Here is a 977,266-nt window from a genome sequence, read left to right on the forward strand (position 1 = left end):
GCTTCTCTAGACTGTGAGCTCATTGTGGGCAGGGATTGTCACTGTTTATTTTTGTGTTGTACTTTCCCAAGTGCTTAGTAAAGTGCCCCGCTCACAGTAAGCAGCGTGGCGCAGTGGAAAGAGCACGGGCTTTGGAGTCAGGGCTCATGGGTTCGAATCCCAGCTCTGCCACTTGTCAGCTGTGTGACTGTGGGCAAGTCACTTAACTTCTCTGTGCCTCAGTTCCCTCATCTGTAAAATGGGGATTAAGACTGTGAGCCCCACGTGGGACAACCTGATTCCCCTGTGTTTACCCCAGCGCTTAGAACAGTGCTCGGCACATAGTAAGCGCTTAACAAATACCAACATTATTATTATTATTAATAAATATGATTTAATGAATTAATGAATAAACATTTGGTTTGCAAGAGAAGACCCAGGCCTAGCAAAACTGTGACCTTTTTCTGCAGGGGGAGGAATGATGGGATGCTGCACCTTAAACCTTCTCTTCTCTGGTCAGGCATGGGGGCAGTCCTAGAGGGGCAAGAGTGGAGATCTGGGGTGAGAATGGAGATCTAAAATGTCCAGGTTTAGCCTGTGGGATGGGTGTGAGGCAACCAGTAGAAAGCAAACCTAACCTATAGATTAGCTCCTCTTTGGAGGTGGAGTCAGAAGGTTGCGTGTTCATATCACGTCAAGGTCAAATGCTTTTCCCTCTAGACTGTAAGCCCATTTAGGGCAGGGGAATCTACCCACTAACTCTCGTATTGTACTCTACCAAGCGCTTAGTACAGTCCTCTTCACACAGTAAGCACTCACTAAATATGATTAACTGACTGACTGATTGATCGATTGAAGTCTGCATCACCCAATAACAGAGTGCTGCTGTTCCCAAATCCTCATCACTGTTCCTTCCAAATCAAGGCAACCTATCATCACAGGACACCAAGAAAGGAATATTTAAGTGCTAAGTATGATGGTCTGCATAGAGTTAACACTCAATAAATACTAGTGATTGCTTAATTATTTCACCAATAAACTGAAAAGACCAGTGTAGACATGCCCCAAACAAATCTTTTTTAACTTGGCTGATTGTAGAATTATTTCCTACAATTTCTTTTCATATCCTCTCCCTGATTATAGGAGTTACTTGCTAGGAAGACTGGCTCTGTGGAGGGTACGGCAGGCAGACTCCAAATCTTTTATCTCTTTCTTAACCCCAAACACTTCCCAATCCTCTAATCCAGGGACTTTTTATTTTTCATTTTGGCAAATTGATGGAATTTACTGTCCAGAATTGGCATTGCCTTCCTTTTGGCTGGCCCTACTCTGTCTGGGTCCCAAATGAGAGCTGTTGGTGAGAAGTGAAGGAAAAGGGGGAAGCTCAGAACAAACTGTTTGTCATGGGACCAGTTGGAGAGGAGAAATTGGTCTTGTTCCTGGGTATGAGTAGGCTGTGAAATGGGTGCTGTTGGAAGAGAAACAGGAAAAATGGGGCACTTGGTAGAGCCTAGCCAGCGGAGCCTGGTCCTTAATAAAACAGATCCAAAGGAAAACAGCTAGCATATTCTGACTGTCATTTCCTCTAACTGTCTGTGGGCAGGTAATATGTCCTGCATTGTACTCTCCCAAGCTCTTAGTTCACTGCTCCACACACATTAAGCACTCAATAAATACCACTGATGGATTGATAGGTGGGAGGGGCATAATATCCTCTTACTTCTCTCTCTTATTGCCTCTTTGCTTCTTCCTCTCCTCTGGCTCCATGCTGATTTACCCACTAAAACCTAGCCTTCACAATGGGACCATGGCACCCAGATTGAGGGTACATCAGTGACCCATCCACAATGGTCAGAGCTGAGTATCCCAGGGGACCCCAGGGTGAAACTCCAGCTCTTCAAGAGGATTGAAGAGGTGATCTGGCTCACCTCAGGTCAGCTGCCCAAGCTCCATGTGTGGAGAAGAAATAAACTGTTCTCTAACCTCGCAGGCCTGCTCTGGCCAGGGACCATGCCTTCTGACTCTGTTAGGTTGTACTCTCCCAATCGCTTAGTACAGTACTCTGCACATATTAAGCACTAAATAAATTCAATGGATTGATTGATTAAATGCCTAACTCCTCATAGGAGAAGCATTCTCTACTCTGGGGTAGTACGCTGAGGTAGTGCAAGACAGAAAGCTCATATGAAAACTTCAGACCATCCCTTTTACGGATGTTCCCCCAAGGATTGGAAAACCGGTATCTCTATAAAAAGATTATAAAGTGGGGCCTGGTAGCTCATCCATAGCATTTTCTCTCTGTGGGTTATTCCTACTCTTTATATGCTGTTCTGCTGGACAGGAATACTCTCTGAATGAATGAGAATGAATCAGAAATCAGCTCAGTTCTGGATGGCTTGGTTCAACAAAAAAAGGTAAACACGAACTGTTTCACAAACAAACATCAGATCTATTTTTATTCAAAGGTATAAGACCAGATAATTAACCATAAAATACTGCCTTAGGACTCCAAGTGACAATAAACTGAGACAATTGTTTCTAGAACCTGGGAATGATGGAAGGGGAAGAGGAGGAGAGGAGAGAGAAGGTAAAGGAGACCAGTGGCACGTGTAAGTTAATTCTAGACCGTAAACTCATTATGGGTGGGGTATGTGTCTGTCAATTCTGTTACACTGTACTCTCCCAGGCATTATGTACAAGGTATGTGTCTATCAGTTGTTATATTGCACTCTCCCAAGTGCTCAGTTGGGTGCTCTGCACCACAGTCAGTCACAATAAATATGATTTATTACACTGTTGCCCACTATAGATGGCAGCAACCATAGATGAGAAAGACCAGAAGTGTCCAGATAAGAAGTTGTCTTTGCCAGCCCCTCCACCCTTCCCTGGAGTCTCCCAGGTTGTCTCCAAGCAATTGTGCATCCCCTCCCTGATAGCTGTAGTAGAAATACGCTGAATAAGGGGTAGGAAGATTGGCTTCAATGAGCCTGAGCCTCCTGCCCCCGTCTCAACTGACTGTCTTCAGGAGGAAGGTGCCCGAGAAGTCAAATGTAATGGTGAGTGCATGTTCGAGATCAGACAGAGATTGAATAATGTCAGAGGCAGGTCATTAGTCAGTCCCCTTCCAAGCCTTGAGAGTGCTCCCTGAACTCTACAGCACTCTGCACACGGTAAGCACTCAATAAATACCACTGAATGAATGAACTCCAGACTCTAGACTGTGAGCTCGTTGTGGTCAGGGAATGCTATAATGTACTCTCCCAAATGCTTAGTACAGTGTTCTGCACACAGTAAGCGCTCAATAAATATGATTGAATGAATGAATTGAATGAACTCTGCCTGATTTTCAATAGGAAGACAGAGACTGAATCCTACTGCTGCAGTTGCTCAATTCTGCATATATGCAATGACTGGGCCCCACCACCTCATTTCTTTGTTGAGATGGAGCCAAACTACTTTGAAAACCCAGTTTTCCTAGCAGAGCCTGGTACTTCTCACCCAGCTAGCATTAAGAAGGTCTAATATTCCCTCTGTCTGCCAGTGAGGAAACTAAAATTAAATTCAAAGCTGCCTGCTGGTACTGTGAGTCTAACATACCCAAAGATACATGTAAATTTTGGTCTTGAAATTCTATTTAATGATGGAATTTGTTAAGCGCTTACCATGTGCCAAGCACTGTTCTAAGCGCTGGGATAATAACAATAATAACAATGATGGCATTTGTTAAGCGCTTGTTATGTGCCAAGCACTGTGCTAAGCGCTGGGTGGGGGAGAATACGAGGTGCTCAGGTTGTCCCACATGGGACTCACAGTCTTAATCCCCATTTTACAGATGAGATGAGGCACAGAGAAGTTAAGAGATTTGCCCAAGGTCACACAGCTGACAAGTGGCAGAGCCGGGATCAGAACCCATGTCCTCTGACTCCCAAACCGGTGCTCATTCCACTGAGCCATGCTGCTTCTCTGCTAGAAAAACTGCTCTTAAAGATATTAAATTAAACATTTCATGAAATTATCCTTTATTGCCTACATTCCATCTTGGATAGAAGGCAAACTTTAAAGACTTCAAAATATAAGACAGAAAGGAAATTCAATTTTTAACACCAAGGGAGGTATGCCAAGAGATTGAAAACTTGATGCCAGCCCAGAGCATAAAGATTATATAATAACGTTGTGGAGCTTTACACCAGCTTATTTTCTGGAAGGGCCATGTGCTCTCCATCAATGACTATTCCACCATGGGCAGAAGGTATTATTGGGTCACTGGGATGTTTCATTTCTCCAGCCTGAATATAGACCCTCCCAAGAGCAGGAAAGGATAGGCAGGCCTCAGCACATGGAGGACCAAAGCAGGCCTCATCACTAAAATTCCTTTTTTTGGATCACAGAGGTCTCTCTGTACCCAGAGAATTGTGATCACTTTCAGGTTTTGATTTAGGGATATTTGGTTCTAGCGCTTTATGGGGACACTAATATAATTTGTTAGGAATTCACTAAAAAGGACTCTGATCAGCTATTACACATTCTTCTCATGATTTGGTCAAAGCCCTCATGTAAAATTTCTGAAGTGTAGAAAATCCAAAGAAAAATGATTTATGGTTTACTCAGGTACTGAATTTCTCCAATTCCTAATTTGAAGGCTGATTTATTGTATTTTTTCACAATTTCCCTTCTTTATTGTATAGGCTCCTGTAGGGCAGGGATCAAGTCTTATACTCATATTGGATGTTCTTAAGCACCTAGTGCTGTTTGCTTCACTCAGTCTGGGTTCAATAAACATTTATGAATGAATAAATAAAATCATACTTAAATACAAAATTACAAGAAAAGCTCAATAAACAGAAGCAAGAATGACCAGTATATGAAAAATTCTATAAAAGACAAACAGGTCTTGTTTCTGATTCTCTCATAGTGAAATGGTGGAACTCCCAGCAAGAAGACTCTGGCTACTTTTAGTGGTTGTCATATGACTGGGGTGAAAGGTCCTCTCTAAGGAAATAAACTATTAAGAGAATCTAGAATAGAGCAGTGTTTTTTACCTTTGACTCTCCAATTCAACATCACCCACATTCCTTCCTTGCCAGGTCAAAAGCAACCATCTATTTCCAGCAGAAGACTGTTTACACAGCAACTTGGATTCATCTGAGGTCCACGAAAATGGAGTGGAATGAAGACCATGTAGTTGGCCAGACACTTCCTGCGTTGTGGACAAGGAACAGTCAGTTTCGCGGCCTTCGGGAGTACAAAACACACTTATAGAACATTGGTAAACACCAAGGAAGCCAGGTTCCAAGTTGGGTTCACAAATGAATCCAAGAGCTTTTAAAAATCTTGATTTGGGTAGAAAACAGACAACCAAGCAGGCTATTTCAACACAGGAAGCACCCCTTGGGAGAGGGAGGTGATCATTTTCTTCAGTATTTCGTTGAGTTCTACAATACCAACTTGACGTGGAAGGGAGTGCTGTATCCACTGACTGTCAACTAACCTGCAACTCTGTAATTTATTTACTTATTTAGTTAGTTATTTTAATGTCTTTCTCCCCCTCTAGGCTGTAAGCTCGCTGTGGGCAGGGAATGTATCTGTTTATTGTTATATTGTTAATAATAATAATAATAATGTTGGTATTTGTTAAGCGCTTACTATGTGCCGAGCACTGTTCTAAGCGCTGGGGTAGACACAGGGGAATCGGGTTGTCCCACATGGGGCTCACAGTCTTAATCCCCATTTTACAGATGAGGTAACTGAGGCACCAAGAAGTTAAGTGACTTGCCCAAAGTCACACAGCTGACAAATGCACCCCCACTCGGGAACTCCGACACTACGGATCTTCGCCCCTACAGACCCCCAGCCACCAGCTTCCAGTCCACCCGCCCCCCCCTCGGGCCCGGGGACATTGCGCTCCCCTTCTCGATCCTGGGGACATTGTGCTCCCCTTCTCGGCCCCAAGGACATTGTGTCCTCGGGGGACATTGTGTCCCCCTGCTCGGGCCCGGGGACATTGTGCTCCCCAACAGCTCCCCCACTCCGCCCGAGGCGGCCATTTGGGGAAGCCCCCACTCTGCCTGAGGTGGCCATTTTGGGAAGGCCTCACTCCCTCTTCCCTCTTGAGGTGATTCATCTCTCCCGCCCCCGCCCCGGGCGACGACGTTCTTGTTCTCACCATGTTACCTTACCTTAGCCGCCGCCTATGGCCGCCACCCACCCCGGACAACCTCAGGGCCCCCCCGCCGCCACAGGGTTATTTGGTCATGAGCTCTGGGACTCTCTCGGCCGCTGGCCGCTCGACTTTGAGTCTGATTGGGTAGGGTCGGCTCGTCCCCCGACCCTGGTCATCGCCTGCTTATTAACACTATTGTAGTGTGCCTATGTTGCTATATTTGCGATCTCGCTTGTTATTGTTTACTGTCGTCAGACTTTGAAGTTGATCAGGTCGCCCCTTAATCGAGTCTACCCCCGACCCTGATCATCACCCCTTTTATTAACACGACTATATTGTATCATACTGTATCATGTTGCTATATTAGCACTACTGTATTGTATCATATTGTATCATGTTGCTATATTACCGATTTCGTTTATTACTGTTTATTGTTGTCAGTGCTGCCACCCACCTCTCTGGCCTCGCCATGTCCCTCCTCCCCCCCCCCCTCCTCCCGCCCCTTCCTATCCTCCCCTTCCCCTTCCCCTCTCTCGCTCAGCTCTTTCCCGCTCTCTCCTCTGTCTCCTCCCCCCCTCCTCTCTCCTGCCCTAGAACCCCACTTTACCAGCGCTACCCCTCTTCCCCCTCCCCCTACTCTTCCCCCCACCAAACCCCCTCTTCACCCCCTCCCCCCTTCTCTCTTCCCCACCCATGCCCCATCCCAGTCCTCTTGTCCCACCGCCACCCCTCATCCCCCTCTCCTCGTCCAGGGCCCCGCCACCTCCTTCCCATCCAAACCCTCCCCTCCCCCCGCCCTTCCCCCCCTCCTCCCCTTGCACCCACAGCTACTTTCAAGTGTGGCCTCTGGAACCCCCGCTCTATTACAGGCAAGCTACCTTTCATCCATGACCTTTTCCTCTCCCGCTCTCTCCTCCTCCTCGCCCTTTCGGAAACGTGGCTCTCTCCCGAAGACACGGTCTCCGCCGCCGCTCTCTCCGGCGGAGGCCTCTCCTTCTCCCACTCCCCCAGACTCACCGGTAAGGGAGGAGGCGTCGGCTTCCTCCTCTCGCCCCGTTGCCGCTTCCGCACTATCCCTCCTCCCCCCTCCCTCTCCTTCCCCTCCTTCGAAGCCCATATCATTCGCCTCTACCACCCACTCCAGTTACTTGTCGCCGTCATCTACCGCCCTCCTGGTCCCACCTCCGACTTCTTCAACCACCTTAACCCCTTTCTCACCTTCCTTCTCTCCTTCTCTCTGCCCACTCTGATCCTTGGAGACTTCAACATCCATACGGATGTACCCGACGACTCCTCTGCCGCCCGCCTGCTATCCCTCCTCGACTCTGCCAACCTCCTCCTCCACCATACCGCGCCCACTCACCGACTCGGTCACACCCTCGATCTCGTCATCTCCTACCGCTGCACTATCTCCTCCCTCACCAACTCTGAAATCCCTCTCTCTGACCATAACCTTCTCACCTGCCTCATCTCTCACACTCCCTCCCCCTGCAAATCTTCGCTACTGCCCCACAGAGACCTCCGCTCTCTCGATCCCATCCGTCTTTCCAATAGCATCTCTCCTCACCTTGCCGCCCTGTCCTCTCTTCCCACTCTCGACGAGCGGGTCTCCGCTCTCAACTCCACCCTCTCTACTCATCTCGACTCTCTCGCCCCCCTTTCCCTCCGCCGCTCTCGCTCCACTAACCCACAGCCCTGGATCACCTCCTCCGTCCGCCTCCTACGCTCCTATGCTCGAGCTGCTGAGCGCTGCTGGCGAAAGTCCAAGCACCAAGCCGACCTCACACACTTCAAATTTATCCTTTCCTGCCTTAACTCTGCCCTCTCCTCCGCCAGGCAAAGCTTCTTTTCCTCCTTCATCGACACCCATGCCCGTCACCCCCGCCGATTGTTCCGGACCTTTAACTCTCTCCTTAGGCCCCCTGTTCCTCCCCCTCCCCCATCTCTCACCCCCAATGATCTGGCCACCTATTTCCTCACGAAAATCAACACGATCAGGTCTGAGCTCCCCAAAGTCACCCCTCCGCCTCTCCCCTCCCCCCCACCAACCCCCTCCCCTACTTTCCCATCCTTCCCTGCAGTATCCTCAGAGGAGATCTCCTCCCTCCTCGCAAGTGCCACCCCCTCCACCTGCGCCTCGGACCCCATTCCCTCTCACCTTCTTAAAACCATCGCCCCTGCCCTCCTCCCTTCCTTAACTTCTATTTTTAACCACTCAATCTCCAAGGGCTCCTTCCCCTCTGCCTTCAAACATGCCCACGTCTCCCCCATCCTAAAAAAACCCACTCTTGACCCCACTTCCCCCTCCAGTTATCGTCCTATCTCCCTACTACCCTTCCTTTCCAAAATCCTAGAACGAGTCGTCTACAATCGATGCCTAGAATTCCTTAACTCCCATTCTTTCCTAGACCCCCTCCAATCTGGCTTCCGTCCCCTCCACTCTACCGAGACTGCTCTCTCTAAGGTCACCCATGACCTCCTTCTTGCCAAATCCAATGGCTCCTACTCCATTCTGATCCTCCTTGACCTCTCTGCTGCCTTTGACACTGTCGACCATCCCCTCCTCCTCCATACCTTATCTCACCTTGGCTTCACGGACTCTGTCCTCTCCTGGTTCTCCTCTTACCTCTCTGGCCGATCATTCTCGGTCTCCTACGCTGGAGCCTCCTCCCCCTCCCATCCTTTAACTGTTGGAGTTCCTCAAGGGTCAGTTCTTGGCCCTCTTCTGTTCTCCATTTACACTCACTCCCTCGGTGAACTCATCCACTCTCACGGCTTTGACTACCATCTCTACGCAGATGACACGCAGATCTACATCTCCGCCCCTGTCCTCTCCCCCTCCCTTCAGGCTCGCATCTCCTCCTGCCTCTGGGACGTCTCCACCTGGATGTCGGCCCGCCACCTAAAACTCAACATGAGCAAGACTGAGCTCCTCATCTTCCCTCCCAAACCCGGTCCTCTCCCTGACTTCTCTATCACCGTGGATCGCACGACCATCCTTCCCGTCCCACAGGCCCGCAATCTCGGTGTCATCCTTGACTCGTCCCTCTCGTTCACCCCACACATCCTATCCGTTACCAAGACCTGCCAGTTTCACCTCTACAATATCGCCAAGATCCGCCCTTTCCTCTCCACCCAAACGGCTACCTTACTATTACGGGCTCTCGTTATATCCCGGCTAGACTACTGTGTCAGCCTTCTCTCTGACCTCCCTTCCTCCTCTCTCGCCCCGCTCCGGTCTATTCTTCACTCCGCTGCCCGGCTCATCTTCCTGCAGAAACAATCTGGGCATGTCACTCCCCTTCTTAAACAACTCCAGTGGTGGCCTATCGACCTCCGCTCCAAACAAAAACTCCTCACTCTAGGCTTCAAGGCTCTCCATCACCTTGCCCCTTCCTACCTCTCCTCCCTTCTCTCTTTCTACCGCCCACCCCGCACGCTCCGCTCCTCTGCCGCCCACCTCCTCACTGTCCCTTGGTCTCACCTATCCCGCCGTCGACCCCTGGGTCACGTCCTCCCGCGGTCCTGGAACGCCCTCCCTCCTCACCTCCGCCAAACCGATTCTCTTTCCCTCTTCAAAACCCTACTTAAAAATCACCTCCTCCAAGAGGCGTTCCCAGACTGAGCTCCTCGTCCCCCTCTACTCCCTCTGCCATCCCCCCTTTACCTCTCCGCAGCTAAAGCCTCATTTTCCCCTTTTCCCTCTGCTCCTCCACCTCTCCCTTCCCATCCCCATAGCACTGTACTTGTCCGCTCAACTGTATATATTTTCGTTACCCTATTTATTTTGTTAATGAATTGTACATCGCCTCGATTCTATTTAGTTGCCATTGTTTTTACGAGATGTTCTTCCCCTTGACGCTGTTTAGTGCCATTGTTCTTGTCTGTCCGTCTCCCCCGATTAGACTGTAAGCCCGTCAAACGGCAGGGACCGTCTCTATCTGTTGCCGACTTGTTCATCCCAAGCGCTTAGTACAGTGCTCTGCACATAGTAAGCGCTCAATAAATACTATTGAATGAATGAATGAATGAATGGCCGAGCTGGGATTTGAACCCATGACCTCTGACTCCAAAGCCCGTGCTCTTTCCACTGAGCCACGCTGCTTCTCTGTTCTCTTGTTCTCTCCCAAGCACTTAGTACAGTGTTTTGCACACCATAAGCACTCAATAAATACAATTGAATGAATGAATGAACGAACTCCTCTGTCTCTCTCAAGCTGCCAACTTGTTTTTACATTGAGCTGAATTGTAAAAGAGCTGTGGTTTATCAGAACTGTAGAAGTGGATCAGACTCCAGTTGGGAAATCCTATAGGAAAGAATTGGGGTTACTGTGAATGGCGGGAATGGTAATGAAGGTGCTGCTGGTTACATCTTTGTTATCCTTCCCAAACATGACAAAGTTAGTCTGCTGAAAGTACTGTGTGTGTGTGTGAGAAAACAGAACAAGGCAATGAGTAGTTACGTCCATTAAAGATTCCCTTAAACTTTTAATAGGAGTGGAACAATTTCTTGCAGTACCAGGGCCAGAAATTGTCTGAACAGCACCGGAAAATGTTAATTAAATCTCAGTGGGAGTAGCTTTCAAGGATAAGATAATGCACAACACCTGGAGAAGCAAGGGGGGTGTGCAACCTTACTGGCAGGATGGTCATTTGACCAGTTGTACATTGGTCGATATGGTTTTCAGCTTGACTGTTCTTAGGGCATCTGCTGGCACTCCCCACAAATACCTTTTTGCTGATGCACCTCTAACATACATATGGGGCAGAACAGTTGACGATCCGACTGGAATAAAGCCAAGAGAGTGAACACCCCATCTGGATGGCTGGTAAAAGAGTGTCTGTTATTCTGGAGTGCCATCAGTGATCACTTGGTGGCCCTTTTCTGGATTCAGTGATTGAAACAGGCATAAGCCTGTCTCAGTGACTAGATCACTGACCCGGGAAGCAGGATCATCCTGTGTTGGCTATCGGTCTAAATATGCCAGATGATCCTGAGTAACTATGACCGTGGACTTATTATTTAGTACAGTGCTCTGCATGCAGTAGGCGCTTAATAAATATGATTGAATGAATGCTTAGAGCAGCTTCAGTGGGACTTTATGCATCCCCAGGGGGATCAAACCTGACATGGGCCCGTTAATCTTCTTTCAAGATGCTGTAAAGGAGTCCAACCCTGCCACGACTCTCCAGAATGGGGCAGCATAACTGTGTCCAGCTAGATCCCTCCAGGAGAATCTGCCATTTGAGGCAGGCCCCTGAAACCAGTCCAGTGGAACTGAGGTATTTGGAACCACTACCGGGCTTGGGCCCTAGGAGGCCTTAGGCAGCAGGAATACAACTGAAGGTTCCCGGTGGCTCATAGCCTCCCTCCTCACCCTCTAGGCCCCAAAAGGAGCTGACTACCCACAGTCCAACAGTCACTGGAGTAGTCTGACTGTAAAGGACCTGGCCCAATTCCAAGGTGGATAATAATATCCTGCCCAACTGCACTCCCCCCCACACACATTTGGTTTGGAGAAGGCATTCTCCTACAAACTGTGGGGTAGTGTGTGGCTACAGTCCATCTAAAAGATGGCTATATTTCAGTGATGGGTGAGGCGATTTCTATTTTTATACCCGTCTGCAAAGCACTTTGCAAACCTTTTGCATGAAAGGCGCTGTATAAGTGCAAGGTGTTATTGTAAGGTGTTAACAGTTCCAAATGAACCTTTTCATTTAACTGTGTCGATCTGTGGATTAGCCAGTCTTAACTCAATAGGTGGCGGTGCCTCAGCAGAACTAATGAGTTTCTGTTGGGCATATTTTATATGATGAATTTTCCAATTTCAGCCAGGGCATAATTTTCAACTTTTTTTTTTTTCCAAAATCCTCAAACCTGGACCCCCATCCTCTACTTACTTCAAATGTGGTTCTGGTTCTGACAGGCTCTCCTCTCAAAAATAAAACTTGGCCTTGTCTTTCTTCATTACCATTCTCTAACAGGCTCAAAGCTCTTTCTCGGGATTCTCTCCAGTGTCTCCACACTGGTGTCCCCTCAGCCTCCCTGGCCTCAACCCCTCTGGTGTGCTGGGTAATGCCATGTGCACAACAGAGGAGGAGGAAAACCCTTGGTTCAGCTTTTCTTTTCTGCTTTTCATTCAGGGTCTAATTCAGATCCCTGGGTGTAATTCAGTTGGTTTAACAACCTGCATTTTCATTTGCTTACTGGGTGCCTGAAAGCTCTTCTCTTACCACGTGCCAGACGTGCCATTTCACGGTGACAGCAAAATTCTGAAGCAGAGAAATTGCCTCCTTTCTCTGCAAGGGTGCCAACTCCAGTGAGGGAGATAATGAAACCCTCCAGGTGCTGGACAGACAGCATGGGAGCAACTGAGCGAGGCACTAGATGATGGACTTTGAGGGAAACACCTGGCCCAGTTCAGCAAATTCCTCTCCTTACTTGGCCTCCCCTCTCCCCTGCTTCTCCAAGAACAGTCGAGTGGATCGTGCATCGTTGACTATGGTTCTTCCAGACACGCTAAAGTTGGTGACTGAACTAGTTTGCAGCAAACAACACCTCAGTGCTCTTTCTGCTGCACCTCTCTAACCTTCCCCCTTATAGTTTTTTTTAAAACAATCCAAAATATTCCAAAACATGTGGTTTATTTTTTTAATAGGAAGAATCTTTTTTAATATAGCTTTCTCTCAAGAGCTCCACCACTGACTTCCTGCTGTCACAGAGAGAAGCAGAGGGTCCAGTCCTAAAGGGATTCCATGACTGAATGGAAATTATCCCCCAAACTCCCTTTTTCATGCCCACCTTTTCCTCCACCTTCTCTTTCCCCTCAAGGTTCTCAGCCCTGCCTCCGCTATTTACCTACAGAATGTTCCAGGCCCCAGCTGGGCACCAGCTGGCTACGTCCAGTTGGCTCTGGTCCAAGCCTGGCCAATGAGGATTCCATCCTGACGACTCCAGCGTCTAGTCTCTACCCTCTAGTCTAGTCTCCAGTCTCCAGTCTCTTCTTGAGCCTCTCCAGCCAGCTATGGGCTTCCCCACCCATCAGAGGGGTAGATAAGAGGTGGCAAGTGCATTTTCCATAAGAGACAAAAGCTGCCTGCATTTCCTAAGTTTATGTCCCAGAGGCTCACAGTCCAACTGAAGGGAGGCTGAAGGCTGATGTGGTCCTTCTAAGTCAGAGCTGAGGTATATTGGTGGCTCATTAGGAGGAAGCACTTTGGTCAGTGATTCCATTCCACAGAGGGAAGATTTTATTTATTGATTTATATACTTATATATATCTTCCATTTCAGCACACCTAACCCAAATACATTTACTTAATGTTTCCAAAATAAAAAAGAAAATTGACTTGTTTGTTTGTATTCATAATCATCTGTTGCTCAACTGGGTTGGAAATTTTCAGGCTCAGCCACCAGCAGCAGGTTCCAACCTTCCCTGAAGGCCAGGCCTTTTGGCATCATTATGGGAAGGAAGCTCAAGACTCACTAACACCCCCCTGCCTGAGGCCACCGGAACCCAAATCACAGGGTTCAGCGCATCCAGACCTGTGATTCTGTCCCATTGGATAGCAGAACAGAAGGAGTTGCCCACTGCATCAGTGACTGAAGGGTTTGGAAAGAAAAATAGAGAATGTTTTTTCACCATATTCCACACCACCAGTACGAAAGGACATCCACTGAAGCCTGAAGGGGATACGGCCAAAATTAGCCAAAGGAAAACATTTTCCCTCAGTGTATGGTTAATATTTGGAATTCAAAACTACTGGGAGTGGTGCAAGGTCAAGAAGAGTTGGGATAAATTCATGAGTAATAGGTCCATGATGGTTTTCTAGAGATTGAAAGCTCTGTGAGAGCAGGCACTGTGTTTTTTAGTTCAAATTTTTTTAATGATATTTGTTAAGCACTTACTATATTCCAGGCCCTCTGCTAAGCTCTGGAGTAGATACAAACTAGTCAGGTTGGACACCATCCGAGTCCCACATGGGGCTCACAGTCTTCATCCCCATTTTACAGATGAGGTGACTGAGGCACAGAGAAGTTAGTGATTTCCCAAGTGGTGGAGTTAGGATTAGAACCCAGGACCTCTGATTCCCAGTGTCACGCTCTATCCCATACACCATGCTGCTTCCCCAAACAAGATATTTGGAGTAATAGTGGGTTGATTGCTCTCCTTGGCATCCATTTGGAGGTTAGGGATGATGTGCTACCTATTATCAATAATCAATCAATAAATTGTATTTATTGAGTGCTTACTATATGCAGAGCACTACACTAAGAACTTCTTTTTAACAGTATTTGTAAAGTGCTTACCATGTGCCAGGCACTCTACGAAGCACTGGGGTGGATACAAGTTAATCAGGTTGGACACAGTCCATGTCCCATATGGAGCTCATAGTCTTCATCACCATTTTACAGATGAGGTAAATAAGGCACAGAGAAGTTTAGTGACTTGCCCAAGGACACACAGAATCCCTTCCTTCCTACCCACCCTTACCTAACCCTCCTTGTTGCTCTATCCATGATCAAAATTTCCTAGAAGATGAGGACAGAGGCAGGTTTAGGCAACGGGGACATTGTATATCAAACGTATGCCAAGTTACAGCCACCCCTCGATACAGCATTTTAGCCCAGATTAAATCACACCCTGATACAACCATCCCAGGGACGCTACCTACTTTATCTGATGCCTTACCTCATGCGAAAACCTGACTGTCCTGACATTCTGGCCTAGAGCTACAAGTGAGTAAATCCCTCCCTGCATCCACTATTCTTCGGCTGAGATTAAGAAAGCAACAGTAAATGGATTTTGGAGGAAGCTTTCCCACATCTATTTTCGAGGTGTAAAAGGTGTAGTTGTAGAAGAGACCTCTGAGCAGAGAACCAAAGACAATCCTGACCTGGGAGGCAATTAAATTTAGAATTGGATGACACCACTGTTGATGAGCATTAACTGCATCTCATTCAGAGGAACTGTTTGTCCAACAAAGGAACTCTTGAACTTTGAGAATACAATGCCAAAATGGATGAAGATGCCATGATCTCACCACCAACAGCTAACATTTGACAATTAAGAAGTTTTGTAACAATTTTCAGGAAAGCAATGGAATTTTAAAAATTAACTGAAGACAATAACCTTGATGGAGAGAGACATTCAGAAGCGTACAGGGCCGTTCAGAGAAGTTAGCATACTACGGAGTGCTTTATAGAGGCTACCTATACTTAAATAGGGCAAATTCTTCACTAAAGTTGAAGCGTCACTACCTCAGTCAGGATATTCTTCTGCTTCTGCAACCTTCCCTGAAGATTCAGCCTTAGTGTCATTTTTTTACTAGTCAATACTTTAACAGAGATTAAACAAAGGCTTAATGATTTTTAACTTAATAGTGTATAGTACATGGATGAATTTTAAATTATTTTTCCAGGAGTTCTGGAATGGATCCCAACTGTTAACATGTCTGTCTATGCTAAAACATGCCCCATAGTACGGTAATGATTTCAAGGAACCTACGGTCTGTGTTGTGGGGTGTGCATGTGTTTGCTATACCTATACCCATCTCACCCCCTCCTCTTACAAAACCCCAACAGCTCACAGCAGCAGACTTGCAGTATTATGTTGCTCCTATCAAGGGCACCTGGGTTAACTCATTACTATTTGGCATGTTTGAAAGATTGTGATTTAGGAAAAATGACCACCCTCTTTGGTGAAATAGCTCAGAACTATAAGAACTTGCCTGTGTCTCTCCTGGAAATACTTAAATGCCTTCCAAGGGTGAACTCTACGGCTTCCACCGGAGCTGGCTCCATCGGTAGCCAAAAGTCCCAATCAGGGCACTTGGATGTATAAAAAAAGCCTAGCTTTTTCCCTTTTTTCATCTTCCTCTTTTCCAGTTATGCATAACTCACTGATCTCTCCCATGCCCCTTCTAAATGGAGCATGATTTTTTGAAGGTGGACCAAATGGGGTTACCAGTTTCCTTTTAACTCCACCTCTATCAGCATGAAATGCAGATGAGTTTGTTTGCGCACAGCAGGAGTGAGTTAAAAAAGCAGGAACACCATGTGAAAAGAATAGGGAGTAATATATTCAGGAAATGGAGAGGGAAAAATTCAAATGTGATCCTAATGTCAACTATGAAACTCAGTCAAAAAAGAATTCTCACTGCTTCCACACATCCAGAATGCAGAGCCTCAAGTTACAGAATTATAATAACAACAGTAGTATTTGTTCATTACTTCCTATGTGCCAGATACTGCGCTAAATGCTGGGGTAGATACATGGTAATAAGTCTGGACACAGTTCCTGTCTCATATGGAATGGCTCACCGGCAAGAGGGGTGGGAAAATTGAAATTTAATCCCCATTTTACAGATGTCAAAATTGAAGCACAGAGAAGTTCAGTGACTTGACCAAAGTCCCATAGCAGGCAAGTGGTAGTACTGGGATTAGAACGCAGATTTCCTGACTCCCAGACTTGTGCTCTTTCCACAAGGCCACAGTCCTTCCTAATGTTACCCACCCCAGCCTTTCTGTATTAATTCTGTCCATTGCTGGAGGCAGACAGGCCTCAGGATATTGCTAAAACTCTACCCTTCCACAACATCTCAGTCAATTAATCGATGGCATGTGCTGGGCATCTGGTGACACTTGGGGGAGTACAACAATAGCAAGACACACATTCCCCACCCTCAAGGGGCATTCAACCAAGTGCAGGAGTTAGAAAAAAATTATTTAAAGAGAGTGAAAGCCAGTGGAAGAACAAGTATAAAGCAAGAAGCACTATTAACCCATCAAGAAGCAACAGCTTAACTGAACGTATATATAAGTATATAAACAATATGTAAATAGAACTATATACATGTACGTGAGAGCAAATTGAATCACCTCTAACTTCGCATTTGTCGGTCAACAAACCCAATAAGATTTAGGTCTACAACCTAACAAATTTCCATGACTAAAGCTAAAGATGGAGATCATCTCTCTCACCATAACTGAGAATAATTCGTAGGTGATCCCATGCCTCAAATCAAAAACAGAAGTGTCCACACCTAGCTTTTTCACTGACTTTGAGCAGGACACTGAGCTACTCTCTCTCTCCCCTGTTTTGTTCCTTCCAAATAGAAACGGCAAATTGTAATACAGTAAGATTTCCATAATACAACCTCAGGGGAACCTTGAAATTCATCCTTTCTATGGTCAAAGAAGGAACTAACCAAAGTACAAGAACCAAAAGGTGATCAGGTGTCATAAAAGCTCTCCCTGGGCTTGAGTCTTACCTACTGATCTCAGCCAGGTGAGGTGGGTTAGGCTCAGGAGAGGACAAGGAAGTCTCCCTGTGGGCCAAGGACTGTATCTGATCCCATTATCTACCCCAGGGCTTAGCACAATTCCTGGCACATAACAAGCCCTTAATGAATTCCACAACTGTTCACATTTTTTCAGGTGGCCCACACTATGAGCCTTCTAGGGAAGTAGAGGCAAGGGTTAGTGTGGTACCTGGAAAGTGTGGCACACTGAAGCATGCAGTTTTTATGGTGTTTTTAAAGGGCTTATCTATGTCAAAGACATTTCTTAGCTCTGGGGGAGGTGAAAGTAAATTAGGTTGGACACCTTCCCTTGTCCTGCATGGGGCTCTCAGTAAAAATAGGAGGGAGAACAGGTATTTAATCCCCATTTTACAGGTGAGGAAACTGAGGCACAGGGGAGTCAAGTGACTTGCCAGAGGTTCCAGCAAGCAACTGACAGAGCAGGGACTAGGACCCAGGTCCTCTGACTCCCAGGCCCATGCTCTTTGCCCTAGGCCATGCTGCTTCTCACCTTAAAACTGTGAGCCCCACGTGGGACAACCTGATCACCCTGTATCTACCCCAGCGCTTAGAACAGTGTTCAGCACATAGTAAGCGCTTAACAAATACCAACATTATTATTATTATGCAAAGATTCTGACATAAAGTTCCCAGGGCACTTACTGATATTACTAGTCGCAGCAAGCCATGGAAAGAGTCACATTTGAACATACTGCATCAGACCTGAGTAGCCCTGACCCCAGAAGAGGTCTGGCATGACTGCATTTCAGCGCAGGTAGAGGAGGTTGGCCATTTCTCCAGTATAACAAAGCCTTCAAAGGCCAGCAACATGGACTCAGCTGACAGAGGGAACGGAGGGAGGGTCAGCATTAAGATACAAACTGGCCTGTTCTTCCAGGTATGGTGGCTCCTAACTGGCTCCAAGCCTGCCCTGGATATGAGCAACATGCTGCTGAGAGATTGAGCGGCAGGCTCAGAGCCAGCTAGGAGTCTTCGTGGCCAGAGGTATAGCCATTTCCACAGATCAACTGTGGCCCAGACCTCACTTATGTACCTATCTGTAATCTTATTTATTTGTACTGATGTCTGTCTCCCCCTGTCTAGACTCTAAGCTCATTGTGGGCAGGGAATGTGACTGTTTATTGTTGTATTGTTCTTTCTCAACCCCTTAGTACAGTACTTTTCTCAGAGTAAGTGCTCGATAAACACTACTGAATGAATGAAAGAATGAATCTCCCCATAGGCTGTATTTTACCCATCCCAACTTTAGGAGCTGGGAGGGATAAAAGGAAGATTTGGTGGATGAGATGGACAACCTAGAAGGTGCTATGTGGAAGAAAAATGAACAGGAGAGATGCTGGGAAAACAAGAAGAGGAGTTTGGGTAGGTGGAGAAGGAGACAAGTCTGTCCCCCGCCCTGAGAACGAGACCCAAGGTAGCTCCTTGTGGTCAGAGATCGTGCCTACCAACTCTGTTTTATTGTACTTTCCTAAATGCTTAGTACAGTGCTCTGCACACAGTAAAAACTCAATAAATACTATTGATTGATAAGTGCACGAACAAGAAGCTTGTTCATCCATGATTTTTCATCTGGTGACCATCAGAGGGTGAGAAGTGCAACCCTGGCAACCTTTCAAAACATTGCTAATTAACACCAAGGATCAGGGAAAGCATGGAAGAAGAGGACTGGAATTTTTTTAGGAAATCTTTTTGTCCTTTGGCCAGTTCAGGTGACTAGAAGCTAGTTCCTTTAAGTGAACAGTGGAAGTCGCAACTAAGATGTGTTTCAGTACACTATTCAGGGATGGGAGTGATATGGATGCAGACAACCAGCATAGATGGTGAGAGGGAGAGCTGGGAAGCAGAGGGTGACAATTAGGCTTAAGGGAAATGAAATGGGAGTGAGTGGCTATTGAAAGATGACTGTGGGGTCTTAGCTACTGTTGTCTACCTGGTTCACTTACCGGTTCCAGGTCTTTCTTATCCAGTGAGGATGCTCAAATCGGGTGCTGGCCTGGCCCCACTAATTAGAGAAGCTGGGTGTGTGCAGTACTGGGGATGGGGCAGGCAAGAGCCTGACCAAGCCAGGCTGTCACAGGAAGGGGACCTGCCTCAAGGGCCCTGGCCAAGGCCGATCTGTGCCAGCTTCAGGCAACCTCAGCTCCTTTTTTTTATGGTATTTGTTAAGTGCTTATTATGAGTGAGGCACCATTCTAAGCACAAACTAATCAGATTGGACCCAGTCCCTGTCCCACATTGGGCTCACAGTCTTAATCCCCATTTTACAGATGAGGTAACTGAGGCCCAGAAAAGTGAAGTGACTTCCCCAAGACCACACAGCAGACAGGTGGTGGAGCTTTTGTTATTAATGGTATTTGTCAAGTGTATACTATGTGTCAGGCACTGTTCTAAGCACTGGTATAGATACTAGCTAATCAGGTTGGACATAGTCCCTGTCTTACATGGTGCTCACAATCTTAATCCTCATTTTCCTGATGAGGTAACTGGGACACAGAGAAGTGAAGTGACTTGGCCAAGGTCACAAAGCAGACAAGTGGCAGAAATGAGATTAGAACACAGGTCCTTCTGACTTACAGGTCCATGCTCTATCCAGTAGATCATGCCGCTTCTCTAGGGGAAGCAACAGAGTACAAAGATGTGTACAAGTGTTGAGGTGATGGGGCCAAAGTGTTCAGGAAGTTCGGACCCAAGGGCGTAGGTGACACAGAAGGGAGGGAGACTAGGGTGTGAAGAAGAGATGTTAGTCAGGGAAGGCTTCCTGGAGGAGATATGCTTTTAGTGGGACCTTGAAGGTGGGGAGAGTGGTGTTCTGTCAGATATAATGGAAGAGGGAATTCCGGGCAGAAGAGAGAGATAACCATTCAAAACCACATGTCTATACTATCCTGAGGAAAATCTTGATTCCATAATTAATATTAAACATATTTACGAGCAACAAACTTTGAAAAAGCCTATCCCTTTAAGCTTTGTGAAGCAGGCACGGGGTATAGTAACGGCTGCACTCTTACAAGCTCTTCGTATGGTGCTCTGCCCAGATTAAGCACTTAATAAATACTATCAATTGATTGACCTTACCTTGTATCAACAACATTTTGGTACCAAACAAACTTGTATTAACAAGGACTTAATAGCATTGATCTACTTCGAAAGAAACCTGGGTTAATAACTGAGAGCAAAGCCCTCCCGTGAGAGGTGGTTCAAGCGCTTGGTACAGTGCTCTGCACACAGTAAGCGCTCAGTAGAAACGATTGAATGAATGATTGGGCCTATGTGCAGTGTCCAAGGCCTGCCTAGCCTCATTCTACCACACCAAGTTCTGGAATCTTTTGGTCATTTTGATTGGTCTTTTCACCTTCATTCTGGGCTTGGCCCAGGTCCCCTAGAAGTGCTCCAAAAACGATAAACTTCTTCTGAGGTCATCTGTGCAGTACTGAGCTGTTGCAGTTCTCCTTAACCCCTACTAGCTCGGTGACTCACCCAACTCATCACCAACCACCGGACGAGATGTTGAACAGGTTGAAAATAACGACATCTAGTGGGCCAGAGGAGGATCTGATTTCCCATCTCAGGTTGGTTTTTTAAGGGAAAAAACCAAGAGAAAGGGGGAAGGAAATTGAGAAAACAACTATCTAATGGAGTTTTTTAAAGGCAAACCAAATAGTAAGACTGGTACGAAAGACAGCACAGAGCTAGGAGGTGTGTGTGTCTGTCTGTGTCTGTGCTTGCGCGTGTTTCTTCCTACCTATTCTCCTCCTTTTATGAGAACTTGGTTTGGTTTGGCATTTTCTTGCAGCCTCTCACTGCCAAAATTGCTTTGCCGGAGGCAGCAAACCTTACGCTGAGGCAGGTGGGTGGTGCTCGTGAGCAGATCTGCAGGGTGTGAGACTCATTCCGCAGGAATGAGACGTGGCATGTCAGAAACGACCAGCCAGGAAGGAATTTGCCATTAATAAAAGGCACCCAGAAGGTGGCTGGAGACTGGCCGTCCAGTTCTGCAGGGTGTTTCTCTTTTCCTCAGATGAGAGAAGTATCCCTTTCTAACCCAAGGTACTCCTCCCTGATTTCACCAGTATTTCCACAGGCAATTCCTGGATGGGCAGGAATCAGACCCCGATAACAGAGGGGTGTACTTCTAGCCCTGATAAGAGAGTCACAATGCAGGATGAAAACACAAAGCTACAAAGTAACCTTGAATACAATGCTTTGCTTGACCCAAATTCTACACTTCTGCAGCTTTACTGGGTCCATGAGAGCCAAACTTTTCATAGAAACAATTATCGACCATATTTAGAATTCGACATGGTTTTCTTTAATAGATATGCGTATCTCTTCAGCCAAAAGTCTTCCATTCTTGGCTTTCCCCACAGGCCAAGAAATGCAAAAAAAAATGCAATTTGATAATAACTTTCTCATGGCTTATGCTATTTTTAGAAGATTAAAGTCAAAGTATATATTATATGATAAATTATAAATTTCAGGACCTTGTTCCGAACAAGTCGGCATATACCTAATTTGAGTAACTAACGTTAAGATTTAAAAAAATTACATTTGCATTAATCAACTGCCTTGTTTCCATTTAAAAGACTAAACTGTATAAGTAGAGCTATAATTCATTGGATTTTTTGTTATTTACGAAGGGCCTAAACTTTCAGAGGGGGAAGTTTTAAAAAATACCCAATCTACTACAGTGCATTAGAAACCAACCACCACCTCCTATCAAAAAGACATTCTCCAAAGAACAGTTCCACTTTTAAAATGTTTGTAAAACTCCACCATCTGAGATGAAGGCTCTCTCCGTCTGTGCATTTATCCCTACACATAATGAAATGGAATAAAGATATTGCTGCATATTTGATACACGTCAGTGTTTAAGGGGAGGGTGATGGTGTTATTCAAGAAGACAGGATAAATGGAAAACTTCCAGTTTTCAAATTCAATCCCAGGAGCTTATCTGGTAACAATGATGATGAATCCATGTCAAATGTCTGTGTCCCAAACCCTCCCAGATCCCAGCTCAACTTTCCCCACCCTCAAAACCACACCACTTGAGCATGGTGGCCCAAAAAATAGATTCTTTTACCCCAGAGTCTCATTTCATAAAGTAAACATTTTGAATGGGAAAACCAGAGTCTGCAAAAACCTGTCTACGTGTATGTGCTCTTGTGTTTGTGTGCGGATGCATATGTGATCTTCCCTAACACAATCACTCAGTGCTCCTAGGAGGAATCCTGAAAAGTATTATTTATTAATAATAATAATGATGATGGTGACAGTGGTATTTATTAAGCACCTATTTGCTAAACACTAGAGGAGATACAAGGTTTAGGACCACTCACATCCCTGTCCCACATAGGGCTCACAATCTACCATTTCCCTGTTTTACAGATGACGAAACTGAAGCCCAGCGACGTTAAATGACTTGCCAGAGGTCACACAGCAGCCCAGGGCAGAGGTGGGATTAGAACCCGGATCCTACTTACTCACGGTACCTTGATCTAATCTGTCTCACTGCTACCCCCTTGCCCTCATCCTCCCTCTGGCCTGGAATTCCCTCCTTCTTCACATGTGACAGAGCACCACTCTCCCCACCTTTAAAGCCATACTAAAATCACATCTCCAAGAGGACTTCCCCAACTAAGCCCTCCTTTCCCCTACTCCCTCTCCCTTTCGTGTCGCCTGTGCACTTGGATCTGTTCCCTTTAAGCTCTTGATACTCACCCCCACAGCACCTACATACAGATTCGCAACAGATTTCAATATCTGTCTCCACCTCTCAACTTGAAGCTCCTTGTGGACAGGGAACGTGTCTACCACCTTTCTTGTATTTGAACTCTCCCAAGCGATTAGTACAGTGCTCTGGACACACTCAGTGAATACAACCAAATGATTAACTAATCCTCCATCTACAGTGCTCTACATTAAGCATCACAAAAAACCTCACAAAGCTAAGAGATGTACATTTCTACCCTGTTCCAGGAGCCAACAGCTACGCTCTAGTGCCCAGAATGGTTTTGTTACCTCAAAGGGAGACAGGTAGATCATACCACTTCTCAAGCTCTCTCTTCCAACAGGAAGTTCTCTCCCAAGTTCCTCTTGGTTTCAGAAGCTCCCAACCCTGGCCTGGGACACTGAATCAGGATTGATTCAGAGGAAATATTGTCACTGAATGAATAACTCCAATCCTCACAGCACCCTGGATTTTTTCTGGGCGGTCTCCTTTCCTAATCTTGGCCCCAGGCCTGATTTTGCTTAGTTTGTGATCTCATGTCCCAAGGAGCTGAAGTGTCAGTAAGGGACATTCAAGCTCCAGAGTTGGACACTGAAGGACTTGCAGACTCCTCACCTTCAGGGAGGGTTCTGGTCCCCACTTACCCTAGGAAGGTCAGACTGGCCCAGGGCAGACACCCAGGATTGGAGGAGGAGAATTTGCTCCAGATTGAAGAGGCGGTGGGAAGGTCACCCCACTTTAGATCATGAAACCAAATGCCGCAGCTCTACTAGGTTCTCTCAGCCCAGTGATCTGCCTCCTCCATCTAGACTGTGAGCTCCCTGTGGGCAGGGAATGTGTCCACCAACTCTGTTGAACTGTACTCTTCCAAGCGGTTAGTACAGAGCTCTGCACACAGTAAGCACTCAATAAATACAATTGTTCGATTGATTAACCCTGTGGTGGCTGCCCTCCCTGACGTCATCCTGATGGTGATGATTCATTCATTCAATTATATTTATTGAGTGCTTACTGTGTGCAGGGCACTGTACTAAGTGCTTGGGAAAGTACAACGCAACAATAATCGTTGACATTCCCTGCCCACAATGAGCTTACAGTTTAGAGGGGGCTGTCCATCACCAGTCCAAGGACCCTGAAGAGTCCGGGTCGGTTCTAGTCCAATCCCCAGGCAGACCCTAGGACAGATCAAACATTTGACCGCTACCCTCGGCTCCCCCATAACTATCATAGTCTCCCTGGGCTCCTGTGCAGTAGGAATAACTCAGGCCCAGTTCTTAGGGCCAGTTCTTCTAAGGTTGCTCTGCCCTGGTACAGTCTCATCCAGAAGTTAATTTCCTCTCCTGAAAAATGGGTAACAGTACCTTTTTCTTTAAGGTGCTGCAGCGAACAAATTATCCTTAGAAAGGGGTGAGCATCTCCCCATAGCCAGCTCTCTCTCCTCTACCCTTCTGCTGCTACTAGCAAGAAACTCCAGACACACACACACACAGGAGTTTCTGACAACCAACAACCGCCCTTGATGCTGAGTAGAAGAGTTCTATTTGGGTAAAAGTTTGTACTTGAACACGGTGTTATCATGGTTATTATCATTTAGTAAATAGACTACTGTTTACTTCATAGCCTAGGCTGCTCTGCAAAGCGTTGGAGAATGTCTGTTGCATTTCACCTCTGACTAAAAGGTTTACACAGTACTTTGGGATTCTACTGGCCTAGGAGTGTTATATAAATGTAAGACCATTATCATTAATCTCAATGTAGACATATTCCTCCGCTCAGCCGCCAGGTTAGTTTAATGATGCAGCTGCTAAGGGGACGGCGAAAGGGATCATTCAACCGGGAAAACCACAGGGCAGAGGCAAGAAGAGAGTCATCCCTCTGTGAGAACCAGGATGGCGACGGAGGTCTGAGGAATGGTGCCCCCTGTTGAGTCACCTGGAGCTTCCCAACCAAGCAGACTCATCTCCACTCTCACTGGGAAGGTAACTATTATAATTATAATGGTATTTGTTAAGCGCTTACTATGTGTCAAGCACTGTTCTAAGCAATATTTTAAGCGCTGGAAGGTAGGTTTATTTTGACTTGGGATTGAAAAAGCCAAACCCGACAGGTCTGTGAATGGTTCTCCAGGACTTCAGCCTAATCAAAGATTGCAGGTGAATTTTAAGGAGGTAGGCTTAACTGGACTGTTGCTGTACGTTAGGAGGAGTCTAGGGCTTGAGAAACAGCTGCAAAGTGCTAAATCTCAACAGCATAAAGGATCTCATGTGTGTGCATAATAGACCACAGTGCATCTCCCTCTGATTACAACATTTCCTGTGACATTCGGGGTGCTCCAGATAAACCCCAGACCCCTTTAAAACAAAGCCAACTTAACCGCATGGGGTTAATGTGAAAACGGTCACGCTTTGAGCCTAATAAGGATTGAACCGTGTGAATGATCAAGGCCTTTTTCCTCACATATTCATAAGAAACCTGCCACTCACTAAGAAAGTGCTTGGTCTAGCTTTCACGGCAATGAGCTTAGAGAAAAGAAAAAGTATTTCTCTCAAATGGAAAATTCTACCTGTGGCTTTAATGATTTAGTAGGTGGCACGCTGACCTATACTAATAAATATCAATATGATGTCACAGTCTCACTGCTCATTTTTGGAGTCTCTGGACCTTTCTCCCAAAAACACATAGACTTATGAATAGGACTTTGTGGAACTCTGACATGTAGTTTATGGGTCAGTTGAGTGGTGGATTCAGAGCCAGGAGTGAGAGCCGTTACAGCCTGTTTCCAGGGTGGATCATGATAGCCAATTGGCCTTTAGAATAAACAATAAAAGGTCTCTAACATCCTGAGGCTGATTCAGACAGCCAAATGCCAGATCCTGAATCTGTGGCTATCCAGGTTTTGTGACTCTCCCTGGAGAAGCCTGGCTCTGAGATCTCCCTTGGTCCCTGACAGGGTAGCGTGTCCTCCAAAACATTTCATTTTGCTCTACTAATGCCCATTTTCCTGACGGTCCCAATGCTCTGTGTATGAGTTCCCCTGGAAACGAGCAGGGAATAAAAAGGAAAAGCCAAGTTTCAGATGCAAGTTTTCCACTTTCATGAAGATGGATTTATTTGTGTTTTGCACACACACAGACACCACACACGCACACAGACAAAGGGGCTCAGAATCTATGGACTCACGTACTGAGAAAAAACTCAAATGAGCTGGAAGAGACTGTAGGGGAGATGTTGAGGAAGACAGTAGCTCTATGCCGGGAGGCCTAGGTAGCATGGAGTAGGCACTCTCTGGAAGAATGGAAAATCTCCTCGCAAAGACTAAATTTGCTCCCGCTCAGCCTACAGCATTCCTGGAGGCTGAATTTAGTCTTTCCTGCTGATGGAGGAAAATAAGGCCAAGTGAATGGCCCCACCTTTCACTTTTAGCCTCAAGTGGAGGATGCTAGTTTCTTCTAGACCTCATGTGCACATTTTTCCAGGGCAAAATTCCACAGAGGATTAGCCAATAATCACTATTAGTAATGCCACCTGGAAATGGACTCCACCCTCTCCGAAGAGCAGGCAGCGCACAAGCAAGGGCAGGGTGAAAGTCCCCTCTCTGTCTCATTAATCTTTGTTCCTAAATTCCCTAACCTGCCCCTAAGGCTGCTCCCAAATGCCTTTTGGCTCCCCAGTCTGGTTTGGCATTTCAAAACCACCCATCAAAATTCGCCAACATAGCCACCCCCTCACCCTCCTCAGAAAATCCTGCCTAGGCTAAAACTAAGAGGTCCAGCCTAACCCAGAGAAGTTTGAAGGGGAAGAAGAGGGACATCCACCCCACTTTCCTGAATGCCAGCTCAAGATCCACACAAGGCAGAACCAAACAGGTCTGTCCCACTTCCTCTTCGGGAGTTCTAATCCCAGCTCCACCACTTGTCTGCTGCGTGATCTTGGGCAAGTCACTTCACTTCTCTGTGCCTCAGGTACCTCATCTGTAAAATGGGGATTGAGACTGTGGGCCCCACGTGGGACAGGGACTGTGTCCAACACGATTTGCTTGTCTCCACTCCAGTGCTTAGTACAGTATCTGGCACATAAGTGCTTAACAAATACCATCATCATTACTGTTTTCTCTAATCTGCCAATCAATCAATAGTATTTATCGAGTGCCTACTATGGGCAGAGCACTGTACTAAGAGCTTGGGAAAATACAATACAATAGAGTTGGCAGACTCTAACAGAGGTTATCAGTACTAAACATACTGTGTGTCTACGTGTGTACTGATTGGACTAGGTTCATGGGGAATATATGAAAAATGTAAGTCACAATTCCTGCCCTCAATCTAATAAGAAAAGCAAGGGACATAAATTGATGATTGTTAGGATTAACAGAAAATGAAAAATGGACACAAGCTTAGTAAGCTCACTGGGGCAGGGAATGTATCTGTTACTGCTTAGTACAGTGCTCCACATACGGTAAGAGCTCAGTAAATACGATTAGATGATGAATTAATGAATAAATGAATGAATATGGTCCTCTACACAGAGTAAGCACTCAAAAAATACCATTGATTGAAATGAAATCAATCGATAATAAACAACAAATGCACAAGGGCTGAGGTGACTGGTAGGACAGAGGTGGGGCATTAATCAGGGAATGCCTCATAAAGGAGTGACTTTTTAGGAGGGCTATGAAAGAAGGGAGGGATGAGGTTTGGCAGGGCTAATGTTCCTTGGCCACTCCCTGGTAAAGGATTCACCCAGCAATTAGAAGGAACAGTTCCTGCCGCCCGCAGGGTTTTCTATCGAAGAGAGTGGAGGTACTGAATTATCCCAAAGCCCTCAGCTAGGTGGGTGATTAGGAAATGATACAGTCCAGCAGCTCAGGCCCCAGGAAGCCAGACCATAGGACAGAATGTCCATTGGATGTGCCTTCTATGAGCAGGGCTCCTAGGGCTTATGGACACATGTCTATCAACTCTTGTATTGAATTCTCCCAAGCGCTTAGTACAGTGCTTTGCATATAGTAAATACTCAATAAATACCATTGACTGATGGATCAATTAATTTAGACACTCATCTCCTCCCCGGGAAGTTATCCTAAGACCTCTCGGGCAGTCTGAACCTGTATTGTAAGGCTATAATGGACTTTGCACACGATTTGGGTAGGGCTGTGCAGGGAGTGCAGTCGTTTCTCAGACCATTTTCAAGGGCAAATTTTCCTGTCAATCATTGGTATTTTTTGAACACTTATTGTGTGAAGAGCATTGTACTAAGCACTTGGGAGAATATAATAGAGTTGGGAGTACAACATTTTAAAAATGGATGTTTCTTGCTTTTGCACTACTCCATCCCTCCCCACTAAGAAAGTGGCCCTGATCCCCTACCAGAAATGCATACCAAGATGCCCAGGGTAGAAAGAATCTGGGGAAGAGCTAGGGGAGAGGATAACAACCACCCAAAATGTCTGCTGAGCTATAGGCCATGGTTGAAGAGTACTGATGTAGGGATAGCTTGGGATCTCAGGTTTCCCACTTACACCAGAATGGTGAAAGTTTATCCTGTTCTTAGTATCTGAGTGTCTGATTGCCCAGCCCTCCTACCGGTAACTGTGGTACTCAAGTGCTTACTATAGTATTTAAGTATAGTAGTATGTTGTCGGGCATCGTACTAAGAGCCAGGGTAGGTACAAGCTAATCAAGTCTTACATGGTCCTTGCCTCTCATGGGGTTCACAAATCTAAGTAGCTGGGAGACCAGGAATTTAATCCCCATTTATTTCCTTGACTGGAAATTCTTCATTAGGTTTAACGTGATAATCGGGGTAAACCTTAAGGGCTTACAACATACTAAGTGCTAGGCCATAGACAGAGTAATCAAGCTGGACGCAGTCCCTGTCCCACATGGAGCTCATAGTCTAATGGGGAGGGATAACAGGTATTAAATCCCCATTTTACAGGTGAGGAAACAGAAGCACAGAGAAGTTAAATGACTTACCTTTACTCACATAGCGATCAAGTTTGCAAACCCAAGACTTGTGACTCTCAAGCCAATGCCCTTTCCACTAGGCCACGCTGTTCCCTTCCCACTGCTGTTTAAGCCCTTTTTGCCTTATTCTGTTCTCAGCAGAGATAGAAAACAGCTAGTAATTCCCTTCAAAGTCATATCCCGTCGTAGAGCTGGAGAGCCATCTTCCTCCTCTCCTCCTGCCTAACAAACACCAATTCTTTTTACCTTTCCCCTAGGACTTTATTCACTTTGTGGGTAGCCTTTGAACCCTCCTCAAGATCTCCCACCCTTCTTGGGTCTTTGGCTATCAAGTGCATAAGAGGCAGATCTGGTACTTTCTTAAGAAAACCATAAAAACAAAAGATAAAATTAAAAACACCAACTGACATCCCCACACATTCCCAAGTTTGTCCATATCAGAGTACAGCCAGCCAGTCAATGTTATTGATTGAGAGTTTACTATATGTACTAAGCAGTTAAGAGAGTACAGTATCACTGAGTTAAACAGATTCCCTGCCCCCAAGGAGCTCACGGTCTAGAGGGGCAGACAGTACAGCAAATAAATCTGCCTCATTCGGAAGTTTTGACCTAGTGAATAGAATATGGCCCTGGGAGTCAGCAGGATCTGGGTTCTAAACCCTCCTCTCCACTTGTCTGCTGTGTAACCTTGGGCAAATGACTCAACTTCTCTGTGCCTTAGTTCCCTCGTGTGTAAAATGGGGATTATAGTTCTGAGCAGCCCCATGGGCTGTATCCAATCTGACTAGCTTCTACCTACCCCAGCGCTTAGTACAGAGCCTACCACATAGTAAGAGCTTAACAAATACCACAAAAAACACTAGATTTCACAAGTAAGCAATATACTAATAATTATTTATATGATAATCAGCACAGTCAATATTCGTAGTTTTCATTTGGCCTTTCCAGATGGAACGGCCCCTGGCGATGGGTGAGTTTGTCAGATACACAGCCCTAATTACTCCTGTACTTCTCTGTGTATATTAATGATTCTTTTTCTTTTTGACCATGTGCCCTAAAGCAAACAGACCATGAAGACCGCAATTTTGTAAATACCAAGAGGTGGTGACATTTTCAAACACTGGCGCTGAAGTATAGGGGAAATATGTAAACCCTTAAACAAATAACTCAATGCAGACCATGCACTTGTCTGTGTGATGGGTAATTGTACACACAAGGAGACATTCCAGCAAACATACAAAAGATTTATGTATCTGCACGTTGACCTTTTTATGAATACTTTGCGAGCATGTCAGATGTTTGATGATCTCTAATTTGAGCCTTTAAATATGCCCCAACCATGCGTGGCGGAGGGGAAAAGGGATAAACCTGGAGAACTATAGGCAGACTCCCTGGCCAAGTTGAAGATAGCTTCCCTCTGATAAGACACACTCAAGAAGATCATCAGAAATGCCATCCTGGGCCAGACCGATGATCTGTTCAGCCCCATATTCTCTTTCCAGTAAGAGAAACAAGAAGCAATGTGATGGTTTCTATTCCTTGACATCAGGGCTGATGAGTAAGGTGGTGTGTGGCTCACTGTACTTTCCCCAGCTCTTAGTACTTGAGTCTGCCTAATAAATAGCATTGCTACTGTTTTCCGAACAGTCTGATTTTTACTGGTCACGGATTTCCCGAGAATTCTGAAACCGGCAAGCCACATTCCTTCCCTCCCCGTAAAGTATTCCTGCGTTCGGAAACTGCCAGCTTTTCTCCTTTGTTCCTTATGCTTGAGCTAAATGGTTTCCTTGTTGGTCATCAGGGTTTTCATGGCTTTGAGCTATTTCCACCTGAGGAACATTAGGGATGAGGAGTTAGGCCCCAGGTAAATGATAAGCATGGGCTCCCCCTGCTGACTAAAGAAGATTCAACAGGCCAAGAGAAATCTGCGACGCCTGGAACATTTGGGCAGTCGCACCTTTTAAACTGGATTAAAAATGAAAAACTAGAAAGGTTTTAAACTACACTTACTGCCTTGTCTCTGCATTTTCTTTAGCCTCCTCCTTTTGCCTCTCTCGCCAGTCTCTGTTTCTGTCTCTTCTTCGTGTCTCCGCGCTCCCGGGTTTCTCCGTGTCGTTTTAGGCACTCTCCAGTGGCCACATTTGAGAGCCCCTCTTTTTTTGTCGTTATTATGGCATTTGTTAAGTGCTTATTGCGGACCAGGCACTGTACTAAGCACTGGGGTAGATATAAACTAATAATGACGGCATTTGTTAAGTGCTTACTTTGTGCCAGGCACCATGCTAAGCGTTGGGGTAGATATACGGAAATCGAGGTGGACACCTCCCTGTCCCATGTGGGGCTCACAGTCTCAGTCCCCATTTTACAGATGAGGAAACTGAGGCACAGAGAAGTGAAGTGACTTGCCCACGGTCACACAGCAGACAAGTGGGGGAGCTTCAGAAGGAATCCATGACCTTCTGACTCCCAAGCCCATGCTCTAGCCACTACGCCATGTTCCTTCTCTAATCAGGTTGGATACAGTCCATGTCCCACGTGGGGCTCACAGTCTTCATCCCCATTTTACAGATAAGGGTCTTGAGGAACAGAGAAGTTATGTGACTTGTCCAAGATGACACAGCAGACAAGTGGCAGAGCTGGGATTAGAATCCAGATCCTCTGACTCCCAGGCCTGTGCTCTATCTATGAGGTCATGCTGCTTCTCAAAAATGACTAAAATGCCTCATCACATGGGACTGTAATTATCACATCTACTCTACTTTGGCTCTAGACAAAGCAATGTGCTAGTGGCTTGGCTCGACACAAAATAATTGAACCAGAGTCCCTGTTCATCTAGCACTCAAAATCTGAGAGGCAGACTGACCATGGCATATCCCTATTTTACAGAGGAAGAAACTGAGGCCAAGGGAGGTTAAGAAAAGCAGGAAAGTGGCAAAGTTGATGAAAACCAATCATGTACTCTTTAACTAGGCTGTGCTGACTCCTGACACAAGGTTTGTCTTAAAAAGTGATTTTTGAAAACACAATTTTTTTTTATAGAAGACCTTATATTTTTCATTGCAACACTGTCGTCAGGTGAATTCTAAGTCTATGCTATCAATCTAATTGACGGCAACCAAGTAAGACCGAGAAGGTAAAATTACTTTTACAATTGATATCAATAACAATAAATAATGCTATAAATTGCAACTGTATTCCAGAAATGACCTGGTATTTTTCACAGCCCAAGCTATGCTTACCACTGAGAATCTTGGGTGTTCTCACTAATAAGGATTTCCCTTTTAGACCTGGTCTTAAAAGAATCATTTTAGCCCTCTCTGAGGCAACAAATTTCCCTCTCCCTTTCTTTATGTCTGTTGATGAAAGCTAAGATTAAAGCCATCTCACATTATTGAATAGTCACGGTATTAATCATTTTGGAACGTCAAAAATTAAAAACTGTGAAATTAAACACGATGAGGTAAACATTCCTGCTCATCCAAGTCCATGTCCATTCTTCGGTAACTTTTAGTGTTTGATCTTGGGCTAGGTCACTGACAGAGGAAAATGGTATGGAGTGGCAGAAATCCACAGGACTGTACCTACAGCACGATAGGATTAAAATCCTCTGTGTTGGGCCAAACCACACAGCAGACTGTGTCAGCTGGGAGTTGGGAGTCCTTTATTCTAGCAAGCTATAAAAGAGAATCCTGCATTCTCGCTACATAAACACTGGGACTCCGGAAATGCCGGGCTTGCGGCTCTAAAAGCAGCATTAGCACGCTTGGGTCTCCCACGCACTGTCCTGAAGCATTCTATTGCCTCAGGCGGAGCATCAGGGATGGAGTGGAGAGAAACCACTTTCCTTTCTGTGGCCCCCGAGATGCCTTGTTGCCCCCTCCAGAGCTCTGGAAAAGTGATATACCATCCCTTATTATTAAATCTCATTATCAGATTTGCCCAAAGCTACAGAACCTCAGGATCTAAGGAGCATAAGTAACTAATGCCCATAAATTTCATCTACCAACAGTCTGTCCGACTCGGGGCTGTACTTTTGACAGAGGCAACAGGATGCATGTGTGAATGCTGCTCCCTGGAACATCCATCCTTAGCTTATCATGCATTCATTTCAAACTGATTTAGCATACCTTGAATTTATTTTCTTTGAAGGGAAGGAAGAAAAGCCAACGGAGGTACCAGCAGTTTCCTGAAACTTCCAAGTATAGGAATTCTTCAAAGCAGACACAACTGCTCAAAAGTGGCAACCCCAGAGATGCTGTGCTCAATTCCAGCCTTCTTCAGATTCTGGCCCTGAGGCTGTGACTGGTAAATCATTAGTGGAACTTTTTTTTTTTTAATGGTCTTTTTTAAGCACTTACTATGTGGTAGACACTGTACTAAGTGTGGAGGTAGATGTTCTTCCCCTTGACGCTGTTTATTGCCATTGTTCTTGTCTGTCCATCTCCCCCGATTAGACTGTAAGCCCGTCAAACGGCAGGGACTGTCTCTATCTGTTGCCGACTTGTTCATCCCAAGCGCTTAGTACAGTGCTCTGCACATAGTAAGCGCTCAATAAATACTATTGAATGAACTATTGAAAGGTAGATAGAAGCTAATCAGATTGGGCACAGTCCATGCCCCACATGGGGTTCCCAGTTTTAATCCCCATTTTATACATGAGGTAACTGAGGCACAGAGAAATTAAGTGACTTACCCAAGCTCACACAGCAGACAAATGGTAGTTGGGATTAGAACCCAGGTCCTTCTCTATCCACTAGACTAGGTTGTTTCTCAATTTATTGATCACTTACTGTGCGCAGAGCACGGTAGTAAGCACTTCATAATTATAACTGTGGTTTCTGTTAGGCACCTACTATGTGCCAGGCATTGTACTAAACACTGGGGTGGATACAAGCAAATCACTTCTGAGAGTACAATATAACCGAATTGGCAGACATGTTCCCAACCCACAAGGCGCTTATAGGTAAATTTGGTCCATGCACTCTCTGCTGCCTGTTTCCTTATACTTAGTGAATGAAGATCCTGTGTTGGTCAGTGGACACCTGTTGGCTTGCACACTGCCCAGCCACGAATCTGAGGACCTGTCCTGAAAGCAAACCAAATCCTACTTAAATGCTTGGATTCTTGCAAATCCCACCAGAGCGGGGATGCCACCCTCTGCAAGTCAGGTGTAAAGCAAGAGATGAGGGAGAGGCTGTAAACTCATTATGGGACAGGGAACGTACAGTGTTCTGCACATAGTAAGCACTCAATAAATACCATTGATTGATTGAGGGAGCTGAAATGGAAAGCCCACAAGATGCCCCTCCAGAGGCTGTACAGCAGCGTGAGCAACTGGATTAGCCATAAGTGGCAGGGAGGAAATCTGGACTACACCTGGATTATGTGAACCCCCAGAGAAATACCCACAAGCTCCCCTGCATGCTGCAAGGCCAGGAGGTTTGCGCCTCAGAAATACTCAGTTCAAATATTCTGGAGTGGAAGCAGCGAGGTCTAGTGGAAAGAGGCTGGGCCTAAGAGTCAGAGGAACTAGGTTCTAATCGCTCTACCACTTCCGTCTGTCTGACCTTGGGCAAATCACTTAACTGCTCTGTGCCTCAGTTTACCTGTGCATAAAATGGGGGTTCAATACCCATTCTCCCTCCTATTTAGACTTTGAGCCCCATATGGGACAAGAACTGTGTCCACCGTGATTATCTCGTATCTAACCTCAGTGCTTAATACAGTGCTTGGCATCTACCAAGTCCTCAACGAATGACAGAGTTTTTATCATTTTTACTGTCGAACAGGAAGGGATTCTGCTCATGGGTAGAGAGTCACCCACTTGTCAACTTCCTGTCCTCAGCATGACACACTGTCTTAAGCATGCTGGTATTTGGGGCCAGAAAACAGTGTAAGCGATTCAATTGGGTTCACCCAAAGGTTATCCTGCAGTCATTGTCAGCCCAGCTTTTGGCTGTCTTGGTAACCGATGGAACAGGATCCCTGGATTTGCCAATGTCTCCCTATCTGTGTGGACTGCTTCTCACCATGCCACCCTCTACCGTGTGCTAAAAGGCTCTTCATTATGACTGAGTTTATGAAAATTCTGGGCTTCCCTCTGAATGCATTCTGTGTTCCCTTATGAGGCCAGGCATTCTGGAAAATGAAAAGAGAAATTCTCTTCATGGTGGTCTAACCCAGCTGAGGCTTGCCCTGCCCCATGGTTTAGGCCGCCAACTAGAGCCTGTTCTCAATTACCATTAGTTACAGGGGACAGGGAGAGAGTGGATCGATTCAATCCCCAGAAAGCCCAAAAGATTCATCTTAATCAATTGGCTTCAACCTTCTCATCCCCAACCTCTAACTCTTTGCCAGAGCTGCTAACAAGGAGCAAAATAGACTGATTGGAGTTTCACTTCCTTTCCCTTCCCCTGTCCCCTCTTAAGTCGAGGTGCTAAGGAGCAGTAAAAGAGCAAAAAAGGCAGGCAGCAGGAAGGAAATGAACGGAGGTCAGGAACCTGAATAATCCATAAACTAGATCATCGGTCCCTGAATAACTACAATTTAACGGACTAGTCGGAAGTCCTGCACTCGATCCAACAATATACCAAGCCTGCCTTCTCTCCCTCGATGTCTGGAGAAGGAGGATCTTCCCGTTGAAAAACAGGCTGTGACCTGCAAAGCAGCCTTTCGGTTCTTGATCATAAAAGATATCCTGGGCAATGTGGATGGAAAGGAATCAATGTGATGAAGATGAGGGAAGCAAAGTCTCTTCAATGGGAAGTTTCTCCATTGCCATAATCACAAAGAGGTGGGCACCAGAGTGGATGGTGTTTCAGACCCTCCAACTCCAAAGTGGGCAGCCCCAAAGTGGGCCAGATTGGAAGACCCAAACTCCATAATTGAATCACACTGGTCCCAAGGGCTGGTAATGAAATTAATCTTTAAATATCTTTAAAGCATTCAGGAATTTAGGACTAAAAAGCCAGGTCACTATAGAAGCCTCAAATCTCTCTTCCCCTCCTGTCCATTAAGCAGTATCAGGTGGAAATGAGGCAGCAAGAGGAGACCCAGCAAGAGGAGACCTGCAAAGAAGTTAACCTGCTTTTAAAAAAAATGCAAACCAGGCTTTTTGTCTCAGGTTTAACTTTGCACAAGGAGTTATCTCCACTGATGGTTGGATTTGTAACATCTACATCTACCCCATCCCAAAGTCTGACCTCACAGCCAGAAATAGGGCAGTGCCTCCTGGGGGTTATTCCATCAGCGGTAAAGGTTTCTCACTGAAGACCCCCAAGCGGGGACGTCTCATGAGGTCATGAGACAGACTCAGATAGGAATTCCAAAAATAACTGGTTAATGGTAATGAAGAAGGCCCCAGCCACTACCTAAGCAGGCTACCTCATGCCCTAGGTGATTGTTTCTCTGGCAACCACCTGCTGACCTATGGCATGGTCACTTTGGATATAAATCAGTTTTGTATGTAAAATTATTCCTTGCAGTTAGCCATATCCCTGCCAGTCTACTTGCTTGTTTTACCCCCTGCTCCAGTGGAAAGTTAACTAGGAGGAATGAGAGAGTACAAGTTGACACAATACACAAACCACTAGCCCTACAATCAATTCCTTCATGCAGGCCCTCAGTCCCCAAGTCACAGTGCACTGTACACAGTAAGCGATCAATAATATGATCGATTGATTGATTGAATGACTGGATTGAGGCTCATTGGACATTTATGAGAGACTCCAACATCTCCAGGGTTAAGTCCTCTAGGATACTTTTCCCAGAGTGAGTTCCGAATGCTGCAGTTGTCCCTGACACCTCTAGAATCATCTCACCCGACTAGGCCAAGGTTCTCTCTCAGAGCCATTTCCTTTTCCACCTTCACTCCCCGTTTGATGTACCAGTTGCCACATACAATGTAAAACAGCCAATCACTATTCTGAGTAGGAGCCAACTTTGGCCCAACCTCCATTCCACAGGAAATCTGGTCGGACTTCATTCTTGGTGGAAACTTTTAAATAATTTTTCTCAGAACACCTCCTAACAGGAGGTGTTATTGAGGATGGTTATTGAGACAGGCAGAGCTATGGCAATCACTGGATAGTCCATTGTCCTTTGGCAAACTAAAATTAGTCATTTATTACAAAGTGCTACAGGAAATCAAATAATGCGCCTTAACCGGAAACAGCTCTTTAAATCAGTCAATGCTTAATGATGTGTCTTTTCAAGTGGCGGTGTCTGAAATGAATACTGCCCCCCTGGCAACCCCGAGGATGTGTATGTCCTGGGCTCCTGGTTCCAGAAATATGCCCTCACATTTTGCAGAAATAACCTCGGCACCAACTCTGAAACACTGACACTGTGTGGTGTCTGCCCACCTTACACCCCCTGCTCAATTCTCAGGAGGCAGCTTGTAACAAGTGATGCACCCAGTTGTAGGACTTCAGCAAGCAGCACCTCCGTCAAACCACCTTTGACTGCCCAAAGGGGATAGGCTGGTAACTTCCCAGGAGCTCAGAGCTTCCCTGAAAGTGAATGAGTGCTACTGGGAGTCGCAGCGGCATAGCCAGGAAGCAATCAGTTAATTAATATCAATCAATCGATGGTAAATACTGAGCCCTTACTGGATGCAGAGTACTGAGTGTTTGTGACAGTACTATACAATAGAGTTGGTAAAGTTGGCCACAAGTCTAGAAGGGGGGACAGACAATGATATAAATTACAGATGGGGAAATGGCATTTTCCACAAAGGACGTGGCAGGGCATAAGGATATGTATGTAAGGGCTGTGGGGCTGAGAGTAGTGTGACTTTAAACGTTTAAAGGGAACCGATCCAAGTGCATAGGTGACACAGGAGGGAGAGGAAGGGCTTAAGGGTAGTCCTTTGGGAAGAAATGTGATTTTAGGGATGTTTTGAAGGGAGGAAGAGTGATAATCTGTTTGCTATGAAGGGGAAGGGAGTTCCAGGCCAGAGGGAGGAAGTGGGCAAAGGATCGGGGCAAAATAGGCGAAACAGATATAGAGAGTAAGTTGGAATTAGAAACTGAGATATAGAGAGTAAATTGGAATTAGAAGAGTGGGGGCTGGGTAGGAAATTGGCTAGGTAAATTTGGATGGGCAGTAGTGACTGAGTGCCTTAAAGTTGATAGTAAGTTTCTGTTTGTCGCAGAGGTAGATGGGCAACCAGTGAAGGTTGGTGGAGTGGGGAGATGTGGGCTGAACTTTCTTTTAGGAAAATAATCCGAGCAGCAGAGTTTAGTATGGACTGGAGTGGGGATAAACAGGAGGCAGTGAGGAGGCTGGTTCAGCAGCTGAGGTGGGAAAAGATAAGTGCTTGGATCAGGGTGGCAGCAGTTTGGATAGAGGAAAGTACAGATTCTAAAGATGATCTGTTCCCCAAAGAGAAGACTTGTCTGCTAACTCTATTTTACTGTACTCTTCCAAGTGCTTACAACAGTGCTCTGCATGCCGTAAGCACGTGACAAATACCACCGATTGATTGATTGACTGGCATCAGCTCCTGGGAGCTCACAATCACTAGACAAACCCTGCCTGTTAGAGTTTCACAGAAGTTTTTATGTGAGTGCTACCCAGAGAAGTCGGGTCAGGGATGGAATGATCGAGTAATGACCACCAACCCTCCTCTCAGCATCTCAACGCTCCTCCCAGAACCCTCCCATCTCTTCAAGCTGGAGCTGGTGTGGTTCCAGGTTGAGCTTAGGTGGGGAGGAAGAAAAAGGAGGAGGAGGAAGAGGAGCAAGAAGACAGCTTGGTCGGGACTGGAGATTGCCACTCCACTCTAGCCAGAAACAGTTTGGATGTCTCTGGCCACCAAAATCAGTCAGTCGTATTTATTGAGCATTAACTGTGCACAGAGCACTGCTCTAAGTGCTTGAGAGAGTACAATATAACAATAAACAGACACATTCGCTGCCCACGATGATCTTACAGTCTAGAGGGGGAGACAGACATTAATATAAATACATAAATTACAGACATGGACATAAGTGGTGTGGGGCTGGGAACGGGGATGAACCAAAGGCATCCAGTCCCTAGGACCGGACCAATCTGGCACTGGGTCAAGCCCAAGCACAGGCACTGGTTCCCGCTATGGTTAGGTAAAGGCTTCCTGAGGTCAGAGTAAGCAACCCCGCCCCTCGCCCCCCAGGCCCCCTGCAGTGGGTCCTACCCATGCAACTGAGCCAGAACTGCTGACCTAATGTTCGTTACACCAGAGAAGATCTGGGTCATTTTGAATTTATTTCTAGGAGACAAATGGCCCCTTACATCACTATAATTCTCTTCAATGCCAAATTATCCTTCAGCAAGGGACTCTGGACTCCACTAATCCCACTTCTGCACCCCTGCCCGGCCCTCCCCCGGGCCTCATCCTTCTCCCTTCCTACCCAAGATAGACCCATCTAGCAAATACCTTCTTGCCCCATGAGTCATTGAGCCTTGGAGATGGGGGCTGGGTAGATGGAAAGGCTTCACTCCCCTCATATCTAGCCCAATCCACAGGCACCCATCTTAATAAACACATTTTATTCCACTGGAAGATCAGGTTCACCCTAAGCTATTATGACTGGAATGAACCCAAGTCTCACAGGCTGGACCAGCTAACCCTGAGCTCAGTTGATATTGTTTAAGTTACTATTTGGAAATAGCAAATGACCAAATATTTATTACCCTTAAGATGTTTTATAGCATGTTATCTCATTTCACAGCCATTTATGACATCCTGTAATATCCTCCAGTAGATGCTAGTAAAAATTGGCCAATATTACAAAAAAATGCACAGCAGATAAGTCTGCATACACACATACGAACCCACACGTGCTCCCCACAAAATTACTGATGTCCAAAAGTTTTTTGGGTTTTTTTGTTTTTTAAGAAAGGTAAAAAAAGCCTTAATCCTAACCCAAACTAAAAGATTTTAGGGTTCACCTACCAGAGACGTTTTCACTTCTTAATGAGACTCATGCAATATCTTACCTTCATCTGGGATCACTGGATAGATGTACATATCTCTCTCTGAACATCTCCAGTGACACACACACAATCATTCCAACTGCAGTTTTTGCAATTGCTCCATAAGCTTTTCTTGGAGAAGCAGTGTGGCTTAGTGAAAAGAGCACAGGCTTGGGAGTCAGAGGACTTGGGTTTTAACTCCGGTTCTTCTAGTTGCTAGCTTTGTGATCTTGGGCAAAGCACTTAGCTTCTCTGGGTCTCAGTTTCCTCAAATGTAATGAGGGAATTCAATTCCTGTTCTTTTTCCTACTTAGACTGTGAGCCTCATGTAGGACAGGGACTGGAACCTGATTAACTTGTTTCTATCCCAGTGCTTAGAACAGTGTATGACACATAGTGTTTAAGAAATACCATAAAAAAATGGTTTCAGAGGGAGTAAGAAGGGGATGAGAGCTCACACCCCTATTAAAAAACAAAGGGGCTGAGTGGACATAAGTTGCCAGCTAAGGAATCAAATCAGATTCATTACTACATAATCTTCTAAGCCCCTAATTTGATTTCTCCATGGCTGTAAACTGAGGCAGACTCCTTTTATTGTCAAATGAATAAAAATCCTCTACTCTCTCCTTAGGCATCACCTGGTCTGCTCCTCAATTTTATCAGTTTCCAGCTATTATTCAAATTTCACTGACTTTTGGAGTAAGGCACCAATGTGGAAATTCATACAGGAGTATGAAAACATATCTGAAAATCTAACCGTGAAAACAAAAGAAAATACCTGCTGAAAACTCTGTTAATCCCCAAGCATGGCATAATGGAGAGTGCATGGGCCCGGGAATCAGAAGGTCATGGGTTCTAATCCCAGCTTCGCCACTTGTCTGGGCAAATCACTTCACTTCTCTGTACTTCAGTTACCTCATCTTTAAAATGGGGATTGAAACTGTGAGCCCCACATGGGATAGGGACTGTATCCAACCTGGGTTGCTTGTATCCACCCCAGAGTTTAGTATAGTGCCTGGCATATAGTAAGTACTTAACAAATACCATAATTATTATGATTATTACTACAAATAATAAATTGAAACAGTTTTCACTAGACAATTAAAGCAGTGATAGGTCCTCGAGCAGAAGGTTTTATATTCCAGTTACATTGTTCCATTTGAAGAAAATACAGTTATTTTTAATTTCTATATCACACAGACTAAAACAATGGGTCCTTTCAGCTGGCTGGAATACATTGCTCAGAGACTTTTAGAGGTACATCAAACTCTCAACGTTCACTGGCCTGTAGATATGTACAGAATTATTTCCGCAGCTCATCCTCCCCTCAGGTAAGGCACAAGTACTCAAATGAATGAAGTCGGTTTTCGATACTCTCTATATGATGCAACTGGCCGCTTGCCCTAAGTGCCTGGTGGAGGTCCTCTTGGCAAAACCGTGAGATGGTTCATTCAAGGTTGTAGTGGCCCAAAAATGGGCCCTCAGGACTGTGAGGTTCTGTACCACTGATGCCTGCTGGCTCACATAAGTGGCTCCCACCACACTTGATAACCGAGATGGGGATGTCCCAAACTGAGAACTCACCACCAGAAGAATGACCGATCGATGCCAGCCCAGGCTGGGAGGGACAACAGAGATGCAACCACTCCTTGTCCTTTACTCAACCCATCCTGAACATGAGCCACTTCCTGCTTTGCCCTCCTTTCTGGTCCAGTGTTTCATTTCACGGGAGATACTGATTCCTCTGTTCTACCTTTCCCTTTTCTCTTGCCTCAGAATCATCCAAGAATCTCTGTCCACTGCATCAGACACAACTGCATAAGTCATTCAGTGAGGGACTGATTGCCACTTCATGAAAATACCCTGGCGGGTTCTAATTATAAATGACTCTCGGGACTGGCACCCAGCTACTCCTTTTGAAAGTTCTGCTTTAAATGAGCTGCCTTCCCAGAGGAAATGTTCTGAAATCTATTTGGTTGGGTGTTGTCAATTTACATTCCATTCCGCCCTCTTGACCTACACTAAACCATTCTGAGAATCTGAAAAGGTCTTTAAAATCACCCTATTCACCAGGGGAATAATTTTTTCCACTAAATACTCTTGGGAATATCTCTGAACATGGCAAAGGAGGATATGTATGAATACACATTGGTCCATATCTTTATTCTCACACACACACACACACGTGCCCATCTCTAACAATTGTCTTAAGGCTTAGTGTGCTGGTATTTAGGATGTAAACGTGGCCATTCTAATGCTGAGGAAAAAATACCATTTATAAATGGATGTACAGACACCCTGTACATTTAGAGAGACTGGAGCCGGCCGAGCTTAGCTGCAAACTTGCTTTATGGTTCTATAGGAGCCAAAAATGACATCTAAATGATCTATTCCATTAACATTGTATCATTTTGTCAATCTGGAATGTATTTTAATCAAAAGCTCTCCTTGAAATGGTCTCCTCTGTTGTATTTTTTTTGTTGGCCCATTTTATCAACATCTGTTATGTTTATACAATATGAATTAAAACTGAGGAATGCTGTTTGTACTCCGCTACTTTTGTTGAGAGTGTAACATCCCAACATTGGCAGTGTTTATGTAAATCAGTGCGGCTGACACAGCCATCATAAACAAATGAGGAAAATATAACAAACACATTGTTCGTGGAGGAAATGTTTGTTTCTAGACTTGGCTTTGGTCTTACCAGATTGATGACGAGTCTGTGATACTGGGGATCTGGCCTGGACTGGTACGGCGGGCTGGCTGAGCCTAGTTGGTCGGGACAGCTTCTCCACTGGGATCTGCCTGAGGCAGGAAATGGCCTTACACTTGCCCTGCCACCTGGAATTGCTGCTGGCCTCTTGGTGGCCAAGAAAGTTTCCCCATTAGCCCTACTATCACCATTTTCCTGACCCTGGCCCAGATTGCTCAGTGCCTTCAATCAGGGCTGCTTCATTTCTGGGCCAACCATGCCACAGCGAGACTCTTCTCAGTGGAAGGGGCCTTGGGCGGCCTGGTTCTACCTCCAAATCGAGCTCAGCTTGAACTGAGCTCTTTTGACATCTAGTAGAGTTCTGGAAGTGTTGGGAAGGCTCACCATGGGACCTTATCCCCAGAGCCAAGTTCTGGGCCTCTGAGACCTACCTCAATTCCTAGCCACCCCAGGCCTATTGAAAGTTACAGTGAAGGTCAGCATCTGAGGCCATAATCTGAACTAACATGGAATTCATTCGGTAATATTTATTGAATGCAGAGGATTGTACACTGTTTTAAGCACTTGGGAGAGTACAATATAACAGTAAACAGACATATTCCCTGCCCACAATGAGTTTACAGTCTAGAGATGAGTTTATAGCAACAGTGAGTCACTGTAGGCAAACCTGCCACATTTAGACAATCAATCCACTGGGACGGGAACATTGAACATGGCATCATCATGTCAGAGGGTGGCCCTGTTTTTGTGCTCTGTTTCCATGACTCCCCTAGGGCATGATAAATAATTGTGGTTTGTGTTAAGTGCTTAAACCCTGGGGTAGATGCAGGTTAGTCAGGTCAGACACAGTCTCTGTCCCTAATGGGCTTCACAGTCATAGAGTGAGGGAGGACAGATACTTAATTTCTATTATACAGATGAGGCACAGGGAAGTTAAGTAACTTGCCCAATGTCACACAGTAAACAAGTAGAAAAGTAAGGGTTAGAATACAGGCTCACAGTGCTTCGATACCGAGGAGAGAGCAGAAGAATAGCCCCTGCTTGCTCCACACTCTGAGCTGAATCCCACCTTTCCTGCCCACTCCTCAAACAAGGTGGGATCATGCTGAGCATTATGTGGGGAGCCCGTCCCAGCTCAGCAAAACCAGGACAGCTGGGAGCTGTAGGTGTTCTAATGAACTAGGACCCATGGCTAGAAATCAATTAGTCCAGGTTTAAAAGAAAGCAGAGGGTGGGCAAGTATATGTTGGTACGGGAACTGACTCAGACAAGATTATCTTGTAATTACCTCAGCATTTAGTACAGTGCTGGGCACAGGGTAAGCCCTTAGGAAATACCACAGTTAATAAGAAGGGCACATATCACCCACTGTTGTGGTACTACCCTTCTCCGGGTGGTCATGGCCATCCAAATTAGCTGCATCAAGATGTTTGTAAATGTGAAAAGGTCAGATGCACTTGTTGCTGGCTAATATGCATTCCTGAGGGATGGCAGGTTCAAAATCCCAATCTGAAAGTCTGGTTAAACACATTCAAAGGCTTAGTGTGATTCATTCATTCAAGCATATTTACTGAACGCTTACTGTGTGCAGGTTCCTTTTCCCTCTCCTTTCCTTCACCTCTGGGATTTACTTAATTTTTAAAATTTTGACTTAAAACAATATCCACCAGGGAGGTGAGTGGAGGAGGAGGAAGTGAAGAGTAGTTAAAGCCACAGCTGTCTGATCAGGGCCATGGAACCAAAGCCATGTTGAATCTCATTTCAAGACAGCCATTTTTCTGTCAAGAGCCATGTGGAGGGAAGGTGGAAAGAGAAGATGGGGAACTGAAAAGATGGCAAGCACTTTCCTTGGACCAAATTCTCTGGCCCTTAGACCAGTCACTGGGGGAAAAGGACAAAGGGCTCCCCCCAGTCCCCAGTCTGCCCATCTCCTTGAGGAATTTTCTCCCCGCTCACATCCACCAGTCCTCAGATCTCCATCTTCAGAGCCCCTCTGAAAAAAGACCTCCTCCAGGACACCTTCCAGCATTGATGGTCTTCTCCCCAGTCCATATCTCTGATCTATATCACATTAACCCTCCTGCACCAAGTTCTTTCTTATATACCCACAGCACTTCAGGACATATCGATTTACATACCCTATGATTTAAGCACTTACTCATCCACATATTCATTTTTCCCCTCTCTTCTTTCTTAATATTATCTTGTTTCTGTCTCCTCCTCTAGACTTTGAGGTTCTTGAGAGCAGGGATGGCACTGACTAGCTCAATTGAACTTTCCCCCATACTTAGTTCAGTGTTTTTCACACTGTAGGCACTCAAAACATACTATTGGTTGATTGAACTCTCCCCCAAGCACAAGGCAGTCAACTAGAGACTGCCACAGGCCTCAAGTATCCCCACATAGCCTCTGGCTTTAATAGAAGGGGTTTCTAGTTGGATATTAAAATAAACTGTTCTCTCCTTCCTTGGCAGCTCCATTCAATTCTTCTGGCCCGCTCTTTCGCTGCTGATTTCAAAAGAACAACTTGTTGAAATCAACATGGCCTGCTCCTTGCCAGCACAGGACAGCCAGGACAAGCAGATTGGCAAGTGAACTGGTTATACTGGGCATCCACAAGACCCGAATATTCATTTGGCCAGTGGTTTCCTCTCATAAGGAGACTGTTATCTTGCAAAACCATCCATACGACCCAATCTTGTTTTGAAAGTAAACACAATACCTCCTTCCCAAATTTATGAATGGTTCTCAGCAAACAGGCCAAACAGATGTGTCCCTGAAACTCACTGTCCCACCTCAAGTTTCTAAATGAGAATGTCTCTCTCTCAAAAGTATATCTTCCACCCAGACATGGACCACTCCAAAACAGAGGGGACCAGAAAATGTCTAATGTGTTTATCAAGAAAGTCACACCTGACCTCTCAGCCATGGCCGTCAAGCACTCAGAAGGTACAACTTGCAGAGAGAATCAGGGACTTCTGTGAACCTCCTCAAAACTGTTACTCTCTGCACCTTAACTATGGAGATGAATGACTGGCTGAAAATCCCACTGATGGTGGGGTGTGTCAGAAGATCAAGTGCCAAGTTTGTATTTTTTGTGGGCTTTTTTGTTTTTTTATGGCATCCGTTAAGCACTTCAAATGTACCAGGACTGTACTAAGTGCTGGGGTAGACACAAGCGAATCAGGTTGGATACAGTCCATGTCCCACATGGGGTTCACAGTCTTAATCCCCATTTTACAGATGAGGTAACTGAGACACAGAGAAGTTAAGTGACTTGCCCAAGGTCACACAGCAGACAAGTGGCTGATTCAGGATTAGAACCCAGGACTTTCTGACTCCCAGGCCCAAGCTCTATCCACTAGGTCATGTTGACTTGTCCAAGGTCACATCTCTTCCTGGATCCTTTCCACTCTCTTCCAGCTCACTAAGCTTCCTTTCTTCCTTCACTGAAGCTGCTTCTCCACTGAGCCCTCCCCATCTCTTTGTGAGAGAAGCAGTGAATCCCATCTGGCCCTGCCATGACAGAACTACTACTCCAATCCCTCCCCCCATCCCACTCCACTCCCAAACTAAGTTTTGCTCAATGTTCAGGAAGCACTGGCCTATTTATTTAGTCTATTCTTTTACCCCATGTCTGTATTTGCCAAGGAGGACTGTATTAGATAGCAAGCTTCTCAAACACCAAAACTATTTCTTGTTTCAATCTGATCAGTAATCCTTTTCAGGACAAATGAAAAGCACAGAAATTCTAAACAAACACCTGAGGTTCCCACGATCCAGTTCTCTTTCTCCTCAACCTGATTTGGATCCGGTGTCATCCACACTCAGAAAGAAGTGATTGATCATCCTCTTTTCTAATGTTTGATTCCTCCAAATGATAAGGGATGTTGGCAAAGGGCTCTGAAGTCTCCTTTTCATTTGGAATGGCTTGGAAAGATTATGAATGAGGTAAGGAGCTGAAAATCTCAGTCCAACTCTTCTAAACCAACTTCCAGGGTGGCCAATGAGGGTTCAGTCGAGAGTCATACTGCTCATCTCCTACTTTTTTTGTTTTATGATATTTGTTAAATACTTACTCCAGCCAGGCACTGTACTAAGCACTGGGGTAAATACAAGATAATCAGGTTGGACACAGTCTATGTCCTACATGGGGCCCATAGTCTTAATCCCCATTTTACAGATGAGGTAACTGAGGCATAGAGAAGTTAAGTGACTTGCCCAAGGCCATACTTGCAGCCTGTTTCCAAAGTTGGACCAAACTTGTAAAGGTAAATGGGAGAGGCATAGGGGAAGAGAGTAGGGTCATATTATCTCACCAGCCACTAAAACAATCAATCAATCAATGGTGTTTGAGCGCTTATGATACAGCAGACATGTTCCCTGCCCACAGGGAGCATAGAGTCTTACATTCAAGATATACCTGTTTATTTGGCTTCTTTTTTATTAGTTGCTCTGGTTCCTCTTCCCGACATGTCTGTAATTTGTATCTGATTGTGTCTCCTATTAGATTGTATGTTTCTCAAACTAATCAGGTTGGACACAATCCATGTCCCACATGGGACTAACAATCTTAATCCCCATTTTACAGGTAAGGTAACTGAGAGGTTACAGAGAGGTTAACTGACTTACCCAAGGTGAAAGAGCAGAGAAGTGGTGGAGACCCACCCAACCACTATCTTACATTTAATGAATATTCCTAACACCCAGTAGTGTTTTGCACTCACTAAGATCAATAAATAATGATGATGATGTTGATGACAATGTCTTATTCCAGAGAGGAGAGGTGCAAGCAGGAAATATTTTCAGCTAGTCCTCATTGGGGTAATAACTTCTTTTCCACCCATCTTATGAGATATAACTGCCTTTTCTCTAACTGGACCTCATTTTTTCTTGTGTGGGTCTTCTCTGCTCTCTAAATTCTAGTCTCCCCAATCAGCAGAGACTGTGTTTTGCCTGATGCTCTGTTCATCCAGGTGTTTCAGAGCCATTATAATCATTTCAGTTCATGAGTGATTTGGGAACAGGGATCCAGGCACCAAACAAACACCTGTTCCCCATCACAGCTCTGCCAGATCCAGCAGGGGGACTGAGCTGCCAAACCAACTGGCTCAAGCTGTTTCACATCCCACGGGCACAGGCTGTCTGTAAAACACTCAAGTCTGGTGGGCTGGATCTGGACGAATATTGAAAAGGCCATCTGATCTCACCCAATACAGCCTGGCCTCATCTGCCTGCTTCCCCTCTGAGTCAGAGTGGGTCCAACATCGCAGGAGCCTCAGAGAGAGACAGCAATCCCGGGAGAACAAGTGACTCCTTGAAGACAGGGATCATATCTTTTACTGGTACTCTCCCAAGGGTTTGTAATTGTATTTCACTCTCCCAAGGGTTTGGTACGGTGCTCTGCAGGCACAAGCTCCCAATAAAAAGCACTGACCACATGAGCAGGGAATGTATCTACCAACTCTGTTATATTGTATTCTCCCAAGTGGTCTGCACACAGTAAGTGCTAATTAATACCATTGATTGATTGATTGACTGAAACCCAGAAGTGCAGCAAGGACCTACCCTAAGTGCCAACAATGTAGCAGAGGGATATGAATTCTGGATCCGTATTTTCAACTACACACACACCTGGATGGGTTCTCATTGATGATAGCATCATCTTTGAAAATGCAGGGCAGCTAAATCAATAAAATAGACTGCGGTAGAGGCCTGGAACCTAAAGCCAAACAATACCATAAGTGTTGCTGTGGTCCCTTTTTCCCCATTCATTTAGGGGGAGAGTTTGCATCTTTTGGGTCACATTGTGATGATATTTATTAATTTTCCTAGTGGATCCGATGGGGACTCTGGGGCCCTCTAAGATCCAGTCTTGGAGGAAGCAGAGGATTAAGTACCTGAAGGCAAAGGAGCTTATCTCGGTCAGGTTCTCAGGAAACCATATGGCAAAAAGCCTCCTTCAACATTTGCAGTGGAGCAGTGGGGGTCCAGGTCTGTTGAGTGATGAGATGCTGACAGGGGCCCTGAGGATGACTGATGCTCCCAGCAGGCCCATCTTGCATGCCTGGGAGTGGGCAGGGGAAGTGGACTTCTGATGCTTGAAACCATCACCGTGTGAACTTTAACTCTGGAGATGAGTGACTGATTGAAAACCCCACTGAAGTGGTGCTAAAAGACCAAGTATTTTGTTATGTTTTGCTGTTTATGGTATTTATTAAGTGTTCACTAGGTTCTAGACACTGTTCTAAGCACTTGGATAGATACAAGCTTATCATGTTGGAAACAGCCCATATCCCACATGGGGCTCACAGGCCTAATCTCCATTTTACAGATGAGATAACTGAGGCCCAGAGAAGTTAAGTGACTTGCCCAAGGTCACACTGCAGACAAGTGCCAGAGACTGACCTATCCAGAAGACACAAGATTCTTTCCCCTGCCCACTAAAAGGTACTGCCTCCTTCAAACCAGACCCCACCTCACAGTCAGGGGACAATTTCTATTGTTTCCCCAATGAGGGCTATGAGATTCAGCAACTCGTGTTTTTATACCTGAGACCTCCATTCACATCATTCCTAGGGAACAAGAGGGGTGGCAAGGAGGAGGAAGAAATAGGCCATTTCCATCCTCCATATTCCAAAAGAACTGGATCGGCCTGGGTTTGTTGGCTGGATTTGGGCGCTGGGAATGGATCAACACAGCCCTTGGTTCAAGTCAGCAGGGAGTCACTTAGAAGGGATTTGAGAAGTGTGAGAAAAATCCAGCTAGTCAGAGAGGCGGACAGCACTCCAAGGGCAGGAAGCCGTGGAGCTGCGGCTAATAAAAATCCAAGCCTGTTCAAACCCTCCGGGATGGAGAGAGAAAGAGAAAATGAGCAGGCTTACGCTTGGTCTTCCAAAGATATGACCACATCCTTCTTTGATGCTGCACACATCCTTCCTATCACATCATCAAGCCAGGGAAGAGCAGCTCAAAGATGTTTCTTGCACTATATTCTAGACTTTGCAGGAAGTGCTGTTATTTGCGTTTGGAAACCGGAATCACTCTTTATTTATTTAGCAAGGAAGAAAACCCTTAAGTCATGGATTTCACTTTAAGGATTTCCTGGCAAGGAACTGACATCAGCTTTCTAGTCCAAATCTGAGGGCAAACATGCTTCTCAAAGACACACATAATTAAGATAATTCAGAATTAACCGAAATTGCCAGTGTCACCTCAAGTATGGTGACCAGGAATGAAAACTATCCAACAGCTTGGAGTTTCTTGCAATAGTTTGGGGTTTTGAGGTCAGAAAAGCCCATTATCTAAGGGAATGGCAAATTCCACACATTGGGAAAATGATTAGAGGGGGAAATGTTGCGATAACATAGAGCCACTGGATTTTCTTTTATAACAAGCAAATTCACTCCGGACATGAGTCATTCTGAGGAATAATCAGGGAATTCCAGTGACTTCATTTAGAAGAAGCACAAGGGACACGATTTTTTGGTTCAAAATGTTTGGTGCACACTTGCACGATCAACACTCAAAGGCAAATAGTACACTTATATTTACATCTATATAAATGTTTCTGGGGTTGCCACTCTGGTCTAGCCACTAAAACTTTTCCTAGGGGAAAAAGGAGACTCATCAGTTGTCACTGTCAACCGATAAGGTACTTTGACATTAGGATACCTTTATCCAGACTCAGACAACTTCCCACAATCTATTGTCCAGGATAAATATTGACCAGTCAGACTCTCTTGAGACTGCAAGATCCTTGAGGAAAGGGACTGTATCTTCATGATTCCCTACGATGCTCAGTGCAGTCATAATACACTGAGTGCTCACTAAGTAGTGTTCATTAACCAATCTAACCCACACCACCTCACAGCTGCTGGGGTAAAGCTACAGGTGCTGAACATTCTGACTGAAGAACCAACTAGATTGTCTCCTGTGGTGGACTTGTTCAACAGGCATCCAGAAAATAGCAGGTTAATGTGGGCAATGGAGATCACAGCAGCTTCCAAGGGGCTATCCTTAGCAACCGCCTTCTGGCTATGGTGCTAAGACACAACATTGACATCACGCTCTGATCGCTGGGGACAGAAGTGATTTTCAATAAAAAGATCCTGTCTTCTCTTCACAATGTGCCACACTCCTGTCCACCAGCTGTCTGGCAGTAACACGACTGACAGGAATGAGAAAGAGTGAGTTAACTCCTTCACACAGGTTGTCGATCCCAAAATCTTGGTGGACCAAGGTACATTCGTCACATACGATGGAAAGCTGTGATCATCACTGGCAATTCATTTCTTCATTCAACTGTATTTATTAAGTGCTTACTGTGTGCAGAGCACTGTACTAAGCACTTGGGAAAGTACAATGCATGACTTATTGGAAACAGCATGGGCTTAGGAGTCAGAGGATGTGGGTTCTAATTCCAGCTCTGCCACTTGTCTGCTGTGTGACCTTGGGCAAGCCACTTGATTTCTCTGTGCCTCAATTACCTCATCTGTAAAATGGGGATTAAGACTGTGAGCCCCATGTGGGACAACGTGATTTCCTTGTATCTACTCCAGTGCTTAGAACAGTGCTTGGCACATAGTAAGCATTTAACAAATACCATTATTATTATTACTAATAATAAAAAGTGTCATTTCCTGCCTACAACAAACTCACAGTGTAGAGAGGGGAGACAGACATTAATATAAATCAAAATACATCAATATAAATAAATAAAATTACAGATATATACATAAATGCTATAAGGCAGGGAAGTGGGGAAGAGCAAAGGGAGCGAGTCTGGGTGACACAGAAGGGGGTGGGAGATGAGAAAAAGTGGGGCTTAGTCTGGGAAGTTCTCTTGGAGGAGATGTGCCTTCAGTAAGGCTCTGAAGAAGGGGAGAGTAATTGTCTGGCAGATTTGAGGAGGAAGAGCATTCCAGGCCAGAAGTAGGAAGTGGGCCGGGGTCGGTGGCGAGACAGGTGAGATCGAAGTTAGTGAGAAGGTTAGCACCAGAGGAGCAAAGTGTGTGGGTGCAAGGTGATGGAGTGCTTTAAAGCCAAAAGTGAGGAGTTTTTGTTCGATATGGAAGTGGATAGGCAACCACTGGAGATTTTCGAGGAGGGGGGTGAAGTATCCTCAATGTTTCTGAAGAAAGATGATCCAGGCAGCAGAGTGAAATATGGACTCGAGTGGGGAGGTGGAAGAGGTTGGGATGTCAGCAAGGAGGCTGATGCAGTCATCTAGACCGGATAGGATGAGTGATTGTATTAACATGGTAGCAGTTTAGATGGAGAGGAAAGGGCAGATTTTAGACATGTTGTGAAGGTGGGACTGACAGGATTTTGTGACAGATTGAATATGTGGGTTGAATGAGAGAGAGGAGTCAAGGATAACGTCAAGGTTACAGGCTTGTGAGTCGGGAAGGACAGTTCTGCCATCTACAGTGATGAGAAATTCCAGGAGAGGATGGGGTTTAAATGGAAAGATAAGTAGCTCTGTTTTGGACATGTGAAGTTTGAGGTGACGGGAGGACATCCAAGTACGATGTCTTGAAGGCAGGAGGAGAAAAGAGCCTGGAGAGAGGGAGAGAGATCTGACAATCACCAGCGTCAAAGCGAAGAACAATGTCAGCTCCCTGTAGAAGTATATTTTCCAGGGAAATGGATCACACCTCTAATGTAAAAGAGCCTAAAAGCCTGTGAAGTTTCCAGTGACCTTTACCATCCCAACTCCCAGTTTCCAGCAGAAGGATAGGGGCTCTCTTGGGGTTTCCCCACTAGCCTAACCCGAGTTGGCTGTTCTCACTCTGGGTCTCTTAGAAATGGAATCTCCCGAAGGCACAGGAAGCATCTGGGATTCAGCGATCCAGTCCTACACCTTCAAGGCTGCTGCTGTAGTTGGGAGTGGTGGCATATGCCCACTTTCCCCTCCCCAGCTCTCCCCTGGAATAGCAAGTCTCCAAATTAGTAGGTTCCATACATTGTACAGATTCAGCCGTGGCTCATTGGAAAGAGCCAGGGCTTGGGAGTCAGGGGACATGGGTTCTAATCCTGGATCTGCCACTTGTCAGCTGTGTGACTTCAGGCAAGTAACTTCTCTGTGCCTCAGTTACCTCATCTGTAAAATGAGGATTAAAACTGGGACCCTCACATGGGACAACCTGATCACCTTGCATCCTCCCAGGGCTTAGAACAGTGCTTTGCAGATAGTAAATGCTTAACAAATACTATCATTATTATTATTATATGGGTCACACAAGTGATTAGTTTTAACTGGATTAACAGTATTTTCTTGAGTAAGAATGAACAGAAACATTTTTTTTAAATGTCATTCATAAAGTGATTACTATGTGCCAGGCACTATACTAAACACTAGAGAAGATACAAGATAACTGCTTTGGAACAGACTCTGTCCCACAGAGGGGTCACAGTCTAAATTGCCATTTTACAGATGAGGTAACTGAAGCACAGAGAAGTGAAGTGATTTGCTCAAGTTCACATAGCAGACAAGTGACAGAACCAGAATTAGAATGCAGGTCCTCTGACTCTCAGGCCTGTACTCTTTCCATCAGGCCACACTGCTTCTCTGTTGTATAAGTGGATGTTTAATGAGAATCAGGAGTAACTTTCTATCCCTGATCTGGATCTGTTTCTAATGGTCCAGAGGAAAGGACCCCCTCTGGGCCCCAGGGCAAACTTTAGACAGGTAACGACGTAACCAAGAGCACAAGTAACCAAGATGGGGCACAGAAACAGAAGGAGCAGCGGCGCAGGTGGAAGTTTGAAAGTGCTAAGCCTCAGGCAGAAATGGTGCCTGTGTTAGAGACCTGGAAAAGGAATTTTCACAGGTGGGAGTAAAAGTAGTAGCACTGACTGCCCCCGGGGTAGCAGCATGGCCTAGTGGACAGAGAAGGGGCTTGAGAGTTAGAAGGACCTGGGTTCTTATCCGGCCATACCGCTTGTCTCCTGTGTGACCTTGGACAAGTCACTTAACTTCTCTGTGCCTCAGTTCCCTCATCTGTAAAATGGGGATGATGACTTTGAGCCCCATATGGGACAGGGACTTTGTCCAACCTAATTAGCTTGTGATTGCCGAGGGCTTAGAACAGTGCTTGACACATAGTAAGCGCTTTACAAGTACCATTATTATTATTATTATTATCATCACTGGGTGCCACGTATTGTGTACTAAGTACTTGGGAAGTACAAAACAAGCACATGACATATTCCTTGCCTACAAGGTACTTAGGCTCTAAAGGAGGAGACAAACAAAAAAGTATTTGTAAACAGAGTAATCCAAATAAATAATTGAATATACAAATGAAAAAACTACACAACCCTAAGTATCTAAGTATGGGGAGGCTAGAGATGGCTGGTGGTTTGCAGTGCTGGGAATTACATTAAAGAAATAGGGAAATCTTTTAGGTTTCTCTGGAGAAATGCTCTAGGTTCAGGGAGTTAAACAGCTTCCACAGAACATCACTGATTATACTTTGTGATGTCATTCAGAATGTTGAATGTGCACACAACATAACAAGATGATGTCATTTGGAACAGGACTGGGCAGCAGATTTTTCTTTGCCTCAGGCAACCAGATGTCAGCTATTCCTTTGAATCTTCAGTCTTCTGGAAGAATATGAGCTTCCCATACCCCTGCCTCGAGATGCTAAAGATGTGCAGTCTTTCCCCAACCCCACCTCATGGCACTGGGAATTCTACCCCACCTGATTAGCTCTCTCTTCCTTGTTCAAATCCTCCTTTGTAAGCGGTTGTGCTACAGTTGATGAGTGGCTGTTGTCTGCACAAACCATCACTACCACAAAAACAACTCAAGCACATCTTCATTCATTCACTCATATTTACTGAATGTTCACTGGGTGGGGAGCACTGTACTAAGCACTTGGGAAAGTGCAATATAACAATAAACGCACACATTTTCTGCCCACAATGAGCTCACAGTCTCAGATGCCAGCTGGCCGTAGGATATATCGTCCCCCTTTTAACCTATAGTATCTCAACAATGCTCATTTGAATCACAATGGACCAGAGAAAGTGAATGACTGTATTTTCATAGGTAAAGTGTACAAATATGCGAGAGATTACCTCTCAAAGACACTAGAACTCATCTCTATCATTTAAACCACATATTCAGTCTGTCACTAAATCCTGTCGGCTCAACCTTCACAAGATTGCTAAAATACACTCTTTACTCTCCATCCAAACTGCTACCAGGTTAACGCAAGCATTTATCCTACCCCACCCTTGATTACTGTATCCTCCTCCTTGTTGACGTCACTGCCCCCGTCTCTCCCCTCTCCACTTCATACTACACTCTGCTGCCTAAATCATTTTTCTACAAAAACTATTTGGTCCGCGTTTCTCCACTCCTCAAGAACCTCCAGTGGTTGCTCTTCCATCTCTACACCCAACAAAACTTCTTACCTTTGGTTTCATAAGTACTCAATCATCTTGCTTCCTTCTATCTTACCTTCCTGATCACCTACTATAACCCAACCCACACACTTCACTCCTTTAAAGCCAGCCTACTCCATTGCACCTCAATCTCATCTATCTCACCACCGGCCCCTTGCCTCTGCCCTGGAACGTCCTCCCTCTTCAAGTCTGACAGATGATCACTCTCTCCACCTTCAAAGCCTTACTGAGGCATATCTCCTCTAGAAGGCCTTCCCCAACTAGGCCCTCCTTTCCTCTTCTTCTCTGCCCTTCTGTGTCATCCTTGCACTTAGATTTGTTTCCTTCATTCACTCCTCCCTCGGTCCTATGGCATATATGTTCATATCCATAATTAATTTGTTTATATTAATGTCTGCCTCCCCCTCTAGACTGTAAGCTCACTGTGGGTCAGGAATGTGTCTACCACTTATTTTATTCTCTCCCAAGTGCTTAGTATAGTGCTCTGCACACAGTAAGTGCTCAGTAAACACAATTGATTGATTAATGGATGGATGGATGTATTTTCATCATTGGCAATGTCATCGTCAAACCAAAAGGCAACTCTGCTAAAATGCACATGTTTTTCCTGGGGAGAGTCTTAAGGAAGGAGCAGTTTCTCTGGTCTAGAAACCGCTGGGCCTTTCCCATTTATCTATGGGCAGGACTAGCCTGCTTGGAACCAGTCTTGGTCCTTCAGTCTAACAAGAGAGTCAAGATGAACACAATTGGTCATAAATACAAATAGTCATAAAATGCAGGTGACAGACAAAGACAAGCGAAGATACCTAAGGATCCAAACAAAAGTAATACATACACAGAGGTCAAATTAGTGCTGGAAGAAGCTGGAGTGTTAAAACTGATCAGAGTAAGAGGTTCTGGAGGTCCAGTCCCAGCTCCACCTCTTGACTGCTGTGTGGCCCTAGTTAAATCCCTTAGAGACTCTGTGCCTCAGTTTCCTCCTCTGCAAAATGGGGATACTACACCTGTTATCCTTCTCAGGTGAGACAGGGACTGTGTCTGATCTGATTACAATCACCCCAGTGCTTAACTCAGTGTTTTTCACCTTGTTAGTGCTTCACTAATCCCATGGTTATTATTGCAGAGGGATACGGGCACACCTGCCCCAGGCGCCAACCAACCTCAGCGCACATCTTTTCACAGCCCACTCATAACAAATCCTTTCAATTCATCTCTATGACTCCGGGGAGCACAGAAAGGGTCAGGGAGTGTTTTGTAAGTTGATCAGCTTTTCTTGTAGGCCAAGAGGCAAGACAGACATAGCTGCAAGGCTGATGTTAGACTCCAGAGACCAGTACTTTTCGCAAGAGATTGGCTGGGGAAGAACTTGTTATACACTCGAGAAAGAGGAGTACAATTTCAGAACAAGCTGGCACATTTCCCCAGTTACTTAAAGAAGCCTTTTCCAATGGAGTCACTGTTTCCCCTGCAAACCCTTCTCTCATTTGTTAAAACTTTGAACCCAGACCAAGTGTTGGGAAATAGAGCCAAGGGTGAATTGTTCGCTTCCTGAGAAGGGAGTCGCCTCAGGCTGCCAGAGAATAAAGTCCTTGGGCCCTGAGTGAAACTCAAAATGTCTCCATTGGGCAGTAGGGCAGTCATCCATCCAGTTCCCTCCGGAACAGTCCGGGTTCCAGTTTGTCCATCCCCTATTTAGTATTGAGATGAGACCTGAAGCCTTTATTCTGGTGTTTGCATTTTAAGGATTCAGCCTCCCTCCATCTTGGCTCCTGCCACTGAGGTCCAGAACTGGAAAGCGACACCCTGGTTCGCCGGACCCAGGAAGAGAACACACAATGTCTCTGGACTGCATTGCAGGGAAGGTTCTACAGACTCCCCACAAAGGGTTTGTCACAATTGCTAAACTGCCTATATAACACACAAACCGTAGTATATACTTGTAGCCTGCCGGCTGACCGGTCAACCAGTTGGCCAGTCAGGTGCTGATCCAGCCTCTCTAGCCACAAACAAGGTTGAGAAAAGCAAGAGTCCAACCCTCCCTCTCTCTTCTGGCCCCCATCTCCACCTGCACAGGGCTGGGGGTCAAAAGGAAATTGTGGCTGGGTAAGAGCTATTATCTCAGGGCCTGTGACAAGTCTGATTTTAGGAAGGGCAGGGAGCGAGGCCCTGAGGTGGGAGAAATTGTCTGGTTAACCTCTCTCTGTTTGGCTTCTCCCACATCCATGGGCAGCCCAAATAGCCATACACTTTATTTTTAAAGAAAAATCAGGTTGATGTTCCACATGAGAGAGAAGATGAATGATTAGAATATGTATTTTTTATTGCAACAATTTAAGATAAATCACTTTTACAGTGAAGGGTCAACAAATAAAATAGTCAGAAGCTCAATTTTTCATTTTTCAATTCCATAGAGGATGGTGAATCTCAGAATAATGAAAATGTCTTCAAGGCCTAAATTTTCCCCGAAGTGTATCATTCACATCATAACTGTCAGTGGTGTAATGGATAGAGCATGAACCTGGGAGTCAGAAGGTCATGGGTTCTAGTTCTGGCTCTATCACTTGTCTGCTGTGAGACCTTGGGCAATTCTTTTCCCTTCTCTGTGCCTCAAGTTACCTCATCTGTAAAATGGGTATTGAAACTGTGCACTTCATGAGGAACAGGAACTGTATCCCACCCGATTTGCTTGTGCCCACCCCAGCACTTAGTACAGTGCCTGGTGCTTAAAAAATACCACCCCGCACAGGACCACAGCAGGGCACCCCCTTGGACCTTTGGAACTTGAAGTCCGTTAGCCTACACTTTAAACTCTCTATTCTGTTAGTGCCTCACCAGAATTCCTTGGAGCTTCAATGAAGTGAGAGACTTTTTCTTCAAGCCAGGTACCAGCGTTCCTTCAGATGTCCTTGGATACCCCAGCCAAATATGTAATGTCATTACCTCTTCCTCGAGCCTCACCTGCCTCTCCTTGAGGGCATTGCTTTGATGAGGTTAGCTTCCTGAACTTTCGGTACTCTTTCATAGAAAACTTTCATCAGCTACTTGGAAGAACCAAAGTTTGAACTTTAAATGTTGCTGACTTCTTAAATTTATTTAAAAATGTTGGTGTATAAGACACCCACATGAGATCATAAAATCATTAGGTTTGAGACTCTTTCCCCCGCCTACTGGCAGGAACTGACCCAGCCATCCAAGGCAGATGGCTTTCTGCCTTAGGTGAAAAGATTTCAAGGGAAAAGGAATCTGTCACCTCCCACAGGACTTCACCTCCAGAGGGCAACGATACTTCCAAATAGGAAGTTTATCTTAAATTCAAAGATCATGAAAATTACTGGGGTCTGTGGTCTAAAAGAAATTAGGCTCAGGCCCAAAGAAATCAGGCAGCAGGCCAGTGCAATTTTTAAGAAGTTCTACCTCACCTCTCCACCCCTCAACTTGCCTTTCTTTTTCTTATTCTGGATTTTCCTTTCTCTGTCTCGATTTCATTGCTTGCTAATAGTAATAATAATAATTTATTACACGCTTACTATGTGCCAAACACTGCACTATGCACTGGGCTAGATATACAATAATCAGGTTGGACATAGTTGATGTTCCACATGGGGTTCACAGTCTAAGAGAGAGAGAGAGAGAGAACAGGGCATTCAATTCCCACTTGACAGATGAGGAAACTGCAGCACAGAGAAGTCAAATGACTTGTCTCAGTTCACATAGCAGATAAGTAACAGAGTCAGGATTAGAATCCAGGTCCTTGCCTCCCAGGATCATGTTCTTTCCACCAGGCCACACTGCTTCTCTCTTTCATTCCCTCTTTCCTTCCCCACTCACCTTGAGAAAATATACATACAGAAATCCCCCTTTCCCCACAAACACTGCTATACCTGTTTCTGAGTTGGATTAATTGGCTGAGAATTCCAACCAAATTCATTCATTCGATCCTATTTATTGAGCGCTTACTGTGTGCAGAGCACTTACCGCATGCAGAGCACTGTACTAAGCACTTGGGAAAGTACAATACAGCAATAAGGAGAGACAATCCCTGCCCACAATGAGCTCACAGTCTAGAGGGCTCACAACCAAATGAGTTGGTCCTCTGTACTGCAGTTTCCTCATCTGTAAAGTGGGAATTGATTGCCTTTTTCTCTCTCTCTCTAACTGTGAACCCCATGTGGAACAGTAACTATGTCCAACCTGATTATTGTATATCTAGTCCAGTGCATAGTGCAGTGTTTGGCACATAGTAAGTGTTTAACAACTATTATTATTAACACGCAATGAAATCAAGACAGAGAAAGGAAAATCCCAGAGAATAAGAAAAAGAAAGGCTATTTAAGGAGTGGAGAGGTAAGATAGAACTTCTTAAAAATTGAACTGACTTGCTGCCTGATTTCTTTGGTCCTGTGCCTAATCAAAGACCTCTCATCAATCAGACCTCAGCTGAACATACCAACCAATCGGCCTCTGAGCCATGCTGCTTCACCTCCTCCCAGTCGACAACTTTCAAGCTGTAGCATTTTAGATTCACTCACCCAAAGTTTTTGGAAAATGACCTTGGGCATAGCACAGGCCTGGCATGAGACATTTGTATACATTTTCACCAGCTGACTTGGATGCTGGAAATCACCTTCAAAACTCAACACTGTTGTTAGCCAAGTCCCTGGCCTCTCTCCCTAGAAGGCACCTCCACATTCCTACAGGACTGTAAGAATTTTTAATTGTACCATTTGACATTTTACCTTTGGAATGGAGTACATGATCTGCATCTCCAGAGTGACTCACTGGAAGGGTCCATGGGAGAGCCAGTCCAACTCCTGCATAATTATTTCTATCAACAGAATCTCTTTGTTCTGTAGTTCCCCAAAGCCACAGTGCTTTTAAGGAGTGTTTCCCATGCAGGTCACACTTGAAGTCTGGGAACCATGTTTCCCATCACCAATCTGGCCACCTCCCTGCCAGAATGTAAGCCATCACAGATGATAAAGTGAAATGGCTGTGATGAGCACTGGGCCTCACAGTAAGGGCTGGGCAAGGCACAGCACATTTCAAAGCCATCATCTCATGTTCTCATCTCAGTAGGCAGCTGACCCCTACCGCATTCACTAGAATGTATGTTTAAGGGGAGGATTAGAGAGCAGAGCAGCAATTTCAAAGAAGAGGCATTGAATGAATTCAAAGCATTGGGTGCAAATCTTGTTTCCACTTGCTGTGCATCACGTGTGGTCTCTGGCCCTAGATATTAACTTGGTCAACTGCCTAAGTTGTTACTGGTCCCAATTTAGCCCAGAGGCAACCAAAGTAACACCACAAGCGACCAGTTGTGCAAGACGGGGAAGACAGGACTTGGCAGTGCCTCCCACACTGCTCACATGCACCTCTCTTCCAGTAGCCGCTGCTGCCAAGGCTCACAGCTGTTTCTGTTTATTGTAGAGTGATGTAGAGGGAAATGTTAGGGATTTTCCATCTCCAACTGCGAGGGTGGCTATCCAGAAGGGCAACCATCACAGCGTTCCTTTAAGCATCCTGACGCCACGGTCTGAGGAAGGAGTACTGAGCTGGTTTGTGGTATTTGTCTGTGGTATTTGTTAAGCACTTACTATGTGCCAAGCATTGTACTAAGTGCTGAGGTGGATACAAGAAAATTGGGTTGTGCATAGTCCTTGTCCTACATGGGGCTCACAGTCTCAATCTCCATTTTATAGATGAGGTAACTGAGGTCCAGAGAAGTGAAGTGACTTGCACAAGGTCACACAGCAGACAAGTTGCAGATCTGGAATTAGAATACATGACCTTCTGCCTCCCAGGCCTGTCCTCTACCATGCTGCTTTTGTTGCGTGGGTGACTCAGCACAGTATCACTTATGTCCTATGTTCTCTATCTTATCCATTTTCTAATATGGGAGCAGAACTCATTTGGCGTAGGGTGGACAGGCCCCATTTGTGATGGTGGCGGAGGCTGAAAACCCAACTGGGAGCCATTAGTGGCTAGGCAGAGGGCCACAAAGTAGATGTTGTTCTCCTGGTGCCATGCTTTGAATTCCAGAGAACCAAAAATGGGTCAAGTAATATGGTTTGGGACTACCTGCCCCAGGCCCCGAGTGTACAGGGCCTTATGATGATGATGATGATGATGGCATTTGTTAAGTGCTTACTACGTGCCAAGCACTGTTCTAAGCCCTGAGGTAGATGCAAGGTAATCAGTTTGTCCCCCATGGGACTCAGTCTTAATCCCCATTTTACAGGTGAGGTAACTAAGGCACAGAGAAGTTAAGTGACTTGTCCAAGGTCACATAACAGGCAAGTGGCAAAGTAGGGATTAGAACTCATGACCTCTGACTCCCAAGCCTGGGCTCTTGCCACTAAACTACACTACTTCCTTATGAATCAAAGGAATTCTCAGACAATAAGATGGAAACACCTCAGGTTTATCAGTGTGGTTACTCCACCAGGCACCAAGAAGTCTCTTCACCACTGGCCGCTATTTTGTCCCAGGCATCCAGGTCAACCCTGGGGGACCACCCCGCCTTATGTAATTGGAGTACTCTATACAGTGTTTACAAATTGCTAGTGCTTCGGCTCTCTGCAAGGAAAATAGGCGGCACTGCATATAAATAAAGGGGTCACATAAGCCCTGGCGAGTGCCATTCACTGTCTGCCTGAAACAAACATTGGGCGGAAGCTAATGAGAGAAAAGGCATTCACACGGACTGGAGCATTCATAAAGTTTTGTAGAACTGTGTGACCCTTTCCCCATAGTAAATATTAACACACACTCTCCTACGTTCCTTTAACTGTTTGCCCAAGGCATGCCTGACTCATCATCAACTTGGATCACTTTGCTGACTAGAGACAATTCCAACCTAATAAACTGCCATGGAAATATATATACCCTCCCTTGGATCGATTATTTCCCTGTTCAAGGAAGTTACTGTGTAATGCAGCTTTAAGTTTTCAACTTTGTCATATTTTCTAAACTATGATCTCGTCCATTTACTTTCAGGGATGTGACATTCCCCTTTACTGGAGTGAAAGCTAAACAATGTGGTTTGGATTTAGTGTTCTCATGCATCATCGTGAAAATGTTTGTCTCAGCAATAGTGTCATTATTGTTACTGGGAACAGCTGCTCCACCATCGCCTTTCACTGTAAAAAACAAAGCACCTCCTCTCAATACAGGGACACAAGCAGGGAATTTAGGACAAGGCAGGTAGACCGAGGTAGTCGAGGACCTGCCTGCCCTAGAACACTACATCTGGGATGGCTGGCTCCTTCAGCAGGCTGGAGACCCACAAAGCTGAAGCAGCAGCGGCCCCTTGGATCTGTCGACTTCTGGGTCAGGAGGTCACCCGCTCAGCTCGCTTTTGCCTCAGAATGATTTGACTTGCTGGTCTTGTCTTTGGAGCACTCTCAGTTCCCAGAAAGCCAGAATCTAGTCTGGACTGTACCTACCACGCTGGGATGCTTAGCGAACTTTTAAGAATAACCATTATGCTATGAGCTAGACTGTAAGCTTGCTGAAGGCAAGGAACGTGTTGACCAATTGTGCTATACTGTAGTCTCCCAAGGGTACAGTACAGTGCCCTGCACACAGTAAGCACTAAATTCCACTCATTGACTGATTGAGCTCCTCGCCAAGGCTGACGGCTTCAGAACCTTCCCAGACAGAGGTGATGTTCGTTGCCCGAGAATTTGAGCCCATCTCCAGTGTGGTTGTTCATATGGAAGTTAAATAGTACATTTTGAGTTTGGAACTAGCCTCCAACGAAGGACCAGCTTTTCCTCTCCTCGGACTCATTCCATGGGAGATTTTGCAAGGTCCAACGCAACCATCTTGTTTATCAACGAGTGCGTTGCACTCCCAGTTTTGTCTCTACTGATGCTGTGCCAGTTGTCAAGATAAGAAAAATCTTTGCATTCTGGGCTTCTGCCATCATTGCTGTGGATCTTCCTGGATTGCCACTCCAGCTCACATTGCCAGTGTGTTTAGTACCACGCCTTGACCCCTACCCTCATGAAACAGGCCGGTCTTGAGGAGTAGACAGACCTTCCCTTATTAGAAGAGGTAGCATTCGGTCCTTGAGGTTTGGCTTTGCTTTCACAAACTATTTAGGGCCACAGGACAGAAACTTCACGTCCAGTGTAGAAATGACGCACAACCAATAGCTTCACCGATTTTGCTTCGGCTGCAGGATTTCTGCCCAGCTTGGCGTTTACCACAGTGTAACTGTGGTTTCTGGGTAATTACCTACCCCAGATCAAAATAACTCAACCTAAAAGAGTTCCTCCCACCAAAAAAAATAGATAAATAGCAACAAAAAAAAAGGAAAAATGTGGACCAGCTGTGTATATAGCATTGCAAGTACCAATGGAGTCAGGACATAAATTCACCAGTGGTCAGTTGCAAAGCTATAATGCAAGATGTGGAGACCTCTGCACTGAAGAAAATAGCCTTCTTTCTGGCAAGCCCATGAGGTATCCAATCTGCTGCTCAAGTCAGTGACAGATGGGCATGAAGATGCCCATTTAGCATTGAATGAAATGGCTGCTGATGTGGTGGACAGTAGAGAGACTGCACTGGGGCATGCACCCATCTCCCTCTCACTTCTTCTAGACAGGAAGAGGGAGGTGTAGAGGTATCAAGAGGAAGAGAGGCCAAGCCCTATTCCCGCAGTGCTACCCCTCTGGGAGCTATAGAAGTGTGACTAAGTGGCTAGCGCTGACCAGAAAACAACAGGGGGAAAAGCCAGAAGCTTCTAGAGCAGGAAAGTTTCTAGAGCTTCCAGTGCAGGACCCCTCACAGAGGAAAGGCTGATTTGCCTAAGATGGCAGCTTCTCACCGGGTGAGATCAGTTGGAGCTCAACCAATTACAGGGGAGGATTTGGGCGAGGAGGAGGAGAGCTAACAAGGGGAAGAAACTTCAGAAGCACAAGAGAATTCATTTTAGGTGTCAGAAGGGAATGGGCATAGGAGCTGGCATTTGCCAGGAAGGCTGTTGACCAGCAGAGTGTACTGAGGAAGTCACCTGTGGGCAGCGTGCCCTTAGATGAGATGCAAAGAGAAGTAGAACAGTGGATCAGGAGGGCAGTAGCCCCTGGATTGTTGAGAAATTAATTCCAGGTCAGGAACATGCTCTAATTCCTGGATTTCATTTTAAATTTAGTTGGACAACTACCCTGACTGTCAAAATCCTTAACTAAGTAAATGCTAGATATCTGTGCATGACTGAAGAGTGTGTCAGTATGATCTGTTTGAATGGAACCTATTAACTGATAGACTTTATCTCTAGAGAGAGTGAACATTTGGCAGTACTAAAAAATACTAAAAGCTTTAGCAGTCAACCCTTAGACTATATCATTAATCGATGGTAATAATTGAGTATTTACTGTGGGTAGAGCACTGTACTAAGCACTTGAGAGAGTGCAATACAACAGAGTTGGCAGATATGTTCTCTGCCCACAATGAGCTAACAATCTTAGATGGGGAGATGGATTCCCTATGTTTCTCAATCCTTCGGGGGCTTTCCAATATAAGAGTCACAGGATGTAGCAAACTCCTGGGGCAATGTTGGCGAACACTGGCGAGGACTCCCAAGGAAGCAGTGTGGCCTAGCAGAGAGGCCTGCGAGTCAGAGGACCTGGTTTCTAATTCTGGCTTTGCCACTTGCAGGCTGTGTGATCCTGAGGTAGTCAATTAACTTCTCTGTGCCTTAATTTTCTCAAGTTTAAAAAAGAGATTCAATTCCTGTTCCCTCTCCTACCACCCCCTTTAGACTGTAAGCTGGCTGTAGGCAGGGTATGAGTCTACCAACTCTGTTATACTGTACTCTGCCTAGAGCTTAGTACAGTGCTCTGCACACAATAAACACTCAATAAATCCGATTACCCGATTGATTGCTTAGACTGTGAGCCCCATGTGGGATGGGGACTGTGCCTAACCTGATTAACTGGTATCTACCCTGGAACTTAGAACAGTGCTTGACACATAGTAAGTGCTTCACAAATACTATTATAAAAATACCAACAGTAGTAAGTTATTTACCCTAGCTGTAAACAGCCATGGGCACAAGCACCCTGTTGTTAGTAAATGGGAGTCTGACTGCAGGAGGAACTGGGAACGTCAGAGGAACTTTGTCCCAGAAGGTAGGAATGAGCAGTCCAGAGTTGGATAGAATCAATCAATTAATGGCATTTATTAAACAGGCACTCTCTGAGTGGAAATCACAGCGCTAGTGCTTGGGCATGGAACCAAATGCTTGGAAAAATGTGAAGAGTGTGTTTCTGAGAAGAAAATGGCCTGCAAAAGAGAAGGGGAGGGATGCCCTGACCAAGAGGGAGGCCTGGGGAGAACAAGGGCAGGAGAGACCCTCATGTTTTAGAGGACAGTGTGCTCAACAGAAATTGTTTGTCCAGTAGCTGCTCAGGGGCTCATTCAATGGCAAAAGTGCCCAAAAACCCAAAACTCAAAAAAAAAAAATTACGGTACTTGTTATGCATGTTCTATGTGCCAAGCAATGTTCTAAGCGATGGGGTAGATACAAGTTAATCAAGTTTGACACAGTCCCTGTCCCACATGAGACTCATAAGCTAAGTAGGAGGGAGCAGGATTTAATCCTCATTTTACAGATGAGGAACTGAGGACCAAAGAAGTTAACCGACTTGCCCAACTTCACACAGCAGACACATGACAGAGCTGGAATTAGAACCCAGGTCCTCTAACTTCCAGACCCATGCTCTTTCCACTAGGCAAAACTACTTCTCACAGATTCTCGGGGCAAAGTTTGAAAAAGCCCCAGGGCCCTAGCCCCATCATGCTTTGTGGGGCCCCATCAATAGCTTCTGGGGTTCTTACAAAAAAAGATCTGAAAGGTCCCTTGCTTCCATGTAGCCCTGGGGGCCCCTGTGGGGGCCTAGTGACCTTTGCTCCTGTTGTTTTCCAGATGAAATTGTAGACCCATCACTGATCTTCAAAAATAGAAGTAATCCTAAAGCCTTGTCCAGACAGTTTTTTCTGTTTCCTTCACAATCTGCTTCATCCAAAATAACAAGAGAGAAAGCACACCCTGTTTGATGCTTCAGGGGGGTCTCCTTATGCTTTCACTCAGCCAGACACTGAGCCCTGCATAAATCCTCCTTGCTCCACTCTGTGAATTAAGCCCTCAAGTCACAAGTCACCCAATCTGCGGGTTTCACAGGAATACATGTCCATGGCAGGAATTCAAGATTCTCTCTCCCAGGGCTCATCTGCTTTAGAAACTTTAGCTCCAGTTTCAATCTCCGCTTCTCCACTTGCTTCCAAAGACCTCCATCAAGCCCTTATTACAAACACAGGTAGATTTGGGAATCTTCCTCTCCCAAAGATCTTGGGATTTAGGTCACGAGTAGGGGAAGAAAAGTGATCTCATGCTGGTTCCAACCTAGACTATAAGCTCACTGTGGGCAAGGAATGTGACTACTAACTCTGTTGTACTGTACTCCCCCAAGTGCTTAGTACAGTTCTCTGCACACTTTAAACGCTCAATAAATATCATTGACTGATTGATCCCCAGTGGCCTTACATCTCCTTGATCAAAGCTACCAATTAATTGATCGATCAGTGGTGTTTATATAACATTTACTGTGTGCAGATCATTATGCTAAGCACTATGTTTTGGCCCTCGCTGGCCCAGAGGCAAGCCTTTGCTGTGGAGAGACGCAGGGTTGGGCTTGCAGGAGGGTCAGCAACAAGTGTGCCAGCAAGTGAAGCATATTTGGAAAGCTGAGCAGGCAAGCAGCTTTGCCAACTTTCTGCCTGGCCTTTAGAACCACATCTACAAGAGGCCTCCAGTTCTACCTACCTATTTAATTCCTCCCTATTTAATTCCCCACACATGCATATACACACATACTCTCACCTATACACCCACGTGCATATACACACAATCACATGCATGTGCACCAAGATGATTTGCTTAGGGCAGACTGTCACCATATTTCTCATGTGACCTCAGGGGGCCCTTACCCCTCCTAGAGGTCAGATCTCACAAGCAGGCTATAAATGTGAAACAAATAAAAGCCATGCCCCTATATTAAGTGCACTGAGGCAGCAAGTTCAGAGGTAGCCCACAGTTGCACTGACTTTTCCTGTTTGTTTTCCTTCATGATTTATCTTTTCCTGTGACCAGGGTGTGTGCTAGCATGACCCCAGTTGATAGTACAGTGGCAGTGAAGCCAGGGACCACTAGAAGGGAGGAGGCCAGGGGAGACAAGCAGTGGAGTATTTTGTCTTTCAAACCTACTTGCTCTCTATTTTGGAAACACAAGGAGAAAAGCATGGTTAACAGCTGACAAGCATTTTCCTGTTGGAACAAAACAGCCCGCCGGCAGCCATTCCGCCCCTCCGCCCCCACAGCCCCCAGCCCCAGCATGGTGAGTTCACCTTCTCTATCAGCAAGCAGCATGGATTTGAGCTGCTTTGTTCTTCCAAGGGGAGCAACTCTAAAGGGGGAACCAGACATTAATATAAATAAATAAATCTGTTGCCGACTTGTTCATCCCAAGCGCTTAGTACAGTGCTCTGCACATAGTAAGCGCTCAATAAATACTATTGAATGAATGAATGAATGAATAAATAAATAAATAAATAAATAAACGACAGCTTTAAACATAAGTGCTGAGGGGCTGGGAAGGGGGATGAACAAAAGGAGCAAGTAAGGGTGATGCAGAAGGGAGTGGGAGAACAGGAAAGGGGGGCTTAGTCAGGGAAGGCCTCTTGGAGGAGATGTGCCTTTGATAGGCTTTAAAGGTGGGGGGTAATTATCTGTCGGATTTGAGGGAGGGCAGAGCATCTATCCTTATTTAAGTTTGCACTTCTAATGCTCTAATCAACACAGGCTGGTAGGTCATCCAACAACACAAGGATCTTATTCATGGAATAAGCAGCTACTAATGACTCTGTTGCATGGTATTTTAGGAATTAAAGGCAACTAAATGAATAGAATGCCTACTCAATTAACAGAAAGGCCAGAGTAGACAATAGTGGACAATAGTCCACTTAAGGCAATATCATTAGATTGTAAACTCCTCCAAGGCAGGATTGTGCAATATTCCCAATATTCCCCAAGTTCCTAGGGATCAGTTTTCTATACGTAGGCATTTAATAAATGCTATTTGTATTAACACTGCTTCACTCCTCTGTCTGAGCTGTCATACTCATTTTCTTTAGTTAGGAATATCATTTATTCTATCCTTTGTTAGCCACAAATATGAGAAGTGAAGGAGCGCTCGTTGTTTCAGCATGGCCTAGTGAAGAAAGTGTGGGCCTCCGAGTCAGAAGGAGCAGGGTTTTAATCCTGGATGTGCCACTTGTCTGCTGGGTGACTTTGGGCATGTCACTTCACTTCTGTGCCTCAGTTACCTCATCTATAAAATGGGGATTAAGACTGTGAGCCCCATGTGAGACAGGAACTGTGTGCAATTCTATTAGGTTGCATCTACCCCAGTGCTTAGTATAGTGCCTGGCAAATAGTAAGTGCTTAAGAAATACCATATTTTTTTTTATATTATTACAGGAAAGAGGAAGATCCAGGCCAGAGGCAGGAAGTGAGTGAGGGGCCAGCGGAGAGATAGACGAGATCAAGGCATAGTGAGAAGGTTAGCGTTAAAACAGCAAAGTGTGCACCCTGGGTTATAGTAAGAGTGTAGTGTGGTGAGGTAAGAGGTGGCAAGATGATTGAGTGTTTTAAAACCAATGATGATGAGGGGGTTTTTTGAGGAGTGGGAAAACATGGACTTAATGTTTTTGTAGAAAACTGATCCTTGTACGGCACTTAAACACATAGATATCTTTATTTTTTATTACAACAAAAGCAAAAAAAACGCATTTCTTGCCCTCGGGGAGCTTTCACTCAGAGCTAGTGAGTTCCTCTCTTCTAAGAGTTAGGCTTGAAGATTGACCCAGTGAGCAGGAAACTGCCCAACCAAGTCGGCTCTCTGACAGAATGGCATAAAAACTCAGCCCCTGAGATCCTTAAAGGAACTCGGTGCACTTCCCCCAGTGGGAGGTGTTTCTGAAAATCTATTCTTGTACTCATCTCACTTGGGGAAATCCCATCAGGCCTGTTTGAGCCAGGTCAGTTTTTGATGGCTCACCCGCTAGGGTGGGAGTGTTGAAGTGTCTCATGCCAATCTCCAGGCCACCCACTCTTTCCATGTGACGCATTATACTCCATATTTCCAATCTCATGTTCCTGGGTGCTGCTCAGCAACTGCTGCATTCCAGCTCACGGGTGGCTTGAGTGATTCCTATTAAGTACTAGGCCTGTGCAGATGTTGGTTTTTATTAGTGCAATATAAATTACAGGCCAAGTTGTTCAGCAGTCTTTATCTGCTCTAAAAAGTACTGTTCCATCTTCACTTTTGTTGCCTTCTATTGATTTATCTTTGATGCTTTTTAGGCTCCAGGCCAAATAGCAGAAAACAGTAATTTTCCTCATTGTTGTTATTTACAATAATGAAGATGAGTTAGGTGTTAGCTGCTTATGATGCTCAGAATTTGTCACCCTGCTCTCCTAAAGCCTGCATGAGCTGGAACGGCACATTTCCTTGGCAAAAACCAAAGTCTCGTATTTGATTATTTAATGAAGAACAATGAATTCTCATCCTATTCCTAACCTAAGTTCATTGGATGACTTTGGCAAGCTGGTTAACCTCCCAAAATCCCTGGCTCTGAACCTTGAAATTGTGAAAAGCAATACAAATGTGCTGCCTCCCTGCCTCCAACTCCCCTCCACCCCCCCGCCGATGGATATACTCCACAAATTAAAAGGACCATAAAGTCCCATGTCCCAGTGAAGAACTCAAGAAAAGTCTAGTTAAGAATCAAGAGCCAAACCACAAAGATGAGAAGTAGCCATCTGGGAAAGATTTTGAAGGACCAACCAGTTCTATTCCAAATTAGCACCGGAAGCCAGCAATCCACTGTGCATTGCCCGAAGCAGCAATAGAAATCGGGCACGGATTCCACCTTATCAGCGCTTATAGGAGCCAAGGAAGGAGTTGGAAAAGGACTATGAGGCAATGCAGGTGGAAGGTGTTGTGAGAAGGGTGGCAATCCTCTGAGGAAAAGCCACCATCTTACCTTTCCCAGCACCTTCAAACCTGGGAAGATGGTGCTCCATTCAACTTTCCCCTAAGCTACCAGGGTGCACAGCTTTGCCAAGAAGTTTGAATGTACTGTGATGGGAAATGTGGGGACACCCATCTGTTCAGTTCCCAGAGAACACTTCCCTAGCCAGAAAAATAAAATTAAGGAGAACAATGGCCCCAACCCTGATTTTGCCCACCACCCACAGACAATACTTAGCACCAATTTCAGACCACCTAGGACAGTGTGCGTTCATGGACTAGCATGAGTTGGAGCAGAAAGGGAAAGAAGAGTCAGTGGGTGGCAAACTGCTCTTCTTACTCTGAAAACTATATATTTTGAATGACAAGGGAGAGTTTTCCTTATTGTTTCCTTATTGTTTCTTGGCAGAACAAATCAGTCGGGGGAGAGAGAAAGCAGAAACCCCAGATAGCAAATGAACATCTAGACTACCATGTATCTCCACTGCCTTTGCTGAAGGAGAGAAGAATCAACATTCCATGAGTCGATCAAGTCCCAGTGATGTGAGGAATGAACCCTGGGTGGGTGGGGGTGGGGGAAGAAACATTCCAAGTGGAAGACCAGTTCTCAGACAAAGGTGTACATGCCAGCTACAGGAAAAGCTTGAGGAATCTTTCCACCCAAGCTAATAACCAAGGTGAGAAATTCACTCCTCGGTGAATCGTCAAGAGGTTTGAGGCATTCCATTCATTTTCAACCATCAAGTAAAATATGCCCATCTGGTCTTATAAACATTCACCATTATATCGACCCTGAATTTTCAGAGAACTCATCAGCAAGGGGCATTCTCTTTCTGCCTGATGGTTAGAAAGTCCATACAGTGTAAAGAGGAAAAAGAAAGGCATTACCCGGCCTTGACTTTGGGGAACACTGTGCCTTTGATGCTGCTTTTTTGGTAAACTATGGGGAATCTACAGTGACTTGTACCAATGAAGATCTGAGCCAACCAGGTAACCACTTTCTTTAAGTAGTGGAGCCTCACACATGGCTTCATGACAGCTCTGGCAGAGAACAATTCCAGGTTCAACCTGAGAGACACAAAGCAGACAGCCAAATAATCATTTAGTAAACAGGAAATGGTGCATTCTCTCCCATGCTAGCATTTGATGAGTTTATAATGTGTCTGTAAATTACTTCAAGCTGAAAATCAGTCTGTTTTCTTCATAAATTTTTTAAAAATGACCAAAATTGCTTATCAAGCTCTGAGGCAGGGAGTGTGTTTGGGGAGGGGGGGGGGGTGCGCAGAGAGGGATTGCTCCCTCACAAACTTGGGCTAACAAGATACTGGCTAAATCCAACCATATGTGTGGCTTAGTCTCCTTCAGCAGGATGCTGTAAAACTCATTAATCAGCCTTCACAACTTTCTTCCTGCAGACCTCCTCATAGGAGCTGAACTGCTTTCAGAATTAGACCCAAGCTAAGCAGCAAAAAAACCTCCAAAAAACCTCAACAAAATCCTCTCTGAAAAGACCTCAGCAGGTTTTCAGTTTGTGACACTCTTAACCCTTAGTTTTCAAGGCACTTTGGAGCTTTAAACTTTACCCACCTATGGAGACTCTGCATTGTGACCCTAAAGACAAAAAGGGTTTATGAGCCATTTGAAACTCTGGGGGAAACTTCATGGAGACAAATTGCTGGTCTGACCCAGAGCCTCCCAAGGGAGACCTAGCTCTGTTTTTTGGTTAGTGGGATGAGTGACATAAAGAAAACTGAGAATCCACCAGACACCAATGTTCAAAGAGCCATAAACGCAAAGCTGCTGCTCACATGCTTTACCGTGATGACCTTCTGACCCGTGATGTTATAGTGGGGTGGGGTGTGTCCATTTTGCAGCTGTGTGAAAACACTGAGTTCAACAAAAGTAAAACCTGACTCCAACAGTCTACCGGTAATTGACCTGAGAGGACAGCACTTTCCCTTTTCCACATCTCGCTCTTTAGCTGAGGTATCATTTGTAGCCCCTACTCCCTTAACACGGAACAGGTGTTTTCCAACACTAACCCTGTTATTATCACTTGCTTCTTCTCCAAACCCCGACATCATCAGTTTCCTCCCTTTGAATGACTGAGATGTTGGTGGCTGCTTCCCCGAAGGCGTGAGGGTTCTGGGGTTTCCCTTCAGATTGAAAATTATTCTACTGGCCAGAAACATTGCCCAGATGAGCAGGTGAGGTTGAGGAGACAGATATGTGTTGAGGAGTCCCTTCCACCCTCACACACAAGCAGACCATCTCCTGCTGCCCAGACTGTATGTGGTTTTTGGCATGTGTGCTGTTTTGGGTTCTGCCGCTGCCTTACAATCCATTCACAGCCTCTCCCCACCAGAAAGAGCCACCCCTTCTTTGATTGACATATGTCAGACTGATCTATCTGCCTCTGTTGTCTCCTGACACCTCACTGCCAAGCTGCACTGCCTCAGATGACATTTCACTGAATCCTTAAAACGTGGCCTCTAATTCCATTGAAATTCACAGTGGAGCAATTTTTTGGATGGCAACGTTTCTGCTGTTTCCCTCCAGCTCTGCGTCCGTAAGGAGAAAAAGTATAAACCCACCTAGTTACTTTATTTAGATTGATGCCAAAGGGGCAAAAAAAAAATCACTTGTTTTCTAATTCAAATCTACTATCTACTGTATCACATTTGACTGGAAAGTAACCTTGTCCTGTAAATTCCATGTCCAAGTGACAAAAATTACCTATTTTACACTACACAAGTTCCTAAGCCAGAAAAAGTTGATCCTCTGACATGCAACTTGTTATTTTGTGGGGCCTGAGGCAGTTACTATTATTTCAGCTTCCCTGATACACCCATTAAAGGCTAGAACAATTATTTTAGCTTCCCTGACACACCCTCTGAGGGCTAGAACAGCCATTTTGCTGAAGTTATTCCTTGAGCACCAGGGGGACTGAGAGCATCTAAGGGAATAAACAGCGGGTCTCACGAGACAGGCCTCAATTCACTCAACTGGGGATGTTCTCTTTAATTACTATTTTAAAGGCCAACAGGCGAGTACAGAAACATTTTATATTATTTGAACCATTTTTCAAATCTTTTTTCCATTTCCAGCTGATCCTAATGCATTCAGTGGTGGCAAAGAGATTCTTCCACTGAAGTGTATACATTTCCAGGAAGTGAAAGAATAGATGCTTCACTACCAAGGTAGGCAAGCAGTGTGGCCTAATGGAAAGAACCCGGAAGTCAAGGGACCTGGGTTTTATCCCAGCTCTGACAGTTGCTTGCTCTGTGTCCTAGTCTCTTAACTTCTCTGTGTCTCAGTTTCCTCATCTGTAAAATGGCATTTAAATCTGTTCTCCCTCCTATTTAGATGTGAGCCCAATGTGGGCCTGGGACTGTATCCAACTTGATTAACCTGTTTCGACCCCAGGACTTAGAACAATGCTTGACACACAGTAAGCACTTAATAAATGCCATTATTATTATTTATATTATGAATACACCTGCAGTGAAGGTGAACGAGGAATGAGTTGAGCCTTCTAAATGAGCTAATCCCTCTTTCATATTCTGTACCCAGAAGTATAATCATTTAATGGTTTTGATCGAGCTCTTCCTACATGCAGAGCACTCTACTAAGTCCTTGATAGAGTGCAGCAGAGTTAGTGGATATATTCCCTTCCCACAGTGAGCTTAAAGTCTGGAAGTGTGTTCAAAGTATAAAGTAGCATTATTCCTCAGAGCATCAAATGTCAGCAGATATAGGCCTGCAGTTGGTGGTGTATTTGGCTCCTTCAACAGTTTCATTAGCGTCTCCCTCAAGTTATCCTTAACCTCTTATGGATGGTTGGAGTCTCCAATAACGAGGTTCTGGAAAGAAACATATCTCTTTTTTTGGATGAAATTTCCCAGCACCACTTGGAAACAAATGTGTCTGCCAAGAGTTGTACTAGTTACTGGCTGTCCCATGGCCCATCTTCCTTTCTCCCAAGCTTTGTTCCCTGAGAGGAAGAAAAGTGATGGAAGGGAGATGGGGTGGAATGGGGGTGGGAGGGAGACACAGAAAAGCTGACCAGGCCAATTTTAGACTTTCATTCAGCTTACCACGCAGGCTTTCCACCAAGTCAGCGCCAGGGCAGAGATCCACTCTGAAGTTAATGGCTCCTGGCTTGACCACTGGTCTCCTGTGTGACCTTGGACACGTTCTCTAATTTCTCTGTGCCTCAGTTACTTCATCTGAAAATTGGGGATTAAGTCTGTGAGCCTTACGTGGGACAGGGACTGTGTCCAACCTGGTTATCTTGTATCTACCCCAGCTCTTAGTACAGGGGTATAAGTACAGGGGCATATAGTAAGTGATTAACAAATACCATTAAAGAGAAAAGGAAACAGGCCCCATTTGGGCTTCCAGCTCCGCCACCACAAGAACAACAACAAAACCTGTGAGTAGCACATAGCCACACCAACAGTGAAAGCGCTTAGGGAGAGACATGAGAATTTAGGTGGGGCCCTGAGGGTGGGGCCATTTTCTTAAACACCAATCATAAGATGAGGGGAACATTGTGAGGGGTTGAAAACAGAACCGAAACCTTCTGGTCATTGTTTTTACTGCCATTTATTAAGCACCAATTCTGTGACAAGCACTGTACTAACTGCTGGGATAGGTACCCAGTAGTCAGACTGGACATAGACTCTGTCCCACAGAGGCTCATTGTCTTACATGGAGGGAGAAAAAGCATTGTATCCCCATTATATAGATGAGGAAACGGAGGCAAAGAAGTTAAGTTGCTTAACTTGCCTAAGGTCACACAGCAGGGAATAGACCCATGCCAGAACAAGAACCCAGGTCTCTGACTCCCTGTCCTCTGCTCTTTCCAATAGATCAAGTTCAACCCAGTAGTTGCATTCCTGTTTTCCCATCATGAACGTATTCATATTAGCATTTAATCATAGCCTAGGGCTAAGATAGGCTTTGAGGGAAAAAATCAGCATTTTCTTCCTGAAAAACCACATTCGTCCTAACAAGCTAATGGCAAAACACTGTACAGAGGGCACTGGATTTGAGCCTGAGCATGGGTCGGACATTACAATTGAAAAAGAAAAACCTGAAAAAAAAAGATTGGAACTTGGTGTTAACAGATTAAACTCTTACCACAGCAGTTCTTCAAGGATGTTTTTCTTAACAAAAATTATTTCTTCATCACCGATGTTTTGCCCAATGCTGCAAGTTGCCATACATGCTTGCTGTTCCAAATTATTGCAATATGCCCTGTGATCCCCACATGTTTCCTCAGAGTAGTCATTAGTATAGGAGGAACAGAGGGTTTGCTATAAATTAACTATTTTTGCCTTTTGTCTGGAATTGCTGAAAGCTTCATCAAGGCAGAGTAGCAAAACCTAAACTGGCAAACATCACTGTTCTATATTCATTCAATTCAATTGTATTTATTGAGCGCTTACTGTGTGCATATTTATACTCACTCATCACTTGAGTATTTATAATTAACTGCACATTCAATTATTTATTCCAATTGTAAACAGTTATATCTGTCTCCCAAATAGAGTATAAGCCCTGTGTGGGCAGGGAAAATGTCTTGTGCTTTTCTTGTTCTTTCCCAAGTGCTTAGTACAGTGCAGTGAGGGAGAGCTTAATAGATTCCATTACCACCGAGAGCTTTGATGGAAAGAAATATCGTCCCTGAATTTCTGCTCCCAACTCCAATTCAAAAGCCTAAACTGCTTCAGTTGTGACTTCTCTAGACTTTAAGCTTCTCGTGGGCAGGGAATGTGTCTACCAAGTCTGTGACATTGCACTCTTCCAAACGCTTAGTACAGTGCTCTGCACACAGTAAGTGCTCAATAAATACATTTGATTGATTTAACAGTAAAAAAATGGGAAGGTACAGAAAGAAAGCAGGATATCCCCCTTCTCTTTAATAATAATGTTGGTATTTGTTAAGCGCTTACTATGTGCCGAGCACTGTTCTAAGCGCTGGGGTAGACATAGGGGAAGCAGGTTGTCCCACGTGGGGCTCACAGTCTTAATCCTCATTTTACAGATGAGGGAACTGAGGCACAGAGAAGTTAAGTGACTTGCCCACAGTCACACAGCCGACAAGTGGCAGAGCTGGGATTCGAACTCATGAGTCCTGATTCCAGGGCCCGTGCTCTTTCCACTGAGACACGCTGCTTCTCAAAGCAGCTTCCTTTGCCAGCAAAGGACACATTTTCTAACTACTTCTCTTCCCATGAGTCAAATAACAGTAACGGATCTGAGTTCCTTGGAAATCCTGGGCAGTGAAATATCCATCATAAAAGAGAAGGTTGCCTTAAGAGAGATATCTAGTGATCTTTAACAATGGGGTTTGCTCATGTTTTATTCAGCAGAGTGTCTCATTTCTTTATACTGAGTGTCCTTTTTTATTAGTTCTTTGCTGTTCCCGCCAACATCCCTTCCAGCCAGAGATGTTGCTAAGACTGTGAACACCAGAGTCACTGAAAACATGAATATGTCTTAGATTCCAGCTTGGGACCACCCCCTCTCCCCACTCCACTCCATCCTCATCAGGACCCTTTCAACACTCCCTTCATCCTGGGGCCCTGGGGAATCATCCTTTCTCTCGCATACTCTAAAAGTAATGTTGCAATGTATGCTAGCCTTACTCTATAAAAAAAGGAAGCAGCGTGGCCTAGTGGAAAAAGCACGAAGCTGGGAGTCAGAGGACCTGGGTTCTAATCTCAGTTCTGCCAGTTGCTTTCTGGGTGACCTTGGACGAGTCGCTTAACTTCTCTATGCCTCAGTTTCCTCATCTGTAAAATGGGGATTAAATATCTGTTAGACCATGAGCCCCGTATAGGACAGGGATTGTGTCCAACCTGCTTATCTTGTATCTACCCCAGTGCTTGGAACAGTGAATGGCACATAGAAAGTGCTCAATAAAAAATATTTAAAAAAACAAAAAGAGGAACGGCCACCCACAGAAGTTGAGACATTGCCAGTCTCAGGACCCACGGTCCTTTAGAAACAGTACCAGGACTGAACATCAGAATCCTGATCCCCATGCCGAGTTTAGGATTCAAGACTCCTGATCTTTCACCAGTGCTTTATTAGTATCATTATTCTTAATAATAATAATATTAATATTTCTTAAATGTTTGCTACGTATCAAGTGCTATACTAAGTGACAGTGTAGAAACAAGATAATTAGGTTGGACACAGTTCCTGACCCACATGAGGCTCTCAGTTTAAGAAGGAGGAGGAGGATTCAATCCCTATAATAATGATGGCATTTTTTAAGCACTTACTATGTGCCAAGTTCTAAACACTGTTCTAAACACTGGGGGGGTACAAGGTAATCAGGTTGTCCCACGTGGGTCTCACAACCTTAATCCACATTGTACAGATGAGGTAACTTAGGCAAAGAGAAGTTAAATGACTTGCCCCAAGTCACACAGCTGATAAGTGGCAGAGGTGGGATTAGAACCCATGACCTTTGACTCCCAATCCCTATTTTCCAGATGAGGAAACTGAGGCACTTAGAAGTTAAGAGACTTCCCCAAAGTCACACAACAGGCAAATGGCAGAGCCGGAATTAGAATCTGGGTCCTCTGGCTCCCAGACCTGAGCTTTTTCCACTAGGCCATGCTGCTTAACTGGCAACAGAAGCACTGCCAGGGCTCCCAGGAGCAGTAATGCAAGGCTCCAGGCCCATAACATGAAACAACAATCCCAGAGAAGCCCTGACTAAGAAATGCCAAGCCCAGAAGTGGCCCTATTTTCCGTTCTCAGCTTCAGTCTAAACAACCTCCCCGCATCACCCTTAATCAATCAGTGACCACTTACTCTGTGCATAGCACTCTTCTAAGCATCTGGGAGAATACAGTAGAGACACAGTCCCTGCCCTCAAGGAGCTTTCAAACTCCCACCCTGAATGAAAATATTGGGAGAATAAATGGGGTTGTTCGTAAACTAAGAAAGGCGCTCTATAAATTCAGGTATTACTGTGACATGATTATCAGTCTCACTGAACTCTGTGGGCTCTGAGTGAATGGACTGGCAGGCCTCGGATACATGCATCTTCCTAAGAAGCATCCATTAAAAACTGTATCCAGTTTCCTTCGTAACCTCACCAGGGAGGCATTATATCCCAACCTATGAAGGGCTGAGGGCCAATATCTGCATAAACGAAGCTCGCAGGCCAAGTTCCATGATGTATGGATCCACAGCTCATCATTGCTATTTTTATAGTGTTTGCTTTATCTATTGAAACCTGCAATCCAAGGACCTATTCAAACCCTAAGAGAAAACTATTTTGTTTTTAAAGAGTATATGGATCTTGTTTCATTTTTTTAAATAAAAATAAATAGGATTGGACAAAACCAAGGAGATGTATATGAATCCTCCCCTCGGGTGGGGCTGCTTTTTTGCAAGGAATTCTCCAAAACCTTGTCCAATTTTAAATCCTCCAGCTTTAAAGGACTTGAGCGGTTGAGCTATTTGATGGTCCTGTGAAGTTTTTCCCCCTGGCCCAGTTGAGCTTGAATTTCTCCTCACTGTCATTGAGTTTCTATTACCTTCCTTGGTTCCTCTGTACTAACACATCCATGGAGAAAATAGGACAGCCAAGCCAAGTGAGAAATGGGCAAAGATTATTTCATTATGAGTTTTTCAAGTACAATGACTGTGTAATAGGGTGCTTTGGCATTATCTTCGGCTGAAGCATTATGTTGAACTTGGGATAGAAGCTGAGCTTCGCAGTGTATTAAAGTTCCTTTCTTCTCTGTGCTGATTCAACCAAAGGAGGATTAGGGGACAAAATAATGGACCAAACTAAGGGATCGCCTTCTGGATGGTCCAATGGGAGTCAAAGTAAGTTCCAGAAAAACCTGTGGCTCCAGGATTTTAGCCAGAGGGGGATGAAAGTAGCATCTGGCTTTCCATAGCATGTGCATTGATTTGTAATTACCAATGGAGTGGGGCCAAAACATTCTGATCATCCCCCAAGGCATCAGACAAGTAGAACAGAGTTGGGTATGGGAACATGAATTTCATTAAAATCTCTTGCCCATTCGAGAAAAAGGAAACCCATTTGATTTCAAGGGAGGATTTGGGATATAAAGGACAGGCCGGTATTGCATGAAAACTCAATTCATTAGGAATGTGATGAAATCCCACATTGTTCATCTCCGATCGCCTTCTTGGAGAGCTTCATTCCCAGGTATATCTCTTCTGACTGGGGCATTTTCATCATATTACACAACCAAACCCATCTGTTGGCAGCAGAGGCTGCATTTTGCTCCTCGTGGTTTCCTGAATCAGTGACCATTGCACAGAAGGGAATTAAACATAGATCACTGTCAGAAAACTTCCAGCCTCCCTGCCAGTTAAACTGCAGTAAATCTTCTGTGTTTTTCTCCCAACTCACCATGATTCAGATGCTTTGCCAAGAACTTCACATCCTTTCTCATCCAACAGCAACCTCTGCTATCACATCACGAAAAACCTCTGTAAAACTGGCTATGTCTGCCCTGGGAGTTTTGCTCATATCTGACCAGTCAGTATCAGCTAGAAACAGCTTGATTCTTCCAGCAGCATTAAGGCCAGCAGAATATCTGCAGGCACCAGGCCACGACGTAGATGACTGCCTCCCCTACCAGTAAGGTGGCCAGATGTCTCTCGTTAGGGGGAAACTTCCCACTTTTGGGAGTCCTTTCTTGGGCCAGAGAAGCTGGATCCAGCCCCTTAACCACCGAGGGGATGATGGCAGTGCTAGAAGCCATCATCTCCAACACCACCATGATAGAACTGGCTCTTCCAGCACCAGTGGAAATGTATCAATCATGTATAGCAGGAACAACTCCCAGTCTGGAAATGGTTTGAAAATGGCCACAATTTCCATGCGGTTCTGACTGCCCAAAACTGACCACTCGCTGACTTCCAATGCTCTCCACCGTCAGTCTCAGATGGTAGGCAGTACTGACAGGGGGAAACTAACACCCAGACTATCAGCCTGGGCAGAAATGCTGCATTCAGGCCACAGTGGCAGAGGGTGATGAAGTAAATCCTCCCTCCTAATCATTTCTCTACTCATTTTCTCCCCTTTCCCTTTCCTCTCTTCCATGCCACTACCTCTCTCTGCATGCCCTTCCCCCCCCCAAACACACACACTTTTATCTCCTCTCCATCCCACAAAAGGGGAGCAGGCTTCTGCTCTTCCTTCCTCTTCCTTTCTCCACTGGGTTTTGTGTAATCTTTTCCAAGTCCTTAGCATGGCCCTCCCTGGGGCTAACAGGAAGTTCTACTGCAGATGTATGTTCTGGAGAACTACTCTTCAACTCCTTCTGCCACCCTTTCATCTCAGAACTGGCCAAGCACAATACGAGCATGAGCCCAGAGAAGCTGCTTTAATCTGAAGTGTCTCCATCTCATCAGCCTTGCCCTGGGTCTACCCTAGGCCCTGGAACCTCTGAGGGGCTTTGTTAGTTTTTCAGAAGGTTTGGATTCACTCTGCAATGAGCACAAGAAGCCAATTTGATTCTGGACCTCCAGGACCATGATTTATTCACTTCAAAATTCTCAAGGACAAAATTTTGCAGAGACTCAACCATCAATCAATTAGTGGTATTTATTTTTTAATGATATTTGAGTGTTTACTAGGTGTCAAACACTGTTCTAAGTGCTAGGGTAAATACAAATTAATTAGGTTGGACACAATCCCTGTCCCACATGAGGCTCACTGTCTAAGTAGGAGGGAGAACAGGTACTGAATCCCTACCTTACAGTTGGGGAAACTAGGGCACAAAGAAGTTAAGTGACTTGCCCAAGGTCACACAGCAAGCAATTGGCAGGACAACTGGCAGAACTGGAATTAGAACACAGGACTTCTGACTCTCAGGCCCATGATCTTTCCACTAGGCCACACTGCTTCTCAACTCTCTATTGAGCACTTACTGTGTGCAGATTACTGTATTAAGTACTTCAGAGAGTATAATACAACAGAGCTGGTAGACATGTTCCCTGCCCACAATAAGCTTACAGTCTAGATGGGATAGAGAAATAATAATAATACTTGGGTTTCATAAATCCATAGTCAACTCATAGAACATCCCTAGGAGGTGCCAAAGAATCATATATCTTTTGTGCATTTAAAGAAACAGATCAGAAAAGGTAACAGACTTTTCAAAGTCACAAATCAAGAACATACCACCCAGTAGCTCTCAATTCCCAGGCCTGCCTTTAAGCCATAGAATAAGCTTCCTTCTTCAAACTAATGATCAGCAAATTACACTCCGGGAACATAAGGTACAGAAGTAGCTCTATAAATTATTTTCACCATCCAGAATATTATTTTGGGTCCACAAAGTCCCATTAAACGCTGTGGTGTGAGTAACCCTTTCATTATTTCGATCTTCACTCATTATGAAGCCAGAGAAGAGAAAGTCACATTCTGAACCCATTCTCTGCCAAGACTCACAGAAGACTTGTTGCACATTAAACAAAAACTTCAGTGTCAAATCATATAGCTACCATGTTGGAAGTTAAATTTTAATGACTTGGGGAAGTTTTAATGGGAAATTGGCTTTGAACTTAAAAATTAGGCACCTCACAACTGCCTGCCTTTATAACATATTTTTGTTCAATGTGATATTTGCCAATCTGCTTTCCAAATAACTTTCTCCAATATGGTCTTCCTTAAAAATACTTCTATTTTAAGGAAGTCTATTTGTAGAGTCTAAATGAAATAATGCCAATAAAGTGTTAACAATAATGGCATTTAGTGAGGACCCAATGAGGGTAGGGGACTGTACTAAGCAGTTGGGAAAGTACAGCAGAAGCACAAGATATGTTCCCTATAGTTACACTTTGATTCCATATACACATTTAAACCAGCTTAACTGGTATTAACTTTTTTTATTAATTAATAGAATCAATTGCATTAAGTACATCTTGGCCTGATTCAATCTTGATTCCTGTCACCATTTAATCATCTCCTTACTTCATTCCAGCTCATGCTAATGCCTTTGCTCCTGGAGCTCTCCAAAATCTAATCAATCAACAGTATTTATTGAGTACTCACTGTATGTAGAGCACTATACTAAATGCTTGGGCGAATACAGTATAATGGAGCTGGTAGACATAATCCCTGCCCTCGAGAATCTTACAGTCTAGTGGAAAAATGCACTTTTTTCCTTCTTAAAAACATCCTTTTGATCTTCCCCAGTTCTCCAATGTACATATAATATATGCTGCATATAAAGCTACTAACAGGGAGATCTTATCCATGAAAATGTGAATAAAGAGACTGATGGATGATAGATATTCTCTTCTATACTTTTGGCATATCTATTATCTTAATGAAACACTTAAAAGGTTCAAAAATTTGCTCCACTTAAATCAATCCCTTTTCACAATATAGTTGTTATTTTCTAGCTAATTCTGATTTAAACATTTTTCTCCTGCAGACAATGAAGGGTTCTATCTTTCTCCTACTCTGGAGCCCAAGAACAGCCTTGGGGATGATGGGTCTCATCACCTAATCATTGTAGTACCCCAATAGTTTTCCGCCTAAGTCTCTCCATTTCTAAACTAGTGAGCCCTAGTGGAAAAAGCCCAGGACTGGGAGTCAGGAGACTTGGGTTCTAATCCTGACTGTGCCACTCACCTGCTGTGTGACCTTGGGCAACTCATTTCAATTCTCTATGCCTCCATTTCCTGTAAAATGGGGATTGAATACCTATTCTCCCTCCCCTTTAGGCTATGAGCACTTTGTAGACCAGGGATTCTAATGATCTGGTTGTATTTTATCTACCCCAGTGCCAAATACATAGTAAATCCTTAAATATTACTATTATCATCATCATTATTTCAGAGTCAATGGTTAATTATTCAGGGACAGATTCAGTCTGCAAATGATCCAAGCTCCCTGAGCATCAGATTGTATTGGGTTCAGTTCTGCTCCCCATTACCAAGCAAGAAGAACAGAGAGCTGGAAATATGATTAAAATATGTCAATAGTGGGTAAGGGAATGCAAAAATAACCGTAGGAGCTCAATAAACACCTAGACTAGGAAAATAGAAGTGGAGAGGTGACTTCTAATTCCAACTCTACCACTTGCCTGTTGTGTGTCCTGGGACAAGTCTCTTAACCCCTCAAAGCCTCAGTTTCTTTGTCTGTAAATTGGGAATTCAATACTTATTTTTCCCTCCCCGCTGGATTGGAAGCGTTAGGCTATCGTGTATTCACTATGGCACTTAGTACAGTGCTTGGCACATAGTAAGCACTTAATAATAAGTACTATTATTATTTTCAGGTGAAGTTTTCAAAGAGCCCCTGTGACTTCAAAATGATACTCAGAGTTCCCTAGCTTCAGTTCCTAGGACCAACAAACTTGAGAAATCATAGCAATCTACAAGCCCTTCTCTCTTGAAGTCAGGTAAGACCCGGGATTCAACTCTTTTAAGACCTTCATTTTGCAAAAATAATAAGCTCTGAATAAAGGTTTGGCAAAAAAGATCTAACTTGAAAGGTTAAATGACATGGGGCTATTCAGTCTGGGGAAGGGAAGACTGAGAGGTGATTTAATAATGTTTTTGAGTATATGAAAGACTTGTACAGAAGATGATTGCCAGCTGTTCTCCATTTCCACTAAGTTTAGAACAGGAGGAAATAGGTTTAAACTGCCTCGAGAGGGATTTAGCTGGGATGTAAGGAAGAATTTCCTCCCAGTGTGGGTTGTTAAACATGGGAAGGGGTTTTACTGAGGCAAGTTATTGAATCTCTGTCTCTGGGGCATCTTTAAAAATAGGGGAGATTCTTACCTCCCTCAGCTGGTTTGGGAATGACCTAGCCTGAAGGTAGGAAGGTCAGGGGAGGGAGTAGAAGGTGGAATAATACCTTGCCACCCAAATCCCATACACTCTGATGATTGTATTTCCCTGCCTTTTAGTCATTTCCTTCTTCAGTATCTCTTCCACCAGAAGATGGTAGTGGGGTAGACAAGAGAAACTCAAACTCTTCAGTTGTTTTTGCAGTTTGTTAGCAGCTCAGCCAAAGTTTTTTTTTTGGAAAAAGAGACTGAAGCAAAGGGCGATTACTGGTTTCATTTACCCATTAGCACTCAATAAATATGACATTGATAGATCCACACCCTCCTGGTCTTCCACTGGTTTGGATAACTGAGAGTTGCCAAACTTCATGTATTCCATTGCCTTAATTGCTCACATTTAGAGGGATATTCTGTGGACTGGGAGCTCCAGGCGCTGGTGACCTTAACATTTAAACCCATTTTTGGGGGGATAGAAAATAGCAAATTAATCTATAACTCGGAGAATTACTCCTCACTCAATCTGTGAACCAGTGGTTCTGGCAGGTACTTTTCTCTGTTTGACTGATCTTTACTGAAACCAGGACTTGATTTATTCTTTAGACAATGGAGTCTTTATTCCTTTAAATGATTAAAAACATTTCTTTCAACAGCAAGAATAGGTTTTGAGGCTTCTTTTTGAGATTTGCACACTTATCCATCCAATGCCTTTTCTGCTTTGCTGGATATGTTTTCATGTAGAAGACCATGGGGAAGACTGCAGTCTCTCAACAGATATCTGAAATTGTGAGATAATCTGGTTATCAGCAGCCCAGTTCCTAAACAATTTTAAATCTCCCAAAGTACGTATTTCAGATGAAATATAGGTTATCTGCCCTAGGGCTTAAACAAAATTTTATTATCATTAGTATATTGAGCAAGAGAGAAGCAGCATGGCCTAGTGGAAAGAGCATGGACCTGAGAGACAGAAGGATCTGGGTTCTAATTCCTCCTCTGTCACTTGTCTGCTGTTTGACTTTGGTCAAGTCACTTAATTTCTCTGGGCCTCAGTTCCCTCAGGTTCAAAATGGGGATTCGATACTTGTTCTTCTTTCTATTTATACTGTGAGCCCCATGTGGGACCTATCTTATATCTACCCCATTATTACTATTAATAATGATATTTGTTAAGTACTTGCTACCTGCTTAGAACCACGCATGGCGCATAGCAAGCGCTTAACAAATATCATTATTAATATCATTACTATTATGTGCCAAGCACTGTACTAAGCACTGAGGTAGAAATAAATTCCTTTAACTAGTTAGGAGACATAAGCTTTGGAAAAAGTTGGGGTCTTGATACTAATATATGATATCAGTATATGAAAAGCAGTGCAGTTTAGTTGAAAGAGCGCGGGCTTGGCTCTGCCACTTATCAGCTGTGTGACTTAGAGCAAGTCACTTAACTTCTCTGTGCCTCAGTTACCTCATCTGTAAAATGGGATTAAGTCTGTGAGCCTCACATAGGACAACCTGATTACCTTATATCTACCAGTGCTTGGAACAAAGTAAGCGGCTTAACAAATACCATCTTCATCATTATTATTATTATTATTGTTATTTTCACTAAGGCTTTGTTCTTGAAGATGACAATTACTGCTGCATCTTTTGAAATCATCATCATTATCAAAAGCATTTATTGAGGCCTTGCTTACTATGTGCAAAGCCCTGGACTAGGCACTTAAGGGAATATTTTGCTAGGCAATCAGCCTTGTTGAAAGGGATAATTATCTATAAGAGATGAGAGAAATTCTGGCAACTATTGAAAATTTATAAGCCACAAAGATCATCCAATAAAAGGATGGCTCCGTTGGAGAAGTAGAAGATGCAGTTGTTACCTAAAGAAACTTCAAAGCCCTCCTAAAATCACATCTCCTCCTACCCATCCCACACACTCCACTCCTCTAACACCAAACTACTCTCTGTACCTTGATCTCATCTATCTGGCCATAGATCTCTTGCCCACATTCTCTTACAACCCTGGAACTCCCTCCCCCTTCATATTCAAGAGTCCACCACTCTCTCCACCTTCAAAACCTTCCTAAAATGCTAAAAAAACCCACCCTCTCTCCAACTTCAAAATCTTCTTAATATCCTAAAAAACCTCTTCCAAAAGCCTTCCATAGCTAAGCCCTTTATTTCCCCTATCCACCCTTCCTTTGTGTCAACCATGAACTTGGCTGTGTACCTTAAACACTTTTATATTCACCCAAACCTCACAGTATTTATGTAAATATTCTTATATTCTATTTTCCCTATCCCTAATCTATTTTAAAGTCTGTCTGCCCCTGTATACTGTAAGCTCCTGTATACTGTAAACCAACTCTTTTGTATTGTACTGGCTTCAGCATTTAGTACAATTCTCTGCATATAGTGAGCATTCAGTAAATACCACTGATTAAAGCCTTACATCCTGCAACTGTAATTTCAGCACTACTGTACCCATTTGTTTACTCCCAATCACCCACAGCACTTTGATACGTATCCACTTACAAACGCTACAATTTAAGCATTAACTCATATACCTATCCACTTCCTCCTATCTGTAAATTATTTCATTGTCTGTCTCCCTTGATAGATTGCAAGGTCCTTGAGGACAGGTGCTTTCAAGTGATTACTATAGTGCTCTGCACCCATGGGTGCTCAATAAATAGTCCTGATAGGTTAATTAGACTGTATAGAATTTTAAGTACACGATCCCCTCGTTGCTCAAGGATTAGAGCAGGCCTGCCATTCTTCATACACTAGGTAAATTGTAAACTCCTTATGAACAGGGATCAATGTCATCTTTTATTAATGCTCTGTTTAGTATGGTCAAGATTGTACACTTCCAAGAATTTAAGATTGAGACTCTCCATTTCCTAGGGCCTCATTTTAGATGGAGGGAAGTGTATTCAGAAAAATCATTGAGCATTTTTGCCATTGCTGAGGGTTTTACTCTTTGCCCATGATTAGAGTGACATCTTCTGACTCCAGCTTTTTCGTGATTGATACAATTCCTTGCTCCGGTGGCTCTCTGTGCTTCCAAAATTGCACCACTGACCTACATTGCTTTCAGTTTGCCTTTTCCCTTTAATTGGCAACCATCACTGAGGTTTGCTCATTTAGTTGCCTTTACCATCACATTTTTATCAGACAGTTGAGTAAAGCCTAGCATCAATGAAAATGTTTTCTTTCAATTTCTAAAAGTCTTCCAGGAAAATTAACTTTTCTAAACATTCATTCAGCCATTCGATCATATTTATTGAGCACTATGTGCAGAGCACTGTACTAAGTGTTTTGGAGAATACAATACAATACAACAATAACACATTCCCTACCCACAATGATCTAAAAGTCAAGGGGTGGTAGGGTAGGGAGGGTAACATCTCCCTGATCCTTTATTTAACCTTAACCCAGAGTTTGGAGTTAATGCATTTCCTCTTTTTTCACTCCCTTCTGCGTCACTCTGACTTGCTCCCTTTAGTCACCGCCCCCACCTTCAGCTGCACAGCACTTATTTACATATCTGTATTTTTTTAAATTTCTATTAATGTCTGTCTCCCCATCTAGACTGTAAGCTCCTGTGGACAGGGAATGTGTATGTTATATTCTTGTGTTATACTCTCCCACGTGCTTAGTACAGTGTCTTGCAGACAGTAAGGGAAGTGCTCAAGAAATATGATTGAGTGATTGATCGCTTGAGATCTAGACGGTGAAATTTCACCATTTAGATTCAACCTCTGAGCAGAGTGAGATGGGAAGTTTAATTAGGTGATGAAACTGAAAACCAGATGTCTCCATTTTTGTCACCTAACACAGTGTTCGCAACACAGGTAACCAAATTATGTTTAAGTTCATTATCTCTGTTTGGATATGCACTCATTAGAGGCAATTAGCCACTGGTAAGAGCTTGTATTGTCCAATCTAAATGCCCTTAGCAACCACCACAAACATAGAACAATCCTAAAATGAACCCTCAAAGAATTATTTATATAAGATCCAATAGTTGGTCAGAGTAATAAAACAATAGTTTACAAGAAACCCAAATAAAATTCAATACTATCCTGAGTAAGACGTCCTGCGGCGAGAAGAAAGGTAAACATTCTCACCACAGAAAGCAAGCAAGTGGTCTGAGCAAAGGCAAACCTTCAGAAATAAATCTGAGCACAGATAACTTCCTGTTTCCTCAGACAAAGCATTTATTTGAATTGAATTGATGTTTTTAAAAAAGGCCTTTGTAATGTGAATCATTGAAAAATTGACTAAAAAATTGTTTTTTCTGGGGAATTGTTTCAGATCCCCTGAATTACACAAGCTATTTGGGCACTGAGGTCTCCAAATGACCTTTTGTTACTAATTTTAAATCAATGTACCCTGCAGAATATATCTTTTGTTGATCTCTAATGATGCATTGTGTGAGACGAGCTATGTGAACCTCCTGTTTTGGTTAGTGCAAGTGGTACATATGACCTGCACTTAGCTGAAAAATGAACCAGAAATGTTCTTTCCAAAACACAGGGAGGTATATTGTATTCACATTTCTTTAATTCCTATGGGAGTCAACTGCACTCCATTCTATAAGCTCAGAGCCAACCTCTGCCCTATTACTATTCTAAGAGGGTCTTGATGAGATACTTTATCTACTTCTTTCTGTTTTAAAATTTGAAAACCTCAGTGAAGGTAAATGTGAAGAATATTTCTACATCCAAATATTTCAGGGGTAGGAGGTGTTCTTTCCACATTATACTTTCAGTTCATCAGATTATCTTTTTCAGCCTTATTTCTAAGGTTGCAATTTTATTGAGATACAGTGTTGAAACTAAGAAATCCCACTCAAAGTATGTGATTCTGTTTGGTTTTAAAAAACACTACAATGAAAATTCTTATTTTACATTCTCTCATAAAAGCTTAGGACGCAAAAGTGTTTGAAGCTGTGTAGAATCAAAGCAATAAGAGAAAGGAGAGAAGAATTTTGATGTTCAAACAAGGATGGAAGGAGAGATTTCACGGGCAACACCAAAGGCATACAAGGATTACATAAAAGGATTATTTTGGAGACATAAAAAGGGCAGCCTCCCCAACATGGAAGAATTGATAAAATTGTTTAAAGAAATGAGAAGTTCTAATCCAAAAGGCTATGGGGAAGGGGAGGGAGGAGAGAAAATAATCCTCTTTTAAGCAAAACCCATTTAAAGATATCAGTGGGGAGAGGAATTTGGCACCTGCCTCCAAACTGAACTACAGCTCAGTTTTGGGGGAGTGTATCTTACACTCCTCCTTGAGGAACTATTTTCTTCAGGAAAACAGCAGAATTGAGTTCCAGTCCATCTATTTATGGCTAAAAGAACAAGGAGGTTATCAATAAATGGCAACAGGAGGAGGTCCCATGTGAGAAAGATGTGGAAGAGAAGGAGGAAGAGAAAGTGGAGGTGGGGGTAGAGGGGGGAAGGGGAGAGAGAGAGAGAGAGAGAGGGTTTGTGTAAAGAATATCTTTTATTAAGGTATCTCTATCCACTCTCCCCAAACCTAATCGCAAAGTCAAGTTCAGGTTCAAATATAAGACAGAGATCTTTTTGTTGCCTGCCCTACACCTGCAGCTAATGTACAACTTTGGTCCATGTCCAGGGCTCTTTTGTGCCTGAAGCCACCCTGTGATTTCAGGATTGCAAGACTAAAGTTGTTCTTTTATGGCTGATCCAGGACTCCAGATAGGAAGCACCACACTGGCAGTGGTTAGCAGGGATACTCCGGGACAATTTCCTCAGTGAGCTCTCCACCTTCAGTGCTCTGCACACAGTAAATGCTCAAAAAATATGATTGACTGATTTTTGAAGATGGTGATGATGGAGGTATCTCTGAATTCCCCCAAAATATTTCCTCAGTGTTTTGTTAGTTGAGGAAAAGGCCATATAGAGCATACAGTAGTCCATCTCCTCCTTACTCATAGACATTGGCCATATATCATCATACCCAAGAAAGTTTGGTGGCTTTGAATGAGGTGATGACTTTCTCAAACCTAGAGCGAATGTTCTCTTTAAATTTTCAGAGGGGAGTACAGAGTCTAGAAGCCTATAGAATGATTGTTGCCATCTCTGAGTGAAGAGGGAGGAACTCTCTAGGCTCTTCCAAAGGCTTGCAGTAACATATTTGGTAAAATAGACACTTCAGGGATACATGGAAGTCTTTGGTTTGGCAGCAGCCTGCAGAGTCTCAGATCTTTCCATCCTGCAGCTAGCTGGTAATGGCTATTCCTTCACTTGAAATGCATTTTACAGTGCAGCCTTTTAAAGGTATCCCTTTTTCTCAAGTGCATAAGGATCTGAAGCCTGCTTTGCTAGAAGTTGATGATAGGCTCTTCGGTCTTTCCATTGAATCAGCCCCAGTGGCAAGAGCTGAGCATGCCCACAGTAAATCACTGCCTGGCAAAGAGAATCTTGAAGATTTGCCCATTCACTGTTCCTGTTGCCAATTTAAAGTTAGGGGGGTTTGCTCACCATCAGATTCAAGACACTCAATCAGCTCTCCCCCGCTTACTTATCCTTGCTCCACTCCCACTACAACCCAGCCCTCATACTTCATTCTTTTAATACCAACCTACTCACTGACCCTCACTCTCATTTCAACCACCATTAACCCCTTGCTCACACCCTCTCTCCTACCTGAAACTCCCTCCCCCTTCATATCCACCAGATGAGCACTCTTCCCATCTTCAAAGCCCTACTGAAATCATAATTCCTCCAGGAAGCCTTCCCTAAGTTCTCATCACCCCATCCTATTTTCCTTCCCTACTACTTCATCCTGACACTTAGTCAATACCCCTTAACCCCTTCGATACTCACCCCACTCTTTCAGCAATTGTGTATATATCCATATATTTGTTTACTTCCCTTACCTGTAATTTAATGTCTGTCTTCCCCATTAGTCTATAAGCACCTTGAGGGCAGGGATCTTGTTTACCCTCCCAGGTGTTTAGGACAGTGCTCTGCACCAAGTGCTTAATAAATACCACTGATTGATCGATTGACTGCTCTGATAGGGCTGCTGTGCTCAGGGCATCCGTTCACGACATTCACAGGTATTGGACCAAAAGATACACATGACATCACATAGCTCATTGTGGCAAGGATTGTCTTTCTTTCTTTCTATATTGTACTTTTCCAAGCAGTTAGTACAGTGCTCTGCACACAGTAAGCACTTAATAAATGTGACTGAATGAATGTATCACAGACACGTAATGGAGTGTGTTGATGTCTTGGGCACCTTCTGTGGAAGTACTCCAAGTTCACCTGAACATGGAGCTTTTCTCCAACGGGAAGTCTTAACAACCCCACTTACTCCAGAGCCTCAGTGTTCCCCATCCAAGTCATGGTACCTTATACAGGAATCATTTAGGTAGTTTGAACACCAGTTAATCAATTGATGATATTTGCTGAGTACATTGTACTAAGTGCCAATAAGCATGAAAAGCAAACCCTGCTCTCAGGGAACTTCTAATCTAATGAAGCACTTCCTGGACACCGGTTATACAGCTCTGCTGCCTTTAATCTTGAGCCAGTTTTCCTAGCACAGAAAAATGCACTTGAATCAAAGTCCTCACTAGCTCCACAAAGAAAGAAGGGTTGGGTCGCCCTGCAGATTCAGAAACAAAATGTATTTCCCTGGCACATGTTAAAATTGTTCTTTCTCTAGCCTTCAGGGCTTGGGGAATAATTAAAAGTGAAATTTAAAAAGTCTACACTGAGCAAATTAAATTCATTTTTGGCCAGAGACTAGGCCCGCCAGTTCATGTTTTTTAAAACGGTGAGGTTTCCTGTTGCCCAGCTTGCCAGCCAAGCACCTTTTCCATTAACTTCAAAGCCTCACTTTTGAAATCCAGTTGAGGACCGGCACTGCCACCCCTTAAGTGAAATGCTCTGCAGGAATCATTCCCTAGCCCCTTACATTTAAATGTTATTTAAAGTAATAATTGTGGTCATAATAACAACAATACATTCTAATTACCCCACACCTCTCATCCAGCACTTTCCTAATTCCGAATGCTTAGATCATTCCCACCTGGAAAGTATTTCTAGGATTTAAAAATGGGGAACTTGTCTTTTGGCTAAAAGAAAGCAAAATGAGCCAGCCCAATAAATCTCCCAAATTCTGTCCATTTTGTGAGTTCCTCAGTAATCTGTGGTGCTGTTCCCATGGTCCACAACAGAGACCAGGAATGGGGAAGTGTTTGCTTTAGAGACTCAACTCTAAATCTTCCTAGGGTTTCTCTCCTGACTGGACACCTTTGTAAAAACAGTCCTGTCTGCCTGAAATGTGGCGCCATGGGCCATCTGATGGCCTTGTTGTTTTTCAGCAAAATATTTCTCGGCTCCTTAATGGGCTGTGCTCCCAAGGGGTGAGCAGCTACTAGGCAGTCTAAGAAATGAGCACAGTCCCATGCGCTCAATCAGTGATATTTATTGATTCGCCACTGAGTGTAAAGCACTGTACTAAGGACTTGGGAAATAGCGTGGCCACCTCCCACATAGGCTGTCCGGTTTCTACCTGTCCCCATTCCAGTGTAGAGTCGGAGCCCGGTACTTCTGTCTTTTTTCTTTATTTTTCAATGCTGCACTTCTCTGCCTCAGCTTCTGCTGCCAAGTGCCATGACTTGGATAGGGAGCTATGGTTCAGCGAACCTGGGTAGAGAACGCAACATCTCTGTAATAAACTGGAAGGGGTGGTGGGAGGTCAGGCTTTAGGGTTACGTAAAATCAGGGTATTTCTGGGTAATGGCACATGTGACATAACGTATACCTGGAGTAGTAGAAGCAGCACAGTGTATTGGATAGAGTAGGGGCCCGGGAATCAGAAGGTCATGGGTTCTAATCCTGGCTCCTCCATTTGTCTGCTGAGTGACCTTGGGCAAGTCACTTTACTTCTCTGTGCCTCAGTTACCTCATCTGTAAAATGGGGATTGAAACTGTGAGCCCAACGTTGAGACATGACTGTGTCCACATTGATTTACTTCTGTCCACCCCAGGGCTTACAACAGTGCATGGCACATAGTAAGCTCTTAACAAATACCATAATAATAATTATTACCACCTAGCATTGTGTGGGTGACACCAGGTGAGTTTCCTCATTTGGTATTGGCAAGGATTATTGGTGACCTTCTTACTGAGAGAGAGTACAACAGAAACTAGACACACATTACTTGCCAGAGAGTATACAATTTGTCTGGAACTTATGTTCCAGATACCATTCTAAGCACTGGGGTAGGTACAAGTCAAATAGGTCGGACATAGTCCCTGTCCCACGTGAGAGGGAGAACAGGTATTGAATCCCCATTTTACAGTTGAGGAAACTAAGGCACAGAAAAGTTAAGTAAATTCCCCAAAGTGACACAGCAAACAGTTGGCAGAGCAAATGGCAGAGCCAGAATTAATACCCAGATCCTCCGACTCCCAAGTCATGTTCTTTCTACTACACCACGCTGCTGCTTCCAGGTGTTCAATTTACATTTTGTATCTCCTGTTCATTAAGAACTTGGAAGTGGTGCTGTGTCCCTCGTGCTCTTCAGAATATTTCTGAGCAGGATTTTACTGAAAAGATTCAGGATTCCTGTTTGTGCCATGTCAGTTTGGAGGGCTCTTCTGGTCCAAACCAAAATGGACCGTGAAGTTGGAAGTCGGGTAGACTGGAGGAGCCTTGACTCCGTAACCCTCAAAGCAGTTTACATGAAGCAGAGCTAAGCCAAACCCGGTTTAAGCAAATTTCATAATCTGTCCTTTATTCAGAAGATGACGGAAGAATAGTTAATTGGGCACGGTATCAGTTCTGGAACAGAATCTCCCCCATATTACTCTTCTGTCACAGATCCCTAAAAATCCTTGCTTCAGTTTCCAGACCCACCCTATAAAGAAGAGGAATGTCAGGGACCAAGGAGTTGACTGTGTCTTCCAGAGGAATTGAATTTAACAGGATCCCAGGATCTCTTGGAAAACTAGCAGTCCGGCTTGATTTGGCAGAATTATAAAAAACTTGATTAAATTAGTGAGAGATAGAGCCCAAACCTTCATACAAATGGGTGCTGTGTCCTGAGCAGGTGAGCTCAATTCATGGCCAGCATCTGCCTTTACATCCCTCTCTCTGATATCAGCCAGCTCACAGATTCTGACTCAGGAATACATGTGGAAGTTTAGCGTACCCAGAAGATGACCAGGCTGCTGCTGCTGAGACAGAGAGGTCCATGACGACAGTGAACACCAGGGGGCTCAATTTGCACAATGGAAATGGTCCATTTTACTATTCTTTGAGGCAGTAAGTAGTTATCTGCAGCCTTTGGCCAAATCAAAATCTCCTGTCACACCGCTAGTTACCTTAAGGAGCATATACCTTGAAAGGCCTGGAGGTGACTTTGGGGACGGGGGAGAAGGCTGGAAGTTCTTTCCAGTCTTACTATCCCCCCTCCCTTAGGTACCCTTGGCTACTGAGGGGCATGAGGAGGGAACCCCAAAAGAAGAGAAGGGAGGCATTCCCTGACTCAGCCCCCCTTCCCTCCTCTCCCACTCCCTGCTGCCTCACCTTGACTTACTCCCTTTATTCTCCCTGCCAGCCCCAGAGCACTTATATACATATCTGGAATTTATTTATTTATATTAAAGTCTGTCTCCTCTCCCTCTAGACTGCAAGCTCGTTGTGGGAATGGAATGTGTCCGTTTAGTCTGTTTATTGGTATATTATACTCTCCCAAATGTTTAGTACAGTGCTCTGTATTAAGGAAAGCGCTCAATAAATATGATTGCATGAATGAATGGAACGTCTCTTGTAGGAATTATATACTGCTTTTCCACATAAAATCCCAAGGCATTATCTCATCTGTTTCTTCACATCTCTGAGAAATGTAGGGAAAGGTGCCATTATTTTACAGATAAACCTTAAATGACTTTTCCGGTGTCACAGAGTTAATCCACAAGAGAGGCAAAATATGGACTTTTGCCTTCCTGATTCCTGATCTAGTGTCTAACCTCTTGACCACAAAGAACAATAATTCTATGTTATAAACAGACACCAAGGCAGACAGATGGTTCATATCAAAAGACAAAAATCACTACAACTACTGCTTTGAAGTTTCATTAAGAAATATTTCCAGCAAGTCGAGATTGATATATATACACATATTAAATGACAGACAGTAAGAAAGTGATTTCCTTCTTTGTGTTGAATCTGTGGAGCAGACAGGAAAGAGCAGTTTAACCAAACTGTCTATTTAGGTGAAAACTTGTCTGAGCTAGGCAAGAAGCAGCCACCATCCTAGTTGGAACTGGTGTTTCTGAGCCCTGCTCCAAGGATAAAAACCAAAACCAACAGAAAAGCTGTGAGAAAAGTCTTTAAAAGACCCACCTCCTTCCTGTGCCCCTTCAATGTCACTTCTCCTTGGAGCCCAACAACTGCTGCTGCTTGATCTATCGCTCTGATATTATGTGTACCTTGTACCCATGGCCTGGCATTAAATGATAATAATAATAATAATAATAATGATGATGGTATTTGCTAAGCACTTACTATGTGCCAGGCACTCTTCTAAGCACTGGGGTAGATACAAGATAATCAGGTTGGACACAGTTCCTGTCCCACATAGGGCTCACAATCTTAATCCCCATTTTACAGGTGAGGGAACCTAGGCACAAAGAAGTTAAGTGACTTGCCCGAGGTCACACAGCAGACAAGTGGCTGAGCCGGGATCAGAACCCATAACCTTCTGACTCTCAGGTCCGTACTCTGTCCACTAGGCTAAGCTGCTTCTCATGCATTTGTAATTACGATATATAGTACTTCACTATACACTATGGTGTGTATCATACCATGTTTCATTTATATAAAAAACATAGTTAATGGTTAAGGGGGTAAGTGGTTTAAAGATACCACCATGACTGACATTTTTCCATTCCATTTCACTTCCATGACAATAATAATTCCATGACAATTATGTCCACCACTCTTAAAATATATAAAGGCTTGCCACCCTCTGTTATTTTACTGAACCAAATACTCTAAAGTTGCAAAAACACAAACACCAAATGCTTACCAAAATCATATCTTCTCCAGTCTTCATGGACTAAGCTCTCATTTCCCTTACTCCCTTCTTCCTTCTGCATCACCTATGCATTTGAATCCGTCCCTTTGATGTGCTTGATATTCACCCCACCCTCCGCCCCACAGGAGTCAAGTACGTAGGCGTTATTTATTTTTATGTCTGTATCCGGCTCTAACTGTAAGATCCTTTTGGGCAGGAAATGTGTCTACTGTCTCAGTTGTTTTCTAGAGTTTCTTAGTATAAGTGTTTAGTACATTTCTCTGCACATAGTAAGCACCTGGTAAATACAGTTGATGGATTGAGCTATATGGAATAGTAAAGTAGAGCTGAAGCAGAAGCTGGCAAGCGTAGCAGCAACTGGTTTAGGCCAATGGGCACATAATAATAATAATTATGGTATTTGATAAGCACTTACTAGCCAAGCACTGTTCTAAGCACTGGAGTAAATACAAGGTAATCAGGTTGTTCCACGTGGGGCTCACAGTCTCAGTCCCTATTTTACAGATGAGGTAACTGAGGCACAGAGAAGTTAAGTGACTTGCCCAAGGTCACACAGCAGACAAGTGGCAGAGCCAGGATTAGAACCCATGACCTCTGACTCCCAAGCCCGTGCTCTTTCCACTGAGTTGAACTTGGAACTTAGACTTTCAATAAAAATGTGCTCCCCTATTTTGTTTGATTTTTAAAGGAATCATCATACCCTTGGACCTCCAAAAGAATACAAGAACAGAGATCCACACACAAAATTACTCACAACAGCACCAGCAGACCCAACATATCAAGGTTCAAATAAAGGTGAAGTTCACAATAGTCCCTGTAAAAAGTGCACATAAAGTTTGACCTACGGATGCTAAATCCTAAATTCTGTTGCTTATTTGAATTAACCAAACCCAAAATGTTTTTGGCTTCCACAAAAATATCCTCCTCAGCACTTCCTGTATCCCTACACATCCCCCTGCTCCTTGAACTTTACCCATTTGAGAGCCCAGCAGTTTGCAGTCTAGGCTCTGTTTTGGAGGACTCTGGTGTCAATCAATCAGTCATAGTTACTGAGCACTTACTGTGTGACAAGCCCTGTACTAAATGCTTGGGACAGTACAATATAATAGTGTTGACAGACACGTTCCCTGCGCATAAAGAATTTTGTGTCCTCATCTACTTCTTTCTCCAACCAAGAAAGAGGATCTCTGGGGAGATGTAAATAAGCAGGTAGAGGCTCCATCCTTGACTCTCAGGTATCATAAAAAGATCCATTAAATCTGCTTGACAGAGCTAGTAGACGAAGAATTATTCACCATAATCTGAATTTCCAAACTGCTTTGACTTCTACAGTCCTACGCCACTTGGAATTTGCCCCCAGAGATTATGAGGCCATCTTGGATAAATGGGGAGCATTTAGGTCCATATTACTACCTCAGCAGAAACATGGATATTTTGCCATTAAAGAAGCAGTGAGGCCGAGTGGAAAAGGCATGGCCCTGGAGTCAGAGGATCTGTGTTCTAATACTGGCTCTGCCACATGTCTGCTGTGTGACCTTGGGCAAGTCATTTAACTTCTATGTGCCTCAGTTACCTCAACTATAAAATGGGGATTCAATACCTGTTTTTCCCTTCCACTTAGGCTACAAGACTTGTGCGAGACAAGAACTGTGTCTGACCTGATTACACAACACTTGACACATAGTAAGTGTTTAACAAATACCACAGTCACTATCATTATTATTCCCAGAATAATTTTCAGACTTTCTCAGAATTAGGATGAGGAAGAGCAGAAATATCTCTGATGCCTCTCTCAAGACATCAAATTCCATGAACCTGCTCTGAAAACTGTGGGAGAATTCCTTATGAAGGTCACAAACTATTTCTACTAGTAACAATCAACTGCCCATTGCAGCATACACAGTCTTTAACCTGGCATTTTGCAAAAAAGAGAATATTTTGGCTCTTATTTTGTTGTATTTCAAAGGCACCTGAACTTTTAAATGAGTTTCTGACAGCTCTTTTCTGTCCTATGACTCTTTGAAAGGTTTTTTTTTAGGTTTTCCACTGCTCTAACCTTTCAAGTCTCATTCATAAAATAAAGACTTCATAGTTCTTGTCACTCTGAAAATAAAATGTGTTCATTTGAGTAGATATACATGCACAAGAGACAAAGCAAACATAAAAGTGAAAAGAAAAAACAACTTGTAAAGTGGTCTCTCATGCTATATGCCAGAACCTTGTAACACTGTGGATCAGAGGATTCAGGTGAGCACTCTGGCTACATCTGGGAATAATTTCTGCATTTCAATCATGCTCAAGGAGAGACAGCGGTTCATACTCAGACAGTTACAGACCTATAAACTCTTTATTTTATGAATAGTGATTGAAAAGTTAGAATTGTGACTACTCCAGCACCTCTCAGAAATTTATGAGAATGAGGAGAGCTAACGGAAACTCACTTTAAGAATTTAGACGCCTCTGGAACTGCACAGGTTCTAGATGAAAGTAGCCCCTTCTTCACAATGCCTTCAGCATGGCTTTGTGTACTCTGTTCTATCCAGTAGACCTTAACTAATAAAAATATTTCACCCCCTCTAGACTTTAAGCTCATTAGGGGCAGGGAACATGACTGCTAATTCCATTGAATTGTACTCTCCCAAGCTCTTAGTACACAGTGCTCTGTACATAGTAAGCGCTCAATAAACACCACTGATTGACTGGTTGATGGATAACTTCGAAGGGACAGAGGGATATTCCTATGTTTCCTGGAGCTTTACATTTCAATGAGAGTTTGAGAAGTCATCTTGAAAAGCTGTTTTGGAGGGAACACTTGCATCAGCAAATAGTTACTGAATCTTTTCAGCTCCAAAAATGAGCCCCCAGACCATATCCTTGTTACTTGGTTTCATATAAGGACCTCTCTTTAGGGTCACATATATACACCTATATAATGGGCCTCTGAAATTCCTCAGTCAAAATGCTTGGCTCTCCAAGCCAGCTTGGTGTGTATGTACCTCAGAGACAGCCAAGGGACTGTATAAGAGTTTTGACAAGGCTAATATTAAGCAAGAACAAAACCAAACTACTGGCACCAAATTCCCTCAGCTCTTAAGTAAACTTGTCCCATTAAAAAGTAGCCTCAAAGATATTTTTTCTCTGAAGTGTAGAGTAGCTTATAAAAAACAAGAGGGGTTGCCAAGTTGTAGATGTGTTCAAGTGCTCTTTACTCTCATTAAAAAGCATTCCCTGGCAGCTAAAGACCTCAAGTGTTCCAGTGAACTTGATTTTATAAGAGGGGGTGTTTATAGTGCTGTGCAGTATAGCTGGAAGCCACAGCATGCTGTAGCAGCTCTGTTTTGGACACATAGCTGAACCCAGAGACTTATCTTGTAGGTAAAATGAGTTGCAACATCAAGGGAATTCAAACTAAGTGATTCTGGACATTCCCAATAAGGTGAGCTCCAGAGAGAAAAAAAAAAAACACCAATAAGAGTGAGTCAGCTGGTTTACCATTACTACGTTTGCCCCCAGTGGCTTATTCACTCTGCTGCGGGGGAAGCTATTGTCCATAGATTTTCAAAGCTTCCCTCATTGGTTCTCACAGTAACTCAGCTCTCCTAGGATCTAAGGTTGGGTGAGAGAGAATGGGATAGCTGCCAAGTAGAAGAGGAAGAACATCCAGAAAGCCCTGCCCTCTTTTTGCCCATTCACCCCAGTGAACTGTTGAATTTGTATGCCAAGCGATTTTCAGGCACATTCCAAGAAAGGTATTATTGCTATTGAGAAGGTAATTTGTCAATTTTTTTTCTTTTCAGATAACTCAGATAGGAGATTTATCGGTTGTTTCCCAAAGTAAGTTCATCTCTGGTTTCTGTGTTATTGACCTTGTTATCTTCTTTGTCTTATTTTAGAGAACATTAAGGTGAAGACCTGAGGCATTTTTTTTCAGGGGGAGGAGGAAAGAGTGGGAGTAAAATGTCTGAAATGTCATATTCTTCTGGGACTGGGTACTTCAAATGTGTAGGACCTCAATTTGAACTGAGAAAACTAACTGAAAATAAGAGTTCCCAAGGCCGTGTTGGCTGACTGAAATAACAAATAAATTTTCTAACCCTGAACGCCTTCCCTGAAGTAATAGCGTGGTCTCTTGGGTCAAGCATTGCATTGATAGACTGGAACCCTGAGCCCTAAATCTGCTGTTTCATAAATTCATCCCACTGACATACAGGAATCATGAATTCAAGCCCAGTGAAACCACTAACTCATGGTACCCAACATAAATTATGGATCAGACACCACAGGCTGCCCAATCTCCGTGTTCAAGAGCTGACTTTGGACTCCACTGGAGATGGGGAATTCTGGAAAAATTCTTTGCTAATGAACACTGAATCCCAAAAGTAGGGAGAGGAGGCCAGAAAGACCAGGGGAGACTACTTGGAAAGAGTGGGGGGCTGTTCTGAAGCCCACCAGATTATAGTATCTCTCTCCTTTCCTTGTCCCCTGATCAGTAGTCTTCCATCCTTGCTGGAAAAACCCAAAGTCACTGGAAAGCACCCAATGATGCCAATGCTTCTCAATTCATACAGCTCCATTCTTTCTTCTGTGTCAGGGATAGCAGGGATCCTCTGCCTACTTCCTTTCACCCAGGCCTATCAACAGTCTTCAGTGATAGTCTACTGAGTGCAAATCCAATACTAGGTATTTGGAGGATGGATGGATATATGTGTGTGCCTGCTTTTCATTTTGTTGGAAGATGTTCCTTGAAGGCAATTAGACTGCTCCCATGTGACTATATTTGAAAGAATCTCTTGCCTAATGTGCCTTTGAAAATATAAATGGACACTTCTTCTGGCCTTTCCCATTTGGGATAAGCATTACCCCCCTTACTCGAGCTGTCTCCAGAAGCAACAGACAAAAACAAAGATGCCAGTGTTATATAGGACTTTAGGACTAGTTGCCTTGTCGAGAATTACTGGGGAAAATTCATTTGATTTTAGGAATTTCCTAAGAGGCACATATGGAACCCTTGTGAATGGTAGAAATAACAGCGATAAAATACTTTCTCCCTCATTTTTTATTTCAAAGTTAGTAAATAACTTTTTTTATTCTTCCACTGGGAACAAACCAAAATACTCTAATTTTCTAACAAAAAAGGTCAGCCTCCTTAAACTCATCATCCCTTTTCCCTCCAATGCCTGTCAATAATTTGATGCTACAGTGTCCCCAAATGTCCAGTAAATTGCCTGTATTATGCTTCGTGGCCCCTGCTTAAATATCACTGATCGGCTTCTTGCTTTTCCAGTCTTGTTGGACCTCCTGCGAAATCAATCAATCAGTGGTATTTACTGAGTGCTTACTGTGTGCAGAGCACTGTTCTAAGCATTTGGGAGAGTACAATACAACAGAGCTGGTAGATATGTGCTCTGCCTACAACAAGTTTACAGTCTAGAGAAAAGAAATACATGTTCCTTTCATCTCGGACCAGAGCAACTCAGCTGTATGAAACTAAGTGGAAATGCAGTTATGTTTAAAAAATATAATCTTTAAAGCGGAAATAAAAGTTACTTAGCTGTTTTACTGTGGAAACAAGAAGATCTCAGCCTATGTAAGGAAAGCATAACAGCTTCATTAAGGAGCTGTAAAAGGACATTCTAATCCCCAGACTGCCAGCATCACAAGTAATATAGATGGTACATCTCTAGGGAATATCACTTTAAAAACGCAAAACATGGGAGCCTAGTCACCCAATTTAATAATCTAATGCATCCCTAGGGAAAAGCATAGTGTCCTAAGTGAAATGAGATTGGAACAATGTAAAGATTTACTCCGTTACTCATTCAGATTTTCTACAACTGTGATTCTCTTTTGCAGCAAGTCCCACTACAGTTTTTCCAATCATAAGCAGAGCAATTCTATTACCAGTAGACTTACTACAGCAAGAAAAGAAGCAATCTTTGGAAACTGGACCAGAGGGTAGCATTTCTCGGTGTTAAAGTGTAAAAGATTTTCTAATAAGTAGGTCTTGAGATAATGTCCCCACCCCATTTTGAGCATAGAGAAAACTGAGCTGGGAAGAAACCTGACATTTTGGGGGTTACAAGCTTTCATGCTTTGCATTCCTTGTTTTGGGGTTAAATACTGTTTGCCCAATATGAGGTTAAATGTCCAGACATCATATGCTCAGTTTTGACCATTCTACAATCAGGTGTATCCAACTCTAAGCATAAAAACATAGATAGTCTCTGGCAGTTCCCAAGAGTGTTCACCCATAAACATGCTGAAAGGCAAATCTCTCAACTTTAGGCACTGTGCTCCTAGAGTACTAAAAGACTACTGCTTAGGTTAGTAGAGTATTTTTCTAGTAGGAGAAATACAATTTATGACAATTCAACATAACATGCTTTCTTTCTTGCTCAATTGAAAGCTCTTTGGGGACAAGGATCATGGGTACTGTGTGTGTATATTCTCCTAAGCATATAGTAAAGTGCTTCTCACACAGTAAGTGCTCAGTAAATGATTAAACCAATGACAGATGAAGAGGATATAGTGTTGTCTCAAATAGTGTTGTCACATGGGGCCATGCTAACCTTACTGCCATCCTTGATTTTCTCATTATAAATTTTTAAATAATTACAAAATTAGAAAACATTGATTGTAATGTCAATGTTATTGAAAATTTGCACAACATACTACCAAGTCTTCCATTCAGTAAAGTGACGATGAAAAAGAAAGTCAAGGACAATAATTTCATGGCACCGTGGGTCTTTCTAATGCTTAGTATTTTTCATCATGAACTTCATAATCTTTTTTTTTTTCCTCATCACTCATTAAAACAAAAGAAGTGTCTGCCTGGCATACATGATCACACCACCCCTGGGGCTAACTCACTCTCATGCCATCATTGACACACAGGAATACTACCACACTGGTTATTCTGTTTCAGTAAATGTGCATAGCCTCTAGGGAGCAAATTGCAACTGAAAAGAAATATGTATTGTGTCTGTGCTTGAACCGATTTTCTTATATCTACGCCAGTGCTTAGTACAGTGATTGGCATATAGTAATTGTTTGACAAATACCACAATCATTATTTATGATTATTATTATTTACTGGAACCTTCAAAATCATGATGGTATTTATTAAGTACATACCAACTATTGGGCTAACTGGCTGCAAAGAAAAGATAATCAGATCAGACAGTTCCCATATAAATCCACCTAGGGCTCACAGTCTAGGAGGGAGAGGAAGAACCAGTATTTTGTCCCCATTTCAGAAATAAGGTAACCAAGGCTCAGAAAAGTAATTGGACATGCTCGAAGCTACCCATCAGCCAAGTGGTAGGAGACAGGACTAGAATCTGGATCTCTTCTTTCCACCAGGCCAGGCTGCCTCCCTAAAGGTTTATTTATATTTACTGAGTAGCTATTTATTATTATTTTTATGGCATTTATTAAGCTCTTTCTACTTGCCAGGCGCTGTACTAAATGTTGGAATAAATACAAGCTATTCATACTGGACACAGTCCATGTCCCACATGAGGCTCACAGTCTTAGACCCATTTTACAGATGAGGTAAGTGAACACAGAGAAGTTGTGACTTGCCCAAGGTCACAAAGCAGAGAAGTGACACAGATAGGATTAGAACGCAGATCCTCTGACTCCCAGGCCCATGCTTTTTCCACTAGACCACACTGCTCATTAGGTGGATGTCACTCAAATGGATACTGTAGTTCTGTTAGACATCTAAACTGCAATTTTCATGCTGTGAGGAGGTCCAACCCAAAATTTTACCTTAATATTATTTGATTCCTACGTGGGCCTGACACTTGAATTTGCCAAGATCAGAGGTAACTCATCAGAAGGGTCAAAGTGGACTAGTCAATCTGCCATTTTTCCCAAATTATCTCTTAATTTCTTCATGTTTTTGGTTTCTGCTTTTTTTTTTTAATTCTCAGCTAATCCACTGGTTCTCTTAGGTGTTATTTTTCCTTTTGAGGCATCTATTTGACTTTCCCAGTCTTCCACATCATTATATCCCGTTAACCTCATCCATGTTAGTTCTATTTCATTAAATAACTTACAATTATACATTTCATGAATGTCACCAGGCATGACACATCAAAGGGAGAAGGCAGCTGCCCAGGAAATTCAAAAAGACATGGTTTACTTTAGAAATCCTGTTCAAAACCCTACCCCAGATTTCAATCAAACTGTGGTTGACAGCTTTCAGGACTCAAATAAAAAAGTGTCATAGCAGAGCCTCTTTGCAATTTGGACTGGATAAAGATTTCCCTAAACCTCCTTTTCGACTCCCATAGAACAGAAGATGACGGAAGGAGGGAAAAGCAATTCTCCCACAGGGGAATAAATCATCTAATTCATTCAATAGTATTTATTGAGCACTTACTATGTGTAGAGCACTGTACTAAGCGCTTGGAATGTACAATTCGGTAACAGATAGAGACAATCCCTGCCCACTGACGGGCTTACGGTCTAATCTTCAGATGGATCACAGATTGGTGGCCAATGATATTACACATGCCCCAAATTATGAAAGTAAGACTGCATTACTTACCTTTGCAGGAAAAAGCAAGATGTAAATGACTGATAGTTTGGCATTCAAATTGTTACATTTGGGCCCCTTGTTTTTTTCCCCTCTCTCCCTCTGCCCCACTCTCTCCAGGTTCCAAGCTCGGGTATCTTCTCCCCCAACAGCCTCCAAAGGAAAGAGTACTTTCCCTGAATCTTCCTCACCCGCCTTTCATCCTCCTCAACACCTGCAAAGCACAGCTAGGAAAGCCTTCGGAATGTTCTGAGTTTGACCAAGCAGAGGCTGTGGTTTTAACTTAGTAACCATCAAAGTTTTCCTTTGCCTTTTCTACCCCTTCACTCCCCCAAACACAAATCTCTTAAAGAGAACAGAAACTTACCCTGTTTAAAGAACATCTCATTTTCACTTAGACACAAAAATGACAACACAGGTCCAAAGATTTGGAAGTTTTGGCTTAGAGCCCTACCTGCAGGCTACCCTACAAGGGGACAACCAGGGTTTCAGGAACTTTGAAGTCAGCATTTTCAGTTGAAGATGGGTATCAGGAGTGTCATCTCCCCAAACCCTTTAGGTACTTGAATTTCTTCTAAGGGGTGAATTCACCTAGACTGTTCACTGAAGGAAGCAGAGCCCGGACATTTGAAGTCTTCCCGGCGACCCACGACCCTCAGCCAAAAAAGCACTTATGATTCTGGCAGATGTTTCAGCTTTCATGCACTTGATGGAAACTTTTTGGATGTTCCGCCTTCCCCTTCCCCCTTGTCTCCTTGTAAGGAAATGCCAATGAGGTTGAAATCCGAAAACCTGGAATTTAACGTCACACAAAATGATACCCTCTCTAAAAGGAGGCACGGGGTACTGAGTTACACTTAGTCCTCCAAACATGCCAGTACACTGAGCCAAAGCAGCTAAAAATTTGCTCCAGGTCATGGGAAGATGAGTGAAGAAGCATGGCCTAATGGGCAGAGTGTGGCCCTGGGAGTCAGAGGACCTGGGTTCTAATCCTGACTCGGCCATTTGCCTGTGACCTTGGGCAAGTCACTTCACTTCTCTGTGCCTCAGTTACCTCAGCTGTAAAATGGGGAGTAAGAGTCCAGTCTGATTAGCCCATAACTATCCCAGCATTTAGAACAGTGCCCAGCACATAGTAAGCACTTAAACACCACCAAAAAGAAGAAAAAAAAACTGACGAGTTTCTCATTTTGGGGGGGGGGGGGGCGGTGGTCTCCCCTGAAAGGAGTTTATTCTAAAAACTTTTTATAATTTTTCCTAAGCTTTTCTTTTAGGTAACTGATACTGTGGGATTCCCCCTTCTAGACTGTGAGCCCGTTGTTGGATAGGGATTGTCTCTATCTGTTGCCAAACTGTACTTTCCAAGCACTTAGTACAGTGCTCTGCACACAGTAAGCGCTCAATAAATATGATTGAATGAATGGATGGATGAATTATAATGAACTACCTGCTGATAGTTTAACTTATGGAACTGATTGATATAACTGCACTTCTTCCTGTATATCCTTGTTTTTCCTTCTGCTCTCACTATTAACAAGGCATTGTGTGTCTGTAACACCAAGTTGATTATCAGCACTTTGAGGGAAGGGAACTTTTCTTTGTTTTCACTGTTAGATCCCAAGTGTTTAATACAGTGCTTAGCACTAAGTATGGGCTCTACAAATGTCATCGATTGGTGCATTTAAAGTTCCACTGCTGGTGGAATTAACAGACCAAAGAAATATAGATATACAGTGACTTGTTACTCACCCCTCAAAAGCCCAATCTCTCTGCCTTGCTTCCAAAAATTGAATTGAGCAGTTCTTCCCTTGAAATCAAGACTCTATCCAGAACTCTTTCATTTACCTACCAAAGACATAAGACATTATTGCCTTTTGCAGTCAATGCTGTGGTTGTCATTATTTGAAATTGGACTTTTGGGTGTTGAGCCTCACGTGGGACAACCTGATTACCCTGTATCTGCCCCAGCGCTTAGAACAGTGCTCGGCACGTAGTAAGCGCTTAAATACCAACATTATTATTATTACTATGTATTTGCCGCTGTAATTTTTCAGCATTGTTACTAATGATTAGATGACAGAAATCATCCCCCAAATAAATCAATCAAGCACTGAATAAATATGATCGAATGATTGATTTGGGAGATGATTTCTGACTGTAATCTAACCTTTAGTAACAATAGTGAAAAATTACAGCAGATACCCAGTGACTTGTTACTCACTACCCAGAAGTCCAATTTCTCTGCCTTTCTTCCAAAAGCTGCACTGAGCAGTTCTCTCTTAAAAATCAACTCTACCCACAAATCTGCAATTCACCCACTAAAGAGCTAAAGACATTATTGTCTTTTGTATTCAGTGCTTCTACTTGCATATTAACCCCCTCCAATCTGGCTTCCTTCCCCCTCATTCCACAAAAGCCACCCTCTCTCATAGTAGCAAATGATCTCCTTCTTGCCAAATCCAATGGCTTCTACTCCATCTTCATCCTTCTCGACCTCTAGTTGCCTTTGACACTGTCGATCACCCCTTTCTCCTTGAAATATTATCCAACCTCCTCTTCATTGACACTATCCTCCCCTGGGTAATTATAGTAATAATAATTATGGTATGGGAGATACAAGGTAATCAGGTTGTCCCACAAGGGGCTCACAGTCTTAATCCCCATTTTACAGTTGAGGTAACTGAGGCACAGAGAAATGAAGTGACTTGCCCGAAGTCACACAGCTGATAAGTGGCAGAGTCGGAATTAGAACCCACCATCTCGGACTCCCAAGCCCAGGCTATTTCCACTAAGCCTTGCTGCTTCTCCTCCTACCACTCTGGCTGCTCATTCTCAGTCTCTTTCACTGTCTCCTCCTCTTTCTCCTACCTCCTAACTGTAGGTTCCCTCAAGGTTCAGTTCTGGGGCATTTTCTTTTCTCCATCCATATACTTGGAGAACTCAACTCCCATGACTTCAACTACTGCCTCTATGCAGATGATTCCCAAATCTGTAGCTCCACCCCTGATCTCTCTCCCTCTCTGTAGTCTCGCACCTCCTCTTGCCTTCAAGAAATCTCTACTTGGATGTCCTGCCATCACTTCAAACTTAACATGTCCAAAACAGAACTCCTTATCTTCCCACCCAAACTCTGTCCTCCACCAGATTTTCCCATCCCTGTACAACTCAACACCATCCTTCCTGACTCACAGGCCCCAAAAACCTGGTGTTATTGTATACTCATCTCTCTCATTCAACACACATATTCAGTCTGTCATTAAATCCTGTTTGTTCAACATTCACTACATTGCTAAAATCCTCCCTTTCCTCTCCATCCAAACAGCTTTCCCGTTAATCTGACCATTTATCCTATCCAGCGCTTAGTACAGTGCCTGACCCATAGTAAGCACTTAAATACCTTCATCATAGTTATTATCCCTCCTGTATTACTATATCAGTCTCCTTGCTGCCCTCCTTGCCTCCTGTCTCTTCCCACTCCAATCCCTACTTCACTCTGCTGCCCGGATCATTTTTCTATGAAAACATTCATCCATGTTTTAGTCTCTACACATCCCCCTTGCCTGGAACACACTCCTCCTTCATATCTGACAAACAGTTACTCTCCCCAACTTCAAACCTTTATTGAAGGCACATCTCTTTCAAGAGGACTTCCCTGATTAAGCCCTCATTTCCTTTTCTCCCACTCCTTCTGTCACCTTTCTTTGCTCCCTTTATTTGCCCCCTTGACCAGCACCACAGGACTATGTACACATGTGTAATATAATTATATTGCTGTCTAACCCCCCCTTTAGACTGTAAGCTCATTGTGGATGGGGAAAACGTCTGTCAACTCTGTTATATTGTATTCTACCAAGCAATTATTACAGTGCTATACACATAGTGAGCACTCAAGTAAAGCTGATTGATTGATTTGTGGGATGATTACTGACTGTCATCTTAATTGTTCATAGCAGTACTAGAATGCAGCATGGCCTAGTGGATAGAGCATGGGCCTGGGAGTCAGAAGGACCTGAATTGTAATCCCAGCTCTGCATCTTGTCTCCTGTATGACCTTGAGGAAGTCTCTTACCTTCTCTGTGCCTCAGTTACTTCATCTGGAAAATGGGGATTAAGACTGTGAGCCTCGTATGGGACAAGGATCGTGTCTAATCTGATAAGCTTGTATCTACATGGCACATGTGCAGTGCTCGGCACATAGTAAGTGCTTAACAAACACCACAAAAAAATTACATAGTAGAGAACCAGTTTCAGAAATGGAGTGACTTTCTTGGATCTTCAAGAAGATCGAGACACTAGAATGTGTCATTTACTGAAGGTAGCCAATCTGGTTATGCAGAAAGAGGCTCCTTGCTGTAGAAGTCACCATTAATCACACACAGTCGTACTCAAGCACAAAGATAAAATCTCACTGTCAGTAGTTTGATCCCAAAGGACTGGGTACCCAAAGGTACGTTCTTTCTACAGGAAGATAGTAATGGTGATGGACTGCACTGCTAATCCTCACATCTCCCTTTCCTTGTAGCTCAATGGAACATAAGTCACGGCTGAAAGGGTACCCGTAGTAACACAGTACGTACCTATCTCTACATTTACGAAGGATAGTGCTCTACACTGTGAAGCGTCCAAAAGGTCCAAGAAGCTTCAAAGGGTTCTAGTAGTCTGAAAAATGTTTGGCTAACAAAACTACAGTCCAGAGCTGGGTTTGGAAGGAGCATTTCCCTCTATTATCCTGAAATCACCTGAAACTGTTTTAGTAAGTCAATCATAATTATTGAGCCCTTACTGTGTTCTAAGCACTTGGGAAAGTACAATATAACAGACACATTCTCTGCCCACAGTGAGCTTAGAAAATCAACATAAAGTATGACTAAATTTCTTATAATGCCACAGTTTTTCCAGTTTTCTAAAGTTGTCATCTTTATTAATCCATTCCATAACACAGTCAGTCCTATGCTCCCCAGAATTCGAGGAGGCCCCACTACTAACTTTATCAAAATCCAGGGACAATCTCTAGAAACTTTTTTCCCCCATAATTTGAAGTTCAGAAGGGTATGGCCACCCCAGACTTGAATTAATAGGCAAATCTTTAGATTAGAAGTGAATAACTCTCCTTGAAACCTGAGGACAAATCTATTGGCTGATTTAAATTGTAAAAGTAAGTATGGTTTACCTGTTTCAAAAACTGCCAGAACAACTGCAAGACTAATTTGGAAACAAATTACATTTGGCAAGCCATTATTCCACAATAGATTGCCCTTTTGCATTTTAAATAAAAAAAAGTTGGCAGGATATTTTGATGAAATTAAAAAGCTAACTACTGCACTGAAAATCAGGGGGAAAAAAGAAAATGACACCCCTTAACAGATAATTATACATCTGAACAAACTGTTTTACCAACAAAATATTTCACCAAAAATGATCAGTGTGTTGTATTAATTCATATGCAGGCTCAGTCTATCTAGAATAAAAGTTCTCTGAACTATTTACTTTTATTTTCCATCTGCCCTTATTTTACCCCTGTCTCCCGTGGGTTCTTCTTGAGACCATATGTGAAATGTTTTTCAAGGCAGTACAGAGAGGTCTTTCACCTGTCTTCTGTACAATGAGATCCAATTTCCTCAAAAGACGTCACCTCTCTTCAACACTATCCTATTCTAGCCTCTACCCTATCCTAGCCCACCAAGACTTCCAGGTTACCTTCAACATTGTGGACTAGCTCCTCTCTTCCTCTGGAAATGTCATCTAACCTGGGTTTTACTGATGTTCTCCCCTTACCTTCCTGGCTGCTCCTCAGCCTCTTTCAACTGGCTCTTTCCCTGTGTCCCACCCACTATCTGTGGATATCCTCCAAGGCTCTGTTCCAGAGTCTCCTTCCTTTTCAATTTAGCAAGTCACTTAACTTCTCTGTGCCTCAGTTCCCTCATCTGTAAAATGGGGATTAAGACTGTGAGCCCCACGTGGGACAACCTGATTCCCCTATGTCTACCCCAGCGCTTAGAACAGTGCTCGGCACATAGTAAGCGCTTAACAAATACCAACATTATTATTATTATTATACCCATTCCTCAGAAAGCTTATCTACTCCCAAGATTGTAACCACCCCCTTTATGCAAGTGACAGACAAGTCTATTTTGCTCACCTCCACTACAATTTTGCCTTTCTTCTGTCTTCTACCTGGATGCCCTGCCAAAGTCTAAAACTCAATATGTGTAAAACTGATCTCACCCATATTCAATCTGTCACTAAATCCGGTAGGTTTCTCCTCCATATTTCCAGGATTACCTTCCTCTCCATCCCAACAGCTAAAATGCTAGTCCAAGCACTTACTACTACTATTTGACTACTGACTGAATCTAATCTCCTTCACAGATTCTTCTCCCTCTAGTTCAAACTTAACTCTGACAACACTCAAAACATTTTTCCTAAAACATCAGTCTGTACACATCTCTCAACTCTTAAAAACACCTTCAAGAGTTACCCATTCTTCTCTGAATTAGCAGAATCTCCTGTCCCTTGGCTTTAAGGCATTCAAACAGCCCTCTACCCCTTTTCACCCGCTCTTCTCCCACTACACCCCAGCTCGCTCTCTTCATTCCACTAAAGCTACCCTACTCGCTGTGCCTCATTCTTATCTCTCCCATCTGTGGCCTCTTTGATGCTTCTGCCTGAGACTTCCTCCCACTTAGTATCTGTCCGGCAATAACTCTTACTCATCTTTAAAGCCCTTCTGAAATCTCACCTCTGCCTGGTCTTCCCCAATTAATTTCTCCTCTCCCCATTACCATCATCCCAGAACATTCCTCCAATCACACTCATGAATTCACAACCATACGATTGGCAGCACTTCTCTACCTATTCTATTACTTAGGAATTCACCCACATAAATATCGACTTCCCTTCTTCCTATCTCTAAATTACTAGTATCAGCCTCCCCTCCTAAATTGTAAGTTTCTCAAGGGCAGGGATTGTGTCTACTAATTCTACTGTACATTCCCAAGTGCTTAGTAGAAGGCTCTGCACACAGTAGGTGCTCAATAAATATTACTGATTCACGGAATGACTATTGATTCCTGGAATTTTCCTACTGGGGGAGAAAGGAACCCAGCCCTTTCTAGCTCTTACTCTTCACTTTGCTCAGAGAAAAAGCCACAAAAATGGCAAAAGGGTCAGTGGCCCTTTCCAGTTTGAGCTTGGAAGCCTCACTTTGGATTTCCCCCACTAAAATCCCATCGAAAACTTTCAATTCCTCATAAAGCCAAGTAACTGGGAGAGGTTATATTGGCTTGGGCACTTGGTGCCGAATTAATTCTACTGTCTTGTAAGTAAGGATCCAGGAGGTGAGGAACGCTCCACCCGAGCATCCTCGGCTTTATCAACTTCCTCGGACTATCCAGTCAGTCAACCAGGGGTCCATAGTCCCTCCCTCCCAGGAAGCTCCCCCTGCCACAAAATGGTGAGGCTGTGCGATTTCAGCATCTCACTGGGGGAGGTCTACCCCCAAAGGGAAACCTGCCCCCTCCAAGTTCCTCATCCAGAGCCGTTTCCAGGAGGAGGCCAAGATAAACATTCTGAGTCCTTTCTGAACCCAGCGGACAATATAGGAAAAATCTGTGCATTTTATGGCCTAGGGGTACAACCTTTTAACTATGTTTTTGTATTGTCATTTCCAAGTCCTTTTTTCTTCTTGAAAATTAGTATTTCCTTAAGCACTGGAGTTATTTACTTTGGACGGACTTGAATTGAAACACAACTCCCTCTGCAGAGGGAGGCATAAAAGAGCTAGGTTATGACACCTAGGGGATTTCAGAGCTCACTGCAGAGCAGCCCTAATCATTTCTCTGCTTCATTCTCTGCTCTGGACTGTTTTGCCTCTCTCTCTTAACTGTTCAGGCCTAATTTGTTTCCGTTCCGAGCTGGCACTCAGAAAGTCAGGCGTCTTTGGAAGATGGAATAAACAAAATGTACAGTTTCTGCCTTTTTATTAGTATTGTGTTACACACCACTCCGATTTCATCAGAGGAAAACAGTAAGTGTTCTGGCATGAACTTGCCACTCGGTTCCCTCCTTTGAACCGCAACCTAATAAGCTCCCAGCTAAAGAAGGCGTCAGTCAATTCCCTCCCAGCGAGGAGTTGCAGCTCCAGAAAATGACCCTCAGTGACAGGATATGAGTGTTCATTCAAAGGGATTTTTCAATCTCTGAAACACTAAAAAGCACCTAGACATAAATTAAAACTGCTACAGAAAGTTCTATGATGAGGATGAAAGAGATCAAATTTCAACTATGAATTGGAGACAAAGGTTTCAATAACTAGTATTCATAAGCAATTATGTTTCCAACAGGGCTTTACTATGATCAAGGGACACCTAGTATTTCCAAGATATAGCACACAGACACGCACACAGGTTGGGCCGCTTAAAACCAATCTTACTGAGCCTTTTTTTTTTTTTTTTTTTTAAAGCAAGCGAGATTCATAAGCAGATACTAGGACCTGAAGTTAGAGTAGCAGAGAAGAAAAACTGCACCCATTAGGTCCCTCTCAAGGTGTTTGATGAGTGAAAACTATTTTAGCTCAGAACTTGCCCTCCTCAAAATGCAGGATCCTCTTCAGAACTCCACTCCACAGCATAGCACCTACTGATACAGTACTGAACCCACTGATGCAACATAATAATAATTCTGGTATTTTTGAAGTGCCTACTATGGGCGCCAGGCACTGTACTAAGTTCTGGGGTGGATATAAGCAAATCGGGTTGGACACAATCTGCTTCTGTGTCCCACAAGGGGCTCACAGGCTCAATCCCTATTTTACAGATGAGGTAACTGAGGCCCAGAGAAGTAAAGTGACTTGCCCAAGGCTACAAAGCAGACAAGTGGCAAAGTCAGCATTAGAACTCATGACCTTCTGACTCCCAGGCCCGGACTCTGTCCACTATGCCAAGCGGCTCCTCTATAATCTACCGATATAACACAACACCTACCAATACAATATAGTGTTATTTAGACAACAAATGACTGTCTTATCCTTTTCCAACCCAGGAAAGCCAACTTCCAGGAACTATCCAGGCACTCAACCAGGGGGCCACAGTTCCTAACTCCCAAACAGCTCTCCCTGCCACAAAATGGTGAAGCTGTGCGATTTCAGCATCTCACTGAAGGAGATCTACTGAGCTTATCCTCCTCAAGTAAAGTAGTAACTCAAGGCCAGACAGCCCAAGGCTACAGCTCCCAAACATCACTATTCTGAGGGCTGCTTTTGGAGTGAAAATTCTGAATTCATAAACCTGAGTTTGCCAACTCTGTACACGTTTCTGCCTGAGGGTTGGAGTCAGGGGCATCGAAGAGGAGGGCTTGAGCCTCTAGCCTCTGTGAAATGAATGGATCTGAGAAAGCTCTAACTAATGAACTGTACTAATGTCAGCTTTTAAAGGTGTTGGACAATAACCTGGCACATCTACTTACTAAGGAATATTTCCAAGTCAGACCTAAAGAAAAGCTGCTTGCTGTCTTCACAATCTTTTCACTGTCAGTACCATCCTCTGGCCTCTAGCTTCTTGCCCCTCAATTCCCCCAAACCTCTAGTCACAGTTCCTGAAGGCCATGACCGCTTCCCTCTCTTCATGGTTAGAGAAAAAAGGCAGGGCAGGGCCCCCATATGCCTCCAAGCACACTGAAACCCCTCCTTCTCATGAAATGATCCACCCAAGTCCCACTATTGGTTCCATATGGCTCTACCCCCATTCATTCCCCAAATTACCCATGAAGGCATGCATGTACCACTGACACTGCTGACTTTTGCCACAGTGAACATTTCTCATCCACTCCCAAGCTCACCGGGCAGTGTGAAAATGGCACCCAAGGAGGGGCTGAGCATTGCATCTGCTATTACCGGGGGTCTTCTTCCCTCAACAGGGCCTCCGAAGATTACAGGGGCTGGGAGAACCCCTGAGAAAGCTGTCATCTCTCTGCCCCTCCCTCCATGACTCCCCTTCCTCTCCATAGATACACCTACTCCTCCTGCCTTCCCAGAGCGGAGGATTCTATGGATCATTTCCCCAGAGATGCTGCACACTTGGGACAGATCCTATTTGCATGCAACATTTATTCTGCTGGATTTCTGGAATCAATACCTGGGATCTAGAGGCCACAAGAAACTGACAGAGCTCCTTCCCCGCCCATCTAAGTGCAATGCATTATACTAAATACTTGAGGCATTGTAAGAGAACCAAAACAAATATAGCCTGCCCTCAGGAAGCTGATGAGACAGACAAAAATTGCTTACAAATGTGGGAGTCAAGGGAAGAACAAGGATATAAAAAGTAGTAATACCAAAGTGGTATAACTTTATATAAGGTGTCCTCTATGTGGTTTTATGTCCAAAGTCAATGAAAAGAATAAAGGTATTGTCTTGTTTTCTACCCTGGTTCTCCTCATACTACCCAATCATCAGTGGCATTTATTGAGCACTTACCATGTACACAGCGCTATACTAAGTGCTTCGGAGAGCACAATACAAGAAACCATAAATGTGATTGTATTTTCCCTTGTTTTCAGTATTTTTCCAACCAGTTGTCTTTACAGGGTGTAATTTACAGTTGGGGATATTGGGACGGGTGATTCTTGTGAATTTAGTCCTCCATGGGGAGTTCATGGTAGGACTGCCTCTATGGGGGTTCACTGGTTATGTGCCCAGCAGAGTGAAATAGCTGTGGAAGGATCACCTGTCCACTGCTCACCTCCAATTTGAATCAGGGGTCAGGTCCTTTAATCAATCCAATAAGTAATATTTTTGGAGCACTTGTGCTGGTTTTTGTTGTTGCTTTTATTTTTTTTCCGATGGGGGGAGGGGGCAGTATATGTTAGGCACCATGTACCAGATATTGTATTACTCACTGGGATAGATACAAGCTAATCATGTTGGACACAGTCCATGTCCCCCATGGGGCTCCCAGTCTCAATCTCCATTTTACAGATGAGGTAACCGAGGTACAGAGAAATTAAGTGACTTGCCCAAGGTCACCCAGCAGACAAGGGGCAGAGCCGAGATTAAGACTCTTGTCCTTCTCACTCCCAGGCATGATCTATCCATTAGGCCACACTGCTTTCCGGTATGTGCAGAGACTGTACTAGGCACTTGGAAGAATGTCAAAGAATTAGTAGACTTGATTCCTGCCATTCTTCAGGAAACACCCTTTACCTAAGCCCAAGGACACAATCCAGTCTGCCATGAGTAGTATTGACTTATCTGCTGGCTGCTATCTTCCAAATTTGTTGTATCCTATTCTCCCAACATTTACAATGCTCTGCATACAGTAGGTACTTAATAAATAGCATTGATTGATTGCTGCTAAATAGATACTGGGTATATGTGTAGTTGTCTCCCACTCCTGCACAAGGAAGTCTCCCTTATCCCTCCCTTAATAAAAGCAAAAAACATCCTCGCTATCATCACCACCACCACTCCATTTTGCTACAGTCTAAACCATCCTTTTAAGTAAGGGAAACATTTACCAGCCATAGTGAGTTCTTCTACCCCATAACTCTTACTCTTGAAGGCCCACTGTCAACAAAATAAACAAAATAATACTCCTCAGCATTCAAGTGCTAGTCATCAGCAACAAGCAGATGGGCACCCATTTCCAAGACTATTCTAATTTCCCCAGTGGACAGTCCAGACTCAACCTGGTCTTAGTGAATATCATCTTAATTTTACTACTACTAATAATAATAATAGCTCTAAACTTGTGCCAAACTATGTATTGAAAGCTGGGATCGACAAGATCATCAGATTGGGCACAGTCCTTGCCCCAGATAGGGCTCACAGTCTAAGGGGGAAGGAGAACAATTATTTAATCCCCATTTTATAGAGAAGGAAACTAAGGCACAGAGATGTTAAGTGACTCAACAAGTGTACTAAGCACTGGGGTGGATATGAACAAATCAGATCAGACACAGTCCTTGTCCCACATGGGGCACACAGTCTTACTCCCCATTTTACAAATGAGGTAACTGAAGCACAGAGAAGTAAAGTGACTCCCCAAGGTCACACAGCAGAGAGATGGAGGAGCTGGGATTAGAACCCAGGTCCTTCTGACTCCCAGGCCCAAACTCTATCCACTAGGCCGTACTGCTTCTTCTGACTCCCAAACCCATGCTCTTTCACTAGGCCACTCTTCATCTCTTAAAGGCTGCTTGGACCAGGAAGTGGTGACAAGTTGTATTACAACTGGCAATACAGCTTGCATCTGATTCAATTTATAGATATTCACACACACATGAAAAAACTTCCCAGACCCAGGAATCGAAAACCTAAAGTCAAAGATGGTAGGCACCACCAGGTTGCAGACACCACCAGGTTGCAGACAACAACACAACCTGAGTTCCCAAACAACAGTCATAAATGAGGCAATAACAGAAAGGCCTAACACTGAGATGGAAGAGGAATACCTGGAGTCTTCCCCAATCTCTCAGTTTAACGGACTTCTCCACTTACAGTTCTTAGAGAGGAGCAGAGCAGCTTTAAGGAGAGGATGAGAAAGGAAGAGAATCAAGAGATTAGAGACAAACACGGGACCAATTCTTATGAATTAGAAGCATCACTAATTGGAATCAGCAATGCTGACTGAGGTTGGAAAGCTTTTAGGTAAAATGAGGATGACTGCTTTAATCCCCTACCCCCTTGGTTTCTCACAGTCTGTGGTTTTGTTCCATTGCTGACCTTAATGTACTAAAACAGAAGCTGCATTGCCAAAGAACTGCAACTCTTTGGCATCATCCATTATTGGTTTCTCAGAATTACTCTGTCTCCTTCCAAACAAACCTCAGGGGAGTGACAATTCCAAAACTTAGTTCATGTGGGAAAGACAAAATGATTTTGGCAGTCTTCTGTTTAAAAAAAACAACAAAAAACCCAAAACACAGACAACCCCTATCCTAATTTCCCCTCCCCCATGGCAAAAAGAAAACTTACAACATAAGGTTTCTTGATGCCAACTCCAGGTTACCGAAATTCAGCTGAATGACGGTGATTATCAACATTGCACAATGTAGAGTTCTGGAGAAACCCTGCCTTATTGGGACTGAATGTTTGGAGACATGGCTTTAAATATCCTTTTGTCTCCGTCTGACAGAATTGGCACCACCAGGCTCACAGAAGAGCCATTTAAAATTGGACTTATTTCTTTCCATGGTAAGAAGCAGCTTTGGTTGCAACTAGAACAAAAATCCTTCCAAGTGGGAAGATAAAACACCTCCTAATAGAAAAAAGAGGAACAAAAATAACCATTCTGAGGAAAGGAAAATCCAGCTTACCAGATGGTTTTAAGCCATTATTCCAATTTGTGGCCCAATCAAAACCATCACTTTTGAGGTTACCAAATACGCCCAACATGGCACAATTCCCATCCTTCCTCTTCCTTCTTTGTTCTTTCCCGACTCCGAAGAGATAGCATTCCAGTCTATCCATGGGTCACTGGGCAACCAGTAAGGGGCTTAAAGTGGTATTCTGACAATGTGCCTGGAAAACTGCAACATTCTAACACCAAAAGAACAGGGTCGTGGGCGAAGGAAGGAGGAGAAGTTGGAAATGAAAGAGGGAACTGGAGAAAGGTACAGGACTTCATGAAGGCTGGATATTCTTTTTTGTCCTAAATCCCATACTAGGAACAAGAAAAAAAAAATCTAATGTTGCAGGTGACCCCTAATTGATTTCCAGCTGTGACATGGCACACCTTGAGGAACCAGAGACTCCAAACCAAGGAGTTCAGAGTTCTGGGGCCCTCTGTGTTTAAATATTTTTGTGGTATTTGTTAAACACTTACTATGTGCCAGGCACTCTACTAAGCATGAAGTAGGTATGAGATAATCAAGTTGGACATAGTCCATGCCCTACATGGGCAATCACGGTCTTAACCCCCATTTTACAGATGAGGTAACAGGCTCAAAGAAGTGAAGTGACTTGCCCAAGATCACACAGCAGAAAACAAGAATTAGGGCCCTAATTTCAGATTTACTTGAATGATAGGAGTTCCAGATGCAGTTGAAACCCATCCCTCACTCCCCAGCTTCCCAGCATTCACTCCCACACATAGTGTAAAAGAAGAGCGCTTCCTTCTATGCCATTTTGAAACCCATTAGTCAGATGGGTGCTGATATGGGCCAGTTTGACTGTTGCCAGACCCAGAGAAACCCTCATGCAATAAGATGAAGGTTGACGCATGGCAGCTCCAGTGACAAACCTCTGCATTCTCTAAAAATACATTTGCCAACAGATATCCATAGAAGCAGTGTTGCCTACTAGATAGAGCATGGGCCTGGGAGTCAGAGGGACCTGGGTTCTAATCCAGGTTCTGCCACTTGTCTGTTGTGTAACTTTGGGCAAGTCACTTTACTTCTCTGTGCCTCGGTTATCTCATCTGTAAAATGGGGATTAAACAATTTAATTAGAAAATTGATTCTTCTAAATTAAAATTAACACTTCTAAAAATCACACCATCTAAATTAATGTAAATTAAACAAACAGTCACAGGACTGTGAGCCCTATGTGAGACAGGGATCATGTCCAATCCAATTATCTTGTATCTACCCAGTGCTTAGTACAGTGCCTGGCATATAGTAAGCAATTAACAAATACCACAATTATTATAATTATTAGAACTGCTAAAGGAGCCCTGTGAGGAGGAAAGATAAGCTTTCTGAGGGGTCACCAGACTAAGCTCTTAGAATATGGTCTAGTAGAACGAACATAGGTCTGGGAGTCAGAGGACCTGGGTTCTAACCCCAGCTCCACCACTTAATTGTGGAATTGGTTTAGTGTTTACTAGGTGCCAAGCCAAGGGTAGAAACAAGATAATAAGGTTGGATACAGTCCTTGCCCAACATGGGGTTTACAGTGTAAGGAGTAGGGAGAACTGGTACTTGCATTCTCATTTTACAGATGAAGAAACTAAGGCCCAGAGAAGTTAAGTGACTTTTACAAGGTCACACAGCAGGCAAGTGGCAGAGCAGGGATCAGATCCCAGGCCCTCTGACCCCCAGGCCCATGTTCTTTCCATTAGGCCATGCTGCTTTACCATTTGCCTGCCATGTAACTTTGGGCAAGTGACTCTGGATTTCGTGTGACTCTGGACTGTGAATCCCATATGGGGCAGGGACTGTGTCCAACCAGGATATCTTCTAAGTCCTTAGCATATAGTGAATGCTTAACAACTACCACAGTTAACGTTACTATTATTAGTAGTGATATTATTATGAAGGCAGAAATCCTGTCTACCAACTGTAATGTTCTCTTTCAAATCCTAAATAGGGTGCTTTGCACAAAGTGTTTAATGAATACCATTAACTGATTGAGAGTGCAGAGAGTGAGATCCAGAGAGTGAGAGAGATTTACCCCACCAAAAGGTTCCAGAGATGACAGAGATTTTATTACTTTAAAAAGGAAAATGGAAAAGCATATTTCTGCAAACTGACTCAGACAGAACACATTTGATGGGGTTTATTTCTGAGCTGTAATTGTTCTCAATGCATGACTGCAACCTGGCCCAAATTTCCCTTCTCAAGGGAGAGATCAAATGACTATTTCCCTGAATATGAGACTATTTCCTTGAAAATGTGAACCTCTCTTCCCGATCCTCTTTAAATTCTGACCCACTCAAACTACTTCTACCTCTGTTTACTTCTTGAAGACAATTTTCAATTGCTGAAATGCAACCCCATGGATTTCAAGGTCTTCAAGTGTTTACATATCACTTCTAAAAATCACACCATCTAAAAGAAATCTGCTGTCACCCTGTTGGGTTTTCAAAAACAAAAGAAAAATTTTTAAAAAAATCACACCAGTGGGTCCTTCTGCTCTAATGGTCTGGGGACATCAGAGGCTTTTCGGTATACCCCCCTAATAGCCAACATCCTGGATCTTTCTTAGGTCAGAAGGAGATAAGAAGCCACAATCTCTCTAGAGATTGTAACTAGGGGCTAATTTCAGGACACGAGAAGGGACAATGAAGAGAACTAAATCACCCTGCACTTGATACATTTTCAGTGTGCTGGTACTAGAGCAGATAGTGTTCTGAAAGGCCATTTAGCTTACACCTTTCAGAGGAAGGGTGCTCCCTGTACATTGGCCAAAACTTCTGGTCAGACTTTAATTATCCTTCTAAAGGAGTTTAAAAGGTCTGAGTAAAATGACAGGCAGTAAAGCCTATATTAATCTAAATGGCATACTAGCCATAGCCACTCTGATTAACTATAAGAGTAACCCATGATTTGGGCTTTTCAAGGCAAGGGAAATTACAATTTCTTCAGCTGCCAGAGCTAGGATAAATCCCATCTCATTCTCCAGATGTTGCCCCAAGCCAGCCAGGTCACCTTTCTGGTAATGCAGATTCTATTCCATTTAATCAATTTGCTGGGTACCCAGCAAGTCCTGAAATGATGCCCCAAAGACCAGGGGAAAAGGAAAGGGGGCTGCAATTCTGATTTGATCTTGGATTTCAAGTCACTCCAGGTCATAGAATGGGAACCCTGACCCCCTCCCCATGCTCCAATTATGGGGTACCCAGAACCACTCTCCATGGCAGAACTCCTGGACTCCTGCAGAGCAGAAGCTGTAGAGGGTAATTTATATTCCTGCTTGGTTTGGTTTCCTTCTGAGGCAGTTTGGGAAGAAAATTCACCTGCCTCCTCACCCAGTAGAGGTCAGACCTGTGTCTCAGCTGAAAAGACAAGTATATCTTGGAAAAAATCCAAGAAAAGAAGTGACAACAGGAGATTGTGACCGGGACTGAGCAGGCAGCCATTCAAGGAGAGAAAAAAGATCAATGAAGCTGAGGTAGAACACGAGAACATTACATCTATCATTCGAGGGCATCAGTGATGGGCCATCTATCATATCATATTGGTCCAGACAGAAGACCTGAAGGAATTGATTACAGGGCTAATGGTTGCTGGTAACCTTTTTGTTGCTGTCTGAACACTAAGGGATTGGGTTTAATTTCTGCCTGTATTACTCCACTCTATTGATTTCTATTATTGTCAAGGTCAAGCACTACCAAAAACTTCTCTGTGCCCCTTTATCTTTGACAATGGTTGGATTCCTCTCCTGTTACTCCCCAAGTGTTAATCTCATTTTGATTTGGAAACAAAATACATGAGAATTTACAAAAGTATAAGATCTACCAGAAGGGTGTGTGTTGCTCATGTTCTCTGCCATGCAACTGGGCGGGGACATCATTAATAAGCACGCATATGTATTCCTTGACCCTAAGGCTGAATATGTCCCGGTCCAGCCAGGTAGGACAAAACCAAAAGTAGTGAACTGGGGAGGGGAAGCAAGGGCGTGTGATTGATACTAAAATGGCAAAGCTGGCCTTGACTACCTCTTTGGAAGTATGTGCCAATTATCCTCTTTCTTTTTTTATGGTATTTATTGAAAATATTATTTATTATACTTAGGTGCTTACTATGTATCAAGGATTGTCCTAAGCACTAGGGTAGATACAAGTTAATCAGATTGGATGCAGTTCCTGTCCTACCTGAGGCTTACAGGCTAAGTAGACGGAGTAGGATCTAATCCCCAATTTACAAATGAGGTGGTAGACACAGAGAAGCTAAGTAAGAATAATAATAACTGTGGTGTTTAAGGATTTACTATGTGCCAGACACTGTAAAAAGGGCTGGGGTAGATACACATTTATCAAGTTGAACACAGTCCCATATAGGATTCATAGTCTCGATCCCCATTTTACAGATGAGGTAACGGCTCAGAGAAGTGAAGTAACTTGTCCAAGGTCACCCAGCAAACAAGTGAGAGATCTGGGATTAGAACCCATGACCATCTGACTCCCAGACCAGTGCTGTATCCACTACCCATGCTGTTTCTACTTGACTTGTCCAAGATCTACTTGTCCAAGATTACACAATAATTTTTACTACAGGCTAGACACAGTACTGAGTATTGGGATAGGCACAAGGTAATAGAGTTGGACACAATCTCTGTCCCACATAGGGCTCACAGTCTTAAACACCATTTTACAGATGAGGTAACTGAAACACACAGAAGTTACATGATTGCCCAAAGTCAAAAAGCAGACAAGTGGTGGAGCCAGGATTAGAACCCAGGTAATCTGGCTCCCAGGCCTGTGCTCTTTCCACTATACCACACTGCTCCTCTGCTCCCCTTGCTCTCTCCGCCCCCCGGGTTTACCTTTCTTTTCTTGATGATCACAAGTGAAGAGTGAAAACCAAAAAAAACTGATTGTTCATTTCCCAAAACGAGCCAACTTCCAAGGTCTGTGGTCTTTTCTGAGGACTGCTCTCAGAGTTGCCCCCAAGAGCCTCCTTCATAACTCACTGATTTCTAGAGAGGTTTCCCAGGAAACCCTAGTATTATAAGAAAAAGATCATGACTATCATATCCAAGAAATAATTAACCTTAGTTGGAGGTGGGGAGGTGGGACCTGAATTTGAGAAGGGAAGATAACTAGATCCAAGTTGTCTGCCAGGAATCCAAAGAACAGCCACTTCAACTGCTCAGTGCAATTTGATATAACAATTTAACCAATAATCCCCTAAAATATAGAAAGAACCCAGGTGCTCTGACTCCTAGGCCTATTGCTCTTTCCACTATTTGGGGATTAGGCCATCAGGGTTAACATGTTTTAGAAACTATTTTTACTGTGTTTACTTATTACAAGATTATGTTTATTACTAGATTCTATAGAATTTTTGTAGTAAATCATACAATAGCACTGTTTGGTACAAAATCAATTTTTGCTTGAATCTGAACAGGGGAACAAAATATCATACAATATAATATTAGTGAGGACTTATTAAGCAACTAATTTATGCAAAGGACTGTTCAAAGTACCTGCAAGGCACCTCAAAATCTAGTAGCAATTCCATAGCAATAACAACCTGTTCTGCAGCAGTTTTTCCTTACATTTTTGAGCCTAACAAACTGTGCTGTAATTAAATCAAATTATTGGTCTCCTAAGACCCACAAAGATTCTGTAAAATCTTTTCAAGCAGGCTTTGCCCCTTATTGGATCAGTCATTATTTTGTACTGAGGCAACACCACATCTTGAGCCAGGGCAAGAAAGTTCTTTGGGTTTAATCTGAACAACAAACTAAGTGGTCATTAGAACTGGTCAGGCCCCATTAGAACTGGTCAGATCTCTATGTATGTGACTTCTTAGCATATACTTCAGGTGCTGTATCTAAAGCTCTGACTTCTACTTTGCTTTTTGGAAACTTTTCTTCTTTTCTTTACCAGGTAGTTATGATTTCTATTAAGGGTCTGCTATCTGCCAAGCACTGTGCTAAGCACTGGAGTAAATGCAAGATAGTCACATCACAGTTCCACATAGGGATCCCTATCAAAGAGAATAGACATTTCATCCTGATATTAGATACAGAAACTAAAGTCTTTTTTTTAAAATGGTATTTGTTAAGCGCTTAGTATGTGCCAAGCACTGTACTAATCACTCAGGTAGATCAATCATATTTATTGAGCACTTACTGTGTGCAGAGCACTGTACTAAGTGTTTGGAAGTGTCCAATACAACAATATAACAGACAAATTCCCTGCCCCCAATGAGCTTACAGTCTAGAGGGGGAACACACATTAACATAAATAAATTACTGATATATAATAAGTGCTGTGGGGCTAGGGGTGGCTTTGACTACCATCTCTACGCAGATGACACACAGATCTACATCTCCGCCCCTGTCCTCTCCCCCTCCCTTCAGGCTCGCATCTCCTCCTGCCTCCAGGATGTCTCCACCTGGATGTCGGCCCGCCACCTAAAACTCAACATGAGCAAGACTGAGCTCCTCATCTTCCCTCCCAAACCCGGTCCTCTCCCAGATTTCCCTATCACCGTGGATGGCACGACCGTCATTCCCATCTCTCAGGCCCGCAATCTCGGTGTCATCCTTGACTCGTCTCTCTCGTTCACCCCATACGTCCTATCCGTTACCAAGACCTGCCGGTTTCACCTTTACAATATCGCCAAGATCCGCCCTTTCCTCTCCACCCAAACAGCTACCTTACTGCTACAGGCTCTCGTTATATCCCAGCTAGACTACTGTGTCAGCCTTCTCTCTGATCTCCCTTCCTCCTCTCTCGCCCCGCTCCAGTCTATTCTTCACTCCGCTGCCCGGCTCATCTTCCTGCAGAAACGATCTGGGCATGTCACTCCCCTTCTTAAACAACTCCAGTGGCTGCCTATCAACCTCTGCTCCAAACAAAAACTCCTCACTCTAGGCTTCAAGGTTCTACATCACCTTGCCCTTCCTACCTCTCCTCCCTTCTCTCTTTCTACCGCCCACCCCGCATGTTCCGCTCCTCTGCCACCCACCTCCTCACCGTCCCTCGGTCTCGCCTATCCCACCGTCGACCCCTGGGCCACGTCCTCCCACGGTCCTGGAACGCCCTCCCTCCTCACCTCCGCCAAACTGATTCTCTTCCCCTCTTCAAAACCCTACTTAAAACTCACCTCCTCCAAGAGGCCTTCCCAGACTGAGCTCCTCTTCTCCCTCTACCACCCCCCCTTCACCTCTCCGTAGCTTAACCCTCTTTTCCCCCCATTTCCCTCTGCTCCTCCCCCCTCCCTTCCCATCCCCCCAGCACTGTACTCGTCTGTTCAACTGAATATATTTTCATTACCCTATTTATTTTGTTAATGAAATGTACATCGCCTCGATTCTATTTAGTTGCCATTGTTTTTACGAGATGTTCTTCCCCTCGACTCTATTTATTGCCATCGTTCTTGTCTGTCTGTCTCCCCCGATTAGACCGTAAGTCCGTCAAACGGCAGGGACTGTCTCTATCTGTTGCCGACTTGTTCATTCCAAGCGCTTAGTACAGTGCTCTGCACATAGTAAGCGCTCAATAAATACTATTGAATGAATGAATGAATGGTAAGTAAAGGGAGTGAGTCAGGGCAACACAGAATGGAGTGAAAGTGGTAAGGAGGGCTGAGTCAGGGATGTCCTTTTGAAAGAGATATGCCTTCAATAAGGCTTTGTAGGTGGGGAGGGTAATTGTCAGTCAGATTAGAGGAGGGAGGGTGTCCAGACCAGAAACAGGATGTTGGTGAGATAGATGAGACTGAGGTACAATGAATAGATTGGCATTAGAGGAGCAAAGTATGTGGGCTGGGTTGTAGTAGGAGAGTAGCGAGATTAGGTAGGAGGGGGCAAGGTGATTGAGTGTAGTAAGGAGTTTCTATTTGATGCAGAAGTGGATGGGCAACCACTGGAGGTATTGGAAGAGTGGGGAAACAGGGTCTGAACATTTTTGTAGAAAAATGGAAAATCATCCAGATAGCAGAGTGAAGTATGGACTGAAGTGAAGAGAGACAGACAGCAGAGAGGTCTGTAAGGAGGCTGATGCAGTAAACGGTAGATAAGTGCTCAGATTAGTGTGGTTGCAGTTTGTATGGAGAGGAAAGGGAAGACTTCAGGGATCTAGTATATGTTGAATCAACAGGATTTGGTGGCAGGTTGAATATGTAGGTTGAACGGGAGAGGAGTAAAAGATAATATCAAGGTTATGGCCTGTGAAACAGGAAGGATGGTGGTGCTATCTACAGTGATGAGAAAGTCAGGAGGAGGACAAGGTTTGGGTGGGAAGATAAGGAGTTCTGTTTCAGGCATGCTAAGTTTGAGGTGATGGCAAGACATCCAAGTAAAGGTGTCTTCAAGGCAAGAGGAAATGTGAGACTGCAAAGAGGGAGAGAGATTAGGGCTGGACATGTAGATTTGGGAATCATCTGCCTAGAAGTGGTAGTTAAAGCCATGGGAGTGAATGAGTTCTCCAAGGTAGTAGGCTTAAATGGAGATAGAAGGGGACCCAGAACTGAACCTTGAGGGACACCCAGTTAGGGGGTCGGGGGCAGAGGAGGAGTCTGAGAATGAATGCCCAGAGAGAGATGAGGAGAACCAAGAGGACAGTGTCAGTAAAGCTGAGGTTGGATAATGTTTCTAGGAGAAGGGAATGGTTGCAGTGTCAAAGGCAGTTGAGGGATCGAGGAGAATTAAGATGGAGTAGAGGCTGCTGAATTTGGCAAGAAGGAGATCATTTGTGACCTTTGAGAGGGCAGTTTCTGTAGAGTGAAGGGGTTGGAAACCAGATTAGAGGCAGTCAAGGACAGAATTGGAGGAAGGCAACTTGAGACAGTGGGTGTAGACAACTTGCTCAAGGAGCAAGTTAGACAAATGGTAAGAGAGAGATGGGGAGATATCTGAAGGGAGCCGTGGGGTCAAGGGAAGGTATTGCCATTGTTCTTGTCTCTCTGTCTCCCCCGATTAGATTGTAAGCCCATCATAGGGCAGGGATGTATCTGTTACCGATTGGTACATTCCAAGTGCTTAGTACGGTGCTCTGCACATAGTAAGCGCTCAATAAATACTATTGAATGAATGAATAATTTTAGGATGGGAAGACATGAACATGTTTGAAAGCAGTGGGGAAGAAACCACTGGAGAGTGAACAGTTGAAGATAACAGTCAGGGAGGGAAGAAGAGAGCAGGTAAGTGATTTGTTACGGTGTGAAGGGATGGGGTCAAATGCACAGGTGGAGGCAGTGGATTTTGAGAGAAGGCAAGAGATCGCTTTTTGAGATACTGCTGAAAAGGACTGGATTGTTGAAGAAGCGGCAGGAAGAGGGAAGGACTGGAGAGGAGTAGGGGAGATTTTAGGGCGATCATGCCTAATCATTTCAATTTTTGAAATAAACTAGCCAGGTCACAGGGGCGAGGGATGGGGGAGGCAAGAAGACAGGGAGTTTGAGGAGGGAGTTAAACGTCTGGAACAACTGGTGACAGCAATGGGCATAGGTATCAATAATGATAGAGAAATCATTTTACCAGGCCGAGAAGAGGGCAGAGTTATAGCACTCAGTGATGAACTTGTGATGCATGAGGTTGACCTGATATCTAGATTTCCAACAGCAGCGCTTTGAGGCACATGCACAGGAGTGAAGGGAGTGGATATAAACTAATCCGGTTGGACACAGTCCATGTTCCTCATGGGGCTCACAGCTTTATTTCCCATTTTACAGATGAGGCAACTGAGGCCCAGAAAAGATAAGCAATTTACCCAAGGTCACACAATAGGCAAGTAGTAGAGTCGGGATTAGAACCCAGGTCCTCTGACTCCCAGGCCCATGCTCTTTCCTCTAGACCACACTGTCTCTCAATAAGCTTCTCAAAGTCTTTGACTGACTGCTGGTTTCAAACTCCCTTGACTATGTTGCTCCTCTAAATATTTCCAGACAACCTGTGCACCCTAAAGTATTTCCTATGTATAGCTGTCTCTCTATCAGTCTCCTATTTTGCTCTTAGAAGAACCAATTTCATCATTCATGTAAAATGGAATTTCCCCTTAGAATTTGCCCTTTTAAAAACAGAGGAAAAGCATTTAAATCTGAAATGCTAAAAATATCCTGACAGGTAAACAAAAAATAAAATCCATTGTGCCTTAAAGTCTGAATTTGTTTTAATTGTTCCTTTGGAGAATTACAGTCTCCCAGAGAGCTGCAATTCAACAAATTCCTCTAGTAATATTATGCTGGATAGAAGGAAACTGAAGAAAATAAATATTTTTCTTGAGAAACACAACCCACGAGCTTTCAATTCGGAGTTTATTTAATGTAAACTTGGTTGGTGAGTGCCATGAGACATAAAAGCATCATTCCCTAGAGTATGACAGTAAGTGGAGGGAAAACATTTCTGGTTATCTGGAACAGCTGGATTGCCAGACTCCAAGGAAATTCAACAGAAAGCATAGTTCATTGTAAGTCTATCTGGTTTTTCCTCTTGGGGCATTAAAATAATAATTGTAATGCCCTGTACATCTATAGCATTTCTCACCCAAGGATCTCAGAACATTTCACAAACATTAAACTATTCATTTTGCACAATATCCCATGAGATTAGCAGACATAGATCATTATCCCCCTTTCACAAAGGAAGGCGCTGAAACAGAAAGCAGAGTTAAGTAACTTCTCCCCTGGAGTCATACTCGAGACAAATTCTCTATAAAGTGAATGTTCTGAATAATTCAGATAAGGATGTTTTTGAAGGCAGGAGTTAACACAAGTACCCAGATGATCTTTGAGCTCAGGAGAGCAGCCCTCAAAATCATAGCTAATAGTAGAAAAACAGTAGATCCTTAACATAACAGAGCCAAATCAGGAACTGGAGTGGAATTTGGGAAGAAATATGTCAAGAAATATAGGGTGTAGGGAATCACCTAAGGCTACTGAATAGTAAGTTCTCTGAGGGCAGGGATCTTGTCTTATAACAGTATTGTACTGTCACCTCCCAAGCACTTACAACAGTGTTTTGCACATGGTAAGGGCTCAATAAATACCATTCCTTGAGTAATTGATTGGAAAAGGAATATCCATTGTAGGATAGGAGAAAAGAAGCATGAGTCTGAGAGAATTAGGCTAAAGTATTTAATAAAAGATAAGACAAAAAAAAATCTGTGCTAAAAAGTAAAGGGAGGTGGGAAACCAAATTTAGTTCAGTGACGAAGAAAAAGTGAGAGAAGTCATATTACCTCATAAAGAGATGAGGGAGGAAAGCCACACGCTCAAATGCCCATTACTCAAATTGGCCCAGGGTGTCTGAAGGTCATTCACATCCATTCTATCATTTTTATTTGACCACCTCCAAGGTTTATGAAAGGGTCTTTTGTTATAGGGATTCAATCTGCTTTTTTAAAAAGAGATTGAGTTTTTTGTGTGTTTCTTTTCCATTGCCAAAAACACTGTCAAGGCAAATGGTGGCTCAGCTTAACCAAGAACGATTGGCAGAAATTGACAAGATTTCCATACAGAACCCAGTCTCAGCAAGATGGCAGTCATCCATGCAGCCTTTCAATTCATTAAACTCTCAGTCAGTGCCAAACCAGCCCTCTGATTCACCTCAGAAGTGCCTGGTCAGCTTTTCTTAGTTGCTTTCTTGCCTGTCCCTGTTCTTGCATTCCAAGATGCTGATTAGCACATATAGTCCATGATACTGTGAGACTTGGAGCCATTTTCACACTTAATGTAGTCCCACTGTTTCTACATTTGCTGAAGTCATAAATAACCATTAGCTCTGCTACTGTCCAGAAAGAACCCTGCTCTAGGGCAGCAGTAGGCCTGGGTTCTAGTCCCTGTTCAGCTGCTTGGGCAGGTTTCTTCCTAAAGATCTATCTAGGGCATTCTGAAAGGAAAACAGGCCCAGAAGAAATCCCAAAAAATAATTGCCTAACCTAGGCGGTAAAGACCCCAATGGCTACCAAGGCAACTGCTTGCTGGTCATGAAGCTACAAACAGCATCTGCAGTCATTTCACCTGTAAATGGGCCCCACGTGTTAAAAAAAAAAAAAAACACAAAAAACCTCACGTGCTCTTTGTAGTGTGCTGGACCCCTGCCCACCTCACTCACTCTTTGCATTGTGTGCCCCAGATGAAAGAAAACTGGCATGATAGAGAGAGTGCAAGCAATGCTGCCCAAATCACTACCACTATAGTCTCCTCCATGCAGGTTCTCAGTCTTGAAACCTCAGGACTAGGCCGGTCGGTTTTTCCCAGCAGGAGACTCCATTGTAATCACTTAACCAATCTGATTATCTGTATCTACCCCAATGCTTGACACACAGGAAAAGTTTTACAAGTAACACAACTATAACCACTGTGGGCTAGGCATTTTCAGCTCTCTCTGCTTGGCTTGGCCCATCATTGCAACTCAAAAAAGGGCCACCTGATTTCTGGTTGTTTACTGCCATGTCATATGACTCCTGACCTTCTTTCCCAGTATGGCCTAGCAGAAAGAGCACAGGTTTGGAAGTCAGAAGGACATGGGTTCTAATCCCAGCTCCGTTTATCTGCTGTGTGACCTTGGGCAAGTCACTTAACTTCTCTGTGCCTCAGTTACTTCATCTGTATTATCAGGACTAAGACTGTGAGCTTTACGTGGGACAGGGACTGTGTCTAACCTGATTATCTTCTACCTATTCCCACGCTTAGTACAGTGTCTGGCGTATAGTAAGTGTTTAATAAATATCACAATTATTATTATTGTTTTTTAGAAGACCATGGCTCAGCCACAAAACTAGACTTTTTAAGGGCAGCATGTCCTAAAACCATGCCTTCTGGCCACCCAGCCTATGGTTTTTCCTACTTCAGTGTTCGATGTAGGAACTGCTTGAGTATTTTGCTCTTATCATCCATATATCTATGTGGGACTGTTGAACAACAGCAAATCTAGACCCCGCTGCTAGTGGATTGGTTAGACTGCCAGACTTCAAATGGTGGTGCTTCTGACTTGATATTCTATTGTGATTCATTATCTCACAGTATAACACCATAGTGGTTGTGAGCAAGCCATTTAAAACAAACTGATTTTTCAAGTATTTCATTCTTTAAAAAAAAAAAGTCCTTAGAGCGAAAATATTTTCTCACTCTCCTTTCACCTTTGACGCCTGTGTGCATTTCCAAGGACATTAGACAATCATAAAATTCCTTTGGGCCATTTTCTGAAAAAGGATAAAAATGTGGGGTCTGATTTTCACTTTTAGGGTAATAGTGTAGAGGTGCAGGCGGAGGAGAGTTTTAGGAAGATAATATAAATGGGCTTCCTCACAATATTGTGAAATCTTTGAAGATTAACTGGTCCAAATTTGACATTGCAAAAAATCCAAGGAAACAAAAAGCTAAAAAATAACTGTGATTGGGCTCTTTGGCCAGACCTAATATGCACTGTTTCATTATGATTTTGGTAATAGTTAATTTGATGCCTTGAGTGTAATTACACATACCACTTTTAAATTTTATATTTTCAAAGCACTCCATAAATATTAACTTACAGCACTTCTAAAATACAAAAATGAACCCTTAACTCAATGTAGTGTCACATTTAGCTTGAAAAAATAAATATACACCAGTAAAATTTTCAAAGTTATGGTTCCCACATCAGACATAATTCCACCACAACATAGATGCATATTAAGACATAAATTTAACTTAAAATACAGTAATACCACATACCACATATTGCAGAAGGAACAAAGTTACCACTGTGGTGGGAACCATAATTTTCTAATTTCCTGACTTTTGTGCATTTAAATTTTCAAGACTCACTGCTAAATGAGAAATGTTGCAATGTGTCATTTGTGTAGTTCTTTTACCTTAATTCATTTTCCTTTACGGCTTCTTGCCAAGAGCAAAGTTGAATTTCTATATCATAAGTGGACACAGTCATGAATCGAAAACTTTGAAAACCATATTTTCTCAAGTAATTATTCACCACAAAAGCTCAAGAACTCAGATTTATGTGTCCACTTGCCAAAAGTCCATACACCATTAACATATATGTTCAATGTTTTGGCAGTTCTAAATCTGGGAGAAATAATATCAGCCCATTATTCACCAAATACCTGCAGCTGAAGAAACTGAAAACAACTCAATAAAGGTACCTCAGATAAAGCCTTTTTACAATTTTATTCTGAAAATGTTTGTGTCTATACAAACAACCTGCTCAAGAGAAGTTTCAGAAAATGTTCTGTGCAAAGGAAAATGAACAGACTAAAGATTTCTATAACTTGCCAGCAGTTTTAATCCAGGCCGTAGATGTCCAATGGGCAGGAGCTGGACTCTCTATTCCAACTTATCCCATACTATTAGAGCCCTCTATGTACAACTAGCTGATTTATTTTAAGATTAAAAACATTAGCAACACTGTATAGTACATCAGACCACACAGCCCAATATCCTCTCCCTGAAAGCAGTTTGAGAGAATGCTCGAAGTAAGACTGATACTTGCTGTTTGGCATCCAGTCAAAAGGTGACCGACGCATATTCTAACATCCTAACTCTGCCCTCTCTTTTTTTTAATGGTATTTTGTTAAGTGCTTATAAATGCCAGGCTCTGTACAAAGCGCTGGGGTAGATACAAACTACTCAGATTGGACACAGTCCCTGTCTCACGTGGGGCTCACAGTCTTAATTCCCATTTTACAGATGAGGTAACAGATACAGAGGAGGTGAAGTGACTTGACCAAGGTCACCCAGCAGACAAGTGGTTGAGTGGAGATTAGAACCCAGGTCCTCTGACTCCCAGCTCGTGCTTTATCCACTAGGCTATGCTGCTTCTAAAGTTCTAATCTGTTCAGTCTATCAGACAAAAATTGATCATCTTGATTGTACTTTTCTGTTCCTCCTCCCAGCTCTACTTATATTCTTCCTATGATGATATATGGCAGATACTTCTATGTGATGGCAGTTGCTGAATTACCTCTAGGAAACCTAGGTGCTTCCTAGTACCTAGAGCACTGTGCCTCGGTTCCCTTATTTGCAAAATGGGAATTAAATCCTCTTGTTTTATTGTATTTGTTAAGCACTTACTATGTGCCAGGCACTGTTCTAAGTACTAGGGAAGATACAAGGTAATCAGGTTGGACACAGTCCACATCCCATATGAAGTTCAAAGTCTTAATTCCCATTTTACAGATGAGGTAATAATAATAATGATGATGGTATTTGAAAAGTGCTTACTATGTGTCAAGCACTGATTTGAATGCTGGGCTAAATACAAGATTATCAGGTTGTTTCATGAGAGCTCACAGTCTTAATCCCCATTTTACAGGTGAGGTAACTGAGGCACAGAGAAGTTAAGTGACTTGCCCAAAGTCACACAGCTGACAAGTGGCAGAGTCAGGATTAGAACCTGTGAATAGGTAACTGAGGCACGAGAAGTGAAGTAACTTGCCCAAGGTCCTCCTCCCTCCAGTTTAGACTGTGAGCCACATGAGTGACAAAGACTGTGTCCAACCTAATAAGCTTGCATCTACTCCAGGGCTTAGAATAGTGCTTGACATATAGAAAGTAATTAAAAAATATCATTAAAAAAGGAAGGCAATATATGTGCTACTCTCTTCTTTGGCCCTTGACAGACAGGTATGGCCAGAGAAAACAACTGTGAATGCCTGACTTGGGCCCTATTACAAAACAAATGAGAACAACCAAGCATTTTGTATACATAGGTCATGCTGGTTAAGAATTTGAGCACCCACAGAAGCTGTGTGCTCTTCAGAATGGACCAAACATAGTTCTTGTTAATTTTCCAACTCATGGCCACCAACCATTCTGTCTCCTCCAGGCACAGGCACTTCCTGCACTATTTCATACACACTGTACTCTCTTTTGCCTCAGGCTTGTGAAAGCTCCTTGGAGAAGGATTTGTTTCGTTCTTTGTTTAGCAAATAGCATTTCAGAGGGCTCTTGCCTGGGCCCATTTAACAACACTTTATAATTAACTGAAGCAGGCTGCAAACTGGCTTTACTGTGAGCACTTCATCACCTCTCATGGAAACCCACTTCCAGGAGAAAGTCACTGCTCACCTTCTGTTCAACCTTGCCCAATGGAAATTTTTTTTTCAATTCTCAATTTTTTCAATTATTTTCTTCCTCCATCTCATAAAACCAACTGGTATCCTTCTAGCGTAGTTGGGGAACTGAAAAACCTGCTAGAAAAGTATCACTTTTGGGAAGACACAGGGGTCCTTAAGCAGCATGACTCAGTGGAAAGAGCCCAGGCTTGGGAGTCAGAGGTCGTGGGTTCGAATCCCAGCTCTGCCACGTGTCAGCTGTGTGACTTTGGGCTAGTCACTTCACTTCTCGGTGCCTCAGTTACCTCATCTGTAAAATGGGGATTAACTGTGAGCCTCACGCGGAACAACCTGATTACCCTTTATCTACCCCAGCGCTTAGAACAATGCTCTGCACATAGTAAGCGCTAAACAAATACCAACATTATTATTATTATATGTTGAATAGGGGTTATGAGTCAACTGTTTGTGGAGGGACTCTTTGAAGCATTTACTGATGGAGGTAACTGGAGGCCAAGACCTCCAACAGGAAACTGCAACAAGTTGACCTTAAAGCCTGGTGAAATCAATAGATGATAAAATGAAATGGTGTGCAAACCCAACGAAAAGTCATGATGTGTAAAACACTGTCATCTCATGAAGATCACAACACCAACATGGAGAAAGGAAAACAGCTCCAGGCACTGAAACAAATGCAACCATGCAGCAAGAGGCACTTAGTACTTCTTACACACATACTCCATGGAATGGTGTGACAGTCACATGGTGCCTATCAATAAAATTGTCACCATCAGTTGCCTCTTCAATCCCAAAGGACAGAGACACAGAGAGATCAACAGACTACTCACATATCTCACTGAGGCCTGAATTTATGCATTTTTCTTTTCCTGACGGGACACTGGATAAAATTCATGGGGGAGAGACATGAATGCTGTCAGGAAACGAGCTGAAGGAGCATGCTTTGCAATCCTTTTAAGGTCCTAATTTGGTCAGAACTGCCACAGAAGATAATGGGTTGGTGAGTATTTTCTTCAAGAGGCTCCTCAGCTGGACCCAAAAGGCCAACTTTGAAGGAATGGTCATTGAGAAAAATCCCCAGCCACACTGAATTGGTGACCAGAGGGAGCCAAACACTGATATACTCCAGGGAAATCACCATTTGATTTCTATTCTGCTCCCCAGACTCAGACTCTGAAATGCAAATGCAAGAAAGCACATACACTGTGGCATTCTCCATCATTTTGCTAACTTCCTTGGCCTCGGGGAATACCCAGGTCAGAAGCAAGGCGGAAGTCCAGGGGTGATGGAGTTGGGGGGTGTTGGGGTGGGGAGAGGCAGCGGGCAGTTGGTTTCAAATGAAAAGTCCCTGGGGAGTTCCCAAACCCACTGGGTGTTGACCTGGGTTGAGATTGCAGTCCATTATCTAATTATACAATCTCCAAACTAATAATACTTTGAAAGCCTTTCTTTTCATCTCCATCCCCCACTTGGGCCCCATAATTTCAGAAATTTATCCAATCCCCATCTGGATTTAATTATTCATGTCCTACCCTCCTACGCCCAAGATAATTGCTTTAGTTTTGTGTTTGTCCCTGCTATGAAATAACCAAGTTTCCCAGCCAACAGCCTGGAACAGCCAGCATTTCGGGAAGTAATTCAAGATGTAGGTGAGCCCAGAGGTGATATGACATGGAGGGGATCCCAAGTGCCCACTTAGTCACTATTCACCTTCAATGGACCTGGACCAAAAAAAAAAAAAAAATGGTCCCCATGGTTGTTCGCCTCAGGAAGTCTTGCCGACGCACCTGGGATTACGGGTTGGGAAACCCTCCTCCGCCAGCTTCCTCTCCACCACACCTATCTGTCTTCATCTCCCACCACACCCTGATTTTTGGACCCTCTCCTACTACACAAAACTACTGCTTTTCCCTCCTCTTTCCACTCCCTCCTGAGTCATTGCTCACATCCTACCTCCCACTTGGAACACCCTCCCCATTCCTCTCCAACAGAGTGCTTCTCTCTCTCTACTTTCAAGGCTCAACTCTTCCCTAAATCCTTTCCAGATTAATCCCATTTGGCCCAGATTCCCAAACATGCCCATAACTAGCCTACTTGTCTGCTCCAAAGCTCTTAGGGTGCAGAAGGGCACAGTGGGCTTGTGAATGGCTGTGATCAAAGGCTCAAGTGGACTAATCTCATGCCTAGCAAAGCCCTCATTTCCTCTACTTCCTCTTCCTTCTGCATCACCCTTGCAGTTCTATTTGTACCCTTTATTCACCCCTCCCTCGGTCCACAGCACTTTTGTACAAATACATAATTTATTTCAATGCCCCTCTAGACTATGAACTCCTTGTGGGCAGGGAACATACCTACCAATTCTGTTACATCGTGGTCACCCAAGCACTTAGTATTTGCTCTGCATACAGTCTATGCTCAATAAATATCACTGATTAAATAATTTATGTCCTAAAAGAACAGAACCGGTGTAAGACTCTGGTGGGGTCTGGGCAGTGGAAACCCGAGATTTTGCTCCGGTCAACATCCTATCTGTCCCCACCGCACCCTTAACTCTGCAAGCTCTCTCCCCTGACTGACCCTGCCAAGGTTATTTGGGAATAGAACCAGCACAGAAAAGGGAAGTTTGCTGTCAAGGCAGCCGCTAGGAGGTCATAGGTTCCGGTCAACCAACGGTCAGTTTCTTTGGAGGATAAAACTGTCCTGAAAAGACCTATAAATTGTTTTCAAATACCTTATTGAGGTGGTTGGAGGTAGCCCAAAGGGGAAAGGGAGAGTTTGACTCCACGTATGTTGACTCATGCTATAAAATGTCAATTCAATAATGATTTGTTATTTACAGGAAAGAAGGGCTTTGAATTTGAATGAAAAAGCCACACCCACCCACATAAAGCCCTACTGTTGAAAATAGCCATAAATGCTAACTCCTGTACATTTCTTAAAGCAAACTTTTGAAAATGGTAAGTATAAAGCATGGGGATCAGTAAATTTGAATTGGGGTGAGGGTGGTAAGAGAAGAAGTTTGCTGCTAAAATAATTAGCTGCCTGGAAGGCTTAACTCCATTTTAGGGGCCACATCCTGCTCTCCCGGGCCAAAAATGTTCCCAAAAATACTTCAAAAAGGTCACTCCCTTTCCTAGAGGGGGACTCAGTGATCCTGACAGCAAACAACCAACCACAGGAAAAAGAAGTGTAAGTTAGGGGTTTACCCCAGGCTTATCAAAACCAAATGGAGGAGGAGGAGGAGCAGCTGGTCTGGGGAAGAGAATGGAAATGTCAGGTTCCTGCAAAGAGTGGGTACCCTGACTGGCTATGTCTCTGGCCCTGAACTCGGCTTTCCCCAGAGAATACAATTCAGCTCTCCTGGTTGTATTTCCCTTCAGAATATGCCACTTGGGCAGATTGCAACAAGATTTGCTTCCAGTAGATACAGAATCAAAGCCAGGAGCTTCTTGCACTGATGCATAGAGCATCGCTGTCTTTTAATTCTGGGAGCTAAGCAGTGCTTGTCAACCAAAAAAAGCCCCCACAGCAGTCAACTTCCAAGTCCAAGAAAAACAGGACTCTGGGGAAGGAGGGAATAAGATTTCTCAGTGATGTTGCTCCTGGAGCTAAGGGATGCTGGACACAAGTTTGACAGAAGCAGGACCCACTCTCGGGGATCCCTACCAAGTCCCCTCCCCAAATTTACCTATTCCCAGTTGGAGATTGCTTACTTGCATCCCCACAACTGTAAACTAATCCCTTTCCCAGTCTGTAAAATCTTCCTGTTTCTTCCTCCAAAAGTAAGCATTCAGTGAGTACTGAAGGGAAACAGTGTGGACTAGTGGATAGAGTACAGACCTGGGAGTCGGTAGAACCAGGGTTCTAAACCAGGCTCTGCCACTTGTCTGCTGTGTGACCTTAGGCAAGTCACTTCACTCTCTGTGCCTCAGTGACCTCATCTGTAAAAGGGGGATTAAGATTATGAATCCCATTTGGGACATGGACTGTGCCCAAACTGATTAGCTTATATCTAACCCAGTATTTAGTACAGTGCCTGTCACATAGTAAGCGCTTAACATATACCATAAACAAGTTCCATTTATTGATTAAAAAGTCCTTAACGCAAGGCTTTGGCAAGAAAATTAAATCAGACTGCCTTCAGCCTTGCCATTTCAAAGGCAACTTTATTTTCACCTTCTATTATTTCTTTGTTGCAAGGGAAGCTAAGAGTGTGAGAAATGGGAGTTCTGAAAGTGGGGCAGGAGGAGACCCTGCTGTATCACTGTACCCCAGTTCCTTACCAGCTTCTCCAGGTGGGGTTCTGTGCTCCAATTCTCAATCCCAGCCAGAAAACCCAAAAGACGAGACATGCCATGCCTCAGACTCTCTGCTGGCATGAATGGCAGGAAAGCTGGCCAGCTGGTGTTATAGCACTCCCATTATGTGCCTCCAATCCCATCCAGGAACTTTCTTTCCTTTGACCTTCTGGTCATAGGGAATGAAAAACCACCCCGAAGCTCAAACTGGACCAAGACTTGAACTGCAAAACTGGACATTTGCATTGGCCTGGAAACAAATCCTGTCAACCCCAAATTCATTTGCTTTGGCCTTCGTCGGCCCCGAGTCATGGCCCACTACTTAGGAGCATCAGGGTAACCCAGGAAAGCTCTGACAGAGAGGTGGGAGTGGGCACCATTTACCCTTTCAGAAGTGGTTCTCAGGGATTTCAACCTGTGGGTAAGGTGGCAGCTTGGCTGGTGTTCTGTTTCCCTTGTGATTGGTTCATACGGCTCTGGCTCATTCCACTGTGGTACAGCAAAGAATGTCTGTTTCCTTCCAGCTTCTCACATTTCTCCTCTATCTCTCCTCAGACGCCAGAGTCCATCCAGTTCTTCACTGGTAATGGCAGGAATGCCGCAGCAGCAGAGACCACTAACCATCTCAGCTTGATGCCAACCAAAGTCCCCCAGAGAGAGAAGAGCTCTGGCTGGAAGTGCCATCCGCCGCTCTATTTGCTGCTGTTAGGGCCAAATCCTTGGGAAACAGTGTGGCTTAGTGGAATGAGCACGGGTTTGGGAGGCAGAGTTCACAGGTTCTAATCCCGGGTCCACCACTTGTCTGCTGGGTGACCTTGAGCAAGTCACTTGACTTCTCTGTGCCTGTTACCTCATCTGGAAAATGGGGATTAAGACTGTGAGCCTCACGTGGGACAACCTGATCACCTTGTATTTACTCCAGAGTTTAGAACAGTGCTTGACATATAGTAAGTGCTTAACAAATACCCTCATTATTATTATTTTCTTTTCATCATGAAGGATGAAATCCCCAATATGAGTCTTAGAGAAGTATGAGCTAATCAATGGTGTCTTTTATGCACTGAATATGTGCAGAGCACTGAGAAGCTGTGTGGTCTAGTGGAAAAAACACAGGCCTCAGAGTCAGAACGTAAAGGGTCCTAATCCCAGCTCCATCACTTGTCTGCTGTGACCTTGGGCAAGTCACTTAACTTCTCTGTGTCTCAGTTACTTCATCTATAAAATGGAGATATAGACCATGAGTCCTATATAGGAAATGGGTGTCAAACCTGATTACCTTGCATCTATCCCAGCAGTTAATACAGTGCCTCGCACATAAGTGCTTAACAAATACCATTAAAAAAACGGGGGGGGCCGGAAAAATACAACATAATACATTAGAGCCAGAGATACAAAGCAAGATCAAAGGACAACCACAGATAGATCAAGAAGATTCATCTTACCTAGGCTCCACATAACCGAGGGAAGGAGGCATCTTCATATTGCAACTACAAGCGACCCTCAAAAATAGGCAGCTGAGTGGTCTTTCGAGACCTCAACCCAAGAAGAGGCAAGGGAAGAGCCAATATGTCTCTAGCCACAACCTCTCCCCTGGAGCCTGCTAAAATTGTCCTTGCCATCAGCAGGTGGAGGTAGTTGTCAGGAATGGTAACTCGATCCAGTTGCCCGCTGGGCATCAATGCCTAAGAGGTCAGGAAGGGCAGGGTTGTGCTGGTTTATCTCAACCCTTTCCCAAGCTCCTCTCCTCTCAAGCAGAACCATGACCCTTAGCCCATCACCCAGGGGTGGTAGGGGCACACTGCCTGCAACTGCTAGCAAAGTCAGTGGTCTTATTTTTGTTTAATCATCAGAAAACAAAGAAATGTAACTATATCATTTCCCCCCCCCTCCAAGAAATATTCTGTTGTGGCTTCCAGCGTGGCCACCCTCCTCTTCATTAGACAAAATAACATGAGACAGCAATTCATAAAAGGAATACAACAGCTGCTTCTGGAAGTGCTAATTTAACCTAGCAGGAAACTGTCAGCTCATTGGCCCCCTGAGAAAACTCAGAATCATTATCAGGTGTTGTAGTGTCTGAGGCTGAAGGACTAGGGATTAACAGATCTTCCTGATCTAACTGCCAAGAACTCCACATTTTTCACCATCACCTACCCACTCAGACAAACTCTTTGCTGGGGTTTGGGAGGGAGTCACTCTTTTAATAAACTGGGACAGGCCACAAATGAATTTTCCCAGCAACATTTAGTGTCCCAGTCCTCAAGGGAGGAATATTAGTTAAGAATGAGAGAATAAGGCTTGGCAGGAAGAGAACCCCCTTGGATATTGTAATTCTAAGATTTAAATCTAATTTCAAGTTTTATAGGGGGTTAGGTTGCAAAATACTAGTTTTTGTTCCGAAGCCTAGAAAAGGCTCCAAGCGCTCACTCAATAGCACTGAGTAAATCAAGCGTAAACAAAACAGAAATGTCCAGCTCAGCTTTCCCAGAGATATCATCCATGTTTATATGGGTGAAAGCGGTTGGGGCAAAATGAACTGTGGGCTTTGCCAAACCAAAGATATCTGAGATTGGCTGAATTCTTAGTGGATTCCCATCCCTTTGCTGTTTCACCAAATCCACTAGCTTCTTTTCCAGAGTGGGGTTTGATCTGGATTGCTTTCCAGGCTGGCTCTTTGCTATACACATGCAAACCAAAACTCGACCCTCAGCTTTCAAAAATCCAAAATGGTCCCCCTAAACAATTCCATCCAAGGAGAAAGGGAGGAAGTCTGAAGTAATGGAAAGCAGGCGAAGCCAGGCATCCAACAACAGACCCAAAATGAGGTCACTTCCTCCATCGAGGACAGAAATCTGCCTCCTGAAATTTTAAATACTGAAACTTTACCTGTCTCAGTTCTGGCTATGGCAAATTCCTCCTGTAAAGAGAGAGTAAAATCAGCTGGGGAGTAGCTGTCAGGTTATTTCACACAATGGCCATTGATGGAACAGAAAATTCCAACAGAAGGCTTTAAATTCTTCACCAGGATGGGCAACCATTGTCTTGAGCCATATCTGACTCTTCTTGACACCAAATCTAGCTGATAGGCACAGGCAGCCACTTCATGGGAGCCATTAGAAATAGACTAGGTGCTGGATGCCATGAGACGGAGGCCAATAGCTTCAGCTTCACGGGTTTTTTCAGCAGGAAACAGGTGGCTTGTCCTAACGCTCTGCGCCACAGAGGGGCTGAGTGGGGAAGCCAAGATGGAGGCCCCCCCCCCACTACCGAGCTTCTGCCACATCGGATGGCAGGGAAACTGGAGCTGTTCTCACCCTCCCCCAATCAGTGCCCAAGCAAGAAGGAGCAGCACCGAGATAGACCAGACGCACCAGGCAGAAAAGGTGACTGCTCATCTGCTCCCCACTCCACTTGCATCAGGGGCAAGATTACCCCAAGCCGGGTGCAGCCTGAATGAATTATAGCAGGGTGGATTGCATGCTGGTCAGAGATGTACCAGGGCAGGGGTAATAATAATAATAATGATAATGATGGTAGTTGTTAAGCACTTACTATGTGCCAAGCACTGTTTTAAGCACTGTGTAAAGAGCAGCCCTCCTGCCAGGGGTCAAAACAGCATGGCCTAGTGGCTAGAGCACAGGCCTGGGAGTCAGAAGGACATGGGTTCTAATCCAGGCTCTTCCACTCATCTTCTGGGTGGCCTTAGGCAAGTCACTCTACTTTTCTGGGCCAAAGTTACTTCATCTGTAAAATGGGGATTGAGACTGCGAGCTCCACATGGGAAAGGGACTGTGTCCAATCCAATTTGCTTATATCCACCCCAGCAAGTAGTATAATCCTGACACATAGTAAGTGCTTAACAAATAACACAATTATTATTATTATTACTAATAACAATATTATTACATACTAATATCAATATTATAGTTATAACCATACTTATCACAGCCCCAAGGGCACTGGAGAAAAAGAATCACCCCATCAATCGTATTTATTGAGGGCTTATTATGTGCAGGGCACTGTACTAAGCGCTTGGAAGAGTATAACAATATAACAGACACATTCCCTGCTCACGAGCTTACAGTCTAGAGGGGGAGACAGACATAAATATAAATCAGTGGATTACAGATATGTACATAAGTGCTGTGGGGCTAGGAGGGGAGTGTGATTAAAGGGAACAAATCAGGGCAACACAGAAGGGAGTTGAAGAAAAGAGAAAGAGGGCTTAGTCATGGAAGGCCTCTTGGAGGAGCTGTGCCTTCAATGAGGCTTTGAAGTGGGGTGAGTGCCAGGTCCAGAGCAGCTAAACAGTAGCAGTGGTGTAATGGCAGGTATGGTGTTTTGCAATTTGGGCATTTACCTTCTCCTGTCCCACATGTAAAGAAGCTCATTCTCTTTTCCTCCTTCTCCCTCCCTATTATTCTCCTCCTATCTCCCAATCCCTCTCTCCTTCAGAGTCCGTGTTAAAAACAGCATGTTTTTCAAGGCACGAGAATGCTGAAAAAGAATCTTTATGACGATATGTGAGTCTACCCTTGGCGTTAGAATTTCTCTTCCGTTCTCCACTAATGCACTCAGTTCTTCTGTAATGTGAGTCTTCTGGCAACGTTTTGGTTAAAATGCCATTTAGGAATGAGGGAACTGTCTTCTAACAGAATGCACTATCTGGATACAAGGAATTCAATGCTGGATAAAATACGCAGGAGTGCATATTTTAACCTGAGCTTTCCTTAATATGGGGTTCATTGATCAATGGTGTTTTTTGAGTACAGAGCTTTATGTTTGGTGAATATAATATGAGAGTTGGTAGACAAGTTCCCTGCCTACAAAGAGCTTTCAATCTAGAGGGGGGACAGATATTAACAATTTATTATGGGAGAACTATATTAGTGGTGCAGCTGGACTTCTGACTCTAATTGACAGTCTTCCCCTTGATCCCACTCAGCATAGAGCAGAGGAATCTGGTCAAAGTGGAGGCTAAGAAGGTATGGGGTAATCAGACAAAACTGGAAGAGGCAAGATCTGGGAGGAAGGACAGAAGAACAAAAAGAAGGAAGCAGGAGCCCAGTGGAGTCAACAAAGCCTACACAGGTTCACACAAGAATGAGGAGACTAACACACTCAGTCTATGGGCCTACAACCTGTGTGCAGAAACCACCCCCGTGCATGGCCTTAGAGGGGGAATGATTGGGGCCATGGCAGAGGTAAGATTGGGGAGCCCCTGGAGGCAGCAAGGCCTAGTAGGAAGAGCATGAATCGGGGATTCTGGAGAAGTTGGCTCCAGTCCCCGTCCTACCACCTGCTTGCTAGGTGTCTTCGGACAAGTCACACCCTGCACCTCAGTTACTTCATCCGTAAAATGGGGGGAAGATACCTGCTCTCCCCTTAGACTGTGAGCCCTGTGTGGGATAGAAACTGTCTAATATGATTATCTTATATCTACCCCAGCACTTAACATAGAGGAAGCTCTTAGTAAAACCCAGTATTGTTAACTTCAGGACATATCCCTGGTCGAGGGAAAGCTGGCAATGTGATTCTAGGCGACCAGTTCAAACTCCTCTTCCCAGATTCTCACGACTTCTTGAGCATAAGAGAATCAATATGAGTAGCATCTTTCCCTCTGGTTTTCTTGGTGAGGTGTGGAGAACAGAGCCACGATCTTAAGAGGCCAGAGGCCCAAGAGTTCCGCATGGAGTACAGGGCTAATCATAACCTTCCCCTCCCCTCAGCACTGTGCTCGTCTGCTCATTTGTATATGTTTTTATTACCCTACTTATTTTGTTAATGAGATGTACATCACCCTGATTCTATTTATTGCTATTGTTTTAATGAGATGTACATACCCTTGATTCTATTTATTGCTATTGTTTTTGTCTGTCTCCCCCGATTAGACTGTAAGCCTGTCACTGGGCAGGGACTGTCTCTATCTGTTGCCAATTTGTATATTCCAAGCGCTTAATACAGTGCTCTGCACATAGTAAGCGCTCAATAAATACTATTGAATGAATAATGTGGCTGTCAAATCCTGGATACCAATGATAACCAGCCTCCCCAGAAAGACTGGACTCCTCCTCTGCTCAACAACCTTCAGGTCATAGCTTCCCCAACTGGGAAAGTTGATTCTGTCATCGCCTGGGCTGTATTGGGCTCTAGGTTAGGTAGAGGGCTTTTTTGTATGTTTGTTTGTTTTAATGGTTTGTGCTCCAGACACTATACTAAGCAATGGACTAGTTGAGTCTCCAGCCCGGGCAGTGTGGCACTTTCCATCGATCTCCAAACAAGTAGAAGAAATGGAAGGAGAGAGCAAGAAACTAGAGGAAATCATTCAGAAATGCTTTTCCATTTCTTGCATATACAATTAGAAAACTTTTGAGTTTAAACATTCATTCATTCATTTAATCATATTTATTGAGTGCTTACTGTGTGCAGAGCACTGCACTAAGCACTTGGAAAGTACAATTCAGCCATAAAGAGAGACAATTCCTGCCCACAAAAGGCTTACAGCCTAGAAGGGGAGACAGACATCAAAAGTAAATAAGCATTAATATAAACAGAATTATAGATATGTACATATATACACAAGTGCTGGGGGACGGGGTGGGGGTACAGCAAAAGGAGCAAGTTGGGGCAATGGGGAGGGGAAGGGGGACTAGGAAAAGGGGGAGCTTAGTCTGGGAGGGGCTCTTGGAAGAAGTGAGCCTCCAGTAGAGCTTTGAAGAGGGGAAGTGTGATTGGTAGATTTAAGGAGGGAGGGCATTCCAGGCCAGAGGGAGGACGTGGGCCAGGGGTCGATGGCGGGACAGGCTAGAACAAGGCACAGTGAGAAGGTTAGCGCCAAAGGAGCAGAGTGTGTGGGCTGAGCTGTAGAAGGAGAGAAGGGAGGTGAGGTAGGAGGGGACAAGGTGATGGAAAGCCTTGAAGCCAATAATGAGGAGCTTTTGCTTGATACAAGTGCAACACTGGATATTTTTGAGGAGGGGGGGTGATATGCCCAGAATTTGTCTCTAGAAAGATAGTCAGGGCAGCAGAGTGATGTATAGACTGAAGTGGGGAGAGACAGGTGGTTGGGAGGTCAGAAAGGATGCTGACGCAGTAATCCAGTCGGGATAGGAAGAGTGATTGTACTAACTTGTACTAACTAAAGCTTAAATATAAGCTTTTGCTCTCCCCTTTAATTCAGTTTCTCTCTGTGAGACTCTAATCAGGTAGGGAAGTTCTCCATTTATGAGATCACAAAAGGTTACCATGGAGATGATTCTCGTGTCACAAACTCAGCATTTTAAATACACCAGTGCAGGGGCAAGTCAGAGGAAATGACCGGCTGTGGGGGCGAGGGCCCTCATTAGGACTCAAATCTGGTGGTGATTATTGAACGTGTCACAAAGTTATTGTCAGATGCAAAAAAAAAAAAATGGAAAAGGTGAATGAATTTACTTTTAAAGTTTAATACATTCTTAGTCTATCCCTTGTGAAAAGCATCCTTTTATTAAAAAGTGCATTACTATGAAACCTATTCATTTAGAATAGGGGAACTGGGAGAGGTTTTGTTCCTAGAGACATTTAAAATAAGGTTAAATCAAATGCTAGAAAAATATACCAAAGGGAACTTGCTCCTGCATCAGAAAGAGGCCACACGACCTTTTTTATTCAGATTTCTTAATCTGACATTAAGAAAGGTAAACTCCAAAGGGACAGCTTTAGAATCCCACTAAAACTGATCCCCATGAGATTATGGGCTCCTTAAGGGCAGGGATCATGTCTCCCAACTTTATTATATTTTCCCCAAAGTTTAGTACAGTGCTCTGCACTCTGTAAGCACTCAATAAATACCACCGATTTATTTAGATTGCTTTTTTTAATGGTATGTATTATGTGCTTATTATGTGCCAAGCACTGTTCTAAACTCCAAGATATAACCAAGGTTATGAGGTTGGACAGATTCCCTGTCCCACATGGGGCTCATAGTCTAGGTAGGAAGGGGAATGATTTAATACTCATTTTACAGAGGAGGAAACTGAGGCACAGAAGTTATGTGGCTTGCCCAAGGTCACACAGCACATAAGTGGCTTGCTATACATTAGAACCCAGGTCCTCTGACTTCCAGGCCCATGCTCTTTCCATTATGTTATGCTTGTTCTTTTGTTGAGCTAAAATCAAATATGGAGGAAGCTGAAGATAGCGACAGACTCACAGCCTCAGCCTTGCTCTTCTTTCCCAGTAAAATGACCATGAAGGAGGGGAAAACAACCATGCCTTCAGGTGCAATCTTGAGAATTCAGCAGTTCAGTTTCCTAACAAGTATGAAAACCCCCTACAACAGCCTTGACATGAGCTGATATCCTAGGGTCTTTCTACCTCTAACCCTCCAGAGCTTCAGCTCAGCTTTCCAGTCCCAGTTGTCAGAGTTTATAGGCAATCTATCCTGATTCTAGCAGAAACTAATTGGTTTTGAACTTCTGCTGGGTTATATTCTCTCCCAAGAAGGTGCTGGGATATTTGGCTCAGTGGCCTTCAGATAGGGCTAAACATCCAGTTGCTGGCTTATCCACCTTTGCTGGCTTGAAGTGCAAGTGGGAAGGATAGCCTATAGCAACCAATCAGTAGTTTTTTTGAGCACTTATTGTATGCTGAGCACTATATGCTTGGGAGACTACAATTCAATAGAATTTGTAGACTCTGATCCCTGCCCTTAAGGAATTCCAAAGGCTCCTCCCAGTATTGGACACATTGAAGATTTTTCAGACCACTGTCTGGCATGTGTGATGGGTCATGAGCTGGAGGACAGTGTGTCTTATCTGCTAAATGAAGTTAGGGAACTTGCCTGTTAACCTAGAAAACAACTTCGGCTGAAATTTACTGACATGGGCTCCAGAAGGAAACATGGTTGGGGGCAGGCTGGGTGAACGCAGCAGGTGGTGGAGTTCTGAAAGCCGCTTAGGAAACCCATCTTTGTCAGTGATGCAGGATAGGCAGCCTACAGAAAGGCAAATATGCTTCTGAATGTGCAAAGTCTTTTTAAAAGAAGAGATGAGTTGCCACAGCTCTCTTTGTTCCTAATTTGAGCACCAGAGGGATCTTAATAATGGATAAAAGAGCAGAGAGGCTCTTTTGATGAATCACGCTTTAAAGAACTCCCTAAACAGGCTGAAGCACGGCATCTCAAACCATCATCTCATTCATCCATCCTCATATTAAGGTCAATGGAGTTTAGAATCATTGTGGAAAACTGTAGTGCTCTCAATGACTCTTTTATGCATGATACTAATAGTCTTTTTTTCCTCTGAGGGGAAACCCCTAAATGCATCCAGCGTTTTATGGGTGCTTTATCAATGGATTTAGAACTCCCATGAGATGAAAATTCCATCACCATTTCCCTCCTAAAATCAGTCTGAACCTTACAAAGTTAACAATCCCCAGAGAGGCAGTGTGCTTTGGAACCAAGACTAACAAATGCCAAACCTGTGGCTCTGACTTGGAATGCCTTTGCTTCAGTAAATTGTCCACGTTACAGTGTTACACTGACAGGAACAGGGGTAAATTAAAAAAACCCCTACAAAATATCCCTCCAACACCCCACTCCCCCCAGCTGCCAGGCAGGGGTGGTGTGTGCATAAAAGGCAATTTTTTCTTTTTGGGGGGGGGATGGGAGGGGTCGGTATTTTTCAGCAGGAAAACCCATCAAAACAGCATAACCTTGCAGCGAATAACACCATGCAGACAAGCTGTACGTTTCCAAAGCCTCCCACCACCTGTTTTGTGTACAAGCCTGTTTCAGAGCCCTAATTCCCAGCACACTCCTCATGACATGTAACCATTCCCCCAGGCATATCCACCCCAAGCCGACTGCCATCCCATGGAGCCTCCAGGCAGTGACCAGAGTCTGTAAATAGCCACTGCACCCAGGCAACAGTTATAATAATAATAATAATGTTGGTATTTGTTAAGCGCTTACTGTGTGCTGAGCACTGTTCTAAGCGCTGGGGGAGATACAGGGTCAACAGGTTGTCCCACGTGAGGCTCACAGTTAATCCCCATTTTACAGATGAGGTAACTCAGGCACAGAGAAGTTAAGTTAACAATGAGCCTGGCACCCTGATTGATAAGGAGGATGCTAAGGAGCCCACACCCCAGCACAAACATATTTTTCTGCCCTACTATGCTATAGTGTGACAGAGACTGAAGTGGTATAGCCTTCTAACCAAACAGATATAGTTAGTACTATCGATACATAGCAGAAGCTGAATTATTTTGCCCTTTACAGACATGGCCTGGGAATTGTGAGGATGAAAATCCACTCTGATATTATTAAAGTTCACTCAAACTAAAAGAACCATGGGAATCGCATAGGTGCAGAGACTAAAATAAACCAAACTTGGCTTAAGAACATTCAGGATATATGTAGGGAGAAGCCAAAAAGGTAGTTGCCTTATTTGGGCTGCTGGTGTTGCAAGGCAGAAGACTTGACTGTCCCTGGGATACCACTATTAGGTCGGGGACAATCAGTATCATTAACATCAGTGGTATTTATTGAGCCACGCTGGTGTGCACAGCACCATACTAAACACTTAGGAGAGTACAACAGAGTTGCTAGACATCGTCTACCCACAATGAGCTTAGAGTCTAGAGGGGAAGACAGAAATTAATAATAATTTATAGCACATAATTTATAGAGGTTGTGTCTTTAGATTTTGAAATGTGGGGCAGTAATTGGAGAGATATAACCTCTGGGGAGGAGAAAGTAATGGGGGTATGGCTACACATTAGGCCTTATGGAGCAACATTCAGCTAATTCTAATACCAGCTACTACTGGTCTGCTGTGTGATCTTGGGCAAGCTACTTAACCATTCTGGACCTCCGTTTTCTCACCTGTAAAATTGGAATAAGAGTGACTGTGAGCCTCACATGGGACAGGGACTGCCTTGTTACTACCCCAGCACTCTCGTATTCGCATGATAAATGTCAAAAAAATTAGTATAGAAAAGCATCATAAACTGATTTTGTGGATCTGCTTTTTGCCTTTAGCAAACAGAGGGATTACACTGGACAGATAACTAAGGTTTTCTATCACCATGAAGCAGGTGTACAAGATGGAAGTGTTTGATCCCGACTGTCATTGCAATTAATAGCTTGTTCCAACAGAGTTGAAGGGGAGTCCTGATAACCTCGAGAAGCAGTGTGGCCTAAAGGGCCTGGGAGTCAGAAGGACCTGGGTAGAACAATGCTCGGCACATAGTAAGCACTTAACAAATACCATGATGATTATTACGATTATTATATGATTTATGTCTGCATATCCCCTCCCCCGAAACTGTAAGCTCTTGGAAGACAGGGTTCATGTCTTTTGTGTTTATTTCACTCTTCCAAGACCCCAGGCCAGTGCTGAATGCTTGCTTTACCCTTCATCTGCCAGCATCATTGAGAGTGCCTCTCTCCCAATGAGGCTCTCTCCCACTGAGGGCCAATCCTCTCTCTGGCCCTCAGCATTTAGCTATTTCACATTTATCTCACTGACTGCATGGGTCAAAGACACTCTCTTCGCAACCAGTCCAGTGGACCCTCCCATGGCTCTTTCCTAAGTTTCCTGCCTGCATCTCACCTCAGCTGTCAGAGCCAGGGAATTGAGTCATTACGAAGGCAGATTGGGGCTGTTCATCTGGGCTGGAAAAGAGGTCAGCAGGATGAACTCTGCCTTGCATCACAATTGCAGCCTGACATAAAGGGGAATCCTGGAAGATTGAGCAGCCTACAGAACCTCATGGTTCCACATGTGGGATTTCTGCTAGTTCCCTTCTTGGATCTTTCTAGCCTTCCATCTCCTCATGACCTCACACCTTCAGGGGTCAACCTTGGGCGCTTGCCTCAAAAGTCTTAGAAGTGGTTCAAGTCTGATTTCTACTGTGTTCTATCATTCTAATACATAATGTCAGTAACAATCATTAGCATTATTCTTGTATGTGCCATTTTACACTTGGGCAGCCTTTAGAATTAGTTGGCTTGGCTTCATTTCAGAGCTCTGGGTTTCTCTTGAATGAAGAGTAGTATTTTAAGGCTTCTTCCTGCTTCTGTTAAGACAATGATGATGATGATGTTGGTATTTGTTAAGCGCTTACTATGTGCCGAGTACTGTTCTAAGCGCTGGGGTAGATATGGGGTAATCAAGTTGTCCCACGTGAGGCTCACAGTCTTCATCCCCATTTTACAGATGAGGGAACTGAGGCACCGAGAAGTTAAGTGACTTGCCCACAGTCACACAGCTGACAGGCGGCGGAGGAGGGATTAGAACCCATGACTTCTGACTCCTAAACCCGTGATCTTTCCACTGAGCCACGCTGCTTCTCTAACATTTCATTGTAGAACTACACTATGCAATTTGACATGTTTATTTCTCTGGGGGTTTGAGAGGCATGCATTACCTGTAAATGGAAAATGCGCATCACCAGAGTAATGAAAATAGGATTGTAAGTGATTAAATCTTGTTCCTTTCACCCTACAAGCAATCCATCCAACTGCTAGGATTTTTTGTAATGGGGTATCAGCATGGCACAGTGGATAAAGCACGGGCTCGGAAGTCACAAGGTCATGGGTTCTAATCTCTGCTCCACCACTTATCTGTTGTGGGACTTCGGGCAAGTCACTTCACTTCTCTGGGCCTCAGTTACCTCATCTGTAAAATGGAGATTGAGATTGTGAGGCCCACATGGGACAAGAGCTGTGTCTAACCCGATTTGCTTGTATCCACCCCAGTGCTTAGTACAGTGCCTGGCACGTAGTAAGCACTTAACAGATTTCATATTTGTGGTTACACCAACAATTTATCTGACTTAGCCCATTCTCCACCACCACTTCAATTGCAAATGACTTAGAAGAGTCACCAAAAGGCTGGCTTTTAACATGAATTCCTAAGAATTCCCCTGTGTGATTGAGGTGAAAACCCATGTCTTTACCGTACCTGAGTGGCGAACAAGCTGAACCTCAACGAAGGCTGAGTCCATCCCAGTGGGGGAACCACTTCTGGTCACGTGACTGACTGGGCTCATCTGTGGGAAGCTTCTAATAAATTCCTTTTTAGCTGGCTCAAATAGCGCCCGACTCGCAGGCTTAGGAATCCTGGTGTCCCCAACCACTGCTCCAGACAGTCTCATCGAGCCCGCCAGGTCCTATCGGTGAAAAGAAGGAAAAAGTGTGCCTGGTTCCAATGCTGCCTCCAAGCACTTTACTATTAGAGTCCTAGAATGGTGTGTACTCTGGTTTTGGGTGCTCTGATCTGATCATTGGCTCAGCTCTGACCCAGGCTTCTGCCATCTACCCAAACTTCCTCTCCTGTTGAAATCAATCAGTATTATTCATTCAGCACTTACTTTTGTGCCAAGCACTCTGGGAAGGTACAATAGTGTTAGCATTCTGGATCCCTGCCTTCAAGGACTTTACTGTCTAGCTGGGGAGAGACACTAAAATCAAATTACAAGTAGGGAGAGGCAACGTTCACTCATTCATTCATTCACTTAATCGCATTTATTGAGTGACGACTGTGTGCAAAGCACTGTACTAAGGGCTTGGGAGAGAACAATAAACAGACACATTCCCTGCCGACAATGAGATTACAGACTAGCGACAGAGTTTAAACAAGTATATAAGTGCTGAAGGGAGGAGGATGTGCTTGTTAGTAGGGGGGAGATTACTAAACACAAGCCTGCTGCAGGGGATTGGTCCATCTATACAGCTGACTTTGCTCTACATGGGCCCCCCTTTAGTGATCCTTGAGAGGAAAAGCAGTCTGGTCCAGTGAAAAGAACATTAGCCTAGGAGTACAGGGACTTGAGTTCTAATCCAAGGCTCTGCCACAGGCCTGCTGAATGACCTAGAGTTAGTAGCTTCTCTTCTCTGTGTCTGTTTCCTCATCTGTAAAATATGAACAAGATACCTCTCATCCTTCCAACTGGGCCTGTGAGGCACCATGACTGACCTATCTTGAATCTACCTGCCCCAGCACTTAGGATGGTGCTTGGCACAGTTACCATTCATCTTTATTAGTACTTAAACACCAGTATTATTATTCCTTTATAATAATAATGGCATTTGCTAAGCACTTACTCTGTGCTATGCACTGTACTAAGTGCTGGCTTAGCTTCAGATAATCAGGTCAATCACAGTCCTGACCTTCATGGGGCTCCATTTAAGTAGGAAGGAATTGGGTTTTCCAGCCATCCATACTAAGAGAGGAGTCAGCCTGGACCTACTCAGGACAAACTCCTACACCATAAGAAGCTCTTTTCCTGTGACGGGAAGTCTCACAGCAGCCCATCAACTTTGTGGCAGAAGCTCCAAGGCTTTGTCGTGGTGGTTTCCCATGCAAGTGACCCAGGCACACACTGGGCATAGTTCAACCCATGACATTTCCACATCACTATGGAGAATATGGAGAAAAAAACCCATCACTTCTTGAAGGGACTGCTGATTGAGTCTGAGACTCTGTTCCATGACTTGGCATCACATAGCCTGCATAATGTTGATAGTTGTCGATTTTGAGATTCCTGAGTGGAAGGTATTTGGGAATGATGCCATTAAAAAGATTAATTCTCACCTTCCACCTCCTCCAGAGGAAGAGATACCCACAGGTATGCCTGTGGCTGGAAAGGACAATGGTACACCCTCTCCCCCTCTTCATAGGGTTTGCTAAAATACAGATTGAAGGTGCTTGTTGGGACCTGAAAAAACAAAGATTTACACTGAGGATGTTGAGGGCTGAAGACTATCAGAAGCTGAAAACAAATGTTTCCATAGCTGGTGGGAAGCCTAGGGGATTTGTTCCGCAGGAAGTTAGGCAACCTAGAAACACCAATAGATTCATGGGAGTTTTGCAAAAAATGTAACCCCTGTGTTATAAGACAACTGGATGTATTGTTCTTTCCAGAACTGACGTTTCTCTGGCACCCAAAGCAATTCTGATCCAGACCACCTTGCAACAGGGGCTGCTTAACTTTGTTGTGTTTGTGGATTTAAGTCATTGTCCAGTTCCCATTACAACGACAACCTTATCAACACACAAATTCCTGTCCTCTTCCTGTCTCACTACACCTCTTCCCTGTGGGGAATCCTGGAGTGTGTAGAGATTGAAGGGTGATAAGAAAGCACAATTTTATTTCTTTCCAAAGCACTGCAATGGCAACAGAGGACTGAGACCCAGACAGCAGGCCTCCACTCTTGCAGACATCAATCATTGTTACTGTACTGGCTTTTCCCCTTATCACCTAGTTGATGTATGCCATTTTTTTTTTTTTACAGAGGTACTACATTGCTTGCATTTGAGTTTTTAAGATCCTAAATTTAAGATAAATGCTCAGACCCCCGGGGCTGGAACGTACATTAGAACAACTCATTCAAATCCCAAAAGTTGTGTTTAAAATTTAAAAACTGAAACCAGCAATGTCCACAGGCCACAATCAAGAGAATGAGATAGAGGTCCAAATGTATTTGGATAAATTTCCAAAAAATACTCATCCTGCAGAGTATACACTGGCATTTTTCAAATGAAATCATTACTGCTATTCATGCAATGCCCTCATTTCTCTGTGTTCTTCCTGGCCATTCCAGATCTTCAGCTCATAAGGCATTAACCCCTCGGAACCAACAGAGAAAGGGGGATAGTGAGAGACTTCAGGTAAACTATCTGCTTGACTACCAGGGCTGCCAGCTCAAGGGGTGGAGGATGAGAACATAAATTATATAATAATAGTGGTAAATGTTAAGCACTTACTATGTGCCCAACAGTGGGGTAGATACAAGTAAATTGGTTTGGACACAGTCCCTGTCCCATATGCAGTTCCTAGTCTCAATCCCTACTTTACAGTCGAGGTAGCTGAGCCACAAAGAAGTGAAGTGACTTGCCCAAGGTGACACAGCAGACAAGTGGTGGAGCTGGGATTAGAACCCATGACTTTCTGACTCCCGGACCCGTGCTCAATCCACTATGCCACACTGTTTCTCATGTTAGGTTCAGAAACAGAAAGACATGTGTGGGGTTATGGAAACAAAAGAGTTCCTCTGGATCAGTTCAATGTTAACGTTACATAATCCGGACACTACTCAAAAAGCCTGTTTTACAGATATTTTGAGAGTAGAAGAGTTCTATATTAGACTCAGCATTTGCTGGGACTCTAAGACATTTAGTCATATGCAACCTCACCACCAGGTGACCTTCTCATGTTGGTGCTAAACAAACATGATCCGATAACGCCGAACAATCTCAAAGTCAACACTAATTCTATTTTTAAAGAAAATATGATCAAGCTTCCAATATTTACCTCATTCACTGAAAAATGAGTTTCAGAACTGGAATGAAATAGAATTATTTTCTCTTGTGTCAAATATAAATTCTGTTCAGTCTAAATGTGTCACGTTTGAATGCATTTTTGGTTTTAATTATGCATGTCCGCACACTGGGTGTTCTGAAATATTTTCAAAAGGAGAAAATAGAGGAAGTGGGACAAGGGAGTTATTTTCAGCTTGTTTCTGTTTCAATTGAAAAGTCTCTATATGGAGGATACATCATTCAAGATTCCAATTATGGCAAAGGCAGCTCTAAGCAGAATTCAGGGCCTCAGAATCAAAAGTTTGTACATCAACTTTCAGGATGAAGCCTCAGTATCTTCCCTTTAGAGGACGAGGAGGGGGCGAGGGAAAGGGAAGACAAAAGCAGAATTCAAAGAGAAAGGGATAGGTATGCAACTCTGCCAGAGCCCAAGAAGAGTGGACAAGAGGTTATGGGGGTGCTGGGCCACAAGAAGAAGGTGGCAAGAGGAGCACTGAGAGGACAGGTAGTCACATGTGGCAAGTCAGAGAAAAGTGATCAATCGGTCATATTTATTGAGTGCTTACTATGTGCAAATAACTGTATTAAGCACTTGGGACACTGCATTATAACAATATGAGACACATTCCCTGCCCACAACGAGCTTAAAGCCTAGAGGGGAGACAGGTATTAATATAAATAAACGAATTACAGATATATACATTAGTGCTGTGGGGGCTGGGAGGAGGGATGAATAAAAGGAGCAAGTCAGGACAACGCAGAAGGGAGAAGGAAAAGAGGAAATGAGGGCTTGAATCAGGGAAGGCCTTCTGGAGATGTGCTTTCAATAAGGCTTTAAATAGAGGGGAGGGGGAGAAGAGAGTACTTGTCTGTTAGATATGAAGAGGGAGGCCAGAGGCAGGACATAGACAACAGGTCGGAGGGGAGATGGATGAGACTGAAGTACAGTGCTAAGGTTAGCATTAGAGGAGCAAAGGGTGCGGGCTAGGTTGTAGCAGGAGAGTAGTGAGGTGAGATAGGAGGGGGCAAGGTGACTAAGTGCTTTAAAGCCTACAGGAAGGCATTTCTGTTTGATGCGGAGGTGGATGGGAAACCCCCGGAGGTTCCTGAGTGGGGAAACATGGACTGAACGTTTTTGTAGAAAAATGATCCAGGCAGCAGAGTGAAGTTTGGACTGGAGTGGGGAGAAGACAACAGCTAGGAAGGTCAGCAAGGAGGCCGATACAGTAATCAAAGCGGGATAAGTGTCTGGATTAACATGGTAGCAGTTTGGATGGAGAGGAAAGGATTTTAGCAATGTTATGGAGGTTGAACTGACAGGATTTAGTGAGACTGAATATGTGGGGTATATGAGAGAGAGGAATCAAAGATAATGCCATGGTTACAGGCTGGCGAGGCAGAAAGGATGGTAGTATTGTCTACAATGACTGGGCAGTCAGGTGATGAGAGGGCTGGCAAAGATGAGGCTATAAAAAGAACATGATGCTCAGTAGCGCCATAAGGAGGGCCCAGGAAGGAAAGGCATTTTGAGGAAATGAGAGAAAAAAAGACAGGAATTCCAGGGCAGCATTCAGGAAAGACCTCAGCACAGAAAGGAAAAATAATAATAATTGTGTTTGTTAAGCGTTTATGTGCCAAGCACTGTACTAAGCACAAGGGTAACTACAAGTTACGTGGCTCAGTGGAAAGAGCCCAGGCTTTGGAGTCAGAGGTCATGGGTTTGAATCCCAGCTCTGCCACTTGTCAGCTGTGTGACTGTGGGCAAGTCACTTAACTTCTCTGTGCCTCAGTTACCTCATCTGTAAAATGGGGATTAAGACTGTGAGCCCCACGTGGGACAACCTGATTTCCCTGTGTCTACCCCAGCGCTTAGAAGAGTGCTCTGCACATAGTAAGCGCTGAACAAATACCAATATTATTATTAATCAGTTAACACATGGGGGTCACATTCTAAATAGGAAGAAGAACAGGCATTGAATCTCCATTTTGCGAATAGGGAACCTTGCGGGACAGGGAAATTCAGTGACTTGCTCAAGGTCACACAGCAGGTAAGTAGCAGAGCTGGAATTAGAACACAGGTCCTCTGACTCCCAGCCCTGTGCTCTTTCCAATATGCCATGCTTCTTCGATAAAATCAAAATGGAGGTAGTGAGAAGTGAAGTCCAGGGATTCACTGGGAAAGTCTGGCCTGGGATCCTTTCTGGGGAAAGGTATATGGATCTGGGAGTGATGGGGGCTCACAGGAATAGGGTGAAAATGATAAGAGGACACATGAGGGGTGTGGGTAATAGGAAAGCACAAGGAGGCTGGTGATAAACTCATGACTGTGGCTTTTAATTATTATAAATATAAATGTATTTATGAACTTTTCCCATAATTTAAACACTACCATTCTCAAAAATACTGCACATTTCATTATTTTAAATGAGAATTTCCAAAAGACAAAAAGCACACAAAAGCCTTAATAATTCCAAAGTAAAAACAATAGATTGACCCTACTCCTCTGCTAGACTGTAAACTCGTTGTGGGCAGGAAACATGTCTACCACCGTTAATATACCCTCCCAAGCGCTAGTACAGTGTTCTCCCCACAGGAAGCACTTGTTGTAAGCTTCCTGAGGACAGGGACCATGTCTACTCTATGGTACTCTTTAGAAACTTTAGAAAAGGGCTCAGTAAATATGACTGACAGACTGAAGATTTTAAAAACATGAATACAATCTAGTATACGCACACACACACACACACACACAATAAAAAAGTTTAGTACTTTGCTTGCCTAAAAATCTGTGGTCCAACACACTTCATTTCCAAGATCTTTAGCTCTTCAAGCATCAACAACATTCCCTTCAATCACGGCAGAAATTTATACAATTTCTCTATTGTTCATTTACCTGATTGTTGCACTCCCATTCATTTACCTGCAACACCTTAAAAGAAGCCCTCCATTTTCTTCATACTAAAATCTAGTACACAGATGACTGACAATGATCAACCTTATTGGTTTTCCTGTTGTAATACTTTCAGATTAGAACCACTTCCAAAAAAGCACAATCTTCAATACATACGGCTTAATGCTTTCACAATTAATAAAATCTGAAATGTATATATACCCTGTTGTCTGAAACTGATAAAATTTCTCCCCTGGAAATCTTGATAAATCTCAAAAATAGCTATCAGTTTATCAATTTTTTTAAAAAAAGCAGGGAGCAGATTATCAATTTAATCCCCACTAAAATTCTGAAGACTGATCCCAGACCCACGGCTAGTGAAGCATTAACAGCTGGCGAGGTATTAACAATTTGCTTCAATATTCTTTTGAGGAAATGTAACATGCAGGAGTGCAAAAATTCACAATCCTTTAGATCAATCAACATGTGGACTTATGATTTTTGCAGCTTTTTGGCACTGGCCTGATTGCAGTATGGGCAAAAAGCTGTTCTCAATGTTGCATATATCTAATGAAGGTCTGGAATTTTGTCTTCTTGCAACACATGCAAAATATAAATGCAGCTCACAAACAAAAACCAGCAAGCCGGTGGCACATTTGTTAAATTCATACATGCAAAACAATGTACCAAATAAACACTTCTATGTAAGCATCTGTGATTTGGATAGATCTAGATTTTAAATCCCCTCGAGTCTTCAAAGGACTAATCTTTTCAAAGGGCAGGAAACATGCCTGCTAATTCTGAGGTGCTCTCCCAAGCACCGCGTACAATGGTACGCACACAGTAGGCATTCGATATTCATCACTTTTGAATATCACAGGTACCAACAAAGTGGCTGGGAACCATCTGTTAAAATTCTCTTGTAAGAAAATTCCCAAAAGATGTAGGCTATAAATTCAAACCATTTAACTTTTCTGTGTCCAATCATAATTAGCAGGGGCAGAATACCTCAATATCGTAGGAGGGGCAATTTAGGGCGATAGCTTGACACTGCCCTTGGCTTTATAAGGGGTAGAGAGATGTGGAAGGTGAAAAGAGGTTCAATCAAGGTCTTGGGGTTAACCATTTGGCTGCTCAATGTCTGAAGTTATTAGCTATGACTGTCACGTTCTTCAGCTCAGCCCTGCACCTTCTAGCAGCCCCATCTTCTGCTGCTACTGACAACAAAGGGAAATCTATGAGCTGCCCCATAGCAACAATAACCATGTGACTGGGGTTATTTAGTGGATTTCATTCTTTGATAGAAATTAGGAATCAAATTTAAAACTAAGGTTTTTATATAAACACAGATTCAACACCAGGAATACGCATAACCTTTGTTTTTTTGCAGGGGGGTTTTAGGGTTTTTTGGGGGTCACTCTCAGTTGTTCATGAGGAGTCGTCAGCAAACATCTGCTTGCTCAGGAGTCCTTCCAGAAAAATATTAGCCTCATGGGAACCACTCTACCATATATAATTTTATCACTCTGAATATTGAAATAAAAATAAACAAGCTCTTTCTGGATGACATTCTGGCATGGCAGATGTAACATTTAAGTACATTTGACAACTTCTGATAAAGCTTATCAACAAAGACCATTAGAAAAAAAGCAAATCATTACTTAAAGACTAAGCCCTGTAATAATATTTTCCCATACTCTCATCTGCACCTCTTCTCCTTTGGTAAACACAACGTACTGTATACATTCTTTTCTGTAGTTTACATATAGCTTATAAAATATGCTAATATTTTATATGTATTGTATACATTAAAAAGAGTTGGGGGTTTTTTTTAGATGGAAAAAAATGGAAAGTCAAACTAGTAGTGGGAAAAATCATTTGTGCTTAACATCAGGAAACCCTGACTGCTGGTTAATTGTAGGAACCCTCCATCACTTGTCATATTATATGTTTATACCATTGGGCATTAGCAGAAAAAAAAATTAGATTTTTTCCCCATTTTTATCTTCTTTAAAAAGTTGCTAATCACCTCAACTAATTAGATGTCTGAAGTTCTCCAGACAGCAAGTGTAAAATTTTCAAATGCCACCTGAAAAAATCTCAAATTACTATATACTAATGTAGTAGGAATACAATAGTAGAGTTAGTTCTATAATACAATATGCTTAACATCTTGGAATAATCATCTTGAGGCAAATATTCCTTAATTTTGTTATACTGGGGAAGATTAGAGAATGGAAGTGGTTGACAAGACCCTTATAGATGAACTCCTGTTTTCAGTTTTACACCTTTCGGCAAGACATTAAGATGGCCAGATTTCATGCATATCATTTCCCTAAACATTGTTTCTAGCAAAGAAAACGATCTGAAATAAAATAAAAAACATTTTAGAATATAATACATGACGTTAATCTACATGCTTAATACATTTGTTCTTAAAATATGCATGCCTATAAAAGTAGTAACATTTTTTCTGCTCCAAATGAAATATCGGGCTTCAAGGCTTCCTTTATAAAATATACTTCCCACTGCGATTCACACAGTAAATGTAGAGGTACTTCACAAAGTATCAAGTCATTCACCTTATCTCTCTGATATGAAGTGGACCAAGTGATTCTGAAGTTTATAAGGTGTTTGAGGGAATAAGAAGGCAGTTCAGCAATAAAAGTTTAACACTCTCCTCAGTTAAACTATCTGTCCTCATGACATAAGCTTAAAGGCAGCTCTCGGTTCTCACTCTCTTAGAATTAAAATAACTCCAATACCAAGGGACAGGGAAGGTCTCAAAAAGTGTTCAGTGAAACTGGTACTCAAATTCAGTTGGACAGCACTGGCCATACACATTTTATGTAAATATCAAAAAAATACTCTGAGGAGAATGCTTAATTTGTCAGTTACACATTCTAACATTTAACAAATTCTAAGTTTATTATTATTGATTTCATGTGATTCACATTCCATTGTCTATGAATGACATTCTAATAAATTCATAAGGAGAAAGCCAATATTCTAATATATAATAAAGAACATTCTATGATTTGTCAAAAATGTAAATGGTACACCACACTTAAATACTTCAATCATATATGTACCTTTGATAAATTACACTATATATTTATTAAATTATCTATGACATGTTTGTTAAGCTAGTTCAACCCGGAGCACAGATTAGATTTAAAGGTATAGAATCTTGGTATTAACTAGAAGCAAAAATCTTTTTTTTAATCTTTCCCCCAATGATTGCTTAAAATTGCTGAATATCCAATTATATAGCATTACCAAAACACAAATATGTGCTCCAAGGCATTGAAAAATTACTATGAGTCCAGAACTGCAAAATCCATTTGTCCATAAACCAGGTAAAACAAACTGTTTTAAAGACAACTGACACATGTAATTCAGGAAAGTTAATGAACAAAACCAAAAACATGAACACATAACACTGACCTAATAGGACAAGACACACTTTGCAATCCTTTATTGGTAAATGATCATCTGTAAGGGACTCACCTACTAATCTTTTAAACAATCTAAGGCAATTTTACAGTTCACTTTAATTGATAAGACTATCCACTCCTACAATCAGGGTCTCGCTTCAATATAGACAAATGGGATAGTATTTTGGCCGTGCTCTGTTTAGATATATGTTACTTAAGAGTGGTTCTATATCCACTCCCTTCTATTACCAGTGGGACTGTTTTGACTGCCACGTACAACTTGATCGCAACATGCAAAATGGATCCTGCTCTGAAAATTGGTTAATTGGCATGCAGCTTTCTGCAGGGATCCATAATCAAATAATCAGCAAGGAGAACTAGTCATTGCAAGGATAACTCAGACAACATACAGCTCGTGTGGAAAATGGGGTGGGACGGGGGAGACACATATCGCCCTGCTTTTCCCCCCACTGACCCCACCCCAGTCCCACCAAAAAAACAGAATGCAGTTCCAGGGCTTTCTGGCCTAACTGATATACAAATCAATGAAAAGAAATGCAAATGATCTAACAGTAATACTGTCAGAGTTAGCAGAGTAAATAATTTTCCTTTTCATTACCACACTTTGCTACCTGCTTGCCACAGAGCAGGGAAGTTCCTCAAAGTGATCCAGGCCTCAACCTCTTTGGGCCATTACAAAAGTTAAGGCTTCAAAGCTGATTTAAAACTGTAGAGAAAACAAGTTCAAATCCATTGTTTCTACATTTTGCATACACACATTAATTTGAAATGTTCCTTTGCAATATAGCAATCTAAAATTAAAGAGAGCCGTTCTATAAATCGCTTTAGTCTGATTATCACTTACTCAGATGTACTATATAACTTGACCAAGAAAAGGTAGCTTGCAGTTTATAACTTTACAGAGTAATCACAGTAAAGGGGTGTCGGACAAGTATTTAAGGGCAAATTAACGTACCCTATCTGGCCAATAAAATGCCCTCTAGAGCTTTCTATTCTAAAATTAAAGTTTATTCGACTTCTCTTCTTTCACATTACTCTAAGAAGAACTCCTAATCTTGCATACTTGACAGCTCATGGCTTTAGGCCGAGGTTCTTATTCTTTTTCCAGTTGAATTGATCAAATTCTTAACTCTGAACATGGTTCCCGGACTTCGACCAACTCTGCCATCTTTCCACTGAAAGAGATGAAGTGTCATTTCCAACCAACCAGCTTGACTAGCTGCTATTAAAAACACAGCAGAACTAAAACCAGAGTTAGTTAAGCAAAAATGTAAATAGGAAGGAACTAGATTTACTAACACTGCAGGGGATGGGGAGGGTTAAGAATGCATTCTAGTAAGTGGGAGGGATGGCTACTTCTTGATGCTTCCACTGACAGGAGCATGGGACACAACTCCAACCAATCCAGACAGTAAGCTTTATCGAAAAAGGTAAAAAATAAAAATAAAATAAATGCCATGAACTCCTCCTCCCCCAAAAATATAACAAGGAAGCATCAACATAGCCCAGGTCAAAGATGAGGGCGCGAGAAAGGACAAGGGCCCAAAAGAGGGAATGATTGTGTTGCAAAATACTCAAAATTTCTCAGGGGCCTGGAAGGCAAACTGGCCTACATACTGTTATTTCTAATGGGAACGATGAAATTCATGTACGCTTAACACAGTTTTGTGTTTTTTTTTTTTAAAAAGGGGCAGCAACTGATTATGTCAATCCCTCTTTGCAGTGATCCTGAAAACTCCAGTTTCAAGTATTATACAATAGAATAAACAATAAAAGGGGTATGTTGACCAGAAGATACAATAGTTCTGACTTTTGCTACCTCTGCAAGGTATGTACATATATTACATCGATATCATAGAAATGGCACAGCCTCTGAGGACACGTTCCACATTTTATTTACATTTTAAGACTACCTTTAATCTCAGAACCACATATCCATACACCTATTTCCTTTTTTGTTTATTTCACTTAAAACTTATATTCATGGTTTATTAGAACAAAGACTGTAAACAAATACTTGCCATGTCTGTTACATGTAACACACAGGAGCTGCTTAACAGAAATCCATCTTCCCCTCCCCCCCTTTTATAAATACAGGTATCAAAACCATCCTGAACCTACTTTTTGATACTACTAGTAGTCGGCACCCACACCTCTTCAAAAATTAAACAAAATCTGCAACAGTATTCACTGTACCTGCTACTTGAAACAATTTAAACTGCAGCTCTTTCACTGAGCAAGATGGATAAAGCATGCCATTTATATTTTTCTTTCTTGGGAGATTAATTTTCAGAAACATACATTACTCCACAGCAATCTGACACCTCATGTCATGCTTTCATCTTGTAAAACCTGAATCCCAATTTTAGGCTACTCCAGGTTTATGCTTAAATGATAGTGCCTTGATAAGAGGGAAAAAAAAATTGTGCTGCATTTCTCTCCCATTGTGCCGGAAAACAAAATGGGTGTACATATATTAAATATAATCTTACAAATGTCCTGGTTGTTTAACAGCTGAAATTCATTTAATGTGTGGGTGTTTGCATTGTGAGATTTAATCAAGACATTAACAGGAGTAGAGAGTTGGTTTAAGACAAGTTTGAAATCAGCTAAAATTAATTGCTGTATGTTTGTCCTTCTGGGGGTTGTGGAAGCTTCATATTTTCTTTGGACATCATTAGACGCCTTAGCTCTTGAAGTACAACTTTAATGCTATAAGAATTTTGCCATTTTGCTAAGACTGGTATGCTCCTGGCATCCATCTGAAAGGAAAAACAAAACAAGGACTTGGGTGAATTTTTTAAAGAAGAGTTTTGAAATGCAAAGTTACTCAATTCATTGATAACGTGAACTTTAAAACATAGCTTGCAGTTTATTTCAAAAAATATTCAATAAGGATCAGAGGTGCAGTGAGTTCAAAAGAGCTCCTTTCTAGCTCATAACACTGTTTTAGTATCTACGACTGATTTTGAAATTTAATGCATCAAGCGGGTTTCTCACTTCCCTTGGGAGTGATGAGACCTATCGATGGGTTGCATGCGGGAGGCAGTGAAAAGTGAAAATAGTACATATTAAATACATGATGTTAAATTTAGGAAATGCAACTGTTTTGATTTCCAGCAGGAAAGGAGTTCTGTTGAATAGAAACAAGTTCATTAACATTTCTGGAAGCTAGCTAGCCCCCTCATTATTTCCAGCTACAATGGAAAGCTCCTCTCAATTATTTAGTGGTAGATTAACCAGTGGGTTATCTTGGTCATTTATTGCTGCTTCTCTCCTGCCCAATATTCAGCCTTGTGCAGGATAAGGAGATGTCAGGTATTTATCAGGTACCTATAAAGCACATAGCAACTTACTTCGCATATCCTGAAGAATCTTTCTGGGGTGACACCCAGATATTCTCCCCTATTCCCCTCAGTGGTTACAGGTAAACCTTACGCCACCTGCCTCCTGGGATTCAGCACCCTCAAAGAGCAATAGTTATTCTGCCGAACCCAATACGCTTCCTAGCTATTCTATGCAGTCATGAACATCCAGTAGGCAACCTGGCCTAGTGGAAAGAGCACAGATCTGGGAGTCAGCGGATCTACGTTCTAATCCCTACTCTGCTAGCTGCTTGCTGGGTGATCTTGGGCCAGTTGCTTAACTTCTCTGTGCCTTTTTTTCCTTATCTGTAAAATGGGGTTTAAATATCTGTTCTTCCTCCACAAGGGCTTTGAGCCATAGGGGGGACAGTGCCTATATCTAATCTCATAAACCTGTATCTACCCCAAGGTTTAACACAGTGCTTGATAAACAAAGGGCTTAAATACCATTATTATTAATATCCTTTTTTATTTTTTTTATTTTTTTTAAATGGTATTTGTTAAGCGCTACGTGCCAGGCACTGTACTAAGTGATAATAATAATAATAATAATAATAATAATGTTGGTATTTGTTAAGCCCTTACTATGTGCAGAGCACTGTTCTAAGTGCTGGGGTAGATATAGGGTAATCAGGTTGTCCCACATGAGGCTCACAGTTAATCCCCATTTTACAGATGAGGGAACTGAGGCACAGAGAAGTTAAGTGACTTGCCCACAGTCACACAGCTGACAAGTGGCAGAGTCGGGAGTCGAACTCATGACCTCTGACTCCCAAGCCCAGGCTCTTTTCCACTGAGCCACGCTGCTTCCTAAGTGCTGGAATAGATACATGCTAATCAGGTTGGACACAGTCCAGGTCCCCCGTGGAGCTCACAATCTTAATCTCCATTTTTACAGATGAGGTAGCTGAGAATGAGTCATTAGGTTAGGGACACTTAGTAACTAACCTCCTGAAGAATTGGGACTAGAGGATTTAAGGTATAAACAAGCTTCACTCTGGATTCTCAATTATCCCCTTCCATGGGACATCCAAATAACTCATTCCCTGCCCCTGGGATAGCCTACTCTCCTGGGCATATATCTGAAGGGGAAAGACAAGAAGTGGGAGGGGGAAAAATCATATCATTGTGCTTTTTTTCTCCTCCACCTTCTTCTCCCTTTTCAGTTTATAAGCCTGGTCTATCCATATGGCACTGTGATGTATCATCTTTGAAATAATTGCTCCAATCAAAATCTTGTTGAAATCTATCTAGTTAAGATGATTAGTGGCATGTGATACCAACAAGCCCACCAAAGTTGATGGCAGAACTTCACAAGCTATTACATAGAGCACATCAATTTCCACTTCTCTGTTTCACACCAAAAAACTGTAACCTACCATTTCATTCTTAGTCTATCTACACTACTACATCTCATCTACTTGCTCTTCAGAAACCGATAAAGGAAATCTTTTTCATTCTGAAGGTAAAAGAACTCCAACGAAGCACATCCCTGAACAATATTAGCTCAGATGCTGAAAATCTTTTTACAAGTATTGAGTTATAAAGCCAAAATGAATGAATAGCTGATGAAAAATTAAGTCTTTGTAGATTAACAGGTTTAGAATTTTCCCAATGAACAATTTACCTATATTTTCAAAACTTAATATTCACAGTAGCCCATTACCTTAACTGTAGATCTCCTGCTCCTATAATTCACATTAAAGTCCCTAAACTGACATTAAGTACAATAAATCATTTGATTAGCGGGAAAGACAGTCTATTAGAGATGGTTAAAATTGTTAAAGACATGACATGCCAGTGCTGCTGATTCATTCAGAGACACTCAGCACCTGCATCTAAGGTGTTAGAACAGGTAAAATAAGTACACTATGAGTTTTGAATCTGAGATTGCTGGGAGCATTAGAAATGGAGTTTCTGGTTTTAAGTGGTCTCAGAAATGCCCTCGGGATAATAGCTGTACTTGTCAGTACCCTATTTTTCACTCGTTATCTTAAGAACCTTCAAACTGCTCTTCCTCTGTAGTCTACCTTTAATGCACTCAATACTGCATACCTTTCGGTGGGAAGGCGGCACTACCGCGGCGATGTAGCCAAAAATCCTATGCATGACCAACTGTGCCATCCTAACTGTATATGTCCATATAGCCCCACTTTATGGTGTCATACTTTGGAGTGTCTGGACCACTTTTCAATTCTGCATCTTAGAAGCATTAAATCACGGAACAGCAGATGATGAGAATAAATCATCCAGGAAGAACTGCCACAGTCTTATGTTATCTAGCCTGATTCAGAGCCAACATCAGAACATTAAGTTAACTACGAGTTAGGATTCTAAAAATGAAGGACAAAATCACAGTCATTTAACTCCCTCTCGAGGCCTTTCTCTCCTAGAGGGGAATGTAGGAAAAGTCGCTGCAGGAGACCTCCTAGTCGTCGGAAATATTTTGCCTCCTCGGGCTTGTGAAAGACAGTTGCTTTAAGGTAGAAGGAAGTGCCAACACCACCAAAAAAATCAAACAATAACAAAAACCCAGGGTCTTGAGAAGAGGAAGAGCATCCTAGGACTGCTGAATCCAAAATATACCTGGCAAAAAGCATTTTCAAGACATCAGTTCTCCCTGGGACTTTTGGGTGACCATCCGAAGATTTCGACTTGGCCAGGTTCAACTATTACCAACTGAATTTGCCTGAATTTTTAGGACTGTCCACTCTCGTCTGCCCTCTAGTGCCCAAATCCATTTACTGGTCTTGTCACATGCTTTTGTAACTGTCAAATACAAAAAGGTCTCTATTTTAATCTCTCTGTACAGACTGTGAGCTCCGAGGTCCAGAGGTGGGGATTTACACATTGTCGCCACCCTCCGGAGCCTTTTCACCCACACGGTCTTTTCATTCCATTTTATGCTCAGGATTGCTGGTGCCACACAGTCTTTTCATTCCGTTTTATGCTCGGGATGGCTGGCTCGTGGCACTATTAATAATAATCATAATAATGTTGGTATTTGTTAAGCGCTTACTATGTGCAGAGCACTGTTCTAAGCCTTGGGGGAGACACAGGGTGATCGGGTTGCCCACATGAGGCTCACAGTCTTAATCCCCATTTTACAGATGAGGTCACTGAGGCATGGAGAAGTTAATGACTTGCCCACAGTCACACAGCTGACAGGTGGCAGAGCCAGGATTCGATGTCCTCTGACTCCCAAGCCTGGGCTCTTTCCACTGAGCCACCCTGCTTCTCTACTATTTACTATTATGAGCCATCAAAGGAAGCAACTTTTCAGTCTGTGTTTTTCAAGGAGAAAAGAATATTAATCATGACTTTCAAAATCTCTGTTTCAGACTAAAGCTTAAAAAATGGAAAATGGGTTTCCGTTTTTATCAGTCAACAACCTCAAGATACCAGGGACTTTACTGGTGATAAAAGTGGCTACTGAAAAGATCCCAAAAATAGAAATACATTTTCTACGGGATTTCGCCACAGAGTTGGAAAAACGGTTCTAAGGAATGCTGCAGCATGGTCTGTGTTTATAATGCTTTCTAATAGCTTGATGTATAAAAAAGAGTAAACGTCTTAAAACTAGTGTAAACAGACTCAAAATGATAACTGAGCAACAGAGTTTATAAAAATTAGTGAATAGAATCCCAAGCCTTTTTTAAAGTAGAAACAAACACTTCCAGCTGTAAATGGTAGTTAAATAAACATAAGTGATTGCAAATCCTGAAATACCAACGGACTGAACAAGAATATTCAGAAGTCCTCAATAAAGACCATGGGAAAAAAAAAGATCATGGGAAAATAAATACCATGTCAGAACCAAACCTGGACCATATCAGTCCACGATACACACTACCCACCAAAACTAGGGACTCCCACAGCATTAAGCATTGTAATTTATATTTTGTAGCACTGACATCACTCTCTGAAAATAGTTCTTCCCAAGTTCCATTTTCATGAAGTTCTCTATTTTGTACAGAAGTAGCGTGGCTTAGTGGAAAGAGCACAGGCTTAGGAGTCAGAGGTTGTGGGTTCTAATCCTAGCTCCGCCACTTTCACCTGTGTGACTGTGAGCAAGTCACTTAACTTCTCTGTGCCTCAGTTTCCTCAACTGTAAAATGGGGATGAAGACTGTGAGCCCCACGTGGTACAACCTGATTACCTTCTATATACCCCAGTGCTTAGAACAGTGGTTGGCACATAGTAAGCGCGTAACAAAAACCATCATTATTATGAAGGGAGTCCAAAACTTCCAAAAGAGGTCACCAAAACTGCCTATACAGCAACCTACCTCCAAGCAGGTAAACTCCAAGTCACATCACCATTAGAAATACAATGGAAACTGGTCATGGGGTGCCATGTAATAATACCAATAATCATGTTGTCCAATAATAATAATAGCATTTGTTAAGCACTTACTATGTGCCAGGCACCAAGCAGAGGGGTAGATACAAGAAAATCGGGTTGGACAGTCCCTGTCCCACATGGGGCTCCCAGTCTCAATCCCCATTTTACAGATGAAGCAACTGGGTAGCAGAGAGGTAAAGTGACTTGCCCATGGTCACACAGCAGACAAGGCAGAGCCAGGTTTAGAACCCATGATTTTCTGACTCCCAGGCCCGTGCTCTGTCCACTACACCATGCCGCTTCCCAAAAGGGCTTTCTATATGTCAAGTAATGTACTCAAAACTGGGGTGGGTGCAAGATAAGCAGGTCAGCTCACAGTTCACATTCACCCCTCCCTCTGAACGGCAGCTGATTCTACTAAGAACCTCTCCAGCACACTTCCCCCTCTCTCAATTAGTCACCCAAGTGGCATTAAAAAAACAAAACAGATACTCACATTTGGGAGCGGACTGGATCCTAATTGGGTAGAGAAATAGACAAGGAGGGTAGAGGTGGTAGCCTTGGGAGAATGGACTCTGAAGTGAACTGTGGGCAGGCTTGCACAGCTAGCAAGAACTTTAAGCTGCTACTAAAGTAAGATGCAGCGAGGTCTAGTGGAAAGAACATGGGCCTAGAAGACAAGGGATCTGGGTTCTAAACCTGGATCCACCAATTGCCTGCTGTGTGACCTAGGGCGGATCACTTAACTTCTCTGTGACTCAGTTTCCTCATCTGAAAAACAGGGACTAAATACATGCCCTCCCTCAAGGGGACTGTGTCCCATCTAATTGCATTTTACCTCCCCAGCACCTACTACAGTGCTTGGCACAGAGTAGGCACATAAAAATATTGTTATTATCAATAGTAATGAGTTTTTATAAAAATGCTATGGACAAATAAACCTCAACCATAGATGAAAAATTCAAATTTAAGAAGGGAACTATACAAAATCCCAATATCTGAAGAGGATGAGGTTAGTCTCCTACAATTCAAGGGCCATTAAAACAATGTTATATTCCAGATTCTCCTGTACATATGAAAAAACAAGGTTTGCGCAGGCTACATACTATTCTGTCACAGTCCTGCAAGGCCATGACACACACTCCCACTGCCCAAGACTACCCAATGTTGCTCCTAGAAAGCAATTTGAAGCTGGGTGGGTTGGCTGCAGTTTTGCTGAATGAAAAGTGAGTGGCTCCCTGTGGGGAGGGGAATGGTGTTTTTTAGACAAGAAATAATAATGAGGGTATTTGTTAAGCACTTACGATGTGCAAAGCACTGTTCTAAATTAAAATAATTTTCAAACCGAGGGCTAAATCCTATCTCTACAGGTCTAGCCATTGACCTTCCAAAATAAACACAAAATGTTTTCCAATACAGCTTGTCCCTGTGTGGAGGGGCAAGTGAAAAGGATCAAAATCAGAGGATAAAAAAATAGATGGACAATTCACAGCCTAAGGAAAGCAGAACTGGCAAGCACAGGGGCCAATAAGGATATCAAATAGTTCATGCAGATTTCCTCAATTTCTTTTTCCATCCAAGGTCAAGCTGAGGAAAATGGCAGAGAGGGACTGCCTCCTCCCCATCCCCCAACCCAAACTGCTCAGGAAGAGATGGAGATGGATAACAGGAGAAGCAACAAAGTGTGCCACGGGAAGCAGGCACAGCCAGGTCGTAACTAGGGGATAGCATGGCTAACGGAAGGCTTGAAGAGTCATCCACTGGGTCTAAGCCCATCTCTTTTGGTAAATACATGGTTAGTACAGAGAAGAAAAATAGTGAGTTGTTACCCTCCATGAGGAAAATGAAATTATTCCATTGATAGAGGAAGTGGAACAAGATCTCACCTTGAGATCTCACCTTGACGTTGTTGACTGATAAACAAAACAGAAACCCATTTTCCAGGCGAGATCTTCAGGTGCACACAACTGAATCATGACCCCTCTCTTGCTACCAATCCCTATCTTTTGCTCTATCCCTGGCCCAGTCAAACGTCCTAATCACGTCTCAAACCTCTGAGACACTGCTCACTCCATCCTTTCTATCCCTGCAAGGCACACTTTATCCAATCCCTCACCTCCTTCAAAGCTCTTCTCAAAACTACATCTCTGAAACTAAGTCTTACATGACTAAACGCCTGCTCAGGTACTGGCCACCCCACCCACTACAGATGGCTTCTTCGGTATCATATCTGTAAGCTTTTGTCTATTTGGATTTTCTTGTTGCATGCTTACTTGACTTAACCCTGGCCTAGTAAATACAGCACAGGCTTGAGAGGCAGAGGACCTGGTTTCTAATCCTGGCTAGGCCACTTGCCTGCTGTGTGACTCTGGGCAAGTCAGTTATCTTCTCTGTGCCTCAGTTACCTTATCTGTAAAATGAGGATTGAGACTGTGAATGCCTATGGGACATGGACTGTGTCCCGCCTGATTACCTTCTATCTACCCTAGTAATTAGAAGAGTGCCTGGCATATAGTAGGCATGTAACAAGAGCCATTTAAAAAAAAATCCCCCCTCATTTCACCATTATTCTGAATACATAAGCCTTGTTTTCCTTGGTGAATCCCCTCGGGCTTAGTATGGTACTTTGAACTAAGAAGGCATTCAGTAAACACTGTTATTGATTATGACGATAATAAGGGTAACAGGAATTTTGCTTCCTTTCCCAATCCTATTTTTGGCAATCCCTCCTTCCCTTAACTCCATTCCTACTTCCAACAACTCTCTTAAGCTCACAGATGAAGCTCACTTTTTAAACATGTCAATAAGTTGAGTCTTCTTTTCACCACAAAATCAATAGTTATTTCCAGATTCATCTATGGGTTCTGTTTATGAAATCCTGTGCTTAACACTATCACTGTTTATTTCCTTTGCCCACTTTAGAACCTGTCTACAACCAGGATATTTTTTTTTTTACTCCAGGCAAACCACTGACTTCAAAGTTTTCAATCAAGTAGCTCCTGCATACTACCTAACTGGTCTCCTCTTCTCCTCCACTCCAACTTGGGTTTTCGCCTGAGTACTTGATCCAAGTAAACCAATTCTACTAAGCACAACAGAAGAGAACTGGGAGAAATAATAAACTCTCAGAAAATACCTGACTCAGAAGACTATGATTTTCTCTCAATACTCTCACTTTTCAATTGGAAATTTACAATCCTTTCTACTGGCCTTTGCATTTGAGACCTGCATAAAATGTACAAAGATTCCACTGGCCTCTCAGAATTAACTGTGTAACTCACAAAACCACGCTGACGGGTACTGTTCCACCCACCACTGTGGACTCAATCCTCAAAATGGAAACCATACAGCTAACAAATATTTATTAAGATATTAACAGACGATGAAAAATATAATATTTTCTATTCCAAATGTGGTCCAAAGAACCTTGCAGAGCTCTAAAAGTTTTCCTCTACATTAAAATAAGGCAAATGACATTTAATAAGACTAACTGTGTAAAGCATGAGTCTCAAGAAACCAATACTTTAAAAAAAATTACTTTGGGCTATAAATTAAAAGGTTTCTTTTCCTCTCTGGAACTTTTTATGTTGAAAACATCTCAGTGAAATTTAGCAACTTTGTTCATTATTTCAACTTACCATTCCATTGGAATTATTTATTCCATTCATATTAATTTTTGTTACAAATCTAACTGTTGGAGGAGCTTCTGGGTATTTAGGTCCGCACTCTACTTTCAGGCTATATATTCTGTTTTCGTAATTTGTCTGCAAAGGAAAAAAATTAGAGAGCTAAGAGTTGGAGAATAATTTAAAAGTACAAAATAAAAAATACTATCTCATCTACTGATCCAGAGGAAGACAGAAAATAAATATAAGAGTTTCATTAACTTACATATGTTATTTTATGACCGGCATGTTAGATGGCAACTTGAAATCATCCCACTCCCACATTTAAACGTCAAGAACAGCTTTTCCCCAGGTAAGCAGTGCAGCAGGAGGAGAGACAGTCTTCCAGGGATTGTAGTTCAGAAATTCTCAGAGACTATAATGGTTGAAGACTACACTTCCCAGAAGCCCTTGAGACCAAAATAACTTGCTGGGCATCCATAAAGGTACATTTTGAGCTCATTTAAACCGTCACCTCTAAAATCACTTGCAGGAAAATCCGGGACACTGATAATTGTTAAGATAAAATGTGCAATAATAATTACTTTTCCAGGATTGTCTCAGGCAAATATCATCCTAATTATGACATATCTTTAAATTTTTTAAAATGCACTTTATTCTAAACTATTTTGATTAATAAATATCCACAGTTAAAAACATAAATTTATACAAATCTAGTTGAGCACAAAATAAATTCTAATAATCATACTAGAGCCTATACAAATCAAAGAGCTAATATCTATAATCAGAATGCCTAGACTGAAGCTCTGAAGAGGGTACTGCTTTTACCAAAGATTCTATAGGTAAATAAAGGAAATCAGCTTTAGATTCAGAAATTTGTTCCAAGTTTCAAAAAACTATAAGACTTTTTCTCTTTGTACTTCACATCAGCACAGTAGCAAACAAATGATTTTCTAAGCCTGCTCATTTGCCCAAGAATTTACTTAACGAGTGTGAGAAACTGCAAATGCAACTCAAAGTTGCCATCAAGCTTGGTTAGGAATACAGGCTACGGTTAAAAGACAAGTCCAGAAACAAAAACAGATATTCAGAGATATTCATCTACAGAGAACTCTACAGATTAGAAATAGTTTTAAGGGTAAAGAGGACAGAAAGTTTGTTTTTCATTTCAACTCAAAAGAAGCTAACGGGCAAAACCAAGTGAGTGCCTCCGTCCTGCTTCTGGCCTGGAACAGCCCCTTTCTCATATCTGAAAGACAATTACCCTCCCCACCCTCAAAGCCCAATTGAAGGCAAATTTCCTCCAAGAAGCCTTCCCTAAGCCCTTATATCCTCTTTTCCCACTCCCTTCTGCATCACCTGACTTTCTCCTTTTATGCATCACCCTCCCCACCCAGCCCCAGCGCACTTAGTACACATTTGTAATTTATTTATATTAATGACTGCCTCCCCTTCTAAACTGTGAGCTCATTGTAGGCAGGGAATTTGTTATACTGTTGTGTTGTACTCTCCCAAGAGCTTAGTAAAGTGCCCTGCACACTAAGCACTTCATAAATATGACTGATTGACTGGATAATCTATACAATTATATTATTATATTCATTCAGTCGTATTTATTGAGCACTTACTGTGTGCACAGCACTGTATTAAGCATTTGCGAGTATAGCTATATTAGCCTCATAGCTACAAAAATATGTATTTTTTGTATGATAAAACCTCATTCTACTTTCCATATAGAAAGCCTGCTATTTTATTGTTCCTCAAGAGAGGGTAATCTCTACATACATGATGCTATTTTGGTGGCTAAGAAACAGTAATTTTCGTTAAACTTCACACCTGTAAAACACATTCGATCCTAACAGAATGCATTTTTTCCCACTAAGTGCTTTGCTTAGTCGACTGTTAGGGAGCTAGGGAACGTTAGTCTGACTACATGAACAAGTCTGGTTACAACACACCACTGATTTAAAACAAATGGCTTGTGTACTCACAGAGAGAGTTGCAACGGGTGAGTTCTATAGCACAAGTTTTCCTTACTGTGAGTTCTTAAAAGTACACAAACCTCGAGCTCCATGAGAACTGGGTGTATTTCATTTAGGGCTTTTTTTCCTCTCTAAAATAATACTTTAAAATACCACCAAGAATAGGGTTCACAGGAACCACACTGACTGAGCCTCGAATTTAATCTAAAGGAGGCAGAAAATTCCCAAAGAGAAAATTTGAGAACTCTCAAATTCCACAGTTGAGGCATTACTACAGGATAGCAGTCCACCCCCATGCACCCACCATGAGGCAGTTCTGATGCTTCTCTCCCTGCCCACACCAACCCGAGCCCCACTTTTGCAAGATGTCTGCAAAGTCCTCAGGGCTGGACTGCTGCTCTTGCTGTTCCCGCATGTTGCCAGTGAACCCACCAGCCTCAACCTCTGCACCCCTGGGCACTCCCTTACGACTACCATTAAATCCAAATATTGAAAAGTTCCATAATCTAACCATTGTTTTGCCCCAGGCACTGTGGATTTTCAATATTCTATTGTAGAAGCTGTTAACCAGGGTCCATAAATATTTGGGGAAGAAGAAAACAGCAGTGCCTGGAGGCTTTGGGGATTCAAGAAGCTGCTTTCTTTGCCATCTGATGCTATACATTTCAACAAAAGGGTGGCTGAGCTTCAGTTATTGTGTCTGGGTGTATGTGTGACTTGGAAAGTATGTGTGAGGAGTATGAATGAGAAAAGCAGGTATGAGAGGTACTTCAGGGGAAACTTGGAAAACAAAGGGGTAAGAGTCTGGAACGGGGTATCCAGAAACAAGGAAGACAGCAAAAATGTATTTACAGATGGACCTGAGTGCAGTCTTGGATGATGCAAAATCACTGCTGAATGTTGGGAGAAAACTGAGGCAGCCTAGCATGCTGCAATAAAAAAAGAGGTGACTTTTGGAGCTGACACTTCAAGAGGATCATGCAATTTAAGTGAACACCTGTAAACAGCACCAAGGCTATAAACAACAAACACCTCAGTACAACAGATGAGCTTACAGTCTAGATAGGGAAGAGAGACAATAATATTCATAAATTACGGATACATAAGTGCTGTGGGGCTGAGAGTAGGGCGAATAAGAGGTGTAAATCCAAGTTTAAGGACACCGAAGAAGTGGGAGAAGATGAAATGCCGGCTTAGTTGGGGAAGGCCCCTTAAAGATGTGCTTTTAGTAAGACAATGAAGATAGGGAGAGTGATCATCTGTTTGATATGAAAAGGGAGGGGGTTCCAGACCAGAAGCAGGATGTGGACGACGGTTCAACAATGAGATAGACTAGATCGAGGTACAGTGAGTAGGCTGGCATCAGAGGAGCCAAGTGTGCGAGCTGGGTTGTAGTAAGAAATCTGAGAGGCAAGGTAGGAGGAAGCAAGATGACTGAGTGCTTTCAAATCAATGGTAACGAGTTTGTGTCCGATGCAGAAGTGGACATGAAACCACTGGAGGTTTTTGAGCTGAGGGCAAACATACACTGAACGTTTTTATACAAAAATGACCTGGGTAGCAGAGTGCACTATGGATTGAAGTGGGGGGAGAGAGAGGAGCCAGGAAGGTCAGCAAAGAGGCTGGAGCATTCATCAAGGAAGGATAGGATATGTGCTTGGATTAATGTGGTTGCAGTATGAATGGAGAGGAAAGGGCATATTTTAGTGATGCTGTGAAGGTTGAACCGACAGAATTTGGTGACAGATTGAATATGTGGGATGAATGAGAGAGAGGAGTCGGGGATAACCCCAAGGTTACAGGCTTGTAAAACAGAAAGGATGGTGGTGCTGTCTACAGTGATGGAAAAGTCAGTGGAGGATGGGGTTTGGGTGGGAGTTCTGTTTTGGACAAGTTAAGGTGTTGGTGGGACATCCAAGTAGAAATGTCCTGAAGGCAGGAGGAAATGTGAGATTACAGAGGAGAGAAATCAGGGCTAGATATGTAGATTTGGGAATCATCCACACAGAAATGGTAGTTGAAACCAGGGGACTGAATGAATTCTCCGAGGGAGTGGGTGTAGATGGAGAATAGAAGGGGACAGAGAACTGAGCCTAGGAAGACTCCCACAGTTAGGATGTGGGAGGCAGAGGCCACCATAAAAGAGATTGAGAATGAGCATCCACAGAAACAGGAGAAGAAACAGGACAGTGTCAGTGAAACTAAGGCTGGATAACGTTTCCATAAGATGGGGGTGGTCTAAAGTGTGAAAGCATCTAATAGGTTGAGGAGGATTAGACTGGAATAGAGGCCAATTGATTTGGCTAGGATACCACTGGTGACTTTGAGAGGGCAGTTTTTGTGGAGTGCAGGGGCAGAAGCCAGATTGGAAGGGGGTCAAAGAAAGAAGAGGAGGAGAGGAAGTGGAGGCAGCAGGTGCACCCAACTGACTCAAGGAGTTTGGAGAGATATAGTGGGAGGAAGATGAGGGGATAATTTAGAAGGAGGCACGGGGTTATGAGTGGGTTTTTTTGGATAAGAGCTACATGAGCAGGTTTGAAAGCAGTGGGGAAAAAGCCATTGGAAAGTAAGCAGTTGAAGATAGTGGTCAGGGAGAGAAGAGGAAAGGGAAATGTATTTTGATGAACTGTGAAGGGATAGGGCCTGAGGTGGAGGTGCAAGGAGTGGATTTGGAGAGGACACAGGAAAACTTTACTTGAGATACTACTGGGAAAGATGGGAGAGCCAAAGAAGGAACAGGGCGAGGGAGGGACTGGAGGGAAGGAGAGATTTTAGGGAGATCGCCTAATGGGAGATCGCGTTAAAGCCTAATAGTTTCCATTTTCTCAATAATGTCTGTGGCCAGATGATTAGGGGAAAGAGATGGGGGGGTGAGGGATGGGGGACTGGGAGTTTGAGGAGGGAATTAGTCATTCAATTGTATTTGATTGCTTACTGTTTGTGGAGCACTGTATTAAGAGGTTGGGAGTACAATATAACAAACACATTCCCTGCCCTCAATGAGCTTACAGCCTAGAGCTCCAGTCTACAGTCTAAACGTCTGAAATAATGGGCGAGGGCAATGGGCACGGGAGTCAATAAGGATGGAGAAATAATGTTGCCAGGAAGAGGAGAGGGCAGAGCTGAAGCAGGGAAGGATGAATTGGAGATGAACATGGTTGGCTTGATATCTGGATTTTCCTGCCTTCCCTTAAGAGTCTGCACCTCTTCGGCTGCTTTATAAATGTCTCTGTCGCCCTCCTTTACCCTACTTTTCCTATTACTTTCTATTCCACTACAAATCTCTGCCACCATCCTAGCCTAATTCTTCCCCCTCAATTTTGTGATCCATTGCTCTCTTCCTACTTGCTTCCCTGAAAATGCGGATTTCCTGAATCTTTCTGGGAAGAGGACTTGAGTGTTCCAAGAGTAAAAAAACTAAACAGGTATATAATGCTCATTCCCTTGCAAACCAGTCTCATCCTTAGAAAACTATGTACTAAGTACTTGTGCCGCAGATTTGTATGGATATAGAAAGAAAGTGATCACTTTGGCAGTACAAATAATTCCTGGGATTTTGCGTATTACAGTAAAATTACAAATTTCTAATTATTCAAATTTGTGAGAATTCAAATTCTTCCATACAATTTTAATACTACCCTTTTAACCTGATTACAATATCAATGCTTTCCCAGAATCTATCTTGAATAAAATTAAGAATACTAAGTCTTGATGTGTATTTTGTGATATTGACTATAAATCTGTTTTCACGTGAAATAAAATTGTGGAAATATGTAAAACAAGACAGCCTGTTTGTACAAATGACACAATATATTGCTCTGCAACCAAGCCAAGATGGCTTTTCTCCTCATGTTTTTAAACCTCTAAAATACAAAGGGTCATCTTAAAAGCATTTACAGAACACTTATCTACAGGAATGGAGGCAGGCCCTTAAGGAAACAATTGAAAACCCAGGAGTTACTCACCTCTCAAAAAAATACTCTTCTTTGAACACATGACTATGTTCCCTCTACAATGCCAGGTCGTTGTGGGCAGGGAATGTGTTTGTTACACTGTACTCTCCCAAGCAATTAGTACAGTGTTCCGCACACAGAAAGTGTTCAATAAATACAACTGACTAATTTCTTGGGCACTTTATTACTATTACTAAATAGTAATAGTACTTACTATTTAGTAACAGTAATACTAAATAGTATTACTATAGGTTACATTAGAAGTTTGTGAATCATGTAGTAATTTAAAAAACTTAATGAGAGTCATTGAAACCTTATTTGATGGTGAAATGTGTAACGAATGTTTCCAGCAAACAATTTAGATCCCTTCCCTCCAATTCATGGACCCAGTTTAACTGCTAAGGAAATCTATGCCACTTTTTGTAGGTGCCTAAGACAAATCTCTAAATTCAACTCAGTTTCCAAGGCATTATAATCAAGGGAGGTGTGCACGAATACGGGAATATGTGTCCTGGAACTAAACTAATTGGCCTGTCTAAATCTGATTTCCATCAATCAATCAATGGTATTTATTGAGCACTTACTATGTGCACCCTGTTCAGAACACTTAGGAGAGTACAATATAACAAAGTTGGTAGCCACTTACCCTACCCACACGAGCTTTCAGTCTAGAGGGGGAGAAAAACATTAATAAATAAATTAAAGATATATATTTAAGTGCTGTAGATTAAGAGTAAATGTTCCCAGGTAAAGCCCAAAGACTATGACAGCATGTGGAGGTAGGACCTATGAATAAGGACAAATAAACTGAGATTTTCTCTAAAGACAAGACTGAGGAAAGTCCTTATAATTATCTTCAAAAGGGTTTCTCTTGCCATCTGTGGCAACTGCCAACTCCCAAAAATATCCCCGGTGGTGAAACCACACACTTTCAGAATAAAGGGGGTTAGGGAATGCCTGTTTCTGTCTCACAGGATGGTGTTTAAGGTGGGAGGGAAGGGAAAAAGAAGTTGTAAGTTCATTTGAAAATTCTTTCAAGCTAGCTGTTTTCACTTTCATCATTAAATTCACCCATACCTTAAGGTGCACTGAACTTTAATAGATCCAATTAAATTCCCTTGTAGTGCTAATAAACTATTGATACAGTGTTGGAGAAGCTCAGTGCTATCTCAGTGCCCTGAGGTTCAATGTCAGAGTGCAGCAGGCTTGAAATGACAATTATAGCTTTCCCCAGTGCTGGAAAACCACAAGACTAACTCACAACTGTATGCTGAGGTAAGAACGATGCACAGAAAATTAAGTGAGGATACTGAGAACTGCAATTGGGAAACCACAACTGGTGAGAGAAACCTTTATTGAAGAATTGCTATATAAGGAAAGTGACTATCTCTTCCACACAAGAAATATCTTGAATTGCACCCAAAAAAATAGATTAGACTTGGGAAAATTTTCCTGATAGCTAAAGATTGCTACAACTTTAAAAGTTCTATAAAAATACATTAGATTAATATCTATAAGATAGTTTTTGTTATGTTTTGGCCAAGTGGTAAGAGGAATGAACAAGACAGCTCTAATATGTGTTGTAGAAAATGGAATAAAATGACTTCCCTTTTAATATGCAAGAGATTAACAAAGGACAGACTGATCTAAATCTGGGCAGTTCAATTTCTCAAGACATCTCAAAATTAATATGCTGAATACCAAGAAATACTATTTCTTCTGTCACATTAATTTGACTGGTTCATGTGCCTTTATAAGTTTTTTCTAACTAATATGACAACTTTCCAGGTTATTATAATATATGGCCTACAGAGGTAACCATAACAACCAACCACTGTCCTGATTTAGTCATCATCAGTGGCTGGGACCAGATGACTTCCTGAGGTTCCCTTCAGTTCTATCATTATATACTCTAAAAAGCAGCAGCCATTATGCAAAAGAACCAAACAAAATGAAGACAGGTTTGGGTTCAATGACTAACTAAATCAAAAGGCATTGTAAAGTAGGCTACAAAAAAAAAATTGAAGATGGAGCTGAGAAGATGGGAGGCCTAGGGGTGAAGAACGCAAAACTTCAGCCTCAACCAAAAGAAAACAGTTTCAAAAATGAAACTTGCAAGCTAAAGGGGTCACAGACAGCATTATTAAAAGGCTGCCATTCAAAGAACCATATCTGACAAAGTATAAAACAACATCTATTTAATGCAACTCAATTTACTCTACATTGAGTATAAAAGAAAAGAAGACTCTTCAATTATGGCTTGCCATGACTATACATTTTTAATATAACCATCTTAAAATTCTTCACTATAGTTTAAAACAATCATAATAGAAAAAGTTTTAATTTTAAACACTGACCCTTGGTGGCCCAATAATCATGCCTGTCCACCTTGTAAGTGTCATATCTTCATCGTCTTCAAGGCCCCAGCTAACAGTACCATCACCTACTCCTTTTTGACCTTCTTCAAGTTCTTCCAACAAGCGAAAATTACGAGGAACTTTAACTCCTATTTAAAGGAAGGGAAAAAAAGTAAGAAGTTCACAGTTATTGAACATCCACCTACATTTAAATTTAGCTTGCGCTAATGAGCAATTTTCATAAATCACCATCAAATAAGGTTTCAATGACTCACTCATTAAGTTTTTTAAATTACTACATGATTCACAAACTCCTAATGTAACCAAAAGAAAACTAAAAAATTGACTCAAGTGTTTCAAATCTCCTACTTCCCTTAACATCAGCCGCTCAGCCTTAGATCAAACTAATGGTACTGTATTGGCCCATTCTGTCATTTACTGGCAACAGGCCTTTGGATCAATTCAGTACAAATTCAGCATAGCAGCATGGAAAGAACATGGGCCTGGGAGTCAGAGGAACTGGGTTCTAATCCCAGCTCCCAACGTGTCTGCTGTGTGATCTTGGCAAAGTCACTTCACCTTTCTGTGCCTCAGTTCCCTCATCTACAACATGGGGACTCAATACCTGTTCTCTCTCCTATGGCTGTGAACCCACCATGAAACCTGATGATCTTGCATCTACATTAGCACTTAGTACAGTGCTTGGCACATAGTAAGAGCTTAACAAATACCACAACTAACTACAACTAAACAGACATCTACTTTCCACAAGCATCTAAAATAAAAACCCAAATAGGTGGTGATGACCTAGCTGGACATTTGGACATGTGCCTATGGATGTATACAAACCATGGGGCCTAACCTGACAGGAGTGACAGGTGCACTGAGGTGCAAATGGCACCTTCCTCACACATTGGTCAACACCAACTTACCACAACACAGGGGAATATGCTAAGCCACTACACAGATCAGGGCATGGCCCAAGTAAAGTCTTGATCTTAAATATAACAAAGGCGTACGGGATTAAAAAAAAAATCAGTCATCTTATAGGAATCGATTAACAGTAACTGAGTGCTTAATGTGTGCGGGGCACTGTATTAAGCGGTTAGGAGTACACTACAACCGAGCTGGTAAGACATGTTACCTGCCCACAGTGACCTTACAGCCTATAAGAAGTATCTTTTCTTTGCTTCCAGAGCTGCTGAGTCCAATTATGAACTTTCCCCTTGGGACTGGGATTTGTCTCCCTGTACCAACAGAACCTCACATACTTCACCCTGATAAGGGAGAGTCCACCATCACTGGAATGAAGGGAAAGGTAATAAAACTACTAAAAGGGAAAATGAGGTATTTTTTTCCTATGCCGGCTTTACTTAAGAGTATGGGTTAGTTGTTTGGGCCTTCTCTTATTAAATCTTGTTTACCTGTTTAAGTTATAAATAAACTCCAGAAGCTGTGTACTTCAAACTCAAAATAAGCTGCAAGACAAATCATACTGTGCTGGTTTTAAAAGCAAACAGATAAGGTTCACAAGACGAATACAGTCTGCACTCATTTATTCAAGGGCAGATTGTCCATGCCCTTTAATTCTTTACCCTCTTCCTTTGCTTACTTTCTGCTCTTTCATTTTTATTAAACTTCCCAAAGGTGAACTGGAAAAGGAGAAGAGATATAACTGAAAATACTCAATTTCAGGCGTTGAAAAAGGATCTTGCATTCAGCGTGCCACCAGAGTATACATTAGAAAACCTTTCTGGGCTACTTTCAAAAGAATAAGAAATCTTTCACTTGTCTGCCAGTTACGATTCTACGCAATGGGAGAGGCAGTGACTTCATAAGGGCTATGAGAGCATCGCCCCTAAAAGAACCTTCTCTTCCCTACAAAGGTGCTCTCTGCCTACCCCACCTCGTCTCCTACCGTTCTGCCTTGTTGATACTCACCGTCTGATTCTCTTCTGGCCTCCTCTCTCTCAAGCTGCACAGAGCAAAGACCAGAGAGATAACAGGTACTGTTGGATAAGGCTAGTCAGCTGGGGGATATGGCAAGGGGGAAGGGGAGGAGGGTGCCTCCAGGAGTTCCCCTGACAAAGGATAGGACACAGTGGGAAATGTCAACTAGTGTGGGTAGTGTGAGTGGCAAGAGAAGCCAGACTCTGGCATCAGTACCCAGAATTATCCTAGGGCAATACTCATCTTCACGGCTAAAATCAAGCTGGGGCTCTCAAAGGGCATGTTTTAAGCTCGCTGTGGACAGGGAAGGTGTGTACTAACTCTTATAATGAACTCTCCCAAGAACCTAGTACAGGGCTCTGCACACAGTAAGTACTCAATAAATACGGCTGACTGATTGATTTTAGTAGTCTCTCCAGCATTACAAAATCTTGGAATAAACCTCTCATTGACCTGCCTTGCTTTCCTAAAAGTAATATGTGTATGAGCAGTAATAGCAGAGGTAACTTTTATTAGTGACCTCATCTGTAAAATGGGGATTGAGACTGTGAGTCCCACACGGGACAACCTGATAACCTTGTAACTACCCCAGTGCCTAGAACAGTGCTTGGCACATAGTAAGCGCTTAACAAATACCATCATTATTATGAGAAATGCTGTACTAAACCCTGGGAAAAAATACATACGGTCCCTCGCCCTCCAGGTATGGAACTGAAGTGGGGAAAGGCTTGGCAACAGAAGCACTAGGAAAAATGAAATGGTTGTACAGGAAGCAGTCTTAGAATAAGTAACCTAAGAAGCTATAGCTCCTCTTAGTAGTCCAGGGACCACCGTCTGCAACTCCAAAAGCAGGGTTCCTTTCATCATTCTCTTTTCTTCCTACAGGGAAGCAGCGTGGGCTAGTGGAAAGAGCACGGGCTCGGGAGTCAGAGGACCTGGGTTGTAATCCCAGCTCCGCCATGTCTGCTGTGTGACCCTGGGCAAGTCGCTTCACTTCTCTGTGCCTCAGTTTCCTCAAATGTAAAATGAGGATTAAATCCTACTCACTCTACTTGGACTGAGCCCATGTGGGACAGGGGCTGTGTCCAACCTGAATATCTTGTATCTACCCCTGTGCTTAGTATAGTCCCTGGCACAGAGTAAGTGCCTAACAAATCCCATAATTATTATTTACAACGGAAGATAAAGTCTCCATAGAAAAAAACTAAGACCTCTTGCCACACCTCTTCAATATAGACTATTTTCCTTTCCCTATTGAAACGAAGGGCTGCTCCTCTTCCACGAGCCAGTTTATCATTGATAACCCTTGCCCGCCCTCTCTTCAGACTCTTTTCCAGGGGTACTCAAATATACACAAGCTTTCAACGGATTCCATAAGCCTTTCCGACTTCCCTGTCCCATCTTCCTTCCCCCAATCAATTTCAAAACTTCACCACATAAGCCATTTATTAAAAGCCCTGCACAGACCCCAAATCCCCAGCCCACACTAGCCCACTTCATTCAGTCCATGCTCAGCCTACCATATTTTGGGGGCCAGTGCAGTGATAGTATATTTAAGTGCTTCCTGTGGGCAAAGGAATATACTACACACTGGGGGAAAAAAGAATTAGACATGGATCCGGGCCCCCAAGTGACTCACACTTATAAGAATAAAGGGGAAGGAGAAAGTTGGCTACACAAAACACAAAAGATGAGGATGATGATAAGACACTGAAAGCAAGGCCCAAAATGGAACAGGAGTGGGCCCAAGCCTCACGTCCATGGGATTCTACAACTCCAGTGCAATTAGTTTGAGCATGTACAATGGCCCTCCAGACCACCAACCCTGCTCTCAGGCCAGTCAGACTTGAGGCCCAAGGCCCAAAACCTGACCCAAACAAAACTGTCCTAGTACTGGCTCTACTTCCTTTTCTTGATCTCTAGTCTGGCTACCTAACCATATGAAGGCAAACAGCAATTTCAATATAGCCACATCCAAGTTGGGTCTACCAAACCAATCTTCTTCATCCCCTTGTCTCTTCTTCTCTTTTTTTATACTACCCTTTCCTCTTTCTAGTCATCCCTTTGGGGACTTGATTTGCATGACACACCAATTTCAGTTCTTCTTCTGGAACCACTCCAACACCAACACTGCTTCTCCTAATCTCTTTATTCCAGCAATCAATGGTATTTTTTGAGCACTTACTGCATGAAGACTACCGTACTAAGTGCTGGGGAGAGTACAATACATTGAGTTGGTAGTCATGTTCCCTGCCCATAAGGCTTAGGGTGTAGAGGGGAAGACAGACATTAAAATAAATTATGGATACGTACATAAGTGCTGTGGAGCTGAGGATGGGAAGAATATTAAATACTTAAAAGGTACAAATATAAGTGAAAGGGTGACGAAGAAGGGAGAGGGAATAGGGGAAGTGAGGACTTAGGGAATATGCTTGGAGATGAGATTTTAATACGGCTTTGCGGTTGGGAGTGATGGTCTATCACATGAAGGAGGAGGGAGTTCCAGGCCAGAAGGAAGGATGTGGGCGAGGGTTCAGCAGCAAGAGAGATGAGATTGCGGTACTTAGGTTGGTGTTGAATGAGCTAAGTGAGAGCCCTGGATTGTAGGAAATCAACAAGGTAAGATAGGAGAGGGCAAGCTAATTGAGGACTTTGAAGTCAACGGCAAGGAGTTTCTGTTTAAAGCTTCTGGCTTCCCCAAGCTCTGAAATGAGTCTCCCAGTCTCCTCTTCTACATTTATAGAAGCAGCGTGGTTTAGTACAAAGAACACAGGCTTGGGAGTCAGAGGACATGGGTTCTAATCCCAGCTCCGCCACTTGACTGCTGTATGACCTTGGGCAAGCCGCTTAACTTTTCTGTGCCTCGGTTACCTCATCTGTAAAATGGGGATTAAAACTGTGAGCCCCTCATGGGACAATCTGATTACCTTGTATCTACCCCAGCAGTTAGAACAGTGCTCGGCACTCGGGTAAGAGCTTAAATACCATTATTACTATTATCATTATTGTCAATAGTAATAATGTTCATCCAAACAGATTTGTGAGTGACGACCTTGGCAGGTGACAGAAAAATGGTCTTTAAGCATATCCCGTGATGCAACTGGGGCTATGTTTCTCTAAATGCGATAGCATAACAAACAGTTATATGGTGAGGTATGTTTTCAACCCTGGATAATAACCTTGACCACTTTCTTGTTCCGTCTACCCCACAATCCCCAAAGTCTCCCCACTCAAAAATGTTCCATACTCTACAGCTATAATCTTCCACTTTCACCACACCATATTGCAGTTCAAGGGCTCTCATGATTCTCCGGGTCAAACAACTTCTGAGGCTTTCAAAGACTCACGAACTGGCCACTCTTACCTGTCTATACTTCCATTAACTCTACTGCCCTCTCCACTCCAGCCAAGCTTGTATTAATTCAGTGCATCTAGCTCAACCTCTCACCTTTTACTCAATTATCCTTTGTAAAAATAATAATTTCCCCCTTCCTAGTCATACTCATTCAGTTGCATTTATTGAGCCCTTACTGTGTGCGGAGCACTTGTACTAAGTGCTGGGAAAGAACGATCAGCAACAAATAGAGATATTCACATCCCTCCTCTCCTAAACTCAGCGCAAGATGTACACATGCTAAACATTCCTCTCAGAAACTTTTTCACTCATCACAATTTGTCAATAGACTCGTCAAATAATTCTAAATGTACATATGTAGATTACATGTTTGCTTATATTATTCTTCCTGTTCAATTGTATGCGTTTTTTTATTTCAGTAAATCATCAATAAGACACAGCATGATGCTAGTGATGGAACGCAAATACTTGCCTGAGCCATTCATTTTTATAAGTATTTTCACTCCAGTTATCTGTGCCTTCTCCCTCTCCCTGCATATCCTTAGATAAAAGTCCAAATGAGAAAGGAAAAGTAAAGAGGAAGAAATATAATCAACAACTGGATAATCCTCCCCCGAGAAACTGAGAATTGATGATACTCTTACGGAAAGGCACATTACTTCGTATTTGACATTGATACAAAAGTCACAATGGTTGCTTCCAGAGTCAGAATTACTCCATACTATTTTTACACTAAATTCCCATGTGCTGTGTTTGGATGCAATCTGCAAGACTCTGAAATGCAGCACCAGTCTGAAAATTGTACCTCTTTTAAGCAGAGAAAAGCAGTGTTTTGCTGCTGCTTCAGCTGCACGAGTAGTTGATGGAAAAATTAGAGGTGATAAAGAATTGATATTAGCATGAAGGAAACCTGGAAATGGCAGAGATGACAAGAAAATTAAAACAGGAAAACAGAAAGGGAACTAGGAAATAGCTCGACACTAGGCTTCTCTGCTACACTTGGAGAGATTTATTTGATGTGTAACTTCAGTCATATACTCCTGAGAGCACAATGAAATGGAGGTGTGGACTTGGGGGCAATAGGAAAAAGAACAGAAAGGGTTTAGTTGGAAATATTTTAAAATAACTGAGAATTTGCATTTATAAGTCATAGAGCCATCACCTTCAAAACACTATCTTATTACAGAAAACTGCAATTTTGCATGTAATTCATTTTTTATATATTTTTTCATTCTGATCCACACACTTCATTAGACAAAGCTTTCCAAAATGTAATTCACATTTTTCCTAAAAGGAGAAAACCCAATTACCATACAACTTGACATGCTAGACTAACTTTCTTGGTGTTGGAGAACAGTAAGCATTTTTTCATTCTGTTGCAGTGTAGAAGAGTTGTTGTAAATGGAGCTTGAGGATATCAGTCACATTCTGGGATCAATATGTAAAAAGGAAGTTTAATTTTCAGAAAATTTGGGGTATGCTTGCAATGGTCTATTTCTCTTTTCAGAATGGAGGATACAAAGATATGTGTCCTAGACTACATTTTGGTACTTTTCTCTTTCACAGAAAACTTCAGAGATGCTACCATTTTTACATTTAGAGAAAAGTAACTTAAAATGTAGGTTAGACGTTTTGACCTCAGGCATTTAGTTACTACTGCACACTAAATTAGGTGGTGAAATTATATATTGTCTCTGAACATTTACTTTCTCCTTCCCTCCCTTTCCCACTACAAAAAGATTTACATAGTTTTCTCCCCTATGATTTTTTCACCTGATTTCCTCTTTTTTTTCCACTTAATGAAAATGTCAGGTCTAGCAAACATTGCCTTTAATGATGGTGAACTGTGACCCAAGACCTTCCTGATGTTGACCCTAACTTGCTAAATACGGTCCACAGGTGTTGCTGACAAGCAGCCAAATATGGCAGCTGGATAGGTCCATATCTTGAAGCCCAAGTTAAAAATTACCACTGATATATGGAAACCCCTCTTCCCTTTAATCTGGAGCTTGATACTACTTTGTAGCCACACAAAGGACACAGTGATTTTCTTGATTCAGTTTCTTACTTATTTGTCTAATACATAATTTGATAATATTCTACCAAGACATCCAAATCAGGGGCAACTTTCCCAAGGATAGGCTTACAGGAGGCGGGAAAATACTGAATGTCAATAAAACATCAAAACATGGGAGACATTTGACATTTTATATACTGAAAACCCAAAGTTCTTCCTCTCTCCTAGGAAAACTGCCAGATAATGTTTTTAATTTAGTTTCACCAAACAGCATGAAATATTTCACATATCAGGTACAGTAAATTCTGATGTGCTGTTAACAATTTTTCTGTTCTACAAAAGGAAATACAACTGTAATAATTAATATTATTTAAAAAATGAAGTCTAAGACTTGGATTTTTATCACAAGCTTTTAAACTTCAATGTAGCTATCAGGAACTTTTCTTAAATGAGGATGTCTGAAACAATTCAGACCATGTGTCGAGGTACCACAAAACCAGTCTGAGTGGTAATTTGACGGTTTGAGTTCTTGAGCTCCAGGGAGATATAGGACAAAAATCCAAAGTTTAATTATTAATTTCATATTAACTTGTTTCAGAGAGCAAAGTGGGTTTAGGATATATATTTTAATATGGGGGTTTGCAATTTTAAGAGAGGTAGAGCAAACAACAGTTTAACTAAGCAGCGAACAAGCTATAAGGTTCTTAAAGAGGCAGCATGGCCTCCAAAATAGACCAAGGGGATTGGGAGTCAGGTAAACTAGATTCTAATCCCTGCTTTGTCACTGGCCTGTGGTGTCATCTTACGCAAGTCACTTACTCTCTGTGGGCCTCAGTTTCCTCATCTGCGAAATAGGGCTAAGAAAACTACTCCCACTACATGAGACTGTGAGCCCTATGTCTAATCGATTTTGGGAGAGCTTGACCATCTACTCAGCATTTAATGAAGTACATGATTATCCCAGTCTCTAAACTGTAAGCTCACTGTGGACAGGGAATGTATCCACCAACTATGTTGTGCTGTGCTCTCCCAGGCACTTAGTACAGGGCTCTGCACACAGTAGGGTAACAATAAATACAACTGATCACTTAAGATTATTATTATTCATGATAAACTCTAGATAGCCATAATGCCATTACATATAGGTGTAGAGAACTGTAAATGCCTTGCAAATGAGATAGTAATAATAATGACGGTACTTATTAAGCACTTACTATGTGCCCAGCAATGTAGTGGATCTATCTATCCAGCAAATAGAGCATGGACCTGGGAGTCAGAAGGTCATGGGCTTTAATCCCACCACCACCATAAATCTGCCGTGTGACCTTCGGCAAATCACTTCACTTCTCTGGGTCTCAGTTACCTCATCTGTAAAATGGGGATTGAGACTGTGAGCCCTAGATGGGGCACGGACAGCGTACAACCCGATTTGCTTGTACTTACCCCAGCGCTTACTACAGAGCTCGGCACACAGTATGCACTTAAATACCACAATTATTATCACTATACCATTTACTGAACTCTAGGTATAGAACACTGACCCCTAGGAAATTGGGGAATATAGGGAGTATGGCACAATCTTGCCTTGGAGGAGCTGATGATCTAATGGTATTGCCTTATGTGGACAATAGCTACTCCAACCTTTCTGTTAATTGAGTAGGCATTCTATTCATTCAGTTGCCTTTCATTCCTAAAATGCTATGCATCAACGTCATTAGTAGCTGCCATTCCATGAAAAAGATCCTTGAGTCATAGGGAGACCTGCCATCCTGTGTTTACTAGAGCATTAGAAGTTCAAACCTTAAATAAGAACGGATGTTGTGAAATGCAACTGGGGCTGCCAGACTCAACCAAAAGCTAAGAAACCTCAAGGAGAAATAAATATATTCACCTATTACATAATACCCCCAAAAACATGTTGGACAAGAAATCCTCATAGGAACTGAAGTTAATCAACTGAAAAATTCACCTACTAGGTTTTGGTTTTTTTGAGTATCTTTTTTTTAAGGTATTTGTTAAGCACTTACTATGTACCAGGCATTGTACTAAGCGCTGGATAAAATGGAAGGAACCTAATCAGGTTGGACACAGTCTTTGCCCCAAATGGAGCTCACAGTTTTAATCCCCAATTTATTGATAAGGTAAATGAGACACAGAGAAATGACTTGCCCGTGGTCTCACAGAAGACAAGTGGCAGGGCCGTGATGAGAACCCAGGTCCTTCTGACTCCCAGACCTGTGCTTTATCCACCAGGCCAGGCTGCTTTCACACAACATTTGGATTTCCTCAAGACAAAAAACACACAATCTGAGGTTGTTGACATATTTTAGGTGCTATAATGGTATAGATTCCTCTCTCTCATCTCACATACTCAATGTCACCCAATCCTGTCAGGTCTTCCTTTGCAACATCACTAGCACCTGCCCTTTCCTCTCCATCCAAATTGCTACCATGCTGATCCGAAACCTGAATACAGCCCCAGCCTCCTCGCTGACCTCCTTGCCCCATCTCTCCCCACTTCGGTCCCTTCTTCACTCTGATGTATGGATCCTTTTTCTAAAAACCCGCTCAGTCCATGTCTACCCACTCCGGAAAAACCTTCAATCGTTGCCCATTCACCTCATAGTCCTCACAATTAACCCTATGACCCCCTCCTACCATACCTCAGTGATCTACTACAAATCAGCCTGCACACTTCGCTCCACTAATGCCAACCTACTCACACTGTTCCTTGATTTAGTCTCTCCCCAACAACCCTCCCCCTTCCTAAACAACAGACCACCATTCTCCTTACCTTCATAGACCTACCATAATCCTATCTCCTCCAAGAGGCCTTCTAAGATTAAGCCTATCTACCTACCCTAAGTACTTGATATCCACCCCATCCCCAGATCCACAGCACTTAAATACATATCCCTATACTCTGACATTTTCCCCATCTGTTATTTTTTTAATATCTGTCTCCCCCTCTACACTGTAAGCTCCTTGTAAGAGCATCTACCAGCTCGATTGTATTGTTCTCTCCCAAACACTGAAATAGTGCTGTGCACACAGTAAACACACAGTTAATATCATTGATGGACTGATTAGTGAAAATGGATGGCAAAACGGGACCTTCATATGCAAAGAAAAGTTTCACTATACGGAAAGTATGCCGTACAGCAAATGTAATTTAAATAGCATTACCTTTGTTGAAAATGTTTGAAAAGAACTATTGGGTTGAAGAATAAAATAAAGTAAAAACCCACATTATGACTGATAATCAAAGCTATTTTGAAGACTGGCAGTAAATTGCAATGTGATAATATCTGGAATTATTGGTGAATCTACTTCAGAATTAGTCTATTTTAGCATTTCCTTTTTAAGCAATTCTCAGAAACCTGAACAATCAAATTTATATCAACCAAGTGTCTACCAGTCAATACACATCATACGTAAAGTTACAAATATAAGAAAGGCCATTAATGGGTCAGACCAATGGTCCATCCAGATAATGGCAACAAGTAGCTCTGCTGGTTGCCCAACCTGCTGTGATTACTAAGTTTTATTCAGCTAAAGAAATGGAAAAAAAGAAACAAAAGCTGTAAAGCAATTCTGTTCTTGGTTCTTACCAACTGTAACACATAACATGGTGGTTGACTCATTCTACTGTAGGCTCATCAGTGAAATTTGAAATCAACAACCACACTTCATAAATTGCATGCAGACAAGACATCACTATACATAATTACACTCCGGCCCATACTTCATTCTGCTACCCAACTCATTTTTCTAAAAAACATTTGGCTCACACCTCCTCACTCTTCAACAACTTCCAGGGGCAGCCCATCCAGCTACTCATTAACAGTCACGCCATATCACTAGCTTTTAAGCACTCAATTTCTTTGTCCATTCCTTTCTTAACTTACTCATTTCCTACTTCAACCCAATCTGCACACTTTGATCCTCTATCAACAGCTCGCAAACCACCCCTCCTTTCAAAGCCTTACTAAGGTCATTTCTCCTCCAAGAGGTCTTCCCCAACTAAGCTCTTTTCCCCCATTTCCTCTCCCTTCTATGTCACCTATGCACCTAGATCTCTACCCTTTAAGTACTTGATATTCACCCCACTCTCAGCCCCATAACACTTATGTGTATATCCATAATTTAGTCCATCAACCACATTTATTGAGCACTTACTGTATGCAGATTACTGTCCTAAGTGCTTGGGAGAGTAAGATATAAATAACAATAAACAGACTCACTCCCTGCCCACAATGAATTTACAGTCTAGAGAGGGAGACGGACATTAATATATTTAATTAATATATTTAATGTCCGTCTCCCCCTCTAGACTAAGATCCATAGTAATAATAATAATACCAATAATAATGGTGGCATTTAGCTGCTTACTATGTGCCAAGCAACTGCTAAATATTAAATATATGTGATCACTCCTATCATTCCTGCTCTCGCAAGTCCTTTGACATTAATCTCAGATCTTCTAGAAAAAACCACTAATTGACTAAATCATGGCCCAATCCAATTAACTTAATGAACACCTTATTTTACTGTACAAAAAGGGTGGCTGTGGTTTACCCAATCTGACACTTAAGGGACAGGCAGGAAAAGGAACTGTAAATGATTACTTGAATAGAAATCTACTTTTTTTTAAAAAAAAAAAAAATTACCTTTCCCCAAAATTATTCTGGAGATATATTTCCCTTACATATTATGACTCCTCTTGAACAGTGAAAACTTAAGACATAGAAAAATTAACAGAATGGAGGCAAATTACCAATTTAGTAATATGAAGGATTTTCCTCACTCAATACATGATGATAATGTCAAATACTTAAATCTTGTATAAGTAGTTCTTTATCATAGTCAATATTGGATAACCTTATCAAATGACTCAAGAGTTTTACTGGGTTTGCAAACTTAACAAAACTCTAAAAATGCTGAAATAAAATATGTCAAGAAGGTTATCCACAGAAAATGAAAAGCACAAGTATAAACATTCAAGGACATCAACCACAGATAGTAATGAACTAAAATCACTACTTTCCACATGTCTTTTAAAGATGCACTTTTGATACCACTAAATATTGAATAAAGCCTACAATGCTTTTCCAAAAGTAAAATGGTAACAGATCCCTCCCACTGAAATATAAGTGTAGTAATTATAGGGTTACAAGTACTCAATATATTGATTTTGCTTAAATGGCCAAACGGATTGCTTACACATTAAATTCTCTAGAGTATGGATAAATCATATGCTAGAACTACTATTTTGGATTATTTTATAATGATTATTAAAGGAACTCTCTAGTCTGCAGCAGCTGCATGGCTACTTTGAACTTCAGACCACCCCAAAGGGAAAAGGGAAATGCAATACACTTAAGATGACAAACATGGAAAATTATAGAATAAGCACCATTGGAGATATACTGTCTAAAAGCATATTTTTAGGGAAATATTACAATGTTCAGGGACAGAAAAACTTGCCGTATCAGCAATCTCTTGTGTCCTCTTTAACCAACAACTCAGTTTAAAGAGATCACACTATCAAAAAATCATGGTACACAGTTTGGCAAAAACAGAACTGAAAATGTGATTTGTTAAAAGAGATGCTAATTTAGATGCTGAAGCAGATTGTGTATGAGACCAGGATATTCAGTATACAGTAATTAATAATTACTCATAAAGACATACCCTCATGGCAGCTGGAAAACAACAAACAAATCCTTCTTATGCCAGTGCTGTCAATGAAATTAATGCTTGGAATAATCTGAAATAAGATCTAAAAGGAGTTATATAATCTGCTAAAACAGGCAATGAGAGTGTTAACTGACTTGAAAATGTCTTAATTTAAAATGAAATTATTATAGTTTTTTAAATGTTAAAATGGAACTAAGAGTTCTGAAATGCCTGGTCTAGTAATAAAGACTGCTTGAATAACTCTGACTACTGTCCCAGAGGATCCTATAAAAACGCATTATCTCCAGAGGTTATCCCAGAGAGAAAAATAATTTAAATAACAAAATTAACTTTCCTCCAAATAGTTGCTGGGGTGGTTAAAGTCTTTATTATTAGAAAAAAGGAAAGACTCTTCATTGCTTCTACTGAAATGATGACCTTTTATATCAAGTTCAATAAACAACAACTGGTAACAGACGCCTAGAGATGCTAACACCCACAGGAAAAATACCATTGTGTAATTCAAATTACACATTTTATTTGGTATTACATAATAAAATTCCAGTCCCTGGGTTCAAAACCTAGTGACCCAATTATGTGCACGGTAATGAACCTTTCCTCTGTCTCTAATCTCTTTCTGAGTTCTAAAGAAGTGGAGACATCATTTTACAGTAAGGTATGCACGACAGTGGATATTTGTCTTTGAGAATCCTAATCCATCATCAATCCTACTGCAATTTAAGAAAAGAGGCAACCTCAGATAAAAGCTTCAATTTTCATCTTAAGAGAAATTCAAAAGGAAGGTCCCTAGACCGGGGGATGGCAATCACATCAAAGGATATGTAAAGTCATAGAGTAGGGCCATCATTTCCAGGTTTGAAACTAAGCTAAATAAGCTGTCTTGGCTAAAAAAAAAAGGGGGGGCAGGGCAAGTTTGGATGGGATTAATCACCTGGCCATCCGCAGGGTAACGTTTTCAAGAACTCACATTTTGATAATCGTGTTTAGTTCCTGGAATATCAATCAATAGAATTTATAATGTGCAGGGCACTGTATTAAGTGCTTGAGAAAGTACCCCCGATTCAGATACACAGTCTCTGCCCTCAAGGAGCTCACTATCTTATGGACAGGAGTAAAAGTAGGGTAAGCTCAGATCTGGATCCTCAAGGCCACCAAAAGTGTCCTCTGGCTTCCCCAGTCCAAAACTTGCTATGATCTCCTAACCCAAACGCTCTTTCCCATCACTGTTGACACCACCACCCTCCTGCCTGTCTCAGAAGCCCACAACCTTAGCCTTCTTCTTTACTCCAACAGCATATTCACCAAATCCTATCAATCCTATCTTCACCACGTCAGAAGAACCTGCCCCCTCCTCTCCACACTGTTACAACTCTCATCTAAGGGGTTGTCATATCTCAACTACTGCATCAGCCTCCCTGCTGACCTCCATGGTGCACTCTCTTTTCAGGAAACTCTGCACTGTGCTGCCCAGACTATCTTCTTAATCTTACTCTCTTTTCAAATACTCAAACCATGAAACAGAATGTAAATTTTGAAGCCTTAACTTTCTAGTAGTGTTTATAATCACCACTGGAATTTAATGAGCACCTATGTTGTGCAGACAGCTAAACTAGGTGCTCAAGAACAGAAATTCAGAATAGGAAACACATCCTCTGCCTTTGAGGAACTTACCATCCGTACTTAACTAAGAATTTATTGTTTGCCTGTATTCTACACTACGATTTGCCTCTTGGAAATACTCAACATATATTTTTAAAAATATTGTCCAAGTACATACAGTATAATAGCTCCTGCAGAGCTATTTACAAAACGGCTGTTCAAACTGACAGTATATGAAATGATAAAAACCTCAAAATAACTACACGTGCAAGTCTACATACTGACATATGTAACTGCGTCAGCTAATATAGGAATGTTTCCATTCTCCTAAGAGTACCAAGATTCCTACCAACTACCCTTATCTCTCCCATGAGAGCAATCTCAAGGCAGTTAGCTCCCTTCATCTTCTTAAGCCCCAGGTGGGATGGATAACTTTTATGTTATTCATATGTTCATTCAATCGTATTTACTGAACGCTTACATTGTGCAGATCACTGTACTAAGCACTTGGAAGGTACAATTCAGCAAGAGAGAAAATCCCTGCCCACAACAGGTTTACCTGCCCCAACTCTGCTCAACTTGTGACAACTAATTCTAGTAATAATAGTTTTTATTGAACATTAACTGTGTGCAGAACACTATACTAAGCTTCTCTGGACTCTCCACTTGATAAAGTAAGAGATTTTTTTTTTTTTACCTGCACTGCTGAAGAATTAAAATCCACATATGTAGTAGGTTTGTTATTGACTTAAAAATAATAGTAAAAATACCTGTATTTTACAATAATTTAAGCAATGCAAATTTAACAGAAACTACACAGAATTGTTTTGACCTCTTAATGGACTACATTACTCTTGCAAATTAAAAAAAAAATTCCTAAACCAGGAGGCTACATTAATAATAATATTGTTGGTATTTGTTAAGCGCTTACTATGTGCCGAGCACTGTTCTAAGTGCTGGGGTAGATACGGAGTAATCAGATTGTCCCCCATGGGGCTCACAGTCTTAATCCCCATTTGACAGATGAGGGAACTGAGGCCCAGAGAAGTAAAGTGACTTGCCCAATGTCACACAGCTCAGCGGTGGCAGAGCTGGAATTGGAACCCATGACCTCTGACTCCTAAGCCCGGGCTCCTTCCACTGAGGCACGCTGCTCCTCCAATCCATTAGCCAATCCAAATATAGAAACTTAAAATTCAATATTCAAAATGCTCAAAGTCAAATCTCAAAACTCAAAAGTATTTCATGCCTATACTAAATGCCCTTTGTTCTTATACACTGAAACTTATTAAGGTTTCCTTGCTGCAAAATTATTTTGAGGAATGAGAATGTTTAGCTACTTAAGAGAACTGGTTTTCCTCCGTCAACTTATGGAAATTTGAAGATCTAAACTCAGCTCCACAATTTAATTCAATATCTTCCAAAACTGAATTTTTAAATCATGACAAATTATAGCAAATATAGGGAATTATCCTTACTCAGTGATGAAAGAAAACTTGAAGAGGGATCTTTTTTCTTAAATATTCATTTTTAAGCTATTAACATCCTATCCTACACAGCAGCAAGACTACTCCCAATTTTGGATTCTACAATCATATTAGCTTAATAGCATAAACAGGGAGAAATTGTCTACTTGTTAAATAGCAGGTCAAAAAATTATTTCTGAATACATAATAGCAGTTAAATATTCTCAGAAGAAACATCCATTTCCCTATATAAACAAAGAAAAAAATGAGGCTTGATAGTCCAATTAAAGTGCAAGCCTTTATATTAAAAAATATTAAAAGCATAGAGACATTACACACAGAAATTTCAAGTCTACAAAGATACTGCAATTCAAAATAATTCATGCCAGTATCAGAACCAAAACAGTCATTTTAGAATTGTATTTCTTAAATTAAGAATAAGAATTAAAATGGTTCTCTCAGCTACTTTGATGTTTTTCAGTCACAGCTATCACTGGATTTTAAAGTGATTTTCCAGTTGCTATTTCAGTCTTCTACTTATATACCAATTATGATACCAGCACAGAAATGAAGAGATAAGGGCTAAGATTAAAAATAACACAGAAAAAAGTTCAAGAAATATCTTTCAAAATAAGTCCTGGGAGGTTACCAAAACTATAAAAAAAAATTTAACTCTCTAACACAACACTGTAGCCTAGGAGAGGCTCCATTTAAGTGATTAAAACAAGGTTTTAAAGTTTCAGCAAAGGCTGGATATTTGTGAAGCCAGATTTTGCTTATCAGAGCCATTTCTTGATATTATTTTTAAGGTTAGTAAACCCAAATAGAGCCATCCTTCTCGCATTCCTACCCCACCTTGAAAAACTCAGGTGTATTTTATTCCAAGCAAATGCATAACTGTCACTGCCTGAGCATCTATGTTAAAAATATGATCAAGGTGGAAAATGAGTTAAGATCATATCTGATAATTGATTTCAACTCTCTTGAACGAGTATAAATCTAGTTTTGGTGCTGCAGTTCCAGGTGCTGCAGGGTCTCTTGATTCCAAAAGGTATCTATTCTTCAGTAAATGGAAAAGAAGAGCTAGCCCCTTCACAATTTTGAAAGAATTCTGCCTTCATACATTTCCCCCAAAGCCCTTTTCAATCATTGTCTAGGAAACAGGGTCTCTTTTAAAGCCTGAGGCCCCTAGTACTCAACCCCCTTATTCTGTCTGCATGCACACCACTGACCCTTTCTACCCGTGCCGCTTGCCTGAGGTCAGGAAGGCCTGGGCTTTATAGGGGGTAACAACCTTGCAGAGGGAGGAGGGGGTGCAGTGAGAGGAAATGAGGCTGAAACCTGGTTTCAGGGAACAAAAGGGGTGGGGGTTGAAAAACGGGAGCGGGAGGAAGAAAAGAGATTGATTAAGGAAAGCCTTCTTCCCTCAATTCCCTTTTTCAGAATTTGCTTTTTTCAAGAGTTTGGTTTGACCGTAAAGATTTAAGAGTGAAAAGGTAAGGAAGAGAAAAGTGGGTAGGATAAGAGGGAGCAAGAGAGAGGGAAGAAAAGATGGGAAGGGTTGGGAGGGAGGAAGGAAGGAAGAAAAGAGGGGAGGGGAAAAGAAGGAGGGAGGGGAAGAAAAGAAAGGGGAGGGGGTGAAAGGGGGGAAAGAGCAGATGGAAAAGAGGAAAGAGGGGAGGTGATGGAGAAAAGGAAAGATGGGAGGTGATCGGGGGAGGAAAGAGGGGAGGTGATCGGGGGAGGAAAGAGGGGAGGTGATGGAGGGGAGGAAAGAGGGGAGATGATGGAGAAAAGGAAAGATGGGAGGTGATGGGGGGAGGAAAGAGGGGAGGTGATGGAGGGGAGGAAAGAGGAGGTGATGGAGGGGAGGAAAGAGGAGGTGATGGAGGGGAGGAAAGAGGGAAGGTAATGGGGGGGAGGAAAGAGGGAAGGTAATGGGGGGAGGAAAGAGGGAAGGTAATGGGGGGAGGAAAGAGGGAAGGTAATGGGGGGAGGAAAGAGGGAAGGTAATGGGGGGAGGAAAGAGGGGAGGTGATGGAGAAAAGAAAAGAGGGGAGGTAATAGGGGAGGAAACAGAGGAGGTGATGGAGAAAAGGAAAGAGGGGAGGTAATGGGAGGAGGAAAGAGGGGAGGTGATGGAGGGGAGGAAAGAGGGGAGGAAAGAGGGGAGGAAAGAGGGGAGGAAAGAGGGGAGGAAAGAGGGGAGGAAAGAGGGGAGGAAAGAGGGGAGGTGGTGGAGAAAAGGAAAGAGGGGAGGTAATGGGGGGAGGAAAGAGGGGACTTGATGGAGAAAAGGAAAAAGGGGAGGGAATGGGGGGAGGAAAGAGGGGAGGTGATGGAGGGGAGGGGATGGAGGAAAGGACAGAGAGAAGGAAGGAAAGGACAAAAGGGAGGGAGAAAAAGAAAGAGGAGAGGGAGAAAAGGAAAGAGGAGAGGGAGGAAAGGAAAGAGGGGAGGGAGGAAAGGAAGGAGGGAAGAGAGGAAAGAGGGGAGGAGAGAGAAGGGAGGGGAAAGAGGAGGGAGCGAGAAAACAGAGGAAGACAAGGGAGAGGAAGAGAAGAACGAGGAAGGAAATGGGGGGAGGAAAGAAGAGGGGGCGAAGGGGTAGCTAGGCAGAGGAGCGGCGAGAGGCCGGCCCTGCGCCGCACCAGCCCCTGCTCCCCGGGCCTAGGCGCGGCCCCACGGGCCCGGGACCCCGACAGCCGGGGCCGGAGCCTGGAAGCCAAGCCTCAGGAGGGCGGCGGGGGCGCCGGGGCCGGGCCGGGCCGGGCCGAACAAGGCCGGCCTCCTCAGCCGCCCCCCGCTCCCCATTTTGGCCCCCCAACCGCCCAGCTGAGTGTCGAGCGAGAAGCTTCCGCCAGCCCCCCCTCAGCCCTCGCCCGCCATCCCTCCGGCCCGGCCCCGGGGCGGGCGATCGGGCGGGCGATCGGGCCGAGGGTCCGCGCCGGAGGGAGCGCAGGAGCGCCGAGGGAGACACCGGTCCTGGAACCGACCTGTGGACACCGCCATCTTCTCCCGCAGCCCGCACTCCGCCCGCCCCGCACGCGCCCCCCGCCCCCCCACGCGTCACGGAACGTCACTTCCGGCAGCGCGCGCGCCGCCGGCGCCGCCTCGCGCCCCTCCCGCGCGCACGCGCGCCTCCCGGCCGCCTCCTCCTCCTTCTCCTCAGCCCTCCTGCCTGAGGCGCCCTCTTCCTCCTTTTCATTCATTCATTCATTCATTCATTCATTCATTCACTCACTCACTCACTCACTCACTCACTCACTCACTCACTAGTATTTATTGAGCGCTTACTGTGTGCAGAGCACTGGACTAAGCGCTTGGAATGGACAAATCGGCCACAGCTAGAGACAGTCCCTGCCCATTGACGGGCTTACAGTCATTCATTCATTCACTAGTATTTATTGAGCGCTTACTGTGTGCAGAGCACTGGACTAAGCGCTTGGAATGGACAAATCGGTAATAGAGACCGTCCCTGCCCTTTGATGGGCTTACAGTCATTCATTCAATTGTATTTATTGAGCGCTTACTATGTGCAGAGCACTGGACTAAGCGTTTGGAATGGACAAATCGGCAACAGATAGAAACAGTCCCTGCCCTTTGACGGGCTTACAGTCTAATCGGGGGAGACGGACAGACAAGAGCAATAGCAATAAATAGAATTAAGGGGATGTACATCTCATTAAAACAATAGCAAATAAATAGAATCAAGGTGGTGTACATCTCAACAAAATAAATAGGGTCTAATCGGGGGAGACAAACAGACAAAAACAATAGCAATCAATAGAATCAAGGGGATGTACATCTCATTAAAACAATAGCAACAAATAGAATCAAGGGGATGAACATCTCATTAAAACAGTAGCAATAAATAGATTCAAGGGGATGAACATCTCATTAAAACAATAGCAATAAAGCTGCCTCGTCCCTCTGTCCGTCCCCAGGCCCAGGGTTCGCGGTGGGTCGCTGCCTTGGGCCCAAAGGCCCTTTCCTCTCGTTCCTCCACTGCCCAGAAGCGGCCTCACCTGCTCCCCATTTGGGCGACGCTTTGGCCAACCCCAACGCCCTTGCCCGCCATCATCACCCTCCCGACACCCTCCACGGCCACAGCCCACAGGCCACCCCAGGCCTCCTCCTCACCACATCGGCCTCCATCTGTCTCCCTCCCAGCTGCGGGGGTGTGAGGCGTTTAACACCCACCTCAGTGTTTATTCACTTAGTCACCTACTACCTGAGGAATAGTAACATTACTTATCAAGGGCCCCCTCTTACCTGACAGTAGTAGGAAAAGTAACATTACTTATCAAGGGCCCTTCTCTTACTTGACAGTAGTAGGAATAGCAATATTACTTATCAAGGGCCCCTGTCTTACCTGATGGTAGTAGGAATAGTAATATTACTTATCAAGGACCCCTCTCTTACGTGACAGTAGTAGGAATAGTAACATTACTTATCAAGGGCCCCTCTCTTACCTGACAGTAGTAGGAATAGTGATATTACTTTTCAAGGGCCCTTCTCTTGACAGTAGTAGGAATAGTAATATTACTTATCAAGGGCCCTTCTCTTACTTGACAGTAGTAGGAATAGTAACATTACTTATCAAGGGCCCCTCTCTTACCTGACTAGTAGGAATAGTGATATTACTTATCAAGGGCCCCTCTCTTACTTGACAGTAGTAGCAATAATATTACTTATCAAGGGCCCTTCTCTTACTTGACAGTAGTAGGAATAGTAACATTACTTATCAAGGGCCCCTCTCTTACCTGACAGTAGTAAGAATAGTGATATTACTTATCAAGTGCCTACAGTGAGCAAAAATAGGGGAAAAAAAGTACATGGATGAGATATAGATAGGGTCCATGGCCCCCAAGGAGATCACAATTCAAGAGAGAAACGGCAAATGACCAAGTGACAACATATTATGGAAAGATGGAAACAAATATGAGAGAGGATGAAGATAGATGTATGAGGACTAGGTCATGGTGGTTAGAGGAGACGAGATTCAAGCTCCTTGGAGTTAAGTCCAGCAGTCACAAAAGTCACAGCCAGGACCAAGATAAAAGTTAAGCCGGCCTCATACAATGCTCTGCACATAGTAAGCGCTCAATAAATACGATTGAATGAATGAATGCTGCCTTCCCTGGGCTGGAGCATGAGACAATGTGATGGCCTTGGCGGGGACAGCTATTCTCTTTGGGCCTAGATAATCCAGGGTCTTCCCTATCCCGCGTGGGATTCCCTGTCTAAGTAGGAGGGAGTAGGATTTAATTCCCACTTTACAGATGATGAAATAGGCAGAGAGAAGTTAAGTGATTGGCTCAAGATCACACAGCAGACATGTGGTAGAGCCCAGATTAGAACCTGGGTTCTTTCCACTAGGCCATACTGCTTCCTGCGGTCATCAGTTGTACTTATCAAACATTTACTATGTGCAGATCAATGTATTAAGCACTTGGGAGAGTACAATACTTTCTAAGTGCTTAGTACAGTGCTCTGCACAAAGTGAGCTCTCAATAAATACAATTGAATGAATGAATACAGTAAAACCGAGTTGATAGATATAGTAGTAATAATATTGTGATATTTGTTAAGCTGTATATGCCAGGCACTGTACTAAATGCTAGGGTGGTTGGATACTAGCAAATCAGGTTGGACACAGTCCCTGTCCCACACGGGGCTCACGGTCTCAATCCCCATTTTACAGATGAGTTGTCAGGCACAGAGAAGTGAAGTGACTAGTCCAAGGCCACATTCCCTGCCCACCATAAGCTTACAGTCTAAAAGGTGAGACAAACATTAATATTAATGAAAATGTATATAAATTTATAGATATATACATCAGAAGGTAGACTTACCCTGTTGCAGGTCTTGGGCTGGAGCGGGGGTGGAATGGAAGCTTGAGGAGTTTGCAGTCTAATGAGGAAGACAATTGCCAAACATAATAGGTATAAAAGAGCAAAGATGGACCAGAGAAAACAATTAGGTAAATAAATAATAGAATAGCACATTAGGGCTAAAGTGGCAGATGCAGTGACATAACCAGAAAGGGGAATAATCAGGAAATGCCTCATGGAGGAGACAGTAATTAAGTGAGCAACCAGAACGTTTACATTATTGGGAGCAACAGGGAAATGTATAAAATAACTATAGCACCCAAAAGCAGCCAGAAAGAAAACTAATATCCAGCTAACATAGGCAGCCTTACACCGCCCCTTCGAGAGCAGCTCATTGTGGGTGGAAATTATCACTGTTTATTGTTCTGTACTTTCTCAAGTGCTTTGTACAGTGCTCTGCATAAAGTAAGCGCTTAATAAATACAGCTAAATGAATGACAACAGTTACTCTGGAGCTTGGGTGGTTAATCTAAATCATCAAGGTCCCAGTGTTTCTCCTCTGGCTACTGAGAGGTCAAAGTCAGTAGGTCACCAGACCATTTCTATGATATGAAAAGGCCTCAACAAACTTTGCTGAGGAAATACAAAATGAATTCATTTAAAAAAGATTGCAGGTGACACAACATCTAATTAAAAAGACACTATGACATAGTGAAAAACAAGAGAGTGGGAAGTCAGGAGTGCTGGGTTCTAATCCCAGCTCTATTTCTGACCTGATGCCTGACCTTGGGATCTCAGAATTCTCTGTGCCTCAATTTCCTCAACTATAAAATGGGGATAAAATACATGCTCTCTCTACCATTTAGACTGTGAGACCCAGGTGGGTTAGGTACAGTGTCTGATCTGATAATTTTACATCCAACCCAGTGTTTAGCCCAGTGCTTGCTTACTTATAAGTGCTTAATAAATGACATAACTATTTCAGTAGCAACAGTCTGAAATAGTTGAAAGATGGAGCCAAGCTGGGACTAGGGGAGAGTTGTTTCAAACCTTCACTGTAACCACAAGGGAGCTAAATATGTCCCTTCCAACCATACTTCCAAAAGAGAAAGGAATCAACCAATCAATCAATAAATACTCTTTACTGATTGCCTACTGTGTGCAGAGCACTGTACTAGGTGCTGGAAGAGTACAGCAGAATTAAGTAGACATGATCCCTGACCTCAAGGACCTTGCATCTAGCAAAGGAGTCAGACACTAAAATAAATTACAGATAGGAAGAAGTGATATAGAAAGTAAGATATGTATAGAAGTGTTATAGGAAGTTGGGAACATTTAAATGCTCAAGTGTTATGGAAATGGCAGTTGGGGGTATATGAAGAAGGAAGATTTAGAAATTAACCAGAGGAGGCCTCCTGGAGATGTGATTTCAGGAAGGCTTTGAAGATGGAGAGAACTATGGGTTATCAAATATTGAGTGAAAGGGAGTGCCAGGCACTTTGAAGTGTGAGCAAAAGGAGGGAGGGTGGGTTGAGAGGGGTAGGGGTAGAACGAGGTAGAGTCAGTAGATTAGCTTACCACTGGCCTGCTGTGTGACCTTGGGCAAGTCATTTGAAGTTGTCCAGCACTGTATAATGATGCCTTGTATTTTGTATACTGCTTTGATTTTCCCAAATCTTTCTATCATCAGTTAGATAATTTTTCCCTTACAATATCCTATTGACGTAGGAAGAGGCAGGTATTAGAATCCCCATTTTACAGATGAAGAAACTGAGGCTCAGAGAGATTGAAGTGGCTTGCCTAAGGTCACACAGCAATGAGGACTAGAACCCAGTTCTCCAACTTCATGCTCTTTCCACTAGATTTTAAATACCCCTATATACATGCATATGTATATGGAGGCCTTAAACTAAACCTTCTAATATAAATATATGTGTGTGTATTAAGTAAATATCATGATGATAACATGCATGATGATGGATTGGAGTAATCAGATTAAATTTTATTGGTCCCCATTGAAGCTGACTAAAATAAGTTTTACTTAAGCTGAGTTCCCCCCAAGAATGACTACTATCTACTCAACTCTTTTGATTTGAGCTATCACATCAAGAAAAATCATTTGATTCCTATAGTAGTAGGATTTATAAATACCTCCCTTTGATAGGTTAAACTTTTATTCTGCAAAAGAAATAGACCCTCAATGCCTAAGAAGCTATATTACCTCCCTATTCTTGAAGAACTGTTTGAGGGGCAGCAGAAGCAAGACAAATCCTCAGATGACTTGGAAAGTAATGCCATCCATCCTTTAGTCTAGTAGAAGATAAAATAAGAAGCAGTAGGGTGATAACCTAGCAAAAAGGGACAGGGGAGAGTCAAAGATGACCTTAAGATTTCATGTCTGTGGGACAGAAAATATATTGATCTCTCTCTAGGGGAGAGGTATGTGGAAAAAAGAGGACTTGTCAGAAAGAAAAGAAGCTTAGTCAGAAGTCCAGTTTAGAATGGCAGTTATATTTCTAGAAGGTGAAAATGAAAATTGCTGGCAGGGTCAAGTTGGTCTCTAAGGGTAAGGAAAGCCCAGGAAGCCCTCCACTCCACCAAGGCCAAAGTCTGTCTCCTCCTTTTCTCCCTTTCCTAGAATGGTATCTGTTCTCTTCCCTGGTCCTGCTGGATTATTTTTGGACAGTAACCACAGCAGGCTCCCATCTAGAGGGCAATGAATCCAGGGAAATTAGTCCTTTTGACTAATGGCCAAAGCAATCTAGACTCCTGGAGTTATAAAGGACTGGTCGAGAATATGAAATGAAGACTGGGCAGAAGAAGGGTAGAAAGGGGAGAGAGGGAGGGCAGGCTTCACTTCTCTGGTCCCAATGTATGCCTGGGTATGGGGTGTAGCCGACTCCTTGTCACTCTTTCTGTTCCATTCAGCATCTCTAGGATTGCCTTCCTGTCAACCAGCTTTTACATATTTATCATCCAACCAAACTACACTGCCACAAATACTTCTTCAGTGTTATCAGACCTTCTCGGTACCAGGATTTCCTTATTAGTAATCCTACTGTCCCATTTAAGCAAAGCTCATAGGTGAAGCTGATGAAATCATTCAAGCAACTAATGCAATTTTCTCTGGCGAGTGCCAGTCTTCAGCACAGAACACTGGAGTTGAAGGAGCTGTTATTGAACCTCTTAATTATGTGGCAGGGCTGTCTGATCAATCTGTCATATTTACTGAGCACTCACTGTGTGCATAGCACTGTACTAAGCGCTGTCAAGAGTCAACAATAGTCAACAATATTTTGATAACAACAATAGTCACAAAACCTTCCCCAAATCCTAAAATTTGTGGAGGCGTATGGCCACTGCTCAACTCCTTCCCACCCTGCTCAGGTAAGGCTAGACTATAAACTGCTTGAGAACAGGGATTAGGTCTATTTACTCCCATGAGCTTAATACAGTGTTCTCCCCAACGTACATACTCAATAAATATCACTGACTGATTAACTGAATGGGAGCAGAGCCCCTAGATGACGGGAGGGGAAGGCTTTATGGGTCCCGGGTAGCACAGCTCTGCTGTCTGTTGGTTGAGAAGCAGTGTGACTTAGAGGAAAGAGCACGGGCTTGGGAGTCAGAGGTCTTGGGTTCTAATCCCGCCTCTGCCACTTGTTAGCTGTGTGACTTTGGGCAAGTCACTTAACTTCTCTGTGCCTCTTACCTCATCTGGAAAATGGGGATTAAGACTGTGAGCCCCATATAACCTTGTAACTACCACATAATAAGCGCTTAATAAATACCATCACTATTATTATTGGGGAGGTCAGGAGTCATGCATGGGACTTCCTCTAAGTGGGTGTCCCGCACGGCTCTTGTTGAGGTCCCTTACTCTTTTCACTCTGGTACCACTTTCTCAAGTAGATCATTTGCTTGCCAGGATTCAGTTATAGGAATGACTGCCTCTCTAGTCCCACCTTATTCTATTTAGTCTCACATTTCCTCTTGTCTCCAGGACATGTCTACTAGGATGTCCTCCTTCACCCCATCAGAGCTCAAACTCAACGGGTTCAAAACTGAATTTTCTTATTGTCCCCACTGTATTCTCCCCTCCTACCAACTTTCTCATTTTTATTAACACATCAACATATCCTCCCTGTCCCAGAAACTGGCTAAGGTGATGTCATCCTGAAGGTTTTCACTGTCTTTCAGCTCTCACAATCTCTAAATCCCACTGACTCTTCTTCCAAAACATTTCCCGGATCCCTCCCTTGTCCCCCACCCAATCAGCCACCACCCTGGTTCAAGCACTCCTCATATTCCATTTAGATGACTGTATTAACCGCCTCATCTGATCTTCCTGTCTTCAGCCTCTATTTCCCTCAGTCCATACTCCATACTGCTGCCCTGATCATTTTTCTGAGATACTGCTCAGCATATGTCTCTCTCTACTCCTTAAAAACCTCAAATTACTGCCCATTTCCCTCTGCATCAGAGATTTATACCATTGACTTTAAGGCTCCTTTCTTGATCTTGCATATCAGCTCTATTCACCCAGTTTTCCCCCAGCTTGCACTCTTTATTCAATCAATCTATGTCATTAACTGAGCACTTACTATGTGCAGAGCATTGTACTAAGTGCTTGGGAGAATACAACACAATTACAAGGCACATTCCCTGCCCATAATGAGCTTACATTCCTCCTAAACTCACCTTCTAACTCTCAATTCACCTGCCCCTGAGTCCATGTTCATCTGTTTGACTGGTCTATAACTCTCTCTGAGCCAGATCTCAGTCCTCCTGACCTTGAAAGCCTTCTAAAGATCCTATCTCTTCAGCAAGTCTTCCCCAATAAATTCACACCAATTCAAGAGTTACCTCTAGCACTTATTTTAATTAATTAATTAATTGAATGATTGTAATATTTATTGAGCACTTATTGTGTCATAGATACAAGTTACTCAGGGTGGACACAGTACCTGTCCCACCTAGGGCTCACAGTTTTAGTAGGAGGGAAATTGAATCTCCATTTTATACTTAAGGAAACTGAGGCACCGCAAAGTTAAATAATAATGTTGGTATTTGTTAAGTGCTTACTATGTGCAGAGCACTGTTCAAAGCGCTGGGGTAGATACAGGGTTATCAGGTTGTACCACGTGAGACTCACAGTTAATCCCCATTTTACAGATGAGGGAACTGAGGCACAGAGAAGTTAAGTGACTTGCCCACAGTCACACAGCTGACAAGTGGCAGAGCTGGGATTCGAACTCATGAGTCCTGACTCCAGAGCCCATGCTCTTTCCACTGAGCCATGCTGCTTCTCTAGTTACCCAAGCTTAGACAGCAGACAACTGTCAGAAGGAGGATTAGAACTCAGTTCCTCCGACTCCCAAGCCTCCATGCTCTTTCTGCTAGACGATGCTTCTTCCCTATTCATTTGCTGATTGAATGACAGCATCTTCAGCATTCCTGCATTTTGTATATTTAATTGTACGTATGTCCTGATATTTCATCTTGATCTATTCATTCTACTGCCTATCTTGTTCTTCCTTCTGCTCCCAATTGTTTTTTAAAATGTTTGTGTGTCTGCTTCCCGTATTAGACTGTAAGCTCCTTGGGCAGTGAGGAAATACTTTTTTTTTTACTTCTGTTGTATTTCCAAGCAATTAGTGCAGCATTTGAATGAATCAATCAATCAGTGGTATTTATTGAGTGATTACTGTGTGCAGAGCACTGTAGTAAGCAGTTGGGAGAGTACAACAGAGTTTATGCTCAGTAGACACTTAGTATCTAGCCCAAACCTTAGTACAGTGCCAGGCATATAGTAAGCACTTACCAAATACCAAAATTATTATTGTTATTTTTATTAGTGGTAGTACCAGTAGAATAAGTACTATTACTGAGAAGCAGCATGGCATAGTAGATAGAGCATGGGCCTGGGAGTCAAAAGGTCACAGGTTCTAATCCTGCCTCTGCCTCTGGTCATCTGTGTGACCTTGGGTGACCTCGGGTAAATTACTTCACTTCTTTATGCTTCTGTTACTTCATCTGTAAAGTGGAGATTGAGAGTGTGACCGCCACATGGGACAGGGACTGTGTTCAACTCAGTTTTGCATGTATTCACTCCAGTGCTTAGCTCAGTACCTGGCATATAGTAACAAATACTATCATTATTACTATTAGCCACTAATAATAGCTACTAATTGTAAATAGGTTCTGTGCAGAGTATGTAGGTAGTAGACAGACTTCTTCCCTGGGAAAATGAACTCCTGTTTTTCCCCCCACCCATGGAAGTGTTACAGAGTAAATGGAGAAAGCATATTTGTACAAATATGTTATTAACACATCAAAATTTTTAAATACTCCAAAACAGCACCACTTTGGGCCCAGTGGCAGTTTAGAAAGATTCGGGCCATTTCTTCTGCCTTGTTAATTTTACACTCATGGCCTCTGAGCTGGTAGCCAACAATAAAAGCGATAATACAGTAATTGCTTTCTCAGGTAGCAGGAGGAATAAGTCTTACACAGGCTGCATTTTCTGGACCTGAACCTTGTCAGCCTGAGCCAGGCCAGAGCTGCGTCAGTTTACCAAATTGGCCTCTCCCAAGCCTCCACCCCACATTTGTAAACACTGGATGAGGCAGCAAGGCCAACCCCTGCCTGACTCAGGCTCAAGTAGCAGCAAAAGGGGAGGGGCAGGACTCAGGTAAATCGACATTCAAATATTTCATTTTGTTTTAGTCTGATCTTCTGGGGAAATGAACAAAAGGGAATATTTAAATGCATCTCCCAACAGGAGGCCAGGCAGCAGGGGAGGCCAGAGTTGACAGTCTCAAACTAAGTTGGTGCTATGACTGATCCATTTTCCCAGACTTGATTTCAGCAAGGCTCCGTCTGAGGTCAACCCAGGCCCCAGCAGACCTCTAGCAAAGGATCTCCCTATTTCACCCATCACCAATCAATGGGATTTTTTGAGGGCTTCCTGTGAGCAGAGCACTCTATTAAGCGCTTGGAACAGTGCTTGGCACATCGTAAGCGCTTAACAAATACCATCAAGTGCTTGGAAGCCCGCAATACAATAGAGTTGGCAGGGGCCTTTAAGCTGTAGCAGTGAAAGAAGTTGCATTATTTTACTACTTCCTGTATTTTGCTTTCAAGATTGATATTTGTCATCTCGGAACGTATGCACAATGGACAGTTAGTTAAACACATTATGCAACATGTGCTTATTTACTACCATCACCATTGAATCAATTTGCAGAAAAATGTATATTGTGGAGAGCATTATTTCATAATTTGATATACTATCCATTCGCACAAACCAGAGGGCTGAAAATGGGCATTTGAACCTCACAGATAGTTTTTCCAAGTTAGGAGGAACCCCCAGCTTTCTGCGAAAAACATGTTCTATGGCTATACGACCCCTGCTACTACTGAATGTACATCTAAAAGAATTGTTTCCATGGATCTGCTGTGCTCCACCAATCAGATGAATCAGCATCTGTACTCCATATTGATGGCTTCTCTTTACAGAGCATTATCAGTTCTCTGTTCATAGAAACTGGAGCTCACAGATGGAAAAGCTACAGTTTTGAACCAAGATATTAACACAAAAAGGAAAATTGACTTACTCAACTGGAGATTTCCCAGTCAGTTGTGTCTTTTTTTTAAATCTGCAATTTATCCAAGGCTTCAGAATGCTGGCTATTGTATATTCAATGAGAATGATTGGCCATTTGCTATTGAATGAAATTTGATGATTTTTTTGAGGGTTTTTTTTCCCTTTTGTTACTTCCTCTTTCATATTTTAGCTACAGTTTACTTCCAAGTGTTCATGCTAATATGGGACAAGAAAACACAGATAAATGAAATCTAGGATTATTCAAAGAACTTGCTTTTTGCCAATTATGCCAATCTCTTTTGTTAACCTTTTACTAATGCTCTGGGAGACATGCTAATGAGCAGTGGAAATCCTCACACAGATAGGGAGATTTGGAGGTGAAGCAAAGGGAGTGTATAAATAATCTACAAACTAGATAATCAGTGCTTGAATTGACTTTGATTATAATTAGTGAAATGCTTTCAAGCCCAAACCAACAAGCAGTGAAATCTGTAGTAAGATCAGTGACTCTATCAGCATTCATGGGTGTATTCTAGCTGAATTATTTCTAAATAACCTATCCTGACTCTAGGCTGAGTTGACATGATAGAATAGCACCCGGAATTCATTGCATTTCAAGGACATGTTTATTGCAGTTCTGCAGCCCAGACTAATGCTGCAGTGAGGCACTTTCTGCTGGCAAAGAATGGATGGAGTCTAGAAGAGAACAAGAAAATGACTAAAGATGACTTTGGAATTAACACTTGATATATGGTCTCTTTGTTAAGCAAACAAAACATGGAGTTAGTGCAAATGAGCATCCTTCCTGACCTGATAGTTCACTTATTATTTATTTCACAGAAATGAAAAGCTTTTCCTAAAGCAAACACATATTGTAGTCCGCATTTTAGTGCATATTTAATGCTACCTGGCCTCCCTGCCTCCAGCCTCTCCTCACTTTAGTCTATTCTACACAGTGCTACATAGATCTTCCTCTTCTTAAAGTATTTCTCAGCACCCACTACTCCAACCCTCAAACACCTCTAATGGCTACCCAGCTTCCTGCACATCAAGCAGAAATTTCATACCACTGGCTTCAAGACCCACCAGTAACCCTCTTCATTTTATAGATCAGCTTTTTATATTTTCCCTTCTCCCAAGCTCTCCCACCTCAGACTTCTCAATAACACCGTTTCCCCAGGCTGGTACTCCATCCCCACAAAATCCATCAGACTGTAGCTCTCTCCTTCTTCAAAGCTCTTCTTAAATCAAAAAGAAAATAATCTATCCTCCTCTGGGAAGCCTTCCTTGATTAATTCAAAACACCTTGGTCACATCAACCCAAACCCACTTGTAGTACTTAATATATTTCATTACTATCCTCAGCACTTAACAATCAACCAATGGTATTTATGTACTTGTGTGTATTTTATTGATCTATTTATTGGAATTGCAATTATTTGTTCAATTATTCCATCTTGATACTTTCTGTTATAATGTTTTTCTTCCTCTTGATGCCACTATTTATAATTTTTTTAAAATTTGCTTACCCAATTAGATTGTAAATTCCTGGAATTTCTGTTGTATTCTCCCAAAAGCTTAGTACAGAGCTTCACACTCAACAGATACTGAATAAACACCACTGAAAATGGTGATGCTGTTGACCTTAGCAACTCTGAATTGTTAAGCCAATCGAGCAATCCATAACATTTATTATGCAACTACTGTGTTTGCAAAGTGCTGTACTAAGTTCTTGGGAGCATACAATAGAATTAAGAGACATGGTTCTTGGCCTCAGAAACAGAGTCACTAAAATAATTTACAAGTAGGAAGAAGCGATAGAGTGTAAAAAATATGAACATGTGTTTCAAGAGAAAAAAAGAGGTGTGAGTTTACCAGTTTTTAGGAGACACTGAAGTGCTGAAGAGGGAAATATAAACTGGGGAGATGAGAAATTATCTTGGGATGGCCTCCTGGAAGAAATGTAATTTCAGAAAGGCCTTGAAGAGGGAAGAGCAGCGGTCTGTCAGATGTGAAGGGTAAGGGAGTTCCAGGCAGAAGGAGGCTCTCCATCACCTTGCCCCTTCCTACCTCTCCTCCCTTCTCTCTTTCTACCGCCCACCCCGCACGCTCCGCTCCTCCGCCGCCCACCTCCTCACCGTCCCTCGGTCTCGCCCATCCCGCCGTCGACCCCTGGGCCACGTCCTCCCGCGGTCCTGGAACGCCCTCCCTCCTCACCTCCACCAAACTGATTCTCTTCCCCTCTTCAAAACCCTACTTAAAACTCACCTCCTCCAAGAGGCCTTCCCAGACTGAGCTCCTCTTCTCCCTCTACTCCCTCTACCACCCCCCCTTCACCTCTCCGCAGCTTAACCCTCTTTTCCCCCCATTTCCCTCTGCTCCTCCTCCTCTCCCTTCCCATCCCCTCAGCACTGTACTCGTCTGCTCAACTGTATATATTTATTACCCTATTTATTTTGTTAATGAAATGTACATCGCCTCGATTCTATTTAGTTGCCATTGTTTTTACGAGATGTTCTTCCCCTTGACTCTATTTATTGCCATTGTTCTTGTCTGTCCGTCTCCCCCGATTAGACCGTAAGACCGTCAAACGTCAGGGACTGTCTCTATCTGTTGCCGACTTGTTCATTCCAAGCACTTAGTACAGTGCTCTGCACATAGTAAGCGCTCAATAAATACTACTGAATGAATGAATGGAAGGTGTGAGCATGAAAGAGGTTGGCTGTGGCAGAGATGAGAACAAGGTCCAATAAGTACATTCGCCAAGGGGAATAGGTGGGTACAGTTTAGATTATGTTTTATATATCTGCATGGTGATCCAGTACCAACCTGGCAAAGTCAAATAAAAATATTTTTGATCTTCCTAAAAACTTTTACCTCAATTTATGGGATAGAGATAAACTTGTTAAACCTCAGCAGTCAGAGGGAAGACTATTATCCACACTGAGAAAGCAGAGCTAACACATGGGGTAGGGTCTTTTGAAGATTTGGCAATTTTCTACTTGTGAGTTCTAAGAAGGAGCCTGTTTCACTTCTGTCATTCCTTTTCTCACTTCCTTTTTTGCTTAAAAAGACTTCTTTACTTACCTTATTGTACTTGTTCGTGTGCTTTGCATAGAGTTGTGCACAGAGTAAGTGCTCAAAAAAAACTATTGAATGACTGAGTTCCTAGAAAACTAGGACTGCACAACTGTCTTCAAACCTACTCCTGGAAAGAAATGTTCTGGTAATAATGTCGAATGCCATTAGGAGGAGCATTTAGCCTACTAAATGGTTCAAATCCAAGGAATTTTGTCAAAGTCACATGCTCTACTTGCTCAAAAGAGGTACGGGAAATGAGGCTCACTTTTTAGAATCACCTCATCTGTCATGGTACCAATGATACTTACCAAGAGTGAACAAGACTATCAATGTGGCCTAGTGAAAACATCACAGGACTGGAAACCAGAAGACCTGTGTTTTAATCCTGGCTTTGCTGTCGTCTCAGGCAAGTTACTTAACTTCAATGTGCCTCAGTTTCCTCATCTATAAAATGGGGATTCAATACCAATTCTCCACCCACTTAGACTGTGAGCCCCAGGTGGGATAGGGACTGTTGCCTGACCTGATTAGCCGGTATCTATCCCAGCACTTGGTGAATAGTATTATTAAAGTCACATGTTCAAGAGGCCTTCCCCAGTTTAGCCTTCTTTTTCCCAGTTCACTCTCCCTTCTGCGTCGTCTATACATTTCTATCTGTGACCTTTGGACATTTGATATTCGTCCCACCCCTCACCCCACAGCACTTATGTACATATCTTTAAATTACATATTATAAATTACTTGTTTATTCATATTGAGAAGCAGCTTGGCCTGGTGGATAGAGCATGGGCCTGGGACTCAGAAGGACCTGGGTTCTAATTCCAGCTCTGCCACTTTGCTGTGTGACCTTGGGCAAATCACCTCACCTCACTTCTCTGTGCCCCAGTCCCCTCACCTGTAAAATGGGGATTATGACTGTGAGCCCCATGTGGGACGGGGCTGTGTCCAACCTGGTTACCTTGTATCTACCCCAGTGCTTAGAACAGTGCTTGACACATAGTAAGCACTTTTACAAATGCCATTATTATTATTATTAATAAACGCTTTTACTTCCCCCTACCCATAATTTATTTTAGTGTCTGTCTTCCCTGCTAGATTATCAAATCCTTGAGGGCAGGGATTGTGAGATCTCTCTAAACTGTCAATTAGCTGTGGGCAGGGAACATTTCTACCAACTCTGTTGTATGGTTGTATTGTACTCTCCTAAGCACTTAGTACAGTGCTCTGCACACAGAAAGCACTCAATAAATACCACTGATTGTTAATTTTAACAAAATCAATAATTCTTAATAACCTTAATAATCCTAGTACTGCTTGTCTCAGTTTAGAATGATGGGCTAGAAAATATTAAGCCAAACCACTGCAGCTGGGTTATTTATTTTCCTGAGATTGTATCCTGATTAGACCAAGACTACATCTGCTCCACATCTGTACGTAGTAAATATGAGGATAGAATTAAGTTCCAGAAATATTCTATTAGCAATTGTTCAATTAGCAATTAGTACATAGTAAGCGCTAAACAAATACTATTAAAATAATTTTGTAGGATACTGAGAGGAATTTCTACTAGAATTTTATAATAATATTTCTGTGACCTAGCCTCTTTTATAATATTATTTTGGGATGATACGACCTCTCCCCTGCCTGGAACTCCTTCCTGCTTCATATCTGAAAGACCACAGCTCTCCCTAGCTTCCAAGCCCTTCTGAGATCATATCTCCTCCATGAGTTCTTCCCTGATAAATTCCTAATCTCCCTACTTCAGGTTCCCCAACAGCTACTTCAGCTCTTCCATGTTATCTAAGCACTTAAGATACCGCCACCGCAGTAACACCCCCTCCCACCGCACAAAGCACTTGTGTACATATTTTCTATACCCCATTACTCCCCTATTTCTTATTTAAGTGTCCAGCCTCCCCACTAAATTGTAAACTCCCTGAAGGCAGAGAATTTGCCTACACTTTTTTACTCTCCCAACTGCTTAGTACAGTGCTGTGCACACTATAGGTGCTCAGTAAATGCCACTGATTGAATGATTCAATGAACTCCCCACGAGGACTGGTGTGCCTGTACTGTCACCCTCATTCATTCATTCAGCTGTATTTCTTGAGCATTTACTGTGTGCAGAGCACTGTACTAAGCACTTGGGAGAGTACATAACAATAAGCAGACCTATTCCCTGCTTCCACTGACAGTTTTCCTGGACTCTGTGGACTGACCTGAGGGATTTCCCCCAACCCAGGAAAGTCCTCTGAGAACTGTCGTGAGTTGTCTCTCAGGCAGGTTGAAAATAGGACCGAGATGAGAATGAGAAAAGGCAGGTGTCAATCACAGGATGTGTGGTTGCCAAAGACTGGGCTGGGAAACAGGCTATTTGACACAGGCCTCCGAAAATGTTAACCCATTTATACAACACAAGCTCTACTAATGTTAGCAAGGTAAGAATTTTGAGGTTGCCCCTGCATATTTGAGTTTAAAAACCGGAATGGTCTCCTTTCTCAAAAAGATACCTCAAGTGGTTGCCCACCCACTTCCACATCAGAAAAAAGCTCCTTCCCATTGGCTTTAAAGCACTCAATCAGCTCACCTCCCCTATCGTACTTTACTGATTTCCTGCTACTACCCAGCTCGCAACCTTCGCTCATCAAATATCAATCTATTCATTATATCTTGATTTCATCTAACCCATATCTGACCCCTTACCCATGTCCTCCATCTGTCCTGGAACTCCCTCCCCCTTCATATATGACAGAGCACCACTCTCCCCAAGTAAGTGAGTACTTAATGTCTAATTCCCATTCCCATTAATAATTATTCAATGGTATTTTAGTCTGCTTTTATTCAATTCCTAGTGACTAATCTAGAGTTGCAACTAGGCTCTATTGCTTGCCTGTGGCCAAAGCCAGTTTAAAGGTGTGATAGGGGAGAGGAAGACTGAGGCCACCTTCTCAACCCAAAGACCATCCCCTTCTGCCTTCTCTCAAGGGAGTCTGGACTCCCTTTACAGGTGCTTCTGCATCAATCTGTGGTCCAGAATATGGCAGTAGCGGAGCAAGCGCGGAGAGGAGAGGGAGGGGCTGTACGTAGCAGGACAAACAGTGAACCTTCCTGAGGGCTTTGGGGGCAGCAAGTTCCTTCCTCCATCTAGTTACTCCTGGACTTTTCTAGAACCTTAGAAACATTGTTCAGCTATCTCTCCTGACAACATTAATCTCTCCTGTACTACGCTCTTGGGAAAGTGCTATATCATAGAGGTAGTAGACACGATCCCTGCCCACAAAGGAGTTTCCAGTCTATGCCCTAGCACTTACTATATGCTAAGCACTGGGGTCGACAAAAGGCTGTATGATCAGATAGTCCCTGCCCCATAAAGGACTCACATTCCAGTTTACCTCCACTTCACAGATGAGGAAACCGAGTCCCAGAGAGGCCAAATGACTTACCAGTGGTACCACAGCAGGCTAGTGGCATACAAGAACTAGAAGGCCCAAATCTTTCTGGGTCCCACTGGCAATGCCTGCCTTTAACTATTCCCACTCATCCCCACCCTTTCATTACCCTCTTCTCTCCACCTTCCCAACTCCACCAATTACCCCCAATTCTGCCTCTACCTTCTGGCCAGGAGGGTGACATTTCAGGGGGAGAGGGAAGAGGGAAGGATAGAGTGGGAGTGGGAGAGGTAATAAATGTTCTACTACAATTTGCTCTAGACCAGTCATGCTTAGGCCTTTCCTAGGCCTTTCCATTATTTCCTTTGTTCTGTACTGTACCAACAGGTCTATAATGCCCCGTGGATGATGACACATACCTGAGCACTGATTTCACTATTGTTAACACCACTTTCTTATTTTTATGGTATTTGTTAAGCATTTACTATATGGCGGGCACTGTACTGAGCACTGGGATAGAGACAAGCTAATCAGGTTGGACACAGAACCTGTCCCACAAGAGGCTCAAAATCTTAATCCTCATTTCATAGATGAGGTAACTGAGACACAGGGAAGTTAAGTGACTGGCTCAAGGTCACGCAACACACGAGGTAGAGCCATGATTACAACCCAGGTCCTTATGACCCTCAGGCCCTTGCTCTATCCACCAGGCTATGCTACACCACTTCTGTACCTAATCCTCATTTGAGAATAATGGAGTTTCTACAGCATGGAACTAGGAGATGAGTAGAGCTTGTGACTATTGGGAAGATCTACCAAGCGTCTAAAATTCCTGGAGGAATCTGACCTTCAAACAAGGAAAGAAGTAGGTCAGAAAGGTGTTAGTGCAATCTAACACAGTAGTTTGGAATTTGCTAAGAATGACCTTAGTTGAGGTCATTCATTCCAAGAAAAATGTTATTCCATTTTTTTGGAAGAAGAATAAATATCCAGCAACTTCCTTAGCTCACCAAGAACATGGGTAGACACAGGCAAAAGAAACAAAAGTCAGTGGTTCCCCTCAACCACGGAATTTCCAAAGGGATTTTCATTTTGGTTTTTCATGCTGTTGGCTTTATTTGCAATTCAAAACCCTCCTGTCAGCGGCTACAAACCCTGATGAATATTTTTGAGGGGTGAAGCAAAATTCTGGTACTTTACTGAATACAAAAGCATTCCTTTTGTTTCTATTTTAAATTCTTTTAAGACATTGGGAGGGTAATTTGGCGATTTTCTCAACTCTTTGCAATGCAATAGAAAAAAATAATCCCCTGTTTCATTCTGATTCAATTAAAGGAAAAAGTTTAGCATTTAAAAACATTCCTTTATTCAGTCCATTAATATGCATTTTACTCAGAGACAGTGTTGTCCACTATAGGAGCTGGGGTCTTTTGTAAAGGGAGATGCCACCCCAAATCTCTTCTATAGAGTTTGGGATTCCTCTAGCCTTATTTAGGCAAGTCGCCCCCCCCCCCCCCCTTAATTTTCTGCCGGCTGGGTTAAAGCTTAGCAACATGGAGCGAAACAAGGGCCAGGGTCGTCTGGTTCTAACTGTCCTGAGCATTGCTAGACAAATTACCAGCTCTACTGCTGCCCTGAGGAGATGAATTGGGCCCAGCATAAGACTATGTACTACCTTTCAATTTCTCCATTTGGATAAGGAGAATTTGGTAATTTGATCCCATAAGGCATTTGCTGTATCCCGAAGCCCAGATTGGCTCCAGTTGAATTTTCCGAGTTCACATGAGGATCCTTGTGAGGTTTTCCTTCAGCAGAACCTCCAAGCTCAAATCCTGGCCTAATAGGCTGCCTGTCTACCCCTTAGCCCCTGCTGGGCCTTACTTGAAGCAGCTTAAGAAAACAAAATGGCTACAAAAATATGTTGTAACTCAGAAATACAGTGCTTCAAAATCCATTAAGAAAGTCATTAGCCCCATTGTCAGCACTTAGTACAGTGCTCTGCACATAGTAAATCCTCAGTAAATAATCTTTTTGTGGGCAGGAAAAGTACACAATACTCTTCCAAGCGCTTAGTACAGTACTCAGCGTGGCTCAGTGGAAAGAGCATGGGCTTTGGAGTCAGAAGTCATGGGTTTGAATCCTGGCTCGGCCACTTGTCAGCTGTGTGACTTGGGGCAAGTCACTTTACTTCTCAGTGCCTCAGTTATCTCATCTGTAAAATGGGGATTAAGACTATGAGCCCCACGTGGGACAACCTGATTCCCCTGTGTCTACCTCAGCGCTTAGAACAGTGCTCAGCACATAGTAAGCACTTAACAAATACCAACTTATTATTACTCTGCATACAGTAAGTGCTCTATAAATATGATTTATTGATTGAAATACCATTGATTGATTGATTATCAGATGATTAGTCAGATTTGAATGACTAGGTGATTCAAAACTCTGACTAGAAAGTTTCATTTAATAGAGATATTCCAGACCTCTCTTACTGAGCAAACATGGGATCTAAAGATTGGGACACAGAGGCTGCAAAGCTCTTCCACTCTAAATCCAGAATGAAAACTCATAGAATTCAAAGTGAAACTTGAACTTGCAACCAGGAGACAGATGAGTCACTGGCCCTTAGACATGGTTAATTCCTTTGTAACATAAAACTACAACCCAATTCACATTACACTTTCATGGACATGGTCTGGTTTTAGTCTTTCTATAGTAGGTTTTTTACCTGTCTTTTGCTGGTACTGCTATGGGACCCTACACTTTTATTTTTTTTCTCTTTATTTTTTGCATCAAACCTCCCTCTGCCATGGATTCTGCCGCTAAATTCTGGGACTCTGGAACTGAAGAGGCCAAAGAGGAGGAAAAAGGATGGGGAAATGAGAGATTAATCAGGGAAGCCCTCCTGAAGCAGATGTGATTTCAGGAGGGCTTTGAATTAATCAATCAAGCAATGGTATTTATTGAGTGTTTACTATGTGCAGAACACTGAAGACAGGGCGGGCAGTGGTTTGCCACCTGGGAAAGGGCAAGGAGTTCCTTGCAGAAGGAAAGGTGTGAGCAAGAGGTTGGCAACAAAAGGAATGAGAACAAAGTACAGTGAGTATGTTGGCTTGAGAGGAGTAAGGCATGAGAGGTGAGGTGTAAAGTGAGAAGTGCGAGGTTAAGTAGAGGGGCGAGAGCTGATTGTCTGCCTTAAAGCCAATGATCTGAATCTCTTATTCTTGCACTACCAACCCCCAGTGGTACTGCTCTTCACAGTGCTCTCCTTCCCTCTCTGATGGCCACTCTTAAGGGCTAACTCTCTATTGGCTCCTTCCCTATTACCTTCAAAAATACACCCGTCTCCTGTATCCTAAAAAACGTTTCTCTGAACCCAATTGCACGGCCCAACCATCCTCCCATCTCCCTCCTCCCATTCTTGTCCAAATTCCTCAGATAGGGTGTCATGCCAAATGCATCTTTTTAAGCGCTTAATACAATGTTCTGTACACATCAAGCGCTCACTGACTGGTTAATCTTTTTTCTCTCTGCTTGCTAAAGGAGCGTGAAGAAACCGGTGCGTTTCAATTTAAGTACACTTCCCTGCCTCCCCTGCCTTTTGGCAGTGAAGATGGGGTGCGATAAATGTACCCTTTTCAGGAGTCCTAGGGAATAAGCGCCTTACTTGCCACCTTCCGAACAGCTCTTCTGGGATCTGTCCCCTTTTTGTTAGCCTTTTTTGCACACCTCCCTATCCTTTCATTGTCTCTCCCTATTTGACATCTGATGATAACATGTCATCTGATGATGATTTTAAACGTTTTTCTTCCATCCTCCGAATAATAAAACTCTCCTAGTATAGAAAACACACCTTCTCCTCAATCTAAAGATTTCCATGACTTACTTTAGCTCTTCGGTAACTATTTTTTGGTGAAACAAGGGGCAAAATGTGAATACTGAAGGTTTAATGTTCAGCTGTTTCACCATTTAAGACTACCGAATGCTAATTTTTTTAAATGGTATTTGTTCAGCGCTTATGTGTCAAGCACGGTTTGTTCTAAGCACCGGGGCAGATACAAGTAAGTCAATTAATGAAATTATAGTTGGCTTATAAACGTTAACCTGAGAAATTTTCTTATTCCAGGAAAATTTTTCAGGGGTACCATAAAAATAGGCAGTTAGGGCTTTTTTTCCAAAATATTCCCAAATCTGTATCCAGGAATGTGTGTGCAGCCTCATTGTAAAACTGGTGAAACCACCTACACTTTCTTTATTCATTCATTCATTCAATCAGTAGTATTTACTGAGCGCTTACTATGTGCAGAGCACTGTACTAAGCGCTTGGATTGTAGAAACCGGTAACAGATAGAAACAGTCCCTGCCCTCTGACGGGCTTACAGTCTAATCGGGGGAGACAGACAGACAAGAACAATAGCAATAAATAGGATCAAGGGGATGAACCTCTCATTAAAACAATAGCAAATAAATAGAATCAAGGTGATGTACATCTCATTAACATTAATTGTGTAGCATTTGTAACAATCTGTGTAACATTCTTTACACAGGTCAGCAATTAAATGGATGTTTGATGACTCAGAGTCAGAAGAGTATTAACCCATTTTCTATTTCTCGGAAGCGGCTTTCCTAATCCAGGGTTCGAAGTTATTACTGTACATTACCTATTATCTTTTTTTTCCAAAATAATGTCCCCCTCTAAAAAGCAGATGGAGAATGCGGGCATCGATCCCGCTACCTCTCACATGCTAAGCGAGCGCTCTACCACTTGAGCTAATTCCCCTCTCCTCTGGGCCTTCTCTCGTCCGATGTGGCCCTGGATGAGCCAGAACCCGGTTTGACTCAGCAAGAAATGAACTGAGCACATAGTGATAAATACAGGACGTTTACAGCTCAGGAAAGAATAATCATTTGACAACCTGCTTCATTCACTTTCGGGGAGGGGAATTAGCTCAAATGGTAGAGCGCTCGCTTAGCATGCGAGAGGTAGCGGGATCGATGCCCGCATTCTCCAGCTTTTGAAACACGAAAAAAATCCACAACAACCATATATCAAATGCATTTCTTATTCACCCCGTAGGGTTTTTCACACTAAGAAAGACAGCACTACAGCAAACGTAATAGAGGAGCTAGCTAAGATAAACTTTTGAGAGCATTTTTCTACTAATAATGGCAATTTTTAAAAATTGTAGCTACAGTTCGCTAAAACCTTAGTTATTTTAATGATGTTGATGATATTCATAACATTATGTAACATTCAACAATAAAATTGGGTATACAAACAATTCAAGATTAAGTCAGGCAAGTCATAAACAGTGGGAATAAAGGAAACTAGATCTTCTGCTTCCCCGCACCAGAGGAAATGAAGGGGAATTTTCCTGGCCACAATCTCTCCATGACCAAAATAAACAAAAGTACCGGATGCTCGTTGTGGGCAGGGAATGTGTCTGTTTATTGTTGTAGTGTACTCACCCAAGCGCTTAGAACAGTGCTCTGCACACAATAAGCGCTCAATAAATACTACTGAATGAATGAAACTGAGATACTGCCTCATACTGGGCAGCATCGGTTTGGGATATTCCGGTGGATTGGGTCTGCACGAAATTTCCTTTGCACGCTCCTTTCATGGTCCCTTCTTTGCCCCCTGTCCAAATTTGCCCCTCCTATCCTTTCCCTTTTCTGTCTCTTTCCCTTTACGACTTTTTCCTTCTTTTCTTGTCCTCTTTTTAACCAGTTTTTCTTTTCGCCTCTCCCCTGAAGCTCCAGTCCTCTTTTTTACCAGCTTTTCTTTTCTCCTGTCCCCTGGAGCTCCACCCCTCTTCTCACTTGGAGCGCCACGAAATAAAGTCGCCTGTGTTACGGCTGTAAAACTCCTAGATGCAAATATCCTTTAATACTAATCCAATGCAAGCTTTACGCTGTTGAAAAGGCAAAGAGAAGGATTTTTTTTAAAAAGCGCAAAACCTTGGAGAATGCGGGCATCGATCCCGCTACCTCTCACATGCTAAGCGAGCGCTCTACCATTTGAGCTAATTCCCCTTACAACAACAGCCCTCAACCATTGAATTATTGAGTTAGGCATGATTCAGCAGTGATTATGCAACCATGATTTGCGGGAAACTGACTTTTAATGACATCTATTTCTGTTTATTATATAATTTACTTAGTGAATGATAAAATCTGGAAGTGACATATAGCTAACGAGGTGTCCTTGCTTAGTGCCTGAGGGATAACAGGTTCACATTAAGATGTTTTAACTCAGTATTAACTATATGCATTATGCTGTAGGGTAATTGAATGCTTGAAAGAAACGAAAATAAAAAAACCCAAGTTCACATAATTGAACTTTGGTGTTTCACACACATAAAGTAGCTCTTTCATTTGTTTTAGAGGCAGTCTTCTGGAGAGTTTTTAGAAATGTTACAATTCTTAAAACCCCCCAAAACCCAAGATTGTACCTGCCAGTTTCTGTTTTTCTGAATCTTTAAATTTTAATTTTAAACTGTATTTATTGTTTCTCCTTGTCTCCGATGATGACAGTTGGTTGAATATTCTTAATGCAAGTAAACGTAGGTAAGAAGTTCAGTGACAAGCAACCCATATTGGCTGCATATTTAATGTATTTTAGTAATTTTAATCCATCCTAGGAAATAACCAGTCACGTATGAGAGGCCTGGTATTTTGGATTTCTCTCTCAATATCAGCATGGAACTTCACTTAAATTATTAAACATTACTTCCAATTGCTCTAAACCAGCATAATTTAACTACCACTGTCAATCCTAAATATTTATATATCAACTGAAGAAGTTGAGGTTCCATTAGGGAAATTGTTTTGACTTTTAGATCAAATAGCTGGATAATTTAAGTAGGAAAATTTTGTGAGCCCCTACATTAAATTTCCAAAGAATGCGAGGCCAGTATTTTTCCCGAATGTGGTCAAGAGAACTTTAGAGAGGTCTCTCACAGTTCATTAGTATCCTCAGGGTCAGAGACCAGGATCAGAAATGAAAGGGAAAAGACTTGTTGATAAATTAACATGGCAAGAATATTTGCAGTTAGTGGTGGAGACGGTGGGTGAAAGAATGGAGGTCTGCATTAAATATAAAGGTAAAGAAACCCTCGATGATAGGAAAAGCATTATGGATGTCTACTCTAGCTAGCTTTCTTGATAGGTTCCCTGAAAGGAAAATGTTAAGTGAAAGCTCACTCACTAAACAAAGTACTGTTTCTCATCTTAGGTGTCCACACCATGGAGGTGATTGCCCAGATAGCTTTATAAATTAGACTCTCCGTTGGACTGTATTCTCTGAAGCACTTAGTATTGTGCTCTGCACTTATTCATTCATTCATTCATTCATTCAATAGTATTTATTGAGCGCTTACTATGTGCAGAGCACTGTACTAAGCGCTTGGGATGAACAAGTCGGCAACAGATAGAGACAGTCCCTGCCGTTTGACGGGCTTACGGTCTAATCGGGGGAGACGGACAGACAAGAACAATGGCACTAAACAGCGTCAAGGGGAAGAACATCTCGTAAAAACCGATGGCAACTAAATAGAATCAAGGCGATGTACAATTCATTAACAAAATAAATAGGGTAACGAAAATATATACAGTTGAGCGGACGGGTACAGTGCTGTGGGGATGGGAAGGGAGAGGTGGAGGAGCAGAGGGAAAAGGGGAAAATGAGGCTTTAGCTGCGGAGAGGTAAAGGGGGGATGGCAGAGGGAGTAGAGGGGGAAGAGGAGCTCAGTCTGGGAAGGCCTCTTGGAGGAGGTGATTTTTAAGTAAGGTTTTGAAGAGGGAAAGAGAATCAGTTTGGCGGAGGTGAGGAGGGAGGGCGTTCCGGGACCGCGGGAGGACGTGACCCAGGGGTCGACGGCGGGATAGGCGAGACCGAGGGACGGCGAGGAGGTGGGCGGCAGAGGAGCGGAGCGTGCGGGGTGGGCGGTAGAAAGAGAGAAGGGAGGAGAGGTAGGAAGGGGCAAGGTGATGGAGAGCCTCGAAGCCTAGAGTGAGGAGTTTTTGTTTGGAGCGGAGGTCGATAGGCAACCACTGGAGTTGTTTAAGAAGGGGAGTGACATGCCCAGATCGTTTCTGCAGGAAGATGAGCCGGGCAGCGGAGTGAAGAATAGACCGGAGCGGGGCGAGAGAGGAGGAAGGGAGGTCAGAGAGAAGGCTGACACAGTAGTCTAGCCGGGATATAACGAGAGCCTGTAACAGTAAGGTAGCCGTTTGGGTGGAGAGGAAAGGGCGGATCTTGGCGATATTGTAGAGGTGAAACCGGCAGGTCTTGGTAACGGATAGGATGTGTGGGGTGAACGAGAGGGACGAGTCAAGGATGACACCGAGATTGCGGGCCTGCGGGACGGGAAGGATGGTCGTGCCATCCACGGTGATGGAGAAGTCTGGGAGCGGACCGGGCTTGGGAGGGAAGATGAGGAGCTCAGTCTCGCTCATGTTGAGTTTTAGGTGGCGGGCCGACATCCAGGTGGAGACGTCCCGGAGGCAGGAGGAGATGCGAGCCTGAAGGGAGGGGGAGAGGACAGGGGCGGAGATGTAGATCTGCGTGTCATCTGCGTAGAGATGGTAGTCAAAGCCGTGAGAGCGGATGAGTTCACCGAGGGAGTGAGTGTAAATGGAGAACAGAAGAGGGCCAAGAACTGACCCTTGAGGAACTCCAACAGTTAAAGGATGGGAGGGGGAGGAGGCTCCAGCGTAGGAGACCGAGAATGATCGGCCAGAGAGGTAAGAGGAGAACCAGGAGAGGACAGAGTCCGTGAAGCCAAGGTGAGATAAGGTATGGAGGGGGAGGGGATGGTCGACAGTGTCAAAGGCAGCAGAGAGGTCAAGGAGGATCAGAATGGAGTAGGAGCCATTGGATTTGGCAAGAAGGAGGTCACGGGTGACCTTAGAGAGAGCAGTCTCGGTAGAGTGGAGGGGACGGAAGCCAGATTGGAGGGGGTCTAGGAGAGAATGGGAGTTAAGGAATTCTAGGCATCGATTGTAGACGACTCGTTCTAAGATTTTGGAAAGGAAGGGTAGTAGGGAGATAGGACGATAACTGGAGGGGGAAGTGGGGTCAAGAGCGGGTTTTTTTAGGATGGGGGAGACGTGGGCGTGTTTGAAGGCAGAGGGGAAGGAGCCCTTGGAGATTGAGTGGTTAAAAATAGAAGTTAAGGAAGGGAGGAGGGCAGGGGCGATGGTTTTAAGAAGGTGAGAGTAAGCGCTCAATAACTACCATTCATTGATTGATCTCAGACATTCAAAATAGGTCTGTCAAGAACAGATGATTTCCATTCAGGTCTGAAAAGACTAAATAGTGACTTTCTGGACTATAATAACAATAATGGTGGTATTTGTTAAGCACTTACTACGTGCCAAGCACTGTGTGAAGCATTGGAGTAAATGTAAGATAATCAGGTCTCAGAAGGGGATCTCATTCTAGGAAGGAGGAAGAACAGGTATTGAACCCCCATTTCTCAGATGATGGAACTAAGATTCAGAGAAGTTAAGTGACTTCTCCAAGGTCACACAGCAGGTAAGTGGCATAGCAGGATTAGAACCCAGGTCCTCCAACTCTGAGGCTCGTGATTTTTCCACTAGGCCACGGTGCTTCAAATAAATTCTTCGTGGTGTGCCTTTCACCCCCTAATATCCCAACCCCCTTTTCACCCCTGAGATCCATATGAAGAGTTGGCACCTGAATTTCTCATAAAATGTGGTAATTTCAGATCTCTTCTATAAGCCCATGGACACACACCATGTTTTATCTTTAGTTGAACTTTACATGTGGAGAAACAGCATCACCTCCAAAGAGATATTTAATATGATCATAAAAGTGGGATTTATCTGGCAAAAGATAAACCATAGGGGCACATGAGCAAAAGAAGCCTATTATGGAAGGGATCCATGGCTGGAGGCTGCTGGTGTGAGATCGACTGAGGGAAGGAGGGGTAAAGACTTGTTAGAAAGTTGTACTGAGAATGTGGGATTTTATAGTTGGTCAGGTTAGAAATTATATCTGGTGGTGATGAGATCCTGTGAGTGTTCAAGTTGGTGAGTGGGTGAGGTGGAGCAGCAAATTGGCAGTTGAGTAATAAACTCATTTTGTTCACAGGGTCAATTGCTTAGTACAGTGATTGATCGATTGATTGATTGATTGATTAGGGTTAAATGGTGGAGTTGTAAGAGAAAATATTCATGAATCAGTCATCTCAGTGCCTGTGGTCATTTCAGCTCGAGTCATTTAGAACCCAGGTCCTCCAATTCCAAGGCCTGTGCTTTTAACACTAGGCCATGCTGCTTCAAATGAACTCTCTGAGGTATGCCTCAACACCCCCTAAAAATGCCAACCCCTCTTTCAGTCAGTCAGTCAGTCAGTCAGTCAGTCAGTCAGTCAATCGTATTTATTGAGCGCTTACTGTTGCCGAACACTATAGTAAGCGCTGGGGAGAGTACAATACAAAAATGAACACTCATATTTCCTGCCCACAGCGAACTTACAGGCTAGAGGGTGTCCTTTCTGCCACCAGTTGCAGTTTAATCGCAACAGTAGTTTTAGGGTAATTTCACTGCATCTCTACGGGGACTTCCCTTTCCGACTTCTGACTTAAAAAATTATCATCTTCTTGGTACAGCTCATTCCTTAAACTTTGTTTTGGCAAAAGGCAGCAATCGACGATTTTTTATTTATATGAAATAAGCCTGAACCGACCATAATCCTACTCATTCATTCATTCAATAGTATTTATTGAGCGCTTACGATGTGCAGAGCACTATACTAAGCGCTTGGAATGTACAATTCGGCAACAGATAGAGACAATCCCTGCCCATTGACGGTCTTACAGTCTAATCGGGGGAGACAGACAAAAACAATAGCAATAAATAGAATCAAGGGGATGTACATCTCATTAACAAAATAAATAGGGTAATAAAAACATATACAAATGAGCAGACGAGCACAGTGCTGAGGGGAGGGGGAGAGGGGGAGGATCAGAGGGAAAGGGGGGAAAGGGGACTTAGCTGATGGGAGGGTGGGGGGGCAGAGAGGCAGCAGAGGGAGCAGAGGGGAAAGGGGAAGCTGTCTGGGAAGGCCTCTTGGAGGAGGTGAGCTCTCAGTAGAAAGTGTGACTCATTAAAAAATTTTTTTCTATTTCTATTCCACTATTTATTTTAGATATATTTTATTATGCTATTTTTGGTAGGGATTGTCTTTATTTGTTGCTGAATTGTACTTTCCAAGCGCTTAATACAGTGCTCTGCACACAGTAAACTCTCAATAAATACGAGTGAATGAATGAATGAATGAATGAATGAATAGGAAGCAAAACGAACTATTTTCAATGTCAGATTTTAAATAAGACTATGATCTATTCAAACGTTTCCTATTTGATATGCAATGATTTGAGATGAATAAAAATAGCAAAAGTAAAACGAGTTTCATCCTTCATAGCGCTGCAAAAGGGAACCAAACCGTACGAAATGAAATTTTTTGATCTTCAGAAACGAAACGAGTAGTCGCTACCAAAAGACCCGTGGAGAATGCGGGCATCGATCCCGCTACCTCTCACATGCTAAGCGAGCGCTCTACCATTTGAGCTAATTCCCCTTCCTGAAAGAGAGAGTTTAGCTCACCAACTGAGAGCTACATAGAACTAGACCGATCCGTGCTGCCTAAATTAGAATTTGCATTTCTAAATGGATCGATTTGAGTCAGCCTGAAGGCCGCAGTCTCTCATAGTGACTTTTAACTAAAGATTAAGCAACCGGAAAGGGGAATTAGCTCAAATGGTAGAGCGCTCGCTTAGCATGTGAGAGGTAGCGGGATCGATGCCCGCATTCTCCACTTCCACTTTTGATTCCGCACTTGCTTTTTTAAAGTGTGCTTTTGAGTATCCAGCCTTTGGCTACCACAGTACTTTATACCCTTTTAATAACTATAAACCAGCTATGCTCTCAATCGTAAACCCCGACATTCCAGATCACATTGTGCTTCTTACTTTTATTCTATCCAGGGTACATAATAATAATAATAATGATGTTACTTGTTAAGCGTTCACTGTGTGCCAAGCACTGTTTTAAGTGCTGGAGTAGACACGAGTTAATCAGGTTGGATAGTCTTTGTGTATCCCCATTTTACATTAATTCATTCAATCGTATTTATTGAGCTCTTACTGTTTTTAGTGGACTGTACTAAGCGCTTCGGAGAGTACAATGCAACACTCCCTGCCCACAACGAGCTCACAGGTGAGGTAACTGAGGCACAGAGAGGTTAAGACTTGCCTAAGGTCACACAGCAGACAAGTGGTGGAGCTGGGATTAGAACCCAGGTTCTGACTCTCAGGCCGGGGCTCTAGCCACTAAGTGTTCCAGTAAGACCAGGCGTTGCACGGGAGAGGAATTGGGAGGAACGAGTAAGGTAATTCAAATCTTCATCTTTCAACAAAATACAGTCTTATTTGGCATTCCTTTTTCTGCTAGTCATAAATGAGGGTGCTAAATATCAGCTCAAACAATGCTGAGCCACGTTTTAGCTGACAAGGGCAGTAGCTGTAGCATGATTCCCTATTAGTATTTTTGGTATTTATTAATCGATCGTATTTATTGAGTGCTTACTGTGTGCGGGACTTTGTCTAAGCACTTGGGAGAGTACAAACAACAATATAACAGACACAATGGCTGCCCACAACAAGCTTAAAGTCTCGAGGGGAAGAAAGTGCTTTAAGTTCTTAGTACTTGCCAAGCCCTGAGGTAGACAGAATATAATCAGGTCTCACAGCTTAAGAGGGAGAGCAGTTCCCCATTTGGCAGATGAGGGAACTGAGGCACAGAGAAAGAAAGTGACTTGTCCGAGGTCAGTGACTTGCTGCTCTGAGGTAATACTTTAAAATATCATGGAGTTTGCCCTTACATGATTGCATTTATATTAGCATCATATTTCTTTGTAACTATCCCAATTTTTGAAAATTCCATTTGCCTGCTGTTTAAAGGAAATAAATAAAACGAAATTTGCTGACACATTTGTGCCTGGATGTCTACTGCCCAGTCCTTTCCCTGTTATTGTTTCTGTCTGTACTTCTGCTGCCACCCTGGCCTCTAGACTAAACTTATTGTGGGCACGGAACGATCAGCAAACTCTTATATTATACCCTCCCAAGCGCTTAGTACAGTGCTCTGCACACAGTAAGTGCTCAATAAATACAACCGATTGATTGTACTCTCTTCATGGCAGGGTGGGGGTCACGCTGCCCCTCTCTTTTCGTCTTTCCACCACCTTCCTGGGAGCCAAATCCAAGCCAATCAGAGAGCCTCACAATGACTTGGACAGAAATGTCTAATTCACACTGACCACACAATTATATGATGTTGGGGAAATAATGAACTGAGCCAATAAACCAGAGGAACAATTAAAGGCTTACTAAGAATAAAAGTCATATATTAATTGAAGAATCTCTTACCTCCATCTATGTGAAACTTCTTTCAGGCAATTTAAAGACCAATGCCTCTTTAGCGACTGCAGTGGACTATAGATGTGAATAGACCTACTTCCTACTGTTTCATTTTACTGAAAATGTTTTAAAATTGGAAATGGAGCAAAACTTTATCTGTACATATTTCTCCTCCGTAAACTGAATTCCTAGGAAGCATAACATACATGATGCAGAAAAAACATCTCTCATTCTAATTAAAAGGGCATGCTTGGTTTCCAAAATACTCCCCCCAACCCACCCCAAATTGAACACGTTGTGGCAGGGAATGTGTCTGCTTATTGTTGCATTGTACTCTCCCAAGTGCTCAGTACAGTGCTCTGCACACACTAAGTGCTCAATCGATACAACCGAATAAATGAATTTCAGGTATATAAAAGGATGGTAATAGCAAGAACAAGTTACTAATTTGGTCTTAAATTTAAGACTCTCCCCTTTCAATCCTTTATTACAAATATTTTCACATTTACATTTAAAAAGAACGTGTTGTGAGTTCTTAGTTCTCAAATGCTCTTCCGTAATGTTACTTCCGTTAAACTCTTAGGATCACAAAGGAGCTTCAGAAGCTATCTAGTGGCAAGGAGGAGTATTTCTTTAGGAAACAGGACAAAATGAGCCTCACTGTTAAAAATAGACCTTGCCTATGACTCCCCCAGGGCCAGATTAGTACCTCACCAAACCTAGGCGAGTCTGCATGATTTCCTAAACTCTCCACCTTGGGTGGGGACGGTGGGTAACCAGGAGGGCCAACATTCAGTTGTCTCTTAGATCACTGGTAATACTGCACCCATTCAATCGGCAGTCCAGGAGCAGGACCAAATTCTTTCCAGCCTCTGCAGTACTTTAGCTCCCTAAGCTACCCTTATCTTTCATTCAATCGTATTAATTGAGCGCTTACTGTGTGCAGAACACTGCATTAAGTGCTTGGGAAAGTCGTGACGCTTGAGAAACAGAGCATGGAAGACTGAGAATTGCTTTTCACTTCTATGGGAGCAGAGGCCACTGGGGCTTCTTGGCTCAGAAGCACCTGGGCACTAGTAATTTGTGAGAAGGGGGGAGTCATTTTGGGTTCAGACCTTGGAGCATGTCCTGTCCCTTCCTCTACTAAAGTGGCCGAAGGAGATGAGTCTTTAAGCAACTGTCCTTGGCCTCTCATCTGTGCTGATGCTGACAATTGACCAACAAGTAGGACAGTAAAAGCCAGCCAACACAGGTTCCCCTAGGCCCATGTAGTTTTAGTTCTAGCTCAATAAAGAATGTGTAAAATTCTTGAAAATGACCTTTAAGTTATATTCCATGCCCACCTTTCAGTCCCTGGCAGGTCTGCCCTACAGCAATCCTTGCCTGCCCTCCCTCTCCCCAAGAGTCAGCTTTGGCAGCTTATCTACCCAGTATAAGTTTAGATAAAATTTGGGATGTCATCATTGTACTGTGATGTTATCCCAGCTCCACCAAGTGTCTGCTGTGACCTCGGGCAAGTCACTTCACTTCTCTGGGCCTCAGTTACCTCATCTGTAAAATGGGGATTAAGACTGTGAGCCCCACTTGGGACAACATGACTACTTGTATCTATCCCAGCACTTTGCACAGTGCCTGGCACATAGTCAGCGCTTAACAAATACCATTATCATTATGTGGATCAAAAATATTTTTTAAAAAATATTTGCCAAGCACTGACTATGTGCCAGGCACTGTTCTAAGCACTGCAGTACATACAAGCTAATCAGGTTGGACACAGTTCCAGTCCAGTATGGGACTCACAGTCCTAATTCATTTTTTTTTTTTTTATACGGATGAGGTAACAGGCACAGAGAACTGACTTCCTAAGGTTACAGAACAGGTAAGTGGAAGAGAGAGAACTAGAATCCAGGTCCTAACGTACCACAGGCCCGTGCTCTATCCACTAGGCCACGCTGCTTTTTTTCTCAATCAGTGGTTAACTGGAATGGTGTGCACTCTGTACATGCCCCATGCTCCAGACTCTTCTCCTATTGGCATAATCCCGTCTGTTGGAGGAGAGGTAACTGCAAGAGAGTCCTGACGGGACCACTTGCCTTCCCAATGGGACCATGAGGACCACCTGCTTTCCCTCTCCTGGTTATTCATTTGGCCCTGTCTTAGGCAGGCAAGAGCAGGAGCAGGACCAGGATGGGTCTGAAGGGAGCCACAAAGGCTCTGCTTTTAATCACAGCAGTCATGATGGAGGGAATCAGAGGCATCAGTGACCTCAAATGAGCAACAACATTCAGTCTGTCTTACACTGTGGACTATACCTTCCCTGTACCTAACCCCCACAAATCATGGAGCTTTGTGATAGCCAACGTTACATAAGCACAACTTAGGTAATGTAATGGGCATTTCGCTTATTTGAGTCTTTTCTCGGGAATCAGCCAACAGATAATGGCAAATGCAAGTTTCCCTAGCCAAGCTCAGGGGTCAGTTGCTGAAAATAGAGATGATCAGCAAGACCAAAAATTGATAAAAAGGAATTAGGGAAAGGCAGTTTAGCTCTGCCAAGCCTGTCTGCACCGGGAACTAATTATAACTGCTTAAAGTTCAATGTGCTGCCTGTAAATTCACAGTACTACTAGTACAGAACCCATCTGATTTGAAATGACAGGTAGTAATATCCATGGCCAAAATAAATCATGCTAATTCAAAACTACACAGTGGTAGCCAAAATGTTTGATTGAAAAGTGAATTAGATATTCATGATGCACCACATGCATTTAAGTATTCAGATGATTTCCACAGATGATCTCATCTACTTCTGATAACCAAAATTATTTCATGTTAAAATATTTTGTCCCACAGTTGGATGTGTTTTGGGGGAATCTGAACTCCATCGGGGTTATCCTGGATTGAGGATATAACCTTACTACTCAGGGTACTAAGTCACTGTGAAAATTAGGAATAATAAGCTCCAGAGGAAACAAAGATGGTTTGGTAAATAGGACCAAAGGAACCAAGAACTTCTTTCCTTCACCCTGACAAGACTTCCCCTGCTTTCATTTAATGAATGAAGCACTTTGCCTGTTCACAAGTCCCTGTAGGAGTCACCAGACATGTAGGATTTAATACACCCCAGTGATTTAAAAATAAAGTCAGGAGGCCTGATCATCTTGAAGCTACCAGACCGATAAATCATGGTCTATGCACTTGGACCTGTGACCTCTGGGCATTTGATATTCACCCCACCCTTAACCCCACAGCACTTATGTACATCTCTTTAAATTATACATTACGAATTGTTTATTCATATTAAGATCCGTCTCTCCCTCTAGACTATAGGCTAATTGTGGGCAGGGAACATGTCTATCCACTGTTGTACTCTAAGTGCTCAATACAGTGCTCTGCACATATTAAGTGCCTCAAAAGCAGCATGGTGTAGAGAATAGAGCATGAGTCTGGAAGTTGGAATGACCTGGGTTCAAATGCTGGCTCCACCACTTGTGTGCTATGTGGCCTTAGGGAAGTCACTTCACTTCTCTGTGCCTCAGTTATCTCATCTGTAAAATGGGGATTGAGATTGAAAGATCCATGTGGGACAGGGACTGTGTCCAACCTGATTTACTTATATCCACCCCAGTGCTTAGTATAGTGCCTGGTACATAGTAAGGACTTTAATACCAGTTATTATTAATAAACACCATTGATGATGATAAGTAAGCCCTCATTACTGATTTTTTCCCCATCTTCAGAAGCTAGAATTCTTTCCTCTCTTCCTAGTTTGGCCGAAGAACAATTTGCACCCCCCAAAACTAGGTCTTTACCGAACCCAAATTAATCTGAGGTTTTCCTGCCTATTTTACTACTTTTTTTGTTATAGCTTGGCTACCTGTTTGTCTAGTCAGAGTTTAGAGTGAAGGCCCCCACCTGTACTGGTCAACCAAGCAGCTGGCATGCTTTTGGGATTCCCCACACCCTTTGGCAAACGGGGGCGTTTGGTACAGGACTGAGTACAGAGAAGGAAGGCTTTGTCAATCTAAGAGTCACAACACCCAGTTCTCACAATAAATAACTTTGATTATTATTTTATTACCTGTGATTCGGGATGTTATTTTACGACTTTCTTCTGGTGCTCTGAATAACGGCAGTGATTTTATAACATCCTTTTAGCTAACGATATAATCAAGAACATTCACAGAAAAAAATTCACATTAACTTGCTCCTTTTCTCCAATTTTGCAGTAATTTTCTATTTAAGTGATCAGAAAACAAACGGAAAGGTCAGCAATCATACTGACCTGAAAATTTGGAATCACTCTCTTCTGCCCAACCAATCTTCATTGATCCATCTTCCTTTATTTCTATAGTTACTGGACTGATATTTAAAAGTCTATCCCCCACTATCTTGTAAGATCCTCAAAGGCAGGGGCAAAGTCCTTTACTTTTTATATTGTGATCTCGAGAATGAGCATAGTAGCCTGCACACGGTACATGGTCAATAAATACTATCAAATGAATTGAACTGATACAATAGAATATTTATAGTACCAAGTTTTAGGCAAGATAGCTTCCTGCTGCATACGAGGCTGTAAAGGCCCTGTCTACCAACCTCTTAATAGTCACCTTGATCAATCTGCTCCAGGACAAATAGGATAGGGATGAGAAACTAAAAAAATGTAAGCAGGTTAATGTAATCCCATCAATACTTCCAAAAAAAAAAATCAACACTAGGACAGTAGATGACAGAACGACATGACAGGGCATAAAACCCAGCATCATCTTAAAAGATGAATTTCAACAAACTGTTCACAGACACACACATCCCAGCTGTTTGTATACAAATTTGAGAATACACATGAATATGTCGAAGAGGACATGAAAATTCCGCTTTTCTTTTTTCTAGTAACATACTCAAATCAAGTATATGCAGTGGATTTTATTTCAGAATGACTCATCACAAGATGTAATTTTCCTTTTAGAGGAACATTTGATATAAGCTGCACACTATGGAGGAACGTTTAATGTAGTTTGCAAAGACTGATCAACACCAACCCACATTTGTGCTCAGTACTTTTAAGATTAAAAAAAAGCCCACAGGTAGTTGTGCGTGTAAAAAGGCTAATGTCAGCTGTCATGTTTTATTAAAATAAGCACTTCAATTTCAAAATTGACATCTAATTTATATGAAAAGGTTAGGAAAATGAAACAGTCTCAGGAATCTACTTATTTACATGAATGGCAATGGTGTTGGCTGATGTGTCTATCGATTTGACAAGAGCAACATTTATCCAAACAAGTGAGATGCCTGAGGACATGTACTTGCAGAAAAGTAGAACCATATGGCACAATAGCAAATATTTCTTCAGAGCAATCGAACAGTCTTTCCAGTCACAGTCAAGAAGTCATCATCTGCTAAGGCTCGAAGTGCTTCTTCAAACATTTCTTTAGTAATAGCCTTGGGAGAGGAAAAGAGGTATTTTTATTTTAAAAACAGCAAACTACTCATATTATCGCAGAAAGCTTCCTAATGCACTGGATCCTTTGGCTGGTGTTAAAATTCTTAGGAAGAAATCCTTTCATGTGTTATTTACAAACACTAACTTTATCTCCTGACCCCAGGTTTTCAAGAGATGACTTTTAATGCAATTAAAAGAAAATAAATGATATTAAAACCACATCCAAAACACTTACTATGTCAGACTGCCCCCGGATATCTTCAAAAAGTTGCTGATATTTTAGAGCTGGGGTTTTGCCTTTGGACTGAATAAGCTTCTTCAATGCTTCTGCTAGTTCTTCCTTGCGTTTACGTGAAGTGGCGCTCATTCCTATTAAGGGCAATTTAAAAATTAAGGCAATAACCTAAAATAGACACTTAAGGTGACTGGTTTCAAATCTCAATTAAAATAACCTTTTTTCCTATCTACACATTATGCTGTGCCCAGTCAATGTAGGCATCATGCACTCCCAAAGGCTGAGCTTCGACAAATTGAATTTAGTTGAACTTCAACCTCAAATTTCAAAGTTGACTGCCTCCAACCTTCAAAAAAATTCCATCTGAGGGAAATGAATGAGCTTAAAGAGGTTTTTTTCTCCTACAGGAGAGCAACTCATTGGATTTTTAACTATGTGCATCATAGAATCCTTTTACACTAATGAGAAAATAGAAAAGAGCGGCTGATGATCAAGACGGCTCAGTTTATTCTAAAGCAATGCTCTCTTCTAGAGTTAAAAATACTAAATGAGTGCTGTTGAATACGAAATATGCATTGCACTGCATAAATCTTTAAAATAAAAAAGAGCATATGAATTTTCATTGAATCCCTAAACTTCAATCAACATGTGTGGATGGGAGATGGGCCAGATGGGGGAAGGGGAGGAGAGGTGTCTAAAATGGATTAGCTTATGTTACGATAGATTCTATCTCAGCAGGATCGCACAGGATGGTCAAATGAATCCAGTGTCTATATAAAACCCACCTGTAGTAAGAATGGATATATCCACGATGCCAGTCCTTGGGTCGGTAGCAGACTGCTTTAGAGCCTCTCGATGGAGACGTTTTGCTTCTTCAACATCAATTGCTTCTACTTTACTTGAAAAGCGCACTTTAGCATGAGCCTCTGCTAAACGAATCAATGACTCCAGCTGACGAGGATAGGCAGAAACCATTCCTCTGCCACTGCCTATCTTCCTCATGTCCACATAAGCCTGATTCGGATAAAAGAAGAAAACAACCCCCGTTATCTTTTTCAAACTACAGCATCACATTCTCAAGGATCGAGGAAAACTGGTTATCCGAATGTACTGGTTCTCTTAAACTGAGGCCAGTTTAGACGAGCTCCCACTTCTTGCTTCAGAATTTACAAGACTGAACAAAATTGGGGAACATAACCAGGCCTCCCTGCTATACTACCACCTGATGATCACAGCATGTTTAGATCAGTCAGTTATACGTTCATTCACTAAAGTACCTAGCATACGCTGTGGACTATAGGGCAGACCTCTGGAAAGTTCCACCAAGATAATCGGTTTCTACTGGATTTTAAATGATGCATTTGACATAATATGCTCAGTTTCCTTTAGTAACATAATCACAGGATAAATTTAAGTTAGATCAGACTGAGTACTTTTAAAATACTGGCTTTATTTTCATCCCTTTGGCCACTAACTGTCTTCAGAACATATGTCCATGACTCTTACAGATGAGACATTTCTTCTTCCTCATACCTTATATCCCCTCATCAAGAAACGCCAAGAATAGGTTATTATCCGAACCTAAGAGGTAAAGGGGCCTTTGTAATATCCATAAATAATTCACTCAAATCCTGCTATACCCAGCATATGGACAGAGGCCAAAACGTTGTGAGGTTTTACTACTGGAATAACTAAATGAGATTCCATATTTACTGCCTCAACTATGTTCTCAAGAAGTGGACATAGAGCACTACAGGAAAAATCACAATGGCCATGCCCATTATTTTAGTATGCATGTAGCGGTTGTTTTAAAAGGTGCTTTTTCATAATCTTCACATCATTAAATTCCTTACCCTCCTCCTTACCTCAAAATAAATTTGTAAAACAAACAGAAGCTCCTTGGGGAGAAAAAAAAACCCCAAAAGGTCTATATCTGTTACAAAATAATTTCTAGTAATAGAAAATAAGTGTGTTACCTCAATTAGGGCCTGACTTGCTTCTTCACTCAGTCTAGGCATCACAGAACTATGAGCATAGGCAATATAATCTTTCAACACTGCCATATCCATGAACTCTTCTTCCATCTGCTCTTCACTCTGGTAGTACAAAGCCACCAAATGGTGAGCAAGCCGTCTATCATAGGCTTCATCACGTGGATCCAACATTAGAAAAATCAAATCAAACCTGGAATTAAACACACAAAAAATTGACTTTACAGTCTTGCTGTCTCCATTCATCAATAATACAGAAACTGCTACTTTAATACTGAATATAAAAAAACCCAATCCCCACAACTCCCCCCCCCCGCAAAAAAACCTAGACCTGGTCCACACTTTGCTGCAGCTCCCTGTTCATTCACTCAACCGTATTTATTGAGCGCTTACTATGTGCAAAGCACTGTACTAAGCTGCTCACTGCTGTCCCTGCCACAGTGACAGTGAGGGCACCACCTATGCTATTAGGGTCTAGAGACAGGCAGGCATCACTAAGAGGCAGGTACTTTCTTGGATCTTTGATTGCTAAACAAGTTCTCATCACTTCCGCCATAATAATAATAATGTTGGCATTTGTTAAGTGCTATGTGCAGAGCACTGTTCTAAGCGTTGGTGTAGATACAGGGTAATCAGGTTGTCTCACTTGAGGCTCACAGTCTTAATCCCCATTTTACAGATGAGGGAACTGAGGCTCAGAGAAGTTAAGTGACTTGCCCACAGTCACACAGCTGACGAGTGGCAGATCCCAGGATTCGAACCCATGACCTCTGACTCCCAAGCCCACGCTCTTTCCACTGAGCCACGCTGCGCCATATTTATTTCAGCCCTCCTGCTACAGTTCACCTTCCCCAGAGCTCCCCTGGTAGTGAATGGTTCACCACTTCTTAATGGTCAAACTCCATCTTCAAAAGATGGTGGGCCCAGCATTCCTCCCCAGATTGAAATATTACTTGAATTTTCATCAGAGGCAGCAAAAAAATGAAGTAATTTTTTATCATCTAAAATTCATTAAAAACTACTTAGCATATTTCAGTTAGAATCAAACGTCCTCTTGGAGTTCAGCAAAGATAGGAACTATGTAAAATGTGGCATTAAAGGTATTTGTTAAGTGCTTGCTAAATGCCAGGCACTGTGACTTGCCCAAGGTCACACAGCAGATAAGCGGCGAGCTGCCATTAAAACCCAGGTCCTCCTGAGTCCGAGGCCTGTGCTCTTTTCGCTTCTCAAATCAGCTTTTCCTTGAGCAAAATCCATCGATGAAGTGTTATTCTAAGTTGATTATAAAAAGTACTATTAATCTATTGAACTCTAAAAACAATTCCTTTACTTATACAGAAAGGACAACGAATCAATCTGCTAGCTAGTTCATCGGAATCTTTTGTGCAGTACCTTGATAACAATGTATGGGGAAGCTGGATGTTTTCAATGGTTGTTTTCTTAGGATTCCACTGGGATTCTATAGGATTCGCTGCTGCCAGCACTGAAGTGCGTGCATTGAGCTGACAAATAATTCCAGCCTGTGGAAAGGAAAGAGATTTTAGTGACATTCCAAGAGAACCCCAGAGAGATTAACACTGTATAAAACAAACCAAGCTAAAAAGCTGAGTTAATTGGAGCAAGGAAGGCAAGGAAAGCTGGAAAATGCAATTGCCTCTTCATACATTTATAAAAGTCTCCAGAATCCATAACTTGGCTCAGTTTTTCAAGCAGAATCAGAGAAGAAAGTTGTGGCACTAATTCTAGCAGGCTATGATCCTAAATCCCACTCACACCTTACCTTGGCAATGGAGAGGGTTTGCTGTTCCATTACTTCATGCAGAACTGATCTTGTGCTCTCATTCATCTTATCGAACTCATCAATGCAGCAAATACCATTATCGCTCAAGACCAGAGCACCTGTTTGCAAGACCAACTGTCGTGTTTCTGGATCTTTCGTCACATAAGCAGTAAGACCAACTGCACTAGAGCCTTTTCCAGATGTGTACTGGCCCCTGGGCACAAGGTTGTAGACATACTGCAGCAGCTGTGACTTACTGGTGCCAGGATCACCACAGAGAAGGATATTGATCTCGGCCCTAAAGTTGCCCCTTCCGGTGTGACTAAAATCCTTCCTTGTTCCCCCAAACAGCTGAAGTAAAATTCCCTGAAGAAAGACAAGACTTCATAAAATCCAAGAAGTGCAATAGAGTTTTTGTCAGTTTGCTCCTTGAAGCTTTAGGCCTCGCCCGATTTACATCCATTTCCCAGTGATACATACAAATCCTGCATCCCCGTTTCTCGGGCCCGATCAAACACAATTTCAGTGAAAGATTTACCTTCTTGATATCTTCATGTTCATAAATGCTTGGAGCCAGAGCTGAGGCGAGTCTCTCATAAATGTCTGGTTTCCGGGAGAGCTCCTTCAACATTTCCACTCGCTTCTCCGAAAAAAGTTTCTGCTCAGCCTCTTCGTCCAGGCCGTGCAGACGTTTTGCATCAGTCTTGCGGTAATGAATGACATCGATGTGAGTCTTATAGACAGATTTTACATTGCTCATTCTTGGATTGACTCGAATAGGAACGGCTCTGTAGATACCTGAAGAGAAAGAGCAATCAGCACACAATGTAGAGATGGCAGACCATGCATGAAAAAATTTCAGGGTTCTGTGGCCCGAATCTGCTTAATGCAAAACCTAATGAGCGATCCCTCATTAAAGATAGCAGGAACTGCACAGTGCAGATGGGATTAACATCTGTGAAACCAAATACCTCTAGTCCTGGCTTACCTTGGGAACTTGCTAGCGCTCCCAGGGAACAGTTGACAACTAGGTAGAACCTGGAGCTGATCAGAAGTCACAATAGGATGCTACTGCTTGGAAACTTTGACATCTACGTCAGCTCAAATTAGTGCTCTCAAAAGATTACTTTAACTAGCTGGAAGGTCACCCTCTCAGGGTTGCAATTGGAGGGTTTCCAGAACTCTACCAGTCTTGAGTAGGGGAGGGAGAGTCAAGCAGAGGCATACCCATTCCACTCCTAGTTTGGCCAGTGACTAGAAAGTGGAAGGCAATCTGCTAAAAGTCAAGACTCCCCTGTGCTGGGCAGCAGTGGCATGGTAGAGAGCCGAGGGTGGAGACAAGTTTACTGTGTGGAAGAAGGAGGCAACAGTAAACCACTTCCAGGTTTTTTCCAAGAAAACTCTATGGATACACTACCGGCACTATTGCAGATGGAGGTGGGGCGTTCTGGGAGAGAGGTTTCCATGGTGTCCCTATGGGTCGGAGATGACTCGACAGCATGAGACAAGACAAGCAGGAAAATGATGTCATAGAGACTGTCTAGTACACTTTTTGTAGCAATTATCAAATGATACCAAATTCCAAAGTCACGTAACTTGGTCAAAAAGCCCAAAGCGTACTATCATTTTTACTTCATACATAAAAAAAGCTCAAAACATTTATTTTTCCAAAAAAGGAATTACTTCTGACTCATTTTAGAAAATGTAGCTATATTTTGTCCCGATTTAAAAGAGGCAGCTGTCAACAGAGAGAAAAAAATGTCTTACTGGCCACAATGACCAAACAACCTACTCTCAAAAATGAAAGTGTTATTTTGACTTTTAGTATCTTAGCTATATCCCATGTACTTCACGATGGAATAAAAAATAAATCTTTTCCAAAGAAAGAAACTACTAAGGAGCTTCCAAATGGACTCCATTCCTTTCAGTAAGGACTTCAGAGACTTCAGGGTAGTTCACAAAAATTCCTAATTGACCAATGCCTATCACCAAAATTCACCTGATAGTAACTGAAAATAGCAATTTGAAAAGTTTTCTAGTACACTTTCTATTAGATTGCACTTTTACCATGGATCTCTTTGCTTTCTAATGATGATGATGGTATTTGTTAAGCTCTTACTATGTGCCAAGCCCTGTTCTAAGTACTCGAAAATAAGATGAATAAAACTTGGAAAACTACTTGCATGTAGAACACCAGGGAAATACTTTTAAAACCAGGCAACAAACAGATAACTTCATTCAATTCATACTCACCACAAACTTATAAAATATGATCACCAGCACCCTAGATTTTTAAAACTAATTTTAATAAAAAAGGTCACAAGCCTATTACCTGTAACATTAACTCGATCACCTGGCTGAACTTTATCAACCAAATCATTGTGAGCAAAAAGTACGACAGTATGAGGAGTCTGTCCTGCTGGCATATCTTCAGGAGACTCCTGCAGTTTGATCTGGCAGAAGAGAGGGCATTGCTTATTAATTACCATTAACAAACATTTAAGAAACATCATTTCTTAGTTTTATGGAGGGAAGCTGAGACAATGATTCTATAAAAATCTACTCATCTGGATATTCAAAATGAAATTCTGGGGTTGCTAGAATTATTACATTAAAAAATGAATTAACCAGCCCCCACTACTTCATAATTTGTGATAAATAAATACACGCATTGTACTTACCTTCTCCATTTTTCATGGGGTGTCCTTTTTATGTGCAATGGTTCTTATATGTTCCCCCCCACCTCCCTCTACTGCTAACCAGAAGTTTTTGCTTTACACTAGGACTAAGAAAGCTTTCATTAACTTGCAAGTCCTTTATGAAGCAACACAACATGTGGAGAGCTGAGGGTGGCAAATGAATGGAGGGAGCACAGGGGAAAATCCCACCCAACTGACATATTTAAAGAGAAAGGCTATAGACTGTATCCCCTTCTAGACCGTAAGCTTGTTGTGGGCAGGGATTGTGTCTTCCAGCTCGGTTATATTGTACTCTCCCAAGCTCTTAGTACAGTGCTATGCACACAATAAGAACTCAATAAAGATGATTGTCAGGCAGAAAGAGAGACAAGTAGAGCTACTAGGAAGCTAAGGTTTAGCTCTGTCCATTTAATGAGAGACACCCCGTTACAGCAAATAAAATTGTATTTCTTTAAAACAGACTAAAATTTGGACTGTTCATGCAGCTTGAACTCTCAAGAAGGTCTTTACCAGAGCAAGAAATGCAAGCGACATACCATCTGTTTGTCGGAGAACATGGAGCGATTGTGTATCAGTGCCATGCTGTGGGTGGTATTGCAGTGCTTGCACACAGATGGTTCAGAAATCCGGCCACGATCGATTTCAACTCTTGTGGTGAAGGCACAAACTTGACACTGGAAGAATGCTTCTTGCATCTCAGGAATTAGCTGGGATGATCTGATCACCATGCCACTGATTGTGATAAGCTGGTCAATATCTACAACATAAAAACGAAATAAAATCAGGACAAATACTAATTTCCACATGAGCACAGTACCCTATAAATGTGGGTGGGGACCGGGGGGGAGCGTTCTGTAGTTCAGCTCTGGGTTCTGGCACACACACAGAAAACTACCACTGAGTCAATGCTTCACTAAGCCATCCACCTTCTATTCTCTAGACTGTAAGTTGAGTAGTGAATGTGACCGCTAACTATATTCTGCTGTACTCTCTCAAGTGCTTAATTCAGGGCTCTGCACACAGTAAGCGCTCAATACCACTGATTGATATGGAGTTGTGATACTATTTTAAGGCTCAAAATCTGTGATGTACTGCGAAGGGCAGTCGCCCAGCATTTCACTGACTTTCCCTGCCAGTGAAGGTTTTCCAAAAGCTGGGATCCAGCCAGTTGGCTGGGTGATTTCCTCCCCACACCCTGAAACTCCCTGCAGCCTATGGTTCAGAAGGTGTGGGGGCCCACTCCCGGTGTAGGTTGGACATGGCTCCTGGTTTGGGGACTCCCAAGGAGAGGTGGGTTAATGAGGTTGGGAGATGCTGAAACTTCTCCAGCCCTGGGGAAAACTCCAATAGGAAATATCTAAGCGTAGGTCCCGCTACAGCCTAAACTAGGTCCCCCAAGATGACCCTAAATGGAAGCCTGACACTCCAGGAGTACTCCCCATGGTGCTCTGCACACAGTAAGTGCTTAATACTACTCCCCAGCCCATCCCTCTGCACTGCCTGTGCACTTGATATTCATCCACTCCCAGCTCCACAGCACTTATCTACATAGCCCTATACAGTGGAAAGAGCACGGGCTTTGGAGTCAGAGGTCATGAGTTCGAATCCCAGCTCTGCCACTTGTCAGCTGTGACTGTGGGCAAGTCACTTAACTTCTCTGTGCCTCAGTTACCTCATCTGTAAAATGGGGATTAAGAGTGTGAGCCCCACGTGGGACATCCTGATTCCCCTGTGTCTACCCCAGCGCTTAGAACAGTGCTCGGCACATAGTAAGCGCTTAACAAATACCAACATTATTATTATTATTATTACTCTACCATTTCGATGTCTGTTCTCACCCTCTCAACTGTAAGCTCCTCATGGGCTCCCACTCTATTGCACTGTACTCTCCAAAGCACTGAGAACAGTGCTCTGCTCATAGCTAAGCACTTGGTTAAGGTCTCATCTCTTTCAAGAAGCCCTTCTTGATTCTTGATTTCAAGAAGTCCTCCTTTCCTCCCAGTCTCTCTCCCTTCTGCATCATCTATTTACTTTTATCAGTACCCTTTGGACACTTGGTATTCGCACTTCCTCCAACGCCCCCACCCACCCCAGCCCCGCAGCACTCATGTACATAGCTCTAAATTGTTATAAATTATTTATATTAATTTGTCTCCCCACCCTAGACTATAAGCTTATTGTGGGCAGGGAATACTCTGTTGTATTGTACTCTCCCAAGAGCTTAATACAGTATTCTGCATACAGTAAGCGCTCAATTGATACATTTGATTGATTGATTCTCAACTTACTATACCTTCTGGGTTCAGGCTTCTCATGTTCCTGGTCTTCAATGCATTGAATGGTCTTACTTGGATCTGATGTTCTAATATTGAGTCCGGAAATCGATCAAAGAAGACTTCATTAACAGCCATGTCGAATGTTGGGATTACTTCCTGCACAAAATGAATTCATGACCTTGAGATTTTGGTTTACTTAATTTGGAAAAAGAAATTTAGAAATAGAGAACTGGGCCTATTCCATCAGTAGATGGTGTTAGCAGTAATATGTGCCTTGAGTAATATAAATATCCAGTTAAAAGGATCACCTTTTCAATTCTTGAGTAGGCATTCTTGTGTAGGCATTCAAATACTTTTTGACTATTAACACTTTTAAATCTGGGTGAGTTTAAGGGATTTTAGTCATTTACCAGGCTTACAATTATGATAATGACTGTGGTATTTGTTCAGTGCATACTATATGCTAAGCCCTGCACTAAGCACTGGGATAGACACAAGATAAATCAGGTCCCAAGTGGGAGGGAGAACAGATCATGAATCTCTATTTTGCAGATGAGGGAACTGAGGCACTGAGTTTAAGTGATTTCCCTACGGTCACACTGCAGGTAAACAGTGAAGCTAGGATTAGAACCCAAAACTGGGCTCTTTCCACCTGGCCAGACTGCTTCACTCCCACTTACACAGATATAGTCTTCCCTTTTTAATCAAAAGATCCTGAAAAATGAATTCACATATCTTCAAACATCAGGAAAATCAAAGGAGTAAAATCAATCTCTAAACTTTAAGTGGCCCCTTTTACCTGTGGATAGGAGATCAGCTGTCTGTACAGATTTTTGTCAAATGATTTTATATGTTCACAATTCACATTTAAAAATGGTTCCCCGATCACATTGATCTGTAAGACAAATGAACAAGTTAAATAGACAGAATAACAGAGTACATATCCTTCAGATGCACCAGAAAGCTCATTACCTCATTGAGTCTCTGCATATAGAGTGGCTCATTAGGATCCAAGCCAACATTCTCCTCTTCTTTAGCATGATGGTCAATAAAACGTTGAAGAAATCGCTTTACAATTGGAAGAAAAGAAAATTGGTCAAATGCACTTTAATTTTGGAATTCTCATACTTACAAATACAGCACACCAAGGTAAACCAGCACCTAGGTTTTGAGTATATTTATAATCCCTTCATACTTTCCCTCTTTCTAAACAATAGTAATAAATCTCCATGCAGATAAACTATGGCGAAAAGACAAACTGAAGTGTTCAAAGAGTTTAAAAGAGTTCAAAGCCAGAAAAATCATTTCCAATTAGCATACCTGAAAATTTTCTTTGCAGGTAGCCACATTAACATCTGTTCCCCAAATGACAAGTTTTTGGCCAAGAGTCTGTTCACTTGTTATTATATCGTCTGCCGCTGGCTACAAGGAGGGGAAAAAAAAATCACAGTTCTAGTCAAAATTATCACTTACCATATAGGAATAAATGAATAGAATATTAACCCTATACTTACCCCATCAGAGTGGAGGTCCACCTGCCTTCCCTTCCTGGCAGACCCAAGATCTGGTCTCTGTCTAACAGGAGTTCCACGCACACCACTTCTTGGTGTTCCTTCTACTCGTGAACTGGGAGTACCATAGGTCAAAGGTGAGCTAATGTCAAAGTCAAGAGGGAGAGCTACAAAAGAAACCAACATGAATTCATTTTATAACAAGAACAGACCTCTTTTGTATATGCCTGCCCCAGTCAGAACATATTTAATCTGGGGGGTTTGAGAATTTGTAAATTATGAGGGGGTGAGTAACAGAAGACTAAAACTTTCTGAAATAATCAGGCTCCCACCAGCTGTGCAAAACTGATTCGAATACAGATCAAAGTAGCGCAGTCCTAAAACTTCAAGAACAGAAAAAAGTCCAAGCCTAACTTTGAAGAAAAAAAATGTTGAAATAAAAATTTTACTTCAAAACGGTCTCCTTAATTCATGATCAACTAATTTAATATAAGTCACTGTGTTGTGCTTATTGTTCACAGTTTTGAGACAAGAGATTTTACATGACAGTGTTCTGTAGTTTTGCATATTTTTTAAAGACAATTATTTTTCGACAGACCCCGTGACTCATTTTTTCATCCTATTTCTCACAGTGCAAAGGATACGCTCTGCCCAAGGAAGGTCGTCGGTAAAAATTGTTGAAGTCGACTGGAAAGAGATTCGTTTCTCTTCCCCTTCCCATGATTGAAATGCAAACACAAAATGCAAAGAAAAATACAAAATTCAGGAAATATAAAAATGGGGTCGTAAAAAAACCAACTCACCAGTGGTCTGTGCCCTGGGAGACACTGTAGAAGACTCTAGCTATATGTGGGATAATTAAGCAATTAAGGGTACGGAGTGCTTACTGTGTACAGAGCACGTTATGAAGTGCTAGGAAGAATACAGAACAGTTGGCAGCCTAACTCACATTACTAAAGATTCAGCATGCCACTTCTAAAAACAATGAAGGCACACTTAGACTGTGCCACCTTCAATGGATGGGAAGAGGACATAGTACAGTGTTCTGCCCACAGTATGTGCTCAATAAATACGATTGACTGATATGGAAAATAAAGGCTCATATCCATTTTTAGTAGTAGTTGTGTAGCAGCAGCATTTATTAAACAGCCATTTAGTGAAGTGAACTGAATTAGGATCTTTGGAAGGACAGAATAAAGTGATACGTTCCTTGTCCGCAAACTGCTTGTGCTCTAGGGAAACTACACACCTACATCACACAGAAGAGAGTTCTCCTGGAACACTTTTCACTTCACATTTTGGCTAGAATGCTCTTAGAAAACTAGGGGACATTTGGCCGACAAACTATCCTCTTTGGAAACGGAAAGATTTGGAGACCACAAGCAATGGTTTGTGTATATGTGCACCTGTTCAGCCTTGGATATGTTCAGCTTGGCTGGTGGAGAGGACATGGGATTGGGAGCCAGGTGACCTGCGGTCAGACCTGAGGCAAGTCACTTAACTTCTCTGTGTCTCCAGTCTCACATCTGGAAAATGGGGATAAAACACCTGTTCTCTCTCCAGTTTTAGACTGTGAACCCCATGAGGGACAGGGATTGCGTCCGAGCTGACTGTCTTGTATCTATGCACTGGGCACATAGTGAGGACTTTATACCATAGCTGTTATTACTACTTGTGACTTTTCCTTTTAATATTGGGGGCTGCAAGAACACAACCCCCACAGCATAGGAGAACTGGATGTAATAAACTTCTCGAACCAACCAAGATTTTGACATTCGTGAAGACTTGGCTTCTTTACATATTTTTAGTAGCAGAATAGTTGGAATGTTTCAGTAAAATGTAATTTTCCCAGTTGGCAAACAGAACGATTTGTGTATCTCCTTCTTAGAAATGTAAAAGAATGAAGTTCCTACGTAGGGGCCAAACACAACAGAATAAACATTCCTGACAGTAAATCCTTTTTTAAAACTCCTATCCACGGCACCGACGATCCAGGCCTGAGAAAGTTACAATCATTAACTACATGATGGTCTTTGTTGAATCAAAGACCTTGGGACTCATACCTGAAGCTCGGAACTGTGGTGGGCTGGAAAACAAAGCATCTTGAGGAGGAGGGCTCTGCATATCAGCACCCGGTGAAGTGGGCATTGGCTGTAAATCTCCCGTGGATGTGGAATCTTCGGCTCGACGCCTCTGGGATGGAGGGGACCTGGCATCTTCGCTGCGAGCTGCCAGGCAGAGAGGAGAAACGATCTGATTTAAATAACCAACTCCCTGGAGCTCGTCTACCTGAGAAGCAGCGTGGCTCAGTGGCAAGAGCACGGGCTTTGGAGTCAGGGCTCATGAGTTCGAATCCCAGCTCTGCCACTTGTCGGCTGTGTGACTGTGGGCAAGTCACTTCACTTCTCTGCGCCTCAGTTCCCTCATCTGTCAAATGGGGATTAAGACTGTGAGCCCCACGTGGGACAACCTGATTCCCCTATGTCTACCCCAGCGCTTAGAACAGTGCTCGGCACATAGTAAGCGCTTAACAAATACCAACATTACTATTATTATTACATTCTGAGTGGGTGATTACTGAAGCATCAGGGATACAATGTATTTGCACAATAGCGCGGGGAATAAGAGGTGAGAGTATTTATATTTTCAAACAGCTCGGTGGTGCTGATCTTGGTTGAGTGAATTTTTAAATTTTAGATAAAAATGTGGTCTCCCTGGTGGCCCAAGCACGCTGTCCGATATGCGGCCTATTTTGTGTCTCGATCCCCTTGTCGCTGTTTTCCTTTAGGTGGATGGTGCAGCTTTGATGGTGTTCTTTCTCCATTCCAACTCTTGCTGTGAGCAAGTGCCTTGGGTAAGACCAGGCAGCTGCATAAAATGTTAGCAGATGAGGAGGTTTCGTGAAGCGTCTGAAAACAAATGCATGCCTAGCAGATAAGGCTCGGGCCTGGGAGTCAGGAGGACCTGGGTTCTAATCCGACTCCATCATATGTCTGCTGTGTGATCTGGGCAAGTCACTTTACTTTTCTACGGCTCAGTTCTCTTACCTGTAAAATGAAGTTTATGACTGAGTCCCACGTGGGGCATGGACTGTGTCCAACCTGATTAGCTTGTATCTACCCCAGCGCTTTGCTCAGTGCTTAGCAAATAGTAAGTGATTAACAAATAGGTGTACTGGATAGACCACGGGCCTGGGAGTCAGGTCATGGGTTCTAATCCCAGGCTCAACCACTTGTCTGCTGTGTGACCTTGGTCAAATCACTTCACTTCTCCGGGCCTCATCTGTAAAATTGGGATTGAGGCTGTGAGCCCCTATTTGGGACAGGGGCTATGTCCAAGAGGCCTTTCCAGATGAAGCCCCGCTTTTCCCCATCTTCCACTTCGATCTTCCGCTTTCACACATCTTCTTTGTCACCCTGACTTGCTCCCTTTGCTCCTCCCCACACCCAGCCCCACAGCACCTACTTACATTTCTGCAACTTTATTTGCATTGATGGCTGTCTCCCCCTCCTCTAGACTGCAAGCTCACTGTGGGCAGAGAATGTGACTGTTTATTGTTTTTCTGTACTCTCCCAAATGCTTAGTAGAGTGCTCTGCGCACGGTAAGCACTCAATAAATATGACTGACTGAATGAGCTTGTATGCAAACACCATAATTACCACCACCATTTTTATTATTAAATACCACAAAAGAAATGCACGGGCTCTGGGAGTTTCCAGTTACACCGAGAGCCCCAATAATAACAGTGATGATGGTATTTGTTATGTGCTTACTATTTTGCCAAGCACTGTTCTAAACCCTGGGGTAATAATAACAATGGTATTTGCTAAGCGCTTACTATGTGCCAAGCACTGTCCTAAGCTTGGACAAGGTGATCAGGCTGTCTCACGTGGGGCTCCCAGTCTTCATCCCCGTTTTCCAGATGAGGTCACTGGGGCCCAGGGAAGTGAAGTGACTGGCCCCAAGTCACCCAGCTGACAAGTGGCAGATGCGGAATTAGAACCCTTGACCTCTGACTCCCAAGCCCGGGCTCTTGCCACCAAGCCATGTGGCATCTTGATGGGCTGATATGATATTTGTTAAGCGCTATGTGCAAAGCACTGTCCTAAGCGCTGGGGGAATACAAGGTGATCAGGCTGTCCCACGTGGGGCTCTCCGTCTTCATCCCCGTTTTCCAGATGAGGTCTCCGAGGCCCGGAGAAGTGAAGTGACTGGCCCAAGGCCATCCAGCTGACAAGTGGCAGAATTCGGACTCATGACCTCTGACTCCCCAGCCGGGGGCTCTTTCCACTGAGCCATGTGGCTTCTCTATGGGATGGGAGGATGGTCTTTGTTAAGCGCTGGGGGGCTACGAGGTGATCAGGCCGTCCCACGTGGGGCTCCCAGTCTTCATCCCCGTTTTGCAGATGGGGTCACCGAGGCCCAGGGAAGTGACTGGCCCCTGCTGACAAGTGGCCGAATTCGAACCCATGACCTCTGAATTCCCAGCGCGGGGCTCTTGCCCCTGAGCCACGCGGTTTCTCCTAGCCACGCTGCGGGGAGGGAAAGGGAAAGGGGAAGGGGAGGTTGGGCTTACGGGTGGAAGGGTTGCTGGTCCTCCCGCGCTTGGCGCGCCTGCGGCTGGGGGTGGAGGCCGGAGAGGACATGACGGAGCGGCCGGCGGACCTGCGGGGCAAGGAGGACACACACGCAGACACGCCAAGAGACGTTCCCGCAGAGACACAGTCAGAGAGAACAGCCCAGCACGGCCCTCCCCGCCTCCGCCCCGCCGGCCCGGGCCCCTTCACCTCGGCTCCGCGGCGGCGGCTCGGGAAGCACAACCCGCACAGCGCAACCGTTTTGGCGCCAAAAGGGGGTCACGTGTTCCCCCCCTCCCCCCGTCCTCCGGCCGCCCCCTTTTCCCGCCAATGGCTGCGCGCGCCCGGGGGGGGGGCGGGGCCATCGTCCTCCTCCGCCCCTATGGTTAAGTCTTCATCCCCCTTTTGCAGACCAGGGAACTGAGGCCCATTCATTCATTCATCTTTATTCCCCAGAGAAGTTAATAATAATGATACTGGGATTTCTTAAGCCTTCATCCCCGTTTTACAGACGAGGGAACTGAGGCCCATTCATTCATTCATTCATTCATTCATTCATTCATTCATTCATTCATTCATTCGTATTTATTGCCCAGAGAAGTTACTAATCATAATAATGATACTGGGATTTCTTAAGCCTTCATCCCCTTTTTACAGACGAGGGAACTGAGGCCCATTCATTCATTCATTCATTCATTCATTCATTCATTCATTCATTCATTCATTCATTCATTCGTATTTATTGAGCGCTTACTATGTGCAGAGCACTGTACTAAGCGCTTGGGATGAACAAGTCGGCAACAGATAGAGACAGTCCCTGCCGTTTGACGGGCTTACAGTCTAATCGGGGGAGACGGACAGACAAGAACAATGGCACTAAACAGCGTCGAGGGGAAGAACATCTCGTAAAAACCGATGGCAACTAAATAGAATCAAGGCGATGTACAATTCATTAGCAAAATAAATAGGGTAACGAAAATATATACAGTTGAGCGGACAAGTACAGTGCTGTGGGGATGGGAAGGGAGAGGTGGAGGAGCAGAGGGAAAAGGGGAAAATGAGGCTTTAGCTGCGGAGAGGTAAAGGGGGGATGGCAGAGGGAGTAGAGGGGGAAGAGGAGCTCAGTCTGGGAAGGCCTCTTGGAGGAGGTGATTTTTAAGTAAGGTTTTGAAGAGGGAAAGAGAATCAGTTTGGCGGAGGTGAGGAGGGAGGGCGTTCCAGGACCGCGGGAGGACGTGACCCAGGGGTCGACGGCGGGATAGGCGAGACCGAGGGACGGCGAGGAGGTGGGCGGCGGAGGAGCGGAGCGTGCGGGGTGGGCGGTAGAAAGAGAGAAGGGAGGAGAGGTAGGAAGGGGCAAGGTGATGGAGAGCCTCGAAGCCTAGAGTGAGGAGTTTTTGTTTGGAGCGGAGGTCGATAGGCAACCCCTGGAGTTGTTTAAGAAGGGGAGTGACATGCCCAGATCGTTTCTGCAGGAAGATGAGCCGGGCAGCGGAGTGAAGAATAGACCGGAGCGGGGCGAGAGAGGAGGAAGGGAGGTCAGAGAGAAGGCTGACACAGTAGTCTAGCCGGGATATAACGAGAGGGATTTCTTAAGCCTTCATCCCCGTTTTACAAACGAGGGCACTGAGGCCCACTCATTCATTCACTCAATAGTATTTATTGCCCAGAGACGTTAACGATAATAATAATGATGATGCTGGGATTTCTTGAGTCTTCATTCCCGTTTTACAGACAAGGGAACTGAGGCCCATTCGTTCATTCATTCAATAGTATTTATTGCCCAGAGAAGTTAAAAACAATAATAATAATAATAATAATGATGCTGGGATTTCTTGAGTCTTCATCCCTGTTTTACAGATGAGGAAACTGAGGCCCACTCATTCATTCATTCAATAGTATTTATTGCCCAAAGAAGTTAATAATAATATTGATGATGCTGGGATTTCTTAAGTTTTCATCCCCGTTTTACAGACGAGGGAACTGAGGCCCATTCGTTCATTCACTCATTAGTATTTATTGCCCGGAGAAGTTAATAATAATAATAATGATAATGGGATTTCTTAAGTCTTCATCCTCATTTTACAGACGAGGGAACTGAGGCCCATTAATTCATTCACTCAATAGTATTTATTGCCCAGAGACGTTAACGATAATAATAATGATGATGCTGGGATTTCTTCAGTCTTCATCCTCGTTTTACAGATGAGGGAACTGAGGCCCTGGGAAGTTAATAACGATGCTGGGATTTCTTAAGTCTTTATCCCCGTTTTACAGATGAGGAAACTGAGGCCCAGATAACTTAATAATAATAATCCTGGGATTTCTTAAGTCTTCATCCTCATTTTACAGATGAGGGAACTGAGGCCCGAAGAAGTTAATAAGAATGCTGCTCGTATTGGTTAAGTCTTCATCCCCGTTTTACAAATGAGGGAACTGAGGTCCAGAGAAGTTAAGTGACTTGCCCACAGTCACACAGCTGACAAGTGGCAGAGTGGACATTCGAACCCATGACCTCTGATTCCCAAGCCCGTGCTCTTGCCCCTGAGCCACACTGCCTAATTCTCTGGCGCTACTGATGCTAAGAATTGAGGAGCAGCATGGTTTAGAAGCAGCATAGCTCAGTGGAAAGAACCCGGGCTTGGGAGTCAGAGGTCATGGGTTCGAATTCCGCTCTGCCACTTGTCAGCTGTGTGACGATGGGCAAGCCACTTAACTTCTTTGTGCCTCAGTTACCTCATCTGGAAAATGGGGATGAAGATTGTGAGCCTCACGTGGGACATCCTGATTGCCCTGTATTTACCCCAGTGCTTAGAACAGTGCTTTGCATGTAGTAAGCGCTTAACAAATACCAACATTCTTATTTAGTGAGCCCCACGTGGGACAGGGACTGTGTCCAACCCGATTTACTCGTATCCACCCCGGCGCTCAGGACAGTACCTAGCACATACTAAGACCATGGTAATAAGTACCATTATTATCAGTACTTAGCTGTGTGACTTTGGGGAAGTCACTGAGCCTCTCTGTGCCTCAGTGACCTCATCTGTAAAATGGGGCTCAAGACTGTGAGCCTGATGACCTTCTAAAAATAATGATGGCATTTGTTGAGCGCTTACTATGTGCCAAGCACTGTTCTAAACGCTGGGGGAGATACAAGATGAGCAGGTTGTCCCACGTGGGGCTCACAGTCTTCATCCCAGCTCCAACACTTGTCAGCTGTGTGACTGTGGGCAAGTCACTTAACTTCTCTGGGCCTCAGTTCCCTCATCTGTAAAATGGGGATTAACTGTGAGCCTCACGTGGAACAACTTGATTACCCTCTATCTACCCCAGCGCTTAGAACAGTGCTTGGCACGTAGTAAGCGCTTAACAAATACCAACATTATTATCCCCATTTTACAGATGAGGCCCAGTGAAGTGACTTGCCCAAAGTCACACCCAGCTGACAAGCGGCGGAGGCGGGATTCGAACCCATGACCTCTGACTCCCAAGCCCGGGCTCTTTCCACTGAGCCGGGCTGCAATTCTATCCCAGCACTTAGGACAGTGCTTGGCACACAGGAAGCGCTTAAAAATATTATTATCGTTATTTCTGAGCGTACTAACCACCCCGGGGCCTAATTTCTGCCGCCTCCGCCCCTTCAGCGCCGATGAAATGGTTTCGTCCTGACCCTGGTTGCGCGGGCAGAAAGGAAACTTGGAGCGTCGCATTTTCCCGGATAGGGTTGCCTTTTTCCCTCGACCGCCTCTTTAAAGAACGTTTCACTCCCTAAGCTTTACATTAAAAAAGAAAAATCACTACGGAGAATGTAGAGATTTTTATCTTCCTATCGGTGCCCCCAAAGCGCCCTCCCCTCCGGTGAATAGTTGAGCCCAAACCTTCCTTTTTCCGCAGGCTGCCCCGCCCCCCCGGTGGACGGTACCATTAAGAACCCTCTCCCCTCCCGGGCTGGCTAATTTAATCGTAACCCCGGTCCCGACGATCTTTTTTGTTGAGGATTCCCTCCCCAGAAGGGTTCCCCGCAGACTTTCGCCTGCCAGCTTTTCTTCCTTTTGTCCAACTCGGCCCTTTTCTCTTTCCTCCCCCCCCATCGAAGGTGAATGGTTTGGCCCCCGGCGCCCCCCGCCCCTTCCGCCCGGATGGTCCGAGCCGTCGGCCGCGCGCGCGCGTGCGTGTGTGCGCGCGCTCCCCGTGATTTTTCTCCCCCCGCCCTCCCCCCTCCGCCCTCCCGCGCCCCCCGCCCGGTTTAGCGGCATCGTGGTGGGCATGGCCGGCTCCGTCCCGGGGCCGCAGGGCTCCCTGCTGAGGTTGCAGCGGTTCCTGGAGGCGGAGGACGCGGGCGTCTCTGCAGTAGCCGCCTACCAGCTGATCCGCGGGCTGGGCCAGGAGTGCGTGCTGAGCGCCGGCCCCGCCGTGCAGGGTGGGTCAGCGACGGCCGGGGCGGGGGGAGGGGCCGCAGCCCCTCCGGGCGCCCCCTTGTGGACGGGGAGGAAAATGACCGTCTCTCCTCCTCTTCTCTTCTTCCTCCTCTTCTCTCCTCCTCTTCTCTCCTCCTCCTCTTCTTCTTCTCCTCCTCCTCTTCTTCTTCTCCTCCTCCTCTTCTTCTTCTCCTCCTCCTCTTCTTCTTCTCCACCTCCTCTTCTCTCCACCTCCTCTTCTCTCCACCTCCTCTTCTCTCCACCTCCTCTTCTCTCCTCCTCCTCTTCTCCCCTCCTCTTCTTCTCTCCTCCTCTTCTCTCCTCCTCTCTCGCTGTTACTCTATTTATAATAATAATGTTGGTATTTGTATTTGTTAAGCGCTTACTACATGCAGAGCACTGTTCTAAGTGCTGGGGTAGATACAGGGTAATCAGGTTGACCCACTTAAGGCTCACAGTCTTCATCCCCATTTTACAGAGGAGGTCACTGAGGCCCAGTGAAGTGACTTGCCCAGCTGACAGGGGGCAGAGTCAGATTTCGAACCCATGACCTCTGACTCCCAATCCTGGGCTCTTACCCTAGCTATGTACCCTATTACACTATTACCCTATTTATTTTGTTAATGAGATGCACATCATCTTGATTCATTCGATAGTATTTACTGAGCGCTTACTATGTGCAGAGCACTGGACTAAGCACTTGGAATGGACAAATCAGCAACAGAGACAGTCCCTGCCCATTGACGGGCTTACAGTTTGATTCTGTTTATTGCTATTGTGTTAATGAGATGTCCATCCCCTTGATTCTATTTATTGCTATTGTTTTAATGAGATGTATCCCCTTGATTCTATTTATTGCTATAGTTGTTGTCTGTCTCCCCCGATTAGACTGTGAGCCCGTCGGTGGGCAGGGACTGTCTCTATCTGTTGCCGATTTGTACATTCCAAACGCTTAGTACAGTGCTCTGCACATAGTAAGCACTCAATAAATACTATTGAATGAATGAATGAATGTCTGTGTGGTCCTGTCTCTCCCTGCCCCAAGTGCCCTCCCTTAATGATAATAATAATGTTGGTATTTATTAAGCCCTTACTATGTGCAGAGCACTGTTCTAAGCACTGGGGTAGATACAGGGTCATCAGGTTGTCCCACGTGGGGCTCACAGTCTTCATCCCCATTTTCCAGATGAGGTCCAGAGAAGTGAAGTGACTTGTCCAAAGTCACTCAGCCGGGATTAGAACCCACAGCCTCTGACTCCCAAACCCGGGCTCTTTCCACAGAACCTCACTGCTTCTCACTTCTGAGTGCCTTCTCTGCCTCTGGGAGCCTCCCCCCCACCATTTCTCTCTCCCCCTTCTAATAATAATAATGATGGTATTTGTTAAGCGCTTACTATGTGCAAAGCACTGCTCTAAGCGCCAGGGTTGACCCAGGGCCATCAGGTTGTCCCACATGAGGCTCTTAGTCTGCATCCCATTTTACAGATGAGGCCACTGAGGCACAGAGAAGCTAAGTGGCTTGCCCAAAGTCACACTGCTGAGAAGTGGCAGAGTTGGGATTAGAACCCATGACCTCAGCCTGTTGCTGGGCAGGGATTGGCTCTCTGGTGCTGAATTGTACATTCCAAACGCTTAGTACAGTTCTCTGCACCCAGTAAGCACTCAAATATGAATTAATTACTTTCTCCCTCTATAGTAACGTTAATATGTGCAAGACCCTTGGGCCAAGATTGTGAGTGACATGAATCCCTTCTAGGCTGTGAGCCCCTTGTGAACAGGGATTGACTATTTGGTGCTGAATTGTACTTCCCCAGCGCTTACTACAGTGCTCTGCACACAGTAAGTGCTCAATAAATACGATTGAATGAATCTTCTAGACTGTGAACCCATTGTTGGGTAGGTATTGTCTCTGTTGCTGCATTGTACTTCCCAAATGCTTAGAACAGTGCTTTTTTGCTGAATTGTACTTCCCCAGCGCTTAGGACAGTGCTCTGCATGCAGTAAGCGCTCAATAAGTACGATTGAATGAATGATTTCAAGCAATAGTCTTTTCCCTTCCTTATGACTTTATTGTTCCCCACCCCTCTTTTTCTCCCCCTTTCCCCCTTCTTCATCCCCCTTGATTCCCCACCCCTTTTTTTCTCCCCCTTTCCCCCTTCTTCATCCCCCTTGACCTTTGCCCCATATGTGCCACACGTGCAATTTGTAATAATAATAATGTTGGTATTTGTTAAGCGCTTACTATGGGCAGAGCACTGTTCTAAGCGCTGGGGTAGACACAGGGGAATCAGGTTGTCCCACGTGGGGCTCACAGTTTTAATCCCCATTTTCCAGATGAGGTAACTGAGGCACCGAGAAGTGAAGTGACTTGCCCAAAGTCACACAGCTGACAAGTGGCCAAGCCGGGATTCGAACCCATGACCTCTGACTCCAAAGCCCAGGCTCCTTCCACTGAGCCACGCTGCTTCTCACTATCCTCCCCTCCCTCCTTGGCTATGCTTTGTGGCATTAGCCCAACTTGATTGTATCCCATTCCTTGACCAAAAGGTTCTTCCCCACCTGCTTTTTTCTTTTTCCTTGCCCTGAAGCTTCATTGCTGCACCTGCAGGTGTTGCTTGAAAAAGCAGGAGGCATCTCGGGGCTGATATGGCCCAGAGGGAAGAAGGGATTTTTCAACTGATCAATCAGTGGAATTTATTGAGCGCTTGAAAGAGCGAAATAGAGTTAGTAAATGCAGTCCCTATTCTCAAGGATCTTACAGTCTATCAACTGAAATGGACATTAAAATAAATTTTCAATAACTATACGTACCTAAAAGCTGGATGAGGGAGTGAGCACCTAGGTGTTAAGGGAATATGGACTCAGGTGCATAGGTAAATCTATAAATTATACATTCTAAATTATATATATTAATGTCTGTCACCCCATCTAGACTGTAATTTGTTATAGGCTGGGACATATCTACCAACTTGGTACTCAACCAATCAATATTTATGGAGCATTGTGTGCCAAACACTATGCTAAGCACTTTGGGAGAGTACATTGTAACGGTTGATAGACATGTTCCCTGCCCACGACAAGCTTTATAATCTCCCAATTTTTAGTTGGTAATTTCCATCCTGTGCAAGATTTTAAACTGGGAAAACCCTGTCTCAGACCAGACCTACTTCACTTTTCCCGAGACCAACCCACCCCATGATCCAGACCAAAGTCTAGCGCTCTGGCATGAATTTATCTTCCTGCCTGCTTTCTTTCCTTTTCTTTCTTTCCATACTTGCTGTCTTGACAACATGCTTTCTAGATTGTTTGGTGCTATAGAGTAGACATGAGATAATTCCATACCCTGTGCCCCAGTGTTAAGGTGGTGTGATTCCTTAACCTTTTATTTGTTCTTCTACAGCCTTACATACTTCCTTAGTCTTTTCCAAAGAATTTGGATTACCTGTGTTCATTCGCAAATCTCTTGACATTGAAGAAGTAAGTTGAAAATATTCATTTTCTTATTATTGTCCTGCAGTAATTCTCTAATCTTTAGGTGGCAGATTTTTTGATTTTTAAGGCACTTTTTTTTTATCCTAGTTTCGTGACTGCAGAGAAGAAGCCTTAAAATTTTTATGCATTTTCTTAGAAAAAATTGGTCAGAAGATTGAGCCATATTCCTATGATATTAAGGTGGGTGAGGAAAAAAAATACATTGATAAAGCCGTCTGTTTTATTTTTTTCCGTAGTTTTATTGCACTGTTTTTTTAAGAAGGTGAAATATGTCATTTGTTTTTTCCAGTCCTTATTTTCCATTTAGACACTTTGCTCACTTTCACATTTTGTAATGGGAACAAAATGAAAATACTACTTTTAATAGGTTTCTTTGTACTGTTGTTATTGAAAAAACCTCAAATATAATATGTAACTTTGCAGTGGTTGCACAAAGAAAACATTAAAAAAAATCAGTCAATCACATTTATTGAGCACTTACTGTGTACAGACCATTGTACTAAGCGCTTGGGAGAGTACAATATAACAGACACATTCCCTCCCCTCAACGAGCTCACAGTCTGGGGGGGATGGACATTAATATAAATAAATGAATTAGAGATATGTACATAAGTGCTGTGGTGCTGGGGTGGGGGGAATGAATAAATGTGTGCGGGTTAGATTGTTGTAGGAGAGTAGCAAGGTGAGGTAGAAGGAAGTGTTGTTCTTTAGTCTTGATATCATACAGGTCTGAAAAAGGGATTTTAATATTGAGTTGCTAAAGCCCTGTATGGGATAGGGGCTGAGTTTGACCTGGTTTTCTTGTATCTAACAGTGCTGAGTATAGAGCTTGTGCACATAGTAAGCACATTATTGTTAATGTTAAGAGTATTATTAGGACAAAGAAAAAAGCAGTGGTCATATTAGCTATTAAAAGTACATTCATGTTAGTTGTAATTGAATCTGTCATTAAACCTTGGTTCTTTCAACTTGCTGATGATATTGATATGCCTTTTAACCCTAGAGCGTTTGTATCAGTGTTTATTCAAAAGACAGAGCGGCAAAATGTAAAATCCCAGCCCTGGAGCTTCTGATTAAGGTAAAGTGAAGTAATGTTTCTTCCTGACTTTCTAATACTTTGGCACTAAGAATGTGGGTTGTTAGGTTAAGTGAGCAGCTACCAATTGCCTTTTATTTGTGAGGATGATAAAATTGGGAGGGTAGTGAGAGCAAGTAATTTAATGAAGGGTCTACTCACATTTATGAAAGCTACAAGTTATGTGTTTACTTTTCTATCAATTCCTTCTGGGACACCTTACCCAGTTCCTGCCCCAGCAATTCTTACATGTTCTATTAGTTTTGTCATATTTTGCAACACAGTAGCACTGAATCGAACTGTTAGTCTCCCACCTGCTTATAATATCTATGAACAATGACAATTTTATGTATTTTCAGTTACTTCAAACCCTGCGAAGTTCTAGACTGATGGAAGAATTGAAAGTTGGGGGGATCTTTAATAAATTCTATGAAGAACTGGCTTTGAAAACAAAAATAACAGACACAGGTGAACTAGCTTTGTTTAAAAGTAATATGTTGAATGCTTTTATGACTTCTCATAAGAGATGTTAGAAATATAAATCTTTCCTGTCTTTGAATGCTCAGTTCTCCCCTCTTTCACTCATTTCTACTATCCGATTTGTTTTATAATTCATTATGAATTGACTTTTAAGATAAATACCGGATTTAGGTCCTCAGCTCATTTCCACTTTCACGTTAGGTCTTTGAGTTTATTAAGATGAATCTTACAACAACTTCAGAACTTTTTTTTTTCCAGTGCTAGAAAAGATATATGAGCTTCTAGGAGTCTTGGGGGAAGTACACCCAAGTGAAATGCTGTGTAACTCTGAAAAACTGTTTCGGGCCTACTTGGGTGAGCTCAAAATGCAGGTAAGAGCGTGACATGATGTATAGTGTTTAAAAACTGGAGTACATATCCCAGCTTCTTTGTATATTTTCAGTTTAATGCTCTCCAACCCTTGCTTTCAGATGACATCATCAACAAGAGAACCCAAACTACCAGTAGTGGCAGGGTGCCTGAAGGGATTGTCTGCCCTTATGTGTAACTTCACTAAATCTATGGATGAAGGTACTGTTTTATTGTTCTCTGAATGTAGGATATCCCAGTAAAAAAAAGTCTTTGATTTGTACTCCAAAAATACTACAAAATATTCTAGTACAAAATATTCACTACAAAAATAATTCTAGTACATGTCGCTCTCTTTGTGCCCTAACCTGAATTTCTAAGTGGGTGGCCTGTGTTGGTTTGATGTGACCAACCCCAGGAAGGGATGAGGTGCTTATTCTGATGGAGGTAGGGGCCCCTGTTTTTGTCTGCTCATCAGGGAAGAGACCTTCTCCTTGCTTTGCACACAGTAAGCGCTCGATACGTATGATTTGAATGAATGAATGAATACCCACCAGGAGGTTTACAGTCTACAGGGACATTAATTGACATTAAACTAAATTGCAGATTGAAAATAGAATCTAAGGATATATATAGACTGTTTATAGGATTGTTTAGACTGTGAGCCTGTTGTTGGGCAGGGATTATCTCTATCTGTTGCCGAATTGTACATTCCAAGCGCTTAAAACAGTGCTCTGCACATAGTGAGTACTCAATAAATACGATTGAATGAATTAATGAAAGTATAGAAATACTATGGGGCTGGGGTGACTATCCAAATGTTTTAGGCAGTACAGAGCCAAGTATATCGGCAGTGCACAGGCAATGCAATGCACAGGCTCTTAGAGAAGGCCTCATGGTGGAGATGTAATTTTAGGAGGATTTTGTAAGTAGGAAGTGTGGTGATCTGTAGCTTAGGAAGGGGGAAGGAGTTGCAAGCCTAGGAAGAATGGTGGCAAGGGCTCTGCAGTGGGATAGATGAGATTAAGACCAGACTGCAAGTTCGTTATGGACAAGAAACTTGTCGGTCAATTCTCTTGTATTGTCCTCTCCCAAGCGCTTAGTACAGTGCTGTGCACTTAGGAAGTGCTCAATACCATTGGTGGTGGTGGTGATGATGATTGAGCTACAGAGAGTAGGTTGGTGCTTCAAAATCTTTGTATAAAAGACATAACGTGTTCATTCAAAAATTATACTGATGTCATTTGGGTGCTCAGATTTGGTCTTCCAGATAGAAAATCTCTCCCACTTTTTTCCTTCTGGCAGATCCCCAAACTTCAAAGGAGATTTTTGATTTTGCAGTGAAGGCCATTAGTCCCCAGGTAGGATTTGTAGCGCACGGGCATAGTCTTATAACTGTGCTCAAAGTATGGACATTTATAGTGAATCTTTTTCTTAAACAGGTTGATCTGAAGAGATATGCTGTGCCTTTAGGTAAGGTCCACGTTTTTGGTAAATATAAATATTCTTTTTGCAATCTTTGAACAAAACAAAAGAAGAAAAAGCACGTTAACTGAAATGTGCTCTATTATAGATATGCTGTTTCCGTCTCTCAGTCTTGCTGGGGACCCCATGGCTGTAAAATAGCTGTGCATAACTGAACTATAGTTTCACTCCTTAATTCCTCAGCTTTCTTACCGCACCTTTCAGCTGAATTTGGCATCTCAATTCTTCTGGACTCACCTTAAGGCAGAGAGGTTTGAGGATCGTGTGGGATCACGAGTCTGGGTGTCCGGATCTGGGTTCGAAACCCAGATCTGCCACCTGCCTACTGGGCGACCTTGGCCAAGTTATATAACTTCCCTGTGCCTCAGTTTTTTAATCTGTAAAATGGGGATACAATACCTGTTCTCCTTCCTATTTAAACTGTGAGCATCATGTCGAACAAGGACTGTTTCTGACCTGATTATTTTGTATCTATCCCAGTGTTCAGTACAGTGCTTGTCATATATTAAGTGCTTAACAAATGCTCTTATTATTACAATCTGATGCTTCACTAATTATTTGTGGAAAAAAAACTTGTGGGCTTGGTTTTATTCTGCTTAATTAAATTCTCTTTGTATAAGTAGTTTCATTTGAGACATAATTTCATAGATACCAAAACCTTCACAGTGGGCTATTGACAATTTTAGAACCTGGTTTCTTGTCAGATTATTTTCTACTTCCTCAGTTGTTCTTGTTCATATTTAAACTTTTTTTTCCAATTGCAGCCGGTTTGCACTTGTTTACTGTTCATGCTTCTCAGTTTGGCACCAACCTTCTGGACAACTACGTTTACTTGTTTGAAGTGATGGCTAAGTGGTGTGGCCACACAAATGGGGAACTGAAGAAAGTTGCACATTCAGCTCTAGATTCCTTTCTTAAACAGGTACTACAAGTTCAACTTTTATAAACTCACAGATTAGTTCATCCTTTCGTTCCTTGTTGCTCTTCCTACAATTCCTCAATTTACCACAGTCTCAAGTCCCAAACCTGTATTTCACTCCTGGTGTTATGAAGATACTCCAAACAGAAGCTTGTGGATGGAGACCAGTGTAGAATTTGATCAGTATTGGTAATTTTTTTCTAACATGCCTACATCTTCCGTTGTTGCTCTTTACAAGTTCAATGCCATGTTATGCCTTTTCTTCTCTCAGCCTCCAGTAACCCCAAGGAAGTGAGAAGCAGCATGACCTAGTATTTACTTACAAATTACTTATTAAATTATTTATTCATATTAGTTTCTGTCTCCCCCTCCAGACTGAAATTTGTAATGGGCAGGGAAAGTGTCTGCTAATTCTGCTGCATTGTACTCTCCCGAGAGTTTAGTACAGTGCTCTGCACGTAGTAAGTGCTCAATTGATACCGTTGATTGATTTGATGGGAAAAAGCACGGACTTAGGAATCAGAGGACCTGGGTTCTAATCCTGGCCGTACTGTATCACCTTGGGCAAATCACTGAACTTCCCTGTGCCTCAGCTACCTCATCTGTAAAAGGGGATTAAGACTGTGAGCCCCATGTGGGACATGGACTCTGTCCAATCTGATTAGCTTATATCTACCCCATGTTTATTACATTGCTTGGCACATACTAAGTGCTTAACAAATGTGATAGAAAAGTGTAATTCTTGCTTTCTATTACTATTTGGCTGAGAAACACAGTTTTCAACTGTTACTACATACCAACAGGGTTATTTCCCATAGTTTTTGCATCAGAAAAGTTTTGCTTTCCTCATTCATTTTGAGAGTCAGACCATCCTTTTTCATCACCATTATCAATCATTATTTACTGTCAGGATCTGGGTCAAATTCCCATCTGGGTACTCTTTCTGAGTGCTTAGTACAGTGCTGTGCACCCAGTAAGAGCTTTTAAAATACTATAATTGCTACTATTACTACTGAGTTCTCAAAAGTACTCAAGAATGAACTGGTGGAATTGGAAAATAACCCTTGATTTTAAGGTAGTAAATTCTTGGGGCAGAAGAGTTACTCTTCACATCACCAATATCTTTTAATTAATTACTATTTACCCTCTTCTCAGGTATTTGTTTTTTTATGATCCTTCTGAACAATAGAACTCAAATGAAAATTTTTAAAAAAATGCATAAATTTGCATTTTTACTTTGATGATCACTCTCTCAGTTTAAATTTTTATTGATATAGTATGTAATTGCAGATTTCTCTAATGGTGGCTAAGGATGTAGAATTGCACAGGAGCAAGCTACAGTACTTCATGGAACAGTTCTATGAAATCATCAGAAAAATAGACTCAACCAACAAGGAGTTGTCCATTGCTATTCGTGGATATGGACTTTTTGCAGCAGTAGGTGTTTTGTTTCGTCTTTGCCTCATTTACATTTTTTTTCTAAATTTTCCAAACACTCTGAAAGTGTACAAATTCACTAGTTTATATTTCCTTAAGTTCCAATATAAAATATAAGGTCAATCCTCCCATATTTTGAAAGATGTGTGAAGTTATTCCTGCGGCTGAAGGGAGCAAAAGTATGGTCAAACATATGCATATCACCCCTGTGCTTAACTTGACAACACCTTTGTCCAACACAGTTCCCTGAATCTTCTTGTAAATTAGTAATAATATTATGTTGATTGGAAGAACTGTTCAGAACAAAACCACTTTAAGTTCCTAGAATGATTGGAGAATTGGGTTCAGTAATGAGAGATAGTTGTCCCTAAATTACACTTTATTCTCAAATGTGTTGAAAGTGTTTTTGGCTGAAGAGATTTTTAACTATTATAATACAGTATTTTAGATTTATTTGATTTCTGAAAAGAGCATTTTCTTAGCAGTTGGGAGCCCAATTTTATCTTTAGCGTAGGGTCTAGTGTAAAAAGGCAATTTAGCAATATTAGATGGCTTTGATCGGTTTTGCATATTCCATTGATATGAAATTACTAAATATTAAAATAGTTTGTGTTTTTGTCTCTCATTCAAGCCTTGTAAAGTTATCAATCCCAATGATGTGGATATTATGTACATTGAGCTCATTCAGCGTTGCAAACAAATGTTTCTCACGGAGGCAGAAACAATAGATGACCATCTCTTTCAGCTTCCAAGTTTCCTCCAATCTATTGCAAGTGTCTTACTTCACCTTGATAAGGTAAATGAAGTTAAAAAGACTAAATATATATTATTTTAGCTACAGCCATTAATTGTGATCTGACAACACTTGTAACAATATTGCTTTTAAAATTTGATTTTAAAAATTTGCTCTCACCGCCCCCCGTTGATATATTGGTTTTGAAATGGAAAGCAGATTTGCTGAGAGAAGCAGATTCATAAAATCTTTAACATACAAACAGTTCTGCTATATAACGTTTCTGTGTCATTATAAAGAGTAATATAGCCTACTTCTGGGGTCTCCAAAGCAGAAAAAGTCATGCTGTTTCAGTTGAATTTAGCTATTAAAATGCTGCATTTTCCCAAAGTTCACTGATGAAAATGTTTCATTCAATTTTTATACAAGCCATAAGTAGGCAAAATGAACCAGGGGGAATTTTTTAATTTTTCCATTTCCTATTTTCTTCCTTGTGTAATCTTTGTCTTGAGTCCCCTCTGAGAATTCAAACTGTGTTTCTTGATGGTTAACCTCCCCTTCCTTTGACATCAGTTATATCCTTTCTCTACATTAGGTTCCTGAAGTGTATACGCCAGTTCTGGAACGCCTTCTTGTGGTGCAAATAGACAGTTTCCCACAATACAGCATTAAAATGCAGTCAGCTTGCTGTAAGGCCATAGTGAAAATTTTTTTAGCTCTGGCAGGAAAAGGACCAGTTCTGTGGAACTTTATCAGCACTGTGGGTAAGTTGGAAGTTTTTATGTTCCGAATTTTTAAAAGATAAGAAATTTACTGGTTGGCTGCAAGGCCTAAATGGAAAGAGCTCCGGATTGGAAATAAAGAGAAGTGGATTCTAGTCCCAGCTCTGTTTCTGACTTGTGGTATGGTATGTTCTTGGACAAGTCACTTAAATTCTTTGTGTCTCACTTTCCTCTTCTGTAAAATGGGGATGATAATATTTGCCTTTTCCTTCCTCACAGGGGTGTTAGGAGGGTAAAATGTCATCAGTGTTGTACAAACACCTTGGAAAAATAAAAGTGCTCTACAAGTACAAAACATCATGAATTATAAGCATTTGTTTTCTAAGAGCTGCTCATACCAGAGCCCCCTGTAGGTCCGGAGGCTGTGGCTGTTGAAGTTGCTAGTGGGTATCTGTAGGGCTAGGGGCGTGCGTATTGAGGTTAGGGTGAGGAGCTTCCACTATAGATGGCAGAAGTGGGTTCATCAGTGTCCCTTGATGGAGTCACTGCTGTCACCTAGGTAAAGGAGGGGGACGTGGACTGGAATGAGTGTGTAAGGAAGAGGAAGCACCCCCTCCGCCCCCCCAGAGGGAGAGAGAGTCAGTCCTATCAAGAGGGAGAGAGAGGTGATCCTTTGGTGTGTAGAGACAGACCAAACAAGGGGATACCTAATAAGAGGAAATATGCCTATGCCTGACCCAGTCTCAGGCAGGCTGGTCACCCCTTGTGGGAGATGCTAGGGACCTTTGCTTTTCATCAGCCTCTTGGAGAGTAAATGGAAATATTGCTAGTCTGTGCAGGGAGGGCATGGGTCAGTCATTACTTCTGTAAACCTCCCAAGAGTAGGTGAGGCTATGTTCACAAATGGAACGTATGTGTTAAAACATACTCTTTAATGTGTTTAAAAAATTCTGTTTTCAGTGCACCAAGGATTGATTAGAGTCTGTTCCAAGCCAGTCCCCTTTCTAAAGGTAAATTACATTTCATATCTATTTAGCTGTAGGCTACACCAAGTTTGTTGCTAAGATTTTTTGGAGAGCAGATAATATGTGATTAAAATGGATTCTGATAGTGCAAATATGTGCAGGTTTTCTTTAGGTGCATCATTTAGGCTAAAACATTCCCTAGTCTTTTTCCATTCTATTTTGGCAAAATAGAGTAGAGTTTTGTGTTTATGAAAATATTTTGCTAATTAAATTGACATAGTTTTACATTTCCATTAATTATATGTGTTCTGATAGCATTACAGGTGAGAGGAAAATTTTCCATTTCATTTTGTTCAAAATGAAATTATTAGCTAAGTTCTAAGGATTTCTTAACCAGGGTGCAACTCGTTAATTCAAAATCAATGTAGTCCCAAGATTATAAAAACAAAAAGAGGCCTACTGATCTACAGAAAAGATCTTGAGGAATAAGAAAATTAATACCTACTAGCATCAGCTTCTTTCATGCAGCTATAGTGGCTCGACTGTATTCTGAAAAATCTGAATGACCATTTCCATTGAAAGATTCAGGTTATTTATTGAGTGCTTACTATGTGTAGAACTCTCTATTAAGCATTTGGGAGAATACAGTGCAATGTAGTAGGTTGGATGTGAACCCTGCCCAATAGGAGTTTATAGTCTAGTTGGGGAGACAGACATTAACATAAATTGCAGGAGGGGAAATGGCAGAGTATGAGATATGTACATAAATGCTGTGGGGATGAGGGTGGAGTGAGGATGGATGAAGCATATTTCCCACTTTGTGATCCACTTTGCAGTCTGTAGAGCCAGGCCCTCTTGCACTGTGCAGTGTTAATTTTGGTCTGAAAGTTCATGATGCCTTTTAAACTTTCTGACCCAAAAGTAATTTCCTATTTGTCCTTTCTGTGAGAGAAATAAGTCACCCGGAATTTGGTAAATTCTGCAATTTAACGTTTGTGTTGTCGAAGACTGTAACAAGGCTGTTATTTCAGTGCCTTGTACTTGCAATTTTGTTAACAATGGTTGCTGATTAATTTATGCTTTGGTCCAGGAGGCGTATGGGAGAGATGCTTCTGAGTCAGATGACAGTTCTGCATTTGGTGAAGTCAGAGTGGGGAGGTGGAAAGTACCTACTTATAAAGATTATTTGGATCTTTTTAGAAGTCTACTAAACTGTGACGAGATGAAGGTAAAAAAAAAATCTCACAATTGAAACTTGTTCTGATGAAGCACTTTGAATTGCAACATCTTGGATTTGTGGGATAACTCTGGGTAGTTTGCACAGGTGATGCAAAAAAGGGTGGGAGAATAGGGTGGAGAGATCAACCACCATCAGTCTTATTTCCTGAGCACCTACTGTATGCAGAGCATTATTCTAAGTGCTTGGAGAGTACAATATAATAGAGTTGGTAGACAGGTTCCCTGCCCACAAGGCTCTTGCAGTCTACAGAGCTAGACAGACTTTATAGATTTTTTTGTATGGTATTTGTTAAGAGCTTACTCTGTTAGGCACTGAACTAAATGCTGGGGTCGATACAAGTTAATCAGGTTGGACACAGTCCATGTTCCACATAAGGATCAGAGCTTTTATCCCTATTTTACAGATGAGGTAACTGGGGCACAGAGAAGTGAAATGATGTGCCCGAGATCACAAAGCAGAGAAATGCAGAGCCTGGTTTAGAAGCTAAGTCCTTCTGACTCCCTGGCCCATGGGAGTCAGCATGGCTTAGTTTAGAGCATGGGCCTGGGAGTCACTAGGTAGAGTTTTGGGGACCTAGTCATGAGTCCCTAGCTTGTGGGATGAAATTGGTCAGCACAAAACCAAGGGTGGTGATTTTGGGGTAATGTCTCCCTTACCCAGGCCCCATTCCCCATTCAGTAGGAGGACTCAGAACAACAGTTAGGCTATTCCAAGGTCAAAGTTAGCTGGAGGCTTGTTTTGAGTTCAGCATGGTGTTCAGCTAATCAGTTGATCAATTCTATTTATAGAGCACTTGTTATGTGAAGAGCACTTACTAAACACTTGGGAGAACACAGTATGACAAATAGCAGACACCTTCCCTGCCCACAAGGAGCTTAGAGTCTAGAAGGGGAGACAGACATTAATATGAATAAAGCTTTGTTATTCTGGGTGAGAACTGGTCTGGCTGGGTAATGACTGAGATAAAGATTTAGACCCTGGCAGGATTCTTCTGCAGTCCACCAGATACCCATTCTAAGAATTTAAAAGTTTGGTGTTTTTTTTAATCAAAAGGCATATGTCATAAATATATGTAAAAGAAAGTGCTCATGCCATTTTTAAATTCATTTCAAAGGATTCTCAATTAGATGAAACATTTCTAATTGTAAATTCGCCACTTCAGTCTCTGAATCATTTGCTATATGATGAACTTATAAAATCTGTTCTGAAGATTGTTGAGAAATTGGATCTTAATGTGGAAAAACAGAATACTGGGGAAAAGGTGAGTCCTGTTTTCTTTTGGTTTTTTTTTTTCAATTTTCACTGTTTTTCCAGGCAACCTGCTTGGCTCAGTCTTAAACTATTACCTTTCAGAACAAATGTAAACTGTGAGGCAAAATTGAAATGTGTTTGCTCTCTCAGATCAGGTGATTCATGTCTTTTAAAGTTTTGGTTTCTGTGTGGGTGGCCATATTAATAAGTAATAAATACATAAAATTAACCATTCTATAGTTCCATAGATATGAAACTAGAAAACTGAACATGCAAATTATTAGTTGGATAGCAAAGGGAACAGTGTGAAGGGGCTAGAGTGGAGGATCTATTAGGTGACTTCAGTCCACTCTCTTGTCTTTACACCTTCTGTTCTGTTTATCTGGTAATAGTTAAATATCGTTCAGTGACATGGAATGAGAGGAGCAGTGAGGTGAAAATGAGAGATTGGGTAGGGTGATGATAGTAAACAACAAAGGAGCATTTCCTAAGGGAATGGTAAAGCCTGTTGTTTTATAGGATTCTGGGATGGATTGCCTTTTTTGGTTTGTTTCATTTCATTTTTCTCTGATAAAAAATTTTTTTCAGGATGAAAGTGAAGTTAGCAATTTGTGGGTGATTCCAACATCAGATCCAGTTGCAAATTTGCATCCTTCTAAGCCCAAAGATTTTACAGCTTTCATTAACCTAGTGGAATTCTGCAGGTATTTTTGTAGTAAATTATTTGAGGGAAAATTGCCTGTGATTAATTGTGTCAAAGAGACTTAAACTAATTGTGCAATCATTTTGTATATTTTAGGAGTTTTGTGATAAGGACTTCTTTTGTTACATGTAACATGACCTTGGAAAATACTTTCATCAAATTTTCATAAGTAGTTTTTCTCAGAAATTAATTGCCTTGTCTTTGTTAGCTGATGTGTCGTAGATCTGTAGGTATCTAAAATTCATAAAGGTCTTAGTAGAACATCATTAGATCAATTTCAAAAGTTAGTCATTACTTTCTCAATTCTTAACTGCTTACTAGTTGAGGACAAATATTTTTCCTCTGTGGAATACAGTGTTTTACAAGTAGCTAGCCCTGGAGGGTAATCATAGTCTTGCTTTCCTCCTAAAACCATTTTGGAGATAATTAAAGTAATATAATGAATGAGGTCAGTCATTATTCAGTTTATATTCTATATTCTTTCTATGTATCTGAGTGACGTTGAAAATGAAACAAATCTCTTAATGTTGAACATGCATTTTGCCTTCACAGAGACATCCTCCCAGAAAAGCATGTTCAATTTTTTGAGCCCTGGGTATATTCATTTGGGTATGAGCTAATTTTGCAGTCCACACGATTACCACTTATTAGTGGTTTCTATAAATTGCTTTCTATTGCAATTAGAAATGCCAAGAAAATGAAATACTTTGAGGTAAGCCTTTTAAGGGGAAATATGATTTTTGAATTGACATATGAAGTTGCAGCTATATGAGAATATGCTATAAGCAGACTTTTTATTACAAATGCTGGAGTGATCTGCTATTCTTCCATAGTGGGAAGTGATGGAGAAAGTTGAAATGTATAAATCTGTTCAGTTTTTACTTTATCATGAATTTTGTTAGACAGTAGCATGATAAACTGTGGTTGCTATTTTTAAGGTATCAGGAGATAGTTATGTGGTGCATTTCATTAAAGTGCAGTTATTCTATTCATGTGACATTATTTCCTTTGACAGGGTGTAAGTCCAAGGAGCCTCAAAAAAAGTCCTGAAGACCCTGAAAAGTATTCTTGTTTTGCACTATTTGCTAAATTTGGGAAAGAGGTAATGATGTAAAATATTGATATATCATTAAAAATGGTGGGTACAATATTTAAACACCTGTAGAACAATGTGTTTTTCTAGAGCAGGAAGAAAGTATTTTGTGATTGTTAGTAGTCTAGACTACTATTGCATTTTCAAATTTTAAACCCAAAGCAGCTGTTGTAATCTTTCAACTTTTATAATAATATCCTACCTGAATTATGAAAATTCATTCTCAAACCTTAATGTCTAGTGATATTTAATGTCTTGTGTAGAGAGCTGGAAATTAAGACTAAACTCAAGCTTTTCTTGACACTGTATGCATATATTAAGACATTCATAAAACATACTTTAAGTTGATCTGTAGATGACACTGTTTATGAATGATTTGGTATAAGTTCCATAAATGAAATCTTTGAGAACATTACAAGCTTCTCAATTTACCAAAGGTGGGGTAAAAGATTAAAAAAAAAAAAGAAAAAATTGATATTGCTGAATATAGAGGGGTAAAACACATTGTTCCAGCAAGAGTTATTTGCAGATCACTATAGTCAAGCAATATCAGCTATGTTTTTGCTGTCCTTCAATGTTTGACCAGTCTCTAAGGCAACATTGAGGCTTTGTGTTGATTTTTTTTTTTTAAGGTTGCAGTAAAAATGAAGCAGTACAAAGATGAACTATTAGCCTCCTGTCTCACCTTTGTGCTCTGCCTGCCTCATGATATCATCATGCTAGATATTAAAGCGTACATCCCAGCATTACAGGTGGGTGCGTAGATTAGAGTGCTAACTATACTTTCATTAACAAATACTGTACATTGTTTAACCTTGTATTATAAAGTAAGGTAAGCTTGTTATGAGGAGCATAAAGATATAAATCTAGAGATTGATAATCATTACTTAATCCTAGAATTTTAGGCATTTAGGTTTTTTTATTCCCATGTTAATCAACCACTTGGCTTCTGTGTGTGTGCATTTATCTCTGTCTGTCTCTCTGAAGATGGCTTTCAAGTTAGGTCTGAGTTATCCACCACTGGCTGATGTGGGCCTGAATGCCTTGGAAGAATGGTCAATTTACATACCTAGACATGTCATCCAACCTTACTACAAGGACATTCTCCCCTGTCTCGACAGTTATTTGAAAACTACAGCTTTATCTGGTACGTGGCTTGTGTATTTTACATAAGAAATTTAATAGTAATGCTTTTATTATTTATAAGATATATTGAGCATGAACAATTAATAGTTGTAAGAATGCCCTGCAAATCAATCAGTTGCATTTATTGCTTACTATTGTATAGAGCACTATACTAAGTACTTGGGAGAGTGCAGGGGGATTTGGTATATGTGGGAGAGGGTAAAGAGGCAGGGAAGAAGAGGAGAGCGAGATAGAAAACTGAACTTAGCTTGGATTTCATTTTTTTCCTCCCTCTTCCCTCATTGCTGTCACCACTTAATTCAGCCGCTCCAAGACCTGGTGCCCAAGGGAGATCACGATGGGTGCTCAAAGTGCCCAGAAAAGTGGCTGAACACCCCCACCCCCCCCTTAATGTATTGATACACTGCTTTCCTGCCCAATGTGTAGGCCACCTACAGTTGCTGTGTGTGGGGGACTGAGGGGGTGAGGGGATGGTACCCAGCACTGTGGCTGCTCTTTACCATGAAGGTGAGCAGTACCTGCATCGGTGGTGCTCCTGCCTGCTGCGTCAAGTGCTTTCAAGGGGGCAGTGAGGGGGCACACAACAGCAGCTTCTCTTCACCCTGACATCTGGCTCCCCTTTGGCCCTTTTTTGCGATTTTCAGCGGGAGGATGGTTCCGCTACTTCCCAGTTACCAGTGTGGCTATTTGCTGTGGTGTTCAGGCTGATGTCTTTGCCCTTGCGATGCCAGGTCCGTGGCATACCCTATGATTGAGAGCCACATTTGACTCCATATCACTGCAAGCCATTGGTTCCTATTCCTTGTACTAAAGCTTCATGATGAGGCTCAGATATAAATATCATCACAGAGGCAAGTTTGAGAAGTTTCAGAAGTGTGAAAAACATTTGTTGGCTGGACATGTTAGAGGGGGATATTAATATTTTTGTGCAGGTAATTCTCTGGATTGTATACTCATCAGGAACAGGGAACATGTCTACTAGTTTAGAGAAGCAGCTTGGCCTAGTGGTTAAGCATGGGACTGGGAGTCAGGAGGACCTGGGTTCTAAACCCTGCTCTACCACTTTTCTGCCATGTGACGTTGGGCCGGTCACTTAACTTCTCTATGCTTCTATCACCACATCTGTAAAATGGGGATTAAGACTGTGAGCCCCGTGTGGGACATGGATTGTGTCCAATCTGATTACCTTGTATCTATCCCAGAGTTTAGAACAGTGCCTGGCACGTAGTAATACTGTATAAAGAAAAAAACCCAACCAAAACTCTATTTTATTATACTCTCCCAAGCACTTAATACTGTGCCCTGCACAGAGTAAAAGTTCAAATATCATTGACAGTGATGATGACAAATTCAGCAGAGTTGGTCTGAAAAATATTTGGTTGAGCTGATTGTGAAGGAATTTTATGAGATTCCTTTTCTGTGTGTGTGTGACTTCCACTGGGCCCAGGAGTTCACTTCATGGACCTACCAAGCCTGCTGCAAACCTGCCTGGATTTGGGAGCATGCAAAAATCTTAGCCCTGCTACCTTTATATTGTCATTTGACCCTAGATGTGCCTCATGCAGATTTGGGCCACTAAGATAATTTCCTACAGGAAAAATTTCTTCCCACGGTGCATTTTTATTAGATATCTGTATAAATAAGTAAACTGGATTTTTTTTTTTTGAGTAGATGAGACCAAGAATAATATGGAAGTGACAATGCTTTCTCGTGCAACCCAGAAAGGGTTTAATAAAGTTGTGGTACGCCACCTGAAAAAAGCAAAGGCCACTGCACCAGTAAGTAAATCATGACTCTTCTCATTGTTTAAACTGTTTATTATGCTTACTTTGGGAGGTAAGTATAATCCAGATGAACCGCAAATAACAGAGAATGTACAGACTCGACAGACTTTTGCTGCCATTCTGTATCTCCTACTTCTCTGGAGTTATGGGAAGTTTGTCTAAAATAGGAATGAAGGAAATCAGCCATTTTAGTAATCAATGTTTTTTTTTCCTCAGTCTTTTCTCCTGTTTCTCTGTTGTGTTCTCCTAAGTGCTTAGTTTAATACTCTACACAGAGTGATCACTTATTAAATACCATTGGTTGATGGTTTGCTACCTCTGATGCGCTCCGGAAATAGGGCTCCCGAATCCAGAAAATTAGAAAATCTGAACTGCATGCACTCCATCAGTCACTGATACTCTTTCATGTAGTTGTATTGTGCTTGCAGCAGAGAGATCTAGGGTATTGGCTTTCTTTCAACTGTTTCAGGCAGTCAGTTGTGTTTATTGAGTGCTTACAGTATGCAGAGCTTTGTACTAAGGGCTTGGGAGAATACAAAATAACAATACGCATTCAAATCATTACAATAAAGTAATCGAGACCTTATGAACCAAATCTCCTTTTCCCTACTGAATCACTAATACGGTAGGGTGTTTTTCAAGAAATTTATAGTACTATGTGAAGCTATCATAACTTTAAAAATGACAATAATGAATTGAATGCAATACTATATTTCCTTACATAATGGCTGTCACTGCTTAATTCACTCCCCACCTTTCTTCCCTTCCCTCTGATTCTTGAGGAAGAAATGAAAGATTATTTTGGCAGGCAATGATAGTGTTGATGCCAGGGTAGGAAGAGGAGAAGGGTCAGAATGAGCTAAAGCTTTCCCCATGTACAGGCTCATGCAGTGGGTGAATTTTTTGAAACGTGCAAACATTCAGTGGGGTTGGAAGAGATGAGGGTCAGAAAGTAAAGATGCTGCAAATACAGACTAATGGTGGTGGGGTGGGGATTTTCTTCTTTGAATAGGTGGTCTTGGGGCCGGTTTACCATAATGTAGATGGGGTTACTATAATTCATTGTATGCAGCCCTTGGGGAGGGGCAGTAGAAAAAGAAAACAGTCTCAAGTGCCCACTTTTTTAACGTTTTCCCTCTCCACCTCTCGTTTTTTTGTTTTTGTTTTTTTCTTCCTCTTTTTTCTCTTCCTCCCCTTTTGGCTATAAAAAGGAATTATCTGCATAATAGCCTCTCCCCTGTTTTTGGCTTGCAAAAATTAAGCAAAATAAATGGGGCAGCTGAGCAACTAAATACAATAGAACAGGTAATAGTTCCTTTTAATAATTTCTATTGTTTTATAAATATTTTCCTCATTTCTGTGTAATCAATTCTAATTAAACTTAACTATGTAGTGGATAAGTGTGATTATTTAAAAATTCTGGCAACTTCTCATTAAGTGAACAGTTGAAGACAGATTTTAAATCAGAGTGGATCCTTCAAAGTCTCTGGAATTCTTCTGCCAGTAATGTATTTTTGTAGAAGCTTCGTTCCCAGTACGTGATATTCACCTCACAGTGGTTGCCGAGACCTAGACTACAATGATAAATTTTGAATGCACAGAAATAATTTAATTTGGGCTAGAGTAGAGTTGCACATCATTTGTGACTATGAAACTAAGAATTTTCAGGGGTACATATCAAAAACAGTTTTCCCATTCCCCGGCGAATTGTTCCTTTTTAATTATTTTCATGAAATCAGTCTTTATTCCAAATTTATAGGTTGAAGATCTTTCTTTGGAGTCGGTGAGAACTAGAGTGGTGCGGCTTCTGGGATCTCTAGGAGGACAAATCAACCGCAATATTGTCACAGGTCAACTTTTACTCAAAGCGTATTTATCCTAACATGAATAGTAATGTAATTTGGAAAGACACAGACACATGGTCTCATCAGTAGTATCTCACTATATAAACTCTATTTGTATTAAAATACTCTTAGGAAAAGCAGTGAAATATATAACACTTTCTTAAGGTCTTGAATAAACAACAAATTATAGTATGTTTTTAGAATTTTTTTTAATTGGCTGGTTTTAATTGAACAGACTTTCCAGGTCACAAGAACAAAAACTAATCTGACACTGGTTACTGTTTTCATTTCTGTTTCTACAATTGTTAGGGATCGTGGAAAACTAAATTAAATTGTTTTCTTATTTTATATTTTGAGAGACAATGCTATTGAATTAAGTATGTTTTTATAGCCCTTTTAAGTATTCTAGTTAGGCATAATTGTGAGTTTGAAGAAGTAGCATCTTTATTCAAATTTGCTTATTAAAAACAGTTTAAGATGTAATTAGTATCTTCGTATCCAATAAGGAACAATTTCAATTTGGGTCAATTTCATTCATTCATTCATTCAATCGTATTTATTGAGCCCTTACTGAGTGCAGAGCACTGTCCTAAGTGCTTGGAATGTACAATTCAGCAACAGATAGAGACAATCCCTGCCCAACAATGAGCTCACAGTCTAAAAGGGGGGTGACAGACAACAAAACAAAACAAGTAGTCAGGCATCGATACCATCAAGATAAATAGAATCGTAGATATATACACATCATTAATAAAATAGAGTAATAAATTTACTAACAGTGTTGTAATGATATCAGGTAGAGTCTGAAGGAGAAGTCAGAAACAACATTTTAAGATCACAAGGCATATCTAATTTTGAGATTGAATTAATCCTGATTGACATAGTTAAATGACTTTGTAACTGTCTTGGATTTTTTTAACTTCAAATATTCTGTACTTAATCTGCTTCAGAGCTCACCCATACAAAATTATCTTTGCAATGTAATTGTTTTTATTAACAGCTGCTTCTGCAGATGAAATGATGAAAAAATGTGTGGCTTGGGACACTGAAAAGAGGCTGAGCTTCGCAGTACCATTTGCAGAAATGAAACCTGTCATCTATCTGGATGTATTCTTGCCTCGAATCACAGAACTGGCCCTTTCAGCTAGTGACAGGCAAACTAAAGTATTCTTGCTTTTTTATTTCAGTAGACTATCGGCTATTCTGTTGTACTGTCTTGTCTGAGTAATAAGATCGTGGTGTGTATTTTCACTGTCATACAGTTGTCCGAAAACCATTTGCATTCCCTTCTCAAAAGTAAAAAGAAAAATGAAATACCTGGAATGGTGATTGATTTTCAAGAAAAATGACTAGCAAATAGTTATTAGATGTTTAGTTTCCAAGTTGCATAAATACAAAAGGACAGTGAGAAGTTCTAGATAATCTAGCTTTGGTTCTTTTTAAACTCCTTATGCGAACTCTTCCTTTCATATTATATTATGTTGCAAGTAGTTTTTGTTTACAGTATTTAAGTGCTTACTGTGTGCCAAGCACTGTTCTAAGCACTGGGAGCAGTACAATCAATACAGTACAATCCCAGCACTTGATGCTTGGTACTTAAAACACAATATAATTATTATTAATACTATCTTTAGGGGTAAGAGAAGAGCTGCTGGTCACATATTTGAAGAGTCCACGATGAGAAGAATCTAAGATGAGACGCAGCGTTGCTTGCTGGAAAGAGCCCAGTCTTGTCAGCTGTTTGACTTTGGGCAAGTCACTTAACTTCTCTGGGTCTCAGTTACCTCATCTGTAAAATGGGGGTTAAGACTGTGAACCCCACGTGGGACAACCTGATCATCTTGTATCTCACCCAGTGCTTAGAACAGTGCTTGGCACATAGTAAGTGCTTGTCAAATTCCATCATCATCATTATTATTACAGGCTAATCAGGTTGGACACAGTCCATGTTCCACATGGGGTTTACAGCCTTAATCCCCACTGTACAGGTGAGGTAGCTGAGGAACAGAGAAGTAAAGTGATTTACCCAAGGTCCCACAACAGATAGGTGGCAGAGCCGGGATTATAACCCAGGTACTCTGAGTCCCAGTCCCGTACTTTATCTACTAGGCCACACTTTCTCATCATAGATTCTTCTCATCTCGGACTCCTGAAATATGTGATGACTATCAGCTCTTCTCTTACCCCTGGAGATAGTAGTAATAATTAAAACAACTATATTGTGTTTTTTGTGCTGGGATATTTACAGTAGGTATTTAATCCCCATTTTATGGATGAGGAAAGTGAGTCACAGAGAAATTAAGTGATTTGTCCAAGGTCACACAAACAGCAGGAAGGTGTCAGAGCTGGGATTAGAACCTAGGAATACTGAGTCCCAATCCTGTGTTCTTTCTACTAAGTCATACTGCTTCTTGGGACAGGACATTAGGCATTGAATTTAAGCAGAAAGGAATTGTTATCCTTAAGGAACATTAATTCATGTTTCACTCTTGAGGGTATGGAATCGTTTCTCTGGAGACTTTTTTCTAAGACATGTTGGCAGCTGTTATTCTTAAATTATGTGCAGGCCTACCTGAACTTGGTGAATAGATGATCTTTCAAGGTCCATCTCAGTCCAGTGATTCACAGTTTGCATAGATTCAGATTATCACCATTTGTATGTGTAAATAGATAGGCTTACTTAATACACTGTAGTAAGCAAATGATCTAGCATGGCTATACTCATTGCAGCATGCTATTAATATGAAAGGCGGTACAATTCTATATTAAAAATGGAGTATAATTTTCAGGCTACTAAAAAATTTAAGAACACACGTTATTCTAAAAATATAAATGAATTGCCACATATGGTTTAATATGCTGACAATGATCAAATCGTACCTGCTTTCGACTCAAGTTTTATGATTTTGTAAGATGGCTGCTATTAAGTGAATGCTATCTTGATTAATTTGTATTGGCATTTAGAAAGCTCTGTTGTTCAAATGTGGAACTTGTTTTTAGGAGAGTGCAGACAGAAAGCAACTGAGCAAAATCTATTCCACAAGAAATGCAGCCTCCACTTCATTTTTTAATTAATTTTACTAGTTCTACTATTGAAATATAGAAGAATAGATGTAAAAAACTATTTGAAAAGCTAACGAAAATTAGAATATAAAATCATCAACTTGGACGGTTACTGGTACAAGAGGCTCTGACCTGTTTGATTTATTTTAGGTTGCAGCATGCGAAGTCTTGCACAGCATTGTTATGTTCATGTTGGGAAAAGCATCTCAAATACCTGAAGGAAATCAGGGTTCCCCACCCATGTATCAGCTGTACAAGCGAACGTTTCCTGTGCTCCTTCGTCTTGCATGTGATGTGGACCAGGTAAACAAAGTAGCATTATAAAGGACTCTGCCCGACTTTTAAAACCTCCCATTAAAATGCTTACTCAGAATCACTTAGATTCTGGAGAACTGAGCTACTTAGGGAAGAATGATTAAATAATGCACAGCTTCTGGCTCAGATTATTTTGCGTGATTGAAAGACCAACAACGATAACTCAGATTTGGGAGGGGTATTTTTGTATATTAAATTGGAATGAGATTATTTTGTAAATAAAGCTAAGAAACTTCCAGGATGGCAGGTGAGAGTTCCTCATTTTGATCTCATGTTGATCTCAGCCATGCTTAATGTAGTACTATTTTTTTTTGAGGTTCATTTTCCTTCTTTACAATTAATTTACCTTTGTCTGGGTTAAATGAGTGTCATTGTTTGACAGAATGTCACAAACCATGGGAAGAATGCTCTTGCAAATGGCATCTCGTTCTCTACCCTATATGGGGAAGGTTTAAGTGAGGAAAGGTGGATTCAAGACTGGCCCAATTATCTGTAGTATTGAGCTCCTCCAGGAAGCGAGACAGTTCAGAGTTCATTTGGGGATTCAGGTCCATTCTAGTTAACCTGTGCAGCTGTTCCTGATTGAACCCAAAACTCTGCAATTCAATTGGCCTTTCAGGGTCCTCCAAGCCAGTAGTGGCCCAGAGTTACACAGGACATCACCGAATCGGTTAGGCCAGAACCAGATCAGACTCCCCAAAATGGCAGGGTGGGAAAAAGCATTTATTTCGTAATGCCTGCAGAGAGAAACTGGAGATCAGACTCAAGAGTGTGTTCCTAATTCAAATACATTTCTGATCATTCCTTCCGTGAATGCAGCAACATCATGGGAAGCTGGGAAGATGTGTTAACTACAGTGTAAATCATAAACTTTTTGTTTTAACTAATTATTTGCCAGCTTCCTAAGATCGAATCAGAGGAAGTTTGTGTTTGCATATTCCATATTTCTGGACTTTAGAGGAGAATGAGAAGGTAACAGGAAACCTTGATCAGAAGTGTCTTATTAAAATATTCGATAAAAACATGTAGACCATTTATTTCCACACCAGGAGGGTTTTTAATAACTATCAGTTGGGTGCAAACAGATTTTTGGTTGTTATTATTTACTGATGTTAGCAGTTGTACATAACAAGGTTACAATGTTGTATAAAGAAAAATCCATCTTTAGTGGCATTTTCAATTTTATTTATTAGGTGACGAGGCAGCTCTATGAGCCACTAGTCATGCAGTTAATCCACTGGTTCACCAACAACAAGAAGTTTGAAAGTCAAGACACTGTGGCCTTGCTGGAAACCATTTTGGTAGGTGTAGAGTATGTTCTTTGCAGTTTCTGGTAGTCAGTAACTTGTAAGGTATAAAAATTAAAGGTTTAAAAAAGGCTGAGTATAGAAGATAAAACATTTTCCCCTCTAGACTGTAAGGTACTCATAGGCAGCGATCTTATCTATCCCTCGTATTGTACTCTCCTAATTGTTAGGTAGAATGCTCTACACACATTAAGTGCTCAATAAATCAGGCATTCTGTTGATCGATTCTGGTTAGCCTTTGTGACCTTAAAATGCTTTTGAGGGCCATGAAATGTGATTTTAATGCCTCAGTTATCACTTATTCAAATTATTAAAGATTATTCTAGAAAATAAGGCAATATCATATTCATAATCAGATTTTTCGTAAACTTCTGTTGGAAACTGTATTTTCATTAGGTCATTGTGATGGAATTGGGAACATTTGCCTGACAAGGCAGTGGTATTTACTAAAGACTTACTGTGCACAGAGCACTGTACTAAGCACTTGGGAGAGTATAATACAACAGAGTTGGTAGACACATTCCCTGCCCTCAACAACCTTAGAGTTTAGAGGGAAAGAGAACATTCCTGGGAGGCCTCTTTCTGAGTGCAAGAATATTTGGAAATGTTCAGTATATGCTAATTCTATGCAGGTTTGAGATTTAGAACTCAATTCAGTGTTTGGAGATGATTTGAGACTAGTTTGAACTAGTTTCAGCAACTCCCCAATCTTAGCCTTTTCCTTCAAAATCCTCAGAGAAGGAGATTTCACAGCCTTCCTAGATTCACATCTCTCACAGGATTTTGAAAATGTTCTTATTCCCACTTTATAGTCTTTTCTCCCATTTTTTGAAAAATCTTTCTGATTCTCTTGTTGACCCTATCCAGGCTCTTAGTTGCATACCTGGTTTTTTATGTTACTGAACCTCTTGTAGTTTTTCAGTAACAATGAATTTTGAAAAAGTTTTAATTGAGAGAAAATCTTTCTATAGACATCTTCATGTGCTCCTGAATCTCGGGAGAATTGACCTTGTGGCTAGATGTCTAATGGTAAATACAATTAAATAGTGTCCAGAAGTGGAAATTATGTCTTCCAGAGTTAGGATGATAAAAGTTTGGATAAGCATTATGACCTAGTGAATAGAACACAGACTGGAAGTTAAGGATATGGGTTCTAATCCCAGATCTCCCACTTGTCTGCTGTGTGACTTTGGGCAAGTCACTTCACTTCTCTATGCCTCAGTCACCTCATCTGTAAAATGGGAATTAAGACCGTGAGCCCCCTGTGGGACATGGACTGTATCCAACCTGATTAGCTTGTCTACCCCAGCGCTTAGAACAGTGCCTGACACATAGCAAGCACTTAATTTCTATTTTTTTAAAAATTGAGAAACCAGGATTTGTTAGTACCTCTCAAGAGATTTTGGTCATGTGTCCCTAATGTTAAGAAAGGGTGTAAATCAGGATTCAGAGGTGAAGGGCATTGTTAGCTATAAAATAACAGTGATACTTAACTCCCAAAGACTCTGTAAGTTTTTATAGAAATTAGTTTTCAGCTAGAACTTTTTGCCCTTGTAGATATGATGTGTTCCTTAAGTCTGATGGAGCTGAATAAAATGTGGGTGGTATGCAAGTCTTTCTTGGATAAATTAGTGAATTATTCAATAATTTTAGATTTTGTCTGATTATTTCGTCCCCTGATTTTTAATATAGGAACTATTTGCCAGGTATTTTCTAGAAGAAAATCCTTTTTTGGCTAAGTAGGGCTGTTTTAATGAGTAGCTCTTTATAATCAATGAGTCATATTTATTGAGCACTTACTGTGTACAGAGCACTGTATTAAACGCTTGGCAGAGTACAATACGACAGAGTTGATAGATACATTTCCTGCCCATAATGAACTTTTAGTCTAGAGGGGCAGGGAATCATAAATATAAATAAATTATGGATATGAACATAAATGACTGTGGGGGCTGAGAGAAGGGAGAATCAAGTAAGCAAATCCAAGTGCATCTTTGGATTATAGCACTGTCTCCTTAGGAAAGCCTTAAACATTTTGTCGTAGCATCCTTCGCTGGTGCTGGAAAGAAGGCCACATGTTTGCATCAGTATTATTATAAATATAATGACTTTTTAATGAGGCAATTTGTATTTCATTTCAGGATGGAATAGTAGATCCGGTGGATAGCACTCTGAGAGACTTTTGTGGTCAGTGTGTCCGAGAGTTCCTGAAGTGGTCAATTAAACAGACAACACCAGAACAGCAAGAGAAAAGTCCAGTGAACACCAAATCACTGTTTAAGCGTCTGTACAGTTTTGCCCTTCACCCCAATCCTTTTAAAAGACTGGGAGCAGCTCTTGCTTTTAACAATATCTATAGGGAATTCAGGTGAGTCAAAAGTTGTAGCAGTCCTCAAACTGGAGTACAATATATAATTGCCTCACACCTGTACTTGAGATAAACAAAAGTTTCTTTTGCAATAGAGTAGCATTTGGTGGTAATTTTGAACAATAAATGGTTTTTGGCCACACTAGGATCTCTCTGAATGCTGAATTATAGTTTTTTTAATATATGAGTAAAAACATTGGGGATATTTTTCTAGTGCCTTTTTAAGGAATTGTTATGGTTTGGAGTGTTTGGCGTATTGTTTGTCCATTACAGCTTTCCTAGTGTAGGAAGCAGGATGCCTCTTCTGTTTCCTAGAGTTGTAATATGCTCTTGTCATTAAATTTCATTCTCATTTGCATTTGAATTCCACTGTGAAATGACAGCCTTGACAAATTGGAATGGACTTGCCTATCAAAATATTGTGAGTCACTAGGCTAATGCCCTAGGAAAAATGGAAAAATTGGGTTATTTTCTTTTCCCATATATTCTGGCCCCCACTTTCAAAGTAATATTTTCTATTAACTTAGGTGCATTTGTTTAGTGCCACATCTGTTCTTCATGGCCTTTACAGCATTGAAATGGAGAAGAAGAATGTACTTAGAATTTGTTTAGAGGAAAATATAATAAAAGAAGGAAACTATTATACTCTTCACAGGAAACTCTGCATTCTGATCATTTATTTAAGGGAGCCCTTTGCCATATTGCTCCATTACCAACATTCTTTGAAGACAGTTGCAAAACAAAGATATTTAAAATTATCCAGCATTTCAATCTAATAATAATAATAATTACAGTATTTGTTGAGCCCTTACTATGTGTCATGCACTGTTCTGAGCTCTGGGTTAGATACAAGTTAATCAGGTCAGACACAGTTCCTGTCTCTTATGGGGTTCACAGTCTAAGTAGCAGGAAGAGAAGGTATCTAATCCCTATTTCATAGTTGAAGAAACAGAGACCCCAATTTAACTCCTTTGGGGCTCAAACACCATCGAATCAGCCCTCAAAGCACATTAAGTGTATTCAGGGTAGATTCAGCCTCTTTATTTTTTTTTGTCTCTGCTCTTAAAAATTCCCTCAAGCAAAACTAGGAAAATTTAGAATGTTTTAGCCTCCCATTGAATGTAGTTTTTGACCTGTTCAGCTTGTTTTTTGGCTTATTTTGGCTTGTTTCAAATGTCAGAATGCCTGAATTACTTTAGAGTTAAAAGTATTTTTATTGGTAGTATAGTTTTCCCAATCCAGTTATGTTAGATCAACAATATTGTTTTTCCCTTCTTTTAAAAAATAGTCTAGATGCATTCAGTATGTGTTTTCTAAAAAGAGAACTTGATTTTAAAACAAACTATTTTTCCAAGTAATCATGGAATCAGCAGGAAAAGTTGATCTGCTTCCTAAGGTGGTAGAGCATTGGATTTTTCATTCATTTATTTGTTTATCCAGAACATTTACTGATGAAAATTGCCATTAAAGCCTTCTTGTTTCTGTCATTCACTATCAGTGTTGATTTAAGAACCATTAATAGACAGGATTAAAGTTTTGCAGAGAAAAGGGATTATCCATTTTTGAAAGGTATGGATTGACTGGTCATAGATTTAATTGTCAGAACCTGGCATTCAGTGCACCCATGTTGGGAGTGAGTTTTATGGAAGAGGTCACTGCCAGAAGCAGTGATTATAGTTACTCAAGGTTCTGGTATTTAATCAGTGGTATTTATTGTTTACTCTGTGTAGTGCACTGTATTAAATGCTGAGGAGAGTACAATGCCCTAGAGTTGGTAGGCATTCATTCAGTTGTATTTATTGAGCACTTATGTGCAGAGCACTGTACTAAGTGCTTGGCATGATTCCTGTCCACAGGAGACTAGTGTACTTGTGTCAGAAGGAATATGTTTATCAAAAAAAAAATTAACTGCTTGTCAGTGGATAGATACTTTTGCAAATGTGGCCTGAAATCTATGACCTCCTTGGATATGTCAGAAACTGTTCAATTTAGGTTACCATTCACTGAACAGTTTGCTATTTTACCATATTCATTTTTATTATTCATTTTCTTTAATAACTGATGTTGATTTTTGGTAGTATTGGTACTTCAGATTTTCTATATTCATATGATCTTTCTTCACAGAGAAGAAGATTCTCTGGTAGATCAATTTACCTTTGAAGCACTAGTGATATTTTTGGAAAGTCTGGCCTTAACTCATGCAGATGAAAAATCCTTAGGTAAGTTGTAATTCATTTAGTCTAAAAACGAAATGAATATTCCTAATGGTCATTGTATCACTTCAGGATAGTACAATGAAATCAGCAGAAATAGATGAAAATAGTCTCAGATATATTACGGAACAGGGTTTATTTTATTCTATAAAGGCAAAATAAAGCCCATTTGAAGCTTTATATTCCTTCATACTCACAGCCACACTTAAACATCCCCACAGACTCATTCACACAAGATCCTTCAATCAGTAATTTTTTTTTATTAAGCACTTATTTTGAGTAGTGCAGTATATTAAGTTCTTGGGAGAGTACAGTACAGATTATAAAACACAATTTATAATAATAATAATAATAATGGCATTTGTTAAGTACTCACTATGTGCCAAGCCCTAAATTCTGGGGTAAGTACAAGGTAATCAGGTTAGACACAGTCCCTAGCCCACATGGAGCTCACAGTCTCAAAACCCATTTTACAGATGAGGGAACTGAGGCCCAGAGAAGTCGAGTGATTTGCCCAAGGTCCCACAGCAGACAAGTGGCAGAGCTGGGATTAGAAACCATGACCTCCTGACTCCTAGGCCTGTGCTCTATTCACTACATCATGCTGCTTCTATTTACGCCCTTTAGGATCTTTCAATCTAGTGGGATTATTGTAATTACAAATATTGTTTACTTAACTAACACTGTCCATGGGGTTGAAGAGTGTTATTGGAAGGACTGAGAAGAAACCTAGAGTCCTTATGGCTTAATTTATGGAAGTCATGAGACTTTATGTCAAAACAATGCCTTCGTTTTCATTTTTGATTTATTCAGGTTGAGTTGCTGGGCTCTTTCTTACTGGCTTCTTTCCTATTTCCTGGAAGTGTAGTCCAATCAATCAATCAATTGTATTTATTGAGCACTTTCTTCGTGCAGAGCACTGTACTAAGTGCTTGGGAGAGTACAGTACAACAGAATTTGCAGACACGTTCCCTTCTATAACAAGCTTACAGACTAGAGGAAGAGACGGACATTAATATGAATAAAGAAGTAATTTGTAATATATAATTTAAAAATATGTAGTTGTAATTTTCAGCCAAAATAGTCTCCTCATGATTAACCCATTGTCAATAGATTGGTTTGGTAACTTGAGACCAAGGAGAAGACCTTTTCTAGATCTTTTGCAAATCATCTCTACTATTTTTTATCTCACCTTCTAACTCATTGGGCAGAGTGTATCTGCAACATTAGATGGCATAGACCTTTCAAAAAGGGATTTGAATGATTACATATGATGTTGAGGGGCTATTCAATTTTAATAATTAGAGGAGTTTGAATAGTTATCACTGATTAAAATATATCCCATCATTTACAAGTAAGTAAATGATGGGATTTCACTTTTGATCAAGACCTCAGTATTTTCTAATCCCAAATCATTAGTTCTATTAGACAGCTGCTACCCATTTTACTGTATTTTCCTGTAGTTCACACCTACCTGTTTCACAATCAGTTAGAAACCAGAATTTTTCTTAATCTCTTCCGCATCCAGTTGTCAATTTGAAGTTTTACACTTGAGTAAATCAGTAGTTTATCATCATTAAAAAAAATGCGTATTCTCCAATTCTGACTCCAACATAGCATAATGGTTGTCATGAGCTCTACTGTGTTGGCAGCTATTAATGATTTTCCTGAAGCATAATAGAAATATATTAACGAAGTTAAGAGACATAGGTTTTGTGATCTGAGGTATTTTACACTATTTCTTTGACACTATTACAAGTACTTTATAATGACATTTGAGCAATTAATCTTCCAGGCAAAGTTTCATTTTGTTTTGCATTGAAGAGAAGTTAGAGTTCCCTTCTCAATTTAGTCAGAATGTTCTTCCGGCATCAAATCTTGCCTCTGATATTACCTAGATTTGGAATGTGCTTTATGAAACAGTAATGCTTCCAGGTCTTTAGAAAAATTGATGTTTGTAAACCCCTAACTTTTGGGTGTAAAAATATTTTCCACTGCCTGAGTCCCCCAAGGGAGAGGGACAGTATCTAATTCCCACCTATGTATTCTCTTCCAGGATTTAGTACAGTGCCCCATACACAGTGAGCGTGTAATAAATACTTTTACTACTACTGCTCATTCACAAATCTGCCTCAATCATTCTGTCACACTCTGGCCTTGCTAGTAATATAAGTGACAAGTTCATTTAAAATTTTTTTTAATTAACTTTTTTAAGTTAAAATATTTTTCTAACATTCCCAAACTTCTGGAGTAGTATTTGTCCTGATCCACACACTTGCTTTCACACCTGACATGTTCCTATTCTTTAATGACTGCCCCAAAACTTCTGCCCTTTTCTGCTGGGGAGGTGTTCCTCTATGGAGGATGATCTTTACTCACTTTTACCCTCTGTTTAAAGCTTATGCATCCTGGAGCAAAATCAAAGCTGGGAAGGCAACAGAGAAAGCACTTGCTTCTCTCCCATGTGGCTCAACTCCAACTCCTACTATTAATTTCTACTTCTCTCTGTCCATCCATATTCCTACAATCGGGGAGTGGAGCGGGGAAAATAACAACTGCAACTTGATGATACCAGAGGTAGAATGGTAATGAAAGGCTCTATTTCTATCCCAAGTGGGAAGTAGCAGTAGTGAAAACTGGGAGCGAAATACAGTAATGTCTCGTCCTATCTTCACGTATGACAACCTATTACCCTATTTATTTTGTTAATGAAATGTACATCACCTTGATTCTATTTAGTTGCCATTGTTTTTAGGAGATGTTCTTCCCCTTGACTCTATTGCCATTATGCTTGTCTGTCTCCCCCGATTAGACTGTAAGCCCGTCAAACAGCAGGGACTGTCTATCTGTTGCCGACTTGTTCATTCCAAGCGCTTAGTACAGTGCTCTGCACATAGTAAGCGCTCAATAAATACTATTGAATAAATAAATACTATTGAATGAACAACCAGCTCTTTATCCCAACTGCCCGGCTATTTCTGTTAGTATTTTCAGCTTTTATTGGCCTGGTTAGTTAGCACTGCCATATATTTTAAGAGGTGATAAAGTATTTAAATCCCTACTCTTCTACTGCTTCTCTTTCTATGATGTGTCTTTGGTAGACTTGAAATAAATTGTAAATGTTAACTGTGGTATTTGTTAAGCACTTACTATGTGCCAGGCACTGTACTAAGTACTAGGATAGATGCAAGGTAATTGGGTTGGACACATCCCTGTCCTATATAGCGCTCACAGTCAGTTTTAATCCCCATTTTACAGATGAAGTAACTGAGGCACAGAGAAGGAAAGTGACTTGCTCAGGGTCACACAGCTGACAAGTGGCAGAGCTGGGGAGTAGAACCCAGGTCCTTCTGATTCCCAGGCCTGTGCTCTATCCAGTAGGCCCCACTGCCTCCCTAATGTTCTGTGTATTTTTGTATTGCATGTTTTTAGTACTTGGTTTAGTTGCAGTATTTATTGTTTAGTATTTTTTCTGCTTGGAAACAGGTACAATTCAACAGTGTTGTGATGCTATTGATCACCTAAAACGTATCATTGAGAAAAAGCACATATCCTTCAATGAAGAAAAGAATCGGCGTTTGCCACGGTTGGTATTCCTTAGCACTTTGCATCTTGATCTGCTGTAAAAGTGAATGGTTACTTCTCAATCATTATGCCCTAGTCAGGATGCTCTAGAATTTGAGTGGACTAAGATTCAGAAGAAGTTTCCCAGTGCTGTAGGGAGAAATTCGTGGTAAAAACTTTAGGGTTTAAAGGCAAAGAAAATACAGTTCCTGATTTCTTTACATTTGATATACAGGATTCTAACCTTGATCATTAACAATGTGAGGTTGGGTTGAGGAGAAACCAAGTGGCTTGAGAAGCTTGCAACCATTCCTTCTTTTTAGAAGTGAAAATAATTTATTTAACTCATTTTGCTGGATAATTCTATTGTCTTGTGTAGATTACCAGCGTGGCTGGTAGCAGCGTGGCTCAGTGGAAAGAGCACGGGCTTTGGAGTCAGGGCTCATGAGTTCGAATCCCAGCTCTGCCACTTGTCGGCTGTGTGACTGTGGGCAAGTCACTTAACTTCTCTGCACCTCAGTTCCGTCATCTGTAAATTGGGGATTAAGACTGTGAGCCCCACGTGGGACAACCTGATTCCCCTATGTCTACCCCAGCGCTTAGAACAGTGCTCGGCACATAGTAAGCGCTTAACAAATACCAACATTATTACCAAAAATGCTAGTGTTGTCCAGTTTGGTGTGATTCTGCTATTAGGGATATTTTGGTAAGATGCAGTATAGATTCGATGAAGCCATCTAATTTACATTTCTTGTCTCTTCAACAGAGGATTTCCCAATGCTCGGTCAGTGCGTTTATTGGATCTTGTTTACTGGCTTTTGGGGCAGTGTGGAAGACCCCAGACAGAATGCCGACACAAGTCCATAGAGCTCTTTTATAAATTTGTCCCTTTATTACCAGGTACTGTAATAAAGTCCTACCATTCCCCAAACTTTGTTTATGCTTATTTGCTCTTGTAGTGTAGATGTTGAGGTTTATTGGAGAAACAAACAAACAGAAAACCCAACCTATTTTTGGATCGTAGCTTTGCTGCTAGTGTAATTTCAATAGAATGTGATATATGTCAAACTTACTAAATAATACAGTGTGATTGCAGACTCATAAAGAAGGCTAGTACAATGATTGCCAGTTTCCCCATACACATATCCTATAGCTATAGATATCTCTTTATAGATGCAGGATATGTATGAACTACTTAAGTACACAGTACCGATTTTGAATCTGAGCTATTACTAAAGGATAAACCATATTTTAATATTTCTCAGAAGTTTTTCGTAAGATCTCAATTGTAACATTCCGCTAACATTTTTCACCTTTTCCTCTGTTTCTAAATAAAAGCAAATTCAATTCAGATCACTTTAATCAGATTCATTTTAGACCAGCTTGGATAATGAAACCTGGAGGTGTTGACCCAAATGCATATTTACTATTTTAAAGTCAATTTTCTTTAACGGCATAGCTAGAGAATCTTGCACTCTTCCTAAATGAGTAGAGCATCAGTGAGTTTGATCCTAATGGAGAGGAAGTACTATTCCTGTGTGATGTGAAAAGACATTCCCTGCCTTCCTAATTTACGGAAAGATTGTCCCTGGCCTGACTACAAAGAAATATGTTTTTGGAAAGTGGAACTCTCAAACAAAGAGGGATTGAAAGACATTGTACTCCACTGGCTGACAAGATGAAATGCTTCTCAATGGCCTCGCCAGCCTCAGGATGTAGCAGAGGGTTCAACACTGTTTTTACCTTCTGTACCAGACTGAAGGGAGAGGAGGTAGTGACTTTTTCCTCCTCCTCCTGCCACTGTGACTTGGGTGGAGATTGATATAGTGAGGGAAGAGATATGGTGACATTGATTGGCAGAATCACAGGGAGCCACGGGCTGACATGTCAGTATGACTTGTGGGTATGTCACCCTCCGGCACTTTGGCCACATTTCCTGGCTCCTTTGTATTACAATACTAAGAACTTCATTATTGCTAGAAGTCTAGACAAAAGCACGTAGTTTAGACAAGGTAAATACTTTTTTTTTTAACCTTGATTTACCAAGTTACAAAAACTATCTGGAAATAAAGGATTTTTAGATAATGTACCTTTTGAATGCCAATAGAGAGTGTAACCAACATAATGCAGTAGTGAAATGCATAATCCTTTATCAAATAATTTTGCTAATGTAACATTTTATTTGGACATGCTAATGGAAATAAATTGCATTTTATTTGATTCTGCATTCTTAACATATTCTAACATTTATAGTCTCTCTGCCCTTTGTCATTTTAAGTAGATAACTGATTAGATTATAGAAAGAAAAATTAGATCAAGAAAAAATTGGATTGGATAGCTTTAAATCTTTGTTTCTTTTTAAGGCAATAAGTCCCCAGCTTCATGGTTGAATGACATCCTCAAGGAAGAAGGTGTTTCTTTCCTCATTAGCAGATTTGAAGGTGCAGGTACGGGTAATGATCATTTATCCGGAATCCTTGTTTGGCCAACCCTCTTGGATCTGGAAGGGCCTTTTAGTTTAAGAGCTGTTCTACAATGGATGGATATGCTCTTAGCATCTCTGGAGTGCTACAACACATTTATTGAGGAGAAAACTGTCAAAGCACATGAAATACTCGGTAGGTAAAGTTTGTATGCTGCTAAGTCAGGTTTAACTTTGTTGGAAGACTTGAAATCAAGAATAACTGCTTCATTTTTGGGGATTGAATCTTCCTCATGTCATGTTGCTGGGTTTCCTCTTCAAGAAAGTTCTGGGTAGTTGTTAGACTCAGAAGTTTTTGTCCTAAGATTTGAAATTTGGACTGCTTCCCTGATTAATACCAAACTAACAAGGGGCTGATGGTGCACTTGAGGTACAGAGAGTAGGTTGGCATTAGAGAGGTGAGCTGGACTTGGTTGTTGTAGGAAATTAATGAGAAAATCTGTGAACCTTTGCTCTCTCTGAGCACTTTGCCCCTGTCATTTTCATAGTGTTTTCCAGCCTGAAGAGTCGGTTCCTGCCTTTGAGCATAGGATAGTATGATTTACTACCGAACTGTCAAGAATAATAGAGTTTGTCGTGGCAGTGATGAAGATTTCAAGACTAGAGCTAAATAGATGGTTGTGTTATTAAAAAAAAAAAAAAAAGACCTCATGTATGAGTTATTAACCTTGTCATAAATTTTTTTTCATTAATGTCCATGTGTGTTCTCACCAGGTTGTAACATTTGGGTCATAGTAGTTTTTCAGAATGGAACAAAATTTTTCATTTTAATTTCTTAAATAAACTGATGGACCTAGAAAAGCTGCATGCTGTTGTTGTGGTGATATGAAATGTATACTTATGATTTTGTATTTAAATATACCAATATTTTATTAATATTCCCAGGAACGCAGGCAAAGTCTTCATTTTTGAGGGCCATATCCTTCTTCCTGGAACGCATTGCCTTTCATGATATTACAGCAGCGGAACAGTGTTTTGGCACTGGCTCAAAAGGCAGCATGTTTAGTCCACAAGAAAGGGAAGAGTACAATTACAGCAAGTGTACAATTATTGTCCGAATTATGGAATTTGCCACTATGCTTCTGAACACCTACCAAGACACTTGGAAGGTAGTATGATAGCCAGCTTTGGGTTTTTTTTCCAAATGATAAACAGCTTTTGCAATGACACAAATACTTTTTTTCATACTTGTGCAAATGTAGCATTTTTCAACTTGCAAGTTAGGTTTGTTAAAAATGAGTATAGTTAGTGAAATATTGAAAACTTTAGAATATTAGAGTAAGTTACAGTCAAACTGAGAAGTTGTTGGTTATGAATATTACCTCAGGCTAACATGACCCTCCAAATTCTTTGTTCTTAGTCTTTTAGCCAGAGGAAGAGATGGGTATTAAATATTTAGTTGTCTTTGGTACTCAAAGATGAGACCATTGATGATGATTCACCTTTGGATGTTCGTGTAGCTAACTGGTAGGGCTAATATGGAACTCACAGTTCCTACCACACTGTCTGCTTACAAAAGTTGTGCTTCAAGCAGTTTACATGTATTAAATTGTTCTAGATTGTTAAATTTCTCAGTTTAAACATTAGTTTCAACCTTCTTCCCCAGCCGATTTTCAACTGGGGCATGCTACAAATAGCCAAACTCACTGATTTGGGGGTCACCCTGCTTTGTAATCCTCCTCTGAATATATTGATGAGTGTGTCAATCAAAAGAATCAATATTTTAAGAATACCTATAGAGTATGCAGTGTTAAATCAAAAGGAGGAGAATGTGAATTCTGGGCCATGGTTAATCCACAAACAGAATGAATCAAGGCTCTTGGCTCTTTCTTGTCTCTAGTGGGATTACAAAATATCTCAAATGATAAAATATTGACATGCCAGTTTAGTGTTAAGTTATGGATATTCCTTTTACCAATTAAATCTACAGGTGATACCTAACCCTATTATAATGTTTGTGAATGAGAGATTATAGATGGATTAATTTGGACTTTTGGAAAAATAGATTGAAAATTATTAATGAGTGGCAGCTCAACATTTCATTTTAGCTTCTCTGTTGCTCTCCTTTCCTCCCTAAATATTACAGTGGTACTTGAGAGAAAACGATAGTGAGGAAGATTGCGAGGAAGAGAGCTTTACTTCTCTGCTTCTCTGTATTACCTATAGGTTCCATTTTCCCCCCAGTAGTGAAGTATCTCTGTGATTATGTCCAAGTAACTGGGCCATGACAAACACTGTACTTCCTATTCCTGTAGGCCCAATAGTGCCTGAAAAAGAGAACTCTCTCTCAGCTTTGTAGCACAATTAAATGCAATTCAACACCATTCTAGATTTATTCTTTCCAAGTCAACAGATGGAACTGAAGAGGTGTTTATAGAAAACCATTAAAATGGTTTTTGGAATTTGTCTTAGTTTGTGAGTGTGCCTTTTGATAGTAGCTAATCACTCTAGTATCTAATATTTGCCATTTCCCCCGATGAGTCAAATGCAAACTAGCTTTTTGTGTCTGTTTTATGTATGTGCTCTCTTTCATTATACAGCTAGGGGTTTCTTAGCAAATGACTTAAGCACAGTTTTATTATTAAAGCCCTCTGTGAGTTCAGTACTATTACAAATGAAATTCCCATTTCATTTTATTTTATTTTGTACAGCTACTTGAGAAGGATTTACTTAACGCTACCTTTATGGAACTTGTAGTGGAAATAGTGTGTGATCCGTCAAGCATAGGTTTTAATGTAGCTGATGTACAAGTCATGAGTAATCTTCCCGATGTCTGTGTGAGTGTTATGAAAGCTTTAAAGAAATCTCCTTACAAGGATGCCTTGGAGGGCAACATAAAGAAAAGAGTAACAGCTCAAAGGTAAGCATTTATCTGTATCATGCTAATTAATGCAGTCAGAAGTACAGTTTTCAAGCTCTGCCACCTATTTGTCTCAAAAGAGGGCTGATTGCACGCCACCCTTATAGTGCTTGGTAGCAATGCAAAGGTGGAATTTTCTGATAGCCCTAGTTGGGAGTGCTGCAGAAACTAGATTTGGGGATAGGAGGTTCTGGGTGGTCTTGTCCCTGCTCTGTGACTTCAGAAAATGCCTCAGTGTAGTGAACCCATCAGAACCTGTTAGAGCCAGCCAGATCAAAGTGGGCAAGCCCTTTTGCAGCTTTGATCCTGAATGAGATGCCAAGGAAAAGAAGAGGCATGGCCATTTCCAGTTGCGAAGAGAGGTGGCACCGCTCCTGACAGCTTCCATGTTGGGAGGTCTTAGAAGAGTAGAAGAGGCTGTTTCAGCAGGTCACGCCGGATACTGAGCCACCATCCAGACTCTGCAGGATTCTCCATCCTCTCTTCCTTCCCCATCAGTGATTTAGTCATTCAGGTGCTGTGTTTAAGCACCAAGTGCACCTGAACCTGTCATTTACATGCCTGGTTTAAAGCAAACTAAAGTTAATACAGCTTAAGGAAATAACCAGTTGTTAAGATAAATCAATCAATTATTGGTATTTATTGAGCTCTTACTATGTTCAGAGCACTGTACTAAATGCTTGGGAGAATACAGTACTGCAGACAGGTGCCCTGCCCATAATGAGCTTACAGTCTAGAGGACTGTTAAAATGGTAACGATATCCATAGTATCTTTCAGTACTGAATAAGTGAGATAAATCTTAATATGTTAAGATGATGACAAGCAAAATTATTTTTCTTTTCCTTCACTTAACTAGCATTGAGGAGCTCTGTACTGTGGACCTATATAAACCTGATGCTCGCTTTGATCGGCCTAGGTTGGCTTCTATCCTATCAGCCTGTAAACAGCTTCAAAGGGCTGGACTTTTGCATGCTGCAGTACATCCTCAGGTAAACTTTTCCACAGCAAATTAAGTGTTTCACATGCTAGAAACTCATTTTTTCTCACTGCACTGCACTTTTGGTTTATGAGGACAGAGATCAGAGGAGAGAGGATGAGTTTCAGTGGTAGAAGTAGCGGGGAAACAGGTTGCCTTAGGATCCCAGGACAGGAAGTTGTACATTAAGATCTGCCCTTGTAGGTAAAAGTCGGGGAGATGAAGTAGGAGTGGTGGTGCTTCAAGTGAAGAAAGTAACATAGTCTGGTGGAAAGAACGTGGGATCTGTCTCTCACTCTACCACTGGCCTTCTATATGTCCATGATCAAGTCTCTTCCCACAATTTCTTCATCTGTAGAAGGTGGCTATTACCTGCCTCTCTGTACTTCACAAGGATGCTGTGAGAATAGAATGAAATAATTGATGTGACTGTACATGTGGGAACTCCGAAGAGAGACACCTGGGCCTTTTCAGAGCCATGCCGTGTTTGCGGTGGCTCAGAAAACATCCAATCTAACACAGTCCAAGCTACCCTGGTGCGGCTGGGGCCTTATACACAGTGAAAGGGTCTTCTGCCCCTGGGGAGAAGCAGTGAAATGAAAACCAGAAGTGAGAGGTTGAAATCTTCACCATTTTATTAACTACTGAGTTACTTTTGACATGCTAACGTCTCTAATTAGGTTTTCTTGGTTTTGGTAAAGACAGGATAAAGATATAGGTCTGACATTGTTAATTTAAAAAAACATGCTGAGAAGCACCTTGGCCCAGAGGATAGAGCACGGGCCTGGAGGGCAGACCTGGATTCTAATCCTGGCCCTGCCACTTGTTTGCTCTGTGACTTTGGGCAAGTCATTGAACCTTCTCTGTTACTCATTCACTTCAGCGGTAAAATATGGACTGTGTTCAACCTGATGACCTTATTTATCTGTGCACTTGCTTGGTACATAGTAAGTGTTTAATAAATACCATTAAAAAAAAGCTTCATTTAAATTTTGTATGTGTATTCTGCCAACAGAAGGTTTGCACTTGGAAAATGGGAGCCACAAATCTACTTAGCCTTAAATAAAAACCTAGGGGATCTCAAGATCAATGGAATTGATCATATCTAGGAGTAAAAATAAAATAATGAAAATATAGGCTGTCCAAAATAGTCACTCTTTTTTAGCCTAGAGGTTCTAGTGGCTAAGGAAAGAGAATGGACCTGGGAGTCAGGAGACCTTAATTCTAATCCTGGTTCTGCCAGTTGCTTGCTTTGTGACCTTGGGCAAGTCACTCAGCTTCTCTATTGCCTCAGTTTCCTCATCTATAAAATAGGGATTCAGTACCTCTTCTCCTCCCCCTTAAACTGTGAGCCCCATGTGGGAGAGGGACTGCATCCAACCTGATTGTCTCGTTTCTACTCCAGTGCTTAGTACAATACTTGGCACATAATAAACACTTAACGAATAAGATTTTATATTATTTATTTTTGAACATTCCTTAACACAAATGAGGCTTTACAAATATTAAATCTTAATATTATCTTACTCATACTTGAACTTACATGAAATGCTGGTGCAGAACCTACCACTGTATAGAAAAAAAACCATGGGGCAATAAAATTGTACTCAACAAGACAAGTTTATTGTTGTAGTTTAAAGGAATTATCCATCCAGGAGGAAAGAGTAAAGAATTAATATGAACTGTGGTAAAACTTTGTACCTTTAATATTTCTTGGATTTTATCATTGAGCAAACACTGACAATGACTGAATGACCACTTTTTTAGGCTTCACATCTGCAGCGTCCAGGAAGCACCAAGCTTCTCTCCGTTGTTTATAAAGGAATTGCACCTGGTGACGAAAGGCAGTCTCTTCCCTCATTAGAAATCAGCAGTAAACAATTAGCCAGTGGACTTCTGGAGTTGGCTTTTGCTTTTGGAGGACTGGTAGGAAGAGAGAGAGAGAGTGTGTGTGTGTGTGTGTGTGTGTGTCTCCCCTTTGTATGTGAAGAAGACTATTCACCTGTGACTTGGTGTTGGGCTGAAAAGGTGAATGTGGGATCTACAATGCCAGCCACGTAGGGCCCAAAAAAGGTTCAAATACTGATAGTGCTGTTTTGAAGCACAATAATCTATTTCTTTACTAGACTTGGGTGGGGCTGTAGGGTGGGGTAATGTGTGTATGTAAGTGTATAGAATTCATATTTATATCCGTTTATCAGACCATAGATTAATGAAGCTCTCCTTACTGTTGATAAAAAGTCTCTATTGATCTACTTCAATAAGAGCACCACTCTCGATTTTTAAGGAAAAGTTAAATACTAAAACTAAAAATCTGAACTTTAGAAAACTGATTTTCCTTGATTTTTGAATATTTGGTACTTTATTTCCATTACAAAAGTATCCACTGTGTGAAATGACAAATTGATTTATGCAGCTTTTTGTCAATTCTCCTAGTGTGAAGAACTGGTGAGTCTCCTGTTGAATACAGTGGTGCTTTCTGTGCCACTTGCAGGAACATCACAGAGGAACCTAATCAGTTTCTCTCACGGAGAGTATTTCTACAACTTGTTCTCGGCAACCATCAATACTGAGCTCCTGAAAAATATTGACACTGCTGTACTTGAGCTCATGAAGTCATCAGTGGATAATGCAAAAATGGTATTTAAATGTTCCCTTAAGTTGGCAGATAGCTACTGATATAAACAGTTACCTCTGTGAAATAGTTGATTTGTTTCCAAAGTGTTTCTGTACAAAGGTTGCTAAAGGAAGAAGAAAAAAAGAGTATTTTCACAGTAGCCAGTTGTAAAATACCTAAATTGGTATGGCAGCTTTTAAGGGAATTTGGGTACTTTCATGAGCCTATTTCCCTTTTAAGATTCTCTTCCAGGGCCTGGAAGTATATATTATGGGGATGTCGTTCACAAGGTCATTCAATGTTGCTCAGGCTAAGCAATAAATTCAAAATGAATGGTGGATGGAATCTGCCATTGCGAATGACTCATGGGCCACGGTCCATTCACAAAGATTATAGGACCTCTTTGTGAAGGAAGTGATAATACTGCACCTGGCTGTTCCAGTATCATTACACTCTTTTTTTAGTATCAGCCATGTGTCTGCTGAGGCAGTGTGTGCAAAAATTGAGATATTGTGCAGGGATGAAGCACACTGTGAAGTACATTGTGAACTTTTATATACAAAACCCATTTATGACCTGACCACAGCAGAGTGCAACTGAAAAGTAACAATAATATCACCACTCTTTTGGACTGTATCATTTTGAAAAGTTAGCTGACCTTCAGATTCCTTGGTCTGAATCCCTATCTAAAGGATTTTTTGTTTTAGATTTTTAAAAATCCGTTTTCGCAGGCTGTCATTCAGGTTTAATACTCCTATCAGAGAATATCCCATGCTTTATTATTTTCAAAAACTATTTCAGGTGGGAACCATTTTGAATGGCATGTTAGATCAAAGCTTTAGAGATCGTATTGTTCGGAAGCAGCAGGGAGAGAAGTTGGTGGATGCGATTCTGCAAAATTGGAAGAGACTCGATACGTGGTGGGCTGAAGATTCTACTCCAGAAAGCAAAATAGCTGTTTTGACTTTACTGGCTAAAGTTCTACAGGTATTGTCTTGGGGGCTCATTTTAGAATCACAACTTTTTTTGAGGGTGTTTGTGAAATGAAGTGGAAAGACAGTCCAAGGGCTTAGGACAGAATTGATTCTTGAAAACTGTGTTAGGTTGAGACATTGCAACTAGTATTCCGATAGGACAGTGTGACACATGGTGAATTGATTCCTGAACCTAAGTCAGATACAAAAATATCTGAGAATTGTTTACTTAATTGTCGATGAGAAATAGTTACATAATTGTATTGTCAGAGGTCCAAAGCCGGCTTATTTCATTGGGAATAAAATGGATGTTGACCCTCTGTGGTGACTCTGTCTGTGTCATATATAAGCCCCGCTGCCCCTACCCTATAGGCTCTCCTGCCTCATAACCCCATCTCTCTTTAATTTTTTTTTCCCATTATGATGGTTTTTAAAATAGTTTCCCCAGTTTCCCACAAGTCAAATGTGCCCTCCTTCATCACCTGCATCTGAATAGCTAGTGCCATAAAGAAGGCTAGCGTTGTCAAGTCAAGACTGACATGTTGCACAGCTGAAGCAGGCTTTAAAATTAGGAGCATTAAGTGTCATACTGTGTGGTTTGAGAGGTCTTAATTTGAAGACTGCCCGTAATAGCTTTGTTCAAACTGCGTTTGTTTTGAATAACCTTTGAAGTTTTCAAAACATGAGTTTATTAATAAAGTTTGCTGTTACCAATATTGGAAACAATTTGCATTTAAAATATTGGATTTTGCTAGATGAAAATTTGGGGTTGGATACTGCACAAGGATGAGTGAATTTGGAGAAAAATTTGTGTTAAAATCCACAAACAAGAAACTAGAATGGTAGTCCATTTCTCAAATGTAAATCATACACTAATTATTCTATTTAAATTGCATGTAGTAGTATGGTTTTGGGAAAAAGATAATAGAAACAGTACGATTACACTTTCCTTATTTTGTTTTTCTAGATTGATTCCTCAGTGTCCTCTAATACAAATCACGCTGCTTTCTCTGCCGTCTTCAATGCATATACTAGTCTGCTTATTGATAAGAAGCTTGGCCTAAATCTAAAGGTAATTTATTGAGGGTTTTTTTTTTTTGAGTGAATTCTTCACTGTCACCCAGGGTTGTATTTGTTTTTATCTGTCTGATATCACCTCACAGAATTTGAACATTTAGAGGAGACTGATACTATGCTAGGAATAGAGACAAGGAGGCAAAAGCAGAAATACCCCTAGGTAGTAGTAATAAATAAATGACAATAAATGCCATCGGTTGATTGAACTTTTTTTATCTACTGAAGCAACCCAAAATTGTTATTACTACTACTAATGATGATGATAATAACAAAGTTGTTGTTTAAAGCAGCAGAACTATGTTTCGCTTTAGAGCTATTCACTTGAGAGGAAAAGAAAGACAAAATGGAGGGCGAGAGAGGGGAGAAGGACTCAAGGACTGATGAAAGGCAGTTGGGAATAGGAGAGGCCTTAGTGCCATGCCAAGGTCACTTACTTTGATTCGATCTCGTGCCCAAATTAATGTGAGTGAATATGCTTTGAAGGATGGAGAACCCTGTTCTCCCCTGTCATTAGTTCTCTGGGGAATGGAGAGATCTCCAGTAGGATTCTCTGAATCCTGGGATTCATGGCCTTATTTCAGTGAAATCATTTCGTTGTGGAAACTTTTCCCTACGTGCTACGGGATGATTCAAGTGCATACTGAATTAGTATAAGTCATCCAACTTATTGTAAGACAGTAGGAAACATGCCTCTCTTTAACACATACTCCGAGAGGTGGCCAAGTTTAATGAACCGAAGAGCCCCAAACAAAAATGATCAATTTGGCTGAAAGCAGCAGGTGAAGTGGTGAGCTGGAGTTCCCAGGGTGGTGACAGAGAGCAGGTGTTCTGGATGAGGCAGTGGTTTGAGGGGTGAGGCCAGCCACTCTGGACTTTTGTGGGTGAGGGTGCCATCCCCTCTGAAACGGTTGGAGCAGCAACATACTGCAACCCACTGCCAATGTGGTGAAATAATAAATAACAAAACCTCTGTACGTGAACCGTGGAGCAAGTGAAGAAGAGCCGCTTGTGGCTCGTGAACTGCACTTTGGTTACCCCCGATCTATGTAGTGCTATACAACCTTTTAAATGCTCAATGAAGGCATTTTGACTTAGTCCATACTTCTAGTGGAGCATCCTTAGTGACAGGAAGAAAGACGAAACTCAGGATTTGGTCTCATTTTGAGACCTTGAAACTACATTTAAATGATCCACAAAATCCAATATTTAAGTAGCCCTTAGAAGGTTTTTAAATAAAGCAATTATTACTGTGGCACCAGTAAGGCCTTCATTTCCGATTCCTCGTTTTCTCTAATCCTACCAATTCTTGTTTCCATACTAGAGCCAAGCTGTGCTTATTCTTCCCTTCTTCACAAATCTTACTGGAGACAGACTTAATGATCTTAAGAATGCACTAGAACAATTTGTGGCTTTCAATTTCCCTATGAATTCTGATGAGTTTCCCAAAGGAACTCTGCGGTACAACAACTATGTGGATTGCACTAAAAAGGTTAGTATTTAACAAAGCTTGTAAGGCAAAACAATAACTTTGGAGAGCCAATGCTTCTTATAACTGTTCCTAATCAAAAATAAAATTTGGATTTCAAGTGTGACAAAATGGGGAAGCATGTGCAACATGGAATATAAGAATTCCAAGTATTCCAGCTTATAAGAATACTATAAACTGGAGGCTTGTTCTTTCCATTTCTTGTTAGAAGAATGGTAAATACTGTTCTGGATAGAGTTGATCACAACTTAGTTAAAACTGAAAGTATCATTTGATGCCCTATGCTTAGTGGTACTATTTTGACTAGTTCCCTTGTTTAGGTAAATATGTTTGAAAAAACTGGAGCCCTCTGCATCATTCCTCTTTACAGTGAGGCATCTGCCTACCTGTTGTAGTTGCTAACAGAACACCATTAGGCCCCATTTGGATTTGGGAACGGTTATGGCTACCTTTGTAACGGTCAGGGTGTTCATTTTCTTCAGATGTTAGTAGTGTTTGGCTTGGGCAGACAACAGTGCTGTGTGAAACACATGGCAGATCCAGGTGATTTCAAATACTTTCAGCTTAATCCTGGGCAGATAAGCACTAGGGGACCCACAGTGACCCCAGGAAATTTTCATGAAAGAAAACGAAATCTCAGGAGGTTGGAGGGTAAGATAAATTCATGGATGAGAGGTTCATAATAGGATACCAGTGGGAAAGTAAGGATGTAGAAGAAGAGCTTTTCATACTACATTCTTACCACGAGATTGGATGTCAACGAGGGCAACCATATTATAGATCTTACAAGCATCTTGTTGCCACTGATGGCAGCAGAACACTGAGCAGGGTAGTCTGACCAGAAGTGGCATTGCTTATGTTCTTTTATTGAAGTTTACTGGCCTAAAGAAATCTGAAGGACTCTTAGGGCAGAGGAAAGGTGTTAGGATCCCAGAGATCAGATAGACCTGAGGCCTGTCAGTGTTCTACTTGGAGACAGTCTGTGTAACTCTAGAAATATTGTAATATAAGACACATGACATACATAGGAAATGACAGTATAATTTCAGTTTGTCAATTAGAATTCCTTCAAGAAGCCACATGGAGATTTTTTGGTCCATGTGAGATGAACAAAGAGTGGGGATAAAGAATTTACATGGTGCCAGCCAGAAGTCCTCTGAATGATACTTCTGCAGCCTACCCAGCACATCCCACTCACGTCAAGGTTTCTGTCCAAAAGCCACATTTACATATGAGATGGGAATGTTGCTGTGACAGCTGGTTGGAAGGGTCAGCCGATATAATTTATTCAACAGCACTTAGTTATTCAAGGGCTGCCTGAGAATGGGAAAATAGATGTATCTTAGTAGGGCAAGCTAAATGGCAAGTTGATAGGATTTTCATGACATCCAGGTGCATTTTGCCAGAATTATCAGTATTATCAATATCTCAATAGTAATGGTCCTGCTCTTGATGATGATGATGGTATTTATTAAGCACTTATGTGCCAAGCACTATTCTAAGTGCTGTCCCTTCAGACCCTCCTTCCTTCTTCCCTTCTGTCAGCTTGCCTGAATTGGGGCACTGCTTTGAAGTTCCCAGGAGGTTTTAGGGAGGAGCGTGGCCTCATGGAAAGAACACGGGCCTGGAAGTCAAAGGACCTGAGTTCCAATCCCAGCTCTGCCTCTTGCTTGCTGTGTGACCTTGGACAAGTCACTTAACTCCTCTGGACCTCATCTATATAAAGTGGGGATTCAGTACGTGTTCTCCTCTCCTTTAGACTGTGAGTGCCATGTGGAACATGGACTCTGTCTGACCTGATTAACTTGTACCTACCCTAGAGCTGAGAACAGTGCTTGACACATTAACAAATACCGTAATTATTAATTATTCTTTGGGGATTGGAAAAGCTTGAGCTGCTGGAAATGTCTATTACAAAAATAGAGATTCTGGTAATAATAATGATGGCATTTATTAAGCAAGTACTCTGTGCTAAACACTCTTCTAAGCACTGGGGTAGATACAAAGTAATCAGATGTTCCGTGGTGGGGGGCTCAATCTTAATCCCCATTTTATAGATGAGGTAACTAAGGCACAGAGAAGTCAAGTGATTTGCCCGAAGTCACACAGCTGATCAGAGGCGAAGCCGGGATTAGAACCCCTGATGTCTGACTCCCAAGCCCAATGCTTTCTCCGCTAAGCCACGCTGCTTCTCTGTCAGGGTTCTCCAGGCAGTCTTGGAACTGGAAGTAGTGATAGGTGGCCGCTAAAACATTAGTCTGCTGTACACTAAAAACTCCCCTTCAGTCTTAGAATGGCCCTTGCAAGTTAAGGTTTACTTCAAAAGTTTCTCTAAGATAATTATCTCTCAAAAAATGCACTTGTCTTTTCAGGCATAGCTAATTTAGTTTTATTTTTGGATTCTAATTTATACCTCCAGCTTTTTTATTTTTATTCACTATAACATGTCTTACAACTGAAGAAAATATTTTTGGCACATTGTACACACGTCGGATGGAAGTAGCTTCAAAACAGTATATTACATTAATCCAGCCTTTCGTCTGCCCCGATTATCAATGTTTCTGTTTTTTCCTTAAAGACAACAACTTTTTGATCCTATAAGGATATAATATAGAGCCATTGCATCCTCAATAAAACATGTTTTAAAATGTTTTAAAACTGGCATTATGCAGCCAGGAAAAAATAGAAAATTTTCAGAAAAAAAGCACGCTTTAAAAAGATGTGGAAATGTTTTGACCCCATTTATCTAGTTCCTGGATGCCTTGGAATTATCCCAGAGTCCTATGTTACTACAATTAATGACAGAAATCCTTTGTCGGGACCAGAGGCACTTTATGGAAGAATTATTTCAGATGAGTTTCAAAAGAATCGCTAGAAGGTAATCAGTTTAAAATGTTTGCTTAGTTTTCATTATCCTCATGATGTTCAACAGAGATTTAGTACATTATTTTGGAGTGCATTGGATTTAAACTAGGTGTTAAAAGGGATTTAATTAGTTCGGTTTAATTTTATGTCCATCAGTCAAATCAGTGGTATTTATTGAACACTACTATGTGCAGAGCACTGTATGAAGCACTTGTGAGATTACAATACCACATAATTAGCAGACACATTTCTTGCTCATAAAGAATTTATAATCGAGAGAGGCAAGCCAGAGAAACCTACAGCGTTAATATCTTTAAAAAAAAATTAACAGCTACGTAACAGCAAGAATCTCTGGTGGAGATTTTTAACAAAAGAGAGAGATCGTATCTACTTGGGCTACGGATATCCCGGCTGGGTAGCTGGACAATGGTTGTGAGTGATGACCTGTGTCAGGGTGTGAGCTGAAGGCTAAGTTTTTGCCACCAGAAGGCTCACTTGAGTGACCTCATCAGTTTATTTTTCATGAAAGTGTTGTTTAGTTCTCTCGCCTAAGCTAGGATCTATTTCCCTTACTCTCTTAGGGTAAAATAAAGGCAGAAATCCCTGGCCTATAATTTTGTCCACTTAAAATGAAACCCAAATTCAGTCAGTCATATTTATTGAGTGCTTACTGTGTGCAAAGTGTTGTACTAAGTGCTTGGGAGAATACAGTATAACAATAAACAGACACATTCCCCACCCATACAGCACAGATGCAATTTTTAAAAATAATGATTGGTGGAGAGGTAAATGAGACAGTGTGGTCAGAGTTGATATTATACTAGGTGTTAAGTGAGTCAAAGATTCAGAGAGCCTCTATTTGGAAGTGTAGTTGATGTTCAAATGCAAAGATGGAGTAAATACATTTTTTTTTCAAAAATTGCTTTTCATTTAAGTAGGAATTTTTTTGGTTTCGTAGCACCATACTGGGGTACTATGAGGTGAGGATCAAGGTCTGGTTAGAAGCCAGTGTTAGGGCCAAATCTGGCTTACTTTGTTCATATTTTACATGTTGTTTTTGGTTGGGAATTGGAAGATAGAGAAGAATGGTTTCATTCCCAAAGTCTTCTGGTTTTAGTTTCTCTGTCAGCTTTGGATCTAAATTCAAAGTTAATTGTATATCTGGCATTGGTAAAGTAAAGTTGGAATTCACAGGAAAGTCTCATTCTTCATAGGAGTGGCTCTGCCAAACAAGTAGCCCTATTGGAAGCTGTGCACGGAATGTTCCTGAGAGATGACCATCTTTCAAGTACTACCCGCCAGGCATTTGTGGATCGTTCCCTCCTCACCCTGTTGTTGCACTGCAGCCTGGACGCTTTGAAAGAATTCTTTTATAGGATTATAGTGGGGGCTATGGACATGTTAAAGTCCAGATTTACAAAGGTATCACGGATTTGTTAAACAACATGTTCCTACTCAATTTAAATATGGGTCTCCTGGACCAAATGCCATTAGGAACTTTGTAAGTTTTCAGCCAGTAGATTGGAGCTGTAAGTATCTTCCTTGTTTGAAAAGCAGCTGATTAAATGTTGGAGATTTCTTACATATTGCATTGACTGCCAAATTACAATTTTGACCACTTAAAAGGAAACCCAGATAAAGGTAGACAGTTAATAATGTTGGTATTTGTTAAGCGCTTACTATGTGCAGAGCACTGTTCTAAGCACTGGGGTAGATACAGGGTAGTCAGGTTGTCCCACGTGAGGTTCACAGTTCACCCCCATTTTACAGATGAGGTAACTGAGGCACAGAGAAGTTAAGTGGCTTGACCACAGTCACACAACTGACAAGTGGCAGAGCCGGGAGTCGAACCCATGACCTCTGACTCCGAAGCCCAGGCTCTTTCCACTGAGCCACGGAGCACTTAATGTGTGCAGAGCACTGTACTAAGTGCTTGGGAGAGTACAGAATAAAAATAAAAAATACACATTCCATGCCCATAAAGCATCGATGCAATTTTAAAAAAATAATGATTTCTGAAGAGGTAAATGAAACAAGTGTGGTCAGAGATGAAATCGATCATTTAGGTCACATTATATGACAGGCCTGGAAACAATTTTGAGAAATTCAGTAGTCTCAGGCTCTTCTATGATTGGGTTCCCAAATAAACCTGTTAGGTGTTTAAAAAAAAATAGGTTGGAAATTGTCATATTTACTGTATATTGCATGAGTTGTGACTACTTTCTGTGTGCAAAATTTGTAGTCAAATGAATCTACTTTTGATACTCAAGTCACCAAGAAATTGGGTTATTATAAGATGCTGGAAATGATGTATTCTCGCCTTCCAAAAGATGATGTTCACTCCAAAGAGTCGAGAATCAACCGAGCTTTCCATGGCTCCAGTGTTATAGAGGGAAACGAACTTACTAAGACATTAATCAAGTAAGATCATATTTAACTAATAAACTGATATGCCACTGAATTGTTTGCAATTTAAATGTTCATTTGTTCCACATAGCTTAAGGGGTTGTAAAACTGAATTTATGTATTTGATTAAATCAGTGCCTAAAATTGCTTCCCAAAGTTAGAAACTTTGGAAGGAACGTTAACTCTTTTAAATCAGTAGGCAATCACTGAGCCCATTGCAGCAGTATAAGCATGAAACAATATATCCAGCAGTGCATTAGATGATTTTCTAGTTGTGGGAAATAATGCTTCTTCCAAAGTAGCTTTCTGCTAAGTAGTAACACTGATATAATTAGGCCAGCCATTTTGCAAAGGTTAAGGTTCTCTGATATGTTTTGTTTGATTTCTCTCACTTTCCTCTTCCTTGCTTTTTAATTAAGTGAGAAAGTAAAGCCATAGACTTATTTTATTTTAGCTTAGCACTGAAGAGTAGTGATTTTTATCTATGGCACTTCAGTGCAGGAAAGTAGAGGCAAAGATTTCATATTTTTCCAGGTCTTTCTTTTAGAATCTGACATTTTTTTTAGGATTGTGCTTCAGCATAAAATATAAGTTCTGGGTAAAATAAGTTGGCCCACTTAAAATACATGGATTTTTCTGGCTTCATAAAGCAAACCTGAAATTTATAGCCACTCCAATTTATTCTCAGTTTTATTTCCACTTGAAATATCAATCAGTCAGTAGTATTAAGTCCCTGCTTTCAACAGAGCACTGTACTAAGTCCCTGCGAGAGTACAGGTAGATTTCCTTTCCTAAAGGGGTGTAGAATCTAGCATCGAAACAGACACTAAAATGAATTATGGAAAGAAGGGAGAAGAAAAGGAGGCTATGTATGAGTTCATGCTTAAGGAGTAAGGTAGTGTAAAGTATGTACAAAAAACCTTGGGGGTTGAGAATACTTAAGTGCTTTGGTGGTGCGGAGATGCTGAAGTGACATATATGGAAATATAAACTGGGAGAATGGCAATTAATCGGGAAAGTCTCTTGGAAGACATAATTTCAGAAGGACTTTGCAGATAGAGTTGTGATCTGTTGGATGTGTCATTAATGAAGTCCCCATGCAAGAAGACTTTTGAAATAGTTAATACGAAATTGAAGCATTGTGATATTATTAGACCATAGGGTAGTAGCACTCAATTGAACTGATATTCTCCTGTGCAGATCCTGCTATGATGCATTTACAGAGAACATGGCAGGTGAGACTCAGTTGCTGGAGAAGAGAAGACAGTACCACTGTGCTGCATATAACTGTGCCATTGCTGTTATCAGCTGTGTCTTCAATGAAACCAAATTCTACCAAGGGTTTTTGTTTACAGAAAAACCAGAAAAGGTAAGGTTTTTCATTCATTCAATCGTATTTATTGAGCATTTACTGTGTGCAGAGCCCGGTAATAAGCGCTTAGGAGAGCACAGTTCAACAATAAGTAGACACATTCCTTGTCCACAACGAGCTTACAGTCTAGGCTTCTGGTTGCCAGAGGGATGCGATGCCCTGGGAAGCTGAAGGTTGGAAATGACTCCTCTGAGCTTCTCGCAGCCAACTTCAGAAAGAAGGAAATCTGGCTGTATCCCCAAATGATTCCGTTGTTGTTGGGGAGTGTTCAGCTGAGAGCTGTGGAGTAATGGCGGTAAGGGGTGAGAGATTGGGGTTTACTTGGAGGCTCTTAATTCTCGCCCCTTCCTGGAAGGGGAAAAACAAAGGCTTTGGGGATTTTGCAACTACTGTCAGGGGTCTGAGCTTTCTTGGGATGACTCTGGTGGTTATTTCGGCTCGAAGAAAGGCTAAAGTGACCCAGGTTCACCACAGAGGCCAGTGTAGGTCTCCTGGTACTACAACCAGGTTGCATGTAGGCACTTGAGTATGTGGGTGGGAAGGACAAAGAGATTCAAGGCCCTAGCCTTCCCTAAAACTTCCCTTCTGTAATAGGTGGTTGAATTCCAGGGCCAGACACCAGTGCTTTGAAATCTTCCAGTGGGCTCAGATCTCTGTCCCATGCTTCCTGAGTGCTGAGACCTTTTCCTCCTCCACATCACTATCATAAAGTTATTTGCCCCGGTGGCTTGGAAATTCCTGCAAAGGGTGAGGGCCAAGACCAGGAAGCAGGAGCAGGCAGGATGGTGATGGGGCACCTGTGACCCCAATATTGGGCCACACAGGGAGGTCTGTGGTCTTATAGGACCTCCTTGCCACGCGGCCTGTCTTAAAGACTTTGGCACTTCACCCCCTATCAGAAAAGTAAGAGGGCAGTCTTCAAAGTTTGGTTCAGAAGGAGTGGAGAAGTCTGAAACCTGAGGTTCACTCCATTGGGAAGGTCCCTTGCAAACACATATGGGACACCCAGGAATACTTACAGACCTCAGGCTGGGGTACATAGATACACAAGGCATCACCTAAATAAAGGTTGGTACCTAGGACCTGTAGACAACAAAAACAACAACAAAAACAACAAAGGTAAACAGCAGAGTAAAAAATGAGTAAACAAAATGACTGGGCCAGAGGAAGAGAGTAGAAGAGAACATTTTGAGGAAAAGATGGGAGAGCATGTGATAAATTTGAAATGGAGAAAAGTGGAGAAAGGCTTTCTAACCTAGACAAAGAATGGTATTTTCCATAGCTCTGATGCGTAACACTGAAAATCCAGGAATTCAGTAACAGTAGTGCATATTGACCACACTTGGTTCAGTGAACTGTTCTAGGCATTGGAAAAGTACAGAATAAACAAGGAACATGTTTCCTGTCCACAACTGTAATCGGGGGAAGATTTGGGTTTACTTGGCAGAGGGCTCTAAGTTTTATATGAAATTGATAGATCCTAAAAATGATTGGTTCTGCCTTGTGGTTTTTATTTTTGCTAATTGGTTAGTTAGCTATGAGCAACATGTGAATTTTGGGTGCGTATATTAACCCTAATCCTTTTTGCTTTAAACAATTCCAAGTAATGTGATATTATGAATTGATTTAGTCTGTCAGTGGTAATTGTTGAGCTCCTAATTAGTGCTTGGCACCGACTAAGCACTTGGAAAAGTACAAAAGTCTCACAGCCAAGATTTCAGGATTCAGACTCCAAGGATTCTGTAGCTACCCTTGTGTTTCACCTTTCTCCTTTGCTTTTATGATTTACAACTGGTTACTCACACTGGAATGAAATGAGAAAATTAGATCCTAGCTACTTGAATTCTGAGTGCTCCATTATTTAAATATGGAAGTATTTAAAATATCAGCATGATAGAATTCCAATTCTCCTCTTTGGTAATGTTAAGCCAATTCTTAACTATTATCCATAAGCACTACAGTTCATCATAATAACTTCTGTGATCCAACTATTTTTCCCAGTTGCTTTTAGATATAAAGTGGTTAATTTCTAACTATGTTTTGATGTGCAGAACTTGTTTATTTTTGAAAACTTGATTGACCTGAAACGATGTTACACATTTCCTGTAGAAATTGAGGTGAGTACTCCAGTGAATGGTATTTATTATACTAAGCGCTTAAGAGGGTACATTACAACAAAATTGGTACGCACATTCCATGCCCACAAGGGAACTTAAAGTCTAGAGGGAGACAGACATTAAAATAAAATACAAAAATGTTCTGTGGGGCTGAGGGTGGGGTGAATATGATTAAAGTAATAGTGGTATTGTACATATAGATAGCGTTTAGCCAATACTGTTATTGTTATTAATACTATTATTATTTTCTATTTTTTCCAAACTACTAATACAAAAATAAGCTTGCTATCCCTGACTTAAAAATTTCAAAAATGATATTCTTTGTTTTGTAGGTGCCTATGGAAAGAAAGAAAAAGTACATTGCTATTAGGAAAGAGGCCAGGGATTCAGTAAATGATAATTCAGGTAGGACATTCTGATGAGAAAATAGGACATATTTGATGATATTCATAGGAGGCATTTACCATTAATACTGTTTCCCTAGCTCTAGCACTCCATTGCCATTTCAGAAAGTAATGTCAGGCTTTGGCAATGCATGTTGAAGGGTGGCACTCCAAAGCAGCATGACTTAGTGGGAAGAGCCTGGGTTTGGAAGTCAGAGGATGTGGGTTCTAATCCCGGCTCCACCACTTGTCTGCTGTGTGACCTTGGGCAAGTCACTTCACTTCTCTGTGCCTCAGCTCATCTATAAAATGGGGATTAAGACTGTGAGCCCCACGTGGGGCAACCTGATGATCTTGTATCTACCCCAGCGTTTGGAACAGTGCCTGGCACATAGTAAGCACTTAACAAATACCATCATTATTATTATCAGCCTGCCTGATGGGTTTTCATTTGGCTGGGTAGGGCACCTCTTCCCTAATCAATGACCATGTCTGTCTGCCTCCAGCAAGCTCCCCAAACTGCAGTGCTGTTCCTCCCACCTCACTTGAGGCCACTGTCCAAACAGCAGTGCATAGCAGAATTTTTCTGAAGTAAGCTTTTTATCAAGTATATTGAAAGGAGCAAGGAAAGAGAGCGAGAACGCTCTAAAAATCATTCAGTAAACAGCACTTACTGAGAAATTACTGTGTGCCGAGCACTATATTAAGCACGTGGCAGACTACAATGCAACAGAGTTTTACCGACACTTTCCCTGCTCCTAAGGAGCTTACAGTCTTAAAGACATTATCTAATGATTAATGTTATTTAGGTCTTAGAGAAAGAAAAAAATGGTGTCGCAATGAGTGTCATTAGTACTATCCTTCCATATTCTAGACTCTTCGGACCTTTACCTAATGGAAGCTTTCTCTTTCTCTTTTTTTAGATGAGCCCCATTATTTGTCTTCTCTGTCCTCTATGGCAGACAGTAGTCTGAGTGAAGAAATAAGTCAATTTGACTTCTCCACTGGAGTGCAGAGCTATTCATATAGCTCCCAAGATGTCAAATCGACTGGATATCATTTCAAGAGAAGGGTGATTATGTTTTATGTACCTTTAAAGAGCCCTGACTAGATGTAAGAGAAATAATCCAGATAAAAAGTTTTTGAGGGTCTTTTTCCAGATTGTAATAGACGAAGTAAAAATCGTATTTGAATGGAAAGTTTACATGAAAATTGAAAGGTCTTCCAGCTGCCCCAGGCCAAATTATAACTCTTAAACCTGCAGGTCCCTATTGGAGGGGGCTTAAAGAATCTTGGAATGCTCATTCTGGTTGAGATAGACAGCCTGGACCCAATAGTTCAAGTCAGGGGCATTTTTGGGCACTCCAGAAATTATGCTATCTAAAGCTCTTCCATTTTGACTCTTTAGAAATTTCACTTTTATTTTTTTGAGGGGGCAAAATATTACTGACCTTCCTGACTCTAAATAAAGAGGACAGTTGGTTTATCTAAATTTTTGGAACATCTTGACTTTTCAAATGTGTGACCATTTCTTGAGAAGTATTATCTTTTCCTGTAGTTAAACTGGGTCCAAATGTTCAGGTTAGCACTGTAGCCTCGCTCACAACATAGTTCTTTCCTATTTGGAGCTTAACTCTTAGGATAGCATGATGATGGGAAAATAAACTACAAACGCATTATGAGGAAGTCCTGCTTCTACCTTGAATGCTCAAAATAAGCAAGTTCCCAGGTAGACCTGATTGGTTTTCAAAATATATCTAGAAACCCCTCCAAAAGTACAAAAGTCACATTTCTAAATCTTGAAGTCTGCTTAAAACACTCTACTTGTTTTAAGGTTTTCATATTTGTATCATTTTCAAAGCAGAAGGCTTGATGTGTTTGATCTTAATTAGAAATTGTCTGCATATAAAACTTTGTTCAAAAATTTAATGGAATATGGGGTATGTAGAAATTTAAAATTTACTTAATCTTCGAATTTTTCCACTTTATTAGGAATATAGAGATCCTGTGACTCAAAGCGATGTATTGGAATTAGAAATGGATGAACTCAATCAGCATGAATGTATGGCAACTATGACAGCTCTGATTAAGCACATGCAGAATAACCAGATCACTCCAAAAGTAGAAGAGGTGCATAAGATACAGCTTTACCATTATGAATATGTCTTTATTGGTCTTGTTTATTACAATATGAAATAAGTGCTTGTATTTGAAGCTTGGCACTAATTATCTGTCACAGAAATGGAATAAGCAGACATATAAAAAGTTCAGATATTATGTCACCCCTGAATAAAAAAATATGAGAAATTTTATTCCCTTGATTTAATAATTTGCATATAAATCAATAAAATATTTTGTTTTCAGGGATCAGGATCAACAAATCTCCCCCCATGGATGAAATTTCTGCATGGCAAATTGGCAAACCCTTTGGGCGCACTAAACATTCGTCTCTTCTTAGCAAAGCTCATTGCTAATACTGAAGAAGTAAGTGTGTTACTTTTGATTTTTAGGTGCATATTAACAAAATAAATTATATTGAAAAGCGGAAAGGCAGAAGAAGAGAATCTGAAATCTATGTGGGATTCTCACCTCATTCTTTATTATATTCAGTTCTCCCCTTGCAGTTCCAGGTGGCACAGGGGAATTGAGCCCACCTCAACCTCATCCTTTCCTTTTGCTCCAGTTGATACTGAGTGAGCCTTTCTATCAGTCTATCAATCAGTGGTTTTTATTGAGCATTTACTATGTACAGAACACTGTCCTAAGCACTTGGGAAAGCACAATACAACAGAATTAGCAGACGCGTTCCCTGCCTATGCATGTTTACGGAACACCCTGCTTTCTGCTTATGCTCTCTAGGAATTGTCCACCCATATCCGCAACCCCGAGACAGACTTTCAGCTATGTGGTATGTCCATGCTGGTCCTCCCCATTGTAAGCCTGAAAAGGCAGCCCATTGAGGCCCCAAGACAGCACCCAAATATCACTTTCTAAAGGGAAATTGAGGTGGGAGGGACACGGCTAATCAAAGTTTATTTCAGAAGAATCATACAAAACTTATCATTCCAATCAATCAGTGATATTTATTGAGTGCTTATCGTGTGCAGAGTACTGTACTAAATGCTTGGGAGAGTGTAATGCGACAGTGTTGGTAGACACGTTCTCTGCCCCACAGCACTTATGTACAAGTCTGTAGTTAATGTTAAATATATGTTCCCTCTCTAGACTGTAAGTTTGTTGTGGGCAGGGAATGTGTCTGTTTTTTGTTGTATTGTCCTCTCCCAGGCGCTTCATACGGTGCTTTGTATACAGTAAGTGCTCAATAAATACTATCGAATGAAGGAGCTTACAATCTAGAGGGAGAGGCAGGCATTAAAATGAATTACAGATATGAAGATAAGTACTCATGAGCGTGAGGTGAATACCAAGTGCGTGAACGAATCCAAGTGCAAGGGTGATGTGGAAGTGAGAGGGAGTAGGGAAGACCTGATGGAGTCTTCTGTTGAGAACCCTGTTTGAGCCTTGGCCCTGAATCTTGAGATTGGAGAACTAGATGAAGGAATCGGTGATAGTGACAGTGCTTTACGCAGTACAGCTCACCTGCTTTCATCTCTGCCAGTCGGTCCTATTCCCTCTGGGGCAAGGAATGCAGTGAACAACCTAGGCAGGTGTTGCAAAAGGGTATTTTTTTTTTTTTACATCTTCAAATGCCGCCGAGTGGTTTCCAACCATTAGCGACTCCATAGACGCACCCTCTTATGTCATAAAGTCATCCTGATATGTGTTCCAAAGGGTTTTCTTCATAAAGATATGGAAGCGGTTTACCATTACCTTCTTCCACATAGTAAAAACTTGAGTCTCTCCTCTTGTCTTTGATCAGTGTTTTGATCCCTTGATCATTTGCCTCTGGCCCTTTCCGGTGCCGCTGCTACCCAGCCAGGTGAAGCAACTTTGACGTTTCAGCATAGACCTCTCCATTTTGGGCAGTCCCATAGGACTAGCTCTAAGTTTCATCAGCGTACGCAGACTTTCCTGCCCTGTTAAGATGTTGATTCATAGGAGAGTGTTTTTTACATACAGGATCCATTTCTGTTGCCAGTGCTGCCATCATAGCACTGTTACCTGGCAGGCGTTGGCTTGGTAGCAGCTGTAGTCTTCACCTTCCGTGTTAACCTACTACTTTTCCAGATTCTTGCTATGCATGTCCACCCCGTGGGGAGTTCTCTGGTCAGAAATGTTCATCGCTGATGGCAGAGTCTTAGCAGTCTACTCCGACCTGGGCCAAGAAATCAAGCCTCTTTATTGTCCAGGGCTGTGGTTTTTTCACTGGTCCATTTGTTAGTGCTCATGTTTGAATTGTCTCCTGAATTTATATGATTTATAATTTTAGATTGTGAGCCACCCCACCCCAACCCCCAGCAAGTTTTCATATTGAAATTAACCCCTGGGAGCAGTCTGATCTTTGAGTACCATTCATACCGCAATCACACAACTAAAGAGTATTTTCGAAATAAGGCCATGACAGAGGTCAATGATAAAGTTGTAGTTTTAAGTATCTTGTATAGTTTTCAGTATTTAAGATCCAGGCTCAATTGCTTCACTCTGTCTCCTTCATGGTAGATTTGGTCTTGATGTGAGTTGCCTCTGACATATTTATTTGTGGATTGTGTTTTCCCTTTAGGTTTTTCGGCCATATGCAAGGCATTGGCTCGGCCCCTTGCTCCAGTTGGTTGTTTCCGGGGAAAATGGAGGAGAAGGAATTCACTACATGGTCGTTGAGATAGTAGCTACTGTTCTTTCATGGACAAGCATAGCCACCCCTACAGTAAGGATTTGATGTGTTAATTTATCATTTTGGCAGTGTTTTGATACTGTTTTTTCATTTCCTTCTTCCCTAATTTGAGAAGATTTTTTGAGGAAACAATATGTTCAGTGCCCAAAGTGGTTTCTGCAGAAATATCATCTCTCATTATTGAAGTGCTACCAATGATAACATAGTCCCATTAATGTTTAATGCCAGGGTGGAAGGAAGATGGGGAATGTGCCAGGTTTATAAGTCCCAGCAGACATAATTCCCTCCCACCTTCAGTGAGAGGAAACGATGGGCAGTGGAGAATGGGTAGCTTGGGACAGTGGTGACTAGCAGGGGGAAGTAGAGGGCTTCTGGTGTGCTGGTGTGAGCATAGCAGCTGAACAATGCACTGGACGTGAGATCTTGGGTTATGAGCTGGGGGCTACTGACCACATTATAGTTTTCCTACTTTACAGTATGTTTTAATTTCTGAAGAAAGACATGGAAAAGTCCATTTATGTTCTTGATTTGTGTTGGAACTTTTTGCCTTCATTGGTTTGAGACACCTACTTTGGACTGTTTAAACACCCTGGAATCAAAATGCAATCAGATAAAAAGCCCAAGAAGTCTTTACATTGCTTAAAGGGAATTTATCTTTTTTTTCCTTTCACTTCTTAAAAGCAGTTGTTTATTGCCTTTTGGTGAAAATGAACGAAATTGTTTTCTCACTGGAAATTATGGTGAATCCATTTTTCTTCCATTTTTGTGTTAAACAGGAACACAGAATATATAAATAGAAGAAAATTGTGTTTCAAATGACAATGAAAATATTTTTCATTCCTGGGTCTTGTGACAACAGAGGATTGAAATCTTAAAAAATAAACTTCTTGCTTGAATTTGACTTTGCAGATAAAATAATCTTACCGTATGAAAATACTGCAAATGAACATGCATTCCTCTTTTTTTCCAGGGTGTTACTAAAGACGAGCTGCTAGCAAACCGATTACTTGAATTCTTGATGAAGCATGTGTTTCATCAGAAAAGAGCTGTGTTCAGGCACAACTTGGAAATCATTAAAACAGTGGTGGAATGCTGGAAAGACTGCTTATCCATACCTTACAGGTACAAATCTAGCAGGGATTTAAGCATTTTATTTTCACAGAACTGAATTCATAAAATGAGAGCAGGAAGAATGGACACCTTTTTAGAAGGCCATTTGAATATGGAAATGCATTTGGAAATGGAAGGAAGGATAATGTTGAAAGTGGGGTAGCATTTCTATAAAATGCTTATGTTATTATTGACCATTCCTTTCTCCACATCAGCCTTCTAAGAGAAGGTGATATTATACTCTTTTTCTTATTTCCGAGACTGAGACCAAGTGCTATGTTGAACATCCAAAGTTTGCTAAAGTATATAAGCTTTTTCAGTATTAAACAGTAAGTCAGCTTTTGGACCAAGAATAGTGAGCCCCTGTGGCCTTACCCATTGCTTAGTATTAGCTTGTGCAACTGTAACTGGGGGATCAAGCTGGTTACTGAATAAGACATCGAGTTATAGAAAGAACTTATTGTACAAGTGAAAAGACTGATGAAGGAAGTAGTAGAGGTTTGATCAATCTGGGTGCTTTTTATTTAAGGAACCATTTATGTAAGGCAGTTACAGCAGCTCAGAGAAACCAGAGTGGGAACAAAGAACAATTTAATGAGGGGGATATGGATGGATGCAGGAAAACAAAACGCTTGTATAGGTCTGGATATTTTTAGGTGGTTATTTAGAGTACGTTTGATCTGCCACTTGTAATTTACATTGATATCACAATTTTTCTCTAAACCTTTATATTTCAGGTTAATATTTGAAAAGTTTGCTACTGGTGATCCCAACACAAAAGACAATTCAGTGGGAATTCAGTTATTAGGAATAGTTCTGGCCAACAATTTGCCACCGTATGATCCAAAGTGCGGCATAGACAGTGCAAGGTGAGAAACACGTACATGTATTCATAGCCAGTGGAAAGAGTGTGGGTCTGTGAGTCAGGGATCTGGGTTCTAATCCTGGCTCAGCCACTTGTGTGTTGTGTGACCTTGAGCAAGTCACTTAACTTCTCTGTGCCTTTGTTTTGTCTGTAAAATGGAGGTTGCCTACTCATCTTCCTCCCCCTTAGACTGTGAACCATGTGAGACAGGGACTCTGATACGATTGTACTTTATCTACCCCAGTGCTTAGTACAGTGCATGGCACATTGAAATCACTTAACAGATACCACAGTTATTGTCATTATTGTCATTAGTCAGAAATACAGCTGTGCTCAAACTCAAGGGAATAAGACTCATCAGTGTTTTAAGTTTTATTCATATCAAGAATCAGAACCAAAATAAGAAACATCATGGATTTTCAGTTCAGGAAGCTGGGTTAAGAGAAAATCTGGTTGGCAGACTGCATTATGGGAGTGTGTGAGATGATTTGGGAACTATCAATTTGAGGTAGGAACTAGCATAGAGGAACCATAACTGGGAGTTTCTGTTCTCTAAGTATTAATGTTGATTTTTCTCACTTGGAATTGGACCACTTCCTGCTTTTGGTCTCTCTCTCCAGCAGTTCCTGCTCTCTCCTTTAAAATATGAAATACCTGTTTCATGCCAGGTTTCATTAGTGGAACCTGTGTTATGAATTGCTCAGTCAAGCCAGTGACTATTCCAAAACTGGGGCCTAGGAACTGCAAAGAGCCCCTCTTAGTCTAGTACCACCCCACTTTATCCACTTCTCATTGAATCTGTAGGTTTGACATAATTCTATTGTTAGATTTTCTGAAATAGCAAACTAAGCTGTAAGGTGAATGGATGTATTTTCCTTATTATTAGATACTTTCAAGCTTTGGCCAATAATCTGTCCTTAGTTAAGTATAAGGAAGTCTATGCAGCTGCAGCAGAAGTTCTAGGACTAACTCTTCAATATGTGTCTGAGAAGGAAACTGTAAGTAAATTGCATTCTCTTTATAAATTTAATATAGATTGACTCTTGGTATTTAGGTGTAAATTGTTTGCTACTCTTATTTCTCCCACCTTGCTGTTAAAGAGTAAAAATGAAAAATTCAAGTTGTCCAATCAATAGTATTTACTGAACTCCTTCTGGGTGTAGACTGCTGTACTGAGCACTTGAGATGGTACAACAGAGGAAGAAGGAACAGTCCCTGCCCCTGAGGAGTTTACAGTTTGCACCATTTTTGTATGGTCTTTGTTAAGTGCTTACTATGTGCCAGGCACTGTACTAAGCACTGGGGTAATCACAAGCTAGTCAGGTTGGACCCAGTCCTTGTCCCATGTGGGATCACAACATTAATCCCCATTTTTAAAGATGAGGTAACTGAAGCACAGAGAAATGAAGTGACTTACCCAGGGTCCACTAGGCCTCGCTGCTTCTCTGGCCATAGCAGAACTTCTAGTTGTGGGATTTCAGTGTAGGATGAATCAATCCAACTGGAATCCATATTGCTATTTTGGGCCCTTAATAATGTATGTGTGATAACCCCCTACTAATGAGTTTATATTGAGTTTCCCTTCTCCATTTACCAGTCTCTAAATTGAAGCCACTTCTTGTTAAAGGACTTTAATGTAAGCGATATAACATTTTTCTCTTCTGGAAATTTAAGAAAAAATGACAGGGAGACTAATTTTTGTATTTTACTCTCTACCTACACTTTAAAATTGCTCAGGACAGCAAATTTTTATCATCAGAACAAGGTCTTAGAAAGCCTCTTTTGCCGACTTTAAAGTATAATCATTACATTAAATTTAAATATTTAGTCTCATGCAGTTTATATTTTTAGTGTTGTAAATGTTGGCGAATAGTCAGAAATTGGAAAAAATTATGTAGCTGCCAGCATTCTGCTGTTGGGCTCTGTTATTTTTGTATTCCTAGGTAACCATTACCTTTTTACTCACGTTGATCCATAAAGTCAAAATAAAATTTATTGTCATAATAAATACTCTTGAATTTTATGTTTTTGGTGTTTGAAAGTAAGTTTGATTTTTTCAGATGCTAGAGGATTCAATCTGTGAATTGATTGTAAAACAATTAAAGCAGCATCAAAATTCTAGAGAGGACAAATTTATTGTGTGCTTGAATAAAGCAGTGAAGAACTTTCCACCTCTTGCTGATAGGTAGGTTAATGAGCCATGGATACTATTCACCTGTGGGTGGGGGAGGTTTGAACCCTTCCCTAATCTCATGCGTTCTCTCGATTCAAGGTTTTTGAATGCTGTGTTCTTTTTGCTGCCAAAACTTCATGGAGTGATGAAAACCTTCTGCTTGGAAGTGGTGCTTTGCCGGGCAGAGGAAATAACTGACCTCTACTTACAGCTAAAGAGTAAGGATTTCGCCCAGGTCATGAGACACAGGTGAGTGGGGAAATAGTACTAATCTACATTGCTTTATCAGCCTGTTCACAAGATCTGAGTGAGTCTTTCTTTATCACTCCTTGCAGTTAGGCATTTGGGGTGTCTAGAAAGTTGTCTTTGTGTATTTGTTTCAAGCATACTTTTGAAATTGTTCCTTGAGAAAACACATGAATCACATGCTGCTTCACAGCTTTTACTTGGTGCTTAGGTAGCTCATCAGTTCATTAGCAATTAATGTTTATAGATCTTTCCCTGAGGGCCGAGCACTATCTTGGTTCTTTAGAAATTAATTCATTTCTAAAGAAATTAGAATTTAATTAGAAAGATTAATCGTAGGAAACTCTCTCCAGAAATTGTGTGATATAAGACCAAAAAACTGATAGAGACACCAAAACGGCTTTTTCCCAAAAAGGGGTATATAAATGTGAATGGAAGGCAGGTATAAGGACATAGTGGTGGACCAGTGTAAATCTAGATATTGTTCTACTTAGTTATTTAAATCCTCATGTAGAAGCAAACTATAAGTCCGTGGCAGAATGTCACAGGAAGAGTAATGTGTTTGGAATTTTGTCCCTGGAAAATCCTACTCATGGTGAAAGCAAGACTATGTTTTTCTAACACTGTTTGTTTAAGGTATTTTCTGGAAATGTAATTCTCTTCATTTTTAGTAGGCATGCCTATGATGCAGATAGAACAACTAAAATTTTTTGTTTTTTATTTTAATTTTTTTTTTAGGGATGATGAGAGACAGCGGGTTTGTTTGGATATAATTTATAAGATGCTGGCAAAACTGAAACCAGGAGAACTACGAGAACTTCTAAATGTTGTTGTAGAGTTCATTTCTCACCCATCTCCGGTCTGTCGGGAACAAATGTATAATATTTTGATGTGGATTCATGACAACTACAGGTAAGAATTTGTAGTGCAGAACTGCAAACCGAAAGACAAAAAATAATCACCGATGGCAGTGGTGGTGCATTTAGAACCCTAAAGTATTTCTAAAGGAGCTGAACTGCCATTAAATTGAAGTTTTGAACCTTGAGCTTAAGACACAAAACTGAATTAGAAAAACCAGTTCATTAAATCGTCCTCATAGCTGTGAATTCTTGGGTAATGACTATGTTTTCTCTTTGTTTTCTACACTGTTTTCAGTGCAAACGAAATGTTGTAGGGACATTTCTGGCTGGGTAAAATGGGAAAATCTCCCCATAGAAACTTCATCAACCCCCTGCTTACCAAGAGTGCTTTTCCATGACTAGACCAGCAAGGGGCGGTAAAACATAGTCAGATTTCACTGTGTTATTAATGGCGTGCATACTGAGAATAGTCACTCCTTATTTTAAGATAATTAAAAGCAGAAGCACTTGGGGCTCTGTGTGACACTTGTTTTTCTTATTTGTACCACTTTGCAACTGGCAAAGAAGTCACTAACACTTTACTCTTTAAATTAAAAAAAAAATGTTTTCAACAGAGATCCAGAAAGCCAAGCTGACGAGGAGAGTCGGGAAGTGTTTAAATTGGCAAAAGAAATACTGCTTCAAGGACTGGTTGATGAGAACCACGGGCTACAGTATGTTAGTCTTTCTAGTGAGACGATCTAGCTGAATGGTTTTTTCCTTCAAAATCTATTTCATATTTAGCAATAATATATCTAACTTCAAAGGTTTCAGATACTTCTTGATAGTTACTAAGTAACATTTCCTTTTCCTACAGCAGTCCTGATTTTTCAGTGAAATGAAGGTTACAGAAAGTTCAGTTAACCTCAAAGCAACTTGGAATACGTAATGAATGAATGAATGTTGTGACTCTTTGGTGACAGTATAATTAGAAAACCTAAATGGCATTTTTGTTACACAACAAGTTATCACCCCCCTCCTTCAGCAAACTGCTCTCTGTTGTTCTCAGGTGTCAACAAATTTAGTTGGAGTGGAACACTATTTATTTTTCCTTCACAATTTAAAAGTTTTTTTTGAAAAATCTCCATAGAAAGGCCTCTCTAGGAGTCTGCCTCTTCTTTTCACCCACGCCATTCCTGACCAATTTCTCTACTTGCTCCACCTTTTCCACCTGAAACTGCAATTTCCCCTACTACCAATGGACGAGAAAGTGCACTTTATCGACTTCCAGGCAACCTCTCGTCATGAATCCTGTCATTTTGATCTAATATTTAAAGTAACTTGAGTAATTTATCCACTAGCTTCATGTTCTAAGACGACTGCACATGTTTGTGTAGTACAGGAGAATTTGCAAGCCTGGAGTAAAGCCTCTTATTGATATTGTTTGAAGTTAATCAGGTTCATGGGAATAGAAAGAGAAATGATCATACAAGTGTACAACTCAGAGGGATTATTTGGGTGAAATGAGTATCACTGTTATATTTATGTGTAAGTAAAAGTAGGCTAATTTGACCATGTGCTATGCCGCAGTTTTAGAAATCTAGGTAATTTAGCCACTCTAGAAACCATAAACTTGATCTATGGTATTTTAGGCACTTAAAATTTAATCCCTTAACAGTTTAGTGAAAAGTCAAGATATAAAGTTAATGGTGAGGAATTGAAGATTATGTGCTTTTTTGCTAACTAAACCAAGCCCATTCCCTCACATATTTAAAATATCCAATTGATGTTTTCTTTCTGTTTTACAGATTAATTGTTCGGAATTTCTGGAGTAATGAAACTAGGTTACCATCAAATATCCTGGATCGTATGTTAGCTCTCAATTCCTTTTATTCTACCAAAATAGAAATGCACTATTTGAGCTTAGTAACAAATTTTCTGCTTGAAATGACTAGCAAGAGCCCAGATTATTCAAGGCACATATTTGAACATCCCCTTTCAGAATGCAAATTTCAGGTAAAGTGTTATGGGATATGTCTCAGTAAATGTTCAGTAGCTTTTTATGATTGATAGATAAAATGACAATAGTGAAAAGCTGCAAAGAGACATCAAAAATGTCCAGGGAAAATTTTGGTGTGTTGGGATCTTAGAAATCCTCTATACTGTGCAATATGACCCACTAGGTCTGCATATTAATTACATAAAATTACATTATGACCCAATGTACAGTGAAGTTGGCTAAGTGATACTTTTTAGAACTGTGAAACCAAAAATTTCAGAAATGACTACCATTTTTCAGAAGTACCAATAAAGAAATGTTAAGATGTAGATTTTCATTTGCTGAGGCTATTGTTTTTGAGGATTCATTGTTGAAAATATATTTTGTTAATCTGAAACCAAAGAGGTCTGAAAAAATAGACTACACCACTGTTTGGAAGAAACATCTAAAGTTAATAAAAATCTTTAGAAAACGACTTTTCTTAAAGCCAAGTTTTGTTGAGAAGAATTTTGATTGATAAATTCTAGCATTTTCTTGAGAGGAAAATGGGAGTGACATTGAACTTTTCACTTACACTCGCAGGAATACACAATCGATTCTAACTGGCGTTTCCGTAGTACTGTTCTCACACCAATGTTTGTTGAGACGCAAGCATCCCAGAGTGCTCTCCGGAGTAGATCACAAGAAGGATTGCTTCCAGGCCAGGGGTTATTACTTGGCCAATTAAGAGCTACCCAACAGTATGAATTTACTCCTACCCAAAATACAGGTAAGTAGATCTCTAAACTTTCCTTTTAAACATGTATCATGGTTCCAGGGCTTTCATGGTCAGGAGTTTATAAAAAAGTAAATTTTTATTTTATTTATTTATTTTAGTTTATTTTTATTCCCCCTCTAGACTTCTGTCTTCCACTCTAGACTGTAAGCTCCTTGTGGGCAGATATTGTGCGTACCATCTCTATTGTATGGTACTTTCCCAAGTGTTTAATAGTTGATACCATAGATTGAGTGACTGATTTTTTTTAATTGCATTAGTTTTACTCCCTTTTGTCCTATAAGCCAAACCGATTTAATATTTTTGAAAGTTAATGAAGTATTCCAGGTAGAAATGAATCAATAATATGGATTTTCTGTATGTTAGGTTCAATCTATCTTGCCCTTTCTTTTGAGAAGCACTGTGCCTTAGTGAGTAGAGCTCGGACCTGGGAGTCCGAAGGACCTGGTTCTAAAGCTTCCTCCAGCACTTCCCTGCTTTGTGACCTTGGGCAAGTCACAAATTCTCTGTGCCTCATTTGCCTCATCTGTAAAATGAGGATTGAGTCTGTGAGCCCTGTGTGGGACAAGGACTCTGCCCAGCCCAATTACTTTGTATCCACCCCAGTGCTTAGAGCAGTGCCTGGCACAGAGTAAGCACATAACAAATACCACAATTATTATTATTATTATTGTTGTGATTAGTTTGCAAAGTGCAATATTTAGTACAAAATTCCAGGATTTCTGTAAAAGGTACACCTGAGATTGCTTGGAACCAAATGCTATGTTGAAGCCATATTCTACAAAAACAAAGATGTTCTTTGTGTCTGATTTTTGGTGTCTCGGTAAAGGTATTTCTCTTTTTCAGATGGGAGAAACTCTTTTAATTGGTTGACTGGAAGCAGTGTCGATACATTCACTGACTATCCAGGTCCTACATCATCTGAGTCCTTGTCTACCTTGCTTTTTACCCACAAGAAAAGCAGCAGAACCCAAAAGGCTGGTTTTAAACCATTGGGACCCAATTTTGGGAAGAAAAGGGTAGGCTTACCAGGAGATGAAGTGGATAGCAAGACTAAAGGTAAAGCCATCATCCTGAAGAGAAATTAGAGTTGTTGTTGAGACTGGGATAGGGAAGGCATGTCATTAGAGCATTATCATTAATTCGGGAGACCACTGCAGAGACCATCACTCTATTGGTTTCAGATTATGACAGCCTTAAGGGGAAAAAGGACTATGGCTTTTCATGCATTTTTTTTTCCAAGTTTAAATTTAAATCTTTGGGACCTTGTCCACGGAAGCAGTTTCTTGTTGGGGATTTTTATAAGTGGACAAGGGTTTTGTGGGGAAAATCTCCAAGAATTAAGTTTATATCTAGAAACAAACTGTTTAAAGCCATAGTTCCCCCCCCCCCTTAATGTATGTTATCCATTTAATAAAAAGAAACACTTTGTAACCTCATTCATAGAGTAGCAGAGGTACAGCTCCAGCACTTTGTACAGTGCCTGGCACATAGTAGTCGCTTAACAAATACCATCAAAATTATTATTATAACTGTATGCATGTTATTTCAGAAATATATTGAACTGATGCTTCTTTATGGAATGAGTCATAAGTTGTTTTAAAAAATTGTGAAATAGTGTTAAAGCACTTAACAGATTATCAACAAACATCAACGATGATAAAAATAGTAACACTGAGCTATGTACTTTAGGAATAGAGGAACGGACAGAAATTCTAAGATTGAGGAGGCGTTTTTTAAAGGACCAAGAGAAGCTCAGTTTGATTTTTGCCAAGAAAGGAGTTGTTGAACAGAAACGAGAAAAGGTTTGTTTTTCTCAAGGTATTGGGTAGGTCATAAAAATATATTTTGGAACTTTGAGAATTTACTAACCTTTGGAGAAAGCCATTATAGGTATGGTTTGAAAAACAAAAATAACTAACAACTTGAAGTGATCCTTAACATTTTGAAAAATTACTCTGAAAAAGAGGGAGCTGAAGAGATGTTTTCCGAGTGTGTCACCTGCTGTTTATCCATAGGCGTGTTTTATGTGGCCATATTTCAAAAGAGTAGACTGATTTACAAAGTGCTGGTAATCAGTGCTGATTATTATTGTCATTAGTCAAATCCTGAGTGAGTTATGGTGATAATGCCCTTGAAAGTGAACATGAGAAAGTGAGATATTTAGATGTTTCCATCAAGATGCCCAAATTAAAGCATATCTAGTTTAACATCCAGTTTAATTCCAGCAAATCATATCACACACACAAAGCTGAATATCTCAAAAGGCCATATAATGTAGCTATTTATTTTTACTTTGTATTAAAATGTTGCTAGAGCAATAAGTATTTTACATTTATAGATCAATTTATGCTGAAGGAGTAGGGCATAAACAGTAGAACGTGATGGATTGGCTATTAAAAAAAATCCTCAGGTAAATTACAAAGACAAAAGCTTTCATTTTATTCTCCCGCATATAATTTGTTCCGTACTTAATGATTAGAAGTAGATTGAGCAGTAGTCTGAGTCAGTAGAGATGACTATGAAAATGACACTTGTAATTTTGGTCTGGGAAGTAAAGTTTCAAGGCTGTTATAGTTTTAGTCCCTTATATTTAAAATAGTTCCATGGTGAGACTATTCTTTGACGAGTCTTTGACCGTCCTTTGTGGCTATTAAGTTAAAATCTGGATCTGTCTAGTTCTGTAACCTTACCTTTCTATACTTATGCATTCATTGTCTTATTTATTGAGTGCTTACTATGTGCATAACACTGTACTAAGTGCTTGGGAAAGTACAGTGCAACAATGAACAGTGACATTCCCTGCCCACAACAAGCTTACAGTCTAGAGACGAGCTTACAGAATAGATGCTCAGATTTACATTGAAGAAAGATAGTTTCGATAGTGTAATATGAGTGCGATGTCTTCTATTGGAAAGTAATACAGGAAGCCATTTTTTTAAAAGGTTGATCACTTAAAACCTATCTCCCTCTTTCTTTCTTTGAATCCCTTTATCCGTCTCTGTCACCCTCTTCAGCTATCAGTTGCTGTTATCTACCACCCTACTTGCTCTCATTCCTTTCTCCCAGTCTAATTTCGGGGGACTTCAACCCCCAAGTTAATGATCCCACTGACTCCTCAACTTCCCACTTCCTCTCCTCCACTAACCTCTTACTACTCCCATCTCAGCCACTCCACCAGCATGGACATAAGATTGATTTAATCATCTCCAAACAGTGCCTCACATCTAACCTCACCAGCTCTGTCTTACCACTTTTTGATCACAGTCTTTCAACCTTCCACCTCATTCTCACCTCTTAACCTCTGATTTGACCCTCTCCCCTTATCAAGACTTCCTTACTCCAAACCCCATCACCTCACCTTGACTCTCTCCTATCCCTAGATGCCAAAGTACACAGCATCAACTTCACCCTTTCCATCACCCTGAACTCCCTTGTCCTGCTATCCCTTTGCCAGTCTTGTAATTACCACCCCCAGCACTGGATCCCTGCCACAGTTTTTTTTTTTAATGGTATTTGTTAAGTGCTTACTATGTGTCAAGCCCTGCTCTTAGTGTTGGGGTAGATAAAAGATAAGCAGGTTGGACCCTGCCTGTCCCTGTTTCCCATAAGGCTCACAATCAAAGTCTGAGAGAGGAGGATTTAGCACCCGTTTTACAGATGAGGTAAATGAGGCACAGAGAAGTTAAATGACTTGTCCAAGGTCTCACAGCAGACAAGTGGAGGATCCGGGATTAGAATCCAGATCCTCTGTCTCCCAGACCCATGCTCTTGCCTCTAGGCCACACTCCTTCTCAGGTCATTTGCCAGAATGTGTCACTTGATTGTTCTGTACTTCCCAAGTATGAGCATTCAAATGCTGCAGCTCCCACTATCAGTCAATCAGCGGTATTTATTGACTGCTTACTATACTAAACACTTGGGAGAATACAATTCCATAAAGTTAGTAGACACCTTCCCTGCCCACAAGAAGCTTACAGTGTAGAGAGGGAGGCAGACATTAATAGAAATGAATTATGGATGTGTACATAAGTGCTGTGGCCTGAGGGTGAGGAGATCTCCTCCCTCCTCGCAAGTGCCACCCCCTCCACCTGTGCCTCGGACCCCATTTCCTCTCACCTTCTTAAAACCATCGCCCCTGCCCTCCTCCCTTCCTTAACTTCTATTTTTAACCAATCTCCAAGGGCTCCTTCCCCTCTGCCTTCAAACATGCCCACATCTCCCCCATCCTAAAAAAACCCGCTCTTGATCCCACTTCCCCCTCCAGTTATCGTCCTATCTCCCTACTACCCTTCCTTTCCAAAATCCTAGAACGAGTCGTCTACAATCGATGCCTAGAATTCCTTAACTCCCATTCTCTCCTAGACCCCCTCCAATCTGGCTTCCGTCCCCTCCACTCTACCGAGACTGCTCTCTCTAAGGTCACCCATGACCTCCTTCTTGCCAAATCCAATGGCTCCTACTCCATTCTGATCCTCCTTGACCTCTCTGCTGCCTTTGACACTGTCGACCATCCCCTCCTCCTCCATACCTTATCTCACCTTGGCTTCACGGACTCTGTCCTCTCCTGGTTCTCCTCTTACCTCTCTGGCCGATCATTCTCGGTCTCCTACGCTGGAGCCTCCTCCCCCTCCCATCCTTTAACTGTTGGAGTTCCTCAAGGGTCAGTTCTTGGCCCTCTTCTGTTCTCCATTTACACTCACTCCCTCGGTGAACTCATCCGCTCTCACGGCTTTGACTACCATCTCTACGCAGATGATACGCAGATCTACATCTCCGCCCCTGTCCTCTCCCCCTCCCTTCAGGCTCGCATCTCCTCCTGCCTCCGGGACGTCTCCACCTGGATGTCGGCCCGCCACCTAAAACTCAACATGAGCAAGACTGAGCTCCTCATCTTCCCTCCCAAACCCGGTCCGCTCCCAGACTTCTCTATCACCGTGGATGGCACGACCATCCTTCCCATCCCGCAGGCCCGCAATCTCGGCATCATCCTTGACTCGTCCCTCTCGTTCACCCCACACATCCTATCCGTCACCAAGACCTGCCGGTTTCACCTCTACAATATCGCCAAGATCCGCCCTTTCCTCTCCACCCAAACGGCTACCTTACTATTACGGGCTCTCGTTATATCCCGGCTAGACTACTGTGTCAGCCTTCTCTCTGACCTCCCTTCCTCCTCTCTCGCCCCGCTCCGGTCTATTCTTCACTCCGCTGCCCGGCTCATCTTCCTGCAGAAACGATCTGGACATGTCACTCCCCTTCTTAAACAACTCCAGTGGTTGCCTATCGACCTCCGCTCCAAACAAAAACTCCTCACTCTAGGCTTCAAGGCTCTCCGTCACCTTGCCCCTTCCTACCTCTCCTCCCTTCTCTCTCTACCGCCCACCCCGCACGCTCCGCTCCTCTGCTGCCCACCTCCTCACGGTCCCTCGGTCTCGCCTATCCCGCCGTCGACCCCTGGGTCACGTCCTCCCGCGGTCCTGGAACGCCCTCCCTCCTCACCTCCGCCAAACTGATTCTCTTTCCCTCTTCAAAACCTTACTTAAAAATCACCTCCTCCAAGAGGCCTTCCCAGACTGAGCTCCTCTTCCCCCTCTACTCCCTCTGCCATCCCCCCTTTACCTCTCCGCAGCTTAAGCCTCATTTTCCCCTTTTCCCTCTGCTCCTCCACCTCTCCCTTCCCATCCCCACAGCACTGTACTTGGCCGCTCAACTGTATATATTTTCGTTACCCTATTTATTTTGTTAATGAATTGTACATCGCCTTGATTCTATTTAGTTGCCATTGTTTTTACGAGATGTTCTTCCCCTTGACGCTGTTTAGTGCCATTGTTCTTGTCTGTCCGTCTCCCCCGATTAGACCGTAAGCCCGTCAAACGGCAGGGACTGTCTCTATCTGTTGCCGACTTGTTCATCCCAAGCGCTTAGTACAGTGCTCTGCACATAGTAAGCGCTCAATAAATACTATTGAATGAATGAATAAATACCAAGTGCCCAAAGGGTACAGATCCAAGTGCATAGATAACACAGAAGGGAGAGGGTGTTGGGGAAAGGGGGGCTTAACTGGGGAAGGCTTCTGGGAGGAGATATGACTTTAATATGGCTTTGAAGGTAGGGAGAGTGGTCGTCTGGCATATATGGAGGAGGAAGGAGATCCAGGTCAGAAGACAGATTTGGGAAGGGGATCAGCGGTGAAATAAGGGGAAATCGGGGCACAATGAGTAAGCTGGCACTAATAATAATAATGTTGGTATTTGTTAAGCGCTTACTATGTGCCGAGCACTGTTCTAAGCGCTGGGGTAGACATAGGGGAATCAGGTTGTCCCACGTGAGGCTCACAGTCTTAATCCCCATTTTACAGATGAGGGAACTGAGGCACAGAGAAGTTGTGACTTGCCCACAGTCACACAGCCGACAAGTGGCAGAGCTAGGATTCGAACTCATGAGCCCTGACTCCAAAGCCCGTGCTCTTTCCACTGAGCCACGCTGCTTAGTGTGTGGGCTGGGCTACAATAGGAGAGCAGTGAGGAAAGATATGAGGGGACAAGTAGATAGAGTGCTTTAAAGCTGATGGAGATCTCGAGGAGTGGGAAGACATGGACCGAACATGGGCCGAAATGATCCGGGCAGCAAAGTGAAGTATGGAAAGGGGTGAGGAGAGACAGGAGGCCAGGAGGTCAGTGAGGAGGCAATGTCAAGGCAGGATATGATAAGTGCTTGGATCTACATAATCACACTACAATTATTGTTACTGTTATGATAAACCCTTTACCTTAGCTTCTGTTCTTTTTCCTTAAAATTCAGATCCGACTCTTTCACCTCTCATCTGGCCCACTGATTTAGATTTCATTTTTATCCTATTATAGGAAATAAAAAGTGAGCTGAAAATGAAGCATGATGCCCAGATTACTCTGTATAGAAGTTACCGCCAAGGAGACCTCCCTGACATCCAGATTGAACATAGCAGTTTAATTACTCCTCTTCAGGCTGTGGCACAGGTCTGATTTGCCTTCACATTTCATCTAACAATATTTTTCAGGAACTCTAGCCAATGCTTAATAAGTCTGCTGACCAAATGTTTAGGTTTCTGTTTGTGAAAAGGACACTAAGAATTAGAACATGTCTTTGCCCTTTGTATATTAGCATGTCTCCTAAGGATGTATAGGTAGCCTATATGAAATTATCTGATAACTTTTTCTTCATTATTGCATTTCATTTTTAAATTCCGTGTCACTTGAATGGTGCCAAATTGGAATCTTCTTGTCATTAATAACTCCCTTCTTGGGATTTGTATTTTTAAGGCACCTGATCCACATGAATCTCTAAGGTGCTCAGAGCAGAAACGAAAAGGTCACATGTTGGAATCTGTGTTGTGGAAGGGAGTGGAGAGAAGAGGACATTGCACCCAACCTTATGTATAAGATATAGATATATATACTGGTATTGGTTAAGTACTTAATATGTGCCAGGCACTGTACTAAGCGCTGGGGTAGATAAAAGATAATGGGGTCGAACACAGTCCCTGTCCCACATAGGGCTCACAGCCTCAATCCCCATTTTACAGATAAAGGAACTGAGGCACAGAGAAGTGAAGTGCCCAAGGTCACACAGCAGGCACATATAGGAGCTGGGATTAGAACCCAGGTCCCTGTGACTCTCACTGCTTTATCTACTGGGCCCCGCTGCTTGTCTGATCTGAAAGCTTTCTGAAATCTGTACTCTGCCCCTACTGCCCTGCTCCTCACAGCCGATCCCCCTGCATCACAGGCCAACTCTCACAGAGATTCTTGAGTCCTGGCTGCTTTCAGGGTAACAAGTAGACACCATCAGTGCCTTCTTTGTGGTAACAAGTAGACACCATCAGTGCCCTCTTTGTCTTCCCTGCTGCCTCCTGAGGCGAAGGGACACAAGCTTTGCTTGGATTGGTTCTCCTGTTGGATTCTGGTAGTCAGAGGACTTGGCTTCTAGCCCCAGCTCTGTAGTTGGCCCGCTATGTATTCCTGGGCAAGTCTGCTAATTTTTTTGGACCTCATTTTTTTTTTCATCTCTTAATTGGAGATAACAATATTTGCTTCTTCCTAACCCCCAGAGATGCCCTGAGGACAAAATGTGATAAGTATTGTAAGTAATGTAAGTGATAAGTAATGTAAAAGTGCTCTGAGTGAATGAAAGCTTTATACAAAGTCAAGGTTACAACTCTGAAATTTAAGCATTTATTGTGTGCCAAGCGCTGGGGCAGTTACAAGATAATCAACTCAGACACCAACCCTGACCTAAGAAGGAGGGAGACCAGGTATTAAACTCATTCATCCATTCAATAGTATTTATTGAGCACTTACTATGTGCAGAGCACTATACTAAGCGCTTGGAATGTACAGTTCGGCAACAGAAACAATCCCTGCCCAACGATGGGCTTACAGTCTAATTGGGGGAGACAGACATACAAAAACAAGACAACATAATCACGATAAATAGAATCAAAGGGATGTACACCTCATTAACAAAATAAATAGGGTAATACCCATTTTACAGAGGAGGAAGCCAAGGCACGGAGAAGTTAAGTGGCTTGCTCACGGTCACACAGCAGGCAAGTGGTGGAACAGAATTAGACCCCAGGTCTCCTGACTCCCAAGCCCATGCTCTTTCCACTAGACCATGATACCTTCTCCTCTCTTACCTCTGCTCCAATCCATGGCAGCAGCAAATGTGTGGAAGATGGGTCACTGAAGTCATTCTTTGCCTAGGGTGTTCGTTGATCTAGTGGGCCTGCTTCCAAAGATAGGGAAAAAAGCACCTAACAACGAGGCTTGCTTGCCCAATTTTTGTACAAGGTCCATCTTCATTGATAATTTTTTTGTTGTACCTCCCCTTGGCTATAAAATCAACTTGTTCTAATGAAAGTATAATTCTCAGTGAACCAGTTCCTAGTTCATGAAGTTCCATCATTTTAAGTCATAGATACAGCTCTCCATTTCTTGGGCAAGTTGAGAATTAGCACGTGAGATTAGAAGACCAAACTGGAAACACATGCTCAGAAATATCAGTTAAAAACAGGTAATAGAACTGGTTTGTTAAGTCAGATTTTCTTATGGGGAGTAGTTCAATTTAGTTCCCATTCCTGCTAGTTTGGAATTCTGAAGTTATGAAAGAAGTCAAGATACAGATAGGGATGACTTGCTCAGACAAGTTAAGGCCATAAAAGTAGCCCTAGACTTTCTAGATATTTTTCTTTTACTGGTATTTTTCCAGAGAAGTTGACCATCAAGCCAATGTTTTCTACACTGTAAAAGCTACCAGACAGACTTTTCACTTAAATGCTGCAAAGCAAAAATCTATACAATTGATTGGTGATTTTATTCTTTGTCAGTGTGAAAAGATATTTTATTATTCACAATTCTATAAATATAAAGATATTGCTTTATAAGTTCAAGAATTTTAAAATTAATTTAAAATACTTTCTGTCTTAAGGTTTTGTTGGAGGATGCTCCATTTTCAAACTAAATATCTTATAGCTTCAGTGTTTTCCTGGGTTTGGGCTTCAGGTTTTCATAATCTATCTTCATTTCTTTCTTTTGCATTTTTAAGCGAGACCCAACACTTGCAAAACAGCTCTTTAGCAGCTTGTTTGCTGGAATTCTGAAAGAAATAGATAAATTCAAGAGCCAATCTGAGAAAAGGAACATCACTCTGAAGTTACTTCAGGACTTCAATCACTTCCTCAGCAGCACTGTGTCTTTCTTTCCACCTTTCATCTCCTGTATCCAGGTAAAAGTCTTAGTATATTTTTGTTGCCATTTATGCTTCTTTGCAGGACACAAACTCATTTCACAAACTCATTTCAGAATTTATTTGCAAGGATTTTCTTCTAAGAAGGAAGAACGGGGTAGAGTCTGGAAGAATCTCCTTGTCGAACAAAGAGTCTCTTCCTAGTTTATGCTGTTTTCTGGGAAATGGTTGAAAAGTCCAGTCAGAAATCAGAAATGAAGTCTTGGAAAATGGTACCTAGTGGCCCAAAGGTGTAGGTCTGACTTGGAGGAAACTCTGCCCTCCAGAAGATGCCCAGGACATCTGCATCTGCCAGGGCAGATCTAGGCCAATTTGAGAATGACCCAGTGTGAATCAGAAGTCCTGGATCCGAGTGGACTACTGGACTAGCCCTTTGGGAGTCCTGAGCCCAATTCATCAATCAGTGGTATTTATTATTATCATTATAATTATTGTTATTAAAAATAATAAAAATGTGGAATTAAGTGCTTACTATGTACCAAGCACTCTGATAGATAAAAGATCATCTGGTCCCACATAGGGCTCACATTCTAAAGTAGAAGGGAGAACAAGTATTGAACTACTATTCTTGCATGAGTACTTGTTTTGCTTTGCTATCTCCCCCTTTTAGACTGTGAGCCCGTTGTTGGGCAGGGATTGTCTCTATCTGTTGCCGAATTGTACATTCCAAGTGCTTAGTACAGTACTCTGTACACAGTAAGCACTCAATAAATACGATTGAATGAATGAGTGAATGGAGAAGGGAACTGAAGCATGGAGAAGTAAATGACTTGCCAGGTCACACAGAAGAGAAGTAGCGGAGCAAGGATTAGAATCCAGGTCCTTTTGACTCCCAGGCACAGGCCTCTTCCACTAGGCCATGATGCTTCTTACTAAGTTTATTGTGTTCAGTGTGCTGCACTAAGTACTTAAATTCCATGGGTGACACCAGAACTGGCAGCCTTGTAAACTGGGCATGCTTAAGGATAAACCAGAAATGCCTTTAGGTTTGTCTTCCAGGCTGGACCACAATGAAGCTGGCAATTGGTGGTTGGGAGGTTAGGTGGAATCCATTGCGTCCAGTGGATTCCCCTGGCTTTGGTATTTCTTTTAGGGGAACCTTACATGGCTACCTAGAACCAATGCAAGATTTTGTTTCCTCATGTGAGTTTATGCAACATTGGATTATGTGATACTAAGAAAACTCTTTAAAATGAGCATGCAACTATTGCAAGTATCCAAATATTTTAACTATGATTTGGATCGTTCAGTGACTTCACATTGTGTGTGTGAACATTTTATTTGTTTATCATTTTCCTGTTGGAAATGGGCCAGAAGGGTCTGGATGACTCATCGAGATTCATATCTGGATGTGAAAAAGGTTCAAACCCCTTGGGGTTGTGTGAATGGGATAATGGATTTGCATCCAGCCTCATCACAGCCTTTCACTCGCAAAATGCTCTTCAAAATTCAATTCCATTTGATAAACAGAGCTCAGTTCTCTCAGTGCCTAAAGTTTCTTTCTGGTAGTAAGTTATTTACTGAGGAAGAACATTAACCCCTTCACATTATTAGGAGACCATTTAACGCATTGTTGCTTACACTGTGTCTTGCATAGTTACAAACTAACTCATGGAGGAAGGTTTTTAAATGCTGGACAAATTAGGCTTAAAATATTTACTTTTAATTGTGCCAGTCAATCAGTGGTGTGTTTTAACTGGTTACTGTGTGCAGAGCATTGGGCTAAGTGCTTGGGAGAGTACAGTGCAATAGAGTTGGTAGTCGCATTCCCAATCCACAAGGAGTTTATAGTCTTATAGGAGGCGACAGACATTTATAGTAAATTACCGCTTTATATATAAAGTGCTGTGGGGCTGAAGATGGGGTGACTATCAAACGATTAAAGGGTTCAGATCCAAGTGAATAGGCGATACAGAAGGGAGAGGAAGTAGAGAAATTGAGGATTTAGACAGGGAAGGCCTCTTAGAGGAGATGTGACCTTAATAAGGCATTTTAAGGTAGCAAGAGTGGTCTGTCATATATGAAGAAGGAGGGAGTTCTTAATAAGACATGCTGCATATCTATAAAAAAAACTAGCATTTTAAGCACTGTATTAGAGAAAATTTTAGGCATTAATGAACTTCATATTGTAATTAATTTTTAAGGGATAAGTATAACATTAAGCAAGGTAATTTAGTTTCACTTCCTAAGCATAAGTGTTGTATTTTTTAAAAATCAAGAGAAATTATTTCTGATTCGTGTCAAAGAAGCCACAAAGGTTTGTGCAGGTATCTAGAATTAAATTGCATATTTGAACTAATCATCACCGTCATTTATGGAGAACTTAATATGTAGAAGGAAAGGTAGGTGCGTGGCTTGGTGTGTTTTAAGTTATTCAGATTTTATTGTCCCTGATAATGAGAGTGTAAAACTAATAATAATTGTATTTTATTAATCAATCAGTGGTATTTTTGAGTGCCTAATTTGTGCCCGAACACCACACTGTTTGGGTGAGTACAGTACATTTGGTAGCTACGATCCTTGTCCTCAAAGAGCATAGAGAGGAAGCAACCAAGTATAAGGATGTGAACCTAAGGACTGTGGAAATAAGGGGAGTACCTAAGTATTTAGTTGTCATATTTATTGAGTGCTTACTGTGTGCACAGCACTGCACTAAGCATTTGGGAGAGTACAGTGAACAGACACATTCCCTATCCACAATGAGTGAACAGTCTAGAGGGTGATTGAGACATTAATATAAATAAATTACAGATGTGTACAGGTAAGAAAAGTGCTGTGAGGCTGGGATGGGGGGATGAATAAAGGGAGGAAGTCAAGGTGACACAGAAGGGAATTGAAGAAAAAGAAAAGAGGGTTTAGTCAGGGAAGGCCTCTTGGAGGAGTGTACCTTCGATAAGATTTTGAAGGAAGAGTAATTGTTGGATAATAATAATAATAATATTAGTATTTGTTCAGCGCTTACTATGTGCAGAGCACTGTTCTAAGTGCTGGGGTATACAAGGTAATCAGGTTGTCCCACATGAGGCTCACAATCTTCATCCCCATTTTACAGATGAGGTAACTGAGGCACAGAGAAGTTGTGACTTGCCCACAGCCACACAGCTGACAAGTGGCAGAGCTGGTATTCGAACCCATGACCTCTGGCTCCCAAGCCCATGCTCTTTCCACTGAGCCACACTGCTTCATATGAAGGATATGAAGAGAGAGCATTCCAGTCCAGAGTCAGGACGTGGGCAAGAGGTCAGCGGTGAGATAGATGAAGTCGAGGTACAGTGAATAGGTTGGAATTGGAAGAGAGAAGTGTGTGGTTGATTCCTCTCTAAGCTCTTTGAGGACAAGGATCGTGACTACCAAATGTACTGTACTTGCCCAAGCACATAATGTGGTACTCTGCACAAATTAGGCACTCAAAAAATACTATTGATTGATCAATAAAATGCCACAATTATTATTAGTTTTACACCCTCTTATCGGGGTTGTAGTAGGAGAGTAGCAAGGTAAGGGAGGAGAGGGCAAGGTGAGGTAGAGGGGTGGGGCTAAGTGCCAGGATAAACCAGGAGGTGGGGAGGGAAAGAAGTGGGAAACAACATGGCCTAGGGGATAAAGCACGGACTTGGAAGCCAGAGGACTAGGGTTCTAATCCTGGCTCTTCCACTCTCCTGCTGTGTGATCTTGGGACAGGTCATTTCTCTGTGCCTCAGTTTCCACAACTGCAAAATGAGGATTCAGTACCTGCTTTCCTTCCTACTTAAACTGTGAGCCCTTTTTTTAAGTGGTATTTGTGTTTACTGTGTGCCAGGCACTGTTCTGAGAGCTGGGGTGGATACAAGCTAATCGGGTTGGACACAGTCCATGTACCACATGGGGCTCACAGTCTTAATCTCCATTTTACAAATGAGGTAACTGAGGCACAGAGAAGTGAAGTGACTTGCCCAAGGTCACACAGCAGACAAGTGGCAGATCCGGGATTAGAACCCAGATCCTTTTGATTCCCACGCCCACATCCTACCCACTAGGCCACATTACTTCTCTTGCAGGGACTGTATCTGGCCTGATTAACTTACTTGTATCTACCCAGAGCTTAGAACAGTGCGTAACATAAAACAAACACCAAAAAAGAGCATAGTCAGGGAAGGCTTCCTGGAGGAGATATTTCAGTAAGTTTTGAAGATGGGGAGACTGCCGGATATGTAGTGGGGAGAGTTCCAGGCAGGAGGGAGGGCATGAGTGTGGGGTCAACCGTAGGTGAGGCTAGGGTGAGGGTCAGTGAATAGTTGGTATTAGAAGAGCTTCTCATTTTCCTACCCTATTTCCCTTTTCTTCTGTGTTTGGTCTGAAGCCCTTAAGTTATCTTGGTTATCTTAGTCCCACAGTGCTTATGTACATATCCTCATACTCTGTTGCTTCCCCTATCTTTAATTCATTTTCAGCGTCAGTCTTCCCCACTAGATTGTAAACGCCTTGAAGGCAGGGATCATGTCTTTCAACTCTAAAGTACTGTATTCTCTCAAATGCTTAATGCAGTGTTTGCACCCAGTAAAAAAACATTGAATGATTGGTTGGTAGAAGTGAAGTGAGTGGGCTGGCATGTAATGGGAGAGAAAGGAGGGGAAGTATGGGGGGAACTAAGGGGGAAGGGAGTTCTTTAAATCCCCTAGTGAGGAGTTTCTGCTTGATGTGGAGATAGATGGGTAGCCATTAGAGGCCTTGAGGAGTGGGATGACATGTACAAGCACTGTACTAGACTCCGGGGTAATGTGATTATGTTCAATTCTGCAAAGCTTAGTCTGTGCTTTCCCTATACCTCTTTACGAGAACATGGTTAACAAGTTATGGAACTTTCTTCCAATGACTCGAGCTTGCATTGATATAGCACAATGCATTGTTGAAAGAAACAGTTGTGAATGACACATGCATATGATGTCAGGCATGGGTATTACCACCCTGGCTTTCCTTAACACAAGGTTTTGCAAGAACACAACCCCCACATTTTAGAACTCTTTGTACTGCTGCACTCCAGTTGTACAGTTGCTATTGTACAAACGGTCTATTAGAAGTAAAGAGAACAGGAAGGAAAAAAGAGTGCGTTAAGTTGTATTAGGGAGAGAGAGAGAGGCAGGCCTTGATGCCTTAGAAATGATTTATTTGCCCTTTATCCTATCAAATTATTGCTTGTACTGGGTATAGGCAGGGAGAGTATTTGTTAATTCTGTTGTATAGTACTTTCCTAAGCACTTAGTACAGTGCTTTGCACATAGTAAGTACTCAGTAAATATCATTGATTGGGGATGTGGGAATTTTAGGGTCTCCTGTTTGGCTAATATATTTTTGCTTCCTTTAAATGGTCTTATTTGTTGCGTTTAAAGAAAAGGTCATATGTTTCATTCAGCAAATTACTGGTTAAGGAAAACCATTGAAACTAAAGGAGGAAAATCTTGGTGATGTTGCTATTTGCGTCAGAATTTTCTCTGACATCTAGTAAAAATGTTATTTTCCTTGGAAAACTCTTTCAGTGCTTTTGGCTAAATGTCTGCATATGTTTGTGGTTTCACAGGAAATGAGCTTCCAACATACAGAGCTTCTAAACCTTGACGCAAACTGCGTGAGCACTAGCTGCTTAGCCAGTTTACAACAGCCCGTGGGCATCCTGCTTCTGGAGCAGGCGTTGATTCGCCTTGGCCCTCCAGAGGAGCCATCTTCCAAAAAAAGGCGGGGAAAACCCCAGCTTCCTCCAGATGTTGTCAGATGGATTGAGCTTGCTAAGTAAGTTCTGTTCTTGAAGGTGAAGTCAAGTTTCTTTGAAAGAAATGCAGCAAAACATCGCTTTACAACTCTGGAAACACCTGCATTCCAGAAAAGCGATAAGAACATCTTGGTCAGGTTGTTTACAGAAACTGAAGAGACAAAACATCAAGTGAACCTCAGACTCGTATAATTTAATAGAGGTTCATGGAGGAGTGATTGCATTTATTCAGCCTTTTCATTTCCTCTATGGCTTTCGATGCATTGCTGCCTCCCCACCCCCGTTGCAGTTTGCTGTTCCAGGTCCTTGTAATTCAAAGCCCCAAGAGGAATATATCTGCTTGCTTTCCTGAACTAGACAGAGCATAGTTTCCTGCTTGTCTTCAGCCCATTAAGTGGGAAAACATGCATGATATTTTACCAATGGGTCACATATTAAGGACACAAAATTTAAATGGGGAAATGAGTGCAGACTTCAAGATTCTGTAACTCTGACAGCTTCTTCAGGGAGAAAAACAAAAAACTAGATATGATTCATAGGTCACTTGGCCTCAAACTATGTCAGTGGCCCTTACCAGCATGATTCAGGCTGCTAAATCTAATTTGTAGCTTGCACTTTGTCATCCCCACTGCCACAGATTCTTCTCCCCAAATCAGAATTGGTTGAAACACCTAGGAAGTAGTGGAACCAGTTTGCACAGCCAAATTTCATACAGTAGCTTTGGTTGTATCCGATAGCTTTTTATTTAATTGAGAGAATAGATTCCACAAATTATGGCTGTGCAGTAAATTTCCTACCCAGTAAAGGCCTTGAAAAGCTGTCTAATCTACAAATTAGAAAAATGAGATTGACTTTTATATTGTGGACTCAAATGCAAAGTTTCCATACAGTGAGAAATCTGTGAGCATGTTAGGTGAAAGGTTTGAACTTGTGTCCATGCCTGAATGAGGAGTATTTTCACCACTCATTTCAAGTTGCATTAGGACTGTTTCTTCCCTTTGAGTAAATTAAATAAACAAATGATAAGGTCAAATTTGGGTTCATTTTTATATGAACAAATACATTTTTAAAACATATTTATATTCCTTCATCATTAAAAATAGTCCTTACAACTCTCCTTCTAAACCACTCAGCTGGGATATAGTGCCAATGATTTAAATATTACATTAAATATATTTTTTATATGTTCAAATGGTGAAATTATTTTGTCCTTTTGTAGGCTTTATAGATCTGTTGGAGAATATGATGTTCTTCGTGGTATTTTCAGTGGTGAAATTGGAACAAAACATGTGACTCAAATTGCATTGCTAGCAGAATCCAAAAGTGATTATTCTGAAGCTGCTAAACAATATAATGAGGTAAAGTGATTCAAGAGCAAACGTTGCATTCACTTAAAGTGGTATTTTTTTCAAATTGTTCACACATTTATTTTATGGGGATTTCCCTCCCCCCCAGTATTTTTTGGGGTAGTTGCAGATCTGTGGCTTTCGGACTAATGCTTCTCATTTTTGAAAAAAGCATCTAAGTTGGCTCTCCTTCAGCCCTTCCCCATATCTCTTAAAGGTCAGAGCCTAGGGTTTTTGCTGTATTCAATAAATACTCCACAAATTCTCAATAATGATGTCTAGTCATCCCTGCAAACACTTTAGCTGATACTTTCAGTGCCCTGGGATGAAGGTCATCAATGCCTTAAGATTTAAATGCCTCTAACCCATTGAAAGCCTCTCACCAGTTTCTTTTTTCCTATTCTCACTTTACTTTCCACTCTCCCCTCATTTTTTTGATTATAAAATCATAAAGCTCAGGATCATCTGGTCATCACGAGAAGCAGCGTGGCCGAGTGGAAGGAACACGGGTTTGCCAGTTGCTTGCTGTGTGACCTTGGGCAAGTCACTTCATTTCTCTGTACCTCAGTTTCCTGAACTGTAAAATGGGGTTTGGATACGTGATCTCCCTCCTACATAGATTGTGAGCCCCATGTGGGATAGGGATGCTGACCAACCTGATTAATGTGTATCTACCCCAGTTCTTAGAACAGTGCTTGACTCAAATTAAGCAGTTAAGTATAATCATCATCATCATCATCTGGTCTAACCTTCTCTCAGGGTGACAGGAACAAATTGGTGCTTATTCTCTTTGTAAAGATTTCCAATGCCAGAGATTATATAACTTCCCTAAATACCCAGTTCTAGCCCTTTATTTCCACAGAAGTCAAGCTTTTGAGGAGAATGGTGAAGGGATGATGACAAATAGTGTCATCCTCATAGAAACTCTCATATATGAAGATTTTAATCTGCCGCTTTCCCCTTCTTTCCTTTCCATCTCTTTCCCCTAAATTTCGCCAGGCAAAACAAACCCGTTTGCTTTCATCTTTCCCCAGAGGGTCTATTGTCTATGCTTTTAATCATCTCTGTCCTTTTCTCTTGACACTACACTTTCTCCACATCCTTTTTGAGCTGCTGTGACCAGATGGATGAAATATGGTTGAAAAATTATTTCCTCAATTTGGCACATTTTATAGTATCATATTAGTCTCTCTTTTGTTGTAGTTTAAATAGCCTAATGTTACTGACTTTGTGTCAACTTGTTGTCAATTCTGACCCTCCCAGACTTGTAGACTGATGCCAGGTCTGCCCTTCCTGGTTTGATATTTGAAGTCTTTGCTTTTAGTCCCCAAATGTTCTCTTTTGTACTTTCCACAGTTGGATTTCTTTTTAATTTTGTAGAAATATTATTTTCTTTTTGACCAAGGTCATTTGAATTTTATTTTTTATTTACATGCCCCCAAACCCCACTCAAGTTAGTAAGTTAATGACTTACTTACGTTTTCTGCTCGGACTTTCCTTCCTCCTTCTGGTCATCAGTGTCACCTACTTTCAGCTTTTCTGCTGACTAAGGGCCAATTTTTGCCTATTCTGTATTCCTGATATATGTCTATTCCCTTTTGCAGATTGTAGCTCTCTTTCTTCAATAATTTTTCTTTCCTTCTTCTGCAAATCAACTGATAGTATTTGAGTGCTGACTCTGTACAATCCAATGTCTTAGGCTCTTATCTTCAGTATTGTTTTGTAGTTTTTATGGGTAGTCTGGTTTAGGGTCTACTTTTTTGGAGTTCCCATATGTGGTTCAGCTGCTTTCACAGTTCCTCTTTTCCCCTGCCAGTTTTTTGCCTAGGAATGGTTTTTTCTTGTTCTCCCTCTGAGGAGCATCCGGGTGTTTTAGCTTCTAGATCTGCTTAACTTTTTTCCTACAGAGTCTGTTCAGTTAGTTCCCTAAATCAAGGATGGCACCTGACCTAATTTTTCTGTACTAAATTGTACCAAATGCACTCTGAAGAACTTGTTTGATTAGCATGTTCTTCCAGCAGATGTCTTATTCGTTAAATGTTCCCCATTACTTCTAAATTTGACATTAGCCTAATTAGCTTTAAAGAGATGACACAAATCTTTTTTAATGGTCTTTGTTGTAGGTATTAAGCATCTGCTATGTGCTAAGCATTTGAGTAAACACAGGTAGTATTAACAAAATATCCCCTTTACTCTTTTCAATGTGAAAGACTTTTACTTGTTGGTCTCTCTTTCTTGAGCTGGGGAACAAGAGTGTATGTGTGTGTGTGTGTGTGTGTGTGTGTGTGTGTGTATATATATATATATGTATATATATATCCTCATTACTCAAGGCCACTTTTGTTTTTACACTGCAAGCTATTCCTGAACTTCTAATGAGCTTTTTTTCTAACTTTTTTTCCCTAGGCTTTGAATATGCAACACTGGGAGGATGGTGAACCTTCAGAAGCAGAAAAGGATTTTTGGGAGCTTGCTGTTCTTGAATGTTACAACCACCTTACTGAGTGGAAGTCACTGGAGTACTGTTCAACTGTCAACATTGATAGTGAAAGTCCCCCAGACTTAAATAAAATATGGAACGACCCATTTTATCAGGTTTGTAGAACCCTCCTTTAAATGTGTTCGAAATCATGTGAGTTTTTAGACCTAGTGATACTCAAATAAGATAGAGAAAATAGGGAGCAATTAAGAATTACTTGGTAAATTGTACAACATTCCCCACTGGTAACTGAACTTATGGAACAGGCCCATTTTCAAATCATACCTCAGGGCATCTTTTAGCATGCTAAAATTGAAATCCTGGTAAAAATTGCTAGAACATATACAAAATTAATACCCCTGAAATTTCTGTTGGTAGGTTTCTCAGTTGACTGAAACTGTATTACAACGCAGTGACTGGAGTCCCTAGCATGTGAATTTCACTGTGACTAGAGACCACTGGGAAATGGAACCATAGGGGAAATCACCCCACGACCTGGATCTGGACACCTCTTGACTGGCCCGTCTGGATGTCATTTATAGCCAACCTGTGGATACTTAGGGTGCTTCTACTCCAGTCCAGTTTCTCAGCCCACTGTGTAGAGTCAGGGCTGCCAACCAGGACTGCTCCAGATCTAGCTTAGCCACCCAGCAACCCAATACATTTAGTTATAGTCAGTATTGCTTAATGAACCATGAAACCAAGGAAAATCTTTCATTATGTATTTAGTGAAGGGCAGTTAACTGAGACTTGAAAACATTTTCCTTGAATCCTTGGTTTTACAGTATTTACTCATGTGGTATTTTTTACCTGTAGAATTTTTGCTTCCACCTGTATGTATTCTAGTTCAGGTGATCACTAAGAAAACCTGTCTTTAAGGTGGTAAGTGAGGATTAAATTTCTGAATATGAGAGGGCAGTAGAAGTTAACATAACAAATTAAGTAAAACCTATAAATGAAAGCATTTTCATTTGAATCATTTTTCCAACTCTGACTCCTGACCTTAGTCCAAAAACAAAATATCATTGTGATATGTTTCTTCCAAGTTAATACTTTTTTTTTGTTTGTTTTTTCAGGAAACTTATCTACCATACATGATTCGTGGTAAGCTGAAATTACTCCTCCAAGGCGGTAGTGATCAGTCACTGCTGACATTCATGGATGAGGCAATGAAGAAAGAGAAGCAAAAGACACTTATAGAAACTCACTACAGTCAAGAACTGAGTCTTCTTTATATCCTACAGGACGATTTCGACAGAGCCAAATATTATATTGACTATTGCATTCAGATTTTTATGCAGGTAAATTAGTGTTGAATCTGGAGTATCCTTTTTTTAAAAAAAAGAATTTCTATGATAGTTACATTTGCTGGTAATGATTTGACTTTTTTCACTAGTGGAAACCCATCCTAGCTCTCTCACCTTCTTTTTCTTCTTTTTGTGCCTTTTTCTATTCTCTTTACATACTCTTTTCTTTCTTCCCCTCAGTGCATTTCCCTTTTCACTTTTTCTTCTTTTCTTAATTCTCTTGTTCTCACCCCTTTATCATTCTGCTCTTTTTTCTCATCTTTCACATTTCCACTTATGACGGGTAGTCCCTCTGTGGTTGCCCTGTGCATGTGAAGAAGATACCTTCATCTATGAGTATGTGTGACTGTGAAAAGGGCCATTGCAGAACCCAAGATCCCGACCACACAGTGAATATAAAGAGGCTGTCCCTTGCGTATTCTCTATTTGTATAGGTTGTACCAAGGATCACTCTAAATACAGACTTTAGAACCAGTCTTCATCTCACCACAGTAAAACTGGACTTATTTGATACATTTACTTTATCACACACGCACCCCAAATCAAATCTGAACCCCTGGCAGCTCAATTTTTTGACTATAATAGCAGAGAAATCTTCCCCAGGAACTCAGCAGGAGGAAACTGCGTCAGACAATGATAGATGCAGACTACATAGACTGTGAACCCCACGCAGAACTGGGACTGTGCCCAAGCTGATTAATTTGTAACTACCCCAGCATTTAGAACAGTGCTTGACACATATTAAGCCCTTAAATGGCATTTTTAGTGAAAAAAAAGAGCTGTTCAGAGAGCGGTTAGTTAAGGTTGTAGTAACAGCAGAGAAAACTGGAAGTCCTGTATGTGTTCTTTTGTTCTAGCAAGGTGGTTATTACAACAGCACTCATTAGGGCACTGCTTTTCCCCTATATGTAACATTAGCAATGTGATTGGCTTTGCTTTCTCTCACCTTAATGAGGTTGGGTTTTAGGCCTTGGACCTAATGAGGTTTCTTCTGCATATCAGTAGGCCATGGAGACTGATAAACATAGCTTGATTGGCCAGTGAGCTTTGTGAACCCACCAAAAGAGAAATTAAGAGGTAAAATCGGAAGCCAAGGAAAATGATGTCGGAGTTTTCTTTCTGTCAAACATAAGCTGAAAGAAATCAGTAGCATTTTTTGAGTGCCTGCTGTGTACATACACTATTCTAATTCTTACAAGAGTACAATGGAATTGATATACATGATCCCTCAAAGAGCTTACAGTGTAATGGGGAAACAGACACTTAAAATATAGATAGGCAGAAACAATAGGGTAGGTGTATGTTTTATTATATGCTACAGGGGCTTATGAATACTTAAATCCTTGGGTGGCAGGGAAGAACTGAAGTTACAGTTGGGAAAAGTAGATATAATCAATCGATCAATCAGTCATATTTATTGAGTGCTTACTCCGTTTAAATGTATTAAGCACTTGGGAAAGTTCAGTAGAGTGGAGTTGGTAGACATGATTCCTGCCCACAAGAAGTTTACAGTCTCAACAGGGAGACAAGCATTAAAATACACTGTAGACTGGGGCATTTAGACTAGTGTTACCCAACTGAATGTGTAAAACTGGGGTGGACAGGTGTTTTCACTGGAAGACCACCTACCCAATTTCAAAAATTTGCCGAAGACTGGACATGCAAACTCTTCCTGAGTATTGCAGTGAAGAATGGGGGTGGTTGAGCCTTCTGCCTGTGGTGGCTCCTAGCTGGCTTTGAGTTGGCCATTGATGCATCAATGGGATTTCTGATTCTGTTTGTGGCAGTCTAGGAGCCACGGTGACCAGAACTACAGTCACTGCAATCTGGCCCAGAGCTTAGTATCAGTCACATGGCAGACTGGATCCTGCCCACCGTTCACTCTCAGCCCATTCTACAGTTAAAAATCAATCAGTCACTTTATTGAACATTTACTGTGTAAAAGCTCTGTATTAAATGCTTTGGAGAGTACAGTACAATAACCAAGTTTGTAGACATGGCCCCAGGCCTTGAGGAGTTTACAGTCTAGAGGAGAAGAGAGACATGAGAGTAAATTATGGTTATGTACCTAAGTGTTGTGGGACTGAGGGCTGGGGTGAATATTTAAATGCTTAAAGGATGCAGATCCAGGTGATTCAGAAGGGAGAAGGAGGGGAAATGAGGGCTTAGTAGGGGAAGGTCTGTTACAGGAGTTATGATTTTTAATAGGACTTTAAAGATGGAGATTGTGGTAATCTGTTGACTATGAAGGGGGAGGGAGTTCAGGCCACAGGGAGGACATGGGCAAGGGTTTGGCGGCAAGATAGACTAAATTGAGGTACAGATTAGATTAGGAGCGAAGCGCATTGGCTAGTTTGTTGTAGGAAATCAGCGTAAGGTAGGAGGGTCATGGCTGAATGAGTGCTTTAAAGCCAATGTTAAAGCATTTCTTTTTGATATGGAGGTGGATAGGCAAAAAAGCCAAGCCGAGCTGGCAAAACGAGCTATGATCTTGCGTGGTTGTATATTAAGGTAGCACATGATAGTATATCTATTTGTTGTTCCAGTATAGTACATTAAAACAAGCCCAAGATGTGTTGACCTTATTTAAATACATTTTTTAAATCCTAGAATTATTCCAATATTGATGCCCTTTTACTCCAAAGTAGACTCACCAAACTGCAGTCTGTGCAAGCTTTAACAGAAATACAGGATTTCACCAACTTCATAAGTAGACCAAGTAAGATATTTTTCTCTGTTCATTTCTTTGTCATGATGACAATTCTGGTATTTGTTATGGGCTATTGTGTGCTGGGTACTGTACTAAGCACTGGGGTAGATACAAGCAAATTGTGCTGGACATAGTCTCTGTCCCATGTGGGGCGCATGGTCTCAATGATCTGTTTTTGCTCTGGAAGTTCTACTCCAGAAGGTTTGTATTGTTCATAGATCAGAAAATGACTGACATCTAAAAATGGTGTTCCTTGTTTTCCACTGAGAGTTCTAGTTCACTTTTTATGAAATGAACATTTAAAGCTGTAGTTATGGATCTAGATTCTTTTGAAGTTTTAAAATTTAAAAATAGACCACTTGCTTTAGATACTGAATTCTGTCCTTCAAACCTTAACCTCCAATTATTTTAAAATTTCAAACAATTTTTAAAAATCATAAAAATGCATATATGAACAATATGACCACATTACTGGTAAAGCTGCAGTTTGTATTTTAAACATTAAGAGCTAGGCATAGATAGCTACTATTTTAAATGACAGAATAATTACTCACAGGCATCCATTTTTATATTTATCATAATCTCCCATTCTTCCCCTTCTTAAAGAATGGACAGTATCTGTCATTGTTTTTCAGACCATTGACACATATCTCTATAAATGGTTTTATTGGAAAGATAGAGTAATAATAGAAATAGTGTGCTAATCTTGAATTGTTTTTGTATTAAAAAATGAGATTTTGCTCAGGCCAAGAAATCTGAGCCAGTTTTACTTTAACTAGTGCTGATCATCACTTGTTCAATTGGTGTTTGGCTTTGGGCTCTAGGTGTGGTCATCGTTTTCAATTTTTTTAGGTAATTTATCATCTCAGGCATCCCTTAAGAGACTTCTCAGGATCTGGACAAACAGATATCCAGATGCTAAAATGGACCCAATGAACATCTGGGATGACATCATTACAAATCGGTAAGATGAGACTTTTCTGAGACAAGTAGGATTCTGTGTTTTCTAAATTCACTAAATGGCTTTTTTTACAAGTGCTTTTAGAAGTGTGAGATTTGAATCCATTGGTTTGGAGATTTTCTAAGCAAGACTTAAGAATAACTGCTTAGATTAGATAATACTAAGGCAACCTTTTTAAATTTACCATTTCTGTTCTCTTCTGACCTTTCTTCTTGTCTGTGAGTTAGCCGGTGGTAAAGAGAATAGCAGAACTACAAGTCTACATTACAAACATGCTACTGGTACAGTATGAAATATTATTTCAGCAATAGAACGTAATAGCCTGTACTGCCAACAAGAAGCTTAAAATCTAACAGACTGTGTCTACTCTAACCTTTGCAATTTCACATAGAATTATCTGGTCACAGTAGGTACTCTGTAAATGCTGATTAGCTAATATAGGAAAGATGATGCTTCCCTTCCAGATGCTTAAACTCTAATGGGAAAAGACATCAAATGTAGATTGGTACACTAAGCACACATTTACTTGATGGTTTTATTATAATCCCATATTCTAGTGGGAGTGACAGTGTAGAAGCAAATATCATCTGTACTGAGTCCTCAGGGCTTTGGCTCTCACCACTTCTCATTTAACCCTCTTATTCTTTCTTATTGTTTCCTAACTCTTGAATTTATTCACTAGAATTTTATAAGTCTTCTCTCTTCAGCAAATAGCTTCCCACATGGCCAAAAAATGTAAAATGCAAAAGAGAATCACATTTGGACATTAGTTTGAAATCTGTGCCCGAGGCAGAACTTAGTAATATTAATAAAGTTAATATTTATTTAAAGGTAAGATTGTGCTAAGAGTTTTGTAATAGGTTACTACTGTATCAGAGATTAGTAACAATCTAGAAACAGTGCCGTGTCTGATCCATTTTAATTTACTTGCTGAAAGTTGGGGCCCTGGGTTTCCTTGCCAACTTTTTTGGTGGGCCCTATCTGTACCCTAGGACAGACTTCCCACAGTTTCTCCTTGAAAATGGTGAGGTAGGTAGAGGTGTAGGTGGAGTTTGGGTCTTGGCAGAGTTGAGGGTGCTGACAGGATGAAGGAACCTGTAGCCCCCTACTTACACCTGAACTCCTGGCTCCCCGCAATTTCAACCATGGTGCTTCTTGTGCTCTTTTTTACAGAATCCTGAGTCCTAGCACTATGAGGGAAGGGAATCTGGCACAGGACACCAAAAAGTTTCCACATCTCAGTCATGCCTCCATATTCTTAAACCCTAACTTAAGGTCTCCTCCCTCTCCCTTGGGTTCACTCCTGTCCCCTCCCGCCTCCCTGCATTCACCCACGCCTAAGTGCTCCCACTCCCTATGTATTCCACATCCTGGAAGGGTCTCACCCACCACCAGATTTGGCCCAGTTTCTGTCTCCTTAATACCCTAGCTCTAGGCCATATCGAAGAAGAGATGCATCCCAAGAGAGTAGAATACTGGTTCTTGAAAATGGAATATGGTGGATTCAGGTGCCTCAGGTGGCTGTGTAGAAGAAGTAGATGGTATGTTGAATAGGGTTCTTCATTCTTAAGAATTCCATTTTTAGAGATCTTGGCCTTTGGTGGAAGGAAAAGGCATGCCACCCGTCCCCCCAACCCAGAGAAACGGTATGGCATAGTAGATAGAGCACGGGCCTGGGAGTCAGAAGGTCATGGGTTCTAATCCTGACTCCACCACTTGTCTGCTCTGTGACCTTCGGCAAGTTACTTCACTTCTCTGTGCCTCAGTTATCTCATCTGTAAAATGGGGATTGAGACTGTGAGCCCCACATGGGGCAGGGACTTATGTCCACCTCAGCTCTTAGTACAGTGCCTGACACATAGTAAACACTTAACAAATGCTATCATCATTATTTCCTTGGCTAGTTGATAATTGAGAATAACTTCCAGGGGGAACTGGGCAGAGCACTTGTGCTTCTTTTATATGTTCGAGGAGATGACATTTTTCTTTGTCGTTACTATATAGGTGTTTCTTTCTCAGCAAAATTCAAGAAAAACTTGCTGGTCTCCAGGCTGATGATAGTATGGAAATGGACGGAGGAGGGGATACCACTGACAGGATGGAATTGGAGAAACAGGAAGATGACATTTACTCCATGATTGAGAGCTGCAAGTTTTCCATGAAAATGAAAATGATAGAGAGCGCCAGAAGCCAGGTACCTGCTCTCTTTAATCACCCAAATGCATCTGAGTTCTTGAGGGTGGACTATTTAGTTTGAATCTGTTATTGTAGGTTTCAAGGAATTCATGACTGTCTCTAGACTGACAGTGAATTCACCCCCCTCCCTTCCCAAAAGAACTCGGTGTTACCTGATGGCTATGACTCTCTCTGGTATAGACAGTTGGGCCTGTAAATGGGCAGGAGAATTGCTAATTCATTTTGAAACCAATTAGTCCACTGTAGCAATAATTGGCTAAAATCCCTGAAAGAACTTTTGGGCTTCCGTAAGGATCTCACTCACTTCAATGTCAAGAAAAGAATCTGGTTTAGTTCATAGATTCTCTAGACTTTAAAAAAAAAAAGCCCTGTAAAATATTTACTTAGATATTTAATTTATTCATGATTCAATCATCTGAAAAATTTTCAAAAGCAATTTTCAAAGCCTTTGACAAAATCATTTTGCAAAAAAAAAAAGCCTTGCCAGTCAAATGAGCATATCTGATCAATATTTACTAGCGGGTTTACATGTGCCCTTATAAAGACTCTTCTGAAGAGGGCAAATTATATACAGTGAAATGAAGAGCAAATTGATTGTTGGTCCACGTATATCTGTTAACAAGGATGTTTAGTAGAGTCTTAGGCTCCCAGGTTGTTATTTTTAATTGATTCTGTTAAAGTGCATCATGTTTGCAAGGATATTTACCAAAATTCTTAAACTGTGGTTTTTGGACTGCTATTTGTTCGAAGGAACCTTTTTACCCTACACCAAAAATAGACTATTCTGCCATTGATAGTGATGCATTGAATTTGTATGACACTCTACTCTCTACAAATTCAAAGCACTTTCTCATGTATTTGCAAAATCCACCCAGAAGTCAAGTATTCTTCCTATTTTACAGATGATAAATTGAGTCACAGAGAGGTTAAGTGTTTTGCCCAAAGTCACACAGCTATGGCAGAGATGAGACTAGATCCTAATCTCCTGGCTCCTTGCCCCAAAGCATTTTGGGTCACGTGTTGAGGAATCCTTGGGTGTCTACTCAAGTAGGTGGTTCGGAACAAATGTTCATTTCTTTTTACAGTGGGATGCATTTGCTTTGCTTCGGTGAGTTTTACAGATGCCTTCAATTTTAAACTCAGCCAGTACTTGATTATGGTAATGGGAATTGAAGAGAAATAGATAATGAAATACACAGGCATTTTAATACAAATCCCTGTTTTTATCAATTAGTTTTAACTAATTGAAGCTTAACAGAGAAGCAGTGTGGCTCAGTGGAAAGAGCACAGGCTTTGGAGTCAGAGGTCATGGGTTCGAATCCCGGCTCGGCCACTTGTCAGCTGTGTGACTTTGGGCAAGTCACTTAACTTCTTGGTGCCTCAGTTAACTCATCTGTAAAATGGGGATTAAGACTGTGAGCCCCACGTGGGACAACCTGATTCCCCTGTGTCTACCCCAGCGCTTAGAACAGTGCTTGGCACATAGTAAGCGCTTAACAAATACCAACATTATTATTATTAACTTTATGTCCAAACTTTGCATGTTAGCTAAAAAATAGTACACTTGGTTGATTTGAATTTCACCTCCTTCCCTTGCCCTACTCACTCTCCAGGAAATGTTGTTTCTTCTGTTAAATGACCAAAACCCAAGCAAAGGAGACGAGGAAGAGAAGCAAGGAGTCTAAATAGTCCATACTCGTAGATAGCCCCTAATTGGATTGTTTGGAGGGCTGGGGACATGTGTAATTGTCATTTTAAGACTCTCTGTATCATATCTTCTTCCCACTGCTAAACTGTTGTCTAACTACTACATTATGATAATTTTCCTCTTCTTCCTCCTATGATACAGAATAATTTCCGAGTTGCCATGAAACTGTTGAAAGATCTGCACAGAGAGTCCAAGACAAAAGATGACTGGTTGGTGAGATGGAACCACAACTATTGTCGATGCAGCCACAGCCAGAGTCAGAGCCAGAGTAGTCCTGAAAAGATTCTCACTGTGTTAAAAACAGTCTCGTTACTGGGTATGTTATTCTGCATCTGACTTTTTACTAGTAGACTGATTCAGTTTTTTGCTGTTAGGGGATTTTTTCTACAGGCTTTGGAGGGTGTTGGTACTCTGCAATTCCAGAAATGTCTGACTGGTAATGTGTGTGTGTGTGTGTGCGCACGCACGCACTGGGACTCAGAAATTTGCTACTTCAGATTTCGTGATCTGACATTGGGAATTGAGACTGAAAGAATTTTGTGACACAGTCATGTCAAGTGAAAAAATGACAATGTAGGTGATACATCAGTCCTTGACCTCTGAGAGCATAAATTTTCACTATCAATCAGTGGTCATTATTGGGCACTTACTGTATGCAGAGCACTATACTGTGGTATGTTAGAGTTGGTAGACACGTTCCCTCCCCACAACAAGCTCACCATCTAGGTGGGGAGGATAGACATTAATATAAATAAATTATGGATATGTACGTAAGTGCTTTGGGGCTGAGAGAGGATTGAATAAAGGGTTCCGAATCCAAGCGCAAGGGTAACATGGAAGGGAGTGAGAAGAGGGAATGAGGCTTAGTCGGGGAAGGCCTCTTGGACGAGATGTGCCTTCAATAATGCTTTGAAGGTGTGGAGAGTGATTATCTGTCCGAAATGAAGAGGGAGGGGGTTCCAGGCCAGAGACAGCATGTGGGCGAGGAGTCAGTAGCGAGATAGACATGATCGAGGAACAGTGAGTATGTAGGTTGGCATTAGAGGAGCGAGGTGTGCGGGCTGGTTTGTAGTAGGAAAGCAGTGAGGTAGGGTAGGTGTGGACAAGTTGATTAAGTATCACTGTATCATGGTACAGTGTATTGCTGCATAGGAATCCAAAATTAATTCCTTGGCCTTACATTACAGTAAGATCACTACGATGGTTCTCACTCTAAGCCACATTAAATTGAAGTTTCACCTGTAGTTTTTAAAGCTTTTTTATGTAATGTCTACACCAGAAGCAGTACTTTTTGGTTTTATTTATCTTATCTGTTTTTTAAAATCTGCTCTACTTCTCATAGTGAGAAAAACCATTTACCAGCAACCAAAATTGTGTTTTATTCACCCCTCCCCCGGCCCACAGCGCTTATGCACAAAGCTTCAGTTTATATTAGTGTCTGTCTCCCCTTCTAGACTGTGAGCTCGTTGTGGGCAGGGAACATGTCTACCAACTCTGTTATATTGTACTTACCCAGTGCTAAGTGTTAAATGAATATGACTATCAAATTACGTTCATTTTAGCAGTACCGTTATTGATACATTTTAATGTTCAGCTTCCTTCCCAATTCGATGTTTGTTGTTTCTTTCCCATTTTGTATATTAATATGGGTATAAACTGCAGTAAAATTAGCCCTTGAGGTAGAACTGCAACTGTGGGTGGTTTCACGATATTGCTACATCCTTGAAAGCTAAAGCCCGAGCGGGCCCAGTTGGCTTTGAGGGAGTCTGTTGGGATCACAGTTGCTGCGTACATTCTGGGACGGGGAGTTCCCCCCACATCTTGGCTAGCCCCTGGAGGCCTGGGGCGTGAAAGGAAGGGTCCTGAAAGGGAGTGGGTTTTCTTTGATTCCTGTCTCCTCCCCCGCCCCAGGTGCTGGTTGAGGAATCATTCTGGCCCAGAGGGTTTACTCTCTCCGGGAGAGAAATCCTGGCAGAGAATGACTGTCGTGGGTTCCTTCGGCGGCTTTGGGTCTCCCATAGTGATCCTTGGGAACCCCTTACCCCGGCAGGCTAAGCTACACATCTGCTGTGCCAGTAAACGGGCCGGTGGGTTTTCTGCAGCCTGTGCTTTACCACAGAAAAACCTCAATCAGCCTGTTAGCCAGATGGCAGATTTGATAATTTTGTGATTCTCCACCCATTCCATGGTAACTGATATGATCTGACTAAATGTAAAGCTATTCTTTGATTTCAGGTTAATTTGCCCAATGGCTTTCTGTTTTTGCCAGGGGCTGGAGAGAGTGGGGGAAAGGGCGGGACATTTCACACAAGATCCAGTGCCAATACGGACAGAATGTTCCTTGAACAAATGTGAAATGAGTCAGATCTCAGATGTGCTTTTTCTGGGGGCTGACTTATTTTTTGAACACCTTCATAGAATACTGTGTACACATTGAGGGTTTCTTCCTTTTAGTTTGTGGAATTCAAACAAAAAATCAGATCTTTTTTTTTTGTGATCCAACAGATGACAACTTATCAAGCTACTTAAGCAAGAACATTGTGGCTTCCCGCAATCAGAAGCTCCTCCTGGGCACCACGTATCGCATCATGGCTAATGCTCTCAGCAAGGAGCCTGCCAGTCTTGAGCAAATCGAGAGAAATAAAGCTAGGAAAGTAATGGAGCTTTCTGGAGCCAGTTTTGATAACGTACAGAAGGTAAATACAAGTGGAAAGAACTGATTGCCGAGAGTCAGGTATCCTGGTTTCTACTTCCTGATCCACTTTGGCAAATCACTGAACCTCTCTGAACTTTAGTTTCTTCACCTGTAAAATGGGGGATAAGATCCCTGCTTTCCCTAACTTTTAGACTGTGAGCCCTGTGTAGGACAGGGACCATATCGAGTCTGTCTCTCTTGTATCGTTCCCTGGTCCGTGGTCTCTAGTAAACACTTAAAAAATGCCATTTATTAGGAAAACGTTTAGCTTTTTTATTTACAAACAAGCGTGGTTAGCCTGTGATGTGCTGTAAAATGTCTGTATATTTTCTGAATTTATTTCATAGTCATCACTGGCTGGGGACAAAAAAGTAAAGGAATAGGACTAACAACCCCAAAAGGCATGGTTTTCAGTTTTTATTTAATATGAGTAGTATATACAAACATTCTAGCTGTGACACTATATATTCTTAAAGGCAAATGAATTTTAAGTGAAAACAAACAGCATAGTGTAATGGATAGAGCACGGGCCTGGAAGTCAGAAGATCATGGGTTCTAATATCGGCTCCACCCTTTGCTGTGTGACCTTGGACAAGTCACTTCACTTCTCTGTGCCTCAGTTACCTTATCTGTAAAATGGGGATTGAGACTGTGAGCGCCCCCATGGGACAGGGACTGTGTCCAACCCAACTTGCTTATATCCACTGCAGTGCTTAGTTCCTTGGCATGCAGTAAGTGCTTAACAAATACCACTATTATTACTACTATTTTTAAGTCTTAGCCTGATAAAAGTATACCCTCTTAGAAGTCCATGCCTGGGGAGTAGGCACAGCTGGTCTGGCCTTTGTTTTCTATTTACACCCTGACTTTTCTCTACCAAAGTCAGGAGTCGACTGTCCTGAATCACTGACCCCAAAAACAGTGTGGGCAGCTAGTTACGTTGTTGGCCAAGATACTTCAGAGTGAAGCTGGCCAGTTAGCTAAACCTAATGGGAATTATAGATTTTTAAGAGCTGAAAGATTGAGGCAGGGAGTCAGATCACTCCAGGCACTTCATTTTTTCTTTTTAAGATAGAACCACCATGTTATTTTTGAGCTCTCCATCTGAAGTGTCCTGGGCTCCTCTTCCCCCTCTGTTGAAATTGCTACTTCAAATGCTGTGCAGACCAGCTGATTGTCTCTGTCTCCCCAGCTCCTCCCTGATTTTGCTGTTCATGAGTACCTTTCCTCCTCCTTCCACCTATCAGTGTATTCATAGATTCATAGTACCAGCGGGATCAGGGGTTAATACCTGATGGAGCAATTGTGATGTTTCAAAAAATAAAACATGTACTAGGTGACTAACTTTTAGTCGGTTCTGAGCCTAGAACATATCTGTTCAGGATAATCTTTGTGGAAAAGTACAGCACAGACACTTCTCATTTAGTGAAGAAAATGCCCAGGAACCAAAGTTTGAGAATGTGTTCACAAAGTATTCTACCTCTGAGTGCTTCTCTTTCTGGCTGAATTGCAGGTGATTGCAGGTTTGCACAGGAGAGCATTCCAGTACTTAACTCATGCAGTGAGGAAAGCAGAGGAAGAGGAGCAGTCTCACTCCTCAGAACATGTAGACACAGGTGGTGTCATAGATACCTACATGACTTTGGTAGATTTCTGTGACAAACATCTCCGAAATGAGGAGGAAGGTACCTCAGGTGAGTCAGGGAAAAAAAAACAAGAATTTCTATATTTTACAGGTTATCACTCTGAATCTGTGTTTGGATGGGAGTTAGCATTACAATTCTTGAGGATTTGGGGGCCACTGGTTAAAAAAAATAGAAAAGACAAATTTAGAACCGAATACAGCTAGTCTTGGTGGGTAATGTGCTAGCTTTACAAATGGTCACGCTATCCCAAACAGACTGTCCTCTGCTTGGACGTTTGCCTAATTTTACTTTCATGTTTTACTTTTGGCTCTGGCATTATTGACCGATGAGTCTTTGTTTGACTCAAAGGATAAATTCCATAACCAGCAGATGCTCCCCGAGTTCCTGGCCCAGGAGGCAAACTCTTCTGTTCCATGCAGAACCGGGCCGGAGAATTGAAGAGATGCAACTTCCTGATAAAAGCTTTTTCTCACAGTCCAAGAATGTGTCTGGTGTCTGTGGATCAAAAGGAGTGGTCAAATGGGAAGAACAGCAAAGGATAAAGCAAAGAAAAAAACATTTTATTTTGATTGGTTAAGTTTATTGTTTGACTAAGTGGATGTGGTGTTTCCTTTTATGTATTCTGACAGTTATTGATGCTGTGGTGCTGCAAGCATATCCAGCACTTGTGGTGGAGAAAATGATGAAAGCTTTAAAATTAAATTCTAGAGAGGCTAGGCTAAAATTTCCTAGACTGCTCCAAATTATAGAACGCTATCCGGAGGAGACCTTGGATCTAATGACACAAGAGGTTAGTGTTTTTTTGGCTCATCATCATGAATGGTACTAATTGAGTGCTCACTGGGTGTAGAACGCTGTACTAAACACTTGGGAGAATATACTCCTTCTTAAAAGAGAAGTTACTATATGGGAAAACAATCCTCGTGTATTACCTTGTGCAGTGAGCTTACTGTATCTCTTCCTTATCACTTTTATTGCTCTCAGTTTCCACAAACCTATGCAATTTAAAATTCCATGCAATTGAGGAAGCATCCAAATCTTCCTAGTTCTTTCTGTGAGATACACAAGAACATACCTTCTAAAAACAGACCTAAAAAAGTGAAAGAGATGAGTGTCTTTGGGCCAGAGACTGGGATTTTCTTTGGACAATGAAGATGACATAATAGCACCATTTGGAAGCTGTTACTACCTTAGGCTTAATGAAATTATTAAACATTATAATTGACTAATAAATTCAAAGCATGGGGTGTGTATAAGGAAGATGACTTTCATAAATATCTCAATTTTTATATCACTTAATTGCCACTGAGTATAAATATCATCATAATCATATCATATCATATCAAAGGTCATAAATATTTAGATGTGAAGCTAACTAAAAGAAATTCTCTGTAACAGAGGGCAAGGCAAGGATTACCCAAAAGCACAGATAATCAACCAAGGAATAATAACATTAATTATGGTATTTTTTAAGCACTTACTGTGTGCAAAGCACTGTTCTAAGATCTGGGGTGGATACAAGGTAATCAGGTTGTCCCACGAGGGGCTCACAGTCTTAATCCTCATTTTACAGATGAGGTAACTGAGGCGCAGAGAAATGACGCGATTTGTCCAAGGTCACACAGCAGACAAGTGACGGAGCCAGGATTAGAACCCTCGTCCTTTGACACTCAGGCCCGCGCTCTTACCACTAGGCCATGCTGCTCCTCAAAGGATGCAAAGTAGACATCACTCTATACCACTTCAAGATCTATATGAACTTCCGAACACTATATAAAAAATACATGCCCTCTGACAATAATACCAGTACAAGATAATCAGTAGAAAACCCAGCCTTTCCTGAGGAGAGGGGACAAACCTGACAGCAGAGGGGCAGGAGGGGACCTGTTCTCAGTTCTTGTTCTCAGTAGGCTGCATGCATTAACGGTTATCAAAGGAGTGGGATTGTGACTGTGTGAAAGCTGCTTCATTTGAGTTTCATCTCCTTCTCCCTTTTCCTGTCTGTCCCTGGGAGATGCTCATCAGAGCCAACGCTAGAATTTGGCCAGTCTGGGCAGATGTAGTGTCTGTGGCCACTTCATTTTGGCTCAGGGCTAATTTTGTGGGTGGGAAGGCAGAGAAACAAGCCTGCAGGACAGGGCAGTGCTAGCCAATCAGCTTCTCAAACTGCTCTTTCCTTGCTCCTCCCACAAGCCTAGCAAGCTTTTATTTCAGGGGGGTCCTACACTAGCTCTCCCCCACCATCAGCAGCCCTTGAAAAGTAGTGACTTAGGAAGCTGTCCTAAAACTGGCTCTTTTGGTAATGGGCAGTAAAAGGGGGTGCCCTCAGGCAAAGCCAGGATCCTGACTAATCCATCCGCGACTCAATGTGGACAATGGGTCAAACTCCAGATGACCCACTGTTAGGGGCTGTACATATTACACTTCTCTATAGGGCCTGGGTTTCAGATTTGAAAGTCGGGTGAAAACTTCAGTACTAAATATTCTCTACCATCCAACTCTGTGGACCTTTTTAAGAAAGAAGGTGCCTATGAGTTGGGACCAAAGGCCACACACACGACTGCCCTAGCCTCTCCAACTAAATCTGGGCAAGGAAGATGGAGTTGGTAACTGTGTTGGTTGCCACTACCATTGAAATGAGCCATCAGATTCACAAAGCGACAGTAAGGCAACGGAAGCAGTGTGGCCTAGTGGATAGGACAAGGACCTGGGAATCAGATGGACCTGGGTTCTAATCCTGACTTCACCACCTGTCTACTGGGTGGCCGTGGGCAAGTCGGTTAACTTCTCTATACCTCAGTTACCTCATCTGTAAAATGGGGATTAGTATTGTGAGCCCTATGTGGGACAGGGACTGTGTCCAACCTGATTAACTTGTATCTGCCCCAGTGTGTTAGTACAGTGCCTGGTACATAGCGCTTAACAGATGCAGTAAACAAAAAATGGAAATTCATTCTCCCTAAAGATGGGTGGAGACACGATAGAAGAGATTTGGTTTTGTTTTTCTCTTAGACGAGATTATTGAAATGACTAAATTGACAGCACTATTTTTCTCTGTCGTAGATTTCTTCGATTCCCTGCTGGCAGTTCATTGGCTGGATCAGCCAAATGATGGCAGTGCTTGATAAAGAGGAAGCAGTAGCTGTGCAGCACACCATAGAAGAGATTGCTGATAATTACCCTCAAGCAATTGTCTATCCTTTTATGATAAGTAGTGAAAATTACTCTTTCAAAGACACATCAGCTGGCCACAAGAATAAGGAGTTTGTGACAAGGTAGTGTCGAAATAATGTTCTGACTGAATACAAGTGTTGTAGAAAATTATTTCAAAGATTTTGAATAATTTCATCCTGAGCAAATTTCTCTTCATTCTTGATCTGGTCCTGACTAAATCTCCTCCTCCCCGCTGTCACTTAAGGGCACTGTCTCCCCTGCCCCTCTATCCCGGGGGGGGGGGGGGTTCTCCCCTTCTCCCACTTCTCTCCCTCCCTCCACTACCCGACAGATGGGGAAGTGTTGGTCTGCTCCTTGGCCTCCACTGCTGCTTTTGCAGCCTCCATACCTCACGTCTTCCCTGTCCACGTCATCTGCCTCTCCTGCCCACTACAAGTAGTGGTTTTCTACTGCTTCCTGGTTCCAACTTCAGTTTTCTGAGTGAATTTTGATTCTTTTTTCACCTTCTTTCTCTCATTCTCACCTAAAACTGATTCTTGAAGATTGGGGGTTTTCTTATACCCACCTCCTCTTTTCCAACTCTCCCTTCTTGACCATCTTCATCCAGTTTCTTCTCTGTTCATTCCAAGCCCATGACCTCCGAGGTCACTCATGACCCAGACACTACTTCATCCTAACTTTTCTCAACCGGCTGCCTTTGACACTATGGCCAACTCCCTTCTTCTGGAAAACATCAGCTAATGTTGGCTTTTCTGATGCAGCTCATCTCCTTTTCACCTCATACCACTTTAGCTGATCCTTCTCGGTGTATTTTGCCAGCTGTCCCTCTGCCTCTCATTCCCAAATTGTGGGTGTCCTCAAGGCTCAGTTCTGGGTCTGCTTCTGTTTAAACTCAGTCATTTGGGGGTGCTCATCTGCTACCAAGGCTTCGATTACCATCTCTAGGCAGATGACTTCCTAATCTACTTCGCTGGCCCTGACCCCTTGCCTCTGCAATTTAGCCTTCTGTGTCTGCATGGATTTCCTGCTGGCACCTGTAGTTTAATATGTCCAAAAACTAAACCTCTCATCTTCTGCCCCAAACTATCTCCTCCACCTAACTTTCCCATCACCCTTGACAGTACAGTCATCCTCCCATCTCTCAGACCTGTAACCTCTACAATACCCATGATTTTCCCCTCCTTTCAGCCCTCGTGTTCAGTCTGTCACTAAATTGTATTATGTCTTTGCAATGTTTCTAGGTTCCACCCCTTCCTCTACCTCCAAACAGCCAAAATGCTTTATCCAGGTAGTTGTACTATCCCAATTTGAATACTCTATCAGCCTCCTCTCTGGGCTTACTACCTCCAGTCTCTTCCCTCTCCAGACAATACTTCACTCTCCGATCTACATCATTTTTCTAAAATGTCTTTCTGCCCGTGTCTTTCCCATTCTCCAAAACCTTCCATTGGTTGTCCATTCCTCTCCTCATCAAGTGGAATTTCTTGATCTTTGGCTTTAAGGTATTCAATCAGCTCTCTCCTTCCTTATCTACTTTTTGTTCCACTACACCCCAGCTCACACTTTTTGTTCTGCCTTGCTAACCTATGGCACCGTGCTTCGTACTCATCTCTTAAACCATTGACTTCTTGCTCGCATCCTTCCTGCTGCTTGGAATTTCTCCCCCTTCATATATCACATCTACCAACTATAATAATGATGATGGTGACATTTGTTAAGTTCTTACTATGCGTCAAGGAATGTTCAAACTGCTGGGGTAGATACAAGCTAATGAGGTTGGACACAGTCCCTGTTCCATATGGGGCTCACAGTCTTATTGCCCATTTTACAGATGAGGTAACAAAGGCACAGAGAAGTTAAGTGACATGCCAGTATCATAGAGCAGACAAGCAGCATAGCTGGGGTTAGAACCCAGGTCCTTTGACTCCCAGACCCATGCTGTATCCACTAGGCCATGCCGCTTCTATTATATTGTAGTCTCCCAAATGCTTAGTACAGTCCTCTGCACATAGTAAGTCAGTCAATCGTATTTATTGAGCGCTTACTGTCTGCAGAGCACTGTACTGAGAGCTTCGGAGGGTACAATAAAACAGATGCTTAATGAATACAATTGATATGAGTGGTAGATAAGAGTACTTCCCATCTTCAAGGCCCTTCAGAAGTCATATCCTATCTAGGAGGCCTTCCCAACTGCTTTCTAGTCAACCTTCTTTAATAGAACACCTATATCAGCACTTTTGCCTCATCTGTGCACTTAGCCACTCACAGCCTCCTGCTGCACTTTGATACACATCTTATATATACTCCATTACTTCCTCCTATTTGTAATTTGAGTATCTAGCTCTCCCACTAGACTCTAAGTAGCTCTCCCACTAGACTCTAAGTCCCTTGAGGGCAGGGATTTTGTCTACTAATGATATCGTACTCTCCCAAGTGCCTAGAACAGTGCTTTGCACACATTAGGTACTTAATAACTAGGACTGGCTTTGAAAATAATATGTAGGGTGAAAGATATATCCCCATCTCTGGCAAAATATAATTTAAGGTTTAAATTGTTTAAGAGTGGTGTAATACATTAGAGTTATCTTGGTCAGATTAATGGGATTAGGAATATGGCATTTACTGTCTGCTATAGAACAGAAAATAATTAATTGTAATAAAGTGAATTATGGGATTTAGGTGTACTGGTAAGAGTTCATGTCTGCCAACTTAATGGCAGATTGTAAAAAATTCTCAGATCCCCTCTGTGCTAGCTGACATTAGAATGCCATGATAGCAGTATTGTTGTGCTTAAAAATACTAGATTGAAGTTGTACAAATGGGGCACTTTTTCCAGAAGAATCCTCGTACATGTTCATTGGCTGAGGAATTTTTTTGATCTTCCAGCGACTACCTTGCAGTGATGTGTGCCTGCACTTTTCCTCTAGTGGGGACAGGATGAGGGGAGAAGTGAAAAAGCTTATGAAGTTATCTATTTCATGGGGTACCGGGTTGGCTTCAGCCCAGGATGAACTTTGCAGCAGCACTTGAGTTTGAGGTTCCTCCAGTATTAATCCTGTCTGCATAACATCATACTTACTAATGTGAAGATACGGTTGGGTTTGCCCTGAGGAGACTCGGCTGGGGAGTTGTTCGCTTTTCCCCTTGCCTCCTCTGGTGGGAGTTATTCCCTAGCCCTGCTTATCAAATTTCCTTTCCAGTCTCACAGTAATACTTGGATGAGAGAGATAAGGCAATCAATGCTATTTAGTTAGTGCTTATTCTGTGCAGAGCACTGTACTAAGCACTTGGGAGAGTACAGAATAATAATGAACAGACACATTCCCTGCTACAAGGAGACCATACTCCTCGTTCTTTGAAAGCAATAACTGGAGTTGCTCAGGTATCAAAAAACTGGTCGTGGGCATCTCCTCTTCCTTGAGCGACTTCCACATTTCTTCCACCTTCTTTTTTTTTTTTTTAGGACTGATGAAAGGAAGTAGCTTCTTGATTTCTGAATTCTCACTTTATGAGAGAAGTGACAGAAGGCAGCTCGCATTAGCAATTATTACATTTTGGGAGCCCCTTACTATTTTATGTGAACCCCAGTTTTTCTTCAGACTTAAGCTTATCACCAATTCAAACGCTCTGTCTAATTAACTACATTTTCTCCAGGAGAAGACAAAACAGTAATTAGAGAGTGCACAGGTTTTTCTTATCTACTTGCACATGCTTGGATAGGCACCCACCATCTGCCACTGCCCACTACCTGCCCACTTCACGTCTTTTCTTCTGTTCAAAGATAATTGAAAACTGGCTATTTAAATCTGTTGAGAAATGGAGAGAGAAAAAAATCTAGTGACTTCTTCCCACCACAAGAGGTTGGAGGCTAATCTGTGACTATATACAATTTTAGGCAAAATTTAACTTTCCAACAACCTTTGAATGAAGATCCCTATAAAAAAAAAAATCAAAGAAACATTTTCTTATATTGGAGGTTGGAATTTTATGTCACGTTTTCATTGATCCTAAATTTTTATCTTAGTAGCATAAGCTTGTTGTTCATTTTCCGTACACACTATTATCTGGCTGAAATGAAACAAAAATTTTTAGTAGACGCTGTTAATATTGCTTTCCCTTCCCCATAGTTCTTCAACAAATGAGTATGGTGTGGATTCACAGAGGCTATTTGGTTTTCTGAACTTGGTCCTTTCTTTTTCTTTTTTTTTTTTTAGGATAAAGAGTAAATTGGATAAAGGAGGAGTGGTTCAAGATTTTATCCAGGCCTTGGAACAACTCTCGAATCCCGAGATGCTCTTCAAGGTGCACCAGTAACATTAGATGGACCATTCCTGTCTCTGTAAATGACTAAAACCGGGGATGTTTCAAATGGAGCTGCTCCCAGAGGGGTGAGGAGTGATCATTTTCTTTGCAGCTCAGCCTCTTCTCTTGTTTTCCTAGGACTGGGTAGAGGACATCAAAATTGAGCTGACAAAGACACCTATAAATAAAAACAATCTTAAAAGGATGTACGAAGGAATGTATAAAACCTTGGGGAACTTAAAGGCTCCAGGACTTGGGGCCTTCAGAAAGAGATTTATTCAGGTAAGTCCAAAAATATAATGGGGTGAAGAGATGAGAGGTGGGATGCAGTAGAACTAGAATATGCATCTAACTTGCTAGTTTTCTGACCCGGATCTCCCCGGATATTTTGGATTTCCTGATTTCTTGTAGTTATGCTGCTTTAATGGAAAGGAGTGAGTTGGTGCGGGAAATCTGTCAGTGTAGTCACCATTTGTGTTGACGATGCCATCTCTGGAATCCTGGGTCACTTCCTCCGTGTCTAACATGTTGAGGAAAAGTCCAGGGAGATGCTTGTAGATCTATGATGGGTTTTGTGTTATTGGTTTTTACTTTTTTACCATTTTTCCAGGGTCTCACTGTGGTGGTGACTCATTGCGGGACTCATTCTTGACTGTGGGAGGGTACTTCTGAAGTATTGTTAAATGACAGTTGCCACTTCTGTAGGATTTCCCCCTTGCATGTGATGAGGCTGGAGCCTTCATCATTCATCAGCAGTTCAGTGGGAATGAGTGTATGGGCATTCTTCTCTGAGGTGTAAAAGTCCTGGGATGGGAGCTGTTTCAGTAGCCCTGGAATGCTTCAGTTTTGTCACTGCATCACTGTCCCCTGTATTCTTTGATCTGATCTGAAAGACCAGGCAGAGCCTTGTACTGACATCTCATTGGTTAGGATCTATTAGAGTGGCTCACCAATGCTGCAAGTAGCTCCTTGATTTCTGAATTATTTTTATTGAGCTAGGAGTGGCCGTCAGCTAACCGTTCCCACCTTTTCAATGGCAGGATGAGAATATCTGGGAGACACACCCGTTTTCACTGTTCATGTTGCTACTTGGAGGTTTCACTCCTTGTTCCAATAGGGATGGCGCATTTTTACCCTGGGACTCCACACTGGAGACGGTGTTCTCCAAGAACAGACATTGAGTAGTCTGAATGGTTTAAATGTCCCGGCTCAACATAACAGTTGTATGGCTAGACCCTCTCTCTCTCTCTAGCAAGTGATGGTCAACCCATTATGCAGCAATCCAAATAGCTGCTGTGATCTGACCAGTCTTCAATAATAATAATAATAATAATGTTGGTATTTGTTAAGCACTTACTATGTGCAGAGCACTGTTCTAAGCGCTGGGGTAGATACAGGGTGATCAGGTTGTCCCACGTGGGGCTCAGTTTTAATCCCCATTTTACAGATGAGGTAACTGAGGCACAGAGAAGTTAAGTGACTTGGCCACAGTCACACAGCTAACAAGTGGTGGAGCCAGGATTCGAACCCATGACTTCTGACTCCCAAGCCCGGGCTCTTTCCATTGAGCCACACTTGCCATAATGAGCCCCCAGAATGCCCCCATATGAGCAGATCAGCCAAAGGCAAGACACAGACCCATCTTTAGGCCCCAGATTATACAGAAGCAGAACAATCTGGCCAGCGGTGTTCATGTCAAACTAAGCCAATTTTTGATGTGGCTTAGCTGTAGTTGATGTGATGCCATTTTAGAAACGTTTGTGCATGTGTTATGTCTTTAACATAGAAGGCAGAAGGGCTGATGAGCTGATGTTTGCATTCACACAGCGGGATTAGGCCACTGCTCATTAACTGTACAATCGTATTTAGCACCGTAACAATTTCTATACTTTAACATCACTTTCAGCCCATGCATTGAAATTCTCCAGTAAGCCCAGCTTGTCAAATTCTTGTACCACTGTGATGCATTTTTTCTTTTCTGTTCATCATTTGTAACTGTGGAAGTAAATAGGCTGAGGTTGGTAGCTAGATGGTCTTGTTCAAGAGGTAGGCTTATGGCCATCAGTGAGTTACTTGTGAGGCTGCTTTGCACATCGTTCATGTTCAATAAATCCCGGCTCCGCTGCTTGCCAGCTGTGTGACCTTGGGCAAGTCACTTCACTTCTCTGTGCCTCAGTTTCCTCATCTGTAAATTGGGGATGAAGACTGTGAGCCTCAAGTAGGACAAACTGATTGCCCTGTATCTACCCCAGCGCTTAGAACAGTGCTTGGCACATAGTAAGCGCTTAACAAATGCCATCGTTAATAAATGCCAATAAGGAATATCTTTATATTCATAGATATCTGGGGAGGAATGAGATCCAAGGAGAGCCCTAGCTAATATCACATATTCCAAACTGGATGTGCCAGGTCATAGAAACACAAGTAATTAATAGAGTGGTCTAGTGGTTTCTAATCCATTGTAGAATTTCAAGGAAGCAATGCAGGGAAATCAATTGCAGAATTGTCGGGAATAAGGACTAAAGACAATTAGAAAGGAAAGGAAAAAAAATTGCATTTGGGGGCTTTTTTGTTTGGTTTGGTTTTGGTGCTTTTTCTGTGCTGTTCAAGCACTTGAGTAACATTTCACTCCCAATTTCTCCCACCATTTTAATGGTAATACTATTTTAAGGGTAATACTATATACTCTTTTAACATGTAAGATGGACCCAGAAAGGATTAAATGGCATTTCCAAATTTGATCATGCAGAAGCTGGAGTCATTACTAGAATTCTCAGTCAATTGACTGTTCGGGCCTCTAATGGTCCCCTTGCTGCAATTGCACCAAAGGAGCTGGGGGAAGTAGTTGGGAAGTAGAATGCGTCCCCATTCTAAGTCATCGGTATTCAACAGCTGAAAGTTTAGGACGTAATTTGAAAAGGTTATAAATTGTTCCCAACTGTGTAAATCTCCTGGCCAACAGAGTAGAAACGAATTTGGGATGTTTCCTTTTGGACCATCTATGTATGTTAAGTTGGCGTTGTCGCCACTTTGGTCACTGCCAAACTCTTAGCTCAGAGATGGGCACCCTAATGGCAGTGGGTGGAAGGACTGAGCCAAAGAGGCCCAGAAGCCAAGCAAGAGGAAGGAGGATGGAAAAGGAGAAAGGACTGTGGGAAAGAGGAAGGGGAAGTTGAGGAGGCAGAGGGGCAGGGGTTGAGAACCTGGAGTCGTGAGAAGAGCTGGGGGACAGAGGAGAAGCAGAGTGGGGAGATGCGGGGAGAATTTGGCTGCCTCGATGGCAGAGGTAGGGACTGCTGAAGGAGGAGGAGCACCGGCAAAGACAGTGAAGGGAAGTGGGTAGAAGCCAGAGTTGGAGCAAGGGCAAGGACTCCCGGGTCAGACTGCTATTTTTTCTGGTGGTTATAACTACTTAATTTTTTTCATGTGTGAAGATAACATACTGGTGATTAATTTTATCCACGTGGGCACGAGTGGCAGAGACAGGTCCTCTCATATTATGCACTCCGAGATTGTCCTGTGCTGTTCACAAACACCTGACACTTTCTGATTCGGCCCCTGAATATCACGATCTTCCCAAAGCCTTGGAAGAAAAAAAAAAGCCATGTCTTGTAGCCGGGGATTCAGTTCCATTATACGGGCAGTCAACAGTCCACTTGGCCCACGGTGGGATGTCAGTCTTGAATTGAGTACTTGTTATTCTAAGGTCAGTTGTTCATTTCAGGCTTTTGGTAATGAGTTTGACCATCATTTTGGAAAAGGAGGCTCAAAGCTACTACAAATGAAACTCAGTGACTTCACCAGCATTACTAATTCCTTGAATAGCAAAATGAAAGAAAGCTCCAAGCCACCTGGAAATCTGAAAGAGTGCTCACCCTGGTTGAGTGACTTCAGAGTCGAATTTTTGAGGAGTGAGCTGGAAATTCCTGGTAAGCAAGTTCTGCCGTGGCCCTGAGTCTCAGCTAGCAAAATATAGGTAAAGCTGCAGATAGGAGTTGCTGAATGCAACTTTAAGGTTTCCCGTGTGGATTTTAAGTTATAGTCTGTTTCCCATCATTGAACGGTCTTTGAAAATGATCGTAAAGGCCTGAATTTGAGCAGTAATATTCACACCCCTGGCCAGGCAAGGGCTGATTGTGCCCCGCCTCCAGTTAGTGGGTTGGTTCTCCCCCAGCCGTGGAGAATGGATGTGGGGGTGCAGTGTCCGTTTCCCCCACCGACGCCTGCACTGCTGCAGTGACAGAGGCACCTGAGCGCAACAGTACACAGGCAAGAGTAGGGGAAGAGTGGAGAGGAAGTGGTAGTCGATCCCTGTTGGACAAACTGTTCTGGAAGTGCCACGGCCCCGCTGTCGCTCCCTGCATCTTCCACTCAGTGAGGTTTGATGAACCATGCCGGGCAGAGTGCGGAGGTGGCGTCAGGTGGACTGTGACTGACCGGGGAGTGATTGTCATCCTTGAAGCAGGCCGGAGGCTAGGCTCTTGGGAGCCTCAGATCAGGGAGTTGAGTTCAGCCATAATAGTAATTGATAAGAGGAGAAATAATTTGATTTTCTACTCCACTTGTCACATGAATAAATGAGCTTTAGAACTAACTCCATTATACAGTAAACATTCCTATGAGATGTACCGGTACTATCTCCATCTTATGTAGAAGGCAGCTGAAACATAGATCTGCTTGCTGTCTGATTTTAAGAGAAGTCACGGCAGGAGCTCAGTCTAGGTCCCTCTGGGTATTTCTGCCTGTGATTTTGAGTATGGTCAAGCTCCTTCCTCTCTGCCTTCAAACATGCCCACATCTCACCTAGCTTAAAAACAAAAACAAAACCCCTGTGATGCCAGCCGGGTACCGAAAGTAACGACATGTCCTTGTGTAGCATCTTCCTAACCATCAATTAGGTCAAAGCCACTCAGGGAGTCCACCCAGGGAAACCCACCAAGACTAGTTCAATTGAGTCGTTTCTTTTATTGTAGGAAAATGAAATATTAAATGTTCTATAAAATTTCTAGAATTACTGCTAATTAGATCAATGTCTAATTTTTGACGGGAGGAGTCCTTGGGTAAAGTACTGTGCTTAAAATAAATGTTCTGTGTCTTTCTAGGTCAGTATGATGGGAAAGGGAAGCCACTGCCAGAATACCATGCAAAAATTACTGGATTTGATGAACGGGTAGGGTCATACGTTTGCTGCCCAAAGATTCTTGGATTTTTTTGTGGAAGGTTAAGCCTATATGTCCTCAATTAATTAAAAAAAATTCAAGTAGGTTATGGAAGGTGCATTTGTTTCTGTCAGTAATTCTGTTCTTAAATTTGTTCTAATCATAAATTAGGGAACATTTGTTAATGTGGAAAAGAGTTTACATTCTCTATAAACCACAAGGAATGTTCAGTTCATTTTCTGATTTGTAGGTGACAGTAAAATACTGGTAGTTATTAGGGCAACAACTATGTTGCCAGTGTGTGAAATATTGGTAACCAGGGCTCAAATGTTCCCAGAATCACCTGGCTTGTGAGGTCATGGTGCACAGGTGGCATTGATCAGTGGTATTTACGGAGTACTTTCCGTATGTAGAGCACTGTACTAAGCGCTTGGGAGAGTACAGTAGAACAGAGTTTAGACATGTTTCCTGCCCAGAATGGCTCCTGGTTACAAATCCAGCCTCTCCTGCCACACTCACACCCATAGTCATCTTTCCCAGAATGGGGCTCCATGAAGGGGGTGGGTGGTGGAGCAGGCTTTCATTTAAAGTTGTTCTTTTTTAGCTGGGGTCATTTTCAACTTCATTCCCCAAAAGCAGCTGAAATTTCCCATCATCAGCAGAGCCCAGAAAACTTGAGCTATTGTGCAGTTTGCGCCTAAAATGATTTTACTACCTTGCTCCAAGGTCAAAGTAATGGCCTCCATCAGGAAGCCAAAGCGTATCATCATCCGAGGCCATGACGAGAGAGAGTATCCTTTCCTTGTGAAAGGTGGAGAAGATCTGCGACAGGATCAGCGAATTGAACAGCTGCTGGACATCATGAATATCATCCTCTCACAAGATGCTGCTTGTAGCCAAAGGAATATGCAGCTGAAAACATACCAAGTTATTCCTATGACAACCAGGTAAGATTCTTTGAATCCTCTACTCCAGGAACAAACTCCATTTTACAAATTGCTTAAAATGATAATTTCCTGTGCCATGCTTTTAAGTGCTAAAGCGGGATTGTCACCTAACTCAGCGAAATTCTAACCCTGGCCACACAAGGACACACTTGAATTTTTGAAGCCCATATCTGGTCAAGATGAGAGTTTGTAGGTAGAAGGAACATCAAAAGAAAATTCTTCCATAAGGATAATTTCCTTGTGTTTGACCACTGAGGTCCATTATTTATTCTCTGGTCCACAACTGTTCCAGGACTTCAGGTAATGGCAGGGGCAGGGGGGAGGCGGGATTGGCGGGGAGTGGGGGGCGGGTTGGGGGGGAGGGGAGTGGACCTTCATCTAGTCCAAAAGCTAAGACATTGGCCTTTGGATGATCACTCTTACAGCAGCCCCTGACTTTGCAACTTCTGAGAAGGTGGTTGCAGTTTTTTCCACTCAAGTTTTTGGAAAGCTGATCGAAATTCAGCAGTCCAGTCATACACTTTAGCTTCATACAGTGCTTCTGAGTGGTCTGGGTCAGCTCCCTTTTGCTTCTATTTGCAGTTCAAAAGAGTCATGGTCACAGAGTAGTTTTAGGGATTACATCTCTCTCTAGGGAGTGCAGCATCAGGAGGGGGAAAGAGAAGAGGCCAAGGAGGCCGAGAAGCCACGTCCTAGTCCCCGCTCTGCCAGTGTGTGACTTGGGACAAGAGGAAATTGAGGCAAACAAAGGTCCAGTGACTTCCCCCAAGTCACACGACCTCTCTTTGCCTCAGTTTCCTCTTCTGCAAAATGGGGATAAGGCCACCTGCCTTCCCCTTGCCTCATGGGGATGTGGTGAGGACATAAACACTATTTAAAATACAGATATCGTTATTAAAACAGTCTGTAGACCGAAATGTGGGGCAGTGTTTTCCACGGGACTAGCCATCCTCTTGTGCCAGGCAAGCTCCATCTGAGTTGAGGAAATCAACTTTGGGGGGATCTGACTGCCTTCCTTTCTTATTTTTTTCCAAAAAATTGTGCTACTGTTTCCTCAACTCAAATAACCCATTCTTTTAAATCAAAAACATAAATGCTTCCTTGATAGCTTCTAAGAAGGGGAAAAGGGTAGAGAGTTAGTGTACTTCAAATGAATGCTATTTGCAGGAAGGAAAATCAAGTCTCACGGGTGGGGACATACAGACAAATGCATATTTTGGTGCGATTTGTCCTTTTAGTAAAATTACAACTATTTTCCACTTTATCTTTCCAGATTAGGAGTGATTGAATGGCTAGAAAATACCTGCACTCTAAAGGAACTTATTTTGAAGAGTATGTCTGAAGGGGAAAAAGCTGCTTATGAAAGGTAAAGCAAAGTTTAGCTATTGAACACACTTGAGATTTCAGATTCGGTGCTGTGCTTGAAAAATGAATCTCCAGGTGCTTACCAAGTGAGAGAAGCAGATGTTGATGGAGACATTTTAAGCAAAAACAGGTAAAAAAATTCAATTTTTTTGTTTGGAGAAAAGATCCTGAACTCATCTGTTTCTTACCAGCAGAAGGGATAGGGACTTTCATCCAACCCAACCAGAATGGATCCGACCTTGGCAAAAATGAGCACTGCCTGATCACTTGGGTTGAAAAACTCAGCGGTGGGCCGGAGATCTATTCTTTGAACGGGAATGCCAGCTCCCCAATGTCTGTGATCATAGGTCACCTCTTCAACTATAAATTGGGAAGAGATATAAGGACTCAGTAGTAAAAGTGGGGGAAGGGGAGCTACCGGCCAGCAGTAGATGTGCTTGGTCAACAGAGCTTCCGTTCCCCTCGCCCAGCTCAAAACACATCAAGAGAACAGGGACTTGGGCCAATACAGCCTTTCCCCTCTTTGTCCCCTCGGTTTCTGTGCGGGTTCGATATTAAGTATACACCTAAAATGCTCTAAGGACTGGACAGAAGAGACATGGCAGGAGCCCCAGGCTGCATAAGGTTACAGTTAGGGAGTTTCTGTTTCTGTATTTGTCTGACTTCAGCGGTAAGCCTGTCCAAGACCACCTTTGGGAACAGAGAGTGGAGCGTTATGGGTACTTTGTCCTACCTAAGCAGTAATGGTCATCTTGGAGGGAGTGGTTTACCCTCTTTGCCACTAAGCTCTTTCATTTCAAAATGGGAGAGAACTGTATTAAGCCACACAAAATACTTGGATGTATTAACAAATAATAGAGCACAAAGTGCTTTCCAAGTACAAAGCGCTATAGAAATTCCAGCTATCCTTATCTTCCCTCTACATGTTCAAACAAGACCCTCCCAATCACCTGTTTGTGACATCATCCCCATTTTCTTATCAAGAGATTTGTGGTTTTACATCCAGAGGATTTTGATCTTCGTCGAAACAGGCAGGAAGGTGACTTGGATCACAAGGGAGCGGCCTATCTGGAAAACTGGTTTGGTAATGAGTCAGAGGAAATCCTCCATAAATGAATGAAATGCAAATCTATATGAAGTTGGCTCAATGCTTATGTCCTCGGTTATGGACATTTGGTGTCCGCTTGGAGCTAGAACCCTCAAGCCCAGGGGCTCTGCAAAGGAGGGTCAGGCCTGCTGGGGCTAAGGCACCCAGTAGTGCCTGACTGAAGCACACCACCTTGGGCATTCCGGGAGATGGACAGGCCCTGCCGAAATCATTAAGGGCAGAAGCAGCGTAGCACAGTGGAAAGAGCCTGGGCTTGGGAGTCAGAAGTCATGGGTTCAAATCCTGCCTCTACTACTTGGCAGCTGTGCAACTGCGGGCAAGTCACTTCTCTGGGCCTCAGTTAGCTCATCTGTAAAATGGGGGATTAAGACTGTGAGCCTCACGTGGGACAACCTGATTACCCTGTATCTACCCCAGCGCTTAGAACAGTGTTCTGCACATAGTAAGTGCTTAACAAATACCAACATTATTATTATTATTATTATGTAGCTACTAAAACATGAATCCTTTCCAGAGCATAATCCTCACTAACGTTACTTGAGCACTTGTGCATTGGTGTATTCAGGTCCAGCTCCCAAAAATAATTTTGAACAGGAAGTTTCCTTTCAAAACTCTTTCCCTGGGCAAATCTGGGCAAAACATCACTGAAGCCAGATCCTCAGGTTCCAACTATTAAGGGTCATGAAAATATGAAATATCAACTTCTGATTTAAAGGGCAGCGGCAGTACTAGAAAGGTGTAAAATGAAAACTGCAGAGAGTTTTGAAAAGTGTCACTTGCCTGTCACTCCTTACCCACTTGCAGCCTCTGTGGGGAGTATTTGATTCGGCTCCATTGGCAGGATCTTTCCAACTGGGTCAAAGTTCAGTAGGTTCAGAGCTGAGGCAGCAGTCCAGGGAACAGTGACACCTATTTGCATATGAAACAGTGAACCATTGTCCCTGCCTGTTTTTCCTCTCGAGGCTGTGGGAGCTGAAAGTTACTCTTCCATGATTTCTTCTGTCTGAAACAAACTGTTGTCCTGTGAATGAGCAGTTAAAGAGTCTGGATGCCTTCCCCACCCCCCATTTGCCCTCTGAACCTGGTCCCTCCCTGTGTTTAGCTCATCCCTAGCTGGACCATTCTAGATGACCTTGAACAAAGTACAGTACACAAATCAAATTGAAGTCAACCATGCAAATCCCCAGGGATTTGAATTTTTCTACCTTTCTGTCATCTTTCATTAAACCGACATGTAATTAAGTGAAGATCTGCAAGATTTTTGCATACTGAAAATCTAAAACCTGGATACCTTCCCCAAAAAGCTAATTTTTGGTCCTCCTTCTTGCCTTTCTAGTAATCCCAAAGGACCCGTTCATGAGTATAGTGAGTGGTTATACAAGATGTCCAAAAAACAAGACTTTGGAGCCTACATGCTTATGTACAAGTAAGTGTCTTCCTCCCCCTCCCATTTTTAGTTTGTGGTGGTTGTGGGCAAAGTCTTTGTTGGCCATGGGACACTTTTAGTGAGACTGTGTTTCCTGGGATCATGTAACCCTCTGACCTGTCTCGGCAAGGGAAGTCGGGTGTGTAGAAATGTGTTTTCTGATTTCTAAAATGGTATACTCTACTGAAAAAAAAAAGATAAGGAATAAACAATTTTTACAGCTTATCCTGTAGAAAAAAATGTTCATTTCTACCCAAGTCATACCTGAGGTTTAAACAGCAGGCAAAATTGGAAGAATCTTTAAATTTATAATTATTAGGCACTTGAAATTACTAGTTGCAGTTTGTTCTGTTCCCCAGTGCCCGGATGCCTGACTTGCCTCTCCAGTCCCCCTGAGAATTTCCATTTGGACTGTGCAGTTCGCTAGACCTCCGCGGGTTCCCCAGGCTCAAATAATCTCGTAATTTCAGGCTTTAGCCATAACACTTCCAGTCCTTTCAGGGATCAGTTTCCATTTCAGTCAGGAGGGCTCTCTGTTATTGACTTGCAGGCATGCTAGTCGCACAGAAGCCGTCACAGCTTTCAGAAACAGAGAAAACAGAGTGCCGGGAGATCTGTTACGGTGAGTAACACGTGGATGCAGGCAGGCGGCCGGCCTGGGGTGAGATCACAGGGCACAGATGCACTGTCGGTGACAACTGTTTTTGTGTGGCTGCAGGCGGGCCTTTGTCAAGATGAGCACCAGACCGGAGGCCTTTCTGGCCCTTCGCTCTCATTTCGCCCGTTCGCATGCTTTGCTCTGCGTCAGTCACTGGATTCTCGGAATTGGAGACAGACACCTTTCCAATTTCATGATTAACCTGGAGACAGGTGGCATGGTTGGGATCGATTTTGGACATGCCTTTGGATCAGCTACTCAGGTAGGAAGGCCCTCTCATTACCTTTTGTGTACATCCCCTGCACCATGGGGCTGTGCAAATGGTGGGGTGGACAGTGGAGCTTTTCAAGGAGGGGGCAGGGTGTGGTCCCCAATTTGCTTTCTAAATCAGTGGTGAGTCTTCTAGCCCTATCTGAATAATAGTACTAATACTCATGGTATTTGTTAAGCGTTTACTATGTGCCAAGCACTGTTCTAAGGTAGATACAAGGTAATTAGGTTGTCCCACATGAGAATCACAGCCTTAATCCCCATTTTACAGATGACGTAACTGAGCCATAGAGAAGTTAAGTGACTTGCCCAAAGTCACACAGCTGACAAGTGGCAGAGCTGGGATTAGAACTCATGACCTCCAACTCCCAAGCCCAGTGCTCTTTCCACTAAGCCATGCTGCTTCTAATAATAATAATGTTGGTATTTGTTAAGTGCTTACTATGTGCCGAGCACTGTTCTAAGCGCTGGGGGAGATACAGGGTAATCAGGTTGTCCCACGTGAGGCTCACAGTTAATCCCCATTTTACAGATGAGGTAACTGAGGCACAGAGAAGTTAAGTGACTTGCCCACAGTCACACAGCTGACAAGTGGCAGAGCCGGGAGTCGAACCCATGACCTCTGACTCCGAAGCCCAGGCTCTTTCCACTAAGCCACGCTGCTTCTGTTCTGTACCCACAAAGCGCTTACAGTGTAGAGGAGAATTCTCATTTAGTAAGAGGTTCTGAGCCTTAAGAAAAAATTTGAGTTCAGTACCTCAAAGTACACCAGCCTGAATCCCTCAAATCCAGTATCATTCATTCAATCAATCGTATTTATTGAGCACTTACTGTGTGCAGAGCACTGTACTAAGTGCTTGGAAAGTACAATTCGGCAACAAATAGAGACAGTCCCTACCGAACAATGGGCTCACAGTCTAGAAGGGGGGAGACAGACAACAAAACAAGTACACAGGCATCAAAAGCATCAGTATAAACATTTATAGATATATATGCATCATTGATAAAATAAATAGAATAATAAATCTGTTCATATATACACAAGTGCAGTGGGGCAGGGAGGGGGTAGAGCAGAGGGAGGGAGTAGGGGCGATGGGGAGGGGAGGAGGAGCAGAGGAAAGGGGGGCTCAGTCTGGAAAGGCCTCCTGGGGACTCAGTCTGGGAAGGCCCTCCTGGAGGAGGTGAGCTTTTAGTAGGGCTTTGAAGGGAGGAAGTGTGCTAGTTTGGCAGATAGGAGGAGGGAAGGCATTCCAGGTCAGAGGTAGGATGTGGGCCCGGGGTGGATGGGGGAATAGGCGAGAACGAACCACAGTGAGGAGGTTAGCGGCAGAGGAGTGGAGTGTACGGGATGGGCTGTAGGAGGAGAGAAGGGAGGTGAGGTAGTAGGGGCTAGTGTGACTTTGGGCAAGTCACTTGGTTTCTCTGTGCCTCAGTTACCCCCTCTGTAAAATGGGGATTAAGATTGTGAGCCCCACATGGGACAACCTGATCACCCTGTGTCCTCCCCAACGCTTAGAACAGTGCTTTGCACATAATAAGCGCTTAACAAATGCCATCATCATCGAGGGGATAAGGTGATGGAGAGCTTTGAAGCCAAGAGTGAGGAGTTTTTGCTTCATGCGAAGGTTGATAGGCAACCACTGGAGATTGAGGAGCGGGGTGCCATACCCAGAGCGTTTATGTAGAAAGATAAGCCGGGCAGCAGAGTGAAGTATAGACTGAAGTGGGGAGAGACAGGAGGTTGGGCGATCAGAAAGGATGCTGATGCAGTAATCCAATCGGGATATGAAGGAGAAGCAGCGTGGCTCAGTGGAAAGAGCCTGGGCTTTGGAGTCAGAGGTCATGAGTTCGAATCCCAGCTCTGCCACTTGTCAGCTGTGTGACTGTGGGCAAGTCACTTAACTTCTCTGTGCCTCAGTTCCCTCATCTGGAAAATGGGAATGAAAACTGTGAGCCCCGCGTGGGACAACCTGATTCCCCTGTGTCTACCCCAGCGCTTAGAACAGTGCTCTGCACATAGTAAGCGCTTAACAAATACCAACATTATTATTATTATTATTATTATGAGAGATTGTACTAACAAAGAAGCAGTTTTGGATGGCGAGGAAAGGTCGGATCTAGGCGATATTGTGAAGGTGAGACCGGCAGCTTTTGGTGACTGACTGGATATGTGGGGTGAATGAGAGAGCCGAATCAAGGATAATACCAAGATTGCGGGCTTGTGAGGCAGGAAGGATAATAATAATGGTATTTGTTAAGCGCTTACTATGGGTCCAGCACTGTTCTAAATGCTGGGGTGAATACAAGTGAATTGGGTTGGACACAGTCCCTGTCCCATGAGAGGCTCACAGTCTCAATCATGGTAGTGCCGTCCACAATGATAGGAAAGTCAGGAAGAGGACAGGGTTTGGGAGGAGATATAAGGAGCTCAGTCTTGGACATGTTGAGTTTTAGGGGGCGGGCGGACATACAGGTGGAGATGTCCTGAAGGCAGGAGATAAGAGCCTGGAGGGAGGGAGAACAGGGGAGGAGATGTAGATTTGGGTATCATCCACCAAGAGATGACAGTTGAATCCGTGGGAGCAAATGAGTTCACGAAGGAAGTGAGTAAAGATGGAGAACAAAAGGGGACCAAGAACTGACCCTTGAGGAACCCATACAGTTAGGGAATAGGAGGGGGAGGAGGAGACTGAGAATGATCGGCCAGAGAGATAAGAGGAATACCAGGAGAGGAGGGAGTCCGTGAAGCCAAGAAACAAAACAACAAAACAAGTAGACAGGCAGCAGCATTGTTATAAATAAATATAATCATAGATATATACACATCATTAATAAAATGAATAGAATAATAAATATTCACATCCATCCACCAGGAGCTCAAGCTTCAGGCATCTTACCTGTGGTTCAGCTCCAACTGACCCTCAACTGTAGTTTCTCTCAGTTCACCTGGAACTCAGACCAAAATATTCCAATCTGAAGATAGGTGGTAAAGAAGAAATTAAAATCGTTTTGCCCCCAAATCCTTTCTTCCTCCTGACTTTTAGTTGATATTCTCCACTGCGCTGGGCCCGGGTGCTCTTCCCTCTTTCAGTTTCTGCCGGTCCCCGAGTTGATGCCTTTCCGTCTGACTCGCCAACTCATTAATCTGATGTCACCGATGAAAGAATCGGGGCTCGTGTACAGTGTGATGGTGCACGCCCTCCACGCTTTCCGCACAGACCCGGACCTCCTCCTCAACACCATGGATGTGTTCGTGAAGGAGCCTTCATTGGACTGGAAGGTAAATTTAAGCCGTCTCCTCCTTTCTCCTCCATTATAGAGCGAATGGCTAAGCGGCTCTGCTCCCATTTCGTGCCCTGGGGAGAATTTTTCAAGTTAAAGATTGGTTTTGTCCCAACTCCCACTGGGCACTAGCTGTGCTTGAGCCATGCGGAGGGACCAGAGTCACGTCACCTCATCCCCCATCTTGACAGAAGGCAGTGCAGTCCCCACCTGCCCTGCGAGATCAGATAAGTCGAGCCCCCAGGGGAACTGATCCCAAAGCGGTCCCGCCTTGCTTGCCTGAGGCACACGAGTGCTTTCCCATCCTGTAGGGCTCGACTGGGACAAAATGACCAGTGGCAAAGCCCCTTTGGTTTAACATCTGAGGGGAAAAAAGGATCACAACTTGCACCTGTTTCTTAAACTGCCACCAGGCTCTCATCGGGCAGACATATCCAGAGGCTCCTCTTTCTGCAGGCCCAAATCGAATCAGATAAGGGTGTGCTGTATCATGCCCAGATAACCCTATTAACAAGGACCCAGTGTAGCGTCTGTGGGAGTTGCTGACAGTAATGGTACTGAAAGGCGATAGATCTACCTTAATATTTCTGGCTCTAGGTGACTGATTGCTTGCTTTCAGTGGTTTTGCTAGGAGACTTCACTTTAGTTCTTCATTGGATTGGTCACGGTTATCTCAGAAAATGGTCTTTGCCTCCTCATAAGGAATCTGTTTTTGTGGTTCTTAAAGCTAAATTCTTTGGTTTTAGGCTGATAGGTGAATGAGTAAGCTGATTTATAGTAATACCAACAAGATGCAGATTTCAGCTCAGTCCTAAATAAACTATACATAAACCAGAGGAGCCTCAGAACTACCCAATTTATAATAAAATGCAAACTACCTTCACATAAACAAAGTCTCCTAAATTGATCACCTGAACCCCAAAAGGCTGGGAGCCCGCTGATAGCCCCCCTAGTCAAACATGAAAAAGATGCTCTCATTTCACCATACACCCCCAACACCAAAGCCTGAGATTAGGTGGTATCTGTATTTAAGGTGTAATCTTTTATATACCCCATCCCCAAAAAGTACTTAATATTGCTCTTTGAAATTTATAAGTTTTCTGGGCATCTCTCTTTCTGTGCAAAGAAAATGGTTGCTCTGATAGACCAAAGGAAGTAATACTGTTTCTCCAAGAAATAATGAATTTATCACTGTTTGAGGTCTGTCCATAGTACTTATTACCGAGTTGCCACTGGCTGCCTGGGCTAGGCACTACCAGGCGTAACAGAAAAAAAAAAGCCCTAGTCCCTGCCCCCAGGATTCAAGTGCAGGAAACAAGACATTTATCTATCAACACCCAGGAAGGTTTACACCAACAGAAACATCCAGACAGCCCAAAGTAACAAGGGTGGAGCCAGGTGGAATGAGTCTGAGACTTTCAGAAAGATTTTGAAGGAAAGGAAGAGGCCTAGTTTGTTGTAGGGGAGGAAAGGCTGGTTCAGTTAATGTACTCTAAGAAGTTAGTCCTGAGTGGTGTTTGGGGAGCCAGGGATCTCAGTAAAGGGACTGTATTCCTATCACTGCAACCAAATGAAGCAGGGGGACTAAATGTTCTTTTAATGTAGAACTTTGAAACAAAGATGTTGAAAAGAGGAGGAACGTGGACCCGGGCAGTGAACACGGCAGACACCAACTGGTATCCCTTGCAGAAAATTAGTTATGCCAAGAGAAAGTTAACAGGCACCAACCCGGCAATTATCACCTGGTAAGAAAATTTCTCTCGGTGCAGGCAAGTTTTCCAGTTTCCTTGTTCCTCAACAATGTGCACTGGACCAGTCTGAGAAAATGACCCCCTTTCTCTCCCCTCCCCCCCCAAGACAATGTTGTGCAGGGTTTGTCTCTCTTTGTTGCTGAATTGTGCTTTCCAAACCCTTAGTACAGTTCTGTGCACACAGTAAGTGCTCAATAAGTACAAATGAATGAATTAATGAATTCTCCTACTTTCACCTCTGGGGAAGGGATGGTCTCCACTTCTTGTTCAGAGCAGACATTGGGCTGGAAGCAGGGAACCTCCTGGATGTCAGCAGTTCTGTGGGTGGAGAGAGTAGTTTGAGCTGTTCCTGCTTGCTGCATTTCCTGCAGACCTTGGAGTTTAGCTGAGCCAGCTTTCAAAGGAAGACTCTTGTTCTCGCAGGTGGAAATCTGCAGAAATGAGTCGTGAAGGAAGGGAAAAGATGAAGTTGAGACTTTGTAATCGTTAGCAAAATTGGCCTGTGGAAAAAACTCTCTCCAGCACAATAACAAACCGTTTTGGAGTTCGGGGGAAATATCTTTGGGGTATTTTCCAGCAGGTGTTAGATGAGCAAACAGATTTGCCTTGAGCAGCCAGGAATCCAAACCCAGAAAGAAAAATGAATGTGTGTGTTTGGGGTGGGGATTTAGGGTTCATTTCTGCGTGATCTTTATTTCAGTGATGAGTTGCGCCTCGGTCACGAAAAGGTACCTGCTTTTGGCGACTACATCTCGGTAGCTCGAGGAAGCAAAGACCACAATGTTCGAGCCAGACAGCCAGAGGAGGGGCTTTCGGAAGAGCAGCAAGTCCAATGCCTCATTGACCAGGCCACAGACCCCAATATCCTCGGCAGGACTTGGATCGGATGGGAACCCTGGATGTAAACATCGTGAGGAAGACACCAGGGACTAAAGCCCATAAAATGCAGCCCTCTAAGTCACGCCATAGTAGCTACCAGGCCGGCTCACAAGAGGAAAGCTTGTCTTGGATTTCATTTTAGTGAAACAGACAATGCCGTATTAGACATCAATAACGAGGCAAGAGGTATGTGTATCTACATGTACCTTCTACATGGGCTGCCCTGAGTTGGCTGTCCAGCGGTATCCTCCAAGTTCTTCCCACCCTGACTTTGAGAAGTTTCCTAGAGAAAACAATGAGGAGTAAAGTTTCACTTTCACAACTGTGCGGGAGAGTTGCAGGAAATAAGCCATCAACAGGATCAATATGATACCAACTCTGAAAATCAGTTCACCAGCATAAGTGATTTACGGTTTAGGTTTATAATCTTTTATGTTCCCATGGCAAATAATGAAACAACCATAACAATGAGCCAAATTGCCTACAGCCCTTCTTATTTTTGATCATGTGTTTACATGTGGCTGTTTCTTTTTCCTCTCTCATTTCTTGAGAGTTCCCAGTAAATCTGGCCGATTAATCACTTATTTGCTTCTAGAATGGGAAAGAACTGTATTTTACAGAAGGTACTCTTAGTACTTTACTCCATGGTGGAGGAGGTTCCCATAAGAGAGTCCCACTCTGCAGCAGTCTTTGCTAGCCCCAGTCTGACAGATAATGCTTGAGGAGGCCAAGTCCAATGTAGGTGGGTAAAAGTGCTATGCAATTTTCCAAAAAGTCATATGAAAAAAGAACAGCCCACTGTATCAGGAAGACAGATTTTCCCTAGCTTCCGGGGCTGCCCTCATTGGGCTGCCGTTGTGGAAAGAAACACCGAGATTGAACTCTTATCTATATAGCAAATGTGTTGGACTATCTTTCTTTTTTATGGCAGTGTGGCATTCTGACGGTTTGTTGAGAAGATAGTAATACCTGGAAAGTTATGATGTAATCTGAACAATAACTTCTGATCAGATCTGGTATTAAAAACTAGTTTGTTTTTTGTTTTAAGGATGTTTACCCTAATGCTATCTAGTCAGAATCGTTCACCTTGAGAGAAATTTGAAATGGTATCTGTGAATCTAGAACAGGGATATATTAATAAGCATTTTGGCTTGAGCACAGAGAACTGAAAATACCTTGGTTCGGTTGTGGACTGATTTGTCTCAGAATGAATGAATTAAATCATGAGTTGTGGTTCGTCTTGTGCAGACTGGAAGAACCGATGCAACCTTCCATGATTTTTAACAACTGGTTCTATCCAAGTGATAGCTTTGACTTACCATGTAACGTGAAACCTCTGGACTTTAGGAATCGTTTTTATAGTGAGGTTCAATAAAGAAAGTGACATTATTTCAAGTAATCTGGCTGAAAGTGTTTTGCTGTTAAGACTGTCTACTTAAAATTCACCTTGTAGCTAATTGAGAGTAATAAAAAGTTATCTGAGTAGCACATACAATGTATGGAAATCAAATGGCCAATCTGAACAAGATGATGAATTGCCCTTCTCACACAGTTATACAGTATGTAGAGGAACTCTGACCCGTAATCAAGAGAATACAATTTAGCTTGGCAGTTTTTCCTGAATGAGGTTGTTAGATTTTATGGGGGCGGTGGGGCCCTGGCTAACCATGGGTTGAGAGCTGTGGGAGAGAAGACTCTTAACACGCCACTTTTTTTTTGACACCCATTTTGCTCAACCCAGGTCTCTAACAAGACCCGAGAGTTTCTGAGCAAAGCTAAAAAGATCCCCAAGTCAGGTCTTTCTAAACCCTGCAGCCCCCACCCCAACTCCTCGATCCTGTTTGCTCACTCCTAAAAGCCTCGTTTCCCTTCCACACCTCAACACAAAATGAAAAGTTGGACCCAATGGTTCACTGGATACCCAGCATATTTTAATGTTTACAATGTGCCAGGCAAGTATTTAGCACTTAAAGAGCATTTACATTTCTGAAGTTCTGAAATGGACCGAGTTGGTTACTTACTTGCTGTGTGTTCCCAAAGCTCTCCTGGCCTCTCTCCTGGCTCCCCTCACCCCTACCCCAACGCTCACCCCTCAGGGGCCGTGAAACAACAGCCTGACATTTCATTCCCACACAGCCCCGGTGTCGGCATAGTGCTGGGCCGCCCGCTGGGACCAATTGAACTTGATTCGTTTTCTGTCTCCCAAGGCAGCAGATTAAATGTGGACCAGATTGTGAGTTCAATAAGGGGGTGGAGGGGAGAACTGAGTCCTGGGTCTTGACTCTTTCGCTATTACCTTGATGGCGTGGGCTCACTTGTTATCAACGTCCTTGGAGGTTGACAGTTTCCTCAGACGTGAATGCCGTCGGTCTGTCCGGCACTTCAGATCTACAGATGGAAAGAAATAATCCAAGTGTAAGTGGGGATGGGTAACACTTTCTCCCTGCTTTCATCTCTCCGGTCTACAAACTCAGGTGATATTTTCCTTGAACAATGTATTTTATTTTGGGGGCTGAAATGTTCCGAATTTTAACTTGGAAGCCAAATTTGAACCAAGGCCTACTTTATTCAAGGGAAGGTATTTTGCCCTCGAAAATCAAAAACAATTACAGGGATTACTGGAAATACTAATAGTGAAACCAGAAATTAACCGTAGAAATCTAGATGTGTGTCAAATTGACTTCTAACCCTCTTCACAGGCCCTGCAAGAAGAGCACATAGTAAGCATTTAACAAAAAACACTGTTTTTAATACTACTACTACTATGTGCTAAGTACTGGGGACAGTAAAACAGAATCAGGCCAGACACAATCTCTGTCCGGCACGAGACTCACAGGCTAAGGAGAGAATAGGTATTTAATCCCCATTTTACTGGTGAGAAAACTTGAGGCACAAAGAAGCTGGCAAGTGAGGGAAATGGGATTAAATCCCAGGTCCACTGGCTCAACTAGGTCTCCTTGCCTCTTGTTTAAAAAGACTTCACCACCTTTTTAGGAAGCTTCAATTGTTCCATCAATGGTATTTACTGAGCACGGTGTGCAGAGTGCTGTATTAAGCGCTGGGGAAAGTACAATACAGTAGAGTGGGTAGCCATGTTCCTGGCCACCGCTGCCTCAAGGGCTTCTCAGGACCACCCATATCTCTGTTAACGTGCCACTCGGCATAAACAAGTTCAATAAACACTTCCTGAGTTCACGGGGAAAGCAATACCCAACCAGGCAACCTGTCCACTAATTCTGTTGTCTTGTACTCTCCCAAGCGCTTAGTATATTGCTCTGCACATGGTAAGCGCTCAATAAATACCACTGATTGAGGAACATGAGAAAAGCTTGCTTTCCATTTTCTCTCTATTAAAATAATCTTTAGGGTAAAATGATGCAGGTGAGGGCCTGGCATTTTAGAAAATGAAGATGCCTTCCCTTGGGGAGTTCAAATTCCATTGAGATTTCCTCATTGAATTTGATACTTTTAGGCCTAAATTTTAAAACTATTTCATTTACTCTTTTATAAAGAACAATGTGGTATTCCATTTAACTTACAGCCACAATTCTACCACCAATATTTTGACTTTGGTTCCTAAAACCCTCAGAAATATATTACTCTATAACAGCAGCAGCGAGAGCTAAATGTCAAAATCCTCTGGAGAACTCTGATGCATAAACTAGCAAAATGACCAACAAAGATATGTTAATGGTTTTTAAAAATATATCTAATTATCAACAAAGGAGAGAACACAATTACTACCAAATGGAAAGAAACCAAATTAATAAGAAAATAAAAATTTATTTTCCAACAATAAAGACCCAAAGAATGAAGAAAAGACCTGGGTGTATCCTTTCTAATTAAAAAAATCAAAGACAGAACCGGGAAATAGGTCATTTTTGTAAAACAATTAAAAGGCATTCTGAACAGAAATAGCCATAAATTATAGAAGATTTAGCAAATCAAGAAGGCCATTTCACCGCAAAAAAAAAAAAAACATTTTCAGTGCAGAATTCAAAGCAGCTGTTTGGAATATTGTACTTGAGGCCTCAAAGTTGCTGTCCCCTTTCTAGTCTGCCCTTTAGCCCACTTTGGGAGTGAGGATTCAGTAGGTTCTGGGAACACACTGCACTCTGATCCTACCCTCAAGCCATAGCCGCTCTTACCCCTCTGTGTCCCACTCTGGTAAGAGTTGGATATGTTATAGTCATTAGTTGCCAATTTGTACATTCCAAGCGCTTACTACAGTGCTCTGCACATAGTAAGCACTCAATAAATGCTATTGAATGAATGAATGGTTAGGATCTGTCAAATTCACCCTGGCCGGGGTGCTGATAATATTTTACGGACACCTACGTTGTGAGAACTTTTTCTTTTTTTGGTATTTGTTCAGCGCTTACAATGTGTCGGGCACCGAGCTAAGCACTGGAGTAGATACAAGATAATCGGGTTGAAGTCAGTCCCCTTCCCACATGGGGCTCGCAGTTTAATAAATTGGTCGGAGGAGGATTTAATCCTCATTTTCCCGATGCGGTAATGGAGGCATACAGTCATTGAGTGACTTGAGAGTTCCTAATTGAATATGATACTTTTAGGCCTAGATTTTAAAACTGTATTTCATTTACACTTTTATAAAGAACATGTTGTATTCCATTTAACTTACAGCCGCAATTCTGTCATACAGCAGACAGGCGGCAGAGCCGGGATTAGAATTTAGGTTCTCCGATCCCTGGGATCCCTCTCTTTCCACTAAGACACGCAGCTTCTTTGCACTATTCTTTGCCCCATTGTGGGACAGGGAGTTTGCCCCACTTAATTATCTTCGTCTCTACCCCAGAGCTTGGCGAAGGGAAAGCGCTTATCAAGTTCAACAATTATGATCATTATTGGCTTATAACTTTTGCAGGGTTTACTGATACACATCCACGTTTTCATCCCTTGGAGGCAAAATGACTGAAATAGCTTATTACTTTAATGTTCTCACTAAACTCCCCAGAAAGTGCTTTCTGATAAGACAACAACTAGAATATGAAGTTCCCTCTGTTGGCCACAGATGCTCTCAGAGCCTTTAGCCAGATAGCAGTGTACCCCAGCCATCTGGAATCCAGACACCTTATGAAGGACTACACTTTTTAAAAGAGACGGAGTTGAGATACTGTTAGAAAATTTCACTTCTTTCCTTTAGCTTTTAATTCTAGGTTAGGAAGTTGAGCAGAGCAGGGGAAAATGTGTGGCGTTCAGTGTCTAAAGCTTTGATTCTTTCAAACTTGGAAACGTCTCACTCCACAAGGATAAAGACTACTGGATGCTTAGGAATTTGCTGTGGTGACAAACAGGGAGTCACTTTCGTCTCCTAGTGAAAAGAGGGGATTGAGCACATGCAAGTCAGGAGACCCGAGTTCTAGTCTCAGGAGACCCGAGTTCTATTCTCAGCTCTATCACCAGCCTGCTGGGCGACCTTGGGCAAATCACTTAACCTCCCTGTGCCTAGTTTCCTCATCCGTAAAGTGGGGAAACGGTACTTGTTCTCCCTCCCTCAGACTGTGAGCCCCGTTTGGAACAGAAAGTGTGTACCATCTCATTTCTCGCAGCTCCCCCAAGCACTTCGCAAGCACACAGCAATCGGTCCATTAATCAGTGGTGCTTACTGTGTGCGGAGCATTGTACTAGGTGGGTGGGAGAGCAAATACTATCATTATCATCACTATTAAGAATTACAGAAACTCCCAATCCCACCCAGGATAGGACAACTTCTAGTTAGTCGGGAGTACAGAATGGTTAGCAATATCACGGAAAATCAGAACTGGAGCAGCCTGAGGACAAGCCCTATGCAATGGATTTTAAAATAGAAGAAAATTCCGTGAAACTGTGCAGACTAGTCGATGGACCGTAAACTGAAATACCTCAGTCCCATATGTGACCTACATGTCGTTTTTCATTAGCAATAGTCTATGGCTAGTTCCGCTAAATGTTTTGCATATCTGCAGGATTATTTTGATGATGTGACTATTTTAATGCCAGCTGAGTGCATGAGATTGCTAGTCTAAAAAAATAAAATGTAAAACTTCAGCCAAGTGAAGAACACTAGAGACAAACTGGTTATAGCTGAGATGTTGCTACAAAAGTCTTCATTTGCAGTGTTGATGATTCTGCCCATACAAAATGAAGCCTGCAAATACCATGTCTAGTTAGCAATGTAGCTGTATGGCCATTTTAAGAAAAAGATTACGAGTGAGATGGCAAAACCACATAGTTCTAACACTGAGCCTAGATAAAAATGGAAAGGGAGTGGAAGTTAGTGAGCTCTCCCATGTCTTTAAAGCCTATTTTATTTATTAGGTAAGGGAGTTTTGTTTAGAAAAGGCAAAGTTGGCCTTGCACCAGATGAGATGAGGGCATAATCTATCCATAAACAGATCTACAGATTCACAACTGAGGCAGCCGAAATTATACAACAGAGACTTCTCATTGCTCTATTTTATGAGCTCCCATGGAAAAAGTCAAACAAGATTTTGTAAACTAATGAATAGTTTTTATCAAAGTCTCCTTAAAAGCTATCATTTTCAGCCCAAAAAAGCCAAAGTCCTAAACAAATTAGAAGTTTCTCAGTCACTCCTGTGGCTTGGCACATCACCACGGGTGTCAATCAACTTCTAAGAGGAACTCACCTCCTTCAATTCCAGAATTGGAGGTGGAGGGGTGCAGCTTGTAATTTGCTTTCTAAGCAAGTGGGCAGCAGGAGCTAGTCCCATCTGCCCCTTAGGAGCCCTTGGGGGTTGGGTGAAAGCTGGAGCTCCACCTTTCTTCCTCCTACCTCTTTCCAGCCCGGGCAGGCCTGGCCTCGGTTTTGTAGGATCCGGCGGACTGGTCCCCCCCCGCACCTCTCCCTGGCTGCCCGGAAAACCCTCAACGCCACCTCCCTTACCAATTGAATCTGAACAGAACACGCTAGTACGCCACATTGACCCCCATCTTCCTGCTCTCTCTCCCTTCCTCCCACCTCTCTCGCCAACCCCCACCAACCCCGCTCCACCCCCCAACTCAGTCTCAGCCCTCTGGGGTATCCTTAGCTCATCTCTGAGTGTGACTTTTTTCTGTCTTTACTGACTCTGCCCCGGAAGCCCTGCCTTCCGTTCACCCCTGTGCACCTACGTACCTCAGGTCCCGCATCACAGGAAACAATACAGCTATTATTCAAAAATGCACAAGATTCAACCGAAGCCGTGGAGATGTCGCAGGGCAGCGGGTTGGCAGATTATCTTTTGGTAAATTGGAGGTAGGCCAGAAAAACATGTCCCCTTTTAACGAGCAACAAATAAGTCTTGACTTTTTATCCACCTAGTTGTTTCTCCTGTTTGTCTTGGTCTCAGAAAAAAAAAAATAATATCACGCAACAGTGAATCACAGATTTGTTATGGAAATTTGAGGCCAGTAAAGGAAACAAGTTCTTAAAAAGGAAATTCACTTAAGCGACTCACTTTTTGGGATCATGAAGGGATGGAGGTTATTTACAGTTGTTTCTGGGTCTTCATTTCCTGCTCAGATTTGAAGTTCTTCTCAACTGAATTATAGCTTGTACAGTAGACAGACAGTTTCAAGATGCTGTACTCTGTCTTTCCTCATTGCTTGAGAAAATCTTGAAGTGCAGTCCCTGTTTGCTTTGGATCCCATCTGAGGCTAAACCTGGTAGAGATGAGGCAAGTTAGAGAGGAGTTTAAACTCTCAGTTAAAACCTGGAGGTGTTATATTGTTCCTTTCTGCTAGGTGATTCATTGCTCCCTTCGTGCGCCATTCCCTCGCTTGGCATTTTCTTAAAGGCAAATTAGATGACTCCGAGGTGCCGGTTTGATTGTTTTCTTCTATAATCTTTTGACTAGCACTGCAGAATCTAACACATACGTAGCTTCATATGTGAAACGATCAACAACAGTGAATGCACCGTCCTAGCGGCTCTGGGGAGTTACCAAAGGAGAAGCTATGGCACCTGTAGGAGAAACCTACAACCACAGTGATGGGAACAAAAGTGCATATATTTTTTACAAACACACACACGACCATCAAACGACAAGCTTTTAAACCTCCAGTATCAGCACTGTACTAAGTTCTTGCGGGGTTTCAATAGAACGGAGTTGGCAGACATGTTCCCTGCCCACGATGAGTGATTAAAACCTTGACTGTAAATCAGAGCAGTGGGAGGGTTTAGTGGAGGAACAGGGATGACTGCCACTGGGTCTCGGAGTATTTAGCACAGGGTGGGAACAGAGGGCACCTGCAAGCACACTGCCTTCTCCCTCATGGTGGAGAGAGCTGGGATGGCATCCAGGAGGACAGCTCCTAAGCACAACCCTGAGGGCAAGGACCCCCTGCCCCTAGGAAGACTGAGGGACCAGTCAAATTGAGGTCTGCCAGGTGCTAAAAGCACTGACAGTTCAGCTGAACTAGCCCTCGTTTTTAATCGACCTCCTCTTCTTTTCCATCCAGTAATAACAGTAATAAAGCCATTTGCTCTTTCAGCATTATCATCCCATAAACACCTCTTTGGTTCATGGATTTGGGGAACTTTTCCAACTGAAATGAAGTTTTCCAAACTTCTCCTCCTGTCCCCCACCTAAATTGAAGAGATAAGGAAAGTTTCATCTATCATTCGGCTTGCCTGACTCATGCAAGGATGTCCCTAGCTGCACGGGGGCCTAGCAAGATGCACCACAGGAGAGGGGAGGTCGTGTCCTGTGCAACACAAACAGGAAGCGAAATGGTGAACCTCTGAGCCAGGGAAATGCAGAGTCAACAACCCGGATGACAGAAGGGAGAGCTTCAAACCAAGGCCGGAATGAGTTGGTTCATTCGGAAGTCTCTCCCCTCCAGCCCCACTATTCCGGTGACACCGGCCACCACCACTGTCCGGAGGGTCTCGTGTGGCCCAGTTCTGACAGGGAAACTTGCATGGGGTGGCAGAGATGTGGGCCCCAATCCTAGGAATATTATTCACTTACTGAACAATGGGACTAGAAAACGTGTCCCAGAAGTATTTGGGGCACAGAAAGCCTTGCTCCTGTCTCCCCACTCCCACCTCCCAGACTAGGCCCCACAGCCTTGTTCCAAACTAGTGGAGGTTCACGGTCAATAGTGAACCAGCATAGTTTGGATCTAGCCCAGTAAAAAGTTCAGTTTTTGCCACAGTACTCTCATCTAATACCCCTGGGGAATCTGCTGCCAATCAGAGAGACTCTTGGGTCAGTCAAGGGGCACACTCAAGGAAGCACTCAGACCTACCCCCTCATCTCACTGAGCACCTGGCATCACCCATGGAGAAACATATTGAACTGGGAGAAAAACCTGTCCTGCCCCACCTTTTTCTTGGTCTGAAATCTAGGCTGGAATGACAACAGTCACCAAGCAGAAGATAGAATCTACTTGGATTTGCTCAATCTGTTTCACACTGCCATGTTGCTTTCCTACTGCATGCACTAATGTTAGTGTCTTGTCCTCAAAGCTTGTTTTTTATAAAGTAATTCATGTAAAGGGGATTTGTCTGAACAAAAAAACCTTCCAACTTTCTAAAACACTTGCGCCCCTCTGCCTTTCCTGACTATAAACATAACCATATCTCCCCTACCCTAAAAAACAAAACAAAAAACCCACTTCTCTGGATCCCATCGCATCACGAATCTATTGTCATCTCCCACCACTATCCAAACTAATCGAGCAGGTTGTATACATTGCGGCCTCCACCACTTCCTCTCCCCAACTCCCTTGTTGACACTCTACAATCCAGTTTCTGTCCCCCTCTCTCCACTGAGGCCACTTCTATCCAAGGTCAGTGACTCCTTTTTGTCAAATTAACAGCCGCTACACTCTGTCCTGACCCCCCTCAAACTGTCTTCAATGCTGTGGATCACTCACTGTCTAACCTTGTTTTTTTTTGACATAGTTCTCTCCTGGTTCTCCTCCTACCTCTCTGGCTAATCCTTCTCAATCTCCTTCACCACCTCCATCTCCTGGAATGTCTCTCATGGTTCTCTTCTGGACCCCTTTCTCATCTCATTTCACAAAACTCACTTGTAAAGTGAGTTTTACTTAACAAAAGCTCATCCAGCTCCCCTGGCTTCAACTTCCACCTCTGTAAGGTTGACTCCCAAATTCACCTCAAGTCCTGACCTCTCCTTCTCTGCAACCTCACATTACCTCGTGCCTCCAGGACATCTCTGTGTGAATGACCCACTCAACATGTCCAAAACTGAACTCTTCATCTTTCTTCCCAAACCTTCTCCTCCACCAAAGTCACCAGTCCTAGGCAATAAAACTACCATTCTCCCATCTCTCATGTCCTTCATCTTGGCTATATGCTTGACTCCTCTCTGTCAATCCCCACAGACATCCCTTACTACATCCTTTAGGTTTTTCCTCTACAACATTTCCAGAACCTGCCCCTTCCCTTCTTCTTTGCCCAAACAGTCCCTGCAGTGCCCCAGTTTGAGTACTCTAACAGCCTCCTTGCTGACCTCTCTGTTTCCAGTCTTTGTGGAGACTGCACATATCTCCCCACTGTTCAAAAACTTCCACTGCACCTCTGCATCAAGCAGAAACTCCTGACCACTGGCTTTAAGGCACTCCATCAGCTCTCGCTCTCTACTTATCCATTCTCTTCTTCCATCACACACTTTTCGTCCCTCTCAAACTATGCACTGTGCCTTATTTCCGACTCTGGGGCCATTGATCCCTTGCTCATCATTCATTCAACAGTATTTATTGAACGCTTACGGTGTGCAAAGCACTGTACTAAGCACTGGGGAGAGGACAATATAACAATAAACAGACACATTACCTGCCCACAATGAGCTTACTCATGTCCTCCACTCTGCCTGAAACTCCCTCCTCCTTCATATCCCTTCTGAAATCGCATCTCCTCCAGGAATTCTTCTCCAAATAATATCTCCTATCTCCATTTGCTCTCCCCTACTCCCACATCAGCACTTTAGCACTCATCACCTTCCATCCCACTCATTGACATCTTATATGATATTACTCTCCGAATGTATTTTAGGGTCTGCCTTCCCCGACAGATTCCAAGCCCTTTGAAGGCAGGCTTCTCGTCTACTAATTCTGTTGTACCTTTCCCACTGTGCTTACTCCAGTGATCTGTCCAAAGAAGGCACTTACGGAGATGATCGATCGATCGCTAATTTGGTTTCGGGAACAGGAAATTGAGTTGTACAAAAGTTAACCACAGGGTGGTGCTGTCTCAGTAGCCATATTTGGGAAGCAGGTTTCAAATAGAGAAATGGAAAGTCTTTGCACCGACTGAGGTGTGCAGGACGGTGTGCCTGTGAGCCGCTAGTAAAACACAGAATTTAGTGTAATTTTTGTGTTTGATGACTTTGTACATGTAAATGTTTAATATGCTAGGCTAATCCCCCTCTGTGACCCACCCCCAGGCTCACACTCCCCCCCCCCCCCCCCCGCCCCATAGGATGTCAAAAAGGCCATCAAACCCGGCCAAAAAAGAGATTTGATGTGAGATGAACGACTCTCCGAAATGATTTCTCAAATCTCATTTTCCTAACAGAGCCAAACTTAGGTTAACAAATTAAACAAACAAATGAGCTTTCATGGAGCTGGCAGGAATTTGCATCCATGGTGCACTGATTCTCCAAATGAAGTGACAGTGGATTGCCCGGTGGGGAAGAGATAATAATAATAGTGTTGGTATTTGTTAAGCGCTTACTATGCGCAGAGCACTGTTCTAAGCGCAGGGGTAGATACAGGGTAATCAGGTTGTCCCACATGAGGCTCACAGTCTTAATTCCCATTTTACAGACGAGGGAACTGAGGCACAGAGAAGTTAAGTGACTTGCCCACAGTCACACAGCTGACAAGTGGCAGAGCCGGAATTTGAACCCATGACCTCTGAATCCCAAGCCCGGATCTTTACCCAAACCAATCTAACCTGTGCAGATGAAGGGGCAAGAGATCACCAAGAGGCCTGCAATGAACCCCTGCACATGAGTGGATTAGAACGGGAGGCCCGTGGGGGGCCAACCTCACTCCTTTGATATTGTCATATATCCCTGGCACAGGGTACCCCAACGAGTGGCGACTGAGGATTTTCTGTCACGCCCTGGCATCAGGCCCCTTCCCAAGACAGTGGTTATCTAACCCACTGCTGGGGCATGGCTGTTTTCATCCTGAGGGTCTCTCTGTGCAAACTACTGTCAAAGCACTAGGGAGGCCACAATGGAGGGGAAATGGATGAGTGACTTGGCCTTCCAGGGGCTCACAGAATAAGCGATAAAAATAAGGGAAAAAGAATCCAATCCTACGACCCTAGAACACCTGATCCCCCTCCCTCCTCCCGCCACCGCCCCTCTGCCTCCCGCGGTCCCCCCGCGGGGCCCTCTGGACTTTGGGAAAAATTTTCCCCATTACTCTAAATTCAGGCTCCCAGTGGAACTGGGTGCTGCCCTCTGCTCCATTGGGAGGGGGCGGGGGAAAGAAAACGGCAAAGCTTTTGGCTACCGGGTCTCTGCTGCAGGGTCATCCCTTAAAGATTTTGATACTCACCCCACTCCCTTCCCTCTACTATTTCCTCTGCACTTTCCCAAGCGCTTCATACAGGTTGCTCTGCCTGCAGGAAGTGCTCAAGAATCACAATTGATGGATTCCCACTCCGGTACTACTTAAATGACTATTGGCATCTTCGTCCTGAGTTAAAAAAAAAAAAAGCACCTTCTTTGTCAGCGGCAATCTGCTACCATCTAACCTTTGTAACACTTAGGCTTCACCCCAGGTCACCGCAACTCACCTTAGGAGACGAGGGTTCTCTCCTCTGGAGCCAATAATGGAGGGATTCGGTTGAGGAAATCAATCAGCTTTTCTTTTCGATCCACTTTCTCTTTCCCGGCCCTTTCTGCAAGTTCGGCCTTTCCTGGGCTGAGCTCGCCTGTTGATTTGGAGAGGAGGAGAAGGGCCAAGAGGAGGGAAGAGACAAGTATTTGGGGTCATTCCTAGTTTCCACGTGCGAGAAGCTCCAGGCAGGTGCTTTCTTGGGGGGAGGGAGGGTGACCGAGACCTGTGGCCCAACTGCCACTTCAGCTGCGGAGTCGGAGATTGCCACTGGATGACCTATTGCCAGAGCGTGCGTCTGTATGTGTGCGCCTCCTTGGAGTCTCCCTCTGCCACTTCACCCTCCTATGGAATGAAGCTGAAGTTTCACCCTTTTCCTTTCCTCCTGGGAAGGGGGATTCGACCTGGGGGCGGGTGGGTGGCTCATTTCAGTCCCTTCTTGGACAACTCCTCCTCCTTTTGCCCAGTGCTGTGCGCACAGTGAGGGCTGAATAAAGGCCACCGAGTGCAGGAGGGGCAAAAGAGGGGCTTCGGGAAGGCGGGGCCGGGATTTCGGGGACCGCCGCCTTCGGGGTTAGAGGAGCACGACGCGCCGCGCGGGGCAGGGGCCGTGAAGGGGCAACGGGGCAGGGGCCGTGAAGGGGCAACGGGGCGTCGCCCTCCCCCGTGATGCTTTACGGGGGGCCTCCCTGGGGTGGGCAGGCGGCGGCCGTTGGGGCCACGCCCCGCGCGCGCGCGCGCCCCCTCGTGCGCTCCCTCCCCTTCCCGCTCGCGGGCGCCCCCTCCCCCCCGCCCGCCCTCGCGGGGCCCCGGCTGGGCGCGCGGGGCCTGTGGGGGGGGGGGGCGGGGCCGGCGCGCGCGCGCCCCCGCCCCAGGGGTATAAAAGCGGGCGGGCCGGCGCGGCGGCCGGACAGTCTGACAGGAGGGAGGCCCGGCGGGGACGGGGCGGAGCGGCAGGCGGGGCGGGGACCACGCGGGAGGACGGACGGTGCAGACTGAGGCCGAAAGGACTGGCGGCTCCCTCTCCGCGCCAGCCCCGTGAGCGTCCGGAAAAGAAGGAAGGAAGGAAGGAAGGAAGGAAGGAAGGTCCCACCTGCCGGGCCGTCCCTGCGCCCCGCTCGTCCGGGCCGGTCCTGGCCCCGATGGGCACCGCGCTGTACAGCTTGGACTCCCCAGCATGTTACCGACACTGGGCCATGGAGCCGGCCAACTTCTACGAGACCAATAAGTTGAGCGCGGCGGCGGCGGCGGCGGCGGCGGTGGCGGCGGGCGGAGGCGGAGCGCTGGGGGCGTCCTGCAAGCCGGGCCGGGGCCCGGGGCCCGAGGAAGGCGGCGGCGGCGGCGGCGCCAACCTGGCGGAGCTGAGCGCCGCGGCGCCGGCCATGTACGACGACGAGAGCGCCATCGACTTCAGCTCCTACATCGACTCCATGTCGTCGGTGCCCAACCTGGAGCTGTGCAACGACGAGCTGTTCGCCGACCTGTTCAACAGCAACCACAAGCCCGAGCGGGGGGGCGGGGACTACGATTACCTGGCGGGCGGCGGCGGCGGCGGCGGGCCGGGGCCCCAGCCGGCCCCCAAGGGCTTCGGCCCCGCCGCGTCCACCCTGCTGAGCGGCTCGTCGTCGTCGTCGTCGTCGCTGCCGCCGTCCGGCTCGTCCCCCCCGGGGGCGGTGAAACAGGAGCCCGACTGGAGCGACGGGGACGTGTCGTCGTCGCTGCTGCCCTCGCAGATCGCCACCTGCGCCCAGACCATCATGAACCTGTCGGCGGCCGGTCAGCCCACGCCGCCCACCTCCCCGGAGCCGTCGGGCTGCAGCTCCGGCTCCAGCTGCTCCAGCGGCCGCTCGCCCGCCGCCCCGCAGCCCCCGCCGCCTCCCCCGCACCCGGCCAAGGAGAAGGCGGGCGGCGGCGGGGCGACCGTGGGCGGCGGCGGCCCCGCCAAGAAGTCCCTCGACCGGTTCAGCCCCGAGTACCGGCAGCGGCGGGAGCGCAACAACATCGCGGTGCGCAAGAGCCGCGACAAGGCCAAGAAGCGCAACCAGGAGATGCAGCAGAAGCTGGTGGAGCTGTCCTCCGAGAACGAAAAGCTGCACAAGAAGATCGAGCAGCTCACCCGGGACTTGTCCAGCCTCAGACAGTTTTTCAAGCAGCTGCCCAGCTCCTCCTTCGTCTCGGGCATTGACTGTCGGTAACCGGGGTCTCGGGGCCGGGGGTTGGGGGAGGGAGGGGGCGGAAAGACTTTTAGTCAAACTTATCGATACCTCAGAGACTCTTTGGAAGACCACCTTGTAGCAGAAAGCACCGTGGAGGGGGGGCGGGGAGGGGTTGGCACCCGGGGCCCGGCGGCGGGAAGAGCCAAGTCGCGTCCCTGGTTGAGTTGCTTGGGGACTCGGTTGCCGGACGGCGCGGCGCTTTGGATTTATTCACCACAGACCTGCGAAAGAAGCTAAAACGTTGTTTCCCCTTAAATTATTTTTGTAATGGTAGTCATCGTTTCGTTTTTGTTTTGTTTTTCCTACATCTTATTCCTATCGATGCAGCTATGGTACATTTGTAAAAGAAAATGATCTAAAAATACTTTGTATTGTAGATAAGAGTGACTGAGCATGCTCGACTTTTTTTTTTTTATTAATTTTTACAGTATTTCCCAGAATAAAAAAAAAAGGCATTTTAAATCACTCCGGAGCTTCTTGTATTCCCAGTGACCGACCGAAAGGCGAGGGAGGCAAGGCAGGCAACAGGTGGAATCGCACCTCTCCTTAGGTTGGAGGCCCCGGGCGAGTTGGGGGATTTTACCTGTCCTGACATGTAGGTCGGCCATGTGTTGGCCTCTGACGTTTGGTCGGAGTTGGGCTGGCCCCGGAGGTCCGAAGAGCCAGAGTCAGACGGGGTCCACACCAAGCCGCAAGCCACATCGGGATCAGAATAATTCCGTTGAAAATCTGAAACCAAGCGAGGTGGCGGTTTCAGCCAGAGGCCCCTCTTCTCGTGTGCCCAGAAAGGATTCCTTACTGCACTTGAAAGTACAAGTCTTCCTCTTCCCCCCAGGCGCCCTCTTAAACACCCACGATGGGACGGAGCCACTGGCAAAAAGGGGTGCTGTCTTGAACGTGTTTTTAGAAAAATCTAATCGTCAGGAGTGGAAACACCCCAGTTCTTCAAAGAGTCGGAAAGTGTATGTTCCATACGCATCTTGCCACAGGAATACTAACAGTCTGTGATTAAGGTGTGGAAGTCTACGCTTCTGTACTGACTTTAAAGCTCCCTGTGGGCAGGGAACACGTTTACCAACTCTGTATTGTATTCTACCAAACGCTCGGTACAGTGCTCTGCACATAGTAAGCGTTCGTGCTCCATGCATAGCAGGTGTTCAGTAAACGCCAGGGATGCAATGGAAGTAGGTAATTATTTTCGGAGGGAGTTGGTGGATCATCCCGGCAAGTCCTCCTGCTTTTAAATTCCTTTAGCTTCTTGCCTTAGGGGCACTGCATTATTCAGTCCCTTCCCCAAAGGGTGAGTAGGTACACAGACACGGTGATGGCAAATCAGTCCATTTCACTACTCTCAGCTGCGAGCTACAGTTTAAAAATAAATGTGGAGATTCACCTGTATAATTCATTCACCCATGCTTTTTTTGGTCCCCCATTACTAGTGACAATTGCAGTTGAACCTATAAAAGTTTTGACTCCGAAGTTGAACAAATGTATAATTTAAAGACACCACCAGCAGAAACACCTGCCCCTCTCTATTTTAAGGTTCGATTGCTGCAAGAAACAGCCCCAAATGGATAAATGTTGTACCTTTGCTTATGTCTAACCAACAAGAAAGGGACCATTCTGACCCAACAGTTGTATTGTTCAAGGTGTCAAAATAATCCAATGGATGGTCCTGGTTAGGAGGGCCTAGGAAAGAATCTTTTCAGCATTCAAAGCCAATTAGTTCATGGTCTTACATTCAATTTAAATGTCAGTAAACAAAGGAAGAGCAGATATTTTTTATCTCCTAGATAAAAAATGGGAGGCTGCCTGATTTAGAAGACCTACTAGCTAAATACCAACAGTATTTAATTTAAAACTTTTCAATCTGCTTTCTGTACAAATTTCTTAGTAGGATTAAATAGTCATGCTGTAGCTAATTATCTACACTTCTATTAACAATACTGTATCTATAATTGCACGCTGGTTAACCATCTACATTTTATAACAGTTTCACCTCTGACACAGTTTTTCACCACTTTAAAAAAAACAACAAACCAACACATTGGAACATCTGAGCCTTTGGATATTTATTGTAGCACAATTTGTGATGCCTATGAAACTTGTGTGCTTTGCAGTGCACTTTTTTGGACCATAAAAACTGGTGCTAAAATGGAAAAAAATAGCCTCAAAAACTATCTAAAATAACATTTAAAAGTTTTCTGGACAAATTTTTGTGACACTTTAAAACTATCAGAGCCGTAAAAGGCAAGCTGAAACTTCTGGACATCATTAAGCTCCAATAAAAGATTCTTAAAGGTAGAACTGATTTGAGAAGTGAAATATGTAAAACTGTAAATGTTCGGAAAACAGATTTTGCTTATTTACAGCCTGTGCGAATATTTCACTAACCTGTGCTCCCAGATCATAAAAACCCTGCATTTCAAGAGCCCCCTCACACGGCCATATATATTATCTCTATTGGTTAACAAATAACTCCATTACAAAGTTCACAGATGGCTATGGCAGCAGGCCACGTTTCCTTTAGTTTCTTCTTTCTTGCAAAAGTCCAATTTCCTCCAATCCAATGCAGCTCGTCGGATGGTTGGTGTCAGACTGGACGTAGCAGTTTAATAACCCCACCTCCTTCCCCAGCACACTCTTCACTTCATAACTCTGTAGCGATAAAGGCACATTGGTTAAGCAAGTATCCCGGCACATTCTGTTCCAAGCTGCAGAGCTCTCCAAAGAATCGGAGGGTAAGGCCTTCCCCTTAGAACATGACCTTCTGCTGCTCAAGTGGAGCTAACGATATAGGGAAGAAAAATATCAAGGGAAACTAAAAAAGATCTATTTAGTATTGCAAATGAAGGAACTCTATTCTGTCCATACAATCTTACGGGGAAAAAAAGCCCACCAAAAACAAAACTATCTCCTGTTCATTCAAGTGTCTAGGGTGTGAATATTTGGTATCTTTCAGATCCCTCTAGAAATAATTTTCATAACGTAAAGAAGGAAGGGAGACCTACGCGGGCCTCTTGTCCACTGAACTCCTCCCTACCCCCAGTGTGTTTTGGGCCCCATCCAACAGCAAATATGCTGGGTCCTAGGACTTTTGCCACTTCCTTTGAGAGACTTCCTCAATCTGCTTACTGTCAAAGTCCTGTCCCTTCAGGCTTCCCTATTTACATGACATCTCCTTTCTCCTGGTTACTCCTCTCCCTCCCCATTGACCAGCTCCTCTGCTACTAGCCAGCAGTGGCTACAGGCTATACAAGCCATCCTAGTTCAGTTAGGCATCCCCTTTTCCAGGTGAGGGGAACTGTCTACCTGGTAGTGCCTTTGTGACCACAGCACTGTTTTAATTACTGACCACAGAGAGGACATGTTGCTGCCTTCAAGGAGTTTACTGTCCAAAAGTTTTGGTTCTCCTCTGGAATTCTCAAGTGAGTCTGAGTATCCAGCCACTCACAGGTGGCTAGAGCCTCAGTCTACTGGTGGGCCTCCGGGGCAGGGATCCCCACAAACCACTCTACTCTGCAAGTCCAGTCGGAAGGTAGGAATTTATGATTGCCTACGGCCCCCGATTCTGGTGGGATCCAACCAAGATCCCACAGTGACTATATCATATTATTAGTGTGGAGCCCTACCGATGTGGCCTAGTGACAAGAGCACAGGTCTGGAAATCAGAGGGTTCTAATTCCGGCTGTGCCACGTGCTGACTGTGTGACCTTGGGCAAGTCATTTAACTTCCCTGTGCCTCGGTTTCCTCATCTCTAAAATGGGGATTGCATGCCTATTCTCCCATCTACTTGGCCTGTGAGCCCCACGTGGGATGGGGGCCCTATCTGACCTCATTATCTTGTATCTACCCCAGGGCTCAGTACAGTGCTTGGCACAAAGTAAGCACTTAGTGAATACTATAATTATTATTACTATTATATGTCATGATGGAAGTGCCTCAGGAAAGGTTCTCGGTGCTGCACAGGCAAGGGATCGGGGCAGGATGCTTGGCCTGAGCCGTCGATAGGTGACCAGGTCTGGATCTGGGCTCAGGCCAGAGGTCTGGCATCGATGACTTTTTTTTCCTTTAAAAGGTATCTGTTAAGCACTTACTATGCGCCAGGCACTGTTCTAGGCCCTTGGGTAGATACAGGGTAAACAGGTCCAACACGGTCCGTGTCCCATGTGGGGCTCACTGTCCTAATCCCCATTTTACAGATGAGGTAACACAGAGAAGTGAATTGCCCAAGGTCACAGAGCAGACAAATGGAGGATCCCGGGACTAGAATCCAGGTGCTTCTGAATCTCAGGCCCGTACTCTATCCACTAAGGCCATGCCGCTTCTCTAGGACTGATGAATTTCATCTTTGTAAGTGCTGTCGCCTAATCTACATGAACTTGCCTGGCACCAGTGGCCTGCGATCCTCAATTACATCCACACATCATTCAGGTCAGGGTGCATGGATAAGATACAGTCCAGTGAAAGAAACCAGAAATGGGCTATCCTCTTCCCCTCCTAAGCCAGGTTGGACAAGCAATAGTTAGTGCCTAGCATTACCTTCTGATACTTAAGAAGTTTGGTATGGGCACCAATACCAAGTCCAGTTTCAACACTGTCCAACTGAGACCAGTATATAAGGCTCTTGGGGAATATAGAGAGGAAATACAACCTAGTACACATACAACCTAGTATGGGAGAGAGGAGAGCTAAACTGACAAATACACCACAGTTAAGAATGAGAGAATAGACAAATAAGGGATGCAAGTAAATACATAAATAAGTAGATAAAACCATGGGTACTGGCATGGCTGATAGGAGGAAATGAGGGAATTAATTGGGGAACGACTCCTAGGGCAGGTGAAATTTGGGGGAGGGCTTTGCTAGAGGAAAGGGGCGCGTCTTGGGAGAGCCAAGGAGCGAGGAGTGGGATGTTCCAGGAATGTGAACTGGTGCGTGGGCGATCAGATGTGGGGATGTTGAAAGTGAGGGGTGGTCAGGAGGATTGCTTGGGAGGAGTGATGAGGTGGGCTGCAAAAAAATCAATCAAAAGTATTCACTGAACACTTACTCTGTGCAAAGCATTGTACTAAGCGCTCTGGAGTGTACACAGGGGGAAGCGGTAGACCCGATCTCTATCTGCAAGGATCTTACTGGCAGGAGAAAAAGGGTGACAGTTCAGCAGGAGAACGTATGTAGCAGTGACACAGCCTTGAAAAGACAACCTTGAAACCAAAGCTTTTTGTTTTATAGAGGAAGAAACAGAAAGTCACTAGAGATTTTTGAGGAGGGAGGTGATGTGCTCTGATTGTTGGTTTAGAAACGGGTATATTACGCTGTATGTAAAGTAGGCTGAAAAGGGGAGAAGCTGGAGGCAGGGAGACTGATAAGGAGGCTGCTAACACTTTCCAGCTGGAAGCTAGACAAAGCATGTGCCAGGGTGGTGGTTTAAACATGGAGAAGGTGGAGGAATAGGTTTAATCATACAGAAGAACTGGCAAGATTTAGAGATGGACTGAATGTGGGACATCAATGAGGGAGAGGAGTCAGAAGATGACACTCCAGGATTAAGGACTGGGCAGATTCTGCATTGCAGTGACAATGGGCCCCAGCTCCTCTTTCCCAGCCTGAGGGAATGACTTGCTCCCAGCCCATGGAAGAGAGGGGCAGGGGCATGCTAGGCTCCTGAGGACGAGTACTGTCACCCTTTAACGGGTAGAACAACTGAGTCCAAAAGTTGGTAATGATACTGTAATATTTGGCAGTATTTAAATCCCAATTAAACAGAAAGCTGTTTTCCTTTGTGAAGGGTCCACATTCCACATCGACACAAAAACTACTATACACTAATTAAAGCTGCAACTGGGGGGACTTGAACCAGGCCCCGGTGTTTAACAACGAAGGGACATTTTAAACCTTATTGGGTACTTATGAATATTTTTCATTATCTAATCTGAAACTTTTAATCTAGGGCCCTGAAGCAACACTGCCTAGAGGAGAGAGAGCACAGGATTGGGAATCAGGAGACCTGGGTTCTAATCACAGCTCCGTCACATGCCTGCTGTGTGACCATGGGCAAGTCGCTTACCTTCTCTGAGCCTCAGTTTCCTCATCTGCAAAATGGGGATAAGGCACCTGCCTGCTTTCTCAGAAAGCGAGCTCCAAATGGGTTGGGGACAATGACCAATCTTATATTGTTTCTACCCCAGTGCTAGGCACATAGTAAGCACTTCATAAACCCCATAGTTACTATGATAACTTTTAAAAAATATGCATCTGATCTTATTCCCCTGCTTCTTTCTAAAATCTTCCCAAAATCTTCTAAAGGACATTATCAAGATCCTCCAGTGTTTGTATGTGGCTTTGAGGTCACAATTTAAATTGATAGATTTTTCAAATCAATACTACCACTCATCAACATTTTTTATTGTGGGACTGCATTTACTTTTTGTTGCTACTTCCAAGGAAGAAAATTTCAAAAACAGTTCGGGATATTCTTTTCCTCTTATGTAGCCTACTCTATAAGTTTGGCTTTTTACATGGGTTTGTCTGGGATCTTAACTGCACTTGAACTTACCCCATCTTCAGAGGAGGGAAATTTCAGAAGTGAAGAAATACTCCTTTGCAAAAGCTGCAGAATATGTGTAAATAGAACAAGTGAAAAATGACATATCCCATGTTAGAAATCAACCATGTTAAAAATGTTAGAAATCAACTGGGTGACGTTGGACAAGTCACTTTACTTCTCTGGGCCTCAGCTACCTCATCTGTAAAATGGAGACTAATATTGGGAGCCCCAAGTGGGAGATGGACTGTGTCCAACCTGATTACTTTAGATCTACCCCAGCGCTTAGTACAATGTCTAAGTACAATGGCACATAGTAAGCCGTTAACAAATATCATGAAAAAACATTCAATCAATGGTATTGATTGCCAGACATGTTCTGAAAACAAATTCCGTAGGTTTAGAGTCACCAGTTCTCTTTTAGCCCATGGACCAGGCTTCTGTAATTGAAAACGGTATCTCCAAGTTTTAAGTCCCCAAGTTAAACATGACCGTATGTCACATATATAGAGGGTCAGCAACTTTCTCCCAATACTTGTCTGACTACAATTCTCTCCCTTTACTAAAATACACCCACTGTGCCAATGAGTGTAACATGCAAAACTGTTCCACAGTCCTTGAATTAGTCTTGACCTCAAGCATTATCAATGATCTGCAAATCTAGTTCAGCGATGCCAGTTTCATGTATACGTACCTTCACTTTTACTGTACACTGTGGTCTCGAGGGACAGTTCAGAAAGACTTCCAGTTGCATCCTGCGCATCGGAGATGTTACTACCTGGGAGCATTTGTCACAGTAAAGCAATCTGACAAGTGGAAACAGTGCAGAAGGAACAACACACAGGGAGTTCAAGGATCAACTATCACATGAACAGCTTACAAAGACAGTGCCTCTCCAATCTTCAGCCCAGGGTCATTCGTGCAGAAGAACAGAAGACTATGCTTATGGAGAGCAAACTCAAGAGATGGTCTAAGGAAATACTCATTCAGGATGCTCTGAGGGGAAAGCCAGCCACCTATGACTATGAAGATAGTGTGTGAGTGTGTGTGTGTGTGTGAGCATGTGTGTGCAGGGGAGGGTGGTGAGTGGGAGGGAGGGAGTGCAGAAGTGGGGGTGACCATTAAGTGTGTGTACTGGAGCAGGATATTAGCCAGTTGAAGCCAATAAAGCCTAGTGCCTACTGGAAAAACACCCATCTGGTGGAGGGCACCTCTGTTTGAAGCCAGGAAGTCTTTGGGGTTCTAGATTCTCCTAGTGCCTTCAGCTAAATTCCAGACTTTGCTACCTTTGTAGAATCACCATTTAAATGTATGAGTACCCTACTCTGACACTCTTAATCGATACTTCTTTAACACCAAGAAGAAAGGGACTGCTTATACACTAATACCACTAACCCAGTTTACTTAGGGGAGGCAGTTTTCTCTTTGTTTATCAAAGGGCAGAGAGACATGGAACGTCATCTCCCCTGCCTGAATTCTTTTTTTTAAATCAAAATCCCTGCATGCTTTCTTGGCCGCCTGGCTCCAAGGACAACCTTCAGTTATGTGTCTACATGGTGAAGTCCAAAGGGGAGATGGCTGAACTGACTGAAAAAGGAATAAACCAAGACAAATCCCTTCGGCCTCCAGGCTAACAGGGCCAAAACAATCTGAGGAGAGCAGTGATTTCAGCTATGAGGAGCTATTTGGGGTTTTTACAATTGCTTACTGGTCACTTTAGTAAGAGAGGAACTGTGACTACTGAGGTCTCATGGCATGTGGGCTCGTACTTGCAAGCACGTTCTTATTAGCAAACAGCAATGTCAGATGACCTCTGTCTAATCTTCACTCAGTCTGCTTTTCCAGGGAAAAGTATGTAGGAGAAATAGGACAAACCATACAGTCACCTGGTTTTCTTGCTGATTCTCTTTGGCCCTGAAATTTCCAAGCCCCGTGGCTGGTTTTGATTGACTGAAGTTTGGGAAAAGACTGCCCCAAGTTTGCTTCTCCGGTCTTTGTGCTACAGCATGTCCTTACTATTGTCACAGCCTACAAAATGAGCATTGGCTGCTTCTTAGAGATAAGTGGTCCCAGAGCTTTCACAGAAAAAAATCCCACTTCCCATCATTTACAAAACGGATCTGCCTAGCTTTGGTTCTTCTGACAGGTGATCTGAAATCACCCTGAGTTGGTTCTGTAGGGTAACCTTGGAGGTGACCGCTAGCCCTCATCACTGCAGTCACTCCCATACTGCCTCAGACCAGGCGGTGATGTTGAGTTATCTGTTTCGGTTGTTGGCGATCTTCATAGGCTGCCATGCTTCTGTCAGTCATGTTTTATTTATGCTTGTTTGTGTAACTTTATAGTTCTGTCAGCCGCTCTTGTCTGAGCCTCAAGGGCAGGGGGAGTGCCATCTCCTTCCTTGGAAACTTCCCATGGTGCCTAGTATAGCGCTCCACGCCCAGTGGTGACTACTGCCTGCTCTCAGCAAACGAGGATGGGGAGGGCATAGGAAATATATTTGAGTCATGTTCCCTCCCCTCACAGGGAGAGGTTGCTCTAGAGCTCCCTGCTTCTCACCCATCTCCCGAACTCCGTCCCAGCTGTCCGTTGCCACATCTGTTACACACGGGCCAGGAGAAAGCGGTGCTCTCGTCCACTCCAACCACAGTGCCTGAGCCGAATGACATGACAGTTACAAAGTCTGACTCCTCTTTTATAATCTCTCCCCTCAGGGTCTCTGCCTCCCACCTCTTCTTCCCAGGAACAAGACAAAAATGATCAGAGACAAAAACGATCAAAGAGAGAGCTTAAGCCCCAATTTCCTCTTAGGTAATTCTGCTGCCTCGCTGCAGGAATGAAAAGACCACGTAAGAAGAGACAAGTCCAACCACTGTAATGCAGATGCTATTCAAAATCATCCACATCATATTCAAAATAGCCCCTAGCTTTAGGTTTTGCTACATGGCCCAAAGTTCTAGCGGAATTTTGGCTTAAGGAGCCAGCAGCCAAAAATACATGGGAATCATAGGCTCCATCACAATGACTTGGCTGGGGGAAGGGACAACCATGATGATAAATGTTCTCACTTTGGAGGTAGAGTACACTCTGGTTTTAATACAGGGAAACCCTCTCCTGTATTCTACAGCATAGATGCTGAACAAAGGAATGGGGGATGGGGACGGTGAGTCCTATTTCTGGCTCCCTTAGACTCCTCCAATAATCTGGAGGGCATGCACTTACCTGTGGTACACCCAAAACCACAAAACCAAAACCACCCAGCGGTATAACTGAAATTCACTGTAGTATTTAATGGTCACTATGAGGGTCTAGCTATGTTATCTGTGGGTCCATACCTAATTTGGGATTCTTTCAGTGATCTTTACAAAGTCACAGAAGTCTCTTTGCAGTTTATTTAGCTATTTAATTGTAACTAAATATTCTGGAAGCTTCAGGTTTGAGGGATTCCAAATACATCTTAAAAATATAGTGTTTGGACAGACAGCCAGGGGGACTCTGAGCAAGTAGAAAAAGAGACAACCAGCATAAGGACAAAACAGACCAGTGTAACAACATGCAGAAAGAATCAAGGATAGCGATAAGGAGGCGGACGGCCACAACCGAGGAGCGCCATGGTTTTAAGACAAATAATGCTAAAATATTCCTGGGAATGAGCATCTTGAATACAGCACTGACACGGGCTCCTACTGGAAAGGCATTCATCCTGAGTGCCCAAACGGTGGGAATATGCCCACCAACTCTGTTATATTGAACTCTCCCAATTGTTTAGCTCACAGTAAGCGCTTGATAAACATGATTGATTGATGGACTGATTGATGGAGGAGTTACTGGCTCTGGATAGCACCTCCATGCATAACTGCAAAAATCAGAATATTTCTTACTGAACGGAGATGGAATTAGAAGACCTGGAAAGAGATGCCCAGACAGGGTACAGAGCTCAGAAAAGGGAAAGAAGAGGTTTTTCAATCTCCCCACAGGGCAGTCAGCTTCACTCTCAAGGGAAACAATTATCGGTGGGAAAATGATCTGCAAATGAGATAAGAGAATTATGAGGAATGGGCAGGCTTAGTTCATTCAAAATAAGACAAGAAAAGAATACTTGAGGGTTTTTCCATGGAATTAGAGACGGGAGATGATGCAGAAACAATTTTGATTTTAGAAAAGCTGTAATAGTTTATGCAGTTTTACTGCAGAGCTCATTCGAGCACACTTTAGGAAGGCTGCAGGGTCAAAAACTGACCAAAGCGAACTGTAAGACTTTCCTGACTAATCTCTCATCTCTCTGCCCTATTTCCCTCCTTATTACATCACTTCTGCACTTGAGTTTATACCCCTTAAGCTCTTATAGAACTCATCCCATTCCCACAGCACTTATGTACATACCTTTATATTGGTTGCTTCCCCTAGCTGTAATTTTAGTGCTTGCCTCTCCCCCCTCCCCCTCTAGACTAGAGACTCCTTGAGGCCAGGGATCATGTCTACTAACTCTACTGGATTCTCATAAGTGCTTAGTCTAGTGCTCTATCAGAGTAACAGCTCAATAAATACCAATGATTGATTCAACACAGGCCAGTGAGAAAGATCAGTGAATTCAGGGGGCAGTGGGGGAGAGAGGCAGGGCCTAGTCATTAGAACCAAGTGGGTAGTGGAGTGAAGGAGTTAAACAAGGGACTAACACCAGGATTTCAGGATTCTGTTTTCCAACTGTGATACTGTACTCTCTCAAATACTTAGTACAGTGCTCTGCATATAGTAAGCACTCAAATTTGACATCTATCATTGGTCCTACCCTGATTTGGTATAAGTTACGCACTTATGATGTGCTAAGCGCTGAGGTAAATACCAGCTAATCAGATTAGACAGAATCCCTGTCCCACATGGGGCTCATAGTCTTAATTTCCATTTTACAGATGAAGTAACTGAGCCCCAGAGAAGTTAAGTGACTCACCCAAGGTCCCACAGCAGATAAGTGGTGGAGCTGGATTAGAACCAGATCCTTATGAATCCCAGGTCCGTGATCTATCCATTGGACAATGCTGCTTCTCTTAACTATTGACTTTTCTTAACTAAAACTGGCATTCCAACTTTCTACCCTCTGCAACAACATCTAGAACAGTGCAGCGTTTTTGCAAGTCCAGCTCAGCAAATGTCTCCAGTATGTGTTAAAGCCTTAAAACAATGTGATTCACAGTACCGCGTGGCTTACAGGCTCTGTGAACTGGTTTAACTGCCACATGGGGCTGCCAAATTCATGCCACCTTGAGGAACTGGGATTTTTAGACAACTGCTGCTGGATTGGATAAGGAGCAGGTCTGGTTGCTCCAACAATTATGTGAAGAGCTTGACAACAGGCAAACTACAACTGGCCTGTAGGAGTCAAATCTGGACACCCCACAGCTCTGACAGATAACTGAAGGTGGAGGGCTCAGCGTTCCAGCAGTCGATGGGAGGGCCTGCAGACTCCAGGCACCCTCATTGCTCACTGACTGTTGGAGTTAATGAGTGGGTGGTGTGTGCGATCCTTGTTTGCAGCTTGTCCTTTTTTTAAAAAAAAAAAAAATCCCCAGTCAGACTGGTTCTTATCGGGCAATCTGGCAGTCATGCCTGAGCAGCCATACACTTTGTGAAAATAGTAGTGTTTACACATTCAATTGATTTAGCTCCGCTGGCCTGCAAGACGGTTTCCAAATGGTTTTGTAATGTTGATGAGGCCTAAATGAGGCTCAAAATAAAAAAAAATACTAAAACGCTCATATGACATATGAAAACCTGGCTAAAAAATTGCTGACACACCAAGATATCCTCTGGATGGTTTCCTAGCCAGCCACCGTAAGTGTTAAAAACAAGTTAAAAATACAACCACTTATAACTTTTTGCTAAAAAATACTACGAATGTACTTTAATATAGTTTCCCCATAGAAGAGAAAGAATATTCCCAGTCCTTCCGGGACAGGGTTTTATCCCATGTATTATCATGCCACTAAATATAACTGTTCCTGTAGGAAAAAGTATTGATATGATGACCCTACAAAGAACAACAGTTTGAGCAAAAGCCAGAGAACTCTTTGTTTAAATCTCTACACTTTAAGGAGCAGAATGAGAAAACAAGAGGAGACTAACTGAACCAGCTCAGTCCAACACTGGCAAGACGACTGCAGGCCTATTTAGTATTCTAAACCAAGTTGGGAAAGAGGTTAGTAAATATAATTTCACCTTATTTGAGGTCAAATATGTAATCATAATGGAGCCTGTTTTCTCTAGTTGGAAGTAGTGTTTTCTCCCCTTTCCCTTTTTCCTCCTTCCATAAGAACTTGAGACACTGAAATTCTTGGGACTTTCAAGTAATTAAGAGAACCAAATCTTATTTTCTGACCTGCGGATTTTGTTTAATCTTTCTGGGCTCAGTATGAATATTTCCCCTGAATTGGAGTTACTTCATTATTCTACTGCACCAAATACAAAGCAGAGCTTCCCAAATTTAACGTGGGGTATGATTAAAGAATATACCCAGAGATCACCTCAGGCCACTTCTCTTTATGGATCTTTCGAGGTTGGCCTATGACCCAGTGCTCAGCCAAGCACAGAGTGAAACACAGAGCTTGCACCTGTTCTTCACGTGGGATCAGTACTGAGACTTTTCAAGGCTTCATGACCACATATTTTTGCATCAGGGCCAGTGGCAATTTCTCTTTCACCTTGGTAAAAGTGAAATATAATCAACTTATTTTAATGATTTCCACAACCTTTTCCATTTTTCAAGCAGACCTTTAAAAAGCATGTTTGTGGGTACGCGTTCCTAATAAACTGAGAACATTTCCATACAACACATTTTCAGATTAATTCCAATTTATGGGCCTTGAGTTCTATTAAAATTGGAATTTTCTGAATTGAATTTCCTGTTAGTAGCATATGGTTGGCATTTCTGGTGTGGGGACCTGGATTCTGTAAATGAGCTTATTTTTCCTTTCATCAGCAACCTTAATGGACACTTATGCTGTCAAATGTCACTCAGCCATCAGAAATCTCCTGATGCCATAAACGGCATGAGTGAGAGTTAGAATCTCCTATTTCCTAAAGCATAAGTTATCAATCACCTCAGAACAATAAGCCACTACACACACACACACACACACACACACACACACACACACACACTATCCCAATACTCAGAGTACAGTTTTCAAAGGGCAGTAGAGTTTTTCATTCCAGAGGAAAGTCTCTTCCAGTGTCCCTAATCCACCAACACCCATTCATTCAATCGTATGCATTGAGGGCTTACTGTGGGCTGAGCACTGTACTAATTGAGCGCTTACTATGTGCAGAGCACTGTACTAAGCACTTAGAAAGTACAATTCGGCAACAAATAGAGACATTCCCTACCCAACAATGGGCTCACAGTTTTACACTGACCTAACTATCCCAGTTTACAGGATGTCTGAAATGCATGCAGAGGTTCCTGAAAGAAAGATTCTGCAGAGGTACAAAATGGTATAGCCTTTTTGTCTTCGGACAATATTTATGTTTTTTAAAAATTTTGTCTAACAATATTCAGCCAAATGGAAAAGTGTCAAGCTGGAAGGGATTTTTCAGTAATGAGAAATCAGGACAGAAAGAGAAAGGGAAGAGAAGGCACAGTAACTCAGAGGAGAACAGGATCTTTTATCTTTCCTTGCTGGGAAAAAAAAAATTAGTACACTCAGTCAAGGGCCTAAAAAAACAAATGTGTGTTACTGACTGGAGAAGATCATACCTCTGATTAGAAACTTTATCTTTTATATAAAAGTGCTGCACATCCTTTCAGCCATCATAAAATCCTGATTTGACTGACTCAGTGTTCCCCCTGACGAATGCCTGAGTGGTAAAGAACATCCAAATATTTTTCCCAAATGTCATTTTCTTGAATGGGAATGTCTACTGCTCACATCCTTAATCCTTTGCATATGTACGGAGTGATGTAGGCCAGACTCGTGACCTTGTGGCTGGTGCTTTGTGGTTCCACCCGAAGGACCCGAGTTCAACTCTCAGGCTCAGAGAATCTCTTCCTTGTTGGGGCCCAAGGGAACCATTTTGTGTGATTCTGTCAATATTCAGTCAGTTTTGTTCTCCTCTGCTCTATTCAGTCTGACTGTCTGGAGCAATTGGCATTATAGGGGTGCTCTGCACACATTAAGTGCTCAATAAATGCGATTGAATGAATGACTGAACATTATGCCCAGGACGTGCAGAGCAGGACACAGGCACAAAGACATGAACAGGAATAAATGAAATTCAGCAGTGGAACTCTTGTACCATGAGCTTTGGAAGAGTAATAAGCTGGGGTCTGTAGTGCTAGAAGAGGGTGAGAATTTCATCATTGAAAATGCTCAGCCCAAAGTTCAGGTACCCCAATTCCACAGGATTCACTCCAACATGCCATGAGAGGTCTCAAGAAATTTGAATTTGCTAGGGCTTACTAAAATGACTGATTAATAGTGATTTTTTGGAGTAACCCTCTGAGATAGGTCAAGATCTCCTCCATTTTACGGATGAAGAATTGGGGGACTATTGTTGGTAAGAAAGCCAAAAGTAGTGGTGGAGTTAGAACTCTTACTCAAATAATCAAGGTCAGGGCCAATAAAATAAGCAATAAGACACCACACTAAAAACAAACATCAAGTATTCATTCTATGCAAAAAGGTTACTGACCTCGTAAGCTACAGATGGAGTTGACCTGAGTGGTAGAATCCAACTCATCTAGTTTAACCGGGCCGGTCAGCTCACTGGAGTCAGCACTGGAGGCCGTACACAAAAGGGGCTTTTCAAGAGAGAGGACAGTACGTTCAACACAAACAATCCTACCTGCCAACAAAGACATTTCAGATTATTACCGCAATGAGGAAAAGAGTAACCATGTTCATGGTCTATACCAATCAAGATAGTGTCCTCTGCCAGTTACTTAGGGGAGAGATGGTCTCTATGCTGTGATGGTTATGCTCACTCCAGAGAGATTATTTTCAGTGAAATCTGCATTGTGCTACCAGTAAACTTAGGGCCACTGGGCAAATATGCTTCACTAAATAGACTGTAGGCCCGCTGTGGGCAGGGATTGTCTTTCTCCATTGCTGTATTGTACTTTCCAAGGTCTTAGTCCAGTGCTCTGCACACAGTAAGTGCTCAATAAATACGACTGAATGAATGAATGAAAAACGCACACAAATACTGGATTCAAACACAAGTTAGGCAGGATTTTACCTTAATCCTTGGGAAATGGGCCCTCTGAAATTTAGCCTTTTAATAGAGGCCTGCTATAGCTAGTGGGTCCTCCTTTACCTGAAGGGAGCCCTTTTCCTGCAATTATTATTAACCCCATTAGCTACCGGCACTTATTATGTGCCAAGCACTGTTCTAAGCGATGGGGTAGATACAAGGTAATCAGGTTGTCCCACGAGGGACTCTCAGTCTTAATCCCCATTTTCCAGATGAGGTAACTGAGACACAGAGAAGCTGACTTGCCCAAAGTCACATACCTGATATGTGGCAGAGCTGGGATCAGAGCTCACAACCTCTGACTCCCAAGCCTGTGCTCTTTCCACTAAACCACGCTGCTTCTCTGAAACCACTGATTGATTGATTTATACTCAAGGCAGTAGCCTTCCTGCTATAGCTCCCAGAGGCTTCCAGGAGAGGCAGCATTTAAATATCCAAAGGTACCAACTCCAGGAAGTTCTTTGAAGCCTAAACAAGGACCAATGGGACTGGCATCTGAAGGGGATTGAAGTGCTCTCTCTTCCTCCTCCACATTTTAAAATTTAAAACAGTACTCAATCTCTTACCATTTTCATTGCCAAAATGGCCAGATCTAATCCATCTTAATTCTACCACAATCAATGAGGTTGAGTAGTCACTTACATTCTGTTTTTCATCTTCCTCTTCTGTAAAATGAGGATTAAATACCTGTTCTTCTTCATCCTTAGAGTGTGAGACCCACGTGGGACAAGGATCCTGTCCGATCTGATTATCCTGTATCTACTCTAGTACTTAGTATGGTGCTTGGCAAGTGTTACAATTGCTGGGGTATCTCTACTGTGTGTGAATCTGTCATGTCATAGGTTTTTAGTTAATCGATAACAAAGCATACCCCTTTCTTGTAGTGCATCCTTGAAGAAAAGATCACAAGGGACCATATCTCTGAAGGCCTCCGTGACTTCAGCGCTGAGAACACATGATGGGATGACACAGACTGGCACTGTCTTTGGGAGGCTGGAGCTGTTCTCGTCATCCGTTTGCAATGTGGCATCCATCACCACCAGCCAGATCTCTCTTTGTTCTGGAGGAAGACTACTGTTTAACTAAAGTTTCCAAAAAAAAAAAATCAAGAACAAATCTTCTTAGAGAAAAGGGTCAAGTGGTGACATTCAGGACAAGCCAGAAAAAGATAAGGACGTTTAGCCATAATCTCAGCCTTATAGTGATAATTGAGATAAAGTATATAAACACCAAAATTCCAAGATAATTAAATTTGTTAAAATCAAAGCCTCATTATTATGAAATTGAGAAATTCAAGCTAATAAAGAGATGCCTTTTGTTTTGAGTCTACTAGAACATAATTCTCCCCAAATACTGTAATACTAATCTTTCCTTTATTTACACTGGCTAATTTATGTATTGAATTTTGGTCTGTAATAGCCACAGAGTACCTCACCTGTATCTCAAAAATGATCAACGGGGAAAATGAAGACAACGAGGTTAAAGGATTTGCCTGAAGTCACTGGTGACCTATGGACAAGATCTCACATCTTTTCTCTTTAATCAGGGTTCTAAGCCTAGACCATTATAGTCTACTAAACAATTCCTGAAACACCTGAATGGAGAACCCTAGCTAATGATCACTCTTTTGCTTCATCCTCGGCAAAAATTTACCCTGCCAAGTTGCAAAAATGCTTTATTCCCTTATCCAGTGTCCCAATAGCTTCTTAACCCGAAAAGCATTGGCTCCTTTGAAGGCACCTGACTGATTTTAAATTCTGTTCTTCAACCGCACTCTAAACTAGCTAAGTCTTTGAAGAGCTGAATGAGAGTTGAGAGCTGACTTTAGTCCATGAATTTTTGCTTTCAGTCACCAAACACTTCTCGCAATGGCAGAACTGCTCCAGGCTAAATGGAGCTTCCATTGCCATTGCGTGACTTTTCAGGGGCTGAAAAGTGACACATTATTAAAAATTATATGGCTTCCGTTTTGGTGGTCAAATGACATGCATCTGCTGCATCTGCTTAGCAAGAATAAGATGATTCATAAACTTGGGCTGACAAGGAAATCTACCCTTCCCCGGATAATGTAAGTCTTCTTTCCGTTTTAAAAAAACCTACAGCAAACATTATAAGGTCATCTAGTACATTGGTCATTTTGAAAATTAATAATTGATGTAATTGGTGTTTTTAAATCATTTTTCTGACAACTATAAAGGACAATTTATTGGATATTCTTGCATTCATTCAACTGTATTTCATTCAATCGTATTTATTGAGTGCTCACTGTGTGCAGAGCACTGTACTAGTACACCACACTAGTTTAACTTAGACTTCATAAAGAGCAGCATGGCATAGTGGCTAGAGCATGGCCCTGGGAGTCAGAAGGTCATGGGTTCTAATCCCGGCTCCATCTCTTGTCTGCTGTGTGACCCTGGCCAAGTCACTTCATTTCTCTGGGTCTCAGTTCCCTCATCTGTAAAATGGGGATTAAGATAGTGAGCCTCACGTGGGACAGGGACTGTGTTCATCACAATTTACTTGTATGCGCCCCAGTATGTAGTACAGTGCAGTACATAGTAAGCACTTAACAAATACCATTATTATTATTATAAACATGTAATCAATAATTGATTCTAAACTTAAATCCACTTCCTTTCTCCACTTTCTCCACTGACCTTAACCATTTACATGGATCATTTTTTGGTGAATATAATTTGGAAGGAAAAAATGACCCCCAACACCAACAGTCGACTTGGTCAGAGAGTCCTGGAATTTGGCCACGGTGTCTAAGCTGGGCTAGTGTGCGGGGGGCAGACCAAAGCAGATTAGTCCAGGCTGTAACGGTAAGGTCACACTCAGAGGCCAGTTGGACTGTAGCATGAGTCAAATAAGCTTCGGGGACACTCTGAGGGTGGGATGGGAGTAGATTAGCGAGAGGGCCTGAGATAGGGAGGGTGACAGCAAGACAATACAGAAGAATGAGGGTAAAAATGTAAGAGAACAGAAGGGCTCCCATGTTTTACTAATAGTGATAATGGTAATCGTGGTATTTGTTCAGCACTTACTATGTGCCAAGCACTATACTTAGTGCTGGGGTAGAGACAAGCTAATTGGGTCAGATGCAGTCTCTGTCCCCTATGGGACTCACGGTCTAAGGGAGAGAGAGAACAGATATTTAATCCCCATTTTACCAAAAAGGAAAATGAAGCCCAGAGAAGTGAAGTGATTTGGCCCTAGGTCACACAAGCAGACAAGAGGCAGAGCTGGGACTGGAAGCCAGGTCCTCTCACTCCCAGGCCTGTACCCTTTCCACTAAAGCCACGCTGCTTCTCTTTACTAAGCTTTTGTTTTGGGAGAAGCACTCTGATACTGGGAACTGGGACTGAAGGAGGCTGAAATGTAATAAAGCCACCCTGCTTCACAGTATATGTGACTGGGGATATGCTCAAAAGCATCTACATAGAACATTTTTCTATCCCCTGGAATTAAACAGTCTGATCCAAACTCGTCTAATCATCGTTCAAGTGTTTTTAAACAACTTCTAAGGACTGGCATTTTACAGGTATCACATGATAATGCCATTAGTGGCTTTGAAAATGGAAAGCTGGCATTTACACAGTGAACAATAAACTGTCTGCCAAAAAAAAAAAATATTAATCAGAAGTCATAGTAAACTATCATGTCAACTTGTTCTGAACAGAAAGGCCACGGCAGACAAACAGCAGCAGGATTTAGTTACAAGAAAGTACAACAACCCCAGCACAGATGGAATACATTTCCTCATTTTCCTTTTGTGCTAGAATTCTTAATCCAAATAACAAAAAAAAAAGAAAAAAGAAGACGCCTGCATCTCTCTCCACCCCTAACTGGAATATGTTGACCAAAATAACTTAAGCAGTCATTTGTTTCCTTTATCCAGTTAAAAGTGTAAAGTTAAATGTTAGGACATACTCACACACACACACCTAAATACGCACGCAGAACTGACCAATGAGTCTGCACGAAGAATCAAAGTTAAAACAGTCTTCCATGTACGAGAATCAATGTTTCAGCTACACCCTGACCCAGGCCAAATGAGTTATTTGAGATGTGTCAGGATAAAAAGAAAACACGGCCCGTAAACAATAGGTAACTTCACACTCTGCAAGCGATGGGAAGTTATTCTGGCCAGAGGAGAAGATTCTCAGAGACTTCTGAAGCATACAGAAGGTCATTCACTAAGTCCTCTAAGCCAACACAGTGAGAAGAGGAGAAGATAGAGACGTGAGCCTCTTCCACCCATGCCATCTCCTTCCTGGCTCTGAGCTGGCCGTGGGCTAGGCCAGGAACCCACCCCCTCAAAGGGTTTCTCTCTTCCCAGGGGGTTTGCATTCTGTGAGGTGGATACTTGGAGAAGCAGCGTGGCTCAGTGGAAAGAGCACGGGCTTTGGAGTCAGGGCTCATGAGTTCGAATCCCAGCTCTGCCACTTGTCGGCTGTGTGACTGTGGGCAAGTCACTTAACTTCTCTGTGCCTCAGTTCCCTCATCTGTAAAATGGGGATGAAAACTGTGAGCCCCACGTGGGACAACCTGATTCCCCTATGTCTACCCCAGTGCTTAGAACAGTGCTCGGCACATAGTAAGCGCTTAACAAATACCAACATTATTATACTTGCACCTGTGACTATTTCAGAGCCAGGTAGGAGCTGCCGCAGGAGTCAGCGGCTGGCTAAGAGCCAGCTGGATTCAGGTCACAGACCATATGTTCCCCACTCCAACACTCGGAGTACTGTTTTCTACCCAGTGAGCACTCAATAAGTACCACTGACTGATTGATTAGTAGATTGAGTATATACCTTCTCAAATGGAGATTTGTCATAATTTTAGAAGCAAAGATTATTCACTTCTGGGCATCTGTGTGGTATCAAGTATGTATTATTAAACAGTCTACTAAATAGCCTGGATCCACCCTCAATCTAAAGAGGGAAGGCGGGCGAGACATCACCAAGAAATGAATAGAAAATGTGCTTTTTTATTTATACAGCTTTATATTTCACACTACATGTAATACAGGAATGCTGGAGAGAGTGCATAGGAAAAGAGGTGAATGGATGAGTCAGAGTTCTGAGATTTCAGGATGAGAATCTGAACAAAGGAACTGATTATAGCGCTAGCGGTTTGTGCAAGGCTACTCACACTCTCATCCCTGACAGGCATGTTTCCACTTAAAGTGGGCCAAAGAATACAAGAAAATGGTGAACCAAACCGGGACAAGAGGGCATTTCCACACATGAGGAACAGCATTCCTCTTCTAGACTGTAAGACTCCTTGTGGGCAGGGAATATGCCTTTCAACTCTGTTGAATTTCACTCTCCCAAGCTCTTAGTATAGCACTATCAGCACACAGTAAGCACTCGATAAATACCACTGATGAGGCCCAGAATCTAGAGAAGGAAATGGCAAGCAGGCAATATTAAGGAAATTACAGTTAAATACAACAAAAGGTACAAACTCTGGGAAGTATTGAAATCTGTATAAAAGAGTAGAGAAAGAGCACGGCCTAGTGGCTAGTGCACAGGCCTGGGAGTCAGAGGACCTGAGTTCTAATTCTGGCTCCGTCACTTGTCTGCTATGTGACATTGGGTAAGTCATTTTACTTCTCTGTGCCTCAGTTCCCTCATCTGCAAAGTGTTCAACTTCCTACTTAGACTGTGATCTAATTATCTTGTATCTACCCCAGAACACAGTACAACGCTTGAAACATAAGTGCTTAAAAATGTAACACAATTATTATTAAAAGCATTATTATCTAAGACAAGACCAAAGATGTTTATTTTTTAAGGGAAGGAACAAGGAGTAGTTGAAAGAGCATGGGTCTGGGAGTCAGAGGAGCTGGATTCTGGTCCCAGTTCTGTCACTGGCCTGCTGTATGACTTTAGGCAAGTTATCGTTATACTTCAGTTTTTTCCATCATTATCATGAGGATAACAATACCTGTCTCTCCCAACCTTACAGGAATGCTGTGAAAATAAAGTGGAAGTATTTTGGAAAATAAAAAGGTTCCACAGACTCACGGTAAATTGTACTTGTCACAGGATCCATTCTGAGGAACTTATATGCTTTCCCTTCAACACAGACCTGTGTTTGGTGGCTGTGGCCATAACTGGAATTACTGTTGTATTGTACTCTTCCAAGCGTTTAGTACAGTGTTCTGCACACAGTAAGCACTCAATACAACTGAATTAATGAATTATATTTCCCTCTAAAATGTCACTATCTAAGAACTGAATGTCTCTTCCCCTTCTTGGCCAGCTTTTTTTTATGGTATTTATTAAGCGCTTACTATGTGACAGGCACTGGACTAAGTGCTGGGGTAGATGCAAGCTAATCAGGTTGGACCAGTCCATGGGGCTCACAGTCTTAATCCCCACTTTGCAGATAAGGTGACTGAGGCACAGAGAAGTGAAGTGACTTCCCCAAGGTCACCCAGCAGAAAAGTGGCAGAGCCGATATCAGAATCCAGGTCCTTTTGACTTCCAGGCCAGTGCTCTATCCACTAAGCCTCACTGCTTCCCTGATCTTTTTAGGCCTGGGGAAGGGACTGAAGACTTCTGAACCCACCATATTCACCGTGGTTTATCTGATTTGTTAGTAGCTTTTACTGTCTTGCAATTCTAGGCTTTGGGCGGCTTTACAATCATTACAGAATTTTGATTCTTTTTCGGCAGAGCCAGGAACTGTGTTAAATATGCTGCCTTATAAAAAGAAGAAAAGACTACCTGCAGTCGTTGATAGATCACCCTGGCCTGAAAACTGCAACGATGACCTAAGCTGCCAGTCTGAAAATTAAAATAGTTCAACACGATTAACATAAGCAGGGTAAACATTACAAACCGCGTCACAGTAAAGTAAGACAAGCAGCTTGATACCATGGAAATTACCTCAAGAATGTCTTTCAAGCTACGTAGAGCTGGGGGCAGGTAGAGGCTAGATATATGATCATCCTCATTTACTTCAACTTGTCCTTGATCAGGAGGAGCAGTGAGTACATAACAGAAGCTGGGAGGTGGAAGATTAGTTTTCATCTGTTTAAAATGAAGTGGGGAAAAAAACAACTTGAAAATTTGATCTTTCAGGAAACTTATCGTATCTCTACAGGCTAGACATCTCTATACTTCATGTTGAGGCCTTATTCTAGTCACTCAATCTTCCTCTGTCAACCCTAGTCCTTATACGTATTTCTGGACAAAAAGTTGATAGATTTCTGTCATGTAGGCTCTCTATCCTAGTTTTGAGATATTATGCTTGAGATGAGCACTAAGACACAGTTACTCTATGGTAAGGCTTCCCAGTGGATGACTCAACAACCCTGTGAAGTACGGAAAAACTGAGACTATTGTTCTCCTTTTATAGAAACAAGGTTCCAGAGTTCTGATGGGGCCTCCAATGCGACAAATCCATGAGGTGACATTAATTAACCAATCAATCGTATTTATTGAGTGCTTACTATGTAACAGAGTACTGTACTATGCACTTGGGAGAGTATAATACAGGAGGATTAGCAGACCTGTTCCCTGCCCATAATAAGTTTACAGTCTAGAGGGGGAGGCAGACATTCAAAATGGCAGGCACTCACCTCTTCACAGTCTTGACTTTGACCAAGAATTTTCAGAGGCATCACTGGAGGCCACAGACTGCTAATCAAACTAAAGAGTCCCAGAGCCCTATTAAAAATAAAATATCAAAAAGCTGATAAAAAGGCTCATCTTGGATAGTAAAAGACCTTGACTAAGAAATACAATTAACAAGCATATTTCTTATGAACCAGTACTCCTTCACTCCATTGCTATTTTGTACAAATGAGTTAGAAATATGAAAATGTATGCTTCCATCCAGAATTGAACCAAAATTAAATGCCCTGTTGGGACTGGTTTAATCACTCCATGTTAATAACAAACTAGTCTACCAATTTAAATGGCAATTTCATTTTTATCATTTGTGTCTATGTTTTTACTCTTTTATCTATTGCACCTTTGCAAATTGTGCCTTCTTGTTTCCCCACATTAGTTTGAGAGGTTTTCAAGGAAAGGGACCATTCTACTCTACGTTTCCAAGCATTTAGTACAGTACTCGGCACCCAGTAGGTACTCAAAAAGCCCTGCTGCTCCTTTGCATCCATTCTGGGCTAGGTTTCTCTCACTGATGCTAAAGACAACTGCTAATCAATCAGTGCTACTTATTGAGTGCTTAGTACAAACTGCGTATTTAGTTGAGATTAATAAATGCTAAATGGGGCCAATGGATCTCTTATATCGCCGCATGTGCCTCTTCCATAAACAGACTATCTGTGTGGCTCTTTCCTTCATTAGGAAGAATTTAAATAGGCCCTACATTTTGTTACCTTCCTGGGACTATTTAACAAAGTGCCCAGAGAATCCTGCTGAGAAAACACATTTTTATTTTTCCATGAAAAGGAAAGAACAACAAGAGCAACAATCTTTGGCAAGACAATTTTGGGTCTTCATCATACCGGAGTTTTATGCATTCCCCATGGCAACTCATGCCCTTTATTCTGGAGCACAGGCCAAATCTCCTCCTACTTTCTCTCTCTCCCAAACTGTAGCATATCCTGGGACTCTGACTTTGTTCTTTCCCCTATGACAGAACTGAATACCACTTCACTGTGCATCTGAGAAGCTGTATGCTGCTAGGAATATTTTTTTTTTTCCAAAAACAGAGGAATGTCACATTCCAACATTCAAAACACTGACTGACAAAAGCATTCACGATGCATTTTTCTTTGAAAAAATCCCAAGTGTTATTAAACAAGTTAAAAATGATGTACATCCTTTAAAAATCAGACACAGCATTTTTCTTAAGTTGCATTCCCCTACCTTGAATTTAACACCCTGGAGAAGCTTTCAGGCCCCCAAATAGATGATTTAGCCAATGGAAATAAGTCAGAGCAATGAAAAGAACCTTTTTTGGAGCAGGGGTTGAAGTGGAGGACAGAGGCAGGCAAGGTTGACAAGACTTGAAGGGAAAAAATAGATCGAGAGGTTGATATTGTGGGAGAAACTTAAAATTAAGTGAGGATTTTCACAGAGGGTCGGTAGACTTCATATCTATGGTAGAAAAATGTGGTCTGTGAATCATTTCATATTCTACATGTTTTCTATTCAGGCCAATAAGGAGGAGCATGGCCTATTGGAAAAGGCACAGGCCTCGAAGTCAGATGACCTGGCTTCTAAACCCAGCTTTGTTGTTTGCTTGCTGTGTGACTTTGAGGGAGTTACTTCCCTTCTCTGTGTGTTACTTCCCTTCTCTGTGCCTCAGTTTCTTAAACTGTAACATATGGATTCAATACCTGCCCTTCTTCCTACTTAGGCTGTGAGCCCCATGTGGAAAAGAACTCTGGCCTGATTAACATGTACCTACCCAGTGCTTAGAACAATGCTTGACACAGTGCTTAACAAATACAACAATAACAATAATCATAATAATTATTATTAATAAGGTAGATTGCATTTTTATCCACATTAGACGAAAATCTTAGTTTTCATCTTTTAAGCACATAAGATATGCCAAATTAGGTCAGGCTATTGGTCCATCCAAGCCAGTATTGTATATTCAACTGTGGCATCAAAGGGTGCTTGGAAGACAGATATAGTGCTGATCATTCTTACAATTATCCTCCTAATTAGGATAATTAGTTAGTAGTTACTTTCTAATATTCCTAACTTTTTCCACAAATACCTGATCCTATACCCATTGACTTTAAGTCTCCCCCACCAATTTTTTTTTGAGCCTTCCAACTTTTTTAAAGTATCCCCTCTAACATCCTCAACTTTCACATCCAACAACCCCTTATGGATCTGTCCTCTATGAATGTAATCAAATCCTTTCTAAATTTCCTATTTGCCACTCCAGAAAATGCCCTGGAGATAGGAAACTCTATCTTCCTACCACTTCTTAAAGAGGTCTTTGCTTTGTTTTCCTCAAACCTACTACCACTTTAAAGCTGCAACTGGCCAGGGAACGTATGTACCGACTCTGGTATATTGTACTCTCCCAAGAGCTTAGGACAGTGTCCTGCACACAGTAAGTGCTCAATAAATACCACTGATTGATTCAGTGGGTGTCCCAGTTTGGCAGAATGTAGTGAATAACTTTTTAAGGCATGATTTGCTTCACCAATCCCAAATTTTGCTTATCAAATTAGAAATCATGTCAAGAATCCCAACTGACCAAGAAGCAATTAAGATTTGGTCACACCCTCAGAGGTAACAATAAAAATAATAATAATGATAATTGTGGTATCTGTTAAGCATTTACTATACACCAAGCACTGTTCTAACCAGGTTGGATACAGTCCCTTTACCAGATGGGGCTCACAGTCTTAATCCCCATTTTACAGATGAGGGAATGAGCCCCAGAGAAGTGAAGTAATTTACCCAAGTTCACAGAGCCGACAAGTGACAGAGTTGGGATTAGAACCCAGGTCCTTCTGACTCCCAGGCCTGAGCTCTATCCACTACGCCATGCTGCTTCTCATAATAATAAAAATGATGATGATGGTAATGATAGTTATGGTATTTGTTAAACCCTTACCATGTGCCAAGCAATGTACTAACACTGTACTGTACAAGATAATCAGGTCCCACATAAAGTTCATGGTCTAAGTAGAAGTGAGAACTGGCATTGACTCCTGCTTTTGCAGATGAGGGAACTGAGGTACAGAGAAACTAAGTGATTTGCCCAAGGTCACACATCAGACAAGTGTCAGAGTCAGGATTAGAAAGAGCATGGGTCTCTGATTACCAGGCCCGTGCTCTTTCCATTGAACCATGCTGCTTCTTTTTGGTTATACTGTAATCCTCCAAACACCTATCGTGACTAAAGGGAGATATTGCCCTAATACAGACATATCCTCAAAGTTTTGTCGTAAAACTGTTGGACTATTTCAGAATTGTCAATGGTTTTTTTCCATCTGTCAAGAATACGAACTGAATATTCATGGCTCTGTAGCAGACTGACAAGTAATATAACTGCAGTATTAAAATGTTAATCTTAAAAGAGGTTTTTTTTTTTTTAACTTATGTCTGATTCAAATTTCGTCAGGTCAAACTTTTCTGTTGCAGTTAACTTTTGGCACAGACAAAGTTTATTGTTCTTCCCATTAGAGTTCATTCTTGACTCTTCACTGAAGCAACTCCAGTTCATTTTCACATGAGGTTTCATTTTGTTACTCAGAAGATGAATTCTTTTTTTAAAAAAAAAAAACCTTTAAAATAAATGTTAAAAAACAACAAGTATACTATCTGACAGCAGAGACCGCCTTAAGTTTTAAGTGCCGCTTGTCCTTACATCTCCCTGGAGATTTTTTGCTGGGAAACTGACATTAAATACAATGGAAAGAAAATTGTGAAGGATTTCAACCTCCTCATCAACAGGTTCTATGGAGCACAATTTTTTATTGATTACACTTTTATAATATTTCTAAATCTGGAAAAATACAAAGCATTTTGTCTGGAAAGGCTTCCCCTTCCTTTCGGACAGTTTTATTTGCAAATTTTGAGCGAAACAAATTTGAAGTATCATTTGGTTCTTCCCACTGGTAATACAAATAAAGTGTACACACGTTTAATTAAAACCTCCCAGATCGTTCTCCAACATTTGGTCGGTAGTATTGGGGAGGAGGGCAGATGGGAGGAGGCTGGATGAAACCCTTCCCTTTCTCCTCTTGAAATTCTGACAGATTTTACTGAAATCAAGAGTCCTCTGAAGGCTCAGCCTCTTCCTTAACGGGGCAAACTCCCACTGCCTAGCAAAGTAGGTCAAGTGGGTCTGTGACACTTAAGGGGAAGCCACGTTTTCCGCCTCACAGTCACGATTTCAGCTGATACTTTTAACTGGGATGTAAAAGTCAACAGATTTCATAGACTGTGAAGAAGGAATGAGAAATTGGCTAGACAGGGCCATCCCACATGGACGGCGAATGGCAGCATATGGCGGATGCTGGGGCCATCTGGAACAGACCTGATATGCCTTTTCTGTTCCTCCACATAGGGCAGCTCTTGGCAGAATAGCTGGAAAGCCCAGGCTGAAGAGCTCATTATTACTTTGAATCCAGATCTCAATGTTGCCTGAAGTACAAACTCAGAACCCGGGGCTTTCACCCAAATATGGAAAGAAAAATCCTCCCCAGTCCTTTCTGCCTCTACCCCAATATATTTAGGGTGTTTTAAAACAAACAACAACAAAATACCCCAAATCTATAAGGCAAGATCTCTAACTGAGCAACCGTAACTCTACTACCCATAAACTAACTGTGCTTGATTCTGATTCTACAGGGAACCTACTCATACAAAGTAAAATGAATAAGTTCTTTTCAAGTTGGCCCTCTCCTTTCCTCCCTTAAATGGAATTAGTCCATTAAAAAAGGAACTGTTAATGAAATAGATTGTGCATAGTCCATTCTATGTAGTAAAACAATTATTTAGTGTGATTTGCACTCCTTCTATAAACACTCCCTTAACTGTCAAGTCATTTACCTTGTATCAGGTTTACCTTGCTCTTTATCAGTGTCAAATATTGACAGCAATGTTGACAAGAGACGACTAAACTTTCCCCTTGAAAACAGAAAATAAACACAAAAAGGACATCCTCAATGTCAATGCAAGGGAGACTAAATATGTGAGAAGGAATAAATCGTGTCCTTGCAAATTCACACAATTCAGTGTAAACACAATTTGTACATTTCAGCTAATTTTTCATCTACTTCCTCTTAAGCAATCTCTCTCCCTCAACTCCTTGCACTCCACAAGCTGAAGAGAAGACTAAGAAGAATAGATCTACCCAATATCCCCATAGCATTCATATTGTTTTCCTTCATTTTATAATTTATTTGCTAGCTTAAAAAAGAAGACTGGGAAACACCAAGTTCAGATCTTCATTTCAAACATACTTATGAACAAGCAATGTAAAGAGATATCTCAACAGATCAGCTAACACTTTATCAACACATCTTCCTCAACAGATCAGCCTTGTTGTCATTGATTCCTTAACAATCATCAGTAATTCCCCAGAACAACTAATAATTTACTAATTTAGGTCAGCTCTTCATGAAATCTTAATTGCATATATACTTGTTTTGTAGTTTCATTAGACCTTTTTACAGTAAAAAAAAAAGCTGATAAACTTGAAAAACTACATTTCTAAAGAAAAAGTAAACACAGCTGGTGAACAGAGTACAAGGGACATGAAGTACTGAAACAGAAGAAGCCAGCAATCCAACCTCTTAAACACTTATTGCTAAAGTAGTGCAAAAATATTGCTATACTCAGAGAAACCTTATTTTAGGGTCATCCAGTGGAGATAGTCTGATACAGATGTATTGTATCCTCTCAAACACTTAGTACAGTGACCCGCACATAGCAAGCACTCAATAAATGCCATCGACTGATTGGTAGAAATTTTTGCTGACAAGACTACCTTCCTCAGGCCTGAAGCTTTACCTTTCCTATATATATAGGAACTGAATGCTTGGAAGATACTGAATTCTGGCAGAGGGACACTTGGGATGGTTTATCTGCCACGTGTGCATACTCTCTACCCTCCACCCCTTTCAGATGGTCCAGCTCAAGCACACTGCTCTAGAAAACAAGACGTCTGGGTTCTAGCCCTGGTTCTGCCTGGTAGAACAACAATGATAATGATAATAATAATGCTAGTGTTATTTCTTAAGCACTTACATGCTTAAGGAGGGAGGGCGAACAGTTACTGGATCCCTTTTTATAGGTGAGGAAACTAAGGTACAGAGAAATTAAATGATTTGCCCAAGGTTACACAGCACGCAAGTGGCGGAGCCAGGATTAGAACCCAGGTCCTCTGGATCCCAAGCCCGTGATCTTTCTCCTAGGCCACGTTACTTCTCTACGCTACCGAAAGCGGTCGTTTCTACCTGAAGAGCCACCTAGGGCATTCTGCGGGTGAACTGGCTGAGCAGGAATCCTGAAAAATAGCTGGCTTAACCTACACGGAGACGGCAGCTAACGCCAAGATTACCGTCTGCTAGTTCATAGCATTATGGTGCAGAGTTTACACTCTGCTGTGGTCGCAAATGGGTCCCGCAGTTAAAAACTCTTTGATTGCGCTTCACAAGAAGCTACGCCCCTGCCCGCTCACTTGCTCTGCCGCTTGTCAGCTGTGTGACTGTGGGCAAGTCACTTCACTTCTCTGTGCCTCAGTTACCTCATCTGTAAAATGGGGATTAAGACTGTGAGCCTCATGTGGGACAACCTGATTACCCTGTATACCCCAGCGCTTAGAACAGTGCTCTGCACATAGTAAGTGCTTAATAAAAACAAATACAAATACAAAAACAAATACTTGCTCGCTGTACTCCATGTTCTGGTGGGAACATGACGGGCGAGGATATGAGAATATGAGCAGCACTGCACAAGTCCTTGCACAAGTATTTATTTCTTTCAATATCTGTCTTCCCTTCTAGACTGTAAACTCGTTGTGGGCAGGAAATGTGTCTGTTTACTGTTCTATTGTACTCACCAAAGTGCTTAGTACAGTGCTTTCCACACAGTAAGCGCTCAATAAATATGATAAACTTGATGGACTATTGCTTTAATCATTCCTTCACCCAGGTCCTGAAGTGTCAGAATCAAGGCTCGTCCACTGTTCCCGACAGGAAACTCCATCACGGTCAGAGTGCTTGTGGAGTAAAATAAAACCGACACACTCCCTATCCATTAGCAATAAAGAAATAAACATGTGCAAACCTTTTAAAAACTTGGATTGGACTTGAAAGGACATGAAACTCAATCACAGGCATACCTCGCGATACAGCTGTAATTTGTTACTTGAAAACATGGATGTATTTTGAATGGCTGTATCATAGGGCACATTTTCCCACTGCCTTACATGAGATAAGTTGGAATCCATTCCAGAAACTCTGGAAAATAGCATATACGATTCCTCTAAATGCAATATTCTGGAACATGGAATCACATCCCAGCTTTAACTAAACTAGGAGTTGTAATATGAGTTTTTGCAAGAGGCTGCTGAAGTAGAAGCTGGCTTGATGAGCAGAGTGGTGTTTTTTTTCACCTTCAGGGAAAAAGTTGTCCATTTAGAGTTGAACGGCCTTCTTCTTTTCTTCAGGAGGCTAACTTCTGAACATTTCTGCACACCTTTCTAGCAGGGACTTTTTCAATCATTTATAGAAGTTCATTTGCTTTGTTGAAAACTGATGCAAGACCTTTTAATTCTCTAAATACTAGCTGGTGGTGGGAGTTAAGATTCAAGCCCTAGTAGCACCCATAACAATTTCCTCCTTGACCATCATGGGCAGGAGTTTCTTCACTTCATACGAAGCACAGAACCGGGGTGAGACAGAAGGGGAAGGATTTTAGCCAGATCGAAATATCACATCATGATTCTTTGCTGCTTTCCGAGAAAACAAAGTGGCTCTCTTTGACTTTGTGTTCAGGGAGGGGCTGACGAGGTAGAATGGGGAAGCATCTGAACAGCGATTCCTCTGTTTCACTTGAAGGCAGCAGAAAATTGCCAAGAGGCACAAAGGTTCAGATTTTAGGCCAGATTTAAACAAACTTCTCTACCTGGCTGTAGCCTGTACTGCTTTTGGATATGGAAGAGAAACCAGCTTCCCCAGTGTGTGTATAGGGAAGGTGGGGAGAAGGAGGGCCGGGAGGGAATTATTTGCAGTGATTTGAAGGTAATGATGGGTGGGGCCAGCAATCAGTGCATGATATATCTCCAGATTATATGAATCAGTCGTTGGGAACCAGGCATACACCTGTCATTCATTCATCACAGCAGCATGGCTTAGTGGAAAGAGCCTGGGCTTGGGAGTCAAAGGTCTTGGGTTCTAATCCCAGCACCGCCACTTGTCTGCTGTGTGACCCTGGGCAAGTCACTTCACTTCTCTGTACCTCAATTCCCTCATCTGTAAAATGGGGATTAAGACTCTGAGTCCCATGCGGGACAACTTGATTAACTTGTATCTACCCCAGTTTTTAGAACAGTGCTTGGCACATAGTAAGCGCTTAACAAATACCATCATCATTATTATTATTATTAGTAAGTGCTTACTGTGTGCGAAGCACCGTACTAAGCACTTGGAAGAGTACAATATAACAACAGACACCTTCCCTGCCCTGAACAAGCTCACGGGTCTAGCGCTCACAGTCTGTCCATTGAAGTTTCTTCCCTAATAGCCTAGAAAAGCCCAGGGAAGCATCTTAGGAAATGAATAATTCTAAATTGACAACTTTATTTTAAAAACTCTCAAAATTAAAGAACAGCTAGCCTTTACCTGGACTTCGCCACATTCTGTGCTCATCTGGAGGCTGCCAGAATGTAACCTGAATAGCACTCATAGCAAAGGATTACGAAGGAGGAGACCGTATTGAGGCCCACCCCAGAAGGAGTTTCACACCAAATGGATGGCTCAGGAGCCTGAAATGATGTCAACCCACAGATGTTCCTGCTGCAATTCAAAAAAGTCAGGATTTTCAGTCCTGGGGCCAGAAAGGTGCAATTGCAATGTGTGAACTATATATGGTTCAGGTCACTGGTGGTCTGAAGTTTGGACCCCAAGCAACCCCAACTGGCTCTTCAAATCTTGTGGAAAAAGGCAGCTTTCCAATTTAAACCTATCCTGCTCAGATTGGGTTACTCCTTGGCTCTTCGAGTCACCACGTCAGGATAGGTAAATGACAAATAATTCTGGAAGATGACTAGCAATTGTTTGGGGTCAGTCAATTTGTATTAGTTGGCCCATAAAGTGCATGGAATCAAGAGTTCCAGAAATTGTGGATAATTTTATAATAGTTGGGAAATTTCTCAGTTTGCATATTTCCCTGGCATATACATGGAAAGCAGTGTTGCCTAGTGAATAGGGCATGGACCTGGGAGTCAGGACCTGGGTTCTAATCCCGGCTCTGCCACTTGTCTGCTGTTGACCTTGGGTAAGTCATTTAACTTCTCTGTACCTAAGTTAACTCATCTGAAAAATGGAGCTTAAGAGACTGTGAGCCCCAGGTGGGACAGGGACTGTATCCAACCCGATTACCTTGTATCTACAGCAATGTTTAGTACAGCGCTTTCCTCTATAGAGGAATGATGGTAATATGTGGGTAAGTTATATGGTTTAATCTGTCATTAAGTTTTGAAGCAGAATCTCTAGACATTCTAACCCACCTCTGAGATCTGTCATTACGGCAGTTCTTTCCATGCTCTAGGATTGCTCACCCAGAGAAATGGATAACTGCAACCAACCAGGACCAAAAATTTACTAAGGCCTGTAGTAGAAGTTGCCGATTAGTATTAAGTAGTAGGCACTTGGGAAGCCCAAAACAATGGCATATTTGCTGACCACAAGAAGCTTACATAGTAAAGGGGGAGAAAGTAAAAGGCAAGGGTTACAGATGTTAGACAAACATAAGGATGGATGTCAAGAAGATTCAGCACTCTACTGTACCTTCAAGCATTCCTTGGGGCTATTGCCTGAGTCAGAACACAGGGTTAGATGGACCACTGAACTATCCCATAATTGCATTTCTTGAGCTCCCTTGATAACAGTAGTCCCTCATCTGTATCAACAGAAAATTTGTGGTGTCTCCTAATCTTGTAAATCCCTTGTAGTTCAGAATAAATGGGTCAATCCCCTAGGTTGTCTGTGTAGTCCAATAAACGATGCTTCCAGGTAATATCAGTACTCCCGGGTCCTCTCTCCTTCAGCCTCACTTCCTCTAATTATGGGCAATGCCCCTTATTAGCCCATGACATCACTTTCTCCCAGTGGGTCACGGCAGTTCAACTAGTCCTGAGTAGAAGTGGTGGGAGTGGAAGGCACTGGTGGACTGCCTGGCACCGAGTAAATGTTAAATTAAAAATACCAATGGTGGTACAGCCAATCGTGGGAGCAGCATGTGTGCAAACAGCTGACTGCTCGCCCACTTGAGTGCCACCTACAAGAGGCAAGGAGAAATGAGGGCTAAAAGCCCATGGGGAGAAAGTCAACCTGCTAGTAAAGGAGGAATCCACGGGGGTGGCCCAGGAACATAGTGGGAGAAGGTCTTGTTGGGTAGAGAAAGGATCGCAAAGGAGACCTCACCCTGAAGCCAGTGAAAATGGGAATCTCAAACCAAGCCTGGGGAGCAGCAGAAAGGGGAAGCAGAATGACAGAGAAATGGGGAAAGAAACAGAGAATGGAAGAGGAAAAGAGAGAAAAGGGAAATTAAAGAAATATTACCGAAAAGAAGGGATAAAAGACTAGAACAATGAGACAGGGTGAAAAGGTTCCAGAAAGATGAGTAGAAAAGCAGAGTAGACTATCTAAAATGTGAAAGGAGACAAGGAGAATACTGGACAAGGAGAATACTGAATGGGAAAAAATGAGCATGCCTTCTTGATATCAACCTTAAAAATTTTCAAGTGTTTAGCCAGTAGAGGATATACAACTGGAAGTCAGAGATCCTTGTTGGAGCATCGGTGTAATTACAGCGGGTAGATAGGCGTCACATCAACCTGCCCTGCAATATCCTCTGACCACAAACTGAATACAATCTGTTCTGAAAGCAGAGCTGCTCCAAGGGTACGACAAGCACTGCACATCCCCTCGGTGCCATGTCCTCAGGGGAGTGAAAAGACAGCCCTCTCTCACATGGTAAAGAGGGGATAAAATCAAGTGCATCTGAGGGGGTGGCACCCTCAAGGTAAATGGGGGTATGGGTCCCTGCAGTCATTCATGCCTACTCTGCCTCCTGATTGAGGCCGCTCTCGCTCCACTAACCCACAGCCCTGGATCACCTCCTCCGTCCGCCTCCTACGCTCCTATGCTCGAGCTGCTGAGCGCTGCTGGCGAAAGTCCAAGCACCAAGCCGACCTCACACACTTCAAATTTATCCTTTCCTGCCTTAACTCTGCCCTCTCCTCCGCCAGGCAAAGCTTCTTCTCCTCCCTCATCGACACCCATGCCCGTCACCCCCGCCGATTGTTCCGGACCTTTAACTCTCTCCTTAGGCCCCCTGTTCCTCCCCCTCCCCCATCTCTCACCCCCAATGATCTGGCCACCTATTTCCTCACGAAAATCAACACGATCAGGTCTGAGCTCCCCAAAGTCACCCCTCCGCCTCTCCCCTCCCCCCCACCAACCCCCTTCCCTACTTTCCCATCCTTCCCTGCAGTATCCTCAGAGGAGATCTCCTCCCTCCTCGCAAGTGCCACCCCCTCCACCTGCGCCTCGGACCCCATTCCCTCTCACCTTATTAAAACCATCGCCCCGGCCTCCTCCCTTCCTTAACTTCTATTTTTAACCACTCAGTCTCCAAGGGCTCCTTCCCCTCTGCCTTCAAACATGCCCACGTCTCCCCATCCTAAAAAAACCCGCTCTCGACCCCACTTCCCCCTCCAGTTATCGCCCTATCTCCCTACTACCCTTCCTTTCCAAAATCCTAGAACGAGTCGTCTACAATCGATGCTTAGAATTCCTTAACTCCCATTCTCTCCTAGACCCCCTCCAATCTGGCTTCCGTCCCCTCCACTCTACTGAGACTGCTCTCTCTAAGGTCACCCGTGACCTCCTTCTTGCCAAATCCAATGGCTCCTACTCCATTTTAATCCTCCTTGACCTCTCTGCTGCCTTTGACACTGTCGACCATCCCCTCCTCCTCCATACCTTATCTCACCTTGGCTTCACGGACTCTGTCCTCTCCTGGTTCTCCTCTTACCTCTCTGGCCGGTCATTCTCGGTCTCCTTCGCTGGAGCCTCCTCCCCCTCCCCCTCCCATCCTTTAACTGTTGGAGTTCCTCAAGGGTCAGTTCTCGGCCCTCTTCTGTTCTCCATTTACACTCACTCCCTCGGTGAACTCATTCGCTCTCACGGCTTTGACTACCATCTCTACGCAGATGACACGCAGATCTACATCTCCGCCCCTGTCCTCTCCCCCTCCCTTCAGGCTCGCATCTCCTCCTGCCTCCAGGACGTCTCCACCTGGATGTCGGCCCGCCACCTAAAACTCAACATGAGCAAGACTGAGCTCCTCATCTTCCCTCCCAAACCCGGTCCGCTCCCAGACTTCTCTATCACCGTGGATGGCACGACCATCCTTCCCGTCTCTCAGGCCCGCAATCTCGGTGTCATCCTTGACTCGTCTCTCTCGTTCACCCCACACATCCTATCCGTTACCAAGACCTGCCGGTTTCACCTCTACAATATCGCCAAGATCCGCCCTTTCCTCTCCACCCAAACGGCTACCTTACTGTTACGGGCTCTCGTTATATCCCGGCTAGACTACTGTGTCAGCCTTCTCTCTGACCTCCCTTCCTCCTCTCTCGCCCCGCTCCAGTCTATTCTTCACTCCGCTGCCCGGCTCATCTTCCTGCAGAAACGATCTCGGCATGTCACTCCCCTTCTTAAACAACTCCAGTGGTTGCCTATCGACCTCCGCTCCAAACAAAAACTCCTCACTCTAGGCTTCAAGGCTCTCCATCACCTTGCCCCTTCCTACCTCTCCTCCCTTCTCTCTTTCTACCGCCCACTCCGCACGCTCCGCTCCTCTGCCGCCCACCTCTTCACCGTCCCTCGGTCTCGCCTATCTTGCCGTCGACCCCTGGGTCACGTCCTCCCGCGGTCCTGGAACGCCCTCCCTCCTCACCTCCACCAAACTGATTCTCTTTCCCTCTTCAAAACCTTACTTAAAAATCACCTCCTCCAAGAGGCCTTCCCAGACTGAGCTCCTCTTCCCCCTCTACTCCCTCTGCCATCCCCCCTTTACCTCTCCGCAGCTAAAGCCTCATTTTCCCCTTTTCCCTCTGCTCCTGAACCTCTCCCTTCCCATCCCCACAGCACTGTACTCGTCCGCTCAACTGTATATATTTTCGTTACCCTATTTATTTTGTTAATGAATTGTACATCGCCTCGATTCTATTTAGTTGCCATTGTTTTTACGAGATGTTCTTCCCCTTGACGCTGTTTATTGCCATTGTTCTTGTCTGTCCGTCTCCCCCGATTAGACTGTAAGCCCGTCAAACGGCAGGGACTGTCTCTATCTGTTGCCGACTTGTTCATCCCAAGCGCTTAGTACAGTGCTCTGCACATAGTAAGCGCTCAATAAATACTATTGAATTCTATTGAATTGAGGATGTCATCATTCAATTGAGTAGCAGCAGTGTTCTAAATCAAGACTTGTGAAGGACAGAGTGCAGAACTAGCGGCCCAAAGGCGATCTCTGCAATGGCACTTCTTTCCCTCACCCCTCTAGCAAGCCCGTCTGGGGAGGGAAGGAAGTAGTACAGTTTGAACAGTGCTTTACACACACGCACACATCCCCATCCCCCCCCAAAAAATCTAGGGGTGCTTTTGCCTGGAAGAAAATGAAGCTTTCATTCCTTTTGTGACCATTTCCTTTCCTGTAGTCCTTTTTAAAATTCATAGCAAAGTATGGCAGTGGCTGTGAGGACTCAGCAGGAATGGAACCTTAATATACAAGACCTGTCAATTTGATTCCATGACCCATTAGTGGCTGACAGGAAATTATGCTAATTATGATGTGCTCCTAAACCCCATTTTAGATGAAGACCTCATTCGCACACTCCAGAGCCTCCAAAGGGGGTCTGGATGTTGGGAAGAGGAATAGGGCCAAGTGGCATTTTTTTAAGCGCTTACTATATTAAGCACCTGGGAGAGTCCAAAACAATAGAGTGGTAGACATGATCCCTGCCCTCCAGGTACTTAACAGTCTTGTGAAGTATTGAAGAATGTGGGCATTCACATGCTGGCTTTCACATGCTAAGCGAGCATTCCCTCCCTCTGTGGTCATCTGTGTATTTTTTCCCAGGGCTTACTACAGGTGCTTTGCAAACCATTGGTGCTTAATATTCTTCAAGTAAATTTACTGAATCATTCTGTGGACCAACCCCCTCACCCCTTTCCAGAAACAATATTAGGTTTCTCTACAGGTAGACCATTGCCAGGTGATGTTATAACATCACTTTCCAATCTGCCACTCCAATGGCAGTCAGGGCTGGCTCCACCGTATGGTAAACTCAGCAACTACCTAGGAGCTATTCAGCTAATGGCACCATCTTTCTCTGTCTGATTTCCGTCTCTTGTCTCGTACTTCAACTGCCTTCTGGGGCCCTTCCTTTTGACTAGGGCACCAAAATGTTTTGAACTGTACAACCTGCTTGTTTGTGTGGATTCTCATTTAGCTTAAAGCAGCAGAACGGATTCATTTCCATTTAGCAGCACAGTCTCCTCCCTCAGGATGGCACCTGGAGAGTTTCCAGTACTCTACCAGTCTCGGCTACGGGAGGGAGAGTCAAGCAGAGGCCTACCCATTCCATTCCTAGCTTGGGCACTGGCTAGCAAGTGGAAGGCAATCTGCTACAAGTCACAACTCACCTGGGGTGGGCAGCAGCGGCACGAGAGAGAGTTGAGGCCGGAGACTCAAGTTTACTCCACGGAAGAAGGCAATGGTAAACCACTTATTTTTTACCAAGAAAACTCTATGGATACACAACCAGAATGACTGCAGATGGAGGTCGGGCATTCTGGAAGAGATGTGTCCATGGAGTCGTTATGGGTTGGAGATGACCCAACAGCACAAGACAAAACAAGACAAGCATGGCCTAGTGGAAAGAGCATGGACCTGGGAGTCAGATGACTCTACCACTCTACTCCCGTGTCTGCTATATCACCATGGCATAATAATAATGATGGCATTTGTTAAGCGCTATGTGCAAAGCACTGTTCTAAGCGCTGGGGAGGATACAAGGTGATCAGGTTGTCCCATGTGGGGCTCACAGTCTTAATCCCCATTTTACAGATGGGTTAACTGAGGTACAGAGAAGTTAAGTGACTTGCCCATAGTCACACAGCTGACAAACGGCTGAGCTGGGATTTGAGCCCATGACCTCTGACTCTCAAGCCCGTGCTCTTTCCACTAAGCCACGCAGCATATGGATAGAGCACGGGCCTGGCAGTCAGAAGGTCATGGGTTTTAATCCTACCTCTGCCATTTGTCTTCTGTGTGACCTTGGGCAAGCCACTTCACTTCTCTGCGCCTCAGTCACCTCACCTGTTAAATGGGGACTGAGACTATGAGCCCCATGTGGGACAGGGCTGTGTCCAAGCCCATTTGCTTGTATTAACCCCAGTGCTTAGTACAGTGCCTGGTACATAGTAAGCGCTTAACAAAAACCACAGTTATTATTATTGTCTTAATAATGTTGGTATTTGTTAAGCACTTACTATGTGCAGAGCACTGTTCTAAGTGCTGGGGTAGATACAGTGCAATCACTGTTCCACGTAAAGCTCACAGTTAATCCCCATTTTACAGATGAGGTAACTGAGGCCCAGAGAAGTGACGTGACTTGCCCACAGTCACACAGCTGACCTTCACCTTGGGTAAGTCACTTAAGTTCTCTAGGCCTCAGTTTCCTCACCTGTAAAATGGGGATTCAAAACCTGTTCTCCCTCTTAGTAAACTGCGAGCCTCGTGTGGGACAGTTACTGTGTCCAACCTGATTATCTTGTATTTATCCTAGTAAGCAGTGCAGTGCTTGGCATTTACCAATTACCACAGTTACTATAGTTAAGTTAGAATTGTATGAGAAGGTGCAATACAGACAAGATGCCTTTTACATTACAAAATCACATGCCCTATTACTTAGCCATTTGTCTCTCGTTCTCATTGTAGGTAAACTACAAGCTAAGAAGTCTGAGACTGCCATGCCTTATCTGGATTACATCATCTGTAAAATGGGGATTAAGACTTTGAGCCCCATGTGGGACAGGGGCTGTGTCCAACCTGATTACTTTGTATCTAACTCATTGTTCAGAACAGTGCCTGGCACAAAGTACGGGCTTTAAAAATACCATTAAAAAAAATTACGGAGGTTCCGTGAAATGACAGTGAAAACAATTTTAAGTTGCTGAACACAATATAATTACGGCTATTCTATCATCCCCACTGTCACTAAAATTTAAGAAAATCAGAGTGCTTTGGGATCTACTCTGATGGAGAAGAGCAACCAAAACACCTGAGCTTCAGACTGAGAAAACTGAACTCAGCTCAGGAGAAAGTCAACACCCTGACATACAAGTTTGCTATGAATAGGTAAGTAATATTATTAACATTAGGGTGGCTATTTTCGGGCAGGGCTGATGACAGAGAGCAGAGAATAGACTAGGCAGGGCTGGGTGAAGATGCTCCTTCTGAAAAAACTCCTAAATGTTTCATTCCCATAATTTCCTAGCTGATAATTGCTTGGCCTGTAGATTAATTCACTCCTCAACAACTTCCACTGGCAGCCCATTCCTCTCTGCAGTTGGATTTAAGACCCTCAATCAGCTCTTTCCATCCTATTTAGCCTGGCTCCTCTTCCTAGACACTCCTAGCACTCTTTACTCTAAAACCAACATACTCACTGAATCAGGGTGGCCTAGTGGACAAGAGCATAGGCCTGAGAGTCAGAGGGCCTGGGTTCTAATCCCAGATCTGCCACTTACCTGATCTCGGGCAAGTCACTTCACTTTTCCGTGGCTCGGTTCCCTCATCTGCAAAATGAGGATTTTATTCCTGTTCTCCTTACCTACCTTGTGAGCCCCATGTGAGATCTGACTATTCTGTATCTACTCCAGCACTGAGTACAGTGCTTGGCATATAATAGGTGCTTAACAAATACCAAATTATTATCATTATCATTAGTTTGTTCTCACCTCTCTTGATGCTGACCTCTTGCTCAAGCCTTCTTCTCTCCTTAGAACTCTCTTCCCCTTGACACTCATTCATTCATTCAGTCATATTTATTAAGTGCTTATTGGGTACAGAGCACTGTACTAAGCACTGGGGAAGGTACATTCAGCCGATCGCCGCTCTCACCGACTTCAAAGCCCTCCTGAAATCAGATCTTTTTCAGGAGGCCTTCCCAGATGAATCTCTCATCTCCCACCCAAGTCCACTGGGGGCAAGGAATGTGTCTGTTTATTGTTATGTTGTACTCTTTCATTCATTCAATAGTATTTTCCAAGCACTTAGTACAGTGCTTTGCACATAGTAGGCGCTCAATAAATTCGATTGAATTAATTAATTGATTTCTCCCCCATTCTGACAAATGAGCATTTCTCCTTCACCTAGGCACTTTGGCACAGACCCCTGACCCTGTCTCAACACACATTAATTTAAATGTGTACAATTTTAAATACACATCTTTTAAAAACGCTGTTGTTTGCCCCATCTGCAATTTATTTTAGAGACTGTGTCCCCTATTAGATTGTAAACTCCTTGAAGGCAGGGATCATGTCTGCTAACTCGACTGTACCATCCCAAACTCAGTACAGTGCTCTGCCCAGAGTAAGCACTCAATAAATACTACTGATTGACTGATCGATCTGATTGTCGCCTGTAAGTGCCTGACTTGTTTTTTCTCAGTCCTCAAAGTTTTTAATCGGAAAGAGAACGGGATTAGTGTAGAAAGGCAAAGTTCTCCAGGCTGTGCTGTTTCCTTTTTGACTTTCTTAATGTTGTTGCCTTGCCCCCCACCAAATTCAGATAAGAGAATATTCCGACTCTAAGTGACTGTTCCCCTAGAACTAGAACAACTACTTAATCTCACCTGGCTGCTTCAGCAACACTTCCTTGGGCCTGTTGTATTCTACTCCGGTGATATTAGGGAGCTGCTGTCCAAAAGCAGTTTGTGAGGCCCCAAGAAGACATGCTTCCCCACCTGTATTCCACAGGCTCTGTCGCTGTACACCGGTGAATTCCGTTCCATCCCTCAGCCCCACAGCACTTATGTCCATTGTTCCATCCCTCAGCCCCACAGCACTTATGTCCATAGCTATAAATTACAGACTATAAATTACAAAGATAAATTATTTGTTTCTAGTAATGACTGCCTCCCTCTCTAAACCGTAAACTTGTTATGGGGCAGGGAACCTGTCTACTGAATCTGAAGAACTGTACTCTCCCAAGCACTTAGTGCAGTGCTCTGTGCACAAAATAAGCCTCTCTATCTGTAGTCAATGGACTGGGGTATTGTACATATCTGAATTTTGCACCACCCCTCAGTCCCACAGCACTTATGTAAATAGCTATAAATTACATAGACATTAATTAATATTAATGCCAGCCGCCCCCCCCACTCCCTATAAGACTGTAAATTTGGATGATCCAAAGCGCTTAGTACAGTATTCTGCACACAGTAAGTACTCAATAAGTGCCACTGATTGATTGATCAAGTCTCCTTTGGATCATCACGTGAATGAGTAGAATTCTGGCCAACAAACAGAATCAAACTGGTTGAGTCGTAAATCTGGGATGCCTCAGAGCCATGTCTGCAAGGGCCAGCTACCTAGAGAATATAGAAGTGTTGCTTCCTATTCATAAACTTCTCTTTAAAATATGGGGGCAGGGCTCTCAACAGATGGAGTGAAAACTTCTGTACAACTGACCAAACCCCTCTGCAATTTCTGTTGTCCCTTGTCAGGAAATCCAAAACAGAAAAAAGCTAATTGCACAGAGTGTGAGGAACTCCTGCAAATATTGCCAAACTGTCATTTCTGCACATTGTTCCTGTTCTTTTCTCGTGTGCCCGGTGGTACGCATTACCTCACTAGTGTCATAGAATCCTTTCCCTGACAAGTGTGAAGAAGACCCACCCACCACTTGGCTCAAAATCTGTCAGCACATCTCTCTGGATAATTTTTTAAAATCAATTATGCCACAAAAATAATTAACAATCATAATGGGACACACGAAAACATATTGTATTTTTCCTAAACTCATATGAGGCTCATTATTTTAAAAAGACGCCTCAATTTTTTTTCTTCAGGATGACATTTTAAAAATAATTCCTATTGACACGTTGACAAACACGTATAAAACACAGAAAAAACATACCCTCTTTTAAGTGAAGAAATGGCCCCTGACCTATTTAATAACACAACCTTAAACCACTCAATGAAACCCTTATTAGAGGTGAAACAAGGAAGAGTAGAAACAAGAAATGTTTCCACTGCCTCTTTAAGCAAAGCGTATGTGGCTGCCTTATTCTCATACTGGCACCCATATATTGACCAGTAGCACAGTTCAATTAGCAGCCACTGAAAGAAGGAAATCTCTCTCTTTGTTCCCATTACTGAGGACGGCATTCAACCTTGGTTTAAAGGGTAAAGGGTAAAGCTCTGTGAAATAATATGTGCTTCTTCAGAATAATTTAAAATTAAGATAATTTAGGCTCAAATTCTCATTAACCTTATTGTAGGGACAGCTTTCAAATCAGGGTCCCTCAACAGTTCCACTAATATCAAAAATAAAATTTCATGGTTACATGAAGAGGAGGTTAATACTTGCATAAGACAGAGGGAAATAAAATTAATTTTCCCTCAAATAATTTTTCATTAATAGCAGCTAATGGAAAGTCAATTACTAGGAGGGGAAACAATTCTGTAGGGCTCATTCTAATAATCTAATGGAACCTCTGGTTCCTTTCTGGCTTTTATTCAAAATAACTTTTAATGTATCCTGCCCAGTTGATACTGAAAAAAGCAAGATTTTTGTAGCTAATGAAAAACTATATATTAATATTGACATTAGAACAATAGGAGGCTGGAAGTAGTGAAAAGGGGAAAGTACAAAAATCGATTTCCCTGTAATAAAAGAAATCATTGGTCATCAAACAGTGACTAATTATCTAGGAATGACCATTTTTTTTAATGAGATGGCAAGATTCTTTCTTTTGAGGATTTCCCTGAAGCAATTTCCCCAAAATCATGTGTTCACAGAAAACACACTAAATTCAGTACATTTAAAAACAGAAACATTTTTATGCAGAATAACAATACTCGCAAAACAAGAATTGGCTCTGGATTTAAAAATCATTTGCAGATCTACAAAGAGCGGGTCCTTCAGATGACTTACCCTTATCCACTCCACTGTTGAAATGATAGCTCTCTCTGATTTAAATTACCTTACTATTTCCTCCCGTTTCAACAATTCATTTATCAAGGGGGAAGGCTGCATGAAGATTTCCAACATAGCACCCCCTTAATACATTACCAGTTTGGGGTTAAATTCTCCCTGTAGATCCTTTCAATCCATCAATGGTATTTATTGAGTGCTTACTGTGTACAGAAAACTATACTATGCTCTTGGGAAATTAAAGTATAATAGAGTTGGCAGAGGGAATTCCTGTCCAAAGTGAGTTTACAATCTACAGGAGGAGAAAGACATTAAAATAAATTACAGATAGGTGGTGTTGTCTACAGTGATGGGAAAGACCAGGGGAAGATAGGGTTTGGATGGGAAGATGAGGAGCTCTGCTCTGGACATGTTAAGCTTGAGGTGTCAGCAGGACAACCAAATAGAGATGTCCTGAAGGCTGGAGATAGTCATACATGCATAGAGACACCAGGTCAGACAACCAGAAATCTAAATCAAGGAGTCTTAAGTGAAATAAAGAGCTGATCTCCAAAGTTAGATAAAAATAAACAAGTATAGTTACTTATGTAATAATAATAATGGCATTTATTAAACACTTACTAAGTGCCAAACCTGTACTAAGCACTGGGGTGGGTACAAGTAAATTGGATTGGACACAGTCTCTGTCCCACATGGAGCCTGCAGTTTCACTCCCCATTTTACAGATGAAGTAACTGAGGCACAGAGAAGTGAAGTGTCTTGCCGCAAGATCACACAGCAAACAAGTTGCAGACCCAGAATTAGAACCTATGACTTTCTGACTCCCAGGCCTGTACTCTATCCACTACCCCATGCTGCTTCTCTTATGTGGAACTTACCAGCGCAGATGCCTGGCTTACTGAATTCAACTTTTGGAACCTTTACACTAAGGTCAAACCAGAGGGTTTCTTCATTTTTTTTCTTTTTAATTTATTTTACAGATGCTGTTCCTTTTTACATATTGTTTCAAGCAATTCTTTTATTTCTCCTCCTCTTTGAATTCAGAATCTATTAACATAATTATGTTATGTTAGGACTGCTAATTAGCAGTCCTTTCACTCTCAGTTCATTTTATAGTATATCAATTTCCAGCTGGAGTTTTCTTTATCTGAAAATAAATGAAATACTTCGACACTCCATTTCTTATTCAAGTCTCCCCACCACCCCCTTTTTTTCTTTTCATTTGGGGAGCAACTTTGTCTGAAAACCTGTATTTTCTCTCTTGGACCAACTTTTACCTGACTCCCATTTGAGTACTGAGAACAGAGAGCTCCCTTGATCTTCTGAAGGTTTAATTTCAGGTCACTTAGCCCGCCCTGCTCAATGAACAACATGAATTTGCTGCTCTGGCCCCTAGTTCACGTGAAAGGCAGGGATAGGGGAAACACTTTGTTTTCATGGACGCCTCATGAGGTCATTCTCTTTTGTGCTTTCAGCGGGGAGCTTAACACAGCAACGACGAAGCATTCTACCTCATTTTAGGGCTTCTTCACACTACGATGTTCAAAACGCATTTTGGATATCTGTGTTATAAAATGGGTTTCAAATTTGTAAACGTTTAAGGGAGGATGAGGAAGGATCGTATAAGCTGATCGGGCTGAATTTCCACTCCACTGACTCCCTAAGTCTGTGCAACCCCCACTTCTATTTCCCCAGAGGCTATCCTATTCCCCTTAGCACCTACTCGCTTCTACCTTGCTATTATTGTTTAGTGCTTATTTAATAAATGTGAGGTAGATCGGTTTTCTTAACAACCAACAACAGACACTTATCTTGGCAATTGCTAATATTTGGCAATCACGATTCAAATGGGACCTTTCAGGTGGTTTGTGGTTCTTGTTTATCTTTCTTCCTGTGATCAAACCAGGTGGATGCTCCAAAGCATTTTTTATGGTCTGCTGCTGCTGCCTTTGAAAATTTTAATCAACTTTAAGGTATGTTATCATTAATATGCATATTCCAAACAGGAGATCTACAATTTAGGTTCTGTTTCTAGGTTTCTCTTGACAGTTGGGGATGGTCTGCTTGAGCCCCTCAACACTATTCAAGGCTCATTACTTGATATCCCACTGTGGATTCTTTGCTCCTCACTATAATTCTTATTGGATTTAGACCAAAAAATAAGACCTGTAGACTTCACCTATGAAGTCCCCTCCTCTAACCTTGTCTGGAGCAATGCTTCTTGTTGGTCAATCAGTCAATCCATAATATTTGAATGCTTATTGTATGCAGAACACTGTACTAAGCACTAGGGAGAGTACAATACAATAGAGTAGGTAGACACAATCATTCCCCAGAGGAGCACACAGTATGCTTTGTGCACCAAATGCTTAGTACAGTGCTCTGCACACAGTAAACCCTTAATAAATACCATCCATCGATTAATCCGATTGATTCCAAGGGGCCGATCACCTTCCAGAAGGCGGCTTGTCTGCCCCAACTCCCTCTGAACTGTCTATGGGAAAAAGGACCCAGCTTTCTGATTTGGCCCCACAGACTGTCAGCAGATGCCCAAACCAGCCTGGAGAGCATTTCTCCCTATAGGCTTAAAACAGATTTCCATTTCACCTCATTGTATTTCACAACTCAACTCCAGTTCTTCAGGAATTTTCAAAATTGGCCTGAAAGTTCTTCTCCTCAATTAGGCATCTCAGATACCTTTCTTTCCTTTTTATTCATTCCCTTCAGGGATGCTATTCCCTTTACTTCAGACCTGTGACTTTGGTCGCCTGAGATTTGTATTCAGGGCACCAGGTCCAGTTGGGTTAAATTTCATCCCTTTAACTTCTCTGTACGGCATCTCCAATTTCTCTTAACAGGGCGATCTCTTAATACAGTGGTCTACACACAATAAACACTCAAATGATTGATTGATTAGACTGATTGTACAAATTAGATGATGACGTTTTGGACCTTGAAAACATAGGGAATGCAACTGTCAAAAAGCAGTGTGGCTCTGTGAAATGATGAATGAATTAAAACTTAAAGATCTATGAATTCACAGACTTGCTCTGTAACCTTGGAGGAGTCCTTTACTCTCTCTGTGCCCCACTTCTAAAATGAAAGGCACCCTTTTTCCCTCATTAAGAAGGATCAGAAATGAAGTAGACTGCAGGAGAGTTCTGGGTAAATTTGGAGACCTATGCAAAAATTGAGAACAGTCAATTCTCCCAAAACACGTGTTTTCACCATGTGGTGTGGGTAGTATGCGATGGAAGACTTAGGGAATGCTTCTCCACCAACACGCATCTGTTAGGATAGAACTATCAGCCTACGACTGGGAAGGCAGATTCTTTGGCGAGCAATAAACTAGGAAAAGAGATAGATTCCAGAAACTGAGGTGGCCTCTCAGAGTAACACATTTCAGGGTACTGCCCTTCCCTGCCATCCTAAAGGCCTCTAGTCCTACGCTCAGCAGGGTAGATGAAGGCCCTTTTAGTCACTGTGGTGGCTGCCCAGAAGCATCAGAGAAGTGGAGGGTAGAGACTTGGGAGGGTAGAACCTTCATCTAATTTCTTAGAAGCTCTCTCTCCTGTCTCTCTTTCCTTTTCCCGGGCAGATAACTGGAAGTCTCTGGCACAGTCATTATGATGTGGCAGTGTCATGATGGAAAACTCCAAGAGTCATCCGGTGGCCCTGGCAAGAACCCTGAAACTGTCCTCTGGGAGCGGAGCACCCGCCCACCCACGCACTCTCAGCGCAGCAGCAATATAGTGGACGCTTCCTCTGCTTGGACACGGTTCTCATTGACTGGCTTGGGCAACAGAGCACAATGGCAAGTAATTTGTATACCATGAGTCTGTATATGCTTGTATTTGTGCCCCAGGGTGTATACTGCCTCTGTTCCTCCATTCTCCCATTTTCTTATTTTTACCCTTATTCGTCAAAACCTTCCTTGTTCAGCATGGCTTAATGTAAACTGCATGGCCTAGGAGTCAGAGGGCCTGGGTACCAATCCCAGATCTACCACGTGGCTGCTCTGTGACCATGGACAAGTCACATAATAATTCTAATGGTATCTGTTATGTGCTTACTATGTGCCAAGTACTGTACAAAGCACTGGGGTGGATACAAGCACTTCTCTGTGCCTCAGTTATCTTATCTGTAAAACGGTGATTTAATACCTGCTCTCCTTCCTACTAAGATTGTGAGCCCTGGGTAGGACAAGGACTGTGTCTGACCTGATTATCTTGTCTATTCCCCAGCACTTAGAACTGTGTTTAACACAGTAAGTGCTTAACAGATACTATTATTATTATTATTATTATTCAATTAACAACAGAGTATGTACTGAGAGTTTACTTTGGGCAGAACACTATACTGAGTCCTGAGAGAGTGTTTAGAGTTAATGGATATGAGCTCTGCCCTCAAGAATCATACAATCAGGTGGGGGAAAATGACTCGCAGATAAATTACAGGTATGGGGAGGCAATAGAATATAAACATAGGTATACAAGTGCCAAGAGAGCATATCCCAGTGCTCGTTCTTTTTTTTTTTTTTTTTATAAGTCTCTGGATATCCCTGGCTCTCTAGCTTCATCTTCCCTGACTTTTCAATCCTGACCCTGATCTACTTGAGCATACAAAAACAGTCCCCTTCAGAACAACTTTTTGCTTTTGGGTGATCCAATAATTAGAACTTATGCTTTAGTAGTTACTTTCCAAAGTTTATTTCATGCTATACTCATGCACGTATCCAAATATTCTTTGTGGATACACTGTTTTTCCCATTTTGGAAGTCTAATAAAATGTCTCAAAATAATTTTCTGCAGAGTATACATATAAATCTATATATGTATATAGATATGCACATCTATTCATAAAGAATATTACTTCTAAAATGTTCCTGAGGAACTTGACATTCAAGCTCTTCCTCACAGTTCAGGACTGTGAAAATATTCATAGAAATAAAATGTTAAAGCATGGAAGGCATTTTAATTATCAGACTATTCCCTCTCTCCCAAGAGCTTAACACAATGTGCTGCACACAGTAAGTGCTTAGGAAATACTATTGATTGATTATTCTCTCATTAGAATATTTAAAAGGGGCCAGATTTTATCTCTGAGTAGGGAGTAAATTGTTCACCTCATCTACTATGGCGTGTTTACTCTTTAAGGCCCTGGAGGCCATTTTGTGAATTAATTGCACTCCTTTCCCTGATCTCAAAAGGACTTAGAAGAGAATAAGATACACACTTAGGGGAAGAGCATTTGAACTTTCATATCACCAAGGAAAAGGTCTGGTCCACTTAGGAAAAAAAAGATATTTAAGAACTGTGTAATAAGGCTTGAGAGTGTCCTTTAAAAGCATGGTTCAAAACCACAGCAATTAGCATAAAGACTCTGGACCTCAAACCCCAAGGGAAGTGGGTGGCTCCTTTAGAGGGCTCTCTTTTTGAAGAGGGAAAACCAAAGGAAGGAAATCACTACTTCCTTGTACAGAGAGCCGTCACCCTTACAGATTTCCTGTTCAGTTCAGCACCTGAAGTGCTGTTTTTACCAGAGCGTCAAATGGCAGTGCTGTTCCACAAAACGTAAGTTAGTGATGAAGATGCTTTTTTGCGCAAATACAATGGAAGATGACACAGTTTTGATGGGGTGGGGAGAGGAAAGAAGGAGTCTGTTCTCCCTCTTCAGTGGACTGAGAGCCCCATGTGGGACGGGAACCCATGTCTGACCTGATTATCTTATATCTACCCTACCACTTAGATTGCTTGACCCATAATAAATACTTAACAATTGCTACTATAATTATTATCAAAGTCCATTGTTTAGAATTAGGAGATGGGTAAGAAGAAGAGTGAGCAAATCTTTCTGTCATTTTAAGGAATTACGAATTACATGCCTATAGGGGGTTTAGACTTGATAACTGTATCTACTGAAGGGTTTTACTTTAAGGTCCACTTTAAAACCCTTTAAGGTCCACTAGTTCTCTCACCACAGTGAAATGCAAAGCCAGACACCAGTAATACATTATTTCCCCATCTCCCATATCTGGTCCCAGTTTAGCCTTAACAAAAACTAATGACAATCACAATGACCATCAGGAAACATTAAACGAAGTCAAGACATCAAAAATACCATTGCAAAGTAATGCAAATTCTTCCTCTCCTTTGTAGACACAGTTTCTCTTTGACTTCAGGAAATAGTCAATAGTGGGAGGAAAAAATCACTCTACAAATTCAAATGTCACCACATGCAGTTAAGCTCCTATATTTTATTTATACATATTTTTAAATCATGCCCTTTTCTTAGAAATCTCTGAGAAAAAAAAATAGAGTCATGACTTGGTGATCACTTTGTGTTTGGTTGACAGCCTACAAGTTAAGGGAAGACTTGACAACTATCTGGTTGATTTGAGCAATGCAAATAACCAAACATGATCATTCTGATTCCCATATAGATATTTTGGCATGAATAATTTTGTCAGGATGTCCACACTGATCCAATTAACCAGACACGTGCCAAAGCTCAGCTTTTGCACTGCAAAGACATAGTCATTTAATAGCTTTCATTAGGGTCTTTTAGAATTGACTATTCTGCATATGCCTGTCTGTTTTAAAGGAGGAATGAAAATACCAACTCAGTTCAGTGCAGCCACTAAGATGCTGCCAGATAGTAATAACTTTCTGTTGCTGTGAACCTGAGCCAGAAGAAATCTGGTGACCTAGATAGTAATAGCTCTAAAACTGCCCCAAAGGCCTCCAATTGTTTTCCAGTTTGGCAAAAAAGTTATTTGTTAGATATTGAAATTAATTAATCATCTCAGCTCAAATTTGTGGAAGTGGAATAAGTTCCTAGAAGTGCATTCATTTCAGTTTGTTATTGTTGCTACGAAACAGAATGTTATAAAATAAGGGTGAAAATATTGGTCTCATGTATTTACTGGGAAATGGAAACACTACTGACAGTGAATGATGTCACTAAAAGCCTTAATAAAGCTTCATTTGTGCCCAACATTCCAAAACCATTTAATAACTTGTTTTGAAGCAATATAACCTTTTTTAAAGAACAAAAGGATAAACAATATTTGGAAGGCTACATAATGAAGAGGGGAGATAACTCTTGTCTGCTGTGTGACCTTCACTTCTCTGGGCCTCAGTTCCCTCATCTGTAAAATGGGGATTATACCTGTGAGTCCCATGTGGGACAGGGACCTTGTCCAGCCAGATTGCCTTGACTCTACCCCAACACTTACAAAAGTCCCTGGCACATAGTAAGTGCTTAAGAAAAGCCATATATTATTATAATTATCTCTTAAGAAAAACTCTAAGGACTTACAAGTATAGATTTGTTTGCAAACATGCAAAACCCTTCACCCATAACCAAGTTCAATTCAACAAGAACAAAATATACCACAAAAGAAGTGAAGAATAACCATTAAAATGTCAAATTAACCTTTTTTCCCCATTGTTTTATGCTTCCAAATCTTTGCAAAAAATAAACCAATCAAGAAACCACTATTATGATGAGAGGTTTAATTAAGGAAACCATCATGATAGAGACAAACTAGACTGAACCAGTTACTTCAAAAAATACTCGACATAGAATATGGCTTCTCTGACATATGATTAGGCAAAGTGACCTGATAAGTTTTATCTGTCTCAAACTTCTCAGCTTTCCCAATTTTCAGTAAAAGTGAAGGAAATCTCCAAAATGGAAACACCAAGGAGCAATGTTAGCTGGTTACCCAACTTGCTGACAACATAAAAGTATCTGTATAAGGGTAAGCTTACTGTTCCAAATAAACTGCATTGTGTAAAGAACAGTGTTTTCCTGAGACTGGGTTTACTGAACTGGAAAAAAGGATGCTTTGGCAGTAGTGTCCAGATGTTTTCAGGTGGGGTACGTAGGAAGATGTGTCTAAGAGAAACATTTTTCTCTGCAGAATGCCATTAGGAGACATATCTCAGCCTCATTTAATGTGTATGACCATTACATACAATCACAGCCTGGTGCCTGCATTAGCCATTTCAAAGGGGAGTCAAAACGCTACCTCTCTTTTTCAAAAGCTATATAAAAACTTCTAAGATACAAAAGAAAATACAAAGTGTAAGCGTCAAAAGCATTAAAATACTCATTTAAAGTAATTAAAATAATGTTCCAAATAATGGATTAAGGATAGGGAGAAAAATCCAAAAGAGCTGAAATATCTCTTTTAGAATTTTATATAGCATCTTCATTTTCCAAAGCATTTTTACTTTACATATCTCATTTTCATCTCACATCATATACTTACTTCCTGAGCCACACTAGGTAATATGCCCACCCATATGGCCTAAATTCCCTTACCTGAAAAATGGGAATTATACCACTTCCTCTTAACGCTGCTGGGAGGACTGAGTCTTAATAATTACAGCAGTGCCAGCATTTAAGGTGAACAGGATACAATACTCAGGGCCCAACCTTACCTTCCTCTGGTGATTCTTTGAAAAATCTTCATTCCTGTTAGGGTGCAGGACTTCCCTTCCAACTTCCAGCTGTGCTGGATGGTGTCTTCTGTTGAAGAAGAGGTGGTTTGTAACTGCACTTCGCTGAACATTCCATAAGCATCTTGAACAAGAAGACACAATCTAAAAAACAGCATGATATATTATGCTATTTAGTGATGTTTAGGTCAGTAGTAACTGCTGCTTCATTAGAAAAATGAACATGTCATTTCTGAATGGATGAAATGCACAGTAGACAAAGTTGAATTTACATCAAGGGAGGGATTGGTGCTTGCAGGCGTCTGGCTCATCAATTCCATCTCCTGCAGAAAGAAATAACTATAATTTGGGATAAAAAATTATTGATGAAAATGTACGGTGATTGAGGTAAAGCAAAAAACTGCCACTCAGTTTGAAAACATCTTAGTCACACAAAGACAGTCATTCACTGATACCAAATTGCACTGTTACTAGTTCAGTTCTGTCATAAATATATTCTGGTGATCTGTCACTGAGAATAGCTTTCAAACAGGAGCTAGACTATCCTAACTATTGAGAAATGTTAAGTGCATTTTTAAACCTAATTATCCAAATACTTTTCTAATGTAGTCCCAAGCAATTCTGGCATTTTTATCACTGTGGATAATAACAATATGCTCTTCCATCCCCAATGAATGGGGAAGATTAAGAAAATCCATCAATCAATAAACGGTACTTATTGAGTGCTTTCCAACACTGTACTAAGCACTTGGGAACTACAATATAATACAATTGGAAGATATGATCCTTTTGAACAGGGATTATGCCTACCAATTGTATTGTATTATACTTTCCCAAGTCTACAGTCCACAGGGAGACATAAATAAGAGAAATCACAGATATGGGGTGTAGTAGAATTTAAGGATACATATTTAAGTGTAGTGGGGCTGGGGTGAGTACAAGTGCTTTGCCCACAGTAAGCGCTCAATAAATACGACTGGATGAATCAAAATGCTTAAAAGGTACACAGCCAAGTGCCTAGGTGATTCAGAGGAAAGGGCAGGTAAGGGAAATCAGTGCTTAATTAGGGAAGGCCTTTTGGGGAGGATATGATTTGGGGAGGGCTTTGAAGATGGGGTGAGTGGTGGCAGACTGTTGGACATGAAAGGGGAGTTTCAGGCCAGAGGTAGTAGATGGGCAAGGAGTCAGTGGCAGGAAAGACGAGATTGACGTAAAAGAGTTGGCTGGTAAGCAAGTGGTATTTTTTATTTTAAAAGCTTTATTTAAAAACCAGTCATCCTAGAAGAGAACTGTTTGCTATATGAGATTATATATTCATATGAGATTACTCAACCGCATTTTCTGAAGAACTTTCAATGACAGCCCAAACTCCTTAATGCAAACATCCACTCAATTTTACCTCCCTCTCACCTGAGAACAAGTCTTTTTCTGTGCCAAATCAAGAAATGATCATTGACACTCTTGAGGGAAACTCCATGATCTATTTTTCCAGAGGACTTCTATTTTAAAAGTGAAAGCTAGAAAAGTCTGTGCTGGTGTCTGTCAAGTCCCTCCTTTTCATCCAAGAGAGCATACAATGGCACAGCTGCAAACGTCTTTCCAATGCCCTGCCAATAATTTCGACCTTGACCAAGGAGTGAGAGACAGTTTAGTCTCAAAAGTCAGTTGAGTCATTGGGGGTTTTTGAGCATAAACGTCTATTTGTACAAACCTTGCTCCAGCATGAGAGTGGAGATCCAATCTGGTGAATTAAGACCTAAACCACATTTCATCTGGACTGTCTTAAACATCATAACAACTACTAACCTATTTGAGCAGTCCTGTAACAGGAGATTCCTAACCAGACAGAACACAGATAGGAAACATTTCAGGTGTTCCTGTGAAAACCAGGGGTGAAAGACTATGCTGGGCACATGAAATTATCTACAGTAGATAGGCAGGAGAACATATATACTCATTTCCACATTCCATGGACTTTAAAGAAATCATCAAAGGCCAAATCTGGAGTCTTGTGCACTCCTGGAGCTCTTGAATAAAAATTGCCATTATTGTGGTTCTGCAAATTTGTTTCTCTGCATGAGTTCAAATATAAAGGAAAAATGAACCTAACTCTTATAATAATAATGATGATGGTATTTGTTAAGCCCTTACTATGTGCCAAGCACTATTCTAAGTGCTGGGGGAGATACAAGGCAATCGGGTTGGCCCACATGGGGCTCACAGTCTTAATCCCCATTTCATAGATGAGGCAACTGAGGCACAGAGAAGTTAAGTGTCTTGCCCAAGGTCACACAGCAGACAAGTGGCAGAGCCAGGATTAGAACCCAAGACCTCTGACTCCCAAACCCCTGCTCTTTCCACTGAACCACGCTGCTTCTCAATACAAATGTTCTTCTTGATCTTACCATTTTGTGAGTTGCACAGAAGTTTGTATAAAAGGTGGGAATATAACACTAGAGTACTGAGACAATAAAAAATACTATTGTCAATAAAGTATTACTTGCCCAGACAAACTTAGGTGGTGTTAAACGAGACTTCTTTTCAACAGAGGTGGAATCACCTAGCCAGTCACATCTCCAAATCATGTAATTGAAATCGGTTTTCCATTAGAGGCCTATCCTTCCTTACAAGCAGTGTTGTTATAAGCCGCTCTCCACACAACCACCAGGGGATATAACCTCTATTACTTGATGCCTTTGCCCTTTGCATATATCTAACTGGTCTCAATATTCCAGCTGACACCCCAGATAATTAAACCCCTTCCTGCTCCCTCTCCACCTGGACTGAGGTTAAGCCATCAAGGCTGAACAGACTAGGGAAGAAGTTCAACCCACAGTTCGTGTTAAATTTTCAAAGTGTTCCTGAGCTGATAACCAAAAACGTTGTTTAACTGGGGAGGCAAATTAATTTTGAAATGGTTAATGAAGATTTAGACATGTCAACTCCATCTCACTCTGAGGAATGATTTTCCAATGAAGGCCTCCTTGAATTTGGACAATGCAAATGCATCATTACAAGATGCCAAAATAGAAGCAGTTATGGTTTTTCAAAAAGAGCCAAAACCATGGTACTGAGAAGGCATGCATTAACTTTCAAGAGGATGAATTTATAAATACAACTGAAGGAGAGCCTAATGAAAAGAGGAACTTGAAGATGCACAGAGTTGTTCAGAAGGAGCTGGTCTGCTACAAAATGCTTTGAGAAGAAAAGAAGGCCACTGTTCAACTTTAACTGGACAAATTATTCTAACAAGTTGAAAGTACTTCCAGTCAGAACAGTTTCTATTTCCGCAGCCTCTGCAGAAACTCATTTTCATGTTACAACTCCTCATTCATTGAGAATTGTGATGTTAAGATTAAACAACATTTTGGTGATGGCAGCATTTACTATGTAAAGGAATTCCATATTCCTTTTCCAGAAGTTCTGGAGCAGATTCTTTACAGCATGTATAGCTATAGGAAATCATACTTCATGATTAAAACCCATTTTCAAGCAACATAACCTGATATGCCAGTGCCTACAACCAGACCAGGAAACAGCATGGCTGAATACAAAGGATAGGGCCTTGGCACTTGGGAGACACAAATTCTAGCCCAGGTCTGCCATTAAACTGGCCTAGGACTTTGGACAAATCATTTAACTCTTTCTGAGCCTTACTCTCATTTTTAGATTTCACCATGTACCGCAAAAGATGCACTAAGAATAAAAAGAAATATGTGATGTAAAAGCACTTTGTAAAAATAATTGTGCTATAAAGATTTGAGGTATTATATCAATTATTTGCCCACAATAAAGACTTTTTAAAGGAAAGTTCCCCAAAGACCCAGTTCAGTTTTTTTCCCATGATATTTGTTAAACATTAATATGTGCCAGTGTGCTACAAAGTAGAAAAGGAAAAAATGCAGTATGTCTTAGGAGTGTTTCAAATTAAAACAAAACTGAAAAATCCCACTTCCCCTCTGAAGAGGATTGGAAATTAAATGGGAGAGTTTTGCCACTATAAAAACTACATTTTACCCACAGTCTGGAATAGTGTGAGAAGTTCTCAGTGCCATATTTTGGGAAGGACACCATAAAGCTGGAGAGAAGGTAACCAAAATGGTCAGGTAGCCAGAGAAACTTCCATAGTGAGATTGACTGTAAAGTTAGGACAAGAGGAAGACTTCAATCAGTGGTATTTGTTGAACACTTATGTCCAGAGCACTGTACTAAGTGCTTGGGAAAGTACAATACAATAGAATTGGTAGATAAGATCCCTGCCCATCAGCAGCTTCATGCTATAGAAGGAGCTTACACTCCAGTGACATTTAATGGCTGAGAATTTGAAACAAATGAAAAGGAGACCTGTCTTCACACAGACAGAGGTTGTTACTTTGTTACTTTGAAACTGCAGGCTGAAAATATCAGTAGGTTCAGGAGGGGTTTTGTTAAATTCCCAGGGGGAGCAGACATAATGTACTAACTAGAGGGAAAGTTAAAATAGAGAGGGACCGTTGGAGATGTTGGATGGGTACATCTTTTCACATTAGATTGGATGGCAAAGATCCCAGCTATTCTTCTTAGTGATGATACCAAGAAGTTATCAATTCTAGGACTTGGAATTTGGGACTTGGAACTCGTTGTAGGCAGGGCATGAGTTTGTTGTTATACTGTATTCTCCCAAGGACTTAGTATAGTGCTTTGCACACAATAAGCACTCAATAAATACAACAATGAATGACTTTTCTAGGTCATCCAAATCACAACTATGGTGGATTCCCTAAGAACTAGTGTCCTGAGAGAGATGAAAAACACTAATTTGTACTGGGGAAATGTGTTATTGATTTTCTAAGAACTGACTCAAAGATGAATGGTGATGTGGTAATAAAAATAATATTAATTGAGGTATTTGTAGAGTGCTTGCTATGCATCAAACACCCTACTAAGCACTGGGGTAGAAAGATAATCAGGTCCCACATGGACCTAAGTAGAAAGGAGAACAGGGATTAAATCCCCATTTTGCAGAGAAGGAAACTAAGGCACAGACAGTTTAAGTGACTTGCCCAAGGTCACTCAGCAGGTAAGTGGTGGATCTGGGACTAGAATCCAGGTCCTCTGACTCAGGGCTATTCTCTTTCTCCTAGGCCATGTTGTCTCTCTGATCTGATGTACAAATAGCTATCAAGCAATCACTGGTACTTAATGAATGCTTATTGTGTGCAGAGCATTGTACACAACACTTGATATGATGATGATGATATGATGTAACACAATACAACCCAGTCAATAGATGCTTTCCCCGCCCACAAAGGGCTTACAGTCTAGAGGGCAAGACAGATTTTAATATAAATCAATAAGTTAGGGTGAGGAGTCCTCCCTGGCCCAGGCCACAAACTCAGGTCACCCACACACACACGCAATATATTTCTTTTTTCCTATATAGGCAACACCAACTGCTTCAGGACTGTAAAAGAATTATACCCAGGTTCCCAATAGAAAATGAATGACTAAATAAAGATCTCTTCACCATTAAATTAGGAGTGATTATAGCACATAAGATATGGGTAGGAATCTTTACAATTATCTTTCTCCAAATCAGGATTGAATAAAAACCTACTTTCATTTTCCTCTAGTGGGCTGGGTAGGGTGGGGAATGGGAGGAGAAGAAAAAAAGGTGAGGAGAGGGACTGAATCTAATGTGTTTGCTTTATGCTAACCCTGACCTTTGCCCAGCCTTTATCACAGATAACTAAGGAAGGGTGGTGTTTATTATTCTTTAGCCCTAGGGAGGATTTCTTATCTTTTTTCCTGAGGTGAGTGCCTGAAAGATGCACAGGCATGCACACACACACACACACACACACACAAGCACACACCAGGTACTACCATCCACTCCCCATCACCCAAGATTAATCACAGGCACAACATTCTGTCTTTGCATTTCCAATTCAGAAAACTTGTCCGTTCAAGCCCTGAGATGGAGCTTTGCCTAACATAAGTAATCCTGGGTTGGAACTGACCTTCCCAATCCTTCCCTCTCTTCCAACCTTCCTCCCCCTACCAAAACTGGATTTAATTTATCAGGAGCACTCACAAAAGTCCATCCAAGACTCAATGCACACGAAGCAGGGCTGCTGCTCAACGGATGTAAAAAAATCAGTCAAAATCAAAACTGGAGCCACGGCTCTGAGTGTTCAAGGGCATCTAGATCGGGTTGTTTTTTTCTGAGCCATCCCTTCAATTTTCTGAAAAATGACACCATATTTATTAAGACACAAATAGTTTTGGATTTCCCCTCAATCTTCTTTTGTGCACAATAGCTTCTTCTATTTGTAACTGCTGTTATTTTCATGAAGGAGGAGCAGTCTCTTCTAGCTGATGCCTTGATAGCTAAAAATGATCAGCTCAGTGATATTTAAGCATGCAGCCAAGTGGTAGAGAAGGTAGAAGGCAGAGGAGGAAGGGTGGAGCAGGAGTAGAGGCCCGGTTGGAAAGAGCAAGATGTTGACCCGGGGCCCTAAGGCTGTGCAAAAGTGGAATTTTAGCCTTCCAGTTTCTAAGGGTGTCACACAATTTTGTCAGCTCTAAGAGGGAAGTGAGCAGGCTGGTGGCTGGGAGAAGGCAGTCGCGCATGCAGCATGCAGCACGTCCTCTGGAACGACAGAGAGGAAGCGGGCTGATGACAGCCATGTGACTAGAGAGGGCAGCCTCTGGCCTCAGGACGCTACCAGGGAGAACTGGACCGATGAGATAAGGGGAGTGAGAACTGCATGGCATAACGCCAGAGGATTTGGACCATTCTGGAGAAGAGGGACTCGATTTTTAGAGTTATTTCTTAAAAGAGGAAGAGTTCTCTCTGGCTTAAAACCTCTCTAAGCATCTCCCATTTTCATTTATTTTCTGTTCCTCCCATGTCTACACCCATTTTCCTCACTCACCAATTTTTTCTTTAAAAACAAAAACTATGCGCTTCTTACAGTGCTCTGCCTAGAGGAAGCACTCAGTAAGTATTATTAATTAAAACCAGAGTTTTTAAAAAATGTTCACATTTACACAACTCATCTGACTATGCTATAACCTACAACTTTCAACTCTCTTTAGGTGACATCCTCCCATCTCCTCCTCCACCTTTTCTATCCTGGCTCTTCAGTGTCAGGGTTGGAATATTCTTTAAAATTTCACCTTGAAAGCTATCTCACAATGAAATAAGGATTTTATGCAGCTTGGGAGTTAATATTGAAATCTTTGGGGGAAGGATTTAGAGATGGTGAATTTGAAAGGGGAATAAGGGGGGAAAAGAGATTTTTATGAAAGATTTTCAAGATAAAAGCAAAGTCATTAAGCCAGAGTCTTCTACAACATTCCCTTCCCCCTCCTTCAACAAGTCACACAATTTAATATCCTACTTAGACTGTGAACCCCTTATGAGACAGGGAATGTGCCCAACCTAATTAAAATGGCACTTAGCACATAGTAAGTGCTTAAGAGTATCCAAACTGCATTCTATATAATCACAACACCCGATTAAGAACTCAAAGATATATGTACATCTTGCAGCGTGGCTCAGTGGAAAGAGCCCAAGCTTGGGAGTCAGAGGTCATGGGTTCGAATCCCGGCTCTGCCACTTGTCAGCTGTGTGACTGTGGGCAAGTCACAACTTCTCTGGGCCTAAATTCCTTCATCTGTAAAATGGGGATTAACGGATTAACTGTGAGCCTCACGTGGGACAACCTGATTACCCTGTATCTACCTCAGTGCTTAGAACAGTGCTCTGCACATAGTAAGCGCTTAACAAATACCAGCATTATTATGTCTTACAAGGTTACCACCCCAATGTAGACGCTACTCCAGTACTGCATTGAAAAAAAGACCTATCCAGTTCACAGAAAAATGTATCCAGCCATTCCCAAATTTACCAATATCCTAGCAGTGGTGCATATGATGACAGGAAATTTCAGGACTCTAAAGTACAATAGCAATCATGAGGGCCACATTTCTGTACTTTTAGGATGTTACTTAAGCTAATTATCCCTTAAATCCTTTCAGGATCTGGTCATTTGGGCTGACATTAATTTGCATGGTGCTAGTAAATAAATACCATAATTATTATTAAACAATCAAATGATACTGATTTGAAATCAAGACCTCTGTTGATGTCACCAGTTCAATGTCCTCATCCACCTCAAACTTCATCTGCATGGTGTTTTACACTACAGGGGCCTTAGATTTCCTAACTCTTTCCTCAATGCTTTCTGGGTTTGTTCCTGAATTCGTCATCTGTGACCACCCCACAATTCGAAAGAAGCAGCATTACCACACCCCATGAATTCAGCCGCTTCCCTCAAGGATTCCCAAAGAGCTACAGAACGATACTCCACAGAAGAATTCTAAGAAAGGCAGTTAGGATGGTGGTATTTTTATCCTCAGTTCAAAGATGGTAAAGCTGAGGATGTTATCCACAACTCAGGCACCTATTTTTATTATTGCCTCCTGTGCCACTCTCTTACCCCTTATCCCCCAGGGCCCTGTGTCCACCTGGTTCTCTGCCACTGTAGCAGAGGAAGAGGTAGACTGGAGAGAGGCGGTAGAGAAGGGGGTTCCTGAAAACGGCAAGACAGGCAGAGCTAAAGACCATGGGCTAGAAACCCCAAACCAAAAGGACAATATATCGCACAGCAGTCAGTCAAAAAACCCAGAAATGATACAGTAAGATAAGGTCATTGCCCAAGTCAATCGGTTGTTAAGTCAAGATTTAAAACACGCTTTATAAAACATTTTTGGAGTAGAGTGTAAAGGTGTTTGAAAATTCAACTTACAGTGTATTAAATTATGCCTTGGGAAGGGAACTCAACCAAATCCTGATTTTTAACTTCACCACCCAAAGTGGCTTTCAGTAAATTTCATAACACACTGCTGCAAGGTGATTTGAGCTTCCAATTACTTCTGGTAAGAAGTTAAATTTTTGGTTCTTTCTACCAGCCCAACGGTGACAGGGTCACTTTTCATTGGAAATGCCTCGGCCAAAGCCAGCCCAGCAAAATAAAATAAATTTTTTTTAAAAAATGACTGTTTCAGAGAGGAAGTAAGGTCGCAGTGGTTAGGACAGGGGTTAGAGTGAGAAAACTGCATATTTCCAAATCTAATTTACCAAACTACATGCAGAAAACTGCTGTCGGGAAGGCAGGGGAGTAAAACGTACTTAATGCTCATGCCTGACGAATGACTGTCATTTGGTACTTGCCTCCCCACCTCATCACAGATCGATCTCGCCCGAATCAGTTAACCAGTTTTGAGGCTGGGGTGGTAGTTTTAAGGGAAGCGCTGGTTTCCACAGAGATTTTTCAGTCCTGCGCAAATCTGTCACTTAGGCGACCCATTTGGACAGACATCACGACCCAGTATTCTCTATAAAGAAAATCTGCCCCCTGGCCGAGCCTGCTCAAACCACTCATGGGCGTCTCCCAATTTCCTATCTGTCCCACGGGGATGAGTTTCCTTTGACTGTGCTTGGAGATCCTTAGATGAAAGGCCCCAGATAGCATTGTCAGGGGGAGACCCGTGTGTCTCCCTTTTGTGCCTCCCAGAAAGGGTGGGCCCTAGCCCCTGGCTAGTAGTCAGGTGATGTTGATCTCATCACCCAGCCCTGGAGTTTGGCTTTGCATGGTAGAGCACCACCCTAGGTTGGCTCCAAAGCAACTTGGAATGCAAGACCAAAAACAAAACAAAAACCGTGGGGGGCAGGATGGAATGCAGCAGTCCCCTCGTGGTCTCCGGCCAAGCCAACAGCGTGGCTTAGCGGAAAGAGCCTGGCCTTGGGAGTCAGAGGTCATGGGTTCTAATCCCGATTCTGCCACTTGTCACCTGTGTGACTCTGGGCAAGTCACTTAACCTCTCTGTGCCACAGTTCCTCATCTGTAAAATGGGGATTAAGACTGTGAGACCCATGTGGGACAACTTGATTATCTTGTATATACTCCTGCGCTTAGAACAGTGCTTGTCACTTAGTAAGCGGTTAACAAAATACCAGTATTATTATTATTGTTACAGCCCCCTTGTGCGGCCTGAGCTCCCTTGGAAGAACTGACTCAATGCGTTTGCCAAAGGAAAGCAGACTTTTGCAGAACAGTCCCCATCAGGCGCCGGCCGAAGACACATTCCAGGACGCCTTCTCGGGAATGTACGGGGCAAAAAAATAAATAAATCAAAACATTTGTTGTTCAAACTCACCCCCGCTGAACCAAAATCATATTAAGGTCTATCATGAAGCTCGTGTCTGCTTATTTAGGGTGGGTTATTTTAATCTCTCAGCATGCCCACTAGGAAACACCAAAAAAAAAACCATCCCAACTTCTAAAAATATAGCTATTATTCCGCCGTGTAAGTAGCACAAGGAACAGTCAAGAAAGCAAAACTCGTTGGGGGCTCTTTGGCAAAACTGCAACCCCGTTCCTTCTCGAGGTTTTCAACATGTTCCCTCCCTCTCCCCCCTCATCCTTGTTTTTCCTCTTTTCTCATTCATTGGCTCTGTTTCTAGGTGTCCGAGGGAAAGTTGTTGTGCCTATGAGCCAGAGGGAGGAGGAGGAAAAGGAGGAGAGAAAAAAAAGCAGCAGGAGCGCAGAGAGAAGTTGCGGGAAGGGGGATCAAGACGGGTGGGGAAAGGAAAAGAGGAAGGAGGGGGAGGGAAGGGAAAAAAGGAGGAAGGAAGAGAGGGCCAGAGGAAAAGGGAGAGAGCTCCAAAGCCCTCACACGGGACAGGAAACTGTTTACAAGAGTTATGGGAGTAATTCCCCACAGCCGGTCGAGAATTCCAGGAATCAAGCACTGCTCCCTTAGTGATAATAATAATAATGATAACTGCGGCATTTAAGCGCTTATTATGTGTGCCAGGCACTGTACTAAATGCTGGGGTGAAGAAAGAGCCCGGGCTTGGGAGCCACAGGTCATGGGTTCTAATCCCAGCTCTGCCACTTGACTGCTGTGTGACTTTGGGCAAGTCACTTCACTTCTCTGGGCCTCAGTTCCTTCCTCTGTCAAACGGGGATTAAGACTGAGAGCCCCACGTGGGACAACCTCATTACCTTGTATCTACCCCAGTGCTTAGAATAGTGCTTGGCACATAGTAAGCGCTTAACAAATACCATCATTATTATTATTATCATCCAAGCAAATTGGGTTGGATGCAGTCCCTGTCCCACGTGGGGGCTCCCAGTCTCAATCCTTGTTAGACAGATGAGGGAACTGAGGCCCAGAGAAGTGATGGGGATTGCCCAAATTCCCACAGCAGATGAGGTCAATGGCAGCTGGTGATGGGCAGCCAGGACACACACGGGGCAGCAAGCGGCTGCCCCGCTTTCGTTAGCCCAGGGCTGGCTCGATTCCAAGGGGAAGGAGGGATGCAGGAGGGGGAGAAAATTTGGGAGGGAGTAGGGGAAGACAGAGATGGGGGGAAACAGAGAAAAAGAGAGCTATGAGGGGGTGGAGTACTCTTCCACTCCGCTACCAGCCACAGCGCAAGGAATTATGATAAACACCAACTCTGGAAACCAGATACAACAGTACATTGTGTTCTTCTTCTGAAAAACAACCAGACTTCTGCTCACTTAAAGTAAACAGTTAATCCTCTTGTTTATCTTTTTTTTTTAACTTGATGAGATGTTAACAGGACAATCACCACTACACAGCAAATGTGTTTTTTTATATTAAAAAATGACATTTTCTTCTCTCCAAAAAAAAAAAAAAGTCAATGTGACATGTAAACTTTCTAATATCAGTGAACGGCAAACTATAACAATCTTTCTTGGCTTAAACGAAAAACTAAATAGTGCCAGAAAACCTGAGAAAGTCTTTTTTTTCCTGTACTCATAGTTTATATTTGGAAAATGTTAAACTTCTCTGGGGCATGCCTCATTTAACTAGTGCATCCCTGAGAAGAAAAAAAAACCCAAAAAACTCTTAAATCTGATTACCAGCCTGGTCTTTAAGACCCGAACAAACTCTACTTGAAGTTATTAGTAACCTCCTGGACTTTGATTTTTGTTGTTGCTCTTCAAAGATAAGATTGTAATACAATCAGAAAAAAAAATCAGGGAAGCCTCACTGGCAGTTTACTCTATGTGGACAGATGGCAGGTAGCTTAAGCTTTGTTTTTTCAAAGGAAAATGGGAATTTATTCTGCATTACTTAAATAATTTAGCACATTTTAGATGGCTCCCAACTGGCGTGTCAGGAATCACCCCAGTATACCCATATAATTTTAAGTTGTCGTCACCTCTGATTCAATTCACTGTGAAAATGTTCACACGTTTTCAACCAGAATAAAGATGATTGTGCACCCAAATGGGGACTTGTCTGCACGTGAAGTCTATCAGCACTTCTCCTCACTTCCTGCTCCCTTGGCAGAGGGAGAGGCTGGAGGTCGGTGCTTCCAGGTCACTTCTCAGGGATGGGTGTGCCACCAACCAAAAGAGACTGGAAAACCCTGGGACTAATTATGAGCAAGGAGATTTGGGTCGCAATTCCGCCTCCTTTACTGACTTTGTGGGATTTCAGGAAGTCGCTGGACCTCAGGGAGCTTCGGTTTCCCCCTAATTAAATGAGGAAAATAATTACAGCCCCACACCCTGAGGGGATGTCATAAAGGGAAATGGCAGACAAAGGCGGATGTGGAAATGTTAACAAGCAGCGAGATGGCCAAAATCAGAAAGAAGAGGAGAGGCAGCACGAGGCCTGAATTATTAACAAACTGGACAATCAGCTCCTGGGTAATTGAGACCTGGCACAGGATCAGTGTTTTGAATGTGCCTGTCTATTTTAACCCATGACGGATGAGAAGACTACTCCCTGGGCCAACCAAAAATAATTTTTTACAAACCACACTTCCCGTCTGTGCCACCAATCAGTTCTTCACAGTGGGTTTATATGGCCTAGTTGCAGGGCACGGGGTCTCAAATGCAATTCATTATTTCAGAGCCCATGGCATAGATGATTTCACTTGGTAGATAACGATAATACTCCAGAATTACGCTCTACCTCGCCCCAGCAGCTGCTTCGCTCCCATCAGGGAAACTCTCAGAGCAGTAATCATCAAGCCACCAATCAGTGGTGTTTACTGAATGCTTATTGGGTGCAGAATACTGAACTAAGCACTTGAGAGAGTACAGTATAACAGAGTAGGCCAACACATTCCTTGCCCACAACAAGCTAACAGTCTAGAAGGGTATATAGATATTAACATAAATAAATACATCATGGATCACATCACAAGTGCTGTGGGGAGGAGGGAGGGGTCAATAAAGGGTGCAAATCCAGGTGCAAGGGTGACCCAGAAGGGAGTGGGAGAAGCAGAAATGAGGGCTTTAGTCAGATTTGGCCTCTTAGAGGAGATGTGCTTTTAATAAGGCTTTGAAGGTGGAGAGAGCGATCGTCTATAGGCTATGAAGAGGGAGGGCGTTCTGGGCCAGAGGCAGGCTGTGGGTGACAGGCCGGTGGGATAGATCAGATCGAGGTACAGTGAGTAGGTTGGCATTTAAGGAGTGAAGAGTGAGGGCTGGGTTGTAGTAGGAAAGCAGGGAGGTAAGGTAGGAGGGGACAAGGCGATTGTAACAGTAACAACTCATCAGCCTTGGCTGGTGCCAACCCCTCTGGTCCCACTGTCCCTTGCTGGGGATTTCCCCTCACCAAACACAACACCCACTCCTCCTGGGGTTGCAGCTCTCAATTCTCCTTTTCCTTGTCATCAATGAATCAATGGTATTTATTGAGCACATACTGTGTGCCAAGGGCTGTACGAGGCACTTAGGAGAGAACAATACAGAAGAGTTGCTATATTTTTTCTTCGTCCACAAGGACCTCATGTTTATTCCCCTTTTCAAGATGAACGACCAATGTATTCTAGTTACCAGAGCACCAGGCCTCTGCTAAATTGTTGATGAAAAGTGCCTAAGAAGTTAGGGTTGGATTTCTGGGACTGCTTATTATTGCTGACTTATTTTTTTAATTAATCATGTCTCCAGACACGACACCAGCACTATTTTATTACAGTCAGATCTTCCATAATGTGTCCTTTCACTGCGTTTGGGCTAGAACGCTGATAGGGAATTGGGAACGTCCTTCTGATAACATGTATCTGTCCAGGTAGAATGAAACTGTGATGTCAGAAGGAACGGATGGATACATGCACGGGACACCAGTCTGAGCCTAAGCTTTTCTTAAACCCGTTATCAGTGAACTATTATAAAGCCTTTGCATTTGCATGCATTTAAATGTTTCACAGCACTTTCTCAACAATGACCTCATAGTAGATAGAAGGGGCAAATACCACTACTTTCATTTCATAGATGAGGAAACTTAGCCCCCGAGAGGTTAAGGGATATGCCTAAGGTCTCATAGAAAGCCAGAGACAGGGACATGACTAGAATGTAGGCCTCCTCACTCCCCGACCCAAGCTTGTTATGGGGAGGGACGGTCTCTGTTGGTGTATTACAGTCTCCCAAGTGCTTAATACAGTCTTTTGCACACAGTAAGGCTCAATAAATATGATTGAATGAATGAATGAATCCAGGGGTAGGTAAACTATAAGTCAATGGACTGGCTCCCCTTGACAGTCGATTTCATCTGGCCTGTGGGATGGCCCTGAGGACACTAATCCATTCCTACAAGGTAAACAATCAATCAGTTGTATTTACTGAGCAACAACAGTCTGCAGAACAGGCGGTCCTTGCCCTCAAGAAGTTTACAGACTAATGAAGTGCAACTGCTTCTATGTGGTTCCTTCCTGCTTCCAATGATGCTGTAGATAATAATAATTATTACTAGGATGGTATTTGTTAAGACCTTACTATATGCCAAGCACTGTGCTATGCGCTAGGGTAAATACGATACACTCAGCTGAGACACAATCTTAGCTCCAAATGGGGCTCACTCTCGAAGGGAGAATGAGAACAGGTACTGGACAGATGAGGAAACTGAGGGTTCGAAAGTTAAGTGACCTTGGGCAAGGTCACCGAGCAGGTAAATGGCTTGGACTGGGATGAGAACTCAGGTCTCCTGACTCCTAGTCTTATGGTCTTTCCGCTAGGCCATTCTGCCTTTCTATCAATCATTCAATCACTAGTATTTATTGAGCACTTACTATGTGCAGAGTACTGTATTAAGTGCTCAGGAGAGTCCAATCCAATAGAATTAGCAGACACTTTCCCTGCCCATGATGAATTTACAGTCTAGCTATAGTCACTTCACAGTCACTGACTGTGCCCTTCACACTTAGCTGCTCTTGGTTGGGACTGGGGTGTGCTGGAATTGTTGACTGCAACTGGGGTTACTTCAGAGCCTCTGTGGGTAGAAATGGCTGCACTTCTGCTGTTCAACTTCCCCCTTCCCAGTCCCCATTAAAATGCCTTCCATCTTTAGTGGCAGTCTCTACAAATGGGGAGGTCCTTTAGTTTCTGATGACCTGCCATTTTGAGGGGAGGTGGCTGGAGATTATGTTGCCAGACCCACAACCTCATCCATTCGGTGACATGGTCTAATGGAAAGACCCAGGTTCTAGCATCGGCTTCACCGTTTGCTAGCTCTGTGACCGCTGGTAAGTGTCACAACTTTTCTGTGCCTCAACTGTCTCATCTGAGGGATAAAATGCCTGTTCTCTCTTCTTCTTCTTAAACTATGAGCCCTGTGTGGGTTGGGGTCTGCATCTGATCTCACATCTATCCAAATTCTGTCCTTGGCACAAAGTAAATGCTTAATAATACTATTATTGCTTGATAATACTATAATACTTATAATACTATAATGTAAATAATACTATTATCTGTTTAAGTAAATGTACACACACAGATAATAGTATGATTTATGCTATATACATAACATTTTGAGGAGAAAACTCGTCTAAAATCTCCTTGCATTTTGAGATACAGTGAGCCACTCTCTGAAAAGACAACTGAGCTGTTTCAGCAGACATCCTGGAGAATTTGGGTCCAAACAGATCCAAGGTACTGGGCTGGAATTCACTTAGACTGCTGAGGGTTAGCTGGTTAGCTCATCCCCTTGACCAGTCCAAGGTTGACCCTGCTTTATTCATTCATTCATTCAATAGTATTTATTGAGCGCTTACTATGTGCAGAGCACTGTACTAAGCGCTTGGGATGAACAAGTCGGCAACAGATAGAGACAGTCCCTGCCGTTTGACGGGCTTACAGTCTAATCGGGGGAGACGGACAGACAAGAACAATGGCAATAAACAGCGTCAAGGGGAAGAACATCTCGTAAAAACAATGGCAACTAAATAGAATCGAGGCGATGTACAATTCATTAACAAAATAAATAGGGTAACGAAAATATATACAGTTGAGCGGACGGGTACAGTGCTGTGGGGATGGGAAGGGAGAGGTGGAGGAGCAGAGGGAAAAGGGGAAAATGAGGCTTTAGCTGCGGAGAGGTAAAGGGGGGATGGCAGAGGGAGTAGAGGGGGAAGAGGAGCTCAGTCTGGGAAGGCCTCTTGGAGGAGGTGATTTTTAAGTAAGGTTTTGAAGAGGGAAAGAGAATCAGTTTGGCGGAGGTGAGGAGGGAGGGCGTTCCAGGACCGCGGGAGGACGTGACCCAGGGGTCGACGGCGGGATAGGCGAGACCGAGGGACGGCAAGGAGGTGGGCGGCAGAGGAGCGGAGCGTGCGGGGTGGGCGGTAGAAAGAGAGAAGGGAGGAGAGGTAGGAAGGGGCAAGGTGATGGAGAGCCTTGAAGCCTAGAGTGAGGAGTTTTTGTTTGGAGCGGAGGTCGATAGGCAACCACTGGAGTTGTTTAAGAAGGGGAGTGACATGCCCAGATCGTTTCTGCAGGAAGATGAGCCGGGCAGCGGAGTGAAGAATAGACCGGAGCGGGGCGAGAGAGGAGGAAGGGAGGTCAGAGAGAAGGCTGACACAGTAGTCTAGCCGGGATATAACGAGAGCCCGTAACAGTAAGGTAGCCGTTTGGGTGGAGAGGAAAGGGCGGATCTTGGCGATATTGTAGAGGTGAAACCGGCAGGTCTTGGTAACGGATAGGATGTGTGGGGTGAACGAGAGGGACGAGTCAAGGATGACACCGAGATTGCGGGCCTGAGAGACGGGAAGGATGGTCGTGCCATCCATGGTGATAGAGAAGTCTGGGAAAGGACCGGGTTTGGGAGGGAAGACGAGGAGCTCAGTCTTGCTCATGTTGAGTTTTAGGTGGCGGGCCGACATCCAGGTGGAGACGTCCCGGAGGCAGGAGGAGATGCGAGCCTGAAGGGAGGGGGAGAGGACAGGGGCGGAGATGTAGATCTGCGTGTCATCTGCCTAGAGATGGTAGTCAAAGCCGTGAGAGCGGATGAGTTCACCGAGGGAGTGAGTGTAAATGGAGAACAGAAGAGGGCCAAGAACTGACCCTTGAGGAACTCCAACAGTTAAAGGATGGGAGGGGGAGGAGGCTCCAGCGTAGGAGACCGAGAATGATCGGCCAGAGAGGTAAGAGGAGAACCAGGAGAGGACAGAGTCCGTGAAGCCAAGGTGAGATAAGGTATGGAGGAGGAGGGGATGGTCGACAGTGTCAAAGGCAGCAGAGAGGTCAAGGAGGATCAGAATGGAGTAGGAGCCATTATGTGCCACTCCATGGCAGGCAAAGGCCAAATTATTATTTACTGTTTCATTTACTGTATTTATCACATGTTCTGTGACAAGCACTGCTCGAAGCCCAGGAGAAAGCCACAAGGATACTGAACCAGACACAGACCTTGATCCCCAGAGGGCCCAAATCTAAAAGGGAAAGAAGCTCTGGAGATCTCTGCCTTCAGAGGGGCGATGTACCATGGTCATCTCAGTGTCCCTGGCACTCCACTACTGTGGAGAGAGGCTTCAAAATCAGGGGTAGGAGATAGGGCCTGGGGGCGGGCGCATCCAGGTAGGGAAGCCACCGACAGACTTTACCAATTCTGGGTATCTGATATCACCTGTGATACCCACCTGTGCTGGGTATCCTGTCATCAGCAGGATATGCAACAAAATGTGATGACTTCACAGGTGCCATTTTGTGGAAATAAGTCTGTTTGGCCACTCCTAGAGTATCTCCCTGGTGGGGTGTATGTGTCTGTAGTGGGAGAAAGTCCTGACCTCTCCACTTGCTCCAGACACACTGTACTCACCTTTCAGGTCTGAAAGAACTCTACTGCCATGTCAGAGCCAGACTAGGTATTTAAAATATTAAAACTGGACAAAAAAGCAACCTGATCCCTGCTGGCACCAGACACAGGACAGGGTAACTGAAATTCAGACCACCCAATATAAAACTGAACAGATGGTGACTCTAGGTGCAGGTTCTTTTGTGACGACATGAGAGGTCCCTACAGTCATTTCCCCAGAGCTGCCTAGGACCCCTTGACTTACTCCTTTGTTCTTTCCCTTCTCCCAGTCCCAAAGCACTTTGGGACAGTGTCAAGTCCCTTTGACACTGTCGACCATCCCCTCCTCCTCCATACCTTATCTCACCTTGGCTTCACGGACTCTGTCCTCTCCTGGTTCTCCTCTTACCTCTCTGGCCGATCATTCTCGGTCTCCTTCGCTGGAGCCTCCTCCCCCTCCCAAGTTCCTCAAGGATCAGTTCTTGGCCCTCTTCTGTTCTCCATTTACACTCACTTCCTCGGTGAACTCATCCGCTCTCACGGCTTTGACTACCATCTCTATGCAGATGACACGCAGATCTACATCTCCGCCCCTGTCCTCTCCCCCTCCCTTCAGGCTCGCATCTCCTCCTGCCTCCGGGACGTCTCCACCTGGATGTCGGCCCGCCACCTAAAACTCAACATGAGCAAGACTGAGCTCCTCGTCTTCCCTCCCAAACCCGGTCCTCTCCCAGACTTCTCTATCACCATGGATGGCACGACCATCCTTCCCGTCTCTCAGGCCCGCAATCTCGGTGTCATCCTTGACTCGTCCCTCTCGTTCACCCCACACATCCTATCCGTTACCAAGACCTGCCGGTTTCACCTCTACAATATCGCCAAGATCCGCCCTTTCCTCTCCACCCAAACGGCTACCTTACTGTTACGGGCTCTCGTTATATCCCGGCTAGACTACTGTGTCAGCCTTCTCTCTGACCTCCCTTCCTCCTCTCTCGCCCCGCTCCGGTCTATTCTTCACTCCGCTGCCCGGCTCATCTTCCTGCAGAAACGATCTGGGCATGTCACTCCCCTTCTTAAACAACTCCAGTGGTTGCCTATCGACCTCCGCTCCAAACAAAAACTCCTCACTCTAGGCTTCAAGGCTCTCCATCACCTTGCCCCTTCCTACCTCTCCTCCCTTCTCTCTTTCTACCGCCCACCCCGCACACTCCGCTCCTCTGCCGCCCACCTCCTTGCCGTCCCTCGGTCTCGCCTATCCCGCCGTCGACCCCTGGGTCACGTCCTCCCGCGGTCCTGGAACGCCCTCCCTCCTCACCTCCGCCAAACTGATTCTCTTTCCCTCTTCAAAACCTTACTTAAAAATCACCTCCTCCAAGAGGCCTTCCCAGACTGAGCTCCTCTTCCCCCTCTACTCCCTCTGCCATCCCCCCTTTACCTCTCCGCAGCTAAAGCCTCATTTTCCCCTTTTCCCTCTGCTCCTCCACCTCTCCCTTCCCATCCCCACAGCACTGTACCCGTCCGCTCAACTGTATATATTTTCGTTACCCTATTTATTTTGTTAATGAATTGTACATCGCCTCGATTCTATTTAGTTGCCATTGTTTTTACGAGATGTTCTTCCCCTTGACGCTGTTTATTGCCATTGTTCTTGTCTGTCCGTCTCCCCCGATTAGACTGTAAGCCCGTCAAACGGCAGGGACTGTCTCTATCTGTTGCCGACTTGTTCATCCCAAGCGCTTAGTACAGTGCTCTGCACATAGTAAGCGCTCAATAAATACTATTGAATGAAAGCAATTATACCTGTAATTTATTTATGTTAATGTCTGTCTTCCTCCGCAGACTGTAAGTTGGTTGTGGGCACAAAATGTTTCTGGCTGTTGTTGGATTGTACTCTCCCAAGCTTAGTACAGTGCTCTGCACACAGCAAGCGTTCAATAAATATGACTGAATGAATTATAAACTGTATGGAGCATTCGGGAAGAACAGAAGTACAAGACACATTCCTTGCCCTCAGAGAGCATACTCTTTAGCAGCTAGTCATCTTTATAGAAATGCAGAAGATATGCATCAGGAAATACGCTATCTCTACATAGTCACATACCCTAGATTAATGTAAAAAAAGGAATAATGTGACAAAAAGAGACTCCAGCCATGGTATACTTTATCTTTCTCCTGTTATACTGACTCTCTCTCTTGAAATACTCTTTTACCAAGCATATCCACTTTCTATAAGAGCAGCTACTTTTGAGGGACAAAAACACTATTATGTTATCTGGCAGATAATTAAAACCTCCAGTTCCTAACAAGTCAAATAACTTTTTTTAAAGTATGCAAGACTGCACATTCTCTCAATACCATGATCCTAGAATAGAGGCTATATTATGAGGGCACCAGGGACCCATAAAATGAATGGTAAATCAGTGATAGAAAATGTTATTTTAAATAGGATTTTCATAAAGATTATATCCTTAAATGATTTAAAGAGCTAGATAACACTGGCATGTAGCTAATAAGAATAGCAGAGGGAGATAAAGGAAGAAAGAAATGTTTATAGAAGAAAGAACTGGAATGGGATGGAGAATCAGCAAAGCTGATGCAGTGTATACAAGCAGGAAGTTCCAGATGTTAGGAGCTGCTGAGAAAAGTCTCCCAGCAACTCTAATAAGGGGGTTTTGCAGGGACAGAGTATTACTTGAGAGAGATGATAGTGCTGACAACATCTATGATGATGGGAAGGTTAATGACAAAGCTAAAGACGAGGAGATCGAGGAACATCGCTGAACCGAAACATTAAATGAATCAGTCAATTGTACTTATTGAGCACTTACTGTGTGCAGAACACTGCTCTAAGCGTGTGGTAGAGCAAAATATAACAGACAAGTTCCTGCCCACAATGAGCTTACAGTCTAGAGGGGGAGGAGGCCACAAGGAAGGAAGCTATACACTGCCTAGGGCTGGGCCTCTTTCTTGGGAAGAGACATAATCTTTCTCTCTCCCTGTTTCCCAGCACCCAGAACCCATTATAAAGTCTCCTTCTCCTGCCTGGGGTATACTGATTTCTCATATGAGCTTCTGCAGATATACTATTTGGCAAACAGGGCAAGTGAATCAACCTTGAGAGGTAAAGTGACTTGTTCAAGGTAACCTAGCAGATCGGTACATTTGAGGGTATTTATCAAGCTCTTCCTATGTGCCAAGCGTTTTGCTTAGCACTGTGTTGGAAACAACAGCATGAGATCAGGGCTGTCTCTGTCACTTTCGGGGCCCAGTCTATGAAAGTAAGTAACTTATCTCCATTTTACAGATGAGGAAACTGAGGCAGAGAAGTTGAGTAACTTGCTCAAGGTCACACAGCAAGCCAATGGCAGAGCAGTCTCCTGACTGCCAGTCCTGGCTCCTTTTCAGAAGGTTGGTTTCAGCAAGCTTGGCACCACTTTCCCTGCTCTTGTACTTCTCTCTTTAATCCCTTTACTTCTGAGCCACGGCTATGTCTTGGACGCGAAGGATTACAGTAGTGGTTTCATGGCCTCGGCCCTAAAGCCGCATTGTCCCGGGGCTTGGCTTGTAACTTGCTTGGCCGAGTAGAGTGGGGAAGGGCTCCAGCAGTGGCAGGAGGGTCTCCACTCATTCTAGAATGTTGGGAATGTGGCTGTTGTGACTCTTGGACCCTGGACAGCCCTGCCTTTATCATATGAAGCCTTGAGAACGGCTCTCACAAGCACAGCATTCTTGATCCTCTGGATTCTAAGCTCCTTGTGGGAAGGGAATGTGTCTACCAACTTTTTTGTATTGTAAACTACCAAGCAGTACAGTGCTCTGCACACAGTAAGTGCTCAGTAAATTCAATCAATTGATTATACATCATTGTTCTGGTGTTTTTGTTGTTTCTTCCTTATGTATTTCAAGCTTTCCTCAGGAGCCCATTGTCAACTTCCCAGCCCTCTCCTTCTAGATTGCTAGCTCCTTGAGAGCCAGGTTACATTTCTTTTTTATTCTTTTTTTTTTTGCAGTCTTTCCAGGCACTTCATACAGTGTTTTGCAAAGAGCAGGCCCTCAGTTAACATTGCTGAATGAAAAAACTAGCACCACAGCTGATCTCTGAGCAATCCCGCTTTCTGTGAACATCCAAATTGACAAATTATTTAGGCAGTTTTATAAAGAATCCTATCCCTAGGACACTTGGCTCTCTGAAGCCTAGGGGAGCCACTTTGGTGGTACTTTGCACTCAAAAAAAATACCACCTAGCTGAACCTGCTGAGAATTTCCAAATAACTTTACTGCCTCAAAGTAATCAATTATTTCTCAGGACAACAGGCTCCCAAACCCCAGAAATGCTGTGGGGATCATCTGATCCCTTGGGATGACCATCCAATACTTCCTTAAGCTTGTGAGGATTTCTTCCCAAGAGCTTATTTTTCCCCATCTTTTATTCCTTTGGGGACAACAAAAAGCAAAACAGAAAAAGAGAAAGAATGATCTTGTCTGAGTACTTGTATAGAACTAACAATGTGAAACAAGAACCAGAGGAAAGTGTTGGCATTCAGGCAGCCAGGATACAATGAGTAGTTTCTTTTGCTCAGTCAGCAATTCAGTCAACAGTGAGGACTCCGGGAATCTTTGGAGGTCGTAATCAGTGAGATCCCTTATCCTTGAAGAGCTCACAGGCTCATTTCTGGGCCTGAGCAGGAGTAGTCCGGGGGGAGAGCGCTATGGTGGGGGCTGCCAGGAGCTCAGCACACCCCCATCTGTCAACTGGTCAAACTGAACTCTGGCCTTCTGACCAAGAGCCCACTGCTTGCCATGAAAGAAAGAGGCAGTCACTGTACCACCACCTGCTAGAAAGTGGGAGAGGAAGAGAAGTCACATTTGGATTTGTACCCTTTATTCACCCCTCCCTCAGCCCCACAGCACTAACGTACATATCCAAAATTTATTTATTTACATTACTGTCTGTCTTTCCCTCTGGACTGTAAGCTTGTTCATTCATTCAGTAGTATTTATTGAGCACTTACTATATGCAGAGCAGTGTACAAAGCGCTTGGAATGTACAAATCGGTAACAGATACAGTCCCTGCCCTCTGACGGGCTTACAGTCTAATCGGGGGAGACGGACAGACAAGAACAATAGCAATAAATAGAATCAAGGGGATGAACATCTCATTAAAATAGCAAATAATTGCTATGTTATGTTATGGGCATAACATATGGGCATAACATATAATATGGGTATAAATTGTTATAGGCAGGGAACATGTCTACCAACTCTGTTGCATTGTACTCCGCCAAGAGGTTAGTTCAGTGCTCTGCACATAGTAAGTGCTCAATAAATATGATTGATTGTTAATAATGCCTGGCACCTAGCCAGGGACAGTCCACAGTCCAGGTAGCCAAGAAGTGGTAGTGCCTAGAAGCAGTAATTAAACTACTGGGTTTTCTCAGCCTTTTTTGGTCTGGAAGCAAATTATTAAAAATCTTACTTCTTAAAGTCCATCATTGGGAAATTTCAATTACTGAAATCAGAAATGATCCTTGACAGATTCAATTGTCACTGAATCATTCACCAGCTCTGGTCAACAAATACCCAGCCCAGACCCCATTTCAGCATCAACGCCGACTGCTATAGATGCCTAATGAATCTGTCTGGTGTCAGGCTCTGCCTCTAACATTCAGAATGAAAACCTTCTTGATCCAGAGAATCCCTAGGAGGGCAGGGTGGATCTGGGAACCCAACCTATGGGAGCTGACAGACCAGATGGAAGCCAAATAGAAATCAATCAGAAACGCTGGGAGGGTCTGGAAATCGCCCAGTCCTTCTCTCCTTCCCCTCAGGCCTGCTGGCCATCGCCATCCAGATGGAACCTTAGAAGAAGGCTGCCAGTGGCCTAACCCCTTGCTTACATTTTGTTGCCCTGAGGCCAGGATCATTCTGTCCACAGGACAATTCTGGACAACAATCTTACACCTTTAACCGTTTTACCCTTTGGGGCAAGCAGGATCTGACCCACTGCCACGTGGGAAGTAAGGGGAGGGTGGGAACTAAGCCAGACTTGCATTCATACACTATAATGGTCATACCTGCTCCCTGAAAAAATCTTAAGAGTAGCATCTCAGATAGACACTGATAGCAAGGAAATGTAATGCTATTTCTGTCCAAAAACCAGGGAACTGTTGAAAGAGAAAATCCTCTAGACCCACATCTACAACGGTAAACTCAAAACTCATAGGTGAGAATTCTTTTCCTCAAAAGGCCTAGATGAGTCTTTCAGATGACTATCCATTCAGAGCCTTATAATCTCTCATTTTCCCTATCTGCAATTTATTTTAATATTTGTGCCCAACTCTAGAATGTAAGCTTCTTTCTGGGCTGGGATCGTGTCTACCAACTCTACTGTACGATACTCTCCCAAACACCTAGTACAGTGTGCAGTACCCAGAAAGTGCTCAACAAATATCACTGACGATTGATAAGGTAAAGGTTCCCCCTCCCTCAACTCCACTTTCCGCACATGCATGTGCAAATTACCTTATTGAGCATGACCAATTTTTTTCATTTTGTCCATTTTATCTAAGTAGTTATTATACCCTCAAGGCCAATATCTGTACTGGAATAATTACTGTACAGTTTTCTCTGAGCACAGTACTACTGCACTCAGTGGGCTTTCATCAACATTAATTCTAACGGGATGATGTTGCATACATTTTTAATAGCACTGGGGATAAGAGCACAAGATCAAGGGCTGAAATGAACGTAAATAAGAACTGTAAGGTAATAAACTGACAGAATCATGATCAAATACAGAAATGGGAGTTGAGAGTTTTAGGGCATGATCTTGTGAAATGCTTGTCGCTAGTGAGGAAGGAAAAACAATCAATAAATGGAATTTATTGAGGGCTTACTGTGTGCAGAGCACTATACACTAAGCTTTAGGAGAACATAATACAGTTGATAGACAGGACCCCTGACCATCAGGAGCTAACAATCTAGAAGGGGAGAGCGACAATAAAATAAATTACAGATAGGGGAAGCAACAGAGTAGAAGGACATATACATAAGTGTTCTGGGGGGTGGGGCTGAGTATCAAAGTGCCTGAGTGTATGTGTGCAAATACCTAGAGGATGCAGAAAGGAGGGAAAATAGGGTGTGGAGATGAAAAGTTAAGTCAGGGAAGACGTTCCTGGAAGTGAGATGATTTTAGAAGGACTTGGGTGAAGGGGAAAGTAGTGGACTCTCGGCCGTGAAGGGGGAGGGAGGTTGGTATTAGAGGAGTGAAGAGTGTAGTCTGGGTTCTTGGCAAGGGCAAGAATGCTACAAATGCCACCTGATGTAACAAATTAAGGAATCTTGAAATATGATGCAAACACATGGCTTCTAGGGACACTACTATCGCCTTACATTTTATTTCTATCAGAGAATGTGCTCCTGATGTTTGGGTAAAGTGGTCACAGTCTTAAGAGAGTGCAAAAGTACAATATATCTAACTAGGAAAGGAAGTACATAAAAATGCAAATAGTCCTTCAAAGGAGGGGCCAGGTCTTTCTTTTAAGGTATGCTCCCAAATGCCTGGAATAGGGCTGCCTCTGCATTCAGAAGCCTTTGAATACTGTTCATGGCACTGAAATGTCAAAAAGTCACTTTTTTTTTTTTTTAGAAGTGGCCTGTTTTATGTGTCTCTTATTCATTTGCTCCTGTCAGTTAGTCAGGAAATCATATTTATTGAGCGGTTACTGTATGCAGAGCACTGTACTCAGAGCTCGGGAGAGTACAATATAACAATAGACACATTCCTTGCCCATAATCTTATAATCTAGAGGGGTAGACTGGAAGCTCTTTAATGAGTGCCTTTGGGAGGTAATATCTGTCATGAGTTTGCCAAATCCCTTGCTTCACTTCCTCCCTTTTGGTTTGCCCTAATCTTGGCCATTTCACTGGCATTTCCCTGCCATCAGAGGATGGGTGAGGAGACAGCCAAGAGATAAAATTGAAGTTAATACATTTCTGGTGCTTTACTCCCCATTCTTCCTGTTGAATCTCTTTTTCAGAGAACTCATTTTTCCCTAACATAGGGAAAGACAGGCTAATGCCACAATGAACAGGGCTATAAGCCTACAACATGCTCAATAAACTTTTGGTGTAAAAAGAATATATTCAGGGTTATCTACTCTGCAACAGAGCAATGAAAAACTCTGCACCCAGGTAGGTTGCTATCTTTCCAAAAGCACAGTGCTAAATAACAACTTAAATGGAAGTTTTAACAACTGCTCTAAATTGGAAATTGATATTACACATTCTACCAATACTGATAGCTTCTGGTAATCCCTCCCACAGATTTCTTCCATTTCTCTAAATGATCAAGAGATTGTTATATTTACAACTTTCACTTTAACTGGCTTTGGAATATTAGGTCAGAGCTGGGTTGTGCCAGAGCCATCTAGTGCCAGTGGAGAGACATTATGTGGGTTGGATTTTGAGCTTTGCCAACTGCAGTCCAAGCCTGATCATGGTGTGGTAACTCTCAAGTTTTACAGAGGAAGTATTTCCTACTGCACTTGGTTGGAAAAAGCAGGACAGTGGTTCAACTCCGTATTTCATCGAGGCTGGTGGGGGCATCACAGTGAAGGAACAATCAAAATCAAGTAAATCTTTTCCCTGAAGCTCAAGGGAAAAGGCTACTCAAAAGCATGCATGATGTTTTTCCACTGCTCCAGTGGTATTTTATCCCAAATAGTTCAACTCAAACTACACTCACTTAAAAGGGACAGGGCGGGAGCGGGGTGGGAGAGGGAGAGTGTATTTTACTTTCAGAACCCTTGAAGCAACGACTGGCAGCACATTTGGTTCTGTATCTTAAAAACCTCACCAGTTTAAAAATAATATTACAAATGCTCAAGGTTATCACCAAGTACTTAACTAGTCTCTCCTTCTAGACCACTGTCTCTCCTTCTACACTGTGACCTCATTGTGGGCAAGAATTTGTTTGTTGCTATATTTTACTCTCCCAAGGGTTAGTACAGTGCTTTGCACACAGTAAGCACTCAGTAAATACAATTGAATGAATAACACCAAGGAATACTATTTTACAATTCAGTTCTCTCAGTCATCCTCAATCCTGAGGTGATGGCAGAGTTCCTGACGAAGGTCTCATTAGGATGACATAAAAGGTCAAACAATCTTCTTAAATCTTACTATAAATCCAAGCAACTGGATGTCCACCTAATAAGTAAACTTTGATTACACAATGAAATCACATGCTAATATTATGAACTTTGATGAAAAGTTTGGACCTCAAGGAAAAAATGATTCCCCTCCAGCATGCATTTTTATAGTGAATTATTGCTACCATCAAGGCTTTCTTCAAATTACTTTTGTACACTACTAAGTATAACTACATCCATGGAAGCTTGAAAACAAAATCTGTTTCTTTGCCAAATACCAATTTCCACTTGCACCTTATGCCCTGTTGTATTTATTGTGGGGTTGCTCATAAACACAACACTGCTCTACGTGGCTTTTTTGGTTTCAAAGTCAATGTGGAAACAGGTATTTTTAAATCCACACATGTAAGCATGTACTTGAAGTTACATCCAGATACAAATAACTCAAGAGAAGACAGTCAAAGTTCCACCAGAAGCCGTTTATCCATTTCTTTAAATATTAAGCATAGATCTACAGCCCATAGATTCATTTTCTCAAGAGGAATTTCAAAAATCCTTCTAAAACTCCATTTTTCCCTTTAAAATCCACGGACAAAAAAATGAAGATTGTTTCATGAAAGTAAACACAAAAATGAAAACAAAACAACGTATCCAACTTGTTACTTTGGGTTGGCCATGTGGATATCACTTTTCTGAATGTGCACTGAGCACTGGACCAAACACTGAAACAGAAGCTAGGAAGCTAATTCCAATCACCCATTCCTTTCCCAAAAGCTAACTACGGGCGAGGGACTACCAATCCCAGTATCCCTCAGTGCCTAAGGCCTTTTGGAAAAGTGGCGGGTGTTATCTAATGGGAAGCCTGGAATTTAGCCAATCAGTGTACCAAATTGAAGCTGTTAGCTATTTTACTGCTTTTCAAGACAGCTGCAGAAGTCTCCAGAGCTCTATTCAACACATTCACACTTTTTCTCCTCCTCCCCTCATGCTTTTCTCTTGAAAGAACTGACCCAAACCACATGATCTGGAAAAGCAAGTTTAAAGCTAAAATATTGTATTGCTGCTAATTTATTGCCTGTGCTGGGTTGCCAGATATTAGAAGAGTGGGTCACTGTTTCATTAATTTGATATAAAAAGCTTGTTCTTTGAGCTTGCTAAAGTGTACCTCTCAGCTTTGGTTTTATGGTAATTTGTGTCTCTGCTACAGAATGGACTTCACAAATCTCCCCCATTAAGAATTATTCCCTGCTTGCCTCTGGTGAGTCTATTTTATATAGGGAAGGAGCAAGAGAACTTTCCTAGAAGACATGTCCAATGAATCTCTGATATAAGCCATATGTTGTTTAACATTATTTGGCTTATGGCTCAGTTTTCTACCTTTCCTTTGCTTATGTCATAGTACATACAAATTTTCACATCTGGCAATACTTTGGGTGTCCGTCATGAGTAGGTTCTTCATACTGAGCTGTTTTGGCCAACATTTGGATAAGGTCTCTTTGGACCAGGTTCGAAACAGAAAGCCCCTTAAGGTGTTCAGTGAAATCTCACTGCAATGTCAACTGAAGCAGCTCAATAAGGAGCAAGTACAGCCCATTCTAAAAATATATATCATCTATGCTCACACGGTCAGGAATAAGCATCCTAACAACTTGAACAAATGATACTTTATGTGTTCCATTACAAGGCATTCTCATTAATTTAGGGGAAAATTAAAACTTTCACACAAGAACTGGTGCTGACACATAAGACAGTTTTTCAGCGGTACGTTAACTCAACCAATACTTTATCTCAGGTTTATGGGCTAGGTTATAAATGGCCTTACAGACAGTTGGATGAGTGAAGGGAAGACACACAAAATTGAAAAATTCAATAGTTTAAATACTGCAACTTTCATTGCAAACACCAGCTAACCCACGTTAGGTATCTGAGTTTTGCTCAAATGAGACTTACAAAAAGAACAGTAATAATGATAATAATCATCGTAATTGTGGTATTTGTTAAGCACTTACAGTGTGCCAGGCACTGTACTAAGTGCCGGGGTAGACACAGGATTAACAGGTTGGACACAGTCTCTGTTCCACATAGGGCTTCCAAACGCAATCCCCATTTACGGAAAAGGCAACTGAGGCACAGAAAAGTGAAATGATTTGCCCAAGGTCACACAGCAGACAACTGATGGTGCTGGGATTATAACCTATGTTCTTCTGACTCCCAGACCCATACTGTGTCCATTAGGCCACAGAAAAAGACTTTGCTATCCTTGGGCACAGGGAATATGTCTACCAAATTCTATTGCACTGTACTCTCTCAGGTGCTTAGAACAATGCTCTGCACACAGTAAGGGTTCAATAAATATCAGTGATTGACTGGGGCAACAGTTAGTAGCATGTGATGGGGTTCAGAGTAGAGAAGCAGCGTGGCTCAGTGGAAACAGCCTGGGCTGCGGAGTCAGAGGTCATGGGTTCGACTCTCGGCTCTGCCACTTGTCAGCTGTGTGACTGTGGGCAAGTCACTTAATTTCTCTGTGCCTCAGTTACCTCATCTGTAAAATGGGGATTAACTGTGAGCCTCACGTGGGACAACCTGATTACCTTGTATCTCCCCCAGTGCTTAGAACAGTGCTCTGCACATAGTAAGTGCTTAACAAATACCAACATTATTATTATTACTGCTCTGGGTTTCCAGGGCTTGATGGCCAACTGGTCTGTGCAAGCAAAAGGCACCTGGCCAACAGGAGTATACTGATTAGACTCAATTTGAATACTAATGAAGAGTAAACTCATGAAATAGATATTCAAGGTAAACAAGCATTAAGGCTTCCTTTAGGCGAACAAGAACACAAGCACTGACTTTTCAGTCAGTAATAGGAAGAAAAAAACCTGGGGAAAGCAGGGACAAATGATCCTCTTGCCAACAAGAAAGCCTGGCCAGCTAGTTTATATAGAATACAGGAGAAGATCGAATGGTCTGGTAGGTGGGTATGGATACAAAAGATTTTGACAATTTTACAGGACGGAAGGCTCCAAAGAGAGAAAGGCAAGGAGGGAGAGAAAAAAAAATCTTGTCATTTGGTAATCCAGTGGTAATATCACCAGAATAAGCCCTCCATACAGGTAGGACAACCTATTACTGGAACTCTCAATCAGAGAATTTCTCATCACCAGGCTCATCTTCATTGGTATTGACTGACTCACGGTATTTTACTGGGCAAAAGACCTGGAGGAATTTGCAGACTAATGAGGAAGACAGACAAATACAAACTGTGAACATAAAATGGGGACAAGAGTAAAAACAGGTTCAACTGGTAATGACAAAAGTAAGCAAAAATGAATAATTAAATGGAATAAACAAACCAGTGGCCTGAATAGAACTCTGAAGGGGGCATACAGACAGCCTACAACTCTGCCATAGGTACTACGGGCCCTGACGTTGTAATAATAATGACATTTGTTAAGCGCTATGTGTTCAGCACTGTCCTAAATGCTGAAAGCTCACCTCCTCCAGGAGGCCTTCCAGAACAAAGTCCCCCTTTTCCTCTGTTCTCCCTCCCCTCCCCATCACCCCCACTTGTTCCCTCTGCTCTACCCACCTTCCTGCCCCACAGCACTTGTGAGTATATCTGTATGTATTTATAATTCTATCTATTTTTATTAATGATGTGTATCTATCTATAATTCTATTTATTTATATTGATGCTATTGATGTCCGTTTACTTGTTTTGATGTCTGTCTCCCCTCTTCTAGATTCCATCTCCCCCCTTCTAGACTGTGAGCCTATTGTGGGCAGGGATTGTCTCTATTGCTGAATTGTACTTTACAAACGCTTAGCACAGTGCTCTGCACACAGTAAGCACTCCATAAATATGATTGAATGTATAAATGCTGAAGCAGAAGAAAGGTGCTGTGCTTCTTTCTATTGCTGCTGAAAGAGCTGTGGATGTGAACTCAGCTTTTCAGATTTCTAAATTGGTCTAATTTAGGGCTAAATTCACTTAAAAAAAAACCTAAGGGGAGGCGGGGAGAATACGTTTCTGGTTTCAGAATGGCACAGCAACTTGAGAACGCTGACTTCTGAATTAGGTCATCCTTTAATCCATCAACATGCAGCAAACACACACATACAACCCTACCAAATGTCATCCACATACTCAAGATGTATTTCATTTCCAACAACAGAATGGATGACCTTTTTTTTTTTTTTAAAAAAAAAGGTATTTATTAAGCACTTACTATGGTATCAGGCACTTTACTAAGCACTGGAATAGATTTGAGTTAATCAGGTTGAACCCAGTCCATGTCCCAGATGGGGCTGACAGTCTTAATCTCCATTTTACAGATGAGATAACTGTGGCACAGCAAAGTTAAATGACAAGCCTGAGGTCACACAGCAGATCAGTGATGGAGCTGGAATTAGAATCCAGGTCCTTCTGATTCCCAGGCCTGTGCTCTATCCACTTGAGGCAATGATGTTTCTAAGGCTTCACTGCATTCCTTCCGATTTGTTTAATGAATCTTCAAAATTTACTTCAAATGGGACAATTCTGTCCAGAACAAAGTGGCAATACAGTGCACAGCTCTGATTAACTCAGCCAGAACAAGTTGCATAACTGCCCTGGACCCCTATAAAAAAAAGATGATTCCTTGGTGTGGCTAGGAAAAAAAGAACACAAAATAAATTCCTCCACCCAACTTTTTTTTAAGCACCAAGTGGAAAAGATTCCAGGTAGCCACAGCCGAAGAATCCTTTTCATTTTTAACACAATACAGCAGAAAGCATTTAATAAAAGAATGGACTGTTATTACAGTGAATTAACAGTTTCCATTTCTTGGTTGTTGTGAAGTACGTATCCCGATAGGATCTCCGGGTGCCGCGTTTGAGGGACTCCCCACTGTTTTAATTCATACCCCATGACGGCACAAAAGGACTTCACGTAAACACAGCCAATAGTGCCATGAGTAACCAACTCTGTTTCCATCAGAAGCTCTTTCAACTGCGTAAGAGGCCTGCACTCTAATAGATGTCCCGGGCTAACGTTAACCAGCTACAGCTGGCTCACGGCTATAAAAAGCACTAATGAAAACATAAATACTAACTTCTCCACCCTGCTTTAGCCGGGACGTCAAAGGCAGTCCTTTCCAAGGGCTGTGTGAATGAACGGGCTGCTCTGAACCGGACCGGGCTGCTTCTCGGAAGTTTGTTTACTGAACAGCGTGTGCAGAGAGAGAGAGACATACCGAATGTGGGGGCTGAGGGGAGGGAACATACAGGAGATGACAGAAATCACATGATCTGCTGGCTCAAGAAACCAGTTTTCCCGACAGCGTTGGATAGGGTTCTTTTCGGCAACAAACTGGAGGTGGAAAAAAAAAGTCAGAAACAAACATGTACTCCTTTTTTTTTTCTTTTAAAGATGGACACACAAAAACCCATAAAGTCCTCAGTTTTCTTTGAGAATAAATATGTTTTCAATTAAAATATGAGAATGCATGAGAGAGAAATGGCTGCCTTAGGGATTGTATTAAAGCCTCTTCTTAGTTACATGGCTGTATTATCCGAGTGGCCCTCAAAACAAACTACTTAAAGGGAGGTGCCTACCCTTATGGAGAAGCAGCCTAGCTTAGTGGAAAGAGTATGGGCTTGGGAGCTCACAGCCACTCAGGTCTGCTTACTGTTATACTGTAATCTCCCAAGCGCTTAGTACAGTGCTCTGCAACACATTAAGCTCTCAATAAATATGATGGAATGAATGAAGCAATCCAGCAGGGTGGACAGCTGAAGTGAACTACTCCAAAATCTTGGTCAGTTTTCTGGGTGGCCGAACTAACCAGAGCTGGCTCGTGGTCAGCATGCACTTCCGGGGTGACTCTCACCCGGTTGAAGACTCTAATGGGTTTGGGGAGTGGAAGCTTGAAGTGGGGGTGGGAGGGAACGGGGAGGGCAAGCCAGAGCTCACCCCCTCTTCCTGCAGCTTATTTGGATCCCTTCTCAGCTCTGCTAGTGTTGTTAAGATCCTGCAACAGTGGTCACATGGAATTAAATGGAGCCAATGGATGCTCCTGGAGTGGCCACAGTGGTGGTCCACACTCTAATCCAGCCCTACTGGAGCCCACTTGGTCCTCAGTTAGTGAGATTGTTTTCGCAGGGCATTCTGCAACACCTCATCCTCAACAACTAATGCAGAACATTCCCTAGTACTATTCATTTGAACGGTTTTCAATGATCTCACAGAGAACAACGGATCACCATTCTTCCCATGCACTGCTTCCTTCATGCTCTGGAAGACAAATGACTTAGGTAAAGAGAGAATGCTTGTCCCAGGGCAGGGAAGTAGTAAGTCTGCAGTCACAGTGACTTCTGTGAGCCCGTTATTGGGCAGGGATTGTCTCTGTTGCTGAATTGTACACTCCAAGCACTTAGTCCAGTGCTCTGCATAGTAAGCGGTCAATAAATACTATTGAATGAATGGAGTAATGTATTTTACTTTTTCTCGGCCTCCATCTCCCGGTTAGAGTAATAGTTATTTTCTAAAATACCTTGGTGTATAGAATGTTGATAATATTTTATGACATTATTAGAAGGGTAGGCATTTCCCTAGACTTCTCTTCTCCAGGTTAAACCATCCCAACTGTTGGAATCTTTTCCTCATAGAACCTATTACACAGCCTGCAGTCACCTTTGTCATTGTTTCCTTATCTCCTAGTTTCTCTCTGTCTTTTTAGGAGGGGGGTGACAAAAACTGGACCCAGGATTATACTAACCTTCTGACTAATGCAAAGTGGGGAATTCACTGAGAAGTGTCATGCCTTGCACTCGTCTCTTATTAAACTGCATCTTGCTTCATAGACCTGCTTCCCAAGTTTGTCTAGCTCATTCATTTTATTTGTCTCTTCCAAGCTCACACAAATGTGGTGCCCTGTTGCTTATTCCTGACCAGGTCACCAATAGAGAAACCCAGGTCCCTCCTCTTGAAAGATCCCCAGGTGGACTCCAAGCTAATGAACACCATTCTTTAAGTCCAACTTGTGGGTTGGCTGTGCATTTCCCCATATATTCACCTGAGCAAGAAGTTTATTTGATCCCTGGGTTGGACTGGCAACAATCAGCCAGTTAGACTGATTGAATTATTACTTTATGGCTGCATCATGGAGATGCTGCCTGCTCTTGAACAGATCACGTCTTTGGCCTCTGCCTCGGTTCCTCTATCTAAACAGAGGGAAGTTACACATAACCCACCTCCCAAACCCACTAAGGATATGATAAGAAAGAAGGGATCCCTTGAAAGATTTTGACTGGAAGCTGCTAAAAGTCACTTCAAAGATAACTCTTTAAAAATCTATCACTATGGGAAGTATTCCGACATACTACCTATGAAGCGGATTGGGAAAGTCGGAAGGTGGGTGGGAGAAAGGAGGTGGAGGCAGAGGGAAGAGGAGTCTTGTTTAAATACAAAGGCTTATGTTTCTTCTACCTTGAGAAATCTCATTTCAGCCTTTGTCTTTGCACCCCTGTGGTAACTGAAGCAGCAAGGCTTAATAGAAAGAGCATGGGACTGGAAGTCAGAGGACCTGGGTTCTAATCCTAGCTTTACCACTTGCCTGCCATGTGACCTTGAGCAGGTCACCTAACTTCTCAGTTTCCTGATCTGTAAAGTGGGGGTTCAATTCCTCTCCTCCTGCCTACTTAGGCCACGAATCCTGTGTGGGATGGGGACTGGGTTGGACTTGATCATCTTGTATCAACTAGTGCTCAGTATAGTGCCTGGCACATAATAAATGCTTAACACCATTATTATTATTAGTCTAATAATCACACTCAAGGAAATCTGCCTGCCTGACAAAGAACTCCCTCTAACAAGTGAGTCTCAAGTATGGCTACCCAATAATTTGGAAGCCACTGCCCACAAAATAATCCAAGTTACAAATGGTCCCACTGAAAATTTTGATTTTTCCAAATAACTGAAATTCTGTTTGCCCCAACATAAAGCCATTTTTCACTCCGAGTCTTATGTAAAAACAAGGCCACCACAAAAACACTGTGGGGGCCACAGTAGCAGCCACAGCAAAATATCCTCTGGGAACCACTGCTCTAGAAATTGCCCACAATGTTGGGTATGGCCAGAACTGGAGGTGGCCCAGGACTGGATTTACCAGTAATTATGCTGTCTCCCATGAAAAACTTCTGAAACTGTTTGGTTTATCTTACTTCTTGGGTAGCCTCACAACCCTTTGTCCTTCCAGTGGACTGCTGAATATCTGCAGAGGGAAGCAAAGTGACAGACTCTTCGCAGGTTTTTCTGAGAGTATTTTACCCCTGCCATGTGAGGGAAAGTAAAAGACTACATAGACTTAGTCACTCCATGGCCTCTCTTCCCACCCAACATCCTCTCTCCCCAGCTCTAGATGCTTCCCTTCAGATGTTCTACACAAGCAGCTATGCTTTGGAAAGTTGGAAGAGGTCAAGCTAAACTTCTATAGCCTTCCTATAAAGTTAGTTTGGAACAGGAGAGAGGGCTGTGGGTTAGGAAGTCACAGCTCCTGGTTCAGGCTTATTTATTCATGACACTGTTTCCCCTTCCTTCACCCACTCCATGGTCCTTCCTCTCCTCAAACCCATCCTTCCTCTTCTCTTCCCCAGCCCCTGTCTCCAAACCACAACATCTCTAGGAGACTTCATTTGAAAAATCAGAAAGTGGCTTCCTATTGATCCTTTTTTCAGAGTGCAGCTTTTTCTCATTTCTCTTAAATGAAATTTCCCTGATCTTATTCCTTTCCCAGTATGATTCTGGTTCCTCTTTTAGGGTTATTTCTATCATTTGACTTTTCCTTCTCAGCACAAATCTTTGTCCCACCACAAAGTTAGTTTTCTTTTCCCTCTCTTTCTGCTACCTCCTCTCTGAAATTTTGTCCGGCTCCCTCTTACCCGGCTTCTCTTTTTCTCCTGCCCAAATAAAGAGGTGAGAGTCCTCTTCTCCCCTGCAATCCTTGCTCTCCCCTTCCTTATAAGCACTGCACTTCCATGAGTGCTCTTTAACTACTTTCTCCCTTTCTTCAGAGCGCCCATAGTCCTTTTCCATCTTCTACTGGCCCGTCTCAATTATTATAACAATAACTTTGTTAGTTGTTAACCTCTTACTATGTGCCAGGCACTGTACTAAGTGCTGGGGTGGATATATGCAAATCGAGTTGAACACTGTCTCTGTCCCACAGGGTGCTCTTACTCTCGATCCCCATTTTACAGAGGAGCTGACTAATGTACAGAAGTGAAGTGACTTGTTCAAGGTCACAAAGGATTAGAACCTATGACCTTGACTCCCAGGCCCATGCTCTATCCACTCTGCCAAACTGCTTCTCAATCTCTTACTCTGCACTATTTCCTCTTCTTTTAAGTTCCTCTCTTCCCCCACCTATTGTCACTTCCACTCTATTAAAAAGACTGTTGGGAGCAGAGTACTCCCAGTCATTGGCGAAAAGATCCTAAAAGAAAGAGCAGGGTAGCTGCATCTCCCTCAGTTCTGTTGTTGCTCATCAACGTCATTATTAATCCTGCATTCATGGCTATGAAGCAGCATGGCTAATGGAAAGCGTACAGGTCTAGGGGTCAGAAGGACCCGGGTTCTAATCCCAGCTCTGACACTTGTCTGCTGTGTGACCCTGGGCAAGTCAGTTAACTTCTTTGTGCTTTAGTTACCTCATCTGTAAAATGGGGATTAAGACTGTGAGCCCCGTGCAGGTCAGGGACTGTGTCCAACCTGATAGGTTTGTATCGACCCCAGTGCTTAGTACAGTGCCTGACATATAGTAAGCACTTAAATACCATAAAATAAACAAACATAGCTATCAATTCAAAGGGCAATATAGGATCTTCAGAACATGGAAAAGATACCATTTACTTCCTTGAGGAGCTTACCTCTTCAGCTGGTTGCTCAAGATATTTGTCTTGCTCTAGCAGCCCATTATCCATCTCTCACCACCATTTGCTATATTCCCACATTATTCATTCCATTAATCAATCAATCAATGCTATTTATTGTGTGCTTACAATGTGCCGATTACTGAACTAAGCGCTTAGGGGAGTACACTATGACAGAGTTGCTAGAACATGTTTCTTGCCCACAAGGAAATTCCAGTCTAGAGGGAGAGACAGAGAAAAAAATAAATTATGGATATGTACATAAGTGCTATGGGGCCTAGGGAGAGGTGAAAATCAAGTGCTGAAAAGGTACAGATCTAAGTACACAGGCGATGCAGAAGGGAGAGGGAGTAGTAGAAATGAAGGCTTAGTTGGGATAGGGCCTTGGAGGAAATGTGATTTTAATAAGGTTTTGAATGCGGGAAGAGAGGTGGTCTGTCAGATATGAAGCTCTCTCATTCACCCCACACATCCAATCTGTCACCAAGACCTGCCGGTCTCACCTTTATAATAGCACCAAGATCCGCCCTTTCCTCTCCACCCAAACAGCTATCTTACTGGTACTGGCTCTCATAATATCCCGGCTGGATTATTGTGTCAGCCTGCTCTCTGATCTCCCTTCCTCCTGTCTCTCCCCGCTCCAGTCTATTCTTCATTCCGCTGCCCGGATCATCTTCCTGCAGAAACGCTCTGGGCATATCACTCCCCTTCTTAAAAACCTCCAGCGGTTGCCTATCAACCTCCGTACGAAACAAAACCTTCTCACTCTAGGCTTCAAGGCTCTCCATCACCTTGCCCCCTCCTACCTTCTCTCTTTCCACTGCCCACCCCATAGGCTCCACTCCTCTGCCGCCCACCTCCTCACTGTCCCCCGTTCTCACCTATCCCGCCGTCGACCCCTGGCCCACGTCCTCCCACTGTCCTGGAACGCCCTCCCTCCTCACCTCCGCCAAACTAACTCTCTTCCCCTCTTCAAAGCCCTATTGAGAGCTCACCTCCTCCAACAGGCCTTCCCAGACTGAGCTTCCCCTTTTCCCTCTGCTCCCTCTGCTGCCTCTCTGCCCCCCCTTCGCCTCCCCTCAGCTAAGCCCCTTTTACTCCCTTTCCCTCTGCTCCTCCCCCTCTCCGTTCCCCTCCCCTCAGCACTGTGTTCGTCTTTTCATTTGTATATATTTTTATTACTCTATTTTAATAAGATGTACATCCCCTGGATTCTATTGATTGCTATTGTTTTTGTCTGTCTCCCCCGATTAGACTGTAAGCCCATCAATGGGCAGGGATTGTCTCTATCTGTTGCCGAATTGTACATTCCAAGCACTTAGTACAGTGCTCTGCACATAGTAAGCGCTCAATAAATACTATTGAATCAAGTTCCAGGCCAGAGGGAGGACAAAGTCAGAAAACAGAAGGGGGATAAATTAAATTGAGGTTCATTAGAGGAGTGAAGTGTATGGTCTGGGTTATAGTACGAAATCAGGGAGGTAAGGTAAGAGGGGGAGAGTTGACTGTTTTAAAGCCAAAGGTAAGGAGTTTCTATCTGATATGGAGGTGGATGGGCAACCTTTGGAGGTTCCTGAGGAGTGGGAAACATGGCCTAAACATTTTTATAGAAAAATGATCTGAGCAGCAGAGTGAAATATGGACTGGAATGGATTGTTTTTGTAGGAAGATGATCTGGGCAGCAGAGTGAAATATGGAATGGAGTGGGGAGAGACAGGAGGCAGGGAAGTCAGCAAGGATGCTGATAGAGTAATCAATGCAGGATAGGATAAGTGGACAAGTGGATTAACGTGGTAGCAGTTTGAATGGAGAGGAAAGGGTGATTTGTGAAGGTTGAACTGACAGGATTTGGTGACAGAATGAATATGTGTGTTGAATGAGAGAGATAAATTGAGGATAAATAACACCAAGGTTATGGGTTTGTGTGACAGGGAAGATGGTGATGCTTTCTAAAGTGATGGGAAAGTCAAGGGAAAGGCAGTATATGGGTGGGAAGATGAGGAGTTCTGTTCTGTACATGCTAAATTTGAGGTGTCAGCAGTACATCCAAGTAGAGATATCCTGAAGGCAGGAGAAAATGAGATACAGAAGACAGAGGTCAGGGCTGGAGAGGTAGAATCATCCACATAGAGATGGAAGTTAAGCTATGGGAGAGAATGAATTTTTCAAGGGAGTGGGGGTAGATGGAGAACAGAACGGGTCCCAGAACTGAGCCCTGAGGGACTTCCACAGTCAGAGGGTGGGAGGCAGAGAAGGAGCCCATGAAAGAAACTGAGAAGGCCTGGCCAGAGAGATAGGAAAACAAGGAAAACAAGGAGAGGACAGTATCAGGAAAGCTAAAGTTAGGTAATGTTTCAAGAAGAAAGGGATGGTCCACAGTGTTGAAAGAAGCTGAGAGGTTGAGGAGGTTGTTGGTCGTTGGATTTGACAGGAAGCAGGCCATTGGTGACCTTAGAGAAGGCAGTTTCCACGGAGTAAAGTGGGAGGAAGACAGATTGGAGGGGGTCAAGAAGACAAATGGAGGAGAGGCAGTGGGTATAGACAACTTGCTCGAGGAGTTTGGAGTGAATGGTAGGAGGGAGAAGGGGTGACAATTAGAGGGAGTTGTGAGGTCCTGGGAGGATTTTTAAGGATAGGGAATACATGGGCATGGTTGAAATCAATGGGGAAGAAGCCACTGAGAAGAGAACAGTTGAAGATGGTGGTCAAGGAGGGAAGAAAGGAGGGGACAAGTATTTTGATAAGGTGCAAACGGATAGGGTCAGAGGCATATATGGAGTGGGGTAGATTTTGAGAGGAGGGAGGAGTTCTCTTGAGATACTGCTGGGAAGATAGGAGAGTTGAAGAGTGGGTTGGAAGAGGGAGGGAATGGAGAGGTTGGGGAGGGGGGAATTTTAAGGAGATCACTCCTGATGGTTTCAATTTTATCCATAAAGTAAAATTGGTCCCCATCCCATGAATTTCAACTCCATGAGGAGAAAGGGAGGGAGGAAAGGCTTTATGACTCTCTCAGTGCAAGGCAGAGAGCATGCCAGCTCTCCAGGATGACTGATGGAGGTATTAGGAGAATCTGTTTATATGCCACAAAACTTCCCACTCCTACCGAAAAGAATATCCAGCAGAGCTATTGCATTGGGGGGGGTTCTCAGGCATCAGCTTTCTGGAAGCTGATTCTGGATTCAGAGGGTTCAGGCCAATTGGAGATGGAAACCCAGGAATCAGCACATCAAAAGTAAGCCAAACTCGACAACCAGCTGGCTGAGCAGCTATCCCAAGAGTGCCCTACTAGGTTTAGCAGCAGCTGGGAAAAGATGAAAGGATCACGGAGGAAGGGGCAGCAAAGTTTGGATACTAAGAGGAGGTGGTCAGGTCAGATCAAGCCAAACTTAACCTTGCAAAGTCTGGGCGTGGTCTGGCACAGCACCACGTGGCCTTGTGTGTTTGGATTTCTGTGCCGTTCTGTTTAGGAGTCTTACATGGCTCTTTTCCTTTGGGTTGTCACATTAGAGGCATGCAATCCAGAGCCACAATCTGGCTTCTATAAAAATTTTGGACACTGCTCTTCTGTGACAATAACACTGCCTCTAGATCAGAAGGGGTGGGGGAAAGGCCCACACGTGTGTGTGTGGGTGTGGGTGTGCGCGCGTGCGCAAAGTCTCTTAGCAGAGTCTAGCTAAATAACACAAACATTTCCAAGGGATAGAGGAGGGGGATTAGGAAGCAAGAAAAAAATTTCAGCACTTTTATGTAGGGCCACCTTGGAACTATTCTTGAATCTGACGCATAACAGGTGCTGGAAAATGACCCTTCCCAGCTTGAACTGTAGACGGAGAACAATGGCTGCACATCATGAGTGGCTGAACACTGGAAAGCTGCCTCTTCTATCTTCCCTGCACATGTAAATGTAATTGTAATAAATTATCTGACCACCACTCATTACGTCTTATTTTTCTCCCAGCACCGATTTAATATTCCAAAAGTAAAGTTGAAACAATTTCCTGTCAGATTTTCCTCAGGTTTGTTCTCCAGTGTGCTTACCTCTGGGTAAATGAGGAAGATCAGCTAAGGGTATGAATGGGGTGTTTGTAAAGTGATGCCTGTGTTCAGGGTGCTTTTAAATTGAACATGCAGGACCAAGATGCTACCCAAAGGACTTATACATTCAGACAAACTTGATTGGAGGAGACAGGCACAAGGAAATACGATGTACAGTCAAAAACAAAAGGCAGAAGAGTGCTAGAGGCCTCTTGGAGAATGCAAAGAAGAAAGATGCTTCAGAACCACTGAAGAGGTGACTGTGCTAATGGAACTGGAAGGATTTATACTAAAAAACCTAAAAAAAAGTCAAGATATGACAAGACTGTGAGGGAAAGAAGGGGGAACTAGAAGAAATATTGCTTGAAGTGATGTAACAGGAACTGTTGGAAATGACTGAAAGCAGTGGAGAACACATTTTAGGAAAGAAAGATGGTGCACAATTAGGACTCATGGCATTAGAACAATAGGATTCCCGAGGAAAGAATAAATCCTGGGTAACTATGGTATATATTAAGTGGTGGAAAGATACAAGATAATCAGATTGGACACTGTCCCTGGACTACACGGGGCTCACAATAAAAGAAATCTCTTTTAGGAGCAGGAGGGAGGCTGTGAACAAATGGAAGTAGAAAAGTGGGATCCCTCAAGTCCTTGGGAGCCCTCAAGTCCTATGTATGAGTTCTTTCCCCGAGCACTCATTCGAAAAAGATTCCCAAATGAGAGTCCGAGGAATACCTACATCACATAGAGTCTAGATGGTAAGCTCAACCTCTAGACTGTAAGTTTACTGCAGTAGGGAATGTGTCTGTTATAGTGCTGTGTTTACTCTTCCAAGTGCTTAGTACAGTGCTTTGCACACGAGTGCTCAATAAATATGATCGTTTGATTGGTATAAACCACAGGGGTGAGTCAAGATTAGAAAGGTGGATGGCTATGCCAAAAACAAAGACCAAGCTGTGAAATTTATTTTTTGTGGGTCATCTGTTAAACACTTACTATGTGTCAGGCACTGTACTAAGCGGTGGAGTAGATACAAAATAATCAAGTTGGACACAATCCTTGTCCCACACAGGGTACAGTCCCCATTTTACAGAAGCAGTAACTGAGGCATAGAAAGTTAAGTGACTTGCCCAAGGTCACACAAAAGACAAGTGGCAGAGCCAGAATTAGACCCTAGGTCCTCTGACTTCCAGACCTGGGCTCTCTCCACGAGGCCACACTGCTTCTAAGCATGAATAGGGTGCAAGTTATGTCTTTAGCAACTTGGAGGAAGGGAAGAAGGGTCAGCAATGTTTAGCAGTGCCATGGGGGAAGAAGAAATGAATTTGGTGAGAGAAGAAAATAGTAATAAGAGTACTGAGCCAAATTCTAGAGAAATAGAGAGGTTAAGCTGTCAGAAGTTAGAAAGAAGAGAGATTTGCGAGGAAAACTGTAAAGATGATTTAAAGCAAAAGGACCTTAATATGCTTTCAGATCTCCAAATGAGGCATACTAAGACACAACCAGAAAACTGTATGTGCTTGAGCTTCTCAGCATGGCTGGGGAGGAAACCATGGTTGAGGAAAGCTTCCTAACTAGAGATTCCAGGTTCAGTGATAGCCACTAAAAAGCATCAAGATCAAAAGCAAGTTCAAAACCACAAGCCAAGTCATGAAGTGATTCGATTTGTGTACCACATCTTCTTTCCTCATTTTTGGCTTGAACTGTAATATGCAGTGCACGTACACTTAGACTCGGTGTTGCCTTTCGACTTTTTATACAGGCTTTTGGATAACTATTTCTTAGATGCTTGAGTCGCTATTGTTTCTCATAGATTGAAAATTCCTAAGTCAGAGGCCATGTCTCGACTTTGCTTTAAAAGTGGATTGAACAGTAGTGTGAACACCTGTGGACTTCAAAAACAACAGCTTCCACTGCTGCCGCTGCTGAAAATGACAAGTGATTGTAGTGACTGTTTCGGACATGATAAATCTCAAAGAAATGCTTTACCCTAGATTTCTTCCCCCCTCTATCTCACCACCTGGCTGGTTGATGTGGCCACTGCTAGGATTCAGAAGCACTAAAAGAGGGAAAAAAAAGTCCACTAAGAAGATGCTGTAATATGTCTACTTCGGAAATGAAAATGACTATTCTTTTCAACAGCACCTTACATTTGTCCTTCTGAGTTCAGTGAACGTTTCTTCAAACTTCTACAGGGACTATCAAGTTGTAATTAACCATCTCTATATAAATGTTGAAAGCCCAGAATTGAGCAAATAAACCTGAAACAAAGAGGCCAGAGAGTTCCTGGTATGTGGAACTGAGTACTGTCCTGGTAAGAGCTCTTGAGAGACCTATTTTCTACTTTAAAAAACTCATCTCAAAAATAAAAAGCAATTAAAAAGTTGCATCTATTAATACATTTTCTGTCCCTCAATGCTTTGGAATGCTGTAAACACAGGACCACAAAGAAAGCATTCTGCCAATCTATTTAATAAATGCTTTCAATCATAAACCAGCATTTTAAAATGCTGCTTCAAAAGTTAAATATTAATCACGATTCTTTTTAAATTTATAACAGAGTAAAAATTAAAGTCTAAGAATTCTTCCAAAGTTCTTCCTTTTATTATTACTACAGTCAGTCTCCAAAGTGTCCACAGTTGCTTTTACTTACTATGGATGCTTGCCAAGATCACTGATGACCTGAAATATTATTTGTAAAGTTTAGGCTACAATTACTTCAGGTAGAGAGTGGGTGGAGTGAGAAAGAGAGATTGAGAGCATAATGATTGTAGTATTTATTAAGCACTTACTATGTGTCAAGCCCTGTGCTAAGCATTGGGGAAGATATGATGTGATTAGATCAAAGATTTAAACACACTTCATAAAGCATCTAGCATAGCACCATATGCAGTTAAATACTAAATACTTTTGATAAGGCGGGACAGGAAGAAAAGCAGCAAGGTCTCATGGATAGAGCACAGGCCTGGGCGTCAGAAGGACCTAGGTCCTAATCCCGGCTCTGCCACTTGTCTGCTGTGTGACCTTGGGCAAGTCATTTCACTTCTCCATGCCTCAGCTACCTCATCTGTAAAATGAGCATTGAGACTGTGAGCCCCATGCGGGACACGGACTGTGTCCAACCTGATTGGTTTATATCTACCCCAGTACTTAGTACAGTGCCTGGCACAAAGTAAGCACTTAACAGATACCATAAAAGAAAAAAAAAAAAGAAAAGGAAAGAGGATCCATAAGCTTGTTGTGGGCAGGGAATGTGCCTGTTTATTGTTACAGTGTACTCTCCCAAGTGCTTAATACAGTGCTCTGCACATAGTAAGCACTCAATAAGTCCAAATGAATGAATGAAATAAAGAAAAATAAAGTTGGATTATGAAAGAGTTCCACTTAGGTCTTAGAGAAGCAGCGTGGCTCAGTGGAAAGAGCACGGGCTTTGGAGTCAGGGCTCATGAGTTCGAATCCCAGCTCTGCCACTTGTCGGCTGTGTGACTGTGGGCAAGTCACTTAACTTCTCTGTGCCTCAGTTCCCTCATCTGTAAAATGGGGATTAAGACTGTGAGCTCCATGTGGGACAACCTGATTCCTCTATGTCTACCCCAGCGCTTAGAACAGTGCTTGGCACATAGTAAGCGCTTAACAAATACCAACATTATTATTATTATTAATCACACATATTCATTTTGTTCTATCTGGCCATTCTCCGTGTTACAAAATTTCCATTCAAACACTGAAGCACAAACCCTCCACTGTAGGGTTAATTCTAGAGTTTTACTCTTCTAAGCAAATATGTGAAATGCGCACTTTCTTGAGGCCCCCACACATGCCCAAGTTGGCTCACTCCTTCCAGGCAAAGGGCTGTGAGACTCTGGCAGCTAACCTCCCAAAAGTTAAGAGGTCAGGACTTAAACAAAGAGACAATTTGAGGCCACTTATTGGGGCACAGCTGTCTGCATCAGTGTAGCTGTTTGGTTTCAGAAGACTGAGAGCAGCAGAACTCTGCTTTGAGCTCAGAAGGCCAAAAGGTGAAAGCCCCCAAGAACACAGCTGGACGGGGAAACCTTAGGGTATATTTAATTTTTGAATTTAGACTGCTTTTTCAACAGGGCTTCATATCTCAGAGGACATGAACTTTTTGAAGGGACAGGTCTGACTCTGAAAGGAGGGACTGACCATCCAAAAGATCTATTTTAATTTCAAGGTTGGCATAAAACTTCTTGTCTGCCTTGGGGAGATAAGCACTTTCTTATCTTAAGAAAGCAACATTTTTAGATAATACTTGGAGAATGTACCTATGACTAATGTCACTTTTTTTTGAACTCTATGCTGAGGAACCATCAAGTAAGATTTTATGTTTGATGCCAGCATGATACTAGAGTTACTTTAATTGTTAAGAGGAAAATTCACAGGAGTCTTCCAGGTCAACAACCTACCCAAAGTTTCCTTTTCAGACGTTTTGACTTGGCCTTTTGCTGATAGAGGTATTGTCTAGCTTTCTGGTTATACATGAAGTGTTAAATATAATCAAAACGCTAATTACAAGGTTTCAGGATGAAGAAGCCGCATTGGGGGTGGGGGAGTGGGGAGGTGAGTGGGTACGTGTGTGTGATGCAGGGGGGGCGAGGTGAGGATATCACCTCATTTTTCTGTTTATGGCAAGAGGTACTAATGAGTTTAGAAAGAGATCTTAAATCACAGTGAGTTGCAAGGGGCCAATCTCACAATGATATCTGCTGGCTGGAAGTGATAATTGGGAAGAATCACCATGAAAGAATTTTAAAAGCAAATGAACCTAGTGAAGATTTTGTTCCCACTGCTCCATTTTCCTCCCCAATCCTCTCTCTTCCCCTGTTTCTCTAGGGCAAACTTTAACCCTCCCAAAGTCTTAATCATTCCTTCCTCTCCTTTCCCCCCATCCATTAGTTTTTGGGTGTTGGTTTCTCCTCCTTCCCACACTGTGCCTCACGGCTAGAAGTCACCTGGCCCAAGTCAAATGAAATTTAGGCATCACTTCACTGCTCTTCATGGGGTTTTGATCTTAACTATCACATATCTGTTCAACAGGTAAATCTGGCATCATGGGAGATGTGAGAGGAAATTCTGGGAGACAAGTTGTTTTTGACTCTCTTCCAAATAAACACATTAGAAGCAATGAGGGTGCAAGTTTCAGCCTGCTGTCTTTCAGCATGCTTACTGCTCACAGTATCTCACCTTCAGCTTTTTACTTGCCCAGTAGCCCTGCTACTGGCTACTCATTCCTCCAAGATTTAGCAGTGTCCTCCCAATTTAATCTAAATGTGGTAATCAGACTGTTTTCCCAACCCAGACATTCTAAACAAGTTAGAGTCAAACAATGAGGCTAACAGGTAACTGCTGTTCATTCCTTTTCCAGGTTTTAACCTTTGCAACTGGTAAAGAAGACCACACTTGTTTTCAACGAGAGAATGAAAAAGCTTTAAAGGAATCCCTAATGTAATAGTTCCACTTTGTAGATAAATGCACTTGTTCAGATCCTCCAGAACACTAATACAGCAGTAGCGAGTCAGATACAGGATGGCCACTCATCTAATGTTAGACTGGGTTGTCTATTTATTTATTGGCACCTTTTCTGTGCTCACCTCAAGTTCTCCTGGGGGCAGCTCCAGTGTTTGTAAAAGGAACCACAGTTATCCACTAAAGACTCAAGGGCAAGATGGGGACGTTTCCCCAGTCCAAGATGTCAGCTGCCATTCATTCATTCAGTACTATTTATTGAGCACTACTATGTGCAGAGCACTGTACTAAGTGCTTGGAATGTACAAATCGGCAACAGATAGAGAGTCCCTGCCCTTTGACTGACTTACAGTCTAATCGGGGGAGACACTAAGGAGTTTTGTAACTATCGTCTATACTCTATTACTTCCTACTACCTGTATTTACTTAAAGCGTCTGCCTCTCCCTCTAGACAGTGAGCTCCTTGAGGATAGATATCACGTCCACTAATTCTATTGTATTTTCCCAAGGACTTAATACAGTACTATGCACACAATGAACACGCTCAAATGCTGATCTCAGTAAAATCTAGATGATCAGTTGATTTGAAAGACATGAAGAAGAAATCCAAACTCTGGACCAGCCCTTTTTTTTTTTCCACAATACAATGACTTTTTCCAAGGACCACACTGGTATAATCTCCTTCTAGAGTGGATGACTTTGTGTAGGCATTGAAACCACTCTTCTAGATATTTACAAATATCAAAGAACTCATTACAACCTTTAGAAATGAGTTGGCAACAAGGCTTGGAAAATGAGGTCACCTGGTTACAACTGAGAAGTTATTATTATTAATAGAAGTAGTAGTATTAATCAAGAATGCAAAATTGACTTCTTTCCAGGACCCCAATCCTGTTATGACTAGATAGCTTCTGAGTCCCATGGGGACAGAGATTTGGTCTGATTTGATTACCACCATCAGTGGTATTTACTGAGTGCTTACTGTGTGCAGACCACTGTAGTAAGTGTTTGGGAGGGAACAGTGCAACAGAGTTGGTAGAAACATTCCCTGCCCACAACGAGTTTATCTTGTATCTACCTCAGTGTTTAGCCTATAGAAAACTAACATATTATTCTAACAATAAGTGAAGGATGAGAAGAGGCCAGACAACTGCTATGCCCCTGGTGAAGGCACAGGAAGTAGAGGGGATGGGCAAGTGACTTTAGTGGTCATATTGAAAGAGGAGAATGAGTAGTTGTTACTGATTCACTGGTAGGTCCCCCCAACAACCCTGGCCTCACTTACATAGCTGATTTTTCTCTGATATTACTGTAACCCAGCCCTAATTCAATCTGGAAACCTTAAGCATTTCAGACTTCTTCACATTAGAAGATGCCATCCATCCAAAGATGACAACTATTACCTCTCATAAGCCTTCCCTCCAGAATTATCAGAAGGCAGATAATGCCAGAATTATCAAAAGGCAGTCTCACCAAAAAATGCTGCATGTGCTAGTAGAAAAAGCACAGAGGGACAGGATTCTAATCCCGGCTCCGCCACTTTTCTGATGTGTGACCTGAAGCAAGTCACTTCACTTCTCAGTGCCTCAGTTACCTCATCTGTAAAGTGGAGATTCAGACTGTGAGTCCCACTTTGGCCATGGACTGTGTCCAACTTGACTAGCGTATATCTACCCCAGTGCTTAGAAGATAGTAAGTAAGCACATAGTAAGTGCTTAAAAAAACATTAAAAAGAAAACAAAACAACTCCTGTCCAAAAAACCCAAAGGAAATAGTCACTGTGCCATTGGCATGAGTTGTTGGACAAAAACTGATGGGTGACAAAGCTAATATGAGCAAGTAACAGCCAAGTTTCACATTCAAATGACCTGCCTTTTCTCCATTCTTTCCATTCGTCCTCAAAATTCTCGGTGAAACTCAACATCGCCACAAAAGGCAACACATTGCCTCACTTAATAAAGGCCCGACCAATGTCACTAAACAAAAATACTTTAGTAATGTGAGAAGGGGGTCTTTACCCTGTGCTCTGAAATCCACATTGATTCTCTGCTGGGTGGAAACTGGCTGAAGGTCTCAAGAGATTTCCTTATTATAAAAGATATAAGTTTCTCAAGACCCAGGTCTTTGTACATAATAATAACGATGGCGTTTGTTAAGCACTTACTATGTGCCAAGCACTGTTCTAAGCATGAGAAGCAGCGTGGCTCACTGGAAAGAGCCGGGGCTTTGGAGTCAGAGATCATGGGTTCGAACCCCGGCTCTGCCACTTGTCAGCTGTGTGACTTTGGGCAAGTCACTTAACTTCTCGGTGCCTCAGTTCCCTCATCTGTAAAATGGGGATGAAGACTGGGAGCCCCACGTGGGACAACCTGATTCCCCTGTGTCTACCCCAGCGCTTAGAACAGTGCTCGGCATATAGTAGGCGCTTAATAAATACCAACATTATTATTATTATTATTGGGGTAAATACAAGGTAATCAGGTTGTCCCACATGGGGCTCACAGTCTTAATCCCCATTTTACAGATGAGGTAACCAAGGCACAGAGAAGTTAGGTGACTTCCCAAACTCACAAAGCTGACAAGTGGCAGCGCCAGGATTAGAACCCACAACTTCTGACTTGCAAGACCGTGCTCTTTCCACTAAGCCACGCTGCTTCTCTTAGTTCAGAAGACATAAACTGAGGAAAAATAGATTAAAGAAACCATGGGGTGAAGGGTATCTCTCACATCCCACTCAGGCTACTCTTTGAAACAGCAGTCTAGGCAATTATGTCCATTTCAGAAACTCACCGAGCACTGGGTAGATCTGAACTCGCTATGGGAGTTGCCGAGGGGACGGAGTTGTTTCTATATTGACATCTGGATCCACCTTTCGCAGGAAGAAAATACACTCTCTGCACCACCACACGAACTTGCACGCCTCTCCACCTGGCCACTCCCTGGCTCTCTATCACGTCCAGAAGGGAGTCGCTAACGAGGGGCTGGGTTGCTGAGTCGTGACATTTGGGTTCTGGATGGCCCTGGTCCCAGCCCATCTTGCAAGCAGCCACATTAGGGTCTGGTACCTGGTAAAGGCAAATAAAAACATTTGTTTGATCTCATCCATGATTCCTACATGACCAACAGAACTATAGTCCCCACCAAATGCCAAGCAAGCATCATACAGTGACCTCAGAGGCAAATACAAGCAGTGTATTAGATCAACTGTAGGCTGGAGACCCTTACCCTCTGTTTAGTCTTCATCCCAAATGCACATATATGAGAAAGCTAGATGTCATCACACTGGGATCTCCCAGATGCAGGGGATTCTGGGGATGACATAATTCAACCTGACTGAAGCGGGAATAGGGACACGAACAGGGCAGCAAGGACCAACCCCTAGAAATGGTTTTGAGGAAATTCCAATCCCTGGTACTTACATCGGTGTTTGGATTGCAAAGTCTCCGTGAAACTTTTCCAGTTGAGAGAAAACAAAAAGGCATCTGGTTTTATGTGAGCCCCAGTGTGAGACAGGGACTGTGTCTACCCTTGATTAACTTGTATCTACTCTATCACTTAGAATAGTGTTTGGCACATAGTAAGTGCTTAAGTATAACAATAATAATAATAATAATACCACAATAATTTCAAGAGAGCAAATGACAAGCCAACTGAATAGACTGATGGGGGAACGAGGTCAAGAACCTTCACCTGTGATTTCTGTTGGATAAAGAAGCTCATTTAAGGAATGAAAATTAGGTGCTTCCATTAAGAGCAGTAACCTACCTTCAGTCCTAGCTTCGTATAAATTGCTCATCTGCCTAGCCCCTTCCCCTCTCAACACCTCCACTTCTGGTTGAGGAATCGTTAGTCAAAAAGTCTTCCTTATTACACTTAATGAAACAACTGAATTTTGCTGCTTCAAACCTCACAACTTCTCCCAAACCCCAACTTCATTTGCCACCTTCAGTCCAGTTAAATCAGCATTAACCCACAACATCAGAGTTCTCTAAGTGGACAGTCTGTGAGCTGGACTGAAGGCAAAGGCTGCTTAGAGAAAGAGGCCAAGTTGCTGATGCAGGTCAATGTTTCCAGAGACTGAGGTTGGAGGATAATGCACATCCCAAAAAACCATCAGGGCAACTCTGAAAATTCATATGGGAGCTATGATTCCCCAAAGGTTATAAAAGTTCTATAGTATGGGAAATTTTTCTTTTCAATGAAAGGAGACAGCTAGCTTTAGAAAACAAACAAACAAAAAAACCCCAAACCACCAAAAGAACATTAGGCCCCATTAGAAGCAGCTACCACTCCTTGTGAAGATGAATGGCTTTTCTTCCATGTGAGCTATTTACAAGTCATGTGCCTGCTCTGAGACTGTCAGGGTTTGCTGAAACTGGGGCAAACACTTCCTCCTCTCTTCTCTCAATCTCCTTTTGGCAACAGAAATTGAACCACGGCTCCCAGTATCAGAAAAGTAAATAAAAGGAGAAGCAACGTGGCCTAGTGGAAAGAGCACAGGCCTGGGAGTCAGAGAATCTGGGTTCTAATCCCAGCTCTGCCAAATGTTTACTGTGTTACTGGGGGCAAGTCACTTAAATTCTCTGTGCCTCAGTTACCTCATCTGTAAAATGGGGATTAAGGCCTCCTTCCTCCAATTTGGACTGTAAGCCCCAAGTGGGAGAGGGCCTGCATCCAACATGACAAACTTGTATTTCATTCATTCCATCCTATCTATTGAATGCTTACTGTGTGCAGAGGACTGTACTAAGCGCTTGGAGACTAAAATACAACAATAAACAGAAACATTCACTGTCCACAATGAGCTACCCCAACACTTAGAACAGTTTGACAAATACCAAAAAAAAAGGCAGTGGGGCTTGCTGCGTGACTTTGGGCAAGTCACTTCACTTCTCTGTGCCTCGGTTTCCTCATCTGTAAAATGGGGAGTCGATACCTGTTCTCCTCCCTAGACTGTGAGCCCCATGTGGAACAGGGACTGTGTCCAACCTGATTATCTTGAACCTAGCCAGCGCTTAGTACTGTGCTTGGCATATAGTAAGTGCTTAACAAATATAATTATTATAATTATAAAAGGAAAACCCATACTCACTTTATCTTTAGGTTTGTTTACATGGAGCAGTGTCAGTGAGAATACAGAGTAGGATAAGTAAAAGATCAAGCACTTAACACAGGAAGTGCTTAATAAATTCCACTGATTGACTGATTGATGTGACTAAGCTATGACCGGATTCTCATTTGCTTAGACTGCGCTGAATGCCCTCTCTTGTTACAGAAAATTTAATAAAATGTTCCTTAATATTCTTTGCATCTATCCAAAGTGGGGCAAAACACATCAATAACTTCACATGAATTAAGACCACCTCATTAACATGCTTACAAAGCTGCAAATTGCTATCCACATAGGGCTTTACCTGATGTTCTGAAGATTTCAGAGTAGGGTTATCAGAGAGGATTTTTAATCTGAAGGTTTGGGTCAAGGACATAATGTTTCTTCTTATAAGCACTCTCTTTGGAGAGCGTTCCTTAGCTGCCATTTCGGTACCTCCTTTGAAGACCATTTTCTGACTAAAGTATGTATTCATAATAACAGGGAGACTCTGATCACGGAGAAGAAGTTTTTGCCTGAAGAAAAACAAAAAGGGCACAATGAAATTGAAGGCAAATTATATAAAATAGCACTAAATCATGCATGCCCCAATAGTACTCCTGTGTTGTTTAGTGACGATCAAAATCTACATCCTTGGTAGGCATCTGATAAGTGAATCTGGCTCCATCACTAACACAAAGACTTCTCTAGTTCTCTTCTTGCTAGATTGTAAATGTTTTGAACATAGGGGTTAAATATAACCAAACGCTGTCCAGGAGAGGGCTAAGTACTCCATGAATTCTCTGTAGCTATTTGCTGATGCTATTGTTCTGTCCCTTTTTCTACTTGTTGCCACATCCCTAGCCCTGGGCACACCACCGGCAAGCCCAAGATATCTGTTCATGTAGTGAGGATCTCTTTCCCCCAGATGACTTTGTATGTTCTCATCTATGTGGTAATAATAATAGTAATTATTAGGGTATTTGTTAAGTGCTATGTGCCAAGCACTGTTCTAAGCGCTGGGGTAGATACCAGGTAATCAGGTTGTCCCACGTGGAGTTCACAGTCTTAATCCCCATTTTAGAGATGAGGTAACTGAGGCATAGAGTAGTTAAGTGGCTTGCCCAACACACAAAGCAGACAAGTGGTAGAGCCGGGATTAGAACCCACATCCTCTGACTCCCAACCCTGTGCTCTTTCCATTAAGCTATGCCGCTTGATAATAATAATAATGGTGGTATTTGTTAAGCGATTACTATGTGCAAAGCACTGTTCTCAGCCCTGGAGGGATACAAGGTGATCAGGTTGTCCCACGTGGGGCTCACAGTCTTAATCCCCATTTTACAGATGAGGTAAGTGAGGCCCAGAGAAATGAAGTGACTTGCCCAAAGTCACACAGCTGACAAGTGGCGGAGCCGGGATTAAACCCATGACCCCTGACTCCCAAGCCCTGGTTCTTTCCACTGAGCCACGCTGGTAGCTCTGGCACCCATCAGTGCCAGAAATCAATCAATGGCATTTACTCTGTGCACAGCACCACTCTGTTTGGGAAAGTACCTTTCAATGATGTTGGTAGATATGTTCCCCACCCACATGGACCCTATAGTCTGGAGAAGGGAGACAGACATGTAAATAAATTACGGATATGTACATAAGTGTTGTAGGGCTGAGGGTGGGGTGATTATCATTCATTCATTCATTCAATAGTATTTGAGCGCTTACTATGTGCAGAGCACTGTACTAAGCACTTGGAATGTACAAATCGGTAACAGATAGAGACAGTCCCTGCCCTCTGACGGGCTTACAGTCTAATTGGGGGAGACAGACAGACAAGAACAATAGTGCTTAAATACAAATCCAAGAGCAAGGGTGACACAGAAGAAAGAGAGTAGGGGAAATGTAAGCCAATCGAGGAAGGCCTCTTGGAGGAGATGGGATTTTAATAAGGCTCTGACGGTGGGGAGAGTGGTGGTCTGTCAAATATGAAAAGGGAGGGAGTTCCAGGACAGAGGAAGGTCTGCTGTAAGTTAGACAAGAATGAGGTTCAGTGAGTAGGTTGGCTTTAGTGGAGTGAAACGAGTATACTTGGTCGTAGCAGGAAATCAGTGAGGTTATGATGGGGTGGAGGTGTTTGAATGCTTTATATCAAATTTTGCATGTGCTCAGGCAAATTTGTAATATGCTGAGAGTGCCCCACAATAACCATTGTGGTTTTTTGAATGTTTCATTTAGATGAGTTCAAAAAGAAAGTGTGGAAGGGAGGCACTGGATTGTTGGGAATGAGGACGTATCTAAATGGGGATGGAGTGAATAAGGTTTGCGGTGGGTTGATTAAATTAGTCTCATCAGTAAACCTGGGCTAAATTCATCCTATTTTAAAAATAGGGCTAGGTGTACATATATGCCATACAGATTGTAATGAGAGCAGACTTTCTATGTGAGAATATATATACAAATCTAGGAGTGCAAACTTTTTTTTTTCCCTCACACGCTCTCAAAATCGAAATTGTAACTTCATCATCAGTCAATTGGTTGGTTACTAGAATGGCTAGAATTTTCTGGAAAGATACAAATATAGTGACCTACTTCTTAGAAGCTGAACTTCTGGTCATTTGTGGGTTTTCTAAAAGCACATATAGGTTTGCTTCTAAAATATAAGCTCCTTAGTGGTGGGAAACTCATATTCTCCATATTGTGAAAAATCTCCTTAGCACCTGCTCCCCAAGATTCTGGAGTTCACACATTTGGCCTTCTACTCTGGCATGCTCTCAAATGGAAGGAATGGAGGTCAAGCAAGTAAACCTCTGAATCCACATCTAGAATTCTAAAAAAGCCCAAGTCATTTGCATCGGAATGGTTTTGCCTGGACCATTAGTAAGCCCAAAGGGTGCAGATTTATCCTAATCCTACCCTTTCAACTATCCAATGAACTGTCAAATTTTCTATTACTAAGATTTTGAATTATGGAATTTTAGCTTATCATCGTAAAGGACAACACGGAAGAAGCATGGCCTAGTGGAAAGAGTATGGGCCTGGGAGTCAAAAGGACCTGAGTTCTAATCCCGGTTCTGCCACCTGACTATGTGACCTTGGGCAAGTCAATTCACTTCTCTGTGCCTCAGTTACCTCATCTGTACCATGGGGATTAAGACAGTGAGCCCCATGTAGGACAGGGACTGTGACCAACCCAATTACCTGTATCATACAGTAAGCATTTAACAAATACCACAATTATTATTACTGTTAATAAAGTACTCAATTGTGAATTGTACTAAATTCTTGGCCTAATGGAAAGAGCTCGAGACTTGCTTCTTTTTCTTTTTCCATCTGCAAAACGGGGATAAATGCTCTGTTCTTACCCTCCTGACCTCCCTGCTTCCTGTTTCTCCCCACTCCAGTCCTTTCCTCACTCAGCTGCCCAAGTCATTTTTCTACAAAAATGGTTAAACCATGTCTTCCTCACTCAAGAACCTCCAGTGGTGCCCATTCACCTCTGCATCAAACAAAATCACTTTACCATCAGCTTTAAAGCACTCAATCAGCTCACTCCCTATCTTACTGTGCTAATTTCCTACTACAACCCAGACTGCACACTTGGCTCCTGAACGCCAACCTATTAACTCTACTTTGATCTTGTCTCTCTTGCACCGACCCCTTGCCCATGTCTTTCCTCTGGCCTGAAACTCCCTCCCACTTCATATCTGACAGATCACCACTCTCCTCACTTTCAAATCTCATCTCCAAGAGGCCTTCCCTGACTAAGATCTCATTTCCCCTACTCTCTCTCCTTTCTGCATCACCCTTGCACTTGGATTTCTACCCTTTTAAGTACTTGATAATCACCCTACCCTCAGCCCCGCAGCTCCTATATATCTACCTATAATTTAATATGTGTCTCCCCCTTTAAACTAAAAGCTCCTCTGGGCACAGAATGTGTCTAACAACCCTGCTGTATTGTTCTCTCCCAAAAGCTTAGTACAGTGCTCAGCACACAAGGCACTCAATAAATCCAACTAATTGACTGATTGAATTTGCAAGTCCAATGTAGAACAGTTCCTGGTGATTACTTTGTATCTACCCCAGCACTTAGCATAATTCCCACACACGAGAAGCAGCGTTATCTGGGAGAAGCAACACGGTCTATCAGATAGAACACAGGCCCGGGTGTCAGAAGGACCTGGGTTCCCATCCCGGCTCTGCCACTTGTCTGCTCTGTGACCTTGGGCAAATCACTTAAGTTCTCTATGCCTCAGTTACTTCATCTTTAAAATAGAGATTTAGATTGTGAGCCCTATGTGGGACAGGGACTGTGCCAACCCAATTATCTTATGTCTCTCCCAGAGCTTAGTCCAACAATGCCTGGCACATAGTAAGCCCTTAACAAATACCACTAATAATAATTGTGGTACTTGTTAAGTGTTTCCTATGTTCCAGGCACCGTACTAAGTGGTGGGGTGAATACAAACAAATTGGGTTGGACAGAGTCCCTGTCCCACATTTTAATCCCCATTTTATGAATGAGGTATCTGAGGCACAGAGAAGTGAACTGACTTGCCCAAGGTCACACAGCAGGAAAGTAGCTGAGCCAGGATTAGAACCCAGGTCCTTCCGACTTTCAGGCCTGTGCTCTATCCATTAGGCCACGCTTCTCCCTAAAATGCTATTACTATTATTATTACTACTACTACTACTAATAATGTTGGTATTTGTTAAGCGCTTACTATGTGCCAAGCACTGTTCTAAGCGCTGGGGTAGACACAGGGGAATCAGGATGTCCCACGTGGGGCTCACAGTCTTAATCCCCATTTTACAGATGAGGTAACTGAGGCACAGAGAAGTTAAGTGACTTGCCCACAGTCACACAGCTGACAAGTGGCAGAGCTGGGATTCAAACTCATGACCTCTGACTCCAAAGCCCGTGCTCTTTCCACTGAGCCACGCTACTACTACTGTGTGTCAAACTTTTCTAAGCACTGAGGAAGACACAAGATAATTAGTTTGTACACAGTCCCTGTCTCACAAAGGGTTTATAATCTAAGTAGGTGGGAGAACAGGTATTGAACCCCCATTTCACAGATGAGGTAACTGGCAGCATAATCCAGTGAAATTAGTCCTGGGTGTTGTGCCTAGGGTAGTTCTGCACCCTGCTCTTGGACCTTCAACCCTAGTTGTCTTAAAAATAAATGAAAAATCTGCTCCACAACTACCCAATTAGGTAAAAGAAGATGCTTTACCAAGGCTGGATGACTGAACTCAAAGAAGTGATGTTTGGGGTTGGTGGTGGACATGCCCATCCCCCCGCCCCCCAAATCCACAAAGATGGGTGAAGCTGCCCCGACCACACCCTGCAGAGTGACTATGGGAAAGTCCCTTAAATTCTCTCTGAATCAGTTTCCTCATCTGCACTAGGGATACACGTGCCTCTCCCTACCTCACAGGGATTGAACAAACTAGGTCATTTCAAAAAGGGGGTGGAGGTAAACTGACACAGGGAACGAAATAACAGGATGCATTTAACAACAACAATTGAACCAGGACAACAATAACGAGACAAGCATTCTTTACTCTCCCCCTCTTCAAAGATTTATTAAAGGCACATCTCCTTCAAGCGGCCTTTCCTGACTAAACCTTCCTTTTCTCCCACTCTCTTCTGTGTAGCCCTGACTTGCTGACTTTATGCCCCCTTCCAGCCCTGCAGCACTTATGTACATACCTGTAAAAATATTTATATTAATGTCTGTCTCCCCCTCTAGACTGAAGCTCATCATGGGCAAGGAATGTGTCTGTTGTTATATTGTACTCTCCCAGGCGCTTAGTACAGTGCTCTTCACACAGAAAGCATGCAATAAATACAATTGAATGAAGGAATGAATTAATTAAAACTGATGAAGGGCTTCTTTGAGTTTCTCACCACTCCAGGCAGAGCCATCCTTAGTCTAAACCATCATAGTTCCCATGTTGTAAAACTTGAGGTGGAATTTTTCTGCCTTAATAAATGTGCTTTGTGGATGTCACATTTACCTGTAAACATGATTCATGATACCTAAAATATCCATTTCACAAATCTGTAATCCATAGCATCACACTTGGAAGTTTGAGCTGACATCGGTATATTTTTCCTGGCATTGAAAAATATATTAGTTTCAAATTGCTTCTTTTATTTTAGGCTCAAAGAATGCAAAGTCTTTGAGCGGTAGTTAACAAAAACAAACAGTAATTGAATAGTCTAAGCTTCATCAAAAGTTTGGGGAAAATCTCCATTTGGTGGATTTATAGCAAACAGTGTTGTTCTTCAATTAGATTTGTATCACTTGGCAGTCACCCAATACCTTATGGTCCGCCAAGCTAGCCTTGGCAGGAGTTCCAGCTGACCCAAGTTCAAAAGCTACCTCAGGACTCTCTGCTCCAGACCCCGAGAGATTTCATGTGGCACAGTCTATTCATACCCATTCAGTGATTAAGGACATAATTTCCAAAACAACTGATTAACTGCTAACTATGGCACGATCATTCATTCCTAACAAACAATGGTTGAGTACTTTCAGTTCTGCCATAACGCCTGTTTTCATTAACTGTTTGGGCAGGAACGTGGTTAGGGAACTGGGGATGTTTTTTCTGACAACACGGGCCTGTAAGAGATATAGTAACTGTGTTATGTTGTCCTTTCCCAAGCACTTAGTGTGGTGCTCTGCACACAGTGAATGCTCGATAAATACAAATGACTGATAGCACAACCCAGTGAAGGAAGAATTGGTCATGCTCATTGTGCTCATCCACGTGGCATCAGAGCAGGCAAGCACTATAATGTGACTTTCCTTAATGTGGGGTTTTCTCAGAACACAACCCTCACGTTATAGGAGATCTGTGTGGACTAGTTGATCATATTTTTCATCTTCAGAGAGCTTCACAGAATCTATCTACATACCAAACCTTAAGCAGCGTGGCCTAGTGAAAATAGCATCAGCCTGGGAGTCAGAGGACCTAGGTTCTAATCTTGACTCCCCCACTTGCCTGCTGTGTGACCTTGGGCAAATCCATCACTGTAGAACAGCCCCATCTTCCTGTCTCACGAGCCCATAACCTCGGCATTATCCTTGACTCCTCTCTCTCATTTAACCCACATATTCAATACATCACTAAATCCTGTCAGTTCCATCTTCAAAATGCCACTAAAATCCACCCTTTCCTCTCCATCCAAACTGCTACCACGTCAATTCAGTCACTCATCCTGTTCTGTCTGGATTACTGCATCAGCCTCCTTACTGACTTCCTAGCCTCCTGTCTCTCCCCACACCAGTTCACACTTCACTCAGATGTCCGGATCATTTTTCTACAGAAATGTTTAGGTGGGGTTTCCCCACTCCTCAAGAAATGCCAGTGGTTGACCATCCACATCAAACAAAAACTCTTCACCATTGGCTTTAAAGCGCGCAATCGCCTTTCTCCTCCTACCTCACCTTGCTACTTTCCTACTACAATCCAGGCCGCACACTTCACTCCTCTAAAGCTAACCTTCTCACTATGCCTCAATCTGATCTATCTCACTGCTAATCCCTCGCCCATGTCCCTCCCCACACCCCCACTATCCTGGAATGCCTTCCCTCATGTCCCTCCCTCCACCCCCACTATCCTGGAATGCCTTCCCTCATGTTCCTCCCCCCACCCTCACTATCCTGGAATGCCTTCCCTTCGCAATACAACCGACAGACAATTACTCTCCCACCCTTCAAAGTCTTACTGAAGGCACATCTCCAAGAGGCCTTCCCTGAGTAAGCGTCCCCCTTTCCTCTTCTCCCACTCCCTTCCGCATTGCCCTGGCTTGCTCCCTTTATTCATCCTCCCTCCCAGCCCCACAGCTCTTAGGTACATATCTGTAATTTATTTATTTATATTAATGTCTGTCCTCCCCCGCTCTAGACTGTGTTTGTTGTGGGCAGGGATGGAGGGGATGTGTCTGTTTATTGTTATACTGTACTCTCCCAAGTGCTTAGTACAGTGCTCTGCACACAGTAAGCGCTCAATACAAATGAATTGAACTTGACTTCTCTGTGCCTCAGTTTCCTCTTCTCTAATATGGATAGCCAATTCTTCTCCCTGCTACTTTGACTGTTAGCCCCATGTGGCACAGAAACTGAGTCCAATCTGATTATCTTGTATCAAACTCATTGCTTAATACAATGCTTGGCACACAGTAAGCTCTTAACAAATAGTACTATTAATTATATATTTACATCCTATATTAATTCTACTATGTAATAGATGGGAAACCAAGATAGAAAGAGTAAAAGATCTGCCCTAAACCACAGAGGAAGTTGTAGTTAGAACAAAGACAGGAGTGATAAAGTTGATGGCTTCCTACTTTTCTAACAACTAGGTCACCTTGCAGATCTTGAAGAAGCCTTTTAGAGCCCCTAATTGCAACTAAATACAAAATGCATAAAAAAATTCTCCAAGAAAGTAAGACAAAAGTGGAATGCCTAACAAAGCTCTCTATCAAAGACCTCAATTCTGACACTAACAGCCCAGTTGTTAGGGACAAAATGACTCATTCTGTAGGAATTTGAGAAATATAAGGTGTCCTTAAGGAACAATCTCAGTTGCCTCTTCTGTAAAATAGGGATTGAGACTGTGAGCTCCACGTGGTACAGGGACTGTGTTCAACCCTATTTGCTTATATCCAACTCAGTTCTTAGTACAGCGCCTAGTACATAGTAAGCATTTAAAAAATACCACAGTTATTATTATTATTGGGGTAGATATGGACAGTTTGGGAGTTTTTCCCAGGCAAGTGTTCTGCACTAAATTGGCGCTTTAAAAACACCGATTCAAATGACATAGCTGGGCACTAATATAGAAGGCTCAGTAATCCATTCAAATAGTAAAAATAGAGGAAACAGCATTGGTGCTTGAATTCTTAAAAGGAATTTTAAGAGTAGTGAAAAACGACATGAGGATAAGCAAAAAGGTCATGAAAAGGATCACAGGTGTAACCATTAGTTATTTTACCAAACATAATTCAATTTCCTCTTTTAAGGGGATGCCCAAAGAGAGGCCTTTAAAGGTTGGCTATATGTAACTTCAATGATCACATTAACTAATGATGGTGAAAAATGCTTTTAACAAGTGGGGTAACTATTGAGGCTGATTCTGTGTCCCCACCCCTCACCCCCCAGTGGAGAAGGAGGCTGGGCTATGGGATAGCTATGGAAGGATATGATAAAGTCTCTCTTTGGCAGGAGGGACAATAATGCTACCTACTTGGGAGTATCTCCAGGGATGTCATGCAAAGGTATTCATTCACTTTTTGGAGGTAGAGCTAGGCCTAAGGGGAGGCTGAGACAAATAAGGTCCACGTCTCTCCTTTTTCCACACTTAAGACAGCTATCCAGTGACTGGCAATGATGAACTAATAACTATTATTACTTTTATAATTGTGGTATTTGTTAAGAGCTTCCTATGTGCCACCCACATAGGACAGTTACAAAATAATTGGGTACGACACAGTCCCCGTCCCACATGAGGCTCACCGTCTAAGTAAGTGGGAGAACAAGTATTGAAAGCTTAGACAGATGAGGAAACCGAGGCACAGAAAGGTCACAGAGCAGGCAAGTGGCAGAGCAAGGATTAGAACCCAAGTCCTCTAACTCCAAGACCTATGATCTTTTCACTATGGCAGAGGCTCTGCAACTGTATGGATCCCTGCTCCTGGACCAATTATACCTTATGCAGTGTTTCCTGCATGTGCAAAGGCATACCTAATAATAATAATAATAATAATAGTAATAAAAATAATTGTAGTATTTGTTAAGCACTTACTCTGTGTCAGGCACTATAGTAAGTGCTGGGAAACAGCGTGACGTAGAGGAAAGAGCACGGGCTTCGAAGTCAGAGGATGTGGGTTCGAATCCCGGCTCGGTCACTTGTCAGCTGTGTGACTTTGGGTAAGACACTACACTTCTCTGGGCCTCAGTTTCCTCATCTGTAAAATGGGGATTAAGACTGTGAGCCCCACATTGGACAACCTGATTACCTTGTATCTACCCCAGCGCTTAGTGCTTGGCACATAGTAAGTGCTTAACAAATACCATCATTATTATTACTATTTATACAAGCAAATCGGGTTGGACACAGTCCCTGTCACACTCAGGGATCACAGTCTCAATGCTCATCTCGTAGATGAGGTAACTGAGGCACAGAGAAGTGATTTGGCCATGGTCACACAGCAGACAAGTGGCAGTGCTCAAATTAGAACCCACGACCTTCTGACTCCCAGGCCCATGCTTTAACCACTATGCCACAAGAGCACACTCACATATGCTTGGGAGAACCCAAGACGGGTAAAAATTCTCACAGCACACTAGAGAAGCTGGAAAAGACTATTAGGCAGAGTGAACTAGTACCAACAGTTCAAAAGAGTTTTCAGTCCTCCCTAACTAAATTATTCCGCCCCGTAACATCGAAAGTCGGGAAGATAGCATTCTGGAAATATAATTACATCTGTCCAACCCGATTTGCTTGTATCCATCCCAGAGGTTAGTACAGTGCCTGACACTTAGTATGTGCTCGACAAATACCACAATTACTATTATTAAGGCTCACGGTGAAACTTGGGCTACAATATAATTTCTTTCAGAAGACATTATTAAGGGTCCAGTTTCCTCAAGTTAATAGGTGAAGTAAAATACCTTTTAGGTAACTATTTCCTTTAGCACCAATTTATAGTAGAGGCCAACTTCAAGGCTTCAGGATTTTCCCTTTATTATCCGCAGGTAAGACTCATGAACTGCTGGGGCACACCAACCGCTGTAAAAGCACTTCAATCACCAGTGAGTCAGCAATTATCACATTGGCACATTCCTGTGGCTATTGCCAGAAGGCCGGTTTCAATAGTGTGTAAGAGCATGCTTCAAAAAACAAGTTCATTGACTTCTCTTGCACCCTGCCCACAAAAAAATCTGCAAATTAATGAACGCTAGCTTTGGATGGTATTTATTGAACACCTACTGAGTGGGATCTGATCTGATCTTTTCTGATCTACCATCCTCCTGTCTCTCCACGCTTAAGTCTGTACTTCACTCCGCTGCCCAGATTATCTTTCTACAGAAATGCTCTGGTTATGTCACTCCCCTCCTCAAAAACCTCCAGTGGTTGCCTATCAACCTTCGCATAAAGCAAAAACTCCTCACTCTTGGCTTCAAAGCTGTCCATCACTTTGCCCCCTCCTACCTTACCTCCCTTCTCTCGTTCTACAGCCCACCCCATACATTCCGATCCTCTGCCGCTCACCTCCTCACCGTCCCTCATTCGTGCCTGTCCCGCCATCGACCCCTGGCCCACATCCTACCGCTGACCTGGAATGCCCTCCCTCCTCACATCCGCAAAACTAGCTCTCTTCCCCCCTTCAAAGCCCTACTGAGAGCTCACCTCCTCCAGGAGGTCTTCCCAGGCTGACCTCCCCTTTTCCTCTGCTCCTCCTCCCCTCCCCATCTCCCCTACTCCCTCCCTCTGCTCTACCCCCTTCCCCGCCCCATAGCACTTGTGCATATTTGTACGTATTTATTACTCTACTTTATTACTGATGTGTATATATCTATAATTCTATTTATCCATTTTGATGCTATTGATGCCTGTCTACTTGTTTTGTTGTCTGTCTCCCCCTTCTAGACTGTGAGCCCGTTGTTGGGCAAGGATTGTCTCTATCTGTTGCCGAAATGTAGATTCCAAGTGCTTAGTACAGTGTTCTGCACATAGTAAGCACTCAATAAATACGATTGATTGAATGAATGAATGAATGAAAGTGAAGTATTGTATTAAGCACTTGGGAAAGTGCAATAGAAACAAGATACAAGTTCCCCACCCTCAAGGTTCTCAAAATATAAAATTCATATGCCAAGCCTATAGGCTTCTGAGCACCCGGAATCCCCTGGGTACAATTATCAGTGATTCTAAAAATAACAATATCACTACAGTGCACCTTTCTTTGAGGGAGCTCAATCGACAAGTCAGTAATATAATTTACTGAACTTCTACTAAGTGCAGAGCCCAGTACTAAGCAGTTTATCATCAAATGGGAGGGTTGGGCAGACAAAGTATCTGCAACAGTGGGAACATGCGAAAGAACAAAATACAAGTGATAAGAACAAAACTGGAAAGATTAATAGATGAGTCATACGAGCAAGCACATCTTGGGTTACTACCACCCTATAAACAACCACTCTGGCGATAGGACCTATAGGGATTATGGATCTTTCCCAGCATATGTCTGCCCTGTCCTACATCCTGTCTATGGGCCACAGGTCAGGTACATTCCCCTCCTGCCCTTTTCCCATATCTTTTCACTCCCTTTCCTGTTCCCAGCAGCTTTGCTGCCTTACCCCCATTTTTTTTTTTAACCTTTCCCCTGTCTCCCCAGTGTGTCAATTAATCAGTCATGGTATTTACTGAATGCTTACTGTGTGTAGAACACTGTACTAAGGGCTCAGGAGAGCTCAATACAACAGAGTTGGTAGGCATGCTCCCTGCCCACAAGCTTACAGTCTAGAAGGGGAAACAGACATTAATATAAATATTAATTTAAATTCATAATAGAAGTCTACAACCTCCAATGCAAACTTCATTTATTTCTTTGAACTTATTATGGCTGCTATTTTTTGGCCCTCCCCATTCTGTCTGGGGGCCACTACAGTCCTCCCAAATGCCCCCCGTTTTTCTACTTTTAAGTTTAAAGTTTGTGTTAGTTATGGCAGCGGCAGCAGCCACCAATACCTCATTCCTCCCTGATTTACAAGCCCCGACTTCTCAGCTCTGCCAAAGCTGCAGGGATAGGGATGGATGGGGGACTGAGGAGAAGGGCTCAGACAAGGAGAATGGGGGTGTTGTGTGACTGTGATGGGAGATTTAGTAGCAGTGACTTGAGAAGAGGTGTTTGGTTTTAGCTGTGCTCAGTATTAAGTGCTAGCAGTACACTCATATGGAAATGCCCTGGAGAAGAGAGGTAAAGTGAAACTGTAGAGTAGGACTGAGGGTGGGGTTAGTGACCTCTGGATCTGAGAGTCATCCACACAGGAATGATACTTGAAAGAAGTCACGAGAGCGAAATGATTGTTGAGTGTCTTCAGAGCCAGGAGAACACGGGACTCAAAATAAAACCTCATGGGAAACCATCACTAGGGGATGAAAGGTGGAAGAAGGGCTGAGAAATGAAATGGAGAAAAGAATGAAATGAGGTAGGGGAACCATACAAGTACTGTATTGGCGAAGCAGCTTGGCCCAGGGGAAAGAGCACAGGCCTGGGAATCAGGCGACTTGGGTTCTGGCTGCAGCTCTGTCAACTGTCTGCTGGGTGACCTAGGGCAAGTCACTTAGTTTCATAGTGCTTCAGTTACCTCATCTGTAAAATGGGGATTAAGCCTCTGAGCCCTCTGTGGGATAGGACTGTGGTCAGCCTGATTATCTTGCATCTACCCCAGAGCTTCAAAGACTGCCTGGCACATAGTAAGTGCTTAACAAGTACCATAAAAAATGAACTCCAGATAAAATTTCCAAAAGATAGTGGTCTATAATGTGGATGAGCATTCAAGAAGGACTGGGGCAGAGTACAGTCGACTAGACTTGGCTATAAGGAAGTCACTGGGAAACTTGATGAATATGGTCTCCATGGAGTGAAGGAGAGAAAACCAGACTGCAGTGCATTAAGATGATATGTAATGAAGGCAGAAGGCATATACAACACATTTGAGGTGCTTGAACAGGAATGGGACAAGGATAATGGTGTTATAATTGGAAGGGGCACTGCTGTAAAAATAGTTCTAGCATTTATTATTATTATCAATAATAATAATAATGGTACTTGTGAGGCACTTACTATGTGCGAAGCACTGTTCTAAACACTGGGGTAGACATAAGGTAATCAGGTCGTCCCATGTGGGGCTCACAGTCTTACTCCCCATTTTACAGATGAGGTAACTGAGGCACAGAGAACTTACGTGATGGAGCCGGGATTAGAAACCACAGCCTCTGACTCCCAAGCCCGTGCTCTTTCCATTACGCCACGCTTGCTTACGGTGTACGGAGTACTGAACTAAGTGCTTGGGAAGCCTAAATCAAAAGAAGTGACATCTTCCCTGCTCACAGAGATCTTACACACTAATGCTGGAGACAGCCATAAAAATAATTATAAATAGAGTGATCAAAATAAACAAAGATATAATACAGTGGAATAAACCTGCATTAAAAAGTGCTAAAAAATAAATTCAGATAAGAAACTAAAGACTAGAGATGATTGATGGGTTTAAACAACTCCAGGTACTGGGAACTAATCAGGGAAAGCCTCTTGGAGGCGGTGGGACTTAAGAAAACTTGAATATGGAGAAGGCTCTGATCTGTCAGATTTGGGAAGCGGGGGATTGCCAACCAAGGGAAACAGCGTGAAAGAGGGGATGGAGGCGCTACAGTTAGAAGGTGGGTTTGGGAGGAAAGAAGAGTGAGTTGGGAAGTAGTGGGGGAAAACAGTACCTCTGTAGGGTAGGAGGGAACTGGTGGAGAGCCCTGACCCCAACTGTGAGAAGCTTTTACTTGATGTGGAGGTCTTGGGATGCCAGCAGGTCTTGAGGAGTGGAGTGATGGGGGCTGAGTGAGACTTCAGGAGGCTGCTTCGTGTAGCAGCGCGCAGTACAGATTCAGGGAAGTCAAGCAGAAGCTGGCAGTGGGGAGACCAGTCAGGAGGTGGATACAATAGTTTTTCCACAATGTTACCAGAGGTTGTACTCGAGTGGTGGCTGTTAGGGTAGAGAGGAAGGGGAAGATTCAGGAGATGTGGTGTGGAAAGCGACATCAGGAATTGAATGTGAGATGAAGAATAATGAGGAGTTAAGGATGACACCGAGGGCTTCTGGGATACAGGAGGATGGTGGTATCTTCTGAGATGGGAAAGTTCAGATGAGTGTGCTCGAGGCGGGCAAAAGATGATGAGTACTTCTGTCCATCTGTTTCATAGGCATGAAAGTTCTGAGGTTGAAGATGGCAGTCAGGGAGAGAAAAGAGTCAGAAAAGTGGGAGTAAGTGTTTCATAGAGTGAGAGGGGACCTGAAACTGGAGTAGCACAGGTAGATTTTGAGAGCAGGCAGGAAGGGGACCTCCTGTTGAGAACTTCTCATAAATGACCACACATTTATTCTCAAAATAAGTGCAGGTACGTCATGGAGGCAGATATTACTATTCTTATTTTTCACAGATAGGGAAACTAAAGCTTTGAGAGGTTAAGTGGTTGATAGGACCAAAATAACTAAGAAGACAGGGGACTAAAACTAAGTTTTTCCTGACTTTCAGCCCTGGGCTTGTTCCAGGAGACTGCACTGTAAATATAAGGAAAAACTATGAAAGTCTTTTTCAGACTGGATCTCAGAAACAAGCTGTATCCAAATGCAGCTGAATTTAGATCCTAGTCGCCTGACAATGCTATAGATAGAACACAAGTAAACAGGAAATAATTTAATTTAGATCTTTGTTATGTCACTTTGTCTTGGGTGGGAGGGAAAGTGTTAGATCTCCTCATTTGCTACCTGTGCTAAATGTGTTAGGAAACTATTTTCAGGAAGTCTGAGGTTTTGAATTGGAACCTTTTTGTTTTAATACTGCATGTAGTGTCTCTTGAAAGCCTTTGTTGTTGTTTTTTTTAATCAGCCCTCTCTTACTTTAGAGTTGATTATAATGATTGATTTGGGTAACTGAGCTAAATTGGATTACTTTCACATTACAATAGCAATATAAGGATTTCTACAGTATTTTCGGGAATGAAACATTACTTCAAGCCAAGGCTTTGCTAATGGAGCAAATTTTCCCATCTAAGTACAGTAAGTTATGTTTGGCTTGCTTCCTTTCTAGGAAATGGAGAGGGTGAGGAATGGGGACACTGCCCAAGAAAGAATTGTTCAGGTTTTATCCCTAAAAAACACTCTGCAGGAGAAAGTTTGTGTACCATAAAATCCCAGCTTGTAATGAAGCTTCCTCTTAAACTTGTAAGAATTCAGTCAAGGTCAGTGTGTGTCTGGAGGAGGCAAATATTTGGCTTGATGAACTATGAATTTGTACTTTAAAAAAAAAAATATCTGCAGAAACCATGTCTCTGTGCAGCTGCCCAGTACTTTACTTTTGAAGATGACCCTAAGGGTGGGGAGGCCTTATCCTTGTATGGGAGTGTGGCTGAAAAAAAACAATGTAAGCCAATCTCATTCATTCATTCAATTGTATTCGATTGCTTACTGTGTGCAGAGCACTGTACTAAACGCTTGGTAGAATACAATATTAACAGAGAGTACAATTTAACAGACATGATCCCTGCCCACAGCATGCTTACAGTCTAGAGAGGGAGACAGTCATTGATATAAATACATTTCAGATATTGTTTCACATGAATAAAGATCATTCCTTATCTTAGCTGGTTGTGGGCAGGGAACCTGTCTACCAACTCCACTATACTGTACTCTCCCAAGTGTTTGGCACACTGCTCTGTGCCCAGTAAGCACTCAGTAAACACAACTGACTGACATATTGCTTCTTAAAGCCCTTGCTGAAGAGGTGCAAACCCTCTCCCAGGTAGTGCCTGCCAGATCAGACTGAATGCAACAGTCACCTTTTAACAGTTCACTATTTCACACTGCTTGAAACTGTGCTTCAATCTGTCTTTCAATCAACAATTCTGTCTTCCTGGCTTGCGAGTGTCCCGATATAGTGCATCACACAGTAGTGGTGACGACGGCATGATTAGTTTATGCTCTTTGTAGGCATTTGGGTTTAGCTGCTACAGTCTTTCAGATTTTAAAATGTGACAAGCAGGAGGCGTGACACTCCTTGAACAGAGATCTTGGGAAGATCAGGAGATAGAAGCAGTCTTGAAAACAGAGGCAGGCACTGAAGATGGTAAAAGCCTCAGCCAAACAAAGAGCTGTCTTTACGAGCACTAGTCAGTTATGCAAAGGTGCACGTTTTTGAGCACTTACTGTGTGCAGGACGCTCTATTAGGTACCTGGTTGTTTGCTATTAAATACTTGAATAGTACAGAACCCAGTGCATGGGCAATGTAATAATAATGTTGGTATATGTTAAGCGCTTATTATGTGCAGAGCACTGTACTAAGCGCTGGGGTAGACAGAGGGTAATCAGGGTATCCCACGTGAGGCTCACAGTTAATCCCCATTTTACAGATAAGGTAACTGAGGCACAGAGAAGTTAAGTGACTTGCCCACAGTCACAGCTGACAAGTGGCAGAGGCAGGATTCGAACCCATGACCTCTGACACCCAAGCCCAGGCACTTCCAAGCTCGGTCTCTTTCCACTGAGCCATGGGAGAAATCTTCTTAGCACCCTCAAAAATGAGGGATAGAAATAATTTCTGTGTGTGTGTGTGTGTGTGTGTGTGTGTGTAAAATTCAGTGAGAATCGAGGTACACAGGCACCTGCCAAAATATGAATTACTGATATAGGAAACTGAAGTAGCCCTTCATTAATCTGAATTTCCCAAAAAAAGAAAAAAAAAGATCCGACACTTACCTTCTGGATACATCATTTATATATAAGCCTACAAACTTTTCCTAGCCTCTAGACAGTAAACTCGTCCTCTAGACTGTGTAAGTTTTTTGTGGGCAAAGAACATGTCTACCAACTCTATTATGTGCAGAGCACTGTACTAAGCACTTAAGGGAGTACAATATAAGTGCTCAGTAAATACCACTGAGTGGTAGCCTTCTTCAGTGTCCATCTTCTACTCTACTTCATAGAAGAGTTCAAATATTTCAGATTATTATGAATTCTCTCACACCTTTTCAATTTTGTAATAGCAAGCTACTTAAAAGGGAGAAAAGCTCTCACATTCTTATGAATAAGTGGGAGAGCATACACAAAACCTATCAGGAATGTTCTCAGAAAATTTCAGGCAACATATTTGAGGTTTCCTCTTAATTCACAAGAGTACACTTGAAATCACAAGCCTATTTTGTAAGACTCCAAATGGTTAGAGCTTATAAAATAGTTACTCATTTGGGCAAAGCACATTTTAAAACGAAGAAGTAGGACGTTAATGTCCGGGCAGAGGGAAGTGTAGAAATGTACAATGCAAATTTATGCTTGTCCTTGGAGGAATATAATCCTTTCATTTTCTTTAGCAATCTCCAGAATGGTTAAAAAGCATTATCAACGGTAGCTCAGATATACCTTTTGCAAATCAAAAATACTTAGCTGAGAGTCTGTAATAACACTGAAGTGACTGGCTGGTACTTGTGGTCACACTTGAGCTCAGTTAAACAAAACCTGAGGAGAACACGACCACATTTGACACCATGTACTTTCTGTATGAAAATGTAAAGCATGCTGAATGAGGTAAAAAGGAAATCTAAAGAGAATCTGTAATTTTGAAGCAAAATTCCTCAGAACCTTGGTGATCTGGTACTGAGCAAACATCTACCTCTTAGCTGATTAATAAGTTCCTCTTTAGGAAAATACGGCTTTGGGAAATCACAAGTAAAAGAATGATTTAGGTATATCTTCAACTGGTGGACAAACTCAGAGTTGAGGCAAAAATCTAAGCCATTACTTAACAAAAATTTTGATGAAATTAGGGGAAGAGTCAATACAGATGCCAGAGACTTTGCCAAAGGTAGGACATTTAAATTGTGCTAATACAAATGGCATTATTTTTACACCAAAAATAACAGAGAACAAGGAAGCAGTGTGGCCTAGTGGAAAGAGCATGAGCCTGGGAGTCAGAGGTTGGTATTTGTTAAGCGCTTACTATGTGCCGAGCACTGTTCTAAGCGCTGGGGTAGACACAGGGGAATCAGGTTGTCCCACGTGGGGCTCACAGTCTTAATCCCCATTTTACAGATGAGGGAACTGAGGCACAGAGAAGTTAAGTGACTTGCCCACAGTCACACAGCCGACAAGTGGCAGAGCTGGGATTCGAACTCATGAGCCCTGACTCCAAAGCCCATGCTCTTTCCACTGAGCCACGCTGCTTCTCGTCAGAGGACCTGGGTACCAATCCCGGCTCTGCCATTTATCTGCTGCGTGACCTGGGACAAGTCACTTAACTTCTCTGTGCCTCATTTCTCTCATCTGTAAAATGGGGATTCAATATCTATTCTTCCTCATACTTTGACTGTGAGCCCCATGTGGGACCTGATGATTTTGTATCTACCCCACTGCTTAGAACTAGTGGCTCGTTACATAATAATAATGTTGGTATTTGTTAAGTGCTTACTATGTGCTGTTCTAAGCGCTGGGGTAGGCATAGGGAAATCAGGTTGTCCCACGTGGGGCTCACAGTCTTAATCCCCATTTTACAGATGAGGTAACTGAGGCACAGAGAAGTTAAGTGACTTGCCGACAGTCACACAGCTGACAAGTGGCAGAGCTGGGATTCAAACTCATGACCTCTGACTCCAAAACCTGTGCTTTTTCCACTGAGCCACACTGCTTCTCTGTAAAAAGTGCTTAACAAATACCACAAATATTATCATTATTATTACACTCTAAGTGAAAATTTGGAACCCAGCACTCATGTTTTTAAAAAATAAATTTGTGTATACAGTATAATCTCAATAAGAGTTGCTGTGCCGGCTGATTTATGTTAGGAAAACTGGGAAAAATATAATTTAGAACACAAACATCCAAGCTTGAAAAGTATAGATTACTAATACTTTGGGTAGAGTAGTAATATCTCCTGTTAATCATAGCACACATAGGCTGTGGCTTCTCTCTCACAATCCACATTAGCTCACTGACTTCTGTACATTAAGCATCCATTTTCAGAAGCTTAATGCTGCTGTTTGCAATACCCTCTGATAGTCACCAACACCTTTCTTTCCCCCTTGAAGGAAATAAACATTTCTCACTCTCCGGTTCTTAATGGCTGATTTGGATGGGAGTGAGCTGTAAGCTTTGGAGTTTGTTTCACGCATGTTAAGTAGCATCAAGAATGCTTCTTGGATCAGAACTCTGCTCAACTAACTTTACTGAGCTCCAGTAGATCCAGGTCAAGACAATGATTGCAGTCCCTCATTTGGACTAAAAGAAAGAAAAATAAAAAACCTGTGTCCTTCTAGAACCAAGGGCACTGCAGATTTACCCTACACATTCAAGGAATCAAGGGTTTCATTCTCAGCCACAAAAGAGAATTAGATAAATTTTCATGAAAAGTGAGGCCCAAGAATCAAAGATACTAAATAAAAACCTTGATAATTACACTGAACTTCTGCATTAATGATTTTGCAATTTCTTGTTTTGTATTTCATTATCATTGTTCAATAGGTCTGTTTACTCTCATGTAGTTTCTCTCATAAACAGCATGGCCTAGTGGATAGAGCATGGTCCTGGAAGTCAGAGGGACCTGAGTTATAATCCTGGCTCCGACACTGGTCTGCTGTGTTTCCTGGGGAAGTTGCTTTAGTTCTCTGTGCCTCAGTGACCTCATCTTTAAAATGAGGATTAAGGCTGTGAGCCCTACGTGGGACAGAGACTGTGTCCCATACTTTTTTTATGGTATTTGTTAAGTGCTTACTATATGCCAGGCACTGTTCTCAGTGCTGGGGAAGATACAGGCTGATCAGGTTGGCCACAGTCCCTGTCCCAGAAGAGAGAAGAGTTACCATCTGGGATGGCTAAGTGCTGGTCTTGGAGACCTGTGCTAGAGAATGGACAAAATTTGTAATTGGCAATGCCGTTCAGCCCTCTGATTCTATGATGGCTATTTTATCTTGGAACAACAAGATGCATAGGACCTGACATCTCTTTCATATAAGCTATTTACACAGAGATAAAGAAAAACAGAAAAACAGGCATCATTTTTAGGACAAGAGAAAAAAAACACATATCTTAACTTGAAGCTTAAGAAGGAGACAGAGGGTCAATGAGGGCAAAGAAATTCAAACAAACTGTCAAGTTTCTATTCTGGTGGGGTAGGAGAAAAAAAATTCAGATCAAAACCAGGGTTCCTATGTCTACCCAACCTTGGTGAGTCTTGATTCCACAGTCAAACGTGCTAGTCCCAGAGATTTACCTTTGATGGCTCATTTTCTTTTTTTAAGAAATAAACTTACTCTTTATGTCAAGCTCCAAGAGAAAGGCACTCTTTATGGTCACATTTCAATCTCTTAAAAATAACAGATCATACAAGTTCACAATAAAGTCTAAAAAAGGTCTAGAAAACCATGGCACAAAGATATGCATTTCCCCTAAAGGTCCCGAAAGAATGATTTTTCTCCACTTTTTTATTACTTTGCTTCAAGGAGATAGAGTAAAAAATGCTACCTGTCTCCTTTCTTTGAGTTTTCCTAGTTTATAATAGGTCCCAGACACTGCAGACACTATTTAAGTCTAGAACTTTTCTTCCAATCTGATTTCCAAAACAAACCTAAGTGAAAATAAGGCAAAATCTCTACTTAAGTTTGCTCAACCTCTCCAGAGCCAAGGAGGAACTGAAAAAAAAAAATGGAGTAATAGCTTCACACAGTTGCTTAAAGTTGTGCAAGGAAATATTTTTAGCAAATTTTATGTTACAAAATACAAATTTGTAAACTATCCCTTATTTTCTAATTTAATTTTTTTCACCCTACGAAAACTAGGCACCCACTGATCATCCTTAAATCCCAAAAGAAAAACTTTAGGAACGTGTATGTACCAAACACTGTTCTTAAAAAGAAATATTCTTTCTTGAAAGTGCCTATTCACTTGCAGCAGTACAGGATGGATTCCAGGGTGTTGTTAGGGTGATTGGGGCATAAAAAGCCAGTGGGAGGGTAAGATGAGAAAGAAAGACTGTAGCCTTCTGTCAAAGTTAAGAACTCAATTGAAAAGCACTGCTGGTTTCTTAGGCCCACGGAGATCCATTCTACATGCTGATGAAATGCAAGAAACACAACCATTCCTTGAACCAGAGCATAAGTGAACCAAGAATGACAGAAAAGAGGGATACTTTTATTTGGAATTTTAATTCCTAACAATATAGTGCACAAAAATGTGAAAACTGCGATAAAAATAATCATTTGCACTTTCAAAGGACCAACCGTGTGAAGGCATAACTCAACCCCTCGCAAAAAACAAAACCAAAAAAAAACTCATCGCTAAGAGAGCAAGAGATATTAATATGCCTGGGCAAAAAAGGGTAAATTGCTTGTACCAAGGTCAACTGGCTAGTTCAGGGCAGAAAAGAATACAACCCAAGAGTCCTGGCTCATCCTGCTTGCTCAGCAGTTCTATCTCTAAGCTTGTCAGAAATGAAGAAGCAAATAAATGCTAGCACTGGTCTCTGAGTCCTCAATTTTTGTATTTAATAACTAGTCACCATGGAGAGGACCATGACCCTTCTCCCATCAGGAAACACGTGTGCAAAAAGCTATCGCTCCCAAGTCAGCAGAATCCAACACCTCCCTTTTGCCTCCAGTCAGAAATCTTCCTCAGAACAGTGAATATAATTAAATGTGGACAAAGGTAGAATTAAGCTAGGGAAACAGGGTGGATAAGAGTCGTTGAAGGAAAAGGGCTTGGGCAGGACGGGGGCGGGAAGTTGACACTATGACAAAGCCCATAAGTGTTTCTTCCTTATGTTATCTTGTCTTCCTCCACCCTCTAGCTAATCATCCCAGAGAGCAGTTGTGGCATGCACAGAGATAAAAGGACATTTCAAATACCTGTCCGATTGTAAGCAGTATAGCCCAAACTTCAGCTCCCATTTCACCAGTGCTTGCCATTTTAAGTGGCAGTGGGTGATTTCAGAAGAGTCAATTCCCTATTTTCAGGGCTACACTCTCCAGGTCATTCCAGTGCTTAGAACAGTGATTGACATATGGTAAGTGCTTAACAAATACCATTATTATTATTTATTATTTTATGGATAATCCAAGACATTGGCTTAGTGGAAAGAGCCCCAGCCTGGGAGTCAGAAGGCCACGTGCTCTAATGCCGACTCTACCACTTGTCTGCTGCTTGACCTTGAACAATCACTTCACTTCTCTGTGCCTCCGTTACCTCATCTGTAAAATGGGGATTAAAGCTGCGAGCTCCATGTAGGACATGGACTGTGTCCAATTTGGTTAGCCTGCATCTATCCCAGAGCTTAGTACAGTGCTTGGTGCATAGTATGCACTTAATAAATACCATAAAAAATTATATTTTTTATTTTCCCTTCATCTAGTCCATTTTAAGACACTTAAATTGCTCATTAACAATCCCCCTAAAATGGTCAGGGGTGGGAAGAGACAATTTTAAAGGAGAGTTGGGGATTTAGTGCTTGTGGATTTCACTTACCCATGCTATCTCTGCCCCTATCAGCAAAGATAACTGAAAACTGACTGTTCTGAACTGGGCAAATTGAAACAGGAACGATATTTGGAATAAGAATGAAAGTTGACAGAAGAAAACTAAGCACTGCAACTGAGATAAAAATAAAATATGGAAGTTCAACATAAGAAAACAAAAACAGCTTTCCTGTTCAGAGTTAAAGGACATGGAGCAAGCTATCAGACTCCGAGATGGTTACGGGGGTTTTCAGAAGCTTCAGTACTCATCACTACCTTGAGTTACCTTTCCGTTTTAAGACAATGCTACTGACAGCGAGATTATTTCCTTGGATATGAAGGCCATCGAAAGAGAATAGGTAATTCCAAGGAGAGACCTCAGGTTTTTTGGTTCTAGAGTTAATGTTTGGGCCATAGAACAGAAGATGTGGATCCAGTAAGCGATAAGCAAAAACAAAGGAAGAGACCTCAGGCTTCGGACTTTGAAGGTTTTCAGGGCAAGATAGCAAGTAAGCTCCAGACAGGAAAAGAGAGTGCTGCTCCAACTACTTGCATGCAACCTGAGAACACAGGGACATCACATCACTGCAGATGCTATTAACTGATGGCAACAAGCTACCAGATTGGGAAGATGTAATATCACATGGATCGACGAGCCATGTACCAAAATGAGTCAGTAGGCCTGATACATGGTAGTGGGTTTGCTCATGCGTTCTGCCCTCATCTACTACGAAACTTAGTATTTAAAAGAAGTTTTTTTTTCCCAATGAGCAATAAATTTCCAAACTCTAAGTGCTTCCAAAAACTGTGTAAAGTTTGGCTTTCTTTTTTTTCGGGGAAAAGGATGGGGAATAATAAGAAATGGAACATCCCATGTATCAGAAAATTAGTTAGAATAGAGGCAAGTATTAGCTCAGAACTCTCCTACTCAGGTGGCGGGGGAGTGGGAGGAGGAGGTGGTGAGGGAGGAGGGACTCAATCTCTTCGAAAAAACCCACAAGTATGAAGTCAGGAAGTCCTAGCTGTAGCTACGGGCAGAAGCAGCAGCAGCAGCAGGATAAAGTGCTTCAAAGGGACAGAAAAGTAGAATTGAGAAAGGGATGTGTCTTGGAAGGAAGGAGTGTGAAAGAGGGTATGATTAACTGGGTGGGAAGAGGGAGGTGGTGATTGGACAGGGCATAAGGGAAGCTTTATGGAGAGTGTTCAATGTGCAGGGGGTGGTGGGGTGGAAAAGCGGGTGGAGAAATTTAATGATTTTCAAAAATGCGTGAGGACTCCTTATGCCAGCCAAGATGATATTCACCAGGGACTTCTTTCTACACCCATCCAAAGGAGAGGCAAACAGGAGGAGATCCAGTGAGTCCCTCAATCAGTAAATACATCAATCAAGCACGCAATAATGCTTACTGTGCGTAGAAGCAGCACGGCCTAGTGGAGAGAACACAGGCCTAGGAATCATAAGGACCTGGGTTCTAATTCTGACTCCGCCACATGTCTGCTGTGTGACCTTGGGCAAGTCACTTTACTTCTCTGAGTCTCAGTTACCTCATCTGTAAAATGGGGATTAACACCGTAAGCCCCATGTGAGACATCAACTGTTTCCAAGTTGATTAGCTTGTAACTACCCAGTGCTTAATTCAGTGACTGACAAATTCATTCATTCATTCACTCACTCACTCATTCACTCATTCACTCATTCAATCGAATTTATTAAGGGCTTATGGTGTGCCGAGCGTTGTATTAAGCACTTGAGAGAGGACAATACAACAATAAACAGACATATTCCCTGCCCACAAGTAGCTTATAGTCTGGAGGGGGTAAGAATAATTGTGGTATTTTTTAATTGCTTACTATGTGTCAAGCACTCTAAGCGCTAGGGTAGATTCAAGGTAATTGAGGTAGACCCAGTCCCTGTTGCACATGGGACTCGCAGTCTTAAGCCCCATTTTACATGACATAACTGAGGCACCGAGAAGTGAAGTGACTTGCCCAAGATCGCAAGGAAGACAAATGGCAGAGTGGGAATTAGAACTCGGGTCCTTCTGACTCCCAGGCCCTATCTCCCAGTGCTCTATCAACTAAGCCACGCTACACCCTGGAAGGATGACTTCAAACTCCTTTATCCTGATATTATTCCACTGTTTTCTTCATTTTAGATATTTCTCCCGCACTGTAACATAGTACCCACCCAGTTCTCCTGTAACTTTGGGATTGCATACTTGTGTTCCCTTTGCGGTATTCACTCTGTGCCTGGCACCATGTGTAGGACACCACCCTTTCTTCCGATACCGAGTCGCACTGTCCCCGGGCAGATGCAAGTTGTCAAAACGTTCCGTAATGCTGCCACCACATTCTATCCACAATGCGTACTGTGGGAACATGCCTTCTGGTACGACCGAGCGTACTTCCTTCCTCCTGGAGACAGAGTACAGTATCGCTGTCCCTCGAGACGAAATATTAACAGCAAAGCCTCTTAGAGCCATTATCAGTATGTTAGGTGGCCGTTTGGGTTTCTGATGGATAGTCTGGTTTTCAGCGGTCTGCCCCCTGTACAGTACACAGTTGGTACCAGATGTTCTCATGTTATTTTAATTTCCAGTACTCTGCCTCCCTCCTCTGTGGCTCCTGCCAAAGGATTCTGTGGTTCGGATGAAGCGAGTTGAGTTCACACAGACCTAGGCGGAGAACACAATGTCTCTGGAGCATCGAGAAGGTCAGGATAGTCAGAGAAATTTTAGGACTGAGCTGATTTGGGCCAAACTGAGAGGATGTCCACAAGTTGGTATTTATGATGATAATAATAATAATAATATTTATTTACTACTTATCAAGTGCCAACCTAGTGGATAGAGAGCATGGGGCTGGGAGTCAGAAGGACCTGGGCTGTAATCCCTGCTCTGCCACTTGTCTGTGTGACCTGGGGCAAATCATTTCACTTCTCTGAGCCTCAATTACTTCATCTGTAAAATGGGGATTAAGACTGTGAGCCCCATGTAGGGCAGGGACCATGTCCAACCACTAGCTTGTCTGTACCCCAGTGCTCAGAACAGTGCTTGACACTTAGTAAGTGCTTAACAAAACCCATCATTATTATCAAGTATTCAGGTTGATACAATCTAAACAGATCAGACACAGACCTTTCCCACCTGGGGCTCACCCTCTGAGACAGAAGATGAACAGGTGTTTTATCCCCATCTTACAGGTGAGATAAGTGAGGTACAGAGAAGTTAAGTAACTTGCCCAAGTTCACTCAGCAGGCAAGTGGTAGAGCAAAGATAAGAACCCAGGCCCTCTGAATCCCAGGCCTGGCTCTCCCCATAAGATGTGCTGCTTCTCATGCTGAATCCTAGCATAAACACATGGCATTTCATATTTGTTTGGAGATATGGTTTTTTGGAATGCAAATTAGGGGAAGACTCCAGAGATGAGGGAATTGTTCTAAGAACATTCTGCCTCCATTCCATCCCCCCAAATTCCAACAAGAGCCACAGTTAGATTTGCTATAATGGGTGGAGGAGATACCCAAAAGTCAGTTTAGCCAAGGGCAGTTAAATCTCTTCGAGAGCAGATATCACATCTTATGGGTATGTTCAGAGGGTCACAGGGCTCTGTAGATAGTAGATTATTATTATAATTATTATCATAAATAACAATAATACTATTTATTAAGTTCTGTAAGTTCATTGTGGGCAAGGAATTTTACTGTTCTATTGTACCCTCCCAAGCACTTAGTACAGTGTTTTGCTGGTAGTAAACACTCTATAAATACAACTGAATGAGAATAGCCAAGCACTATGCTAAGACAGGTAAGGGTGAGCTAGAGTTAAAACGTGAATTAGCTTGAGAGGAGTGAAGACAGCAAGCTGAAGAGTAATGGATGAGATCAGATATGTAAGATGTACATATCCACCTGTAATTTGTTTTAACATCTGTCTCGCTCTCTAGTCTGTAAACTCACGTGGGGTTAATTGGTTACAAGCCTTGATGCCGAGTATGAAAAGTGTGGTTTGGAGAGATGATAATAATAATAATAATAATAATGATGGTATTTGTTAAGTGCTTAACTATGTGCCAGGCACTGTACTAAGCACTGGGGTGGATACAAGCAGGTCAATTGAACATAGTCCCTGTCCCACATGGGGCTCACAGTCTCTATCCCCATTTTACAGATGAGGGAACTGAGGCATAGAGAAGTGAAGTTACTTGCTCAAGGTCACAGAGCAGACAAGTAGAGGAGCCGGGATTAGAACCCACGCTCTTCTGACTCCCAGGCCTGTGCTCTATCCACTACGCCTTGATTCAGGAAGCCAGGGGAAGGTTCTGAGGAGAGGAGAGATGTGAGCCAAGTGACATTCTGAGAAGATGAGCTGTGCAGCAGTGGGCAGTGGAGGCTGCAAGGTGGGGAGGATGGAGGCCGGGAAACTGTCAAAAGGCTGATGCAACTGCCTAGCCGTGATATGTCTGGGACTTGATAGCAGTTTGTTGAGGTGATAGCTGTTTGGGCAGAGGGGAAGGAATAGGTCTGGGAAAGATTATGTAGGAAAAACTGGCAAGATTTGGCAGTAGACTGAATTTAAGAATTGAAAGACAGAGTCCAGAAGGATTCTGATTATGCAGGCTTCTGGGAAAAGAAGGAGGGTGCTGTAATTAACACAGACAGGAAAGCGAGGAGGAGTTTAGGAGAGAAGATGACCGATAAACTCCTTGAGGGAAGGGATCCATGTCTACCAACTCCAGGGCACTCTACCCAGTGTCTAGAACATTGTTCTGCATATAATAAGCACTCCCTAGATACCATTAACTGATTGAACAACCTAATGAATTTGAGGTGCCTAGGGACACCCTTGAGGGAAATACCGTGGATCTCTCTCAAGCACTTTTCCCCTTAAACACTTTGATTTTCAGCCCTCCTCCAGTACCACAGCACTTAGGTACAGTATTCACCTGTAAATGATTTTACTATCTCCTTCTTTAGCCTGTAAACTCCTGTGGGCAGGGATCATCAATACTCGCTCTTTGGTACTGGACTATCCCAAGCCTTTAGAACAGTGTTCTGCACACAGGAAGCACTCAATAAAAACCGCTGATTAATGGATCAATTTTTGCATGGTATTTAAGTGTGGCCTAGAGGATAGAGCACAAGCTGGGGAGTCAGAAGGACCTGAGATCTAATCCCTGTTCTGCCACTTGTCTGCTGTGTGAGCTTGGACAAGTCACTTATCTTCTCTGTGCCTCAATTACCTTCACCTGTAAAATGGGGATTAAGACTGTGGGCCTCATGTGGGACATGGACTGTGTCCAACCTGATTTGCTTGTATCTACCTCAGCACTTAGAACAGTACTTGACATATAGGAAGCATTCAATAAATACAACTGAATGAATGATTACTATTATGGTTATGTGCTTATTATCTACCAGGCACTGTACTAGGCGCTGGGGTAGATACAAGCTAATCAGGTTGGACACAGTTCATGTCCCACATGAGGCTCACAGTCTTAATCCCCATTTTACAGGTGATGCAACTGAGGCACATACAAGTTAAGTGGCTTGGTCAAGATCACACATTCATTCATTCAATATTTGAGTGCTTACTATGTGCAGAGTACCTGTCCTAAGCGCTTGGAATGTACAATTCGGCAACAGATAGAGACCATCCCTACCCAACGACGGACTCACAGTCTAGACAAGTGGTGGAGCCAGGATCAGAATCCAGGTCCTTCTGATTCCCAGGCCCACTCTCTATCCAGTAAAACATGCTGCTTCTCAATCTCTCCAACTTGTAGGCAGACATGGAAGCAACTAGATTGTAAGTTTCTTGAGGCCAGGAATCTTGTCTAGCAACTTTACTGTATTCTCCCAGGCACTTTGTACAATGTTCTGCATATGGTAAATAAATACCATTGACAATGGCTGATTCAGAAGAGGGATTGTAGGTTGAATGAGAGGTCAGAGATAGGAAGGTATTTTTGGGAGTCATCTGTTTAGAGATGGAAGGAGAAGCCACGATGAGCAGCTGAGTCTATCATGGGAGAAAGGGTAGAGGGAGAAGAGTATGGAACTGAGAACAGGGCTTAGTGGAGCACCCACAGTAAAAGGATAAGAGGCAGAAGAAGCAGTGTGTCCTAGTGGAGACAGCATGGGACTGGGAATCCAAAGGACCTAGGTTCCAATCTCGGCTCTCCCAATTACTTGCTCTGTGACCCTGGGCCAGTCCCTTAACTTTTCTGTGCCTCAGTTTCCTCAACTATAAACTGGGGAAACCTGTTCTCCCTCCTAGGCCATGAGCCCCATGTGGGGCAGGGACAGTGTCCTACCTAATTAACTTATACCTATCCCAGTTCTTAGAACAGTGTTTAACACAAATTATTAACAGATACCACAAAACAAAACAGAAGAGCTAGTATACAAAACTGAAAAGACATGGTCAGCGAGGCAGGAGGAGAACCAGATTAGAACCGTGGCAGCAAAACTGAGGTCAGAGAGGGTTTTGAGGAGGAGGGAGTGGTCCACAAATATAACTGAGAGGTCAAAGAGGATTAGTCTTGGCTACAAGGAAGTCACCGGTGACCATAGCATGCAATTAAAGTGGAGAGACGGGTCAAAAGCCGGAAGTGGACCAAAAACGATAGAGTTCTTGAGGGGCTCTACCCCACAAGGCCATATGGCAAGTGTTTTGAAAACTGGGCTGAGAATATTTAGTTCTACTAGCTTATAACACATGAATTCACAGAAGATGCACACTTCAGCTCACTGGAAAGCATTTTCAGGTAATCACACAGATATTTCCTTCAGGCCTGAGTTAAGGGTTAATTTACTAAAACTAACGTCTTTTGCACCCCAAAATAAACATTTCCACTGCTGACACGCATGAATCTCCTGACGTCTTTAGGCCACAGAGTTGTTTTTATTTTCTTATACTCTACATAGTTGATTGTTTAAAGGAAGACTCTACACTGAATGGGTGACAAACCAGTGAAACAAACAAGAGCCGAAATCCCTCAAAGTCTAAAACAAACCACGTCACCAGTAACCACAAAGGATATTAAAATCAACAGATAAAGGTCAGATAAAGCACCCAGATACTACATTGCGTATAGGAGTATCTCAGAGTACTGTTACACGGTTAACTTATAATTTTAGTCCTGCCAAATGGTTAACACTTCAAAACATGTAACTTCCACCAAAGATACAGACTTTTTACAAACTATAAATACATCAGCCCCTTCCCTAGAGTCTGCCAGCAATACTAAGCTCTGTATTATCTTCTGGCAGTTCAGAGGACACTAACAATATTGTGTGTGTGTGCGCGCACGCGCATGTGTGTGTGTGTGTGTGTGTGAGAGAGAGAGAGAGAGAGAGAGAGAGAGAGAGAGAGAGAGAGAAAGAAAGAAGGGGAATAGTTAAGCAAAAGCACATTAATTTAAGGTTCAATAAGAAAGTGATATATTTACATAGTGAAACCCAGCCTTCGCACCATGAATAAGGCAGATTGGACAGTCGAGGTTGGGGAGAGGAGGAGTGGTTGTGGGAAAGTATTTGCATAAACCTGTCCTGGATTTATAGGGGAGGAGTCAAATGACTGATAATAGTATCACTAAACTTCTACTATGAACCCAACATGGTGCTAAGTTATATAGGAGGAGAAGCAGAGTGGTTCAGTGGGTAGAGCATAGGCCCGGGAGTCAGAAGGACCTGGGTTTGAATCCCAGTTCTGCCACATGTCTGTTCTGTGACCCTGGGCATGTTACTTAACTTCTCCAGCTCTGCTGTGTGACCTTGGGCATGTCACTTAACTTCTCTGTGGTTCATTTACCTTACTTGTAAAAAAAAAAAAATGGGGATTAAGAGCGTGAGCACAATGTGGGACAGGGATTGATTAACTTGTACCCTAGCACTTAAAAAGTGCTTGGCCTATAGTAAGTGCCTAACAAGTACCATAATTATTATATAAACAATTCAGAGATGGTCCCTGTCCCGTAGGGGGCTCTCATTCTATGTGGTGGAGTAAATTGGAAACATCGGTGGACATCCCTCTCCTTCTTTGTGGGTCACCACGCAACAAGCAGAGCCCTGATGGGGTGTTCTCGGGGCTTAGGCTGCATATGACCAGTGATTCTGCTACTATTTCCCTTCTGTGTCACTTATGCATTTGGTTCTGTACCCTTTAATAATAATGATGGCATTTGTTAAGCACTTACTATGTGCAAAGCACTGTTCTAAGCACTGGGAAGGATACAAAGTGATCAAGTTGTCCCACGTGGGGCTTACAGTCTTAATCCCCATTTTACAGATGAGGAAACTGAGGCACAGAGAAGTGAAGTGACTTGCCCAAAGTCACACAGTTGACAAGCGGCGGAGCCGGGATTAGAACCCATGACCTCTGACTCCCAAGCCCGGGCTCTTTCCACTGAGCCAAGCTGCTTCTAAGCAACTTTAAGCAACTGACAATCCCGACCCTCAGCCCCACAGCACTTATGTACAAAGCTGTAATTTATTAATCTATGTTAGTGTCTGTCTCCCCGGGGACTCTAGTATGTAAGCTCCTTATGGTCAGGGAATGTGTCTACCTACTCTGGAGTACTGTACTCTCTCCAAGCAATTAGTACAGTGCTCTGCACACAATACAAGTCAATACATACCAATGATTGATCGACTGATCTACTGCTACCTTCAGACATTCCCCATGACAGCTTCCTTACCCAGCTACTGATTGATCACAGTGGGAAGCAGCAAGGCCTAGTGGAAAGAGCACGGGTCTGGGAGCCAGAAGGACCTGGGTTCTAATTCCAGCTCCACCACACGTCTGCTGTGTGACCTTGGGCAAGTTACTTAGCTTCTCTGTGCCCTCAGTTACCTCATCTGTAAAATAGGGACTAAGACTGTGAGCCCCAGGTGGGACAGGGACTACGTCTGACCTGATTACCTCGCATCTACCCCAAAACTTAGAACGGTGCTTGGCATATGGCAAGAGTTTAACAAAAATTCTATTGTTATTATCATTACAACAGAGTTGGTACACGTGTTCCCTGCCCAAGAGGAGCGGTCGAGAGGGGGAGACGGACATTAAAATAAATTGTGGATATGTACATATGTGCTGTGGGAGTGAGGATGGGGTGAATACCAAGTGCTTAAAGGATACGAACTGAAGTCTGTAGGAAATGAAGAAGGGAGAGGGAGTAGGGGAAGTGTGAACTTAGTCGGGTAAGGCCTCTTGAAAGAGATGTGTTATTAAAAAGGCTCTGAAGATGGGGAGAGTGCTGGTGGGTTGTATATGGAGGTAGGAGGCGTTCCAGGCCAGAGGGAGGATGTGGGCAAGGGGTCAGTGGCGAGATAGATGAGACCAAGATACAGTGAATAGGTAGTAGAGGAGTGAAAAACGTGGGCTGGGTCGTAGAAGGAAATCAACTAGGTGAGATAGGAAGGGGAGAGGTGATTGAGTGTTTTCAAGCTGATCGCAGGGAGTTTCTGCTTGATGCAGAGTGGATAGGCAACCACTGGAGGTTCTTAGAGAGTGGGGAGATGTGGACTGATGACTTTTTTAAAAAAATGATCCAGGTAGCAGAGTGAAGTGCAGACTGACGCAGTAGTAGAGACAGGATATGACAAGGCTTGGACCAGCGTGATGGCAATTTGGATGCAGAAAGAGGGATGGGTTCTGGAGACACTTTGAAGGAAGAACCAACAGGATCTGGTGACAGACTGAATTTCTGGGGCGATAGTGAGGAGTCAAGGATAATGCCAAGGTCATGGGTTTCAGAGACAGGGAGGATGGAGGTGACGGTAAAGTATGATGGAGGAGAGGATTTTGGAGGGAAGATGAAGAGTTCAGTTTGGGACATGTTGAGTTTGAGATGCTGGTGAGACATCTATGTAGAAATGTCCTAGAGGCAGGAGGAGTGTTTTTTTGGAGGAAATAGCTTTAAGGAATCAAGCAGCTCTCTCCCCACTATTTATCCTCGCTCTTCTCCTACTATAACCCAACCCGCACACTTCAGTCCTCTACTGCCAACCTATTCACCACCTTGATCTTGCTGACAAGTTTCTTGCTTACACCCTCCCACCTACCTGCAACTTCCTCACCCTTTATAACCAGCTGATCTCTATTTTCCCCATCTTCAAAGCCCTACTAAAATCACATCTCATCCAGGGGGCCTTCCTTCCCTGACTTCTCTCCCCATCTTATTTTCCCCAACTTAATAATAATGTTGGTATTTGTTAAGCGCTTACTATGTGCAGAGCACTGTTCTAAGCGCTGGGGTAAACACAGGGGAATCAGGTTGTCCCACGTGGGGCTCACAGTCTTAATCCCCATTTTACAGATGAGGGAACTGAGGCACAGAGAAGTTAAGTGACTTGCCCACAGTCACACAGCTGACAAGTGGCAGAGCTGGGATTCGAACTCATGAGCCCTGACTCCAAAGCCCGTGCTCTTTCCACTGCGCCACGCTGCTTCTCAACTTAATGTGTCACCTAGGAACTTGAGTCCTCATTCACTGAGCGGTTAGGTACGGGCTCCCAGCCCATTTATGTACATAACTGTAAACTCAGTTATCAGTTATTTATTTTAGTGTCTGTTTTCCTCTCTAGAATCTATGGTCATTGAGGGCGGAGATTGTGCCAACTAACTCTGTTGTTTTATCCTAAGTGTTCAGTAGAGTTAAAATGTGAGATTTTAGAGGAGAGAAGTCAGGGCTAGTGAAAACAACTGGGGAGTCACTTGAGTAAAAGTGGTAATTGAAGCAGTAGAGACAGTTGAACTTCTTAACACAGACTGAGTCTAGCTGGAGAAGAGAAGGAGTCCCGGAATCGAGCCTTGAAGGCTCCCACAACTGTGGAGTGGGAGGCAGAGGAAGAGCCTGAAAAAAAGGCTGAGGAGCGGCCAGAGAGGTAGAAGGAGAACCAGGAGAGAACTGTTCCCAAGAAATCAAGGTTTAAGTAGTGTTTCTGGGAGAAAGGGGTGGTCCCTGGTGTCGATGGTAGCCAAGAGGTTAAAGAAGATTAGGATGGAGCAGAATCAGCTAGCTTTGACATGGAAGAGGTCATTAGTGACCTTAAATAGAGCAGTTTCAGTGGAGTGGAGGGGGTCAAGGAGGGAGTTGGAGGAGGTAGGGATGGTAGGAGGGAGATGGGCAATAACCTGGATGGTCAGTGGGGTTGAGAGAGGGGTTTGTTTAGGCTAGGAGACAGGTGTTTTGAAGCAGAGGAGAAAGAGTCATCGGAGAAGGAGCGGTTGAAGATGGCAGTCAAGGAGGGAAAAAGAGACAGCCTAAGTGTCTTTTTGTAAAGTGTGAATAAGGGACCAGAGGCATAGGTGGAGGGAGTAGAATTCAAAAGCAGGCAGGAAATCTCCTCTTGAGATGGCTGGAAAGGATGAGAGAGTCACTGGGGTTAAGAAGGACCTGGGGAAGTGAGGAGGATATTCTGAGGAGTTGGCTCCTCATGGCTTGTATTTTTTTCAACAAAATAGTTCGCAAAGTCATTAGGGAAGAGATCTGTTTTCACCAATATTTTTAGCCCCAGCTCTAGGCACATGAGCTTAGATTATCTGGTTATCATTATTATCACTATATTTGTTAAGCACTTATTATGTGTCAAGGGCTGCTCTAAGCACTGGGGCAGATGCAAGTTAATCGGGTCAGACTCGGTCCTGTTCCACATGGGGCTCACAGTCTAAGCAGTTTAGTCCTGGATTTCATCAATTATGGCTCCAATCAGGGCTATTCCGGGCCCAAATGGCTCATGTAACTCAACAACTTTCCCTCTGTCTACTCACCCTCCCAAGATCCACCATTTTACCGTGCTGCTCCAATACTGTCAACAGGCACCCAGACAGAAGTGCTGCCTGCCATGGACCATTGTGAGGAGCAGCATAGTTCAGTGGAAAGAGCCTGAGCTCGGGAGTCAGAGGACGTGGGTTCTAATCCCAGCTCTGCCGCTTGTCATCTGTGTAACCTCGGGCAAGTCACTTTACTTCTCTGTGCCTCACAAGCAGCGTGGCTCAGTGGAAAGAGCATGGGCTTTGGAGTCAGGGCTCATGAGTTCGAATCCCAGCTCTGCCACTTGTCGGCTGTGTGACTGTGGGCAAGTCACTTAACTTCTCTGTGCCTCAGTTCCCTCATCTGTAAAATGGGGATCAAGACTGTGAGCCCCACGTGGGACAACCTGATTCCCCTATGTCTACCCCAGCGCTTAGAACAGTGCTCGGCACATAGTAAGCGCTTAACAAATACCAACATTATTATTATTATTATCATCTGGAAAATGGGGATTAAGACTGTGAGCCCCACGTGGGACAACCTTGTATCTACCCCAGTGCTTAGAACAGAGCCTGGCACAAAGTAAGTGCTTAACAAATACCCTAATTATGATTATTATTATGCGAGTAGCCAGGAGAATATTACTACTACTAAACAACTGTGATATTTGTTAAACACTTACTATGTGGCAGGCACTGTACTAAGTGATGGGGTGGATACAAGCAAATTGGGAGGGACACAGTCCCTATCCCACGTGGGGCTTCCAGTCTTAATCCCCATTTTACAGATGAGGTAACCGAGATACTGAGAAGTCAAATGACTTGCCCAAGGTCACAGAGCAGTAGACAAGTGACAGAGTCAGGATTAGAACCCAGGTCCTTTTGACTCCCGGGCCCGTGCTCTATCCACTAGGCCATGCTGCTTCTCATAATCAGGTTATGATCATATAGAGGTTTTAGTGCTACTCACTGCAACAATTCTACTAGCCTCTCCTGAGGCTCTTTAATACTCCCATATGAAAGTGTGGCCCAACCTCTGGTCTATAGACACATGATCTCCTCCTCAGCTCTGAAACAGCCTGGAAACAGCCATTTCCAAACAGATGCAGGACTCTGGCCTCTAACTGCACTTCTCATGGGGATGGAGAGGGTCTACAGCTTCCACAGGATCAGACCAATTGTAAAAAAGCAGGAAAGTGCTGGGAAGTGTGTGAACGACCCTTTTCCCCATTCCATGGTGGAGAAGGGAGAGTAGCCCACATAGCCCGCATTGATTGTAACTGCTCCCCAATCTCCTTTGCTTTTTATGGTATTTGTTAAGTGTTTACTATCCTTCAAACACAGTTCTATGTGCTGGGGTAAACACATGTGAATTAGGTTGGGCAGAGTCCCTATTTGTTCAATTGTATTTATTGAGCTCTTACTGTATGCAGAGCACTGTACTAAGCACTTTGGAGAGTATAATACAACATTAAACAGATACATTTCCTGCCCACAACGAGCTTATAGACTATTATTATTAATAATAATAATAGTATGGTATTTGTTAAGTGCTTTCTATGTGCCAGGCACAGTACTAAGTGCTGGGGTGAATACAAGCAAATCAGGTTGGACACAGTCCCTGTCTCGCATAAGGCTCACAGTCTTAATCCCCATTTTATATATGAGGGAACTGAAGTACAGAGAAGTGAAGTGATGTATCCAAGGCCACACAGCAGACATGTGGCAGAGCCTGAATTAGAACCCAAGACCTTCTGACTCCCAGGCCCAGTCAGGGCAACACAGAAGGGAGTGGGAGAAGAGGAAAAGGGGGCTTAGTCCCATGTGGGGCCCACGGTCTAAGTAATCAATCAATCGCTAGGCATATAGTAAGTGCTTAACAGATACCAGCATTATTTATTGAGTGCTTACTGGGTGCAGAGCACTGAACTAAGCACTTGGGAGAGTACAATGTAACAGAGTTGAGAGACACGACCCCTGCTCACAAGGAGCTTACAATCTCGAGTGGAAGCTTACAGTCTAGAGGAGAACGGGTATTGAATCATCATTATACAGTTGAGGAAACTGAGGTACCTAGAAGTGAAGTTTAATGCATAGTGTGGGAGTGGAGGTTGGAGGAGTGGGACAGGGGGACTCTCCCCAAAGAGTGGTTGAGCTCCTATGCACTTAGATCTGTCCCCCTTAAGCACTTGATATTCACCCCTCAGCAGCCCCAAAGGGCTTATGAATTTATCAAAATTTATTTTAATGTCTGTCTCCTCCCTCTAGACCATCAGCTTCTTGTTGGCAGGGAATGTGTCTCCCAATTATGTTGCACTGTAGTCTCCCAATTATGTTGCACTGTAGCCTCCCAAGAGCTTATTACAATGCTCTGCACATAATAAGTACCATTGATTAATGGACTGATTGACAGAGAGAGTAAGAGGATGCGAGTCTCATCAATCAATGATATTTACTGAACACTTACTGGGTGCAGAGAGTTTGTTTGCTCTACTTACACTGATTTACCCTAGAGCTTAGTACATTGCTTGGCACATGTAAGCACTTAATACCACAATTTATTATCATTATTATGAAGAAAAAGAAGAGGAGATGGGTGTGTAGGAGTAGGGTTGCAGAGAGTGGGTGAAGCTTCACATCTTCCTTGCTTGTGGTTCTTGCCCAGAAGCCAGCTATTCAAGGGGACACTGTTAGTGAAGCCTGTATCTTCCTATCACTAGGTGATGAGTAAATGTTTTTTATCCCCATCTGTGACAACTCCTTGCCAAATCTGAGTGTTGGTTGGGAGTGTGCATGAGAGGGAGAGAGAAAGAGAAAGAAAGCCAAATGGGGAAAGAGAAAGAGAAAGAAGAGCGAGACAGAGAAAGAAAAAGAGAAAGAGAAAGAATTGAAAGAAAGAACGGGGCAGTGAGAGATATTCTTTCTCTCCATGGAGCATCCTATACAACCCAGCCCGCACACAGCTCCTCTAACGCCAACCTGCTCACTGAGCCTCGATCATTTCTATCTCACCGCTGACCCCTCGCCCATGTTTTGCCTCTGGTCTGGAACTCCCTCCCCCTCCACATCTGACAGACCATCACTCTACCCACCTTTAAAGCCTTATTAAAATCACATCTCCTCCAAGGGGCCTTCCTTGACTAAGGTCTCATTTCCCCTACTCTGTCTCCCTTCTGTGTTGGCCCGGCACTAGCATTTGTACCCTTTATTCACCCCTCCAGCATCCCCACAGCATTTCGTTTTTATGGTATTTGTTAAACACATACTTTGTGCCAGGCACTGTACTAAACACAGTCCATGATCCATAGGGGCTCACATTCTTAATCCCTATTTTACAGATGAGGTAACTGCAGCACAGGGTAGTGAAGTGACTTGTCCCAGGTCACACAGCAGAGAAGTGGCAGACCCAGGATTAGAACACAGGTCCTTCTGACTTCCAAGCCCATGGTCTAGCAACTAGGCCATGCTGCTTCTATGAATCTATTTGTGAATCCATAATTTATTTTAATGGCTGTCTTCCCATCAAGACTGTAGCTCCTTAGGAGCAGGAAAATGTCTGCCAATTCTTTTATGTTAATAATAATGTTGGTATTTGTTAAGCGCTTACTATGTGCCGAGCACTGTTCTAAGCGCTGGGGTAGACATAGGGGAATCAGGTTGTCCCGCGTGGGGCTCACAGACTTAATCCCCATTTTACAGATGAGGGAACTGAGGCACAGAGAAGTGAAGTGACTTGCCCACAGTCACACAGCTGACAAGTGGCAGAGCTGGGATTCGAACTCACGAGCCCTGACTCCAAATCCCGTGCTCTTTCCACTGAGCCACGCTGCTTCTTCTCTGTTGTACTCCCCCAAGTGCTTAGTATAATACTTTGCAAACACAAGTGCTCAAAAAGTATGACTGATTGAATCTCAGTTGGGTTATGTTCCCCTAACATACAAATCACACTAGCCTGACAGTCAAAAGTTCAGTCTTAATTAGTACCCGTGCCACAAAATTACAAAGGCTGACATTTTTCAAAAGCAACGATACCACCCAATCATCCCAAATCAAAATCCGCTAGTGTCGACCATACCATGATATTCAGGAGAAGAAAAAACCAACAGGATGTTGGTAACACCTACGTAGTTAGCAACCTAGATATTTATCTCACAATCCTCCCTACCTCACAAAGCCTTGAGTGAAACCAAAAGCACATCATTGGTCATTTCCACTTCTATGTCCCTTTCACACCACATCACTCCATGCATGAACTATTACTTCACAACTATAACAACCAAATTCCATCCTCAGCCATTTCCATTTGCAAAAATGGGTTTCTTGCTTTAAGGATTTCCTGGCGCTATTTCTGGAGGAGAGAAGGCATCCAAACCAGTATCGTATATGTATAAATGTTCAGGAACTCGGTCTTTTCTCATGAAATGGCCCGAAATTTGTTCCAAAGCTACAACTCAGAAAATCCTTGGACAACTATTTTAAACAGCAGTAATTGATAGTTTCTACTGGGCATAGACTGATGATGATGATGTTGGTAAAATCTGTTGTAAGAGACAGGTGAGCTTCAAGTCCAGTCACCAATAATAATTTGATATTTGTTAAGTGCTGACTATGACTATGTGCCAAGCAGTGTAGTAAGCACTAGGACAGATATGGCCTTTCTGCTCCCACCAAAGTGCTACCATGTTAATCCAATCACTTATCCCATCCTGCCTTGATTACTATAACAGCCTCCTTGCTGACCTCCCTGCCTCTTCCCACTCCGGTCCATACTTCATTCCGTTGCCGAATCACTATTCTACAAAATCATTCATTCAGACCATGTTTACCCTTTCCTCAAGAAACTCCAGTAACTGCCCATCCACCTTCACATCAAACACTCCTCACCTTTGGCTTTAAATCACTCAAACACTTTGCCCCTTTCTACTTCACCTCACTACTCTACTACAATCCAGCCCTCACACTTTGCTCTTCTAATGCCAACCTACTCACTGTACCTCGATCTCATCACCGCCCTCCTGACCACGTCCTGCCTCTGGTCTGGAACGTCCTTCCTTCTCATATTCGACAGACAGTTACTCTTCCCCGCTTCAAAGCCTTATTTTAGGCATATCTCCTTCAAGAGGCCTTCCCTAAACCCTCCTTTCCTCTTCTCCCACTCCCTTCTGTGACGCCCTGACTTGCTACCTTTATTCACCCCTCCTCCCAGCCCCACAGCACTATGTACATATCTGTAATTTATTTATTCATTCATTCACTCAATCGCATTTATAGTCATATCTGTTTCCCTCCCACCTCAAAACTGTGAGCTTGCTGGGGCCAAGGAATGTGTCTGGTTACTGTTGTAATGTATTCTCCCAAGAACTTTGTATGGTGTTATGCACGCAGTAAGCGTTCAATAAATAAGATTGAATGAAATACTACTGATTGAGTGACTGATCCAACTGGAGCTCACAGGGGAAGGGAGAACAGACATTTAATCCTGATATTCAAAGGAGAAAACTGAGGCACGAAGAAGAAAAGTGACTTGCCTAAGGTCACAAGGCTGCTAAGTGGCAGAGCCGACATTAGAACTCAGGTCCCCTGGACTCCCAGGGCCGTACTCTTTGCACTAGGCCATACGCCACTTTGGAACCAAGAATCTTGGCAAAGGATCTGATTTTACCATTAGTGGTTTGCACTGGCAGAGGTCTGCTACTCCTGATCCCACTGGAGTAATGGATTCAACAAACTAGTAGGTGGGCAGGTCATGCTGCAGAGTGCACATAAGAATTTTACACGAAAACCCCACTTACCACACAGACTAGGAATCTGAAGGAATGCATCGAGTAAAACACGATCCCTATATTTTCAGAGCTGTCATTTCCAGATGACATGGACCCAAAGAGAAAGGGATGGATAACAAAATGTTCACCCTCACTTTTAGTACTTCGAGCCGATTTTTCAAAACTAACTACAAAGAAGCAGAAAACTCTTGGCTGTTTTACAGTTTCTACTTTTCTACTATCTATTTTCTATGATCCAATGTAGTCTAAAGGGATTGAGAGGGGTGAGTTGGTGAGCACTCTGATAGGAATTTGAGTGGGGAAGGAAAGAAAGGAAGGAAATTTCACTTTCCCTGCAAACCATAAAACAAACTGAAAATCAGTTTCTATTTGACCAGGGCCACTGATACATTCGGGTTTGTATATTCTCCAGACAGCCTCTGAGCTAATATATCCAGGGCCTCAGATAAAACCACAAACCTTGGACAAAGACACCTGATGTCATGTCTGATAACGCAGATAACACTGGCTGATGCAAAGGCTCATATGCCAGCAACCTTGACTTCTACCTTGGCCTGATGTTCTCAGTGAACTAACTTGGAACCGGCCAGGACTAAACCAGTCAGAGTTATTAAGACTAGGAAACACTTTAGGCACTGAAGTGAAGTCCCCAATCCTAGGGCTCCTCCAGATTTAAAATGATGCAAAGGGCTACTCACAACAACCTTTCTCTAAACCCCATCCGACCTGCAATAAAACCTTCATAAGTACAAGCAATAATGAGGCCAATTGTCCCTGGCAAGAATCCAGAGCTGCTGGAAGCTTTCAAGGCTGACCTGGAATCTTCAATCAATCGTATTTATTGAGCATTTACTGTTTCATAGAATACAATACAGGAGAGTTGATCGACATGCTCCCTGGCCAGAAGGAGCTTACAGTCTACAGACATAAATTCAAATTCTCCCATTCTGGGGACAAGTACACAAAACTAACAGTTGTTCTCCATATGGTATATTTTAGCAAAAGCTCTGATGGTAGAGTAGAGCCCCAGGTTCACACAAATTCAATAATCTCTCTATACACAGTCCTTGCTAGAACTTTGTTCAATCACCTTCCCCCACAGTGAGATCCAGAATGCTCAAATCACAGGGTTGGATGAGACCAGGCACACCCACAATTTAACAATCTCTTTGAAAGGGAGATAAACTCCCTCAGTCACATTTATTTAGGTAGGTAATGAACCCCACTGTTCTTGTATCTAGTCCAAATCTTCTGCTGCAATTTTCCTCTCCTCTCCTCACAGGAGAATAATAATGATGATTATAATAATAATAATTGTGGTGTTTGTTAAGTGCTTACTATGAGCCAGACACTGTACTAAGCACTGGGGTGAGGACAGGCAAATCAGGTGGGACACAGTCCCTGACCAACATAGGGCTCACAGCCTCAATCCCCATTTTACAGATGAGGTAACCGAGGCCCAGAGAAGTGACTTGCCCAAGTTCACATAGCAGACAAGTAGCAGAACTGGAATTAGAACCCAGATCCTTCTGACTCCCACACCTGTGCTCTATCCACTAGGCCATGCTGTTTCTCATGAAGCTGATCATTTCCTGAACAAGAATGTTCCACTGTATTACGGCAGCAATGGTTGAGCTTTATCATGATTTTCTGGCTAATCAGTCGGTCAATCATTTATATTTACTGAGTGCCGAACACTGTTTTAAGTGTTCGGAAAGAGTACAGTGTAATAGGGTTGGTAGGCACGTTCCCTATCCACAAGGAGCTTACAGTCTAGAGGGGGAGACAAACATTAAAATAAATTATGGATGCGTACATAAGTGCTGTGGGGCCGAGGGTGGGGTGAATAAAGGGTACCAATCCAATTCTCCTTTGAAGAACTGATAGAGGATTGGGGGTGGGGAGGTGACATACATATCCCCGTTTTGCTCTTTCCTCCTATCTTCAATGTTTGTCACCCCTGTTGAAACGCAAGCTTCCTGAGGGAAAGGAATCTCATCTACTAACTCTATTGTTCTTTCCCAAAAGCTGAGTGTAGTGTTCTGCATACAGTATTACTGTTGGGAGAAGCTACCCTCTCACCATCCCTCTTTCCCCTGCATGAATACCCCAAGGCCACTCTCTCTCCCTGTCACTGTCCCCACTGCAGCACATTCTCACTCCCTGTCACAACCACGTCACCGATGGTCCTCAGATTATTGCTTCCCATGGGAACAGGTGGCTGAAAATACAGAGTAGATTGGCATTAGAGGAGCGAAGTGTGCCGGCTGGGTTGTAGTAGGTGAGCCACTAAGTGAGATAGGAGGGGGAAAGGTGACTGAGTGCTTTAAAGGGGTTGGTAAGGAAATTCTGTTTGATGCGGTGGTGGATGGGCAGCCACCGGAGGTTCTGAACATTTCTGCAGAAAAATGATCCAGGCAGCAGAGTGAAGTTCGGACTGGAGTAGGGAGAGATCGGAGGCAGGGAAGTCAGCATGGCTCAGTGGAAAGAGCACGGGCATCGGAGTCAGAGGTCATGGGTTCAAATGCCAGCTCTGCCGCTTGCCAGCTGTGTGACTTTAGGCAAGTCACTTAACTTCTCTGTGCCTCAGTTACCACATCTGTAAAATGGGGATTAAGATTGTGAGCCCCAAGTGGGACAACCTGATAACCTTCTATCCTCCCCAGTGCTTAGAACAGTGCTTTGCACATAGTAAGAGCTTAACAAATGCCACCATCATTATTATCATTATTAGCAAGGAGGCTGATAAGTGCTTGGATTAATGTGGTAGGAGTTTGGATGGAAAGGAGAGGGCAGATTTTAGCAATGTTGTGAAGGTTCATTCATTCATTCATTCAATAGTATCTATTGAGCGCTTACTATGTGCAGAGCACTGTACTAAGCGTTTGGAATGTACAAATTGGTAACAGAGACAGTCCTTGCCCTTTGACGGGTTTACAGTCTAATCGGGGGAGACAGACAGACAAGAACAATGGCAAGAAGGTTGAACTGACAGGATTTAGTGACAGACTGAATACATGGGTTGAATGAGAGAAATTCATTCAATCGTATTTACTGAGCGCTTACTATGTGCAGAGCACTTTATTAAGCGCTTGGAATGTACAATTCAGCAACAGAGACAATCCATTCCCAATAACGGGCTCACAGTCTAAACGAGTTGAGGATAACGCCGAGGACTGTGAGACGGGAGTGAGTCTGACACGGAGAAGAATGCTCTAAACTTTAGGCAATAGGAGAATTGGATTTAGAAAGTAGTAAAAAAAAAAAAAAGGGGATTCAATTTATTTTAGAAGCGCCTATTGGTCAAAAATTGATCAACTATCACATATGGAGAACCCTCCTGTACTGATAAGTTGACCATGATTTAGATCAATATTTACTATGTTCATGGTTGTCTATCATTTTAGTCTATTAAAATTTTAATTTGGGGGCAGTAAAGGAAAAAGAAAGACAGGAGAAAAAGGAAGCACAATATTTTTATCCTGCCATAAAGAGCATTTAAGGAGTCAGGGTGTTTTGTGTTTTTTTTTAAACTTAGCTTTGGATACCTCTCTGGCCACAGTTTATCTTTATCTGCAAAAGACAAGCTGTGAGTTCCATGAAATACCCCACAGACTCCTAATTTACTTTTCTTTGATAAAGCTATGTAATTTTCCAGCCTTACAATTACTCTTATTCTTCCCCTCTACTGATCTGCCAGATTTGGATTGTAATTTAAATCAAAAACACAATTCAGTACTTTAAAGAAATTTAAATGCAATGCCTTTTGATAAATTTATCAGCTCTATTATATCCTTTTTAATCTAATCAAGCAGAAAACAAATAAAACATTCCCACTGATAGCTAGTCAAACCTGAGAGTTGTGATGAAGACAATGAAGTCCATCGGTTTACAATTCAAGCAACCACAATAAACTCCAAGTATTACTCTTGCAAGTGCACCCAAAGACCTGAAGAAGCCACATAATTTTCTGAGTGTAAAAGTCAGAAGTGAAGATAGAGTTGGCAAGGGACTTTTGGAAATTGCTTTAAGAGCTCTAGTTTCTCAAACACTTGCACACCTTGAAAAAGAGGCCTGAACTAGGCAGGAACAAAAACAGGAATTTCTATGATAATAATACCATAAATAATTGTGGCATGTATTTAGCACTTACTCTAAACCAAGCATTGTACTAAGTGGTGAGGTGGATACAACGCAATTAGATCAGATAAGACACAGTCCCTGCAGGCTAGGGGCTCACAGCCTAAGGGGCTGTGAGAACAGGTATTGGATCCCCATTTACAGCTAAGGAAACTAAATCATAGAGAAGTCAAAGTTAATTCCCCAAGGTCCCACACAAGGCAAGTGACAGTCCTGGCATTAGAAATGAGGTCTCAATTCCCAAATCCTGTGCTCTTTCCACTGAATCATACTGCTTCTCACGTTCTATGAGCCATGGTCTTCACTTCTATGATCTGACTGCTACTTTATAGTCAAGCTGTTTTGGTGAAAAGGGCCCTTTTATTATTAGAAGCCATTTTATTCGGCTATTCTTAAAATAGGACTACTAGTAAACATCTATCCCATAACTGCTACTCTTGATATACAGGGTAATCAAATAGTCCCTGTTTCACAAACAATAACACCAAGTGTTAGGAATGAATATGGCGCATTCAATTTATATCACTGCATTTCATCTTGCATATGAAGATACCTCTACACCAAAATTAGATTGAAAGCTCCTTGAAGGCAGGGATGATGTCTCCCAACTATCATACTGTAATCTCCCAAGTGCTTAGTACAATGCTTTGCACTCAGTAATCAATCAAATGCTACTGATTGATAAATGGAGATCCAATAGGGTCTGTTGAAATTTGTGTGTGTGTGTGTGTGTGTGCATGTATGTGTTCATTCATTCAATAGTATTTATTGAGCGCCTACTATGTGCAGAGCACTGTACTAAGCGCTTGGGATGAACAAGTCGGCAACAGATAGAGACAGTCCCTGCCGTTTGACGGGCTTACGGTCTAATCGGGGGAGACGGACAGACAAGAACAATGGCAATAAACAGAGTCAAGGGGAAGAACATCTCGTAAAAACAATGGCAACTAAATAGAATCGAGGCGATGTACAATTCATTAACAAAATAAATAGGGTAACGAAAATATATACAGTTGAGCGGACGAGTACAGTGCTGTGGGGATGGGAAGGGAGAGGTGGAGGAGCAGAGGGAAAAGGGGAAAATGAGGCTTTAGCTGCGGAGAAGTAAAGGGGGGATGGCAGAGGGAGTAGAGGGAGAAGAGGAGCTCAGTCTGGGAAGGCCTCTTGGAGGAGGTGAGTTTTAAGTAGGGTTTTGAAGAGGGGAAGAGAATCAGTTTGGCGGAGGTGAGGAGGGAGGGCGTTCCGGGACCGCGGGAGGACGTGACCCAGGGGTCGACGGCGGGATAGGCGAGACCGAGGGACGGTGAGGAGGTGGGCGGCTGAGGAGCGGAGCGTGCGGGGTGGGTGGTAGAAAGAGAGAAGGGAGGAGAGGTAGGAAGGGGCAAGGTGATGGAAAGCCTTGAAGCCTAGAGTGAGGAGTTTTTGTTTGGAGCGGAGGTCGATAGGCAACCACTGGAGTTGTTTAAGAAAGGGAGTGACATGCCCAGATCGTTTCTGCGGGAAGATGAGCCGGGCAGCGGAGTGAAGAATAGACTGGAGCGGGGCGAGAGAGGAGGACAGGAGGTCAGAGAGAAGGCTGACACAGTAGTCTAGCCGGGATATAACGAGAGCCCGTAACAGTAAGGTAGCCGTTTGGGTGGAGAGGAAAGGGCGGATCTTGGCGATATTGTAGAGGTGAAACTGGCAGGTCTTGGTAACGGATAGGATGTGTGGGGTGAACGAGAGAGACGAGTCAAGGATGACACCAAGATTGCGGGCCTGAGAGACGGGAAGGATGGTCGTGCCATCCACGGTGATTAAGAAGTCTGGGAGAGGACCGGGTGTGGGAGGGAAGATGAGGAGCTCAGTCTCGCTCATGTTGAGTTTTAGGTGGCGGGCCGACATCCAGGTGGAGATGTCCTGGAGGCAGGAGGAGATGCGAGCCCGAAGGGAGGGGGAGAGGTCAGGGGCGGAGATGTAGATCTGCGTGTCATCTGCGTAGAGATGGTAGTCAAAGCCGTGAGAGCGAATGAGTTCACCGAGGGAGTGAGTGTAAATAGAGAACAGAAGAGGGCCAAAAACTGACCCTTGAGGAACTCCAACAGTTAAAGGATGGGAGGGGGAGGAGGCTCCAGCAAAGGAGACCGAGAATGACCGGCCAGAGAGGTAAGGTCACCTATATTAACTACACTTAGGAGTCTGATAGGTACATGAAACAAAGTTATGAACCAGTGGCACTATAAGGAAAATCCATTGTCAGGGGCTTTTTGATCACTCTACCCTTGGGTAAAACTTACAACCCGCACTTCACATTAGCTCCTTTGCACCTTTTCACCTTATACTGCATGTGTACCTCCTGAGAATGTGAATTGGAGAGATGAATGTTTGGGGGGCAAATTGGACAGGGTTGGAGCAATCCAGAATTTCCTACTGGTTCCCATAAAAATCTGTTTTAAATGGAAGCTGCAGAACTTTGCGTGTTACCATTGAGAGGCAAGTTCCTCTCCAATGGTGTTAAAAGTCTTAGAAAAGATATCGCAAGTTAGCAGATGGCTCTCAGTGTTTGAAAGAAAATTCTCTGCTTCACAGTATAAATTCTGTCATTTATTAAGAACTTATTATGTGACAAGGACGGTGCTAAACACTGGGGTAGATACGCAGTAATCAGATCAGACCCTGTTCCTTTCCAGATGGGGCACACAATTTAAGAGAGAGGGGGAGTATGTAATTTATCCCCATTTTAAAGCTCATAAAACTGAGACTCATGAGAGGTTAAGTGACCTGTGTAAGGCCATACAGCAGGTCCACTGGCAGAGTTGTGATTAGATCCAGGCCTCCAACTATTAGCCCCATTCAGTTTTCACTAGGCAAAGAAGAGCTCTTTCTGCTATTTCTTCTGCTGTTTTGGTTCTTTTGGGGACTTTTATTACCCTCATCTGGTAAAAAGAGAAGTGGTTTATTTTACCAAAATAGTGAATAGAGTGTGCATATGTCTGGGGAAGGCATTCCATATTCTGTTTTGGTGAGTTATGTCAAATTATTAGATTGCTTTTGTGTTCTTAATTTTAACTGTTTCAGTTACAATACAGAGAAAGAAAATTAACTGTTTCAATTCGAGTTTGTGTATTATAATCAAGGGCCAGTGTTTGTTCTGAGATCCCTAAAGACTACGAGTAATGACCTGGTAGAGAAATTGCAATTTTTTTCAGGGTGGCAATTATTTTTTAACATTCATTTGATTATTCCATTTCAGAATGCACCTTTCCTTTTCCTTTCCTCTCCTCAGATGACATGGCATTGTGGTGGTGATGATGATGATGGTATGATTGAATGAATGAATTTAGTACAGGGGGAGCTGAGGAATCCCCAAATGCCTTGCCCACTCCTGGTGGGTAAGGGAAGAGGAGTATCTGGGGTATCTAGGAAAGAATGGAGTGCACCCGTAGGGTGACAGAGCCTGGTGAAATTTAATTCATAACTGCTTCATCTGAAAGAAATGTAAGAAACAGCAGGGCCTAGAGGATAGAGCACAGGCCGGAGTCAGAAAGACCTGGGTTCTTATTCTGGCTCCACCACTTGTCTGCTGTGTGACCTTGGGCAAGTCATTTCACTTCTCTGTGCCTCATTACCTCATCTGTAAAATGGGGATTAAGTGTGGGCAGGGAATGTGTCTGTTCATTGTACTTTCCCTAGCACTTAGTACAGTGCTCTGCACACAGTAAACACTCAATAAATATGACTGACTGGCCGCCCCTAATGGGACATGGACTATGTCCAACCTGATTAGCTTGTATCTACCCCAGTGTTTGGTAGTGTCTGGCACATAGTAAGGTCCAGAAACAAATACCATTAAAAAATAAAACAAGAAATAACTGCTGCATTAGCTTCCACTGCTTCCAGTCTACTGACGCCAACTGCTTAGGAATATTTATTATTAGTAATCATAATAACAGAGGCAGTACTACTACTAAAAATAATGATAGTACTGCCTTTGTTAAGCACTTACTATGTGTGATGCACTGTTCTAAGCACTGAGAGATAGATAATAGTTCATTCAGGTCAGACACAAAGCAGCAAGGCCTAGTGAATAGAGGCCAGGCCTGGGCATCAGGAGGACCCAAGTTCTACTCCCGCCTCTGCCCACTTATCTGCTGCGTGACCCTGGGCAAGCCACTTAACTTCTCTGCGCTTCAGTTACCTCATTTGTGAAATGAGGATTATGATGGTGAGCCCCATGTGGGACATGGAATGTGTCCAATCTGATCGGTTTATATTCATGAGCAAGACTGAGCTCCTCATCTTCCCTCCCAAACCCGGTCCTCTCCCAGACTTCTCTATCACCGTGGATGGCACGACCATCCTTCCCGTCCCGCAGGCCCGCAATCTCGGTGTCATCCTTGACTCGTCCCTCTCGTTCACCCCACACATCCTATCCGTTACCAAGACCTGCCGGTTTCACCTCTACAATATCGCCGAGATCCACCCTTTCCTCTCCACCCAAACGGCTACCTTACTATTACGGGCTCTCGTTATATCCCGGCTAGACTACTGTGTCAGCCTTCTCTCTGACCTCCCTTCCTCCTCTCTCGCCCCGCTCCAGTCTATTCTTCACTCTGCTGCCCGGCTCATCTTCCTGCAGAAATGATCTGGGCATGTCACTCCCCTTCTTAAACAACTCCAGTGGTTGCCTATCGACCTCCGCTCCAAACAAAAACTCCTCACTCTAGGCTTCAAGGCTCTCCATCACCTTGCCCCTTCCTACCTCTCCTCCCTTCTCTCTTTCTACCGCCCACCCCGCACGCTCCGCTCCTCTGCCGCCCACCTCCTCACCGTCCCTCGGTCTCGCCTATCCCGCCGTCGACCCCTGGGTCACGTCCTCCCGCGGTCCTGGAACGCCCTCCCTCCTCACCTCTGCCAAACTGATTCTCTTTCCCTCTTCAAAACCTTACTTAAAAATCACCTCCTCCAAGAGGCCTTCCCAGACTGAGCTCCTCTTCCCCCTCTACTCCCTCTGCCATCCCCCCTTTACCTCTCCGCAGCTAAAGCCTCATTTTCCCCTTTTCCCTCTGCTCCTCCACCTCTCCCTTCCCATCCCCACAGCACCGTACTCGTCCGCTCAACTGTATATATTTTCGTTACCCTATTTATTTTGTTAATGAATTGTACATCGCCTTGATTCTATTTAGTTGCCATTGTTTTTACGAGATGTTCTTCCCCTTGACGCTGTTTAGTGCCATTGTTCTTGTCTGTCCGTCTCCCCCGATTAGACTGTAAGCCCGTCAAATGGCAGGGACTGTCTCTGTTGCCGACTTGTTCATCCCAAGCGCTTAGTACAGTGCTCTGCACATAGTAAGCGCTCAATAAATACTATTGAATGAATGAATATTCAGCGCTTAGAACACTGCTTAATACATAGTAAGCGCTTAACAAATACCAACATTATTATTATTATTACTAAGTGCTGGGGGAGATAATGATGGTATTTGTTAAGCGTTTACTATGTGCAGAGCACTGTTGTAAGCGCTGGGGTAGACGCAGGGGAATCAGGTTGTCTCACGTGGGGCTCACATCCTTATCCCCATTTTACAGATGAGGGAACTGAGGCACAGAGAAGTGAAGTGACTTGCCCACAGTCACACAGCTGACAAGTGGCAGAGTCGGGATGTGAACCCATGACCTCTGACTCCAAAGCCCATGCTCTTTCCACAGAGCCACGCTGCTTCTCTACAGTGCCTGGCTTAATAACAATAATAATAATAATGTTGGTATTTGTTAAGTGCTTACTATGTGCAGAGCACTGTTCTAAGCGTTGAGGTAGATACAGGGTAATCAGGTTGTCCCACGTGAGGCTCACAGTTAATCCCCATTTTACAGATGAGGTAACTGAGGCACAGAGAAGTTAAGTGACTTGCCCACAGTCACACAGCTGACAAGTGGCAGGGCCGGGCTTACTAAACTTACTATTTAGTAACTGCTAAACAAATACCTTTACAAACGAGGGATAAGAGAGAACAGGTATTGAATCTCTGTTTTACAGCTGAGGTAAGGGAGGCACAGAGAAGTTAAATGAATTGCCCAAGGTCACGCACCAGGCAAATGTAGGAGCTGTGATTAGAACCCAGGACCTTCAACTCCCAGGCCCGTGCTCTACTAGGCCACACTGTTCCCCACTGCTGTCATTCTCAATTGCCATTGTTTGACCCATACCCCCTTGTTCTCACATTTCCTTCTCATTTCAGTCTCCAATGGCAGCAGGTGAACTACAAGTGTAATGACAGGCAAGGTGACTTGAAGTGGGGCCATTTCTTTGTTCTTGGAGTTGTCCACTCCCTGCAAGACTCTTTGATAAACAGCAGAAGTGGTCATAATTCTGGCCACAGTGGCTCTTCAACAGCGGCCCCGGTCGGGATTCTCCAGGTGTGTGGACCTACGGCTCCCCTTGGAAAGTTTCCATAGCTGACCTGCTATTGACCAGAGACAATGGGACCAGAGAAAATCAATGAGAGGGTGGGATGTGGCCCACTCCTGCTCTAGACTGTTCTAAACTGTTCCAGACTGTTGAGAAGTAGTGAAAAGAGCATTGGCCTGGGAGCCTGAGGACCTGGGTTCTAAACCTGGCTCTACCATTTATCTGCTGGTGACTTTGGGGCAAGACACTTGACTTCTCTGTGCCTCAGTTCTTTCATCTGCAAAATGGGGACTCTGTACTTGTTCTCTCTACTAAAACTGTTAGCCCCACGTGGGACCCGATTATCTTGTATCTACCCTAGGACTTAGTACAGTGCTTGGCACATAGTAAGTGCTTAACAAATACCACTATTATGATATTGTGCACAATTAAAATAGTTCAAGGTCTCAATAGTATCACCTGGTGTGTGGTTATCTGAAGCTCTCACAAAAACTCCTCTTAATAATAATAATAATGTTGGTATTAAGCGCTTACTATGTGCAGAGCACTGTTCTAAGCGCTGGGGTAGATACAGGGTAATCAGGTTGTCCCACGTGAGGCTCACAGTTAATCCCCATTTTACAGATGAGGTAACTGAGGCACAGAGAAGTGAAGTGACTTGCCCACAGTCACACAGCTGGTAGGTGGCAGAGCTGGGAGTCGAACCCATGACCTCTGACTCCGAAGCCCAGGCTCTTTCCACTGAGCCAAGCTGCTTTGTTCTCTACTTACTAGCACCAGCAGAACTTAAGTTCACAAACCAACTAGCTACTTCCTGGTTGTGAACTGCTTATTTGGGATTCTGAAAATGGCATCAAAACGACATTTCTCTTTCTCCCTATCTCTTCAGTGATCTGAACTCAAATAGTGCCTTTAGAAAAAAAAAAGTCTCCTTTAAGGGGAAATTGACTTCTGAAAATCTGAGAGAACAAAAAGCCAAACCCTACTGCGTTGCTTCCCCAAAATTCAGTGAGGTGAGCCGATAATTCTCAGCTCAGAATGCCTAAGATTGTTGACCTGGATTTGTGTTTTTTTGGGTTTTTTGCTATTCCAGTAAAGACTGTCAAAGGATTCTCCTTTAGCTCTCACATGGAAGAACTGCCCTGTGGAATTGTATGTAAATGAACTCTGTCACCAGTTGGGTTTTCCCCTTTCCTTTCCCTGCTCTTCACCAAAGCACATACTCACAGGGAGTAACTGGCTCAAGTTTGTTCTGTACTTTCAGAGCGGGCAGAAAGCCATACTTCCAACACAATGACTGGATTCAGTTTTATAAGCAAACACTGGAACAGTATTCACCCTCGTACGGGAAGAATGTCTCCGATCATAGCTAACAGGAAATCCAATCCAACATGGGGCGTGTCATCCCTTGATTCACTGTGCAGTCTTTACACCTTCAATGAAGCTTTCTGGAAATAAAAAACTTCCTGTTACAGAAGGTTCACACCTAAAGATCTATTTAATTCATGTGCTGTTTTCAAAAGGACAGTTCTTGAATATGCCAGAATTCTTCAAAATAGATGCTGCAAATTAGATTTTCCTACTAAAGAGTAAAACCTTTTAAATGGGTGATAATGTAGTCTTTTGACCTTTTCTTCTCTAGCAACCCATTAAGCATTGTGTGGCTTAGTGGAAAGAGCATGGGCCTGGGAGTCAGAAGGACCTGGGTTTTAATTTTGCCTCCGCCACTTGCCTGCTGCATGACTTTGGGCAAGTCACTGCTCTATGCCTCAGTTCCCTCATCTGTAAAATGGGGATTAAGACTGTGAGCCCTCTGTGGCAAAGACTGTGTCCAACCTGACCATCTTTTCTCTACCCCAGTGCTTAGAAAACTGCTTGGCACATAATCAGCATTTAACAAAAAACACAATTATTATAAATAATAACCCTGGCCCTACCACTGCCAGTTGTGTGACCTTTGGGCAAGTCACTTCACTATGCCTCAGTTTCCCCATCAGTAAAATGAGGATTAAACACCTGTTTGCCGACCCTCTTACACTGTAAGGACAAATGGGACAAGGTCCAACCAAATTATCTTTTATCTTCCCCGGAGCCTAGCAAAATAATAATAATTAGTAATTATAATTGTGGTATTTAAGTGCTTACTATGTGCCAACCATTGTTCTAAACACTGGGGTAGATTCAAGATAATCGGGTTGGACACAGTCCCTGTCCCACATGAGGCTCACACTCTCTTAATCCCCATTTTATAGATTAGGTAACTGAGGCACAGAGAATTTAAGTGACTCACCCACGGCCACATAGCAGACATGTGATAGAGCCGGGATTAGAACCCACATCCTATGATTCCCAGGCCCATGCTCTTTCCACGAGGCCACGCTGTGATAGTGTTTAAAAATGCCACTATCATCATTACTATCAATATTACCATTATTAGAGCATTCTAAGCACTTGGGACCATACAACAGAGTAAAAAGATAGGGTGACTGCCCTCAAGGGGCTTTACTCTGTTTTATCATCAGCTTACTTTTCACAAACTGCTTTATGAGTGAAGCAATTCATTACTAATCCATTTATCGTGCTTTAAGCATCTCAGAGAAGTAGGGAGGAAGAAGCTATTTTAGCCTAGGGGGCAAAAAATCAGGTAGACCGAGGTCGAAATCCTTGGTCAAGCAATCAAATGCCCACCACAGGATGAGTTCATTCATTCATTCATTTGCATTTATTGAGTGCTTACTGGGTGCAGAACACTGTACTAAGCGCTTTCAAAGTACAATTCAGCAACAAAGAGAAACAATCCCTGCCCACAACAGGCTCACTGTCTAGAATGGTGGAGACAGACATCAAAGCAAGTAAACAGACATCAATAGCATCAACATAAATAAAGAGAATTAGAGATACACACATCAGAAAAAGTAGAAGGGGCAGTAATATCAATAAATAATAATGATGGTATTTGTTAAGCACTTACTATGTGTGCTAAGTACTGTTCTAAGCTCTGGGGTAGATATCAGGTAAGTTGTCCCACATGGGGCTCACAGTCTTAATCCTCATTTTACAGATGAGGGAACTGAGGCAAAGATAAGTAAAGTGACTTGCCCACGGTCACACAGCAGACAAGTGTGGTAGAGCCGGAATTAGCAGCGTGGCTCAGTGGAAAGAGCACGGGCTTGGGAGTCAGAGGTCATGGGTTCAAATCCCAGATCTGCCACTTGTCAGCTGGGTGACTGTGGGCAAGTCACTTAACTTCTCTGTGCCTCACTTCCCTCATCTGTAAAATGGGGATTAAGACTGTGAGCCTCACGTGGGGCAATATGATTACCCTGTATCTGCCCCAGCGCTTAGAACAGTGTTCGGCAGATAGTAAGCGCTTAACAAATACCAACATGATTATTATGACCTCTGACTCCCAAGACTGGGCTCTTTCCACTAAACCATAGATAGGTGCATATATACACAAGTGCTGTGGGGCGGGGAGCGGGGTTGAGCAAAGGGAGGGAGTCGGGGTGATGTGGGGGTCGGGGGAGCTGAGGAAAAAGGGGGCTTAGTTTGGGAGTTCGAGTTCACCTGGGCCACCACTTTACAGGGTGGGTGATGGGACTCCAGGGAAGACTAACCCTCAATACTGCATTCCCCATCTGGGCCACTCAGAGCCACAGTAAGATCCACAGCTCCCAGAATCAGTCAGCAACAGGAGCTCATCGGTCTAGAGATCTCCTCCAGCCTCATCTCCCCTCAGGAAGCTCATTAACTGCCTGGGGTCCTCACACCTCACACTTCATTATAGGGACTTCAACATCATCATGGCCTTGGGGATGTCTGTGCCCAGCCAATCTGCTCCTCTGCCCTCTAGAAGCTAGTAATAGGTGCCGGCTGTTGCGTTCTGCAATACGCTTCATTTTTTTCCATAATGAACACAGTGCAAGCAGGAAGAGACTATTAAAACAATGATGAGGGGAGAAAATGCACCTCCCTGTAGTGTACAGCAAGGGAGAAATCCTCCTTCCTATAACAAAATCAACTTTTTCGATGTAGTGCAGAATTCATTAAGAAGTCTATCCACTAGTGAACATCAATAGTCCTGACAGCTGACAAGGGCTGAGGATTTTCATGGACCTTTGTCTGACACTTCAGACATTCAGAAACAATTGGGGTTTTTGATGGGTATGTAGACAGAGAAAATAAAATAAAAATAAATGGTGGCATTTGTTAAGCATTTACTATGTGCAAAGCACTGTTCTAAACTCTGGGGGATACAAGGTGATCGGGTTGTCCCACGTGGGGCTCACAGTTTTTTTATCCCCATTTTACAGATGGGGTAACTGAGGCCCAGAGAAGTTAAGTGACTTGCCCAAAGTCACACAGCTGGCAAGCAGCAGAGCCGGGATTAGAACTCACGACCTCTGACTCCCAAGCCTGGGCTCTTTCGATTGAGCCATGCTGCGACTGCATGGGTAGCTTGTAAAAAGACATTTTAAAATCCAAAAAACCAAGTTCCTAAGGAGCCTAGTTAGGGTTTACACTTCACCCTCAAAAGTATGTTAGGGAGACTTCTTGTGCAATTTTATTGCAGGCTATTGTTTATACCGTTCTGAAAACAACCCCCCCCCCCCAAAACACAAACTATTGTATTAAAACATATGCATCGCTGGCAGAAAGATCCGTGCTTCTAATGGGAGAGCCATAAAGGGGTGTATATTAGAAGGGGTGTATATCAGAAAAACAGGTGGGAGGGGAGAGCCAGAGACACCCATACACTCAGATGGATAGGCTCATGGATGGTCACAAACTTACCAAAACGTCCTCACTGCTCAGAGGAGCAGCATTGGCAGGAGGCGGTAAGTGAAAAGTGAAAATCCAAGGGGTACAGCTACTATTACACAGAATTCCCACTGTAGAACTCACAGAGGTAGGACAACTAGTGTTATGAGCAGCTTCCCTTGCCTTCTTTTGCCATTTCTGCTCCTTTCCATGTTTGGGGACATCTGGGTTGTTACATACACAAATTGTGGGAGCGTGCCTGTGCGTTCATATGAATCCTTGGGCTGTGGTGACTTTCCGGTGGGAGAGCAGGAAGAGAGAAGGCCGTGAGCCTTCCCTCCCCCTCTCTTCGGGTTTTTGCCCATCCTGCTTCCTTCATAACTCAGGGCTAGGCAGCAGTCACAACCTCTGGGCAAGAGGAGGAGTAGGGCAGTCATCAAAGTTCTTCTCCCACTCCCTCCACCACTCCCCCCGCCCTCCCACAAATACACACCACCTGCCACCCAAGCATTGTTTTCATTGTAGTCCACCTCCTCCTCTAGAAGGCAGGGCTGAGGCAGATGGGGAAACTGAGGACCTGGGGCAAGATCTGTGTTGGACAGTTGGGTTTTAAGCTGGTTTGTCCCCTGTTTAGTCCTAAACTGGTACCAGATCTGCCACAGCTCAGTCTTTCTCCACTTCAGCTCCTGTCATCAATTTCTGCCTCACAAAAGCAGCACCCTATGTTCAGAGGGATGTAGAAAAGCTGTGGAACAGCAGAGACTGTAGTTACCATCACCTAGTACAATGCCTGGAACACAGTAAGCACTTAACAAATACCAGAATTATTATTATTATTATTATTAACTCTTCTGTAATGTATTCTCCCAAGCTTCCAGGACCTTGATCTGCACACAGTAAGCGCCCAATAATTATCATTGATTGATAAGTGTAAGGAGGTCTGGGGTCCTCCTAGAGAGATCCTTTCTATTTAGGTGCCTCCAGAGGTATTTCCTCAAAATGGCACAGCTGTAGCCATTACATCATGCAGCGTGTACATGGCTCAGTGGAGAGCCCGGGCTTGGGAGTCAGAGGTCATGGGTTTGAATCCCAGCTCTGCCACTTGTCAGCTGTGTGACTGTGGGCAAGTCACTTAACTTCTCTGGGCCTCAGTTACCTCATCTGTAAAATGAGGATTAACTGTGAGCCTCACGTGGGACAACCTGATTACCCTGTATCTACCCCAGCGCTTAGAACAGTGCTCTGCACATAGTAAGCGCTTAACAAATACCAACATTATTATCATGCTGTGTGCCCAGCACAACTCATGCAATGCCCTGGGCATCGCCTCATCTGGTATTTACAAGGGCCGTCAGCCACCCCTCTACTTCCCAATCACATGGGATGTCTCAAAGCCAGACAGCAACGGTGGTGAACCAGGCAGCGACACTTCCAATTTTATCCGTAGGCATAAGGCTATGTCCCAGCATGAGGAAAAACAAGCACTGATTCACTCGATGGCAATTCTACCTATGTTTTACACCAATATCAAAAAGAAATAAAAGGAGGCCTTCGGGGAGAATAATTTCAAATCACTACAGTGTCCTCACAGTGTATTAAAACATACAGGTACTGCACAGGGAATGGTCTGCACTGTCTCCAAAAAAAGAGGAACTTGAAATTATGATGGTTGCTTCCACCCTCTCTTTCACCCTGAGTGTTCTAAATTGTTTGGGGTTTCATTAAGGCATGCAGAGCCTTCAGTGGGTGATTTTAAATCAGTGCCGTAGTCTACATTTTCCATGGGAATTGTGGGATTCACAGCAAGACCGTCGGTCTTCACTATTCCAGAACATGTGACTGTACCTGGAATCCAGTTCCGGCCACAAAATTTGCATTTGTGGCATTGGTCCCAACGGAAACCTGCTCGGCAGCTCTGCCCAAATTGCTCATGAAAGCGAACAGGGAAGCTCATTTGTCAGTATTCGGTAGGGGCCCAAGGGGGAGAGCACAGACCCGGAATCATGGCTCATGGTAGTATGTCAGCGAAAATCCCCTAGACTTCTCTTTATTACTGCTCAATACTTCCATTTCATAGTTGGTCATACTTTGCCTACCCTAACCTATCAATTGAACAATCCAGAAAAAGTTATTAGCCAAAACTTCTCTTCCACCTTTGTGACCTTCAAAATGAAATAGTCCATAATGTGTTGTCCGTGTTGCAGGTCCCAGAGGCAAACTGCCAAATAAATATAAAAGAATAAAACTAATTTCAAGGAAAGGAAGTTTTACCTTACATTCTTCCTGACCACTCAGGAATCATTCCTGATTCACTGGAATGGCCTTCTTGATCAACTCAGATTCTCTCAAAAATTCAAATAAAAGCCACATGATTCCAAAAATACAGCTGGAAACAGTATCCCACTTGGCCTTGGAAGCTCTTCCCAATCCAATTAATAAACTCATTCACCTACACTTTCACCCATCGAACACATATGGGACAATTTTGAAAGACAGAACATACCAATTTGGAGAGGAAAAAAAAAGATTAAGGGCCATACCTGAGATCTTCCCTATGAGTTATGCTTTCTACATGAAATAGCATAAATTCCCTAACAACCAGAACACTGTTCTTTCTGCCACAACCTCATTTTATATTCCTGTGGTGAGAGATAGGAAAAAACAGACTTTTGAAGTCAGGGGTCATCATTTCATTAACAGGAAAAGCAACCTCACCTTGACAAAAACTGCTTGTCAGTTTTTTCATTGCTCCAGTTTGTTTAAAAAGATTTGGGAGCCAGTTTTCAATGGCATGCAATTAAGTCTTCATGGACTCCACTGGATTATATCCAAATTAGGTTTTTATAAAGGCAAATTTCAGGCACAAGAGTTGCTGTGCTCTTAAAATATTCAGTTTTGAAATGTCACCAATGCTGTTTTCCACCATAGAAGAGAAGCCTTTTTTTATTCCTTATCAGAGCAAGCCACTATACATACTTGTATGGAAGCCACACCAAGCAAACAGACAGGGCACTAGTACAACTCAGTGTTCACTACAGAGTAGCCAACAGCTTCCTGGCTAACCTTCACAGGGATTCTTTTGTGTTCACCCAAGACTCATGATGCAGATTAGCCAGGCAGGATCTGACTAATCTAATCAGACTTGAAGATAGTGCCAACAATGACTGTGGGTCAAACCCCATCTTGTTTTGGGGATGAGATGGGTATGAGGCCCAGTAATCACAAACAAATTCAGTTATTAAGGAGGGTCTATTTATTTATTTATTTCTATTAATGTCTGTCTCCCCCTCTAGATTGTTAGCTCATTGTGGGTAGGGAGTGTGAATGTTTGCTGTTATATTGTGCTCTCCCAAGTGCTTAGGACAGTGCTCTGAACACAGTAAAGTGCTCAGTAAATATGACAATGAATGAATGATAGGGTCTATGACAAAATAAGGCTCCTTTTGAAGCCTTTTTTTCATGTTCCATTGAAGCACTTACTCCTATCTGTAAATCTGTAAGTTATTTTGTGTCTGCCTCACCTGTAGATTGAGCGCCACCCAAGGGACAGGGACGGTGTCTAATTCCCATCTGTGCATTCTCTCCCAGTGCTTAATACAGTGCTCTGCACACGATTAAGTGCTTAATAAATGCTCTTACTGCTATTACTACTGTTAGATTTCAAGTTCCTTGAAGGCAGATATTAGGTCTTTTGATTAACCTGTGACCTAGCTGTACAAATTCAAACATCACAATGCACAAGTTCCGTGGACAGAAAGTCTGATACAGAAGAATATAGGAATTTTCATGTGTGTTCATGTCTTATGTACATATCTGTAATTTATTTCTTTATAATAATTTATTAATGTCTGTCTAGCCCTCTAGACTGTATGCTCACTGTGGACAGGGAATGTGTCTAACTCTGTTATATTGTGCTCTCCCAAGTGCTTAGTACACAGTGCTCTGCACACAGTAAGTGCTCAATAAATAACACGAATTGATTGAAGAGCCCAACCAAATTTTTTTTAGGTTACAAAAGATATGAGCACAGGATTATATTTACCAATAAGTAGCTTGTGAGGGCAATGACTTGATTTTCCTAGCAATTTTGTGGTGTTCAGCCAGGATGGCAAACAAAAGCAAAGCTAGTGAAGGTGAAGTAATCTGGATAAACTAGCACTTTGGTCTACATGAGCAAAATTTGTGAATTTGGAGATATTCATCTCGCATCACCCAAAATTATGGCAGAACTTGATGTCATTCATTCAAATCTATTTATTGAGTGCTTACTGTGTGCAAAGCACTGTTCTAAAATCTTGGGACAGTACAATATAAGAATAAACAGACACATTCCCTACCCACACTGAGCTCCATAAGGTCATGTTGCTTATCAGCTCCACTCCAAGGTCCACCCAGAGCGGCATGGAGTTCTTCCTCCAAGATAGAGAAAGGTAACTCCATGAATTAACTAAGAGAAGTAGTGTGGCCCTGTGACTAGAGCACAGGCCAGGGAGTCAGAAGGACATGGATTCTAATCCTGGCCCTGCCACCTGTCTGCTGCATGACCTTGGGCAAGGCAGTTCACTTCTCTGTGCCTCAGTTTCTTCATGTATAAAATGGGATTACGACTGTGAGCTCCATATGGAAAAAGGACTGGGTCCAACCTGATTACCATGTATCTACCTCAGTATTTAGTACAGTGCCTGGCATAGAGTAAGCGCTTGGCTAACAACATAAAAAACAAAACAAAAAACCCCTCTCCCCAGAATGTCCCAGTGGCTTCTGGGAGGCCTAGGCAAACGAGAGCCTTTGCACTGTGGGTGACATAATTCTTCTTGCCCTTTCCTTCCCTGCATTACTCTTGCCAGTTTACAACCATCTGACAGATTTTTATAGCACACCACTTTGGCTGTGTGATCGAGCCATCTAATACAGGGATAAAGTCTTGTTATGCAATATCCTTTATGGTATTTTACCCTGCACTTGGCACAGTGTTTTGCATACCACAGAATGAAGATGGTGGGATCAGTAACAATAAGTCACTCATTTTGTTTAACACTAAATCACTCATTTGGCTGAACTGACAGTCACTAACTAGCATTAAGTCATTTCAATACAGACAAGGTTATTTAGAATTAAAACTCCACCCCATGGTGTCCTATTGCCAGCCCTTAGTACAGCATTTGGCACGTAGCAAGTATTTAGCAAATACCATCATTATTATTATTGAGGCTCCAATGGAAAGAAGGGCTTTATTCTATTGTTTTAAACACAATCAGTTCTCCCATAATATTTTTCACCATGAGTTTTGGATAGAGCACTTTCAGGGAATTTGGGAACGTTCTTCGACAAAATGCATCCGTCTGGGCAGAACATGATTCAGTGAAGGAAGGAACAGCTGTGTTAGCATCATCGGTCAAAGCAAGGGTACTTACCACAGAGTGAGTTTTCCTTATCACACATTATTGGAAAACTTCCCATATATCCAACCACAGGCTGCACTTATAACTGAAATTCAACTAAGAAAGACCTCATCTTAAAGTTTTTCCGTTTCCAAAATGGGGAGGAAGGAATTTAGATCAGCAGTGTAGGAACTATTTGCAAAGCCCTCAAATGAACCTGCATCTTCTTTGATCCGATCCCTGGAAGGAGTGACTCTCTTCAAGCAAAACCTTCTTAATGAAACAAGGAGGCGGGAGAGAAAATGGCACCCAGGACTACAAATATTAAAAATCATAACACAAGGAACTGCCCTTTCGTGTGTCCAATGTGGCCTGGAATGGGAGTCTTGCATTGACCTTTTCACCGCCACCCCCCAAACAATCAATGGTGTTTATTGAGCGCTTACTATGTGCAGAGCACATACACACACACACACTTTCATAAGGGAGCTTCACTTATGGTCCCTTCTTTTTCTGTAAAGGACAATTATATAAAACGCCCACACCGGAGGTATGATTGCACCTTCTCAAAAGAAGTGCCGATCAAGAACATCTACAGTGACTGCATTTTCCAAGTCTGTGTACTTTGACTTGGGGCCAAAACAGCAGCCTATCAATTCCATTTTTTAAAACTCTGGTATTATTAGCTATCCACCACATGCTTGGTAAAAAGTAAATACAGAACACCGAGTGATGTGTCGTCCCTGCCTAATTAGCTCTTCATAACCCACTCTGTGGCTATGGTGAAGAAGAACAGTAGGTGACTGCAGGAAAATGATCTGCTTTCCAAATCCTCATACTCGACAGTGAGGAAAAAGCCATACAACTTTGTGAAAACTCAGAACTTTGAGCTGTTGACAATCTAATAGAAAGAATCTCACCCAAAGTACCACATTTCTTTTCCTCCTTTTCCACAACCTTCCTTGCTAAAAATAAAACAGTATATTACAGCAACATATTTTGCTTGCTTCAGCCAAGCCCTCAAAAACCCCTCTAAGCCTCGCCTTAGCTGGATCAGTTGATGGTAAACTGTGAGTCAGCACTTCTCCACATTTCTGGAAATTCCTCAAAATAGACACCACTGTTGCCACAGGAAGCAGGCTTTCCATCTCCATGTATTAACAGGAAGCCCGTACAGGTTGGCAGGACTTCCATGTACCATTATTATTAATTTAAGTTTAATGAAGAGGCCTAAAGGGTAGTGTCTTATCATGAAAAATACAGATAAGGTCCTGAATGCCATCCATTTAAAACAAACCAGCTAGAACTCCCTACTTGTTATTCAACTACAAAATGCCCACGAAACATATTTTAATATATTTAAAAAAAACCACTGAAACAGTACACTAATACGAAACCCAAAGGCAAACTGCTAAGTAAAATAATACATTCATTTCCTTTTAAAAATTTCTTTGTAAGAAATCAATTAAGGTACATTTTCAGCTCTACAGACACTTTCATTAATTTTTTTCCTGGAAAACTCAATCTTGAATTATATCAGCCTTCTCTCAACTTTTGTTTCTTTGAGTCGGTCATGAGGAAATGAAATGAAAATGCTTTAAAAAATTAATTCTTGCTACTTTTAAAATGAAAAATTTCTTCCAACATTTTTGCCCTATTTTCATAAGCAGAGAAGTATTGAAATATCATTCAATAATTTCATTTTTAAAGGGGCAAATAATTTTAAGAGCGTAAAAATCAATACATCCTGAAATTCCTTCTTATATTCATTGGCTGCTATCCGTAGCAAACTCGCTGATGTTATTATGTTAAGAAAGCTGCTTTGCTTAAAACCTCAGCTACAAAAAGTGCTTTCGTGATTGTTTTTAAATACGGAGTTTTGAGATTAAAGCTCAGCAGATAATCAAATATCTTGGCTATCATAAGCATTAATAGATGCATCTCGTGTTCGTGCAGGAGCAGAATGTAAGACATCTGGTTCTAATTTCAAATTTGGCTTATAATAAAAATGCCTCCCCCACAATACTTTCATTATAAACTGTTTTTTTCTCGCTCTTTTTTTTTTTTTTTTGGATGCTGCCGTCCTTCCTACTTGCTGGAAGCCACCTGACCACTGCCAGGAAGAGGAATGCAAAACATTCCCAGGAGCTGCTCCTGACGTCAGTCCAGCATTCCTCCTCCCAGCGGTCAGAACTGTCTGGAAATTCCAGGCTCCAGCAGAACTAATTGAATGTGATAACAGCTGAGGCCTGTACTGAATCACATTAAAATCTCCTTCATGTTATGCTCCACAGAGAGATATTATCTCTGCTTTCCTGCCTCCCTCAAGAAAGGCAGCAGAGCTGGCCAACTTATTTTAAAGCCACATTTTCTGCAATTGCACAGTACTCTTTGGACAGAGGAAGTCTCTTGTGAGGAAGGATGGATGAACCTCGGCCCTGAGACTTCAGGCCTAAGAACCTGCGTGGAGGAATTGATTCTAGGGATGGTGGTTTGGGGGGGCACTCTTTGTACTCTCTCGGCCCTCCGGTTGTATTCCCACTGGAGCACCAAAGGCAGTGAGCAAGGAGGGTTGCTGGGGTACGCCACTGCATCCCACTGCCACGTGCATCATCATCAATAGTATTCCTGGAGAGATTACTGTGTGCAGAGCACAGTACTAAGAGCTTGGGAGAGGACAATACAACAGAGTTGGTAGATATGCTCTCTGCCCACAATGAGTTTAATAATAATGATAATAATGACAATGATGATGGTATTTGTTAAGTGCTTATTTTGTGCCAGGCACTGTACTAAACCCTTGGGTGGATACAAGCAAATCAGGTTGGACACAGTTCTGTCCCACAAGGGGCTCACAGTCTTAATCCCCATTTTACAGATGAGGTAACTGAGGCACTGAGAAGTGAAGTGACTTGCCTAAGGTCACAGAGCAGAAAAGTGGCAGAGTCCAGATTAGAACCCATGATCTTGTGACTCCCAGGCTTTTGCTCTATCAACTAGGCCATGCTGTTTACAATCTAGAGGCTCCAGGCCATGATCAGGATTCTCTCCACAGGCCTAAGTAGGGGGATGAGGCCCTCATCTTAACAGCCCCAACACCCATGCACTCCAAGGGTTTTTTTAGACTGTAAATCTGTTGTGGGCAGGGAACGTGTCTGCCAACACCTTTACACTGTACTTTCTCAAGGGTTAGTGCAGTGCTCTGCACACAATAAGTGCTCAATTCTTTTTTTTTTCCAATGCTATTTATTATTTATTAGGTGCTTACTATGTGACAGGCATTGTACTAAACCCTGGGATAGATACAAATTAATCAGATCGGACACACCCCATGACCCACATGGGGCTCACAATATTTAATCCCCATTTTAAAGAGAGGTAACAGGCACAGAGAAATCAAGTGATTAGCCCAAGGTCATACAGCAGACAAGGGACAGAGCTGGGATTTGGAACCCAGCTTCTTGACTCCCAGGCCTGTGTTCTCTCCACTAGGCCATGCTGCTTCTCATGAAGCTGATCACCATTTCCTGAACAAGAATGTTCCACTGTATTAAGGCAGCATGGGCTGAGTCTGCATCGTGATTTTCTGGCAAACTAATCAGTCAACCAATCATATCTAGTGAGTGCAGACCACTGTTCTAAGACTCCTATCCCACCTTGATTAGTCTATCAGCCTCCTCGCCGACCTCCCTGCCTCCTATCTCTGTCCATTCCAGTCAGTCTTGTACACTTGTTTTTACAAGACTAAATTACTTAGCTAATCAGAGATGTCAGAAAAATAAATATGGGAAATGGCATTTTTAGAAAAGGAAAGAACAAATGGTGAGATCCATCAAATGCAATGATATTGAGCTCCATTAAAAGAACTGGACTTTATTAAAAAAATTAATATAACATTATTAGCTAGCCTTGCAGATAAGTTCAGCAAAGGTACAAACCTATGCAAATTTTCATCCTTACTTTTACGTTTACCAAGGCTGAGTCCAGGTCCCTGCCCAAGTATTCTGTTGAATGGGGGTGGAAAACACACGGTAGGTACTTAAAGGTCCAAAGTCATAGCAGAAGGGGAAACATCTAGGGAAGGATAGATATTTTGGGGGGCATTTTTCGTTTGTTTTTAAAAATCCTCCTATCCACTATTCTCAAATCTGTACTCTGGAATCTACATCATTGAAGAATTTTATTCCTCCGAGTTCCTTGCCAGTTTCAGTCCAGAGAGACTATAATTCTGAGACCAATTTTTTTTTTTTTTTTTTTTAAGGAAAAGAGGCCTGGCAGTACCTATCTGTTCTCCAGTTCTCCTTGCTATTAGGGAAAGAGAACATAACCATATGTCTGCCGTCAGATATATTCAAGAGTTCATCTACAACATGAGTTCCTGTGAAGAGCTAGTTAAATGGAACAGGAACTGTAGAAAAAGGTTCAGAAAAGATAAATAAGAGTACATTTCAAGGCGGAATCCTTGAACATGGAGAGGGTGAGGGAATTAAAAGTTTTTTTTCATTTTTTTAATGCCAAAGTTTTTCCTAGCTGTCAACATACAGTTGGGGCAATGGCTTCATCTTGTGGCTGGGACTATGCCCTGGGCCAAATCGTTGCCTTAAATAGGACTCAAAAATTTTCTCCCTGCCTGGCCCCTAAATAACGACATATTGCCCCCTACTTTCTTTAAAATATCTCTCCTTTGAAGGGAAAACAAAGTAACCGAAGAACAAAGCAATTGGTTGCTTGGAATAGGATGACTTGGTTCAGATTTCCCTCGAATCAAAATCAATCAATCATATTTATTGACTACTTACTGTGTGCAGGGCACTGCGCTAAGCCCTTGGGAAAGTACAACATGACAATATAAGACACACTCCCTGCCCATGACGAGCTTGCAGTTTAGAGGGAGAGACAGACATTAAAACAAATTATGGGTACTTAAGTGATATGGGGCTGGGGTAGGGGGGATGAATGAAGGGAGAAAGTCAGGGTGGCACAGAAGGAAGTGAAGGAAAAGGAAAAGATGGCTTAGTCAAGGAAGGCCTCTTGGAGATGTGCCTTCAATAAGGCTTTGAAGGTGGAAAGAGTAATTGTTTGTCAGATATGAAGAGGGAAGGCGTTCCAGGCTAGCGGTAGGACGTGGGCAAGAGATAAGCGGTGAGATAAGATGAGACTGAGGTACAGCGAGTAGGCTGGCATCAGAGAAGTGAAGTGTGCAGGCTGGGTTGTAGAAGGAGAGTAGTGAGAGGAGGTAGGAAGGGGCACGGTGATTGAGTACTTTTAAGCCGATGATGAGTTTCTGTTTGATGTGGAGGAGGATGGGCAACCTCTGGAGGTTTTTGAGGAGTGGAGAAACATGGACAATGTTCTTTTAGAAAAATGATCCGGTTAGTAGAGTGAAGAATGGACTGCAGTAGGGAGAAATAGAAGGCAGGGAGGTCAACAAGGAGGCTGATACAGGAATCAAGGCAGGATAGGATAAATGATTGGATTAACTTTTGACACACATCTGTTTAGAGAAGAGCATGGCATAGTGGATAGAGCACGGGCTGGGAGTCAGAAGGTCATAGGTTCTAATGACGGCCCCGCCACTTGCCTGCTGTGTGTCCTTGCATAAGTCACTTAACTTCTCTGTGCCTCGGTTACCACAACTGTAAAATGGGGATTGAGACTGTGAGCCCCACGTGGGAGAGGGACTATGTCCAACCCGATTTGTTTGTAACCACCCCAGCACTTGTACAGTGCCTTGCACATAGTAAGCACTTAGCAAATATCATTATTATTATTATTATTATTATTAACAGGGTAGCAATTTGGATGGAGAGGAATGGACAGATTTTAGCAATGTTGTGCATGTTGAACTGATATGATTTAGTGATGGATTGAATATGAGGATTGAATGAGAGAGAGGAGTCAAGGATAACACCAAAGTTACAGGCTTGTGCGGCAGGAAAGATGGTGGTGTGTCTTCAGCGATGGGAAAGTCAGTGGAAGGACAAGGTCTGGATGGGATGACAAGTAGTTCCGTTTTAGACATGAGGTGACAGCAGGACATCCAAATAGAGATGTCTTGAAGGCAAGAGAAAATGCGAGACTGCAGAGAGGGAGAGAGATGAGGGCTGGAGCAGAAGATTTGGGAATCACCTGCATAGAGGTATGTGGTAGAGATGGTAGTTGAAGCCATGAAAGTGAATGAGGTCTCCAACGGAGTGGGTGTAAATGGGGAATAGAAGAATTGAACCTTGAGGGACACCCACAGTTAGGGGGTGGAAGGTAGAGGAGATGCCCATGAGAGATTCTCTCCTTGATTCCCTCCAATCTGGCTTGCTTCTGCCCCCTTCACTCCAGGGAACATCCCTCTCTAAGGTAACCAATGACCTTCTTCTTGTCAAATCTGACCGCCTCTATACTATCCAAATCCCTTTAGACCTCTCAGCTGCTTTTGGTACTGTAGACCACCCCCTTCTTCTCAAAAGTTTATCCAATTTTGGCTTCACTGACACTCCTCTCTTGGTTCTCCTCCTATCTCTCTGACCGCTCCTTTTCAGTCTCTTTTTCAGGCTCCTCCTCTGCCTCCCACCGTTTGACAATGGGACATCCCTCAAGGCTTACTTCTAGGTCCACCTTCACCCACTCCCTTGGAGAATTCATTCACACTCACGGCTTCAGTTACCATCTCTATTTGGATTATTCCCAAATCCACATCACCAGCCCTGACCTCTTTCCTTTTCTGCAATCTGGCAAGTCCTCCTGCCTTCAGGACATCTCAATCTGGATGTCCCACCGACACCTCAAATTTAACTTGTCCAAAACTGAACTCCTTATCTTCCCACCCCAACCCAGTCCTCTGCATGTCTTTCCTATTACCATATACAACACCACTATCCTCCCTATCTCACAAGCCCGTAACCTAGGTGTTATACTCGACATCTTTCTCATTCCATTCACATATTCGATCTCTCACCAAATCCTGTTGGTTTCATCTTCACAAAATCCACCCTTTCCGCTCCATCCAAACAGCTTCCATACCGATCCAAGCACTTATCCTATCCCACCTTGACTACTGCATCTGTCTCCTCACTGACTTTCCTGCCTCCTGTCTCTCCCCACTCCAGTCCATACTTCATTCTGTTGCATGAATCATTTTTCTAAAAAATGTTCGGTCCATGTCTCCCCACTCCTCAAGAAGCAGTGTGGCGCAGTGCACGCAGCATGGGCATGGAAGTCAGAAGGTCATGGGTTCTAATCCCAGATCCACCACGTGTCTGCTATGTGACCTTGGGCAAGTCACTTCACTTAATGATAATAATAATGATGATGATATTTGTTAAGCTCTTACTACGTGCCAAGCACTGTACTAAGCGCTGGGGTCGATACATGCAAATCAAACTGGACACAGTCCCGGTCCCATGTGGGGCTCACAGTCTCAAATCCCATTTTACAGATGAGGTAACTGAGACAGAGAAGTGAAGTGACTTACTCAAGGTCACACAGCAGAAATGTGGCAGAACCTGGATTAGAACCCAAGACCTTCTGACTCTCAGACCTGTCCTCTATCCACTACTTCCTCTCTGTGTCTCAGTTACATCATTTGTTAAATGGGAATCGAGAATGTGAGCCCCATGTGGGACAGGGACTGTGTCTATCCTGATTTGTTTGTATCCACCCCAGTGCCTAGTACAGTGCCTGACAAATAGTAAGCACTTAAATACAAAAATAATAATTACTACAAGAACCTCCAGTTGTTACCCATCTACCTCCGCATCAAACAAAAACTCCTTACTATTGGTTTTAAAGCACTCAATCACCTTGCCCCCTCCTACCTCACCAATCTATAGTCCAGTCCACACACACCGCTCCTCTAGTGCCAGCTTACTCACTGTACTCCAATCTCATCTATCTTGCCACCGACCCTTTCCCACATCCTCTCCTTAGCCTGGAATTCCCTCCTCATCCATATATACCAGACCACCATTCTCCCCACCTTCAAAGCTTTATTAAGGCCACATATCCTCCAAGAGGCCTTCCTTTCCTGATAAGGCTTTCTTTTTCCCGGTTCCTTCTCCCTTCCAAGTTGTTTACGCCCTTGGATCTGTGACCTTTGTCCCTTCCTCAACCCCACAGCACTTAAATGCATGTCTTTTAATTATATATTATAAATAATTTATTTGTATTAATGTATATCTCGCCTTCTAGACTGTAAAGCCTGCTTTGGGTAGAGAATGTGTCTGCCAACTCTGTTGTATTGTACTCTCCCAAGTGTTTAGTACAGTGCCCTGCACATAGTAAATGCTTAATAAATACAAGTGATTGATTTATTGATTGGCCAATTCTATACTTTGCTGTGCCCACACAAGCAAGTAGAAAAATGAGAAAAAACATTGGTAATTAAATCCTCAAAATCTGGCTAGTGAAAAAAGGTGCAACTTCAAGGTCTGAATAGTCTATTTTGGATGTCTACACTGATCAAATCTACTGAGCACTTACTCAGATCTCTACTTAATGAGTACAGCTAATGAGAAAGCTGAGAGATGGTTCCAACTGAACTTTTTCTTCTTTAACTTTTCATGTGCAGGTCTCTTAATTCAAGTACTGCACACAGTTTCATTAAGGCTTTCACCTCATAAAAATGTCTCCTTGCTCCTCACTGTCAGTTGGCCCTCCAGAGGCGACTTCAACTGGATGCTGGACTCAGTTTTGTTAAACTTGTATTTCAAAGTATCAAGCATTTTGCCCCAAAGCACATTATTTTAAATTCAACAGTTGCAACACATTGGAAAGAACATAAATACAACAAAAGATTTTGGCCAGGGTTCAACTCTTAGGCAAAAGCTCAAATAAAATGACGACGAGTCTTGTGCTACACACCCTACATGTCAGGGAATTCAGACTGTATTGGACGGGAAGAGAAAGAGGATCCCCAAGGGGTGTGCCATCTCAACGACCAGCCTTCCTCCACTCCCTCAGATTAGGAGCTATTTCCATTTTCTAGATACTTAACGGCTGCTTAGAGGGAGGCCCGCTTGTAGGATGGACAAAAACTGCAAAGACTTAACACGTAAATTAGCTCCCTGAGGAAGAAATGAGAGAGAAAATAAGAAGGAAATACCATAGGGTGAGTAACTGCTGTTCATTTCACTTTCTTAGACCCCTTTAGGAAAGTAGCTTGGAGCAAAGAGATAGTAAGGAAAGTAATTGCTTCAGATACCAGGAAAAGTTCGAGCACAGAATCAGGGGATAAAAATCATTATGCATAGGCATTTTCTAAACCTTATAAGTGGTCTAAAAGGAAGAGATATGTATGTTAAAGAAAATGGTTGCTCTTCTCCTATACATAGATAAGTGTATGTATATGTCCAGATTTCACAGGACACCTTCAAATTTACCTGTTTAGTGAAATTTCAACCAGATATATATACAAGCAGTTCAACCAAGAGCAACGGATACTAGACATACTGAAAATATTATACCTCTGCCACTGCAAAGCTACAAAACAGGACAGACACAGACACAGAAACACACAGACACACACACACACACACACACACCCCCCATCCACTACTAGTCACCTTTAACAAAGACTTGGTTTGAAAGAAAGTTATTTAAGTTCTCTAATTTCTTCCTAGTCACATGCCTAGAAATCATTGGAAATTAGGTTATTACTTTGGGTCAGCAGAGGGGACAGTGGAGGGGTAAGAGGGACTTGAGAGGGTTAGGGGAAAAGGGGGAAAAGAAGTGTGTGAATAAGACAAAAATGAATAACTTATAATAAGTCATTTGGAAGGGCCTTTGAACCAAAGAAATTCATTCATCTCTGGTTGATTTTTGCCCTTTTTTCTACTTCCTGAAATGAAACTAAAATGAGTATTTTAGTTTTGCAATTTCTCTCTCTCACCTCTTCTCTCTTAAGCATTAGAACATTAAATTTAGGAACCAGTGAGAAAACAGCTGTATAAAGTTCTAGGAAATAAAGCCTACAGATTTGATGTTTTTAAATGAACTCCTTTCATTCTCCAGAATGAAACCTCAGTCAAATGGAAATCTATGTGAGGAAAAAAATGTGCTCAAGAACTGCCCACCCTAAGAGCTATTTTAGGGTCAATTAAAATGGAACAGAAATGAATAGTTCAATTTGGTTCAACCTTATAATCACTAGGAAAAATTTGGTTAACTTTGTCTTCTCAGAAGGGAAGTAATGCTGAATTCTCCTCACCTACAGAAATATCCCCCAAAACAGTGCAATTCACATTCTCATAGTATTTCACTGAATTAAGTAAGGTAGCAGCTACTAATATTTGTAATTTTCACTTTTACTGAAACAGTGGACATGATTTGAAGGGAATCAGAAACAACAGAAGCAGTTGAGATATTGCAGTAACACTGATGTATTACATATTTAAGTAGTAGAAGTTAAAACTAAAATGCTTCCAAACACCCCAATCAAAAAACCTTTAAAATTCCCAATGTGGTTGCATCTACCCAGGTGCTTGGACCTAGTAGGCTCTTAACAAATACTATTATTATTATTCCAGAAAATAGAAGGAAACCTCTAAATTCCCACTGAAAATAATCAAGAAGAGGTGGCTTACACTTCTCGTTTCTTTGGGACTTGTACTTAGAAATTAGAGTTACTACAAAGCATAGCCTCAAATTTATAATAATCCATATAGGTAGGGGGCATCCAGTCTCATTTGAGAGAACCCAGGATTAGTAATTTGTACCTTAATAATGGAAAAAGGAATAAGAGGAAGCAAACAAAATAAACACAATCCACATATTCAAAGCAATGAGCATTTACACAGCAAGAATCATCAAACATATATGGAGAACCGGTTAGGTAAACAAAATTAGGATGTTGCTTGATCCTATATTTGATGAGTGTTTTTCCCTAATTAGGTATGTAAACTTACACTCTCCAGAGAATGGTAGGTTATATCAGTGCCTAAAAATTAGATCCACAATGGCACTGTGAAACAATTAAGTGAGAAAAATTTCTAAATAACTTTCTCCAGTTATGAACACACTTGGGAAGCATTCAAATATGGGGCTCAAATATTGTGATATTCAAAAACTTGGCATTCTCAAAATAGTCATCAATTTTTAAACTGTTATATCAATCAGTGGTATTTACTGAGTGCTTCATGCAGAGCACAGCATAACACAGTGAGTAGACATGATCTCTGCCCTCAAGAAGCATGTATGAATTATGTACACATATGTTCTCTCTACATGAGAAATATACAAATGTTCCCTATATTGATGTTATTCTAAAACATCCCAATCAATGAATGGTATTTCTTGAGCATATCCTGTGGGCAGAGTGTGGCTCAGTGGAAAGAGCACGGGCTTTGGAGTCAGAGGTCATGAGTTCAAATCCCGGCTCTGCCACTTGTCAGCTGTGTGACTGGGCAAGTCACTTAACTTCTCTGTGCCTCAGTTACCTAATCTGTAAAATGGGGATTGAGACTGTGAGCCCCACGTGGGACAACCTGATTCCCTTGTGTCTACCCCAGCGCTTAGAACAGTGCTCGGCACATAGTAAGCACTTAATAAATACCAACATTATTATTATTATTACTAAATGTAGAGAATGGGAGACAAGAAATTCCCAGGAATTAACCTTTAATGCAACATGACACTTTTGTGAATCCATCTTTCCCATCATGCCTTAATGGATTAGGGATGATTTCATCCATTCCACCTTTCTTTTTTTCCCCCTGAAAAGTATTCTCATTCACTCACACTTTTTTCCCTTCTAACCTTTAAATATAAGTCTTGGCCATCTTTCTTCTCTAAGGTGGCAACATATAATTCTTTGACATGCAACCACTTTAGATGTTTTTCTTTTATCATAAATTATTAATAACCATTGTAAATTAGACCCTTAATTTCATCTCGTTTTTAACCTTTCAAAACTATGTTTTACTTGTATGTTTGTTTAACCATGCCCCGTTTCCCTGTGCATAAAAGATGGTACAAAGTAAATGAATAGTTTGTTCTATTTCATTATTACTCTTTCTTTGGATTTCTCTTCCTCATTAATAATTAAGACTTTAATCTGAAAGCCTTCTGAGAATACTCTACCTGGTTTGGGCAGCTCCTCTTGATTGGCCTATTTTCTCAGTTGGCTAAAACAGGCACACGTAATGGGTATATGAAAGGAAAACGCACAGGCCTGGGAGTAGGAAGCTGTGAGTTCTAATCCTATCACTTGCCTGCTGTGTGACCTTGGTCAAGTCTCTTAACTATCCTGGGTCTCAGTTTCCGCTTTGGTAAAGAAAAAAAAATGGGGATTCAATACCTGTTCACCCTCTCTATTTGACTGGGAACCCCATATGGAACAGAGACTCTATCTGACTTGATTATCTTCTATCCAGTGCTTAGTACAGTGCCCGACACATAATAATAATAATGTTGATATTTGTTAAGCGCTTACTATATGCAGAGAACTGTTCTAAGCGCTGGGGTAGATACAGGGTAATCAGGTTGTCCCACATGAGGCTCACAGTTAATCCCCATTTTACAGATGAGTTCATTGAGGCACAGAGAAGTTAAGTGACTTGCCCACAGTCACACAGCTGACAAGTGGCAGAGCCGGGAGTCAAACCCATGACCTCTGACTCCGAAGCCCAGGCTCTTTCCACTGAGCCACGTTGCTTCCCCAGCCACACTGCTTCATAGTAAATGCTTACAAAATAGCACAATTATTATTAATATGAAAATTAACAGCACATTGCTCCAGCTTCTTGGTCAGAAGACAATCTTTTTTTTCCTTTAGTCGTCTTACTTTTATAATTCCTACGTGGAAAAAACTGTCAAACACCCAAACCTGATTCACGTAGGCCTCTGATATTAGAAGCAGAAAATGGAGATCCCCTTGTTTATGAATAACATTCATCCAAATAGCCCCCATTTTGCACCTTCACTGCACCACATCACGGTCCAATTTAAATAACTGACTTCCATCTAAACATGTCTGACTATATGAGTCAGGATCTGATATAACCAAAATGCTTCAATAGCAGCAAATCTCAGCTACATGACTCTTGAGAAGAATGCAAAGTTCGGCCTCTAGGTCAGAAGTTCAGATTAACACAAACTCAAGACAAACCCCAAGTCAGTCTGAACTTACTTTTGCATGGCATCATGGCACCTCGGTGCTTTTTAGTTGAATATGCTGCTGGGAATTGTCATGCCAACAGCAAATACCACCCATACCCGATAGCTCCCCTTGCTGAGATACTGTGATACTCTAGACTGAAACTCTTAAACTGGAATGATCTTGGGGTCCCAGTCCTGATCTGACCCAACAAGGTTTGGTTTTTGCGCTGGCCCTGCCTGGCCCCAGAGTACTGTGACCAATCTTACATTAAGAATGTCAATGATTAAGTTTCTTATTAACAATAATAATGGTACTTGCTAAGCGCTTACTACGTGCCAAGCACTGTTTTAAGTACTGGGGTAGACACAGGCTAATGAGGTTGGACGCACTTCCTGTCCTACATGGGACTCACAGTCTTAATCCCCATTTTACAGATGAGGTACCTGAGGCATAGAGAAGTGAAGTGACTTGCCCAAGGTTACACAGCAGACAAGAGGCAGAGCTGGGATTAGAACTTGGGTCCTCCTGACTCCCAGACTCTTACTCTATCAACAAAGCTGTGCTGCTTCGTATATGTTCGTCAAAGCCAGAGAGTCATCTCTAACTCCTTTCTAAACTCTACTTCTCAGATGAAATGAGCTGTTGCTTCTTTCTCCACAATATTTACTGCATCCATCTATTCCAGTAGGGTCTAGACAAATTTAGCCTGGATTATTGGATTCTTCTTTCGTTAGCTTCTCCTCCACCACTCTCTCCCTACAGTCGATCAGTGGTATTTACTTAGCAGCAGTCCTAGAAATACCTGCTAAAATTGTTTCCCACTTGGACACTATCACGACCCTTCTCAAATACCTTTTTTCCTTCTGTTCAAAACTCAACTCTTGATCCTAAAATTCATCCAAGTCCAACCCTGCTGACTTTCCCTGCCATTCCCCTAATTTCTTTGTCTATCTTTCCGCTTTGTGACTTCTTAGCCATACAGAAGCTGCCTAGAAGAATTTATCTATTTTCTCACTCTAAACCAAGTCCCTCCAGACCTTCAAACCTTCCTCCAAACAGTCTTTCCTGTTTGGAATAAGGTCCACCATACAGTCACTCTCTTCTCCACTCATTAATTTCCCTTACCAATGATCAGGGTGCAATCTGTGAATCTGTACAAGTCAGTATTTGGTGGGGGTCAGAGTCTCCCCTGAACCTATGTCACCCTCTGGTATTAAGGCTGGCCAGGCCATTAGGGTGATTATTTATTCCTTACTTTGTGCTGAGTTTGGTACTAAGTGCTTGGAAGAGTACAGTACAACAATGAATGAATGAATTCATTCAATCATACTAAATGCTTACTGTGTGCAGGGCACTATACTAAGCGCTTAGGAAAGTATAATACAACAATAAATGGTGACATTCCCTGCACACAAGCTCACAGTAAAAAAAAAAAGTACTTTCCCGAACTGTTGATAGAGTGCTCTGCACACAGCAATGATCAATAAATACCATTAATTGAATGATTGCAGGTGGGGTTGATGGAGATGGCCCTGTCACAGGGTGCTCTGCACACAGTAAGTGCTCAATAAATGAATGATTGAATGAATGGAGGTTTTGGAAATCGAGTACAAACGACTATTAAAAAATGTGCAGTTAAATAAGAACAGTGGGATTTTACAAGGGAAGGGATCACTTTTTTTTTTTAAAACAAATTTAGCATTTTACAAATCCTAAATGCATAAATCACTAACAAGAAAGGAGCAAGGCATCAATCAAAAAAGGCAAACTCCAATTGCTCCTTTGTTTCGTGCCTGGATGAACCAGATTCTCACACATGGGTTAGTGCCAGTTCCTTGCTCTTTCCACTGCTCATGAAATAAAATTTGGAATTTAGAACTAGGCTGGATGCATATGAGAGCCCATGCAAAGCTGCCCATATATCATGGATATCTCTGTTGCTAGCACAGTTTATCCAAGATTGAACATTTTTAGTTTACATGAACAAAGCTGTTCACCATTCCCACATTTGACGTCACTGACCATCTACTCACTAACACTATCTGTCACAGCAGAATGCTTGGAATTTCCTCACTTGTAAGAGCTGGAAAGTTTCAAGTACAGACATTTCATTTTCAAAAAAAAGAAAAAAGTACACATTATTACATCTTGGGATTTAGAACAGCTTTTTCTGAAGGATTATTAAATTGGAACATACTCGTTCTGGTCAAATATTTCACCTACCGAACAACAAACAAGTTTAGGCATATCTAACGTGTAACATTTTCGTTTAGTCACAAAACTATGTTCTGGGTGGCATTTGTGAGAAAGTAGTAGATGAATCAGATACTACTTCTTACCTTGGGAAATACACTGGAAAAAAACCACCTACTACCTTCATTTCATTTTTAATTTGGGACAAGAAGAAGGTGGAACAAGGTAACTAAAAGAGGTAAAGTTTCCTCTTATTTCTACCTGTGTGGCCCCCTATGTGAAAAATGACTCATCCTTTGAATCCAAAAGGTCCCGACCACTTTGGGCTAGGATCTGCTCAGGTAATAGCCTGGCAGGCCACAAGAAAGTTCAACCGAGTCTCAAGTCCCAACGCAGGCCAGCAGTCAAACTAATTGCCTGAAAGGAATCAGGCAGAATCCCCAGAAGAGTTCCATACCTACTTTTGAGAGCATTTATTGTTGGGTATTTAGGGCAATTCATATTTCTGGGTGAACTCGGGGAATCTCGGCTCCAGAGACAAGCTGGTGCTCGACTTAGTTTTGATGTTGGAAAGGAGATGAATGGAGTAGGTATAGTTAGACGGGACAATGTGGTGGGACAAAGTTAAGGAAGCCTGACAGCGCCTGACAGCCCTGGTAATGGGTTGGATGTGAATCTGGAGAATTGGGCATTGGGTCACTCGACACTGAGGTGGGATAGATGGGGAAGAAGGCAATGTGATGGCTTTTCAAAAATCTCACGAAGAGGTGAGACTTGGGAGGAGACCATTACTTTAGGGGCCAGAGCAATTGGGTAAAGCTCTCCCAAGAGAGAATAAGATGAAGACTGTCTTCTCCTTGGGGACCACCTACCTCCTTCCTTTAATCTCTGCCTCCCCAAATCTGCTGTAGAACTCTAAAGGAACAGCAATCATTCAATGGCACTATTCTGTGCAGAGCACTGTACTAAGCACTTGAGAGCACAAAACCATAAAGCTGGTAAACACAATCCCTGTCCACAATCCTTTTTCAATAGGATAGCAGCAGCTCTAAAAAAAAATTACGTAAAAACAGCCGCTCACCCTATTCTGGGGATGGCCCAGTTGAACCTCTTGAAATGGCCCTACCAAGGATGCCAAAGGCTTACATTTAAAGTTCTTTATCCCTCCAGCTAAGGAGAGTTGGCTCTTCCACTTTTCAGATGAAAGGCCATGAACAAAGTCAATAGTTTTTCTTATCTTAGAGAAGCAGCGTGGCCTAGTGGAAAAAGCACGGGCCCATGAGTCAGAGGACGTGGGTTCTAATCCCAGCTCTGACACATATCTGCTGTGTGATCTTGGGTATGTCACTTCACTTGTCTATGTCTCAGTTACCTCATCTGTAAAATGGGGATTAAGACAGTGAGCCCCATATGAGACAGGGACCGTGTCCAACCTTATTAGTTTGTATCTACCCCAGCACTGAAAACAGTGCTTAGCACACAATAAGTGCTTAACCAATACCACGGTTATTATCTTCTTGGTCCTTTTCACATGCACTTTAATAGACTTACATATGTAAAAGCACTTCGAGCACTTAGTACAGTGTTCTGCACACAGCAAGACCTCAATAAATACCACCTACTGATAAGAGATACGATCCTAGCCAGTTTCATGTTTGGAACCAGAAGACAGTGACATCAATATCATTTCCTGAAATAATATAAAATATGAAATTCAACTTGAGTGAAACGTTGAAATTATTTGTGGAATGTGAAAGAAGATTATTAGCAGAGAAGGCCTCAGACCTAAGTGTGTACGTATACTTTTATTTGGATTTTCTTTGTTTATTCAATTACTTGATTTCACCCTGATATACTTAAACTACTTCCTGTTACGTCCTCCTGTGCACACTATTTGTAAATATGTCTGCTGCGTGCCTTGCTTCTGTTGTACTTTCCCCTGTGCATAGTACAGTGCTTCTCACCCAGTGGATGTTCAGTAAGTATTACCAGGTGGCCTTTACACTGAAGGTGTTACAGACCTGGCAGTGGGGATAGGAAGAGTAGTTCGTTTGACAATCAAATATTCTCCTCTGATTTGACCCTCTTTTGCTCAATACAACTGCTATAGCAATCAAAGAATATCAATTTTGAGAACAAAGTGAATTTGACCTCCTTATATTTTCAAATTCCAATTTCAGACCAGAAAGACTGACTTTCACAATTCCCAATCAGCTTGACTAAACTGAGGGAAAGGAAGAGGTGAGAGTAGAGAGAAAATAGTGCACATATCAAGTTTGGCACAATCTGCCTTCCATACTCTCCCCTTTCTCCCACTCTGTGAGACCAGCGTGACCTAGTGGATTGAGTGCAGGCCTGGGAGTCAGAGGACTTGGGTTCTAATCGTGAGTCTGCCACTTGTCTGCTGTGTGACCGTGGCCAAGTCACTTCACTTTTCTTTGCCTCAGTTACCTCATCTGTAAAATGGGGATTAAGACTTTGAGTTCCATGTGGGACATGGACTTTTCCAACCTAATGAACATGCATCTATCCCGGTGTTTATTAGAGTGCCTGGAAAGTAGTAAGTGCTAAACTAATATTTTTAAAAATTCTCCCTCAGTCAAATCTTTAGATGTTACATCGTTTTGAAAGATCTTCTTGTATTTCCAAATGCTAAAGAACCTGATTTTCCCCAAATCCCCTCACCAGGGACCAAATTTCTTGCAAAATGATATTGTATGTGTGAGATTGAAAGGAGTCAGAGCCAGACTGAAAGGGGAGCAGCCATTCATTTTTTGTATTGCTCTGCTTCAGCACTTCCTCCCAATGCCCATACTGATAGCTGACTACTGCTTTCTCCACAATAAAAGTTCATCTTTCCAGGTTATAGTGTTTTAACACCTATTTTTCTCAAAAAATTAATGCCAACCTTATTCTAACATTACTTTATTCTGCTATGTGAGGATAATTGAACAAACCTCACCTTGTCTTTCCAGCCAAGGGGAAAAGGCAAGGTTTTAATTATAAACAACTTGCTAATGGCCCCTTCTTCCCCTTTGAAAATGTTTCTAAAGAGAGATGCACCGTGAACACTCTAAAATCCCGATAATCCTGTGAAAAAAAAGACATCCAAATCCAGGAGACTGTCTGATTGTTGAATGAACTACACCGCCGGTCCTCACTTTAACATCCACAGTCTAAAGGTCACCTACTGTCCCTTCTCCTATGGTCTGTTTACAAAGGTCAGTGAAGTTACGGAAATGCAGCACAGCTTGCAGAGAGTATCTAGCCACTCAAAAACTCATTTCACTCCTATAGGAACATCATTAATCCTAAAAGTGCAGTTCAGCAATGATCTTAATTGAGGTTGAAATAAGTCAGCCAAGACAGAAAAGGAGGGACTCTTTACAGTTTCCATCATCTTCTGTCTACCCCGCTAGACTGTATGCTCCATGTGACATGTATCGCTTCTACCAACTATGACATTTTGTACTCTCCCAAGTGTTTAGTACAAGGCTCTGCACATAGGAAGTGCTCAGTGGCAACAATTGACCTACCCTGCACACGTGTACAAAGCTGTTTCTTCAGCCCTCACATCGTCTTGTTGGAAGAGAGTTTCATAATTTTGCAATGGAGTCCTCTCCAAAGTTCGTGAAAACACACATTGTGGGAAATGTGGCTATTTAAATCTTTCTCTAGACACACTGCCTATGTTGCATCTGCTCCCACTGTGTGGCATCTCTAGAGGCTGGGCAAGGAAAGAAAATGCAAATCACCTACCACAGGTAGTAGTGATGGTAGAAGTTTTAGATGGGGATCAGGGGCACAAATGTATAGCTTGGATTAAAATAGAATTTGAATCAACACTGTATGGAGTTCATTTATTTAAATTGTTCCTATCTCCCATTACCACATATTAAAAAAAAAAGATGAATCTAGTGCATAACTTTTTGAAGTCTTGATTAGGGTGGTTCAAGATGCCGTTGAATTTTTGCTTTTATTTTTCCGGTGGAATTTTTTCTTGAAGGGATTCTTTCTAAAAGTGCAGACAAGCCCAGGCAGCTGTCCTTATGCAAGAAGCGAAATGATCACCTGGGAAAACTGTCACACATCTTGACATGACCTTCTCTAATTTTCAAAATCTTTTTTTCTTCCCTTACAGGAACATAAAGCCTGAGGCTCTGGTTCTAAATAAAGGAATGAACTTTTCTGGAGAGTGACGATGGCTTACCCAACTGCTATTCATGAGGCTCTCTCAGTCGTGGTGTGGCCCTTGTTTCCCAGGTTCCTTTTAGACTGCTACACAGATGGGAATCGCTGAGGCCCCTGGATCTTAATTACGTTATAACTGCTATCAGGAGTCTGTTCACGACACTTAGAGCAGAGGACTGGTTAGAAGACAGCATTTAGCAGTCATGTTTCAGTCTCTAAAGAGATTCGAGAAGCAGTTTAGCCTTCAGAGACTGGGCCTCGGAGTTGGGGGACCTGGGTTCTAATCCCAGCTCTGCCACTTGCCGGCTGGGTGACCTGGGGCACATACAATAACTTCTCTGTGCCTCATTTTCCTCAATTGTAAAATGGGGTGTACCTGCTCTCCCTCCCCCGTGGACTGTGATCTCCATGTGGGAAAGATACTGTATCTGACATAATTACCTTGTATGTGCTTGACACTTAGGAAGTGCTTAACAAATCCCTTAATTATCTCACTTTGGGACTGTTTAATCACAAACTCTTTTTGAAACCAAAAGGGTTTTCCAATTATCTGGGCCAACGGGGTCAGAAAGAATGTGGAATTCAACGATAATTCTCCAAATCTCATTTCTGCTGAGGATTTCGAGCTCTTTCCCCTTCAAACTCACTCGTACTGTCAACATCTGGCAAAATAAACTTACTCAACTTTCATCCCTTTTTTCCAGCCTATCATTTAGTAAAGATGCAGACAAGCTAAATGGCTGACAGAAGAAAAAAGAAAGCCAAATATAGGTCTGAGATAATCCATAAACTCAATAATAATAATGATGATGATGGAATTTGTTAAGCGCTTTCTATGTGGCAAGCACTTTTCTAAGCGCTGGGGTAAGGGTAGACACAAGGTTATCATGTTGTCCCACGTGGAGCTCACAGTCTTAATCCTCATTTTACAGATGAAGTAACTGAGGCCCAGGGAAGTTAAGTGACTTGCCCAAAGTCACTCAACTGACAAGTGGCGGAGTGGGGATACTAAACTCTTGAATGATCAAGAATTGACTATGTACAGAAATTACCTGTGCAAGAAGGTACACAGGGACCAACCACCAACTGTCAATTCTGGGGCTTCTAAATGAAAGAATCACATTCTGTTAAAACTAAGAATGAAGCAACTTTGCCGAAACTCCTGAGATTATTTTAAAAGCAGGCCCAAAATCTTCACTTCTCACCTTCAATCTTGGTGCAGTTTAGAGAAATTCAAGGAATTGGAATTTTTATCAAAGTTTCCAAGAGAAAAGATCAATACATATGTGCTAGAGAATATTTTCCTGGGAAAAGAACTAAGCAAATTTTGCTCTGGAAAACACACTCTACATTACAGCAAATTCAAGATGGAACTAGAAGAGGAGGCATCTTTATTGAATTTTCACATGGATGTTGCACCTTTGGGAAATAGTTCTCTTTGGGTACTAGAGATTATTGCCTGTGAAAATGAGAGAATGATAATCCCTTCTACATTTTGAGCACATCGAGATTGCCCTAGCCCTGCTACTCCATTTGCTATTTCTAACGCTCAATGCATTTTCCAAATCTGCCTCTTACTACCATCATCTTTCTTCAGATGTTGCTCTATAAGCCACTCTCTAACGGTCATAATCAATCAGTGGTATTTATTGAAGGCCTGAGTGTGAAACACTGAACCAAGTGTGTGGGAGAGTATAACGGAAGCGAGACATACTTTAGTATAGGGCTTTAAATCACTATCTAATGGGGGAGACCCAAACAAAATAATTTATAAATAGCGTGTGTGTGGGAGGCTAGAAACAGGAAGCATTTCAAGTATATCAGGATGAAACATCATAATTAATTGAATATACAAATGAGAATCCTAATAAAAATGCATACACCTCGTTGGCTCCCAACCCACATATACCTATGCCTTATTATTTGAGAACTTAGTTCATCCTAGCAAAGTTTCCTCTGCTCTCCTTTCTCACAATTCCCTAATATTATGACAAAGGAGGGCAGCAAACAAGGTAAGCCCCCAATCTGGTCTCTTTGTGACTCCCCCACTAATTTAAACGTCCCCTAAAATTCCCCCTCCTCCAACAAGCTTTCCCCATTTGATTTCCTAGCACCCTAAGCTACATCACCCCTACAGCCAACTATGATATTTAATAATAATAATGATGATGGCATTTGTGAAGCACTTTATATGTGCAAAGCACTGTTCTAAGCGCTAGGGAAGATGCAAGGTGATCAGGTTGTCCCATGTGGGGCTCACAGTCATAATGTCCATTTTACAAATGAGGTAACTGAGGCACAGAAATGTGAAGTGACTTGCCCATAGTCACACAGCTGACAAGGGGCGGAGTCAGGATTTGAACCCATGACCTCTGACTGCCCAGCCTGTGCTCTTTCCACTGAGCCATGCTGCTTCTCTATTTATCAACCTACTTATTCACTCACACAATTGTATGTATTGAGCGTTTACTGTATGCAGAGCACTTTAGTAAGCGCTTGGAAAGTACAGTTCAGCAATGGAGAGAAACAATCCCCACCCACACCGGGCTTACACCCTCCTCAGCACTCTGTGTATATATGCCCGCTCAATTTATTATTTTGCCCACTCTATTTGCAAACTTGCTTATTTCACTCAGAGTCCAAGACTCTTGCGGGCAGAGAATACGTCACTTCATTATTATGCATTTCCCAAGCGCTTAATATGGTGCTCAAGAAATGCTAATGCTACCACTTCAAGTACCTCCATGTCTTTTACTGCCTTACTGGCCTGTCTAAGAAATGGAGGAGGGGGAGGTGAAGGAAGGAAGAGACCATGCAGTGGCACAGTGCAAACAGCTAATGCTATAATTCATTCGATTGTACTTACTGAGCTTTTACTGTGTGCAAAGCACTGGAGTAAGCACTTGGGACAGTATGATAGAACAATAAACAGACATATTCCCTGCCCACAACGAGCTCACAGACAAGAGACGAGCTTACAATCAGTTATCTTGATGCCAGTTCTCGGTCCTTAAGTCTCAAGACAAGAGCCCATCTGTTATTCCCCACCAGACCCCATCTTCTCATCATCATCATCAAACTGACTGTGTTCCAGGACCTCTAAGCTTGTGATCTTATCATCATCATCAATGGCATTTATAATAATGTTGGTATTTGTTAAGCGCTTACTATGTGCAGAGCACTGTTCTAAGCGCTGGGGTAGATACAGGGTAATCAGGTGTCCCACGTGAGGCTCACAGTTAATCCCCATTTTACAGATGAGGTAACTGAGGCCCAGAGAAGTTAAGTGACTTGCCCACAGTCACACAGCTGACAAGTGGCAGAGCCGGGAGTCGAACTCATGACCTCAGACTCCGAAGCCCAGGCTCTTTCCACTGAGCCACGCTGCTTCCCCATTTATTAAGTGCTTACTGTGTGCAGAACACTGTACCAAGCATTTGGGAGAGCCCAGTACAAATGAGTTGGTAGACACGTTCCTGTCCACTGTGAGCTTACAGTCCAGAGGTGATGTCTTCTTGCCATCTACTCTTGAGTATGATATACACACACACACACACACACACACACACACACACACACACGAAGCAGTGGCTCAGGGGAAAGAGCCTGGGCTTCGGAGTCAGAGGTCATGAGTTCGACTCCCGACTCTGCCACTTGTCAGCTGTGTGACCTTAGGCAAGTCATTTAACTTCTCTGTGCCTCAGTTACCTCATCTGTAAAATGGGGATTAACTGTGAGCCTCACGTGGGACAACCTGATTACCCTATATCTACCCCTGCGCTTAGAACAGTGCTCTGCACATAGTAAGCACTTAACAAATACCATTATTATTATTATTATATATATACACACACATATGTTATATATATATATATACACATATACACACACACACACACACACACACACACATACACTTGTGAAACTGATGCAACTGCCTAAGGAACCACGGAGACATTAGTCTCACCTAGGTCTTAGCAAACCTAGGTCTCACAGCCACAGGGAAATTTAGACACTACAATTTCTCTTGCCTCACACTTGGCCCTGCAGCCCTTATGGACATATTCATAATTTATTTCAAAGTCTGTCTCCCTTTCTAGACTGTAAGCTTTTTTATGGGTCTACCAACTCTGCTATATTGTACTCTCCCAAGCTCATAATACAGTGCTCTGCACACAATAAGCATTCAATAAATGCAACCGACTGATCGATTTACTTGGTCTTTAGTTCAATTACAAGTTCGAGACACACCCAATCAATTTCCCAAAGGACATTCTGGTCATCTTGATATGGTTTTTCTACCTCTTTCTCTATCTTAGCAACATTGTGTGCTCTCTGGGCAGTAGAATTCAGCATTGGGTATTAAGCTTACATTATCTATTAACAAGTATTTTTTTTTTTTTGGGGTAAAGATTTCCAGGTGCAGGTTAATATAGAAACTGTCACTTAGGACTAGTTAGACCTGAACATTTTATTCACTCTGCAACATGGTCCATAATCCTTTGTATTCCTTGTTATGAGTGTGTTCTCAGAAAACAATCCAAGTATTGAAATCCCCTAGGCTCAGCATATAGTAGCTTAGTCTTTTGTAAAGATTCCTTTAGAATCAATAGAAGTTGAGTGCTTACCGTGTGCAGACCACTGTATTAAGTGCTTGGGAGAGTACCTTAGAGTTGGTAGACATGATCCCTGCCTTTTAGGAGTTGACAATCTAGTGCAAGCTTCTAATATAAATAATAATGGTATTTGTTAAGTGCTTACTCTGTGCCAAGCACTGTTCTGAGCACTGGGGTAGATACAGGGTAATCAGGTTGTCCCACGTGGGGCTCAAACTTTTAATCCCCATTTTACAGATGAGGTAACTGAGGCACAGAGAAGTTAAATGACTTGCTCAAGGTCACACAGCAGGCCAGTGGCAGAGGCGGGATTAGAACCCATGCCCTCTGACTCCCAAGCCCGTGCTCACTGAAATAACTTCTATGTAGTGAGGAATGCTTCTGCACAACCCAGAGGCAAAAACTATCCCCTTTCTTGGAACAGACCAGCCTCTACCTGTACCAGATGCAGTAGAAAAGGAACATCAAGGTAAGCTAGGGGAAAGAAACAGGCTGTTACTCTCCCCTCCTGGGTCCCAAATCTCCCAACCAACATCCCTGCCCTGCAAACCTAGGGAGGCCAAACCAGAGCAGGAGAAGCCCCACATAATAGGGCTGAAAATGGGCTGGAAATGGGCGAAAAGGTTTTCGCATTAGCTATGAGAGAAGTAGGCGGCCCAGACTCAAAGTTGGCACGTTAGTTTCTTTTAACGGTACTTGCTAAGTGCTTACTAAGTGCCTGGCACTGTACTGAGTGCTAGGGCAGATACAAAGTAATCAGGTTGGACCCAATCCCACAAGGAGCTCACAGACTAAATCAGAGGGAGGAACATTTCATTCCCATTTTACAGATGAGGCTGAAGCACAACAAAGTTAAGTGACTTACCCAAAGTCACAGAGCAGGGACATTTTCCTAAACAATCTAATTCTTTTAAAAATCAAAAACTGAGGTGCAATGGGGGTAAAAGGGACTAAATTCAATCGTATTTAACTGTATTTATTGAGCACTTACTGTGTACAAAGCACTGTACTAAATACTTAAGCACTAAATGCTTAAATGGGTCGGGAGGGGAGAGCTCACCCACAATTCAAACACTCATTCTGCTGTGAAACACATTCCTGTCCCGTTTTCCAACCCTTTCCAAAAGGCCAGGAGAGAGTCCTTATGATAAAGGAAGTGAGCCCTGGAGACAAACTCCCTTGCCTAGATAGAAAACCTTAGAAATCAACACACAAGATCTGATAAGTTACGAACAACATCCGGTGCTCCATTTTCACACACGGAAATTGTTCTCTAATATAAATGTTTGGGAGCAGCTCTTTAACTACTAGTCTAGCACTGTGGCTCCATCTCCAGAGGTAGAATTTCTTAGGAGACTGGAATGGTGCAACTTAGATTTCTGGGCTCCCTGAGTCATCCTCTGAACAGCCCCCAGTTTCCGTTGAGAGGAAGGCAACCAACTAACGCTTGGGGAGAAAATTAGTTTGTTAGAGTGGGAAATTTCAACAGTGTTGGTCTATCAAAGTGAAAACCTTAATTCCTGCAGTTCTACACAGGTAGATGTGTTGCTAATAATCTCAATCATTGAAGACCGAAACGAGAATTCGTTTATCCCTAATTTGCTAAAGGTTTTCATCGGCTTCAAGTAACCGTTGAGGGAAATGGCCATGTTCATGCAGCCTCTGAAGCTTTTCTTTCCTCCTTCAAACTCAAACTCAATCAATCAGTGGCATTTATTGAGCGTTTACTTTGTGCATGTGCTACATGTTTAGGAGAATACAATAATAATACAGGGTTGGTAAACAAGTTCCCTGCCCACAAGCAGCAACAGTCTAGCTGTTTCAGCCCTCTCTGGCATCCTGAAAGTAACCTACCTGATGGTTGAATGTGATCTAGAGGAAAACACATGGGATTAGGGCGTAGAAGACCCAGGTTCTAATCCCTTGCTCTGCCACCTTTTTTTTTTTTTTAAGTAATATTTGTTAAGCACTTACTCTGTGTCACTTCTAAATTCTGGGGTAAGTACAAGTTAATTAGGTGGGACACAGTCCCTGTTCCATATGGAGCTCACAGTCTAGGGTGGCGGGAGAAAAGGTACTGAACCCCCATTTTACAGTTGAGGAAACAGAGGCACTGAGAATTTAAGTGACTTGCCCAAGGTCACACAGCATGCAAGCGACAGAGCCGGGATTAGAACCCAGGATCTCTGACTCTCAGGTCTGTGCTCCCTTCCACTAAACGCTACTGCTGTGGGACCTTGGACAAGTCATTTAACTTCCTGTGCCCTGGGTTCCACATCAGGAAAATAGGGATAAAATACCCACTCTCCCCTTTTCTTAAACAGAGAGCCCTGAGTGGAAGAGGATCTCTGTTCCGCTCTGATTACCTTATATCTATCCCAGACTTTAGCATATAGTCTGCGTTAAATACCATTATCATTATTATGGTTATACCTTCCCTCAAGAACATTTTATTTTATCCTCTCATTTTTAGTCCATTTCTCCCACAAAGGGTCGTTTGTCTCAATTCAGTTCCATGCCTGCTTGACACAAGTACTGTACCAGTAGTGAGTGCTAACTCCATTGAATTTTCAAATTATCATCCCTGCATCAACTCAAGAACACCCTCTGTCCTCAAAGTTGCCTCACCTTAGTTTATGAGTCAGCTCGCCCTTTCTTACCTACACGTTCCTTCTGCATTTCCTACAGTTCGAAACAAACTAAACGTGAGGCAGCAACTTGGCCCCATAACCCCCAGTGCTGTGTCTCATTCCTCAGGATGATGAGTCTTGGAAACCACTCAAGGTGTGAGGAGTGCGGAGGAGTGGGGAAGGAAGAAGGCTAATGAGGGGGTGGTTGGAAGGTGCCTACCCTCCCGCTCTTGTGGTGCCCGTTACCAGCTGATACATGAACTCTGGTCTTGATAACCCGCTGTGGAGTGCCACCCAGTCTGCCTTCCAGGTTGGCAGTGTCTAAAGAGGTCTGGACTGGTCTGCGGTGAAGAGAAGACCAAAGTTGATTAATAACTTGAATTAAATTTCTATCCAGCAGTGGTGTTGCTAGTTGCTGCCATAGAACAAGGAATTTCTTCAATTTCCTGAGCTCTTGGTCTTCTCTTGACTCCCCCTTCCCCAGAAATAGGAGAGAACTGGTTTTGACAGCTAGAGTTGCTCCTCTAGGCTGAAGTTTCCCTCCAAAAAATTGGTTAAAGTAATGGTCGCGAGTGTCCTTCAGCTTTGAGAAAACCAAAATTCTTCTCAAAGTTCTCTGTGTCCTTTGCACTTCCTGTTCATACAAGTGCATTTCAACAAGAGGCGGCACGAGGCCGCAGAGACTGGGGAGTCAGACTGGTTCAAGGGCTTATTTGACCCGGTCACCGACCGACTTGTGGCCTGGAGCAAGTCAGCTGCCTTTAAATTACCCTGTGCCCCTGTATCTTCATCTGTAAAATGGGAATGATAATCATACTGACTCACTTAACAAGACTGAAGTAAAAAAAAAAAAATAATGAGCTGCTGGGCCTGATTCTTGGACTGCTGTGAAGCTCACTCTTTAGAGACAAATCAGCTTTTTCAAGGTTTATAGATACCGGGCGGAAATTAGAAATTCTCCCGCAGGATGTTTGATCTAGTTAATGCTTTGGAGAAGAGGGGGAACCTTTGAACTGCCCCCTCTTCTCCAAAGCATTAACTAGATCAAACATCCTCGAAGGGTGACTAAATGAGACTTTTTCTACATGACACTAAGAATCTACCTCCACAGGGTGAGCAGGTCAAGCTAATGAGCATTCTCTCCAGCTTCCTCCTTCAGGTCAGTTGGCCCAATGTTCAGAGAGGCCCTCAGAAATAACAGTTGTTAGCAATGTTACTATTTTCACCATCTCGATACATGCACACACACACACACACACACACACACGTCAGAATTGTTCTGAGGGCAAGTGGCCTCTGAGCAGCTATGAGACCAGTTTGTATTCATGTAAGCCTGCTGCTGAAACTGAACAAGCCAACAGTCACCTAATTCAAAGTTCCAATTTAAAGTATAATAAACTGCAATGCAAATTCCTACACATCACTTCAAGTCGGCTCTATTCTACCAAGGACCACAGCCCAACCAATCACCTAAATAGTTTTTACCGAGCTCTGATTATGTGCTGAGCACAGTACTAAGTATCTGAGAGAATACAATGCTCTTCCAAGCACCCTGTACACAGCAAGTGCTCAATAAATATTACCAGTGATTGACACAACAAAATTTGCAGTTATGATTTCTGTCTTTCAAATCTTCCAATTTCTTCCTGCATAGGGGAAGGAAAGGAAAATGGAACCCTTGTTTGACAGTCAAGGATTATTCTGCTATAAACATTGAGACATTTTATAAACTGGGAAAATGGCTATGTCTGATGTAAAAATGAACAACTGAAGCATTTAGCAAATCAGCAGCTATTTTCCATTTTGCTCCAATATTGTGCTTGTTAAGAAGAACCTTTTCATAAAAGAAGCAGTTCCCACATACTTTAATTCTCCATTTGGAGCCTCACTAGGGATGTGAAGAAATCGGGAGCAGAGAAGCAAGAGGACTGAAGGGTACAGCAAGGTAGGCAGAGGTGAAGAAAGTAGCTGCATTCATTCATTCATTCAATAGTATTTATTGAGCGCTTACTATGTGCAGAGCACTGTACTAAGCGCTTGGGATGAACAAGTCGGCAACAGACAGAGACAGTCCCTGCCGTTTGACGGGCTTACAGTCTAATCGGGGGAGACGGACAGACAAGAACGATGGCACTAAACAGCGTCAAGGGGAAGAACATCTCGTAAAAACAATGGCAACTAAATAGAATCAAGGCGATGTACAATTCATTAACAAAATAAATAGGGTAACGAAAATATATACAGTTGAGCGGACAAGTACAGTGCTGTGGGGATGGGAAGGGAGAGGTGGAGGAGCAGAGGGAAAAGGGGAAAATGAGGCTTAAGCTGCGGAGAGGTAAAGGGGGGATGGCAGAGGGAGTAGAGGGGGAAGAGGAGCTCAGTCTGGGAACGCCTCTTGGAGGAGGTGATTTTTAAGTAAGGTTTTGAAGAGGGAAAGAGAATCAGTTTGGCGGAGGTGAGGAGGGAGGGCGTTCCAGGACCGCGGGAGGACGTGACCCAGGGGTCGACGGCGGGATAGGCGAGACCGAGGGACGGTGAGGAGGTGGGCGGCAGAGGAGCGGAGCGTGCGGGGTGGGCGGTAGAAAGAGAGAAGGGAGGAGAGGTAGGAAGGGGCAAGGTGATGGAGAGCCTTGAAGCCTAGAGTGAGGAGTTTTTGTTTGGAGCGGAGGTCGATAGGCAACCACTGGAGTTGTTTAAGAAGGGGAGTGACATGTCCAGATCGTTTCTGCAGGAAGATGAGCCGGGCAGCGGAGTGAAGAATAGACCGGAGTGGGGCGAGAGAGGAGGAAGGGAGGTCAGAGAGAAGGCTGACACAGTAGTCTAGCCGGGATATAACAAGAGCCCGTAATAGTAAGGTAGCCGTTTGGGTGGAGAGGAAAGGGCGGATCTTGGCGATATTGTAGAGGTGAAACCGGCAGGTCTTGGTGACGGATAGAATGTGTGGGGTGAACGAGAGGGACGAGTCAAGGATGACGTCGAGATTGCGGGCCTGCGGGACGGGAAGGATGGTCGTGCCATCCACGGTGATAGAGAACAGTTACCCTTGATGATAGGAAAGGCAAAGGAAGGAGTTGGAATCAGAAGGGAGATGAGAAAGGGAAAAAGGGAAAAGGATTAGGGGTATATGAGGAGAAAAAGCAGGTGAAGGAATACTTTGCGTTTGGAAAGAGAGTTACCAAAGTTTTAGGTTTGCTTCTAATGTAGAGAGCCAATATATGCAAGTGTGAAAAAGAGAAGAAAGGTAAGGAGGGAACAGTTCATGGAGGGTGGCATAACACCTACATCTCAGAGTCCCTTCTCCAGCCCTTTCTTGGCTCCTGGAGAGAAAGAGTAAAATAGATGAGTCAACCAATGGTTAGTATCTCTGCTGCTAGGGTTCACCCCTAGGGAGGCTACAGGCTGCCGGCAGCTCCTCTTTCTGGCAGTGAAACTCTTTTCTGTTTACATTTGCAATCTTCTTTCTTTGAGATAAGGACCACAAACGGACCAACTGGAAGGTTGCATTGCGTTTGAAGCATTCCATTCATTTTTATAATGATTAATATTTAACTAAATGTTTATCATTTAAACAGTAAAGTTCTTCAGCAGATTTACCAAGACAGGACTCCAGCAACCTCCTACTCTGCAGGGATCCAAAATAATATTAACTGTAGGTCACTGATCCCTGACCTTTTACAGTTCAAAGTATTCCTCCACATGAGTGGCACCTCTAACTTCATTAAAGCTCCCCTCACCCCATCGAAGAAGGTGACTGGAAACTTTTCCTCAGTTTTAGTGTTACTTAGACTCATTTGCTTAGAAATCCATGCAGCATCTTGCTTATGATTGCTTCCCTCCTAGAGGATAAAAAAGCATTCCGATAAGTGTTGGTCTCAATCATGTTATGCTGCAGACATTAATCGCTGAGGTCAACTGCAGATTCCAATGAGTCGCCCAGGTGGCCATGACACAATTTCCCCAAGATTCTCAAAGGACTTTGATTTGCAATCACTGAAGGGAACTAAATGGTTTGGGTGCATCATCAGAGGGCGGCAGCAGTAGCAGTGTGAAACCACCCAGCCTTCCTCCACTTTGGTTTGATTTTTTTTTTTAAATGGTATTTTTTAAGCGCTACATGCCAAACACCATACTAAGCACCGGGGTAGACACAAGCTAATCAGGGTGGACACAATCCATGTCCCACATGGGGTTCACAGTCTTAATCCCCATTTTACAGATGAGGTAACCGAGGCCAAGAGAAGTGAAGTGACTTGCCCAAGACCACATAGCAGACCAGTGGCAGAGCAGGGATTAGTATTAAGGTCCTTGTGAGTCGCAGAAGTTAACAGACAGGTGGGGAAGGCAATGGCTCTGAAGCAAGCAGGGGAGCCCGATTCCCCCCACCCCCCGGAACCCTCTAGGGTTTAGCAGACTGTTTTATGACATCAATATCTCTTGTAGCATGCCCAGCGTGCAGTGTAACATAATGGCATCACTCAGGAAAGGCCACGTGGCAAATTTTTTCCCTGGCTTGGGAATGGTCAAATGCCTCAAGCTGGCCTTTATGCCTTAACTACCTTAACTCCTAGCAAGGCTGGTGGAGAGAGGTACAAACTGCCGCTTCTATTTGTCACAGAGTATTTATTGCTAACAAACAAATTCCCACATTTACCTGCAGGAAAAAAAGGGGTGGAAGGAAGACAAGAAAGAGGAAGGTAAGAAGGCACCTGAGACTGACTCTCTTAATTCTACTGCACTCTCCCAGCTGCTGCCAGCAATAGATACTCAATGAATGATGGTAACCCTCTCTCCCTTCTTTTCCTAAACCCAGAGCATGCCATCTCCAAAGAAGAAGCTCTCCATTTCCCCTTTGCAGGCCTGTATTTATGACTTCTTTATTCTAACCCTTTGCCTTTTCTTATCAACCTGTCTTGGCAATATATGGATGTGCCAACCTGACAATCAATCGTTTTTATTGAGTGTCTACTCTGTGCAGAGCCCAGTACTAAGTGCTTGAAAAAGTGCAATACAACGGAGTTGGTAGCTGCAATCCTGTCAACAAGGAGATTACAGTCTACAGGTGGAGAAAGGCATTACAATAAATTACAGCTAGAGGAATTAGTAGGGTATAAAGATATATATCTACTGCATATATCTGTATATATCACAAGCTGTGGAGCTGTGAAGGGTATCAAAATACTTCCTAAACGAGATGCCCCCTCAGGGATGGGAAGGAGATATTAATAGGTAGCTCATTTTGTAGGAAGAGGAAAACTATTTTATTTAAACAAAGGATAAGACATTTATGGTCAAAATTTTCCAACGGAATGAAAACTTGTAATATAAATCAATAGGTATTTCCTCATTTTAGGATGCGCTCTCAGAGAATAAAAAGGGTTTAGGCACCTCTGTCTTATTTCTCTGCCCTACAGAGTACAATCTTGTAACTGCAATATTGGGTGTCCCAAGGAAAGAGACACAGACAATAAATAGATGTGAATTTTGGTGCATTCACAGATAAGAAGGAACAAAGAGTTAAGAGCTTAGTAATTTTTTTTTTTGAAAAACAGGTGCATTCTCCCAAATCTTCCAACACGAATGTGCATTTTATGAAATGTACTACCCCAGAAGGTGTTTTACATTTCATCTCCATTTAGGAAAGTAAACAGTTTATGAATTTAACTATTTAAACATGACTAGACTGTAAGCACACTATGGGCAGGGAGAGAGTCTGCTAATTCTGCTGTATTGTACTCTTCCAAGCACTTCTTACAGTGCTCTGAACATAGTAAGTGCTCAGTTCACACCACTGATTGACTACATGCATGCACTGAAACAACAAAAGCTCTTTACATGTGAATTATGAGTGGAGAACTTTTTAAAATAACGATTTGCTTTGAAGTTCAATTCAAAATTGTGACTAATCAATTGATTCAATTCTATATGGTGCGGTGGATGTGTATGTGAGGGGGGAGTTGCAGCAATCCCTTCAAAAGGTTCTCTCTTACCTTCAGTTATAGAATCAAGATAAACTGAAGCTCTGAACCGCTTAGCATGCCCCAGATTTTAATCTTAGATAGGTGAAGGCAAATTGTTTCCCTGGATCGGGGGGGCGGGGAAACTGCCGCTTCAATCAATTTTACTTATTAATTACTGTGTGCAGACCGCTGGACTAATAGCTTGGGAGAGTACAATATAACAGGGTTAGTAGGCGCATTCCTCTCCAGTCAGTCAATCATACGTAATGGGCACTTACTACTTGTAGAGCACTAAACTAAATGCTAGGGAGAGTACAACAATAAACAGTCACATTCCCTGCCCACGACGAGCTTACATTCTAGAGGAGATTACATTTTAGAGGGGAAGGCACACGTTATTAATACATCAATTATGGATATGTACATATATAATCATGCTGAGGGTGGTATCTACAGCACATCTCAACCTCAGGCCTCTTGGAAGAGATGTGCTTTTAATAAGGCTTTGAAAGTGGGAAGGGTAATCGTCTATCAGACACGAAGGGGGAGAGAGTGCCAGCCAGAGGCAGGGCTCAGGCGAGAGGTCAGCGGCAAGATAGACAAGATCGAGGTACGGTGAGTAGACTGGCCCTAGAGGAGTTGAAGTGTGGGAACTGGGTTGTCACAGGAAATTGGGAGGAAAAGTTAGGAGGGGGAAGGGTGATTGAGAGCTTTAAAGTCAACTGTAAGGACTTTCTGTTTGAGGTGGAGGTGAGTGGGAATGCGAAAACATGGTCCGAACCATTTTGTAGAAAAGTAAAGTAATCAGTGCAGATACTCTGAAGTCAAGAAACTCACCGATGCCATTCTGAATTTGGCAGATGTTCTCTTCCAACTATAGTCTCTTATTTCATTCATGAGTTTTCAAATCTTCATTCGCTTATTCAGAAATGGCTTAAGCGATGGGCATATATTTAAGTACTATTTCACAGTACCATGGGCAAGATCTTTCTGGATGAATAAACTATTAGCTAAATGGGACCTCCTTTTGGAGGTGCATGCATTCTTTCAGACCTTAAAGGGTACCATTTACCCCCTTGGAGCTATAATTTACTAAATGCCACTCTCAGAGGATGAAAGAGTTAATGTCTCACGTACAACTAGACAGAACTTACTCACCTACCAGGGACTTTTCAAAGTCTACAGGTCAACAAATAACTCATTCTAACATGTTCGGAGAACATGACTCTGAACATATCACATCCAGGGTATTAGAATGGGGTGATTTAAGGATGAAGAATCAGCTATTTCTTTGGTTTTCTTTGTTTTGCTAGATTTAAAAGCAAACCTCAGCCCTATTTTAATAGACACATTTCATATTTGTCGTTGCTGTTTCAATGTGGTGTAAATACCTAAAAAAGTACAATTTAAAAAACAGAAACCTCAACATTTAAACCCCACCTCAGTTCTAAGCCCGGCTCTACCACGTATCTGCTGCATGACCTTGGGCAGGTCACTTGACTTGTCAGTGCCTCAGTTTCCTCATCTGTAAAATGGGGATTAAGACTGTAAGCTTCATGTAGTTCATAGACTCTATCCAACTTTGTATCTACCCCAGCACTTAGTAGAGTGCCAGGCACATAGTAAGTGTTCAACAACTACCTCAAAAAAAGAGGGAATTTATTTTTTGGACTTTAGAAAAACTTGTTCAAGCCCTAACAGTTTACTTTTAATCAGTAACTTTTTTTCTTCTTTTAAAGGAGCTGTAGCTCTGCCAGCCTCTTCTTTGAGGAATATGGCTTGACTATATCATCATCATCAATGGTATTTCTTAAGCACTTACTGTGTGCAGAACACTATATTAAGCGCTTGGGAGAATACAACAAAGTTGGTAGACACTTTCCCTGACCACAATGAGCTTACTGTCTAGAAGGGGAAACTATATCTTAACTATTACATTTTAGACAAACGAACTGTATAATTCATAAAGCTTATCAGTATATTCTGATGCTTAGAAGTAATTGGAAGGCTGTTCAGTTTGAAAACATTTGAAGTTAACTTATGTGAAACTCAAAGTTTCTCAAAGAGAGCCTCTTCCTTATTGGATCAGTATATATGTTAAGGTTAGAACACCTGTACATGCATGCACACCCACAAATTTATTCAATGCTGTGAATATAGCACCCTAAAATTCAAGCCCCCAAATAATGGCATAACCTTAAGCTAATTGCAACCACCCCTGGAGTCACTCAATCAATTGTATTTATTGTTTCTTATGTGCAGAGCACTGTACTAAGCCCTTGGGAGAATATACTGAGATAATATAATAGAGTCGGTAGACACGTTCCCTGCCCACAATGCAATTATAGACTAAAGGGAGCTTCCAATCGGAAGCCCACCAAAGCAACATCTCTCATGCGACTTAACACTTGTTTATCTAATTTGGGCCGTCACGAGTCCCCCTTGCTAAAATGTTCCTTTGGTGGAATTTGAAATGCAAAACTAACAACTACTTTAGCAGTGAAGAGCAGCTAGTTGGTGTGTTTGCGGTAGGGCACCCTCGTGACTAATGACATTCCCGGTGCAGGCTTGGGCGAGTCGTCTCATTCAGTTTTTTTTCCCCCAGCGGAAGAGGAGCAACATTTTGCCTGGAAGGCTTTTAGTGAGGATTAATTAGATAATATCCATAGAGAACTCTGAGCTCCAGGAAAGCAACTATATAAATACCCGATGGCATTATTTTTATTTCAGTATAAACAGGAAGTGTTTGAAGGCCATTTGTTTTTCAAAGATTCCCTTTTTAGACAAGTTTAAATGAATATACTTTTTTCCCCCATTTGTGAAAGGATATCCTAAAAAGAGGAAATACAAATTCATTTACATTCCAAGATCCCAAACTGATGCAAAATTTTGACCATAAATGCCTTACCTTTTAAGTAAAAAGGAAGTATAATTTAAGAACCATCCTATCCCATTCATTCAACTTTTTGCTAAAGTTGAAGGATTCAGAAGCTCAAAGCCATCCCAATTTTAAAACTACCCAAGAGGATCAGAAAGCCACTCCAGCATAGGTATTCTGCATTATGATTGCGGCACCCATTTTCTTCACAAACTCACCTTTCAAATCACTAACTCCCCTTGGAAGTGCTCATGGAAAAACTGTTTTCTACATTCCTCAAGTAAAAAAGTCTTTGATTCACAGAGGACAAAAGAAAGCACAGGAATTAAAAATTCAAGAAGCTATGTGAGGCCTGGTTGCCAATCCCTTTTGGGGGATATGGGTGCAGCAACTGGGTAGCAGAAACAGCCAGCATGAAGGTATTTAGTATTTGCTGGACAAAAAGATGGACATTAAAGACAGGGAGATGTTTTGTTATCTGTTATGGATCTGGGCTTATTTACACACCTGTAATTTATATTAATGTATATCTCCCCCTATAGACTGTAAACTCACTGAGGGCATGGAATGTGTCTGTTTAGTGTTACCTTGTACTCTCTCAAGTGCTTAGTTCAGTGCTCTGCACACAATAAGCACTCAAATACAGATCACCTGACTGACTGAGCAGGTCATTATTAGTCAACAGCACATTCACCCTTCATGGGGAGTATGATGCTCAATGACTTGGTGGCAGCAGTGGAAATGCACAAACTATCAACTAGTAAAATGTTTTCTGGAAGTGGCTTAGGAAAAAAGAGCCAGGGTGTCATTTATGAACAGTCAGTTTTGGTAACCCTAGATGATATGAATTGTGAGCACCTTTAGGGGCCAGAGATTAGGTCTGGTTGTTTACTTTTGATTCACCCCAATATGTAACAGTGCTCAGCACAGAGTAAGTGGTCAATTAATGCCATAACTAGGAGAACATTTGAAAGCCAGCATCATCACCATAGGCATCATAGAAGAAATTAAGCTTTCTGTCAACTACAAAAGATATGAAGCAGTCTACCAGTTGAGCCATCTTTCCTCTTTTTTTCTCCATGCACCAAGAGCTATTTATTATTAGAATGGTCACAGACAGCACACACTAATAACGGATGTGCCTGTGCTGACCCCAAAGTAACAGACGTAAATTATATTTATGCGCATCATGCAGGTTACGCAACATCATGTTCATCCCAAACCTTTTACAGACATCTGCAGAATCTAGAGCGCGTCTGGGTGAGGAGGTGGGGGACAGGATCCCAGACACCCCTCTTTCCAGTTCCTGTGGACAACCACACCGCTTAGCTCACCTCCTCCAGGAGGTCTTCCCAGACTAAGCCCCCCTTTTCCTCTGCTCCTCCTCCCCTCCCCATCGCCCCAACTCCTCCCTTTTCTCTACCCTCCTCCCTGCCCCACAGCACTTGTGAATATATGTAAACATTTATTATTCTATTTATTTTATTAATGATGTGGATATATCTATAATTCTATTTCTTTATATTGATGCCTGTTTACTTGTTTCGATGTCTGTCTCCCCTCTTCTAGACTTTGAGCCCATTGTTGGGTAGGGATTGTCTATTTATTGCTGAATTGTACTTCCAAGAGCTTAGTACAGTGCTCTACACACAGTAAGTGCTCAATAAATATGACTCAATGAATGAAGTTGCACAACTCAGCTGTAGGAGTTGAGGCTGAGGGAGGATGGGTATTTAAAATTAGAATTCTAGGCAGAAGGCGCTTTTCCAGCTCCAGACGGCAGGGCAGAATGGCAGAAAAACATATGAGTGGCCACCCTAATCATTACCACCCTTGACTTTGCCGGTCCAGCTTGGATCCAAATCAGATCCCCTTCCTCCCCTCTCTCAGGATCTTGGAAATTCTGAGAGAGGGAGAGTAGTCTCTGACCAAGGCAGAAGACAAATCTTTCGGTGAGGATCTCGTATTCTTCAAGATGACACATTCAAGAAGGCTCAAAAATTTGATCAACCAGCTTGTCAGGACAGAATGCAAAAGGGGGTTGGGGGGTGGGGGCTTTGCCTTGACTACCAATCTTTTTTTTCCCCTTTTATTGGTTAGTCCTCTAAGTGCCAGTTTTTCAGAGAGCAGTTATGTGATTTCCTTCCACCGTTAGGCTCAAACCTCTGAGAGAGGAAGAGTAGTGATGTGATGATGGAGACAAAAAGGAAACTGGGCAGAAACACTATGGAGGCAGAGAGAACAAGACTAAAACTAAGGTTTGAAAACATTTTTCTAAAGGTTTCAGTGAATGCTGTTAAAATTAAGAAGGTCTCATTTCTCAGCTCTCCCAAAAAGAACGACCATCGAGAGCAGACCAGCTGATCGCCATTGTTTTGGTGGGACATCAGATAGAAGCAGAGAAGCACTAACTGGACACCTTGAACACCATGCATGGGCAGCTTTCTCTACAGGATCTTAGAGTGGAACAATCACATTCAGACATTCACCTCTTCTTCCTTTTTAAATGAAATATAGCACCCTTGAAAATCAGGCAGTCACCTATTTCTCTGCTGCACACTTACAAAAGCCAGCAAAATTGGAAAAATTCCCATACGCCAAGTTCACTAATGTTTCTAGTTGATTCTACAATGGATTATTTCTACTTATGACTGAAGATAGCACTGCCACAGAGAGTGTTAGTGTTTGCAAATCGTTTGACTAATGAGGGAATTCTTGACTAGAATTTGTTCTGAAATGTGGCAAAGCTTAGAGCTCTGGTATTCTGTCAGTTCTCCAAGATGATCTACACTGCGGCTAACAGCAAACTCTCTTGGGTTGTACTCTAAGTCATCCAAATGGCCTGAAACAGTATCTCTCAAGTACTTTCAGACAATTTAGAGAATCTGAATTTACATCAAGAACCATAAAAACCAGCTTCTGGTAAATCTGGCCAAGAGAAGGAGGCTATGGGGAGGAGTGCCCGCTACCATTCCCACGCCAAAATCCCATTCTTGGGTCTTCAGACTGACCATATAAGCAAATATTTCTGGTCTCTATTTTGAATTTCTAGGTCGGATACCTTCCTTGACTGTGACCTCCCATAGAATTCAGCCAGCTTCGGATTCAGTCAATTCCAGGAAAAAGAAGCAACTCAAGACAAAGGGGATAAGGAAAAAGGTCACTGAAAATGGTAACTGGTTCCTGGTTCACTCTAGCTAGAAACAATGAGGATTTCATCCTCCTGGGCTGAAGTCACGATCATGGGTAAAATACTTTTGGTGCTCCTGACCACCACAAACTAAAGATCAAAGAAGAGATTTTTCTGACCCGTCACCAATGCATTTTCATTGTCTCATGGTCATACCGTGACGCTAATGCTTTCCTTGGAAAAAACTCGCCCATAAATTACAAAAACAAAAACAAAAAAACCCAACCCAACCTTCAAGCAGCACTTAAGAGGCAGAACTCGTGGTATTTTCTTTTGTTTTTCAAACTCTCACTAAGCTGTCTGCCAGAAGCCCGAGCAGGCCGCCAAAGACAGTTCAGTGTTTCTGTTACATAAAACATAAGACGAAACCTGGCTCCTTCCCCTGAAGTCTTCCCTGTAATAATGTGACAAAAATGTTCCTGATAAAAATGCCTTTTTTTATGAGACAGAGCCACATGCTGCAGCTGCTGGAACCAGTTGTGTGTACTCACCAGGGAGGATAGATATGGATGATATCCTGTGGACCTCCCTTGAGGTGAGCTGCAGTTTCCTTCGTGAACAGGACTCGGAGTCTGGCTCCAGAATCCAGGACTGCGTCTTCAGAAGAATCTGTATCAGGCAGAGTTTCTAACTGCTCGCAGATGGCCACTTGCAATGTGCATTCCTCATACAACTCCAGGATCCGCACAATTAAAACTCCAGATTTGCCACCTAGAAAATGGGGTAGGCACAAGAAGAGAAGCAAAACTGAAAACCAGAAAAATATATATGGTGCAAAAGCCTGGAGAGGTTCACCAAAGAAACCCCAACAACAACAGCGAAAAAACCCAAACAATTCCACTTCAGGTCCTATGTTGTTCTCCAAGAAAACAACAGTTTATGCACTTTTGAAAACCAAGATCTAAGAATAACAAACTAAAACAGTATGGTCTCTGATTTTATATCACCAAGAAAAACCATAGATGGTAATTGCTATCTGGACCAAGAATTGCTTTCATTAAAAAGAAACAACAACAAAAAAAACCTAACTTGGTTTTCTGGAAAATCCAAACTATTCACAAGGTGGGCCATATAGAATTTGGAAATATGGGGGCAATTGCCTGATTTGATTCCAGCTTAGGGGAGATGCAGGTTTTGGGGCTAGTCTTGCTCTTGCCAGTTCTTGTGGGAAGACCTGAGGGTATCCAATCATGTCTGAAAAGACCCCCAAATTCCAGGCTTTTTGACCTCTTTTGCTCTTCAAAGTTTTTCTGCTACTGCCAAGTCCCATCTTTTTTGCCATCTCTCCTATCCCTCCATTCCTACGCTCAAAATGGGAAGTTAGCATCTACAGGGATCGTCTTTATCTCTCTTTCTCTTCTAAACTATTAAAACTCCTGCTCCTCCCATAGGAAAACTCTACTAATAGTAGTAGCACAAAATGTTTCATTCCACTAGCTCGTTTTTATAACTTCCAAAACTTGGAGTATTGTTGCTTTGATACAGCTGTTCAGTTTCTCTGACAAGCTCAGGATTTAAGACTTGAGTGAGATCCTGGACGCCAGCATTGTACTCGATGCCGAGTTTTAATATTTGCCTGACTAAACTTCACTTATTTTGCATTTAAATGTAAATCATGCTCCAATTTTTTTTATTTCCCTTTCTTAATTTATCTTCACCAATCTTCCAAAGCCTCACTCTGTTGTTCCCAATCTTCTCTCCTGACTACACCGCCATTCCCAAGATGAATCAAACGCTTAGTACAGTACTCTGCATACAATAAGCGCACAATACGATTGAATGAATGAATCCCTGATATTGTGACCACCACACAATCACCAGCTATGGTTGCCTGTCATGGCATAGGCTGGGTGGAGATTGGAAGCCAGAAACATGGTAGGGGAGAAACAGGGAAGGGTAGGAAGGAGGGAATTTAAACAAGGAAAAAAAAACCTTATAGCCCGACCAAGAGGATCTTAAAATCCAGAGAGGCTAAGCACCAACCTGGATCACTTCAGCTATTGTTGTGGGCAGGGAACGTGTCTACCAACTCTGTTACACTGAGTTCTCCAAAGCACTTAATACAGTGCTCTGCACACAGTACGTGCTCAATAAATACAATTGATTGATTGATCATGCAGCTCATCATAGCTAGTGGATGATCCTGCCGCAACAATAAATCACTTCCCCAACCCCAGTGCCAACTCCAACTCCAACCATGTTCCTAATACTTTTCTTAAGTCTCTTCCTCCTCCTTGAATCTGTTAGTCAAGCTCTCTCTTTACTCCCTGTACAAGAGAATTTTGATTAGGTTGAGAGCTAAAGGGAAGGGATACAGAAGCACATGAACCACTCATGCTCCGTTTATACTGTGAGCTCATGTTGGGCAGGGATTGTCTCTATCTGTTGCCCAATTGTACATTCCAAGCACTTAGTACAGTGGTCTGCACACGGTAAACACTCAATAAATACGAGTGAATGAATGAATGCTCTCAGAAGCAAGAGAGCGGGAAGGAGTTGCCTTACACTCCTGTGAGGTGAGGAAGGTCTCACTATTGAGAGAAGAGGGCACAGTACACTTAAAGCCATGGAAAGCCAAAGCCAAGACTTCTGGGACAGTAATTTCCAACTCTAGTTAGAGATTGATTGTCAGCCACCATGTTTTCAAAGGACACTTCCCAGTAACTCTTGGGAACAAAGTATTCTGTGCTATATATATGTACCAAAGAATTTGGGTGAAATACAGTCTAAAGAGAAGATGATTGCTGATCACTAGACTATGGCTGGAGACCTCAGACTCAATAAATCATTGTGTAACAGAAACCCCCGGCTCCCCCCTCAGCCCCCCCCCAACACATTTCATCCTGGGTCAACTCAGAGCCCACAGTAGCATGGCGCAGTCAAAACTACAAGTTAATCCTTTCACTGAGCATAATAGCACTTATGACAGTGCTGAAAATGCCACGGGGAATCCCAGATTGAGGAGAGCATAATTGTTGAGGGCAGATATCAAAAAATACTATGAGAAGATGAGCAACAGATAAGAGAAACTTAAATGAGACCCCGGGCTAGTATTTTCTATCATACATACGTTATGCATATGGCAAAGAGTTCAAACTCTCAGTGAACATTGTTCACATCTTACATAATGTTCACAAGCAGCTGCTCAAAGAATCTATTCCATCCAATTTTTTTTTTCTAGAAAGGTACTAGGAAGCCAAATTTCAATAAACTGATGAAATAAGGCTATAGTAACAACCATACCCCAACCGAGGTAACTGATTAAATCAGTTCTCTCACCAGGAGTCAAAGTTTAAAGAAACCATTATCCCTTCAACTTCACATACCATTTCTGTAGTAATTTTATAACATTTATGTGGCTCACTTTCATTCTTTAAGCAACATCTGAAAACACAAACTAGGAATATCGTTAATTTATAAAAGAGGGGTTAACTATTTTCTAGAGAAGGCCCTGAAATTACGACCTAAAATGTGGTCCACTGATCGATGTTTAAAACAACCCCTGTAGACCTCAGCAATGTTTCATACTATTTAGCTGAACATTCAGAAGTTTAAGACCTTATGAGAGTTCAGCAAAAGCAGACTCAAGGCACTGCTGGCAAATGTTTAGTTAGACTTGCATTGGATCAACTATCCCCTGTTGACTAGCCCTGACCACTCTCCTCCGCAGTCTTTCATATCCTCCTGCCACCAGGGTATCTTTATATGGATGTCCTGCTGATACCTCAAGCTCAATATAATCAATCAATGGCATTCACTGAGTGCTTTCAGTGACCAGAAAGAACACTGAAGTAAGTGCTTGGGGCTGGTAGAAATACTGCCTGTTCACAAGGAGCTTACAGTCAACAGGGAGATAGACATTAAAATAAATTACAGAAAGGGGAAATGGTACACTTATAAGGCTATTTACATAAGTGCTCTGGGGCTGGGGTGAGTATCCTAAGTGCATAAGTGACCCAGATGGAACTCAACCTTCCCTCCTAAATCCCCTCCTCCACCTAACTTTCCCATCATAGTCAACATCACCACCTTCGCCATTTCTCAAGCCAGGAACCTAGGCATTATCTGTGTCTCCTCAATATCTCAACCACTATATTCAGTTGGTTGCCAAATCCTGTTCGTTCTTCCTTCATGACATTTTTAGGATGGTCCCTCTTCCTCTCTTTCCACACAGTCACCATTCTGGTCCAGGCATTTGTCATATACCAGGTTGACTCCTGCAGTCTGCACACATCATCCCCCCATATCTCAAAAACTTCTGATGGTTATCCATTCCTCTTTGCAGAAACTTGGGAAGCAGCCTGGTTTAGTGGAAAGAGCATGAGCCTGGGAGTCAGAGGACCTGGGTTCTAATCTCAGCTCTGCCAATTGCCTGCTTTGTGACCTTCTAAGTCACTTACCTTCTCTGTGCCTCAGTTACCTCATCTGTAATAAGACGGCTAAGAGTGGGAGACCCAAGTGGGACATGGACTGGGCCCAACCTGATTATCCTATATCTACCCTGGCATTTAGTACAGTGCCTGGCACACTTAAACAAACACCATTAAAAAATCCCAAAAGCAAAGCTCCTGACCATTGGCTGTAAAACACACAATCAGCTCTCCCCCTCCACTAAACCGCAGCTCTCCCTCTTCAGACCTCTAAAACTAACCTCAGTGTGCCCCATATTTTGTCTCTCGCAGCCCAGCCTCTGGATCTCATCCTTCCCCTGGCCTAGAACTCCCTCCTCCATATATCTGATTGACCCCAACTTTCCCCATCTTCAAAGCCCTTCTGAAATCATATCTCCAAGAATACATCCACAATCCATTCCTATTCCTCTAATCTCATAGCCTCCAATTGCCACCTCAGTGCCACCTAAATATTTAATTATCAATGAATGGTATTTACTGAGTGCTTAATGTGTGTAGAGAACTTGAGAGAGTACAACACAACAGAGTTGATAGGTACATTCCCCGCCCACAAGGAGTTTACAATCCAGATGAATGGAATTACTTACAACTCCCCTGTGGCATTTACCTACTCTATTACTTCCTCACTAGTCTGTCTTCCTCATGAGGTTGTAAATTACTTGATGGCAGGAATCTGATATATTAAGTCAAACTGCACTCTTCCAAATGCTCAGTACAGGTTTTGCACATAGCTGGCACTCAGCTCCCACAGTCATGGGAGCAGGAGTTTCTGGCCAATGTCATGGGAACTAATGAATAATTTGATTTCTGTCCTGGTGACTAGTTTGTGCAAGATTCTGGAGGCAGTGAGACTACTGAGGAAAATCTCCAGGCCCATGTTTGCCATCTGCTTACCCCTCCCTGTTTCTCTGGGTTCTCCTCTTCCTTTCCCCTCTATGCCTACTCCTCTCTCACTTCAGTGTCTGTCACATTTGTGCAAGTGACCTTTTCTTCTCTTTTTTTAAGAAGAATCAACCCAGTTAGTTACTTTGAAATGAAATGTAGGTTTGAGCCAACACCAACTTGTACAACAAGGGTGCATTAAGAGTGTATTATTACACAGAAATAATCAGTAAGGAAGTAACTCAAGGGAAGGAAGTTGTACTGGATTTGGTACGGCCATAGTTCGAGATTTTTCAAAAGGAGTAACAGAAAACAATTTTTTTTCCAACTCAACCCATTGGCACAAGAATTGTTCAAGAACACAATAATAATTACAGAAATCTGGGCAAAAGGGGCAGGAAGTTCCACTTAATTTCTCCCTACCCCAAATGAGAAGAACATCACAGGATCTTTGGTTTCTTAGGCAGTGTATGTTTAATTTCACATGCTATAAGAAAAAAATACCATTACAGTGTAATAAAGGATGCACTGGACCCCAGTGATAAAGTTTTCAGGGAGGATTCCTAATATTAATGAATACAAATAAGTTATATGTCTAACTGTCCTGTTAATGCTTATAGTATTTATTGTAAGGCTGTTTTGGAAAGAGAATAATCAAATCATTGTGGAACTTTTCCCTCAGTTGATCTACAAACTCACTAAACCAAATCTTCCAAAAAAGAAAGCAAAATAGGGTCAAATTTCAGAGTTCCATGAAAATGGCAAGATTGTACAAAACACCTAAAATACAACAAACCTTTAGCGACCATAACATTGAGTTTAAGAAACTCAAAATTCTTTGTCCCCTTTTTTTGGGAAATGTGGTCTGTATTATCCAAAGAACATCAAAATAATTATAAACATGACAACAGTATTTATTAAGCACTTCCCCCACACCAGGTACTTGTAATCTGCTATGTGCTGGGGCAGTTACAAGAAGGAGATTGGGAGCCCATGTCTTAACCCCATTTTAGAGATGAGAAAGCACTGGCCCAGAGAGGTGAAGTGACGTGTCCAATGTCACACAGCCTAATTAACGGCAGAGCTGGGACTATCCATCAGTCATATATATTGAGCGCTCACTAAGCACTTGGTCACTGTGCTGAGCACTTGGGCCAATACAATGAAACAGAGTTAGCAGTAGCCCCTAGACTGTAAACTCATCCCTCTTAACTCAAAGCTCATTACGGGCAGGGAATGTGTCTGCTAATTCTGTTGCACTGTTCTTTCCCAAATGCTTAGTGCAATGCTCTGCATATAGTAAGAGTTCAATAAATACCATTGATCGATTGGCAGACATGATCCCTGCCCACAAGGAGCTTCCAGACTAGAGAAGGAGCTTACAGAACCTGGGTCTGCCGACTCCCGCTCTAATGCTTTTTCCAGTAAGTCAACCTGCCAATGTCACCAGGAGAGACCAATGAATCATTCAGCCCAGTATTGCCTTTGACATCGGACTCTAGAACAAGGAAATGGTTGCCTTACTTGACATCCATCTGGCATTGTTAAGTTTTTCTTTCTTTCTACATCTCTAACTTGCCCTCAGGCAATTTACTATGGTCCACACACCCAGCCATGGATTTATACAAAATCTTCTTGAACAACTTCTGCTGGTAACAAATTCCATGCACTCTGCCCTCAAGGTTGAAGTAGCACATCAAGAGAAGCATTCTTGAGCAAGAGAAGCATTCTGAGAAGCAGCGTGACTCAGTGGAAAAGAGCCCGGGCTTTGGAGTCAGAGGTCATGAGTTCGAATCCCAGCTCTGCCACTTGTCAGCTGTGTGACTGTGGGCAAGTCACTTAACTTCTCTGTGCCTCAGTTACCTCAACTGTAAAATGGGGATGAAGACTGTGAGCCCCACGTGGGACAACCTGATTCCCCGTGTCTACCCCAGCGCTTAGAACAGTGCTCTGCACATAGTAAGCGCTTAACAAATACCAACATTATTATTCATTTTATGAAGGTTTATTTCCTATGCTATACATTCTTCTCTAATTAAGAACTTCACTTGAAAGTCCGTCTCATGTCAAAGCACCATGGGGGTTCAAAATGTACACTACGTAGGCTTTTTAAAGTTTTATTTGTTTGTTTTAAAGCCCAGATATGACAACCTAGAGTAAAGAAGTTTTTTTTTTTTTATTGGTGAGGACTGACACTTTCATTCCCCTATCCAGGTCTCTTTCCTTTCTCTATTCTCCCTTTCTCTCAATGCTGATGAACCTGACACAAGTGGAAAGAACGTAGGATAACAAAAAGGTCACCAGACATAAGATTTCGAACTCCAGTGGCCAGAACTTTCTGAGTATTTGGACTAAATAGTTAAAAGAGATAATCAAGAAATGGCCTCCAGAAAAGCTGTATTTTTAACATTCCAACTACTTAGGAAGAGGAAAAGTCATCTTTCTGTTCCTTAAGTACAGAAAGTAGAGCTTGGACTGTCCCATATTTTCATACTGCCATCATGTTCAGTTTACATAATCAGCACTGGACCAAACTTGTGATGGGAATATCAGGAGATATTTATGGTGCCTAAAAGTCAAATTCTGAAAACTCACACCCTGACCCAAAGTACAATTACCTTTTGTTATGAGATGCTCGTCCTCCATCAAATCTCAAGCAATCTAACAATTTATGAACAGGCTCATTTCTTAACCACAACTACTCAGTGAATTGTAAACCATTATGTTTTCACTTCTCTACTACATTTTTTGTCTTTTCACTCAATTTAAAGCATTCTTTGGACAAATCCACACAGTGATTCTACACAAATCCAAACAGTGATTTGTTTTTAAAAACAAAATTTTAAACATAGAGAGTGAGCAAGTAATTCAGGTGTCTATCTATAATGACCAGAAATTAAATTTACAAGCCCTCAACTCCATTATTTAATCGGCCACAATCCTAGTGACACTATTCAGGAGCACTAAAGTGATTCAACTTGGTTAAAACCCTATTGATTGTAGAAGTGGGTGAACGAACAAGTGTACAGTCATGAGGGACATGAAACGGTTTTACCCCAATATCAAAACCAGGTGTTTCCAAGGTTTCATGGGGGGAGGAATCTGGTTTGTAGGCCACATAATCCATTAATCTATCAGAAAACACCAATGAGCATATATCACTAGGTTGTTATCTATAACATTTTATAAGCATTTTTATCCCCTACCAGTGCCAGTTTTGGACAATAATCAAGAGAGGCGGCCACAGTTGGAAACCAGAAAAACTCTGGAGTGTTGGGTCTTGTAAACAGTAACTGTGTTGGGGAGTGCAAAGGCTTTGAGGCAAGGTGGTAGTAAGGGGAGGGACCCTTGAAATCTCTCAAGAAACCCTCTAGACCTAGGCAGATTTCCTTATGACGACAATTGTTTCCCTGTAGGCATGCTGTAATGCACAGCATCACGTGATGCGGGGTGTCTGGACCAAAGAAGGGGATGCAATTCTTTTCCCCCCACCTCGGGGCAGTCAAATGTCTGCAGTCAGCCCTGCTTTCTAAATACTTTAAACTACAACAATTTTATGTTTTTAAACATGTTTGCAAATCACTCCAAGTGCCACTTGTAATAGGTTGCATCAGATCTGTGGGCTGCACTTTGAAAACTGATATTCAAAATGTATGCACAGAGGTACAGAAACTCAAGAAAGATGATGGGGAAACAATCTCTGAATATTTAAGAAATTATGCTCTATGTTTATGGTGTTTTAAAAGGAATGTTGCCTTCTCGGTTATTTTCAATATAGTAAAATATGGCAGAAGTACTCATCTGATGTTCAGTAGTTCCTTCCAAATTAATTATACAGAGAATATGGATTGCACCTTTCTGGATTTCTCATCAAAAATAATGTGCAGATAACTGAGTAAGGCTAAAGGCAGACAAATTATTGATGATGTGATGGATTCAGAAGCTGCCTGGGATGAAATGTTCCATTGCACTTCCCAAAAATGCAAGCAGGATACAGCTTTAAAGATGAAAATAAAGAATTGCTTGCATTTTGACAGCATTTAAGAATAAATGCATTTATCTATCCACACGTTAAGACTGGGCAACTGAAAATCCTTCAGTCCCTTAAAGTTTTGGCAATTCCTCACCCATCTCCTACTTTGTGATAGTTTAAGTTTAATGAATCCCAGAATAATCTGGCCATCGGGCTGGTATACTGAGCCACCAAGATGTAATTTTGCTTTTTGTCCACTTGCCCACAAAGTCTAATTCTGAAGCAGTGATCCACTTGTAGTTTGGTTTACTTTGTTGAAAATCACACGGGCAGAAGACTCGTATATCTGGAGCAGCCAAAGAGTTTTCTTTAACAATGTAGGTACCTCTTTCATGGCAGGAGTGGGTGTACACTGTGACTCACACAAGTTTCCAAGCAATTAGTGCACACAGAAAAAATCTATAACTTTCTACAGGAGAAAACTAAGAATTAAGACTTGCTGACAAGCCTGCTAGAAAATTTGAGGCAACATCTCCAAGGGTTTAGGAGGACAGAGGGGAAGGCTGGAACCCTTTTGCCTAGGGCACTGTATCAAAATTTCTTGGAAAAGTTAAAGAAAATTCCCTGTAAGACCATAAGGGTGGTCATTCACCTGTTTATCAGTTGGCCTGCTCCTTGTCTGGTTTTGACCTGGCACAGGGTGCCTTCATGCCTGGAATTCCCAATGACAATGCCCAGCCTTCCTCAGCCTTGATTTCTCTCGCCAAGTTCCTTTGGCTCATAATTCCATCCCCTCTGCCCCCAAAACCAATGACATGGACCACAGCAAATGCTCTGGAGCGAAGAATAGGTCAAAACACTAGGTTCTGCAGCTGTCTCCAAAAAGTTCCTTAAAACATCATTAGCCCATAAGCATGACTTTGCTACTCTGGGTCAACAAAAGGACAGTTGGTATCTGTAAGTGCCATCAGTGGCCCATCCTAGTACAATGACCTAGTGGCAACACGGGCGCATGAGTCAGAGGACATGGGTTCTAATGACGAGGACATGGGTTCTAATGACGCCTCTACCACTTGCCTGTGTGACCCTGGTCAGGACACTTAACTTCTCTGTGCCTCAGTTACCTCATCTGTAAAATGAGGATGAAGACTGGGAGCCCCACGTGGGACAGAGACTGTGTTCAACCTGATTAGTGCTTAGAAAATGCTTGGCAGATAGCGCTTAAATACAAATAAAATGATAATGCCTTTTATATTCAAAATCAGGATTTTCAACACAGGGATACTATAGCTTATTAACACCAACTGAATTGAACTAGAGAAATGCCATTTTCCCAAGGTGGATGTGGATTTTTCAGAAAGGGAAGTTTTGGGTCAGCTCCCATTCTATGGCAAGGGAAAGACTGGATAACTGTACAGTTTTGCTTTTGAAACCATTAAAAACTGGAAGGAAGGCAAATCATCCCTTCTTAAAGCAATCTGGGAGAAAATACAATTGAAATACTGCACGTAAGCAAGCCTCAGAAATGCACTGTCAATCTGAAAGCTTCATTTTTGTCAATCATTTCAATCTCCTCCTCCGATAGACTGTCAATTTCTTGAGGCCAGGATCCATAACTTTTAATCTTATTATATGCTCCCAAGAGCTTCAGGCAGCACTCTGCAAATAGAAAGCCTTCAATATTTTTTTTTTATTGAAGGCTTTATAAGTAACAACTTGCACTCCCTATATACAGGGTGTTAACAAGTATTAAATGGCCAGAAGGGAGGCAAATAGGAAGAAGAAGCCCAAAGACATAGGAAATCCACAGACCATATCATTACACCTCGAGGAACAAGACCGAATACATGCTGCCTTCTCTTGTGTTTCTTTATGCAAAATTTTTTAAAAAAGGAAGAATCTAAGAGTTCTCTTTTTGTGGTTGCTAATTTCACCATTATATTATTCAGGGTATAGAGCATATTCCTCAGCTAATATAGCAACTTGCAGTGTCTAGTGTTTTTAAATCCGAGTTAATTTGACTTATTTCACCTACAATCCAAAGCAACAAAAAAAGTCTAGATAACATCCTAAACAAAACCAAAGGCTTCAGTTGCCTTTCTGCATCACTGGGGTCCACACCGCTTAAGTACTTCAATTCTCTCCCAACTCGGCCCCCATCACCCTTAAGCTCTTTGAGACTTTGATACTCACTCCACCCCAGTTTCAGGGCACTTTTGTACTCTTATATTCTGCCATTTCCCCATCTGAAACATTTTAATATCTGTCTTCTCAAGGGCAGGAATCGTGACTACCCATTCTATTGCACTGTACTCTCCCGAGGGCTTAGTACAGTGCTCTGCATCTAGTAAGCACTCAATAAATATAACTCTTTGGCCATTGGTTGCAAGGATAAAGTGGGGAAAAATGAAAATCTGGATCCTATATATTTTTTTTCATATCTTGCCCCAGAAAAGAGGCTGGAGACTTCAAGTGACAGCAGATTTGACCCCAAGGAAAAGAGGAAGCAAGGAGAGGAACTCGTTAGCTAACCAGAGCTTTCAAGTTGTGAAGAATTTTAAAGTTCGCCTTGCCTCGGTTGGGTGTGCTGGGGGATGATGATGTGGAAACATGGCCAGAGAATGGGGTGGAGGAGGGGAGAAAGAACAATTTTTTCTTCAAGATCTTATAAAATGAAATGAAGTAAATTATTCACATCCCTTCCTTCCTAATGGCATTTCTCTCCCTTGCCCCCCAAAACTAAGTTTATTCCAGCTGGCTTCCAAAGGGGCTATGTTATCACCTTCCTGCTGAGAAACACGATATAAGAAGATGTTGCCTCAGTTTTTCTGCCCTTCTTTGAGAAAGTGCCAGAAGCCATCTTCCTCTTGAAGGTCTCAATCATTTTGAAGGGGAACAAGCTACTATTTTTTATTACAGTTTACATAAGCAGGTTGGTTAATGATTAGATGGTCATTTTCCACCCCTGGTTACTTGTTAATTCAAACGAGAAAATATCTGAACTCTACAGAGCAGAAAACTTCCCACTTATTGCCTGAGTTTCCTTCCATACTTTTCAAAAGAAAAGCAGCTTCTGGCATCTATCTCAATAGGACCCAGAGTTTAAGTCTTTTCAGATCTTTCTTATAAGACAATCTTGATGTGCACATGGGGAGTGCCAGTCTCACTTTAGTTCCTTTCAATAGGATCTCACTGCTACACACGCACACATTCCAATTCCGCTTCTTCTTTTTCCTTCTTGCTCCCCTTGATTTCTACACTGGAACATCACAGGTAGTACTCACTCTCTCCTGGGTGAGATTGGGTTTCTGCGGCTGGGGGTTGGATACTGGCCTGGAGTTGCCCTAAGAGCAGTGTGGTCTAGTGGATAGAGAGCGGGTCTGGGAGTCAGAAGGTCCTGGGTTCTAGTTTCGGCTCTTGCCATGTGTCTGCTCTGTGACCCAAGTCACTGCACTTCTCTGGGGCTCAATTACCTCATCTGTAAAATGGGAATTAAGATTGTGAGCCTCACATGAGACAGGCACTGTACTAAGTGCTGGGATGGATACCAAGCAAATCAGGTTGGACACAGTCCCTGTCCCACATGGGATTCACAGTCTCCATTCCCATTTTACAGACGAGTGAACGGAAGCCCACAGAAATGAACTGATTTGCCCAAGGTCACATAACAGACAAATTGCAGAGCCGGGATTAGAACCAATGACCTTCTGGCTCTCAGGCCCGGGCTCTAGCCATTACGCCACTGCTGCTTCTCCCAGCATTTTAGGCACCAAACCCACTTACGGCCAGTGACTGCAGCACAGTGCCCAAGCTGTGCCACAGCCCCACCGACCAGCTGGTGGCTGGTGAGCTGGCTAATCGCCGTGGTCTTCGCCACCCATGTCAGCCAGTGATTTTCAGGATTCCTGACAGACCAGTCCACCACGCAAGATAATCTAAGGAGTTCCCCTTCTCCTAGTCTTTGCATCCCCTCATTGCCGCGAGGTGCAGGTTGAACTTTGGACCGGCTGTGGGGGTTGGGACAGACTGCCTTAAGGTGAACTGAAAAGGGGCCCAGACAAGCCAGGAGGCAGAATGAGCAATTTAAAAACACAGTGAAGGAACACAAAGGTGAAACACTGCAGGAGGTGGTTGCCTGGCTGTTGACAAGTGAAAAGGGGGTTGCTCTTCCTGAGCGACAGCTTCACGAAGACCAGGATACAAGGAGGTGGCATGAAAACAGAAACAAGCCCAGTATCGGACCAAAACACTGGTGTAACAAGGAACTAGCTCTACACACACATATTGAGGAAGGTAGTGTCGGTCCCGCATTGGTGTTTCCAGTCACGCTCGCACGCAGAGCTAAGGTCTCATTATCATTAGCATCATCATCAAAAATAAAGGACTGTTTTATATTATTTGAGGATCACAGAAGATCTCTATATGACCAAATGAGAGTAACATAGTGCACTTACTTTAGCCCTGACATGATGGAAGGCTAAAATGAATTGGCAAGTTGGGAATTACTACTCCTCTCCCCCTTTTCCCCATGACTAAGGGATGCTAAACTAAACAAATTTTCCATGGCCATGAAATGCTACACAAGAACGGAAGTTTTTCGTTCAGTGTCTTCATTTAGATCTTTTGTGTGCTTTTCATTACATTCAGCAGTCTTCTTTTAACACTGAATACTTTGTCGTAGTCTATTTTTTGACGATTGAATGGAAATAATTCAAATTTTTCCTGAATTCCCACCCTGCCCTTCACCAACTTAAAACAGCAGCAAAATAATGGCTGAACATTGATTGAACATGTGGTGACTGTTTCTCATAAAAAAGAAAACTAAAAGAAATATTAAACATTCCTACTTTATAAAGCAAGCAAAAAGGCAGATTTATATTTTGTTTTGCTTTCAAAGCTTTAACAAGTTCAGACACTAAAAGGACACAAACAGAAACATGGCAATTTGCCATTTTTTTGAAAAACAGAATGATAATTCATAGTACTGACTACAAGTTATGGAAAAGTGGTTCTAAAGAAAAGCCAGGAAAAAAAAAAGGTTTATACCAAAGCTTTAAAGGCAGTTTGAAAACTCAGTAAGGAAAAAGACATTATGGTTAGGAGATTTACAACAATCTAACTTTTCCTAAATCAACACTAACCATGGATCAACAGTTCTCTGCTTCTAATGAATTTTGGTTTAAAATGGCCCACAGTTACAAATGTTCCACTTAGCATGCTTTGGTTTCACTGAAAACCATTTCCTCACAGATCTAAAGGTATTTTTTTTTAATCTTGCTATCATGGAAAATATTTTTTAGTTTGAAAAACCATTAGAAATTAAACAAAAGGATCATATAAAATTAATTTGTAGCTACAAGACCCAATCGAGTCTCCTAACACCTGAATTCTTTCATCTTCACCCGTACCAAACTCCAGAACACCCACTGATGTCAGTGGTCCAAGTTGATGAAATTTTTCTCAGAGGGTGTTACTCATATAGTATTCAGAACAGAATTTTGTCCAAGAGGACTCTAAACAGAGAAACAGATGATAGAGTGAAAGTGGAGAAGCAGCGTGGCCTAGTGGATAGCGGGCCTGGGAGTCAGAAGGAACTTAGTTCTAACCCTGACCTTGTCACACCTCTGCTGTGTGACTTTGGGCAAGTCAATTAATTTCTCTGTGCCTCAGTTACCTCACTGTAAAATGAGGATTAAGACTGTGAGTCTCAAGCAGAACATGTATTGTGTCCAAACTATCTTGTATCTTCCCCAGCGCTCAGTACAGTGCCTGGCATATAGTAAGTGCTTAATAAATACCAGTAAAAAAAAGTTCCTTGAGAGCAGAAAGCACATCTTTCGCTTCTTTAGTCCTCTCTCCCTCAAACAATACCACTGAGTGACTGATTGATACATTTCTTATTTGAATCTTGACAACAACAGTGAAATAAAAGTTTATTATTTCTCCTGCTCAGATATCTGCCCATCCCAGATAAAGTTTGTGAGTTCAGAAACCCTAAGTTACAGACAGAAATAGAGGCTGTGGGAGCACACCAGTTGAAGATGTGCAGAATTCACGCCACCTTGTTTCCTTTTGGCTCCCAGAGGACATTTCTCTACAGTATATAAGATCCTTTGTGGGTAGGGAAAATGCCTACCAACTCGGCTGTATCTGATTCTCCCAAGTGCTTAGTATAAAGGTCTGCACAAAGTGCTCAATAAATACCATTGATTGATTGATTACTGGGCGATGAGGGCAAAAGGTAAAAGATGATATGGTATAACCAGGGAAGAAGCCAGTCAGCTTGAGGGAATGGTGGGACATTTACTTGGCTGTCCTGCCATTACCTCAAGCTTAACATATCTAAAACAGAACTCCTTATCTTCCCACCCAAACCCTATCCTCCTGGATTTTCCCATCACTGTAAATAGCACCACCATCCTTTCTGTCTCACAAGCCTGTAACCTTGGCATTATCCTCGACTCCTCTTTCTCACTCAACCCACATATTCCATGTATCACTAAAGCCTGTCGGTTCAATCTTCACAACATTGCTAAAACCTGTCTTTTCCTCTCCATGCAAACTGCTACCATGCAGTTATTCTATTCTGCCTTGATTACTGTAGCAGCCTCCTTGCTGACTTAACTGCTTCCAGTCCCTCCCCACTCCAGTACATACTTCACTCTGCTGCCCAGATCACTTTTCTACAAAAATGTTCACTCCATGTTCCCCCACTCCTCAAGAATGTCCAGTGGTTGCCTATCCACCTCTACATCAAAGAGAAAATCCTTACCATCGGTTTTAAAGCACTCCATCACCAGGCACCCTCCTACCTCACCTCGCTACTCTCCCAGCACAACCCAGGTGGAAACTTTGCTCCTTTAAAGCCAACCTACTTACTGTACCTCAGGCTCATCCATCTCGCCACCAACCTCTCACCTATGCCCTGTCTCTGGCCTGGATGGCTCTCTCTTTTCATACGCGACAGAGAATTACTCTCTCCACCTTCAAAGACTTACTGAAGGCACAACTCCTCCAAGAGGCCTTCCCTAAGCCCTCATTTCCTCTTTTCCCACTCCTTTCTGCATCACCCTGACTTGCTCCCTTTATCCATCACACCCCCACCAGCTCCACAGCAATTATGTATACATGGCCATAATTTTTATATTAAAGTCTGTCTCCCCCTCTAAACTGTAAGCTTGTTGTAGGCAGGGAATGTGTGTTATAGTGTACTCTCCCAATGCTTAGCGTGGGGCCCTGCACACAATAAGCACTCAGTAAATATGATTGATTGACTTAAGGCATGTTAAGCGCTTACTATGTAGTAACTATAAGGTAACTGAGGCACAGAAAAGTGAAATCAATTGCCCAAGGTACATAGTAATGATTATAATAATAATTGTGGTATTTGTTAAGTGATTACTATGTGCCAGGCACTGTTCTAAGCTCTAGATACAAGGTAATCAGGTTGGACATAGTCCCTGTCCCACATGGGGCTCACAGTCTTAATTCCCATTTTAGAGATGAGGTAACTGAGGCACAGGAGAAGTTAAGTGACTTGCCTAAAGTGACACAGCAGACAAGTGGTGGAGCTGGGATTAGAAGCCAGATCCTTCCGACTCCCGAGCCCATGCTCTACCCTCTGGGCCACACTGTTTTGTTGCTTGGCCTATTTTTTAAATTTGCTTTTAGCAAATTTAATGCAACAGCAAAAGATCACTGCACCACTTGATAGTCTACCTTTCACGATGCAATATGGCACCCTACTATTTCTAAATCTCCATTCCACTGAAATTTAAACCAGTGCCAAATCCACGGCCTAACCCTTTACTAAATGCTCACTGGCTTAACAGGGAGGGGCCATGAAAAAGCTTAAACTCAGAAAGGCAGAGTCCCAGGAAAGAGCAGTCAGCCGCTCCCTCAAATCAACAGCAGACACTGTTGACTGGAGGAGGGGTTCTTCAGAAGTCATTTATGATTTGGGGAGGAACGGTTCACATCTGCAGGGATCATGACTCCATTATGTCTACTTGCATCATTTCTGGAAAGCCTTCCAGCCTGGCAAGCTAAAAATCCAAAGGGAACAGAAAGCTGCATGGGCATCTATCCGTTCCAGCATTTGGTGTTCTTGTTTGGAAGGAAAAAAACTCAAAACTTTGAAAGGGACAATATGCTACAAAATGTGGCGTTGAGAAACAGAGTTCATTAATTCTGTAAAAGGCAGAGTGGGAGGAGTGGGCAAATAAATATTCTAAAAGAATGGGATATTGAAAAATTAAATTTGAGGAAGAGAGAGAATAAAACAAGAAACAACTACAACACAGTTCTGTCTTCATCAAAGGGTAATCCATCCAAGCTCTGGATGAGATCAATATTATCCTATTATTAATGCTGCTGCCTGCTACCCCTGCTTGCTTTTAAGATTCTGCTTCTGTACGGCTGGGATTTTGTTTTTTGCTTGTCACAATTTTTTAGCGAACTTGAACATGAAATAATTTTTAAACTTTAGGAACAGATTCAGTTAGGTATCCAAAAAGAAAAACCTTGGCACTCCCATCCCTTCCTCTTTCTTTTGGTCTGAGTGGAACTTTAAAGCTGAAATGCTTTAGCGGAGCAAGAAGCATGAACAAGTCACAAAGTGGAGAGTTGCAGGGAACTGTGGAGGCAGGAGCTGTGGGGGCAGTGGTGGAGGTGGTGGTACAAACTTGTTGGAGGAATGGTTGAGGGAGTGGGATCATGAAGCAGCATGGCGGACTGGAAAGGGCATGGGTCTGAAAGTCAGAAGGTCATGGGTTCTAATTCCGGCTCTGCCACTCGTCTGCTGTGTGATCCTGGGCAAGTCACTTCACTTCTCTGTGCCTCAGTTACCTTACCTGTAAAATGGGGATTGAGATTGGGGGTCCCAGAAGGTACAGGGACTGTGTCCATCCTGATTTGCTTGTATCCACTCCAGTGCCTGGCAAATAGTAAGTGCTTAACAAATACCATTATTATTATTATCTGACCCAGATTGATCTTTCCCTGACCCCCACTGCTAGATTCTCCCCAAAGTTTTCCCCTGGCTGTCTCTCCCTAGCCCTGAACACTGAGTGGTCAGTGTTCAGTTGCCGATTTGTACATTCCAAGCGCTTAGTACAGTGCTCTGCACATAGTAAGTGCTCAATAAATACTATCGAATGAAATAAATACTATTGAATGACCTCCAAGGCATGACAGCCAATCAAAATTTGCTCTGTGTTAATATAACAAATGTTACCTTTTATCTTTACAGCATACACAAAGAAAAAAGCCCAAGAGTCCAGCAAATAAAGTCCTACAGCACACTCAGGTCTCCTACAAAACCACAGTTCTATGAGAACTCAGGCACTGCCTTCTTGAAAAACCTCCCAACAAGGAAAACTCATGCTCTAGTTCTCACTGTGTCTGATGATTGCGCACATGTTTTTTTCCGGTACCACGTTGTGCTGTAGTCAAATGGACTCATGTTGTCGGAGGAATACTGCCTAATTCTCTGAAGATATTCCAGCCAAAATGCATGGCAAGGAACATGAGTTAGGGAAGAACTGAGTATATTAGTAGACCGGAGAAGAAGAAACTCCACAAAATGCACACTCTTAGGAACCAAAGAAAACACCACTGAGGTTTACTGGTGTTCATTTAAGAATATGCACTGCTATTTTTGGTTTACAAGATTTGTGATATCTATGACACTGTGAAAAAAATTTGTCCCAGCTGTTATTATATGAATGCCAAACAGCAGAGAACCAGGAAGCACAGCAGCCATAATCATCTATAGGACTGCTTCACTCCTATGCTCCCAATTTCATTAGACAGCTCCTGACATCAGAAACCCAGTTTACTGGAAAGTGAATCCGGACAATGTCCAGACCCTTGCCATGGGGTAGACAGAATTTCTGACTTAGAAATACTTTTCCCAGAGATTCCACCAGTCTGAAGGTCTTCATATTTTTCACCCAAATAAAATAGAGATTAGCAAAAGGTGGGTTTGGAAAAATGGGGTGGGGGTAAGGGGAGGATGGAATAAAGGTCCTGTGAAATACTAAAAACATGAGGGGAGAGATTACTAATTAAAATCCAAATAATAAAAGTACTGAGTTTCTGAATATAAGCCTAAAATATCTGAGAAAGGTCATACAATTTAGTTGTGATTTCTGTGAAGGAGACCTTAATAATCACAGAGGGTGGAAAGAAAAAGGTGTCGAGTCAACTGCTTGCGACATACAAATAGCTTTACTTCATGCTCTGAAGAAGAGAAATGAGGAGAGACTGGGAGGGACAGCACAATTCACAATACCAACAAAAAAGGTAGGGTGACTAAAGTACAACCTTTGTTTCCAGGGACCTAGTATAAACCTAACAGAGAAAGTTGTGACTGGATGCATTTCACCTCAGTCAATACTCACCCCAAATGACTAATTCCCTCTTAGTCTGTGAGCCCCAGGCGAGACAGGGACTATGTCCAACTTAATTATCTGGTATTTAACCCAGCGCTTAGTAGAGTGCTAAGCGCTTCGGTTCCATAAATAAATGAATAAAATACGGTTTTCATACAGTTTAGAGCCTGGGTTTGTCCCCTTGAACTCTCACCTCCCCACCTTAAGAGAAAACATGACTCCGTTTTGGATCGTTTATGTGCATCCAACCAAATAAGGTGATACATAATTCAGAGGGGAGATGCCAGGGGTTTTTCTAGTTTCTTCAACGGGTTAGGATTGGGAAGTTAATGTGTGACTAGAACACTGAATATCAAAATGATGAAAGTAAATCATTGTGTTCCTTGGGAAAAAAAGGTGTCATCTTTAAAAACTAGCATAAGCTTGAGTTTCCTTGATAGATTTATATCACTAAATGCAACAACTACTCTTCTTAACATGGAAACAACAAAATCTCTTGGTGTACCAGGAAGGAATCAAAAAATGGACAAATCACAGCAGGTATCAAAAGAAATGAAATCTTCCTCTTTTTAACAGCAACGGGCTTCTTATATAAGATAGACAGATACTGGAAAAAAAAGCCCAGTTTTCCATTATAAGTGGCTTTTTTTAAAAAAAAAAAAAAAAGATTTTGCTTTTCCAAGGTTCCCTTGAGGAAAAGTCTACAGCAAAGAGGACAATCTATCCAGAAGGAGGAGTATTTTGGGATTTTCATTTTTTCAATATATCCTTTAAAGGAAAGATGACTTTGGAAAAGAAATACTAGGGTGCCTGATGCGCATTATTTTATGCCCAAAAAACCCAACAAACTGAAAATGTCGCTAAAAGTTTTTGCTTTCTTATCTTATCTTCCACCTTCCAAGACTAGTTCAAAAAGGTGAATTAATAGCACAAATCAGCCAGGTGAGAGAATTCTCTATATGGGAAGGGACAAGGGGGAGGCAGGAGCAGATTTTGCCATTAGTAATCATGGTTTTTATGAGGGGCTATTGAAAACTCAGAAAGTGCCCTCAAACAGGACTCTAATGAAGCTAGGACACTGTTAGCCATCCTTAGGGTATAATGGTTGAAAATCCACAATATTGCTGGAGAAAAATGATCTACCACACCACAAAGGAGAAAAGTTAGGCTTTCAAATAGTGTTAACTTTTACTGATGATATCTACCAAGTCCTCACTTTTGTTCAACGGACAACGCTGCAGGTTATGCCTTTATGATTTTTTAATTGAGGTTAACAATTAGAGAACATATATGAAAAAAAATCTGGTGACTCCCAACACTTTCTAGTTCTAGACTTCCTTCAGATATCTGGTAAACAAAAAAAAATCTGAAGGAATTTTCTCCCTCAGTGGGGCATCTGCATTAATAAACTACAACAAGAAAAAAAACAAAACAATGCAACTGACTACTTTTAGCCCCCAAATGGTAGTATGGCACAGTTCATTTGAGGGCCAGCCATTCCACATTTATTGATTCATAAAAACCTGAAAAACTGATGACCAAAAAATGTCCAATTAAACACAGACGTGCTCCTAAGGTCATTTTTTTGGTCCTATGGTATTTGTTAAGTGCTTTACTATGTGCCAGGCACTGTAGTAAGCACTGGGGTAGATACAAGCTAATCAGGTTGAACACAGTCCATGTCCCACATGGGACTCACAGTCTTAATCCCCATTTACAGATGATGTAACTGAGGCAAAGAGAAATTAAGTAACTTGCCTAAGGTCACATAGAAGACAAGTGGTTGAGCAGGGACTAGAACCCAGGTTCTTCAGACTCCCAGGCCCTTGGTCTATCCACTAGGCCATGCTGATCCTCTTTTCTTCTACCCCATAAGCAGCAACACAGGCTAGCTAAAGCCTGGTGCTGGCTGGGATAATAGAAGGCCATCTTCAAACCCCAGTCTACATCCATGTATAGGATTCATTGGTTCTGACTCCTGGCGAGCAGTGAACTGACTTGAAGGGAGATCTCGCTAAACCTGGGGCTGAACAACCTTTTTACTAGCCCTACTGAAATATTTAGTTGCTACTAGGGCTTCTGGAAAGGGTAGGGGAGGAACTTCCTCACATGAAAACCATAGCATCGAAGGCCCAGTCCACCCACCAACACCCCCCCCCAAAAATCAGATATAAAGAATGAGAGGAAAAGAGCCCACTCAAATTCAGCTGGGTTCAGCTGAGTTCCTGCCTCTTCTAGCCCCAGCAAGCCTGGGGTACGGGGCAGCGGCGGGGAGGCTTGCAGATTGGGTTCTAACCTTGCAGAGCTCTAACTCCAGGCAGTAAAATAAAATATCATTATGATACAATTATCTTAAGGTTTTAATAGCTAGTCCCTTGAAGAACATAACCAGCGAAAAGGAAAATTCCAAGCAAAGAGCTAGTAGGATACTGGAAAATTTTATTAGCAGGAAAATTTTGAGGGGTTTTACGTCGTAATAAATTCAAATTAAATGTCCACATTAAGGAAGGCACGGAAAGAAAAACATCTTTGTCAGATGGATTTGATGAAGAAAATTTCTCTAAACACTGGTAAGAAGGTAGTTGCCTAGAAAGTATTGGCCAGGGAAGCATGTTTTGATAATGATGACACAGATGGAAACCGAAGACTAAAATCCCACATACTTGCTTCAGACAAGAAAGAAATATGGTCACCCAAACAGGGTGTGGAGGATGCAAGACATATCCAGGGGTATGGGGTGCCTGGGAATTGTGGGCAAGAGAGCATTGATGACAGTCTCCTGTCACGAATGACAGATAGTCTAAGATCGAGAGCTTAAGCAAAGGAAGTGATGTCAATGCAAGAGAAGCAGAGTGGCCTGGTGGATAGACCATGGGCCTGGGAGTCAGAAGCACCTGGGCTCTCATCCCAGCTCTGCCACTTGTCTGCTGTGAGACCTCGGAGGAGTCAAGTAACCCCTCTGTGCCTCAGTTACCTCATCTGTAAATGAGGATCAAGACTGTGAGTCCCATGTCGGACATGGACTGTGACCAACTTGAATAACTTCTAAGCACATTGTAAGCACTTCAATACCATAAAAAAAGAGTTTCTACAGCATCAATCCTCTAGATTGTAAGCTCGTTGTGGGCAGTGACTGTCTACCGACTCTGTTGTACTGCACTCTCACAAATGCTTAGTATAGTGCTCTGCACAAAGCGCTCAGTAAATACCACTGATTGATTCACTTATGCCTGCCAGACACGCTCCTGTGAGAACAACTGATGCAATAGATGAGTAGACTGGTCAAATGTAGAGCATATTGCCAAGTGCTCAGAATTTCACATACCAAACTCATTTAAAGCCAAAGTGACCAAAGCATATTGTTAATTCTGTGCCAAAGTAAGATAAACCAGAGGGCACTTGCGAGGGTAGCCCCTGTGACCTTTGCCACTCACATAAACCAGCTATTTTCAGGTTAAGAAGACCTAGAAATTCAGCTTTTAGAAAGCATCCTTCTCCCTAGATCAAGCTCCAGATTACTAATTTTGGGAAATACCTAAGGCCTGGAAATCAGAGGACATTTTTCTCAAACACCGTCATCAGCTTGAGTATTTATGTGCCTACTATGTCCATGGACCTTATTCTGTGCTCTACCATCCATTTCTAGAACTTTCTATTTCCCCAAAGGATTTCTGCACTATTCATCTCAATTTGCCCTAAAATCCCCATGAAATATGTAAGTGGGTATTGTCCCCATTTTAAAGATCACAAAGCGCAGATAAGTAAAGTGACTGGGTGGAAGTCATTAAGCAGGCTGGTGGCAGAGTTGGGAATAGAATTCAGGTCTCCTGACTCTCAGGCCCATGCTGCTTCCTACTAGACCATTCTGCCATATTGTGCAGTGAAGATTTCCCCAGTGAGGTGAGTGCAGTATCAGAATCCATTTCCTGAAGAGGGAGTAGTGTAGACTCTAGGCTGTAACCTCCTTTTGGGCAGGAATTGTGTCCACCAACTCTGCTGTATTGTGCTCTCCTACTCAGTACAGTGCCCTGTGCGCAGTAAGCACTCAATAAAGTCCACTGATGGATTGATAGGTAGCTGGAGGGGGTGGGGGTGAGGGAGACAAGGAAAGTCTTGCCAGAGAAATTGTGTCCAACTGGGTTGTGGGAACCTACAACTATTCCAGGAGGATGTTTCTGGCCTGGGAGGAGAGGGTGAACTGCTAGAGAAGATGTCCCAGTGGAAAATGTTGTTCTTAGAGGAACAGGGAGTACTTGCAGAGAGCCAGAGGGGGAGTGGCTATTTCAGAAGAGGCAGTTCTGTTCCAGGAGTGAGGGGGTGTGAAATAGTTCTGAAAGCAATGCCTTGAGCTAGGGGAAGGTCTTCTTAGAGGTGAGAGGTTATTCTGGAGATGGGGTTTGGAAAAGGAGGCATCAGAGATGCGGCTACTTGAGTCCATTATTTAATAAACTGCTATCTTTGTTCTTCATCTACTCCTTTCGACTGTAAGCTCTGAGGCCAGAGACTAATTCTTTTTAAATTCCTTCTATTCCCCAAAGTCTAGAAGAGTGCGACTATGTGATAACTAGGAATCTATAAATACAGACATAAAAATACTATTTTGATGTTCTGTAGATAGATTTTTGATCAGCACATATGCCAACGCTGTAGGAACTGGAAATTTACAATGGGCTTAATCTGCCAACTCAAGGTTTTTCTGGGAGAACTAAGCACCAGAGCCTATTATATCAATTTTGAAAGTCTATTGTTCTCTCATGAGTACTTAGTACGGCACGCTGAAGGCATTCTATTCTACTGACTGATGGGACATTATCCATAGAACTATGCCTTGCCCTATGACTTCTGACCAGCATTTAAAACATTTAATTTTAATCTGGGGGTTAAAAAAAACCCCAAACGAAGAACAACTCACCACCAAATATTTCAACTGTGGACAGTGGTATATTAACCTATCAGACTGAAGGAATTTATCCAAGGTGTCATTTTAACACAGGATACCAAGTTCAAGCAAGCAAGTCTTACCTGAAAGAGTTCTGTTGGAAGATTCACACTGATACCTCCATAAATTAATGGCAGACCGCTCTCTGTTTTGCAGTCGGTTTAACCTTTCAGCTAGTCCCCCCCTGCAGAAAGAAAAGGAATGTTCAATTAAGCCAAGAATTAGAATTCACTTTTGCCAAGTGACAAATCATAGGACAGATGGAACATTTAGTTTCTGTCCCACAGAGACAGATACACGAAACAACCTTCTACAGACTTATTCGTCAAACAATAAAATGCTGAGAGCTTCATTCCCCATAGAGCTTTCTCCTACAGCCAAAAAAAGGAGATGGGAGAGAGGGAAACAACTCAATTTCTATTTTCTGAGAGCTCCAAACCTGCCATGCCTGCCGCTTTCACTCAACTCCAAGATGCTTCCCATGTTCTCCATTTTTCTATGTTCAAATGGTACAGATTTGGAACAATTTTCAAAAATGCTGGTTCTAACATATTCCATCTGTCAGGAGCAACCAAGTGGCATAAAGTAACTTTTTACAGACATTTGTGTGCTATTAGCAAAAATGATCATCCTGCATATGTTTCTTCATAATGACTCATTTCACTAGCTGAGGCAAGTGGTCTTCCACAGGCTTTTACACCCATTCCAGATTGAATCCTCCCCTCAGGAGAAGTACCTCCTCACCCACCACCTCCAGACAAGTGATATCAAAGCCACTGAGTCGCAAAATAACACAAGATTTCCCAAAATTGCCATCAAGTTCATGCTTTAAATCAGTTGAACTCTTCTTCCTTCATTTTACTAAATATAAATTGGATCCTATTTGTTTTAGAATGGGTTTCTCAGAAAAATTATTCAAAGTAGTGACAAAGATTTTTAAATGATTTAAAAAAAAAAATCCAACAGCTAAGGATCACCTATGATGCCTAAGCCTGTGGTTCAGAATTACACATTTATTGCCACCCAGAGAGACTTTTTTTTAAAAAAAAAAAAAAAACAAAAACAAGTTTAGGTGGCAGAACCAACACTAAAAACCAGATCGCCCAGGCCTGGTTACTTCCAATGGATCTTTTGCTTACACATGTCAACTGCACCGTTTGACTTGTACAATAAAGCAGAAAGAATGATCAACTTCCCAATATGGAAAGACCCATTTTGGCAGAGGGTTAAGTCCCTGCAACTACAAAATCAAATACCAGCGCTCTTACTGACATTCAGTATGACTGTGGGCAAACCTCTATGCATTTATTTCAATTAAGAAACGATGAACCTGATTGTTTTGCATTCTAAAAGGCAACTAAATTCTTACACCTAGGACTGTGAGGGGCAGATGTGCAACACATTAGAACAGAGTTGTGATAGCTCTGTGGAGTTCTTGAGGCATCCACCCAGGATTTCCTTGCAAAATGAGCTAGCTTGATTTACCCTCACCTGCAAGGAACTGTGTATTTCTCCCACATAAAATCAAATATTTGAATTTAGATCTTGTTCAGTATGGTGACCTTAACGACCATTGACCTCTCTCCAGCACAGCAGTATATCCTCACAACACTACAGAGTGTTGTGAGGATGTACAGACTCTCTAAAACATTGTGCAATTCTGAAGTGCAATATAAATGCTTATCAATAAAACAAGTAGTTTACCATTTAGTCATTTAATGGTTTGTTTTATAAACTGTACTATCACCATCACTTAATTATGCTTCTTTCAGAATGAATTACTCACTGTGGATAGGAGACCTTAAACCTTTCCTCACTGGACAAAGAATCCCAGAGATTACTTAGACCATGAGCCCCAAGTGGGACAGGGACTCTGTCCAACCTGATTAACTCATATCTACCCCAGCACTTAGAACAGTGCTTAACACCAAATAAGCACTTAACCAATACAACAACAACAATCACCACCTCAAGTAGGATGCAGAACTGATTTGTTGGTCTACACACACACACACACACATACTCTCTCTCTCTCTCTCTCTCACCATAGTTACTCTGGCATTCAAATTTCACCATAAACTTCTCTTATAGTCCTCTTCATTGACCTTTTTCATGTCATGAAACAAAACATTCTCATTTCCCCTTAAAAAGCAAACTTGAAAATGGCAATTGCCAGCTGGTCAGGAGAAATTAATGGCTTAATTTGGTTCACATATTAAAAATTTGGGAAGACAATCAACAAAAGACCCGGCCCCAGCAAGAGGCTTTTCCATGGCAAATGGGAGCAATTTAAAAGAGAGCTACTAAAAGCAAAAGCCTGAACAGTCTTCATACAGGCCCACGGGTGAATTTTGGACTGCTGTGGCTGAGGCCAGATCCTGAGAGGTAAGAACAGAAATGGAGAGACTCCACATCCCACTTCATTGGGTTTTGACCAGGAACTGTAAATAGCTGGCCAACAGTACTGGATAAACTGCTTCCCTCTCAAGATTCCTGAAGAAGACCAACCTTGCCCTCCCATCCGACTTGGCAGCTGACCCTAGAGCTCAACCAGGTCTGTAAGAACATCCCTGGCCCCTGCCAGAGTGGGGCTGCGTTTTTTTTTCCTGGACCAGGGAGATTTGCAATATACTAAACAAAGCCATAGCCTGGACCTGAAAAAACAAACACAGTACAAACCCTGGGTCAAGGAACACTTAAATGTGGCTCTCCAACTGAGTTTTGCATCCTTAGTTATTGTGACAGATGTGACTAAAGCCACCATCCAAAAATTTGTTAAAAGAAAATCCCACAAAATCACGCATAAGCACTACTGCTTCAAGCCCTCTAGGAGGGATTTCTGATCAGCTGTGCATCGTCACAATGTGATTAAGTGCCACTAGGCCAAGTCACTTTCATTTCATACTGCTAGGCATTCCAAACTCTGCTGTCAGATATGATCATTCATTATGAAAGGTAACCATCCCAGGGAAGAAGATTTTTCACGAAGCTTCACAACAGTATGGCACTTTGACTCCCACTACTTCTTTAACTGAGAGGAAATGGAAGACCCAAACCCTTAAAAACTTGCCCATGGACCGGGAATGAATTAGAGCCAGGCACTGAACAAACAACCTTTCGATACCGAATCCATGGCTTAGTTAGATGTATAAGTGCTGCCCCCTCATGCCCAGGTAGGCATTTAAAAACATGTAGCTGGACCCTTGTTGGGTAATCCAAGTCCTTTGATTCAGTGCCATCTCTTTTCTCTTTGGCACTGGGTTTATTTTCAGAGCTTCTGTTATCTTTGTATGATGAAAACCGGTAATGTTTTACTGTTTGTCTAATCAGGACATTTTGTATTTTCAGCTGGTTGATAAAAGTTTGTCCTACCAGGTCAATTAATAAGAGATTACTTTTCACCATCTCCAAAATGGAGTTATCAGGGGTCTTCATGTCAAAGAAATATTCTTTATACAAGAAAATTATGTCTCAAAATATGGTTCAGGGGCTCACACGGGTTCTCCAAAGATCACATGTGTCTTCATGACCAGAAGATGCTGCCTTGTCGGAAAAAGACTGGGACTTAGAAGAGCAGGTAAGCAGTTAAAGAGTCGTGATTGGATGGGCTAAGGAAAAGAGGCCAGACAGAGGCAAAGGGAGTCTGACAATTCTGGGAAGGTAGTGAAACTTGGTCTATAGACTGCAAACCCCATGTAGGACAGAAACTGTGTCCACTGTGATAAACCTGCATGTACCCCAGTGCTTAGAACAGTGCTTGGCACATAGTGAGTGCTTAACAAATACCATAAAAAAGTTATAGGGAATGTAGTGTGGAATTTCAAAGTTTTAAAATTTAAAAGTTGAAACAGAACGTCCTTTGCAGAAAAAACCTCTAAGGGCTAAAACAACAGATTTTATAGGAAAGGTTTTTAATCAGAACACTCTGATAACTCAAGTAATCACAGAAAGCTTTTCATTTCTACTTATAGATAAATTCCAGATTCTGGAGTTTGGGGGTCATTTTTATCCATGGCAATACCATCTTCAGTTTTCTTTCATTTTAATCTGGCAGCCGGCTGAGGCTTTAGAAAAAAGATAGTTTCAATTTTTGGCATGATATTAAAATGTTTTATACCATCACATATCTTCATCTCATCTTGCTTAGAAATGTTATGCTTTTTCATTAAAAGCATTTCTTCGAGTGAAGTGATATGCTCTAGAAGTAGTAAATTGATTTTTTCAAAAGTGTAACCAGTAGAAAGCATCACTAAATACTTTCATTTCTTTCTTCAAAAACTGAAATACATCTCGTTTTGGAAAGGTAACGAATTGCAGGTGATGGAGCTTTAGGATACCCAGCTCAAATGCTTAGTACAGTCCTCTGCACACAGTAAGCGCTCAATAAATCCGACTGAATGAATGCACCCTACAGAGTGACTAACTCTTCAGAACTAGCTTGGCGGATACATCATGGGCCTGGGAGTCAGAAGGTCAAGGGTTCTAAGCCTGGCTTCACCATATGTCTGCCAGGTGACCCTGGACAAGTGACTTCACTTCTCTGGGCCTCAGTTACTTTACCTGCAAAATGAGGATTAAGAATGTGCACCCTATGTGGGCGGGGATTGTGTCCAACCTAACTTGAATCTATGCCAGTGCTTAGAACAGTGGTTGGCAATTGGTAAGCGCTTAACAAGTACCATAATTATTATTATCTATAGGTGGATTCCCCCCTCAGCTCAAACTAACTTTAATAGTAATTATAGTATTTATTAAGTGCTTACTATGTGCCACCACAGTACTAAGTGCTGGGAGTTGATAGAAGATCAGATTGGACACAGTCCCTGCCCACATTGGGCTCAAAGTCAAAGTAGGAGTCTTTAGTATCTAAAGGCTGGTGGCTTCAATGGTTTGGAATTAAACAACTTCCTTTCACTCTCCTTTGACAAGGAGAGAAAAGGAAAATTTCATTTTATACATTTATAGCCTTGGCTAATTATTTCAGTCTCTATTAGCTGTCTGAAGCGAACATTGCTGTAAGATGACACAGCTTCTGGTTGTGCACCAACAACGACACTCCTCTCACCATTGCCATGACAATAAATACATGTGAAAGTATGGCACCCCCACGAGCTGGTCACTACTGAAATAGTGAATGTGGCATGGTTCCAGAAAACATTTCCAGAAGTTACGTCTTTGTTAATTGCTTATCGGAATTGCAATACTGTTCTGCCAACTTTCCCTCCCAAGTAAACAACCAAGTTAAAACAAAAATGACATTTTAAGCCTAGTTTGTTTTTTGAAACAAATAGAAAGAAACCTTAAAACTGGAGGAATTTGAAATCAAGGCATTTACCTCAATAACTTCCTCTTTTGGGCTGAATTTTCTGGAGTCTTTGAAACCACATCTGCTCGTTTCTTAGGTGTGTGCAAAAGTTCCTGTGCAGATTTTACCCAGTCACTTGCTGATCTTCCTAGAAGTTGTCCCACATCGGCCCCCATGTTCAAAGGAAGTTTGCAGGCAAACCCAGGATTAATGGATACCACATTCTCTGAGTCTTTTTCAGGGTTTTCACTGTCTGATGGATACTCTAGAATTTCCGTAGAGACTTCCTGGAGATACAAAGAGAATCATTTAAAAACAGTGGTGACTTTTTAAATGCAGATATTAGCATTTTCAGATATTTAATACATTCTGGGTCTCCTACCCTTAACTTTAATACATACATTTTTAAAAAGCCAGATCATGTGTGAAGTAACTTCTGAGGCTATGATGTGCCCTCAAAAATAAATGCAGTTGCAGTGCAAACTGATCCTATGTAAAACACGATTTTCCCTTGCTTGACAATCCACCCAGTGTTTGCTGTAGTAATGATTACTGTCAGCAAGAAAAATCTCTTTGCGGTAGTTCCAGGAAGAAAATGAGTTTTTTCTTTTTTCTGGAGCAACTAGCCATGAGGTCCTCTATTTTCTTTAGTAGCCTTATGGTACCCTTTTGATCAGGGAAAGAAGCAAATTCCCTCAATTGATGAGGGAGGTGATGTGCTGAATATGAAATGCTTCCATATAGGGGGATAAATGTATTCTTTCTTTCTTTAACACAAATTGTAATCTTAGATCACGAAGTAGTAAATAATGAATCATGATAGATTCTGGGATTGAAGTACATTTTTTCCTACAACTATGACCAAGGTGACATGTTCATTTGCAATGCATTCTGTTGTGAAAAGTGCCTTCAGCATTGTAAAACAGTGCAAACCTGCTCTTAGCACAGATCCACTAATTGGATGGATGGTTAGCCAGAATCATTTATGGAAAATGATGGATGACTTAGGGCCTGAGGGACCTGAGCAAAAGAACTGCAGACTTTTATACACAAAAACCATTTAGGGCTACCCAAAGTGACCACAACATAGTGGCGACACTGTGCCTACTTCCACAGACCAGAGGTTTGGTGCCTGGGAAGTCACCGACCAAAAGTGCTTCCTCAACCTAGCTTGTGCCAGAATCATCAAGAATAGGCCAAGAGGACACAGAGTTTCTTTGTCAAAAACGGTGCCTTTCAGTTCTCATTTCAATACCTAACTCTCAGGATAAGATCTTGGCCACTAAGAGTTCAAAATGGGTTACATATAAAATGTTGCCAATTCGGAGAGGAAATCTGGACTTCTACATCACTCATCTTCGGTACGTCTCCGCCCTGAACCCTTCAAAATCACTCCTCCCTTATGACATGTCATTGAAATACCCTCAAGGGCACATGAATCCTCTTTGTACATAAGAATGGCCAGAGACTCTGGGGATTTCACTCCTCCTATAAGACGTGATGAATCCTTTGACCTGTGGGGCTAAGTCTACTTAGTTCACTTTCCCTCTGGGATTAATCTGTAAGGAAAGTATAATGCTGGTGCATAGTGTTGCTGTATTTTTGGAGCCATATCATGAATGTTTAGGTTCTTGCTACTTAGCCATCGCTGTCAGGCCCACAGCCCCAAAGAGCTTCCCATAAATCCTCACATACAAGGCCAGCTGCAAATCAAGTTTTTTGCAACTAAAAAATTCTCGTGTAAACACAATGAGCTCTGAATTTTTATCTGAGTCTCTGAGCAATCAACCAGATATCACGCCAATTCCCTTTGGGCCATTAGTCAGATAGCACTTTGCATCCAAGTTTCTATTTCAAATGTTACGGAAAAGGGATGAAAAGAACAGCAACACACAAGGGTCAACTGGTGTGGTCTAATTAGATGACCGGAGCTGAACAGTCCTAGTTGAAAACTTCAGTGTGTCTAGCGCAGAAGGCAAAATGCAATCTGGGGGCCACATCCGGCATAAGTGATCAATTCTCTTTGGCCCATTAGCCTGTTCGGCAAAAGTAAAAATCTCTATAATTGCAAAAGGACAAAAATTGTATTCTGTCAGGCACAGTAGGTGCACAATTGGAAGGATCCTTTATACAACAAAGACCATAACAACTGTATAAATATGGTGAACATCAAAAAATGCATGTATATGGTTAATAAACTTCACCAAGTGCTCTTCAGCCTACAAAATCTCCCTCCCTGGTCCCATTATATCTACACCTAATAGGTGTTAATTGCTTAAAAAATATATTTTTGTACCAGGCATTGGGCACATTTTACAAATCAAAATGAAGAAAATTAAAAATCCCCCTAACATCTCACCATCGTAACAAGCAGCATGGTGCAATGGTTAGAGCATGGGCCTAGGAGTCAGAAGGTCATGGGTTCTAATCTCTGCTCTGTCACTTGTTGGCTGTGTGACACTGGGCAAATCACTTCACTTCTCTGTGTCTCAGACCTCATCTGTAACTGTGAGCTCCATGTGGGACAGGGATTGTGTCCAACTTGATTTGCTTGTTTCCAACCCGGCGCTTAGTACAGTGCCTGGCACATAGTAAGCACTTAACAAATGCCACAATTACTATAACAAGCATATTTCCTTTCACTTTCATCATTGCATTTCCACAGTTTTCTTACATGCCCCTAATCATAAGACATTTTCTTCAGGCAGTACATCTGATAAGCTGACCCAAGAACAAACTAAATCTGTGGTATTTTTTGAACATTTTCTGAGTGCAAAGCACTATATTAAGCTCTTGAGAGACAAATTCCTTGCCCACAAGGATCCTGCAGACTAGAAGGGATGACAGATCTCAATATATGTACATAAGTGCTGTGGAACCGAGGGTGGGATGAACATCAAGTGCTCAAAAGATACAGATTCAAATCCATAGATGACCCAGAAGGGAGAGGGAACAGGGCAACAGGGGTAAAGAGGACCCAATCGGGGAAGACGTCTTGGAGGAGATGGGACTTTAATAAGGCTATGAAGGTGGGTAGAGTGATGGCCAGTTGTATATGGAGGGGAAGGGAGTTCCAAGCCAGAGGAAGTATCACGGGTAAGGGGGTGATGGTGAGATAGACAAGATCAAGGTAAAGAAAGTAAATTGGTGTTAGAGGAGAAGAGTGTGAGGACTGGATTGTAGTAGGAATTCAGGAAGGTAAGGTAGGAGGGGGTGAATTGATTGAGTGCTTTAAATGTGTAATCACACAGCTTCCCTACAGATGGTCATTTGGTTACCAACTAAGAATGGTCAGAGTAACTAGGATTAAAACAGCTCTTACACACACATTTAACACCACAAATATTTTTCCAAGGCTCTACACCTGAGTTGAGAACTCGCTACTACAAGGATTAAAATGTGAGTCATACCATCTTTCATCCAAGGATCTTAAAGTTCTGAACCTTTAATTTACCAAACAAGTGTCAATTTATTATTATTTGCAGGCTTCCTAGATGCAGAATATTTTAAGTGGGAAAACATGATTCTTCTTCAAAATTCCATATTACCTTTCATCTCAATCTCAGAACTCCGGCAAAATCCCACACAACATTATCCACATTTTTTCCCAAAGGGAAAACTGAGGCAGAGGTAAATTTAAACAAGGTCACAAAATGAATTGATGTTGGGAGAAGTAACTACGGCTTCATTAACCCAGTATTCTTGTCTCCTGATCCACCTCCTGACCTAACCATTAAAACTTAATTCCTTCACAGGAGAAACACCGAAAACCAGTGTTCAAAGTGTGAACACACATTCCAGAATTCAAAGCACTGAAGTGCTTTGGAATACATAAGGCAAAAAGGCCCTTTGAAACTAATCTGAGGTCAAATGAAAAGAATGGTTGAAAGACATGTTGTCACTGTTTTTATAGGCTTGCATTCACTTAACAGGAGTCAATATTTATTCCATGCTGCAGAAAATTTCTTCAGGAACAAATTTACTCCAAGAAATTCAACCAGAAATAAGTATTTCAAAACACCAACTCATGAGTAAGCTAACTGTTCATTTTTAGGTACTTTTGATCTTGACAGTCATTTACTTAACCTAGAAATAACAAGACTCCCCACATTTCAAAGCTGAGTTGTCATTACCTCTGGAAGGCTGTATAGTTATTTTGTTATGGAATTACTCTTCCAGACAATTTCAAGTGAAAACCATCCCTTACTATAGTATACTTTAGGGAGAAAGTAAATTTACTCTCCATTTTATGTATTTACCTATGATGGGCTTGCTCAGAAGGAAGGAGCGAGAAATAAAGAGGTGAGATTTTCATCTTCATCATGCCAATAAGATGATAGTTTTTAACAAAATTTAGCACCATTATTCCTGGTAAATTGCCCATTCCAATCCAGTGACCTGGCACATTTGTGCAATGTTTTTGCTATTTGGAAATTTTCTCTCTTTCCGAAACTATCATTACTTAAAAAGAGGAATGATTCTTGGCATGAATTATGGGTTTCTAGTACCAGAGTCAAGGTTTGTTTGTTTTTGAGTTTTATAAAAAAAATTTTTCCAATATCTTTCTCAGCTCTTCTCTGAAAAGTTACCAGAAGACACCCTATGAAAACTCTTTAGTCCACAAGAGGGTTATACAAATAAAATGGAAATGTAAACAAGTCTCTTTTCCTAACCGAAAAGTGTCCACAGTGGTTAGGTATGCCGAAGGACACATGGGCTTAAATGGCTAGTCAAATCAAAGTGCACATGTGATCTTTCACACTGATGTAATTTGCTAATTTAGTCAGATATTAGTCTCTGAGAAATTAGGAATCAATACTGAGGTTTCTTCTCCTGCAACACTAGCGTACAAACTTTTGAACTAAGGCTCTTTTAAGCGGGGGAACGTTCCAACTAATGATTTTTAGGTGTGCCAGAGAAGGGTGTGAGGGGGATCGACCATCTACCACCATTTTACATGAATTAGGAAGTGGCAGAAGTCCCTTCTCACTATTCAGGTAGGAGTCACCCAACAATTTGCCAAAATCAAGAGTATTTCCACTCTTAGCCATATTGATACATTCTGTCAAGACAAGAAGGGTCTCTAAATAAAATCAATATTTCCACATGGCCTACACTGAATAACCACTCTAAGTAATGGTATTAAAAGTGGTCTGACATTTGAATATGACACCCTGACATCTAGAAAACAAGGGACATAGGAAAAAGGTGAACGATCAATAAGCCAGTTTTTGCTCTATGGTCACAATTTTGTTAAAGATTGATTGATTAAAGAGGTGGGTATGAAAAGAAAAAAAAAGATTAAAATTTTGGCTAAAATAAGGATTGGGGGTTATCTGTCAATTCCTTTAGTAATGTGTTCAAATAATACCACAGAAAAGTGGAATCTGAATGGTGACAAATTGTAAGAATAATCATATAAAATACGACAGAGGAATTTGGTGGTTCAATAGCTGTTCCAGGCAATGTGAAGGAGAAAAATACAAAAATCAATTTAAAAAGCTGACAGACCATTTCCTCTCTCAAGTCAATACTTGTGAAAGTAAAATTCGTTTTACCTGAACAACAAATGTTGACTTAGTTCCTCAAGAAAAAAAAAACAAACAACAAACCTGGCAGACTCTCTCTGCTTTGGTCACTGAGCATTACCTTTGGCTTATCCCATTCAATTTGCTTGTGGCATTACCACAATATCAATTTGTGCTGCAAAATTCCCCATAAGATTGTCTTTAGTTGTACTTGATTTTTCCTTGCCCACTGAATGCAGAAATAAGCTTCTTGAGGGCAGGGATCGTGTCTACTAAATCATTCACACTCTAAGTCTTTATTAGTATTTGGAACATATTAGATATTCAATAAAGACTATTGATTGAAATGCACTTGCTAAGCCCTGCCTTAACCACTTGATTGCCTTATTTTAAAATGAAAAACAAAACACCTCCTAGAGTTTAAGTGAAGCCTAGTACAGAGCATCCCACCAAGGGAACACTCAATAGATGCTACTACTTTCCCTAAATAATGCTTTGACCACTCTTCATTTCAAGATAGGTTTATATTGGTAGAAATAACAGCAGTATTAATCTAAATCACTTGAAAATGAGATTTAGATCTAAATTAGTTTAGTATGGTCTGGTATTGTTTTTAGGTCGTGTTCCCACAACAGCAAACAGCTGCTGTTTAGGCAATATGGCCAAACAAATTATTTCAGGGCCTCAAAATGAGTTGCTACTCTTCAGAGTAAGTCATATTAAAGTGCTAAAACAAAACAGTCATTTATATAGAAAACCACAGAATTTTTCACTTTTCCCCTTCATAATTTGTTTTCCTTCACTCTTGAAATCAATACAGTATGCACTTTTTCCTTAAATCTTTTGTGTTGAAACCAGTAGAGTCATGTTGTATAACTTACACAGTCCACACTAGTACAGAGCAATGCAGAATGGAGACCATCACCTTTGGTGGATTTTGAAAGAGACAATGATAATCTTATATTTTCCCTATTTTGTTTTAACTGTATGACATAATAAACTTTTGTTCCTTCACCTTTGACTCAACAAATCAAGGCAGGGTGGTGCAGAAAGTCCTACAAACCTACTCCCCTTCTGACACACTTAGAATATTAAACTCAGCCATATTAAATAGATCTAGAGCTATGTAGAGCTAGAGCTACAGCTCAACTGTTATAATTTACATGATGGACTACCGCACCTGTTGGGAAAAGGTAGATTTCATACCCAGAGGGATGGAGATGCTCTGATCTTGAAACATCCACAAGCAAGGAGTAAGTTATGAGATGGCCTCACTTCCACACAACCACTTCCTCACTTCCACTACTACCGACGCCTGTTTACTTGTTTTTATGACTGACTGCCCCCTTCTAGACTGCAAGCCCTTTGTGGGCAGGGATTATCTTTATTGCTAAATTGTACTTTCCTAGAGCTTAATATACTACTCTGCACAGTAAGCACTCAATAAATATGATTGAATTGAATGAATGAATGTTATGTGACCTTGGGCTTAACTTCCCTGTGCCTCAGTTTCCTCAACTGCAAAATGGGGATTCAATACAAGTTCTCCCTCCTACTTAGACTGTGAGTCCTGTGTGGGACAAGGTCTGTATCTGGACTGATAACCTTGTACCTACCTCAGTGCTTAGAACAGTACTTGATACATAGTAAGCTCTTAAAAAATATATAAAAAAAATGAAGCAAAAGAGGATGGCAATTAAATCATTTGGAGCTCATTATTCAAAGTAATTTAAACAGAAAACATATTTCAAATCCTCAAACTGATTTCATGGTATTTATGGACTTTATGAACCTCCCTCCGCATATCAGACAGATAACTGCTCTTCCCCACTTCAAAGCTTTATTGAAGGCACATCTTCAAGAAGCCTTCCCTGAGTCCTCCTCTCTTCTCCCACTGCCTTCTGCATCACCCTGATTTGCTCCCTTCATTCATCATCCACAGCCCCTCAGCTCATATTTATCAGTAATTTATTTATTTGTGAATATTAATGTCTGTCTCCCCTTCTAGATTCTGAGCTCATTGTGGACAGATAATGTGTCTTTGGTACATTGCATTCTCCCAAGCGCTTAGTACAGTGCTTTGTACACAGAGTGTACTTAATAAATATGATTAAATGAATGAATGGGCTACTGCATGATCATGTTAATAACGATAACAATAATTATGGTATTTGTTAAGTGCTTACTTTGTGTCAAATACTCAAGTAAGTGCTGGGGTAGATTCCAGATAATCAGGCCCCACAGGAGTTCACAGTTTAAGTGGGAGGAAGAACAGATATTGACTGAATCCCCATTTTGCAGATAAAGGATCTGAGGCACAGAGAAATTAAGTGACTTGCCCAGAGTCACACAGCAGACAAATGGCAGAGCCAGGATTAGAACCCAGGTCCTCTGACTCCCAGGCCTGTGCCCTTTCCCACTAGGCCACCCTACTTCTCTGAGCCAGATTCAAAATTATAATGGGATAGAGACCCATTTAAAGAGACACTGTAGAAAAAAAGTGCCTCAAATAAAATGTGCTTTAGCATCCATAATGATGTATCACTTTTTCCTTCTACCAATAGTAACTTTGCCAAGTCCAAGCAGCGGGACAGCCTTCAGGGCGCAGACAGGGGAGATCCAGCTGGGACATTAGGCTTCGGGGGAGACAAAAGGAAGACTATGGCAGTAGGTTTGAACTGTGGGCCAACAGGCAGCGGAAGGCTTTCATCACTCAGGCACATTTTTGTTGAGCCAATACACAACGTCCATTTCCCAAATATTAAGTAACAGTGAGCGCTCACAGCAGCTACCAGGCTCTCTGCTAGTCCGAGTTTGGCCTCCCATCCCTGACTCGGATCCCCAACAGGAGGATCAGAAACAGACTTTGGGAAAGTGAAGTGGATTCAAAAGGATAAGAAATAGAAATGAAGTTGAACACTTAATGGCCACTTAAATGCTTATTGTGGCACTTTGGCTTAGTGGAAGGAGGACAGGCTTGGGAGTCACAGGTCGTGGGTTCTAATCCCAGCTCAATCACTTATCAGCTTGTGACTTTGAGCAAGTCACAACTTCTCTGTACCTCAGTTACCTCATCTGAAAAATGGAGATTAAGACTGTGAGCCCAACATGGGACAACGTGATTACCTTATAGCTAACCCAGCACTTAGAACAGTGCTTGGCACATAGTAAGTGCTTAACAAATACCATCATCATCATCATCTCCATTGGGCTGTGGTTATTGTATTACAATGGAAACAGCAGCCAGGGTGGAGGAGGAGGAGGAAGGACAGGAAAAGGAGAAGGACAGGAAAAGGATGAGGTGGGAAAGGGAATGGGGTTAGACAAGGACCATACTCCTCTGAGTTCCAATGCAGGGGAACTCCTGAGGTAGAGGACATTAGCAGGGGAAGTGGCCGCCACAAGGTAGAGAAGTAGATAACCAACACAGAACTTAAATAACAACAGCACAAAGTCCTGGGTGTGGTGGTTCTTTTCAAGACATTGCCAGTTGGTCATTCCCAGTACGTTTCCCTGCAGCGAGGGAACTCACCCCAAATATTTACAGGCATTGATCAACAAACCACTTTTCGATAATTTGGCCACAAAATAGTATCATACCATGTTTCCCTTGAAATTTTCAAAAGTTTAAATGGGGTCAGGTCCTATGCTTTCCTGGGGGGAAGGAAGGGGACAGGGGATGCTCTCTCTTCTCTCTCTTTCTCCCATTCCCTTTCCAGGACACCGAAATTGCCTCAAAAGCTGCATAGGCTCCTGCCTCTATGTACAAACCCTTTTTTTAACCAAGTAATTTTCTCTGATGAGCTATTATTTCCACTCATGACCTCAATTCTTCAGGACCCTGAATAAAGGGGATAGATGGAGTTAGATCTTCCTTTAAACCAAATTTTGTGCCTAGTCAATCTGGAGGTTTATAGAACTGTTAGGGCAAAAAAACAGGACCCAACAAAGAGGCAGGAACAAACAGACCAGACAGAAGCCGAAAGATTAAGAAGCAACCTGTGGGCAGAGCTAACCACAATGACAAATGGAGTAACGAGACAGATGAAACACTGCTTCTTTTAATTTTCAGACTTGCAAGCTTTTAATTCTTAAATTTATAGAGGAGATTAATTGAAAGGTCATGTTAATGGAAAGGTCAAGCTTGGAGCAAACTCTTCCGTGCAGGCAAAGTTAAGCCAAAAGAAAATCACACTCCTGATCGTTTTATAAATTTAAATTTCACTCTTCTCCTCCAAAAGATGCTGGGAGCTAAACTAACACTGTATATCCCAGAACCTTTTCAACTAAGATGGGAAAAAAGGCAAGAAGAAAAAATGAGTCAGAAACAAAGAAGAATACACATATTACTCAGCATATCACATTAAACGCATTATTGCTTCAATCAAGGTCAAACTGCAGAGGTAATCCTAGATTGAGCACCATAATTAAAATCCTTAAAAAACACAAAAATAGACAGCTGTTGGTGCTTCGGTTGGATAGACCGATGAAACCTTTGGGAACCCAATGTCCCCCAACATTCTGACCGGGTGTTGGCTCAGTACTGACTCAGATGCAAAATTGATCCTCCCACTACACATCCTGAAGCCCAGTGGTTTTTCTCTTGGAGATCACCCAGCCAATTATTGACCAGGCCCAAACCTGCAGAGCTTGTTAAGATCTGATGAGATCATAGACGGAGGAGCCGTGACTGCATTAGTTGCTGTATTAGCCTTAAGTTCACCCAAGCTTCTAGGCCATCAAACTTCAAGTCAACGCTACAAAACCCATTAACCGAAGGGCAAGGGAATCAAAAGATCCTGCCTAGAATCTGAGTCACGGGGGCAGAAGCTATAAAATCTTGGGTATACCATAAAAGCAGGCAAAAGATAAAACACAAACATGAAATACTTCAAGGACAGCCCCACACAATGTGGGGCAAGGATGAGGAGAGAAGACGGTGTAGCAAGTCTCCCCAGTCAAGCACTCTGTCTTCAATTCCATTCCGAGCTACAATTCGCTAAACCTTGATCTTCTACTTAATAATGTTGGTATTTGTTAAGCGCTTACTATGTGCCGAGCACTGTTCTAAGCGCTGGGGTAGACATAGGGGAATCAGGTTGTCCCACGTGGGGCTCACAGTCTTAATCCCCATTTTACAGATGAGGGAACTGAGGCACAGAGAAGTTAAGTGACTTGCCCACAGTCACACAGCCGACAAGTGGCAGAGCTGGGATTCGAATTTATGAGCCCTGACTCCAAAGCCCGTGCTCTTTCCACTGAGCCACGCTGTGCCCTGGGTCCTGCTTACAGTTTTATCTTGGGGAGATGTAATCTCGTATTGGGAACTCGGGATGGATCACAAAATTTCTTGATCAACACTACGGAGAGCTGCTCAATTCACATGTTCTGATTCACATAAAAATAAACGTAAACCACACTGACCCTTACTGGACACTGTGGGAAATGTCTTTTCCTGGCTAGGTTAAGAGACAGTACCCTTTAGCTAATAAATACAGTCCCTTCTTCCTCTCTTCGTTGGTAGCCACCGCTTACTGTGATAGGGGAGTTGGAAAGAGAAGTAGAGACAAAAAAAAAAAAAAAGGAAGCCCACTCCCTGTGGCTACTGGCAAAAATGGAGTCTGTGGGACAGCCAAGGGCAAGACAGCAAGTATAGACTGCACAGAATCATTATATAAACTAGGAGAGACACCAGGAAAAACCCACACATAGCCCAATCTCATTGCAAAAGGGCTTGAACTAGTCCATTAGAAGTAGAATGGTGGCTTCATTCATACATCTACGATGTCAGAATGGGAGACAACATGGTTTGGTGGAAAAAAAGCACAGGTCCAGGAAGGAGAGAACCAGGGTTCCCATTGTGATTCAGACCCTGCTGTATTACGTTATCTAAGTCACTTAACTTTTCTGGGCCTCACTTTCTTCATTAGTAAAATGGGAAAAAATACCCGCCACTCCCTATCTTAGATATATTCTGTGGACAAAATACAATTAAGCCCTTTGAGGAATAAAAGGGTTATAGAGACTCAAGAAAGTCTTACAGCATCAAGCTTAAGAAATCACTACTATGGCGGCTTGCCCCAGAAAGCTGGCTTTTGTTTCTAGCCCCTACATATCATCTTCAGCTCTCTGCTTCTTTCATTCAATTTGCTGTGTGCAGAACACTGTATAAAGCACTTGGGAGCGTACAATACAACAACAAAGATACATTTCCTGCCCGCAACGAGCTCTCAGTCCAGCAGGGGAGACAGATATTAATATACATAAATAAATACATTACAGATATATGCATGCATATATATATATATAGATAGATAGATAGGTACACACACACACACCTCTCATCCCTTTTGTCTGTCCATAAGCATCCACTCCTCCTTGCATACATGATCTTAACTTGGACTTATTTTGGCCTTGCATCAACAGTATTATTACATTATTAAACAAAACACTGGACTAAGCACTGTACTTGGGAGAGTACAATATAACAGATTTGGTACACATGTTCCCTGCCCACAAGGAATTTATAATCCAGAGACAAAGAGCTTACAAAAAGCACAAGAGAGGAACAAAACTGCGGAAGATACACACACGTACATATAGATATAGATTCTCCTAGGATTTTTTTGAACAAAATTCCAGAAAACGGCTCAGTTTTTACAATACAGGACAAATGGCAAGTCTCCACTTATTAAATATTTCACTTCACTTTCTCCAGGATCACAGAGACAGAAGTATAAACTATCACTTCTCAAAGAAAGCCTCCAAGAAGGCACATCACATTTTCTGAGGTAAACAGGTTTATCAAAATTTGCAACAAGGAAACACATCGTCACCCAACAAGCGGTAAACATGTGGATTCTGTTCCCACAGGAACTGCTGGAGAAAGAACGTATCTGAGATCCAAGAAGGGTTTGGATGAACAGTTCATTATGGACTACCGGTGGGCAACACAACAACAACTGTAGTACTCATTAAGCACTTACTATGTGTCTAGCAATGTGCAAGGTAGATACAAGATAAACACTTCACACTTGAACTAAGAGGAAATGTAAAATGGTTCATCCCCTCTGGACTTGAAGCTCATTGTGGGCAGGGAATGTGCCTGTCATATTGGACTTTCTCAAGCATGTAGTACAGTGCTCTGCATACTGTAGTGCTCAATAAATACAACTGATTGACTGATCCTCAAACATCTGGGGTGATGTCAAGAAGGACAATCATCCTACAGTTACTTCATGCATTCTGTTGCTACTGGAGATAGAATACTGTACATCTGCGACTGTTGAAGTATCACACCCAGCCACTCTTTCAGCTGTCTTGAGCTACAGAGCTCAGGGAGAGTGGTTGAGAGAGCGTGGATGGCTCAGCACAGATTGCCGCCACTCCTCCAAAAAGCAACTCTAGTGCATACTGAGTTGGAGGAAAGGCCCAATTTTTCCTCTCTGAACCACTGGCTTCTGAGCAATGCCTACCCCAAATAGCCAAAGGGAAGCTTAGTGCTAAGTGCTTAGTACAATGCTTTGTACACAATAAGTGCTCAGTAAATACGACTGAAGTGAACAACTGTATTTTCATGAACTAAGTAGGCAAAATGCTCTCTCTCAAAAGCACTCAGTCTTGTCTCTGGTAGAATCGTCTTTGAACAAGACAACTCTACTTAGCTGGATGGACCAATGGACTGATCCAGTAATAGTACTGCTCTCACGCTTAGGATTTTATGATATAGACACCCCCAAAAAATCACCCTGATCTGCCTCCCGACTGATAAATTGTTCAAAATCAAGGAATCCAGAGAATCCTCGCTCTGGTGGTAGCAACCTGGCCCTCCAAACATCCAAACTCTGCTGCTTTTGCATTTCCCAAAGACCATGAGCATTTGGGATAGGAGCAACTGAAGAAATTAACTTGCAAAAAGGGAGACAAAGATGCATTCAAAGTAAAAACGAGTGGAAAAAACACACATATTAAGTCTCAAAGTTTAAGAAAGGAAATCTTTGGGTCAGTGAGAGTTCATCCAACAGTTAAAGATTGAATGGCTAAGCCCCTAAAACAAAGGAAAGAGAACTGGGCTAGCCAGCACTGCCCCAAAAGAGTTGCCAGTTACCACTTTTGAGGGTAGTTAATCATTACAAAAAATCACTGCAGTCTGCACAGTTAGCTATCCTTGGTGAGGAGTGAATGGAATTCTGAAAGGAACCAAGAAAAATAGCCCTAGCACCTCAAAGATATGGTGTGGCACATTAAAGTTTGATACGTGGATTGTTGCTCTGCGACAGTATGGAGATGCAAAACATAACTGGACCCATTTGGCATAATTACATTCCCAAACATTCTCAGTCGTTGTCATGTGCCATTCTGGGGCCTTTTTTGAAATTCAACTAAAGTAGAAGTAAGAACTAAACCAGACTATGATGTTCAACTCTACTGCTGGTGAGAAAAACCAGTAGCTTCATATCTTGCATGAAGAACGACTAGATTCATTTTAACATTAGTTAATATTTTATAAACAGTGGATTCCTATCTCTAGGTCTGTCTTCTGTCCGACAACCAAGGTGCTTCCGAGATGTTATTTAAAGAGCCCTCAGAACAGCCTGTGAGTTAGAGGCAGGAGAGATTGTCCTCATTTTATAAAGGAAGAATCCAGGACAGAGGACCATTTTCTGCATGAGACTAACCCATGGTTCCCGATCAATTCAGGAAATGAACAGAGAACAGAACCCACATCTCCTGAGCCCTACCCAGGGACTTTTCCTCACAAATGGCTTCCTCTATGATTCAAAGTCAGCCACTGAGACTCAGTGGTGTCTGGGGTAACAACTGATAGGAAGAAAGGTAGAAAAAATGGGAGGGAAACCTAAAAAGGAAAAGGGGAGGAGTTCTGGGTCAGGAGAAATGCTCTGACCATAAAGGAAGCAGTGTGGCCTACTGGAAAGAGCACAGGCCTGTCAGAGGACCTGGGTTCTAATCCTGACTCTGCCAATTGCTTATCATGTGACCCTGGGCAAATAATTTAACTTCTCGGTGCCCCAATTACCCCATCTGTAAATGAGGATTAAATTCTCTGGCCTCCAATTTAGACTGTGAGTCCCAAGTGGGACAGGGACTATGCCAACCAGATAAACTTGTATCTTTAATACTAAGAATAGTGCTTGATTTATAGTAAGCACTTAAATATAAAAAAGAACTATATAATCTGTTTTGCTGTGTTCCATAACCTTGAAGTTTAGGCAAAGAGAGAGATATTCAGGGTTGTTGTTTTTTGGGGTTTTTTTTTTTAAGATTTTGAGGTTGTGTTTCAGAATGCTTGATTTAGTCATTGTTTCAATAACTGGGGATTGGGCTTTAAAACACTTTTTAGATTTTTATAGACAATAGGGGATAAAGATTTTAGGAGGAACAGGATAATTCTGAAGAAATAACTGGTTCTTTGGCATTCATACAATTCTGTGAAATATCAAAAAAGGTATAAAAGAAGGAACAGCTCTAATAGGTCTGGAAGGACTCCAATCTTAGAAAGAGATTCTATGGGAATTTTCTATTTGAGCAAAAAATTTTAAAAAAATCTTTGATCTTGATTTTTTTTTGAAAAACCCAAATGTGCCATTAAAGTGTCCTGAATTTGATTTATGCTGTCATATTATTAATTACTTACTTGAAAACAGAAAAATACTTAAAAAAAAAGATGCCACAAAAAAGCAAATCTGAAATTTAACCACAACCATAGAACACTTTACTCTTGTGAAATGCGCACTTTTGGTAAAACTTATTAGAGAAATGTCATATATCTTAGTGACTTAGCTATACTCTAAGGAAACATTAACCCAGGTGCATACTTAGATCAAAATCCAAATACTAATATGCTTCTTGGACTTCAAAAAAAAAATCAGTCCCCTTATATGGAGGATACAAGCCCATCATGTCCAAATAAAAATCTAAATGAGGTTCCTAGAACACTTTAATTTACACAACAAGGTGCTTTTAGAATCGAGACAAAATCAACACCCCCCCCCCCAAGTGGAAACTGACTTAATATCAACTAAGTCTGGCCAGAGAGCTGAGAAGTAGTGTTAGAATAGGTCACAGCAGAGGTTCAGAGCTTTAAAAAATCTTTTGAACAGGCCAGACTTAAAAATGGAAGGGAGACCTGCAGGGAAGAAAAGACAAAAAAAATAGTACAAAATGCGGGATGCCAAGAGGGTTAGTTTGTCTAACCCCAACAAAGCCAGTGGGACATTTTGGGAGGAGTAAGTCTCTCCTGCCAATAGTAGAAGAGCTTCACCCTCACCCCACCTCCTCCTCCTTCTTTGAGCAGAGTTGACACTTCCTTGCCATTGTTCTTGTCTGTCCGTCTCCCCCGATTAGACTGTAAGCCCGTCAAACAGCAGGGACTGTCTCTATCTGTTGCCGACTTGTTCATCCCAAGCGCTTAGTACAGTGCTCTGCACATAGTAAGTGCTCAATAAATACTATTGAATGAATGAATGAATGAAAGAATTTAGGAAAAAAATCCTCAGTTTGCTGTACCGCTCCAATCCTGCTACCTGCTCCCCATCCTCTCCCTTCCATGATCTGTTTGAGCCCGGATCGTCGATGGAAGAAGACCCATATAGGCAGGTCATTTTCTCCCTAGTCAAGATATCCTTGAGGTAAAAAGGAGGCTAGGATGTGTTAACTTGGGATTCCAAATTTTTTGCTTCCCTTTCCTCCAAGTAGAAATCTTGATTAGAAAGTCCAAGAGCCCTATACTTTATGAGTGGCTACTGTAATTAGGCAATCAAGCTTCGCATTCACACATAAGTAGCATTAAATATCGTTCTATAAATCTCAGTCTTTGTATCTTTCTGTTGGTAACTTATCAGTCTGTAATCACTTATCAAATCTTTTCTTTGGCAACTATTTCATTTAGGAGTCTGGGTCAGCCATGATTACTGGAGTCTTTGCAGAGTTAACAAATGGATTCTGGCCAGAAACAATAAACCTCTTTTCTTCTGGACTGCTCCGAACACAGAATCCCTATTTTAATTATTTTTAGTCCTACTTCAATGTTCCCCTCTCAGGATGGCACCAGGAGAGTTTCCAGTACTCTACCAGTCTTGGCTATGAGAGGGAGACTCAAGCAAAGGCATACCCCTTCCATTCCTAGCTTGGGCGGTGGCTAGTGAGCGGAAGGCAATTTGCTACAAGTCAAAACTCACCTGTGCTGGGCAGGAGTGACATGGGAAAGAGTCAAGGGCGGAGACGGCAATGGTAAACCACTTTTGTATTTTTACCAAGAAAACTCTACGGATGCACTACCAGAACGACTGCAGATGGAGGTGGTGTGCTCTGGAAGAGATGTGTCCATGGACACGCTATAGGTCAGAAATGGCTCGACAGCATAAGACAAGACTTCAGTGTAACAGAGCTAAACAACCCCAATTTCAATCACCTAGGGCCAGAGCTTATGAGTCTAATAAGAAGCACATGCAACAGTTGGGCCTTACTAGTTCACTTTCACGTGTATGACAGTAAGTTTAGCAGTGACAGGCAGGTAGGCTGGTGGTGGTGTCAACTGAGACTGTAAAAACATGAGCATAATACCCTAGTTTTATGACGCTTCTTTCTCCCAACTCAATCTCATGCACCTAAATGTATCTGACTTTCAAAAGGGCATTGAATTGAGAACTATCTACCAAAGAGGAAAAGGAATTGATGTAATTCTATCCAAAACCCAAACCGTCCATAAAGGGCATACAGCAGAGCCTCTGTATGAAATCGGAACTCTCAGCTTCCTGAACCGCCAACCTGGCACCTGCAGACATAGGACTCGCTAGAGCGGCACGCAAAGCCCTACAGAAACTAGAAAACACACTACACAGGATAATTTGCACACCTTTCAGTTTGTGTCTCTCCTTTACAGGTCATTTCGATTATGCCAGTGTTTCACAAATAATACAACTTCAAATGACTCACCCAAAAAGACGGTAGGTTCCACTGACTAAGAAATCTGTTGTGAAGGGGGAAAAAAGCTGTTCTTCCTTTGAAATGATCTATCAAGTATGATTCAATTTGATAACGTGACTGATTATCTGAATTGGGTACATCAAAGGTCTTTGTTCTTACATTAAAATGCAACAGGGCCCACAACTAGTTTGCTGCCCAGCATAGGTGAGTTTTGACTTGTAGCAGATTGCCTTCCCCTCGCTAGCCACTGCCCAAGCTAGGAATGGAATGGATATGCCTCTGCTCGACTCTCCCTCCCATAGTCAACACTGGTAGGTTACTGGAAATTCTCCAAGTGTGACCTGCTAAATTACAAATACATTAAACGACATTATCTTCAGGAAGTTCAAAGCATCCTATGGATCCCCCTCCCTACCTTTGAATTAATGCCACTTTTTGGATGGGGAAAGCCAATGCCTATCAGATTAAATGATTTATGGAGGTCATCCAGTGAGTCAGCAGGGGATAAAGTGGCCATTTCTCTCTCCGTCAGCAAGTCTGTCCCCTGTCCCATGGTGATGCACTACACGCCTTTACGCCAGTAATTTTACTTCTAAACACCCAGCCTCCTTTCATCCCAGCTCATATTGCTGAGTTCTAAGGCTCCAAAGCAAGGTCCCTGTTTACAGAGGCCTGGGAAGGGTACGCAACAGCTCTGTAGCGATGGAAGGGATCTGGCATCTGCTCGGTAACACACTCGACAACTCCACAACACCTAATCGTGTGTGTCCTTATGATGCTCTTACATTACATTAGGTTACGTATGTAATAGACAGGCCCAGATAGAGATGGCAAGGGGATTCCCAGTTTTACTGTAGTCATGGAGCGTAGAAGTTAGGATTAAAAACAGAGTAGATTTCAGGACTACCTGTCTAATAGTCTAGCCTCTGAAACACCAGCCTCTATGGCTATTTAAAAACTCTCTCTTTTTTTTTTTTTTTTTTTTTTTTAACACAGCAAAGAAACTCCTGAGAGCTCTAAAATCATCCCATTGATTCAAGGTATTTCCGTAGCTAGCCCTCTGCTGCTACCTCAAGCACTAAGTGAGCACTGTAATGGATCATGAATATTTGTAACAGTCAGAGATGAGGTCCATCTTATACACAGAACACTTGGAGCACCGTGGCTTAGTGGAAAGAGCCTGGGCTTTGGAGTCAGAGGTCATGGGTTCGACTCCCGGCTCTGCCACTTGTCAGCTGTGTGACTGTGGGCAAGTCACTTAACTTCTCCGTGCCTCAGTTACCTCATCTGTAAAATGGGGATTAACGGTGAGCCTCACGTGGGACAACCTGATTACCCTGTATCTACCCCAGCGCTTAGAACAGTGCTCGGCATGTAGTAAGCACTTAACAAATACCAACATTATTATTATGTACATAGCCATATTTTAAGGTCTGTCTTCCCCTCTAGACTGTAAGCTCCTTGTGGGCAGAGAATGTGTCTACCAACTCTGTTGTGTTGTACTCTCCCAAGTGCTTAGTACAGTGTTTTCCACATAGGAAGCACCCAACAAATATCACTGATTGACTGATTTCCCAGTAATTTGTGGTCCTCAGTTCCTTCTTTCCCTAGAGTAGCGCACACATCTGTAACCCAACCAAAAATGAGTAACAAAAATAAAAAAACTTACATGAAGAAGAAATAAGAAATGTAAAAGGAACATCGTGATAGGTGGGTACCATTCTGGGCTATCAAATCTTCCCAGTTCATCTATTTTAATTAGAATGCTGTCTGTTTTTAATGGCATTTCTTGTAACAGAAGGGTTTGTCTTCTTTATTAAATTAAATATAATTGAAGGGTGGATTATCCAGAACAAAAACAGTGGATTAAATTTAACCATGAAAAAGAAGAGGGGGTGGCATTGAAAATGAATAAAGCACTTCCAAAACTCTTGGGGAGAAGCCCAGAATGGAGACGAAAGAGAAAGACACGCTCTCATTTCCTGAGTAGACATTAAAAAGAAAGAACTCCAATGGCCAAGAATCAATCTTCTCCTAAATCAGAATAATGAAGTACAAAAGGGACAGAAAGAGACTTTTACTAGGGAAGTTCCCCCCCCCCCCCCGCCACGCTAAATCTTAGGGAATTTTCTGATCACAATTATATAAAGATACAAAATAAAGGTTTCAAAGTTTTAGAAAAACAATTATGATTTTCACATAAGACAAGAATATTAATTGAAACCTGTTGACATGAATTGGAATTAAATATACAGTTCAACTTCAGAGGACTCTTCCCATAATCATTAAACATTTCTAAAAATACTGTAAATGACTGATTAACTTAATGTTTCCATGTTTTTGTTTTTTTTTTTTTTTAAAAAGACCATAGTTTTGACATTAATCTGCCAAATGAATAGAAGTTACACTATTTACCATGCACTGTGGTAGTAAAGGTATTTATCCATCAACCCATCAGTGGTCTGAGCACCTATGTGCAGAGCACTCTACTAAGTGCTTGGGAAAGTATAAGTTGGTAAGCATGAACCCTGCCCACAAGGAGCTGATAGTCAATATGGGGAGACAGACATTAAAATAAACTACAGATGGGGAAAATAGCAGAGTACGAGGATATGCCCAGAAGTGAGAAAATTTATTTTGCTTTTTTGCACATCCTCACACTCTATTTCCCCCATCTGTGATTTATTTAGTATATCTACATACTAAATTGCATAGTCAGTCATTCAATTTTATTCTATTTCCTCCTGGCATATTCATACTGGTAACAGAATGAATATGCCAGGGTTAAAATAAAATCAAATAATTGAAGATGCAATTTAGTCTACAGATTTACTTCAGTACTGAGGATGGGTATAAATACATAGTACAAGTTGGGGTGATATGAATTGGAGTGTTAGGAATTAATCAAGGCAGGCTTCCTGGAGAAGGTGACATTTTAGGAGTCTTTGAAGATGGGGAGCTGAAAACCAATAGATTTGCAGATGGAGAACAGCATGAGCAAGGTGTCAAAATCCTGGCAAGGTGAGAGTGAAATACAGTTGGGAGGAGATCTTGGGAGCTGTGCAGAGAGTGAACCGGAGAGAAGCAGGGAAAGAGAGTTCATGTGAAAGATGGAGAGAGCTGGGTTAGAGCTTTGAAGCCAATGGTAGAGTTTTTGTTTGAAGTACAGAGGGGCCGCCACTGGAGGTTTTAGAGAAGTGGACAGACTTATACTGAGTAATATTTCAGGAAGATGATTTGGACAACATTTCTGCACTCCAAGGAAATAAATGTCAAATGGGGATTACGGCTGTGAGCTCCACATGGGACAGGGGTTGTGTCCAACCTGATTAGTGTATAGCTACCCCAGCAGTTGGTGCAGTGCCTGGCCACATAACCTGTTACACTAAGCCTACATAAAGTAAAAGCTTTTGACATTTGCCTTGAAAAAATCCCACCACATACACAAAATAAAACCCACAGAGAAAAAAAAAAGACTGGAAATATGCCATAGCACACTTTAAAAATCTGGAAATTTTAACCATTTTAAATATAATTTCTCCCATGTAGCCAAAAATAACACCTAATCCCCTTACTAGATTATTTCCCCACTCATGCTAATATTAAATCCTTTCTCCAGTCTGAATTAAAACAAAAGCATCCTAACTAGGGAGTTTTAGAAGCATGAAGCCAGGTCCAGTTTATTTCAATGAGATAAAATAAGGTGGTCTCATTTTTAATTTATCTTTTTGTGTTTTTTTTTTTAAACAGCTCAAGTGTCAACTCCATAAGCAAACTTAGAATCTGCAATAATTCTTCATACTGTTTTCCCTATCTTTCTATATGTCAAAATAGGCCATCTTACAAGTAATTATAATGTCTATCACTCCCAGTATTTTTTAATGGTATATGTCAAGTGTTTATAATGTACCAGGACTGTATTAAGCACTGGGGTAGATACAAGCTAAATAGGTTGGACAAAGTCCATGTCCCACATAGGGCTCAGAGTCTTAATCTCAATTTTACAGATGAAGTAACTGAGGCACACAACAGATAAGTGGCATAGGCAGGATTAGAACCCAGGTCTTTCTGACTCCAAGGCCCATGCTCTATCCACTAGGCCATGCTGCTTCTCTAGACTGTAAGCTCCTGGTGGGCAGAGATCGTGTCTACCACCTCTCTTTAACTGCACTTTTCCAAGTGCTTAATACAGTAAATGCCACTGATTGATTGATTACCAGTCAGAATTTTTTAAGGGGAAAATCTTTGTCAAGATAATGATCTTTTCCTTCCTAGGCATCTTTTGAAGGATGTTCTCTGCAATGGGTCATTGGAGTGCCACTTAATTTCTGGAGCGGAAACTTGTTAATGTGGTACTTAAGCACCAGTTTGTCAGGGCCAAAAATGCTTGGCATGGAGCAATTTTCTCACCTGAAAGGACTTGGACCCATGTGGTTCAACTACTTTCCCTTTCAGGATATTTAAAGGTGGATGAAGAAGAAGAGTAGTAATACTACTAGTAGTAGAAGTATTTATTAAATGCTTCCTGTGCACAAAACACTGAATTCAGCGAAAAGGCTCATTGAACTGTGAATTTCCATTTCAATACTTTAGTCATTATCTATCTCTACCTTCAGCAGGGAACAAATAGTAATTCTTACATTTGAGTTGATAAGTTACCGTAATTCTTCACTGGATTTTGGAAGACACAGTGGCACCACTCTTATTTGAAGGACTAGAAAGGGGAAACGTCCTTTGCATCACTTCTGCAGTTTATGTAGAAGGAAACTGATGAGGTTCCTTCTGCCTTTTAAGAGGACCAAATGTATTTCCTTCTCTATCGGGTTCCTTACATATGAAGCAAAATGGTGACAAACAACGTCTGATTTTACAATTTCTCTGAGTTCCAGAAGTTAAAATACTAGCTTTGGGGGTGGAATATTGTTCTGGCTGCAAGGAATTCAAGTGATTCAGCAGGTGAGTAGGCTTCTGAATTGGAGAAAATTTACAGAGTCCATCAACAGCATTTGTTGAGCATCCTTGTGTGCACCAGACAACAGTACGAATTACAAATGAAGAAGGTACATCAGCAGCAGCATCAATGGTATTTACTGAGGGCAGAGTACTGTATGAGGTACTTGAGAGAGTACAATATAGTCTCTTGTTCTCAAGGAGCTCGCTAGTTAATGTGAGAAACAGAACCATCTCGCAAATACAGAAGTATAATATAAAAAGATGAAAAAAGGAACATTTTACGTGTACAACTTTTTAAAGTTAATCATGTTGAGCATAGAAGTAATCACAATCATATGATAAAATTAATTTATCTTCTGTTGCTATTCCTAAGAATGCATAAGTGATCTGTAAAGACCATTGGAGGTAAACTAGATCAAAAGTACAACAATTCTTGAGGAATTGCTAAAGATAAATTGAAAAAAAAAAAGATGGACTCCTGAATCAGGAAAGTTTAGAAAGAGATTTTTTTCAATATTACTGACAAATTTCCTTTCGGGAATAGCATCTTCTTGGAGAATCAGACCCTACTATAGCAGCATAAGCATGCATGCATACACACAGAAAAGAAGAGAAAGGAGAGAGAGAGAAAAAGTTAGTTGTCCTTTATAATTGAAGAAGACACCATTGATGGTGAAATTCATCTCTAAGGGTGTATAGCTGGAAAGGCCAAAACTGGGCCACACTGTACCCCCAAAAGGATTGTCTTTTGTTGTGCTACTATGTTTGATTGCAAAGAAGAGCCATTCCTTTCTTGAGATCAGTAGGCCATTCCGGTCTATCCTTAGCAACCAACTTTCGATTTTCAGGTGGGATGCAGCACTGTTTGAGGTTTTGTTTTTCCGTGTCCTTAAAGCACCTCCTCTGAAAAGGATAACCCAATACCCTGGGAATCAGATGACTAATCAAGCAAACTAGCTAATATCTGCATCTTGAAAGAAGATTCTTTTTTAAAGGAAAAAAGTTAAGAAAAAGTAGAAATGCAGTGAAACTTTCTCTGACTCTGAGTATTGGGGAATAAAAGATGAGAGGGAGTTTTTCTACTGTTCCCTAGAGGAATTTCCTCTCCAAGAGGATGAATCTATCAGACATTTGTTATTAGGAAAGGCAGCTACTACTTTTAATGAAGTACTTCAAAGCATCCACTACTCAACTGCTCTAAAGTTCATTTGGACTCTCACAACTGTCTATCATGACACAGCAACCAAAAAACATAAGGTTCTCTTTTGAGCTAGTCAACTTGTGATTTCCTGCTAGACTTCCCTAATTTGCCCCATGATGACACAGTCTAGTGTCGCAACGTACTTAGATTCTACTGTGTTTTTATCAAAAGCCCTGAGACAGAAGTGGCTAGATAGGCCAGTAACCAGCAGGAAGTTGTTCCTTCAAAGGAAATTGCAGTTTTAGTCAAAGAGGAAGTCCACGGGGAGGATTAAGTGTCCCAAGAACTTCAGGGGATACAGTATGTGAAGAAACCACTTGTGGGCTCAAAAGCAGTTGGCCCTAATGTAGATAAAGCACCTTTTTGATACCGTAGTTTCAAATCTCTGAAACATCATTGCGAAGAGACTAATCTGCAGAATTACAACCCCTATGTGCAAGTTCTCTACAGGAACTCTTTCAAAGCAGCACAGAACATATCCCTATTCCCCACCCTTCTCCTTCAACCCTTTGGTTTTCTTTTTTCCTGCAAAGGCACGGGGATGGAGTAGGGAAAGGGGAGTAGCAACTGTGTTCTAAAAGCCCACTCTGTCCTTCACCACCTCCGAGCTTTGGAGCCTCCATCTGAAACTCCTACCCAACATGGAAATTCCCATGTCTTTCCCCATCAGGAACACCTTGAGATTTAGAATTTCTTTGTGGAACAGCATCAATCACTTGGACCCACAGTTACTGGAGACCAGACGCTTAAAAACAATAAGTTCCTTAAAAAGCCGTTTTGCCTGAGGGTGCAAAGTTTTTAATCAATAGCGCCCAATAGAGAAAGAAAAAAATCCCATAGTAAGATGACCAAAGTTGGAGAAAGAGGAAGGAAACCAGCATTACACACCCGTGCATACACACGTAAGGAGATTCCTAATGCTACGCCCTCACGTTACTCATGTACACCTTATGAGCACAACTAAAAAAAAAAATAACGCTAAAGCAACAGATGGATTTGTTCCACAGAAACATATAAGAGCAAGCGAATGAGTGAGAGTAAAATACTGAAAAGGGATGGAGCTAAGAATAAGCCTGAGTACTGGTTCAGTTGTAAATGCACAAACAGTGTTTCTGAGGGCACAATTTTGAGCCATAGAAAAGAAGCAGGTGTGGCTGAAAACGGTCATGATTGTTGAGCCATTCGATACTTCATGTGCGTAAAGATACTCCTTGGGCCCCGTGGTGTTTACTTACTGCAGCTCCTGTCATTATTCTGGAATCTGTCACTTGGATTCCCACTAAGCTAAAGTCTCTTCTCAAGACTTTACTCAACCCCACTACTGATAACTGCATGCCAGAATGGTCTGTTCCAGATATCTCCCAAAAGTCTATCACTATTCCACATTGTCTGATGCTTATGTCTTAAAGCTAATTTTTCTGCCTTCCCTGCTGTCAAGGAGCTGAGTATCTCACCACACAATAACTGTTGAGGTATTCTACTTTGCTTCCATCCTCAGAATGAAATGGCTCTGTTTCAGGACCTTATCATTGGCAATCTTGTCTTACCATTTAAGGTTTAATTGGTGTCTGGTTTATGGGTAACACTGATAAAAACTGAGAAATCAGAAGCGTCCACCATGATATGTCCATATCTTGTAGCCATATAAGAGTAGGGAATCCATCAATTATATTTATGGAGCACCTATCATGTGCAGAGTACTTTCTAAGCACTTGGGAGCATATGATAGAGTTAGAAGGTATGACCTCTACCTTCCTGGAGCTCACAATCTAGCAGGTGAGAGAGACACGAAGTAATCATTGATAGAAGGAAAAGGAGAAGTGGAAAAACTGAAAAATAAGTGCTATCTATGGTAAATCGAAAACAATAATACAAATTGTAAACTTTGTTTCCTGTATAGTGCTTTTTAAATTTTTTCAAAGCAATTTCACATCATTTATCTAACTTTATCTTCCAAACACCCTTGTGAAGTGGGGAGAGGGAGTAGGAGCAGGTATTATCACTCCCATTTTGCAGATGAGGAACTTGTGGCTCAGAGAGTTTAAGTGACTTGTGGAGTTAAGTGCCCAAATTGTGGAGGAAGGGGAGGGTAGCCCAGCCACACATTACTAAATGAGAGGAGGACTGGAGAAACTGACACTCGGAGAGAAAGAGAGAGAAAGGTCCAACTTGCAGGCTTAATTTTTTCAACCCACCCGAGAACAGTGATTATATTCCTTTATTCACCAAAAACATTCACTATATTCTGTGTTCAGTAAGTTATGTGCTTGGAGGATACTAAGACAAGTAAATTCACTGCTGAAAGCATCAAATACTAGACAAATCACTCCGGTGATATTTTTTTGACTTCTATTTCATCATATCTGCATTTGGAAGGTGACAGAAAAGAGTTCCAAGATGAGATGTCCCTAAGCTGATAATCTTTTTTGAACTGTTCTGGATTCACAGAGACCAAAGTTCTACTAAGTCAGTCTTACAGAGTGTCTGTGGAATGGCAAAGACTCATTTACCTGCCTGAGGCACTGCGGTGGGAATTGATTCAGGGTGAAAGAATAAGGCATAAGGAGCCCAGGACTGTGCTGAGGCCCTTTTCTGATACTGATGACAAATAGCCACCAAGACCATGGGAAACATAAAGGAGTGGCAGGGACTCACACTATCAACACCCAGGGTAAATTCCAATCCCTAACAGGCTCCCAGCGGAGAGGGTGTTCACTAAGCTTTTACTCTCTGAGCCAGAAAACTGAGCTTCCTCTCCTGCATCTAGTCCTCCTGTTAATGCCCGTGACAAACGCTAATTTCTCCTCGTTCGCTCTATTGTTTCTCCCGATATTGGCTGTTTTACCTGCCTTCACCTCTGCCTGTCAGACCAGACCACTTTGCCTGCAGTCTGCCTGGCCCTTTGCCCACCTGACCACATCAGTCTGGCCTTTCCAGGTTCCTGCCCTGTCTGGCTTCTCTAGTTAGTCCCTGGACTCCACCTATTGCTAGGCTTTCGAATGGAAGGAGACCTGTCACACGAGGCTTACCACCAGCAAGCGGGTGCGCTTCAATCTACGAGGCCGCTGTAGGATAACCGGGCCATTTACAATTTTGGAATTGTACTATTATTTTCATTATTGACAGTGATGATAATATTTGTTTAGGGCTATGGGCCAAGCGCTGTGATAAACACTGGGGTAGATAAAATAGAATCTGATTAGTCACCCTGCCTGACCCAGATGGAATGCACAGTCTAAGGGAGAGGAATAATAGGTATTTAATCCTGGCCTTACAGATGAAAAAACCAAGGCAATGCCAAGTGCCTTGTTCAAGGTCACAGGGCAGGCTAGTAGGAGAGCACAGATTATAGCCCAGGTCTCCCAACTTGCAGTCCTGTGCTTTTTCCACTAGACCATGCTGCTTTGCTGTATGCTGTTTAACACCTGACGGATGGATCACAGAATTAGAAAAGAGGATGTTCTGATGAACAGCTTCATACAGAGCCATCCAGCTTAGCTCTAAATAGAATTTACTCTCCCTGTGTTAACCTGCACTAACTAACAAGGAACAATGAAAAAACCATGGTAGAAATTGGCAGCTTGTGGACTACGTTCAGATGGCAAAAATGCATTTCTTGCGATAGAATTCACCCCTGAAATTGGGCTAGGGGTGGACAATTCTCAGGTCACCTACTACAGAGAAAAAGCATGGAAATCCATCCCCCAAAGATGGGGCCACGCTGGTGGAACGAGCTGGACTGCTAATGGAACGGATGGGTAGCTTCCCAAGAAAGAGACCCATTCCTTCTCATTCAATAGTATTCATTGAGCGCTATGTGTACAGCACTGTACTAAGCGCTTGGAATGAACAAGTCGGCAACAGATAGAGACAGTCCCTGCCCTTTGACGGGCTTACAGTCTAATCATTTCAACCAATCTAATTCCTTTCAACCAAGACCATGGGCACAAGATTTACCATCAGAGAAAAGATGGACTAAATGGTGGAAATTTTCCATCTGAGAATTCCACTTACAGACGAAAGAGAAAACAGTGGATCTGCCAACTGGTAGAAGACAATAAAACAGATTTAACCAATTAGTGGAGTCCCTCATCGAGCGGTGGGGTCTGCAGCCTGCACATAAACAAAAACTTGCTTTGAAGTTGTCGGATGAAAAGCATTGCACGCTGGGCTCGAAACAGCACCCGAGGCCTCCATCCCAGCCGCTGGATGAGGATCCCTCTTGAGTGATGCAATGGGGCTGCTCCCCTAGGTGGGCCCCCCAGAGGTTAGGGGACAGGCTACATCAGCAGGAACTGAGCCAACATGCCACCACTGGCGGTGGCTCTTCCCGGAGGACAGGAAGAGTTTAGCTTTGTCAAATGTTTGCTTTGTCACTTTGCTCTAAAGAGGCAAACAAAAAACCCAAAACATATTTGCAAGTGCTTCTCGCTGGAACTGGAGTGCATTTTGAGGGCATTCAAAGGATTAAATCCTGCCAATTTCAGCCCTGGGCAGGACTCACAAGAGAGAGACTGATGAAAACAAAATACTTTCCTTATTATCTAGAGGATAATTATTATCTAGAGGATAATAATAAAAAAATAAATCAAGCAGAGAAAGCTTACTCACTCTACCATGATCTTCTTTGAAACAAAGATGCAATTGTATTTGGAACTCGGGCCTCGGCCCTTGAGCAGAGCTTAGTTTCTCTCGACAACGATATTACTCATCTGCTTTTAAGCCCCAGAAATCGCAAGCAATATTTTACTATAATTTGCCTTTGAGGAGAGGAAAACAGGAAAAACAGCCTACGTGCCAGTGCCTCCACCAAATACAATTTTGATGGTGTTGCTCTTAAAACCCAATGGCAGCATGTTTCTACCCCGCTGAAGGTGAAATGACAGATTTCAGTTCTTTGCGCTGTTTGAACTGACTGCATCACTCTCATGAAGCCAAAAACAAGACATCATCCAAGACAGACAAGCAAAGACTTTGGTAGGTCCCAGGGAAGCATTCTGGGTTGGAGCTCTTTTCATCTAGTTGTCATCTCAGAGGCCTTTCCATCTCAGTGATTCCCGAAATGTAAAATCTAGGGGTGTTGGATGGTTTCAAGTCCCAGGCACTCCTGACACTTGCAAACCTAGGTCATGTGCAGTGACATATTTCTCCGCATGACAAGTGGTAGGTACCTTAGGAAGTTATGCAGGCAGGAACTACCCATCCATTTGATTAGGACTGAGATCAATTCATGGCAAAAGTCCATGATGGAGTATTAGAGGAAAGAGTTAGGGTTTATTAGTTGGGGCACCTCCAGTGATGAGATGTCTCAAAGGACAACCTTTACCCTGTTCTTCCAAGGATTGTGATGCCACTGTTAGATGCACACCACTGGGTTGGAATGATCTATTAACATGATCCAGTATGGGATTTCATTCACTCATTCAATCGGATTTATTGACCGCTTACTGTGTGCAGGGCACCGTATTAAATGCTTAGGAAGTACGATTCAGCACCAAGTAGAGACAATCTCTGTCTTTTAGGACACTGCCATCTAGAAAACACTGTGCCTCAACTTCCAATAGCTGTCCCTACGATCTGGTTTGGAGAGAGTTAGAACTTACTTATTCAGCTGACTTACTGAAATACAGAATATGAACAGTGAGTATTAAAGTAAGCAGCAAGTGCTTGATGCCCCAGAAGGTAAATTTCCAAATCTGTACTTTTTTTTTTTAAACCCCACCCTCAGTTCCACAGCACTTTTATACTTATTTGTAGTTTTATGTCTACCTCTCCTTCCAGACTGTAAGCTTCTACTGGGCAGAGGACATGTTTACCAACTCTGGTATATTGTGTTCCTCACACAATAAGCTCTCCAATATGAACGATGGTGGATTCCAAATATCTACTAGCACAGGAGCCACTGTAAATGGATGCCACCAAGATGGATCTGATAAAGATCACCTAAAAATCAAGAGTTTCTTAGAATGCCATCAACTACCTTGATCATCCAGTCAAAAATGGGACACAGAAATTGCAGCATTACATCCAGAAGGATGTACATGACATGAGGTGGATTACAATAAAAGAAATACAAGATGGCTTCATTTTCAAAACTGCAAAATCTTTGATGCCTTGAAATCTACAAAAATGTGGATAATCTCCCAAGATAAAAAAGAGAAATCTCTTTCTAATTTTCGAGGGCATCAATGCTGCAGTCAAACAGGGAGGGAAAGAGCTGCTTAGTAATAGTAAAAATGATATTTATTGAGTGCCCATTGAATGCAATACCTGTACTGGGTACTTCTAAAAGTACGACAAAAACTTAGAAGGCAATTCCTGCCTACAATGAGCTTAAATTCTCATCGGAGTGGTGGAGATCTAAAAATACTTACAAATGGTATAATCAGAATGATTGATTGTACATTTAAATATACATATATATTCCTGCAAGTACTACAGATGGGTATAAATAAATACAAAGTGTTAGAGGTGGCTGCTGGGATTGCTGCAGCAGTACTTAAAATAGGGACTGCTGAATATATAACACAATTTCTAAGATGTCACTATCATTACCATCTTCAAAAGAAAGATGAGAAAATTTATTGAGGCAAGTTACTGGCATCTCATTATTATCCTGGCCAAATTCTTTCCCATTTTCCAAAATAATTAGTAGCTATATGAATCACTTCTAGCACTGGAGTTCATTGTGCCTCTATTTCTGCTGTCTGTCTGTATGTGCATGTATGTTTCTCCGTTTAGAATGTAAACATCTTTGTAATTCACACAATCACCTCATAGAGTGCTCTGCAAATTAATGTCCTCAGTAAACATCGCTGACTGACTATACACTTAGCTCGGCCATAGCACATGTTTTCATTATGTGCTTTGGCCAGAATATTGTCAGAGAATTAAGCAACGTTCATCAGATGAAGTGAGGCTGTTTGGATACAGTGAATCAAGGTGACAGAATAAACAGTTTGGGCCATGTGAGCATGCGCAAGACAGAAAGTGGGCACAGCAACATGACTTTTCACTGCAGAGTCTTCAAGAACGCAACCCCAGCATTCTAGGTGCAACTCATTTCATCTGCCAGACGTACAAAGGCTAGGTCATTGTGTTAGTCTAAAGAAAAAAAGCCATAAAATGGCGCCAATATATATTAACATGCTTTGTTTATGGAATGCTTCCTATAATTTAATTGGGCACGCCTGTGTGTTCTACTAAAAAATTGCCTCATTGAGATAAAAATTGCTACATGACCTGCAGATTCAGGCTTTGATTTCCAGGGGTGATGAATTAGGCGGCTGGAGACCTTCAGAGGAAAAGACCCTGGCATCTTTTCCTTCTGGGAGCATTCTTTACAATCTTAATCAAACTTTTCCTGCTGATCTCACAAAAGACTGAACCTGGGGAAGGCAATCTTGCCGCATTCCTAGCCCCTTGATTATATCAGGATACTATCCCGGCACTTCTATTGGAAGCGGCAGCAAGGTCCTTCTAATCAGCAAGGTCTTCCCGATTAGCAACCCAAACCAGCGGGAGGGGCAGGAATGGAAAGTGAAGAATTTCAAACCAGCCTATTGGCAATTCAGCGGCACAGGTGGGAGCAAGAGACGTGGCATAAGGTTTGGAGAGGGCCCTACTGCATCACCTTCAAAGCTCTTCACCAATTTGCCCAATCTCACATATCATTCTTAGATTGTGAGCTTCACGTGGGACAGGGACTATGTCCGACTTGATAATTTTGTATCTACCCCAGCTCTCGGAAGCGTGCTCGACACACACGGTAAGCAGTTAAATACCATTGGAAGTAAGGTTGCCGAGTGAAATAATAATGATGGCATTTGTTAAGCGCTTACTATGTGCCAAACACTGTTCTAAGCGCTGGGGAAGTACAAGGTAATCAGGTTTCCCACATGGAGCTCAAAGTTTTAACCCCCATTTTACAGATGAGGTATCTGAGGCACAGAGCAGTTAAGTGACTTGCCCGAGGCCACACAGCAGACAAACGGCAAAGGTGGAATTAGAACCCAGGTCCTGTGACTCCCAAGCCCGGGTTCTTGCCACTAGGCCACGTTGCTTCCAATTAAGTCCCATCCCCCGAGCCATATTAATTTGTCAGCCACCTCTAGCATTTACCTATTTACTTATATCTTGCCTCAGCACTTATGTATAATCAAGAATACAGCCCATTTACTTATATGGATGACTACATCGGTAAATATTTTTATGTCCCGTGCTACAGTTAAGCAGGCATGCTCCAGAAAGGAAACATACCTCAAGCTTTTGTTGTTTTTTTCAAATTCCTTACTATAGTGCATTGCATCCAGTGACCTCCGCCACTTGACAGGTGGGTGATCTTGGGCAAGTCACTTCAATTTTCTGTTCCTCAGTTACCTCATCTGTAAAATGGGGATTAAGACTGGGAGCCCCATGTGAGACAGGGACTGTGTCCAATCTGAATAGCTAGTACCTACCCCAGCACTTAGAACAGTGCTTGACACATAGTAAGTGCTTAACAAACACCATCATCATCATTATTATTATTATTATTAGAGTGCGGTTTATTCCTTCCACAGTCTCTACTATCTTATCAGATGAGCGGGAGAAAAGAGTTGGTGGAAGACAAGGGAATCAGGTGACACGCAAATCTACATCTCTGCCCCTGTCCTCTCCCCCTCCCTTCAGGCTCGCATCTCCTCCTGCCTCCAGGACGTCTCCACCTGGATTTCTGCCCGCCACCTAAAACTCAACATGAGCAAAACTGAGCTCCTCATCTTCTCTCCCAAGCCCAGTCCTCTCCCTGACTTCCCTATCACTGTGGATGGTACGACCATCCTTCCCATCTCTCAGGCCCGCAACCTCGGTGTCATCTTTGACTCGTCTCTCTCGTTCACCCCACACATCCGATCTGTTACCAAGACCTGCCGGTCTCACCTTTATAATATCGCCAAGATCCACCCTTTCCTCTCCACCCAAACGGCTACCTTACTGCTACGGGCTCTCGTAATATCCCGGCTAGACTACTGTGTCAGCCTTCTCTCTGATCTCCCTTCCTCTTCTCTCGCCCCGCTCCAGTCTATTCTTCACTCCGCTGCCCGGCTCATCTTCTTGCAGAAACACTCTGACCGTGTCACTCCCCTTCTTAAAAACCTCCAGTGGTTGCCTATCGACCTCCACTCAAAACAAAAACTCCTCACTCTAGGCTTCGAGGCTCTCCATCACCTTGCCCCTTCCTACCTCTCCTCCCTTCTCTCTTTCTACTGCCCACCCCGCATGCTCCGCTCCTCTGCCGCCCACCTCCTCACCGTCCCTCGGTCTCGCCTATCCCACCGTTGACCCCTGGGTCACGCCCTCCCTCCTCACCTCCACCAAACTGATTCTCTTCCCCATTTCAAATCCCTACTTAAAGCTCACCTCCTCCTAGAGGCCTTCCCAGATTGAGCTCCCCCCTTTTTCCCTCTGCTCCCCTCTACCCCCCCTTCACTTCTCCACAGCTAAACCCTCTTCTCCCCCCTTTCCCTCTCTTCCTCCCCCATCCCATCAGCACTGTACTCGTCCACTCAACTGTATATATCTTCATCACCCTATTTATTTTGTTTAATGAGATGTACATCACCCTGATTCTATTTATTTGCCATTGTTTTTATGAGATGTTCTTCCCCTTGACTCTATTTATTGCCATTGTTCTTGTCTGCCTGTCTCCCCCGATTAGACTGTAAGCCCGTCAAACGGCAGGGACTGTCTCTATCTGTTGCCGACTTGTTCATTCCAAGCGCTTAGTACAGTGCTCTGCACATAGTAAGCGCTCAATAAATACTATGGAATGAATGAATGAATCAGAAAGTGCTCCCAAGGCAGCGTGGGCACCTTTGGGAATGTGTCTCTTTATTGTTATATTGTTCTCTCCCAAGGGCTTAGTACAAGTGCTCTGCACATAGAAAGCACTCAATAAATACGACCATGAATGTATGAATCTTTGGAGCCCTTTTACTTTCATGAACAAAGCCTCTGCTTGCTCTTCAGTTCTGCCAACCCTGAAGCAGGACCCCTTCAAGCACACATGACCTGATGCCCTCCGCATATTGTCAGTTTCCAATGCTACAGATGATCAAGGGATGACACAGGAACCATAGGTCCACCTAGCATCTTTCTCTGACAGTCTAAATGTGTTACAAATCATATTTCCATCTTGCAGAACAACATGACAGAGGGAAACTATTATTCCAGGGAAGAGGGCAATATATATAAAACTCAGTGAAATAAAATAAAACTGGTTACATTTATACAACAGATTGCATGTGGATTTGTCTGCCAAGGAATCTTGTAGTCTGGATAGAGTACGTTTTGAAGAAATTTAGAACTGCAATTATTTTAATTTTCTAAGAAGCCTACCACAAGTGTTCAAAGAAATCTGTTCTGCTACATTCAACTAGTTCCCCCTTGAACCAGGACTATCACAAATGAAGTTAAAAATGGGAGGATAAATAAAAATGTGTGCAACGCAGTTTTATATTGACGCAAAAGAACAAGCACTTTGCAATCTCAAATAGATACAGGTACCTTGACCCTGTGATTTCTAAAACAGAAACATAAAATTTTAGAACTCCAAGTTTTGTCCCAGCCTATAGTGATAATAGCTGAGGTGATGAAAGTTGTTCACCCTCTGGGCCAAGATAAACATGTGTATATAAAAAAAAAAAGAAAAATAAACCCAAGGTTCTCTGAGAAATCAGTACACATTTGGGCCCCAGTCCTGCATCCGTCATACCACTAGTATCTACGCTGGTGGCTCCTGAACATGCATTAGGCTTATATAAAAACCTCATCCTAAATGCATCACATATGTTAAGTACCAAAACCATTTGCAGTGGGCAGTTGTTCTGGTTACCCCAACCAGAACAATTAGTACTTGGCCATTAGTAAACACTTAAATGTCACCACCGTCTGTTATAAAAGTAAATGAAATTACTCTCTTACCAGAAACAAAAAATTCTAGAACATTGGGAGACTTAGTTGATCAACAGTCTGGTCATTAAATTCCATTAATTCCTCCTAGAATTTATTGTCAAGGCCCAAGATAGACTATGGTCCTGAAAAGACTACCCTGCAGGAGATGCTGGCTCTGGGTCTTATTTCTAATTTGTCAAGCATACAAAAGGAGCCCCCTCAGACAAGACTCCCCAGTACTGTCTCAGAGGAGAGAATTATGAGAAAGGGGGAGGTGGAAGAGGAAGACCTTACTCAGAGAGTCCTGCAATAGACCTAGCAATTCTACGCTAGCTTTTCTAGAGTCTAGGACATAGGTGGAGATTCTCCACTACTCGATGAGGCTCAGGAACAGAAAAACAACAAAACAGTTGAACAACAACAAAACTTACACCTCTCTTAATGAGGCTTAGGAGGCTAGGGAGTTTGACCAGGGAGTCTCTTCATGAAGGTCCAGTTAGGTTCATGATACCAGTTAGGTTCATGATTACTTGGGCCTGCAGTCTCTTGTTTTGTCCTTCCCTGAAAACTCAAAGTTTAGGTATTGAATAGTGGGGCAAACAAGTTTGAGATCTATTATAAGCACATTCTATTCTCCTAGCAGGAGACTGTTTGTTGTAGATCACTAAACTAGCTCCTTTAAGTCTTTTGAGGGATTATTTTAATAATAATACTACTAATGACGGTATTTGTTAAGCGCTTACTATGTGCCAGCCACAGTACAAAAAGCTGGAAAGATAGAAGCTTATCAGGATGGACACAGTCTCCTCTGTCACCTAAAACACATTCACTTTCTCCTCTTCATAGTCCTGGGCATTCATGTGTGAGAGGTGAAAATGGAACATCAAAAAAATGAGGTAATACAATAATAATGGTATTTATTTATCCCTTGGCAAATTTCCTTCTATATAAGTCCTGCCAGTTAATAGAAATAGAAACGCAAAGTGCTTTCCAATCACCAGTTAAATCTTCCTTGCCTCTTAGATCAGCATCATCAGGGCTTTTGTTTTAGAAGCAGCAAGACCTAATGTAAAGAGCACAAGACTGGGAGTCAGAGGACCTGGATTCTAATCCCAGCTATCCCAACTGTCTGCTTTGCAATCTTGGGCAAGTCACTTAACTTCTCCGGGCCTTAGTTACCTCATCTATAAAATGTGGATTGAGATTGTGAGCCAAGGTGGGACATGGATTGGGTCCAACTGATTAGCTTGAATCTACCTCAGTACTTAGTCCAGTGAAAGGCACGTAGTAAATGTTTAACAAATACCAAGGGGGGTGGGGGAGGGCGGGGTTGGGGGTAAAGATATGAAGTCATACACCCAGTAGCATCCACTTAGTACAAAACTGGGAATGTCACAGAAAAATTCTTCCCACTGTGAGATTTAGTCCCAATTTTTTCTATAGACTGTGTTGTTTCACCCAACTGACCCTTCAAAACATGCAACAAGCGAGAGAGACAGACAGACAGGAGACTGACTATCTGAATCCCATTTCCTTCAAATAAAATATTAATGGAGAAAATTATTTCACAATTCAAGAGGCAAAAATCTCAATTTTTGCATTTCTTTTAGAAGTTAATGAGGTCACTGCCAGCATTCAATTTTCTGACAGCACATTAAGATGACAAACAAATCTAACTGCCGTGTGGAAATGGAGACTCATGTGAGACCTAAAGGATTACAAACCATAGACCAAAACACTTTCCTCCCCCCACGCCTCCCCTGCTTCTTTGTTGCTGCTTCAAATACCCTACACTTCCCACACGGGTTTCTAAATGCAACCATAACTCAGTTGGTTAGGTATATAAGATTTAGTCTTTTTTTCCAAGTATCAACCCTTGACTAGCACTCAGGAGGGAATTAAAACAAACAAAAAACCAAAACAACGGTCACCTGTTCAAAAGTCCAACCTACTTTCCTTACTCATTCTCTCTGGGCCTGTCAAAATTCTGATTTTTCCATATTTCAAATAATATTCTTATTGCTCCACATACCCCCTCAAGTCTCTTTAAAAATCAATATTTTTGGAAAAGAATGACTGGGTTCCTATGTCTGATCTCATAAAAGGAAAATTAAATTAAAACTAAAATTCAAATATTTGGTAGCAGAAACAGAAATGAAACACTACTCTACAGTAGGGGGAAGAGTTACATCCATAATGAAGTCAGTTTAGAGTAAAGACACTATCAGAGAAACCCCCCCCCCCACTAATTTAGCATAAAACTTTCCTCCTTTCACTCTTCCAGGACCCCCACAGTCCACCTCCACCCACTCTCCTTTCTTTCTTCAAGTAGATATCCCAAAACCTAACGGAAAATGTCAAGTAACGACAAGAGATACACTAGTAGAACATAGCACTGATAAACCCCCAGTCTCCCACACAGTCGAGATAAGCACAACAGGTTCTGACAGGTAGCTCGAGAGTGGGTGTTGGGCTATGGGAACTTGGTAAAATTATTTTTCCCTCCCTCCGATCCAAATACCAAATGAGCCAAGGCCCACAAGTTTGGATGTCTGACTGGTAAGTACAAATTGAAAATGAAGCAAGCTAGGATGGAAATGTGAATGATTCCTTATATTAAAGCCTAATACATACATATGTGTACACACACACACACACCCCTCTTTACCTCCTACCTCACCTTATCAGTTTCTTTCAAAATTTATCCATGATAAACTGAAAGGTCTATGAAAAAAGCAAGTCTGAATTTGTACCTGGAACACCAACTGCTATCTTGCTATCTAGAAGAACTTTATGAGCTTTTGCAGTCTTATATCAGTGATTTGTTACAATATACCCTTGAATAATGAGTCCAGCCGTCCAATCAAACTTGGATATATGGTTTTCCTTACTAATGGTCACAAAATCACGTTAGAGTGAACATTACGGAAACCAAGTGAGAAGGGACGAAGCATAGGGGACAGGATCATAATATAAGAGATGTAACTGGGGAGCTCTTTGGAAGTAGACAGAAAAAAAAAATAAAGAATCCTCTTTCCCAGAATGATATAATCCTTGGAGGAATACACCCCATAACCCAGGCAACCCACCTACTCTTCCTTATTTCAATCCTTCTATTTCCCACTCCCCAAAGTCAGACCTGGACAAAGGGATTTTTAGGGCGTGTTTTTTTTTTAACTGCAACTATTAAGGACTTAAAAAGAGTTAATGAAGTTCAGCTTGCTAAAATTAATCTACCCAAGAGAAAGGTCTAGGAGCCTAACCACCAGCAGTGCTGCTTTCACTTATCTGGGAACAGGAAAGGTAATAAAAGTAGAATAAGTGATTCATGACAAAAGTCTATATCCCACTGTCGTGTGAACTCTTTATTTGGGTTCATAAACGTAAAAACCAAAAAGGCAGCTAAATTAATTTTAGCTTCCTTAAAGGAATCAGACCCACCTATCGTGTGAAGACAAGATCGACATTCCTCCCTCAGAGAAGCTAGGCTGAAACTTATTTGAATGAACTTGACCCTGCTTGGCTTGAGTCCAGGAATCCACGTCACTGAATGACTTAACAGAACACTGTGTTCTTGGCACAAGTGCAAAAATGTGTTGAAACCTGGGCTGGAGTGAATATCAGTATATGTTTCAAATCAATAGCAAAAAAAATCATATTTATACGGCACAGTAAACACAAAGTCTGCAGTAATTTATTTGTATTTATGCGATGTCTTCAAAATACATTTTTTTCCCAACTCACACACTGCCAACCAGAGCTTGAAGGACTAAGTCTCCCTGAAATATCAAACTTAACCCTTCTTTCAAGCATATCAAACCCACGCTCTGGCCCTCCTCCCTTTCTCCGCCTCCTCAACACTGTAGCTGGAAAATTCCAATGCACCTTTTGCCGGTGAGCAAAAGCTGGGAGGGGGACATCATGCAAAGCCAGAAACAATATGTGTGACTCACTTCCGCTGAGACTTCAAGCAAAAACGGAGGCCACATCTTGGACCTGTCACGCGATGCCGCTCGGCCGGTAATGGGCCGTAAAAGTTATGTCATTCCCCAGGGAGATTATGCTCACTCTACCACAACTGGACATGCAAATGAGAGAATGCATATAATCACATTAATCTCCCAAGGAATTTACATACTTCCTTTCAAAGAAAGAACTTTTCTTCTCCCCTCCTGATTGTCTCTCCACTTCATGATTCCCCAAAAGTCCTGGTGAGGGACCAAGATACTCCACTATTACCTGCAGCAGAATCTCTTCGCAGACAATTATCCTAGAGTCTGGGGAGACCCCCTAGAAAAGCCACCAAACCCCAAAACACAAACATCCCACAGCCAACAGGGTTGAGTGTAACACTGGCAGGAATCTCTGGGGAAGTGATCAATATTTGTTCTCCTGCTTCTTATTCTTTCACTTTCACCTCTATATCCTTCCTCAACTGTTGGCTTTAATAATTCATAACTTTGGTATTTGTTAAATATGTACTAGGTGCCAAGCACTGGGGGAGATATAAGATAATCAGGTCCTACATGGGGTTCACTGCCTAAGTAGGAGAGAAAATGGGTATTTAATCCCCATTTTGCAGATGAGGGAACTGAGGCACAATGAAGTGAAGTGACTTGCCCAAGGTCACACAGCAGACAAGTGGTGGAGCTGAGATTGGAACCCAGATCCTTGGACTCCGAGGCCCGTTCTCTTTACACAAGGCCATACTGTTTTACAGCTGGAACCTTTAGGGCAGGGGCCCCAAAAGTTTCAGGCAAGGCGGACCACTGACTGGCAAACTGCATAAAAAAATTCAACCAAAAAAACACTTAGATAAAGCTGTAAACATAAAGTTGACAGCAGTTATTTGTGCCTGTATGAGCAGCCACCGATTTTGACATCATTTGTAAGCATTTTCCTCATTTAAGCATTTTAAGCCACATTGTTACACTACTTTTTATAAATAGTTTCCATGCTGCTGGTCGAACATTGGGAACTCCTGCATTTAAAGGGCTGAAATCAGGCCTTCCAACTTAGAGGGCTCTCAGTCACCACTTCTGTAGACAACAGAATTTAATCTGAATGAAATGTTCACTGTTAGTTAACTCACAGAAGAAATTTACAGTCAGATTAGCATACAAGATATCAAAATAGTCTTCAAAATGATTTTAAGTCTCATTCAATTTCAGCTGCACAGTCATCAAAAATTTGCTTGGGGCCAGATTAAGACCTGAGGTGGGGGGAAAAACAATGCCCAGGATTCTCATAGTAGCCAGATTTAATACTCTGGACAATTTCCCACCCTATGCTCTCATGAGTTTGTATAGTACTCTCCAAAGCATTCAGCTGTGTCCACTGTACACAGTAAGTGCTTAATAAAAATCAATTGTATTTATTGAGCACTTACTGGGTTTGGAGCACTGTATTAAGCATTTGGGAGAGTACAATAGAACAGAGATGGTGTTTATGCTCTCTGCCCACAACGAGTTTACAGTCTAGATGAGGAAATAAACAATATCAGTGACTGCCTGATGATCAAAAAAAAATTATGGGCCTTGTGAGGTATTGTTGATGCAAAACCCTTAGAATTTGCTTTCTGATTTGTAAATAATGCTCGCAAGAGGTAGATTTTATGAAGGTGGGGAGAAGAAAGGCTTAGGGGCAGGTCTATTGAAATCTGCAATGGTTTATAGTACCAATTAATCAGTGACATTTATTGAGGGCTTACTATGTGCAGAGCATTGTACTAAACACTTGGATGAGTACAAGAGAATGAGCAGACATAACGAGTTTACCAACTTCAATGACTCAATGTCTCAGAATTCCGTGGTGTTCAAATGGGATTCTTGTACTCCTAGAGTACTTCAAATCCATGTAGCCACTTCCAGTCATTATGGCAGATCACAAGTAACAAATCACAGGTACCAGCAGGAAGCAACAGCAGTGCCAACCAGAAGAGATGCCTTACTCAATTCCTCATCTAATCATTTGTATTTATGGAGGACTGTCTACAGAGCACTGTACTAAGCACTTGAGAGAGAATATAATGCTTGGTAGACACATTTGCTGCCCACCACGAGCTTAGTCTAGAGGAGACAGACAAGAAGAGACAGCATTAACATAAATAAAGTAAGGATATGTACATAAGTACTGTGGGACACAGGGAGGGGCGAATAAAGGGTGCAAATCCAAGTTCAAGGGTGACCACCAAGGCACAACAGAAGGAAGTTTTGTCCTCATCTGCTTTGACTGCTTGTGCTCTCCTCACCAGAAGGACAGCTGGGATCTCATGAGTATTTGTGGGTTCAGGTGGGAGGGAAAAAGAGTATGAAGAGAGGGCAGATAGGGCTGTGTAAGTGGGAGAAGGAAACAGAATAACAGAAGGGAGTACTTCAGGTAAAACCTTGAGACCACAGAGGTATGGTGTCTAAAAAAATATGTTGAAAACCTCTGCCCAGAAGATTATGCAATTGCACCATGTTAGAGATAACATACACCAAACCTAATTAGAACATCACACTCTTCATGTACAAAGATGTTTTCACTGGTTATAACTCAGTTACTTTTAAACGCGAGTGGGGGGTGGGTAAGGGAGGATAGACCCCTCCTGAAGCACCCCTGGGCAGACACCAAGAGCAGCTGGGCTCCATTTGCTGAGATAAAAAGGAGGGATAAAGGTGTGTGTGGAAGCGGGTGGAGAAGGTGGGAGCTGGATCATGTGGCCTGATGGTTATAGCACAGGCCAGGGTTCTAATCCCGGCTCCACCACTTATCTGCTGTGTGACCTTTGGCAAGTCACTTCACTTCTCTGGGCCTCAGTTACCCCATCTGCAAAATGGGGATTAAGACTGTGAGCCCCATGGGGAACATGGAGTGTGTCCAACCTGATTAGCTTGCATCTACCTCAGTGCTTAGAACAGTAGCTGGTACATATAAGCACTTAAATATCATTAAAAAATCCAGTTCTGCCTTTACCTGAAGTGAAGAAATCCCTTTGGCTGCTCTCTTTTCCCACCCCCTGATAATAATTAATAATAATAATAATTACGGTATTTAAGTGTTTACTATGTGCCAAGCTATGTGTTCTAAGCACTGGGGTAGATACAAAATAATCAGGTCGGACACAGCCCCTGTCCCACCTGGGGCTCACAGTCTTAATCGCCATTATACAGTTGAGGTAACTGAGGCACAGAGAAATGAAGTTACTTGCCCAAGGTCACACTGCAAGCATTTGGCAGAGCTGGGATTAGAACCCAGGTCATTCAGACTCCTAAACCCGTGCTCTTTCCATTAGGCTATGCTACTTCCCCCTTTCCCTCCCTGGCTGGGGAAGAGGTGAAGGAATTTTTTTTTTTTTATATTGGAGTTTTGAGATTGAGATTTGAGTTTTGAACAAATGCTCCTAGAAACAAGGGAGAAGAATAAATAAGGGGAGGAGGTGACAAGAAGTAATTTACAATGTAATTTTTGCTTACCTATAGGACCTGGTCATCATGTTGGACCTGGTTTGGGAATGGAATCTAACCAAACACATTTAAGTCTATGGGAAACCTTTTTCTACGCTATGGCCATTTACAATGCATTCCTCAAAAACAAGGCTGTGTCCCAGCAATATTATGGGGTACCCTGTAATATATTTTTGCACAATGGCAGGATACTATGCCTAGCAAAGTGGCTTTTACTATGTTACGGCATCTATGCATACACATACACACATTCTCTCTCTCTCTCTATATATACATATATATATATATATATATATATGTATACAGATGCCGCCATTCACAGAGAAGTTTATCTATAGCTGTAACTGAAGGGATTGATGCAAGACTGACTGTCCTGACTAAAGCAGGTACAAGCAAAGACTGTTCTTTGCATTCCAGGAAACCCAAGACCTACTCAACCTCAAGAGGAAAAGACAACACATGGGCAGTGGGAGGATCTTCTCCCTCACTGCACATCTTTGTAAGAGCACAGGCAGCAATCCAAAGTGGACCCAAGTTGAAGGAAAGGGAGCAAGGGCAGCTAAATCTGGGGATCACTAAGCAGGAGGCTGTTGATCAAGCACTGCTATAGCTCCCTCAATCTCTCCCCACATCAGAGGAGGACCTGCTCTCCTATGATCCTTTCCCCAGCAAAAAGAAGAAGGTTGTAGGGTGTGAGGAGAACACTGCACCGGGGGTGGGGGGGGAGATCAGCTCTGGGGTGCTTTTAGAGAGTTATTCTGGCACTGACCTGGACATGGGTTTAGAAGCAAGGCCTTCAGAACAGATGGTACAAGTAAACCAAACAGGTGTTGGACCAATTTTGAGGAAGAACAATAACAAGATTGTGGTCGTTTATTCTTGGGTGGTGAGTTTAATGTCTTTCTGGGCCTTGAAAAACCAGTGTGTTCATTCCCTTTCAATAGAAATATGTTTGGTCAAACTAGTCTTGGACCTCATGCTACCAACCAAGACATGCCCAGAAAAACAAGATCACACCACAACTGCCTGCGACTAAAACAAAATTACCATAAATCCTACAGCAGCGATAGAAAACTCCATCTTGTCCAGCAAGTCTAGCAAAGTGTCACATAAGAATAGGTCTATAAAGGATTTTTCCCAATCCATCCACATACCCCTGGAAATTATCTTTGAAGATTCCCAATTTAAGGCTTGCATTCAAGTAAAGCCAAAGGAAGTTACGCTCATTCAATTCATTCATATTTATTGAGTACTTACTGTGTGCAGGGCACTGAACTAAGTCCTGTTGTCCTGGGAGGAAAATATCTTTGGAAATAGAAATAATCTTGATCATTTGTGTGCTGCCAAAATGAAGATCAGTGCACATTTCATTACTGAAACCATTTCTGAAAACCCTGTCAATTTCCCAGTGGTATCCTTGAATCCACGCCTGACTCCACTACTAGTTACCAATAACTGAAGTTAAATGGTTTCCTTTTTCAATAAGTGGGGCTACCATCCCTATATCCTTTCTCCCTGGAATATCATGGCGATTGAGAAACGTGGGTGCACAATCAATGGCATTACTGAGTGCTTACTGTGTGCAGAACACTGTACTAAGCGCCTTGAGAGAATACAATTCAGTTGACAGACACGATCCTTGCCCACATGATTACAGTCTACAGTGGGGGACGGATGTGACGATAAATTACAGATGGGGAAATAGCAGGGTAAAAGGATATACACAGAAATGCTGGGAGGTTGAGGGTGGAATGAATATAAAGTGCTTTTAGGGTAAAGATCCAAGTGCATAGGTGACGTGGAAAGGACAAAGAGTAAGGGGAATGCAGCAGGGAACTAAGCAACTGACTTTATTATTAAGATGGCCATTTCCTCACATGCCATTTTGGCATTCTTGGACAAGTTCAGCTCAATAATGCAGTCTGGAAGTTCATGTATGAACCTGATCCACAGGTTCATGAGGTTTTGCAGAGCCACTCCCCTTTGGTAAGTACGTGGGCAAGCCACCCGAGACCGCCATCATCTGTCAGGAGGGCAGAGTTGAAGGGAGGATGTGACTTATTTCCCATAATAATGTGGGTTTCATGTTTAAATAATATGCTAAGTGCTTCGTCTTCATCAAACAGATGATTGAGACTCATAAGCTCAGACAAGATGAGACAGGTCTTTGGATTCTGTAAAATCATCTACTGGATGGTCCGTTCACCTTATTTACCACGACTCCTTATTTGCGATATGACATTAGCTATATCAAATATATTTCTCATGTTTCCTCAGATTTGAAGTTTTTACATTTCAGTAAAGAATAAGCTCTAAATTTGCATATGATTCATTTCATACTAACTGGGCTGATTTGGGGGAAATTGGAAAAATGTTCTTCACCTGTCTTTAAAAATTACTGGTTTAATACCAAAGTGCTTGAGTTAATTTACATTGACATCACAATTCCCCAGATTTTGGACAAGTGTACACACTGTATAATTTCATACCAGAAATAACTGGAATCATTCAATTCATACATTCATATTTATTATGCACTACGTGTGTGCAGAGCACTGTTCTAAGCATAGGGAAAGTACAATACAACAATAAACAGGGACATTCCCAGCCTACAATGAGCTCACAGTCTCATCTGAACCTCTTCATTAGCTTGCCATGAAACTTTTACTTTTTGTATTTGGGAATGAACATTTACGAAAATATGGGAAAATGGTTTTCATCCATGAATTTTTACCCTTTGCCTACTAATAATCCATTCATCCATCCATCAAATAGGTTGTACATAGCAAGACTTTTCAAAAAGTAATCAAAGCAACTAGAGGGTGAAAAGACTGGAAGACACACACACACACACACACACCATTTACATATACAAATTGGAGCTTGGCCAGCAATATTTTCCCCACCTTCCCACATATACATTCAAGCTATTATACATTTTGGCTCTTTTCACTCCCCCAGTTCTAGCAATGATAAAACGAAACTGCACAACTCATAATGCAGTTTTTGTTTTTTTTTACCAGAAAGAGAGGTAGTTCATCCAAATCTTTTATTCCATAGTCACTGTTTTTCAAACACTAAGATATAGCAGCCCTGGGTGGGCACATGGGAATGACAGCAGGATGCCCAAAAAACTGCTGAGTGGTGAGCTGAAATTGGGAAACTGAAAGCAAGAAGGGCACAGGAAACATTTTACGGGCCCAATAAAACAAAGTCTCAATGCTGTATCCCAGCTAAATACTGGGAATCAATTGCCAAGCATAGACCTGGATGGCATACTTCAATTAAAAAAAAGAGTTACTCCTTTTGAGCAAATCTTCATAAGCTTGAGAAGTAGTGTGGTCTAGTGGACACAGCACAGGTCTGAGAGTCAGAAGACCTCGGTATGACTTTGGGTAAGTCACAATTTCTCTGTGCCTCAGTTCCCTCATCTAATAATAATAATAATAATAATGTTGGTATTTGTTAAGCGCTTACTATGTGCCGAGCACTGTTCTAAGCGCTGGGGTAGACATAGGGGAATCAGGTTGTCCCACGTGGGGCTCACAGTCTTAATCCCCATTTTACAGATGAGGGAACTGAGGCACAGAGAAGTTAAGTGACTTGCCCACAGTCACACAGCTGACAAGTGGCAGAGCTGGGATTCGAACTCATGAGCCCTGACTCCAAAGCCCGTGCTCTTTCCACTGAGCCATGCTGCTTCTCAATAATAATAATGTTGGTATTTGTTAAGCGCTTACTATGTGCCGAGCACTGTTCTAAGCGCTGGGGTAGACACAGGGGAATCAGGATGTCCCACGTGGGGCTCACAGTCTTAATCCCCATTTTACAGAGGAGGTAACTGAGGCACAGAGAAGTTAAGTGACTTGCCCACAGTCACACAGCTGACAAGTGGCAGAGCTGGGATTCGAACTCATGACCTCTGACTCCAAAGCCCGTGCTCTTTCCACTGAGCCACGCTGCTTCAAAATCCCCATCTGCAAAATGGGAATTGAATACCTGTTCTCCCTCCTACTTAGACCGTGAGCTCCATATGGAACCTGATTATCCTGTATCTACTCCAGCAATCAGTACAGTACTTGACACACAGCAAGCACTTAAAAACATGATTCTTAAGGAACAAGAGGCAAGGAAATAATAGAAAACATTCCAGGGACTGCAAACTCCAGACATAACCCAATCCACACAGTTTACTTCTCTAACATTAACCTAATCTCTGGACCTTGATCTCATCTGTCCCACCACCAACTACTTGCCCACATCCTACCTCTGACCTGCAATTCCCTCCCCCTCAACAGTCCTTCACTCTCCTGACCCTCAAAACCCTCCTAAAAATCATGTCTCCTCCAACAGGCTTCCCCTGACTTAAGCCCTCCTTTCCCTCCCACCACCCCCACATGTCACCTATGCACTTGGCTGCCTACTTCTTAAGTACTTTGATTCTCACTCTAGCCCCATAGTATTTATGGACCTGTCTTTATACTCTATTATTTACCATGTGTGGGCAGGGATTATGTTCAACAATTCAAATTGTATTTTCCCAAGCACTTAGTACACTGCACACAGTAAGCGCTCAATAAATGTCATGGGTTGACTGACTAAACATGGGCAAAATACGACCAAGACAAGGGTTCTACCTTGATCTTTTCAGCCAAACACATAGCCTAGTGGAAGGAGCATGCTGCCATGTGATCTTGGACAAGTCACTTAATTTCTCTGGGTCTCAGTTACCTCATTTGTAAAATGGGTATTGAGACTGTGAGCCCCAAGTGGAACAGGGACTGCATGCAACTCGATTAGCTTGTGTCCATCCCAGCGCTTAGTATAGTGCCTGGTACATAGCAAGCGCTTAACCAACACCACAACTATTGTAATGTCATCTTTGAATACAAAGGACAATTTAATATAATGAGAGAGATAGTTCGCTGTAAAAGAAAAGCTCTGCTTCTGCCACAGCTGTACAGGATAACCAAACTACCTTTATGGTCAATAATCTACTTTTCCTCTTGCTTTCCTTCACCCAATCCCCCCGTACACATTTAAGCATCTCCCCACAAAGCGGATGTTACTTTATTCTCATCATCCATCTCCTTCCTTTTTTCTCCCTCTCAGTGCTATCTGTGTGCAAATGATCCCTCAAAGATAAGATATAAATCCTCTTGCGGTTAAACAAAACAGCTTGACGATCTATAAAAACAATTATTTAATGTTGCTTTTCAAAACTTTTTTCCAATGTTTCCTAAATGTTTATCACATAAATCAACACAGAATCATTACACTTTTCTGGCCACTCTACTTCTAAATTTAGTGCAAGGCCTTTGTTTTTTTAAACAATGGGCTGGGGGTGATGGGGGTGAAGTTGGGGAAAGAGACAAGAAAAATGAATAAGTGGACAAATGTATTTGGTACAATTAAACTGCTACAATATTTTCATATAGTTATTTACTATTGGAAAGATTTCAATGATAAATGAAATAATTATATTCTATTAAGGACCAATTATCAGAAGATCACCTAGCCCAAGGGGTTCTGTAACTCCTGGCATGCACTCCTGCCAACCACACTGGAGGCATCAGTGCCCAGGCCAGGCTGCTAGACCATTTACAATTTAGAATGGTCACTCAAAGCCTATTAGCCAGTCACCCATCTTATTCTGCCCTACCCAGACCATGAGACATCAAAGATAGTCACAGGTCTCCGGAACTGTTGCTGCCATTTCTGAATTACCTTTCCTCACCAGCATATGGATATGCCCACCAGCTACATTTTCTGGACCAACCCTTCCCTAGCATCAGGCAGGATTCAGGATTAAGAATCAGTCAATGGTTTTTGAGTGCTCACTGTGTGCACTGCACACATTCCATGTAAATAAGAATCAGTCCTATGTTTGATGCCATCAGGAGAGATTTCATAATTTTTCATTCATTCAATTGTATTTATTAAGAGCTTACCGTGTGTGCAGAGCACTGTACCAAATGCTTGGGAAAGTATAACACAACAATAAACAGAGACAATCCCTGCCCATAGTCTAGAACGGGGGAAGACAGACATCAATACAACAGACATTAATACAAATAAATAAAATTACAGATATATATACACAAGCGCTTTGGGGCTGGGAGATGGGGTTGGGGGGGGGGAGCAAAGGGAGCAGGTCCCTTCCCTTTCAGTTAACCTAAATCCCTTATGCTGCAGTTTGCCCATTTCCTTTCACTTGATCCTGTAGGGAGAAAGCCAGCATCTTTTCTCTATCACTCTTTCTATATGTGAAAACAATAAATTGCTCAGTCAACTTTTCTAAAATGATTCAGGAGAGAGGTTAGATAAGGTGGGGTGATTCAGTCAAACATTTGAGTGGTGCATTAGCATTGTTCTAGTCACTGAGGGGGCTACTGCACACTGCAAGCCCTCAAAGAGGTTACAATCAAGTCTAATTCTTCAGCCCTTTAATTAGCTCTTTTATTCTCGTCCATATCCTCTATAATTTCTTCACAACCTTCTGACACTGTGGATCCCATAACTAAGCCGCAATGCTTTATTATGGGTTAAAGTAATGTAATACCTTCTATAAATGAGATTCCTACATGTCTTGTGAATGTTTTAGGTTAAAAAATTAACTTTGTACACCCATTTAAACAGTCTCTTATGAATCCTTTTACTGAGTAAATGACAATACATAAGAGTCTAAGAATTGTCAATCTATTTTTTGAAACACACTGGAAACTTCTCATTTGTTCTTTCTTCCCCTCACAATATTCTGTTTCCCACCCACATAATTGTGGCAAGAAGCCAAATTAAATATTACAAGACCAGCTACCATGAACTTTTATACCCCAAACTTTTATTTCAAAAAAAACATTATCAGATTTTTGAACTTGGACCAAACTGAAAAGTTTCTGAAGAAACAGTTATGTAAAAATAGGTACAACGTAACAATCCTGTCTGTAATTAATTCTCCTTCTACCTTTAAACATATATTTCAGGAGCTAGAAAATAGATTTGAAGTTTAAACCACTGAACCTCTCTGATAGTTTCTAGAAACATGTGGAAAAACAAGCTGACAAGGAGTAAATAGAAGAATTAGAAAATGATTAATTTCAGTTTAAGAATAGGAAATCATTTTAAAATAAAGAGATCATTTCAATTATGTGAGATGCTTGTTTCCTGACAAACTGGTAGGTTCTATTAGAGCAGAGAGGGTGATGCATTTTAGCATCTCTTTCAGAATTGGACAGGGTCCTATGAGAAAATAAATGAGAACTATTTGTTCTGGATTTCTGGACAATATGGTCAGAAATTATTTATAATTAGGATATCAACTGAGGTAAGTACCACAGACATGGCAAAGAGAAATAAAAGTCAGGCCGGAAACTTGGCATTATAATGGAATGCTATTTGAAATAGCAGGGATTAAAATTAAAGTACAAGGGAAAAGAATTGTCTTAAAAACTGTATTTAAGAGAAATTCATGAGAGATACTGAATGAGGTGGTATTGCATCAAAGAAAAAGAAAACCCAAAAAGGACTATTTCCCCTGAATGTCACACCTACTACAGTGGGACTTCATACACAAGAACTAGAGAAGGTCAGTACACAAGACCTAAACTGAAAATTCATTTTTTTACATTTGTGAGGGGGAAAAAACCAAAAACAACAACAGCAGCAGCAAAAACAACAACAAAAAAAAACCCAATTCTCGTAACATCCTCTAGACAGAGCTTGTTGTGGGCAAGGAATGTGTCTACCTACTCTACTACACAATAAGCACTCAAACACAAGTGAACAATTGAAAATATGACTGATTGATCTGGTTTATCTGCTTACTCAGGACCTGATGCATCAGCATATGCATTCAGATGGATGGCAGAAAAAAGATTCCCTAAGAACTGGGTAAAATTTGTCTATTTAAGGTTGCATCAATACCTCTGCCAGATCCTTTTTTAAAATCTCCAAACAGTTAACACTTTGCAACTACACCAGTGTCCGTCCAGATGCTTCTATTGATGGGGTGACAAGTGTGATAATAATAAAAATAATTGTGATAGTTGAGTGCTAACTCTGTGGCAAACCCTGCACAAACAGCTGGGGTAGATATGATAATCAGGGAGGAAAAACATGCTAAGAGTTTGGGGTGGGGGTGGGGGGGAGGACAAAAAACCACACACTAACATATGCCCAACAGTCTTTTCTGCAGTGATTCGGTAGTTCGTCCTTTGACTAATGGCTTGCAGCTTCCTCATGTGGGGGCGCCATTGGTCTGTGACCTTACCTTGGCAGTTGGGAGGGTATTTGGGATTAGACAGCTAGAGCACTGCTGCAGTTTCAAGGTCTGACCGAGTCTGCCCTGCTCCTCTGACTGTGTCAAGGTCCACAGAGAAGCAGAAGTGGTCTACAGTCTCACTTCCAGGTAGCCCAAGCTCATTTGTGGAGCATTTCGCTATGGGTGCTCTATCCCATCTAGCCCGTCTTCCTCTTCTCACCCTTCTCGGCTATGAGCCTGAACGGTCTGAATTAACAGAGTGGTGGCAGAGATCTTAAAGAAGACGGGGAAGAAAGGCAGGAAGATGGAAGGAAAAAAAGGCAGGAAGTACCTAAACCCGGCAGGGTTTGGCTTTGGTCTGGCCCAGGCAGAACTCAGGATTAGGATCTGTAGTCTGGGACCGGTGTAGGGCCAAACTCAGAGATCCAAACTCAGACAGCAACTGCCCAGGACTCCTTTGATTTCTTAGTTATTGGTCTCATCTTTCAAACTGTGCTTTAATATTCCCTTAACCAAGTCTTAGGTCCCTGGACCAGGCTATGCAGAACTAGAGAAGGACTTCTCTATCAATTACTTGGATTCAGTTTTTTTTAACCAACAGTGCTTAAAAGATATTTTTAAAGGCAATGGTTTGCGGGGTTGTTTTTGTTAGGATTCGATTGTATTGGTGGTTATTTCTTTACTTTTTTAAGGATAATAATTATCTCTTTGGGCTGCAGTGCTTCAGTGACAAAGTTGCCTGAAAGTTTCTCCTGATCAAAGTTCCCCCTTAGTTGGCAGAGCTGACAGTGTATGGTCTACTCTGGTGTGGAGCTTCATTATGCAACTTGCAGGTGACATCTGCCCAGGAAGGTAAATGAATACACCCTACGGGAATTAGACTGCATGTTCCTAGAGGGCAGGGAAGGCTTCTTTTACTTTTACTGTACAGTCCCACGCACCTAGTCAAGAGTTTTGCCCCCACTGGTATTCAAGAAATACCAATGAATAAGAGAGGATTTCAAAATGGAATGAGAGAGATGGGGGGCTGGTGTTAAATGTGAATTTTCATTAACTCACTGCCTGACTTTTAGGTTACCACAAAGTTTTTAAAATCCCAATTTTAAGTCATGCAGCCCTCACAATATTAAATATACCTCCCCCACAAATAATCTGCATTTATTAGTGAGGAAATGTGTGTAATCTAGTGAGAACTACATGCGTGGCTTAATGGATAGAACAGAGGCCTGGGAGTCAGAAGGGCCTGGGTTCTAAACTCAGCTCTGCCACGTTTGCTGTGTGGCCATGGGAAAGGTGCTTAACTTCTATGGGCCTTAGTTACCTCATCTGTAAAATGGGGATTAAGAGTGTGAGCCCCACGTGGAACAGGTACTATGTCCAATCTTATTAACTTTTATCTTCCCCAGCGCTTAGAAAAGTGCTTGGCTCAAAGTAAGCGCTTAACAAGTACCATAATTATTATTATTATTATTATTATTATTAATAATGACTTAGGGTTGGGTTTTTACCCTGTGGGCATCAACATCCTTCTTCCTCTTCTAGCAGTCTTTTTTTTTTTTTGATGAACGGCTGAGAAGTTCCAACCTTTGAAGGCCCCCAGGAGGACAGACTGATTATTAGCTGAATATTAAGGGGGTTGCTACAAAAAAACCAATATTAACTAATCAAATACCTCTTCCTATGCTGACTCATTCTACATGAATGTCTAGAGAGGAAGAACTCAGTCTCCAGAGAGTTGCCCCGCTAAGGAGCTAGCTTGCCTCTTTAGTCAAGACCACCTCTAAGAGGTAAACTTCTCCATTAAAAAGAACGACCGTCACTTTCAAATAGGGCCCAAATCCGAGGGAGACTCGTCTTTGTGTCGAGCAAACTCTGCTTCCTATCTCTAAAATGCCTTTCTTCTAAGAAGGGCAGGGTCGAAGGAGAAACTGGTAGAACACGATGCAAAAAAAGTCAAAACAAGATTTCCCTGCTGATCTGCACAGCTGGTTTAAACTCCATGGCTTAGCATTCCCACTAGCGTGTACGAGAAAAGATCCATGCAGACAGGAAGAACAGACCAATCAAGAGTGGCAATCTGCCATTCACATCTGAAAGCAGAATTCACACAGAAAGAGAAACCAGAGACACTACTATCAGTTCAGAGCACCAGTCCTCTGAGCACTTAAACAAGACTGGACAAAACATCACAGCCACAGGAATAATTCTCCCCGGGAGGCTGCTGGATAGAAGAGCTAGATAGGTCCCTTCTTCATCCTCCTGCCCCAGATTCCTAGTATTTAACTGGCCAGTGGTCCAAGTCTTCCCATAAACAGAGCAAAATAGCCCACTCACAAAAGGAGGGTGGGGGAGAGGTTCAATCCACCTCCTTAAGGCAATAAATTCTCAAGTGTGCAAGAGGCGGAATTTGTTTTGTTTATAGAATTAAATATGAACTGCAAAACATCAAGATTGAAGTATTCCATGTTTAAAAAAACAAAGAGGCCTGCTTTCAAAATATGTCACTCTGCAAAGTTTACAGGTCCTCAAAATAGCAAAGAATTCCTTTATCCTGAGTGTTGTGTTTGGATGACAAGGAGTCCCGTGGGTTCCAGATATTAGAGCATGCTTGCCAAGAAACTGATATTCACCTACCTCCTGGCCCACTTCAAATCCCATGCAGATGTAGTAAAGAGGGGCATAAACAGTGGCAAAAAATATAGATTGCTTAACATTTCCTTATTAAAAAGAAGGCATTAGATATTATAAAAGATGGCAAATTGACAGCCATAAAAACAATTCCTCTGTCTCTTTTGAAATGATACTTTGCTGTGGCCAAGAGAGAAGAATGTCAGTCAGCAAACTGGCATTTGACCCAGACTTTTTTGATCACTCGAACATAAACAACATTAAGCACACACTACTTAGTACCTAGGAAATTCAGAAGTTTAATTTTACACATTTCATGAAATTCCTTTAACTAAATTTTCTCCACTCTCTCAACCCATGAATAAGAGTATAGAATTTATTCTTTATGATTCAACTACTGCATATCCAAGTGATTTCATTTCCAATTTTTTTTAATAGCAAATTTGTGTCAAAGGACTTTCTCTTTCCTCCCATTTCTATTCTATCAAGTTTCCAAATCATGTCTCTCTTCCTCCCCAGCTTTCATAAGTCTGTCCCCTTCCCTGGCTGGTCAAAGGATCTACGTAAGAGTGAAATCTGGCCTTTTTATGCAGTCCCAGCTCCAAAGCCATCTCGCACCCTGACAGATTTAAAAGGGAGAACTGCACCCAGGAGGAAGCAATGCAAGTCCAGCTGGTCTTTTTCTTCCCATCCTTCTCCCTTTGGAAGCCCACCCCGTTCCCAGAAGACCCTCTTAGGATCAAGGGCAGAAGAGGACACTGCCCTCAGCATTCAGAAGTCACTAATACAGCAGAGTGAGTCAGTGTTGGCCTCAGCCCAGGAATGTCCAGTGTCACTGCTTTGGGATTATGCACAACACCGGACGGAACCAGGAATATCCAAATCTGTAACGCAATCCTCAGAGCCCTCTGAGTGTTGTTTGACCACCACCATGTGCTTTTAAAAATTAATTTGGGGCTTATTTGACCTGCAGGAGGGGAAAAAACAATAGCACATAAAAAGCCACTTTTGGCTAGGTTTCCCCGCCTCCCTCCCCCACCCCCCCTTGCCAGAGATGCGTGGAAGGAAAGCGGAGCTTAGGAGAAGCCAAAGATTAAACAGAGCAGAGCTGAAGGATTAGGGGACTGCTCAGACTCTGACGCAAACAGTCTAGGGCAAAGGAGAGGCCCAACGTGAGCGGCATATTCCAATCCCTCTGTCTGTTCTACTTTGTTTTCCTATCGTTTACGGCTTTTCCCGATCCTCTGGACTCCTGGTTGCCATGTAAAACACTCACCCCCACGTCCTGATCATGAGAGATTAAACCAAGTTGTGCCTTTAGGCACAGAGCACAGGGCAAAAGAAAACCTCTCCTCCTCTCCTCCCTTCTCTCTTTCTACCACCCACCCCACACGCTCCGCTCCTCTGCCGCCCACCTCCTCACCGTCCCTCGGTCTCGCCTATCCCGCTGTCGACCCCTGGGTCACGTCCTCCCGCGGTCCTGGAATGCCCTCCCTCCTCACCTCTGCCAAACTGATTCTTTCCCTCTTCAAAACCCTACTTAAAACTCACCTCCTCCAAGAGGCCTTCCCAGACTGAGCTCCTCTTCTCCCTCTACTCCCTCTGCCATCCCCCCTTTACCTCTCCGCAGCTTAAGCCTCATTTTCCCCTTTTCCCTCTGCTCCTCCACCTCTCCCTTCCCATCCCCACAGCACTGTACTTGTCCGCTCAACTGTATATATTTTCGTTACCCTATTTATTTTGTTAATGAATTGTACATCGCCTTGATTCTATTTAGTTGCCATTGTTTTTACGAGATGTTCTTCCCCTTGACTCTATTTATTGCCATCGTTCTTGTCTGTCCGTCTCCCCCGATTAGACTGTAAGCCCGTCAAACGGCAGGGACTGTCTCTATCTGTTGCCGACTTGTTCATCCCAAGCGCTTAGTACAGTGCTCTGCACATAGTAAGCGCTCAATAAATACTATTGAATGAATGAATGAAAACCCTTTCATTCGGGATCTCTCTGTTCAGTTAATACAAAACACAATCTTGCGTTCCCTCATGATTATACCCAGATATATGTGCCCCCCACCTGCCTTTACCAGCAGGCAGGCTCAGCTCAGGGCTTTAGACCACATCATCATAAGAACATTGCCTAGGGATCCATTCAACTCAACAGGCCCCGAGTGGCCAGACCACCAGCTTGAAGCAGCAGATGCTACGGCCTGGGATGGGACTGCCCACCCATGCCCAATCTGCTCCAGTCCATCCCTCTTCCATATTTTTTCCCATTCCCAAGGTTTTGGCTGGGGTGGGTATGTGAGGCTAAAAGTCAAAAAGGGGACGGGGACAACAACTGAGCCTATGGTTGCCACTGTCACTGGGATTAAAGTTGAAAGAAATATTGGAGAAATGTGGGAGGTGGAGGTGGTATATGGGGGCAGGGAAATCAATGGCATTTATTGAGCTCTTATTGTGCGCAGAGCACTGTACTAAGCGCTTGGGAGAGTACAACACAATAGAGTTGATAGGCATATTCTCTGCCTACAAGGGGCTTACAGTCTAGCAGGGGAGGCAGATGTTTACACAAAATAAATTATGGTTATGTACATAAGTGCTGAGGGGGCTGGGAGTGAGGTGACTATCCGGTGTTTAAAGGGTGGTAACAATAATAATAATTCCAGTGCAGGAAGGGATAAACAATGCAATTTTTGTTACCTATGGGGCTTGGCCACCACATGAAGAGTGGTATAAGAATGGACAGTGCCAAGTGCTTAGAATAGTGCTTGGCACATAGTAGTGCTTAATAAATACCACCATTATTAATTGCAGGTACATCAAAGGGAAGCATATTTAATGACATCACCCAGTTACGTTCCTTGAAAATGTGGTTGGATCATGGAATGTGCCAGTAATAAGGAGCAGCAGCATGGCCTAGCGGATAGAGCAAAGGCATGGGAGTCAGATGACCTGGATTCTAATCCCAGCTCCACGACTCATCTGCCGGGTGACCTTGGGCAAGTCACTTCACTTCTCTGGGTCTCAGTTCCCTCATCTGTAAAATGGGGATTAAGACTGTGAGCTCCATAAAGGACACAGTAGTGCTTAATCAATGCCGCAATTATTCATACTCTCCACCCTGACCTCTCTCCTTCTCTGCAGTCTGCACTTCTTTCTGCGCCTTCAGGACATTTCCACTTGGATGTTTCCCCAGCACTTCAAACTTAACACATCCAAAACAGAACTCATCTTCCCATCAAAACCCTATCCTCGTCTTTCCCATCACCATAAAAAACACCATTATCCCCTAATTACTAGGCACAAGCCCCTAACCTAGGCACTATCCTCAGATCCTCTCTCATTAACCCACATATTCAGTCTGTCACTAAATCCTGTCGGTTCTACCTTCAAAACATCACTAAAATCCACTCTTTCCTTTCCAAACTGCAACTATGTTGATCTGAGGACATCACATCCCTCCTCACTGACTGCCCAACCTCCTGTCTCTCCCCACACTTCTTCATACTTCACTCTGCTTCCCAGATCATATTTCTTAAAAAAAAAAAAAATTCAGTCCACATCTCTCCACTTCTCAAGAACCTCCAAGGGTTGCCCATCTACCTCCGTGTCAAACAGATTTCTCTCCTAACCATAGGCTTCAAAGCATTCAGCTTTCCCCCTCCTACGTTACGTTGCTGATTCCCTAGTACAACCCAGACCGCACACTTCTCTCCTCCAACACCAACCTACTCTCTGTACCTTAATATTCTCTATATCTCACCACCAACCCTTTGCCTATACCCATCCCCTGGCCTGGAACTCCCTCCCCCTCCATATGACAGACCCAACACTCTACCCAGTTTCAAAGGTTTATTAAAATCACATCTCTTCCTAAAGGCTTTTCCCAGTCAAGCCTACTTTCTCCTACTCCCTGTCCCTTCTGCATTGTCTATGCACTTGGATCTATACCCTTTAAGTACTTGATGCTCACCCCACCCTCAACCCCACAGCACTTATGTACATATCCATAATTTATTTATATTAATGGCTCTCTCTTCTTCTAGTAAGTAAATAATAAGCATTTTACAAATACCACTACATGACAAGCAATGTATTAAGCGCTGGGACAGACAGAAGACAATCAGGTCCCATCTGAGGTTCACAGTCTAAGTAAGAGGGAGTGGAATCCCCATTTTGCCGATGAGGGAATTGGGGCACAGAGAAGTTAAGTGACTTCCCTAGGGTCACACAAGTGGCAGTGGTGGAACCGGGATTTAGAATCCAGGTCCACTGATTCCCAGGTCCATGCTCTTTCCACGAGGCTATGCTGCTTCTAGACCGTATGTTCACTGTGGGCCAGGAATGTGTCTTCCAACTGTGTTGTATTGTACTCTTTCAGGTGCTTAGTAGGGATAATAATAATAATGGTACTTGTTAAGCACTTACTGTGTGCCAAGCACTGTTCTAAGCACTGAGGTAGATAGAAGTTAATCAGGTTGGACACAGTCCCTGTCCCACATTGGGTTCACACTCAATCCCCATTTTACAGATGAGGTAACTGAGGCCCAGAGAAATTAAATGATTTGCCCAAGACCATACAAACAGACATGTGGCTGAGCGGGGATTAGAAGCCAGGTCCTTCTGACTCCCTGTCCCATGCTCTTTTCACAAAGCTACAAGCACTCAATAAACACCACTGACTGATGGGTTGACAGTCTACCTTCTCGCACTATGAATAAAATCATTTGAAATCAGGTCCACCCAGCTACATCACTTTTTACTCATAACCTTTCTGGATGGGACCTCCTTAACATGACTCAACACAATCAAAAGCTGAAACTTTGAAAAGAAAACTACATATAACCTTTCACTACTAAACCAACAAATTTCTGGAGGTTTGTTTTTTTTTTTTTTTAAAAAAAAGGCTTGACCTCAATCACATGGTTCTGATAGTAATTTCCCAGATATTTGTCAGCCATGTACAGAATTATTCACTTGGAGAAACTAGGAGAATGACCAGATTCCCAACTTCCTATGACTCTTTTGATACAGTTATTCAACATTTCCCTGCAGGTTAAATGGAGAAACTAGTTTGACTCCTGAAATACAAATACAGTAAATACTTAGAAAGTAGTCATGGAGGACTTATATTTTATAAAAACATTTAACCCCCACTTTTCTGGGAAAAAAGACAGAGCTAGACAGCAATACTGTATTACGTGCAGATGAGCAAGTACAGTGTTCTACATACAGTAGAGGCTTAATTCATTCAATCATATTTATTGAGCACTTACTTTGTGCAGAGCACTGTACTAAGCACTTACCAAGGACTGATTAATCACTTTTGAATTAAAAACAGATTTCAAAGGGAACTCATTAACTTGGAATGACCAATTTAAACATTTAAGTTTCAGAATACTGAACATGTTTTAGGTTTCACTACTGTGAGGGGGAAAAAAAATGAGATTTTACTTAACTTGAGGGAGTTTAGGCATAAATTAGTGTGTGAGAGACTATGCACCCCAGAAATTAGTGTACCCACTAACCCCAGGCATGAAATAGCTCAGTCTTTGAAAAGACGAGCCCAGAAGAGGTTCATCATTGAAACAGTGCAACCCGAAGGTGGTTTTCTGGAAGATACAAAGCAATTGGATTATTTTAGAAACAAGGGAGAAATTTCCATCTGTGGCTTATTGGTTTTAAAAACGAGACCATTTTCTCTTAGAATTATTTTTAAGGCAACAGACAACCATAAACAGTTTGGTCCATTACCCAAAATACCAAGCTCAACCTTCTCTAATTAATCTTCCATATCTAATATAATGATCTAATTAGTCATCTAATTAAACTGCCAATCATCCACAAGGATGGAGAAATAACCCACCCTTACCCAACACCCATTTCACACCCACAGAAATAAGAGTCCTACCCTGGGCCCCAATCCACAATGGGCCAGGCCCACCACACCCAGCCAGCCACAGAGGAGCAGCCTCTGAAATGCTCCACTTTCCAGAAATGGGAAGCTTCCGCCTACAAGATGAAGAGTGGCTGAAAGGAGTATTGCTCTTAGTCACTGGAGGGCCCGGGGCTAAAGTGGCAATAGGACTCTTTCCACAACTGTTATGAGTTACAGCGTCACCCAGTGGAAAGAGCTCGGGCCTGGGAGTCAGAGGACCTGGGTTCTAATCTCAGCTCCGCCACCTGTCTGCTGTGTGACCTTGTGCAAGTCACTCCTCTGTGCCTCAGTTACCTCACCATAAACTGGGGATTAAGACTGTGAACACTATATGGGACAGGGACTGTGTACCACCCAATGATCCTGCATCTACCCCAGCACTTAGTACCATGTCTTGCACATACTAAGCACTTAGTGTAATTATTATTATTACTGCAGGACTCCTGGACCCCCACATAATGCATTCAGGCAGCTGTGAAGGGTAGGGAAGGGATGATAAGAAGCTGATATAGGAGTGCTTGTCCAGTGTTTCAATTCTTGTAAAAGATGGCACAATTTTAGCCTAATAAATATAAGTTGAGAATGTTTAATAGCTTTGTATGAGATATAAATACAATCCGCCTGTTTCCAACTCCTCAATGTCAGCCTCATATTAAACAGAGATAGACCTGTGCTAATTAATCATTCTGCCAATGTGGGCCACTGCGCCCACTTAAAATATAAAACAATTCAGCCTTTGAATAGGTTAGAAGAGAGTTGTTCTGTCCCCTACTCTGTTAATGATTTGCTGCATATACCTATAAATACGACTTTTAAACACTGATTTAGACTTCCAGGGACTTGAAGTTATTAATTAATGCCGAAAAGCATTCTGAAAACAAAGTTCAATGCGGAACACAAATGACAAATCTCATTTTCAAAAAAAGGAAGAAAACACTATCTTTTCAATTAAAACTCAATCTTCCTTCATTTTTTGATGGTGACCAGACAACCAACTGTACACTTTTCAGTGAAGTTCAAGAAATACGGAAGTAAAAAATGTTTTGGAAAAAATGGTTTTTCTAACAACATATATAGCAGAACGATTCTTATCTACAGATCATATGGACTCTGTGGAATCATGCTAAAAAGGCAGAGCAAAAAAAATAAAAAGGTTTCATTATAAGCACAAAATGCTGCTTATCAACTGTTCTTATTCAAATTAAAATAAAGTGGGGATATCCTTGCAAAATTCCCTCCTTATTATTAGCTCTCACTTCTTCTTCAATGGTCTCCAAACTCCTCTTTAGTAAGATAAGCAAACTCTGGTCATTAAAGCAAGAATGACTAAAATATTTTCCACATCCACTCATCATTTTGGTATGTGAAACCCATAGTTGAACGTGGACTATCGATGAGCTCCTGCTGCTTTTAAATTGACTTTTAAAGTCTACAAAATGGAGAGTGTAAGAATAAGAAGGCTCAGAAAGGAAGAGAGGATTTCAACATCATCTTATCTAGGCCTGTAACAGGTTAACATGGTTAAGCATGAAAACACCTCAGTAGAAATAGTAGAAGTAGCAAGGCAGTAATTTTTTTTTTTCCTGGTTCCTATAAATTACTGTGGATGCTGGGATTTATATCACCAAGGACATAAAAATGCAGTGGCTCACAGATAAGCAAAGAAAGTAGGTTTATTCTGAAACCCATGAAGCCCGATTTAAAATACAACCGTATACAACGGGGGAGAGCTCATGGTATTTATTAAATGCGTACAGTATATAGAGCACTGTACTAAGCACTCCGAAGCAATACAACAGTGTTGACAGATAAAATCCCTGCCCACAAAGAGCTCACAATCTACAGGGGGAGGAAAACATTACAGTAGATTAGGGATAGAGGAAATAGTAGTGTATAATAATATTCACTTCAGTATTGTGGGGCTAGAGTGAGTATCACAGCCAAGTTCATAGTTGACGCAGAGAGCAGGGGCGTACGGCGGAATAAAGGACAATCTAAGAAGGGCTCTTGGAGGAGATGTGATTTTAGGAGGGTTTTGATGGTGGGGATGGTGGAGAGCTGTCAGATAGGAAGGTGGAGTGAGAAATCACTCTTCTCCAACCTAGTGCTGCAGTTTGACAGCTATATTAGTTTTTCTTATAGGGATGGGGCCTCAGAACACTTTGTAAATATTTAACTTGGGAGGGGGAGGGGGAAGCAGGAAAGTAAATCTAACTTTTAAAACGCAATTGTATTCTAGGGGAGAAGGCCTGTTTCCTCTACACTATAAGCTTGTTGTAAGCAGGGGATGTGTCTGTTATATTGTTCTCTCTCAAGCGCTTAGTACAGTGCTCTGCACACAGTAAGTGCTCAATAAATACGACTGACTGACCGACCGACTTTTAACTCAATTACCTGACAGTTTTGTCTGCATGGGCCAATTTTATTTGGCATGGGGTTTCAAGAGGAGTGAAGATGACAAGATAATTTTTATTGATTTATCTACTCACCTTTGGCTCAAGTGGACTCGTTTCTTCTTCCTGGTTAACTACTGGGACACATCTGTCAGCCAGGAAAAGCTCAACTCCTCATAGGTCTCAAGTGATTATTATTTCAATCAATGGCATTTATTAAGTGTTGTATGCAGAGCACTGAACTCAGCACTTGGGAGAGTAAAATATAATAGAGTTGGTCAACACATTCCCTGTCCCCAGTAGGTTTACAGTGTAGAGGGGAAGTGTGAAAAGACATGATATGGACAGTTGTTCCCAAAAAGGACATTTTTAATTTTTTTTTGCAGGTTCATTCATTCAATCATATTTATTGAATACTTACTGTGTGCAGAGCACTGCACTAAGTGCTTGGAAAGTACAATTCGGCAACAAATAGAGACAATCCTTACTCAGCAATGGGCTTAGAGGTGTGAGGGGGGAATGCCATAGCAAAGAGAATAAACTCCAGAATTCCCTTTTTATATCTGTTGTAACCACAGCTGCTTAGGCTTTTGAGCACTGGAGAAAGCTTCTATGGCTTCCAGGCAGGTCCGGAGACACGTTGTGGCCAGTTCAGTCATAGAATGTGTGTAACTTTGGAACACGTATTCATTAAAACTGATTTTTTTTTTTTTTTAAAGTGTTGGCATTTGATAAAGGCAGTGCCGGCTAGCTATGACTGAAGTGCTGAAATGAATCCATGAGAAATAATTCTGGTTATTTTGAACTGTGTCCTGTTTTTGTTTTTTTCCCCACACTAAGAATCTTTATACTGTCTTTTATCTTATTTTCTTCAGCTTGCTCCAGGAATTGAGAATGTAAGAGGAGACTCTCTTTACCAAAACTAGTTCCTTCACCTTAGCCTCATAGAATATCTTTCAATGAAGTTTTTTATACCTTACAATTTCCCTTCGAACCCTGAATGTGGCAAATCCCTTTTTTTTAAAAAAAAAAACAAAAACCTTTTCTCCCCATCCTTCTGATGACCAGAACAATCCACACAAGAAGTACCCTCATTTACGTGACCCGTTACTGAGCACACAATTTGAGGCTCCGTCCTACATGGCTATCGTTCTCCAACACCAGAAGGTGAGATGTAAGTCCCACAGAAGACAGAGGATTGCCCCAAGATTCTGGGGAATATGGGGTCCATTCAAACTTCTTGGTGACCCACAATATCCCAGTACTAGAATGATAATAGGAGGACAAAGCAGCAATGCACACGTTCTATCTAGGTCCCAAGTCTACCTGGAGCATTTAGCTCCCCTTACCTCACCTCACAGTGCAGAGAAAGGGCCTTCGGCTAAACCTCCGCCCCAGGGCCTGTGGCCAGGATGTTGTGCAGCCTTCATAAGAGTTAACAATAATGGCTGGCTATGAAAAACCAAGTTTCGGGAAGCATTTTCCAGGATAAATGACAATAAAATAAAAAAAATTTCCTCAAATTGTTTAAGCAAGTTTTGGCATTCATAGGGAATGGACTGAAAGCCCAGGGGACCAAAAAATCCCCTATTTATATAAATGGAATAAGTTCAGCATTGGCCACTGCTGCCCAAATTTCCTCCCTCTGCCCAACAAATGGCTCTTGGCCCTGCCCCTGAGGGACCATCTCTGGGGAAAGAGGATAACCCAGCTTCCAAACCCTTTTTGATCCCTTGGCAATTGTCCTGGGAACATCAATTGGGGGATAACTAATGCAAGCTGTGGCAAAAAATAATAATAATATATAAATCACATGCTCAAACTGCTAAATGATGATTGTATAGCTACAATATGGACTTCCAACCAGCTGAGACAAAGTATGACTGGTTATATGTATATGTTAGCAATTCCCAAAGCCATCCATACACCTAGGGAAAGGACTACTCTTAGAATACCCTCATAGACAAACCCATTTAATAAGGACATATTCCCTGAACAAAAAATTTTGGATTTAGGAAATTAGAGATTATTTTGAAAAGCCATGCTTGCACTGATTTATACCAAAAATTGTTTTCTGTAAATTTGAAGACACATACGTGGTTTTCTGAGGCAAAAGAAAACCCTCAGAAGGAGAAGGCCACTTATGTGGCTCTTCCTGACCCATAGAATGCCAATGGGATTGGGGACAACCAAAGGGTAAGGCTGTGGAAGGGAAGAAACTGATGATAGGTGATGGTTAATCCAGTACTGAAATTTCAAAAGCAAATGATCATCTATGAACGAAAAAAGCTTAAGGAAGCTAACAGTACCCTTGGAGGCAAGAGGAATACAAATATAACCTTTTACATACCACATGGAATGAAAATGACAAATTTCTGGATAAGACAACCTTGAATACTCAGAATTTTTTGTTTGTTATTTTAAAAAGATCAAAATAACAGAGCACAGTTTTCTGCGTCTACATTATGTTCTTCCTTAACTTTAGAATGAAAAATCAAAGCGTGGAGTTTTTTTTCTTCATTTTAACTAATACAAAACAATTTCTTGACCGTCTTTTTCCTAGAACTTTTGTGAAGTTTAAACATCTCTTTGAAACAGTTTTTATATTAATTCCAATGAAAGCAAAGCCTATGTCATAGAGCTTACGAGATTGCACAGTTGACCAAAGTCAAACTATTGTAGCCTCTATTTGTAGTACTCGCAATACGTACTAAAGCGCATAAGGCATTATGCAGAAAGATTATCTCCAAGAATTGACCAACTGAGAAGGTTAAGAGTTCCTGATAAAACTGGTCTCACATTAGATTGTATGTGTTTCTTCAAAAGTTTGCCATTTCCTTCATTAAAAAAGCAGCCTCCTTTTACATATTTATGTCCTCGGACACATGAATAATTCCTTATTATTAACCAAAGCTCTCCTTAGAACTTTCCATTTCCAACTTCAACTTTCCATATCCTGTTGTCTTTGAGCTCCAGATTGCTTTTTCTACCCATCTCTATTTTTCGTCCATCAAATTATAGAGACTGGCATCCAGATTACACGGATGGGGTACTTCTAAATTTTTCTTTCTTTTTTTTTTTTCTTACAATTTATCAAACCCCATGTGTTTTCTCTCTAACAAATGTGTGATCTATTTTTACATCTGCCCTTTTGTGTCAACCTCTGTGCTTACCCTACTCAGAGCCTGCAAACTCTCTCATTTCTTACGTCTATTAGCCTGCGTAACATACTCAGAGTTGTCACTACATAATGCACATGGGAATTACATAGCAAAATTCATCTAAATCCAATTTCCTCCACACACCCGGAACAAATTACTAGTAGTAAGCCATACCTCTGCTGCCCTCTTTAGAAAATCCAGGAAAAGCTTTATTCATAAAAACTATTAAACAGTAGTATTTAAGTGCCCTCTTCTGGAGAAGATGAAAATCAGAGTTAATAAATTGTGTACTAAATTACACATAGCCATCCTTACAAATAGGATTTAAGCAGCAGTGGGGTCATCTTCAAAAACACGGACAGTGCCGTGTCCCTATTTAATAAACATACATCCTAAATTAAGACAAAACATACTGAAATTATTTGTGAAAAAAGTCAATCTTATTTATTGAGCACTGTACTAAGCACTTGGGAGAGTACAACAGTATAAAAGACACATTCCCTGCCCACAGTGAGGTTACAGTCTACAGGGGGAGACAGACATTAATATATTAAAATTATGGATATGTACATAAGTCCTATGGGGCTAGGCTGAAAAGCTAAAGTCATTGTACAATAGTGGATTTACACTGCACTTTTGTCTCCCCAAATCTTTTATGTATACTTATCTCAATTGTTCAAACATTCTTATTAAGTATCAGATAAGGTTTCTTTTATTTTATTCCTCTATTCCAGATGACAAACTCAGACCTTGAGCAATTATATGAGGTCCCTAAGGACACACGGGGCAAGTCGACATTGCATAGACTCTAAACTTGGCTCTCATAAACACTCCTAAAGGAGTGTTCCATTCCACTCCTGCCTTCTTGCCTTTAACTGAACTGCTGAAATCATTTTAGTCCAACCAGTCAAAAGATGTTTTTCTTTTAAATCTTCCAGGGAGCAGAGTAGCCTATTAGAAAGGGCATGGGATTCAGGGGACTGGTTTTAATTCCATTTCTGCCACTTGCCTGCTGTGTGACCTTGGGTAAATTGCTTACCTACTCTGGGCCTCATCTGTAAAATGGGGATTAAATACCTGTTCTCCCTTCTACTTAGACTGTGAGACTGTATCAATGTTTTCTCAGATACTGAAGTTTGAGGAACTGAGAAGCAGGGTAATCTAGTGGCTAGACCACAGGCCTGGGAGTCAGAAACACCTGGATTCTAATTCCAGCTCCACCAGTTGTCTACTGTATGACCTCGGGCAAATTACTTCATTTCTCTGTGCTTCAGTTACCTCATCTGTAAAATGGGGATTAAGACTGTGAACTCCCTCCGACGTGATTATCTTGTACTTACCCCAGCATTTAGTACAATGCTTGGCACACAGTAAGCACTTAATACATTATATTTATTTTTTATGCCTCAAATATTACTTCAGAATAACATCCTTGATAGATCTGAACTGGAGGAAAAAAAAGATTGTTTTAAGTATTTGAAGTTTAAAATTCTTTTTTTTTCCTCTCAAGGAAACTCTTTTAGTATTAAAATAGTATCTTCAGGAGGGAGACAACCAAAATTGGACTGTGAAGCATAAGTCTGCTTATAGTATTGCTTTTAACGTAGTAGTGGTAATTTTTAATTGGCTCCCTGTTCTCAAAGACCATATCACAGTCTGAAAAAAAACAACCCACTGAAACAGGAAGGCTCAAATTGAAATGTGATGTACCAGGTACTGCACTTGCTGCTATACTATGCAGAGACCCCTCAGAATTATAACACCATTTTTCAGAGCTCTGGGGAGTTCCTCCCTGGAGTTCTAGTTCCACTAGATTGTGATCCCTGTCCTCAGTGAGTTTACAATCACCAACAGAATAATTCTGTACTCTCCCAAACACTCAGTAGAGTGCTCTGCACACAATAAGCATTTAATACCATTAATTGACCTTTTTTTTAAAAAAAATAACACTTGCACTTCAAAGATCAGTTCAGAACCCACTATGTGGTATTTTCAAATATTCTAGAATTATTAGACTGCGAGAAGCTGAAGGGCAGGGATTGACTCTTCTATATTGTAGTCTCCCAAGCTTATTAATAAGGTTCTCTAGAACACAGTAAGCATTCAAATGCTATTAAATGGCTGGAGTACTGTGAACATCCCCCAGAGTCTCTAACAAAAGGGGCACTCCAAGCCACTCAGGAAGGCTCGCCAGTCTCTTGCCACTGGTTGATGATCACATACCACCACTTCTGGATTCTTTCCTGTCAGTACTCCTTATTCCCACAGAGCTATTCCAAGTCTCTTTTCCCTCTTTCCTCCTTGCTTTCCCTCCCCTGCTACTCTCATCTATCCACCCATGCCTCCAACTGAGTGGCAGAGCAAGGTAGTACCCGATGATGGGGGTGACCGAACAGAAGTATTTAACACTGCTGTGGCAAATGCAGTGAAAACATCACAAAACCTGCTCACTTCCCAGTACCACAGCCATGAGCAGGGAATGTGTCTGTTTATTGTTGTACTGTAGTCTCTCAAGCGCCTAGTATAGTGCTCTGCATACAGTAAGAGCTCAATAAATACGACTAGAATTAAAGAGGTTTTATTCTGAGGGGAAAAAAACCACCATGAAAAAAGACAAAAATGTTACTGACACTCGTGTTTCAATTTTAACTAGAAACATCTTCTCACCTGAGGAAGTTCCACCATTCTCTCCCTACGAACCAGAGGATGGCTATTTGTGCTGGAATCAGAATCACATATCTCCACTGCACTTTCATCTTTTCCAGAGTCATGATATTCATCAGAAGCTTCTTCACAGACACTATCATTCTCCCAGTCGATAACCTGAGGTTCACCTGAATAGGAGCACATTTTAAAATTGCATATTAAAGAATCAAAACTGCTAAAATTAACCAAAAAAATTTATGATCTTGACCACATTTTGAATGAAACTTCTTGGAACTACAAAAAAAAAATCATTTAATCTTTTTCAGGGCTAATATACAATATCCAGATCTAAAGCCTTCCCCTAAGCAACAAGTATTTATTTGAACACTACAATGCAGTTATTTGGGCAAGCACCAGCCAGGCCTATTATTGCTATATTATTAACACCAAAGTGTGTTAAGGGAGGGTAGATGCGTTAAAAAAAATGCAATCGGAACAACAAGAAAGCTAGCTAAAATCCAGTAAGTCAAAGGGATCGGCAGTAAAAAGTGCAAGCGTTTAAGGCTTTTGGGCTCTTAGTCGCTTCAGGGAAAAAGCATTCTGGGTTGAGAAATAAAGTCCCCGGTGTTATAAAAACTAGAGTCCTGGTTTCCACCCACCCTTCACTTCTGAGGGGCCTTCCCTCTTTCAATAGTAGGTGGGAATTTCCCCATCTCAGGACAACCTTATCATTGTTGACACAGTTTCAGGTAACCGTGTCTTTATTTCCATTAGCCTGCCAGTGGAGATTATCAAAGGCAAAGACCACAGATTTGGGTGTTTGGCTGAAACACTGCCCATCTTAAATCAAATCCTGAAGTTTGAGAACATAAGAAGCAGAGAGGCCTAGTGGATAGAGGACAGTCCTGGGAGTCAAATAGACCTGGGTTCTTTCTACCTTGTGACTTTGGGCAAGTCCCTTCATTTCTCTGTGCCTCAGTTACCTCATCTGTAAAATTGGGATAATGACTGTGAATCCCATATCGACTAGGGAATGTGTCCAACTTGATAAGCCAGTATCTACCCCAGGGCTTAGAACAGTGGCTGGCATATAGTAAGTGCTCAACAAATACTATTTTTTAAAAAAATCCACTCTTTCCAAAGCCACTGCACCTGGCAGTGACTACTTCTTCCTCCCTTTCACCTTTTAACTAGGTTGAAAGCACAGGCAAGTTCCTGTAGCCAAATTACTCACAGGTTCATTGAGCACAGATTCCCATGAAAATCTAACAGCATAGAAATGAAAAGATGAGGAAGAGCTTATTAAATGAATTTTATGCCTTGGGCATGGACTCATTTGCATAGTTAATGAAAAGGTATGTATTTTGCATTAACCAAATGCTTGAGCCACCAGTTTGGGAATTTTTTTTTTTTTAAATATATCGTGATTCTGGTGCAAAATGAAAAGCAGTGGAAAGATTCCGAGAGAATGCCAAAAACAAGGCAATCACTAAAGCTGGTTAATGGCTTTATGTAACCATTTCTAAGATGTTTATAAGCAGTCTTTCTAATGTCCTCATGAGGGCAGGAAACATATCTTCTACCACGGCTTAGATAGAGCAAGGGCCTGGGAGTCAGAAGATCATGGGTTCTAATCCCAGCTCTGCCACATGCCTGGTCTGTGACCTTGGACAAGTCACTTAACTTCTCGGTGCCTCAGTTACCTCATCTGTAAAATGGGGATTAACACTGTGAGTCTTAGGTGGGGCAGGGACTGAGTCCAAGCTAATTAACTTGCATCTTCCCCAGAGCTAAAAACAGTGCTTGGCACATAGTAAGTGCTTAACAGGTACCATAATTATTAATCAATCAATTGTATTTATTGAGCACTTATTTTGTGCAGAGCACCATAGAGTTGGTAGATACATCCCCTGCCCACAACTAGCTTACAGTCTTACTCTCCCTGGTACTGAGTACAGTACTATACAAAAAGGTTAGCGCTCAAATATTAACATTTGCCACATGGAAAAAAGCCCAAAGTGTAATTTGTCCCTTTGGTTATTGAATACTCCCTTTTTCTAGTCACTGGGAACACTGAGGATTTAGGACTGGCAGGGAAAAACTGAGGTTTCTACATACCCTATCAATCCATAGTATTTTAGCATAATAATAATAATGGTATTTGTCAAGCACTTACTATGTGACAAGCACTGTTCTTGTCCAAGGCCACACAGCAAGCAGTTGGCAAAATTGGGATTAGAATGCAAGTCCTTCTGCCTCCCAGGACCATAATCTCTCCACTAGGCCACACTACTTCTGTTTAACTTCATTCTATGCAGCCATGCTAGAGGATTCAACAAGAGACCTGCGTGAAGGTTTTAGAACATGCTTCCTTCTTTCTGGGAAACTCAACTAACTTTTGGCATCATCAAAAGTCCTAGAAATAGTCACTTGGGAATTACCATGTGCAGTTGACTATCCTGTAGAGACCCACACCAAGGAGACAGCCAAGTGACTGCAAACTGCTACAGTGGATCTGCAGGGGGTTATACCCTGAAGGTAAGTCTCAAGGAAACCAAGTTGATGTGTCAGCTTGCATCAGGGAAGCCATACACATGACTCAGAATTTACACTGGTGACAGAGAGCAAAATGCTGTCACAGAACTCTGGTACCTAAGCAGCACAATGACTAGCGATGCAATGATGGACGAGGGAAGAGAAAACCAAATCAATAGGCCCAATATGTCCCTTTGAGAGACTGCCCTATTTGCCACCACACTGTTTGAAAAAGTCAAATGGCCTTATAACTAGTGATTTGGACAGGTAAGTTATTCAATACTTGGATTTTTTTGTTGTTCCTATAGCTTTTGATTGTTGTTTCCTAAGGGCTTCTATTGTCTATGCTTTGCCAATAAATGACTGTCCTCCACTGTTAAGCACGTGATTCCTTAGTGGGAGAGGCACAGTGTCCGAATTCACTTACTTTTCCCTTCACTTCAATGCTTAACACAGTGTTCAGCACAAAGCAAGCTCTCAATAAATATCCTTACTCTTAGTAAGACTGGGGCAGAGGCTAGGATGCATAGCAGTATCACAACTTGACTGACGTCACACCTCTACACCCAACCATTTCTCCCTACACTGAATTTACTTACACCAACTTGTGGATTGTGTTATATCCTAAAGACGCTATTGTGGTTGAAAGAATGTTCTCTTATTCTACCATTGGGTTCTACCCAAATTTTGTCCTGAAAACCATGGTCTAGCTGAATTGGCTGTACTATATGTCCTGTGGGGCCCCAATAAATATGATTTAACATGGTCCCCCCCTTCAGGGAATTGAATCTTTGCCAATGACAACTTCAACAAAGTCCTTCTACTTTTAATTCACTTTTACAAGACCTTTTCACAAATCTGCCAGTTTAGTTAGCCAAAATGCCTGTGGAACAGTTATAATGTGTTGGGCAGCACTTTCGAAATGCTAAGAAGTAAAGGACACAGAAAAGCCATAGATGGTTTTTCTCCTAACGCTTCCTTCCTATAGCATACAATATGCCTACCAACCTGTTGTATGAGTACACATACCTGTTTTTGTGGCCATAGACATCAAGAATTTTAGGTTTACTTTACATGAATGTGCTTTAAACTGAAAAAGCCCCAGTGCCCTCTCTATATAATCAAATTTTTGGGGGTGGGTGAGACGACTGATTTAATGAGCCAGTCAAGAACAAGCAAGTTCAAATTTTAACTTACCTTCACTGCTCCTGCCCTCTGAATATACATCACTCTCAGTATAAGACTTGTCTATAGATGGGTTTAGTTTCTGCCCTAAAGGAAAAGTTGTATTTTCTTCATCTGACAAGTCACTCCCACTGGAGCTCCAGACAATGTCTGCAGGCTCATTTGCATTCTCAGTTGAAGAAACTTCTGTCAAAGGAAAGTTATACAAGAAAAATTGACAACTCAAAGTGCTCAAGTTATGGCTCAAAAGTCCATTTTTGTCCATGATCGTGGATGACCTGTATGGCTACATTGGAGCCTGGATAAGTCCACAAGCTGGACAATTTACTTCAGACAAAGAAGTGGGGGAAAGAGTCAGTTGAGGCAAAAATAACAAAAGGGCAAGAAGGGTCATGAGAGCATCCAATGCAAAGGATGAATAGGGAATTCAAAAATAAGCACAGTAGAGCGGGTACATTTGGGTCATGGTCTGAGTTGGCTGATGGTGAGGATGGCATAAATAGTTTGAACTTTGTTCTCAAGTATTCTTTTTTTAATCACATCACAACTCTCTAGAATGCAATACAACATATAACGACAATTCAATGTAGGTACAATTTGAAAGTACGTAAGAAAGCAAACATACAACTAAAACTAGACAGCCTATCCATCCACGATCTTTTCTTTCTAAACAAAGCAACTCATATAATACATCTTGAAGAAAAATGAAATCAAAGCAAGCAGATAGCCCTCAAGTACACTTAAGCCTTCGTTTTGTCAGAATAATCTGAAGAAAATTTTTTAAAAAACAAGTCAAATAGTCCCATGTACCTCCAAATTCAAAAATATGTTGTAAAATTCCCCATCCAACAATTTCAGATATATTTCTCTAAGTCAAAATTCAAGCAAAAACTTGTGGACAGTAAATCGATATTCTATCTACAGCATCAAGCAGTCTATAAAAAATCCATGTTTTTTTGCCACAAATTATGAAAAGAAAACAAAGGTATTCCAAAGACCTTCAGTCTTAACAAGTCAATGAAACCACAGTGTTTACTTGCTCTATGCATGTGAATGCTTGGTTTTAAACAGCCTAACCTTATTTTTTCACCAAGTCAATCATATTTTGGCTATCCTTTAACTCTTCTCAGTTCAAGAGCTGGTGAAGTACAGCACCTGTTCTTGATTATCATTCATAGTACATTTCCACTGCAATGTTTCCCACAAAGAAAATGGCCTGGAACCTGTTTTTGACATAGGGGTGACACCTCTCAATCCCCTGAAACCCTCATCTGAAAGGGGGTATTTTGAAATCCACCTCCTGCCTTGAGTCCCCACTTAGAGCATTATTGCTAGGAATGTGTCTACCATCTCTGTTGTACTGTACTCTCCCGAGTACTCAGTAGAGTGCCCTGCACACAGGAAATATTCAGTGAATACCACCAATTGATTGATTGCTGCTACACTGTCTGACAAGAAAGATTACAGGATAATGATTTGAAGTCTCCAAGTCTCCAGCATCTATTTCAGTGAAATGAAATCGTTCTCTATTTTTGAGTGACACATTCATAGTCTATTCAAAATGGCCACTCGATAAATGTTAAAGCAGAAACATAGTGTATGATTTAAATTCTTTCCTCACCACATCCTAGATCTTCTGTATATAGACCTGTTCTAACTTGCATGGCTGTTAGGGTAAAATGATCAGAGATATTTCAGGGGGTAGCCTGCAAGCCCAATATCCTCTTCTTCAAACGAGAGCAGAATGGCAATAAAATTACCTTCTTCGTGAGTAAGAGACAGCTCTGGGTACTTCTCAACGTTAGATTTCTTTTCAGATTGTCCTAAAGACTGCGAACAAAAAAAAAAACAAAACAATAAAACCAAAATGCTTAAAGTGGCGGAACAAAAGTCAGCATGTAAAAATAATCCTAAACCCTAAACTATGGCACCTGCTTCAGAACAGCAGTTTCAACAGCAGCTTCATTACAACTTTAGAAGTAGAAAAAAAATTAAAGTATTGCCACAGCTTTAGCGAACTATTCATTGCAACTCTTTGCACAGAGAACTTTCCTCTGGGAGGTCTCCATGCTCAGATTTTTCCTCTAAACCATCTCCCAGGGAAGTAGGTATTGACACCTCTATTTTAAAGATAGAAAAAATGGGGCACAGGGTGTTCCTTTGGGTGACCACGCACTTGGGAGGAAGTAGAGAAGCAGTGTGGCCTAGTGGAAAGAGTACGGGCCTGGGAGTTAGAGAACCTGGGTTCTAATCCCAGCTCCGCCACTTTCCTGCTGTCTGATCTGGGTAAGTCACTTAACTTCTCTGGGCCTCAGTTCCCTCATCTGCAAAATGGATATTCTATACCTGTTCTCCCTCCTACTTAGATTGTGAGTCCCATGTAATGCCTGTATCCTGATTATCTTGTATCTATCCCAGTGTTTAATACTGTGTGTGGCACACCATAAGTGCTTAACAAATACCACTATTAGTAGTATTAGAAAAAGAAACTCAACTAGCCACTCAGTCTTGATTTTTGTCCCCTTTTCTAACTCCCTTATAATGAGGCCAGAATCTGGTTTCTGTGCTCCAAGCAGACCTCTTAAAATGATACCCATCTAACCCAAGAATAATTTCAGTGTCTTGCCTGGAGGCCATAGGATTATATAAGTTTTGCCAAGTACAGAGTCCAAGGGTGGTCATTAAATTTAGGAGGGAATAAGGAAGGAACCCATTTATCAGAGGCTGACTGGAGGGAAAAAACAAAGGATAACCAAGCCAATTCCTCATTTAGTGCTCAGGGAAGGAATGTTGAGGAAATGTTGCTGGGTTTAGTTCTTCCAAGCTAAAACATGGTAAGAAAAAAAAAACAGTGCTTAAACTGAAGCCACCAAACTGGTAAACCAGTGCCCCATCAGAAGTTAGGAGTCCTTTCCAGAGGACCTAACATCCACCCCAAAGTGCCTGGGGAAGCAAATGCCTAGGCAAAGCAGCGTGGCCTAGTGGAAAGAGCACTGGCCTGGGAGTCAGAGGACCTGGATTCTAATCCCAGATCTGCCACTTGTCTGCTGTGTGACCTTAGGCAAGTAAGTCACTTAACTTCTCTGTGCCTCAGTTTCCTCATCTGTAAAAAGGGGATTAAATACCTGTTCCCCTTCCTACTAAGACTGCAATCCCCATGTGGGACAGGGACTGCATCTAACCTGATTATCTTGTATCTACCCCATTGCTTAGAAAAGTGCTTGGCACATAGCATTTAATATATGCCATCATCATTATCAGGACACACACAGAGTGTGCTAGGGAGAGCAATTTAATATCCTGTGGAATTTAAGAAGGGCTACAGTTCTAATCTGACTTTTTAAATCTCTAGATTATAAATCCATATGTGCAGGGAACCTATCTGTTAACTATTTTACTGTATTCTCCCAAGTGGTTGGTACAGTGCTCTGCACAAAGTGCTCAATAAATACCATTGATTGACTGATTATATTAATGTCTATCTCCCCCTCTAGACTGGAGGCTCACTGTAGGCAGAGAATGTGTCTGCTTACTCTGTTGTATGGTATTCTCTCACGTGCTTAGTATGGTGCTCTGCACATAGTAAGCACTCAATGTCATTGATTGATTGATCACACATACAACCCTTCACTGATGGTGCTGGACCACAGTTCCAGTGGTTCAGCCACAGCGACCATATTCTAAGTGAAGCCAGAATAAGGTCTAGCCTAGAAAGGCCTAAGAATAAAAAGGCAGCGCTCTGAGGCAAAGGCATCAATACTGTGATTTTCCGAGAGGGAAGCAATGTTTCTCAGGGGAAAATTTTCATCCCTATTGCCTTTGCTATCTTACTTCTACAGCCTTTCAGGGGGCTGCCTCTGCTTTGTAACACCACATGAAAAAGACTTGGGAAACAAGCAGAAATATGGAAGATTAATAATACATAAACAGAAGGAAACAAAAAAGAACACAAAGAAAATGTATATTCCAATTCAAGACAAGGGAGTCTGTCTTAAAATGAAAATAGCAACTGCAGTACATAAGTGATTACTACACGGCAAGCACTGTACTAAACCCTTATCTGATTATCAGATTACACATGGTCCTTGTGCCACGGTGGAGTTCACACTAAGTAGGAAAGAGAACAGGTCTTCAATCCCCATTTTCCAGATGAGGGAACTGAGGCACAGAGAAGTGAAGTGACCTGCCCAAAGCCACACAACAGACAAGTGGCAGAGCTAGGATTAGAACCCAAGTCCTCTGACTCCCAAACCTGAGCTCTTTCCAGTAGGCTTCTCAAATGCCGCTGCACTTCCAAACAGATGTTGGAGGCCATCGGATCCCAGCTCTGGTCTCCAGGGAGGATCGTCTAAAAGCGACTTCACCTGTGGGCTGGCCGTGCTCTGAAACCCTTCACCACACCTTCTCCACTCTTTAGAAAGGGAGGCGGCAGCAACTGTTGCTGTGGGATCTTCTCTCCTTAACGCTGCAGGCATCTGTCCTGGGAAGGGCTTGCATTCGGAATCCCATGTCCTTTTTCTCTTTAGGAAGAGAATTTCCAAAGCAATCAAAAGAAACAACAACAACAAATCAACAACAAATTCATGAAGACAGTAAGTGTGACTGTTTTCATTCATTCAGTCATATTTATTGAGCGCTTAATGTGTAGAGAGCACTGAACTATGCACTTGGGAGAGTACAATAATAAACAGACCCATTCCCTGCCCACAACAAGCTTACAATCTAGAGGGGGAGACAGATATTAATATAAATAAATTACAGATAAGTAATAAGTGCTGTGGGGCTGGGGGGGAGGGGAGATGAATAAAGGGAGCAAGTCAGGACAATGTAGAAGGGAATGGGAGAAGAAGAAAGGAGGGCTAAGTCAGGGAAGGCCTCTTGGAGGAAATGTGCCTCCAATAGGGCTTTGAAGAAGAAGAGAGTTCCAGGCCAGAGGCAGGACGTGGGCGAGGGATTGGCGGCGAGATAGATGAGATCGAGGTACACTGAAAAGGTACAGAGATCGAGGTGCAGTGAGACTGTTTCTAGACAAATTTATCTCAAGCCAAATACACATCCTGTGTTAACCCTAAAAGGAACAGTAAGAATCGGGTCGATCAGATGCACTTTAATGACTAAACCAAGATCTCCACATCTATTCCCATTACGCTCATCCAAGATATTGGCTTTCTCTAATCGAAGTTTAAATAAAGGTGGAGGAAGAGGCTGTAGTGTGAGAGGGCTTTTGCACTGTCTATTGGGGTATGGCATTCATAGTAGGGTTCAACTGAATGGACAGGGAGCCTGAAAAGTACCTTTATCTTCCATTCTCTGAAACCTTTTTCTTTATGGTTTCTGAAAGAGGGTTAACCTAACAACTTCCTGTTCTGCTCTGGAAAAAAGCTGGTCATCTTCCTCTATGTATACCCTCTCATGTACTTGAAATTAGCCTAAATAGGGTGGCAATTGATCCAAAGGTACTGTGTGCCCCAGCCTGAGAAAAACTTGGGGCAAATTGACTGCTTAGATTTTAATTTTAAGTTACCAAAAAGTTTTAGTGTCATCTTCAAACACCTGAACAACATCCAATATCTGAGTCTAGCTTTTCATTGTTGAACTGAAAGACTGTGATTCTAGTTTCCAAGTATCTGGCAATTTGGCCCTCTTGATTTAATTCGTGTCAACAACTGAAGTCTTGTTATTGTCACAACATTGAAAATAAAGTGATCTGTTGTATTTTCAACATTCTAGCAATGGGGAGAGTGACACAACTATTTTCTATTTACACCACAAAGATCAGGATACGATGTCTAAAACTTGGTGGTGCTTTAATGGAAAATTCCTGTTCTAAAAATTACTTTTCCACGTCATACTCCCCACAAGACCTTTGCAATTATGCACACTCTTTTTGATTTCTCATTTCTTTTGGTACATATTTTCTTCTATACAGATTGAGAAGCAGCTATTTCCAGTTATCTCTAGGTCTTTCCCTTTGTTCCCACTGTATGTATACAGTCAGTTCTACTTTAACTGTACCTGAATTGGTCTAGAATACAATGGAAGAATGAGAATGTTCTTTTCACACACTAAACTGGGATTTCCACAAGCAGAATTTCTGTTTCTCTAGGAAGGTACTGAAATAGAGTCCCCTGGCCCTCAAATGTCAAAAGTCAGAAACAGCAGAATTGTTCCTAGCCTAGGAACAGATCAATGGAGAAAGAGCCACCCAGTCACTGGAACACAAAATACATGTGGCTGGGTGGCTTTTTAAAGTCGGATATTTAAAGCACCGCAATTTTTTAAAAAAAGTCCTGCCCCTATATGCCTATAAAAGATAGGTGATGCCAGTTATTCTCCATCTCCACTGAGATCAGATCAAGAGGGATCTTCTATTTTGATCATCAGTTTGATTTGGATTTTGAGACTGATTGGCTAGCCTAAAAACACCTTAAAATGCCAGACTCTCTAGGGGCACGTGCCACAGAGCAGGAGGCTCCAAGCCTGTGAAGAAATGAACAGTCCAGGTTTAAGCTTTGATCAAACCCCTGCTCAGGTGCAGGGTAAACTCAGAAGGCCTTAGTGTATGACGTTTAGCCTTAGGCAAAAGATCCCACTTGCCTCCCAAATCACCTAGAGGAGCTGACTCAAATCAGGCAACTATCTCCTCAGTACATACACTCTGGGAACCTTCCTAGCTTCTCTAATCTCAAAACACCTCCCTAACAAGGTCCCTTTTCTCACCCTCCTATGCAACTGACCCAGTTATGCCCATGTGAGACCTTGCTCTTCTCTCTACACCTTTATCCTCAGCACTCTACAAATACTGCTAATGAAAAACACAATCAGTAGAATTTGAGTGCAACACAGTTTTGCAGGACTAAATCAGTGTTATTTATCAAGCACTTGCATGCAAAGTACAGAAGCAAACACATATTCTCCCCACACAAAGAGCTTACCACTTTAATGAATCCATATCACTACCTCCCACTGCCCAGTAAACAGCTGCAATGTAAGCTATGGTACCCCAAATTTCAATGATAACATTAAAGTTTTTCTTGTAAGTCATAATGAAAAGAGTCTGTTTTTAGGCATGAATTCTAGGCACAACCTAAAATCTAAGTGATGTGTATGAAATGCTTAGGGGCAATCCACCTGTGAAGATGTTTTTGACACACTCATAAGAAGATTCTCCATTTTTTAATTCAAGAAATTTCAAAATCAGGAAGAATTTGGTGGTGGTGGGAATGTTTTGTAAACTGGAAACTGGCTTGTGGCAGAGTGCAGATGCCTATTTCCCGCTGTGACTAAAGACCATATTCTGATCTCTATGCAAATCAGAAATGTTCTAATTGCCACCAGACTGAAGAGAATGGTTATTGGAGTCCCTTCCAGCATCCTGTAGACTTGTGGAAAAACTAAACCAGGTCCACCCCCCGCTGGTCATTAATCAAGAAAGGTAATTCTTCAAAAAATAGCTACCAACAGCACCTACTGGGTGCAGAGTAGCAGATTGAGCGCTCTGGAGAGAACATTACAATTAGTAGAGTATGATCCCTGCTCTCAAAGTGCTTACAGTCTGGCAGGGAAGACAAACACTCAAAATAAATTAAGGGTAGGAAGTAACAGAATATAGGAAGCTGCGTACAAAAGTGCTACAGCAGGGAATCAGTCCCCAAGTGCTTAGGTTAGATGGAATTGCTGCAGTGGGAGTTCAGGGGGAAAGAACTAAGTATTAATCTTAATACACTCAGTCTCCTAGATGGCATGTTTCTACTTTATATTTTGGACACAGGGTGACTGCAAAATTATGGAGCGCTCTTCCCACAATGCATACTTTTCTGCATAGAGTGTACTCCTCCCTCTTATCTGACACTCTCCCGACCTTCAAAGCCTTACTAAAAGCCTGTCTCCTCCAAGAAGCCTTCCCAGACTAAGTCCTCATTTCCTCTTCTCCCACTCCTTTCTGCATCACCCTTGCACTTTGGATCTGCAACCTTTATTCATCCCCCTCAGCCCCACAGCACTTATGATATCTGTAATGTATTTATATTAATGTCATCTCTCCCTCTAGACTTTAAGCTCATTGTGGGCAGGGAATGTGTCTACCAACTCTTGTACATTGTGCTCTTCCAAGCGATTACTATAGTGCTCCGCACACATTAAGTGCTTAATAGACATGATTGAACATGGCCTGGGCTTCTAAAATGATGTGAATGAGTGGGGAAAGGTAGCTCTGGCCCACTGCTAAAGCTCGATAGCCACGATATCTCAACAGCAGGCACATCATACTAAGAAGAATCAATATGAAGATGAGGTGGCCTCTGCAAAAACTAAAAGGTTGTGTTCACCGCCAAGTGTTTAGTTTTTAGCCTCACAGATGGAAGCAGATGCATAAACAGTGGGGAGCTTTGTAGTCTAGGATTATTTTCCAAACACTGGGGCAACTTCTGTTTACCCAACTGCTACCTCCCCGAAAAGAATGCAGCAGTGTTGAGTTCAGTTGAGGAATACTTGAAACTGTAATTGATGAAGGCCAAGAAAGAAGAGAGGGTGGGACTGGTTCTGTTTTGACAAAAACTATAACCTAAGATCAGGGTAACCACAGGACTGAGCTTCCACAGGCTTGAGAAGACCCTAGCCATTACCAGAGATAAGAAGATGCCAAGAGACAATGAAGACTATGCTCTCTGAAACCAATTTTCCCACAGAAAATCCTGGCTTTCTGGTCTGATCTGCATGAGGAAACCTAGAGCATTCTCAGTGAAGGGGAGCAGGAGAGTCCACCCTGGATCCCATTTCCACCTCCTGAACACTAGCAGAGAGCGGAGCTGAACACAGAGAGTGTGCAAAAATCCCCTCCGCTTACCCCAGGCGTGTGGAGGCAGATAGGGGAGAGGAAGGAAGCGGTAGAAGGCAGGGGAGGTGACACTCAGACTGAAAACACCAAAATTCAGGAAGGGATAATTGGGTGGGGACAGTCTCTTTCCTTGAAGAGATCTAGACTAGTAGCCAATGCTAGCCACTGGTCCAGGAGTAAGACACGCAATTGGGAACAGTCATCTCGAACCTCAAACGAGGCTCAGAGCTTGAAGGCAGACCCAAGTGTTCCTTCCTGCAACCCCTGGATTGATGACATAAGCCCAAAAGCCCTTGCCTGAGAAAAACAACTCAAATGACTGAAAAGGAAGGTGCTAATAGCAAAATGACAAAGATTTCTTCTCTAAAGGGGGGACTTTGAGCAAATACCTCTGTGCAGGACTCTAGGCCTATGGTTACTTCAAACGGACTTTCTAATTTTGGACTAACGTGAGATGAGAATCAGATATGAATTCCGTCTCGAGAAGTCTAACGATGGGAAATACCCCTAAATAAAAGCACTTCTGTCATTTCTAAGGGAAGGGAATCTTTGTCCTTTCATATTAAGAAAGATGATCCTGTTCAGAAGTGTTTTGTAATGCACCCAAGACTTTGTAAATCTACTCCAGGGCTGTACTTATGAATGTGCGTTTTCATCGAACCCGTGGTAAAATAGCCATTTTCCCAGGCTATGTTTTACTAGGTGAGCTAACGAGCTCCATTCTTAGACATGGACATTCTTAAGAGGACAGGCTAGTTTCGGTCACATGATGAAGACTTTAGGACCAAGAACAAGTGTGAAGGAATAGATCATAGGCACAGTGGTTTGCACAGTGCTACCTTCACGTTCTTAGTCCTGCTGGTTGTGTTTTTCCCACTGGGACCCGGAGCGCATCACGTGAGTAGGTAAGCAGACGTATAGCACACTAAGTGCATGTACGAGTTTTAAGCGTGAAACATGTTAACCAAAAAATAATATGTCACTCACCCATAACCTGCTGTCATCCTGCATGGTTCCCTTGACCTGATGCTATTTAAATTTCCTCTTCCACAAGATAGCAACTACTCCCAGATCACTGGGAAAATTAGGAAGGACATTTGTTAAGCTTTTTCTCAGTGCTGTGTAACTGTTCAAATCTCCTTATAGGTCAGCAGGAAAAGAATCACAAAGTGCCACAAAACAGCATGGGTCTTGTTAAATTCCAGGCTAACACTGAGGAAAGCAGTCACAAGGCCACCACTGAACAGAAGAAAAAGCCACTTTTCTCAGTTCACACAGTGATCTCAATGCTTCATGTGTACAAATATCTGGTGGAACTGACCATTGGGATTCCCACATTCAGTCTGCCCCGATCTGTAGGCAAGTTGCCCAGGGGAGAGAAGAAAGAATAAGGGGAGAGGGGGATCCATCTCTGCTCTACATCAGCTCAAGTCTTTTGATTTCCCTCAGATAACAGGGAGAATGTAACAAGCCACAGAGGCACGCGTTTAGGGGGTGTAGCATGCAAACAAATATTGTATTATTATTACTAATTTTAATGTCATTACTTGAACAGATTGTCTTGTATCTGTCTCAGCACTTGGCTTTGTGCTTGACAAAAAGTACCTAGTTAAGAAGTAACTAAGCTTATTATTATTTCACTTCAAGTATTTGTTATTTACAAGTGACACTAGCCTTGGCTTCTGCAAGAGCAGATTTCCTTTTGGGGTACGTAGATGGGAAAGGGAGATGAAGAAGGCAATAGATACACTAAAATGCTTGAAAGGCAATACACATGTCTGCTCCCCACTAGACTGTAAACTCCATGAGAGCAAAGACCATGTCTGCTAATTCTAGTGTACTCTCCCAAGCGTTAGGTACAATGTTCTTCACACAGAAAGCACTCAAATACTAATGATACATAAGGAGGAAGGAAAGTAGGCAGGGAATATATGTAACAACTTTTGTGTGTGTGTGTGTATTTTAATGGTATTTGTTAAGTGCTATGTTCATTGATTCAATAGTATTTATTGAGCGCTTGCTATATGCAGAGCACTGTACTAAGTGCTTGGAATGTACAATTGGGCAACAGATAGAGACAATCCCTGCCCAGTGACGGGCTCACAGTCTGCCAGACTATTCTAAACACTGGGTTAGATCAAGATTGTCAGGTTGGACACAACCCCTGGCCCTCGTGGGGTGCTCAGTCTTAATCCCCATTTTACAGATGAGGTAACGGAAGCACAGAGATAGTACTCTGCACACAATAAGCACTCAATAAACACTTTTGATTGATGTGACAAACCAAGACTGCAACTGGAAGCTTAGTACAGTGTTCTGCACACAGTAAGCATTTAGGTTCAGTGGAAAGAGCCCGGGCTTGGGAGTCACTGGGCATGGGTTCTAATCCCGGCTATGCCGTTTGCCAGCTGTGTGACTTTGGGCAAGTCACTTCACTTCTCTGTGCCTCAGTTACGTCATCTGTAAAATGGGGATTAAACCTGTGAGCCCCTTCCTACCTCTCCTCCCTTCTCTTTCTTCCACCCACCCCGCACGCTCCGCTCCTCTGCCGCCCACCTCCTCACCGTCCCTCGGTCTCGCCTATCCCGCCGTCGACCCCTGGGTCACGTCCTCCCGCGGTCCTGGAATGCCCTCCCTCCTCACCTCCGCCAAACTGATTCTCTTTCCCTCTTCAAAACCCTACTTAAAACTCACCTCCTCCAAGAGACGTTCCCAGACTGAGCTCCTCTTCTCCCTCTACTCCCTCTGCCATCCCCCCTTTACCTCTCCGCAGCTTAACCCTCTTTTTCCCCTTTTCCCTCTGCTCCTCCACCTCCCCCTTCCCATCCCCACAGCACTGTACTCGTCCGCTCAACTGTATATATTTTCGTTACCATATTTATTTTGTTAATGAATTGTACATCGCCTTGATTCTATTTAGTTGCCATTGTTTTTCGAGATGTTCCTCCCCTTGACTCTATTTATTGCTATTGTTCTCGTCTGTCCGTCTCCCCCGATTAGACTGTAAGCCCGTCAAACGGCAGGGACTGTCTCTATCTGTTGCCGACTTGTTCATCCCAAGCGCTTAGTACAGTGCTCTGCACATAGTAAGCGCTCAATAAATACTATTGAATGAATGAATGAATATGGGACAACCTGATCACCTTGTATCCCCCCAGTGCTTAGAACAGTGTTTTGCACATAGTAAGTGCTTAACAAATACCACCATTATTATTAGTAGTAGTAAGTGCTCTATAAATAAATATAAATTCAGATTGAATGAATGAATCTGGGGAAAATGCAAGGGCATAGGCACAAATCTGAAAAAGAATGGATCAAGCAAATGACCTGGTTCTCTTTTTCTTTTTCAATTTAATGACACCCTTCAAGGAAGGGACAGCTCATTAGTGATTCAGTTGTCCCACTGATCTGGATGAAGGCTGATTAAGTTCAAAAGTTCTACACCAGATATTTGGCAGACTATCCCTCTAGACTGAGCTCACTGTGGGCAGGGAGGGTCTCTCTTTATTGCTGGATTGTACTTTCCAAGCGCTTAGTATAGTGCTCTGCACACAGTAAGTGCTTAATAAATATTCATTCATTCAATAGCATTTATTGAGCACAATGTGCAGAGCACTGTACTAAGTGCTTGGAATGTACAATTCAGCCCCATAAGGGACAACCTGATTTCCTTGTATCTACCTTAGAACAGGGCTCAGCACACAGTAAGCGCTTAACAAACACCATCATGACTATCAGGTTGCATTCAATCCATGTCCCACATGGGGCTCCCAGCCTTCATCCCCACTGAGGTAACTGAGGCACAGAGCAGTTAAGTGACTTGCCCGAGGTCACACAGCAGACAAGTGGCAGAGGCAGGATTAGAACCTGGGTCCTTCTGACTGCCAGGCCCGGGCCCCACCCACTATCCATTCTCATACAACCGGTCGGCTGCTTCCATAAGTCAATAAGAGAAGCTACTGTTGCGTGGCTCAGTGGAAAGAGGCCGGGCTTGGGACTCAGAGGTCATGGGTTCTAATTCCGCCTCTGCCACCTGCCAGCTGTGTGACTTCGGGCAAGTCACAACTTCTCTGTGCCTCAGTGACCTCATCTGTAAAAATGGAGATTGAGACTGTGAGCTCCACATGGGACAACCTGATGAACTTGTATATACCCCAGTGCTTAGAACAGCGCTTGGCGCATAGTAAACACTTAACAAATGCCACCATCATTATTACCACTGTCCCTCTGGGGGCCACATCTCAGCAGCCCCCCCAAAATGACTTTTAGACCATGAGCCTGTTGCCCAATCGCACATTCCAAGCTCAGTCCAGTGCTTTGCATTCAAGAAATATGATTGAACTACTTCTTTTGCTTTGCTGTCTGTCTCCCCCGTTTAGACTGCGAGCCTGTTATTGGTAGGGGACTATCTATTGCCCAACTGTCCATTCCAAGCGCTTAATCCAGTGCTCTGCACATAGTAAGTGCTCAATAAATACGATTGAATGAACTACTTCTTTTGTTTTGCTTTGCTGTCTCCCCCATTTAGACCGCGAGCCTGTTATTGGGCAGGAATGGTCTCTATCTGTGGCCAACTGTACATTCCAAGCGCTTAGTCCAGTGCTCTGCACATAGTTAATGCTCAAGAAATATGATGGAATGAACCACTTTCGTTTTGTTCTGTTTTGCTTTAGTGTCCGTCTCCCCCTTTTAGACCGCGAGCCCGTTACTGGGCGGGGATCGTCTCTATCATCTGTTGCCCAACTGTCCATTCCAAGCACTTAGTCCAGTGCTCTGCACATAGTAAGTGCTCAAGAAATACAATTGAACTACTTCTTTTGTTTTGCTTTGCTGTCTCCCCCATTAGGCCGCGAGCCCGTTATTGGGCAGGAATGGTCTCTGTTACCCAACTGTACATTCCAAGCACTTAGTCCAGTGTTCTGCACATAGTAAGCACTCAAGAAATACGATTGAATGAACTACTTTTGTTTTGTTCTGTTTCGCTTTAGAGTCCATCTCCCCCGTTTAGACCGCGAGCCCGTCAATGGGCAGGGGTCGCCTCTATCATCTCTTGCCCAACTGTTCCTTCCAAGCGCTCAGTCCAGTGCTCTGCACATAGGAAGCGCTCAACAAGTACTATTGAATGAACTAATTATTTTGCTTTGCTGTCCGTCTCCCCCGTTTAGACCGCGAGCCTGTTACTGGGTGGGGATCGTCTCTATCATCTGTTGCCCCATTGCACATTCCAAGCGCTGAGTCCAGTGCTCTGCACATAGTAAGCACTTAAGAAATACTATTGAACTACTTTTACTTTGCTGTCCATCTCCCCCGTTTAGACCACAAGCCCGTTATTGGGCGGGTAGTGTATCATCTCTTGCCCAACTGTCCCTTCCAAGCGCTTAGTCCAGTGCTCTGAACAGAGTAAGCGCTCAAGAAATACTATTGAATGAACTATTTCTTTTGCTTTGCTGTCCGTCTCCCCTGTTTAGACCGCGAGCCCGTCAATGGGCAGGGACTGTCTCTTTCTGTTGCCCAACTGTACATTCCAAGCGCTCAGTCCAGTGCTCTGCACATAGTAAGTGCTCAAGAAATACTATTGAATGAGCTACCTGTTTGCTTTTGTTCTGTTACTGGGCAGGGATCATCTCTATCATCTGTTGCTCCACTGCACATTCCAAGCGCTCAGTCCAGTGCTCTGCACATAGTAGGCGCTCAAGAAATACTATTGAATGAACTACTTGTTTTGCTTTGCTGTCCGTCTCCCCCATTTAGACCACGAGCCCGTTATTGGGCAGGGATCGTCTCTATCATCTGTTGCCCAACTGTCCATTCCAAGCGCTTAGTTCAGTGCCCTGCACATAGTAAGCGCTCAACAAATACGACTGAATGAACTACTTTTGTTCTGTTCTGCTTTGCTGTCCATCTCCCCCGTTTCGACCGCCAGCCCGTTACTGGGCGGGGATCATCTCCATCATCTGTTGCTCCATTGCACATCCAAGCGCTCAGTCCAGCACTCTGCACATAGTAAGCGCTCAAAAAATACTATTGAGTGAACTAATTCTTTTGCTTTGCTGTCCGTCTCCCCCGTTTAGATCGCGAGCCCGTTACTGGGCGGGGATCGTCTCTATCATCTGTTGCCCCATTGCACATTCCAAGCGCTCAGTCCAGCGCTCTGCACATAGTAAGCGCTCAACAAATACGATTGAATGAACCACTTCTTTTGCTTTGCTGTCCGGCTCCCCCATTTAGACCGCGAGCCCGTATTGGGCAGAAATGGTCTCAATCATCTGTTGCCCAACTGTCCCTTCCGAGCGCTCAGTCCAGTGCCCCGCACTTAGGAAGGGCCCAAGAAACACGATTGAATGAATGATTGAATGAATGAATGAATGAATGAAGGGCGGAATCCGGGCGCAGCCAATCAGGTTCCCGCGGCGGCGCAGTGCACCATAGGGATTGTAGTCTTCGGCCGCCCAGCTCCGCGCCCGCTCCCCGCGCGCGCCCGCCCGCCCGCGCCCCCGCGGACTTCACCCGCAAGGAGCGGCGGCGGGGATCCGGCGGGGGGGAAGGGGAATCGCCCGCAACCCGGGTTGCGTCCCCGCACCGTACCTTCCGCCCGCCACTGCTCCCGCGGGGCATCTCCCGAAGCGCCCCACTCACGTGCCGGGAAAGGGGGAGCCGGAGCCGGAGACAGAGGGGCGCGCGCACGCGCGCTCCTCCCCCCCCCCACCCCCGAGCGCGGGGCGGCCACGCGCCCGGAGCGCTGCCACGCGCCCTCCTTCTAGCTTGGCGCGCGGCGTCGCCGCGCTCTGATTGGTCGCCGCCTCCGCGGCTAGGGGAGGGGGGAGGGGCGGGAGACCACGTGACGTTCCAGGGCGCGGAGCGGATCCGACCCGCAGCCGCTGGGCGGCGCCCGCGAGTCGCCGCCGCCTCCCTTAGCAGCCGCGTGGCTCAGGGGAAAGAGTCCCAGGTGGTGGGTTCTAATCCCGCCTCCGCCACTGGGCAGCGCTGTGACTCTGGGCGAGTGACTTCACTTCTCTGGGCCGCAGTTGCCTCATTCATTCAATAGTATTTATTGAGCGCTTACTACGGGCAGAGCACTGGACTAAGCGCTTGGAATGGACAAATCGGTAACAGATAGAGACAGTCCCTGCCCTTTGACGGGCTTACAGTCTAATTCGGGGAGACGGACAGACAAGAACAATAGCAATAAATAGAGTCAAGGGGATGAACATCTCATTGAAACAATAGCAATGAATAAAATCAAGGGGATGAACATCTCATTGAAACAATAGCAATAAATAGAATCAAGGGGATGAACATCTCATTGAAACAATAGCAATGAATAGAATCAAGGGGATGAACATCTCATTGAAACAATAGCAATGAATAGAATCAAGGGGATGAACATCTCATTGAAACAATAACAATGAATAGAATCAAGGGGATGAACATCTCATTGAAACAATAACAATGAATAGAATCAAGGTGATATACATCAAATGGGGATGAAGACTGTGAGGCCTTCGAGGGACAGCCTCATTAATAATAATAATGTTGGCATTGGATAAGCACTTACTATGTGCACTGTTCTACAAGGTGGGCAGGTTGTCCCACACGGGGCTCACAGTCTTCATCCTCATTTTGCAGATGAGGTAAATGAGGCACAGAGAGGTTAAGTGACTTGGTCAAAGTCACACAGCTGACAAGCGGCAGAGCCGGGATTTGAACCTACCATCTCTGATTCCCAAGCCCGGGCTCTTTCCACTGAGCCACGCTTATCTATCTTAGAATAGGGCTTGGCACATAGTAAGTGCTTAACAAACACCATCATGACTATCAGGTTGGATTCAATCCATGCCCCACGTGGGACTCCCAGCCTTCATCCCCGTTGAGGTAACTGAGGCACAGAGCAGTTAAGTGACTTGCCCGAGGTCACACAGCAGACAAGTGGCAGAGGCGGGATTAGAACCCGGGTCCTTCTGACTGCCAGGCCCGGGCCCTACCCACTATCCATTCTCGTTCAACCGGTCGGCTGCTTCCTGAAGTCAACAAGAGAAGCCACTGTTGCGTGGCTCGGTGGAAAGAGCCCTGGTTTGGGTGTCAGGGGTCGTGGGTTCTAATCCTGCCTCTGCCACTTGGCAGCTGTGTGACTTTGGGTAAGTCACTTCACTTCTCAGTGCCTCAGTTGCCTCATCTGTAAAATGGGGATGAAGACTGTGAGCCCCACGTGGGACAACCTGATTACCTTCTATCTCCCCCAGTGCTTGGCACAGTAAGTGCTTAACAAATATCATTATGATGATAATGATGTCTTTCTCAAGCCCCGTCCCCTCCCGTACTCTTTCCACTAAACCACGCTGGACACACCCCCTGCCCCTCTTAATAATAATAATAATAATAATAATGTTGGCATTTGTTCAGCACTTACTTTGTGCCAAGCACTTACTGTGGTAGATAGAGGGTAATCAGGTTGTCCCACGTGAGGCTCACAGTCTTCATCCCAAAGTCACACAGCTGACAGGTGGCAGAGTCAGGATTAGAACCCATGACTTCTGACTCCTAAACCCGGGCTTTTTCCACTGAGCCACGCTGCTTCTCATGGGGCTCGCGTGGAAGTTGGTGTTGGAATAAGGACCTGTGAGGCTATGCATCTGAAATCCCAAGCCACGAGGGCATTTTCTTTTGAAACTTATCCAGACAAATAAATATCTCAGCTGGAGCTCCTCTCCAGCGCTAGACATAAACAGGTGAAATGGTTCACGTGGAAAGATTCCCTGGCAATGAATCAAATGTCCCAGTCTCTTCAGCTGCTGTCTCTGCATCCACCCAGGATTTCCCAAAGAGTGAAGCATGAAAGTAAGTTAAAAGAAGTGATGCTTATCTGTCAAAACTGTCAACTCTAACCTGTTTTATTAGGAGCAAAAACAATGTTGACCAACTATTTCCACCGTGTTTCCCCTAACCTTTTTGCTAGAATTGGTGGTTGAGTTGCGGGGGGGCCGTGGGGGGGGGGGGTTGTGTATTTTTGGAGACAGGTTTAGGTCGGGGGAAGGAAGGGGCACAATTCAGCCTTTTCCAGTACTCTACTACCGACTACCAATTTGGATATTAGCAAAGATTTAAAGCAGAGTTGCCTATCGTATGCCTAGCGTGGGTTCAAGGTGTCTGAAAGCATCGGTCAATTGTGTTTGAATGCTTATTATGTGCAGAGAACTGTATTAAACGCTTGGGAGAGTACAGTGAGACAGAGTTGGAAGGCATGTTCCCTATCCACAGTGAGTTTACGGTCTGGAGGGGGAGACAAATATAAACTATGGATATGTATATAAGTGCTGTAGGGCTGAGGGAGTGGTGAATAAAGGATGCATATCCAAGCGCTCAAAAGCATACCCTACATATACCCCAAGCAAGAAAGCCTGTCGAGTCAGTAGGATTTAGGTATCTTCTGCTATGAATGCTCCATTCTTTTTCCCACCAGAGTAGAAGGCAAAATAAACTTGGGGTGAGGGGAGGAGGGGGCAGAGAAAAATGTGCTTGGGAGTTCATATCGACACCCATCCATTGGTGATATTGAATACCCACCTAGTGGAGAGGACTTGAGTTCTAATCCCAGCAGTGCACTAATCAGTTGTATAACCTGTGTGTTTTTCCCAGTACTTAGTACAGTGCTCTGCACACAGTAAAGACTTAGTAAATACTATTATTATAACAATTATACTTCCTTTCAAAGCCCTACTGAAGGCTCCTCTTGGAACAGGTGACTAAGCCCCCCTTTTCCTCTGCTCCCCCTCCCCATTGCCCCAACTGACTCCTTTTGCTTTGCCTCCCTTACCCCCCCACAGCACCTGTGTTTATATGTACATATTTATAATTCTATGTATTTATATTAATGTGTATATATCTGTAATTCTATTTATATTGATGCTACTGATGCCTGTTTACTTATTTTGATGTCTATCTCCCACCTTTAAGACTGTGTGCCCTTTGTGGGCAGGAATTTGCATCTGTTGCTGAATTATACTTTTCAAGTGCTTAACCTGATGACCTTGTATCTACCCAGTGCTTAGAACAGTGCTTGGCACATAGTAAGCGCTTAACAATACCAAAAATAATAATAAATAGTACAGTGCTCTGCACACGGTAAGTGCTCAATAAATATGATTGAATGAATGAACCTTGTCCAAGTCGCAGGCTCTCTGGGCTTCAGTTAAGGCGCATCTGTAAAATAGGAATCAGATAATTGCTCTCCTCGTCTCTTGGACTGTGAAACTCATGTGGGACAGGGATTTTGCCTGAACTAATTATTCATATCTACTCCAGTTCTTAGGCACAGTGGAAATGTTTAATGTAACTATTTACTTTTAAAAACAGTAAGGAAGATCTGAACAATTAGACTGTTAAACTACTGCACAAATGCCCAGGCAGGTCATTGACTAAAAGCATCATGTGAAGGAGTGGAAACAGGAGCAAACCAAAAGTTTAAGAAGGGCTGGGTGTAGTCAGGGAAAAATGAAGGGAATGTCTGGTAACTCTTTTGTACTGTATTCCACATGTAGTAAGTGCTCAATAAATTCCATTGATTGATTTAATGAGCTAATTCAAACTTTACCTCTAACTCAACACTTAATGGTTGTAAAAATAAAGCCATATTGCCTTTGCCCAAAATGATTTTATGTACTTCTGGGGCTTCTAGAAGTCTGGGAATAGGAATATGCTTCCCAACCTAGCGGAGATGGATTCCTTCCTGCCTGTTTAAACTTCTGATATTAAAAACCCTCCAAAACAGTTGGAAGGCCAGGTAACTTCCCCTATATTTTCAGGGTGTGCTTGGAGGCATTAAGCTAAGAAGGATTTCCCCTCTCCTCCTCCCCACCTGAAAGTCCCTGCAGCTCTGGCAGCCTTTGGATTGTAATTTCTCACAGCTCCTTTCCTCATAGAGGGGTTGAAAAGATGTACACCCAGGCTGTTGTAGTTACATCCACAGTGATCTGGGGACAAGGCCAACATCCCTGGCTCTTCAAATCATGGAGCCTCTTTTAATAAGGAGGGTGTCCATCTCAGGGATATGATTTTGAGAATAATTGTCCAACAAAATCAATAGTATTTGAGTGCTTGCTTTGTGCAGAGGAAGATTTAGTAGGCCTGAGCACCTCCTTTTCACAGCTGTTGTCCATTTGGGGGACAGATCAGTAGGAATTAAATGATTTCAGGTTTTTTGCTCCTCCAGTTTTTCTCCATGTAGCTCCTTGATTGGGTCAGCAGAGGGTAGTTATGTTCAGAGCGGGTGACTCCTTTCTTCCTCTTCTTACACTTCAGAAAGTCTACACGTTTTATTAAGTTCTATAAAACACTTGGCAGTATCTGGATTTCATAATAATTCCAATTTTACCTGCCTCTAAGATTTAGATCACAGCTCTAAACATGTGATCTCATCTTGGCAGAGAAAAATATAAATTTACTATCTGTTAAACACACCGCACCTTCAGCTATTGCAGCAAAAAGATGGATTTTTTTTTTGAAGTTCTGCAGTGCCAAGATAGAATAGAACATAATAAGGACAGAGAGTCAACCGTAGTTTTGAATGATATTGCTCATGCCAGCCAACAATGTTAAAGCACAATTTTCAGATTTTACTGAACTATAGAGTTTACATCCTCTAAGAGAAAAAATAGTTGTGATCTTTATTAATTGCAAATGTCTCAGTAGATAAAATATCAGAAAACACTTTTTTTAGTGAAAAGACAAAAGAGGTCCACTTACTAAATTGGGTTTTGAGGATTGGTAGGAAACCTCAATAGGGGGTCTGGAAACATGGGAGGAATTACACTTACAAAATGACCTCCTCCATTCACATTAAAATAGCTTGCTAAGAGACATGAACTCTCATGGGACAACTACTGCATCACAATTATTGCCCTGGGACTGAGTCTATTTTTCAAGTCTGATTTTCCCCTGCCCACCATAAAGACTTTTGTGCCTGGAAAAAAACACTTAAGGGAACTAGCAATCCAGAACAGGCTAAAGGCTGTGTAACCTGTAATCCAGATTTCTGGATGCTAGATATTTCGGGAAGATGTAGCCCTTAGGATGCTAAAAAAATTACCCTCTATGCAGTGATATAGAATTCAGTAACATTATAATCATACTGGTTATTTTCATTATCAAAGAATTTTGCTTTGACAAAATGAGAGAGGTGAAGAGGCACATTTCATTCTGCCCTTTAGTTTAAAAGATGAAGAATAGTTTTTAGGATTTCACCATATTTAGAATAAATAATAGTCTAATTCTATTTGTAAAAATGCCTAACTTCCTTCTAGTATTGCTCAAAAAATATCCATTAGTAATAAATTCCAGCTATAAAATGTTAAATATTTTTTTCCATTTTTAAAGGTTTTTTTTATATTCTCTATTTTACAAATCCCAATTCCTCTGCTTGTGTGAAATGGAGCAGGATAACTCTTGTGAATACTGAATCTGACCTTATTTCTCTAGTCTTACTCAAAACTCTGGGGGCAGGAGGCCACCGGAGGGTAAGGGAAAATCCCAAGGCCTGGAGGCCAGAGCTGTTTGCTCCTGGCAGTTGAAGACTCTGTAGATAAAGTGAAATCTATCAATCATTGGTATTTGCTGAGCTTACTGCATGCACAGTTTTGTACTAGGCACTTGGAAGACTTCAGTTCAGGTAGTAGACATGATCCCTGCTTTCAAGGAGCTTACAGTCCAACAGAGTAGACTTGAAAATAAATTACAAGTAGGGGAAGCAACTGAGTATATAGATATAGGGGTTGGGATTGTGCAGAGAGTAGCTAAATATTTAGGGGGTAAGACTGTACACACATCTCATCTTAACCTTCCTTGCCTTGAATGTGTGATTGTGCATTTGCTTATATGTCTAAATTCATGTGTGTTTTCAATATACATACGTGTATTTGGGCTACTGAGTGAATGTGTGTGGCGGTGTGAGGGAGCTATGGAGAGGGTAACTGCTAAACTCAAAGGGCTTATCTTTCTGGGAGGCATCTCGGAGATCCAGCCATGCGTGGGCTGTTTATAAAAGAGTGGGGGGCAGAGGCCTGTGGAGTCTTAGCAACAGAGGCTCCTGGAGCTCCCAGGATCACTGGTGTAGGTGAAAGATCAGGAGTCAGTTGGGGGATCCCTGACTCCCATGCTGAAGCTAGAATTTCAGCCAAGTAGTGTTCTGCAGCTCACAGGCTCTAGGATTGGGCCCAAGTTTCTGCTCAGGAGGTAGAGAATGACAGAGGGATTGTGAGTCAAGGAGAACAGGGGCCTGGGAGTCAGGGGACCTGGGTTCTAATCCTGACTCCCCCACTTGTCTGCTGTGTGACCTTGGACCAGTCACTTAATTTCTCTGGGCCTCAGATACCTCATTTGTAAAATGGGAAATAAGACTGAAAGCCCTGCTTGGGTTAGGGTCTGTGTCCAACCTGATTATCTTGTATCTACCCCAGCACTTAGTAGAGTGCTTGGCACATAGTAAGTGCATAACAAATACCTTTTAAAAAAAAACTCCAAGCAACTCTATAATTTTCAACAACTCCACTACCCACACAGGCTTACCTGTAACTAGCCCATTTTCTGAGCAGGGTCAAAACACCTCAACCCAATTCCCCCAACCTGACTCTGAATGACTCTGTTGGCTCCTCTGACCCCAGGCAAGCCTGAGAAGTCACTACTGCCTGAAAAGCCCAGTTTAGTGTGGCTGGATCTACTGGTTTGCCCCACCAAGATCACCCAGCCCCCTGTTCTCAAAATAGACCCAGTTTCTAAGTTTGGAGAGGAAATGTTTCCCAGTCTCCCCACTACCCAGTTATCTCACTTTCCCCAAGCTAATTTAGTAATTTGGCTGTGGCCAAATGATGGGGCAGAGTTAAAGGAGGATCCCTTTAGGGAGGTTGCAATACACAGCACATTTACAGGGCGGGAAGGGTGACGCACTCCTAACTCTGTGGTTGGGCCAGCAACAAAGCTTAACTACTTGACGGCCAGGATCTCACAGCATCCTGGAGACTTGAGCAGAGTCAAATCAGTTCAGCAAAGTAGCCCAATTCAGCCTAGTGGATTTTACAGGTAGTAGGTCCCACACAGACTTTTATATACCCATAGAGAGAGGTTTAAACCCAGGCAAATTAATAATTTTGGGCAGTTTCTTTAAGAAACATTTCATTTTGGAAGATACTACATTAGTGTCCAGGTGACAGTTTTCCTTCTCCATTCCATTTTATTACCAAAAAAAATGTATGGAGTGTCCTTAGAAAAGGAAAATTTAGGGCAGGTAGTTGTGTAAATCACTCAAATCAAGATGATAGACCTGGACAAGAAAAGAATATAAGGACAGCACATAAGAAACAACTTTAAAAAACAGTTGAGTGTTGCTGGTGAGCTGAACCACACCTTGATTTTGTATTGGGTGCAACCTGATAGAATTTAAAACTTAAAATGCTTTTGTACAGGTAAGTTTATCCTGAGCTTGGGCTCTCAATAAAAGCATATGGCTTCTATTACAGAAAGGCTGGGTTTCTTTAGCAGGGTAGTTGAGATGGACATCTGGAAATCTGAGTTCTTACCCCAGTCAGTTTTGCCACTAACTATGTGCCCTGGGACAAGTCACTTAGGCTCTCTGGACATCAGTTTCTCCATCTTTAAAAGGGAAGAAAAATTCCTGTCTTCCTTTCTCATAGGGAAGTTGTGAGAGTGCAATGAAAATTGCTTTAGAGTTTAATTACAGTAAATTAGTAAAATAATTTCTGGGGTCAAATTAAATGGAAAATTCCATCCTGTAAACCCAGAGTTTTAAGAAACAAGTACATGAATAATCCCCACCAAATTGTTAGGCAGCTCAGAGAAACCCTATATCTTTTGCATAATTAATACTACCTTTGGCTCATTTATCTCAAGGTCACGAGCCAGAACACACTTAATAAACCAGTTGACCTGACAGGAGAAGCTCTGTTGGATTATTTAGAATAGAGAATGGAATTTCTTTGTTCATGTTTTTTTTTCTCCAGGGGTGTGTATTTTTATAAATCTCAACTGTGGTATTTGTTGAGTGTTCACTATGTGCCAAATACTGCTCCGAGCACTAGGATAGATATCAGGTAATCAGACACAATCCCTGTTCCATATGAGGCTCAAAGTATAAGGGGGAGGAAAGACAGGTATTTCATCCCTATTTTACAGATGTGGAAACAGGTTCGGAGAAGCGAAGTGACTTGCCCAAGGTCACAACAGCCCTGCAAAAGGATGACATGAAAACTTGTGAAGTGTTCCATATTTTTATGTATATATGTATATAGCTATAATTCTGTTTATGTATATTGGTGCCTGTTAACTTGTTTTGATGTCTGTCAAGACTGTAAGCCTGTTGTGGGCACGGATTGTCTCTCTTTATTGCTGTATTATACTTTCTAGGACCTTAGTACCATGCTCTGCATGCAGTAAGCGTTCAATAAATAGGATTGAATGAGTGAACAGCCGGCAAGTGGCAGAGCTGGGATTAGAATGCAAATCCTCTGACTCCTAATCTGTGCTCTTTCCACCAGGCCACACAGCTCCTTGAGTTTTTATATGGTTTGGCAATGTACTAGAGAAGACTTGAATTTTCAAAAGATGATTTAGGCCAATTACCCTGGAACTAAACCACCTTTTTCTTGACTTGGTGCTTCCCTTTTGGCAAATTCACTGCTTTGCTAGCCCTAAGAGGAGGTTACACTCACATCAGGCCTTTTTGTTATTTATTTTCAGCTCCAGTAAAAAGTTTATGGGGGATGAAGATATATGAAAATTTGGTTAAAATGATGGCTTGAGGGTTATTGTGCTGGGAATGTAATTATACATGTTTCTAACTTCCCATAACATATATTAATAATTATTATATGGGCTCAGTACAGGGGTAGATACACAATCATCAGGTCAGGCACAGTCACGGGGCCTCACGATCGAAGAGAGAGGGAGAGCAAAGATCTTAAGTCCATTTTACAATTGAGGAAACAGGCACAGAGAGGTTAAGTGACTTGGTACGGTTACCCAGCACACCAGTGGCAGAGTTGGGATTAGAACCCAGATCTCATAGTGTTTCGTAAAAAAAAATTATCTGCCATGGCAATTCTTTCTTTGCACTTTGGAATCACATGCTGAACCATTGCTCTCTAAATCATAACTTGCACAGATGAGATGTTCAGTATTGTCTTAGGAGCTGGCATCTTATAGTCATATTTGAAATGAGAAGGGTAAGGAATTTTAGTTTTGTTAGAAAAACATATAAACAAATATTGATTTCTTAACAGGGAAAGACAAATTGCTCAAATAGAAATCCCAGATGCATGATATATATTGCATCAGGTTGCATTTACTTCGGTAAATATGTAAAGCTTGAACTCAGTGTTACTTCAAAGCTCTCATTTGTTAGTTTTTTTTTATTGGATGTTTTTTCTTTTAAAGGTTCAAGTGAAAAATTGTTCATTAAAATCAAAGAACCTAGCAATTTTGGTGGACATAGAGAAAAGGTACTAGAAATCAAGACAGTCAGTATTAAAGGGAGATTCCAGAACCCCTTTTTGCCTTTAAATTCTAATTAATAATAATGATGGTTGTGGCATTTGTTGAGCGCTTACCATGTGCCAGGCATGCTTCTAAGTGCTCAGTGTAGCGTGGCTCAGTGGAAAGAGCCTGGGCTTCGGAGTCAGAGGTCATGGGTTTGACTCCTGGCTCTGCCACTTGTCAGCTGTGTGACTGTGGGCAAGTCACTTAACTTCTCTGTGCCTCAGTTACCTCATCTGTAAAATGGGGACTAGCTGTGAGCCTCACGTGGGACAACCTGATTACCCTGTACCTTCCCTAGCGCTTAGAACAGTGCTCTGCATATAGTAAGCGCTTAACAAATACCAACATTATTATTATTATATGAGGCTCACAGCCTTAATCCCCATTTTATAGATGAGGTAACAGGCACAGAGAAGTGAAAGTGACTTGTCCAAGGTCACGCAGCAGACAAGTAGTGGAACCAGGATTAGGACCGAGGTCCTTCTGACTCTCAGGCCTGGGGTCTACCTTCTTGGCCATATTGCTAGATATTTTATAAATTGTTATTGCTTTACAATAAATTGCCTGTAGTAAATCAAAAAAGAAAAAGTTCAATTCAAAGGTAACATAGGAAATGAAAAAGCATCACAAAAAAGACAGGTTTAAAGGAGCATGTGTGAAGCTGAAGAGCCTCATAAACTATGAGTGGAGAGAGAAGGGGAGAGAGATAATGTGAATGCACATATATAGCTTCATTTAACTAGTTAAAGGTAAAAAATAGTGGAGAAACAACGGTGGGTTGATCTTACAGGTATAAGTAATAACATTGTCCCTGTCCCACAATCTAGTTACTGGTGTGACATGATTAGAAGTGGGAGGCTCAGGCAGGAGAAAATTTACCCCATATTTTCAAATTCAGGGAATTTTCTAATTCAAAAAATGCTGCACAGTTGCTGTAGTCGCACAACTATTGGTGACTTGCCCTCCACACATGCATAACCTCGTTTAAGCTGCATATTTTTTTGTTCTCTTGTTTTTGGCAACAACTCTTTCCTTTTAACAAAGCAGCCTACACTGAGGTGTAAACATTTGAAACCAACACAAATATTTATATTCCCATTGCTTGTGTTCTTATGTATGTTTTTATGCTTCTGTTCTATTTACTTGTAACTGATTTTTGCCAGTTTTTTTCCCCCCTCCACTAGTCCATAAACAACTTGAGGGCAGGTTGTAGTGCTTCTTTCTTTTGATCTTCTTCAACACCTAATACAGGGCAATTGTGTTTTGAAGTGGATTTTCCCGGAGTCCAATTAAGTTTATGACCTCTATCCGCACGGGCAGAATTAGCTTTGAAAACTCTACTGCCATTTGTGAGGCAATCAGAAAGGATGACTTTGGCACTAGGAAAATCCGACTTGGACAAACACACTTGCAGAAAGATCCAAAGAAAGGTTTCAAGATGTTACATTTCCTTTTTTAAACAAGTAAAAAGACTGGAAGAGACAGACCCTAAGAGATAAGTGACTAAAAGTGACCCTAAATGAGTGATGCAACAGGTAAAAATTTTTATCTGCCTGAAGCAAAACAAATGATTTAAGTCTGATCCTAAACAGATGCCTAATTATTAAGATAAACCAAGTAGGGCATGTTTAATGTGTTTTTTTTTAAAAAAAGGCATGTTTAATGTGTTTTGTTTTTTTAAAAAAAACCCTTTATGTTCTAGATATTTTTTAAAGCCAGCCTGGATTTGCCCTATTCAGATATTGCCAGGAAATATTTTCAGTGCAATATCTGAGGAAAATATTTGCAAACTCCCATTTTAAAATTCCAATTCCAAGTATAATCTAATCTTCTAATAATATATGTTGCTCCTCAGTGAAGAATAAAAGTTTAAGTAAACCATCATAGCAGTATATTGGTGTAATGTCACTCTTTTGCTGTTCTCATTTGAATATTGAAAGAGTAATGATTTGGCAGAGGGATTACACATCATTGCAATTCCGTTGTCAGGAAGTACTCAATAAACACCATTGATTGATTTATAAATTCAACTTTAGGAAGGAAAAGTATAGCAAGGGATCGGACACTGTAACTGTACTCCAACTTATTTTATTCTTGAGAAATATTACGAAATACAAGTAACTGGGTGGACCAAGGTTCTTACTAAATTATTATGAAGGGGATCGAGTTGAGTTGTTGGTTCATTAAGATTGATCCAAATTATAGCATGTAATTTTGTTATTTTTTACGTTGTTATTTGCCTATGTTTGCCCACTCCAAAGGAACCTCGTGGCCCAGTGGAAGGAGCCCGGGCTTGGGAGTCAAAGATTGTGGGTTCTAATCCCAGCTCTGCCGACTGTCAGCTGTGTGACTTTGGGCAAGTCACTTAACTTCTCTGTGCCTGAGTTACATGATCTGTAAAATGGGGATTAAAACTGTGAGCCCCACGTGGGACAACCTGATCACCTTGTATCCCCCAGCGTTTAGAACTGTACTTTGCATATAGTAAGCGCTTAACAAATACCACCATTTAGTAGTTGCCAATCCACCTCCACATGGAATGGAAACTCCTTTGAGTTGGCTTTAAAGCACTCAAACATTTTGCCCCCTCTTTCTCCCCCACCTCACCGCGCTGCTCTCCTACTGCAACCCAGCTCGCACAATTTGCACCTCTGATGCAAAATCTACTCACCCTACCTTGATCACTTCTATCTCTCACTCTGCTTCCCCTTTCATATCTGACAATCACTCTCTGCACCTTCAAAGCCTTATTAAAAACATATCTCCTCCAAGAGGCCTTCCCTGACTAAGCCTGCGTTTCCTCTTCTCCCACTCCCTTCTGCATCCCCCTTGCACTTGGATTTGCACCATTTATTTGACCCTCTCTCAGTCTCCCTCCCACAGCACATATGGACATATCCATAATCTATTGATATTAATGTCTGTCTCCCCATCTAGACTCTAAGATCATTGTGGGCAGGGAACTGGTTTAACAACTCTTTTATATTGCACTCTCCCAAGCATCTGATATAGTGTTCTGCACATAATAAGCGCTCAATAAATATGATCAATTGATTGATATAATTGGATATATCCCCAGAAGTATTAAGTGCTTTTATGTTGCATTTTCACTGGCTAGAACACACTTAAAATTAAATCAATGTATGGATTCACTCTTTGACATATGCTGTAGTCAAAAATATTTAGAAAAGAATTATACAAGTTATTTTCAAAAATTGTTTTCTTGCAATGAAGAGGTACTTCTAGTTTCCTCCTCAAACATTCTTTTCCATGCACCATTTGTCCACTGACCCCCACCCTCTGTAGTTTCTGTTTATACACTAATAACTATAATTGGGTTATTTAAGTGCTTGCAGTGTGCCAAGCATGTACCAAGTACTGAGATAGAGACAATATCATCCTTTAACACCTGCAATCACTACTCCTCTCTATTCCACAGCAAGCCAAAACTCCAAACAATGGATTCAAGGCTCTTCAACTTTCTCTTAAATATTTTACATATCTTAGAAATCATCTCTCTTTACCTGCTACTCTCTACATTGCATCTTTCACTCCTTCCCAGGTTAGAGTCTACTGCACCCCATTCTCAATTAACCCTCCTATCCCTACCACAAACTGTTTCCTCAGCCTTGAACTCTTTCTCCACCTGCATATCTACCAGATTAATTCAATCATATTTATTGAGCACCCACTGTGTGCAGAGCACTCTACTCAGTGCTCGGAAGAGTGCAGTACAGCAATAAACAGACACATTCCCCACCCACTTAGCTGTCATCTTTCAAAGTCCTCCTAAAATCTCATCTCTTCCAGAAAATCTCCCAAATTAATTCAAAATGCTCCAGTCAAATCAACCCAACTTCCATCCTTAGCATTTATGTCTCTGATATATCTCCTCAGTACATCTGTACATATGTCCTACATTTTAATGTGTATATCCATTATTCAGCTGTGTCATCTTGATATAGCTATATTATCCCTCTTATGTACTTTTTTCCTTCTCTTCCCCTCTATTTGTAAATAATTATAAATAACCTAGTATATAATCTCACCCATAAAATTCCATGCAGACAAGGAACACGTCTTGCTGGTGTTATACTTCCCCAGTAATTTACTACAATACTGGGCATTTAGTAGGCACTCAGTGCTATTGATATGTAACACCCATCTACTCCTTTGACCTCTCTCTGGCTTCGTAATTCTGTTTTTCTCTCTCTACCCCATCTATTTTCTTTTCCTATCTCAGTTCGTGAACATGAGCAACAATTTTAACAGGACACATATGAGTAAGCTGTTTTAAAACTATTTCCTCTGAGATTTAAGAAACTTTGTAGTACTGTTTATACTAGGGGCAGCTCAAGGCCAAGAAATTCCATTCTTTTCTCTCTAGAAACAGTTTTCAGATCTTCTGTCAGTTCTGAAGTTTTCTTTAATCAGGGGGTTGGAGGAACTTTATTATATTCATTGCCCCCTCATCGCCCCCCCAACATACCTTTTTATTTGCTTATTCTAGTTCCAGAGTCTTAGAGCCAAGCACTTTTAACCTCTGGCTGACCACAGTCCTCTACTGTCAGCAATCATAGGCACCACGTGGGTAGGCTCCAGTTTTTTCATAAACAAGGACTTCTTTCAATTAACCTCCATAGTCTGGCTGATGAGGTACCATTTAAAGGTCAAAACGGCAAGGCAGTGGCACACCCACACCATATGACTCTGTCTCTCTTCCCACAACATACGGTACTGTGCTCTACACAGAGTGGGAGGTAAAAAAATGTTGAATGAATTCATCTTTATCACTGTTTTTTCTCTCATTTTCATAGCCTCCAAGAGGTTAGCTTAGGCAGCCACTACACCGCCTTAGGAGCCCAGCTGGTAATTCCTCGCACAGAAGGATGGAAGGAAGTTTCTCACTTCTCTGTGACTAGGTAGGACCATTTTTTGCAATCCCCCCCAGTCAGAAGGGAGAGGGGATGCCTATGCCTTCAGTTTCCAAATATTCTGCAAGGATTTGAGTGTCTGGTCTGTATGATGATATGGGACAAATTTTCACAAACCAACATGTTATATGGTCATTTATTTTAAAAAACAAACAAAAAAAGAAACCTTTCCCCCCTGTAATCCTACTGATTGACCTTCCCCAATCTATAGCCCTTCTCCCCATTTTTTTCAGGAATCATAGATTCCTTCCAGATAGAATTCTATCGCTTTCTTTCTAAAGCAAAGCCCCTTTTCAGTTACCCACTCAGCCCCTAAGCTTTCAGACCCTTCTAAGAAAGAGGAGGAGAGTGGTATGGAAGAGGGACATTGTTTCCTTCTTCATCTCTGTGTATGCAGGCAGTGCCTTAAAATGGGTGTGGCCTAAGAGGGTGGCAGAGGAATGGGATGCAGTTGGCAAAGATAAATTTGTAATGAATCTTTGAGGTTCACTTGCTGGCTACAGTCTTCAACGACAAGGCTTAATGTATGGGCATCTGGAGTCCCTCTCCCTACTGCCTTGCATCGGTAGCAAGGACATTTCTGCAGGGCCACTGTGTGAAACTCCAGGAAGCAGAAGGAGGTATCTAAAAGACCACATAGCTAGCGCCTTCCCAACCTCCAAGGGGAGAATCAAGCCCACCCATTCTCTCTCCTCCTTTTGTATTCAGTGCATTGAGTGGAATAGCCACAGACATGGCAGAACTTTTGTTTCAAAATTCAAGTTATCTCATGTTCTCCTTTCAATAATTTTTTTTCTGTCATCTCTCAATGTCCTGGGGACCCCAAAATGCCTCGCTTTTGAGATAGTAGCTTTTGCATCTGCCGGCGCTGTGCCTCAAAGACTATCAGTGTGTGACTGAGCCTGTACCATCTTCATGGCCGAGGAATTGGGGAGCCACCCGGGTTGGGGTACTGGGTGGCTCTGGGAGCTCCCGCTGAGAGACACCTCCTGTCCTGCTCAGTCAACAAAAGAAAAGAATGAAAAGTGATGCTGGTTAAGGCCCCTCTGAGAGTTAGGGTAAAGAGAGAAGTGTGTGGTGGGCCTTAAATGTCTGGTCTCTCTACCGTTAAACTTGTAGTTCTGACTTCATCAAATATCTGAACAATCAGTCTTCTTCTGCTCACCCCCCAAGTGCTGTGGAGAAAGTACAACAAGCAGGAGACGGGAGAAGCAGCGTGGAAAAAGCCCGGCTTGGGAGTCAGAGGTCATAAATTCTAATCCCGGCTCCGCCACTTGTCAGCTGTGTGACTTTGGGCAGGTCACTTAACTTCTCTGGGCCTCAGTGACCTCATCTGTAAAGTGGGGATTGAGACCGTGAGCCCCACGTGGGACAACCTGATCACCTTGTATATCCCCCAGCGCTTAGAACAATGTTTTGCACATAGTAAGCGCTTAACAAATATCACCATTATTATTATCGGATTTAATCTTTAGTCTTCCTAACCGCAAAATAGATTGAAAGAGGCCGCCGTTTTGCCATTTTCTCATTATTATTCCGAGGGTCCGCTTGGTGCCCCTACTCCCGAAATGTGCCCACGCTTAGGGTGAGAGGGACAGTTTATAACTTCCAGGTCTTTTCCTATAAACAGGCTCTCCCATTTGATCCTTCAGGATTGAAAAATTTAGCTCTGTTTTGGGGGGGGGGGTGGGGGTGGAGAAAAGCGACCTCGTGGGCTGGGAGGAGACATCTGCCAGCCTTCTGCTCGGCTGGAAAGGATGAGGGCCCTGATGGGGAGCGAGTGAAAACAGGAGTGTGCTCGCTTCCCTGCCCTTCCAACTTTAAGGGGTCGCCCATCGCGGCAGACGGTGGCCCTCCCGAAGCGCGACACTTTAGCAGCCACGATGGAAGCCGAGGGTCACATCTGTGGCTAATGAAGGTGCCCGGCCGGAGGAGAGGATTCCCCGGGAGCGGCCTCCTGTTGACTCAGCCCCGGGCGCAGCGTGTCGCCCAACCCCCAGCTCCTCTGCCGCTCCGCCCCCGAGGGAAGCCAACATGTTGCGGAGGAGCTATGTCACGGCGCAGCAGCTGGCGGGCTTCGATCGCTACAAGGTAAAGGGATGAGGGTCGGGGGGCCTGGGTCCTCTCCGGGCCAGACCCCCTTCCACCCCCCACTCCCGCAGTCCTGCGGTCTGGGCGGGCCTGTGTTCGAGCCCGGGCCATGTCCGTCTGCCTGCCTGGGAGTGTTGGCTCACGGGCACGTTTGTGTGCCCACGTCTGTGCTTAGTGTGCCTTTGTCTTGTGCACGCCCAAGTGGCGTTTGTGTGCCTATGACTGTGAGCGGTGTGGCTGCTTTTCCCACCGGGCACGTTTGTGGGTGTTTGTGTGCCTGTGTCTGTGCGGTGTGTGTGCGTGTGTGTGTGCACGGGCATGTTTGCATGCCCGGTGGTGCATGCCCAGGGGTGTTTGTGTGCCTGTGTCTGTGCGGCGTGTGTGTGTACGGGCATGTTTGCATGCCCGGTGGTGGTTTGTGCCTATGTCTGTGCGGTGTGTGTGTGTTTAAAGACACGTTTGTACGCCCAGGGGTGTTTTATGTGCCTGTGTTTGGTGTGTGTGTGTGTTAACGGGCATGTTGGCACGCCCGATGGTGTTTTGTGCCTATGTCTGTGCGCAGTGTGTGTGTGTGCTTTTTCACGGGCACGTTTGCACGCCCGATGGTGTTTGTTTATGCGCTCCTCCACCTCCAAAAGTTTCTGCCCCTCCTGCCCCAGGCGGGGGGGAGTGGGATGGGGTTGGGTGGGTGAAGGGTCTTTACCCCGGGGATTTTCCTCCGCCATCTCCCAGGGGGGTCACGGAGGACCGAGTGAGGCGAATCCTGGGCACCTTCTCCGCGATGCCCTTGACAGATGTAGCTCCCGAGGCTGGGGGTGGGCATTAGGGTCTGCCCGTCCCGGGGGCCAAAGGGGTGGGAAGGGGGTGGGGATCGGGGTCTGCACCACCCGAGGCCCACGAGGGTGGCAACAGCCGTCTGCACGATGCCAGGGTCAAGGCCTGGCAGGAGGTGGAGAGAGGCCCAAGGACCTAGAGAGAATAATAAATAGTATCTGTTAAGCCCTTACTATGCTCCAGGCACTGTTCTAGCCGCTGGAATAGATACAAGGTAATCAGGTTGGGCTCACCCCCTGTCCCACGTGGGGCTCACAGTCTTAATCCCCGTTTTACAGATGAGGTTACTGAGGGACAGAGAAGTTAAGTGACTTGCTCCACATCACACAGCAGACAAGTGGTGGAGAGGGGTTTAGAACCCATATCTTTTGACTACAAAGCCCGTGCTCTTGCCACTCGGCCATGCTGCTTTAACAAGTGTGCTTTTCGTTAGGTGCTTACTATGTGTCAAGCAGTGTACCCAGCGCTGGGGTAATACAAGATAATCAGATCAGACACAATTCCTGGCCCACATGAGGCTCACGGTCTAATAGTAATAGACAAGCGCGAGCTATGTGCCACACACTGCTCTAAGCACCGGGGTAGATACGAAGCAATCAGGTTGGACACAGCCCCTGTTCCACAAGGGGCCCACACTCCCAATCCCCATTCAGCAGATGAGATGTTAAGCAGCTGCTCTAACATGCAGAGCTTTGTTGTCCTGCCAGGATGGAGTACCAGATCCTGGTTTTCGATTGTTTCCTCCAGGACAAACCCATAGTTCTCCCCTACCCCCACACCCCTCACTACTCCCTTTAGGAAACACCAGGATTTGCACTTGAAAGTTTCCTGTAATTCCCCTGGGTAGAGTGGATAGGGCTAATTCCTTTCACCTTCAGATGATATGTCCTCTTTCTATTATGCTCCACCCCATTGGGTGACCCTCTCGGCCTTTTGCAAAACTCAGTGGATGCTCACTTAATTTTGAATCATTAGTTAATGACATCACAGCCTCGAAGGAGGGTTCCAGCGTACAAAATATCTGACTGTAGGAGTTTAGGAGTTCAGAGTTGAAGGAGAATGGTTTGGACAGACTTAATAATAATAATAATGTTGGTATTTGTTAAGGGCTTACTATGTGCAGAGCACTGTTCTAAGCGCTGGGGTAGACACAGGGGAATCAGGTTGTCCCATGTGGGGCTCACAGTCTTCATCCCCATTTTACAGATGAGGTAACTGAGTCACAGAGAAGTTAAGTGACTTGCCCACAGCCACACAGCTGACAAGTGGCAGAGCCGGGATTCAAACCCATGATCTCTGACTCCAAAGCCTGTGCTCTTTCCACTGAGCCACGCTGCTTCTCTATCCATACTTCTTATCCATACTTCCAGGAAGTTAAGATATAGCAGGTGAAATGTATTTTTAATCTTTGAATTATTTTACTCTCTGAAGAGATCGAGAGACATGATATGAGACATGATTTAGAATAGGGAAATCACCATGAAACAAGTTCACTGTAAAACTTTAGCCAGGTTTTATAAGTTATAGTTTAATCAAAGCATTACAATGTATTGTTTTTTCCAATATAATATATTGTACAGTATATTGTTTTAGGGCTTACAGTAGTAATACTCTAACACTGATGTGATATTCTTTCTAAATCAGCTGGTCTAGACCACATGTATCTGCGAGTATTTAGGAAATTGGATGGCTTTCTTAATGAGTTGTTACTGCTATGTGTTACTCCTAGGTGAATGGTGTAAGATCTAAGTTACACATCAAACCAGCCCCCAAAATATAGTAAACTCAGGGGACAGAGCTTCTCTGTCATTCTCATCATTTTGTGACCTCCATTTTCCCAATTGTCTACTCTTCTTTTTCTTCTTTTGAAAAAGGCTCTTTTGAGAAGCCATCTGGAAAGTTTTGGAAAAGGAGTGGGTGGTGGAGAAATGCCCAAAATAACGATGGATAAGATGTTGTTCCTTCATGACAGCAGAAAAATAGTAGTTGGTCTTGGAAACCAATTGAAAAACCAGGGAAAAATGAAAGGAGCAAGATAGAACTGCAAGCGATATCAATGGGATGGAAATGATCTGCCTGTCTACTCTCCCTCCTTCCACTCCCCTCCTTCCTCTCCACTCTTCTTCCTCCATGTTACTGTGATATTTGTTAAACACTTGCAATGAGTCAAGAATTGTACTAAGTACTGGAGTAGTTAATCAGGTCAGACACAGTCCTTGTCCCAGATGGGTCTCACAGTCCAAGAAAGGGGGAGAATAGTATTGAATCTCCATTTTACAGATGAGGAAACTTGAGACAGAGAAGTTAGGTCCTTCTTTTCCTCCTCTCCTTCCTCCTTTCCTCCCCTCACCTTCTTTTTTCTCCTCACTCTTTTTCTGCTTTCCTCCTCCTTTCTTCTCTTTCCCCATTTCCCTATGGATCTGCAAGAAACTGGACATTATTAAAGATCAATATGACTTTTAGGATGGAATGCTAGATTTATAGAGAGATGAGCTATCAGTATTAAAATGCAAGAAATGAACATAACTTTTTCAAAAAGTGAATTATACAGATTATTAACAAACTTCAATAGTTTAGTTTTAGGGTTCTGACATTTGTCAGGGCTAAAAGGGGAATCAGAGTGGTGGGAGAACCTACCAGAGAAACAGAAGACCTTTGGGGGAAAGGGAGAAAGGCAGATTGTAGAAGTAGTAACAGCATCTATTGAGCACTTGCAGTGGCAGAACTCTGTACTAAGCACTGGGAGAGAATACGCTGATGGAAATTGAACACAGTCCCTGTCCCTCAAGAAGCTCACATTCTAAAAATGGCTGGGAAAACTCTGCTGGCACATCTGCTGCTCCAAATAATGGCAGGTAGATGCTGATAAATTAAACTCCTCATGCATGCACAGCAATTTTTACTAACCAACCAACTTCCTTACTTGGTTAATAGAGTATCAACCAATAAAGTATTTATTGAGTGCCTTTTGTATACAGAGCACTGTGCTATGTCTTTGGGATAGTACAGATGTTAATAGACATGTCCTAAAAGAGCTTACATTCTAGTAAGGAAGATGGGCCCTGAAATAATGTACAGGGAGGAGGAAAGAGTAAAAAAGGAATATGTATATGTCTTAATGTGTAAGTAGGAGGGTATGTAAGATAGTAAGATGTACATAAGTGCTACAGGAGGTAGTGAGTTCACAAGTGCTCACCTGGCACTTTGGAGGGATGTAACCTGGGAGAGTAGAAATTAATCAGGGAAGGCTTCTTGTAGATGTGATTTCAGGAGGCCTTTGAAGATGGAGAGATCTATGGCCTGTCATTTACATGGGGAGGGAGTTACACGCAGGCAGGAAATTGTGAGTAAGAGGTCAGTGGCAGGGGAGATGAGAATGAGGCACAGTGAGTAGGTGAGCTTGGGAGGAAGGAAGAGTACAAACTGGGGTGTAGTGGGATCAGAGTGGATAAGTAGGAAGGAGAGAGTTGAGTGCCACTGATGAGGAGTTTCTGCTTGATGCAGGAAAAAAATGAATAACCACTGGAGGTTTTTGAAGAGTGGAGAGATGTGAGCATAATGACACTTTAGAAAGGTGAGTCGGGCAGCAGAGTGAAGTGTTGACTTGAGAGGGGCGAAGGCGGAGAAAGGGAGACAAGTGAGGAAGCTGAAGGAATAATCCAATGGAGATATAATAGTAATAATTATGGTATTTAAGTGTTTACTATGTGCTAGGCATTGTACTAAGCACTCTCAAGTGCCTGGATTGGCGTGGTAGCTATTTAGATGGAGAGGAAGTAATGGATCCTGGATTGTGAGTCTCTTGTTGGATAGGGACGAAATCTGATCTTGTCATTTTGATCTGAGAACATGGTAAGCACTTAATAAATGTCATCATTATTTTGGAGGGGAAAAATGACAGGATTTCATGACACTTCTGCCACTTGTCAGCTGTGTGACTGTGGGCAAGTCACTTAACTTCTCTGTGCCTCAGTTACCTCATCTGTAAAATGGGGATTAAGACTGTGAGCCCCACGTGGGACATCCTGATTCTCCTGTATCTACCCCAGCGCTTAGAACAGTGCTCGGCACATAGTAAGCGCTTAACAAATACCAACATTATTATTAGGGAAGAGTTGAGGAAAATGACAAAGTTGTGGAGGCTTCAGGAACAGGGAGGAAGGTAACATTGTCAGCTGTGATGGGAAAATTAGTTGGAGGAGAGGATTTGAGAGTGAAGATGTGGAGTTTAGTTTGGGATCTGTTAAGCTTGTAGTATAGCTATTGTAGCACTTATACTCTTATTTACCTTCTTCCTCTCCCCACCTCCCCCCAACTGTAACGTATTTGTGTCTATTTCCCCTTGAGAAGATAAGCCAACCCGATTTGCTCATATCCACCCCAGCGCTTAGAACAGTGCCTGGCACATAGCGCTTAACAAATATCATAATAATTGTTATTATTGTTAGTTGGGGAGGAACTCCGACCTTTAGAAATCATATAGCTCTCTCTCTGACTTTCCAAACAGGACTCACTGGCTAGTTTTAAAAATCCATAGAAATAAAACCATTAGAGAGATACCCAAATGTTGAAAAAGGGACAGTTAAACACTTAAAAGAGAGTTCTCTTTGTACACCGAGATGTTCTTCTTTCATGCGCGGCTGGGCGACCCATTGTGATAATGGAATTAGGGCGACCCATTGTGATAATGGAATTTTGTGAATTAGTGATCAGCTGAACAGGAAATTAAAATCCTAGAAGGCAGACATAGTAAACTTGGTTCATTTGCTGTATTTTACTATATGCCTATGGTTTAATTTTTGTTTTTAACAAAACTTCAAAGCAAATGATCACTGAATGCTGTCTTGCTTCTGGATACTTGTACTACATTTCCCATCCAGGACCTTTTATGTGCCCAACGACTTTAGTGTAGCAGATGGAATTTTCTGAAACTATTCAGACTACCAACATTTTTTCCCCAAATGAACTAGGGTCCTGACTTTCTTCCTGAAAGCAGAAGAAAGCATCAGTCCCCGAAGAGATACAGAACTACTGCTAAGGATCATACATTCCCATTTTATTTACTTTGTCACCTTCTGGAGTTTGAGCAGCCTACTTTGTCTCTCTTCCCTCTCCTTCCTCTCCTTTTTTTATAATTTCTGAAAGAGGTTCCTAGCATGTAAATCAATCAGTCAGTGGTATTTATTGAGGGCTATATGCAGAGCACAGTACTAAGTGCTTGGGAGATTACAATGCAAGAGAATTAGCAGACAAATGATTTGGTGAAAAGGATGGGAATGAAAAACCACAGTCTTTTCCTCTTACAATTGACTTGTCTTCTCTGAAACTAGTTTCCAGGTGCCAAGTATCAAATCACATTAGATAGCATTGTAATAAAATCTCACTGCATGCCCCACTGCAGCTAATACCAGTAGCTGATTCATTCCAAATGGTGATGCTTCTGTCTGTGGTAACAGGGAACTCAATGGCAAGATTGTTCTGTCAGTACATTTCCATAGCTGTTGCTGACAAATAATCCTTCTGTAAAAGGCGTTGTATTATTCCTCAGAAAATTCCTGGTAGTTACAGGGTACTTAAAAAAGACAACGTGAAGTCTTCTCAGGAAGTCTCAAATTTGGAGAGAAACTAAATTGTCTGGACCGATTTAGGTGTGGCCTTGTCTAAAATCACTAGTGTGGGTTAGGTGACTACTCCAAGTCTCTCTGTGATTGGATGTCTAAAATCACCTTCTTTTTGCTTGACATGACATTTATTAATCTTAGTCCTCTATGAGCAAGAGAGTAAAATGGGGGTGGGAGTCTCTTCTGAGGGTTTTGAGGGTTAGGGTAGGGCCCTGGGCTTCTCTCAAAACTGTGCAGCAAAAGCTGCTTTCCTGCAATCAATACATATGATTGATCGATCTGCCTTGTTTTAATAACTTGATATACAGTGAATACATAACAAGTACCTTTCATTGGAGACAATATCTTTTTGGACAAACATTATGTTATCCCCATTATACAGAACTTGAGAAGTTGGTACTAAACATGTAATAATGCAAACCAGAAATAACCCCTGATTTTTGATCGGTGGCTCCCTGTTTCGAGGATTTTGAGAGCACTCCCCAGTCGAGGGAGCTCAGAGATCTCCTAGTAAAAGAAACCCAGCAGCTTGATATTTGATGAGCTTTCACAGCTCGTCCAGCAGAGAGAGAACCCTCCTGAGCAGCAGTGGAGTAATAGGTTTTAGTGCCAAAAATGAGTCAGATTCTCCCCAGGGCCCAGATCACTTTCTGGTGGTAAATTATGAGCATCCTCTTCTGGATATTGCTGTAGTCTTGCTAGGTGACCTTGGACAAATTACTCAGTCTTCTCAGTTTCAGTATATTGAGGATAAAAATATATATCAGTAAAATACAGTGTGGGGAAAAAAATGATGGCTATAAACAAAATCTATACCCCTAGGAAATTTCATTGTCAGAGCATAATTACACAGTACAGTATTCAGTCAACTCATGGAAGCCCAAATACACTGAGGCTTAGTATGATCCCAGAGGATTCCCTCTGAAAACAAGTATTAATATAATTTGGAAAAAAACACTAAATTTCCATGAGAGAAATGGAATGTGCTAAATGGTAGTTTATTTTCTAAGAGTACAGGGGAGACCCCTTACAAGAGGGTTCATTACAAACACTCAAAGAGGAGAGAAGATTGCATTCAGATTTCTGTCTACAGCCTCCCTGTGCCCCTTCCAAGGAGTCTCTTTTATTTTCAACTTGCTCCTTTATTATCAGAGCAGACCAACCTGAGCCACAGACTGGTCACATGTAACCCATCCATCAACCTCAAAGCAGCCCTGCCGTGGCAGAACAATGATGAGTTTATCCTCATGGATTCTGGTGGCCTAGCAGCTTTACTCTTTCAAACTTGGCATTGGGCTGACATTACCCATTCACCTCAGCCCCAAGCGCTCTGAAAGCTTCCCAGTGATGTAGGCAAGGCATAATCATCATCCTTTATTGAGTCTACTTTATGCAAGGCACCCTAATGGCACTACTTTCCCAGTCCAGAGACTGTGAATATTTATTGGCACCAAGGCCTGATGAGGTTTTCTGCATCATTTGATGCAGGAAAAAGTATTTCCAGCCTATTTGCTGGCCTGGTGTCATTTATAATTATCTGCCCCCTCTAAAATGTTAACTTAAGCCATGGGGAAATATAGGTAACATACTCCGCCTCTCCCCTCCCCCCCACCAACCCCCTCCCCTACTTTCCTATCCTTCCTTGCAGTATCCTCAGAGGAGATCTCCTCCCTCCTCGCAAGTGCCACCCCCTCCACCTGCGCCTCGGACCCCATTCCCTCTCACCTTCTTAAAACCATCGCCCCTGCCCTCCTACCTTCCTTAACTTCTATTTTTAACCACTCAATCTCCAAGGGCTCCTTCCCCTCTGCTTTCAAACATGCCCACGTCTCCCCCATCCTAAAAAAACCCACTCTTGACCCCACTTCCCCCTCCAGTTATCGTCCTATCTCCCTACTACCCTTCCTTTCCAAAATCCTAGAACGAGTCGTCTACAATCGATGCTTAGAATTCCTTAACTCCCATTCTCTCCTAGACCCCCTCCAATCTGGCTTCCGTCCCCTCCACTCTACCGAGACTGCTCTCTCTAAGGTCACCCATGACCTCCTTCTTGCCAAATCCAATGGCTCCTACTCCATTCTAATCCTCCTTGACCTCTCTGCTGCCTTTGACACTGTCGACCATCCCCTCCTCCTCCATACCTTATCTCACCTTGGCTTGCGACTCCGTCCTCTCCTGGTTCTCCTCTTACCTCTCTGGCCGGTCATTTTCGGTCTCCTTCGCTGGAGCCTCCTCCCCCTCCCATCTTTTAACTGTTGGAGTTCCTCAAGGGTCAGTTCTCGGCCCTCTTCTGTTCTCCATTTACACTCACTCCCTCAGTGAACTCATTCGCTCTCATGGCTTTGACTACCATCTCTACGCAGATGACACGCAGATCTACATCTCCACCCCTGTCCTCTCCCCCTCCCTTCAGGCTCGCCTCTCCTCCTGCCTCCGGGACGTCTCCACCTGGATGTCGGCCCGCCACCTACAACTCAACATGAGCAAGACTGAGCTCCTCATCTTCCCTCCCAAACCCGGTCCTCTCCCAGACTTCTCTATCACCGTTGATGGCACGACCATCCTTCCCCTCTCTCAGGCCCGCAATCTCGGTGTCATCCTTGACTCGTCCCTCTCGTTCACCCCACACATCCTATCCGTTACCAAGACCTGCCGGTTTCACCTCTACAATATCGCCAAGATCCGCCCTTTCCTCTCCACCCAAACGGCTACCTTACTGTTACGGGCTCTCGTTATATCCCGGCTAGACTACTGTGTCAGCCTTCTCTCTGACCTCCCTTCCTCCTCTCTCGCCCCGCTCCGGTCTATTCTTCACTCCGCTGCCCGGCTCATCTTCCTGCAGAAACGATCTGGGCATGTCACTCCCCTTCTTAAACAACTCCAGTGGTTGCCTATCGACCTCCGCTCCAAACAAAAACTCCTCACTCTAGGCTTCAAGGCTCTCCATCACCTTGCCCCTTCCTACCTCTCCTCCCTTCTCTCTTTCTACTGCCCACCCCGCACGCTCCGCTCCTCTGCCGCCCACCTCCTCACCGTCCCTCGGTCTCGCCTATCCCGCCGTCGACCCCTGGGTCACGTCCTCCCGCGGTCCTGGAACGCCCTCCCTCCTCACCTCCGCCAAACTGATTCTCTTTCCCTCTTCAAAACCCTACTTAAAACTCACCTCCTCCAAGAGGCGTTCCCAGACTGAGCTCCTCTTCCCCCTCTACTCCCTCTGCCATCCCCCTTTACCTCTCCGCAGCTAAAGCCTCTTTTCCCCCCATCTCCCTCTGCTCCTCCACCTCTCCCTTCCCATCCCCACAGCACTCTACTCGTCCACTCAACTGTATATATTTTCGTCACCCTATTTATTTTGTTAATGAATTGTACATCGCCTTGATTCTATTTAGTTGCCATCGGTTTTTACGAGATGTTCTTCCCCTTGACTCTGTTTATTGCCATTGTTCTTGTCTGTCCGTCTTCCCCGATTAGACTGTAAGCCCGTCAAACGGCAGGGACTGTCTCTATCTGTTGCCGACTTGTTCATCCCAAGTGCTTAGTACAGTGCTCTGCACATAGTAAGCGCTCAATAAATACTATTGAATGAATGAATGAATCATATTCTTAAAAGATCTCCAGGGTACAAGATCAGACAGCTTCCCTTGGTCCATGGTGGCATGTAAAGCTTATACCTATATTAGCACATCGTTTAAAGCCTAGTCTCCCCCTCTAGACTGAAAGCTGTTATGGGCAGGGAATGTGTCTGCTAATTTCTCTTGTGCTGTGCCAAGCATTTAGAACAGTGCCCTGTAAGTGCACAATAATTACCATTGATTGATTAATTGTTGGTTCCATCTTCACCCCATTTCAGCTGTAACTGTGGCTTTCAAGTTTCAAAATTATAGTCCCACAAAATACAAATAAATTACCATAGGAGTGGACATATGTGCATGGCTGTATGTGGTTTTTTGTTTTTTTTAAGGAAATTTTGTAGAAGAAAATTTCATTTGTGCAGAGGGGAATCTTCATATTCTTGCTAAGCTGTTAATGACCTCTGCAGCTCATGAACTAAAGTTAAAGCCAAGAACAGCAGAGCCGTGAACCACTACTCTGGGGTCAGACTTGGCCTAAAGAACTTTGGGGTTATCATGATCCACCTGATAGATACTTTTGTAGCTTTCTCCATGCCCGCTTCCCTCTGCCCCCTCCCCCCATTGACTTTTCTTTTTTTTTTTTTAAGGTATTAAGCTCTTACTATGTGTCAGGCACAGTTCTAAGGATTGGGTTAGATATAAGATAATCAGGTCCCACATGATGCTCCCCATTTTACAGGTGATGTAAATGAGGCCCCGAGAAGTTACGTGATTTTCCCAAGGACACACAGCAGACAAGTGATTGAGCCAGGAATTGAACCCAGGTCTTTCTGACTAGAGCACACTGCTTGCCTCCTAAAATCTAGGGAGTTAAATGAACTTCAACAAAAAGTTGGTCAAGCTCTTTTACCTATCTGTTTGCTTTAGAACAGTGAGGAAAACAAATGGGGTCCAAGAACTTTTTTCAGCTATGTCAGGTGTGTGTCGGTTACAGTGACAGGTTATGGAAAGCTAGAAAGAATGGATCGATCTTGCAGACCGCTGACATGTAAGAGATAGCATCCATAGAAATCCAGCATCTGGATCTTCACATTATCATCAGGCCTCTGTACCCACCACAGAGAACATTTAACTCAGCCTCTGTTCTCTCAAGAATAGCCTCTCAGGTTTCAAATCACAATCACAAAAATCACATGGAATCTTAAGTTATCAGCTAGACTAGTCCCCCATTTTTTTAGGCAATCGCCCACCGTATCAATAAATGGATTTTTAAAATGCTATCTTTAAACATCTCCAAGGATGGAGATTCCCTTGGTAATGCCATTTCTGGGGAATGCTTCCATCTAACTCAGTGTTCTGTCTCTAAAGGGATGCTTGGAGGAACCTTGTGGTACTTGTCCTCCCTGACATCTTTCCTAATGTTTATGGATGGAGTAATCATATTTATTGAGTTCTTATTGTGTACAGAGTACAGTACAAAGTGCTTGGGACAGTTCAGTATAACAGAGATGGTAGATATGTTCTCTGCCCACAAGAAGCTTCCATTACTTACCATTCCTGTCTTTTCCCCTCTACATCTTAGAATCATGAAGTTAGAAGCAGCATGGTCAAGTGGAAAGAACCCAGGCCTAGGAGTCAGGCCTAATTCCAGTGCATCACTTATCTGCTGTGTGACATTGGGCAAGTCACTTAACTTCTCTGTGCCTTAGTTCCCTCATCTGCAAAATGGAGATTCATTGCTTGTTATTCCTCCTCCTCAGACTGTGAGCCCCATATGGTACCTGATTATCCTGTATCTACCGCAGTGCTTAATACAGTGTGTGGCATATACTAAGTGCTTAACACATTATTATTATCATTATTATTGCACCTCAAACTTTCCCTCTAATAACCCATTATGAATCTGTTAAACAGGAAGTTATCCTACCTTTTTTTTACTGATATTTTCAGTAAACACAACTTCCTGGGATTATAAATCCCATACTTTCCAGGTACTTTGGAAGAAGAGCTTCTCAAGCATCTTGGGTGTGTGTTCTAGCATTTTATTCCCCTTTCAGTTCTTTCCAGTGCATCTCTTCACTCAGTGAGTCGTCACTCTGCCCAACCAAGAAACATTTTTTGAATCTACAGGCCCTACCAAAGCAATAAGGAAAACAGTTCTAATAAGATGAGAATGTGTGGTGTAAGCAAATATGGCCTATAAAGCATTAATTTGACTGCAAGTCCTACATAGTGCCTGATATTTAGCTCTTTCTGTTCTAGCACTGAAGCCATCATTAAACTTTTTAAATAATTTATCACAAGTATTGCTCTCTTAATTCCAGATCAACTATGAAAGGGTGCAATCAGCCACATCCTTTGCATATTTCAGTACCCGTACTTACTCTCTTACATTTAGTTCTTTAAACTATGTATTATTTAGGGGCACAAGCTCCACTGATTAAGATTCTACCAGTCCTCTCTCACAAAATGGTAATAAGCACAAATGAGACTCTAGGAATTGCATGTAGAACTTACTTTTTTAACGTGAACTTTCTACCAGAATTAAATTCTAACGACTAAATTTTAACAGATGATTTCAAAATGGGGCAGGCAAAGAAATATTACATTCACAAGGAGAAGCTTTCTTCTTGTGGAACCCAATGGAAGCCTGAGCCAGTGAAATCCCCTACTGTCAACCATCGGAGCAGGCATCAACAGTGGTTTTATGTGGATGAGGCAAGCCACGCTGGGGTGGGGAAGAAATAGTAAGGGAGAATGTTAGATCTTCCCTGGACCTTCTAACACCAGAAAGTATTGGAGAGCCCACACCAGCGACAGTGAACGTGGGGTGGTAGTCAGTCCGTCAGTTGTATTTATTGAGCGCTGTCTGTGTGTATAGTCCTATACTAAGTGCTTGGGTGAGTATAACAGACACATTCCCTGCCTACAATGATCTTATGGTCTATAGGAAGAGGCAGACATTAATATAAATGAATAAATTAGCACTATGTACATAAGTGCTGTGGGGCCGAGATGGGGGATGAATAAAGGGAGCAAGTCAGGGCACACCAAAGGGAGTTGGCAGCATTCACCCTGAGTGGTGGTTCAAGCAGCAGTGGACGAACAACAGCCAGATGATGGATGTTGTGTAAGATACTTTGCATTTCTAAATAATGTAGGGGTAATTCCGCCCTGTTGTTGTCTTTTGAAAATCCCTAACAATCTTTGCTGCAAAATACCATTTCCGTGACTCAATTTGTGTGGTTACTACTGTCGCTACTTGTCAATAGTGCTACAAAGTGCAAGTAAGTTAGGAGGCCAATAAGGCATGGCTATCATTGTTCTATTCCAACACCTGAGATGTTGTCTTAGATACTGGGATGAACCTGTCAGTCACTGGTTGGTGTTAAATTTTGGTTGATAGCTCAGAAGTACAATAATGAGAAAAGTATTTGTTCTTAATCTCACCTCCCTTTGAACCTTCTCTTTTCCTCTATTGCCTCATATCAATTCCTTCTATTCATTCATTCATTGAATAGTATTTATTGAGCGCTTACTATGTGCAGAGCACTGTACTAAGCGCTTGGAATGTACAAATCAGCAACAGATAGAGACAGTCCCTGCCCTTTGACGGGCTTACAGTCTAATCGGGGGAGACAGACAGACAAGAACAATGGCGATAAATAGAGTCAAGGGGAAGAACATCTCATTAAAACAATAACAAATAAATAGAATCAGGGTGATGTACATCTCATTAAACAAAATAAATAGGGTGATGAAGATATATACAGTTGAGCGGACGAGTACAGTTCTGTGGGGATGGGATGGGAGAGGGGGAGGAGCAGAGGGAAAGGGGGGAGAAGAGGGTTTAGCTGTGGAGAGGTGAAGGGGGAGTAGAGGGAGCAGAGGGAAAAGGGGAAAAGAGGGAAAAGGGAAACCTATGCAAGCGAAGGTTCTTCTGAGCCTCTGAATTTTAACCCACTCCAGTCCTCTTTGAGAGCTGCCACTCAGAACCTTGGATAGAGTCTCCTATTGCCAATCTTAACTAGTTTAGGAGCAGTCCTGATTTGGAGGCTGTGGTAAGCTGGATGATCTCTGGACCTACCATTTGATCCCCTAGGTGTTCTGTTTTCCATTAACACCCTCCACTGTTTTGGGGCGTATCCAATATGTTGTCCATCCTTTTGATAGAGAGGATCGAGGTTCCTCAAGGGGATGTAATAATGACAATAGTAATCGTGGCATTTAAGTGCTTACTACATGTCAACCATTGGGGTAGATACAAGATAATCAGGTCCCATATGGGGCTGCAAATCTGAGTAGGAGAGAGAACAGGTATTGAATCCCTGTTTTGCAGATGAAAAACCAAGTCACAGAGAAATTAAATAACTTGCCCAAAGTCCATGCAACAGATATGTAGCCAAGCTGGGATTAGGACCCAGATGAAAATAATGATGATTCTGGAGTGCATGCAGTGCAGTGTCTGACCTAAGTTATGAGGAAAGAAAACAGCAAAGTAGGGGGGGAAAAAGGAACTCCCATAGATGATTATTTTAAATGTAATGATAAATATGGTGTTTTGCTAATACCAGCATATTCTAAAGACCATTAGAAAAATCCTGCCTTTTAGAAGCAATTATTTTCTGTAGGCATACTGATTTTTTTTCTCATATTCTGTAAACACATTTAGTTCCAATAGAAACTGATGCCAAATTATTGCCATAGCTACAGACATCAGAAGAGAGGCATTCTTGCTATTTCATTATGTAAATCCTTTATCCCTAAACTTTGAACCAGGTCTCAAAAAGCTACCTAGCCAGATTTTTGAATTTTGCTTGGGAAAGAAAAAAATTAACAGCACTATCTAAGAGTCCCTCAGAAAGCACCACTTATAAATGAATCCCATCCTGGTCTCCCGAGTTAGACCCAGGAAAACATGCTGGCCTTATGCAGTTCATATTCAGAGAAGCTAGAGTAGCAGAAAACATGGGTATTTATGAACCTCAAGATTTGGCCCTACAAAATAAATGGAAATTACATCCGTTTGTCAAGGGGTTCCACCTCTGATCTCTGTCATGACTAAACTCACGTGGCCAACAGATGGCCTTTCAGTCAGTCGTATTTATTGAGCGCTTACTCTGTGCAGAGCATTGTACTAAGTGTTGGGGAGAGTACAGTGTAACAGACACATTCCCTTCCCACAATGATCTCAGGCTGCCGTGCTGCAGCCTTGAGGCAAAGTCTCCAGCAGGCCGATGTCAGGGTGAGGGGAGAGCTTAGAACCTCTGGGCCTGGGACTCTCCCTGCCCAATTTGGGGCTGCCAATGAGGGTGCAGTTTTATAGGGGGGGAAAAAATCCCTGGCTGTGAATAATCTAGTACTTTTTAGGCCTTCTGTGATGAATCATGACTAAGTGTGAGATGAAGTTCTTCTGACATTGACTAATCAAATCGCACCTGGAGTCTTGCAATTCCTGTGGATTCCGTAAATTTTTTTCAGCCTGTTAGGTTTATCCCATTTGACCATTGCCTGTGCACACATTCTGGTAGTGCTTCTCACCATCACCCTACCTCCGGGTCGCATCCACTCCCCTCCTTGCCATCCTCCAATATATAATAATAATTATAATGATGATATTTTTTAAGCACATACTACATGCCAAGTACTGTGCTAAAAGCTGGGTTAGATACAAGATATTTAGGTCAGACACAATTCTTGTTCCACATTGGACTCACAGTCTCAGAGGGACAACGTGTATTTCATCCCCATTTTACACATGAGGAAACTTAAACTCAGAAGTTGAGACTTGCCCAGGGGCAGGTAAGTGACAGAGCTGGGACTAAAATCCAGTTCTCCTATCTTCCAGTCCCATGATCTTTCTGCTAGGCAATGCTGCCTCCCCCATTGTTCATTAGGCCTCAGCAACGTCACTGTGGAAAGTGGACAAGCTCTGAGGCTCCCTGATACCCCAGGGTGGAGTCTAGTCCTAAAATGGTCTTGAGTCTTCTCCACTCACATTGAGATCAGGGTTGATTCTCATCTCCTGAACCCCTTTAGGAGGATTGGATTGAGATGGGGCGGTCCTAGGTTACCAGTGGGGTGATCCCCCTCCCAAGGAGGTGGCAGGGGACCTCAAAGTGCTTTAGGGTTTGAGGGGAGTGTGGAGGCCAGGACACCCTGCAGCCTAATTTCGTGACTTGGGCTCCACCAGGACTAGCCAGATCATGAGCACCTAGGAGCTTCAGATGAGGCCTGGGAAGCAGAGTAATGAAGCTGCCTCTCCTTGACAAACCACCTTACCTAATGAGGGGATCAGTGCACTAGAAACTGAGGGAAAATAGACTGCCCTTCAATCAGGCCCAGTTAAAACAGTATACTGGTTTCTCTATCAGCCCAGAAAATAAAACCTAAAATTGGGTTTTCATTCACAATAGCAACAAGTTACTAAAATACAAATGGTGAAAATCCGGAATTAGCAACCGGTTTTGAGGCTTGGCTAAAAGCCCCCAGGGTATTATTAAACTAGACCTTCAGTTCTCTGTGTTCCAGGAGCCAGGCACTTTTTACTTTTGATTTTCTCTATAACATTAGTAACATCAGGTAATTTGCTTCATTTATTCAGGAAGGCCTGTTTTCAAACAAAAAGATTTGATTATCTCATGAGCAATTAGATGAAATTCAAGAACAGGAAGAGGGAGAAATTCATTCTCGTCCTTGTTTCTGTCAAGCATGGCTAGAACTCTCTTTTCAGCTGTTTTTAAAAATTTGAATGTATTCATTGTGAGTATAGGATAATGACGCTTCTTTCCATCTTCCCATTGATTTGCTTCCTGGGGAACATTAACCAGGAATTGAAGGGGGAATTGGTCACAGATGTGGGAGTTGGACAGTGAAACTGCCTGCAACTTACCAGGCACCTCACCAAGATGCCCTGACCTCCCCCTCCTTACCTTACTTTTCCCTACCTGCCTGCTCTGAGGTGCTCAGAGATCCTAGATCTCCATATCCAAGCCTTAACTACCGAAGGAAATGGGCCTGAGTAATGAGACAGACCAATAACTGAGATGTAGGCTTTCCAAGAGGAAGAGTCCCTCCCAAAAGTACTGTGCTAAAAGCTGGGTTAGATACAAGATATTTAGGTCAGACAAAATTCTTGTCCCACATTGGACTCACAGTCTCAGAGGGAGAACATGTATTTCATCCCCATTTTACACATGAGGAAACTGAAACCCAGAAGTTGAGACTTGCAACTTGGGGTGTATACAAGTCCAGTGATCCCCTCATCCTTCAAAACAGCATTGCCTGAGCATCTCTTGTCTGCTGTGTTCTGCAGGGTTTAGGGGAGCATACAAAAGAAGCTAAAACCTAATCAGTCAGTGGTATTTAATAATAATAATTACGGTATTTAAGTGCTTACTATGTGACAGGAACTGTACTAAGTGCTTGGAAGGAGAGGAAGCGGGTTCTGGCAGTGTTTTAAAGATAGAACCGATAGGATTTGGTGACACTGAATATGTGGGTTGAATGAGAGAAATGAGTTATGGATAATGTTTGGGTTATGAGCTTGTGAGACTGAACATTACTGGTAATGTTGCCTACATTGATGGGAAAGTGTTGGGGAGGACAGAGTTTGGGTGGGAAGATAAGGAGCTCTGTTTTGGGCACGGTAAGCTTGAGATGTTGGCAGGACATACAAGTAGAGATGTCCTCAAAGTGGGAGGAAATGAGAGACTACTGAGAAGGAGAAATCTAAGTGCTGGAGAAGTAGATTTGGGAATCATCCCTGTAGAGATGATAGTTGAAGCCATGGGAGCAAATAAGTTTGAAGGAGTGGGTGTCGATGGAGAACAGAAGGGGACCCAGGACTGAACTTTGAGGGAGTCCCACCGAGAGGTACCACAGAGAGACCTGAGTGAGGCATGGTTTTGTTTGCTTAGGAGGAATGAAGTGTTTGAGCTAGGGCCAATTTTTCCCCTAAGGGATGAGCTGGATGGTAAAATAGGAGTGTTCCTGGAGGAGTGGGTGGTCTTTGGTGGTAAATGATCATCCCACCTCTTCCAGTTATCTTAACCCCACCTAATATCTCAGTCCAGGAGGTTGGAAGAGGTAAACATAAATGGATACCATGATCTGGCCACCACCTTCCCTAGGATTGGTTGCCACTAGAGAATTTATCTCCTTTGCATTATGAGATATTCTGTAAGAAATTGGATTATTTTCAATGCCCCTGGCCTAAATCTTTCTTATTTAAATTTTTTTTGGATGGTAAAAATGATTTAAAAGTCTGACTGTTGAAATAAAAGCCCAGAGAATAGAAACATTAATTCTAGTTCTGTGGAAAGTATTTTGTTCCCCTTTTTCCTTTATGGGCTTGTGTATATGCCAGGCACTGAACAATGTGCTGGGGTGTAGGCAAGATAATCCGTTTGGACACAGTTCCTGTCCCACGTAGGGTGCGTAGTCTTAACCCCCATTTTACAAATGTGATAACTGAGGCCCATATAAACTAAGTGACTTGCTCCAGGCCACACAATGGTGGAGCCGAGATTAAAAACCAGGTCCTCTGACTCCCAGGCCCATGCTTTCTCCCACTAGGCGATGCTACTACTCAGTTCTAGTCGCCTGCCTTTTTTGCCTCAGTTTTCCTCTCCATGAAATCTGCTGACCTGGGGGGGACCTAGAATGAAGTTACGAGGTTGTAAGCTACTCATAGGACTGCCAGTACTAGGAACAGGGAGAAAATTTTAAATAAACCAGGCCCAAGGCCTCAGCAATTCTTCCCAGAGAGAGAAGGTGAATCTTGGAAACTTGATGAGCCTGAAGAGCCAGGTTCTGGCTAAATTAAAGTGTGGCTCCATCTGGGCAGTTAGGGGAAGACATCTGCCTTTTTACTTTAGAGAGCTGTTTAGTAATATAATTCTGAGGCTAGGAAAATCAGAGGAATCTTATTTTGCTGTTTTACTTGTTATTAATAACAATAATAACATTTCTTAAGCACTTAACTATGTAGCAGGCCCTGTAGTAAGTGCTGAGGTGGATACAAAAAAATCAGGTTAGACATAGTCCCTGTCCTAGGTGGGGATCAAAGACTTAATCCCTGCTTTACAGATGAAGTACTTGAGGCAAGGAGAAAGGGAGCAGGTACATTGCTGGAAAAGAAGAGGATAGAAGGAGCAAGACAGAATAGATTTTGCTTGCAGAGCTTGAAAGTGTTTTGGGCCTAGTGTAAATCAGCAAAGGGGATGTATCCCAGAGCTGCGCATATTGTGGAGGGGCTGTAACCTATCATATGCCAGTAGTGTCTTTTTCACATCAGACTTGTGAATGTCAGACATAATAACTGATCTACATTTTCTTTTTCCTTTACAGTACAATGCTGTTGATACAAACCCTTTATCAGTGTATGTTATGCAACACCTTTGGAACAGAATTGTTAAGGTAAACTTTATATCAAGTTGCCAAATATTTTTGTCTTGTGTTAAGTGTTGATGATGCATTAGTGAAATCGAAGATCTGAGGGTTTAGGAGGAAAAAAAAAATCCTACCAGCAACAAAAAAGATACACCTTTAGTTGGGAGGGTCCACTAAGAACCAGTACAATCAAGACGATTTTTTTCATGATGGCTATGTTTAGAACATTCATTGGCACGTGTGGAGAAACTTCAGTGCTTCTAAGTCCCCATGCTGTACAGATATTGAGTTAACTGAATTGCTCAGTTCACAATGTCGTCATCATGCTGTATCATTCATCAGAACAGTTCTTTCATTTGCCTACTTGATTGTCAGTCGCAGGCATATTGCCAATGCAATTTAACCCACCTTGGATTTAATCCACAGGGCATTTTCTTCAAAAACTAAATTAGACATTTTTGCTAATAGAAATTTTTGCTCTGCACCTTTTTGAGGACATTAGACAACATGATGAATTGGCATCTTGGGTGTAGATTCATGGCAGCTTCAGACTCAGCTAGCTCCTCCAAAATCCCCAAATTCTTTGAGAATTGGAAGTCCCCTAGGAAAACAGTAAGAGTCCTAGGCAGCCCAGGGAACCCTCAAGGGGTTGACATATTTATCTGAGCCAGGCAACCCTACCTAGTTCAAGAATAATACTAGTAAAATAATTGTGGTGTGTGTTAAGCAGTTACTGTATGCCAAGCACTGTTCTCTAAGTGCTGGAGGAAACTGAGACACAGTGAATTTAAGTGACTTGCCCAAGGTAAAATAGCAAACAAGTGGTGGAGCTGGGATTGGAACCCAGGTCCCCTGACTCCTGGGTCTGTGTTCTTTCCACTAGGCCACAGTACTTCACTTGGATGCCTGAAGGACTAGGAGATGTTCTTAGGGCTGCCTCAGGATCCTTATGGATGATAGAGCCTTTATTATTTATTCTTTCATTTCTACTACACATGTTTAATATGCTCGTTGTTCCTTATCTTGCTCCTGCCACCCACTGAACACTTCTCTCTCCATTTCCAGAGATAAATGTTTTTGGTGGATTTTAACATTATCGTAAATAGGGCAGGTTCATCAGTCTCTTTTGCATTTTTGAGCAGAGCCACTCCAATAGAGAAGAGTCTGTTCAAGTCAAAACAACATTTCCACCTGATTTAGGAATGGGAGAAATCTCTTTCTGATCCCATCCCTGTTGACCACCACTTTTAAAAATTTTTTTATTTCTATGGTACTTGTAAAGTGGGTTGCATGTTCCGAACACTGTACTAAGTGCTGGGGTAGATAGAAGATAATCAGGTTGGACACAGCCTCTCACAATCCAAACAGGAGGGAGTAAGGTTTCATCTCCACTTTACAGGTGGGGTAACTGAGGCACAAGAAGTGAAGTGACCTGCCTGAGGTTACACAGCAGAAGGGGCAGACTCAAGATTAGAACCCAGGTCCTCCCATTCTTAAATCAGGTGGAAAGGTCTTGTGACTTTGACAGGACTCCCAGGCATATGCTCTTTCCACTAGGCCATGCTGCCTCTATGTTGAAGTGGAGGCTTTGAAAAACTAACAGAACTTCCCTATCTGTGAAGACCTAGCACGTGCAACAAATTTTGGAGAACTCACCGCAATAGAGCCCTGAAAAATGGGAAAGCACCTGTGCCAGGGCACCATATATGAATTAGAGGCAACACCTAAAATTGAATTGTCTAGGGTAAGGCTGAGCTGAGCAAGGCAGCTAATGGAAAATCAGAAACTCTCAAAGAAGAGCTGGATCTCAGAAATGAATGGTCTCAGAAATAAATGGTGTCCCCTTAGTTAATTTGGGCAGAAGAACTATTATTCCTCAAGTTAACAGTTCTAAATTTTAGTATTAGGTTCTGTCTTCATTTGGCATTACCTCATCTTCAATCCTGGCACTGTGGTTTAAAATGTCAGAATGTATTTAGTGGTATTTCCCAGACAAGTATAATCAGTCTCCTAATTTAAAATCCCTGCCTCCAGCGTTAGAAGCTACTGTTCACTGGGCTCACTGCACTGGATGTGATCTGCATGAAAGCTGGATCACCGATGATGGCAGGAAACTAGTGGATCATGGGATATATGTAGATGTGTGTGAAGAAGGGGAGAATTGGGACGAGGAGTAAGTACTTCTAACCCGTTAAGGCCCGTATGTTTTAATTTGTTGCTTTTTGTTTTGTATTTTTCAGATAGTGCCATTGTGGATTGCTCCTAATCTGCTTACCTTTTCTGGATTCTTGTTGATTTTGATTAATTATTTGATATTATGTCTTTATGACTGGGATTATTCTGCATCAGGTAATGGATCATTTCTCTTGATCAGACAGTATTTTTGGGTTATAAAGCAGATATCAAATATCTCCTGCCCTCACTTGACCTTCTCCCACACCCTTCCCTTGCCCCTCCATTAAAAGGAAAAGTGTGGCAGTGTTTCCATGTCTCTGAGAAGGACAGATGGAGACCACCAAGTTTTCTTCTTCCCTGAAAAAAGGGAAGAGGCTGAATAGGAGGTGGGAGGAAATGAAGGCTGGAGGAGGTGCCTCTAGGGAAGGTGATGACAGGAAGAGGTTAAGAAAGCAGAGAGCTGTGCTGATAGGGATGTAAATTACATGAAAGGACCTGAGTTCTAATACTGGCTCTGCTGCTTGTCTGCTGTGTGACATTGGGCAACTCACTTCACTTCTCTGTGCCTAAGTTATCTCATCTGTAAAATGGGGATTAAGGCTGTGAGGTCCCTGCCTCACATGGGGCTTGTAGTATAAGTAGGTGGTAAATCAGGTAGTGAATTTCCATTTTACAGGTGAGGAAACGGGGCACAGAGAAGTTAAGACTCTAGGCTGTAAGCTCGATGTGGTCAGGGAACATGTCTACCAACTTTGTTGTACTCTCCCAAGTGCTTAGTACAGCGCTCTGCTTATAGTAAGTACTCAATAAACGCCATTGATTAAGTGACTTGCCCAAGCTCACTCAGCAGACAAGTGGTGGATCCAGGATTAGCACCCAGGTCCTTTGGCTTCCAGGGCCATGGTCTTTCCTCTAGGCCAGTGCTTAGCACAGTTTATGGCCCAGAGTTAGCCGCTAATACATATGGTAGCCATTATTATTTTGCCCTTTGTGAAGGCACACATTGAGGGCAGTGACTGTGTATTTTAATGTTTTGTACAGGTCCTATCATCTCAGGAACACCACCAACAGTAACAGTGATTCTCCCTCAAACGTTTCAATTGAAAGAGTCTTCAGGAGTGTTCCCAAAGAGTTAAATAGTAGATAGAATCTTAACTTTTCCCCTGGTTTCTGAACCAAAGGCAAAACCAGCTTGGTTGCTTCCTCCTTTTATGACATTTTGTGGCAGTTACTTGTACTTTGGGTCTTCTCCTAAGGCAACTAAAAAGCAAATTGAATTTGTAGAGTAATTTGGTGGCATTAATGTCCTCCCATTTGGGGGAAACTAATCCCATCTAGAACCCCTCTAGGCAAAACCTCTTGTAACTTCTGTTACTGCCAGGTACTCTATTAGTTTGGAATGACATCATTTCTCATGCACAGTTCTCCTAGAGTTTCTTCATGTCCTAGACAGAGGAATAAGGACTAAGGAGTAGAAAGGTACAACATGAGCAGGGGTTAGGAAGGAAGAAAATAGGATATAAACCTGTAACATTCATACTTCAGTTAGTTTCCCTACAGTATGATGGTTATAGTCCAACTACATGTGAAGGAAAATTTGTGTTTTAATAAGCTCACCTCAGAAGGCACCACACCACGAACACAGCTGTTTGTTCCTACATCACATTATAACCAGATAGATATGCATTCTCACAAGATCGTTTTCTAATTCCCTCTAGATCTACTAGCCAAAATATGTAATAAAAGCACGTTTTGGATGGTGAGTGTACTAATTACTTTTCCTGCAAGATAGTAAAGTGGATTATGTTTACGATTGCTGATTTGAGAGCATCATTAAAAATGAAAGGCTTTTATCCTGTAATTGAGATAATAGATATTAGAAGTTAACTTTTGATTTTTTTGTGAATCTGTTGATTGAACTGACTTTTCATGTTGTTTTTGCAGGTTCTGGACGTATTCCAAATTGGGTGTGGTGGTTTGCTGCTCTGTCTACCTTTTGTGCTTACACTTTAGGTAAGTATACTTTATTAAATAAGCTTAGCATTTCTTTGTCAGCAAAAATGTGAAAGTTTCAGGAGTAGCGCAGGTTTCTAACAGTAATTCTGTTTGATGATCAGTTACTTTTGAAAGTTGTTTTTCCTCATAGGTCTTTCACTTTTCCAAGAATCAGTCAAAATTTTCTTTGCCCTGTAGAACAGAATTTAATTTGTATGAAATCTTTTCATTTATTGCAGTTTTTGTTCCCATAGAAAGACTAATCAATCAATTATATTTATTGAGCACTTATTGTGGGCAGAGAGCACTGTACTAAGTGCTTGGGAGAGTACACTATAACAGAGTTGGTAGACACATTCCCTGCCCACAAGGAGATTACAGTCTATAAATATTAATGATGAGACTTACACAGGGCAAATTTTAATAATAATAATAATAATGTTGGTATTTGTTAAGCGCTTACTATGTGCCGAGCACTGTTCTAAGCGCTGGGGTAGACATAGGGGAATCAGGTTGTCCCACGTGGGGCTCACAGTCTTGATCCCCATTTTACAGATGAGGGAACTGAGGCCCAGAGAAGTTAAGTGACTTGCCCACAGTCACACAGCCGACAAGTGGCAGAGCTGGGATTCGAACTCATGAGCCCTGACTCCAAAGCCCATGCTCTTTCCACTGAGCCACGCTGCTTCTCCAATTTTAAAATTTCACTGGGCCAAATATAAACTAGTGCCTCCCCCAATTTTACAAGGATGCCATTTAGGGGGAGAAGAAGATGCTCTCAGCCTATTTCTTTCTAAATAGACATGACACAAATTAAGGGTGCTAGTTCCCTGGCATTTTGCTTCAATTTACTGATAGACATTAAAAAAAAATTTGAAAATTGGAACCAAGTTTAAGAATAGCTAACACACAATGACCTCCCCAACAAAGGACTCTGTATCCTTACTGTGTGCAACGGGGAGTGAAAGGCACAGATTTCCCAGGGAAAAGGAAAGAGAAGGGTTAAAGGAGAAAAACAATCAGCTCTGAATAATTAAGTGTCAGGATTGTCTGCTGCCCAAGGGAACCAGTCCTGGGCTCTGGGGAACCCTTTGTAGGAGGGCCTCCATCCTGGCTCCTACAGAAAAAATCTGATCCAATTAGCACAACCATGACCCTCCAATTTCATATCGTGGGTAAGGCACCAGTCAGTCAGTGGTATTTACTGAAATCTTACTGTGTGCAGAGAACTTGGGAGAGTACAGTACAATAGAGTTGGAAGACATGATCCCTGCTCTCAAGGATTTTATAATCTAGGGGGGGAGACAGGCATTAAAATAAATTACAGGTAGGGAAAGGAGCAGAGACTAAGGATATGTACAGTACTCAATAAGTGTTACTGGTGCTCAGTAAATGCCACTGATTGATAAGTCAGAGACTACAAGTGAGACTGAGCTTCTTAGGAGTCATTCAGCCCTGGCCTCCCATCTCAATTCAGGTTGGTTCAGCTCCTTCCAACGTGAGGGCCAGTGGCTTCCTAGAAATGTTTTGACCCAAACTCTGGCACAAAGAGTCAGTGCCTGCTCACTACTTCTTAGATTTTGAGCCCTCAGAGGGATAGGGACCTTGTCTATTTTTTTTATTTATGGTATCTGTTAAGCATAGTGAGAAGCAGCATGGTTTAGTAGAAAGAGGATGGGCTTGGAAGTCAGAGGACATGGGTTCTAATCCTGCTCTGTGACCTTGGGCAAGCCACTTAACTTCTCTGTGCCTCAGTTACCTCATCTGGAAAATGGGGATTAAGACTGTGAGCCCCACGTGGGGCAATCTGATTACCTTATATCTGTGCCAGTGCTTAGAACAGTGCTTGGTGCATAGAAAGCACTTAACAAATACCATTATTATTATTATTATTACTATTTCCCACCTGTGTATTCTCTCCCAGTGTTCAGTACAGTGGTCTCCACACCTGCACATAGTAAGCTCTGAATAAATACTATTAGTACATATTATATTACTACTGCCCTAGATCTGCCTTAAGAGATATACATGTCATGATTTTGATTCCCTGGTGTCAGTACAAGGCAGAGGAGGCTATCTTGGCCTGACCATGTGGCCAATGCTCCCATCCATATTTCCGATTTTAAATTGCAGTAAGGACAGTTCCCAGGTTTGGTGTTATCAATGGGAAATTGCCAGGTTTCATTCCTATCAGCAGAGGGCTGACTAAATTATGCCCAGGACAGCTGTCTTTCTGTCTCTTGTCTAAATGTACATCCCAGGCACAGTAGGCTCCACCATTTGATTTATAACTTGACCCCTAGTTTTGTGGAAGGTCACTTGCCTTTTCTGGGGAAGCTGAAATGAATTTTCAGCAGACATCTTGAGACCAGATACATCCAGGTAAGGTTTAAAGGAGAATCTGTCCAAGTTTAAACTTAATAGGAGCTTGAAGGCAAACCCATGGTATTTGAAACAAGGCAACCTCTTTAAGCAGAAAGACTCTTAAAATCTTTGTAGGTAAAACTGTAATATATTGACAGTCTGGATTGAGCCCAGTAAACAAAGAATGTGTGAACATGGAATGTCAGGATGAAGGAAAATTGAGGTAATTGAAGGCATTCTGCTAATCACACAAAAAAAGCACATCTTAACCTACCTATATTAACCTAGTGGATAGTTTTTTCAAAATAGTCCACTTTTCTTTTTACCAGTTTCCAAGAGCCTATCATTATCAAGGAGATGCATCTGAAAACAGTGTTCACAGTAACCTTAACCAATGCAATACTATTATATTGTACTCTCTCAGGTGCTCAGTGCACAGTAAGGGCTCAGTGAATACCTTGAATTGATTACTGGTGTCAAGGGCTGTGTTTTCAGTATTTATTAAAATTATTTCTTGCTCACAGGCTACTTAAATTTCAACACAATTTAATCCTGCTCTTACTGTTTTGCGTGGTTGTTTTACACATTAAGTGAAATCTCGATGTGATAAGTGTGGTCTCATAGCGATAAGGAACAGAAGCATTATAAATACATCATCATCACTGTATTCTCTCTAGCTAAAGCAAACACAACTTTAGAAATTTACTTTATAGCAAGTTTTCATTTACAGTTTTAGCTAACATTTATTGATTGTGCAGATTTTAAATGAATGCATAATGTGAGGGACTCTTGGTCATGGCTTGGTTTCTTCAGTCATTCTTTTGTCCATCATTATACTTTCTTCATCAGTAGAATCAACTTTGAATGTGGACAGAGATTGTGTCGTGTGTGTGTGTGTGTGTGTGTAATCATTTTTACTGAGTACTTACTGTGTGCAGAGCACTGTATTAAGTGCTTGGGAGAGTGCAATATAACAGAGTTGGTAGATGTGTTACCTGACCACAACGAGCTCTATCTATGGCATATTGCCTTTCCAATCTTTAATTTCCTCATTTTTCCTTTTTCTTTTTGTTTCTCTTGCCTAATAAACCTCACTGTTCAACGAGGCATTACATTTTCAATTTAGCAGTACCCTGCTGGTAACTGAAGAAGATATTGCTATCAGAGCTCCTTGAAAACAAACTAGAGAAAAGCTCTCTTCTAGGAAAAAGAATTTGTTCAGTTCCAACAGAGTACGTATGATTGTTTCCCTCATTCTTTGGTTCAGCAATTCAGAGTCTGAACGAGGCAGTCTATAAATATCGTGCAGGAAAACATGGACATCGTAGCAAAATTTAGGAGTAAATGCTGCCATCTCTTGGCCATGCAAATTAGGGTTGCTTCAGAAGAGTACTCTTAAGGGAAATCAATACCCTTTGTGCACAATTTTCTAAAGAAATTTGGGCCCTTCCACCTCCCCAAGGGGAATTCTTTCAACACTTGAGAGTAAGCGGCCAAAGAAGAATTCAAAACCAACTCAATGTATTCAGTGTAGACGCTGGAAAAATATTTAGACAAATCCACTTGCAACAAATTCCAACAAGACTACCATTTCATATAGATGGGGAAACTTTTTAGCAGGCCACAAAATTTTCTCCAACTCCTCCCATATTTAGGATTGTGATCTCTGATGGTACTGTAAAAGTAGACTAGCTCGAATAATCAGAAGACTTTACCATGTTGGATCACATTCCAAGCGCTTAGTACAGTGCTCTGCACATAGTAAGTGCTCAATAAATACTACTGAATGAATGAATATTTCCTATTTTTCATTAAAATTCTGCCTTTCTGGTTCCTTTATTTAGGCCCAAGCTAACTTTCTTTGGAGTAAGGAGTGTGGGTCTTGGCTAATTTGTAGGGTTTGATCGACCTTAGTAGTAGTAAGTGCTTACTTGGTTCAGGGCACTGTACTAGGGACTGGGGAAAATGTTCAGGTGAAAATTCCTGACCCTCAAGGAACTCACAATCTAAAGAGAAGGGATGAGAAGAGAGGGCAACAGACATATAAGGCAAACTGGAAATTTTTAATGCTTCATTAGAAAGAATTAGTCCTTCAGAACATTGTAGAATTTCATCTTAAATTTCAAACTCATTAGAAAATCTATTTCCATTTTTCTAAGTATTTTAGGTTGCTACTGAGGTTTGCATTCAATTTCTACTAAGTATAATTACATATGGTATTCCCACAACTTAATTCACAAATGTATTTTTAGAGAAATACAAGTGGATCATTTCCTATTAAAATAATGATAATACATTCAGTATTCACATAGCATCGTTTATCCAAGCTTGGGAAGAATGGGGTTAGGGATGGAGTAGTAGCCAGAAGTATAAATGAATTGGATGAGAAACCTAGACTTCTTGCGGTACGTGAAAATTCTTATTTGTGAATTGTACTCTCCCAAACACTCAGTACACTATCCTGCACACAATAAGTGGTCAATAAAGACCATTGATTAATTAACAATAAATCCTGGAAGATGTGTAAAATCAGCAGCTGCATCTATTTAGTAGGTTCTGTTTATCACTTTACTGTTCATGTTGTAGTACATTTTACTACTAAGAGGGAGTTTATCGTTAGGCTCTTGGGTAAACAAGAGGATCTGTGACTTGGTTGTCAATTCCTCAGTTTCTCATGCAGACTTTTAATAGCCCATTTCTTCCATTCATGGACCCTGGAGTTGTGCAGCTCACAATCTCCAGTGAATTGCAGTTCACATTATCTGTGACTATTTTGATGCCAGCCTCCCAAAAGATCCAGAATCTGACTAGGTCGTGAAGAGATGAAATTCATGTAACCCAAGCTGTTCAAAGCTAGAACAAGATTCTTCTTTTTAGAATGCTTTGTGCCTATCCTATCCCTTTTTTTCAAGCGATATTGGGTTGTGGTCTTACCCCTCAAGGAATCGGTAATTATCATATTCAACTAGGACACTCATGAAGAAGGAAAAAATGGAATGAAGGAAGTACATTTTGGGTAAAGGACCACAGGACATTATCACCTTTATAGTCGAGAGCACTGGATGGAGTAGTATCTCTCCTTGTCCCTTTCCCCTATCTGTCCATTTTTTAAATGGCACTTTCTCTGCTAATTTCATTTAAATTGGGTTAAAATGATAGAAATGCATCTGTGCAGCCTCCTAAATCATGCTCACTGTATATTTATGTCCTTTTCCCCAAATATTATTATGCTTGGTTCAATCAATTGTATTTATTGAGCCCTTACTGTGTACAGAGCACTGTACAAAGCGGTTGGGAGAGTACAGTACAACAGAGTTGGTAGACATGTTCCCTGCCCACAATGAGGGAGGGGGAGATAAAGAATGCAAATCCAAATGCAAGGGTAATGCAGAATGGAAGGGAGAAGGAAAAATGCTACTTTAGGGACAGGAGTAGAAGACAAACCATTCAATTTACTGGTAGATGGGGACCTCATCAGAGTGGGTCCTTTTTTGCCAAATCCCTTTTTGAACAACTAAAGAAAGTAGAGTCTATGGGTATGTTTGGAAAGATACTTATCCTATTCTGAGTCCTGGGTACTTGGGAGACCAGATTGATTGTATGTTAAGTGTACAGAAGGAGAAATCTCTGTGCCAGAAGCTTTACTTTTGTTATTATTATTATTATCAGCAGCATCATCAATAATAATAATCTTGGCACCAATATGACCCCTGAGTCAGCCTTTCACTGCCCTAAAGCTGCAAAGAAGGCTGAAAATATTTCTGTTTGGATGGTATCAGAAGGAGGTCATTTTTCAGTTACTTTGCCACATAGAAGTGAGTTGTAAGTACTGACTCGCAGGGTAATATCTATGGGCTGTAAGATGTCCAACATTCTGATGCTGGTCCTGATGCATTCTTAAAAGGAGTAGATCACCCATCATGGAAAGCATTAAAGAGACACAAGCAAACTATGAAATTCCTTTTTAAGGAATTTATATTTCAAATGGGTACCCTTTCAGAAAGTCAAACTTTTAACTCAAAACTAGGCTAAGAATGTGGAGGATTTTTGATTCCCGGCTCCTTGAATTTGTGTTTGAAGGGCCAGTAGGGTGATAAATAATCACTTAGGTGTCAGTGACCTGGGTCTCAATTCCCTGATTCATATCTGAGAAAATCTTCCTTGGGCCTCAGTTTCCCTATGCCTAAAATGGGGCCTGTAATATACTTTTTACAGTTCAAACTTATGAGGATACTTTGGGCAGGGAAGTGTCTGTTTATTGTTATATTGTACGCTCCCAAGCGCTTAGTACAGTGCTGTGCACATAGAAAGCATTTAATACGATTGACTGACTGACTTGCTGGGATGGATAACTCTGAAGTCTAGGGTGTAGACTCTTGTTTTAACAATGTTGTTAAGGGAAGAATAAACACTGCATTCCTGCGTCTAATATAAAGGCATGAACTTTCAGATTGAGTAATCCAATTGTGGTGCCTAATCTATTTTGCCTGGGACATTGTGGCACAACTGACTAAAGTAATTGCCACCCAAATGAGGCTGAACTCATCAAAGATTGTCTTTTGGGGTTTCTTGATGCTTTTGGAAACTTAAAAGGGGAAAGAGAGCTGGCCATTGGAGATTATGACCTGATTTTATGTTTGTGCATTAGTGTTTAGATTTGATTTTGGTGATCAGTGGAGTTTTATGTTTTAATTTTGGGGAACACTGGTGAATAACTCAAAGCATCCAAGTTAATTGTTGTTCTTGACTAGAGAATCTGTTCTTTAGCCACCTGAGGATTCACATGAATAAAAGCCCATGAACTTTTTCCTCAACCTGGGGGAGTTGAATTAGATCTGATGCTTCTTGAAGACAGTGACCAATTCATCTCTAATTTTTAATTTAAATGCCTAATTCAAGATTATGTATCATCTGAATGCTCAGTGAGATTTATGGGTTTTTTAATGGTATTTAAGTCCTTACTATGTTTCCAAGTTCTGTTATATGTGCTGGGATAGTTACAAGTTAATCAAGTCAGACAGTCCCTGTCCCACAAGGAGTTCTCAGTCCAAGTAGGAAATCCTCTGAATCTTCCTGTGCAAATGTCTAAGTAACCCTTCCTCCCCTGCTTGAAAATTTCAGATGAGATAAACACATTACCCTCCTTCCTGATTCTGATTGTGGGGTTGGTTTCCATAGAAGTACCAGGCAATTGCAGATTGTCACAATTAGTGAGGTTTTTTTGTATTTTTGTAATTCCTCATTAAAAATGTGAACAAGTGTATTCAGGAGACTTCCTCAGAATTCCCTCTATTGTAAGATATCTTCACTTTTCAAAGTGTCATAGCAATGTGAATGAGTCCAAACAGTGTTTGCAACGCTGAGTGGAAGCCAGTAATGCAAGCCTTGCAAGTAGTTGAAGAAAAAAAACCCCAATCAGCCAAGCTTCTACTGCACATTAATTTCACACCCTGAATATACAATCCTTAATGTGTCCCTTCTAGACTGTAAACTCGCGAGGGCAGAGAATGTGTTTATCAACTCTGTTATATTGTACTCTCCCAAGTACTTAGTGCAGTGCTCTGCAAAGAGTAAGCACCGAGTAAATACGATTGAACGACTGATGTCCTACCTCAGACATATTCCCGATGAAGTGAAGCATAGCATTTACGTTATTTTTAAAAATCCCAATAAATAACAGGCTTCCTTCTCTAAGGACCTAAGTTTGCTCCTTGAGAATAAATGAGGCACTTTGGGAGGAGTGTTAAATTTCACTGTGAGCCCCATGTAGGACAGGGACTGTGTCTGACCTGATTATATTGCAGCGCTTAGCACTTTGCACATACATAGTAAGTGCTTAACAAATAGTATTTTTACCATCATCTCCCTTGGGGACTGTTCATTACATTGTTGCACTCTCTGAGGACATTCTACTGCAAAAAACTAAGCAGTTCTTTAATGAAAGAATGAATGCCCTTCCCAAGTGCCTAATTTACTACCAAGAGCAACCGAAGACACCAGAAGAATTAGTAACATAGTGCTTATGTGCAGTTAACATTTTTACTAATAGATTTTCTAGTCTACTACTACAGTATGACAAACATAAACAAGTCTGCACTAATGACCACTTTAAGATTTGGTATCTTATAGAAAGAAAATGTGTCAAAATTAGGCAATATTAGACCTCCATGTGCTTTGACCAGCAAAAGATACCAATATACTATTGATTTTTGGTTTCTTCTCTTTCCTTTGTAGATTCTATAGATGGGAAACATGCTCGGAGGACTCAGTCCTGTACCCCTTTAGGAGAGCTATTTGATCATGGGCTGGATAGCTGGGCTATCTCCCTTTTCATTCTCTCTTGGTTCTCTGCATGTGCAAGTCCAGAGGGGACTCCTGGAGTTTCTGTGCACACGATGTATTTGTCGCTGATCGTTGTCTTGTTTAACTTCATGTTTTCCCACTGGGAAAAATATAATACTGGAGTTCTCTTTCTCCCTTGGGGATACGATCTAAGTCAAGTGGTAAGAATTTGTTTTTTAAATTCTATTCTAAGTTTATTTGTATTCTAATGTTGTTTAAAGAGTTTACATGTAAGAAGACAAATTTGGGCAAAGACTATTGGTGATTGGAGATGAAATGTTTAGATGTTCAGATGGGATCGATTTGCCTTTCTTATAGAAGGGAAATATTGTAAATCCCAACCTTCAGAGTGGCTTTGTAGAAAAGGTTCTTTTCCTTTTGCTGCCCATGAAACAGACAATTAAAAAAAATAAAATAGTGACCTTTGGCTTGAGAGAATCACAGTAACTAAAATGACTGATAAGTATACTTATTACTTCATAGATATTATGCTATGCTGGTGGTGGATAGGGTCTGCTCCGGGTTAAAGGACTCGGAGGCCCTGGGTCCTAATCCTGACTCTGCTAAATGGTTGCTGTGCAACCATGGACAAACTGTTTAATATCTCTGTGCTTCAGTTCTCCTGTTCTCCCTCCTACTTAGACTATGAGACCATGCAGGACTGTGATTGAGTCCAACTTGTATCTACTCTGATGTTTAGAACAGTGTTTGACACAAAATAAGCACTTAACACTCACTTTAAAAAACATTGAAATAAACTTAAAATTCACATCTATGAGGTTTAGTTTAGTACTTGCACAGCATTCAGTCTTTGTAGCGTTGCAAATGTCATTGCTGCCAGTGACAGGATTTAAAAAGTTAGTAGCACCTAAGCACTTTACCCTCTCCTTTCTCCTCCTCCGCCCCACACTTGGAGCTTAACTACAATATGATGTAAACTCTATTTTCATATATATCAATCAATTGATCAGTGGTATTTATTGAGTGCTTACTGTGTGCAGAGCATTGTACTAAGCGCTTGGGAAAGTGCAGTACAAAGGACTTTATCTAGATGGGGTCATAGATGTTAAATTATGGAGGGGAAGACAGATGTTAAAATTAATTATGGATATGTACATAAATGCTGTAGGGCTGAGGTTGGGGTGACTATCAATGCATGGGAGATGCAGAAGGGAAAGGGAGTAGGGGAAATGAGGGTTTAATAAGGGAAGGTCTCTTGTAGGAGATTTCATTTTAATAAAGCTTTGAAGGTGGGAAGAGTGGTGATCTGTCATATATGAAGGGAGATGAAGTTATGGGCCAGTAGGAGGACATTGGTAAGATAGACAAGATTGAGGTACAGTGTGAGAAGGTTTGCTTTGGAGGAGCAAAGCATTTGGGCTGGGCTGTAGTAGGAATTCAGCAGGGAGAGGGCAAGCTGATTGAGTGTATTAAAGCCGATGGTAAGGAGTTTCTGTCTGCAGATGTGCTTGGCTAACAGTTGGAGGATTTTGAGTGGGGAGATGTGAACTGAAGGTTTTCTTTAGAAAAATTATCTGGGGATGCAGAGTGAAGTAAGGACAGGAGGCAGGGAGGTTAATGATGAGGCTGATGGCGGCAAATAGGTGCATGGATCAGCATAGTAGGCAGTTTGCATGGAGGGGAAAGGGTAGATTTTTGCAATGTTGTGAAAGTAGAAACAACAGGATTTGGTGACAGGTTGAATATATGGATTGAATGGAAGGGATGAATTGAAGATAATGTCAGGATTATGGACTTTTAAGACAGGGAGGCTAGTGGTTGTTTGGGTGGGAAGATGTGCAATAACAAGTGCTTAGTACAGTGCTTTGACTACAGTAAGTACTCAATAAATATGATTGAAAATAGAGTTCCGTTTTGGACAGTGTAAATTTGAGGTGTTGGTAAGACATCTAAGCAGAGATGCCCTGAAAGGTAGAGGAGTATAAAACTGCACAGAAAGAGAGAGGGCAGGGCTGGGGATGTATCTCAGTCAATAATAATAATGTTGGTATTTGTTAAGCGCTTAGTATATGCAGAGCACTGTTCTAAGCGCTGGGGTAGATACAGAATAATCAGGTTGTCCCACGTGAGGCTCACAGTTAATCCCCATTTAACAGTTGAGATAACTGAGGCACAGAGAAGTTAAGTGACTTGCCCACAGTCACACAGCTGAGAAGCGGTAGAACCGGTATTCGAACCCATGACCTCTGACTCCCAAGCGTGGGTTCTTTCCACTGAGCCATGCTGCTTCTTTACTGCATGCAGAGCACCTTACCAAGCACTTTGGGAAAGTACCATATAACAGATTTGGTAGACTTGTTCCCTACCCAAAAGAAGCTTACAGTCTGGAGGGGGAGACAGACATTAGAATAAATTACGGATATGTACGTAAGTGCAGTGGGGCTGAGGGTGGGCAATAAAGGGTAGAAGTCTAAGTGCAAGGGTGACACAGAAGGAAGAGGAGGATTTGAGAATCATTCACGTAGAGATGGGAGTTGAAGTCATTAGAGCGAATGAGTCCTCTAAGGGAATGGGTATATAGATGGAGACCCAGAACTGAGCCTCGAGGGACTCCCTCAGTTAGAGGGTGGAAGGCAGAAGAGGAACCGGCGAAAGAGGTTGAGGATCCGTCAGAAAGGAGAAGAAACCAGGAGAGGACAGTGCCAGTGAAGTCTTGGTAAGATAATGTTTCAAGGAGAATGGGGTGGTCTGCAGTATTGAAGGCAACTGAGAAATCAAGAAGGATTAAGATGGAGTCCAGTCTGTTGGATTTGGCAATAAGTGGGTCATTAGGTTTTTTTTAAAATTTGCATTGAAATAAGAACAATAATGTAGAACTCCCGTGTATTATTAGACTTAGGTTTAAGTCCTTGGTGAGGTGAATGAATTCACCCAGGTATTGAACCATTTAAAAATTAGTGTTTGTGGTTTATGGGTCCAAATCTCACTCCACATCTTAGTACTTGCCTGGTTGAATTCCACTGCCATGCACTCTTCCCAGCTCAGTTTAGGATCATAGTCATAAATAACAGAGGAAAATGTTGCCAATATGAGCCACCATCATTATGCACCAATTTAAGTTACCTTTATAGAGTGCAACACAATCTTATATGCAGCCTCTATGGGTGTTAAAGAAATTCCCAAAGATGTTGTAAGCACTGGGGTAGATGCAAATTAATCAGATTGGACACAGTCCCTGTTGCACGTGGGCTCACAGCCTAAGTAGGAGGGAGAACAGATATTCCTCATTTTACAGATGAGGGAACTGAGGCACAGAAAAGTAAAGTGACTTGCCCAAGGTCACAAAGGAGGCAGTTGGCAGAGCAAAGATTAGAACCCAGGTCCTCTTGACTCCCAGGCCCTTGCTTTTTCCACTAGGCTGTAATGCTTCTGTGAAAATGGAACATTTCCAGGGGTAGGGTTGTGAGCTTTATGGTTAAACTGAGGGTTCATTGGGAGGCAAAGTTGAAGTTTTAGGAGGTTTCCTATTAACTACAGAATGTTTTCAGGCATCAGGGGAGGGCACCTGGAAGTACATGAAGAAGGCCAATTTTTTTTGCCAGTGTGGAGAGGAAAGGAGGGCTAGAAAGTGATACTTCACTAATGGTTGCCTTCCTGTCCTAGATTTTTTTCAGGTGGTGTGGATAGTGTAGGGGATGGAGACCCCCTCCTCCTACCTGGCCAGAGAAGAAAGGGGTTTGCAAACTCATGGGGGAGCGAAGGGGGAGAGAGAAATGTCATGAAGCCAAGAAATTTGGGAACCACTAGGATTTAATCATAGTGAATGAGCTGGAGAATTGGAAAAGATGAATGGAGACCACCTCCTAGAATGGTGATGCTAATGTTAAGAAAAATCAAGTGCACTGAACTCATTCTTTTCCCCTTGGGCAAAACTCTCCATCAAGCCCAAGTCTATGTGATTCTTGTAAAGTGAGATACTCTGAAATCCGTGCAGTCTCAGAACACAGCTGCATATTGTTATATAATTTCACAGCTATTTCCTAAACTTCATCATTCCAGACTCTGTGGCAGAAGTGAGGATTGCCTAGGAGAGGAGGATTGGCCTCATAAAGAGAGTTTGGATTTGTAACAGGGTTCCTCTTTGCCAGAGGGAACAATTCAATTTTACCCAGGCTTTGTGATGGAAGGCAGGTAACTACTTTCATATAAAGGGGCTGGGTTTCTGGCTTTTAAGACCGAGGAAACCTAGGGGTCATTTACCCCCCCAAAAAACTCTGCAGCAAGGTCTGTGTACTATTTGAGTTTATGCAGTTTAACATGATTATAGATTCCCTGGGGGTAGAGCCCAAATCTCTCGTATAACTTCACTGTAATAACTAATCTGCCCCCCCCCTTTTTCCATGGTATTTCTTAAGAGCTTACTATGTGTCAGTCACTGTTCTAAATACTGGGATAGATACAAGATAATCAGACTGGACACAGTCCCTGTCCCACATGAGGCTCACAATCTAATTTGGAGAGAAGATAATCACCATTTTACAAAAGAGGTACCTGAGGCACAGAAAAGTTAAGTTGCTTGTCCAGGGTCACACAGCAAGCAATTGGCAGAGCTGGGATTAGAACCCAGGTCCTCTGACTCCCAGGCGCACAGGCTGTGCTGCTTTGCCTTCTCAGAAAAGGGTAAGGAGCAAAGCAAGACCCGTATAAATAATTTTGGATGGTGATGATACTCTTGCCCCAAATACCGCTTCGAAATCTCAGAAATCTGAATCCATTTGCTGGCTGTATCCGTGAAAATGCCAGCTTTATAAGATGATGGCCGATAGTCACTGGGGGCTTAATTCCTTCTCCATTCCAACCGTAATTCTCATTAATAATGACTGTATATCTAAGGTGCAACTGACCATGGGGAAAGTTGTTCACTCCCTATACCGATAAATTAGAAAAGATCCTAGATTAATTGGATTTAATTCCAGGTTTAGGAAAGTATCTTTGATTATATCCCTCTGAATTGTCATGTAAAATGACTTAAAACTGTGGTTTACTTCAAAAAAGATGTTTGAGAAGCAGCGTGGCTCAATGGAAAGAGCCCTGGCTTGGGAGTCAGAGGTCATGAGTTCGAATCCCAGCTCTGCCACTTGTCAGCTGTGTGACTGTGGGCAAGTCACTTAACTTCTCTGTGCCTCAGTTACCTCATCTGTAAAAATGGGGATTAACTGTGAGCCTCACGTGGGACAACCTGATTACCCTGTATCTACCCCAGCGCTTAGAACAGTGCTCGGCACATAGTAAGCCCTTAACAAATACCAACATTATTATTATTATTATTCACTAAATTGAAGACATTTTTGTGACTTATGCACAAAGTCTTCTGTGACTCAAAATCAGAAATAGTAATTTAATTATGTTTTATAATCGGTGCTCTAATTTGCTCAAAAGTACAGTCCTGGAAAAATGGGTGCTACTCTTCTGAAGTGTGGTTGATGACAAGGGTCAGACTGCTGCTGAATATATTAACATTTAAAAAAATTATTTATTCTCTCTATTCATTAACAAGAGATAAGATGCTGCTTAAATGCTCTTTCTGCATTCCTCCTTGTTCAGAAATGTGAGTTTGCATGTATTAATTGATTACACATAAAATGTAGACATTTCATAATTGCTTGAAAGAACTGGAAGAATTGTAGAGTCAGATGACTGTGGTTTAAGGCACTGACCTCAGAGGAAGAAAACCAGGGTCAGGTTGTATACCAGGACCCTGAAGGAGGGAAGAAGAATGGGGTCTGGAGAGGCTACGTAATTGGAGTTGCCAGCAAAGCCATAGGTAAATCCAGCAGAGCAGTAAAGGCTGAAGAAAATCATTTTAGAAACACTTTCTCCTTGTAACCTTCCCCCAGTGCCTCTCTGCCTTCATGACAGTGCAAACTCCACCATGTGGTCAGTTTGCAGCAATGAAGATAATGCATTTCCGAAAGCCTAAATAAAGAATTAAAGAGATTCAGCACAGTCCTCTATTGAGTAGAACCATGTAGAAAAGCAACACCTTAACTTTAGCCACCAGGATTTGGGGAGGTAAGCTTATTTTTTCAGAATAGAAACTGCCTTTAGGTGGAATCTAGAAGGATGAAAACCTTAATGAAAAATGCAGTTGCAGGAATTTTGCTTCCAGTAAAAATTCTACAAAATCATCTTAATCCAACCCATTCAGAAGTCCCAAACAAATGGTTTCACTAGGATGCGTGAGTTCTCAAAGGACTACTCAGGTGTTTGCAGAAACTGCTTCAGTAAATCAAACCATGCTTTAGGGACCCGAGTCAGCTATGTTGCTACTCCTCTAAGAATAAATATTGTATTGATTTTTTTACCTGAATTGCTCTGGGAGTACCAGAAAAGTAAGAAATAGGAAATGAAAAGATGAGCCTTCTGCAGACTCCAGGGTTCATTTGTTTCCCCTTTCCAAATGTTAGACCTTCATTCTGATTGTTTTTCATTTGAAAAACTTCATTTTAAAGGAAAGAAAAAATATTGCTTATTAGATTCCTATAAATCATTTTCAAAGGAGCAGCAGAAATTAGATAAGATAATTTCTGAAATTGAATGATTCCCAGGATAGGCAGTCTGCAGCAAACATCCGGAACTGGATAAAAAGCACCTGAAGCAAATATAAAATGCAGCCTGTGTAGTGTGGCTGAAACAAAAGTTCTCTCTCCACATTCGGGGTGGAGCCCTACAATTTTGGAAGGACTTGGTTACAACTGCATTGTAAATTTGCCATCCTCTCAAATAGCTTTTTTTTAAAAAAATGGCAGGTGTATGCTTACTATATGCAAAACACTGTGCTAAGTGCTGGTGTAGATACCAGATAATTAGATCAGACACAGTGTCTGTGCTGCATGTGACTCACAGTCTAGTGTGTGAGATATCGTCTTATGATTAATGATATTGATCAGTGGTACTTATTGAGTGCTTACTGCGTGCAGGGTACTGTGCTAAGCGCTTGTGAGGGCACAATACAACAAAGTTGGTAGACCCGTTCCATGCCCCGACTTTCTATCAAAAGAAACACTGTTGCAGAGGGAGGAACCTCTTCCTTACTTGTTTGCTGAACAGGGTTTGCCTAGCTTCCAGGGGAATGGATTTTTGCAGTTTTCTGTGGACAGAACAGTGAAAGTTTTTCCACAAAGTGGAACAGGATGGACTTGGCTTTTTCTCCGCAGTAAAGGATACAGAGAAATCTGTGTAGTCATGCTTTGCTTTTATGAATGGAGCCTTAAAATCACCCAACTCCTTCACCCAGAGGCTTTTTCAGAAAGTAACCTCTTCATTCTTTCTGTACCTAAGAATGGAACCCTCACACAATGCCTCTGCTTCATAATTGTCCATTAGCCAGAATGTGTATTCTGCATCTTAAACAATCTCAGTCTCCTGTTGAGAGGAACAGAAATTTCCAGTGTCCCAGTGGGAATTGTGCAGTTTACTTTTCTCTTTAATTAGATTGAATGGTGGTTTTAACCCTAGCAGGAGAGATAGCTTTTGATCAAAGGAGAGGTCCAGATGTTACAGTAATTGTAAGGGAAGATTAAACCAGAGGCATGCAAGGGGTCAGGCAAGCTTGAGCTAAAGATTTAAAAAAAAAATCCATGCCCTTGGGACTGTAAATTAATATTCTGTCAAGATCAGACTAGTCCATCAAGGTGTCAGAAAAATCCCAGTGGGCTGGTGCCTGTGGCGGCTGCATCTGGCTGTAGTGGGCTCATGGAGACTCCTTTTCTTCTGTCATCTGATTGCTCTCTCATCTAGCTCTGAATGGCTTTTTGCTTGCTCCTGGCACTTCAGACATCCTCCCCCTCCCTTTTTAGAAGTTAGGGGTGAGGTGTGACATAATCTTTGCTATGATGCTTAGAGGCCTCCAATTAAGCCCTCCCTTTCCCTACTCCCTCTTCCTTCTCTGTCACTTATGCACCCGGATCTGTACCCTTTAGACTCTTGATATTCACCCCACCTTCAGCCCAAGCACTTAAGTCTATATCCCTAATTTGTTTATATAACTGCCCGTCTTCCTCTCTAGCCTGTGAGCTCCTTCAGTCAATAAATCACTGGTATTTATTGGGAGCTTACTATGTGCAGATCACTGTACTAAGCACTTGGGAGAGCACAATACAACAGAATTTGCAAATAAATTCCCTGCCCGTAATTAGCCTAAGTCTAGAGGGGGAGAGGGAGACATTAATATAAATAAGTAGGAATATATACATATTCCTTGTGGGCAGGAAACATTTCTCTCAACTCCATTATATTGTAGTCTCCCAAGCACTTAGCACAGTGCTCTGCACCGTAAGCACTCAATAAGTACCATGGATTGATTGAACACTTGCTGTGTATGGACACTGATATGCCCAGTCTACCAAAATCTCCAATCGATTTCAGAATATCCCAAATACTAGAACTAACACTAGTTAGTTCCATTTCTCCTGCTTCGGTTGTGTCATTAGTGCTTACTACAGTGCTCTGCACAGAGTAAGCACTGAATAAATATGATTGAATGAATGAATTCCACTCCTTCCAGTGTCCCCATTGCCCAGTCTAAGACTCCCCCTTTCCCTCTGAATCTAATTCAATCTTCTGGTCACCCCACCAAAATGATCATCTAGTCACTGGTAACTGGGAATATTCTGAGTGCACTGGAATCACCCTCTGCAGTACTATATATTGTGTGAAGGCTCAAAGAATGGTAGATTGACTTCTTCATTGCCCCACACCAGTTTTCATCAGATTATTCCCCTTCTGAACAACAGAAGAACAGACTTTCAGTCATTTGACAACCCCCTGCTCCTTTCCCCTCCCACCCTGGGCCCGGCAATGTAGCTACCCTTTCTCTGCCCAAAGGCGTGAGAGTGTGTAGGTCATAAGACTCCCATGAAGCGGCACATTGTGTTACCCACCAAGCCATCCGGCAGTACTGTGCCCCAGAATGAATTGTGACTGGATCTTTTATAACTGCACTGTAGACAATTGACAGTAATATGAAAATTACCTTGGAATTTATACTAGGCAGTTTAATTTTGGACCCTGCCAACCAGATCAGAGTGATGTGGCTTCACAAACAGGGTCCTTTTGGTTACTTATCCTTGCTGAAAGCATGATGAAAGTGGAGGGAAAAAAATCCTGCCTTTTATTAAGTATTTTTGATTTATGTATATGCTTCTGCTTTTATCCTCTCAGTATCGTTGCCAATTTGAGGCCAACTATCAGGAGAAATTTGGAAAAACGTATGGCAGACTACATCATTTTGGCTCTTTTTCAGTAGCCCTCTGGAAAAGTTTTCTACAACAATTTTATGAAGAAAAAGTACTCAGCTATTTGGCAGCGGTGCTTGTTTATTCCACTCGATCCTCATTTAGATCTCATTTCCACTTCACCTCTTAGGTATCAATCGTGTCTTGTTTCATAAACACTCCATGTGTATCAAAATGTTCACCGAACTGTTAACTCTGCATTTAGTTCTGTTTTGAGATCATAAATAGTTTCATGTATTTGCAGAAACCTTTCAGGGCAGTTTTAAATTACAAGCTTCCTTGTTAGGTTCAGCTCCATTTTAAATCTCTAGATAGTATCATACTTGGCGAGAGGAAAGGAACAGAATTGTGCAGCCATCAAGGATCAGCCTAAACAGCAACCTCTCAATGCCATTATTGCAGGATAAGTAAGGTTCAAAGGGAGGAGCTTCCCTGGCAAAATTGAGATTGAGGGGAGAGTAGTCAGTGGATAAACATTGAAGCAGGAAGGACAGGAGAGTTTTGTCCACTCCAGTTTCAACCAGTGACCAGTTCTCCTTAGGCATCACCTGCTTTATCTCTTCCAGAGACCTTCCTCACTGAATTTCTTTCCTCTTGGAATATATTTTTCCCAGTCCTGATGCTTCTGGACCCACTGTATCATAAATAGTAGTAAAGACATTGAGTGCTTTCAATTTGTCAGGCACTATAATGGTAGGAAATTGATTCAGGCACCACTGTGGTTATAGGGAGCTCACAGTCTACAAGGGGAGAGGACAGATATGTTGGTGAAGAGTAATGGTGTAAATTCAGAAAAAACAATAGTATCAGAACCTCACTGCTCCTAATGAATAGTCTTAATACTCCTCAGGGCTCCCGGAATGGAGGATTGGGGAAGTACTCAGTTCTCCTCCTCCCTTACGTTGCTGATTTCCTACTGCAACCCAGCCCACATATTTCACTCCTTAACGCCAATCTGCTCACTGAACCTTGATCTTTTCTCTCTCAGCGCTGACCCTTTGTCCATGCCCTCCCTCTGGCCTGAAACTTCCTCCCTTGATATATGACAGTTCACTACTCCCCCGACCTTCAAGACCTTTCTAAAGTCACTCCTTAAAGAGGCCATCCTCGAATAAGCCCTCATTTTCCCTGCTCCATCTTCCTTTTGCGTTGCCTATGCATTTGGCTTTATACCCATCAAGTCCTTGATGTTCACGCAGCCCTCAAACCAACAGCACTTACATAAATATCTGTAACTTATTTTTGATGTCTGTCTCCACCTATAGATTGTAAACTCCTTGTGGATGAGGAGCATGTTTATCAACACTGATGTATTGTTCCAAATGCTCAGAACAGTACTCTGCCCACAGTAAGCACTCATTAAATGCCATTGATTGATTGTCAGGTACTGCATTAGGGGATTGGAGTTGTGTGGAGTTGTGTGAGGATCTGGGGGGTTAAGCAGGGGTGCCTTGCAAGGACCCAGAACCTATGGCATCTGCAGAGACTGGACCGTGGGGGCTAGAGATCTGAGTCAGGTGGAGAGCTGCAAAGCAGTGGGTCAACTGGAGGTTAGGGCTCTGATCTAGTCTCTCACAACCTGAAGGAGGATAAGGTAGCAGGAATGAGAAGAGCTGAGCACACAGTGGTGGAGGGGGATGAAATTGGGGTGCATAGGGACACAAAAGTCCCAAAGAATAACAGAAGGGAAGGTATGAGGTAGGAGGGGTAGAAGGGAGTATACAGTGTACTTTAATTGCCTGAAAGGCTCAATTGTTCCATCAGTCGTTATGTCAGCAACAGGGGAATAAGAAATTGCACTTAAGTGTAAGGGAAATCATGTCCCATAGTATGGTGGTTCACAGTACATTCCCATTTACAAGATGGCCTGCTCTATGACAGACACATCAATTAACTTCTCTGTGTGCCTCAGTTTCCTTATCTGTTAAATGGAGATTCAGTACCTGTTTGCTTTCCCTCTTAAATTCTGATTACCTAATCTACCCCAGAATTTAGCACAGTGCTTAGCACATAGCAAGGGCGTAAGAAATACCACGATGACTGAAAATTTAAAATAAAAACATGAGATCCGACTGTATATTTAAGTCCTGGGGGAGGATATAAATGCATGTTTAAAGTTTTAGAAGTGGGTTTGTGTGACTTTGGGTATTGGGAGTTAATTTGGGAAGACTTGTTGGGGGAGGTCCGAGTTTATTAAGACACAGCACTGAGCTGGATTCAGACAGATGTGTGTTGTCAGAAGAACATTCCTTAAAGCTGCCCTTGTGTTCTAGCCAAACCCATAGAGAAGACAAGTGCAACCTGGCAGAGTTTAGGATACTTATAATCTGTTGAATTTGAAGATTTGGTTCTAGTAATGGTGCTCAGTATGTATGCATTTTCCAAGGGTGAATGAAAAGATGAATGAGGGCCCAAAATCCACCTGTGCACTGTGTGTGCATCAGTGTTGTCCTTTGGTTTGTGGTTTTCGCCCTCCCCCATAGAGCCTAGCATCATTATAGGCACTGCTTCTACCTCACCCAGCCATACCAGTATGCTCCACATTCTTCCAAGCAAATCTCATCCAATTCTCTGTTTTTGAAGTTGGATTTCAGGAGTCTTCAATCAGTATTTCTGCTAATACTGGAAACCAGAACATTCAAAGTTGAGATGTATATGCAAAATAAAAGGGCATCAGTGAGAATAGTGACAACATTTTTCTCAATTTCTCAAATTCAGGAATGTTGGGATAATGATTGATCTAGTTATAAGGCTTTGTTTAGTAATGACCAAAAAAAAAATCAATTTTACTTCTTTTCTACAGGCACTAGTAGCAGCATATGTGCTGACTGCTTCAGTTGGTGTTGAAATATGGTATAGGCCTTTGGTGTTCGGTTATTACATCACAGCTGTACTAATGACCTTGATTATAGGTGAGTTCTCTGAATGGCTAAAATGTGTTCTATTTTTTTCACCATGTATTTTTGTACTGTTCTGAAGATTGTTTTTGACTAGGATTTTCATTTAAGAGTTGATTTTTAAGATGGTGATGATAGGGATTTTAGAATAGTTAAAGGTTGATCGTGATGTGATTGACCTGAAAATTGTTTTTGTAACTGTCTTTATCTGATATACCTGACTCATGAGGAAAGACTTCAGGACCTGGGATTATTTAGTCTGACTGATGGAAGATAATAATACTAATTAAGCGTTTATGAGAACTGTACTAAGCACTGAAGTAACTATAAATAATCAGTTCAATCTGAGGAAGAGAAGGATGAAAAGAGACTTACTAATGGTTTTCAAGAATAAAGAGAGGTTTGGGTTGTCTTCATTTTTGCTGTTCCTAGACTGGGCTAGTCTCCAGAGATTGGAGCTGGAAAGTCCTTGACCGGTTCCACTGCCCTCCCGTATATGGTACTACCAAATTTGATTTTTCTCGATATTTAAGAAGTGTCTTGGTTTCCCTCCCCCCTTTACAAAAAGGCATCTATTCCAAGCTTTTTGCAAACTCCATAAGAACACAAGTTGTAAAATGTTCTTGAGACCCTCAATAAAATGGAGCATCACTGTTTTTTATTAGGCAGGCAATTGTTTTTTTTATTTTTACATAGGGGCATCACTACTAAAGAATTCCTTGAACCACGAAATGTCACTGCAGTTGGAAAAAGAGTGTTTTCAGTAGGTTAGAAGTACAAGATTTTAATACCCATGCTGCCAGGGTGAAATTGGCCAGGAAGCACAGAAGTTTTTATTAAGAAATACATGTCAATCCTCTCTGATTTGACTGCAGAACATTCATTTTATTTTATCTTTTCAATGTATGGCCTTTTTTAATGTTTCTGGAAAAAAATAGTCATGCATCTAACAGAGAGGACCACAACAAAGAGCCAAAGTCACGAAAGACTATAAAACCCCCATTTAATGAGAAAGTAATGACCTTCCCTTTACTTGACAAGCCCTTAACTCACACTCCTTAACATATTTAGAAGATTTGTGAAGGAGAGTTTTGTTAAAGCAGCAAGTTCCCAGGAGCAGGCTTCTGGCCCCTTATCACCCTCTCCCAAAACAACTTCATCACCAAAGCTTGCTCTAGATCAGTTAAGGCCAACAAGGCTGAGTTTGTGAGTAACATATGCTAACCATTTTAATATGACAGCATTGATATTTGCAAGTAAAAGTGCCCATTCTCTTTATTTCTAATTGGGACAAGTTAAATGAAGAGAATGATCTGGTAAATGGGATCAGTGTAATAAGTGATATGGAAAAATTAGAGCTAAAATCTTCACTTTCCCTCAGAAGCAGAAGTTTTGACCCAAGTTATGAAGATAACTTCCTTAAATTCAGCTGGTATATTTAAGCACATTACCAATGAGTCATTTAAAATGGATTCTTTGCTGTTGTGAACAATATACTAAGAAACTCTCTCTTCTCAAGTTCAGGCATTTTGTTGCAGATGCATGTTTAAATTAAAAACAGTAATGAAGAAGCTGAGTGAACATATGGATTAGGCCATGTTACAGAATTTACCATCTCAACACCTCATCTAATCAATTCTGATCAGTAATCCACTGTCATTTAATGGCTTCTTAGTAAACAAGCATGCCTTTTATTCAAAGTAGGACCCTCCACAAAATATAGAATCTTCACATATCATGGTGTCCACTTCCCCACTGTCCTCTCCACAGCCCCCTTTCTAGCAAAATCTATTTGTACTTCCCTCCTCAGCCTTGCTTTCCTGCAGTCTCTGACTCATTCCCCAGGACCCAGTCTCCCCTTTCTTCCCGATCCTTGGACAATCTCATTTGCTTCACTCTCCCCTTACCCCTCACAATTCCTAGAGGGTCCCTCCCCAAGGCATTTCTGGCCATTGCCTCCATTTATTCAATCCTGGGATCTGCTTGCTTAGCAGCCCTGGAGGGCTTGAGCTCCTGCCAAGCCTGACTAGTCCTGAGGCCTCTAATGCCATGCCCTAGGTCAGTCAGTACCCCTGATGCCTTTGCTGGCATTGCTTTTCCCTCACTCCCGAAAGTGCCGGAGTTAAGCCGCCCATTGACATGCTCACTCAGTGCCCTGTAACTGGCAGACACATTAAGCGATAAGTTTTGGGAGCAAGATACGCTTGTGTCTTCCAAGTATTCTGAAGGGCAGCAACATACAAAGTTCAAAGCTGATATCTGACTCACCTACTCTTTGGTGATTTGCATGACGTGAGTTGCTTATCTCATTCCTAGTAGACAGTGGTTCAGGCTCCATCCAAAAAGCTTAGCTAGTATGATAAGTTAAGGACCGAGTTATGAGCACTATTCCCACACTTCATTCTCGTTTCTCAGGGAAGCTCTAAAACAGTCACGCTGGCCTCGGTAACAATTTTCAGCTCTGCAGTTGAAGAAGGTTTTAGAGTGATCGACTGAAGCGGCGGTAAGGGAGAGGGTGACAGAAAAAGAGAGAGGAGAAAGGGAACAGAAATGAAATGTAGGGAGTGGTACTGGCTCAATGCAGAAATGGGGCTGGGTTGCAGTCTGTTGCTTTGCCTTTTGAACCTAAAGGTTTGCTTTCCTACTTGGAGAAAGGCTAAAAATGGTTTTGGAGAAACATCACGCTCAAATGCCATGTGCCACATTTTTCTAGAGTGTGTGATAGAAGGCTTTAATTTGCTGCTTCTAAGTGCTTACTTTTCTGTTACCAAAAATCACTCAGCCACAAGCATTTATTGAACACCCACGGGGTGTGTAGCATTTTAGTATTAGGTTGCCACTTTTCATTTGGTTTGTGCCAAATCTGCTTTGGTGGAAAGTAAGTAGCTTTTTAGTTCTGATAGACTCATGCTATTTTTCTGCAAGAAATGAAAGCAAAGTCATTTGTGAGCATTCTTCCCTTATGATTTTAACCCTTTTCCCAGTCCCCCACCTTGAAATCTTGTTTTAGGGTTAGGAGGGTTGGGCTGATCCCACCCAGGCTCTTTTAGTCCTAATCCCAGATGAATTGAGGGACAGGCTGCAGAGTCATACCAGTCATCCCTCTTGTATTTTCTGCAGCCCTGAAGAGGAGCAGCAGCGTGGTCTAGAGAACCTGGGATCTAATCCCAGCTCTGCCATTTGCCTGCTCTGTGACTTTGGGCAGGTCACTAAACTTCTCAGTGCCTCAGTTTCCTCATCTGTAAAATGGGGATTAAATAATTGTCCTCTTCCTGCTGAGACAATGAATCCCATGAGGGACAGGGACTGTGTCTGACCTGATTAACTTGTATCTACCTCAGTGCATAGGGCAATGTTTGACATGTAGTGAGTGCTTAACAAGTGTAATAATAATGGTAATAATAATAACATATGAGGGATAAGGCAACCTTCCCTCCTTTTTCATTCCATTGTTTCATCATTGAAAATAGACATTGCCCACTGGAAAAAAAGAACTCACAAAATGTCAACCCCATGCAAGCAGGAGGAGTTGGGGTTGGGTCATGGGCTGTTTAGGGTTGATTCAATCATTTTTTTATGGCATTTGTTAAGCACTTTCTATGTGTCAAACGTTGTTTTGTGCACTTACTATATGCAGTACACTATATTAAGCACTTGAGAGAGTAGTGTAGACATTCCCTGCCCACAACAGGTTTGTAGGTTCAGGAAGGGTGAAGTGCTTTTGTGCTCCAGAACCACTCTTCCACAAGTCTGCACTTCTTCTGGTTTCTCCTCATGTGTATCCAGACCCCACTGGAGCATACCAGTCTCTGAAGGTCGGAGTCCCCACCCTAACTTTGTCCACTGCCTGGGTTAGCATTCCAGGGATCGCTATAACTACAGCGATGATTTGTCATGAAACTGAGGATACTTGCCTTCTACATTCTTCACGAAGGCGTTGGAAAAGATAACAAATTATTGGGTTAGCTGCCAGAGAGTGAGAGCACTACTCCTTAACTATAGGTTAGGCACTTTGTGGGATATTAACTCTTTGTGTACAGGAATACTTTTGTGAAGTATAGAGGAGGTGGAAGTTGTCATCTCCATTTTACCATAAAAGAAAGCAGAAGAGAGAGGGTACCATTAGTGGCTGGAAAGTATTGACACCTTTTGATGATGATGAGGGAATTTGTTGTTGTTGTTGTTTGGTTTTTTATGGTACTTGTTAAGCGCTTACTATGTGCCAAGCACTTGTTAAGTACTTACCATGTGCCATGCACTGTTCTAAGCCCTGGAGTAGATACAAGATAGGTTGGATACAGTCCCTAATTCACGTAGGGCTCACAGTCATAATCCCCATTTTACAGATGAGGGAAGTGAGGCCCAGAGGAGTGAAGTGAACCTAACCGTTCCCAAAGAGTAGGGGATAGTTGCACTAAACAGATTATGTTCCAGGCTTTTACAGGACTCCAGAATCTTTGAAAACAAGGTATGTTTTCGATTCAAAATATTAATTCTATTTTTGTGACTTAGGTTGAACTGGCATTGTTATTACAGTCTACAAATTACAACAATTACATTTTTAATGGTATTTTTTAAGAGCTCACTATGTGTCAAGACTGTCCTAAGTGCCAGAACAGATGCAAGTTTATCAGGTCAGAGACAGACCCCGCCACATCTAGAACTCACAGTCTTAGCTAGAGGGAGGAGGATTTCATTTGTATTTGTTATTGAGGTAATCTCTAGTTTATGACAGGTAAGTCAGAAATTCCACTTTCTAAAATGAGGCAGTGTATAATGAATCCCCAGTTCCTTAAGTTGGGGAACCACTTAAGGAATAACTAGCTTTACTTTGATGAGCTTCAATTCCACATTATTAAATCTTTCTGTTAAGTATCTGGTGTAGTGTGGCGTACCAAGAGGATACTTGGTAAACGCTGCTGCTACTAACTCCTCCTCCTACTGCTGCTGCTTTAGTGATGCCAGTATATCGTAACACGTAGATAAGTACTAGAAAAGGGGTGGCTAAACTGAAGCTCATGAACCTCAGGCAGCTTTTCTTCCCAAGCTGGGCAGCTCATGGTTCACTGTTTTCTCTACGCCACGGGCCGCATTGTGCCGCTACTTCAGCCCTTTCAGTGGTGTGCTCCCCCTCCCCCTGCCTGCCCTCTTGGGCCTGGGAAAAGGGGAGCACCAGGACCCTCCTCCAGCCCGGCCTCCCTCACCCACTACCACCACTTTGCCCTTCTCCCTTCCTCCAATCTCCTGACCGCCAGAGGACCTGCTTTCTGCCACTTTCCACTACCCACCTGCTCCCTGTTTTTAAACTACAATCCTCAGACATTTTCTGTTTTTGATTTGTGGCACTTAAGTTCATGATGCTTGGGCACCCCATACTAGAATATTCTAGCACCTATGATCCGGAAACAAAATCCAAGCTTTCTAGTCTTCTTTTATGGTCAGCGAGAAGCATAAATGGTTAAAAAATACATGTTAGAAGTAGCTTTTACAACTGATAACTGTATTTAAATTTTATATAACAGAATATTTATTTTGCAACTTATGGCTAGCCTAAACCTTGATTACATTTTCATAAGACTTTATTTTCTCAACCACTAAGTAGTTGGGAAAAATAAACATAAAAATTCCTTTGTTCAGAAGTGGGAGTTCCTTTAAAAAGTTAAATATAGAGAAGTTGGGTAGTAGTGGTTACAGTATTTTTTGAGGGTCCTCTGGGCACACTGAAGTGTAGGAAGTGATTTGGAAGTACAGCAGAAGTATAAACTAGGTTCCCTTTCCACAGGAACTTATACCCTACTGAGGGAGACAAGCAAAAATATCAAAAATACACATATAAACATACACAGTTCTGAGGATGGATATAAATAAAAGCATAAGTGCAAGTCAACCGATGGATCAATAAAAATGAGGATATTTATAGTCAGGGAAAGTTTGTTGCAGGAATTGGGATTTTAGGAGGGGCTTGAAAGTGGAGAAACTCTGTCAACTAGGAAGTCTGGTTTGTCCAGAAAGAATTACTGGTAAAACAATTAAATCTGGGTCTTTGGATTCCTAATCTGCTGTGGTCTGTAGAGAATGCTTTCAAATGGCAGTCCAGTTGAATGTTTTACAAATATAACTCTTATCACTAGCATTTCTTAAATGCCTATTTGTATAGAAAGTTATACAAAGCACTGTTCAAACCAGAAACAAGAACCCTAAACCCTCCCCTCTATGAGTTTACCCTAGTAAACAGTGAAGTGGCGAGAGAGATTTAGAGTGGCTGACAAATGTAAAGATATCTAAATTCTTTAAGGCCAGAGAGATCAAGTCTCCTAATTCTCTTGTACCCTACCAAACAGTCCAATGCTCTGTACACAGTTGATGCCTATTTAAATTATGTATGCTTGTATGCATTTTGGTTCAAGGGAATTTAGTAGAATTATGTGAAAATATTTGTAGGAGCTTGGTGGAGAGAACTCCATTTCTGTGCCCATTATTCAGGGAAGGCTTCCTGAGGGAGTTGGGATTTCAGAACTGTTGAATAATAGCAGAATACATTCATTCAGTCATATTTATTGAGTGCTTACTCTGTGCAGAGCACTATGTTCTTCCCCTTGACTCTATTTATTGCCATTGTTCTTGTCTGTCCATCTCCCCCGATTAGACTGTAAGCCCGTCAAACGGCAGGGACTGTCTCTATCTGTTGCCGACTTGATCATTCCAAGCGCTTAGTACAGTGCTCTGCACATAGTAAGCGCTCAATAAATACTATTGAATGAATGAATACTAAGCACTTGGGACAATACAAGATGCCCACAACGAGCTTACAGTCTAGAGGCGGCAGGGGGAAAATGTAAAGATTCAGGTGTTTCACCCAGCTTGGAGCTCCAGGATTCCAAAGCTCTTCACATAGGTGACAGAGGAACTGGCCTGGAAGCATAGCTACACCACTGCTTAGTACAGTGCCTGGCACACAGAAAACACTTAATGAATACCACAATTATTAATGGAATTTCTCATCTTCTACCTTCCAAGAGCTACTGGATTATAAATACTGGGAGAGCTGCGATCAGGTCTACCAATTCTATTGTGCTCTCCCAAGCACTTAGTACGGTGCTCAGAATACTTTAACTGCTCAGTAGATACCCATTGTTCGATTGAAAGTTCAAGCAGCCCATTAGACCTTTGAGAGAAGACATCCTGTCCCTATTGGAGGAGACTATGATCCAAATTGAGGCCAAAAGAGCCCCCCTTTGCAGGGAGAGGAAGCCTGAGTGGGTGGGCATGGAAGCTTGGCCTAGTGCAGAATTTAGGAGGCCAGTTATTTGTGGCCAGTGTGTAATTGCTAACTAAATCAATGTCTCAGAAGTAGCTGGCTGTTGGCATCTAGTAGCTTTAGAATCCTCTTTCTAAATCTGGCCTTTCTCACTTGGTTTCCTTTTTTTTTTTAATATGAAAAGCTTAGACTCTTCAGTATTGCGGCAGGAAATTCAGATTTAACCTCAAGAGTCAGTGTTTTGTCTTCTGTCTCTTTTAATGTAACACAGATGTTTGAATGGCTAGATTTTACTCAGGTTTTATTGAACTTCTGTCTCCCCCTCTTTTTAATAGAAAACATAGCTAAACTGCAGTGCTCATTAAACTTAGAAAATCCAACAAGCAGTAATGTTGGGAATGTACACAAGGAGACTGGAGAACACTTAGGAGGTTTCTTTGGCCTGCACGCCCTTCAGCTATTCTAGGAAGAAAGATTTTTTCCATGGGAGAGCAGGGCACAGAGGGACAATTAAAATAGTAAAAATGAGAAGAGAAATCCTACTATGAACAGAGAAAACTGTGCTGGCTGAATGAGTCATTTGAAGAGTGTTTTGGGAACTTAATTACTTGGGGAGCTTGCAGTTGGTAGAGTAGGGCTGTGCTCGGTCTAGATACCATTCAGTCTGCACCCACAGTTCATCCTCTGTCCTTATCTTTCTCCTGGGCCAGGCAGCATCTTGAGTTATTCAGAGGCAGACTATTGATCAAATGAAACCTGGACCCTTCTGCACTTCTCAGCCAGATTATTCAATATGATCTCTATTTATAGGCGGGATCCCAATAAAATCAACTGATCAATCGTATTTCTTTTTTTGCACTTACTGTGCAGAAAACTGAACTAACCTCTTGGGAGAGTACAATATAACAGAGTTGGTAGACGCATCCCTTGCCCACAGTGAATTTACAGTCTAGCGGGATGAAAATCTGACTACTCTTGGCATTATACTCTTTGGCAGGTTAATTCAAGTCCATCTGTCCAGCTTACCCAAAAATATATGGATTTTTTTCAGATGAAGTTGAAATCCTTGTAAATCAATTTAAATCTGGATGCCTTTCACCCAGTTTCAGGGTAGACATGGGAATTCGCAAACCTACGGCCCTCCAACTTTTTAAAATTAAAATGTTAAACCCACAGCAGTGATCCTCTCTACTCTGAGCAGTTCTCAAGCCCTCCAGATTTAATTGTAAATCTCCAGATTTAATTGTAAATCTCCAGATTTACTGCATTCCACATTTTCTTTTTTTTCCCTTTAATTTTGCAGTTGAGAAAATTCAGTATAGTCATCATTTAGAGGAACCAGTTAGCATAAGAACAAACTTTCACATCTTGGATAGACACCACCTTGTAATGGTGATACATGGTCTCTGTTTCTGATTTTTGTCATGTTTACTATATTACCCAGGAATCCACTGGCCATTAATATTCAGTAGTATTATCAGCTTTGGAAAGAGCCATTCATTATTCTGTTTGCTGGACTTAATTTTATATATTGTCTTTACTACTGTATTTTATTTGCCCAAGTGCTTAGTACAGTGCTCTGCACATAGTATGTGCTTAATAAATACAATTGAATGAATGAATGAATATGGTCATGTGTATGTACATGTGGATGGGGTTGCAATGCCGTATGGCCTCAAGGAAAGGGCATGGACTGGGGTGGGGGTCATTGGATCTGGGTTCTAAACCTGGTTCTGCTATGTGCTGGCCATGTGGCCAAGGGCAAGTCACTCTCCATGCCTCATTTTCCTCATCTATAAAATAGGGATTCAATACCTGTTCTCCCTCGGATTTAGAATATAAGCCCTGAGTGGGACAGGGATTGTGTCTGATCTGATTATCTGATATCTACCACAGCACTCAGTGTAGTGCTTGGCACACAGTAAATGCCTAACAAGTTCCACAATTATTTTTTTACCAAAGATTCCCAAATTATGGTCTGGGATACCTGGGGTTTCCAAATAATCTGAGGTCCTACCATCCCCTTGGCGGTGTTGCTGCTCTAGTCTTGCCCTATCTATAGGTGTCAATTCCATAAGAGGCCTGGGGGCACCTGCCTCCACAGATCCATGAGCTGAACTCCAGCCTTGCTCATTCCAAGATTTGGACAGAGCTGAGAGTTTCCGGTCAGGATTTAAAAGACCTAAGGTAGTAGCTTTATCACCTGTAAACTCATTGAAGCTTGTCTCCTCCTCTGCAGTCCCCACCCTGCTCAAATCCCTGGCCCCTCCTTGTCCCTGCATTCAAAATGAAAAGTTGGCACCTGTGGCTCTGTTCCCATATGCACATCCTCTCCCCCACCCCCTCTTCCTCACTGCTCCTTCACAATATCTTCTGGGCTTTCTTCCCTGAAGACATCCCCATCTGTTCCTAAATTCCTTCCTCCACCCTCGCAGAGCTTGGAGCAGGTCTCCATCAGCCCTTGGGGGAGGGTAAGGGAACTAGAGGAGCAGGGAGAGTAAAGGAGAACAGAACTGAAAGTGCCAATTTAGAGTTTGGTAAAGGGAGGAGATTTGGAATGGACAGGGGTCATGGTACGATGTAAGGTCAAGGAAATCTAGCTCAAGGTGAGGGGACAATTTGGGATGGAAGTGCCTGTAGTAGAAGGAAACGCCCTCTTCTCTCAGGGCTGACGAGAGTGGGAGGGAGGTCCTTTCTTCTTCCCTCTCCCCATATTAGGGATGGAAGTGGGCATTTCTGCCCCACCCAAGAGGCCCTCAGACTGAAAACATTTTGACAGTTACGCCAATTATAATGTTATGTGGTTGCTGAAATTCTTAGTCAATTCACTCAGGAAATCATTAAGTTGCAAGACGGCACGGTAGTTCTGTACGTCTCATTTCAGTAGAGGCCTGTTGCTATCTGTAGAGCATAATTATAAAACATCACCATTTACAAATCTTTTATGTCTTTCCAGGCTGCAGCATATTTCTTTCTCTCCCCCAGACATTGCACAATATTCACATGTAAGTATAATTTATATAAGATCATTGATATGCTGTCCTATAAAAATCAGAGTTAATGGCTTTCTCTCAAGGAAAGTGACTGTAATGTTTGAAATGATTGCCATGATTCTTTCTAGGTTTGCTCGTTCAGATTTACTTGAGTGTTTCTTGGGACCAAATTTTACTCTCTGAGAAATGTTGTTACCTCCACCATTCATTTGATCTTATTTATTGAGTGCTTACTGTGTGCAGAGCACTGTACTAAGTGCTTCCCTTTACCTCTCCAGGGTCAGGGTTTACCTAGCAAATATTTTTCATCCAATAGGAAGAAAATCATTGGTTACAGCAATTTTGTTTGTTTAGTGAATCAACCCATTTTCCTTGTTTCTTCACATTAGCACTCTGTGAGCTTAATATTTCAATGCCTCCATTTTTGCTTTTTTATATTCCTACATATGGAATGGTTTAAAAGTCAGATAAAATAGCAACTCTTCTAGATATTTGAAATGCACATCTCTTGAAACTCCAGACATTGAATATTCTAAATAAATACTAGGCCTTTGAAGTCAAGCAATAAAATGAGGCCTTATATTTCTGTATTGCAGCATTACTTTCAGGTAATTACCATGCCGCAAACATAGGACAATTACTTTTTTAAAATTTAAATTTAGGGTTTTTTTTAGGTTTAGATGCTTTTTTAGAAACTTCCGCTGTCCCAGTTAGTGATTTACATGGTGTGGAAAAGTGTCTTTCTGGGAAGTGGTGATGGTTGTGAAGTTCTCAGGTTGGTAACATTTGTTCAGAGATGCAGTCTGGGGCCTCAAGGAGCCTTCCTCAAAAGATGAAGATTATGGAATGGCTCCTGGAGGCAGTGTGCACACCCTTTTGCAAAAGACCTCCGTTCAGTAGTCTCCTTGTCAGCTTTACAGAAATCCTTCCTGTCTATCCATTTGTTCTGGGGTAGGGGATACTATTGAGAAGCTACAGTCATCCAATAAAGAAAGCATACCATAACAAGATCTCTCCCCCAGGTTTGGAATTCTTTCCCCCTCTGTGCACAAAACATGAAGAGATGTGCTGCGTGGCCCAATCACTAGTCCTCTGATTTGATAGTTGAGTCTTCTAAAGATTCCAGATTACATTTGCATATTTATCAGAAACTCAATTTAAGGTCTTCCATTAATGACTACCCTGAAGAGGCAAATTTGAAAACTGGCAAAATCAAGCAAAGGAAGTTTGCCTTTCCCTTAACTTCTGCATGTCTTCCCCTTCATGACCAATCCATATAAATAACACATTTTGATGAGATCATAAAAATGCAGTTATGTCAGCATCCTACACTTACAGTTCTTATTGTTATTAATAAGCAATTTTATCACACTTTCCAAATCTATTTAGAGCATTCCATTCATTTTAATTAGCTGGGAGTGGACATGGCTCTGTGTATAATATGCCTACAGTTGCTGTTACCAATTTAGGGATGTTCTTTGTATTTCCCAGATGCAAACCTCTCCTAGATGAATTTGTATGAGAATTTCAGTCTGGCCAAACAAGGGACAAGACGCTCAATCACCTTGTTTGTAAATTGTAATTATTTAGTCCTGGGATCTTAAAAATGTAGCCTGCCTTTGAATCCTAGAAAATATATTGTGGAACTGGATTATCTTTCATTAGGCAACATTAAAATATTGCTAGTTTGGTGAAATCTTTTAATCTCAAGATGTCACATTATCCTCTGAAAATGAATTTGAGTGGAAAAAATGTAAATTAAAGGTTTTAAAATAGGAACTATGAAGTTTCAATAACTAATTCCACATTATGCAGCTGAAATTCAGAGTTGAAGCTCTTTCCTCTGTCTTTAACTTTCTCAATTTGTACAAACATGGAAAGTTTCACTCATTGGTTTGTGGATTCTGAGGTTTGGCTGCAATAGAAGGGAGTTGAAAACAGAATTTTAATTTCGTAGACTCTATCGACCCACCCTCATACGCTGTGTGCGGTAGTACATTATTCATGAAAAAGGAATCATCTAGAATATACCAGTGACGATGTTGAAATAAGTGTTTTCCCCCCAGAATATAACTGGGTAGCAAAGGCCGTCTTAAAGGTACTTAATGGAACTCTGAATAATAGCCAAAAAATACTTGAGAAACAAACACATTAAGCAAGTTTCTGGTTAGTTATGTAATGAGATGGAGGTATTTTAGATGTGCCTGGACCATATTTATTTAAATAATTTATGTGGAGAAATAGTCAAAAGATGAGATCCCTTATATTTTTAGTTCGTATCTGAGCCTCGATGATTAGAAACGATTTCAATGAACCTTTGAATTCTCTATACTTAGGGCATATGTGAAGAAAACCCTGAAGAAAGATTCTTTATATGAAGCACTTTTACCTCTGGTGTCACCTGTTATCCTGTTTCTCCTCCTCACTGCCTGGGTGGCTTTATCTCCATGTGACATACTAATCAAACAACCCAGACTATTTTTGTGGATGGTTGGTGTTGCCTTCTCCAATGTTACTGTAAGTATCTAAGAGTTCTAAGAGATTCAGAATTCTGCTACTCATCTTAACTTTGCCAAATGGGGTGTTGAGTGACCTCAAGGTCAAGTTTCAGAATGCATTTTTTTTTTTAAGAGCTGGGTCTGCTGTTAGAAGTGCTCGAGTTCAAATAAAATGCGTGGCTAAAATATGGGCCAGCCATCAAGCACCAGAATCTGGTAAAACTAAACCTGAGTTGTTGCTAATATTAATCAGTGCCCTCTTTGAGCTCTGGCTGACTTGGCTTACTCATGGCAACCTCCACATGGCATCACCCAGGCTCCCCAGACCTTGGTTGCTTGAATTAGTGTTTATTCATGGTAGAGTTTTTCACCTATTTGCCTGATATTTGAACCAAGTAACAGTATATAAGTATTCACACCCTCACAATCAGAGGGAATTCTGCCCTTGGGGGCAAACTTATATTGACTGCTGCTGTTCAGATCATCTGGCTGGGACAACACTTGTAAGCACGCTAGAAGGGGGACTGACTAAACGCTAGCAGGGGGACTGCCACAATAGGTGTATTTAATGAGTGCTTACTGTATGCACAGCTCTGCACTAAGCCCTTAGAAGAGTACAGTACAGCAATAAACACACATTCCCTGCCCACAACAACCTTACTGTTAAACTGAATGCTTTTAAAAGCCACAAATCTTTGGGCTTTATCCTCTCAGCATAAGGACTCCAACAGTGAGGTTTAAGTCAAGAGAATGGTGCTGTTTCTTCCCTTTCCTGGTCACCTCCCCACAGAGACAGGTTTTAGAACATCCTCTGATGAGACACATTCAAGTACCTAGAGGTCTCTGGGCAATCTCAAAAGGATAGGAGTAATCATTTTCTGGATTTTCTCCATCTCCTTCCTTTATTTTCTGTTATGGTATTTAAGCACTTATATACGTCAAGCACTTTGTTCTAAGTGTTGGGGTAGATTCAAGTTATTCAGGTTGGACACAATCCCTGTGCCATATGGGGATCACAGTCTCAGTCTAAGTAAGAGGGAGAACAGGCATTGAATCCCCATTTTGTATCTGAAGAAACCGAAGCACAGAGAAGTCAAGTGACTTCCTCAAGATTACACAGCAAGCAAGTGGCAGAGCTAGGATTTAGAACCCAGGTCCTCTGGCTCCCAGATCCATGCTTTATCCATTAGCCCACATTGCTCCCTCCAAAAAGAATATGAGAGGCATGGGGGAAGAGCTAAAAAGCCTCTTTCCCTCTAAGGTTCTGGCCCTAGGCATCCAATGTGGAGTCAGGTGTTGGAAGTCCTATTGTCACCTCCTTTGTTTCTTGGAGTGGCTGCCATACAGTGGATGTGGCAAGTGAGTATGTGTGGTCTTTCACTAAAATGGGAAGTTCCTTGGCTGGTAGAGTAAGCTAATCAGAGTAGCAGGCCCTTCCCTCTGCCCCTCACCCCTCCAATTTGAGAAAGTAATATTACTGGACAGAGTTTCCAGTTTCCAAGTGGTCATACTAGGTAATCTGTGTTCCAAATGTGGTCCTGGAGTGGCATAGCAACATTCCTGGTTCTTCCTATAAAGCCAAATGAGGAAGTATTAATAAAGAGTGGTTGAGATGTTTCAAAAAGTTCTGGAAAAGTCCCATTTCCTTTTAATTCCCTCAATCTGGACCCTCCTATTTCTGTTCCCAGAGGAAGCCAAACAGTAGTTGTCATAGCAATTCCTTTTCTCCCTGAAATTCTGGCAGCTGGGTTTTTGTTATTTTTTACCTCAAACAAGTTATGGGATTTAAACAGTTTGGTGCTCAAAGTTCTAATCAGTTTTTTCAATACTGTGTCCTTAAAAGGTAAAGAGGTGTCTTAGGCCACCGCATAGTGTTCTGCACAAAGATAGCATTCAAAATAATTGAGGGTGAGTCCAGTTTTAACTGCTACTTAAGAAACAGTTTTAGAGATCAAAAAGGGAGCAGAGGAAATCAATTCACCGCAAATCTCACCTTTGGACTTGGCTCGGTGTTTCTAATCTGGAAGGAGCAGAAATGGGAAATCTATTAGATAACCTTCACTCTCAATATGCCACCTCTAGTCATCTTTGTAATTTCCACACCTACCTATCTTTCTGATGGGCCTGTGTATATTGTTTTTTCAGTGCAGGGTGATTATTTGCCAGATGAGTAACACCAGATCTGAACCTTTCCACTGGCTGCTGTTTCCATTAGCTGTTGTGGTCTTTGCAGCAATAACAGGGCTTCTTGGAAGGCTAGAGGAATCAATACTGACTGTGCTGACTGTTCTGGCCACGGCCGCTCACGTGCACTATGGACTGTGTGTGGTGAGTATCTGATTGTCGTTTTCTATGCCCGTCAGTGTAAACCGAGTCAACCAGCAGGTGGCGAGGGGAGGGTGTGCTCTGGATGATTGGTTGGTGTGGATATATTTGTGACATTCTTCATTTGTCTCAACCTTGGAAATAGCCGCAGTTCTAACCCCAAACAGCGAGTAGAAAAGCCATTCTGGAGGAGGGTGGACAGTTAAGGCCAGTACATCCTTTGGACTTACATTAGTAAATGTGAACAAAGTCAAGACAGATCGCTGACCTGGATCCTTCAAACCAAAAAATTATTTCGGGTCTGGACTGTGCAGATAAATCTGGTACATTTTGCTTTGGTTCTACAGGCCCAGCCTATATGTATAACTTATCTGCCCAGGTGCAGGAAGTGACCACCCCCAAAAAGGAAAAGCAACATTCATGAACCCCAAGCCCTGAAAAGGAGTGCCCTATACGGAAAAAAGACTTGATCCTGGGTTTCACCTATTTCTTTAGAGCTGACTTTAGAGCGGCAAAGACAAATCCCAGCAGTTTCCTTTTCCCCAGCTGGCTCCGGTCATGCTGTTTTCTTTACCCTTGGAAGTATTTCCACTATTCTCTCCCGCTGTGGGTGTAGATTATGCGGTTGCCACTTATCTGAATTACTGCTACAGCCTCCTTGGCACAGGAAACATTTCACCTGAGGCAGAACATTTCTCAAGGACATGGTGTGGTTGGGGCTCTTCCTTTTTAAAATCTGCACCAACGGATTCCCTCACTCCCCTTGAATAAACCTGCCCCCACACCCAAACCCACGTGATAGTGTGATTTAATGAATGTTATGACATTTTTGTGAAAAATAAAGTAGCTCAGCTGTGGTAAGTGGTAACCTAGCAAATCTCGTCAGATTGAGGTTTGCTGGCATGAAGTTACATTCTCTGTGCAACAGGAGGAACATCTCATGTCCACTGAGAATGTAGGCTGATGAATTCCCTGCTCATTGTGTGATACCAGCTATAAAGACTCAGTCTCTTTTGGTAATTAGAGAGTAAGGACATAGTACAGAAGACTCCCCAGATGTCTGCTATTTTAGACTCTCAGAGCTGTTCCTAAGAAAAAGTGTTGTGTCTTTATTGAAAGTACTGTAGTGGAATGAAGTTATGAGCAATATTTGGAAGAGATTCTTCTTTTTCAATCCCAGGGTCGTCAGTTGAGTCAACACTTCAACATTTACACCTTTTCTATGAAGAAACCAGTCCAGGAATAAGCACTTTTCCACACAGAAAGAATCCAGTTCTTCTGTGGCTTTCTGAAGCAAGAGTTTCTTCAGGAAGGGAGACCTACTGGACCCAAATGAGCAAAGCATCGTCACTCACTCAATGAACATAACGGACTAAATATTCAACCTGGTATGCTTCTTTATGTTTAAAGTCCAGCGTTCCCCAGCTCCCACCTTGAAGAGATCTCCCAGGCATGGGTGGCTGTATGGTCGGGCAAGGCCCATTGACAACTCACCTGGCCAGGTAATGAGGAAAATGGCTTGAAGAAATAGGCTCATTATTTCAGTGCTTTGGGGATCTAGACACTCTACCCCGCACCCACCCAATCTCACGAGGCACACAGACCCAGAGGAAAAAGTAATCCGTCACCGAAGAGAACCATAGCAATGAAGGCCTTTATTGGGGTCAGGAAAGTGCTTGGCTGCTTAGGAGCTGTACTTTTGGATCTCCAAAATCTTAAAATAAGCTCACCCCAAAGCATTTACAGATTGTCAACAAGTGACCAAATATATAGCATGAGTTAAACACCTTTGCAAGCCTAACAGCTAGTGCATTTCTCACTTTGTACAGTGAAATACAGCCACCATGGGACATGCCTTAAGTGTGTGTGTGAGAGAGAGAGAGAGAGAGGGAGAGAGAGAGCGTGAGCAAGAACCACAATGAAACAGGGAGAGTGGCCCAATAGACCATGGTAAATTATGACAATCTTTCTAGTCCTTAGGAGCAAAACTGTTTTCCACATATGCTGGGATGGCTGAGTTGTAAGGCCCAAGCTATTTGAGATTTGTAAGCTAGCTATAGACTTGACGGCGAGTTTACTATTTGGCTTCTACTGAAAACTCTGGTTTATGTAGTCCTGTGTGTTCTAAGGTAAGGATCACAATCTTTCCTTAGCAAGGTTGCATAATGCAGATGCAAAAAAACCAACTGGCATTTGTTCCTGTTTCTAACTTTTGCCATGATAAACCAAGATGGGAGGAATTTACAAATATCCTTTGAACAGATTTTATACAAGGGATTTACTTAGTTGCTAGATCTGTTGCTGCCATAAACTTACCCAGAAGCTCACAGTCTCGTTTGACTCTCTCCGATTGGAGTTTCATTATGAAAGGGAGGCTTTTTCCCTATCCTGTCCCTGGTGGAAGGATAGGTCAGAAACACCTAGTGAATGGATGGTTTTACTCTGTGAGGGTTTTGATGGCCAGCCCAGTATGTGAGATCTTCCTGTTTACATTTTCAAAATAATTTCTATTTACAACCCGAATGTGTTTGAGGCATGAATGAAAACAAACAAAAAAACCAACAGTGGAAACCCTGTGCTTCAGATTAGTTTCAAAGCCAGATCCCTTGAGTGCAGTGAAAATGTCCATTTTCCTTAAACTGAGTGGCAGGTAGGAATCGGAATAGGGAGAATGGGCCTGTATGAGTTCACCCCCAAAATATTTCATCTTCTACTGAGCATTCAAGGATTCCCCACATACTAGTTCCAGGAAATTGATCTAGTTGGCAAAACACTGTCCTATTAATAGGAGATGCTGAGCTCCTCCATTTTGCCAGTGGCTCCTAGTACAACACATGCAGGAGATGGAAAATTTAAATTTCATTCACTGAATTTTTCCCAGTCATTCACTGCAAGTGCTGTTTTAAGCTGTCAGCACCTAGTTTGTTTTGGCCAACTAGATGAAAAAACTGTTTTTCTAGGTACCCTGTAAGTGCATCTTCCCTATGAACTGGAATGGATCTATAATAATAGTAATAAGTGTATTTTTAAAGAGCTTAGCTCCTTGTGGGCAGGGAACATCTCTTCCAACTCTATTATATTGTACTCTCCCAAGTGCTCTGCATACGGTAAGTGCTCAATAAATACGACTGATTGATATGTGTCGAGCACTGTACTGCGTGCTGGTTTAGATACAAGATAATCAGGTTGGACTGGGTCTCTGTCCCACATGGGGCTCACAGTCTAAGTAGGAGGATACTACACCTGAGAATTTGTTTCCTGGGTTTTAATCTATGCATTCATCTTAATAGCAATTTAAACTACTGCTTGGATGTAAATTAAGTATTTTTAAAGATGTGATTAAAAAAAAATGTTTTCAGTGGGATGAAAGGATTAAGACTCCCATATGTTTAGCTTTGTGAAGAAGATTCAGAACTGACTAGATGAAAAACCTAGCCAGCATATTAAGTTTCAGATTCATTTTTAGCAGAAAACAATTTGGGGATTTCACATACACTTGAAAACTAACTGCAGATTGGTCTTTCAGGGCAAGGAAAAAGCACTTTTGAAGCATGATGCAGACTACTGCCCAGAACCTATTTGCCAGGTACTGTGATCTGAGTTGGATGCCAACCTAACCAACCTCTTCTCCTGGCTGAACGCGATCTCTGCTCCATTAACTAGAGCAGAGGGGTTAAGCAGACCCATATGCCAACCATACAGGGGTTTCTGTTGGAATACATGACTTCTAACGGTGGAGTGAATGTTCACAATGCTCTGTGCACTCAGACTTGGTGTGTATACAGATAAGGTAACATAAGTCTTAATGATAGCATGAATTTGCACCCACCTTTGAACTTGAAGGAGAATGTGAATTGACCCATCCCCTTTTGGTCTTCAGTTTAGTATTTTGGCTTCAGGGATCTGAGAAGCACCTCAGAATTTAATTTAGGCAGGCTCCCCAAAATCTTTCACCTCTTAACTTCAACACCCCCACCCCTCCACTCTCCCTACTCATAATCTCACTAATAGGGTAATGATGGAATACTTCAAGATTTATTGTGGATTCAATAAGATGGAATAAATATATCTTATTCTGAGCATATGTGAATGATTGATGACTTTTTTTCCAGAAAGTGGCTCTTTGTTTGGGTGACTGTCACCTTAAAATATATCTGTGGGGTTATCAACTATTTATGGGAATGAAACTGGCCCCTTTTTATATTCTGCTGTTTCCAGCGTGAGGTCTCTCACCATTGGGAGAGGCTCAGAGACTGTATTCTGACCCTCATGTCTCAATCTGAAAGGAAATCAGAGGTAATTCAATCCTGTCCCCTTTAGTATTTTCACATATTTTCCTACATCCTTTCCTACCTTTAAAAAATGGTTCCTCTAAGTGCATAGTAACAGAACTCTGATATGGTAAGGAAACCAAAACTGACCTCTAGATGGTGCTTGAAAGCAATTTAGATGTCTACTTTCCCCCTTTATCCTCTGTCCTTCTCAGTCCCCTTTGACTTTTGTGGCATAATCTATTCTTGCCCCTGAGCTAGTTTCATGATTTTCTTCCTCAGTTCATTTCCAGTTGGGTTTTTAAGTAAGAAAGAACACCCATCCAGAAGCCAATTTACCATTTAGTTTCTCTGTCTCAGGAGGTTTATGGAAACTTTCTCAAGTGCCGCAGGTGTTGCTTACCCTCTTCCAGCAGCTTTCTCTGGAACCACCCCTCTCTGGGCTTATCTGATGGAGGTACAGCACTGGTTCTTTGTAAGTGGAAAAGTTTTCAGAAGGTGAGAAATACTGCCTACTATTTTGTATTTGGTATTTGCAGAGATAAATTTTTAAAAATTGATATAGTTACCAGATTCTTAGAGAAGGAGGCTCTGAATCCTAAATGTTGACTCCCACTAAGTCTTCCGCTAGCAAGGGCTATCGTAATGCTAGGCGTGTAGTGTACGATATGTGTAAAGATATATAGAATTCAACAGTTACGTAACCACATCCCAAATAAGCACAGGCCTAACAGAAACTTTAAGTAGTCTGTACATCTGGGCAGATTTTAACATATACCTTTTTTTATTAAATATGTAAAAAGATAAACGCAAGTCAAGTTATTCACATATTCAGACAAAATCTACTCTACCATGCGACAATTGGTTGGTAATGTAAAATGAGTGGGGTACATCTGAATAAGACTTTTTTTCATCTATTATGTCAAGTTTACGCATCTATTTATAATTAACAATACATATGTTTACATTCCTTTCAGTTTACATTTAATATATAACAAAAGCCTTATGGTGTACTATTTAGTAAAAGGAATTACGAATGCATATTAAACCATGTAGAGATGGGAATGGGGAGGGTGTGAGGTGGAAGAGTTCCTTTCTGGAGATTCTTCTGCTCAGCTCAACTTGGGTATCATTTTTTATGTTCAGGGCAAGTGTTGATTTTCTCCCCTGCCCCTGCGTCAATCACTTCCTGCCTGATCCAAGCAGTGAAAGTGCTATAATTAGCCTGACAGGTGGGGAGGAGTGGTGGGTCCAGAATGAAGTCATGTTGAATGGAGAAGGGGAGGGAAAGCTTGTGTTGAGGGAGTGCTGCCCAGCGCCATCAGCTCAAACTACCACATGCAGCAGTGACCAGTGGGCAGAGGAGCTAAACACTCAGGCATGCTCAGGTGAGATGCACAGGACTCTTTACCCCTACCACCAGGGAGAAACTCTGTGTAGCCAAAATCAACTTTTCAGGACCCAAAAACATTTTTTTAGGTTAAGAAGGGGAGAGGGTCCTGTTGACCTTATCACTGCAGTTTCAAGATTCTGCAGCATAAGGACTGGGGAGAGTCTTCTCCCCCTCTGTCTATGCACAGGCCTCATATGAGCAGAGAGGATTCCCCAGTGGCCTTGAGCCAGGCGGCCGAGGGTTGGGGGATGGGGGCTCCAGGTCCAGCTAGGAGCTCTCGGAGAGCATGTCCATCTCAACTGGAATGTGGGAGTAAATGAGTAACCTCTTTGTGAAGATGTAGGAGAAGAGTGTTGTTGAAGATGCATTTTAAGAAAAGGACTATCGATGACTAGGTGAAGAAAATTAATCTGTAAATGCTAAGGTTGAGACAGGCTTGTAAGTACTTCCACTTCCTGTCACCAGAATGGGAAAGGATGTCAATGCTGGCATGAGGCTAGAGCTAGCTAGCCTGAGGGGAGAGTTACTTGGTGTGCTGAGCGAGCAAGGGGGAAACTGAAAACCATGGAACGAGCCAGCCTACTTTCCCATACAATACTGTAGCTGTGGGATAAAACTTCAAAATTTAAACCCTCTTTGTGAGATTTAACTAAATAAACACCACTTGGCTGCAAAATATCATTTGAGAGCAGAAGATTTTTATTGGTTAAAAACCTTCAGCTCAAGGGTGAATTCAAAACTGTAAAGCAATTCAAAGCTTTAAAACCAATTTAGGCAGAAATTTACTTGTTTTTCAGCGGCTTGAAATTGGGGGAAGTATTTATGTCACACCTGCTAAATCAAATAACCAAAAAAACAAATCTAGAACTAGAAACCAAGTGAAATAAACACCAAATGAAAAATGAAAAACACAAAAAAGGCAGAGATTCAGAAAGACTAATAAGATGTGCAAACTTTAGTTTAAAAAAATAAGGAATGCCTTTATACATTAACATTTGCTATATTTCTATGTAAAATGTCAACAATAAGAAGCCCTACCAAGAGGCAATATCCCCAATTCAAAAGCTACTAGGATCAGATCATGCCCCAGCTCCACTTCCAAATTTCCACTGGGCTGTAGCATCATGAAACCCTCTCCATCCAGCAGCAGCCCCTTTCCCCCATGCTATATACTATGTGGGAAGGGTGACAGGTGGAGGGGGGAGAAGCACAGATAGCAGCCAGAGGTTTTGCAGATTTACCCAGGAAGAGCCTGATGCTCATGCACCAGGTTTTTCCACTACTGGGTCAAGTGGGGTTTTAGCCAGTTGGCCCCTGAGAGCGACTGAAAAAGCAGGGACAAACTGGGTGGAAGAAAACATTTGGGATGAAGCTTTTCTCAAATGGATACAAGGCTTCCCAAAATAATAATGTACAGAGTGGCGGAAAGGACCTGAAGCCGTAGTTTGAAGAATCCCTTTCCTCCTAAAACACAGCATCACCATTATGGCTTTTGGAACAAAGGGCAAAAGACTTACTATTCTCTCTTTAACCCAGTGTGTGCTCAGAGGTGGTTGTTCTTACAAATTCAAAAGCTTCTTACGTGTATGACCCTCTTAGTGAGCTATTTTCCCAAAAAGCATGGCTATAAATATAGAATGGATGACAACAGGCAAATCAAGGAAACAGGGAAAGGGTGAAAAAAAACAAACCAAACTGGTTCAATTTCAAGCAGCCGAGTGGGGATATCGAATCAATAGGACCCTACCGTCTCTCAGGAAGATGCGCTGAGAGAGGACTTCAGCAGATGCATCATGGCAGGCTGCAGTGACTGGCTAGCTGGCTGGCACTCACTACGGTACGTCAATGTAATGGCAGATTGGGAACGGCTGGTTTGGAGTTTGAGGCATACGTTCCAATTCTCCAGAAGAAAGTTCCCACGCAAAATGCAAAGTGTCAAAGATGTCAGATGGGTCAGTATTCTTCCTGTGGCGGGGGCTGTTCGTGAACTTGCTCCTCTCCTTCCTGCTCTTCTGTGTGGCTCTCCTGAAAGTGTGTGTGTGGGAGAGAGAAAAAGAGAGAGAGAGAGAGAAGAGAGCCTTTTCAGCTGAAAGTTTTTTTTTAATGTGTCAGAATTTTCACCCACTTGAATCGCTGCTGGACTGGCTTCTCCTCTGGGTGCCAGCGGGCGCCTCAGAGATGGCCAGAGTCAAGCTGTAAAAAATGTCAAGGTAACCTCACTTGCACCATCCCCTCCAAACTGTTTAGCTTGTTGAGGCACACGGTATGACCACCTTTTGACTCAAGTATAAAATATATGAACTATATCAGCTCATGTGATTTACATACAACAGCTTTCATATTAAGTCACATTTCACTGTATTTTCAAAGGCCATGTAACCGCCGGCAACCAAAGCTGTTCAAAGTGATGATAGACAAGATATTTTTTCATCCACCTTTGTGAACTAGGGGAGCAGGCTGGTCCCCAGGTGCACTGTGGAGTTGATCAGCTGCCCACCATCCCAGAAACCTATCACAAAGGACACTTAGCTCAGAGATCATGTCAGAGATCCTTTTGGTCGGGAAACGACATGAATTTGTGGACTGTGCCTGGATGTGGGGATGAAAGGGGGCATAAGTGATATCCAGCCGGAGGTAGCAGCCTCTAACAGTGCCTCAGCAGGCACGTAATGTGGGGGCTGGAAGGGCCATCCCCAGACAACAGGTATCACAGGGAAATGGCTGACACTCTCTCGACATTACTGGATGCAGGGTGGATATGTCGGCACTGAGATGCAAGGGTTGGGGGAATCGAGCAAGAAGGGGAGCACAGGCCACGCCCTTGTGAGGCATCCTAAAAATATCTCCTCCCCTTCCCTGGAAAGCACAGAATCCTACACAAAAGGCATTTATAAAGCTAAGGCTAAACCAAAGCATGATGTACATGTAGGCCTATTACTGGGCCTAACTGGACAATTGAGCCGTTACCACCTCTATGTTTGGATGACCAGGTTAAGGTCTACCTTCTGGTTCTCTCCAAGGTGGAGATCGGTTCCATCAGATCATCAAGCAGGTAGCTCCAGGGTGCCACATAGGAGCAGAACTGCTGTGAAAAGCTTCTGGAGACCTGCAGAGGTCCACCACCCCAGGGACAGGTCCAGTAGCTATGCAGGGAGGTCCCTTGCTCTGCCAGAGGGATCATGCAGCAAGCTCAAGCTCCTCCAGAGGAAACTTCTACTGCAAGGTAAGTTCATACCTTTGACCCAGAACGGGATAAACAATCTTCTGGCAGATGAGGTACCCGCATGCCAGTGGTCTGCCTGGGAAGTACCTCATGGCAGTCAAAGGAAGGGAATAGACCTAGAACAGGGCTATGCATGGAGAGGCACACCCTTTGGTGGCCGTCTGTGGTTCGCCATCATCACTGCCTGAGGAGGGTACGGGAAGCTAGGATGGATGGCCATTCCAAAAAACAAGTAGAGGGTTGTAAAGGTGTCTCTATCTGCCCAACAGATGTAATTAGGCCTTTCCAGAGCAGAACATAGGAAAAAAAGACTAAAAGGCCAGAGGAGAAAGTGTTTACTTTTTTATGCTCATCAATTACTAATTATATCAGGCCACAATTAAGAAGCCCAACCCCCTACCTGCTGTGTTTAAAACACAAGTTCTGCAACATAGCCTTGTGTTTAAATAAGACACTACATGTGCCCCTGAGATGAAAGGGTCTCCTTCTTTGGACTAAAATAGTCTCATTCCAGAACAAATCACTATACCAAACAGATCCTGAAAACCCCAAATTAAATCAGCGGTGGCAGTCTGGACTGAGATCTTGCTCAGGAATTCCCATGTACAGACTATACTGTCTTCCTCATCACTTCCAGCTGGCTTGTTACTGCCCCTCACTCATTCACAGGGTGTATTTCAAATAACCCTGGGATTATGTACATGGTGATGCCACCACCCCACACTCACTTGCTCCCTACTAATTTGCCATGTTTTCCCTGAACTCAATCGTGCCAGAGGTTTCGGCAAATCCGGATTTAGCAAAATGTCGTTAGCTTTAAAATGGATTCTGCTTGGGGCTGTGGTCAGCTTGCCCTGGTCATTTAGAGCTTAGGAGAGACTAGCTGCTGCACCCCAAGGGAGAGCCCACAAAATAGAAGAATGAAGACGATACGTGGGTGGTTCAACAGCTATGACGTCTTGGGACAGCAAGAAAATGTGTAGCTGAGTGAGCAAACTGGACAGGTTTTATGCTGTAATATTGCACTGTGGCAGAGGAAACTCCCCCAGGCTCTTCTCAGATAAAGCCAGTGCCTCAGTTACACCATCTGGCCTCAAACTTCTCCCACACCAGTATTCCTGAATTTAAAGTTTGAAATTAAATATTTTGCTTCCCGGAGGGAGCAGATATTTTCCTGGTATTCATCTGAAAAGGGAAGCAAAAGAAACTTGACAGGGACTAGTTTCGTTCTATTAAAATACCAACACTTATGCAGCACAACCACAAAACCCTCTGCAGCTGTGTGCTTCTCTGACAAATATCAACCAAAGCTGAAACAGGGACAGCTCTAAAACAGCTCTGAAACCGCAGCACCCTTTTTCATCCCCCTCGCCTCACTGTGGGACAGGACGACGGTGATGCCTCTGCCTGACTCCGAAACATTCTGGAGTCAGCTGGTCCCTGCACTGGGCAGAAACTCCAGTGGTTGCCCATCCACTTCCGTGTCAAACAAAAACTCCTCACCGTTGGCTTTAAAACACTCAATCACCCTACCCCTTCTCACCACACCTCACTACTCTCCTATTCATTCAATAGGAATTCAACTCTCCTATTGCAACCCAGCTCTCACACTTCGCTCCTCTAATCCTAACCTTCTCACTGTACTTCAATCTCGTCTATCTCGCCACCGACCTCTCACCCACATCCTGCCTCTGGCCTGGAATGGCCTCCTTCCTCATAGCAGACAGACAATTGTTCTCCCCCATTTCAAAGCCTTGTTGGAGACACACTTCCTCCAAGAAGCCTTCCCTATACTCTCCCAAGCATTTAGTGCAGTGCTTTGCACACAGTAAGCGCTCAATACATACGACTGCATGAAGGAATAAGTAATCGAAAGGCCGACGATCCCCACAATGAGATTTTTGCCGTCTGGGGGGCTGTGACCACCTATTCTCCACCACTTATCCCCGCTTGCTTTCTGCTCTAACAGCACTGAAAGGATTCAGGGTTTCCCAGGAACCTTTGCTATCCCAGACATTGGCATCTCTCCCATGCACAAAGTGCAGGCAGTGAGAAACCCAGGCGGCCCAGGGACTAAAGTAAAACTCCAACCCTGTCACCTGGAAGGCCCAAAAGCCTGGCTTGGTTTTGGGTGCTGACACTCCTGGAGACAAGTAGGATCCTTTACCCCTGCTAACTTAGGTCCCTTTGGATGTTAACCCTGAAATAACCCCTGGACTCCAGCTGTACACACCTCCCTCCCTAAATCCTTATATTCCAGCTCTGCCCCCCAACCCCCAGGCCCCATTCGAGTGTGTGTGGTGCCGCCTGCTGCAATCACCTGGCTTGAGCCCAATCCCCCCAAGGCCATTAAGCCCCCAGAATTTTCTTGCACTATCAAATGAGAAAGTGGATGCCAGGGGAAACTTACGTGTTCTTCTGAAGCATAGAGAACTTCCATTAGCCGCTGCACCAGGTCATTATTCTCTTGCCCATGTTCCTGGCAGAGCAGCTCAATCTCCCTTAACTTCCCAAAGTAGAAATCCCGTTCCTTCTCCACTCCTTCCAGTGCAAGTTTTAATGAATGGACCTGTAAAGAAAACCTCACAGCATGAACAAAATGAGAGGGACTGGGGGTGCCTCACCAGGGCTGTTTCACACTCCACCCTACCACTGTGGAAACTCTGGGCCCTCGGGAACATAGAGGGGCTGTTGTTTGAGACTGAGGGCAGGCCAGGATGCCCAATTCCAGCAGCCACTTTCCGAGGCCTTGAGAGAACTGAGTTCACTAGCAAGTAGCATGCTGATCCCTCAGAAAGCGAGTGTCCTTTCAGCTCCAGGGAGAAACGGATGGTGGGGGAGCCACGATGCAGCAGGGCCTAGTGGATAGAGCCCGGGCCTGAGAATCAGAAGGACCTGGGTTCTAATCCCAACTCCACCGCTTGTCTGCTGTGTGTCCTTGGGCAAGTCACTTCACTTCTCTGTGCCTCAGTTACCTCATCTGTAAAAATGGGGATCAAGACTGTGAGCCCCACGTGGGACGAAGCTCCTTGTGGACAGTGATCGTGGGAACTGACTCAATCCTTCTGTACTCTTCTGAGCTCTTAGAATAGTGTTCTGCACAGAGTAAGCACTCAATGATTATGTCCCACCCGATTAGCTTGTAATTTACTCCAGTGCTTAGTACAGTGCCTGGCACATAGTGAGTGCCTAACAAATACCATAAATAACAATAATCAAAAAAAGATGCCTGCACTACTGACATGCATTCACTCCAGGGCTGGGGTAAGGAGATAAAAGATGACAGGTCTCTCCAAACCCATTTTTGAACTGGACCCCATGGGCCCAGGCAGCAGTGGGGCATATGGTGCGACCGTCTTAAGCATGAGGACTTTTCCCGGGCAGCTAGCCCCCGAAAGGTGCCTCATTCCTGTTCTGCTCCTCCAGAGTTGGGGTCACTCCATTCTGCTGCATTCACCATGGGCTAGGAAGGGATAGTGGTCGTAGGTTGGAAAATGGGCAGGAATGGAAAGTCTGGTTTTCTCTTTGCCTGGCCAACCTAAAGTTCTGGCAGAGTAGACAGGTGCAGGCCCTCAGTCTTCCTCCACTTAAACTCCTGATCCACGGAGACGGAGGCAGAAGTGGCTGCCTGGGGCTCGCTGGAGTGAATCCAGGGGCAAGTCTGAATAATAATAATGGTATTTGTTAAGTGCTTCCTATGTGCCAGTGCTGAAGAGACTCTGAGTTAGAGAAGGCAAGCAAAATTGGGGGAGGGGAATAGAGAAGAATCTTAAAACTCCAGAATTCTGTCGGTCAGTGGAGAGCAATACATGCACCTGCTTTATCTGACACTACACAGGCAGAGAACAGTTACCCTCTACTCAAATCACTGACTTGGTTCACGGACCTGAGATATGGAGGTGTCCTCAAAAGGTGGAGAGATGGGCCTACCGCTTGTCTGCCTTTCCTGCAGAGGGAGCAGGGACTGACCTTTCTTACCCGGAGATAATTCTGCCCTGGGCCCTGGTGTCCCTCTGGCAAAGGGCAACACTGTTTCCATTTGGTAAATCTCTAATCCCCGGGGCCTCACTCTTCAGGGTCTAAATCAGCAGGTTGCAATGGCCACACCACATTTTGCCACTTTGCCTGCCTTCTGCTCCCTATGTCACCACAATAGGATACTGCAACAACAGCCCCGGCAGTTGCTCCCAGATTCCCGTGAAAAGTAGACTAAACCATTATAGGAAGAGCACAGTAAATTCCTCATCAGACTGGGTGCCTGGTTCTCACTAGACTTAACCTGGTTTCTTTCAAGCTCATGGTTGCCCTAAGTAACTCTTATTATAGAGAAGTAGTTTACTTCCAGCGAAGACTTGACTCATTGCTCCGTCATGCTTAGGAGTAATAATATTTATTAAGGGCTTACTGTGTGCAGGCCACTGAACTCAGTGCTTACGAGAGTGTTTTTAAGATCCTCTTTCCTTATTCATGGCAGGAGAGAACCTTTCATTAAAGGGATCGTGGGCATTCTCCCATTAGACAGTAATCGAGCAAAACCTGTCAAGACCTCTGAAGGCCTTTTCTCAAAAGATCCAGGATAGCCAAGCTTTCTACTAATTCATGCTATTGCAGAACTTGAAAAAACTTATATTACAGAATGCCTGGCTTATTAACTATTCCCTTCTTGTCAAGGGTCCAACTTGCAATATTAATGAAAACTGAAGTGTTGACTTTGAATGCCAGGAAATTTAGCCTTCTCTTTGATCTCTAAAACCTGTCATGCTGACACTCCAACCTGTATGTCTCTGATCGTGTCTTGCTGCACTTGAGTGCTAGATGATTGAATCTCAGTAATTCAAGGTATGCTCTCACTTCTGGGAATTAGTAGTCACTCTGGAGGGGGAGTGCCTCTCTGAAGATAAACTCCACCCAAGGACACTGGGGTTTTCTCTCTCTCTTTTGGGGGCTTCTCAGTGAGCAAACATTTCAAGCCTTTGCAAAACAATTCCAAAGAAAAGACTTATCTGTGCTCCAGATTCTTCAGTTTACAAGGGCTTGAAGTCAGGGAAACAGTGTGAGTGAGGGGACAGAGACGGGTGAGACAAGGGCACAAAGCTTAGTTTGGGACGAAGCTCCTTGTGGGCAGTGATCGTGGGAACTGACTCGATCCTTCTGTACTCTCCCGAGCTCTTAGTATAGTGTTCTGCACAGAGTAAGTACTCAATGAATACCACGGATTGAACAAACTAGCAGGTGAAGAGAGCAGATAAGTTGAAATGAGATAGAGTGCTTTGAGGGTGATTATGAGGAATTTTTCTTTGATGCAGAGAGACAAGAAAGCCAGCAGAAAGTTGTGAGGAGAGGAGAAATGTGTGCCAACCAATGCTTCAAAAAGATAAGCCATAAAGCAATGTGCACTTTGGATTGGAAGGGAGCAGAGGGGGGAGGCTGGAGGCGGACGGACCAGGGAGAAGGCTGACAACAGTCTGGATGCTTACGTGATCAGGATGGCTGCTGTTTGAGTAGAGAGGAAGGAGGAGGATATGGGAGAGATGTAGGAAGAACTGGCAATATTTCATATAATACAGTGCTCAAGTGCTTAGTACAATGCTCTGCACACAGGAAGGGCTTAATCAATACCATTGATGGTTGGTATCTGGAAAAAAAAAAGCTTACCCACCAGCTTTATCACTCTCCCACAGTGGCACCACACTTTCTTTGAGAAAATGATGCAGAGGGAGGGGAAGAAGGGAGAAGGAAGGAGATGGAGTGTTTGGCCGCAGAGAGTGTAGATGGAACGAAAGAGAAGGTTGCAGGGGCCTGATCACCCTGGGTCACCCTCGCCGAGACAGATTTTCATAATCTGCATTTCTGCACTAATTCACGGCTGGGCGATGCCTCAAAACTCTTCAATACACACCCTCTGCTCAGCGGGGTGTATGGCAATGTATCGTCTTGAATAATTCATCCCCTTTAGTTTATCTGAGACCCCTGATACTGTTTCATTGTCCCCATAGCTACACAGATTGTTGGGCATCAGTACCACCCTAAGCATTGCACACATACTGCTGCTCTTGTCGAATAGGGCAGGCTAAAGAGAGTTACCTGTTCATTGAGCTGTATGACCTGTGTCTCTAAGTCTTTATCCGATTTGGAGGCTGAGCTGCCGCTGGAGGTGGCCTTTTTGGCTGAGGACGGGCGGGAAGGCGTGGATCCTGGTTTAGAAGCCGGACTGGATTTAGCAGCACCTGGGAGCAATAGAGTCAATTAGAAGACAGACTTGGAAAACCTATTTTAAGCTGGGCTTTAAGCCTGGTTGATATTCAGCATAGAGCAGCTCACCCAAAAGATGTTAGAACTTTCACTCATTTTTGCCCTTTCGGATTGACTATTAGCTGGTGCCCACTCCATTAATATATCCCCTAATTTGCCTGCTCTTAAGTTCATGGCAAATTTAGTAAAACAGTCTTCTGTTTCCATAAACTGATAAAGAGGTTTCGGCAATGTTTCCGCCAGCAGAAAACAAGCTTTCTTGGCATGCTGTTTGAAAAGGTCACGTGGTAAGGCCAGTTTATTCATTTTTTATGAATCAACGGATGACAAGTGAGAGAAAAGGCCTGCAGAAAAATAACTGAAGGAGAAATTTAATTTTTTAAAGTCAAATGCTCTCCAGGGTTCTCACAACATGCGAACTGGAAGAGGACGTTGAATTCCTAGGAAGAGATGGGGCACTCCCCATTTATGTTCACATTCTCCTCCTCAGAATACAGAACAAGGAAGATGGCACTCCCTCACCACCTCATCACCCGTTTTTCCGTCACTTGGAACCCTATCCTCAGAGTACCAACTCTATTTCAGTCTCGAGCCAGCTATACTTATTTACATCTGCCCTGTTAAGAAACACAGACTTTCCAGTGCCAAGGAACTTCTTCACTTTCATCATCTTCCTGAAGGCAGGCTACAATGAGGGAGTGGGTAGGGGGAAGCAAAATCACATAGAAGTATGACATTCCTGAGACTAAGCACGGGGAAAAGGACCGTGGACCTTGAGAGTTGCAGTCCCTCTGGAAGCAGTCCTGATCAGGACTGCAAATTGCAGATTTTCTCGGGACCACCAAAATGCTAGCACAGACCCTGAGAATAGCACTCTGGACACCAGAGGTCCCGTCTCAAAAAATACTCCTGAAGAAGAGGATGAGAGGGTGATAGTGGTAGACACAATTGCATCCACAACTCCCATTTTGCTGGAATGTTCTTAATACCAATTCCAAAAGACCTTTTCACAGTTTTAGCAGTTGATCACAAAAGCCGGCCAATCCACCAGTTATAAGCAATCAGTCATTTGATGGTACTTACTGAACGCTTCCTGCGTGCAGAGCAGTGCTAAGCAGCTGGGAAAGTACAATGTAATAGAGTTGGTAGAAGCGATCCCTGCCCACAAAGGGCTTAAAGTCTAGAGGGAGAAACACACTTGAAGCAGTGTGGCTCAGTGGAAAGAGCACGGGCTTTGGAGTCAGGGCTCATGAGTTCGAATCCCAGCTCTGTCACTTGTCGGCTGTGTGACTGTGGGCAAGTCACTTAACTTCTCTGTGCCTCAGTTCCCTCATCTGTAAAATGGGGATTAAGACTGTGAGCCCCACGTGGGACAACCTGATTCCCCTATGTCTACCCCAGCGCTTAGAACAGTGCTCGGCACATAGTATGCGCTTAACAAATACCAACATTATTACTTGAAACTAAGACCCCCATATTTCCTCATCATCTGGCTAATGAGTATTGTCATCAGAGACTCTTCCATGGGTTAAATACAACTCTAAGGTCAATAGTGTTTATTGAGCACTTATTCTGTGCACAGCACTGTAATCAATCAATCAATGGTATCTGTTGAGCGCCTACTATGTGCAAAGCACATAGTACAACACAACACAACAGAATTAGCAGATATGTTCCCTACCGCAGCCCATAATGAGTTTACATTACAGTCTGGGGGGGAAACTGACATTAATATAATTTATAATACATAATTTAAAGATATGTACTTAAGTGACATGTACTTGAAGAAGCAGGTAGGTCTAGTGGATAAAGCATGGGCCTGGAAGTCAAAAGGACCTAGGTTCTAATCCCTGCTCTGTGTGACCTTGGGCAAGTCACTAAACTTCTCTGTGCCTGGGTTTCCTCATGTATAAAATAGGGATTAAGACTGTACGTCCCATCCGGGACAGGGACTGTGTTCAACCTGATTTGCTTGTATCTACCCCAGCGCTCAGTACAGTGCCTGGCACACAATAAGTGCTTAACAAATATCATAAAAGAAGTGCTGCAGGGTTGGGAGTGGGGAGAATATCAAATGCCCAAGATCACAGATCCAAGTGCATTAAGCACTTGGGAGAGTTTAATAGAGTAAGCTCCCTGCCGTCAAGGAGTTTACAATCTAGCAGGGGAGGAAAAAACATTGAATAAATTACAGGAAAGGGAAGTCATCGATAAAGCTTTATACCTAAATGAGAAGCAGCATGGCCTAATGATACAGCACGGGCCTGGGAGTCAGAGGACCTGAGTTCTAATCCTGACTCCGCAACTTGTCTGTTGTGTGTCCTTGGGCACATCACTTAACTTATCTGTGCTTCAGTTACCTCTTCAATAAAATGGGAATTAAGACTGTGAGTCCCAGATGGGACATGGACTGTGTCCAACCCGATTATCTTATATCCTACCTCAGCACTTAATACAATGCCTAGCATATAGTATGAACTTAAGGAATACCATAAAAATGCTGTGTGTGTACATGGGGGGAGGGAGGGAGGGAAGGAGGGAAGGGGTTGAGTACCAGAGAAATAGCATTGCTTAATGGATAAAACATGGACATGGGAGTCAGAAGGTCCTGGGTTCTAATCCCAGCTCCCCCGCTTGTCTGCTATATGACCTTAGGCAAGTCACTTCACTGGGCCTTAGTTCCCTCATCTATAAAATGGGGATGAAGACTGTGAGCCCCATGTGGGACAGGGACTCTGTCCAGCCCGATTTGCTTGTATCCACCCCAGTGCTTAGTACAGTGCTTGATGCATAGTAGGCACTTAACAAATACCACAATTATTATCTTATATTATTATTACCATAAGTACTTACGGGGCAAGGACTCAAGTTCACCAATGGCGAGGGAAATAGGTGGGGAGATGAGAAGTTAGTCAGGGAAAGCTTCCTGGAGGAGATGTGATTTTAGGAGGGCTCTGAAGATAGGGAGAGCAATGGTCTGCCTATGGTAAAAGGGGAAGGGATTTCCAGGAAGGAGGGAGGGCATGCGAGCAGGAGCTCAATGGCGAGAGATAGGATCAGGGCATACCAAGGAAACCGGTGGTAGAGAAGCAAAGTGTGTGGGCTGGGTCACAGTGGAAGAGGAGAGAGATGACTGAAGGTATATTAGCTGCACAGAGGTTTGGACCCAAGATATTTGGGTCAGCAATTTTAAATACCCCAGTCCTCATTAGCTGTCTCTCCTACTCTCCTGAGCTTCCAGGCAGATTACTTTCACTTGGTTACATATCCCTATCACTTCTCCCTAGCAGTTCCAATGTGAAAATTCACATATTGACTGTTTTAATTTGGGGCTGCTATTTTTGTTGCTGCAGTGTGATACAGATCTGCTCAAACAGCTTTAAAACATTATAAGACTTTTCCAGGCTGCACTTGTCAATGCCCCGAAAATATAATTAGTGTTCCTCTTGTTCTATGACTAACAACTTTCCCCTCGAGCCTTCCCCCACCCCGCCTACCTTAAGCTTTCCTTTTCAGAAAGGAAGCTTCAGCAGCCAAATAAAAAGGAATATACAATTCTTCATGAACATTGATAAATCTCATATTTTTTTGTGTGACTAGAATATGAATCTGCTATGCAGTATCAGTGAATGCTGTACTTGACTGATGTTTCCGATACCTCCTGCCTAAATAGCGCTCCCAGAACCTCATGACCATGCTTCTAAAAGCAAAGAACGGTCTGATTCACTGCCTTGGGAAGGCTTTGTTGTAGTCAATGTCAATAATTAGTAGCTTGCTTAAGGTTTATGGAAAATGCTACGATGTTCTGGTCATATGAGGTCCATGTGAATTCAGAACGATGAAATACATAGAAACATTTTACTCAGCTTGCTCCCTCCTGGTTGAGATTCTACATGGGATTTAAGAATTCATTGCCCATGGTCAATATTTCTTCTGCCAAACTCACAAACAATGGAACTAAAGGGGGGAAATTATTATTGCTGACAAGGACCACAGCAAAAGCACACTTTATCCAGGCAACTCTATTTGTTCTTTATCAATAGCACCTGACCCCTACCTCTAAACCACTGTACAACAAACTCTGATTCTGTAGAAGGTGTGGAATTTGGTGGTCACCCTGGAATAATGCAAGAATTTGCTCTGAAGCTCTCCTAACTGTTCTCCCTTTATGACACTTTCTTGTGAAAACTTGTCTCCTTCTCAACCTTTTCCCATCTTCTACATAGAAGCATGGGAAAAACACTGCTCCAATCAAGACCAAGCTGAGGCCAAAGAAAGTCATTTTATGGAATCTTTGTTTCAGCTTTGTGAGGTGAGGCCTCAAAAAACTAAAGGTTAACTCACTTGCACGTCACTACACACTCCCTCTGGTATCCAAACCGTCCCAATTGCTAAAAAAAATAACTCCCACCTATTCCTTCCGTAGACTACGTCTGCCTTGCAGAAAGATTCTTCTCCATTCATGCTATTTCCTCTAGCCACGATAACTAAAAAAGGAGGCCTACATTTTTGTTTTGCCCTATTCTCTAGATCAGATTGACCCTGGGCAAAATCTCCCTTGTCCTAGATGACCCCAAGTAATGGATCTGGATCCTGGGATTTTTAATTAGAGAGATCTGAGCATGGGCGTCTCAAGAGAGCAAGTCTACCAACTCTGTTGGAAAACCTGTCTACCAACTCAGTCATACTGTACTCCCCTATCTGCTTTGTACACTGCACTGCACAGTAAGCGCTAGTAAGAAAATACAATTGATTGAGACTAACCTAGTCTATCGTTCTGGAATTAGGGTTGAAGTGCAGAGCTGACCCACAGGCCTTCTTCCTCTGGAAAGTCATTAACTTAACCTAGTAGAAAAAGCCCAGGATCAGGAGTCTGGAGACCTGTGTTCTAATTCTGGCTCAGCCTCTTGTTTATTGCGTGCCTCTGGGCAAGTCACTTAACTTCCGAGTGTCAGTTTCCTCACCTGTAAATGGAGAATGAAATACCCGTTTTCCCTCCTCCATAGATTGGATTACCTGAAATTACCAGCTGCACTTAAGCAAGTTTGGCACATAATAAGCACTTAATACCATTTACCATATTCTTTCTTAGTGCTTGGCTGGACAGAGTTAGACTGCCTATTCTCTACACTACTTTTACGTCAGTCCTTGCAAGCAGCTTGGATAGCTCTCTACTGCTCCACACCACAGCACGCTATAATTCTCTAAAGAAGCATGTCAATCTATTTCGCTATTACAGCCCAATAGTAAACAACCCTTAATTTCCTTCTCATGTGTTTAGATCAATTGCAATTGCTATTAATGAAAAAAAGCCAATGTTCCTCTGCTACTTCTAGACATTACAAAACCAAGGCAGTTGAATCTGTAATGCATGGAAATTGCAACATTTCACTGATTTTTTTTTTGAGGCTACAGCCATTTTCTAATAAAGACTATTACAGATTCAGAGTAAGCCTGAAATGGTCAGTGGCTTCTTCCATATATAAAACCATAGCAGACCACAAGATGAAGGTCTGTCAGGATTTCATGTTGACCTATTACAGTACACTAACTCCACCATCCATGTTGTGGGGAAAAAGAATCACTAAAACACGTGTAAAGAAACAGGAGAGAGAGACAGAAAAAGAACAGCTTCTCATAAGAACCTTCAGATCATACAGTTTTCTCTTAATAATCTGGCATTCCTGGATCCATCTCTAAATGGTTAGTGAAAGTTGCAGTGAACGGCTTTGGCCCCGGAAGAGGACGGAAGTTACACAGAATCTCACTGATCATTACATGAGATAGGAACAGAGCAAATGTCCTGTGGCCGGGCTGGGCCCACTGCATCCGGAGAGCAGAGTCCAACCAACCTCCCTTTTTAAAGCGTTATATAAAGACCACCCGCTTGGGCACAAGTAGCCCTCAGGCAGCATTTTCTGCCTCCGCTAACATTCGCGTCCCCAGTTAATTCTGCCCTGGTTATTTTCCCTGCTGTAGAGGATGTGCTTATTTTTAGCCATCACGTGACCCGCCGCCAGTATTTTCCAGGCATCGTTTGAGTCACCCTGGTTTCAGAGAACACTTCAAAGGGAAAAGGTCCTAATATTCCTCAATCTAGAGAGGTTTTCCACAGTTTCGCATTTCTATCTCTTTGCACACATTGGGTAACTGTTTTACTATTCTGGCTCTGGAGCCCTTCAGGTAGCCTTGAAATATTGATGTGGGCATTCCTAATCCGAATCCTCAATTTTTCTCCACAGAGCATTAGAAGTGGGAGAGGGGAAAAAAAAAACAGACCATCGGCAGTCACATTTCTATGCCAAAAATCATTTTGTCTGCACATCTGTGGACTGTTTACTGTGGCAAGGGGGAAATGCAGTGGTTCTGATGAAGAGCAGTCAAAAAGATCTGAGCACCACTGAGCAGGCCAACAGAATGTGACTAGTGCCAGGCAGGCGTTGCTGTGACAACGCTTCCCTGGGTGTCATCACACTGCTGGCATAGGGCCCCATCTAGGCAAAGAAAAACATATGAACCCCAAAATTTTTAAGATGCCGTTCAAACCTTGGAAAGGAGCGGTCTTCATGGGAGAAGCGGGATTCCTGATAGGAAGGACCAGTACTTGGGGCCAGGGTTTAAAAAAATAAAAGGAAATTCACTAGCCCCTGAGCAACCACACTGAAAATCCACACTGCCTTCTTTTCTGCAGGAAGAAAGCCCAAGGAGAAGGGCACAGGAGATTATTCTCTGGGAATTAGGTCCCTCTCTACTGCCGGGCTGGTTTCTCTCTCCTGGGCCGACTTGCCAACCATCTTCCCCTCCCATTACACGCATGAGCAGGAGGGTCACTCCTCACAACAGTTCAGCCACCAAGCTAATTTATTTCCTGCTTATTTTATCTAAATGCTTGTGGTGATGAAGGAAGAGGACAACAAATCAAAGGGCTAGGTCTGATCAACTTCAAGTCAACTGTGCCACTAACTTCAACAGCAAATCGGCATGCAAACTTGTATCTACCCCCGTGCTTAGAACGGTGCTGGACGCAGAGTGAGAGTTTAACAAATACCAGAATAATCTGACTTGTCCAAGTTCAGGTACTGAATCTCCATTTTGCAGATGATGGAACTGAGGCACAGAGAAGTGAAGTGACCTGTTCTAGGTCACGCAGCAGATAAATGGTGGAGCCTGGATTAGAACACCATTCAAATCAGGGAAGGTTCTTGGGTCCCGAATCCCCTCCCACTTTCCTTCCCAGGTGCTGCCTGGGAAGGGCAAGGGTTACGCTGGCCGATGGGCAACCCAGGTTGAGATTCGGGTTGACCGAGCAGGTGGAGATTCTCTGGCCAGAAGACATGTCGTTCTTTCTATACTGCGGGGAATCATACAGCCAGATGTAGAGATGTAGCTACCCAACGGGATGAAATTAATAATCATCAGAAGGCTAAATTTCTGGGGTCATGGAGACCGCCTATCAAGATACAAGGATACCATTGATGACTAACTTTCCAAGTAGAATGGGTCCTGCCAGAATGTGTCTTTTCACTTTGAGTTGTGGCTAGATCACATTCTTCCAACGTGCGTCTGTTTGGATACAGTATGGTGTTGGGCCCAGTGGGAGTACAAAAATTCAAATTTTCTTTAACACAGCGTTCTGAAAGAACATGGTCACTGTGTTCTAGGACCATTGGGTATAGGCTTGATGTTACTGGCCAGAGAATACTTTGGGACCAAACAGAATTCAATATGGATAAATATAGATTTATTTTGGCCGAGTGCCTTAATTCTGGAGATAAGCAGCTCTTTTGTAAGTAATGTTAGTTTGAAATCCTATGGACCACAAATCAGCAATTGGTGCAATTTGGCATGTAGAAGAGACTGGGAATCAGAAGGCCTGAAGCCTGTGCCGCTGACCTACTGTGTGACCCCAGGCAGGTCCTTATGGTCTCAGTCTCTTGGCTGGCTCCTACCTCAGGCATGGGAATGCTACAGCATTCAAAGGAAACACCTAGAAATCATTCTGAGCTGCTCTGAAGAAAAGGCATATTAAAATACAGAGGCAACAAACACTATTATGCGTTTCTATGCTGTCAAAAATAAATTGGGAGTTCCAACGAAACTGCAGGTGACTTTTGCAGTCCAGACTTGGGCAGTGCTTTCAATTTCTACACCGCTGGCAATCTGACTCATGTTTCCAGGAAGTTTCCCAGTTTTAGTGATTGAGTAAGGAAAGGAGAAATCAACTTCATGCAACACAGAAGCACACTGCAGCAGTAGCTCTTGGAGGCAGCATTATTTCCTTGCTATTCAGATGCTCTCCTTTCTCCCCAGGCTTAGTGCACGGGCATATGGAGGAATCATACTGGATTTGCAAACCAAACAATTAAGCACTGAGATTGAACTCAGAGGAAAAAAAAATCCAGATTTTTGACCACTGTGATTTGCAAAATAAAATCATATTTGAGAGAAGTGTTTACTTTCAAATAATGCAAATATTTAGAACGACAAGCTGAATTGGCACATTATCCTCGGATATGTGTGCACTTTGCTAAGTGGGAATTACATTGGTTCAGAGATGAAGAATGCATGAATAAGCAGCCAAGTATCAGCCTAACAGAGCCTCCGTAGTTGGCTTAGGTGGGAACCATGTGCGGATTCCTGAGACTTTACAAGATCTGCCCCTCCCAGAGACTGTGGTGTTTAAGGCCCACCTATCTTCAACCCTCCTATCTCTTCCATGTGCTGTGATATAGAAGTGTTGAAATTTAGGTCCTTGGGCACAGCAGACCTTTGTTGTTGTCTGAACAACTCTAGAGGCCCCAAAAGTTTTAAATGCTTAAGAGATCACATGCTCAATTTTTCATTTCATGATAAATGCTAAAGTGATTCAGAAAAATCAGGATGAACTGTATTAAAAAGAATTCCTGCTGCTCTCATACCTCGCTCCGTTGTATTTTGGGGCTTATCTGCTTCATTTCTGTGGTCTTAAACAAAATCAATAGTGTACCAGTCTATTTCACTAAACTATTTCTGCTGAAAGGCACAAGGTCTAAAGGGATAAAGAGTGAGCTCAGCATTATATTTCCCAGTAAACTCTAAATGAGCCACACTGCTTGATCCATGCATGACTTTAATTTAAAATGTCATATGCATATGCAGTGTGTGCATGCTACAGTTGCCATACGAATGATAATTTGGAACTTGCTTGGTTAATTTAGTAATTCATAACACAAAGCCAGGAAGTAGCATGGCCTAGTGGATAAAGCACGAGCATGGGAGCCAGAGGGCCTGGGTTCTAATCCCAGCTCCGCCACTTGTGTGCTGTGTGACCTCGGGCAAGTTGCCGTAAATTCTCTGCACCTCAGTTTCCTTAACTGCAAAATGGAGATCAATACCTGTTCTCCCTCTTACTTAGATTCCGAGTCCCATGTGATACAGGGACTGTATCTGGTCGGATTAACTTGAATCTACCCCAGTGCTTAGAACAAAGCTTGGAACATAGTAAGCGTTTATCAAATCCTATAAAAAAGGCTTCGACTAGGAAACTTAACTCAAATCTACAACCTGTAAACACCACCAGCTTACCCGAGTGTCATTAATAGACATCTGCTTTATATTAAAACATCCCATGCACATTCTAGATCAAAACATGTAAAACATCCACTTCCTCACAGGCTAAATCTTCATTTCAAATGTCCTCATCCCAGAAGAGTGACTGCATCACTGTCGCAGCTCCGCTGGAACTAAGGAAGATAATGTTCTAAATGTTCTGGACAGCTGGAGAAATCTGGCATCCTCTCACAGAAACAGAATGTACAAAGTGTGTGTGCACGCATATCCTTTACACACACACAAACTTTGGAGCCTGGTTACATTAGTGCGCCACGATCAGGAAGAAGCACATCTTTCAGAGAGCATTACATTACTATCCACCCAAGGGGGGACAGACTTTTTTTGGCAAACCATGACTGCATTACCGTTAAATCATCTGCAGGGTGTTTAATGGATTCTAGAATCGAGCAGTCTGTGTTTTGTGGCAGGCTGGAAAGTACTGGTTCCACTAATGTACAGCCATCCTACAGCAGACACAGACATCACAGATTCCCACAGAGCTAAAAGAATGAACCTCTCCTCCTCAAACGTGTTGCCTTTGGCAACTTTAACAAGCTTTTTCTGAAGATGAGCTGAGCTTTGTCACATAGGAGGCTGAATTAGCAGATGAAGTCAGGAGAAGAAAAGGCACAATTCTGGAAGCATGAAGCCTGAGACCTGGCAGGTGACCAACTGGCAAGAAAAAAAGGGAGAGGCCTGCTGGTCCCCAGAGGAAGAAATTTTCATCCTTGTTCCACACATCTTTGGCAATTACCACTAAATCACTCTGCTGCCTTCAGGGTTCAAATATGAGGCTTCCATCTGAGAGATTTTTTATCCGGGGAAAGGGTGTGAACAAAAAGACTGACCTTTGGCCATCACTTTCACACGGTGTGCATTGACAGCCTGTCCCTTGCAGCCCTGTCAAATATGTTACCTACCTACAGCCCCTGATACCTTTTTCATTTTGGCCTCTGGTGGTCTCCTCATTTCAAAATCAATCACCCCACTTCTAATTGCTGGTTGCCAGGTGGACCTGCTTCCTGCTATCTCCCAACTGTCCACAGTTCTAATAATAATAATTGTGGGATTTGTTAAGTGCTTCCAGGTGGCAAGAACTGACTAAGCCCTGGGAGAAGACAGGAAAAAATCAGGTCAGGCACTACCCAACAATCTAAGGGGGAAGGATAAAAGGTATTTAATCCCCATTTTACAGCTGAGGAAATAGGCACCCAGAAGTGACTTGTTCAAAGTTACAAAGCAGGGAAGTGGCAGTCCTGGCATTAGAACTCAGGTCTCCTGACATCTAAGCCCAAGATCTTTCCACTAGGCCACACTGCTTCTGCCATATTGTTTAAAGTTTTGTGGTGTCTCAAAGATTCTTCTATTCCCCTTTTCTATAGTTTCCCACATTGCTGCTGTAGAGGCACACATTATGCTATTAGCATTTTTAAGTCCAATAATCGCAACTGAATGAGCCATAGTTTGAGTTCCGAGCTACCTGAAAATGTACGAATGTTCTTTCACTTGGTAATTTGATAATACTACAAAGTCTGCATTAGAAATCAGATGCAGCAACGTAGAAAAAAATTATTTTTCCTAAGTGCCTTACTCTTGAGGGAATCTGTATTGCACCCTTTATTAAGGACCACCGCTTGCACCTACGGGGAAAAATAACAGTTGCAAATTTTGGTCAGCAGCAGTATTTCAGAAGATACCTTTACAACCGAAGGAGTCAGAGGCTTTCTGATATCCAGGAGGGTCATATAATGGGGTTATTTGAGTTATTTGGGACATTGAAGAAGCCTTCAATGTACTCCAAGCTCCTCCAAGAAGCCTTCCCTGACTAAGCCTTCCTCTCCTCTTCTCCCACTCCCTTCAGGGCCACTCTTATGTGCTCCTTTATTCATCCTCCCTCCCATCCCCACAGCACACATATATAGCTGTAATTTATTTATTTATATTAATATCTGTCTCCCCCTCTAGTCTGTGAGCTTGTTGAGGGCAGGAATGTGTCTGTTATACTGTAGTCTCCCAAGCACCCAGTACAGTGCTTTGCACATAGTAAGTGCTCAATAAATACGATTGAAGGAATGGCTTCTTGTAGCTGGTGAGCAATGAAAATCATTCTAAATCCAGACCAAGTCCTAAGAATCCTGAGAGAACTCCTCAGAAGAGAGAATTGGTGGTCCATACTTATGCAATGTTGGTATGAGTGGAATGTAATGCATCTGTAATTCCTACAATCAGATTAATCTCCTTTTCTGAACACTATTCATTCATCACATCCCTAAGGTCTTAATCCACTCAGTCTTTAGGATAAAAGCATGGAGCTAGGATGTAACCTCTTTCTCTTCTGGTTTAAATATTTCAGTGGGCATTAACAACAGCTCCAAATTTAAATGCTTAGTAACTTTCTCACACCATCAAAAGCTGGTATCTTAACAGGGTTTTCTTTGATAACTTGGGACGGCCAATTGGAGTTAAATATGTTGTTCTCAACAGTTGGGTCACAGTTGAGAAGGTCTTTGTAATGTTCTCCCAGTAGGCAAGAATGGCTCTCTTTCCTTTGACTCAAGTATTTGCCCAACCTTAAGGTGGTTGGCCCTTGAATACTTGGCCTATAAAAGGTCTTTGTACTAATGAATTAATCAATCAATGGTATTTCTTGGGTGCTTACTGTGTGAAGAGCCCTGTACAAAGTGGTTGGGAATGTACAATACAACAGAGTTAATAAATGCAATCCTTCCCCACAAAGAGGGAAGCAGTGTGACCTAGTGGAAAAAGTGCAGGCCTGGGGGTCACAGGAACTGGGTTCTAATCCTAGCTCTGCCACTGAACTGCTGTGAAACCTTGGGCAAGTCACAACTTCTCTATTCCTCAATTACTTCCTCTGTAAAATGAGGATTAAGACTGTGAGCCCCATGTGGAACCAGGACTGTGTCCAGCCTGAATAGCTTGAATCTACCCCAGAACTTTAGAACAGTGTCTGGCACATAGAAAGAGCATAGTAAACACCATTAAAAAAATTTTAAAAAGGGCTTACAGTGTACAGAGAAGACTGAAGATCAGCCCATCAATCAATCATATTTATTGAGCACTTACTATGTGCAGAGCACTGTACTAAGCGCTTGGGAGAGTACAGTACAACAGAATTAACAGACATGTTCCCTCCCCTGAAGGCACAGTACATACAAGGAATGGCAGAGACAGGGTGCATATCCTACACAACTCCTTCTTAATCTTCTGGGCCATATTCTTGGCTTGCTGATGACATGCTCGGGAATGACATCACTTTATCAATACCAAAAAGCTTCCACTTGTGGAAGATCACTTCTTGGCTAATCTGTGCCATTCTCACCTAACCATCCCAAGAGACTCTTCTCAGGAATGACTGGAGAGACTAAGACTTCATGGCACCTTAAATGCTTCCGCTGCTACTAGTTATGCCTGACCATCTTTCAACTAAACATTGATACAAGAATTTTAAGAATGTTCATTCTATGGCAACTACTGCTTTGAACCCAGTTTAACTGACACCTTGGGTTGGACATTAGTGTGATTTCCCCCTCAACCTCTATGCCACTTGTTCCTTAATTCTTCCAGATAAAAAAACAATTAACAATGACTTTGCTCCCTAATACTAAAAATGGAGCTATATTCTGGTTGCATTTCAACCTCAGCCTAGCTTCTAGCCTCCTCAAACTCCATCAGTCCACACCCCGAAGCCTAGCAACATTCTGTGGGGTCCTTTCAGTTCCTCCCAGTCTTGTAGTCCCTCTTTACCCTCCCTACCCCAAGCTCTAACCACCCCAGCCCTGTGGAGGCTCAGTGAAGAAAACACAGCAGTAGTATCCCTTAGTCTAATTTAGCCCTCAAAGAGAGAGGCAAAGCCACCAACAAACACCAGCACCGCCACTATAGACTCCATCCATCTACTTGTTTTGTTTTGTTGTCTGTCTCCCCCTTCTAGTTCTCATCTCCAACCAGTAGGCCCCCGGGGCATCTAGCCTATGGCTAGACCAGACCCACCAAACTCCCTAACCTAAATTGATCAACATTCTCTGATCAATAGGAATTTAAGAATCTGGACCCACAAACCCTAAATTTCATCTTGGCCCTCACCAATTAGTGCATGTGAAAAGAGAATGAAGGAAGGGGGTGGGTGTGGAGGGAGAGAAGGGGAGGAGACCCTCCCTCTCAAACTCTTGCCAACTTTGTCACTGGTTTTCAACAGCTTAATTCCTAAATTGTGATAGATATTTGTGTTCCCAGTTACCGCTGGCTCAATGTATTATTACAACAAATACAAGCAGATAAAGAATCCCATTTTGCAAAGGAAATGGGAAGAAATCAAAGTAAATCAGAAACCCTAGATTCGAAAACTCAATTCTGAAAGAGAGACTCAAATGCAGTAGCTTCTTCAGAATTCAAAGCAGAATGAAGGAGACTACAGTTTAAAACAGCAAAACCTTTAAACAAGTGCTCCTACCCAGCTTAGAACAGTGCTCCAATGCTTAGAATAGTGCTTGGCACATAGTAAGCACTTAAATACCATTATTATTATTCATAGTCACATGTAGTTCCATGAAGACTTCAAGGCTCTCCCTCCCTCCCTCCCTCCCTCCCTCCCTCCCTCCCCAAATACAAAGGTATAATGGTCATGCTGAGAAGAGTCTATGTCAGTGAAAGGGATTTAGTCTGGCAGGCAGAGTCAGAATGATGTGATAATGATGTTACTGGGGGAGGTGATGAGACATCAAAGCAATCAAAAGGAAGGAGCCAAGGCAAGGACCAACTGCAGCCTGGCTGTGCTCCAAGCAATCTGGGGATAAAAACACATAAGTAATTCTGCCATTTAGGACTATAGATCCCAGAAAGCTTTATCTGTAAATTATTTATGTGAATATGTCTCCTCCCCTTCCCCCAGTCTACCAATAAGCACTCAACTAATACGACTCATTGATTGATTGAGGGCTATATTTATATATATCCCAGAGAGCTTTGCTCCCTCCAACAGACTCCATATCCCGCTTGGCAAGTACCTGGGAGAGCGGCTAACCCCGGATTTAGGGAGAGAGAACAAGGAAAGTGCCTATTTAAAGAGCCTGGAGGCTTCACTCATGAATAAGAAACAATAACATTCATATAGAAACAGACAGGTTGGGGGCCTCAGTGGGGGAGGGGTCCTCCAGCATCAGCCAGCAGCTTGAAACCCCTTCCTCATTCCAACTGTCTTGCTGAACTTTCTCATAAGTCCCAAGAGAATTCACAAATTCCCAGATAGGGGTACAGCTGCATTATACCCATGTGAAAAAATACCCAAACGTAGACCATCCCTCTGCTCCCAGCTATTCAGCTCTCCTCATGCTACAGAAAAAGTCCTTCTATCAGAGGGAGATCACCCATCACACCATTAATAAACAAGTGCAGGGAGGAGGATGAAATTTTCTGACCCCTGATCAATATTTACTTAGACTGAAAAAGTTAGTGATACCTTTACAGGAAATATCTGTTTGATCTTTTTGCAAGAGAATAGGGCTTGGATGGTGTGCGTATTTAAAAATAAATCAGTTCAACTTCTGGAGTCAGGCACTTAAGCACTGGAAAAGATCCAGTCAAACAGGCTGTGCTAGAACTTTCCCGGAAAGATAGGAGGGGAAAAAAAAATCCACCTCTGCCTACTGGCTGAAATCAAGATTGGTTGTGATCATTTACCTTCAGCCCCAGACAGGCTGTAAACATCACTATTTAGGGAAGCTACTGCAGATGGTTTAAATGCAACTAGTGATGGAGATAAATGCAACTACTCAGACCAACTGCATAAGGCTGGACTTCCTGGGACACAGGTCAAAAGGAGCCTAAACAGTCCATCACAAAGAATGGAGTCAACCTCAAACACAAAAGAGTTCTGCTTTGGGTAAGCCGAGCCCTGTAATGAAATCCTGTCAACATTCCACAATACCTGCTGTGGGGGAATTTGCATGATGAGATTTTTTGGGCAAGTTGAAAATCTGTTCCCCAGGGTCTGGCGGAGGAATTGCATCTTGGCCTTGTCGAGCCTCGACCGGATCGTACTCCTTCCCATCGTAGTTCGCGTCGTAGAATTTCTTAAACCACTGGATAAAGTCCAAGTTGTCCTGGAAGCGTCCTTTCACTAGCTTCTCCACAGGAATGACCTGCAAATTTCAATCACAAGTGATTCAGTAGTAATGTTGGCATGTGAATATATGGATCTTTGCAGTTCTTTTCCCAGTGATGGAGTTCATTACCTGCCAAGGCAGTACCAATATCACCACTTTGGGCATTTGTGATTATAGTTTTTTTCTCTTTATTGGGGCTTTTAAGAGACTGTACTTTACTATGAAGCTACTTGTAACTCTGCTTTATCCTCTGGGAGTAGTGCTCAATGAAAACCTAACAGCTGAGTCTCCAACTGAGGAGCAGCATGACTTGCTGGAAAGAGCATTGGCCTGAGAGTCCGAGGACCTGGGTTCTAAACCTTTCTCTGCCACATGCCTGCTGTGTGATCTTGGGCAAGCCACTTAACTTCTCTGTGTCTCAGTTACCTTATCTGTAAAATGGAGATTCAATACCTGTTCTCTCTCCAACTTCGATTGTTAGCCCTGTGTGAGACAGGAATGTGTCGGACAATCATCTAGTATCTTAGAGAAGATTTAGAGAGGAAGCTTGGCTCTATGGAAAGAGCACGAGCTTGGGAGTCAGAGGATGTGGGTTCTAAACCCAGCTCAGCCACTTGTCTGCTGTGTGACTTTGGGCAAGCCACAACCTCTCTGTGCCTGTTAACCCATCTGAAAATGGGGACTAAGACTGTGAGCCCCAGATGGGACAACCTGATTACCTGGTATCTCCCTCAGTGCTTAGAACAGTGCTTGGCACATAGTAAGCACTTAACAAATACCATAATTATTATTATCATCATCTTTCCCAGCACTTAGAACAGTGGTTGACACATAGTAAACACTTAACACATACAACAATTATTAATTATTTTTGAATAGCTGATTCACATGAGAAAACCTGACAATTGTTACAGAACCCTGCTACTTTTCAACTCCTGGCATAATTCATTCACTTGATCGTATTTATTGAGGACTCACTGTGTGCAGAGCACTGCACTAAACACTTGGGAAAGCACAATAATACAATACAGTAATAGAGGGAGACAGTCCCTGCCCACAACCAGCTCACAGTCTAGAGTAGGGGATTTCAGATGACGCTTCCCGAACCAGGCCATCCATCAAGAGGGATCTTACTGATCAAAGAGATCCTCTAATTGGGTGAAGCCAATATAAAATACGTCAAACTGTTGGGATATTTATTGGTAAATGGATTTTATTTTCAGAAGAAGCTGAAGAGAGAGGAGAAGATTGCAACTTCCTCTGCAATAACCTCAAACTTCCTCTTGCCTCTATGATGTCTCCAAGTGGATGTCCTGTGAGCCCGTTGTTGGGTAGGGATTGTCTCCATCTGTTGCCGAACTGTACTTTCCAAGAACTTAGTACAGTGCTCTGCACATAGTAAGTGTTCAATAAATATGACAATGAATGAATGTCCTCCTGCCTGCACCTTAAGCTCAATATGTCTAGGGCTGAACTTGCCTCCCAAATCTACTCCTCCACCTAATTTTCCCACCACAGGTGCCAACACCACCATCCTCCCTGACTCTGAACCCCACAACCTTGTCGTTGTTCTTGACGCCTCACTTTGGTTTAGTTCTCCCATTCAGTCTGTCATTAAATGTCAGGTTTCCTCCTCCATGTTTCCTTCTGGGCAGGGAACGGGTCTGCTAAGTATGTTGCACTGTACCCTCCCAAGCACACAGTACTGTGCTCAGAACATAAAAAGCACTGAATAAATATCAATGATTGATTGATCTCCATCCAAAAGCACAGTACTTGTCCAAGCCCTTGTCACATTCTGACCCAAATACTCTATCAGCCTTCTCACTTGTCTTCCTGTCTCTAGCCTATAATTCACTCTGAGGCCCAGGTCATTTTTTAATATAGCTCTGCACATGTCTCTTCACTGTTCAAAAACCTTAAATTATGGATCCATTCTTCTCTGCCTCAAGCAGAAACTCTCGACCACTGGCTTTAAGGAGCTCCATCAGCTCATTTTTTTCTCCCACTATCCCCTTCACTTCTCTCAAGCTAACCAACTCCCTGTGCTTCACTCTATTGCGTCTGACACTCTGCAACCTAACTTAACACAGCATCCATATTCAAATAGAAACTTTCACATCCACATACTTGGTGCTCACATTCCACATCCCATTGTTTTAAAAGATGACAGGGCTTCGCAGCTAAATCCTTTTACAACGCTTAGAAATTTCAACAACTGATGTGCCTATAAAATTTTAGAATCTGACACCGAATCAATACCAATTAAAAATGACGATATCAGGCTTTTGGCATGTTAATGAAAGGACATTTTAGAAATATAAAGCACCTGAAGCATTTCAGATTTTCCATTAAAAGAGTAATTTTCAGTGACCTGTTTTTTAAGATGTTCTTTAAATAGGTAAAACAAAACTCAAGTTAAGCTTAAGATGAAGACATGATAGGACAGAACAAAAAGGAGATCCCACCATCTCCTCTATGAAGTCTTTTTTAAACTAAGTGGAAAATCAAATATACACTTTTGGAATCTTAGACTTCAGGATTTGGCTCTTCATTCTCAGTCCACCAGAGACTGTACAAGAAATGTTAGTATGAATAATTTATCTTTTAATGTTTAAATAAATACACTGGATATGTGGTGAATGTCCTTGTGGATTTTACACTATAACTTGAAGATGACAAGACCTGCTTCTGTTTAATTAACCCAGGACTCAATATATCTGGAGGTGAAAATGCCCCTCTGAATATAAGAAAAGCAGAATGGATGCCTTCAGGGTGAGGAGCAGTTCTGAAACATTAGCAAGTGGAGGGTAAGCTCCTTGTGGTCAGGGAATGGTTCGACCAACTCTGTTACACTGTACTCTCCCAAGAGCTTAGTACAGTGCTCTGCACACAGTAAACACTCAATAAATACGATTAACTGATTGACAGAAAGCCAGAGATAACACACGCATACAGGTTTCACCCTTGCCATTCCTCCTCACTCTTCCCAGTAAAGAAGACCAGAGTCAGAGTTCTGGTAAGGAAGAGGATTGTGCAGTGGGAAAGTGCACCTGGGAAGGTTGGGGCAGTTTGTCAAGATTTTGGCAGAAAACATGCCCTCTAACTTAAACTAAAAATAAGCTTGCCCCTTCCCAATGCCTTTTAGTTCTATTTCTCAATGCCTCTTTCAGGGCCGCTCGTTTAGAGTGCTGCAGCTTCAAACTCCTGTCTCCCAAGCCATGTCTTTTCCTTCCACTTCTAACTCACCTGAAGGATGCCTGTTCTCATGAGTCACTCACGAGGTGCCCTTATCCCAAAACAAGATGGATAATACCCAAAGCACCTTGCCCTCTGGCTGCCAACAAAGCTAAACCACAACAACAGAAGCACTCATCAACACAAGAGCTATTTAAAGTGAAAGCTGTATGGGTGCCATCTTGCTTTATTAAAATTCATTCAATTGTAATTATTGAACACTTACTATGTACTTACACTGTACCTAGCAAAGTTTTTGACCGAGAGGGAGGAATAATGTCTCGGATGCCGAATACAACCCTAGACCTGAGGGGGAGGTGGTGGTAAGATAAATGCTAAATGAGCTATTTTTCAGCTGGCAATTGATTTTGGCACTTTCCTGATAAAGCAGCTCTTGAGAGTCGGCTGGCTATTTTAGAGGCGTTGAGTGTCCTACCTTGTCCACGTTCATTCTTTTAAATGACGCTTGCAGCAGTTTAAAATTGTGAATGTACTCGTGCTCCAGCTTGGCTTGAAATTTTACTTTCTTCAAACTGATGCATCCTGGAAACAGCATATCCATGAACTGGCAGTAGGCTGCTCCTGGAAAGGGAGAGAAAGTACTGCCGTTAATCTCGAGATGTCCAGCTGAGGCACGGTCACATGATTTGTCGGGACAGAATACAAGTAATGGCCATGACTAGAATTCAGAAACACCACAAACTGCTTGGCCCCTTTTCATCATCTCAGTTGAAATCACGTGGTGTTCTTCCTAGAATCTGGGTGCCCTAAGGATTGCTTAGGGACAATGAAAAGAAGACTGACTCAGGTAACTTGTGCCATTCTCTCAAGCTCCACAAATGCTCTAACAGGAAACCTGTTTCTCCCAGTGCCGGGTGGTAGGAGTAGAGATCTTGGGCAGCCTCTTCTGCCTCGCCGCCGTCTCGACACCCCGGAAGAAGCAGAGAAGCCGGCTTCTAGTCCACGTATACAGAGGGGTGAAATTCCCACTCAGCGCCTACCCGCTGCATTTCCATCCGATCACAGCAGCTCCCCGCTGCTCCAGTCCCAGCCGTCGCCAGCCCCCGTCCCCCTTGAACGCCACCCCCAAGTGCAGCCGACTAGAGCACCCTGTTCTTTATTTTTGGCTACGTGTAGGGTCTGGTTCTCGAAGGGAATCTAATAAATTGCAGGCAAGTTGATGGAAAAGCATACCCCACGACACATCCATGTTGGGGAACCGCATTACTGTTGGATCCCGGGGTATGCTTATAGTTCATCTTTCGGTTGTCAAATTCCTCAACCGGAAAGCTAGTCTATCACATGACTCCGGGTGGCATGAATTGCACAAGCTTGAAGTCTTCCAATTGGGTCATCGGTGCTACTAAAGTCCAAGATTGGGTTTCATTCCATTCTAGGGTAACAAGTTGGCTAAGTTACCATGAGGGGCAAAGCCCATGGCATCCTGCTGCGGGAGCTCACTGCGCTGCTGCTGAAGATTAAAGGGACTGGAAATGACGGGCATGTTCGCTACCCTCTCAGAACCTCAAAGCAACTGCTCTACTGCAAGTAAAGGCCCTTTTGTGTGTCTGTTCTGTTCATCTGGAATGGACACACAGAGTATGGCACCTTCAACTTTAGGCCTGCCAAGACTATTTTCTCACCACTGCCAAGCCTGCTTGTCCTCTAGACTATAAAATCCTTGTGGACAGGGAAATGTGTCTACTACCTCTGTTGTGTTGTACTCTTCCAAACGTTTAATTCAGAGTTCTGCACACAGTAAGCGCTCGATACATACTATCGATTTACTGAGAATTAAGATGATAGTGATCATCAGACCTAGAAAGGAGTCTCGTCCTCGTCTAGGATGGGGAGATTAAGGAATTTAGACTCCATTTTTCCAGCTGTTTTTCTATTTTTCCTTCAGCTCTGAGTTCATGTGGTGAATTTGCTAGCGGTAGACCAAGTTGGACCACTGAGCCTCCTCCTCCCCTCCCCAATCTTTCCTGCCAAGTGGGTGAGGGACTGGCAGCTTCACCACTGCCCTCCCCGCAAATCAGCCTCAGGGGCGTCAACCCCTGCAAGAGACACTCCCTTCTCTTGGTCCCGGAAGTGCCTGGTGTCTCTGTCCGAGATCAGGACCATCTAAGGATCCTCGGCTGAGACCTAGCATTTGTTTCAGCAGAGGATGATTGGACATTGGAGGGTACCATCCAAGTCAGAAATAGTTTTAGGGGAGCTGTCGCTCTCTTTTTTATAGTGTTTGTTAAGCACTTACAATGTGCCAGACACCGTACTAAGTGCTGGGGTAGATACAAGCTAATCAGGTTGGACACAGTCCATCTCCCACTTGGTGTTCACAGTCTTAATCTCCATTTTACAGGTGAGGTACCTAAGGCACAGAGAAGTTAAGTGACTTGCCCAAGTCACAGAGTAGACAAGTGGCAGAGCTAAGATTAGAACCCAGGTCCTCTGACTCCCAGGCCTGTGCTCTTACCACTGAGCCAATCTGCTTCCGACACAGTCCCAGAGGTCTGGCCAGTGTTGGGGTGGAGAAGGCACAAGCCTTGGCGTAGAGAGGGAAGTTCCAAAATGGGGACTGTGGGTGAGTGAGGGAGCAACAGGAGATTAATCTCTGAGTCTGAGCCTCATCTGAAGAGAACTAACGGTGGGCCCTTTGCACTCACAGACCAGCTTGAAGCACGGAGAGCCTTACTGTTGAGGTCCCGACCAGGGTGATCAGCAGGGGAGAGGCTGGGGGTCCAATTCTGATTGGACTTGGATTGGCCTTGGGATCTAGTCAGAACCTTGGGGCTCCTTTGGGTCAGGGATGAATAATAACAACAATAATTATGGTATTTGTTAAGCACTTACTATGTGCCAAGCAATGTTCTAAGTGCTGGGGTAGATACAGGGTAGTTAGGTTTTCCCACGTGGGGCTCACACTTCTAAACTCCATTTTCAGATGAGGTTCTGTCTTTCCCTGCTTCAGTTTATACTTCACTCTGCTGCCCAGATTATCTTTCTACAGAAACGTTCTGGGCACGTCACCCCCCACCTCAAAAATCTCCAGTGGTTGCCAATTGACCTATGCATGAAACAAAGAGTCCTCACTCTTGGCTTCAAAGCTCTCCATCACCTTGCCCCCTACCTCACCTCCCTTCTCCCCTCCTACAGCCAATCCCGTACACTCTGCTCCTCTGCCGCTAACTTCCTCCCTGGACCCCGTTCTCACCTGTCCCTGCGTCGACCCCTGGCCCACGTCCTACCTCTGGCCTGGAATGCCCTCCCTCCTCACATTTGCCAAACTAGCTCTCTTTTCTCCTTCAAAGCCCTACTGAGAGCTCACCTCCTCCAGGAGGCCTTCCCAGAATGAGCTCCCCTTTTCCTCTGCTCTTCCCCCCCTCCCCATCTCCCCTACTCCCTCCCTCTGCTCTACCCCCTTCCCCACGCCACTTGTGGATATTTGTACATATTTATTTTTCTATTTATTTTATTAATGATGTGCATATATCTATAATTCTATTTATTTATTTTGATGCTATTGATGCCTGTCCACTTGTTTTGTTGTCTGTCTCTCCCCCTTCTAGACTGTGAGCCTGTTGTGGGCAGGGATTGTCTCTATTGCTGAATTGCACTTTCCAAGCACTTAATACAGTGCTCTACAACAGTAAGCGCTCAATAAATATGATTGAATGAATGATTGAAGTGACTTGCTCAAGGACACACAGCAGAGAAGTGGTGGAGCCGGAATTAGAGCCCACGTTCTCTGACTTCCAAGCCCGTGCTCTTTCCACTAAGCCACACTGGGAAGGGCTGGTCTAGCTTGATTCAGCCTGGATTCAGCCTGGGGGCTGGGCAGTTTGCCCTCCAGAAGGGGAGGGAGAAAGACCTAGATTGGTTGGTCATTCAGAACCCTTCCTCCTCCTGCTCCTCTTCCTGTCTGGCTGCTGCTGCTGGTCTTCGAGAAAGCAAATTTCCCTTTCTCCAATCACTCCGCCCTCTGCCACCAGCAAAATCCATCCTGTCTTCTGGGATTTTCATTTAAGAGGGTAGTTTTTCCCTCTCATTGACATTTTTCTATTATATATAATGAATTATTGCCCGGGACTTGAACCTTTGGCAGGAGGTAGTCGGTTCTAAAGTTACTTGCTTTACTTTCCTTGTTCTGAGGGGAAGCAGGTTTCAGGAACAGTTTAGTCCCAGTGCCAGCTATTTCGCTGCCTCATCCCTTTTCTCCACTTTGCCCTGGAACGAACCCCATTACACAATAGTGAGAGGATTCCGGCGCTGTTTGAATTCTGGTTACAGTGCTATTGGAGGAATGCTGAAGGAATGCACACTATCACCACCACAGGGGGCTCCTGCTAACAGCAGCTTATCAAACAACAGATTTAAAGAAAACGTAACCCTGAACAATCGCTAGGAAAAGTCCAAAGAAAACGTGGAAGACGCAGACCAGCAGCTAGATGGATAGAAACCATGACAATAACGGAAGAGCCGTTCAGCAAGGTTATGGATTATGGCAGAAGATGGGACGTTCTGGAAAAAATATATCCATAGAGTCACTATGAATCAGAAATGACTTGACGGCACATAATGATAATGTCCCCGAATAAAACATGTCCACCAACTTTCTCCTACAACCCCCCTCAAGGAGCAGACAGAACAGAAGACGCCTTCTTACAATCCAGATTATCAGCCTGACATTTGCCCAGTTGTTGACCTCCAACCTGTCAACTTAATTTCCCTTCTTTTTCACACTGTGACATTTTTTCTCCCAAGATGCCAAAAAGAAAAAATCGCCCACCCACTAAGATACAAAGGTGGCAAAATGTTTAATGAGTGGTGCCCAAACCCCCGGGGAGGTATTTGGGAAACAATTCAGTAAGAGTGAACAACATCCAGTTTTATGAGCAAGAGTGCTTACAGCTACCAATCCCAACCCAATCTCTTACCTTTAAACTGATTCCTTAATGAGCCCTGGGAGAAAGGGGTGAGGTAATATTAAAGGAGGGGGTGGCCAAGCCCCTTCACGACCTCAATCAGTCCCAGGAATGAAGGGTAAAAGGTGGGAGAGGTAGTGGCCTATGGGCTTGCTTATGCTCTTCTCGACTCATCAGCATCGCCTAACTCTGACTACACTCAGACATCTACTTCTGAGGACCCAAGTGGAAAAATGAAGTGGGGAGGGGAATTGGCTCACTTTCTCTCTCCTACCAAATCAATTAATCGATTGTATTTACAGAGCACTTACAGTACTATGGGCAGGACAGTGTACTAAGTGCTTGGAGAGGGCAATACACTTGTCTCTGCCCTAAAGTTTACAGTCTAGTCGGGGGGGACAGACATTAAGATTTATAAGATAAATTATGGAAACAGAGAAGCAGCAAGGGCTAGTGGAGGGAGCACAAGCCTGGACTTGGGTTCTAATCCTGGCTCTGCCACTTGTCCTCTCTTTGACCTTGGGCCAGTCACTTCACTTCTCTGTGCCCCAGTTCCCTCATCTGTAAAATGGGGATTAAGAGTGTGAGCCCCATGTGGGACAGGGACTGTGCCCAACGTGATTTGCTTGTATCCACCCCAGTGCTTAGTACAGTGTCCAGAACACAGCAAGTGCTTTACAAATGCCACACTTATTATATAGGGGAAGCAGCAGAGTATAAGGACCTATACAAAAGTCCTGTGGGGCTGGAGTGGGGTGAATGTCAAAGTGGTTAAGAGGTACAACTCCAAGTGCAGGTGACAGAGAAAGGATGGTGAATCCTTGACCTTTGTAGAGGCAGACATATGGTGGAGAATGGGAATGGAATGAACTGGTGGGCCTGGACAGTGTGATGCCCAAGCCTATTCCCAGCCTATGAAACCTTTCAGAGAAATCACCCTAAAGGACTGAGCTCAATTCTCCCAGGAAAACCAATCCCCAGGCCTTAGATGGACAGATATCTTGATCTCCAATCTTATTCTACTTTCGATACACCCACAAACTCAACTGACTTCAGGTTGAGGAGTGTGGTTGGCAAATAATAACTACTGTAGTATTTGTTAAGTACTCGTTATGTACCAAGCACAGTAGTAAGCGCTGGGGTAGATACAAGTTAATCAGGTTGGGCATGGTTACCGTCCCACATAGGGCTCACAGTTTGAGGGGAAGGGAGAACAAGTATTTAATCCCTGCTTTATAGATGAGGAAAATAAGGTCCAGAGAAGTTAAGCAACCTGCCCAAGTCACACAGCATGCAAAATGGAAAGCAGGAGGAGAGGCTCTGAAACATCACAGGAATCAAATTTGGACTCTGTGGGTAGGAAATCTGGGGCAAATTTTAAACATTCTCAATTTTTTAAAATATTCCTTCATACACTTAAATTTGTACTCCCATATAGACTGTGCCCAATCCAAATTCCTTGTAATAATATCAATAGCATTTGTTAAGCACTTACTATGTGCCAGGTACAGGTGCTGGGGTGGATATAAGATAATCGGGTTGGATATAGTCCCTGTCCCACAGAGGGCTCACAGTCTTATTTCCATTTTACAGATGAGGGAACTGAGGCACAGAGAACTTAAGTGACTTGCCTAAGGTCGCACAGCAGACGAGTGGCAGTGCCGGGATTAGAACCCAGGTTTTTCTGACCCCTCCAGGCCCACACTCTATCAACTAGGCCACGTTGCTTCTCTACTTGGCCATGCTGCTTCCCCCCAGTGCTCAGTATACTGTTTGGCACATAGTAAGTGCTTAACAAATACCACTATTCAGCATTCAGAACAGTGCCTGGTACACAGTAAGCATTTAACAAATACCATAATTATTATCAAATCTAATTTACTCTGAAATTTTTACCCATTCAAAACCATGTACCTATTGCCTAGGGACACTGAATAAAATGAATTCAGAAATACACAAAAGCTCCCTGACAATTGCCCCAAGGAGCTATGTCTCTAAAATCTGGCCCAACAGAAATTCATTCATTCATTCATTCAATAGTATTTATTGAGCGCTTACTATGTGCAGAGCACTGTACTAAGCGCTTGGAATGTACAAGTCGGCAACAGATAGAGACAGTCCCTGCCCTTTGACGGGCTTACAGTCTAATCGGGGGAGACAGGCAGTCAAGAACAATGGCAATAAATAGAGTCAAGGGGAAGAACATCTCCTAAAAACAATGGCAAATAAATAGAATCAGGGTGATGTACATCTCATTAAACAAAATAAACAAAATTAATAGGGTGATGAAGATATATACAGTTGAGCGGATGAGTACAGTGCTGAGGGGGTGGGACGGGAGAGGGGGAGGAGGAGAGGGAAAGGGGGGAGAAGAGGATTTAGCTGCGGAGAGGTGAAGGGGAGGGTAGAGGGAGCAGAGGGAAAAAGGGGGGAGCTCAGTCTGGGAAGGCCTCTTGGAGGAGGTGAGCTTTAAGTAGGGATTTGAAGAGGGGAAGAGAATTAGATTGTCGGAGGTGAGGAGGGAGGGCATTCCAGGACCGCGGAAGGACGTGGCCCGGGGGTCGACAGTGGGATAGGTGAGACTGAGGGACGGTGAGGAGGTGGGCGGCAGAGGAGCGAGTATGCGGGGTGGGCAGTAGAAAGAGAGAAGGGAGGAGAGGTAGGAAGAGGCAAGGTAATGGAGAGCCTTGAAGCCTAGAGTGAGGAGTTTTTGTTTGGGGCAGAGGTTGATAGGCAACCACTGGAGGTGTTTAAGAAAGGGAGTGACATGCCCAGAGCGTTTCTGCAGGAAAATGAGCCGGGCAGCGGAGTGAAGAATGGACTGGAGCGGGACGAGAGAGGAGGAAGGGAGATCAGAGAGAAGGCTGACACAGTAGTCTAGCCGGGATATAACGAGAGCCCGTAGCAGTAAGGTAGCCGTTTGGGTGGAGAGGAAAGGGCGGATCTTGGCAATATTGTAAAGATGAGACTGGCAGGTCTTGGTAATGGATTGGATGTGTGGGGTGAACGAGAGAGACGAGTCAAAGATGACACCGAGGTTGCGGAAGACACCAAAAACTCTTTTGATTCTGTGCAGTGGAAATGAGTTCCACTTACCAGAATGCCCATCTGCTCAAATGTCACCACAGTCCATGGGGAAGAAACAAGAAACAAGATTTTTTTTTTAGATCAGTGGGTCCTAATCTGACATTAAAAAACCAAAAATGAACAACCCTCAAGTAATAACAAAACACCACTCGATGTGGAATGGGTGAATTGGGAAATGTTAGGAATCCCTCAAAATCATCGTCCATACCCTGACTTCCAGAAGGTACTACAGTGGAGACAGATGGTTGTCAAGACCTATTCTTGAAATTAAAGTGAGAGGGAAAGGGAGTTTACAATCCATTCCAATGCCTATCAACTCTTATTACTTGCAACCCACACACTGGCTGCCATAAGGCCATTTTCATGTGGTGATACTTCTGACTAAGTGCAATTTTGGCACGTGCTTTCGACCCTTATTAAATTCTGCAGGCACCGGGTAGGCAAGTTTACTGCTCTGGAAAACTTACATTTTGTATTTCCTAAAGTTTATGACATTTCCCCCGTAATAGTCCCCTGGAATGTAGCCTGTACATTGTTTTCTCAAGTTTTCAAGCTTGGCCTAGTGGAAAGAGCACAGGTCTGGGAGTCAGAGAACCTGGGTTCTAATTCCAGCTCTGCCAATTGCTTGCCTTGTGATCTTGGGCAAGTCACTTTAATTCTCTGTGCTGCTGTTTCCTCAACTATAAAATGGGACTTAAGAAAACCTGTTCTCCCTCCTCAGACTGTGAGCCTCATGTGGAACAGGGACTATGTTCAACCTGATTAATTTGTATCTATCCCAAAACAGTGTTAAAACAGTGTCTGACGCATAGAAAGTGCTAAACAAATACCATAATCATCATTAAAACAAAAAGGGAATATGGGCTTTTTACATGCCAGCAAATTCCAATGAAATACCAACCAGGACCAAGCCGGTTCCAAGTCAGGCCACCTAAGCATTTGGAACAACCAGGAAAGAGTCAATATTTGGGTTCTCACCACTTCCCCCTGCTAATTTCAGGTTCCACCTACAGGAACTCTTCTAACAAGGCTTGGGGCTGTTCATCCACGGGGAGCCAAACTACAATCCGACCACTAGTTTCTAACATCCTGTTGTGTATCAGAGCTGTGAACAGAATGTGGGAGCGCCAGTCGCCCCGAGTAACTTGCCCTGGTACTGGTTCCCCTGGCCCCATAGATGGCCCAGAGGGCATTGCCCAGGTCTGTATACAGCACCTAACTCCGCCAAGTGCACAAACCCTGGATTCTCCAAGCCACCACCCCGGCCTGACTACCGGCTTTCCTTTCACACACAAATCGGGGCAGAGAGGCAGCTCTGCCACGGGGCTGGCATGGGCGGCTTACAGCATGCTTCAGGAGCCAAGACTTTTCTCCTCTAATGCCTCAGCCAAACACTGGGGAAAGAGGAGATTGTGGGAGCGGAGTGAGGGTGGGGTGAAGGAGGAGAGGAGTGAAGGAGCAAAGTCCCTCTCTAGACTGTAAGCTCACTGTGGGCAGAGAACATGTCTACTGGATTGTTATATTGTATGCTCCCAAGTGCTCAATACAGTGCTCTGCATACAGTACGCACTCAGGAAATACGATTGATTGATGGAAGGAGGAAGACTGCAATCTTTCCCTAATAAGGCCATATTTATGCCCTATCTTGTATAGGAGAATGGAGCCAATATTTTAATGGACACAATCACTCACACACACTCACACACACACAAAAGGGACCAAATCCCCTATTAAAACCATATTTTTCAACCTTGAAGGGTAAGAAATAGAAAAGACAAATTCTTGGGTTTCCAAGGGATTACAAGTTCTTTGCCTGAGAAATATGAACTAAAATGCTAAAGGATGGAGGTGAAGAGCCACATCAAACCTTTCAAGATTTCACCAGTTGTCTTTGCCTTTGCCACTCTCTTCTCCTTGCCCTAATGATGGGAGACTAATATGCCCCAGAGAGCAGGCCACACCTGCTGGCTGGCATTTCAGTAATGCTCTCCTCTGAAGTCACCTCATCCTCAGCCAAGAGACACGCACCCTCAATGACATTTCACATTCTCTCTGACCCTCAACCCTGAAGGATTTCTTGATTCCCTGGAAGCCCCTCAAAGGGTCTAGCTCCCAATGCTTTACAGCTCCAGCAATCGAAGTTGCTACTGCCAACAGCCACATCAACGTAGGGGAAAAGTCGCTCAGTCCTACACTCTGAATAAATTAATCAAAGTCATTCCAAATCATGTCTGACCTCTTTGAAAGACCAAAGCTTCAGAGGAGAAGGGGTAAACATTCATAAAATCAACTCAAATGCTTTCTGCATCCCTGAATCAGTAATAGGCACAAATCCAAGTCTTACCATTATTATAAAAGGCAACCATTTAAAAAGGGCAGTTTTTGAAGGAAATAACTGTGTTTCCAAACAGCTCAAACATTAAAATGCAAAAAAACCCCACGAGATTTTCAACAAGCAAGCCCACAAATTAGAAAAATAATCGGCAGCATTTTTCCGGAAAGCCATCCTCGTACCGATGAAGCATGTTAGTGAGCGTCACTTGTCACAGGCTCTGAAGTTTGATCCGCTGCTTCTCCCGGGAGCTTCCTCCCTCTCTTTCCGTAAGTCACAAATATCAAACTGGGGAGCGGGAGTCCTGAGGGAATGCTGCTGCTCAGCCTAGATCAGCACCTGGAGTTCCCACCATCATAAGTCGTGGCAGACGGCTTCCAATCCCCCCACTCATTGTCATGCTAGAGGAGGCTCCTCTTATTCTTAATTCAAAAACAAAGTCTGGAGGCCTAAAAGTCTTTCGGTTAATTTCACATCAAGGGAAAGGAACCGTAATCAGCTGAAAGATTAGTCGCTCCAATAATGCTGGAAATAGAAGGCTTTGGAACAGGATAAGAAGGGCATTTACACACCCCAATAAAGTTGATTTAGAATACTGTCTCCCTTTCTACAAAACCTCACGTTAGCCATTGCTCTGGCACACTGATTTCTTTTTTGAGATTATGAGGTTGGATGATTGAACAGCCCTGCCAGATTGTAACTAGAATTACTGGCTGAGTGATCTCTGCTTCTGACCCAATTAGAATGGCAAGATTGTATAAACCCTTTTAAGAATTTCTCAAGACGGCTGCAAAGTGCTGACTCCAGATAAGAGAAAGCCATATTTCTTGTTCATGTGAGGCTGGCCAGCCGAGAAGAGCAGAGCCCCTTCAGGAAGTCCATTTGCTCATAATATATACCTCGACAAGAAATGCCATAATGAACCTTCCTGAGTGAAGTCACACCCAAAGGAAGTGCAGCTGGAGGCTAAAGTGGTCCGGCGTCAGTTTCTTTAACATGATTTGGCTTAATAAGCTACTTTTAATGGAAAAACATTGCCACCTCTTCAACCCGGGGGAGGAGGTTATGAATGCTTTATTCCAGCGGCCCTCCCTGGACAAAATTCCAAGATGGCTGGAATCCAGAAGCCTGGGGGGACAAGAGAAGACTTGAGACCAGAGTCCTGGAGGGTTAAGAGCCTCTCTGCCAGCTGGCCTTTTAATTCGATCCTTTTCATTAGGAGGTCACAATATACACAGGGGAATAGTACACTGGATTCAGGGAGCTTAGGTTTGATGAGGAGTGCTGCATTTGAAAGAGGAGGGAATTTAGGAAAGATTAGGACCTGCTGAGTGAAGGATCTCCTTAAAGTTTGACTGTTTAGAAGACTGCTGATCTCAGATGCATTCGATTTCACCATGAAATGTGAAAATGAGTCTCCTGGATTATGAGAAAATACCCTTCTTAAAATTGGAATGGCATCTGTAAATGCCTACTAATTTGGCCACTAACAATAGGTAATGGCCCCTTTTAAACAGCCTGGCCCAATCAGCAGAGGAGCGGACTCACAACTGGATGGGTTTCATGGTAACCGCTATTATAATAATAATGATGGTCTACTACTAATGATATATTATTCCCCTGTGACTCACGTGACCTCATGTTCTTTTTATAATGCTTTTATTTTTTCAAAACACTTGACATCAATAATATTCTATCCTGACAAAATCCCTGAAAGGCAGGAAGAGGAAGGTATCATTATTCTCACTTTACAGATGAGGAAACTGAGGCACCAAGAAGTTACATGACTCACTCCCAGTTACACCAGGGAATGGCAGAGCCAGGAACTGGAACTCAAATCTGAGTCTTGGAACTGTGCACCTTCTACTGAACCTCACTACCCCAGCAGAGTCCAGGTCAGTCCAGAGCATAGCAGCTTCTGGAGCAAAGATTATTTCAGCATTTGAAGGCGTCCCATGACTACTCAGATGAACCGAATATATCCTGGAAGGGCGGCAAATATACAAAAGACACTATTTTTATTTCTTCTATGGTTCTTAAGCCCCAATTCTTCCCTAAGTGAAACAAAAGCAAATCATTTCTGAAGTAGACCAAGGCAAAGTCTTGAGAAGCAGCGGGGCCTAGTGTTATGAGCCTGGTGTAATGAGCCTGGGAGTCAGAGAACCTGGGTTCTAATCTCATCTCTTCCACTTGTCTGCTGAGTAACCTTGGGAAAGTCACTTCTCTTTTCCTTAGTTACCTCATCTGTAAAATGGAGACTAAGGATGTGAGACCCAAGTGGTTCAGGGACTATGTCCAATCTGTTTAGCCAGAGCTCAGTTGAGTATCCGGCACATAGGAAACACAACAAATATCATTAAAAAAAAAAGCACTCACAAATGAAACCTTCCCTCAGACTGAGAATTGATGGAAAGGACAAAGTATGGTCTAGTGCAAAGAATGTGGATTTGGGAGTCAGAGAATCTGGGTCCTAATCCCCATTCTACCACAAGCCTGTTGTGTGATTTTAGGCCAGTCATTTAACTTCCCACATGCCTCAGTTTCCTCATTTGTAAAACGGTGAGCAAATACCTGTTCTCTTTTCTATTTAGACTCTCAGCCCTATGGGGGATGGGGACTGTGTCCAATTTAATTAACTTGTATCTCCCCCCAGCACTTAGAACAACACCCGACTCATAGTACATGCTTAACAGCAAGGGCTCGATAAATACTGTATTCACTCATAATTGTCCCCACCCTCACCCCCTTTGCATCATTTTGGTAACATCAAAGGGGTGAAGTCAGTAAGGACGTATAAAACCAACTAAGTCTAGCAAAATGAGAGGAGGAAAAAGAGAAGAAAAATGGAGAGAAAAGGGACGAGGGAGAAGAGGAAAAGGTGAGGTCCCGTGAACCTGCATCTCTCCTAAATGCTGCATACAATAGACACTCAATGAAATTGTCCCCCTCCCTTCTCCTCTTCCTCCCTGGAGTGCATATCAATCAATTAATGGTGTTTACTGTGTATAAGGCACTGTAGTAGGGGCTTGGGAAGGTAAAGAGTTGGAAGACACATTCCCTGCCCACATGGAGTTTACAGTCTACAGGGGGAGACACACTAAGATAAATTATGGATAGACACAAAAGTGCTGTGGTGGGGGGGTGTGAATAAATGGTACAAATGGTAATGATAATGGTATTTGATGATAACAATAATAACCTCAACGACAACAGTAGCATTTGTTAAGCATTTACTATGTGCTAAGCACTAGGATAAACTCCAGACAGACAGAAGGCTTCCAGGCCACGGGAGAGAACGGAGACTGAGCCAATCGTTTTGCTTTGTACCATTCAGACAATGCTTTTCTTCCCCTTGCACAGGCTATCGCTGCTTACAGTTATGTGGTTCAAAGAATAATCTTTTATTTCCTCCTTAGAAATTGGGATGTGATAACTACCTGGTAGAGGTAATTATTAATTATAAGAGGGCTGTTCAAAAGTAAAAGAAATCAAAAGTGCAAACTGTTCCAGTGATTTGGTTGAAAAATCAAGTTCTAGCGAGTCCTCGTTGAGTCAGGTATGCCGCTGTTCAAAACAAAGGAAATGGAAGAGGAATTTATGGAATGGTCTGAAGCAGAGATCTGAGTCAAATCGAGGGAGGGAGGACCAGTCTTCTACCTGTAACATGTGAAACCCAATACTGAGGCTGGCCACGAGACGTCTCAAAGGATGGAGACGGAGAAGACAGCTAAAGTTAGAACCGGGCATTCCAGAGAAGAGATGAGAAAGAAAAACCAACAGAAGCCTTTACCAGAAAAGGAAAACAAACATCATGATTAACTTGTATCTATCCCAACCTTTAGAACAGCGCTTGACATACAGTAAGACTCTAAGCTTATTACGGGTAGGGAATGTGTCTGCTAATTCTGTTGTGTTGTACTCTCCCAAGCGTTTAGTACAGTGATCTGCATGATCTACAAATATAACAACAACAGGGAACATGTCTAACTTTCACACAGTTAAGTGCTTAATAAATACTATTACTACTATTACTGGTAGCTTCTCTCTGTCCCAGGAATAGCAGTTTTTTGTACCTAGTAAGTGGTTAATAAATACTATTTAAAAGAAATATAAAAACAGGACAATTTCTAAGGACATACTGATTTATATGTTTCTTATGTCTAGTTTGGAAGTACTAACTTTAGATATAATAATTATCTGATAAGTGATTAATTTTTAAACATCTTGGGTCGAAATATTGGAAACTCATAAAATAAAAATATTCTCAGCAAAGAGCAAATTATAATGAAAAGTTATTGGCTATTTTAATTGTTTTCCTATTGGAGTAAATTTCTACTTGTGATTTTACCTTGAAGAAGCTAGCACTCACAAAAAACTGAAAAAACAAGGAAGGCACAGTTTAAAGAGGGGTCACAAACATCTCCATCTATGACTTTAGTGCAGGTAATTATTTATATGGCATTTTTGGTACGCTCAGTTCTCCTATAAACAGGACAAGGACATCCATTCTCCACAGACACGGTATTAAGGAACATTTGTGTTAATAGTACACATGCAGTGAATGCCTAAAACACACACCCTGCCCCTCCTTCTTTTAACATTGCTCTCCAGCCAGGTAGATGTGGTTGTTGGAAGGCTGTTCCCTAACAGCAATAAGCATTCTATCCAAAACATGTAGTGAAAATATTTCTCTAGAAGTGTTGAGTAACATTAAGTACTTTTTTCCCGCTAAAAACTGGAGTGACTATAAAATAATCAAATGAGACACAATACTAGACCTCCGTGGGGCTCACCATCTAAGAGATGGGGAGACCAGGCAACTTCTCTCCATTTTACAAATGAGGAAACTGAGGGTCAGTGAGTTAAGTGACTTGCCCAAGGTCATATAGGAGGTTGTGGCAAAACTCATATAAGAACTCAGGCCACTTGATTCGCAAACCCATGCTATTTCTGCTACATCATGCGGCTTTCCAAAAGTCAGGGGAATTGTAAGTACTGTTTGTCTCAGATTGCCTTGTATCTACTTCAGCGCTTAGTACAGTGTTTGACTCAGAGTAAGCAGTTGACAAATGTGCCCTTATTATTACTATTATAATTGTTATTAGCTAGGAAGAGAAGCCACAGGACTGGCTGTGGCTCACTTGTTCTTGGCCCTGGCTTCCCCTAGCCACCCTATCAGCAGCTACTCATTGATTCATTCCTCCTATGCAGTGACACTTAGTCTCACCAACTCCTCCCCACATCCTCACGCTTATCACCGGACCTGTGGTTCTCCACTCCATTCCTCATCTGAGCACTTCATCCCTCCAACCAAAACTGCAAGGTAGAGACATAAATCAATTCTACTACAGACCCAAAAGACGTAGCCCACCTTTTAATCTGAATTTGAAGCCACCACAAAAACGGATAGGTTAAAAAATGGTTCAGATCAAAAGTGCAACACAGCTGTCCGTCACATTAAATGCATATAATCCCATCGAGTAGATCTCAAATGCAGTTATAAGTTAATGACGATGCCAGCTTTAAACTCTCTTCCCATTAAAGAGTATTTTTAAAGTTTGCTTGGTTTCAGATTGATCAAGTTCTGCCTGATCCCTTACTTATCTATGAAGATTACAGGCTGTGAGAGCTCTCCATTATGTAATCTGTAAAGAAACCCTATCATTACTGCACCAATATCTGGCCGACCTCATTTCTGCCAGGCTTCTGTGGAAGGCTGTTCATGGAAATATAGGTCCCTCCCTTCTCCGCGGTCCCAATCAGGAAGTGGGGTGAACTGGAGGCTTTGTGGATAGAACACGGGCCTGGGAGTCAGAAGGACATGGGTTCTAATCCCGGCTCTGCCACTTTTCTGCTGTGTGATCTTGGGCAAGTCGTTTCACTTCTCTGTGCCTCAGTTACCTCATCTGTAAAATGGAGATTAAGAGTGTGGCCCCACTTGGGGCCACCTGATCACCTTGTATCCTCCCAGCGCTTAGAACAGTGCTTGGCACATAGTAAGCGCTTAACAAATACCACCATTATTATTGTTAATATTATGAGGGACAGGGACTGTGTCCAACCTGATTAACTTCTATCTAGTCCAATGCTTAGGACAGTGCTTGGCTCATAAGTGTTTAACGAGTACCACAATTATTACTACTGCTCAGCCTACTACCCAGTCAGTTTTATCACCAAGATTTAAGGTTAACTTTTCTCTTTTGTTTTTCGATCCATGATCTTCTTCCCACTGGCTGTCCTAGATCATCAGAATTCTGTGCTGGGGGATGGGGAGAGATTCTCACCCCCATCCTTCAAGCACCCACACCACGCCAGTCCAGGGAAGTTAATTTAAAGTCAACTCATCTAATGAAATGACTCAGTAAAATAAATTTAAATTTCTGCTAAAAACCACTGGCATTCAGGCAGGTAGTCGGATGCCCGGTAAAAGCACACAGCATCAGAGGGCCAGCCGGAATCCGAATGGGCAGGTTCACTGGCCGTGGGATTCCTTGTTTGTTGCCTCTTCTTTCCAGGGAGAGAGATATATAACTGGGGAGGGCCTGTGCTTTACAGATCTGAAACATGGGACTGGACCGCTGGCTAGAGCTTCCCAACTATATCACATCGGACTTCAGTGGGCTAGGAGGTGGGGACACTAATGGGACATAGCTCGGAGGGAGCAATTATATTTATTTGGTCAAAATGCCAGGGAATGGCAAAGGCTAAAGATTTTCTATATTCAAAATATTTACCCTGAAAGTCAGAGAAGAATACAAGACAGACAGAACAAGACCATAGTAAGAGGGTATTGCTGCCAGGTCCAAGTTCCTTAAAGGAGTCCTCTAGACTGTAAGCTCGTCCGCTACATGGGAACCTTGTTGTTGACAGGGAATGTGTCTGTTATCTTATTATACTGTATTCTTCAAGCACTTAGTACAGTGTTCTGCTCACAGGAAGGGCTCGATAAATATGACTGAATGACTACCCATCCACTGTAATCTTTTAAATGTGAATTCTTCTAGACTGTAAGCTCAACGTGGGCAGGGAACATGTCTACCAACTCTGTTGCACTATACTTTCCTAAGTGCTTAGTACAGTGTGCTGCACACAGTAAGTGCTCAATAAATACTACTGATTGAATCCAATGGTTCTGTCTAATGTCTGTTAAAAGATGCTGTTGGAGTAGAACCCATTCTCAAATATAGATGGTGCTGATGCCAGTCCCTGATAGCACAGAGTGATGAGAGAAGCAGCGTGGTCCAGGAGAAGGGTCACCGGTCTGGGAGTCAGAGGACCTAATCCCAGATTCTGATCCTGGCTCTGCCACTTCCCTGCTGTGTGACCTTGGGCAAGTCACTTCACTTCTCTTTGCCTCAGTTTTCTCACCTGTAAAATGGGGATTCCATACCCGTTCTCCTTCCCACTTAGACTGTGAGCTTCAAATGGAACAGGGGTCGTGTCCAACCTGATTACCTTAGGTCCGCCCCAGTGCTTGGCACAGAGTAATTGCTAAATACCATAATTATTATTATATGTTGCGAGACAAGCAGAACATATACATGAAGCTGGATCACTCAAAATACAGGCCACCTTGTTGCTTCAGTCTATAATTGCTGCACGCAACATAGACTGCACCAATTGGTGGATTTGGCTGTCAATTATCTAGCATATTATGTATTCGTTAGGTCTCGGAATTAACTTTGGCTCTGTTGTTATTGTTCTCTGTACACGCAATTTAATATCCATTATATGTCCACCTTATGCTAAGTGACTACTGAAGCTTATATCATCTGACAGTTTCACTGCTTAGCTCCTGAGCGAGATACCAAATAAGGGCAGCTAAATTTAGAGTCCCCTGGGCTGACTTCATCTAACCTGGTCCTCCACAAGTAACGTAGTGAAAGTAGCGTTATGAATATTACCTTATGACAGGATCAGCCTAATTTAAAAGGGCGGGGCCACCACCCGAAACTGAAACAAGAAGCACCGGGACGTGCCTGCAAAAGCATTTTTTCATCACAGGGGCTCAGGAGGGGGAAATGGCTCCTCCATTCTCTATCAGGGAAGGTGCCCTCTGAAAAGTAGCACGCCCTAGAGGAAAGAGCCCGAGCCTGGAAGTCAGAGGACTGGGTTCCAATCTCGGCTCCACCAAACCTCTGCTGTGTGACCCTGGGAAAGTCACTTAACTTATCTTGGCCTCAGTCTCCTCTTCTGTAAAATGGGGATTAAGACTGTGAGCCCTTTATGGGAGAGGGACTGTTCCCAACCTGATTATGTTGCATTTACCCCAGCAGTCCAACCTGATTATCTGTACCTACTCCAGGACTTAGAACAGTGCCTTGCACATAATAAGCATTTAGCAAATACCATTTTTTTTTTTAAAATGGACTCTCAACTTGGCAATCCCTACCACAACCACCAGGCCTTTACAGAGAGTTGTGAGGGCTAGAAATGATCATCCTGCTTCTCCTCCAAGGGACTGACCCTGCTAACCAAAAAAGTTTCCTCATATACACTTCAGAAGTCTCCCTCCAAATACAAGGGTTCCTAAGCTTTGCTGGAGGCAAATTTATTCTTAGTCCTCATTTTCCATCAACTAAGTTCACAGCCATCATATTCAAGAGATCAGTAGGTCCCCTGAAACAGTATTACAAGAACCCATTTAGCCTTTCCCTCGACTCTTCACAATATGGCAGCCCAAATTTTTTTCCTGTGCTCTCTCTCACTTGGGTTTCGCTGGCTTTCGGATTGCTTGTGAGGAGACAAATGGAATGGAATGCAGTCATTTTTTATTGGCTTTGAAACACTCTCTTGGGACTGGAAAACATTCTTGAATATTAGAGCTTCTAAATACCTTTTCTGAAAGCCCTTGCTTCATGGAAACAAATGGGATTTTACATTAACGCAGCAAACAAAGAAGAAAATGGAACAAACGTGAACAAAATGCAATCCTTTATCTTCTAATGGGATGCAAAAACAAGGAGCTAAAGTCTGTTACAGTGCTAGTTCTGAGAGGTATAACTGGTGAGAAAAGAAGCAAAATAATATGTAAAAAGGAGACTGCAAAAATTCAAACACAAAAATTCAAGTATAATAAGACCATTAAAAATAAAGGCTGTTTGATTTACAACTGGAGTATATTAAAAGGATCAAAATACCCAGGTAGGACGAAAAGGGAAATTAAGGAGATTCTCTGAAATACCAAAAATGACCCAAGACATCTGCATATCAGTAGAGAAACGAGGCTGAAGCAGGAAGATTTTGGGGGAGTAACAATGTGTTTTATACTTTCCCCCAATAGCAACCTTTGAAAATTACTGACTGAAGCCAGAGAAAGTTCAAGGATGAAATATAGAAATGACAAACAAGTTTAAGGAGAAATTTATTTTTAACACTGGGCAAATAAAATCCCATACTTTGGAATCCCTCCACATTCCAGTGGGTCTCCAGAACCTATTTGCTGGCAAAGCAAGAGAGCCTGCAAGTTTCTAGAGCAGAGCCTGTCTGTGATTCCATGCAAAAATATGCTTATCTACAGGGTATCAATTTGAGAGCTTAGTGGTAATCATTTAAATGCCACGAAAATGTTTCTACTAGAACAGATTAGTGGCGAATGTCCAATGGCTTCGCTAGGAGGCTTTCAAACCGGTAACGTCCCAGCTGCACGAGGCTACACATTTAAATACCGAAAGCTAAGGGACACATTCAAGCAAATTCACTTAAAGATCTGCTCTATTATTAGAAGTCTGGGTGTTTTCTACCAAAGAGAGAGGAAGCAACAAAAATATTTTACACTGATACTTGATATTGCTAGATTCTGATAAACCTTACATTACAAAGTCATCCTCTGCCCATGGGCTTGTAAACCAGCATTACTACCTCCTCCCCGGGTGGCAGTGCTTCCCTGAGCCTCAGGGGGCAGAGATGGCATGGCCAGACCGCCTTCTGTTTAGTGAACTGCTGCTATCCAACCTGGGGTCGGGGGCAGGAAATGAGCCCAGGATTCAAAAGGACCCTGAAATAGTTGGAAACCCACTGGCATTTCCAAACGTGAGAAGCAGCATGGCCTAGTGGATAGAGAATGGGCCCGGGAGGCAGAAGGACCTGGGATTAATTGCGGCTCCACCGCTGGTCTGCTGTGTGACCTTGGGCCAGTCATCTAACTTCTCTGTGTCTTAGTTACCGCATCTGTAAGATGGGGATTCAGTCTGTGAGCCGCATGTGAGACACGGACTGTGTCCAACCTGATTACTCTGTATCTACCCCAGTATTTAGAATGGCACGTGGAACATAGTAAGTGCTTAATGAATACCCTTTTTTAAAACAACAAGAACAACAAAAAAACCCTTCAACCACACTGCTTGCCACCTGACCCCTGAAAAGTTGCTCTGGGGAAACAGACAGGATGGCTCCTTGGATGTATGCAGCAGTTAAAACCAATCGCTATTTCACCTCCTTGAGGTCGTGCTCTAATAAACAGTATTCTACTGGTCCTCTAAACTGTAAGGTCTTCGTGGGCAGGTAACGTATCTACCATCTCTGTTGTACTGTTCCCTTCCAAGGGCTTAATACGGTGCTCGGCACACAGTAAGTGCTCAATAAATGCCACTGATTGGTTGGTCTCCTCCCAGATTCTAGGAGGGTTTTCAGGACAGAGGCCCCAAACAGAGACTTCATAACCCACCCACCAATTTGGCTGAAGTGCACAAACTGTTTTTCCATGGCCCTCTCTCCAATTTTCTGTTGACTGCCATCAGAGATTTTTGAAAATTAGTGAACAGTTCCTCTAAAATAGGTCTGTCCCCATTGTTGAAACTAAGGCAGGTATGATTCTTCCATTTTTTACTCTTGGTTTACTGCACTTGTGTACCTGAATAGAATTTTTTCACGTTCTTTATCCAGTTCCTTTTCCTTTCTAGAGGTCTTCCTTTCCCTTTCCATTTCACCTTAATATTTTACCAATTTTTATATATATTTTTTAAAAAATTATGGATATTAAGGATAATGCAGTCATATCCTGATTGGCAGAGCATGAACATTTAAGCAAAATGTTAATGTTAATCTCTTACCTGAGCAAAGCTGTTCGACTTTTGTGTAGTTTAATGAGACTATGTCATTAACCCATGCAATGATGTCATGTCTGCTCATAGTCTCTTGGGTTATCGAGGTAGAATACACATTGACCGCCATCCCCCAACTGCAAAAAACAAGGAAATATATTTACTTTCTTCAAAATGGATCATCTCCCAAACCTCCAGTAACAAAGAGAGAGGAACCTGGTTTGAACCACCTACCTCTAGATCTAGCTCCGAGCCCACCTTGGAAGCCAAGTCAGCCAGGTCACTTGACTGACAGATAACATCACGGGCTTTTCCAGGCCCAAGGCTCCACTTCTACAGTGCTGCCACTCTGGGGGCATCCCATGTGATTGGGCAGAGTGGCAGCAGGATGAGGAAGACAACTCAGAGGTTCTAATACCCCTGGCAGGCAGATTACTGGATCAATCACACAATCACAAGGAGTGCAGGAGGATGCAAACTCATGGCTAAACTACCCATCTATGAGATCTCACCCAAACCAGTATCAGATCATCCATATAAAACTGAGCCAAAATCCATCATACGAATCCCTGCATTTACAGTTTTAAAAATGATTTGGAGTCATTTCCACCATTAAGAAACATTTGGGATTTTTCCCCCCAAGAGTCATTTGTTTTACCCAGTACGGATTCAGCTAATGACTAAATTGAGCAGGGTAATAACTGCTTGCCAATACATAATGGCTAAATTTGATAGTGCCTTTCATGCGATTTTAGATCACACCCTTTTTCTTCTCTGCTCTGAATCACAATAACCTTCTAGTTCTCACTGAGCCCTACTGAATGCTCAAATGTACATTTTGAAAGTTTTCTACATCTTATTTTGATTGCATCTATACTGCTATCAGGAGTGAGAGTTAGGGAAGGTTGTGGAGGAAGAATAGGAAGTTAGAAAGGAGCAAGTAACATGTACCGAGAATTACTTTAGTGATTGAGGGTCTCAAGGACAAATAAAGAAATTTACTTCTTCAACTGGCATGGCAATACTTCTTTCAGATTACACTTTCTTTACTTCACAAGGTGATACCGGTCCCCTAAAATATATTGCTAGGAAATGGAGGACAACAATTCATCATCATCTTTGACAGTATTTATTGAACAATTGAAGGCAAAGTACTGCAGAAGGTATCGGGGAAGCTTTCAGTAGAAGATAAATTGCAACCCTGCCCTGAGAAAGCTTAAAATACAATGCGGAAGGGGAGTGACCATAAATTGATGAATATATAAAAGTTAAGCGAATGCAAAAGTAAACACAAATCCAGTGGATTAAAAAAAAAAATCAACAACAAACATTTATGTAAAGAAGAGTGTTAAGGTGGCTGAGATGGCAGCCCAGAGAAGTATAGGGATTAATTGAGAAGTTGTAATGGAAAACATTTCATCCCTACTTTCACTAGAATTTGCTACAGCATCTGCCAATCAAAAAATAAAAAAAGAAGAGAAAACAGAGTAGTTTCTAATACTGTTGAGGTATTGCAATTGCTAGGTCTATGTAGCTTGCAAATTTAAAACCACTCCTAGTTACTCTCCCACAGTTATCTCAAACTGTAGAAGTGAAACAAAAAATGTTACAACATAGTAAAAAGCACACACTGCCTGTCTGTTGCAAGTCTCCCTCCAATGACCTGAAGCCTTGTATCAGGTACGTTAAAACTAATGTCAGCACCCACACTTTTCATATACCTCTTTCTCACACTCTACACCTCTTACAACTAGTGACCCTGACACTTCCAATTCGGAGGGGGACGGAGAGGGAGAGGAAAAGCAGGAAGTCACTTACACAAAAAGTGATTCTGCCAAGGTTGGTGTGGAACCGACAATTTCAGCACACTTTCAGCACAATGGATTTTACTGTGCTACCTGTTGGCCAAATCATAAAGAACACGGACCCTTACCTGTAGAACTATGCTTCCCAGCCTGTGGCTTTGCTGTCCTCTGTCTCTGCACCCCGATCTTACCCATCAACCCTATCTCCCAAAATCCTGCCCCACCTTCTATTCTATTTCTAGTCTATCTTAATTCTTTTTAACTTCTGGGTGTCACTGGAGACCTTGCTACTCCTGCTGCTGCCCTGGCCCCTATACAGTCTGCACTTCCTACCCTCCAGTGGGACAGAAGGCCCTGTATGACAGAAGGTTGGGGAGGTGAAGCAGCGTGGCTCACTGGAAAGAGCACGGGCTTTGGAGTCAGAGGTCATGGGTTCGAACCCCGGCTCTGCCACTTGCCAGCTGTGTGACTTTGGGCAAGTCACTTAACTTCTCAGTGCCTCAGTTCCCTCATCTGTAAAATGGGGATTAAGACTGTGAGCCCCACGTGGGACAACCTGACTCCCCTGTGTCTACCCCAGCGCTTAGAACAGTGCGTGGCACATAGTAAGCGCTTAACAAATACCAACATTAAGGTGGTCTCAGGTGGCGGGCCCCGCCTCTCCACCCCAATCTGGCCCCAATCTTCAGCTACGGAGTGCTAAGCACTGTACTAAGCACTTCTGAAAGCACAACAGAAGACATACATTCCCTGTCCTCAATGAGAAGCAGCATGGCATAGTGGACAGAGCATGGGCCTGGGAGTCAGAAGGTCATGGGTTCTAATCCCAGCTCTGTCACTTGTCTGCTGTGTGACTTTGGGTAAGTCATGTCACTTCTCTGGGCCTCAGTTACCATATCTGTAAAATGGGGATTGAGACTGTGAGCCCCATATGGGAAAGGGACTCTGTCCAACTCAATTTGCTTGTATCCACCCCAGTGCTTAGTACAGTGCCTGACACATAGTAAGCACTTAACGAATACCATCATCATCATCATCATGAGTTTACAATCTAATGGGGCATTAAAGGACCATGATAATCCAAATCACGTGAAGGAAAACAACGATTCAATATTAATCTGAATCTATTAAGTTTCATCTAGGATGGCTTCTGAAAGACTTTGGTAGCTCCCCTCAGACACTAAGATGTGCCTCCCTCTTTGGACATACTGGAGCACAAACATTATTCCGAGCTTCTAAGATTTCCAAAGAGTGCAGCTAATTGACATATAATTTCAGAGTGCTCTTTCCCCTCCCCAACTTCCTTGGACTTCATTCTTACTTGGCTCCTTGCATTCTAATTAAACTATTATTAATGATTTTGCTGTCTTACAAAGTACTTGTGTCCAAAGAATGAAGAAATTGGAAACATCATGAGAAATTATAACCAAATGATGGAGTCAAAATGGGACAGTACTATGACTGACTTAGAAACAAAATCAGCATGGAACTGTGTCAAAAATTCTCTGTCCCTGAGTCAGTTCTAAGAAAAATAACTAGGAAAGCCTTTTTAAATACAAACCTGAAGATGGTAAATGGAGGAACTGAAATTGGGCAATTGATATTCAGCAGGAGTACCGCAAAGTCTTCAGACTGAAAAATTGCTAGAGGCATGGATTTGGAACAGACTCTCTCTGAAAGGGGATTTCATCATGGATTCCTCCTCTGATTACGAATCAGCATGGCATTAGTAAAATACCAAAGAAGATTAAAACATAACGCTACAAGTAAACCCCCAGTGATTGAAATGGATTAGGGGTCACCCCAGACCAAAAGGAAAGAAGTTAAAGCAGTGAACAATGAAAGATGGTCAGTATTTAACCCACTTTGGGTGTAACAAGGCAGTATCTTGTAAACTATCTTTTGGCCCCAATCTTCAGGACCCTAAAAGCCCCTCTTGAGTTCTGAAAGATGAACCAATAACACCACTGATTATTCACTAGAATTGTCCCCCACAACCCCAAGTCACTTACGAAACCTAGCACAAACCCTTCACTGAATTGGAGCCAAGGCTAATGGTTTTAATCCGGTGAGGAGGATTTTTTTCCAACCGGGGAAAAAGCAGTTTTATGTTCGCATTTCAAATTGTCCTTGCATTTGGCAATTCAAAATAACAAAACTCATATAAGCTGTGCAGCTGTGTTTCTGGATAGCATGGTGTCTTACGAAGCCACTTCTTCTGAATCATTGACTCAAAGAGAAAAAGGAGTCTCAAATTTTTCATAAATGCGACCACTTTAAAAATACAAGTACAGTACTTGAATGCAGGACAGGAGCGAGATATATATATATGCATATACATATATATATATATTGCCTTCTCCTCCCATCTGCCTCCCACTCCTGTTTCCATCACTGCACTCGTTTTCCCGCTCCTGCAGCCACCCCCATCGGCCCTCCCGGAGACAATGATGCAGGGATGGTCTGGACGTTGAAGACCCTGGGAAATGCACTGGCCCTAAAGGATGGGGAGAGGGGAGAAAGAGGGAAGACCAGTGCAAATCTCCAGCAACTCCTGGGAGTTATAGGAACTGGCTCAAAGGCAAGAGTCAGCAGGGGTTCACACAATTAAGTCAGGAGCAAAGCAGGGCCTGAACAAATCAGCACTCAGCCCTCTAGCCATTCCTCTTAAATATAAGCTATTTTCCTCCACATTTTTTTCCAGGTTGTTCAGCTAGAGCCAAATATGCAGAATCCTCCTCCCAGGAAAGCCTTAAGAGAAAAAGTGGCTCATCTTTATTTCCTTCCGTTATGACTTTCCCCCAAAATTAACCTCCCACTAAATTTGGTTTTAATTTGGCTAGAAAAACCAGGTCTTATCAGGCAGACCCTTATGCCTCTTGGGGTTTGGAAGATATGTAAACTGTCTTTAGTCATACTAAATGAGTTTTTAGTGTGCTCATTTCCTCCATAAAACCAGTAATGAGAACAAGGTCAGAAACAGGGGATGAAGAAAATATTCCCTATAAATAGTCCAACAGTGAAGCTGCAAGAAGTCGAATTTTACTGAAAGTAAGAATCACATGGAAATTTAGGGGAAAACCAGAAAATGTTTTTGGGGATCTAAATCTTGGCACTTTGGAGAGATTATGAGATAAATATTGACTCCATATGATTCTGCCCTTCTTAACAAGATGCTTCCTTGCTATTTTAAATAACACCGGCCCTTTTACAAGACCGCTGTAGTTAAAATTTTCTCCTTAAGAATATCCTGCAAGCCAGAACACTACAACACCCTAGAAGCTACGGCAATCAAAGGACAGGGAGTGCTCAGGCTTGAGAATGAAGAGACTTGCTATTGATTCTTGGCTCTAGCTCCAAGTCACCAAGAGACCCCCAAGAAGTTGTTTTCCTCAGCCTCTCTCTCTTCTTGAGAGTATTCTATCCATCCATAGGAAAGATAAGACTATCAACCCACCCCTACATCACTGGGATTTGGGAGGATAAAGGAGATACAATGACTGGATAGGAATGCTCTCCAAATATTAAGAGAGGAACTATATCCTGCATTATATCATTCCAGTTGCGATTAAGATCCACTTTCCTAGGACCCATTTATTCTCTGATCTTATGTGCTTAGCATTTTAATAAAATCTCAGTTTATGTTAATTTACCCTTGTTTTTCTATCCTTCCAGCCCTTCTGTTACCAACAGTTGCTCCTGCTCTTTTTCTTGCTATGTCAATCATATTTATTAAACTAAGTATGCACAGAGCACTGTACTAAGCACTTGGGAGAGTACTATACAACAGAGTTGGCTAACCTATTCCCTGCCCACAACCAGCTTACAGTCTAGAGGGGGAGACAGACATTAACATAAATAAATAAATTAAGGATATGTAATAAATGCTGTGGGGCTGAAGGAGGGACGAATAAAGGATACTAATCCAAGTTCAAGGCGACACAGAAGGGAATGGGAGAAGAGGAAACGTGGGCTTAATCGGGGAAGGCCTCATGGAGGAGATGTGCTTTCAGATATGTGTCTGTCAGATATGAAGAGGAGCAGCTTGAGAAGCCACATGGTGTAGACCACGGGCCTGGGTTCTATTTAGTTGCCATTGTTTTTACGAGATGTTCTTCCCCTTGATTCTATTTATTGCCATTGTTCTTATCTGTCCGTCTCCCCCGATAAGACTGTAAGCCCGTCAAACGGCAGGGACTGTCTTTATCTGCTGCCAACTTGTTCATTCCAAGCGCTTAGTACAGTGCTCTGCACATAGTAAGTGCTCAATAGATACTATTGAATGAACTGAACGAGTCAGAAGGTCATGGGTTCTAATCCTGGCTCTGCCACTTGTCTGCTGTGTGACCTCAGGCAAGGCACTTTACTTTGCCTCAGTTACCTCATCTATAAAATGGGGTGATGATAACAATTATTATTATTATGAGGGAAGAAGTTTCAGGGCAGAGGCAGGACATGGGCAAGAGGTCAATGGCGAGATAGACAAGGTCAAGGTACAGTGAGTAGGTTTGGTATTAAAGGAGTAAAGAATGTGCCTGGGTTGTAGTAGGGAAGTAGGGAGGTAAGGCTGGAGGGGGCAAGATAATTGAGTGCTTTAAAGCCGACAGTAAGGAGGTTCTGTTTGATGTGGAGGTGGATGGGCAGCCTCCGGAGGTTCTTGAGGACTGATGAGACACAGACTGTTTTTGTAAACATCTGGGGAGCAGAGTGAAGTATAGACTGGAGTGGGGGAGAGACAGGAGGCAGGGAGGTCAGCAAGAAGGCTGATGCAGTAATCAAGGCAGACTACGATAAGTGCTTGAATTACCGTGGTAGTAATCTGGATGGAGAGGAAAGGGCAGTTATCAGCAATGTGAAGGGTGAAACTGACAGAATTTGGTGACATTAAATAAGTGAGTTGAATGAGAGAGAACAGTCAAGGATAATGGCAAGGTTACAGGCGTGTGAGACAAGGAGGATGGTGATGTCTACAGTACTGGAAAAGTCAAGGCGAGGATGGAGTTTGGGTGGGAAGATAATAATAATAATAGTATTTGTGAAGCGCTAGATGAGGAGTTCTGTTTTAAGTTCTAGGTGTCAGTGGGACATCTAAATAGTGATGTCCCAAAGGCAGGTAGAAATGTGAGACTGCTGAGAAAGAGAAAGATCAGGGCTGGAGATGTAGGTTTGTGCAAATAATGTGTCTTTCTGCCCCCTCCCCCCCCAACTCCCCATTAGATTGTAGGCTCCGTGAAGGTAGGGGCGATGTCTCTTACTTTTATTGTAGCTCTCCTGTATCTACATAGCACAATGCTCTGCAGGCAGTGGGTGCTCGATATATACGCTATGGAATAGTTACGTAAGTAATACTAAAAAACCCCTCTATGAGAAAAACCAAAGCCCCCCTAGCCAGGGAAAATAGCCAAAACATAGTGCAGCATAGATTTCCATTTGAGTCCAAGGCAGAATCCTTATACCTCAACTTGGGCATACTAAGATTGCCTACCAGCCTACCCTTGTGAGTCAGAGGTCGTGGGTTCTAATCCCAGCTCCGCCACTTGTCAGCTGTGTGACTTTGGGCAAGACACTTAACTTCTCTGTGCCTCAGTTACTTCATCTGTAAAATGGGGATTAAGACTGAGTGCCCCATGTGGGACAACCTGATAACCTTGTATCTGCCCCAGTGCTTGGCACATAGTAAGTGCTTAACAAATACCATCAATATTATTATTATCCTAATTATCTTGGCATCTAGCCTCTGGTTCTCCTTGCCTCACACTGACCTCCCTTTACAAAAAGGAAAACCAGGGAAACACTCTCTGTTCTGTGACTTTCTACTTCACCTTAACTAACTCGCTGCCCCCTTGAAACCTGCTAAAGACTGTGACCCAGGAATGCAGCAGTTAAATCCAGGGCATTTTCCCATCACTGCATTATCTGGCAGCCAAATATATTTGCAGTTGGAGGTTGACCTTTAAGCCACTTGCTTTACCTGCACCCCTTGTAGATTTGAGTTTCTTTCATAACACGGTTGTACAATGTAGTGAGTGCTTTAGCTCTTTTGTGAAACCGGTAGTTGATAGAGCTGGCCACTGGGACAGAGGGCAAGGCATGGAAAAGCCAGAACTGATCCCTCCCTCCTAATTCTGTCTTTTGTCTCAACCAGGCAACGATATTTACTGAGGGCTCCGTGTGTGCAGAGCATTGACAGCTCTCACTGTCTCTAGTAAAAGTGTTGTAACTGGCTGGGGGGGACGGGACGGGATGGATATCCCCGATCAGAAAAGCATGTCTTGCAAAAACCATGAAGTAATGATCCCTGCAGGTCCAACTAATCAGAAATTATTTCATCTTTCAACAATCCATTGAAACAACACAAATTCCTGAATTCAGGATTTGGATTGAAATTGAAGGATATCAAAAGAAAAGCTTTATGGGGGTCACCTAAAAAGATCACAAAACCAAGGGTACATTTTGTTTCTCTCTTCATTTGCTTTCTTGCTTGCCTCTTTTTTGAGTCAACTTGCAGGCTCAGCGCACTGAGCTGCAGACTGGAAAAGTATCTCGAACATACTGTTCCATCTAGGCTGGTTGTCTGTTCCTTGCCTGCATAGGACACAGCATCACGACTTGGGGTCCATAACTAAGAAACCAAATGACAAATCTGGCTTTGACAGGATCGAGTCCACACATGGAAATCATACCCGCTTCTGGAGCAGCGATGAATTTTGCAATGGCTAGAGTGTCCCAATTTCATAATATTACAGGGGAAATGTTTTACGTTATACTGCTTTCTCGGTACTATACGGAGTACTCATACAGGGAATTCTCATGTGAAAGTATTCCTCCAGCTTCTTTCTTCCTTTCCAACTCCCAGACAGAGTTTGTTTGTATCCGTGACAATTTAGAGGGCTCAGACTTATTTCCTCACTGGGCTACAGTCTCCTGATTCCCTTGGCCCTCACTAGACTCTGCACACTATTTCCCTCAGAGAGAGGAAGAATTCACTCATCCCAGCTGTCAGGGAGACGAAACACTCTAACGGCTACTATTATGGGCAGAGGTGGAATCTCCATCTCTGACGGTCTCTACAGGAAAAAAAGAGCACAGCCATCTAGAGTGGGGGTTAAGTTGTTCGCTGCCTGGAGCCAGGGAGCTGAACCTTGTAAGAGTCCATCCAGCCCCGGGAGACTACTGGCACTTTCACCGCCAAATCAGACTGATGGCCCTCTGTGTACGAAGCACTGTACTGCACATCTGGGAGAGGACAACAGAAACAAGACATGTTCCTTGCCCTCAGTGAGCTCGCAGTCTAATGGGCAAGACAGACATGAGTTATTAAGCAACTGTGTAAGAAGGAGATGATAAGAAGCAGTTCAACTGTAGCAGAATTAAACTGCAGAATAACTGAATAGCCAAATGAAAATGTAAAAAGAAAGCCAAATAAAATATGCAGATGAACAGAACTCTATTTAAGTGCTAAGGGAGAGGCCACTGAGGAGGCAGCTGTAGCTTATATAAACCTAACAATGTCTCCTGGGTCTTGGACCCATTCGGAGACCTGGATTCCCAAGCTGTCCAATGGAATCCCAAATTCATCTACAGGATTCCCAGCCCCAAACCATGCAAATTGCATGACAAAAAAGGAAATTCCCCTAGCAACAATTTTGAAAATACTGTTCAGAAGTCATGAGTATCACTACAAGTATTTTTAGTCCACAGATTGTGCAGTTTCCACCATATTTGTTCATTGGCTTTCCTCCCTCTTCCAATAATCCCTAACTCCTTCTAGGTCATTCATTCATTCATTCAATAGTATTTATTGAGAGCTTACTGTGTGCAGAGCACTGTACTAAGTACTTGGAAAGTATAACTTTGCAACAGAGAGAGACAATCCCTACCCAACAACGGGCTCAGAGTCTAGAAGTTGGGTCTGCTCCCTGGCTCACTAAGCAAAAGAAAACAAACCTCTGCCTACAGTAAATACACAATCACCCCTCAATGTAGTTTCCTAAATAAAAACAGTAAGTAAGAAAAATGGGAGGTAGTCAGTAAGCAATACTTATGAGTGAACAAGTAGGGGTGGAGGGGGGATAAAATCTAACAGAGAAGAAAGATAAATCCCCATACAATATATATCTATACATATGGGTATAGATACATATTTGAAAACCTAGACTCTACAGATGTGCAAAGAGCATGATAAAGCGAGGTTCATTATTATTATAATTAACAATAATTACATTATTCATAGTAATGCCTGTCTCCCCCCTAATAATGCAGGCTCACTGTGAGCAGTGAATGTATCTGCTAATTCTATTGTACTGTACTCTCCCAAACCCTTCACAAAGTGCTCTGCACATAGTGAACATTAGTCTGTCAATTGTATTTATTGAGCATGTACTGTGTGTATACCACTGTATTAAGTACTTGCAAGAGTACAATATAGCAGTATAACAGACACATTCCCTGTCCACAGCAAGCTCACAGTCCAGAAGGGGAGACAGACAGTAATATAAATAAAATAAATACGTACATAAATGCTGTGAGGCTGGAAGGGGGGGATGAATAAAGGGAGCAAGTCAGGGTGGCACAGAAGGGAGTGGGAGAAAAGGAAAGGAAGGTTTAGTCAGGGAAGGCCTTTTGGAGGAGATGTGCCTTCAATAAGGTTTTGAAGGTGGAGAAAGTGTCTGTCACTTATGAAGAGGGAGGGCGTTCCAGGGCAGAGGCAGGATGTGGCTGAGAGGTCGGCGGCGAGATAGATGAGATGGAGGTAGAGTGAGAGGGTTAGCATTAGAGGAGCAAAGTGTGCAGGCTGGGTTGTAGTAGGAGAGTAGAGAGGTGAGGTAGGAGGGGGCAAGGTGATTGATTGCTTTAAAGGAGAGCCATCAATAAAAACCACTGATTGATTGATTGATTCTCCTAGGGTGTCCCCTTGATTTCTTTTAGGCTCTAGAAATGACTTTGTGTTCGCTGTAAAACATCCCTGCCACATGTGAATTCTCCACGTGCTATTTGGGGAAGGCTTCCTGAAGGAGGTGAGATTTCGCAAGGGCTTTGAAGAAGGGGTGGATTTGGAGGCGAAGGGAGTTTCAACCCAGGCCTGTGGGGAGGGAGGGCATGAGAGAGGATCCAGAAATAGGATAGTCAGGAGTGAGGCACAGTAAGAATTCAGTACTAATTATAGAACAAATACTACCTACAGGAAGCTCAACATCACATTTTTGTTTTACTGAAAACATGGCTTTCATCCATGAAAGCATGGATTCACCTGAGTGTGGAAGATCCATGAAACTGTACTTTAAATTAGATACAGAAACACACACACACACAAAACCCAGATGAAATCACATCTGCCCCACTAATCAATGTCAAGACATTTTTGGGGTGTGGACTTCAACTTTTATAAGACCCATATTGATCAAGGCTTAACTGCCTATTTGCTAAATGAAAGTGAGCTCTGAATCCACATTGAACTACATATATACAGCCCTCCCTAACAGGGAAATCAGAAAGGGAGATTTGTGAATGGTTCATCACTGATCTTTGCACTGAAAAAGAGTTCTAGTCCAACAGCCTGTTAGCTCTAGCTATGCTATTTCAGGAATCACTGCTTTTAATCAATCAGTGAAGTTTTTTGAGAACGTGTTGTGTGCAGAGCACTATACTAGGTACTTGGGGGGAGTACAACACAACAGAGTTGGTAGATATGTCGCTGCCCACAAGGTGTTTACAGTCTAGAGGGACTGTACTAAGCTTCCAATTACTTACAAATATTACCAATTACTGCATAATTTGGAACTTAAGACCCTCCATTCACAATTAATAGTGATAATATTTATTAAATGCTTATTCTGTGCACAGTACCTTACTAAAAGGCCCTGCAACCGCTTGTGGCCCAAATAATGACATGACAGCACCCAGTAGCTGCTTGGCTCCCCATTTTAGCAAGAATTCTTTTCAGAACAAGTTGGGGAACTCCCCCTAGCCTGGAACTCCCTTCTCCTCCATAAACACCAGAGGACCACTCTCTCCACCTCCAAAGCATTATTAAGGTCTCAACTGCTCCAGGAGGCCTTCCCAGGTTAAGCCCTCTTTTCCCCGGCTCACTCTCCCATCTGCGTCACCTACACATTTGGATCCAAGACCTTCGGATATTTGATATTTGCCTGAACCCCAGCCCCAAAGCACTTATGCAAATATATTTAAATTATACTATGAAATATTTATTCATAATAACGTCTTTCTCACCCTCTAGACTGTAAGCTCATTATGGGCAGGGAACACGTCTGCTAATTCTGTTATACTGTACTCTCCCAAGCACTTAGTACAGTGCTCTGCACATAGTAAGCACTCAATAAATATGATCAACTGAACTGGCCCAGGGAGAATCCTGAATTCTCCTTGGGCAGCATTTGGATAAAAGCACAGCTCATTTTAAAATTCTGATAAGGGACTGAAATAAAAATAGACATTTATGATAAAGGAAAAATAAGCAGTTAGCCCAGGACAGGGAGTGGACACCTCAATTAAGGAAAAATCTTTCAAGGCACCTGAGGGGATTGAGATCAGCAAACCTCTACCTGTTCTGTTTTTCCTGGTCACCAGGTAGGCTCCAAACTCCAAAAATACTACAGGCCCCACCACTCTCAAGCAGACTTCACATATGGAATCGAGACATCAAACAGTACAGCGGGGAGCAGGTCAGGTAGTTTAATCTGAGAGGGCATCTCAGTTCACTTGCATTCTTTAAAATGACCCATCTCCTGTAGTGAAAACACCTTGATCAACTGCTTCAATAGCATCATTGAAGAGGCACTGAAATGGCGAGTGTCGATCTCTGCTAAACATTACTGGGCCACTCAGGTAAGTGGATTTGAGAGTATGGTGACAAACAATGCTCCACCAATGCACGAGGGCAACATGGAAGCACTGGAAATGAATAATCCTCCTGAACCTCGAGTTTAGACCCATTACTGACACTCTTACCCATCATTTAGGTGGAACATAAAAGGAGATACAGTTTCTGCATGAAAACTACACTACTCCTCCACCTACCAAACATTTGGCAGATCGCATTTGTTAATTATTATTATTGTTATCATCATCACTACGGTATGTGTTAAGTGCTTGCTTACTATGCATCAAGCACTGTTCTACATACCAGGGTAGATACAAGTTCATCGAGTCAGACACAGTCCCTGTCCTATATGGGGGTCACAGTCAAGGTAGGAGGGAGTAGGACTTAATCCCCATTTTACAGGTGAGAAAACTGAGCTCCAGAGAAGTGAAGTGACTTGCCCAAGGTCACACTTCAGACAAGTGGTAAAGTCAGGATTAGAATCCCAGTCTTCTGACTTCCAGGCCCATACTCTTTCCACTATGCTTCCTGCTTCAGGAGGCACTTTATACTCCATATCTTGTCCTTATTCTCCTCTGAGCTTGTGAACGGCCCAGGAATTACTCAAAGTTTTGGGGGATTCTTTTTAACCCTCCATAAATATTCTGCTCCTTTCCCAGCTCATTTCAGCAGTCTTAAGAGTGAGGGGCACAGCCTCCCAGACCCCAACCCCGTTGGTCGCACTTGGAAGGTCCTGTGAGAGTTGAACGTCCACGAGAAAAGCTCTCGCTTTGTGGGCAAGAACCACATCCATAAAACCGCAAGGGTACAAACATTTTCAAGTCACTCAGAAAAAATTTGCCGGAGAATGGGAAGACTATCAATTGGAGCAGTTCCTGAGATTGAAGGCATTTTTCTTTTTCCTCCTTTCCAGGGTCCCTGGGTACGGCTGTTGGGGGTTCTACATGTAAAGAATTACCAGGCCATAACTGTCAAAATTCGGAATAAAACTGCTCTTGGAATTCTCCATTTTGGACACCTGGACATCAGGAAAATATAGCTCAATTGTAAAATGTCCAAGAATGAGTATGGAAAATGATTTAAGGGAATGAAGAGCTTGGAAGAAATAAAAATGAATCACTGACCTAACCACAGACAAGATTTTCAAGGTCTGTGAAACATTCATTAGCCTGAGCCTTCTAGGGAGATGTAGTGTAAGGTAAAAGAAACCCACTGAGCAGTGGAGATGAAATTACAGGGAAAGTTAGTTCTTCTCTGAATTTACTTCCTAGGCTCTTCTGACAAGGTTGATTTAGAATTTTCAAGCTGCATGGAACAGTTTCAAATCTGAACTCAGCAATAAAACTAACCACGGTTTATCTGATCTTTTTTTGGGTTCCTCCAAACTTCCCGGCAAACCTCAAACGATTGTCCCTGCCTGGTCGTAACTTTCCAAGACTAGTTTATTTTATTTTATGGACAGTGGTCACATTATCTTTAAGCTTTAAAATGATTTGCCCTCACTTTGGGATTCAGATGAAATTAAAGAAAAACCAAGCAACAACAACAACAAAAAACCCACAGTGGGATGGGGATTCTACAGGAACCTCATACCAGCCACAGATCATGAGTAGGGAGGAAGACTCGCTCGTGGCCTGCTACTAGCCTCCAGTACGAGCCCCATATGGGACAGGGACTGTGTCCAATCTGATATCCTTGTACTTACCCCAGCATTTAGTACAGTGCCTGGCACATTGTAATTGCTTAACAAATACCAGAATTATTATTATCAGGATGTTGAAAAAGCTCCTCCTCTTAATTCACTAAGCATCTTTTGGCTTCTCCCTCAAACTCTATTAATTTAGAATTACTTTAGCTCTCAAGCATTGGTTGGGGGTAAGTCTCTAGCATTCCAAATTCCCAAATCTTTTGCACACACTGGGGGAGAGGCGAAAGAGACTCATTTTCTGACCATTCAAGAGTTCTTAACGGTCCCAGTGCCTTACATTCCCAAAGAGTCAAATTATTATCAACAATCGATTAATAGTACTGAATGCTATGTGCAGAGCACTGTATTGAGCACTTGGAAAGTACAATACCACAAAATTAGCAGACACGTTCCCTGTCCATAAGAAGCTCACATTCTAGAGGAAAACTCCTGAACTCCTCTGAGCCGGAGTCAAACCAGCGACCTAAGGATGACAGGGATCAAACCACTTGGATACCAGCTCAGCTATCAAAGACTTCCATCGACAGTCTGCCTTGCCTTATGAACTTGACAGACAATTGGCTTGAAAGCAGAAGCGTCACCTTAAGTCATGGGAATCACGGATGTTCCATCTAATTGGAATTGGCCTCCTTTCATGGATGGCACTGAGGGGAGGGGAAAGAAGGGGGAGAGGTGGGGCAATCCCCATGAAGTGAAGAGCCGCAAGCCAAAATCGCTATATGGCTGAGAGTCACTGATCTGGAAGTAAGGATTTTGGGGTAGGGGGTGGAGGGGAGGAAGAAGGGTAGCAGTGTGTGGCGGAGAATGGGAATTTTCAGGGGGATGGGGGGCAAGAGACGACAAGCAAGATACAGTACAGGCTGGGGGTGGAGTCAGGACCTATACGCTTTCTCACCACTGCTGAAAGGGCTGGAGCAGCCCACCACAAACACCATGGTAAAATAACAGTAACTGGTATTAGTTGAGCACTTACTAAGTACAAAGCCCTGGGTAGCTACAGGTGTTAAGGCTGGACACAGTCCCTGCCCTGCTTGGGGTTCACAGTCTAGGTAGGAGGGAGAACAAGCATTTTAATCCCCATTTAACGGATGAAGAAACTGAAGCACACTCGTGAAATGACTTGCCCAGGTCACAGGCAAGTGGTAGAGTCAGTGTTAGGAGCCAGGTTTTCTGATTCCCAGGCCTATGTGTCTTCCAATAGGCAATGCTGCTTCTCAATAATAAATATGACAGTAGTGTCACCTGTCACGAGTCACGGAGCAAGGGAAGAAGAGAGCTGCAGTTTGGCCACCCCCAAAATAGTACAGGATCAATTCCCTCCTGACATTTGGGTGACAGCAAACAGCTCAATCCCAGCCATAATACAATAAAATAACAACGTGAAAAGCTACCTCAAGATTACTACTATCAAGTAACCACTAACTTATCTTGGATCTGGCCTAAGGGACTTTGAAAACAGGGCACATTTACGGAAATAGAATAAGTTGTACTCAAGAACAAAACCACTAGGCACATGGAGACACTTGGGTGACCAAAGGATGACTTTGCCTTTTAAACCTAGGTAGCCATGGCAGTCTTCCAGAGTCTCGGTGATGAGCTAGTTTTTGGGAGGGTTGCTTTGGGGGTCCCAAGGCCACCTTGCAATAATGCCCACCACTCTACCTACTCCAGACCATTTGTGTTTCCAACTCCAAAACTTGGAGTTTAAAGTAGAAGGATCACATCACACTTTCTTTGGATGTCCATAAGGTTCTCATAAACTGGTGGCCTCAATTCCATTTGTGAGTTTGAATCAAAACTCCAATGGCCATGATACACACTTGGTGCAAGAACTTTCAAGAATTTCACAAATTGAATGAGGAAAACTTGCCTCGATGTAAGAAAGCAACCAGAAAAATGGAAGGCCAGATGGCCAGATCATTTATAAAACACAAATCCTCTCTCTCAGTTATGGTGAGAAAAGCATGAGTGGTCTCAGTGCATCATTTCAGTTTTCAACTTACATTTTTGTAAATTCTAATTCACTTGAAATGCAAACACAGCGCTTCAATTACAGCACTCCTGCCTGAAGCTCAGAAGATCTATTGATCTCCTTCTCTCAGCAAAATTGCTGTTCCCTCCATGTGGCTGCTCTCCATTCCTACAGATGTTCACAGAGACAGGGAAGAGGTATCTTCGAGTTCTGGGATTTGGTGGCTGTTTTCATTTTTGATCAAAGAACAAAAAACTATTTTTGATCTCTCACCAAATATTCACTGCATCTTATGGTTTAATGGGGCAAAACCATTCAGAAATAATTATTTACGGATAATGAACAAATGCATTTATTTATGAGGAAATATTCTGAATGGACAACGGCGGCAGAAAATCCTTTCCCAGATTGCAGTGGATATGTAGTGGAGAAATACTATTTGAAGATGGTAGGAATCTACATTGCTGGCAGAATACAACAGTTCAAAAGGGATTGAGAAAATCTATTCTTTTCAAGGGATTATTTTTCTTCAGTAGAAGGGCCAGGCTGCATATAGAATAGGATGCAAGATAGCAAGCAGTTCACAAAGACATGTAAGGCTGTTCCAATATGGCTCTTACAGAAATGAAACAGACAAAAGACAGAGTGAGGTACACCACAAATGGGCTAATCTAAATGGCCACATGTTGGGTAAGTGAATGGTAATATTTCATTATAAATTACAAGGTTACCCACCTAACGCAAGGCAATTTTAAGCTACGATGAATTTGTTGTTGGCTACAGATACCTTTTTTTTCTTTTTCCTGAGATTTTTGGGTGGAAGGTCAACATTTTAACATAAAAAAAGCCCTATTGCTTGATGCAATTTGAACTGCTTTATGTTCTATGTGCTGGGGTGGAAACGAGCAAATCGGGTTAGACACAGTCCCTGTCCCCCATGGGGCTCCCTTACAGATGAGGGAACTGAGGCACAGAAAAGTGAAGTGACTTGCCCAAGGTCACACAGCAAAGAAGTGGGGGAGCAGAGATTAGAATACAGGTCCTTCTGATTCCCAGGCTCAAGCTCCATCCACTAGGCCATGTTGATTCTCAATGGTGTTCTGTTTGATATGAAGGGGGAGGGAGTTTCAAGCCAGAGGGAGGACACGGACAAGGGAAAAGCAGAAAGATAGACAAGAATGAAGTACAGAGAGAATGCTGGAATTAGAGGAGGGAGTGTGTGGGTTGGACTGTAGTAGGGGGTAAGCGAGGAAAGACAGAAGGGGAGAGCTGATTGAGTGCCTTAAAGCCAATGGAAAAGAGTTTTTCTGCTTGATTCAGAAGTGGCTGGGTAGCCATTAGAGGTTTTTGAGGAGTTGGACCCATGGTTTGAACATTTCTGTAGAAAAGCGATCTAGACAGCAGAGTGAAGTATATAGAGAGGAGAGGGGAGAGGCAGGAATTCCGCAGGGAGGTAAGCGAAGAGGCTGATGCAGCAGTCAAAGTGGGATATAATTGTTTGGATCAGCAGGGAGGCACTTTGGATGAAAAGGAAGAGGTGGATTTTAGAGATGTGATGGTAGAACTCACAGGATTTGGTGTCAGACGGAAGTTTCTGGAGAAGGGAGTGAGGTCTGAGAGGGCTTAAATTGTATGGGATGTTTGGTGGGGTTTGGCCTACCATCTCCAGTTGCTGCCTATCAACCTCAGTATCAAGTAAAACTCCTCACTATTGACTTCAAAGCTCTCCATCACCTTTCCTCCTCTTAACTCACCTCCCTTCTCTCCTCCAGCCCAGCCCACACACTTCGCTCCTCTAGTGCTACCTTCTCACTGGGCCTCGTTCTCGTCTGTACTGCTGTCAACTCCTGGTCCAAGTCCTACCTCTGGCCTGGAACCCTCCTCCCTCCTCAAACCCGCCAAACAATCACACTTCCTCTCTTCAAAGCCCTACTGAAGGCTCACCTCCTCTAAGAGGCCCTCACAGCCTAAGTCCGCCTTTTCCTCAGCTCCCTCTCCCCTCCCCACCGACCCGACTCACTCCCTTTGCTCTACCTCCTTTCTCGTCCCATAGCACTTGTGTATATATGTATATATCCATAATTCTATTTAATTATATTAATGCCATTTCCTTATTCTGATGTCTGACTCCCCCTTCTGGACTGTAAACCCGTTGTGGGCAGGGATTGTCTCTATTGCTGAATTGTACTTTCCAAGCACTTAGTATAGTGCTCTGCACACAGTAAGTGCTCAATAAATACTACTGAATGAATGAATGGCCCATGAGCCTCTGGTGGGGAGCAACCAGGAACGGGGTGGGATTGTTGAGAGAGTCCAGAGCACAGGCCACAATGGGTGGTAGGTGCTAGAGTCTGGAGTGGCATCAACAAAGAGGAATTTCCATTCATCCACAGCCCAGTCCTTTCTCCACATCACTTGTTCAAGACATCCTGGCACCTCTGCGGGTAGAATTTAATCACTGGGGCTGGGTAGGTCATCCTTAGACATTCAACCACAGTGCATGAAGGTGGCAGAGTTGTGATTTAGCACAGTAAAGGGCATAAACTCTCCCCTACTCTGCCCACCTGTCTAATTCCCCTCTACTTATTTATTCATGTATTTCATTTTGGGAAATTTTAGAATCTCAATCAATGATATTTATTGAGTGCTTACTGCATGCAGAGCACTGCATTAAGCACTTGGGAAAGTATACTACTACAGAGTTGGTAGACAGGTTCCCTAGTCATGAGCTAACAGTCTAGAGAATACAAACGGAATGATGTTCTTGCCACAATAAGGCTATTGTGTAAAGTCCCTCTCAAGATTTACAAATAAGCAACATCTTAAGAGCTCCCAGAAGAAATGGGGTGAGTTGGAGGAATCGGCAGTTGAACCACCTATTCATTTCTTCATTCAAACGTATTTACTGAGCACTTACTGTGTGCAGAGCACTGTACTAAGCACTTGTGAGAGTACTATACAATAAACAGTCATATTCTCCGCCCACAATGAGCTTACAGTCTAGAGTGGGGGAGACAGATATCGATACAAATAAACAAAATTACAGATATGCACATAAGTGCTTTGGGCCTTGGGTGGGGCGGGGCGGTGGGGACAGCAAAGGGAGCAAGTCAGAGTGATGCAGAAGTGAGTGGGAGATGAGGAAAAGTGGGGCTTAGGTTGGGAAGAGCTCTTGGAGATGTGCCTTTAATAAGGTACCCAGCTAATGAGGGAAATGATAACGGTGAGAAAGGAGAGGCAGGGCAAGGAAGGGTGGGGGGGGAGAGGGAGAGAGAGAAAGAGACAGAAAGACAAGAGGAGGAGAGAGAAAGAGAAGAGAAAGGAGAGAGATAATGGAACTATTTTTGTGCATTTTGCATTCTCTGGGGGGTATGAGTTGAATTGCATGGGGATATAAGCTGAAAAGATTTCTTTTCCTTCACAGTGATAATTATGTAAGAATCCACCTGAGGGAAGAATGTTCAAACCACATTACTAGTCTCCTGATATCATATCTTAGCATTTCACGATGGCAAATAAGTCAGAGAGACAACAGCAAATCCTACGGGCTGCAGCGTCATTCCCCTCCCTATTTCTCGAAGGCCAATCGAAAGCCACTCAGGGCTCAGGGAGTGAAAACAAACTGCTAGAAATCCACAGTGCCCAGAACAAAGGAACACCTCCCTGCCACATATACCCACAGCCTTTGTGGAGGATTCTTTCTCTTGGCTTTAACCAGGAAGGCCGACCTTGAATAACAAAGAATTCCGGTCCCTAAGGCACAGGCAGAAGCATCTATTTTTGGTAAAACAATAAAATCAGGATCCTGGCCCTATTTGTAGACCAAATTTCAACTTAGATAATTCTGACCTAATGTATACAAGACTGGACAGATTTTGGGGTTTCCTGCCTATTACATGCCTAAAGTCAAAACCTAAAAGGAGACCATTTCCTATCCAGTGAAGTTCTGTGTGCTTGCCAAGGCCAGGTTACATTCATGTTCACATACAATGAGTTCCTGCATGTACTTAAGTAGAAACCCAAAAGGGAGGGGGGGTGTCTCAAAACAGCCCTTTAGAAAATGTCATCTTGATGGCAACCTATAAATCTGGACAGAATCACTTCAAAGTTAACATACATTCACTCCCTTTCCATCTGGGTCTTGACCTAACCCTTCCTTCTTGGCTAGAACACTAAGAGGAAAATATTTCATGGAACAGTTTCTGGATTTCCTTTAAGACTGCACTGTTGATCCTTTCCTCACCAGTGACTCCTCCTGTGAAAAATCCCTTCTTGGGGCAAGTTCAACAGAGGTAGAAATTATAATAAACTGACAATTCACAATTTTGCTTGAAAGGAAGGAATAAAACTCAGGTCTCCACCCCCGTCAAGAAAAGTAAATCCCTGATATGAAAGGTGTGCGTTAATCTTACTTTATGTAAGCAGAAAGACAAGACCATCAGATGAAAGCACAGCATTTCAAAATGAGACATAAAAAGAATCCATCTTTTGAAGGAAGCAGAAATGGGAAAATTAAGAGCCACAACTACAGGTAAACACAATAATGCTCAGCTCCTTGGTAGACTACTCTCTTACACTTTGAGCCCCATGCGGGGCAGGGACTGTGTCCAATCTAATTATCTTGTATGTAATGCAGCACATAATACAGTGCTTGGCACACAGTAAGCTTCATAAAGCAATTTATAAACAGCATGGAGTAGTGGACAGACCATGGGCCTGGGAGTCAGAAGGTCATGAGTTCTAATTCCGGCTCTACCACTTGTCTGCTGTGTGACCTTGGGCAAATCATTTCACTTTTCTGTGCCTCAGTTACCTCATTTATAAAATGGGGATTGAGACTGTGAGCCCCACATTGGACAGGGACTGTGTCCAATTCCATTCGCTTGTATCCACCCCAGCACTTAGTAAAGTGCCTGACACATAGTAAGCGCTTAAATACCATCATTATTATTATACATACCATCATTATATTTTACTCTCTAGTATCTCTAGTGCGCAACTATTATCAATGCCAGTTCACAATGAAGAGGAAATGTGGGGTACCGAAGTTGAACAAATCCATTTTCTAGGCCAAGTTAACAAAATCTGAACCCAATTAAATCTGGACTACTCACCACCTGTATCAGAGGTCGGCAACTACCTTTTGCAAAAGAGTCCAGCAAAATGAAACCTTCGATCAGTTGGAATGCAAAAGGCCATACAATTTATGGTTTCCTGTGTGACATGTGATATTATTACATCATGCAGCACCCAGTGCAATGTGATAACATCACTCTCCTTTGAGGCTGCTTCATAAACATAGCTTTTTCTGCCAGGAAGGGTTGGAAAGGGAATGGAAAGAGCAGAAGGGGAGGGAAGAAAAGGAGAGAAGGGGGAGGGAAGAGAAGGGAGAAGGGGGAGGGAGGAGAAGGGAAGGAGGAAGAGTAAAGATAAGGGCAGAGGAAAGGAGGGAAGGTGGGTAGGGAGTCAACAGGCAGCCTGCCTGGGGAGTTCCTCTGGGCAGGTGGGCGCAAACCCTGGCCCAGTCCCCCACCTCTGAGAGGCCTGGAAAGCCTCATCCTGCTCCACCCAGGGAAGGAGTGCCCACTCCATCAGCAGCCAGTGGCAACAGAATCCCCCCACCCACCCTAAATGGACTCAGGGGCTCTAAAGTTCTCCGGGCCTTCGGCCATCTCCTGCCTTCACCCTGCTCCTGCCCCGATCCTAGAGCCAATGAGGGAAACCTTCTGCTGGCTTTGGCCCCAGCAGGATGAGCTGGGTTAGGGGAAGCAGGGAGGGTTGGAGAAATTGGTGGTTGTCCCACCCAACTAATGAGGCAAATGATCAGGGAGAGAAAAAAGAGGTGGCAAAAGGAAAGCGAGGTGGAGGTGGAGGAGGGAAGAGAGGAAGAGAGAGAGAGAATATATTTGAGAATATAGCTTGCTTTCTTTCTCCTCTGCCATGTAAGTCGGGGGCCCTAGGGTAAGTGATTGTGCGTCACCCCCGATCCACGCTCAGCCCACCCACTGCCGCTATTAATGCACATAGTCCAGGCCCCCCGGCACGGATGCAATGAGAGAGTAGGAGGGTAGGTAGGGCAGGCCATTTTATTTTGAGTGATGGAGCAAAAAAAAAAGAGAACCAAGATTTTTACAGAGGAAGAAGACTGGGAGAGGACAGGCTTCAAAGGCCTAATGGGGCATATAGGCACCATATGAGACTTTTGCAACCCTGGATGGAAACTCTCCGGTATGGTCAGACAGAGAGCCGCGAGGAGCAAGGCTGGAAGAACCGCTCCTAATGCTGCAGATCAATCTCTCCCACGGAGTGGGCTCTCAGAGACTTTGAGCAAAGTGTCTGAAAACCCATCTAGCCCACCAGCACTGAAGTGATGCATGATGCGACAGCTCTGATGGTTAGACAAGGGAAAAGACGAGATGGCAACAGGACACCTAAGCAGATATAATATGGCCCGTTGCAGCAATACAACAGTAAATAGGGGATGTCAGATGAGGCACAGCATCTAGCAAAGCAGCAGAGTCACGGAAGGCTGAGAAACAGCCCAATCAGACCAGCTGCCTTGCAGCAATCAGAAACCAGACAGGAAGGTGCACGCGGCCTGTTAAACCACAAGCCAACAGCAGCTACAACTGCCCAGGCAAAGATGATCTTCCCCTATGCACAGGGTGTAAGGAGTGCCTGGTTAGACATGGTTACACGTGTGTCAGAAATGGCTCACCCCATTTTGAATATTAAGGACACATGTAGCAGAAGGCTCACATCTTGGGACACCCCCCAGATCCCAATTACTTCATTTTTTGGAAAGTAGAGACCAGATTTTGAAGCCTGTTAGGGAGCCTAACGCTGCCGCAGACAGCTTGGGTTACTTTTCGGAAAGACCCCCAATTCTCAGAGGCGCCCAGCAGACATTCTTAGTGATGCTTGGAGCAGCCCTGAACATGAGGCCATTTCAGCATCCCTGCTTTCCACGGCCCCTAGAGCTACAGTGGCCTACAGTTTAATCCTGCCTAGGTCTCCTTATCAGTAACCTATGCAGCTTCAGACCCTTGGGTACCCTCCAGAACATGTCTCCATAATGACTAGCAGCCACAGGAGCAGCAGCCAGGCACAGTAAGAGTAGCCCACCTGCCTAACATGGCACCAAATTAGGTTTCTGCAATTCTTGATAACTGAATGTTCTAGAACCTGTTCACCAAATTGTTGTCCTCGTTGCACTGTACTTTCCCAGTGATTTATACAGTGATTAGTAAGTGATCAGTACAGTGTCCTGCACATAGTAAGGGCTCAATAAATACTAGTAATGATGATCAATCAATTCATGGCATTTATCGTGCGCCTATATGCAGAGCACCGAACTAAACACTGGGGAAAGCACGATACCGAGTTGGTAGATGTGATGCTTGCCCGAGAAGCTGACAGTCTACAGGAGAACCTTAAAGTCAACAATCTTCATATTGACAGTGTTACTAAGCATAAGTTTAGGTGTCACAGAGAAGACTGATATGTAACCAGCCACTCTTCCATATTAAGTATTGGGAAAGATAGTCCTTTGGTCTGCACCTGAAGCTGACATTTGTAGGAACTATTGGTGAACTGTGGTACTACTTTCGGGTTTTTTTTTTTTTGGCTTTTAGCCTCAGAAGCTGGATGGTGCTTTTCTCCAAAGGGCAACAGGTTTTGGATCTCCTGTGGATCTGCTGCAAGTCAGGTGGCCTGCCCACACTAATCAATCAATCAATCGTATTTATTGAGCACTTACTGTGTGCTCCTCTGCTTTCTCAGGCTAGGCTGCCTACTGGCTGCCCATTTCAGCTTGCTCTGTTCCTGGGAGTCTGCATAGTGATTTAGTGGGAAAAATCCTTTGAGTGTCCAGAATACCCACATATCCAGAAGTTCTGGATAATGGAGCTTTGGAGTTTTCATCGTGAGTGAGTGAAGGGGGGAGGGGCAAATTGGGGTCCAGAAAAAGGAAAGATGGGATGAAAGAAGAAGGAGTAAATTAGCAATAACAACTGTAAAATTTTGGAACATTTTCTTCATGTATTGGACAGAAGAAAGGATAATCTCCCTCTCTGGTGCCCCATGATCCAGGTTATATTAACTGCCACTTGGTCCAATGTTCACGTTAACATTCGCTGAGGGCACGGGACTTTCTAACTGCAAAGTGGACCTGCGAGTGTCAGTATGCTCCAGGACTGCATAAATCTTCTCAGCTTGGGATGAAGAATTTAAAACCTTAACTACCGCTGTTTCTCCACACATCCCCACACCCAACACAAAACCTTTGAGTAATAAAAAAATTCTGAATTTTGTTTGGGTTGAGGAGAGAGGAAAATAGGAGAGGAAGGGAGAATTACGGAAAGAGTTCAAACGAGGCTATAAAAACTCCAGTGGAACTCCAAATCTCGGAGAAAAACATGCCCAGCTCAAGTCGAGAGAGGGAAAGAAGCAATTCTGTTGGCAGGGGGTTGAGAATGAGTCAGATGGTCACCTGCTCTGGAGAGCAGAGGCCTGGTGAGAAGAGGAAGGAATCTCCATCATTGTCATGCAAATCTTTTCAAATCGCCCAGTACGTAGCTGTCTTTTGAGGGTCAGAGACTTGGCAGCTAATGGTGAGATTTTATCCAAATGTGATTCATAAGACCCATTTGTGGCCCACTGTCCCGTCCACACCATCAGCATATTCAGACTGTCCCTTGCTGCACAGCAGCTTTTGCTGTGCACAAAACCTGGCACTACTTTCACTTGTCTCCGCTTTCAGAGCCTCTGCTCTAAGAGTCTGAATTCTGTGTGCACCAGGCTGTTCTGTCTTCTGCTGTTTTCCAGCTGTTCCAGGCTCTGCCACATCTTCGGAGGTTTGGCTTACCGTGATTGCTGAAGGAAAGGGGTCATGTGACCTGGATCGATGCCCTCATCCAAAGCTCCCTAGTTCCATATTTTAAACACCAGGAAGGAGCCCAGCATTCAGAGGCCACTCCACACCTCTAATTACTTCTCAGAACATTTCTCATATGCCTGAATTGCAGCTGTGAGAGCTTGGAGCCTCCACCCTTTGCTACTGGAGGTAGGTCTTCCCAGCTTTACCACTCCAACCTAACAAAGGGCAGGGTACTGAAAGGGAAAGGAGGTAAAGTAAGGGAAAGGAGGTAAAGTGATATCCCCCAAGGCCCTGACAAGGTGTCCTTAGTCGCCAGCAGTCAAACTTGATCCACATAAGGGATGCCCTACGTAGTTATCCCGTGAGCCAGTTCAAGAAAGAAGAAAAACGATAGTACGAGAGGCAACGTCCTTACCCACTCAAGGCCTAGAAGAATCTCAAACCAAACCACTTTTCTAAGAGAACAATCCCCACTGAACATAGTCAACTAGGAAGAAACTGATTCTGAAACTAAGGGTCAATGCACTGAGAAAGGGAGACACATTCAACGTTTATATTTCTATGGTCCCTAAGAATCCAACTTGGCTCACCTGAAAGCTCACCTGACCACATCGAAAAAGATCATACACCATTAGTGTTGGTGGGAATAGTTTGCACCGTTCAGTAGTTGTCAAAGGTGCCAATCCTAGGGTAAAATGATCACGATGGGAATTTTATAAATTACAAGAGTAAAATCCTGTTCAACATTAATTCATTTTGTTATATTAAAATTGAAAATCAAACCAAATTCTTTAGATTTCAATTCTTATTTTTGCTTCACAAATTTAAGAGGGGCATGTACTGGGGGGAAGCATTTATGACAAAAGATTTTAACTAATTTGTGTTGGATGGAATCTTGTGTACAACCAAGCCTAAAATAGTTCCCAAGATTCTAAACACATTCATTCTTGAATGTTCTGAGTATGCAAATAAAGATGATTAGTGGGCACAGGGCCAATTAAAACATGATTCCTCCACAGCATCTGAGGCAACAACAGTACCCGGAGAGGCTTCTCTAAGGAAATCCACATCATCTTCTCTACCTAAATTTGAACTGTTGCACCCGAGATCTCCATTATAACTTTTCCTTAAGCACCACTTAAATGATCTGGCTTCCTACTGCTCATTAATGTGGTGAGAGAGCAGGGGGCAGAGGAGAAACTGACCCAGTTCTGGGTCAAGATCTGGGTAAACATGCACGCATAGTTCTGCTGTGTCTTCAGCTCTGCCTCCCTTATTACTCAAGTCTCAAGTGAAGAATCAGTCCCTCTCAACCGACGACAGGGTAAATTTCGGGTGGAGGCCAGTGACTCCATTGGAATGATGCAATTCTTTTTTGCGTGTGTTCTAATCCCATGCACGCTCACTCCTTTCAACACAAAATCAGAGGGAAGAAAGTCGATCGTAACTTCAACTCGCCTTCAGGTTGGGAAAACAGGCCTGGTTTAGATCAACGGCCGTCTGGGCAGGGACCATGTCTGATTGTATGTTTGCTACAGCGGGGTAGTGCAAATGTGAACAATCACGCACACACATTAAAAGAGCCCCGTTTGAATGGAGGTTCCCCATGGGCCTGCAGTGTTTGCTGGAGGAAATAATCTTGGCAGTTCAATAGCCTTCCAGCTTCCCCCCTTCAGCAAAAGGTACAGTCGGTGCCCAGTTTAGCTCCGAGACCATGGCTCTCCCCGAGCAGGCGGCACTGCCTTCTTTCAGAGGGGGTGATATTACTTGCTTTAGTAACACCAAAAGCATCCTTTTACCTTAATTCTCACCTTTCTTCCCCAGGAACAAATTCACAGGATCCCTCAGGAGGCAGCAGAGAGAGCTCATTATTTCCATTTCCCAGATCCAAATGGAGAAAGGAGTGGACAAACTAAGGCTGGAATGGAATAGTGATTCCCAGTTCTGAACTCTGTGCCTTTTGCTCCTTCAAAGTTGACGTTCTACCTCAAAACACTTATTTTATCATTGAAGGTGGCCTCAAACCTTCAAAATTAAGGTGTGCCCAGCATGGCTAAATCCCAACACTGCCTTTCATGCTCATTAAAATTTTCCAAAATAGGACAAGTTATTCTGAATGTCCTATTTAAATGACAGACATATTATGAGGGTGCAGAGAAATGCTACATTTTTCACCAACTTACAACAAAGTCAGACAAAGGGATTTTATGAAGCCCAGAATCTAAAACACATGAAAGGTTTGCCCTGGGCTGTGTAAATGAGAAGTGTTCTTTCAACCTTTACTCTACTTTTAGCACAGCTTCCACACATGAAGTTATTCCCTTGAGGTTGTAAGTAGCCTTGGCACGGCTTCAGATCTTTATACTAAAATTAGTATCTACCCTGAATCTGTACCCATAATTTCCAGCCTTAAGACAAGGGTAGGAAAAACACCACCAATTCGTTGTAACCCACTACCTTGCTGAGAAATGAAAGAATCAGATTAAAGAGCCCAGGTGTTTGCTAATAACGAAGATGGTGTTTGGCTTTGGAAGATTCTGAACTGCCATTTCTGGACAGTCAACTCTAGCATCGAACGTCTTTTTGCCCATGTGGTGAAAATCCAGGCTTCCTCAAACACCAAGTCTACCTGGCCAGGCTTTACATCATGCACAGAATGAGGGGTTTACACACACTGCTGGGAAAAGCAATTTAACTGAAGGAGGTTTAAAAAGAAAATCAGCATTTTAAAATTCCTCCTTTCAAAATTGGAGGTGTGCAAATTTCAAGTTTTTCCGCCCCCAGAACCAAAGGGTAAAGAAAAAACACCACCACAAATGAAGCCAGCTGTCAGTTGAGAAGGCCTGCAGGAAGAGGGAATCCCCAGAAAGGGAAGACCGCTTTGGGAGTACGGTATGGGTGGAACAAACCCTTGGACCCTTCAGAGGACCAGATCAGGGTTATTGGGAAGAAGAACCTGGGAGACATCGGTGCCTTTAAGGTTAAAAGTCCAGAAAAACTGCAGAATGGTTGGTGATGACAGGCAAAGGTTAGGAATAACCTACGCTTAAGAAGAAATGAAAAGGAGGGCCTGTTCTTATTCCAGGCATAGCAGGAAGGAAGTGAGCATTCTTGATCCATATACTGTTTTACAATATTCCAACATTATTACACAGCCGTCTAGGGGATCTGAATGTTTAAATGAAGGCTCTAAAGAAGAGTTATTTCCTGTTGCTCACTGGCTGAGAGGATGCTCTTGTGCTCCCTCTCCCGAAGTGAATGCATTGTTTGCCACTATCAAGGTAACCTTTAAAAATAACCACCCAACTGCAAAAGAACTTGAGGAAATACGATGAAATCATATCAAGTCCGCAGCTCAGACCACAGAAAACTCAAGTTGTATTCCCCACCGCATTGTTACCCTTATCGAACAATGCAAACAATTTTAATGAGCTTATCTCCTGGAACATATCCTTAGCTGTCAATGTAAAAACACCGCCAACGGGAGATGCCAAATCGTTAGTCGAAAAATGAGAACAATACAGTGACAAAGACCAGCCCCATCCTCAAAGGCAGAGTCCAAAAAAACCCACCAACCCATGGAATTACCTTCCTCTAGGGAAGGCAGGGCACTCCCACCCACCCAACCCCTGGCCGTGCTTTCGGGAGGGAAGAGAAGGCAGAGCAGCCCCATCTTTCCAGAAGGGCTGCGGCTCTGTTCCTTTCGAATAAACCTGGGGTTTGGGGGGAGGAAATTTTAGCGAACGGTTGCCATCATGACCTCTGCTGTCAACCCTTCCACCAATCAGCGGGCGGGAATTCTTACAAAGCTCCATCAATCTGGCGGTTTAACACCACGGACTGCAGTTTAATGGGGAGGATTCCATTTTTTTTTTCCCCTTGCACACACAGAGACAGGGAGAGACACACGCCTACACGGGCACAAGCTCCATCCACCGGCCCGCTGCTTTCGGGCGCAGGACCGTCTCTGTTGCCGAATTGTCCATTCCAAGCGCTTAGTACAGTGCTCCGCACATAATAAGCGCTCACTAAATACTACTGAATTAAATACTATTGAATATTTTCTGGCGGGGGAAGAATCGGAGCCCAGTTGCCTTATCGGGGGTGGTGGGGGAGAGCTCGGGGCATGCCCTTTGCTCGATATGTAGGCGTGGAAGGAGGGATGGGCGCGCCCCCCAAATTGCTCTCCACCGGTCCTGACCGAAGGGCCTAGGGAAAACCACCGAATCCGCCTCTTGCAGGCGGCGGCGGGGGCGTGATTTTTCCCGGGATTATTTTTAGAGGGAGCTAATGCAGCAGCAGCAGCAGCAGCAGCAGCAGCAGCAGGAGCAGCAGCAGCAGCGGGAGCAGCAGCATCGGGGCTGGGTTATGTAATTGGGCCGACCGGCCCCGCCGGGGCGCGCACACCCTGCCCACCCACCCATTGCACACGCCCGGTACACGCCGCCCCCGCCCTCCGGAGGCCCCCGGTTACCTGTAGGACCGCTCCCCGCGGACCGTGTGCTTCCTGAACGGAATGATAGTCCCGTTATCCTGGATGATGTCGTTGTTGTTCTCTCCATTGGGGGACAGGGTTTGGGTCGGGCCGGGCATTGGCGCGCTCCCAGGGGCCGAAAGGAGCCTGGCTTGGGGGGAAGGTGGGCTGCCTCGCCTCCTCTCTGCCTCCTCCTCCTCCTCCTTCTCCTCTCCAACCCGCTGTGTCTCTCTCCCCGGCTCTCTCCTGCTCGCTCTGCTGCTCCCCTCCTTGCTCGCCGCCGCTGCTGCTGCTGCTGACGTCACACCGCCCGGAGCAGCACCCTGGTCACGTGACGGGGCTCGTCACCATGGCAACCGGCTAACTCATCCTACCTCCCCAATTTTCACCCCCCCCCCCCCCCCGGTCCCCCGGCCATTCATTCAATAGCATTTACTGAGTGCTTACTCGGTTACCGATTTGTCCATTCCAAGCGCTTAGTACAGTGCTCTGCCCACAGTAAGCGCTCAATAAATGCTATTGAATGAATGAATGAATGCATACTCTGGGCAGAGCACTGTATCGAGCGCTCGGAATGGACAATTCGGCAACGGAGAGAAACAATCCCTGCCCAGGGAAGGGCTCTGCTATTGTTTTTGTCCGTCTGTCTCCCCCGATTAGACCGTGAGCCCGTCAATGGGCAGGGACTGTCTCTATCTGTCCATTCCAAGCGCTTAGTACAGTGCCCTGCAGAGTAAGCGCTCAATAAATACTACTGAATGAATGAAGAATCGCCCCCACCACCACACCAGCCTCTCCCAGCAGGCACAGGCCTACATCTGGCATGGAAACCACCAGCTTTCCCCCCACCTTCTTCTTCTTCTTCCTCCTCCTCCCCCCACTGCAGACTTGCCTTGTCTGAAAACCAGCTCTTCCTCTAACCATTTCCTTTTCGTCCTATACTCCGACTGCAGCTGTGTACACAAAAGAACGATTCATGCAATGGTGGGGGGGTGAATGGACAGAAGGGGGGCACTATTAACTCCTTCAAGGCCAGGTACTGCACTTGGCTGAAGTTGGTTCGACTGCTTTGGGTGTGAGAACAAGATGACTGGGTGGGCGGCCACCAGAAATGGCTGTTGGGGGCAAAGGGGTTAAAATATTTACCACCCCCAGCCACCCACCCTCCCCTCACATATACACACTTAAATCAAACATCTTCCCCTTTAAAAATGATCACTCTCTAAAGAGGAAGCTTTCATTGTTTCCATTCTGAATGTTATGATTTTTTTCACAAATTGATTTAAGGGGGTACGGCTGCCTAGAGGGACTGCTGAGCGCAGTCACTTAGAAACAGCCCTTTCTGAAACCTTTAGTCACTCGTGGTCCTAGACAAACCTTTACCCAGGCCACCCGATGCTACTAAACAGAGTTGCACGCTATTATTCATGTGGGAATTCTCTCCCGCCGTAAACAAAACTACCACACCACCCAATATGTGATTACAGGAGGGGAGTGCGGGAGAGAAGGAGGGCATGGCACAGGGGCAGAAGACAATGCAGTACATCCTTCTTCAGAGAGTTGCCTTCATCAGCTTTGGAAGCATGGAAGTGGCTGCACCAAGAAAGCTAAACGGACTCAGTACTCCCTCCTCTGGGTGAACACTCCCCTCCAGACGGACAGATGGCTTCAGAGATGTTAGTTCAGATTGTAAGCGCCCGAAGGGTGGGGATCAGACTTACTAGTTCTACTGTACTCTCCCTAAATACTACGTTCAGGGCCCTGCACATAAGAGGGTCTCAAATTATTGCTCCTGACTGCAATAATTGCTCCTGATTGCTCCAGTTTGGGATTTTGGGGGGATAAAGGTATTACGGTAATCAGAAAACAGCCTCAGCAGCAGACACCCAGATGCGGCCCTCGCATTCTCCTCTTTGTGCAGTTATTGGCTTTATTGTTTTGTGGCACATTTATTGAAAACAACCAAGCCTGATAATCCTCCATCCCAAATCTCCTTGGTAATACTGAGTTATTTCTGGTATCAAGCTTCTGGAATTAGTATCAAATGAGCCTCTCACAATGATTTCACATTCAGTTCCCAGATGGTAGTGATACGATCCAAACATGAAGAGGGCACACATAACTACTTAATTTTTTTACCATTCAATATTTTATTTTTAGCTTCACCCTTGATGCTATTGCTTCATCCTTCCAGGTTACAGCTCGCATTTGTGTTATGGGAGATGTGGGGTGGGGGTGGGGGGCTCTGATTTCTTTTTAAAGGGAATATGGATCCAATTTTGATCTGAGAGAAGCTGGTTTTACAAGGCATGGAGACATGAGTACACCGGTATTTTTTATTTAGTTAAAACAAAAAAGGCAAGCCTTATATTATACAGTGTGACAGAGGCATGGTGGGGATGGCACAAAAGCTTTTCTTTTGCTTTCATTATTCTGGCTACTCAACCCTCCGTGTCTTGAAACCATACTTACTCTCCACAGAGCCTTTTCCTCTTTTTGGGATAGGGTCAGGTGGAGAGAGACACATTTTAAAATCATCAACTTCAAATTTCCAGACTCCTTTCACTCATTTTTGGTTCACCCACTTTGTTTTGGTAGCTCTTCCCTGGTCTCTTCTTTAGATCTCACAAAGAGGAGCCCTATAAATGTTATATGGGGCTCTTTCAAGTTTTAAATACTTATTAATAAAGCAGGGTCACAGACTCAGTACCTGTGAATGACGAGTGAGAAGGGGCTGAAGAAATCTTCTCAGTCGACAGCAGAGATGGGAAAATCTGGTTTCTATTTAACTCATAAAATACTGGCTCCTACTTACCAGCTTGGAATACAAAAATGCCATTTTTGCACCCAAGAAGGATATAAAGCAGAGGGAGATGTAGAATCGAAAACTCTTTTCCCCCCCGATTTCCACTAAGTGGCAAGTTTGGCCTTCCCCAGTTATAGGTCATACCAAAAAAAAAAAGGTTAAACATTTACACAAAATTACATTCTAAAAGAGAGTCCAGGATGGAATCCATGCTTAACCGACGGATCCAGGTTTGCAGATTGCCCTTCACCATGGCAAGCAGTGATTTATTCTGGACCAGAAGTTAAGAATGGTGGTTTCACTACCTGGCCTCCAATGAGCGGAGAAGACAGTTGCAAAATTAATTGTTTGAAACTCTGATCAATTACTGAAACCAACTGAAATGAAAATATCACACAATTCCTCTAAGTTTCTACAAACTAGGAGAAAAATGTCAAGCTCAGGACTGTCTTGCTTAAAAACATTTAAGTTCGCTTTATAAAAAATTAAAAATCTCCAATCTACCCTTTTTCTCTCTTCCTAAAATAATGCCTGGCCAGGGCAAGGAAAGAGGCTATATGCACTGATGAAAGAAACATGGTACAGCCACGTTTCCAGGATAGCCTCTAGATTGTAAGCTCGTTGTGGGCAGGGACTGTGTCTGTTTAAAGCTATAGTGTACTCTCCTAAGAATAGCCCAGATCCCCCACACCAGCTCAAATGACCATCCAGTTTGATAGAAGGATGCTTTCAAGAAGTTCAGGGACTCTTAAAAAACAAAAACCACCTCGGGAATGAGGGTTCTCAAAAAGGATTGCGAGGGTCCCGTTTCCCTCCTTTTCATCACTGGCCTTAAAATAAACTGAGGTTCATAAAGTTCAAAAACCTGAGACAGAGTGAGCCAGCATCTCTGGCCTCCTTTTAAACACGCGGAAGACACTGATCCCAGTTTATCTGTTGGCAGCCCGAGTATTACTGCAGACAGTGGGCCTCCCTGACTCTCACAGCCTTCTCCAAAAAGTCATGTGTGCAGAACTGTTCATGGAACTGTTTGCAGTGGGATGACTTCTTTCCTCTGGGTCCCATGTGAACATGAGGCCAGCAGCTGGGAATCTTAGAAGTGAGTAATCGAGAAGAAATCCCATGCTATTTCTGACTTCATCTAAATAAAATATAAAAATGGAGAATTAAAACAACTCGCTTGGCATTTGTTTCAAGGAAGGAGTTCAACTGAAAACCATGATAATTTATGAGGACTAAGTTCCAGTCAGAAAATGCTTTCAAGTATGGCTTCCCCGGCATCAAGGGCTGGGTGGCTAATCATACCAAAATTAACAACTAACATTTGCTGAGCAGGCTAGGTGACAGAACAGAGCAGAATTCAGGAGACTCTGTTCTCACCCCATAACTCGCCTCCCTGCAATTTTTGTCTACACTCACCTTCTCTAAATTTTAAATGAACAGTGACTCAGGCTCAGGGCGAAGCTTTGGAAATGAAACCACACAACAGGGTTGGAATTACACACACCCATACACCTCAAGGCACACACCAGACATCGGGAGGAAATACAAACTGAACAGCAATTAAGCAATGAGACCTTTGCCATACCTTCCATGCTCTCACTTAAATACCTCTAACTAAATATTGCCCCTTCACACCAGGACTAACAGTCATGTTACTTAGTATTTATTAGGGTGATTGATACTGAGTAGAGGGAGATTCTTTCTAACCAACACTACACAAATCTTTTTCTACACTTTCATACGGTAGATCTGTAAAGGCAGGGACTGGGTCTTTAACTTCCCGGTACTTTCCAAAGTGCTTAGCCCAACACTCTCCATTTAGTGAGTGCTCAATAAATATTATTTGACTGATTAGGGAGGCACTTTTTTGGCTAATTTCTGCTACTTTGAGTAAGTTTATATTAAGACCTTCTGCCTATTTAATGCTCTTAGATGTCCCCCTTTATATCCTCAAGAAAAGAAAATAGGGTAAGGTGGTGGGAAACAGGGGTTCAATTTTATGAAACTCCAAAGTCAGAGGTAGAGCGAGGAACAGAAATGAGATTGGATTCCCTATCATAGTCCTTTTCATAAACAAACCTAAAACATACAGAAGTAAAATCACTCAGAGCTTCTTTTTCATCCTTTGCGCTAGCTGAAGGAATGCGAGGCTCATGAAAGACACTGACTCCGTAATTTCTCTAATTAATGGATGTTCTGATCACCAAAGAACTTCTCAAGTGGTTACCGTTGTGGGCAGGGAGTGTCTCTAATTGCTGAATTGTAGTTTCCAAGTGCTTAGTACAGTGCTCTACACAGTAAGTGCTCAATAAATACAAATGAATGAATGAACCATACACCCGCTCCAGCAGGGCCCACCCTGGCCTGTAGACTCTTTGTGGCCAGGGATCATGTCTACCAATTCTATTATCCTTTTCCAAGATCTTAGTATAGGGTTCTAGACTGTAAATTCATCCTCTAGACTATAAGCTCATTGTGGGCAGGGCATCCTGATTTGCATCCTGTGCTCTTCGCCCCTCCCAGCCCCAAAGCACTTATGTACACATCTGTCATTTAATTTCTTTCTATTGATGTCTGTCTCCCTCTAGTCTGCAAGCCCCCTGTGAGTAGGGAATGTGACTGTTTATTGTTGTACTGAACTTTCCCAAGCACTTAGTAAAATGTTCTGCACACAATAAGGGCTCAATAAATACAATTGACTGACTGCACTGCACATAGTGAGCACTCCATAAATATGACTGACTGGTCCACCAACACTTGGCTGTGATGCCAAGGCTACCCGGGTACTGGTGGGTTGGCTTTAGGAGGTGAGCAGGCCGATGATCTCTCAGCGTAGCCAATATCCAAAAGGTCCATTTGGCAGCCCAGAATGGTGCCCCAAGAAAGTTGGTAGGATAGCAGGTGCCTTCCCCACTGCCCGCCCAGACTTTCTGGGCAAATGGGAGCCAGAAGGCAGACGGTGGGCTGTTGGGTCACTGAGCTGGGCAGTGGTGTACCCACCCCTCCTCCATTAGCGGAGCTGGAACCGCTTTCCTCTACAGGAGCTGTTGCACAAGGCTTAGTCTATTTTGGGTATTAGTCATCGTTTCAACTAGTACCCCGTGTCCTCAAATATTTCCTGGATCGGCCCCGTCACTCCCACTCTTCACCTTCGTTTATGGCCCGCAGCTGCATATAGCTTGCAGTGCACAACTGGGGAATAACAGACAGACGTGGCATCAACGCGGAAAATAACCCTCTGGTGGCAGGGGCCAGGCCTAGGCCCCGTCTGGAAGGGAGAAAAGAATAAATGAGGTGGGGAACCTTCTTTATTTTCGAAGCAGGCAAGCCATCAAGTTCCCCACACAACCCCACTTGTTCTAGGGGAACCACATCTGCTGTGTGTTTCATAGCTCCACTCCAACCCTGCTCTTGAAGGCAAATAGAGACTGGCCCTGCCAGGGAACGCCAGACGGAGGATGACAACTCTCAGCAATTCCCTTACGTGCTATTTTTACATTGGGATTAGCCACGTAGCAAGTCATGAGCCACTGTGCCACTATTTTAAGCAAGTCTAACAGCTCATGGCCAGCTCAGAGCCAAGGGCACCCAATTACCCAATTCCAATCTGGAAAAGCCTATTGCTTCTTCCACCTATCTTCTGCACTAAATACAGAATGGCTGCCGACTGAGGTCATCATAACATCATCTTGGAAAAACACGCTTGGAGAAAGACAAGACTGGGAAAAAGACAGAAATAGCAATGCAGTAGTGCTTGCCTCTAAATCGGGCTTGAATTAGGATTTCAGTTAAAATCCATTACCCTTGGGGGTTCCCCTTCCCCTTTGCGGTCTGCACTGGGCCAAGTAAGAATCATCACTTCTAAGTGGTCAGAAAAATAGTCACGTTTCGATGCAGTCTGACGATAGCTACCTGGGGTGCATAAGTCACTCGGCCTGGCTGGCCACCTGGACTTGGAAACTGCATTTTGGATAGTAACTTGCATTCTGTACATGAAGCCAAAAAGCAGCGTGCTCAGTAAATCATTCTGTAGCTGCCTCCCACAACAGTCACAAGTCCTTACGAAGATTCCCCTAAATTTGAATGCAATGACATGGAATGTAGCCAGTGAACCACAGAGCAGTTATAAAACAGCTGTGTATCCATACTCATTGTATTTTACAAATAAAGCCAATCCCCTGGATGAATAGAGAAAAAAATTCAGCATTACAAAACTGTGCAAGGTGAAAAGCTTGGCTTCATTAAAATCGCTTCAAGAGTCAAAGTAAGTTTTATTAAAAAGGCCTAGAGAGTCCCACCATTTATTTTCTAAGTAGGCAAAGGTACTGTAAAATAAAGCAAAATCGTAAGAGTTTGCATGCTTTGTTTCTTCAGATTTCATCCTATGGGAGAACCGAAATGATCTCCTGGTTCACTCCCACCCACAAAATACACAACCGCTATCAGAAGAACTCGGCATCGAGTTTAGATGTCCTCCCAAGACCACTTAAGAAGTGTTCACCCTGCAGGGGACAGAACATACCTTTCCTTTCCTAACCATCTGTGTCTGAGCAATGCTCGCCGGAATGGCACTGCAGTGTCAATGGAAAGGGACAAGAAAAGGCACACCTACAAGATTTTCATGGTCAAGCGTGCAAGTTTGCAAGAGATTTGATCTCAAAGAAACTGCCACATATGGATGTAGTCTCACTGTCAGTCAGTTGATCACCCACTGTTTCATATTAACTACTGGCAAAGATAATACTCTCCTCTATTGCACCTGAAGCACCACTGACAAGAACTAGAGTATTCATTCCACTGCAGAATATGCTGTGAACCATAATGGAATATCATTAAAAATAAGGAGAAACTCAAGTATCAGCAAACAAATTTAGTAGCGATTTCCCGCAACATCTGTTCGTGCGCAAGACCTACATTTTCTTTTCTCCTAACAAATCAAGATCTAAATAGGGTTGGGTTTTTTGAGTGGTCATTGTAATTTGCTAATAAAGTTGTAAATTCAAATGGAATTAGGTATCGATCAATGAAGTACCATAAAAATCTAGCACAGATTGAGAGCATAAAATTACAAAAGCTTTCTTCTCATGTAGAAATCTGAGCGTGAATATTCTTTTGCATATATGCTATTACTACAAAAATTTGTAATGATTAAACCCCATGGTGCCAGATATGAGAAATGGCCCAAAATCCCTGGGAATGTGTGGTTCAGAACAACAACAACAGAAAGAATCACAGCCATCTGAGTTGGTGGGGGGATAGAAAATATTTTTCCATTTTCCCCTCAGATGTGAACATCCTGATACATCCAAAGAGAAGCTTTAGATACAATGGTACACTATCTGGAGTAATTCAATTTTCACTATACTCAACTACAATCCCCTAAAATCATAAACGATGTGAATGTGATTACTGTGCAGGCTGGACCAATATTCTGATCCCAAAACCTGTCTCTGTTGCAGCAAGATGATTTGGAGGAACCATGTGATGACTGCCCTCCTGGACATCCATCCTGAGATTTCACCTCTCGGGCCTAAACTTTCCCCTCTCGAAACCTATTAGGGCCCACTTGTCCATGGATTCAACTAAATTCTTCTTGAACCTACTGATAGTTTGTGCCTGAACAACTACCTCTAAAGTTAGGTGCATTCTGAAATGTCTGCCTTTCTGGATCTAACCAGTACCTAACAGCAGAGATGTTTATGCCAAAGTATCCATGGAAAAGAATGAAAACATATGAAAATACAGTTCTTTATGTCACCTTTAGTATTCCTTGCTCTTTTACTTAAAAAAAAATTCCACCCAAGGGACTGGCAGAGTTATTCCTCCATGATGAATCACAACTCTGGGAACTTTTATAACACTTGGAGAAAGATGCTCTAATAAGGCAATGGGAAAAGTGATTGCCAAGCACTTTATTTTCCTATCATCTTTGTTGGGCCTGCCAGTTCAGTTCTCTATACTCCAGTGCACAGAAAGAGCCTGGATGGTCACCATTTGCCTTGAGAGGCACTCCATTACACCTCTAACAGACTGAAACCAAGGTCATTATTGGGTCTTTCTTATAATATTTGTTAACGATTTGCTATGTGTCAAGCGCTATTCTAAGCACTAGGGCATATACACGTCAATCAGGTGGGACACCGTCCATGTCCCACATGGAGATCACAGTTCAAGTAGGAGGGAGACCTTCCATTCAATCCCCATTTTACAGATGAGGCAACTGAGGCACTGAAAAGTTAAATAACTTGCCTGAGGCCACCCAGCAGACAATTGGCAGAGCAGGGATTAGAGGGATTAGAACCAGGCCCTCCGACTCCCAGGTCGTGCTCTTTCCACTAGGCCACGCGGTTTCTCTTGTGAATACTTGAAACCCTGGACCCCCAGCTAAAATGTGAGGGAATCGGTGAGGGCTTGGGAGTATCAGAGAAGTTTGACGGGGGGAGAGGGGAAAGAGGAGAACTAGGTAGGGCTACAATGCCAATGCTTTCCATCCTCATCTCTCCCTCAAACAGTGATCAAGAGAGACTGGAGGTACACAGACTCCTGTTTCAAATGGCTGCTTCTGGAAATGTGGAATACTAAATCTATCAACAGTATTTATTGGGCTCTTGGTTTGGGTAGAACACTGTACTCTAGACAGAAGCCATACAGGAACTTCATCAATTTTGACATCAGATTGGAATAAAACCAAAGGATTAGAAAAGTAGTGATGCTATACAATTTATCCCAGAATAGGTAAGACTTGGTCTTGCTATCATTATTGTCTCAAGATTGTACGCTTGTTTTGGGCAGGGAACATGTTTACCAACTCTTTTGTATTATACTCTCCTAAGAGCTTAGTTCAGTGCTCTGCACACAGTAAGTGCTCAATAAATTCCATTGATTGATCGATTAATCCAAATTAGCTTTGACAGCTGTGTTTGATACATTTGCGATCTACTAGTCATTCGGCAAGACCATTGCCAAATGTGATCAGATTATAAATTCCTCAAGACCAGACCAGGGGTCTTCTTCTTGACTTCTTTTGGGTTTTTAAAATGCTCAATCCAGGGTTTTGCTCAAAGTAGGTGCCCAAAAGATATTGCTGCTAATATGATGTGGCAGCTGGTAGAATAATCTGTCTAGAAATTTAGAGAAGCCAACCTCACCATGATTCATGCTATGAGAAAGAAAGCCGGCAGGTTGCCACACCCATTGCTAAATTGTAATGGAAGAGAAAGTGAAGAAGAGTCTTGGGTGAAGGATGTAGAAACCCGCCAGAGGCCCCCAAAAGGTGAGCGCGGCCTAGTAGAAAGAGCAAAGACCTGGGAGTCTGAGGGCCTGGGTTCCAATCTCGGCTTTACCTCATTCCTGCTGTGTGATGTTGGGCAAGCCACTTAACTTTTCTGTACCTCAGTTACCTCATCTGTAAAATGAGGATTCAATACCTGTTCTCTTTCCTACTTGGACTGAGAGCCCTATATGGGACAGAGACTGTGTCTGACCTGATTACCTTGTATTGCCTCTAGCACAGTATTTGACACACAGTACTTGACACACATTTCAAAGATAGAAAAACAACCATAATAATAATAAAAATAGACAAACAATGAGTGGAAGCAGCAGGCTGCATCAGCACCAAGGGGCAGGATGGTTCCATTGGAGTTATAAATCAGGTTCCTGCTCCCCAATCAATGACTCAATCATATTTATTAAGCACTTACTACGTGCAGAGCACTGTACTAAGCACTTGGGGACGTTCCCTTCCCACGAGGAGCATACGATCAGTGCTACTCTGTTCTCCTGTGCAGGCAAGAGACAGGACAGGGAGACTCCCTCTTTCCTGGAAGCATTACTTCCATCAATTGTTCTGAGGTTGATTTATACCCTTCAAATGGAGAATCAAACAAGGACTAGGTCTGACCAGATTATCTTGTATCTATCTCAGTGCCTGGCACAGTGTTTGCACTTTAACATATACCCCAATTATAATTATTGGTTTTGTTGAGAGCAGATGACAAAGAAGTGAACACCATCAAAGAGTAGATGAAAATATTATGAAGAACTAAACACCATCATACGGGAGTCTGAAAAATTGTTTTCTGCCAAAACTCACTCATAAAGACACTGCATTAGGGGGCGGATGAACTGGATCCCAGCGGTTTCCCCAAGAGGAAATGGAGGAGGTTAAGGGGGCTCACCTTAGGAGAGACTAGGACAAAACCTTAAATGGGGAGACCTCCAATTTCTTTTTTACAGTGTTCATTAAGCGCTTACTAAGTGCCAGGCACAGTATTAAGCATTGGGGTAAATACTGACTAATCAGGTTGGATGTAGTCCATGTTCCACATGGGGCTCACAGTCTTACTTCCCATTTTACAGAGGAGACAACTGAGGCACAGAGACTTGCCCAAAGTCACACAGCAAACAAATGGCTGAGCTGGGTTTAGAACCCAGGTCCTCTGACTCCCAAGACCGTGCTCTTTCCACTAGGCCATGCTGCTTCTAAATATAAAGTGAATATATATACCAACAGAGCAAGCGAAACATGTTTATTAAAACAGAGTCCGGGTTATAGCAGCAAAACATAAAATACATCCACAAATGTAGACAGAAGAGTCCATTGAGAGCAGAAACTATCAAAAGACACATTGTGCAGAAACTTCTGCTTGTTCTAATACTGACTGTTCATGTTTCCTAATTATGTCTGAAATTAACCCAGAGATTTGGTCAAAACTGGGCAGGGAATAACTTCCGTTCATTCTAATGATGTAACTGCAAATGATCCTTAAGGAATAAGTGATTCCAAATCCAGTTCCCTTACAGGGGCAGCTAGACCACTGGAGTGTGGGGCCAATTTTATAAAGAATACTACTATAAAATGGGCCTATTGACCTGGAAGCTTTCCATGGCCAACTAAAAAGCATTTTAGAAATTGGGCAACTGAAGGAAGCACTATCTCAGGAGACTGATCCTGGAGGGGGTCATCCTGAGATACGATTGGTGAAGAAGCAGGACAAATCACTGAATTACAGTCACCATTAGGGATAATTACCTTGGCTGAAGCTTGCTGTGCATCTGCAGAAGCTGCCTTGATTACTCCATCAGCCTCCTCGCTGACCTCCCTGCCTCCTATCTCTCGCCACTCCAGCCCATACTTCACTCTGCTTTCCCAATCATTTTTCCACAGAACCATTCAGGCCATGTTTCCCTACATCTTAAGAGCCTCCAGCGGTTGCCCATCCATCTCATCTTCAAACAGGAACTCCTCAGCATAGGCTTTACAGCACTCAATCACCTTGCTCCCCTCCTATCTTGCTTCCTTGATTTCCTACTACCAGTCCGGACACTTTGCTCCTCTAATGCCAATCTACTCACTGTACCTTGATCCCCTCACCTCGCCACTGACACCTCGCCCACATCCTGCCAGCTTTATAACTGACAATCACTCTCTCCACCTCCATAGCCTTATTAAAAGCCCAGCTCCTCCAAGAGGCCTTCCCTGACTATGTCTTCATTTCCTCTTCTTCCACTCCCTTCTGCATCACCCTTGCCCTGGGATTTGCCTCCTTCATTCAACCCTCCCTCAGTCCCACAGCACTTATGGACATACCTGTCATTGATTTATTTATATTAACATCTGTCTCCCCTTCTAGACTGTAAGCTCGTTGTGGGCTGGGAATGTGCCTACCAACTCTGTTACTTTGTACTCTCCCAAGCACTTAGTATAGTGGTCTGCAAACAGTAAACGCTCAATTAATACAATTGAGTGAATTAGGTTAATGGAGGATGACTAAAAGGATGAAAATTATTTCCGTCACCCCTGAAAAATGTTTGTCTGCACATTTTCCACCCCTGCCATGTTGTAGTTGGGGTGTTAAACCCAAGGGTGACATGGAAGGGAAGAAAGAGTAGAAAGGAATGCCTGCTATTCCCCTGTCCCTCCCATTTTCTCCTCTCTGAGTCAACTTGCCCCTGAGAAAGTATAAGGGGACTGAGAGTTAGGAGAACTGGGTTATGATCCCAGGTCTGCCACTGGCCTGCTGTATGACCTTGAGCAAGGTACATAACCTCTCTGTGCTTTACTGTCCTCATCGAATGGGGAGCAGAGGGTGGACAGTATCCTGTGGTCACTGCAGAAAAATCCATTTCCTCCCCACCCCCTTCTCCCTTGTTCTCTCCCATCCTCCTTCACTCCAATCACTTTCTTGCACTCCGCATTCCTTGCTCTACTCCTCTTCCCAGGTCTTTCCTCTTTGCTCCCGGATATATCTTTTTTTAACCTAACCATAGTGTTGCTAGCATTCATTCCTGGCTAGGCAAGTGTGGACAGTGACCCTCCCCCTACCAACTTGTAGTCCTGCCAAAAACTACATATGCAAGAAAAGGCACGGACTGGTTTGGGCTGAAGAGGGAAGTGAGCTACTGCCATCATCACCTGAGCCTCCACCCATGCCTCCACCCTAAAAGCTGTGCCTGGGGTGGGAAGAGGCTACATGCAGGAAGGAAGAGGATATGGTGACCACATTGGTAGCAGCAGCTGTCATTATAATTTTTTTTTAATAAAAAGAGAGCATGGAGGATGGAGGGAGTTGGAGAGGACAAGTTCAAGGTTCAGACAGTGTGTAGCAGAAAAGCTGCTGGAAACAGGGGAAGGTTGGAAAGGATGAGAGGAGAAAGAGGCAGGAAGGAATTTTGGGGGTATTTTTTTTTTTAAACTTACCTGTAGTTCCTGGACAATATCTTGGGATTGGGTCTGTTCAGAACAAAACCTAAATGTATATCTGCCAAGAAACAAATGGATCTCATCATACAGGCACTCATGTTGCAACAAGAGTTCCAAGGACTGCAATGCAGCCTGGTTATTCCATGGGGTACCAATCAATAGTATTTATTGAATGCTTACTGAGTGCAGAGCACTGTACTAAGCGCTGGGAGAGTAGACATGTTCCCTAGTCACAGTAAGCTTACAGTCTAGAGGGATGTCTGTATGTGTATTTTCCCCCTGTAGTTTGAGAGTGAGATACATATGTATCTGGTGCTCATTAATTCATTCAATTGCATTTACCAAGCACTCACTGTGCACAAAGCACTGTACTAAATGCTTGGGAGAGAACAATATAAAAATAAACAAACACATTCCCTGCTCACAATGAGCTCATAGTTTAGAGGTGTGATTATCTTGTACAGTACTTTCTATAAAGCTTAACACATAGTAACTACAATGCATACCATAACTACCTAATAACTTCCTTCCATACCTGGACATGGAGAAAATAACTGATATGAAAAATACAATCTCCCTACGAATTCATTTTCATTCCAAAGGCAGTTGGTATTGGCTCAGATTTAAAAGCTGAAAACACTCGTCTCCAGGCCATCCTCGGTCCTCAAGACAAATTAGAAACTTTATGAAAAGCAGCGTAGTCTAGTAGAAAGAGCATAGGCTTGGGAATAAGAAGACCTGGCTGCTAACTCTGACTCTGCTACTTGCTTGCTGCATGTGACCTTGGGCAAGGGACTTATTAGCTTCTCTGGGCCTCAGCTTCCTCATCTGTAAAATGGGGACTAAATATCCATTCTCTTTTCCTCTTAGACCATGTGCCCCTTGTCGGACAGGGACACGGTCTGACCTGATAATCTTGTCTCTACCCCAGCGCTTAGTATGGTGCTTGGCTCATAGTAAGTGCTTAACAAACAACACAAGGGCTGTCACTTTTCTTGTTGGCTACGATCGGTCCAGGATGACCCAGATCTGAGGCCAGCCCTCCATTATATACTATCATGCATCTGTAGGGCCTCAATACATACTTGCTGACTTCCCAGGCCCTCTCAGGACTCCAGCTGGGGGTTGGCCCTTCTTCCAGGAAATAGTCCAGAAGGTACAACTGCCATTCTGCTGTCTCTCTCACCAGTGAATGACCCTGAGACACATATCAGGAAACTGATTTGGGGGGGAAGAGGGTGAAAATAAACTTTAGTCAAAAGCTTCACATGACATGTGGACATAGAAGAATCAAAGTGCAGGTATTAGCCAGCCAAAACCAAACATATCAACTCAGGGGGGCTTACTATCTATGTATCTCCTCAGCTGACTGGCAGGCCGGTAATTTTTTTTTTTTTTTACTCCTCCACAGATTTGTTAGGGAGAAATTAATGTTCTCTGACCTGCCCTTGGTGCTTTATACAGTAGGTCCTGAAAACAAAATGAATTTTGATCCTAGAATGGGAATTCTCTTCCTTCCTATTACCCCAGGGATTGTTAAGTGTTGAAGGGTTTGCAACCAGATGGCTGTTTCATTTGTGATTTAACCTAATCACACAAATACATGTTACAGATGGGGGAGGCCCGGGAGAGGGGAATGTAAACACTATAGCACTGTGCAATAAAACCACCAAAAAATAGCACAGCAAGTAAAACTCACTGGTTCAGAGCTGTCCCAGTGTTCAGCTCAAGCCCCTTTGAGTTAGGTTACGAACCATGGACAAATTTCACACTCAAAATAAGTTCAACTGCTCCCTATGCAGCCATTCAATCTTAATAGTAGCATTCTAGGAAGGAAGGGGAAAATGTTGGCACACTGAATGTTTTCTTTTCATAAATACATGACTTCATTAACAGTTTTCATGTGCTCCCTGAAGGAAGTGCATTTTACAGGGGGGTTCATTCTTCATTCTTTCTAAATTGCAATAACAATATTATGTTCACCAAGTTATTCAAAGAACAGATACTACAAATAAACAGTGATATAGGACCTGTCTTCTGAGACATTCCTAAGAATTATATATGTAGATATAGTATGTGTGTGTGTGTATATATATATATATTACATAAAATACATATACAACACTGGATTCATCCTTATTTTGAAGGACATAAGTACTGCCCTGCACGACTGCACAAAACAAAAGTGCTATAGATACGTACAGATTAACACCAGGTTCCAGTATAAGAGGTATTTGCCCCACACCACCTCATGTACTTGAATTTACCCTTCCAAAGGGGACAGGATCATAGAAGGACAAATCACATCAAAGCAATTGTAGAATGGTTTCAAAACAGACTTTTCAGCAACCAAAAATTCCATTTCCCAGGTCTATGTGGCTACCTACACTTGGCTTTGCTCTCCCTTAACAACCTGGAGCTCCAGAGAGCGGTTGTAACACAGCCTTTTCTGCTGAGAACAAAGAAGACCCCAAGAATGACTGAAACCATCCTATCTGTCAAAAGACCCTTTCTGGAGATGGTCCAGGAGCTGGGTTTTTCAGCACTAAGATGCTAGTGGCACTCTAGGTGAGGCAGTCAATCACTGGTACTTATTTTAGCACTTACTGAGTGCAGAAAATGTGGCCAAAGCCCCTCAGTGTTTCTTGTTCTAGAGGACGAAGGCATTTTGTTGACTTCATATTTGCCTTGGATCTCTGGGTGGTTTTTTTTCCTTTTTTTTTTTAAAAAGGTACTTGTTAAGCACTTACCATGTGCCAGGCACTATTCTAAACACTGGGGTAGGTACAAGCTAATCTCTGTCCCACATGGGGCTCAAAGTCTAAATCAGAGGGAGAAGGATTGAATCCCCACTTTACAGATGAGGTAACGGGCACAGAGAAGCTAAGTGACTGACCCAAGGTCACACATCAGAGAAGTGGTGGAGCCGGCAATAGACTCTTGTCCTTCTGACTCCGAGCCTGTGCTCTTTTCACTGGGCCATGCTATTTCCCCTCCATTAGGTGTTACTAATGGAAAAGGGCTGCTTGTTAGGCTTGGGTGAATGCTGTTTTAGTTCAGTATTAGCAGTTTCCCCCTCTCAATAGAAAAAGAACCAAGTACTCCCAGATAGATACAACCACAAAAAGGACAATTTCACTGTGCCCATAGCAGAGGAGAGAGAGAGAGGAAAGAGGAATGTTGCCCCTCTCGAAGGGAATTTACTCATATAGAGACAGAACAGTACAATTACCCATGTTTATTGAGCATTTGCTGTGATCATGTTTCTACACTGACTATAGCCTCCCAACCACTTGACCTTACTTTGCACCCAGTAGGTGCTCAATAGATATTGCAGATGGATTGATTTTTGTTTAAACGGAAAGTGAGATCTACAGCTGGGAAGAGCCAGCCCTACCCGACACAGGGCTCCTCTTCATGCAAGATCTGGGCAATGGCCCTTCTTCTTCCTCCAACCCCATCCAGAGCTAAGAAGGGACTTCTGTTTTGGCTACGTAAATTATACAATGCCCTGCAGAGGAGGGAGATGTGGTAGCGTACCCAGTAAGGCCAGATGAGGTTTCAAGAAAGAGGAATTATTTAGGAAATTCCAGAAACTCTTCCAGTTTCTTTAATGGATTGTGATCCCATGCTTCCTGACTTAACACCTTTTAAGAATAACAGTCTGTTCAGAAAATCTGTCCCGGAGCATTTAAACAGGATTACAAAGTCCAAGCCTAGATGTAGCTCATGCTCTTACTTTCTTGATACCGTCTAGCAACCCAATTCATTCCCAAGTCTTTAGAAGGCCCTTAAAAATGTATGAATGATTAATGACTACAGAAGCTCTCTCCCCCCATATATATTAACAATATATGTATATATATATACACATGATTTATATATGCATATATATATCAGTTTTTTAATTTAAGCATTTACTCTGTGCCAGGCACTGTTCTAAGCCCTGGGGTAGATACAAGCTAATCGATTTGGACAAAGTTCATGTCCCACATGGGACTCAAGTTCTTAAACCCTGTTTTACAGATGAGGTAACTGAAGCACATAGAAGTTAAGTGACCTGGCCAAGGTCACACAGCAGGCATGTGGCAGAGCTGCGATTAAAACCCAGGTCCCTTTGACTACTAGGCCCAGGCTCTGTCCACTAAGCCAAGCTGAGAACTTACTGTGTGCAATGTATTTAGTACATGGGAGAGTACAACAAAATTGGTAGACACATTCCCTGCCACAAAAAGCTTATATATATTTCTATATATATCTATATATATATATAGAAAAAAAATATATATATATACATGAAGAGACTTTATCTCATAAGCCTAGGTGGGCTGATTTGCTTTCAGCAACCCGCTGCCCCGTACTAAGCTGATCCTTTTTCTACTACCCCTTTACTTTGCTCTGGTCTTAAATCCTTGGAGAGTACTCGAATCTCCTTGAAACATCCTCAGAGCCATTTGCAGCACGGCTAAGCTACATTCCCATACTGTAAGAAGCCACAAGATACATATACGCAGACAACAGCTATAAAGCCACGACTAGCTATCTTTTGTAAACACATCTTCCAATGTTATAAACAAGGACCAGTGCACTTGTAAGACTCATTTGATTTAGCTCTCAGACAACTGAAATAATAGTTTAACTTTAAGAATTTCAGAAACTAGAACTCGTCCTCTATAAATCAGGACTTATTAAAGCCACAGCTATGCCATAAAGATAAAAGATAACTTATTATGATAATGAAAAACTACTGAAAACCCTGATTAACAAAGTATGTCTCTGCGGGTATCAAGAGTGCACACCCCACGCTTGGTTATAACTCGGGCAAGGAGCATACTTGTTTTCTTCATTTGGGAAGGGCAAGGGCAAATCTGGGACCCTTACAGAAAAAAAAAGTATGAATTTACAAAGGATAATTATGGGACAATTAGAGGAAAAAGAAGACACTGTTATTAGCCATTTGTATAAAGACTTGACTTCCTTTATTAAAGCCTTTCTAAATATTGCCATCTGGTGGACCTACGGCTAATTGTTTCTTTGTTCCCGGCCTAACAGATGCTTCTTCCAGCGCTCAGTGCAGGAGTCCTTTGGAAGTCTAGACAATCAGATTTAAGAATGAATCCTAAATTCTATATGCTTTTCTTTTTAGATTGTAGTCTATGTTATAGATACTGGGTTAAAACCTCCAATGCTGTTTCTTTGCTTGTCAAAATATTGCCATTATTACTTGAGTTAAAAGAAGAGAGAGAAAAGTAAGAGGACAAAACTACTAATAAGGTGTAGCAGAAATCGACTCTTTCTTTCCTTCTCCATATTGCAAATTGTCTTTTGCATCTCCATTTCCCATTATTAAACTACTTTTCATTATTTGAATATTTATTCAGTCATCTGTGAGTTGTCTATAAATGGACTGCAGAGAAAATAACTTTCTAGCACAACGTAAACTTTTTATGAATCATTAAGGGGCTAGGCATTTTCACTCTGCATCTATGTTTATAGAAATCTGAGTACCAGAACTGGTAAACTCTTACCTTAAGCATCCAGACTCTTTCACTGGTTGTTGAAATGAACTATTCCTTAGAGGAATGGTATACTAGAAAGAAAATGAGAATGCATTTAGTTAAAAGGGAAATCAAGTGGAAAAGTTTGACTGAATGGAATAGGCGTTAACAGTATTTTGCAACCGTTAGTTCTAACAAAGTACAAGAGCACAATGTCTAGCACATTTGCTTAATAGTATTCATGGATTTTTTGGCCTACGCTAGTCAATCTATTCTTAGGCAGTCTTAAATGATCCAGACAACATTTAGGCCTTAATTATTACAGTGTGCTTCTCTTCACTTTTTGGTTCTGAAGAAAGAGTTTACATGTTCAAACGAGGAATAGGTTACTACATGGAAAGTAAACTGTGGGTGTCTTGCGATTAACAATGGGGCCAATGCAAGCAGGGGAGGTAGATCAAATGCTATGAAGGCACAGAGAAATGCAGCCTGATTCAGTGGGGTACAGAAGGGGTGAACTGATGAGACATCCGCGGCTGACAGGCCAGGGTTGTATATGGCGATACCAAGACGAGTAGCTTTCCTTGAAGTAACTTTCCTTTTCAGGAGGCTTAGGAGACCAAGAGGCAGATCTGAATTCAGCAGGAAGTATGGCAAGCGGTAAAGCAGTGAGGCCTAGTGAAAAGTGCTTGGGCCTGGGAGTCAGAGCACCTGGTTCTAATCCCAGCTCTGCCAATTGTCTATTGTGTGACTTTGGGCAAGTCACTTAACTTCTTTGTGCCTCAGTTACCTCATCTGTAAAATGGGGACATAGACTACGTTCAACTTGATTATATTGTATCTATTCCAACACCTACTACAGTTCCTGGTTCATAGTAAGCGCTTAATAAACATATTGCTGCTATTGATACCTGTTTACTTGTTTTGATGTCTGTCTCCCCACTTCTATACTTTAAGCCCACTGTGAACAGGGATTGTTTCTATTGCTGAACTGTACTTTCCAAGCGCTTAGTACAGTGCTCTGCACACAGTAAGCGTTCAATAAATATGACTGAATGAATGAATGAAATACCATTAAAAAATGATAACCCATCTGCACGGCCAAGGACAATGTTTATTTCTGCTGAAAGTTGGGGCAGGGCTGGCATCAAATTGTACATGTTGGACGTAACCACCTGAGGGTCAACGTGGATGGCAACACAAGAAAAACATCAGCGTGGCCTGGTGGATTAGAGCACGTTCCTAGGAATCAGAAAGGCCTGGGTTCTATCCCAGCTCCGCGACTTGCCTGCTGTGTGACCCTGGGCAAGTCATTTCACTTCCTCTGTGCCTCAGTTACCTCATCTACAAAATGGGGATTAAGACTGTGAGCCTCATGTGGGACATGGACTGTGTCCAACCTGATTAGTGCAAATATATATATAGAAATACATATATATACATATGTCAGAGTGAGTGGAGAATATATAGATATATAGATGTATCAGAGTGAGTGGGGAATAATGGTGCTAGTGTACCACCAGACATGGCGGGGCAAGGGTGGCACCCACTTATCCAAAAGGATACCCACTGGGACAGGGACCTAGGAGGTGAACCCAATTGTTCTGGAGCAAGGGAGGTTGGGGTTCTAGTTACTCAATCCATTGGCTCTAATGATCTAGGTCCAAGGGTATAAATGGATTTCCATATGATAGCATTACATTATTCTGTTTGCACTTGCAGGGTGAAATCATGCTATCATAAGGAAAACTGCAGGTTTACAGAGCAGGTTGTAATGACAACATTAAGCCAACCTTTGTGCTCGTGCAGCACAGTGTAATGACATTGGAAGGGCCAGGAGGGAGGTAGCAGATTTCTCCCTGCCTTAATAATAATAATAGTAATAAAAATGATAATTGTGATACTTAAGTACTTACTAGGTGCCCAGCACTATACTAGGCACTGGGGTAGATACAAGATAATCGCGTCAAACACAGTCCCTGCCCAACATGGGGCTAACAATCTGAGGAGCAGGGAGAGCATAAATTGAATCTCCATTTTATAGATAAGGAACCAGACACAGGACTTGCCCAAGGTCACACTGCAGGCAAGTGGCAGAGCTGCGATTAGAACCAGGTCCTCTAACTTGCAGGCCCGTGCTCTTTCCACTAGGCCATTCTGCTGTGCCCTTGGAAAGGTTAACTGTCTGAAGCCAGCCGTGAGCTGGGGCAAGGAGTTTGGAGTCCCGAGCATAGGATTTACAGGCTTGGCTGCTGTCTGGTGAGAGAGAAGGGAAAGGAAGGGATTAAAAGAACAGCAGACCCAGATAATGCTGTTCTAGCAATTCCACTCCTTGGACCAGTCCACTCCATACCACATGGAAAGGGAAGAGTTTAGGGAAAGCAGTAGTCTAGTGGACAAAAATAGCCCTAGGACTAACCCTAACCCTATTGTTATATCGTACTCTTCCAAGTGCTCAATACAGTGCTCTGCACACGTAAGCACTCAATAGATATGACTTATTGACTGACTGACTAGGAGCCAAAGGACCTGGGTTCTAATTCCAGCTCCGCCACTTGCCAGCTGTGTGATCTGGGATGAGCCACTTCACTTCTCTGTGCCTCATTCCCCTCAACTGCAAGCGGGGATTCAGTACCTGTATTCTGAAAGTGTGGTCTTCAAGGTGGCATCTACTATGCCTATCTGGGCAGTCCATCCAGGTCACACAATAGCCAATCCATCAATAGTATTTATTGAGCGCTTACTATGTGCAGAGCACTGTACTGAACATTTGGGACAGAGTTGGTAGACATGTTCCCTGCTTACTGACTCACAGTACACATCTCCGGCAGCACGGGGAAAGGTGTGTAAAGGTGTGTGGAGGCAGACTTTGGCTGTGGAATGGGCTTGAGGGAGGGTGCCCCCTCACCCCACCCCCAAGCTCAACTTGGCCCTGGGCTAATGAGACAGTCAATGTGGAGCCAACCCTCGGTTATATGTGGCAACTGGGAACTGGAAATTAGATGAATAATTACATCTTCAGATAATCGCAAAGCTTTATCCTAGCCATTAGTGCTAATTTCCTCCTGCTCCTCGAAACTATTTACTAGAGCTGCTATCAAGAAACAGCACTATCTGATTTAGCTTCATCTCTTTTTCCTAACCGCCTCCAAAACGGGGGTGTTAACGTAGCAAACAGCCCGAACTGCAGACTGCACTTAGCGCCGAAGAAAAAGTGCTAAGGGCCTGGTCAATCTGCAAATTGGATTAATCTGCTCTTGGTAAAAATCGAGAACTGGCTTTAATTCGGGTTGCCTCAAATACTTCTGCGAAAACGGCCCACTGTGTTTGGTTTTTTGACAGCTGGAACGGATACAGTGGCAGACAGTTGCTGAGTTTGGCTGCTGCAGCTACTGCCAGGGATAAGTTAAGTTATGAAGTCAGGATTCACAGAAGTTGTACTCAGACCAGTGGAAGGTTTTTTCTTTTCCTAGCCTCCCTTGTCAAAGTCTGAATTCTGTATTTCCTAGGATTAGAGTCCCAAGAGAACCAAACCATTTATTTATGTGTGGAGGGTTGTGGCCATCAGATGCAATCTTTACAGTAAAATGCAACACGAAGCATACTGGGCTTGGTATAGAGCTATGCTTGGCCACTAAAAGAGCTCTAACAAATGACAAATAAAACAAAAAACACCTTCAAAATGGTAACAAATTTTTTCTTTGTTGAGGGGAGACTAAACACAGAAAAACACATACACACACGCACACATACAGGTGTGTGCTAAATGACCAGAAGTAACATAGTCTAGTGGAAAAAGCATAGGTCTGGGAGTCACAGAACCTGGGTTCTAATCCCAGCTCGGCCACTTGCTTGTTGGGCAACTTTGGAAAAAATCACTTAATTTCTCTTTATGCTTTGGTTTCCTTATTCTTCCTCTCCCTCAGAATCAATCAACAAAATTTATGAAACACTTACTGTGTACAGAGCACAGTACTAAGTGCTTGGGAGAGTACCTTATAACGGAGTTGATAGACACGTTCCCTGCCCAGAACAAGTTTACAGTCTTCAGGACCTAGAATGTGAGCCCCTTATGGAACAGAGATCATTTCCAACCTGATGTAAATTACATATGGGTAGGGAACGAATCTGCTAATTCTGTTGTATTGTACTCCCCCAAGACCTTCGTACAGTGCTGGGCACATATTAAATGCTCAATAAGTAAAATTGCATGTATCTACCCCAGTGTTTAGTACATAAAAAATGTCCAACAAATACTTCAACTATTACTGGGTAAAAATAGAATAACGATTAAGCTTTTCTCTAACACTTTAAACTCCTCATATTCATTTTGATTATTCTCCTCCACACACTTGAAAAGCATTGCTGACGCTTCCTCTATAAAGACACATTACTAACACAATCCCACCCTCAGAACACACCTCTCCAAGATGCCAAACGTGTCCTTCTGTTGATCTTCCAAGGCGATATGCAGAAACTATCTTCTTCCCTCTATCTCCCCTGATGCATAATATAGTCCTTACTGAGGACCACCCACTCATGGGCCACTGCCCAGCACAGAGCTGTTTTCAGTCCTTAAATCACCTTCTTCCAGCACTGACTGCCTAATCTGTGAACTCCAACCAAGGACACTGTCTACCTTCACTCTGCCCTCTTCCTTCTAATACCTTTTAAAATCCCCTTCCTGAGCATTCCTCCCCTAATGCCTTGGGGCACTTCCCATCATTCCTTCAGGAGTAAAATACTAACTTTTGCACTCCATCTCCTGATCCCAGCCCCCACCACTGCATCTCCTTGGGCAGAAGCTCAGTCCATACACAAATAGGCTTAACAAGTTGGACGCTTTGAATAAACACAGCGATATCCACTGTTCTCCAGGACTGATTTCTGGTTTCCTGGGCCCCCATCTTTCAAGTCCATAAGGATTTTTAATCTGGCACATTTTTTAACCCAAGAATGGTGCTCATCCTTTGTGGTTACTCAAGGATGACAAGGGTCACGCCATACTAGTTAAGACTAGCTCCTTACTGCTAAATAAGGAAATATCCCAATGCCTAGTGAACATAGGGAAGCTGGCCTTATTCCCACAAAACAGGAAAGGGCACTATTTTTACTTTTTCTCCACCTCCTTTCTGGGTCAGGGGGTGGGGGAGAAGAGAAGACTGTTGCTCATGGTAAACCATGCATGTGATAGCAAACAAGGGGACTGTGAGCTGCTTGTGGGCAGGGTTTGTCACTGTTTATTGTTGTATTGTTCTTTCCCAAGTGCTTAATACAGTGCTCTGCACACAGTAAGTGCTTAATAAATACGATTGAATGAATGAATGAATAGCTTTAGGTTTAGGGAAATGTAAGCGAGGGGTACTTGGGAAAACAGTGTGAATAAATATGGTTTCCCACTAAAGTTCATTTTTTTAAAAAATGCATTTCTTAGGTGCTTATTATGTGCCAGGTACTGTACTAAGCGCTCACTCCATTTCCCCATCTTTCCTCAAATTCCTGAAAGTGTTCTGCAGATAGCAGCCCTGACAGTCCTGTGAGCATACTGGATTGGGATGGTGGTGATACTTGTTCAGCGCTTACTGTGTACCAACCACTATATGAAGCCCTGTGGTAGATACAAGATAATCAGGTTTGATACAGTCGCTATCCACATGGGGTGACTGTCTATTTGGAGGGAGTAGGATTTAATCCCCATTTTACAGATGAGGAAGCTGGGGGCCACGGATATCAGGATGTTATTGTTATTATTATATTTATTGTTTACTACGCAGCAAGCACTGTTCTAAGTTCTGGGTAGATAGAAGATAATCAGGTTGGACACAGTTCCCGTCCCTCATTGGGCTCACTAAGTAAGAGGGACAACAGGCAAGGAATCCCCATTTTTACAGTCAAGGAAACTGAGGCATAGAAAAATTAAATGAATTGCCCAAGGTCACACAGCACACAATTGGCAGAGCCAGGATTGTGGCCGTGGCTCTTTCCGCTAGGTCATGCTGCTTCTCTGATAACCACTTTTTCTTCCTGGGAAATGTTAGGTCAGTTCCTTTGTGTCTCCATCTATCAGGAAAGAATAGAAACAATGGCTAACTGCCTCTTAGGAATAATATAGTAAGGACAAATGAGATAATGCCTGCAAATTACTGTGAGGGGTCTGGAAGAAAGGCAGCTTACAAAAAAAAAATGCAGTCCAAGAGCACTTTCTTTTCTGAGCTGATAGAGCAGATGCTGGTTTTGATCCACATTGGATTAAAGGTTTCTCGTCACAAAGACACAGGGCCACAGCCTCCTCAGCTGCTGCCTTGCTGCCTGTTATTTCCAGAAGGGGAATCCAGCTGGGACCCAAGCCCACATTTTCCCTCCTGGGACTGCTCTAAGTAAGCCAGCTTTGGAGTTAGTGAATCGATCACGGCTGGCCTGGGGAGGGTACTAAATCTTTTCAGGTTAGGCCGATATCCTTCACTGCCCAAGTTCTACAGCTTTCAAAGTAGAAGATGAAATCCCCTTTTAGATTTGAAGCTCCTTGAGGTAAGGGTTCGTATCTATTTACACTCTCAAATATTTAGTACAGGATTTGCAGCCCTTTTAGGCCCTCAATAAACAATTGATTGAGTTTTACGTTGGGTGACTGAGAAGCAAAAAACCGCTCCCCAAATGGCATTTTAAAAATATGTGCTCCATGGGATGAGTTGATGAAAAGCAACATTCTTAAGAGACAGCCACAAAGGTTGATGAGAAATGCAATAAATCTATTCATCAACGATATTTACTGAGCACTTACCATGTGCAGAGCACTGTACTAAGCACTTGGAAGAGTACAATATAACAGAGTCAGTAGACCCATTCCCTGCCCACAGTGAGTTTACAGCCTACAGGGGGAAACAGACATTCATATAAATAAAATTATGGATATGTACAAAAGTGCTGTGAGGGATAAATGCATCCCTTCTCTCCACAGTTGTAAAGAAGTTCCCACTTTCTGCAGAAGGATCCCCCCACAAAGCTGTTTTGTGTTGGTCCATTAAAAACAGTCTCACACAGTTTGCTAAGCTGGATCTAAAACCCCATACAAACCATCCTTCTTCCTCCAAAGAAATTTACAATTTTAGCCATGCTTTCAAGCTCCCAAAACTTATGTTTTGTAAAAATGGAAAAGTAAAATGGTACCTAACATAGGCAACAACTCCCATACAAATAGAAGTTTCAGTCATCATCATCATACGCTGAACAACATACTCTTCTAATTCTTGTTTCTCTGTCTCCCCCCGCCCTTCATTTCCCATAGTGATCCTATTTAAAAGACCACTGGAGGTGTCAGTTTTGTTCCAGAACAGGATTTGCATACATGATAATGAAGAATGTGAAAGTGAAATATTCCTTTAAAGGATGACTAGATAAACTATAGAGACTAAAATACTGTATGTACTTCCCTGGTAAAAGCTTTTGTGTCCAGAAGTAATCTCATTATCCTCCCCGCACTGCAACTTCCTAGCCATTTCATCATCTACCCTCACTAACAGACAGGAGGCAGGAGGAGCTGGGGAGAAGACAAAAGATGATGTCCCCTCCCGAGGGTTCTGGCCAATGAAGAGTAAATAGAGTATGAGCAAAAACACTGGGACAGGAATCCTCGAAGCCTGAGTAGGCTTTCCTTTCAGAGCCTGGCATTCAAAAATTGATTTAATTCTTCCTCTTTTGTGCTATTTCTCAGCATCCCTAAACTGGACCCTGGTTATTTTCCCTGCTTCATTTCTTTCTCTGGGGATCTTGCTGGCTTTAAGTGCTTGCACATGACTGATTCAGTCCCAACACTTCACCCGGGCCCCTCTCAGCCCAGCACATCACTGAAATGTGGGTCTGTCCTCTTTTGTCTTTTGCATGGAATTTTCTAGAGGGCCAAGATCTGCAGGGTGAAACTTTGTGCATAATGGGGCATGTTATTATCATCAGAAGCAGCATGGCTTAGTTGATAGAGCACAGGCCTGCGAGTCAGAAGGACCTGGGTTCTGATCTCAGCTTACCACTTGTCTTCTGTGTGATCTTGGGCAAGTCACTTCACTTCTCTGTGCCTCTGTTACCTCAATTGTAAAATAAGGATTGAGACTGGGAGCCCCACGTGGAACATGGACTGTCCCCAACCTGATTAGTTTGTATCTGCTCCAGTGCTTAGAACAGTGCCTGGCACATAGCAAGCACTTAAATACCATTAAAAAAAATCATCAATGGTATTTGAGTGCTCACTGTACGCAGAGCACCATACTTAGTGCTTGGGACAGTGGAGTTGTTGATAGACAGTAGACGTAGTTGATAGACATGGTCCCAGACCACAAAGAGCTTGCAGTCTAGAGGGAATTATTATTGATTCATAAAGTGAATTCATTTTGGGTTCTCGAGAATCTCTCTCCTAGTCACATCCCTGTCTGACAACTTCTCTTGGGGTCATTACTCAAGCGGTCAGGCAAACGGCTAACAGTCTACCCAGAGCAAGCGACTTCCAGGCTTGAGCTTGTATCATACAGCGGGCAAGTGTATAGGAGGGGCAGAAATGATAGTTTACATAAATTAGCCTTGGCTTGTGAAAGGCATTGTCCGCCAAAACAAAGTGGGGATAAACTTAAGGACCTTGCAAAGTTCTCAGTTACAAGGGTGCCAGAGGGGGAGCTTTGCCCTAACATGTAAGGCAAATTACACGGCAATATTTAACGGCGTTCCCTCTGAGCAATGCTTTATGGAATATGTTGGTGGTGCTCATTTGCAGTTTGGGGTGTGAACGAACTGGTGCTGGGCTTGCAGAATACACAGCAGGCAACCAATCAGCATTTCTGAGTTATGATGATAAAAAGAGAGCTTAAGCTGTGAGACGGTGAGACTCTCCTACCCACAAATTGTGTATTTTCAATATTAGAAAGATGCAGGTAAGGATGAAGTCCAAGCACCCATTCCTATTTTCCAGATGAGGAAATTAAAGTTTGGAGAAGTCAGCTAAAGTAAGTCGGGAAAGCTGCATGGCTTAGTGGTTAAATCATGGGCCTGGAAGCCAGAGGACCTGAGTTCTAATCCCAGCTCCCACCACTTGCCAGCTGTGTGGCCCTGGGCAAGCCACTTAACTTCCCTGTACCTCAGTTTCCTTAACAGCAAAATGGGGATTCAATACCTTTTCTCCCTCCTATTCAAACTGTGAGCCCCATGTCAGACAGGGATGGTTCCACCTGATTAACTTGTATCTTTCCCGGAACTTAGAACAGGATTCGACACAGAGTAAGTGCTTCACAAATATCACTGAAAGAAAAAAAGTTCCAGATGTTGCAGAATTCCAAGCTAGATGTGCTGTTGTTCAGGAACATTTTAAATTCTCACCTTCTCACATTTGACATCAGTAAATAATTTTCATCGGGTCAAAACATCTTCAATGTAAAAATTCACTGATTCTCTTCTCCAAGAGCAGCTGGAAGTGGGACAGAAGGGTGGGAGAATAAAAGGGTGGGGCCCGGAAAAGGGCCCAAAAGGAACTGGGAAGTGATAATCTGCTTTAGCCCCAACAGATGGGCCACTGGGTGGTGTACTGAGGATGAAGGAGTTCCCCAGAAATCATTGGATTTACTGTGCTCTTACTGTATGCTGAGAACAGTACTAAGTGCTAGGAAAGAATATGAAGGTGGGAATTAGACATAGTCCCTCAGGGGTTCACCATCCAAGTAAGCTATTTAGCATCTCAGACACAAAATCAATCAATCATATTTACTGAGTGCTTAGTGTGTGCACAGCACTGGACTAAGTGCTTGGGAAAGTAAGCAAACAGAAAACCCTGCAGGGGAAGGGAACCCTTCCTACCTCAACCATCTTGCTGAGATGGCCAGGATGAAAGGCCCTCTAGTTTGACAGAGGGTTCAATTGATCTATTCACCACCTGCCACCCTCCCTGCCTCCCATTCAGTGTGTGAAGCATTCAGGGGCCAGGGCAGCAGAAAGAGGCTGGAGGGAGCAGTCCCCTTTCTCTTGGAAGGAAGAGGCTGGAGGCCGAGGTCCTCCTGGATTGCAGAATAAAGTTCATCTAACAGTGAACCTACTGGGAGCAGGGGGGTCAGGGGGGAGAGTAAGGAACATATGCAGAAACCAATTTTGCTATTTTCCCCCTTTTACACCAAATTAACCCCCCAGGTAATGCTTTTGCAAGTTCCAGAAAGCAAGGCAGGACTGAGTTTTCCCTAAGCTTTATTCCAGGAGAGAAAAAAATACCATAACAGGTACGTGGAGCATCCTCCAAGGCCTCCAGGATGTAAGCACCAGAAACAATGATATTGCAGCAGACAATTTTTATGCTCTAAATTTTTATGTGATCACACCAAAGTTTAGGCTTTAGGAAATCTTAGGGTAATACAAATTATTTTATAAAATAAGCAGGGGGGAGGGTTGATAAATGCCCCTTTCCTCTAACTTTCTTGTCCAATTGCTACTATAGCTGCCTTTATTAGTAGGCATTCTAGCGCACATAATGCTTTTGGAGTATTTATAATTATACCCTAATTATTTCCAATTACAGCCATATGAGGCAAACACTGACTGAGTCTGTAGATCAAAGGTGCAGCTTAGTGAAATTCTGGTGAATCAATCTCCAGATGATTCAGTATTACACACAAAATTAGCTCCCTGGCTTCCAATCCAGGGCCTAGACTACTGAAATGTGTCACTGCCTCACAGGTTTAATTTATGATTTTACCCCACCTCAAAAAAACAAGGTTTCCCTCAAGGGTGTGTCTTCTTTCCCTCTTTTGGGAGGGTGCTTCACCAAGGAAGATTAACCTGGGAATGATTAATCACACCCTTAATGAATAATTCAATAATTCAAAATGCTACAGGGCAGTTCCACTGTGAAATTCATTCATTCATTCATTGTTTAAAAATGCTTTACAAATGGCTAATTCAGACTGAGGAAAGAAGAAAAATCAGCAGCTTTTGGACTCCACAAAGATCAGGAGGTGATATCCCAGGATATCAGATAGGGTTTTTGAAAATTCATCCCACTCCTGAAGATCAACTGAACAGCTAACTCCTCTAATTGGGCAACCCGAGGCACAAAACCTTTGATTCCCTAACTATGGGGACTGTATTAAGCACTGGGGTAGATATAGGATACTTGGGTCAGACACATTCCTTGTTCCACAAGGGGATTGCAGGCTAAATAGCAGGGGTAAGAGGTATTGGAACCCCACTTTTTGGATTAGAAAACTGAAGCATGGAGAAAAGTAGGGATTTCTCCAAAGTCACATAACAGGCAAGTGGAGGAGCTGGAATTATTTAATATAGCTAAATGAATGTCTGTATCCCAATATGGATACAAATGGGGGCTTTATCGGAGGCCATTTTTAAACTTTTTATTCTTTCTCATGATGAAAGCACACGTAACAGTTATGCCTAATTTACCACTGAAACCTGGAGGCTCAGGAAATCAGTATCTCAACCAAGTACAGCAGTGAGGTGGTAATGCAGAATTAACTCAATCAGGCATACTGGTTGCCATTTAGGCCACATTAAAAACTAAAGTGAAGTCAGGTGTGAACAAAGGACTACTTGCACTCAGATGGAACTCTCCAGGGATAATTACCAAAAACCCAAAAGCCTAAGAAAATTATATTCTCTTTAAAGCTTCCTTATGAAAGACAGACATGCTTTCTGCCGGGGTGGGACAGAGACTGCACCTGGTAACTTGAATCTAAATGCTTGATGCCCAGTTTCTCAGGCACCAACACCTGCAGACCCAAACTGAGCCAGCTTGCCCATCCCAAAGGTGTCATCATCATCATCAATGGTATTTATTGAGAGCTTACTTCAAAATAGTAATAGTTACCATATATATAGAGAAGCAGCGTGGCTCAGTGGAAAGAGCACAGGCTTAGGAGTCAGAGGTCATGGGTTCGAATCCCCGCTCTGCCACTTGTCAGCTGTGTGACTGTGGGCAAGTCACTTAATTTCTCTGTGCCTCAGTTCCCTCCTCTGTAAAATGGGGATTAAGACTGTGAGTCTCACGTGGGACAACCTGATGACCCAGTATCTACCCCAGCGCTTAGAACAGTGCTCTGCACATAGTAAGTGCTTAACAAATACCAACATCATTATTATTATTATTATTATTATTGTTAACTGCTACCTCTGTGCCCAAAACTGTGCTAAACACTGAGGAAGATATGAGTAGTCATGACCTAGAGGAAAGAGTCAGAGGACCTGGGGGCTAATCCTGGCTCCACCATTTGTCTGCTGTGTCACCTTGGGCAAGTCACTTAACCCATCAATCAATGGCATTTATTGAGTGCTTACTGTATGTAGAGCTCTGTACTAAGCGTTTGGGAGAGTACAACACAACAGAATTGGTAGACATGTTCCCTGCTTAGAGTCTAGAGGGTGAAAGCTCTTAAGATAGTTTCTGGGATCCTATCACACTTTCCTGACAATTATACATATTCTGCCAGAACAAGTATTTTCACCGTATGTTTGGGCTAGGACCTCCTTAGGGAATTAGGGAACATTTGCCCGAAAGCAAGCACGCTGTTTCGACACAGTGCGTTGCAATACTGGAAGAATCGATTTGTGCGTGTAGCAATGGAATGGCAATGAGAAGTGGCATGGCAGAGTGGAGAGAACACGGGCCTGGAAGTCGGAAGGTCACAGGTTCTAATCTCAGCTCTGCCACTTGTCTGCTGTGTGACCTTGGGCAAGTCACTTCACTTCCCCGTGCCTCAGTTTCCTCATCTGTAAAATGGGGATTGAGACTGAGCTCCATGTGCGACAGTGACTGTGTCCAACCCAATTTGCTTGTAACCACCCCAGTGCTTAGTATAGTGCCTGGCACATAGCAAGCGCTTAAGAAATAGCACAATTGCTATTATTATTACAGCACAAGTTTTCCTCAATTGTGTGCTTTGCAAAAGTGCAACTCTCAGATTATAGGACTACTTGGTGCACTCTGATTTGGAGAGCCCGGTCTCATGGAGTGTGGGAAGAAGGATGACTTATTGGAAAGAGCACAGGCTTAAGAGTCAGAGGACATCGGTTCTCATCCAGGCTCCATCACCTGCCTGCTGTGGGACCTTGGCCAAGTCATTTAACTTCTCTGTGCCACCATTTCCTCATCTGTAAAATGAGTCTTACAAAACCTTTCTCTCTCCCACTTAGACCGTGAGCCTGATGAGAGCTAAGGACTATGTCCAATCCGATTATCTTGTACCTAACCAGCATTTAGTGCAGTACTTCAAAAAATCATTTATTGAGCACTTCCTGTGTACAGAGTACTGTACTAAATTCCTGGGAAAGTATGATAAAACAGAGTTGGTAGAGTTGGGCACATACTAAGTGCTTAACAAATACCATAAAAAAATAGAGGACCCATTTCAAACAAAAGGATTTAGAAAGGCTGACACTTTCCTTTGTGCAACAGAATCTGCGACTTCTGATTCATCACTCAGCTTAGATACATTTCCTACATTCATAACTTAGACTGTGATCCCCACAGTGTTCCTGTGGTGATAGGGACTGTGCCCGACCTGACCATCTTGTTTCTATCCCAGTGCTTAGAACTGTGCTTGACACAGAGTAAGCCACTAACAAATACAACAGTAATGAGAATAGTAGGAAGAAGAATAATTCAAAAAGGCGATGAAACACTGCTTTTGAACAGAACTGGGAAAGCAAATAGCAATTTTTAAAAGCACATTTAACTAAACTGCATGATTTTTCTGTCTCTATTGCCTATTGTCTTGACAGAAAGCAGTACCAGTAGCCACTAGATCCTTTCAGATAAGTGCAAACAACATCCCTCCAGCAAACAAACATTTCTTGTTATTCAAAACAACTTGACTCCAAACCCTCATTATAGTTCCTCTCCTTGAGGACTAATCCTTTAGGGAATGGAGGCTCCCTCTATCCAATTCTCCCATGACCACACTCCTTTGCCAATTCAGATCTTTCCAAAAGTAAGACTCCATGCAGCTGATGCCCTGATGAAGTATATATGTAAGTCCACCCACCCCACAATTGTGGTTGAGCCTATATTGAAAGCACCAAAATTGCTGTGGGGAGATGCTAAACATAGAGGTAGATAAACATGACTGGATTGTTCCTCTGAATAACCATCTGGGATAATAAAACACTGCAGTAAGTACACTTGACTTTCAAAGCAGTTATACTCATTAGCACAAAAATTAGGGTTTAAGAGGTTACACGGGCAAGGAAGAACCGATATAAATTGAAAAGATGGTACTTTGAAATTGAGCCCCAGATCCTCATAAACTCTAACAGGTAGTAACATTGTGACAAAAGGACCTGCAGAAAGGGCTGGTGATCATTTTGTGGGTGGTTAAAAGACTTGCAGGCTGAGAGTTTAAAAATCATTCTTCAAGGCTGAGGTGAAAGGACCTAACAGAACAGGTTTTGCCTTCCACCTATATGTCTCAGGTACCGCCACGAATACAGGATTCACTTCCAAGGTCTGCGTTCCGAACGGTTCGCGGCTGTGAACACCCGATGGGTCACACCTACCTAGAGACTCATCTCCTGTCACTTGGACAGATTTAGGATGGAAAAGAAACAATTCCTAAAAAAGTCTCCTAGCCCTGGGAACAATGGTGCCTCCCCCCAGTCTCTGCTGTTGCACTGTTTCAATGTTCCAGGAATACTGCCTACATCACACTATGGTGATCCCCTGATGCAATATCACTAGACTGATGGGCTGATGAGTTTCAAGGCTAAGGTATGGCCTCTGGCCATATCACAAACATTCTTAGAGACCAGAGGGAGTGAGGGAAGGGGGGCAGCTGGAGGGCTGGAAGAACCACCAGCTTAACTATATCAACTCCTGCTATACACTACTCCAGAATTTAGGTGATGCAGCATCCTGGCATCCTACGTATCTATCAATCAATAGTATTTATTGAGTGCTTACTGTGTGCAGAGCACTGTCCTAAGTGCTTGGGAGAGCACTATATAACAGTATAACAAAGTTGGTAGGCCCATTCCCTGCCCACAACCAACTTCCCTTCTTCTAACATCAGGGAGAGGGGATTCAGTAGGGTAGCACTACTGCATTTCCCAGCAGGTGTGTTGTCAGGGCTGCTATGTTCCAACACTGAAGCAGCCAAATCCACACCCTCTGGTGATGAGGCAACCGAGGTGCAGAGAAGCTAAATGACTTGAATGAGATCCAAAGCAGGCAAGGGGCAAAGGCAGGATTAGAACCTGCATTCCTCGACTCCTGGGCTCCCCTAGGCCATCCTGTGGTGATTTTGAGGAGTTCAAAGGCCACCACGGAGGTTTGGTCATCTTGGGAAAATGGAGGGAAGGAACAACGGGGAAGACTGCGAAGAGGAGGTGAGAGGCTGGAGGGAATCCATCCAAATCTAAATATGGCAGTGACAGGAAGTCACTGCCCAGGACTTCCACTGGGTTTGCTCTCAGAGAGAGAATGAAGTTCACTCAGAGGGGGCAGGAGGAGGAAAGGCCCCACTGCCTGACTAGTTGGTGATGAGCTTGCAGTCTAGATAAAAAAGACTAAAATAGTGCTTTTTGAAAGTATGCAAGGTCACAACTGTTCTCACCATTCCCGAGTTTTGGAAGACTTAGTCCAGTCAATATTTCACAATCATTAAGCTGTTTTTTTTAATGTGTTTTATGTGGTAATAATAATAATAATGTTGGTATTTGTTAAGCGCTTACTATGTGCCGAGCACTGTTCTAAGCGCTGGGGTAGACACAGGGGAATCAGGATGTCCCACGTGGGGCTCACAGTCTTAATCCCCATTTTACAGATGAGGTAACTGAGGCACAGAGAAGTTAAGTGACTTGCCCACAGTCACACAGCTGACAAGTGGCAGAGCTGGGATTCGAACTCATGACCTCTGACTCCAAAGCCCGTGCTCTTTCCACTGAGCCATGCCATGGAGGTTATTGTAATCCTTTTCCAAGAGTGCACAAAGTTTAATCAGTGCTCAGTAAATGTGGCAGTGAGATATCAGTGGCTAGCCTAAGTCTTTTTTAAAGTTAGATTACTGAATTAAACACAAAAATCATGCTGGGAAAGCTATTTCAAGTCCTCAAATGTACGTGTGTTGGCCTGATGGAAATACACCCATTTAAAAAAATATACGCAGATCTGACATCACACGCATTTTCCCTGCGTGTTTTGACTAGAATATTTTCAGGGAATTAGGAAACATTTGTCTGACAATGCAAGTCTGTGTGGGTGCAGCATGCCATGAGGTAGGAAGAAACGATGTGTGCACATGCATAAGGTACTGGACACCAATTCAGGATTTTGAAAAACTGTAACCTCTTGTAACAGAATAGCTGTTTGTACTGAATTTTTCTAGTGTCTATGGACCTTTAAAGGTATGGGTGATGACAGTATATAAAGCACAGGCTAGCCTAACCTCTTTGTAGAAACTGTCAAAACCCAAGCCCGGTCACATGGACTAACAATGACCAGAAATCACCAACTCTCATGAAATCATGCTCGCAGTGATGAGAGTTATTTTTCGTCGGCCATCATGAATCTCCAAAGACAGGACTGACTGATTACTGGGCAGTTCAACCTCAATTCAATCCCTTCAGCCCCTGGTTGGCCAAAGGTCACTTCTGGGAAGAGTAGGTTAAATTAGGGTTGACTTCTTTACCTGGAGCTCCATTTTTTCCTCCATACCAGGGGGACAGAGCTAAGTGGGGCTCTCAGACCCCTCTGTGCTCATTTAGGTACTCTTGTCCCCCCAGCCCTCCCATTTTAAACTCAATACCTCATCTTTCTTCCATGTGACCACGTCACATTGGCAGAAACATGCTTCAGGCAAATAGGACCAGGGTTCTTAGGCACAGAAATAGCCTGCCCAAAAAAGCCTGGATAAAAGACTACCCCATCTGAAGTTCTATTGGTCAAAAGATATCCACTCACAGTCCTATCAAAGCTCACTGGAGGAAGTGGGAGTCATTTTTGAGAAAAGGCTAATTGGAATCAATCAATTGTATTTATTGAGCGCTTACTGTGTGCAGAGCACTGTACTAAGTGCTCGGGAGAGTACAATATAACAGACACATTCCCTGCCTACAATAACCTTTCAGTCTAGAAGGGGAGACAGACATTAAAATAAATAAATTACAGATGTGTACAAAAGTGCTTGTGGTGCTGAAGGGGGGCCATAATAAATAAAAGAAGGAAATCGGTGTGATGCAGAGGGGAGTGAGAGTAAAGGAAATGAGAAAAGGAAACAAACAAGCATTAACTGCAGTATAGACTGTAAGCTCACTGTGAGCAGGAAATTTGTCAGCAAACTCTGTTGCACTGTGCTCTCCCAAGCACTTAATACAGTACTCTCAGCACACAGTAAGTGCTCACTACCCACCACTGATTGATTAGTAGCTGTGCAAATCCTCTCCATGTCCTGAGGTGGGTGACTGAACAGTTTAATATCCTATCTGGCTCTCTTTGCCAATACCAGGGTCTGGGAGTAAATACAAAGTACTGAAAATATTCCTGCAAACTAAAGACACGAGCACTTGTGCTTGCTTCCCAACTCCTCTTTGAGAGCAATCTTTCTGTAATTGGTTTAATTATACAGATGCCCTGAGCTTTAGATTGCACAGTTTGATCTTTCGGCTGATGTGGCCAGCAGAGACTTCCAGAGTCTCTCCCAGAGTGTTGGGCTGTGATCAAATTTGCTCCTGCCAGAAAGACATTAACCACTCTGCTACTTAGTGAGTGATCAGTGTAGCCCTCTGACTTATCTTGTGAAGTAGAGAGGGATAAAACTGAAAGAATCACCAAGGGTGCCATTTAAAGCTTCTGCTTGCAGAGATTAATAACAGCAACAATAATAATTGTGGTATTTGTTAAGCACTTACTATGTACCAGACACAGTATTAAGCACTGGGGTGGATAAAAGCAAATCAGTTGGACGCAGTCCCTGTCCCACATGGGGACTCCCAATCTTAATTCCCATTTTACAGAGGAGGTAACTGAGGCACAGAGAAGTGGCCCAGGGCAAGTCGCTACCCTTCCCTGTGCCTCAGTCACCTCATCTGTAAAATGGGGATCAAGACTGGGAGTCTCAGTGTGGGACAAGGACTGCGACTAATCCGATTTGCCTATATCCACCCCAGGGCACAGTACAGTGCCTGGCACATAGTAAGCACTTAAATACCCCAATTATTGTTACTGTTATTATTACCAAGGAGTGGATGGGAGAGAGATTGCTTCATAAGCCTGGACCATTCTCCCCTCCAAACACTTGAAGATTCCATCTGCTCAAGTGACATCTCTCAAGTATTTGCTCGAGTGACATATTTCAAGTACTTGCAAATGTTGCAGGGGAATTAGAAATGTCCACCACCGCACAATCTGCCAGGTTCATCTTGAGCTGTTTCACTTGCTTCCTTTTCCCCACTATCCTTTTCCATTCTCCTCCCACCAACTTGAAATATTTGAGGCCATTTATTCTTCATAAGTTATCTACTTCAATTTCACTGGATCTTAAGTCTATCCAGTTACATTTGGTCCCCCTTGTCCCCAGAGATGTGCCACAGTTAGAATTAGAGATGTCAATTAGCCGCTTGCCAATAACTTGAGGCCAAATAGCACTTTGCACTTGGGGCAGTTTAAAAGGTGTCACCTTCTATATTCTAAAACAAAAGGAAACCAACCACCCTTAATGCCATGGGATGTAGTGTTTACAGGACAGTAGTTACAGTTTGTAGCCTCACCTAAAAGAATAACACTAGGTTGCAAAAAAAACTTCATCATTAAAACTATTAAGTCCATCTGGGTACACGAGGAATGGGAAAGAAGAGGGTTTTAGTCCTTTGCATAGGTTCCTGGTCCTTAAGTCTTCCAATCCTGGAAGTGAGAGGACTGAGGCCCATCTGTCATTTATGACAGAAGACCATCATTCAATCGTATTTTTTGAGCACTTACTGAGTGTAGAGCACTGTACTAAGTGCTTGGGAGAAAACAATAAAACAGAGTTGGTAGACACATTCCCTGCCCACAACAAGCTAATTGCTCATGTGTATCGCAGTAGCTGCACCAGTGCCATTGGTCTAGTATTCAACCTAGCTGTGTTTAGAAAGGGTTCCCCTCCCACCACCCCCTTCTGATCCTTTACCTAGTTAAGGAGTTTGGAATAAAGTAGTTGTACGATCCTTCCATTTCCGAGTGGCCTGTGAGTCAGAGGACCTGAGTTCTAATTCCAGCTCCACCATTTGTTTGCTGTGTGACTCTGGGCAAGTCACTTCACTTGTCTGCATCTCAGTTAACTCATCTATAAAATGGGGATTATGACTGTGAACCTTATGTGGGACATGGACTGGGTCCAACCTGTTTAGCTTCTATCTACCTCAGAGCTCAGCACAGTGCCTGTCAAATAGTAAGCACTTAAATACCACTAAGAAAAAACCTTCTTCAGAGTAAGACTGCACAATAGCAAATTAAAACCTCCCTTTCCTACTGAATATGGATGGTTACTGTTTTCATTCTCTGCAGAGGCAGCCTTGTTGTGCATAACAAAAGGCCAATTTAAAAGGACATCCTTGAAAGAAGGAAGCTTTGTAAACGATAACTTTGACAATGACCAGTTTCAATGAGTTGCTACTAGTCAGATGATTTCCTTTTTAAAATCTTTGGTACTATTAAACTGGAATACTCCTGAGTAAAAGAGAAAGAATTTGATTTGAAAATATAATTTGACTATGGCTCATGAGGCAATAAATTCAAGGGTCCAAGGAACTTCTTTTCAACAAGTTCTTCTAACCAGGTCTGAAGTTGCCTGTTGTAGAACACTAAGTCCAGACAGGGAATAATGAGAGTCTGTGTTTTCTACCTGATTATCTACTGACCCTTATGAAAGACACTCGGTAAAATGCGAACAAGCAGTTTAATATAGAAAAGGGACATCTTATTCTTTTGAAAACAATATACTGACTGTTGAACTAGTTTCAAATTTTATGCGTCTAAGCTGTACAGTCAAGGCTAAGAAATGAATCCTCTTGGATAAAAAACCTTTCTTGTCCTAGGCTAAATCATTTGGGAGTTTTATTTAATAGATCTAAATTGTGAGAGAATATAGTCTTCAATAAACTTTAGTCTCCATTCAAAGAGGGAATTAATTCCCTTTGTTATGGCCAGAAATGGCTTATCTTCTCCATAACTTCCTCATATGCTGATAGCATGAGGCTCTCCTGGCATACAAAAGGATATTCCTTGGATTATTAAGTGGCTATTTATCACTGTCATAAGGATAGGAAACAAAGGAATCTATCTGTGGGGATTGGGAAATCGGAAATGAGACACCCAAATCAATATTTAAATCCAAACCACTCATCTTGTGCCCATCACTACAAGGAAAAACTGTGGACTAAAGCTCTAAATTAGCAGTGTGTTATTTTAATAAATGAAATGATGTATTGCAGTTGGGATTGGTGGGCTGGAGGAGCAATCTGGAGAAACTTCTGCTTTGCAAAAATTAAGGCATTTTTTCAGAAAATCATTTTTGGTACAGAATACAGATAGTGACATATGAGGTTTTAGAAAAAGCCATTTGTCTAGGTAGTTGCACTAATAAGTTCTATAAAATAAAGTAATGCAATTCAGGTGATTTTTCTATATGGTATATACTCTGCAGTACTGATTATAAGGGATCATTTTCTTGAGGAATTAATAGTTTTAAAACATCAGAGCCAGATCATGGCTAGCTCAGAGCAATTAAATGATCATCTTCAGGGCACAGGTTGAAGTTTCAAGACCAAATCCCCGACTGCCCAGGCCAGAGGAATTAGAAATTTTGTGTAGGCAGTCTGCTTCTCATCTTCCTGCACAGAAGCCAAGGTGAAAACCCTAAAACGGTTCCTACCTTGCCTAAAGAAGGGACAGGAGCAGGAAGTTAGAGCATTCTATGGGAAATTTCACAGGACAGTGGGAAGTGTTCACTCCCTAAGCCAAACTCTTTTTTGCTCCCTATACTCCTGCAGCTTCTGCCTCTCCCTTTGTCTCTTTTTTAATGACAGGGCATTTGTTAATGCTTACTGTGTGCAAAGCACTGTACTAAGTGCTGGGGTAGATACAAGGTAATCAGGTTGGACAGTCTTAATCCCCATTTTACGGATTAACTGATAAGGTAACTGAGGCACAGAGAAGACACTAGAAGACACTGCCCTGCTGGAATTAGAACACTTCTCAGGAGGGCTCCCAGGCCACCCTAGGTAATCCTGCTGATAAGGAGAGGAGCCATCAAGCTCTCCTACCTGACCCTCTCCTTCCCCACCTCCTTCGTTACTCTTCACAGGTGCCCATCTGCACAACCTGTCACGTCCCCACGGCCAGATATTTGGGGCACTTACTCCCGTGGCTCTTCCCTTCTGAGGTCACTTCTGAACTCCAGGAAAAAGGGGTGAGGTTGGAGAAGTGAAATGTATTGTTAGCCAAAACTCAGGGGGCTTCCATGCTTTTTACATAGGCAAAGAAAATTATTTCAGTGAGTCTCTCTTCCACCAGGGAACAAACAGAGGTGTTTGCCCTTCTGCTCCTTCTTCATCTCATCTGAGGGGCCACCTGAGTCCTTCCCTTAGATAGATTTGCCCAAAAGACAAAGCAGAGAAAGCATGTCCTGCTGCCCCTAATCAGTATCCTGGAAGCAAATGCATGGTTTAAAGTGGCTTCAGTGAAAGTCAGACCAAAGCAAAAGCTGGTTAAAAATAACACAATAATAAATAATAATAAAATAATGTATTTGTTAAGCACTTACTATATGCCAAGCACTGTACTAAATGCTGGGGTAGATACAAGGTAATCAGGTTGGATCCAGTTCCTTTCCCACATGGGGCTCACAGTCTAAATAGGAGGGAATAAGATTTAATCCCCATTTTGCAGATGAGGAAAGTGGGGCAGAGAGAAGTTAAGTGACTTACCCAAGATCACACTGCAGGGAAGTGGCAGAACCAAGATTAAAACCCAAGTCCTCTGACTCCCAAGTCTGCCCTCTTTCCACTAGACCACGCTGCTTCTCAAACTTATCTGATCTACATTTCTGCCAATCCTTAAAGTAATTAACCCTGCCTAAACAGTAGAAGCAGCGTGGCTCAGTGGAAAGAACATGGGCTTGGGAGTCATAGGTCACGGGTTCAAATCCCGGCTCAGCCACTTGTCAGCTATGTGACTTTGGACAAGTCACTTTTAACTTCTCTGGGCCTCAGTTACCCCATCTGTGAAATGGGGATTAAGACTGTGAGCCCCACATGGGACAACTTGATCACCTTGTATCCTCCCCAGTGCTTAGAACAGTGCTTTGCACAACGTAAGTGCTTAAATGCCATTATTATTGTTAAACAGAATAGTGTCCACCTCCTCTGTCTCAGACATCCATAAAATCCCAGAGCTCTCTCTGAGCCAGGGGATCGAGTTGGGTGGGCACCAAACTGAACACAGTTGGTTCCGGCTAGGTTCAGACATTCCCCATCTCCCTTCAGTGCCATCCAAGCCCCAGCAGCATAGAAGTTTCAGCCCCGGGGTCTAATGCCTGGGATATAGCCATCCTGCGTGATATCTGCCTATAAGCTACATCCTCTGTCCTTTCTTACTACCCAATCCCTGAACTATTCATTCATTCAATAGCATTTATTGAGCGCTTACTATAATAATAATGTTGGTATTTGTTAAGCGCTTACTATGTGCCGAGCACTGTTCTAAGCGCTGGGGTAGACACAGGGGAATCAGGTTGTCCCACTTGGGGCTCACAATCTTAATCCCCATTTTACAGATGAGGTAACTGAGGCACCGAGAAGTTAAGTGACTTGCCCAAAGTCACACAGCTGACAAGTGGCCGAGCCAGGATTCGAACCCATGACCTCTGACTCCAAAGCCCGTGCTCTTTCCACTGAGCAGAGCACTGTACTAAGCGCTTGGAATGAACAAGTCGGCAACAGATACAGTCCCTGCCGTTTGACGGGCTTACGGTCTAATCGGGGGAGACAGACAGACAAGAACAATGGCAATAAATAGAGTCGAGGGGAAGAACATCTCGTAAAAACAATGGCAACTAAATAGAATCAAGGCGATGTACAATTCATTAACAAAATAAATAGGGTAATGAAAATATATACTGTTGAGCAGACGAGTACAGTGCTGAGGGGATGGGAAGGGAGAGGGGGAGGAGCAGAGGGAAATGGGGGGAAAAGAGGGTTAAGCTGCGGAGATGTGAAGGGGGGCGGTAGAGGGAGTAGAGGGAGAAGGGGGGAAAAGAGGGTTAAGCTGCGGAGATGTGAAGGGGGGCGGTAGAGGGAGTAGAGGGAGAAGGGGAGCTCAGTCTGGGAAGGCCTCTTGGAGGAGGTGAGTTTTAAGTAGGGTTTTGAAGAGGGGAAGAGAATTAGTTTGGTAAGGAGGGAGGGCACACACTCCACCTCCCAGGGAAGTTAGTCCAGACAGTTTGGCCTGGGCATGCACTCAGTGGATATGGGGCAGACCGAGCCACAAATTTCCTGGCCATGCGGGGGCTCTAGAGGATTGAGGGTGCTTGGACTTTTCCAGAACTGATCAAGGCAAGTCTTGGTCTCATGAAGGAGAAAATTATTTGAGTGCCTATGACTATGCCGACCAGACCGGAGTCTTTTCCTAAAGCTTTTCTACTGTGGAAAGTAAATGAATTCATTCACTACAGGCTGCAAGCATGACTTGGAGCTACTTTTAAGACTGGCTTCTACCCAAAATATAGCAATTCAGCCCAGTCAAGTCTTGGAAAAACAGCCTGTCCCAAGCCACAGGTTTGTCATCTGCCATTGCTTGAGGTCCAGGAGAGAAGCTCGGAGCACACGCTAAATGCTAACTGCAGGCCATTCTCATCAAATCCCCACTAGCTTTTAGGGAGAGGTTAGTGTTTTTACAGTGGGGTGGGAGATGCACCTGAAGTGGTGGGGACCCAGGTTCCTCTTCTCCCTCCCTGAAGGTTTTGCTATCCCCCCACTCCCTAAGTTCTAATTTTTTTGAGAATTGATGAGAAGTACATAAGACAGGTTATAACCCTCGAATGACAAGGGACTGGATAAAATGGATGCGTGTCAAGGAATGGGTAGAATGACTGCACTTCAGAAAATGAGCTTTTATTTGTAGGTCCTGTCACATGTGCTTTGGGGCTGAGCACCTTGACCCAGGACAGACATAAATGCAATGTGATCAATTACTTTTACAACAGTTGCAAACTCTGTGTGTTGTGTGTTCACGCGCATGTGTGTGCATGCATGTGTACGTATTTTCCAAACTTAAATGACAGATTCAGCTGTCAGAGCTCACAAAGGAGGAAATGCCAGACTAGTGCCAAGCAATAGCAATGCCTGACAGAACACAGCCACACTATTATTTTCTGAACCTGTTACCCAAATGGATGCAGCCATGAATTGAATTCTACAAAAAGAGCTGATCTTCAAAATTAGAATCGAGGATCCAAACTGTGAGCTAAGTATTTCCTTTGCTATCCAGTTTAATGCCCCAATTCATTCATTCATGGCCAGTTTGCCTGGTCATGGATAAGAAATGGATCAGGAACATTATGAACTCAAACTACAGGCTGAGAGAACACCCAGTTTTCAGCTGAGGATACTTATCAACGTGGTGTTTATCAGCTATTTTAAATTTGTATCTCCTTGCAACTAACCAAGAAAACCCAAGGCTAAACCATGCATCTTTCAACCAACCAACACTCCCCTGCAGGGATGTTCAACGGAGAAAGATTTAGGACTAGTTGCAATGATGATCCAAGCAGAACACATTCAGTCTCCCCCATATTATATATTAGAAAGTGCCAGGACCATCATTTAAGCTAGCTGACAAATAAGGTGACCCTAAGGGGACAGGTATGAGGTAATGCAAAGTTATTAGCACTTTTCATCTTCCCAAATCTAATGGTTATGTCTGTCTCACCAGCACATCACGTACTAAGATCCAGCATTAGCGCAAGTCTAGGGGTCAGCGAGGAAGCTACGTCAGTTGTGGATAAAGCTGATCACTACTGGATTTAGACAAACAAGTCTCCTCTGCCCATTTGCCCCTTGCCCTCTTTTAGGCAAGGGGTCGGTGGGGGGGGGGGAGTAGGAGTATGGTACTTTCCCAAGTGCTTAGTACAGTGCTCTGCACACAGTAAGCGCTCAATAAATTTGACTGAATCAATGAATGAATGGTGAGGTGACTGTGGCACTACTGGGCATGTGCAGTGAATGTCCCTGGGCTGCTGGGACTACCGTGAATGGCCATGCCCACAAGAAGCTATTGCAATCCCATACAAGGTAAAGCTAAAAACTGGACCGATCCCTTTGGGGGAAGAAAAGTGCAGCCCTTATTTTAAAGACGATGTTTGGGAACTCACCAGCTGGCTAATGAGAACTCAATTTGGTGTTCACGATTTTTACTGGATTTAAGAGATGTGATGGAAGAGGCTGGAAGAAAGAAAGAAAAAAGACTTTTGAATACCAGGATACAGTGGTAAAAAAAAAACCCTCCAAACTTAAGTAGGACCTCTTAGTAAATGCTGTTTAAAAGCTAGTTCTCAAAATGGCATGCTATGTCAAGTCAAATACTATTTCTTTTCAGTTCTTCAACATTTTCTCAAGTTTTATAGTTTCTTTCAACCTGTTGCTCAGGATCACTGAGGTGCTTTTAACTCAGAAAAATATTTCTTTTTTCCCCACAGAGGGGGGCTTTCAACCTAAGCACAAATACAAGGAAGATGGTGGGTCAACCTCTGGAGCAGGAAGTCCAAAGGATCGGCCTCAACAGGTACCCAAAGCAACCTTGTTGCTCCTGGCTGCTTTTTGAACATAGAGGACAGAGAGAACACTAAGGCAAAAGTTATGTTGGTCTTTGCAAATCACTGGGTAAAAAGAAAAGCAGCTAGGAAAGGTAGTGCTTCCCAACTAAAGCCTATCTGATGCCTTTCAGTGGAAAAGAGAATGTAGAAAGGTTTCAAGAAAACTAATATTGACTGAAAACCTGAATCTTGTCTGGTCTGGCAATTGCCCAAGGGCTGTGTTGGGCTGGAACAAGGGAAAGAGGCTTTAAAAAAAACAGTATTTGTTAAGACACTGTACTTTGGGCTAGAATATTTTACGATATTTCTTGAACATTGTACTAGGCACTGGGGTAGATAGAAGATAATCAGGTCCCACAAGAGGCTCACAGTCTTAATTTCCATTTTATAGATGAGGCAACTGAGGCCTGATGAATGACTTGACTAAGGTCATTCAGCAGACAAGTGGCAAAGCCAGGACTAAAACCCAGTTCCTTCTGACTCTCAGGCCTATGCTCTACCCATTAGGTTACGCTGCTCCTTAAGGTGAATGCAACCAATCAGGTCGGACACAGTCCCTGTCCATCTTGGACTCATGGAGCTCACAGTCCAAATAGATGGGAGCAGGATTTAATCCCCATTTTACAGATGGGGTAACAGAGGCACCGAGAAGTTTAAGTGACTTGGCAAAAATCACACAGTAGGCAAGTGGCAGAGCTGGAAATAGAACCCAGGTCCTCTGACTCCCAGGCCCCTACTATTTCCATTAAGCCATTCTCATCATTATTATTATTGTATTTGTTTAGCGCTAACTATGTGTCAAGCACTGTTCTAAGTGGTGGGGTAGATACAAAATAATAATCAGGTTGGACACAGTCCCCATCCCATTTGAGGCTTACAGTCTAAGTAGGAGGGAATAGGATTCATTCCCCATTTTACAATTGTTGAAACTGAAGCACAGAATAGTTAAATGGCTTGCCTAAGGACACACTGCAAGCAATTGGCAGGGGTGAGATAGGAACCCAGGTCCCCTGCTTCCCAGGAGCATGGTCTTTCCACTAGGCCAAGCTGCTTCCCAAGAGGATGACAGCTCCTATCTCTTTTTCTCCTCCCCCTGCCCCTGACCCCCATCCACTATCCGCCCGCCCCTCCCCCCCGCCCCCAGCACATTTCAGGCTTCCTCAAATCAGGCATGATGGGGAATGGATGAAGATAAAGGGAGGATGAGAACTGTGGCCCTGTGACTTGTGCAGTGCTTTCCAAGTCCATCAATGCCTTCTGGAACTGCAAGTCTCAGTAGCACACAGGATAAACGACCATGCAAGCATGACCCCTTCCCTCCCAATTATTCAATAATATTGATTGAGCGCTTACTGTGTGCCCTGTACTGTACTAGGTGCTGCCAGAATTCAAGTAGGCCTCACTGAAAGATGCAAATGTGTTGAAGCAGAACTGAGTTGCACTTGAGTCAGACCCAGAATGGTTAAACAAGACCCCCGGAACTTCAGTCCACTTAGACCTACCACAGAGTTCCTCTAACTGGCTGTACTTCGGAAACCATTTCTATTTTCGGCAGCTCCCAACGCCCTGGCCCAACAGATAAAGAAACACGTTTTCCTGTAGCTCCGGACTTTGCTCTATTCCTTGGCTTCATTTATGACATTTCTTCACAAGCTCATTTATGGGCCTGAAGCAATACTACAATTCTAATGACATTCAAAAAGCAATGTTCTTCAGCTTATCACACAACTTGTTTGTGGTTCTCATCCACTGAAACCCAGTGAAGGAAAATGTTTTCACCTGGAATTCCAATCCTCCCTAAATGATTAACAGGTGAGAGGTACAAGAGAACCGGCAGACTAAGGCTGTGACAGAGATGTTACATCAGAGATTAAAGTTGCAGCTTCCTGACGAATCTGGCATGAGTGCGTGCGTATGTGTGTCAATACCCCAAGTGGTAATTACTTCCCATGCAAGGAGAGTACAGCGTGCTGATTCACCAGCCTGCCAGCCTTGGGTGCGTTCCCTGGCAAGAGGAAACCTTAACATTAGTCATCGCCTTGAATGAAAGTTTTGAACGCATCTCCCCTAACAACGGTGCAGGAATTGGATGCTTCTCAAGGGAACTGCAGTGTTCAAAACAGCACTGGGCTGCAGGGGGAATGATGCAAAATAGCGTGGTGTGTTTTCTCCTTTGGATGGAGCACGGGGACAGTTCTGCTGACATATCTGCCCCGGTTCCTGCTGCCCAGGGAGACCGTGGCCTGCTACACGGGGTAGCTGCTACTCAATCACCTCCCCCTCACCCACCTCGGGGTCAAGCCGGCCGCTCAGCCCTTGGTTTTCCCGAAGGCTTTGCATTTCCAATGCAAGATCCTAGATCCCAAGTTACCCAATGTGGACGAGCGACGCTCCCCCGAAACTTCCCAGGACTACGTATGGCTAGTCGTTTTGACACCTGCTGACACACACACTGCGCGTTCCCTCCCAGGGACCGAGTTGGACTGGCAGCAGACACAAAGCATGTCCCCGACACCGTTCGGCCAGCCGCATCCGAGCCAGGTAGAGCTCCGTGCCAGTCCTGCGGAGAACAGCTCTTGTCCGGGGCTGGCCCAGGGGGACCGACGCTGGCTCAGGGACACTGAGGCCGGCCCCAGGGGACAGAGCCTGGCCCAGGGACACCGAGGCTGGCCCGGGGACATTGAGGTGGGCCCAGGGTCACCGAGGCCGGCCCAGGGACATTGAGGCGGGCGAGGGTGACCGAGACCAGCCCAGGGTGATCGAGGCCAACCCAGGGGGACCGATACTATGCTAATGAAACCAAGGGCGGGGCAGCCTGCTGCCACAGCAGTGCGTTGGTTTTAACCCTTTCCTTTTTCAGAAATGAATCACATGGTGCGTTCCAAGCTCTACAGACGAGTCTTCTCCGGACTCCAGCTCCACAGAACAGGCTTCGGATGCCCGAGGAGCGGGCCAGGGGATGAAGATGCAGAGTTCCTGTCCAACAGGATCCAAACCCCAATCCCCCTGCTGTATCTTACTCCCCCACCCAACCCAACCACTGGTTTGGGATTTTTTTCTTCTTGCCCGAGGGGGTCTGGTCCAAGAAGAGGCATAAAGCCTAGGACAAATCCTAGTATCCCGCTGGACCAGCTCCCTGATCAGTCCCCTTTTTCCGGCCGATATCTGAGTTGCCGCCTGGCACACCGAAAGCTCAGTTTCCACCCTTTTCTGCCCCGTGTCCTTCAGTGCTCCTCTATCTTAACCGTGCAATAGGGAGTTGACTCATTCGGTCGCGCTTCCTGAGCGCTTCCTGAGTGCAGAGCACTGTACTAAGCGCTTGGGAAAGTCCAATGCAGCACTAAGGGGGGCCAATCGCCGCCCACATCGAGGTCGCAGGGGAGAAGAGCAGAACCCGGGGCTCTAGCACACCCACTTTCTCTTTCACTCCTGGGCGCGATGCTGCAGGCCTGCAAGGGCAGAGCCCGTCCCGCTGCCCCTGGACCGGGCAGGATGGCCGGACACCCTGCAGCCGAGGAGGAGAGGGGGCTTGGGGCATCTCCGACCCAAACCGAGCCGGGACCGGTCAAAGTGGAGGCTCCCGGGGGAGAGGAGGGAGGGTTAGGGACATTCCTTCATTCCATCGTATTTATGGGGCGCTTACTTGTGCAGAGCACTGGACTGAGCGCTTGCAAAGTACAATACAGCAATGAAGAGGGACCATCCCCGCCCACTTGGGGTCTGGGGGTGGTGGGACACAGACAGCGAAAGAAGTACACAGGCATCGATAGAAATAATCAGGTCGGGCACGGTCCGTGCCCCCCCCCCCCCCACAGGTCTGGCTGGTGCTCGGCCAAGGTGCAAGCTGCAGGGGGGGGACGGGGAGCGCTTGACAGGTCCCAATGGCACGGCCCACGGCCCACCCTCCGCCGCCAGCGTGGCAGCCCCGGCACCCTCCCTCCCCGGGGGAGGCTCCTCCAGAAAGGAGGAGCTGCTGCGGGAGGACAAGAAGAAGAAGAAGCAGAAGAAGAAGAAGGGAGATCTGCAACTTCTGGCACCTCGGGCTGGGCTCCCACGCCATGCCAGGGGCCCGCCTGGCAGGGGGATGCAGCTGGGCTTCAGATGCACTTGACTCACCTGCTGCTGCCGCTGCTGCTGCTGCTGCTGCTGGTGGTGCTGCTGGGCGGCGGGGAGCAGGAGCTGACAGCTTTGGGCTTTGTTTTCTCCACCCACCGCTCGGCCGGTCCTCGCTCCTGCCCTCCTCTCCCTCCCTCCCTGCGCCCCGCCCCAGCACGTGACCGCCCCCCCCAGCCCCCTCGGGAGCGCCCCCCGCCGGCCGCCCGCGGAAGGGACGGCGGCGCGCCCTGGGAGCCGGCGCCCGACAGCGCCCCGCCCGGCCGCGGGGCGACAGCGCAGGTCAGGCCGGGGAGCCGCTCCCCCCACCCCATCCACCCGGGGAATAATAACGTTGGCATTTGTTAGGCGCTTACTACGTGCCAAGCACTCTTCTAAGCGGTGGGGGGGGGGGGGGCGGAATACAAGGTGATCAGGTTGTCCCACGTGGGGCTCACAGTCTTCATCCCCATTTGACAGATGAGGTCACTGAGGCACAGAGAAGTAAAGTGACTGGCCCAAATAATAACGTCGGTATTTGTTAAGCGCTTACTATGTGATAATAATAATGATGGTATTTGTTAAGAGCTTACTATGTGCAAAGCACTCTTCAAAGCACTGGGGGGATACAAAGTGATCAGGTTGTCCCACGTGGGGCTCAGAGTCTTCATCCCTATTTTAGAGATGAGGGAACTGAGGCACAGAGAAGTAAAGTGACTTGTCCAAATAATATTAGTATTTGTTAAGCGCTTACTATGTGCCAAGCACTGTTCTAAGCACTGGGGTAGATACAAGGTGATCAGGTTGTCCCACGTGGGGCTCACAGTCTTCAACCCCATTTTACAAATGAGGTCACTGGGGTATAGAGAAGTGAAGTGACTCGCCCGAAGTCAAACAGCTGACAGGCGGCTGAGCCAGGATTTGAACCCATGACCTCTGACTCCCAAGCCCGTGCTCTTTCCACTGAGCCACGCTGCTGCTCTGTGCCCAGCACTGTTCTAAGCACCTGGGTGGTTACAGGGTAATCAGGTTGTCCCACGGGAGGATCGCTGTCTCCAACTCCATTTTACAGATGAGGTCACTGAGACACCAAGCAGTTAAGGGACTTGCCCAAAGTCACACATCTGACAGGGGATTAGAACCTATGACCTCTGACTCCTAAGCCCATGCTCTTTCCCCTGAGCCACGCTGAATCAGGTCAGGCCTGCAGTCCAGGGCAATGAGGATAGGCGCTTCGAACAGGGCTTGGCACTTAGTAATGATAAAAATAACGGTATTTGTTAAGCGCTTACTATGTGCTAAGCATTGTTCTGAGCCCTGGGGTGGATACAGGATAATCGGGTTGTCCTACTTGGGGCTCACAGTCTTTATCCCTATTTGGCAGATGAGGAAGGGGAGGCACAGAGAAGTTAAGTGGCTTGCCCAAGGTCACCCAGCAGACAAGTGGAGAAGCTGGGATTAGAACCCATCACCCTCTGATTCCCAAGCCTGTGCTCTTGCCACTAAGCCACACTGCTTCTTAATGAATACCATCATCATCATCCCAAATAAGAAACCCGGCATGAAGGTGTTGTCCTTATCGAATGGACGTAAACTAGACTGTGAACCCATTGTTGGCAGAGATTGTCTCTCTTTATTGCTGAATTATACTTTTTAAGCACTCAGTACAGTGCTCTACACACTGTAAGCACTCAATAAATATGATTGAATGAATAAACGGCCAGATGACATCAGAATGATTAGCCCTTTCATCAATGAAACACAACTCTAAACTCGGTGTGGGCTGGGACTGTCTCTCTTAATTGCTGAATTGTACTTTCCAAGAGCTCAGCACAGTGATCTGCATGCAGCAATTGCTCAATAAATACGATTGAATGAATGACTATCATATCTGAATCACCACAATAGCAACCTTATTGTGCAACATCAATGAAATAAACATTTTCATACGATTTCTGGAATGCTTGCTACTGATAAGACTTCGAGCTTGCTATCTGAAGATTACTGTCAATCTGGAGAAGTAGTTATTTTTAACGACAACTATTTTAGAAACAGTTTGCTTTCCGATGTAGATTGACGGGGATCTCCATGTCTGAAGCAAAGCAAAGTCATGCAAAGCAACATGAATTTTTTTTTTTGCTACCGACTTCCATATTTACTCAAAGTCTTAACGCACTGAGGGATTGCACATGCCTTTGGATTTGCAATGCAGAATAAAATGACTACATTTCTGAAACGTCCATGTGCGGATTCAGTAGAGTGTGTGAAAGGTAACACATTTAATGTGTCATTCAAGTGTGAAAACCTTGCTTCAAATGAACTGGTTAGGGAAGAATGTGTCTTCTTACATATTTGTCTATAGAGTCTGATTTTAGCTTCAGCAGTCATGTGAAATGACCAAGACCCTTTTTTTACTCAAAGCACCTTCAAACATCTTGTTTTGCAAGGGATTTATTTGTATTCCTTTCAAACTTTTGCAAGCTTATTAAGATGCCTGACTAGAACTGTAAAAAAAAAAGCAAGGCCACTGAGCCAATCCTTACCTTTAAACTACACTTGACATCTAGATTGCCCTTTTCTACCAAAAATGTAAACACTTTCCTTTTAGTTTCAAAATATCACAGGAACCTGTCCTCTTCTTACCTTGACAAAAATGAAGTAAATCCTGTAACTGCATCTTTTCTTCTCCAAGTAATGGAATCTGTGACAGTTTAATGCATGTGCATAAATTTTGTTTAAACAACAATGGCTTGGGATCTAGAATCAGTAAAAAGTTTATGTCTTCATTCATGCAGTGGTTCTCGAATAGTTTTCTATTATGAAAATATTTCAATTCAAACAACACAACCAATTAATGATTCCCGTTCACTGTACATGCTGGCTAATTTGGATTCAATCCTTTTCCTCAGCACATGGCCTTGATTCCATAAATATGTCATTCCTCTAGACTGTGAGCTCATTGTGGGCAGGAATGTGTCTGTTGTCATACTGTACTCTCCCAAGCGCTCAGTACAGTGGTTTGTACACAGTGCTCAATAAATATGACTGAATGAATGAATTCCTTTGGTGAAAGGAGAGGACAAAAAAAATGTCCTTCAATCACATCAAGATTCTCTTTTATTCAGCTAAACAAATTCTAATCTGCAACCAATCAACAGAATCACAGCTTTCATTTCTAGCTACTGAAAAATATTTTCATGGGAGAAATGGAATTTAATCTGTTTTCTGTGACACTCCTGACAAGAAAATACAACCACATGTGCCATGTTCCTGCTTTGGGATCCCCAATATATGCAACGAAAATAAACAGGCTGGCTTTAGTCAACTGTTCTCTAGCAATTGTAGGGGTGTATCTTTTGGAATAAAGACAAAATAGTCTCTCTTCTCCTTTTCAATAGAAGAAGTCCTTGCAGTGTGTATAACTTTTTTTGGGAAATCAAATCTGTTCAGCTTAATTTAAAATCCATACATCTGCATATATTATTTCCAAAATAATATATTTAGGATAAACAACAGTGGCACCACAAGTCAAATTACTTTCAAAGTTTTCCTGGAATGATTGAAAACCAAAATTACTTTCCTCAAGATGGACTTAAGCTCTTGGAGCTACATTAGTCAGTGACACCAAACAATTCACTAAGACTTCAACAATTTGCTAAGACTTCACATAGCATTATACTGTATCCAGCGCTGCTTCATACTTCAGTCATAAATCCTTAGTCTAGTCAAACTCATTATTAGAACAGAAATAAAACTACACCCTGAACTAAGAAAACAATTAAAAACTGGTACTTCCTCTCACTCTCGCTAATGGTCTCTGCATGTTGAGTTTGTCTTCCATCAGCAGTATCCTACTTTAGCCACTGCCAGCTGGACAGAGAAAAACTCTTCGTTTACTTGGAGACGATTATTGCCCCTGTGTGCCCATGTTAAACAAGCCCAATTCATTTAGTTTTTCCCCTTAGTACCTACTTTTCAACACTCTGGTTATTTTTGTGACTTCTTTGGATCTCCAATCAATCGATCAATTGTATTTATTGAGTGTTCACTGTGGGCAGTGCATTAAGCACTTGGGAGAGCACAATATACAGAGTTGGTAGACTAGTTTCTCCAGTTTCCTCACATCCTTTAGAAGTCAAATGACCCATTCCACTTTTGCACCATCCCACCATCCCCACACTCAATCACTTACCTCTTCCCTTTGAAGTCCACCTCACCCACCTCTAACACCCATTAAAATCAGGAGTTGTAGTTATCTACTGCCACACCTTTAATTGTCCAGAGAGATTGTGACACTCTACTCACTTCCTTTTCCTCCCCCACACTGATCCTGGAGAATTTCAACATTCATGTGGACGCTCCTCATTCCTCCACCCCCGGTGATTTACTGATACTTAGGTAACCCCTTCCATTCTATCTATACTCTATTATACTCACCCAAGTGCTTTATACAGTGCTTTGTACACAGTAGTGGCTCAGTGAGAAGTAGGATGGCCTAATGGATACACCTGGGTTCTAGTCCCAGCTTCACCACTTGTCTTTGCCTTGGGCAAGTTACTTAACTTCCCTGTGCCTCAGTGACCTCATATGTAAAATGGGGATTAAGACTGTGGAGCATCACTTAGGACAGAGACTGTGTCTAACCTGATTACCTTCTTTCTATCCCAGCGCTTACTTAGAACAGTGCCTGGCACATAGTAAGCGCTCAACAAATACCACATAGTGGGAGTGGCACACTAGATCGTAAACTCTTGGAGGGAAAGGATCATATCTACAGCTCTACTGTCCTCTCAAGTGCTTAATGCAGTGATCTGTTTAGAGAAAGTGTTCAATATATACTACTGAATGATATGTTATAAAGTCGAAGCAGAGTGTAACTTTAGCAGTGTTTTAAGTGTCATTCACCTTAGCTTAAAAAATCTTACATGAAGGACTTCCAGAATTGGTTAGAACTTGAACAAGAATCCATCCCTGTGGGATACCGCTTGATATAGTCCACTGATTCATCTTTCGGTGTTGGGGAAACACAAGAGTATCTCTATGTGTCGGTCCTAAGTGCATCTCCCTTGTTGAGGGTGGAAGGTGGATGATAATAATAATGAATAATTATGGCATTTGTTAAGTCCTTACTATATGTCAAGCACTGTTTTAAACACTGGGGGAGATGCATGTTAATCAGGTGGGATATAGTGCCCATTTCACACAGGGCTCACAAATCTAAGGGGAAGGAGAACGGGATGAGCGGGAAAGTCTGTAATATATGGGTCTGATTTAAGATCCCATTCCCTATTCAGCAGCCAGGAGGTCCTCTGCCTGCTTTTCACATCCTGAGGAGAGTTTTTCTTAATAAAACTTCAGGAAAATGCAGTTATATTTAACTACCCAGGAACAGTTGTATCTTTCAATAGGAAGGAATACTATGAAGATCGGTAGTTATTTACAGATGTAATAAATAATAATAATAATAATGATAATAACGACATTTGTTAGGCAATGTGTTAGCAATGTGCCTACCTATGTGTTAGGCACTGTTCTAAGTGCTTGAGTAGATACGAGTTAATCAGTTCAGACAAGTCCCTGTCCCATATGCAACTCTCACAGTCTAAGTCTGAGGGAGGTCACGTACTGAATCCCCATTTTAAAGATGAGGAAACTGAGGCACACAGAAATTAAGTGATTTGACCAAGGTCACACAGGAGGCAAGTGGGGAAAGTGGGACTAGAACCCACGTCCTTTGACTCCCAGGCCCATTCCCTATCCATTAGGCCATGTTGTTTCCCCTATATAACCCCATGATACAATTTCGCCACTAAAGAAACACCAGGATTATATTTGCCTGGTGAAGTTTTCACATGACCAAATATCTCTTCAGCCTGTCATATCCATTTATGTTAATTCTGCTGGGTGAAAGTTTTTATATGTCTATTCCCATGAGTATAATAAACTTATCAAATAGCCAAATTTTCACATTTATTTTCAATGGTTTTATGTGAGATATGGGTTTCGGCCCAGTGTTGTTCAAATCTGCTCTTTGGGAATATTGAAATTTAGACTATAAATTCATTGTGAGCAGGGAACATGTCTACCAACTCTGTTATATTGTACTCTCCCAAGCACCTAGTACAGTGCTCTGCACACAGTAAATGCTCAATAAATACAATTGATTGATGGCTTTGTTATTTTCTGTAGCCCTGTAACCTTGGTAGTATCCTCAACTTGTCTATCTCATTCAACCCATATGTTCAATCTGTCCACAAATCCTGTCAGTTCTACCTTCATAGCATCGTTAAAATTTGCCCAATGATCTCCATCCAAACTCCATCCAAATATTTGTAAGATGCCTTGATTACTACATCAGCCTCCTCATTAACATTCCTGCCTTCTATCTTTCCCCATTCCAGTCCATATTTCACTCTGGTGCCTGGATCATTTTTCTACAAAACCATTTAGTTCAGTCTCTCCATTCCTCAAGAACTTCTAGTAGTTGCCCATCCACCTCCCCATCAAACAGAAACTCTTTACCATCCGTTTTGAAGTATTCAACTTGCCCCTTCCTACTTTCCTTCACTGATTTCCTACTACAACCTAGAAACATTCTCTGACTTTAATATTTCCAATCTGGGGAGCAGATGCCAAGTTTGTTTAACTTGCTCTGTACAGCTCCATTTGTGGCATAAACGCTTTCGATGTTAATTAGATTTTTTCACCAACTAAAACATTTTCATTGATGTTAACCAGCAACACCATTCTCATTTTCTTTAATGCCACTCATTCTCCAAAATAGTACACATGAAACAAATACAAGCAGCAAATTCTCATATCGATTGTCCCTCCATCACAAAATCCCATGAAAAGAGGTTTTACCCAAAGGTATGAGAAGAGATTATCAAAGTTCTTTCAGACATGCTCCCTGATTCCTTTTTGGCTCAGAGCAAATTTTAAAATGGTTGACTAATAGCACTTCACATCCTAATCTAACAGGTAAACTGGTAATTTAAAATAATCTGGAAATGATTTGTGCTCTACTTTAAAAAAAAAGTAATACTAAGGAGAGGAGTGAAGCATCAGTGATAAATGTACTGAATCTAGATTAGTCCTAAAGGGTAGCCTGAGATCACAACTTACCAGGCCAAGTGTCTTGTGATGATGATAGCATCTGTTTGTAAATAAATATCCTGAATAGAAAATTACACCACCTTCAAAGCTGTGGGCTAATCCTTGCATCAGCCCTTTGAGCTAAGTGACTGGTATTTACCTCCATTGTGGAAATGGGGACATGGTGGTTAAGCAGCATGACTTAGTGGAAAGAGCATGGGCTTGGGAGTCGGAGGTTGTGGGTTCTAATTCTGCCTCCACCTCTTAATAGCTTTGTGACTTTGGGCCTCAGTTACCTCTTCTGTAAAATGGGGATTAAGACTGAGCCCCAGGTGGGGCAACCTGATTACCTTGTATCTACCCCAGCTCTCAGAACAGTGCTTGGCTCTTAGTAACTGCTTAACAAATATCATTATTATTATTACTATTATTATTGTTATTATTATTAAATAACTGGCCATGGCCGTATGGCAGGTTTACTCATGGAGACTGTTGTGTCTTGAGTGTTTTCACCATAAAATGGTATTAGTGTCAATATGCGGCTATTAAATAGGATGTCTGTAGAGAGGCAGTATGGCCAATTGGACAGAGCACGGGCCTGGGAGTCAGAAGGACCTGGGTTCTAATCCTGCCTCTGCCAATTGTCTGCTGTGTGACCTTCGGCAAGTCATTTCACTTCATTGTGCCTCAGTTAGCTCAACTGTAAAATGGGGATTAAGAAAGTGAGACTCACGTGAGGCATGGGCTGAGTCCAACTTGATTAGGTTGTCATCTACTCCAGTGCTTAGTACAGTGTCTGGCACACAGTAAGCACTTAACAAATACCATAGGAAAAATAGAATACTTCCAAGCATTTCTGGTTCACTTAAAAGTCAGGGAAATAAAGAGGTGTGAAGGTTTATTCCTTCTAATTGCACTGCACTCTCATATTGAGTTAGAACAAAGAAGTGTCTTTCAAGATGCCAGACATAACAAGCGTAGAAAAGGAATTTTCAGGTAAACCTTCAGTATTCTTGTCCCCCCAGAATATGATGGGGAAGAGAGGCCTTGATTTACTTATTGATACCTCAAAGTCTGCCAAACATTTTCATACTTGGACACCTTTTCAGCTATTTTTCAGTGATTACAATGGCTGCTCAGAAGGTTTGACCTATTTGTCCTCTGACTACATTTGAGATCGTTTTTTCCAAAGGTTTGGAGTAGTATTATCAATTTTGCAGTTCTAATAGAATTTAGATACAATCTTGATCACATTTAAGGATGCTGAGGCTTTTAAAAGAGCAATAGATTTTTCACAAAAACCTTCCATCAATATTCAAACTCCTTCACTTCATCAGGTTAGAAATTTGGACTGTTTGGATGAATCTAACTTTGACTGCTTAATACTTGACTGATATAATTGGCAACCCTACTAAACCTGCTTTTGTTTTCCTTTTGATATTCCAAAAACATAAAGTCTGCAAGGAAACATACAACTCTCACCGCAAGTCTATGCACACTGAAGGAACTGAGGTGCCAACCAACCAGTCAATCAATGGTATTTAGCAAGCACTTATTCTGGGCAGATCGCAGTCAACTCTCAGGAGTCAAGTCAGCCAGAAAGCCAGCAATGTAAGTAATAGGGTGAAAGAGAGTTTTAGGATGAAATTAAAATCAGAGGAAAAAGATCGCTACTTGGTTATCCTTTAAAATGTTAACTCTAAAATCATAGGGTAGTACTCGTGTTATCCAAATATGAATATAGTCAACAGAACAACATGAGTAAAATTTCATCGTATGAATGCAATTTGGCCCTTGGTACTTATTCCAGAATTCCTGATAATTCTGCCTTCTGTTTTTTCCCTCTGCCCCCAAAGGTAGGCTCTGAGCTAAAGGAATGTGTCTACCAACTCTGTTATACTGTACTCTCCCAAGTGCTTAGGACAGTGCTCTGCACACAGTAAGTGCTCAATTCATATGATTAAATGATTAAAGAGATCTGTCTGTCTAGCCTATTAAATTCCAAGTAGCAGAAGATTTGCAGGAGTAGCAGGGAAGACACACAAGAAGAGGAGAGAATTTTTCTTAAATCTCTAGTCAGGTTTAAAAGACAGTGGGTGAGAAAGAGACTGATACCACGAAACTAAGTCAAAACTTAGCAGAGAGATGAACACAAAGGCCTATAGTTGTAAAGGAAAACAATATATAGAAAAATGCTTGCACAATTAAGATTTTTCACTTCCCCAAATCTTAGTACAATTAGCAAGATTTTACTGTATGAGCAATCATATTTACATATATTGTCATATCACAGTTAGGACTCCTAAACGGCTCTGTGAAAACAAAGTGTTAAGTCAAAGAGTGTTAAATGAAATGTAGTTTCCTTTGAAAAATAATGTAAAGTGCATTACTGTGCTCTCAAGTCCAGAAAGCCCCCCAAACAGTATAAATATAGTAAAAACCATATGTACACAAATATGTACACAGTAATCAAATATTTACACATATTTTGGTGTAATTATGAAAATACAGTACTTAACTGTTACCTTTCACATTCTAACAAAAAGGCCCTTCATATTAACAAACCAGAGAGGTTACTACCTATGCTAAGAAAATCTGTCATTATACTAAAATGAAACGAACCATACTCACTCTATTCAAGACAGTCAAACTACTTCAAAGGGACGGGAAGTTTTTAAGCCAGGGTAAACTGCAGCATTTGATCAATGCAGTGCTATAATACCTGCATTGAATTCAACAGTGCTATCCTGAAAAACCGGCTATAGCCTTCTCTTCTGCATCAGAGACACACTTGGCTGGGTAACCCTTAGGCACTTTGATACTCACCTCACCCCCCAGCACTTAGGTACTAATCCTATACTCTGCCGCCTCCCCTATCTGTAATTTATTTTCATTATCTGTCTCCCCCTCTAGACTGTGATGTCCTTAAGGGAAGGCTATCAAGTCTACCATTCATTCATTCATTCAATAGTATTTATTGAGTGCTTACTATGTGCAGAGCACTGTACTAAGCGCTTGGAATGAACAAGTCGGCAACAGATAGAGACAGTCCCTGCCGTTTGACGGGCTTACAGTCTAATCGGGGGAGACGGACAGACGAGAACAATGGCAATAAATAGAGTCGAGGGGAAGAACATCTCGTAAAAACAATGGCAACTAAATAGAATCAAGGCGATGTACAATCATTAACAAAATAAATAGGGTAATGGAAATATATACAGTTGAGCAGACGAGTACAGTGCTGTGGGGATGGGAAGGGAGAGGTGGAGGAGCAGAGGGAAAAGGGGAAAAAGAGGGTTTAGCTGCGGAGAGGTAAAAGGGGGGGTGGCAGAGGGAGTAGAGGGAGAAGAGGAGCTCAGTCTGGGAAGGCCTCTTGGAGGAGGTGAGTTTTAAGTAGGGTTTTGAAGAGGGGAAGAGAATCAGCTTGGCAGAGGTGAGGAGGGAGGGCATTCCAGGACCGCGGGAGGACGTGGCCCGGGGGTCGACGGCGGGATAGGCGAGACCGAGGGACGGTGAGGAGGTGGGTGGCTGAGGAGCGGAGCGTGCGGGGTGGGCGGTAGAAAGAGAGAAGGGAGGAGAGGTAGGAAGGGGCAAGGTGATGGAGAGCCTTGAAGCCTAGAGTGAGGAGTTTTTGTTTGGAGCAGAGGTCGATAGGCAACCACTGGAGTTGTTTAAGAAGGGGAGTGACATGCCCAGATCGTTTCTGCAGGAAGATGAGCCGGGCAGCGGAGTGAAGAATAGACCGGAGCGGGGCGAGAGAGGAGGAAGGGAGGTCAGAGAGAAGGCTGACACAGTAGTCTAGCCGGGATATAACGAGAGCCCGTAGCGGTAAGGTAGCCGTTTGGGTGGAGAGGAAAGGGCGGATCTTGGCGATATTGTAGAGGTGAAACCGGCAGGCCTTGGTAACGGATAGGATGCGTGGGGTGAACGAGAGAGACGAGTCAAGGATGACACCGAGATTGCGGGCCTGAGAGATGGGAAGGATGGTCGTGCCATCCACGGTGATAGAGAAGTCTGGGAGAGGACCGGGTTTGGGAGGGAAGATGAGGAGCTCAGTCTTGCTCATGTTGAGTTTTAGGTGGCGGGACGACATCCAGGTGGAGACGTCCCGGAGGCAGGAGGAGATGCGAGCCCGAAGGGAGGGGGGGAGGACAGGGGCGGAGATGTAGATCTGCGTGTCATCTGCGTAGAGATGGTAGTCAAAGCCGTGAGAGCGAATGAGTTCACCGAGGGAGTGAGTGTAAATGGAGAACAGAAGAGGGCCGAGAACTGACCCTTGAGGAACTCCAACAGTTAAAGGATGGGAGGGGGAAGAGGCGCCAGCGAAGGAGACCGAGAATGACCGGCCAGAGAGGTAAGAGGAGAACCAGGAGAGGACGGAGTCCGTGAAGCCAAGGTGAGATAAGGTATGGAGGAGGAGGGGATGGTCGACAGTGTCAAAGGCAGCAGAGAGGTCAAGGAGGATTAGAATGGAGTAGGAGCCATTGGATTTGGCAAGAAGGAGGTCACGGGTGACCTTAGAGAGACCAGTCTCGGTAGAGTGGAGGGGACGGAAGCCAGATTGGAGGGGGTCTAGGAGAGAATGGAAGTTAAGGAATTCTAAGCATCGATTGTAGACGACTCGTTCTAGGATTTTGGAAAGGAAGGGTAGTAGGGAGATAGGGCGATAACTGGAGGGAGAAGTGGGGTCAAGAGCGGGTTTTTTTAGGATGGGGGAGACGTGGGCATGTTTGAAGGCAGCGGGGAAGGAGCCCTTGGAGATTGAGTGGTTAAAAATAGAAGTTAAGGAAGGGAGGAGGGCAGGGGCGATGGTTTTAATAAGGTGAGAGGGAATGGGGTCCGAGGCGCAGGTGGAGGGGGTGGCACTTGCGAGGAGGGAGGAGATCTCCTCTGAGGATATTGCAGGGAAGGATGGGAAAGTAGGGGAGAGGGTTGGTGGGGGGGAGGGGAGAGGCGGAGGGGTGACTTTGGGGAGCTCAGACCTGATTGTGTTGATTTTCGTGAGGAAATAAGGGGCCAGATCATTGGGGGTGAGAGATGGGGGAGGGGGAGGAACAGGGGGCCTAAGGAGAGAGTTAAAGGTCCGGAACAATCGGCGGGGGTGACGGGCATGGGTGTCGATGAGGGAGGAGAAGAAGCAACTCAACTGTACTGTGTTCTCTGGAGTGTTTAGTTCAATGCACTACACGCCATAAGCCCTCCCTCCATAAATATCATTAATTGATTGCTTGATGATATAAATTCATAGTGGCAGTCTGAGAGGACAAGAGTTGTCAACTAAGCTTCACAAGAGGGTGCTTTACTGATCTAGCATGGCAGTATGTCCCAAGGGTATCACCCTGGGGTGCTGAACCTAGATCTCTCGCCAGTCTAAGAGACTGGATCCTCTATTGGGGCTGGGGTGATACCTGGGAAAGTTAGGGTGGAGGAGAAGGGCTCACAGAAATACCCATTCTCATTAGAGAAGCAGCGTGGCTCAGTGGAAAGAACATGGACTTGGGAGTCAGAGGTCATGGGTTCGAATCCCGGCTCTGCCACTTGTCAGCTTTGTGACTATGGGCAAGTCACTTCACTTCTCTGTGCCTCAGTTACCTCATCTGTAAAATGGGGATTAAGACTGTGAGCCTCCCATGGGACAACTTGATTACCCTGTTTCTACTCCAGCGCTTAGAACAGTGCTCTGCACATAGTAAGCGCTTAACAAATGCCAACATTATTATTATTATTATTGGTTTTGTAGGGGGAGGGGTGATTTTACACAAAGTGTCCTCTGCCCCCAGCCTTTCCAGAGAGAAATGTTTGGCCACTGGCTTTGAAGCTCTCAATCACCTTGCCCCCTCCCACCTCACCTCACTGTTATTCTACTACAACACACTTCACTCTTTTAATCCCAACCTACTCACTGTGCCTTGATCTCAACTATCTCACCACCGATCTCTCGCCCATGTCCTGCCCCTGGCCTGGATCATCCTCCCTCTTCACATCCGACAGATATTTACTCTCCCCACCTTCAAAGCCTTATTGAAGGCACATCTCTTCCATGAGTCCTTCCCTAAGCCCTCATTTCCTCTTCTCCCACTCCCTTCTGCTCTGCCCTGATTTGCTTTCTTCACTCACCCCTTCCTCAAACTCACTCCACTTATGAAAATAACCATAATTCCTTATTTATATTAGTCTGTCTCCCCCTCTAGACTGTAAGCCCGCTGTGGGCAGGGAATGTGTCTACTAACTCTGTTATACTGTTGTATTGTACTCGCCCAAGCCCTTAGTTCAGTGTTCTGCTCACAGTAAGCACTCAGTAAATAAAATTAATTGATTGATTGATCTTTTGAGTCCATTAGAGAACCAGTGTGGCCTTGTGAAAAGAGAATAGGACTGGTTGCCAGGAGACCCGACTGTTTGTGTGACCTTAGGAAACTCCTCTGGGCCTCAGGGTCCTCATCTGTAAAACAGAGATCAAATTCCCGTTCTCCTTCGCCCACTGAGGGAGAGTGAGCCCCATGTGGGACGAGGACTCTGTCTGATCTGCTTATATTGTCTGGACCCTGGTGCTTAGCACAAACACAATAAGCTCTTAACAAATAATACTATTATTATTCACCCCATGGGCACGGAATACCACAGAGAGATGCTACAGGGAGAACTACAGACAGCCAGAGGTTGTACTGTTCATAACCCAGAAGACCATCAGAGGTTGCTGCCTCTCTGAGGACAGTGGGCGCCACCCCTTCTCTGGAGCACCACCTACCTAGCCCCGTAAGTAAAATGCTGACTTGGCCCCACGAGGGTTGAGCCTTAAGTCAGAAGGGCATCATCTGCTGCCCTCTCCCAGAGAGCCCCTTCAACTGCAGAAGTGTTCATTAGTATGGCCCCTTTGGACAAACAGGGCTGAGGTTCTGACAAGTGGGTACAAGGAAACATTTTTGGGGTTATCATCTTCAGAGTCAAAGGTCAGTGATACAGAAATCCGTAGGCCACTTAGCCTGCCTATCTCTAACAACAAGAAGAAAGGAGCCTGATAACCCTTTAAAATGGATTCTCAGCTCCTTCTAATTCTCCTCCAGGGGGAAGCCCAAGTTCAACCTTTGAAAAACCACAAGGCACTGGAAGAGATTTCACCTTACTTAACTTACTTTTTTTCCACTCCTTTCTGCATCACCCTGACTTGTTCCTTTATTCATCCCCCATCCTGGCCCCACAACACATATTCATGTCCATAATTTATTTATATTACTGTCTCACCCTCTAGACTGCAAGCTTGATGTGGGCAGGGAATGTGTCTGTTATATTGTTACACAGTACTCTACCAGGTGCTCAGTACAGTGCTCTGCACATGGTAAGCACTCAATAAATATGATTGATTGAACTACCCCAATGCTAAGTATGGTGCCTGCCACATAGTAAGCACTTAACAAGTACTATAACAAAAAACTGTAGAAGATGCAAGAGGGTTTAGATAGATCCATAGCCCTTAGGTTGGGTTGTAAAGGAGCGAGTTAGAGATGTGAGACTATACATTCCTAACTGTGACGGTGCCGGTGCCTGCCAAGGAGTAATTATTCTGTTCCTTCCAGAATCTTCTGGTTACTGCCAGATTCAGAACATTAGACTAGTTGGCTCATTTGGTTTGACTCAGTAACAGCACTCTTTTATGTTCTAATCTTTTTAATGACCATTTTCTCCCATTGTAATGTTTGTGCCACTTCTGCTTTCCAGGTAATATTAGAATTTAATTCAGTCACAAGTAACTCCTTATCACTTGCATCTCAACTTAACAAAGCTATTGTCATACAAGTTCTGAATAAGTACACAGAATTGGAAGAAGGCTTAACATTGTGGACTAGCAGAAAATGAACAGGCCTGAAAGTCAGAGGAGCTGGGTTCTAATCCTGGCTCTGCCACTCGTCTGCTGTATGAATATGGGCAAGTCACTTAGCTTCTCTGTGCCTCACTTACCCCCTCCGTAAAATGGGGATTAAGACTGTGAGCCTTATGTGGGACAGGCACTATGTTCAGCCTGATTATCTTCTTCAAGATGTAAAGCCAGTTATGGGCAGGCAACGTATCTACCATTTCTGTTGTACTGTACTCTCCCTAGCACTAGTACAGTGCTCTGCATGCAGCAAGCACTCAATAAATACAATTGATTGATTGAGGCTTATTGTAGTAAATCAGAAGAAATCCTGCCACTGTGAGCTGCAGATTGGCTCAGGGGACTTGGATCACCATCTTGGGAAACGGGTGTCATCGACAAGGGAGAAAATGAACAATGGAGGCAGTTTGGGCACCAATGCCGCAGGTCAATAGAGCTTTGACAAAACTGACACTGTCTGTCCTGCTACCATGTGTTCGCTTGTTCTTCAAGAAAATGAATTCTGTTCACCACCCATTGATGCACATTGGGTTTTATCCTAATTGAGAGTAACGATGAATAAACATCTAAAGTGAGATGTTTTCCAGTCAAACTAGGGATTTTGAACTTGTACTTTCATGACCAGCTTCTCCTTTTGACATGACAAACTAATACAATTTTAAAATGTCAAAAGCATCATTGCTGGAATTTAAACACACAGAGTCACACACCCTCAGCCAACAGCGATAGCCTTCAGTAGTTAACAGCAGAAGGCTAAGACACTATTTTTCTTAAGGCCTTAAGGTTTGTGTCAGAAGCTCCCAATGCCACAGATGAAGTCTTATTTTTTTGACTCAAAGATAAATGCTATAGTTCGTGACTTTCTCACCATTCGCTTCAGGTATATATAAAGCTAACGACAAAGGAACAACAACCCTGTTTGTGGGTTGTAAGCATCTTGAGGGCAGGGAAGGTGCCTTTTACTTTGTTCATGACCCTTAAACGCACAGGACAATGCTTTGTACATAGTAGATGCTCAGTCAAAACTGTTGGAAGTGAATATTATGGAAGCAGCATGATGAAGTGGTACAGTCCTTGTCCCACATGAGGATTAAGACTGTGAGCTCCATTTGGGACAGGGACTGTATCCAACCTGATTAGCTTGTATTCCCCAGCACTTGGTTCAGTGCTTGACACATAGTAAGAATTTAACTACCACCTAAAAAGTTATTTATTTCCCATTTTACAGTGGAGGAAATTGAGGCACAGAGACACTAAGTGACTTGCCCAAGGTCACTGGAGCTGGGATTAGAATCCTAGTCCCCTGGCCTCCAGGCTCAGGCTCTTTCTACTAGGCCAAGCTGCTCTCCTCACCTTAAACAAGTATCTAATAATTTGTTCTCCATCTTATTGCTATTTGATGTTCGTCAAAATATACCTGTATCTTGAAGTTGTTTCTGGAAACAACTCTAGAATGTAAACTCATCCTGTATACGGTAAAGCTTTGCCTCTGGGCAGGGAACGTGTCTACCAACTCTGTTATATTGACTCTCCCAAGCACTTAGTATAGTGCTCTGCACACAATAAAATGCCTCAATATGATTCGTTGATTGATTGAAAACCTCACCCAAAAAACTCTGCCTACTCTCAATTTCCTCCTCCTTCCCACCTGTGGACTAACTGATCTCTCAAAGTTCCATTTCCACCCTTTGATTCCTCCAGCTGAAGATCTTTTGGTACCCTGCTACTGCTAGGATAAAACAAGATAGAAAGTGGCTCTAAAAGCCCAACATAGCTATAGAATTTGAAGATTAACTACAGAGTGACTATGCAAATGATGGGTATTTAATTAATGAAAAATAAACTGACAGGTTACTTAGTCGCAGATAGGGAAATGCAATTTATAGGTTCGGATTTAAACTTAGTCATGGTCTCCCTCTTGCCTACATTTCCTTATCCCCAAGATAATCACTGGTGAACTGATGAAACTGTGACTCATTAGCTATTAGGAGAATCCTGGATTTACCTTGTGCCAACTCACACTGGGTGGAAAATGTTAAACAAAGGAGTAATAGCATGAATTAAGGTCTTAAAAGTTATTTTACCCTATCAGGTCAGGCTGAACATTGTATTTACCTGACACACCCATGATAATTATGTATATTTAATATAACTATGGTGCAAATATTTTTGAAAGCACTTGCCCTGTCCTCACTGCACAAGCCAATTTGCCAAAATCCCAAAGAAATAGCTTTTCAAGCCTCAAGAATAGACTGTAGACTCTAGGATACTAGACTCTAGACTGCAAGCTCCTTGTGGGCAGGAAATGTGTCTACCACTCAATTCAATTGTATTTATTGAGCACTTGCTATGTCCAGAGCACTGTACTAAGTGCTTGGGAGAGAACAATACAACAGAATTAACAGACACGTTAATCCCTGGCCATAACGAGTTTACAGTGTAGAGGGGGAAAGAGACATTAATATGAACAAATAGCTCTGTTATAATGTACTCTCCCAAGCACTTAGCAAAGTGCTCTGCACACTAAAAGCACTCAATAAATACAATTGATTGAAGAGTAACTGGCCAACAAAGAAGTCAGTGAATGGAGACTGTGAGCCCCACGTGGGACAGGGATAGGGGTCTGGCAGTTAGTAGAGTGCTGGCAAATAGGAAGTGCTTAGCAAATACCACAGTTATCCCATTGTGGGCTGGGATTGTCTCCCTTTATTGCTGTATTGTACTTTCCAAGAGCTTAGTACTGTGCTCTGCACAGAGTAAGCGCTCAATAAATATGATTGAATTAATGAATTATTGTTATTATCATCATTATTGAAAGGTCTGAGTATCAGCCAACCTGCAGCAGCACTAGCAAAATCCAATTCTCTACTATTCAAGTATTACATAAAACAACATGAGTTATTGGACCCCAGTGTAAAGAACTATTCATAGTTTTATGAGCAGTGATTTGGGATGTAAAAAGATCTTTTAGATTGGAAAATAGAAATATTCAAATGGGAAAGCCTTCTAAGTGTGTATTCATTGGCCTATAAGGGGGGTAATCATTTTCTTTGAAAAGGGGCTGGCCTTTCTCTTAGGTGTCTAATGATCACTTTAGACATGTAACAAATGGTACTAGCAACTCAGGGCCTTGTGGTTATCGTGTAGCTGTGTGCAATGAGGGTAAGTATTCAGGGGAACTTGCAATCTACAAGACAGTAGGTCAGTTGTTTCTTTTCAGATAATATCCTGCTGCCTGCAGGACCCCAGAAATAAACAGAATAAATTTACTTATGTTGTGTTTACTAAATATATCCTTTCAGGATCAGATGACCCATTTCTAATTAAATCCACTTCATTTTTACATTTGTTTCTTTGGACTCCAACCAGAAGAGTTTTTTGAATGTTTTACGACATTTGAGAACATGGAACAATAACTAAAATGGCTTTAATTGTTAGAATGCAAAAATCTGACATTTTTCCTTAGGTTCCTTCATTGTGATATAAATATTTTTTGAATGGAAATCCACTAGCAACCAAAGAGCTAAAAGAGACAATGTGGCCTTTTTTATTATTTATTTTTGATCTATGACCAGTAAGAACATTTGCCTGAGGCAAATTTGTTAGTGCTCATATGTGTCTTTATTTCAGCAAGGAAAGCAACTGGATAAAATTATGTTGCTTCTAGTGGAAATAATGAGTCTATTACTTTTCACTTTTGTCAAAGCTGATAATTCAACATGTTGTTTGAGAGAGGCTGGCATTGACATATAAAAGTTACAAAGAGCATATACCACACACCAACTACAAAGCAGTCTTAGAAAGATGCATAGATGTCTCAGTAAAGAATTTTCTTCCGTGACAGTCCTCTACTGGTTCTTCTCCTCCCTCTCCTGTCAATCCTCAAGGTTCAGAGCTTTAATCCCAAAGCATTATAACAACCCCAGAGGCAGATTAAACCATGAGGAAGCTATGGTTGTAGTGTCCAACTGCTCAATTGCACGCTAATTTGGGGGCTAGCTGTGATGGTGAGCAATCTTTCATTAGATGATGTAAGATCCTATTCCCTACCCCACATCATATTTGCCCCGAATGATAATCTTTGTCCTGAAGGACTGAAAATGTAAAGGTTGTACATATGTTTAATGTTAACGTTCTCTGAGTGTGGGGCAGTGTTTGGCTACCGCAGTTTATTATTTAAGTATATACGGCTCTGCGTCAGACTTCTGGAAACTCAGACTCCTAGGACCTAGGACCCTATTTCTTTTGTATGTTATGCTTAGGATTTAACATATTCTGGGCTCTTAATAAATGTGAAGAATTAAAGTAACTGAGCATTGGTAGAAGCAGTACAGTGCAAGTCAGATATAGCAGCTCATCTTGGTTAAACACTGTGTTAATTAAATGTAATATCATATCATTGTGATCATCAGGAAATGAATTCAGAGAAAATGATTCCTTTCTAATTTCTCCTGTCTGGCACAAGGCTTAATGTAGGCCACTGCTAAATGTTTAAAAAGATGGGCTCCCAGTTGGAATGAGGAAAATTATTAAGCCAAAAAGTGGAGGTAGACATTGCCTACATAATGCATTAGACACTGATGGAGGAAAAAATATGAATAATTTATAGGAAAAAAATCTCTGAATTGACCCAGCGGCAATGAAAAATCACACTAAAACTTCCCCAGGGCTTAGGAATTTTGAGTATTACGGGGTGTTATAGTTCTCGTTTGCGAAGAATGAGTTGTATTCTAAGGTCATGCCCTCTGGAAGAAATAAGATTCAAAATGTACTGCCAAAAAAATCATTTTAAAACACAAATACCTACTTATGGTCACTGAATCCACAATTCTAAGACAACTCCATATATAAATACATACTAAAAGCATAAACAATATTTGCCAATTTCAGTGATTTAATACCAATGCCTTTTGGTAATTATCCTTCATTTTCTCAGCTGACACTATAACAAAAATCTTAACCATTTGTGCTTTTCATTCATTTAGTAGTATTTATTGAGCACTTACTATGTACAGGAGCCACTGTACTAAGCGCTTGGAATGTACAAATCGGTAACAGATAGAGACAGTCCCTGCCCTTTGACGGGCTTACAGTCTAATCGGGGGAGACAGACAGACAAGAACAATAGCAATAAATAGAATCAAGGTGATATACATCTCATTAACAAAATAAATAGGGTAATGAAAATATATACAGTTGAGCGGATGAGTACAGTGCTGAGGGGATGGGAAGGGAGAGGGGGAGGAGCAGAGGGAAAGGGGGGAAAGGAGGGTTTAGTTGCGGAGAGGTGAAGGGGGGGTAGAGGGAGCAGAAGGAAAAAGGGAGCTCAGTCTGGGAAGGCCTCTTGGAGGAGGTGAGCTTTAAGTAGGGTTTTGAAGAGGGGAAGAGAATTAGTTTGGCAGAGGTGAGGAGGGAGGGCATTCCAGGACTGCGGGAGGACGTGGCCCAGGGTCAACGGCGGGATAAGCGAGAAGGGGGTCAGTGAGGAGGTGGGCGGCAGAGGAGCAGAGCATGCGGGGTGGGCAGTGGAAAGAGATAAGGGAGAAGAGGTAGGAGGGGGCAAGGTGATGGAGAGCCTTGAAGCCTAGAGTGAGAAGTTTTTGTTTTGTATGGAGGTCGATAGGCAGCCACTGGAGGTGTTTAAGAAGGGGAGTGACATGGCCAGAGCGTTTCTGCAGGAAGATGAGCTGGGCAGCGGAGTGAAGAATAGACTGGAGCCAGGAGAGAGAGGAGGAAGGGAGATCAGAGAGCAGGCTGACATAGTAATCTAGCCAGGATATTACGAGAGCCCGTAACAGTAAGATAGCCATTTGGGTGGAGAGGAAAGGGCAGATCTTGGCGATATTATAAAGGTGAGACCGGCAGGTTATGGTGACGGATCGGATGTGTGGGGTGAACGAGAGAGCCGAGTCAAAGATGACACCGAGGTTGCGGGCCTGAGAGATGGGACTGTGGTCGTAACATCCACAGTGATAGGGAAGTCAGGGAGAGGACAGGGCTTTTCTTTTTAATGGTATTTATTAAGCATTTACTATATGTCAGGAACTTTTTAAACACTGGGGTAGAGATAGGTTAATCGGATTGGACGTAGCCCCTGTTCCACATAGGGCTCACAGTCTAAGTAGGAGGGAGAACAGTACAGAATCGCCATTTTACAGTTGAGGAAATAGGCCCAGAGAAATTGAGTGATTTGCCCAAGGTCACACAGCAGGTGAGTGGCAGAGCCAGGTTTAGAATCCAGGTCGTCCGATTCCTAGAACCATGCTCTTTCCCCTAGGCCACACTGTTTCCCTCTCATGGCTAGAAAGATCTATCCTTAACCAACAATGCAGTCCACAATGGGAGCATGTAAAGATTTATGTGTTGTTGCATTTGCCCCAAATGAGACCCATCTCATTTTTGAGCCTGCCTCTTGGTATTCCAAACTTCCTAAAGCCTCCAATCTAGAATGAAACCCCTCCCCGGCTGATGCAAAATGAATTAGTCTGTGTAAGTTAACTTTCCAGAGTCCCCTGCTTCATGACATTGTTTGAGATGGTGCTGTGCTGTGTCTTTGAAGTATTGGGAGCCTCCTTTCAGTTAACCTACAGCAGTACTTAAAAAGCTTACAATCCATCCACTCTTCTCATGTCTTCCACCCCCTACTTCCACTCCACCTCATCTAAGTTAAGCTGCATTGCAGTTGGCATGGCCTTGGTGATCCTGAGCTCACTTTACTCCAAGACCACATTCTTGAAACTGTAAAACATCGTGAACACTGCCGAAATGTGAGATTTAGCTTTGGCTATCAAACATTGTGAACTGGCTAACAGAAGGAGAGCTTCTGGACTCCCTCCCATATTCTGATGGTCCAGGTCTGGAAACTGCACTGTTAGAATTCAAATAAACACCACGGTTACAGATATTCTTGTCTTTGCCAAGAGAAAAAGAAACCCACCAGAATGGTGCAGTGAAAATGACAGTGAACCCAGGCAGCTACTGGAGATTGTGCATAATCAACATGGAATGATGACGGGGAACTCTTCTGAGAAGAAAGTAGCCTATCAGCACAACAAGCAGCTGGTGCAAGCCCAGCTGTGCCAGACAAAGAAGAAACGGTAGAAAAAGCTTAGAACTGCAGGTAGCTGTGTGAGGGCGGCAAGCTCTTTTGAAGAGCTCTGGGTAGTTTATAGTCCAAAGTACAGTGGCTTCTAAATCCCATTCTAAATACAGATATAATTATGACTGATGGCACCCCAATCCTGCTGGGTCTGGGAGGTTGAACACTGACAATGATCTTACTTGACCATCGGCAGCCTTGGCTACACCGTAAGGGATCTGAAGCAGGTTCCAAAATATCAAACATCTCACATTTCCTCCGTCTATGTCAAAAGTTCTGAAGGCTAGATAAATCAATTTTCAGAAAGAAAACACACTGGTCCAGAAAGAGTTGCTGCAGAAATGTAAAAGCTCATCACCAGACAGCATATAGATCTACTGCACAAAATCTGGGAATGGGAACAAATGCTACAGTTGTTCAAAGATGGGCGTGTATTGTCCATCTGTGTAAGAAGAAGGACAATCGTGCCTGTATGATGACTATCCTGGGATCTCTCTCTTGGCCACTGCTGGGAAAGTTCTAGCCAGAGTAATTTTGAACTATCTGACTAGCAGAAGGAACAAAATAGTTCCTGAAAGCCAAGGCAACTGTCAATCCATGAGGCACTACTGACACATTCTTCACCGCTAGCCACTTCGGGAGAAATGCAGAGACCCAAACCAAAACCTGTACTTGGTCTTCACTAACATCATTAAGACTTTTGCCTCACTAAATTGTAATGGTCTGCAAATATTCTTTGCAAATCTGGCTCCTTGAAAAGGTCTGTGAACATGAGCATGATCTAGTGATAGAGTGTGGTCCCAGGAGTCAGAAGGACCTGGATTCTAATCTCAGCTCTGCCATTTCTTTGCTGTGTGACCTTGGGTAAGTCACTTCACTTTTCTGTGCCTCTGTTACCTCATCTGTAAAATGGGGATTAAGACTGTGAGCCCTGTGTGGGACATGGACTATGTCCAATGTGATTAATTTGTGTCTACCCTAGCATTTAGAACAGAGCCTGGCACATAGTAAGTGCTTAACAGATACTATTAAAGAACAAACAAAAAAAATGTGATGTGGTCACTTCATAAAGGAACAACAGACAGCGTTTTGGATCCAGCCTGCTTCTTGACACCCTTTACGGTTGCAAATGGCATCTAGCATGGATGGGTTCTTGCTTCGGTGCTCTTTACAAGAGTTGTTCACGGTCTTGCTGATTGATAGACTCAGAGGCTGGAATACAGGGTCTATACGCATTATCACCTAGGCAGTGGACTCATGAATTAACAGAGACTTTCTCTAAAGACAGTGGCTGCAAAGACTTAACCATGAGCTACCACTGTGCTCTAGTAGGCATCTCTCTTCAAGATATATAATTGCTTACTCATTGTTTTGCATGAGTTGTTAAGTCCTTGGGGCTCTTTGCCTTCTATTCCCAAACTCACACACCTCCTCCCTTCCAAGCTAACCTCCCAAACTGTAACCTATAACAACTGTGGTATTTTTTACATGCTTACTATATGCCAAGCACTGTAGAAGATGGGGTCAGACACAGTCCTGTCCCACATGGGGCTCATAGTCTAAGGAGGGAAGGAGAACAAGTATTTAATCTTCATTTTATAGATGAGGAAACTGAGGCACAGATTTTTCATCACCATTCCCTTTCTCACACTGTTTTACATCCATCACTGGTGAGCATCTAAAGGCCACCCCCCACCCCCCCGCAATTCTGCCCCTTGGGAAGCACATTTTGACAAAATGTTGTTATTGCAGACAACATCTCGAGATCCAGCTGCATGACCAGCACAGTAGGTGGAAAGCTAGAACTAAAAAGCTGCCTAAAGACACAGATTGACATTAATTAATTCATTCAATTCGCTCATTCAATTGTATTTATTGAGCGCTTACTGTGTGAAGAGCACTGTACTAGGTCTTGGGAGAGTACAACAATAGTCACATTCCCTGCCCACACGAGCTTACAGTCTAGACTGGGGGAGACAGATATCAACACAAATAAATAAAATTGCAGATATGTATAGAAGTGTTGTGGGGCTGGGAGAAAGGAAGAGCAAAGGGAACAAGTCAGGGTGATGCAGAAGGGAGTGGGAGATGAGGAAAGGTGGGCCTTAGTCAGGAAAGGCCTCTTGGAGGAGAAGTGTTCTCAATAAGGCTTTTAAGTGGGGGAGAGTAATTGTCTGCTGGATTTAAGGAGGGAGGGTTTTCCAGGCCAGAGGCAGGATGGTGAGCTAGGGGTTGGCAGTAAGGCAGGTAACAACGAGGCACAGTGAGAAGGTTAGCATTGCAAAAGCAAAGTGTGTGGGCTGGTTTGTAGGAGAGAAGCGAGGTGAGGAAGGAGGGGACAAGGTGGAGGAGTGCTTTAAAGCCAAGGGTGAGGAGGTTTTTTTTTTTGATATGGAGTTGAATGGGCAACCACTGGAGATTTTTGAGGAGTGGGGTGACACGTCCTGAAAGTTTTTGTCTCCTGGGCTATTGTTCTATGGCACATCAAGCAACTCAACCAGTTTCACCTGTGCTGTCTGAGTGTGATAGGCATCATAAAATGGCAAGATGGCACCCCAAATGCCGGGGTCAGGCAATGTTGCAGATCCCAGGAACTGAGATAGTGATGATCAGAGCTCAGCTGCTATTGTGTGGACATCAAAATATATGGATCACAATGAATGATTTCCTCATCAAAATGAATGGATGATGGAAGGATTTCTGAGGTAATAATAATAATTATGGCATTAGTTAAGTGTTCATTATGTACTAAGCATTGGTGTGGATAGAAGCAAATTAGGCACATTCCCTATCTCGCATAGAGCTCAAAGTCTCAATCCCCGTTTTACAGATGAGGTAACTGACGCACAGAGCAGTGAAGTGACTTGCCCAAGGCCACACAGCTGACAAGTGGCGGAGCCGGGATTAGTGGCGGAGCCGGGATTAAGTGGCGGAGCCGGGATCAGTGGCGGAGCTGGGATTAAGTGGCGGAGCCAGGATCAGCGGTGGAGTCAGGATTAAATGGCAGAGGCAGGATTATTTTATTTGGATGATCTTATTTGGAGAGGTGAACACTGGGGTCTGCCCTCATAAGTAGTCTGAGGAAAAGATCCTAAAACAGACTGAAAGCCACCCTCAGGGAATGGACTACTGAAACCAGAGGAGCAGCTTGGCCTAGTGGGTAATGCAGGGGCCTGGGAGTCAGAAGAACTTGGGTTCCAATCCCGACTTCACCACTTGTCTGCTGTGTGACTTGAGCAAAGTTGTTTCACTTCTCTGTGCCTTCAGAGACCTTATTTGTAAAATGGGGATCAAGACCGTGTCCACTGGTGCTTAATACAGTGCCTGGCACAGAGGGAGCTTGACAATTACCATAAAAAAACCAAAACAGGGAAAGGGAACTTGCAGGCTGGGGTAGGTCCTCTTGGCGTCATGTGGCACCACTCAGTGTCCTGGTACTGGGAGGACAAACACGCTGCTGTAGTGAAGGCGAAATATGCTGGGCAAGAGGCAGTTTCCAGCTCTGTGGAACATCCTGTGCTGACTTCTGCTGGCACCTCAGCACACACCAAAAGTCACAAGATCGAGGCCATCCATCATTTGACCAGAGACAGCATCATCATCAATAGCTAGCAAATATGTAATAAGGAAATGCCTTAAAAGCTGTACTGTCAAACTATTTTCTATTTCTAGTCCTTCCTAGTAATCATGCTTTTTAAGGTGGTGAAGATATTCGATGCATACTGAATAGAGATTAAGAAAATAACAGAAAGCAACTGGATTTAGGAACAGGGATCAGGGATTTATAAGAAAGGACTGAAAGTTGGGGAGAGAGAGAGAAGGGGAGACTATTACAACAAAAAGAAAGGAGAAACAAAAATCATGCCAGGCACCTTGCATTCAAATTCAATAATGCAGAAAAAAAATGATTTTTACATTATACAGTGGGGAAAGGACTTCTGTCAAACTGTTGATATTCCTAACATTTTTCATGCACATTGATAAAATTTCATTTTCAGTAGTGTCATCTCCAAACGGGAAGTTACACACACACACTCATCATGCCCCCCTCTCTCCCCAGACATACAATAGGTCTAAAGAAAAGAGAACTATGGGACAACTTCTCTTTTGTCAGAGATAATTGAAGGTGACATGATTGGTAAATAAGTATCTGTCAGCTCTCATTTCTACTCTCCTGGATATAATCCTCCTCCATGGCCAGACCTCAAGTGCAGACTAGTGGATAGAGCACAGGCCTGGGAGTCAGAAGGACCTGGGTTCTAATCCCAGCTCCACCACTTGTCTGCTGTGTGACCTTGCGCAAGCCACTTAACTTCTCTGTGCCTCAGTTACCTTAACTGTACAAAGGGATTATGACTGTGAGCCCCAAGAGGAACACCGACTGTATGCAAACTGATTAGCTTGTATTTACCTCAGACCTTAGTACAGTGCCTGGCTCATAGTAAACACTTAATAAATAAATAAAAAACAATAACAAAAACCCACTTTTTTTCATATCTAGTGGATCAATGCGTCTATTAACTAAATACATTCCTCTGATGATACCTCCTTCCCTATCTGCCCATGAGCTTTAATTCTTATAATCTACAGTATGGTAACCCCTTCAGATGAAAATTCCACTAGATTGTAAGGTCCTTTTGAGAAGGGACTGTATCTTCCATCTCTCTTGTACTGTACTCTCCAAAGAGCTTAGTACAATGCTCTGCACACAGTGAGTGCTCAATAAATACCATCAATATTTTTTTTTTCGGTTGATCGGTAACATTCCTGTGCAGCTTAGTTAAATGTCAGACCCAGTGCAGAACAATTTTAGTTTTCTGGATCAAACTGGTCCTCTACAGACTGCACTGTATCTTCTACAGATTCTCTCATCTTCATTAGAAGAAGGGAGCAGCAATTTGGCTCAGAAAACTTGCCCTAAAACATGAATGAGAAACCATTCTGCTCCCCGACACAAAAGACATTTTCCAAATTTGACTCAACAGGCCTTTCTGAGTCTAGGAAAACAGGCACTACGACCTGGAGGACAAATGTGGCTGAAGGGGAGACTACTATGACACTATTGGGATGTGCAAGTCTCTCTCTGACTGGATTCCTGCTGAGAGAGGACCACCAGGGAATTGCCTGGCCCTATAGGCCACTTTGTTTGAGCTATTCACTGCTCTCCACTTCCTTTTTCATCATCATCCATTGAGGCCCAGATGACACTTAGATTCTAAGTGACATCTTGGATTCTACTAATAGTAACTATGTTACTTATTAAAAGCCTTACCAGGTGGCAAATACTGGGGTAATTAAGAGAAGCAAATCAGACATAGTTCCTTTCATTCATTCAATCATATTTATTAAGTGCTTACTGTGTGCAGAGCACTGTACTAAGCGCTTGCATTGTACCTTATGGGCTCATAAATTGAGAGGTAGAGAGAACAGATATCTAAACCCCATTTTACAGATGAGAAAACTGGAGCCCTGTGTCCAACCTGATACCTTGGTATCTTGTACCTTGTAGCTGGAAACTGCTTTTAATATGTACTTTTATACAGAGTGGTCTTGTATTGTAGATACAGTATCTTGCACCCTGGTAATTACCCCAGCACTTAGAAGAACGACTGGCACACTGTAAGCCCTTAACAAATACCGTTATTATTATTATAATAATGTTGGTATTTGTTAAGCGCTTACTATGTGCTGAGCACTGTTCTAAGCGCTGGGGTAGATACAGAGTAATCAGGTTGTCCCACGTGAGGCTCACAGTCTTCATCCCCATTTTACAGATGAGGGAACTGAGGCACAGAGAAGTGAAGTGACTCACCCACAGTCACACAGCTGACAAGTGACAGAGCCGGAACTCAAACTCATGACCTCTGACTCCCAAGCCCGTGCTCTTTCCACTGAGCCACACTGCTTCTCTAATAATTATCATTATTATTAATAATATAATATAATTATCATTATTATTAGGTTCAAGTTCACATAACGAGCCAGGGTCAGAGCTGAGACAAGATCATCCTGGTTCCCCATTCCATGCTCTCTCCATTAGGCATATTGCTTCCATTTTGAAGATCAGAGTTTAGATTGCCCTTCTTGTAATCCTCAAACCAAGCTGTAAAGATGAAGCTTGACTAGCTATTTAAATGAGCTTTGGGAATAAAATGAAAGAGGAGTTATGAGACGCTTCACTGACAACTCGCATGGTTTTTCTTGATCAAGGAGAAACAGAGGAAAGAAAACAAAGGCCAGTCGCTGGGCATTGCCTGAGAAACCCGAGGAAAGAAGACTTAAAGGGGGGTCAAATTTCAGACTCCTCTCAATTTTAGATCCAAGGAATTATGTGCACAATCATTTTAGTGCAAAGATATACAAGGTATAAAAGGAACATTGCCAGCCTGATTTTCATGTAACAGTCCTTGTGCACACAGCAAATGCCACAATTATATATTATATGTAACCAAAATTGTCACTAGAAGTAGAGAGGCTTTGGAATATTTACCTGAGTGTTATTCATATTGATAAAACAATGATTGGTATTTATTGAATGCTTACTGTGTGTAGACCACTATTAAACACCTGGGAGAGTACTATATGAGAGTTGGTAGACACATTCCCTGCCTAAAACAAGTTTACAGTCTAGAAAGATCTGGGACTGAATTTTTCCTGTTACATTTCTACAGATGAGGAATATTTACCAGTCATAATATTTCATACTGGTCACAAAATGTGATGTAAAATATAACCATAGATCATTTGAAAATTGGTTTTGTGTCCTCATTAAATATTCTTCCAATTTTCTTTCAAATAAGATAACAAGGAGTTGTTTTTTTCTTGAAGTGATTTAAGCAGAGAGAAATAGCACACTGGAATCTTGGCACTGGGTGGAAAGAAGAGCCCCCTTTCCCTCCACCCTCCTTATTTCTTCTTGTCAGGAACCTGGGGAATGGAGACCAGAGCTCTTGGTTCTGAGTGGTGACCAGCAGGAATGCAATTTCTGGGACACACAAAATCCTGGACAGGGATAGGGATCCACTAGAAAACCCTTCTCCCTCCCACACCCCAAAGACAGAGCTGGCTTTCTTTCTAACCCTGCATTCACCTTGGCCCCTCTATCCCCCACCACTCTGTACATGTTGATGTGGAGGGCAGGTGAACTAGTACCTATCTAAGCATAACTAGTCTCCCTTCAGAGAGGAAGAAGTGGACTGATAATTATTACCTGGGGGTATGTATTTTTTGGTCATTTTTCAAAAGTCAGATTGATGACTGCATTTGAAGTTTTGGATATCCAGCGGAAATATTTCAAAATGCATTAAGCTACAACAGTTTTGGAACAACTATTTAAGAACATTCAAAAAGGAAATGGATAGAGTTTTAATTTACTTGTTATGAACAATATTTCAATCAGTGGTGCTTGTTGACTCACTAGTCTAGAATTGTTTTGTATGTGGCTAATACTTTTTTTCATAAATTATGTTAGAAAGCTTTCTACCAGCTAACCTTCTTGTCAGGGGTTTGGGCAAATCTGCCTCTTATAAACTTCTCATTTTTGGAGGTTTGTATGGCTAGTCTATAACTATTCATTCCAGATGAGCATTTTCTTTGGAAACATACCATTTTTCACCTAAAATAAATTTACATTGGTTTATCTGTCTTTTATTTACGGGATTTGAAAAACTTGAGTGGTTTCAGATGCATTTATGACTCAACCTTCAACTGGATTTTATTTAAATACTGTCTCTAGCTTTCTCATTTGTGATCGGAGTCAGCATGCTTTGGGATAGTTTGAACACTGTCTGGCCTAGTGAGGTTTTAAAATTGACTACCTCACATCAACAGTAATTTTCTTTTGGATCTTTCACATGTAGGTAACCAGTGAAATCTATCAGCTGATATGCTCCATATAACAACACTTGGTATTTAGAAAGTCAAAGTTCCAGGAAACCTTTGGAGCTGGAAAGGAATTTTTAATGCTGTCTTCATATGCTGGCTTAATTCTGGTTTGAGGAAAACCAGTGTTAATTTCAGCCTTAAAAGGATGTGCCTATGAATGCCTATGGAATGCTTTTACAGAACTGAATACAGGCTATGTCAGAAGCTTGTGGTGTCACGCTCAATGACAAATGCTCATTTGAGGTGGCCATTTTGGATGGGCCCATGGAGATGTGGAATAAATGCTTTTTGATGATGATGTGTATGCAAGCCATAAGTGCCTTTTTAATACTAGCAATTTCTTGATGCAATTTTTTTTGCCATTTTTACTATGAAAACACTGATAAAATGGACATTTAGGAGTGAGAACAGAAAGTCTGAAGTCCTCTTCTGTAAAATGAGCTGAACAGCAGTTCACCTTTCATGGGAATGGATAGGGTTGGTCATCTTAAATAAATGCATTATCCTGAAATGAATTCTAAGTTCTACATAGAAGAAACAGTAACCAACATATCAAACTTTTTCCTCGAAGGGGGTCTCATCTATAGGACCATGGCCAAAATCAGAAACAGAGTTATTTTTAAACATGATGTAAAGAAAATAATTGAAGACACTTTAGAAGGCTCCTAGCACTAGAGAATATCAAAGCAATAAGATCTCTGAAAGCTCACCCTGGAAAGAAACCCTCTAAAACCTGAATTAATTGTGACAGGCTGATTTTATTGCACTGGCCTGGTAATGAGCAGCCCATTTGATTATCATTCAAAGCTGGATGTTTTCATAAATACTCTAAAATCAATACACCTATTTGGATAAAGACTTTACATCATTTATTATTTTTATTGAGGTTTGGGAGGCGCATCTGGGATTTCAACTTCATGAATTATGGATAAGAGTAAAGTCAGAGCTCAGATCAGACAAAATCTCCTAATATCTCAGGTCTGGCATTGGTTTTGTTGGGGGTGGATAGGACTGAGAAACATCCCCTTGGCTAGGATTAGACAGGGGGATTCCATTACTAAATGGGGGCTATTAAAGCCCTAGTTAAAGAGGAGAGAACACTATTACAAACAAGTATTAAAGCCCCCTGATAGGAAAAATAAACAGCAGAAGATGGATTTTATATCTTCAAAAGGGGATAATGAGGAATTTTTAAATGGTAAAAGAAAAAAAAATCTGAGTTTTGTTGTTGTTTAAATCCAAAGTAGATGTGATGGAGAATAATGGCTTTATCGGATAATTTCAAACTTGAATTGCCATGTAGTTCACAAGCCGAGACTGTGAATCTCTACAAAGTTACCAGTTCCTGCAGGCTAGGTTTTGCCAGGGTCTTTTAGAAAGCAATTTAATGAAAGATCAACTTTATTTTCTCCACTAAATTAAGAAAGGCACTGGCAAAGCAAAGGAAAACAACAACAAAAAAATGAGATGGTTCATGGTTAGCAGAAAGAAGCTCTAAGATTGTCATCTTCGAACAGAACCAAAGAAAAAAGATGATTTAAGTTGGATCATTTCTGATAACCACATGATTAATCTTTAAAGGCAGGTAAAGAAATATTTCACGATGACTCTGAGGTTGACGACTGGGAGCAGAAACTGGATCTTTTCTTTACACTTTTTTTAACCAGTTGTAAAACTTTGAGCTGGTTCAACAGAAGGGGGTCAGGAAGCCAGTACATATTAACTATTCAACAGGTAAATTCAGAGCAGTAGCATTTGTTTCCAACAAGATACAGCAATGCTTAATTCTCCTGCTGATATCTAGGGAGAAATTAGTTGGTGGAAGATCTCTCAACATCTGCAGACAAGTTTCTCAGACAGTGGCTGTAAAACTCGAAGCATTTCTTGACCTATCCATTAGTAAAGTGGTGATAGTTATTTTGTTTTTCATTCTATGCTCTGTTGGAGGACCTCTGGGATCCCTCAATGACCTGCACAGCTTCTCTAACCTAAAAAAAGGGTGGGAGGAATTTTCATGTTTATGAGGTTTGAAGAAATATACAAAAAGGGAAGAGTGTTTTATAAATAAACCCTTAGAAAGGTCAGCTACATTCTCAGAGAGCAGAACTAAGGTTGAGTCACTGCATTTCAGGAAATTTCCCCTACTATGGAAGAAAAAAATACCATACAGGGCAGAGAAATAACTTGAAGTGTGCCCTATACAGGGGCTGATCATTCCTGAAGCAACTACACATCAGTACGCAACTATGTTTTTCCTTTTATGGAGGAAAGCCCAGGTAGCAAAATCTACTTAGAGTAAGAATTTTAATAACAAACTAATCAACTGAGCAATTAATGGAATTTATTGAGCCCCTACTATGGGCAGAGCACTGTACTAAATAAAGAGTACAATAAAACAGAGTTGGTATACCCATTCCCTGTCCACAAAGAATTTACCGTCTAGAGGAAAGGATCTGTAAATTGGGTTTCATAAAGAATAACAATTGCAGGGCATTTAGAGGAGTAAAATTTCAATGGCAATTAATTGTCACTTTTCAAGGCATGAACTGACCATCAGGCAGTGAGTTAGGCAAAATGTGTTTCTTTCTTCACTCATCCTCAATCATTCTAATCCCAGCTATGCCACTTGTCTGCTGTGAGACCTTGGGCAAGTCACTTCACTTCTCTGTGCCTCAGTTACCTCATCTGTAAAATAGGGGTTAAGATTGTGAGCCCTATGTGAGACAAAGACTGTGTCCAACCTGATTACCTTGTATCTACCCCAGTGGTTAATTCAGTGCCTGGCAAAGAATAATGGCTTAACAAATACCATTTAAAAAAAATCCTACAGCCTTCAAGATTGGTCACGGCCAGCTAACGCTGGGCACTACCAGAGCAGGACAACTATTTAAATTGCTTTGTTTCACCGCAACAGTGTGAAACCTCGGGTTTCCTTGAGTGTGGAGTACTGTGCTAAGCTCATGGGAGAGTACAACAGAAGAAAGATCCAAGTTCCCTGCCCTCAAGGATCTCACTGCTAGTGAAGCTAACAGTCAAATGGAGGACCATGCAATATAATATTGCCATTTTTCTAGTGTTTCCTGTTAGGAACTGTGTTATTAACAGCTGCATTTTAAGTCACTTTGATTTAGGAAAAACTCTTTGAGTTTTCTTGTCACCAGTCTTGTCACCAGTCATCACCACCAACAAATGTTTTCTGAGGTGTTATTCTGACCCCTTAGATATAGTAGTAAATCCAAGAAAAGACACTTTCCTTATCTTTATATTCTAATAGAATGCAGCTGATCAGGTAGAGTAAATGGGATGAGAGCCTGCCTGGGGTTGAATGGTGCTAATGCTGTAGAAACATCAGCTCATGATAGGGAGGACAGACTCCTTTTCTGGTGATGACTCAGTAAGACCTGGTTGGAAAAGGATAGGAAGGGCTGGGCAGACATGGGTCTTAGCCCAGGATCATGCCGGTGGGCACCCTTCCTCTCTGGTGTGAATTTGTGCTCCCTCCAACAAACAATGACTCTCCCCTCTTCAAATCCTTATTGAAGGCACACCTCCTCCATCCCTCCCCCTTTCCTCTTCTCCCACTCCCTTCTGCATCATAATAATAATAATAATGTTGGTATTTGTTAAGCGCTTACTATGTGCAGAGCACTGTTCTAAGCGCTGGGGTAAACACAGGGGAATCAGGTTGTCCCACGTGGGGCTCACAGTCTTAATCCCCATTTTACAGATGAGGGAACTGAGGCACAGAGAAGTTAAGTGACTTGCCCACAGTCACACAGCTGACAAGTGGCAGAGCTGGGATTCGAACTCATGAGCCCTGACTCCAAAGCCCGTGCTCTTTCCACTGCGCCACGCTACTTCTCTAGCATCATCCTGACTTGCTCGCTTTGTTCATCCCCCCCTTCCCAGCCCCACAGCACTATGTACATATCTGTTTCTATTAATGTCTCTCTCCCACCCTCCCCCACCTCACCTCCCAGATTGTAAACTCGCTGAGAGCAGGAAATGTGTCTGTTTACTGTGTTACTGTACTCTCCCAAATGCTAGTACTATGCTCTGTACACAGGGAAGCAGAGAGGTTATGGAGGAGGGTTGCAGGATGGAAAAGATCTGAACTGTTCTTTAAACAATTGGTGGCCCTGCCGGTGGGGAGATTCCTGAGACAGTCCTGGATGCAGGTCTAGTAGAAGGAGTTCAATTGATGAGACTAGCCCCCCTGCATCACAGAGCACAAAACCATAAGAGTTGAGCCACACTACAGGCCCCCAACAAGACCCCTGCAAGGTGCTTTTGGTCAGTTGGTAAAAGTTGAATTTATTTTTTTCAGGAAAACAGAATGTCCTGTTGCCTGTTAAAAAGTCTGGTTCATTTAATTAATCGATAATCCTTATTGAGTGCTTACTGTGTGCAGAGAACTGTGCCAAAAGCTTGGGGGAGTACAATACAACTGTGCTGGAAGAAACGATCCCTGCCCTCAAGGAGTTTAGAGTCCAGTGGCGAGAGACAGACATCAAAGTACATTGCATCTGGGGGAGTGGCAGCATACAAGGATCTTAACATAAGTAAGGCAGGGTTAGTAAAAAAGTGCTTATGGGGTACAAATCTCAGTAGTACAGGGTAGGTGGAACAAGGTTTTGTGTGTGTGTGTGTGTGTGTGTGTGTGTGTGTGTGTGTGTGTGAGAGAGACAGAGACAGAGAGAGACAGAGACAGAGAGAGTGTTAGTTTGCTCCAATGTCTGAGGACCTGACCATCTGATGGCTGCCTGTTGAATTCCAGTGTGTGCAAACTGTCCTCTGCAGAGTGACACTGGATATTGATGAGAGACACCAGGCTGTAACTCAAAGACAAAAGCTGATCAGATGTAGCATGATAGACTCTGAGAAGTGAAGCCTGACCCAAGGGGAAAGAAGGAAAAAAGCACTGAACCTATACAGCAAATCATCTCTGATGCATGTAAGGAGAGGAGAGGTTCAGACCTGGGGGACGTGGACAGGAAATGGATAAGAGCATTTAGAATTCCCTGTTGATGCAATGATCCACCTACCAGCAAAGGCATTAGCTCTTCTGAACCACAGGAAGGTATCAAAGAAAAGCTTGATTCTTGGAGCGAAGGAAAAAGTGTTTTCTGGTATACTGTTTTTTGTTTTTCTTTTGATTATCCATTGGTCAAATCGGGGTATCTTTGTGAGGAATCTCTATAATAACAATAATCAAAATCATATTATATTTTGAATTTGAATAGCGCTTTTATTTGCCAAAGCACTTTCCTATTAGCAACCTCATTTTATCCTCACAACATTTCTGTGAGGTAGGTCGAGGCAAGTATTATTATCCCTGTTTCTTAGCTAAGAAAACTAGGTTAGAGCAGTAATAAGTGACTGCCTGAGATCACAAAGCAGACCAGTGGTAGAGTCAGGACTAGAACACAAGAAGCAGCATGGCCTAGTGGGAAGAGCACGGGCCTGGGAGTCAGATGGACTTGGGTTCTAATCCCAGCTCCACCACTTGTCTACTGTATGACCGTGGGCAAGTCACTTCACTCCTCTGGGCCTCAGTTTCTTCATCTATAAAATGGGAATTCAAGCCTTGTTCTCCCTCCTACTTAGATTGTGAGCCCCTTGTGGGGCAGGGACTGTGTCTGACATGATTACCTTGTATCTATTTAGAACAGTGCTTAACACATGGAAATCACTTAACAAATACCACATTTATCGTTATTATTATTACAAAAAGATGACATGTAAGTGCTAGAATTGATATGACTTGGGATGTTGGGAGTTAATTAGGGAAGTGGGATTTTAGGAGGGCTTTGAAAGTGGAGTAAGGTGTAGCCTGTTGGATGTGAGGTGAGGAAGGAGTTTGATGATGATGGTGCGACAGTGGAGAGCGAGACACATCTAGATATTTGGCTTGGGAATGAAGAGAATGAGCTGGAGAGTGGTGGGTGAAGAGGGTTGATATGCAAGGTGGGGACAGTCGGTGGAGGGTTTGAAGCTGGCTGTGAGGAGATTTTTGCCTCCCGAATCATCCTTTATACTGGCTTCCTAATACTGCCTTTTGTACCTAACAGTGTTTTGGTGAGTTATTCAAGATATCCTCATTGTGTTCCTGATGGAGTGGAGACAGGTTCTAATGGAACCACTTGTTTGATGTGTGACCTTGGGCAAGTCATTTGTCTTCTCTGCACCTCTAATACCTCATCTGTAAAACAGGGAGACTGTGAGCCCCATGTTGGACATGCACTGTGTCCAACCTTTAGCTTGGGTAAAGCCCAGCACTTAGAACAGTGCCTGGCACATAGTAAGCGCTTACCAAATACCAATAAAAAAAGCACAGGCAAATTCAGAGTTGTCATGGACTCCTGGACCTAAAAACATAAATGGCAATTTAGCCCAACCAACCAAAGGAGAAGTCAGACTTCTACATTGGCTGTTCGCAATTTGATGCTTTCAGGGAGGCACAGGAGTGAGGCAAATTGATTCAGAGCCCAAATTAGTTCTCCTTAATGCCATATCTGGAAAGCTCTCGCTCTCTCTCTTCAGGTTTTATTACATCACTCTTTCATTCCTCCCCCATCACTTCAGTCTTCGTCCCTGATAAAATACTGAATCAGCAAGAGGAGTTTGTCTTGAGACTAGAAATCAAATTAATGGAGAAGCTCCAGAATTGCAGTTATTGGCTTAGTTACTTCGCTTTGTGGTCAAAGGAAAGCAGGAAGGGTCCAGAGGGGAAGCTATGCAAGACCCCTGAGAGGTCTGCAGAGCTGATCTGTGGGAACTGATACCAAGTGTTTACAGGATTTGGAATCCAAGATTTCTGAGGCTTGGCTGCTATCATGGCAAGTGGCAGGGCTATCTATCTTGATCTGGCAGGCTGTTAGCAGCTCATTCACCACTTATAACTTTGTTGTCCCCTCAAATAATCAGTTTAAGAGGTGTTGGCAGACAAAATGACCAATAAAATGCTGGCCATTATCAGGAAAATAGAAAATAAAACCCAAAGGCAGAGTTTTGCCACCATATGGTCACTCCAAACCTGGAGAACTGTGGGCAGTTCAGATCATCACATCTCAAACAAAAAGCTAGAGAAGGGTAGCCAAAGAAATAAGGGAAATGACAAGGTTTAAGTACAATGATAAATGGAAAAGATTTATCCATTTTGACTGACTGAAAGCATAAAGGCTAAGAAGGGAATCAGTTAAAACTGACAAAGACATCAAAGGTGTGGACAGGGAATTGTTGCTCACCTTATCCCTTAGCGTTTGATAAGAACTTGCAATGTAGATAACTTCTATAATGTTATTGCTTTTCTCCTTCTAGAAGCCATATTTCTTTCCAATGTCTCATCACACATTTTTTCCCTGAGATGAGAACTGCTTCTTCTCCATTATTCCCACCGCCCCGCACACACACTCAAAGAAAAATGCCAATAAAGTCCTTTGAACTCTCCCTCACCCTCCAGTTTCACGCTCCCCATCTCCTTTCTCTGCTTCTCTGGAAGCTTCAGGAAGGCTAGAGGGAATGAGAGAGGAGAGGGAGAAATAAAGATTCAAGACCCAAAGGCAAGGCAAGAAAGCCATTCACTGGAGGCTGCAGTGAGGCCAATTTCGGACAGTGAACGAGCGAGGCTGCTGCCGGTGGGTCTACCAGCACAGGGGAGGGTGTAGGCAGGCAGTGTTTGAAAATTTTAGAAGTGCCCAACCTCTCATTGCTCCAGTTTGCTTTAGAGCACTCAATTAGCTCACTCCCTTCCACCTTACCTCACTAATCTCCTACTGCAACCCAAACCACACACTCAAGTCCTCTAATGACAATCTACACTTTGTAGCTCCATCTCATCTATTTCACCACTGACCCTGGCTCACGTCCTCTCTCCCACTTTACATCTGATAGGCCACCACTCTTCCCCACTATCAAAGCCCTTCTAAAATCACATTTAGTCTATAATCTCCTGGCGGGCAGGGGATGTGCCTGCTAAGTCTGTTGTACTGTATTCTCCCAAGCACTTAGTACAGTGCTCGGCATTCAGTAAGCATTCATAAGCCTTCATCCCTCAACTTCAACAGTGCACTTTGGCTGTGCACCCATTAAGCTTTTGATACTCATCCCAGTCCCCTAACACTTGTGTACATATCCTTATACTCTATTCCCCTCATCTGTAATTTATTTCATTTATTTATTCTATCGTATTTATTGAGCATCTACTGTATGCAAAGCACTGTACTAAGAGCTTGGGAGAGTACAATATAATAATACTTGAATTACTTGAATGTCTGTCTCCCCCTGTAGACTGTAAGATCCTCTTGGGCAGAGACCACACTTACCTACTCTAATATATTCTTCTCAAGTGCTCAGTACAGTGCTCTGTTCACAGTTAGTACTCAATAATTTCTATTGATTGACTGATGGATCCAGTCAGAAGAGGTGCCTGTATTAACAGGGACTTGGAGGGGGATGAAATGACTATAGAGCAAGGGGGAAGTTAGGGCTCCCCTCCCGAAACATGCCATAGGTTCGGGAGTTTAGGTGAATTTCCACCTGTCATCGTGTCTCAGTGCATGCCCAGGATACTAGGTGCAGTATCAGGTGTGCCAAAGTGATCACCCTAGAGAGGAGGCAGCATTTTCCCCTCATGATAAATATTTGAACCCAGCCCTGGCCCACTTGGTGCAGTCTGTCCACCAGAAGGGCAGTTGGCATCAGCACCCCTGGGTAGATGCCAAGGTGGAATATTTATTCCCTCATTTGCGGGGGATTAGCTTGTATCTGCCCCAGTGCTTAGTATTCATTCATTCAATCGTATTTATTGAGCGTTTACTGTGTGCAGAGCATCGTTCTAAGCGCTTAGAAAGTACAATTCAGCAATAGACAATCTCTACCCAACAATGGGCTTACGGTCTAGTATGTGCCTGGTGCATAGTAGGTCCTTAACAAATACCATGGAAAAAAAAGCAGGCAGTGGATTGAACAATCAGACTCAGCTGACTGAAGCCCCCTTAAGGGGGTTCTTTACTGAGCTAATTAGGGCAACAAGAGCATCTGAAACCTGGGTTCCCACAGTGTGTCTTGGCAATGGACAAAGCCATGAAGCCAGGCTGCTCTCACCCTCCCACTGTCCACTGCTTTCGTTCCCCCACTGGGGTTGGGAAGTTTAAAAAGCCCTTTAATCTTAATCTTTTATACTCTCCCTTCTTTTATACTCTTCCTTTCTTGTTCCAGGGACATGGTGAGGGGCCTGGCTTTTAGGCCAGAGAATGTCTTTCACATAGGAGAAAACTCTGCCAGGGAAATTCATCAGTAAATATTCCATGGAACAGTCAATCCTACCACTCAATCTGTAGCAAGACAGGCAGCTTGGAACAAATACTTGCAAAGGAATATGCATCTGGGAGGGGGCAGGATTGGGACATTTCTAATGAGATCATTTACAAAATGGTGAACTAATAGCCATTTTAAGTTTCATTTTGCCAGACCTTTGAGATTTTACAGGAAAGTTAAATGAACGGAGGACCCCAAGCTAGTTCAGCATTTAACAAACCAGAGCTCTCAGGAATTAATCAATCCTATTGATTGAGTCCTTACTGTGTGCAAAGGACTGTACTAAAAACTTGGGAGAGTACAATACAACAAAATTGGTAGAAACATTCTCTGCCCACAGTGAGATTAGAGGAGAGGAGTCAGATAACAGACCCATAAAATAACAGGATTAAGGTGACAAGAACTATTGGCATTGAAAATGTTTTTTGACAAGAACATACTCAAAGGGCAATTCAAAAATCAATCTTCCAGTGTGGCAACAACAAGCACAGTATTCTGAAAAACAATTTTTGTTTACATTGGAGACTTGGCTAGGGTAGCTGTGTTTTCCCTGTTGGATGATGTTCTCTGTGCCTTCCAGATGAATGCAATTTCTCTTTGGAGCTTGCTTTCCTCCAGTCAGTCAGTTAATGAATAAATGGCATTTATTGAACACTTAGTAAATGCTAGGCATTCTACTGGGTAGTACTTAATTAGCACTTAGTACTACTAATAAGTGCTTGGAAGAGCCCAATGTAGCAAGGATTGGTCCCTAAATCCCTAGGGAATGGAGCAGTAGAAAAGTAAGAATTTTAATAGAAACTGCAATTATGATCCATGGTATTTCAATTAATTTTTTCAGTATCTGATGTCCACTGTCATCAGATAGTTTATTTCTATCACGGAGTACTAGGGCTAGGAATAATTGCATGGACTTCTAAGCACTTTTGCAGGTCAAAGGTTTTGTGAACATCTCTGTTTAAGTCTCTGAATCCAACCCTTAACACCACCAAAAATCTAGGAATACACAAAAGTATTATGCAAAAGAATTCTCTCTCCACACATAGCCAGCGTGGAAGGTCTTTATCTTTATTTCTTGAGTAAATTAATGTAGTCACATCTCCTCTAACAAGCCATCCCTAAGCCCTCCTCTCCTCTTCCATTCCCTTCTGTGTCACACTGACTTGCTCCCTTCATTTATCCTCCCTCCCATCCCCACAGCACATATGTACATACCTGTATATATCTGTAATTTATTTATTTCTGTATATTAATGTCTGTCTCCCCCTCTAGACTGTGAGCTTGTTATGGACAGGGAATGTGCGCTGTTATACTATACTCACCCAAGCGCATGGTACAATGCTTTGCACACAGAAACTGCTCAATAAATACAATTGAATGAATGAATATTTAGCACTTCATGGTTGCTAAGTGTCATGTAGTTTTTTATTAGTTACCCTTCCAAATAAGCCAATGGGGGTTCCACTACTGTGACTTACGTTCTGAATGCTATCCAACCCAAGAATACTTTTTTCTGATCACGCAGTTTTGCAATTGTGCAGTTGAGAGAGGAGAAAACAGTAATGAAGTGGGAGATAAAAAATTCTGCCTTGTGGATCAGTTAGTCCCATAGAACTTGAGAGAGGGAGACAGAGACAGAGAGAGAGAGAGAGAAAGTACAGCAAAGACTATATTAAATGAATTCACCCTCAGCAACCCAACTCTCACAGGCCAAACTGACAGTTATGAGGGGCTAAGTCAAAGAACAAAGAGACTAGGCAGACTTTACAAGTAGATACTGAGATTCTAAACATAAGGCTCCCAAAGATGGCTCCATGCCTGGAGCATTCTACCAACATACCAGGTTGAATTCCCAGGTAAATTTGAGAACTGTAAGTCATCAGGTTTGGTACCAAGGCCCTGAGCTTGTTGTTGGGTAGGGATCGTCTCTATCTGCTGCCGAATTGTACTTTCCAAGTGCTTAGTACAGTGCTCTGCACTCAGTAAGTGCTCAATAAATACGATTGAATGAATGAATGAAAGAATACTTATATTTACAAGGCCTGTAAATGGGCAGGTAGAGTTAAATATAAGGCAGTTTCAGATCATTTGGCCACAATTTTGAAGATGGTGAAAAGTTCAAAAAAGACCTTTTTGTAAATGTGGTTATATCTTAATTAAATGTCTTTGAATTTAAAATAAAATAGAATAAAAATCTACTTGTACAGCAAAACTAATTCATTCAATAGTATTTATTGAACTCTTACTGTATGCAAAGCACTATACTAAGCACTTGTGAGAGTACACTACAACAACAGATACAGTCCCTGCCCCTAACAAGCTCACAATCTAAAGAGTAAATTACTATTTACAGTCTAATAGTAAAACATAACATCATAATGGAATATCTGGCATTGGTTTGAATGGTTAGAAGTCTGCCTGTGTCCTAGCATCCAATATGTGCCTGAGAGGGGAAAGACAAGGGGGGAGGGCGTGGCTGCCTCCTGCTCTCCCAAATAGAGCCCCAGGACCACTCCACAGCAGTACTTCATTTGCAGGCAGAGCCAACCTGCCCAGACTCAAAGTCCTGGGCAATGTCTGGGGCAGAGAGGGAGCAAACTGGAGCAAAGTGACACCCATTTTCTGATAGTGTTGTCTGTCAGGGTTCCTCCCCTGAGACCATGCCCACAAACCATGTCCGGCAGCAGCCTGCACTACAGTGATCGTGGATTTTCTCCTCCTAAAGTGGAGGACTTGAGGAAGGAAAGATAAGGTTGGGGAGAAAGAGCAGGGATTTAGGTTAGCACTTCTCTCAAATAAATCAAGAATTTTTTTTACAGTATTTGTTAAGCACTTACCATGTGCCAGGCACTGTAATAAGTGTTGGGGCAAATACAAGTCTATCAGGTTGGACACCGTCCTTGTCCTGCATAGGCTCATAGTCTCAGTCCCTATTTTACAGATGAAGTAACTGAGGCACAAAGAAGTGAAATGATTGGTCCAAGATCACACAGCAGACAAGTGGTGGAGCTGGGATTAGAACCTAGGTCCTTCTGACTTCCAGGCTCGTGCTCTAACCACTATACCGCCCCCCCTCACAGCCCCCTAAACTGTAAGCCCACTGTGGGCAGGGAGTGTCTCTATTGTTATATTGCACTTTCCAAGTGTTTAGTACAAGTGCTCCGCACACAGTAAATGCTCAATAAATATGATTGAATGAATTAATGAATAATCTTGGCTGTGTGACCTTGGGCAAGTCATTTTATTTCCCCTGTGCTTCAGTTACATCATCTGTAAAATACAGTTTAAGATTGTGAGCCCCATGTGGGAAGGGATTGTCCAACTTGATTAGCTTGAATATACCCCAGCACTTAGTAGAGCGCCTGGCACAAAGTAACTGCTAAACAATTGTCATTAGAAAAAAACAACAACCTACAGCATTATATTTTGTATTCCAAACTCACCAGGCCACATTTTTTTTTTTTTTCTCCTTCCTCCCTGGAGATGTCCTGGGAGCAAAATAAAGAAACCACCATTCCTCCAGCAAATATGGTTTCCCCTTCTGGGAATAGGAAGGGGCAAATGACTATAAATTTGGAGAAGAGAGTTTCTTCTCAATCTTTGCACGTGGGTGAGAAACCACTGCAGGGCAAGTCTACAATGGTGGCGGGAAGGGATAGCTCTATATTTCCTCTATATCTTCTCTATAGCTCGGAAGCCTTCCCTGAGGAAGGTAGAGGGGGTCATTTCTAAAGAAACCCAAACCAGAGTCCCATCTGATCTACATAGGCCACTACCACTCTGGGAAGTTGCATAGTCAGTGAGACCACACTGAGCATCCAAACGCTCGATGCCGTGTTAGAGAAGAGACAGAAATATTGGGCGGCCTTCTGGACACCCATTGATCGGTGCTCTGGTGAGAATATTTGTCTCAGAGCTCTGACATCCTGTGAAAGCCACATTTAGCAATATGATTTCAGAAGCATAATTATCCCGCTGTGCTGACAATCATCAAATAATCACAGGAGGAGGAAACTGAGATTCTCTGGTGACTTAACTTCCTAGCTGCCTTGTTCTCTCCTTTCCTAGGGGACTGCACATGTTCAGACCAGCAGTGCAACTGACCACTTTCTGAAATTTTTAATGCTAATATAGATTAGCCTTAAGGGTTTGCTACTTTAAATCCACAGCTTGTTTCAGGTTCAAATGGACTGTAACCAGCTTCAGACTCCTGGCCTCCTGGCTTCAGGCAGTGAGAAGGAGCTACAGTGGAGTAAGGAGGAATGCTGGACTAAGGAATGACCAGACTGCTCTCTTTACTGCTGTGGGTGTGACATCATTTCTGAACTCTTCCAACATTCCCTTGAAAGCAGATGTTCCCAGAGTGCCTGAATTCTGTTCTACATTTGTTCAATGAACGTTGCATCGCACAAAATGAACCAACTCGTGAGTGTCGATCATGAACCATTCAGTAAAGGAAATCCTTTTGCCAACTCTCACACAGTCGGGCCTTTAGAACGCATGCCATTTTTCTGCCCGGAACGTTCACAATCATTTCCCATTTTCAGCTAGAGAGGGACAACTGAGCTATTGTCATTCATTTCCTGTGGGGACCCCCATGGAAAGCACTGAGTGGGCAGTTTACAGTCCTAGCAAGGGTTTTCTGACAGCTCAGCTCCACTACCGGAAAAATCAAACTACAATCATTTTGATTTCAGGGTCATTGCCTCCACTCCAACCAGAAACTAAAGCTCACCGCCAGCATGTCATTTTATTGGTGGGTTCTAAACAGGGAGAACTCTCTATACCCTCTTAAAATGGACATGAGTCAGTGTGCATGAGAAACAAATTTGTCATGGACATCAGGATATTATGATTCTTTTTTTTTTTTCAGCTTCTGACCACATGTTGGATGGGTAGTTCTGGTTTTAACCATTACCATGGTATTGGCCCAGTTTCTAGTAGGAAGCATCCCGGGGTTTCCCAGGGTCGAAGGAGCCAGTTGGCCTGCAGTGAACGTGGAGACTGGACTCCCTTTCTTTGGCAGAAGGACAAGCGAACCCAAAGGGAAACTCTGTGGATGTAACTGGGCTCTGGTAGGAAGAGGGTTACAGACACTTCCTGGATCCCTAAAGATGTCACCCCTACTTTCCCCACATGAGTACTCACCAGTTGGCACCTCTTCTCTATTGGCAAATTCCTGCACGAGACAGCAAAGTTGGTGGGCTTCCTGCAGGCTGAAAAGGCAACCTCTCACTCCTGAGGTTCTCCTTTTAGGATTACATTAGATTACTGGGTGATTTTCTTTCATAAAGATGAAAGAAAAAGATGGTTGAATTCTCTGTCGGACCTCGGGAACTGCAGAGAAGTCCCGTGTCCAAGACTTTCCAGCTGGAACTTGTTTCAAACTCTGAATTCCCTGGATGATGAAAAATAGAGGACATATTACTGTCTGGAGAATAAACAGACTTCCAGAAATGACAGAAAAGTGGCATCCTGTGAATACCAAATTACTATTAATATTCAGGTCTGAGTCACATATCCAGTTTGGGCAAGGACAACACAGACCCTGGCAAATCAGCAAGGAGACCTGGACTAGTGGTTCATAAGCAAGCAACTAATGCTTCACAAAGGTTTTAATGCATGTATGCTGGGCACCAAATAATTTATATAGATAGACTCCTTTCTCTTTAAGTCAAAATGCCAAAACATCCATGTCTCAGTTGGAGTTTCAGACTAGCTAAAGATGGAACCATACTTCATTTCTTACTAGAATGGTGTAATGTGTCTGAGACTATACTTGGATTTGTCCACTTGGTGAAACCTAATCAAAAATACTTTCAGTATTTCTACTCTTCTCTCTCAAAACCAAAAAACCTTGAAGCTTCTCAAGTGTTCCCAAGGTTATAGAAGAGTGCAGCAAAGCCAAGCTCTCTATGTAAATGCTGCTCTCAGGGTAGAAGTCCTCCTCACAGGTCTTTTTTTATGATATTTAAGCACTTGCTATGTGCCAAGCACTGTACAAAGCATTGGGGTAGATACAAGCTAATCAGGTTGGACACAGTCCTTGTCCCACATGAGATTCACAGCCAAAGTCCCCATTTTACAGAAGAAGCAACCGAGAAGTTAGGTGATTGCCCAAGGTCACATGACAGACAAGTGGCAGAGTCAAAATTAGAACCCAAGTCCTTTTGACTCCCAAGCCCATTTTCTAACCGTGGTAATACTGCTTCTCTTCTTAGTGGGAGAGGTTTGTTTTTTTTTAAAAATGATATTTGTTAAGCACCCTCATCAGCACATCCTTTTTTTGTTGTTGTTTTTTCCTATAGGTATACAATGGAGTTCTGGATCCTTTGGTTAGGGAGAAGTTAAAAAATAAAAATCAAACCTCTAAGGTAGACAATCACGCAGTCCTTGATACTACCATAAAACTGTTCAGCTCCTTCTAACTCCAAAGGGGGATCAATATTCTTAATTTACTTTATTTTCCCCAAACCCCTGAGCATGCTCAGATTCTGAAGTTAAGTGCTCCACTGCTATGTTTCACATTAAGCATTTTTGTAGAAAAAATACACTGCCTTTGAATCGGAACTTAAAAAATTCCCTCTACTTCTCTAACTTCACCATTTCCTTATCACAAGGCAGGAAACCTCTATTTCACACCATTCCCCCTCCTCCCCAATAATTCAGCCTCCATTAGTTGTGTACAGAAGGGGCAGTATGATCTGAGGGAGAAAAAATACACTGCCTTTGAATCGGAACTTAAAAAATCCCCTCTACTTATCTGACTTCACCATTTCCTTATCACAAGGCAGGAAACCTCTATTTCACACCATTCCTCCTCCTCCCCAATAATTCAGCCTCCAGTTGTTGTTTACAGAAGGGGCAGTATGATCTGACGGAGAAAAAATACCTGGAGTATGAGTTCTACTCTTGATTCTGCAACTGCCTCCCTATGGAATGTTTCACATGGGACTTATTTAATCAATCTGTCACTCCATTTCCCCAACCAATCTATAGTATTTACAAATACCTTTTGAGTGGATAGTACTGTGAATACGTTTGATAATAGCTTTTTAGCATATACTATGTGCCGGACACACATTCAGGCTCTGGTGGACCTTATACTGTAACGTGGAGAGACCAAATGACCAAAGTTCCTTACAAAGTGGGAGCTGGAGGAAGGACAAGGATAAAATCGATAGTACAAACATGTCAGGATAAAGTAGAATAAATGAATATACAGTTGAATACATGTATATACAAAAGTGCCGAGGGTGGGTATGAACAGAGTAAGTCCTAAGAGTGGCTGTTGGGTTGAAGTGGTTTAGGGTGTTGGGAATTTATGTGGGAAGACTTCCTGGAGGAGCTGGGATTTTAAGGAAGGCACTGAAGATAGGGAGGGCAATAACTTGCTTCCCTCCCCTCGCACCTCAAGGGGGAATTGTGAGGATAAATGGGGCAGGTAAGAACACGCTGAGCATTCACAAAATGCTTAATGGGGATTAAGACATTGTATCCCACGTCGGATCGGGACTGTGTCCAACCTGACTAGTTTGTGTCTATCTCAGTAGTTAGTACAGTGCCTGGTACATAGTAAGCACTTAATACACACCATTAAAAAAGTAATTATTTTCTAAATGGAATTCTGAGCGGCAACAGCACCCGCAGTATCATCTTTAGACCCGAAGGACCGTGATATTCAGTAGGGGAGAAAGCACGGGATTATTCAGTAAATCCTTCTGAATATGCACGACTTTCGAATCGACTCAAAGAAGGATCTAACTTCTTCCGGGAAGCCTATTTTGTGAGCTAGGCAGGCTTTGGGATTAAAGGTGAGGGCAGCGGCACACCAAGCAGAAGGGTTTTAGGAGAAGGAAGGCTGAAGAAGGGCCTCTGGAGTTGTGTCCCTAGTTCGACCTCATTGTCTTTGGAGGAACTGGAAACCGCACAGTAAGAGAAGATGCTTCAGGTGTGTGAGTGTGAGTGTCGAGCCGTCCATTGGGGCTGGGGCTGACCTCAACCACGGGGCTCTCTCGGGGGGTCTGGGATGGTGTGGGGGGTTTGGGGGGCGGAGGGGAGGGGGCCGCGGGGCTGGGGCAGCTCGGCTTTCCTGGGAAGAAAGTGTCCCTGGGGCGACAAGAACGACCCGGCCCCAGCCCCCGACCCAGGCCCCCAGGCCCAACTCCAGCCCCCTGCCCCGACCCCCAGCCCCAGCTCTGATGCCCAGCCCCTGCACCGACCCCCAAGCTCAGTGCCAGCCCCCTGCCCCGACCCCTAGCCACAGCCCTGATGCCCAGCCCCAGCCCCGACCCCCAGCTGTCTGCCCCGACCCCCAGGTCCAGCCCCAGCCCCCAGCCCCCTGCCTCGACCCCCAGCCCCCTGCCCCGACCCCCAGCCCAGCTGACCTTTCCGGGGCTGCTCCCGCCGGGCGGCGTTTGGAAAATCTTGTGCGAGGGTCGGGCTTGGCGAGGACCCCCGTGCGGCCTGGGGGGCCCAGGGAGAGGGGGGGTCCGGAGCCGTCGTCTGGCCGCCCACCCACCCAAAGAGGAGACTGTCGAGGAGAGGAGAGAAGCCCCAGAGCACTGGATCGGCCCCGTGCCCCCTGTGCCCCCCGTGCCCGCAGGCGGCAGGACCGGAGCCACACGTGGGCAGGGGCAACGAGGCGGCCTCTCCTCATGCTTCAGATCGCAATCAGTCGATTCTATTAATCAGTGTATTGAGCGTTTATAATAATAATAATAATGTTGGTATTTGTTAAGCGCTTACTATGTGCCGAGCACTGTTCTAAGCACCGGGGTAGATACAGGGTGATCAGGTCGTCCCACGTGAGGCTCACAGTTAATCCCCATTTTACAGATGAAGGAACTGTGGCACAGAGAAGATAAGTGACTTGCCTGCAGTCACACAGCTGATAAGTGGCAGGGCCGGCATTCGAACCCATGACTTTCGACTCCCAAGCCCGGGCTCTTTCCACTGAACCACACTGCTTCTCTACTGTGTGCCCAGCACTCTACTAAGCGCTCGGGAGACTACAAGACACCATAATGTAACAGACGCGTTCCCAGTCCACAGTGAGTTTACAGTGTAGAGGGGGAAACGAACATCAGTACACATCAATTCCGGATACCTCCCTAAATATTTATTTTAGTGTTTGTGATTTCGTCGGACTCACACTTGGGTACGGATTTGGTTGCGATATGACACCGATATTGTATGTCCGCACACCATATTTTGAAAATCCCTCGCTTCCCCTTAGCCACCTGAGCCCGTTGTTGGGCAGGGATCGTCTCTATCTGTTGCCGAATTGTAATAACAGTGTTGGTATTTGTTAAGCGTTTACTATGTTCAGAGCGCTGTTTTAAGCGCTGGGGTAAATACAGGGTAATCAGGTTGTCCCACGTGAGGCTCACAGTCTTAATCCCCATTTTACAGATGAGGGAACTGAGGCCCAGAGAAGTTAAGTGACTCGCCCACAGTCACACAGCTGACGAGCAGCGGATCCTGGATTCGAACCCATGACCTCTGACTCCCAAGCCCATGCTCTTTCCACTGAGCCACGCTGCTTCAATTGGAATTGTACATTCCAAGCGCTTCGTACAGTGCTCTGCACACAGTAAGCGCTCAAAAAATACGATTGAATGAATGAATAATCCTCTGACTCTCTTCTTTGGAAGGGTTGTTCTAGCAGGAGAGATGGGAGAGCAAAGAGAAGAGCGAGGCAGGTGAGAAAGGATGGGAGAGATGCAACTTGGAAGAACAGCGGGAAGAAATAAGTGTAACGGATGTGATTCGCACTGTCGATATGGAACTGTTCAGGTGGAAAGATACATAATTCCATATCGAAAGGGCCGATTACATCCAAGCTCCCCAAAGGAGAAGGTCTGAAAGCAGCGGTGGGAGAAAACTATCATAGTCTCCCAAGTGTTCTGCACAGTGTAAATGCTTAGTGAATACTACTGATCGATTCAAGTCTGATTTGCCAAATGTGTCGTTAGGGTAGGTGGGACAAACAACTTGGAGAAGTGACAAGACAGCGTACTTATTTTCCAGTTGGACACCTTTGCTTCGCCAGGCCCCAGCTACTGGCTGTACCTGAGGTCAGCAGCAGGAAACAGAGAGGGCTACCAAAGGGACTACTAGCCAGGCAAACCTCCAGCAGGAACAGTGAGGGAAAGCGACAGGGGGTGTGCACTCTGGGGACGGGCCCAGGCTCGGCTGCTGGCTGGCTGCCTAACCCTGATCTGTTTACTGGGTTATCTGTTTGGGCCGAGGCCGTGTCTCCTCCCTCTTAGGGGGAGGCTCAAAGCCAGTTAATTCATGACTTTCAGGAGTTCACTCTTTCGGGTACATACGTATTTCTAGGAGCTTGCAAATGTTGTCAACTCTCTCCGAGAACCCCAGGTACCTAAACACTCCCATCTCACCATCCCAGCTATAAAAATGCAAAAGATATATGAACAAATAGGTTTTAGCAATCCTGCTTTGAGGGTTTTGTGTTTTCCACTGTCCCACTATTTCTCTTTCCAGAGCTTAGCACACAGTAGGCACTTAACAAATCCTACTACTACCACTACTTGCAAAAAACGTACCTTAGTTTGATATGCCTGGCACGGGGTAGGCTTGGGATATCTCCCAAGCATTGCTGCAAATAGGAAGCTAAGATTTAATGTCATCATTGCTCTTACTGCTTCCCACTTACCTTTGACTGCCAAATGCTCTCTCCAGTTTCAAAGTCTTAAGGAAGGCTCATCTTCTCCAAGAGGCCTTCCCTGACAAAACCCTCATTTCCTCTTTTCCCACTCCTTTTTGCATCCCTCTGATTGAATTCCTTTACTCATTCCTCCCTCAGTCCCACAGCACTTATGTACATATCCATAATTTATTTATTTAACATCTGTCTGCCCCTCTAGACTGTGAGCTCATTGTGGGCAGGGAATGTGTCTACCAACTCTATTATACTCTGCCAAGTGGTTAACAGTGCTGTGCACACAGTAAGTGCTCAATACAATTGATTGACTCCTAGTCCTAAATCACCTGATGAGAGATATCATGATTGTCCTTCTCTTTGGGATTATCTCTTGGGATGTTCTGAAATAGTGGGGCAGCCCAAAGCAGAGATACAGGAGGCTCCTTAGAGTGATAGGTGCCCGGGAGGTGCTGCTGGCTATAAACCACTTCATGGACCACAATCCCATCAGGACCCAAACTTAAAAAGAGATGAGTACCAAGTGGTCAAGAAATAGTGTGGGTCCCCATTGCTCAGCACCTGTGGCTCATTATATGGTCTTCAAAATTGGCCTTTCCCACCTTTCACATTATAGATGCAAATAATTTCCAGAAGCAAAAATGACAGACTTCACTTGGGGCACCACTGTCCGTAGCTTGGTACGGTGAATTGACATGGAGCAGGCATAGGCAAAGAGGGCAGAACCAGTATTTTAAAGACACAGTGAAGCACAGTCTCAAACAAACTGCTTGGAGAAGGGAAAGAAGTTATTACATAGCACAGACGTGTGTAGTAATTGGGTAAAGAGTTGTGTGCTCTCTCCCCCCCCTCTTTCGTGGCAGGGGTGTTACTGTAGCTGATGTGCACAGTCTTTCTGTAAACGTGGAGTGGATTGAAGCTCAATCTCCCTCACTTGCAGCTATACATAGGATCTCACCATCAGTAGTGTCATCTCTGTGGAGGAAAAAATTCAAACACACATTTGTAGCTGAGCACATTCATTCCTCCAGATTTAGATGGTGACCTTTCTGAAAAGTGATGCTTTGGGAATAATTCTTCCACATCTTGAGCTGGAATAGTCCTGTACTGTGTAAGGTTAGTGGGTAAGGTTAGTCACTCAAGCTGCAGAGAAAGTTTCTGTATTTCTTGGTGAAAGGGACATTATCTGTTCCAACCATAGCACACATTTCTGGGAATAAAGCATGGTCTAGTGGAAAGAGCATGGGGCCTGGGTTCTTGTCATTAAGCACAGCTCAAACTGTTAAGGCTCTATTTTGGCAAAAACCTCCCAACCCAACTCCGCAAGTTTGAATGTCCTTTATATTGATGTGAGCTCATTGTGGGCAGGAATGTAT

General features: G+C 42.8%; 7 protein-coding genes, 3 long non-coding RNA genes and 5 other non-coding genes across 28 annotated transcripts; 8 read left to right on the forward strand and 7 right to left on the reverse strand.

Moving 5' to 3' along the window:
• Nucleotides 1-84,780: 84,780 nt before the first annotated feature.
• LOC120638509 lies at nucleotides 84,781-140,332 on the reverse strand. The gene is made up of 3 exons (XR_005660209.1): nucleotides 139,946-140,332; nucleotides 106,553-106,648; nucleotides 84,781-84,939 (listed from the first exon to the last, which is right to left on the reverse strand). It is a non-coding gene; the product is annotated as an uncharacterized LOC120638509 (long non-coding RNA).
• A 20,280-nt stretch (nucleotides 140,333-160,612) lies between these two features.
• UBE2V2 (ubiquitin conjugating enzyme E2 V2) lies at nucleotides 160,613-199,927 on the reverse strand. 2 transcript variants are annotated; one of them, XM_007667436.4, is made up of 4 exons: nucleotides 186,566-186,593; nucleotides 180,789-180,937; nucleotides 172,509-172,634; nucleotides 160,613-163,923 (listed from the first exon to the last, which is right to left on the reverse strand). In XM_007667436.4, the coding sequence occupies exons 1-4, from the start codon at nucleotides 186,576-186,578 to the stop codon at nucleotides 163,777-163,779; spliced, it is 435 nt and encodes a 144-aa protein (XP_007665626.1). In that variant the 5' UTR covers nucleotides 186,579-186,593; the 3' UTR covers nucleotides 160,613-163,776. The 2 variants fall into 2 exon arrangements, with proteins under 2 accessions (XP_007665626.1, XP_028924561.1); XM_029068728.2 differs by lacking the exon at nucleotides 186,566-186,593 and adding an exon at nucleotides 199,872-199,927 and having other exon boundaries at nucleotides 163,664-163,923.
• A 21,571-nt stretch (nucleotides 199,928-221,498) lies between these two features.
• TRNAG-ACC lies at nucleotides 221,499-221,571 on the reverse strand. Its single transcript has one exon. It is a non-coding gene; the product is annotated as a tRNA-Ala (tRNA).
• Nucleotides 221,572-221,729: 158 nt separating this feature from the next.
• Nucleotides 221,730-221,802, forward strand: TRNAA-AGC. Its single transcript has one exon. It is a non-coding gene; the product is annotated as a tRNA-Ala (tRNA).
• Nucleotides 221,803-235,145: 13,343 nt separating this feature from the next.
• MCM4 (minichromosome maintenance complex component 4) lies at nucleotides 235,146-251,012 on the reverse strand. Its single transcript, XM_001515463.5, has 17 exons — nucleotides 250,966-251,012; nucleotides 250,755-250,843; nucleotides 248,241-248,405; nucleotides 246,181-246,344; nucleotides 245,987-246,088; nucleotides 245,639-245,734; nucleotides 245,466-245,561; nucleotides 244,684-244,822; nucleotides 242,927-243,147; nucleotides 242,024-242,144; nucleotides 240,230-240,489; nucleotides 239,692-240,057; nucleotides 239,304-239,431; nucleotides 237,897-238,104; nucleotides 236,706-236,934; nucleotides 235,921-236,054; nucleotides 235,146-235,684 (listed from the first exon to the last, which is right to left on the reverse strand). The coding sequence occupies exons 2-17, from the start codon at nucleotides 250,822-250,824 to the stop codon at nucleotides 235,592-235,594; spliced, it is 2,592 nt and encodes an 863-aa protein (XP_001515513.1). The 5' UTR covers nucleotides 250,825-250,843; nucleotides 250,966-251,012; the 3' UTR covers nucleotides 235,146-235,591.
• On the forward strand, nucleotides 240,838-240,975 carry LOC114813499. The gene has a single exon (XR_003761216.1). It is a non-coding gene; the product is annotated as a small nucleolar RNA SNORA7 (small nucleolar RNA).
• Nucleotides 251,013-255,005: 3,993 nt separating the features above from the next.
• Nucleotides 255,006-381,432, forward strand: PRKDC (protein kinase, DNA-activated, catalytic subunit). Of its 3 annotated transcripts, XM_029069344.1 has the most exons (86): nucleotides 255,006-255,175; nucleotides 258,574-258,650; nucleotides 258,753-258,845; nucleotides 259,669-259,743; nucleotides 260,100-260,208; nucleotides 260,479-260,591; nucleotides 260,691-260,790; nucleotides 261,874-261,929; nucleotides 262,011-262,041; nucleotides 262,818-262,975; nucleotides 264,263-264,409; nucleotides 265,041-265,205; nucleotides 265,738-265,906; nucleotides 266,825-266,874; nucleotides 267,920-268,057; nucleotides 269,184-269,330; nucleotides 269,909-270,024; nucleotides 270,576-270,735; nucleotides 271,039-271,125; nucleotides 271,749-271,868; nucleotides 272,104-272,263; nucleotides 273,934-274,040; nucleotides 275,806-275,896; nucleotides 276,891-277,054; nucleotides 279,104-279,256; nucleotides 280,462-280,569; nucleotides 282,717-282,943; nucleotides 285,068-285,162; nucleotides 288,643-288,742; nucleotides 289,487-289,620; nucleotides 291,084-291,338; nucleotides 292,088-292,311; nucleotides 293,854-294,062; nucleotides 294,920-295,052; nucleotides 296,807-296,965; nucleotides 297,476-297,679; nucleotides 298,458-298,643; nucleotides 299,598-299,702; nucleotides 301,029-301,196; nucleotides 303,944-304,071; nucleotides 305,273-305,480; nucleotides 306,301-306,479; nucleotides 307,665-307,833; nucleotides 309,888-309,953; nucleotides 310,286-310,358; nucleotides 311,260-311,408; nucleotides 312,329-312,466; nucleotides 312,701-312,820; nucleotides 315,018-315,161; nucleotides 316,099-316,250; nucleotides 316,976-317,107; nucleotides 317,990-318,101; nucleotides 319,164-319,288; nucleotides 319,376-319,525; nucleotides 320,261-320,434; nucleotides 320,997-321,095; nucleotides 322,170-322,377; nucleotides 322,943-323,129; nucleotides 323,982-324,194; nucleotides 324,828-324,940; nucleotides 330,002-330,133; nucleotides 332,721-332,900; nucleotides 338,476-338,684; nucleotides 339,884-340,022; nucleotides 342,417-342,605; nucleotides 343,566-343,790; nucleotides 346,407-346,515; nucleotides 347,359-347,470; nucleotides 349,472-349,661; nucleotides 351,513-351,687; nucleotides 353,877-354,067; nucleotides 355,580-355,760; nucleotides 356,342-356,502; nucleotides 358,776-358,987; nucleotides 363,101-363,188; nucleotides 363,327-363,470; nucleotides 366,913-367,117; nucleotides 368,291-368,358; nucleotides 369,074-369,294; nucleotides 370,568-370,660; nucleotides 373,104-373,193; nucleotides 373,744-373,815; nucleotides 373,912-374,113; nucleotides 377,213-377,401; nucleotides 379,009-379,148; nucleotides 379,855-381,432. In XM_029069344.1, exons 1-86 carry the CDS (start codon nucleotides 255,022-255,024, stop codon nucleotides 380,057-380,059), a joined length of 12,408 nt encoding a protein of 4,135 aa, XP_028925177.1. In that variant the 5' UTR covers nucleotides 255,006-255,021; the 3' UTR covers nucleotides 380,060-381,432. The 3 variants fall into 3 exon arrangements, with proteins under 3 accessions (XP_028925177.1, XP_028925178.1, XP_028925179.1); XM_029069345.1 differs by lacking the exons at nucleotides 370,568-370,660; nucleotides 373,104-373,193; nucleotides 373,744-373,815; ... (2 more) ...; nucleotides 379,009-379,148; nucleotides 379,855-381,432 and adding an exon at nucleotides 369,382-369,594; XM_029069346.1 differs by lacking the exons at nucleotides 366,913-367,117; nucleotides 368,291-368,358; nucleotides 369,074-369,294; ... (5 more) ...; nucleotides 379,009-379,148; nucleotides 379,855-381,432 and having other exon boundaries at nucleotides 363,101-363,225; nucleotides 363,327-363,418.
• LOC114813258 lies at nucleotides 355,754-393,561 on the reverse strand. 3 transcript variants are annotated; one of them, XR_003760962.2, is made up of 9 exons: nucleotides 392,818-393,561; nucleotides 387,494-387,698; nucleotides 387,172-387,380; nucleotides 382,330-382,421; nucleotides 380,240-380,316; nucleotides 379,385-379,585; nucleotides 377,019-377,477; nucleotides 372,562-372,676; nucleotides 355,754-356,207 (listed from the first exon to the last, which is right to left on the reverse strand). It is a non-coding gene; the product is annotated as an uncharacterized LOC114813258 (long non-coding RNA). The 3 variants fall into 3 exon arrangements; XR_003760961.2 differs by lacking the exon at nucleotides 355,754-356,207 and having other exon boundaries at nucleotides 372,238-372,676; nucleotides 379,391-379,585; nucleotides 392,818-393,560; XR_003760960.2 differs by lacking the exon at nucleotides 355,754-356,207 and having other exon boundaries at nucleotides 372,238-372,676; nucleotides 392,818-393,560.
• Nucleotides 393,562-393,771: 210 nt separating this feature from the next.
• CEBPD (CCAAT enhancer binding protein delta) lies at nucleotides 393,772-395,540 on the forward strand. The gene has a single exon (XM_029068244.2). The coding sequence runs from the start codon at nucleotides 394,001-394,003 to the stop codon at nucleotides 395,051-395,053; it is 1,053 nt and encodes a 350-aa protein (XP_028924077.1). The 5' UTR covers nucleotides 393,772-394,000; the 3' UTR covers nucleotides 395,054-395,540.
• A 1,584-nt stretch (nucleotides 395,541-397,124) lies between these two features.
• On the reverse strand, nucleotides 397,125-715,470 carry SPIDR (scaffold protein involved in DNA repair). Of its 5 annotated transcripts, XM_029068238.2 has the most exons (20): nucleotides 715,359-715,470; nucleotides 704,302-704,457; nucleotides 701,698-701,767; nucleotides 699,950-700,123; nucleotides 696,239-696,405; nucleotides 629,215-629,471; nucleotides 623,963-624,063; nucleotides 599,771-599,990; nucleotides 499,369-499,579; nucleotides 496,745-497,019; nucleotides 447,245-447,406; nucleotides 418,466-418,553; nucleotides 417,771-417,914; nucleotides 417,609-417,668; nucleotides 411,740-411,950; nucleotides 410,308-410,460; nucleotides 404,182-404,275; nucleotides 402,317-402,428; nucleotides 401,635-401,688; nucleotides 397,125-397,732 (listed from the first exon to the last, which is right to left on the reverse strand). In XM_029068238.2, the coding sequence occupies exons 1-20, from the start codon at nucleotides 715,386-715,388 to the stop codon at nucleotides 397,601-397,603; spliced, it is 2,871 nt and encodes a 956-aa protein (XP_028924071.1). In that variant the 5' UTR covers nucleotides 715,389-715,470; the 3' UTR covers nucleotides 397,125-397,600. The 5 variants fall into 5 exon arrangements, with proteins under 5 accessions (XP_028924071.1, XP_028924073.1, XP_028924072.1 ...); XM_029068240.2 differs by lacking the exon at nucleotides 417,609-417,668; XM_029068239.2 differs by lacking the exon at nucleotides 401,635-401,688.
• Nucleotides 433,124-433,263, forward strand: LOC114813357. The gene has a single exon (XR_003761079.1). It is a non-coding gene; the product is annotated as a small nucleolar RNA SNORA7 (small nucleolar RNA).
• LOC114813139 lies at nucleotides 569,414-580,698 on the forward strand. Its single transcript, XR_003760752.2, has 2 exons — nucleotides 569,414-569,637; nucleotides 579,959-580,698. It is a non-coding gene; the product is annotated as an uncharacterized LOC114813139 (long non-coding RNA).
• Nucleotides 645,763-645,900, forward strand: LOC114813527. The gene has a single exon (XR_003761244.1). It is a non-coding gene; the product is annotated as a small nucleolar RNA SNORA7 (small nucleolar RNA).
• Nucleotides 715,471-717,316: 1,846 nt separating the features above from the next.
• On the forward strand, nucleotides 717,317-796,940 carry LOC100084563 (ethanolaminephosphotransferase 1-like). Of its 3 annotated transcripts, none has more exons than XR_003760811.2 (13): nucleotides 717,317-717,608; nucleotides 730,130-730,234; nucleotides 732,072-732,337; nucleotides 751,716-751,784; nucleotides 753,998-754,106; nucleotides 755,877-755,945; nucleotides 764,526-764,794; nucleotides 776,694-776,802; nucleotides 787,002-787,050; nucleotides 789,375-789,555; nucleotides 791,682-791,864; nucleotides 793,042-793,363; nucleotides 795,388-796,940. XR_003760811.2 is itself a non-coding variant. In XM_029068420.1 (12 exons), the coding sequence occupies exons 3-12, from the start codon at nucleotides 732,281-732,283 to the stop codon at nucleotides 793,105-793,107; spliced, it is 1,161 nt and encodes a 386-aa protein (XP_028924253.1). In that variant the 5' UTR covers nucleotides 717,317-717,608; nucleotides 730,130-730,234; nucleotides 732,072-732,280; the 3' UTR covers nucleotides 793,108-793,793. The 3 variants fall into 3 exon arrangements, 1 of the variants encoding a protein (XP_028924253.1); XR_003760812.2 differs by having other exon boundaries at nucleotides 793,042-793,249; XM_029068420.1 differs by lacking the exon at nucleotides 795,388-796,940 and having other exon boundaries at nucleotides 793,042-793,793.
• Nucleotides 796,941-799,384: 2,444 nt separating this feature from the next.
• On the reverse strand, nucleotides 799,385-921,457 carry MAPRE2 (microtubule associated protein RP/EB family member 2). Of its 3 annotated transcripts, XM_029068422.2 has the most exons (9): nucleotides 921,402-921,457; nucleotides 896,056-896,117; nucleotides 890,525-890,585; nucleotides 847,346-847,473; nucleotides 826,387-826,532; nucleotides 822,536-822,749; nucleotides 806,833-806,975; nucleotides 803,159-803,317; nucleotides 799,385-799,550 (listed from the first exon to the last, which is right to left on the reverse strand). In XM_029068422.2, exons 4-9 carry the CDS (start codon nucleotides 847,464-847,466, stop codon nucleotides 799,479-799,481), a joined length of 855 nt encoding a protein of 284 aa, XP_028924255.1. In that variant the 5' UTR covers nucleotides 847,467-847,473; nucleotides 890,525-890,585; nucleotides 896,056-896,117; nucleotides 921,402-921,457; the 3' UTR covers nucleotides 799,385-799,478. The 3 variants fall into 3 exon arrangements, with proteins under 3 accessions (XP_028924255.1, XP_007665653.1, XP_001515614.1); XM_007667463.4 differs by lacking the exon at nucleotides 890,525-890,585; XM_001515564.5 differs by lacking the exons at nucleotides 890,525-890,585; nucleotides 896,056-896,117; nucleotides 921,402-921,457 and adding an exon at nucleotides 877,014-877,250.
• Between the last annotated feature and the right edge of the window lie 55,809 nt (nucleotides 921,458-977,266).

Source organism: Ornithorhynchus anatinus, chromosome 7 (genome assembly GCF_004115215.2).
Source record: "Ornithorhynchus anatinus isolate Pmale09 chromosome 7, mOrnAna1.pri.v4, whole genome shotgun sequence".
Classification (NCBI taxonomy): Eukaryota; Metazoa; Chordata; class Mammalia; order Monotremata; family Ornithorhynchidae; genus Ornithorhynchus; species Ornithorhynchus anatinus.

Excerpts from the sequence above, each read along its gene's own strand:
- MCM4 (XM_001515463.5), bottom strand. The coding sequence starts at position 250,824 with ATGTCCTCTCCGGCCTCCACCCCCAGCCGCAGGCGCGCCAAGCGCGGG. Across the intron at positions 245,735-245,986 it reads CCTGCAAAGAAAATTTTCAG|CGATTTCTTCAACGTTTTAT; the intron begins GTATGCTAATTG and ends CCAATTGTAAAG. Across the intron at positions 240,490-242,023 it reads TGATCGAGTTAATGTTACAG|GTATCTACAGAGCCGTTCCT; the intron begins GTAATAGGCTTG and ends CTTTCTCTTCAG.
- UBE2V2 (XM_029068728.2), bottom strand. Across the intron at positions 172,635-180,788 it reads TGATTATTGGGCCACCAAGG|ACAAATTACGAAAACAGAAT; the intron begins GTCAGTGTTTAA and ends TTTCCTTTGCAG. Across the intron at positions 163,924-172,508 it reads TAAATAATTCCAATGGAATG|ATGGATGCCAGGAGCATACC; the intron begins GTAAGTTGAAAT and ends TTTTCCTTTCAG.
- MAPRE2 (XM_001515564.5), bottom strand. The coding sequence starts at position 877,132 with ATGCCCGGCCCGACCCAAACCCTGTCCCCCAATGGAGAGAACAACAAC. Across the intron at positions 826,533-847,345 it reads AGTCGAACAGCTTTGCTCAG|GAGCAGCCTACTGCCAGTTC; the intron begins GTAAGAGATTAA and ends CTCCCTTTCCAG. Across the intron at positions 822,750-826,386 it reads AAAGAATGAACGTGGACAAG|GTCATTCCTGTGGAGAAGCT; the intron begins GTAGGACACTCA and ends TGAAATTTGCAG.
- SPIDR (XM_029068238.2), bottom strand. The coding sequence starts at position 715,388 with ATGCCCCGCGGGAGCAGTGGCGGGCGGAAG. Across the intron at positions 447,407-496,744 it reads TCAGATCTACCCAGTGCTCG|ATTGTGTCTTCTTGTTCAAG; the intron begins GTGAGTTTCTGA and ends GCTGTTTTTTAG. Across the intron at positions 417,915-418,465 it reads AAAGTCAAGACTGTGAAGAG|ATGAAAACTAATCTTCCACC; the intron begins GTGAGTGCCTGC and ends CATTTTAAACAG.
- CEBPD (XM_029068244.2), top strand. The coding sequence starts at position 394,001 with ATGGGCACCGCGCTGTACAGCTTGGACTCCCCAGCATGTTACCGACAC.
- LOC100084563 (XM_029068420.1), top strand. The coding sequence starts at position 732,281 with ATGTTGCGGAGGAGCTATGTCACGGCGCAGCAGCTGGCGGGCTTCGAT. Across the intron at positions 732,338-751,715 it reads CGGGCTTCGATCGCTACAAG|TACAATGCTGTTGATACAAA; the intron begins GTAAAGGGATGA and ends TTTCCTTTACAG. Across the intron at positions 755,946-764,525 it reads CTTTTGTGCTTACACTTTAG|ATTCTATAGATGGGAAACAT; the intron begins GTAAGTATACTT and ends TTTCCTTTGTAG.
- PRKDC (XM_029069344.1), top strand. The coding sequence starts at position 255,022 with ATGGCCGGCTCCGTCCCGGGGCCGCAGGGCTCCCTGCTGAGGTTGCAG. Across the intron at positions 282,944-285,067 it reads AATATCTATAGGGAATTCAG|AGAAGAAGATTCTCTGGTAG; the intron begins GTGAGTCAAAAG and ends CTTTCTTCACAG. Across the intron at positions 317,108-317,989 it reads TGCGGCATAGACAGTGCAAG|ATACTTTCAAGCTTTGGCCA; the intron begins GTGAGAAACACG and ends CCTTATTATTAG.